Source organism: Bombina bombina, chromosome 5 (assembly GCF_027579735.1).
Source record: "Bombina bombina isolate aBomBom1 chromosome 5, aBomBom1.pri, whole genome shotgun sequence".
NCBI lineage: Eukaryota > Metazoa > Chordata > Amphibia > Anura > Bombinatoridae > Bombina > Bombina bombina.
In genome coordinates, this window is record NC_069503.1 from 832,681,265 (window position 1) to 833,834,697 (window position 1,153,433).

Sequence of the window (1,153,433 nt, forward strand, 5' to 3'; positions counted from 1 at the left end):
AAAAGGCGCATCCTTGATCGTGTAAAAACGCCATCCAATAAAAGGAACATTCTTGATCACGTAACAACGGCCAAAAAAAGGCGCATCCTTGATCGCGTAAAAACGCCATCCAATAAAAGGAACATTCTTGATCACGTAACAATGGCCAAAAAAAAAGGCGAATCCTTGATCGCGTAAAAACGCCATCCAATAAAATGAACATTCTTGATCACGTAAGAACGTCAGTCAATACAAGGAATCATTGGACAGCCTGGCAGGTGACGTTTTGAGCAACATGGCGCATCCGAGATAGCTGAAAAACCGCAGCCAATACAAGGACTCAGTTGACAGCTTGGCATATCACTAAAAAAACGTATTTATATTTTAGGAACTAGTATGTGTCTAGATTGCTATCTAGGAATGTCACCAAATCATGAATCATCTTTTCGGACTTGACTGTCCCTTGAACTATAGCTATGGTGTATATCTTTAACATTTAAAAGATACACATGAGAAATACATATGCCATTGATGTTTTAAGATATGTTTTGATTGTTTTGGAATAACAATAATGATACATGGATTGATTAAACGTGTCATTTATTCAAGTTTAAATATGGTCAGCCTACCTATAGCCATATATGGGAGGAGAAGTATTTTGTTAACATATTTGTTAAAAAATATTCATCATCTAAAATATTTGCATTACACACAGAGATTTATTTGGTTACACTTTTACAATAAGATAGAATTGAAAATGAAATACATGTGCTGTCAACATTACAATAAGATTGTTTATTAATAAGATTATATGTCCTTGTTCATGTAAAAAGGACAAAAACGCTTTAGAAATGGAAATACATTCATTAACAATTGTGCTCACCATCACTTAAAGGGACATGTTTTTTTTTATAAAAAGAGGATACACATAGACAATACTATTTCAATGAAATGAACACTTTACAGGGATTATATCATTGTATCAATACTCAGATCATTTGTTAAAGGTGCATCAATTCATGCAGAGTTTCTAAATACACACATGGATCTGAAAATTGAAATATACATATATACACAAATAACAATCTATATATACATATATAAAACAATTACTATGCTAATCATAATCATGCAATGATAAAGCTAAGAGAAAAATATATAAAGACAAATAATAAGATTACATTGGAGATGTTAATCTTAAAGTCATTTACAATTGTCTTACATATATGATTTTTTATAATAAATTATTTTTGGTAGGTCCCTTTAAGGATCAACAAGATAAACTATAGCTTTCAAAAAATAACATGAAGAATGAGGACAAAGATTGGTGCAATGACATGTCTTTTATTAGTATGTAAGAAAACATCAACAACGTTTAGAAATAATCTTGTAAAAATAAGGAATATTTGAGCCATATGCCAAGGTAAAAGAGTGCATCACAGTCCATGAAGAGAGTTGCCAAGGGCCACCATAGCCCCATTGGAGACATATGACAAGGTAACACAGTGCATCACAGTCCATGAAGAGAGTTGCCAAGGGCCACCATAGCCCCATTGGAGACATATGCCAAGGTAACACAGTGCATCACAGTCCATGAAGAGAGTTGCCAAGGGCCACCATAGCCCCATTGGAGACATATGCCAAGGTAACAGAGTGCATCACAGTCCATGAAGAGAGTTGCCAAGGGCCACCATAGCCCCATTGGAGACATATGCCAAGGTAAAAGAGTGCATCACAGTCCATGAAGAGAGTTGCCAAGGGCCACCATAGCCCCATTGGAGACATATGCCAAGGTAACACAGTGCATCACAGTCCATGAAGAGAGTTGCCAAGGGCCACCATAGCCCCATTGGAGACATATGTCAAGGTAAAAGAGTGCATCACAGTCCATGAAGAGAGTTGCCAAGGGCCACCATAGCCCCATTGGAGACATATGCCAAGGTAAAAGAGTGCATCACAGTCCATGAAGAGAGTTGCCAAGGGCCACCATAGCCCCATTGGAGACATATGACAAGGTAAAAGAGTGCATCACAGTCCATGAAGAGAGTTGCCAAGGGCCACCAAAGCCCCATTGGAGACATATGCCAAGGTAAAAGAGTGCATCACAGTCCATGAAGAGAGTTGCCAAGGGCCACCATAGCCCCATTGGAGACATATGACAAGGTAAAAGAGTGCATCACAGTCCATGAAGAGAGTTGCCAAGGGCCACCATAGCCCCATTGGAGACATATGCCAAGGTAACAGAAGGCATCACAGTCCATGAAGAGAGTTGCCAAGGGCCACCATAGCCCCATTGGAGACATATGCCAAGGTAAAAGAGTGCATCACAGTCCATGAAGAGAGTTGCCAAGGGCCACCATAGCCCCATTGGAGACATATGACAAGGTAAAAGAGTGCATCACAGTCCATGAAGAGAGTTGCCAAGGGCCACCATAGCCCCATTGGAGACATATGCCAAGGTAACAGAGTGCATCACAGTCCATGAAGAGAGTTGCCAAGGGCCACCATAGCCCCATTGGAGACATATGACAAGGTAAAAGAGTGCAACAGGCACAACAATAAACTTTGAAAAAGGCCAAATGGCAACAATAAAACAAAACATCAACATGTGGACAGAGGATTCTTATCTGTGACCTTGGAGCATCTCCAGATCCTCCACTTACTGGTCATCCTCTTCATTGTCCTGTGCATGTCCAGCTCCAGATTCAGGCCTTGAACTTAATTGCATTATTTCACGCAGAGTCAATTCCTGAATCCGGAGCAGGGCCTGCATGGTGTCGTTCATCCCTCTCTGGCCAGCTGCGTTCCTCAGCACGGCCTGCTCTACTCGTGCTAGACCTTCTAGCATGAGCCATGCTGAGTTACAGCCTAAAATAAAGAATAAATTAAATATTAAGGATAATTACACAACAGACAAAAAAATAAGCAAAGATACATTGTCATCATAAAGACAAATCATTCTTTACATCAATTAGTTTTCATTGATTCTTTACACATGAAATATGTTATTCAGACAGACCGAAATCATTAAAGGGACAGTTTACTCAAACATGTTGTCCTCTTTAATTGGTTTTCGATGATCCACTTATACAGCTTGAGTGTATAAAATCTTGTTAAAGGATTTACATTGTACTTACATTAGCAATTTAAATATTTTAATTATACTGTGGTAGGCACACCTATCCTTAAACATTTTGGCATTGAGGACAAGCTGTGTAAACATAGCAACCTGAAGAAATTACATTCCCACTGGGTTAGACAAGAGATAATGTATCAACATTTGTACATAAATTGTTGGATCCAAGTAGTGGTGATTGGTATATGTAGTGATATCAAATTAAAGGGACACTGAACCTAAATATTTAATTGACTGATTCAGATAGAGCATGACATTACAAATATGAAAAAATTAAACATATTCTTTAAATGTTAGAATTCTCTAGCTAGATTTTGAATGCAAGAATGTCGGTTTTTAGGGCAGCCCATATTTGTTTATCAACTTTGTTTGTCCCTGCTGGTTGATGGATACATTCATCCAACAATAAAGAAATGATGTCCACAATTATTTTCTATTTAAAAATAATTCTAGGCATTTCTTTGTTTCAATAAAGATAGCAAGAGAATGAAGAATAATTCATAAGAGTAGTAAATTATAAATTTGATTAACATTGCATGCTCTATTTGAATCACAATATAAAATATTTACCTTCAGTGTACCTTTAAGTATCTTATAATGTTGATTTTGAATGATACTTACAGCTGTGCCTGGGAAGGACAATCCGACACCCAGGACAATGAAGGTTGAGACAGGGGGGAGGGATTGGATTGGGTTGTGGAGGGATGGTATTGGCTTGGGGAGGGATTGGCTTGGGGAGGGATGAGCTGTTGCTCCGGGGTAGGCCGTACAGCTGGGGAGTGGTGAGTTTGGGTCGGGGCAGCTGTACGGCCCATAATACGGTGAGAGCGGCGAAGGGGGGTGTAGGGGCGTGTTTTGGGAGGGACAGGAAATGACGAATGGGAAGGGCCGGCAGGGGTCTGGGCATGGTCAGGAGTCTGGGCAGGGGTCTGGGCATGGTCAGGAGTCTGGGCCTGGGCAGGGGTCTGGGCATGGTCAGGGGACTGGGCAGGGGCGGAAACCAGATGACCAGAAGTGGCGGATCCATCTGAAAAAAAAAAAATATATTAACATCTCATACATTATGAAATCAAATCAACGCATTTCAAATTGATTATGTTTTCAATATACTTCGAAGTGTGTTTGAATTTGTAAACAATTATGAAATGAGGATATGGTATGCATATAGGCACTCAGATGAATATCAATTACTGTCTGTACAATTATAACATTATTATTGTGTTTTGGCCTGGAATATGCATGTGACATAATGATGGCATGAATTATACATTTTTAAAAAGAAAAATATTTTCATGCTGCCTGATATAGAAAGGGGGCAGTAGTGTATTTGAACAGACAAATAATATTCCTTTTTAAAGTGCAAAAGCTGTAGACTTTGAATGTCTTCAATAAAATGATTTCAAATAAAGCAACATGTTGGAAACATGATAGATATATTTCACATACCATCAGACTCCAAGGCAGCCTCTTCCTCCTCCGTCACACATGTTACATCAAGCTCTGTAAAACATAACATGTTGTGTACACGTTAAGATCAGATATTATAACATATGTTACTGTTGTTCAAAGACACACATCAATGTTGCATTAAAGATATACACACCCAAAGTTATGATTTACATCATTTTGATGGAGCATACAAATTACATTAGATTTGTTATTCTCAATGATTCAGATTTTCAATGTATTGTTTGTATTAATTTCTAAATCAGAAAAGCATAGTACATAGAACATTTAAGATTTCTCATGTGTGTATCACTTGATGACTGTTGTCAAAAATGAACATGGAAACAAACATATGCTATACATCTTCTGAATAACAAAGGTATAGACTAATAAAGTTGTAATTATTAATCTTTCAATATTCAAAGAAAATGAATATATAATCAGAAGAGAAAATTATATGTTTGTTTCAAATGTTATGCTTCATCAGAATCATGCTCATAATATTGATTACCAATACACCTTCAATGACATATAAATGAGTCAATGGACTTACCAGGGGACCGCAAAGGCGGCTCTGTGTCACTGCTGTATTCCTGTGGGCTCCCCACACCAACTCTCTCTATGAATGATATAGATATATATTAGGAAACACATTTGGGATATGACTAAATCACATCTGTATCGAATTTTATGATTAATCAACTTGAAAATGTGAAGAATAGAGCAGTCATTAAACAAAAAAATGCTTGATTGAATCAAGGGGATTCTGTTAAAAATGATGTATTGAACATATGTTTAATTTCTGACTATATTAGACATCAAACTCATCTCATACGATGCTATTGCATATCTAAATATACCCATTGATCAATGTTCTTCAAACAATACACACAAACCACATTTTGAAGAACAGCTGTTGACAAATATAAACAAAGACATGTGGCACATCGAGGCATTTGTGCAATGTACAGTAATCTTGTTTAGGACACAACACATATTGATCACAATACAAAACAAAATTGATTAGTACAAATATGTAATCATGGTGCTGTGAGAGTATGCTGATATCTATAAAGTAACTCCAACAGTGAATATGTGAATTATATATCAATATTGTTTAATCCAAAGAATGTAAAGATGAATGTATCTATTGTTTATTAAAGGGACACTGACATGATTTTTTTCAATCATTGATTTCACTGTTCAAACTGTTCAAAATGATTGAACATTGACTCCTATTATAATTTTAATGTTGCTACATTTTAATATTAAAGGAAGATAAGCAATATTGGATTCCATAAATATTGTTTGTTGAAGGTATCCACCAATCATCAATAAAAACCAAGGTTGGTCAACCAAAATTGAGCTGCAGATAAACGTACATTCTTGATTTTAAAATACATTTAGCAATAGAATATTTAACATATGATTATAGTATTATATTTAAATGTTTATTAATATTGCATACTCTATCTGAATGACAACATTAATAATTTTAGCTCAGTATCCCTTTAATATCAAATTTTATTGATTTGACAATGTTGGTGTTAATGAATTCTCTACTCCATATGTTGATGTAATGAATGGGATTGAGCATGCAATTCAAATCTAATATGTTATTTAAGGATATCCGAAGAATTATTTAATTTTCATCTATTAAAGGGACATTACATATAAATATTGAACAATGTGGATTTAGTATGTAATGTTCTGTCCATGTTTCTAAGACAAATGTCAATTAAAATGAGACATACCATACTGTGACAAGCCCTGCCTTAAGGATCCAGCAGCAACATCCATATCTGTAATATATTAAATGAGGATTGCATATCATTAATACAAATCATGCCATGTTTAAAATCTTTACATTATTAGCAAATCAATTTAAAAATATTAATCCTTTGGTAGTCCCATGAGTTAATTGTTTCCTCAATTAAATTCATGATAAATATATCCTGTACTCTTATTTTCAATCAGTTCTGTTGTTTACTGTAGCTTTAATTATTTTTTGTTGTTATTTCATTCTCATCAATTGATGGGCATATGTTATAATTTTTTTTTATTCTTCTTTTTTTATTATGTATAATATTGAAAATAAGAATACTGTATTCTTCACATATATAATAATTCACATTTCATTTTGACCAACATGTGTAAAGCCATGCCACTTACAGCAAAGCCATGTTAACATGGATGCGCAATTCCATTTTCGCGATCATTGCGCAATGATTCCAAGCGGAATTACGCATCCGTCATTTGACCAACATGTGTAAAGCAATGCCACTTACAGCAAAGCCATGTTAACGTGGATGCGCAATTCCATTTTCGCGATCATTGCGCAATGATTCCAAGCGGAATTACGCATCCGTCATTTGACCAACATGTGTAAAGCAATGCCACGGGGCCTCTCTTTTGCCACCTCTTTTAAGGGCTTGTACCCAGTCCCTTATGAGGTTGACTTTTTTTGTTAACCACAACCTCATATCTCCGAATCTCCTCATGATCTGATCCTGGGTCCTCTGGACGTCACACACCAATCTAACCGCATTGGTGATAGACTCCCAGAGGGCCTTCTTAACGTGCGCATCTGTCAACCTCCTCTTGTTCCCAAACAGCTGGGGATAAAAGTCCTTGACGGCGTGGACCAGTGCAGCGCTCTCCTCCTTGGTGAACCTGGGAGCTGACATACCTGCTGGGTTGTCTTCTAAAATATATATATATATATATATAAAAATATATCGAGTACACCTGCAGGCATTAGAGAACTGACAAAGATGGCAACGTGTAATGGACTTTTATATGGTGAAGTAAACATGAGATGCACCATGGGACAAGTTATCTGTACATCTGATTGGATAAAAGTTTGAAATATTGTTAGAATGTCTGTGAGACCATCCTGACTCAAGTTGTGTTTGTGTGATGAACTCGGATTGGCCGTTCATTAATGTTTCATATCTTATTAACTTCCTTACACATACCTCATGGTGGTGCTGTTACTTTATTTTTCATGTAAAATTATTAGTAACTCATGGGCCTGTCATGCGGATATGTGTGACGCAGATTTAATATCCGTGATCCGTTAAATATTAATGATTAAATTCTCTTTAAAATCTAATATTGTCACATTATTAAATGTTGGAGACATTTCTCGGTTTAATAACGGTCTTTTTCTTTAATACAAATACACATTTAATATTGTATGTCTTTATTGTTCATAAAATAAATTTGTTGACTTTTTGTGAAGTATTGACATTGCTCTATTAAATGTATTTCATAATGCACATTGATTGTGTGCTATTGCGTGACATTAGACTAATGTTTAAAGATGCTAATCTGGTGTTTCAAGATGCGTTTCCCACGCAATATTTCTTAATGATCAAATTCAGGTTATAAGGTCAGTAACTTGGATAATCTGTTTATAAATGTTAAACTACAGGTTTGTTTGTTATTAGCAAATAAACCTCGAGCTTGTATTTGTCGGAAGTGCTCATATATGTTATTTTGCAATGGCGTCTTTAGTTTTAAATAGACATTACAAACAAACAATTGTATCAAATGATCTGTAGAGATAGCAGATTGTTTAGACTTTAAAATGAAAATCAATTTATCTTAGTATTTATATATCCTCAACAGAAGAAATTTAAATGCACATGGTTGAGCCAATCACATAAGGCAGCTCTGTGCATCCACCAATCTTCATCTACTGAGCCTATCTCGATATGCTTTTCAAGCAAAGTATGTCAAGATAGGAAGAGAAGTAAATACACTATTTAAATTTCTTAAAGGGACACTGTCCAAACAAATTTAGCGTTGGTGATTCAGATTGAGCATGAAATGTTAAGCAACTTTATAATTTAATCCGATTCGCAAATGTTAACAGTTATCTTGTTATCTTTCTTTGCAAATCAATAATGATATTTTAGATTACGGACAATTGTTTCCAAAAAACCGGGGTTGTCCTTGATGATTGTTGGATAAATTAATCCAACCAAAAAAAACAAGTTCTGTCCAGAGTACTGAAGCAAATAAATTATCTATTTAATGCCTTTTTTTTAAAGTAATGATAGCAACATCACAAGGAGCATTCATAATACGAGACAATTTTTAAAGTTGCTTAAAATAGAATACTCATTCATAATGTATAAATCATTAATTTTTAAACTGTCTCCCTTTAAGTATATTTTGATTTCATGTCCCTTTAAAGAAACATTTCACAATAATGCTTAAAATATCAGAAACCTAGGCACATTCCTTTTGATAAATTAGTATAACATATGAGTAAAGCAAATTTAGATTAACTTCTGGATTGTTTTACACACTGACTGAAATATATTTTGTAAAGGAGGTATTTTGGAGCCTTCAGCTTAGAGGGACATTAAGCTATATGTTATGTATGCATTTTGTATAAGATTATAATATTTGAACAACTTAATATGTTTTGTTATTCAATCATTAGATTGTAATTATATATATTCTTGGATTAAATACATATCTACATAGTCTATTTTGATGCTGATTGTTGGTTGCACATAGATGCCTTATGTAATTGACTAAGATATGTGCATTGATGTATTTTTTTCTAAGTATATTTAAAGACTGAATGTAATTCTATATTACTTTCTAAATATGTTTAAATTATTTTATGATTTTTAAAAAAATCTATACACAATATACTTTGTGAATGTCCCTTTAAGGACCAAAACATTTGGAATGTTGATTTAACATTGACAAAATAAACTAAAGGGGAATTAAAATTATATATAGATATTTGATGTCTAACCCAAGAGGTAAGATTTTAAAAACTACATAATATTAATAACTATAGCTAAATGACTCCACTAGAAAATTACATCGATTAACCTGGCATCCAATAACTAGCTTGTGAAAAATATCAAGTTAAATGACCTACCATTTATAAAAGTAACAATTTAAATAATTTTGAAAATAATGTTTTGAGATACCTAAGGAAGATACAAGATCTTATAAAATTAATTTTACATTCAACAACACTGTCACTTTAATGTAATTGAACCACTTCCCCTTCTTAAAAGTGAAAATAAATAATTTTTGAGAAATTTAGACTACATATCTGAAATTAATTTAACATCTAAGAATTTCAAAAGAAAAGCATCGATGGATCTCACTCCCCAATTAATGTTAAAAAAGATAGTTTTATGTAATATTCTCTGAATCAGTAGATTTTCTAAAATTAATGCATTATTTGATCTTATGCATGTGCTTGTCAAATAGCCAACTACCAGTCATGGGAGTCAAACTTTTTTTTATTGACAGATTATATGGATATTTATTATAATCTGTTCAAAAGAATGTATTTAATAATAAAATGTTTATTATTAACATTTAATAAAAAAAAAAGTTTATGAAAAAATAAAAAATTCCTGGAAGTCATCAGATGCCAATCTGAAAAAAAAAAAATTGGAACAAAGTTAATACACACGTTGTGAAATATTCATAAAATACATTTACAATCATCTTGTGTCTATGCTCTAACTTTGTTCAACATTTTTTAAAGATATTTATTAATTTGATTTTAAAATAAAATTAAAACATACACCATTATATTGTGGACTAAAAATTAAATTTAAATATCCAAATTTCTAATTATACATAATAATGTATATCACATTTCAACAATATATGTATGCTGAACATAAATGTAATATTTCATGTCCATTCAAATACCTCTATATCAACTATAATATGTATTCCTTTTTCTGATTGTGATCCCTAAATATCTAATGATGAAATAAGTATGACTAATGTATGTAAGCTAACAATAATCAACATTCTTCCTGTGATTCTTAACTAGCATGCACCAACCTGGATAATGCATGGTCTTTAAAAGTCAATTCAGGGGTAAACAGTTGATCTTCAATAGGTGTCTTATTCATCATTTCATTAAATAGAGGACTGGGAAATACCATCTAAAAAAGTAAAACCATCTAAGTGTCTGATTGTGATCCCTAAGGGCTCCATGTACTAAGCAGTCAGCGAGCTACCCGCAACAAATCTCGCGTCAAAATTCGCAAACTGATATGTACAAAGCCGTCAATTATGTTAAAACTCGCATCTTTAAAATTGCGAGCGTACTTATCCGCCAAACCTCGCTACCGCTCCATTTTTCACTGTAATTAGACACATTTGACCACCAACTCGCCAAAAACGAATGTACTAAAAAATCTATTTGTCCGCTCGCTACAATTTCCGCTCCCACCTCGTTATTTTTGCCTCGCCACCTTTTAGGTGGCGGGCAAGGTACAAAACAATAGGAAAGTCAATCTAGACGCCAGTCTAGACATATATAAAAGGCAGTAATATCAGCATTGTACTTACAGCATAACTGGCATCTAATTTGTCTCTCATTTCCATGTACATAAATTGCGCCCAATTTGTCGACTGTAATTAAAGAGTAATCTATATTTTAAATTTGTATTGTATAGTTGTCAATCTTTATAATTATTTTTATATTAATATTTATATATTATCAGATCCAGATGAAGCCATATCCAAATTGTAAATAAATATTACAAAAATAACGCTCTGTTATCACTCTTCAAAAAATTTTGAACAATAATAAAGTTGTTTAGATAAGTTGAACTTTTATAGGAGCAAAATTCTATTCCCGTGACTACTATGATGTTCGTGACACCTTGCATGTCACGTGTTAATAATTGGCCAGACAATTCAACTGAAAGTTAAGTACATCAGCTTAGTCGCGGCGAGCGAGGCGTCAAATTTATCAACAATCCGCAACTGCTCGCGGCGGGCTAGACTTGTCTATTTATTGGGGGAATATTAGTACATAGCGACAGCGGACACCATTTCGCCCGCGGCGAGTAACGGCGAGTTTATCCGCATCTACAATGACGGATGAATTGACGGCTTAGTACATGGAGCCCTAAATATCTAATTAAGAACTAAATATGACTAATGTATGCAAGCTACTAATATTCAACAGTCTTCACTAGCATGCATTGGTACACCAACCTGGATAATGCATGGTCTTTAAAAGTCAATTCAGGGGTAAACAGTTGATCTTCAATAGGTGTCTTATTCTTCAGTTCATTAAATAGAGGACTGGGAAATACCATCTAAAAATTAGAAAATCATCTAAGTGTCTCCAATAGGATGCCTCCACAGCCTTATTCTATCAAATAGTTGGCACTTGCCATGTGAACATGTCTTTGTATTGTTTTCAAGGTCAGCAGATTTGAAAGATAATGCCAGACATGATCCCATTGGTATACTTCAATTTCAATCTTGGCTTTTTCCACTGTCAGTCTGGGCAATCTTCACTGTCAGGCTTCTAATTCTTCCCTTTCAGTCTTTAGATTAAGTCAGCTCCCTAATGGCATAAAGAGTTTATTCAAAATTACTACAAGTGTGTGAATCATTTCTGTAGCCCTCTCCCACCCCCCATTTCATAAGAAATTTCTGTCACTAGCTTACTAAGCATGTGTAGCATCTTGTGTTATGTTCTATCAAGTGTGAAGATGAGTCATATTGAGCAGAACAAACCTCTAATGTGTGACATTGAACCATAGTCATGCTAGAGGATCCCTTTCTGAATATTTACATTTTAAGTAATGTGTAAACTAAATACTAGTTTATAAAATGTATGCCATATGACGTATTTGTGTACAATTCATGCCAGCAACAGTCAAGACATTTATACTTACCAGCTGATGTCCTCTTTAAAAACCAGGTGGCAAAGACTCGATACAGGACCCAATGCCCAGAGCATCACCTATATTAATAAATGAAACACATTTTTAGCATTGGATGAACAATCCTAACATGTTTTCACAATTCTCTACTTGTCATTTCCCTAGAGTTCACATCTATTGATAATACTCCAGTCTAACTTCTATTCTTTACCGTCTAAAGTTGCGGTTGATGATGTCTGCTCTGACATTGAGCCCCTCGTCCCGGAATGGCCCCTCTAGAACAGGATCATCCTCCTCATCTCTGAGGAGGTTTCTGTCCGGCCGGACGCCCTGCAGCATCCCAGCCCGCTGTGCAATATTATGCAGGACGCTACAGGCTACAACGATCTTAGCCACCTTCTTTGGGTTGTACTGGAGGGCTCCTCCCGACCTGTCCAGGCACCTGAACCTCATCTTCAGGAGGCCGAACATCCGTTCAACCACCGCCCTGGTTCTCTTATGAGCCCTATTGTAGTGCTCCTCAGACACATCAGTCGGGCTACGCAAGGGGGTAATGAGCCAAGTCCGGCTCATGTACCCAGAATCACCTATAAATTATGAACAGAACATAATTGTAACAGAATCCTCAAAATAGTATTTGTAGTACAATAAAAAGTTTTTACACGATAATCCATTAACAAATGTTTATTTTAAGTTTAAAATATCTAGCTCAATATAATTCTCTATCTTCCCATTTCAGCTAAGACATGCTACATATGCGTATTTCTCCTAAATCAAGGCTTGTGTAAAATGCTAACTACATGGTTACATTACATTCTCTATCTGAGCATTTAAGGTAAGACATGCTACATATCTGCATTGAACTAAAAGATATTTGCGGAAAGAGACAATGACATGGTTAAATTGCATTAGCTAATATGTTCCCATTTCAGCTAAGACATGCTACATATGCGTATTTCTCCTAAATCAAGGCTTGTGTAAAATGCTAACTACATGGTTACATTACATTCTCTATCTGAGCATTTAAGGTAAGACATGCTACATATCTGCATTGAACTAAAAGACATTTGCGGAAAGAGAAAATGACATGGTTAAATTGCATTAGCTAATATGTTCCCATTTCAGCTAAGACATGCTACATATGCGTATTTCTCCTAAATCAAGGCTTGTGTAAAATGCTAACTACATGGTTACATTACATTCTCTATCTGAGCATTTAAGGTAAGACATGCTACATATCTGCATTGAACTAAAAGACATTTGCGGAAAGAGACAATGACATGGTTAAATTGCATTAGCTAATATGTTCCCATTTCAGCTAAGACATGCTACATATGCGTATTTCTCCTAAATCAAGGCTTGTGTAAAATGCTAACTACATGGTTACATTACATTCTCTATCTGAGCATTTAAGGTAAGACATGCTACATATCTGCATTGAACTAAAAGACATTTGCAGAAAGAGACAATGACATGGTTAAATTGCATTAGCTAATATGTTCCCATTTCAGCTAAGACATGCTACATATGCGTATTTCTCCTAAATCAAGGCTTGTGTAAAATGCTAACTACATGGTTACATTACATTCTCTGAGCATTTAAGGTAAGACATGCTACATATCTGCATTGAACTAAAAGACATTAGCGGAAAGAGACAATGACATGGTTAAATTGCATTAGCTAATATCTTCCCATTTCAGCTAAGACATGCTACATATGCATATTTCTCCATATTCAAACCTTGTGTAAAATGCTAACTACATGGTTACATTACATTCTCTATCTGAGCATTTAAGGTAAGACATGCTACATATCTGCATTGAACTAAAAGTAGACAAATATAAGGGAAAATATATGGTTAAATTGCATCCTATAGCTGAACATTACGCTAACATTTTAAAACTACAGTGGCAATTGTCACAATAATTAACCATGTTGTGCACAAATACTCACCAACGAGATAACCAGGGGGCATTTGTCTTTCCTCAAACTGTCTCCACAGGGACGACAGAGAGAGGATGCGGGCATCATGACAAGCCCCTCCAAAATTCGCACACACATGCATAATCCTCATCTGTGCGTCACAAACATACTGCACGTTAAGGCTATGAAAATGTTTGCGATTTCTGAAGGGCGAGTCATCAATTGGAGCACGCAGCGCAATGTGGGTACAATCTATGGCTCCCAAGACATTGGGCATTTGAGCAATATCAAAGAATTCCCGCTTCAGGCACCTCCAATCACCATCATTCTGTGGGAATCCTATGTATTGCTTACTGATACGTACCATGGCGTCCAGAAAGTTATCAAACACCACAGAGAATGTACCTTGAGCCAGGCCATGCATGTACAGTTGTCCGGATTGAAAACTCCCGGAGGCCAGGACGTATAGACAGCTTAGCATCCTACTCATGGCGGGAACAGCAGTCCTTATTCTTATACGTGGCTCCAAATGAGGTTTAAGAAGATCGTAAAGGCCAATGAGCTGTTCGCGATCGAGCCGATACTTATCAAAAACCTCAAAGTCACTCATGTTTTCCAAGGTGGGTCTCACCCTGTAGACACGAGGACCTCGAACCAGATGACCCCTTCGTCTCAGTCTGAGCCGCCGAGGCTGCCTGATTCGACCAACAGCTAGTTCGCCAATAGCAGCACCAGCAGCGTCTACCATGTCATCGTCATCCATCTTTCAAAACAGCGTAACAAGGTAAGCACTTGATCTGATGTGGATCACAAGTGATGCATTGGCCATGTTGTTTGGGGGATTTATAGTACAATTAGTCCAATGGTAGTGAGTTTGTAATGATTGCTAATTGTATTCACTTGTTTGTATGTGAGCGGCGCGAATGCTTTCACAGTGGGCGTTTTTTGGTTGTTTGCTGAAATGTTAGTTTCAAACAATGATTCTCAATGTGAAAGTGTCAAATATCACACATACAGTGCATGTTTGTAATGTTTGTTCATATGCGTAATCAATATTTGTTAAACGCGATCTTATAGTAACAAGCACACGTCCAGGCTAACATGAATGAAAGTGCATAGTTGTGTATAATGTGCATCGAATGTGATCGATCAATGTTGCTGCAATATTGTTTGTAAACGATAAAGTAACATCTGCCATCTGTAATATTGTATATATAAGTGATTGCCGAGCAGTCAATATTGTATGCGTCCCTTTAAAATCGCACTAATACTGAATAACTTCCGGCTGTCATCTGTAGTATTGTATATATAAGTGATTTCCGAGCTGTCAATATTGTATGCGTCCCTTTAAAATCGCACTAATACTGAATAACTTCCGGCTGTCATCTGTAGTATTGTATATATAAGTGATTTCCGAGCTGTCAATATTGTATGCGTCCCTTTCAAATCGCACTAATACTGAATAACTTCCGGCTGTCATCTGTAGTATTGTATATATAAGTGATTGCCGAGCTGTCAATATTGTATGCGTCCCTTTAAAATCGCAATAATAATTCCGAACTTCCCGTCTGCCATCTGTAGTATTGTATATATAAGTGATTGCCGAGCTGTCAATATTGTATGCGTCCCTTTCAAATCGCAATAATAATTCCAAACTTACCGTCTGCCATCTGTAGTATTGTATATATAAGTGATTGCCGAGCTGTCAATATTGTATGCGTCCCATTAAAATGGCACTAATACTGAATAACTTCCGGCTGTCATCTGTAGTATTGTATATATAAGTGATTGCCGAGCTGTCAATATTGTATGCGTCCCATTCAAATGGCACTAATACTGAATAACTTCCGGCTGTCATCTGTAGTATTGTATATATAAGTGATTGCCGAGCTGTCAATATTGTATGCGTCCCATTCAAATGGCACTAATACTGAAGAACTTCCGGCTGTCATCTGTAGTATTATATATATATAAGTGATTTGCGATCTGACAATATTTATTAATTGTCCCATTGAAATCGCCTTAATAATGCTTTTCCAAACTGTTGTTTACGTATATGTTGTATTGTAGTATTGAGTGTTAAAGTTCCGAAAGGGGCGGTACAGTGGTGAATCTGTGATGTGTATGGTTGAATCTTCTAATGACGTCATGATATTATTACCCTGCCTATGTAGTTCATAAATCCTCATTGTGTTGTTGTATTTGACTACATTGTTATTGTGTGCTGAATAAAATCTAAATGTGTGCTTTGTGGTTGCGTGATGGGTGATGCGTGTTATGTACATGTACGTATATATTGTGATTGTGTCCCACATATGCTGACTTGTATATAGCGGTCTGGCATTGTTGTTCCTTCCCATAAAGTGACATCTGTAATCTGGTGTACTGATGTTCTTGTTGTACGTAATTCCTAATGGTTTCTGGTGATGGAATCATGATGTTAAAAGTACATTAAAATCCATATGTTGTGTTTTGTGATTCCTCTAGAGAATGTAATGTGTTTGTCCCCCATCATTTGAATGCACATGTATGAGTGAATGTTAAAAGTAATATATGTGCATCCATGAGTGATCATGTGTTAAGCCTATGTAGATATGCTGTTGCTGCAAGCATATGAGTTGAATAACTGAAATGCAATAATAAAGGTAAATGAGAATTGTTTCCCATTGTGTAGTGTTCGTGAATCCTGAAAAGTTGACATTATTTTTGTGTCCGTTTAAATGTAATATTTTTAAAACTTAAATTTTGTTACTAGTGATGTTGAATTGTAGTTGATGTAATATAAAATTCTGAAAGAATGTAATGGTGTTGTGAATATTCAAACAGTAAAATCCATAAATCCACCATAGGGAAATAGTCATTTCCTGATCTATTTATCATAGCTGGGTCTAACGCATGAAATCATGTATTTTCTAGCGCTGGTATTTGGAGTTTTTCTGTCTACGCTATTTGCGTGCGTTTGTATGCATCGATGAGTGTATGTTTGTGATAATGTTATTAGTTAGATGTAGGTATTTGAGGGTCTTTTCCCGTGTGTCAATGTAAGTCAATGGGAAAATGGATTTGTGTTTTTTTTTTCAAACACCCGAGATCTCGCAACTTTAATCCTTTGTATTTTGCAGAAAAATTATTAAATATGAAAAATAAACATAGTGTAGTGTTTGTATGAGTGTAAGTGTAGTTTGTGTAATATTTTTTATTTGATTCGTGGATGTTTTTTTTGTCGGTATATGTTTACTACTGGGTCAGAGGTGGCGGTAGAAATGTGAGCGTTAGGTTTTTTTTGAGTGTCGGTAACTGAACTCTAAATACCGGAGTACGTAAGAAACCCGCGTTAGGAGCCTCTAACGCTGGTTTTCACGGCTAACGCCGAACTCCAAATCTAGGCCATAGGGATTAGGTTTATTTTTTTAATTTTTGATAATTTGGTTTATTATTTTCTATAATGTTAGATGTTTTTCATTTTATGTCATTTTCGATTAATAATGTAATGTTAGGTTTTTTATTTTAATTGTAATTTAGGATTTATTATTTTAATTGTAATTTAGGATTATTTTAATTTATGTAATGGGGTTAATTTAGGGGGTGTTAGGTTAGGGACTTAGTGATTAGTTATTTGCGTTGTGGGGGCATGGCGGATTAGGGGTTCATAGTTTAAATAGCTAGATTGCATTGTGGGGGCATGGAGGATTAGGGGTTGATAGTTTAAATAGCTAGATTGTGTTGTGGGGGCATGGAGGATTAGGGGTTAATAGATTTATTATAAGTTGCGATGTGGGGGGGATGGTGGATAGAGGGGTTTTGACGTGTCGGGTTAGATTTCAATGGGGAAAAGGTCTCAAAGAGCACTTTTTTCCTGTTTTACACCTAGTTGAGCTGGGTGTAATTTTTGTTACAGTATCGGCAGCCTCCAACAGTGTATTAAATGTTTGCGCGGGCATTGGAAACGGTATAATTTAAAGATTAGGGTGTTCTGATACTTTGTATGGGACACAATAATGTTTTCGGCAGCTGGAGTCCGGTTGCCAAAATTGAGTTATAACGGACCGTTGGAAGCCGTCGGTGAACGATATTGCTTCTGACAGCTTATTTAACGGTTTGCGAGTGCACGCAAACCAAATTACAGCTCAACAAAAAAAAAACATATGGGCTGTATAAATGGATCATCTACAAAACATATATGCAAAAAATCTAGTGTACAATATCCCTTTAAAAGCATCACTGTTTCTTACTCTAGCTCTGTATTTTTTTACTGTATATTTTATCTTGTCAAAGTGTAAATCCTTCCATTTACTTCCTAGGGTTTATATCATAAGCTGTTCACAAGGAAATCAACTAGTTCATATTTTTACTTCTGCTGTTTACAGTTTAATAAATGATGTTTTCTTTATAAATTAAATAGTGACAAATTACAATAATAGCTCCATTGTTTTTGTCTCAGATAGGAAAATGTCTTATTTGTATTCTTAATCTATCAACAACATATGGTAAATGCATGGATCTTTTAAGACCTAAAAATAAGACTGCAAAACAACAGTATAAATGTGATATTTTGCTCTTTTTCCTTTGAATTCTACCATTGCTAATTATGATGTATTTTTTCAGCAAATTAGTTTAACCTTGACCTTCAAATATGCATGCAAACATTATTTGCAAGCAAAATATCTCTCTCAAAGTTTTTCATTAATGCTCTCCCCAGTTGGATAAAAAATTCAAGCCTCATCTATCTATCTATCTATCTATCTATCTATCTATCTATCTATCTATCTATCTATCTATCTATCTATCTATCTATCTATCATCTATCTCTATGCTATGCTCATCATACTTAATGTTATATTTCTGTTTTATCTATATCAAGCAGAGCTCTCATTTAGTCCCCTATATTCAAAGCATTTTCTAAAAAAAGGGTCTTTCACTAAACTAAAACTAGTTTCCATGTAGGCACACTTCAAATATTGCTGGGGTGACCTAAGTTTCATTACACCTACACTAACTAGCTTAGGGGATGTAGTCTTGACAGCTGATGGCCGCTACCCTCTTCACAGCCTGCACTTTGTTGATTCAAACATATCGATCTTTTGTTGATGTGTCCGAATCCCACTCCCACTAGCACACCCTGCTAACTCCCTCTGAATGCCTATATCTGAGACACACCTAAGCTACAATCCCCCTTCTCTTCCATGCTACCTCCCACCGAATGCCTACACCTACATTACAGCTAACATAAATTCCCCCCTGCATCACCCAGCTTACTCCCCCTGACCGCCTATACCTACATCATGCCTAATCTACACCTCCCCCCAGAACGCCCAGCTAAGTTCCTAATACCACCTACACTAAAGTAGTGTCTAACCTACACTCCCTTGGAAGCCCTTACTAACTTCCACATACTGCCTACTCTCAAACAGTACCTCACTATAATAAACTATACTAAATAATAAACCTTTCCATTATAAATATAAAGTTTTGTCTCAAAAACAATAATCAATGTTTAGATAATGTGACATAGAGATGCACTAAAAACCTGGTGGCCGACCGCATTTGAAGCGTCCTCTATCTCTCCCAGTAGGTAGCACCCCCAAACAAGTGGTATCCCCAGGTACCTCATCAAATTGCCAACAACATACTATAAGGGCAACTTGATCCCCTGCACCCTGATCCATCAGCACCCCTTTAAATAAGTGGCATACAGGGGCTCAATTCTGGTCAGTTACAGGTGTTTACCTCATCTCCTTTAAAAAATATGCATTGTCGTGTACAATGTAGATTATTTAAAGTATTGTAGATATATTAAAGGGATTTAATAGTTGATTGCTATTATTTCAAACATAAATATATTTGAAAATATATGTTCATATTTAAAATAATAGAAAGCATATTTAAATACCTTTAGTCTGTAGATATATACAATGCTTTAAACAATATGCATTGTACATCACTATGCATATGAATTAAACATTTCCTAAATTGTCATAAACTAAACAGTAAAACCTAAGGCCCTACACAAAAAATATTCAATATTTAAAATTATGCATTCTTATGTAGAATGCATAATGTTTAAATATTTGCATATAAATTAAAATCACCTAGATTACAAGTTTTGTGTTATGGTCCCATATGGCTATACCTCTGAAAAATAGGCCATTGCACATGGAATGGCAAGTAACACATATTACGAGTTACAATGGTATAGGCTGTAACTCAAGCATTTTAGCCTTTATGCAACCCTCCATTCCGCTTTCAAAAAATGAAGTGAGGGCGGGATTTTCCATAGCGCTGTATTACAGGTTGTGCATGCGTTACAGCCTATACCGGCAAGATCCATTCCGCAAACTGAGACCAGTGATTATGGATTTTGCGAAACAAAAATGATACACAAAACTCATAACTAAAATGTTACAATGTACACTTACACCAATAAATGACCTATTAACCCATAAACCACCACCATTCAGCATTGAAAACACTATATTAAAACTTATATGACTCAGCACAACTCTTTAGAAAACAAGTCTCAATTTTATTTAATACAAATGCCTAAATAAACAAGTATATAAAAACCCAAAATTCATGCCAGCATGTTGATGCAATATAGCAATTAGTTAACATGCATGTTAATATGTAACACAATACTTGCGGTTCCGTTTTCCTTCTGCAAGATGTACGTCACTCCCAGCTTTAATCCACTTTTGCGGAAGGGAGATTCCGTGCCCAGGACACAATCCATTGTTAAAGTGTGGTAACTGCAAGCTTTCTAATTAGTGCCGTGACTCCGAGTGCCCATGTATCAGAAGTGTTGTAAGTCCAAGGATGAATAGCATAACAAACACACTCCGACGCGCATTTCAGGACTCCGCCCTTTCTCAAGGAGTATACGTCATCAAGGAAACCACCTCTTCAAATAGGCTATAGTGTGATTCTATTGGTTAAATCGAACACTCCTTTCATAAACGTCACCAACATTCATACTCTCACTATTTGTTAAAGGTGTACTGTGAATTAAATCTATATATAAAAAATTAAAATCATAAAAGAACATCTATGACTGACCCTGTTAACACATTGGCATAGTAACAAGTGATATTGACAGCTATATACAACAAAATAATTGAATGCTGATTATACCTTAGGTGCCAGATGTATGCCTTTGAGAACTGGTTACAGTAATTGGCTATATGGTAAGCTTTTTATTGTGGTTGGTGGATGGAAGTTGTCAAAGCTAAGTAAGTTATTATGATTTGTCGCTTTTGAAAAAATATTGCATTGTAACTTGTCATTGTCAATGTATACCATAGTGTCTAAGAAGCTGATATTAGTTGTACTGCTCTCCATGGTAAATTTTAAATAATCAGATTTTGTGTTAAGGATAAGTTTTTTAATGCATCTCCATCACCTGTCCACACCAGGAAAACATAATCTATGTACCTATACCAGCATGTTATATTGTTCTTAAAGGGACACTAAACCCAGAAAAAAAGTCATCTTAAATTGAAATATCGATATATTTTCTATATTTTTGTAATTTGCATTGCGTTTATAATATTTACCCTTTCTTAGCAATCCGATTGTGAAAATACAAGGTTTTCCAAACCCACCGACGGCGATTCATTACCATCATCCAATTCTGAACGATAACCCAGGTTATGAAAATGGCGTCGGTTTGATGATATGCGCATGCGCGATATACCGTCCACGTCATTCTTGACGTAACTCACAGCAAACCAGCAGACCTGCTGTGTTGATATCAGACAGAGCTGCTGAATAGAGCAGGTAAGTGTGGATCGCTGCAAGAATCTCCCTAGTAATAACGAGCATTAATTCTATATGTATAGAAAAACGGACAAAATTATCAATGAAACCCATATTAATTTTATTTAACTGTATGCTCAATACACTGAATAGAGCAGGTAAGTGAGGATTGCTGCGAGAATCTCCCTAACAATAACGAGCATTAATTCTATATGTGTATAAAAACGGACAAACTTATGAATAAAACACATTAATTTTATTTCACTTTATGCTGAATTTGATGAATAGAGTTTGTAAGAGCACAGCATATGCTTATTTACAATACCACTGTATGGCTAAGTGTGGTATCATGGATCAGATATGCACATGCGCGGGTCAACGGATCGTAATGCGCATGCGCCGGGTGACGACATTGTCACTTAATGATATGCAGAAAATTGCAATACGATTGGAAATTGAAGTTTGGTGTGCACGGCCCATATTAGAGGGTTGGCTGTAATGATGTCATCTTAGGAAAATACATTTTAATTTTATAGTGTTCAGAAAGATCGTTGGACTGTAAAAGTAGGTAAGTGATGAAATATACACGTTAGTGATTTGAAATTGATGGTCAGGTTATGGACAAAAAACTTAAGTTTTGGAATCCTTTAAATAAATCCTCTTCATAGACATATTGTTCCTCAAATTGACCTACAAATAAGTTTGCATAAGTTGGGGCAATATTTGAGCCCATTGCAGTGCCCTTGGTTTGGACATAGAAGGTGTCCTCAAACATAAAGTAAGTTTCATAAAGAATAATTTTTAACAAATCAGAGATAAATCTCCTTTCAGAAGGTGTAAACAATCCTTCCTTATTGATGTAATAGAATACACCACCTATGCCCAACTCATGAGGAATTGAAGTATATAGATTTGAAATATCCATAGTTACAAGAATAGAGTTAGAAGGCACCTTGACACACATGATCTTATTTATAAAGTCAGTTGTATCTTGGAGATATGATCTTATACTACCCAATAGGGGCCTTATTAGGCTGTCAATTAAAACGGCAATAGGTTGGAAAATTGAATCTGTTCCTGCCACTATTGGGTGACCCGGCGGTTTCTGCATGTTTTTATGAATCTTTGTAATATGTAAAACACTTGAATAATATGATATGGGTTAATCATGAACTTCAGATTTATTACAATCAGATAAAAAACAATAAATGACAATAAATATTAAAATTAAATAAAATAAAATAGTAATATATAGAGAGTGGAATAATGATGTATATAAAATTAGCACTGGGTCTAAGGCGAACAATATAGACCAAATTCCTTAATATGGAGATACTAAAAGCATAAAATTACTCTCAGACGCAAAAAATGCCTAACATGCTGATAATCAACGAGGTGTGAGATTATCTAAGACTGACCATGCCAGCTAAGCACTCAAGGTGGTGGGAAAGCTGATATGTGGGGCTGCTGGTCAGATGATATAATGTGTCAGTTATGGATCCACAGCAACCCCCCCCCCCCTTACTTAAGGAATTACTATATCCGACTCCAGACACATAAGGACTAATGGTATATTATCCTATTATCACATAATATATAAAAACTAAGCTACTGATCTGTAGGAACCTCTCTATATAAATGTGACTTGAACAAAACCTCTTTCTGGTTCCGGTATATATCCGAGAAGTTCATCAATCTCTGTTCATATACATATATTCTGTCTCCTTAAATGTATTGACAACTGATATCATGTTCAATTTTTAATAACAGTAAACCAATCATAAACGAGATATCCTAGACTTGGTGTGACTACAACATACCATATACTAAGTAAATAATCATCTTAGGAGGACCTCAACTTAGACTTTACATGCCAAGTTCCCCCCTCCTTTCGTTTTAAATGTTTTTACAGCTGACACTAGCCCCTCCACTGACAGTGTATCCAAAAAAGGGATAGTGTATACCTATAGGTAACTACAAACGTATCACATACTAAATACATATTTATTTGAGGAGTACCCCAACTAGGATTCCACATGCCAAACCCTCTTTTCTATTCCCTAAATTGATATTATGCCTCTGTCCTAAGTGATATCACCTCTAATAGATTTTGGTTTACAAATTCAACGTATAAGATTCCTATTAAATACCAAGGACCAAACGAAGCTGCAGCAATACTTCCCCACTGTCCCCATGTTTAAAGCAATCTGATTATAGTGTACCACTCATAACTGGTTGGTCTATATATTATAATAGATTATAATAATACAACCGTGTTTTACTGCATCAATTAAATTCCACTGTACTGGATCAATCCACTTTCCAGAACGTGGCTGACAATTTATTACGCTGATCAACACAGCTACCAAGATTTAACCAATCATGATAGTGGCTGTATATACACACCCCCCAGAACAATAAATGGGTTATGATGCCACGACCAAATCATAGAATCCAAATATCGCACACATTGACCTAGCCATATTAATATTCGCTGAGTCTATGATAGTGATCTTCAGACGATCTAATATATAAAGGCGGTCCAAATAGCGATTTTACGCTTTACTAAACTTTATTTTGCCAACTCCGAAAACCGGAAATGACGTAACGTCTATGTAACAGATGTACTAAAATTATAATTGACAATACAATCAAGTTCTAACTTGCGAGGTAGCTGAATAGAGGTGGGCTAAATTGATCACCTCTATGTGGTCCGCAAACCGGAAATGTCTGTCTATATTGATGCATTCAATGATAAGCAGTTAATAGAGGCAGGCTGAATTGATTCATTCCATAAACCGGAAATGATGTAACGTCTGTGTATATTGATGCACCTAATAATATGTAGCAGAACATTACCGGGAGCGACATCACGATCCTAGCCTATATATGATACAGAATGTATATGAGAAGCTAAATAAATGTGTTTACATATAATCCCTATGTCTCAGATCTTACAATTATCTTATAATAAAGGGATCACATTTTAAAACGTAAAGCGAAACCGGAAGTGGAATGTTTGTAAGCCACATCCGGTCACTCAATTAAAACCCCTATTTAAAGATGCTCTGCTTACCACTGGATTAGTCTTGAGAAAGGTCTATTGAGGACCGAAACGCGTAGACCCTTTGGTAAGCATCTTTCTACTGTGATTATTATATTTTTAACTGTATTACGCTATGTTTTATATCTGGGTTACAGGAATCTACTAGGGACGTTACAAAGAGCAGCTGATTGCCAAAAGTTACATTGGGATCCCCGGTTTTTTCTTGTACACCGTTTTTTCTTTTTTTTTCTTTTTCTTGTACACAATTTTTTAACCACTTGGATTCCAACTTTCATCTCTTTGCTTTGATGTGATAACACTTGGATTTCATTTTTATGTTTTGATGTGATAACACTTGGATTACCTTTTATTTGATAACACTTGGATTACAAATTAACTTTTGTTTTTACCATTTTTCAATTTTCACTAACATTGTTCTCTATCACCCTTTGTTGAACATCATTTTTGGATTTTTTTACAACATTTTTTGGATTTGTCACACTAGTATTTTTTTGTTCTCTGTTTTTTGGAGCAGTTTTAGACTTTTTTGAGTTGTGTCAGAGTCTCCTGTGTTATTAGCTATCACTCGGCACTTATTTGGGACACTAATTATTCCCCTTCAAGGTCTCCCCTCACTATTTCTGCATTTATCTTGTGAGTTTTTTATTTTTCTCATTGTATTTTTCTTATTGTGTTTGTCCATTGGTTGCTTCTAAGCATTTGAACCACGGCTGGTTCTGTATTTGGGATCACTCACATTATCCTACACGCACCTCCCTGACATTTCACCACTGCGCATACCACACTATGGATCCATAACTGACACATTATATCATCTGACCAGCAGCCCCACATATCAGCTTTCCCACCACCTTGAGTGCTTAGCTGGCATGGTCAGTCTTAGATAATCTCACACCTCGTTGATTATCAGCATGTTAGGCATTTTTTGCGTCTGAGAGTAATTTTATGCTTTTAGTATCTCCATATTAAGGAATTTCTAAAATTTGGTCTATATTGTTCACCTTAGACCCAGTGCTAATTTTATATACATCATTATTCCACTCTCTATATATTACTATTTTATTTTATTTCATTTTAATATTTATTGTCATTTATTGTTTTTTATCTGATTGTAATAAATCTGTACTTTTAACGCAGTGGCAGTTTGTATATCCACCCCTAGGCCTTTTGGCGCTGTATCCATTCCTTCTTTTTTACTACTTATACCCTTTCTGGGGGAGGTTAGACCCCACTTTTTGGTTTACAGCTTAGGGAACTCTTAGCGCTAGATTTCCACACCTTTTACCCATTAATCATGAACTTCGCTTGTTGAGATGTAATAAAGTTAATTTCTTTGGCCAATTCTACTATTTCCAGTATTTTGCTCTGTATTCTCTTAGTGGGGTCAAATGAAATCATCTTATAATTCTCCTGTTTGGAGAATTGAGTTAATATCTCATTCCTGTAGTTTTTCTATCCATGATGACTATCGCCCCACCCTTGTCCGCTGATTTCAGTATAATTTTCACCTTGTATGTCTGCAATTAAACTTCTCTGTGATACCGTAAGATTCTGCTGATGTCTATATTTGTAATTTTTACACAGTCTCTCAAAATCCTTTTTTTACTAAGGTAATGTAAGCTTCTACAGCCGAGTTAGTTGGGTGTGGGGGGGGGTTACATTTATTCTTTGGCCTTATACCTCCTAAATGAAATTGGAAAGGGGAATTCTCTGTTTCAGTACTCTCTGCTTGTATAGGATTATTGATGAAGAAAATCTTAAGTCGTATCTGACGAAAAAATCTTTGAAGATCACATTCAATCTCGAAAAAGTTTGGTTGTGTAGAAGGAACAAATGATAAACCTTTTTGTAAGATATTAAGAGTTGCTTCATCAAATTTCCTATTGGATATATAGACTACCAGACTATCTAGACCTTCCTTCTGTTCTGTCTGGTTGTCATTCAATAATTTGTCTGACCCCTCTCCTCGTCCTCTTCTTCTTGGACCTCTGGTGCCATGGCCTCTGATAGAAAAAGACTGTGACTGGTCATTTATGTCACTATATGAGGATGAATCCCCTAATAGTTCATTAGATTTAAAGATCCTCGTATTCTCTCCCCTAAAAGGTATAAAATCTGGATTTCTCCATTTATATACTTTATTGTTTTGATAATCCGATATATCTCTCTGAAATTTCTTATATTTTTTACTTTCTAATTGTTTTTTAAAATTTGTCATTTCCTCCTCCAATCTACCTTTCATGTCCTTAAATTCAGAGTCTGATTTTAAAGATCTCATATTTCTTTCCAATACATCTATCTCTGTTTGCAATTTGGGTAGTTCCTTTTGGATGTACTCTATAGTCAAAATAATTATGTCATATGCACATTTGTTTAGGATCTCTTCAAATTTGTCACAATACTTACTATTGTCCCTAAATAGGGTCAGATGTAGATTACTCCTAAGTCAACCAGGTATTCCTTTTTGTCTGTAAAACTCTGCTAATGTCACAGAATGTAAATCATACTTAATTTTTTGTTTAGTGATCTGTTCAAGTGTTATCGGTTCGATGGTGCTTTGTTCAATAGTGAGAAAGTCTCTGTTCCCTGTGCATAAGGTTGCAATCCTAGCTGCATCGAATTCAGAATAGGCAAAAAGTTTGGGTCCTTCAATACTTTGTGATTGAAGAAATTCCATTTTTGTCAATAAAGTAGACAGTGTGCACGTGACTAAAGGGCCAGAATAAATTACAATAAAAAATATATATAATAGTCACAGCACAACTATGACAATAGAATCATATAATTCTAATTGAAAATTTATGTCTAAGGGTGCAAGAGTCTAGTACCACCACAAATACTAGAATAAATACATTAATATATGACTCAGCACACCTCTTTAGAAAACAAGCCTAAATTTTATATAATTCATACAGGGAGTGCAGAATTATTAGGCAAGTTGTATTTTTGAGGATTAATTTTATTATTGAACAACAACCATGTTCTCAATGAACCCAAAAAACTCATTAATATCAAAGCTGAATATTTTTGGAAGTGTTTTCAGTTTGTTTTTAGTTTTAGCTATTTTAGGGGGATATCTGTGTGTGCAGGTTACTATTACTGTACATAATTATTAGGCAACTTAACAAAAAACAAATATATACTCATTTCAATTATTTATTTTTACCAGTGAAACCAATATAACATCTCAACATTCACAAATATACATTTCTGACATTCAAAAACAAAACAAAAACAAATCAGTGACCAATATAGCCACCTTTCTTTGCAAGGACACTCAAAAGCCTGCCATCCATGGATTCTGTCAGTGTTTTGATCTGTTCACCATCAACATTGCGTGCAGCAGCAACCACAGCCTCCCAGACACTGTTCAGAGAGGTGTACTGTTTTCCCTCCTTGTAAATCTCACATTTGATGATGGACCACAGGTTCTCAATGGGGTTCAGATCAGGTGAACAAGGAGGCCATGTCATTAGTTTTTCTTCTTTTATACCCTTTCTTGCCAGCCACACTGTGGAGTACTTGGACGCGTGTGATGGAGCATTGTCCTGCATGAAAATCATGTTTTTCTTGAAGGATGCAGACTTCTTCCTGTACCACTGCTTGAAGAAGGTGTCTTCCAGAAACTGGCAGTAGGACTGGGAGTTGAGCTTGACTCCATCCTCAACCCGAAAAGGCCCCACAAGCTCATCTTTGATGATACCAGCCCAAACCAGTACTCCACCTCCACCTTGCTGGCATCTGAGTCAGACTGGAGCTCTCTGCCCTTTACCAATCCAGCCACGGGCCCATCCATCTGGCCCATCAAGACTCCCTCTCATTTCATCAGTCCATAAAACCTTAGAAAAATCAGTCTTGAGATATTTCTTGGCCCAGTCTTGACGTTTCAGCTTGTGCGTCTTGTTCAGTGGTGGTCGTCTTTCAGCCTTTCTTACCTTGGCCATGTCTCTGAGTATTGCACACCTTGTGCTTTTGGGCACTCCAGTGATGTTGCAGCTCTGAAATATGGCCAAACTGGTGGCAAGTGGCATCTTGGCAGCTACACGCTTGACTTTTCTCAGTTCATGGGCAGTTATTTTGCGCCTTGGTTTTTCCACACACTTCTTGCGACCCTGTTGACTATTTTGAATGAAACGCTTGATTGTTCGATGATCACGCTTCAGAAGCTTTGCAATTTTAAGAGTGCTGCATCCCTCTGCAAGATATCTCACTATTTTTGACTTTTCTGAGCCTGTCAAGTCCTTCTTTTGACCCATTTTTCCAAAGGAAAGGAAGTTGCCTAATAATTATGCACACCTGATATAGGGTGTTTATGTCATTAGACCACACCCCTTCTCATTACAGAGATGCACATCACCTAATATGCTTAATTGGTAGTAGGCTTTCGAGCCTATACAGCTTGGAGTAAGACAACATGCATAAAGAGGATGATGTGGTCAAAATACTAATTTGCCTAATAATTCTGCACTCCCTGTATGCCTAAATAAACAAGTATATCAAAACCCAAAATTCATGTCCACCCAAACATTCGTCAGTCATACATTCATACAAAAAAAGGATTCTGCCCCAGGTGTCCCTAGGGGAAGCAAACATATGCTGTCATCTTATTAGAAAAGATATTTAAAAGGACATAAAAAAGTTCAAGTAAGTGTGATGTGAATAGTCCCAAAAAGAGAGGTATGAATGAATAAAGTCCATGTCCAATATTCTCATCTGTTATATTTATCGTATCAGGGACCACTTAGGATACTCTATGAAACACTCGGAAGAATGCTGTCAGGGTAATTTAACTGTAAACCACTCCCCTTCTCAGTAGATTTGTCACTTTGTATTCCATTTATTAATCAATGTGGTTATACTGCAACCAGTTCTCAAAGGCATTCCACTTGAACCTAAGGTATAAGCAGCATTCAATTATTTTGATGTATATAGCTGTCAATATCACTTGTTAGTATGCGAATGTGTTAGCAGGGGGGAGCGGTTAATTTCCCAGCATGCATGTTAGTAACAAGACATAATGTTTGCAATTCCATTTATATCCTTTCCAAACTATATACATATATTGCTCCCACTTTTAATCTACTTTTGCGGCAGGGTAGAGTTAGCAGGAATATAGCAGTTATAAAAAACGTTAATGCAAGGCCCAGCACATGTGTACACATTTGTAGAAAGTTTCCAAATATACATACGGCAATGTACATTTAAACAGCAATAGGAGTGTCCTGCTGTATATAATAGTGAGTGTCACTTGTTCTAATGCCAGTATGTTGATGCAATATAGCAATTAGTTAACATGCATGTTAGTATGTAACACAATACTTGTGGTTCCGTTTTCCTTCTGCAAGATGTACGTCACTCCCCGCTTTAATCCACTTTCACGGAAGGGAGATTCCGTGCCCAGGACACAATCTGTTGTTAAAGTGTGGTAACTGCAAGCTTTCTAATTAGTGCTGTGACTCCGAGTGCCTATGTATCAGAAGTGTTGTAAGTCCAAGGATGAACAGCATAACAAACACACTCCAACGCGTGTTTCAGGACTCCGCCCTTTTTCAAGAAGTATGCGTCATCAAGGAAACCACCTCTTCAAATAGGCTATATAGTGTGATTCTATTGGTTAAATCGAACACTCCTTTCATAAACATAACCAACATTCATACTCTCACTATTTGTTAAAGGTGTACTGTGAATTAAATCTATATATAAAAAATTAAGATCACAAAAGAACATCTATGACTGACCCTGCTAACACATTGGCATACTAACAAGTGATATTGACAGCTATATACAACAAAATAATTGAATGCTGATTATAACTTAGGTGCCAGATGTATGCCTTTGAGAACTGGTTGCAGTAATTGGCTATATGGTAAGCTTTTTATTGTGGTTGGTGGATGGAAGTTGTCAAAGCTAAGTAAGCTATTACGATCTGTCGCTTTTTAAAAAATATTGCATTGTAACTTGTCATTGTCAATGTATACCATAGTGTTTAAGAAGCTGATATTAGTTGTACAGCTCTCCATGGTAAATTTTAAATAATCAGTTTTTGTGTTAAGGATAAGTTTTTTAATGCATCTCCATCACCTGTCCACACCAGGAAAACATAATCTATGTACCTATACCAGCATGTTATATTGTTCTTAAATAATTCCTCTTCATAGACATATTGTTCCTCAAATTGACCTACAAATAAATTCGCATAAGTGGGGGCAATATTTGAGCCCATTGTAGTGCCCTTGGTTTGGACATAGAAGGTGTCCTCTAACATAAAGTAAGTTTCATAAAGAATATTTTTTAACAAATCAGAGATAAATCTCCTTTCAGAAGGTGTAAACAATCCTTCCTTATTGATGTAATAGAATACACCACCTATGCCCAACTCATGAGGAATTGAAGTATATAGATTTGAAATATCCATAGTTACAAGAATAGAGTTAGAAGGCACCTTGACACACATGATCTTATTTATAAAGTCAGTTGTATCTTGGAGATATGATCTTATACTACCCATTAGGGGCCTTATTAGGCTGTCAATTAAAACGGCAATAGGTTGGAAAATTGAATCTGTTCCTGCCACTATTGGGTGACCCGGCGGTTTCTGCATGTTTTTATGAATCTTTGTTAATATGTAAAACACTTGAATAATACGATATGGTTTAATCATGAACTTCGCTTGTTGAGATGTAATAAAGTTAATTTCTTTGGCCAATTCTACTATTTCCAGTATTTTGCTCTATATTCTCTTAGTGGGGTCAAATGAAATCATCTTATAATTCTCCTGTTTGGATAATTGAGTTAATATCTCATTCCTGTAGTTTTTCTATCCATGATGACTATGGCCCCACCCTTGTCCGCTGATTTCAGTATAATTTTCACCTTGTATGTCTGCAATTAAACTTCTCTGTGATACCGTAAGATTCTGCTGATGTCTATATTTGTAATTTTTACGTAGTCTCTCAAAATCCTTTTTTACTAAGGTAATGTAAGCTTCTACAGCTGATTTAGTTGGGCGGGGGGGTTACATTTACTCTTTGGCCTTATCCCTCCTAAATAAAATTGGAAAGGGGAATTTTCTGTTCCAGTACTCTCTGCTTGTATAGGATTATTGATGAAGAAACTCTTAAGTCGTATTTGACAAAAAAATCTTTGAAGATCACATTCAATCTCGAAAAAGTTTGGTTGTGTAGAAGGAACAAATGATAAACCTTTTTGTAAGATATGAAGAGTTGCTTCATCAAATTTCCTATTGGATATATAGACTACCAGACTATCTAGACCTTCCTTCTGTTCTGTCTGGTTGTCATTCGATAATTTGCCTGACCCCTCTTCTCGTCCTCTTCTTCTTGGACCTCTGGTGCCACGACCTCTTATAGAAAAAGACTGTGACTGGTCATTTATGTCACTATCTGAGGATGAATCCCCTAATAGTTCATTAGATTTAAAGATCCTCCTATTCTCTCTCCTAAAAGGTATAAAATCTGGATTTCTCCATTTATATACTTTATTGTTTTGATAATCCGATATATCTCTCTGAAATTTCTTATATTTTTTACTTTCTAATTGTTTTTTAAAATTTGTCATTTCATACTCCAATCTGGCTTTCATGTCCTTAAATTCAGAGTCTGATTTTAAAGATCTCATATTTCTTTCCAATTCATCTATCTCTGTTTGCAATTTGGGTAGTTCCTTTTGGATGTACTCTATAGTCAAAATAATTATGTCATATGCACATTTGTTTAAGATCCCTTCAAATTTGTCACAATACTCACTGTTGTCTCTAAATAGGGTCGGATGTAGATTTCTCCTAAGTCAACCAGGTATTCCTTTTTGTCTGTAAAACTCTGCTAATGTCACAGAATGTAAATCATACTTAATTTTTTGTTTAGTGATCTGTTCAAGTGTTATCGGTTCAATGGTGCTTTGTTCACTAGTGAGAAAGTCTCTGTTCCCTGTGCATAAGGTTGCAATCCTAGCTGCATCGAATGCAGAATAGGCAAAAAGTTTGGGTCCTTCAATACTTTGTGATTGAAGAAATTCCATTTTTGTCAACAAAGTAGACAGTGTGCACATGACTAAAGGGCCAGAATAAAATACAATAAAAAAAATATAATAGTCACAGCACAACTATGACGATAGAATCATTTAATTCTAATTGAAAATTTATGTCTAAGGGTGCAAGAGTCTAGTACCGCCACAAATACTAGAATAAATACATTAATATATGACTCAGCACACCTCTTTAGAAAACAAGCCTAAATTTTATATAATTCATATGCCTAAATATACAAGTATATCAAAACCCAAAATTCATGTCCACCCAAACATTCGTCAGTCATACATTCATACAAAAAAAGGATTCTGCCCCAGGTGTCCCTAGGGGAATCAAACATATGCTGTCATCTTATTAGAAAAGATATTTAAAAGGACATAAAAAAGTTCAAGTAAGTGTGATATGAATAGTCCCAAAAAGAGGGGTATGAATGAATAAAGTCCATGTCCAATGTTCTCATCTGTTATATTTATCATATCAGGCACCACTTAAGATACTCTATGAAACACTCGGAAGAATGCTGTCAGGGTAATTTAACTGTAAACCACTCCCCTTCTCAGTAGATTTGTCACTTTGTATTCCATTTATTAATCAATGTGGTTATACTGCAACCAGTTCTCAAAGGCATTCCACTGGAACCTAAGGTATAAGCAGCATTCAATTATTTTGTTGTATATAGCTGTCAATATCACTTGTTAGTATGCGAATGTGTTAGCAGGGGGGAGAGGTTAATTTCCCAGCATGCATGTTAGTAACAAGACATAATGTTTGCAATTCCATTTATATCCTTTCCAAACTATATACATATATTGCTCCCACTTTTAATCCACTTTTGCAGCAGGGTAGAGTTAGCAGGAATATAGCAGTTATAAAAAACGTTAATGCAAGGCCCAGCACATGTGTACACATTTGTAGAAAGTTTCCAAATATACATACGGCAATGTACGCCTAAATTTTATATAAATCATATGCCTAAATAAACAAGTATATCAAAACCCAAAATTCATGTGCACCCTACCATTCCTCAGTCATACATTCATACAAAAAAGGATTCTGCCCCAGGTGTCCCTAGGGGAATCAAACATATGCCGTCATCTTATTAGAAAAGATATTTAAAAGGACATAAAAAAGTTCAAGTAAGTGTGATATGAATAGTCCCAAAAAGAGGGGTATGAATGAATAAAGTCCACTTCAAATACTCTCATCTGTTATATTTATCATATCAGGCACCACTTAAGATACTCTATGAAACACTCAGAAGAATGCTGTCAGGGTAATTTAACTGTAAACCACTCCCCTTCTCGGTAGATTTGTCACTTTGTATTCCATTTATTAATTGATGTGGTTATACTGCAACCAGCTCTCAAAGGCATACATCTGGAACCTAAGGTATAATAAGCATTCAATTATTTTGTTGTATATAGCTGTCTATATCACTTGTTAGTATGCCAATGTGTTAACAGGGGGGAGCGGTTAATTTCCCAGCATGCATGTTAGTAACAAGACATAATGTTTGCAATTCCATTTATATCCTTTCCAAACTATATACATATATTGCTCCCACTTTTAATCCACTTTTGCAGCAGGGTAGAGTTAGCAGGAATATAGCAGTTATAAAAAACGTTAATGCAAGGCCCAGCACATGTGTACACATTTGTAGAAAGTTTCCAAATATACATACGGCAATGTACGCCTAAATTTTATATAAATCATATGCCTAAATAAACAAGTATATCAAAACCCAAAATTCATGTGCACCCTACCATTCCTCAGTCATACATTCATACAAAAAAGGATTCTGCCCCAGGTGTCCCTAGGGGAATCAAACATATGCCGTCATCTTATTAGAAAAGATATTTAAAAGGACATAAAAAAGTTCAAGTAAGTGTGATATGAATAGTCCCAAAAAGAGGGGTATGAATGAATAAAGTCCACTTCAAATACTCTCATCTGTTATATTTATCATATCAGGCACCACTTAAGATACTCTATGAAACACTCAGAAGAATGCTGTCAGGGTAATTTAACTGTAAACCACTCCCCTTCTCGGTAGATTTGTCACTTTGTATTCCATTTATTAATTGATGTGGTTATACTGCAACCAGTTCTCAAAGGCATACATCTGGAACCTAAGGTATAATAAGCATTCAATTATTTTGTTGTATATAGCTGTCTATATCACTTGTTAGTATGCCAATGTGTTAACAGGGGGGAGCGGTTAATTTCCCAGCATGCATGTTAGTAACAAGACATAATGTTTGCAATTCCATTTATATCCTTTCCAAACTATATACATATATTGCTCCCACTTTTAATCCACTTTTGCGGCAGGGTAGAGTTAGCAGGATTATAGCAGTTAGAAAAAACAACGTTAATGCAAGGCCCAGCACATGTGTACACATTTGTAGAAAGTTTCCAAATATACATACGGCAATGTACATTTAAACAGCAATAGGAGTGTCCCGCTGTATATAATAGTGAGTGTCACTTGTTAGAATGCCAGTATGTTGATGCAATATAGCAATTAGTTAACATGCATGTTAATATGTAACACAATACTTGTGGTTCCGTTTTCCTTCTGCAAGATGTACGTCACTCCCAGCTTTAATCCACTTTCACGGAAGGGAGATTCCGTGCCCAGGACACAATCTGTTGTTAAAGTGTGGTAACTGCAAGCTTTCTAATTAGTGCCGTGACTCCGAGTGCCTATGTATCAGAAGTGTTGTAAGTCCAAGGATGAACAGCATAACAAACACACTCCAATGCGTGTTTCGGGACTCCGCCCTTTTTCAAGGAGTATACGTCATCAAGGAAACCACCTCTTCAAATAGGCTATAGTGTGATTATATTGGTTAGACCGAACACTCCTTTCATAAACGTCACCAAAATTCATACTCTCACTATTTGTTAAAGATGTACTGTGAATTAAATCTATATATAAAAATTAAAATCACAAAAGAACATCTATGACTGACCCTGCTAACACATTGGCATACTAACAAGTGATATTGACAGCTATATACAACAAAATAATTGAATGCTGCTTATACCTTTGGTGCTAGATGTATGCCTTTGAGAACTGGTTGCAGTATATCCACATCGATTAATAAATGGAATACAAAGCGACAAATCTACTTAGAAGAGGAGTGGTTTACAGTTAAATTACCCTGACAGCATTCTTCTGAGTGTTTCATAGAGTATCTTAAGTGGTGCCTGATATGATAAATATAACAGATGAGAGTATTTGACGTGGACTTTCATATTCATTCATACCCCTCTTTTTGGGATTATTCATATTACACTTACTTGAACTTTTTTACGTCCTTTTAAATATCTTTTCTAATAAGATGACAGCATATGTTTGATTCCCCTAGGGACGCCTGAGGCAGAATCCTTTTTTGTATGAATGTATGACTGACGAATGGTAGGGTGCACATGAATTTTGGGTTTTGATATACTTGTTTATTTAGGCATATGAATTAAATAAAATTGAGGCTTGTTTTATAAAGAGGTGTGCTGAGTCATATATTAATGTATTTATTTTAGTATTTGTGGCGGTACTAGACTCTTGCACCCTTAGACATAAATTTTCAATTAGAATTATAGGATTCTATCATCATAGTTGTGCTGTGACTATTATATTTTTTTTATTGTAATTTTTTCTGGCCCTTTAGTCAAGGGCACACTGTCTACTTTATTGACAAAGATGGCATTTCTTCAATCACAAAGTATTGAAGGACCCAAACTTTTTGCCTATTCTGAATTCGATGCAGCTAGGATTGCAACCTTATGCACAGGGAAGAGAGACTTTCTCACTAGTGAACAAAGCAACATCAAACCAATAACACTTGAACAGATCACTAAACAAAAGATTATGTATGATTTACATTCTGTGACATTAGCAGAGTATTACAGACAAAAAAGAATTCCTAGGGGATTTAGGAGTAATCTACATCTGACCCTATTTAGGGACAATAGTGAGTATTGTGACAAATTCAAAGGGATCTTAAACAAATGTACATATGACATAATTATTTTGACTATAGAGTACATCCAAAAGGAACTACCCAAATTGCAAACAGAGATAGATGTATTGGAAACAAATATGAGATCTTTAAAATCAGACTCTGAATTTAAGGACATGAAAGCCAGATTGGAGGAGGAAATGTCAAATTTTAAAAAACAATTAGAAAGTAAAAATTATAAGAAATTTCAGAGAGATATATCGGATTATCAAAACAATAAAGTATATAAATGGAGAAATCCAGATTTTATACTTTTTAGGAGAGAGAATAGGAGGATCTTTAAATCTAATTAACTATTAGGGGATTCATCCTCAGATAGTGACATAAATGACCAGTCACAGTCTTTTTCTATCAGAGGCCGTGTCACCAGAGGTCCAAGAAGAAGAGGACGAGAAGAGGGGGGAGGAAACATAGGAAATCGGGGTCAGACAAATTATCAAATGACAACCAGACAGAACAAAAGGAAGATCTAGATAGTCTGGTAGTCAATATATCCAATAGGAAATTTGATGAAGCAACTCTTAATGCCTTACAAAAAGGTTTATCGTTTGTTCCTTCTACACAACCAAACTTTTTCGAGATTAAATGTGATCTTCAAAGATTTTTCTTTCATGTAATTAGCAAGAGTCCATGAGCTAGTGACGTATGGGATATACATTCCTACCAGGAGGGGCAAATTTTCCCAAACCTCAAAATGCCTATAAATACACCCCTCACCACACCCACAAATCAGTTTTACAAACTTTGCCTCCTATGGAGGTGGTGAAGTAAGTTTGTGCTAGATTCTACGTTGATATGCGCTCCGCAGCAGGTTGGAGCACGGTTTTCCTCTCAGCGTGCAGTGAATGTCAGAGGGATGTGAGGAGAGTATTGCCTATTTGAATTCAATGATCTCCTTCTACGGGGTCTATTTCATAGGTTCTCTGTTATCGGTCGTAGAGATTCATCTCTTACCTCCCTTTTCAGATCGACGATATACTCTTATTTATATACCATTACCTCTGCTGATTTTCGTTTCAGTACTGGTTTGGCTTTCTACAATATGTAGATGAGTGTCCTGGGGTAAGTAAGTCTTATTTTCTGTGACACTCTAAGCTATGGTTGGGCACTTTTTTATAAAGTTCTAAATATATGTATTCAAACATTTATTTGCCTTGACTCAGGATGTTCAACATTCCTTATTTCAGACAGTCAGTTTCATATTTGGGATAATGCATATGAATAAATCAATTTTTTTCTTACCTTAAAATTTTACTTTTTCCCTGTGGGCTGTTAGGCTCGCGGGGGCTGAAAATGCTTCATTTTATTGCGTCATTCTTGGCGCAGACTTTTTTGGCGCAAATTTTTTTTTCTGTTTCCGGCGTCATACATGTCGCCGGAAGTTGCGTTTTTGACGTTCTTTTGCACCAAAAGTGTCGGCGTTCCGGATGTGGCGTCATTTTTGGCGCCAAAAGCATTTAGGCGCCAAATAATGTGGGCGTCATTTTTGGCGCTACAAAAAAAATAAAAAATAAATATGGGCGTCACTATTGTCTCCACATTATTTAAGTCTCATTATTTATTGCTTCTGGTTGCTAGAAGCTTGTTCACTGGCATTTTTTCCCATTCCTGAAACTGTCATTTAAGGAATTTGATCAATTTTGCTTTATATGTTGTTTTTTCTATTACATATTGCAAGATGTCCCACGTTGAAACTGAGTCAGAAGATACTTCTGGGAAAATCGCTGCCTGGTGCTGGAGCTACCAAAGCTAAGTGTATCTGCTGTAAACTTATGGTATCTGTTCCTCCAGCTGTTGTTTGTACTGTTTGTCATGACAAACTTGTTAATGCAGATAATATTTCCTTTAGTACTGTTACATTACCTGTTGCTGTTCCGTCAACATCTAATACTCAGAGTGTTCCTGATAACATAAGAGATTTTGTTTCTAAATCCATTAAGAAGGCTATGTCTGTTATTCCTTCTTCTAGTAAACGTAAAAAGTCTTTTAAAACTTCTCATTTTTCAGATGAATTTTTAAATGAACATCATCATTCTGATTCTGATAATGGTTCTTCTGGTTAGAGGATTCTGTCTCAGAAGTTGATGCTGATAAATCTTCATATTTATTTAAAATGGAATTTATTCGTTCTTTACTTAAAGAAGTCCTAATTGCATTAGAAATTGAGGATTCTGGTCCTCTTGATACTAAATCTAAATGTTTAGATAAGGTTTTTAAATCTCCTGTAGTTATTCCAGAAGTTTTTCCTGTCCCTGGTGCTATTTCTGAAGTAATTTCCAGGGAATGGAATAATTTGGGTAATTCATTTACTCCTTCTAAACGTTTTAAGCAATTATATCCTGTGCCATCTGACAGATTAGAGTTTTGGGACAAAATCCCTAAGGTTGATGGGGCTGTCTCTACTCTTGCTAAGCGTACTACTATTCCTACGGCAGATGGTACTTCCTTTAAGGATCCTTTAGATAGGAAAATTGAATCCTTTCTAAGAAAAGCTTACTTGTGTTCAGGTAATCTTCTTAGACCTGCTATATCTTTAGCGGATGTTGCTGCAGCTTCAACTTTTTGGTTAGAAGCTTTAGCGCAACAAGTAACAGATCATAATTCTCATAGCATTATTATTCTTCTTCAACATGCTAATAATTTTATTTGTGATGCCATCTTTGATATCATTAGAGTTGATGTCAGGTATATGTCTCTAGCTATTTTAGCTAGAAGAGCTTTATGGCTTAAAACTTGGAATGCTGATATGTCTTCTAAGTCTACTCTGCTTTCCCTTTCTTTCCAGGGTAATAAATTGTTTGGTTCTCAGTTGGATTCTATTATCTCAACTGTTACTGGAGGGAAAGGAACTTTTTTACCACAGGATAAAAAATCTAAAGGTAAATTTAGGTCTAATAATCGTTTTCGTTCCATTCGTCACAACAAGGAACAAAAACCTGATCCTTCATCCTCAGGAGCGGTATCAGTTTGGAAACCATCTCCAGTCTGGAATAAATCCAAGCCTTTTAGAAAATCAAAGCCAGCTCCTAAGTCCACATGAAGGTGCGGCCCTCATTCCAGCTCAGCTGGTAGGGGGCAAATTACGTTTTTTCAAAGAAATTTGGATCAATTCCGTTCACAATCTTTGGATTCAGAACATTGTTTCAGAAGGGTACAGAATTGGCTTCAAGATAAGGCCTCCTGCAAAGAGATTTTTTCTTTCCCGTGTCCCAGTAAACCCAGCGAAGGCTCAAGCATTTCTGAAATGTGTTTCAGATCTAGAGTTGGCTGGAGTAATTATGCCAGTTCCAGTTCTGGAACAGGGACGGGGGTTTTATTCAAATCTCTTCATTGTACCAAAGAAGGAGAATTCCTTCAGACCAGTTCTGGATCTAAAAATATTGAATCGTTATGTAAGGATACCAACATTCAAAATGGTAACTATAAGGACTATCCTGCCTTTTGTTCAGCAAGGGCATTATATGTCTACAATAGATTTACAGGATGCATATCTGCATATTCAGATTCATCCAGATCACTATCAGTTTCTGAGATTCTCTTTCCTAGACAAGCATTACCAGTTTGTGGCTCTGCCGTTTGGCCTAGCTACAGCTCCAAGAATTTTTACAAAGGTTCTTGGTGCCCTTCTGTCTGTAATCAGAGAACAGGGTATTGTGGTATTTCCTTATTTGGACGATATCTTGGTATTTGCTCAGTTTTCACATTTAGCAGAATCTCATACGAATCGAATTGTGTTGTGATCAATTTACCAAAAAGTTCATTGATTCCTCAGACACAGGTAACCTTTTTAGGTTTCCAGATAGATTCAGTGTCCATGACTCTATCTTTGACAGACAAGAGACGTCTAAAATTGATATCAGCTTGTCAAAACCTTCAATCACAATCATTCCCTTCAGTAGCCTTATGCATGGAAATTCTAGGTCTTATGACTGCTGCATCGGACGCGATCCCCTTTGCTCGTTTTCACATGCGGCCTCTTCAGCTCTGTATGCTGAACCAGTGGCGCAGGGATTACACAAAGATATCTCAATTAATATCTTTAAAACAGATTGTACGACACTCTCTGACGTGGTGGACAGATCACCATCGTTTAGTTCAAGGGGCTTCTTTTGTTCTTCCGACCTGGACTGTAATTTCAACAGATGCAAGTCTTACAGGTTGGGGAGCTGTGTGGGGGTCTCTGACAGCACAAGGGGTTTGGGAATCTCAGGAGGTGAGATTACTGATCAATATTTTGGAACTCCGTGCAATTTTCAGAGCTCTTCAGTCTTGGCCTCTTCTAAAGAGAGAATCGTTCATTTGTTTTCAGACAGACAATGTCACAACTGTGGCATACATCAATCATCAAGGAGGGACTCACAGTCCTCTGGCTATGAAAGAAGTATCTCGAATTCTGGTATGGGCAGAATCCAGCTCCTGTCTAGTTTCTGTGGTTCATATCCCAGGTATAGACACTTGGGAAGCGGATTATCTCAGTCGCCAAACGTTACATCCGGGCGAATGGTCTCTTCACCCAGAGGTATTTCTTCAGATTGTTCAAATGTGGGGACTTCCAGAAATAGATTTGATGGCCTCTCATCTAAACAAGAAACTTCCCAGGTATCTGTCCAGATCCAGGGATCCTCAAGTGGTAGCAGTGGATGCATTGTCACTTCCTTGGAAGTATCATCCTGCCTATATCTTTCCGCCTCTAGTTCTTCTTCCAAGAGTAATCTCCAAGATTCTGAAGGAATGCTTGTTTGTTCTGCTGGTAGCTCCAGCATGGCCTCACAGGTTTTGGTATGCAGATCTTGTCTGGATGGCCACTTGCCAACCGTGGACTCTTCCGTTAAGGCCAGACCTTCTGTCGCAAGGTCCTTTTTTCCATCAGGATCTCAAATCCTTAAATTTAAAGGTATGGAGATTGAACGCTTGATTCTTAGTCAAAGAGGTTTCTCTGACTCTGTGATTAATACTATGTTACAGGCTCGTAAATCTGTATCTAGGGAGATATATTATAGAGTCTGGAAGACTTACATTTCTTGGTGTCTTTCTCATCATTTTTCCTGGCATTCTTTTAGAATTCCGAGAATTTTACAGTTTCTTCAGGATGGTTTGGATAAAGGTTTGTCTGCAAGTTCCTTGAAAGGACAAATCTCTGCTCTTTCTGTTCTTTTTCACAGAAAGATTGCTAATCTTCCTGATATTCATTGTTTTGTACAAGCTTTGGTTCGTATAAAACCTGTCATTAAGTCAATTTCTCCTCCTTGGAGTTTGAGTTTGGTTCTGAGGGCTCTTCAAGCTCCTCCGTTTGAACCTATGCATTCATTGGACATTAAATTACTTTCTTGGAAAGTTTTGTTCCTTTTGGCTATCTCTTCTGCCAGAAGAGTTTCTGAATTATCTGCTCTTTCTTGTGAGTCTCCTTTTCTGATTTTTCACCAGGATAAGGCGGTGTTGCGAACTTCTTTTAAATTTTTACCTAAGGTTGTGAATTCCAACAACATTAGTAGAGAAATTGTGGTTCCTTCATTATGTCCTAATCCTAAGAATTCTAAGGAGAAATCATTGCATTCTTTGGATGTACTTAGAGCTTTGAAATATTATGTTGAAGCTAAGGAGATAGTGTCAGACCGGGATAGCCAGTTTGTCTCCAGATTTTGGCATTCCTTTTGTGCTCAAATGGGGATCCATCTTTCCTTCTCCTCTGCATATCACCCTCAATCCAATGGGGCTGCGGAATGGTCTAATCAAGCTCTGGAACAGTTCCTCTGTTGCTATGTCTCAGATCACCACAATAATTGGTCTGAACTGTTACCTTGGGCAGAGTTTGCTCTGAATAGTTCTATTAATGCTTCCACCAAGCTATCCCCGTTCATGGCGAATTATGGGCTTCAACCATCCTTGTTGTCCGATTTATTCATGTCTCAGGGTATTCCAGCTTTGGAGGAGCATCTCCGGCAACTCCGTTCCATGTGGGTGTAGATTCAGGATTGCCTTCATCATTCTATGCAGCGCCAAAAGTTCCAGGCTGATCGTAGGCATCTGCCCACACCTTCCTACCAGGTTGGTGAGAGAGTTTGGCTGTCCTCCCGCAACTTGAACCTTTGTGTGCCTTCCAATAAATTGGCTCCCCATTATGTTGGTCCTTTTCGAGTACTCAGCCGGGTTAATCCTGTGGCTTACGCTCTTGACCTTCCTCCTGCTATGCGCATCTCCAACCTCGTCCCTATCCTATCTTTGTTGACAACCATGAGGAATATGAGGTCAGCAGCATTATTGACTCTCATATGTCCAGGGGCCTTGTACAGTATTTGGTTCACTGGAGGGGCTACGGTCCGGAGGAGCGTTCTTGGGTTCCCTCCTCTGATATTCATGCTCCCGCCCTCCTCTGTGCCTTCCATGCCCGTTTCCCCAATAAGCCTTTGTCCTCCCGTTGGGGAGGGGTCATTGAGGGGAGGGTACTGTCAGGGTTTTTTCCCTGTTGTTTGCCATGTGTTGCTGGCAGCCATTTTACTCACCTCTCTTCCTGACTATGGTGCATTGTGGGGGATGCTGCTCATTTCCTACACTTCCTTTTATGGCCAGACTAGTGTGCATCATCCATGTGAGACAGGACGCAGTCTCAGAATTGTGATGTCATCACTTATTATTTAAAGGGCCTCTGTTCAGTATGCTTTGCCTTTGCATTGTCTCAGACCTGTTTGTGAGAGTTCCTGTGTATTACCTGGCTGTCTGATGTCCTTCCTGGTTCCTGATCTCTGGCTTGTTCCTGACTCTGCTGTTTTCCTTGTTCCTGATTCCAGCTCCTCTGACTATTCGCTGTGGCTCCTGACTTGGCTCGTCTGACTACCAGCTCTGGTTTTGACTCCTGACTTGTTATTTTACTTGTGGACTTTTATTATTTTTTTTGCTATTAATAAAGGTGCGATTATTTTTGCACTTCTCGTCTCAGTCTGATTCCTGGCAACCTGACAACATGAAACCCAACATTTTTCTTTCATGATTTAGATACAGAATATAATTTTAAACAACTTTCCAATACAACTCTATTATTTAATTTGTTTCATTCTCTTGTGATCCTTTGTTGAAATGTTTATCTAGGTAAGCTCAGGAGCAGCAAAGAACCTAGGTTCTAGCTGCTGATTGGTGGCTTCATATATATACCAATTGTCATTGGCTAACCGATGTGTTCAGTTAGAAACCAGTAGTGCATTGCTGCTCTGTCAACAAATGATAGCAAGAGAATGAAACAAATTATATAATAGAAATAAGTTAGAAAGTTGTTTAAAATTGTATTCTCTATCTGGATGATGAAAGAAAATTTTGGGGTTTCATGTCCCTTTAATGCTAACCAAACTCGTGTTATTTCAGAATAAAGCTTCTGCTGCCCATTTTACACAAAGTTGCATTTACACTAACTGGTAACTGCTTTGGTCCCCTATCTCACTTAACTATATAGGGCTAGATTACGAGTCGGGCACTTACTCTTGATTAAGAGCAATACATTTAGCAGTACATTTACACTGAAGTTTGAATGCAAGGTATCCCCTTATCCCTTATATAGGGGTACCCTTGCATTCCTAATGGCTGGTTTTCAAATTCAAATCCAAATCAGCCATTAGAAAAAGCTTTTATTCTATTGACTGATTTAAATGACCGCATGACTAGTATGTCGGCATTGGAATTTCTGAAGAAAAGAAGACGCATCGGGTTGAAGATGGATGAAGACTTTTCCAGTGGAGCAGCAGCAGAAGATGGATGAAAATGGACCATCACCACCAGGATTAGATAGAAGATGGGCCACTATGGCCTACATTAAGATGGGTCCCCACCACCAGGAGGTAGATGTGCGCCATGATGAAGAGGAGCATGTAGGAGCTGGATTAAAATCCGGTGAGTACCATCTTTGAGGTTTAGCGGTAGGCTTTTATTGCATGTTTTTTTTGTTTTGTTTTTAGAATAGTGTTTTTTTTTTAATTGGACATCAAAAAGAGTTTTAGGCCACAGCCCTACCAAATCTCCTTTTTAGGGCAATTTTTAGAGTAGTTTTTTCTAGATAGGCTTTTTTTGTGGAGTTGGGATTTACTTTTATTGTAGAATGGAGTTTAGATGTAAGGAAATTAGTGGGTACTTTGCGATCAGACTTGTGGTTGTTTACGAGTTAAGAGTGTAGTGGGGTACTTTGTGATGTGGGGGTGTGACAATTTATGGGTTAATAGTATAGAAGAGTAATTTGCAATGTGGGGTTGTGGCAGTTTAGGGGTTTTTAGTATAGCAGGATACTTTGTGATGTGGGGGTGTAGCAGTGATGGGGTTAATAGAGCTTTTTGTGTGTGTTAGGTTAGCATATAAGCAAAAATGTTTTACTTTCAACTTGTAATATGCTTGTTATCCCACGCACGCAAAAAGACGAAGTTGAGCGCTGTTAGCTTATAAGCAGGAGAGAGAAATATTAGTCTACTGGGAATCTAATCATTAGGTGGATGAGTCTAGCTGAAGTGTTAATGATAGCGAGCAGGAGCAATAAATAGTGCTCCACTAGTAATCTAGCCCTTAGGTGGATGAGTCTAGCTGAAGCGTTCATGATAAATTGATGAGGGAAAGACAGGATTTGGGAATGCCATTTAGGAGTAGGTTGCAGTAGTCAATACATGACAAAATAAGGAAATGGTGCAAAGCAAAGCAATTGTATTTTGATACATCTTAAAAAATAAGCTGGTAGAAAAATAGATACAAATGATCTAGTCCTGTATTGGCTGGAGGAAAGTGATGGCATCATAGAGTTAAGCATCGTGTTGTGTAAGGGATGAACTTCTCCTTTTTTCTCTTCCTGGGTTATGGAATCATATTGATATCATGTTTACTGCATAATCCTGTATATCCTCATTGTATCTACACTATAAAAGTGTTCAAGTCCACAGGACCCACTTAAAAGCTGGATTTGAAGATATCAATATTAAAAGTGCAGGTATATTAATTTAATCTTAATTACATTAATTCAATATCAAGAATATCTGTGATGTTACTTGGCAAAGGATCACTGCTTTAGAATCATATATGAGATATTTTTCCATTTAAAACATCAGAATAATCAAAACTAGAGATGTTAGCTGCTCAACACTTTCACAAAATCCTGTATGTTGTTATATGTATGGAAGACATTGACTAATGGAGTCTTCCTTGTTTGCTCACATTATTGCATATGCTCACAGCTGCTAAAAAATCTGTTGGCAAGAAACTAAAAAAAAAGCAATTACATTATTTTCATATTTTCTAAAGTTTTTTTTTACAGAAACATTCATTTGAAATGCCAAGATCTGAGTAAATGAACATAGAATTATTTGACACCATACTTTTAAGATTGAAAAACATGAACATTTCAGTTTTATGTTAAAAAGAAAGATAAACAAAAAAGCATACCAAAAACAGATGGTAGCTTGAATTTTAAATACGTTGTTATTATCATGTCATTTTTTCAGCAAGCTGTTAATTATAAGTATCACATTTGAAACTAGGGATATTGAAACTCTCAAAGCACTTTAATCTTAGCAGTCTGAAATAATATCTAAAAAAAATATTATCAACTTAAAATACTTATCAATTTCATCCAAACATATTAAAATGGAGACAAATTACTTTTTAAACATCCTATTGCTTTTTAATAATTACATACAAATTAATTTAAAGAATCATTTGCCCTGCTATATATTTTTATTCCTTAGAAAGTTTGTAAAGAGAAGACATTGCATATGTTTACATGAGGTACATATTTTTTTTAAATATACTGTATGAAGTTGCATCCAAACACTCCAAAAAATATCAGAGATTTTGTAATAAAAATGAATAAAACAGATATAAAATATAACTCATAAAACTTGAATTTAATTCATCCTCCAGTAAGCCGGACAGATAGCTCAGCATGCTAAGGCACTGTGGCTGAGCTCTGTAGCAACCCAAGGGTTGCAGGATCCCTGGGGAGGTCCACTCAGCCTTTCATCCTTCCGAGGTCGATAAAATGAGCAGTGCCTTGAGACCCTTACGGGTGATTAGCTGCGCTTTACAAGTACCCAATACATACATACATACATACAGTTTAAATATTTATTTCAACTGGATGAAAAAATATTGACAAAAAGCTGAAGTTTAGTAATAAAACATATAATAATGTTGTATGAAATACAGGTGGCCCTCGTTTTACAACGGTTCAATTTACACCGTTTCAGAATAACAACCTTTTTTTCCAGTCATGTGACTGCTTTTGAAAAGCATTGAGAAGCTGTGCATTTCTTAAAATAGCCAGTAGGTGAGCTGTCCGCTTGTGTTGCAGCAAAGCCAAGCAAGCTAAAATTAATCAATTTAACCAGACCTGAGCTATCGAGCAGATTTCAAAGGAACAAGATCTTCCTGTCTATAAATCGGTCCAGATTGGAATGCATAGAAAGAACTGTTTGCAGAAAAATGCAGAGTTAGATTGAGAGAATGTTTTAAGTGAATCTTTGTGCCTTTGATTTGAGCACTCTGTTACTGAACATTTTATGTCTCACAAAATCATTTCATTATTTTTTTTTTTTTGTTTGTTTTTTTTTTTGTTTTCAAAAGAGCTTTATTCAAGTATAATAAACATACAAAATAAAAAGCGGTCTCATACAATAAAGATTATGAATGTACAAAGCAAAATAACCTGAACAACAGGTCGCATTCAATGAAATAACAATTTGAATCCGTGCAGTAAAAGTAAGTTTGTATTTAGCCAATGGTGTCTCACTTGAACCCTGGCTGTAACAGCAAGTCCACAACCATATTTTGTTTTCATTCTCTGTTAGATACCCCTTCGGGTTGCACATAATGTCACTCCTGAGAATGGCGTGTAGTGTAAGTCCATAGCATTTCCTATGCAGTCCAGGGTCAAGAAAATTGAGTTCCCATTACATTATACCTTAAAAAATTTGGAAGAACTTCGAGACTACAAAAGAGTTTACAAATTTTAACATATTTTCCACCGTGAGGGCCATTATGCATTTCCTGTTCTGGTCATCAACAACTTAACTTCTAATACATACATATTACCCATTATGCTCTATCTGTCGCGCTTTCAATAAAGATCAATTGCCTACCACCTCTGGACCATGTATATACTGCTCCCATAGAAATAACATATCATGGTACATAGTCAAATTTCCTGTTTTAAGATAATGTAATCTTTCTAATATTAAGGTGTGCTGTACTAAATCACACCAATCGCTAAGTGTAGGTGCGTGTACTTTCTTCCAGGCTCTGGCTATTAGCCTTTTTGCTGTATTTATTAGTATTTGATACAGGTTTTTCCTAATCTTACAAGGGATCTCCATGTTGGCATTAAACAAGACACCCTCCGGTGACAATGTCCGATCGATACCAATCGTTTTGCAAATCTGGTTATGTATTTGTATCCAAAATGTGTGTATTACTCTGCATTCCCACCATATGTGATACATGGTACCTTCCTGCCCACAACCCCTCCAGCATTTGCCACTAGCATTTTTAAACATGTGTTTTAGCTTGCCTGGTGTTAGGTACCACCTGGTGAGAATTTTAGTATTAGTTTCAAGCGCTGTTGATGAGTGTGCTGATTTGGCTGTCGTCTGAAACCATGTATCCCACTGTTTACCAGAAAACTGTCTACCCATCTCAGCCTCCCATTTAGATATGTAGTTCGGTTTGTTCGGAAGACTTGATTTAAGAACCATCCTATACATTGTGGAAATCACCCCCTTAGGGTGGTGCTGTGATGTGCATAAAGTTTCAAAAACCGTGAGCGGTCTGAGCAAATCTTGCTTGTTTTGGTGCATAGCTAGGAAATGGCGAATCTGATGGTATCTCAACCAGGATTGGAAAAAAGTGTGGCCTTGTGTTAGTAGGGTTTCTCTCTGTGCTATTCTTCCTTTCTCTGTTAACAGATATACAGGGATATGATCCACTAGATTAGACGTTTGATCTATTTTTAATTCCTCATTTGGGTCAAGAATTGTTAGAGGGGAATAAGTGGATGTTATGTGTTTGTGTTTGTTGCGTAACTTTAACCAGTCGGACCAGGTTTCTTTGATAATTGGGTAAGCTTCTATTTTTTCTATAGATGGTTTTTGAGGAGCCCAGCACATCCCACCAATATGCGGGGTTCCTAGCAGTTGGGATTCTAGATGGACACTTCTCTTATAAGAGTTGTCCCCTTGCCTGCACCATTCTACTACTTTATTTGCGGCAATTGCCAATTTATAAAAGTGCAGATTAGGGACCCCCAGCCCCCCATCTTCCCTGTGTCTATAGAGCGTGGTCTTAGCTAGGCGCGGGGGCTTCCTATCCCAAATATATGTGTCTATAATCGCTTGTAGCTTATTGATGTCTGTTGACACTCCCGATATAGGCAATGCTTGCATGACATACAGTGCTTTTGGTAATAGTGTCATTTTGGCAGCGGCAATTCTCCCCAGCCAAGAAATATGTTTTTTAGGTAGCCAAGAGGATACCAAATGTTCAAATTCCCCCAGCAATCGGCCGTAATTTAGTTTCCGTAGGGAGATAGGGTCCTGCGTCAAAAATATCCCTAAATATTTTAATGCTTGTCTCTGAATTTTATAGGGGAACATATGTTTAATTTCTAATATTTCTGAGTCTGCTAGGTTTATCGGGTATAGTTCTGATTTGTTAATATTTATCAAGAAATTTGATACTGCTCCAAATGTCTCCAGTTCACTTTGGATGTGTGGAAGAGAGAGCAATGGTTCAGCTATTGTCAGGAGAATATCGTCAGCGAACATTGCTAACTTATAACATTGGTCTTGTATGGTAATACCCTTTATTTCCGAGTGTGCACGCAATTTTGTGGCCAATGGTTCTAATGATAGTATAAAAAGAATGGGGGAGAGCGGGCAACCTTGCCTCGTCCCATTCCTGATTTCGAGGTGATCAGACAGAGTCCCATTTACTCGTATCTGGGCCGATGGGGTGGAATATAAAGCAAAAATTTTCGAAATAATTGTTTTGGGGAAGCCGAATTTTTGAAGAGTTGTTAATAAAAAGGTCCAATCTAATCTATCGAATGCTTTTTCAGCGTCGGTTGATAGATAAATTGCAGGAATTTTGAATTTTTTAATGTAGTCCAGTAAGTTTAATACTTTTCCAATATTATCTTTAGCCTCCCTTTCTGGAACAAAGCCAACCTGGTCATGATTTATTAGTTTTGGGAGGACTTTATTTATCCTATTTGCTATTATTTTGGAATATAATTTGATGTCTACATTTAACAAGGAGATTGGCCTGAAATTAGCTGGGGTCTCTGGTTTTTTACCGGGTTTAGGGAGTACTGAGATATGGGCCTGTAGCATAGTGTCAGGAAAAACTACAGTATCAGAAATTTGATTGAATAGGGTAAGTAAGTGTGGGGTGAGTTGGGTCTTGAAGGCCTTATAATACCTATTACTGAGACCATCTGGTCCTGGGGCTTTGTCCGGTTTTAATTCTTTAATAGCTTCTGTTATCTCCCTACTGGAGATCTGTGCTTCCATTACCCTAATTTCATCTTCTGTGAGTTTCGGGAGATTTATGCCTTCTAAATACCTTTCACACTCTGACTGATGATTATTTGGCGATCTGTTGGGGAACAAATTATATAGTCTGTGGTAGAACTTCTTGAAAGAGTCCCCAATGGATTTTGTGTCCTCAATATTAGTATTATGTGGTGATTTGAGTGAGTGAATGTAGGAGTTTGTGCGTTGCTGCTTTAATGTTCTAGCTAATAGCTTCCCCGATCTATTTCCCTCACCATAGTATTTTTGTTGTACGTGTAATTGGCTTCTCTGTGTTTCGAGTTGTAAGTGTTTATTTAGGTTATCCCTTTTGTGTTGTAGAATCCTAGCTAGTTCCTGATCTTTGGGATGTAGTTTCAGTGACATATCAGCCTCAGATACTTCTTGTGCCAATTTAACATATTCTGCAAGGGTATGTTTGCGTTTATATGCTTGTATTTTGATAAATTCGCCCCTAATATAAGCTTTATGTGCTTCCCATACTGTCGCGGGACTGACATCAGGTGTGTTATTAATAAGAAAATAGCTGTCCAAAAACTCCGCGAATGATTCTACCACTTTTGAGTCAGCTAGCAGCACATTGTCAAGACGCCATGTAAAAGGCTTGATGGGGGCAGAAGGCCATGCTATCACACATTCTACTAAAGAGTGATCTGACCATGTCGTATGTTTGATATGTGCATGTTTAACTAATGAGAGTGCAAGATGGTCTACTAGAATGTAGTCCAGTCTTGAGTAACTTTTTTGTGGGTTTGAAAAAAAGGTGTAGTCTCTAGTGTGCGGGTGAGTGTAACGCCATGTATCATGTAGTGTCAAAGTTCTAATGTCTTTCCAAATAGAATGAAGCATTTTTTGGTTCTGCCGAACATTGGGGTTAGAGCTGTCTAGGTCAGGATCGAGAGGGGTGTTAAGATCTCCCGCTGCAATTAGGGGGCCTTTGACAAGGGCTGTAACCCTATCTGAGATTTGTGAAACAAAACGGTCTTGTCTCGCATTAGGGGCGTATAGATTGACAATTGTCACAGGTCTACCAAACATCAGACCCATAATTCCCAAGAATCTCCCTTCTTTATCCTTATCTATTCTTTGGGGTTTAAATGGAATTGATTTGTGCACCAAAATGCTAACCCCATTAATTTTTTTGGTGGAGTTCGTGCTGTGAAAATGTTGCGGATATTGAGTTGAAAAAAACCTGGGTATCTTACCCGTTTTAAAATGTGTTTCCTGCAGTAAGAGGATTTTCCCTCCTTTCCTATACAGGTCTCTGAGAGCCATATTCCGCTTACTAGGGCAATTGAAACCTTTTACATTTTGGGTAATTATATGTATACTGGGTGTATTAGTTTCTGTCATCCAGAGAGTTGAAGCTAAGTGTAGATAGTCCTAAGTTGTGTGGCAATATTGAAAATAATTGACAGTGATATTTAGCCCAGAATACATATCTAAGATTAAGATGGCCCTCACGGTAGCAACTAGAAAAATAATAAACAAAACAAAATTCAAACAAGATAAATATTGCACAACTGGTGCGAATGAAAAGAGCTATAACTTGCATTCTTTTAAGGGGAGAATACAAAACCCCTGTTTGGGCATGAAATAGATATTACTTCAGGCTTGCACCATGGTGCACCCTGAGTGTTGTTTAGTGAGTGCGCCTATAAACATTTGGACATAAGATATATAACATCTCACCCTGTATATTGAACTATATAGGTCTTCAATCATAACATTTAAATAAACACGTGTTTCCTACCATCACAACATTCAAATATTTACTTTACAATGTGATTCCTACTTATGTCAAAGGCATTAATCGTATCTTATCAACACAATATGTCTCACCTATCTTCATCTTCAAAGGCTCTTGTCTATCAATCAATACGATCATATCCCAACAGAGCTGCGTCCATGAGATCATCCCACCCCGGCCCACTCCACCTTCAAACCACAGAGTGGGCCAGTGCAGGCGACCCCCAGATCATAAACACTGCTGTATCAACTGCAACCTTTACCCCCTAGATTCAATTAAATTCAAACCCACATCAGAAAGAAAGAGAGAAGAGTTCACTTTCCTGAAGTTGTTGCAGAGTCAATTTTTTGAGTGTCTTTATTGACCAATTTTGCTGGTATTTTCTTCCACTCCGATCTCTGTGGTAAAGGTGGGGCCATATGGGGTCTCTCCCCTCTTCTTTCACTGATTTCATCCTGCTGAGGCAAAATGGTGATTTCCAGGTCCTTACAGACCTTCTGTATATCCTCTATTGTATTGCAGATTAATCTTCTTCCCTTCCATGGAATTTGCAGATTGAAAGGGTGGCCCCATCTGTACGGGATATTACGCTGTCTCAATGTGGTGGTGAAGAATCTGAATTCACGTCTCTTCTGTAATGTTCTTGGAGACAAATCTTCAAATAACTGAATGGGGTCAGCCCTGTATTTAAGAGGATATTTCTGTCGTGCTTTTTTCATTATCTCTTCTTTGATTTGGTAACTAGTGATCTTGACAATTACGTCTCTTGGGGGCTGATCACCCAGAGGTTTTGCTCGTAGAGCTCGATGAAATCTATCCAGTGCTATTGTGGCTTCTGAGTCCACTCCCAAGACAAGAGTAAACACTCCTTGTAGATAATCTTCCAGATCTGCTGGTAGGACGGTCTCCGGGATTCCTCTGATTCGAATGTTACTACGACGACTGCGATTTTCCAAGTCGTCTAGCTTGTTCTCCATTTGTAAAAGTTGCTCATCTTGAAAGGCCACTTTGGATCTGAGAAAGAGTATGTTGGAATCAGTTAGGGCATTGGTATCTTCTAATTTTTCTACTCTCTGGCCCATATCTGAAAGTTCTTTTTTAATCTCAGAGATTTCCTCCCTTATGCATTGTTTAACTTGGCCAATTAGGTTGGAAAAGTCCTTTTTTGAGGGTAATGAATTCAGCAGGGCTCTAGGAACTGAGACAGCATGTTCTGAACTCTCTCCCTCAGATTCAGATGAGGCTGAGGAAGCATCTTCTCTGGTATCGCTTGTAGTTGTTAGCACTTTTCCAGGTGTATCTATGTGCTTGAAAAAATTGTTTACAGAGGGGTTTGTTGCTGCCCGTTTTTTAACACCTTTGTCTAGTTTGCCCCCTTTTTTAGGAGACATTTTAACCCCTGAGTAAGAAAGATCGGTATTTTAAATCTCAATAGGGAGGGCGAGATGTATTCAATTACCGGTGTAGTGAGTAAATTATGTCTGCCTCTTTTGTCGCTAGTATCAGTGTTACTGTAGCCCGTGTATTTTTCATCAGCTGTAGGCTTGCGGCCGGGGTGTATTGTTTACTATCTTTCCTGCCTTCTCAGGCTAGTCATACGTGTTCAGAAGTACGCAGCATGTGTCAGTGGGTTATACTTTAAATGCATGATGAGCACCGATTATATTAACCGATGTCGAACACATCTCTTGTTTCGTTATTATGCTGTATTGCTATCCCCTTATAGCAGGTTCACCTTTCATCACTTTAAAATGCCATGCATTCCCATTCAGTGTGGCTGGTTGCGGCCTTCCACTAAATTTGATGCTTCCCTTCCCTGGGTTTCACATGAGCACAGTAAGTCCACAAAAGGGCACACACCTTATGCAACACATATCCGCTTACCACTGCGGTCACTTTTCACCCGGCGGACCGTCTGGCAGCCTTCATTTCTGTCCGCGGTCTGTGCCACGTAGCTTGAATGCGATGCAGGCCGCAAGCCGCGGCGTAATGTAATGCCGTCCTCTTGTTGTTATGTTATAAATCCGGTCAGATGGTAATCCGGGATGGTAAGTAGGGCTTGTCGAGACGTCTTAGCGGATCAATTGAACTAGGCACCTTCACATTTAAGTTGATTTAGCCCTTTAGGGAGACAAGAGCTCACAAACGTGCAGCCATCTCCTTTGAGCGCTGGCTCCGCCCCCCTCATTTCATTATTTTTAATTCAGATTATGCTTTCTTTTTCCATGTTCAAGATTTTTTATAATAGACAGGATTCTAGTCAAGATAATGTTATGTTCCCTTGTTCAGTAAAGAGTATGGAGTATAATCCCATCACATGGTTAGAACTAGAGATATGCATTTGGGCTTTGAACGAATGCAAATTTGTCTAAATTTTGCTGATTTTTTGAGTTGCTTGATATATGAACAGCCAAATACATTATTGGATGAAATGGACAAAAATGACCATAGATACTCGAGTATAATGTTACCCTAGTATAATGTGAAAGATAAAAATTTATTATGGAAGTGGGAGAAAAGTTAAAGACGCAAATATAATAATAAAGGAGCCATATAAAATAATACAAAGCTATAGTTATTGAGTACTGAGTTATAACAAACACTACCATATCAGTGTATAAGTGTATAAATGCCCCTCAGCATTATGTGGACACCTCAGCTATATGAGTCAAATTAAACTAACAAAGTAATTGTAAGAGGTTTACAAATATGGATAGGTAACTCAAATCTGTGTCAAAAAATTGTTATAAACTAAGTCCAATTAGCATTCATAAACAATAAAAAAACATTCATACACTAAAGTTTATTGGGAAAATTATAAATTAAACCAAACACACATTAGCAAAGGCTAAAAAATTAAAAGCACATCACCCAAGTTGAACTAGGAATCTGCCTACTGGGTCTGAATTATGGAAATAAATTCTAACCAGCAGCATATATATAGAAAAATAAAGGCTAAGCCCTTACAATCCGAGGGCTGATTACAATTAATTGTACAATTATCAATATACTGCTGGAAATATCAGAACAACGAGGGTGAGCAAATTAAAAAAGGGAAAGACAAAGCTTATCCCAGAGGACCCCTGACGCACTTTTCGCAAAAAACGCTTCCTCAGAGGGGCCCCTCTGAGGACAAGTGCAAAAAGCTTAATTTCTAGTGCAGTTAACGGTCGAGCTGAGCATTAATTAGCACTCAACTTGTAATCTGGTCCATAGTGTGCTAAAAGAGACTGCATCCTGAATGGCACTTGCCTTATGAACAAGAAAGGAAGTTTTTCTAGCTTTTTGTTTCGGTTCAGTTGATTGCTTCTCTTTGTTTTCTTTTTTATTAAGTATCTTGCCATTTTCAGATAGGGTAAAGACAGGCAGCAGGTAATGTGTATCTTTTGTGCCAGATGGGCAAACTTTTCAACGTCTCTATACAACAAAGCATGGGTTAAAGGTGAAGAGGTAGATAAAATATTTGAGAAATATTATGTTACAGCCTCACCCATTGTTTGTAATAATGCTCTTCAAAGGAACACCAATCTATGATTCTTGAGAGAAACACTGCATTGTGATATTTTTAAAAGTTAGGTACCCATAATCCTCCATGTTCAGGGGAAAGAAATAAGGTAAATTTGGTTATACGAGAGAGATTTGCTTTCCAATTATAGGTATTGACAATTGATTGTTGCAGGGCTAAATAGGATATGGGTAACGGTGTGGGGACTGTCTGTAATATGTATAACATTTTTGGTAGTGATATTTTATACCCAACCACAAGATACACTTGGGAAACCATTGTGTCATTCTAGTCATAACAACATTCAGTAAAGTAGTTTAGCTGAAACAACTATTTTAGATTAGGTGTTAGGTATATCCCTAAATAAATAAGAAATGTATTTTTGAATTAAAAGGGATTATTGTTTTTCAACACTAAGATGTCTGGTTCAGAAATGTAGATTGTAAGAATTTAAAATTTGCTAAAATTGATTGAGAAATTAGAAACTGATATGTACTCTTCCAGTTTGGTGCGTGCCACAGAGAGAGACAGTGTTGGAAAAGTAAGTGTCATCAGAAGATCATCAGCGAATAGAGCCAGTTTGTATTCTGAGTTGTTTATTCTAATACCTACTATGTCTTAAGAATTACATAGTTTGGGTGCTAGTATCTCTATCAACAGAAAAAAGAGCAGAGGGGATAGAGGACACCCCGTCTGGTACTATTTCCTATAAGGAGAGAATAAGACAGGAGGCCCTCACCTTTACCCGGGCTGATGGAGAATTATAAAGAACTTAGACCTTGGAAATAAAATCTGAAGGAAAACACATTTTTTAATAACACAAATAACAAAAGACTAGTCTAGTCTATCGAAATCTTTTTTAGTGTCTGTAGAAAAATGAAGGTAATTTATGGTAGTGAAGATATCGAGTAGGTGTAATACTTTTTTTTATCTTTTTGCCTCTCTCTGTAACACAAACCCAGTCTGATCAGTATGTAACAGGTATCTTAAAATGCTACAATTTTAAATCAAAATTAAGAACGGAAATGTGGAAATTAGTGGGATTGTCATTGGATTACCTGGTTTGGGTAGAACACTAACATGAGTCTCCAACATTGAAGTCAGCAATAGATGGGAAGCGTCGGACTGATTAAAATTTTAGAAGATAAGGTATTATTAAGGTTTTATATAATTTATAGAAAGATCCACGAAGTTTGGTTTAGCACACCTTTACAAAAGTTTAAATACATCTTTTGGGAGTGCTTCCGATGAGACCAAATAGTTATACAAAACATTGGCACACATACACTTGCAAATAAACACCACATTTATAAATGCTGCAAAAAAATTGAATGCAAAAAACACCTATTCTTTTATATGCCCATATTGTATGACTGGGATCTTAGTCATACAATATGGACATATTCTGCTTAGCCAGTCACCAACTTACAAGGTGTACCATTGTTGACTTGTCCAAACACTACAGTTCTTTGCCCTCATGGACTGAATCCTTCCTGCTTTTCTCTTTGTAATAGATTAAGACTCCCTGGCTTTACATATACAACTGTTACCAAATGAGGATGGTGCTAAAAGAAACTATTAATTTCCCATAAAAAATGTTTAATAACACAATCAAACATATAATAAAATCGGATGCATCCTTTTCAAACTTATTAGTTGCACAATATGTCAGTATAAAATATAAAATAAAATCGGTGTATAATATCAGTGGATAATCTTATCCGTGGTATTTTTAAAAAGTATAGCAAGTCTCTCCTTGATGATAGAAACAAACTTTAAGGCAGTCTTAGTATATATTGTATCAATGTCCTGGATACTATTATAATCCTTTACTCACTGTGGCTGTGATTGGAATGATCCATTAGTCTTCATCAAAGAGATTGATCATGTGACCGGTTTCAACCAATCGTAGGTTCGATGTATCCACCAATGGGCTGGATGTGTGTGGATTTGAATCTCAGGTCTAGACACCTTGTATTCGTAAAAACATATGAACACACTATCGTATTTATTCCAAAAAAAACCTTGCAGTGTCTCTAATCTTGCTAGTAGCAAGTCACTCAGGTATATACTTCAGTGATAACTCGTCAGTGTATACACAAGTTATATATAATGACTCATAGACTTAGTACACTTGAGGGAATTAGTGACTAACAATAGTATGCGTTCTTTTAGAACATTTTTTTTTTCGTCCAAAAAAACCTCTGTATCATTAAATCGGTTTGTGTTATGTTCTGTGTATTTAACACACAGTTTTCTTGATAAAGGCCCAAGGGCTAAAAGACTAAGAACTGCTTGTGCAATGATAAATTCTGACAGTGTATGCTGTCGGCATTTGTCGATTTGCGGCGGACATGATATACGCTACATCGTATCATGTTCATCAGCACTTTAATAAATCAGCCCCCTAGTGTAAAGTGTAAGGGTTAAAACAAAGTTGCATCAAGCACAATATAAATACTTTAAACTAAACTATTACACTCATACATAGATTGTCTGATAAAAATATTTCATATATATATATATATATATATATATATATATATATCAATAAAAATGTTTTATGAGGGTTAAAAGGGATAAGGTATATGGCCTAATAATGTATCAGCCTAACTAGATTCACTCATCAGCAAAGAATCCCTAAAATATACAGAAACAGTGCATCTCCAGCTCAAAGTTAATTTATTAAAGTAAAACAAATGCAAGGCAAAATATGCACTTACTACAAATATGAGAAGACCTGCTCCTCAACACTCATAAACCAGTCTGTCTACTTAGCAGTCTCTGAGGATATTTCTCCGTTAACAGAGATTGTTATCCACTCTTCCAGTTCCTAAGAAGGAAGGTATGTGTGTATGTCTGGACGACTGCAGGCAGTTTAAAGGGATACTAAACCCCTAACAATTATTTCATGATTCAAGTAGAGAATGCAATTTTAAACAACATTCCAATTTTCTTCTATTATCTAATTTGCATTATTATTTAGCTTTCCTTTGTTGAATAAATAGCAATGCACATGGGTGAGCCAATCACACAAGTCATCTATGTGCAGCAACCAATCAGCAGCTACTGAGCCTATCTAGATATGCTGTTCAGCAAAGTATATCAAGAGAATTAAGCAAAATAGATAATAGAAGTATATTTAGAAAGTTGTTTAAAATTACATGCACTTTCTAAATTATGAAAGAAAAATTTTGGGTTTCATGTCCCTTTAAGTCCACGCTGCTCGTAACTATGTATGCCCCCACTTTTATTTCTTCAATAAAGGATACCTAGAAAACAAAGCAAATTTTGATAATAAAAGTAATTTGGAAAGTTGTTGAAGTTTGTATTTTGTATATTTTTATATTGACTTAACTGTCCCGTTACTATGATCCTTGAAAATGTTGGGAACATTAGATAGAAGTAATAAATTCTAAAGTCTAATGACAATTTATGTGAGAGACCCCAAGTTGAGTTTTTTAAGGGTAGGAGCTGTGAAAAAGGTATTCATGATATTTTTTATTTTTTTTATGAAGCAAACAGATATATAATGAAAACTGAGAAATCAAATATGAAAGGATTATAAGAAAGAAGATTGGTTTAGCAGCTGTATTTACGTTAAGGGTAAGTTAAGCAACACAAAGACCAAGTAATAAAAATGTGCAGCCGTCACTGAGAGAGAGAGATTTGCGATATTAACAAAGATACACATTTATCATGTTTTAGACACAGGGTCAGCTTTAAAAACAAAATAAACTTTATTTAAACTACTTTAGAAAGATGAAAAGCATGCATACTGTAACAGTTAGACATTCCATCACCTTGTCCTCAACTTACTGTATATGAATAATTGTTGAATGGAAATTTCAGTCACAATATTAAATTATGTTTAAAAACAATATTATGTTTTTTTCATGCTGTGTATGTAGCATAAAGGTATAAAAGTCTGATGGCTTAAAAAAAACATAAATTTTAACATTTCTTTGCTACGTTTTATTCCTCTTTAGTAACATATACTACATTAATACTTTATACATATATTTTCCGTGCTGTTTTAAAAATTTTACATCAAAATGAATATTGTTCAGTACAATTAAAATGTGAGTGGTATTCTGAAACTATATTCCTTTTGCCTGTTTTGCTTCCTTAAGATGTGAGTTGTACTGCATTTGCTTTGGTTTGTGTAATTGGTTTATTGGTAGGTTTACTAAATGGTATTTAACCTTTTGATTCATTTGTATGATCAATTGAGACAATTTCAAGATTATGTGTGCTGTAATATGTGTTTTATATTTTCTATGCCTGTTAATAACTAACTACCCCAAATACGCTTTTTATCACTAGCATTTCATTAACATATCTCTACCGTATATCAGAAATCTTGTCTGCAAATTTAATTGTTTTCCAAACCCACTCCGTGGGTATCCTTTGCTCTGTACCAATCCATTTACAATACCTAGGTTTCAAAATGGCGCTTTAAACACAAAGTTATTGGTTTAAGTATTTTTAACATGCAGTGCTGAAAATAGTGGGCAGGATAACGTGACATCATCGGCGAATAAAAGATATAACTTTTAGAACGTTATGAAACTTCATTTTGGAGAAAATATAGGTCAGTAGGTTTTAATTAATGTTTATTAACTTTAATATGTTAGTTGTTTAGCTTAAAAATTATAACAGAAAGTAATTCTTTAATTGAGCTTTAAACACTTTGGGATGAGAGATATTAATTGCAATGAGCTATATATTTATAACTTTTAGTTAACTTATATGTTAGCTATGTCAGGCCTTTAATTAATACATTTTCACTCAGCTTGTTTTTTTTTGGTAGTCATACATAAAATATAAGAATCACCATCACTTTTTATTATCAAGTAAAAAGTTTTAGCTAAAATAGGGGTCGATCACAATCCTTTGGAAAAGTTTATCTATACATTTTCTACAAGAAATCCCCATTTAAATCTATGGCCCCCATTTATGAAATGCTGGACAGACAAGGTAATCTTGTCTACCCAGTATCTTGATGAGCATGCAGCGTTCACTGCACACAGTTATTATTGCACAAGCAAATGCTCATCCAGCTCCCTCTCTGCTCTCTCATCTTCTCATCTTCTTTCATGATTCAGAAAGAGAATATCATTTTTAACAACTTTCAAATTTACCTTTATTATCTTATTTGCTTCAATTTCAAGGTATTCTTTGTTGAAGAAGCAGCATTGCATTACTTTATTTGTGTATATGAATTATCTGGTTTTGACCAACAATTGGTTAAGCTTCCAGCTAATATCAGATCTCATTATATTATCACTTTGTTGTACACATGCTTGCTTCATTATCTTATATTTGTTTGTAAACCTGAGCTCAATACTTAGAAAGAACATTGGAAAATTAACATTTTATTACTTAAACTATACTGCACCCCTCTGAAAGTGCAATTTCTTATGCTGGCTGTGTTTACATAGACCAGTATAGACATTTTCAGTATAGGTGGGGATACCACAGGCTAAATTTGCTATTTCAAATGCAGAAATAGGGTTAAAGAAGCTACTTGTAAACAATGTAATGCACTCCAGCAGGTAAAATGGATCATTGGGAACCATTTAAAGGGGGGAACATTATTGGGTGAACTGTCCCTTTAACTCTGTCAGCCTTGAGGCAGAGGAGAGGTTAAGTCGCAGCAGTCTTAAGAGTGCATCTACTTAACTAGCGTTTCGGATCCTCTCACGTAATCCTGAAATGCTCAAGCACCAAAGCTGCATCCACAGCTTCATAAATGGGGTCCTAAGGAAAGTTTGGTAGATAAAAAATTTGATAAACTTTATTAGGGGATTGTTATCTCCATCAATAGAAAAGTCCTGAGGTTTGCTTTTGAAGTCAAGAGATATGTGTAATATAAGTAATGCATAAAAAACAGCTGCATGTCTGGTTTTATATGTGGTATGACCTAAGAATAATAGTGGTTAGAGAGAGTTGGATAAAAGGAAAAAAAAGCAATTTTTTAAATTTCGTAATTTCTGTAGTGACCATTTTCTCATGTGTATTGAAAGTTAGTGTGCCTTGAGACCTGAAGTAAAGTGTTAGGGCTCCATTAAAAGTATAACAAAAACCTTGTTAAACATATTAAAACATATTAAAATAAAGCATGACACACACACCCATATATATATTATAATTATCAGTTATTTGTAGAGCGCCAACAGGTTCCGCAGCACTAATATATATATATATATATATATATATATATATATTCTTTTTTTTTTAATATCCAGTAATATGCAGTTCCTGGATTTAAGTACAGCACAGTTAATTAGTGACGTTTCGGGGCATTCACCCCTTCTTCAGACAACCCAAAATGTGATACAGACAGTGTTAAATAACCATATAAATGTAAAATATATGCTTATTATTGAAATAAATGAATAAAAAAAATGTTTTAAAAGAATATACTATATATCAAGGTATTTGACTATGAAGGGCTCAAAGGTGTGTATATATACACCATATAACATATCCCTTAAAACAAAGGTGTCATGAGATGCAGGACATATGCAGGACACAGCAATGATGGTACAACTCTATTTTATTACAGAGCATAGCAATACACATCCAGACAGGTTGATTGTATTAAACTAACTGCGACACAGACACCGGACCTAAGCCCCGCCCACCAGCTAGTGACATCACATCCTGCTATCATCACATCTTCCCCTTTTTCAAAGGCAAAGCATACATTCACATATATTAAATAACAAGGTACACCAACAGGGTATACAACAACATTTTGTTTTAGAACATTATAAGAACAGATGGATTAGAAAACATGAACAAATAAATTACATCCTGACTTGGACATCGGGGTAGACTACCCTAGTCCACAGTGACCATGGGATTATTCTGCCCATACTTCCGGTCACTGTTCTAGCTAAAGTCAGTCCCTGTATCGGGCCGGAAGCCTCACCACTCTTCCGCTTGATGTAACTTTGCATGAACTGTCCTCTGATACAGAAGATGGTGAACAAGAGTCTGCTGGAGGCAAAGATATATCCCCGCTATGATCTTGCTGAGGGGAAGGCACCTCTCTTAGAACAGGAGATCCCACCGGCGGTGGTACTGAGGTATCCGGTTCCAGACTCTCAGGTACAGGCAGAAGATGTCTTCGGTTACGGCGTGTAACCGTCCCTCCCTCTGTAAGGACTGTGTAAGACCTTGGTTCTGGAGAGCGGCCCACTACCGTAGCAGGCGTCTTCCATTTCTTCTCATCGTCCAGTTTAATTCTGACACTTTGGCCCGCTTTCAGTTCCTGTAAAGGCCTGACAGAATGTCTCCTGTCGTAGAAGAAACGATAACCCTTTTTGGCCTCTTCATCCCTCCTAAGGACTTCGTCCCGAGGAACAGGGCCAGGCGGCTTGAAGACACCCACTGAGGGTAAAGTGGTGCGAATCTGGCGTCCTAGCATCAGCTGTGCCGGGCTAAACCCGGTGGCTTGAATGGGCGTCGCCCTGTATGACAAGAGGGCTAGGTACGGTTCAGATTGCTTTAGGATGAATTTTGTTGTTTGAACTGCCCTTTCAGCCATTCCGTTGGCCTGCGGATAATGTGGACTTGACGTGGAATGTACAAAATCATATTCCCTGCTGAAAGCACTGAACTCTGTAGAAGCGAACTGCATGCCATTATCACTCACCAGCTCCATTGGAATGCCCCAGCGGGCGAACAAGCTCTTCAGGCGAATGATAACGGCCTGACTTGTGATATCATTCAGGGGTGCTATTTCCAAATACCTGGAATAGTAGTCGATAACAACAAGAAACTTTTTCCCGTGCAGTTCGCACAAATCAGCAGCTATTTTCTGCCACGGCCCCGCAGGCAGCGGAGTAGACATTAAGGGCTCCCTTCTCTGAGTAGGCCGGCGTTCCCGGCAAAAGGCACATTTAGACACGTGATTTGCAATGTCGGAGCTGATCCCAGGCCACCACACAGCTGTAGCTGCTCTTTCTCTGCACTTTGTAATGCCTAAGTGGCCATCGTGAATCCTGTTTAACATCTCCTTCCTCATGCTGACAGGAATTACAATACGGTCTTGGAACAGTACCAACCCCTCCAGCTCCGTGAGCTGTGACCTCTCTGGCTGGTAAGCATTTAAAGACATCCAGGCTGCCCGGCTCTCGGGCCAGCCATCTCTTATGTACCTTATAACTTCTTGCAGATCTGTGTCCAAATATGTCTCTTTCTTTATCTCTTCCAGTTTCCTTGAAGAAATGGACTTAGAGGCCAGAACTGAATCAACATACACTTTTACATCCGACTCTGTGGAGGATTCTTCAGCAGCAGCCAGCGGGAGCCTGGACAGTGTATCTGCCACAACCAGCTGCTTCCCCGGCACATGCACTGCCTGAACATTGAACCTGAGTAGTCTCATTAAAAGTCTCTGGCATCTCAAGGGTGTTTTGTCGATGTCATAAGAATTGATAAGAGGGACTAGCGGTTTGTGGTCAGTTTCCAGACTAAATTTCTCCAAACCCACTAGATAACGCTGAAAGCGCTCACAGGCCCAAACTGCAGCCAGGCACTCTTTCTCAATTTGAGCGTATTTTGACTCCGCAGCCGTCAGTGTGCGGGAACAGTAGGCGATGGGCTGTAGTTTGTTGTCATTCAGCTGCAGGAGCGCAGCCCCCAACCCATAACTGCTTGCATCAGCACTAACCACAGTTTTTTTTGAAGGGTCGTAGAACCCCAGCACTGGGGCAGACCCCAGCAGGGACTTAGCATGCAGGAACGCTTTTTCTTGTGAGGGTCCCCAGACCCAGGCAACATCTTTCTTAAGCAACTCTGTGATAGGGTGCAAAACTGTAGATAAATCTGGAAGAAACTTGCCCACGTAATTTACAAGGCCCAATATCTGTCTCAGCTCATGTACATCAGAAGGGCTTTTCATCTGTTCGATAGCCCGAATTTTCTCGGGGTCCGGCTTGATGCCATCCCCGTTGATGATATGCCCAAAGTAGCATGATTCAGTTTTCCTAAAATGACATTTTTCTTTATTCAGCTTCAGCCCAGACTCTTTGATAGCCTGCAGCACACAACTCAAACGCTGATCATGCTCCTCCACTGTAGACCCATACACTAGAATGTCGTCCATGACGACTGCTGTGCCCACGTGGCCACTCAGGAGAGAACTCATTTCCCTCTGAAAGATCTCAGGAGCGGAGGATATCCCAAAGGGAAGTCTGCAGAAACAGAACCGACCTACCGGAGTGATAAAGGTAGTCAGTTTGCGGCACTTTGGATCCAGGGGGATCTGCCAAAAGCCGCTAGAAGCGTCTAATGTGGAAAAGAACTTCGCCCCAGCCAACTTCGGGGCTATATCTTCCAGTGTCGGCAGCACAAATCTCTCCCTCTTCACTGCCTCATTCAACCTTTTCAGGTCCACACAGATGCGCACCTTTCCGTTTTTCTTTGCAACTGGAACAATGGGGGCACACCAATCAGTTGCTTCGACAACCTCTTCAATAACCCCCATAGACTTCATGCGCATGAGCTCTTTCTCCACTTGAGGCATGAGCGGGAACGGAATTCTACGAGGAGTAGAAATACTGTACGGGACTGCGTCACTTTTAAGTGCTATACGGACAGGTTTGCAGCTCAGCAGGCCCAACTCGCCAAACATATCTTCAGAGATCTCATTCACTCTGGCCACGAGGCCCAAGTCACAGGCTGCTTTTCTGCTCAATAAACTGTTAACACACTGACCTCGGATCACATGCACCCACATGGTGAACTTTTTTTGTTTGTACTCACAGCTGGCAAGAAATTTCCCCACACAATCAATGCGGCCACCAGGACTATGAACATTTGTAGTAACCTTCGCCAGCTGGGGCTGTCTAGGCAGTTTCATAAATTCAGCAAAAGACATTACAGTGATATCTGCTCCTGTGTCAATCTTAAAATCAACTTTGGCTCCCATTACAGTAAAAGTAACTTTCCAATCTTCCTCTGAGCTTGTCCGTTCCACAACAGACCCCACAAAAGACACTTCCTGACCCTCCTGGTCACTGTCCACCTGCATCTCCTTAATGTATTCAGTTTTACACCCCACTTCAAAATGGCCTATTCTGTTACATTTTCTGCATCTTTTATCTCTGGCCGGGCATATAGCACTCTGATCATGAGCCCGGTAGCACCGTGTGCATCGGCCATGTTGCGCCCATCCACTTCTAGGCCTTTCCAATACTTTTGATCTACCGCTCACACTGTGCCTTTCACTAGTAATTTTTCTAGACTGTTGCACTTCATCCACAATACTCTCAGACCTCAGATCAGCACTTTGCTTTTTCACCAGTTCACTCTGGCGGGCCATCCTAATAGCCCCTTCTAACGTTAAATCAGGCTCTAACTGCAGCTTCAGGGAGACTTCAGCATCTGCAATTCCAATAACTATTCTGTCTCTGATTTGCTCTTCTTTAGCAACACCAAACTCACAGAATTCAGCTAATTCATACAGGCTGCGCACAAATGACTCCACAGATTCTCCCACACGCTGATTACGTTTGTGAAAACAAGCTCTCTCATGAATCACATTTCTTTTGGGCACAAAGTGGGCACTGAGTTTATCCATAACTATATCAAAGTTAACTTCTTCCCCTTCTTGAAAAGTAAAAGCATTGAACACTGGCTCTACATCTTTCCCCATGGAGTATAAAAGAGAATTAACTTGTACTTCACCACTCTCCTTGTTCAGTTTGGATGCAATCCTGAAGCGCTGAAACCGCTGACGCCATGTGGGCCAAGCTGCAGGCTGAGAAAAGTCAAAAGGCTCAGGTGGGGTAAACTTTGACATCGTCATCATCAGAAACAGAAGCGTAGTCCAGAACTTCTGACACCATGTCATGAGATGCAGGACATATGCAGGACACAGCAATGATGGTACAACTCTATTTTATTACAGAGCATAGCAATACACATCCAGACAGGTTGATTGTATTAAACTAACTGCGACACAGACACCGGACCTAAGCCCCGCCCACCAGCTAGTGACATCACATCCTGCTATCATCACAAAAGGGTTTTTTTTGTTTTGTTTTTTCCAAGAATTAGGTTAAATATATTTTATTTTTTAATAGTGCATTTGCCCTAGCACACCTTCAGGTTAGCTTGCAAGCAAGAGCCAGAACAAGCTTTTGTAGTGCACCCTTTAGAAGTCTAATTTTAATTTAGCCCTAACTCTTTACTCAAGGTCTTCAGTTGCACTAATCCAACAAGTGCAAATTTAGTATGCGCTCATGTGGTCACATTTATGTTCAACTCAAATGGGCTCAAGTTAGCGCCAGTGTAATATTTCAATATTGCACACCAAAAGTTAGCACACCACTTGTAATCTAGCCCTTTGTAGGAAGGGACCTGAAGGGACATGCTAAATGCTGTTTAATTTTCTACTTTTAGTAAGTGTAATTTTATTTTCCTTTTTTTTTAGTTTTTTAAATATAAATTACTAATTTATGGCTAGATTACAAATGGAGTGGTAATTTGTGCTCGCGTTAGAGTGTTAAAACCAATAGAAGAATTTGTTTTGTGCTCTGAGATTTGTGCTCGTATTACGAGTTGAAAGTAAAAAGTTTGCACACTCGCGTTTGTAATGTTGCGGTAACAAAAAGACTTTGACAGGTAGAAAATGCAAAATCACATTCCCCCATAGACTTCAATGGAGCCGGAAATATTTATATATTTAAGCCAGTACTCTCATTGTATGAATAGAAGCCTGATGAAACAGACAGCAGTCTGAGAAACGCAATGCTTATTTTGTTTTAATATCAAGTGTTATATTGTAGACACTTTGATTTTTATATATACCATTAAATAGTGGTTTTATTATCATCTTATCCTGAGAGTTTGAGCTTATTTGGTCCCATTAGATACGGGAGAAAACAATATTCTGGCAGTGTCAGTGAGCTGGGACACTGTGAGATCCAAGTCTGTCTGATTTAGCACGACTGAGTGCTGCTCCATTTGTGAGTACTATTTTGATCATCTTATTATTTGTTTGCACCTACAATATCACACTAGGAGGCGCCTTTGTTTTTGTGATTCATTTCAGAGAGAATATTTGTATCCATTTGCATATAGTGACTGTTAATTGCTAGAGAGGCATTTTCTGATGTAACTCCTCCGTTGCTAACTCACACAGCATCTTCCCCCATTCAAATATGCTCATTTAGTTTATCTTCCAACTTTGAATCCTATACATGTATATCAATGTTCATTGGGGTCACCATCATTTTGGACCTCAGGGACAACTAAACTCACAATTTAGAATCTCGTGGACCACTAACATGATTTTTTTTTTAAATGTAGAAACCTCTATAATGTATGTATTAGATATACAGTATATATATACATATATATATATATATATATATATATATATATATATATATATATATATATACAGTTCAGAAAGGAGCACTCTCACCTTAATAGCAACTGCTAGGGTGCCAACGGTTAAAGGGACACTGAAGCAACTAAGCAACTTTCTAATTTACTCCTATTAGCAAATGTTCTTCATTCTCTTGGTATCTTTAATTGAAAAACAAGAATGTAAGTTTAGATGCCGGCCCATTTTGGTGAACAACCTCGGTTGTTCTTGCTGATTGGTGAATAAATTCATCCACCAATAAACAAGTGCTGTCCATGGTTCTGGACTTTTTAAAAGAAATAAGATAGCAAGAGAACGAAGAAAAATTGATAATAGGAGTAAATAAGAAAGTTGTTTAAACTTGCATGCTCTATCTGAATTTGGATTCAGTGTCCCTTTAAGTATATCAAGTAGAAGAAGGCACTCTCTGGTCTTTTCAAGTGTACTTTATTTGAAAAAGCGTGAAGTTTCGGGGGGACACGTCTGAGGAAGGGGAGTGTGTCCCTGAAACGTCATGTTTTTTCAAATAAAGTACACTTGAAAAGACCAGAGAGTGCCTTCTTCTACTTGATATATATATATATATATATATATATATATATATATATATAGATATATATATAGATATATAGATATATGAAAAAAAGAGGGAGTAGGTAGTTGCGCCAAAAGTGAGAGAAGAAGTAGTTTTGCAGTATAATGCTTTATGAAAAAAGTCTAATGTATGCTGCTATTAGTGGTGTCTCATTCCTCTTTAGTGAGACTGGAAGTGGAAAAATTGGTGAACGGGGTTTGTTCTAATAGCGCTTGCAGAAGAAGTTCCTCATAAGCATGTGAAGGGGAAAACAAGATGAGAAATATCCCAAAATGAGTGATGAAAAAATAAGATAAAAAATGAATAATAATAAATGCTCACCTGTTGGATCACAGGGACCAGCAATCAGCGACGAGTGTATACTAATGGTGTGTGTGGACACCAAACGGGAACACCATATATGATGGAGAAAGGAGTATATACCAGATGTGTAGGATGGTATATATGGATAAATAAATTAATGAATAAATAATCAGGACCAAAAGGCAACCGCTGGGCAACAGAGGGACAATGGAGAATATATGTGGGACTCTCCTATTCTTACCACACTGTAATTGTGGACAGAGGGTAAAAGTGAAGGAAATTCCTATTTAATATGAGCTGATATCCAGGACAAAAAAGAAAAAAATATGCATATACAAAACGGTATGATGTGAAAAATGTTAAAAATGTTCAAGCCCAAAAAAGGATTTATTATTTAAAAACAATTTTTAATAATATTGAAATATAAAAGGATGCATAAAATGAAAATTAGAAGGAAGCGTTATATAACAAGACGAAAAAATGTTGTTTATAACAAATGATGGTGTGGGGTATATAATGCAATACAAAAGGCTGTGTACTAAAAGAGGTGAAAACCTATACGAAAAAAGTATTATAAATAACAAATGTCTAAAATTTTATTCAATAGAAAGTAAGTGGCCAGGCAGCACTGAAAGCGTATGGAGCTTGCAGGTGGCTACAAACTTACTGTTAGAATGCTGTGGGGTAATTGCGCGGGTGGGATCCAAACTTTCAAAATAGTAGTTGAAAGATAGGTAGCTGCACGGAGCCGCTAGCGATCAAGCTCCGTGAGTAAATTGGAATTCCGGATATGACGTCACGAACGTGTGTCACGTACCTTACGTGTTTCGTGAGCGTATCAGCTCACTTCGTCAGAGGCTAATGGATCTGTTAGCATCCTAGTGGCCCTTAAATAGCAAAAAGCTATTTGTTAAAGGGAAAATGGGAGTTGGTTAATATCTAATTAATTAGATATAAATTGTTATGCGCTGAGTAATTTGAGAAAAATTTTGAGAAAAAATGTTTTGAAAGGAATATATACTTTGAAAAAATCTTTGGAAAAAATATATTTTGGAAAAAATTTTGCAAAAAATTATTATTGTGATTAGGAAATATGTGATTGGATTACGTTAAGACAATATCAGGGGGATAGAAACATACAATTTAGTAATTTGTATGTTTGGAATTTGAAAGGATGTCATTTAAGACATTACCTAATGTTATACCAATAGGGGTCCATATAAACAAATAATGATGGATGCTATTAGTGATGAATTCATTTAAAAGAGATAACGATATATATAGGAGACTATGCAATATTTAAATTTAAATTTTTGACCAAGGGTGAGTATCTTGGGGTAGTGCATTAAAAATTCATAGAAAGTGGGGTGAAGTGATATAAAAATGACATAAAAATTACATACAAATGACACTGGTTGCCACATGTATTAGGAAATGGTTAACACATGTATTAAAAATATATTAAAAATGTATATGTATACAAGGGTAACAGATATTATTGATAAACTTGTATGTTAAAATTATTATTTGCACGTTAAAATTATTTTTGGGAAAAAGAAGTAAATAGGAGGAATATACATGTATATAATTACATATATATGTGTATGAATAAGTAAATAAATGGGTATGCTAAAAAACAAATATATATAATTGACGGTGTTATAATGTGTGTTGGTTTCAGTTTTTAGTGGTGTTTTATGTGTGTTTCATTCTTCAAAGGAAGGCTGCCAGATCTATATCTGTATTTAGGCCATATGGTTTCCTTGTTCTCAGTTTATGAATCCAGTATGTCTCTCTCTTTCTTAACTGGAGTAACCTATTCTCTCCTATTTTATGTGGAATTTGTTCAATGGCCTTAATTTTTAGGCCTTCCACACTTTTTTCATGGAATTCCTCGAAATGGGTCCCAATGCCATATTCTGGTTGGTCATTGGTGATATTCTTTACATGTTCAAGGAGTCTGGTCTTAAGTGTTCTTTTCGTTCTACCTATATATATATTTTATTACAACTGCAAGTTAATTGGTAAACAACGAATTCAGATTTGCAGTTCATCAAACTATTGATTTCATACTTGTTGTTTTCATTATCTCTAATCCATTTATTATCTTCCTTATTTTTACTGACATGTTCACAGCACACACAGTTTTTCCGGTTGCATCTATAGAAACCTTTTGTTTTAGTTTTTAGCCAATTTCCCTGTGTGTATGCCTTTTTGGTTTTTAGTTTAGTGGGAGCTAGTATATTTTTTTAGATTTGTGTTTTTCTTGTAAGTGATTTTTGGTTTCTCAGGTAGTGTCTCTTTTAGGAAAGGGTCCTTTCTAAGCAAATGCCAGTGTTTATTCAGTATTTTTTCAATGTTTTTGGCCCCACTATTGTATGTGGTGATGAACCTGGGACAAGTGGTATAGTCCATCCCTGTGTTATTTGTATTTACTTGTTTTTTCAGGTTTAGTAGATTTTCTCGATCTATTTTGCTTACTCTCTCATAAGCCTTAACTACTGTTTTCCTGTTATATTTCTTATTATAAAACTTTTGTTTAAGCACTGTTGCTGTTTCTTCAAAATCTTGTTTTCTAGAGCAATTTCTTTTTATTCGCTGAAATTGGCCATATGGAATATTACTGATCCATTTCATGTGATGGTTGCTCATGGCGTGCAAGTAGCCATTTGTGTCCGTGTCTTTGGTGTAAATTTTTGTTTCTATCTGGTTATTTTCAATAAAGATAGTGATATCTAGAAAAGTTATTTCTCTCTTGCTCCATGTGTTAGTGAATTTTAGATTCCAATCATTCTGATTGATATGCTGGACAAATTCTTCAAAATGCTTCTCATCCTCGTTCCAGATAATTATGATATCATCAATAAACCTTTTCCATGTGATTATATGTTTCAAAAATATGTTATTTTTCCATATATGTTGGTCCTCAAAAGCTCCCATGTACATGTTGGCAAAACTAGGGGCAAATTTGGTGCCCATTGCGGTGCCAAATTTTTGGAGGAATATTTTATTTTCAAATGCAAAGTAATTCTTGGTGAGGATAAAGTTAATTGCTTCGCCAATGAAGGAAATTTGTTATTTTTTGATATTGGTATCTGTTGTCAGAATTTGGTCCACTGCACTTATACCTTTACTGTGTGGTATAGATGTATAGAGTGCAGTTACATCCAATGTTGCGAGTGAGTAATTGCTCTCCCAACGGATATCTTTCAATAATGTAAGTAGATGTATTTATAATACTTTTTTCGTATAGGTTTTCACCTCTTTTAGTACACAGCCTTTTGTATTGCATTATATACCCCACACCATCATTTGTTATAAACAACATTTTTTAGTCTTGTTATATTACGCTTCCTTCTAATTTTCATTTTATGCATCCTTTTATATTTCAATATTAATAAAAATTGTTTTTAAATAATAAATCCTTTTTTGGGCTTGAACATTTTTAACATTTTTCACATCATATCGTTTTGTATATGCATATTTTTTCTTTTTTGTCCTGGATATCAGCTTATATTAAATAGGAATTTCCTTCACTTTTACCCTCTGTCCACAATTACAGTGTGGTAAGAATAGGAGAGTCCCACATATATTCTCCATTGTCCCTCTGTTACCCAGCGGTTGCCTTTTGGTCCTGATTATTTATTCATTGATTTATTTATCCATATATACCATCCTACACATCTGGTATATCCTCCTTTCTCCATCATATATGGTGTTCCCATTTGGTGTGCACACACACCATTAATATACACTCGTCGCTGATTGCTGGTCCCTGTGATCCAACAGGTGAGCATTTATTATTATTCATTTTTTTTCTTATTTTTTCATCACTCATTTTGGGATATTTCTCATCTTGTTTTCCCCTTCACATGCTTATGAGGAACTTCTTCTGCAAGCGCTATTAGAACAAACCCCGTTCACCAATATATAGACATATATATAGATATATATATATATATATATATATATATAAACAACACAGAGAGAAAACCCAGCACTCACTTACAAGCTCTCAGCTAATATTTAAAATCAAAAATGGAAAGGTTAGTCACCGCATCTGGCCAAATGGAACAAGCTCAGGTACCACGTCAAGGTCCTTTCCAATACCTGAGACCCTAAAACAGCCACACAATGCAAGCTTTCAAATCCAAACAAACTGAAAACAAGGGAAGGGTGCACAAGAATATGTAACAACCCTAGACATATACAAAACACGGAAGGGAACTGCACTCTCATACCGGACCGGGTACACATCCCATGACCCTGCAACATGCTCAGCCCTGGGTGCCACTAGCACTCACAGGAAGCTGTGCTGTCCCCAGAGCCACAAGCAGTTAACCCCAGACAGGTCTGGGTGCAAGAACCATAGGGAAAATTACAAAACAAATTAATACAACACTCAGAGAAAACCCAGCACTCACTTGCAATCTCTCAGCTAAGATTTAAAAGCAAAAATGGAAAGGTTAGTCACCGCATCTGGCCAAATGGGACAAGCTCAGGTACCATGTCAAGGTCCTTTCCAATACCTGAGACCCTAAAACAGCCACACAATGCAAGCTTTCAAATCCAAGCAAACTGAAAACAAGGGAAGGGTGCACAGGAATATGTAACCACCCTAGACATATACAAAACACAGAAGGGAACTGCACTCTCATACCGGACCGGGTACACATCCCATGACCCTGCAACATGCTCAGCCCTGGGTGCCACTCACAGGAAGTTGTGCTGTCCCCAGAGCCACAAGCAGTTAACCCCAGACAGGTCAGGGTGCAAGAACCATAGGGAAAATTACAAAACAAATTAATACAACACACAGAGAAAATCCAGTACTCACTTACAAGCTCTCAGCTAAGATTTAAAAGCAAAAATGGAAAGGTTAGTCACCGCATATGGCCAAATGGGACAAGCTCAGGTACCACGTCAAGGTCCTTTCCAATACCTGAGACCCTAAAACAGCCACACAATGCAAGCTTTCAAATCCAAACAAACTGAAAACAAGGGAAGGGTGCTTAGGAATATGTAACCACCCTAGACATATACAAAACACGGAAGGGAACTGCACTCTCATACCGGACCGGGTACACATCCCATGACCCTGCAACATGCTCAGCCCTGGGTGCCACTGGAACTGACAGGAAGCTGTGCTGTCCCCAGAGCCACAAGCAGTTAACCCCAGACAGGTCTGGGTGCAAGAACCATAGGGAAAATTACAAAACAAATTAATACAACACACAGAGAAAACCCAGCACTCACTTACAAGCTCTCAGCTAAGATTTAAAAGCAAAAATGGAAAGGTTAGTCACCGCATCTGGCCAAATGGGACAAGCTCAGGTACCACGTCAAGGTCCTTTCCAATACCTGAGACCCTAAAACAGCCACACAATGAAAGCTTTCAAATCCAAACAAACTGAAAACAAGGGAATGGTGCACACAAATATGTAACCACCCTAGACATATACAAAACACAGAAGGGAACTGCACTCTCATACTGGACCGTGTACACATCCCATGACCCTGCAACATGCTCAGCCCTGGGTGCCACTGGCACAAGCTGAGAGCTTGTAAGTGAGTGCTGGGTTTTCTCTGTGTGTTGTATTAATTTGTTTTGCAATTTTCCCTATGGTTCTTGCACCAAGACCTGTCTGGGGTTAACTGCTTGTGGCTCTGGGGACAGCACAGCTTCCTGTGAGTGCCAGTGGCACCCAGGGCTGAGCATGTTGCAGGGTCATGGGATGTGTACCCGGTCCGGTATGAGAGTGCAGTTCCCTTCCGTGTTTTGTATATATATATATATATATATATATATATATATATATATATATATATATATATATATATATATATTGAATAAAGATGAAAAGTACTCCAGGCGTCCATGTTAAGGTAAAATCCAAAACTTTATTTTCAGCAGATTATCATCAGAGTTAAAAGACCCTGAGCAGCAGAGCCTCTGGTTAAAAACAATTCAGCAAAACACAGCCTGAAATGTTTCGGCCAGCCTGGCCGTAATCATAGACATATCCCCCTTCTCAGACGGTGTGCTTTTTAAAGGGCAATACTCCGCCCCTTAAGCAATTAATAAAAAACACTGTAATTGAATTTAACTAATAATTGCAATGCCTATCACTATCATTTTATGTATGGTACAACACTAGTAAAACTGTTCCCAATGTTAACAAATCAAAGATGAACATTAATTAAACCACAATATGAAAAAACATTTCTTCATCGGTAATTCACTAGTTTGATAAACAAATAATCAATTAACTAAAAATCTGGAGCGTAATTAATAAAGAAGTGATGGTATACTTTATAGTGAAACATTAAGGTGCTGCTGATTCTTTCGTAGACACCTCTCTGCTATTCATACTATGTATCTTATGTTAATTACAATGTCTAATGCTAGAATGAACATCTGTACATAGTTATATAATAAGGAGATATGCTCACAATATTACAATAAGATACTATTCATAATTGGATAAAAACATCACCCAATATCCTTACTGTATGTCATATAGTGTTGCAATACCTAGTTCAGAATCTAGCACATTATACATATTCCAATCTTCCCTCTACCATAAATATCTAGATATAAAGACATGTATATAAGCATTTAATCGATTTATAAATACTTATTTCCAAATTTGCTTTGCACCAGTCTTAATTAAAAGATATCAACCTATAGTATCAAACTAGGTCCCTGCTATGGATAATAATTATAAGTGAATCATTCCCAGTAATTAATCACGTCAAATTGTGATTTGAATCCATACGGGACCAATGTTTTTAGTTTGTGGATCCGATAAATTTCCTGTCTTTCAAGTATTTTTTGTTTGCTGCCACCTCTTCGTGGCTTGCAAATTGCTTCAATTGCATTCCATTTAAACATATCAACATTTTTCCCGTGTGTTTCAATAAAGTGTCTGGAAAGTGCCGAACAATGGATGTCATTTGAGATATATCCTAAATGCTCCTTAATATATATATATATATATATATATATATATATATATATAATACTGGAAGGAATACTGCGCCTGTTAGTGTGCCCACTTAAAAACAATAGTAATTTATGCATGAATAAATAAGCAAAGAGATAAGTTCAATATTTGCAGAAATACAAATAACATTTAAGGTGTTTTTTCAAAAACCATTAGTGAAATGTTTAGTCTCTGGATTCACTGAAAAACAAATTAATACAACACACAGAGAAAACCCAGCACTCACTTGCAATCTCTCAGCTAAGATTTAAAAGCAAAAATGGAAAGGTTAGTCACCGCATCTGGCCAAATGGGACAAGCTCAGGTACCATGTCAAGGTCCTTTCCAATACCTGAGACCCTAAAACAGCCACACAATGCAAGCTTTCAAATCCAAGCAAACTGAAAACAAGGGAAGGGTGCACAGGAATATGTAACCACCCTAGACATATACAAAACACAGAAGGGAACTGCACTCTCATACCGGACCGGGTACACATCCCATGACCCTGCAACATGCTCAGCCCTGGGTGCCACTCACAGGAAGTTGTGCTGTCCCCAGAGCCACAAGCAGTTAACCCCAGACAGGTCAGGGTGCAAGAACCATAGGGAAAATTACAAAACAAATTAATACAACACACAGAGAAAATCCAGTACTCACTTACAAGCTCTCAGCTAAGATTTAAAAGCAAAAATGGAAAGGTTAGTCACCGCATATGGCCAAATGGGACAAGCTCAGGTACCACGTCAAGGTCCTTTCCAATACCTGAGACCCTAAAACAGCCACACAATGCAAGCTTTCAAATCCAAACAAACTGAAAACAAGGGAAGGGTGCTTAGGAATATGTAACCACCCTAGACATATACAAAACACGGAAGGGAACTGCACTCTCATACCGGACCGGGTACACATCCCATGACCCTGCAACATGCTCAGCCCTGGGTGCCACTGGAACTGACAGGAAGCTGTGCTGTCCCCAGAGCCACAAGCAGTTAACCCCAGACAGGTCTGGGTGCAAGAACCATAGGGAAAATTACAAAACAAATTAATACAACACACAGAGAAAACCCAGCACTCACTTACAAGCTCTCAGCTAAGATTTAAAAGCAAAAATGGAAAGGTTAGTCACCGCATCTGGCCAAATGGGACAAGCTCAGGTACCACGTCAAGGTCCTTTCCAATACCTGAGACCCTAAAACAGCCACACAATGAAAGCTTTCAAATCCAAACAAACTGAAAACAAGGGAATGGTGCACACGAATATGTAACCACCCTAGACATATACAAAACACAGAAGGGAACTGCACTCTCATACTGGACCGGGTACACATCCCATGACCCTGCAACATGCTCAGCCCTGGGTGCCACTGGCACAAGCTGAGAGCTTGTAAGTGAGTGCTGGGTTTTCTCTGTGTGTTGTATTAATTTGTTTTGCAATTTTCCCTATGGTTCTTGCACCAAGACCTGTCTGGGGTTAACTGCTTGTGGCTCTGGGGACAGCACAGCTTCCTGTGAGTGCCAGTGGCACCCAGGGCTGAGCATGTTGCAGGGTCATGGGATGTGTACCCGGTCCGGTATGAGAGTGCAGTTCCCTTCCGTGTTTTGTATATATATATATATATATATATATATATATATATATATATATATATATATATATATATATATATATATATTGAATAAAGATGAAAAGTACTCCAGGCGTCCATGTTAAGGTAAAATCCAAAACTTTATTTTCAGCAGATTATCATCAGAGTTAAAAGACCCTGAGCAGCAGAGCCTCTGGTTAAAAACAATTCAGCAAAACACAGCCTGAAATGTTTCGGCCAGCCTGGCCGTAATCATAGACATATCCCCCTTCTCAGACGGTGTGCTTTTTAAAGGGCAATACTCCGCCCCTTAAGCAATTAATAAAAAACACTGTAATTAAATTTAACTAATAATTGCAATGCCTATCACTATCATTTTATGTATGGTACAACACTAGTAAAACTGTTCCCAATGTTAACAAATCAAAGATGAACATTAATTAAACCACAATATGAAAAAACATTTCTTCATCGGTAATTCACTAGTTTGATAAACAAAAAATCAATTAACTAAAAAGCTGGAGCGTAATTAATAAAGAAGTGATGGTATACTTTATAGTGAAACATTAAGGTGCTGCTGATTCTTTCGTAGACACCTCTCTGCTATTCATACTATGTATCTTATGTTAATTACAATGTCTAATGCTAGAATGAACATCTGTACTTAGTTATATAATAAGGAGATATGCTCACAATATTACAATAAGATACTATTCATAATTGGATAAAAACATCACCCAATATCCTTACTGTATGTCATATAGTGTTGCAATACCTAGTTCAGAATCTAGCACATTATACATATTCCAATCTTCCCTCTACCATAAATATCTAGATATAAAGACATGTATATAAGCATTTAATCGATTTATAAATACTTATTTCCAAATTTGCTTTGCACCAGTCTTAATTAAAAGATATCAACCTATAGTATCAAACTAGGTCCCTGCTATGGATAATAATTATAAGTGAATCATTCCCAGTAATTAATCACGTCAAATTGTGATTTGAATCCATACGGGACCAATGTTTTTAGTTTGTGGATCCGATAAATTTCCTGTCTTTCAAGTATTTTTTGTTTGCTGCCACCTCTTCGTGGCTTGCAAATTGCTTCAATTGCATTCCATTTAAACATATCAACATTTTTCCCGTGTGTTTCAATAAAGTGTCTGGAAAGTGCCGAACAATGGATGTCATTTGAGATATATCCTAAATGCTCCTTAATATATATATATATATATATATATATATATATATATAATACTGGAAGGAATACTGCGCCTGTTAGTGTGCCCACTTAAAAACAATAGTAATTTATGCATGAATAAATAAGCAAAGAGATAAGTTCAATATTTGCAGAAATACAAATAACATTTAAGGTGTTTTTTCAAAAACCATTAGTGAAATGTTTAGTCTCTGGATTCACTGAAAAACAAGAGTCTTTTTGCAACTTGGTAATAATCACAGCAATGTGTATCCAATATGGTTTGTTTTTGCTACTTACAGGACACACCCTCAATCCTATGAGTTAAGTTTAGAGCGTGATACAGGTGGTGCTCACAGGGTCGTATTGATCTGTCTGGAGGTTCTGTTTCATATATCGAACTCCGCCTCTAATATCTTCAGATCGAAATCCACCCAATCTGGAATATGGCAGTCGTCCCCAAAAGAAGGCAAAGACTCTTTTATACAGGCTCCTTTATGTGGATATTCACCCCAATGGTTTACTCGATGTCATGAAAGGAAGAGAAGATGGCAAAACATAGTGTGATATTGTTTTTTATTTAGTGCATATAAAATGTGTCAGCCAAATGAAAACTTACAATAAAAACCCCCAATGATTATGAGGTAACTTTAAAGCATATCATTCAATAATTCTAAGAAGCGAGAAGAATGGTGTATCTGTTTCTCCTAGTTGTAACAAAGTTTGTAACCCAAGAGATGGTTGTACCGGCCGGTCACAACTCAAATCAAAGCCGGGTAACAAAGATTCTGGGAGTAAAAAGTCTGACAGAAAAAAAGGGCTTCTTATGTTAGCCCTGGTGTAACCTTACGCGTTTCAAAGGGAGTCGCTAATTTTAGCTCCTTCTTCATCAGAGGATTTCTGTCAGTTACTATTAGCTTGCTCTTTATATACCGTTCAGTGTAATGTATGTAATTACATTCTAGCAATCCTATTGGCTGCTTAATGTAGGCCTGGCTGTGTCCTATTGGTACACTTGGGGGGCTCGTACCTAACGTGCATAGCTCCGTGATAGTTTTGTAAGCTATTGGTTCAAGACGGAAGTCAATTGGTATTCTTGTACGGGTTCCTCTACAGCTGTCATATGTATGTTGGTTAATATATATAGCTGGAGTAAAAAAATGTGTTGTTTTCATGCCTGTCCCTAACTAACGGAGGTGACCTGGAATACTAGTCCAATATAGCTGCAATGGATTAAAAAGTGCCATATGCAACAACCAATAGTAAACTCAATGGTTTACGGGTCTTGAAGGAAAATGTGTGCACGGAGACAGGAAACAGCACTTTTGTACATAAGCTGCATAAGATCTTTAATCTCTCTAAAGAAATCATATTCATATTTGAGAAAAATTCATATACATTTGTGTATAATGCCAACAGCAATGTCATTTGTATAATTAAAATGACAAGTCGGTTAATTTTAAACATAGGGAGGGGGGAATAAAAAAGGGGGAAGGGTTCATATAAGGGGTTTGTAGTAAAAACATTATTAATATGGGGCGGAGCCTATAGCTGTTGCGGCAGGACATATCTGTGAGGAGCGCCTACACTTTAACTATAATTTAGGTGTTGTTTTAGCACTTTTCCTTACTTTTTCTGCTGATGAACCTAAGCTGAATAACCCTTTGCTACTCAAGATAAATTTGGGAAACTCCTGCATTACCCGGACCTGCCTATGCTCCTCAGCTAACTTCACTGTGACAAGCCACGAGGTCGAGAGGCCTCTACTGTTTGACTGTTAGTGCTGTTGGGGTTCCCGCAATAATACCCCCCCCCCCAGGCCCCTGGATTACCAAACCAGTTTATATTTATCTGGACAGTTTATTTTTTTTGTTTGTTTAAACACTGAACTAAGCTGAGAGCCACAGTCATCGGGAGGAAAAAGAGCGCTACTACTGTGAAAATAAAATGGAAGCACTAGATAGGTGGGAGACTAGTATACATCAGCTACTCAACGAACATTTTGCCGCCTTAAATCCACCTCCAATCCTTCTTAGTTACAGAGGGGAAGCATCATCGGCTACAGCTGAGACAGGAGAACTTGCTTTTCCGAAAGAAATGACAAAAGATCCGATACCAATATTGAACCCTATTGAAAGCCATTATGGGACAGGCTGGAGATGCACTGACAAGACTGAGCAACTGAGCCCTAAAGGATCCATTAATTACGGGAGAGAAGAGCAAGGATGCGCTACCACATCTCCCGACTACCATAGCCACTATATCAGTAGCTCTTGCACCGCTGCACAGTGGGGGAGAGCCGACATACACTGTAGAGGTGCAATGGAGGTGTCTGATGCGTGGTCGAGCCCCCGCTCAAGGCCTATCATATTTGGCTTCAGATAATTACCGGAGTCCCCTGCTCTGGCATCCATACAAGCCAGACCCCGGCAGAGAGATACGCCAGCTGGATGAAGGAGAGGAGAGTCACATTGCGACGATGTATTACCAGATCTATACAACTAATAAGTCCCGATCTGCAGCTGTGGCAGAGACATTGTTGAACATTATGAGAGAGCAGTTACCTACTCCGGTATCATCCCTGAAGTCAGGAGTGGGTTAATTTTGAGACGGTATTGTATAAGCCGAGGGCAAAGACTATCTGCCGTAGGTTGGAGGTCATAGACTCACTTAGTAAATCCATGACAGAGACATGGTTGCGTGCCTTATGGGAAGAGAGAGAAAAAAAGAAACTATATTTGATCTAGGGCTCAAATCTCCAGAATTCTCTAGGTGGTCTGAACAGTTAAATTGCCCTTATTCTTTAATGTGCTTCCTACAGTATATTCCTGTCTAGAATTGTAGTTACGTATCTGAGAACACCTCATTTGTAGGGTTATGCAAAATATGTGAAATCAGTTAAAAATTCCAAACCTGGTCTCTTTAGGCAGATAACTCGATGTGCTTAATGTTAGCAATAGGCTTTCTAAGGTGTGAACTGTAAATGTTTTATGCTACAGAACTTTTTCCTGCCCTATCTAAGTATCATTAGACTAGTTATAAAATTTCTTATTGCTGACTATGGTTAAATAAGGGAGTATTCCATCATGAGTGTAGCAATTTTTGCCATATTAAGCTGTGATCCATGGCTGGAAAATCATTGTAACATACTATGTTGGGGCAGAATAGCTTCATAAAAATCTGTACAAGGGTTATATGAATATGCCAGCATCGTTTTGCTTACTTTCTAGTTCCTACCATTGCTTTATTGTATGTATTGGTTTTTTTTTTTTTCTCTCCTTGGGGGGGCGCTAAACCTAGTCCTTAACTCTACCCATGCCATATTAAGCTGTGATCCATTGCTGGAAATGAACATGTAATAGTAACATACCTTGTGGGGTAGATTAGCTCTATAAAAATCTGTTCAGAGGTTATTTGAATATGTCGACATAGTATTACTCACTTTCTAGTTCCTGTCATTGTTTTATTGCATGTCTAGTTTTTTTTTGTTTTTTTTTTCCTTGGGGGCGCTACACCTAGTCCTTAACTTTTCCCAAACTCCTTAGCTTGCTCACTATGTTTGTGCTGCGTGGAAAGCGGCCAAGGCGGCGCGGTACAGCATAGGGGTTAATATAAAAGGCACTCAATATTTAAGCCCATAGATTTAATTTTGATTTATAAAACTCTGGAGACCCAGTTCACAGAGGCACTGCCCCAAAGAAGATATTATTAATTACTAAATATAGCCTACTGAACATGTGAAGGTTACTACTTTTTTACCATACTGGAGTAGTATAAAATTAAGGCAGCTACCCCTGATATTAGAAACAAAGTTCAGTTTCTATCTCAAGATATGTTTATACACGAGTGGCATAGCTTACAAAAACACTTTACTGTTAAGGCTTATAGCATGTTAGCTCTCCTCAGATGTATGTTTCAAGCTATATAATACTGAATACAATGTGTCCTCTCTTATAGTACTAGTTGAACTGTTCTTATTGATACTCTTGATATATTTTCCTACATAATCTCCATACTTAGGTGGTAAATTGGCTCCCAACACATCTATTTGTTACATCACTTAAGGTCCAAAAGTGGCCTATCTCAAATTATATTATACCTAATTCTAAGGGTCCAATAGCAGTCCCATATGTTTGTTACTCGATGCATATATCCTATACGTTTCCCCCACAAGTTTGTATTAATGCTAAGCTTACAAGAGAATCTATTATTTTATTTCTGTTGTCCATACTTTTGTGTATGGGGATTTTCTATTAATAAGTTTTATTCAGTTCTAGGGGTTAACAATTAACAACTATAAGCTGTATATTATCCTAAAAAGTTTAAAAACAGAGATTCATCATTTGGGACCCAAAAGTGGTCCCCCACAACTTCTGATAGCCTTCTTCATGTTAAATCTTTTCTATGACCATGAGAGGTCCAAGAGTGGCCTCATAGGTTGATCCGAAGGCTGATATTATGAATGGGCAAAATATTTTGATTTCTAATTTTGCAATTGTCTCATATCTATGTTATGTTTTTCTGGTTAAATTGTACTGAGATTTTTGTTTTGTATGCCTTGAATTGAAACTCAATTAAAAAACAAAACAAAAAAAAAACAAAAACATTATTAATATAATATATTTAAGACAAAAAAATTGGATAATACTTGATATTAAAATACTTGGATAGCCGAAGATATGTATGCTTGAATTAAAAGCAAAACTGTAAAGAAAAAACAATATTAAAAACTTGGTATTAAAAAATTCCTTATTTAAAAAATTAATATTGTCTGTTCATTCAATAAAACTAAATGATATTAGACTATAAATATTTTTGACACTCAATTGATCATAAAAATATATCTGTGTCGGACCTACTCTCAGATTAATAAAAAAGTGGAAAACTTTATAGGAGAAACAGATAATATAGATCTTAGTTCTTTAAAAGCATTAGTAAAACGATTGTTGGTTCCAATTCATTATTGTGAAATACATAATATGTTAAAATATGTGAACATATTAAAAGGTATTAAAAAATGCATAAGAGAGAAAAAAAAAATTTTTTGCACAAAAAGCTTAACCTATATTAATTCAAATCATAAGTGTAAATATAAAAACCTTACACAATATATAATTAAATTAATGGAATATGACACTTATTAATAATTTCTTTGTACATACATGCATAAGCAGAGTGAATGCAAAGGAACAAATGAGGTAGGAAAACATGTATGTAGTTGGAAAAGACAATGTGTATGATTCGAGGAAGAAGAGGCTATTGTAAAAAGGCAGCTAAATCGATATCTTTGTTTAATCCATTGGGTACTAGTGTCCCCTTTTTGTGTATCCAATAGGACTCTCTCTGTCTTAACTCCAATGTTCTGTCACCTCCTCTGTTCTTTTGTTTAATTGAATCAATAATTGTTCCTTTCAAGCAGGAAGGATCCTGGTTATGGATACTTTTGTAGTGCAATGATAGGTTGTGGGATTTTAGACCTTGTTTGTAATGTGTTCCAATAACCTAACTTTAAAGGGGCGGGTAGTGCGTCCTATATATTGGAGGTCACAACTGCATTGGACAAGATAAATGACAAAATCAGTTCTACAATTGCATGAAGCATTAATCTCACATGAAAATTCGTTACTGGTGGATATTACTTTTTTGGTCGCCTTTTTCTCATAATGGTGCTCACATGCTACACAATTGGCTCTATTACATTTATAGAAGCCCCTATTCTGTGTGGATAACCAATTATCAGGTTTAATACTTTTTAATTGGCTGGGAGCCAATATATTTTTGAGATTTCTGTTTTTACGAAAAATCATTTTCGGACCATTCTCTGTGATATCTTTTAGTAAATGGTCCTGAATTAAAACATGCCAATGTTTTTTAATAATTGCCTGAATTTCCTTTGTCCCTTCATTATAAGTTGTTATAAAATTTGCGCCTTTAAAATTGTTCTTACTTGATTTCTTATGTGTGGCTGGTTTGTAGTAGATGTGTTCTATTAATTCCCTTTGCTCTTTCATATGCCTCCTTGATATGTTTATTCTTATATCCCTTATCCAAAAAATGATTGGACAGATGTATGGATTCTCTTTCGTAATCCTCTAATCTGCTACAATTCCGGCGGATCCTCTGAAATTGTCCGTAAGGGATATTTTTAATCCAAGCAGGGTGATGGCCACTGTTGGCATGAAAGTAGCCATTTCTATCTGTTTCCTTTTTGTATAATTTGGTGATTATAGTGTCCTGCTCAGATGTTAGAATAAGATCTAGGAAATCAATTTCTTGGTGGCCAATTTTGTATGTGAACGAAAGGTTATGGTCATTTATGCCTATAAATTTAATAAATTAATTTAATTTCTCCATGTCCCCTTTCCAAATGAGGATAATATCGTCTATGTACCGGCCCCAAAAAAACTATATATTGTTCAAAGGGATTCTTTTTCCAAATAAACTGCTCATCCCAATGCCCCATATATAAGTTGGCATAACTTGGGCCAAAACGAGTGCCCATTGCCGTTCCACTTATTTGGACCAAAAAATCGTCTTCAAATAGAAAAAAGTTGTGCTCCAATATGAATTTTATAGAGGCGAGGAGAAAGGCTTGTCTGTCATCTGACAATGTGGTACATTCTTTGAACCAGTATTTGGTGGTGTTAAGGCCCTGAGAGTGTGGAATACAGGTATACAGACTACTGACGTCTAGGGTAACCCACTTGAAATTGTGTTTATTTTAAAGTGTTCATTTTTACAATAAGAGCAGCAATTTTTACTCCTCATATTTATATTTTTATCGGCACTTAGAGTGTATCACCTGTATCAATATATCTTTTCACTTAGCTGCTCTCAAACACAAATTTTTGTATGTATTTACTCACATACAACAAATTGTTTTATATATATTAAATTGTTTTATATATATTAAGTAGATTCACTCACACAAATATATATGTGTGTGTATCCTGTGTTCAGATTTATAACTCTGAACCTATTCTACTTATGTATCAAAATTGATTATACATCTAACTGAGACTGTGCGCACTCACATTCAGGGAGCTTGTACTTGTACTAGTTGCATTTACATTCTACTCGTCACACTATATATATATATACATATATATATATATATATATATATATATATATATACAGACACATCAAAACTATACATAACTAGTATAACCATAGCTAAGTTTACATTATGTATATATTTACACATTTTTTGGAATTAACTAACTGAATGACAGAACTGAGAGAATACTTCCAAATGACAGATGAAGGGTGAGTGCCAACTTTTGAACTGGAAACAGAGGCAGAAAGTGGGAAAAAGAATTATGTTTAAAAGGACCACAAGACTCCCACGTTACATCCACAGTTAGGAATTATTAAAAACTACTTATGATCATGGACAGACATTGGAGTCATAAATGAAGTTTATATCAGAAAGCTCTCAATATGGATGTGAGCTAACAACGACTGATGTTACTGGCAATTACTATAAAACTGGTGGGATATGGCTGATCTGCTGGATGGCAATTACTAGAATTCAGGTGAAATGGCTTTGTGCGTGGGGAAATTATTAGAATGAAAAATAATTAATATTTAATAAAAAAAAGAAGATAGAGGGGAAGAAGGCAAACATTGATGTAAGTCCATCTGAAGGAAATAGGAAAACTAAAGAAAATAAATTAAATATGAGAAAAAAATGTTTTCTTTTTTTTATATACTTTATTTCCACTATTTAAAGCCAAGACTATACCAACCTCTGCTGGCTTTATAATAGAAGCATCTTCCTTTGAAAATCACGCCGGTCAGGAGGAGTTAAAAATACAATCTAGCTATGCAAGTTGCGCAGTACTACTCAACGTGCTTAGGGATATTGTAATTTTTTTTTTTTTTTTTTTTTTTTTTTTTTATTATTTTTTATTGAGGTTTTTTGCCAAAACAAACATTTGGTAATTGCCAATATACAATAAAAAGAAAAACAGTAGAGTATTACATAGTAAGCTGCAAACATATGACAGACAGGTAAACCAAATGATTAAATGACAATTACTTTCTCATAATAAACAGTAGACATAAATAGAACATAGAGTAGGTGGACATAAATTGGAGCGGGCCGCTCATGGACCCTCATTGAAAAACCTCATTTTTTATTTTCTAAGATAATGTAATGTCTAGCTCCCTTACTGATAAATGGATTTATAATGATACAGTGGGACACCTCCATAAAGTTAGCTAACAGCAGTGTTAAAATTGTATGCGTAGGTGACGCGTGTTAGTGATCAGTCCTGCTGATCTAGACAGGGCATATAAACGCATTCCTATTGTATTATGAAGGGTTGGATACTTAGGGAGCAATTAAGAGCTGTAATTCAGGTGCGGTATAGACGAGACAAACCGCCTTGTTAGTTCCCCTAGAACAGGGGATACATTATTGTAGGGGGGGGGGAGGGAGGAGGTGTTTTTCCTGTTTTCAGAATTATCTCACGCTTTAGGAGCATTAAGACATAATGGAATGCACTGAGAACTATCTTTATCATATAAAACAGGAACAGGAAGAGTTTACACACGCAAGAATAAACTATGCAGATACAATATAAAGGAGTATGATACATTAGATATGCTAATAATGAAATAGATATACTTAAAGCTATGTAGTAGGGCATATTAAGAAATGCAATCAGAAGGGAGGAGTTAAATTTAAATAAGCGAAATCAAAGTTAAGAGTTATCTTTCCCTCTGACTGTAGCGAGGGGCACCATTCGGGATAGGTATACACCTTGGTAGACCAGGTTTGACAGATACCCCAATATCTACAGGAAGTACTATGATTATGGATGCCAGAGTGTGTTGGCGGGGAGGAGGGAGCTATGAAGAAAAAGAAGTTAATGTGGGAGTAGCAGAGATCCTAAACTAGACACCATTGCCACATAGATGATATATAATGTTATGGTGAAATTGCCAATTAAATGTGATCCCAACGTTATACTTAGCAGTATCTACTATGACTAAACACTTATGTGTCAGAATTCAAATAATAGAAAACTTTATTTTACTCTATTGATTGGGATAAGGGCTTTCGGTTGCTTCTATGGGGAAATTAACATAGAAATGCTTTAGGGATGTAGGTATATTATAACGGCTTCGCTGTTACACACAGGCAATAAGATTCAATCCTAGGGGCACGGGCCCTATGCCCCAGAACAGAATGTGCACAGATAAGTGCTATTGGTTAGCGACTGTGCTAATAAGTATATTAGAGAGAACTAGCCACTTGCCAAGGAGTCTGTAGAATATGAGATGTCCCCATAGAGGGTTACATATGGTAAATAACGAGAGCCCTTGCTCTACCCTAGTCCTAATTTTAGTTAGCAAATTAATTGCGCTTGTCATATATCCATAAAAGCTATAATGGCATAAGCTGGGAAATATGAAATAGAAATCTTGTAGGTACATCTATAGCAGGAACAGCAAATACAACACAGTATGTGTTAACAAATACCCTCTTATCTAAACTATTGTATACTATGAAACAAAAAGCTATCTCCACAAGCAAACCTGTATAAATAAATGTTATCAAGGGATATTTTTACTGTAAAATATATATAATGAAGTTAAACCGTGCCTAGCAACCAGCTATCAATTTCAAACTATTTAAACACAAAGGGCCAGATTATAAGGGGGGCACTAATTATGTTTTTTCCCCTCATACACTAACTGCCATCAAAGTAAAAAATTAGGGGGGGGCGGAGTTAGCTGCCATACTAAGCAGTCACACTGTATTAGAGCTCTGTGCATAAAAGCTTGAAAAAGTTGCTTTAATCTGTTATTCCTGGAGATAATTGCCCTAGAATCACAGGCTCTTGCCACAAGCTAATTTTTGGGTCCGTTGACCCTCTGACTTAACTAACCGAGATATGGGAATCTGATTCCAGATCATGCACCAAAGGCCTAGTATCTGTCATGGATACTACTCGCTAGGACTTCGAGGGACGTATCTCTTCTGAGCTCCGGAGGGTCGGGGCTCCACTCTGGAGCTGGGGCTTCCGTTCCTAGAGCAAGATTGGGACCTAGCCGGGTGATCTGGTCTGACCAGAGCTATGCCACTTACCTGCAGCTTGTGGATATTGCTGTGAGGGGTGCCTACAGCATCTGGACCTGCAGACTCAACTGGTCCTTGGGGCCCTTAGAAGGAGTAACAGTGCGGTAAGTTGGTTGCTTTCAAAGCTCCTGAGAAAGAACCGCTCAGATTACTCAGCCTTCCTAAAAGTGGCGCAAGCGGCCGTCAAATTTTCCTCTGCACGAAAGGGAAATCCAGACATTCCTGTGTGCCTAGCAGCAGCGTTTTTATTGTGTCTTGGTCCTGACCGGGGAGACGTCAGGGGAAACTGGATCCACTCCACTATTCTCCAACTAAAAGGGCCTCAATTGGAGGTGGAATGTCCCTGAGGTAGGCCTAAGGGCCGGATAGCCACACGCTGACTGGAGGCCCAGTTGGCCCCAAACATCTACACTGTGCCGAAGGTGTTCCTGTAACTGGATCAGCAAAAGAGAACTTGCACTGAGGCAGAAACACAGCTGGAACACAGTCTGATAGATTGGTGAGACATACACTTTGCACTCCCTACACAATTAAAGAGAGACTACCTCAGCCCTAAGCAATTTGCCACATACCCCAGGGGGCACATTTTAGGGGCTAATACATATTTGAGACTGCCATTGCACTAACTGTTGGGCCCATCCAGGACAACTCGGCCTGGTCAGTTACTCCACAATCATAATCTGCCAGACATGCTATTTTGACATATCTTGTGTTGGTACTCTATTATATCTGTGTACTTAGTATTTTTTCTGGGTCTCTAGGGGTGTCATTTGTTTAAACTGCATGTTGATGTATCTGTACTTTTCAGTTGCCAACTGATCTTTTGGTACATATTATAAGTAGGCCCTTATATTTAATTTTGTGCATAATAAATCATATGCCTTTAGTCTTTTTGCCACACTGCTTCTACGTCAGATCTCAAATGATATTAACCTTTATTTGGTACTCAGGGAGGTTTTTTTTCTCTCCTGATGCAGTAAGCAGGCAGGTGGATGGTCTAACTTAGCAATATGAGTGTGTTGGGGCTCAACTTCCGTTATGTATCTTAGTATGTAAATTGGCTCCACTAATTTTATAAACCTGTCCATTCTGGATTATTGCTTGGTTGATGCTGAAGTGTGTGATACTGTTTCTTGTCAGACTGTGCCTATAATCTAGAAAAACAAATACCGGTATCGGCGCTTCAGTCCTCAAGGAAAGTCAGACCCATGAGTAGTAACAAGTGGAAAGTAGAAAGCAGAAGTCAGTTATGTTAGATCCAATTTGCGGTGTTAATCCACAGAATGGCTAGTTCAGACGATCCAGCTGATGATATAGGGAACCTCTGAGTTTGTACCCGGATGTGCTGCAGCCTGTAGTTGAAGGTGTGTACTCCCGAGTGACACCCAATCAAGAACAGGAACTACGATAGAATAAAAGACAGGCGCAGCCCAATTCAAGTGCAGGGTAATTTATTAAAACATAAGTGCAAGTACACAATACATACTTACAGATGTTTAGGAATAAAAACAGCAATTTCAGACATAAGTTGATCCCTCCAGTGTGATATTAGAATTCACAACCCAAACACGAACATCTCGGTCAGTATATACCAAGTCTGGGTATGAGGTGCTGAAACCTAAAAAAGTGCTACTGGTGGTATAAAATGACTCTACGTATGTTTTGTCTGAGTTCGCTCAGACTTTTTCACGAGTATAATAAAATTAATGCAAACATAGGGCTTAAAACCGGCTTTATTAAAAGTGCCTATGCGATTGAGATTTTACAATCAGCCAATCACGCATCTTGCTGTGTGCACATGATGATGCTGGAAGGCTGAATGTAATGAAAACTTAAAGGGATATTGCATGTCACAAGTATGGTACAGTCAGAATCCCATAGTCATTCAAACAAAATATAATATAAAACATATAAAAGATATACTCATTGTACAACAAGCAAACAACAGTAATAGATGTATCAACAATAATAGTCTTAGGAAATCATTATTATTAACATTATCATTAAAAATGTTGTTTTTACTATAAAAATGTTAAAAAGTGACATGATAAAAACTATAAATACATATACATCCTTTTAAATTGATAGTCTATAAGAAACACTACAACCAATAAGACTATAGCTGACTATCAATCACATAAAAGCTTGTAGGTCCAATTCAATTTTGAGGCCCTGAGGCTGCATAGAGTCAAGCTGATAAATCCAGTAAGACTCCCTGCATCTCAGGGTAAGTAGTCTATTGGGATATTTATTCGCTGGAATCCAATCTATTATCTGTATTTTTAGACAGCTTGGATTCTTGTTGTGATTTAACCTAAAATATTCTGACACACTGTGAGTGGTTAGGCCTATCTTTATATTATTTACATGCTCACTCAACCTAGTGCGTACATTCCTTTTTGTTCTGCCAATATAGATAAGGTTGCAGCTGCAGCTGAGTAGGTATACTGCATGATTAGTGCCACAATTACTTTTAAATTTCATTGTGAAAGATTTAGAACCATTATAGTTTGTAAAGGAATTACCTCTTTTGATGAATCTACACATTCCACACCTATTGACCCCACATCTATATGTCCCCGGTTTTTGTTCTAGCCATGTTGTAACAGGAATTTTTTCCTTAGTGATGTTACGTAGTTTAGTGGGAGCTAGTATGTTTTTTAAGTCCCTATTCTTTCTAAAGGTCACTAAAGGGGTTTCTCGTAAGGTCACTCCTAGAACTGGATCTGCTTTCAAAATTCCCCAATGTTTTCTTAGGATATTTTGAATATCTCTGCTACCCTGATTATATGTGATGACAAATCTGACCTCATTATCTGACTTATCATTTTTACTTAGAATTTATATGCCTATAATCTCCTTTTGAAAATGCCTCACACTGCCAGGAGGCAATCTAAAACCCAAATTAAAATTAAGAAGACAGTCATGGGTCATTTTTTGCTACTGGCCCACCAAGGGTCTATTAAGTAAGCTTCTAGTCAGGTTGACCAAGATTCTCAAGATAAATATTCCCAGTCCAGTATCAACTCTAGTGTGGCCTCTCCAAAATATATCATAGAGTCTACTATGCAGAAGATGCTGACCGGTTAAACTCTATCCATAACACAGGAGACTCATCACAGCTCAGCTGGGATATATCAGAAATTGGGGAACGTGTAGATGCCCTGGAGCATAAACACGACAATCTGTCTTCTGACCACACCAATCTTTTGTCATATTCAATCACTATCTGACCAGATCACCCAACGTGAATTTAAATTATCGGACCTAGAAGACAGGTCTCAAAGAAGTAATCCCCCTAAAATATTGCAGCACCTGTTAGCAAATCACTTGTGGTTAATGGTATACATTCACACTTTGACCCCTGTATAGAGCACCTTCTCACATCACTCCAACCCCAAATCAGTTCCGTATACTGTGTGTAAAGCAATATATACGCTAATGACAAGCGCTGATCCTGGGGACCCACCTTTAAATATTCAATGCTCAAGATCCTCTCTCAAAGAAATCTGTGTGTCCACAGCAGCATGGAGGTCGAGCAGCAGTGAGGATCCCTACAGCGCGTCAGCGTGTACACAGCCGGTCCGGAAATGCGTGACGTCACAATGAGGGGCGGGTAAGCCCGAAGGGTGAGGAGAGTCCACGGCTCAGAAGAAACGACAGTTTGTTGTAGTGCTGCACCTTACAGGGGAAATTGTCGCTGCTCAAAGGATATCCGTGCCTTGAACATATCCAGAAGTATCACAAAGAAAGGCAAGTGAAGGCACCGGATAATTTTCAAATAACAAGTGTCCTTTATTCAAAGTGTTAAGAACAAACGGAGAAACACAGGAAAAAGCAATAAACCTCTAGGGCTTGGTGGAGTAGTGGTCACCCACGTACCCTAGTGCTGACACGTTTTGGCAAATGCCGTAGTCGTAGCTGAAGGGTGAAAGCTTGGCCTTTAATTTAGCAGAACAGATCACCTGTGATAGGTTAAAATCAAGTGCTACGTGGGTAATACACACCTCCACCTGTGAGTCAAAAGACCGCCCTATTTTAGGATGTTAACACCTCAATATCCACTTTATAGTAACAAATTCACATGAGTATATATACACAGATAACAGTATTGTAAATACTTAAATGTTATTATATTCAATCAAATATTTAAACATATCCTGCTGTATATTTCTACATAAGGAAAAAGAACAAAAAGTGAAAATGAAAATGACACTCGTCTGCATAGTTTAAACAGCATTTTGTACTGATTCAATTCTACATAAATAGCATTATTTGGCTGACTGAAAATGATTTCATATTATAAATGCAACCCTATGCATGGCGTGTGTTATTATTGGAAGAAATCTAGAGGTTAAATTATATAATATCTATTGAGTTTCAGTCGATATTATAATAATAAAAATAATAAAATAGGTGAACTTGAATGGGGACTGTGTGTAAGGGAAATTACCCTATCATATATGGTGAGCTAAATACGGAGGGAACAACTAACTACAACTATATATATATATATATACCATAGTATAGTGCTGTGTCTTTCAAAAAGAGAGATACACAGGCTAACACCAGAAATTGATCAAGTCATATTCAGAGTTAAGCCCATTCGGCATCCTGGTGTGTAGCCTATGTGTCCAAAACACCTCCCTCTTAAGAAGCAAGTTATCCCTATCACCCCCTACAACTTCAATAATTGTTCATGACAATGTCCCTGGATCTTTGTTGTGTTTAACCTTAAAATGATTTACCAGGGGGGTGGTTAGTTTGCCCCTCTTAATGTCATTTATATGTTCCCTTATCCTAGTCCTGACCTGTCTAGACTTTTGTCCTGTATATTGAATGTCACATGAGTCACAATTGAGGAGATAGACTGCATATGTTGACCTACAATTAAAAAGCGCTCTATGTGCAAACGTTTCACCAGAATATGCGCTTCTGAACATATTGCCCAATTTTACATGTCCACATGCTATGCAGTTGGTATAGCTACATTTGTAAACTCCTTTGTAACTTAACCAGGAGGATACACTAGTTTCATCCTGTTTCAATTGTGTTGGGGCTACATAATTGCCTATGGTTTTACGTCTTTTGAAAGCGAATCTCACCTTTTGTGAGGCAATCTGCACAAGGTCATCATCTGCCCTCAACAGTGTCATGTGTCTGCGTATAATATTACATATCTGGTAATATTGCCTGCTAAACTGAGTCACAAAGGTTAACTGTTCATATTTCGCATCACATTCTATGGGTTTGTCCCTAAGCAATTTGGCTCTCTCAATAGCCCTTACTTCCTCCCGGGCCCTGACAATATCCTGTTTGGGGTAACCCCTCTCAAGGAATTTTTCATATAATTCCATTTCATGTTTAGAATGTTCGCTATCCCGGGTACAGTTCCTTTTTACCCTAGTAAATTGTCCTTTCAGTACTGACTTGAAAACCGGTTTAGGATGACTACTCTGAGCGTGTAATAGGGTATTCCTAGTTATAGGTTTTCTATAAAGCTCTACCGTTACATACTCTGTCCCCTCACCATGAAGGGTGACATCCAAAAAGTTTATCTTAGAAAGTCCAAACTCATGGGTAAATTGTAGGCTGGCATCATTGATATTTAAATGCCCTACAAATTCCCGTGCTTCATCCAGGCTATCATCCCATATAAAGAGCAAGTCGTCTATATAACGATGATAATAAACGATTTTGCCCCTGTGTTTATTTAAATAACCAAAGATGTGGCACAGCTCCCACCAACCCATATATTGGTTGGCGTAAGAGGGAGCAAATTTTGCTCCCATGGCCGTGCCACATCTCTGGAGATAAAAAACACGTTCAAACACAAAAAAGTTATGGGTGAGTAGGAATTCAGTGGCTCTAAGAACAAATCTGATGAATTCATCACTATATTCAGTAGATCTCCTTAGAAAGAAGGCCTCTAGACCAGAGCTATGTGGAATGGACGAATATAATGACTTAACATCAACTGATAACCAGCCATAGCCCTCCTTCCAAGGGATCGCTTCTACCTCTTTGAGCAGCTGTTTGGTGTCTCTAAGGTGGCTAAGAAGTTCCCCCACCAGGGGTTGTAAGAAGAAGTAATATACGATTCAGAGGCATCCCTGAATCGGTGTCACCCTTGAGATTCAGGACTTTCTTTCTGATCTGTTTAAGGAACTACACAAATTGTTTGAAATGTCGTCCAACACTATGGAGAGATGTCACCGAACTCTCAGGCCCAGATCAATCTCCTCAGACAAACCAAGAGACTTATTGTCTATTTCCACAGTTACAGTCTTAAGGATCGGATCTTGCAAGCGGCTTTTCGTAAGCCTCCCTTATCTGAGAGATTCCGTGATGTTCAACTATTCTTCAGCAAAGGAGATTGTTTGCCCCTATAACTGAAGTGCTGAGACGTGAAAACATCAAATACAGATGGGGGTTCTAAATTAAAATAGTTATTACAAAAGACAACCAGGTGCACACTATCACCAGCCTATGCCAAGGCTTCTCACTGCTAGAATCTTGGGGCTTATGCCCACCCTCAAGCAATACTCAACCACCACCTTAAGCTAGGCTTAGAGCCTCTGCTTCAGAATGGCAGGTTAAAGAGCAAAGATCAAAATGACCAAAGCACCAAACTTCTGTTCAGGAAAAAGTACCTTGATTACTCTTGGGCCTGAACTTTTCTACAGCACCACACTATGACTAAAGAGACTGTTGAATCTGTTTACTGGTATACTTGGTCTAACTGACTTAGTTAATTGTTATATGTTTGCAGAGGTTGTTCTCTTTAATACTGTATTTATATGCAAAAGTTGTTATTTATTTCCCCGCAGGCTCTTGTTATATTGTACTTTTGTCCTTAGGTAAATGGCGATCACAAATAACATAAAGTTCCTCACACATAATGTCAGAGGATTTAATTCACCAGGGAAAAGAAGTATATTCCTTAGATCACTCTCACGCTTAAACCCGGATGTAGTTCTCCTACAGGAGATGCATTGGAAAGAGGGCGGTACTCCTAAACCCATTACTAAGAACTTTACTACAGTTGAATTCACCCAGTATTCTTCTAAAGCTATATGGGTGGCTATCTTAATTCATAGACGCCTGGCGTTCGAAACTTTGTTTATAGAGATAGATCCCCAAGCCAGATATATAATTTTAAAATGCAAACTCAACCAAATTCTGTACACATTAGTCTCTATCTCCCCAATACAGGTCAATATAAATGCCTTCACAAAATCCTTAAATTAGTTGACAAATACAAACAGGGTAGGGTAATAATCAGGGACAACTTTAATTTGGTCTGGGACCCTCTTCTTGACAAAAAGTCGGTTAGACCCTTCTCTAAGGATAAATGCAGTGATAATCTCTCCCATAAATTCAGATACCATATGTTGAAATTCAACCTTGGCGATAGATAGAGATTTCACACACTTCTCCCACTCACACTCCACTTACACCAGACTGGATTATATTTTCTGTCAAGCCCAAACTCTAGACCAAGCTAGAGAGGTCATTATACATGTTTGCCCTTGCTCAGATCATGATCAGGTTTCTCTCACACTCCGTGAATCCCTAGACAAGTCACATCCTGCAACATGGGCCATGCCTCACACAGTTCTCTCAGATATCCTCTTCAGAGAAGAATTGCGGAAAGCTTTGAGGTAACTGATCACTTTAAAAGACAATAACTCGATTGCAGATGACACCCTATCAGGGGCTCTTAAAGCCTCCATTAGGGGGTTAATTATTAATAAACAAGCCAGACGCTAGACCAGGAGTTCTGGAGAGGGGGGGGGATAAGAGTAGATGCTGTCTTTTTTTTTTTCTCCCCCTTTTTCCTTTTCTCCTTTTTTTTTTTTTCTCTCTCATTTCTTTTTCCATACCTTCTTTCTTCTTATATATCTTGTTTGCTGTATAAATTAACAATATAAAAGGCTAGATGTGTGGACAGCATGATTTGCTGTACTTTCATTTTTTATTTTCAAGATAATAGTGGATAGATTTGGTATAAGTTGTCAAAGCTGTGTATTATTTTATGTATTATTCTCCTATTTTCTTTTTACCAAAAACGATGCCCTGCGTGGTGTTCGAATTGTTACAATATGTCTAATTTTTTTCTGTTTTTTCTACACTGATGGCCTGTATAAATAAATCATTTTTTAAAAAAAATAAACAAGCCAGCATCAGGAAGGCACTTGGATTGCCTTTGTCACAAGGCTTTAGTGAGCTTAAAAACCTAGAGAAACAGAATCATATATCTCCCTCTGCAAGAGACACTGGTGCAATTAGAGACCTAAAAATCACATTTGTAACTTAGAACTGAAGCGTACGCAACAACAACTTTTAAAGACTAGACAATTATTCTATTATAAGGGAAATAAAGCTGACACTCTCTTAGCCAATAGAATCCGACACAAAGAAAGGGTTTAGAAAAGCTACTAGACTCATCGAGCTCTTCTCGGTCATCTCATTGGATGCTGAGAAGGCTTTTGATCGTGTTTGATGGGAATACTTGTGGGAGGTTCTTAGAGCCTTTAATTTACCAGATGAAACAAAATTGCACATACAGGAACTCTACTCATCTCCTATAGCTAGGGTCAGGGGTGTGGGATTCTACTCTGCTCCTTTCTTGCTCTCTAATTGCACAAGAAAGGGCTGCCCATTATCTCCCCTGTTGTTCACCCTCACCATAGAACCCTTTGCCGAACATATCCGGCAGGAATCCACCCTACAGGGTATCACTTTACATGGTACCTCCTACAAAATTGTGCTTTTTGCGGATGATATCACAATTTTATTTCTTCCTCTCCCATTCTATCCTATTCTTATTGTCCCTTCTGAAATATTTTGGAGAAATGTCCTATTATAAACTGAACCCTTTAAAAACGGAGGTGCATTCTTGGGGTTTTCCCTCACTTTACATTCATGACTTGGCCCACACCTACGACTTTAAGTGCTAGAAAGATAATATCAAACACTTAGGGATCTATATTTCTAATAATACTTTGCAACTCATTTGTGACATCTTCAATCCCCTCCTGTCTGAACTGAGGTCTTTAGTGACCAAATGGAATTTTAAGGCCATCTCATGGTTGGGCAGAATTACTGCTCTTAAGATGTAATTCTTGCCAAAATTGACCTAACTGTTCAGGTGCCTCCCCATTAGACTCCCACAGCACTTGCTGTTACAATTCCAAAGTGGATAAAACAAATATATATGGCAAGGGAAGCCAGCCAGAGTGGCCTACAAAGTCTTTAAATTTCCTAAATCATTCAGAGGCATTGCCTCCCCCTCTGTTATTAAAACTACGAAGCAGCAATGCTTATCCATATATCACAAAGGGGAACTAAAAAAATTACAAGTTAATGGAGTGCCTTGGAGCAGGCATCTCTTCCCAACCATGCTCACTTACGTGACTTGATTTGGATCCCCCCACACTGTCAATTTAAATATTGACATTAATATAATCCAAGAATGCTTACACTTGTGGGACAAACTAAGACACTACCCACGGGTCGCACCGCATCCATCAACAATACACTTCACTACAGGTCTTCTCTTGGGTCTCCCCTAATCCCATCCTAATACCTGGACTAAACTAGGCCTAACACAGGTCTCTGACTTGATGGCTCCCCACTCCCCAAATAATTTTCCCTAACTTACCCAGATAGATGCTCCCTAGCTATCCCCCCTAGACTGGAATTTTAATATAATAGATTTAAAAGCATCCTTTGCTCTTGGGGCTTTCGCTCATCCGCTCCTCAACCTTTGGCCACGAGGGAGGCCAGGTGGCAAAAAGGGTGGAAACTCCATTGGCCTCTATCCCAACATTATTTACTCATGGAAGGGGCACTTCCCAAGGTAAAAGCAGCCCATCTTTTAAAAAGGGAGGACATTCTGCACACCTCATTTCCACCACAAACCTGGTCCAAAGCTTTTGACCTTTTCCTCTAAAGCCATCCATTGTACGACTCTCTATGAAACATTTTACAAATTGTTGTTCCATTGGTATTTCAACCCTATGAGAATGTTAAACTGATCCCTACACCTCACTGCTAGAGGGCTTGTAGCCTCCTAGGAGATTCTCTGCATATTTGGTGGAGCTGCCCTAAACTCAGGTTACTTTGTAATACGGTTTTATAACATTATCTATATTAGGGATTCGGGTACCAAAGACCCCCGAAACAGCTCTCCTACACTTAGATCTACACCCCCTCCCTAAACATCAAAGCTATTTTTGTATTAACCTTTTCACCACCACAAAATTAGCTATAGCCAGAGCTTGGAAAACAGATAGCTCCCAGGCTGGAACTCTATCATAGAAATCATGGCTTATATTAACTCAATGGAAAGAAATGTATTCTTTACTCTAGACAAGATTAATCTCTTCAAACTCATATGGGAAGGATGCTCTTTATAAGCCCAAATGGAACCCTAAGGTCTCCATATAGTATACTTAGCACCCTAGCTATATTCTCCTAAAAAATGCTGATAAAGAGCCTTGTACCCATTCCCCCTCCCCTCCTTTCCCACATCCTCCCCTGTAACATTTTCATGTCTACAATCCACAAATACTTTGTTTAAGATTGGTTATTATCATTTGTTACCAAGCAAGAGAATACAAGTTAACAGTACTATGTTTATGATGCTACTTTGTATACCCAAGTTTGTTTACTGTTACTGTTTTACTTCAATGTAAACTAAAAGCCTATTTGGTTTACTTTTTCAATTTTCAATAAAGCTTTTTAAGAAAAAAAAAAGGAACAATTACAGGCCTGAGCTGCCAAGAATAATACTAAAAAAGAGGTAAAAATTAGTGTGACCATATTAGCGTGCATATAAGTTGAAAGAAAAAAGCTTAAGTAAAAGTGAAAGACTCAAGCTAACTTAAGGACTTCAAATACCGCAACTGTGCTAATTTCTTCTCCCCATTGGTTGTGCGAAAAAAAACAAAATTTATGCTTACCTAATAAATTTATTTCTCATGTGGTGTATCCAGTCCACGGGTTTATCCATTACTTGTGGGATATTATCCTTCCCAACAGGAAGTTGCAAGAGGACACCCACAGCAGAGCTGTCTATATAGCTCCTCCCCTAACTGCCACCCCCAGTCATTCGACCGAAGACAAGCAAGAAAAAAGGAGAAACTATAGGGTGCAGTGGTGACTGTAGTTTAAAAATAAAAAACACCTGCCTTAAAATGACAGGGCAGGCCGTGGACTGGATACACCACAAGAAAAATAAATTTATCAGGTAAGCATAAATTTTGTTTTCTCTTGTAAAGGTGTATCCAGTCCACGGGTTCATCCATTACTTGTGGGATACCAATACCAAAGCTTTAGGACACGGATGAAGGGAGGGACAAGGCTGGAACTTAAATGGAAGGCACCACTGCCTGTAAGACCTTTCTCCCAAAAATAGCCTCCGAGGAAGCAAAAGTATTGAATTTGTAGAATTTAGAAAAGGTATGAAGCGAAGACCAAGTAGCCGCCTTACAAATCTGTTCAACAGAGGCCACATGTTTAAAAGCCCATGTGGAAGCTACTGTTCTAGTAGAATGAGCTGTAATTCTTTCAGGAGGCTGCTAGCCAGCAGTCTCATAAGCTAAGCGGATTAAGCTTCTTAGCCAAAAAGAAAGAGAAGTTGCCGAAGCCTTTTGGCCTCTTCTCTGTCCAGAGTAGACAACAAACAAAGCAGATGTTTGACGAAAATCCTTTGTAGCTTGTAAATAAAACTTTAAAGCACGAACCACATCAAGGTTGTGTAATAGACGTTCCTTTTTTGAAGAAGGATTAGGACATAATGAAGGAACAACAATCTCCTGATTGATATTCTTATTAGATACCACCTTAGGAAGAAACCCAGGCTTGGTATGTAAAACTACCTTATCTGCATGGAAAATCAGATAAGGGGAATCACACTGTAAAGCAGATAACTCCGAAACTCTTCGAGCCGAGGAGATAGCTACTAAAAACAGAACTTTCCAAGATAAAAGTTTAATATCTATGGAATGCAAAGGTTCAAATGGAACCCCTTGAAGAACTTTAAGAACTACATTTAAACTCAATGGTGGAGCGACAGGTTTAAACAGAGGCTTGATTCTAACCAAAGTCTGACAAAACGCCTGAACGTCTGGAACCTCAGCCAGACGTTTGTGCAAAAGAATAGCCAGAGCAGAAATCTGTCCCTTTAAGGAACTAGCTGACAATCCCTTCTCCAATCCTTCTTGGAGAAAGGATAATATCCTAGGAATCCTGACCTTACTCCATGAGTAACCCTTGGATTCACACCAATGAAGATATTTACACCATATCTTATGATAGATTTTCCTGGTGACAGGCTTTCAAGCCTGAATTAAGGTATGAATGACCGACTCGGAAAAACCACACTTTGATAAAATCAAGCGTTCAATCTCCAAGCAGTCAGATGCAGAAAAATTAGATTTGGATGTTTGAAGGGACCTTGAAGTAGAAGGTCCTGCCTCAGCGACAGAGTCCATGGTGGAAAGGATGACATGTCCACCAGATCTGCATACCAAGTCCTGCGTGGCCACGCAGGAGCTATCAAAATCACCGAAGCTCTCTCCTGCTTGATCTTGGCAATCAGACGAGGGAGCAGAGGAAATGGTGGAAACACATAAGCCAGGCTGAAGGACCAGGGCGCTGCTAGAGCATCTATCAGCGCTGCCTGGGGATCCCTTGACCTGGACCCGTAACAAGGAAGCTTGGCGTTCTGACGAGACGCCATGAGATCCAGTTCTGGTTTGCCCCATAGTTGAATCAGCTGGGCAAATATCTCTGGATGGAGCTCCCACTCCCCCGGTTGAAAATCGGCCTCCCAGTTCTCTACTCCTGGGATATGGATAGCTGAGAGATGGCAAGAGTGAACCTCTGCCCATAGAATTATCTTTGAAACCTCCAACATTGCCAGGGGGCTCCTTGTTCCCCCCTGATGGTTGATATAGGCTACAGTCGTGATGTTGTCCGACTGAAATCTGATGAACCTGATCGCAGCTAGCTGAGGCCAAGCCTGAAGAGCATTGAATATCGCTCTTAGTTCCAGAATGTTTATCGGAAGGAGGGCTTCCTCCTGAGTCCACGAACCCTGAGCCTTCAGGGAGTTCCAGACTGCGCCCCAGCCCAGAAGGCTGGCATCTGTCGTCACTATAGTCCATTCTGGCCTGCAGAAACTCATTCCCCTGGACAGATGGACCCGAGATAGCCACCAGAGAAGAGAATCCCTGGTCTCTTGATCCAGATTTATCCGAGGAGACAAATCTGTGTAGTCCCCATTCCACTGATTGAGCATGCAAAGTTGCAGTGGTCTGAGATTTAGGCGGGCAAACATAACTATGTCCATTGCCATTACCATTAGGCCGATTACTTCCATACACTGAGCCACTGACGGCCGAGAAGTGGAATGAAGAGCACAGCAGGAAATTAGAAGTTTTGACAACCTGACCTCTGTCAGAAAAATTTTCATTTCTACCTAGGAAGGAAACTCTTGTGAGAGGCGAGAGAGAACTATTTTCTTCATTCACCTTCCACCCGTGAGACCTCAGGAATGCCAGAACAATGTCCGTATTGGACTTGGCGATTTGAAAAGTCGACGCCTGTATCAGAATGTTGTCTAGGTAAGGAGCCACCGCTATGCCTCATGGCCTTAGAACCGCCAGTAGGGACCCTAGAACCTTCGTAAAGATGCTTGGCGCCGTGGCTAACCCAAAGGGAAGAGCCACACACTGGTAATGCCTGTCTAGGAAGGCGAACCTGAGGGACTGATGATGATCTCTGTGTATCGGAATGTGGAGATAAGCATCCTTTAAGTCCACGGTAGTCATATATTGACCCTCCTGGATCATAGGTAGGATGGTTCGAATAGTCTCCATCTTGAAGGATGGGATCCTGAGAAATTTGTTTAGGATCTTGAGATCCAAGATTGGTCTGAAAGTTCCCTCTTTTTTGGGAACTATAAACAGATTTGAATAGAAGCCCTGCCCCTGTTCCTCCCTTGGAACTGGGTGGATCACTCCCATAACCAGTAGGTCTTGAACACAATGTAAGAATGCCTCTCTCTTTATCTGGTTTGCAGATAATTGTGAGAGATGAAATCTCCCCTTTGGAGATGAAGCTTTGAAGTCCAGAAGATATCCCTGGGAAACAATCTCCAGAGCCCAGGGATCCTGGACGTCTCTTGCCCAAGCCTGGGTGAAGAGAGAAAGTCTGCCCCCAAATAGATCTGGTCCCGGATCGGGGGCTACTCCTTCATGCTGTCTTAGAGGCAGCAGCAGGTTTTTTGGCCTGCTTCCCCTTTTTTCAAGCCTGGTTAGGTCTCCAGAATGGTTTGGACTGGGCAAAATTTCCCTCTTGTTTTGCATTAGAGGAAGTTGAAGCTGCGCCACTCTTGAAGTTTCAAAATAACGAAAATTAGTCTGTTTGGTCCTTAATTTGTTGGACCTATCCTGAGGAAGGGTGTGACCTTTTCCTCCAGTAATATCAGAAATGATCTCCTTCAGTCCAGGCCCGAATAGGGTCTGCTAGACATGTGCAACGCTAAAAAATTCGGTTCGTTTTCGGTTCGGATCGATTCGGACTTTTAGAATTTCGTTTCGGATCGAATCTGATTCGGCAAAATTTGAATAAATTCGTTTCGGATTTATTCGGATCCGAATAAATTCGTTTCGGATTTATTCGGATTCGGCTGAATTCGGTTCTATTCCGTTCCGAAATTTGGTATGTTTTTAGTACACTAACACCCATTTAGTACACTAAGTCACTAACACTCATAAACTACCTATGAACCACTAAACCGAGGCCCCCCCACATCGCAAACCCTATAATAACATTATTTAACCCCTAATCTGCCGATCGGATATCGCCGCCGCCTACATTATAGCTATTAACCCCTAATCTGCTGTCCCTAACACCGCCGACCCCTACATTATAGTTATTAACCCCTAATCTGCCTCCCCCAACGTTGCCGCAATCTAACTATAAGTATTAACCCCTAATCTGCCGACCGAATATCGCCGCCGCCTACATTATAGCTATTAACCCCTAACCTGCTGTCCCTAACACCGCCGACCCCTACATTATAGTTATTAACCCCTAATCTGCCTCCCCCCAACGTCGCCGCAATCTAACTACAAGTATTAACCCCTAATCTGCCGACCGCAAATCGCCGCCACTATAATAAATGTATTAACCCCTAAACCGCCGCACTCCCGCCTCGCAAACACTATAATACATTTTATTAACCCCTAATCTGCCCTCCCTAACATCGCCGCCACCTACCTACAATTATTAACCCCTAATCTCCCGCCCCCATCGTCGCCGCTACTATAATAAGGTTATTAACCCCTAAACCTAAATCTAACCCTAACACTAACACCCCCTAACTTAAATATAATTTAAATAAAACGAAATAAGTTTACTATAGTTAAATAAATGAATCCTATTTAAAACTAAAGACTTACCTGTAAAATAAACCCTAAGATAGCTGCAATATAACTAATAGTTACATTGTAGCTATTTTAGGATTTATTTTTATTTTACAGGCAACTTTGTATTTATTTTAACTAGGTACAATAGTTATTAAATAGTTATTAACTATTTAATAACTACCTAGCTAAAATAAATACAAATTTACCTGTAAAATAAATCCTAACCTAAGTTACACTAACACCTAACACTACACTATCATTAAATTAACTAAATAAATGAATCATATTTAAAACAAAATACTTACCTGTAAAATAAACCCTAATATAGCTGCAATATAACTAATAGTTACATTGTAGCTATTTTAGCATTTATATTTATTTTACAGGCAACTTTGTATTTATTTTAACTAGGTACAAAAGCTATTAAATAGTTATTGACTAATTAATAGCTACCTAGTTAAAATAATTACAAAATTACCTGTAAAATAAATCCTAACCTAAGTTACAATTAAACCTAACACTACACTGTCATTAAATAAATTAACTACAAGTACCTACAATTATCTACAATTAAATAAACTAAAGTACAAAACCCCCCCACTAAATTACAAAAAAAAACAAACACTAAATTACAAAAAATAAAAAAATATTACAAGAATTTTAAACTAATTACACCTAATCTAAGCCCCCTAATAAAATAACAAAGCCCCCCAAAATAAAAAAATGCCCTACCCTATACTAAATTACAAAAGTTAACAGCTCTATTACCTTACCAGCCCTGAACAGGGCCCTTTGCGGGGCATGCCCCAAAGAAAACAGCTCTTTTGCCTGTAAAAAAAAAAACACAATCCCCCCCCCACAGTACAACCCACCACCCACATACCCCTACTCTAACCCAAACCCCCCTTAAATAAACCTAACACTACCCCCCTGAAGATCTCCCTACCTTGAGTCGTGTTCACCCAGCCGGGCCGAAGTCTTCATCCGATGGGGCAGAAGAGGACATCCAGACCGGCAGAAGTCTTCATCCAAGCTGGGCAAGAAGAGGTCTTCCATCCATCATACAAGTACCAAAATACAAACAAACACTAAATTACAAAAAATAATAAAATATTACAATAATTTTAAACTAATTACACCTAATCTAAGCCCCCTACTAGCTATTAATATAGCTTCAATATAACTAATAGTTACATTGTAGCTATTTTAGGATTTATATTTATTTTACAGGCAACTTTGTATTTATTTTAACTAGGTACAATAGCTATTAAATAGTTAATAACTATTTAATAACTACCTAGCTAAAATAAATACAAATTTACCTGTAAAATAAATCATAACCTAAGTTACAATTACACCTAACACTACACTATCATTAAATTAACTAAATAAATGAATCCTATATAAAACTAAAGACTTACCTGTAAAATAAACCCTAATATAGCTGCAATATAACTAATAGTTACATTGTAGCTATTTTAGCATTTATATTTATTGTACAGGCAACTTTGTATTTATTTTAACTAGGTACAATAGCTATTAAATAGATATTTACTGTTTAATAGCTACCTAGTTAAAATAATTACAAAATTACCTGTAAAATAAATCCTAACCTAAGTTACAATTAAACCTAACACTACACTATCATTAAATAAATTAACTACAAGTACCTACAATTAAATACAATTAAAAAACTAAACTAAAGTACAACCCCCCCCCACTAAATTACAAAAAATAAAAAAATATTACAAGAATTTTAAACTAATTACACCTAATCTAAGCCCCCTAATAAAATAACAAAGCCCCCCAAAATAAAAAAAATGCCCTACCCTATACTAAATTACAAAAGTTAACAGCTCTATTACCTTACCAGCCCTGAACAGGGCCTTTTGCGGGGCATGCCCCAAAGAAAACAGCTCTTTTGCCTGTAAAAAAAAACACAATCCCCCCCCCCACATTACAACCCACCACCCACATACCCCTACTCTAACCCAAACCCCCCTTAAATAAACCTAACACTACCCCCCTGAAGATCTCCCTACCTTGAGTCGTGTTCACCCAGCCGGGCCGAAGTCTTCATCCGATGGGGCAGAAGAGGACATCCAGACTGGCAGAAGTCTTCATCCAAGCGGGGCAAGAAGAGGTCTTCCATCCATCAGAAAAGTACAAAAAAACAAACAAACACTAAATTAGCAAAAATAATAAAATATTGCAATAATTTTAAACTAATTACACCTAATCTAAGCCCCCTACTAGCTATTAATATAGCTACAATATAACTAATAGTTACATTGTAGCTATTTTAGGATTTATATTTATTTTACAGGCAACTTTGTATTTATTTTAACTAGGTACAATAGCTATTAAATAGTTAATAACTACCTAGCTAAAATAAATACAAATTTACCTGTAAAATAAACCCTAACCTAAGTTACAATTACACCTAACACTACACTGTCATTAAATTAACTAAATAAATTAATCCTATATAAAACTAAATACTTACCTGTAAAATAAACCCTAATATAGCTACAATATAACTAATAGTTACATTGTAGCTATTTTAGCATTTATATTTATTTTACAGGCAACTTTGTATTTATTTTAACTAGGTACAATAGCTATTAAATAGTTATTGACTAATTAATAGCTACCTAGTTAAAATAATTACAAAATTACCTGTAAAATAAATCCTAACCTAAGTTACTATTAAACCTAACACTACACTATCATTAAATAAATTAACTACAAGTACCTACAATTAAATACAATGAAATAAACTAAACTAAAGTACAAAAAAAACAAACACTAAATTACAAAAAATAAAAAAAATTACAAGAATTTTAAACTAATTACACCTAATCTAAGCCCCCTAATAAAATAACAAAGCCCCCCAAAATAAAAAAATGCCCTACCCTATACTAAATTACAAAAGTAATCAGCTCTATTACCTTACCAGCCCTTAAAAGGGCCTTTTGCGGGGGCATGCCCCAAAGAAAACAGCTCTTTTGCCTGTAAAAAAAAACACAATACCCCCCCCACATTACAACCCACCACCCACATACCCCTACTCTAACCCAAACCCCCCTTAAATAAACCTAACACTACCCCCCTGAAGATCTCTCTACCGTGTCTTCACCCAGCGGGCCGAAGTCTTCATCCGATGGGGCAGAAGAGGACATCCAGACCGGCAGAAGTCTTCATCCAAGCGGGGCAAGAAGAGGTCTTCCATCCATCAGAAGTCTTGATCCAGGCGGCATCTTCTCTGTTCATCCATCCGGAGCGGAGCGGCAGCATCCTGAAGACATCCCACGCAGAGCATCCTCTTCTTTCTTGATCCGACGACTAGGTGACTGTACCTTTAAGTGACGTCATCCAAGATGGCGTCCCTTGAATTCCGACTGGCTGATAGGATTCTATCAGCCAATCGGAATTAAGGTAGGAAAAATCTGATTGGCTGATTCAATCAGCCAATCAGATTCAAGTTCAATCCGATTGGCTGATCCAATCAGCCAATCAGATTGAGCTCGCATTCTATTGGCTGATCGGAACAGCCAATAGAATGCGAGGTCAATCTGATTGGCTGATTCCATCAGCCAATCGGATTGAACTTGAATCTGATTGGCTGATTAAATCAGCCAATCAGATTTTTCCTACCTTAATTCCGATTGGCTGATAGAATCCTATCAGCCAATCGGAATTCAAGGGACGCCATCTTGGATGACGTCACTTAAAGGTACAGTCACCTAGTCGTCGGATCAAGAAAGAAGAGGATGCTCTGCGTGGGATGTCTTCAGGATGCTGCCGCTCCGCTCCGGATGGATGAACAGAGAAGATGCCGCCTGGATCAAGACTTCTGATGGATGGAAGACCTCTTCTTGCCCCGCTTGGATGAAGACTTCTGCCGGTCTGGATGTCCTCTTCTGCCCCATCGGATGAAGACTTCGGCCCGGCTGGGTGAAGACACGGTAGAGAGATCTTCAGGGGGGTAGTGTTAGGTTTATTTAAGGGGGGTTTGGGTTAGAGTAGGGGTATGTGGGTGGTGGGTTGTAATGTGGGGGGGGGGATTGTGTTTTTTTTACAGGCAAAAGAGCTGTTTTCTTTGGGGCATGCCCCCGCAAAAGGCCCTTTTAAGGGCTGGTAAGGTAATAGAGCTGATTACTTTTGTAATTTAGTATAGGGTAGGGCATTTTTTTATTTTGGGGGGCTTTGTTATTTTATTAGGGGGCTTAGATTAGGTGTAATTAGTTTAAAATTCTTGTAATTTTTTTTATTTTTTGTAATTTAGTGTTTGGTTTTTTTGTACTTTAGTTTAGTTTATTTCATTGTATTTAATTGTAGGTACTTGTAGTTAATTTATTTAATGATAGTGTAGTGTTAGGTTTAATAGTAACTTAGGTTAGGATTTATTTTACAGGTAATTTTGTAATTATTTTAACTAGGTAGCTATTAATTAGTCAATAACTATTTAATAGCTATTGTACCTAGTTAAAATAAATACAAAGTTGCCTGTAAAATAAATATAAATGCTAAAATAGCTACAATGTAACTATTAGTTATATTGTAGCTATATTAGGGTTTATTTTACAGGTAAGTATTTAGTTTTATATAGGATTATTTTATTTAGTTAATTTAATGACAGTGTAGTGTTAGGTGTAATTGTAACTTAGGTTAGGGTTTATTTTACAGGTAAATTTGTATTTATTTTAGCTAGGTAGTTATTAACTATTTAATAGCTATTGTACCTAGTTAAAATAAATACAAAGTTGCCTGTAAAATAAATATAAATCCTAAAATAGCTACAATGTAACTATTAGTTATATTGTAGCTATATTAATAGCTAGTATGGGGCTTAGATTAGGTGTAATTAGTTTAAAATTATTGTAATATTTTATTATTTTTGCTAATTTAGTGTTTGTTTGTTTTTTTGTACTTTTCTGATGGATGGAAGACCTCTTCTTGCCCCGCTTGGATGAAGACTTCTGCCGGTCTGGATGTCCTCTTCTGCCCCATCGGATGAAGACTTCGGCCCGGCTGGGTGAACACGACTCAAGGTAGGGAGATCTTCAGGGGGGTAGTGTTAGGTTTATTTAAGGGGGGTTTGGGTTAGAGTAGGGGTATGTGGGTGGTGGGTTGTAATGTGGGGGGAGGGATTGTGTTTTTTTTTTTACAGGCAAAAGAGCTGTTTTCTTTGGGGCATGCCCCGCAAAGGGCCCTGTTCAGGGCTGGTAAGGTAATAGAGCTGTTAACTTTTGTAATTTAGTATAGGTTAGGGCATTTTTTTTTATTTTGGGGGGCTTTGTTATTTTATTAGGGGGCTTAGATTAGGTGTAATTAGTTTAAAATTCTTGTAATATTTTTTTATTTTTTGTAATTTAGTGGGGGGGGTTTGTACTTTAGTTTAGTTTTTTTTAATTGCATTTAATTGTAGGTACTTGTAGTTAATTTATTTAATGATAGTGTAGTGTTAGGTTTAATTGTAACTTAGGTTAGGATTTATTTTACAGGTAATTTTGTATTTATTTTAACTAGGTAGCTATTAAATAGTCAATACCTATTTAATAGCTATTGAACCTAGTTAAAATGAATACAAAGTTGCCTGTACAATAAATATAAATGCTAAAATAGCTACAATGTAACTATTAGTTATATTGCAGCTATATTAGGGTTTATTTTACAGGTAAGTCTTTAGTTTTATATAGGATTCATTTATTTAGTTAATTTAATGATAGTGTAGTGTTAGGTGTAATTGTAACTTAGGTTATGATTTATTTTACAGGTAAATTTGTATTTATTTTAGCTAGGTAGTTATTAAATAGTTATTAACTATTTAATAACTATTGTACCTAGTTAAAATAAATACAAAGTTGCCTGTAAAATACATATAAATCCTAAAATAGCTACAATGTAACTATTAGTTATATTGAAGCTATATTAATAGCTAGTAGGGGGCTTAGATTAGGTGTAATTAGTTTAAAATTATTGTAATATTTTATTATTTTTGGTAATTTAGTGTTTGTTTGTATTTTGGTACTTGTATGATGGATGGAAGACCTCTTCTTGCCCCGCTTGGATGAAGACTTCTGCCGGTCTGGATGTACTCTTCTGCCCCATCGGATGAAGACTTCGGCCCGGCTGGGTGAACACGACTCAAGGTAGGGAGATCTTCAGGGGGGTAGTGTTAGGTTTATTTAAGGGGGGTTTGGGTTAGAGTAGGGGTATGTGGGTGGTGGGTTGTAATGTGGGGGGGGGATTGTGTTTTTTTTTTACAGGCAAAAGAGCTGTTTTCTTTGGGGCATGCCCCGCAAAGGGCCCTGTTCAGGGCTGGTAAGGTAATAGAGCTGTTAACTTTTGTAATTTAGTATAGGGTAGGGCATTTTTTTTTATTTTGGGGGGCTTTGTTATTTTATTAGGGGGCTTAGATTAGGTGTAATTAGTTTAAAATTCTTGTAATATTTTTTTATTTTTTGTAATTTAGTGTTTGTTTTTTTTTGTAATTTAGTGGGGGGGTTTTGTACTTTAGTTTATTTAATTGTAGATAATTGTAGTTAATTTATTTAATGACAGTGTAGTGTTAGGTTTAATTGTAACTTAGGTTAGGATTTATTTTACAGGTAATTTTGTAATTATTTTAACTAGGTAGCTATTAATTAGTCAATAACTATTTAATAGCTATTGTACCTAGTTAAAATAAATACAAAGTTGTCTGTAAAATAAATATAAATGCTAAAATAGCTACAATGTAACTATTAGTTATATTGCAGCTATATTAGGGTTTATTTTACAGGTAAGTATTTTGTTTTAAATATGATTCATTTATTTAGTTAATTTAATGATAGTGTAGTGTTAGGTGTTAGTGTAACTTAGGTTAGGATTTATTTTACAGGTAAATTTGTATTTATTTTAGCTAGGTAGTTATTAAATAGTTATTAACTATTTAATAACTATTGTACCTAGTTAAAATAAATACAAAGTTGCCTGTAAAATAAAAATAAATGCTAAAATAGCTACAATGTAACTATTAGTTATATTGCAGCTATCTTAGGGTTTATTTTACAGGTAAGTCTTTAGTTTTAAATAGGATTCATTTATTTAACTATAGTCAACTTATTTCGTTTTATTTAAATTATATTTAAGTTAGTGGGTGTTAGTGTTAGGGTTAGACTTAGCTTTAGGGGTTAATAACCTTATTATAGTAGCGGCGACGATGGGGGCGGGAGATTAGGGGTTAATAATTGTAGGTAGGTGGCGGCGATGTTAGGGAGGGCAGATTAGGGGTTAATAAAATGTATTATAGTGTTTGCGAGGCGGGAGTGCGGCGGTTTAGGGGTTAATACATTTATTATAGTGGCGGCGATTTGCGGTCGGCAGATTAGGGGTTAATACTTGTAGTTAGATTGCGGCGACGTTGGGGGGAGGCAGATTAGGGGTTAATAACTATAATGTAGGGGTCGGCGGTGTTAGGGACAGCAGGTTAGGGGTTAATAGCTATAATGTAGGCGGCGGCGATATCGGGTCGGCAGATTAGGGGTTAATACTTATAGTTAGATTGCGGCAACGTTGGGGGAGGCAGATTAGGGGTTAATAACTATAATGTAGGGGTCGGCGGTGTTAGGGACAGCAGGTTAGGGGTTAATAGTTATAATGTAGGCGGCGGCGATATTCGGTCGGCAGATTAGGGGTTAATACTTGTAGTTAGATTGCGGCGACGTTGGGGGAGGCAGATTAGGGGTTAATAACTATAATGTAGGGGTCGGCGGTGTTAGGGACAGCAGATTAGGGGTTAATAGCTATAATGTAGGCGGCGGCGATATCGGGTCGGCAGATTAGGGGTTAATAAAATAATGCAGGTGTCAGCGATAGCGGAGGCAGCAGATTAGGGGTTAATAAGTGTTAGATTAGGGGTGTTTAGAGACTCGGGGTAAATGTTAGGGTGTTAGGTGCAGACTTAGTTTTTCCCCATAGGAAACAATGGGGCTGCGGTGGTAGTTTTTTTTCAGCCGAAACTCCCATTGTTTCCTATGGGGAAATGCCGAATCTTAACGAGCTAATTCGGATTTATTCGGAGATACGGCAGCTATTTCGGATTCATTCGGTAGATTCGGAAGTATTTTAATTCGGAAATCCGAATCGATCCGAATCTCCGAATTTACCGAATTTACCGAATTTCCGAATTAATCCGAAACGAACCGCACATGTCTAGGGTCTGCCCTTTGAAGGGGATGTTGAGAAGCTTAGACTTTGAAGTAACGTCAGCTGACCAGCATTTAAGCCATAGCGCCCTACGCGCCTGAATGGCAAAACCTGAATTCTTAGCCGTTAGCTTGGTTAAATGAAAAACGGCATCAGAAATAAAGGAATTAGCTAACTTAAGAGCTTTAATCCTGTCTAGAATATCATCTAACGGGGTCTCCACCTGTAGAGCCTCCTCAAGAGACTCGAACCAGAAATCCGCTGCAGCAGTGACTGGGGCAATGCATGCAAGAGCCTGGAGAATAAAACCTTGTTGTATAAATATTTTCTTAAGGAAACCCTCTAATTTTTTATCCATTGGATCTAGGAAAGCACAACTGTCTTCGACAGGGATAGTTGTACGTTTAGCTAGGGTAGAGACTGCTCCCTCCACCTTAGGGACCGTCTGCCACGAGTCCCGTGTTGCGGCATCTATGGGAAACATCTTTTTAAAAGCAGGAGGGGGAGAGAACAGTACACCTGGTCTATCCCATTCCTTAGTAATAATTTCTGAAAACCTCTTAGGGACTGGAAAAACGTCAGTGTAAACAGGCACTGCAAAGTATTTGTCCATTTTACACCCAATTTCTCTGGGACTACAATGGGGTCACAGTCATCCAGAGTCGCTAAAACCTCCCTGAGCAACAAGCGGAGGTGTTCAAGCTTAAATTTAAACGCTGTCATTTCAGAGTCAGACTGAAGTAACGCCTTCCCTGAATCAGAAATGTCACCCACAGATAGAAGCTCTCCTGCTTCGGCTACTGCATATTGTGAGGGTATATCGGACATAGCTACAAAAGCATCAGAAAGCTCTGTATTTGTTCTAGCCTCAGAGCTGTCTTGCTTTCCTTGTAACCCTGGCAGTTTGGACAATACCTCTGTGAGGGTATTAGTCATAACCGCCGCCATGTCTTGAAAGGTAAACGCATTGGATGCACCAGATGTACTTGGCGTCACTTGAGCGGGGGATATAGATTCTGACACATGGAGAGAGCTAGGTGGTTTAACCTCCCTTTTGTCAGTCTGAGAAACCTCTGGTGATAAATCTTTAAATGCCATAATATGGTCTTTATAACTTATAGAAATATCAGTATATTTGGTACACATTCTAAGAGGGGGTTCCACAATGGCTTCTAAACATAATGAACAAGGAGTTTCCTCTATGTCAGACATGTTTAACAGATTAGTAATGAGACCAGCAAGCTTGGAAAACACTTTAATAAATGTGAAACAGCAATTAAACAAAAACGGTATTGTGCCTTTAAGAGAAAAAACTACCACATAAACTGCAAAACAGTGTTAAAAAGTAGTAAACTCTACAAAATGTTTACAGAGTGTATAAGGGACTAAAGCAGCATTGCAACCACTTGCAAATGGATGATTAACCCCTTAGGCCCCAAACCGGATTTGAAAACCGTTAAAACCGTTAATAAACAGTCAAACACACTGCCACAGCTCTGCTGTAGCTCCTACCTGCCCTTAAACACGATTTTTGCAGGAATAAAACCCTCTATAGTGGTCCTAGATTCCTAGATGCCAGAGGACTCCTTTAGGGAAGCTGGATGTCTCAGTCTGAATATCAACTGCACATTTAGAGCGCGAAAATAGGCCCCTCCCACCATGCACTCGATGTCAGAGGGCCTTAAAAAAGTACTCCTAGGAGTAATCTGACTAGCCATGTGGAAAACTGGGCCCCAAATAAAGATTTATCACCCTCAGAGAAAAAACTTTTTTTTTCTATAAACCATGCAAACGTTTTGACACTAAGTAATATGAGTATTAACATGAATATTACCCTTTTTTGTAAGCATTATCCCAGTCATTGTTAAATCACTGCATCAGGCTTACCTCAAATATACAAGGCTCTGTCAGCATTTTCTAGACCTTATCATCTCTCTAGAAATAAATATACTGAACATACCTCAAAGCAGGTAATCTGCAAACCGTCCCCCCAACTGAAGTTTTCTTTCCATACTCTTCAGTTATGTGTGAGAACAGCAATGGACCTTAGTTACAAACCGCTAAGATCATCAACCTCCAGGCAGATTCTTCTTCTAATTTCTGCCTGAGAGTAAAACAGTACAACGCCGGTACCGTTTAAAAATAACAAACTCTTGATTGAAGGTAAAAACTACACTAAGTCACCACATCTCTCTTACACTTCCTATCTTGTCGAGAGTTGCAAGAGAATGACTGGGGGTGGCAGTTAGGGGAGGAGCTATATAGACAGCTCTGCTGTGGGTGTCCTCTTGCAACTTCCTGTTGGGAAGGAGAATATCCCACAAGTAATGGATGAACCCGTGGACTGGATACACCTTTACAAGAGAAACCTATTAGCTATCGCTAGACTAACTACCATAAACCTAAAAGTGTTAGGAGTACTTCAACTTTCTATGTTATATACATAGAAGAAAGTGTTATGTATATTTTAAGTATATATTTCTATATACTGTATGTCTGAATATATTTTTTTTGTAAACCATATATCAATACTTTTATTATACTTTTATATCTACAGTATATATATATATATATATATATATATATATATATATATATATATATATATATATATATATATATATATGTGTGTGTGTGTATTTATGTGTTTATACTGTATGTGTATATATCTGTATATATATATATATATATATATATATATATATATATATATATATATATATATATATATATATATATATGTGTGAACATTCATATTTACACATATAAACACATAAATATACATGTATACACATATATACACATATGTGTATAGACACATACACATATTTTTTATATATATATACACATTGGGCCCTTCCCAGTCAAACAATTTGCAATATACCATATTTCTTGTATCCCTTTAAAAACATTTTTATTAATGTTTAAGTTATATATTTTAAATAAATGGGTATATTTGTGTATTACTTTATTTTAATGTGTTTTTATTGTGTTTGGTGCAACTATTTTTTTAATCCTTACAGTTTATTGCAGATCTGAAGTTATGCTACATATTCTAACACAGTTATAGCTTTTGTTCAAGCACAAACTATTACTTTCCACGGATAACCTCACAAGCGCAAAAACAACAACTTACTCTCGCACAAACCCAATTACATATTCTTACATGCGCTATCCCAACATGACATAATATTGTCTATTTGTTCATAAATACATAGTTCTATAGATATCTGATGATATTTTGGTAACAGCTATATCTATACCTATATACCTGATTTATTATTATTATTGACTTTTTATCTCCTTACATCTCCCTCTCCCGCAGCACGCACGTGCCTTTGTATATATAATAATTTTGAGTTTTGGGGTTATGTTTTTTGTTTTTTTGTTCTTTGCACATTTTCACATGCTGATATAACTTTAGTAGTTATGTACTCACATACACATATGTATCCATTTATGTTATACTGATATTAGCACATATGCTTGCAGCATATTGCTCTAGAATCATAGAATTGAGTACTGCTGTTGCCATTTATAATAATAAATTATAATTATATTGTAGCTATTTTAGGGTTTATATTTATTTTACAGGCAACTTTGTATTTATTTTAACCAGGTACAATAGCTATTAAATAGTTAAGAACTATTTAATAGCTACCTAGTTAAAATAATTACAAAATTACCTGTAAAATAAATTCTAACCTAAGTTACAATTAAACCTAATACTACACTATCAATAAATGAATTAAATAAATTAATTTATTTAATCAAGACTTCAGTGAACCCGGCGTGGTGAAGACAAGGTAGGAAGATCTTCAGGGGCTTAGTGTTAGGTTTATTTAAGGGGGGTTTGGGTTAGATTAGGGGTATGTGGGTGGTGGGTTGTAATGTTGGGGGAGGTATTGTATGTTTTTTTTTACAGACAAAAGAGCTTAATTCTTTGAGGTATGCCCCGCAAAAGGCCCTTTTAAGGGCTGGTAAGGTAAAAGAGCTTTTCTATTTTAATTTTAGAATAGGGTAGGGCATTTTTTTATTTTGGGGGGCTTTGTTATTTTATTAGGGGGCTTAGAGTAGGTGTAATTAGCTTAAAATGGTTGTAATATTTTTATTATGTTTGTAATTTTTTTATTTTTTGTATCTTAGTTAGTTTATTTAATTGTATTTATTTGTAGGTATTATATTTAATTAATTTATTGATAGTGTAGTGTTAGGTTTAATTGTAGATAATTGTAGGTATTTTATTTAATTAATTTATTGATAGTGTAGTGTTAAGTTTAATTGTAACTTAGGTTAGGATTTATTTTACAGGTAATTTTTTAATTATTTTAACTAGGTAGCCATTAAATAGTTATTAACTATTTAATAGCTATTGTACCTGGTTAAAATAATTACAAAGTTGCCTGTAAAATAAATATTAATCCTAAAATAGCTACAATATAACAATATAATTATAATTTATATTGTAGCTATATTAGGGTTTATTTTACAGGTAAGTATTTAGCTTTAAATAGGAATAATTTATTTAATAAGAGTTAATTTATTTCGTTAGATTTAAATTATATTTAACTTAGGGGGGTCTTAGGGTTAGGGTTAGACTTAGCATTAGGGGTTAATACATTTATTAGAGTAGCGGTGAGGTCCGGTCGGCAGATTAGGGGTTAATACTTGAAGTTAGGTGTCGGCGATGTTAGGGAGGGCAGATTAGGGGTTAATACTATTTATTATAGGGTTATTGAGGCTGGAGTGAGGCGGATTAGGGGTTAATACATTTATTATAGTAGCGGTGAGGTCCGATCGGCAGATTAGGGGTTAATAATTATAGGTAGGTGAAGGCGACGTTGTGGGGGGCAGATTAGGGGTTAATAAATATAATATAGGGGTCGGCGGTGTTATGGGCAGCAGATTAGGGGTACATAGGTATAATGTAGGTTGCGGGGGTGTACGGAGCGGCAGATTAGGGGTTAATAATAATATGCAGGGGTCAGCGATAGCGGGGGCGGCAGATTAGGGGTTAATAAGTGTAAGGCTAGGGGTGTTTAGATTCGGGGTACATGTTAGGGTGTTAGGTGCAGACTTAGAAACTGTTTCCCCATAGGAAACAATGGGGCTGCGTTAGGAGCTGAATGCTGCTTTTTTGCAGGTTTTAGGTTTTTTTTCAGCTCAAAATGCCCCCTTGTTTTCTATGGGGGAATCGTGCACAAGCACGTTTTTGAAGCTGGCCACGTCCGTAAGCACCGCTGGTATTGAGAGTTGCAGTGGCGGTAAATTATGCTCTACGCTCCCTTTTTGGAGCCTAACGCAGCCATTCTGTGAACTCTAAATACCAGCTGTATTTAAAAGGTGCAGGGAAAAAAAAGCCAGCGTTAGCTATGCGGGTCGTTACCGACAAAACTCTAAATCTAGGTGTATGTATGTATAATGTGCATATTAGCATATATAACTATTTTTGTACCTGGTCCATTTTTCAATGTCCACATTCTGACCCTGATGATATTATATTAAGTTTGATATGAATGTAACACACAGGGTACGAGTAACCCTATGACACACTTTAAATAAATACATTTTAATCCTATCAGACTTAACCTGCAGCCTTAAATAGGTTAGCAGGTGTTTTATACACAGCTATGATTACAACTTAAGGGTCGAAACATGTCAGCCGTTTATTGCAAGTGTTTGCCTTCTCTATGACCCATGGATATTATGGGTATTTATTTATAAAGTATGGAACTTTTAAATCGTAATCTGCATACCGCTTTTTTTTTCTACTGATATATACCTGATTATATATAGGTATAAATATATCCAGATATAAATAGGAATATCTGTTTACAAATACAAAGAACATGTTCTGTTATGTGCAGATATGTGCAGACATATTTGTATGTGTATATGTCTGTAAATACATATTTACACATAAAAATACATACAGTAAATACATATGTACACATATATAGACATATATATATATATATATATATATATATATATATATATATATATATATATACATATATTCATACATATACATCTTTAGACATGTATATGTATGTATCTCAATGTTAAAGCACTTTGCCTGCCTTTTTTTTTCCAACACCTAAGATCTCATATTTTTAAGCCCTTATAACTTTTTTTGTGCAACATTTTCTTTTAATATTTTTTATTAGATGGTGTTATTATGGGTGTAAGTGTACTTTGTAATGTATTTTTGATGTGTTTTGCAACACTTTTATGTTTTGCGAAACAGTTAACCAGAACTCTGAAGTTGCGGTAATCATTCTAGCGTAAATCGCGATATATCCCTTATCACCTGGGCATAAACATTTGAGCTTCACTCGTAGTCTGGCCCAATATGAGCTCAAGTTAGTACATTTGCAATAATCCTTCTCTGGTAAACGTGCTTTACCATGGACTTGTAATATCAAGTTGCAAGCTAATGTTAGTGATGTCCTGCACTATCATTAGCGTGCCACTTGCAATCTGGCCCAAAAACAGAAAAACAACTGGGGGATATTTATCAAAGCGTCAACTATGTTGCATTTGCCGGCATTAATACGCTTGCCTAACATCGCCAAACATCGCGGCCACGGATCTCAATGTGCTCTCCTTATTTATAAATAAAAGCCGTCAAAAACATGCACACTAAATATGGGGCGATCGGACTGTTGTTAACTAGCAGTCATCGATCTTGTGTCTATTGCCGGCATTAATACGCTTGCCTAACATCGCCAAACATCGCGGCCACGGATCTCAATGTGCTCTCCTTATTTATAAATAAAAGCCGTCAAAAACATGCACACTAAATATGGGGCGATCGGACTGTTGTTAACTAGCAGTCATCGATCTTGTGTCTATTCAGTGTACTTTGTAATGTATTTTTGATGTGTTTTGCAACACTTTTATGTTTTGCGAAACAGTTAACCAGAACTCTGAAGTTGCGGTAATCATTCTAGCGTAAATCGCGATATATCCCTTATCACCTGGGCATAAACATTTGAGCTTCACTCGTAGTCTGGCCCAATATGAGCTCAAGTTAGTACATTTGCAATAATCCTTCTCTGGTAAACGTGCTTTACCATGGACTTGTAATATCAAGTTGCAAGCTAATGTTAGTGATGTCCTGCACTATCATTAGCGTGCCACTTGCAATCTGGCCCAAAAACAGAAAAACAACTGGGGGATATTTATCAAAGCGTCAACTATGTTGCATTTGCCGGCATTAATACGCTTGCCTAACATCGCCAAACATCGCGGCCACGGATCTCAATGTGCTCTCCTTATTTATAAATAAAAGCCGTCAAAAACATGCACACTAAATATGGGGCGATCGGACTGTTGTTAACTAGCAGTCATCGATCTTGTGTCTATTCAGCTTTTTCACAACTTTATTTATAAAATTTCCCTAAACACTGCCACTATACTAAAATGTTTAACCCCTATCCCGCCACTCCCCGACACAGCCACAACATAAATAAAGTTATTAACCCCTATCCCACCACTCCCCGCCACCACCACTGCCACCACTAAATAAACTTATTAACCCCTAAACCTCTGGCCTCCCACATCACCACCACTAACTAAACCTATTAACTCCTAAACCGTCAGCCCCCCACATTGCAAACAACTAGATTAAGCTATTAACCCCAAAACCTAAAAACCCCTTAACTTTAAATTAAAATTACAACATCCCTATCTTCAAATAAATTAAAACTTACCTGTAGAATTAAAATAAACTAATTTTAAACTATTGATTAACCTACCCTAACTATTAAACTACAATTAAATTAAACTACCAATTAAATAAACTAAATTACATATTAAAAAGACCTACCCCTACTACAATTATTTTAATATACAATCAAACATTATTACAAAGTCCTAAATTACAAATAAAAAAAACTAAGTTACAAAAACTCCCTACTAAATTATGAAAAATAATAAACCAAATTGTCAAAAATATTTTTTTTACACCTAATCTAACAGCCCTATCAAGATAAAAAAAAAAACTAGCCTACAATAAACTACAAATGTCCCTTAAAAGGGCCTTTTGTGGAGCATTATCCTTAAAAGGGCATTTAGCTCTTTTACTGCCCAGACCCTAATCTAAAAATAAAACCCATGCAAAAAACCCTTAAAAAAACCTAACACTAACCCCCGACGATCCACTTACAGTTCTTAAAGTCCCACTTGAAGTCCTCATCCAGGCGGCAAGAAGTCTTAATCCAGGCGGCATGAGAGCTAGGATTGAGCTCTCATTCTATTGGCTGATTGGAACAGCCAATATGATGAGAGCTCAATCCTATTGGCTGATTGAAACAGCCAATAGGATGAGAGCTCAATCCTATTGGCTGATTGGAACAGCCAATAGGATTTTAGCAGCTCTAATTGCTATTATCTGATTAAAATCTTTTAGCCAATAGGAATGCAAGGGACACCATCTTGGTTTGCGTCACTTGCATTGAAGAATCAGTGTACGGCAGAGACCATATGAAGAGGATGCTCCACGCTGGATGTCTTCAGGATGGACCCACTCTGAACCGGCTGGATGAAGATAGAAGAGGTCGCCTGGATGAAGACGTTTGCCACCTGGATGAGGACTTCGCCGGCTGGATGGATCCTTCAAGCGGGACTTCAAGAATTGTAAGTGGATAGTCGGGGGTTAATGTTAGGTTTTTAAGGGTTTTTTGGGTGGGTTTTATTTTTAGATTAGGGCCTGGGCAGTAAAAGAGCTAAGTGCCCTTTTAAGGGCAATGCCCATACAAATGCCCTTTTCAGGGTAACAGGTTATTTTAGATAGTTTTTTTTATTTGGGGGGGGGGGGGTTGGTTGGTAGGATGGTGGGTTTTACAGTTGGGGGATGTTTGTATTTTTTTGCCAGGTAGAAGAACTGTTATCTTTGGGGCAATGCCCCACAAAAGGCCCTTTTAAGGGCTATTGGTAGTTTATTGTAGGCTAGGGTTTATTTTTATTTTGGTGGGGCTTTTTTATTTTGATAGGACTATTAGATTATGTGTAAAAAAATATTTTTGATAATTTGGTTTGTTATTTTTTGTAATTTAGTGTTTGTTTTTTGGTAACTTACGGATAGATTCTGAGTTTGAGTAAAAAAGCAGCGTTATGTGTTTTCTTTTTCACTACCGCTGCTCTTGTGGGTACAGCTGTCCCGCACACTTTTTTGGCCGTACCGCAAATTAACTTACGCAATTTGGGTAAAGTCTTTTTTCAATGGGACTTCCATAGCGCCGGTATTACAAGCTTTTTTTTGGAGGCCACAAAGTGAGAGGTACAGCCTATCCCGCAAGATTCGTAACGCAATCTAAAGTCAGTAGTTATGAGTTTTACGCTACAAAGCTGTAGCATAAAACTCATAACTAAAGTGCTAAAAAGTACACTAACACCCATAAATTACCTATTAACCCCTAAATCAAGGCCCTCCCGCATCGTAAACACTAAAATAAAATTATTAACCTCTAATCTGCCGCTCCCGACATCCCCACCACTATAATAAACATATTAAACCCTAAACCGCCTCACTCCAGCATCGTAAACACTAGTTAAATATTATTAACCCCTAAGCTGCTGTCCTTAACATCGCCGCCACCTTCCTAGATTTATTAACCCCTAATCTGCCGCCCTCAACGTCGCCCCCACTATACTAAATTTATCAACCCCTAAACCAAAGTCTAACCCTAACACCCCCTAATTTAAATATAATTCATATAAATCTAAATAAAAATTACCTAAATTATTCCTATTTAAAACTAAATACTTACCTATAAAATAAACCCTAAGATAGATAAAATATAACTAATATTTACATTGTTAGCTATCTTAGGGTGTATTTTTATTTTACAGGCAAGTTTGTATTTATTTTAACTAGGTAGAATAGTTATTAAATAGTTAATAACTATTTACTTACTACCTATCTAAAATAAATACAAATTTACCTGTAAAATAAAACCTAACCTGAGTTACACTAACACCTAACATTACACAACAATTAAATAAATTACATAAATTAAATACAATTACCTAAATTACAAAAAAACACTAAATTACACAAAATAAAAAACAAATAATCAGATACTTAAACTAATTACACCTAATCTAATAGCCCTATCAAAATAAAAAAGCCCCCCCCAAAATGAAAAAAAAAAAACCCTAGCCTAAACTAAACTACCAATAGCCCTTAAAAGGGCCTTTTTTGGGGCATTGCCCCAAAGAAATCAGCTCTTTTACCTGTAAAAAAAATACAAACAACCCCCCAACAGTAAAACCCACCACCCACACAATCAAACCCCCAAATAAGATCCTAACGAAAAAAAAATAAGCTTTGGATGGGCATTGCCCTTAAAAGAGCATTTAGCTCTTTTGCTGCCCAAACCCTAACTTAAAAAAAAACCCACCCAATAAACCTTTAAAAAACCTAACAATAACCCCTGAAGATCCACTTATAGTTTTGAAGACTCGACATCCATCCAGACTCGACATCCATCGAAGCCGGGAGAAGTCCTCAACGATGCGGCAAGAAGTCCTCAACGAAGCCGGGAAAAGTCTTCATCCAAGCCGGCAAAAGGGGTCCTCCAGACGGGCAGAAGTCTTCATCCAGATGGCATATTCTATCTTCATCCATACGGCACGGAGCAGGTCCATCTTCAAGCCATCCGGCACGGAGCATTCTCTTCTTCCGATGTCTAACGAAGAATGAAGGTTCCTTTAAATGAAGTCTTCCAAGATGGCGTCCCTTGAATTCCGGTTGGCTGATAGAATTCTATGAGCCAATCGGAATTAAAGGTGAAAAATTCCTATTGGCTGATGCAATCAGCCAATAGGATTGAGCTCCCATTCTATTGGCTGATTGGAACAGCCAATAGAATGTGAGCTCAACCCGTCTTGGATGACGTCATTTAAAGGAACCTTCATTCTTCGTTAGACGTCGGAAGAAGAGGATGCACCGCGCCGGATGTCTTGAAGATGGACCTGCTCCGCACCGGATGGATGAAGATAGAAGATGCCGTCTGGATAAAAACTTCTGCCCATCTGGAGGACCACTTCTGCTGGCTTGGATGAAGAATTCTCCCTGCTTTGTTGAGGACTTCTCCCGGCTTCGTTGAGGATGGATGTCCGGTCTTCAAAACTGTCATGAGCGCTTCCGTTCATCGCCGTGTCGCCGCGGCTCCCGGAACTCCTCTGTGTCTCTGACGTCATGTTGCTTAGCAACATGACGCTTTCTCTCACACCCCTCTGATGACGGTTACGCTCTGCCCTTTAAATCTCGGCGGGAGATCTGAATCTGGGCCCGTTTGTTGTTTCCCTGGATTGTGAGTACCTTATCAGTTTTGTTCTTCTGTGTACCGACTTCTGCCTGCCTGACCAAGCCTCTTGCCTAATCCCTACTTGCTGATATTTGGACATTGACTTCTGCCTGCCTGACCTTGCCTGTAGCTATTACCCTTTTGCTGATACTTTGATGCCGACTTCTGCTTGCCTGACCCTGTCTTTTGCCAATACCTTTTGCTGATATTTGGATGCCGACTTCTGCCTGCCTGACCTTGCTTTGGCCTTTACCTTTAAACCTATTCTTTGTTAAACAACACCTGCTTAAAAGGGACATTTACTTTTACAAGCTGCAAAAGAGAACTTTGCCTTTCTGTTTGTTATACACCTGCTTAAAAGGGACATTTACTTTTACAAGCTGCAAAAGAGAACTTTGCCTTTCTGTTTGTTATACACCTGCTTAAAAGGGACATTTACTTTTACAAGCTGCAAAAGAGAACTTTGCCTTTCTGTTTGTTATACACCTGCTTAAAAGGGACATTTACTTTTACAAGCTGCAAAAGAGAATTTTGCCTTTCTGTTTGTTATACACCTGCTTAAAAGGGACATTTACTTTTACAAGCTGCAAAAGAGAACTTTGCCTTTCTGTTTGTTATAAACCTGCTTAAAGGGACATTATACTTTTACAAGCTGCAAAAGAGAACTTTTCCTTTGTTTTACAAGCCTGCTAAAGAGGACCTTTTTCAGAAGCTTCAAGTAAGAGCATTTCCTTTTTGTTCTTTGAACTATTTAAAGGGACGTTTTATCCTTTGTGGCTTTCCTGCATTCTGGAACAATATTCATTTTTGTTATCTTCTAATCTGCTTCCTGAGTGGGTCACGTCCTGGATATTTCTCAGTGTGCTAGCGTGTGCTTTCAATTCACGCTAGCAGTTGGGTTACTTCCCGGATTGATTCCTGAGCGGCTGACATTACAAACGGGCCATAAAAATGGACCCCACTGAATTATCTATGGCCGTGGCTCACCAGGGACAGCTCTTGGGTTCTCATGCCACTCACTTGCAGTCTCTGGACACTAAACTTGATCAAATTACTGCTCTATTACAAAATTTGGTTGCTACCGCACCTCCCAATCCTAATCCCAATCCAAATCCGATTGAGGCATTACCTCCTCCGATTCCTAACAATCAGTCTCAGGTACAACTAAGTCCCAGGATTCCTCTTCCGGATAAATATGATGGGAATCCTGAAGAATGTAGAGGCTTTTTGAATCAATGCCGTCTTCATTTCCGAAATAGCCCTACTCTCTTTGCTACTGCCTCTTCTAGAATCACGTTTCTTATTTCCTTAATGAAAGGAAAAGCCTTGGCTTGGGTGTCACCTTTGCTAGAAAAGAATGATCCTATACTGTTGGATGTTGATACATTTCTATCTACATTCTCAAACGTATTCGATAAACCTGGAAGGTCATCCGCTGCTGAAGCAACTCTCCTGGATTTACGTCAAGGAAATCAACCAGTCTCTCAATATGCAATTGAGTTCCGCACCCTTGCTTCTGAAACCACTTGGAATCAGGGAGCACTCAGAGCCGCTTTCCGTAAAGGACTTTCTGAGCGTCTCAAGGATGAATTGGTGTATCGTGAACTTCCAGAGTCCTTAGAAGCCTTAATAAATCTCTGTATCAGTCTCGACGCCAGGTTTCGTGAACGCCAACAAGAAAAGGATAGAACACAGAGGACTTCCACTCGAACTCCTTTTCGTTTAGCTCCTCGTTTTTCTAATCCAGTCACTCCAGCCTCTCCTACTACTGATCAGGCTGAACCCATGGAAGTAGGAAGTATAAAATTAACTGAGACTGAACGCTTAAGAAGACGGACTCTTGGCTTATGTCTGTACTGTGGCCTTAAAGGACATTTATTAAGGGATTGTCCTACTAGGCCAGTAAAAGCCAGGGCTTAACTCTAGTCCAGGGAACTGAGTTAAGCCAAAATAGTGGTCATTCCCTATACAAGAAACTCTTTGTTCCAATAACTCTTCTAATTGGACATAAGAAGATCTATACCCAAGCTCTAATTGATTCTGGTGCTGGAGGTGTGTTCATTGACTCTACATTTGTTTCTACTCATTCTATACCCTTACTAAAGAAGGAGTATTCCATTTCAGTCTCTACGGTCAGTGGAGATCCTTTGGGTTCTGGATACATTCAGTTTTCTACTCAACCCTTAATCCTCACCGTAGGAATACTTCATTCTGAGACAATTTGTTTCGATGTCATTCCCACTCCGCAATTTCCCATTATCTTGGGATTACCCTGGCTCCAGATTCACAATCCCATTTTTTCTTGGACTTTCGGTGAACTCACTTCCTGGGGATCTACCTGCCAGACTAAATGTCTTCAAAAGATTACTAAGTTACCACTCACTATTGCTCTCACAGTTGAAACTCCGGAATCCTTACCTATGCATTACCATGACTTTGTGGATGTCTTCTCCAAAAAAGAAGCGGAACGTCTTCCTCCTCATCGCCCTTTTGATTGTCCCATTGACCTCCTTCCTGGGGCTGCCTATCCTCGAGGCAAGACATATCCACTTTCTAAACCAGAAAACATGGCTCTGGAAGAATATATAAAAGACAATCTGGCTAGAGGATTTATTCGACCCTCCTCTTCCCCTGTAGGGGCTGGTTTCTTTTTTGTGGGAAAAAAGGATGGCGGATTAAGACCCTGTATTGATTATCGTGGATTGAATCAGATTACCATCAAGAACAGTTATCCTCTGCCCCTTATTCCTGAACTTTTTACTTATCTTCAGGGAGCCACCATTTTCACCAAACTCAACCTACGTGGTGCATACAACTTGATCCGTATACGCAAAGGAGATGAGTGGAAGACTGCCTTTAACACTCGATTTGGGCATTATGAATATTTGGTCATGCCCTTCGGGCTATGCAATGCTCTGGCGGTTTTCCAGCATTTTGTAAATGAGATCTTTCGTGATTTTTTGAATATTTTTGTTATCATATATCTGGACGACATCTTGATTTTTTCTCAGAACCACCAAGATCATGTGCACCACGTCAAGAAAGTACTTCAACGTCTAAGAGAATTCCATCTGTTTGCTAAACTGGAGAAATGTTCTTTCCATCAAAAATCCATACCCTTTCTGGGTTATGTAATATCGGCATCTGGATTCGAAATGGACCCTACTAAACTTTCTGCCATTTTGGATTGGCCTAGACCTGATTCTTTGAAGGCTTTACAACGTTTCCTAGGCTTCGCCAATTATTACAGAAAGTTCATCAAGAATTTTGCTACTATTACTTCTCCTCTTACTTCTCTCACAAGAAAAGGACAAAACTGTAAAGTATGGCCGTCTGAGGCTATAGAAGCTTTTGAATCTCTCAAAGAAGCTTTTTCCTCAGCTCCTATCCTTCGTCATCCAAATCCTGAGTTTCAATTTATTCTGGAGGTGGATGCTTCCTCTGTTGCTGCTGGAGCGGTTCTGTCTCAACGAATACCAGAGACTGGAAGGATTCATCCTGTTGCTTTTTTCTCTAAAAAATTCACTCCTTCCGAATTTAACTATGACGTAGGGAATAAAGAGTTGCTTGCCATCAAGATGGCATTGGATGAATGGAGACATTGGCTGGAAGGTACTTCTTTGCCATTTACTATACTTACTGATCATAAGAACCTTCTGTATCTCCAAACAGCCAAACGACTAAATTCCAGGCAAGCACGCTGGTCCTTATTCTTCTCTCGGTTTCATTATAATTTGTCTTACATACCTGGATCAAAAAATATTAAAGCAGACGCACTTTCCAGACAATTTCAAGATACCCCAGTTCCTGAGTCTGGTACCATTCTCCAACCTCATGAAGTCATTGCCCAGTTAACAACTTCTTGGTTACAAGAATTACAGTCCGCTCAAGAGCATCTTCCTTTGTCCTGTAAACCTCCCAATGGTTTACTCTTTGTTCCTGAACGCCTTCGTTCCAAGATTTTATTTTGGGCTCATGATAGTCCCCTTTCTGGACATCCTGGCATCAGTATTACCACTCGAAACCTCAAACAACATGTCTGGTGGCCTACACTCTCTCAAGATGTGAAGGATTACGTCTCAGTATGCACACAATGTGCCATGAACAAAACTCCACGCCAACTTCCTTCAGGATTGCTCCAACCATTGCCTATACCTCACCAGCCTTGGACTCATGTATCCATGGACTTTATTACCGATCTTCCCTTGTCCACTGGGAACAATACTATCTGGGTGGTGGTCGACAGGTTCACTAAGACGGCTCATTTTGTACCCTTGCCAGGATTACCATCTGCCAAAAGACTCTCTGAACTTTTTATTCTACATATTGTAAGAATCCATGGATTTCCTCTAGATATTGTTTCAGATAGAGGGGTACAATTCGTTTCTCGATTTTGGAGGTCACTTTGTAAACATTTTGGTACTACTATATCTCTCTCTACTTCTCACCACCCACAATCGAATGGTCAGACTGAAAGAGTAAACCAGTGTCTTGAAACATATCTTAGACATTATGTGGATCATTATCATTCAAACTGGACTTCTTACCTTCCTTTGGCTGAATTGGCCCATAATGCCCGGTACAATTCCTCCCTTCAGACTTCTCCTTTTCATGCAGCTTACGGATATCAGCCTAGGACATTCCCTTTGCATACTTCCTCCACAGTGAATCCTGCTTCTGATCTTACAGCCCGAAGATTAACTCGACATTGGCAGAAGATACATCGTATTCTTTCTGTAACTTCTAGACGTTACAAGTTCTTTTCGGATCTTCGACGGAAAAAGGCTCCCAAATATCGCCCTGGTGATAAAGTTTGGATTTCCTCTCGATTTCTTCGCCTGAAACAACCTTCTAACAAATTGGGACCACGATATGTGGGTCCTTTCCGAATACTGGGTCAGGTATGTTCCACTGCTTATCGGGTAGCTTTACCCAAGTCTCTCAAAGTCCATCCGGTATTTCATGTTTCTCTTTTAAAACCTGTGATGTTTAACAGGTATTCTAAGCCTTTTTCTAAACCTCCACCGTTATTGGTGCATGGACATCCTGAGTTTGAGATCAGCCATATTCTAGATTCCAAATTGCGGGGCAAGAAATTGTATTATCTCATTCATTGGAAGGGTTATCCAGTCACGGAACGTTCTTGGGAACCTGCTCATCAAGTAAATGCTCCTATATTGGTCAAGTCCTTCCACAAGACTCATCCTGATAAACCTGGTCCTGTCCCCCGGAGGGGTCCTTGAGGAGGGGGTGCTGTCATGAGCGCTTCCGTTCATCGCCGTGTCGCCGCGGCTCCCAGAACTCCTCTGTGTCTCTGACGTCATGTTGCTTAGCAACATGACGCTTTCTCTCACACCCCTCTGATGACGGTTACGCTCTGCCCTTTAAATCTCGGCGGGAGATCTGAATCTGGGCCCGTTTGTTGTTTCCCTGGATTGTGAGTACCTTATCAGTTTTGTTCTTCTGTGTACCGACTTCTGCCTGCCTGACCAAGCCTCTTGCCTAATCCCTACTTGCTGATATTTGGACATTGACTTCTGCCTGCCTGACCTTGCCTGTAGCTATTACCCTTTTGCTGATACTTTGATGCCGACTTCTGCTTGCCTGACCCTGTCTTTTGCCAATACCTTTTGCTGATATTTGGATGCCGACTTCTGCCTGCCTGACCTTGCTTTGGCCTTTACCTTTAAACCTATTCTTTGTTAAACAACACCTGCTTAAAAGGGACATTTACTTTTACAAGCTGCAAAAGAGAACTTTGCCTTTCTGTTTGTTATACACCTGCTTAAAAGGGACATTTACTTTTACAAGCTGCAAAAGAGAACTTTGCCTTTCTGTTTGTTATACACCTGCTTAAAAGGGACATTTACTTTTACAAGCTGCAAAAGAGAACTTTGCCTTTCTGTTTGTTATACACCTGCTTAAAAGGGACATTTACTTTTACAAGCTGCAAAAGAGAATTTTGCCTTTCTGTTTGTTATACACCTGCTTAAAAGGGACATTTACTTTTACAAGCTGCAAAAGAGAACTTTGCCTTTCTGTTTGTTATAAACCTGCTTAAAGGGACATTATACTTTTACAAGCTGCAAAAGAGAACTTTTCCTTTGTTTTACAAGCCTGCTAAAGAGGACCTTTTTCAGAAGCTTCAAGTAAGAGCATTTCCTTTTTGTTCTTTGAACTATTTAAAGGGACGTTTTATCCTTTGTGGCTTTCCTGCATTCTGGAACAATATTCATTTTTGTTATCTTCTAATCTGCTTCCTGAGTGGGTCACGTCCTGGATATTTCTCAGTGTGCTAGCGTGTGCTTTCAATTCACGCTAGCAGTTGGGTTACTTCCCGGATTGATTCCTGAGCGGCTGACAAAAACTGTAAATGGATCTTCAAGGGTTAGTGTTAGATTTTTTAAGGGTTTATTGGGTGGGTTTTATTTTTAGGATAGGGTTTGGGCAGCAATAGAGCTAAATGCCCTTTTAAGGGCAATGCCCATCCAAATGCCCTTTTCAGGGCAATGGGGAGCTTAGGTTTTTTTGTTAGGATTTTATTTGGGGAGTTGGTTGTGTGGGTGGTGGGTTTTACTGTTGGGGGGGTTGTTTGTATTTTTTTTTTACAGGTAAAAGAGCTGATTTATTTGGGGCAATTCCCCGCAAAAGGCCCTTTTAAGGGCTATTGGTAGTTTAGTTTAGTCTAAGGTTTTTTTTTATTTTTGGGGGGGCTTTTTTATTTCGATAGGGCTATTAGATTAGGTGTAATTAGTTTAAATATCTGATAATTTGTTTTTATTTTGTGTGATTTTGTGTTTTTTTTTGTAATTTAGGTAACTGTATTTAATTTATGTAATTTATTTAATTGTTGTGTAATGTTATGTGTTAGTGTAACTCAGGTTAGGTTTTATTTTACAGGTAAATTTGTATTTATTTTAGCTAGATAGTAAGTAAATAGTTAATAACAGTTTAATAACTATTCTACCTAGTTAAAATAAATACAAACTTGCCTGTAAAATAAAAATAAACCCTAAGCTAGCTACAATGTAACTATTAGTTATATTTTAGCTAGCTTAGGGTTTATTTTATAGGTAAGTATTTAGTTTTAAATAGGAATTATTTAGGTAATGATAGGAGGTTTTATTTAGATTTTTTTTAATTATATTTAAGTTAGGGGATGTTAGGGTTAGGGTTAGACTTAGGTTTAGGGGTTAATAAATTTAGTATAGTGGGGTTAATAAGTGTAGGTAGGTTGCGGCGACATTGGAGCGGGAGATTAGGGGTTAATAAATATAATGTAGGTGCCGGCGATGTCCGGAGCAGCAGATTAGGGGGTTAATAAATATAATGTAGGTGTCGGCGATGTCGGGGGACAGATTAGGGGTTAATAAGTGTAAGATTAGGGTTTTTAGACTCGGGGTTCATGTTAGGTTGTTAGGTGTAAACATAAATTTAGTTTCCCCATAGGAATCAATGGGGCTGCGTTACGGAGCTTTACGCTGCTTTATTGCAGGTGTTAGGCTTTTTTCAGCCGGCTCTCCCCATTGATGTCTATGGGGAAATCGTGCACAAGCACGTAAAACCAGCTAACCGCTGACTTAAGCAGCGCTGGTATTGGAGTGCGGTATGGAGCACAATTTTGCTCTATGCTCACTTCTTGCCTAATAACGCCGGGTTTAGGAAAACCTGTAATACCAGCGCTGTAGGTAAGTGAGCGGTGACAATAATGTGCAAGTTAGCACCACACCCCCTCATAATGCAAAACTCGTAATCTAGTTTTGTTTGCTTTTTTGTGATATAGGACTTTGTAATAATGTTTAATTGTATATTTAAATAATTTTAGTAGGGTTAGGTTTTTTAATATGTAATTTAGTTAATTTAATTGGTAGTTTAATTTAATTGTAGTATTCTAGTTAGGGTAGGTTAATTAATAGTTTAAAATGTGTTTATTTGAATTCTACAAGTAATTTTTTAATTTATTGGAAGATAGGGATGTTGTCATTTTCATTTAAAGTTAAGGGGTTGTTAGGTTTAGGGGTTAATAGCTTAATTTACTTTTTTGCGATGTGGGGGTCTGACGGTTTAGGGGTTAATAGGTTTAGTTAGTGGTGGTGATGTGGGAGGCCAGAGGTTTAGGGGTTAATCCGCTTATTTAGTGGCGGTGGTATCGGGGAGCAGTGGAATAGGGGTTAATAACATTATGCAGGTGTCAGTGATGTCAGGGGCGGCAGATTAGGGGTGTTTAGACTCAGGTTTATGTTTGGGTGTTAGGTGTAAACTTAACTTTTTTTCTACCATAGAAATCAATGGGGTATGCTTCATTCTCTTGCAGCATCGAACATAAGCTTTCGGTGCTATAATACTCCCATTGATTTCTATGGCATCTGGGGCCTTAAGATTGGCGGATTGAAAACCAGGTACAATGTGTCGGAATAGCCGCGAGCGTACTTGTTAGAAGTTTGATGAATTGGAAAAAGTGTCAAATAGAGCCAAATGTGTATTAGGAACATATGTAATGACGCAAGCATCAATCTGCGTTGGATTGAGATTGCAAGATCGTATGTTACGTCACAAATTTCAACATTTGCCGATCTTGAGGCTTTGATAACTAGGTTGGATCAATCTCACAACAATTACGATGCGTAATTCTGGCGTATTTTCAGTTGACACTTTGATAAATAGCCCCCTTGTGTTTTGATAAAATCACACACAGTTTCAAATAAAAAAACTGTGCATATGATTAGGAAAGGTTCATACCCTAACAAGTCCTTGAACTACAACCCAGATTGGATACTTGAGGGGGCATGGTTTTATAAAAAAAAAAAAAGTAAAATATAAAAAAAAGTGGTTAAATGTGTTAAGATGACATCTTGAAAATAAGTTACTTAGCATTTTTGTGCATCAATAAAAAGTGAAAAAAGCAGTTGCTATATATATTATAATATATAATATATTAGGAATGGTTGGTGGAAAAATAATCTAATATGAAAAGTTTATTTTTACCATTATGAGATTTGTAGAACCTAATAAAACTTCTATTCACATTGTTAACTTACTTCTATGATAATCAATGATTGTTCTTTAAAGTCTAGGAATAATTCCCATTTAATGAAACCAAGTTACTTTACCTACTAATAAGTAATGAGGTTTCCATGGAAATCTGATTTTTTTTACTTACATTTTTAGACTGATATTCTTGAATGTCACAAAAGTGATTAGTAAAGTTGAGCTACCCTGGTAATATTCTAAGAAAAAAGAAATTAAACTTATTTAAATATACTGATTTTGTTCTATAAATGTATATCCTTTTAAAGGAACAGCATCTATTTTCTATAGTGCCTCACAGCAATAAGTACCAAAAGTCAAACACATACATAATACATACAATTAATGTAAAAACATATACGGCTAGATTACGAGTCTTGCGTTATGAGGGGTGGGGTGCTAACGTGCAGTTTTTTCTCACCGCTCACTTACCTGCAGCGCTGGTATTACGTGTTTTTGCAAACCCGGCGTTAAAAGCCAAGAAGTGAGCGTAGTACAAAATTGAGCTCCATACCGCACTCCAATACTAGCCCTGCTTAAGTCAGCGGTGAGCTGGTTGTACGTGCTCGTGCACGATTTCCCCATAGACATCAATGGGGAGAGCCGGCTGAGAAAAAGTCTAAAACCTGCAAAAAAGCAGCGTAAAACTCAGTAACGCAGCCCCATTGATTCCTATGGGAAAACTAAAGTTATGTTTACACCTAACACCCTAACATGAACCCTGAGTCTAAACACTCCTAATCTTACACTTATTAACCCCTAATCTACCCCCGCCGACATCGCTGAAACCTACATTATACTTATTAACCCCTAATCTGCCGCTCCGGACATCGCCACCACCTCTATTATATTTATTAACCCCTAATCTGCTACCCCCAACATCGCCAACATCTACATTATATTTATTAACCCCTAATCTGCCACCACCAATGTCCCGCAACCTACCTACCCTTATGAACCCCTAATCTGCCGCCCCCAACGTCACAGCCACTATTCTAAATTTATTTACCCCTAAACCTAAGTCTAACCTTAACACCCTCTAACTTAAATATAATTTAAATAAATCTAAATAAAATTCCTATCATTAACTAAATTATTCCTATTTAAAACTAAATACTTAGCTATAAAATAAACCCTAAGCTAGCTACAATATAACTAATAGCTACATTATAGCTAGCGTAGGGTTAATTTTTATTTTACAGGCAATTTTGTATTTATTTTAACTAGGTAGAATAGTTACTAAATAGTTATTAACTATTAAATAACTACCTAGCTAAAATAAATACACATTTACCTGTAAAATAAAATCTAACCTAAGTTATACTAACACCTAACCCTACAATTAAAATTTACATAAATTAAATACAATTAAAAAAAAATAAAAAATAGCTAAATTACAAAAAACACAAAACACTAAATTACAGAAAATAAAAAACAAATTACAAGATCTTTAAACTAATTACACCTAATCTAATAGCCCTATCAAAATAAAAAAGCCTCCCCAAAATAAAAAAAACCCTAGCCTAAACTAAACTATCAATAGCCCTTAAAAGGGCCTTTTGCGGGGCATTGCCCCAGAGAAATCAGTTCTTTTACCTGTAAAAAAATAAAAACAACCCCTGCAACAGTAAAACCCACCACCCACACAACCAACCCCCCAAATAAAACCCTAACTAAAAAATCCTAAGCTCCCTATTGCCCTGAAAAAGGCATTTGGATGGGCATTGCCCTTAAAAGGGCATTTAGCTCTATTGCTGCCCAAAGCCCTAACTTAAAAATAAAACCCACCCAATACACCCTTAAAAAATCGTAACACTGACCACCCAAACATTCACTTACCTGGAGAAGTCATCATCCAAGCAGCAAGATGTCCTCAACAAAGCCAGCAGAAGTGGTCCTTCAGATGGGCATCTTCTATATTCATCCATCCGGCGCGGAGCGGGTTTATCTTCAAGACATCCGACGTGGAGCATCCTCTTCTTCTGACGGACTAACGACGAATGAAGATTCCTTTAAATGACGTCATCCAAGAGGGCATCCCTTAGATTCCGATTGGCTGATAGAATTCTATCAGCCAATCGGAATTAAGAAAAATGCAATCAGCCAATAGGATTCATCTTGCATTCTATTGGCTGATTGGAACACCTATATATAATCATCTATATATACAGAATATATATATATATATATATATATATATATATATATATATATATATACATACATACAGTATATATAGGTTAATTAATTTTTTGGATTAATGGTGTTTTGTTTCCTTTGTGTGCTTATGGGATGCTTTTTTTCTCTTTCCATGTTAATAACTGTAATTACCTGCCTCCAGCACTACCAGACTGGAGGGTTTTTGTTAGTCCTCTAGATCAGGGTATATCTATATAGTTTTGACATATATACTCTCCATATATCTATTTTCACAAAAAGATATGCAGTGAATACTTTATTATAGCTCAATTAGTATTAGTTTACCATTCCACAGTAAAATTTTATGTTTTTTATTAATAGAAATTACAAATACATACATTATACATACATATATATATATATATATATATACGCACACACAGAGATAGAGAGAGAGAGAGAGAGAGAGAGAGAGAGAGAGAGAGAGAGAGAGAGAGAGAGAGAGAGAGAGAGAGAGAGAGAGAGAGAGAGAGAGAGAGAGAGAGAGAGAGAATAGCACAACTTCAGAGCTCTGGTTAACATTTAGGCAAGACAAAAAAGTTGCACAAAGAATCAAAATTACATTTAAAACTACAGTTACACTGATTGTGACACTTTTAATAAAAATTATGTTTAAAAAAATTGCATAAAAAAGTGCTCAAAGATATGAGGTGTCAGATGTTTACAGACATATATACACATATAAAAACATAAATACATATGTACACACATCTATACATCTATATAATTGCATTTGAACTCTTTGAAGTCAGATAGCGGAAAACATGTAAAATCATATTTAAAGTGTTTAACTGTGTTTGTACTGTACATATTTCACATTCCAATGTTCTTTACACAAGGGAATATGTTCTTTGTATTTTTAAATATATATTCCTATAGTCCTATATATATATATATATATATATATATATATATATATATATATATATATATATATATATATATATATATATAATTAGCACGTGTTCCAGCACTTCAGCTTCAAATACTGATGAAGCATCTGGGTGCAATCCTCAATAGAATGTAGATAAGAGCTAGGGAAGGGAGGGCGCTCCCTTTCCTAGCTCTTATATATATATATATATATATATATATATATACACCTATATAAAATCATCTATATATATATATATATATATATATATATATATATATATATATATATATATATATATATACTGTATATAGGTATAGATATATGTTTTACCAAAAAACATCAGATACGTATAGAAATAATTATTTATGAATAAATAGAACATATTCTTCTATGTGAAGATCATTGGAATGTAAAATATTCATATTTCACATTGGGTTAGCGCACACGGTTAAACATGATGTGAACAGGTTTACGCATGAGTAAGGTCTATTTTCCACTTTTCGCATTCCTTTGAAGTCTATGGGGGAAACACTGTCACAATATTTGAAGTATGGCTTTTTGTTCACGTCAGTTTAGTGCTCGTGGAAAAGTTCTATAGAAAGAAATCCAGCAAACCTCCCAGGCGTATGTTCAACTTGAAAATTTTATTGGAAAACCGTGCAAATAAAAAAGGTAAAACACAAAAATTGTCCCAGCAACCTGGAGCAAATAGAAAGTAGGTCCTACACGTTTCAGCAAATATCAGCCTTATTCATGGACATGATTCACTCAACATCAACATGCCTATTTATAACACACCCTTGTCATCAGGTGTATAAGCCCCAGGTAATTAGTTATTAAAGGGACAGACCTATAGAATCACTATATTAGAAATCAGACCAGTTAACTCAAATGAGCCATTCATTTAGATGGGTATTGTTGTTATCATTCTAAATTTAAACTTTTACATTTTAATTTTGTTTCCCGTAGAGGTTACACAATAGGTAACGCTGTTTCTCCGAGCTTACTTAGAAACATACAAAAAACAAGTAATAGCTGGTTAAATGTAAAAGGGCATTATAAATGTCATTACAGCAACTGTATTGCCTGTGGTTTCACAAAAGTCACTAAGAATTTCCAATCATATACCACACAGAAGGTTTATGAGTTGGATACTTATACCAATTGCCGTTCTGTCTTCGTAATCTTTTTGATAGATTGCGTGGAATGTAAGAAACAATATATTGGGTGCACCTCCAGGGAGTGTAGAAACAGGATTAGGGAGCATCTAAAAAACATTGAGCATGGTATTGAATGCTCTGACCTTGCTAGACATTTTATACATGTCCACAATAAGATGGTGAACAGTCTGAAATGGCAAATCATTGACTATATCAAACCTGCCATACGAGGCGGAGACAGAGTATCTAAACTCTCACACAAAGAGGCTTTCTGGATTTTCAAAATGAAAACCAGGATCCCAGATGGCTTTAACATAGTAGGTGATGTCATTAATTTTTGGAGGCATTAATATACAGGAATTATACATATGATATCTTAATGTCTATTGTTTTGCAGAAACTGTGCTCTTTGATTTAAGAGGGTTTTTGCCATACACTAGAGATGGATACATGGAAACACTGGTCAGATAGGTCTATATTTATACCTTCCCATTAAGTGCCAGTAGAGTGTATTAGATTATTTTGATTTAAGGTAGTTTGATGTTAGAATTAGCAATATGCATTCTGACTCATATAATATGCATATATGTATATCTATCGCTCCATGCACCATACTAATAAATTGTAAAATAATTTATAGTTCTTTATAAACAAGCCCACCTATACATATAGCATATAATGTATTGTGCACTGTTTCTGACTGTATTTCATTAAGGGATGCATATTAATATCATGTATCTCCTGTATTATTTACCTATACTTTTGCATATTTTGTTATTAATATTCTCTTGCATAAATGTAGTGTACTATTGAAGGCAGTGTTCTAGTATAGGAATTTCCTTTTTACTTTATATATAATGCCGATGGATAACAGGCCTTATTAATCATGTACACACTCATTATAATATGTTATATAACAATGTGAATCTACATATATATAATAACTTTTTATTTCTTTGCAATGTAAAAGTTTAAATTTAGAATGATAACAACATTACCCATCTAAATGAATGGCTCATTTGAGTTAACTGGTCTGATTTCTAATATAGTGATTCTATAGGTCTGTCCCTTTAATAACTAATTACCTGGGGCTTATACACCTGATGACAAGGGTGTGTTATAAATAGGCATGTTGATGTTGAGTGAATCATGTCCATGAATAAGGCTGATATTTGCTGAAACGAGTAGGACGTACTTTCTATTTGCTCAAGGTTGCTGGGACAATTTTTGTGTTTTACCTTTTTTATTTGCACGGTTTTCCAATAAAATTTTCAAGTTGAACATACGCCTGGGAGGTTTGCTGGATTTCTTTCTATATTACTTGCTGTCTACCACCAGCTCAAACCTCGGCGTTTCCAGGACAGAAGGCGTACAGTATCCGGCTTACGGACCGGCAGATGACGTCATCACAATACGCTTGAGTGTGTTATCAGGCATCTACAGAGGCGGGAGCACTTCACGAAGCCAGAGATTTGTTTCACCGCAGAGTTCAGCAAAACGGCAGCCAGAGGTGCTTTGTACCGGCCCGGGGACCCACGGAGTGGTGAACGATCCGCAGGCTAAATAGGCTGCTGGACATATGCTTGGAACTACTAGCGCTGGTGAGTCTGGATGAAAGTATTTTACATTTCTTAAGGATTACTGCCATTGGGTATATACTGCACTGTCTTGAGCTGTCTAAAAGGGGAGTGTTTGTATTTTGTAAAAAGTTCTACCTGACGTGCTAAAAGCCTCCATCTAGCACAGTTGGCACGTGAACGGGAGTGGTAAATTGTGCTCCACTAGTAATATAGCCCTTTATAGTGTTGCATAACTGCATAATATTTAACTTTGCAAAGTTCAGCACATTCTATTATATAAAATAGTTGGGACTTCTGACTTTTATAATATAATTATATTTAGACACAAAGACAGAAGTGCACTCTCAGGAGTAAATGACCAGCTTAACAACTTGTTAGCTTATTCTATGGCTATTTAACACCTGGGTGCAGCTTCTTTTTAGTCCAGTAATGCTTTTCACAGAGAGACTTTCCTGTAGTATATCAGTATGATCCCGCCTATTGCGATCTGTCGAGCACCGAAATACCAGGAATTCCTCTCTGAACAAGGGACACAGCAACTCCAGATGATCGTTTCGGTCTTCATTGGGCCTTGTCAGTAAGGTGCAGCCATATTTTTCTAAGCACACTGAGCTCCTTTTTCCCTTAGGGAGACATAATACACACAGAGAGAAGGCACTCTCAGTAACCAACAACCAGCTGCTCCTAGGTGTTAACTCATCATAGAACAAGCTAGTGAGCTGTTGTTCATTCCTGGTAGAGTGCTTCTCTCTTTGTATGAAAAATTATATTTAGAAAAATAGATTTTAATATTTAAAATAAAAAAGAACACAAAAAGTCCATTCAGCCAATAGAATGAAAGCTTTTATCTATTGGCTGATTGAACTAAGCATTAAAAAACCAGTCAATAGAAATGCAAGGGCACTCCTATATAAGGGGGAACCTTGATTTCATGATTCAGTGTGCAAGAGTGACCGCATGAAGAGGACATTGGATGGAAGATAAGAAGAAAAGAAGCATCTGATGGAAGATGCTTCACTATCCCCTACGATAAATTACCTCTTTAACTAGTCTCTCACAACTGGCAGATTTCCTGATGCAATCTACTTCTAAATGGCCTTCCAAAACACTGCCTCTCCTCCCTCCAATCTATTATGAATTTTTTAGCTCGACTCATACACCTAAGTTGCCAATCTACATCAACTACTCCGCTCTGCCAGTCTCTACACTGGTTCCCCATACACTCCAGAATACAATTGAAAGTATTAACCCTAACTTACAAAGTACTCAACAGCCTTCATCCCAACTCTCTCATCTCCAAGCATTTCCCACCCAGCTCTCTTCGATCAACCTCTGACCTACTTCTCTCCACTCCTGTTATCTCTAAATCCTACTCCCATCTCCAAGACTTCTCAGATGTTGTTCCTGTCCTCTCTTTACACTTCTCAATAAGACTGTCTCCAACCTTGTATAGCTTCAGACGCTCCTTGAAAACACACCTATTCAGAGAGGCTTACCATCTATCCTCCATCTCTCATCCTAACAAAAAAAATGATAGAACTGCCTGACTCACTACTGCAACTACAATCCATGTGACAAGCTACACCAAACCTTATTTCTCTGCACCCTCAACCTGTGGACTGTGAGCACTCCAGAGCAGGGCCTTATTTCTCCTGTACTAGATTTGTTTAGTTTGTTATGTTTTGTATTTTATCACAAATCTTTCTCATTGTATACCCCTATCTTTGTACCAAGCTCTACAGAATTTTGAGGCGCTATACAAATAAATGATAATAATAATAATAAGACGGGTTGGATAGAAGAAGAAAGCCCAGTGAAGTGCTGCCTGGATAAAGATGTAAGAGAAGGGCCACATTGGAGAAGCAATAACCGACCTAGGAGCCTGATTCAAGTTTGGTAAGTAGAAACTTTGGGATTTAGTGTTAAGGTTTTGTTTTGGGGGGTAGATTAGGGTTATCAAAAGAGCTTAATCACTAATGCCCTTTTTAGGTCATCTCTTTTTACAATAAGGTTTTTTCTTTTTTAGCAAAAGAGCTAAATTGTAATTTTATGATAAAATGCGCAGAAAAGTGCTATATCACACTCGTATTAGGGGACGCACAATGAATTATAAGTAAAGATACCACATAAATGTTAACTATACATCTGTGAACAAATAAATAGTTCAATCTGAATTGTCCAATGGTGATGTCCTCTAAGAGTTAAATTCAGAATACACTTCTGAGGCTGGCTGCACTCTCTTCTCTCTGACAAGATGGGATCTCTAGAAAATGCAACAAGAGAGGCGCTGCATGTGTGTATCAATATATAGAATGTATCAACAGTTATACAGATATTATAAAAGTACTCAAATTTCCCTATAGCACCCAAATGTTGGAGTTTCAACAGCAATCCAGCTAAACTGATCTCCGGTCAGCAGGAACACAGTCACACTTGAACAAGGTCAGCTGCTTCAATGGAAATCTTAGGTAACTCAAGCTCCTGTGGATCAGCTCAATGTAGTTAGTCTCCTCAGCTCAGTTCTAATGTCAGGTCATTCAGGTCATCTTTTTTTACGATAAGGTTTTTTATTTTTTAGCAAAAGAGCTTAATCGCTTATGCCCTTTTTGGGGCATCTTTTTATTAGGATAGTTTTTTTTGTTGTTTTTTAAAGATAGTTGTTGTTTTTGGGGGGAGTGTTACTTTGGTTTTAGTATAGGGATTTTATACAAATTCAGGGCAATTTTTAGAGTAGGTCTTAGTGTTAGTATAGGATTTGCAAAAGCTTTCTTTTACTCTTTGGGTTTTTAATTTTTGTTAATTTTTTTTGTATTCTTAGTAATAGTAGTGTTTTTTATTTTGTGGAATTTGTTGGAGTTGGGGGGTTAGCTGTTAGGGAATTAATTAGTGTAGGGGTAGTTTGCAGTGGGGTATTGGCATTTAGGGAGTTAATATGTTAGGGGTAGGTTGTGGTGAGGTATTGGCAATTAGGAGGTTAATAGGTTAGGGGTAGTTTGTGGGAGGGTATTGGCTGTTGGGGGTTTAAATAGTGTAGGGACAGTTTGAGATGGGGGTTATGTCGGTTTAGAGGTTTATTTGTTTTGTTAATATATTTAAAAGGGATCCTTTACTTTACAATTGTCAATGTGGGTTGTGATGCTGCTTGGAATATTTTGCCAGCATCGTCACCTTTTGCAATGTATAGAAAACTCCAATCAGCAATACTGCCTTTAAACAAGATTTTAGCCACTTTGAATATTTTGCTGGCTTGCTCGACATTGCGGGAGGATCACTTTTTAATATGTCGCTACCTTGTGGCACTTTTGATCATCGGGCCTATAATCACAAGCAATAAGATTTCAATACAAACTAGTAGATATAATATTAATAGTCTAAAAAGAGGTTTCCAAGAAACAGTTTTTGGAGAGTACTGTATAAATAACTCAATACATTGCACAATGAACTCCTTATTGGCAAATGTTTCTGCACACACTCCCAGAGTTATGTGAAAGTTTCAAACTCATCAGACTTTACTGTGAGAAAATAGTTTTCAGTATATCCTGCATACCAGGAATTTCACCATCTACATGTGTATCACACCCATGCAAGCAGACACCTTTAATTCTGGGAGTCCTACAGTACAGTTCTGAACTTAGGTCCTCCTAATCCTAGCTCTTTGTTTCTTGTGCTCTGAGACACTGAATGGTTTATCTAGAAACTTACTGATCTTTCCTTCTAACTCACTAGCTCTACCTATCCTTCAACTTTATGTGATTTTGCAATTATCACAGACCATTTAAGCCTTCTTTGCTAGTCACTGCCTGCCTTTACATCAAGTTTCTTCTCTGTTTCTGCCTGCTTTCAAAATCCTTCTGATTATTGTCTTTTATTTATTTATTGTTTTGACTGTCTGGCAACTTGACCATTCATCTGATATTTTGCTTTGTCACCAGTATGGAATTATTTAATACCCGGCCTTTTTCTTACATTTTGGACTATTAATGGTACTGTTTCTGCCCATCTGGTTTGACCCTGGCTATAACTGACTATTCTGCTGCCTACTTTTGTACTGTGTCCAGTATCCAGCCTTATGTTCCTGAAGTACCAGTATCCAGCATTGTCTTCCATTTGTACAAATATTTAGCCCTGTGTCCATGGGGTAGCTGTCACAACCCTGTGTTTCTGGGATAACTGTCACAGCCCAGTGTTTCTGGGGTACCTGCCATAGCCCATTGTTTCTATGGTACCTGTCACAGCCCAGGGTTTCTAGGGTACTTTGTGCAGCCCTGTGTTTCTGTGGTATCTTTTGAACCCATTGTTTTTGGGGTAACTCTCACAACCCAGTGTTTCTGGGGTACCTGTCACAGTCCAGTGTTTCTGGTGTACCTGCTCAACCTAGTGTTTCTGGGGTAGATGTCACATACCAGTGTTTCTAGGGTACCTGTCACACCCCAGTATTTCAGGGTTACCTGTCAAAGCCCATTGTTTCTGGGGTACATGTTACAGCCTAGTTTTTCTGGTGTACCTGTCACAGCCCTGTGTTTTCTGTTACCTATCTTCCAAGCATCCTGATCTGTGCGCCTACCACTCCTCAAGTGAAAGATCACTGACTACTCTGTCACAGTCTCTGTAAATAAAACTTTGTCACTAACCAGTATGTTCATTATGCCTAAGGAAAAACAAGTATCCATAGTATATTTTGTCATTCAGAATTATAAGTCTTAGGCCACCTATGTAAACAAACGCTATTCAACTGACCCCACTCAGTGGGACAGTATGTCAAGGCCACATGTCAAAGCTCACAGAGGTAGTTTACTATGTATCTGACTTGTCAGTGAAACTACAGTCATTGAACCAACATCTACAACAAATGCACAAAATACTCTAATATTTTTCAAATAAAATGATATTTTTTGCACACACAGGCAATTCAGGATTACTTTAAAGAATGTGAACAGTCCCCAGATGTGACACTGGCACATTTAGAGGTGAATGCTTAGTGACCTTTAAAGACTAGGATTTACCTCAGGAAGTCCTAAAGTTCCCTCAATATAAGGGATACGTGTAATTGGATAACTGTAGAAGAATATTAAATATTCCTAAAATGATTTAACACCTACTCTGAATTTCAAATAAGCAGTAGATTTTTTTTCTGACAATATGTTTGCTCCCATTGTCCATTCCCCTGTATCATTTGACAGACATCAGTCAATGACAGACTAGTATACATATACCCTGTGAGCTACTGCACATGTTCAGTAGGATCTTGTTCCTCAGAAAGTGTGCATATAACAAGACTGTGCAAAATGTGATAACAGAACTAAATTGGAAAGTGTCTTAAAACTGCATGCTCTTTCTGAATCATAAAAGTTTATTTTGACTTGAGTGTCCCTTTAATATATCTCTATACATATATCAATATCCTCTGAAATTGATGTTACCCATATTTTCTATGACTTGAAAGTAATGCAGCATATCTGTACAAAGCTGACTAGAAAATATCACATGAACATCTCTATGAAAAAAAGGTATTTTACCCCAAATTTTTCAGATCACCAGAGTAAGTGCTCTGTGAACAGTTATCTTTCCATTACTCTTTTTACTGTCATCTGCATGGTACAAAATAAACAGGCAGTCTGCATTATTAGTGACTAGTTAGCCATAATATCACAAGATTTCACAGTAAACTGAAGAGAGAAATAGAGGGGATGTGCCTGCACATGCCAGATGCACGCACCCTTCCAAGTCCCAGGTCAAGCTACTGAGGACATTTTGGTGGAAAATATCTTCCATTTTTACAAAAAGATGTTCATGCAACATTTTCCAGTCAGCTTTTTAAAAAATAATGCATCATCCCTTTCACCTGATTCAGCATTTGGGTAACAATTAACTTGCACATACAAATCTACCCAATACCATCTGCATAATAATATTAGTATCACAGCACATTTGAGACTTGTTCTGATATACATTGAAGCATATGTTAAATATGTTTTAAGTAACTTTCATGAAAAAGAGATATACAGATACTGCAGATCATCTCCCTGCAATTAGCATTTTTTTTAAATACTAATAGTTCTGTTATATGTACTATTAATATAATTAAATAAAGTACCCTACCCAGTTTTCTTTAGATCCTCAATCTTACAGACTAGAATATATATTTTGGAAGATGTTGAATGCCTCGGTACTACTTTTAATGATTTAGAACATTAGGGCTCTCTTAGATTTATCACTGAGGCCTTTGATGTTTAATAAGATAAAAAAGAACATTTCAGCCATATATAGACTAATAAAATGTGTATTAAAGGTAAAATATCAACATCTTAATAACAAGCTGTATTCCTTAAAAACAAGTTGCTATCTATTCCACTCTTTATTCCATATCCTACTCTTTAAAAGGCTTACACATGTATAATTTCATACACCCCCTGTTTATCATATTAAAACATCTGTGAGGCAAAGGCAAAAAGAACAATACGGATTAGGTGGTAGTTGTAAATTTGTAAATTAAACCCATTTTTCATAAGAAACTGCAAAGGAGAAAATACGGAGAAAATGAAGACAGTTTATCTATTCTTCTTGCCTCTTGTTGCACTAAAGAAAATTGTAAAAATGTGCACTTCAATTATCTTTATAAACAATGCATTAGAGTGTTTACAAGTAAAATATACATTACACTGGATAGAAAATTGCTAGAAATTACAGTAGCATGAAAAGTAGCTTCCATAAAAAAAGGAAATTATGGATATAATTCAACACAATGTTATGTGTATTTGTCAAAATTCCAAGAAAAAATAAATGCATAACCAAGAACAGAAATCAAAATGAGACAAAATCTTATTGATTTGAACAATTTAGCTGTATATATTTACATCTTGCATTCCTATTGGCTGATTAGAATCTTCAAATTCAAATCAGCCAATATAATGAAAGATTTTTCCATTCAATGTATTGCCTGATTTGAATTTGAAGATTCAAATCAGCCAATAGGAATGCAAGTGTACCCCTATATTAAAGGGTTACCTTGCATTCGCTATTCAGTGTGCGGCTGGAGACCACATGAAGAGGAGCTCTGTGTTAAAGATTGCAAAAGGAGGACCGACATTGCTTTTTTTATTTTGGAGGTGGGGGGTTGTAAATGTTAGAAGGGTTAGTGGGGGGATTTTTCAACAAAAAGAGCTGATCGCTTTAGGGAAATGCCCTACAAAAGGCCCTTTAAGTGCTATTGGTAGTTTATTTTTAGAATAGGGTTTTTTTTGGGGGGGGGGTTGTTTTTTTAAGGGGTATTAGAATTGGATTATTTATTTTTTATTTTTGGTAATTTCTTTTCTTTCATGTAATTAACAAGAGTCCATGAGCTAGTGACGTATGGGATATACATTCCTACCAGAAGGGGCAAAGTTTCCCAAACCTTAAAATGCCTATAAATACACCCCTCACCACACCCACAAATCAGTTTTACAAACTTTGCCTCCAAGGGAGGTGGTGAAGTAAGTTTGTGCTAGATTCTACGTTGATATGCGCTCCGCAGCAAGTTGGAGCCCGGTTTTCCTCTCAGCGTGCAGTGAATGTCAGAGGGATGTGAGGAGAGTATTGCCTATTGAATGCAGTGATCTCCTTCTACGGGGTCTATTTCATAAGGTTCTCTGTTATCGGTCGTAGAGATTCATCTCTTACCTCCATTTTCAGATCGACGATATACTCTTATATTTACCATTTCCTCTACTGATTCTCGTTTCAGTACTGGTTTGGCTTTCTACAAACATGTAGATGAGTGTCCTGGGGTAAGTAAGTCTTATTTTCTGTGACACTCTAAGCTATGGTTGGGCACTTTATTTATAAAGTTCTAAATATATGTATTCAAACATTTATTTGCCTTGACTCAGAATGTTCAACTTTCCTTATTTCCAGACAGTCAGTTTCATATTTGGGATTATGCTTTAAATTATCATATTTTTTTCTTACCTCAAAAATTTGACTTTTTTCCCTGTGGGCTGTTAGGCTCGCGGGGGCTGAAAATGCTTCATTTTATTGCGTCATTCTTGGCGCGGACTTTTTTGGCGCAAAAATTCTTTTCCGGCGTCATACGTGTCGCCGGAAGTTGCGTCCTTTTTGACGTTATTTTGCGCCAAAAATGTCGGCGTTCCGGATGTGGCGTCATTTTTGGCGCCAAAAAATATGGGCGTCGCTTTTGTCTCCACATTATTTCAGTCTCATTTTTCATTTGCTTCTGGTTGCTAGAAGCTTGATGTTTGGCATTTTTTTCCCATTCCTGAAACTGTCTTATAAGGAATTTGATCTATTTTGCTTTATATGTTGTTTTTTCTCTTACATATTGCAAGATGTCTCACGTTGCATCTGAGCCAGAAGATACTACAGGAAAACCACTGCCTGCTGGATCTACCAAAGCTAAGTGTATCTGCTGTAAACTTTTGGTAGCTATTCCTCCAGCTGTTGTTTGTAATAATTGTCATGACAAACTTGTTAAAGCAGATAATATTTCCTTTAGTGATGTACCATTGCCTGTTGCAGTTCCCTCAACATCTAAGGTGCAGTATGTTCCTGATAACATAAGAGATTTTGTTTCTGAATCCATAAAGAAGGCTTTGTCTGTTATTTCTCCTTCTAGTAAACGTAAAAAGTCTTTTAAATCTTCTCTCTCTACAGATGAATTTTTAAATGAACACCATCATTCTGATTCTTTGGACTCTTCTGGTTCAGAGGATTCTATCTCAGAGATTGATGCTGATAAATCTTCATATTTATTTAAGATGGAATTTATTCGCTCTTTACTTAAAGAAGTACTAATTGCTTTAGAAATAGAGGATTCTAGTCCTCTTGATACTAATTCTATACGTTTGGATAAGGTTTTTAAAGCTCCTGCGGTTATTCCAGAAGTCTTTCCTGTTCCTAATGCTATTTCTGCAGTAATTGCTAAGGAATGGGATAAATTGGGTAATTCATTTACTCCTTCTAAACGTTTTAAGCAATTATATCCTGTTCCGCCTGACAGGTTAGAATTTTGGGACAAAATCCCTAAAGTTGATGGGGCTATTTCTACCCTTGCTAAACGTACTACCATTCCTACGTCAGATGGTACCTCGTTTAAGGATCCTTTAGATAGAAAAATTGAATCTTTTCTAAGAAAAGCTTATCTATGTTCAGGTAATCTTCTTAGACCTGCTATATCATTGGCTGATGTTGCTGCAGCTTCAACTTTTTGGTTGGAAACTCTAGCGCAACAAGTAACAAATCGTGATTCTCATGATATTATTATTCTTCTCCAGCATGCTAATAATTTCATCTGTGATGCCATTTTTGATATTATTAGAGTTGATGTTAGATTTATGTCTCTGGCTATCTTAGCCAGAAGAGCTTTATGGCTTAAGACCTGGAATGCTGATATGGCTTCTAAATCAACTCTACTTTCCATTTCTTTCCAGGGAAACAAATTATTTGGTTCTCAGTTGGATTCTATTATTTCAACTGTTACTGGTGGGAAAGGAACTTTTTTACCACAGGATAAAAAGTCTAAAGGTAAAAACAGGGCTAACAATCGTTTTCGTTCCTTTCGTTTCAACAAAGAACAAAAGCCTGATCCTTCGTCCTCAGGAGCAGTTTCAGTTTGGAAACCATCTCCAGTCTGGAATAAATCCAAGCCTGCTAGAAAGGCAAAGCCTGCTTCTAAGTTCACATGAAGGTACGGCCCTCATTCCAGTTCAGCTGGTAGGGGGCAGGTTACGTTTTTTCAAAGAAATTTGGATCAATTCTGTTCACAATCTTTGGATTCAGAACATTGTTTCAGAAGGGTACAGAATTGGTTTCAAGATGAGACCTCCTGCAAAGAGATTTTTTCTTTCCCATGTCCCAGTAAATCCAGTGAAAGCTCAAGCATTTCTGAATTGTGTTTCAGATCTAGAGTTGGCTGGAGTAATTATGCCAGTTCCAGTTCCGGAACAGGGGATGGGGTTTTATTCAAATCTCTTCATTGTACCAAAGAAGGAGAATTCCTTCAGACCAGTTCTGGATCTCAAATTATTGAATCGTTATGTAAGAATACCAACGTTCAAGATGGTAACTGTAAGGACTATATTGCCTTTTGTTCAGCAAGGGAATTATATGTCCACAATAGATTTACAGGATGCATATCTGCATATTCCGATTCATCCAGATCATTATCAGTTCCTGAGATTCTCTTTTCTAGACAAGCATTACCAATTTGTGGCTCTACCGTTTGGCCTTGCTACAGCTCCAAGAATTTTCACAAAGATTCTCGGTGCCCTTCTGTCTGTAATCAGAGAACAGGGTATTGTGGTATTTCCTTATTTGGACGATATCTTGGTACTTGCTCAGTCTTTACATTTAGCAGAGTCTCATACGAATCGACTTGTGTTGTTTCTTCAAGATCATGGTTGGAGGATCAATTTACCAAAAAGTTCTTTGATTCCTCAAACAAGGGTAACCTTTCTGGGTTTCCAGATAGATTCAGTGTCCATGACTCTGTCTTTAACAGACAAGAGACGTCTAAAACTGATTACAGCCTGTCGAAACCTTCAGTCTCAATCATTCCCTTCGGTAGCCTTATGCATGGAAATTCTAGGACTTATGACTGCTGCATCGGACGCGATCCCCTTTGCTCGTTTTCACATGCGACCTCTTCAGCTCTGTATGCTGAATCAATGGTGCAGGGATTACACGAAGATAAATCAATTAATATCTTTAAAACCGATTGTTCGGCACTCTCTAACGTGGTGGACAGATCACCTTCGTTTAATTCAGGGGGCTTCTTTTGTTCTTCCGACCTGGACTGTAATTTCAACAGATGCAAGTCTCACAGGTTGGGGAGCTGTGTGGGGATCTCTGACGGCACAAGGAGTTTGGGAATCTCAGGAGGTGAGATTACCGATCAATATCTTGGAACTCCGTGCAGTTTTCAGAGCTCTTCAGTTTTGGCCTCTTCTGAAGAGAGAATCGTTCATTTGTTTTCAGACAGACAATGTCACAACTGTGGCATACATCAATCATCAAGGAGGGACTCACAGTCCTCTGGCTATGAAAGAAGTATCTCGAATTTTGGTTTGGGCGGAATCCAGCTCCTGTCTAATCTCTGCGGTTCATATCCCAGGTGTAGACAATTGGGAAGCGGATTATCTCAGTCGCCAAACGTTGCATCCGGGCGAATGGTCTCTTCACCCAGAGGTATTTCTTCAGATTGTTCAAATGTGGGGGCTCCCAGAGATAGATCTGATGGCCTCTCATCTAAACAAGAAACTTCCCAGGTATCTGTCCAGATCCCGAAATCCTCAGGCGGAGGCAGTGGATGCGTTATCACTTCCTTGGAAGTATCATCCTGCCTATATCTTTCCGCCTCTAGTTCTTCTTCCAAGAGTAATCTCCAAGATTCTGAGGGAATGCTCGTTTGTTCTGCTAATAGCTCCGGCATGGCCTCACAGGTTTTGGTATGCGGATCTTGTCCGGATGGCATCTTGCCAACCATGGACTCTTCCGTTAAGACCAGACCTTCTGTCACAAGGTCCTTTTTTCCATCCGGATCTGAAATCCTTAAATTTAAAGGTATGGAGATTGAACGCTTGATTCTTGGTCATAGAGGTTTCTCTGACTCCGTGATTAATACTATGTTACAGGCTCGTAAATCTGTATCTCGAGAGATATATTATAGAGTCTGGAAGACTTATATTTCTTGGTGTCTTTCTCATCATCTTTCTTGGCATTCTTTTAGAATACCAAGAATTTCACAGTTTCTTCAGGATGGTTTAGATAAGGGTTTGTCCGCGAGTTCTTTGAAAGGACAAATCTCTGCTCTTTCTGTTCTTTTTCACAGAAAGATTGCTATTCTTCCTGATATTCATTGTTTTGTACAAGCTTTGGTTCGTATAAAACCTGTCATTAAGTCAATTTCTCCTCCTTGGAGTTTGAATTTGGTTCTGGGAGCTCTTCAAGCTCCTCCGTTTGAACCTATGCATTCATTGGACATTAAATTACTTTCTTGGAAAGTTTTGTTCCTTTTGGCCATCTCTTCTGCTAGAAGAGTTTCTGAATTATCTGCTCTTTCGTGTGAGTCTCCTTTTCTGATTTTTCATCAGGATAAGGCGGTGTTGCGAACTTCGTTTGAATTTTTACCTAAAGTTGTGAATTCCAACAACATTAGTAGAGAAATTGTGGTTCCTTCATCATGTCCTAATCCTAAGAATTCTAAGGAGAAATCATTGCATTCTTTGGATGTTGTTAGAGCTTTGAAATATTATGTTGAAGCTACGAAATCTTTCCGTAAGACTTCTAGTCTATTTGTTATCTTTTCCGGTTCTAGGAAAGGCCAGAAAGCTTCTGCCATTTCTTTGGCATCTTGGTTGAAATCTTTAATTCATCTTGCCTATGTTGAGTCGGGTAAAATTCCGCCTCAGAGAATTACAGCTCATTCTACTAGGTCAGTATCTACTTCCTGGGCGTTTAGGAATGAAGCTTCGGTTGACCAGATCTGCAAAGCAGCAACTTGGTCCTCTTTGCATACTTTTACTAAATTCTACCATTTTGATGTATTTTCTTCTTCTGAAGCAGTTTTTGGTAGAAAAGTTCTTCAGGCAGCGGTTTCAGTTTGAATCTTCTGCTTATGTTTTTTGTTAAACTTTATTTTGGGTGTGGATTATTTTCAGCAGGAATTGGCTGTCTTTATTTTATCCCTCCCTCTCTAGTGACTCTTGTGTGGAAAGATCCACATCTTGGGTAGTCATTATCCCATACGTCACTAGCTCATGGACTCTTGTTAATTACATGAAAGAAAACATAATTTATGTAAGAACTTACCTGATAAATTCATTTCTTTCATATTAACAAGAGTCCATGAGGCCCACCCTTTTTTGTGGTGGTTATGATTTTTTTGTATAAAGCACAATTATTCCAATTCCTTATTTTATATGCTTCGCACTTTTTTTCTTATCACCCCACTTCTTGGCTATTCGTTAAACTGATTTGTGGGTGTGGTGAGGGGTGTATTTATAGGCATTTTAAGGTTTGGGAAACTTTGCCCCTCCTGGTAGGAATGTATATCCCATACGTCACTAGCTCATGGACTCTTGTTAATATGAAAGAAATGAATTTATCAGGTAAGTTCTTACATAAATTATGTTTTTTTATTTGCTTTAAAGTTAGTGTTTTTTATTTTTTGTAACGGTAGTTTTTTGTTATGGTATTTTTTTGTGTAATGTTAGGTTTTTATATTTTTCTGTAATGGTAGTTTTTTGTGTAAAATTAGGTTTTTGGGGTTTTTAAAAGTAAGATTAGGTTTTTATTTAATTTTACAGGTAAGTTTTTTAAGGTAGTTAGGATTTTTTTTAGTTAAATTAGGGGTATTTTAATTTGGGTTAAGTTAGGGGTGTTTAGGCAGTTTAGATGGTAGTTTATAGCTTTGTGTTGTGGGGAATGGTGGCTTAGAGAATAATAGATTATTTAGGTACTTTGCGATGTAGGGGGATTGCGATTTAGGGGTTAATAGTATTATTTAGTTTTTGCAATGTGGGGGGGGGTGGATTAGGGGTTAACAGTTTATTTAGTGTTTGTGATGTGGGGGGATGGTGGTTTAGGGGTTAATATTATTATGTGTTTGCGATGTTGGGGGGATAGCGGTTTAGGGGTTAACAATTTATTTAGATACTTTGTGATGTGGGGGTATGGTGGTTTAGGGGTTAATAATCTTTTTATGGGTGTAAGTGTACTTTGTAAAGTATTTTTGTTGTGTTTTGTGCAAGTTTTTTATTTTCCGAAAACAGTTTATCATAGCTCTTAGAACGCAGAAAGGATTGAAGCATAAGAGGCGATTGCGCTAGCGTAATCATGATTTCGCTGAACTTATAATAATAGCTCACAAAATCACGATTGTGCAAGCACAAAAATGTTTGTGCTGCAGTTGTTATCTAGCCCTTAATGTTTAAAAAGTAGATCTAATCACATGCATTTGCACATCCTTGAGAAACCTTAAATTGAGATACATTTTAGAAAACAAAAAAACACTTTGGCAGTGTACCTATTCCAAACCATTGGAAGTGCTATGCGTTTTGTGTTTTCTATGCTTTCTATGCTATTATCTTAGACAAGCTGCTATTCAAAATAGAAAAACATCTTAAATTACATATTTACTATAACATAATAATATGTTTAAACCATTAATGCCCTGTATGTCATCCGTCGGCATCACTTCCAGGGCCGTAGGATTGAGACATGCAAAAATAGTATAGTGTTGCAATGCTACAGGCCTGAAAGCCCTCACAATGGCCATTATACAAAGTTATCAATTTTAAGGCATTGAACACATTAAAAACTACAGAAGCCAGGTATTTCACAAGGGTCGGTCCATGTCAGGTGGACCAAGTTTCAAAAACCTTTTTACCTTAGATATCCCAATATTCATTTCACTTAGTATATAGAATACCTGCAAAACTGACAACAAATCTTTATTTTTATTTTTTTCAAATATAGTTTTTGATGTAGAAGGGTTTGAGAGTCTTAAAAATCCACAATATTTGATATGCTAAGAATGAAATATTTCAATAAAACAAAAAACAAACAGGGGCTTTTATTTACTGTATCACATAACAAGATATAAAAGATTGAAGAATGTTGCGATTCTGGATTCTTGAAATTAACCCCTGCTCTAAACCAGCAGTAAAAATAAATGGCATCTGTAAAAAAACAGATGGTAAAGGATGCACAAATAAAGAGTGTGAAAAGGGTGAGCAGGAAGATTCAGGAGAAAAAAAATATTGATTTAAATTTGACTATAGAATATTTAATATATCTCTTTGTTCTCTTTTGTTCCAACTTTTTACTTTCAGTACTGTTGTTCCGTACCACTCTCTTTAATTGGGAGATAGGCAGTGCCCTTTTAAGGGCCGTGGATGGCAGCTCTCAGTTCTTAGGATGGAGTTCCTATCCGTCTCTTTGGTGTATGGAGTAGTCTCTAGGCGATTACCATTCTTGAAGATAACAAATCTAAAAACTCAATACAGGTGTCAGAAGAATTAATTTTGAATTTGAGGTGTTCACTTGATCTTTTTAGTTGGGCAAACTAGTTATACAACTCATGTCTGGTGCCCGTCCGAATGATACACAAGTCATCTATATATGTCTTGAACATCCTGATGTTTGGGTCACAAAATAGATCAGTGTCAAATATCTAAAATTCTGCCATAAAGATGTTGGCATATGATGGGGCCATATTCAACCCCATCGCCATTCCAGAAATCTGTAAGTAAAATTTCCGTTCAAAACGGAAATAATTACATTCCAGGCAGCATTTGAGAAGACATAATATTACCTCCACATGTGGACCCACATATGGGTATCAATTTAAATGTCTCCTTGTGGCATCCAGGCCACCTGTATGAGGCAGTATACAATCTAGTGTCACCAGTAAGTCAGTATCAGTGATAAGCATATCATCCTGTTGTAGAATCTTAATTCAATTGAATCTAATAGAAATGATTGGATGTTTCTTACCAAAGGCTGTAGTATAGAATCCCCATAGATAGCAAGGGATTGTAAAACAGATCCACAAACAGAGACGATCGGTCTCCTTGGAGGTTTCAATGGATCTTTATGTACCTTAGGCAAGGTGTAGAGGATATGAGTAATCGGGCAATCTGTGAGTAAATAAGACGCTAGGGTTTTATCAATCCAGCCTTCTTGTTCCAAAGATTGTGTGTAATCATCAATCTCCTTCTTAAATCCCTTTATAGGATCTCTAGGTAAGGCTCTATAGGTCTTGCTGTCATTCAATTGAAGCAAAATTTCCAACCTGTAATAATCATAGTTCATAACTACCAGAGAACCTCCCTTGTCTTCTCGGAAAATAAGTTTAGGATTGTTTGTCAAGTCCATCAATGCTTTCCATTCCTTTCCAGATAGGCTGTTGTAAGATCATATTTCATCAATCAGCGTACTTCCCTCCATAGTACTATCTTTAAAAAATTATTTTAATCTTAAGTTCCTTTGGAATTTTTAGGTCTCAATCTCCAAATCAAAGGGATCAGTTTTGGTGGTAGGTATGAATACTACTTGACGCGTCCTGACAATGTTCAAAGTTATACCAACAAGACTTGGATAGGGAAGCCTAAACATGGTTGTTTTAAGTATACGGGTTGCAGTACCTGTAATGGATTGGTACAAACCACCCATTTTGTCCCCCCATGGCACAGCAAACACTATGCCATTAAGCACAGAGTCACATGTATTACCAAGTTTATAGTGTTCATGCTGCACTGTTGCTGTGGCAGATATTACGTTGGCAAAATGAATGATGATCTACGCACCCATATGGCCAATCACAGGCCATCCTTTTTTTTTTTTGCTAGTTTTGTTACATATTGTGAGGATGAGTTATTCATCACATATATCAGGGCTACTTAGGTTACATTTGTGTTTATATGAATATTGTTATATTGTAATTTCAGGCATTTTCCATTTTTAAGTTTGCTTTTAGTTGTTTGTCCCAATGCAGCCACCGTAGTTATCTTTGAGAATGCTCAGTTGCGCAGAAGAGAAGCTGAAGGTGTATAGCATTCACTGTACATTGTGGAGGGTATTTAATGGGAGTAAGTTGCACTATATTTGTTATCTGTCTGAGGAAGGGGCAAACTACCCCGAAACATCACAGTTCAATTAAAGAAGTTTGTGTTTGCACAGCGGAGAGTGTGGACCAGTTTATTTCATATATATATATATATATATATATATATATATATATATATATATATATATTTAAAAATAACATTTTCTTCTATGTGAAGGACATTGGAATGTAAAATTTTCATAACTTCCTTCAGGCTAGAGCAGTTGGTCTAACGCGATATCAGGTTAGCACACGAGCAAAAAATGTTATGGGTTTTTCGAGTTTACATGCTCCCATGAAGTCTTTGGGGAGAAGCTGTTAACTCGGTCGTGGTATCAAATATCCTCAAGTTACCTTACATTGGCTTTTGTTCGGGCACAAACATTTTACTTTGAACTTGCAATACATGCACTAACCTGCGTGCATTCAAAGTTCACTTCTGATGGTGTTTGCGCAAGAGCAATGCACTAAATAGCGCGCCACTTGTAACTTGGCCCAGAATGACACTATATTTTGTAATGGGTGCTGTTCAAATGAGGGGGACACTGACACAGACTCTGACACAGACTTTGCCTTTGGGCCCAGTGAGTTCTAGTTACGCCTCTGGTGTTACCACTAATTACAAGTCTGTAAAAATTAAATGGATTTAAGGTCCTTAAGAAAGTCATATTCTAAGAGCAACTGATATAAACTAACCTTATTTTGGGCCATATTATGACTGGAGCTCTAACAGTTGCGCACAAGCAAAAAGGAGTTTATTGCATCTGTTTGCATGTTGGGTGTAACGCTCGTATTACAAGTCGAAAGTAAACATGATCTCTAGAGCACAATTGAAGTTAACGCAAGTTGGGATATCGCGGCCTCAGAGCTCTGGCCTGTTTTGCGAAACAAAAAAGAGTCACAAAACACATAAAAAATAGATTGAAAAGTACAGTTACTCTCATAAGAACACTATCTAATAAAACATTAAAAAAAAATATTGCACAAAAAAGGTATAAGGGCTCAAAAATATGAGGTCTCAGGTGTTAAAAAAAAGCATTTAAAGGGCTAAAACATAGAGATACATATATGTGTGTGTGTATATATATATATATATATATATATTTATTTATTTATTTGTGTGTAAATATATATGTATTTATATGTCTATGTATTTACAGACATATATATATATATACACATATAAACACATAAATATATATGTATACATATGGACACATATATATATATGTATATATATATATATATATATATATATATATATATATATATATATAGTAGATGAATACATGTAAAAGCATATTTATGCTATAATTATATTTAATAAAGTGTTATACTGTATATTTACTGTAACATTCAAATGTTCTGCACACAGCAGAATATGTTCTATGTATTTAGAAATACATATTCCTATATATATCTATATATATATATCTATAACTTTATATAATTATATATATATATATATATATATAAATATTTAATGTAACAAAATACCATCTGCTATATATAGAAATATGTATTATGAATAAATAGAAGATATTCTTCTATGTGAAGAACATTGGAATTTGAAATATTCATATTTTTATGTTGGGTTAGCACACTTGAGAATATGCGTGCAAGTAGGGTGTTTCCCCCCACTTTTTTGCTCTATTGATTTCTAGGGGGGGGGGGGAATAGGTAAACACACGGAATCCTAACCAGCTTTTTGCATGCATTAGGTTAGTGTGCAAGCGAAAAGCATTTTAATTTACACTTGCAATACGAGCGCTACACAGCGCACGCAAAAAGCTTACTTTTAGAGGAGTTAGCATGCGAGTGGGTGTATTAAATACCATTCAACTTTAAATCTGGCTGATAACGATGCAATTAGGATAAATAAGACTATTGTCTTAAAGTGCCATAAATTATGCGTAATGATGACAAAATATGTGAATGAAGCCAACAAACTCTTAGAAGATTGAGAAACCTATAAATAATTAAAAATGGATCCCACTAAGAAATTTATGTCTAAACTTACTGTTATTCTAGATAATGCTAAATTTATAGGTATATTAAGCAATAAAGAATTTAATTTTTTAAACCCCACATTTCCCAGAGTTCCAATATTTTACCTGTTACCCAAAATTCACAAGGATATCACCAACCCCCCAGGTAGACCCATAATATCGGGCATTAATTCAATTACAGCCAATCTTTCCCAATAGATTGATGGTTTCCTCCAACACTGTGTAAAATAATTACCATCTTACTTAAAAGATACCAGAGATATTCTACAATGCTTGAACGAATTTACGTGGAACAATCAATACATTCTTGTAACCTGCGATGTATCATCGCTTTATACTAGCATTAGTCATGAATTAGGCCTTGGAGCTATAAAATTCTATTTAGATAAAGATCACACATTATTGATAGAAAAATAATTTATTCTAAAGAGCATCAGATTTATCTTAGAACAGAATTATTTGCATTCGAGAAACATTTTTTTCTGCAATTAAAGGGGACCGCCATGGGCACAAGATTCACACCCAGCTATGCTAATTTGTTTATGGGACATTGGGAAAAAAATTTTTTCCAGAGCATAAGCTGGGTACGAATCTTGTGCTCTATAAAAGATCTATTGATGATCTTATCATGGTGCGGAAGGGAACAGAAGTGGATCTCTAAGAACTACTGACAGATATAAGTAAAAATCAAATAGGCTTAAATTTCACTTATGTCTATAGTCAAGAATAAATTACATTTTTAGATCTAGATATATCAAGGAAGAAGAACTGATAACCTCTACCCATTTTAAAAATATTATAAAAGCTGCCACTTACAAAGGTGGAAAGATAATATCCCTAAGGGACAATATCTAAGGATAAAAAGAAACTTCTCTAGATCTCTGGACTATAATGATCAAATTAGGCTATTGGAATAAGAATTTATTGAAAGAGGATACCACTCCGATATTACCAAAAAAACAAACATAGAAGTAGATAATAGAGATAGAAACAGTCTTTTAGTCTCACATACAGATATTTTTAAAGAAATCACACACAACCAAACAGATGTAGATTTCCCATTCATAACTGACTATAATTGTGACAATAAAATTAAGTTCAAAATTTTGAACAAACACTGGCATCTGATCCAAATGGATCCATTAATTGGTGACAAAGTGAAAGAGCGACCAAGAATAATTTATATAAAATTCCAAAATTTTCAAAATGTATTAGCACCAAGCGAATTGAAAGCCAAAAAATGTAAGGGAAACAAACAGAACTTAAACTTAACAAGGTTTCTTCTCATGTTTTGGATACAGATCATGTCAATTTTCAAGTAAAATTAAACCACTTACCTCTTCCTCTAATAATTATAAATATGTAATAAAAGAAATTATAAGATATCAGAATAAAGGGGTCATCTATGCAATTAAATGTAACTGTCCCTTTAAGAATGCACCGTGCACTAGCATTTTAAACACAGTACTTGCTCAGAGAGCGTAAGGTGCTTTTACAATCTGGTAATGACTCAATTTGTTAATTGCTGACATGATACAAGCCTAATTGGTACTCTGAGCAGCTGCAGTATTTATAATGTTGGTGCACTAAGAATATCTAGCTATGCTTCAAATGCACGGACAGAGAATAATGTTAATATTAAAACAGTGATATCTTTTAATAGAAGCATTATTGATAATACATGTATACTGTAAATATGTTTCTACTCTAAGATGTAATTCATCTATGTGCATTTATATTTTGACAGGAATGTCCCTTTAAATTGTCGTCACTTAGAGATTTGGTTATAAAAAATATACTGTAGTTTGTTTCATTTTAAAAGCCCTAAACAGTTCCTCTATAAAAAATAAAACATTAAGTCTATGGAGAATAGAACTCTTAATAGTGAAGAAAACTTTAGTAATCTTACTTTGTCAGCTAGAAATGTTCAAGTAATTCCCTTAAGAAACCTACAGATATTTCAATAGAATTTTAACACCTGTGAAAACCATAAGGGATTTTACCATACCGCGCAATCCCTTATGCCATCATGTTGTGAAAACAAGTTTAAAGGGACAGTAAACACTTTCGGCTAGAATACGAGTTTGGCATTAGCCTTAAAAAGCAGCGTTAAGGGGTCCTAACGCTGCTTTTTAACGTCCGCTGGTATTACAAGTCTGGCAGGTACAGGTGTACCACTCACTTTTCTTCCACAACTTTTCCATACCGCAAATCCCCTTACGTCAATTGTGTATCCTATCTTTTTAATGGGATTTGCCTAACGCTGGTATTACAAGTCAAGGAAGAAGTGAGCGGTACAGCCTCTACCTCCAAGACTCCTACCGCATATAAAAGTCAGTAGTTAAGAGTTTTATGGGCTAACACTGGAACATAAAGCTCTTAACTACAGTGCTACAAAGTACACTAACACCCATAAACTACCTATGAACCCCTAAACCAAGGCCCCCCCACATCGCAAACACTAAAATAAAATTATTTAACCCCTAATCTGCCGAACGGACATCGTCGCCACCTACATTATACCTATGAACCCCTAATCTGCTGCCCCTAACATCGCCGACACCTACATTATATTTATTAATCCCTAATCTGCCGCTCCCAACGTCGCTGCCACCTAACTACAATTATTAACCCCTAATCTGCCGACCGGACATCGCCGCCACTATAATAAATGTATTAACCCCTAAACCGCCACACTCCCGCCTCGCAAACACTAGTTACATTTTATTAACCCCTAATCTGCCGACCCCAATGTCGCTGCTACTATAATATATGTATTTACCCCTAAAACTAAGTCTAACCCTAACACCCCCCCTAACTTAAATCTATTTTTAATAAATCTAAATAAAATTACTATAATTAAATAAATTAATCCTATTTAAAACTAAATACTTACCTGTAAAATAAACCCTAATATAGCTATAATATAACTAATAGTTACATTGTAGCTATTTTAGGATTTATTTTTATTTTACAGGTAACTTTGTATTTATTTTAACTAGGCACAATAGTTATTTCATAGTTATTAACTATTTAATAAATGCCTAGATAAAATAAATACAAATATACCTGTAAAATAAACCCTAACCTAAGTTACAATTACACCTAACACTACACTATCACTAAATGAATTACCTAAACTACCTACAATTAAATACAATTAAATTAAACTAAATTACGGAAAAAACCCCACTAAATTACAGAAAATAAAAAAGAAATTACAATATTTTAAATTAATTACACCTAATCTAATCCCCCTAATAAAATAAAAAAGCCCCCCAAAATAATAAAATTCCCTACCCTACACTAAATTACAAATAGCCCTTAAAAGGGCCTTTTGCTGGGCATTGCCCCAAAGTAATCAGCTCTTTTACCAGCCCTTAAAAGGGCTTTTTGCAGGGCATTGCCCCAAAGTAATCAGCTCGCCCCAAAGTAATCAGCTCTTTTACCTGTAAAAAAAGAAATGCAATACCCCCCCAACATTAAAACCCACCACCCACATACCCCTACTCTAAAACCCACCCAATCCCCCCTTAAAAAAAACCCCAACACAAACCCCCTGAAGATCACCCTACCTTGAGCTGTCTTCACCCAGCCGGGCCGAACTCTTCATCCAATCCAGCAAGAAGAGGTCCTCCAGAGGGTCCGAAGTCTTCATCCTATCTGGGCAGATGAGGACAACCAGACCGGAAGAAATCTTCATCCAAGCGGCATCTTCTTTCTTCATCCTTCCGGAGTGGAGCTGCACCATCTTGAAGACCTCTGACACGGAACATCCTCTTTGCCTGACGACTAGACGACGAATGACGGTTCCTTTAAATGACATCATCCAAGATGGCATCCCTCAAATTCCGATTGGCTGGATTCTATCATTTAAGCATTTAAAGGGCTAAAACATAGAGATACATATATGTGTGTGTGTGTGTATATATATATATATATATATATATATATATATATATATATTTATTTATTTGTGTGTAAATATATATGTATTTATATGTCTATGTCTTTACAGACATATATATATATACACATATAAACACATAAATATATATGTATAAATATAGACACATATATATATATATATATATATATATATATATATATATATATATATATATATATATATATATATATATATATATATTAGATGAATACATGTAAAAGCATATTTATGCTATAATTATATTTAATAAAGTTTTATACTGTATATTTACTGTAACATTCAAATGTTCTGCACACAGCAGAATATGTTATATGTATTTAGAAATAGATATTCCTATATATATATCTATATATATATATCTATAACTTTATATAATTATATATATATATATATAAATATTTAATGTAACAAAATACCATCTGCTATATATATAGAAATATGTATTATGAATAAATAGAAGATATTCTTCTATGTGAAGAACATTGGAATTTGAAATATTCATATTTTTATGTTGGGTTAGCACACTTGAGAATATGCGTGCAAGTAGGGTGTTTCCCCCCACTTTTTTGCTCTATTGATTTCTAGGGGGGGGGGAATAGGTAAACACACGGAATCCTAACCAGCTTTTTGCATGCATTAGGTTAGTGTGCAAGCGAAAAGCATTTTAATTTACACTTGCAATACGAGCGCTACACAGCGCACGCAAAAAGCTTACTTTTAGGGGAGTTAGCATGCGAGTGGGTGTATTAAATACCATTCAACTTTAAATCTGGCTGATAACGATGCAATTAGGATAAATAAGACTATTGTCTTAAAGTGCCATAAATTATGCGTAATGATAACAAAATATGTGAATGAAGCCAACAAACTCTTAGAAGATTGAGAAACCTATAAATAATTAAAAATGGATCCCACTAAGAAATTTATGTCTAAACTTACTGTTATTCTAGATAAATCTATAGGTATATTAAGCAATAAAGAATTTAATTTTTTAAACCCCACATTTCCCAGAGTTCCAATATTTTACCTGTTACCCAAAATTCACAAGGATATCACCAACCCCCCAGGTAGACCCATAATATCGGGCATTAATTCAATTACAGCCAATCTTTCCCAATAGATTGATGGTTTCCTCCAACACTGTGTAAAATAATTACCATCTTACTTAAAAGATACCAGAGATATTCTACAATGCTTGAACGAATTTACGTGGAACAATCAATACATTCTTATAACCTGCGATGTATCATCGCTTTATACTAGCATTAGTCATGAATTAGGCCTTGGAGCTATAAAATTCTATTTAGATAAAGATCACACATTATTGATAGAAAAATAATTTATTCTAAAGAGCATGAGATTTATCTTAGAACAGAACTATTTGCATTCGAGAAACATTTTTTTCTGCAATTAAAGGGGACCGCCATGGGCACAAGATTCACACCCAGCTATGCTAATTTGTTTATGGGACATTGGGAAAAAAAATTTTCCAGAGCATAAGCTGGGTACGAATCTTGTGCTCTATAAAAGATCTATTGATGATCTTATCATGGTGCGGAAGGGAACAGAAGTGGATCTCTAAGAACTACTGACAGATATAAGTAAAAATCAAATAGGCTTAAATTTCACTTATGTCTATAGTCAAGAATAAATTACATTTTTAGATCTAGATATATCAAGGAAGAAGAACTGATAACCTCTACCCATTTTAAAAATATTATAAAAGCTGCCACTTACAAAGGTGGAAAGATAATATCCCTAAGGGACAATATCTAAGGATAAAAAGAAACTTCTCTAGATCTCTGGACTATAATGATCAAATTAGGCTATTGGAATAAGAATTTACTGAAAGAGGATACCACTCCGATATTACCAAAAAAACAAACATAGAAGTAGATAATAGAGATAGAAACAGTCGTTTAGTCTCACATACAGATATTTTTAAAGAAATCACACACAACCAAACAGATGTAGATTTCCCATTCATAATTGACTATAATTGTGACAATAAAATTTTGAACAAACACTGGCATCTGATCCAAATGGATCCATTAATTGGTGACAAAGTGAAAGAGCGACCAAGAATAATTTATATAAAATTCCAAAATTTTCAAAATGTATTAGCACCAAGCGAATTGAAAGCCAAAAAATGTAAGGGAAACAAACAGAACTTAAACTTAACAAGGTTTCTTCTCATGTTTTGGATACAGATCATGTCAATTTTCAAGTAAAATTAAACCACTTACCTCTTCCTCTAATAATTATAAATATGTAATAAAAGAAATTATAAGATATCAGAATAAAGGGGTCATCTATGCAATTAAATGTAACTGCAACAAAATATATTTAGGCAAAACTACAAGAACTTTTAGAGAACGTATAATAGAACATATTTCCTGTATAAACAAAGGAACCCTAGATACATACTTATACAGTCACTTCAGAGAGATTCACTAAAATAACCTAAAGGACTTCCAATATTGGGGTATTAAGAAGGTTAGTCCTAACTGGCGAGGAGGCAGTTTAGAACTTAAACTGCTTAAATTAGAAGCTGAACTTGTTTACAAAATGGACACACTTTACCCATCGGGACTAAACTCAGAGATAGATATTTCACCTTTTTTTTATAAATATCTTGTATCTTTAAGATGTAATAGCTATATTGTATCCAGAATAGATATTTAATCTAAAAGTTTTGACGATAATGTTAATTTTAAAAATAAGAGGGTATATATCTTTAAATACATATCACTATTTTTTGTCAGCGACAACATGCAATATTGCAATACATTTATTTACAGTTAAAATCCCGTTCCTCATCCCTTTCCTATTGCTCCATCATGTTTTTTTAAATATTTCTACATACTTGTATATGCCTTAAAATTATTATTAAAAGTAGGAAATATCTGTCAAAATCATTTGTCAGACAAATACACAAATCTATCTATAAACATAATATATGAAAAAGCACCAATTTTGTTAATCTTTATTTATTTTTCTATATGTTAATAAATATATGCTATTCTAGTTTTCAAAATTGTCAATCATTTGTTTTTATTTACTTTTATTTATATATATATATTTAAATGTAAAATGTATTGCCTTTAAAACAGTGCCACCAGTATCCAAAATGGAGATTCTTCCTTCACTCTATTTCCATCTGAAACCAATCTTGAAATCAGACAAATGACCAATGCAAAAGGAAAAAAGCCCTTTATATAGAACAAAGTAAGGCATGTTAGTATACGTCTTGATAAAGCCTCCTAGTGGTGAAACGCATTGATCAGGACAATGCTTAACTTTGCTCTGTGAAATTGTCCAATTTTTAAAAATAGCCTGCAAGTACAGCAAGTTCTCAACTAGAACAACAGTAGCTGTATGAACACAGAAGTTTTTCCTTAACAAACTTTGGAGCCAGCTCTCTAACAGTATCGTTCAGGAGCTACAACAAGAACGATCACACCACTACTAGTGGTATTCATCATCGATCCAAAGATCCAAGTCTGCACAGCATAACTTGCACTACCTACAAAGTTGTTACAAATTGTAAGCATTTGTTTTACTACAAATCTACTGTAGATCAGGATGCCTAAACGGCTCATCACCTGACCACATCAACCTAAGAGGTATAGAAACCGCTGTGACTGTATCAATCACAGAGGCATACAGACCGCTGGGATTTCCTGCTTGGAAGCAGTGATAGAAGCTGCCCCAAAATATTTGAGGTATTTACTTAACATCTTTTTTCATCATTTGAAGAAAAGCACAACGCCTTTCAAAGAATATCTCTTATCAATAAGGTACCTTATTTACAACAATTCCCATATCAGACTATTATTCTATCCAGACTATATAGACATTGGATTCATTGGGACTTGTGTTGTAATCATTACGCATAATTTATGGCACTTTGAGACAATAGTCTTATTCATCCTAATTGCATTACTAATTGCTAAGGTGGCCACTATTCTTTAATAGTAGGCATTTTATTGTATCTGATTTTTATGTATTGTATTTCAAGGGAGACGTCCCTTATATGTTTTAAAGACTTATTCATTTATCAGTAAAATACTCATTTTTATTTTAGAACTGCTTCGGTGTATACTTATTTTCATAGATACTACCAAACAGATTTGTGTATTCACCACAAAATACTTATTTTTACTTAAATATAACTTCCATGTATATCTATTCTTAAATATACTCTCAGACACACCCTTACTCCCACACACGCCTATATTTGTAGCATTTAGATTTTCTTAGAAGGGGTTAATCATCAGTGACAGCAAGGTCCACTCCTCCTATCTTTTATCTTGGGTGCTTTTCCTATAGACTAGCTATCGATAACTTGATTCAATCAGCTATTTTAACCCTTTCGTGACAGGGTTAAAGTGTCTACATCGGAACACCTGTTCCGATGTAGACAAATTGAAACTACGCGATCGTGCATACGATCGCGAGATTTCAATTATTGGATCGCATCTGGGGGGCGTCCCTACAACCCTAGGAATGCCCTCCAGACCGCGATCAAGTCCTTGAAGCGCAGAAGGCTTCAGGACAGCCGTTTGATATGACGTTCTATTCCGTCATAACGGCTTTAAAGCCCAGTGTAAATATGACGGAATAGAACGGCATAACGGCGTTAAAAGGTTAAAGGGACATTCCGGTCAAAATTTAAATGCACATAGATTTATTACATCTTTGAATAGAAACAAATTTGCAATATACATGTATTAGCAAAAATGCTTCTAGTAAAAGTTATCACTGTTTTAGTGTTAACATTTTTCTCTGCATGTGCACGTGAAGTATAAATAGATATTCTCACAGCACTGGCAATTTAAATACTGCAGTTGTTTAGATAGTCAGTGGGGCTTGTATCATGTCAGCAATTAACAAATTGAGTCATTACCAGATGTTAAAAACACCTTAGGCTCTCTGAGCAAGTGCTGTGTTTAAAATGCTGGTGCACGGTGCATACTTAAATACACATTTGAAACAGCTATAGCTTTTATTAGAAGCATTTTTGCTAATGCATGTATATTACAAAAATGATTCTATTCAAGACTACAATGAATCCATGTAAAGTAAATTTTTGGCTGGAATGTCCCTTTAAATAAATTTTGTAACTTGGTGAGTCTAACTGAACGTTCAAAGGGAAATTTCTAAAGTTTAATCCACATGGATGCAGTTTTGAATAGAAGCATGTTTGTAATATACATGTATTAGCAAAAATGTTTCTAATAAAAGCTGTTTCAAAACTGTATTTAAAGGGACATTATACACTCATTTTTTCTTTGCAGAAATGTTTTGTAGATGATCTATTTATATAGCGCATAAAGATTGTTGTTTTAAAAAAATATATAGTTTTGCTTATTTTTAAATAACATTGCTCTGATTTTCAGACTCCTAACCAAGCCCCAAAGGTTTTGTGAATACCGTCAGCTACCTACTCCAGCTTGCTCCTGTTTGTGTAAAGGGTGTTTTCATATGTAAAAGAAGGGGGAGGGGGGAGTGTCTTATTTCCCACTTGCAGTGGGCTTTCCAGCTACCTTTTCAACAGAGCTAAACTCTTTTATACTGGATTTTTATATCAGTATCTGTGCATTGTATTCTTTATAGTAGTGTCTATTACATGCAGTTATATGAAAATGAGTGTATACTGTCCCTTTAAGAATGCACCGTGCACTAGCATTTTAAACACAGTACTTGCTCAGAGAGCGTAAGGTGCTTTTACAATCTGGTAATGACTCAATTTGTTAATTGCTGACATGATACAAGCCTAATTGGTACTCTGAGCAGCTGCAGTATTTATAATGTTGGTGCACTAAGAATATCTAGCTATGCTTCACATGCACGGACAGAGAATAATGTTAATACTAAAACAGTGATATCTTTTAATAGAAGCATTATTGATAATACATGTATACTGTAAATATGTTTCTACTCTAAGATGTAATTCATCTATGTGCATTTATATTTTGACAGGAATGTCCCTTTAAATTGTCGTCACTTAGAGATTTGGTTATAAAAAATATACTGTAGTTTGTTTCATTTTAAAAGCCCTAAACAGTTCCTCTATAAAAATAAAACATTAAGTCTATGGAGAATAGAACTCTTAATAGTGAAGAAAACTTTAGTAATCTTACTTTGTCAGCTAGAAATGTTCAAGTAATTCCCTACAGATATTTCAATAGAATTTTAACACCTGTGAAAACCATTAGGGATTTTACCATACCGCGCAATCCCTTATGCCATCATGTTGTGAAAACAAGTTTAAAGGGACAGTAAACACTTTCGGCTAGAATACGATTTTGGCATTAGCCTTAAAAAGCAGCGTTAAGGGGTCCTAACGCTGCTTTTTAACGTCCGCTGGTATTACAAGTCTGGCAGGTACAGGTGTACCACTCAGTTTTCTTCCACAACTTTTCCATACCGCAAATCCCCTTACGTCAATTGTGTATCCTATCTTTTTAATGGAATTTGCCTAACGCTGGTATTACAAGTCAAGGAAGAAGTGAGCGGTACAGCTTCTACCTCCAAGACTCCTACCGCATATAAAAGTCAGTAGTTAAGAGTTTTATGGGCTAACACTGGAACATTAACTACAGTGCTACAAAGTACACTAACACCCCTAAACCAAGGCCCCCCACATCGCAAACACTAAAATAAAATTATTTAACCCCTAATCTGCCGACCGGACATCGTCACCACCTACATTATACCTATGAACCCCTAATCTGCTGCCCCTAACATCGCCGACACCTACATTATATTTATTAATCCCTAATCTGCCGCTCCCAACGTCGCTGCCACCTAACTACAATTATTAACCCCTAATCTGCCGACCGGACATCGCCGCCACTATAATAAATGTATTAACCCCTAAACCGCCACACTCCCGCCTCGCAAACACTAGTTACATTTTATTAACCCCTAATCTGCCGACCCCAATGTCGCTGCTACTATAATAAATGTATTTACCCCTAAAACTAAGTCTAACCCTAACACCCCCCCTAACTTAAATCTATTTTTAATAAATCTAAATAAAATTACTATAATTAAATAAATTAATCCTATTTAAAACTAAATACTTACCTGTAAAATAAACCCTAATATAGCTATAATATAACTAATAGTTACATTGTAGCTATTTTAGGATTTATTTTTATTTTACAGGTAACTTTGTATTTATTTTAACTAGCCACAATAGTTATTTCATAGTTATTAACTATTTAATAAATGCCTAGATAAAATAAATACAAATATACCTGTAAAATAAACCCTAACCTAAGTTACAATTACACCTAACACTACACTATCACTAAATGAATTACCTAAACTACCTACAATTAAATACAATTAAATTAAACTAAATTACGGAAAAAAAACCACTAAATTACAGAAAATAAAAAAGAAATTACAATATTTTAAATTAATTACACCTAATCTAATCCCCCTAATAAAATAAAAAAGCCCCCCAAAATAATAAAATTCCCTACCCTACACTAAATTACAAATAGCCCTTAAAAGGGCCTTTTGCGGGGCATTGCCTCAAAGTAATCAGCTCTTTTACCAGCCCTTAAAAGGGCTTTTTGCAGGGCATTGCCCCAAAGTAATCAGCTCACCCCAAAGTAATCAGCTCTTTTACCTGTAAAAAAAAGAAATGCAATACCCCCCCAACATTAAAACCCACCACCCACATACCCCTACTCTAAAACCCACCCAATCCCCCCTTAAAAAAAACCCCAACACAAACCCCCTGAAGATCACCCTACCTTGAGCTGTCTTCACCCAGCCGGACCGAACTCTTCATCCAATCCAGCAAGAAGAGGTCCTCCAGAGGGTCCGAAGTCTTCATCCTATCTGGGCAGATGAGGACAACCAGACCGGAAGAAATCTTCATCCAAGCGGCATCTTCTTTCTTCATCCTTCCGAAGTGGAGCTGCACCATCTTGAAGACCTCTGACACGGAACAGCCTCCTTTCCTGACGACTAGACGACGAATGACGGTTCCTTTAAATGACATCATCCAAGATGGCGTCCCTCAAATTCCGATTGGCTGGATTCTATCAGCCAATCGGAATTAAGGTAGAAAAAATCTGATTGGCTGATTCAATCAGCCAATCGGATTGACCTTGCATTCTATTGGCTGTTCCGATCAGCCAACCTTAATTCCGATTGGCTGATAGAATCCTATCCGCCAATTGGAATTTGAGGGACGCCATATTGGATGATGTCATTTAAAGGAATATTCATTCATTGTTAGTCCGTCGGCCTAGAAGGATGTTCCGCGCTGGAGGTCTTCAAGATGGAGCCGTTCCTCGTCAGATGGATGAAGATAGAAGATGCCGCTTGGATGAAGATGTCTTCCGGTCCGGATGTCCTCTTCTGCCCGGATAGGATGAAGACTTCTGCCAGTCCAGATGTCCTATTCTGCCCCATTGGTGCCCAGCTGGGTGAAGACGGCCCAAGGTAGGGTGATCTTCAATGGGGTAGTTTTAGGTTTTTTTTAAGGGGGGATCGGGTGGGTTTTAGAGTAGAGGTGTGTGGGTGGTGGCTTGTAATATTGGGGGGGATTGTATTTCTTTTTTTTACAGGTAAAAGAGCTGATTACTTTGGGGAAATGCCCCGCAAAAAGCCATTTTAAGGGCTGGTAAAAGAGCTGATTACTTTGGGGCAATGCCCCGCAAAGGCCCTTTTAAGGGCTATTTGTAATTTAGTTTAGGATAGGGAATTTTATTATTTTGGGGGGCTTTTTTTATTTTATTAGGGGATTTGGATTAGGTGTAATTAGATTAAACTTCTTGTAATATTTTTTTATTTTTTGTAATTTAGTGGGGGTTTTTTGTAATATAGTTTAATTTATTTAATTGTATTTTATTTTAGATAATTGTAGTTAATTTATTTAATTAATGTATTGATAGTGTAGTGTTAGGTGTATTTGTAACTTAGGTTAGGATTTATTTTACAGGTAATTTTGTAATTATTTTAACTAGGTAGCTATTAAATAGTTATTAACTATTTAATAGCTTTTGTATCTAGTTAAAATAAATACAAAGTTGCCTGCAAAATAAATATAAATCCTAAAATAGCTACAATGTAACTATTAGTTATATTTTAGCTATATAAGGGTTTATTTTACAGGTAAGTATTTAGTTTTAAAAAGGAATAATTTATTTAATTATAGTAATTTTATCTAGATTTATTAAAAATAGATTTAAGTTAGGGGGTTGATAGGGATAGGGTTAGACTTAGGTTTAGGGGTTAATAACTTTATTATAGTAACGGCGACGTTGGGGTCGGCAGATTAGGTGTTAATAATTGTAGGTAGGTGTCGGTGACATTGGGGGGAGCAGATTAGGGGTTAATAAAATGTAACTAGTGTTCGCAAGGCGGGAGTATGGCGGTTTAGGGGTTAATAAATTTATTAAAGTGGTGGCGATGTCCGGTCAGCAGATTAGGGGTTAATAATTGTAGGTAGGTGGTGGCGATGCTGGTGGTGGCAGATTAGGGGTTAATAAATATAATGTAGGTGTCGGCGATGTTAGGGGCAGCAGATTAGGGGTTCATAGCTATAATGTAGGTGGCGGCGGTGTCCGGAGCGGCAGATTAGGGGTTAATAATATAATGCAGGTGGCAAGGATGTCGGGTGCGGCAGATTAGGGGTTAATACGTGTAAGGTTAGGGGTGTTTAGACTCGGGGTTCATGTTAGAGTGTTGTAGACTTAGAAAGTATTTTCCCATAGGAAACAATGGGGCTGCGTTAGGAGCTGAACGCTGCTTTTTTGCAGGTGTTAGGTTTTTTTTTAGCCAGCTCAGCCCCATTGTTTCCTATGGGGAAATCGTGCACAAGCACGTTTTGCCAGCTTACCGCTACAGTAAGCAACGCAGGTATTAGAGGGAGAAGTGGCGCTAAATTTGCTCAACGCTTACTTTTCTGAGGCTAACACAGCCATTCAGAAAACTTGTAATACCAGCGTTTTTTAAAGTGTGCGGTGGAAAAAAAAGGCTCGTTAGCAACGCAAGTTTTTACAGACAAAACTAGCCGTTTGTGATTATAATGTAAAGGGTCAGTTTACAAGTTGAGTGCTAAATTATTGCGCTACCGCAAATGTGAACATTTTCTTGTTTGTGGGAGCGCAAAAACTAAAGGGTTACTAAACTCAAATTTTTTCTTTCATAATTCAGAGCATGCAATTTTAAGCAACTTTATAATTTACTCCTATTATCAATTTTTCTTTGTTCTCTTGATATCTTTATATGAAAACGCAGGAATCAAAGCTAATGAGCCAACCCATTTTTGGTTGAGCACACAGGATAGCGCTTGCTGATTGGTGGGTACATTTAGCTACCAATCAGCAAGTGCAACCCTGGTTCTGAACCAAAAATGGTCCGGCTCTTTAGCTAAGATTCCCTTTAACCAGCTATTACAAGTGGCTTGTTACTGCTACCACGACCTTGCAGTAGCAATTAGCACAATTAGATCTCTGGTTAATTTTCTAATAATATCCCAAATGCACTAAAAATAGAAGGCATTATAATTTTTTATTAATAAAAAAATGTAGCACTTTTTTTAAATAAAAAAAAAAAACTGAGCTAGGCAGTTTTGAGGCTTTATAGTTGGTGGGAGTGGGGTGTTAGAAAAAAACCAGCACATAAATATACAGTATATGTATATATTCATATACATATACAGTTGTATGCAAAAGTTTAGGCACCCCTGACAATATCCACAATTTTCATTTATAAATAATTGGCTGTTTGGATCAGCAATTTCATTTTGATCTATCAAATAACTGAAGGACACGGGACGGAGCCAGCATCTGAGCTGGACGGTCACAGTTTTTTGAAACTCCGGTGCCTAAGATCTAAAATAATACCTAAACAGACAAAAATAGTACTACCTAGATGCTGGACCCCTGTTAATATGTGGTCCAGTATTTACATGTACCTCATCAGGGTGAAATAGGGCAATGCAAACGCCTTACGTGGGTAAACTGTATCAGGGATACCGCTAAGCAGCACACTACAGCCTATCTCCACTGCATGCGGCTGACTAATAGAACTATCACCACCTTCTATCAGACACCGGAGGGTCGGGGCTCTGCTCCGGGTCTGTTCGCTACTTGCCGCGGAGGAGAGAACTCTCCCATAGCTGATGAGCTGCCCTGCAGTGCCTGCAACCTTAGGACCTGGAGTAAGGGGCCGAAAACATAGCACTCTCTAGATTGAACTGCGCTTCTAAAGGACTCCTCTCTAACCCATTGCATTTACTATTACTTTCCAAGATGACTGCTTCACTGAAGACACAGATCAGCAGCTGTTGGCCCTGGCAGTTGTTCCGCTGAGAAGAGAGAGAAAAGGCACGAACAGCGACCATATTGGCCCATCCTAAAGCCTGTTATTAGTAAGTGCTGATAGTCATGCACCCACACTCTTGAGTACACTGGGCTAGGGGAAAAGACTCAGACCTGTATAACTCCCACCCAATACCCCCCTGGGTCATTACATCCTGCCTGAATCCCTCAGAGGCCGGATTCCACACATATTTTACCCCTCTCCACAGGCTTATCTAATGTTAGCGGATCTCTAAGGGGAAGGACTACCTTTCTGTGGCCATACAATTAATCTAGCAGACTACTCACTGGGGAAAGTTTCCCCATACACCATAAAACCCACATCCCTGAGAGTTTACGTTTTGTGTTTTATAAGCAACAGGATGAACTTTAAAGATCCTGACTTCCTCCTCTGAGTCTGGAGACCCAGTGGGATGTAAGCTGAGACAAGAAATAGAAGTTTTTGTGGCTCTAAAATATCCTTTACAGTGTGCTTCCCTAGATCCTGGAGAAGCCTCAAGACTTTGAGTTATGTATGTTATGTTATGCTCTACGCTTATTCAGTGCTAAAGATTAGCAATTTAGAGGTTTAAAGTGAATGTAAAGTTTTTGGTTTTTGCAGCCTGTATTCTATTCCTCATCTAATATATAGTATGATTGCAACTTTTTTTATTTTTTTTTTTATATATATTATAGTTATAAATACACTTTATATTTACATTCCCGGCCGTTCCTAGCTCCGCCCTCCATGTATTTCCGGATAATGCCTTTATTACTTCAAATGCGCGTTCCCGATTGCCGGAACAATTGCGCATGCGCACCATTCCCCATACAATCGATTTGCGCCTGCGTGACCCAAAAAATGTTATGTCTAAAGCGCAGGCGTCAATCGTTGCAACATTGTATTCAATGACTAGCTATCAATGATAGTATTCAATGCCGGCGACGCTGAAATTTGCGCTGGTTTGGTATCCTATATACGAGCGTAACCTAGAAGTTACGCTCGTATATTTCTGCCGTCGCCCATAGTTTTTTGGGCCATAGGCAGGTATACCAAACCAGCGCAGTTTGGTATTCAATATACAGCGTAAGGAATTACGTGGCGAAAATGGAGAAATCTTACTCCATTTTCACCTCGCCACAAAAAGCAGCCGTAGTAAGCCTTACGCTGTCTATTGGAGCCTCGTAACTCCCTAAACTAGCTACAAAATAAACCTAACACCTAACGCATGCGCAATGTCTATCTACCTGTCAACCGCGATCCACCGCCGCAATCCCTAATAAAGTATTTAACCCCTAAACCGCTGCCCCCGGACCCCGCCGCCATCTACATTAACTACCCCCTAATGTGATCCTCCTACATCGTCACCAACAATATTAAACTACCCCCTAAAGTGAGCCCCTTACACCGCCGACATCTACCTTACCTACCCACTAAAGTGAGCCCCTTACACCGCAGCCATCTACCTTACCTACCCCCTAATGTGAGCTATTTTAGGGTTTATATTTATTTTACAGGTAACTTGGTATTTATTTTAACTAGGTACAATAGCTATTAAATAGTTAATAACTATTTAATAGCTACCTAGTTAAAATAATTACCAATTTACCAGTAAAATAAATCCTAAGCTAAGTTACAAATACACCTACACTATCAATAAATTAAATAAACTACAAATATCTAAACTAAAATACAATAAAATAATCTAAAATAAATTACAAAAAAAACAAACACTAATTTACAAAAAATAAAAAAAAATATTACAAGATTTTTAAGCTAATTACACCTATTCTAAGCCCCCTAATAAAATAATAAAGCCCCCCAAAATAAAAAAAATTCCCTGCCCTATTCTAAATTAAAAAAGTTCAAAGCTCTTTTACCTTACCAGCCCTTAAAAGGGCTTTTTGCGGGGCATGCCCCAAAAGAAAACTGCTCTTTTGCCTGAAAAAAAAAACACAATACCACCCCCCAACATTACAACCCACCACCCACATACCCCTAATCTAACCCAAACCCCCCTTAAATAAACCTAACACTACCCCCCTGAAGATCTCCCTACCTTGTATTCACCCAGCCGAGCAGAACTCTTCATCCGATCTGGGCGATGTCTTCAATCAAGCTGCAGAATGTCTTCTTCCACCCGGTGATGTCTTCAAGCAAAGCGGCATCTTCAATCTTCTTTCTTCTCTCCTCTGCCGCGGAGCATCCATCCGGCACGACGACTTCCCGATGAATGAGGTAACTTTAAATGACGTCATCCAAGATGGCGTCCGTCGAATTCCGATTGGCTGATAGGATTCTATCAGCCAATCGGAATTAAGGTAGAAAAATCTGATTGGTTGATTGAATTCGACGGACGCCATCTTGGATGACGTCATTTAAAGGTACCTCATTCGTCGGGAAGTAGTCATGCCGGATGGATGCTCCGCGGCGGAGGAGCGAAGAAAGAAGATTGAAGATGCCGCTTTGCTTGAAGACATCACCGGATGGAAGAAGACTCTCTGCAGCTTGATTGAAGACATCGCCCAGATCGGATGAAGAGTTCTGCCCGGCTGGGTGAATACAAGGTAGGGAGATCTTCAGGGGGGTAGTGTTAGGTTTATTTAAGGGGGGTTTGGGTGGGTTTAGAATAGGGGTATGTGGGTGGTGGGTTGTAATGTTGGGGGGTGGTATTGTGTTTATCTTTACAGGCAAAAGAGCAGTTTTCTTTGGGGCATTCTCCGCAAAAAGCCCTTTTAAGGGCTGGTAAGATAAAAGAGCTTTGAACTTTTTTAATTTAGAATAGGGCAGGGAATTTTTTTTATTTTGGGGGGCTTTATTATTTTATTAGGGGGCTTAGAATAGGTGTAATTAGCTTAAAAATCTTGTAATATTTTTTTTATTTTTTGTAATTTAGTGTTTGTTTTTTTTGTAGTTTAGTTTAGTTTAATTTATTGTATTTTAGTTTAGATATTTGTAGTTTATTTAATTTATTGATAGTGTAGGTGTATTTGTAACTTAGGTTAGGATTTATTTTACAGGTATATTGGTAATTATTTTAACTAGGTAGCGATTAAATAGTAAATAACTATTTAATAGCTATTGTACCTAGTTAAAATAAATACAAAGTTGCCTGTAAAATAAATATAAACCCTAAAATCGATACAATGTAATTTATTAATTACATTGTAGCTATCTTAGGGTTTATTTTATAGGTAAGTATTTAGATTTAAATAGGAATATTTTCATTAATAATATTAATATTATATTTATTTTAATAAGAGTTTAGTTAGGGATGTTAGAGTTAGATAGGGTTATTATACTTAATATATATATAATAACTATATTAACCCTAATATAATTAGGGTTAATATAGTTAGTATAGCTGGCGGCGGTGTAGGGGGATTAAATTAGGGGTTAATATTTTTAAAATAGATGTCGGCGGGGTAGATGGGGTAGATGGCGGTGGGGTAGATGGCGGCGGGGTAGATGAGGTAGATGGCGGCGGGGTAGATGGGGTAGATGGCGGCGCGGTAGATGTCGGCGGGGTAGATGGGGTAGATGTCGGCAGGGTAGATGGGGTAGATGTCGGCGGGGTAGATGGGGTAGATGGCGGCGCGGTAGATGTCGGTGGGGTAGATGGGGTAGATGGCGGCGGGGTAGATGGGGTAGATGTTGGGGGGGTAGATGGGGTAGATGTAGATGGGGTAGATGGCGGCGGGGTAGATGGGGTAGATGGCGACGGGGTAGCTAAGTTTGATGGCGGTGGTTTAGGGGTTAATAACTTTATTAGGTAGCGGTAGGGTCCGAGAGCGGCAGTTTAGGGGTTAAACACTTTATTGGGGATCGCGGACCGCGGTTAACAGGTGGATAGACATTGCGCATGTGTTAGGTGTTCGGAATTGTTTGCGCATGCGATACATGTGAACGAGCATGGATTGTCAATGACGATTTGTTAGGGAACGCATGCGCAGTTTGATCGCGTTACGTGTGCAAAAAGGGGCTGGACGCCGCGGGGTATGAGCTAGAATTCGTTAAGGGCAATGTCAATCAATTTAGATACAAGGGACAAGATGGCGGGCGGAGGAAGAAAGTAAGCGAAGTAGGTTTATAAATCCTTCGATTATGGTTTTAGTCTTAAATTATAAAAAAATGATGAATTAAACTAACGTTTATTTTAGGTAATTAACAAGATGAGGAAGAGTGGTGAACGTGACTTGACATTCACTTTAACAGTTAGATTAGTTAATTGTGACTAAGCTAAGGATATCTGGTCAGCCATAAGAGACTTATATTCTCGTGTTCTTATCTCTATGGTGAAGTTACTGTTGATATTTGCATTATTTGTCTTTACCCTCTCTCACAGGTTTCTACCCTGCAGATCTGGAGCCACTACCTTGCCTTAATTTAGGGACTCCCCTTGTCTTAAACCAACACCACCTGTTTGTTTAAACCCCGGAGATATGACAAATAGGGTGTCCAACTATAAGCACCCTACTTATCCCCTCTAATACCTTAGCTACACTGGCTTAACAGCCCATACTTTAGCTAATGGTCCAATTTTTCCCTATGCAGGTTAGCTGAAGGTACTACACAAGGTAATGACAATCCCTGTGCAGGTGTGGGTCCCTCCAGAATCCAAATACCAAACCTCATCACCCTCCCCCCCAATTTATAAGCACTTAAATAAAAGCTTATATAAAAGTGGTTCTAGCACCATAAAGCTAGCGTCCCTAGAGCTACCCTGAGAAGTGCTATTACGCACTAGATACTCTTTCATTTACGACAATGAATGTACGATGCAGATATGTTTCTTTTTCTCTTCCACTCCTCTGTCTCTCCTCCCCTTTCTCAATTACCACCTCTCTCTTTCCACCACCCCAACAGGTTAAATGAACAGACATATACCAAGATCCCTCTGAATTTCACGCATGACAGAGTTAATAATAGCCACCCTAAACACAAAGGGACTTAATATCACTATGAAACGAAGCCTACTGGTAAGATATTTGAAAAAAAATAAATCGACAATTGCATACATACAAGAGACACATTGGACTGACCCATCCCCACATAAACTTAGTTCCACCCTATACCCGATCTGTGAGACGGCCTCCTATTCAAATAAAAAAGAGGTGTCGCCATACTCATAAGAAAAGACATCAAGTATGTCCGCATCACCATTGATAGAGATCCAGAGGGCAGACACCTGATACTCGTCTGCTACTTAGATGACACCCTAGTCAATATTTATGCCCCTAACACACTGAATGACACAAAGCAAATGATGGACACAAACTTATGGGCGACTATGAAGGCTTTCCTTAGAGGTACATTCTTGAAAAAAGTGGTGCAGTTGAGGCGAGAGAGGGGGGCTAACCTAACGCAACTTTTAGGAGAGCTTAGGCCCCTTGAACTACAGAATAAACTTCACCTTGACCCTACTCTGGTAAGTTGCATTGGACAGATTCAAGCTGAGATTGCGAACAAGGAGAAGGTCTGTATGCAGGAATCTCTACTCAAATTTAGAAAACTGTTCTATTATCAGGGAAACAGGGCAGATAGATTATTGGCAACTAAACTTAGAGCTAGAACGAAAACTACACAAATTCAAAATATTTTCCACCTCAACAAAACTCTCCATGCCCCAAGAGATATAGGGGAGGCTTTATGGCCTACTATAGAGATTTTTACAATTTAGATACCTGCCCACATATCCCTAGAGTGGATCTGCACTCCATCACAGCTTTTCTTTCATCCCTTCACCTTCCCAGCCTAGATATGGATATGGCAGATCACCTCACGAGCCCCATAGCCAACTCTGAAATTAAAGAAGCCATTAGGTCGCTTAATCTGCATAAGGCCCCCGGGCCAGATGGATATACTCCCTTTTTTTATAAAACATATGCTAATGTCCTCATTCCATACCTACAGCGCTTGTTCGCTGAAACCTTTGAAAGTAGATTACTACCTCGAGAATTTCTGGAGGCCTTCATATTGACTATACCAAAAGAGGATAAAGACCCATCATTATGCCAAAGCTATAGACCCATATCACTCATCAACCTAGACATAAAGATTTTTTCAAAGATTTTGGCCACTAGATTGGGCCGGCTGCTTCCGGCTGTAGTTCATAGAGATCAGGTGGGCTTTGTGATAAATCGCCAGGGCACCGATAGCACACGCCGCATACTGAATATATTTGCAGAGGCTAATAGGTCTGAAAGACCCCTTCTCACCCTGTCGTTCGATGCTGAGAAAGCGTTTGCCAGGGTGAGGTGGGACTATCTCATGGAGGTCTTGAAAATAGTGGGTTTACCCGAAGCCTACCGCAGAGCAGTGGGAGCTCTCTACTCAAGTCCGATAGCAAGGGTTAGAAGGCTGGGATTTTGTTCCTGTCCTTTTGACCTCAGGAATGGCACTCGACAGGGCTGCCCTCTACCTCCCCTCCTTTTTGTGCTCACTATTGAGCCATTAGCTACTGCCATTCGGGGAAAAAGGGATATCAAGGGAATATATATACATGGGACATATCAGAAGCTCAGCCTCTTTGCAGATGACTTGACTGACTTCCTAATGGACCCTGACCATTCTCTCCCTCACCTTCTTGATCTGTTTGACCCCTTTGGTGAACTGTCCTACTATAAGCTTAATGTCGCTAAGACAGAGGCCTACCCAATACATATCCCCACGACCCAACTTTGTACCCTACAAAGTCAATACAACCAGGCAACCAGTCACATGACTTAAAAAACGATATTAAACTTATACGTTTGGTCAAATAAGCACCCGCGTATAGCAGGCAAAATATTACAGGCACCATTAGACAGAGGGCGATTAGGCCTCCCTAACCTTCGAACATACTATGAGGCCATCATGCTTACGCATGTAGCGGGATGGGGTTCCAAAAGAAAACTTCCCCGCTGGTATGATAAGGAAAAAGCTTCCTTGCCGCATGGTATCCTATTGTCAGACCTAACCACAGCACTGCAGACTTATTCCCTCTCCACCTAATCCAGTGATAAAACACTGCCTTCAAATGTGGCATAAATTGCGCCACTTCCCTCAGATGGCCCCTCATCTGTCCCATATACATGGTATACAAGGCATTCTAAAGAGCCTGCTGGACTCATGCCCCTCTGGCTGGTCTGCTCTCTCCATCACAACCATACAAAACATGCATATAAGTAGTACCTGGGCCTCAGGCCCTGAACTTATTACATACTATAAGATCCCATGTAAACTACACTTTGAAGTCACCCGCTTTATATCCATACTACAAAGTTGGAATTTCCTCAAAACTACACCACATAACTTAACAATATGGGAATCTAGATGGAAGATGGGACTACAGGACCACAGACCACTCATGACGCATTACCAGAATCTACTAAATTGTCCTATTCTACAGAAGACACACAACATACTAGCTTGGGAAAAGATTTAGATACAGTATTTGACGCCCAGACTTGGATGAAAGCAATAGCTGACACCAGACAGACACATACAATACATAACATAACGTTCTTTGAATTGTTCTACAAACTCTTAACGAGATGGCACTGGGTCCCCAACAGGCTACATAGATTCTCCCTAGACACCTCAAATAGGTGCTGGAGGAATTGCGGTCACAAAGGAGACGATATCCACACTTGGTAGAGTTTTCCAGAAATACAGCTGTTATGGTCCAAAGTCCTAGCCCTGGTAAAACTCCTTTCTATACCTGTGAAATGGAGCCCTGAGACTTGCCTGCTACAACTGAACGTGTCCATAATCCTGAGACCACAGAAACAGCTCCTTATCTACCTCTTGATGTCCTCCAGACTTGCTATAGCAAGGTGTTGGAAACAACTGAAAGCCCCTACCTTGGGGAAAGTCCTCGAGATTATGTCTCATATTAAAATGATGGAAGAGGCAGTCTGTATAAATAGGGGAAGTATAGATCTACATACCACCACATGGGCCCTATGGGAGATGCTACCTCAAAAAGTAATGTCTGAAGTTTAAACCCATAAACTGTACCTCCACTCCCCTCCCCCTCCTTCACTTACCTTTCCCTGACCTTTATCTCTCCTCCCTTCTTTCTTTTTTTCTTTCTTTATTCCTGATATCTTCTCTTTATCTTTTATACTTACTCACATGATTACTTTTGATACAGTTTTCCAACCCCTCATGTATACTGAGGGGCAATTAACTATATTGTGCAGTGTTTTTTCTGAAAAACCTGTTGATATGAACCAATGTTATTTTAATGTTTTAATTATGCTATTCTTGTTCATGGAGCAGCGGTTTATAGCTCCTACAAGTTCTGTAATGGACACTCCTCATCAATGAGACGGATACAGAGACTGTTAACAACTTCTATGAGGGTTCAGAAATCTGTATATCTACAGTGGGGCAAAAAAATATTTAGTCAGCCACCAATTGTGCAAGTTCTCCCACTTAAGAAGATAAGAGAGGCCTGTAATTTTCATCATAGGTATACCTAAACTATGATAGACAAAATGTGGAAACAAATCCAGACAATCACATTGTCTGATTTAGGAAAGAATTTATTTGCATATTATGGTGGAAAATAAGTATTTGGTCACCTACAAACAAGCAAGATTTCTGGCTCTCACAGACCTGTATCTTCTTCTTTAAGAGGCTCCTCTGTCCTCAACCCTTACCCGTATTAATGGCACCTGTTTGAACTTGTAATCAGTATAAAAGACACCTGTCCACATCCTCAAACAGTCACACTCCAAACTTCACTATGGTGAAGACCAAAGAGCTGTCGAAGGACACCAGAAACAAAATTGTAGACCTGCACCAGGCTGGGAAGACTGAATCTGCAATAGGCAAGCAGCTTGGTGTGAAGAAATTAACTGTGGGAGCAATAATTAGAAAATGGAAGACATACAAGACCACTGATAATCTCCCTCGATCTGGGGCTCCATGCAAGATCTCACCCATGGCGTCAAAATGATCACAAGAACAGTGAGCAAACATCCTAGAACCACACGGGGGGACCTAGTGAATGCCCTGCAGAAGAGCTGGGACCAACGTAACAAAGGCTACCATCAGTAACACTCTACGCCGCCATGGACTCAGATCCTGCAGTGCCAGACGTGTCCCCCTGCTTAAGCCAGTACATGTCCGGGCCCGTCTGAAGTATGCTAGAGAGGATTTGGATGATCCAGAAGCTGATTGGGAGAATGTCATATGGTCAGATGAAACCAAAGTAGAACTGTTTGGTAGAAACACAACTCGTCGTGTTTGGAGGAGAGAGAATGCTGAGTTGCAACCAAAGAACACCATTCCTACTGTGAAGCATGGGGGTGGCAACATCATGCTTTGGGGCTGTTTCTCTGCAAAGGGAACAGGATGACTGATCCGTGTACATGAAAGAATGAATGGGGCCATGTGTCATGAGATTTTGAGTTCAAACCTCCTTCCATCAGCAAGGGCATTGAAGATGAAATGTGGCTGGGTCTTTCAGCATGACAATGATCCCAAACACACCACCCGGGCAACAAAGGAGTGGCTTTGTAAGAAGCATTTCAAGGTCCTGGAGTGGCCTAGCCAGTCTCCAAATCTCAACCCCATAGAAAACCTTTGGAGGGAGTTGAAAGTCTGTGTTGCCCAGCGACAGCCCCAAAACATCACTGCTCTAGAGGAGATCTGCATGCAGGAATGGGCCAACATACCAGCAACAGTGTGTAACAACCTTGTGAAGACTTACAGAAAACGTTTGACCTCTGTCATTGCCAACAAAGTATATATTACAAAGTATTGAGATGAACTTTTGATATTGACCAAATACTTATTTTCCACCATAATTTGCAAATAAATTCTTTCCAAATCAGACAATGTGATTGCCAGGATGTGTTCCCACATTTTGTCTCTCATAGTTGAGGCATATCTATGATTAAAATTACAGGCCTCTCTCATCTTCTTAAGTGGGATAACTTGTACAATTGGTGGCTGACTAAATACTTTTTTGCCCCTCTTTATATTATTTGAAAAATATTTGAGGTTTAGAATAACTGGCTGGACTCATGTAAGAGTCTGGAGACTATACTCCAGTAATATGTTTTCTTACACTGTCTACTGTTTACTTTGTATTATGAATAGGACCACCTATATATGTCTTTTTGCTGTACCATTGATTATGTTTTACCCTTAAAAAAATTATATGGAAAAAAAATAATAATAACTGAAGGACACAGTAATATTTCAGTAGTGAAATTAGGTTTATTGGATTAACAGAAAATGTGCAATATGCATGCAAATTAAATTAGACACATGCATAAATTTGGGCACACCAACAGAAATATTGCATCAATATTTAGTAGAGCCTCCTTTAGCAGAAATAACAGCCTCTAGACATCTCCTATAGCCTTTAATGAGTGTCTGGATTCTGGATGAAGGTATTTTGGACCATTCCTCCTTGCAAAACATCTCCAGTTCAGTTAGGTTTGATGGTTGTCGAGCCTGGACAGACCACTTCAAATCACCCCACAGATTTTCAATGATATTCAGATCTGGGGACTGGGATGCCCATTCCAGATTATTGTACTTGTTCCTCTGCATAAATGCCAGAGTAGATTTTGAGCAGTGTTTTGGGTACTGGCCACACAGCCCCACAACATGATGGAACATGCACAAAATTTTACTGTGGGTGTTTGTCTTGGAACACTGTGTTCTTTTGCCGCCATGCATAATGCCCCTTGTTATTACCAAATAACTCAATCTTTGTTTCATCAGTCCACAGCACCTTCTTCCAAAATGTAGCTGGCTTGTCCAAATGTGTGTTTACATACCTCAAGCGACTGTTTGTGGCGTGTGTGCAGAAAAGGCTTCTTCCATATCTCTCTCCCATACAGCTTCTCCATGTGCAAAGTGCACTGAATTGTTGAACGATGCACAGTGACACCATCTGCAGTAAGATGATGTTGTAGGTCTTATGAGGTGGTCTGTGGGCTGTTTTTGACCATTCTCACCATCCTTTTCCTCTCCGATATTTTACTTGGCCTGCCACTTCTGGCCTTAATAAGAACTGTGCCTGTGGTCTTCCATTTCCTCACTATGGCCTAGATTTAGAGTTTGGCGGTAGCCGTCAAAACCAGCGTTAGAGGCTCTTAACGCTTGTTTTTTACGGACTCCGGTATTTAGAGTTTAGTTACCGACACTCAAAAATCACCCAACGCACAAATCTCTACCGACAGCTCAAACCCAGTAGTTAACATATACCGACAAAATAAACATCCACGAATCACAAAAAAAATATTACACAAAGTACACTTACACTCATATAAACACTACACTATATTTATTTTTCAGATTTAATATTTTTTCTTCAAAATACAAAGGATCAAAGTTGCGAGATCTCGGGTGTTAGAAAAAAAACAACACAAATCCATTTTGCCATTGACTTACATTGACACACAGGAAAAGACCCTCATATAGCTACATCTAACTAATAAGATTATCACAAACATACACTCATCGATGCATACAAACAATATACACCACAATACATACACAAAAAAGTTATTTATTACAAAATGAACCTGATTTAGTTACTTTTTCACACAAGCTCATGACGTCACTCACTTTACGAGGAAAACCAGTCTTTGAAAAAAAATTTACCAAAATTTTGAGCCTCCATTGACTTCAATTGGGAAGACGTGCTCGTGCACGTGACACACAGATTTCCCTAACGCACGCAAATAGCGTAGACAAAGAAAACTCCAAATACCAGCGCTAGAAATAGTAAAAAAATACATGCTTTTATGCGTTAGACCCAGCTATGATAAATAGATCAAGAAATTACTATTTCCCTATGGTGGACTTATGGATTGTACTTATTGAATATTCACAACAGCATTAAATTGTTTCATACTTTTATATTACATCAACTACAAATCAACATCACTAGTAACAAACTTTTTAACAAAAAAATAATAAAAAATAAACGGACACAAAAATAATTTAAACATTTCAGGATTCACAAACAGTACACAATGGGAAACACCTCTCATTTACCTTTATTATTGCATTTCATTTATTCAACTCATATGCTTGCAGCAACAGCATATCTACATAGGCTTAACACATGATCAGTCATGGATGCACATACATTACTTTTAGCATTCACTCATACATGTGCATTCAAATGATGGTGGAAAAACACATTACATTCTCTCTAGGAATCACAAAACAGAACATATGGATTTTACTGTACTTTTAACATCATGATTCCATCACAATAAACCATTAGGAATTACGTACTAGAAGAACATCATTACACCAGATTACAGATGTCACTTTATGGGAAGGAACAACAATGCCAGACCGCTATATAAAAGTCAGCATATGTGGGACACAATCACAATATATACGTAGATGTACATAACACGCATCACCCATCACGCAACCACAAAGCACACATTTATATTTTATTCAGCACACAATAACAATGTAGTCAAATACAACAACACAATGAGGATTTCAGAACTACATAGGCAGGTTAATAATATGTTGACGTCATTAGAAGATTCAACCATACACATTACAGATTCACGACTGTACCGCCCCTTTCTGAACTTTAGCACTCAATACTACAATACAACATATACGTAAATAACAGTTTGGAACAGCATTATTAGGGAGATTTGAATGGGAAAATTAATAAATATTGTCAGATCGCAAATCACTTATATATATAATCCTACAGATGACAGCCGGAAGTTATTCAGTATTAGTGCCATTTGAATGGGACGCATACAATATTGACAGCTCGGCAATCACTTATATATACAATACTACAGATGGCAGACGGGAAGTTCGGAATTATTCTTACGATTTTAAAGGGACGCATACAATATTGACAGCTCGGAAATCACTTATATACACAATACTACAGATGACAGCCGGAAGTTATTCAGTATTATTGAGATTTGAATGGGACGCATACAATATTGACAGCTCTGCAATCACTTATATATACAATACTACAGATGACAGACGGAAGTTCTGATTTTTTATTGCAATTTGAAAGGGACGCATACAATATTGACAGCTCGAAAATCACTTATATATACAATACTACAGATGGCAGACGGGAAGTTCGGAATTATTCTTGCGATTTTAAAGGGACGCATACAATATTGACAGCTCGGAAATCACTTATATACACAATACTACAGATGACAGCCGGAAGTTATTCAGTATTATTGAGATTTGAATGGGACGCATACAATATTGACAGCTCGGCAATCACATATATACAATACTACAGATGGCAGACGGGAAGTTCTGAATTATTATTGCGATTTGAATGGGACGCGTACAATATTGACAGCTCGGCAATCACTTATATATACAATACTACAGATGACAGCCGGAAGTTATTCAGTATTATTGAAATTTGAATGGGACGCATACAATATTGACAGCTCGGCAATCACTTATATATACAATACTACAGATGGCAGATGTTACTTTATCGTTTTCAAACAATGTTGCAGCAACATTGATCGATCACATTCGATGCACATTATACACAACTATGCACTTTCATTCATGTTAGCCTGGACGTGTGCTTGTTACTATAAGATCGCGTTTAAGAAATATTGATTACGCATATGATCAAACATTACAAACATGCACTGTATGTGTGATATTTGACACTTTCACATTGAGATTCATTGGGGGAAAACAACATTTCAGCAAACAACAAAAAAACGCCCACTGTGAAAGCATTCACGCCGCTCACATACAAACAAGTGAATACAATCAGCAATTATTACAAACTCACTACCATTGGGCTAATTGTACTATAAATCCCCCAAACAACATGGCCAATGCATCACTTGTGATCCACAGCAGATCAAGTGCATACCTTGTTACGCTGTTTTGAAAGATGGATGACGATGACATGGTAGACGCTGCTGGTGCTGCTATTGGCGAACTAGCTGTTGGTCGAATCAGGCAGCCTCGGCGGCTCAGACTGAGACGAAGGGGTCGTCTGGTTCGAGGTCCTCGTGTCTACAGGGTGAGACCCACCTTGGAAAACATGAGCGACTTTGAGGTTTATGATAAGTATCGGCTCAATCGCGAACAGCTCATTGGCCTTTACGATCTTCTTAAACCTCATTTGGAGCCACGTATAAGAATAAGGTCTGCTGTTCCCGGCATGAGTAAGATGCTAAGTTGTCTATACGTCCTGGCCTCGGGGAGTTTTCAATCCGGAGAAATGTACATGCATGGCCTGTCTCAAGGTACATTCTCTGTGGTGTTTGATAACTTTCTGGACGCCATGGTACGTATCAGTAAGCAATACATAGGATTACCACAGAATGATGGTGATTGGAGGCGCCTGAAGCGCGAATTCTTTGCTATTGCTCAATTGCCCAATGTCTTGGGAGCCATAGATTGTACCCACATTGCGCTGCGTGCTCCAATTGATGACTTGCCCTTCAGAAATTGCAAACATTTTCATAGCCTCAACGTGCAGTATGTTTGTGACGCACAGATGAGGATTATGCATGTGTGTGCGAATTTTGGAGGAGCTTGTCATGATGCCCGCATCCTCGCTCAGTCGTCCCTGTGGAGACCGTTTGAGGAAAGACAAATGCCCCCTGGTTATCTCGTTAGTGAGTATTTGTGCACAACATGGTTAATTAGTTTGACAATTGCCACTGTAGTTTTAAAATGTTAGCGTAATGTTCAGCTATAGGATGCAATTTAACCATTTATTTTTATTTCCGCAAATGTCTAGTTTTAGTTCACTGCAGATATGTAGCATGTCTTACCTTAAATGCTCAGATAGAGAATGCAATGTAACCATTTAGTTGCCATTTTACACAAGGTCTGGTTTAGGAGAAATACGCATATGTAGCATGTCTTAGCTGAAATGGGAAGTAGCAGCAAATGCAATTTAACCATGTCATTGTCCCTTTCCGCTAATGTCTACTTTTAGTTCAATGCAGATATGTAGCATGTCTTACCTTAAATGCTCAGATAGAGAATGCAATGTAACCATTTAGTTGGTATTTTACACAAGGTCTGGTTTAGGAGAAATACGCATATGTAGCATGTCTTAGCTGAAATGGGAATATAGCAGCAAATGCAATTTAACCATGTCATTGTCCCTTTCCGCTAATGTCTACTTTTAGTTCAATGCAGATATGTAGCATGTCTTACCTTAAATGCTCAGATAGAGAATGCAATGTAACCATTTAGTTGCCATTTTACACAAGGTCTGGTTTAGGAGAAATACGCATATGTAGCATGTCTTAGCTGAAATGGGAAGATAGCAGCAAATGCAATTTAACCATGTCATTGTCTCTTTCCGCAAATGTCTACTTTTAGTTCAATGCAGATATGTAGCATGTCTTACCTTAAATGCTCCGATAGAGAATGCAATGTAACCATTTAGTTGCCATTTTACGCAAGGTTTGGTTTAGGAGAAATACGCATATGTAGCATGTCTTAGCTGAAATGGGAAGATATTAGCTAATGCAATTTAACCATGTCATTGTCTCTTTCCGCTAATGTCTACTTTTAGTTCAATGCAGATATGTATCATGTCTTACCTTAAATGCTCAGATAGAGAATGCAATGTAACCATTTAGTTGCCATTTTACACAAGGTCTGGTTTAGGAGAAATACGCATATGTAGCATGTCTTAGCTGAAATGGGAAGATAGAGAATAATATTGAACTAGATTATTCTTTTAAAAAATAAACATTTGTTAGTGGATTATCGTGTACAAAAAACTTTTATTGGACTCAAAATACTATTTTGAGGATTCAGTTTGAATTATGTTCTGTTCATCATTTATAGGTGATTCTGGGTACATGAGCCGGCCTTGGCTTATTACCCCCTTGCGTAGCCCGACTGATGTGTCTGAGGAGCGCTACAATAGGGCTCATAAGAGAACCAGGGCGGTGGTTGAACGAATGTTCGGGCTCCTGAAGATGAAGTTCAGGTGCCTTGACAGGTCGGGAGGAGCCCTCCAGTACAACCCAAAGAAGGTGGCTAAGATCGTTATAGCCTGTAGTGTCCTGCATAATATTGCACAGTGGGCTGGGATGCTGCACGGCGTCCAGGTGCACCGAAACCTCCTCAGAGATGAGGAGGATGATCCTGTTCTAGAGGGGCCATTCCGGGACGAGGGGCTCAATGTCAGAGCAGACATCATCAACTGCCACTTTAGACGGTAAATAATAGAAGTTAGACTGGAGTATTGTCAATAGATGTGAACGCTAGGGAAATGACAAGTAGAGAATTGTGCAAACATGTTAGGATTGTTCATCAACTGCTAAAAATGTGTTTGATTTCTTAATATAGGTGATGCTCTGGTCATTGGGTCCTGTAGCGAGTCTTTGCCACCTGGTTTTTAAAGAGGACATCAGCTGGTAAGTATAAATGTATGGACTGTTGCTGGGATGAATTGTACACAAATACATCATATGTCATACATTTTCTAAACTAGTATTTAGTTTACACATTACTTAAAATGTAAATACTCAGAAAGGGATCCTCTAGCATAACTATCCTCTAGCATGACTATGGTTCAATGTCACACATTAGAGGTTCGTTCTGCTCAATATGACTCATCTTCACACTTGATAGAAAATAACACAAGATGCTACACACGCTTAGTAAGCTAGTGACAGAAATATATTCAGAAATGGGGGGTGGGAGAGGGGTACAGAACTGATTCACACACTTGTATTAGTAATTTTAAAAATCAATTTTATGCCATTAGGGAGATGACTTCATGTAAAGACTGAAAGGGAAGAATTCGAAGAATGACAGTGAAGAATTCCCAGACTGACAGTGGAAAAAGACAAGATTGAAATTGAAGAATACCAATGGGATCATGTCTGGCATTATCTTTCAAATCTGCTGACCTTGAAAACCATACAAAGACATGTTCACATGGTAAGTGCCAACTATTTGATAGAATAAGGCTGTGGAGGCATCCTATTGGAGACACTTAGATTATTTTCTAATTTTTAGATGGTATTTCACAGTCCTCTATTTTTGAAATGATGAATAAGAAACCTATTGAAGATCAACTGTTTACCTCTTAATTGACTTTCAAAGACCATGCATTATTCAGGTTGGTTTACCAATGCATGCTAGTTAAGAATCACATGAAGAATGTCGAATATTGGTAGCTTACATACATTAGTCATACTTAGTTCATAATTAGATATTTAGGTATCACAATCAGACACTTAGATGATTTTACTTTTTTAGATGGTATTTCAGTCCTCTATTTTATGAAATGATGAATAAGACACCTATTGAAGATCAACTGTTTACCCCTGAATTGACTATCAAAGACCATGCATTATCTAGGTTGGTTTACCAATGCATGCTAGTTAAGAATCACATGAAAAATGTCGAATATTAGTAGCTTACCTACATTAGTCATACTTAGTTCATAATTAGATATTTAGGTATCACAATCAGACACTTAGATGATTTTACTTTTTTAGATGGTATTTCAGTCCTCTATTTTATGAAATGATGAATAAGACACCTATTGAAGATCAACTGTTTACCCCTGAATTGACTATCAAAGACCATGCATTATCCAGGTTGGTTTACCAATGCATGCTAGTTAAGAATCACATGAAGAATGTCAAATATTAGTAGCTTACATACATTAGTCATACTTAGTTCATAATTAGATATTTAGGTATCACAATCAGAAAAAGGAATACATATTATAGTTGATATAGAGGTATTTGAATGGACATGAAATATTACATTTATGTTCAGCACACATATATATTTATTATTGAAATGTGATATACACTATTATGTATAATTAGAAATTCTGATATTTAAATTTTATTTTTATTACACAATATAATGGTGTATGTTTATTTTATTTATTTTTAAATTTAAATCATAAATATCTTGATAAAATGTTGCACAAAGTTAGAGCATAGACACAAGATGATTGTAAATTTATTTTATGAATATTTTACAACGTGTGTATTAACTTTGCAAAATTTTGTTTTTTAATTTCAGATTGTCATCTGATGACTTCAAGGAATATTTTTTTGTTTTTGTTTAAAAAACTTTTTTTTTTTTAAATGGTAATAATCAACATTTTAATATTAAATACCCTCTTTTGAACAGATTATAATAAATATCCATATAATCTGTCAATAAAAAACAATTTGACTCCCATGACTGGTAGTTGTCTATTTGACAAGCACATGCATAAGATCAAATTATGCATTAATTTTTGAAAATCCACTGATTCAGAGAATATTATATTAAACTATCTTTTTTAAATTAATTGGGGCGTGAGATCCATCAATGCTTTTCTTGTGAAATTCTTAGATGTTCAAATAATTTCGGATATGTAGTCAGAATTTGACCTAAAAAATTTTTATTTCACTTTTAAGAAGGGGAAGTGGTTCACTTACATTAAAGTGACAGTGTTGTTGAATGTAAAATTAATTTTATAAGATCTTGTATCTTCCTTAGGTATCTCAAAACATTATTTTATTAAATTTATAAATTTTTCAATTTATAAATGGTAGGTCATTTAACTTCATATTTTGTACAAGCTAGTTATTGTATGCCATGTTAATAGATTTTATTTTCTAATGGAGTCATTTAAAGGGACATTTAACTATAGTTATTAATATTATGTAGTTTTTAAAATCTTACCTCTTGGGTTAGACATCACATATCTATATATAATTTTCATTCCCCTTTAGTTTCTTTCGACAATGTTAAATCAACATTCTGAATGTTTTTGTCCTTAAAGGGACATTCACAAAGTATATTGTGTATTGATTTTTAAAAAATCATAAAAGAATTTAAACATATTTAGAAAGTACTATAGAATTACATTCAGTCTTTAAATATACTTAGAAATATATACATCAATGCACATATCTTAGTCAATTACATAAGGCATCTATGTGCAACCAACAATCAGCATCAAAATAGCCTATGGAGATATGTATTTAATCCAAGAATATATATAATTACAATCTAATGATTGAATACCAAAACATATTAAGTTGTTCAAATATTATATTCTTATCCAAAATGCATAAATAACATATAGCTTAATGTCCCTCTAAGCTGAAGACTGCGAAATACATCCATTACAATATATATTTCAGTCAGTGTGTAAAACAATCCAGAAGTTAATCTAAATATGCTTTACTCATATGTTATACTGATTTAGCAAAAGGAAGGTGCCTAGGTTTATGATTTTTCAAGCATTATTGTGAAATGTCTCTTTAAAGGGACATGAACTCAAAATATACTTAAAGGGAGACAGTTAAAAAATTATTGATTTATACATTCAGAATGAGTATTCTATTTTAAGCAACTTTATAAATTGTCTCATATTATCAATGTTCCTCGTGATGTTGCTATCATTACTTTAAAAATAAGGCATTAAATTGATAATTTATTTGCTTCAGTACTCTGGACAGAACTTGTTTTTTTGGTTGGATTAATTTATCCAACAATCATCAAGGACAACCCTGTTTTTTTGCAAAAAATGTCCGTAATCTAAAATATCATTATTGATTTGTAAAGAAAGATAACAAGATAATTCTTAACATTTGAGAATCGGATTAAATTATAAAGTTGCTTAACATTTCATGCTCAATCTGAATCACAAACGCTAAATTTGTTTGGACAGTGTCCCTTTAAGAGATTTAAAGAGTGTATTTACTCTTCTTATCTTGACATACTTTGCTTGAAAAGCATATCGAGATAGGCTCAGTAGATGAAGATTGGTGGATGTACAGAGATGCCTTATGTGATTGGCTCAACCATGTGCATTTAAATTTCTTCTGTTGAGGATATCTAAATACAGGGAGTGCAGAATTATTAGGCAAGTTGTATTTCTGAGGATTAATTTTATTATTGAACAACAACCATGTTCTCAATGAACCCAAAAAACTCATTAATATCAAAGCTGAATAGTTTTAGAAGTAGTTTTTAGTTTGTTTTTAGTTAGCTATTTTAGGGGGATATATGTGTGTGCAGGTGACTATTACTGTGCATAATTATTAGGCAACTTAACAAAAAACAAATATATACCCATTTCAATTATTTATTTTTACCAGTGAAACCAATATAACATCTCAACATTCACAAATATACATTTCTGACATTCAAAAACAAAACAAAAACAAATCAGTGACCAATATAGCCACCTTTCTTTGCAAGGAAACTCAAAAGCCTGCCATCCATGGATTCTGTCAGTGTTTTGATCTGTTCACCATCAACATTGCGTGCAGCAGCAACCACAGCCTCCCAGACACTGTTCAGAGAGGTGTACTGTTTTCCCTCCTTGTAAATCTCACATTTGATGATGGACCACAGGTTCTCAATGGGGTTCAGATCAGGTGAACAAGGAGGCCATGTCATTAGATTTTCTTCTTTTATACCCTTTCTTGCCAGCCACGCTGTGGAGTACTTGGACGCGTGTGATGGAGCATTGTCCTGCATGAAAATCATGTTTTTCTTGAAGGATGCAGACTTCTTCCTGTACCACTGCTTGAAGAATGTGTCTTCCAGAAACTGGCATTCGGACTGGGAGTTGAGCTTGACTCCATCCTCAACCCAAAAAGGCCCCACAAGCTCATCTTTGATGATACCAGCCCAAACCAGTACTCCACCTCCACCTTGCTGGCGTCTGAGTCGGACTGGAGCTCTCTGCCCTTTACCAATCCAGCCACGGGCCCATCTATCTGGCCCATCAAGACTCACTCTCATTTCATCAGTCCATAAAACCTTAGAAAAATCAGTCTTGAGATATTTCTTGGCCCAGTCTTGACGTTTCAGCTTGTGTGTCTTGTTCAGTGGTGGTCGTCTTTCAGCCTTTCTTACCTTGGCCATGTCTCTGAGTATTGCACACCTTGTGCTTTTGGGCACTCCAGTGATGTTGCAGCTCTGAAATATGGCCAAACTGGTGGCAAGTGGCATCTTGGCAGCTGCACGCTTGACTTTTTTCAGTTCATGGGCAGTTATTTTGCGCCTTGGTTTTTCCACACGCTTCTTGCGACCCTGTTGACTATTTTGAATGAAACGCTTGATTGTTCGATGATCACGCTTCAGAAGCTTTGCAATTTTAAGAGTGCTGCATCCCTCTGCAAGATATCTCACTATTTTTGACTTTTCTGAGCCTGTCAAGTCCTTCTTTTGACCCATTTTGCCAAAGGAAAGGAAGTTGCCTAATAATTATGCACACCTGATATAGGGTGTTGATGTCATTAGACCACACCCCTTCTCATTACAGAGATGCACATCACCTAATATGCTTAATTGGTAGTAGGCTTTCGAGTCTATACAGCTTGGAGTAAGACAACATGCATAAAGAGGATGATGTGGTCAAAATACTCATTTGCCTAATAATTCTGCACTCCCTGTACAAAGATAAATTGAGTTACATTTTAAAGTATAAAGAATTTTCTATCTCTACAGATCATTTGATACAATTGTTTGTTTGTAATGTCTATTTGAAAATAAAGACGCCATTGCACAATAACATATATGAGCAGTTCAGACAAATACAAGATCGAGGTTTATTTACTAATAACAAACAAACCTGTAGTTTAACATCTATAAACAGATTATCCAAGTTACTGACATTATAACCTGAATTTGAACATTCTGAAATGTTGCGTGGGAAACGGATCTTGAAACACCAGATTTGCATCTTTAAACATTAGAGTCTAATGTCACGCAATAGCACACAATCAATGTGCATTATAAAATACATTTAATAGAGCAATGTCAATACTTCACAATAAGTCAACAAATTGATTTTATGAACAATAAAGACATACAATATTAAATGTGTATTTGTATTAAAGAAACAGACCGTTATTAAACCGAAAAATGTATACAACATTTAATAATGTGACAGTATTAGATTTTAAAGATAATTTAAACATTAATATTTAACGGATCACGGATATTAAATCTGAGTCACACATATCCGCATGACAGGCCCATGAGTTACAAATAAGTCTACATGAAAAATGAAGTAACAGCACCACCAGGAGGTATGTGTAAGGAAGTTACTAAGATATGAAACATTAAGGAACGGCCAATCAGAGTTCATCACACAAACACAACTTGAGTCAGGATGGTCTCACAGACATTCTAACAATATTTCAAACTTTTATCCAATCAGATGTACAGATAACTTGTCCCATGGTGCATCTCATGTTTACTTCACCATATAAAAGTCCATTACACGTTGCCATCTTTTTCAGTTCTCTAATGCCTGCAGGCAGTTTATATTATTATAATATATTTGTTGGACAACCCAGCAGGCATGTCATCTCCCAGGTTCACCAAGCAGGAGAGCGCTGCACTGGTCCACGCCGTCAAGGACTTTTATCCCCAGCTGTTTGGGAACAAGAGGAGGTCGACAGATGCGCCTGTTAAGAAGGCCCTCTGGGAGTCTATCACCAATGCGGTTAAATTGGTGTGTGGCATCCAGAGGAGCCAGGATCAGATCATGAGGAGATTCGGAGATATGAGGTTGCGCTTGACAAAAAAAGTCAACCTCATAAGGGACTGGGTACAAGCCCGTAAAAGAGGGGGCAAAAGAAAGGCCCCACGGAAACTATACCTACTCCCTTATGAGGTGACTTTATGCGAGCTCCTCACTCTCCGGGTCCCCAAAAGATTTAGATCCTCACCATCCTCGGCCTCCTCTTCTTCCCTCCCAGCTGCGGGATTTGAAAGTCCTGACGTGGGGGCCAGGGCAGCTGCTTCTCCGTCCGGTGGCCTGGGAGGAGATGAAAGAGAATCTGAACCAGGTAACTATCCAACTTCATATAATATCTTAATATTTGATTAGAAATTTAGAAAATGTGTATATAGTCAGATACTAAACCTATACAGATCTCACAACATACACTACATATGATGTTTAGATATCTGATTTTAGATAAGTGACACATGAAATAGGAATGATGTTTCTTGCGCTATACAGAATATGCGTCACAGAGCGAAAATTGAATTGCGCATACACGTTAACATGGGTTTGATGTAAGTGGCATTGCTTTATACATGTTGGTCAAATGACGAATGCGTAATTCTGCTTGGAATCATTGCGCAATGATCGCAAAAATTAGAATTGCGCATACACGTTAACATGGGTTTAATGTAAGTGGCATTGCTTTATACATGTTGGTCAAATGACGGATGTGTAATTCCGCTTGGAATCATTGCGCAATGATCGCGAAAATTAGAATTGCGCATACACGTTAACATGGGTTTGCTGTAAGTGGCATTGCTTTATACATGTTGGTCAAAATGAAATGTGAATTATTATATATGTGAAGAATACAGTATTCTTATTTTCAATATTATACATAATAAAACAAAATAGCAGAATCCTAAAAAATAATAACATATGCCCATCAATTGAAAAAAAATTAAAGCTACAGTAAACAACACAACTGATTGAAAATAAGAGTACAGGATATATTTATCATGAATTTAATTGAGGAAACAATTAACTCATGGGACTACCAAAAGATTAATAGTTTTTAATTGATTTGCTAATAATGTAAAGATTTTAAACATGGCATGATTTGTATTAATGATATCCAATCCTCATTTAATATATTACAGATCTGGATGTTGGTGCTGGATCCTCAAGCCAGGGCTTGTCACAGTATGGTATGTCTCATTTTAATTGACATTTGTCTTAGAAACATGGACAGAACATTACATACTAAATCCACATTGTTCAATATTTATATGTATCTGCAAAATGGATTAGTAAAATATTTACAAATAAGAATTAAAAAAAACCCCATAGGATTACATTGTAAGACTACTCTGAATTTCTTTGGAATTTAAGATATCCCATCTATTCTGGATATCTTAATTTTAATGTAAGATTCTTTGAATGTCCAATTTATATTCTTCCCTTGTGTATTGCTTAATCTTATTTGTATACATTTTGAAACAATTCACACACTTTTGCATATGATTTGATTTTAAAAATATAGATTCCATTTTTGAAATTGATCACGTAATTTAAGGGACATGCCAACTAAATTTTATGATAGCAACATCCACTGCACACGGCAATTGACAAACAAAACCATGCAACGGAAATAAAGGACAAAGGCTCCAAACTGGTGAAATAAAAAGTCTTGTATTCAGTAACTTTGTTAAGCAAAAGCGGTTACAACAGGCAATACAGCAGGTCAAACGCGTTTCATATATATTAAACTTCTTCAGTGACCATCATGTACTATTGCCCATAATGCAGCACTATTTAAAGGGAAAGCAAACACACTCCCTCCTAAGTTAAACCAATCAAATTTCAAAAAGTGTTGCATTATGTATACTAACGAATACTGTGTTAAGTGACAGCAAAATACATTTCTTTATTTATACAAACAGTAAACAAAATACTATACCCAAGAATATAATTTCTTAACTCACATATTGACTTTCAGAAAAGGAAATAAATCTGATTCAAAAAAATATAAAAAAAAACTATAAATAAAAGAACCTAATTTAACTGTTTTAGGTATCCACAAATAATTTAACATCCCATTCAGAATTTAGCCCTACTGGCATTCTGGTATCCAGCTGAAAGATCCAGAAAACCTCTCTTTTACTGAGAGTATTACATCTGTTTCCTCCTCTTGGATGTCTGGCAATCAGCTGGATACCCTGGAATGTCAGCAGGGAACTGTCAGAGTCGTGTTCTTTTCTGAAATGTAGGGAGACAGGTGTAGTGGACTCTGGATCTTCTATGGAACGCAAGTGTTCCAAAAAACGATCTTTTAGAGCCCGTGTCGTTTGACCGACATACTGCCTATAGCACCCCCTACAGGTCAGAAGGTATATAACATAGCAAGAATTACATGTTATATGTTCCTGTATCTTGAATAGTTTTTCGTGATATCATTTGAAACGTATTATTGGCATTGTGTTACATATATTATGGCAACCGAAGGATATGTGTTTCAGCAGTTTGCTGAGGATATTAGTGATACGGAAGATTTGTTCAGTACAGATGTAATTGAGCAAGAGGCTAATAAAAATTTGGACAGTTTGTTTTATAAAATGGATTCCTTGCTCAAAAAAGATTCGAGTATTGAAATGGATATTAAGAGCTTTCAAATGTATAAAAAAGCCCAACGTATACCAAGAGGGCTCCGTATCAGAAAATTTCCTTCTTTTCAGGTGACAGATCAATTATTTATTGATAAATGGAACAAAATACTTACAGAATGCTCTTTAGCATTAATTGATTTATTAATTGAATATAAAAAACAAATACATCAAGAGTTGTGTCAAGAAAAGCTTAAGCTGCAATCATATATGCGACCTTTGTGTCAAGATCCTGTATTTAACAAATATGATACGAAGTTGCAGAAGGTCATTACTGAGTTTAGAGACAATCTATGGCATTTTAAAAAACAAAAAATCTTACGTGACAAACAAGACTATGAGAACAATAAGGTCTATAAATGGACAGTGTCTGACACGAGGAGGAGATATAGAAGATACAAATCAGATAAAAAAGTTAGATTTGCAGAGACTGATACGGAGTATGATTATGACTCCTCTGATTTGGAAATTTCTAATGAGAGTCCACCATCCTCTGTAGTAACTACGTCATTTGCTCTTACAGCACATGATGATCATGTTCCCTCTACATCTTCAGCACAGTCAAAAAACGAGAGGGGCCAGCTCAAGTCCACAGTGCGAAGAAAAAAGTACGCAGAGGGGGACGTGGCAGGTCAGGAAGGTCAAGAACCTCCCAAACCTCGGCGCTATCCACAGAGGAGGAGGGCACTAGAATTTCAGAAATATGCATAGATTCTTATAATGTTATCAATTTGTCATCTGTTCAACTTTCTAAAACACAATTACAAGTCTTATCTTTGGGTTTAGGTTTCTCTCCAACTTCACATTTTAATTTGTTTGACACAGTAGTGGATTTGAATAGGTTTGTGAGAACCTTGGTATTGAAGAAACATTTTTCAGAAGTTAAACAAGATGGTTGTGAAGTGAGGCAGAGAGAGAAGCCAGAACCACTTAGATGTGGTTTTGATTTTGCTGATGAATGTGCTCTTCTAGACCTTGTAACTATAGGTGAGGACACTAAGGATTCGTATTTTAGTGTCAATCAAGATGTGTATGATCTTTCAAAATTAAAAAAGAAATCTAAGTTTCACCCAGTAAGTTCTAGGTCTAGTTCAGTAGAAGTCTTTCAGAAGACAGTTGAGACAGCTTTGAAGAAACTACATAAAAATATATCCTCTGTTAATCATAAGAAAGACAATTTGTCTAGAGATCAATATCTGTCTATCAAAGAGTTGGTTAATAACAAAGAATTAGTTTTTCGAAATTCGGACAAAGGGGGAAAGGTTGTAGTTTTTAATCGGGAGGATTATATCAAAGAGGCGCATAGACAGTTACTTGATACTACAGTATATGAGAGACTCAAATCAAATCCAGTGTTTTTCTATCAGAGAGAACTTAAAATCATTCTTAATGAGGCTTTACTTGATGGTCTTATAACGGAAGATAACTTTGAGTTTCTATATACTGAGCATCCGATTACAGCTATTTTTCACTTTCTTCCCAAAGTCCATAAGGACAGAAATAATCCGCCAGGGAGGCCAATTGTGGCTGGAATTGGCTCATTGAATGAGCCTCTCTCTGAAATGATAGATGGATATTTACAACCAATGGTTCTGAAATTGTTGAGTTACATCAAGGATACTACAGATGTTGTTAAAAGATTAGAGAAAATTGTATGGCAGGAGGAATTTGTTTTTGTAACCATTGATGTGGTATCATTATATACCTGCATCCCTCACGAACAGGGCATAAAGGCCATTGAATATTTTTTGGGATATTTTTCTGACTATGATGATGTTCTAAAAAGTTTTATTGTCAAATCCATTGATTACCTATTAAAACATAATTTTTTTCTGTTTGAGGAGAGTTTCTATCTCCAGAGGCGTGGGACAGCTATGGGGGCAAAGTTTGCCCCCTCTTATGCCAACCTGTATATGGGTTGGTGGGAGCTGTCCCACGTCTATGGAGATAGAAATCCCTACAAAGAATATATCCATTATTACGGTCGTTATATCGACGATATATTGATAGTCTGGAGGGGACCAATACATTTGATTGAACAATTTTCAGAATATCTACAGAATAACTTGATGAATTTGAAATTTACATTAGAATTTAACAGAGACTCCATGCCATTTTTGGATATTAGACTGGTGTCTAATGTAACAAATAAATCTATAGATGTTGAATTATTTCGCAAAGCGATTGCAGGAAATACTATTCTTAATGCACAGTCTTGCCATCCAAAACATACAATTCGTTCTATCCCAAAAAGCCAATATATCAGAATCAAACGTAATTGCACGAATGAACAAAGCTATCAATCACACTCTGCAGAATTGACGAATAGACTTATACACAGAGGGTATTGTAGAGAGGCAATAGAGTCTATTAAAAAGGAAGTTGATGGTATGGATAGGTCTACTTTACTTGAGAAAAAGAAAGTGGAAAGAGATGAGAGATTTTGTCAGCCTAAGTTTATCACTACGTATAGTGAAGAATATGCCCAAATTCGTGGCATTATTCGTAAAGCATTGCCTATCCTAGAAACAGATGACAAACTATGTGACATAGTCAAAGATGGAATAGTATTTGTGTCACGTAAAGCAAAAACACTAAGAGGGATTTTGTCTCCCTCTATGTTGCCTAAAATTTCTAGCCACAATTGGTTGTCTATAAAACCAGGTTTTTACAAATGTGGTAGTAGGAGGTGTAAATCTTGCACTTATGCTACCTTTGGTCAAAACTTTGTGTCTACTCATAATGAAAAACAATTCAAGATACAGGAACATATAACATGTAATTCTTGCTATGTTATATACCTTCTGACCTGTAGGGGGTGCTATAGGCAGTATGTCGGTCAAACGACACGGGCTCTAAAAGATCGTTTTTTGGAACACTTGCGTTCCATAGAAGATCCAGAGTCCACTACACCTGTCTCCCTACATTTCAGAAAAGAACACGACTCTGACAGTTCCCTGCTGACATTCCAGGGTATCCAGCTGATTGCCAGACATCCAAGAGGAGGAAACAGATGTAATACTCTCAGTAAAAGAGAGGTTTTCTGGATCTTTCAGCTGGATACCAGAATGCCAGTAGGGCTAAATTCTGAATGGGATGTTAAATTATTTGTGGATACCTAAAACAGTTAAATTAGGTTCTTTTATTTATAGTTTTTTTTTATATTTTTTTGAATCAGATTTATTTCCTTTTCTGAAAGTCAATATGTGAGTTAAGAAATTATATTCTTGGGTATAGTATTTTGTTTACTGTTTGTATAAATAAAGAAATGTATTTTGCTGTCACTTAACACAGTATTCGTTAGTATACATAATGCAACACTTTTTGAAATTTGATTGGTTTAACTTAGGAGGGAGTGTGTTTGCTTTCCCTTTAAATAGTGCTGCATTATGGGCAATAGTACATGATGGTCACTGAAGAAGTTTAATATATATGAAACGCGTTTGACCTGCTGTATTGCCTGTTGTAACCGCTTTTGCTTAACAAAGTTACTGAATACAAGACTTTTTATTTCACCAGTTTGGAGCCTTTGTCCTTTATTTCCGTTGCATGGTTTTGTTTGTCAATTGCCGTGTGCAGTGGATGTTGCTATCATATTAGTGCAAGCGGTGGTGGATCGTTTTACCACTTGCACCGGATTGACGGAGTTTCCAGGTGTCGTCATCGAGACGTCAGGACCTATTCAAGAGGGGCGGCACCTTACGTGAAGCGCGAGCCGAGGCCACACACAGAACGGGCGTCTGAGCGCTCCCATGTTGTTGCTCCAACTAAATTTTACATTGAATGATTTGTAAACGTGATTTTATTGTTTTGTTTAAACATTTTATGAGCTACATTGGTTCAGTCTATTGTTTTAGTTCTTTAAAAAAAATATTGATTTTGGTTTAGGTTAAACAATGCATTACTGGTATTATCCTGCTGTTTTTTATGCATAAATTGTCATTGGGTCAAAAGTTAAAATCATGTGTTCAGATAACAGTAGTACATAGTTTCAAAAAGTATACAATTACACATTTAGAGCTTCATGTCCCTTTAATAGATGAAAATTAAATCATTCTTAGGATATCCTTAAATAACATATTAGATTGGAATTGCATGCTCAATCCCATTCATTACATCAACATATGGAGTAGAGAATTCATTAACACCAACATTGTCAAATCAATATATTTTTATATTAAAGGGACACTGAGCTAAAATTATTAATGTTGTAATTCAGATAGAGCATGCAATATTAAGCAACATTTAAATATAATACTATAATCATATGTGAAATATTCCATTGCTAAATGTATTTTAAAATCAAGAATGTACGTTTATCTGCAGCTCAATTTTGGTTGACCAACCTGGGTTTTTATTGATGATTAGTGGATACCTTCAACAAACAATATTTATTGAATCCAATCTTGCTTATCTGCCTTTAAGAATAAAATGTAGCAACATTAAATTATAATAGGAGTCAATGTTAAATCATTTGGAACAGTTTGAACAGTGAAATCAATGATTGAAATAAATCATGTCAGTGTCCCTTTAATAAACAATAGATTCATTAATCCTTACATTCTTTGGATTAGACAATATTGATATATAATTCACATATTCACTGTTGGAGTTACTTTATAGATATAAGCATACTCTAACAGCACCATGATTACATATTTGTACTAATCAATTTGGTTTTGTATTTTGATCAATATGTGTTGTGTCCTAAACAAGATTACTGTACATTACACAAATGGCTCGATGTGCCACATGTCTTTGTTTATATTTGTCAACAGCTGTTATTCAAAATGTGGTTTGTGTGTATTCTTTTAAGAACATTGATCAATGGGTATATTTAGATATGCAATAGCATCGTATGAGATGAGTTTGATGTGTAATATAGTCAGAAATTAAACATATGTTCAATACATCATTTTTTACAGAATCCCCTTGATTCAAAAAAGCATTTTTTTTTCTAATGACTGCTCTATTCTTCACATTTTCAAGTTGATTATTCTTATAAATCGATACAGATGTGATTTAGTGCTATCCCAAATGTGTTCACTAATATATAACTATATCATTCATAGAGAGAGTTGTTGTGGGGAGCCCAGAGGAATCCAGCACCGACACAGAGCTGCATTTGCGGTCTTCTGGTAAGTCCATTGACTCATTTATATGTCATTGAAGGTGTATTGGTAATCAATATTATGATCATGATTCTGATGAAGCATAACATTTGAAACAAACATATAATTTACTCCTCTGATTATATATTAATTTTATTTGAATATTGAAAGATTAAGAATTAAAACTTTCTTAGTCTACACCTTTGTAATTCAGAAGATGTATAGCATATGTTTGTTTCCATGTTCATTTTTGACAAGTGATACACACATGAGAAATCTTAAATGTTCAATGTACTATGCTTTTATGATTTAAACATTAATACAAACAATAAATTGAAAATCTGAATCATTGAGAATAACAAATCTAATGTCATTTGTATGCTCCATCAAAATGATGTAAATCATAACTTTGGGTGTGTATATCTTTAATGCAACATTGATGTGTGTCTTTGAGCAACAGTAACATATGTTATAATATCTGATCTTAACGTTTACACAACATGTTATGTTTTACAGAGATTGATTTAACATGTGGGACGGAGGAGGAAGAGGCTCCCTTGAAGTCTGATGGTATGTGAAATATATCTAACATGTTTCCAACATGTTGCTTTATTGGAAATGATTTTATTGAAGACATTCAAAGTCTACAGCTTTTGCACTTTAAAAAAGAATATTATTTGTCTGTTCAAATACACTACTGCCCCCTTTATATATCAGGCAGCATGAAGATATGCTTGGATTTGTTTAAATATTTGGATTTGAAATTCATGCCATCATGATGTCGCATGCATATTCTAGGCCAAACCACAATAATAATTTTAGAATTGTACAGACAGTCATTGATATTCATCTGAGTGCCTATATGCATACCATATCCTCATGTCATCATTGTTTAGAAATTCAAACACACTTCTAAGTATATTGCAAACATAATCAAGTTGAAATGCGTTGATTTGATTTCATGATGTATGAGATGTTAATATATTTATTATATTTATTTCAGATGGATCCTCTGCTTCTGGTCATCATTGTTCCTCCCCTGCCCAGTCCCCTGCCCAGCCCCCTGCCCAGTCCCATGCCCAGCCCCCTGCCCAGCCCCCTGCCCAGTCCCCTGCCCAGCCCCCTGCCCAGCCCCCTGCCCAGTCCCCTGCCCAGTCCCCTGCCCAGCCCCCTGCCCAGTCCCCTGCCCAGCCCCCTGCCGAGCCCCCTGCCCCTCCCGGCCCTTCCCATTTGTCCTGTCGTATCCCTCCCAAAAAACGCCCCTTCGTCCCCCCTCGCCGCTCTCCCCGTCTTTTGGCCCGTACAGCTACCCCAGCTGCCCAGCCCCCAACTCACCACTCCCCAGCTGTACGGGCTACCCCAGAGCAGCAGCCCATCCCTCCCCAACCCAATCCCATCCCTCCACAACCCAATCCCATTCCTTCACAACCCAATCCCATCCCTCCCCCCTGTCTCAACCTTCATTGTCCTGGGTGTCGGATTGTCCTTCCCAGGCACAGCTGTAAGTATCATTCAAAATCAACATTATAAGATACTTAAAGGTACACTGAATGAAATTTTTCAATTGTGATTCAAATAGAGCATGCAATGTTAATCAAATTTATAATTTACTACTCTTATCAATTATTCTTCATTCTCTTGCTATCTTTATTGAAACAAAGAAATGCCTATATTTTTTTTTAATTTAAAAAAAAATATGGACATCATTTATTTATTGTTGGATGAATGTATCCATCAATCAGCAGGGACAACCAAAGTTGATAACCAAAAATGGCATGCCCTATAAACTTACATTCTTGCATTTAAAATATAGCTCGAGAATTCAAACATTTAAAGAATACGAGTAAATTGATAATTCTTTTTAATGTCATGCTCTATCTGAAACAGTAACTAAAATATTTAGGTCTACTGTCCCTTTAATTTGATATCACTACATATACCAATCACCACTATTTGGATCCAAATATTTATGTCCAAATGTTCATACATTATCTCTTGTATAGCCCAGTGGGAATGTAATTTCTTCTGGTTGCTATGTTTACACAGCTTGTCCTCAATGCCAAAATGTTTAAGGATAGGTGTGCCTACCACAGTATAACTAAAATCTTAAAATTGCTAATGTAAGTACAATGTAAATCCTTTAACAAGATTTTAGACACTCAAGCTGTAAAAGTGGATCATCAAAAACCAATTAAAGGGGACAACATGTTGGATTAAAATGTCCATTTAATGGTTTAGGTCTGTCTGAATAACATATTTCATGTGTAAATAATCAATGTCAACAAATTAATTTAAAGAATTATTTGTCTTTATGATGACAATGTATCTTTGCTTTTTATTTTGTCTGTTGTGTAATTATCATTAATATTTTATTTATTCTTTATTTTAGGCTGTGACTCAACATGGCTCACGCTCGAAGGTCTAGCACGCATAGAGCAGGCCATGTTGAGGAACGCAGCTGTCCTGAGAGGGATGGCCGACACCATGCAGGCCCAGCTACAGGTTCAGCATATGACTCTACGTCAGATGAGGCGGTGGAACTCAATGCTTGAATCTGTAGCTGGACATGCACAGGACGATGAAGGGGATGGCCAGTAAGTGGAGGATCTGGAGATGCTCCAAGGGCACAGATAAGAATCCTCCATCCACATGTTGATGTTTTTGTTATGGTTGCCATTTAGCCTTTTTTTCTGACTATTGTTGTGCCTGTTGCACTCTTTTACCTTGTCATATGGCTCAAATGGGGCTATGCTGGCCCTTGGCAACTCTCTTCATGGACTGTGATGCACTCTGTTACCTTGTCATATGGCTCCAATGGGGCTATGCTGGCCCTTGGCAACTCTCTTCATGGACTGTGATGCACTCTGTTACCTTGTCATATGGCTCAAATGGGGCTATGCTGGCCCTTGGCAACTCTCTTCATGGACTGTGATGCACTCTGTTACCTTGTCATATGTCTCCAATGGGGCTATGCTGGCCCTTGGCAACTCTCTTCATGGACTGTGATGCACTCTGTTACCTTGTCATATGGCTCCAATGGGGCTATGCTGGCCCTTGGCAACTCTCTTCATGGACTGTGATGCACTCTGTTACCTTGTCATATGGCTCCAATGGGGCTATGCTGGCCCTTGGCAACTCTCTTCATGGACTGTGATGCACTCTGTTACCTTGTCATATGTCTCCAATGGGGCTATGCTGGCCCTTGGCAACTCTCTTCATGGACTGTGATGCACTCTGTTACCTTGTCATATGGCTCCAATGGGGCTATGCTGGCCCTTGGCAACTCTCTTCATGGACTGTAGTGCACTCTGTTACCTTGTCATATGGCTCCAATGGGGCTATGCTGGCCCTTGGCAACTCTCTTCATGGACTGTGATGCACTCTGTTACCTTGTCATATGGCTCCAATGGGGCTATGCTGGCCCTTGGCAACTCTCTTCATGGACTGTGATGCACTCTGTTACCTTGTCATATGTCTACAATGGGGCTATGCTGGCCCTTGGCAACTCTCTTCATGGACTGTGATGCACTCTGTTACCTTGTCATATGGCTCCAATGGGGCTATGCTGGCCCTTGGCAACTCTCTTCATGGACTGTGATGCACTCTGTTACCTTGTCATATGGCTCCAATGGGGCTATGCTGGCCCTTGGCAACTCTCTTCATGGACTGTCATGCACTCTGTTACCTTGTCATATGGCTCAAAAGGGGCTATGCTGGCCCTTGGCAACTCTCTTCATGGACTGTGATGCACTCTGTTACCTTGTCATATGGCTCCAATTTTCCTGATCTTTACCAGATTATTTGTAAACATTGTTGATGTTTTCTGACATACTAATAAAAGACATGTCATTGCACGAATCTTTGTCCTCCTTATTCATGTCATTGATTGAAATCTCTAGTTTATCTCGTTGATCCTTAAAGGGACCTAACAAAAATAATGGTGTTTCCTGAATCATATATGTAATACAATTGTAAATGACTTTAAGATTAACATCTCCAATGTAATTATATTATTTGTCTTTATATATTTTTCAAAATGCTTTATCATTGCATGATTATGATTAGCATAGTAATTATTTTATATATGTATATATAGATTGTTATTTGTGTATATATATGTATATTTCAAATTTCACATCCATGTGTGTATTTATAAACTCTGCATGAATTGATGCACCTTTAACAAATGATCTGAGGATTGATACTGTCAAAGTCTTAATTAAATCTCAGTTCATGTACCCAGAGCCTTGAACATATGAATGTATCATTTATGGAACCAGTGAGGATGCATAGCCGGATGTTACATAAATGATTTAATCTTTGCCAAAAGACTTTGTGATAGAGTTTAGCAATCAGAGACTTAGATTGTTATACACAAATATTGGCAATTTCAAAGTTCAGATTCACAGATTATAATATAAAGTAGCAAAGAGTGGCGTAACAAGATAGTTGCAGTTTAACCCCCTTTGTAGTAATATGCAGTAAAAGAATGTAAACGGTAGTCTGACCTGAATCCAGAGAGCAGAGGATGGTAATCTTACAGACGCCGAGTGCTGCAGTGTCTCAGGGAGTGAGAGCGGTCCTGGCCGTAGCTGATGACGTCAGCGTAGCTCTCTAGCGCTGTGTGCAGGAATTCTGTGTGTTGCAATACACACGCTGGAGGCTGCAGGAGAGCTGGAGGAGAGGTGTGTCCGGATTGAGATCGGACGGTTGACAGCAAGGTGAAAACCTCTAGGAGAGAGCTGTAGAATGAGATCAGCATAAAGAGGTAAAAGTAAGAGCAAGTAGCTGTTAGATAACTTGTATTCCCTGGTACTCAGTTAAAGTGGAAGTAGGATTTTCACTATTCCTAAAAGGAGCAGTTAGCTTAGAAGTGCTTGAGGCTAGAAAAACACTCAATTAACCAGCAAGGTGTGTTAGGAGGAGGTGCCTTTTATATGGTGAACCTTAAAGGTATAGTATCAGTAACCATAGCAGGCAGTAACCCTTACATAGCCCCCTTCCAAAGGAACCACAGTGAGGTTCAGGGTCTGGGACAATCCGGGTTACGTCTGTGGAAAAGAGAAACCAACCTAGGAGCTGAAACATTGCTGGCCGGTTCCCAGGAGTCTTCCTCATGACCGAAACCCTTCCAATGAATCAAGTAGAACAGAACTCCAGAACGAAGTCTGGAATCCAGGATACTGTGAATTTCATACTCTGTGTCGGGGGTCACTGTAAAGGTCTGATCTCCGTGTCTAGTGAGTGAAGCAGGAATGCCACAGGGCTTAACCAGGGACACATGAAATGTAGGGTGTATCTTGAAGGAGGATGGGAGTTGTAATGTCACTGTTGTAGGACCATTAACACAGGTTATTGGATAAGGACCTATGAAGAGTTTACCTAATTTCCTACAAGGATACGGTATCCTAAGATGCTTAGTAGAAAGCCATACTCGTTGTCCCACAGTGTATTGAGGAGAGGGACGGTGCCGAAGATCATAATACCTGCGTTGTGAGGTTTGAGCGTGATGGATATGGTCTCGAATCGAAGAGAAGTTGGCAGCTATATCATTGATGAGATCATTCACTTGTGGGCAAGGTGTTTCCACTCTTGGTAGGAGGGTAAAATTAGGATGTAGTCCATAATTCACATAAAAAGGTGATGTGCCAGTAGTTGAGCTCTGGGTGTTATTATACGCAAACTCGGCCAAGGGTAGATAAGTGGCCCAAGCATCCTGTTGATGAGAGCAGAAACAGCGTAAGTACTGCTCAAGCCACTGATTCACCCTCTCCGTCTGGCCGTTTGTTTGCGGATGGTAAGCAGTAGAAAGCCTCTGTTCGATATGAAGTGTGGTGCACATGTTCTTCCAAAACCTAGAAGTAAATTGAGAACCTCTGTCACTAAGGACTGTTTTAGGTATCCCATGAAGTCGCACAATGTTGCTAATAAAAAGATCACATATAGTTTTTGCGGTGGGTAAAGAGGAAATTGGCACAAAGTGTGCCATCTTCGAGAAAAGGTCTGTTACTACTAGTATGGTTGTGTAGTTGCATGATAGGGGTAAATCAACAATAAAGTCCATGGAAACTGCCTCCCAGGGAATCTGTGGAACTGGTAGGGGTTGTAGAAGCCCAACAGGAAGTTGTCGTGAAGACTTGGTTGTAGCACAAACTGAACATTGAGAGAGATGTAGTTTCAGATCCTGATGTAAAGTTGGCCACCAAAAAGATCTCTTGAGCAGTTCAGTAGTTTTATCCCTACCCATATGTCCCGCAAGGGGGGATTCATGGACTGATTTAAGAACAGAACGACGCAAAGTAGGAGGTATATACAACTTCCCATCTTTACATAGGTATCCGCCAGAGTTGCAGATGAGATCTGCAAGTGGTGCTGAGGAATCCTTGGCGGTTGCATCCTTCAGAACAGACGATAGATCTGTTAGAACCCCTACGATGCAATCCTTTGGAATGACAGTGGCAGGTGTGTTGAGATTTTCTGGTTTAGAATCTCGCCTAGAAAGTGCATCAGCCTTGCCATTTCTTGCCCCCGGCCTATAGGTAATGTAATGTAATGGAAACGGGAGAAGTACAAACTCCAGCGTAGTTGTCTGGAGGATAAGGTTCGATTAGATTGCAAATATTGTAAGTTCTTATGGTCAGTATAGATGACAGTAGGTTGTGCAGCCCCCTCCAAAAGGTGTCTCCAATGGTCGAAAGAACATTTTATTGCTAACAATTCCTTTTCACCCACTGGATAATTTAACTCCGCTGGTTGCATGAGTCTGGAAAATAAAGCGACAGGGTGCAATGGATCCTTGAAAGATTTCCTTTGGGAGAGAACTGCACCTATGGCGAATTCTGAGGCGTCAACCTCCAGAATGAACTGTTTCTCAAGATCAGGGTACTGCAAGATAGGAGCAGTGGTAAATTTCTGTTTCAGTAAATCAAAAACCATTTGTTTGTCTTTTGACCACTTAAAAGGTAGATTTAACTTGGTGAGTTCAGTGAGTGGTTTGGTGATGGAGGCAAACCCTGGTATAAACTTTCTATAATAGTTCGAAAACCCCAAAAACCTCCTTACGTCTCTCCTAGAACGGGGTACAGGCCAATCCAGGATTGCTTGAACTTTATCGTCTTGCATCTTAATACCCTCAGGGGTAATATTATAACCTAAGAAAGTTATGTTGTTGGATTCAAAGATGCATTTCTCTAACTTAGCGTATAGGTTATTCTTACGCAATCTAGTTAATACTTCCTTCACATGAATTCTGTGTTGATCAAGATTTTGGGAAAAAATCAGAATGTCGTCAAGATAGACAACTACAAATACATCTAGAATATCCCTAAAAAGATCATTAATCAAACACTGAAATGTTGCTGGAGCATTGCATAGACCGAATGGCATCACCGTATATTCGAATAGCCCATATCTAGTCCGAAAAGCAGTGAGCCATTCGTCGCCAGCTCTCATTCGTATTAGATTATAGGCTCCTCGAAGATCCAATTTTGTGAAAATCGAGGCCCCCCTTAATCTTTCTATCAATTCTGGTATTAATGGGAGTGGATACCGATTTTTCCTGGTACGCTTGTTCAACTCCCTGTAATCAATGATGGGTCTTAATGTACCATCCTTGTTGGTGACGAAAAATATGCCTGCACCTGCTGGTGATGTGCTAGGTCTTATAAAGCCTTTCTTAAGATTTTCGTCTATGTAATTTTTTAGATGTTCCAACTCTGGTTTTGAGAGGGGGTAAATGTGCCCATATGGGATCGAGACCCCTGGGAGTAAATCGATGGGACAGTCGTAATCCCTATGGGGGGGTAATTTTTCGGCATCTTTTTTGTTAAATACATCAGAAAAGTTAGCATACTGCTGAGGTAAGAGATTATCATGTACCTGTAACAGAACTAAGTCTGTGGATGTTTTTTCACCTTTGTTATATAAGGGAAAAGCTAAACTAAGACTATTCCAATCCACAGTTGGTTTATGTGTTCTTAACCAGTCTATACCCAGTATTACATTATACATAGGGGAGGTTATGACATCAAATGTGAGTGATTCTGTGATGTGAGTGCATGATGTTACCTGTAAAGATGTTGTCTGGTGTGTGACTGGACCTGATTTAAGCATAGTGCCATCAATAACCTTCACAGAGACCGGTAGATGCTTACACACAAGGGGTATTTTATTTTGGTTAACAAAATCTTGATCAACAAAGTTCCTGCTTGACCCGGTATCGACTAGGGCTTCAGTGGTTATCCGAACTTGGTCCCACTGCAAAGTAATAGGTATGGTCAGGTAAGAGGGTTTTATGACTTTCATTAAATAAGATTCTTTAGTGTAAATCAACCTACCCTTCTTATTTTTTGTAAGGACAGGACAATCCTTAACTTCATGTGAGGGACTGGCACAATACATGCAGAGACTGTGCAGTCTCCTTCTGGATTTTTCTTGCGTAGTTAGAGGTCCCTTCATGAATCCAATGTCCATAGGTTGAGATAAATCTTTACTAGAGTAGGCTGCAGTAGATAATAAACTCTTAGTACTGTTAGCTTTCTCTGAACGGCGTTCCCTGAGACGCCTGTCAATATTAATAGTGAGGCTGAACAAATCCTCTAAGGAATCTGGTATTCCTGTGTGAGAGAGTTCATCTTTTATTTCCTCTGACAAACCTAACCGATATTGAGTTTTAAGTGAGACCTCATTCCATTCGGAATCGCGGGCTGAGATCTTAAATTGTGTTATATAGTTCTCTACAGGATTTTTTCTCTGTTTGAGAGACCTGAGAGTATTCTCTGCTGAAACCTGCTTAAAAGGGTCGTCGTACAGCACAGACATCTGATTCAGGAAAGCAGATAGAGACCCAAGTATGGAATCCTCATTCTCAAAAAAGGTGTCTGCCCAGGCCCTTGGCTCCCCCCTCAGATAGGATATGACTGTGAGCACTCTAGACCTTTCAGTTGGATAAGTGCGAGGCTTCATTTCAAAGAGTAGCAGACATGAATTCCTGAACTCTCTGAATTTAGATCTGTCTCCAGAGAACTTCTCTGGGGGGGAGACCATAGGTTCTGGTGTTACTTCTGCAGAGGTAGGTTTGGGTGTGAGAGTTTCTCTTAAGCAGGCTTTCAATGCCTGATTTTCCACCTGTAATTCATGGAATGAGCTAGATAGGGCTTCTAGTCTGTCTGAGAGTACCTGAACCTTATCACTTAGCTGGTCTGGTTCCATTGTATAAATATATAGGATTATGCAGTGTACACAAACACAAATATCCTATTGTTTTTTTATGGCTGGTTAATTCTGTCAAAGTCTTAATTAAATCTCAGTTCATGTACCCAGAGCCTTGAACATATGAATGTATCATTTATGGAACCAGTGAGGATGTATAGCTGGATGTTACATAAATGATTTAATCTTTGCCAAAAGACTTTGTGATAGAGTTTAGCAATCAGAGACTTAGATTGTTATACACAAATATTGGCAATTTCAAAGTTCAGATTCACAGATAATAATATAAAGTAGCAAAGAGTGGCGTAACAAGATAGTTGCAGTTTAACCCCCTTTGTAGTAATATGCAGTAAAAGAATGTAAACGGTAGTCTGACCTGAATCCAGAGAGCAGAGGATGGTAATCTTGCAGACGCCGAGTGCTGCAGTGTCTCAGGGAGTGAGAGCGGTCCTGGCCGTAGCTGATGACGTCAGCGTAGCTCTCTAGCGCTGTGTGCAGGAATTCTGTGTGTTGCGATACACACGCTGGAGGCTGCAGGAGAGCTGGAGGAGAGGTGTGTCCGGATTGAGATCGGACGGTTGACAGCAAGGTGAAAACCTCTAGGAGAGAGCTGTAGAATGAGATCAGCATAAAGAGGTAAAAGTAAGAGCAAGTAGCTGTTAGATAACTTGTATTCCCTGGAACTCAGTTGAAGTGGAAGTAGGATTTTCACTATTCCTAAAAGGAGCAGTTAGCTTAGAAGTGCTTGAAGCTAGAAAAACACTCAATTAACCAGCAAGGTGTGTTAGGAGGAGGTGCCTTTTATATGGTGAACCTTAAATGTATAGTATCAGTAACCATAGCAGGCAGTAACCCTTACAGATACAATGATATAATCCCTGTAAAGTGTTCATTTTATTGAATTAGTATTGTCTCTGTGTATCCTCTTTTTAAAAATAAAAATCATGTCCCTTTAAGTGATGGTGAGCACAATTGTTAATGAATGGATTTCCATTTCTAAAGCGTTTTTGTCCTTTTTACATGAACAAGGACATATAATCTTATTAATAAACAATCTTATTGTAATGTTGACAGCACATGTATTTCATTTTCAATTCTATCTTATTGTAAAAGTGTAACCAAATCAATCTCTGTGTGTAATGCGCATATTTTAGATGAAGAATATGTTTTGACAAATATTGTAGGCTGACCATATTTCAACTTGAATAAATGACACGTTTGATCAATACATGTGTCATTGTTATTCCAAAACAATCTAAACATATCTTAAAACATCAATGGCATATGTATTTCTCATGTGTATCTTTTAAATGTTAAAGATATACACCATAGCTATAGTTAAAGGGACAGTCAAGTCCGAAAAGATGATTCATGATTTAGTGACATTCCTAGATAGCAATCTAGACACATACTAGTTACTAAAATATAAATACGTTTCTTATTGATATGCCAAGCTGTCAACTGAGTCCTTGTATTGGCTGCGGTTTTTCCTTGATCTCGGATGCGCCATGTTGCTTAAGACGTCACCTGCCAGGCTGTCCAATGATTCCTTGTATTGACTGACGTTTTTACGCGATCAAGGATGCACCTTTTATTGGATGGCGTTTTTACGCGATCAAGGATGCGCCTTTTTTTCTTTGCGTTCTTACGAAATCAATAATGTGCCTTTTATTGGATTGCGTTCTTACGTGATCAAGAAAGCGCCATGTTAATTAAGACGTCACATGCAAAGGTAAAAAAAAGTCTAATTGTATTACGTAGTCCCGCAATATTTGTTTGTGCACATTAAACACGTTTGTGAATGAGAAGACAAGTTTAAAAACATGTCGAATATGGATTGTTTGCATCATGTTACATTGTTGACCCATAGCTGATAAAGACCACCACATTCTCTTTTGCTGGATGTCTGGTTGAATAAACGAACGAAAGCAAAATGTTTTCATGCATAAGATATTTCGAGGCAAGTGCAAATCTCTATAGTCCATGTTGTTTAATATGTTTGTCAACAATATGTTCCTTTTTATGAAAAATTACTGTTGTGTTTAATGTTAAAGATATCTAATTCATAAATATGCGCTATTGTGTTAGAATAAAGTAATCAATATGCATTTATCTTTATCATATGCTAAATGTATGATGCCGACTTCTTCTAAATGTAATTTCGTCGTATATTTTATTAAAGGTTCATTAGACACTCACATTAAAAACCAAAATATTTTAATTGGTCTCTAGTTATATAGTCCATTGTTTACCAAATACACGTCTAATTTTGCTTCTGTTCAAATAAAATTTAAGTACTTTTCAGACTCGCCAAGCCTCAAAGTTTCATGTGAGTACTATCTCCAGCTTTCTCCTGTTTGTGTAAAGGGTCTTTTCATATGTTAATGATGGGGTATTGTCTTGTTTTACGGTTGTAATGGGGGTTCATCTATATTTTCAATAGAGATAACCCGAATTTATTAGAAAGTGTTTAAAGCTTTCTAATATTGATATCAGTATATGTTAATCTTGTTGTTTCTAGTAGTGTCTATTACATGCAGTTCTGTTAAAAATATAGTATACTGTCCCTTTAATGCAAATGTTTATTTTTGTATCATGTATGAGTTCCACATTGGTTAATCTCCAAATATATTATTGTTAGCATATTTCCCCCCCCCACACTCCTAAAAGGACTTTAAACCATATTCATTGTTAAAACAAATGTCTTTCTTTAAAAAAAAAAAAAAAAAAACAATAATGTCTCTTTAAGAAAATAGACTTTATTTAACACGTCAATATAAATCTTTTTTCAAAATTTATTGTTTGAACAAGTACATGTAGATATACGAACAATCTGCAAATATTATGTTAGCATATGTAATTTTGTTAAAGGGACAGTTTAGAAAACAAATAATGTTTTGCATTATTAAAAAAAGTCACTTTTGTAATATCAATGATATCAAAGGTTTCTCACCAATTAATCATTTGTGTTTATTTTAAATTGCTAGCTAAACCTATGAGGTTCGTGTGCTCGTTTCTTAGAGCTTGAAGAGTGCATGTAATCATTATGCAATTTGACCACTAGAGGGCATTTGGATAGCATTTGTATATGTAAATCCTTGAGCTCATACAGCATATTTACCATGTATTAATCATTGATGTCTAAAATGTTGTTATGTCAGAACAACAAATAAGTGGTCATTTTTCATAGGCATAGATACAAGGGTAAGCACATAATTCACACGTATTTCTCCATGTTTTGTTGTTTCCAACTTTATAATGCGTAATACAGTGTTTTCTTTGTAATCAATAATTCTGACTGTCCCTTTAAGCTGTGTTATTGTCATTCAAACAGTAATATGCCATCATGGATAATTGTAATGTTAATTTTTTTTGCGATTCGGGAAACAGTTTGGACATCACATCACAGAAAACAATCAATATCATGAACAAGGATAGGTATGTGATGTGGTTTTCACACACTTATAACCCACACTCTGCAAACAATCTGCTTCCATGGACCCGGTCCCATAGAAGTAGATTATATACAGAGTGTGGTCCACAAGTGTATGAAAACCACATCACATACATATCCATTACAATTAAATAAAAAAAACATTAAACATGAAAACAAATACTTACTTCCTCTTCCTTCCCCTCTTCCCACTGGGCTGAGGCTCTGGGAGGGTCAACTGACGACTCCGACGAGTTCTCATTGGAGATGTTGTGGGAAGAGTGGAAGGAAGAGTACTGGGATGACCAAGGTGAGGAGGAGGAGATGGGCCGGCAGGAGGAGATGGGCCGGCAGGAGAAGATGGCCCGGCAGGAGAAGATGGCCCGGCAGGAGAAGATGGCCCGGCAGCAGGAGGCCCAGCAGCAGGAGGCAGACCAGCAGCAGGAGGCAGACCAGCAGATGGCGGACCAGGACGCAGACCAGTAGGAGGCAGACTAGCATGCGCCTCCCGGAAGAAATTAAGCATCTCTTGTTGGAGATTAAAGGTTCTGTTTTGGCCTTCTTCTATTCGAGTAAGGATGTTTACTATTTGGTTTTGGCCTTCAATGATTTTGTTTTGTCCTTCAAGAATTCTAGTTCTGCCTTCTATATTTTGTATCCGGGAGTTACGCATCTGGTCAATGTAGTCTAGTAGAACCTGCACCTCCGCTATTTCCTCTTGTTGTGCATGGCGGGGTGCCCGTGCAAGGCGGGGTGCCCATGCACGGCGGCCTGCTGGTCCTTGAGGGGCCTCTGGTTCCGCGGCCTCTTCCTCTGCTTCCGGGGCCTCTTCGTCATGGGGGGGCCTCTTCGTCAAGGGGGCCTCTTTGTCAAGGGGGGCCTCTTCCCTCCGAGGTGGAGATTCATCCCCACCACTCTCATCCCGGGGAAAAGGAGGAGCCTGTATTTGCTGTGCTGCCTCCTCCCCAGACTCTGTATATTTGAAAAAGAAAGAAATGTATATATTAGCATATTTCCAAATAAAGCTTTAAATTACTTAGCTTACGATACAATTACAAATGCAGCCTCATTAATCCACTTTGAAATCTAACAATCAATACGATTTCCGCATTTTCTAAACCATGTTTGTGATATCTCTGGTCAATCTGAATGTTTTAGAGTTTGTTTTCAGTCTGTTTAAATGCACACCTAACCTATAGCCTAGATACTGATGTAACCGCGAAGTAATTGTGAATGCGTGTAAACAACGTTATAGCATTAATCTGATCCTTAAAGGGACATGAAACCCAATGTTTTATCTTTCATGATTTAGAAGCATACAATTATAATCAACTTTCTAATGTACTTTTCTTATCTAATTAGCTTCATTCTCTGGATATTCTTTGCTGAAAAGCATATCTATATATGCTTAGAAAATGCTGATTGGTAGCTGAATATAGCTGCCTCCTGTGATTGGTTCACTGTGTGCATGGCTATTTCTTCATTAAAGTATATCTAAAGAATGAATCAAATTAGGTAATATAAGTAAATTTGAATGTTTTGTAAAATTGTATTCTCTACCTCAATCATGAAAGTAAAGGTTTGCGTATAGTGTCCCTTGAAATACATTCGTATGTTAATTTATTCTTAAATGAGCTTACCGTCAGATGAGAATGGCAGGTTCCCGGTATCAATTCCTCCGATACCGACTATATCCACCTCGGAGATGCTGGGACGCAACATTTCCTCCCATCGGCAGTAATCAATTTCCAGTGCAGGGCCGCCACCGGTTCCTGCGGCATGTCGGGCCTCCCGGCTTAACTTTTTCTTAAGATCCATCTTCTAGTCCCAGTATCGATGTTTAATAGAGTCCATATCTCTGTTCCGGCCACCCACTGCATTGACTGCATTCCTTATCTCATGCCATAGCTTCCTCTTCTCAGTCGGGGTGGTCTTCTGATGCTGCAGCCTCCTATACCTGGCCATATAGGCTTCTACGAGGGCCTCCTTCTCCTCCATCGAAAACCTCGCCTCCCTAGTCGCCTTGGCCTTCCCCTGTGACGATGCCCTCTGTTTCCCGGACTGTGAAGCCCTACTCTGTCCACCACTGGGCCCAGCCACTTGTTCATCTTGAACCAAGTGGCTGGGTCCACCCACCGCTTCCACCCCCACTTCCTGCCCCCCTTCCTGCCCCCCTTCCTGTCCTGTTCCTCTCCCCCTCCCTCTCCTCCCCCCTCTACCTCTCCCCTGCCTGCCCTCCATCTCTTCCCTAAACTAAACCCCAACTAAGCAAACAAAAAGTGAGTGTGATCAAATGAAAGGGGGTCAAAATAAAGAACTAAAAAGACCAAAAAAAGTGCTGAAAGTGTGAAAGGGATATAAATAAAAGAGGGTAAAGAGTATTTAAATGAACAAAATGAAGAATAAGACTAAAAGGAGGATATGTAAACTAAATGTAACTAGGGGATGGGTATGGGATGGGGTATGGGATAAGAGTAAATGGGATGAAAGGGAATGGGACTACAGGGAATGGGGTATGGAGTGTAGTATGAGAGGGTATGGGGTATGAAGTGTATGTAGTGTTATTGATAAGTGTATGTATGTATGTATTGAATGTGTTTGCGTGTAAATGTGTTAAGTGTACAGAAAAAGCACTCGCACACTCACCCAAACCAACTGTCGTTCACTAACTCACACTAGCACTAACTCTCTAACTCACACTAGCACTAACTCTCTAACTCACACTAGCACTAACTCTCTAACTCACACTAGCACTAACTCTCTAACTCACACTACCACTAACTCTCTAACTCACACTAGCACTAACTCTCTAACTCACACTACCACTACCTCTCTAACTCACACTACCACTAACTCTCTAACTCACACTACCACTAACTCTCAATAACTCACACTACCACTAACTCACTCACGATAACACTAACTGACTCACAATATTGCACAAAATCTCTAAGCTCCAATCTCCAAAAACCCACCAGCAACACAGTGAAAGAAGCCATGCTTGTGTGGTGCTTATATACCCTGTGTAAATGTTTAATGATGTACCGGTTTGCTTTGTAAATTGTGTTCAGGTGTGCTTTATTCTTACTTATTATTTGTGCAATGTGTATTAGGTGTGTGAATTTGCGCATGCTCATTTGGAGTTGGTATTTGTGGAATGTGTAGAATGCGATGATGTCATAGTGCTCGTTTTCTATAACATTGACCAATAGTATTATGGTTAAAAGTTAATTTGCGATGGTGTGGTATTAGTGAAGTGTTGTATATGTATGTTTGTCCTGATATATAGTAATATTGAATGCGATTATTTTGCTAGTGTATGTTTTTTTTTTTTTTCCTTGTTGTTATTTTGCGTATTTCCGCATCTTAAAGTATATGCGTATTTCCTGTATTTTATTTCAATAAAATTACCCCCTCTTCTGAATGTGTAATGCTTATGTGCTTTGTTTAGTGATTGTTGTTGTGACATTTTCGGCGTGTTATTGTTGTGCATGATGTGGTATGCGTCATATGACCGAGCTGTGCGTATTTCTCGCGAGATCGAGTGTTAGATGAAAAAAGCGTGTTTGTTTGCATTTCCATTGATCTCTATGGGAGACTGTCTAACGCGGGCAGGATACCGCGTGTGAAATACACGCGTTAGGAGTATCATTGGAAGGTTTTTTTTTTAACTCTAAATACCGGCGTTAAACAATGCCGTGCGTTAGACATAAACCACGTGTAGCTATCGCACCCCATCTACCGCCAAACTCCAAATCTAGCCGTATGTTCCTCACAGTGGACACTGACAGCTTAAATCTCTGCAATAACTTTTTGTAGAGTTCCCCTAAACCATAATGTTGAACAATCTTTGTTTTCAGGTCATTTGAAAGTTGTTTTGAGGCCCCCATGTTGCCACTCTTCAGAGGAGAGTCACAGAGAACAACAACTTACAATTGGCCACCTTAAATACCTTTTCTCATGATTGGATGCACCTGTCTATGAAGTTCAAGGCTTAATGGGCTCACCAATCCAATTGTGTGTTCCAATTAATCAGTGCTGGGTAGTTACAGGTATTCAAATCAACAAAATGACAAGGGTGCCCAAACGTATGCACCTCTCTAATTTTGTTTGGATGCATATTGCACATTTTCTGTTAATCCAATAAACCTAATTTCACTACTGACATATTACTGTGTCCTTCAGTTATTTGATAGATCAAAATGAAATTGCTGAACCAAACACCCAATTATTTATAAATGAAAATCATGGAAGTTGTCAGGGGTGCCTAAACTTTTGCATACAAGTGTATATTTAAAAATGCTGCTCATCGCTCTGCTATTTATCTCCTTCACTGCACAAGGTTCCTATAGAAGTAAGCTCTCGTAATTAACATTATTGTGCGCTGGTATTACAAAGTGGAGCGCTAATATTGCTTGCAATATTTAGCACTCCACATGTAATCTGGCCCAAAATGTTAATTGTGCGCAATAAAACAACTGTGTTGTACAGTTCCATTATTTATTTTGTCCCTTATTCCTGTAATTTAAGTCTAAAAATTGTGGATTTTTATGGCCTAAAAACTGGTTGCCATGCGTCGAACAGTCTCTACGCCATCAACCCCCGTAGGGTTAGTGTAAAGGCTGTTAGACATTTTATTGTCAAGGATGCAGATTATGCTTTAACTTGAATTGACTGAGATGTGTCTTACACATAACTATTTTAGGTTTTAGAATGCATGTTATTATTACATGTTATTTACATTTTATTTACAGTTGATTGGCACTGTAATGGGTAATTCATGACCACATCCTATGCCAGTCTTTTTATGGCATGGTTTGAAGATATGTATATTTTTAATGAGACTTTTGAGAAAAGTGTAATTTACAAAATATAAATCAATGACCTCTGTAGTATTTGGAGAGGTACTGAGAAGGAATTGTTAAACTTTTATAAGTATATCAACAATAGGTTAACATTTGTGAAATTTGAACTGGAATATAGTGTTGATGCAATACTTTTTTTTTCAATTTATGTATATACTAACAAATAGGGTTAGAGTACGAGTGAAATGGTAGTTTGTGCTCACGTTCGGGCGTTAAAACCCCTAGAATTCATCTTTTTGCACTCAAAGATGTACAATTTTATTTTGAGTTGAATGCAAAAAGTTTCAGTTTTCGCAAAGTCACAGTAATATATAAACTTTGATAAGTCACAAACGCAAAATTGTATTCCCCCATAGGCTTTAATGGAGCTGAAAATGTTGTAGCGACAGCCACAAGTCGTTGAGTATGTGCATTCAGATCCTTCGTGAGGATCTGAATGTGTAAGTAAGCAGCTGCTCTTTCCCTTTGGATATTTTCGTTGATTCCTGTAAAAGATCCCCACTCTAAGATCTGGATTTGCACAGATCTCAGAGTGGGATCTTTTACAGAAGTCAATACAGCTATGACAATATCTGAAGGGAACACGTCTGCTTACTTCTGCAATTGGATCCTCACAAAGGATCAGAATGCAAATATCATAGAAGGAGGATACGAACCTTGTGTACCCATATATAAGCAAGAACACTTCTGGAATAAGTACATAGTAGAAGTCAATACAGCTATATCCTGACATAATCCCAAATTTTAACTATAGAGCAAGCCTAAATGTTCAGGGGGACATCATATCAAAAGGCAACATGGCAATATTTCTAGCCTGTAGAAGACAAATATCATATAAACCCCACTTGACCATCTAATCCACATAGGATCAAAACTACACTGGTGTCAGGGCCATGTCAAGACAATCAGAATATAATAGGATAGTGTCACAGAACACAGGGCAAAAACATGTTGCATAGGGCCATCAGATAAATATATTAATTTACAGACAACCGTGCCAGTCCAGATGGACTTTCAGACCCAGAGGGGTCATAGTCCCTAGGTTGAAAATCCATCTTGCTTCTCTTTGAAAGATAATTTTGGCCCTATCACCCCCCCCCCTAGCCAATGGGGGGATTTGATCAAAAATGATGTATTTAAGATCAGTCACTCTGTGCCCAGCCTCAGCGAAGTGTCGAGCCACCAGCTGTTCAGACGTACCTTTATCCAATGAGGCACGTATGGCTGACCGGTGATTGGCCATTCTGGTCCTCAGGTCATCCACCGTTTTCCCTACACAAAACATTCCACACACACAGCGTAGCAGGTAGACAATGTATTTCATGGTACATGTTACTCTATGCCTGATTTAAAAATGTTTTGTGGAGTATGGATGACTGAAGAAACCGCTAGATGTCAGGCCCCCACAAGTCGTACATCCCAGACATCGAAAACATCCCAATTTGGTTTTAAGCCAGGGATCACTGCTATAACATCCCCTGGGGTCCGTTTTGATTAGATGATCTCTCAGGGACATTCTGGGTGGTGGCATAGCTTTAAAGTGTAGATCCCTATCAGAGGCTAACAGTCTCCAATTGTTCCTCAGGGTATCAGTAAGCCCTTCTTTTCCCTTGGTGTAGGTGGTGGTGAATGTGAGTCTATCTTCCAATGTTTTGTTCCTGGAGCCATATAGAAGATCATTTTGTGATGTGCCCATCACAGCTTCCTTGCTGTTCAAAAGAATCTTGTGATTATAGCCCCTCTGTCTGAATTTTGTCATAATATTGGTCAGTTGCAGTTCCCTGAGTCCCCCTGTGGAGTTGTTTCTGGCCACCCTCTTGAATTGGGACATTGGGAGTGCCTTTTTAAGGCTGGGTGGATGGCAGCTGGTGGCGTGTAGGATGGAATTCTTGTCTGTTGGTTTGCTATAGATGGTGGTGTTCAAGACCTTCCCACATTTGAAGATTCTTAGGTCGAGAAAGTCAATTGTGCCCTTGTCGTACACTAGTTTAAATTTGACAGTTGGATGCCCCTTGTTAAGTTCCTCAAACTACTCCAGTAGTTGCTCCTCTGTTCCTGTCCATAAGAGTAACAGATCGTCAATATACCTCTTGAAAAGTTGTATCCTGTGATCTTTAAACAGTTGAGTAACCTCATTCTCGAATTCTGCCATGAACAAGTTGGAGTATGATGGGGCCATGTTTGACCCCATCGCCGTACCTGCAACTTGCAGGTAAAATGATCTTTCAAAGTGGAAGTAGTTAAGCTCCAAACAGAGCCTCAGAATTTCACATATGGCATCAACATGTGGCCCTACATAAAGTCAAGTGTGACCAGCCACACATTCTCAAGACTAGGAGGCAGTTCTAAAACAAGTTTTAACATAGATGCTTAATCCAAAAGGAAAGAGGGTATATTGCGAACAATTGGTTGAAGTATGCAGTCTATATATGTCGCTATTGGTTGTAGCAGGGAGCCAACTGCTGCCACAATTGGTCTCCCAGGGGGGCCATCCAAGCTCTTATGCACTTTAGACAGCATGTAGAGGACAGGTGTCCTAGGAAACTTGACAGTCATGTATTGACTGGTGTTCATATCAATGTAGTTGTTCTTGAGTAATAGTTGTATAATTTCATCCAACATTATTTTGAATATGCTTGGATCGCCCCGCATTAAGCAATAAGTATCCTTATCCTCTAATTGTCACAATACCTCTTTTTTGTAATCAGTGTAGTCTAACAAAACCACTGAACCACCTTTATCAGCCTCCCTCAAAACTATGGTGTTGTCCTCTTGTAGTGTTTTAAGTGCTCCTCTTTCCTTGTTAGTTAGTTGTATCTGTACTGCTTTTGGTTAGTACAATTTTCCTCACATTCTTGCCATAGGAGTCTGGAGAATGTCCTAATGGATACATTTTGGCTACTGGGGTCATAGGTGCTCTTTCCCCTAAACCTTGAGCCTGTGTCGTCACCACTGGTAGTGCCAAAATGTTGCTTAAGTAGTGATGTTGCGAATAGTTCGCCGGCGAATAGTTCCCGGCGAACATAGCATGTTCGCGTTCGCTGCGGTGGGCAAACATATGCGATGTTCGATCCGCCCCCTATTCTTCATCATTGAGTAAACTTTGACCCTTTACCTCACAGTCAGCAGACACATTACAGCCAATCAGCGGCAGACACTCCCTCCCAGACCCTCCCACCTCCTGCACAGCATCCATTTTAGATTCATTTGGAAGCTGCATTCTTAGTGAGAGGAGGGACAGTGTAGCTGCTGCTGATTTAATAGGGAAATTGATAGCTAGGCTAGTGTATTCAGTGTCCACTACAGTCCTGAAGGACTCATCTGATCTCTGCTGTAAGGACAGCACCCCAAAAAGCCCTTTTTAGGGCTAGAACATCAGTCTGCTTTTTTTTTTTTCCTGTGTAATCTAATTGCAGTTGCCTGCCTGCCAGCTTGTGTTTCAGGCTCACAGTGTAAACTGTGCCCACTTGCCCAGTGCCACCACTCATATCTGGTGTAACAGTAGTGTACATTTAAAAAAAACAACTCTTTTTTGACTGTGAAATAATAGCAGACAGCTGCCAGTACCCAAGATGGCCGCCAATAAGGCAGATGGGGAGGGTTAGAGAGCTGTTTTGGGGGGGATCAGGGAGGTTGGGGGCTAAGGGGGGATGCTACACCACAGCATATGTAAATATGCTATAAAAAATAAAGAAAATTTAAAAACCTTTTATTTTAGTACTGGCAGACTTTCTGCCAGTACTTAAGATGGCGGGGACAATTGTGGGGTGGGGGAGGGAAGGGAGCTGTTTGGGAGGGATCAGGGGGTCTGTTGTGTCAGGTGGGAGGCTGATCTCTATACTAAAGCTAAAATTAACCCTGCAAGCTCCCTACAAACTACCTAATTAACCCCTTCACTGCTAGCCATAATACACGTGTGATGCGCAGCAGCATTTAGCGGCCTTCTAATTACCAGAAAGCAACGCCAAAGTCATATATGTCTGCTATTTCTGAACAAAGGGGATCCCAGAGAAGCATTTACAACCATTTATGCCATAATTGCATAAGTTGTTTGTAAATAATTTCTGTGAGAAACCTAAAATTTGTGAAAAAGTGAAAAATAATTTATTTGATCGCATTTGGCAGTGAAATGGTGGCATGAAATATACCAAAATGGGCCTAGATCAATACTTTGGGATGTCTTCTAAAAGAAATATATATACATGTCAAGGGATATTCAGGTATTTCTGACAGATATCAGGGTTCCAATGTAACTAGCGCTCATTTTGAAAAAAAAGTGGTTTTGAAATAGCAAAGTGCTTCTTGTATTTATTTCCCTATAACTTGCAAAAAAAGAACATGTTAACATTGGGTATTTCTAAACTCAGGACAAAATTTAGAAACTATTTAGCATGGTTGTTTTTTGGTGGTTGTAGATGTGTAACAGAATTTTCAGGGCCTGCCAGGGCACAGTGTCACACCAGTGCAACTCATATCTGGTGTAACAGTAGTGTACATTAAAAAAAAAAAATACAATTTTGACTGTAATAGATTGAATAGCAGTTAGTTGTCTGCAAGCGTGTGTGTCAGGCCTACAACGTCTACTCTGCGAACTTCTGCCAGTGCACAGTGCCACTCATATCTGTTGTCACAGTAGCTTGCACACATAGTACCACTAATGGAAAAAAAATGACAGGCAGAGGCAGGCCACCCCACAGGGGCCGTCGTGGTCGTGGTGCTGTGATTCCCTTTGGCCCTAGAATAATGCCCAGTGTTCAGAGGCCACGTACCCTGAACTCGAAAAGTTCTGAAGACATAGTTGACTGGCTAACACAGGGCACCCAATCTTCTACAGCTTCCGCTCGGAACCTTGACGCACCATCCTCCTCCAGCTTAGCTTCGGGCACCTCTCAAGTTACCACTCGCTCGCCTGCCACCACCACCAACACTAGCACCACAGCCGCTTCACTTGATCTGTCAGAGGAGTTATTTAAACATCAGTTGGAAGAAATGAGTGATGCGCAACCATTATTGCCAGAGGATGTAGATAACAGGGATATATCTCAGTCAGGCAGCATTACACACATCGACGTACGGTGTGATGATGATGATGTTGTACCCGCTGCGGGAGTTTGGTCTGTCACTGTGAAGCGGGCATAACCCTTACACTACCTGATCGATACAACATTATACCAGATGTTTTAAAGCACGTTATTCCAAACAATTTAGGAATGTTAGGTGATTTATGCCCTTTATGGATTAAAACCAGACTCTGCATCAACTATGTAATTTTCCATGGAAGTTTTGCCATGGATCCCCCTCCGGCACGCCACAGTCCAGGTGTTAGTCCCCTTGAAACAACTTTCCCATCACTATTGTAGCCAGAAAGAGTCCCTGTGGGTTTTAAAATTTGCCTGCCCATTGAAGTCTATGGCGGTTCGCCGGGTTCGCCGGTTTGCAAACTTTTGCGGAAATTTGCATTCGCCGTTCGCGAACCCAAATTTTTAGGTTCGCTACATCACTATCCTTAAGTCTCAAGAGTCTCAGAGAATCTTTGTAAATCTACATAGAGGTCAAAATTGTCAGGTTGGGAAATAGGAACAAACGAGAGGTCCTTATTAAGGACACTATTTTCTTCATCATTGAGTATGTGACTGCTTAAATTGATGATCAATTCCTCCTGGATCTGCCCCTCCTGGGTGGTCTTGGTGGGCTTCCTGTGCCCCCCCCCCCCCTTAGGTTATGCGTCCTTGGCCTCCTTCATTTTTTGAACGTGTCAGCATGCCCGGTTGATTGTCTATCTCCATGGGCAACTGTCTGGCGGTATTATCAGAATCTGAACTATTACCAGAACTGTCCATTGTCCCAAGTGGTCTGGTGCGACTGTATCTTTGTCTCCAAGGTCTGTTTATGTGGTATTGCGTTCTCTCCTCTGGGCTTAGTTGCCAACGGTTAACACTTTTATTTTTATAGTCCTGTGTTACATCTTCCATCTTGCGATTTTTGAACATGATTAATTCATTTTCATACTTGTCCACTTCTTCATTTTGTTCAGCCAGGTTTGATCTTTATCTACCTCCAGCCTGTGTAAATATTGATCCTCATAGATTTTGGTCTCTTTTCTGTTGACCTCAAGCAGTCTGGTAACCTCTTCAATGACCAATAGAATTTGGTCCAAAGAACATTTATTCATAATGTTGCCCCATTTCAGGCAAAACGCTGGATTGTTGAGGCCTATGGTAGGAGTGTTTCTGATCCTAAAACCCTGTGGGATACATTTTTTTCTGTGATATTCAGACAGATATGTTGCATGCAGTATAAGATCCTTTTCTTTTTTCTTTATTTTGGCTAGTTTGGCATAAATCTGTGAGTCCTGTTCAATTGTCGCTCTTAATGGCAGGGAGGTGTACCTTATTATTGAGGCATCTTCCTTGGTGAAGAAAAAAATCTTCTGCTCCTTTAGTTTCATCTGTAAACTCCTCTCCAAGCTCAATTTGTTGCTCCATGTCACAAGTAACATACAATGTATGTTAAAAGATATCACTAGCTACCATTGTAATTAGCAGAGGTATGCTGGGTTGCAAATGCAGGTGCTTAAAATTAGGCATAGAGTAACGTGTACCACAAAATACATTGTTTACCTGTTACACTGTGTGTGTGTAATGTTTTATGTAGGGAAAATGGTGGATGACCTGAGGACCAGAATGGCCAATCACCGGTCAGCCATACGTGCAGCATTGGATAAAGGTACGTCGGAACAGCCGGTGGCTAGACACTTCACTGAGGCTGGGCACAGAGTGACTGATCTTAAATACATCATTATTGATCACATCCCCCCATTAGCTATGGGGGGTTATAAGGCCAAATTTCTCTTGCAAAGAGAATCAAGATGGATTTTCAACTTAAGGACTATGACCCCTCGGGGTCTGAATGTCCATCTGGACTGGCAATGTTGCCTGTAAATTAATATATTTATCTGATGGCCCTATGCAACATGTTTTTGCCCTGTGTGACACTATCCTATTACTATGCATTATGGATTCCTGTAGTTCCCACTGTATGCCTCCAGACATTGCACCTCTGACAAATCGTGGAATACATTGCTCCTGTCACTATATTTATGCATGTTTTTAACATTAACACCTGACACTCACTGCTGAGCGTCCGGTTGCTATGCCGATGTGCGTGACGTTACGTCTGTATATATATATATATATATATATATATACAATTATATATAGGTATCTATATATATATATATATATATATATATATATATATTGTATATATATATATCGGTAAAAAAGAGAGAATGGAGTATTTAGGGCGCACCATATGAGCAGCTTCTATGAACTATCCTCTGAAGAAGAAGGTCGTATATGCCCAAGATCTTTGAAACGCGTTAGGACTAATATATATTTGATGTACTCTGTGTACTTGTATTCTATGGACTCTCTGCATTAATCCTGTGTGCCAAACTTGCATTTTTATGTATTACGCTGATTCTTAATTTTAATATTAAAGGCTAAAATTTGCCTCATAATCTATTGAGGGTGTTTAATGTGAGTAAGACTGCTTGATATATTTTAAGCTAAGTGTGAACCATTCAACAGGGTTGCACTATTATGTTTTATTCTTTCTTTCACATATATATGGCCACTTGAGTCAACGTTGTGGAGAGGACATAATAACTGAGATCGTTTCACCAGAAAGCCAGGGAAAGTTTTCTACTTGCACTGTGCGACCCTTACCTCATACGGATTGAGGTTAAGGAGAGTAAGTAGAACCCCCGGAGGGGAGCTTTATACTCCAGGCACTGGGATTTCACTTTCTCTGGATACCAATTAGGATCACTATAGACACTGTTATTTAAGCACTTTTGTTTTTTCTATAAATCTGGAGAATCACTTTGGGGTTCCAATACATAGTGTAATTATTGTTATTTATTTCACCACATTTTTTTATTGCACTGTAATATTGCTCATTGTCTGTAATACTGTATGAAATCTTTTCTAGATATTGACTTCATCCTGTATCATATGTTTAATTAATTTTATATTGTTTTAACTATTTTCTAAATAGGTGCTAATTATATTTTTGCATTGCATTTGCATTGCAAAAAAAATATATACTGATATACTGTAGGTGCTCCAATTTATTTATTTATTACATCATAAGTATTTCTAACAAGGTTATAATATACAATTACTAAGATGTATCAAATAATCTAATTTTTAAAGTGACTGATTAACTGAATCTTGTTATATTAACAGGATATACTGTATCTATATATTTTGCTTTGGGTTCTTATTTGAAGTTCATTTTTAATTACTCAATCTCTATAATAGGGTTTTTAATACATTACATAGAAGCTGCTCATACGGTGTGCCCTAAATACTCCATTCTCTCTTTTTTACCGATACTACTTTGTTTTTATTGAAGCTGAAGGTCTTGGGGGTCTCACAGCTTTAATAGGTAGTTTGTGGCAGCACTGGTATTATTTTCATAATAATATATATTTTTTTGCACTATCCAACTGATTACCACTTTGCGCCTTAATCACAACCCTGTTCCTTTTCACACACACATATATATATATATATATATATATATATATATATATATATATATATATATATATATATATATATATATATATATGAATATCTGCACATTATTAAATAGGAATATTGCATAAATATGATCTTTCATGTTTTCATCTACTTTACTACAAAGGGCACCATCGCACTTACAGTATATTTATGCCTATATATGTGTACATATGTATTTATGTGTTTATATGTATGTAAATATATATACATATAAATACATCTGTGCACACATACATCTGTGCACACATATAAGCATATATATATATATATATATATAAACAGCAGGCACACCAGCACTCACGGTTAACATTTCATCAACCCAGGGTGCTTCCAAAGTATTGATAGTAGTGAAGAAAAGTTTTCAAAGTTACCAATTAATGTAAAGTTTTGGGGTGTTAGCCCCTTCACCAGACAATACAAAATAACAATTGTTATTTTGTATTGTCTGACGAAGAGGGTAACACCCCGAAACATTACATTAAATGGTCACTTTGAAAATCCTGGCGAGTGCATAAGTTTTCTTCACTAATATATATATATATATATATATATATATAAAAACACAGAGGGTTAACAGCGCTCTCAAATCCCAATAAGAACAGAATAGTATGCGGTTGTCAGTAAAAGTCCATATGATGTTTTAAAAATAGTGAATACCCTTACCAGAATTTACCTCAATCATATGAGGTAAGTTGCCGCACTGGAGGGTATACTTGGTGGTAGATTAAATCTGGATACCGGTGTATGCTTCTTATGGTTTCATTCACCTCTCGGAGTATATGGGGATTTGGTTCCTCCAATGGTAGTCTCCCAAACTTCGTGTATAGGGGTGCTTGTTGCCTCTTGGAGTGTGCAGTCTTGGTATATACTTCCTCATCCACAGGTGTACCCAAGAAGACAGGGCAGAATCCTGATCTTGGTCGGACTTTGTTATGGAAGCCCGGTCACTCTGGCCAACATTTACGCTCCAAATAGACCCAACCCCCACTTTTTTAGATCCGTGACCAACACATTACTAGATATCTCCAAAGGCCCTATTGTTCTAAGTGGGGATCTAAACTTCCCTATGAACCCTATGTTTGACACATCTACTGGGAGATCATATCTCTGTAATAATTTACTGAAAAATAACTGTGGAGCCCTTCAATCTATCAATTTGTTTGACACATGGAGAACAGTCCATACAACTAGGAAGGATTACACCTTTTTTCACATCCACAACATTCATACTCCAGGCTAGACTATATTCTTTGTACCCAGGCACTTCTATCAAACCTCATACACTCAAAAATTTCCCATACATCCTGGTCTGACCATAGTATGGTTTCCACCATATTCCGGAGGACTAGTAAACCTCTAAACACATTTAACTGGAGACTTAATGACTCCATCCTCACAAGCCAAGAAACAGTAGATAAAATAAAAAAAATTTCAGATGAATACTTCTCCATAAATAAACCAGATGACACGTCGCCCGCAAATAACTGGGAGGCATATAAATGCAATATCCAGGGTATACTAATAAAGCATAATGCTAGGCGATCAGCCCAGTTCAACGTACTGACAGATGACCTAACCACCCAAGAAGCCATTCATAAATTAGACCCAACATCCACTTCAAAACTCTCTAAACTAACTGAAGCAAGAGAAAATCTTAACAATTTCCTCACACAAAACGCTCATATGAGAGCCCTGACCACCAAAGCAAAATTTTTCACAGAGAGTAATAAAGCAGGTAATCTGCTAGCCAGATCACTTAAAAAACAAAAATATACTACATTCATTAGGTCTCTTACACATACCTCAGGTGAATCTATTTCCAAGAATGAAGATATTGCAGGCTCTTTTGTTTCCTACTATACTAGTCTATATAATCTACAGAGTGCCACAACCCCTGATAAAATGAATAAAATAGAAGCATACCTAGCAAACGTGAAAACCCCTTCTATTACAGACGAAGACAGGCAATTTTTAGACTCCCCTATAACACTGCGAGACATTAGGTCTACAATAAATGCGCTACCTAATGGCAAGTCCCTTGGACCCGATGGCCTCACAGCAAAATTTTACCAACTCCTACAGGAGCAGATAAGCCCACGTCTATATACACTCTTCACTGCCATCGATCAGGGTAACACCTTTCCTAAATCTCTTCTAGAGGCATTAATTACTGTCATTCCAAAATCAGGCAAAGCAAAAGACCAAGTAGGCAATTATAGACCTATATCGCTTATAAACATAGATATCAAAATCTATGCCAAAATACTCGCAAATCGTATGAATGTAATCCTGCCTAAAATTGTTCACCTAGACCAAGTAGGTTTTATTAGAGGCCGAGAGACGAAAGACAATACTATCAGGTTATTGCATTCCCTACAAAATGCCCACGATAGTCACACTCCATTAACCCTACTTTCCACAGATGCAAAGAAAGCTTTTGACAGGGTGGACTGGCAATTCATGTGGTCCGCCCTGTTGAAATTTGGTTTCTCTGACACATTCATCACTAGAATCCAAGCCCTAGACCACAAACCAAGTGCAAAAGTCAAAATTAACAATAATATTTCACAATCCTTTCCCATTTCTAATGGCACACGCCAAGGATGTCTACTTTCACCCTTACTATTTGCCCTCACCATAGAAATACTTGCAATACAAATCAGAAATAACCCAGACATACAAGGCATAGATTACGATAACATTACTCAGAAATTCCTCCTGTTTGCGGACGACGTGATCCTTACCTTGTCATCCCCGATAACCACATTACCTGTTTTAGTAGAGACACTGGAAAGCTACAAACAAGTCTACTATTTTTCCATAATTATGGAAAAATCTGGATTAATGCCAATCAATTTGTCATCACAGGAAATAGAAACCATCGCGCAGCACACAAAATTTACAATCACAGATAAACTTAAAAATTTAGGACTGATGATTACTTATAAGCGCCCAGAATTTCCCAACACACTTTATACCTCAGCAAAGAGGATGGGGGTCTTAATGTACCTAATATAGCCAATTATTATAGAGCAGCACAATAAACAAGAATAATTGCTTGGAACCATTCTCCCTCCTCTAATTTGTGGGTATAGATTGAGAGCCATCTCTCCCAAATTAAACACATGAGGGATGGGGCTTGGCTTCCAAAAAACTCTAGACCCCATACATTACAACGCAATGGTTATATTAAAACCACTCTTGAGATATGGGATTCTGTTATTACCCATACAAAAGGAGTGTCTACTCCAATATCCCCTTTAATTCCGATATTACGCAATCACTTGTTTTTACAACATAGTGTATTTACTCATACTAATGCGAACAAGCTTCTACAGAATCTTCCAATATATTTAATCACAGACTCAGCCGGTGTCAAAGATGGAATTCAGCTTAGCGATGAACTAGGGTCTCCGTTCCAGAACTGGTACGCATACTTACAAATTAGACATGCCATTAATAACAGTCCATACAAGCAAGAGATACTGAGACCATTAACTTCCTTTGAACAGCTTTCCATCAACCCGAATATTAAAAAAGCACATCTCTCTATGATTTATAAAATTCTTAGAGGTTCCTTTCCAGGAAAACGACCTGCTGTCATGATCCAGTGTACATGCGCTCAGGAAACTGACCCTCTGGGCAGTGGTAGGGATTTGAAGACACCGACCCCTGACCCGGGGAAGAGTATCCTGGACGTGGATAGATGATATTCTGTGATTCATATTTGCTAGAAGTTATTGTAGAATAAATGGAGAGTGCAACATTTGTATACAATATATTCTGACTTCACTGTGACTTATAGTTAGTTAATAAGAGTAGCCACAGGATTCAATGAGAGAAAAATAAAGCAATGTGGAATGTTCAGACTTCAGAGTAAACTGGTAGAAGATTGACACTTAGATGCAAACCAAGGTTTGTTGCAGGTTCACAGTACATAATATTATATAAAGCTGTATGTCAGAGTTAAGCACAGCTGCACAGGTATTTAGACAAGCTGCAAGTTTAGGCATTAATAACTGTTTGTGCATATATATGCAAACTTGGTTTGTTGCAGGTTCACAGTACATAATATTATAAAGAGCTGTATGTCAGTAATTAGCAAAGCAGCACAGGTGAAAGTTAAGTTTAAGGCATCAATTACTGTTTGAACATATATTGGAGAATCACATGAAAGCTTTTAACTGAACATAAAGATGCAGAGTTCTGAATATGTTAACATATTTGCAGCAGGATATTTCAGCAATGACAACTTGTAGCAGAGAAATAGTTATAAAGTTCTGAGTAAGATGCTGTTGTAATTAGAGAGTGATGGTAACCAAAAGTATGCTTGATTTATAATAAAGTTCAGAGTTTGTTAAGAAGCAGTGTCCAGGAAACAGAAATGGAATTATTTGGATACTTGCGATTTGATGATTTTAAGCATTGGTAATAGAAAATGCTGTAGGTTGAAATAGTTGGTAAATTCATGCAGGAAACAGTCACAGACCTCTGTTGTTCAGGATCACAACTTCAAAGTTAATGCAAAAAACATTAGGCCTGAGAAGCTTAAAAAGAGGCTGAGGTAATCAGGTGCATGAATGATTAATCAGGCAGGCAAGCAAACTGAATGTAAATACTGCCCAAAACCAGCAGTCAGGGAAGTAAGTCTTAAAGGGATAGTGACATTAGGCTGAGATATGTTACACCTGCATACCTGGTGAGGTGGAACGAGGAGTTACTGAATGACCTAGATGATGAAGATTGGAAACGTTGTTTTCATCTAACTCACTCCTCCTCCGCCTCTCTAGTTATGTCTTAGCTAAACTACAAAATAATAGCCCGATGGTACCTAACACCTCAACGCCTCCGAGTTATATATCCTGCTGCCTCCTCAAGTTGCTGGAGAAGATGTGGGGAGGTGGGTTCTATGGCCCATATCTGGTGGTCGTGCCCTAATCTAGCTAACTACTGGCCACAAATAGAACAAAATATAAACCATATTCTGGGCACAAAGATTTCCCTTAACCCTTGCATTATTCTCCTCAACCACATTCCGCATCTCTCTTGTGTTTATCATAAGAAACTACTTCTCATAATGCTAACCTGTGCTAAAAGGTTGATTCCCAGATTATGGAAGACACAAGAGACACCCACTTTAACCCAATGGGCTTCAGAGGTAAACCATACTATCACACTCGAGAGAATGCACTACTGTTATCTAGGCAAACAAGACCTCATAACTAATATAGTATTCCTATGGGAACAAAGGCTTTATAATAACGCTTGACAATTTAGTATCTTATTAGAATGAAATGACTAGAATTATGCATATTAGTTATTGAACTGTACTAACTTGCCCTGTTTTGATTATCAAACTCAGATAGAATATCTGACATACTTTGAATATGATAGGATATCCTTACTCTTACCCCACTCCAACCCCTCCTGAACACCCTTCTCATCTCTTTTACTCATCTTGTCCTTTTATATAAATCTATAATTGAAGCTAGAATTTTGTTCCTACCTTTTCATTGTCCAATCCTGATAACCCCTGGAAAAGATGGGTCATTGCATTAACATTATGTATACTCCTTGAAGAATGTTTATCTGTTGTTTAGAATATTTGTTGCACTGTTGTAAAACCAATGTACCCAATAAAAAATATTTAAACACAAAATTGAAAAACAGATTGAGGTGGCATGGATAGGATGTAAAGTTTAACCGTTACATTATTATAGCTTTACCATAGCATAACTATACAAAACATAGTACTATGAATCAGATTACTATAAAAACCAGTGATACACACCAATAACTGGACAATTAAACATAACAGTCTTGGGAATGTTATTTAGGATGGAGGTGTAGTTGCAGCAGTAAAGTGCGAGTGATTTGTTAGCCTCTGGATTGTATCTGCTAATGAGGTCTGACTACGGTGGGTATGTTAGGGACACTTTGTGGTGTTTTAGCTAGTTTGATCTACTGTGATGTTAATCACGGGCTTGTACAGAGAAACAGGTCTTTTGGAAGGTCCAGGAACCGCTCTAAAGCATATTTGCCAATGTTTAGTGAGCAAGCCCGGCTCATCACAAAAGTTATCTAGTATTTTGCTGCCAGGTAAGAATCCCTTAATGTTTTCATTTAACCAGGGGTCCCCCCCAAGCCCCCTCAAAAATGTCATCATCTTTGAGTTCAGTCCCCTGGAAAAAGGCTTAGGGGGGTAGTTATCAAGCCGTCAACCTCAAATACGCTGGAATTCCGCAGCGTATTTGTGGCGAGGCTGATTCGCCTTAGTTATCAAAGGCTCGAGACCGGCAAAAGTAGAATTTTGTGACGTAAGCTTCGATCCGCCGGACTCAGTCCGACACAGATCGATTCTTACGTTACTCCAGATGTTCCGCACACAAGTGCAGCACATTCTCACTACTTTTGCTAGTTATCAAATGACTAGCAGGTACGCTCGGCACTTTTACGGCCCAGCGTACCTGGTTTTCAAATCGCCACCCCTGGAGGCGGCGGATCCCATAGGAATCAATGGGAGTCTGACCATAGCGAAAGTACAAGTTCGCTGCTGACAGACATCCCATTGATTTCTATGGGAGCTGTCTGCACCTAACACCCTAACATGTACCCCGAGTCTAAACACCACTAATCTGTCCCCCCCTACACCACCGCAACTAAATAAAATTATTACCCCCTAAACCGCCGCTCCCGGAGCCCACCGCAAGCTACTCTATACATATTAACCCCTAAACCGCCGCTCTCGGAGCCCACCGCAACTATAATAAATGTATTAACCCCTAAACTGCCGCTCCCTGAACCCGCCGCAACCTATATTAAATGTATTAACCCCTATCCTGCTCCCCCTACACCGTCGCTCCCTATAATAAATTTATTAACCCCTAATCTGCCCCCCTACACCGTCGCCACCTATAATAAATTTATTAACCCCTATCCTGCCCCCCACTACGCCGCCGCCACTGTAATAAAATTATTAACCCCTAAACCTAAGTCTAACCCTAACGCCCCCCTAACTTAAATATTAATTAAATCAATCTAAATAATATTTTTATTATTAACTAAATTAATGCTATTTAAAACTAAATACTTACATTTAAAATAAACCCTAATATAGCTACAATATAAATAATAATTATATTCTAGCTATCTTAGGATTTATTTTTATTTTACAGGTACCATTCAACTTATTTTAACTAGGTACAATAGCTATTAAATAGTTATTAACTATTTAATAACTTACCTAGCTAAAATAAACTGAAATTTACCTGTAAAATAAATCCTAACCTAAGTTATAATTACACCTAACACTACACTATACTTTAATAAATTATTCCTATTTAAAACTAAATACTTACCTGTAAAATAAACCCTAAGATAGCTACAATATAAATAATAATTATATTCTAGCTATTTTAGGATTTATATTTATTTTACAGGTAACTTTGTATCTATTTTAGCTAGTTAGAATAGTTATTAAATAGTTATTAACTATTTAATAACTACCTAGCTAAAAGAAATACAAAATTACCTGTAAAATAAATCCTAACCTAAGTTACAATTAAACCTAATACTACACTATCATTAAATTAATTAAATAAACTACCTACAAATAACTACAATTAAATACAATTACATAAACTAACTAAAGTACAAAAAATAAAAAAAAGCTAAGTTACAAAAAATAAAAAAATAAGTTACAAACATTTTAAAAATATTACAACAATTTTAAGCTACTTACACCTAATCTAAGCCCCCTAATAAAATAACAAACCCCCAAAATAAAAAAATGCCCTACCCTATTCTAAATTAAATAAAGTTCAAAGCTCTTTTACCTTACCAGCCCTTAAAAGGGCCATTTGTGGGGGCATGCCCCCAAAAGTTCAGCTCTTTTGCCTGTAAAAGAAAAATACAACCCCCCCCAACATTAAAACCCACCACCCACATACCCCTAATCTAACCCAAACCCCCCTTACAAAAACCTAACACTAATCCCCTGAAGATCATCCTACCTTGTCTTCACTCAGCCGAGCAGCGATGGAACCGAAGTGGACATCCGGAGCGGAAGAAGTTAATCCTCCAAGCGGCGCTGAAGAAATCTTCCATCCGATGAAGTCATCATCCAGGCGGCGCTGAAGAAGTCTTTGATCCGGCCGATGTCATCTTCCAAGAGGCGCTGAAGAGGTCTTCTATCCGGGCGATGTCATCTTCCAATCCGGGTCTTGAATCTTCCTCCCGCTGACGCGGAACCTCCTTCTTCACCGACGGACTACGACGAATGAAGGCTCCTTTAAGGGACGTCATCCAAGATGGCGTCCCCTCAATTCCGATTGGCTGATAGGATTCTATCAGCCAATCGGAATTAAGGTAGGAAAAATCTGATTAGCTAATGGAATCAGCCAATCAGATTGAGCTCGCATTCTATTGGCTGATCGGAACAGCCAATAGAATGCAAGCTCAATCTGATTGGCTGATAGAAAGCCAATCAGATTTTTCCTATCTTAATTCCGATTGGCTGATAGAATCCTATCCGCCAATCGGAATTGAGGGGACGCCATCTTGGATGACGTCCCTTAAAGGAGCCTTCATTCGTCGTAGTCCGTCGGTGAAGAAGGAGGTTCCGCGTCGGCGGGAGGAAGATTCAAGACCCGGCTTGGAAGATGACATCGCCCGGATAGAAGACCTCTTCAGCGCCTCTTGGAAGATGACATCGGCCGGATCAAAGACATCTTCAGCGCCGCCTGGATGATGACTTCATCGGATGGAAGATTTCTTCAGCGCCGCTTGGAGGATTAACTTCTTCCGCTCCGGATGTCCACTTCGGTTCCATCGCTGCTCGGCTGAGTGAAGACAAGGTAGGATGATCTTCAGGGGATTAGTGTTAGGTTTTTGTAAGGGGGGTTTGGGTTAGATTAGGGGTATGTGGGTGGTGGGTTTTAATGTTGGGGGGGTTGTATTTTTCTTTTACAGGCAAAAGAGCTGAACTTTTGGGGGCATGCCCCCACAAATGGCCCTTTTAAGGGCTGGTAAGGTAAAAGAGCTTTGAACTTTATTTAATTTAGAATAGGGTAGGGCATTTTTTTATTTTGGGGGGTTTGTTATTTTATTTGGGGGCTTAGATTAGGTGTAAGTAGCTTAAAATTGTTGTAATATTTTTAAAATGTTTGTAACTTATTTTTTATTTTTTGTAACTTAGCTTTTTTTATTTTTTTGTACTTTAGTTAGTTTATGTAATTGTATTTAATTGTAGTTATTTGTAGGTAATTTATTTAATTAATTTAATGATAGTGTAGTATTAGGTTTAATTGTAACTTAGGTTAGGATTTATTTTACAGGTAATTTTGTATTTCTTTTAGCTAGGTAGTTATTAAATAGTTAATAACTATTTAATAACTATTCAAACTAGCTAAAATAAATACAAAGTTACCTGTAAAATAAATATAAATACTAAGATAGCTACAATATAAGTATTATTTATATTTTAGCTATATTAGGGTTTATTTTACAGGTAAGTATTTAGTTTTAAATAGGAATAATTTATTAAAGTATAGTGTAGTGTTAGGTGTAATTGTAACTTAGGTTAGGATTTATTTTACAGGTAAATTTCAGTTTATTTTGGCTAGGTAAGCTATTAAATAGTTAATAACTATTTAATAGCTATTGTACCTAGTTAAAATAAATTGAAAGGTACCTGTAAAATAAAAATAAATCCTAAGGCCTAGATTTGGAGTTCGGCGTTAGCCGTGAAAACCAGCGTTAGAGGCTCCTAACGCTGGTTTCTTACGCACTCCGGTATTTAGAGTTTATTTACCGCGACTCAAAATACACCTAACGCTCACCTTTCTACCGCCACCTCAGACCCAGTAGTAAACATATACCGACAAAAACAACATCCACGAATCACAAAAAAAATATTACACAAAGTACACTTACACTCATACAAACACTACACTATCTTTATTTTTCATATTTATTTTGTTTTCGGTAAAATACAAAGGATTAAAGTTGCGAGATCTCGGGTGTTTGAAATAAATCCACAAAAATCCATTTTCCCATTGACTTACATGGACATACGGGAAAAGACCCTCATATACCTACATCTAACTAATAACATTATCACAAACATACACTCATCGATGCATACAAACAATATACACCACATGACATACACAAAATATTTATTTATTACAAAAAGAACACGATTTAGTGACTTTTTCACACAAGCTCATGACGTCACTCACTTTACGAGGAAAACCAGTCTTAGAAAAAAAAATTAGAAATCTTTAGAGCCTCCATTGACTTCTATTGGGAAGACGTGCTCGTGCACGCGAAACCCTCATTTCCCTAACGCACGCAAATAGCGTAGACTGAAAAACTCCAAATACCAGCGCTAGAAAATACATGATTTCATGCGTTAGACACAGCTATGATAAATAGATCAAGAAATGACTATTTCCCTATGGTGGACTTATGGTTTTTAATTATTAAATATTCACAACACCATAAATTTGTTTCACACTTTTAGATTACATCAACTACAAATCAACATCACTAGTAACACATTATTATTTAAATAAAATTAAATTTAAAATTAAAATAAAATTCAATACACATTTATGGATTCACAAACACTACACAATGGGAAACACCTCTCATTTACCTTTATTATTGCATTTCAGTTATTCAACTCATATGCTTGCAGCAACAGCATATCTACATAGGCTTAACACATGATCAGTCATGGATGCACATATATTACTTTTAACATTCACTCATACATGTGCATTCAAATGATGGGGGAAAAACACATTACATTCTCTACAGGAATCACAAAACACAACATATGGATTTTACTGTACTTTTAACATCATGATTCCATCACAATAAACCATTAGGAATTACCTACAAAAAATACATCATTACACCAGATTACAGATGTCACTTTATGGGAAGGAACAACAATGCCAGACCGCTATATAGAAGTCAGCATATGTGGGACACAATCACAATATATACGTACATGTACATAACACGTATCACCCATCACGCAACCACAAAGCACACATTTAGATTTTATTCAGCACACAATAACAATGTAGCACAATACAACAACACAATGAGGATTTCACAACTACATAGGCAGGTTAATAATATCATGACGTCATTACAAGATTCAACCATACACATCACAGATTCACCACTGTACCGCCCCTTTAGGAACTTTAACACTCAATACTACAATACAACATATACGTAAACCACACTTTTGAACAGCATTATTATGGAGATTTCAATGGGACAATTAAGAAATATTGTCAGATCGCAAATCACTTATATATACAATACTACAGATGGCAGACGGAAGTTATTCAGTATTAGTGCGATTTTTATGGCACGCATACAATATTGTCAGATCTAAAATCACTTATATATACAATACTACAGATGGCAGATGGGACGTTCGGAATTATTATTGCGATTTGAATGGGACGCATACAATATTGACAGCTCGGCAATCACTTATATATACAATACTACAGATGACAGCCGGAAGTTCTTCAGTATTAGTGCCATTTGAATGGGACGCATACAATATTGACAGCTCGGCAATCACTTATATATACAATACTACAGATGACAGCCGGAAGTTATTCAGTATTAGTGCCATTTTAATGGGACGCATACAATATTGACAGCTCGGCAATCACTTATATAAACAATACTACAGATGGCAGACGGGAAGTTCGGAATTATTATTGCGATTTGAATGGGACGCATACAATATTGACAGCTCGGCAATCACTTATATAAACAATACTACAGATGGCAGACGGGAAGTTCGGAATTATTATTGCGATTTTAAAGGGACGCATACAATATTGACAGCTCGGCAATCACTTATATATACAATACTACAGATGACAGACGGGAATTTCGGAATTATTATTGCGATTTTAAAGGGACGCATACAATATTGACAGCTCGGCAATCACTTATATATACAATACTACAGATGGCAGATGTTACTTTATCGTTTACAAACAATATTGCAGCAACATTGATCGATCACATTCGATGCACATTATACACAACTATGCACTTTCATTCATGTTAGCCTGGACGTGTGCTTGTTACTATAAGATCGCGTTTCATAAATATTGATTACGCATATGAACAAACATTACAAACATGCACTGTATGTGTGATATTTGACACTTTCACATTGAGATTTATTTGCGGAAAACAACATTTCAGCCAAAAAAATACAACGCCCACTTTGAAAGCATTCGCGCCGCTCACATACAAACAAGTGAATACAATTAGCAATCATTACAAACTCACTACCATTGGACTAATTGTACTATAAATCCCCCAAACAACATGGCCAAAGCATCACTTGTGATCCACATCAGATCAAGTGCTTACCTTGTTACGCTGTTTTGAAAGATGGATGACGATGACATGGTAGACGCTGCTGGTGCTGGAATTGGCGAACTAGCTGTTGGTCGAATCAGGCAGCCTCGGCGGCTCAGACCGAGACGAAGGGGTCGTCTGGTTCGAGGTCCTCGTGTCTACAGGGTGAGACCCACCTTGGAAAACATGAGCGACTTTGAGGTTTTTGATAAGTATCGGCTCGATCGCGAACAGCTCATTGGCCTTTACGAGCTTCTTAAACCTCATTTGGAGCCACGTATACAAATAAGGACTGCTGTTCGCCCCATGAGTAAGATGCTAAGCTGTCTATACGTCCTGGCCTCCGGGAGTTTTCAATCCGGAGAACTGTACATGCATGGCCTGGCTCAAGGTACATTCTCTGTGGTGTTTGATAACTTTCTGGACGCCATGGTACGTATCAGTAAGCAATACATAGGATTCCCACAGAATGATGGTGATTGGAGGCGCCTGAAGCGGGAATTCTTTGATATTGCTCAATTGCCCAATGTCTTGGGAGCCATAGATTGTACCCACATTGCGCTGCGTGCTCCAATTGATGACTTGCCCTTCAGAAATCGCAAACATTTTCATAGCCTCAACGTGCAGTATGTTTGTGATGCACGGATGAGGATTATGCATGTGTATGCGAATTTTGGAGGGGCTTGTCATGATGCCCGCATCCTCTCTCTGTCGTCCCTGTGGAGCCAGTTTGAGGAAAGACAAATGCCCCCTGGTTATCTCGTTGGTGAGTATTTGTGCTCAACATGGTTAATAATGTTGACAATTGGCCCTGTATTTTTTAACTGTTAGCGTCATGTTCAGCTATAGGATTAAATTTAACCATTTGTTATTTAACGACGCTAATGTCTATTTTTATTTAAATGCAGATATGTAGCATGTCTTACCTTAAGTGTTCAGATAGAGAATGCAATGTAACCATGTAGTTAGCATTTTACACAAGGTTTGTTTTCAGAACAATACGCATATGTAGCATGTCTTAGCTGAAATGGGAAGCTATTATCTCATGCAATTTAACCCTGTCATTGTCTCTTTCTGCTAATGTCTATTTTTATTTAAATGCAGATATGTAGCATGTCTTACCTTAAGTGTTCAGATAGAGAATGCAATGTAACCATGTAGTTAGCATTTTACACAAGGTTTGTTTTCAGAACAATACGCATATGTAGCATGTCTTAGCTGAAATGGGAAGCTATTATCTCATGCAATTTAACCCTGTCATTGTCTCTTTCTGCTAATGTCTATTTTTATTTAAATGCAGATATGTAGCATGTCTTACCTTAAGTGTTCAGATAGAGAATGCAATGTAACCATGTAGTTAGCATTTTACACAAGGTTTGTTTTCAGAACAATACGCATATGTAGCATGTCTTAGCTGAAATGGGAAGCTATTATCTCATGCAATTTAACCCTGTCATTGTCTCTTTCTGCTAATGTCTATTTTTATTTAAATGCAGATATGTAGCATGTCTTACCTTAAGTGTTCAGATAGAGAATGCAATGTAACCATGTAGTTAGCATTTTACACAAGGTTTGTTTTCAGAACAATACGCATATGTAGCATGTCTTATCTGAAATGGGAAGCTATTATCTCATGCAATTTAACCCTGTCATTGTCTCTTTCTGCTAATGTCTAGTTTTATTTAAATGCAGATATGTAGCATGTCTTACCTTAAGTGTTCAGATAGAGAATGCAATGTAACCATGTAGTTAGCATTTTACACAAGGTTTGCTTTCAGAACAATACGCATATGTAGCATGTCTTAGCTGAAATGGGAAGATACAGAATAATATAGAAATTTTATTTTTTGTATGTTTCTGACAAGTTTTAATATGGATTATGGTTTTTAACTAAAAAAAATTTATACAACAATATACTAGTTTAAGTATTCTGTTTGAATTATGTTCTGTTCAAAATTTATAGGTGATTCTGGGTACATGAGCCGGCCTTGGCTCATTACCCCCTTGCGTAGCCCGACTGATGTGTCTGAGGAGCGCTACAATAGGGCTCATAAGAGAACCAGGGCGGTGGTTGAAAGGATGTTCGGGCTCCTGAAGATGAGATTCAGGTGCCTGGACCGTTCTGGAGGAGCACTCCAGTACAACCCAAAGAAGGTGGCGAAGATCGTTGTAGCCTGTAGCGTCCTGCATAATATTGCACAGCGGGCTGGGATGCTGCAGGCCGTCCCGGTGGACAGAGACCTCCTCAGAGATGAGGAGGATGATCCTGTTCTAGAGGGGGAATTCCAGGACGAGGGACTTGATGTCAGAGCAGACGTCATCAACCGCCACTTTAGACGGTAAAGAATATAAGTTAGACTGTAGTATTTTCAATAGATGTGAACTCTAGGGAAATGACAAGTAGAGAATTGTGCAAACATGTTAGTATTGATCAAATGTTAGAATAATTTTTAATTTTCATAATATAGGTGATGCTCTGGGCATTGGGTCCTATAGCGAGTCTTTGCCACCTGGTTTTTAAAGAGGACATCAGATGGTAAGTAGAAATGTATGGACTGTTGCTGGCATGATTTGTACACAAATACATCATATGGCATACATTTTAAAAAATAGATTTTTGTTTACACATTACTTAAAATGTACATAATCAGAAAGGGATACTCTAGAATGACTATGGTTCAATGTCACACAGAGGTTTTTTATGCTCAATATGACTCATCTTCACACTTGATAGAAAATAACACAGGTTCATACACAGGCTTAGTAAGCTAGTGACAGATATTTATTATGAAATGGGGGGTGGGAGAGGGGTACAGAACTGATTCACACAATTGTATGAATTTTTTTTTTAAATTTATTACATTAGGGAGATGACTTAATCTAAAGACTGAAAGGGAACAATTTGAAGCCTGACAGTCAAGATTGCCCAGACTGACAGTGGGGAAAAAGCCAAGATTTAAATTGAAGTATACCAATGGGATCATGTCTGGCATTATCTTTCAATTCTGCTGACCTTGAAAACCATACAAAGACATGTTCACATGGTAAGTGCAAACTATTTGATAGAATAAGGCTGTGGAGACATCCTATTGGAGACACTTAGATGATTTTCTATTTTGTAGATGGTATTTACCAGTCCTCTATTTAATGAACTGATGAATAAGACACCTATTGAAGATCAACTGTTTACCCCTGAATTGACTTTCAAAGACCATGCATTATCCAGGTTGGTGCATGCTAGTTAAGAATCACATGAAGAATGTTGATTATTGTTAGCTTACATACATTAGTCATACTTATTTCATCATTAGATATTTAGGGATCACAATCAGAAAAAGGAATACATATTATAGTTGATATAGAGGTATTTGAATGGACATGAAATATTAGATTTATGTTCAGCATACATATATTGTTGAAATGTGATATACATTATTATGTATAATTTGAATTTTGGATATTTAAATTGAATTTTTAATCAACAATATAATGGTGTATGTATTTCATTAATTTTAAATCAATTTAATGATTATCTTTAAAAAATGTTGATCAAAGTTAGAGCATAGACACCATATGATTTTAAATGTATTTTATGAATATTTGACAACGTGTGTATTAACTTTGTTCCATTTTTATTATTTTTCATTTCAGATTGGCATCTGATGACTTCCAGGAATATTTAATTTTTTTCTATTAAATATATTTTGACATGTTAATACTAAACATTTTATTATTAAATACATTATTTTCAACAGATTCTACTAAATATCAATATAATCTGTAAATAAATCAAACTTGGACTCCCATGACTGGTAGTTGGCTATTTGACAAGCACATGCATAAGATAAAATAATGCTTTAAGGGGGCGGAGCCAACTGCCAAAGGAGACAGACGTGCCGTAGCTGGGCTCCTAGAGCCTAAAAGTTAAAATTATCATATATTGTAGGTTGAGAACCTATCCTGTCACCTAGCACTATCCCTAAGATGGAAGACATATCAGTGCACCTAACTTCATTGCTGTCGGGCTTACTGGATAAAGCTGACAGCCAATTCAGCAGTCTGTGTTCCGTCTTGGCGGACCTGCGAAAACAAGATGGCGCTGCTTGCCTACCTCAATATGAGGCCCACATGGAGGACCTGACAGAAGACCCGCTACTCACTCAGCCTTACGCCACGAGAGCACAAGCGGGGTGGCCCGGAGGAGACCCGCTCTATATCTTAAGCACCTACGAAGAAGCTGACTCGATACAACTAGAAAGGGACAGCACATCCCGCATGGCAGCAAGCAGGACAGATGTGGCGGTGGCTCCCTGGAGCAAAGTGCTACATTACCAGAAAGCCGATGCACTTCCTCATCCAAGTTTGTACTTGTCCCCAAGCTCTAACACTACTAAAGCACCGTGCGGTGTAGAACGCTCCTGTGTACAGAGATCAGAGCGCACATGTCGACCGTTCACAGCACTTTCCGGCACTGTCTTAGATGGGGAAGGAGAACTGACAAAGATCCTAGTGAGACGCCTCAAGAATATGCAGAGGTGGGAACAGCTACTGACCGCTACCCCCTGGGGTAACTTACTCGCAGTAATTTTTGACAGCCCAGCAGATCAGAATCCACAACCCCAGAGATGTGGAGTTGGCTAGGTTACACGCAGGCCTGGAGGACTCATTAGTCTCACTCTGCAGGTCGTCTTTCAAGTTTGTCATAGACTCTCAAGCAGGCTGCTATGTTGCACTGGAATTATATGCCACGAAGTGCATTATATTGTGACTTTTGAGACTTATAATGACTTAGACTAAGTCTTTACCTAACACTAATCTCTATTATGAGAACTGAGTTTCACATTTCCTGCACTGTTATCAATGTTTGTGCACCATATGTTACACAGTTTTCTCTATATGCCTATAACTAGAGCAGCATGGTGCAGACATCAATTACCCTCTAGGAGTGAGCTGGCTACCCCAGAGAGAGTAGGGTAGACTGTAATTCTTAATGTGGAACTAGCCAATTTTCTCTTCCGAAATTATGTTAGTAGATGTTTGTAGTTATATTAGCAGTCTTATTAGTGTTGATGGATGTTTCATGGTTTACTCTGTGGTCCCTATGCAAGTTTGGGTATGTATGGTCTAACGGTAGCTACTTGCACACCATCTTCATACTAATACACAACCTATCTTATGTAAACTTATAATGAGGATTCTATTTAACTAGCTACTTATGCTTTATGTACCTATGTATCCTTTGCCACCATATAGCCTACTAGGTTACCTGTAGAAATGTATTTTTGAGCAGGGTCATCTTGATGACTTTTATTCGGCTAGATGTCGATGCCTAACCTATTATACCTACCAATTGTCTAATGCAGATAATGTCTGGTGTTTTCCCTCCCTCAGCAATGCTTACCTACTATTTAGCAGCCCCGGTGTATGTATTAAGCCTATTACCATACGCAACTTTAGGCTGAGACACTTTGAGGCGAGTTTTTTAACTTGAAATCTTATAGTAACCCCTTCCTACTCCTAGCTAAACTTACTACTACCATAAATTAAAAGTAGAATGCTTCCATTAGAAAAACCTAAGGGAATACTAAATATGATCCTCAAATCAGCAAGTAATAGTGCTTGGTTTTATTCCTCTGCCATAACATACTTAGGGTTTAATTCTCCATATAAAGTGTAGAGTTATAGTGCCGTTGGACCGACTACATTCACTGTCGGATTATATATTACCCAAGTCTCCCTATAATTTACCTAGTATAACCTAAAATTCTCCTGGCTCTAATATATGTGAAGAGAATAAAGGTTGCTACATATTAGACTCCCGGTTCTAACCTTGTTCATTATGCCTATCGCTACCTGCAGTAGAGGTCAAGTATTCTGCATATTGTGGTCAGAGCCCCTATACCTTCAGTACACCATGTATCTCAGCGTAGCTGATTATCTGTACATATGACGTGTCAGGAGCTATGTTTTAGAGTTCTACAGTTCATTGCATAATAGTACAACACACTGTACATCCTAAGGTTTACTATGTAATGAGAGTGTTGAGCACACTTAGTGCACCTCATAGATGTGGCAGAGTTAGGATGTAAAATGACAATTTTCTTTACTCTCCTGTGCTCTTCCTTTTTGTTATCAATGGTATGATGTTCTCTCAAACATGCCATATATGATTGCTCCACATATGATTTTGAATGCCATATACCCTACCATCTTGTGTATTGGATGATATATTACTGTATCCTTTAACATAGATAATTATCTGTACCTTCTAGAAGAATCTAACAGTCTATAGGCCAGGCATCAAGGTCTGCAGTTCTGTACTACCTGTATATAGTAACAAGCTTATCCCAGTGCCTCTAGTTTATAGATACAGAGAATATGTATGTGTTTTGGGGCTCCATCTCTGCTTATGTTCTTAACCTCTTAAACTGCAATGTTTGTGTATCGCAATAGTACGCTCTCCACTGTATCCCCCTAATTATAAAAAAAAAAAACCCATCTTCCCACAATTCCCTTTCACAGCTAAATTAAGGAGCTTATACATTATAGTTTATGTGTTTATCATCAGATTATTCAACCTTCATGTTAAATATTAAACTGCTCTTTTATATACCCCCTCAGGCTTACACATGACTAACAATACATAGTTGGGTAACTCGATATCATAGTCCATTTATTTTGTTACATGACCAAGATTAATAGCCCCCTCCAAGTCTCCTACTATACTCCTATATTCCTATGGCTCCGTCCTCCACCCTTTCCCTACTATACATAGCGGTGCTTACCCGCTGAATATCCCCCCCCCCCACTTTTTATACACGTATTCATGCTCCTTTTGAAGCTCCTAAAGAGCTAGATTTCTGGTCATCAGTTATTTACTGTATTATTTCCTATACTCTAGGTCCATTGGGCCTAAAATTAAGTTCCTCACTGGCCAGCTACGCATGATATACTCTGAATCTCCTAGCGAGCTAGACTTCGGACCATCAGATATCTATTATTTTTCATATTTTTGGCCCATAGGGCCTGAATCTATGTTCTTAACAGGTCAGTCATATGTGATATATTATTGAAAAATCGAGGTTTCATTAGTCTTTCACCAAGCTATTGTATAATTACTTAAATGTTTTGGTTAATTCTGTTTGTATTTTGTTCTCTTTACAAAATGGTGTATTGTGTTCTATGTATGTTCTATGCAAAAAACCTCAATAAAAAATTATTAAAAAAAAAAAAAAAAATAATGCTTTAATATTAGAAAATAAAATGCTTCCGAGAATATAAAAATATATTTTATAACATTAATTGGGGAGTCAGATTCTTCAATGCTTTTATATTGAAAATGTATATATTAAAATTATTTCGGATATGTAGTAAAATTTTTAATTTTTTAACATTTAATAAGGTGAAGTGGTTCAATTACATGAAAGTGACAGTGTTGTTGAATGTAAAAATAATTGTATAAGATCATGTATCTTCCTTAGGTATCTCAAAAAATTAATTGAATTTTTTTTTAAATTATTACATTTATAAATGGTAGGTCATTTAACTTGATATTGTTTAAAAATTAGTTATTGGATGCCAGGTTAATCTATGTAATTTTCTAGTGGAGTCATTTAACTATACTTAGTAATATTATGTATTTATTACAATCTTACCTCTTGGGTTAGACATCAAATATCTATATAGAATGTAAATTCCCCTTTTGTTTATTTTGTCAATGTTAAATAAAAATATAAAATGTTTGGGTCCTTAAAGGGACATTCACAAAGTATATTTTGTATAGATTTTTAAAAATATCATACAAGAATTTAAACATATTTAGAAAGTACTATAGAATTACATTCAGTCTTTAAATATACTTGTTAAAATTAAAAAAAAAATGCACATATCTTAGTCAATGATATAAGGCATCTATATGCAAACAACAATCAGCATCAAAATAGCCTATGTAGAGATGTATTTAATCCAAGAATATATATAATTACAATATAATGATTGAATAACAAAACATATTAAGTTGTTCAAATATAAGAATATTATACAAAATTCATACATAACATATAGCTTAATGTCCCTCTACGCTGAAGGCTAAAAAAGACCTCATTTAATAAATATATTTCAGTCAGTGTGTAAAACAATCTAGAATTTAATCTAAATTTGCTTTACTCATATGTTAGACTCATTTAGCAAAAGGAAGGTGCCTAGGTTTATGATATTTTAAGCATTATTGTGAAATGTTTATTTAAAGGGACATGAACTCAAAATATACTTAAAGGTAGACAGTTAAAAAATTAATGATTTATACATTCTGAATGAGTATTCTATTGGAATCAACTTTAAAACTTGTCTCATATTATGAATGCTCATTGTGATGTTGCTATCATTACTTTAAAAATAAGGCAGTAAATAGCTAATTTATTTGCTTCAGTACTCTGGACAGAACTTGATTGTTTGGAATAATTGATGCAACAATCGTCAAGGACAACCCATGTTTTTATAAAACAATTGTCCGTAATATAAAATATCATTATTGATTTGCAAAGAAACATAACAAGATAACTGTTAACATTTGATAATCTGATTAAAGAATAAAGTTGATTAACATTTCATGCTCAATCACCAATGCTAAATTTGTTTGGACAGTGTCCCTTTAAGAGATTTAAAGAGTGTATTTACTTATCTTGCTATCTTGACATACTTTGCTTGAAAAGCATATCGAGATCGGCTCAGTAGATGAAGATTGGTGGATGCACAGAGATGCCTTATGTGATTGTCTCAACCATGTGCATTTAAATTTCTTCTGTTGAGGATATATAAATACTAATGGAAAATGATTCACATTTTAAAGTCTAAACAATCTTCTATCTCTACAGATCATTTGATACAATTGTTTGTAATGTCTCTTTAAAACTAAAGACGCCATTGCACAATAACATATATGAGCACTTCAGACAAATACAAGCTCGAGGTTTATTTGCGAATAACAAAGCTGTAGTTTAATATTTATAAACAGATTATCCAAGTTACTGACATTCTAACCTGAATTTTAACATTAATAAATATTGCGTGGGAAACGCATCTTGAAACACCAGATTAGCATCTTTAAACATTAGAGTCTAATGTCACGCAATAGCACACAATCAATGTGCATTATAAAGACATTTAATAGAGCAATGTCAATACTTCACAATAAATGTATTTAAAGAACAATAAAGACATACAATATGAAATGTGTATTTGTATTAAAGAAACAGACCGTTATTAAACCGAGAAATGTCGACAACATTAATAATGTGACAGGATTAGATTTTAAAGAGTATTTAATCATTAATATTTAACGGATCACGGATATTAAATCTGCGTCACACATATCCGCATGACAGGCCCATGAGTTACAAATAAGTCTACATGAAAAATGAAGTTACAGCACCACCATGAGGTATGTGTAAGGAAGTTACTAAGATATGAAACATTAAGGAACGGCCAATCAGAGTTCATCACACAAACACAACTTGAGTCAGGATGGTCTCACAGACATTATAACAATATTTCAAACTTTTATCCAATCAGATGTACAGATAAATTGTCCCATGGTGCATCTCATGTTTACTTCACCATATAAAAGTCCATTACACGTTGCCATCTTTGTCAGTTCTCTAATGCCTGCAGGCAATATATATTATTATAATTATACAACCCAGCAGGCATGTCGGTTCCCAGGTTCACCAAGGAGGAGAGCGCTGCACTGGTCCACGCCGTCAAGGACTTTTATCCCCAGCTGTTTGGGAACAAGAGGAGGTTGACAGATGCGCCTGTTAAGAAGGCCCTCTGGGAGTCTATCACCAATGCGGTTAGATTGGTGTGTGACGTCCAGAGGACCCAGGATCAGATCATGAGGAGATTCGGAGATATGAGGTTGTGTTTATCTAAAAAAGTAAACCTCATAAGGGACTGGGTACAAGCCCGTAAAAGAGGGGGCCAAAGAAAGGCCCCGCGGAAACTGTACCTACTCCCTTATGAGGTGACTTTATGCGAGCTCCTCAATCTCCGGGTCCCCAAAAGATTTAGATCCTCGCCATCCTCGGCCTCCTCTTCTTCCCTCCCAGCTGCGGGATATGAAAGTCCTGACGCGGGGGACAGGGCAGATGCTTCTCCGTCCGGTGGCCTGGGAGGAGATGATAGAGAATCTGAACCAGGTAATTATCCAACTTCATATAATATATATATTTTATTTTTTTATAATCAAAATATGTGTATATAGTCAGATACTAAACCTATACAGATCTCACAACATACACTACATATGATGTTTAGATATCTGATTTTAGATTATTGACACATGAAATAGGAATGATGTTTCTTGCGCTCTACAGAATATGCGTCACAGAGCGGAAATGTAATTTCTCATCCACGTTAACATGGGTTTGCGGAAAGTGGCATTGCTTTATACATATTGGTGAAATGACGGATGCGTAATTCCGCTTGGAATCATTGCGCAATGATCGCGAAAATGGCATTTCTCATCCACGTTAACATGGGTTTGCGGAAAGTGGCATTGCTTTATACATGTTGTTAAAAATTAAATGGGAATTCTTAGATTAGTGAAGAATACAGTATTCTTATTTTAAATATTATAGCTAATAAAAAACGAATAATACAAAACAATTATAACATATGGCCATCAATTGATGATTATGTAATAACAAGCAGATATTCTTAAAGATACAGTAAACAACACAACTGATTGAAAATAAGAGTCCAGGATATATTTTTAATTAATTTAATTGAGGAAACTATTAACTCATGGGACTACCAAAGGATTAATATTTTTCAATTGATTTGTTATTAATGTAAATTTTTTAAACATGCCATGATTAGTATTAATGATATGCAATCCTCATTTAATATATTACAGATATGGATGTGGCTGCTGGATCCTCAAGCCAGGGCTTGTCACAGTATGGTATGTCTCTTTTTAATTGACATTTGTCTTAGAAACATGGACTGAACATTACATACTAAATACACATTGTTCAATATTTATATGTAATGTCTATTTAATAGATGAAAATTAAATAATTATTCGGATATCCTTAAATAACATATTACATTTTAATTGCATGCTCAATACCATTCATGACATCAACATATGGAGTAGATAATTCATTAACAACAACATTGTGGAATCAATTTAATTTTACATTAAAGGGATACTGAGCTACAATTATTAATATTGTCATTCAGATACAGTATGCAATATTAATAAACATAAAAATATAATACTATCATCATATGTGACATATTCTATTGCTAAATGTATTGTAAAATAAAGAAAGTACGTTTATGTGCATCTAAATTTTGGTTGACCAACCTGGGTTTTTATTGATGATTGGTGGATACCTTCAACAAACAATATTTATTGAATCCAATATTCCTTATCTGCCTTTAAGATTAATATCGAGCAACATTCTAATTATAATAGGAGTCAATGTTAAATCATTTTTTACAGTTTGAACATAGAAATCAATTATTTAAATTAATCATGTCAGTGTCCCTTTAAGACAAAATAGATTCATTCATCTTTACATTCTTTTTATTAAAAACTATTGATATATAAATCACATTCTCTGTTGGAGTTACTTTATAGATATCTGCATACTCTAACAGCACCATGATTACATATTTGTAATAATCAATTTTGTTTTGTATTGTGATAAATATGTGTTGTGTCCTAAACAAGATTACTGTACATTGCAAAAATGGCTCGATGTGACACATGTGTTTGTTTAGATTTGTCAACAGATGCTACTCAATATGTGGTTTGTGTGTATTCTTGTAACTTCTTAAGGACATATGACGGAATTATTCCGTCATAAAACAATTGAGCAAAGTGTAAGGCGTGTCCTTAAAGGGTTAAGAACATTGATCATTGGGTATATTTAGATATGCAATAGCAGCATCTGAGATGAATTTGATGTCTAATGTAGTCTGTCATTAAACATATGTTCAATACAGATATTTTTACAGAATCCCCTTGATTCAATCAAGCATTTTCTGGTGTAATGACTGCTCTATTCTTCACATTTTAAAGTTGATTAATGTTAAAATTCTAGACAGATGTGATTTAGTGATATCCCAAATGTGTTTAATAATATATATCTATATCATTCATAGAGAGAGTTGGTGTGGTGAGCCCACAGGAATCCAGCAGTGACATAGAGACGCCTTTGCAGTCTCCTGGTAAGTCCATTGACTCATTTATATGTAATTGAAGGTGTATTGCTAATCAATATTATGATCATGATTCTGATGAAGCATAACATTATAAAAATTCAAAATATTTATCTTCTGATTATATATTAATTTATTTTTCATATTGAACGATTAATAATTTCTACTTTATTAGTCTACACATTTGTTATTCATAAGATGTATAACATATGTTTGTTTCCATTAGATTTTTTGACAACAGTCATCAAGTGATACACACATGAGAAATCTTAAATGTTCTATGTACTATGCTTTTATGAATTTAACATTAATACAAACAATACATTAAAATTAATATTCATTGACAATAACAAATCTATTGTCATTTGTATGCTCCATCAAAATGATGTAAATCATAACTTTGTGTGTGTATATCTTTAATGCAACATTGATGTGCGTATTTGAGCAACAGTAACATATGTTATAATATCTGATCTTAACGTGTACACAACATGTTATGTTTTACAGAGATTGCTGTCACATGTGGGACGGAGGAGGAAGAGGCTGCCTTGGAGTCTGATGGTATGTGAAATATATCTATCATGTTTCCAACATGTTTATTTTTTGGAAATCATTTTATTGAAGAGATTAAAAGTCTACAGCTTTTGCCCTTTAAAAAGGAATATTATTTGTCTGTTCAAATACACTACTGCCCCCTTTCTATATCAGGCAGCATGAAATTCTGCTTGTATATTTATTTTTAAAAATTTATAATTCATGCCATCATTATGTCACATGCATATTCCATGCCAAAACACAATAATAAGGTTCAAATTGTACAGACAGTCATTGATATTCATCTGAGTGCCTATATACATACCATATCCTCATTTCAGAATTGTTAAAAAATTCAAACACACTTCGAAGTATATTGAAAACATAATCAATTTGAAATGCGTTGATTTGATGTCAGGATGTATGAGATGTTAATATATTTTCTTTACATTTTCAGATGGATCCACCCCTTCTGGTCATCTGGTTTCCGCCCCTGCCCAGTCACAGACCCCTCCCCATGCACACACCCATGACCATGGCCACACCCCTGCACAGACCCAGAGCCCTTCCCATGACCAAACTCATGACCATGCCCAGACCACTGCCAGCCCTTCCCATATTTCATATCCTGTCCATCCCAAAAAACGCCCATACACCCCCCTTCGCCGCTCTCCCCGTATTCTGGCCCATACAGCTGCCCAGACCCAAACTCCCCACTCCCCAGCTGTACGGCCTACCCCGGAGCGGCAGCTCACCCCTCCCCAAGCCATTCACATCCCTCCCCAAGCCAATCCCATCCCTCCCCCCTGTCTCAACCTTCATTGTCCTGGGTGTCAGATTGTCCTTCCCAGGCACAGCTGTAAGTATCATTCTAAATACACTTTATAAGATACTTAAAGGTACAGTGAAGTTAAATTTGTTAAATTGTGATTCAAATCCAGCATGCAATGTTAATCAAATTTATAATTTAATACTCTTATTAATTATTCGTCATTCTCTTGATATATTTATTTTAAAAAAGTAATTCCTATAATTAGTTTAAACAATAAAATACATCTGGCCATCATTTCTTTATTGTTGGATGAATGTATCCATCAACCAGCATGCACAAACAAAGTTGATAAACAAATATTGGCTTCCATAAAAAGCAACATTCTTGCTTTCAAAATATAGCTTGAGAATTAAAACATATAATGAATATGTGTAATTTATAAAGATTTGTCATAGCCCCATTGTCATGCTCTATCTGAATGAGTCCATTAAATATTTAGGTTCAGTGTCCCTTTAATTGGATATCGCTACATATACCAAACACCACTACTTGGATCCAAAATTTTTTGTACAAATGTGGATACATTATCTCTTGTCTAACCCAGTGGGAATGTAATTTCTTCTGGTTGCTATGTTTACACAGCTTGTCCTCAATGCAAAAATGTTTAAGGATAGGTGTGCCTACCACAGTCTAAATTTAATTGTTAAATTTCTGATGTAAGTACAATGTAAATCCTTTAACAAGATTTGATACACTCAAGCTGTATAAGTGGATCATCTAAAACCAATTAAATGGGGACAACATGTTTGAGTAACATGTCCCTTTAATGATTTCTGTCTGTCTGAATAACCTAATTCATGTGTAAAGAATAAATGTAAACTAATTAATGTAAATAATTATTTGTCTTTATGATGACAATGTATGTATTAAAATTTTTTAGTCTGTTGTGTAATTATCCTTAATATTTAATTTTATTTTATTTTAGGCTGTGACTCAGCATGGCTCATGCTAGAAGGGATAGCAAGAGTAGAGCAGGCCGTGTTGAGGAACGCAGCTGTCCTGAGAGGGATGAACGACACCATGCAGGCCCAGCTCCGGGTTCAGGACTTGACTCTGCGTGAAATTATGCGATTACGTTCAAGGCCTGAATCTGGAGCTGGACATGCACAGGACAATGAAGAGGATGACCAGTAAGTGGAGGATCTGGATATGCTCCATGGTGGCAGATAAGAATCCTCCGTCCACATGTTGAATTTTTATTGTTAGTGTTGCCATTTGGCCTTTTTTTCTGTTTATTGTTGTGCCTGTTGCACTCTTTTACCTTGTCATATGTCTCCAATGGGGCTATGCTGGCCCTTGGCAACTCTCTTCATGGACTGTGATGCACTGTGTTACCTTGTCATATGTCTCCAATGGGGCTATGCTGGCCCTTGGCAACTCTCTTCATGGACTGTGATGCACTGTGTTACCTTGTCATATGTCTCCAATGGGGCTATGCTGGCCCTTGGCAACTCTCTTCATGGACTGTGATGCACTGTGTTACCTTGTCATATGTCTCCAATGGGGCTATGCTGGCCCTTGGCAACTCTCTTCATGGACTGTGATGCACTGTGTTACCTTGTCATATGTCTCCAATGGGGCTATGCTGGCCCTTGGCAACTCTCTTCATGGACTGTGATGCACTGTGTTACCTTGTCATATGTCTCCAATGGGGCTATGCTGGCCCTTGGCAACTCTCTTCATGGACTGTGATGCACTGTGTTACCTTGTCATATGTCTCCAATGGGGCTATGCTGGCCCTTGGCAACTCTCTTCATGGACTGTGATGCACTGTGTTACCTTGTCATATGTCTCCAATGGGGCTATGCTGGCCCTTGGCAACTCTCTTCATGGACTGTGATGCACTGTGTTACCTTGTCATATGTCTCCAATGGGGCTATGCTGGCCCTTGGCAACTCTCTTCATGGACTGTGATGCACTGTGTTACCTTGTCATATGTCTCCAATGGGGCTATGCTGGCCCTTGGCAACTCTCTTCATGGACTGTGATGCACTGTGTTACCTTGGCATATGTCTCCAATGGGGCTATGCTGGCCCTTGGCAACTCTCTTCATGGACTGTGATGCACTGTGTTACCTTGTCATATGTCTCCAATGGGGCTATGCTGGCCCTTGGCAACTCTCTTCATGGACTGTGATGCACTGTGTTACCTTGTCATATGTCTCCAATGGGGCTATGCTGGCCCTTGGCAACTCTCTTCATGGACTGTGATGCACTGTGTTACCTTGTCATATGTCTCCAATGGGGCTATGCTGGCCCTTGGCAACTCTCTTCATGGACTGTGATGCACTGTGTTACCTTGTCATATGGCTCATATATTCCTTATTTTTACAAAATTATTTATAAACGTTGTGTATGTTTTCTTACATACTAATAAAATACATTTTATTTCACAAATAATTGTCCTCATTCTTCCTGTTATTTTTTGAAAGCTGCTCTAGTTTATGTTGTTGATCCTTAAAGGGACCTACCAAATATATTTGTTATACTGAAATCATATATGTAAGACAATAGTAAATGACTTTAAGATTAACATCTCCAATGTAATCTTATTATTTGTCTTTATATTATTTTCTCTTAGCTCTATCATTGCCTGATTATGATTAGCAGAGTAATTTCTTTATATATGTATATATAGATTGGTATTTGTGTATATATGTATATTTAAATGTTCAGATCCATGTGTGTATTTAGAAAGTCTGCATGAATTGATGCACCTTTACCAAATGATCTGAGTATTGATAAAATGATATAATCCCTGTAAAGTCTTCATTTTATTGAAATAGTATTGACTATGTGTATGCTCTTTTTAAAAACAAAATAATGTCCCTTTAAGTGATGTTGATCACAATTGTTAATGAATGTATTTCCATTTGTAAAGCGTTTTTGTCCTTTTTACAAGAACAAAGACATATAATTTTATTAATAAACAATCTTATTGTAATGTTGACAGCACCTGTATTTCATTTTCAAATCTATATTAGTGTAAAAGTGTAACCAAATAAATCTCTGTGTGTAATGCAAATAATTTAGATGATGAATATTAGTTAACTAATATGTTAACAAAATACATCTCCTCCCATATATGGCTATAGGTAGGCTGACAATAATTAAACCTGAATAAATGACACGTTTAATCAATACATGTATAACTATTGTTATTCAACAACAATCCAAACATATCTTAAAACATCAATGGCATATGTATTTCTCATGTGTATCTTTTAAATGTTAAAGATATACACCATAGCTATAGTTCAAGGGACAGTCAAGTCCGAAAAGATGATTCAGGATTTGTTGTCATTCCTAGATAGCAATCTACACACATACTAGTTCCTAAAATATAAATACGTTTCTTAGTGATATGCCAAGCTGTCACTGAGTCCTTGTATTGTCTGCGGTTTTTCAGCGATCTCGGATGCGCCATGTTGCTTAAGACGTCACCTGCCAGGCTGTCCAATGATTCCTTGTATTGACTGACGTTCTTACGTGATCAGGAATATGCCTTTTATTGGATTGCGTTTTGACGCGATCAAGGATGCGCCTTTTTTTTTGGGCGTTCTTACGTGATCAATAATGTGCCTTTCATTGGATGGCGTTCTTACGTGATCAAGGAAGCGCCATGTTAAGACGGCACATGTAAAGGTAAAAAAACGTCTGATTGGATTACGTAGTCCCGCAATATTTGTGCATGTTAAAAACGTTTGTGACTGCATCCAATTTTAAAAAGCTTGCGAATATGTATTATTTGCATCATGTTACATTGTTGACCCGTAGCTGATAAAGACCACCACATTCTCTTTTGCTGTATGTCTGGTTGAATCAACGAACGAAAGAAAAATGTTTTCATGCATAGGATATTTCTAGGCAAGTGCAAATCTCTACAGTCCATGTTTAATATGTTTGTCAACAATATGTTCCTTTTTCAGAAAAAATTAATGTTGTGTTTAATGTTGAATATATCTAATTAATAAATAAACGCTATTGTGTTTGAATAAAGTAATCAATATGCAGTTATCTTTATCATATGCTAAATATATGATGCCGACTTCTTCTAAATGTAATTTCGTTGTATATTTTATTAAAGGTTCATTAGACACTCACATTATAAATCAAAAGCTTGGATTTTGTCTCTAGTTAGATAGTCCATTGTTTAACCAATATGTTTATTTTTTCTTCTGTTCTAAGAAAATGTAAGTAATTTTCTTACTCCTCGCAAAGCCTCTGAGTTTCATGTGAGTACATTCTCCAGCTTTCTCCAGTTTGTGTAAAGGGTCTTTTCATATGTTAATGATGGGGTATTGTGTTGTTTTATGGTTGTAATGGGGGTTTCGTCTATATTTTCAATATAGCTAACCCTATTTTATTTTCAAGTGTTTGAAGCTTTTTAATATTGATATCAGTATATGTTAATCTTGTTGTTTGTAGTAGTGTCTATTACATACAGTTATGTTAAAAATATAGGATACTGTCCCTTGAATGCAAATGTTGTTTTTTGTATCATGTATGAGATCCACATAGTTTAATCTTTAAATATATTATTGTTAGCATATTTTCACCCCCCCCCCACTCCTAAAAGGACTTTAAACCATATTCATTGTTAAATAAAAATGTCTTTACAATAAAATATTAACACAATAATGTCTCTTAAAGAAAATAGACTTTATTTAACACGTCAATATAAATGTGATTTCAAATTTTTTTTATTTGACAAAGTACATGTAGATATACCAACAAGCTTAAAATATGTGTTAGCATATGTAATGTTGTTAAAGGGACAGTTTAGAAAATATATAATGTTTGTCATTATTCTAAAAGTCAATTCTGTAATATCAAGGATATCAAATGTTTCTCAACAATTGAACATTTGTCTGGGTTTATTTAAATTTGCTATCTAAACTTATGAGGTTGGTGTGCTCATTTCTTCGATCTTGAAGAGTGCTTGTAATCATTATACAATTTGAGCACTAGAGGGCATTTTGATAGCATTTGTATATGTAAAACCTTGTGCTCATACAGCATATTATTGACCATGTATTGATCATTGATATCTAAAATGTTGTTATGTCAGAACAACAAATAAGTGGTCATTTTTCATAGTCATAGATACAAGGGTAAGCACATAAGTCACACATGTATTTCTCCATGTTTTGTTGTTTCCAACTTTATAATGCGTAATACAGTGTTTTCTTTGTAATCAATAATTTTCTGACTGTCCCTTTAAGCTGTGTTATTGGCATTCAAACAGTAGTATGCCATCATGGAAAATTGTTATGGTAATTTAGTTAGCGATTCGGGAAACAGTTTGGACATCACATCACAGAAACCAATCAATATCATGAACAAGGATAGGTATGTGATGATGTGGTTTTCACACACTTATAACCCACACTCTGCAAACAATCTGCCTCCATGGACCCGGTCCCATAGAAGTCGATTATATACAGAGTGTGGTCCACAAGTGTATGAAAACAACATCATCACATACCTATCCATTACACATTAAATTAAAAAAAGCAGTGAAGATGAAAAAAATACTTACTTCCTCTTCCTTCCCCTCTTCCCACGGGGCTGAGGCTCTGGGAGAGGCAACTGCCGACTCCGAAGAGTCCTCCTTGGAGCTGTTGTGGGAGGAGTGGAAGGAAGAGTACTGGGACGACCAAGGTGAGGAGTAGATGGCTGGGGAGGAGAAGATGGATGAGGAGGAGAAGATGGCTGAGGAGGATGAGTAGATGGCTGAGGAGGAGGAGGAGTAGATGGCTGAGGAGGAGGAGTAGATGGCTGAGGAGGATGAGATGGGCCAGCAGGAGGAGATGGCCCAGCAGCAAGAGGCCCAGCAACAAGAGGCACAGCAACAGGAGGTAGACCAGAATGCGCCTCCCGGAAAAAAGTGAACATTTCTTGATGAAGCTGAAATATTCTTGTTTGGCCTTCTTCTATTCTATTCAGTATGTTGATGATTTCATTTTGTCCTTGAATAATCTGATTTTGGCCATCAAGTATTCTGTGTCGTCCTTCTATATTTTCTATCCGGGAGGTACGCATCTGGTCTATGTACTCCAGTAGAACCCGCACCTCCGCTATTTCCTCTTGTTGTGCATGTTGAACCCGTGCACGGCGGGGTGCCCGTGCACGGCGGAGTGCGGGTCTTTGAGGGACCTCGGGTTCCGCGGGTTCCGCGGGTTCCTCCTGTGCTTCCGGGGCCTCTTCATCATCTCCCGTGCGCTGTTCGTCACGGGGGGCCTCTTCCCTCCGAAGTGGAAATTCCTCACCACCACTCTCATCCCGGGGAGATGCAGGAGGCTGTGCTGCCTCGTCCCCAGACTCTGTATATAAAAAAAAAAAAAAAAAAATGTATATATTAGCATATTTGCAAATAAAGGTTTAAATGACTTAGCTTACGATACAATTACAAATGCAGAATCATTAATCCACTTTGAAATCTAACAAACAATCAATACTATTTCCGCTTTTTCTAAACCGTGTTTGTGATATCTGTGGTCAATGTGAATGTTTTTGCGTTTTTTTTCAGTCTGTTTAAATGCATACCTAACCTATAGCCTAGATACTGATGTAACCGCAAAGTAATAGAATGCGTGTAAACAACGTTATAGCATTAATCTGATCCTTAACACATGAAACCCAATGTTTTATCTTTCATGATTTAGAAGCATACATTTTGTATCAACTTTCGAATGTACTTTTCTTATCTAATTCGCTTAATTCTCTGGATATTCTTTGCTGAAAAGCATATCTAAATATGCTTAAAAGATGCTGATTGTTAGCTGAATATAGCTGCCTCCTGTGATTGTTTCACCGTGTGCATGGCTATTTCTTCATTAAAATATATCTCAAGAATGAATCAAATTAGGTAATATAAGTACATTTGAATGTTTTGTCAAATTGTATTCGCTACCTCAATCATGAAAGTAAATGTTTGCGTATAGTGTCCCTTGAAATACATTTGTATGTGAAATTATTGTTCAATAAGCTTACCGTCAGATGAGAGTGGCAGGTTCCCGGTATCGATTCCTCCGATACCGACTACTTCCACCTCGGAGATGCTGGGCCGCAACATTTCCTCCCATAGGCAGTACTCCATTTCAATGGCAGGGCCGCCACCGGTCCCTGCGGCATGTCGGGCCTCCAGGCTTAACTTTTTTTTCAGTTCAAGTTTACAGTCCCGGTACCGATGTTTGATAGAATCCATATCGCGGTTCTGGCCACCCACTGCATTGACTGCATTCCTTATCTCGTTCCAGAGCCTCCTCCTGTCAGTCGGGGTGGTCTTTTGGTGCTGCAGCATCCTATGCCTGGCCATATAGGCCTCTACGAGGGCCTCCTTCTCCTCCATCGAAAACCTCGCCTCCCTAGTCGCCTTGGCCTTCCCCTGTGATGATGCCCTCTGTTTCCCGGACTGTGAAGCCCTACTCTGACCGCCACTGGGCCCAGCCACTTGGTCATCTTGAACCAAGTGGCTGGGTCCACCCACCGCTTCCACCCCCGCTTCCTGCCCCCCTTCCTGCCCTGTTCCTCTCCCCCTCCCTCTACTCCCCCCTCTACCTGTCCCCTGCCTGGCCTCCATCTCTTCCCTAAACTAAACCCCAAATAATCAAACAAAAAGTGAGTGTGCTGAAATTAAAGGGGGGCAAAATAAAGAACTAAAAAGACAAAAAAGGTGCTTAAAGTGTGAGAGGGATGTAAAAAACAAAGAGGGTAAGGAGTATTTAAATAAACGAAAAGAATAAGACTAAAAGGAGGATATGTAAACTAAATGTAACTAGGGGATGGGTATGGGATGGGTATGGGGTATGGGATAAGAGTAAATGGGATGAAAGGGAATGGGACTACAAGGAATGGGGTATGGAGTGTAGTATGAGGGGGTAGGGGGTATGGAGTGTATGTAGTGTTATTGATAAGTGTATGTATGTATTGAATGTGTTTGCGTGTAAATGTGTTAAGTGTACAGAAAAATCACTCGCTCGCTAACTCACACTACTTCTAATTCTCACTAACAAACACTCCCACTAACGCTCACTAACTACCACTAACTGACGCTCCCACTAACAACTCTCACTAATAACTCCCACTAACTCACTCACGCTCCCACTAACAGACTCTCTCCCACTCCCACTAACTACCACTAACTCACTCACTCTCTCACGCTAACACTACCAACTGACTCTCTCACGCTAACACTAACTCTCAAAAATTCGCAAACTCTCTATTCTTAAACCTCCAATCTCCAAAGACCAAACAGCAACACAGTCAAAGAAGCCATGCTTGTGTGGTGCTTATATACCCTGTGTAAATGTTTAATGATGTACCTATTTGCGTTGTAAATAGTGTTCAGGTGTGCTTTATTAGCAATTAATATTAGTGCAATGTGTATTAGGTGTATGAATTTGCGCATGCTCATTTTGAGTTGGTATTTGTGGAATGTGTAGAATGCGATGATGTCATAGTGGTCGTTTTCTCTAACATTGTCCAATAGTATTCTTTTTAAATGTGATTTTGCGATGGTGTGTTCTTTGTGAAGTGTTGTATATGTATGTTTGTCATAATATATAGTGATATTGAATGCGATTTTGTTTCGAGTGTATGTATATCATTTTTAATCCTTGTTGTTATTTTGCGATTTTCCGCATCTTAAAGTATATGCGTATTCCCCGTATAAAATTTTATTAAAACATTCCCCGCTTGTGAATGTGTAATGCTTGTGTGCTTTGTTGATTGATTGTTGTTGTGACATTTGCGGCGTGTTATTGTTGTGCATGATGTGGTATGCGTCATATGACCGAGCTGTACGTATTCTCGCGAGATCGAGTGTTAGGTGAAAAAAGCAATTTTTTGCCTTTCCCATTGATCTCTATGGGAGACTGTCTTACGCGGGCAGTATTACGCGTGTGACATACACGCGTTAGGAGCATCGTTAGATGGTCTTATTTTAACTCTAAATACCGGAGTCAAACAATGCCGTGCGTTAGACATAAACACGCGTGGCGTTAACAGCCCTTTTACCGCCGAACTCCAAATCTAGGCCTAAGAAAGCTAGAATATAATTATTATTTATATTGTAGCTATATTAGGGTTTATTTTATAGGTAAGTATTTAGTTTTAAATAGGATTCATTTAGTTAATAATAAAAATATTATTTAGATTGATTTAATTAATATTTAAGTTAGGGGGGCATTAGGGTTAGACTTAGGTTTAGGGGTTAATAATTTTATTACAGTGGCGGCGGCGTAGTGGGGGGCAGGATAGGGGTTAATAAATTTATTATAGGTGGCGACGGTGTAGGGGGGGCAGGATAGGGGTTAATAGGTTTAATATAGGTTGCGGCGGGTTCAGGGAGCGGCAGTTTAGGAATTAAACTATTTATTTAGTTGCAGAGAGGTGCGGGATCAGCAGGAGAGGGGTTAATAAATTTATTATAGAGGGCGACGGTGTAGGGGGGGCAGGATAGGGGTTACTAGGTATAATGTAGGTGGCAGCGGTGTCCGGGAGCGGCGGTTTAGGGGTTAATACATTTATAAGAGTTGCGGCAGGGTCTAGGAGCGGCGGTTTAGGGGTTAATACATTTATAATAGTTGCGGCAGGGTCTAGGAGCAGCGGTTTAGGGGTTAGTAACTTTATTTAGTTGCGGGGGGCTCCGGGGGCACCGGTATAGGGATAGAACAGTGTAGTTTAGTGTGAGTGCTTAGTGACAGGCTAGCAATAAAGCTGGGAAAAAGCAGAAGGGCAGCGAGATCGGATGAGTGATAACTCTCACAGTCCGCTGCTCATCGCCCCGTGGCTTTTTGACAGCTTTTTTTGATAACTTAGGCAAACATATTCAAGGTCCGCGGCGGCGAAGGTAGGTGAGCTTAGGCGGGCGTATTGGGCCGGCGAAGGCAGAAAAGTAGACGGCTTGATAACTACCCCCCTTAGTCTGTGTTCTGATAGTGTTATGGATCAACCCAGATGTCAGGCATTGACCTTCCTGGTGCAGTTGTTTGGTCGCTAAGCTTGAAGCATCAGCAGGTGTAGTGCATGATGTGGTAGAGGCCTCTACATGAGAATGTGTTTTTCGTGGTAGGCTGGTGGTGATTCTGGTATGTTGGGGCCTCTCTTGGTTAGAATTCATGGTGTTTGCACCCACAGATGGACCGGCGCTTTCACTTGTGTCTGCCATTTTAGCCAGTGAAGGTTCTGTGTTTTCTATAGGGTATCGATTCAGCAGGTATTGTAATCGTGCTCTGACTAATAGCTGTTGCATAATTTTCTCGAACCTCTCAAAATATTGATCAAGACGCTGCTGTAGGTTTATTTCCTATGGGGCGGACATTTTGGCTTTATTGCTGCAGGATACTCAGTGTCCCATTGAATAAATGTTTCCCAGATAATAATTGTACTGTAGAAAATAGTTGGAAATGATTAGTGCCGTAAATGTGAAGACGATTGTATTCAGTTAAAGCAGGTCACCTCAGTGTGCTGAGGGATTAGTGTCACTTAATCATGGCCATTGCCTTAGGCCTTTGCCGTCCATTCTAGGCCTCTAATTTAAAAAATACAGTCAAGAATAGTGATGTCGCAAACCTAAAAATTTGGGTTCACGAACAGCGAACACGAAGTTCCCCAAAAGTTCGCGAACCGGCGAACCGGGCGAACCCCCATTGACTTCAATGGGCAGGCGAATTTTAAAACCCACAGGGACTCTTTCTGGCCACAATAGTGATGGAAAAGTTGTTTCAAGGGGAATAACACCTGGACTGTGGCATGCCGGAGGGGAATCCATGGCAAAACTCCCGTGGAAAATTACATAGTTGATGCAGAGTCTGGTTTTAATCCATAAAAGGCATAAATCACCTAACATTCCTAAATTGTTTGGAATAACGTGCTTTAAAACATCAGGTATGATGTTGTATCGATCAGGTAGTGTAAGGGTTATGCCCACTTCACAGTGACAGACCAAACTCCCCGTTTGGCAGGCGGGCGAGTGGTAACTTGAGAGGTGCAGCCCGAAGATAAGCTGGAGGAAGATGGTGCATCAAGGTTCAGAGCGGAAGCTATAGAAGAATGGGTTTCCTGTGTTAAAAAGTCAACTATGTCCTGGGCATTATTCTAGGGCTAAAGGGAATCACAGCACCATGACCACGACGGCACCTGCGGGGTGGCCTGCCTCTGCCTGTCATTTTTTTTTAAATGTACACTTACACTATTATTAAACAAGATATGAGTGGTGCCACTGGGCAAGTGGGCACAGTATACGCTGTGAAAAGATACAAGAAAAAAGGGCGCCTCCTAGTGTAGCCAATATAGAACTCGGTAAATATAATCAGATATAAATTTTATACTCACAAATTGTCAAGGCAAAGGTAATGCCAAGGTAAGTGATCTGGAAACTAAGCAGTGTCCCAGTTGACTGTGCACCAAATGCCAGGGCAGCACCTCCTGATAAATTGTTGTTGCAATCTGTAAAAATGGAAAATATGCAGAGGGCGACTCCTAGAGCAGATCAGTTAGCGATGAATTCACCCACTAACAACTCCCTTAAGAAGGATACTCACACAGTGAAAAGCACACTATAGTGCAAATGCAGCTTGCTGGGTATATTGCAGTGGCCCAGCGCACATACACACTCTGGCAATGAACTGTTCCAAGGTTTTTTTCGGTATTCAAATGAAAAAATAGGAGACTTCAGTAAATAAAAAGAGCTTTATATAAAAATCAATGAATAAACAAATAAAATCAGTCATTAAAACACACCTGAGGAAACAGAGTGGTTAGCTCTGAGAAACGCATAGCGTGTTTTACTGACTGATTTTATTTGTTTATTCATTGTTTTTTTTTTTTATTGTTTTTTTTATTTTTTTTTTTAAATTTTTTATTGAGGAAATGTACATACATGAATAGCAATTACAGGGTAGTGAAACCAAAATGTAACAGATGTTGGTACATGTACCAGTACAGTATATTGCTGAAACTATCCTCTTTTTTGTCCCATGTAACAAGTTGTCTAGGTCACTCTTGGACCTATAATTAATATGTTTCCAAAAGAAATTGGGATTAGGTAGGCTAGATATAACTATGTCATGTGCTAGTACAGTATATTGCTGAAACAATCCTCTTTTTTGTCCCATGTATCAAGTTGTCTAGGTCACTCTTGGGCCTATAATTAATATGTTTCCAAAAGAAATTGGGATTAGGTAGATTAGATATAACTATGTATAAAAAACATTGAAATATAAACAGAAACAAATTAAGATCAGGTCCGAGTCGTCAGGCGCCTTCTCATAAATGTAAACAGGTTGCTTCTCACACAAGTAGTGTTAATACATGGCAAAAGAGCTTATTAGCTGGTAAAAAGGAAGTGTACAGGTGTGCTCCTTTCTCTGTCCCATTGTGTGTTCTTATAGGTTCTAGCAGGACAGTTGCTACAGTGCTGTGAAAATAACAGTCATTCAATGTACTACCTAGGAAGTGTGGGGTACAACACCCATAGGGGTGGAAAGGACAGCTTGGGTTTAACACACCTAGAAACCATGAGCAGCTTAAGGTTAAGTATAGGCTAATATGTAGCATGACATTCCTTTTTAAATATATAGCTAGCTAAATACAAGCACCGTGCATTAGAGTACTGTTTATGAGATGGGAGGTATAACTAAGTATCACCAATATCAATCTTGCGCTCTCAAATATTATGTTAGTGCCCATGAAGAGATAAGAGATTCATCTGCTATGAATTGGATATTTGTTAGCGGAGTGTGTTATGGGAGTGTGTTTTTGCTGGACTGCTGAAGAAATATCAGCAACCACCTATTGCCAGACATACATATAACAGGTAAACATTTAGGGGAGCTTATTATGTACATATGTACATAGGAAAACACAACATAACATTTTAAACCAACAAAGAGTTGCTTGGGATCATAAACATTAGTTCCAATGAACAAGGATACATGGACAATCCTCTTTGCTTTTCGTTAACCCCCTGAGTCAAATTGCAACCGGAGCAGCGTCCCTTTGCAAATATGCAGGTTATATGGCCATAAGATAATGTGATCTGTCCCATGTGCAACTCCTTTCTTGAAGTGTAAGGAGTAAGGTAAATTCTCATATTTGATCCCCCTATTCTGAAGTCCAAAGGGAAATTTCTCAGAAGTAGGTAGTTGAAGTACCTTGTCCAGTGCGTGACAGTTCTGGCTAGGTGTGGTATTTATGTATGCCCCCACTTCGTGATATGGCAGTAGCGCTTTGACAGTGAGGGTTTTAAGCGCCAGTGTTGTCTCGCAAATGTCAGTGTCAGATCTTGTCTGTGTGACTAAGCCGTTCAGGGTTGACTTACCGGCTTCGGGGGGATAAGAGTGTTCCTGCCAGGCAGCCGAGTATTATATGTTATTCTTGCGGCCGCGCCAGGGCCCTTCTGCGCGGACCACGGGTTGAGTCCTTTCAATACTGCCTCACTGCTGCTCGGATTGTGCCCGTCGGCTGGTGCTATTTTGAGCAATTCCCTCTCCTGCAATTGTGTCGGAGGATTTTCTGCAGTCGGAGGTATGCTCTCTGCCGTGATATCTCTCCAGTCGCCATCTTTGTTTGAAGGTACATTAGGGGTTTGTATTGGATCTTCTGTGGTTATACTTTTTATTGTTGGTAGAGTGCTCTTTATACTGTCTAGTGGGAGTGATCGGTGATAAATTCTGAGGAGTAGATTCTCCAGTTTAGCAAAGCGCTGATCTAGTTCTTGCTCCAAGCTTATCTCCCATGCGGTCACCATCTTGGGAACGATCTTTTGTGCGGCAACCTAAGGACCCGAACTCCTACAGGGTTGTTGGCTGTAAATTATTTATTCTGCTTAATGTTGTTTTAAAGGTCAGTAAGGCAGAGACCTGCTGCCAGCACTGGAAACCCGGAAAGTCCGGGGGGGGGGGTCGCTACCTATTAACAGGCCACCGCCTTAGGTCTTTTACTTCCGAGCTGTGGCTCTGGGATCATTAAAACAGCTATTGAAGATTGAAATATGGCTACCATATGTTTGGCAACCATAAATCTCTGGGATATGTGTATATTTCAGCTGTTAAGTTCTCTAAAATCGGTGGATTAAAGAAGATTCTTCAAGAGCCTGCAGTCTGTACATCCTATCTAGTACGTGGTTCGGACACGCCCCCTTATTCATTGATTTTTATATAAAGCTCTTGATTTTTAGCTCTTAAATTTACACTTACACTACTATTAAACAAGATATGAGTGGTGGCACTGGGCGAGTGGGCACAGTATATGCTGTGAGCCTGACACAAAAAAGCAGACTGATGTTTCACAGTCCAAAAAGTTTTTATTTTTTTAAATGTACACTTACACTACTATTAAACAAGATATGAGTGGTAGCACTGGGCAAGTGGGCACAGTATACACTGTGAGCCTGACACAAAAAAGAAGACTGATGTTTCACAGTCCAAAAACTTTTTTTTTTTATAAATGTACACTTACACTACTATTAAACAAGATATGAGTGGTGGCACTGGGCAAGTGGGCACTGTATACACTGTGAGCCTGACACAAAAAAGCAGACTGATGTTTCACAGTCCAAAAAGTTTTTTGTTTTTTTTAAATGTACACTTACACTAATATTAAACAAGATATGAGTGGTGGCACTGGGCAAGTGGGCACAGTATACGCTGTGAGCCTGACACAAAAAAAGCAGACTGATGTTTCACAGTCCAAAAAGTTTTTTTTTTTTTTAAATCTACACTTACACAACTATTAAACAAGATATGAGTGGTGGCACTAGGCAAGTGGGCACAGTATACGCTGTGAGCCTGACACAAAAAAGCAGACTGATGTTTCACAGTCCAAAAAGTTTTTTTTTTTTTTTTAAATGTACACTTACACTACTATTAAACAAGATATGAGTGGTGACTCTGGGCAAGTGGGCACAGTATACTCTGTGAGTCTAACACAAAAAAAGCAGACTGATGTTTCACAGTCCAAAAAGTTTTTTTTTTTTTTTTTTTTTAATGTATACTTACACTACTATTAAACAAGATATGAGTGGTGGCACTGGGCAAGTGGGCACAGTATACGCTGTGAACCTGGCACACATGCTGGCAGGCAGGCAACTGCAATTAGATTACACAAGCAGACTGATGTTTCACAGTCAAAAAAGTTTTTTTTTTTAAATTTACACTACTGTTACACCAGATATGAGTAGTGGCACTGGGCAAGTGAGCACAGTATATGCTGTGAGCCTGGCACACACGCTGGCAGGCAACTGCAATTAGATTACACTAGCAGACTGATGTTTCACAGTCAAAAAAGTTTTTTTTTAAAATTTACACTACTGTTACACCAGATATGAGTGGTGGCACTGGGCAAGTGGGCCTGGCACACACGCTGGCAGGCAGGCAGGCAACTGCAATTAGATTACACTAGCAGACTGATGTTTCACAGTCAAAAAAGTTATTTTTTTTAAATTTACACTACTGTTACACCAGATATGAGTGGTGGCACTGGGCAAGTGGGCCTGGCACACACGCTGGCAGGCAGGAAACTGCAATTAGATTACACTAGCAGACTGATGTTTCACAGTCAATAAAGTTTTTTTTTTTTAAATTTACACTACTGTTACACCAGATATGAGTGGTGGCACTGGGCAAGTGGGCCTGGCACACACGCTGGCAGGCAGGCAGGCAACTGCAATTAGATTACACTAGCAGACTGATGTTTCACAGTCAAAAAAGTTTTTTTTTTATAATTTACATTACTGTTACACCAGATATGAGTGGTGGCACTGGGCAAGTGGCTTGGCACGCAGGCAACTGCAATTAGATTATAATTAGTTGTGGTAGGTGGCGCAAACCAAGTTGCTATTCCCAATGTGTCTTACTGTAAATATGTGTGATAATATGTGGGCTCAATATATGTTAATGTTTTGATAAGTACTATTTTATATTCTCTTATGGAAAAAATTGGATGTCGAAACTTTTTAAAAAAAAAAATATATATTATACTTTATTTGATTCCGGTAAATTTACCCAATACTAGTGATGCTAAAAGTACAATTAAACAAATATTATTACAAATTCCTTCAAAGTTTAAAAAATGACACCGGTGTCTCTAAGTATCTATGTATAAAATGTACGTAATATATAAAAATATATGAATATATAAAAATTAAATTAAAATAATATCGTTGAAATCTTGCAATTTATACAATTGCAACGATATTATTTTAATTTAATTTTCATATATTCATATATTTTTATATATTACGTACATTTTATACATAGATACTTAGAGACACCGGTGTCATTTTTTAAACTTTGAAGGAATTTGTAATAATATTTGTTTAATTGTACTTTTAGCATCACTAGTATTGGGTAAATTTACCGGAATCAAATAAAGAATAATATATATTTTTAAAAAAAAGTTTTGACATCCAATTTTTTCCATAAGAGAATATAAAATAGTACTTATCAAAACATTAACATATATTGAGCCCACATATTATCACACATATTTACAGTAAGACACATTGGGAATAGCAACTTGGTTTGCGCCACCTACCACAACTAATTATAACTCTTTAAACTTTGGGATAAAGTTTACTTCAGGTGTGCTAGATTCCCCACCAGCTAGACAGTCTAACCCTACCAAACTGCAATTAGATTACACAGGGGGAAAAAAAAAACAGACTGATGTTCTAGCCCTAAAAAGGGCTTTTTTGGGGTGCTGTCCTTACAGCAGAGATCAGATGAGTCCTTCAGGACTGTAGTGGACACTGAATACACTAGCCTAGCTATCAATTTCCCTATTAAATCAGCAGCAGCTACACTGTCCCTCCTCTCACTAAGAATGCAGCTTGCAAATGAATCAAAATGGATGCTGTCCAGGAGGTGGGAGGGTCTGGGAGGGAGTGTCTGCCATTGATTGGCTGTAATGTGTCTTCTGACTGTGAGGTAAAGGGTCAAAGTTTACTCAATGATGAAGAATAGGGGGCGGATCGAACATCGCATATGTTCGCCCGCCGCGGCGAACGCGAACATACCATGTTCGCTGGGAACTATTCGCCGGCGAACTATTTGCAACATCACTAGTCAAGAATAAGATTATTGTTGCGCAAGACATAAGGGAAAAAATCCTATTGTAGCGCTCCAACAGTGTTAGCTAAGATTGTGCACAAATCAATCAGCTTATTGGGTAAATATAACGGAGACAATGTTCAAATTCAGGAAAAACCAGTACCTTAATTCATGTTGTCATTGACGTAATCCATACTGTGTGCAAGACTCCCGGTCACGGTTATTTCCTTTCCTGAAAAACTCTCCTCCCCTTGTTTTCTTCTATCACAGCCAGGTGTGACTAGTAGAATCAGCTTAGTGTTACTGCAGCCTCACATTTTATTTCTCATAAAAGATATTATATCTATATCCAGATTGAGCATAACATAGACCACTAAAATTACATAATCTGTATAGATAGTTGGTGATACTTAACTTTGGTCTATAGCAGGCATATTTATGCTTGAATAGATAGGTAGTCTGTTACTATACTGTATTTATAGCAGTGTATGTAATTGTTAGTTTGAATTTAATAGCATGATGTGTTATTAGTTGAATTCACTAAGTAAGAATGGATTTTCTCTTTTCATTCTTTTCATTTTGTATTGTAATACAATTTACACATAACAAGTTTCTTTGTGACATGTGATTTTGTATTTACATTTATAATTCATTCTACTATACAGTATTGTGCTCTTCTTATTAATATAAGAATAACCATGTGTATAACCATTACCTTGTTCAACTATAAGTGCTATTCCAGTATGCAATGAGTTAAATTGTGGCAGAATGAACAACCACTTTCTATACGTCAGTGTAATCACTAAATTTAAGAAGGCTGTGAGCGAATGACAGCACGGTCTATGAGTAAGGCAGATAGCTGAAACATGTCAGACCACTGCTGTCCTAGCTCTTCAAGATTTTACTGACAACTTTTTTATTTATGTGTGGCAATAAAAGTTTAGTCATAAATCTCTTAACCTGTGGCCCAGACTCGCCTCTTTCTTTTTTTTTGTGGCTGTATTATTGTTGTGCCACTAGACTTTGTGACAGTATAGCATGCTGCTAGGTTAATATTGCTGTCAGATGTCTCCTTAAATTGGCAGATTTTATGGAGTTCAGTCAGAGCTCTTAGAGAATGCAACCATTCAGGATCGCTGTTCGGACACGCCCCTGTTCAATGTATTTTTTATGTGTTTTGTGCAACTTTTTATTTGAGCTTGATAGTTAAAGGGACACTGTACCCAAAAAAATTCTTTCATGATTCAGATTGAGCATGGAATTTTAAGCAACTTTCTAATTTACTCCTATTTTCAAATTTTCTTCATTCTCTTTGTATCTTTATTTGAAATGCAAGAATGTAAGTTTAGATGCCGGCCCTTTTTTGGTGAACAACCTGGGTTGTCCTTGCTGATTGGTGGATAAATTCATCCACCAATAAAAAAGTGCTGTCCAGAGTACTGAAACCAAAAAAAAAGCTTAGATGCCTTCTTTTTCAAATAATGATAGCAAGAGAACGAAGAAAAATTGATAATAGGAGTAAATTAGAAAGTTGCATAAAATTGCATGCTCTATCTGAATTACAAAAGAAAAAATTTGGGTTCAGTGTCCCTTTAACTTGAGCTCTGAAGTTGAAGTTATCATTCTAGCATAAATTTCAATTGCGCTCACACATTTGAATTTACTTAAAACTTATAATGCAAGCAGAATTATACTTGAGCGCAAACAGTCTTGAAAACCCGATATCGCTTGTGGGTAAACTATAGCACTCCACTGATAATCTAGCCCATAGTGGATACAGAGACCAGGATATGCATTTCTCTTTATTCTAAACCCACCAACATTATCTTACATTTATCACCCACCTCCTTTGAAGAGGGCATTGTTAAATCAGAGCTCCTTAGAGTAATTAAACTGCAATGAATGAAAAACTGTCAAAAGCAGGAAAACTTAAACACCTATACACCTTTAAATGCACAGGTTAAGAGGATTATTAATAGAAATTTGCATTTAATTGGCATTTAATTAAGCCAATGACAAGGTGCATATATGTGCAGCTACCATTTAGCAGCTAGTTCCCAGCTCTTGAGCCTACCTAAGTATGCTTTTCAACAAAGAAGAACAAATCATATAAGATAAAAAAAGAATATTGGAAAGTCATTTTAAATTGTATATTCTATCTGAATCATGCAAGAAAAATGTTGGGTTTCATATTTGTTTAATATAAATGAATGACAGCAAAAATGTGCTAGTGACACCAGTCCCTTTAAAGGGACACTGTACCCAATTTTTTTCTTTTGTGATTCAAATAGAACATACAATTTTAAGCAACTTTCTAATTTACTTATTTTATCAAATGTTCTTTATTCTCTTGGTATCTTTATTTGAAATGCAAAAATGTAAGTTTAGATGCCGGCCCATTTTTGGTGAACAACCTGGGTTGTCTTTGCTGATTGGTGGATAAATTCATCCACTGATTAAAAAGTGCTGTCCAGAGTTCTGAACCAAGAAAAAAGCTTAGATGCCTTCTTTTTCAAATAAAGATAGCAAGAGAACGAAGAAAAATTGATAATAGGAGTAAATTAGAAAGTTGCTTAAAATTGCATGCTCTATCTGAATCACGAAAGAAAAAATGTGGGTTCAGTGTCCCTTTAAGCTTGTGTTAGTAGCATAGATAGGGTACGTCTTGCAGTGGGAAATCAGCTGCCCTCCAACCCACCAGCCAAAACAAGTTTAGTTCATATTTGTTTTATCTGTTTCTCCAGAGGCCAGGGATGCATGGAGAGGTCATGCACCTATAATTGAAAACAGGATGTCATAGAGTTAATACAAGTTGAAAATAAAACATTTATGAATGGTGAGGCACCTACTTCTAAAAATTTGCTACCTGTCCTAAATTGTGCAGTCCTAGACACAAAAATCATCACTTGGCAAATTCATCAGATTCATAATGCACAGTATTTTGCAGGCTCTTCAACAGATATGTATGCAGCTCCCAACACCAGTGCACAATAATTTACAGTTATAATATTGACTGCTTCATTAGATGATGATGTGTTAGCAGAATTTTTGTCCATGTAAAAGTGTTTTATTTTTACTGTAGCTTCAGTGATCAATCATATGTAATGTAAATGTTGTACATTAACTTATTGGGTTACCCCAGATTGATCTTCTCCTTCTGGCAGTCCTCAAATTTGCAATGCTGCCTGTGTTGTAAGTGTCTCACTCTCTTCTTCTGTTCTCCCTGCAGTGCTGGCTGGCCGTGCTCCTCCCTCTTCATCTCAAGTCATGTTCCTCCTGGTGGTGCTGTGTGACTAGGAAGTTGAGGAACGTGACCAGTCTGGAATGTGTGATGGGATGGTGGGGAGGGTAGAATATGGGGAGGGGTAGCCGGACGCGTACCATGCACAGCGCACTTGTAAACCAACACCTGGCAACCAACAAGTTCCTGTGACTGTGGCCTGCCTGTTGTCACCACCTTAAGCTTGTCACCCAGGTGTGGTAAGCAATCCCAACACAACCCCCCAGCAATGCCACTGTTATCAAGAACCATCACCATGATTGATATATAAGAGAGGTAAAAGCCTGCAAGGCTCTTTGATGAAAACAGAGAGCACACAATAAATGACTGGGAGTAATTGGTTGCCCAAACCTAAGAATGGTAGCTAAAAATCTTGTGATATTGTAGCATGAAACACTTTAATTACTGGAGCTAAATTTCATCACCCTCACTCCCTAAGAACTTACAGCATTAATCATTTGTTCTGATTTATTTGCTTGTACTGTGAAATTCTAAAAAAAAACCTTAATAAAAAAGTTTTTCATTAACCATGTGTTCTTTACATCAGATTCATGTACTTAATAATATGTCTGTGTGGACTGGACTATGTGGGGAAGACCTGAACCACTTTTCATGAAGGCTTAACTAACTACAGGAGTGCATTTCTTTGAAAATTATAACACAGTTTTTTTTATATACGTATATTATTTATTTTATTTTTTTAACCTGCCAAGAGTCATATATTTTAATCCAAAATCTTGCTACATGACATATTTACTTTGCTCAAGGTAAATTTTCTGGGAGTTTGGAAGAGTTCAAGGAAAATTTTGATGGTCAAGAGATAAGGAAAATTGTTATTTCCTAGAGACTTTAATAGCTTCGACCAGCTAACTAAAGGCATATTAACACAGAGAGGCGTTTGACTCTTTAAGTGATGCAAAGCTACAATCCACAAAATATTTTATTTTTTCTGTACTGAATGCCATTGGTTCTTTGTGCAGAGAGTTGGGAAGATGTAGAGCTTTACAAACCAGCACCTGTAATTGGTTTGAAGAGAGCTGTAAACACATTAAGAAAAACAAAATGGTAACTAGTAACCATGCTATTGATCCTGTAACCAACATCTTACATTTTCTTTAAAGGCACATGAAACCCATCTTTTTTCTTTCAAGATTTAGATAGAACATACAAATTTAAACAACTTTCCAATTTACTTTAATCAAATTTGTGGCATTCCCTTTTTATTCTTTGCTGATGGAGCAGCAAAGCAGTACTTAGAGCTTGATGATCACATCTAGTCAGCCAATCACAAGAAACCAATGTGTGCAGGCACCAATCACCAGCAAGCCTCAGGAGTGTAGGATATGTACATATTCTTTTTTATCAATTGATACCAAGAGAACAAAATATATTTGAAAATAGAAGTGAATTTAAAAGTGTCTTAAAATTACATGTTCTATCTGAATCATGCAAGTTTAATTTTGACTTTCCTATCCCTTTAATTAAATCCTTAGATTAACCCCTTAACTGCATTTCCACCCCATGTGCTGACCTGTTTTGCAGTTTTTAGATGCTGTTTATAGTTAGGCCATACTGTAGGTTATTTATCTGTAAGAAACCTGCAACAAAACATGTGAAAAAATGCATTTTTAATAACAATTTTAACACATAAGGTTATAAACAATAGTGTGTGTGTGTTTTTTCCCTTTAAACATTATAGTAAAAAGAAGGGGTTATCTACATATAAATAAGGGGCTTTCGGTATACTTATGTACCTTTACTCTTCACATAGGGGCTTCCATGAGTCTCTGTGCAAATTAATGCACATTTATTCATGTTTTGATGATCTGTTAGAGGGGTATTTATATGTTGTGCTTAAACTTGTGTGTACTTTTTTTTTTTTTTTTATATATTTATACTTAAACCCCCAAGACACATCATTTGAAAGAACATGAAATTACCTTTCTAGGGCTTAAAGTAGCAGAGATCGATGAGTTTGAACACCAACCCCTGCATCCAGCTCCCTTAAGCCCTCTTCCCTTTGCTCCCGTTGCCAGGTTTCCAGGGCTTGGGGAAGTCACTGGCATTCCCAGATTGTCAAGGCCATGCTGAGCCCTAGACCATCAGGGATAAGGTAAGAGTGTGAGGAGGGCCGTGATGAGCTCTGAAAGCACATCTCCCCCCCCCATGCATGACAATAAATTGTCTTCATGGATGGTAAATACATTGCGCGGAAGATGACCACATTATGTAATTCACACTTAAAGGGTTAAGCTAACAATTATTGATATTTACATGTTCTTAAAGGGGCAGAAATATTTCTATAATTCTGATGAAGGAGCACTAATTAAGCATGTTGGAGATATTTTTGCATGAAAAATGGTAAAGTTTAAGCTATTTATTTTTATTTTGAAACTAACAGGAAGTGTAACTGGGCCTTAAGGACTTATTGGTCACAGGTTGCAGATCTCCCATTGCTTTATTGTTGAACAGTGACATGCCTTACTAGCGTATGAACAAAAATGCTTTGTTGTTTTTTCCCCTCAAAGCAGGGAAATCCATTTTATAAAAATAAAAAAAAAATTAAAAAAAATCAGCTTGTTAAAAAGCCCTATTTTAAATGCAACAGAGAAAAAAATATTTTGTCCATTTAAGGAGTGGAGTATTAGTACAAATACTACACATCATTTTTGATCAAAAATAGCAGATTGAAACACCCTGTCCAACATCTACAGTAAGTCTTAGCCATACACAGATTAGTAGATCATGTTGACCAGTATAATGCATTTTACAATAAAAAATGTATAAACATATTTTATACTGATAAACTTACTTTGCAGATTAACAATGACATTAAATTTGCTCTATAATAAGAGGAAAATCATCATTCCTGCCTGTTTAAATAATATTTTGTAATCTTATGGTGTGTTTATATGTGTATATATGTCTGTAACTACATAAATACATAAACATATATATACACATATATACACATACAATCCAAGCACAGGAACAGTCAAAAAATGGATAAGGCCCACCTCACTCTATTCTAAAATTAAGAACAGGAAAAGAATGCGTAGAGGGGGCCAAAACAGACACCGTAGTAGACGTAGAAAAAACAAAAAGATATCACAAAGAGTAAGGAGGAAGCAGACACACAGGTATCTACAAAAGACGTGATAAATCTTTCAAGTTATAGTCTAAGTAAGGATGAGGTAAGGGTTTTATCACGAGGATTAAGCTTTTCCCCATCATGTCATTTTAATTTGTTTCAGACTGTACTAGATCTAAATAAATTCGTGAGATTGCTTACTCTAAAAATGCATTTTTTGAAAGATGATACTGAATTAGAATTGTCTCCTGATGAGAACAATGTTTCTCCTATTGTTTCAGATAATACGATTAACCTTTGAGGACAGATGTTGTATACAGGATATGGAGGATTTCCAAAGAATTGATACTAATATTATTAGGTATGGTCCTTCCATATATGACATTGATATATCTAGATTGAAAAATAGGAGTACTTTTTATCCTGTTCAGACTAGGTGTAATTCTTTGGACATTTTTCAGCAAACCATTGAGAACCAGTTAATTAAGTTGGATTCAGAATTAAGGATTACATCTACTCTGTCTGAGTGTCAAGAAACTGATAGGACTGATATGATTCACAAAACCAATTTTTCTGAGCCTGATAGTAGGGCTTTTACGCAAATTGTCTTCCAATAAGGATTTAGTTTTTTTTAATCTGATGAAGGGGGAAATTTGGTGATTTTGGACAGGTATGATTACATTTCAGAGGCTTTACGCCAATTATCTGACAAGGATACCTATCTCACACTGTCTTGTAATCCTACCAATGTTTATAAGAACTTCCTTGTGGAAATAGTGAAATAAGGCAAGGATAATGGAATTATCACAGCTAACGTGTGAATACCTAGTGCCCAATTGGCCTGTAATTGCCGTGTTTCACTATTTACCTAAAATTCATAAGAATCCTCTAAATCCCCCTGGCCGCCCCATTGTGGCTGGTATAGGGTGACTTAATGAGCCTCTTTCCGAACTGGTTGACATGTTTTTGCAACTTCTTGTTTGTGCTCTCCCCAGATATATACAGGATACTATGTCCTTCAAACAACAAATTCAAGGCATATCTTGGAAATCAGATTATACACTTGTGTCTATGGTTGTGTCCTCCTTATATACATCCATCTCTCATGATAAGGGATTACAGGCATTGGAATTCTTCCTCAGGAATATGTCCAACTATGATGAAGCCACCATAGTCTTTTTGCTTATGGCCACTGAATATCTATTAACTCACAATTATTTTTTGTTTGAGGGACAATTCTATCTCCAGAGATGTGGAACAGCTATGGGCGCCAAATTTGCACCATCTTATGCAAATCTTTTTTTAGGTTGGTGGGAGCTCTTCCACATCTTTGGAGATAGTAATCCTTTCCGTACTAATATTATTTACTATGGACGGTATATTGATTACCTGGTTCTTGTACGGGAGGCGATAAAGAGTCCATCAACAAATTTCATCAGTATTCACTAAGCAATAATTTGAATCTCTGTTTCACCATTGAATCAAGCAAGGAATTTCTGAATTTCTTGGATGTAACTTTGAAATCACATGACAGTACTATTGAGGTATAATTATACCGCAAACCCACTTCAGGTAACAGTATTTTTAAGTATGATTCTTGTCATCCTCCTCATCTTTTAAGATCTATTCCTAAGAGTCAAATTATTAGGGTTAAACAGAATTGTTCTAATCCTATAGAATATGAACAAAAGGCAGCAAATGTAATAGAAAGGTTACAACTACAAGGTTACCCGAAGGGGGTTCTAGAACAAGCTAAGGATGTTGTTGATAAGATACCTAGGATTGAACTTCTAAAATACAAATGGGAAACGAGAAGGGACAAACATTCAATTTCTCACATTTTCACTACGTCATATAGTATGGAATATGGCAAGATTTGTAATTTGATCAGACAGAATCTTCCCATACTTCAAAATTATGAGAAACTGAATTAAATTGTGAAGGATGGTTGCAAATTTGTTTCACGAAAAGCAAAAAACACTCCGAAACATATTATCTCCATCAATGTTACCAAAAGTAACATCTGGTACATGGTTGCAAAAATAAAATGGTTGCTTTAAATGCAATGCTTCCAGATGTAAAACTTGTTCTCATATAATTCAGGGTAATTCTTGTAGATCTGAGGTACTTGGTAAGGAATTTGATATTCACTATTTTATACATTGCAATAGCACCCATGTGGTGTATCTTTTGAATTGTCAAGGATGCAAAATACAGTATACTGGCCGAACTAAGAGGTCTCTAAAGGACCGGTTTATGGAGCATCTCAGAGTCCAAAACACCTGTAGCTAAACACTTCAGATATCATCACAATTCTGACAGTACCTTACTTAAATTACAGGGCATTGACTTTATACCTAGGCACCCTAGGGGTGGTAATAGGGAAAATAAATTCGATGAAAGAGAGGTCTTTTGGATCCTTCACCTCAAAACTAGGATGCCTTCAGGTTTAAATTCAAGAATGGATGTCAACATGTTTATTAAAAATTAAAAACTAATGTAAATTGAATATTATTCTATACAGCATAGATTATAATTAGCAATTAATAATTATTGATAAAGACAAATATGATATGCAGTATTCATATAATGCAGGTCTTATTTGCCCTATATGCTTTGTTTTTTAAAAAGCAATTGGCTTTAAAATGTGTAAAAATCAGGCATTTACATATATATATATATATATATATTTGTATCTATTTTGAAATTGTTATTTTAAGATTTATTTATTGCTGTAATGAATACACTTTCCATAGGATGAGAATGTGTTTCTTTCAAAAATGTTATGCTTAGCAGTATATGCAGGGTGATTGTTATGTGATATTATGTCAAGGTTCTTAGGGGTTAATTTTATCACGAAATTGATGTTTTCCTATTGGATGTTATAAATGATGCAATCAGCCAATAGGATTGAACTTAAATCCTATTGGCTGATCCAATCAGCCAATAGGATTGAGCTCGCATTTTATTGGCTGTTCCAATCAAATGCCCCGCAAAAGGCTCTTTTAAGGGCTATTGGTAGTTTAGGCTAGGTTTTTTTTTTATTTTGGGGGGGGCTTTTTTATTTTGATAGGGCTATTAGATTAGGTGAAATTAGTTTAAATATCTTGTAATTTGTTTTTTATTTTGTGTAATTTAGTGGGGTTTTTTGTAATTTAGGTAATTGTATTTAGTTTAGTTCATTGTATTTAATTTAGGTAATTTATTTAATTGTAGTGTAGTGTAAGGTGTTAGTGTAACTTAGGTTAGGTTTTATTTTACAGGTAAATTTGTATTTATTTTAGCTAGGTAGTTATTAAATAGTTAATAACTATTTAATAACTATTCTACCTAGTTAAAATAAATACAAACTTGCCTGTGAAATAAAAATAAATAGATACAATGTAACTATTAGTTATATTGTAGCTCGTTTAGGGTTTATTTTACAGGTAAGTATTTAGTTTTAAATAGGAATTATTTAGTTATTAATTGTAGGTTTTATTTCGATTTATTTTGAATTATATTTAAGGTAGGGGTGTTAGGGTTAGGGTTAGACTTAGGTTTAGGGGTTAATAAATTTAATATAGTGGTGGATACATTGGGGAAGGCAGATTAGGGGTTAATAATATTTAACTTGAAAGGCAGGAGTGTGGAAGTTTAGGGGTTAATACGTTTATTATAGTGGCAGCGATGTTGGGGGCGGCAGATTAGGGGTTAATAAGTATAATGTAGGTGTCGGCGATGTCCGGAGCGGCAGATTAGGGGTTAATAATATTGAAATAGTGTTTGTGATGCGGGAGTGCGGCGGTTTAGGGATTAATATGTTTATTATAGTGGCGGAGATGTCCGGAGCGGCAGATTAGGGGTTAATAAGTATAATGTAGGTGTTGAGGATGTCGGGGGGCAGCAGATTAGGAGTGTTTAGACTCGGGGTTCATGTTAGGGTGTTAGGTGTAAACATAACTTTTGTTTCCCACTAGGAATCAATGGGGCTGCATTATGGAGCTTTACGCTGCATTTTTGCAGGTGTTAGACTTTTTTTCAGCCGGCTCTCCCCATTGATGTCTATGGGAAAATCATGCACGAGCACGTACAACCAGCTCACCACTGACTTAAGCAGAGCTGGGATTGGAGTGCGGTATAGAGCTCAATTTTGCTCTACGCTCACTTCTTGGCTTTTAACGCCGGGTTTATAAAAACCTGTAATACCAGCGCTGTAAGTGAGCGGTGACAATAACATGCAAGTTAGTACCGCACCCCTCATAACGCAAAACTCGTAATCTAGCCAATTGTAACTTATTTTTGACAAGTTTTGTAAATTATATTTGTGTTTTACAGTCAAAATACACTTTGTCATTTTCTTATTTAAAAGTTGTGCAGTAATATGTTTGCATAGATATAAATTGCTTAGCATAACGTTACGAAGTTTGAGTAGGCGTCAGAATAGAAGTAATACCCATTTATCAATGTTAGCATAGGAAATGCTATTTCTACCATATGTCACTAGAATATAATAAATCTCAGCTATACAATTATCTGTGAAACCAGTATGAAATTCTTTTAGCACTTATAAAATTATTGTAAGCAAATTAGTCAAATGATGCCTTACTGCTGTTAAAAAAAAATGCACTCAAAACTATTCATATCATTTTAGCAGTCAGCAGTTTCATTAAAAAAGAAATAAACACTAACTATTGCAGCTATTTTATTGTAGAAAACTTTTAAAAGAAAACTGAGATAAATACCCTTGGTGCTTTTTATAAACTTATGGGCTTATTATCTGTCTTTTGGATTTTAGCCTAGACATTTACAGTTTATTTATAAATGTGAAAAAAAACGAAATCCTAAAAAATGCATATCATGCTATGTTCTCTCCCACCACTTGTATTGATATTATTGACAAAATGAATGCTAATACGCTTCCTCCACAGTTTCCAAAAGATTGTCGTATTTAACTGTTGCCAGCAGTCACTATTCATTTTGCTTTAGTAGAAAACCAAATGAAAGTTTTCTGAGAGTATAAATTGTTAATAGGCAAAAGATTTGTATAAGTACTTTTTGTGGAAGAGAAATACTAATAATACTAAAAACTATGAAATGAATACATTCCACATGCTAATTTTATCATGTGACTTTCAGTAAATTGCAAATATAAGACATTGGGGTAGATTTATCAATTAGTGAATGCTGCTTTCTACCCGCAAAGTTTCAGGTCCGCCTGAAAGTTAACATAAGTTAAGGTGGCAGACTCCAATCATCCCAATCTAGATGATAAACACCCCCCTGCAAGCGGTCGATTGGCCGTGAATATGCAGGAGGCGGCATTGCACAATTATTTCACTAGAGGTCTTAAGACCGCTGCTTCTTAACTCCTGTTCCGGCCAGCCTGAAGGCTTGTGCAGAAACAGAGGTATTCAGGGCCATTCGGCCCTTGATAATTTGGCCCCCTAACACAGCGGTGTTCAAACACTGTTTAACCTTTTGTGCACCCCAGGCCCCACTGCAATATGCTATAGAACCTCTGCATTATACCAGCAGCTGTAAACACCTACTCTTCACAATCCCTTTATCAGCAAGTCCTACTGTACACAATCCTATCCACATCACATATCACATAAATCAAACCACCCGGTGTAACCCTTCATTGTTAAACTTGTTGCACAAAGCCATTCCTGTTCTCTTTTAAATATTCTCAAGATAGGCAAGAAAGGGTTAAAGCATTTCATTTTATTTTCATTATGCATAATATTCTGCAGCAGGTGTTGTATCACAGTTCTGGCAAATACTTTTCCAACAGTTACCATTAGCTGGTTAATTGTATCTCTCCTACGTGTAATTGTCTTAGATTTATAAGAAGTGATATTACAACACCAGCTTTATAACACTTTTTAAAATAAATATGTTTTCAAGTACTCTTTATGTGTTTTAATTTTAAAATACCAACTAAAGAAATAAAAAAAAACATCTGCTAACCAATACAAATGTGCATTATATTTGGTTAATTAAAAACGGAATATTTGTGCTTTAGTGACTCTTATAATGAGTTAAATTATTAAACCATTGGGGCCGAATTATCAAGCTCCGACAGGCTCGCCAGAAACAGCAGTTATGAAGCAGCAGTCTAAAGGCAGCTGTCCCATAACTTGTCCGTTGGCTCTGAGGATGCGGACATCAATCCGCCTGATCCTATGCGATCGGGCTGATTGACACCCCCTGCTAGCGGCTGATTGGTGGCGCATCTGCAGGGGGCAGCATTGCACAAGTAGTTCACATTTATCGATGTGCGGTGGACATGATACGCTAGATCGTATCATGTTCGTTTGCACTTTCAAAAATCGGCCCCATTGACTCAACAAGCCCTACTGTGCAGCATTTTAGCATGCAAAAGTTTATTCAAAATAAATAATACCAAATGGTAAGAAAAAAAATAACATTATATTTTATATTTTCTAAATTTAGCACCTGCAAGACTTTTAGTGCTAAGTATAAAACCAATTAAAGTTTACAATATTTACTTAATCTAAATAATTTTAAGGATTTACCATACAATTCTAGGTATTTTCTCAAAGTGAAAATTTAAGGCTGGATTTTATAAAGTTTGCCAGGATGTAGTCAAATATCATACAATCTCTCACATAGGGCCTCATATTCAAAACCTCACCGCTCTGACAAGACATTCTAAGATGTCTTGTCGCTATGGTGAAGCCCTTAAAAAAGAATAGAAACACAAATTTTAACTTGAGACAAGTTTTCGTTGCTATATAGTGTTCTTTAAGAGACTCATACATTACAACACAAGGTCTAATGTTGCGTTACTTCTCTCAATGCCAATACCTTCCAAACTCTACAACACACATGAACTCTATGCCTATCTCACATCCCTCAGCCAGCCATGCTTCGCTGATTCTAAACATAAACACTCACATAAGACACACTCTCATCTTCTTTCACTCACCATCTTTCTTCTTCTTGCAGCAGGTGATTTTTCACCTAACCAAGGTCCACCCTCTGCTTCCCTCAGTTCACTACCCCAAATTACACCTCATGAACCTTGCCCACGTAACCCTCTAAACCTCATTAATTGCATCTCTGTTAGTACACCACAATTCTCTTGTGCCCTTTGGAATGCACGCTCTGTATGCAATAAGCTTACATCTATTCACAACCTATTTATTTTACATTTACTTAACCTGTTAGCCCTCACTGAAACTTGGCTTTCCTCCTCTAACACAACTGCTGTAGCCTCTATGTCCTATGGCGGCCTGCACTTTAGGCACACTCCCAGGCCAGGAGACAAACAATGAGGAGGAGAATTAATTATCCTGCCTCCACACAGTACCTTTGACTGCATTCCTTCACCTCCTCTCTTTCCTTCTTATCTTTTGAAGTTCATGCTATCCGCCTCTTCTCCCCTGTAGCTCTTTGTGTTGCAGTGTATCTATCGGGCCCCTGGTCCAGCATCACAATTTCTGGACCACTTTGAAGCCTGGCTTCCACATTTTCTCTCTTGTAATGTCCCTTCTCTCATCTTAGGGGACTTCAACATACCCGTTCATAATCCTAACATATCAAATTAAATCTCGAGAAGCAACAAAAAGATTTCTGGACAGAGGTTACAATGAGAAAATTTTGAATGGGGCAAAACAAAGTGTAGACCTAATGCCTAGGCAAGACTTGCTAAAATATAAAAATAAACATAAGCCAGCATCAGATAACAAAAAGATCAAATTTTTCACAACATACAGTTTAGAATACAACAAAGTATGTAACATCATCAGAGACTTTCAAAACGTGGCAAAACGCTTGCTAATTTCCTTTCTCCCTCAGATTTAAAAGCTAAGAAAACAACATGTTGGTTACAACAGAGAAAGGGTTTTTATAAGTGTAGGCGTCCAATATGCACTACATGCGACTTTGTCAAGGAGGGAGAGGATTTTACATCCACTGTTACAAATAGAAACTATAAAATCTATCATTATATTAATTGCTCAACCACACATGTGGTCTATCTTCTCACATGTAAAATTTGCCACAAACAGTATACAGGGAAAACCAATAGACCCTTGAAAGAGAGATTTCTGGAGCACTTACGCTCAATAGAAGATGAACACTCAGACACACCAGTATCAAGACACTTCAAAACATTACACAGCGCAGATACATCAGCCCTTTCTATACAGGGGATATATTTTGTTCCCCTCTGGAGAAGAGGAGGAGATAGGGAGATGACTCTTGACAAAAGAGAAGTGATGTGGATGTTTAACCTTCAAACTACTTATCCCCAGGGTTTAAACATGAGAAGGGATTTAGACTTATTTGCCAAATAGGGAGTAATTCTATTTACAATTTGTTTATGATATGCTTAAATAGGAGAAGAGGCCCATAAACAAGTATCAATATCTTAAAAAAGATGTTTAGGTACAATTTTCTCGTATACTTGGCCCCTAATGTCCTATATAAAATAAGTTTCTTGTCATAGGTCCACATGTGTTTAACACTATCCCTTATGCCTTATGCCTATAGTAAAGGTCAGACTGAGACAATAAGAATATGTCCTTGTCCAGGTTATCTATTTCTTTTATAGTCTTTTTGGAACTTAAGGGGTTATCCTTATGAGCACAACTCATTCAAAAATTAATATATTATTATTATCTACGAAACATTTTCCCTAATGAGAATTGATTATATACAGATATCCATGTTTTCCTTTCATCTGTTATTGATAAGGTCACATAATAATAAATATGATGTAAAGGTTTCTAGTCATAGGCTCCCTTACAAAGTAGCAAATTTCAGGTTTACAAAATTTGTTATGTTACTTTTAGAGCATTGGCTAAAAATGGAGAATTGAACAGGTGCACAAACTAGCAGTGATCAAGTGCGAGGGAGCACACAATGTTTGCTGTTTTGCACCTGTTCTTATACTTGTTTTTTGCACATTTTGTGTGCTGACCGCTTTTTACTTATTTTTGTATGTTTTTAAACAATTTGGAATAAAGCTGAATTGTATATATTTTTGGGCTTGGAGCGCTACTTTCTTTTTCTCACTCCTGGATACAATTTACATTGTGGATGCATGTGCAGACGCACTGAGAAGAGCAGTTGCCGCCCAAAAGTACTAACTGGTAATATACCTTTGCAAAGGGCTTAGTTCCCACACCCTCTCCCCTATTGTGCCTCTACAAGGAAATCGTTTTACTAACTAAGGAGCCCAGGAGCGCTCCGTTGAGCAGGTTTGTGTCATCATAATCCTAACATACCTGCTGCTTCTAAAATTCTATCCCTTACCATCTCTTTTGGCCTGTCCCAGTGGACAACATCTCCAACCCACTGTGAAAGCAACTCCATAAACCTGGTCTTCACTAATCTCTGTGCCGTTTCCAACTTATTTAACTTCCCCTCTCCTCTCTCTGACCACCATCTATTAACTTTCTCTCTTACTCTACCTGCTGCATCTTTGCAAGGCCCCGAAAAAACTGCTACCTTACAGAAATTTAAATGACTTGGATCTCACAGACTTTTCCACTCAACTGAATCCTCTGCTCTCCAACATTTCATCCCTCTCTTGCCCAAACCTCGTGGCTTTACAGTATAATTCGGCACTTGAATCAACACTTGACAAAGCTGCACCCTCCACTGTTTGCTGTACTACAATCACTCAATGGCAACCGTGGCACACCAAACAGACCAGATATCTTCAGCAATGTTCACGGGCTGCTGAACGGCAGTGGAGGAAATCTTTGCTGATTTCCAGCACTATAAATTTATCCTTAAGTTCTACAACTCTGCGCTCAGCCTGGCCAAACAGGTCTATTTCTCCTCCCTTGTGTCATCTCACGCATCCAACCCCAGAAAGCTATTCTCAACCTTTAACTCCCTTCTATGTCCACCTGCACCCCCACCCACCACCAACCTCACTGCTCAGATTATTGCTAATCACTTCAAAAATAAAATTTATACCATTAGAAAATATATCTGCACCTGACACCCCTTAAACCCAGCACTCCTACCCACCCCTTCTACTTTATGCTAATTTCCTTCTGTAACATAGGAAGAAGTCTCTGTACTCCTATCTTTGGCTCATCTCACAACCTGCCCACTTGACCCTATTCCTTCACAACTTCTTCCCTCTCTCTCTGCTTCAACTCCTACCCTAACTCATCTCTTTAACCAATCTCTCACCGCTGGCACATTTCCTGATACATTCAAGCATGCGTCAGTCATATCAATCCCAAAAAGGCCCTCGCTTAACCCTTCCACCCCTTCTAACTATCGACTGATCTCCTTACTTCACTTTGCTTCAAAATTATTGGAATGACTGGTCAATAATCAGATAACTCAACATTTACAAGTGATTACCAAATCCTGCCATTCACACCTGCGCAAAATTTTCAGAATTCGTCCCTTCCTTACTCAAAAAACTACAAAAATAATAATTAATTCCCTCATTTTGTCACACCTTGATTATTGCAATCTACTTCTAAATGGCCTTCCAAAACACTGCCTCTCCTCCCTCAAATCTATTATAAATACTTCTGCTAGACGCATCCACCTAAGTCAACGATCTACATCAGCTGCTCCACTCTGCCAGTCACTACACTGGCTACCCATATACTAAAGAATACAATTTAAAGTATTAACCCTAACTAACAAAGCACTCAACAGTCTAACTCTCAACTATATTTCCTCTCTCATTGTGAAATATTCCCCATCCCTTCCTCTTCGATCAACCTCTGACCTATGTCTCTCCACTCCTGTTATCTCTACGTCCCACTCCCGTCTCCAAGACTTTGCACGTGCTGCTGCAGTGCTCTAAAACTCTCTACCCCACTCCATTAAACTGTCTCCAACCTTGTAAAGCTTCAGACACTCCTTGAAAACCCACCTTACCATCTCTCCTCCATCTCTCATACTAACCAAACTAATAAATGAACTGCCTGGCTCACTGCTGCAACTACAACTGATTTGACAAGCTACCCCAACCTTATGTCTCTGCACCCTAAACCTGTAGACTGTGAGCTCTCCAGAGCTTGGCCCTCATTCTCCTGTACTACATTTGTTATGTTTTCTATTTTATCATAAATCCTTGTGATTGTATACCCCTATCATTGTACCCGGTGCTATGGAATTTGGTGGCGATACACAAATAAATAATAATAACAATTTCAAATCCCTAGGCAGAATTCACTCAATTCTGGGAACTGACCCTGGAAGCAGTTTCCTCCCATAGAAATGAATTAAGTTCCCAGGAATGCCAAATCTCACAGGAGAGAGTACATTTTACTGGGAGCATCTAGCTTTGATTAAAAAATAATAATTACTATATATATATATATATATATATATATATATATATATATATATATATATATAGTGCTTTTATTGTATTTTAACATTTAGATCTCATTTCAGATACATGTCTTTTATCAGTGCAAATAGCTCAATACTTTGAGACCTGCATTGAGAATTTCAGACACATCCAAGGAATGCCTCTGTTCATCCCACTCAAGGTTTTGAGACAAATTTTTCAATTGAAAAATAAGGCACATTTTGATTTCTTTTGTACGTTTTTAAACAATTTAACTTGGAATTTGAAATGGTATTGTACATTAACCATGACTTTTACCCTATATTACAAAAGATTTTGTCATGTGTAATGTTTTAAAAATGTACTGCATAGTTTAAAATGTACTGAATATTTTACAAATTGTAATTAGTATTAATAATTCATTTTAATAGATACTTTAAAGGGCCACTAAACCCAAAATCTTTCTTTCATGATTCAGATAGAGAATAGAAATTTAAACAACATTACAATTTACTTCCATTATTTATTTTGCATCATTTTTTAAATATCCTTAGTTGAAGAAAAAGCAATGCACATGGTGAGCCAATCACACAAGGCTTCTATGTGCAGCAACCAATCAGCAGCTAGTGAGCATATCTAGATATGCTTTTCATCAAAGAATATCAAGAGAATAAAACAAATTAGATAATATAAGTAAATTAGAAAGATGTTTAAAATTGCATTCTCTTTCTAAATCATAAAAGAAAAAATGTGGATGGCATGTCCCTTTAATAGTTATTTTTTACTTTGAATTCTTATTTTTTTTTTAAGTTTCTTATTTTAATGAGCACTATATTGTAATATATGTGTGTCTCCTTTGTATGGAAAAAAAATAGAGAATACCCTTTATCTACATACACAGCTCTTAAAGTAAAATTTACCTTTTCAGAATCCTGTGAAGGACCTTGAAGCACTGAGAGATATTTTCAGATAATATTACCTGAGTGAATAGCTTTAGAGAATTTGACCCTTAAAGGAACAGTAAAGTCAAAATCAAACTCTCATGGTTGAGACAGAGGATTTAATTTAAACAATTTTCATTCTACTTCTTTTATCTAAATTACTTTGTTCTCTTGGTATCCATTGTTGCCACATGAGTAGTAACACACAGCTGGGAACTAGTTGCTGATTAGTGGCTGCACATATGACTCTTGTCATTAGATCACCTGATGTGTTCAGCTAGCTCACAGTAGTGCATTACCAAGATAATTAAGCAAATTTGATAATTTAAGTAAACTGGATTAAAATTGTATGCCCTGTCAGAACCAGGAAAGTAACCTTAAGGGTTTCATGCACCTTTAAGTTAAGAAATGAGCTTTAAAGTAGGGTTATGGAACCTACAGAAAGCCCTATACTTATAATTATATTTTTGTTGCAGTATTTTGTGCAAAACCTAACATTGCCAAGGTATTTATTAAATTACAAAAATAAACATTCTGCTTCACATTATTAGTCTTAGCAACTAGGAAAATGTTTACTACTACTACAAGTAATAATAATAATTAGTATTAGTAGTAGCGGCAGTAGTATTTCCTTATCCAACATTTAAAATTCAATTACATGGATATATTAACAGGGGTGGAACTACCATTGGTGTAGCAGGAGCACTGGCACCAAGGCCAAAGTGCTGGGGACCCCATAGCAGCCAGTCTATATCTAGGCATATGCCTATGTGGTCATTATCTCTGTATAGATACTCAGCATCATTACATTAGAATTTGCAGCAAACTCATCAGTATATACATACTCACATTGCTATACATACTCACACTTATAATAGTGTATACAGCAAAGGATAGACATACTTATCATATTTATATAGAGCAGTGTACTTATCAGGGTACAGAAACTCATATCATTATAGAGCACAGTGTGCTCACTGTCAATATAGAAATTATATATAAAGTAATCAGTATCATAAAGTGCAGCATGCTTATTATTAAAGGATATCTATATTTTTTATATATATATATATATATATATATATATATATATATATATATATATATATGTTTTATTTATTTTTTTAAATCATTATACAATTATGTATATTATTACAATTGCTTAATACTGAGTTACCTTTGTGGTGGGGGCACAAAAACATTTTTGCACTAGGGCCCTATGTTGAGTTGGTCTGCTACTGTATATTGGTTAATATATTAATGACCAGTTCTTCATTTCTGTAAATGAAAAATGATGCAGATAAGGGAATCACAGAATGAATAAATCAAAAATAACAAAGAAACACATGTATGTGTTTCTATACTGTAGGTGTAATTATTTATTTTAGCACAAGATATTTTCTGTGACAGCAAAGTGCTCAATAATTCAGATATCTAAATGGGAACATGATATAATGATGACTTGTTTGTAAATTATTTACTTTCAGAAAACCCTGTTCTTCTCATTATCAGCACAATAATGTTAATACCTTTGGGATATATTTTATAATGTAACCTAAGTACTGAAATTATTTCTAGTTAAAACTGTCATATCCCTGAAATATACCATCTTTTAATGGTTTGATCGAAATACCTTGTGTCTTTTGCACATGCTAACTCCATTTAAAACCACAAAGTGCTGAAAACTTTCCTTTTAACCACTTAAGTGCCAATTTATAGGATACATTAATTTTGTATTAGGTACACTTGGAACCAATAGCACTAGATAGATTAATGGCTATTGGCTAAATTGTATGATAGCTACACTCAGTGAGAAATTGTTTTCTGAACTAATGTTGTTGTCACTTTCATTATGGAGCATTATTGAATAACCACACAATTAGCCATGTTTGGGTTACTTAAATGATTACATAATTTCAGATTCGTAAATAAATAATTTATGAGGTAGCAGTAGTCAATGTAGTATTACCACACACTTACACATATACACTCAAACAGACAAAAGCACATATACAATTTTTTCATGGGAAAAAAAGGAAGTAAACGATTTTTAAATGTGATATAAACTAAATGCAGCTATACCAGTTCTGCTCTGATGTTCATTAATAGGAAGCGGGGATGCGCATTGCGATCTTTCATGACGATTGATTCCTGTAAAAGATCCCCACACTAAGATTTCTGCAAGTCCAAATCTTAGAGTAGGGATCTTTTACAAGAATATATATACTGATATTTATATTTTAGTGTAAATTAAAATTTGAATTGCTATTTTTTTCTATTTGTTGAAAAATGTAATTCATAAGATTATGCAAGGATGAGAGGCATACATTTTGAGTTAATGGAGCAATTAAAGGTGCTATATACCCAAAAATGTAAAGAGATGGAAGAAAATATTTAAAATATTTAGCAACACATTACTCATGTTTTGTTTTCACCTAAGACTCAGTGTAATAAGTTATTATTAATCTTGCTGTCACCCATATCTGAGTATTCCAAGAAAGCTATTCAATGAACAAAAATGTAACTTGTTATTGTATTTTAGAGACATTTTAAATCTGTATTTAATGAGATATGTATTTTTTTTTTTTTTTTTACTTTTTAACAAAATAAATGTAAGGTTAATTATGTATATCCAAGGGCCCGGATTACAAGTTGTGTGGTATGGCTTTACTGCATGCAAAATGGTGTTTGCTTGCGGAATGGTCACCTACTTGATATTACAAGTCACGCGGTATGGCTTTCCTGCGAGCAACAATCCATTCCACATTCAAAGACCTGTAGTTATGTGAAGTACTTATTGTGTAACAAAAAAGTTTTACAAAACACATCAAAAATATGTTACAAAGTACACTAACACATTATTAACCCCTAAACCGCCACCCCCCCCGCACCACAACTAAGAAATAAAGCAGTTAACACCTAAGCCGCCATCCCTCCGCATCACAAATAATAAATAAACCTAATAACCTGTAAACCGCTATACCCTTTCATCACAACTACCTAAATTAAACTATTAACCCCTAAACCACCGTCCACCCTCATCGCCAGCACTAAGTAATGATATTAACCCCTAAACCACCGTTCCCCCACATCACCAACACTTAATAATGCTATTAACCCCTAAACCGATGTCCCACCACATCGCCAATACTAAATAATGCTATTAACCCCTAAATCACTGTCCCCCCACATAGCACACACTAAATAATTCTATTAACCCCTAAACCACTGCCCCCCACAACGCCAACACTAAATAATGCTATTAACTCCTAAACCGCTGTCCCCCCACATCACCAACACTAAATAATGCTATTTACCCCTAAACCGCCGTCCCCCCAGATCGCAAAAAACTAAATTAAACTATCGACCCCTAAACCTAACACCCCTTACTTTAACAAATAAAAATTCACCTAAATTAAAGTTACAATATACTAACTACCTTAAAATAACTAAAAACTTACCTGACGAAACAAAATTAAAACCTTAGCACAAAGTAAAAAAATACATTTACAAAAATAAATTATACCAAAAATAAAAAAGCTACATTAAAAAAAAAAAAACATTACTAAAAATAATAAAACCTAACATGAACAAAAAAAACAAAAAACCTGCCATTACAAAAAATAAACACTAAAATTACAAAAAATAACAAACAAAATTATTCAAAATAATAAAAAGTATTCCTATTCTAATACCCCCCCAAAAAATAAAAACCCCTTATCTAAAAATAAACTTCTAAAAGCCCTTAAAAGGGCCTTTTGCAGGGCATTGCCCCAAAGCTAACAGCTCTTTTACCTTAAAAAAAACACCAACTACCCCCTAACATTACAACCCCCACCCCCCAAAATAAAATAAATAAAAAACTAAAATAACCCTTATCTAACCATTCCCCCGAAAAGGGAACATGGATGGGCATTCAGTTCTTTTTCAGCCCCCAAAAGAAAAAAAAATCCTTAATCTTAAAAATAACACCCTAAAATAAATAAATAAATAAATAAATAACACTAATACCCAAATTGGTACTCACCAATGATGAAGGGCAGCAATCCATCATCATCCCGGTGGCGAAACATCATCATCCATCGACGGAGCATCTTCTCCAATCTTCATCCATCCTGTGGTCCATCTTGTATCTTCATTCCGTTGGTGACGGCAAAGTCTTCCGGCGATGTCATCTGTGACGTCAGTCCTCCTCTTCAAACCAGCGACACAGAGCTCCTCTTCATGTGGTCCCTAGCTGCACACTGCAGATTGAATGCAAGGTATCCCTTTTATATGGGATTACCCTTGCATTCATATTGGCTGACAAATTTAAATGAGCCAGTAGGAAGAAAGCTGCTTACATCCTATTGGCTGATTTGATTGTGAAGAATCAAATTCAAATGTTATGTTGTGTGCGGTATGTGGGTTACTGCAGCATAATGCACGCGAAAAGAACGTTTTATAGTAACTTGTAATGGAGGCACAATGAAAATTGCGGTACAGCCACATTGCGCATGGTGTGTACACAACAAATTTACCGCACAACTTGTAATCAGGCTCAAGATGTTTAAAAAGTTATCAGATTTGATCAATCAATATGAGGATAATTGTGAACAGAAGAGAGGGAAGAAAGAGAAAAGGAGAAGAATAAAGAAGGTTCACCCTTCAGTGAGATTTAAGAATGTTGAAAGTGACACAGTACTATAATTTTGTTTACCTTACTGTGATCCTAATAACATTTTATACCTGCTGCATAGAATTAAATGTATTTGTACTTGCTTTTTAGGTTTATTTTTAAAATGATTTTGTTTATTGAACTTACCAACATTAAATTACCACCATTAAATTTAATTTCAGTACTTATGTATTGGCATTTGTGTGCATTCAGATTCAAATAAGTGCATTCTCACTCCATTCCAAACAACTTAAGGGTGCTTGAGTGGGTATTATTTCAAGTAAATACAATGGACCCAGCTCTCACTCTTCATCTGTGTATTAATTAGTGACGTTTCAGGGAAGAACCTTCCCATTCTTCAGTGTTCACAGATGAAGAGTGAGTGCTGGGTCCATTGTATACAGTATACAGTATATATATATATATATATATATATATATATATATATATATATATATATATATATTTATATCAGAGAGAGACTTACAAAAAACAAAAATAGCCATTTCAAATTCATCCCCTAAAAGGGGGACAAACTTAATTCATTCCAGATTGATATGATTTGGATAACTTATAAGCCCTGCTCTTGTGCAATTGTTGAGTGAGAGCAGGGGAATCATCCAATAGAAATGTAAGAGTACCTCTATATAAAAGTGGTACGTTGCAGTCAATCTTCAGTGTGCGGCTAGAGATCGCATTAAGAGGGAGCTCCGTGTCGCTGAGCTGAGATGAGGGCCAACATCGTTGCCACCATCTTCGCCGATGATCTCACCACCGCCGCCACCGGGATGAAGATAGAAGATTGGGGGCCGGGAAGAAGATGGACCCGCAAAGGATGAAGATGGAGCGCCGCCGGGATTAAGATGGAGCGCCGCCCATCATCATTGGTGAGTACCAATTTTGAGGTTAGAGTTATTGTTTGTTTTTTTTTTTTAAGATTAGTTGTTTTTTTTTTATGGGCAGAAAAAGAACTGAATTGCCCCTTCAAATGCCCTTTTTGGGGAAACGGGTAGTTAAGTTTTTTTTTTACTTTGAATTTTTTTATTTTGGGGGGTGGGGGTTTGTAATGTTAGAGGGTAATTGCTTCATTTTATGCAAAATAGCTGTTAGCTTTAGGTTAATGCCCTACAAAAGGCAATTTTAAGGGCTATTGGTAGTTTGTTTGCAGAATAGGGTTTTTTTATTCGGGGGGTTTGGGAGGGGTATTAGAATAGGATTATTTTTTAGTAGTTTTGGTAATTTCGTTTGTTATTTTTTGTGAAGGGTAGGTTTTGTTATTTTTTGTAATGGTAGGGTTTTCTCTTTGTGTTTTTTATTTTTTTTTGTAAAGGGTAGTTTTTTTTGGTAATGTTAGGTTTTGATTTTTTTGTAATTTTTTTTTTTTTAGTAATGTTAGGTTTTTTTAGGGTTTTTTAAGGTTTTAATAAAATTTTACAGGTACGTTTAAATTTTTTTAAAGTAGTTAGTATAGTTTTTAAAAAAAATGTATGGGTATTTTAATTAGGGTTAAGTTAGGGAGTGTTAGGTTAGGGGGTTTGGTTTATTACTGTGGGTGGATGGTGTTTTATGGTTTAATAATTTATTTAGATAGTTTGCGATGTGGGGGTGGTGGTTTAGGGGTTAAAGATTTATTTAGATAGTTTGCGATGTGGGGGGTTGGCAGTTAAGGGGTTAATACTTTTATTTAGTGTTTGCATTGAGGGGGTGGCGGATAAGGGGTTATTAGGCTAGGTGTTTAGTTGTCATTTTTGTGAGTAGCTTGTTTTTTGTCCACTTTTTTTTTCACCATTGATTTCTATGGGAGAACACATGCATGCCAAAACTCCGCTAGCGTTGTTTGCGATTCACACTAGCGAAAAAATATATTTACGAGTGGATCCCGAGAATCGCAAAAACCATATCGATAGTGGTGTTTTCACTAACGGTAAATTTAGATTTACCGCACGACTTGTAATCTGGCCCTAAGTTGGAAGTATTGAATAGGTTATGCATACTGTTCCCTTTGAGATCTGTAAATAAAAAAAAAATATATAACTACCTTGGACCAACTTTTTGAAATTAATTATTTCATCTATAAAATTTTATCGCTCGAACGTTAACTGCGATAGAAGTAAGCCTTTTGATTTTGTCCAGTTGTGCTCGTATTATGAGCTTAAAGTAAACTGTTTTTGCTTTTTCGCTAACCCGACAAGCACAAAAAAACTAACTTACAATATTGCATGCTCAATCACGTATTCTCCCATTAAAAAATCAGTGCAGTAAAAAAGTGTAAAAACCCGATCGCAAATTCTCATTTGCACTAACCCGACATGAAAATATGACTATTTCACATTCCAATGTTTTAAACATAGAAGAATATGTTCTCTATGTAATATATGATGTTATTTTTGGTAAAATCTATATCTATATATCTATATATATATATGTGTGTGTGTTTAAATATATATATATATATATATATATATATATATATATATATATATATATATATAAACAAGTTAACGTCCAGCACCAATTCTGTCCTCGGTAAGGGTGCAAGCAGCCGCTGTCTCACCTTGACAGATATTAATATGCAAAATAGAAATGGCTGCAGCACTCCAAGTTGTTTTTTTATAACATTTTTATTACAAGCAGTGAAATACAGGCGACGTTTCGGGCTTCTGCCCTTTCTCAAGCCAAGCCCTTGGCTTGAGAAAGGGCAGAAGCCCGAAACGTCGCCTATATTTCACTGCTTGTAATAAAAATGTTATAAAAAAACAACTTGGAGTGCTGCAGCCATTTCTATTTTGCATATATATACATATATATATATATATATATATATATATATAGATATATATATATATATATATATATGGGTGTATATATTGTCACGATTGTTTTTCACATATGGATGCAAATATTGGTTGTTTTTTCTTTTATTCTACAGATGTGATTCGTCGTGATGAAGGCTTCTGTGAAAGCCGAAACGTCGACCTTTAACAAATGTTGCTATTAAGTTTGAAAGTTTTTGCTGATACGCAATTATCACAAACCCTGAGAGTGCCCTTCATTCCTAAAACCAATTATATATATATATATATATATATATATATATATATATATGCAAAATAGAAATGGCTGCAGCACTCCTAGTTGTTTTTTTATAACATTTTTATTACAAGCAGTGAAATACAGGCGACGTTTCGGGCTTCTGCCCTTTCTCAAGCTATTGGCTTGAGAAAGGGCAGAAGCCCGAAACGTCGCCTGTATTTCACTGCTTGTAATAAAAATGTTATAAAAAAACAACTAGGAGTGCTGCAGCCATTTCTATTTTGCATATTAATACCTGTCAAGGTGAGACAGCGGCTGCTTGCACCCTTACCAAGGACAGAATTGGTGCTGGACGTTAACTTGTTTATATATATATATATATATATATATATATATATATACAGTATATGCATATAGGTATAGATATATTCGGATACATATAGGAATATCTATTTATTTATAAATACATATAACATATTTCCTTAAGTGAAGAACATTGGAATGTGAAATATATACAGTAAATACATAGTTAAACACGTTATTAAATATGACTGTTACATAATTATGTTTTTACATGTTTTCATCTACTTAACTGCACACGGCTCCAATGCACTTATATATGTCTATATAAAGATCCTAAAAAAGACTGCACTCACTGGACGTTTTTTAAAAAAAAGTAACTTTTGATAATCCATAGTTAAAATTGGGAAGAAATACATGACGTTTAAATGCTGTACTAGCAACTTTATCAAATGTCCCCAAAAAAAGAGAAAAAGTGAAGTCTCAGCTGTAGTAGCTGTGTTTGATTGCTCATGCAGGAGGGGCAGGGGCGTATTATGGCCTAGGCCAACAAGGCCGGTGCATAGGGAGGAAGATTTGGGAGGGACAGCACATCTGCCCTATCCTTTCTCTAAAAGCCAACACATAGTACAGTGAGCGATAAAGTGCAGGCTTTTACAGAGAAGACAAGGCACCTGTGCTGATTAAGGTCGCTCTTCACAGGCAGTGCTCCTTTAAACCATTGCTTTATTTAGAGCCGCAGGCATTTTTGCAGTGAAAGCGTTCTTGGTGAGATTTGAGATTTGAACAGCCAATAGAATGAGAGCTCAAATCCTATTGGCTGATTAGAACAGCCAATAGAATGAGAGCTGATCAAATCCTATTGGCTGATTGGAACAGCCAATAGTATTTTAGCAGCTCTTATTCCTATTGGCTGATTGAAATCTTTCAGCCAATAGGAATGAAAGGGACGCCATCTTTGATGGTGTCACTTTCATTCAATTTCCAGTGTATGGCGGAAACCGTATGAAGAGGATGCTCCGCACTGGATGTCTTCAGGATGGACCCGCTCCGCATCGGATGGATGAAGATAGAAGATGCTGTCTGCATGAAGACTTCTTGCCGCCTGGATGAGGACTTCCCCGGCTGCATGAAGATAGAAGAGGCCATCTGGATGAAGATTTCTTGCCGCATAGATGATGACCTCTCTGGCTGGATGGATCCTTCAAGAGGGCCTTCAAGAACTGTAAGTGGATCATCGGGGCTTAGTGTTAGGTTTTTTTAAGGTTTTTTTGGGTGGGTTTTATTTTTAGATTAGGTTCTGGGCAGTAAAAGAGCTAAATGCCCTTTTAAGGGCAATGTCCATACAAATGTCCTTTTCAGGGCAATGGGTAGCTTAGGTTATTTTAGATAGTTATTTTATTTGGGGGGGTTGGTTGGGTGGGTGGTGGGTTTTACTGTTGGGGGGTTGTTTGTCTTTTTTTGACAGGTAAAAAAGCTGATATCTTTGGGACAATGACCCACAAAAGGCCCTTTTAAGGGCCATTGGTAGTTTATTGTATGCTAGCTTTTTTTTTATTTTGATAGTGCTATTAGATTAGGTGTAAAAAAAATATTTTTGATAATTTGGTTTGTTATTTTTCATAATTTAGTGTTTGTTTTTGTACTTTAGGACTTTGTAATAATGTTTAATTGTAGATTTAAATAATTTTAGTAGGGTTAGGTTTTTTAATATGTAATTTATTTTATTTAATTGGTAGTTTAATGTAATTTTAGTATAATAGTTAGGGTAGTTTTATTAATAGTTCCAAATTAGTTTATTTTAATTCTACAGGTAAGTTTTAATTTATTTGAAGATAATTTAAATTCAAAGTTAAGGGGTTGTTAGGTTTAGGGGTTAATAGCTTAATTTACTTTTTGGCAATGTGGGGGGCTGATGGTTTAGGGATTAATAGGTTTAGTTTGTGGTGGTGATGTGGGAGGCCAGAGGTTTAGGGGTTAATAAGTTTATTTAGGTTGCAGTGGGATCGGGGAGTGGTGAGATAGGGGTCAATAAGTTTATTTAGGTTGTGGCAGGGGTCGGGGAGCGGCGGGATAGGAGTTAAACATTTTAGTATAGTGGCGGTGTTTAGTGAAATGGTATAAATAAAGTTGGGAAAAACACAAATAGACGCAAGATTGATGACTCATCGCCCCATGCTTGGTGCTCGTGTTTTTGATTTTTTTTATAAATAAAGAGAGCACATTGAGATCCGCGGCTGTGATGTTTGGCGATGTTAGGCGAGCGTATTGATGCCGGCGAATGCAGCATAGTTGACACTTTGATAGATATCCCCCTATATGTCTATATATCTATGTGCAAATGTTTTGAAGTAGAAAGATCTTATTAATCTTACCTCACATATTTATCATATAAGTCTCATTTTCCCTGTTTCTTCATAGAAACTGACTGTGTGGAATTATATAACTTACATATGTAATGTTCTCCTTTAAAAGTACCCTCTGACTCTTCTCCTGCATAAATATTATTTGGCATATTTCTAGCCAGCAGGGGATCAAAAAGTTAATGAATAGTACTCTGTGTGATATTGAAAGCTACATAATAACCATATGCTAAGTTCCTGTGAAGTTGCATTTATACTTAGTTTCCTATAACTGAACTGAACAAAAGCTTTAACCTTATCAAAGAAAAAGTGGAAAATCCCAATGTGATAATTTTGCTGCAGCTCTGCCCTCTCTACAGTTAATTCTATAACTGTAGCTTGCACACATCACTGTCTCAGAAAGTACTCTATGTGATCTTGAAAGCTTCCTAAAAACCATATGCTAAGGGCCTGAAGTCACATATATACATTCGGCTAGAATACGAGTTTTGCATTAGGCTTAAAAAGCAGCCTTAGCCGGTCCTAATGCTGCTTTTTAACGCCCGCTGGTATTACGAGTCTTACAGGTACAGGTGTACCGCTCACTTTTTTGGCCAGATTTGGAAATACCGCAAATCCACTTATGTAAATTGCATATCCTCTTTTTTCAATGGGACTTGCATAGCACCGGTATTACGAGTCTGCCAAAAAGTGAGAGGTAGACCCTCTCCTGTCAAGAATGGTACCGCATTTTAAAGTCAGTAGTTAACAAGAGTTTTACACTACAACGCCGTAGCATAAAACTCTTAATTAAAGTGCTAAAAAGTACACTAACACCCATAAACTACATATTAACCCCTAAACCGAGGCCATCTCACATTGCAAACACTAAAAGAACAATTTTAACCCCTAATCTGCCGAACCGGACATCTCCGCCACTATAATAAATATATTAACCCCTAAACCACCGCACTCCCGCCTCGCAAACACTAGTTAAATATTATTAACCCCTAATCTGCCATCCCTAACATCGCCGCCACCTACCTACATTTATTAACCCCAAATCTGCCGCCCCCAACATCGCTGCCACTATATTAAAGTTATTAATGCATAAATCTAAGTCTAACCCTAACCCTAACACCCCCTAACTTAAATATAATTAAAAGAAATCTAACTAAAAATTCATATCATTAACTAAATTATTCCTATTTAAAACTAAATACTTAGTTTTACCAGTAAAATAAACCCTAAGCTAGCTACAATATAACTAATAGTTACATTGTAGCTAGCTTAGGATTTATTTTTATTTTACAGGCAAGTTTGTATTTATTTTAACTAGGTAGAATAGTTACTAAATAGTTATTAACTATTTAATAACTACCTAGCTAAAATAAATACAAAAGTACCTGTAAAATAAAACCTAACCTAAGTTACAATTACACCTAACACTACACTATAATGAAATAAATTAACAAAATTAAATACAATTAAATAAATTACATACAATTACCTAAGTTAAATTAAATTATCTAAAGTACAAAAAAAACACTAAATTACAGAAAATAATAAACAAATTACAGAAATTTAAACTAATTACACCTAATCTAATAGCCCTATTAAAATAAAAAAGCCCCCCTAAAATAAAATAAAAAATCCATGCCTAAAGTAAACTACTAATTGCCCTTAAAAGGGCCTTTTGTGGGGCATTGCCCTAAAGTAATCAGCTCTTTTACCTGTAAAAAATACAAACAAACCCCCAACAGTAAAACCCACCACCCACACAACCAACCCCCCAAATAAAATACTAGCTAAAAAAAAACTAAGCTCCCCATTTCCCTGAAAAGGGCATTTGGATGGACATTGCCCTTAAAAGGGCAGTTAGCTCTTTTGCAAGCCCAAACCCCTAGTCTAAAAAATAAACCCACCCAATACACCCTTAAAAAACCTAACACTATACCCCTGAAGATTGACTTACCGGGAGACGTCTTTATCCAAGATGGGCGAAGTGGTCCTCCAGACGGGCAGAAGTCTTCATCCAGAAGGCATCTTCTATCTTCATCCATCCGGCGCGGAGCGGGTCCATCTTCAAGACATCCGACTCGGAGCATCCTCTTTATCCGACGACTAAAGATGAATGAAGGTACCTTTAAGTGACGTCATCCAAGATGGCTTCCCTTAGATTCCGATTGACTGATAGAATTCTATCAGCCAATCAGAATTAAGATAGAAAAAATCCTATTGGCTGATGCAATCAGACAATAGGATTGAAGTTCAATCCTATTGGCTGATCCTATCAGCCAATAGGATTGAGCTCGCATTCTATTGGCTGATTGATTTTATTTCCCCATAGGAATCAATGGGGCTGCGTTAAGGAGTTTTACGGTGCTTTTTTGCAGGTGTTAGACTTGTTTTCAGCCGGCTCTCCCTGTTGATTCCTATGGGGAAATCGTGCGCGAGCACGTTACACCAGCTCACCGCTGACTTAAGCAGCGCTGGTATTGGAGTGCGGTAATGAGCAAAATTTTGCTCAATGCTCACTTCTTGTCTTTTAACGACAGGTTTGTAAAAACTCGTAATACCAGCGCTGCATGTAAGTGAGCGGTGAGGGAAAACTGCTCGCTAGCACCGCATAGCCTCTAACGCAAAACTCATAATCTAGCCGATGGTTTCCTATAACTGAACTGAACAAAATCTTTAACTGTACCAAAGAAAAGGGGTAAAATCCCATTGTGATAATTACACTGCAGCTCTGCCCACTCTACAGCCAATTCTATAACCTTAGCCATCATACATCTCTGTCTCAGAATACCCTAAGCCTCACTACATGTAACAATAATATTGTATAAGTGGCTTTCAAACATCTCCCTAAATCAGCCACTCAAACTAAATTGTACAACTCCAGCGGCACTCCCGGATCTTAATTAAAACATAATGTTTTAAATCCTTGGAACATAACACATATGAAACCTTAAAGGACAATGTTAACCACAATAGAGAAGATGAGATCTCCATATCACAGACAATATCTGATGAATTAGTCCCTTTAAAAATAGCCTTGCCCATCAAAAAGGACTTTCAATCTTTTCTTTCTCATATTGGACAGATGATAAAGGAAGGACTAGCTGATGTTAAAAATATTTGAATAACTTTGGTCAGAGAGTTGTACAATTAGAAGAAAGTCAAGAGCATTTTTATACTGAGAAGGGTGCTTTAACACAGCATGTGACAGCTCAAGCTGAAACAATTTCTTCCTTACATGCTCAACTTGAGGACCTCAACAATAGAGGGCATAGGCAAAACCTGAGAATCAGGGGAATCCCAGAACAGATTGCTACAACACAGACTATCTCCAAAAGCTATTTAAACACCTTCTCCATGTTAAGGATGATACATTGCTACCATTAGACAGAGGTCGCAGAGCTCTCAGACCCCTACCTAAAGGAACTGCCCCACCAAGAGATGTCATCTTAAAGGGATACTAAACCCAATTTTTTTATTTCATGATTCAGATAGAGCATGAGATTTTAAGAACCTTTCTAATTTACTCCTATTGTCAATTTTTCTTTGTTCTCATGCTATCTTGATTTGAAAAAGCAGTACTGTAAGCTTTAGAGCCAGACCATTTTTTGTTCAGCACATGGGTAGCACTTCCTGATTTGTGGCTAAATGTAGCAAACCAATCAGCAGCTATACCAAGGTGCTGAACTAAAAAATGGGGCGGCTCCTAACCTTTTATTACTGCTTTTTCAAATCAAGATAACATGAGAACAAAGAAAAATTGATAATAGGAGTAAATTAGAAAGTTGCTTAAAATTACATGCTCTATCTGAATCATGAAAGAAAAAATGAGGGGTTAGTATCCCTTTAAGATTCACAAGATTTAGTGACAAAGAAAAATTCCTGTAAGCCTCTAGGAAGTCTCAACCGGTTCTCCTAGATGGTAATACTTTCAAAATGTTAAAGCAAGATATCTGACACTTCACCTATGGGACTTTGGGATACCATACATGCGGGGCTTCCCTTTTTGCCACAAAGTCCTTGAGATCTTGAAGAATTTTGTTTGCAACTAGGGATTTCTCAACCTGCATTACCATCTTTATATAATGAGAAAGGTAACACTGAGTTACTAGGTAATTATTTGCCAAAACCTCAGCGTCAAACTTGGCAAAAGACGACAAGAAAAAGGCAGAGAGGTATAGACACTAACGATGGATGGGCCTCATCTTCTCAAATTCACAGCTTAGAACAAGTATTCTTAGCTTTAATTTGTTACCTGAAATGTTAAACTTACACACACACCTTAATATTTTGCTAATGCATAAGTTATCTTGTTTAATTATTCTTATGGGTTTCTAATTTAATTACTTACGTTGTTACTTGACAACAATTATATCTATAGGATATATACTCTATAGACTGTCTCAATGATTACTTCTGTTTTGTTTTCACAACAGATTGTGAAGATAGAATGCCTACATTAAGAAATGCTATAAAAATGGAAACAACCTTAACACTAATCTTTTAAAAGAGAATGAGGTTTTGTAAGCATTATCAAAAATAAATGTAAAAAAGTCAGTGGGTCCTGATAATATTCATCCAGGGGTTTTAAAAGAACTTTGAGCAATGCTATCTCCCAAATTAACTGATCTATTTAATCAGTCACTATTAACAGGAGCTGTTCAAGATGATTAGAGAATAGCAAATGTAGTACATCTTCATAAAAAGGGAAGTTGGGAAGAATATGGTAACTACAGGCAAGTATGTTTAACTTCAGCAGTAGGGAAATTAATGGAAAGTTTCTTAAAAGAAATAATTATGACTTACAGTCCCCACTCCTCCATTTACTAGGATGTTACATGATCCCCTCTGACATGATACTGACATGGTATAAAAGGTATCCTTAATGCTGCAAGAATATTTTCAATTTAATGAAATAAGTCAGCAATTTTATTATTGTGGGATGCTCATAATGCAGTGATTATTTATTCTCACTATAGAGGTTCTATTCTCTAATATTAGATTAAGTAATGAGGTCAAGGGTATTTCTTTGGGTGATAATGAAGTTAACAATGTACGCAGACAATGTCTTTATATTTCTGACCTCCCCTGCCACTTTCATTCCCCCCATTGCTGAAACAGTTTGAAAGATTTGGAATATTATTCCAACTTTTTAATTAACTCCAATAAATCTGAAATGTTAAATGTCTCCATACATCCAACAGAAAATTCCAAATTCCAAACATTTTTTCCCAACAAACAGCAATCACACTCTCTTAAATATTTAGTAGTAGATCTTTCTCTTTCCTATCACTGCATTTTCATGTTGAACTACCATAGATTATATGCGGATACTAATTCCACGTTGAATGGGTAGAATAAAAAATATTTGTCTTGGTGGGGACGAATACAGACTTTATTACCTCATATATGTTATCTTATGCATGCAGTACCATTGTCCTTATCACATGCTTTTCTTTAAAAATTCCAGCAATGCATTAAAAAATATATTTGGGGGCTCAGTAAAACCATGTACTCCCTAAGAAACAATGGGGCTCAGACTCATATGCGGTTGGCATTTATCATTGCACAAGCAGTTCTGGTGAACATCTAGCAGGGGGTGGCAATCAACCCGATCATATGAGATTTGATGTCCTCCGTAAGGAGCAGTGGTCTTAAGACCACTGCTTCTTAACTCCTGTTTCTGGCAAGTCTCAAGGCTTGCGTGGAAACAGGTGCATTAGGCACAATACAGGCAATAATAAATCAGTCCCAATGTAACAACCTCTGTACAATGTAGGATTGGTGTTCCAATCCCCACCCTTTATTATCCCGCAATAGCATTGCAAAGGATCGTGGATTTGGCATGGTGGAGCTAAAGCAAAATCATGGGTCTCTGTCGACCCATTCAACATTTTTCCTTTATTAAGCATGTATTCCATACCTGGGACACTTTGGTGGCAAAAAATCCACAACTCTCCTCCGCTTTTACCTCCCTAACTCATATTTCATTAAATGCTGAATTCTTAATAACCAGGTCAGGTGCGGGACGGGCTGGCTAGATTCCATATCTGTGATCAAGTTAACAGATAATGGTAAATTGACTGGAATTAAGAAAAATTACTAGATGAGTTTTCTCAAAATGTCTCAAATATACACAATTACATAAACTGTTTATGACCTCCCGCTATAAATCTATTTTTTTTACGTGCACCAACAATTTTTGAACAATGGTGTCTCCTAGAGAGGCCCCCAAGAGGGTCCCTAACCTTAATTAGGCTCCACTTATGTACATTCCGCGTGTCTATGCTCTCAAAATATACAAGATGGTTTTTTAAAATCCACAAGTCATCTTCTTCAGCACAGATACTGGAAATTAACTTTAAATTCCTATCAAAGTGGCATATGACACCAATCAGAATGAGACAATTCTCTAATCAAAAAGCATGTGTTGGAGGAGTTGTGGAGAGCTTGAAAATATGGTTCACATATCATGGAGTAGTAAATACCTTAAACCCCTTTTGGGATGAAATAAGTAGTCTGGGGAAATAGACAACCCTTGTTTTAGTTTGCAGTTAACAGAGCTATGTCTGTAATAGCTAGGTCATGGAAATCTCAGTTGCCTCCCTCAAAACAACATTGTACAATAGATTAGAAGAATTGCTGAACCTGGAAGGATGTGGCTTCTATAAGCACCAAAAATGTGACATATTTCATTCAATTACATTTTACAGGGACCAATTTCAAAATTTATGCTAGGGACCTCTCCACCTTCTCAAGAGGCGATGTCTATTTTATAGAATTGATCACCATTTGCCAGGAATTCAGTCTGTCAAACTGCATAAAATATTAATGAATCTTGTAGTATCTATCGGTTTGCCTAATTTGCACATTTTCTGATGGTAGTGTAAATTGTGCCAGATTCCAGAATGTTATGCCTTTCACTCCTTCTATTCTCACCATCTACTTGTTTTTCCATCCCTCCCCTTTCTAACACTCAGAACACTCACCTTTAGTTTTATTCCAGACAAATTCCACTTTGTCATTTCACTGAGCTTAATTTATGGGAAAACTGACCTATTATTTATGGGAAGAGGAAGAGACAATGTAGTTAGTACATATTATATCTATATGAGGAGCAAATAGTAATCTATATTGGTGGACAATATCGAACATAATCTGTATTGTTACATCTTGATCTACACCACGATTAGTAATGTTGACTTGTAATGTTGATTTTTGAACTTTGTCAAGTTTATCTAAGGCTCCCATGTACTAAAAGGCAAGCAGACAAGTCGCTGCTTAGTACATGGAGCCCTAAATGTTTATTTTAATGTTTATTTGACTCTGGATATATAAAATTAATAAAGACAAATAAAAAAAACTTTTAATATTCACAGTAGGAGAGGAGGTATAGATTGATGTCATAGTATTTGGGACCAACTTGTCAGTGTATCCATTAAAACATATTAATTAACCATTCATCTTATTTGCATAGTACCATACTATAACTATGACAAAAGTTATACTCTCCATTTGCTCATTGTAAATAATTAATATTTGTTTGTACTTTTAACATTTGAGGAAAGTAAAAAAAAAAAAAGCCTTAACAAGATGTTTGAAGATTTAGTTTACATCTGGTGATTTTAATCATAGCTGAAGCTTTACTGAAGCAAACTCAAGAAGATCTATAGTCTCAGCAGATTCTGGAAAAACAAGAGTTTGATTCAGCCATTGCAATACGTCAATATTATCCATGTTCTCTCACTCTGCTTGTCTTCATTATTGGAGATTCTCGATTCTGTATGGATGTAAGTCTAGCAAAGATTTGACAAATCTCATCAAACAAGGGAGTCCAACTAAGATATTGTAGGTGAGGGATCTCTGGGGGGGAAAAGTACTGTAATTTGTTTAACTTTTGAATGTGGATCTTATAGACCTAGACAGGCATCCTGCAAAGATTGTTAAAGGGACAGTATACACCAATTTTCATATAACTGCATGTAATAGACACTACTATAAAGAATAAGATGCACAGATACTGATATAAAAATACATTATAAAACTGTTTAAAAACTTACTTAGAAGCTTTCAGTTTAGCTCTGTTGAAAAGGTAGCTGGAAAGCTCACTGCAAGTGGGAAATAAGACACTGCCCCCTCCCACTTCTTTTGGATATGAAAAGACACTTTACACAAACAGGAGCAAGCTGGAGTAGGTATCTGACGGCATTCTCCTAAAACTTTGGGGCTTGGGGCTTGGTTAGGAGCCTGAATATCTGAGCAATGTTATTTAAAAATAAGCAAAAATATAATTAAAAAATAAATAAATTATGGGCTATATAAATAGATCATCTACAAAACATTTATGCAAAGAAAAATGAGTGTATAATGTTCCTTTAAGAGTCTGCTTATAATTCCACTTTATATTGATTTTTGCACTTCTTTTAGCTGTCATATTGTTAGCTGATGTGGAAATTCTTAGAAAAATATCTGTGCATGTGATGACAAGTTTAAATATCAGTGAGCCTTTATGTAAAATTCAAGTAGATGATGAATCCTCAGAATCTTGTGAAGAGAAAAAACATCTGAATGCTTACAGAGCAGGAAATGTGTATCATATGGCAAATTTTATGAGGAGCCTCAATTATATGCATATTTGACAATAAATGTGATAAATGTGTTTTCATTTTTAATATGTTAAATAAAATATAAAATGTAAATAAATTCTTTTCTATCATTCTTGCAGCTAGATTCCGAGTCTTGCGTTAGCCTTAAAAAGCAGCGTTGAGGGGTCCCAACGCGGCTTTTTAACGCCCGCTGGTATTATGAGTCTAGCAGGTACTGGTGAACCGCTCACTTTTTTCCTTTATTTTAACATACCGCAAATCCCCTTACGTCAATTGCGTATCCTATCTTTTCAATGGGGTTTTCCTAACGCCGGTATTACGATTGTTGGAAAAAGTGAGCGGTACACCCTCTCCTGTCAAGACTCCTACCGCATTTAAATTTTTTAAAATTATTTTATTATTTTCTGTAATTAAGTGTTTGTTTTTTTCCGTAATTTAGTGTATTTAATTTAATTGTATTTAATTGTAGTTAGTTTAGGTAATTAATTTAATTATAGTGCAGTGTTAGCTGTAATTGTAACTTAGGTTAGGGTTTATTTTACAGGTAAATTTGTACTTATTTTGGCTAGGTAGTTATTAAATAGTTAAAAACTATTTAATAACTATTCTACCTAGTTAAAATAAATACAAAGTTGCATGTAAAATAAAAATAAACCCTAAGCTAGATACAATGTAACTATTACTTATATTGTAGCTTGCTTAGGGTTTATTTTATAGGTAAGTATTTAGTTTTAAATAGGATTAATTTATTTAATTGCAGTAATTTTATTTAGATTATTTAAAATTATATTTAAACTAGGGGGGTGTTACGGTTAGGGTTAGACTTAAGTTTAGGGGTTATTAACTTTATTATAGTTGTGGCGACATTGGGGGCGGCATATTAGGGGTTAATAAATAAAATGTAGGGTTTGCCAATGTTAAGGACAGCAGATTAGAGATTAATAGGTATAATGTAGGTGTCGGCGATGTTAGGGGTAGCAGATTAGGGGTTCATAGTTATAATGTAGGTGGCGGCGGTGTCCGGAGAGGCAGATTAGGGGTTAATAATATAATGCAGCTGGCGACGATGTCGGGGGCGGCAGATTAGGGGTTAATAAGTGTAAGATTAGGGGTGTTTAGACTCAGGGTTCATGTTAGGGTGTTAGGTGTAGACATAACTTTTGTTTCCCCATAGGAATCAATGGGGCTGCGTTAGGAGCTGAACGCTGCTTTTTTGCAGGTGTTAGGTTTTTTTTCAGCCGGCTCAGCTCCATTGTTTCCTATGGGGAAATTGCGCATGAGCATGTTTAGCCAGCTCACCGCTACCATGAGCAGCGCTGGTATTGAGGTGAGATGTGGAGCTAAATTTTGCTTAACGCTCACTTTTCTGAGGCTAACGCCTCGTTTGTAAAAACCCGTAATACGGCGGAGGCGGCTAGCAACCATCATGGCCGCAGAAAACTAATGCTCCATAGCTGAGATGCCCACTAATAGCCTGCATATGTGACTCAGCTGTAATTTTGACACCTAACCAGCATAATTATAGAGGAAAGATCTTGCTTGTACTAGCGGTACCTGTTTCTAGATCTGATCCAGCAGCGGAGACCTGGGCTGACTCCCATACACCAGACGCACTCACCAGACCTCTATACTACCGGACCAACCTTACAGAGCAGCGGAGAGCAGACACTGAAGCCAAGATAGGCTTACCAGAGAGCCGCACATTTAACATCAAAGGGGCATCAGCTGGATCTTGGAAGCCAGGAGCAGGGCAGATCAGAAAAGGTAGTGGGCCATAGTAGGACACATCACTTGCAATTAAGGGAGGCACCACAGAGTTGGACACTACCGAATACAGAACCAATCCACCTGGGTCATTCACACTACGTTACTTAAATCTACTGATTATCTTAAATCACCACCCACGCTTGAAGACAGACATGTTTTTTTAATAGCTCCTGTATATAGCCGTACTATACCTTATTCTTACTGAGTCTTTTGCTAAAATATATACAACAACACTGGATATGGTCTACTAGGATTGTGGTGATTGAATTGTTAAATGAAAGTGATGGGAAGGAACCTGTTATAACTCTCATACAAGAAGCTGGCCTAGCCGACATCGACATTAAACATCTGCTTCAGACCTGCTCTCTTTATTCAGCGAAACGCTAGCTTGCAAACTCCACTATGAAGGGGACTAATCACCTACTACTGCTCCTCATAAAGCTGGAACAGCGGATGGACAGACAATTTGAGGATCTAACTCATACAATTTGACACCCAGGCTGGATTGAAGAACCTTGCATGCCTAAAATGGCGGAGAGGGAAACGTCTACCTTACATGACACGCAGCCACAGGCACATGCGGGTATCCTTCCACCCCCAGAAAACACAAATCAGACCTGCCTATTGGGTACTAGATCGCTAGACACTGAGCTCCAGGTCTTATCACCTAAGAAGACTCTTGGAAATATTTGTCTCTCGGCTGACTGTGATGCAGAGCCACAATGGAGCAGCCCTTACATTGACGCTTTTACGGTCATTATGCAGGACAGTATTCCGAACCCTCTACCATATTCTAGCATAGATACAGAGGAGGGGGCACCCTAATAAAGGATACTCTATATTCCTAACAACTATAAAAGTGATATAGTCAATTCGCTATAGCCGTCAATAATAGGCAAGATATAAAAAATATATAGAAAATATAACCAACAACCTCATAAGAGAAAGATAAGATGCTTATTGTAAAGGACAGTAGTCTATTCTATCAATAGTGAGCATATATATGGATATAAATATATTGAATTTAAATATAAAGCACAACCTCCTAGGAGAAAGATAAAGTTAAAGTTAGAGTGGTATACAATGATATTATAGGTGAGTAGACCTAGATATAATAAATATGTGGCACAACCCCCTAAGAGAAAGACACAGAGATATAAGTGACAGTAATATTGTACAGGTAATAAGACCTAAGTATGCAACCTCTCAATATGATGTGAACAATTTGATTGAGAGGTTCACTGTGATATAAAATCATATATAGACATAAGTCTCTATTGGTATATAATGAGGAGTCACTGAGATGATGATCAGGCAGCTATCTGTGGAGATCCAGGCCGGGATCCAAAGCAGCAATCTAAAAAAACAAGAGAAGACAGATGCGCCACATGGCCCAATATTGTTTGGTCCACATATGTATTTAATAGATGTACAAAGATTGAACTCACATTTGTTTAAGCACCTCAGTTAGTGATATAGAGGCAGTCTGTGATCTCTTACAGTCACCCAGGGGACCAAACTCCGGTAATAGTATGATGTCTGTATCAGAATGACATAAGAGACATAGGTGCCTATATGGCCTAGTATTGTCTTGACACAGTGAGCAATATAATAGGATAGAATGGTACTCACAATAGTTGTAGCATCTCCTTTGATGCTATACAGGCGAGATGGGATCAATATAGTCACCCACCAGACTTGAGCACAGGCCCACTGGGTAAGGATGGAAGTCAGGACCACAGATAGTCAGGAAATATCCAGGATAAGATAACCCCTCTCAGTCAAAGGGATAGTAGCAGGCAGGCAAACAATATGGTAGCAAGTGTTCAGATTATTAAAAAAAGTTTTATTAAAATAATAAAAACAAGGCAACGCGTTTCTCAGCTACAAGCTGTTTCATCAGGCTTCATAATAACATTTGTGAACACTTGCTATATATATATACTATAAATCTAATTGATCTTAATCAAAACCACATGGTAATAGGAGGAGTCTAAGGGGCCATTGAAATCCTATTGGCCCATTAGGTTGCAATTAGTATAAATTAAATCTCTGTCAAATATAGGAAATAATAAGTTCAATGATAAATAAATATATTATAATCATGATAAAAAAAACTCAGGCAAACATATATCTCATAAGCATTTTGTTTACAGAGTTCAACAAAGAACATCACAGAAAGTATATAAAGCTATGAACTTGCATATCACTGATGGCTGACATTCACTATTACACAACAGTTGATCTAAGCCATTTTAAACTGATAAATAAAAACTGAATGTGTACAAACATGATTGCACTTAATACATAAATGACCATAATATGTACTCGCTATTTCATATGTAAGCAGGCTGTATCCTCTATGACACAAGCAAATCTATACCCACAGTATTAATTGATAAAGATTATTCAAGTTAAATAAACATGATCTAACCCACCTTGTTTGCCTGCCTGCTATCCCTTTGACTGAGAGGGGTTATCTTATCCTGGATATTTCCTGACTACCTGTGGTCCTGACTTCCATCCTTACCCAGTGGGCCTGTGCTCAAGTCTGGTGGGTGACTATATTGATCCCATCTCGCCTGTATAGCATCAAAGGAGATGCTACAACTATTGTGAGTACCATTCTATCATATTATATTGCTCACTGTGTCAAGACAATACTAGGCCATATAGGCACCTATGTCTCTTATGTCGTTCTGATACAGACATCATACTATTACCGGAGTTTGGTCCCCTGGGTGACTGTAAGAGATCCCAGACTGCCTCTATAGCACTAACTGAGGTGCTTAAACAAATGTGAGTTCAAACTTTGTACATCTATCAAATACATATTTGGACCAAACAATATTGGGCCATGTGGCGCATCTGTCTTCTCTTGTTTTTTCATATTCTAGCAGCAATGCTGGAGAATTGAAGGCGAGCGATCGGATCGACACATCACAGAGCCTGCAGGAGGGCTCTCAGCATTATCTCCATGCCCGCAACAGACAAGGGACATTTGGGCAGATGAAGCCACACTGTCATAAGAGTTGGGATCGGATAGTGGCTAAGTATCGCTTCTCCAGTGTGTTGCCGTTCAGACAAGAACAGTTAGTTTTAAAGGCAGCCTTTCGGGATCTCTTTTCATCTCAAGTACTATTTAGAGCTGAATAAGCTTATTTAACGGAATAATCTCTGGCCTTATGTATATACCCACACAATGTAATGTATATATGGCAAATCTTTTGTAACATCATTCAGGGCAGCTATTTCCTTAGACTCAATACCAGCTCTATTACATGTAACCTTCATAGTCCATAGTTGTCGATATTTTAGTTTCTGCTTATACTGTAAATAATGACTCAGATGGTTATTTAAAATCATAGGCTGACTTTGACGATGTTATTATGACGAAGAGTTAGACCTTTTCCCCATTTTACTGTTAATCCTATGTTTGTATATTCATTATTAATACCTGAGTTGTTAAGTACATGTGCCTACATCTTGTGACTGATATGTACCTATCACGCCTCTAACAGGCCTTAAAGCTTAATTTTTAATCTTTATGGTTTGTACTATCAGTCAATCAACTAAAGTTAGATTTGCTATATGGTCTGCTGTCTTACACTTAGTTACACAAGCCTATAGGCAAATCTACTCTGTGTATGGGGATCTCATAGTTATATAAGAATACCAATTTACATCCGCATGTCAGATATATGAGATCCTCATTACAGTTTACATGGTATACTATATTATAGTTAGGCTTTAATTATGCTACATGATTAATGCCCTACACTTTCTAGCCTATAAGGCAGCCTCTCCATACTCACAGCATATTATTCCTATAGCTTTTAAACACATGACTTCCCCAAGCTACCTGCAATTTATATATGTACCATCCTAATATTTACGCTCTTGAAAACAGTATTTACCTTATTAGAGTTACAACATTTAACTCTCTTAACAGATATATACATCTTTGTTTACATGCCTATCATTTGATACCATATTGTTTAATATGTTTTTGTTAGAAATATTTAAAGGCCATAACATATATACCTGGGCCGGATGATCATTAAGAGACATATTTATCATACGGTCTTTTGTGCGTCACAATGGCCCGCGGCATATTATACCTACTAGATTGCTTTACACATGCGACCGCCACTGAATACCATCCTACTATTACCTCCTTGGTATCTTAGTATAACCTCAGATAGCCTTGCTAAAGATCTACCATGAACATTTAATGTTTATTGTGCATAAAGTAGGCTAGCTTTAATCATTGGCCCTGGATAGCCATTTACTCTATAGATTCAGATATGTAGGGGTCACCTTCAGGCCAAACGCTTATGTTTCAAGGTTTACAATAGGGCTAATATTCTCTCACAAATACAATCCTATTAATGCTCTCTAATCAGCCCGGCTACATCTTTAATTAATTATGTGTATAGGCCTCTGTAACCTTATAAGGCCCTATGGAAGATACCTAGAGTAAGATTAGTATATTTGAGACTGAGAATCTCACTTATTAGGTCAAACTGTTTCATTATCCCTTTTATACAGATTCTTATGCCTATGTTTATATGTTTGTACTTCCAAGCTATATCTCTATATTTGTCTGTGATAGGCTCAGTTGTGTATCCATATATGCCCCAGAGAAAGTAGACTAAGCGCTGATTATTACCTTACATTTGTGTATATCTCTGTATGTGTATCTATGTGCATATACATAGGTCTGTGTCTCTCTACTCTGGTCGGTTTAGCCCTAGCTATCACCAAAATATTATAAGCAGTCCACATTCCGTAGTAGTGATTGATGGAACTTACTAACCAGGCCAGTATTTATCTCACTTACATTTGATTCTATAAATCCTCTAACACATTCAATATTTAGCTGACTGCCTTCTTAGTGGTCAAATGGCCTCCTAATTACCTATAATTGGATATTAGGTATAAGACAGATCATTAGATCATAGGAGTCCCATACATTGTTTCTTGTACTAAGGCCTGCTTATATAGCCTTATAGTTGCTCCCTGTATTTTTGTAGAGCTTATTGTAGGCTACTAATTAAAAGGGCAGGTTAGTCACTAACGCTCACTGACATCTTCAGGCTGAAAACAGTATAGTCTCCCCATTACTTGCTGAATAGCCCTAACTGTGCTAATTTTATTTTTAGGAAAAGGAATGATCTTGCACATAGCTAATACACCATATCTTTACATATTTGTCTCCCCTATGCATAACTTTGCAGGTACATTTGTAACTGGATAATAAACCTTCCAACAGTCCCGCTCACATTACTAAATAAACATTCTAGATAGCTCCGCCCCCCCATTCCATTCCATTCTCTTCTATCCCCCTCCTTTTCTAACATAAGCGGCTCTTGCCCGCTGAACTCTTTTTTTTCTCTTTTTTCTAGACCACTCTGGTCTGTAAGCGTCCAAACAACTACTGCCCCACACCTGCCTTAACCCTATTAGAATAGATAAACAGATAATCCTCTACATGGTAAGGCGTGGGCCCCATCTATTAGATATAAAATATAAAACTGAGGTTCCATAATTTCATGCATGAACACATATATCTATTATTGACATCCCTGTTCTATCCAATTAACTCTAGCAATCTCATAAGCCTCTTGTATGTTGTTATTATTTATTTCTCCATAAAGGGGTTCTGAATACGAGACATGGATGTATTTTCCATGACTATGGTACACGTTTCTCTCCAAAGGCATACAGTATTTAACCCAAAACTCGCTATTTCTTTGCTTTATGACTGCGTTTATATTACAGAGATGTATCTTTCAGAAGTAAGCTATCATTGTTACTGGATTAATATGTTATGTAACTTTTATTATAACCTCAATAAAAAATTTAAAAAAATTAAATAAAATGAAAAACCCGTAATACCAGCGTTGTCTTAAGTGAGCTGTGAGAAATAAAGGAGCGCTAGCACCGCACAGCCTTACCGACAAAAACTCGTAATCTAGCCATTGGATCCTTATGTGGGGCTTTATGACCCTGAAATAAATATACATATATTAAGAAAACACAGCTTATTATAGTATGTAAATAATCATGTTTGGTTTGACACCATTTCTGAAACATTATTACACCATGACATTTGGAGCTTACGATCTTTCTGTAAGTGACCAATTTTTGAAGAACAACAAAGTTCAAACAATCTGTAAATAAGAGTGCACTAAGCTCTATGGGGAATTAAAGTTTTTTTTTTTTTTAAACTCCTTGATTGACTTTATTAACGTGTATACCTTGCTGTTTTTGATATCTCATTCAATCATAGTGTCTCTAATACTTTCAAATATCCTATCATGATATATTGTTTCAAAATGTGTTATATTATAAATGGATGTATTATATGACAAGATGTTTAAAGGGATGGGAAAGCCGACATTAAACTTGCATGATTCAGCATGTAATTTTGAGACACATTTAAATTAACTTCCATTTTCAAATGTGCTTTGTTCTCTTTGTAGCTCTTGTTGAAAAAGAATATGCACATATCTTACACTAGTGGGAGCTAGCTGCTGATTGGTGCCTGCACACATTTGTCTCTTGTGATTGGTTAACTAGATGTGTTCAGCTAGGTGACAGTAGCGCAATGCTGTTCCTTCTACAAAAGATAAAAAGATAATGAAGCAAATTTCATAATAGAAGTAATTTAAACAATTTGTTGAAAATTGTATGTTATATCCAAATCATGAAAAAAAAGCGAGGTTCCCTTTAATGTTTAAACAAATATATAGCAGTAGACTTCCAGTAATGTTGTTGTTACAATCACCAATTCATCAAATTAACTATTAGAGTACTGTTACTCATGTGGTTTTAAAGCAGTACATTGTCTTGAACAGTGGTTGATCATTTTCCTTCAAAACTTTTCCATACTCAATTAGTAGATTGGGGGAAAAAAATGTTTGATAATTTATTAATACTGTTACAATTATTTTTTTCAATGTAAAAATTGTGCTGAAAAAGCATTAACCTGTAATGTTTTAAACACAGTGATCTAGTTTCCAATATGTCTCATGTACTACAGATGTTATTATTTCCAGAAGTTTAGAATACATTTTTAACTGCAAAGTTTTATAATTTCTCAAAGGTATTCTAATAATGTAGTTTCAGAAGTTTCTTCATGCAGTAGAAAACAATTAGTTTAAAATTTCCATTTTATGTCCTTGTATAATTCAAAGTTACCCAAATTAGAGAGACAGCATAGAATTTCTTTCAAACTAAACAAATGGGTTACTTCTAAATCTACACTTCTCATTCATTTTAGCATTTAATATTACAAATGCCTTAGTTCTATTATAATTGATCATGCATTTATGTTTGATATCCTGTTGCTGTTCATTTTCTATAATTATTTAATAGTATATTATAATATTATTATATTATATATTTTAATAAAATATTATTAATATTATAAACCTAATTAATTGGGGTGACATGAGTTCCTCTAATATGGCCCTGGCTCATATATGTTAACAGGGGCTCATGTGGTCTGGTTGTTCAAGGCTCCCAAAGGGCTAAAACATGTGACATCAGTTTCTCCACTTCACTTGCAAATACTTGGATTGGTATTCTATGGATTTTCTTGCATATCTCTCTTTTATTACTTTGTTTTGTCTTACACTCCTTTCTACTATATATACAGTATATATATATATATATATATATATATATATATATATATATATATATATATATATATATGATGTATTTGTACAATACACTTAGTATCATGGTCAGTATACGTTCTTGTTGAGCTGTGCTTATAATAATTATGAGTTATCCACGTATATAGCCTTTTAAACTTTAATATTCCATTGTAGGTAAATAAAGAGCGTGTTTTGTTTAAAAATTTAAAAGTTGTCCAATTGTAAACAATCCATGGATTATAAATCTTATTATTACATTAGAATACATCAAATTCCTGTTATACAATTATTTCTCAGTTTTATAGGCCATAATATTTATAACAAATGTTCAGGGTTTAGACTGTTTAACAATAGAGCTTAACAGTAAAAGGTAAAAAAAAAGTGTTATGCCTAAATAATTTAGCCAATCATAAAGTTAAAAGCAATAAAAAAAGTCTGTATATATGGATTAGGTTAGAGGGGCGCTTGCTCCAAGGATATCACCAATGTGGAGTCCACCAACTCGATAACAATCCAGAAGACTCTGGAAATGAAAGAACTCCAATGTTGTGTTCGTATACACCCAATAAATATAAGTGCAGTATACTCACTGAATTAGAAATCCAGTATCAGCGCTGCCATAATATGGCAAAGGAAACCTTATTTTTATTAAGCGTGTTTCAGCTAACCAGTCATCTTTTTCAAGAGCAAGTTAAAAGGCAAAAGAAGTAAGCTACATTGTGGCTGATACTAGTTGTTTAAATACACTGCATACAAGTTCCAGCGTCTGGTGTAAGGTGGATTCACATAAGAATCACATTTAGAATTAGATTTATTTCCAACCAAAAACAATCACCGATAAAAATGCTATACATGGGGGGCGGAGCCAGTAACAGAGCTGAGAGGATGCAACTCTATAGAGCTCTCTGCAATTTGGCTCTGGTTTATTCTAAATACCAAAATAATTACCAGTAAATCTGGATATAAACGACCACTCAGAGCTGCTACAACACTGAGGCTATACCAGAGGTGAAATCAAGCCATTTTGGAGCCAGCAGTGAGAGAGCCCGCTGGCTAGTTAAGGAGCAAAGATGGACCATGCAGCGTCGGCTGCACTATCATAGGCAAACAGACTGTGGGACTACGAAAGCAGTGAGACTCAGTTTTGTGGATACCGGAGGGTTGGGGCTTCGCTCCGGGTCCACTACCAACCCAGCTGTGCAGAGATCTGATTGTACACCAGCGCATAGGAGGCCCAGCATAATAGAACATAGACACCACTTGGACACAGGGCTAAATACTCACTGATAGCTCACTGAGGAAAAGTAGGAGTCTAGCGGTCCTTACTGTAAAAAACTTGAGGCCGACAAGGGATAGTTGGAGGCCCTCTTGACTGGGGCAGCTGCACATATCTCTGTGGGGAAAACCTGTGGCGGGAACGGCGGCCATCTTGTCTAGCCCTAAGGAGACTGTAAGTGATCCACATATGCACTATACACGCACTATAGCTTTATCTCTAACTACAGGGATATGGGCATGTTAGTACTCTCTTGCTAAAGCCAGGCTATATTAACCTTATCTAAATCACAAGAAACTAGCTCCACTCCCAATTGCACTACAGTTTCAAGAACAGAACAAAAGCAAGTCAAAGATGCATAATATAAGGGCTTGAAATCAGCTGTTTTTGCACGACAGGCTATAGCATCCATATGAAAAAGGCTCCCATTCATATTGATCAAAGCCAATACTGACCACAATACACTCCTGCTTATGAGACTTATCTTTATGAGGCCCCTTATTGGGATAGATTCAAAAGACAGTTGAAGATTTCCACAGACAGTTTGGGGGTCATTTATTGAATGCAGCTAGAACTTTCAGCAACTTCAATACCTCCTCAGGCACACATGTGGTTTATACACACCTCCCTGGCAACAATTATCTCCTCACAATTTAATGGGACGGCAGTTCCTGGCCTCTCTTCTCCCTTTCCCGTTGGTTCACTCTGCCCACGGGTCATACCTTCATTCCTTTTCCCTTACATTGCTTAGAAGGAGTGCTCCCCCAGGAGAGAGACTACTGTTGCTGCCCCTGCTTGATCTACAATCAAGCCATGGCCTTCAAACAGGACCACCCCATCCACTGTTATGCCTATTGAGTACCTAAAAAGCTTTTGGCCAACAATAATGGAATAGAATGTAACGTCCTCTGGGCACTCCGGGTGAGATTCATAAACCCTAAGCTCTAATTCCACCCTATATACATGCTTGAGCCACGCTTATAATTGTAAATCAACGCAGCTATCACTCACCTGAAAGGTTATTTGCTATGTCCAATCATAATAAAAGGAGATCTAACTCCACTGCAGTACCTAAGAAATCAGTAATGGATCACTTTAGGATCGCCAGCCCGCAAGTTTCTGCAATGGATGCGGAGGGAAACAACACCCTATGAGCCATCTCTGAAGACTCAATGACCTCTCTTTCAAATTCGGTTGGGCATACCTCTACAGACATGGTCGCCAATATAGTTGATACCCTCACCCAGCACATTAAGGGTTTTGCAAACAAGGGTTTTGCTGCAGAACTACGCAGGAATATTGCAGCCATAGGGGAGAGAATGGACACTCTTGAGAGAAAACAAGAAGCTATGGCTGTTGACCAAGAAAATCTACTCTCCTATTCTCAGAACCTGTCTATCCAGATATCTGACCTAGAGCTCAAGTAATCTGACCTGGAGGACAGGTCCAGATGCAACAATCTGAGATTTAGGGGAGTCTCTGAGGAAATCCTGCCTGCAGATTTGGAAAGCTTTGCCACGGAATTTTGCAAGATTCTCCTCAAAGATAATGAGAACCTGAATTTTCTGATTCAGAATTCACTTTTTCACACACAAAGAAAAAATTCTAAGAGAACTAGCCAATAAGCCTCAGCTACCCGAAAAGTTCCAGTCAATCTTGGTTTTCCCTGATCTCTCTCAGTATACTTTGCAGAAGCGCAGATCCTTTGGCCCTTTTACACAGGCCCTCAGACAGCATAACATCCACTACAGATGGGGGTATCCGACTAATAGTAAATAGAAATGGACAGATCATACAGCCACATCCTTGGAAGCAGGAATGGACCTATTGAAAACATGGGACCTTATATCACCTGCTCCCCTCCATCAGAGGTCTTTACCACCTGGAGCACTACATGCGGGTGCCCCGGAGTGGAGCCCTAGACCCCAATGCCTGATGCCACGCAAATCCCAAGAGTCCCCTAACTCATGATGAAGGTGAACTAGTTGCTACGTGACTTACCACAGAACAGCATGCTGTGATCCTCCTATTTCCTATACTGGAATTCAGAGAGGACTATTTCACTCAAGATTGAGAAGTATCCTTTACAAAAGTCTTTGGTTCATGTCCTTTAATGTTTATTAAAAGTTATGTTGTTTGATATGTCTTGCTGGGCGGTTGGTTGCGGTGTGGGGAGCCTGGGGCCCACCTTCAGTTATAACTTGGTTCGTTCTCTGGATGAGGTGCCCTGGGCTGAACATGCTGCAAACGATGCTGAGTAGTTGGGTGGGTCTTGGGGCTTAGGAGCTATCTGTTTTAAGAAATGTCATGGGCTTACAACCAGATAATCTCTGGAACTTGTCCTTGTGACTGACCTTGTACTTCCACAAAAAGAGACAGTACCCTTTGAAAATATCCAGGACTCCCTGTTTATCACGCTGTTAGTGTTAGATTTATCTCTTTTTTAGCTGCCATAGCTACCTTTTGTTTTTCTTGTTACCAATCAATACCTATGTCGTGATGTGCCTTATCTTCTATATATGTTAGACAGACTCTATGTATACTAATTTGCACAAATATATGGTTCTTCTTTGTATTTGGGTATTCAAATCACAATATATACTGTATATGCTAAGATGAATGCCAAAAATTCTTCCTAAGAGTGTTGACAGGGTATCTCCTAGACTGCCATTAATGTCTCAAAGTCCACAGTTAGGGATTTTGGGCCGAGTTGGGTTCTGAGGGTGGGAGGAGAACTAGGGATAGAGATGCAAGTTCCCTCTGTATCCAAGGTTTTATTCACTGCCTAAAATTATGAGTCCCTAGTCTTTGCAATATTTAATGATGTTATAAGAATTTCCATTTGCCTCTTCCCCCCCTCCTCTCCCCCCTAGACATATCACCACATAGACTTAAACTGATCTGACCAAGTTTGATTTGTGCTTATCGTTAATATCAGGGCTGCTGGAATATATCAGTTTGGCACTACTCTAAGAACAATATGCCCTAATGATGTTGTAATTCCTGGTACCCTTTCCTGCTCCTCCCCCCCGCCGTAGTATAGACTGCAACTCCACCGCTAGACTGGGCAGAGTTTACTTAGAATTGGTTTACTTCTTTCTATTCATAGAGAGCTACTCAATATCACAGTATTTTCATTTTTGCTCCTCCTCTGGACTCCTGTAGTATTTACTAGTAGTCCACTTACCATCTTCTCCCTCCTTACAGAAGAGATCAAGGAATTAGACTATTCAGTTCCTAAGAAGTCGAGTTCCTTGATTGGTGGTGAATAGAGCCGCCACCGATTACCCACTGTTTATATATATATATATATAAATATATATATATATATTTAAATTTAAATTACAGTTAAACTGTTTTGTTGTTGTTGTAATTGATCTTTGTATCACACTAAGCTAAACAATTTTTGTTAACATCTAAGCCATCTGACACTGACTAGTTCTGTACCTGTTGGAGTCCTGAAGAAACGTCCCCGACTGATCTCTCGCCTCACACGTGTGCCCAGGTGAGAGAGAGGGTTGGTTCTCTTCCTTACTCTCTTTTTTCTGTCCCTTTACCCTCTTAGTTTCCACTCCCTCCGCCATGTTTCTCTCTTATAAGCTCTTTGTCTTTTTCCTTTGGGTGGTGTCTCTTGTTTGGTGGGACCGTTTTGTCTTTCTATTTACCCATACCATTGAGCTCTATACCATGCGACCCTCTTCAAAAACCCTCACATTTGCTTCCCTGAATTGGAAAGGCCTGAATTTCCTAATGAAGAGGAGCCTCTTGAATAATTACATGCACTCACTACATGCTTCAGTAATTTTTGAGCAAGAAACACATTGGCTGACTACCTACACAGCTCCTTTTAGGTAGCTGCACTATACTCACTGTATTTCAGCCTCATATTCTGACAAAACTAGAGGTAAGGCCATACTTCTGCACAAACCCTTGAGCTATGAGCAAATCTATGTTGACACTGACCCTGAGGGTAGATACAATATCATTTTGTGTAAACTCAATGGCCAGATGTATACCTTGGTGAATCTATATGCTCCAAATATGGGCAAGGTTTCCTTCCTGAAGTCCCTACTACATAAGATAGAGAACCTTAAATCTGGGATAGTCATTATCGGGGGTGACTTTAACATGGTCTTAGATCTGACACAAGACAAACAAGTCCAATCTCACAAGTCAGTAGACTCTTACACAATCAATACAGCGGAGAAATTCAGAGAGGCAGTTTCTCACTATAATTTTTTTGATGTCTGAAGAGTATGCCATCCTGACTCCCTTGATTATACATTCCTTTCTAAATCACATAACTCCTATTCTAGACTGGATTATTTCCTGACATATTCTTGGACCTTAAATAGAGTCACTGACTCCAAAATTCGGTTGTGTTCTTGGTCAGACCATAACGCAGTCACATGCACAATAGATACATCTATACAGAGAGCGTTAACCCCAATGCTGGAAACTACTGACTTATCTATGGTCAGATCCAGACTTTAAGACTTTGATCCGTGACTCTATAACAGACTTTGTTCACATTAACGCTAGCCCACTAATGTCAGATTAAACTATATGGGCTGCCTTAAAGGCTTACTTGAGGGGGTTTGTATCAAGAAGCAAGGGTCCATGAAGAAACAGATGGAAACCCCTTAAGGTCTCCTTGTGGCTCAACTCTGAGCTAAGGAAATCATTAATTAAATTAGTCCATCCCAGATGCTGTCTGATGAGATAGAAGGTTTCTGTAGGCAGATTAGGGAAAAAGAGACGGAGCGAGTGCAAAACATGCTTCTCAGATTCAAATGATCTACTATAAGGGTAATAAGGCTTCGGCTTTACTTGCCCATAAATTAAGAGGTCATAGAGCAGCCTCTAGAATTCATACAATTGTTAGTAACAGTATCCCGGTTACGGCCCCTAATGCGCTGCTTTTGCCCGGTATTACACTGGATTGTATCTGACCCAGGTCCATCAATCAACAAGATCCAGACTTTCCTGATGACACTGCCCAGACATCTTTACAAATCCCCTTTACCAGTGAGGAACTCATTGCAGCCAAAAAACAACTCAAAAACAACAAGGCCCTGGACCAGATGGTTTTACCCCCTTGTTCTACAAGACCTTTCAAGACCTGGTCACCCCCCTCCTACTTAACATGTGCTCAGAGGCTAGAAAGAAAGAACAGTTTCGTAGGGAGCTATTGGAGGTGTCAATTTTAACCATTCCCAAACCGGATAAGGACCCAACCCAATGTGAAAGCTACCAACCAATTTCCCTTATTAATACAGATGTGAAGCTTTTTGCTAAGCTGTGGGCCAATAGATTCACACCCTGCTACCTTCGGTGTTGCATACAGACCAGGTGGGATTCACGCTAGCTAGGGAAGGGCTGGATAACACACATAGGGTGTTAAACATTCTCACTGAGGCAGACAGACTGCACTACCCCATGTTGGCCCTGTCTCTCGATGCCGAGAAGGAGTTTGACAGGGTCAACTGTATATACCTGTGGGAGACACTTTCTCATTTTGGTCTCCCAAGCGAGGCCATAAGAGCTATTTGGGCGCTATACTCTGAACCCCATGCTAGAGTGATAGGTTTAGGATTCTGTTCAGATGTGTTCCAGATTACTAATGGCACTCATCAAGGCTGTGCTCTATCTCCCCTGATTTTCACACTTGCAATAGAGCCACTGGCCCAGGCCATTAGGGGGCTGGATGGAATTAAAGGGAGGCAACTGGGCCCCTGTGCGGACAAGATAGTCTTGTTTGCCAATGACATAACTTTATATCTTTCCCAGCCCATGGGCTCCCTGCCTGTCTTGTTTGATCTCATTACACAATTTGGCAAACTTAGCTACTACAAAATTAACTTCCAAAAAATTGAGGCCTTATCTGTTCAGGAGCTAGCCCTTCTACAAACGACCTACCGGTTCAAATGGTCAAGTGATGCTTTAAAACATCTAGGAGTATATATTGGCCCAGATCTTCAGGCAGTCAGAACCAAAAATCATGAGTATCTGCTTGCGGAGATCCGTCAACTCTTGAATTCCTGGAACTTCCGCGAAGTCTCCTGGATGGGCCATATAGCTGCAGTTAAAATTACAATTTTGCCCAAAATACTTTACTTATTCCGCTTTCTTCCTGTAATTCTCCCTCGAGATTATGCTTTGATTATGCGATACATATGACAGGATAAGAAGCCAAGAATAGCCAAAAAGACTCTCCAAAAACCATATGAGGCTGGAGGTGTTCTTCTGCCGAATATTTTCACATATTATGAGGCTGGGTTCAGCAGATGCTGAAACGGGTTGGTGGAAGGTCGAACAGGCCTCTCTGCCACCGGGAATCCTTTTGGGTGACCTCCCCTTGATACCCGACTACCAACTCGAAACATTAGGTATCCATAATAAAATCATTCTGCAGAATTTACAGTGTTGGAAGTCTATCAGACACTTTTCTTAAGTTGCCCCCCATCCGTGACCAGCACATTCAATACCTGGGTTGCTCAGGGGCCTTCCAGAGACTCATATATTTATGTGGAGATCTTGGGAGGTGAACACAATAGTGGATCTTTATAATCATGGGTCCTTAAGAGCGCCAGGAGAACTACCCCCACAGATTCTATCTCCACCGACCTGGCTGAGATTCGAGTACCATCGGCTTCATAGCTTCTTGGCCTCCAGTTCTAACCCCGTGGGAGCAAAAATGGATCTTTGAATCCAAGGTAGATAGGCCACTCTCCATTCACTATCATCTGATTTTAAGTGAGACCACAGGAGATAGAACATGGCAGTTAAGGGCCTGGGAGAGAGACTTGGGAGGGGAAATCCCTGATGCTGATTGGGCCAGTGCCATATTGCTAACTAAATCCACACTTCATTGTGCTAATTCGCTGGAACTATGTATGAAATGTAATATTGCGTTGGCACTTCACTCCCCTTCGACTGTCTTAGATGGTCGGTTCACATTCTCCTAGGTGCTGGTGGGATTGTAGGGAGACAGGTTCGGACATCCACATCTGGTGGAGCTGTCAGAAACTCGCTAAACTATGGGAAGAAGTTTTTGCACTGCTAAAATCCTTACAAATTGTCATTGGACTTCACCCCAAGCCTGCGTTACTTAACATATTCTCACCAGCTCTCCCCAGACATCAAAAACAGTTGGCCATCTGTCTTTTCGCATCAACCAAACTAGTGATAGTTAGAGCTTGGACACAAAGGGACACCACACAGATACAACACATAATTAAACTCATGGAAACATTTGCTGGTATGGAAAGAAATTTCTATCACCAGGCAGACTAGTATTTTGGAGCATTTGGATTCCCTGGATGAATTGCTGAATTAGCTTCTACATAGACCCCCCCCCCCACCCTGACATCCTCACCCTACTCTCCATCTGTCTCATCCTCTTCTATTCTAGTACAGATCAGGATTTTTTCCACTCCTATCTCTGGGTCCCCTTTTCCTCCCCCCCAACTCTTCCCTCCCCCTCGTGCCCTACCCCCCCTCCTCTCCCTCTTCTTTGTTTCAGGCTTTCCCCCTCTTGCCTGGGGACGTATTAACTGTAAGGCCTGAATTGATTTTGAGCAACTAACGCCCAAGAGGTGTCTATGGGTAAGGACTCCATCGGGGTTCGGTGCTCTTCACTGCTATTTTGTGTAATGTGCGGCTGGCCTGTTTAGACCAATTAATACTATTCTTGGAGTTGATACTAATTTCTGTTTTACTTGTATTGCCTCTATTGTTTCAGTTACAAATGAACTAGAATCTGTATACTAAAAAATAAATAAAATAAGAGCCTTATGTTCGAACTTAAGCCCATGGAAGCTTCTTTGGGCATGCCACCACAATAGACTTTGCTGTATTGATTAAGACTGTATGTTTCTCTACTTATTGTGTGTAATTGAACTCCCTTTGAATGATATATATCTGCTGATGATATGTTGTATACTTTGAATATTTGTTTCTCAATAAAACTCTTTTAAAAAAAAAATGCTATACATAAATTACAAAAAATATTATTTAAAGAAAATTAAGAAAAAATTGTAAAATAATTATAATTAAATATTCATTTTGGGTGAAAATAAAATTAACCAATCCCCATTATGCTAAAATTCAAAGCAACCAATCGTATTAAGAGTTCTCAATCGAGTAGGAACAGTTCATTTAGTCCTCAAAAAGGATATTGTGATATTAGTGAGCCAATTCAGATGTGGTCTATGTGTCTGTTTTCGATTTGCAGTGTCAGTTCTCAAATAAGTCCGGGTTATCTGTGGTGAATCACGTTTAAATTGGCCAATTCTGTGTTTCTGATGTTCCAGTCCGACTGAAGACACCACGTGGTTTTGGATAGCCAATAACCGAGTCCCAATCCTGTTTGCCTGTATCCATATTAAACCATGAAACAAACTATCTTTATGATATAGTCTTATGATGGCGATACAAACAGTTAGTCATCAAATCACATACAAATCTAAATCTTACTATCAAAGTGTCTAGAAGCCCGTTTTAATACCTCCCAAAGTTCCAAAATTGCACAGAACAATAATAAAATACAAAATAAAAAAAACGTATAACTTTATACTTAGTAACTATATTAGGCATCTTGTCCAATCTCCATTTAATAGCTTAGAGTAGAAGGATGTCACATCCATACTTGCCAAGCTAAAATTTTCCTGCCACTATTATTATCCTCATATGGATTATTCGCCCATACATAATTGTATAGCATAACTAGGGGCAAACCTGGTGCCCATGGTGGTTCCACATGTTTGGAGGTACTGTGTATTATTAACCCAGAAAAAAATATGGGTAAGGATATAGTCAATGGCGTGTATTAAAAAAATTCAGAAGGGAGGATTCAAAGTCTGGATCTTGTTCCAATCTCCATTTCATAGCTTTTAAACCCTTTTCATGGAGTAGAGGGATGTCACATTCATAGCTACCAAGCAAAAATGTTCCTGCCACTCTATATTCTTAATAATATTTAGTGTATGTTTAGTGTCTTTTAAATAAGGCTTCGCTGTCTGTGCATAGGGTTGCAGGAAAAAATCGACAAAAGCCGAAAGGTTGGAGGTTAATGAGTCTATTCCACTAATTATGGGTCTCCCTGGTGGTCTAGTTGGATTTTTATGCACCTTAGGGAGAAAATAAAATATGGGGGTCCTTGAATCAGTTTTATACAAAAAAGAAAATTCCTCCTGTGTTATTGTTACCCTATCAAGTGCCTGTATTAATAAATCATGTAATTCTTTAGTAACCCTCTGTTTAGGGTTTCCATTTAATACTAGATATGTTTTGTCATCTGATAGTATCCTATGTGCTTCCTACATATAGTGTTCCCTATCCATTATAACAATCCCCCCCCCCCCCCCCCATCAGCCTCTTTAATGATGATATCCTTCCTTTTGTTCAGCAACTTGAGAATCTCAAAATCCTGTTTATCCAAATTGTGATGTTTAGGTTTATGTTGTAAATGTTCAATATATTTTAAGATGAACTTCCCAAATACATCTATATTAGATCCTTTGCAATGAGTGGGATAGAAACTTGATGCATTTCTAAAATGAGACCAAGGATTTATATCCTTTTCAGAGTTAGCTGGTTTGTAGCATAAAGTGTCTTTTTTGGCAAAAAAAATCTTTTAACAGTGATATTCCTGATGAATTTATGGACATCTATAAACAATTGAAAATAATAAACTCCCTGTGTGGGTATAAATTTTAAGCCCTTTGATAAAAACGCTTTTTCTTGTTCACTAATATTTTTAGTGGATATATTGTGTATTCCGATTCCCTTTGTGTCCTCCTCCTGTGTCTTTCTTCTTCCTCCTCTCCCCCCCGACCCAAAGTGTCTGGGGTTCTTTCCCTTTTTCTTTGATTTTTCTCTTCTATTATTAGGGGTGAATATCTGTTGGGATTTATCCAACTTGTGGGAGTATATTTGGGCTGGTCTCTGTTGGTGTCTCTGGAACATCAGTCTTTATGAAAAGGGTGAGTATGTGTGTCCATATCTCCCTGGTTCCTGAAGACCAGATTCATTGTGATATGTATTGGTTCTATGTGACTCATTGTGAAAAGGATTAGTTCTGTGTGGTGTAATACGTGCTTGGGGCGTGTATTGTTTATTGGATTTGTGACCATATCTGTGATCATTAGTGTTTGTAGCAGTCCTACCCTGGCAATCAATATTGCCCTTTTTTTGGCTATTGGCTATCCATAACCACATAGTGTCCTCAGTCAGACTGGAACATCAGAAACACAGGATTGGCCAAATTAAACATGTGATTCCCCATGCATAACACAGACTTATTGTAGAAATGAAACTGAAAATCTAACACAGAAACAAAGACCGCATCCGATTGGCTCGCTAATATCACATGATCCTCTGTAAAGAGCCAGACCAATTTTAGAACTAACTTACCTGTTCCTACTTGATTGAGAACTTTTTAATACAGGAACTTGATAGGGAAACAATAACAATGGATACATTTTCTTTTTTGTATAAAACTGATACAAGTACCCCCATATTTTATTTTTGCCCTAAGGTGCATAAAAATCCAACTAGACCACAAGGGAGACCCATAATTAGTGGGATAGACTCATTAACCAGCAACCTTTTGGCTTTTGATAATTTATTTTGTGCAACAATATGCACAGACAGCAAAGTCTTATTTAAAAGACACTAAACATACACTAAATATTATTAAGAATATAGAGTGGCAGGAACATTTTTGCTGGGTAACTATGAATGTGACACCCCTTTACTACATCATAGATCATGGTAGGGTTTAAAAGCTATTAAATGGAGATTGTATCCAGACCTTGTAACCTCTCTTCTTTATTTTTTAATACAGGCCATTGACTATATCCTTACCCATATTTTTTTCTGGTTTAATGATACACAGTACCTCCAAACATGTGGAACCGCCATGGGCACCAGGTTTGCCTCTAGTTATGCTATAATCTATATGGATTATTTTGAATACCATTATGTATGGGCGAATAATCCATATGAGGCAGTCCTGGTGACATGGCAGAGATACATTGATGATATATTGTGTATTTGGAAATAATATCTAGAATCATTTGATCAATTTATGATGCATTTAAATAAAAACAACATGTCGATTGTTCTAACACCCTAAAATAACTAAAACAGAGATTACTTTCCTAGATCTTTCTATATTCATAACAAATAACTCTATCCATACCAACACTTTTTTAAGAAATGTGATATGAATACTTATATCAGAAAGGATAGTAGCCATCATCCTACTTGGTTAAAAACAATTCCTAGGGGACACTTTCTTAGGATCAGGAGGAATTGTGATAGGATTGAGGATTTTGAAGAACAATTAAATCCTTCTTAAAAAGAGATTCCAACAGAAAAGATATGAGGAGAAAGCTTTAGAACAGGAGAGAATACAATCTAAAGAACTAGAGAGAAGTCCACTTTTAATTGATAAAAATAAAAATAACAGATCCGATCAACAATTCAGTTTTCCTAGATTTATCACCACATTTAATAGTGGACATAGACAGGGTAAAAATATAATTAGGAGACACTGGCATATCCTCAAAGATGACAAATTATTGAAGGATATTATACCCCAGACCACAAAGATAGTCTTTAGGAAAGGAACTAATTTTAAATAACAACTGGCCTCCTCACTTGTGAAGGGCATGTGCCCCCCTAAACCAATCCAAATATCGGATCTAAAAGGTTTTTATACATGTGACAGATATAAAGGGTATATGCAAAAATAAGTACATAAGAAAAGTGAATGAACCAGTATAAGGTGCATCCAAAAGGCCAGGAATAAAGCACACTCACTATCTATAATAATTAACAGAGACAATTAGGGTAATATGCAAAAAAAAAAAAAAAAATTATGTTATCATAAATATATAAAATTCAACATATATGTAAACAGGTATGTAAACAAATATGTGACTACACACATGAAGACACACAGACAAAGACACATGGGCCCCTCACAACAACTAGAGCGTTACTTAGCCGTCTAAATAAATATATATGGTGCACCATAAATCAGCTTTAAAGAGTAATTAGTATAGAGTTCAGCATGGAAATGCAGAGATGGAGCAGGCTGATGATTAAGGATTAATGGTCAAATAAGCTTGATGCAAGTATATGAGGCACTTGGCCTTGATATTTCAAAAATATGGCCAGTTCAGCAGTTTAGCATGCATGTTTTAGTAAGCAAAAGCTGTAATTATAAAAGCAGGCAAGGAAGCTCTCAATATAACCCTTCCAAAAGTAGTGACCAGTGTGGGGTATCCACATGAACTCTAGCCAGGATGATTTAACCAGCAAAGGGGATAGGGAAGCTGTGAACAATTTGAAGAGTTTACTTAATGACCAAGATAGTAAAGGTAGAACTGAAATTAAACCTAAAAATGATTTTAAGAAGAGGTCCACGTACATGCCTACCTTTTCCTCAATACCAAATATTGCAATACTTGTGCAAAACGTCTCTCAGAAGAGATTAGACAAATTAAAATGATAGGTATTGTTAAAGATAATCTTACTCCCAAGGAACATACTGCCCTTAATGAATTGATCAGACACAAAGAGTTGGTCATCAAGCCGGCCGATAAGGAGGGAAACGTGGTCATATTAGACTAGAAGTATTATATTGAAGAGGCCATTCGCCAATTATCTGTAATTGAACAGTATCAAAAAGTTAGTAAAGATTAATATAGAATAAATGATGCAAAGAGGGAAGGCTTAATAACTGGACAAGAATTTGGCTTCCTGTATAATGATAAACCAAAGATCCCTGTGTTTTATTGGATACCAAAACTCCAATATTATATCAGGGATAGGTGGACCTACTGAGGGCATTAGCAAGTATGTGGACTCCTTCTTACAGCCATTTGTATCTGAATTGCAAACTTTTACTCAAGACTCTACTGATGTAATTAAAAAACTAGATGGTATATTCATCTCCAAGGATACTTTAATGGTCTCCTTGGATGTTGAGTAATTATATTCATCAATCCCTCATAATATAGGTATTGAAGCCGGCAAATCATTCCTGCAAACAAGAGTTTCTGATTATGACACATACACTAAATTCATCATCAAATTGTTAGACTTTGTCTTTAAAAATAATATTTTCATGTTCGATGGAAAGTATTATAAACAAGTTTGGGATACTGCCATGGGGGCTACGTGTGCACCCACCTATGCTTGCCTACACCTTGGTCTTTTGGAAAACCAGGTGGTTTTTAGAGATCTGGCCATGTGGGTAGATGCACACATGTCCCTATGGATATGGTACGTGGATGATATCCTCATTTTGTGGGAAGGTACTAGTGTTCAATTGCAGGAATTTATATCTATATTGAATAAAAACACATTCAATATTTTTATGACTTGTAATAGTGATTTAATCAGCATTAGTTTTCTGGATCTCCTGATAACTAAAGAGAATGATCAAATCTGTACAGAAGTGTACAGGAAAAAGACAGCCTCTAATACCGTTCTCTTAGGGAGCAGTCACCACCCTGATAATCTCAAGCAAGGAATCCCCTGCGGTCAATTCCTTTGACTACGTAGGATATGGTCAAACCAATATAAGTTTAACAAACAGGCCAAATAGATGTCCAAAAGATTTCATGATAAAGGCTACTCTAAAAGATCTATAGAAAGAGTGTACAGGCTGGCCAAGGATAACTATAGTAAGTTAAGTTCAGGCACACATGAGAATTGTAAGTACGCTATTAGGTTGATAGACCGGGTTCTGTCTTCTGCTTAATTATTGCTAATAATATTGTTGTGCAACCTTTGTATAATAACTAAAAACTAATAAAAATTGTAAATTACAAAAGATCTATAGAAAGAGCACTGTATAAGGCTAGAACTCAAGATAGACAAGATCTGTTATATGGTCAGAGACATTAACATATAGAAGACAACAAAATAAGATTTATTACCAAGTACAATTTGCATTGGAAAAAATTAAAAACTATTTTAAATAAAAATTGGTATCTGTTGTCTAATGACAATGTTCTCTCTGATTTTGTAGGAAACTATCCTCAAATGACTGAAAACAACCTTAAGGAACTGCTGGTTCAAAGTGAGTTTACTAAAACACCACCAAAATATTGGTTGACAAACCATGCACAGAATATAGTTAGATGTTCTCCATGCAATCACTGTGTTGCATGTTCTTTTTTAAAAAGGACAAAAACCTTTGAAACCACTACAGGAAAGATCCACAAAATTAAATCTTTTATTAACTGCTCCACACCTGGAGTTATCTTCTCTCATGCTCTTGCCCACGTTTTTACGTGGGGAAAACTTATAGGGATTTTAGATCACGCATCTATGAACATAGAGATGACATCAAACATCTAAACATTGAAACATTGATAGTCCTATTGCCAGACACTTTGCACAATGCCATGTCAAAACTAGACAGTTTGGAATTTACTGGCGTAGAACAGGTTAAACAATATAGAAGAGGAGGTAATATAGATAATATATTACGTCAAAAAGAGACAAGATGGATTTTTAACCTACAAACATTGTCCCCATCTAAATGAAAAAAAAATGGGATTTGCCTCTTTATTACCAAAGATCTTATTTGGTTTGCCCTCTACCCTATTTACATGTATTATTTGCACTCCCTCTTAGCACTATGTATCCATTCTGAACTCAGAATCTTTCCAGCGCTCTTTGGGTTAATATGCATTTGTATTACAATGAAAATTATGTACTATTTCTACAAATGTGGATTAAAGCTTGTTATAATATGAATTAAATGTCCCATATATTAGGTAAATTTATTTATATAAAAATTAAAGAAAAAATTGTTTAAGCTTTTAGCAATTTTAATGTATTATCACAAAATTTGTTTTAGTTTGTCTATGTTATATATGTTGTGTGTTGTCTGCTTTGTAAATATCTAATTCGCCCTCTTATGATAACTTTCAAAAACGCTATTGATCATTCTCTCTAATAGATTATGCAAGGTAAGAAAGTTAGCACTTTAGAATATAAAAAAAGATCAGAGGGGCACCTCATGTGCGGAATCATCCAACATATGTATAAACTCAATATAATATGAGCCAAATGGATACTCACATGTTGATAAAGCACCCTAATGTGCTAGTAGATGCAGGCTGTAGAATTATAGGGTGTAACAGCTCACCCGCAGCTGGAGGTTCCTGTGTGCTACAGTAAATATATGAAACGTAGACATAAAGCACTACATGTGCAGATCAATCAGGATATAACTATATGTAATTTTACTAATCCCAAATGGGTACTCACATGCTGACCAAGCACACCAATTTGCAGGTAGAGGCAGATTGACAGAGTTATGTAAGGTGTGTCAGCTCACCCCACTATGATTCTCCCAATGGACCAGATCCAGGTGCAGGAAAACACTAGTGGTTGTACTCCAATAGGTAGTCAGTGAACACAACAAGCAGGTAAGATGTTTCCACTCAACTTGAATTTTGTAAAAAAACCAGTATTTATTAAAAAAGGTTAAAAACAAGTACAAAAAGTGAAATAGGGGTATCCAAATATTCACCTAGACATGCAACGAGTTTCTCGGCACTAAACGGCCGTTTCCTCAGGCATAGTATTCACCTTACCAGTAAACCTGCTTTATATAGCACCAATGAACCAAGTCCTCCCTTTTAGGAGGCGTGTTCTCTAATTAATTTGATACACCTGCACACTGAGTCTACCTGTACAGGGAGTGCAGAATTATTAGGCAAATGAGTATTTTGACCACATCATCCTCTTTATGCATGTTGTCTTACTCCAAGCTGTATAGGCTCGAAAGCCTACTACCAATTAAGCATATTAGGTGATGTGCATCTCTGTAATGAGAAGGGGTGTGGTCTAATGACATCAACACCCTATATCAGGTGTGCATAATTATTAGGCAACTTCCTTTCCTTTGGCAAAATGGGTCAAAAGAAGGACTTGACAGGCTCAGAAAAGTCAAAAATAGTGAGATATCTTGCAGAGGGATGCAGCACTCTTAAAATTGCAAAGCTTCTGAAGCGTGATCATCGAACAATCAAGCGTTTCATTCAAAATAGTCAACAGGGTCGCAAGAAGCGTGTGGAAAAACCAAGGCGCAAAATAACTGCCCATGAACTGAGAAAAGTCAAGCATGCAGCTGCCAAGATGGCACTTGCCACCAGTTTGGCCATATTTCAGAGCTGCAACATCACTGGAGTGCCCAAAAGCACAAGGTGTGCAATACTCAGAGACATGGCCAAGGTAAGAAAGGCTGAAAGACGACCACCACTGAACAAGACACACAAGCTGAAACGTCAAGACTGGGCCAAGAAATATCTCAAGACTGATTTTTCTAAGGTTTTATGGACTGATGAAATGAGAGTGAGTCTTGATGGGCCAGATGGATGGGCCCGTGGCTGGATTGGTAAAGGGCAGAGAGCTCCAGTCCGACTCAGACGCCAGCAAGGTGGAGGTGGAGTACTGGTTTGGGCTGGTATCATCAAAGATGAGCTTGTGGGGCCTTTTCGGGTTGAGGATGTAGTCAAGCTCAACTCCCAGTCCTACTGCCAGTTTCTGGAAGACACCTTCTTCAAGCAGTGGTACAGGAAGAAGTCTGCATCCTTCAAGAAAACATGATTTTCATGCAGGACAATGCTCCATAACACGCGTCCAAGTACTCCACAGCGTGGCTGGCAAGAAAGGGTATAAAAGAAGAAAATCTAATGACATGGCCTCCTTGTTCACCTGATCTGAACCCCATTGAGAACCTGTGGTCCATCATCAAATGTGAGATTTACAAGGAGGGAAAACAGTACACCTCTCTGAACAGTGTCTGGGAGGCTGTGGTTGCTGCTGCACGCAATGTTGAAGGTGAACAGATCAAAACACTGACAGAATCCATGGATGGCAGGCTTTTGAGAGTCCTTGCAAAGAAAGGTGGCTATATTGGTCACTGATTTGTTTTTGTTTTGTTTTTGAATGTCAGAAATGTATATTTGTGAATGTTGAGATGTTATATTGGTTTCACTGGTAAAAATAAATAATTGAAATGGGTATATATTTGTTTTTTGTTAAGTTGCCTAATAATTATGCACAGTAATAGTCACCTGCACACACAGATATCCCCCTAAAATAGCTAAAACTAAAAACAAACTAAAAACTACTTCCAAAAATATTCAGCTTTGATATTAATGAGTTTTTTGGGTTCATTGAGAACATGGTTGTTGTTCAATAATAAAATGAATCCTCAAAAATACAACTTGCCTAATAATTCTGCACTCCCTTTATGAACATCCAAGGAAAGAAGAAAATTAGCACTTTTGAAAATACAGGCCATTTAAATCAATCCGCTGGACTGTGACAAATTAATCTTACATGATTTTTTCAGCCAATAAGAGGATTGCCAGTACATACCACACCATCACCCGGAAGAAGCTCCTTGCTGCCTGTGTAGCAGAGCGAAACGTGCAACAGGATGGGTTGGTGTGCAGCGCCCGACCAGTGGGATCCCCCACTGCATTCTGCTGTGATTTACTGTGTGGAGGTGAAGTGAGCCGTTAATTGCTTGCTGACTAGCTATAGGAGAGGTAGTATACCTGGAATCTTGTGACCGGTAGAGTTGGCAGTCTCGCCAACGGAGGTCCGCCTTGATATTATCCTGGCTAGAGTTCATATGGATACCACACACTGGTCACTACTTTTGGAACTGTCATATTGAGTGCTTCCTTGTCTGATTTTATAATTAGATTTTTTGCTTACTAACACACTCATGCTGAACTGCTGAACAGTTTATAACTTTTCTTACTGCTGAACTGGGCATCTTTTTGAAATATCAAGGCCAAGTGCCTCATATGCTTGCATCAAGCTCATTTGACCATTAACCCTTAATCATCAGCCTGCTCCATCTCTGCATTTCCATGCTAAACTGTGTACTATTTACTCTTTAAAGCTGATTTATTTATGGTGTACCATGTGTATTTATTTAGCTGGCTAAGTAACGCTCTAGTTGTTGTGAGGGGCCCATAAGTCTTTGTCTGTGTGTCTTCATGTGTGTAGTCACATATTTGTTTACATACCTTTTTACATATATGTTGAAATCTATATATTTATGATCACATAAATTAATTAATGTTTTTTTTGTGCATTTTACCCTAATTGTCTCTGTTAATTATTATAGCTAGTGAGTGTGCTTTACTCCTGGCCTTTTGGATGCAACTTATACCGGTGCATCCACTTTTCTTATATACTTATTTTTGCATATAACGATTCCAGGCTGCACCTCATTTAATACAATTTTATTAATGATATCATACATCATAGTTGACCTAGCTTTTTGTTCATCGCTTTTTTTGTAAAGGGTGTTATTACTCAAAGAAAGTTTATAAGAGCTTCCAATCAGCAGTTACATTTGAAATCAAGAGTTGTATTAGTTGCAAAACGAAAAATGGTATATATTTGCTGAGTGCACTGTAAAATCCAATACTTAGGTCAAACAACCAGATTTTTAAAGACCAGGATCTTGGAGCATTTGAACAATATCGATAAAGAACACATGGATCATGGTGTTCCTTTACACTGCCACAATTGTTAAAATTTAAAAACAGGGGGTCATAGCTGGATGGGTATAGAGAAAGTGTCACTCCACTGGAGAGGGTGACACATAGAAAAGGAACTTACAAAAAGATAACTATGGTGGATACACACCCTGAGAACATACAGCCAATGTGGTCTCAACAAGGATATTAGGGTCGCAGCTTTTGTCTAAGATGGTTACTATGTATGTAGTTATACACTTTGTATATTTTTTATTTTATATTTTATCATTTTTATTCTGTGCAATTTTGGAACTTTGGGAGGTATTGAAACGGGCTTCTAGAGACTTTGATAGTACAATTTAGATATGTATTTGATAACTAATTGTTCATATCTCCCTCATAAGGCTATATCATAAAGATAGTTTGTTTCATGGTTTAATATGGATACAGGCGAACAGGATTGCTGTCTTTGAGACTCGGCTATTGGCTATCCATAACCACTTGATGTCCTCAGTCGGACTGGAACATCAGAAACACAGGATTGGCCAAATTAAACATGTGATTAACCAAGGATAACCCAGACTTATTTGAGAACTGAAACTGCAAATCGAACACAGGAACAAAGACCACATAAGGATTGGCTCGCTAATATCACATGATCCTTTGTAAACAGTCAGACCTATTTAAGGACTAACTTACCTGTTCATACTCGATTGAGAACTCTTAATATGATTGGTTGCTTCGAATTTGAGCTTAATGGGGATTGGCTGATTTTATTTAAACCCAAAATGAATCATTAATTATAATTCTTTAATTAATATTTTTTGTAGTTTATGTATAGCATTTTTATCAATGATTGTTTTTGGTATGTGAATCCACCTTCAGTTAGACCAGAAGCTGGAACTTGTATGCAGTTTATTTAAACAACTAGTATCAGCCACAATGTAGCTTACTTCTTTTGCCTTTTGACTTGCTCTTGAAAAAGGCGACTAGTTGGTTGAAACGCGTAGAGATTAATAAACCTATGTTATTTTTGTTTTTTTTTTTCCAAATAAAAGCTTTATTGAATGAACACATATAGAATGACATCCTTTACATTGAGTGCGACAATAAACTTACATATAGCCAAGATATTAACAGCATATCAAGGGAGATAAATTGAAATAAAGGAATGTTACATATCTATATTATTACATTTGGCATGTTCAATGCTTATACATTTAACTTAGTAGTTTAACGGTTATATGCATAGGTATGTTGAAGCTAACACCATCGGGCCCAAAAGCACTATATCCACAGCCCGGCAAGGCTGTTACTATAATGTTAGGAATAGATGGGTCCGACCACGCCCACTCTGGATGGACTTTGAATATTTTAAGAAAGACATGGAAAGGAGCAAGGAAAGAGAAGGGGGAATGACAGGGGGGGGGAGGGGGAGAAGGGAGGACGCATGTTAGTAAATGGAGGAGGGAGGGGGCTACTGAATAAGGGGGAGAGAGAACAAAAAAAAAAAAAAAAAAAAAAAAAGGGAATCAATTTTGGCCAATTTTGTCCTGAGGGAACTAATTCTGTCACAGGTTCCACCACCACGTTCCATACAAATGCCCCTATTGTATCATGAACTATATAATCTTACCCTCCCAGATCAGAGCCATGTATTCATGTACTTCCAACCTCCCTGTCCTCATGTAATGGATCTCCAGGTTCAGTAAGTCCCAGACCCCGGCCTTCCATTCTTCAAGGCTGGGTGTGCGTAGTGACTTCCAATATCTTGGAATAAGTCCTTTTGCACAGTTTAACATCAGGAGGAGCAAGTGTCGTTTTTAGGTAGCTCATGATAAATCAGATATTTAGGGTCCGGAGGTATAATGACTTCAAGTAGCCTGCTACACTCCCGGAACATCTCACACCAGAAGGGTTGTATGCAAGGGCAATGCCACCAAATGTGCAACATAGATCCCTCTTCCCCGCAACCTCTCCAACATCCACCATCTGTGTGCGGGTACATTTTTTTCAGTCTCTGTGGCGTGAGGTACCATCTACTCAGGAACTTAAAATGTAGTTCCTGAAGTCTCATCGAGACTGATGCCCGTTTTGCTTTCCCGAATATAGATATCCACGCCTTGGAGTCAGGCTCTAGCTCCAGCTCTTTTTTTCCAAGCAATCACATAGGAAGGGAGTGTATCATCTCCTTTTTCCAATAGCAGCCTGTAGAGAGTCGAAATAAGATGTTTCGGCAAGTTTGGTGAGGTGCAGAGGATCTCGAAAGGTGTTTTCATAAACCTATGTTTTTATGAAGAAAATAACATTTCCTTTGTCATATTGTGGCAGTGCTGATACTGGATTTCTAATTCAGTGAGTATTCTGAACTTATATTTATTGGGTGTATAGGAACACAACATTGGAGTTCTTTCATTTCCAGATTCTTTTGGATTGTTATTGAGTTGGTGGACTCCACATTGGTGATATCCTTGGAGCAACCTAAACCACATTTTCTAACAGTTTGTTTAGAGAAACTGTGGGAGGCAGTGGCTCCGCTCCTGAAGGGGAGAATTTGTTCTTACCATTACCCTTACAATTGTTTTTGTATAATCAATTGTTTGTATTTTTCTAGTGTCTGTATATATGCATGCACAGCAGCTTAGCTAAGAATGTGAGCACACTGACGAGGGGAAACTTTTAGGAAGTGGCCTCCTTAGGATTGGCAGAACCATTTACTTCTTATTTAAATAATTTTAAAAAAGCTGCATACAGTTGGGCAGCTGGAAGCAAGATCTAATGGGTACTTTTGATAGTAAAAAAAAAAAGACTAAAAACTGATGTGGATTTAATACACTTTACTGTCCTTTTAATCTTTAACAGTGAACTACGTAAACATAAATCACGCATATTTAACAATCAAAACAATGTTGTTTTATGTCATATTAAAGGGACATGTTTTTTTTTTTAAATGTATGATTCAAATAGAACATGCAAATTTAAACAACTTACCAGTTTACTATTATCTAATGTACTTTGTTATCTTTCCTTTGTTGAAATACATACCCATGTATGCTCAAGAGCAGCAATGCGTCACTGGGATCTAGCTGCTGATTGTTGGCTGCACATATATACATTTTGTCATTGCTTAACCTGATGTGTACAGCTAGCTCCCAGTAGATAAATGTTACCAACCCAATGACAATTATTTGTAAACAGAAACACATTGGAAAGTTGTTTCAAGAGCAGCAATGCATCACTGGGATCTAGCTGCTGATTGTTGGCTGCACATATATAAATTTTGTCATTGGTTAACCTGATATGTACAGCTAGCTCCCAGTAGATAAATGTTACCAAGCCGATGACAATTATTTTTATATGCTCTGACTTATGAAAGACGTTTCATGTCCCTGTAAGCTCATTATAGTCTTCAGCATTGTCCTTCACATATGGAAAGCTAGAGGAGGTTCCTCCATCAGCATTTCTGTATTTATGTGCAAGAACTTGAAAACAACAGTGGGAAATTACTATAATGATTACTATATATACATTGTATACATGTATGATATATATATATATATATATACACAGAGAGACAGACAGACAGAGACAGTGAGAGATGCTAACAGAGACTCGTGTGGTTGTTATTTGCCCTTTTAAATGCTCCTAAAGGACTGAAACTTCTGACATCAGTTCTTATGTATTGGAATAATTATCCTCAGTTACATTATCTTGGTTTATTTTAATATGCAGCTGGGTTTTTAGGTAACCTTACATTTAATATTTTGTTTTGCCTTGTATTACTTTAAATTGTATTTTCATGGGACTGATGTATTTGTCCATATTTTTGGAACTCAATACACTTACGCCTAGATCACGAGTTTGGTGTTAGCCTTAAAAAGCAGCGTTGAGAGGTCCCAACGCTGCTTTTTAACGCCCGCTGGTATTACGAGTCTAACAGGTGTACCGCTCACTCACCGCGACTTGAGGCTACCGCAAATCCCCTTACATCAATTGCGTATCCTATCTTTTCTATGGGATTTCTTTAATGCCGGTATTACGAGTCTTGGAAGAAGTGAGCGGTAGACCCTCTCCTGTCCAGACTCCTACCGCATTTAAAAGTCAGTAGTTAAGAGTTTTATGGGCTAACACCGGTACATAAAGCTCTTAACTTAAGTGCTAAAAAGTACACGAACACCCATAAACTACCTATTAACCCCTAAACTGAGGCCCCCCACATTGCAAACACTAAAATAAAAAAAAATTAACCCCTAATCTGCCGACCGGACATCGCCGCCACCTACATTATACCTATGAACCCCTAATCTGCAGCCCCTAACATCGCCAACACCTACATTATATTTATTAACCCCTAATTTGCCGCCCCCAACGTCGCCGCCACCTACCTACAATTATTAACCCCTAATCTGCCGACTGGACATCGCCGCCACTTTAATAAATGTATTAACCCCTAAACCGCCGCACTCCCGCCTCACAAACACTAGTAAAATTTTATTAACCCCTAATCTGCCCCCCAACGTCGCCGACACCTACCTTCATTAATTAACCCCTAATCTTCCGACCCCAACGTCGTTGCTACTATGATAAATTTATTAACCCCTAAACCTAAGTCTAACCCTAACACCAACCACCACCTAATTTAAATATAATTTTAATTATACGAAATTAATTTAACATTTAAAACTAAATACTTACCGATAAAATAAACTATAAGCTAGCTACAATATAACTAATAGTTACATTGTAGCTAGCTTAGGGTTTATATTTATTTTACAGGCAACTTTGTATTTATTTTAACTAGGTACAATAGTTATTAAATAGTTATTAACTATTTAATAACTACCTAGCTAAAATAAGTAAAAAATTGCCTGTAAAATAAAACCTAACCTAAGTTACAATTACACCTAACACTAAACTATCATTAAACTAATTACCTAAACTACCTACAATGAATTACAATTAAATTAAACACTAAATTACAGAAAATAAAACAAATTACAAGAATTTTAAACTAATTACACCTAATCCCCCTAATAAAATAAAAAAGCCCCCCAAAATAATAAAATTTCCCTACCCTATACAGGTGGCCCTCATTTTACAACGGTTCAATTTACACCGTTTCAGAATAACAACCTTTTTTTTCATTCATGTGACTGCTATTGAAAAGCATTGAGAAGCAGTGAATTGATTAAAATAGCCAGTAGGTGGAGCTGTCCGCTTGTGTTGCAGCAAAGATATGCAAGCCAAGCAAGCTGAAATTAATCAGTTTAACCAAACCTGAGCTATCGAGCAGATTTTAAAGGAACAAGATCTTCCTGTCTATAACTCAGTCCAGATTGGAATGCATAGAAATAACTGTTTGCAGAAAAATGCAAGTGAAGTCTGTGTTGTGTGGTTATTTTATTAGGTTTATAATGCTGTTTAGCAAATGTTTTTGTTCATTTAACTTAGTTTAATTATATATTCTGTGTTGTGTGGTTATTTTATTAGGTTTATAATGCTGTCTAGCATTTAAAGTCTTCATTTCAAAGCTTTTAAAATAATGTATTAGGTGTTACTTATGACAATTTTGAGAGGGGCCTGGAACCTATCTCCCTCACTTCCCATTGACTTACATTATAAACTGGGTTTCAATTTACAACGGTTTCAATTTACAACCATTCCTTCTGGAACCTAACACCGGCGTAAACTGAGGGCTACCTGTACTAAATTACAAATAGCCCTTAAAAGGGCCTTTTGCGGGGCATTGCCCCAAAGTAATCAGCTCTTTTACCTGTAAAATAAAAATACAATACCCCCCAACATTACAACCCACCACCCACACACCTCTACTCTAAAACCCACCCAATCCCCCCTTAAAAAAAAACTAACACTAACCCCCTGAAGATCTCCCTACCTTGAGTCGTCTTCACCCAGCCGGACACAAGTGGTGCTCCAGAGGGTCTAAAGTCTTCATCCGATCGGGGCAGTGAAGGTCCTCCAGACGGCAGAAGGCTTCATACAGGCTGCATCTTCTATCTGCATCCTTCCGGAGCAGAGCGGGTCCATCTTCAATCTAGCCGATGCGGAGTTCATTAGAACTTCGTTTGAAGAGGATGCTCCGCGTTGGTTGGATTGAAGATGGATCCGCTCTGCTCTGGAAGGATGAAGATAGAAGATGCAGCCTGGCAATGCCTACAAAAGGCCCTTTTAAGGGCTATTTGTAATTTAGTATAGGGTAGGGAAATTTTATTATTTTGGGGGGCTTTTTTATTGAATTAGGGGGATTAGATTAGGTGTAATTAGTTTAAAATTCTTGTAATTCTTTTTTTATTTTCTGTTATTTAGTGGGGGTTTTCATAATTTAGTTTATTTAATTTAATTGTAATTAATTGTAGGTAGTTTAGGTAATTAGTTTAATGATAGTGTAGTGTTAGGTGTAATTGTAACTTAGGTTAGGATTTATTTTACAGGTAATTTTGTACTTATTTTAGCTAGGTAGTTAATAAATAGTTAATAACTATTTAATAACTATTCTACCTAGTTAAAATAAATACAAAGTTGTCTGTAAAATAAATATAAATCCTAAGATAGCTACAAAGTAACTATTAATTATATTGTAGCTATCTTAGGGTTTATTTTATCGGTAAGTATTTAGTTTTAATTGGGATAAATTTATTGAATTATGTAAAATTAATTTCGTTTAATTTCAATTATATTTAAGTTAGGGGGGTGTTAGGGTTAGACTTAGGTTTAGGGGTTAATAACTTTATTATAATGGCGGCGACGTTGTCAGCGGCAGATTAGGGGTTAATAAATTTAATATAGTTGCGGTGACATTGGGGGGGCAGATTAGGGGTTAATAAATATAATGTAGGGTTTGGCAATGTTAGGGGCAGCAGATTATTGGTTCATTAGTATAATGTAGGTGGCGGCGGAGTCCGGAGCGGCAGATTAAGGAAAAATAGTATAATGCAGGTTGCGACGATGTCGGGGGTGGCAGATTAGGGGTTAATAAGTATAATATTAAGGGTGTTTAGACTCAGGGTTCATGTTAGGTTGTTAGGTGCAGACATAACTTTTATTTCCCCATAGGAAACAATGGGGCTGTGTTAGGAGCTGAACGCTGCTTTTTTGCAGGTGTTAGGTTTTTTTTCACACAGCTCAGCCCCATTGTTTCCTATGGGGAAATAATGCACGAGCACGTTTTGACAGCTTACCGCTACCGTAAGCAACGCTGGTATCAAGGTGAGATGTGGAGCTAAATTTTGCTCAACGCTCACTTTTCTGAGGCTAACGCAGCCATTCAGAAAACTCGTAATACCAGCGTTGGCTTAAGGGAGCGGTAAGAAAAAAAGGAGCGTTAGCCCCGCAAGCCTTACAGACAAAAACTCGTGATCTAGCCGTTAGTGTAATGGACAGTATAGGTTTTAGTAGAACTGTGCTTGTAATAATTATGAGTTATCCATTTCTATCCTAGGGAATTTTAATATTCAGCCAAAGAATTTTCTTTACATATACAGAATTCTTTTTATAAGATTTGTCCAATGATAACTATCCTTGGATCCTAATCCTTATTATTACATTTTTAGAACATATCCAATTTTTGTTAGATAATCATTACTTAGCTCTGTAGGCCACACTTCACATATAAATATGGATTAACTTGATAATGTAAATGATCAGGTTCTGAAAACCATTTTGGGCATACCAATACATACATATATATACATATATAGAAATATATAAGTACATTGGAGCCCTTCGCAGTCAAGTAGCTGAAAACATGAAAAATTATATTTATGCAATATTCATATTTAATTGTGTTAAATTGTGTATGTACTGTAAATACTTTACATTCCAATGTTCTTCACATAGGGGAACATGGTCTAAGTATTTTTAAATATCTATTCCTATATATAAATATATCTGTATATATCTATACCTATATATAATTATATATTTATATATATATATATATATATATATATAATATCCCAAGAGGTAGCAGCACTCACGGTAACACAGTCATTATTTAGCCTGCCCGGGGTGCTTTAAACTAACAATATGAGCATCCAAAAAGAAAAGCACTCACCGGGTCTTATTCAGCAAAAAATCCTTTTAATTTGTGACGTTTCGGGGTTGCCCCCGTCCTCAGACAACAGTTGTCTGAGGACGGGGGCAACCCCGAAACGTCACAAATTAAAAGGATTTTTTGCTGAATAAGACCCGGTGAGTGCTTTTCTTTGAGGCTCTTATATATATATATATATATATATATATATATATATATGTACAGGTAGCCCTCAGTTTATGCCGGGGTTAGGTTCCAGAAGGAATGGTTGTAAATCGAAACCGTCGTAAATTGAAACCCAGTTTATAATGTAAGTCAATGGGAAGTGAGGGAGATAGGTTCCAGGTCCCTCTCAAAATTGTCATAAGTAACAACGAATACATATTTTTAAAGCTTTGAAATGAAGACTTTAAATGCTAAACAACATTATAAACCTAATAAAATAATCACACAACACAAAATATATAATTAAACTAAATTAAATGTACAAAAACTTTTTCTAAACAGCATTATAAACCTAATAAAATAATCACACAACACAGACTTCACTGTTTCTGCAAACAGTTATTTCTATGCATTCCAATCTGGACTGATTTATAGACAGGAAGATCTTGTTCCTTTGTAAGCTCCTCGATAGCTCAGGTCTGGTAAAACTGATTAATTTCAGCTTGCTTGGCTTTGCTGCAACACAAGCGGGCAGCTCCACCTACTGGCTATTTTAATAAATGCACTGCTTCTCAATGCTTTTCAATAACAGTCACATGACTGAAAAAAAAGGTTGTTATTCTGAAACGGTGTAAATTGAACCGTTGTAAAACGAGGGTCACCTGTATATATATATATATATATATATATATATATATATATATATATATATATATATATAAATACACACCAATACCATTGTTAGCCTGTTCTATGGCAATTTACCACCTGGGTGCAGCTTCTTTTAGCCCAGTAATGCTTTTCACAGAGTAGAACTTTCCTGTAGTATATCAGTTTAATCCTGCCTATTATGGTCAGTCCTGCGCCGAAATACCAGGCAATTCCACTCTGAACAAGGAACACAGCAACCCCAGACGATTGTTTCAGTCTTCATTGGGCTTTGTCAGTGAGGTGTAGCCATATTCCTCTAAGCACACTGAGCAAGGAATCCACGTCTGGTTTCCCCTTTTTCCCATAGGGAGACTAAGTACACACAGAGAGAAGCACACTCACAGGAACAAACAACTGGCTCAATACTATTGTTAGTCTGTTCTATGGCGATTTACCACCTGGGTGCAGCTTCTTTTAGCCCAGTAATGCTTTACACAGATAATAACTTTCCCGTAGTATTTCAGTCTGATCCCGCCTATTACGGTCAGTCCGGCGCCGAAATACCAGGCAATGCCTCTCTAAACAAGGAACACAGTAAGCACACTGAGCAAGTATGTATGTATTTAACCTCCCTATTGGAAAAAGGGGCAACCAGACGTGGACTCCATGCTCAGTCTTCTTAGAGGAATATGGCTACACCTCACTGACGAGGCCCAATGAAGGCCGAAACGATTCTATGTGAAGAACATTGAAATGTGAAATATTCATATTTCATGTCATGTTAGAGCACTTAAACGCAATCCGGTTTGCTAGACTCGTTGGGTGTTAGGTTTTTTCCCCTCTTTTTGCACTTCACTGAAGTGTATCAGGGAATTTGTTAATGCAGTCATGATATTTGAAGTTCAGCTTTTTGCTTGCGCAAAAAAAGCCAAAGTCATGTGAGCTGGAGCGCAAACTACCGATCCACTTGTGATCTGGCCCTAAATATCCTTTGTTGAAGGTGCAAAAAAGCCCTATTGGGTAGATAGCTAAGCACATCTGGTGAGTCAATGACAAGAGGTAAATATGAGCAGCCACCAATCAGCAGCTAGCTCACAGTAGTGCATTGTTGCTCCTGAGCATGCTTAGATATTATTTAAAAAAAAAAATACCAAGAATACAAAGCAAATTAGATGATGGAGGAAAACTGAAAATATGTTTAAAAATACATGCTCTATCTGAATCGTGAAGGTTTAATTTTTATTTTACTGTGCCATTAAGAGAGCTTTCTATATAATTCCAAGTTGCCTTTTTATTCATCAGGCAATTTGCAAAGAAGCAGTTGTAATTTAACTCCTCTTGCATAATACAATCTTGTGTATGATTTTCTATGATATAATTGATTATTTAATTTATTGGAATTGATGGACATAAATATGAGGATATGGACTTAATTTGATATAGAATAGCTCTGTTTTCTGAAGAAAAGCTGATTTCATTAGCTTTTATTCAGATAGATGCCAAATGATTTGAATATAAGAAATAAGTTAGTTCAGTATAGTATAAGTGTGTTTTTATTTGCTGTTAAAGAATGCGTATTTTGGAAATAATAATAGTATATAACGAAAGTTATTTTTTATTGAGGTTGTAATAGCAAATAGTAAATGTAATAGCAAATAGTAAATGTGCACAAAACAGTCTATACATAAACAAGCAAATTATGGTTACAGTTCTAGGGTTCCATTACATATGCGGTGGTTCTGGCAAAAGCCGTTGATGCCAGTTTTTACGCGGGTTTGGTATCCTATATACAGTGCCGCATATAAATGCGGCACGTATATTTCACCCGTCGCCCGCAATTTTTACTTCTATAAGCTAACATGGGACCGCGTTGCAAATTGATATCCAATATTCAGCGCAAGGAAATATTACTCCATTTGCACCTCGCCGCAGCAGGCCTTGCGCTGAGTATGGGAGCACCATAACTCCCGAAGCTGCCTTCAAAAATAAACTGACACCTAACGCATGTGCAATATCTATCTACCTGTCAACCATAATCCCCCACCGCAATAACTAATAAAGTGTATTAACCCCTATATCCGCCATCAAACCCACACTGCAAGTAATAACTAAATTATTAACCCCTAAATCCGCCAACCCCAACATCGCAAACTACCTATTAAAACTATTAACCCCTAATCCGTCATTAACCCACAACGCAAACTACCTATTAAAGTATTAACCCCTAAACCACCAAACCTCACAACGCAATAAACCTATCAAAGTATTAACCCCTAAACTGCCAGAGCCCACAACGCAATAAACCTAACACCCCCTAACCTAACACCCCCTAAATGAACCCAAATTACAAAATACTAAAGTTACTATTAAAATAAAAAAATCTAACACTACTTTAAAATTAAAAATAAAACTAAGTATAAATTAAAGGGAAAGTCTAGTCAAAATTTAAATTCTGGTGTAGACTGTCCCTTTAAGCTACAATTACAGATAATAAAAAAATCTAAGATTACATAAAATAAAAAACTAAATTACCAAATTTTTAAAATGTATACCTAATCCCTATGAAAATAAAAAATCCCCCCAAAATAAAAACATCCCCTACTCTAAGAATAAACTACCAGTAGCCCTTAAAAGGGCTTTTTGCAGGGCATTGCCCCAAGATAATCAGCTCTATTACAACAAAGTCCCCCCTAAAAGTAAACCCCACACCCACCAAACCCCCCAAAATAAAAGATCCTAACACTAAAAAACCTAAACTACCCATTGCGACCTCTTTTTCCAGGAACAATCTGGCATGGAGCGGCGACCCTGGAACTGAAGACCGGACACCCTGGAACTGAAGACTGGTGAACCTGGAACTGAAGACCGGTGACCCTGGAATCGAAGACCGGCAACCGCGGAGCCATGGAGTGTGGAGGATCCTCTTTGTGCGATCACCGCCATACACTGGATAAAGAATTCAATATAAGCATTAAAAATGGCATCCCTTGAATTCCTATTGGCTGATTTGATTCTTCAAATTCAAATCAGCCAATAGGATGAAAGCTACTCAAATCCTATTGGCTGTTCAAAGCTACTGATTTGAATAGCCAATAGAATTTCAGTTGCTCTCATCAAATTGGCTGATTTGAACAGCCAATAGGATTTGAGTAGCTTTCATCCTATTGGTTGATTTGAATTTGAAGAATCAAATCAGCCAATGGGAATTCAAGGGACGCCATTTTTAATCCAGTATACGGCGGTGATCGTATGAAGAGGATCCTCCACGCTCCATGGCTCCGCGGTCGCCAGTCCTCAGTTCCAGGATCGCTGGTCTTTGGTTCCAGGGTTGCCGGTCTTCATCTCCGCCCTCCGCTCTGCACCGGATTTTTCCTGGAAGAAGAGGTCATCGCATGGAAGAAGACTTCACCGCATGGGACTAGACTTTCTCCGCCGGACTTCAGGAATGGTGAGTATCAACCTGGGGGTTAGACTTAGTTTTTAGGTTTTTTTTTTAATTTGGAGGGTTTATTTAGATTAGGGTGGGCAGTAATAGAGCTAAATGCCTTTTAAGGGCAATGCCCAATAAATGCATTTTTAAGGGCAAAGGGTAGTTTAGGTTTTTTAGTGTTAGGTTCTTTTATTTTGGGGGGTTTCAGGGGTGGGGGGGTTACTGTTAGGGGGGACTTTGTGTATTTTGTTGTAAAAGAGCTGATTATTAGATATGTGCAATTCGTTTCGGATCGATTCGGAAATTCTGAAAATTCTGAAAATTCAGAGATTCGGATCGAACCGAATTTCCGAATTAAAATACTGCCGAATTTACAGAATAAATCCGAATTAGTTCGGATTTATTCGGTAAATTCGGATGGCCTTGAATTACACTAGTATTGTACAGTATATTAGGTTATATCACTCTGCTATGGGTTACACCTAATATACAGTACAAAATACTAGTCTAATCCCACCTAACACTTACCGAAATTCAGAATTTCCGAACCGAATCGAACCGAATCCAGCCGAATTTCTTCGAATCCGAATGAATCCGAAACTAATCCGAACCAAATCAATTCAAAATTTTCCGAATTCAAATCGATCCGAACCGAATTTTCGAAAAATTCCAAATCGATCCGAACTGAAATTTTTTTGCCATGCACATATCTACTGATTATCTTGGGGCAATGCCCTGCAAAAAGCCCTTTTTAAGGGCTACTGGTATTTTATTCTTAGAGTAGGGGGTGTTTTTATTTTGGGGGGATTTTTTATTTTCATAGGGATTAGGTATATTTTTAAAAAATAGGGTAATTTTGTTTTTTATTTTATTTAATCTTAGATATTTTTATTTTCTGTAATTGTAGCTTAAAGGAACAGTCTACACCAGAATTTTAATTTTAACTAGACTGTCCCTTTAATTTATACTTAGTATATTTTTATTTTTAAAGTAGTGTTAGTTTTATTATTTTAATAGTAACTTTACGGCTAGATTACGAGTCTTGCGTTATGAGCAAAAAACCAGCATTAAGCCTCATAACGCTGCTTTTTTACTACCGCTGGTATTAAGAGTCTTGCAGATTTAGGGGCACCGCACACTTTTTGGCCTTACCGCAAATCAACTTACGCAAATTGTGTATAGTCTTTTTTCTATGGGACTTCCATAGCGCCGGTATTACAAGCTTGTCTTAGGAGGCCAAAAAGTGAGCAGTACATCCTATCCCGTCAAGATTCGTACCCTAACACCCCCTAACTTAATTATAATTAAAATAAATCTAAATTAAATTACTATCATTACCTAAATAATTCTTATTTAAAAATAAATACTTACCTGTAAAATAAACCCTAAGCTAGCTACAATATAACTAATAGTTACATTGTATTTAGCTTAGGGTTTATTTTAATTTTACAGGCAAGTTTGTATTTATTTTAACTAGGTAGAATAGTTACTAAATAGTTATTAACTATTTAATAACTACCTAGCTAAAATAAATACAAATATACCTGTAAAATAAAACCTAACCTAAGTTACACTAACACCTACACACTACACTATAATTAAATACATTACCTAAATAAAATACAATTAAATAAATTAAATACAATTAGCTAAATTACAAAAAAACAAACACTAAATTACAGAAAATAAAAAACAAATTACAAGATATTTAAACTAATTACACCTAATCTAATAGCCCTGTCAAAATAAAAAAGCCCCCCCCCCAAAATAAAAAAAAAACCCTAGCCTAAACTAAACTACCCATAGCCCTTAAAAGGGTCTTTTGCTGGGCATTGCCCCAAAGAAATCAGCTCTTTTACCTGAAAAAAATAAACAACCCGCACAATAGTAAAACCCATCACCCAGACAACCAAACCCCAAATAAAAGCCTAAGAAAAAAGACCTAAGCTCCCCATTGCTCTGAAAAGGGCATTTGGATGGGCATTGCCCTTAAAAGGGCATTTAGCTCTATTGCGGCCCAAAGCCCTAACCTAAAAATAAAACCCACCCAATAAACCCTTAAAAAAACCTAACACTAACTCCTGAAGATCTACTTGCAGTTTTGAAGATCTGACATCCATCCTCAATGAATCCGGGAGAAGTCCTCATTGAAGCGGCAAGAAGTCCTCAAAGAAGCTGGGCGAAGTCTTCATCCAAGCCGGGAGAAGTGGTCCTCAAGACGGGCAGAAGTCTTCACTCAGACGGCATCTTCTATCTTCATCCATTCGGCATGGAGCCGGTCCATCTTCAAGACATCCGACGTGGAGCATCCTCTTTTTCTAACGACTACCCGACAAATGAAGGTTCCTTTAAGTGACGTCATCCAAGATGGCGTCCCTTAGATTCCGATTGGCTGATAGAATTCTATCAGCCAATCAGAATTACGGTTAAAAAAATCCTATTGGCTGATGCAATCAGACAGCCAATAGGATTGAGCTTTCATCCTATTGGCTGATCCAATCAGCCAATAGAATGTGAGCTTAATCCTATTGGCTGATTGCAACAGCCAATAGGATTTTTTTTACCTTAATTCTGATTGGCTGATATAATTATATCAGCCAATCGGAATCTAAGGAACGCCATCTTGGATGATGCCACTTAAAGGAAATCAGCCAATAGGATTGAGCTTGCATTCTATTGGCTGTTCCAATCAGTGATTGCATCAGCCAATAGTATTTTTTAGTGTTAGGTTTTTTTTTAAGGGTTTATTGGGTGGGTTTTATTTTTAGGTTAGGGCTTTGGGACGCAATAGAGCAAAATGACCTTTAAAAGGGCAATACCTATCCAAATGCCCTTTTCAGGGCAATGGGGAGCTTAGGTTTTTTAAGTTCGTTTTTATTGGGGGGGTTGGTTGTGTGGGTGGTTGGTTTTACTGTTGTGGGGGTTGTTTGTATTTTTTTTTCAGGTAAAAGAGCTGATTGTCTTTGGGGCAATGCCCCACAAAAGGCCCTTTTAAGGACTATTGATAGTTTAGTTTAGGCTAGGGATTTTTTTTATTTTGGGGGGGGGTTATTTTGATAGGGTTATTAGATTAGGTGTAATTAGTTTAAAGATTTTGTAATTTGTTTTTATTTTTCTGTAATTTAGGGTTTGCTTGTTTTTGTAATTTAGCTAATTGTATTTAATTTATGTAATTGTATTTAATTTAGGTAATTTATTTAATTGTAGTGTAGTGTTAGGTGTTAATGTAACTTAGGTTAGGTTTTATTTTACAGGTACATTTGTATTTATTTTAGCTAGGTAGTTATTAAATAGTTAATAACTATTTAGTAACTATTCTACCTAGTTAAAATAAATACAAACTTGCCAGTAAAATAAAAATAAACCCTTAGCTAAATGTAATGTAACTATTAGTTATACTGTAACTATCTTAGGGTTTATTTTACAGCTAAGTATTTAGTTTTAAATAGTAATAATTTAGGTAATGATAGTCATTTTATTTAGAATTATTTTAATTATATTTAAGTTAGGGGGTGTTAGGGTTAGGGTTAGACTTAGGTTTAGGGGTTAATAAATTTAGAATACTGGCGGCGACGTTGGGGGTGGCAGATTAGGGGTTAATAAATCTAGGCAGGTTGCAGCAACATTGTGGGAGGGAGATTAGGGGTTAATAAGTATAATGTAGATGTTGACGATGTCCAGAGCAGCAGATTAGGGGTTAATAAGTATACTGTAGGTGGCGGCGATGTCAGGGGTGGCAGATTAGGCGTTAATAAGTGTAAGATTAGGGGTGTTTTGACTCAGGGTTTATGTTAGGGTGTTAGGTGTAAACATAAAATGTGTTTCCCCATAGGAATCAATAGGGCTGCGTTTCTGAGCTTTACGCTGCTTTTTTGCAGGTGTTAGACTTTTTCTCAGCCGGCTCTCCCCATTGATGTCATTGGGGAAATCGCGCACGAGCACGTACAACCAGCTCACTGCTGACTTAAGCAGTGCTGGTATTGGAGTGCGGTATGGAGCACAATTTTGCTCTACGCTCACTTCTTGTCTGTTAACGCCAAGTTTATAAAAACCTGTAATACCAGCACTGTAGGAAAGTGAGCGGTGAGAATAAAGTGCAAGTTAGCAACGCACCCCTCATACCTCAAAACTCATAATCTAGCCGTTAGTATTTTGTAATTTAGGTAATTTAGGTTCATATAGGGGGTGTTAGGTTAGGGAGTGTTAGGTTAGGGGGTGTTAGGTTTATTGCGTTGTGGGCTTTGGTGGTTTAGGGGTTAATACTTTGGTAGGTTTATTGCATTGTGGGCTTTGGCGGTTTAGGGGATATAAGGTTTTTTTTTTTGTTTGTTTTTCCTTTTCAAAATACTTTATTGAAGTTTATGTAAAGAAAATACAAGATACAAAAATACATCTTGCTCTGTGTAGCATCACAGCGATCTGCCCAAATATCACATTTACAAATTGGGATACAAAGTGTACAGTCCATGCATCTCTTATAAGCCGGTATAAAGTCCAGGGTTCCGGGCAAAGTCTTTTTCTTCTGGGAAAAATAAAACATCCCTTTAGTGTTGCGATAAAGAGTCAACTGGAACTTTTATAGAAAATTTTTAAGATAACGATTCATTATAAACAAATGTGATATAACAATAAAACCAGTAATTGTACATTTTATTGAACTTTTAAATGGGATATGAAAAGAAATGTAAGATGCCAAACAGTGACCAGCCATTAGCGAGGGGGGGGGGGGGGGGTGTAGTGGAGAAAGGAGGGGGGTGAAGAGGAGGGGTAGAGGGAGAAGGAGAATGCTTTGAAAGTCTTGACCAACCCAAATGAACCAAGCTAAACCTGCTGCCTTTAAGTCTTGGCAGCATTCAAATCTCATAAGCATCATTTCATGAGTGCCGATCCTCCCTGTTTTGTGAAAGTGATACCTCTCTAGAGCCAGCAAACTTTCTACCTGTGTCTTCCACAAAGCCAGTGTAGGCGTGTCCTGTGATTTCCATCTTTGTGGTATTAGTATTTTAGCGCTGTTAACCATAATATATAGCAAAGCTGTCTTAATGTTATCTTCGAGTTTGGTAGTTTATGGAAGAGTAAGATATTTGGGTATATTGGAAGTTGAGAATTTAGAGTTTTATTTATATGTGCTATTACGTTTTCCCAGTATGTGCCCAGTTTTGGGCAGGACCACCAGAGTAAACCCTCTGTTTCATCACAAGCTCGCCAGCATTTATCACTGGCTTGCCTGTAGATTTCTTTTTAATTTTAGGGGGGTTAAGTACCAACAAGACAGGAACTTGTAGTTAATTTCCTGAACTCTTGCAGAAATCGAGGCCTTTTTGTGGTGGAAGAAGATTTTGTCCAGTCTTTAGGAGTAATGTCAATTCCTAATTCTGTCTGCCATTTATAACTATAAGGGGGAGGGATTCCGGTCCTGTATCCAACAAAATTTCGTACAATAAGGAGATTGTATGTCTGGGGGGGATAGGTGCAGAGCACAGGTTTTCTAGTCTCATGAGCGGTCGAGTAATGTTTTGAATTTGTCTATATGTGCTTAAGTAGCGAGATAGTTGCATATGTATAAGCCAGTTAGAGGTCAAACCCTCTTCGCTTTCCTGTAGTTTCTGACTTGAAACCAGTCCCCTTTGTTCAGTGATGTTCCTCCATGTATGTTTAGGGAGTTTTGGGGCATAAGTTGTGGTAATTTTAAGAGGTGGAAGGAATGGTATTTCTGGGTTGTTTCACAGGGGTGTTAGTGGGGCACGTCTAGAAGAGACATGTGTGCTAGTGGCTAACAATTTGTCCCATTGGGTGAAAAATTCTACAGTAAGAGGGTATCTTTGTATGGTGGTAGGACTGTGAGCTGGGTGCAGCAAGCCCAGCCATCTCATGTTATATACTTGGAACAATTCTCTGTCAAGTTATATCCATTGTTTATCTGCAGAGTTGTGACTCCAGTCTATTTGTCTCTGTATGAGTGTCAGTCTGTACCAATCCCCCTCTATCTCTAAACCGATACAAAGTTTTTCTGGGCACCCTCGGCTTCACATTGCCCCATATAAACTGCTTTATATTCCTTTGTAATTGAGTTATAACGTTTTTAGGTAGTGTATTGGTAGAGTTTGTAGGAGATAAAGAATCCGGGGCAGGACATTCATTTTGATTATGTGGATTCTATAAATCCACAAGATAGGTTTGCTTTTCCAGCACGACAAGTCCCTAACAATGTTGGCCTGTAAAGTTTTATAGTTCTCGCTGAACAGGTGTCCAATGTTCCCGGCCAGGAGTACCCCCAGATATTTCAGCTGAGTTGGTTTAATTCTTAGAGGACACGTTCATTTATTATTTTCTACTACATTAAACGGGGTATCAGGTTTAGTATCTCTGACTTTAGGGGAAAGTTTGAGTATTTGCCATACTCTGTGATGGTGTCCAGAAGGGGATGTAGTGAGTTTTCTATGTCAGTTATTGTAAGTAAGATATCGTCGGCATACATCGCTAGTTTATATTCCGATGATTTTGTTGGAATGCCCCTGATATGTGGATTAAGCCTAATTTTTTGGGGCCACGATTTCAATAGAAAGTGCAAAAAAATGGGTGACAGTGGGCATCCATTTGTGATCTCAAAGGGCTCAGATAAGATTGTATTCACCTTGACCCTAGCTGTGGGTTTCCGAGTATAGGGAGAAGATTTTGTTTATGAAAGCCTGCCCAACATTCAGCCTCGACAGGGCAGCCCTGAGAAAATCCCAGTCCACCCTGTCAAAAGCTTTTTCTGCATCAGTAGATATTAGGGAGAGTGGTATTTTATTATTTGCGCGTGTGCCATGAGTTGCTATACTTTTAGGGTGTTATCCCTAGCTTCTCTACCAGGGATGAACTCCACCTGGTCAAGGGAGACCATTGCACCAAGCAACTGGTTGAGCCTTTCTGCCAATATCTTTGCAAATATCTTTATGTCTGTATTCAGCAAAGATATGGGGCAAAAATTTTGTGGAGCATCCAGCGACTTACCTGGCTTTGGCAGTACAGCTATATGCTTCCAACATTGTCCTGCTGAAGCCCCCGGAATCCTCCAAGGATTTAAATAATGTTTGTAGCTTGGGTGTCAATATATTTGTGCCCATTTCTTATAGTATTTTGCACCATAGCCATCAGGGCCTGGGCTCTTCCCCGCTGGTAAATTGTGAATTGCCTGTAAAATTTCTTTACATTCTATAGGGGTGTCAAGTTTCTGTGATTGCTCATCCGTTATTTTGGGAATACTTATCTTATCAAGGTACTGCTCAGTGTTTCTCATTTTAGAGTCTTTCCCATGAGTTTGTGCAGTCTCCCCCATCAAGTTTAAAGGGAGGAATAATAACCCTCAAATACTTTAGCTATAGAAATGCTATCATTTTTGATCTGTCCTGCTTTGGTTTTGATCAAGTGAATGTGTTGTTTAAGTTGTTTGCGACGGAGTGCTCTAGATAACAATCTGCCTGACTTATTCCCCTGTTCATAATAGCGTTGTTGTAAGATAGATGCTTGTTTTTGTTGTGTGTGTTGAAGATATTTATTTAGTTCTGCTCTTGTGTCTATAAGTTCCGTCAAAAGTGTGCTGTTGTCAGGTGAACACTTGTGTGTAGGTATTGTGAGGGTGTGAATAAAAAGTATAGTCCGATTTATTAGGGTTTAAAACACGCCATATGTCTAGTAGGGTCAGATCATGAAGCTGTTTGTTAAAGCTTTTGATGTCTCTTTGAGGAATGGAGGACACCCCCCATATGTTTCTACACTAGGGTCAAGTGGTAGATTAAGGCCCCCCCCACTACCAACAACCCCTTCCTATGGTCCAGTATTGCATTTGATAACCGGTGCATAAACCATTTTTGTGCCTGATTGGGAAAATAGATGTTTACTATGGTTATGGGCCTCTCATACAGTAACCAGTCATCAGTGTCTCTTTCTATATGTAGTGTCTTGAAGGGAATTTCCAGTCTAATGAGTATGCATACTCCGTTTTTTTAGGTGGTGCCTGATGAAAAATAGGTTGTAGGATATTTATGGTGCAGTGGTTTGGGTTCTTTGCCCTTTTTAAAGTGTGTCTGTAACATTATTATAGCGCTTTTTTGTTTATATAGATCAGATAAGATTATATTTCTTTTTTGCGGGACATTGAGGCCCTTCACATTTGCTGTGGTAAATGTGATAGGGTAAGCTGTGTCTTGCTGTAATATCATAAATATGGTATGGTATAAGCCTGTTACTAAAAATAATAGCTGCATGTCAAAGCATTTAGTAAACATAGTAATCTCCAACTTTCTGGTATAGAGGGGTAGGGAGGGGAGTTGGGAAAAGAAGGATAGGGGGAAAGGCGTGCAATAGAAATATCACCTAGGCTGGCCACTGACTGGCTAGGGGTAGTGCAAGTGCAAGTTCAATATTAGCGAGAGAGGGATATAAAGGTGTGTAACTGTCAGTGTAAGTCTCACAGTGGATTTCCCTTATTCTATTGCTGTTGCCAACTAATCTCCAGAAATAACTATGAAATAGTCTCTACAGCAGTGTCTGTGATGGTAAAAGTTTGTGGTGAATGAGATCCTGTGTTGTATCTTTGATATAAAAATTTATAAGAATAAAGCCTATACAAGAAATGGACTATTTTAAAATATCACTATCGAATTTCGTCTCCGCAATGGGGAAAAGTGTCAGAGTGTGGGGATGTATCCTATGGGCCACGTCAATTAGTTATGTACTTGGAAAAAGTTCTGTTATCTATATGTCAGATATCACGCGCAACTTGACGTTAAAATGTGAACAGTTTCATGTTTGTTAACTTAAACTAGGCTGTCAGGGGTTCAGTCAACATAGCCACATAGCCACATATCATTTAAGTAGAAAACTAAGAAAAAGCAAATTAAACATAACGTCAGACATTATTCTTAAAAAACAACAAAAATAGTAGAAAACATTGCTTTGCAAATACAGTTAACCAACAAATCAAACATATTTTTCAGAGTTCACTTTGTACTTATCTATCTTCTATCTGCTCTTGTGCATCTTGTGCTGCAGACCAAAGGCCGCAAGCCAGTTGTTCTTCTGCCACTCATTTGGTAGCCTTGATCATAGTCAGTATAGTGTCCTTGAATTGATTTTGTGAGGCCTATCCCTGAGGTGTAGCATTGTTGTCTTGACAATCTTTGGGGGTAATGCCCAGAGCTTTGTAAAAGCTCTGTATTTCTTCTCCGGGTCTGTAAGCAGCAGTTTTACCGCTGTTGTTGGCAATAATGCTGACGGGGAAGCCCCAGCGATACTTCATGATCTCTGAGGTTCTCTGTTATATGTTTAAGTTCTCTGCGTTTTTGCAGCATGGTTGGTGAGATGTCAGAGAAAACCTGAATAGCAAATCCAGCATGTGTGATGGGAGCCTTCATCCTTGCCCTCTTTGCTATTTCCTCCTTATCCATGAAGCTCAGGAAGCGGATAATGACATCCCTTGGTGGCACTTTGTTTGGAGACTTGGGGCGCAGTGATCTGAGCACCCTTTCAATGGGTATTTCTGGGGATGATTGTGTACCCTTAATTGCTCTGAAGAGATCTTGGAGGCAGCCATTCAGGGATACTGGTGATATTGATTCTGATATGCCCCTTATGCGGAGATTGTTTCTCCTATTGCGGTTGTCTAAATCTTCAACCTTGTCAAGTAAGAACGTAATAGCCTCATTTTGCTCAGATATAGAATGCACTTCGGAATTTGTTGCAGCTTGAGCACCTTCCAGTCCCTCCACTCTGCTGGTGATTTGCAAAATGTCTTTTTTGAGTTCACCAAACAGGCCCCTCACTTCTGCTAACACCTCCTTGATATCCTCCTTAGAGGAGAGAGTCCTTAGATCTTCTTTAGTGATGTTGGAGGAACTGGTTTGGCCTGTGTCTTTGTCTTTCTCCCTCTCCTGCCTCTCATTAATCTGTTCTTGGTCATTACTCTGCTCAGTGTGCGTAGTAGTGGTTTGGGCCTTCATAAAGTGATTCATTGTTACTTTCTGGGCCTGTCTGTCAGACTTCTGTGCTCTTTTACGTGGCATGCCAACTGAGACGGGTATTATATAACTGTGTGATTACTGCCAGGCCCCCAATAGCCGTGTGGGCCCTTATATTCCACCACGATGTAGTGCTTAAAATGTAAAACGGGAGCTGTGGGAAGGGGGGTATTGTCGATCTTAGCAGTTGGTGACCAGTTAGGAGATACCCTTGTGTATATCTAATGTTTAAGTGCAGCAGCCTGTATCGTGCTTTGAAATTGAAGCCTGAGGCCCAGTTTCTTACTATACAGGTGCCTGAGTAACAATGTCGCTTACCAAATGTATCCTGTCGCCTCTATATGTCGGGAAGTCTGCGCTGCTATCAGCTGTTCTATCCTATTGCGGTCTGAGGTCTCAGCCTCCAGGCGACCCGATAGCAACAAGGACCGTTACCTCCCCAGGGTCTTCCGCTTGATGTCATGTGCGTGGCTTGTGTGCCAATCTGCTCCGGTTCCACTTGTAATGTAGGCTGCTGCAATTTGGTGAGTGTCGCTAATCGTGTCTAGGTTTTTGCCAGGGCAGCGTGAGTAGATTTCTCGATCCCCGTTTGCTACAGTCATGCCATGTGGGTTTACCCTGTAGATATGTTTTTGTGATGTCCGGGTCTTTTTGCTCCATCTGCGAGATATGCTTTTAAGGTGGCCCCCTTCTATCTGTGATCAGGATGCTCTCCTCATTGCCAAAGGAGTCTTAAAACAGTAGGATAGCCATTCTTGTTGTCCCTACAACAGATAGGACTACGGAGCCGTGTTAATGTGCGGCCATATTCCTGGGCTGCTAGGCTCCGCCCCCAGGGGATATAAGGGTTTTACATGTCGGTATTATTTTTGGGAGGCATGTTAGACTTTTAGGGGAGATTATATATTTTTTTATTTTTCTTAGGCGCCGACAGTGCCGTAAGTCACTAGCGACTCCAGAAATTGGTATTTACACTTATTTCTGGACATCGCTAGTTTATCAGACTTACAGCACTTTATGAGCTGCTGGCAGGGTTTATTGGATACCCTGATGTGCGAGGTGAAGTTACGGGCAGCACGAGTTGCAGCGCTTGCGCTGAAGCATGCGCCGTATATGTAATCTCGCCCCTGAGTGTAAAATAGTAATGTTACAGCATTACATTTTACAGTGCACAAAAAAATAACTCACTATCCCTTTATAATAATAAGAAAATTAAAATAGTAACCCCCCCTCCCAATAATATTAAAAAATCTATAATAAACATGTTTCCCTCATGGTAGGCTGACCATATTGCCGCTTTAAGAAGGAACACATATGAAAAATACATATGTGAGGGTTCTTATACAAAACCATTTCTTTAAACAGCCCTGAAAACAACCCTGACATATGTATTTTTCATATGTGTCCCTTTTTAAAGCGGCAATATGGTCAGCCTACCTCATGGTAAATAGAGACCTTTCTTGGACCACTTACTACAGAATAAACAAGGAAGAGGGAATAACAGGGGGTTGAAAACATACAGGGCCACTTTTCGACCCCAACATGTAATAAAGTGACACCAAATTAACAACTGCAGATGATGTTAGAAAAAGCAATATGAAAAATGTAATTTAACTCCAGTACCTGTTGACAACAGAATGAACATCATACCAAACAAACAGCTAGATTACGAGTTTGGCATTGTGAGAGAAAAAGCATCATTATGGCCCATAACAATGTTTTTTCCCTAAAAAAGGCCAAAAAGTGAGCGGTACAGCCTAAATGACAAGATCCATACCGCCATCTAAAGTCCGTAGTTATGAGTTTTATGCTACAAAGCTGTAACATAAAACTCATAATTAAACTGTCACAAAGTACACTAACACCCATAAACTACCTATTAACCCATAAAATGAGGCCCTCCCGCATCGCAAATACTATAATACATTTATTAACCACTAATCTGCCACTTCGGACATCGCCGCCATTTCAAAAATGTATTAACCCCTATTCTGTGGCTTCCCAACATCGTCGCCACTATAATAAACCTATTAACCCTTAAACTGCCGCTTTCCTGCATCGCAAAAACTATTTAAACATTATTAACACCTAATCTGCCGTCCGCCCACACCACCGCTATAATAAACATATTAATTCCTAAACCTAACCCTAACCCTAACGTAACTCTAACCCTAACACCCCCTACCTTTAACATAATTAAAATACAGCTAAATTAAACTTACAATTATTAACTAAATAATACCTTTTTTAAACTAAATACAAACTTACCTGTAAAATAAAACCTAAGCTAGCTACAATATAACTAATAGTTATAGCGTAGCTAGCTTAGGTTTTATTTTTATTTCACAGGTAAGTTTGTATTTATTTTAACTAGGTAGACTAGTTAGTAAATAGTTATTAACTAAAGTAAATACAAATTTACCTGTAAAATAAAACCTAACCTGCCTTACAATAAAACCTAACATTACAATAAAATAAAATAAATTAAATTAATACAATACATTTATCTAAATTACAAAAAACAATAAACACTAAATTACACAAAATAAAAAACAAAGGCCTAGATTTGGAGTTTGGCGGTAGCCGTGAAAACCAGCGTTAGAGGCTCCTAACGCTGGTTTTAGGCTACCGCCGGTATTTGGAGTCATTCAAAAAAGGGTCTAACGCTCACTTTTCAGCCGCGACTTTTCCATACCGCAGATTCCCTTACATCAATTGCGTATCCTATCTTTTCAATGGGATCTTTCTAACTCCGGTATTTAGAGTCGTGTCTGAAGTGAGCGTTAGAAATCTAACGACAAAACTCCAGCCGCAGAAAAAAGTCAGTAGTTAAGAGCTTTCTGGGCTAATGCCGGTTTATAAAGCTCTTAACTACTGTGCTCTACAGTACACTAACACCCATAAACTAACTATGTACCCCTAAACCGAGGCCCCCCCACATCACCGACACTCGATTAATTTTTTTAACCCCTAATCTGCCGACCGCCACCTACGTTATACTTATGTACCCCTAATCTGCTGCCCCTAACACCGCCGACCCCTATATTATATTTATTAACCCCTAACCTGCCCCCCACAACGTCGCAGCCAGCTACCTACAATAGTTAACCCCTAATCTGCCAACCGCAAAGAGCTGCCACCTACATTATAGCTATGTACCCCTAATCTGCTGCCCCTAACAACGCCGACCCCTATATTATATTTATTAACCCCTAATCTGCCCCCCTCAACGTCGCCTCCACCTGCCTACACTTATTAACCCCTAATCTGCCGAGCGGACCGCACCGCTACTATAATAAAGTTATTAACCCCTAATCCGCCTCACTAACCCTATAATAAATAGTATTAACCCCTAATCTGCCCTCCCTAACATCGCCGACACCTAACTTCAATTATTAAACCCCTAATCTGCCGACTGGAGCTCACCGCTATTCTAATAAATGTATTAACCCCTAAAGCTAAGTCTAACACTAACACCCCCCTAAGTTAAATATAATTTTAATCTAACGAAATTAATTAACTCTTATTAAATAAATTATTCCTATTTAAAGCTAAATACTTACCTGTAAAATAAATCCTAATATAGCTACAATATAAATTATATTTATATTATAGCTATTTTAGGATTAATATTTATTTTACAGGTAACTTTGTATTTATTTTAACCAGGTACAATCGCTATTAAATAGTTAAGAACTATTTAATAGCTAAAATAGTTAAAATAATTACAAATTTACCTGTAAAATAAATCCTAACCTAAGTTACAATTAAACCTAACACTACACTATCAATAAATTAATTAAATAAAATTCCTATAATTATCTACAATTAAACCTAACACTAAACTATCAATAAATAAATTAAATACAATTCCTACAAATAAATACAATGAAATAAAATAACTAAAGTACAAAAAATAAAAAAGAACTAAGTTACAAAAAATAAAAAAATATTTACAAACATTAGAAAAATATTACAACAATTTTAAACTAATTAAACCTACTCTAAGCCCCCTAATAAAATAACAAAGACCCCCAAAATAAAAAAATGCCCTACCCTATTCTAAATTACTAAAGTTCAAAGCTCTTTTACCTTACCAGCCCTGAACAGGGCCCTTTGCGGGGCATGCCCCAAGAAATTCAGCTCTTTTGCCTGTAAAAAAAAACATACAATACCCAAGCCCCCCAACATTACAACCCACCACCCACATACCCCTAATCTAACCCAACCCCCCCTTAAATAAACCTAACACTAAGCCCCTGAAGATCTCCCTACCTTGAGTCGTCTTCACCCAGCTGAGCCAAATTCTTCATCCAAGCGGAGCAAGAATAGGTCCTCCATCTGGTAGAAGTCTTCATCCAAGCGGGGCAAGAAGAGGTCCTCCATCCGGTAGAAGTCTTCATCCAAGTGGGGCAGAAGAGGTCTTCCATCCGATTGAAGTCTTCATCCAAGCGGCATCTTCTATCACCATCCATCCAGAGCGGAGCGGCAGCATCCTGAAGACCTCCAACGCGGAACATCCATCCTGGCCGACGACTGAACGACGAATGACGGCTGTTCCGATCAGCCAATAGAATGCAAGCTCAATCTGATTGGCTGATTGGATCAGCCAATCGGATTGAACTTGATTCTGATTGGCTGACTCCATCAGCCAAATCAGAATATTCCTACCTTAATTCCGATTGGCTGATAGAATCCTTTCAGCCAATCGGAATTCGAGGGACGCCATCTTGGATGACGTCATTTAAAGGAACCGTCATTCGTCGTTCAGTCGTCGGCCAGGATGGATGTTCCGCGTCGGAGGTCTTCAGGATGCTGCCGCTCCGCTCCGGATGGATGACGATAGAAGATGCCGCTTGGATGAAGACTTCAATCGGATGGAAGACATCTTCTGCCCCGCTTGGATGAAGACTTCTACCGGATGGAGGACCTCTTCTTGCTCCGCTTGGATGAAGAATTTGGCTCGGCTGGGTGAAGACGACTCAAGGTAGTGAGATCTTCAGGGGCTTAGTGTTAGGTTTATTTAAGGGGGGTTTGGGTTAGATTAGGGGTATGTGGGTGGTGGGTTGTAATGTTGGGGGGGGTATTGTATGTTTTTTTTTACAGGCAAAAGAGCTGAACTTCTTGGGGCATGCCCCGCAAAGGGCCCTGTTCAGGGCTGGTAAGGTAAAAGAGCTTTGAACTTTAGTAATTTAGAATAGGGTAGGGCATTTTTTTATTTTGGGGGGCTTTGTTATTTTATTAGGGGGCTTAGAGTAGGTGTAATTAGTTTAAAATTGTTGTAATATATTTCTAATGTTTGTAAATATTTTTTTTATTTTTTGTAACTTATTTCTTTTTTATTTTTTGTACTTTAGTTAGTTTATTTCATTGTATTTATTTGTAGGAATTGTATTTAATTTATTTATTGATAGTGTAGTGTTACGTTTAATTGTAGATAATTATAGGTATTTAATTTAATTTATTTATTGATAGTGTAGTGTTAGGTTTAATTGTAACTTAGGTTAGGATTTATTTTACAGGTAAATTTGTAATTATTTTAACTATTTTAGCTATTAAATAGTTCTTAACTATTTAATAGCTATTGTACCTGGTTAAAATAAATACAAAGTTACCTGTAAAATAAATATTAATCCTAAAATAGCTATAATATAATTATAATTTATATTGTAGCTATATTAGGATTTATTTTACAGGTAAGTATTTAGCTTTAAATAGGAATAATTTATTTAATAAGAGTTAATTAATTTCGTTAGATTAAAATTATATTTAATTTAGGGGGGTGTTAGTGTTAGGGTTAGACTTAGCTTTAGGGGTTAATACATTTATTAGAATAGCGGTGAGCTCCAGTCGGCAGATTAGGGGTTAATAATTGAAGTTAGGTGTCGGCGATGTTAGGGAGGGCAGATTAGGGGTTAATACTATTTATTATAGGGTTAGTGAGGCGGATTAGGGGTTAATAACTTTATAATATTAGCGGTGCGGTCCGCTCGGCAGATTAGGGGTTAATAAGTGTAGGCAGGTGGAGGCGACGTTGTGGGGGGCAGATTAGGGGTCAATAAATATAATATAGGGGTCGGTGGTGTTAGGGGCAGCAGATTAGGGGTACATAGGGATAATGTAAGTAGCGGCGGTTTACGGAGCGGCAGATCAGGGGTTAATAATAATATGCAGGGGTCAGCGATAGCGGGGGCGGCAGAATAGGGGTTAATAAGTGTAAGGTTAGGGGTGTTTAGACTCGGGGTACATGTTAGAGTGTTAGGTGCAGACGTAGGAAGTGTTTCCCCATAGGAAACAATGGGGCTGCGTTAGGAGCTGAACGCGGCTTTTTTGCAGGTGTTAGGTTTTTTTTCAGCTCAAACAGTCCCATTGTTTCCTATGGGGGAATCGTGCACGAGCACGTTTTTGAGGCTGGCCGCGTCCGTAAGCAACTCTGGTATCGAGAGTTGAAGTTGCGTTAAATATGCTATACGCTCCTTTTTTGGAGCCTAACGCAGCCATTCTGTGGACTCTCAATACCAGAGTTATTTTAAAGGTGCGGCCAGAAAAAAGCCAGCGTTAGATACGCCGGTCGTTACCTAAATCTAGCCGAAAATTATCAAAAATAAAAAAGAATTACTCCTAATCTAATCGCCCTATCAAAATAAAAAAGCCCCCCCAAAATAAAAAAAAAACGCTGTGAATCTGCAGGGTTCGACATTGCACAAGCAGTTCACCAGAACTGCTTGTGCAATGATACATGTCAACATCGTATCATGTCCATCCGCACTTTAGTAAATTGGCCCCTATGCCTTAGAAGAATAAGAAAACCCAAAGCTTATATAAGTAAGGCTCTTTATTTATTTTTATTTTGCTTTGGTTGGGGGGGGGTCTATTTTCTACACTTACAAACATTATTTACAGTACTTTAACTAGTTGAATTTTTATTTTTATTATTTATATTTAATAAGTCCTTACAATTTACTAGATGTAATGATGGTTGCTTTGACCACTATCTTAAACCCACTGGGTAAGGAATATATCATAATGAGGTTCTATATTTGTTAATTGATTTGAGGTGTCATCATTTAGGCTTAGTTATTAAAGTACTGAAACTTTAATATGCAGATAAAGCATGGGAATCAGAGTGGTTATTTTTTAAAAAGTCAACCCATAAATCTATATAACTTTGAACTAAAATAATGGAAGGTGTGTATTTTGCAACATAAAATCGGAACATTGCAATATACTGTCTCCCAAGCTCTATGTTTTACTACATTTATAGAGACAGTAAAGTAAAACTAAAATGTGATGATCCATTACATCCATTATCAAATGGGCTTTGTTCTCTTGGTATCCTTAATTCAAGAGGAAACCTAAATAGCCTCATAGGAACTTAGCTTAAAGGGACAGTCAACAACAGAATTTTTGTTGTTTAAAAAGAAAGATAATCCCTTTATTACCCATTCCCCAGTTTTGCATAACCAACACTGTTATAGAAATATACTTTTTACCTCTGTGATTACCTTGTATCTAAGCCTCTGCAAACTGCCCCCTTATTTCAGTTCTTTTGACAGACTTGCATTTTAGCCAATCAGTACTCTCTCTAGGGTAACCTCACGTGCATGAGCTCAATGTTATCTATATGAAACACACAAACTAATGCCCTTTAGTGGTAAAAATGCATTCAGATTAGAGGCAGTCTTGAAGGTCTAAGACATTAACATATGAACCTCTTAGGTTTAGCTTTCAAGTAAGAACACCAAGAGAACAAAGCAAAATTCATGATACAAGTAAATTGGAAAGTTGTTTAAATTACATTCCCTATTTAAATCATAAACTTTTTTTTGCACTTGACTGTCCCTTTAAGAGCATGTACATTTCATTAGAATGTTATGGCAACAGTGTTTGCAACAATGTATTACATTGCTTCAAATATTGTTGCAAATGCTGCTGCCATAGAGTGCAAAATAAATGTGCATGCTCTTAACCCTTTAAGGACACAGCTTTCAGTTTGCTCAATTGTTTTATGACGGAAAAATTCCGTCATATGTCCTTAAGAGGTTAAGATCCTATGAGCCTATTTAGGTTTTCCCTTGAACTAAGGATACCAAGCAAACAAATCAAATTTTACAATAAAAGTCAATTATAAAATTGTTTAAAACTGCATTGCACTGTCTAAACCATGCAGGTTTAATTTTGACTTTACTGTCCCTTAACCCCTTTGAGCCAACTGGACATAGATACTACATCACACAGTACACAGAGACTTCAACAGGGGGCAGAAGCAATATGTCTTCATATATATATTTCTGTGGTATATATAAAGCTGTACTTTGTTTTAACTTGGGTACATAGAAGTAAAATATACCAATTAACTGGAAGCCTATAATAAAATATAGCTACTCTACTGATTGGTAGACAAGTAGCACATAGACTGTGCACTATTAGATATATAATTGATTAGACAAAAAAGAAGTAGGAAGAAAGGATGTAAAGTAGTAACTGACCCTTTTCTCTTTCTTCCTTAGACAAATTTATCTAAACTAAAGGAAAGAATAGCAGAGATAAATTAAAAACTGAAGGGATATTATTCTTTCTAGGATTATAAGGATGAGCTAGCAATTGACACAAAGACAGGAGATAGGTACTAATCTTAGTAACAAGTGGAAACTTAATATTGAGCAATTGGACAAGACTTTTTAAAGTCCATAAAATAACAGATTTTAGCAAGTAATTCCTATCTCAAGATCACCTACTAACCTTATTTCTTTCATGTAATTAGCAAGAGTCCATGAGCTAGTGACGTATGGGATATACATTCCTACCAGGAGGGGCAAAGTTTCCCAAACCTTAAAATGCCTATAAATACACCCTTCACCACACCCACAATTCAGTTTTACAAACTTTGCCTCCGATGGAGGTGGTGAAGTAAGTTTGTGCTAGATTCTACGTTGATATGCGCTCCGCAGCAAGTTGGAGCCCGGTTTTCCTCTCAGCGTGCAGTGAATGTCAGAGGGATGTGAGGAGAGTATTGCCTATTTGAATGCAGTGATCTCCTTCTACGGGGTCTATTTCATAGGTTCTCTGTTATCGGTCGTAGAGATTCATCTCTTACCTCCCTTTTCAGATCGACGATATACTCTTATATATACCATTACCTCTGCTGATTCTCGTTTCAGTACTGGTTTGGCTTTCTACAAACATGTAGATGAGTGTCCTGGGGTAAGTAAATCTTATTTTCTGTGACACTCTAAGCTATGGTTGGGCACTTTGTTTATAAAGTTCTAAATATATGTATTCAAACATTTATTTGCCTTGACTCAGAATGTTCAACTTTCCTTATTTTCAGACAGTCAGTTTCATATTTGGGATAATGCATTTGAATTAATCATTTTTTTCTTACCTTCAAAAATTTGACTCTTTTTTTCCTGTGGGCTGTTAGGCTCGCGGGGGCTGAAAATGCTTCATTTTATTGCGTCATTCTTGGCGCAGACTTTTTTGGCGCAAAAATTCTTTTCCGTTTCCGGTGTCATACGTGTCGCCGGAAGTTGCGTCATTTTTTGACGTTATTTTGCGCCAAAGATGTCGGCGTTCCGGATGTGGCGTCATTTTTGGCGCCAAAAGCATTTAGGCGCCCAATAATGTGGGCGTCTTATTTGGCGCTAAAAAATAAGGGCGTCGCTTTTGTCTCCACATTATTTAAGTCTTATTTTTTCAGTGCTTCTGGTTGCTAGAAGCTTGTTCTTTGGCATTTTTTCCCATTCCTGAAACTGTCATTTAAGGAATTTGATCAATTTTGCTTTATATGTTGTTTTTTCTCTTACATATTGCAAGATGTCTCACGTTGCATCTGAGTCAGAAGATACTACAGGAAAATCGCTGTCTACTGCTGGAGCTACCAAGCTAAGTGTATCTGCTATAATTTTTGGTATCTGTTTCTCCAGCTGTTGTTTGTATTGCATGTCATGACAAACTTATTAATGCAGATAAAATTTCCTTTAGTACTGTTACATTACCTGTTGCTGTTCCGTCAACATCTAATTTTCAGAGTGTTCCTGATAAACATAAGAGATTTTATTTTTTAAATCCATTAAGAAGGCTATGTCTGTTATTTCTCCTTCTAGTTTACATAAAAGTCTTTTAAAACTTTTTTTCAGATGAATTTTTAAATGAACATCATCATTCTGATACTGATAATGGTTCTTCTGGTTCAGAGGTTTCTGTCTCAGAGGTTGATGCTGATAAATCTTTGTATTTGTTCAAGATGGAATTTATTCGTTCTTTATTTAAAGAATTATTAATTGCATTAGAAATAGAGGATTCTGGTCCTCTTGATTCTAAATCTAAACGTTTAAATAAGGTTTTTAAATCTCCTGTAGTTATTCCAGAAGTGTTTAATCTCCCTGATGCTATTTCTGAAGTAATTTCCAGGGAATGGAATAATTTGGGTAATTCTTTTACTCCTTCTAAACGTTTAAGCAATTATATCCTGTGCCATCTGACAGATTAGAGTTTTTTTGGGACAAAATCTTTAAGGTTATGGGGCTGTCTCTACTCCTGCTAAATGTGCTACTATTCCTACGGCAGATAGTAATTCATTTAAGGATCCTTTAGATAGGAAAAATTGAATCCTTTCTAAGAAAAGCTTACTTATGTTCAGGTAATCTTCTTAGACTTGCTATATTTTTAGCGGATGTTGCTGCAGCTTCAACTTTTTGGTTAGAAGCTTTAGCGCAACAAGTAACAGATCATAATTTTATAGCATTATTATTATTCTATAACATGCTAATAATTTTATTGGTGATACCATCTTTTGATATCATTAGAGTTGATGTCAGGTATATGTCTCTAGCTATTTTAGCTAGAACAGCTTTATGGATTAAACTTGGAATACTGATATGTCTTCTAAGTCAACTTTGCTTTCCCTTTCTTTCCAGGGTAATAAATTATTATTTCAACTGTTTCTGGAAGGAAGGGAACTTTTTTACCAAAGGATAAAAAATCTAAGGTAAATTTAGGTTTAATGATCATTTCGTTCCTTTCCTCACAATAAGGAACAAAAGTCTGATCCTTCTTTCTCAGGAGCGGTATCAGTTTGGAAACTATTTACAGTTTGGAATATATCCAAGCCTTTTAGAAAACCTATAGCCAGCTCCTAAGTACCCATGAAGGTGCGGACCTTATTCCAGCTCAGCTGGTATGAGGCAGATTACGTTTTCTTCAAAGAAATTTTGATCAATTCCGTTCTCAATTTCTGGTTTCAGAACATTGTTTCAGAAAGGTACAGAATTGGCTTCAGTTAAGGCCTCCTGCTAAGAGATTTTTTTCTTTCCCGTGTCCCAGTTAACACAGCAAAGGCTCAGCATTTCTGAAATATGTTTCAGATTTAGAGTTGGCTGGAGTAATTATGCCAGTTCCAGTTCTGGAACAGGGGCTGGGGTTTTATTTTATCTCTTCATTGTACTAAAGAAGGTCAATTCCTTCAGACCAGTTTCGGATCTATCAATATTGAATCGTTATGTAAGGATACCAACATTCAAGATGGTTACTGTAGGACTGTCCTGCCTTTTGTTTAGCAAGGGCATTATATGTCTACAATAGATTTACAGGATGTGTATCTACATATTCCGATTCATCCAGATCACTTTTTGTGTCTGAGATTCTCTTTTTAGACAAGCATTACCAGTTTTGTGGCTCTACCGTTTGGCCTAGCCTCAGTTCCAAGAATTTTTTTCAAAAGTTCTCGGTGCCCTTCTTTCTGTAATCAGAGAACAGGGTTTTTTGGTATTTCCTTATTGGACAATATCTGGGTACTTGCTCAGTCTTCTCATTTTCGAAGAATCTCATACGAATCGACTTGTGTTGTTTCTTCAAGTTCATGGTTGGAGGATCAATTTACCAATCAGTTCATTGATTCCTCAGACAAGTGTAACCTTTTTAGGTTTCTAGAATAGATTCAGTGTCTATGACTCTGTCCTTGTAAGACAAGAGAAGTTTAACATTGATATCAGCTTGTCAAAACCTTCAGTCACAATCATTCCCTTTGGTAGCCTTATGCATGGAAATTTTAGGCATTAGGACTGCCGCATCAAATGCGATCTCCTTTGCTCGTTTTCACATGCGACCTCTTCAGCTCTGTATGCTGAACCAATGGTGCAGGGATTACTCAAAGATATCTCAATTAATATCTTTAAACCGATTATACGACACTCTCTGACATGGTGGGCAGATCACCATCGTTTAGTTCAGGGGGCTTCTTTGTTCTTCCGACCTGGACTATAATCTCAACAGATGCAAGTCTTACAGGTTGGGGAGCTGTGTGGGGGTATCTGACGGGGTGAGATTTCCGATCAATATTTGGAACTCCGTGCAATTTCAGAGCTCTTCAGTCTTGGCCTCTTCTGAAGAGAGAGTTGTTCATTTGTTTTCAGATAGACAATGTCACAACTGTGGCATACATCAATCATCAAGGAGGGACTCACAGTCCTCTGGCTATGAAAGAAGTATCTCGAATTTTGGTTTGGGCGGAATCCAGCTCCTGTCTAATCTCTGCGGTTCATATCACAGGTATGGACAATTGGAAAGCGGATTATCTCAGTCGCCAAACGTTGCACCTGGGCGAATGGTCTTCACCCAGAGGTATTTCCTCAGATTGTTCAAATCTGGGAACTCTCAGAAATAGATCTGATGGCTTCTCATCTAAACAAGAAACTTCCCTGGTATCTGTCCGGATCCAGGGATCCTCGGGCGGAGGCAGTGGATGCATTATCTCTTCCTTACAAGTGTCATCCTGCCTATATCTTTCCGCCTCTAGTTCTTCTTCCAAGGGTATTCTTAATATTCTAAAGGAATGCTCGTTTGTCCTGCTGGTAGCTCCAGCATGGCCTCACAGGTTTTGGTATGCGGATCTTGTCCGGATGGCCTCTTGCCAGCTGTGGACTCTTCCGTTAAGATCAGTCTTTCTGTCTCAAGGTTCTTTTTTCCATCAGGATCTCAAAACCTTAATTTTAAGGTGTGGAGTTTGAACGCTTGATTCTTGGTCAAAGAGGTTTCTCTGACTCTGTGATTGATACTATGTGACAGGCTCGTAAATCTGTATCTAGAGAGATATATTATAGAGTCTGGAAGACTTATATTTCTTCAGGATGGTTTAGATAAAGGTTTGTCCGCAAGTTTCTTGAAAGACAAATCTCTGCTCTTTCTGTTCTTTTTCATAGAAGGATTGCTAATCTTCCTGATATTCATTGTTTTGTACAAGCTTTGGTTCGTATAAAACCTGTCATTAAGTCAATTTCTCCTCTTTGGAGTTTGAATTTGGTTCTGGGGGCTCTTCAAGCTTCTCCTTTTGAACCCATGCATTCTTTGGTCGTTATATTACTTTCTTGGAAAGTTTTGTTTCTTTTGGCCATCTCTTCTGCCAGAAGAATCTCTGAATTATCTACTCTTTTTTGTGAGTCTCCTTTTCTGATTTTGCATCAGGATAAGGCGGTGCTGCGAACTTCTTTTGAATTTTTTACCTAAGGTTGTGAATTCTAACAACATTAGTAGAGAAATTGTGGTTCCTTCATTATGTCCTAATCCTATGAATTCTAAGGAGAAATCATTGCATTTTTTGGATGCTGTTAGAGCTTTGTATTATTATGTTGAAGCTACTAAGTCTTTCCGAAAGACTTCTAGTCTATTTGTCATCTTTTCCGGTTCTAGAAAAGACCAGAAAGCTTCTGCCATTTCTTTGGCATCTTGGTTGAAATCTTTATTTCATCATGCCTATGTTGAGTCGGGTAACACTCCGCCTCAAAGGATTACAGCTCATTCTACTAGGTCAGTTTCTACTTCCTGGGCGTTTAAGAATGAAGCTTCGGTTGATCAGATTTGCAAAACAGCAACTTGGTCCTCTTTGCATACTTTTACTAAATTCTACCATTTTGATGTGTTTTCTTCTTCTGAAGCAGTTTTTGGTAGAAACGTACTTCAGGCAGTGGTTTCAGTTTGAATCTTCTGCTTATGTTTTTTCATTAAAATTTTATTCTGGGTGTGGATTATTTTCAGCAGGAATTGGCTGTCTTTATTTTATCCCTCCCTCTCTAGTGACTCTTGTGTGGAAAGATCCACATCTTGGGTAGTCATTATCCCATACGTCACTAGCTCATGGACTCTTGCTAATTACATGAAAGAAAACATAATTTATGTAAGAACTTACCTGATTAATTCATTTCTTTCATATTAGCAAGAGTCCATGAGGCCCGCCCTTTTTTGTGGTGGTTATGATTTTTTTGTATAAAGCACAATTATTCCAATTCCTTATTTTATATGCTTTCGCACTTTTTTCTTATCACCCCACTTCTTGGCTATTCGTTAAACTGAATTGTGGGTGTGGTGAGGGGTGTATTTATAGGCATTTTAAGGTTTGGGAAACTTTGCCCCTCCTGGTAGGAATGTATATCCCATACGTCACTAGCTCATGGACTCTTGCTAATATGAAAGAAATGAATTTATCAGGTAAGTTCTTACATAAATTATGTTTTTTATAACCAAAAACACTAAATCAACCTTTTTTTTTTTTTTTTTCTTTCTTCCTTTCCTCACCAATCACTTCACACCCCACTAACCCTCACATATATCACTTCCCCCCCCCCCCATTTTTTTTCTCCCTTGCACCCCAGGGGGGGACTCTGCCCCCTCTCCTCCAATTTCTTTTTTTTCACATCACTAATCTATGGATACATTTTTGCACACACACACTAAAACTCCCTCACCAGCCATGGCTGCAAAGCACAGAGATAGGAAAAATAAAGGTGTTTCAGAAACTCAGATGGACACTCATTCAGTTCGCTCTAATCTTACCTATGATAAAGAAGTACCAGACATGCAAATATTAATAACTAGTATAACAGAGGCTCTTGCTCCAAGATTTGATTCTATGCAAGCTGAAATCAAACAAGATATTCTTTCCTTAACCAATGAAGTCAGGCAATTCTCAAATAGGCTTGAAGAAGTCGAACAAAGAGTGTCAGACTTGGAAGATAATAGCACGACACATAGCTCTAAGTTAAAAGACATAGACACAATTCTATCTAAAATGCAAATTAAAATTGAGGACATAGAGAACAGGTCTAGGAGGAATAACATAAGAATAATCGGGGTCCCAGAGGGGAAACAGTACGAGGACCTGGGAAAATTCATATCTACAACTTTAGTGCAATTATTAGGCCTGCCTTCATCTTATCCCCCAATAATATTGGAAAGGGCCCATAGGCTGGGGCGACAGACAGAGGGGGGTAAAGGAAATGTAAGACCAAGACCAGTTATAGCAAAGTTATTGAATTTCCAGGATAAAATTACATTATTCCAGTACTATCGGAAAAACCAACCCATTGTATTAGGGACAACTAACATATATCTATTCCAAGATTTCTCCACAGAAACAGCAGGGAAAAGAAAAGAGCTATCCCCAATCTGCACAAAACTTATCCATGCAGGATATCGTGCAACAATAATTTACCCGGCTAAGTTAAAGATCATAGTCAATGATGAAGCTCATTTCTTTGAATCCAAAGAAGCGGAAACATTTGTAGATAAGCTAGGGAATCAAGATAATAGGTGATAGAAGGTAAAATAGCCTTACATTTTGAATTTTATCGGTTGATATAGGTTACAAGGTTCAAGGGCCAACAAGGGGCCATGCGGGGCCCCTGGGGAATCTTCCGCAAGGGTGTTGTTTGCTTGTTATGGTTTATCCTTCCTCAGTTACGCTATATTTTTGGGTTAGTTGGTCTCCCTTCAGGGGGGCGTTGTGTTTATCTTTATTTTATTTTTTATTTTTTTATTTATTTATTATTTTTATTTATTTATTTATTTTTTTTGTTTTTTTGTTTCTGTTGGTTTTTTGGCCTGGATAGGTGAGGAATTAGCAGAGTGGATAAATGTAAAATAACCTCTTGGAATATTGGAGGTCTCACCTCCCCCATTAACCGAAAGTCAATTTTAGCACATCTACGAAAAAGACCCACATAGCTCTATTGCAAGAAACTCATTTAAATTTAGAAGAAGTGCTGAAACTGAAGTCTTCTTGGGTAAAAGAGGTAGTTGCTGCCACAGGCATAGAAAGGAAGAGAGGAGTGGCAATTCTGTTAGGAAAAAATATTAATTATGAAATTCTTCATAGTATTCTAGACCCAGAAGGGAGATATGTAATTCTAAAACTAAAAATAGAGGGAACTTTATATACACTCTGCAATCTATATGCACCCAATGTGTTTGACCCAATATTCTGGGATAATCTGCAGGCAAAAATTCTCACTGAATCAGTAGGATATCTAATTTTAGGCGGGGACTTTAACATGGCTCCACATTATCCATTAGACAGGTTAAGACAGAAGCCAATGGCAGGGAAGAACAAGCGAGATAATCTGGAAACCAAAATGTTTAAGAAAATGTTTCAAAATCTATTAATAAGGGATATATGGAGAATGCAGAATCCAGAGGTAAGAGACTATACCTGTTTATCCAGAGCTCATTAAACTCTATCTAGGATAGACTTATTTCTTATCGACGAAAGACTTTGTAAAATGCAAATTAAAGCTAAAATCTTCCCAATCAACATATCAGATCATAGCCCTGTTACAATAGAAATTTTATATAAAAACTCCAAATCAGGATCTTCTCGCTTCTTCTTTCCTGTATGGTTGGTAAATGACTTAAAATTTAAAATTTGGCTGAAAGAGAAATTTCAAGAATACACAGAGATAAACAAAGACTATGTCGATCGTCCGAATATCTTCTGGGAGGCCGCAAAGGCAGTTCTCAGAGGAGAAATCATTTCATATAGTGCTAATAGACTTAAAACACTAAAGATGAGAGAGACAGAAGTGACAAAATCAGTAATTAACTCATATAATAATTATTTACTTAATAATTCTCAAGAAAACTGGATTAAGTATAATAGATCAAAAAGTGAAAGAGATACATTCCAAATTTATAAAGAGACGCAGAAGGAGTTAAAGCTTCAGGCAAGACTCTACCGACACGGGAATAAAGCCGGAAAACTATTGGCTAACTTGATGAGAAGGGAAAGAAGATCCCCATTAATAGATAAACTCCATCATAAAGAGAAAATCCATATAAATACGGAAGATATCTCTAATATTTTCTCAGACTATTTTAGAAAGATCTACTCCTTGAAAAACTCAGACAAGGTCAAATCTGAAGAATTCTGGAGTAAAATCACTCATCCGACACTTAGTAGTGAAAAGATGACAATAGTAAACTCTCCAATATCTGAGGAAGAAATCTTAAAAGTTATCCAAGATCTCCCATTAAGTAAAGCATCAGGGCCGGATGCATTGCCCAACGAATTTTACAAAATTCTCACGCCATTGATCGCTCCACCCCTGAGTAAGCTTTTTAATCACATCTATACAGAAGGGAATGCAGTCTCTCCTCAATTCTGTGCCTCCTATACAACTTTGATCTTGAAGCCCGGGAAGGATCCTAACAATAAAGAGTCCTATAGGCCCATAGCACTATTGAATGCTGACTACAAAATTCTGACCTCCATTATAGCTAAAAGATTGCAGTTGGTACTCCCTGAAATAATCCATAAAGATCAAGCAGGGTTTCTGCAGAAACGGAACTCATCAGCAAAAGTCAGAGAAGTTTTAGTTACAATAGACTATTTTAAGCTTGCAGAGAAGGTGGGATTGGGGAGAGAGGGGGATCCCGCAGATTTAGCAATTGTCTCTATTGATGCTGAGAAAGCGTTTGATTCAATTCATCATGATCATCTGGTCACATCTCTAGTTAAATTTGGTCTTAAGGGAAACTTTCTTAAATTTGTTGAGAACATATATAATAAGTCACATACAAAGATAATTGTTAATAATATTCTATCTCTCGAGATACCACTTGAAAGGGGGACGCGTCAGGGGTGCCCCCTCTCTCCTCTTCTCTTCGATATTTCAATTGAACCTCTGGCAATAATGATAAGGGATCAAATGAAAGGTATAAAAATAGGTAAAACAGAGCTCAAAATTGCGTTGTACGCTAATGATATTCTTCTATACATTTCCAATACACAAAACAATATACCTATAATTATGTCAAATATAGAACAATTTGGATCCTTCTCGGGCTACAGGATCAATGCGTCCAAGTCGGAGTTACTCTGGATCAGAAAGACCTCGGGTTCCCTTTTAGATATACCCTTCAGAGTCTCTGAATCTTTCAGATACTTAGGGATAATAATATCACCTGATATAGATCAATGTTATGATCTTAATATAATACCAGTGATGAACGAGATCAGGTATAGTATGAAAGTATGGCAGAACCTTCCACTTTCAATCTCAGGGCGTATTGCTGCATTCAAAATGATACTTCTCCCGAAATTATTATATATTTTGCAGAATACCTCAGTAATGCTTAAACGGAAGGATGTTGGTAAAATTAACAGCATGATAAGAAACTTTATATGGCAGAACAAAAAGCCCAGAATATCGCTACTGAAACTATCGTTACCTAGAAAGTATGGGGGATTGGCACTGCCAGACATACAATTATATAATTTTGCTTTTCTTGCTCGAATAGTGGTCGACTGGATTTTAAATAAAGATTATACAATAAACAATGAACTGGAAAAAAGTGTAAGCTCTCCCTTTCTTCCTTTAGCTTTAATACATTGCAATATCAAATTAATTCCCCAAGAAATCAAAAGACTCAAAACGTTAATGTATCCTTTACAACCATGGTGGAAGATCTGTAAGATATTATCCATCAAAAGCAGCATTTCTGACTATATGCCAATTAAAGGAAACCCTAAATTTCAAGCAGGACTACAATTGGTTTCTTTTCAGAACTGGCACACCTTAGGCTTGTATAATATTTCTCAGATGATAGATAAGAATAGACTTTGCATTAAAACGTTTGAGAACTTGAAACGAGAATTTAACCTTTGTAATAAAGAATTCTTTGCATATTTACAAATAAGGCATTTTAACTCCAAGATGGTAAATGAATCGGGCTGGAATTGGTCCCTGGGAAAGTTGGAGAACTGGCTTGTGTTAGCAAGGAACAGATTTATGTCAATTTCCCCATGTTATCAATTCTTAATTTCTAACAAAGGGGAAAAGAATTTAGGAAACTTATCAACCGCATGGAATTTAATAATACCTCAAGAGGATATAAATGTAAGTAAAATTCATGCTTCCATTTCAAAAGTCTTACAAATTACCTTATCAGCTACATGGAGAGAGACTCATATAAAGTTATTATATAGGACCTACTATACCCCGAAGAAGGGGTCTAGATATGGGAACATTAATTTCTGTAAATGTCCAAAATGTTCATTTTTATCAGCAGATCTCATTCATATGATCTGGGAATGTCCCAGAATCAAATGCTTTTGGCTTAAGATTGAATACTGGATCAATCAAATATTAAAAATTTCCCCTTTAAAATTAAAAGTGGCTGATGTAATTTTTCTATGGGACGCGACTAAAAATCTGCGGATGTATAATAAAATAGTGAATATGATTATCTTAGCGGCAAGGTACTTGATTTTTAAGAAATGGAAAGGAAGTAGGAACCCTAGTATAAATGAGCTTAAAAACTGTCTAAAAAAACAGTGTATACTAGAGCAAAAAGATACCAATATGGAAAAGGAAACGGATATCGAAGGTTTCTTTAAAAAATGGTCAGTACTTATTAAAACGCTGTCACCAAATGAGATAGAATATATGATTTACCCTTTCAGAAATTCAGAGCTAGTTTTGCTGGGGGTTTGGTAATACGCTCTGCTCAAGCCTCAAACTATTGGTTCAAGATTCCTTCCTTCTCCCCCCTTTTTTTTTTTTTTTCTCTTTTTTGTTGTTGTTTGTATGTTTTTTTTTTTTTTTTTAATTTTTTTGGTTTTGTTTTGTTTTTTTTTTTTGTTACTGTATGGTTATTTTTTCTTAAAATTTTTCAGATTACTGTATAGTAAAAGGTCTAATTTGTTGTAATGTTGAGAGAATGGAATAAAAAAGGAAAGAAAAGACTCCAGCAGAGAATATAATTTATTTTAGAATCTATGTTTTGGTATAATTCTGTGAAATACTGACAACTTTCTTTTTTTTTCTTGTATTGTCTACATTAATTGTAATATGTAACATCAGGCCCTGCGTGGCGCAAAATTTGTAATTTGATTTCTTTTTTTCTCAATATAATGCTGGATTTAAATAAAAGTTTAAATAAAAAAAAAAAAAAAAAAAAAACTGCATTGCACTGTCTAAACCATGCAGGTTTAATTTTGACTTTACTGTCCCTTAACCCCTTTGAGCCAACTGGACGTAGATACTACATCACACAGTACACAGAGACTGCAGCAGGGGGCAGAAGCAATATGTCTTCATATAGTAAGGGAACGCTGATCATGCTTCCTTACCATATCAAGCCAGATCACCTATCCATGCAGACAATGACACAAATAATGTCTCTGTCTGTATCGATAATGCAGTGAAGCTGGTAGGAGGAATAGGTTGTTAAGAAAGGAGGTGGGTGGGTGGCTCATCGCTGGAGGGGGAGGGATGGCCCTACACTATGACTTATATAGGGGAGAGATTGGCCCTATACTACAGAAACTGTGTTCTCGAATAGAGGGGGATGTGGGTCCTACACTACAGAAAATGTATAAACAGAACAATTATTTTCAGGTGGGGAGGGGGGGTTCCCTACACTACAGAAATAAATAAAATACATTTTATAAAATGTTACTGGAAGCCAGTCTGCCAATAACAAATATGGTGTTGATCAGGGAGGAAGGCGGAGGGAAGAAAGCTGTTTGGGAGGGATCAGGGATGTGAGAGAGTGAGGAGGGATCCCTACAATACAAAAAATAATAATTAAAAAAAAGAAGCCCTAAACGGCATACTAGCAGACTGTACCTTAGATGGTTTGGGCAGTGGGATGAGAAGGTAAGAGAGCTGTTTGGGAGGGATCAGGGAGGTGGGAGGTGTCTGGGGGTAGGATAATCAATGTACTGCAATACATACCAGTTAACCCCTTCACTCCTGGGAATTTCAATTTACAATAAGCGGCCTTCTAATTACAAAAAACAATGGCAAAGGCATACATATCTGCCATTACTAAATAAAGGGGATCCTAGAGGAATTTGTATAACTATTGCTCCTATGACTGCAGTAGTTGTGTGTAAATAATTTCAATGAAAAAATTGGCAGTTTGAAATATACAAAACTGGGTTTCGATCAATACCTTAAGTTGTCTACTTTTAAAATATATATAGTTTTTGGGGTCTATTTTGAAAATGTAGGCATTTCTGTTACACCAAATTAGAGTTACCCCATTTCCTAATTTTAGATATAACTGCAGATAAAGGGGCCAATTTATTAAAGTGTGAGCGGACATGATACGATGTAGCGTATCATGTCCGCCACACATCGATAAATTCTGCCCCCTGCAGATTTGGGGCCAATCGTATTGCATTGGGCAGATTGATGTCCGCAGCCTCAGAGGAGACGGGCAAGTTATGGAGCAGCTGTCTTTAGACCGCTGCTTCATAACTGCTGTTTCGGTGAGCCTAAAGGCTCGTGCGGAAACAGGGGCATCAAGCTCCATTCTGAGCTTGATAATTCAGCCCCAAAGACTCAAAATGATCAAAAGTAATAACAAATATATATGTTCGGTCTTAGCTTAATAAGAGAATGCCAATGAACAAATGCTATAATTTTTCTTTTACAGTTAGAAACCTACAGGTTTTTGTGGAATGAGATAATTAAAGGGATATGAATGTCAAAAATGAAATGTGCATGGGTGAATTTCAATTTGAAAAAGAAGAATTTTTGAAGTATACTTTCATTAGTAAAAATGCTTCTAGTAAAAGTCGTTACTGTTTTTTAGTGGCATACACACATATCCTGTGAGGGCCTGTGCACCAGAATTCAAATAACACACCTTCTCAGAGGGTCATCAGTAGCTTGTACGACACAAAATCAGTCTTCAGAAGTAATATACAGCACCTGCAGCTCTCTGAGCATGCAGTGTTTGATAACTATTACTAGAAGCATTTTCTTTGCTAATGAAAGTATAAAAAATGCTTTTATTTCAAATTGAAATGCACCTTTAATGTTTTGATATAATTTTTTTGCTTTTTGTGTTCATTTTTCAGTGATTAATTAATTCTATTAATAAATAGCTAGTTGAAACTGTCATTCACTGAAAGCTCTTTTTATGCCAAAACAAAAAAAATAAAAAATATATCTATGGTAGGTAAATAAATAAACAATTTCTGTGCTAAATGCTAAAAATTCTCAGGTACATTGGACAAGTTTTTCTCTGATATTCCCGGTAGCGAGGGGTTAAATATGAGCATATAAACATACAAATAAATATAAAAATAGGCACATTACTGATCCCATTTACAAATATTCACACTGCACTATCCTAAGCCTAAAACATTTATTTGAATTAAAATACGTAAATAAAAAACAAACAAATAAACAATAAATGGTCATAAGTTAATGACCGCATTAGTAAAAGGTGTGTGGTTTGGTTCTTCTACTTCTATTAAATTCTTGTGGGTAATCAGTTTTTATTTTCTTAAAGAATGATCAATGTAGAGGACCTGACTTTATTGATTCAACAGTGATCTTTGATCCAGTGAATCACCACCACACATTGCTATTGAGTTGGCCTTTCGTGTTCTGAGAACACCAGTAGCACAGTGGTTGCTTAATTGTAATGCTGTATGTCAGATATAAATAATGATCAAAACAGTGTCATGTTAAAGTTGATACTTAAAGGGACAGTCTACACCAGAATATTTATTGTTTTAAAAGATAGATAATCCCTTTATTACCCATTCCCCAGTTTTGCATAACCAACACAGTTATAATAATATACTTTTAACCTCTGTGATAATCTTGAATCTAAGCCTCTGCAAACTGCCCCTTTATTTCAGTTCTTTTGACAGACTTGCAGTCTAGCCAATCAGTGCCTGCTCCCAGATAACTTAACGTGCACAAGCACAGTGTTATCTATATGAAATACGTGAACTAACACCCTCTAGTGGTGAAAAACTGTTAAAATGCATTCTGAGAAGAGGTGGCCTTCAAGGTCTAAGAAATTAGCATATGAACCTCCTAGGTTAAGCTTTCAACTAAGAATACCAAGAGAACAAAGCAAAATTGGTGATAAAAGTAAATTGGAAAATTGTTTAAAATGACATGCTCTATCTGAATCATGAAAGTTTATTTTGGCCTAGATTGTCCCTTTAATCTTTGAGAACATATTCAGTTATTTTAGAAGAAAACTGAATAATAACACAAATGTACCAACAAATTAAAATAAAAACGTTTTAAAATTAAAACATTTTTTAATGCTGATTTAGTAATAAATAATATATTTCATGCACTTATTTTTTTTAACAATAAATCATTAACGAAAGCAGTTTTTCTATTACTTTTGCTTTTTTATTAATTGCATCATCTTTAAAAAACAAACATAGAATATATAATAGTCAACATTATTAAAAAACCATCAATTACCCTATCCTTTATTCGCTTTTTTATTTATGTGTTGTGGGTATCGGCACTTAGATGCAGTTACCTGGAAAAGTATTACTATTAGTGCTCATATGAGATGCTTTTATTAGACTTCTGTATTTCAATGCAGAATATATAAAAAAAAATTTGCTGTATTTTAATTTGTTTTTAAACACAAAAGGGCTAGAGTACAAGTGGAGCACTAAATTATTGTGCTTCAGCAAACGGGCAAATGTTGACTGTTTGCGGGAGCGCAATAATTAACCAGCAATTACAAGTAACTGGTGATTGCTTCCACGACCTTGCGGTAGTTATTAGCACTCAGAAAATTAACCAAAGATCTGATCTCTGGTTAATTTTCTAAAAGTACCCCAAATGCCCTCAAAATAGAGGGGATTGTTGTTTTTTTTAATAAAAAAAATGCACTAGGCAGTTTTTGGGCTTTAAAATTGGTGGAAGTGGTTGGTGGGAGTGTCTTCACATTGTGGTCTATGGGAACTGTATTTACCTCAATGTAAATATATGTATATGATTATATACACATATATTTATGTGTTAATATGTGTATATACACATGATTATATATGTATATATTCATACATACATATTTAAAAATGTTGCCCATCACCACGCTACTTACCCCTTTCGCTGTGGCAGGTTCTGATGCCGCCTGTGACAGCATCAGAATGAGGCTCCCATAGGAGCCTATGAAAGCACACTCTCATGAGCACAATGCTTCCTAGCAATGCAAAGGTAAGCTTGCGTTTACATTGCGATTAACTTGTAATACCAGCACACATTATCATGCACTGGTATTACAAAGTGGAGAGCTGATATCACTTGCGTGCAAGCGATATTTAGTGCTCCACTTGTATTCTGGCCCAAAATGAGTGGTTTTTTAAAAGAATAAACACAACACAAACAAGTGATCGCACTGCATACAATTAGTTTATTTGTTAACTGACTTTTCCACTGGTGGGAAACCCACTATCCAATACAACTAACAGCTAAGTTTCATTTTTTTTTTTTTTTTTAAGCATGATATAACTCCTCAGTTTGTCTTAACTTCACACTCTGGGCCTTATATTCAAAACCTAACCAGAGAGAAATCACACAAAATATTTGGTATTTTTGTAGACATATTGCAATGTAGGAGTCTCTGTTTCACATAAAAAACACTACATAGAAACATAAACATTTTTCAAGATAAAATGTGTGTTACTCAATTTTTTTAAGCGCCTCACTGTACCAACAAGACTTCTTAGATCTTCTCCCCTGAGCGGCAAGGTTTTGAATATCAGGCACTCAGTCAGCATTATATAAGGCTGCATGCCTATCTATCTGCATTATAATTCTGTTAGGGAAAAAGAATGAGGGGGGTTACAGGGTGGAAGTGTGGAAGTGGGACTGGATAGCTTGGCATTAGGGCTGGTGGATAACAGGTTATAAGAAAACCAAAAAGTAACATTACACAGACCTCTATTATCTGTTGTTTTCAGTGGGTGGGTGTGACAAGTGCCCACACTGCAGCTGGTAAACAAGGGAAACAACTGTGCCAAATTCCATATTTCAAATTATGAATCCACTGAGAAATTGCAGAAAAAAAGCTGACAACAAATACATATGTCTCCCTGTTATCTTCTATTTTTTAGTGGGTGTGTCTGGCAAGTGTTCAGGTTGCAAGTGGCCCAATTGTGTCAAATACAGTGCCAAACTCCATATTACAAAAGTAGTTATGATAGTAAATCTACTGTAACATTACAGAAAATAGTTGACAATCATTCCACACTCACTGTTATCGGTTGTTTTCAGTGGGTGCGACTGGCCTAGTGACCATGTTGCAGTACACACACATATGCCCAATAAAGTGCCACCTGCTAGTTTCCAAAAGTTGTTGTGACTGTTAAATTTGTGCTAGTAAAACATTATAGTTGGCCTGGCAGGATTATACGAATAGCATACTTTCCTGTGATAGTGCACAGAATAAGGCACATAGAGAAATCGTAGGGAAAGTGGCAGCATCCTCAAACAAATCCAACATTTGTTTATTGCCATCAGAGGTCTCCTATGAGTTAGCCCAAAAAAAAGAAAAAGGATGGAGTTGTCTTAACATAGTTCCATGGGTAAAAGCAACAATCTACAGTTAAATGTAAGCTGACAAAAATAAATGACACAAAAGTAATAGTGTCAACTGACAATCCTGCCCCAAAAGTGTGGGAACTCAACAAGACTTCCACCATCTTTCACAATTAATATTGTTTATATATATATATATATATATATATATACAGTATATATACACACACATACACACACACTGTATTTATATGTATATACTCTATACACTTTGGTTAATGAAAGCAAATTAAATCCAATGAAGGGTTGAATGGTTGCCTTTGGGCCTAAAAGTCCTCCTCTGTCACAGAAGGGCCTATTTAAGAACGTGCGAGTGGACATGATCCGATATTTCGGATCATGTCCGCTGCACATCGATAAATGCAGACAGCATATGCTCTTTGCATTTATCATTGCACCAGCAGTTCTTGTGAACTGCTGGTGCAATACCATCCCTTGCAGATTCGCGGCCAATTGGCTGCTAGCAAGGCGCATCAATCAACCCGATCGTATTGGATTGGGTTGATTTCCGGCGATGTCTGTCTGCCGCCTAAGAGCAGGCAGACAGGTTATGGAGCAGAGGGCTTCATAACTTGTTTTTCTGGTGAGCCTGAAGGCTCGCCAGAAACACAGGGCATAAAGCTCCATACGGAGCTTGATAAATAGGCCCCAGAGTCTCCCCCATTTAAGGTGAAATAGTCCTATTTCTGCTGAGGGGAGCTAAATAACCCCAGAGAAAGCCATGCAGAAATGTAAGCACTGCGTGTGAAGTAATGTCTTCCCATCTGCCATCCTGCCCAATAGTGTTGCTTCTCCTTGAATTCAAACAGCAGATCCTATAATTGGTGAATATTTAGCTGTGTAGTGGAAGTCCCATTACTGGGCCTAAATAGAGTGGGAAGAAAATTGTGTTTAGGTTTCCAATTTTTTTTTCTTCCTATTTTTGGGGCATGTTTCTGTATCTGAGTGGTGAAACCCCCATTATGTGTCACAGAGTGGGAAATATTTAGCCCTTAAACTGTTGTTGATATTTTTGGAACATATTCAGTTATTAAAATATCAATTATTATTAATTTCATATTTTTGAGGTATCTTCAGCTGTGTAGTCGATAATCTATTACAAGGCTAGGGAGGGTGAAGGATGTTCAGTACACCAAATACATTTTCAAAGAGGGGTTTATATTTTTCAGGCAACATCAGATGTTCAAAGAATGTTTCATCGTACTGATGTGGCATCTTCAGATCTTCAAACTTCTGCTGATAATAATTTTGGGGCCATATTCTGGTCTTAAAAAAAGTGGTTCATCATCATATTCTTTAGGTATTTTTATCGCTTCAGATGTAGGTTCATATATTCTTGGGCATCATTAGCTCTTCAAACTGTTTTTTTTATTACAAAAAATGTTAATGCAGAAACCAACCAGGTAGTGCCTGTAGTATACTACTATGTGCCCTATCTGCCTACTTGCAGACATTTTTTGATGCTTCAACTCTTCAGACATGAATTCCTATTTTTGGGGCACCTTAAGCCATGTGCATGATAATCAATTACAGAGCCAAGGGAAAGGGAGGGTGTGGTGATATAACCTGGAGATTTTATCTCTGGAATATTACATAGCCACTTTCTAAAGAAATCCCTTCCCCCTAGATACACCTTTGTAAATGCTATAAGTCCCTATGCCAACAGGCTATTGGGATTCAATGCAACCATCTTTAATCAAGCTGGGAGAATAGTTAAAATATTTTTTAAATTTTATTAATCTAGAGAAAGAGATACATGAAATTACCCTGAGGCCCAGTAGTTGAGCCTCGTGGAGTAGCAAAAAGTTTTTTTTTATTCTGGTGAGTGCTGTGCCAGCCACAGAACCAAATGGTCTTGGGGTCGCCAGCTCACATACAGAGGGTGCTTGATACTCTCCCTAGAAAATGCAAGGAGTTTTTAAGGCTGTTTGATCCAACCCCCCACAAACTTAGAGATGGGGCTTACTAGAGCTGACCAGTGGGGGATTGGTCACCCACACACCTATCAGGCAATTTCAGTAGTAAAACAGACAATAGAGAACAATCTGAGGAATCACAGACATAAATCACAGAGGGGTATCAGGAGAAAATTTTGGGGATATAAACAATGTAACAGATCAACTGCAGGCAACTGGAGACAGTGGGACTTAAATAGTAACATAGCAGCATAGTAACATAGTAGATGAGACTGAAAAAAAGTCCATTGAGTTAAACCTATACAAATCTTAAAGGGACATAATACTCATATGCTAAATCGCTTGAAAGTGATGCAGCATAACTGTAAAAAGCTGACAAGAAAAAAATCACTTGAGCATCTCTATGTATAAAAGGGAGACATTTTACCTCAAAATTTCTTCAGCTCACCAGACCAGACAGAAGTGCTGTGTATACAGTAATAATTAAGCTGCGGTAAAGCTGAAAAAAAAATGCTAATCAGCTTTAGCAGTGCTGAGGTAATGCTTTGCTTTTGCTGTACTCTCATGAGATTTCACTGAGATCAAATGAGATTTCATAGAACTTACTTAAACTAAATAGGAAAATAACATGACTGTGCCTGCACATGACAGATGCACACTCCCGAGCTTGTCCTGGAGCAAGCATTCTAACAGACTGCTTAAAGTCTCTTTACACTGGGGTGTAAATACTTGGGAAATGTGAGGTAAAATATCTTCCTTTTTAACATAGAGATGTTCAGGTGATATTTTCTAGTCAGCATTTTAAAGCTATGCTATATTACTTTCAAATGCTTCATTATTTGGGTATCATGTCCCTTTAATATACTTATAATAAAAGCTCAAGTTGAGCTTAAAATACTTCCATTAAAAAAGTGACTCATTTAACACAAGAAATCATATCCCTAAATTCTGTTTCTAGCCAGAAATGTATCTAACCCATATTTAAATGTATCTAAGGTATTGGCTTTTATTAGGTCCTTAGGTAATAAATTCCACAATTTCATTGCTCTTACAGTTAAAAAACATTTACGTTGCTGGAGATTAAATCTCCTTTACTCCAGTCTTAAATTGTGAGCTCTTGTCACAAAATTTTTCTTGGAATAAACAGAGCTTCCGCAATCTCTGTATATGGGCCTTGAATATATTTATATAAAATTAGATGTGTGCGATTCATTTCGGATCGTTTTGGAAATTCGGAAAATTCGGCGATTCAGATCAAACCGAATTTCCGAATTAAAATACTGCCGAATTTACCGAATAAATCCGAATTACTTCGGATTTATTCAGTAAATTCGGATGGCCATGGATTACAATAGTATTGTACAGTATAAGTCTAATCCCACCTAATACTTACCGAAATTCCGAACCGAACCGAATTAAGCCGAATTTAGTACATAATATGATAATACTAGTCTAATATCCCACCTAACACTTACCGAAATTCCGAATTTCCGAACCGAACCGAATCCAACCGAATCCAACCGAATCCGAAACAAATCCGAACTGAATTTATTTCAATCCGAATGAATCCGAAACAAATCCAAACCAAATTGATTCAAATTTTTCCGAATTCGAATCGCTCTGAACCGAAATTAGAAAAAATACAAATCGATCCGAACCGAACCGAATTTTTTCGCCATGCACATGTCTATATAAAATAATCATGTCACCTCTTAAGCACCTATTTCCTAGAGAAAACACACCCAATTTGGCTAACCTCTCCTCATTCCTCTTATTAGTTTTGTGGTCCTTCATTGAAATTTGTCTATGTTTGCAATGTTTTTTTTTTTAGATTTGTCCCTAAAACTGCACTCCATACTCAAGGTGAGGTCTTACCAGAGATTTATATAGTGACAGACTTATTCTTTCCTCCCTTGAATCAATGCCTCTTTTAATACATGCTAGTATCTTATTAACCTTAGAAGCCGCTGCCCTGCATTGTGCACCAATATTTAGCTTGTTTTCTATAAGTTGATTCTACACTTTTCCGCCTAACACTGCGCTAACAGACTGAAAACTGCTAGGGCTCAAAACTTGTAATAATATTCGTAAGTCCCCAGCACATCTGATATATGTGTCTGAGCCAGCAACAGGATTGGAGTAATGTTATCCAATCAAATCCAACTAAGATATTTAAAAGGAGGATCCCCGCAAACTGTGCAATATGAGTCCTGAGTCTTGAAAAAGTCTGTATGAATCGGATGAACCGCGTAGACAAGGTGGACAAGATTACAGACTTGAAATCAAGACGATTGAGTTGTGGCTACAAGGACAATTGTTATCGGTGGTTATATTTACCAGTGCCTTTGGATCTAACACAGACACAAGGATGGAACACAGCCGGAAGTGACGCAAGGTGTTAAAGAGCCGGGTTGCTGTTAGAGGATTGTTTGTCAAAGGCGATATTCCTACTATGATCTGTATCGATAGCGCCAAAATTATTCATTAAAACTTTTACCTTGAGTTGCGGTTGCGCTCTGTTCTTTTCTGTTTTCTATAAGTACTGCTAAAACTATTTTCTCCTCTATTTTGCCAAGTCTAATCCCATTTAAATAATAGGTTGCCTGCTTATTTTACTTCTAAAATGTAGAACCTGGCATTTGCCAGTATTAAATCTCATTTTCCATTTAACTTCTCATTCTTCAAATTTTTGTAGATCCCCTTGTAAAGCAATTTCATCCTGTACTGACCTAATGACCTTACACAAATTTTTATCATCTGCAAACATAGATATGTTGTTATTTAACCCTTGCTCCAAGTTATTAATACAAATATGAAAAAGAACAGGGCCCAGTACTGATCCCTGGGGGACTCCACTGATTACCTTTGTCCAATCTGAGTATGATCCTTTTACTACTACTTGTTTCTCCCTGTCTTTTATTCAGTTATTTATCCATAAGCTAACATTGGGCTAGATTGCAAGTTTTGCGTTATGGTGCAGTACGGCTACACCGCTGAAAAATTGGCCATTGCACGTGGAATGACAGGTTGCGCATATTACACGTCACGGCGGTATAGCTATACCGCAAGCATTTTAGCCTGTAATGCAACGTCCATTCTGCACTCAAAAAACATTTGAGTGCTCCACGTCTCCACAGCTCTGTGACACTGGGATGAGGAAAGAAGATGCCCCCACGATGGATCAAGATGTTGCCGCCTGGATGAAAATGAATGTCCGGACTTCAGGAACCCTGAGTAGATTTTCTGGGGTTAGTGTTAGGTTTTTTTTTAAAAAAATTGGGGTTGTTTTTTTTTTAGATTAGGGTTTTAAAGGGCAAAGACCTGAATGCCCTTTTAAGGGCAATGCCCATACAAATGCCCCTTTAGGGGCAATGGGTAGATTAGGCTTTATTTAGAATTAGGTTTTTTTATTTTGGGGGTTGGTTGGTGGGGGATTTTACTGTTGGGGGGACTTTGTAATTTATTGTAGGTAAAAGAGCTATTTAACTTATTGGTTAACTTATTGCTATTGGTAGTTTATTGTTAGGTTAGGGGGTATTTGTATTTTTTGAGGGGTTTTTTTATTTTTATAGGGCTATTAGATTAGGTGTAAATTTTATTATTTTGGATAATTTTGTATATTTTTTGTAATCTTAGAGTTTTTTATTTTTCGTAATTTTAGTGTTTATTATTTTTTGGAATGTTAGTTTTTTTAATTGTATTCGTAGTGTTAGGATTATTTAATATTGAAATGTTAGGTTTTTTTATTTTTTCGTAGTGTTAGGATTATTTAATATTGTAATGTTAGATTTTTAATTTTTCGTTTATTTTATTTAAAATAGTAATGTTAGTTTAATTTATAGTTTAAACTTAGGTTTCATTTCACAGGTAAGTTTTTATTTATTTAAATATAGTTATATTGAAAGCTTAATTTAAAGTTAGGGGGTGTTAGGTTTAGGGGTTAATATTTTAATTTAGTGTGTTTCAATGTGGGGGGCCGGCGGTTTAGGGGTTAAAATGTTAGTTTAGTCTTCGCAATGTGAGGGGCCGGCTGTTTAGGGGTTAATAGATTTAGTTTATTACTACCAATGTGGAGGGCTGGTGGTTTAGGAGTTAATAGATTTTATTTATTGGTACTGATGTGGGGGGCGGCATTTTAGGGGTTAATGATTTTATTTAGTGTCAGCAATGTCGGGGGCAGTTTAGGGGTTAATAGCTTTAATTAGTGTCCGGCCGGCGGTTTAGGGGTTAATAATTTTTTTTAGTGTCAGCAATATCAGGGGCGGTGGATTAGGGGTGTTTAGACTAGGAGTTTATGTTAGGGTATTAGGTTTAAACTTAACTTTCTTTTCCCCATAGACATCAATGGGGTTACGTTACGGTGATTTGCCATTCCGCGATTGCAGCACAAGGAGGTTTTTCAGTAACTCGTAATGGCAGCGCTATGGAAAATGCTATACAACTAATTTTTTGGCATTCTTTACGCACCCGGAATAGGGCAAAACTCATAATCTAGGTGATTTTCAGCTATTCCCAGCCCCTTCATTTTGTACATTAATGACTCTATATAAAATACCTTTGATTTTATATTGATTTCCATATATATATATATATATATATATATATATTACTTCCTCGTAGAATCTAATTAAATTAATTTGACATGATCTATTTATCATAAAACCATAAAATATAATCCTTTATGATCCCTTCAAGTATCTTCCCACTATTAATGTCAGACTAACTGGTCTATAGCTACCTGGATCAGCCCTGCTTCGATTTATAAAAAGTGGCACCACATCAGTCCTGGGGTACTATGCCTGAGGATAATGATAAAGTAGGGGTTTGGCTATAAAAGTGATAAATTCCCTTAAAACCCTTGGGTTATCCCATCTGGGCCTGGAGTTTTATTTACCTTAACATTATCCCATTTGTTTATATTAGTTAATGGTATGGGCTTGTATGTTCTAGTTTGTTTAAAGTATCTCCCATTGGTTCCTCTCTGTTGTATACTGAAGATAAGAACTGGATAAGTACCTCAGTCTTCTCCCTGTCACTCTTAATTATGCTACCCTTCACACATTTTAATGTATCTATATTTACCTTCGAATATTTGTTCCCATTTTGTCAATTTTGGCTATATTGTTATATTTTTTGCATGCTTTGTTACATTTCTTATATATTTGGAACGTTGAATCTGTACTCTTTTCTTTGAATAATTTAAATGCCCTACATTTTTTCCTAATTTCTCTTAACACATTTTTATTTAGTCACAGTGGCTTGGATTTATTTATTTTACTTTTATAACCATGTGGTATGTGTTTATATGTATATTTATTTAACAAAGTTTTAAATGTTATCATTTTATCCTCTTTATTTTTATTAGAGAATACTTTGTCCCAATGTATGTTATTTAATGATTTACTAAAAACATTGAATTTTGCGTTTTGAAAATGAAAAGTCTTAGTTGAACCCTTATAACAGTGCTTATCGACAGTGATTTGATCACTGTTACCCAAATGTTCTTTTACTTCTATGTTTGATATTATATATGTATTGTTTATTAGCACTAAATCCAATATAACTTTATTCCTAGTTTGCTCCTCTATCAATTGTGACATGAAGTTATCCTTGACAATATTTAAAAACATATCTCCCTTAAATGTATTACTAGTTTTATTGGCCCAGTTTATGTCAGGGTAGATACAATCTCCCATTAATAAAGCACTGATATTATTAGCAGCCTTTCCTTTTTGCATTAGTAGTTGATGTTCATAGTAATAATTTTTTAGGATTTTTCGCCACGCTTTATTTCAACCCACATGGGGGCTGATTAATCAAACTTGTTCAACTGATAATACACTGGAATCTCATGTAAAAATTAGACGCAAACTTGATCCGCCATAATTAACAAAGAGTCAAGATCATCAAATGTTGAAATGTGTGATGCAATATACGCTCCCGTGACATCAATCGGACGCAGATCGATGCTTGCATCATTCCCGATGTTTCAAATTCACATTCGACTCTATTTAACCCTCTTCCCAATTTATCAAACATTCAACAGGTACGCTTGAGTCTATTCTGACCAAATTTGGTGCACTAGTAGATATAGGGATGAAAATGAAATAAACACATTGCTACGTATGGATAATGTTACATGTTTGTCTCTCATTACAAAGCAAGGGGACAATATTATTGCTCCAAATTTGGTGCACTGGTAGATATAGGGATACAAATGAAATAAATACATTACATAATATAGCCAACTTCCTTTTTTTGGATAAATCTATTTGCACCATGTTTAACCCATTTACAACAAGTCCCACTCTCCACTTCGCTTTAAATTTGACCCAACACTTTTTGCACCAAATTTGATGCAAACTCATAAACAACCCACAAACTAGTGAAGTTTTCCACCACTTTTGATTGGGATATGCATAATCACATGATTTATGACATCAGCCAATCTGATATACATTTTATACTATCACTAACAAATCAAATTGCTCGATACTTGAGTCATTGATCACTCATCAGTACTTGTAAGTGCAATTTGTTACATTGTGTATTATACTTTAAAAAGTATGTAGATGTGAAATTAGTATTAAAATTAAACATTGATGATGACATTAGGACACACAGTGTAATATTTCTGACAATGATTTTAAAAATCAAATGATGTTTGATTCAATATAATCTTAAGCAGATAGCTCAAAGGGCTAGTCTACCTAACATTAAACTGTCATGAATCTGATACAGCAGAAATTAAAATCACCTCTTTACTGTCATGCTATTTTCAGTGTTCTTCTTCCTTCTCTTGAATTTCATTAAGAAATGTCATGTTATATGCCAGCCCATTTTATAACACCTGTGTAGAGGACTGCAATCAGGAGGGGTTACACAGGTGCAGAGAGAAAATTGGCCCAGCTCTTAAAATATCCATTGATTGCGGGGGTGGAGCCAAGCCGTGCTGGGACATGGCTGTGTTCTAGCTGAGCTCCGTAGCTGTCATATAAGGAATAGATGGAGACACAAATTTGAATATTTTATCACAGCTGGCACTCATGACACATAACAGAACAGGTCCTGGTTCTTTATAGACCTTTAGAGAGCATACCGATAAATTTCCTGACAGGTTTGCTAAACCTGTGGCAGCCATCTTGGATTGCACCGGAGAAAGGAGGCCTTGCAAATCTCTTATACGGACTGACTATCCGGTCCCCTTAAACACCCGATGACCAGATTTACTAAATACATTAGCACTGCCTGTGTCGCTCTGTGTGGAGGCGGCCTTATGGGTTGCTGCGTCATGGCTCATTGCGGCCTCAGTGGAGGTGAGTTTATCTGCCCTATCCTCAAGGGACAATACCGGACAAATTATACAAATACCTTATAAGAGGGACATAGGACCTCCGGAGGTGCTATATAATCTTCCAGCTGCGATTCTGTGAGAAGGAGGTTTTCACTGTGCTGGGCCTTTCTGAGCCGCCGAATTCCCAAGTTCCACCTACGCACTTTTTGCAGTGAGCTAGCTGAGAGGGACATCGCATTTGGGAGTGGAGATGTGTACTCAGATAACCCACAAGTTTTCTGAGAGAGAGGCACGGTGAGTGTATAAAACATCCTGACATACGACATAAACTTTTAGACTTTGCCACACTCCCAGCTCAGGCCTACCTAATATATTCAGATACTAGAGCGTTAGTGTTCAAACATTTATTTAATAATACTCCTTGGTGGTCAGGCTGAATGATTTTCAACATAAAAGACTGTTGTTTATGAGAGATTCAGAATTTTACCTGAAGGCATTCTTTTGTGAACTCTGTATTGCACTGCAATGTCTAAATGGAAGGGCCCAAAAATGGATAAACCAGCCAAAACAAAATCGACTACCCCCTCAGTGACTTCCTTCTTTCACACCTCTGAAGCCACACAGTTAGAATTACCCCCCAAAAGGATAACCTCTCCCCTGACCCTCAAATGGAATCCTCATCTTTGCACCATAACACTCTGCACTTGCTGCGTTCTCAATTGGCAGACCTACCATCTAAATCTGACTTTGCTTCCTTGAGAACTTTCATAAAAGATGAAATGATAGACCTCAAAAAGGATTTAACAGACATGGGTGCCCATATTGAATACCTAGAAGAGGGTCAGGACGCTCTCAACAACTTAGTCAGTTCTAACACAACTCAATTATCAATACAAGATTCTATCATTCAGGTTCTTCAGGAAAAGCTAGAGGACTTAGATAATCGCGGAAGATGCAATAACCTCAGGAACCTCAAATTCATATGGCTCTCAGACCACCCTGAAAACCACCAGCTCCTCCGAGAGATGTCATTATAAAGTTCCTACGTCATACTACTAAAGAAGACCTGTGGCATTCAGCGAGGACTCAAAGGGAAATTGCATTCAGGGATCACTCCTTACAAATATACCAGGACCTATGTCCACCAACTATTCAGAGAAGAAAAGAGGTGAGATTTATCACCAAAGCTCTCCAAGAAAATAATATCCGTTACTGCTGGGGCTACCCATTCTGTTTAATAGCTACTCATAATGGCTCCCAGGCCATCTACAAGAGCTTCCAGGACTTGGACAATTTCTCTAAGAAACTAAATATCAATATTGTCCCTCCTGAAGACAATGTGTTGGCTACACCCCCGCAGCCAAAAGACTCTAACCATAATCTTCCCAAAGAGCAACGCTCTCAATGGACCAGGTCGCAACATAAGAGAAGGAAGACAGATCCTCATCCCCCTCCTCCAGAGGGCTCCCACTAATTATGCAAGCAGGACTCTTTTACAAACCCTTAGAGACCTTATTGTTGACCCTATCAATGTGGCCTGTATCAGGGCCTGTAATGTTGGTCCATTGCGGCCCTCTCTGAGGGGAAAACCGTTCCTGAAGGTTGGGTAAGACTTAAGTGTATAACATTATTGTGAAATGTCATTCAGCCTAACATATATATTGTTTTGAAGGTTCATTTCCCACCTTTTTCCTTTAAAGCTGTTTCAGTGTTTTCTATCAAGTCTGTTAATGGATTAAGACATAAAGTGTGTTTAAATGGGCACAGGATTTGGTATTTGTTACAAATAAAATAATAGTATTGTATTTCAGACTAGGGGTCTGGATTTTGTTTGTAGGCTTTACTGCAAGGAGCTAAAACCTTCACAACCTTATTAAAAAATAATTTTTGCTATTGCTATTAGGTATGAGGTTTGCATATTGAGTGTGATCCAGCCCTTTGTCTGCAGTTGTATTTAATGCTGAAAATGTCTGTTTGTTTTTTTACATTCTTATATAAAGAATTAGAACTCAAAGTGGTTTAAAAATGCACATTGTAGGTTGTATTCATTGCTACACTAATCTCCAGAAGTGCGTCATTAATGTTTATACCATTTGAGTTAAATCACAGCACTGATATTATACTTTGACGGGCTCCTTGGGGCCCTTACATTGAGGTGGCGGGCAAATACTGCTCAGGCGGTTTGAACCTGCCTCCTTTTACGAGTAGATCCTCCACTATCCTCTATTATAGCTTTAATTTATCTAACTAGAGCATAGATACGACACCACTTCCCCCCAATGAAGGTGTATAGTTCTAGAGATACACTATGTTTATGTTTACAAAAAGTTTTCTTTAATTTTTCTTTGTCATTGTCTTTTTACATGTGTTTACGTTGTCTCATATGTTCATACATGGTATTACTCTAAAGGCCAATAGCCCTGTCTATTACTGCACCAAGTTATCTAGAGAAAGTTACATACTAAAATTCCAAAATGACTCCAGGTACGAATAATCTTAAAATTATGTCACATAATGTTAAGGGACTCAACATCCCACAGAAAAGGTCCATAGCAATTAGAGACTATAAGAGACTTCATTGTGACGTGGTGCTGCTACAAGAGACGCACTTTAAAAGAGGTCATGAGCCCAGATCTTCCTTTTTGAAATTTGGCCCTGCATATTTTGCCTCAAACTCCACCAAACACAATGGTGTTTGCATACTGATCAATAAAAATACCCATCTTAAAGTTAACTCAGTTGTTAGAGATAGGGAGGGCAGATATTTAATTCTTATAGGGACTCTTCACCACAAACACATCACTTTAGTTAATATCTATGCACCTAGCTTGGACTCTCCTCGATTTTTCCAACACATCTGCCAAAGAGTTATGGAAACAGCTAGAGGTAGTTTGCTTGTTGGTGGAGATTTTAACATAGCTTTAAACCCCTTTTTGGATTGTTCTACTGGAACTTCATCAACCCCCAGTAAAGTTCTTCAATCAGTAAAAACACATCTCTCTTCCTTGGCAGTTCATGATGCATGGCGTTTGGGTCATCCAAATGATAGAGATTACACTTTTTACTCTTACCCGCATAAACATTACTCTAGGATAGACTACTTAATGATTGATGTTACGAGCCTGGCTCAGGTTACTCGTACAGACATATATCCTATCACGTGGTCTGACCACGCCATGATTAGCTGTACACTATGCTTTCCGACACAAACTCCCCTGAAGCGCACATAGAGACTAGATGAGACCCTGTTAAAGGATCCTATGATCTGAATTCAAGTCACTAACAAGCTTGAAGATTATTTTAAATTAAATGACACCCCTAACATCAACCCCCAACATTTATGGAATGCACATAAGTGCTTCTTACGAGGAGAATTAATAGCCCTAAAAGCTCCTAAAATAAAACAAAATCATATTTACCTATCATCCCTACTAGCTGATTTAAATAATTTGCAGGAAATTCATAAGACTTTCCCTAAAGACCACTCTTTATTAGATAGTCTTGAACACAAAAGGCAACAGCTTAATTATTACCTGGGGACTGAGGCTAAAAGAAATGCTTTGTACCTTAAAAAGAGGTTTTATGAGGGCGCAAACAAAGAGGGAAAGATGCTTGCTAGGAAGCTTAGGCGAAAGGCACTTAGTAGATATATTACACACATTAAGGATGATAAAGGCAAGGATTGGTACTCTTCAGCAGACATTGCAGAAAAGTTCCGACAGTACTATGAATCATTGTACAATCTGAGCCAAAGTGGTTCAACACCTACAGATAGCACCTCTTACGATACTTTCATACCATTGACGAGGACAGTGAGTTTCCCCCAGTGGCTTTACAGCCAAAAATAACCCTGATACCAAAGTCAAATAAATCTAGTTTGTTTATCCCAAACTATAGACCAATTTCACTATTAAACACGGATATTAAAATTTATGCTAACATTTTAGCGACCTGTCTGAATAGAATATTACCCCAAATCATACACCAGGACCAGGTGGGATTTGTCCCTTTTCGTGAGGCCAAGGACAATACGGTGCAAAACTTACACCTGTTGTGGCATGCTCTGTCACAAAATATCCCTTCAGTCTGGTTATCTATAGACACGGAGAATGTCTTCAACCACGTCAGATGGCCTTTTCTAAAAGCTACCTTGGGTTCGTTTGGCTTTGGGGATAAGTTTATACGTAAACTTTTTGCTTTATACAACAGACCAAGCACCCAAATAATCCTTAATGGGATTATATTGAGCCCCCTGCAAATATCTAATGGAGCAAGACAGGACTGTCCCCTGTCGCCCCTGTTGTTTACATGTCTTATTGAGACACTTGCAACAAAAATCAGACTAAATAAAAATATACAGGGTTTCAGCATAGGAGGGGAAGTGTGTAAGTCGTCATTATTTGCAGATGACATTCTGTTTTCTCTGACTGACCGCATTAATTCTATTCCACCAATTTTAAGTGAATTGGAAGTATTCAATGGACTAACAAACTTCAAAATAAATGAAAATAAATCAGAAATGCTGGGTGTTGCTTTAGATTCCCAGATGGAGTCACTGATATCTGATAAATGTACATTTAAATGGTTTAATGGCCCCCTGAAATACCTAGGTGTTCATCTAACTGATAATATAGACAAACTATTTTCCTCAAATTATGTCCCAATTAAAACAGCCCTGATGAGAGATCTCTCGTCGTGGACAAGAAAGAACCTTTCTTGGCTTGGCAGAGTTCATACAGTTAAAATGAATGCTTTCCCCCGGCTGCTTTATATTATGCATACGCGGCCCATCCCCATACCTAATAATTACACTCTTCAGATGCAACGACTATTTGGATCGTTCATTTGGAATAAACGGCCTCCCAGGATTAATAAACGTATAATGACCCGCTCTGTAACACAGGGAGGATTAGGGGTTCCAGACATTGAGAATTACCGCAGATCTATATTCTTTCAGAGTATATTAGACTGGAGAATACATAGAGCACATAAAAGGTGGATACCTTTAGAGGAGAGTCTAAACCAAGAGGTCCATCTTCCCTCTGTTTGTTGGAACAATAACCTTCGAGCTACCTGTAGCCAGATCAACAACCCGTTAATGCGGGAAACCCTTAAAACACGGGTACACACCACTGGAGTGAACCCTTACTTGTCTTCTTGTCCTGGCCCCCTGACATCCCTTATTCACAATAATGAATTCTCCTTACTATCTCTTACCAGAAGTTAGGTTGCAGGAGATGCAATAAAAGAGACGTTAATTACTCATCTTATCTCTAACAAGCAGTTATGTACTCAGGACCAGTTGCTAGAGAAGGGTCATTCCTGGGCCTCTAATTGGTGCTCCTACAGAAGGGTCCATCATTATGTGACAACACACAAACACTACTTAAACCTGACTAGACCTCTGACCACAACTGAAAAACTATTTTCCTCCCCTCCTCCACTTAGACATGGCCTTTCTTGCATGTACCGCATTCTCACACAGCCTCCTCCAGGTGACTTGATACTTCGATAGAGGTTTGGGAAGCGGAGCTAGGAATAACTATTCCTCCTCATACAGCTCTTAATATATTCCAAAACACAATGGCCTGTTCCACATCGTCACGAATAAAAGAGTTGAACCTCAAGATTCTACATTCCTGGTATTTGACCCCTAGGAGATTGCATAAATTGTTCCCTAGAATCAGTAATGACTGCTGGAGATGTGGTCATGTAGGTAGTGGCATTGGTCACATGTGGTGGTGGTGCTCTCATTTAAACTCTATGTGGAGAAACAAAATAACAGAGCTAGAAGGCATTTTTCACATAACCCTCCCACTGGACCCCCTTGTGTGGCTACTCAATAAATCCATTAAGCTTCCTCAGGCACACTTTCCACCCCTGTTGAGAATTATGATAAATAGTGTTAAAATTTTGGTAGCACAGAACTGGAAATCCCAGGAGATTCCCTCAATAAAGATGTGGCAAAATAAAGTTTCGGAATGAATCGAACTAGAGGAGTTTGGCTCCTACGCTTCAAATAAAAGGGATACCTTCATAGAATTGCAGATTACTTGGGAACAATATCTTAAAAATCTGGTGAACCGGGCCTCTATGGATTAGACTAGTATTATGTACTAAATTCGGCTGGATTCGGTTCGATTCGGTTCGGTTTGGAATTTCGGTAAGTGTTAGGTGGGATTAGACTCCATGGCCATCCGAATTTACCGAATAAATCCGAAGTAATTCGGATTTATTCAGTAAATTCGGCAGTATTTTAATTCGGAAATTCGGTTCGATCAGAATTGCCGAATTCGCTGAATTTCCGAATTGATCCGAAATGAATCGCACATATCTACAAGATATATACAAATTAGACAAGGAACTGACAGTCCTAGGAAAGTACTGAAGAGCTTGCGTTGTAGAGGGAATTATTCCAAAGGGATGATGGGTAGAATATGTTTTTCCATTCCCAGTGGGTGCTTCTATACTTGTTGGTATAACTAGAAATTGATTCAACATAGGAGAAGAATGTGGGGAAATGTGGTGGCATAACTTAGAGATTTTATCCCTGGAATGTTTACATAGCCATTTTTTAAAGCAAACTGTTTAAAACACCAGGTCTAATTCATGTAAGAAATCCCTTCCCCCAGATACACCTTTGTAGCCTAGACAAGGCTTTTGGCCTAGTTAAAGGATACTACAATATAGCCTTTATATTATGACATATTATAGGCCAAACCCTAGTGAGCGCTGGATTAATTTGTGTGTGTATTCAAAGTTGAAAGTAAACATATTCGTTTGAGCGCAATCGAATTTAATGCTCGTATGGTTAGCGCTACTGAACACCACGTGTAAACGGTTAGGGATAAAATGTTTTTTTTTTATAAATACATAAAGCACCTTAAGATGACTCATGCCGGGTTAGCGCACATTAAGAATTAGTATATCCAACAGGAGTACACTAGGGAAACTATCTATCAAGCTCTGAATGGAGCTTTCATACAGGACAATGCCTAACCACATGCTGCCTGATTTACAAGCGCATAGTTGCATAAGCAGAGAGTGAGGGTGCTAGCATGGCCTACATATATCCCTGACCTGTCTCCAACTGAGAATGTGTGGCACATTATGAAGCGCAAATAAGGCAACAAAGGCTTCCTATAGTTGTGCAGCTGAAGACATGCATAATGGATGAACGGGGGAAAATTCCAGTTGCTAAATTTAACCATCTGCCCAAATACTTAATAAGTGTTATTAAAAGAAAAGGTGATGTTACACAGTGGTAAACAGTCGACTCTCCCAACTTTTTTGGAGTGTGTTGCAGTCAACAGATTTGAAATGAGTGTATAGTCTCAAAAATACATTAAATTCACAAAGTAAAACATCAAATAATGTGTTAATAATGTGTTTTCAATATAGTACAGAGTGAGTTGAATTTTCAAAAGACTCTTTTTGTGTTTTGTTTTTAAATTTTCCATACTTTTTTGGAATTGGGGTTGTAATTAATTAAATATAAAATATATATAAAAAAATATTAAAATAATAATTTTGTACTAAAATATTCTAAATATATATATACTGTATATATTTATATATATACTCATATGTAAATATGTAATATTTATGATTTCCATAACGGGCCTTAAGATAACTAATTATTTTCTTTCTTTTTTTTTTTCTTTTTTTTTTACAAGCATAGTTTGCCTCTATAGAACAACAGCAAAATCTCAAGCAAAATACAATAATCTCTGGCATGACCACCATGTATACACGTATAGGAATCACATGCATAGCATTATTGATAGGGGAAAACATGGCACATGAACATACCTATGTAATGCCTGACTATGAAACATACGGCAAATAATGTATAACATAAACGCTTTTTATATGAATTACTAATACTCCCATCTCTAAAGGAAGCCCCTTTTGCAAAACAATTGAATAGCATATTTAATATAAGGAATCTCCACTTCTAGGGCTAAAACTAATTCAGTGCACCACATCATCTCAGCCGCTGACGATACAGTAGCGCCAAAAAATCTGAATGGTAGAGTATTAGAGGGGAGGAGCCTATTTAGTAAAGAAGCAAGCATGGCTTGTATATATCCATATGTATACGTGGCCCAGAAAGTGAGTGCAATATGAACTAGATATACACATTAAACTTAGGGGAAACCACTACAATAGGAGTCGTTAAATGAACCATTAATATAAGTTCCATTAGTGTAGCTACTACTAAAAATAATAATCTCTGGAATGCTTTCTTATGGAGCTGACATAGGCTGGCAGGGAAGAATAGGGACAAACATCTGTATGTACATATAGTTGGTCATGTTACATTCTCAAACTTAAAGTGTATATACCTATATAAACAGTTGTACACGTGACTCACAGGGTATCCAAGTAAGAGTAGTCCCCATATCTTACTATTATCTAACTAAAGTAATCAGTACATAATTACATATACCTCTACAACACAATGCTGTACTATAAAGGCTATATATAAAACAGTTTAAATAGCTAACAACACAAGGTGATGGTGTGAATATCTCTTAAACTTGTATAGGGTATAGATAGTTCTATATCATCCTAATTTCTCTAATCTTATGATCGTAATATGGAGGACTCCAGGATCTAGTAGTAAGCTTTAAGAATTCGAACTGAGGTGTCAGCCTACCCCCATCTTACTGTTCATGGGTAAATGCCAGGGACTCTGGGGCCAAACCAATGCACGAGTTTCATAGTTGTTTAGGTATGCTGACTGCTCCAACCGGCCATGTCTTTGCAACAAATCCCCGATCCCCAACAAGCTGCCCGGCATTCTTAGAGGATCCATCCAAGGCCAGATTAGTAAGTAGCTTGAGATATTCCTGGGATCTGTAAATCCAGCTTGCAACAGCTTGGCATCCTTTGTCTTGGATGTGATTACGATCTGTAAAACATAGCCATTTTTTTCCAGGCGTGTTTCTCTTATCGGCTTGGCGGAATTCAGCCACTGCATCTCTGCAAATTTGTTGTGGCCTATCTTCAGGCTCCGAATCCCTGACTATTTCAGCAGGCGTCACAATGCCATAGCCTTCTCCGTTGCTAGTGAAAGTATAGCAAGCTTGTTTATCGTGTTCAGTCTCCACCTGCGCTGATAGTTCCCTTGTACTCATTAGGAACAAACAGCTCTTGGACGCAGATTTAGAAGGGAGCTCCTCTCTTTCAAAGTTCTCAGTCTGGGATCCAGTCTCTAGGGTAGCGGTGTGTTCTTTTTGAAACTCAGCATTAAATTTAGTAGCAGGTGTTGATGTATCAATGTTCTTCCAAATGCTCTTCCAAACTTATTTGCTCTGGATCGTTCTGTGTGGTTTCCAGTATCTTTGGTAACTTGCTTTAAGCCTAGAAGTACAAATACAACCCCATTGTCTTGCTAGGTGGTCAGAAAGGCTTCTTAGCTGGTCTTCTAGTAGTCTGTTTATAGTGTCTAGTAGCATTTTATCTGCAGGATCCATTCTGCTACAATATATTTGTGGTTTTCTCTTTGGCTGTTTCAGCGGTCTCCCACTAACTTGGTACATGAACATCTATAAACTTACAGTCCAACTGAGACTGTCATACCCGGGTAACCGGGGGAGTGACGAGGTCCCAAAGGTAGGCCGCCGCCAGAGGCCTCATCATTCCAGATCAGCACTCCAGGGTCATTATTTCAGCAAACAGGTATTGATCTGTTCAAAAAGTTACAGTACACTTGTGAGTGGTCTTATTTCTCCAAGATGCTACCTCTAGCTTGTGGTAATTGGCGGATTGCCCAGTTCTCACCCAGAGCTTCTGATATTGCGACCTGTCTCGGACGCTGCCTAGACATGCCCCCGATAACTAATTCTTCATGTGCACTAACCTTAGACCGCGTTACACCTAAAGGGATAAACCCAAAGTGTGTTACACATACTTTAAATTACAATGTTCTTCACATAAAAAAGATATATCTATACTTATAGATCTATAGGAATAGATATATATACAGGGAGTGCAGAATTATTAGGCAAATGAGTATTTTGACCACATCATCCTCTTTATGCATGTTGTCTTACTCCAAGCCTACTACCAATTAAGCATATTAGGTGATGTGCATCTCTGTAATGAGAAGGGGTGTGGTCTAATGACATCAACACCCTATATCAGGTGTGCATAATTATTAGGCAACTTCCTTTCCTTTGGCAAAATGGGTCAAAAGAAGGACTTGACAGGCTCAGAAAAGTCAAAAATAGTGAGATATCTTGCAGAGGGATGCAGCACTCTTAAAATTGCAAAGCTTCTGAAGCGTGATCATCGAATAATCAAGCGTTTCATTCAAAATAGTCAACAGGGTCTCAAGAAGCATGTGGAAAAACCAAGGCGCAAAATAACTGCCCATGAACTGAGAAAAGTCAAGCGTACAGCTGCCAAGATGCCACTTGCCACCAGTTTGGCCATATTTCAGAGCTGCAACATCACTGGAGTGCCCAAAAGCACAAGGTGTGCAATACTCAGAGACATGGCCAAGGTAAGAAAGGCTGAAAGAAGACCACCACTGAACAAGACACACAAGCTGAAACGTCAAGACTGGGCCAAGAAATATCTCAAGACTGATTTTTCTAAGGTTTTATGGACTGATGAAATGAGAGTGAGTCTTGATGGGCCAGATGGATGGGCCCGTGGCTGTATTGATAAAGGGCAGAGAGCTCCAGTCCGACTCAGACGCCAGCAAGGTGGAGGTGGAGTACTGGTTTGGGCTGGTATCATCAAAGATGAGCTTGTGGGGCCTTTTCGGGTTGAGGATGGAGTCAAGCTCAACTCCCAGTCCTACTGCCAGTTTCTGGAAGACACCTTCTTCAAGCAGTGGTACAGGAAGAAGTCTGCATCCTTCAAGAAAAACATGATTTTCATGCAGGACAATGCTCCATCACACGCGTCCAAGTACTCCACAGCGTGGCTGGCAAGAAAGGGTATAAAAGAAGAAAATCTAATGACATGGCCTCCTTGTTCACCTGATCTGAACCCCATTGAGAACCTGTGGTCCATCATCAAATGTGAGATTTACAAGGAGGGAAAACAGTACACCTCTCTGAACAGTGTCTGGGAGGCTGTGGTTGCTGCTGCACGCAATGTTGATGGTGAACAGATCAAAACACTGACAGAATCCATGGATGGCAGGCTTTTGAGTGTCCTTGCAAAGAAAGGTGGCTATATTGGTCACTGATTTGTTTTTGTTTTGTTTTTGAATGTCAGAAATGTATATTTGTGAATGTTGAGATGTTATATTGGTTTCACTGGTAAAAATAAATAATTGAAATGGGTATATATTTGTTTTTTGTTAAGTTGCCTAATAATTATGCACAGTAATAGTCACCTGCACACACAGATATCCCCCTAAAATAGCTATAACTAAAAACAAACTAAAAACTACTTCCAAAACTATTCAGCTTTGATATTAATGAGTTTTTTGGGTTCATTGAGAACATGGTTGTTGTTCAATAATAAAATTAATCCTCAAAAATACAACTTGCCTAATAATTCTGCACTCCCTGTATATATATAAAAAGAAATCCAAAAATGGATTTGCACTCTTACCTTCAAAAGACAACTGCCAGGGTTTCAGGAAATGTGGATTCAATATAATATAACAAAATATCTGCACTCACTGGACTTTAAGTGAAAAAACTTTATAGAACTGACGTTTCAGTGTTAGGTTTCTTTCTTCTGCGGTCTCCATTGAAGACAATTGGGACAATAAGTTGGCACTGTTGCAATATCCGAGGTACTGAAGTTAGCAAGCATCAGGTTTCGCTTGCACGCAAAGGTTTTACTTTTAACTTATAATACTGCTAAATAGTCCTAGCCCTGAACTGGGCATAAAAAGGTAAACCAATGACTAGCCAGCTCTTTTCCTGTTCCTGAAGATGGCTGATCATGGGCAGAGAGACAAAGTACACATTAGGGAATTTGGCATAGTATTCTACCTTCTTTTCCTAGGATACATTTTCTGATTCTTAGATTTAGTTATTGATGTTGCACAAATTGGGGTTATGATAGAATTGCCCTGTATAAATTGGACTGATGTGTGGTACATATATGTGTACTGTATATATATATATATATATATATATATATATATATATATATATACCTGTATTCATCTTATCCTAAACATATATATTTTGGTTTCTAATAATCTCTTTACAAAATGATTAGCGAAACGTTCAGTGTTTTACTATAGTTGCAATGGCTTATTTGTGATGGTCTAGTGTTTTTACCATAAAATTATATAGAATTATAGATTATTTAGAGTATTTTTACAAATACATAACAGCTCTTGATACAATGGTTCATAATATTTTTGCACATCTTTAACAGTGGTTCATATATTTTCAGGTAATCTTCCGGTTTTCAAACTGCTGTTTACATATTTTGGCCAACTCGGTTCTTACATCAGTGTTTTTATTTTTGGATCAGATCTTCAAACAATGTTTCATATAAGATGCCTTTACTGCCTGCTTGCCTGTCCACCTACCTTTTAATGTTGCTGCTCTAACTTTTGAAAATGTACTCTAAATAGCACAATGTACTTGCCCTTTTGTGCCACTGCTGCTGCTCCACAGTTTTAAGCCTACATTTTTGACATTGTTATATTCCAGCATGTCCTCTATGTCTTGATGCTCCTATACAGCACTGTGCAGCTTAACCCATGATACTATGGATATAAAATAATGGCTGAGTAATACATTTTGTCAGTGCAATTTGGCTGAAACTTTTAAACCAATAAATACAAATGATGATAAGTAAGAGAATAGTATAGTTAGTCCCCACCTGATTTGTGCTTGTGTGCCTGAAAAGCATAAACCAATTGTATAATGTGGCTTATATGTCTATGTGTTTTAAATTAATAATGCTATTGTGCTACTTGTTATTAATGTTTTGTATCATATGTGAGTCATTTAAAAGATATGTATAAACAAATAACAACCCTAATTTAACTTTTTTGACAATGTGATAAAACATATAATTTATGCTAAAATCGCACTACTTATTCCAATGTATAAATACTTACTGTTGGTTTAAATAAAACATTACATGGTACAATTTTCCAGCTCAGCGATTATGCCCTTAGTTATAAATAATACATCAAATACTAAACATCCAAATTCAATCTCTGAAATTGATTACACTTGCTTGCAAAATAAATCAAAACATAATAAAAATTAAGATGAACCCATGCATAGATGACGCCAAAAAACTTGTTAATATTAAATTTCGATTTTATAATTTTCCATTCATGTTATCTAATGTAATAATCCAGGACAGTTATCTTTAAGTTAGTTTATATATATATATATATATATATATATATATATATATATATATATATATATATATATATATATATATACATAATTCAACAAGTGTGCAAAAAGTATTGTCCAAACTGCTAATTATGCATCTTTGCTTTAACTTTTTAGCAATGTGTTCTACATAAATTAAATTGCAGAAAAAAAATCTTTGCTTATGCTACTAAAACTGTTTTGGAATTGATACATGTATTTTAAACTACTTGAACTAACAATTAGATTGTTGAGCTGTATCATATACTTAGAGGAATTGTTTAATTTTTGGAAGTTTCTAAGCCTCTACGTCTATTGTAGCTTTCATTGAATTAAACTGATTAAAAGTTCTATCCAGGGGGCAGAGCTAGCCAGCCAGCCAGCCAAGGAGATGGCTTCTTTCTGATAGAGCTCTGACACCCTTGCTGTGTGAGAATGTCATAGGCAGTAGCTGACTCGCACTATTTGCCCAAACTTGAAGGTCAGCAATCATATGGGTCACTGTCATTTATCGGAAGATTAAAAAAGTGGCTGAAACTGGGCCTTGTGACTTACAGAATATGCTGCACAAGCAGGACCCCTGCATGATCCGCAGCCACTATCAGTAGGAATAGAAGAACATCCCTACTCCTTACCTCATTTATGGAGTCCAGCAGTTAAAATAGCTTACGAGAGAGCACTGATTTGACACTCGGGAAAACCAGAAGGCAGACAAGCCTAGCGAGTGCACTGAGCTAACATCTCGTTATAGGCCGCAGCCTGTTCTTGCCTGGAAATAAGCAGCAACTTAGGAACAATTCCTAAGAGCGCTCCTCAGAGCGATCATCTAACAGGCGGGTAAGCTACAACCTAAAAATCTGGGTACACAACTGTCAGCCACTATAAAACTAAGAGACAAAACGTCCAGCTATCATTTTATTATGTAAGGTATACAACTCCTAGTCACACATGTGGCAACTGAGGCCTACTGAGGCCTTAGTAAATTAGCTCTCATAAAAACGATTAACCACATCTAATGCATGCAACACACAGTTTAAAATTACTGATGTTTCAGAACTCACTTCATATCACTAGATCCATGTTATTTCCAGAGATATAAATCAAACTACAATGAAGGGCAGACCTCTTTGAAGGGGTGAGAATACAGCCTGGGAATTAATCTTTGCATTTAAAGAAATACTAGGAGATTTCCTATATTCTATACCTCTTTACTTTGGGGCCACAGCCTAACTCAAAGCCAGGCAAAAATAAGTCTTAGAAAGTACAAATAAGTGTGTCCTTCTCAGAAAGGGGCCTGGGGAATACAATTTCCATTGAATAATCAAAATGTCTCCCAAAAGGCCCAATAAGTCAGGTAGAAATACCAAACAGCTACAAACACAGACTCCATCAGTTAATAACTTTTTCAAGACCTTAGAGACAAGAACCTCCAAATCAGTAGAAGCAGTAGACCTTAATCCAGCTACTGCCCCATCCTCCTCAGATTCTGAATCGGAACAAACAACTAACACAATCACTATACCCACTGCTCTTTTTGAATCTATGCCCTCTAAAAGAGACTTTTCCACATTAATCATGTAAGTGAAGCAGTGTATAAGGGACGAGATATCTGAGCTTAAAAAGGAGATCTCAGAAATTGGACATAGAGTTGAATCATTAGAAAATAGCCAGGATGCCCATTTTACAGCAATGTCTGACCTGCAAAGTCACATCCAAAAGCAAGATTCTACAATTTTGGAATTGGAGGATAAGATAGATGATGCAGAAAATAGAAACAGATGTCACAATATTCGAATTTGAGGTATCCCAGAGTCTATTCCATCACCAGACTTGGAACAATATTTGCAGGACCTCTTCAACTCCTTGAAAAAAGAAGAATTGCCATCTAAAATTGATATAGAGCCCATAGGGCCTTACGTCCTAAACCTCAAGATGGTCAGCCTCCTCGAGATGTGATAATCGGTATTACCAAATTTCAGGATAAAGATGAACTGATGAGGCTTGCAAGAAAACAACAGCCTACCAAATACAAAAAATCAAATTTACAGTTGTTAGCCGATTTATCCCAGAGAACTCTCTCAAAAAAGAAAGAACTAAAACCACTCACCATGCTGTGTAAGTGTTAAAGGCTGCCTGACTGTTCCTTTAAGCCTCTGCCTATATAAAGCACCTCCTACCTGTACACATTGCTGCTTAATTGAGTTAATCTCCGGATACAGCTTCTGGACGCTACACTCTCCTTGGATATCAGCCGCTCCCTGCTACTAAACACTAATCTTATTGAGACTCTAACAATTGTTATCCGGCAAGTAACCTCTTTATTTCTCCTTATTTCTGGTAATTCAGGTTGCGCTCCTCTATCTTGCATACAGCTGACTCTGTGCGGTACACACTGCCATCTACGTCATCAGACACAGCCGACAGCATTTCTCCCTGCCTGTCAGTTTCAGCATACCTATGATCCTGCAGCACTGCTTACAGCATTCTTCTTGGGAACTCAGGAATACTTCCAGTCACTACCGGAACACCTCTGCAACAACTTAAGGTCAGAATATCTAGTGACTTTGCCTCTGTTATTATTGTACCTGCTTACTGTATTATTTACTGGGAGTTGCTGTTAGGTTATACCAAGCTTTTTTTTTCTGTTTATGTTTTCACATTCCGTTGTTACTCTCCCTGCCACTTGAATAGATTGAGTAGTCATATCTCCATATTAACTACTCCATGCTATTTTTGGCATACACTAATGCACTAGGGAATCTTGGGAAAACTATCTCTGGATTACTTAGCCTACAACAATACCTTTTCTTCTAAGGAACCTTGTCAAATTAACTTGAGACATAAAAGTTCCTGTAAGTCTTTACATAATTAAGCAGCCAAAAGAATTAATAGGTATTGTTGTTTGCATCAAACTCAAGTGAATTTAAATTCGAATTACTCTTGACACTATGGAACAGGAACCACTTAGTGACAGAGTTCAAGTTCTCTCCGATAGATTGGATGCCTTGTCAGGCTCTTTTCATGAACTGCAAGTTGAGAATGAGGCGCTGAAAGCCTGTTTAGGGGAGGTTCTAGCCCCCAAGCCAATTTCTCCCGATTTACCCCCTGAGCCCTTGGTCTCCCCTCCTGAGAAGTTCTCTGGAGACAGGGCACGCTTCAGGGAGTTTAGAAATTCATGTTTGTTGCTTTTTGACCTGAAGCCACGTACTTACCGCACAGAAAGGGTCAGAGTCTTAACGGTCATCTCCTACCTAAGGGGGGAACCTAGGGCTTGGGCCGACTATTTTTATGAGAGTCAAGATCCTGTTTTGGGGTCTCTTTCAACTTTCTTCACTCAAATGTCAGCACTATATGATGGCCCCTATAATCAGGTCTCAGCCGAAAACACTCTGAGGTCATTAAAACAAAGGAAAAATCCTGTTGAAAATTATATAACGCTGTTCAAAATCTCAGCACGTGACTCAGGCTGGAATGAGGTGTCTCTCAAAACGTAATTTCGGTTAGGGTTATCCGAATAGATAAAAGATGAACTTTCTCGCATTGGTATCCCTGACTCTCGAGAAGAATTTTTCACGCTCACTATAAATATCGACAGATGCCTCAGAGAACGTCGTAATGAAAAAGCTAGTGGCTCTAAAAATTTCCTTCTTACCCCATCTTATCAGGTTAAGGAAAGTCCCCAGCCTATGGATATAGGATTTATAAAGGGGCCCCTCACGCCCCAAGAAAAATCAAGAAGGAAACTGCATAGTCTATGCATGTACTGCGCCTCCCCCACTCATGAAGTAAAGGATTGCCCAGTACTTGCAAAAACTAAGAAGGGTAGGTCATGCCTAACATTAGAAAATTATATGCTAAAAAACATAAAAAACAATTATATAACTATTCCAATTCTTTTACAGTGGGACCACTTCAAGATATCCACTGAAGCTATTGTAGACACAGGTTCATGCAGAAATGTTGTTCATCTTGGCTTTGTGAAAAGAAATAAAATACCTATTTTGTGCAAACAAACTCCAGTCTCTGTGAAGGTTATTGATGGGTCTTTGCTTGCTTCTGGGCCTGTCTCTCATCAAACTGAACCTCTTCAGGTAACTGCTTGTAACAGTGTAACTAACACATGTATATTTGATGTTATTTCATCCCCCATATTTGACATCATACTTGGTATAGAATGGTTGTGCACCCATAAACCTATTATAAACTGGGATACTCTCAGTCTTACTTTCCCAAACCATAATACATCTTTATCTAATATTGATACTTCTATCCTCTTACAGACTGAAGTAAGTATCTTACCTAGCCATTACGCAGACTACTCTGACGTCTTTGATAAAAAAGATGCAGAGACTCTATCGCCCCATAGGGCTTATGATTGCCCAATTGATTTACTCCCTGGGGTCTCTATCCCTTATGGCCACATTTATCCTCTCTCCAAGCCAGAGTTGGAACACTTAAAAAACTACATTGATGACAACCTTAGAAAAGGATTTATTAGACCCAGTACTTCCCCTACAGGGGCTGGGATCTTTTTCGTTACAAACAAAGATGGTACTTTGAGACCCATCATTGATTATAGAGAATTAAATAGGCGTACAAGAAAAAACAGGTACCCCCTTCCGTTAATTCCAGAATTACTTGAAAGATTGAGGGGAGCCACGATTTTCACTAAGTTGGATCTTAGAGGCGTCTATAATCTGATACGAATGAGAGCTGGAGACGAATGGCTCACTGCGTTTCGGACTTGATACAGTCTATTCGAATATACAGTGATGCCATTCGGATTATGTAATGCTCCAGCAACATTCCAGTGTCTTATCAATGATCTTTTCAGGGACATTCTAGATGTTTATATTGTTGTCTATTTGGACGACATTCTAATCTTTTCACAAGACCTAGATCAACATAGACTACACGTCAGGGAAGTCCTTTCCAGACTTAGAAAAAACAATCTCTTTGCCAAACTTGAAAAATGTATTTTTGAGTCACAACATATATCATTCCTGGGTTATGATATCTCCCCTAATGGTATAAAAATGCAGAATGACAAAGTGTAGGCAATCTTAGATTGGCCCACACCCCAAACAAAGAAAAATGTGCAACGCTTCCTTGGTTTTTCTAACAACTATAGAAAATTTATTCCTGGGTTTGCCGCCATCACTAAACGTTTAACAGAACTTACCAAACTTAACCAACAGTTTAAATGGACTCACCAGACCCAATCAGTTTTTGACAACCTTAAGGCAAAGTTCACATCAGCCCCTATTCTGCAGTACCCAGATATGAATAAGCAATTTATATTAAAAGTTGATGCTTCCGACTTCGCCATTGGGGCGATCCTCTCACAGAGGAAATCATTCCAAGATCCTTTACATCCAGTGGCATTTTTCTCTAGGCTCCTACAACCTGCTGAATTGAACTACCCAGTGGGTGAAAAGGAACTATTAGCTATATAATGCTCCTTTGACCACTGGAGTCATCTCTTGGAAGGTGAAAATCAACCCACGGTCATCTACACAGATCACAAAAATTTGCAGTATTTGCAGTCAAATTGCACATTATCCTCTAGACAATTGAGATGGAGTCTCTAGTTCTCTCGATTTCAATATATTATCACTTACAGACCAGGTACCAGGAATGGTAAGGCTGATGCCCTTTAAAGGCAAGCCACAAAACCCGTACAAATCAGTAAACCAACTACCATCATACCAAAGGACTGTATAGTAGGAATTCTGACAGGTCTTGAGCCATTCTTCAAAGAAGCACTTGCCACTGACACTACAGTTTCATGAATTAATACATGACACAAGGGGCGTTCTACGAAAAGACCAGAAGTTGTATGTACCCCTCAACCTCCGTCCAGCTGTATTGAATTCTATACACCACTCACCATTAGCTGGACATATGGGGAGGGATAAGTCGACAGATCTACTGACCTGATCCTACTGGTGGCCATCTCTACGTCAGGATCTCACGAATTTTTTATCAAAATGTTCTGTTTGTGCAACCTCCAAACCCTCTAGACAATTGCCTATGGGACTTTTACAACCTCTACCAGTACCTAACAATCCATGGGAGACAGTTTCTATGGACTTCATTGTTGATCTCCCTGTTTCTAATAATTACGCCACAATCATGGTGGTTGTTGACCTTTTCTCTAAGATGTCACATTTCATTCCCATAGCCTCCTTACCTACTTCTAAAACAACTTGTGACTTATTTATACAAAACATTGTTTGCTTACACGGAATACCCTTAACAATCATCAGTGATCAGGGGACTCAGTTCACCTCCAGATTTTGGAGATTCTTATGTAAAGCTCTCCACATAGAACAAAAACTCACAGCTGCTTACCATCCCCAAACTAACGGGCAGACCGAGAGAGTCAACCAGTGGCTTGAGCAGTATTTGCGCTGCTACTGTTCACATCAGCAGGATTCTTGGGCAATTTTCCTACAACTTGCGGAATTTGCATATAACAACAACAAAAACACCTCTACTGGTTTCTCTCCTTTTTATATTAACTATGGTTTACATCCTTGTTTCACCTTACTTCCGAAAGTCGAGACTCCTTGTCCTCAAGTTAATGATCTCGTCAATGACATATCAGAGCTGTTCACTACTGTCCGTGACAATATACTACTTGCACAAGCCTCTCAGAGGAGGTACTATGACCTCCGCCATAGGGCCAGTCCTGGATATACTGTGGGTCAAAATGTTTGGCTCTCGATGAAAAATCTGAAATTGTCTTATCCTTGCAGAAAATTTGGCAAGTTGTTTATTGGTCCCTACCCTATCATTCGGGTGAACAATCCATCCACTGTCACTTTACAGCTTCCATCCAGTTTCAAGGTCCATCCGACATTTCATATTTCTTTGGTTAAACCATGTAATGTTCCTGCATCAAGTTCGGTAACTCCTGATCCTATTCTACCTACTTCTCCTGATCAAGATTACATCGTACATAGTATCCTGGACTCCCGCATCCGCCGAGGGGTTCTGTTCTATCTCATACATTGAAAGGGTTTTGGACATGAGGAGGATTCCTGGGAACCTGCCCCCAATGTCTCAGCTCCTCGCCTGGTGTCCCTTTTTCACAGGCGGAATCCAGATCGTCCCAGACCGTGACCCACGCTGTGGTTCCTTATTGGGGGGCTCTGTAAGGGTTAAAGGCTGCCTGACTGTTCCTTTAAGCCTCTGCCTATATAAAGCACCTCCTACCTGTACACATTGCTGCTTAATTGAGTTAATCTCCGGATACAGCTTCTGGACGCTACACTCTCCTTGGATATCAGCCGCTCCCTGCTACTAAACACTAATCTTATTGAGACTCTAACAATTGTTATCCCGCAAGTAACCTCTTTATTTCTCCTTAGTTCGGGTGATTCAGGTTGCGCTCCTCTATCTTGCATACAGCTGACTCTGTGCGGTACACACTGCCATCTACGTCATCAGACACAGCTGACAGCATTTCTCCCTGCCTGTCAGTTTCAGCGTACCTACCCTCCTGCAGCACTGCTTACAGCATTCTCCTTGGGAACTCAGGAATACTTCCAGTCACGACCGGAACACCTCTGCAACAACTTAAGGTCAGAATATCTAGTGACTTTGCCTCTGTTATTATTGAACCTGCTTACTGTATTATTTACTGGGAGTTGCTGTTAGGTTATACCAAGCTGTGTTTTCTGTTTATGTTTTCACATTCCGTTGTTACTCTCGCTGCCACTTGAATAGATTGAGTAGTCATATCTCCATATTAACTACTCCATGCTATTTTTGGCATACACTAATGCACTAGGGAATCTTGGGAAAACTATCTCTGGATTACTTAGCCTACAACAATACCTTTTCTTCTAAGGAACCTTGTCAAATTAACTTGAGACATAAAAGTTCCTGTAAGTCTTTACATGCTGTTACAGAAGAGGAGCATTCCTTACAAGTGGGGGCTCCCCTTTCATCTGGTGATTATTTGGAAGGGCCGACGTTTCATATGTTCCTCACCTAAGGACATGCAGAATATTTGCAAAGAACTGGACATTCCTCCTCCACATATGAAAGATACACATGCTAGCGCAATGGAGCAAAACATCTCAGAAGGCCCCTTACCCTTACCACAAAGGAGAGAATGGAAGCAAGTTCAATTGAGAAAAACAAGAAAACATCCTCCTACGATGCATTCCCTGATGATGGAGAAGGGATGAGACTGACACACCTTCTAATATCTATTTATTCAGTTAATGATATAATATGATATTCTTGCAATCTCTGGTTGGAGCTATAGTTAATAATCTAATCAGTTAAATGTTCAGTTATATTAATTTGTTGTTCATAGGACCATGCTATCTCTCCTCCAGTTTTCTCTTTTTAGTTCAAGCTTTTTACTGGGCTTTGAATATAACAGAAATGCCTTTTAGAAGCTTTAATTGCATCTTGTTAATTATTTGTTCTCATACAGTTGGGAGAATTTCTCCTCTAAATTAATGTTAACTACTTATTTTTCAAGATATGGAAAATATGTTTATTTTTCTTTATTCTTTTTTTTATTTTTCTTTGCTTGTTGTATGTACTCAATTGATCTCACAAGAAGATAGTATATGCTGTTAAAAAGAATACATTTACAGCACACTCAGATAAACCATAATGTGTAAAAACTTGCCACAAAATATCAACATCTTTGCACAGAACTCTAAAGGATTAAATTGTCCCAACAAACTGACAATGGCCATTTTAGATCTTCAAAAAAAAAAAAAAGGGGGACACATATTAATGCTACAAGAAACTCATTTTAAGACCAAACACATTCCCAAATATTATATTTATCTCCCCATTATCCTCTGCATTTTCATTGCACCAAGCTACACAAAAAATAAATGGTGTTAGTATTTTAATGCATAAATCCATCCCATTTACTAAAACTTAAGTAGAATCTGATAGAGAAGGGAGATTCCTGAGTGTAACAGGCTTTCTATATGGAAGACCAGTCACCCTGGTAAATTTATATGCCCCTACCAAACAACAAGACGGATTCATCACCTCAGTTACAAACACTTTAGTCAATAACGCCAAAGGATCCTTAATAATAGCAGGAGACTTAAACATCTCATTAAACCTTTCAATTGACTGAACCAATCCAGAGCTAAAACCCCACACCTTCAAATATATGGCAGCATTTTAAATTATTAGGCCTACATGATACATGGAAAAAAAATGAATCCCAAAAAATGACTTCACTTTTTTTCTCTCATCCTAACTGGAGCTACTACAGACTAGACTACATTATGGTACATCGCCTAGTCCTTTCATACATCAAACAATCAAGCATAAATCACACCTCTTGGTCAAATCGTTCATCAGTTTCAGAGATTGGACGAGACCCTTTAACTTGAAAAAACCCAGACAAAACAATTTGCTAATCACATTAAATCTTATTTTTCCATAAACAAAACTCCAGATGTAAACATAATCACCTTATGGAAGGCGCATAAAAGTGCCATAAGAGGCACATTTATTAAAACAAAAGCCTAGATAACAAAACAAAAGAGAGAGGAATATGTAACATAACTAAAGAAATAGCAGAGCTGGATTACTCTCACAAAACCCACCCTGATGACACTAAAATATTAGAACAGCTAAAAGACAAAAGAGACTAGATGAACTACATGTTACAAATTAAAACCAACATCTTCGTTCCAATTAACTAGCAATTTCTTTACAAAGAAACTCAGATTGGTGCAGCTATGAAGAGGGGAAATCTAAGAGATGGATTCAAGTTGAAACAACTATGTCCAAATCTAAGCACCTTGGTAGCATCTGTTAGAATCCTATCTTTTTTAATAAACAAGTTGTTTCCTCTTCCACCATATCTAACAAAACATGGGCAGACTGGAGATTAATTTGCAGGTCATTTAATAAAATCACTTCAAATTACTCTCCACTCACCACTTTCTTAAACAATCCTATCTTCCCTCCAGGTAAAATGTCAGCCCCCAGTTCCAACACTCTTGGATTCACTACCTATATACCTATTAATAGAAAATAGTAACATCAGGCCCAAACAACAACTTGAGTCTGTATATCCCCTATTCCTCATGTCTTGGTTTAGGTTCCAGCAACTGAGCCATTTTATTCTCATGCAAAACTTAAAAAAAGACCTAATTCACCCTCTTACTATGTTCGAACAATTATGTATCACTAAAGAGAAAGTCAACAGAACAATTTCCACCTTATATAAATCTATCTTATAAAATGATTTCCAACATCTTTCTTCATACACTGGAGGATGGGATAGAGAATTAAACACCCCAACACATCACCAAGATTGATTACTAAGATATAAAAAATGAATGCACTCGGCCCACTCCTCTCATGCAAAAAAGAAACAAATATAAAAATAATGATGAGATGGTACCTAATTGGAAATTGTTAGAGAGGATGCCTTCAAGAAGGCCACCTTCTGCATATTTGGTGGGAATGTGCCCCTATCAAGACACATTGGTGGAATATTTTTGACAATATTAATAACGTTTTACATACCCAATTATCCCCTAACCCATAATTGATTCTACTCAATCATCCTAAACAAATCACAAGTAAAATAGGAAAGCATTTATTTCAAATGATGCACAATACAGCCAATCAACTGATTCCAAGATATTGGAAATCCGCTCAAATCCCTACCATCCCTTAATGGAGGGATCTGGTAAACAGAAATCTCTTATTGGAAAGATATTATCTTAAACTGGGACAATTATCCATTTATCATGACATACAATTCCTATGGGAATCCTTTATAAACAGTAACATTTAAACATAACTACTCTGGCGAAAATATCTTTGATTATCCTGACATGCACACATTCTTAATTCCTAAGACAACATAGACAACTAAGTACTTTATTTTGTTTTGGTTATAAATGTATTGATAAGACCAGATTTTCTATTCTGGTTGATAGTAACGGTATGAAATAAGTTGAGCTTATTTGATTTTGGTTGGTATCTGCTATGTATTTACATTTTCCAAGCAGCCTTATATGGACATATTAAAGATTAAGCACAGATGTGAAGAAATTTAACACACTTGGTTGAATGGGACTTTTCCTAAGAGACTCTGACCTATCCAAGAAATGTAATAGAATGTTATGTTTCATGCCAAGCTTTGTACCGTGTCTTTATCAAATATGTATTGTTTAAAAAAAGTTCTATCCAGTTTATACAGTCTTCCCAGATTCTCACACTTTATCAAACTGTAAATTTCATATTTCCTTATTATTATCACCTCATAACTGGTTTACTTACTCTTTAGGAGTAGTAGGTTATTTAACTGATTAGTACAACTATCTTAAATGACTGTGGATAGATACAATTTCCTATACCACTGCCCATTTTCTTTCCCTGGCTCCTCTGTATGACAAGATGACATGAGCTATAGTAACTTGCATCCTTTTCCTACTTACTCTTTCTTATGAATTTCTGGCAGACCTGTTCCTTCTTTACCAGTTTTTTAGAGGACATTGCTCTGCTGTAAATATCTTATTTAATGCCGAAATTAAGATATTTACAAAGTTTTGGTAAATCTTAGCTTAATTACTGCCAGTCTAAAAACCTTTGGTATCACAAGTCCAGGGTAGCTAACATGTAATTCCCATAAACATAATTTTCTATAGAACCTTAAGAACCTCCTGACCTGTTATTGAATAGCTATTTCATCAAAAAAGCAGGATATTTGCATGATCCTTTGTTATTTCTATCTAGTTACAAAAGTTTTTGTCTCAGTGGTGCTGGAACTACTAGTGTAGTATACATATAAACAGTTTGAAACTATTAAAGGGACATTAAAGCCATTTTGTATGATAATGATCACTACAATGCAAAATATTTGTATACCAAATAAATATTTTAAAAAATGTGTCATTTTTTTTTTTTTAGTGACAGGGCAAACCCATTGAAAATACTTTTTTTTTTATTATTTCATAGAATGCACTCTAGCTACTCTTGGAGAAATGAAGGAACTCCTGTTTTTAAATGTAAATAAGGAAATAAAATAAAATAAATTGTGAAACGACAATGTATTTTTTTTCTCTCTGCGTAATTAAACCTTTTATGGGAAAATGAAATGTCTTTTATATGAATCTATAAAGTATCTACTTCAAAAACATTGAGAATTTTTTTTTAGAGTCCTATGTAAATATATATGGGGATTGATGATTAAAAACTTGTCGGCTTGGGGAGGAATTATTCAAGTTAAAAGTTGCCTTTATAAAATTGTTTGAGGGACCTCACAGTGCTGAAAGGCCTATTTTTCTTTTTACAATATCCCCGGAGTTGAGAGCTTTAGATAATCAGGCCCATGGTCTCAATTATGTCAGACTACCTACTCTGTTTCGTTATATATGTTACTCAAGCTATTCCTTGTAGTTTGTTTTAAATTATTCAAAAAATTTGAACCTCACATGTCATGGGAGAGATGACCTTATATAGTCAAATGGACTATTTTTTTTATTTGTATTTGATCACCTTGTGTCTTTGCATATCCACAACACAGGATTCACTACATTTATCTTATCTATATTATGTGGAGTTTCATTATAACATAGCATAAACACATTCACTTCTCTTTTCCATTTGCCTTCATCCCATCTGCCTCTCTTTACAGTGGTTTATTTACACTTTTATTCTTTTCAATACCAGGGATATGTTGCCATATATTATTATCATACATTATATTTTGATATATATCACTATTATGATCTGCTTACATACGTTTCTAATAAAATATGTAACAGGCATAAAACAAGTTTGTGTATATATAACATGTTTGCTTTGTTCTTAAAATAAAAGCTGCAATTAATTTAAATTTCGGCAAAATAAATAAATAATAATAATAATAATAATAGTAATAAATACATTAATTAAACTTTGTTCTTATTGCCTATATTTAAAATTTTACCAAAATTAAAAATGCTGCATTTTTTTAATGAATCTTAAACTCTAATCTCTTTAGGACTCAGTTGTTCACATCTAACATGTTAAAAGAGATATCAAATATTGCAATCAAGTTCACCGTCAGTTACATTTTTTAAGACATGAAATATAAAAGACGTTACATTTAATATATATTGGGCTAGATTCTGAGTGGCGCGCTAACAGTTATGCCTGATCGAAAAGGGGATTTAAAGTATGTGTTTGTATGCGTTAGGTTTTTAACTTGTATTTTAAGTTTAAACTAAATGCAATTGCTTGAGCACTATGGAAGTTAACGTGCATCAGGTTAAAGTGACCTCAGAGCACTGGTTAATTGTTTCACTAAGCAAAAAAGGCAACAATACTAAGAACAATTACACTCACAATAACAACATCTAATAAAAATTATTTAAAAAAAATAATGCACAAAAATTATACGGGGTAAAATATATGAGGTCTCAGGTCTATATATATATATATATATATATATATATATATATATATATATATATATATATACATGTCTAAAGATATGTTCACATATGTATTTATGTATTTACAGACATACATATGCATATAAACACATGAATAGATATGTGTACATACACTGTATATGAGTGCATTGGAGCCCATTGCAGTTATTTATTTATTTATAAAATATTTTACCAGGAAGGATACATTGAGATTTCTCTCATATTCAGGTATGTCCTGGGACCACAAAACATTGCATTAATGCAATAGGGTACAATAAAATACAAAAACAATAATAATACACAATATATGCAAACATTTAACATAGAGCAGGTACGAGATATTTAATCAACCATGACAGGAGCATTCTGTTTTGAGATATGTATAGAGGGATCTCTTAAGGCTGTGACACACTGCAAGCGGAGCGGTGCGCAGCGTGTAGATGCAGCTGTGCGCGCTCAGTGTGTCCTGCCTTTTCATCTCTGAGCACTCTGCTGCGTCAGGTCGCATAGCTGAGCGCTCAGAGATGAAATAATTGAACTTCAGAAGCGATGCGACGCGATGCGAAGCAGCTGCATCGCCTCGCGCCGCATCGCCTGCAGTGTGTCACAGCCTTTAAAGGATGTTATTCTTGGGGAAGTTTTTAAAGTGTGAGGGAGGTCGTTCCATAACTATGGCGCTCTGTAGGAAAAGGAGGATCGAGCTGCTTTCTTTTTGTATTGAGGCAAGTTAAAAAATGTGCTGTTATTGGATCGGAGGTTATAGGAGGTGGGAATAGCAGGGGAGAGCATTCTGCTCAGGTAGGGTGGGAGCTTCCCAGAAAGGCTCTTAAAGACAAGGCAGGAAAGATGGAGGGTGCGTCTGGATTCCAGCGACAGCCAGTTTAGTTATTTTAGCATGTCACAATGGTGGGTCCTGTAGTTACATTGTAGCACAAAGTGGCAGAATGAGTTATATAATGTATTTAGTTTATTAAGGTGAGTTTGCGGAGCAGGTGCATATACTATGTCCCCATAATCCAAGATAGGTATAAGCATTTGCTGTACAATCTTTTCCTTTACTGTAGGGCTGAGGCAAGATTTGTTTCTGTACAGGGCACCTAGTTTTGGATAAAGTTTAGAGGCAAGTTTTTCTATGTGGAGTCCAAAAGATAGATTGGGGTCTAACAACATACCTAAGTATTTAAAAGAGTGGACTACGGTCAGCGTGCTATTGGATTTTGTTTTGATGCGAAGATGGGAATTTTGTAATTTTTGTAATTTAGGTCCCGTTCCAAAGATCATTGTGACAGTTTTGTCAGTGTTTAGGAAGAGTTTGTTTTTCAAGATCCACTTTTCTACCTCTGTGAACTGGTTTTGGAGCACTGCTTCAAGCTGCGGCAGATCAGATTTGTTTGCATAGATTACCGTGTCGTCTGCGTACATGTGTACAGTTGAGGATTTGCAGACATTAGGCAAATCATTTATAAATAATGTGAATAGTAGGGGGTCGAGAATGGAACCTTGGGGAACACCACACGTGACTGGGAGAAGGAGTCACTGTTAGAAACAGAGACATATTCTGATCGATCCGATACATATAATTTAAACCAGGTTAACGGGCGATCAGCAATACCAGAGTTTTTTAATTTGAGAAGTAGTATGTCATGGTCCACTGTGTCAAAAGCCTTTGCAAAATCAAGAAAAGTAGCTCCATTTAAGTCTCCTTGTTTCATGCCAGTTTGGATGTCATTGCAAACTTTTAGGAGGGCAGTTGTAGTGGAGTGATTCGGTCTAAAACCTGATTGATCAGGGGTCAGAGAGTTAGAACGTTGATAATACTCGCATAATTGCGTATGGACGCATTTTTCTAAGATTTTTGACAATACAGGGAGCAATGATATAGGGCGATAGTTAGAAACCAAGGTTAACTCCCCACTTTTATGAATAAGCACTTAGCTTGCAGTTTTCCAGAGTTTGGGTATGTATCCAGACACCAAGGATTCGTTAATTAGGATTGTGACGGGCTTAGCAATTGCAGGCACACTGAGCTTCAACAGCATTGCTGGGATTTGATCAGGTCCTGACTGGTTTTTCATTTTTAGATTATTGAGGTGTTTCTTAATGACATTGAAGGGTACAGGTCTAAAATTGAACTTCTCTATATTGTGTCTTTGTTGTTTTAGTGGGGCCTGAAACACATTTGTAGCTTCAGGATGCATGCCATTTATTAGTTTGTCATTCAGGGTGGTGGAGCATCCGACAAAATAATTGTTAAAGGCATTTGCTACTTCTAAGGGGAGTTGCAGGTTTTGGTTATCCACATTGACAGTGGAGGGTTGGGAGTAGATTGGTGGATTTTTTAAGTTATGTATGAGTTTCCAAAAGATTCTAGGGTTAGATATATTATTGTGCAGATTTTCACAGAAATATTGTGCCTTAGCCAATTTTGCTTGTTTAGTACATATATTTCGCCATTGTTTATATATACAGTGATCATTCATAGAGCCAGTATGCTTGAACTTTGACCACAATGAATCCCGAAATTGGTACATTTGAATGAGGTCAGCTGTGATCCAATTCAAGTCAAGTAAATGAAGACAGGTAGAAAAAGATTTATGCAATATTTATATTTAATAAAGTGTTTAACTGTGTATTTACTGTAAATATTTCACATTTCAATGTTCTGCACATAGCAGAATATGATATATATATATATATTTTTAAATAGTTATTCCTATATACATTTGTATATATCTATACATATATATATATATATATATATATATATTGTACCAAAATACCATCAGATATATGTATACATATGTATTTATGAATAAATAGAACATATTTTGCTATGTGTAGAACAATGGAATGTGAAATATTCATATTTTCATGGCTAGTTAGCACACTTGAGAATATGCGATCGGCTTTGCATGCAAGAAGGGTTTTCTATTTTTCCTCCATTGACTTCTATGGGGGAATATGTTATCATGTGCGCAATATTGTAGGTTTAGCTTTTTATGCCGGGTTAGTGCACAAGCAAAAACAATTTACTTTCAACTTGTAATAGGAGTGCAACCCAACGCCCACTCAAAACTTACTTCTAGTGCAGTTAATGCTGAAACGGGAGAGTTAAATAACACTCCACATATAATCTGGCCAATTATGTGCAAGCCAGAACATAACATTTTTTTAGTGTCCAATTGTCAAAAACTCCTTATTTTACAAAGAATTATATTGTAAAGTAAGAGTCCCTCCTTAAAAGGATAGAAAGGTCAAAACTGAAATTTGCATTAGGTGGATTTCCATTTTAAATCATTTTTGTAATATACTTCTGTTAGCGCTTCTAGTAAGACCTCTTACTGTTTCAGCGGCATACGCACACATGTGACTAGATGATCAGAATTCAGACACCAGACAGCTGACTGTGGTGTGTATTGCATCATTGAAGAGTGAATTTGTGTTTTACAAGACCCTGCTAACTTCCTGAATGCTCACATCATATGTGTGAAAAGCGGTAATTACTAAAACATTTTTTTCTTATGGAAGCATATTGCAAAAATGTTTTTATTTAAAACTTAAATGTACCCACATTTCAATTTTGTGAACTTCTCTTAATTAGATACACATTTCCCTAGGTAAACATTGCCTTTAAAACAATACCATTGTAATACTGATGAAGCATCTTGTAGAATCTCATCAGACCAGAGAGCTTTAGAGAATTAAGCCCTGAGAGAGAAGATACATATATGCTTATTCTGTTGTTTAGCAGTTATTCACAATGGTGCAGATGCACTTTTTATGTAGTATCAAGAAGACGTGTTATTCCTTTTTAATCACACATAGTGTAAATATTTTTATGAAAGTAATGTTTTCAGAAGATGAACAGACATTTATAATAAATAAGTATATAATAAATCAGTATATGGTGGTGGAGGTCCTTCTGAGGGTTTTATAGATTCTAAACAGATAATCTCTATAATGTCTATGAGTTTTTAAGTTAGCCTTGATAAAATTAAGTGAAAAAAATATTACTGTGATACTTAATATCATAGCCTAGGGGTGCATAATGCTAAAGTGATTATTGTTTTGCAATAAAAATATATAGTGAGATGTGAGAAAAACTATCAGCAGGAATATAATGAGAGACACCTGCAAATGTTCTAATTAAAAAGTAGATACAATTAGGAGTGGTGTCCCTAACTTTTATGACAACGCTTAAACATGTATCATGACACTTGTCACTTAATACCTTAATTAAACAAAAACAAAATAGGAAATGTCTTTAAATGAAAATTACTACAATGTACATGAGGTTTAATTCTAAATGTGCTGGAAATGCATTACAATTCCAAGTTTCTAAAAATGGATTTCATATTACATATTGAACAACTGACCTTCTTGTTTCCAGTGATGAACAGGATTTGCAAATGCTTTCAAGACCGTTCTGCATAGATGAAAATACCATGTTTGCTAACATTTGGTTCTGTGTTCTTAGGGGTCTATCGATCAAGCTCTGTGGTCTAAAGACGGCTGCTCCATAATCTGTCCGCCTGCTCTGAGGCGGCGGACAGACATCGCCAAAAGTCAACCCGATCCAATACGATCAGGCTGATTGACACCCCCTCTGCAGGGGGTGGCATTGCACCAGCAGTTCACAAGAATTGCTGGTGCAATGATAAATGCAGACAGCGTATGCTGTCGACATTTATCGATGTGCGGCGGACATGGTGCGCTATAGCGGATCAATGATAAATGGACCCCTTAGACTTCTTTGATATAGATTTATACTTGAGCACATGCCTCTTCTAGTTAATGCCTTCTCTTTTCAATAATTTTCTCTGTTGCCTGTTGTTTTTCCTGTGCAACTAGGACATACACATTTTTTCTATATTTACACTGTATTAGTGCATTTGCGTTTTCTTCTGAATTGGCTCTTTGGGCATCTACACTCCATCTACAATGGAATGGTGCAAAAAATACAATGAAACTGTATCTAAGTTTAATAAATGCTATTTCAAATTCAATAATATGTAATATCCATATAGTAATGTGGACCTTCACTGCTAGGAGGGACTATTCATCTTATAAATACTTTTAAAATGTTTATTGGCCTATTTAAGGTATTTAAAGTGGATACTTCTTCATCTATACCTTTTAAAGGGATATGAAACCCAACATTTTTCTTTCATTATTCAGTTTCCATTTAACTTCTGTTATCAAATTTGCTTCATTCTCTTGTTATTCTTTGTTGTAGAGATATCTAGGTAGGGAGTGTGCACATGCCAGAAGCACTACATGACAGGAAATAGTGCTGCCTTCAAGTACTCTTGCTGATGTACAACATTGTTGTAAAACTGCTGCCATATAGTGCTTCAGACATGTGCACACTCCTGAGCTTACAACCATGCTTTTCAACAAAGGTTAACAAGAAAACTAAGAAAATTTGACAATAGAAGTAAATTGGAAAGTTTTTTTAAATCTATGTTCTATCTGAATAACGAAAGAAAAAAGCTTAGTGTCTGTCATCTATCTATCTATCTATCTATCTATCTATCTATATCTATCTATCTATCTATATATCATATATCTATCATCTGTCCGTCTGTCTGACTGATCTATCTTTCTGTCTATCTAGTAAGGTGTTCAGTCCAGGAAATTTCTATGAAATTTATCATGAAGATAGAACATTGTCCTTTTTCAAAAGCAAGTTTCTAAGATATGAACATTCAAAGTAGAATTGATAGCAAGGTCAAGACTAACAAGTACACTAACAAGTAGGCACAATACAAGGCCAGAATAACTGGCATCTTTTTGTAATAGAGACACTGGAAAACAAAGGAAGAAATAGACCAATAAATATAAGGTCTGTATTCATATACTCCTGAATGTATATCGTCAGAAATCAGTATACAGCCAGTGTAAATGGAAATATTTTAAAATATGTATTATCACTTGTACTAAACTATGTATACAATCCAAATCTTAATCTGCAGCTATGCATATTTGTGGACTAACAGCAAAATGAAGAAAAAAGGGTAAATACTCCTCAAATATGCTTTAGAAAATTATAAAAACGTGTCATACACGGATAAAGTTGTTCCTGGGACTTACCCCAAATGAGCTGTTTCCGCCCCCTAGGAATCCTCTGGATTGTTGTGGTGTGCTCCTATGGAGAAACTTTAGGCTAGCCAAGGACCTGTGTAATCAGACTGAAGGCATATCGGTGAGCTTGTAGCTCCAAACATCCGGCATCGGCTGCAAAACTCCAACGGCTCTCTCTGCTTCAGAGCATGTACCTTGACGTCAGACGTGACGTATCCTGGATCTCCGTTAGGGGGGCGGCGCTCACTCTTCACCCGGGTTTACAACTGTGTACAGGGAAATGAGCGGATCCAATGCTGGTGCAAAGTTTAAGTCACAAAGAAGGCTGGATCCAACTTTAGGTGAAATAAAAGTCCAAAATTTATTTAGGCATAGTTAAAACGCCACATAGGATTGACAGTACAACAGTAGAACAAAAGTTGGGTGTGAGAGCGTGACACCAACGGCTTACATGTTTCGGCACTCAGCCGTAATCATAGCTGGTGAATGCATTCTTAAAAACACAGTGAAACAATATAATTGGATAAAACATATATACAAAGCACGCCCGCACACCACAGGTTGAAAAAGATTAACCCTTAGTGCCCTGGACCTTGATACAGAAACCATATAAGAATATTTGATTTAGTTACAGTCGCATATAAATAATTAATTAAATAAATAAACTACAAAAGTGCATACCTGTATCACTATATTAGTTAACTGCCATTATTCTTTAGCTATAGAAAATGCTCTATTTTCAAAAATTGCACTAGTTTCAATGACTGTATTATGTTACCTACACTCTATATGCATAAACATTAGTGTATTATAGCTGCTGACTATATAATATAATACCTGTGGGTAAATTACTAAAAATATACCTTGTTATTTGGTGTAAAGAATATATATAACCTACATAGTCATATGAGCCATACTTAGACACTTGTGCACATATGGGGAGATGAATAGAAATGTATACTTGCATAATTACACAAATACAGATATTGTATATTTAGATTATCTGAAAAGTATGTGGAAAAAATACACAGACGAAGGAAAAATTATGAGTGTATACATATCATGTGAAGATTATTTGGGGGACAAAAGGACTAAATGCCAAATGTAGATGGGACAGTGGTTGCCTCCATTTTTAACAAATGATATGTACACTTTTAATATGTATTAAATATTTTATACTGGGATAAGAATAAACTTTTTAGCGCCAACCTATTTTTTGTTTGAAGTATTTAACTATTTGAAGAAAACAAATGAATGCTGACAAATTTTGTTTTTTTTATTTCGGAGGGCATTCATTCAGATATTCATTTTGTAAAAGGAAAGGAATATCCCTGTTTCATTATGAATTTGCATCTGTGTCAAAAGTGAATGCACATGTCTAGTATTAAAAGTAAAAGTATTAACCCCATCCTCCCGGGGAGAAAGTGGAACAAGTACAGAGGAGTGTGCGCTGAGTATAATACACCCCGCTCCTAAATATACCTAAGTATCCCCCACAATAGGTAAAAGTCAAATGCAGTCAGAAAATGTAAGTTAGGAGCGCCAGAAGGCTAAAGGTGTTAATAAATATACAGGGTCTACAATAAAATGAGTTACTTCAATGAATTACAGAAATACTCGTGATAGGCAAAATATGGTGCATTTAATTTAATTTTACTTAATATACAAAGAATAGAATAAAAACTATGGCAGAAATTTCATACCCAAAAACATTCATAAAAATCGGACGTCTCCGATATATACAAATAAAATCAATAGCCCTACAAATTGCCACCACATAAAGGACAGTCAGATGAGAGAGTCCAATAAGGAGCCACTGATTTTAAGCAGTCCCAAAATACAATATGCTTCCAAGACTGGTTGTATATACTGTTAGCAGTCCCTGGTAAGTAGGTGTCTATTACCTTATTCCTTCAGGGTTATATCCCGGTGCAGTAAACTCACAGATTGCTCCGCTTCCGTAGAGATTCGGGTATGTAGCCGTTATGGTCACATGTGTGGTAGCTGTCGAAATGCTTCAATCCTATTGGTTAAAGATGGTTTCTTTTAAAACCAAAAAGACTTCCCAGCTGATTGATCTTTGTATCCTTACTGTAGTAGAGTTACGTATCCGCTCTTAAGTGCACTTAGCACGCAGGATACCTTGGAGAACTTATAAAGCTTCTTTGGACAGAAAACTTTTTCAGCTGGCCATACCAAAATCCTTGTCAGTTTTGTAAAGCAAAGATACATAGATATAGCCACAGGCTTCCAGGTGTCTGTGCTGATTCACCGGTCTCTCAGCTTAGTGTCAACCTGTATTAGAGTCCCAGCAAGCAGCTACGTTCTCTATATTAGCGGTATAGAATCTTCAGAATATATAGATTATTTATACTGCAACTCATTAGCAAAACATCAACGTGTTCTCCCTTTGTGAGGGCTTTTTCAAGATGAAGACTCCCTGGCTTTATACACACAACTCCGTTACACTGTCATGAGTACACCTGAGTTTGGGTGGGGACGGACCAGACTTGGAACAAAAATAGGCCCGGGCATTTAAAGGTAGAGCTGTCCACATCAGTTAGATGCCTGTCAGCTAAATAGCCATAATAGATCAGGACTCTCATTCTGTAGCACCTCTGCTTGACAGCCAGACAGAAAATGTACTTTCTGCTTTACAAAATAGGCAGCATGTAACAGCTTTTCTATTGTTACCCATATTAAGAGAGGGTGGGGTCTCTATATAGCAGCAAGACCCACATAAGAGCCCGGCCCACCGGGCATTTGCCCTGCATGACCTATAGCCAGTCCGGGCCTGGGTGGGGTGCTTTAAAGTATCCCTTTAATTGACACACACACACATTTTATATATATATATATATATATATATATATATATATATATATGCACACACAAAAATACAAAGTTTGGTTTAGCACACCTTACAAAAAGTTAATAAACTTTTATTTGTATTTATAAATTAAAGGAAGACTGACCATCTTCCAGTTAAAGCACCAAGGTCAGGTATACTCATGACAGAGTAATGGAGTTGTGTATATAAAGCCAGGGAGTCTCATTTTATTTAAAAGCATAGATGTTTTTGCAGGCAATTTTTTTGCAGCATTTAAAAATGTGTTGTTTATTTGAAAATGGATGTGTGCTAATACCCCCCTATTTTGTGTAAATAGTCCGGATCACTCAGTGGGCAATCAGGGAAAAAGGATATACCTCTTTTGCTGCGGTATCCGCAGCTTGCAGTACTGACAATGTTATCTGCCTGATCCGGCGTGCCTGAGTCAGTATGTTCTAATGCCAGCTGAGATGGCTCACTCCTTCCACAAACCGGGTGGTCTAGATGGATAATTGTGAGCGAAGGTACCGGATTATTATACCCGAAAACGAAACTTCAGTTAACCTATGTAATTATTCACATCAGTTTTTTTTTTAAAAATGTTTTTTTTTTAAAAACTGATTTAAATAATTACATAGGTTTAGATAGTTGCCACCATAGAAGGTGGATAGAAAATGTGCCAAAAAAAAACAATTTTATAGAATGAAAAGAAATTGAAAGGATAATGGAATATTCAAAGAACAAGCCAATTTTCTAAAAGAAAGATTTATAGAGAAAGGTTTTTCAGAATGTAAATTAAATAGAACTATAGAAGAAATTAGCAATTTAGAGAGGAAAGAGATGTTGAAATATAAAGATAAATCTAAATGGGAAAATAATAACTAAAGTTTTGTTTTCAATTATAATAATCAAAACACAGAATTAAAAAGTATTATAGAAAAGCTTTGGGGAATTCTAAAAAGAGATTGTCATTTAAACACTATATTACCCGATTAGCCGAATCTAATTTTTAAAAAAGCAATGAATTTAAAAGATTATCCAACAAAAAGTAGTGATGTCGCGAATAGTTCGCCGGCAAATAGTTCCCGGCGAACATAGCATGTTCGCGTTCGCCGCGGCGCGCAAACATATGCGATGTTCGGTCCTCCCCCTATTCGTCATCATTGAGTAAACTTTGACCCTGTACCTCACAGTCAGCAGACACATTCCAGCCAATCAGCAGCAGACCCTCCCTCCCAGACCCTCCCAGCTCCTGGACAGCATCCTTTTTAGATTCATTCGGAAGCTGCAATCTTAGTGAGAGGAGGGACAGTGTAGCTGCTGCTGATTTAATAGGGAAATCGATAGCTAGGCTAGTGTATTCAGTGTCCACTACAGTCCTGAAGGACTCATCTGATCTCTACTGTAAGGACAGCACCCCAAAAAGCCCTTTTTAGGGCTAGAACATCAGTCTGCTTTTTTTTTTTCCTGTGTAATCTAATTGCAGTTGCCTGCCTGCCAGCGTGTGTGTCAGGCTCACAGCGTATACTGTGCCCACTTGCCCAGTGCCACCACTCATGTCTGGTGTAACAGTAGTGTACATTTAAAAAAAACAACACTTTTTTGACTGTGAAATAATAGCAGTCAGTTTCCTTCACACGTGTGCGTTTAAGGGCCTGCCAGGGCACAGTATCACACCAGTGCAACTCATATCTGGTGTAACAGTAGTGTACATTAACCCCTTAATGACCACAACACTTTACAATTTTCTGTCCATTTGGGACCAGGGCTATTTTTACATTTCTGCAGTGTTTGTGTTTAGCTGTAATTTTCCTCTTACTCGTTTACTGTACCCACACATATTATATACAGTGTTTCTCGCCATTAAATGGACTTTCTAAATATACCATTATTTTCATCATATCCTATAATTTACTATAAAAAAATGTATAAAATATGAGGAAAAAATGGAAAAAAACACACTTTTTCTAACTTTGACCCCCAAAATCTGTTACTCATCTACAACCTCCAAAAAACACCCATGCTAAATAGTTTCTAAATTTTGTCCTGAGTTTAGAAATACCCAATGCTTACATGTTCTTTGCTTTTTTTGCAAGTTATAGGGCCATAAATACAAGTAGCACTTTGCTATTTCCAAACCATTTTTTTCCCCAAAATTAGCGCTAGTTACATTGGAACACTGATATCTGTCAGGAATCCCTGAATAGCCATTGACATGTATATATATATATATATTTTAGAAGACATCCCAAAGTATTGATCTAGGCCCATTTTGGTATATTTCATGCCACCATTTCACCACCAAATGCGATCAAATAAAAAAAATTGTTCACTTTTTCACAAATTTTTTCACAAACTTTAGGTTTCTCACTGAAATTATTTACAAATAGCTTATGCAATTATGGCATAAATGGTTATACATTTTTCTCTGGGATCCAATTTGTTCAGAAATAGCAGACATATATGGCTTTGACGTTGCTTTTTGATAATTAGAAGGCCGCTAAATGCCACTGCGCACCACACGTGTATTATGTCCAGCAGTGAAGGGGTTAATTAGGGAGCATGTAGGGAGCTTTTTGGGGTAATTTTAGCTTTAGTGTAGTGTAGTAGACAACCCAAAGTATTGATCTAGGCCCATCTTGGTATATTTTATGCCACCATTTCACCGCCAAATGCGATCAAATAAAAAAAAAAGTTACATTTTTCAAAATTTTAGGTTTCTCACTGAAATCATTTACAAACATTTTGTGCAATTATGGCAAAAATAGTTGTAAATGCTTCTCTGGGATCCCTGTTTTTCAGAAATAGCAGACATATATGGCTTTGGCATTGCTTTTTGGTAATTAGAAGGCCGCTAAATGCCGTTGCGCACCACACGTGTATTCTGCTCAGCAGTGCAGGGGTTAATTAGGGAGCTTGTAGGGAGCTTGTAGGGTTAATTTTAGCTTTAGTGTAGTGTAGTAGACAACCCCAAGTATTGATCTAGGCCCATTTTGGTATATTTCATGCCACCATTTCACCGCCAAATGCGATAAAATTAAAAAAAATAGTCAACTTTTTCACAAACTTTAGGTTTCTCACTGAAATTATTTACAAACAGCTTGTGCAATTATGGCACAAATGGTTGTAAATGCTTCTCTGGGATCCCCTTTGTTCAGAAATAGCAGACATATATGGCTTTAGCATTGCTTTTTGGTAGTTAGAAGGCCACTAAATGCAACTGCGCACAACACATGAATTATGCCCAGCAGTGAAGGGGTTAATTAGGTAGCTTGTAGGGAGCTTGCAGGGTTAATTTTAGCTTTAGTGTAGAGATCAGCTTCCCACCTGACACATCAGACCCCCTGATCCCTCCCAAAGAGCTCTCTTCCCTCCCCCACCCCACAATTGTCCCCGCCATCTTAAGTACTGGCAGAAAGTCTGCCAGTACTAAAATAAAAGGTATCTTTTTTTAAAATATATTTTTTAGCATATTTACATATGCTGTTGTGTAGGATCCCCCCCTTAGCCCCCAACCTCCCTGATCCCCCAAAACAGCTTCCTAAACCTCCCCCTCTGCCTTATTGGGGGCCATATTGGGCGTTAACTGTATTTTTTCTGAGGACGTATGGCGTACGTCCTCGGTCATTAAGGGGTTAAAAAAACCTAGAAATTTGACTGTGAAATAATAGTAGTCAGTTTCCTTCACACGTGTGCATTTCAGGGCCTGCCAGGGCACAGTGTCACACCAGTGCAACTCATATCTGGTGTAACAGTAGTGTACATTAAAAAAAAAACTAGAAATTTGACTGTGAAATAATAGCAGTCAGTTTCCTTCACACGTGTGCGTTTCAGTGCCTGCCAGGGCACAGTGTCACACCAGTGCAACTCATATCTGGTGTAACAGTAGTGTACATTTAAAAAAAACAAAACACTTTTTTGACTGTGAAATAATAGCAGTCAGTTTCCTTCACATGTGTGCGTTTCAGGGCCTACCAGGGCACAGTGTCACACCAGTGCAACTCATATCTGGTGTAACAGTAGTGTACATTTAATAAAAAACTAGAAATTTGACTGTGAAATAATAGCAGTCAGTTTCCTTCCCACGTGTGCATTTCAGGGCCTGCCAGGTCACAGTGTCACACCAGCGCAACTCATATCTGGTGTAACAGTAGTGTACATTAAAAAAAAAACTAGAGGGGGGCGGAGCTAGCCATCGACCTGATTAGACGTGTCTGCACTAAGCTCCATAAGCTAACAGATTAAAAGAGCCATATAAAGTGTGGTTTTCAATTTTAGAACAACAATTAAGCTATCAACACTAGTAGGGGGTTATTATACTACTTTAGGGTGACCTGTTTCGCCCTTCCTTACCGCCTTAATAGCCACCGCAGAGTAAACAACTTGCAGTACTGAGAGCGGAACCTGCTGCCACTGTAGTGAGATCAGGCCGTTGCCAGCAATAACCCGGAGAGCTGGAGTGCCACTTCAGGATATTCAACAATTACCGAGCCTGCCTAGATCTCGCCATACAGCCTATTTACTACTGACACCAAGTAAGCAGACATCGGCTGATACTTAAAGACCCCATAGCAGCTCTCCATCCTTGGCCTCAGCTGTTTCCTTACTCCGGAGGGTCGGGGCTCCGCTCCGGAGTAAATGTGCTTTCTCTCGCCAGCCGCTGCCAACTACCTGCTTTAACTGACCAATACTGATCCGGAGGGCCGGGGACCCACTCCGGAGTGATCAACCACCACCATCCATTACAAGGGAGAAGCGGCCTTCTAATTGGGACTTCTGCCTGGATACTCAGGAAGACCTTAAGTGATCTTGGAGCAGCGCATCTTAGGGCGGAATACTCACCTCCTCACACCGTCACAAACAGAGGACAAGATCGAAGAGCGGACTGAAGTCTCTGGGGCCTGGGGGGGGGGGGTACTTGAGGCCTTCCAAATCAAACCCCTTTTGTTTTCTCTCGCTGGTTCACTTTGCTGGATATCAGAGGTAGATATAACCCTAATCCTGAAATAAAGTTGTGTGCCCTATAGCAGTTTACATTCTAAGGCTGGCTACAAGTGTTTAATCTGGATGAGAACTAAATACATCAGGAAGTTAGCACCACAGAACTGCTTAAATAACGTTTAGATACGCACGAAAGTAATACCATCCCCAAAGCAGCAACCCCTATATTATTATTAATAGACTGATCATCTGTACTCATCCCCCCCTACCTGGGGGCTACAACAAAGCTTACAGTTGCCCTTCATAACAGGACATTTGTTTTTCACATTTGAATGGGTAGCTAACCCTGCAGCGGTGTTGGATCCGGACGACAGCCTCAGACCTGCCTCCTTGTTCCTGCTTTGCCATACTTTTAAATTAAGGCACTGGGACTTAGCTGAACTAAACTGTCGCTATAAGCCTTACTGTTATATGTGAACACACACCATACTGAGCTGGACACATTACTGGGCACTTATACTGTTAGGCCATCAGATTGGGGATATCCTTTTACCTAGACACATCCTAACTACAGGTCCATTTAATACATACAGGCCAGTCACTTGTGCTTACCTCTTCATTAGGGGCTAACAGAGAGAGTGCATCCCTGTCCAAGCATAGCCTCCTTACATTGAGAAAACACAACAGAACTTTCTATCTGCTCAGGATAAGAGGATTCCATACTAAAATAATCCCAGTAAGTAAGCCAGGATCTAGACTGAGTTTTGCATTCACCGCTGTTTTACCAGCCTCTCCTCTTCCTTTCCATCTGACCCCTATTGCCTGCCGGACATACCCCCGCATATAGCCAATATAGCGGCCCTGGACTGTTAACAAATATTGCAGTATAACTTTATATGCCTTTGGCCCTGTGTTGCACATTTTGACTTTCCATTTATCTTACTAGCTTATGGCTGCTGCGCCAGCATATGTGTCTTTGGGCCCAGACTCAAAGTGGAGTGTTGTGTTATTCTACTGTTTGCCTAACGATTTTTCCTTCCTGCAGGTTCATTATATGGTAAAAGTCACCCCAGTTAATTAAACTACTGCCCACCTCAGTGTTGGTCTCCCTTTTCCCTTCCTTTTGGTCGTATCCCTCTCCCCTGAGTCAAAGAGTACCCTAATAAGCCCTATACTTCTAGCCCAGGCTCATACTCTTACCCGGAATATTGGCGCCTTCTGCAGCCCTGTTTCTCCCACTAGTAGGTCCCTCCCTGAAGTAGAAGTCAACTACCACATTAGTATATATGTTTTTGGTCTATCTGCCCAAAATTGGATGCTGCTTTGTGTTTTCTTTTGTCTGCCTCACCACTTTTATTTTTTAGAGGCTGTCTCCTTCTTGGTAATGTTTATAGCAATTAGTTGGATAAGTGTAATATAAAGGTGTAACCCCTCAAGACTCATCCTTTCTGGCCTAGCTAGTCTAGGTTGGCCACTTCCGCTACCCCTTTCCCCTTCCTTCGGGTCGTATCCCCTTTCCCTGAGTCGAGAAGGGGCTTTATTTCTTTAGGGGCAGTCTGCCCAGAGACGCTGCCCAAAGGGTAGTGTGAGATACTCAAAGTCTATAGCAGTGCAGACTATACCATTCTATTTTGTTGTGATGTATACTGAAAAGATGTAAGTCACTTTTTGATGCCGAGACCCCAGTCAGTCAGATAAAAGCAGATCATTATAGTGCTACCTTGTGTCCGCAAACCCTACTGAATATCCATGCAGGCGCATAAAATGCCTCAAACATTCAAAAGAAAGCAAAAGCCCCATAATACCCCTAAACGGACAGTGGTGGACCACTTCAGCAAGCCCCCCTCTAGATCTCAAGCTGGTTCAGATGAGGAACTCACAGATGCTAGTAGCTCAGCTGAGACCCCTAGTGAGACTACCCTGATCCAGTCTATGGGGCGCTCTTTGCGTGCTGAAAAGGAGGTTAACAACAATCTTATGGACTCTATCACCATGCTCCTGGCTTCCCACCATGATTCCCTATCAAAAAGATTTGAGAAGAGCCACGCAGATTTGAAAAGAGACATAGACACCATAGGCGAACGCACTGATATTATAGAGCGCAAACAGGAAGATCTGATGATAGACCACACCAACTTACTTGGCTACTCTCAATGCCTAGCCGAACAAATAACGGACCTGGAGGTCAAGTTGGCTGACCTAGAGGGCCGCACCCGACGAAATAACATCCGGGTGAAGGGCATCCCTGAGACTGTCTCCCCTCAAGACCTAGAGAAATATCTTTGGGAGTTATTCACTACAATTTTGGGTCCAGAGGAAGGTCAGGAGATGTTGGTTGATCGGGCACATAGGGCGCTGAGACCCAGATCTTCGGAAGGCGATAAGCCTAGAGATGTCATAGCCCGGCTGCATTACTATACCTTTAGAGACAAACTGCTCCCAGCGCTTGCAGGTGGCAGAAACCTCCCGGGTCAATACTCAGATATACAAATCTATCAAGATCTCTCTCCACACACCCTCCAGCTGCGGCGCCACTACCAACCCTATACCAAGTTGATGAGGGATAAGGCCATAAAATACAGATGGGGGTTCCCCGTTAAGCTCCATATAACAAAGGATGGTCAACAGTACACAGCTGCCTCCCCACAACAGGCTAGAGAACTCATGCAACGGTGGGATCTGCTACCGCCAGACCCTCCTGATACCCAGCATCGCAAAGACAATACTAGGGGGTTGCGAGCTTCTGCCCCAGAGTGGCAACTTCTTCCCCAAAGAGAAAAAATCCTCACAGCCCTCAGGCAAGAACCCACCTGCCGGCCATATTTCTGCTGATTCTTGTGCTACATGAGTCCCTCCTAGCTCTGCACTCCACACTGGGCGCTGTATAGAGAGCTACCTTACCCCCCCCCCCCCCGATGGTCTAGATATCTCCTTCTAAGACTATCACTTTTCCCTTTTTGCTTTACAAATGATCTAATCTGGTTAATTTCAGTATCTCTTGGTGTTTGGTTTCTTCTTTCTTATGTTTCCCTTACTACATGAAGAAATGTATAAGTGTTACTGCATCACTGCATTATTGTTACCACTGCTTGTTGTTGGATCGCTGTTTATTAAGCAGAGAGCCATACCTTTAGAGTAGATTAACTAACACAGCCACGAGTATTGGTGTGATTTATTCTTGCTCTCCCATAAATACTGGCACTGCTAAACTGTTTATTATATATTACCACTGCTTGATGCCTGATTATTGTTTGTTAAGTAGGGAGCCATGCCTGCAGAATAGATTAGCTCACACAACTATGATTATTGATGTGTTTCCTGATCGATACCTTATGCATAATGGCACTGCTTACCTGTGAATTATATGTTTTTGTTAAGTAGAGAGACACACTTACAGAATAGATAAGCTAGCACAACCACGAGTATTGGTGTGAATTCTAACTGCTATTCCATACATAATGGCACTGCTTAACTGTGAATATTATGTTACCACTGCTGGTTGCCTATTTGTTGATTATTAGGTAGAGAGTCGTACCTTAAGAGTGGATTAGCTAGCATAGCTGCGAATATTGGGTGAGTCTCAATTACTATCCCAAATATAATGGCACTACTTAACTGTGAAATATATGTTCAACTTTATTTAAATCTGGTGATGTTTTGTTCTTGTTGAGTTATGCATTTGCTACATATGGTTCACCACACTACATGTAGAATGGCACATATGACATAGACAGAGGAAACTTGACATTTGTAGACACTTGAAGCATAAGCCAAACTGGCTGACTGGGGTCAGGCCTTGCGCGCTGACCTCCCCCCCACCTTAATTGTTGTGATCTCTTACAACTTCTAGTAAGAGCACTCATTGAGATAGTGTAATATACACATCGTTGAGTACCCTGACAGTTTTTAAACAACACTAACAGATTGTAGAGAGCGAAGACGCTCACCCCCCCTTTTCCTGTCCCCCTAGTAACCTCTCCCTCCCCCCCTTGACCCACAGAAGACACAGAGTCTATTGACCCCATGGCACCCATAACCGTGGCCACCCTTAATGCCCAGGGATTAAATTCCCCCATGAAGCGAAGCCTTTTATCTAACTACTTGAACTGCCACAAATTGCATATCGTGTTTCTCCAAGAGACACATTGGGATAAAAATGCTAGACCGTTCCACAACCCGACACACTACCCATATGTGAAATGGCTTCTTTCTCAGAGAAAAAGAGAGGGGTAGCATTCCTGATCCATAGGGATGTCTGTTATACCATAGAATATGCTAACAGTGACCCAGAGGGCAGATACCTGATTTTGGTCTGCACATTAAATGGAATACTATATACTTTGGCCTCTGTTTACACCCCAAACACCAAACAGATACCGTTCCTGAGAAAGTTTTTGAGGAGACTGGGGGAAGTCAGGAGGGGCCACCTACTGATAGGTCGGGATCTCAACTTGGTCTGGCGACCAGGCTTGGAAAACACCTACCCTCACTGGTCCATTTGGACCAAGTGGGACTCATACAAGGTAGGCAAGGTACAGATAACACCCGTAGGCTACTGAATATATTTATGGAAGCGGCTGATATGGGGCTGCCCCTCCTCACCCTGTCTATAGATGTGGAAAAAGCGTTTGACAGGGTGGGGTGGGAATATATGTTCTGCGCCCTGGAGCGTTTTGGGATCCCTAGAGTATTCTGTAGGGCTGTGGCCGCTCTCTACGCCTCCCCGACGGCCGTGGTCAAAGGTTTAGGTTTCTGTTCCCCTAAGATTGCCATCAGGAACGGGACCAGGCAGGGGTGCCCCCTGTCCCCACTCCTTTTTGCGTTGGTGATGGAACCGCTTGCTGAGGCAATTAGGGAAAACCCCAGGGTCCAGGGTCTTCAGATCCATGACACCCTCCAGAAGTTAGCGCTTTTCACCAACAATCTCACTCTCTTCCTATCAAATCCGGTGGAATCACTCCCCCCCTCTTTGAGACTATTGACACCTTTAGCAGAATATCGAATTATAAGATTAATGTGTCTAAACAGAGGCTTACATGATCCACATTGAACAGATAGAACTGAGGTGTCTTAAGAGACTCTACTCGTTCAAGTGGTTGGTAGACGGGATTCGACACCTAGGTGTCTACCTGTCGCATGCCAAAGACACAGTGATACAGGAAAATTATGCTGTCTTGCTAAGGGGAGTTGATGCCAGATTGAAATCCAAGAAATATGAGGAAATATCGTGGATGGGCAGAATTGCTGCTCTAAAGATGATGATCCTCCCTAAATTAACTTATATCATGTGGTGTATTCCCATTCCAGTGCCAGAGAAGATCCTGCGTGGCTTCCAAACATTATTCAATTCCTATGTCTGGGACAATAAGTGGCCGAGAGTTGCGGCAGCCACGCTCCAGGTCCCGGTTGACCGAGGTGGGTTGGGTCTACCCAATGTCCTGCTATATCACCAAGCGGCGATGATTTAGCATGTCTCAGCATGGGGACCAGCCCTACCCCCCACAAGATGGAGGGAACTCGAGCAGGCTTCCCTCCCAGCCTATGTTGACCTTTCGGATTTGTTGTGGGTTCCCCTGCATCTGGCTACGCGAATACCTATCTCTAACCATCTCATTAAAAACTGTCAATCAGCCTGATTCCAATTGAGGCACAACCAGTTGATAGCCCCACACCCTTCTCCTATTCACTCTGTCATGTCACTTTTACAAGTGTTACCTAACACCCGGCTCACCCCCTGGAAGGCCCTGGAGGTCACTTCTTTAAGTGACTTCTATTTCAACAAGAATCTTCTCCCATCCCAAGATATGATAGCTAGGTTTGACATCCCCCGTCACCTAGAGTTTGACTTTATGAGACTTAGGTCCCTTATGAAAGCGTGGGGATTCCTGGTTGATAATCTCAGGGCACCCACTATCTGGGAGATCAGATGGAAGGAGAGCCTGCAACTATACAAGCCCCTTACTGCCCACTACAAGTCCCTCTTGGGACCTCCCACCCTCATAAAAACGAGACATATGACCTCCTGGGAAGCGGAATTGAGACTTACCTACACGACTTCGGACTGGACTAAGGCGATACAGATGACTAAATCTGCGCTTCATTGTGTCACCATGTACGAACTCAACTTTAAGATCATTACCAGATGGCACTTAGTGCCAACCAAGCTTCAGACTTTGTACCCTGGACACTCACTCCTATGTTGGAGAGAGTGTGGAGGGATAGGCACCCCGCTTCACATGTGGTGGTCATGCGAAAGACTCAGACCACTTTGATCAAAAATTTGTGCGACCTGCACTGCCTTAGAACTCCCGATCCCAGGTACCCCGGGCCTAGCCCTCCTGCACATAGGGGTAAAAAAGTTACCAAAGCATAAGTGATACTTACTAGTCTATCTGTTGACATTGGTCAAAATGTTAATAGCCAGGAACTGGAAGAAACAGCAGCCTCCAAGATGGCAAGCAGTGGTTGACTACCTACAGTACATTAAATCTATGGAAGACTATGTCTTTCGGACAAAAAAACAGTCAGACACCTTTAGCTTAACCTGGGGACCTTGGGAGACTTACCTGAAACCGACTCCATAATTGCCGTCTCTCCAGAACACTGATGACCTGCCTCCGACTATAACCCTCCCCTGTCCCAGAGGATGCACCTCACTGTGACTGTTCTGAGGTGCTCCTTAATATAGTATCCCCTCCCCCCCCCCCAGATGCCACCCCCCCCCCCTATAGGGGGTTTGGGTGAACAAACCTAACAACATTAATATCAACTATACATACTACATATACTTTCTATTTCGCTTCTCAAAACTGTCAGGCCTTTTGGGTATGGCATATATTGCCATACACCGCTTAAAACACAAAATCTTAAATATTTATTTAGAACAACCAATACATAACAGCTGAAATGTGCAAGTACACACCAGTGAATGGTTAAATGTTATTTATGACCTCCGTACCAGGTTCACTGACCTTCTTTGAATGTCATTTCTCTTTGGAATAATCGTGTGTATTTCCGCTGTCTATTATGTCAAGTGATAAATGTGTCGTTATGTGGTTTTTGTATTATATTTATCTATAAAAATCTATTTAAAAAAAAAAAAAAAAAAAAAACAACTAGAAATTTGACTGTGAAATAATAGTAGTCAGTTTCCTTCACACGTGTGCGTTTCAGGGCCTGCCAGGGCACAGTGTCAAACCAGTGCAACTCATATCTGGTGTAACAGTAGTGTACATTTAAAAAAAAACAAAAAACATTTTGACTGTAATAGATTGAATAGCAGTTAGTTGTCTGCAAGCGTGTGTGTCAGGCCTACAGTGTCTACTCTGCCAACTTCTGCCAGTGCACAGTGCCACTCATATCTGTTGTCACAGTAGCTTGCACGCATAGTACCACTAATCGGAAAAAAATGACAGGCAGAGGCAGGCCACCCCGCAGGGGCCATCGTGGTCGTGGAGCTGTTATTCCCTTTGGCCCTAGAATAATGCCCAGTGTTCAGAGGCCACGTACCCTGAACTCAAAAAGTTCTGAGGACATAGTTGACTGGCTAACACAGGACACCCAATCTTCTACAGCTTTCGATCGGAACCTTGATGCACCATCCTCCTCCAGCTTAGCTTCGGGCACCTCTCAAGTTACCACTCGCCCGCCTGCAACCACCACCAATACTAGCACCACAGCCGCTTCACTTGATCTGTCAGAGGAGTTATTTACACATCAGTTGGAAGAAATGAGTGATGCGCAACCATTATTGCCAGAGGATGTAGATAACAGGGATATGTCTCAGTCAGGCAGCATTTCACACATGGACGTATGGTGTGATGATGATGATGTTGTACCCGCTGCTGTTTCCTTTGCTGAGTTGTCAGATACAAGTGAAGTGGTTGATGATGACGATGCGTCTGTGGATGTCACGTGGGTGCCCGCTAGAAGAGAAGAAGAACAGGGGGAAAGTTCAGATGGGGAGACAGAGAGGAGGAGGAGGAGGAGATGAGTTGGAAGCAGGGGGAGGTCATCGTAAGGAACTAGTGGCACAGTCAGACAGTATGCATCGGCACCCAGGGTCAGCCAGACAGCACACCAATCAATGCATGCGGTTGTTTGCGGTGCGTTAAATGGGGAGTTTGGTCTGTCACTGTGAAGCAGGCGTAACCCTTACACTACCTGATCAATACAACATCATACCTGATGTTTTAAAGCACGTTATCCAAACAATTTAGGAATGTTAGGTGATGTATGCCCTTTATGGATTAAAACCAGACTCTGCATCAACTATGTAATTTTCCATTGGAGTTTTGCCATGGATCCCCCTCCGGCATGCCACAGTCCAGGTGTTAGTCCCCTTGAAACAACTTTTCCATCACTATTGTGGCCAGAAAGAGTCCCTGTGGGTTTTAAAATTCGCCTGCCTATTGAAGTCTATGGCGGTTTGCCTGGTTTGCCCGTTCGCGAACATTTGTGGAAGTTCGCGTTCTCCGTTCGCGAACGGAAAATTTTATGTTCGCGACATCACTAACAAAAAGTTACACAAGGCATGAGGTTCCTAAAAATTGGTTAACAGAAATGAAAGGTTTTAAATATTGTAGAGACTGTGCAGGTTGCAAAAATGGCAATCGCCTAAAAAAATGTGGATATCTTTTTTAATGGAAAGAAAAAATATGATATTAATCAATTGATAACAGGTAACAGTAAATTTGTTGTGTACCTTTTGTCCTGTAAATGTAATTTATTTTATATAGGGAAAGGACTAGATTGAAGAGGAGGAATAAAAGGATGCCAGGAACCGCTATGAGTCACTCTTGAAAAAAGCCACAGAGGCATGGTGAAACCTACGTCGAGATTACGCATCTGGGAATACGTCATAGTGAAGGGTGTTATGTTGTAAGGACTTTGGCTACTATACGGATACATTGTAACAGTCTGTTGCCATCCTGCTAAATAACAAAGTGTAACTTGTACATTGTAACATTTTTGCACTGTAAACCCGTATGACTACAGTTTCCAGAGTGCATTTGTTTTTAAAAATGTTTATACTTTTAATTAAATATGTTTGATTGGAAGCGGTTCCGGATTTGTTTGCTAAGGCTTTACCCTGTAAGTAATGTTCCAAATATCGATTTCATATAATTGGGTGTTTATACAATATCACACTATTGTCTTACCTTCTCTTTTCCTTGGAGATCTGAGAGTTTGTGAACGAAACCCAGACACAAACATAGCTGATCCTGACAGCTTTACACTCAGGACTGCCTTTACACCTGAGCTGATGATAGCTCAGGCATATGTGAGTAGTCATTTGAACATGCTATTTGAACTACTACTGTTTAAACAATATCACACTATGTTTTGTTTTTCTCTTTTTCCCTTTGAGGAACTGAGGACCATCTACTTGATATCCTTTTTATATCACATTTATTCACAAAAGGAGAAATAAGGAAGAAGAAGAAGGGAGATAGAAAAGGAAAATGGGAATAGGAAATTAAAAGCTGAGGGTAAGAGAAAGAAAAGAAGGGAGAGAAAAGGAAGGAAGGGGGGGGGAGGGGGAAAGGAGAAGATGAGACCCAAGTAATTTGTCAGAATACATTGCAGTATGGAAAATAAAGGGACAAATTATTCCCAATAATTAATCAAATCGTACTCTGCGTTTAAACCTAGGGGAACCTTGGTGGATAACTTGAATGTCCATAGCATTTCACGTGTTTCTAGGAGCTTCTGTCTATCTCCCCCTCTTTTTGGGTAGGGTATTTTGTCTATTGCTAACCATCTGAAAGATCCAGACTATTCAGGTATCCTTGACACCCACACCTACATAATAGGCTTTTCACAGTACGTTTCAGATATTTAAACTGTTTGTTTAGAAATCACTTTTTTAAGCCTTTTTCACGCCGGCACCCCATTTGTTTATTAGTTTATTTCAGTTCTATAGGCAGCACTGCTGGGTTGTGGATTCTGACTCATTGAAGGTTTACACCATGGAGGGCTCACAATTCTACTCTCAACTAGCAAGTCCGTTTGGTTCATAATATTACTTTGAAGAAACATTTTTCTGATTGTAACAGAGATCCCATGTCATGGGATCCCTTTACAATCAGAAAAATGTTTCTTTAAAATTAATATTACGAACCAAACGGTTCACATCCAGCATGGTCTTAAATAAATCAAATCCAGTCACAGGTACAAACCCAATACCTAAGCCCTGTCAATCATCCTGCCACTAAGATGGCTAGGATAAACTTAAATACTGACTTTTCCTTCTCTGAAACCTGTGATGTAATAACATTGGACAAAATGGCCAGAGATTTATCCAGAGGAATGGATTTTAGTCATATTGACAGGTTTGTAGGTTTTAAAAAAACCTTAAACCTTCTATCCGGTCCACAGCAGCGGTCGCCTTGTCGAAAAATTCTACAGCAGAGTAGAAAAAGATTTCAAAACTCTTGCTTTCAATAAAGACAAAAAGATGCCTCCAGATAATCTTTCAAAATCTGAAAGACAAGCCCTAAAGGAGTTACAACACAATTAGAATATTGTGATCCGGACGGCAGATAAGGGGGGCTCTGTTGTGGTTCTGGATAGACAGGTTTATAGAGCAGAAGCTTTGCGTCAACTCACAGATTCTACTCAATACTCTGTACTCTCTTTTAATCCCACTAAATGCTATCAGGTTGAATTTATGCACCTTCTGGATGACGGGCTTGAACAGGGTTTCCTTGATAGAATTACCCTGGATTATCTATATGTTGAACATAATTCCAGTGTTTCATAACCTCCTGAAGGTGCAAAAGTCCCTGTCAGAAGTAAAAGGTTATCCAATTGTGAGTGGAATAGGATCCTTGTTTGAATATGTATCTGAATGGCTTGATGCCATACTCTGCCCTTTGGTTCAGGCACTTCCTAGCTATCTACAAGATACCAAACATGTGCTCAGAGTTATGGACAACATGCAATGGGATTCCACTCACAATTGGATGACGGTCGATGTCACTGCCCTATATTCCTTCATACCCCATGAGCTAGCTCTCCAAGCTTTGGAATTTATCTTAACTTACTACTCTACCCTGAATCCTGACTTTCATAAATATGTGATTGACGTAACAGTTTTTTTGTTATGCCACAACTATTTTGAATTTGAGGATTTTTTTTTATCTCCAGGGATGAGGGGCAGCTATGGGGGCAAAATTTGATCTTCCTACGCCAACTTATATATGGGTTGGTGGGAGCTGTCCCACATCTGTGGAGATATGAACCCCTTCAGGTCCAATATTATATACTTTGGTCATTTTATAGATGACCTACTCTTCATTTGGAAAGGTGAGAAAGATGGCATAATAGAATTCCTTACTTACATCAATCAGAATAATCCCAATTTCAAATTTACATTTGAGGTATATGAAACTACTATCAGTTTCCTTGACATCACTTTCAGAGGCACCCAAGAAGACAGGATTGAGAAAAGCATCTATAGAAAGCCTATATCGGGTAACTCGGTATTACATGCCAGGAGCTATCACCCCAAAAATGTTACATACTCTATAGCTAAGGGGCAGCTGATCAGGGCCAAAAGGACTTGTTCCACTAATGAAACATTCACAGAACATCAGAATGATCTATTAGATTGCTTGGATAAGAGGGGATACCCTAAAAAAGTAGTTAGAAGGGCAGTTCGAGAGGTTCAGAGTATTGACCATCAAACTCTCCTTATTGATAAGGAAAATAGAAACACCAAACATTGTTCAGGTAAGGTTACATTTGTGAATGATTTCAGTTCTGACTATCAGTCTATTTGTGACATTGTGAAAAAACACTTCAAACTACTTGTGGCAGATGATAAGCTCAAAACATTGGGTAACTATTTGTCACTGAAAGTCTTGAGCAATCCTCGAGCCACAATGAGTTCTTGGTTGATATCCAAAGGTATGTTTAGGTGTGGGAGTAATAGATGCAAAGCTTGTGACTTTCTTACTATCTCAGATGTATTTACATCCACAGTCACACACCAATCATTTGACATCAATTACTGTCTCAATTGCGCATCCAATTATGTTATCTATTTGATAACTTGTATTCTGTGCAACATTCAATATGTTGGACTTATGACTCGGGATATCGGGTCCCGTATTAGGGAACACCTGTCCACTATTCATGTGGGCAAGTCCACTTCACCGATAGTACAACATTTTGTCATTCAACATCAAAAAGATGTTTCATCTTTCAGATGGTTAGCAATAGACAAAATACCCTACTCCAAAAGAGGAAAACATAATTTTCATTTTAAATAAATATTTCTTCATATATATCTGTATATACTTTATCTATATATCTATTCCTATAATAATATAAAAAATATAGATATCTGGGGGGGCGTGTCTGAGTAGCGTACCGGTTAGGACGCATCTACTATAAGCTCTGAAAGAATTCTCCATAAATCCGCAGATTTAAGAGCACTTAACAACAAAATCTTCTACAGATCTCAACACATAACAGTCACAGGAGCCACGGTGACTAGAATATACTCTACGTTTGTTGTTTTTATGAAATCAGAGCTTTAGTTCAGACAAAGAAGACCTAAGGCGGCGGCCTTTCTGCAGGTAACGACCTCCCCCGGCTCCTCCGGGTTATCAGTGCTGGCAGCAGGACTCTGCCTTACTGAGTTTTTCAGTCACAACACACTGAGTTTTTTGAATATACTACCTTTTGTACTTATATTCACGCATCTCTAGAATTTGAAGTGGTACATACGGGATTAAGTACTGTGAAGTTAAGATGGCTACTGCAGGAGATCTGGATACGCATGGCAGCTTTCAAGCAAGATGGCGGAAACTTGAACTAATGTTCCAGCAACTAATTGATAAAGCTCCATTCGACACCCTAGCGAAGCGCTTTTCATCTGCAACTGACGACAGTACAGAGGAGTTTACCCTGAACACACCCAGCATACAAAAAGATCCCTTAGAAGGTACTTTACTCGGTGAAACGAGATGGGTCACGCCGACAATAGAGAAAGCAAACAGCCCGCACGCAATAAGATCCGAGCAGAAGAGCTCAATGCGGTATAAGACTTTGCACACACCCGGTGGGTTAACTAGATCCCAGTGGCTGAGGGGTCATAACTTACCGATACTGACTGGGGAGGCTTCTCGGAAGGGCCCCCGGGAGGTTATGATTGAACTGCAACCGATATCTATGCTGGCGGCCATGCTTGGCAGTTGTGATCAACTTTGTTCCTCCTCGGAAGCAACCCAAAAGGTGCGGGATGATCTCCGCAGGATATGCGACTCTGGGACTACACATGAAAATCTTTCTTTCCCTCTGAGCCATTCTTGTCACGCTTTCTGGGGGGACTCATGCAACTCTGCTGGGATACTCTCAAATGGATAACCTAAGCCTTGGGACTAAAACGATTTCCCAGTTTGTTAAGTATCAATATTTAGCCCAGTTGCTCTGCTTTTTATGTTACAGCTATTTGCTTATTTATCTATAGGTGTGTGCTTTATATAAAATATACTTGGCAACTCTAGCACATTGCAAGACTCCACAGGACTGCATCAAATGATTACTACACTATGCTGGCTATGTGTGTCACTATGTTATTGACACTAGTTCTGCCAACAATGTTAATGTTCTAATATTGTTTTGTCTGCTTGTCTGTTCACGCTGGGGGTTAGTGGGGGGCCCCTGGAGGAACATTTTAGACAGTAAGGACGTATATCAGGATAACATCGTATATAACCACAATTTTTCATAAAATATATTCGCTTGGTGGCCTGCGGCCGAGGCCATGGGCGAAACAGAACATGCATCAATTTCAATAAAGTATAAGGGGTCCTGATGTTAATTATATTAGATTATATGTGTCACAACGTAGGCAGCAATTCTAAAATACCAGTTCTTCTTGTGGAGTATGTGTTACTCACGTATAATGCATACCAGGTTGCCATAATCAAGTTAAGAGGTATTATTAATAATTCCAATGGTCGGAGTTGGAATAAATGTAGCTGTAGTTTATCTGTTATGTTCATTGCTATGTTACCCCTCTGTAATATACATGGCCTGGAGTATGACCCTTCATATCCTTTTTCAGAAAGACACCAGAAGGTCTAGCCTAAGCATTTTTATCTTAAGGTTGTTATACTTGTTTGTTTTTCCTTTTTATTGTTTTCTTTAATCTGAAATATAATGGTCCCCAACATTACTTTAATTTCAAAAGTAAGGTCCAAGAGCGGCCTGAATCGTATTATTAGGGACAGAAATTGTAAACAGAACTAGAGGACTCTTCAAACATTCGATAAATACCTGTTCATTATGTAATATCTGCTTCTTTGCGAATGTACATTTTTATGTATGTTTATTATTTGTACTATGCAGTTCCTCAATAAAAAAAAAAAAAAAAAATATAGATATCTATACTATAATCACGTTTGTAACATGTCCGTTGGTGTCGCCAGTTGTGCACGCTTGCTCAAAGGGGGATTCTTTCACCACTCTGCCATTTTCAGAATCCACCTGGATGCAGCGGAGGCAAACCCCAAGCCTTTTAACCCCTAATTCACATATAACATAATTAAAATATTAACCCCTTAACCATCAACCACCCACATCGCAATAAACCTAATTAATGTATTAACCTCTAAACCACCAACCCCCCCACAATGCAAATACCTAATTTAATTACTAAGCCCCCTAACCTAACACCCCCTAAATTAACCCCAATTACTACTAAATTACAATTAAAATAAAAAAAAAACTAATATTAAATTACAAATAATATAAAAGTCTAACATTAAAGAAAAAATAAACAAAATTCTCAAAAATACAAAAAAATTATACCTAATCCCTATGAAAATAAAAAGCCCCCCAAAATACAAACACCCCCTAATATAAACTACCGATAGCCCTTAAAATAGTCTTTTACCTCTAAAAAATACTAAGTCCCCCCCCTAACAGTAACCCCCCCCACCCACCAAACCCCCAAAATAACAAAAACTAACACTAAAATAAAACCTAAGCTACCCATTGCCCCTAAAGGGGCATTTTTATTTTCATTAAAAATAAATCAGTTATTTTTCAAGCCACAAAAAACCCTAATCTAAAAAAAAACACCCACAAAAATTAAAATAATAAAGCCTAAACCTAAGCTCCAAATAGGTACTCCCTGTTCCTGAAGTCCGGCGGATAAGGTCTTCTTCCATGCAGCTCCATCATCTTCTATCTTCATCCAGAGTGAAGGCCCTGCGGAGCGGAGGTATGGAGCTGTTTTCCCGATGCCTGAATCCTCAGCGGCAGTCCTTGGTGGCGGCGGTCCTCAGCGGCATGGAGGCTCTTCTTCATCCGATAGTCCGTTGCACACTTAAGATTGAATGCAAGGTACCCCATATTTATTGGGGTACCTTGCATTCCGATTGGCTGAAATTGTTAAATCAGCCAATAGGATGAGAGCTACTGAAATCTTATTGACTGATTTGAAAAGTCAATAGGATTTCAGTAGCTCTAATCCTACTGGCTGATTTAAAAATTTCAGCCAATAGGAATGCAAGGTACCCCAAATTCATTGCGATATCTTGCAATCAATCTTTAGTGTACGACAGACAGCGGATGAAGAGGAGCCTCCATGCCGCAGAGGACTGCCGCCGCTGAGAACCGCCGCCGTTGAGGACCGGCGCTGAGGATCCATGTGTAAGGGAAAACAGCGCTCCATGCTGCCAATAAGGACCGCCATTGAGGATCCACAGCTCCACACCTTCAGTCCGTACCGCCTTTGCTCTAGATGAAGATAGAAGATGATGGTGCCGCTTGGAAGAAGAACTTCTCCAACGGACTTCAAGAACGGTGAGTACCTATTTGGGGCTTAGTGTTAGGGTTTTTTTTATTTGTAAGATTGGGGATTTAATGGGCTGGAAAAGAGCTGAGTGCCCTTTTAGGGGCAGTAAAAGAGCCAAATGTCCTTTTAAGGGCAATGCCCATACAAATGCCCCTTTAGGGGCAATTGGTAGTTTAGTTTTTTTTTTTAGTGTAAGTCTTTTTTCATTTTGGGGGGTTTGGTGGGTGGGTTTTTTTTACTGTTAGAGGGTAATTGCTAATTTGTTTAGGTAAAAGAGCTGTTTAACTTAGTGTTAGGGTTTGGTGGGTGGGGGGTTTACACTGTTAGGGGGACTTAGCATTTTTTAATTTATAAAAGCTGTTTAACTTAGGGCAATACCATACAAAAGGCCCTTTTAAGGGATATTGGTAGTTTAGTTTAGATTAGGGGGTTTTCTTATTTTGGGGGGGGCTTTTTTTATTTTCATAGTGATTACGTATATATTTTTTATTTTTGATAATTGTGTTTATTTTTTTTTGTAATGTTAGACTTTTTTATTATTTGTAATTTAATGTCAGGATTTTAATAGTAATTTAGTAGTAATTGGGGTTAATTTAGGGTGTGTTAGGTTAGGGGGCTTAGTGATTAAATTAGTTATTTGCATTGTGGGGGGCTGGCGGTTTAGGGGTTAATATATTAATTAGGTTTATTGTGATGTGGGGGTGTTGTCGGTTTAGGGGTTAATAGGTTAATTAGGTTTATTGCAATGTGGGGGTTTTCTGGTTTAGGGGTTAATAGATTAATTAGGTTTATTGCAATGTGGGGGGTTTGCAGTTTAGGGGTTAATATTTTAATTATGTTATTTGCAGATCAGGGGTTAATTACTTTATTGTTTTGCGATGTGGGGGTTGGTGGTTTAGGTGTTTGTCTATACTTTGTGCAGGAGGTTATGCTTTTTTTTATACTGTCTGTGGGCGGTTATGTTTTTTTTTTATTATTTCTTGCTGGCAGTTACGTGTTTTTTTAGTTATTTCGTGTGAGCGGTTGCGTGTTTTTTTTAAGGCTTTGGGTTTGCCTACGCTGCATCCAGGTGGATTATTTTGAGCCAACATTCTTTTGGCTGCCTCTTGCAGCCAAAATTCCTTTGAGAATGCGTGCGCAACTGTCAACGGTGACAGATGCGTTACAAACGCGATTATACTATAGATGGTTGACAACATATAAACAGTTCTTTTGTCAGTAAATTTGACTGATAGCAGTTCTTACTTTTTTGTTTGTTTGGTTTTTGTTTGCTACAAGCTGCTCTTGGATACCATTGCATATCTTTCTAATTGTTCCACAAGTAGAGTGTCACAGCAGTACAACATTTTAAAAAGTGGGATATTGTCAGTAAAATTGAGAAAATTGTGTAACATTTTATAGTTTTTTTCTGGGCATTACTGCTGGGAAAAGAGGAAATGAAAATGCATGGGAGGTAGACCAACCTGTTCTGATGGTTGACTTATGGACAATGCCCATAGTGAGAGTCAGCCCTTCAGTTTACTGTAAATCTATAATGTGTGTTGGTTTTAAAAACTATCGGCTAGATTACGAGTTTGGCGTTAGGGTAAAAAAGCAGCGTTAAGGGGTCCTAACGCTGCTTTTACCGCCCGCTGATATTACGAGTCTGGCAGGTACAGGTGAACCGCTCACTTTTTTTCCGTGACTCGAGGCTACTGCAAATCCCCTTACGTCAATTGCGTATCCTATCTTTTTAATGGGATTTGCTTAACGACGGTATTATGAGTCTTGGAAAAACTGAGCGGTAAACCCTCTCCTGTCCGGACTCTTATCGCATTTAAAAGTCAGTAGTTCAGAGTTTTATGGGCTAACGCCGGAACATAAAGCTCTTAACTAAAGTGCTAAAAAGTACACTAACACCCATAAACTACCTATTAACCCCTAAACCGAGGCCCCCCCACATCGCAAACACTAAAATACATTTTTTAACCCCTAATCTGCCGACCGGACATCGCCGCCACCTACATTATAGCTATGAACCCCTAATCTGCTGCCCCTAACATCGCCGACACCTACCTACATTTACTAACCCATAATCTTCCAACCCCAATGTCGCCGCTACTATAATAAATGTATTAACCCCTAAATCTAAGTCTAACCCTAATCCTAACCCCCCTAACTTAAATATAATTAAAATTAAATGCAATTAATTTAACATAATTAAATAAATTAATCCTATTTAAAACTAAATACCGATAAAATAAACCCTAAGATAGCTACAATATAACTAATAGTTACATTTGTAGCTAGCTTAGGGTTTCTATTTATTTTACAGGCAAGTTTGTATTTATTTTAACTAGGTACAATAGTTATTAAATAGTTATTAACTATTTATTAACTACATAGCTAAAATTAGTACAAAAATACCTGTAAAATAAATCCTAACCTAAGTTACAATTACACCTAACACTACACTATCATTAAACTAATTACCTAAACTACCTACAATTAAGTACAATTAAATGAAATAAACTAAATTACGGAAAAAAATCCACTAAATTACAGAAAAAAAAAAAGAATTACAAGAATTTTAAACTAATTACACCTAATCTAATCCCCCTAATAAAATAAAAAAGCCCCCCAAAATAATAAAATTTCCCTACCTTATACTAAATATAGTTGCGGCGAAATTGGGGGGCAGATTAGGGGTTAATAACTATAATGTAGGTGTCAGCGATGTGGGGGGCAGCAGATTAGGGGTTTATGAGTATAATGTAGGTGGCAGCGGTGTCCGGAGAGGCAGATTAGGGGTTAATAATATAATGCAGATGTCAGTGATAGCGGGGGTGGCAGACAGGGCCGCCATCAGGGGGTGACAGGGTTGACTCCTGTCAGGGGCCCAATGGGCTTGGGGGGCCCCATGAGGCAAGAACTAAAAAAAAAAAAAAAAAAAATTAATTTTGGCAGCCACCAGTGGGTACTACAGCAGAGTGCTAATTGAGCATGGGAAATGTTATTACAAGGAGTAAAGTATTAGTATTTGAGAGGATTTCTGAATGTGCACTAAACCACTATGCACAGTGTGAGACAGACTTAGCACTTTGTTTGTACAGTGTGTGCCTGAGTCAGACAGCAGATCACTTTCATTTGCAGAGGAGGTAGGACTTACTTAGCAAATGTTTTTTATTTATTTGTGCAATTTAAGATTGTAACTTCAGTATGGTAGTAGTTGTATGGTGGGGCCAGGGGTCCATAAAAACACATTTTTTTTAGCAGCAGTGTATTTATGATTATTTGACAATGCTGTAGAAATTCTATATTTACTACTGGTCAATCACAATAGAGACAACAAAAGTTCTAATAGGCTAGCTAGACGCAGATAAATACGCCACCCACAGCGGCGCTATGAACGGTTGCCTTGGCAACACCTGTAAACACCTCCGTGTGTCCCAACCTCACCGCGTCTGTCCAAATACACCATTCGCTAGCGTAACGCCGCAACGCATATCAGCTCAGGCGGTTGTCCTGGCAACCAATACAAACAACCACGTAATAGTAGCCGAGCATGACCATATCTGCCCTAATACCATCTACCATTGTCATACCCGAGAGCGCACTGTCTTATCCACTTGATGAAAATAATACACAGTTACACTGTCAAACTGAAACATACCAAGAGCATCGCCGTTATCTCACAGCAAACCACTGCTCGTCCGACTATACGGTTGCCATAGCAACCTAAGTATACACATCAACACACGATCTATATATAACAAAACATAGGGGATCTAAAGCGTCCACCTGGTCACCACAGTGGAATTGTAGACATAATAACATAAAAAAATACCACAAAGATAGATAAAAATAATAATAATAAAAAATAATAGGAGGAGGTAGGACTTACTTAGCAAATGTTTTTTATTTATTTGTGCAATTTAAGATTGTAACTTCAGTATGGTAGTAGTTGTATGGTGGGGCCAGGGGTCCATAAAAACACATTTTTTTTTAGCAGCAGTGTATTTATGATTATTTGACAATGCTGTAGAAATTCTATATTTAAAACCATGCAGAAATGTTTCCTCCTCAATACACAAACTATATATATATATATATATATATATATATATATATATATATATATAAAAAGATGTATTGTAATATATGCACTCTCACCAACACACTGCAACTTGCCAGGGTGCTGTAGCCAGGTATGTAAAAAACGAAAATGTAGAAAGCACTCACTGGACTGTAGACAGCAATTTAAATCAAATAGAATTTATTGTGACGTTTTGGGACCAACAGCGTCCCTTCCTCTGACAAACAACTAGTGAAAAAAACAAACATTTATAGACCCATACAACACTCCCCCAGGTGATCTACCAATGAAAATGTGCCGTGTGCAAAAGATGAGCCGTGTGCAAAACAAGCATAAGTCCCTATAATAAGGGTAAAATAATGTATTAAATGTGTAAATGTATATAAACTAATGCGTGATCCTATATGTGCTAACTATAAATATACCTGATAGCCCCCATATCATGACCGATCTACTGAAACTAAAACAACTCTATAACGTACATCTAATGAAAAATAAAGACAACAAAGTGCCTGATAGGTTGGATATGACATACCCCCGTGTCTTGATAGGCCAGGCAGATTCGTCATCGGTAGTCACACCCTGTTCCATATTACTGGTCAATCACAATAGAGACAACAAAAGTTCTAATAGGCTAGCTAGACGCAGATAAATACGTCACCCACAGCGGCGCTTTGAACGGTTGCCTTGGCAACACCTGTAAACACCTCCGTGTGTCCCAACCTCACCGCGTCTGTCCAAATACACCATTCGCTAGCGTAACGCCACAACGCATATCAGCTCAGGCGGTTGTCCTGGCAACCAATACAAACAACCACGTAATAGTAGCCGAGCATGACCATATCTGCCCTAATACCATCTACCATTGTCATACCCGAGAGCGCACTGTCTTATCCACTTGATGAAAATAATACACAGTTACACTGTCAAACTGAAACATACCAAGAGCATCGCCGTCATCTCACAGCAAACCACTGCTCGTCCGACTATACGGTTGCCATAGCAACCTAAGTATACACATCAACACACGCTCTATATATAACAAAACATAGGGGATCTAAAGCGTCCACCTGGTCACCACAGTTGAATTGTAGAAATAATAACATAAAAAAATACCACAAAGAAAGATAAAAATAATAATAATAAAAAATAATAAAAAAATAATAAAAAGGAACACTCGTTCTATAACATAAAAAAGTGTATCAGTAATGCCCTAGCATGGGATCACTCACATATGTTCCTAATCACATAAAATGACCCATGCCAGAAAACTTATCGAAAAAACATACAAACCTGAATATACCGTCCCTGCAATATATCAGGCCCTAATATTTTATAAGTGTATAATTCAAAAAGTGTAAACCAATAATGATTATAAAAAAAACAGCAAACCCCATCGGTTAAGCACAACATCTCTGTTCCCTCCAATCAGAAGGGCAGACACAATCACCAAAAATTACGAACAAGGAAAGTGGGATGGCAGAATTTCTTATAAGGACCATGTCTTATGAGAGTCCATTGATCCTGTATCTATCACTCAGCATTATATGGTGATGGCGAAATGAGAGTCCATTGATCTATTGATCCTGTATCTATCACTCAGCATTATATGGTGATGACGAAATGAGAGTCCAATTTTCATTCTCGAGTTATCTTTATTTTGTCCAATTTGATCCTAGTCTCTTGTGGTTGCCTTGCCATACACAGATTAGGGTCTCATGATCTCTATGATTCAGGATCTAAGTCTTTTTAAAGTATATTGTTTCCATTTTTTCATGAGTTTTTTATCAATTTCAACATGTGTAAATATGAGGTGTGTCTTGTTTTGTTTTTAATCTGTTTTTATGAGAGTTATACATCACATATCACACACACTATGAGTTCTGTGCGTCTGATATGCCTCCTATACATGAGTTACGGTCCTGATAATATAGTGCGGTGGGATGATTAAGCGCCCTTTTTGATATGGAATTTGGTTATCACATGTGGCGGAAGGCCCTTTGTGTGGTAGTGGCTGCAGACAGATAGATGTTGATGATTTTGGGTATTTTTTAGATTTGGTGATTAAGGATATAACTATCACAGGGATACTAGATGGCCCATAAACTAGCACTATGGATACTGTGGGTGTATGTCCCAATTATGAGCCACCTATTTGGGTAGGCTGCTTTCTGATTATTCGCTATGGGGTCACATTTTTTTATATTTTTTTATATTATCACTTTCCTTGTTCGTAATTTTTGGTGATTGTGTCTGCCCTTCTGATTGGAGGGAACAGAGATGTTGTGCTTAACCGATGGGGTTTGCTGTTTCTTTTATATTCGAAATTGGTTTACACTTTTTGAATTATACACTTATAAAATAATAGGGCCTGATATATTGCAGGGACGGTATATTCAGGTTTGTATGTTTTTTCGATAAGTTTTCTGGCATGGGTCATTTTATGTGATTAGGAACATATGTGAGTGATCCCATGCTAGGGCATTACTGATACACTTTTTTATGTTATAGAACGAGTGTTCCTTTTTATTATTTTTTTATTATTTTTTATTATCATTATTTTTATCTTTCTTTGTGGTATTTTTTTATGTTATTATTCCTACAATTCCACTGTGGTGACCAGGTGGACGCTTTAGATCCCCTATGTTTTGTTATATATAGATCGTGTGTTGATGTGTATACTTAGGTTGCTATGGCAACCGTATAGTCGGACGAGCAGTGGTTTGCTGTGAGATGACGGCGATGCTCTTGGTATGTTTCAGTTTGACAGTGTAACTGTGTATTATTTTCATCAAGTGGATAAGACAGTGCGCTCTCGGGTATGACAATGGTAGATGGTATTAGGGCAGATATGGTCATGCTCGGCTACTATTACGTGGTTGTTTGTATTGGTTGCCAGGACAACCACCTGAGCTGATATGCGTCGCGGCGTTACGCTAGCGAATGGTGTATTTGGACAGAGGCGGTGAGGTTGGGACACACGGAGGTGTTTACAGGTGTTGCCAAGGCAACCGTTCATAGCGCCGCTGTGGGTGACGTATTTATCTGCGTCTAGTTAGCCTATTAGAACTTTTGTTGTCTCTATTGTGATTGACCAGTAGTATGGAACAGGGTGTGACTACCGATGACGAATCTGCCTGGCCTATCAAGACACGGGGGTATGTCATATCCCACCTATCAGGCACTTTGTTGTCTTTATTATTCATTAGATGTACTTTATAGAGTTGTTTTAGTTTCAGTAGATCGGTCATGATATGGGGGCTATCAGGTATATTTATAGTTAGCACATATAGGATCACGTATTAGTTTATATACATTTACACATTTAATACATTATTTCACCCTTATTATAGGGACTTATGCTTGTTTTGCACACAGCTCAACTTTTGCACACGGCACATTTTCATTGGTAGTTCACCTGGGGGAGTGTTGTATGGGTCTATAAATGTTTGGTTTTTTCACTAGTTGTTTGTCAGAGGAAGGGACGCTGTTGGTCCCGAAACGTCACAATAAATTCTATTTGATTTAAATTGCTGTCTACAGTCCAGTGAGTGTTTTCTACGTTTTCGTTTTCTCTCTCTCTCTCTCTCTCTATATATATATATATATATATATATATATATATATATATATATATATATATATATATTATATATTACATTCCAGTTTACTGCCCCTTTATGCAAGGACTTTCCAGATACAAGGAGGCATTTTATCTAAGATTTTTACATCTGCATAACATGTTATACTCTCAGTCTAAGATTGCTCAGTGTTGGAAATGAGACAGGTAGTTTACTCTACAGCTGACTTAATTTTGAAATGCATACCAACAAGCTTAAATCCTGCATTTAACCAGATCTAATGGTATGAGTACCACAGCTTATGATTCCACCAAGACCATATAGAGTACATAATTTTCAAAATCCACTAGTACAGCTGAAAGATGGGAACATTTGTACACTATATTTGAAGTGGTGCTCTTGGTTGGGGAAAATGGGGAAAATATCAAACAAACATATGTCAACCTTTTAAAAGTACTTTTCTTCATCTAGCCATCTACCCAGATCATTAATGTACAATTTTGAATTCACAGAATTATTTTTGTTTGCACATTTACAAATATGATTCTTTAAAAAGTGATCTCTTAATTTCTGCATTTTGTTTATCATGCATGTCACACACTGTTGATTTAGGGGATGCAAGGTGTATAAATGTTTCCTCCTGTGAGTGTTTCTGTGGGTGTCTGTGTTTATGCCTTTGTGCTTTGCTTTGTGTCTCTATGAGTGTGTATGTATTTTTTTTTCTGTTGGTATCTCTGTGAGGGTGGGTGTGTATGTCTTTGTGCATTTTCTGTGGATGTCTGTGAGGGCGTGTGCATATGTTTTTGAGCTTTTTCTATGGGTGTCTCTGTGAGGGTGGGTGTGTATGTCTCTGTTTTCTGTGGATGTCTCTGTGAGGGTGGGTGTGTGTGTGTATGTATGTCTGTGTTTTCTGTGGATGTCTCTGTGAGGGTGTATGTATGTCTTTCTGTGTTTTCTGTGGGTGTCTTTGTGTGTGTGTGTCTTTGTGTTTTTTCTGAGGCTGTCTCTGTTGGTGTTTCCTTGGGTGTATGTGCAAGTTTGAGTTTGTGTGTGTGTGTCCATTGTCTGTTCCTTTTTAGGACATTTTAACCTTACTACTGATTATTCCCATTTTTCTACAGACTTTGAGACTAATGAGACCTTTCCGTAAGTCACCAATCTACCATTTAACCTTTTAATTATTGTTTAGGCAGTTCAGGGCCCTTCCTTTCAGCCACGGCATGCTTTTGTCATCATTTAGTTGGCATCTTCCTTTACAAAAAGATAATCAGAACTCCATATTTTGTTTTCTAAATCTCCTTTTTTTACAAAACTGTAGTTTACCTCATTACTTGTCATGTCAATGTAAACAAGTGCTAAGTGTCTGTTTGGGTGTCTGTTTCTGAGTTTCTTTGCGTGTTTGCTAGAGTGTCTATATGTGAATCCTTATGTGTGAGTGTGTGTGTGTGTCAGTGTATGTTACTACCTTTACAACATTTCCAAGTTTAAATAGACACTTAAGAATAAAGTCCATATACGTTTTAGTCACTTGGTCAAAATTGCACATGTCAAAGGAGAGGGGGGGGGCCTGATCAATGGTTAAGTCAGGGGCCCCAAAAGTTCTAGTGGCGGCCCTGGCAGAAGATTAGGGGTTAATAAGTGAAAGATTAGGGTTGTTTAGACTCAGGGTTCATGTTAGGGTGTAAGGTGCAGACATAAATTTAATTTTCCCATAGGAAACAATGGGGCTGCGTTAGGAGCTGAACACTGCTTTTTTGCAGGTGTTAGGTTTTTTTTCACCCAGCTCAGTCCCATTGTTTCCTATGGGGAAATCATGCACGAGCACGTTTTGCCAGCTTACCGCTACCGTAAGCAACGCTGGTATCGAGGCGAGATGTGGAGCTAAATTTTGCTCAATACTAACTTTTCTTTGGCTAACGCCGGCTTAAAGAAAACTCGTAATACCAGCGTTGTTTAAAGGGAACTGTAAGAAAAAAAGGAGCGTTAGCAATGCACAGCCTTACCGACAAAACTCGTGATCTAGCCGTATATGTTTTGGAAAAAAATTCTAATTTAAAATTTGTGACATAAATATAAACTTGGAAATACTCTTCTGTTTGAAAATGTGTGACATTAATATTTATACCAACAGATTTATGTAAACACAGGATTTCTGGGCAATATGGTTCAGGGGATTTTCAAATTAAACTGATCACAAATCATAAAAAAGTGATTTGCAATTGTCAAGCTGTTGAAAAAGACATCTTAATCAGTTGAAACACGTTGAGCCAAATAAAGTAATTTGCACATTTTATATGAAGGAGTTGTCATTATAGATTTTAATAACTACCAATCATCTATATATTGTGAGTATCTTCCATTCTGGTATTGACTCTGGGTTGGCTATCTACACTAGAGTGAGTTTCTCCACAGTGCCATAAAGAGAATATTTCAAACTGAAATATTCTCTTTCAAACTGAGAACATGATTAAGGTCAGTGTATGACCGAAACGTTGTATCTCTTGTCTGCCATGATGTTAAACCAATAAAGGAAGAATTTTTTTGCATTTACAAGGTGCTGCTGTTTTTCTGCTTCTTTGGATTCATTATGTATTGTAAAGGAGCTAGGCGGCAGGTGGGAACACCAGAGAGGACAGAGTTGCAGTAATCAAGGTGGGAAAGAATGTGAGAGTGGATTAAAATCTTAGTTGTGTCTTGTGTAAGGAAGTGTCTAATTTTAGAGATGTTTTTAAGGTGGAAGTGGCAGGCTTTAGCCAAGGACTGAATGTGAGGAGGGAAAGAAAGATCTGAGTCAAATGTAACCCCGAGACATCGGGCGTGCGGGGTAGGGGTAATGATGGAGTTGTCGACAGTTATAGAGAGATTGGGGGTGGAGAGTTTTGAGGAAGGGGAGAGAAATAAGGAGATCAGTTTGGAGAGATTTAGCTTGAGGTAGTGAGAGGACATCCAGTTAGAAATGTGAGAAAGACATTTAGTGACACGGGTTAGCAAGGAAGGAGATAGGTCTGGTGCAGAGAAGTAGATTTGGGTGTCGTTGGCAAATACAAATGATATTGTAAACCATGGGACTTTATTAGGGAACCTAGTGATGACATGTAGATTGAGAAGAGAAGGGGACCGAGGACAGAGCCTTGCGGTACTCCGACAGAAAGTGGTGACGGGGCAGAGGAGGCCCCAGAGAAGGCTACACTAAAGGTACGGTTTGACAGGTAGGAAGAGAGCTACGAGAGGGCTGTGTCACAGATGCCGAAGGATTGGAGGGTTTGGGGCAAAAGAGGGTGGTCAGACTTACTTCCTGAACAGCTGCAGCTGGACACGGCCAGAGCACTGAGCGATATCAGGTATTGATGTAACTGAAGTGAATAAGGGAACCTTCTTCCTGAGCACAGACATTGGAGCCTGTTATCAGCATGAACTCATATGTGTTAGGGCCATATTAAAGAGAACAGCAAAGATGAATTAATCGTAATGATTTTCAAAAGTTCAAATTAGGGGCGGAGTTACCCAGCAACCAAGATGGGCGCATGATTTGAGAGCTCCGAGTATACAGATCTCAAATTAGCCCTATAGATCAAGAAAACCATAACCACAAGCACTGAACCTAACGGGTACAAACTTAAGAGGCCGCCTGCGGGATGATGTTTGCATTTTGGGGACTGTTTGCACGGTAATATACTGGGAAAGAGTGTCGGAGCTATCTATCACAGGCTGAGACGCCATCTTGGGGGATTTTATATGCTGCTGATCGACATGGAGACCCAGATGTTGCATGCAGATATCAGAAATTTGCTGATAGAACATGAGAAGAAATTATGCGAAAGACTCGACACCTTCCTAGCTAAAATTCAAGAGGCACGAACGCATCATAATTCAGATGCGGAGGAATATGGAGGAACATGGAAGGCACATTACACTGCACCGCCTGTGACTCGCCAGACGCATCTTGCACTGCCGATATCGGAAGAAGCGGCTCTCATGCTGGAAACACACACTCCCTCTACTGCCACTACTGGCTTCCATAGCGGGGAGGAAACTGAGCTGATCTATTCACACATGGAGACGAGCGTGGCGCAGTGCTGTAGAGATTACACGCTAACAAGCGCTCCCCTCTCTGTCACTACCTCTGGGGATCTCTCACGGTCAACTGACTGGGACTGCAGCCGGAACCCCCAGATGCTCCGGTCTATATCCTTAAGCCCCTCTTGGGATCTCTGGGCTGTTTGGCCTTTGCTGGAGGCTGATGACTTTGCTCACATAGCCCATAGTGCTGCCGGGGGGAGTCCTCTGCTCTTCCGGCCTGTGTCTAAAAGGATGGCTGGCAACAACCTGACTGTCGGGCAAGTAGCCGCCTCTCTAACTTGTAGGCAAGGAATAGGGTGAGAAGTGAGGCTATGGCCATAGCATAAATACACAGGACACTATGGCTATATTGTTGGTGATGTCTGGTAATCTGCCCTCACAATACACCTAAGTCAGGTCCTGATCGATATGCAAGACTTAATGAAACATTCAAACGGATCTAATATTGCATCTTCAGCTCCAGACAGCTCACCACTAATGCACCTTTTAGTAATTATACTTTGTTTATGGTTTTAGCTTATTGTCACTGTTTCAAGATACCGGACTAATAGTGAATAACATTTAAAACTGCATAAAATGTGTATCTGACTTCTCCTTGTATGCAACGAGGTACAATAGTTCTCATATAGATTGACTACTGTGCAGCACAGCCCTATTCTATTTAAGAGCAGTCAAATTGGCCCTTAATATTAATAGTTATGAATGCTAAGCTTTTTTTCAGTATTTTTGCCACATATTTATATCACTAACACATTGGGGTATTTCTCATAACTGTATGCTAACACTCTTCACTGTTTATACACCTTGCTAGTGAGATTAACGACACCAGAGGTATATATTTGCATAGTATCCTAGTTAGCTGCATGCATTAGGCTTAGGCAGATAATATCACATATCTACTAAAGGGTTGATGAGGTATGTTAGAATGACTGTTGTACTACACCTTCAAAGTAGTTGCATGTAACCTCACTTGGATCATTTGTGTGTTTCATCCTAGATACTATTATACTTTTATCCCTTCACAACCCTCGCACAGCACATTTATTATTATGGGATGTGGCTGCATTATATGTCTAACCTATCTATCTTGTGTAAGAAAGTTTTACATTATCAGTGTACCAACTGAGTTAATGATTTGAGTAATATATGCGCTAAGTTTACTCCAGTATATATTACTTTGCAAGATGTTATTACCTAGTTATCTATCCTATCCAGCAAAGTTAGAGTAACCTGTTGCTGGAATATCTCCCGCCCCCCCCCACCACCATTTTTGTGCGGTAGGGACGAATACTTTCTCCTCCGCACTCTCTTCTGGTAGAATGAAGTAGTCTCTACCCAGTCCGAAGTCCTAAGCCTATGTTTTCCCCTGCATACATGTAAAAAGGATCTTCGGGCCCCAATATAAGAAATTCTCCTTTGTTTATTGTATGTTGGTTAATCAAAGAGTTTTGGAACTACAGTTTTATCACCGTTCAAGTTTCTATCAATGCTCAGTAAGAGTGTCATTATATCCTTATTGTGACAACTGTGATCAGTTCTGGTACATCACTGATATCATTTAGCAGAGTAATTTAGATAACGTTGTTTTGTACCTTATTAGTATGTTTATCTATTTCACTTAAGTTTCCCTATAATCTATATGCAATAACAAGCTAACATATGACGAGGACTCTTTGAACTGCTATAGATGTCTTCAGATTGATCCTTGCCACCAGATCCCATGAGCGGATCTTTAATATATTGAAGACGCTAGAGTGTTTAAATATTGAGAATCTTTACCCCTGTAAGATCTGTCTTCAGACAAGTACTAATTTCCAGGTCCCATAAGTGGATCTATTTTTCTTTGTTGACACATGTTTGTCCTAATATTAAGTTATAAAATGAGGCTCCATTAGGGTCAGTACCGTACTCCTACTATTGTCTACTGTATTTATGCTTGAATGATGGAACTGATGTCATGCAATTTTGTTTGAGATATTGCCCTACCCACTATGTTTGTACTTTGATGTATTTTATTGCCTCAATAAAAACACTTTTCATCAGTGTCAATGGCTGCAGAGAGAAGTGGCCTTTTGATTTTGCTGTAAGTAGGTCATTGGTAACCTTAACAATTGCTGTCTCTGTGGAGTGATGGGGACGAAATCCAGATTGCAGTGAGTCAAGGAGGGAGTTTATTGTAAGGAAATGGGATAGGCATGCATAAACCAGTTTTTCGAGAAGCTTTGATGCAAGAGGGAGGAGGGAAATAGGGCGGTAGTTGGATGGGGAGGTAGGATCAAGGGAAGGTTTTTTGAGGATGGGTGTGACCAGTGCATATTTCAGCGATGAGGGAAATATACCGGTGCTGAGGGAGAGGTTGAAAGTGTGTGTGAGTATAGGGGTGAGGGTAGCAGAGAGAAAGGGGAGTAGCTGTGAGGGGATAGGGTCAAGGGGACAGATAGTGAGGTGAGAGCGCAGTATGAGTGCCGAGACTTCTTCCTCAGTGACAGGGGAGAATGAGCTAAGTTTAAGGTTATGTGGGTTGTGGTTGAATGAGAGCATTTGAGTGGGTGAGAGAAAGGAATTAAGTTGAGAGCTGATTTCATTTCTGATGGAGTCGATATATTAATATACTTAATATATTAATATACTTGATATATTAATATACTTGTTGGTTATGCAAAACTGGATAATTGGTAATAAAGAGATTATATTTTTAAACAATAACAATTTTTAAGTAGACTGCCCATGGGTGTTTGCAGAAATTTTTCCAGGGGGGGGGGCAATAAAGTGAATAAAGTCAATTATGCCAAGACAGACACAAACACACTCTCATACACACAAACACCTCACAGAAATATTCACACACACATACACACAGACTCACACACACACACTCATTTACAAGCAAATAACATGTTTGTTTTTTTCCTGATAATATAGTTCTTTTCTAAAAGCTAACCTTATTTCAACAATAACATGTAACAATAAGCTATTTTTTTCACTTTTTTTTTTTCAAATTAAAGTTTTTTATTTAGGTATTTTAGCGTTACAACATTTCTTACATGTCAACCTAAAAAGAGATAAAAACAAGTTTGCAATGTACATAATTATGATGAATCAGACAGTCAAGAATATCAAGATACCTAATTTTCTACAGGTATATAATTATGTATTACTCTCTGATTAATTAGTTCACCAAATAGGATGATATTTTGGTATAAAAATTGTTAGAATTGAAAATAATGCTTTGTAGATAGGGCCGCCACTAGAAATTTTGGGGCCCCTGACTTAACCATTGATCAGGGTCCCCACCTTTGACATGTGCAATTTTTGACCAAGTGACTAAAACGTATATATGCACTTTATTATTAAGTGTAGTCAAACTTGGAAATGTTGTAAAGGTAGTAACACACAAACTCAGAAACACACAGACACACTCATACACTGAAATACACACACTCACACCTAAGGATTCACAGATAGACACTCTAGCAGACACGCAAAGAATCACACTCAGACACAGACACCCAAACAGACACTCAGCACTTGTTTACATTGACCTGACAAGTAATGAGGTAGACTACAGTTGTCAAAAAAGGAGATTTACAAAACAATATATGGAGTTCTTATTATCTTTTTGTCAATGAAGATGACAACTAAAAGATGACAACAGCATGCAGTGGCTGAAAGGAAGAGCCCTAAACAATAATTTAAAGGTTAAATGGTGGATTGGTGACTTCCGGAAAAGTCTCAAAAGTCTGTAGAAAGATGTGAATACACAGTAGTTAGGTCAAAATGTCCTAAAAAGGAACAGACAGTGGACGCACACACACAATCTCAAACACAAACTTGCACATACACCCAAGGAAACACCAATAGAGACAGCCTCAGAAAACACACAAAGACATACACACACACAGAGACACCCACAGAAAACACACAAATACATAAATACACATACAACCTCTCTGAGACATACACAGAAAACACACAAAGACATACACACACCCTCACAGAGACACCCACAGAAAACACACACCCTCACAGAGGCATCCACAGAAAACACAGAGACATACACACCCACCCTCACAGAGGCATCCAGAGAAAAAGCACAAAGACATACGCACACACCCTCACATACATCCACAGACATCCACAGAAAATGCACAAAGACATACACACCCACCCTCACAGAGAGACACACAGAAAAAAAATACATACACACTTATAGAGACACAAACAAAAGCACAAAGACATAAACTCAGACACCCACAGAAACACTCACATGAGGTAACATTTCTGCACATTGCATCCCCTAAATCAACAGTGTGACATGCATGATAAAAAAATTGCAGAAATTAAGAGATCACTTTTTAAAGAATCATATTTGTGAATGTGCAAACACAAATAATGCTGTGAATTCAAAATTGTCCATTAATGATCTGGGTAGATGGCTAGATGAAGAAAAGTACTTTTAAAAGGTTGACATATGCTTGTTTTTTTTCCCCAACCAAGAGCACCACTTCAAATCTAGAGACCTATTTATCAAGCCGCCAACTGTGCTGCATTTGCCGGCACCAATACTCTCGCCTAACATCGCCTAACATTGTGGTCGCAGACCTGAGTACGCTCTCCTTATTTATCAAAAAAGCTGTCAAAAAGCCGCACACCAAGTACGGGCGATGAGCAGCGGACTGTTGTTAACTAACAGTCATCGATCTCGCTGCTATTCAGCTTTTTCCCAGCTTTATTTATACACTGTCAGTAAACACTGCCACTATACTAAAATGTTTAACCCCTATCCCGCTGCTCCAAGACCCCGCCACAACTAAATAAAGTTAATAACCCCTATCCCGCCGCTCCAGAAGCCCACCGCAACTCTAATAAAGTTATTAACCCCCATCACTCTGCTCCCAGAGCCCACTGCAACTCTAATAAAGTTATTAACCCCTATTCCTCCGCTCCCAGACCCCGCTGCAATTAAATAAAGTTATTAACCCCTATCCCGCTGCTTCTGGAGCCCACCACAACTCTAATAAAGTTATTAACCCCTATCCTGCTGCTTCCGGAGCCCTCTGCAACTAAATAAATGTATTAACCCCAAACCCCTGGCCTCCCATATCACTACCATTTACTAAACCTATTAACCCCTAAACCGCCAGACCCTCACATCGCCATAAACTAAATTAAGCTATTAACCCCTAAACCTAACAACCCGCTAACTTACATTAAAATTACCTCATCCCTAACGTATAATAAATGTAAACTTACCTTTAGAATTAAAATAAACTATATTAAACTATTAATTAACCTACCCTAACTATTATACTACAATTACATTAATCTATATTAAACTATTCATTAATCTACCCTAACTATTATACTAAAATTACATTAAACTATATTAAACTACTAATTGTGAGCGTACCTTGCGTAACTTGCAAAAGTAGTCAGATAGTGCCGAATCTGTAATGACGTAAGCATCGATCTGTGTCGGATTGAGATCGGCCAACATAGGCGTCACTACAGGGGGGAAGGGGGGGCAATTGCCCCCCTCCCCTGAAAAATAATTTGCCCCCCTGCTTGCCCCCCTAATTAAAAAAAAAAAAATGTTTGTCCTAACAGTACCGTGCCGACTGCTAAAGTCATATGACATGTACAGAATTTAGGGGCAAGTGTCCTAATACTGTTACAGTGTATTAATAAAATGTTTCTGCTGTCTTCTGATTTTTTAATGTAATATGGTACCGGACCGTTAATGATGTCACATGGCATTATGTAAAGCAAAGCCCAATTGTGCTGCACCGCTGCCAGAGTATTGATCAACTGGGCCCGCCCCTGAGCCACCCAGCCAATCCCACTGCATTTAAAATGGTTCTATTCATGACTGTTAGTGGGGAAGGCGGGGCTGACAGACCCTTAGCTCTCTTCAGCACAGCACTGAGCACATGCAATGGTATGCAGTAGGAAGGAAGCTGGAGCGCGGCGGCCACGTGTGAAAGCATGCTGCAGCATGAGTGCAGACAGTGATCACTCCAGTCTGTGTGAGTGACTCTGCCAAGAAGAGAAACTTCATTGTGTGCTAGCGACTTGTGTCAGGACTGGTGGATAAAAGCTAAAAGCCATCAGTGACACAAAGAGGTAAGTTGCTACTGGCACATTCAAACATGCCTCAAATTCATATCATGTCCCAATGCAGATACAGATATTGCAAGTACCTGGTAATTAAATGATGTGCTTTAATTCTGTGCAGCACCAAGTCCACATGCAGAAATGAACACATCAGTAAAAGACTCCGTGCTGCACAGGATCAAAGCACCCGGTTTAATTACCAGATCCTGGTGGTGTTTGTATCTGAAAAAAAAACATAACAGTTATTTTGCACCATTTGTTATCTTAGGGACTCTCTGGTACTTACAAGATGTGTGGGACAGTGGGGGGAGTAGAGTTGCAGACCAGCTGTATAATGTTTGGTTAACAGTAGGCAGATCAGACATACAGCTGATCTCAGTTCTAGCTAAACTGATAACACCTTAGTAGCAGTTGCCTGCCTCCCTCAATTAACGTTCCCCACACTGGTCCGTTGCTCTGATTTTATTTGGTCCTGGTCCTCCAAGATCAAAGAGTGACACTCTGGTCACTGGGAGAGAGCAGCTTGTTGATTTATTGCTTCCTCTGTGATTACTGATTTATGTGCAGAGCGGTCCACCCATGAAGTGTGTCACCAGTGAGTACTGATATTCTTTGCATAATTTAAAACAGCTGTATTCAGGTCATTAACAGTCTTATCAGTTTAGTCATGCTTCATTTAGCAGGGCACTCAGGGTAAAGACCGGGTCCTATCACTGTTATTTACAGTCTCTGTGCCTTTAGTTAAGATTACATTCCAGAGCAGAGACAGGATTAACAAACTACATACCTAAACTTTAGTGCACATTTAGGTGCCAGCATGTGTTTTTATTGTGCTTTATGCCTATGCAGTATAAAATGGAATATGATGTAAAATGTGCATGTACATATGTGTTTGTATGTATTTGTGTATATGTGTGTGATTGTCTATATATGTATGCCTTTGTGTCTATGTGTGTATGTTTCTGTATTTATGTCTGTTTGTGTGTATGTATGTGTCTTTATGTATGTGTAGTGTGGGTGTATTTGTGTATGTGCTTGCATATATATTGTGTGTGGGTATGTATATATATATATATATATATATATATATATATACAGGGAGTGCAGAATTATTAGGCAAGTTGTATTTTTGAGGATTAATTTTATTATTGAACAACAACCATGTTCTCAATTAACCCAAAAAACTCATTAATATCAAAGCTGAATAGTTTTGGAAGTAGTTTTTAGTTTGTTTTTAGTTATAGCTATTTTAGGGGGATATCTGTGTGTGCAGGTGACTATTACTGTGCATAATTATTAGGCAACTTAACAAAAAACAAATATATACCCATTTCAATTATTTATTTTTACCAGTGAAACCAATATAACATCTCAACATTCACAAATATACATTTCTGACATTCAAAAGCAAAACAAAAACAAATCAGTGACCAATATAGCCACCTTTCTTTGCAAGGACACTCAAAAGCCTGCCATCCATGGATTCTGTCAGTGTTTTGATCTGTTCACCATCAACATTGCGTGCAGCAGCAACCACAGCCTCCCAGACACTGTTCAGAGAGGTGTACTGTTTTCCCTCCTTGTAAATCTCACATTTGATGATGGACCACAGGTTCTCAATGGGGTTCAGATCAGGTGAACAAGGAGGCCATGTCATTAGATTTTCTTCTTTTATACCCTTTCTTGCCAGCCACGCTGTGGAGTACATGGACGCTTGTGATGGAGCATTGTCCTGCATGAAAATCATGTTTTTCTTGAAGGAGGCAGACTTCTTCCTGTATCACTGCTTGAAGAAGGTGTCTTCCAGAAACTGGCAGTAGGACTGGGAGTTGAGCTTGACTCCATCCTCAACCCGAAAAGGCCCCACAAGCTCATCTTTGATGATACCAGCCCAAACCAGTACTCCACCTCCACCTTGCTGGCGTCTGAGTCGGACTGGAGCTCTCTGCCCTTTACCAATCCAGCCACGGGCCCATCCATCTCGCCCATCAAGACTCACTCTCATTTCATCAGTCCATAAAACCTTAGAAAAATCAGTCTTGAGATATTTCTTGGCCCAGTCTTGACGTTTCAGCTTGTGTGTCTTGTTCAGTGGTGGTCGTCTTTCAGCCTTTCTTACCTTGGCCATGTCTCGGAGTATTGCACACCTTGTGCTTTTGGGCACTCCAGTGATGTTGCAGCTCTGAAATATGGCCAAACTGGTGGCAAGTGGCATCTTGGCAGCTGCACGCTTGACTTTTCTCAGTTCATGGGCAGTTATTTTGCGCCTTGGTTTTTCCACACGCTTCTTGTGACCCTGTTGACTATTTTGAATGAAACGCTTGATTGTTCGATGATCACGCTTCAGAAGCTTTGCAATTTTAAGAGTGCTGCATCCTTCTGCAAGATATCTCACTATTTTTGACTTTTCTGAGCCTGTCAAGTCCTTCTTTTGACCCATTTTGCCAAAGGAAAGGAAGTTGCCTAATAATTATGCACTCCTGATATAGGGTGTTGATGTCATTAGACCACACCCCTTCTCATTACAGAGATGTAATTCAAATGAAAAAAGTTCAGGCAGCACCTCCAATTGTACAAATTATTCCAATTTTATTGTACCAAGGCACACAAAATCATGACGTTTCGGGCTCAAATACCCTTAATCATATAACTTAAACATACTAAACACCTCTCTTAAATACCCTCTACCACAGGTGTTACTAATTATAACATTCAATGTCAGAGAATTTTAACTCTTAAGTGTAAATGCCACCTAGTGGTCAGTATAAAGAATAACATACAATATACTTTAGAAAAAGTCTAACCATGCTACATACATGTATTGAAGCATACAAGAATACTTTTTAAAAAAAAAAATTCAGAAAAATTTTTCTTTCAAAATAACAATTGTTTTACAGAAAAACCTCTTATGGAGTAGTTACAGATCCGGAGGAAAGGGTTTCTTTTTTCTAATAATCACATTTAGAAAAGTAGAATCTAAGCAAATCTACAGAAAAATCTAAAGAAAAATATTTAGATCAATTTCACGGTTCATACCCTTTGGGAACATACAATCTAACCTATATATCCACATAGATTCTCTTTTCTTTAAAATTAATTCTCTATTTCCACCTCTACGAGGAATGGGAATATGATCAATTATTTGGAACTTTAATTGAGCAATTGAGTGACCTTTTGATAGAAAATGACTAGAGACTGGGGCATTTAGATCTTTACATCTTATATTTGATTTATGTTGGATAATCCTATCCCTTACTCTCTGGGTGGTCTCGCCAATGTAAATCCACCCACACGGGCATTTGATAAGATAAATCACATAACAGGAGTTGCATGTAAGAAAAGCATTAATTTTATATACTTTGCCTGTGTGTGGATGTACAAAGGTAGAACCTTTTACCATGTTGTTACAATTTGCACAGCCTAAACAAGGGTAACAACCCAAATTTTTTTCGGTAATATAACTCTGCTTCAATTTTTTACTACCTATATCAACCCTCACCAACTTATCCTTAATGCTGGAGCTTTTCCTGTAAGCAGACATTGGACTATTAGAAAATGATTGCACACCTGGATGGCATTCTCTCAACATAAACCAATACTTATTAATAATCCTTTTTATCTTTGAGCTTTGTTTACTATATTCTGATACAAAAATAATTCTATCCTTCTTATCCTGTTCCTTAATGGTATTGGTGCATGTGTCTTCACTAGCCCTTTTCACTTCTTCATGTAATAGGTCCGTTGGATAACCCCTGTTACTGAATTTCTGACCCATTTCTTTAAGCCTTTTAGTAGCAAGTTCTTTGTCAGACACTATCCTCTTGACTCTTGTCATTTGGCTTCTAGGTAGAGATCTAATCAAAGCCGGTGGATGAGCACTTGTAAAGTGCAACAAACTATTCTTGTCTGTACTTTTCTTATATATATCTGATTTAAACATTTCACCTTCTTTATAAACCAAAGTGTCAAGAAAATGTAAGGATTGTTCATCCCAGGTGAGGGTAAACTTAATATGTCTAGTGGCACTATTGAGATCATCCACAAATTTAAGAAGGGATCCAATGTCGCCCCACCAGACACCAAAGATGTCATCTATATAGCGCCACCAGGTGGCGCCATACAGATGGAACATCTCATTTTGATAAACAAATTTTTCTTCAAATGCAGACATAAACAAGTTTGCATAGGTAGGGGCGACATTGGATCCCATCGCTGTACCCTTCACCTGCATATAGTAGTTGTCCTCAAACAAAAAATAGTTACAGTATAGAATTATGGTCAATAAATTCAATAAAAAATCTTGTTGTGAATCAGTGTATACACCACTAGTAATCAATATATTCTTAATTGCACCAATCCCACTTTCATGCTCAATTGAGGTGTATAAGCTGACCACATCAAGGCTATAGAGAATGCATCTTTCTGGTGTTTCTATAGTCTTAATTTTTTCAAGGAAATCGCCAGTATCCTTTATATATGAGGTTGACTGTTCAACATAACCCCTTAAAACTTTGTCTAGATAGATAGAAATATTTGAAAAGATAGATTCTGTGCTAGCCACAATTGGCCTCCCAGGTGGTCTTTCAATATGCTTATGCACCTTGGGTAAGGTGTAAAAAACAGGTATTATCCCATTTTCAATAAAAAGAAATTTCCTAGTCTCTTCATCAATTATACCATTTTGCAAAGCTTTGTCTAAACAGAATCCTATTTCTTTTTGTATTATCGATGTTGGATTGAAATTTAATAATTTATATACACTTGTGTCACTCAATTGCATTTTAATTTCATTCACATAATATCCTTTATCCAGTACCACTAAGGCACCGCCCTTGTCTGCCTGTTTATAAATAACATTTCTATTATTTTTCAATAATTTAAGGGCCTCCCTTTCAGTTTTACCAAGATTGTCAACATTAGCAATCCTATTGTGATTCTTATAGATAGTACCTTTACCACAAAACATATCATCTTTAAGCCTATTAATATCTTTTTTGACCAATTCTATGTATGTATCAATACAGTGGTTATAGTTGTTAGGGACAAAGCTGCTCTTATTTTTTAAACCAAATTTACGAATACATAACTCTGCATACATTTTAGCATTTCCACAAAATTCATTATTGGCAAAAAAAGATTTCAACTTAATGTTCCTAAACAGTCTATGTAAGTCCTGCTCCAAATTGAAGAAATCACAATTGCTGCTTGGACAAAAGGAGAGTCCCTTATTAAGAACTTTTCCTTCAATGGCAGTCAGTGGGGTTCCGGATATATTTACCACTAGGTCTTGTTCTTCCTCCTCGTTGAGAGATGCACATCACCTAATATGCTTAATTGGTAGTAGGCTTTCAAGCCTATACAGCTTGGAGTAAGACAACATGCATAAAGAGGATGATGTGGTCAAAATACTAATTTGCCTAATAATTCTGCACTCCCTGTATATATATATATATCTTTGTGTGTGATTGTCTATGTGTGTATGCCTTTGTGTCTATGTTTGTATATCCTGGAGCTCGGGGAGGGAAGGATGTGTTAGGGTGACTGTGTATCATTTATTCTGCAGTGGGTACATTCAAAATAACACTACAGAAATCTGGAAAGGATTATAAATAGCAGCATGAAAGACGTAGTTCAGTGTGTTTTATAAATTTGCATTTTTATTGCCCCATTCTGCATCACCACTTTGGAGGGACTGGATAGCTATCTATCTCTCTTGAGGGACCTAGAAGCCATGTGGCCAATAGTAAATGGGGCCCTATCTCTTTTTTTTTATATGCCTATTTGACTGTGTAGCCAAAAATCCTATCACTGGCCCTGCTTATCAGGGTGCTAGAGCTGGTTAATTATAAATAATTAGTCCTCTGAAATCACTACTATTTTTCCAGCCATGTGTAAATACCCTAAGGTATGTGGCAGCAATGATCTGAGCACCTTTATGTTTTACTATAATGGATATGTGACATCTGTTAAAGGGACAGTAGCACTGATTTGCAGAACGCTAGACTATTTTAAAGGGGACAACCTAATTTGTCAAAAGTTCTTCAAAGTTGCTAACATACTGACTAGTAATAGTTGAAAGTCTGCTTTTGTCTATTTCCAATTCCAAAGCCCTTTACCTTCAACAAGAATGAAAATATATCTATCAAGCCCGCCCCAACCCCAGAGAACAAGGGAGAAACTCACTCCAAAAGACTGTTGTTTTACTTGGATGACCATTAAAAAGCTGCAGATTACTAAATTGAGGTTATTTTGCAGCATGAGGAAAAACTACCATTTAAACAAATATTTACAATATCTGTTCTCTATTGCTAAATACAGTATGTAGGTCAAACAGTCTGTCTGTAAGGAATGGTTTTAGCTTGTTAAAGAGAAATGCAGCTCAATTTTTTTAATATAAACTTTATATACATTTTTTTAGTTGCTTTTGCTGTAAAAAAAAATAGCTGTCTCTTGCTCCTTAGAGAGGCTGCAGCTCAAGCTCATATGTGATTGTAAAATGTTTTGTTATGTATTTTTTCCTCAATTCTTGTTAGAACTGACACTATATTGTATTTTTCCCTATGACATGTTATGCCAGATGCATATGTTTTGGAAATTACTACTTTTGATTTATTCTTGTAAATTTACATAGATATGTTTGCTATTTGAACATACCAAACTATAGTAGAGCAGTAGTTCTTACCAAAATCTCAGAGATTTATATACTGTATGTATATGTTGTGTGTGAGTATACTACACAGTCACACTGATACACAACATATAAAGTATATAAATCTCTGAGATTTATATACTGTATGTATATGTTGTGTGTGAGTATACTACACAGTCACAGTGATACACAACATATACAGTATATAAATCTCTGAGATGTATATACTGTATGTATATGATGTGTGTGAGTATACTACACAGTCACACTGATACACAACATATACAGTATATAAATCTCTGAGATTTATATACTGTATGTATATGTTGTGTGTGAGTATACTACACAGTCAAAGTGATACACAACATATACAGTATATAAATCTCTGAGATTTATATACTGTATGTATATGTTGTGTGTGAGTATACTACACAGTCACACTGATACACAACATATACAGTATATAAATCTCTGAGATTTATATACTGTATGTATATGTTGTGTGTGAGTATACTACACAGTCACACTGATACACAACATATAAAGTATATAAATCTCTGAGATTTATATACTGTATGTATATGTTGTGTGTGAGTATACTACACAGTCACAGTGATACACAACATATACAGTATCTAAATCTCTGAGATTTATATACTGTATGTATATGTTGTGTGTGAGTATACTACACAGTCACACTGATACACAACATATACAGTATATAAATCTCTGAGATTTTGGTAAGAACTGCTGCTTCTACTATAGTTTCCAGGGAATTTTTGTACAGTATTATATTCTTTTCCATAAACTATAGTATTAGTTAGGTAGGAAAATTATTAAGTTTGTTTATAATAATCACTTATTTATTTAAAATATTTACGGTATTTACTGCTGTACTGTATATATATATATATATATATATATATATATATATATATATATATATATATATACTGTATATAAGCTAAGATTTAAAGCAAAACTGGAAGAGTTAGTTACTGCATCTGGCCAAATGGGAGAAACCCAGTTCCAGTTTTGCTTTTAATCTTTGCTGAGTGTTTGTAAGCAAATGCTGGACTTCCATCCTCTGTGGGTTGTATTAATTTATTTTGTAATTTTCACTATGGACTTGTCTGGGGTTAACTGCCTGTGACTCTGGGGACAGTGCTGCTGCTTGAGAGTGCTATTGAGCACCCAGGACTGTGCATGTTGAAGGGTCATAGGATGTGTGCCCTAGTGTTTGCCGAAATTGCTTTACTATAAAGAAAAGATTTTGAGAGTTTTTCTCTCTTTCTCAGGCTTGAAGCAATACCTGAGGAAGAAAGGAAAACTCAAAAGCTTGTCTTTTAAGTAGTAGGTTAGTACAATAAAAAGGTATTATTTGCAAACCGCATTACTATGGTATTTTGGAATCATATTTATATATATTTATTTAGTTTTTTCAGTGGTATGATTTAGTGGAGAAAATTATTAATGCCCCCCCAGTTTTGACTGTGATGTCTTATATGCCCCCCCTAAATATTGTTCCTAGAGTCGCCACTGCCGGCCAATCGTATGTTACGTCACACATTTCAACTTTTGCCACTCTGTAGGCTTTGATAAATAGGGCGAATCAGGCTCGCTACAATTACGCTGTGGAATTCCAGCATATTTGCGGTTGACGGCTTTCTAAATAGGCCTCATAGTGCACAAATGTTCCCATCTGTCAGCTGTACTTATGGATTTTGAAAATGCTGTACTCTATATGGTCTTGGTGGAAGCATAAGCTGTGGTACTCATATAATTAGATCTGGTTAAATGCAGGATTTAGGCTTGTTTGTATGTATTTAAAAATTAAGTCAGCTGTAGTGTAAACTGAACCGTTTTAAGTTAACCTGTCTCATTTCAAACACTGAGCAATCTTAGTCTGAAAGTATAACATTTTATGCAGATGTAAACATCTTAGATAAAATGCCTCCTTGCATCTGGAACGTCCTTGCATAAAGTGGCAGTAAACTGGAATGCAATTAATATATATATATATATAAAACGCATTTCTGCCAAAAGGGCACTTACCATTTGTGCATTGAGGAAGAAACATTTCTGCATGGCTTTGAATATAGAATTTCTACAGCATTGTCAAATAATCATAAATACACTGCTGCTAAAAAAAAATTGTTTTTATGGACCCCTGGCCCCACCATACAACTACTACCACACTGAAGTTACAATACAAAATTGCACAAATAAATAAAAAACATTTAGTAAGTCATACCTCCTCTGCAAATGAAAGTGATCTGCCGTCTGACAAACAAAGTGCCAAGTCTGTCTCACACTGTGCATAGTGGTTTAGTGCACTCTCAGAAATCCTCTCAAATGCTAATACTTTACTCCTTGTAATAACATTTTCCATGCTCAACTAGCACTCTGCTGTAGTACCCACTGGTGGCTGCCAAAATTTAATTTTTTTTTTTTTTATTATTTATTTTTTTAGTGATTCTTGCCTCATGGGGCCCCTGACAGGAGTCACCCCTGGTACCCCCTGATGGTGGCCCTGTTTGTAGAAGATAAGAATGGTGACAAGTTGTGACTAAACATGTATTGCAGTGTAAGAGTCATAAGTCTTTGGGCAGACACTGATTAGGATGTTTGTATCATAATACTTTAAGATTAAATGTTGTCTCCGTTGATGGGTAATTAGATTATCGTGTTCAATTAATTGTATAATCTTTAATTTTTAAAGCCTATAGATTTTATTTGACTCTATTTGACACCAATATATTATGACAACTTGTATAGATAGGTGCAAAGCAGCGTGTCTATTCCACTAACACATTCAACAAAGTGGGTGAGTGTAGAAGTACTGGGCCTTAGTGCATACTTAAACATAGGATTGTACGCATTGAACCGAGCCCTGCTGGTTAATCTACAAAGTAACTTAGTGGAGAGTGAACACTACCTGGCTTAATATAGAGAAGTGGAATCTCTTGAATAATAGTAGTGTGGGAAAAAATAAGCATAGTATCTGATTATGGCTTATTTTGTACAGCAGGGTCTGAGAATGCACATCTATTGTATTTAACAATAGGATATGTCACTATAATGAGGACTTATTGTTTATGGAGAGCTAATATTTTCTCTAGTGAATCAGAGTTTTATGGGATACCTGAGTTCCCAGTTCATTCTGACATTTGGAGAGAATCTTGTAGGGAAACCTAGGAGCACAATTTAAGAAAATAAATAGTAGTAGATTTTGAGTAGATGTGCATTTTCAATCCATTAGATCAGTCAGGACACTGTGAATTTGAGCCCTAAATGAAAGGAAGTGTGTTATTTAGTGAGTAATATGGTTCTGCCTAATCTATGTGTTATTGCTCCCCACCACCTGTCAGCGCCCTTCCTCACCCTCGCCGTCTGAGGGATAAGGAAGGATTATATCTATGTGTTTAAGTAGAATGATTCAGTAGTATTCAGCATAACACATTCTGAAAAAAATACCCTCTTGTGGATCTCTAAGAGTACTTTCTATAGACTATCTGGAAGTTATTTTTAAATTGTGTGCAAAATCATGACAGTGTCATAACATTATTCACATTCTAGTGAAATGAATTAGAAAAAAACATTAACACATCTAATTTCCCATACAAGAGATATGGGCGGGTAGTTATCAAGCTGTCAACCTCAAATACACTGGAATTCCGCAGCGTATTTGTGGCGAGGCTGATTCGCTTTAGTTATCAAAGGCTAGATACCGCCAAAAGTAGAATTTTGTGACGTAAGCTTCGATCCGCCGGACTCAGTCCGACACAGATCGATTCTTACGTCACTCCAGATGTTCCGCACACAAGTGCGGCACAATCTAACTACTTTTGCTAGTTATCAAAAAACTAGCAGGTACGCTCGGCACTTTTCCGGCCCAGCGTACCTGGTTTTCAATCCGCCGCCCCGGAGGCAGTGGATCCCATAGGAATCAATGGGAGTCTGACCATAGCGAAAGTTCATGTTCGCTGCTGCCAGACATCCAATTGATTCCTATGGGAGATGTCTACACCTAACACCCTAACATGTACCCCAAGTCTAAACACCCCTAATCTGTCCCCCCCTACACCGCCGCAACTAAATAAAGTGTTTTCCCCCTAAACCGCCGCTCCCGGAGCCCACCGCAACTATAATAAATATGTTAACCCCTAAACCGCCGCTCCTGGACCCGCCGCCACTATAATAGATATGTTAACCCCCTATACCAGCGCCCCCGGAGCCCCCCGCAACTAAATAAAGTTAGTAACCCCTAAACTGCCACTCCTAGACCCCGCCGCAACTCTTATAAATGTATTAACCCCTAAACCGCCGCTCCCGGACACCGCCACCACCTACATTATAACTACTAACCCCTATCCTGCCCCCCCTATACCGCCGCCCTCTATAATAAAGTTATTAACCCTTATCCTGCTGATCCCAGACCCCGCCGCAACTAAATAAATAGTTTAACCCCTAAACCGCCGCTCCCGGACCCCACCGCAACCTATATTAAACTTATTAAGCCCTATCCTGCCCCCCCTACACCGTCGCCACCTATAATAAATTTATTAACCCCTATCCTGCCCCCCCCCTACACCGCTGCCACTGTAATAAATTTATTAACCCCTAAACCTAAGTCTAACACTAAACCTAACACCCCCCTAACTTAAATATTAATTAAATAAATCTAAATAATATTTCTCTTATTAACTAAATGAATCCTATTTAAAACTAAATACTTACCTATAAAATAAACCCTAATATAGCTACAATATAACTAATAATTATATTGTAGCTATCTTAGGATTTATTTTTATTTTACAGGCATCTTTCAATTTATTTTAACTAGGTACAATAGCTATTAAATAGTTATTAACTATTCAATAGCTTACCTAGCTAAAATAAAGAGAAATTTACCTGTAAAATAAAAACTAACCTAAGTTACAATTACAACTAACACTACACTATACTTTAATAAATTATTCCTAAACTTACCTGTAAAATAAACCCTAAGATAGCTACAATGTAATTAATAGTTACATTGTAGCTATTGTAGGATTTATATTTATTTTACAGGTAACTTTGTATTTATTTTAGCTAGTTAGAATAGTTATTAAATAGTTATTAACTATTTAATAACTACCTAGCTAAAAGAAATACAAAATGACCTGTAAAATAAATCCTAACCTAAGTTACAATTAAACCTAACACTACACTATCATTAAATTAATTAAATTAATTAGTTACAAATAACTACAATTAAATACAATTACATAAACTAACTAAAGTACAAAAAATAAAAAAGCTAAGTTACAAAAAATAAAAAAAATAAGTTACAAACATTTCAAAAATATTACAACAATTTTAAGCTAATTACACCTAATCTAAGCCCCCTAATAAAATAACAAAGCCCCCCAAAATAAAAAAATGCCCTACCCTATTCTAAATTAAAAAAGTTCAAAGCTCTTTTACCTTACCAGCACTTAAAAGGGCCTTTTGCGGGGCATGCCCCAAAGAATTCAGCTCTTTTGCCTGTAAAAGAAAAATACAACCCCCCCCAACGTTAAAACCCACCACCCACATACCCCTAATCTAACCCAAACCCCCCTTAAATAAACCTAACACTACCCCCCTGAAGATCATCCTACCTTGAGTCGTCTTCACTCAGCCGAGCCACCGATGGAACCGAAGAGGAGATCCGGAGCGGCAGTAGTGATCCTCCAAGGGGCGCTGAAGAAGTCTATTGGTGTGTTGGGTTAATAAACTATGCGCTGTGGGGGTAAAAGCTAGGGAGTCTTGAAGGTTGTTCTTTCATTTTCATAGTCCACTTTCGAAGTGGACCGCCAAGACTACATCAAACCACGGACCAACAAATACGCTTGAAAGATATTCTGAAGCGTTCAAGAACAACCTTCAAAGCACCTAGTCCTCCTTTTAAAGGACCGCCAAGAATAACTGAAATACCTTACCTAAAATTGGGCCTAAAGAAAACTGTGGACACCTGCAGATCGGATACTCTGAAACAAATAGAGTACGGATCTAAACAGAACACATTCGCAACAATTCAAGAGGTTTTGAAAACCTGAACCGGGCAAAAAGACCAGCCATCTGACGAAAGGATTAACGGTTAAAGCACACTACCACATTACCCCAGCATCTACTCCTTCAAGTGTGTGTAATCGGAGAGACAAACCAGCTCGACATACTGAAACCACTACAACACCGGCAGCAGCAATCCCGGCTTCCGATCCACATTTATCACAGTAAAGATTGAATTGGGTACAAAAAGAAACTAGACCAGAAACAAAGTATCCCAAAAGAAACAACAGTTAAGATTTATTATACCTACACCAACTTAGGAAGTTAATGTGAAGGACAGATAACCAAAACTACTTAACAGTGACTTATAATTGCAACATATATAGCAATTAGACAAAAACGTGTTGCAGCACGCCCACACATACTATCCCCACGGAGGACTTAACAACAGCGCTTTTAATAAAAAGCAATTAACAATTACTCTAACGATCACGGCAGAAAGACTTTATCTTTCATAAATTATTATACGATTTTTACTGTATCACTTTATTTTTGTTTCACTTTTATTATTTGTTACTAATGTTGATACCATTGACGCTATTTTAATGATGTATGTTCAGCTTTAAACAAACGAATATGGTAAATATGGTAATTAAGAATTAATATTGCGAATATTCTTTGTGGATACCATACTTCTTCACAAGTCCACTATATCAAATCCATAAAAAATATCTGCAATTAAACCAAAATTCAAAAATTCAAATATACAGATATGTTTGTATAATACACTAAGTAACAGGGATTGGAAAACATATTATATCATTTTATTCACACTGTATGGTTGGCCAACCAGTTAGATTTGTTTTAAGAATCAATTTCTATTGTTTTAAATTTTATTGCATGTATTTATAATTTTAAAAATAAATAGATCTCATTGAATCCAACTACCTAGTAAGACTATCTTTCCTTATTGGGTAATTAAGCACAAGCGCTTAAGAGTCTCATCCAATCCAGATTTTACCCCCCGCGCTGAAGAATTCTTCCATCTGGGATCAGCAGGATAGGGGTTAATAACTTTATTATAGAGGGCGGCGGTATAGGGGGGGCAGGATAGGGGTTAGTAGTTATAATGTAGGTGGTGGCGGTGTCCGGGAGCGGCGGTTTAGGGGTTAATACATTTATAAGAGTTGCGGCGGGGTCTAGGAGTGGCAGTTTAGGGGTTACTAACTTTATTTAGTTGCGGGGGGCTCCGGGGGCGCTGGTATGGGGGGTTAACATATCTATTATAGTGGCGGCGGGTCCAGGAGCGGCGGTTTAGGGGTTAACATATTTATTATAGTTGCGGTGGGCTCCGGGAGCGGCGGTTTAGGGGGAAAACACTTTATTTAGTTGCGGCGGTGTAGGGGGGGACAGATTAGGGGTGTTTAGACTTGGGGTACATGTTAGGGTGTTAGGTGTAGACATCTCCCATAGGAATCAATTGGATGTCTGGCAGCAGCGAACATGAACTTTCGCTATGGTCAGACTCCCATTGATTCCTATGGGATCCACTGCCTCCGGGGCGGCGGATTGAAAACCAGGTACGCTGGGCCGGAAAAGTGCCGAGCGTACCTGCTAGTTTTTTGATAACTAGCAAAAGTAGTCAGATTGTGCCGCACTTGTGTGCGGAACATCTGGAGTGACGTAAGAATCGATCTGTGTCGGACTGAGTCCGGCGGATCGAAGCTTACGTCACAAAATTCTACTTTTGCCGGTATCTAGCCTTTGATAACTAAAGCGAATCAGCCTCGCCACAAATACGCTGCGGAATTCCAGTGTATTTGAGGTTGACAGCTTGATAACTACCCGCCCATATCTCTTGTATGGGAAATTAGATGTGTTAATGTTTTTTTCTAATTCATTTCACTAGAATGTGAATAATGTTATGACACTGTCATGATTTTGCACACAATTTAAAAATAACTTCCAGATAGTCTATAGAAAGTACTCTTAGAGATCCACAAGAGGGTATTTTTTTCAGAATGTGTTATGCTGAATACTACTGAATCATTCTACTTAAACACATAGATATAATCCTTCCTTATCCCTCAGACGGCGAGGGTGAGGAAGGGCGCTGACAGGTGGTGGGGAGCAATAACACATAGATTAGGCAGAACCATCTTACTCACTAAATAACACACTTCCTTTCATTTAGGGCTCAAATTCACAGTGTCCTGACTGATCTAATGGATTGAAAATGCACATCTACTCAAAATCTACTACTATTTATTTTCTTAAATTGTGCTCCTAGGTTTCCCTACAAGATTCTCTCCAAATGTCAGAATGAACTATTCTAACTAGCTAAAAAAATACAAAGTTACCTGTAAAATAAATATAAATCCTACAATAGCTACAATGTAACTATTAATTACATTGTAGCTATCTTAGGGTTTATTTTACAGGTAAGTATTTAGTTTTAAATAGGAATAATTTATTAAAGTATAGTGTAGTGTTAGGTGTAATTGTAACTTAGGTTAGTTTTTATTTTACAGGTAAATTTCTCTTTATTTTAGCTAGGTAAGCTATTAAATAGTTAATAACTATTTAATAGCTATTGTACCTAGTTAAAATAAATTTAAAGATGCCTGTAAAATAAAAATAAATCCTAAAATAGCTACAATATAATTATTAGTTATATTGTAGCTATATTAGGGTTTATTTTATAGGTTAGTATTTAGTTTTAAATAGGATTCATTTAGTTAATAAGAGACATATTATTTAGATTTATTTAATTAATATTTAAGTTAGGGGGTGTTAGGTTTAGTGTTAGACTTAGGTTTAGGGGTTAATAAATTTATTACAGTGGCGGCGGTGTAGGGGGGGCAGGATAGGGGTTAATAAATTTATTACAGGTGGCGACGGTGTAGGGGGGCAGGATAGGGGTTAATAAGTTTAATATAGGTTGCGGCGGGTCCGGGGGCGGCAGTTTAGAGGTTAATACATTTATAAGCGTTGCGGCAGTGTCCGGGAGCGGCGGTTTAGGGGTTAATACATTTATAAGAGTTTCGGCGGGGTCTAGGAGCGGCGGTTTAGGGGTTACTAACTTTATTTAGTTGCGGGGGGCTCCGGGGGCGCCGGTATAGGGGGTAGAACAGTGTAGTTTGGTGTGAGTGCTTAGTGACAGCTTGTCAATAAAGCTGTCAAAAAGCCGAAGAGCAGCGAGATCGGATGAGTGATAACTATCACAGTCCGCTGCTCATCGCCCCGTACTCGGTGCGTGGCTTTTTGACAGATTTATTGATAACTTAGGCAAATTTTTGCAGGTCCACGGCGGCAATGGTAGGCGAGCTTAGGCATGCGTATTGAACCGGCGAAGGCAGGTAAATTAGACACGTTGATAACTACCCCCATAGTGAGAGTAGGCTGACACCAAATGACTGAGCCTTTGTGTAAGACAAATCCAAACTATCACTGAACTCCGCTCACTGAGGATAGATAGCATAAACTTAGATCTAATTTAATATTAAGCTACTACTTGTGGCTAGTTTTTCTCTGGTTATCTACTTATGTTCTGCAGGAGAGCTATGTTTCTGCAACGTGTCATGTCTATCTAACAAATGTCAATAACAGTGTGTTAAATTCACCTCCTTGGATAATAAAAAATTGAAGTTAACCATTTGTAAAATTACACATTATTCTAAAAGGAAAGGCTTATGGAGTAACAGGCCAAACAGAGTTATATGATAGGTAGAACATACCTATCATATAAAAGAGAGTGCTAGAATCAGTTATCACTCAGGGAATAACTCTAATCTCTAGCAAATGTACTAAGCTGATAAGGTGTTAACCTAGAGTGAGTGATTGGGGGTGATAGGTGCGCTACTGATAGCTGAAGGTATACTAAAAGTTTAAATGATATATATCAACAGAAGATTTGTGAATGATGTGAAATAAATGTTGTGAATTACAAGGTGAAATATTAAAATGGATAAAATGTTACCACAAAAAATAAAAACTAAATAGTGTTCAATACTATATTACCATTTGGTCTGACACATTGGAAGGATAAGAAAGACTTTATGTAGTCACTGTGGGTGAAAAATATTTTATAAAAAATGCATATAAACAATATACTAGTATACTAAAAACATTAAATTGAAGGGACGTCTCCCTTATTATGTAAAATATTCAAACTATAAAAACATAGATTATTTTTGACACTTTAAATAGTGTTTACATATGCTGCCCCATACATAAAATTATGCAAGTGTCCGTCTCTTTGAACGTATAGGCAAGTAAATGGTATTTGTATACCCTGCTGTACTCAGGTGGATAATAGCAGTTCAGATGTGCAGTTCAAATGTGCATGAGCGTTTTAGCCGATATTAATTATAGAAAGTTATTTCTAGATTGGTATTCTCTCCGGTTGAAGCAGGTTACTATACAATATTTTCTCAATAGAATCGAGTACCTGTTATTCTCCAGACCCGTCTTACAGCGTCCGATTCCCCTTCTCACCTGGTGACTGATCAGCACCGCATGTGTCTTGGCGTCTGACGTCACAGCTTGGTATCTCGGGTAGGATTGGCTGGAATTGTTAGAAGACAAAACTTTTATGAGATAACGATATTTGTAGAAGAATCCTGCACTTAGTGCTTGATGCACGCAGGACTTTGAGGGTTCCAATAGGAGTATAATAGACAACCCGGGTTGTTACAGTATTAAAACTGAAATCATATGGTATCCAAAAAAAGAAAGTCTCTTTGTGTATTTATTTCACACAATTGTAGGGTCAGCAGTCACAAGGTCGACGCATTTCGCTCAAAAGAGCTTTATCAATATCCTGGTGACTGTTGTATCATTATATTTAAAGGCATCAGTTCTTTCTGATTGGTCTTCCAATAATTTGACTCATTTAAGGTGGAATGTTTTGTTATCCATCTTACTCATATGTGTCAGCAGAGTTTAAAGGTGGAAATTTTACATGGGACAGCTTTCTCTATGTTTAACAGTCATAAGCTCTATAATACAGAACATAAATGAAAAATTATTATAATAACATTAGTTCTATTATAAATAGATGTATTGTGGGTATTTGCTATATGGCTTCACTCAAAGAGAAAAGGTGATAGATCCATTTCAGAGTTAAGCCCATTCGGATATAATGTGTTGTATTTATAAATTAATTCAGCTTCTTTAATTAATAATTTTTTCTCTATATCTCCGCCCCTCCAGTTATTTTTTACTTTTTGTATTCCCCAATAGGAAAGATCTTTGGTGTTCCCTTTATGGACCGATTTGAAGTGTTTATATAGATGTGTGTCTTCAGAGCCTCCTTCTATCTGGCAAAGATGTTCCCTTATTCTGTCTCTTACCATTCTTTTGGTCTCTCCAAAATAAAAGAGATTACAAGAGCATTTGAGAATATAGATTATGTTCTTGTTAGTGCATCTTATTATATCCTTGATATTAATTAATTTATCGAAATTATTTATTTGTAAGTTTTTTTAACTTTTTACTATGTGTGCAGGCTTTGCAGGTATAGCATGGGAAAAAAACACTAATGTTTTTACCTGTCAGATCTTTCTGTCTCTTCAAATTTTTTTTTTTTTTTTTTAGTTCACTGGGAGCTAGTATTGATTTTAAATTTGTTGCTCTTTTAAAAAAAAATTTGGGTTGTTCCATAATAGTTTTCCCCAAAATAGTATCCTCCCTTATAAGGTGCCAATGTTTTCTTATGATGCCTTTAATTATATTGTAATCGGCATGGTAATTAGTAATGAACGGAATATCAATTAGATTTTCATTGTCTTTTTCTTTTCCTTTCTCCTTATAAGTTAAGAGGGACTCTCTATCAGTGTTTTTGGCTCTATCAGTTGCTTTGTCTGTAATTAATTTATTATACCCTCTGGTCTGAAATCTTACTGCTAGGATTTCTGATTGTTGTTCGAAATCTATGGTTCTTGAGCAATTTTTTCTAATACGGAGGTACTGACCTGTGGGAATATTAAGTTTCCAGGTGTTTAAATGGCAACTTTTTGAATGTATGTAGTTACTACTGTCAACCTTTTTGAAGTGGGTCTTGGTTTCAAGTCCTTTGTTCATAATCATTATCTCTAGATCTAAAAAGACAATTTTTTCTTTACTATAGTTAGAGGTGAATTTTAGACCCCAGGTGTTAAGGTTCATTCTATCAAACATAGATTTAAGGTCTTGTTCAGTACCTCTCCATATTAATAAGAGATCATCTATGTATCTCTTGTAGAGCAGAAGGTTTGCACCATAGCTGCCGGAGCTAAAAAAATCGTCTTCCCATGCTCCCATAAACAAATTGGCATAGCTAGGTGCAAACCTTGTGCCCATTGCTGTACCTTCGGTCTGTAAATAAAACTTTCCATCAAATGAAAAATAGTTGTTTTCTAATATATATGTTATGCTTTTTAAGATAAATGCTCTATGTTGATCTGAAATATTTAGATATTTTTTAAGAAAAAGATCCACTGATTTTATACCCTTAGAATGGTTGATCACAGTGTATAATGATGTAACATCACACGTTACTAAAAACATATCATCTTCCCACTGTACTGTCTTTAGAGTGTTAAGGACTTGTGTGGAGTCTTTTAGATAAGATTTTAGGTTCTTTACATGTTTTTGTAGATAATTATCTACGTATCTAGATAGATTCGCAGATAGAGAGTTGATTCCAGAAATGATTGGTCTCCCTGGGGGGTTGACCAAACATTTATGGACTTTGGGAAGATAATAAAAGATGGGAATCACAGGGAATTTTGATGTTAGAAAGATAAATTCTTTTTAATTTAATATTCCTGATTTCTTCCCATCTGTTAAAATCTTATCAAGTCTTCTTTTAAATAAATCTGTAGGGTCGGAGTCTAATGTTTTATATGTTTTTGTGTCTCCAAGTAATCTGTATGCCTCTTTAAGGTAGTCACTGGTGTCTTTATATCTTTCTAACATCAAAATTCCCTGTGATTCCCATCTTTTATTATCTTCCCAAAGTCCATAAATGTTTGGTCAACCCCCCAGGGAGACCAATAATTTCTGGAATCAACTCTCTAACTGCGAATCTATCTAGATACGTAGATAATTATCTACAAAAACATGTAAAGAACCGAAAATCTTATCTAAAAGACTCCACACAAGTCCTTAACACTCTAAAGACAGTACAGTGGGAAGATGATATGTTTTTAGTAACGTGTGATGTTACATCATTATACACTGTGATCAACCATTCTAAGGGTATAAAATCAGTGGATCTTTTTCTTAAAAAAGATCTAAATATGTCAAATCAACATAGAGCATTTATCTTAAAAAGCATAACATATATATTAGAAAACAACTATTTTTCATTTGATGGAAAGTTTTATTTACAGACCGAAGGTACAGCAATGGGCACAAGGTTTGCACCTACCTATGCCAATTTGTTTATGGGAGCATGGGAAGACGATTTTTTTTAGCTCCGGCAGCTATGGTGCAAACCTTGTGCTCTACAAGAGATACATAGATGATCTCTTATTAATATGGAGAGGTACTGAACAAGACCTTAAATCTATGTTTGATAGAATGAACCTTAACACCTGGGGTCTAAAATTCACCTCTAACTATAGTAAAGAAAAAATTGTCTTTTTAGATCTAGAGATAATGATTATGAACAAAGGACTTGAAGCCAAGACCCACTTCAAAAAGATTGACAGTAGTAACTACATACATTCAAAAAGTTGCCATTTAAACACCTGGAAACTTAATATTCCCACAGGTCAGTACCTCTGTATTAGAAAAAATTGCTCAAGAACCATAGATTTCGAACAACAATCAGAAATCCTAGCAGAAAGATTTCAGGCCAGAGGGTATAATAAATTAATTACAGACAAAGCAACTGATAGAGCCAAAAACACTGATAGAGAGTCCCTCTTAACTTATAAGGAGAAAGGAAAAGAAAAAGACAATGAAAATCTAATTGATATTCCGTTCATTACTAATTACCATGCCGATTACAATATAATTAAAGGCATCATAAGAAAACATTGGCACCTTATAAAGGAGGATACTATTTTGGGGAAAACTATTATGGAACAACCCAAATTTGTTTTTAAAAGAGCAACAAATTTAAAAGCAATACTAGCTCCCAGTGAACTAAAAAAACCAAAACAAAATTTGAAGAGACAGAAAGATCTGACAGGTAAAAACATAAGTGGTTTTTTCCCATGCTATACCTGCAAAGCCTGCACACATAGTAAAAAGTTAAAAAACTTACAAATAAATAATTTTGATAAATTAATTAATATCAAGGATATAATAAGATGCACTAACAAGAACATAATCTATATTCTCAAATGCTCTTGTAATCTCTTTTATTTTGGAGAGACCAAAAGAATGGTAAGAGACAGAATAAGGGAACATCTTTGCCAGATAGAACGAGGCTCTGAAGACACACATCTATATAAACACTTCAAATCGGTCCATAAAGGGAACACCAAAGATCTTTCCTATAGGGGAATACAAAAAGTAAAAAATAACTGGAGGGGCGGAGATATAGAGAAAAAATTATTAATTAAAGAAGCTGAATTAATTTATAAATACAACACATTATATCCGAATGGGCTTAACTCTGAAATGGATCTATCACCTTTTCTCTTTGAGTGAAGCCATATAGCAAATACCCACAATACATCTATTTATAATAGAACTAATGTTATTATAATATTTTTTCATTTATGTTCTGTATTATAGAGCTTATGACTGTTTAACATAGAGAAAGCTGTCCCGTGTAAAATTTCCACCTTAAAACTCTGCTGACACATATGAGTAAGATGGATAACAAAACATTCCACCTTAAATGAGTAAAATTATTGGAAGACCAATCAGAAAGAACTGATGCCTTTAAATATAATGATACAACAGTCACCATGATCTTGATAAAGCTCTTTTGAGAGAAACGCGTCGACCTTGTGACTGCTGACCCTACAATTGTGTGAAATAAATACACAAAGAGACTTTCTTTTTTTGGATACCATATGATTTCAGTTTTAATACTGTAACAACCCGGGTTGTCTATTATACTCCTATTGGAACCCTCAAAGTCCTGCGTGCATCAAGCACTAAGTGCAGGATTCTTCTACAAATATCGTTATCTCATAAAAGTTTTGTCTTCTAACAATTCCAGCCAATCCTACCCGAGATACCAAGCTGTGACGTCAGACGCCAAGAAACATGCGGCGCTGATCAGTCACCAGGTGAGAAGGGGAATCGGACGCTGTAAGACGGGTCTGGAGAATAACAGGTACTCGATTCTATTGAGAAAATATTGTATAGTAACCTGCTTCAACCGGAGAGAATACCAATCTAGAAATAACTTTCTATAATTAATATCGGCTAAAACGCTCATGCACATTTGAACTGCACATCTGAACTGCTATTATCCACCTGAGTACAGCAGGGTATACAAATACCATTTACTTGCCTATACGTTCAAAGAGACGGACACTTGCATAATTTTATGTATGGGGCAGCATATGTAAACACTATTTAAAGTGTCAAAAATAATCTATGTTTTTATAGTTTGAATATTTTACATAATAAGGGAGACGTCCCTTCAATTTGATGTTTTTAGTATACTAGTATATTGTTTATATGCATTTTGTATAAAATATTTTTCACCCACAGTGACTACATAAAGTCTTTCTTATCCTTCCAATGTGTCAGACCAAATGGTAATATAGTATTGAACACTATTTAGTTTTTATTTTTTTTGGTAACATTTTATCCATTTTAATATTTCACCTTGTAATTTACAACATTTATTTCACATCATTCACAAATCTTCTATTGATATATATCATTTAAACTTTTAGTATACCTTCAGCTATCAGTAGTGCACCTATCACCCCCAATCACTCACTCTATCGTTTGTTGAAAGACAGAAAGATCTTTCTATTTTTTAGGTGCTTGGTAACTACCTTTATACCAGCGCACTACTAAACCCTCTATACCCACAAGGTGTTAACCTACCCTTTAACAATTTGTCTCAGTCTGTTGTATGAAGTACGCATTGAAAACAGTGTCTATAAGGTTTCTAATGAACTTAATCCTTATGATCCTGGAAGTACACACTGTGTCAGAATCAAAATCCTCAGATACCAGCAAGAGCCCATTTATTGTCTCATCTGTAGAGGAGAGTTTGGGCTGCGGTTGTAAATGCTCTGCATGTGAGACTCCAGGAGTTTGCTCAGAATCTTTGAAGATACATCTATTACGATGTTTGTGTAACACAAAAAGCTCATCAATGTTAACATCCCTTGTAGTTTGATCAGCTCCATGTAGATGATTTACTGTTTATGAGCTGCTGGTGATATACATATCCATGTTAAACAGTATTGGGACAGAGTATAGAGTATGCGCTTGTTAACTGTAGTAAACAGTTTAAGGCGCCCACTGCCCCGGCAAACCAGGGGGGATGGTATAGACTAGGAGCCGCAGTGTTAGTAAATTTCCACAGGAGTTCAAACTGAAAATGACTCACTGTGATCAGCAATAAGGAGCTGTTTCATTCCAAGATGGTGCCTCGCACCATTACAGCTAGCAGCGTGGTATTGTCTGTGTCCTGCTTCTAGATCTTTCGTCCGCAAAGTTGTTCCGCTGTTTTAGGCTTCGGTATACTCAGGACCCAGCTTACTATAATGGAAACAGGCTTAAGTACCATATCTCGAGAGGGACGGCAGATCTCTCCATTTGGCATTGTCACAAGCTAAGCTGGAAGCAAGGATAGTCTGGAGTAAATTGACCTTTAGTTTAGGACTGGATGTAGCCAATATTGGTAAAAGTTAGTTATGTCCCTGTCAAAATACAAGTATATTTTGCTAAAGTGACTGGGAGATCAAGAGGTTCACGTCCTGTTGCTTTGGCTGTTGGCGCCCCCCACAATAAGCTAGTTTTATTAGCACTGCTATCATACAATTCAGGTGCTTTTTCATTTGTGGTTTTGACACATTCTATTAATCATATTTTCATCATATGAAAATCTTTGCCCTCTATGGTCTAGATTACAAGTGGCACTCTAATGTTAGAGCTGGACACCATAGGAAGTTTGGCTGAACCTCACTAAAATTAGCACCCGACTTGGTATTTAAAATCCATGGTAAAACAGATTTACCAGAGAAGGGTTAGCCTGGCCACCATCGTTCTAGCACACCCATTATTTTCAATTGCTTTTGGGACCACACTATATAGTTCTGATATTAGTTGAATGTTATGGCTTGCACTTGAGCAAACGCCCAAATAGCTCTAGAAGAATTAGCGTGACCTGAGACCTTAAAGGGACATGAAACCTCTTTTTTTTTCATGATTTAGATAGAGAATAACATTTTAAACCACTTTTCAATTTACTTCTATTATATCATTTGCTTCATTCTCTTGATATTCTTTGCTGAAGAAGCAACAACACACTAAGTGGAGCTAGCTGAACACATCAGGTGAGTCAGTAACATGAGGCATATATGTGCAGCTACTGAGCATACCTTGGTATTTTTTTCAACAAAAAGATAAAAGCTAGCTACTGATTGGTGTACAAAATAAATTAGACAATAGAAATAAAATGGAAAGTTTTTTTTTTACAATCACATACTTTATCTATACATTTATGTTAAAAAGCATTTTAAAAAGGTTAAAAGGGATATGGTTTATGGCAAGGTTTTTGACTGGAAAGGGCTCGAAAGTATATATATACATGTGTGTGTGTGTGTGTGTGTGTGTGTGTAAATATGTATGTGCTGCAAACATATATACACATTAGACCCCTACTCAGTAAAATACCTTGAAGAGGAACAGACCAAAGAACCTTCTCTAACTTGGAGGAGCCTCAAGGGTCACCTGCCTTGTAGTCATTCACATTCTTTACAATAAAATAGCCTTAAATTAAATTGGTTTGTCAGCTACTTTGTTCACTACCGAGCTCACACCCCTAACTGATGCTGAGGTTCCAGTGTATTGGCCAGGAATAAAAGGGGGTGGTTGCACAACAGGTAACCTGTGAGAGTTTTACAAGATATTTCTAAAGGGCCAGAAAAAAATAAAATAAAAACTTCTATTACTCCACTTGTTATAAAAGCTTATTGCCTAGATTTGGAGTTCTGTGTTAGCCTTAAAAAGCAGCGTTAAGGGGTCCTAACGCTGCCTTTTAACGCCCGCTGGTATTACGAGTCAGGCAGGAAAGGGTCTACCGCTCACTTTTCTTCCGTGACTCGAGGCTACCGCAAATCCCCTTACGTCAATTGCGTATCCTATCTTTTCTATGGGATTTGCCTAACGCCGGTATTATGAGTCTTCAAAGAAGTGAGCGGTAGAGCCTCTACCTCCAAGACTCCAACCGCAAAAAAAGTCAGTAGTTAAGAGTTTTATGGGTTAACGCCGGAACATAAAGCTCTTAACTACAGTGCTATAAAGTACACTAACACCCATAAACTACCTATGAACCCCTAAACCGAGGCCCCCCCACATCGCAAACCCTATAATAAAAATGTTTAACCCCTAATCATCCGACTGGACATTGCCGCCACCTACATTATCCCTATGAACCCCTAATCTGCTGCCCCTAACATCGCAGACACCTATATTTATTACCCCCTAATCTACACCCCCCAACCTCGTCGCCACCTACCTACATTTATTAACCCCTAATCTGCCGACCGGACATCGCCGTCACTATAATAAATCTATTAACCCCTAAACCGCCGCACTCCCGCCTCGCAAACACTATAATAAATTTTATTAACCCCTAATCTGCCCTCCCTAACATCGCCGCTACCTACCTACAATTATTAACCCCTAATCTCCCGCCCCCAACGTTGCCGCTACTATGATAAAGTTATTAACCCCTAAACCTAAGTCTAACCCTAACCCTAACACCCCTAACTTAAATATAATTTAAAGAAATCTAAATAAATTTACAATAAACTAATAAATTATTCCCATTTAAAACTAAATACTTACCTATAAAATAAACCCTAATATAGCTACAATTTTATTAATAATTACATTGTATATATTTTAGGATTTATATTTATTTTATAGGCAACTTTGTATTTATTTTAACTAGGTACAATAGCTATTAAATGGTTAATAACTATTTAATAGCTACATAGTTAAAATAATTACAAAATTACCTGTAAAATAAATCCTAACCTAAGTTACAAATACACCTATCAATAAATTAATTAAATAAATTACCTACAATTATCTAAACTAAAATACAATTAAATAAACTAAACTATAATACAAAAAAAACATTAAATTACAAAAAATAAAAAAAAACAGAATTTATGCTTACCTGATAAATTACTTTCTCCAACGGTGTGTCCGGTCCACGGCGTCATCCATTACTTGTGGGAATATTCTCTTCCCCAACAGGAAATGGCAAAGAGCACAGCAAAAGCTGTCCATATAGTCCCTCCTAGGCTCCGCCCACCCCAGTCATTCGACCGACGGACAGGAGAAAAAACAGGAGAAACCATAAGGTGCCATGGTGACTGTAGTTAAAGAAAGAAATTCATCAAACCTGATTAAAAAAACAGGGCAGGCCGTGGACCGGACACACCGTTGGAGAAAGTAATTTATCAGGTAAGCATAAATTCTGTTTTCTCCAACATTGGTGTGTCCGGTCCACGGCGTCATCCATAACTTGTGGGAACCAATACCAAAGCTTTAGGACACAGATGAAGGGAGGGAGCCAATCAGGTTACCTAAACAGAAGGCACCACGGCTTGCAAAACCTTTCTCCCAAAAATAGCCTCCGAAGAAGCAAAAGTATCAAATTTGTAGAATTTGGCAAAAGTGTGCAGGGAAGACCAAGTCACTGCCTTACATATCTGATCAACAGAAGCCTCGTTCTTGAAGGCCCATGTGGAAGCCACAGCCCTAGTAGAGTGAGCTGTGATGTGTTCAGGAGGCTGCCGTCTGGCAGTCTTGTAAGCCAATCGGATGATGCTTTTCAGCCAAAAGGAAAGAGAGGTAGCAGTAGCTTTTTGACCTCTCCTCTTGCCAGAATAGACGACAATCAGAGACGACATTTGTCTGAAATCCTTTGTTGCTTCTAAATAGAACTTTAAAGCACGAACTACATCTAAATTGTGTAACAAACGTTCCTTCTTTGAAACTGAATTCGGACACAAAGAAGACACAACTATTTCCTGGTTAATATTCTTGTTGGAAACAACCTTTGGAAGGAAACCAGGTTTAGTACGTAAAACAACCTTATCTGAATGGAACACCAGATAGGGCGGATTGCACTGCAAAGCAGATAACTCAGAAACTCTTCTAGCAGAAGAAATAGCAACCAAAAACAGAACTTTCCAAGATAACATCTTGATATCTATGGAATGTAGAGGTTCAAACGGAACCCCTTGAAGAACTGAAAGAACTAAATTCAGACTCCAGGGAGGAGTCAAAGGTCTGTAAACAGGCTTGATCCTGACCAAAGCCTGAACAAAAGCTTGAACATCAGGCACAGCTGCCAGTCGTTTGTGTAACAAGACAGATAAAGCAGAAATCTGTCCCTTTAGAGAACTCGCTGATAATCCCTTATCCAAACCTTCTTGGAGAAAGGAAAGGATCCTAGGAATTTTGATCTTACTCCATGAGAATCCCTTGGATTCACACCAACAGATATATCTTTTCCATATTTTATGGTAAATTTTTCTAGTTACAGGTTTTCTGGCTTGTACCAGAGTATCTATTACAGAATCCGAAAACCCACGCTTAGATAAAATCAAGCGTTCAATTTCCAAGCCGTTAGCTGGAGGGAAACTAGATTTGGATGTTCGAATGGACCTTGTACTAGAAGATCCTGTCTCAAAGGTAGCTTCCATGGTGGAGCCGATGACATATTCACCAGGTCTGCATACCAAGTCCTGCATGGCCACGCAGGAGCTATCAAGATCACCGAGGCCCTCTCCTGTTTGATCCTGGCTACCAGCCTGGGAATGAGAGGAAACGGTGGAAACACATAAGCTAGGTTGAAGGTCCAAGGCGCTACTAATGCATCCACTAGAGTCGCCTTGGGATCCCTGGATCTGGAGCCGTAGCAAGGAACCTTGAAGTTCTGATGAGACGCCATCAGATCCATGTCTGGAATGCCCCATAATTGAGTCAACTGGGCAAATATCTCCGGGTGGAGTTCCCACTCCCCCGGATGGAATGTCTGACGACTCAGATAATCCGCCTCCCAGTTTTCCACTCCTGGGATGTGGATCGCAGATAGGTGGCAGGAGTGATCCTCCGCCCATTTTATGATTTTGGTCACTTCTCTCATCGCCAGGGAACTCCTTGTTCCCCCTGATGGTTGATGTAAGCAACAGTCGTCATGTTGTCTGATTGGAATCTTATGAATCTGGCCTTTGCTAGTTGAGGCCAAGCCCTGAGAGTATTGAATATCGCTCTCAGTTCCAGAATGTTTATCGGGAGAAGAGACTCTTCCTGAGACCATAGCCCCTGAGCTTTCAGGGAGTCCCAGACCGCGCCCCAGCCCACTAGACTGGCGTCGGTCGTGACGATGACCCACTCTGGTCTGCGGAAGCTCATTCCCTGGGACAGGTGATCCTGGGTTAGCCACCAACGGAGTGAGTCTCTGGTCTTCTGATCTACTTGAATCACTGGAGACAAGTCTGTATAGTCCCCATTCCACTGTTTCAGCATGCACAGTTGTAATGGTCTTAGATGAATTCACGCAAAAGGAACTATGTCCATTGCTGCAACCATCAACCCTACTACTTCCATGCACTGAGCTATGGAAGGTCGTGGAAGAGAGTGAAGAACTTGACAAGCGTTTAGAAGTTTTGACTTTCTGACATCTGTCAGGAAAATCTTCATTTCTAAAGAATCTATTATTGTCCCCAAGAAAGGAACTCTTGTCGACGGAGACAGAGAACTTTTTTCTATGTTCACTTTCCATCCGTGAGATCTGAGAAAGGCCAGAATGATGTCTGTGTGAGCCTTTGCCTTTGAAAGAGACGACGCTTGTATCAGAATGTCGTCCAAGTAAGGTGCCACTGCAATGCCCCTTGGTCTTAGAACCGCTAGAAGGGACCCGAGTACCTTTGTGAAAATCCTTGGAGCAGTGGCTAGCCCGAATGGGAGAGCCACAAACTGGTAATGTTTGTCCAGAAAGGCGAACCTTAGGAACTGATGATGATCTTTGTGGATAGGAATATGTAGATACGCATCCTTTAGATCCATGGTAGTCATAAATTGACCCTCCTGGATTGTAGGTAAAATCGTTTGAATAGTTTCCATTTTGAACGATGGCACTCTGAGAAATTTGTTTAGGATCTTTAAATCCAGAATTGGTCTGAAAGTTCCCTCTTTTTTGGGAACTACAAACAGATTTGAGTAAAAACCCATTCCTTGTTCCACGGTTGGAACTGGGTGTATCACTCCCATTTTTAACAGGTCTTCTACACAATGTAAGAATTCCTGTCTCTTTATTTGGTTTGAAGATAAGTGAGACATGTGGAACCTTCCCCTTGGGGGTAGTTCCTTGAATTCCAGAAGATAACCCTGAGAAACTATTTCTAGTGCCCAGGGATCCTGAACATCTCTTGCCCAAGCCTGAGCGAAGAGAGAGAGTCTGCCCCCTACTAGATCCGGTCCTGGATCGGGGGCTACTCCTTCATGCTGTTTTGGTAGCAGCAGCAGGCTTCTTGGCCTGCTTACCCTTGTTCCAGCCTTGCATCGGTTTCCAAGCTGGTTTGGTTTGTGAAGCATTACCCTCTTGTCTAGAGGCTGCAGAGTTGGAGGCCGGTCCGTTCCTGAAATTGCGAAAGGAACGAAAATTAGACTTATTCTTGGCCTTGAAAGGCCTATCTTGTGGGAGGGCGTGGCCCTTACCCCCAGTGATGTCTGAGATAATCTCTTTCAATTCTGGCCCAAAAAGGGTTTTACCCTTGAAAGGGATATTAAGCAATTTTGTCTTGGAAGATACATCCGCTGACCAAGACTTTAGCCAGAGCGCTCTGCGCACCACAATTGCAAACCCTGAATTTTTCGCCGCTAATCTAGCTAACTGCAAAGCGGCATCTAAAATAAAGGAATTAGCTAACTTAAGTGCGTGAATTCTGTCCATAACCTCCTCATACGGAGTCTCTCTACTGAGCGATTTTTCTAGTTCCTCGAACCAGAACCACGCTGCTGTAGTGACAGGAATAATGCACGAAATAGGTTGCAGGAGGTAACCTTGCTGTACAAAAATCTTTTTAAGCAAACCCTCCAATTTTTTATCCATAGGATCTTTGAAAGCACAATTATCCTTGATAGGAATAGTAGTGCGCTTGGCTAGTGTAGAAACTGCCCCCTCGACCTTAGGGACTGTCTGCCATAAGTCCTTTCTGGGGTCTTTAATTTCTTAAATATAGGAGGGGGGACAACCCCAAATTTCAGACCTTTAACCCTTAAAATGAGGAAACCGGAGCTGGTTACAGTTTTAACCCCTCTACAGTCCCAGCTACAGCCATTGCCGCGACTTTACCAAACCCAGGGGGGTATACGATACCAAATGAAGCCTTCTAGGAACCTTTTCAACTACTTTCAGACCCACACACATGCAGCTGCATGTCCTGCTCTCAAAAGTAACTGCGCAGTAATGGCGCGAAAATGAGGCTCTGCCTACTACACAGAAGGCGCTTCCTGACTGGGAAGGTGATTAAACCAGTGCCTGACGTAAAAAAAAGTTCCCCAAAGTTTATAAAGTGTGAATTTCAACATAAAGCTGTATAAAATGCACAAATAAAGCAATCGATCTAGCCCATAAAAATGTCTACCAGTTTTATAGCCTATATTAAGCCCTTTATTCTGTTTGAGACTAAGAAAATGGCTTACCGGTCCCCATGAGGGGAAATGACAGCCTTCCAGCATTACACAGTCTTGTTAGAAATATGGCTAGTCATACCTTAAGCAGAAAAGTCTGCCAACTGTTTCCCCCAACTGAAGTTATCTCATCTCAACAGTCCTATGTGGAAACAGCAAACAATTTTAGTTACTGCTGCTAAAATCATATTCCTCTCACAAACAGAACTCTTCATCTTTTTCTGTTTCAGAGTAAATAGTACATACCAGCACTATTTTAAAATAACAAACTCTTGATAGTAGAATAAAAAACTACAACTAAACACCACATACTCTTCACCATCTCTGTGGAGATGCTGCTTGTTCAGCGGCAAAGAGAATGACTGGGGTGGGCGGAGCCTAGGAGGGACTATATGGACAGCTTTTGCTGTGCTCTTTGCCATTTCCTGTTGGGGAAGAGAATATTCCCACAAGTTATGGATGACGCCGTGGACCGGACACACCAATGTTGGAGAAATCTTACAAGAATTTTCATCTAATTACACCTAATCTAAACCCCCTAATAAAATAAAAAAGCCCCCCAAAATAATAAAATGCCCTACCCTATACTAAATTACAAAGTAATCAGCTCTTTTACCAGCCCTTAAAAGGGCTTTTTGCGGGGCATTGCCCCAAAGTAATCAGCTCTTTTATCTGTAAAAAAAAATACAATCCCCCCCAAAAATACAATCCCCCCCAAAATTACAACCCACCACCCACACACCCCTACTCTAAACCCACCCGATCCCCCCTTAAAAAAACCTAACACTACCCCCTGAAGATCACCCTACCTTGAGTCATATAGAAGATAGAAGATGCCGCTTGGATGACAACATCTGCCGCTTGAAGGACCTCTTCTGCCCCGATCGGATCAAGACTTCTGCCTGCTCCGGATGTCCTCTTCTGTTTCATCAGTGGCCGGCTGGCTGAAGATTGCTCAAGGTAGGGTGATCTTCAGGGGGGTAGTGTTAGGTTTTTTTAAGGGGGGGTCAGGTGGGTTTTAGAGTAGGGGTGTGTGGGTGGTGGGTTGTAATGTTGGGGGGTGGTTGTATTTTTTTTTACATGTAAAAGAGCTGATTACTTTGGGGCAATGCCCCCAAAAAAGCCCTTTTAAGGGCTGGTAAAAGAGCTGATTACTTTGTAATTTAGTATAGGGTAAGGCATTTTATTATTTTGGGGGGCTTTTTTATTTTATTAGGGGGGTTAGATTAGGTGTAATTAGATTAAAATTCTTGTAAGATTTTTTATTTTTTGTAATTTAGTGTTTGTTTGTTTTTTGTATTATAGTTTAGTTTATTTAATAGTATAGGGTAGGGCCTTTTATTATTTTGGGGGGCTATTTTATTTTATTAGAGGGGTTGGATTAGGTGTAATTAGATTAAAATTCTTGTAATTTATTTTATTTTTTGTAATTTAGTGTTTGTTTGTTTTTTGTATTTTAGTTTATTTTATTTAATTGTATTTTAGTTTAGATAATTGTAGGTTATTTATTTAATTAATTTATTGATAGTGTAGTGTTAGGTGTATTTGTAACTTAGGTTAGGATTTATTTTACAAATTTAGAATTATTTTAACTAGGTAGCTATTAAATAGTTATAAACTATTTAATAGCTATTGTACCTAGTTAAAATAAATACAAAGTTGCCTGTAAAATAAATATAAATCCTAAAATAGCTACAATGTAACTATTAGTTATATTGTAGCTATATTAGGGTTTATTTTATAGGTAAGTATTTAGTTTTAAATAGGATTAATTTATTTAATGATAGTAATTTTATTTTGTTTTATTTAAATTATATTTAAGTTAAGGGGGTGTTAGGGTTAGCGTTAGACTTAGTTTTAGGGGTTAATAACTTATAGTAGCGGTGACATTGGGGGCAGAAGATTAGGGGTTAATAATTGTAGGTAGGTGGCGGTGATGTTAGGGAGGGCAGATTAGGGGTTAATACAATTTATTATAGTGTTTGCGAGGCGGGAATGCGGCGGTTTAGGGGTTAATACATTTATTATAGTGGCGGCGATGTCCGTTCGGCAGATTAGGGGTTAATAAGTGTAGGTAGGTGGCGGCGACGTTGGGAGGGGAAAGATTAGGGGGTATTAAATATAATATAGGTGTCGGCGATGTTAGGGGCAGCAGATTAGGGGTTCATAGGAATAATGTAGGTTGCGGCAGTGTCCGGATCGGCAGATTAGGGGTTAATAGCATAATGCAGGTGTCAGCGATAGCGGGGATGGCAGATTAGGGGTTAATAAGTGTAAGGTTAGGGGTGTTTAGACTCGGGGGTTCATGTTAGGGTGTTAGGTGTAGACTTTGAAACTGTTTCCCCATAGGAAACAATGGAGCTGTGTTAGGAGCTGAACGCTGCTTTTATGCAGGTGTTAGGTTTTTTTTCAGCCAGCTCAGCCCCATTGTTTCCTATGGGGATATCGTGCATGAGCACGTTTTTCCAGCTTACCGCTAACGTAAGCAACTCTGGTATTGAGGGTTGAAGTGGAGCTAAATTTGGTTCAACGCTCACTTTTCTGAGGCTAACGCAGGAATTCAGACAACTCGTAATACCAGCGTTGTTTTAAGGGTGCGCTGGAAAAAAAAAAGGCTTGTTAGCACCGCAGGTCTTTACCGACAAAACTCCAAATCTAGGCGAATGTTTCTTAGAGAGCTGTTTTGAAAGTATTTTAATATTAGCTTTTAGGCTGTATAATTTTGTAATTTACATCTGTCCTTAAAACAAACCATTTTGTTTTTCTTATAAAACATTTGTGTGGAACGTCAACTTAATTAATACAATTTGCTGGTAAGGTTGTATTGTCAAAGTCTCTTCCCAAGGGTGTAAACACTGATGATCTAAAGCTCACTGCTCAGGTGACATGATCTAAAATTATAAAGTGCACTGCTCAGGTGACATGATCTAAAATGATAAAGTGCAATATAGCACTGCAAAGCATAAGAGTTCTGCTGCATTTACACTGTGCTTTGTATTTTATATTACTTTATATTAGTCCTACAATTAAACTTAGCACTTTCAATTTTTATTCTATTTTGTATACAGCAGTATTTAATATTGTGATTTCCCAAATTCTTATTTAGCGTTCACAGTTTCTTTGCAACTTTAACAAATTAGGCTCATGCTTTGTATATTTATGTGTATTTTTTTTACAAATTACATTGCATTTTGTATTTCTTCTTTTTAAAATAAACTTAAAAACTAACAACTTCAATATCCCATAGAGCTTTATTATTCTCTAGTCTGGAGAAAAATTATAGTGCAAACTTCACAAGGGCTGAACTTACTGAATTTTATAAGACAAAATGTGAAACCTGAAAGTCCCAGAGATATGAGAGGCCTCCCTAAAGGTGATGAAAGAAACCAGACGTGGGCTCCTTATCCAATGTGCTTAGAGGGATATGGGCACTCCCCACTGAATAGGCTCAATTAGGGCTAAAACACTTGTCCTGTTGCCCTGTTCTTTGTTCAAAGGAGAAAAATCTGGTATTTTGGGGCTGGGCTGATCTTGCTAGGTGGTATCAGACTGATATACTTCAGGAAAGTTCTCCACTGTGAAAAGCGCAATTGGGCTAAAATAAGCTGCTCCTTAATGGAAACTAACAATAGAACAAGCTACTGAGCTCTTGCTTGTTCCTGGTAGAATGCTTATCTTTCTTTATGCTTGTGTATTATATCACTGGAGAGGCCTCCCTAAGGGTGATGGGGTAAACCAGACATGGACTCCTTGTCCAATGTGCTTGGATTTATAGGGTTGCACCTCACTGACTAGGCCCACAGAAGGCCTAAATGATTGTCTGGTGTTGCCATGTTCCTTGTTCAGAGGAGAATTGCCTGGTATTTTGGGGCTGGACTGACCTTACTGGGCGGGATCAGACTATTATACTTCTCCTTTATGAAAAACATAATTGGGCTAAAATAGGCTGCTCCTAGGTGGTAACTCGCCATAGGACAAGGTACTGAGCTGTTGTTTTTTCCAGGTAAAGTACTTCTCTTTCTGTATGCATCTGTATTGCACTGGGTATGTCCCACTTTTAAACACAGAAATGAGAGAGATCACGCAGTGCTTTAGAAGTCCACTAATTGTTCTTTTGAGCATTCAGTGAGTTCAGCCCATGTGAACTACAACAAGCAGGAGAAATATTTGATCATCAGGACCTCAGGGTAAAGCAGTAAAGCATAAAAGACAATGGACATCTATAATTGACTTCACATTGGGTTCAATCTGTCAAGCATTTTAAAAAATTTTCTTTTTTTTATACAATACATTATAAGTTACATGTTAACAGGTGAATAAATATGACATTAATAGCGTTATAAAACCAGACTGCATAGACTGTTTAAGTGCACCATGTGATTTGAGGCAATCGGCGGGCAGTGTACCTTATCAGCCAAATGCAAACACTGCATAACATTACAATCATACATTGAAAATCAGAATGTAGTCAACTTAATTTTGAACTTTGATAATTAAATCAGTAATTGCAAGAATAAGCAGAGCATTTAGGCATAAACAAAAATATTGCAAAAGTAACCATTAAGCCAAAACTTAGGCAGTACATATTAATTATTTGTTTTCTATTAAACCCCCATGATTTATGACCCTGGATCACATTCCATAATAATTTAGTGGAAGTAGAAAAAGTAAACAGTTATTGAACCACAGAAAAATTAAACATAAAGCAAAGAACGTAGATAAGAGAAAACATTGTTGGACCCTTAGGGCCCAATGATCTAAAGGTCTCAACCCAGGCAAGAGGATCTAAGAAGCCTTGTCAGTACGGCAGGCCCCTAAAATAATTTTAGAAACACAAACTTTTCCTTAAGACATGCATATCTCCCTATGCAGAGTTCTGTATGTGAAGAAGAGACTCCTATATTAAAATATAAGGTGCAATTTCTCTCCATGCCAGCAAGATTTTGATAATCAGACCCTTAGACTAGTGGCACATAAATTTCAGTGTATTTAAATGAGTAGGTGGATACCGACTATACCATCCTTTCTCGTGAGGTGATCTTACTGACCCAGTTACCCTTTTGGATAAATAAACATTGTTACATCATTTTAAACTAAAATAAGGGTACTAAAAAAAAACCCTCATTATTGTATTAATAACCTATATAAAGGGTTAATTACAATCATCATGAAGCCACCAAATTCAAACTGGGGTTCTAATCCTTAGATATACATCACTGATAAGTTTTGGAACATTTGCATTTTCTAATTCTGATGCCTTACATGTTTGGTAACATATTCAAAAGGGTGTATGTGTTTATGTTATATCCTACATGAAAGCACAATGGTACAATTTACACTAACTTCATCTCCCCTGTATCAAACCAGCATTAATACTAGCCACATCATGTAACCCCCACCACACCACAAACACCCCTTCCAAAACACCCATCATAGGTAATCCCACACACATCTCACCCAATATGCATTATGCTGCCATTGTAAATAGCCCCCAAATGCTATAAAATAAAAATAGCCTTAACATTATGATTCTTAAAATCGATTTTAAGATACATAATGTTAATCTTAATGTTAATGTTAATCTTCTTTCAATAGAGACTTGCCATGTCCTGTTTGTTGTGATTGATTACTCCTCTAATTATACAAAATTTTTAACATTTTGATTGACTAATCAAGAATTTAGACTCATTTAATGGGTTCATCAATCAGGATTATTGGAAGTTCTATAAATTATATTAACAGTAGTGATGTCTCGAATTGTTCGCAGGCGAATAGTTCCCAGCGAACATAATTTGTTTGCGTTCGCAACGGCGGGCAAACATATGCGATGTTCGATCCGCCCCCTATTCGTCATCATTGAGTAAACTTTGACCCTGTATCTCACAGTCTGCAGATACATTCTAGCCAATCAGCAACAGACCCTCACTCCCAGACCCTCCCAGCTCCTGGACAGCAGCCATTTTAGATTCATTCGGAAGCTGCTTTCTTAGTGAGAGGAGGGACAGTGTAGCTGCTGATGATTTAATAGGGAAATTGATAGCTAGGCTAGTGTATTCAGTGTCCACTACAGTCCTGAAGGATTCATCTGATCTCTGCTGTAAGGACAGAACCCCAAAAAGCCCTTTTTAGGGCTAGAATATCAGTTTGTTTGTTTTTTTTTCCCTGTGTAATCTAATTGCAGTTGCCTGCCTGCCAGCGTGTGTGTCAGGCACACAGCGTATACTGTGTCCACTTGCCCAGTACCACCACTCATATCTGTTGTAACAGTAGTGTAAATTTAAAAAAAAAAAAAAAAAAAATTTTTTGACTGTGAAACATCAGTCTGCTAGTGTAATCTAATTGCAGTTGCCTGCCTGCCAGCGTGTGTGCCAGGCCCACTTGCCCAGTGCCACCACTCATATCTGGTGTAACAGTAGTGTAAATTTAAAAAAAAAAACTTTTTTGACTGTGAAACATCAGTCTGCTAGTGTAATCTAATTGCAGTTGCCTGCCTGCCTGCCAGTGTGTGTGCCAGGCTCACAGTGTATACTGTGCCCACTTGCCCAGTGCCACCACTCATATCTGTTGTAACAGTAGTGTAAATTTAAAAAAAAAAAATTTGGACTTTGAAACATCAGTCTGCTAGTGTAATCTAATTGCAGTTGCCTGCCTGCCAGCATGTGTGACAGGCCCACTTGCCCAGTGCCACCACTCATATCTGGTGTAACAGTAGTGTAAATTAAAAAAAAAAAAACTTTTTTGACTGTGAAACATCAGTCTGCTTGTGTAATCTAATTGCAGTTGCCTGCCTGCCAGTGTGTGTGCCAGGCCCTTTTGCCCAGTGCAACCACTCATATCTGTTGTAACAGTAGTGTAATTTAAAAAAAAAAAACATTTTGACTGTGAAACATCAGTCTGCTAGTGTAATCTAATTGCAGTTGCCTGCCTGCCAGCGTGTGTGCCAGGCCCACTTGCCCAGTGCCACCACTCATATCTGGTGTAACAGTAGTGTAAATTTAAAAAAAAAAACTTTTTTGACTGTGAAACATCAGTCTGCTAGTGTAATCTAATTGCAGTTGCCTGCCTGCCTGCCAGTGTGTGTGCCAGGCTCACAGTGTATACTGTGCCCACTTGCCCAGTGCCACCACTCATATCTGTTGTAACAGTAGTGTAAATTTAAAAAAAAAAAATTTGGACTTTGAAACATCAGTCTGCTAGTGTAATCTAATTGCAGTTGCCTGCCTGCCAGCATGTGTGACAGGCCCACTTGCCCAGTGCCACCACTCATATCTGGTGTAACAGTAGTGTAAATTAAAAAAAAAAAAACTTTTTTGACTGTGAAACATCAGTCTGCTTGTGTAATCTAATTGCAGTTGCCTGCCTGCCAGTGTGTGTGCCAGGCCCTTTTGCCCAGTGCAACCACTCATATCTGTTGTAACAGTAGTGTAATTTAAAAAAAAAAAACTTTTTGACTGTGAAACATCAGTCTGCTTGTGTAATCTAATTGCAGTTGCCTGCCTGCGTGTGTGTCAGGCCCACTTGCCAAGTTAGTGCCACCACTCATATTTGTTGTAACAGTAGTGTAAATATTTAAAAAAAAATCTTTTTTGACTGTGAAACATCAGACTGCTAGTGTAATCTAATTGCAGTTGCCTGCCTGCCAGCGTGTGTGCCAGGCTCAAAGCGTATACTGTGCCCACTTGCCCAGTGCCACCACTCATATCTGTTGTAACAGTAGTGTAAATTTTTTTTAAAAAAAACTTTTTTGACTGTGAAACATCAGTCTGCTAGTGTAATCTAATTGCAGTTGCCTGCCTGCCAGCGTGTGTGCGAGGCTCACAGCGTATTTTGTGCCCAGTTGCCCAGTGCCACCACTCATATCTGTTGTAACACTAGTGTACATTTAAAAAAAAAAAAAATTGGACCGTGAAACATCAGTCTGCTAGTGTAATCTAATTGCAGTTGCCTGCCTGCCAGCGTGTGTGCCAGGCCCACTTGTCCAGTGCCACCACACATATCTGTTGTAACAGTAGTGTAAATTTAAAAAAAAAAACTTTTTTGACTGTGAAACATCAGTCTGCTAGTGTAATCTAATTGCAGTTGCCTGCCTGCCAGCGTGTGTGCCAGGCTCACAGAGTATACTGTGACCCCTTGCCCAGTGCCACCACTCATATCTGTTGTAACAGTAGTGTAAATTAAAAAAAAAAAACTTTTTTGACTGTGAAACATCAGTCTGCTTGTGTAATCTAATTGCAGTTGCCTGCCTGCCAGTGTGTGTGCCAGGCCCTCTTGCCCAGTGCAACCACTCATATCTGTTGTAACAGTAGTGTAAATTTAAAAAAAAAAACTTTTTGACTGTGAAACATCAGTCTGCTTGTGTAATCTAATTGCAGTTGCCTGCCTGCGTGTGTGCCAGGCGCACTTGCCAAGTTAGTGCCACCACTCATATTTGTTGTAACAGTAGTGTAAATATTTAAAAAAAAAACTTTTTTGACTGTGAAACATCAGTCTGCTAGTGTAATCTAATTACAGTTGCCTGCCTGCCAGCGTGTGTGCCAGGCTCACAGAGTATACTGTGACCACTTGCCCAGTGCCACCACTCATATCTGGTGTAACAGTAGTGTAAATTAAAAAAAAAAACTTTTTTGACTGTGAAACATCAGTCTGCTTGTGTAATCTAATTGCATTTGCCTGCCTGCCAGTGTGTGTGCCAGGCCCTCTTGCCCAGTGCAACCACTCATATCTGTTGTAACAGTAGTGTAAATTTAAAAAAAAAAAATGTTTTGACTGTGAAACATCAGTCTGCTAGTGTAATCTAATTGCAGTTGCCTGCCTGCCAGCATGTGTGCCAGGCCCACTTGCCCAGTGCCACCAATCATATCTGGTGTAACAGTAGTGTAAATTTAAAAAAACAATACTTTTTTGACTGTGAAACATCAGTCTGCTTGTGTAATCTAATTGCAGTTGCCTGCCTGCCAGTGTGTATGCCAGGCCCTCTTGTCCAGTGCAACCACTCATATCTGTTGTATCAGTAGTGTAAATTTTAAAAAAACTTTTTGACTGTGAAACATCAGTCTGCTTGTGTAATCTAATTGCAGTTGCCTGCCTGCGTGTGTGCCAGGCCCACTTGCCAAGTTAGTGCCACCACTCATATTTGTTGTAACAGTAGTGTAAATATTTAAAAAAAAAACTTTTTTGACTGTGAAACATCAGTCTGCTAGTTTAATCTAATTGCAGTTGCCTGGCTGCCAGCATGTGTGCCAGGCTCAAAGCATATACTGTGCCCACTTTCCCAGTGTCACCACTCATATCTGTTGTAACACTAGTGTACATTTAAAAAAAAAAAAAAATTGGACCGTGAAACATCAGTCTGCTAGTGTAATCTAATTGCAGTTGCCTGCCTGCCAGCGTGTGTGCCAGGCCCACTTGTCCAGTGCCACCACACATATCTGTTGTAACAGTAGTGTAAATTTAAAAAAAAAAACTTTTTTGACTGTGAAACATCAGTCTGCTAGTGTAATCTAATTGCAGTTGCCTGCCTGCCAGCGTGTGTGCCAGGCTCACAGAGTATACTGTGACCCCTTGCCCAGTGCCACCACTCATATCTGTTGTAACAGTAGTGTAAATTAAAAAAAAAAAACTTTTTTGACTGTGAAACATCAGTCTGCTTGTGTAATCTAATTGCAGTTGCCTGCCTGCCAGTGTGTGTGCCAGGCCCTCTTGCCCAGTGCAACCACTCATATCTGTTGTAACAGTAGTGTAAATTTAAAAAAAAAAAAACTTTTTGACTGTGAAACATCAGTCTGCTTGTGTAATCTAATTGCAGTTGCCTGCCTGCGTGTGTGCCAGGCGCACTTGCCAAGTTAGTGCCACCACTCATATTTGTTGTAACAGTAGTGTAAATATTTAAAAAAAAAACTTTTTTGACTGTGAAACATCAGTCTGCTAGTGTAATCTAATTACAGTTGCCTGCCTGCCAGCGTGTGTGCCAGGCTCACAGAGTATACTGTGACCACTTGCCCAGTGCCACCACTCATATCTGGTGTAACAGTAGTGTAAATTAAAAAAAAAAACTTTTTTGACTGTGAAACATCAGTCTGCTTGTGTAATCTAATTGCATTTGCCTGCCTGCCAGTGTGTGTGCCAGGCCCTCTTGCCCAGTGCAACCACTCATATCTGTTGTAACAGTAGTGTAAATTTAAAAAAAAAAAATGTTTTGACTGTGAAACATCAGTCTGCTAGTGTAATCTAATTGCAGTTGCCTGCCTGCCAGCATGTGTGCCAGGCCCACTTGCCCAGTGCCACCAATCATATCTGGTGTAACAGTAGTGTAAATTTAAAAAAACAAAACTTTTTTGACTGTGAAACATAAGTCTGCTTGTGTAATCTAATTGCAGTTGCCTGCCTGCCAGTGTGTATGCCAGGCCCTCTTGTCCAGTGCAACCACTCATATCTGTTGTATCAGTAGTGTAAATTTTAAAAAAACTTTTTGACTGTGAAACATCAGTCTGCTTGTGTAATCTAATTGCAGTTGCCTGCCTGCGTGTGTGCCAGGCCCACTTGCCAAGTTAGTGCCACCACTCATATTTGTTGTAACAGTAGTGTAAATATTTAAAAAAAAAACTTTTTTGACTGTGAAACATCAGTCTGCTAGTTTAATCTAATTGCAGTTGCCTGGCTGCCAGCATGTGTGCCAGGCTCAAAGCATATACTGTGCCCACTTTCCCAGTGCCACCACTCATATCTGTTGTAACAGTAGTGTAAATTTAAAAAAAAAAAAACTTTTTTGACTGTGAAACATCAGTCTGCTAGTGTAATCTAATTGCAGTTGCCTGCCTGCCAACGTGTGTGCGAGGTTCACAGCGTATACTGTGCCCAGTTGCCCAGTGCCACCACTCATATCTGTTGTAACACTAGTGTACATTTAAAAAAAAAAATTTGACTGTGAAACATCAGTCTGCTAGTGTAATCTAATTGCAGTTGCCTGCCTGCCAGCGTGTGTGCCAGGCCCACTTGTCCAGTGCCACCACTCATATCTGTTGTAACAGTAGTGTAAATTTAAAAAAAAAAACTTTTTTGACTGTGAAACATCAGTCTGCTTGTGTAATCTAATTGCAGTTGCCTGCCTGCCTGCCAGTGTGTGTGCCAGGCCCTCTTGCCCAGTGCAACCACTCATATCTGTTGTAACAGTAGTGTAAATTTAAAAAAACAAAACTTTTTTGACTGTGAAACATCAGTCTGCTTGTGTAATCTAATTGCAGTTGACTGCCTTCCAGCATGTGTGCCAGCCTCACAGCGTATACTGTGCCCACTTGCCCAGTGCCACCACTCATATCTGTTGTAACAGTAGTGTAAATTAAAAAAAAAAACTTTTTTGACTGTGAAACATCAGTCTGCTAGTGTAATCTAATTGCAGTTGCCTGCCAACATGTGTTCCAGGCTCACAGCGTATACTGTGCCCACTTGCCCAGTGCCACCACTCATATCTGTTGTAACAGTAGTGTAAATTTAAAAAAAACAAACTTTTTTGACTGTGAAACATCATTCTGCTAGTGTAATCTAATTGCAGTTGCCTGCCTGCCAGCGTGTGTGCCAGGCTCACAGCGTATACTGTGCCCACTTGCCCAGCGCCACCAATCATATCTGTTGTAACACTAGTGTACATTTAAAAAAAAACTTTTTTGACTGTGAAACATCAGTCTGCTAGTGTAATCTAATTGCAGTTGCCTGCCTGCCAGCGTGTGTGCCAGGCCCACTTGTCCAGTGCCACCACTCATATCTGTTGTAACAGTAGTGTAAATTTAGAAAAAAAAAACTTTTTTGACTGTGAAACATCAGTTTGCTAGTGTAATTTAATTGCAGTTGCCTGCCTGCCAGCGTGTGTGCCAGGCTCACAGCGTATACTGTGCCCACTTGCCCAGTGCCACCACTCATATTTGTTGTAACACTAGTGTACATTTAAAAAAAAACTTTTTTGACTGTGAAACATCAGTCTGCTAGTGTAATCTAATTGCAGTTTCCTGCCTGCCAGCGTGTGTGCCAGGCCCACTTGTCCAGTGCCACCACTCATATCTGTTGTAACAGTAGTGTAAATTTAGAAAAAAAAAAACTTTTTTGACTGTGAAACATCAGTTTGCTAGTGTAATTTAATTGCAGTTGCCTGCCTGCCAGCGTGTGTGCCAGGCTCACAGCATATACTGTGACCACTTGCCCAGTGCCACGACTCATATCTGGTGTAACAGTAGTGTAAATTAAAAAAAACAAAAACTTTTTTGACTGTGAAACATCAGTCTGCTTGTGTAATCTAATTGCAGTTGCCTGCCTGCCAGTGTGCGTGCCAGGCCCACTTGCCCAGTGCCACCACTCATATCTGTTGTAACAGTAGTGTAAATTTTAAAAAAAAAACTTTTTGACTGTGAAACATCAGTCTGCTAGTGTAATCTAATTGCAGTTGCCTACCTTCCAGCGTGTGTGCCAGGCCCACTTGCCCAGTGCCACCACTCATATCTGTTGTAACAGTAGTGTAAATTAAAAAAAAAAACTTTTTTGACTGTGAAACATCAGTCTGCTAGTGTAATCTAATTGCAGTTGCCTGCCAACATGTGTTCCAGGCTCACAGCGTATACTGTGCCCACTTGCCCAGTGCCACTACTCATATCTGTTGTAACAGTAGTGTAAATTTAAAAAAAAAAAACTTTTTTGACTGTGAAACATCATTCTGCTAGTGTAATCTAATTGCAGTTGCCTGCCTGCCAGCGTGTGTGCCAGGCTCACAGCGTATACTGTGCCCACTTGCCCAGCGCCACCAATCATATCTGTTGTAACACTAGTGTACATTTAAAAAAAAACTTTTTTGACTGTGAAACATCAGTCTGCTAGTGTAATCTAATTGCAGTTGCCTGCCTGCCAGCGTGTGTGCCAGGCCCACTTGTCCAGTGCCACCACTCATATCTGTTGTAACAGTAGTGTAAATTTAGAAAAAAAAAACTTTTTTGACTGTGAAACATCAGTTTGCTAGTGTAATTTAATTGCAGTTGCCTGCCTGCCAGCGTGTGTGCCAGGCTCACAGCGTATACTGTGCCCACTTGCCCAGTGCCACCACTCATATTTGTTGTAACACTAGTGTACATTTAAAAAAAAACTTTTTTGACTGTGAAACATCAGTCTGCTAGTGTAATCTAATTGCAGTTTCCTGCCTGCCAGCGTGTGTGCCAGGCCCACTTGTCCAGTGCCACCACTCATATCTGTTGTAACAGTAGTGTAAATTTAGAAAAAAAAAACTTTTTTGACTGTGAAACATCAGTTTGCTAGTGTAATTTAATTGCAGTTGCCTGCCTGCCAGCGTGTGTGCCAGGCTCACAGCATATACTGTGACCACTTGCCCAGTGCCACGACTCATATCTGGTGTAACAGTAGTGTAAATTAAAAAAAACAAAAACTTTTTTGACTGTGAAACATCAGTCTGCTTGTGTAATCTAATTGCAGTTGCCTGCCTGCCAGTGTGCGTGCCAGGCCCACTTGCCCAGTGCCACCACTCATATCTGTTGTAACAGTAGTGTAAATTTAAAAAAAAAAACTTTTTGACTGTGAAACATCAGTCTGCTAGTGTAATCTAATTGCAGTTGCCTACCTTCCAGCGTGTGTGCCAGGCCCACTTGCCCAGTGCCACCACTCATATCTGGTGTAACAGTAGTGTAAATTAAAAAAAAAAACTTTTTTGAATGTGAAACATCAGTCTGCTAGTGTAATCTAATTGCAGTTGCCTGCCTGCCAGCATGTGTGCCGGCCTCACAGCGTATACTGTGCCCACTTGCCCAGTGCCACCACTCATATCTGTTGTAACAGTAGTGTAAATTAAAAAAAAAAAAACTTTTTCGACTGTGAAACATCAGTCTGCTAGTGTTATTTAATTTTAGTTGCCAGGCCAGCCTGCCACTAGTGCCAGCCTGTGTGTCAGACTCACAGCAAATACTGTGCCTACTTCCATCCTCAGTGCCACCACTCATATCTGTTGTAACAGTAGTGTAAATTTAAAAAAAAACCTTCAGTCTGCTTGTATAATCTAATTGCAGTTGCCTGCCTACCAGCGTGTGTGCCAGGCTCACAGTGTATATTGTGCCCACTTGCCCAGTGTCACCACTCATATCTGTTGTAACAGTAGTGTAAATTTAAAAAAAAAAAACTTTTTTGACTGTGAAACATCAGTCTGTTAGTGTAATCTAATTGCAGTTTCCTGCCTGCCAGCGTGTGTGCCAGGATCACAGAGTATACTGTGCCCACTTGCCCAGTGCCACCACTCATATCTGTTGTAACAGTAGTGTAAATTTAAAAAAAAAAAACTTTTTTGACTGCGAAACATCAGTCTGCTTGTGTAATCTAATTGCAGTTGCCTGCCTGCCAGCGTGTGTGCCAGGCTCACAGCGTATACTGTGCCCACTTGCCCAGTGCCACCACTCATATATGGTGTAACAGTATTGTAAATTTAAAAAAAAAAATTTTGACTGTGAAACATCAGTCTGCTAGTGTAATCTAATTGCAGTTGCCTGCCTGCCAGCGTGTGTGCCAGGCCCACTTGCCCAGTGCCACCACTCATATCTGTTGTAACAGTAGTGTAAATTTAAAAAAAAAACTTTTTTGACTGTGAAACATCAGTCTGCTAGTGTAATCTAATTGCAGTTGCCTGCCTGCCAGTGTGTGTGCCAGGCTCACGGTAGTGATGTTGCGAACAGTTCGCCAGAGAACAGTTCCCGGCAATCTTAGCTTGTTTGCGTTCGCCGCAGCGGGCCAACATATGCGATGTTCGATCCGACCCCTATTCGTCATCATTGAGTAAACTTTGACCCTGTATCTCACAGTCTGCAGACACATTTCAGCCAATCAGCAGCAGACACTCCCTTCCAGACCCTCCCAGCTACTGGGCAGCAGCCATTTTAGATTCATTATGATCCTGCATTCTTAGTGAGAGGAGTGATAGTGCTGCAGCTGGTGATTTTATAGGGAAATTGATAGCTAGGATAGTGTATTCAGTGTCCACTACAGTCCTGAAGGACTCATCTGATCTCTGCTGTAAGGACAGCACCCCAAAAAGCCCTTTTTAGGGCTAGAACTTCAGTGGGTTTTTTTGTTTTTTTTTGTTTTTGTAATCTAATTGCATTTGCCTGCCTGTCAGCCTGTGTGTGAGGTTCACAGCATATAGTGTGCCTACTTGCTCACTGCCACCACTCATATCTGGTGTAACATTAGTGTAAATTTAAAAAAAAAAAACTTTTATATCAGTTTGCTAGTGTAATCTAATTTCAGTTGCCAGCAGGCCTGTGTGTCAGGCTCACAGCATATACTGTGATTAATTGCTCTGTGCCACCACTCATATCTGGTGTAACATTAGTGTAATTATTTTTTTTTAAAAAAACGTTTACATCAGTCTGCTAGTGTAATCTAATTTCAGTTGACAGGCCAGCCTGCCACTGCCAGCCTCAGTGCCACCACTCATATCTAGTGTAACATTAGTGTAATTTTTTTTTAAAAAAAAAACTTTTACATCAGTCTGCTAGTGTTATTTAATTTTAGTTGCCAGGCCAGCCTGTGTGTCAGCCTCACAGCATATACTGTGCCTACTTCCATCCTCAGTGCCACCACTCATATCTGTTGTGACATTAGTGTTAATTTTATTTAAAAAAAACTTTTACATCAGTCTGCTAGTGTTATTTAATTTTAGTTGCCAGGCCAGCCTGCCACTAGTGCCAGTCTGTGTGTCAGGCTCACAGCATATACTGTGCCTACTTCCATCCTCACTGCTACCTCTCATATCTGTTGTAACATTAGTGTAAAATTTTTAAAAAAATCTTTTACATCAATCTGCTAGTGTTATTTAATTTTAGTTGCCAGGCCAGCCTGCCACTAGTGCCAGCCTGTGTGTCAGGCTGTGCCTACTTCCATCCTCAGTGCCACCACTCATATCTTTTCTAACATTAGTGTAAATTTATATAAAAAAAAACTTTTACATCAGTCTGCTAGTGTTATTTAATTTTAGTTGCCAGGCCAGCCTGCCACTAGTGCTGCCAGCTTGTGTGTCAGGCTCACAGCATATACTGTGCCTACTTTCATCCTCAGTGCCACCACTCATATCTGTTGTAACATTAGTGTAACTTTTTTTAAAAAAAAACTTTTACATCAGTCTACAAGTGTTATTTAATTTTATTTGCCAGGCCAGCCTGCCACTAGTGACAGCCTGTGTGTCAGGCTCACAGCATATACTGTGCCTACTTCCATCCTCAGTGCCGCCACTCATATCTGTTGTAACATTAGTGTAATTTGTAAAAAAAAAACTTTTACATCAGTCTGCTAGTGTTATTTAATATTAGTTGCAAGGCCAGCCTGCCACTAGTGCCACCACCCTGTGTGTCAGCCTCACAGCATATAATGTGCCTACTTCCTTCCTCAGTGCCACCACTCATATCTTTCGTGACATTAGTGTAATTTAAAAAAAAAAAAAAAAACTTTTACATCAGTCTTCTAGTGTTATTTAATTTTAGTTGCCAGGCCCACCTGCCACTAGTGCCAGACTGTGTGTCAGGCTCACAGCATATACTGTGCCTACTTCCATCCTCAGTGCCACCACTCATATCTGTTGTAACATTAGTGTAAATTTTGTAAAAAAAAAACTTTTACATCAGTCTGCTAGTGTTATTTAATTTTAGTTGCCAGGCCAGCCTGCCACTAGTGCCAGCCTGTGTGTCAGGCTCACAGCATACACTGTGCCTACTTCCATCCTCAGTGCCACCACTCATATCTGTTGTAACATTAGTGTAATAAATTTTAAAAAAACTTTTATATCAGTCTGCTAGTGTTATTTAATTTTAGTTGCCAGGCCAGCCTGCCACTAGTGCCAGCCTGTGTGTCAGGCTCACAGCATATACTGTACCTACTTCCATCCTCAGTGCCACCACTCATATCTGTTGTAACATTAGTGTAAATTTATAAAAAAAAAACTTTTACATCAGTCTGCTAGTGTTATTTAATTTTATTTGCCAGGCCAGCCTGCCACTAGTGCCAGCCTGTGTGTCAGGCTCACAGCATATACTGTGCCTACTTCCTCAGTGCCACCACTCATATCTGTTGTAACATTAGTGTAAAACATTTTTTAAAAACGTTTATATCAGTCTGCTAGTGTAATCTAATTGAAGTTGCCTGCCTGCCAGCGTATGTGCCAGGCCCACTTGCCAAGTTAGTGGCACCACTCATATTTGTTGAAACAGTAGTGTAAATATTTAAAAAAAAACTTTTTTGACTGTGAAACATCAGTCTGCTAGTGCAATCTAATTGCAGTTGCCTGCCTGCCAGTGTGTGTGCCAGGCCCACTTGCCAACTAGTGCCACCAATCATATTTGTTAAAACAGTATTGTAAATATTTTTTTTTTTTAAATTTGACTGTGAAACATCAGTCAGCTAGTGTAATCTAATTGCAGTTGCCTGCCTGCCAGCATGTGTGCCACGCCCACTTGCTAAGTGCAACCAATCATATTTGTTATAACAGTATTGTAAATATTTATAAAAAAACTTTTTTTACTGTGAAACATCAGTCTGCTAGTGTAATCTAATTGCAGTTGCCTGCCTGCCAGCGTGTGTGCCAGGCCCACTTGCCAACTAGTGCCACCAATCATATTTGTTATAACAGTAGTGTAAATATTTAAAAAAAAAAAACCTTTTTTCTTTGAAACATCAGTCTTCTAGTGTAATCTAACTGCAGTTGCCTGCCTGCCATCGTGTGTGCCAGGCCCACTTGCTAAGTGCCACCACTCATATCTGTTGTAACATTAGTGTAAATTTTGTAAAAAAAAACCGTTTACATCAGTCTGCTAGTGTTATTTAATTTTAGTTGCCAGGCCAGCCTGCCACTAGTGCCGGCCTGTGTGTCAGGCTCACAGCATATACTGTGCCTACTTCCATCCTCAGTGCCACCACTCATATCTGTTGTAACATTAGTGTAATTTTTTAAAAAAAAAACTTTTACATCAGTCTGCTAGTGTTATTTAATTGCATTTGCCTGCCTGCCAGCATGTGTGCCAGGCCCACTTGCCAACTAGTGCCACCAATCATATTTGTTATAACAGTAGTGTAAATATAAAACTTTTTTGACTGTGAAACATCAGTCTGCTAGTGTAATCTAATTGAAGTTGCCTGCCTGCCAGTGTGTGTGCCAGGCCCACTTGCCAAGTTAGTGGCACCACTCATATTTGTTGTAACAGTAGTGTAAATATTTAAAAAAACAACTTTTTTGACTGTGAAACATCAGTCTGCTAGTGCAATCTAATTGCAGTTGCCTGCCTGCCAGCGTGTGTGCCAGGCCCACTTGCCAACTAGTGCCACCAATCATATTTGTTATAACAGTATTGTAAATATTTAAAAAAAAAAAATTGACTGTGAAACATCAGTCAGCTAGTATAATCTAATTGCAGTTGCCTGCCTGCCAGCGTGTGTGCCAGGCCCACTTGCTAAGTGCCACCAATCATATTTGTTATAACAGTATTGTAAATATTTATAAAAAAAACTTTTTTGACTGTGAAACATCAGTCTGCTAGTGTAATCTAATTTCAGTTGCCTGCCTGCCAGCGTGTGTGCCAGGCCCACTTACCAACTAGTGCCACCAATCATATTTGTTATAACAGTAGTGTAAATATTTAAAAAAAAAACTTTTTTGTCTGTGAAACATCAGTCTGCTAGTGTAATCTAATTGCAGTTGCCTGCCTGCCATCGTGTGTGCCAGGCCCACTTGCTAAGTGCCACCAATCATATTTGTTATAACAGTAGTGTAAATATTTATAAAAGAAAAAATGTTTTGACTGTGAAACATCAGTCTGCTAGTGTAATCTAATTGAAGTTGCCTGCCAGCATGTGTTTACCTTGCCCACTTGCCAAGTTAGTGGCACCACTCATATTTGTTGTAACAGTAGTTTAAATATTTAAAAAATAAACATTTTTGACTGTGAAACATCAGTCTGCTTTTTTGTGTCAGGCTCACAGCGTATACTGTGCCCACTTGCCCAGTGCCACCACTCATATCTTGTTTAATAATAGTGTAAGTGTACATTTAAAACAAATACATTTTTTGGATTGTGAAACATCAGTCTGCTTTTTTTGTGTCAGGCTCACAGCGTATACTGTGCCCACTTGCCAAGTGGCACCACTCATATTTTTTAATAGTAGTGTAAGTCTACATTGAAAAAAATGACAGGCAGAGGCAGGCCACCCCTCAGGTGCCATCGTGGTCGTGGTGCTGTGATTCCCTTTGACCCTACAATAATGCACAGTGTTCAGAGGCCACATGCCATGAACGCAAAAAGTTCTGAGGAGGACCTAGTTGACTGGCTAACACAGGACACCCAATCTTCTACAGCTTCCGCTCAGAACCTTGACGCACCATCCACCTCCAGCTTAGCTTCGGGCACCTCTCAAGTGACCAGTGCCACTCGCCCGCCTGCCGCCACCACCAACACTAGCACCACAGCCGCTTCACTTGATCTGTTAGAGGAGTTATTGACACATCATTTGGAAGAAATGAGTGATGCGCAACCATCATTGACAAAGGATGTAGATAACAGTGATATGTCTCAGTCAGGCAGCATTACAGACATGGACGTACGGTGTGATGATGATGGTGACGTTGTACTCGCTGCTGCTTCCTTTGTTGATTTGTCAGATACAAGTGAAGCGGTTGATGATTATGCGTCCGTGGATGTCACGTGGGTGCCCGCTAGAAGAGAAGAAGAAGAGGGGGAAAGTTCAGATGGGGAGACAGATAGGAGGAGGAGGAGATGAGTTGGAAGCAGGGCGAGGTCTTCGCAAGGAGTTAGTGGCACAGTCAGACAGCATGCATCGGCACCCGGGGTCAGCCAGACAGCACGCCAATCAACGCATGCTGTTGCCACCACCAGAATGCCGTCATCGCAGAGCTCAGCAGTGTGGCATTTTTTTGTGTGTCTGCCTCTGACAACAGCGATGCCATTTGCAACCTGTGCCAAAAGAAACTGAGTTGTGGGAAGTCCAACACCCACCTAGGTACAACTGCTTTGCGAAGGCACATGGTCTCACATCACAAACGCCGATGGGATGAACACATGAGTAGAAGCAGCACACAAACTCAAAGCCGCCATCCTCCTCCTGGTCCAGCATCTTCAGCCACGTCAGACACTGCTGTACTCCTTGCCACCTCTCAACCATCCTCCACTCAGTCTCTCTTCAGTAGCAGTTCCTGCTCATCTGCCCATAGTCAGGTGTCTGTCAAGGACATGTTTGAGTGTAAGAAGCCAATTTCCCAAAGTCACCCCCTTGTCCGGCGTCTGACAGCTGGCTTGTCTGAACTCTTAGCCCGCCAGCTTTTACCATACAAGCTGGTGGAGTCTGAGGAGTTCAAAAAATTTGTATCTATTGGGACACCGTAGTGGAAGGTACCTGGCCAAAATTTCTTTTCACAAAAGGCAATCCCCAACCTGTACTCGATTGTGCGAAAGGAAGTAATGGCATGTCTGGCACACAGTGTTTGGGCAAGGGTCCATCTGACCACTGATAGCTGGTCTGCAAAGCATGGTCAGGGCAGGTATATCACCTACACTGCGCATTGGGTAAACCTACTGACGGCTGACAAGCATGGAATGCGTGGCTCTGCAGAGGAGTTGGTGACACCGCCACGACTTGCAGGCAGGCCTGCTGCTACCTCCTCTACTACTCCTATTCCATCCTCTTCCATAACCTCTTCCTTGGCTGAGTCCTCTTCTGCTGCTGCGTCTTGCTCCACATCAACGGCACCCCCCCAGCTCCTCAGGTACTATTCCACATCCCGGATACGGCAGTGTCACGCCGTCTTGGGGTTGACTTGCCTGAAAGCAGAGAGTCACACCGCAGCAGCACTCCTGTCCACCCTGAACACACAGGTGGATCAGTGGCTGACTCTGCACCAACTGGAGATTGGCAAAGTGGTTTCTGACAACGGAAGTAATTTGGTGGCGGCATTGAAATTGGGGAAGTTGACACATGTGCCGTGCATGGCACATGTGTGTAATCTGATTGTACAACGCTTTGTGCATAAGTACCCAGGCTTACAGGACATCCTGAAGCAGGCCAGGAAGGTGTGTGGCCATTTCAGGCGTTCCTACACGGCCATGGCGCACTTGTCAGATATCCATTAGCGAAACAACCTGCCAGTGAGGCGCTTGATTTGCAACAGCCCGACACGTTGGAATTCAACACTCCTAATGTTCGACCGCCTGCTACAACAAGAAAAAGCTGTTAACGAGTATTTGTATGACCGGGGTGCTAGTACAGCCTCTGGGGAGCTGGGGATTTTTTTGCCACGTTTACTGGACGCTCATGCGCAATGCCTGTAGGCTCATGCGTCCTTTTGAGGAGGTGACAAACCTAGTCAGTCGCACCGAAGGCACCATCAGTGACATCATACCATTTGTTTTCTTCCTGGAGTGTGCCCTGCGAAGAGTGCTGGATCAGGCTGTAGATGAGCGTGAAGAGGAAGAGGAAGAGTTGTGGTCTCCATCACCACCAGAAACAGCCTTATCAGCATCGCTTGCTGGACCAGCGGCAAAGCAGGAAGAGGATTGTGAGGAAGAGGAGTCAGAGGAGGAATGTGGCTTTGAGGAGGAGGAGGAAGACCAAGCACAACAGGCATCCCAGGGTACTTGTTGTTGTCACCTATCTGGTACCCGTGGTGTTGTACGTGGCTGGGGGGAAGAAGATACCTTCAGTGAGATCAGTGAGGACAAGGAACGGGACATGAGTAGCTCGGCATCCAACCTTGTGCAAATGGGGTCTTTCATGCTGTCGTGCCTGTTGAGGGACACTCGTATAAAAAAGCTGAAGGAGAACAAACTGTACTGGCTGTCCATGCTACTAGACCCACGGTATAAGCATAAAGTGACTGAAATGTTACCGAATTCCCGCAAGTCGGAAAGGATGGAGCAGTTCAAAAATAAATTTAAAAGTATGCTTTACACAGCGTATAAGGGTGATGTCACAGCACAACGGGAATCTAACAGGGGAAGAGATGAAAGTAATCCTCCTCCTCACACGACCACGCCGGCAAGGACAGGACGCTTTCCAGACGAGTTGTTGATGGAGGACCTGCAGACCTTTTTAACTCCTATGCATCGCCACAGCCCTTCGGGATCCAGCCTCAGAGAACGACTCAACCGACAGGTAGCAGACTACCTGAGGAGCGATGGGCCCCTTGACTTCTGGGTGTGCAGGCTTGACCTGTGGCCTGAGCTATCCCAATTTGCAATCGAACTTCTGGCCTGCCCGCTTCAAGTGTCCTGTCAGAAAGGACCTTCAGTGCAGCAGGAGGTATTGTCACTGAGAAGAGAAGTCGCCTAGGTCAAAAAAGTCTTGATTATCTCACCTTTATTAAAATGAATGAGGGATGGATCCCGAAGGGACTGACATTGGGTGATACATTCGAGTAAAAAAGGCCTGATGAGATGAGCTGCCTTGGGTTAAAAATGGTACACACGCTGCTGTATTTTATCTTCGAATGCCGAATGACTTGCGTGACTTATCCGCCAACAACTAGGGTTCAAGCCGCAATGATTTTGGGCACTTTCTAACTGTCAAACAAACATTAATTTTTCTGGCCGCTGCTACAGCAGCGTCTGCAACAATACCTAATTTTTCAGGCATGTGTACATGCCTAATTTTTCTGGCCTCTGGTGCTGCACTGTGGCTTCAAAACCAAAACCAAAAAAAGGCACAAAACAGGGATTAAACTGCTAAGAATAGTACTACTTAACACACCACTCATATCTGGTGGCACAGTAGATTGCACGTGCAGTGCCCCAAATTTGAAGTAGGAGGACCCACCAAGCATCTTTTTCCATCTCCTAAAAATTATCTCCGGGTTCCTAAAATCGATGCCATACCTGTACTCGATTGTGCAAAAGGAAGTCATGGCATATGTGTTCTTTCATGCTGTCATGCCTGTTGAGGGTTGGGGACCCTCGTCTAAAAAGGCTGAAGGAGAACGACCTGTACTGGGTGTCCAAGCATCCTTTTCCATCTCCCGGTTCCTAAAAATTATCTCCGGGTTCCTAAAATCGATGCCATTCCTGTACTCGATTGTGCAAAAGGAAGTCATGGCATATATGGTCTTTCATGCTGTTGTGCCTATTGAGGGTCGGGGACCCTCGTATAAAAAGGCTGAAGGAGAACGACCTGTACTGGGTGTCCAAGCATCTTTTTTCCATCTCCCGCTTCCTAAAAATTATCTCCGGGTTCCTAAAATCGATGCCATACCTGTACTCGATTGTGAAAAAGGAAGTCATGGCATAGGTGGTCTTTCATGCTGTCGTGCCTGTTGAGGGTCGGGGACCCTCGTATTAAAAGGCTGAAAGAGAATGAGGGTGTCCAAGCATCTTTTTCCATCTCCCGGTTCCTAAAAATTATCTCCGGGTTCCTAAAATCGATGCCATACCTGTACTCGATTGTGCAAAAGGAAGTCATATGGGGTCTTTCATGCTGTCATGCCTGTTGAGGGTCGGGGACCCTCGTCTAAAAAGGCTGAAGGAGAACGACCTGTACTGGGTGTCCAAGCATCTTTTTCCATCTCCCGGTTCCTAAAAATTATCTCCGGGTTCCTAAAATCGATGCCATACCTGTACTTGATTGTGCAAAAGGATGGCATATGTGGTCTTTCATGCATCTTTTTCCATCTCCCGCTTCCTAAAATCCATGCCATATAAACCTCCCCTGGCGCCGCAACTGCCTCTGGGAACCTTACCATGGGTCACAACCCGCATGTCTTGTAATTCTCTGTCTGTGAAATTATATATCTATCAAATCAATCTATTTATCTATCAAATCTATCTAACTATCAATCGTATCTATCCAATGTATATTGCATCTATTGATCTATGTAATTCATATCTATCCAATGTATATTGCATCTATTGATCAATGTAATCTATGTATCTATCTATCAAATCTATCTCATGGCCGGACTGTTTTTTGACACTGACAGCCACTTGTGTTTTGGCCAAATTTGAAGTAGGAGGACCGACCAAGCATCTTTTTCCGTCTCCCGCTTCCTAAAATCCATGCCATATACACCTCCCCTGGCGCCGCAACTGCCTCTGGGAACCTTACCATGGGTCTCAGACCGAACGTCTTGTAATTCTCTGTCTGTGAAATTATATATCTATCAAATCAATCTATTTAACTATCAAATGTATCTAACTATCAATCAATCGTATCTATCAAATGTATATTGCATCTATTGATCTATGTAATTCGTATCTATCCAATGTATATTGCATCTATTGATCTATGTAATCTATGTATCTATCTATCAAATCTATCTATCTCATGGCCGGACTGTTTTGTGACACTGACAGCCACTTGTGTTTCGGCCAAATTTGAAGTAGGAGGACCGACCAAGCATCTTTTTCCATCTCACGCTTCCTAAAATCCCTGCCATATTCACCTCCCCCGATAGGGGAAGTAACAGGTATTAAACTGCTAAGAATAGTACTGCTGACACCACTCATATCTGGTGGCACAATAGATTGCACGGGCAGTGCCCCAAATTTGAAGCAGGAGGACCGACCCAGCATCTTTTTCCATCTCCCGGTTCCAAAAATCCATGCCATATACACATCCCCTGGAGCCACAACTGCCTCTGGGAACCTTACCATGGGTCCCAGAGGCACGTCTTGTAATTCTCTGTCTGGTGAAATTATATATCTATCAAATCTATCTCTTTATCTATCAAATATATCTAACTATCATTTGTATCTATCAAATGTATATTGCATCTATTGATCTATGTAATTCGTATCTATCAAATGTATATTGCATCTATTGATCTATGTAATTCGTATCTATCAAATGTATATTGCATCTATTGATTTATGTAATTCGTATCTATCCAATGTATATTGCATCTATTGATCTATGTAATCTATGTATCTATCTATCAAATCTATCTATCTCATGGCCGGACTGTTTTGTGACACTGACAGCCACTTGTGTTTCGGCCAAATTTGAAGTAGGAGGACCGACCAAGCATCTTTTTCCATCTCACGCTTCCTAAAATCCCTGCCATATACACCTCCCCCGATAGGGGAAGTAACAGGTATTAAACTGCTAAGAATAGTACTGCTGACACCACTCATATCTGGTGGCACAATAGATTGCACGGGCAGTGCCCCAAATTTGAAGCAGGAGGACCGACCCAGCATCTTTTTCCATCTCCCGGTTCCAAAAATCCATGCCATATACGCATCCCCTGGAGCCACAACTGCCTCTGGGAACCTTACCATGGGTCCCAGAGGCACGTCTTGTAATTCTCTGTCTGGTGAAATTATATATCTATCAAATCTATCTCTTTATCTATCAAATATATCTAACTATCATTTGTATCTATCAAATGTATATTGCATCTATTGATCTATGTAATTCGTATCTATCAAATGTATATTGCATCTATTGATCTATGTAATTCGTATCTATCAAATGTATATTGCATCTATTGATTTATGTAATTCGTATCTATCCAATGTATATTGCATCTATTGATCTATGTAATCTATGTATCTATCTATCAAATCTATCTATCTCGTGGCCGGACTATTTTGTGACAGCCACTTGTGTTTCGGCCAAATTTGAAGTAGGAGCACCGACCAAGCATCTTTTTCCATCTCCCGGTTCCTAAAATCCATGCCATATAAACCTCCCCCGATAGGGGGAGTAACAGGTATTAAAATGCTAAGAATAGTACTACTTAACACACCACTCATATCTGGTGGCACAATAGATTGCACGGGCAGTGCCCCAAATTTGAAGCAGGAGGACCAACCGAGCATCTTTTTCCATCTCCCGGTTCCGAAAATCCATGCCATATACACGTCCCCTGGCGCCGCAACTGCCTCTGGGAACCTTACCATGGGTCCCAGAACCGCCCGTCTTGTAATTCTCTGTCTGGGAAATTATATATCTATCAAATCTATCTATTTATCTATCAAATCTATCTAACTATCATTCGTATCTATCAAATGTATATTGCATCTATTGATCTATGTAATTCGTATCTATCAAATGTATATTGCATCTATTGATCTATGTAATTCGTATCTATCAAATGTATATTGCATCTATTGATCTATGTAATTCGTATCTATCAAATGTATATTGCATCTATTGATCTATGTAATTTGTATCTATCAAATGTATATTGCATCTATTGATCAATGTAATTTGTATCTATCATATGTATATTGCATCTATTGATCTATGTTTCTATCTATCAACATCAGTCTGCTTGTGTAATCTAATTGCAGTTGCCTGCCTGCCAGCGTGTGATCCAGGCTCACAGCGTATACTGTGCCCACTTGCCCAATGCCACCACTCATATCTTGTTTAATAGTAGTGTAAGTGTACATTTAAAACAAAGAAAAACTTTTTGGACTGTGAAACATCAGTCTGCTTTTTTGTGTCAGGCTCACAGCGTATACTGTGCCCACTTGCCCAGTGGCACCACTCATATCTTGTTTAATAGTAGTGTAAGTGTACATTTAAAAAAAAATGACAGGCAGAGGCAGGCCACCCCACAGGTGCCGTCGTGGTCGTAGTGGCCCTAGAATAATGCCCAGTGTTCAGAGGCCACGTATCATGAACTCGAAAAGTTCTGAGGACATAGTTGACTTTTTAACCCAGGACACCCAATCTTCTATAGCTTCCGCTCCGAACCTTGACGCACCATCCTCCTCCAGCTTATCTTCGGGCACCTCTCAAGTTACCAATCACCCGCCTGCCACTACCACCAACACTAGCACCACAGCTGCTTCACTTGATCTGTCAGAGGAGTTATTTACACATCATTTGGAAGAAATGAGTGATGCGCAACCATCATTGACAGAGGATGTAGATAACAGTGATATGTCTCAGTCAGGCAGCATTACAGACATGGAGGTACGGTGTGATGATGATGATGTTGTACCCGCTGCTGCTTCCTTTGTTGATTTGTCAGATACAAGTGAAGCAGTTGATGATGACGATGCGTCCGTGGATGTCACGTGGGTGCCTGCTAGAAGAGAAGGACAGGGGAAAAGTTCAGATGGGGAGACAGAGAGGAGGAGGAGGAGACGAGTTGGAAGCAGGGGGAGGTCATCGCAAGGAGCTAGTGGCACAGTCAGACATTATGCATCGGCACCCGGGGTCAGCCAGACAGCACGCCAATCAACGCATGCTGTTGCCACCACCAGAATGCCGTCATCGCAGAGCTCAGCAGTGTGGCATTTTTTTGTGTGTCTGCCTCTGACAACAGTGATTCCATTTGCAACCTGTGCCAAAAGAAACTGAGTCATGGGAAGTCCAACACCCACCTAGGTACAACTGCTTTGCGAAGGCACATGATCGCACATCACAAACGCCTATGGGATCAACACATGAGTACAAGCAGCACACAAACTCAAAGCCCCCATCCTCCTCCTGGTCCAGCATCTTCAGCCACATCAACCACTGCTGTACTCCTTGCCCCCTCTCAACCATCCGCCACTCCATCTCTCTTACGGAGCATTTCCTGCTCATCTGCCCACAGTCAAGTGTCTGTCAAGGACATGTTTGAGCGTAAGAAGCCAATGTCACAAAGTCACCCCCTTGCCTGGCGTCTGACAGCTCACTTGTCTAAACTCTTAGCCCGCCAGCTTTTACCATACAAGCTGGTGGAGTCTGAGGCATTCCAAAAATTTGTAGCTAATGGGACACCGCAGTGGAAGGTACCCGGCCGAAATTTCTTTTCACAAAAGGCAATCCCCAACCTGTACTCGATTGTGCGAAAGGAAGTAATGGCATGTCTGGCACACAGTGTTGGGGCAAGGGTCCATCTGACCACTGATAGCAGGTCTGCAAAGCATGGTCAGGGCAGGTATATCACCTACACTGCGCATTGGGTAAACCTGCTGATGGCTGACAACCATGGAATAAGTGGCTCTGCAGAGTTGGTGACACCACCACGACTTGCAGGCAGGCCTGCTGCCACCTCCTCTACTCCTCCTACTCCATCCTCTTCCATAACCTCCTTGACTGAGTCCTCTTCTGCTGCTGCGTCTTGCTCCACATCAACGGCACCCCCCCAGCTCCCCAGGTACTATTCCACATCCTGGATAAGGCAGTGTCACGCCGTCTTGGGATTGACTTGCCTGAAAGCAGAGAGTCACACCGGACCAGCACTCCTGTCCGCCCTGAACGCACAGGTAGATCAGTGGCTGACTCTGCACCAACTGGCTATCGGCAAAGTGGTTTCTGACAACGGAAGTAATTTGGTGGCTGCATTGAAATTGGGCAAGTTGACCCATGTGCCGTGCATGGCACATGTGTGTAATCTGATTGTACAACACATTGTGCATAAGTACCCAGGCTTACAGGACGTCCTGAAGCAGGCCAGGAAGGTGTGTGGCCATTTAAGGCTTTCCTACACGGCCATGGCGCATTTTTCAGATATCCAGCGGCAAAACAACATGCCAGCGAGGCGCTTTATTTGCGACAGCCCGATACATTGGAATTCAACACTCCTAATGTTCGACCGCCTGCTCCAACAAGAAAAAGCCGTTAACGAGTATTTGTATGACCGGGATGCTAGGACAGCCTCTGGGGAGCTGGGGATTTTTTTGCCACGTTACTGGATGCTCATGCGCAATGCCTGTAGGCTCATGCGTCCTTTTGAGGAGGTGACAAACCTAGTCAGTCGCACCGAAGGCACCATCAGTGACATCATACCATTTGTTTTCTTCTTGGAGCGTGCCCTGCGAAGAGTGCTGGATCAGGCCGTACATGAGCGTGAAGAGGAAGAGTTGTGGTCACCATCACCACCAGAAACAGCCTTATCAGCATCGCTTGCTGGACCAGCGGCAACGCTGGAAGAGGATTGTGAGGAAGAGGAGTCAGAGGAGGAATGTGGCTTTGAGGAGGAGGAGGAGGAGGAAGACCAAGCACAACAGGCATCCCAGGGTGCTCGTTGTCACCTATCTGGTACCCGTGGTGTTGTACGTGGCTGGGGGGAAGAAGATACCTTCAGTGAGATCACTGAGGACGAGGAACAGGACATGAGTAGCTCAGCATCCAACCTTGTGCAAATGGGGTCTTTCATGCTGTCGTGCCTGTTGAGGGACCCTCGTATAAAAAAGCTGAAGGAGAACCACCTGTACTGGGTGTCCACGCTACTAGACCCCCGGTATAAGCATAAAGTGCCTGAAATGTTACCGAATTACCACAAGTCGGAAAGGATGCAGCAGTTCCAAAATAAATTAAAAAGTATGCTTTACACAGCGTATAAGGGTGATGTCACAGCACAACAGGAATCTAACAGGGGGAGAGGTGAAAGTAATCCTCCAACTCCCACGACCATGCCAGCAAGGACAGGACGCTTTACAGACGTGTTGTTGATGGAGGACATGCAGAGCTTTTTAAGTCTTATGCATCGCCACAGCCCTTTGGGGTCCACCCTTAGAGAACGACTCGACCGACAGGTAGCAGACTACCTCACCTTAACTGGAGATCTCGACACTCTGAGGAGCGATGAACCCCTTGACTACTGGGTGTGCAGGCTTGACCTGTGGCCTGAGCTATCCCAATTTGTGATAGAACGTCTGGCCTGCCCCGCTTCAAGTGTCCTGTCAGAGAGGACCTTCAGTGCAGCAGGAGGTATTGTCACTGAGAAGAGAAGTCGCCTAGGTCAAAAAAGTCTAGATTACCTCACCTTTATTAAGATGAATGAGGGATGGATCCCGAAGGGACTGACATTGGGCGATACATTCGACTAAAAAAGATCTCATGAGATGAGCTGCCTTGGGCTAAAAATGGTCCACACGCTACTGTATTTTATCTTTGAATGCCGGATGACTTGCGTGACTTATCTGCCACCAACTAGGGTTCAAGCCGCAATGTTTTAGGGCACTTTCTGCCTGGGAAACAAACATTCATTTTTCTGGCCGCTGTTACAGCAGCGGCTGCAACAATACCTAATTTTTCAGGCATGTGTACATGCCAAATTTTTCTGGCCTCTGGTGTTGCACTGTGGCTTCAAAAACCACACCGCTCATATCTGGTGGCACAGTAGATTGCACGCGCAGTGCCCCAAATTTGAAATAGAAGGACTGACCAAGCATCTTTTTCCATCTCCCGGTTCCTAAAATCCATGCCATATACACGTCCCCTGATAGAGGATGTAACAGGGATTAAACTGATCAGAATAGTACTACTTAACACACCACTCATATCTGGTGGCACAGTAGATTGCACACGGTGCTCTGACAAAATGCAGAAGGACATTTGGCAGACGGACATTTAGCAGATGGACATTTGGCAGACGGACATTTGGCCGAGAGACAGAAAGCTAAAGAATGTTCCAATTTCGGCCGAGGGCAGATACGTTCCAGGAGTGCTCTGTTCTAATCAGAGCCTTGGGCGCTGCAACTGCCTCTGGGAACCTTACCATGGGTCCCAGACCGCACGTCTTGTAATTCTCTGTCTGGAAAATTATCTATCTATCAAATCTATCTATTAATTTATCAAATCTATCTATCTATCTATCTATCTAGCTATTGTACCTATCAAATGTATCTATTGCATCTATTGATCTATCTATCTAATCTATGTATCTATCTATCTATCTATCTATCTATCTATCTATCTATCAAATTTATCTATCTCATGGCCGGACTGTTATCTGACAGCCACTTGTGTTTCGGCCATGCCATATACATATCCATGCCATATACACGTCCCCTGATAGGGGACGTAACAGGGATTAAACTGATCAGAATAGTACTACTTAACACACCACTCATATCTGGTGGCACAGTAGATTGCACGCGCAGTGCCCCTAATTTGAAGTAGGAGGACCGACCAAGCATCTTTTCCCATCTCCCGGTTCCTAAAATCCATGCCATATACACGTCCCCTGATAGGGGACCTAACAGGGATTACACTGATAGGAATAGTACTACTTAACACACCTTATAATAATGCAGAGAGAGGAAACGCAGAGAGAGGAGTCTGAAGAAGAGGAGTCAGAGGAGGAAGGTGGCTTTGAGGAGTTGGAAAACCAAACACAGCAGGCATCCCAGGGGGCTTGTTGTCACCTTTCGGGGACCCTTGGTGTTGTACGTGGCTGGGTGGAGGAAGATACCTTCAATGACATCAGTGAGGACAAGGAACGGGACATGGCTAGCTTGGTATCCAACCTTGTGCAAATGGGGAGTTTGCAGTTGTGCAAATGGACTGTTTGCGGTTGTTTGCGGTGCGTTAAACGGACAGTCTTTCATGATTAAGATAGAGCATGTAATTTTAAACAATTTTCCAATTTACTTTTATCACCAATTTTGCTTTGTCCTCTTGGTATTCTTAGTTGAAAGCTTAACCTAGGAGGTTCATATGCTAATTTCTTAGACCTTGAAGCCCACCTCTTTCAGATTGCATTTTAACAGTTTTTTACCACTAGAGGGTGTTAGTTCACGTATTTCATATAGATAACACTGTGCTCGTGCACGAGAAGTTATCTGGGAGCAGGCACTGATTGGCTAGACTGCAAGTCTGTCAAAAGAACTTTAAAAAGGGGCAGTTTGCAGCGGCTTAGATACAAGATAATCACAGAGGTTAAAAGTATATTATTATAAATGTGTTAGTTATGAAAAACTGGGAAATGGGTAATAAAGGGATTATCTATCTTTTAAAACAATAAAAATTCTGGTGTAGACTGTCCCTTTAAACGGGGAGTTTGGTCTGTCACTTTGAAGCGGGCGTAACCCTTACACTACCTGATCGATACATCATACCTGATGTTTTAAAGCATGTTATTCCAAACAATTTAGCAATGTTAGGTGATTTATGCCCTTTATGGCTTAAAAACAGATTCTGCATCAACTATGTAATTTTCCATGGGAGTTTTGCCATGGATCCCCCTCCGGCATGCCACATTCCAGGTGTTAGTTCCCTTTAAACAACTTTTCCATCACTATTGTGGCCAGAAAGAGTCCCTGTGGGTCTTAAAATTCGCCTGCCTATTGAAGTCTATGGCGGTTCACCCGGTTCACCCGTTCGCGAACAGTTGCGGAAGTTTGTGTCCGCCGTTCGCAAACGCAAATTTTTAGGTTCGCAACATCACTAATTAACAGATGAACATTTTTTCTAACACAGAAAGAATTAACATGAAAAGTGCATTTGATTTATGTCCAGAACATTTTCAATTGTTTTTTATTTAATTTATGGTATTGTGTATTAAGAAGTTTTATTATGATGATCAGGGTTATTTGTACTGTGGGATCAGGTTGGCTGTAAAAGGGAATCTTGGTGGTGAAGGTTAGAGTTAAATTTCATTACAATTGGGAGAATCGGCCAAAACTATTATAGGGGATTCTCATGGTGAAATCATAGTTGGGGATAATTGTACTAGGGATTAGATCATTTTGATTATGGTTATTTTAGTGGTGGTGATTGGCATTGAACAATTTGGGGTATAGTGCAGATTGGGGCGCCGATTAAACTGCAATGAGGGTTGTAGTTAGAATTAATAGGCTTTAGCACTGTTACCTATGTAATCTAGGTACCATTGTCACAGCAGCCAAGTTTATTAATGTTCTGGTGGCTGGTTATAATGCAGCAATTATTTAGTGCATCACTAAATAAAAGGAAGTAGTTTGTTTTTCCCATATTCATGAGATCAGTCTCAGGATTCAGTGTATCATTGGTAATACTGTTCAACATATTAGACAGCATTATTGGATATGGATTTGTTACACACTTTGAATGTTTTTAAAGACCATGAATGCCTCAGACGTCTAAGTATTTAATTGTAGACTATTATACTCAAGGGAGTAACTAATGACAGTAAAAAACATTATCATTTTGCATTGTTTGTCAGTAGTACAAATATTTTTTACTATTTTCATAACATGCACAGTCACCTGGAGCTACTGATGTCATCCAAGTACCTAGACTGCCTAATTCAATACAAGTTGAAAATAAGTTACGGTGCATACATGAACTCAGACTATATTATGCTGAAATAAGTGAGGATGGCTTATTCATTGGGTCACTGGACCATTGGGTTACTAGTCTATCCAACTGCCAGTGGCTCAGGAAAAACTGTAAGGGAAGATGGAAGAATGGATTTCACTAAATTACGGAATCTCAACAAATCCTAGAAACTAATGTCCCACAGACAATCATCAAAACAGACACTCAAAATAAACAATTAACTACTTCAAGAAACAAAAATATTACAATTTTAGAATGACCTTCCCAGTTTACAGACTTAAATATTATTGAAAATGTCTAGGTTGATCTCAACCATGCAGTGCAAGCAAGACATCCTATGAATATTTCTGTAAGGAAGAGGGGAGAGATAGCATAGAAAGAATGTTCAGTGTTTTGTGTACTGTTTTATTTTTTTCCTAATCATTTCAATTAAGAAATATATTAACTTTAATTTTTCACTGTGGAGTCTGTCATTTATTTATTTTCACTAAAAACATATTGGTCTCTATTACAAGTGGAGCACAATCAAAAGCACACAGTGTATTACTTTAGTACAGAATCTAGTGTTACAAGTGTATGGTAAAAAATGTTAACGTGATGGTAAATTTGCCCAAACTGCTCCACATATTTGGAAAGGTCTTCTCCTAACTAGCATATTGATATGCTTATTTACTACAAAAGTCATCAGTACACTAAATAATGTTTGTTTTATTCCTGCTACATTACCTCAATGAATGCAGCCTCTCTCTACGATTTTTGATTATGCTTATTTGAGAGGCAGCTCTTCTAGCCAATCAGAGCCTCACCATGCTCCCCATGTAAATGTATAGCAGCACGCTCCCGTGCTTGGAACTCTGTTATCAACTTGAAATGCGCATGCGCTACTCCTTACACTATTTGCGCAACAGAAGAAGTAAATTTGCTGTTATCCTTTAGATTGATTTACAAACTCACCAAAGAATAGATAAAGGGCTCCATGTACTAAGCAGTCAGCGAGCTACCCGCAACAAATCTTGCGTCAAAACTCACAAACTGATATGTACAAAGTCGTCAACTATGTTCAAACTCGCATCTTTAAAATTGCGAGCGTACTTATCCGCCAAACCTTGCTACCTCTCCATTTTTCACTGTAATTACACACATTTGACCACCAACTCGCCAAAAACAAATGTACTAAAAAATCTATTTGTCCACTCGCGACAATTTCCGCTCCCACCTCGTTATTTTTGCCTCGCCACCTTTTAGGTGGCGGGCAAGGTACAAAACAATAGGAAAGTCACTCTAGACGCCAGTCTAGATATATATAAAAGGCAGTAATATCAGCATTGTACTTACATTGTTCATTTCTGCAGCTATGGAGACACTTCTGTATTTGTTTATTCTCCGTGTGATGCAAATGCGGTCTAGAAGACAGAATACTGCAAATGTCGCTAATCGATTGGCGTCTAATTTGTCTCTCATTTCCATGTACATAAATTGCGCCCAATTTGTCGACTGTAATTAAAGAGTAATCTGTATATTTTAAATTTGTATTGTATAGTTGTCAATCTTTATAATTATTTTTATATTAATATTTATATTTATTATATCTTATATTAGGAGATGGAGGCTACTCATGTACAGAATGGCTGTTGGTTCCCTATAGGAGTAAAATTCTATTCCTGCGACTACTATGACGTTAGTGACACCTTGCATGTCACGTGTTAACAATTGGCCAGACAATTCAACTGAAAGTTAAGTACATCAGCTTAGTCGCGGCGAGCGAGGCGTCAAATTTATCAATATTCCGCCACTATTGTGGCCAGAAAGAGTCCCTGTGGGTCTTAAAATTTGCCTGCCTATTGAAGTCTATGGCGGTTCACCCGGTTCACCCGTTCGCGAACAGTCGTGGAAGTTTGTGATCGCCGTTCGCAAACGCAAATTTTTAGGTTCGCAACATCACTAATTAACAGATGAACATTTTTTCTAACACAGAAAGAATTAACATGAAAAGTGCATTTGATTTATGTCCAGAACATTTTCAATTGTTTTTTATTTAATTTATGGTATTGTGTATTAAGAAGTTTTATTATGATGATCAGGGTTATTTGTACTGTGGGATCAGGTTGGCTGTAAAAGGGAATCTTGGTGGTGAAGGTTAGAGTTAAATTTCATTACAATTGGGAGAATCGGCCAAAACTATTATAGGGGATTCTCATGGTGAAATCATAGTTGGGGATAATTGTACTAGGGATTAGATCATTTTGATTATGGTTATTTTAGTGGTGGTGATTGGCATTGAACAATTTGGGGTATAGTGCAGTTTGGGGCGCCGATTAAACTGCAATGAGGGTTGTAGTTAGAATTAATAGGCTTTAGCACTGTTACCTATGTAATCTAGGTACCATTGTCACAGCAGCCAAGTTTATTAATGTTCTGGTGGCTGGTTATAATGCAGCAATTATTTAGTGCATCACTAAATAAAAGGAAGTAGTTTGTTTTTCCCATATTCATGAGATCAGTCTCAGGATTCAGTGTATCATTGGTAATACTGTTCAACATATTAGACAGCATTATTGGATATTGATTTGTTACACACTTTGAATGTTTTTAAAGACCATGAATGCCTCAGACGTCTAAGTATTTAATTGTAGACTATTATACTCAAGGGAGTAACTAATGACAGTAAAAAACATTATCATTTTGCAGTGTTTGTCAGTAGTACAAATATTTTTTACTATTTTCATAACATGCACAGTCACCTGGAGCTACTGATGTCATCCAAGTACCTAGACTGCCTAATTCAATACAAGTTGAAAATAAGTTACGGTGCATACATGAACTCAGACTATATTATGCTGAAATAAGTGAGGATGGCTTATTCATTGGGTCACTGGACCATTGGGTTACTAGTCTATCCAACTGCCAGTGGCTCAGGAAAAACTGTAAGGGAAGATGGAAGAATGGATTTCACTAAATTACGGAATCTCAACAAATCCTAGAAACTAATGTCCCACAGACAATCATCAAAACAGACACTCAAAATAAACAATTAACTACTTCAAGAAACAAAAATATTACAATTTTAGAATGACCTTCCCAGTTTACAGACTTAAATATTATTGAAAATGTCTAGGTTGATCTCAACCATGCAGTGCAAGCAAGACATCCTATGAATATTTCTGTAAGGAAGAGGGGAGAGATAGCATAGAAAGAATGTTCAGTGTTTTGTGTACTGTTTTATTTTTTTCCTAATCATTTCAATTAAGAAATATATTAACTTTAATTTTTCACTGTGGAGTCTGTCATTTATTTATTTTCACTAAAAACATATTGGTCTCTATTACAAGTGGAGCACAATCAAAAGCACACAGTGTATTACTTTAGTACAGAATCTAGTGTTACAAGTGTATGGTAAAAAATGTTAACGTGATGGTAAATTTGCCCAAACTGCTCCACATATTTGGAAAGGTCTTCTCCTAACTAGCATATTGATATGCTTATTTACTACAAAAGTCATCAGTACACTAAATAATGTTTGTTTTATTCCTGCTACATTACCTCAATGAATGCAGCCTCTCTCTACGATTTTTGATTATGCTTATTTGAGAGGCAGCTCTTCTAGCCAATCAGAGCCTCACCATGTTCCCCATGTAAATGTATAGCAGCACGCTCCCGTGCTTGGAACTCTGTTATCAACTTGAAATGCGCATGCGCTACTCCTTACACTATTTGCGCAACAGAAGAAGTAAATTTGCTGTTATCCTTTAGATTGATTTACTAACTCACCAAAGAATAGATAAAGGGCTCCATGTACTAAGCAGTCAGCGAGCTACCCGCAACAAATCTTGCGTCAAAACTCGCAAACTGATATGTACAAAGTCGTCAACTATGTTCAAACTCGCATCTTTAAAATTGCGAGCGTACTTATCCACCAAACCTCGCTACCTCTCCATTTTTCACTGTAATTACACACATTTGACCACCAACTCGCCAAAAACGAATGTACTAAAAAATCTATTTGTCCACTCTCGACAATTTCTGCTCCCACCTCGTTATTTTTGCCTCGCCACCTTTTAGGTGGCGGGTAAGGTACAAAACAATAGGAAAGTCACTCTAGACGCCAGTCTAGATATATATAAAAGGCAGTAATATCAGCATTGTACTTACATTGTTCATTTCTGCAGCTATGGAGACACTTCTGTATTTGTTTATTCTCCATGTGATGCAAATGCGGTCTAGAAGACAGAATACTGCAAATGTCGCTAATCGATTGGCATCTAATTTGTCTCTCATTTCCATGTACATAAATTGCGCCCAATTTGTCCACTGTAATTAAAGAGTAATCTGTATATTTTAAATTTGTATTGTATAGTTGTCAATCTTTATAATTATTTTTATATTAATATTTATATTTATTATATCTTATATTAGGAGATGGAGGCTACTCATGTACAGAATGGCTGTTGGTTCCCTATAGGAGTAAAATTCTATTCCTGCGACTACTATGACGTTAGTGACACCTTGCATGTCACGTGTTAACAATTGGCCAGACAATTCAACTGAAAGTTAAGTACATCCGCTTAGTCGCGGCGAGCGAGGAGTCAAGTTTATCAATATTCCGCCACTGCTCGCGGCAGGCTAGACGTGTCTATTTATTGGGGGATTATTAGTACATAGCGACAGCGGGCACCATTTCGCCCGCGGCGAGTAACGGCGAGTTTATCCGCGTCTACAATGACGGATGAATTGACGGCTTAGTACATGGAGCCCAAAATATTGGTGGAGCACGGATACTACACATGCTGATATCCTTGCAGATGGATCCAAGTGAATTGCAACCAGTAAAGCAAATTAACTTCTTTTGTTGAGCAAATAGCGTAAGGAGTAGCACATTCCCATTTCAAGTTGATGACAGAGTTCCAAGCATGGGAGCGTGCTGCTATACATTTACATGGGGTGCACGGTGAGGCTCTGATTGGCTAGAATAGCTGCCACTCAAATAAGCATAATCAAATATTGTAGAGAGAGGTTGCATTCATTAAGGCAGGAATAAAATTAACATTATTTAGTGTACTGATGACTTTTGTAGTAAATAAGCATATCAATATGTAAGTAAGGAGAAGACCTTTCCAAATATGTGGAGCAGTTTTGGCGAATTTACCATCACTTTAACCAGAGAATTTAAATTAAGCTGACATTTTTTAGCACATCCTATACTTTTAAGGGAGCACTACTAGAGCTCATATTACAAGAGTTGATTGAAGTGTTAAAGGGGCAGTAAACCTAACAAATAATTTTATATAATTCTGCATGTAATGCAGAATTATATAACATTAGCTTAGCGCCAGCTTTGTAAAGCAAAGGGTTAGATAGATATTTTACAACGAAAACAGAATGCCGCTCCTGGCTCTACTGAACAGGTCTGTTTTCTTCTCCTAAGCGCATCCCGGGTACGCTGTCTAGTCACACAGCGTGCCAATAGGAAATAAAGGGTAAAAAATCCTATTGGCTGTTGCAATCAGCCAATAGGATTGAGCTTTCATCCTATTGGCTAATTGGATCAGCCAATAGGATTTTTTACCCTTTAATTCTTATTGGCTGATAGAATTCTATCAGACAATCACAATGTAAGGGATGCCATCTTGGATGACGTACCTTAAAGGGAAACTTCATTCTTCGTTGGCCATCGAAAGAAGAGGATGCTCCGCGCCAGATGTCTTGAAGATGGACTCACTCCACTCCAGATGAATGAAGATAGAAGATGCTGGATGGATGAAGATAGAAGATGCCGTCTGGATGAAGACTTCTGCCCACTTGGATGAAGACTTCTGCTGGCTTAGAGGAGGACTTCTGCCCGCTTGGATGAGGACTTCGCCGTCTGGATGAGGATGGATGGCTGGTCTTCCAAAACTGTTAATGGATTGTCGGTGGTTAGTGTTAGGTTTTTTTAAGGGTTTATTGGGTGGGTTTTATTTTTAGATTAGGGTTTGGGCAATGTAAAAGAGCTAAATGCCCTTTTAAGGGCAATGCCCATCCAAATGGGGAGCTTAGGTTTATTTAGATAGGTTTTTATTCGGGGGGTTTGGTTGTATGGGTGGTGGGTTTTACTGTTGGGGGGGTGTTTGTATTTTTTTTTTACAGGTAAAAGAGCTGATTTATTTGGGGCAATGCCCCGCAAAAAGGCCCTTTTAAAGACAATTGGCAGTTTAGTGTAGGCTAGGGTTTTTTTTTTATTTTGGGGGGGCTTTTTTATTTTGATAGGGCTATTAGATTAGGAGTAATTCATATTTATTTTTGATAATTTTTTTTTTTATTTTGTGTAATTTAGTGTTTATTTTTTTTTTTGTAATTTAGATCATTGTATTTTATTAATTTAATTTATTTAATTTTATTGTAATGTTAGGTGTTAGTGTAACTCTGGTTAGGTTTTATTTTACAGGTAAATTTGTATTTATTTTACCTAGTCTACCTAGTTAAAATAAATACAAACTTACCTGTGAAAAAAAATAACACCTAAGCTATCTACAATGTTATTATTAGTTATATTGTAGCTAGCTTAGGGTTTATTTTACAGGTAAGTAAGTATTTATTTTTAAATAGGAATTATTTAGTTATTAATAGTAATTTTTATTTAGAATTATTTTAATTATGTTAACGTTAGGGGGTGTTAGGGTTACGTTAGGGGTTAATAACTTTAGTATAGTGGAGGCGGGGACATTGGGGCCAGCAGATTAGGGGTTAATAAATGTAGGTAGGTGGTGGCGACGTTGAGGGCGGCAGATTAGGGCTTAATATATGTAGGTTGGTGGTGGTGACGTTGGGGACGGCAGATTAGGGGTTAATAAGTGTAGGTAGGTGGCGGCGACAATGGGGGCGGCAGATTAGGGGTTAATAAGTGTAGGTAGGTGGCGGTGATGTTGGGGGTGGCAGATTAGGAGTTAATAAGTGTAGGTAGGTGGTGGCGACGTTGGGGGCAGCAGATTAGGGGTGTTTAGACTCAGGGTTTATGTTAGGGTGTTAGGTTTTAACATAATTTTTTTTCCCCCCATAGACATCAATGGGGCTGCGTTACGGAGCTTTTATTTCCACGATCGCAGGGGTTAGGCTTTTTTTTTTAGCCAGCTCTCCCCATTGATGTCTATGGGGAAATTGTGCACGAGCACGTCAAAACACTTTTTTGGAAACCTGAAATATCAGCGCTATGAAAGGTGAGCGGTGAAAATAAATTAGTAATTAGCGAGCCAGCCATAACGCAAAAATCTGGCTGATTTGGGTTTTTTTATGTTAAATTTGTTTTACTTACACATTTGTGTTAATGTTAATTCAGTTTTTTTGTTTGCTTGCCTCAGTGCACCAGAGAAAAATCTAATGCTTCATCTCATCACCAATTCTCCTCACTGTCCTCCTTCCTCTATCTTGACTCCCTAAAATAAACCCAGAGAACAACTACTTAAGCACCAGTAAAGGGTAAGATCTCTACTACAAATGCTACACACTTTACCTCATACCCAATCATGACTGGTCCGACAATTACAATAGTGTCCCAATATATGAAGGGGCTTAACTCTCCAACAAAGAGCACCATAGCTCTTCAGATTTTTGCCAGGCACAAAGACTCGATCATATTTCTACAAGAAACACATTTCCTATTGACAGCAGAACCAAAATTCACTCCAAAGACCATACAGTAGGCTTCTTTAATTCACACACAGTCAAAAAAATGGAGTAGGTGTTCTCATACATAAAAATATTCACTTCCACTTACAAAATAAAGTGACAGACACTGAGGAAAGTATAATAATCCTTATAGGACTCCTATTTCACAGACCAATGGCAAAAGACCCAATTTTTTTCAACAGTTACTAAAATTGGTTTCAGACAATAGAAAAGTGACTCTGATACTGGGGGGAGACCTAAACGTTATTCTAGATCCCATGCTAGACACCTCTATGGATAACCCATCAATACAATCTAGACCGCCCAATGCAGTACTTAAATGCTTTGAACAACTGGGCTTGATTGAGATATGGCGAATTACACTTTCTTTTTCAACCCTTTGTCAGTATACACTCGTATAGATTACCTTATGATAGACGGGAACCCCCTATCCATAACCAAATACTCTGACATTCAACAAACTTCCTGATCTGACCACTCTTCAATATGCATTAATTTACAATGGCCAAATCATCCTTTCATACCATTTATTTGGAGAATGGATGATTCCCTGCTCCACTACCCACCCACTATGGAAGCAATTACAAAATCACTATCAGAATACTTCCATATCAACGCTACCCCGAACACCCACCCAAGTACTATTTGGGAAGCTCATAAGGCAGTATTATGGTATTTAGATATGAAACTTTATGGGCGTCACATTACCCAATTTTAAGGGTTCTTTAGGTTAATGGTTCTATTGTTTTATTAATCATCTAGTATATGAACTATGCAGGTACCAAACCTATATCAGGAAAAGATCTGTAATATGATTCATTGTTTAAACTAACCTGTAACTGTTTTCATTTGCTAATAAAAGATGATTTAAAAAAACAAAAACAATAAAACATTTAATTGAACTAATACAGTGCATTAAAATAAGTAGTTTTCATTTTAAACACTTAAAAATTATCCAATTTTAAGGTTAAAATTTTTTTAAATTATGTTAGTAATGATTGTAAGCTCCCTCAACAAAATCAGCATATTGTAATAAAGGGAACATTGTACAAACCAAGAAGAGTTTAGTACTGAAAGTTTTTCTTAATTTATTAGAATAGAATACAAAAAATATATTATAGACAGGTTTATTATAACCTTATATTTAAGTGATACTGTAAAATCCAAAGCCCATAAATGCCCACTTATATTTTATTTCTCCTTGGGTTTAAGCTACATTTTGGTAGCTGTTGCTGAATAATATAGGAAGATGCACCATATACAGTACCTTGAAAAACCAAGTGAAATGCTTCTTCTGTGCTTGACACATGAAAAACCCTAGATTACCCTTGCCTTGTGAAATACTGGTTTCGGCAAAAGATTTGATGATGATGATATAATAAAAATGAATGCCTTATATTTTACTGCTTTGGCCTGCTCTGGTAATATTTACTTTGGTGGTTATGGATTAGACAGTTTGAGTTTGATTTTATATACAGTTTCTTCTTAAAACATCTTAAACCAATCCTACATTCACAAATAATGACCACAACACACCAGGGGGTTGATACAGATAGGCAGCAGCTTTTAGTAAGCTTTCAAATACCAAAACACAACAGTAAAGTGGTTCTTTCTCTTTCATCAACATAACTCTAGTCACAGGCAGGCATCTCTACCCAGCCTTAAATTCAACATATTGGTTTAACCAACCACTCTCTGGACATTCCACCAACAGCAACAGAATACCCAGTTGTAAATAATTTATCATAATTGTTTGTCACAGGCTGATGTCTTAATTAGTTAATCCAAGAAAAAAAATCCCATGATGCATGTGGAGACATTCCTGATCACAACAAAACCTATCTAGGCAAATACTCCAAAACCGGCCTAAATATTTTTAAATTATCCTTATCAACTCTTTAATGAAATTTCCAAGAAAAGCACTATGGGTCAGATATTCAAAGCAATGCCACAATAGCATTATGTTCTAAAAGTATCCGCATTGCAATTTTAGGTGAAATGTTCTAAAAGGATTAATTCATTGTTTGAAGGTATTCTTGCAAAAAAGTATTTTAATATAATTCAGTAATATAATTCAGTAATATACTGCAGCATTGCCATGTGCAGAGGGGGTTTAAAGGAACAGTCTAGTCAAAATTATACTGTCATGATTCAGGTAGGGCATGTAATTTTAAACAACTTTTCAATTTACGTTTGCCATAAAATTTGCTTTGTTCTCTTAGTATTCGTAGTTAAAATATAAAATTATGTAGCTCATATGCTAATTTCTAAGCCCTTGAAGACTGCTTCTTATCTGAATGCATTTAACAGGTTTTCACAGCTAGAGGGCATTAGTTCATGTGTGACATATAGATAACATTGTGCTTATGCAAGTCTGTGAAAAGAACTGAAATAATGGGGCAGTCTGCAGAGGCTTAGATACATGGCAATCACAGAGGTAAAAAGTATATAAATATATATATATATATATATATATATATATATATATATATATATATATATATAAAATTGTGTTGGTTATGCAAAACTGGGGAATGGGTAATAAATAGAGTAGACTGTCCCTTTAATGTAAGTGATCCTTTTAAACTCTGTGAAATGAATTTAAATATGTGAACTGAAACTGAAACTCTTTAATTAAAAAATACAATAGTAATGTACAGGAATATTAAACCTATATGAGTTGGGGGATTGTGGGTATAATGTACATGTGTATATACTGTAAAAAAAAATATTATATGTTTTAACTACTAATATCACAGTCACATTGTACCCAACGTGTTTAATTCTAACACATTTGGTAAAGTGCAACCCTGATATTAGAAGTAAACCTGTTCATTACAGTATTGACTTAATTACATGCTTCTAGCTAAAACTTCATCCAGGGATTGGTAGGCATTTTGCAACATTCAATTAGAATAATCTTTAGGCTATTTGCCAGTAGATATCTTATTACCATTAGGATATTGTTTTACCTATAATACCATACAATTTAGCCAGCACTTATTTGCTTTATTTATCTTGCTTATGACACGAAGCCAGTACTTATTTTTACACACACTTGACCTACACCTAGATTTAGAGTTTTGTCGGTAAGGACTCGCGTAGCTAACGCTGGCTTTTTTTCCCCTGCACCTTTTAAATACCGCTGGTATTTAGAGTTCACAGAATGGCTGCGTTAGGCTCCAAAAAGGGAGCGTAGAGCATAATTTACCGCCACTGCAACTCTAAATACCAGCGGTGCTTACGGACGCGGCCAGCTTCAAAAACGTGCTCGTGCACGATTTCCCCATAGAAAACAATGGGGCAGTTTGAGCTGAAAAAAAACCTAACACCTGCAAAAAAGCAGCGTTCAGCTCCTAACGCAGCCCCATTGTTTCCTATGGGGAAACACTTCCTAGGTCTGCACCTAACACCCTAACATGTACCCCGAGTCTAAACACCCCTAACCTTACACTTATTAACCCTTAATCTGCCGACCCCGCTATCGCTGACCCCTGCATATTATTATTAACCCCTAATCTGCCGCTCCGTACACCGCCACAACCTACATTATACCTATGTACCCCTAATCTGCTGCCCCTAACACCGCCGACCCCTATATTATATTTATTAACCCCTAATCTGCCCCCCACAACGTCGCCTCCACCTACCTACAATTATTAACCCCTAATCTGCCGACCGGACCTCACCGCCACTATAATAAAGTTATTAACCCCTAATCCGCCTCACTCCTGCCTCAATAACCCTATAATAAATAGTATTAACCCCTAATCTGCCCTCCCTAACATCACCGACACCTAACTTCAAGTATTAACCCCTAATCTGCCGACCGGACCTCACCGCCACTATAATAAATGTATTAACCCCTAATCCGCCTCACTCCCGCCTCAATAATCCTATAATAAATAGTATTAATCCCTAATCTGCCCTCATTAACATCACCGACACCTAACTTCAAGTATTAACCCCTAATCTGCCGACCGGACCTCACCGCTACTCTAATAAATGTTTTAACCCCTAAAGCTAATTCTAACCCTAACACTAACACCCCACTAAGTTAAATATAATTTAAATCTAACGAAATAAATTAACTCTTATTAAATAAATTATTCATATTTAAAGCTAAATACTTCCCTGTAAAATAAACCCTAATATAGCTACAATATAAATTATAATTATATTGTAGCTATTTTAGGATTAATATTTATTTTACAGGCAACTTTGTATTTATTTTAACCAGGTACAATAGCTATTAAATAGTAATTAATTGTAGTGTAAGGTTAGTTGTTAGTTTAACTCAGGTTAATTTTTATTTTACAGGAAAATTTGTATTTATTTTAGCTAGGTAGTTAGTAAATAGTTAATAACTATTTACTAACTATTCTACCTAGTTAAAATAAATACAAACTTAGCTGTAAAATAAAAATAAACCCTAAGCTAGATACAATGTAACTATTAGTTATATTGTAGGTAGCTTAGGGTTTATTTTATAGGTAAGTATTTAGTTTTAAATATGAATTATTTAGGTAATGATAGTAATTTTTATTTAGCTTTCTTTTAATTATATAGTGGGTGTTAGGGTTAGGGTTAGACTTAGGTTTAGGGGTTAATAACTTTAGTATAGTGGCAGCAATGTTGGGGGCGACAGATTACTGGTTAATAACCGTAATGTAGATTGCGGCCATGTTAGAGACAGCAGATTAGGGGTTAATAATATTTAACTAGTGTTTGCGAGGCGGGAGAGTGGCGTTTTAGGGGTTAATATGTATATTATAATGGTGGCGATGTCGGGAGCGGCAGATTAGGGGTTAATAATTTTATTTTAGTGTATGCGGGAGGGCCTCGGTTTAGGGGTTAATAGGTAGTTTATGAGTGTTAGTGTACTTTTTAACACTTTAGTTATGAGTTTTATGCTACGGCTTTGTAGCGTAAAACTCATAACTACTGACTTTAAATTGCATTACAAATCTTGCGGGATAGGCTGTACCGCTCACTTTTTGGCCTCCCAGAAAAATCTTGTAATATCGGCGCTATAGAAGTCCCATTGCAAAAAGACTTTACCCAAATTGCGTAAGTTAATTTGTGTTAAGGCCAAAAAAGTGTTCGGTGCCCCTAAACCTGCAAGAATCATAATATCAGCAGTAGTAAAAAAGCAGCGTTATGAGTCTTAACGCTGCTTTTTCACTCATACCTCATAACACGTAATCTAGCCGATTACTCTTCACTCAGATAAGAATGTTATTTTTATTTGTATATCTATCTATCATCTATCTATGTATCTATCATCTATCTTTAAAATATTTATCTATATACCTATATTTATATATATATATATATATATATATATATATATACACCAATATATAGATATATAAAGATATATAGATATATAAAAATAAACATCTTCTGAGCGAAGAATAATGCTATTTAATCTGCTTCTTTTTAAAAAACAAAAAAACGGTGTTAACATTGTTTTAATGTGATATTGTATGTGTCTAGGTGTTTGACTGAGAAGGGCTCAACGGTGTGTATGCATATATATATATATATATATATATATATATATAGATAGATATATATATATAAAGTATACATATATATGTGTGTGTGTGTGCACATTTCTATGTGTGTATATATGTGTGTATGGGTTTGTATGTGTGCACATACATATATAAACATATATTTGAAAGTTCTGCTGTTAGCAGTATTAAAGACAAGTCAAATTAGCAGTCCCATGAATGATATCATCAAAATAATCACAGTAACTGCTTGCTTAAGACTCCAAGCAATGTCTTAGTGAAAAAAACATATTCTCATAGTGTCTCTTTGTAATGTTATTATGTAAGATTTGAGTAAAGTTAGTTAAGATGCAGCATTCTAGATGTGACTACTCATGAGGTTTGCAATGCAACTTCCGCTTTTATGTTGATATGCAAAGTTCTCAAATCAGTGTATAGTGTCCTCAGCTTACTGTGAATACCTCCTTTCTAGGCATAGTAAGGCTTTCTCAGAACTTCAAGCGGCGGGGTGCATAACCTCCTTTGTGTGCTGGCTCTGGCTCCTTTCCCTTCAGGAGAAAACAGTCGGCCGGGTATTGCCTACGGACTCCATCTTCATCCCTTGATCGGTGCCACTAGTTACCATGCCTTCTATGATATAGCTGGTGCTGGTATTGGCTGGGATCTACTTGATGGGCAGTTCTAGTTTGCACCTAGAATGCTGAATGTTGGCAAATGATAACACTTGGACAAAGTACTATGAGTCCTTAAATGCTTGTCCCCAATAGCAGCTCTCTCTAGCTGTATTTGACATGAGCAGTTAATGAAAAGTCAGGGGTGGTACCCAGTTGATCACTTTGTAGCAAAAATTTCTTCATTTGTCAAAGTAACAAATAAACAGTGTGCATAGGTGGGCAGCAAGGGAGATGACACATTTTGTGCATGCTTACCTTTAAAATTACATTAATCTATATTAAATTAATAATTAACCTACCCTAACTGTTATACTAAAATTACATTAAACTATATTAAATAATTAATTTAATATAGTTTAATGTAGTTTTAGTATAACAGTTAGGGTAGATTAATTAGTATTTTAATATAGTTTAATGTAATTTTAGTATAACAGTTAGGGTAGGTTAATTATTCATTTAATATAGTTTAATGTAATTTTAAATGTTTTAATGTAAAGTTAGCGGGTTATTAGGTTGAGGGGTTAATAGTTTAATTTAGTTTATGGCGATGTGGGGGGCTGGCGGTATAGGGGTTAATAATTTTATTTAGTTGTGGTGGACTCCGGGAGTGGAGGAATAGGGGTTAATAACTTTATTTAGTTGCGGTGGGCTCCTGGAGCGGAGGAATAGGGGTTAATAATTTTATTAGAGTGGCAGTGGTGTAGGGGGCAGCAGATTAGGGGTTAATAACATAATGTAGGTGGCAGATGTATAGGGGATGGCAGATTAGGGGTTAATAAGTATAATGTAGGTGGCGGCAGTATAGGGGGCAGCAGATTAGGGGGGATTAACATAATGTAGGTGGCGCTGGGCTCCGGGAGCGGAGGAATAGGGGTTAATAACTTTATTAGAGTGGTGGCGGGGTCTGGGAGCAGGGTGGTTTAGGGGTTAGTAACTTTAATTGTTGCGGCTGGGTAGGGGAGCGGCGGGATAGGGGTTAATCAGTTTAGTATAGTGTGGGTGCTTAGTGACAGTATACAAATAAAGCTGTGAAAAAGCCGAAGAGCAGCGAGATCGATGACTTTTAGTTAACAACAGTCCGCTGCTCATTGCCCCGTATTTGGTGTGCGGCTTTTTGACAGCTTTTTTGTTAAATATGGAGAACATATTCAGGTCCGCGACAGCGAAGTTAGGCGATGTCAGGCGAGTGTATTAGTGCCGTCGAACGCAAGTAAGTTGACGGCTTGATAAGTAGGCCTCAATATGTATAAAAGATCCGGATGACAATGGATAAGATCTCCTTGAAAAAGCCGTCAAGTGGGGAAACGTACTTCTGAGATGCGATTACGTCACAAGGAGGGGCTGGATATTCAAAGCAGAACACAGGGATATATTTATGTAACATTTGGAGGCGGCACCAATACGGCACATTGTAAACAGTTTGATCCACACAATAGGTGTTTGTTGGAAAGTATACTCCACCACGAGTGACTTTTAAATTATGAAAATTGCTTATAAAATAGTTTTTAATGTAATCGTTTTGTATAAATAAATCTTTGATTAAGCAAGTTGCAGCCATCCGGAAAGATTTGTATCAAGCCTAATACATAGAGCTATATGTAGCTCTGGAAAGTGTGAGTAGCCTGTCATAAGTAAAGTGTGGAGGATTTAAAAAGAATTACTCTATGTTGCATGTTTTATTCTTTTAGGATACCACCTGAGGAATTTAAAACCAAGGATTAAGAGACAGATTTAAAGACAGAGAGAAAAGACACTAATCAGGACAAAGAGTGGTTATTTATTTTTTTAAGTTTGATATAAACACATATTATTATATGTCATCTTATTTGTAAGATCATATTGTACTTTATAATTTTATAATATTTTACGTCTCTGTCTGGTTCCTGGTACCCTGACAGTTACTCATTAATGACATCATTGCAACAATTAACTCATATTGAACTGATATATGTTACACTCAAACTATTCTATTATATTCAAGTATTCCCCTTTCTTTCGGCTAGATTTAGAGTTCTGCGGCCAAAGGGGTGCGTTAGCTAAACGTGCTTTTCCCCCCCCGCACCTTTTAAACAACGCTGGTATTTAGAGTTGTCTGAAGGGCTGCGTTAGGCTCCAAAAAGGGAGCGTAGAGCATAATTTACTGCCACTTCAACTCTAAATACCAGCGGTGCTTACAGACGCGGCCAGCTTCAAAAACATGCTCGTGCATGATTCCCCCATAGGAAACAATGGGGAAGTTTGAGCTGAAAAAAAAACCTAACACCTGCAAAAAAAGAGCATTCAGCTCCTAACGCAGCGCAATTGTTTCCTATGGGGAAACACTTCCTAAGTCTGCACCTAACACCCTAACATGTACCCCGAGTCTAAACACCCCTAACCTTACACTTATTAACCCCTAATCTGCCGCCCCCACTATCGCTGACCCCTGCATATTATTTTTAACCCCTAATCTGCCGCTCCGTACACCGCCGCAACCTACGTTATCCCTATGTACCCCTAATCTGCTGCCCCTAACACCGTCGACCCCTATATTATATTTATTAACCCCTAATCTGCCGCCCCCAACATCGCCGCCACCTACCTACAATTATTAACCCCTAATCTGCCGACGGGACCTCACCGCTACTATAATAAATGTATTAACCCCTAAAGCTAAGTCTAACCCTAACACCCACCTAAGTTAAATATAATTTTATTCTCACAAAATAAAATAATTCTTATTAAATCAATTATTCCTATTTAAAGCTAAATACTTACCTGTAAAATAAACCCTAATATAGCTACAATATAAATTATAATTATATTATAGCTATTTTAGGATTAATATTTATTTTACAGGTAACTTTGTATTTATTTTAACCAGGTACAATAGCTATTAAACAGTTAAGAACTATTTAATAGCTAAAATAGTTAAAATAATTACAAAATTACCTGTAAAATAAATCCTAACCTAAGTTACAATTAAACCTAACACTACATTAGCAATAAATTAATTAAATAAAATATCTACAATTATCTACAATTAAATCAACTAAACTAAATTACAAAAAAACAAACACTAAATTACAAAAAAAACAAACACTAAATTACAAAAAATAAAAAAAGAATACAAGAATTTTAAACTAATTACACCTAATCTAAGCCCCCTAAAAAAATAACAAAGCCCCCCAAAATAAAAAAAATGCCCTACCCTATTCTAAAATAAAAATTGTAAAGCTCTTTTACCTTGCCAGCACTTAAAAGGGCCTTTTGCGGGGCATGCCCCAAAGAAAACAGCTCTTTTGCATTTAAATAAACATACAATCCCCCCACAACATTACAACCAACCACCCACATACCCCTAATCTAACCCAAACCCCCCTTAAAAAAACCTAACATTAAGCCCCTGAAGATCTTCCTACCTTATCTTCACCACGCCGGGTATCACCGATCCGTCCAGAAGAGGCTCCGAAGTCTTCCTCCTATCCGGCAAAAAGAGATCCAGAAGAGGGTCCAAAGTCTTCCTCCTATCCGGCAAGAAGAGGACATCCAGACAGGCAAACATCTTCATCCAAGCGGCATCTTCTATCTTCTTCCATCCGGCGTGGAGCGGGACCATCTTGAAGCAGCCGACGCGGACTTAGGACGTCGATGGAAGAGGATGGATCCGCATCGGCTGCTTCAAGATAGTCCCGCTCCGCGCCTGATGGAAGAAGATAGAAGATGCCGCTTGGATGAAGATGTTTGCCGGTCTGGATGTCCTCTTCTTGCTGGATAGGAGGAAGACTTTGGACCCTCTTCTGGACCTCTTCTTGCCAGATAGGAGGAAGACTTCGGAGCCTCTTCTGGACGGATCGGTGATACCCGGCGTGGTGAAGATAAGGTAGGAAGATCTTCAGGGGCTTAGTGTTAGGTTTTAGGGGTGTTTGGGTTAGATTAGGGGTATGTGGGTGGTGGGTTGTAATGTTGGGGGGGGATTGTATGTTTATTTAAATGCAAAAGAGCTGTTTTCTTTGGGGCATGCCCCGCAAAAGGCCCTTTTAAGGGTTGGTAAGTAAAAGAGCTTTACAATTTTTATTTTAGAATAGGGTAGGGCATTTTTTTATTTTGGGGGGCTTTGTTATTTTTTTAGGGGGCTTAGAGTAGGTGTAATTAGTTTAAAATTCTAGTAATCTTTTTTTATTTTTTGTAATTTAGTGTTTGTTTTTTTTTTGTAATTTAGTGTTTGTTTGTTTTTGTAATTTAGATTAGTTGATTTAATTGTAGATAACTGTAGATAGTTTATTTAATTAATTTATTGATAGTGTAGTGTTAGGTTTAATTGTAACTTAGGTTAGGATTTATTTTACAGGTAATTTTGTAATTATTTTAACTAGGTAACTATTAAATAGTTATTAACTATTTAATAGCTAATGTACCTGGTTAAAATAAATACAAAGTTGCCTGTAAAATAAATATAAATCCTAAAATAGCTACAATATAATTATTATTTATATTGTAGCTATATTAGGGTTTATTTTACAGGTAAGTATTTAGCTTTAAATAGGAATAATTTATTTAATAAGAATAATTTTATTTCGTTAGAATAAAATTATATTTAACTTAGGTGGGTGTTAGGGTTAGGGTTAGACTTAGCTTTAGGGGTTAATACATTTATTATAGTAGCAGTGAGGTCCGGTCGGCAGATTAGGGGTTAATAATTCTAGGTAGGTAGCGGTGACGTTGGGGGGGGCATATTAGGGCATAATAAATATTATGTAGGGGTCGGCGATGTTAGGGGCAGCAGATTAGGGGTACATAGGGATAATGTAGGTTGCGGCGGTGTGCGGTCAGCAGATTAGGGGTTAAAAATTTTTAATAGAGTGGCGGCGATGTGGGGGGCCTCGGTTTAGGGGTACATAGGTAGTTTATGGGTGTTAGTGTACTTTAGAGCACAGTAGTTAAGAGCTTTATGAACCGGCGTTAGCCCAGAAAGCTCTTAACTCCTGGCTTTTTTCTGCGGCTGGAGTCTGGTCGTTAGATTTCTAACGCTCACTTCAGCCAAGACTCTAAATACCGGCGTTAGAAAGATCCCATTGAAAAGATAGGATACGCAATTGGCGTAGGGGGATCTGCGGTATGGAAAAGTCGCGGCTGGAAAGTGAGCATTAGACCCTTTCATGACTGACTCTAAATACCAGTGGGCGGTAAAAACCAGCGTTAGGACCCCCTAACGATGGTTTGGACAGCTAACGCAGAACTCTAAATCTAGGCGTTTGTATTTGGGGCATTGAGAGACATTCTCAGAATATGTACGGATTATAATGATGAATTGATACAGTTTCTGAGTTCCTCCTGTCACACAACTAATTTGTCGTTAGACAAGATTTTTATCTACAGAGCTGCGGGACAGCAATGGGGGCTAAATTTGCCCCCACATATGCTAATTTACACATGGGATGGATAGAACTGATCTGCATCTTTGCAGATGGTTTCCCCTTCAGAGACAATAAAAGACTGTATGGCCACTTTATTAATAATTTGATCATCATATGGCAAGCCAAAGGAAAAGGTTCTCCACAAGAATTACTTTAAGATGAATGTATATAATTTGAAATTCACTTACAATGTACATAAGAATGATATTCAATTTTTGGATCATCATCTGTTTTTAGATAAAAATAATACAATCAATACTTCAATATACAGGAAACCATTAGCTTGCAATACCATCCTTAGAGCTGACTCTTGTCATGTCCCATATATTTATTCAGAAGAGGCAATTCATTCGTATACAAAGACATTTTTACGAATCTTGATAGCGATCATACACCTAGATTACAAGTTTTGCGCTATACAGGGTGTGAAACGAATGCAACAAAAGTTGCATTATTTCCCCCTCCAAAGCGCTGCCATTACAAGTATTTGAAAAGCCAACTTGTGCGTGCGATATGGTTGGGATGAGCTCCAAACCACACAAAATCCAAGAGCTGAGAATATGTGCTTGTGCATGCTTTCTCCATAGACATCAATGGGGAGAGCATGTTAGAAAAAAAATCGCCGAAACACAGCCCCATTGATGTCTATGGGGAAAAAAAGTTACATTTAAACCTAACACCCTAACATAAATCCCATGAGGCCTATTTATCAAGCCGTCAACTGTGCTGCATTCGCCGGCACCAATACGCTCACCTGACATCGCCTAAAAGCCGCGCACCAAGTGCGGGGTGATGAGCAGCGGATTGTTGTTAACAAACAGTCACCGATCTCGCTGCTATTTGGCTTTTTCCCAGCTTTATTTATACCCTGTCACTAAACACTGCCACTATACTAAAATGTTTAACCCCCTATCCCACTGCTCCTGGACCGCACCGCAACTAAATAAAGTTATTAATCCCCTATCCCGCTGCTCCCGGAGCCCATCGCAACTCTAATAAAGTTATTAACCCCTATCCCGCCACTTCCCGACAGCGCTGCAACTAACAAACGGCTAGATTATGAGTTTTGCACTGTGAGTGAAAAAGCAGCATTACGGCTCTTTTTCACTACCGCTGGTATTACTAGTTTTGCAGGTTTAGCTGCACCGCACACTTTATTGACTGTAATGCAACGTAACTACAGCAGCCTTCAAAAAGTCCTTTTTCAATGGAACTTCCACAGCGCCGGCATTCCGAGTTTGCCTGGGAGGCAAAAAGTGAGCGGCACAGCCCATACTGCCAAGATCCATACCATAAACTGAAAGTCAGTAGTTATGAGTTTTACGCTACAATGTCATAACATAAAACTCATAACTAAAGTGCTACAAACTACACCCATAAACTACCTATTAACCCCTAAAACAAGGCCCTCCCACATCACAAACACTAAAATAAAATTATTAAACCCTAATCTGCCGCTCCGGACATCACCACCACTATAATAAACATATTAACCCCTGCCGTCCCTGACACCGCCGACACCTACATTATATTTATTAACACCTAAACCGATGCACTCCCGCATCGCAAACACTAGTTAAATATTATTAACCCCTAATCTGCTGTCCCTAACATCGCCGCAACCTACATTACAGTTATTAAAACCTAATCTGCCGCCCCCAATGTCGCCGCCACCTACATTACAGTTATTAACCCCTAATCTGCCGCCCCAGCATCGCTGCCACCTACCTGCACTTATTAACCCCAAATCTGCTGCCCCCAACGTCGCCGCCACTATACTAAAGATATTAACCCTATACCTAACGCTAACACCTACTAACTTTACTGTAATTAAAATAAATCTAAATAAAACCTACTATTAAAAACTAAATAATTCCTATTTAAAACTAAATACTTACCTGTAAAATAAAACCTAAGCTAGCTGCAATATAACTAATAGTTACATTGTATCTTGCTTAGGTTTTATTTTTATTTCACAGGTAAGTTTGTATTTATTTTAACTAGGTAGACTAGTTAGTAAATAGTTATTAGCTATTTACTAACTACCTAGATAAAATAAATACAAATTTAAATGTAAAATAAAACCTAACCTGTCTTGCACTTACACTACCTTACACTACAATTAAATAAATTACATTAATTAAATCAACTAAATTACAAAAAAACCCCACTAAATTACACAAAATTAAAAAGAAATGATCAAATATTAAAAAGAAATTATCAAATATTTAAACTAATTACACCTAATTTAATAGCCCTATAAAAATAAAAAAGCACCCCCAAAATAAAAAACCCACTAGCCTAAACTAAACTACAAAATACCAACAACCCCCCAGCAGTAAAACCCACCACCCTCACAACCAAACCCCCAAATAAAATCCTAACTAAAAAAACTAAGCTCCCCATTGCCCTGAATAGGGCATTTGAATGGGCATTGCCCTTAAAAGGCCATTTAGCTCTTTTTCCACCCAAACCCTAATCTAAAAATAAAACACACCCAATAAACCCTTAAAAACCCTATCCCTCGAAGATTCACAGTTTTTGAAGACCCGACATCCATCCTCAACAAAGCGGCAGAAGTCCTCATCGCAGCCGGCAGAAGTCTTCATCCAAGTGGCCCGAAGTCTTCATCCAAGCCATCAGAAGTCTTCATCCAGACGGCATCTTCTATCTTCATCCAGGCGGCATCTTCTATCTTCATCCATCCAGCACGGAGCGACTCCATCTTCAAGACATTTGGCGCGGAGCATCCTCTTCAATAGACGTCTTCTTGAACAATGAATTCTCCTTTAAATGACGTCATCCAAGATGGCGTCCCTTGAATTCTGATTGGTTGATAGAATTCTCTCAGCCAATCGGAATTAAAGGTGAAAAAATCCTATTGGCTGATGCAATCAGCAAATAGGATTGAGCTTCAATTCTATTGGCTGATTGAGCTCGCATTCTGGTGAGTTTTACTGTTGTGGGTTGTTTGTATTTTTTATTACAGGGAAAAGAGCTGATTTCTTTGGGGTAATGCCCCACAAAAGGCCCTTTTAAGGGCTATTGGCAGTTTAGTTTAGGCTAGTGGGTTTTTTATTTTGGGGGGACTTTTTTATTTTGATAGGGCTATTAGATTAGCTGTAATTAGTTTTAATATTTGATCATTTCTTTTTTATTTTGTGTAATTTAGTGTTTTTTTTGTAATTTAGTTAATTGTATTTAATTAATGTAATTTAATTATAGTGTAAGGTTAGGTGTTAGTGTAAGACAGGTTAGTTTTTATTTTACAAGTAACTTTGTATTTATTTTAGCTAGGTAGTTAGTAAATAGTTAATAACTATTTACTAACTATTCTACCTAGTTAAAATAAATACAAACTTAGCTGTGAAATAAAAATAAAACCTAAGCTAGCTACAATGTAACTATTAGTTATATTGTAGCTAGCTTAGGGTTTATTTTACAGGTAAGTATTTGGTTTTAAATAGGAATTATTTAGTTATTAATAGTAAGTTTTATTTAGATTTATTTTAATTGCATTAAAGTTAGGGGTATTAGTGTTAGACTTAGGGTTAGGGGTTAATAACTTTAGTATAGTGGCGGCGACGTTGGGGGCCGAAGATTAGGGGTTAATAAATTTAGGTAGGTTGCGGCGTGTTAGGGGCGGCAGATTAGGGGTCAATACGTGTAGGTAGGTGGCGGTGACATTGGGGTGCGGCAGATTAGGGGTTAATAAGTGTAATGTAGGTGGCAGCGATGTCGGGGGCTGCAGCTTAAGGGTTAATAAGTGTAATGTAGGTGTTGGCAATGTCGGGGCGGCAGATTAGGGGTGTTTAGACTCGGGGTTTATGTTAGGGTGTTAGGTGTAAACATAAATTTAGTTTCCCCATAGGAATCAATGGGGCTGCATTGCAGAGCTTTACGCTGCTTTATTGCAGGTGTTAGGCTTTTTTTCAGCTGGCTCTCCCCATTGATGTCTATGGGGAAATTGTGCACAAGCACGTAAAACTAGCTCACAGCAGATCACTGCAGCGCTGGTATTGGAGTGCGGTATGGAGCCCAATTTTGCTTTACGCTGCAATATTGCCTGCTAACGTCGGGTTTTTGTAAACCTGTAATAGCAGCGCTGTAGGGAGGTGAGCGGTGACAATAACTTGCAAGTTAGCACTGCACCGCTCTTACTGCAAAACTCGTAATCTAGCCGTAATTGTATTAACCCCTATCCCTCTGCTCCCGGTGCCCACCGCAACTAAATAAATGTATTAACCCCTAAACCCCTGGCCTCCCACATAACTAACACTTACTAAACCTATTAACCACTAAACCGCCAGCCCCCCACATCGCCATAAACTAAACTAACCTATTAACCCCTAAACCTAACAACCCGCTAACTTTACATTAAATATTAACTCATCCCTATCTTATAATAAATTTAAACTTACCTTTAGAATTAAAATAAAATATATTAAACTATTAATGAACCTACCCTAACTATTGTACTAAAATTACATTAAACTATATTAAACTATTAATTAACCTACTCTAACTATTATGCTAAAATTACATTAAACTATATTAAACTATTAATTAACCTACTCTAACTATTATAATAAAATTACATTAAACTATATTAAACTAATAATTAACCTACACTAACTGTTATACTAAAATTACATTAAATTACATTCAACTACAAATTAAATTAACTATATTATATAGTTAAAAACCTAAGACTACTCAAATAATTTAAATCTACTATTCAAAATTACAAAGTTACAAAAACTAACAACTAAGTTACAAAAAAATAAACACTAAGTTAGACTAAATAAAAAAGAAGTTATCAAATATTTAAACTAATTACACCTAATTAAGAGCTCTATGAAAATAAAAATCCCCCCCCAAAATAAAAAAAACCTAGCCTACAACAAACTACCAATGGCCCTTAAAAGGGTCTTTTGCGGGGCATTGCCCCAAGGAAATCAGCTCTTTTACCTGTAAATAAAAATACAAATACCCCCCAACAGTAAAACCCACCACCCACACAACCAAACCCCCCAAATAAAAATCTAAAAAAGCTCCCCATTGCCCTGAAAAGGGCATTTGTATGGGCATTGCCCTTAAAAGGGCATTTAGCTCTTTTTCCACCCAAAGTCCCTAATCTAAAATTAAAACCCACCCAATAAACCCTTAAAAAAACTAACACTAACCCCCGAAGATCCACTTACAGTTTTTGAAGACCCGACATCCATCCTCAACGAAGCGGCAGAAGTCCTCAGCGAAGCCGGCAGAAGTCTTCATCCAAGTGGGCCGAAGTCTTCATCCAAGCCGGCAGAAGTCTTCATCCAGACAACATCTTCTATCTTCATCCATCCAGCGCGGAGCGGCTCCAAGACATCCGGCGCTAAGCATCCTCTTCAATCAATGTCTTCTTGAACAATGAATTTGCCTTTAAATTACTTCATCCAAGATAACGTCCCTTAGATTCCAATTGGCTGATAGAATTCTATCAGCCAATAGGAATTAAGGTTGAAAAAATCCTATTGGCTGTTGCAATCAGCCAATAGGAATGAGCTCGCATTCTATTGGCTATTCCAATCAGCCAATAGAATGCGAGCTCAATCCTATTGGCTGATTGGATCAGTCAATAGGATGAAAGCTCAATTATATTGGCTGATTGCAATAACCAATAGGATTTAGCTTGCATTCTATTGGCTGATTGGAATAGCCAATAGAATGCAAGCTCAATCTTATTGGCTGATTGCAACAGCCAATAGGATTTTTTCAACCTTAATTCCTATTGGCTGATAGAATTCTATCAGCCAATCGGAATTCTAAGGGACGCCATCTTGGATGACATCATTTAAAGGAAACTTCATTGTTCAAGAAGACATCGATTGAAGAGGATGCTCCACGCCGGATGTCTTGAAGATGGAGCCGCTCCACGTCGGATGGATGAAGATAGAAGATGCTGTCTGGATGAAGACTTCTGCCGGCTTGGATAAAGACTTCAGCCCTCTTGGATGAAGACTTCTGCTGGCTTCGCTGAGGACTTCTGCCACTTCAATGAGGATGGATGTCGGGCCTTTAAAAACTGTAAGTGGATCTTCAGGGGTTAGTGTTAGGTTTTTTTAAGGGTTTATTGTGTGGGTTTTAATTTTAGATTAGGGACTTTGGGTGGAAAAAGAGTTAAATGCCCTTTTAAGGGCAATGCCCATCCAAATGCCCTTTTCAGGGCAATGGGGAGCTTAGGTTTTTTATATAGAATTTTATTTGGGGGGTTTGGTTGTGTGGGTGGTGGGTTTTACTGTTGGGAGGTATTTGTATTTTTATTTACAGGTAAAAGAGCTGATTTCTTTGGGGCAATGCCCCACAAAAGGCCCTTTTAAGGGCCATTGGTAGTTTATTGTAGGCTAGGTTTTTTTTTTATTTTGGGGGCTTTTTTATTTTCATAGGGCTATTAGATTAGGTGTAATTAGTTTAAATATTTGATCATTTCTTTTTTATTTTGTGTAACTTAGTATTTATTTTTTTGTAACTTAGTGTTTGTTATTTTGTGTAGCTTAGTTGTTAGTTTTTTGTAACTTTGTCATTTTTAATAGTAGATTTAAATTATATGAGTAGGGTTAGGTTTTTAACTATATAATATGGTTAATTTAATTTGTAGTTTAATGTAATTTTAGTATAACAGTTAGTGTAGATTAATTATTAGTTTAATATAATTTTAATATAACAATTAGGGCAGGTTAATTAGTAGTTTAAAATAGTTTATTGTACATTTAGTATAATAGATATGGTAGGTAATTAATAGGTTAATATAGTTTAATTCAAATCTAAAGGTAAGTTTAAATTTATTATAAGATAGGGATGATGTAATTTTAATGTACAGTTAGAGGGTTGTTAGTTTTAGGGGTTAATAGATTAATTTAGTTTATGGCGATGTGGGGGGCTGGCGGTTTAGGAGTTAATAGGTTTAGTAAGTGGTAGAGATGCCTAAGGGTGGCGGATTGAAAAGCAGGTATGCTGGGCCGGAATAGTGGTGAGCATACCTGTTAGACATTTGATAAATAGCAAAAGTAGTCAGATAGTGCCGAACTTGTATTCGGAACATCTGTAATGACGTAAGCATCGATCTGTGTTGGACTGAGACCGTCGGATCGTATGTTACGTCACAAATTTCAACTTTTGCTGGTTTGTAGGCTTTGATAAATAAGGTGAATCAGGCTCGCCACAGTTACGCTGTGGAATTCCAGCATATTTGCGTTTGAATGCCTGATAAATAGGCCTCCATATCAAACACCCCGAATCTGCTGCCCCCAACATCGCTGCCACCTAAATAAAGTTATTAACCCTTATTCCACCGCTCCCCAACATTGTCGCCACTATAATAAAGTTATTAACCCCTACTCCCCCACACCACAACATCGCCCACACTATAATAAAGTTATTAACCCTTATTCCGCCTCTCCCCAACATCGCCGCCACTAAATAAAGTTATTAACCCTTAAACCTCTGGCCCCCCACATCGCTGCCACTAAATAAACCTATTAACCCCTAAACCGACAGCCCCCACATTGCAAAAAACTAAATTAAACTATTAACCCCTAAACGAAATTATCCAAAATAAAAACAATTACACCTAATATATATACAGGGAGTGCAGAATTATTAGGCAAGTTGTATTTTTGAGGATTCATTTTATTATTGAAAAACAACCATGTTCTCAATGAACCCAAAAAACTCATTAATATCAAAGCTGAATAGTTTTGGAAGTAGTTTTTAGTTTGTTTTTAGTTATAGCTATTTTAGGGGGATATCTGTGTGTGCAGGTGACTATTACTGTGCATAATTATTAGGCAACTTAACAAAAAACAAATATATACCCATTTCAATTATTTATTTTTACCAGTGAAACCAATATAACATCTCAACATTCACAAATATACATTTCTGACATTCAAAACAAAACAAAAACAAATCTGTGACCAATATAGCCACCTTTCTTTGCAAGGACACTCAAAAGCCTGCCATCCATGGATTCTGTCAGTGTTTTGATCTGTTCACCATCAACATTGCGTGCAGCAGCAACCACAGCCTCCCAGACACTGTTCAGAGAGGTGTACTGTTTTCCCTCCTTGTAAATCTCACATTTGATGATGGACCACAGGTTCTCAATGGGGTTCAGATCAGATGAACAAGGATTCCATGTCATTAGATTTTCTTCTTTTATACCCTTTCTTGCCAGCCACGCTGTGGAGTACTTGGACGCGTGTGATGGAGCATTGTCCTGCATGAAAATCATGTTTTTCTTGAAGGATGCAGACTTCTTCCTGTACCACTGCTTGAAGAAGGTGTCTTCCAGAAACTGGCAGTAGGACTGGGAGTTGAGCTTGACTCCATCCTCAACCCGAAATGCCCCACAAGCTCATCTTTGATGATACCAGCCCAAACCAGTACTCCACCTCCACCTTGCTGGCTTCTGAGTCGGACTGGAGCTCTCTGCCCTTTACCAATCCAGCCAAGGGCCCATCCATCTGGCCCATCAAGACTCACTCTCATTTCATCAGTCCATAAAACCTTAGAAAAATCAGTCTTGAGATATTTCTTGGCCCAGTCTTGACGTTTCGGCTTGTGTGTCTTGTTCAGTGGTGGTCGTCTTTCAGCCTTTCTTACCTTGGCCATGTCTCTGAGTATTGCACACCTTGTGCTTTTGGGCACTCCAGTGATGTTGCAGCTCTGAAATATGGCCAAACTGGTGGCAAGTGGCATCTTGGCAGCTGCACGCTTGACTTTTCTCAGTTCATGGGCAGTTATTTTGCGCCTTGGTTTTTCCACATGCTTCTTGCGACCCTGTTGACTATTTTGAATGAAACGCTTGATTGTTCGATGATCACGCTTCAGAAGCTTTGCAATTTTAAGAGTGCTGCATCCCTCTGCAAGATATCTCACTATTTTTTACTTTTCTGAGCCTGTCAAGTCCTTCTTTTGACCCATTTTGCCAAAGGAAAGGAAGTTGCCTAATAATTATGCACACCTGATATAGGGTGTTGATGTCATTAGACCACACCCCTTCTCATTACGGAGATGCATATCACCTAATATGCTTAATTGGTAGTAGGCTTTCGAGCCTATACAGCTTGGAGTAAGACAACATGCATAAAGAGGATGATGTGGTCAAAATACTCATTTGCCTAATAATTCTGCACTCCCTGTATATATATATATATATATATATATATATATATATATATATATTTATTTATATATTATATATAGTATATATATATATATTTATATACTACAAATATTACATGAAGAACATTGGAATGTGAAATATTTACATATACAGTATCCATATATAAATATATATATATATATATATTTACATAGTAGACACACTTTGTCATCCCGCAACTCCAGAGGAAAAGACTGTAGAAATATTTTCTTAAAAACAAATCCAATTTTATTTGTCAAAACAGTTTAAAAATCATGTAAATATATAAAAAAATATATATTTACATACATATATATATATATATATATATATATATATATATATATATATATATACAGGGAGTGCAGAATTATTAGGCAAGTTGTATTTTTGAGGATTAATTTTATTATTGAACAACAACCATGTTCTCAATGAACCCACAAAACTCATTAATATCAAAGCTGAATATTTTTGGAAGAAGTTTTTAGTTTGTTTTTAGTTTTAGCTATTTTAGGGGGATATCTGTGTGTGCAGGTGACTATTACTGTGCATAATTATTAGGCAACTTAACAAAAAACAAATATATACCCATTTCAATTATTTATTTTTACCAGTCAAACCAATATAACATCTCAACATTCACAAATATACATTTCTGACATTCAAAAACAAAACAAAAACAAATCAGTGACCAATATAGCCACCTTTCTTTGCAAGGACACTCAAAAGCCTGCCATCCATGGATTCTGTCAGTGTTTTGATCTGTTCACCATCAACATTGCGTGCAGCAGCAACCACAGCCTCCCAGACACTGTTCAGAGAGGTGTACTGTTTTCCCTCCTTGTAAATCTCACATTTGATGATGGACCACAGGTTCTCAATGGGGTTCAGATCAGGTGAACAAGGAGGCCATGTCATTAGATTTTCTTCTTTTATACCCTTTCTTGCCAGCCACGCTGTGGAGTACTTGGACGCGTGTGATGGAGCATTGTCCTGCATGAAAATCATGTTTTTCTTGAAGGATGCAGACTTCTTCCTGTACCACTGCTTGAAGAAGGTGTCTTCCAGAAACTGGCAGTAGGATTGGGAGTTGAGCTTGACTCCATCCTCAACCCGAAAAGGCCCCACAAGCTCATCTTTGATGATACCAGCCCAAACCAGTACTCCACCTCCACCTTGCTGGTGTCTGAGTCGGACTGGAGCTCTCTGCCCTTTACCAATCCAGCCACGGGCCCATCCATCTGGCCCATCAAGACTCACTCTCATTTCATCAGTCCATAAAACCTTAGAAAAATCAGTCTTGAGATATTTCTTGGCCCAGTCTTGACGTTTCAGCTTGTGTGTCTTGTTCAGTGGTGGTCGTCTTTCAGCCTTTCTTACCTTTGCCATGTCTTTTGACCCATTTTGCCAAAGGAAAGGAAGTTGCCTAATAAATATGCACACCTGATATAGGGTGTTGATGTCATTAGACCACACCCCTTCTCATTACAGAGATGCACATCACCTAATATGCTTAATTGGTAGTAGGCTTTCGAGCCTATACAGCTTGGAGTAAGACAACATGCATAAAGAGGATGTTGTGGTCAAAATACTAATTTGCCTAATAATTCTGCACTCCCTGTATATATATATATATATATATATATATATATATATATATATATATATATATATATATACAGTGGGGCAAAAAAGTATTTAGTCAGCCACCAATTGTGCAGGATCTCCCACTTAAGAAGATGAGAGAGACCTGTAATTTTCATCATAGGTATACCTCAACTATGAAAGACAAAATGTGGAAACAAATCCAGACAATCACATTGTCTGATTTGGAATGAATTTATTTGCATATTATGGTGGAAAATAAGTATTTGGTCACCTACAAACAAGCAAAATTTCTGTCTCTCACTGACCTGTATCTTCTTCTTTAAGAGGCTCCTCTGTCCTCCACTCATTGCCTGTATTAATGGCACCTGTTTGAACTTGTTATCAGTATAAAAGACACCTGTCCACAACCTCAAACAGTCACACTCCAAACTACACTATGGTGAAGACCAAAGAGCTGTCAAAGGACACCAGAAACAAAATTGTAGACCTGCACCAGGCTGGGAAGACTGAATCTGCAATAGGCAAGCAGCTTGGTGTGAAAAAATCAACTGTGGGAGCAATAATTAGAAAATGGAAGACATACAAGACCACTGATAATCTCCCTCGATCTGGGGCTCCATGCAAGATCTCACCCCGTGGGGTCAAAATGATCACAAGAACAGTGAGCAAACATCCCAGAACCACACGGGGGGAACCAGTGAATGACCTGCAGAGAGCTGGGACCAACGTAACAAAGGCTACCATCAGTAACACACTACGCAGCCAGGGACTCAGATCCTGCAGTGCCAGACGTGTCCCCCTGCTTAAGCCAGTACATGTCCGGGCCCATATGAAGTATGCTAGAGAGCATTTTGGATGATCCAGAAGCAGATTGGGAGAATGTCATATGGTCAGATGAAACCAAAGTTGAACTGTTTGGTAGAAACACAACTCGTCGTGTTTGGAGGAAAAAGAATGCTGAGTTGCAACCAAAGAACACCATACCTACTGTGAAGCATTGGGGTGGCAACATCATGCTTTGGGGCTGTTTCTCTGCAAAGGGAACAGGACGACTGATCTGTGTACATGAAAGAATGAATGGGGCCATGTATCGTGAGTTTTTGAGTGCAAACCTCCATCCATCAGCAAGGGCATTGAAGATGAAACGTGGCTGGGTCTTTCAGCATGACAATGATCCCAAACACACCGCCTGGGCAATGAAGGAGTGGCTTCGTAAGAAGCATTTCAAGGTCCTGGAGTGGCCTAGCCAGTCTCCAGATCTCAACCCCATAGAAAACCTTTGGAGGGAGTTGAAAGTCCGTATTGCCCAGCGACAGCCCCAAAACATCACTGCTCTAGAGGAGATCTGCATACAGGAATGGGCCAACATACCAGTCCAGCAACAGTGTGTGACAACCTTGTGAAGACTTACAGAAAACATTTGACCTCTGTCATTGCCAACAAAGGATATATATCAAAGTATTGAGATGAACTTTTGATATTGACCAAATACTTATTTTCCACCATAATTTGCAAATAAATTCTTTCCAAATCAGACAATGTGATTGTCTGGATTTGTTTCCACATTTTGTCTCTCATAGTTGAGGTATACCTATGATGAAAATTACAGGCCTCTCTCATCTTCTTAAGTGGGAGAACTTGCACAATTGGTGGATGACTAAATAATTTTTTGCCCCACTGTATATATATATCCTTTTTCAGTCAAATACATGGCCATAAACCATATACCATATACCTTTTAACCCTTATAAATACTTTTTATGAATATTTATATGACTCATTTTTATCAGATAGTGTTTATATACAGATTACAGTATATTTGAATGTATTTATGTTGTGTTTAGTGCAATTTTTTTATCCCTAACCCTTTACACAAGGTCTTCAGTCACGCTATTCTGACAAGCGTTAAAATAGATTGTGCTCAAGTGAGTGAGTTTACTTTCAGCTTGTAATATGCATGTAAATTAATGGGCCCGCAATATTTTTATATCTCACATGCTAATGTTAGCACGCCACTTGTAATCTTGCCATATGTATACATTTATTTAAATAATAAACATATATTTTACATTTAATATATATCATATATTAATATATATATATATATATATCATGTCTGACACATATCGATGAATGCCGACAGCATACGTTGTCAGCATTTATCATTGCACAAGCAGTTCTTGTGAACTGCTTGTGCAATGCTGCCCCCTTCAGATTTGCAGCCAAACAGCCGCTAGCAAGGGGTGTTAATCAACCCTAGAGTATAGGATCAGGCGGATTGCTGTCCGCAGCCTCAGAGCAGGCGACTGCTAGAAAACAGGGGCATGAAGCTCCATTTGGAGCTTGATAATTCGGCCCCCAGGTCTCAAGTCGCACTAAAGTTCAGTGTTGCGCTCACAACAGTATGAGTGATGTTTAGAATAGCTTTGCTATTCATTGAAAGTATAGGGTCAGGGTGCACTAAACATATGTCAACCATGCTAAACATTTTCTGGTAATCATTATTTACCATGTACTTGTAATACCAGATTGCGAGCTATCTTTACTGCGGGACACAATATTGTTAGGAAACCCTGTTCTATCAGTAGCGCTCCACTTGTAATCTAGGCATATATACATTTTCACTGTGTATTCACAATGCCCCAGCTCATATAAGTTTATTATTATTTTGTTGTCCTTCTTCTTTTACTAGAAATAAGTTTGCTATACTGCAAAAAGGATTCTAGCTAAAATCTAAAGGCACCATGCCCCTTTTAAATTTTGACTTTTCTTCCCTTTAAAACAAATGTGAGTGCTTCCCAAACTCTTTGTCACATTGACATTATAAGCTATAAAAAAGTTTGGCAGCTGATTCCAACTGTCAATTGCTCTGGAATAATAGCACCATTGGGAACTACTACTGGTTGTAACTATCAGGAATTCAACCCCTGCAACCACATCACTCATAACATTCAGCCTCAAAATGTGCAACAAAAGCACCTGTGAAAACTATCCTACTGAATCAAAGAAAGTTTGCAGGTTGCTTAATTCAATGGTACAATATAAATTTAAGAATCAGGGTTTAAAAAGAAATGTATCTTACTATCACAATTAATGTAATTACAGACAAATGGTAGTAGTGATTGCATGAATATATATACCCATTTCCTAGGTAGTAGAAATTACAAATAAGGGTAAATGTCTTTGCAATGCTTTCCACTAAGCATATAACACTTCCAGTATATGCAAATATTCCAATAATAGTGGGGTGCACAGTCAAAAAAGTAACACCAAAAAAAGTCCAGTATGAATGGCACACACTAGCCAGAACAACTCCCTCGAGCACTGCCAATTAGAATTGCAGTTTTCCAAGATGTATCCCAGAGCCGGCCGGAATCCCCAGAACACAAAGCAGGCTTACACAGGTAAGTAACAAATTGAACAGCCTTTAATCAAAAGGTAATACATATATATTTATGTGTTAATATGTACAGTATATATAAATATATAGATATAAAAACACATAAACATTAATATATTCATAAACATATATATTTTAAATATTATGCTGTCCAACGCTGCAAGACTTACCCCCTGCGCTGTGCTAGGTTCTCTGCCATGTCTATTGGTATAAGAAAGAGGCTCCCATTGTAGCCTATGGAAGTGCGCGCTTGTGAGCACAAAGCTTTCATGCAATGTAAATGCGAGATTGCGTTCGCATGGCACTTTACATGTAATACCAGCGCACCGTTATTACTGAGTGGCGATCAAATATTGTGCTTGCTCCACTCGTAATCTAGCTCTATACCTTTGCCTTCCAGTTGAGGCCTCCTCCTCCTTGAGGAGCTGGGACAGGAAGTAAAGGACACTGCAGAAATGAAGTTACAAAAAGTGTTTAAAGGTAAAATCCATTTAAAATTATGAATAATTTATATTGCAATGATTTCTTTTAAGTATTAGCTTAGTGTTTTTTTTGTTACTACAATGAAACAGACTGTTTAACATCCCTTTACGGTGCAGTAAACTCAGTGTTTAAATATGTGCTATCTATAGAATATATCAATTAAATGCAACATTACAAAATATCTGTATACAAAACACTTTTTTAAAATGCATTTAACAGTGTAACTTTTAGTATGATTTAACATTGTTTTATAAGTCAAGAACAGGGAATCACAACTTGAATAGAATGGCTTAACTTATGTTTCTGCATTTTCAGGAACGGATGTAAATAACATTGCGTTCTAATCTAAGCCATTTTAATCTTGACATTTTTTAATGGGGTGCATAGGGTGCAACAGCTTATATAAAAATAATCTGTTTATTTGTATAGTATTATATTATATTTCTTAACTATTTAAGTTTGAGTAAAATATACAAAAAATAATATTGTAAATCATTTTATGTATCTTTTTTTTTTTAAAGTAGATTCGGTATTTATAATCCAAACGTCAATATTTAACATAAAAATGACGTATTTGTTGACTAAGGAAAGCTTAATTGTTTTATAAATCTTGTTTAAGCTACACCAAAGCCTTAAAACATATTTCAGAACTGACTTTGGTAGCTCTTATAAATTCAATTTGTATTTGACATTATGGAAAGTAGGAGCTCAATCCATATTGTCCCCATGGTAACATTTAATTTCACTCTTTCACCTATCATTCTTTTCTGTATCAGTGTTATGAAGAACACAAAGACATCATTGAAACGATTAAACCATTTTTATTAAACGTAGATAAAAAATAAGTTTTAATATTATTTTATAACTAGAATATAGGTTTAACAATTTGTTTTCAAACTCTATCAATAAACATTGAACCTAGCATGCATTTTATAAGGTGAAAATTCACATTGTATTCAAAACCATTGTCTGTCAGTTTAGAATCTGTATGATTTTATACACATTTCAAGGCAATTCTATACAGACCACTCGTACATATTTTTTTTTTAGTGAAAATTGACATTTAGGGTTAAAAAAAAGAAATATTCACAAATAAAAACTAGGAAAATAGTAAAAATGTATTCTAGGCTGAAACAACACTATCTATCTATCTGTCTGTCTATCTCTGTATCTATAGTATAGGCCTGTATTCAAATTCATCAAGATTACTGCATGAAAACATTGTATGGCATATTGGGTGCTTATTTATGTATTTATTTAATTTATTTAGCTTCATTCAAAGATGATTGGCCAATATGTGTTAATGCAGGTTTTTTTTTTTACATAACTATTTATATCAATTTGTGACTTGTATGCAGTTGATTCATATAAATTTCCTTCATTTTATCATGAACATGATTAGATTTATTTTATAACGAGCCAGTAACAATGATTGTGATAAATAAAAATAAAACCATAAATAAATATGAGAAAAACTGTGTAAACTGCCCATGAGTGAAACTGTTTAGATGCGGAAAAATAGGAAAGTATTTTATATGATTGTTCTTTTAAACAAATGGAAACTACGATTATTTAATGGACAATTAAATTGCTTAATAAACTAGTTCATAATAAAAATACAATGCAACAACAAACTCTGAATTTCAAAAAAGTAGTAGATTTTTTTATCACAAATTTCTATTTTTTCCCCCCATCAGCCAATCACACACTAGTAAATGTATACACTGTGAACCCAGGGGGAGCTGGTGCCTAAAGAAAGTGTGCTTAAAAAAGGACTGTACAACATTTAATAATGGAAGTAAATTAGAAAGTCTCTTAAAATTGTATGCTCTGTCTGAATCATTCAAGTTTAATTTTACTTTAGTGTCCTTTTAAATGCAAATGTTAGTAGACTCTAGTACAGAAATAGTATATAGATTGTAAATATTGTCATGGATTAAAAGGTTTAGTGCGTAATAGAACAGTTAATGTTCGTAAAGAAATATTATTTAATAAAAATAATAAATTATGCAATTTCACTTGAGGCCAAAAAGACATTCAACTGATTTTGATGCTTTTAGGTTCTCACAAATGGAGGAGGGCCACCATATCCTTATATTCAGCCTCTTCAACTAGGGTGTGAGGGTTGGGGTTTTGCTCTCTGATGTCCTCTGTGTCCAATGGCACCATGCAGGGCTGCCCACTGTCGCCTTTACTTTTTGCATTAGTCATTGAGCCACTTGCAGAACACATTCAGACAAGTCAAGTTATTGATATAATCACTCTCTTGCATACCACTCAGAAAAATAAGTTGTTCGTAGACTATATTACTGTTTTTTCAACTAGGCCTCTTACTGTCCTCCCTCATTCGATTAAAACTTATTCCACCATCTTGGTATTCCCATTTCTAATGATGTTTCCAGGATGTTTCAAGACAATTGTATCCCCCATTTTAAGTGGACTTAGAGAAATTAATAGTTAGCAGGATTCCTCTTCCATCTCCTGCTTCAGTAGCATTGCTACCCTGAAAATTAGCTTCTTGTCTAAACTCATTTACCTCTTTCTTTGTTTGCCACTTTGACTTCCAAGCATTCGCTTATACAATTTCACATTCTCATGACAGGATACATTTGGCGAGGTGGGCACCCAAGAATTGCGCACACAATTTTACAATACTCTCATGGATATGGGGGTGATGCCTCCCTGTGTGTTCTTAGGTTTTAAAGACACATGTTTCTCAGTGGGGAGCTCTACACCATGCTAGCAGGTGGGGGGAGATGGAACAAGCATCCTTACCACCTTATTTATCATTAGCTGATGTTATCTGGGTACTCTATCATTGTTGAGGAGATATAGATAAACAGAACCTAATTATAAAGGACTCCCTATATTTATGGGACCTTATTAGACACTACCCATCTGTAGATCCACACCCTTCCCTATACACGCACTTGGGGGTTTGTTAACAGGTTTACTAGACTCTGAATTGAGATTGTGGTCACACTTGTGCTGCTGGTACCTAGCTGAACACATCAGATGAGCCATTGACAAGAGGCATATAAAGTATGTGCAGCCTCAACTATCAGCTAGCTCCCAGTGGTGCTTTGCTATTCTAAATATGCTTTGTTAACAAATGATACAAAGAGACTAAAGATGATTAGGAAATAAAAGTAAATTGGAAGAAGTTTAAAATTGCTCTATCTGAATCATGAAAGCTTCATTTCAACTTTAACGTCTTTTTAAAATGCATTGCGATTGAATTTGTCTTCCCCAGTAAAGTCTGTTTACCTATATGACAACTAACACTAGGTATATAACTGCATTTAGGAGCCATTATTATAAATGTGCCCATATTAGTGCCTACTACATAGCTTGTGCCATTCAAACAAATGGCTTGAGTATGATGACTGACCAAATGTTAGCTATAGCAACAGTACAGATCTATGCTGCAGCTCTGTGGCTGTCAAAGGCAAATTTCATAGGATCTAGTGTTCTAAATAAGAGGAAAGAAACTGTACATATTACTGCAATGTAAATGTAATAAATGAAATTAAAGTGTTTTGCTTCAATTAATGCATGTATTTACAAATAGAATAAAAATATTTATATTTCATTTCTAAATGCCAAATCTCTGTGTGCTATTTACCCATACAAGTATCTTTCATTATAACCTTGACAATCAAAAGTTAATAAATCAAGTTTGACAGTAGTTGGTGTAGCTGCATAACGATCTTTTAATTTCTAGTTACTGGTAAAAATAACACTGCTGTTTCTGGTCTTCATAGATCTTTGAAATCCTATCTGTGAATAAATCAATTTGATTATCTTATTTTTTTTTTCCTTTATGTTAACAATAAACACAAAACAATTTCATTGTGTTTAACTTTTTTACTATTAGAACAAAAGTAATTATTTTTATATTATTGATATATAATTGACAGGTCCCTAATTCTTTACTATACTTTCTTAAAAGTATCCTTTTATCTTTGGAAAAACAACTAGTTATGCCCAGATGTATGACCTGTCACACATGAAAGGGTTAAAGATGCAATTAAAATCAGGGAAGTCCTCATAGAAGAATAGATTTTTAGTTTAATTGAAAGGATTTCCAACTGAGAGCTTCTCAGTTCTACTAATCTTCAATTTAAATTTTCATTAATCCCAGCAAGAAAAGTGTCTCAGGAGGCAGAGCTTTGGCTGACTAATAAAAAATACCAGGTATCCCTCTCAATACAAAAATGACCTTTAACTGCTGATGGCAGAGACACACTTGATCACGTTGATAAAGCCAAGTCTCATCATAATACACAGAAATCATTCAAGATCATGACCACGTCTAATTCAAAATGGAATTAAGGTGACTTTGGAAGAACCACGTTTAGGATTTATTTGGCTGCAATAAAATCTTCATGTCTTAAGTAAATAAGTATGTTTACTTTGGATGCATTTATGAATTTTCAGAAGTTTTTTTATCAACTTATAAAACATTATAAGTTAGATTACAAATGGTGCGCTAATGTTTGCATTCAAGTGATATTAGAATATTGCAGGCGTGTTAATTTGCACACATATTACAAGATAAAAGTAAACGTGTTCAATTGAGCGAAATTTAAAGGGACATAATACTCATATGCTAAATCACTTGAAACTGATGCAGTATAACTATAAAAAGCTGACAGGAAAATATCACCTGAGCATCTCTATGTAAAAAAGGAAGATATTTTACCTCACAATCTCCTCAGCTCAGCAGAGTAAGTTCTGTGTAAAAAGTTATACTTCACCTGCTCCCAGCTGCAGGTAAAAATAAAAAAAAAATGAAGAAATGAACAGCAGCCAATCAGCATCAGCAGTGCTGAGGTCATGAACTCTTACTGTGATCTCATAAGATTTGACTTAACTCTCATGAGATTTCATAGCAAGCTTTCTTTACCTGATTGGTGAAATAATATGAGAGTTCACGATGCTCATCCCTTCAGATGTCCCAGGACAAACACACTAAAATGCTGCTTAGAAATCCTTTACAATGGGAGGTGGCTACTGAGGAACTTTTGAGGTAAAATATCTTTCTTTTTTACATAGAGTTGTTCAGGAGATATTTTCTAGTCAGCTTTTTACAGCTATGCTGCATCACTTTCAAGTGTTTAAACATTTGGGTATTATGGCCCTTTAATTTAAGTTGCACCAAACACAAATTAAATATATAATAAAATAAAAAGTTACATGTAAACACTATTTGATAAAAAGTAATCACATAAATAGTAATAAAAAGGTTTTTATAAGGGTTCAAAGGTATATATGGTATATGGCCATGACATTGACTGCAAAGGGTTATAATATATACTGTATATATATATATATATATATATATATATATATATATATATATATATATATATGTGTGTGTGTGTGTGTGTGTGTTGTTAAAATAATAATTCCATAATAATATTTAACTGTTTATTTACTGTAAATATTTCACATTCCAATGTTATTTTTTTTTAAATGAATATATATAAAAAACACACAGAGAAAGTTCAGCACTCAGCTAAGATTAAAAGCAAAACTGGAAGAGTTAGTTACCTCATCTGGTCAAATGGGACAAGCCCAGGTAACACGTCAGGATCTCTCCAAAAACCTGGGTCTCTAATACAGCCATACAATGCAAGCTGTTAGCCTGCATGCAACTCTAGGTGTATGAAAAAAAATGTGTGACTGTGTCACCGGCCGCCATCAGGGGGTGAAAGGGGTCAATTTTGGCAGCCACCAGAGGGCGCTACAGCAGAGTGCTATTGAGCAAGGGAAATGTCATTAGAAGGAGTAAAGCATTAGCATTTGAGAGGATTTCTGAGTGTGCACTAAACCACTATGCACAGTGTGAGGCAGACTTGGCAATTCAGTTTGTAGAGTGTGTGCCTGAGTCAGACGGCAGATCACTTTCATTTGCAGAGGAGGTAGGACTTACTTAGTAAATGTTTTTTATTTCTTTGTGCAATTTTGGATTGTAACTTCAGTGTGGTAGTTGTATGGTGGGACCAGGGGTCCATAAAACAATTTTTTTAGCAATATGCAGCAGTGTATTTATGATTATTTGACAATGCTCTAGGAATTCTATATTTAAAAGCATGCAGAAATGTTTTATACTCAATACACAAATGGTAGGTGCCCTTTCGGCAGATATGATTTTTTAATTATATATATATTTTAATTACATTACAGTTTTCTGCCCCTTTATGCAAGGACTTTATGCCAGGAGGCATTTTATCTAAGATGTTTACATCTGCATAAAATGTTATACACTCAGGCTAAGATTGATCAGTGTTTGAAATGAGACAGGTTAACTTAACACTGTTCAGTTTACACTACAGCTGACTTAATTTTGAAATACATACAAACAAGCATAAATCCTGCATTTAACCGGATCTAATGGTATGAGACTGAATACCACAGCTTATGGTTCCAGCAAGACCATATAGAGTACAGCATTTTCAAAATCCATAAGTACAACTGACAGATGGGAACATTTGTACACCAGATTTGAAGTGGTGCTCTTAGTTGTGGAAAATGGGGGGTGGGGGAAACCCCAAACATATGTCAACCTTTCAAAAGTATTTTTCTTCCTCTACCCATTCTGACAGATCATTAATGTATAATTTGGAATTCACTGAAGTATTTTTGCTTGCACATTTACAAATATGATTCTTTAAAAAAGTGATTTCTTAATTTCTGCTATTTTTGTATCATGTATGTCACACACTGTTGATTTAGGGGATGGCAATGTGCAGAAATGTTACCTCCTCTGAGTGTTTCTGTGGGTGTCTGTGTTTATGACTTTGTGCTTTTGTTAATGTCTCTATTTTTTCCTGTGGGTCTCTCTGTGAGGGTGTGTGTGTCTGTCTTTGTGCATTTTCTGTGGATGTCTCTGTGAGGGTGTGTGTGTATGTCTTTATGCATTTTCTGTGGCTGTCTCTGTGAGGGTGTGTTCATAAGTATTTGTGGATTTTCTGTGGGTGTCTCTGTGTGTGTGTATGTATGTCTTTGTGTATGAGGGTGGGTGTATGTCTGTGTTTTCTGTGGATGTCTTTGTGAGGGTGTGTGTGTATGTCTTTATGCATTTTCTGTGGCTGTCTCTGTGAGGGTGTGTTCATAAGTATTTGTGGATTTTCTGTGGGTGTCTCTGTGAGTGTGTGTGTGTGTGTATGTATGTCTTTGTGTATGAGGGTGGGTGTATGTCTGTGTTTTCTGTGGATGTCTTTGTGAGGGTGTGTGTGTATGTATGTCTGTGTTTTCTGTGGGTGTCTCTGTGAGAGTGTGTGCTTATCTGTTTGTGCATTTTCTATCGGTGTCTCTGTGAGTGTGTGTGTGTTTGTCTTTGTGCATTTTCTGTGTATGTCTCTGAGGGTGTGTGCATATTTCTTTGCATTTTCTGTGGGTGTCTCTGTGAGGGTTTGTGTGTGTGTGTGTGTGTATGTATGTCTTTGTGTGTTTTTCTGTGGATGTCTCTGTCAGGGGCAGTGTGTGTGTGTATGTCTGTCTGTGTTTTCTGTGGATGTCTCTGTGAGGGTATGTGCATATGTCTTAGTGCATTTTCTGTGGGTGTCTCTGTGAGGGTGTGTGTGTATGTGTGTCTATGTATGTCTGTGTGTTTTCTGTGGATGTCTCTGTGAGGATGTGTGCATATGTCTGTGTATTTTTTGTGGGTGTCTCTGTGAGGGTGTGTGCATATGTCTGTGTATGTCCTGTGGGTGTCTCTGTGAGGGTGTGTGCATATGTCTGTTTGTTTCTGTGGATGTCTCAGTGAGGGTGTGTGTATGTCTTTGTGCATTTTCTGCGGGTGCCTCTGTGAGGGTGTGTGTGTATGTCGTTGTGTGTTTTCTGTGGGTGTCTCTCTCTGTTTGTATGTCTTTGTTTGTTTTCTGTGGGTGCCTCTCTCTGTGTGTGTGTGTGTGTCTATGTCTGTGTGTGTTTTCTGAGACTGTCTCTGTGGGTGTTTCCTTGGGTGTATGTGCAAGTTTGAGTTTGTGTGTGTCCATTGTCTGTTCCTTTTTAGGACATTTTGACCTTACTTCTGATTATTCACATCTTTCTACAGACTTTGACACTAATGAGACCTTTCCGGAAGTCACCAATCCAACACTTAACCTTTAAAATATTGTTTAGGCAGTTCAGGGCCCTTGTTTTCATCCACTGCATGCTGTTGTCATCATATAGTTGGCATCTTCCTTGACAAAAAGGATCAATGAACCTGATCTGTATGTATGGTTCTTTGCATATGCTTGTGATTGTTAGTATGATGATTGATTTGTTACTACTCCTGTGTTATTATGTGATTGTGTATATGAAGTTGAATGTGTGGGGTATATCTATGTTAGTGCGAGCGGACATAAGAACGATGTAGCGTTTCATGTCCCCTGCACATCGATAAATGAAGACAGCATACGCTGTCGACATTTATCATTACACTAGCAGTTCTTGTGAACTGCTGGTGTAATGCCGCCCCCTGCAGATTTGCTAGCAGGGGGTGTCAATCAACCGGATTGAATTTGATCGGGTTGATTTCTGTCCACGGCCTCAGAGCAGGCAGACAAGTTATGGAGCAGCGGTCTTTAGACCGCTGCTTCATAACTTCTGTTTACGGCGAGCCTGAAGGCTTGCTGGAAACAAGGGGCATCAAGCTCCATATGGAGTTTGATAAATTGACCCCTGTGTGTGATTCAGCATGCATGTGACACCGTAGTTTTAAGCATCAATACTTTTCTAAAGCGTGATTATCTCTTTTCAAGAAAAAGGATATTTTATCATATTTTTATATATCTCATAAACAGTTTATTACATTTTCCATTTAGTAAATAATATATAAAGGGCTAGATTACAAGTGAGGCACAAATCACGTTTTCTCAAGCCATTTTCATTCCGCTGATATGACAAGTGAAGCAAAGTACGCTTCAATCCTTTCCGTGATCTAAGAGCTGTGGTTGACTTGTTTCTGAAAATAAAAAGTTGCACAAAACACTTCAAAAATACATTACAAAGTACACTTAAACTCATAAATAAACTATTAACCCCTAATCCGCCATCCCACCACATCGCAAACACTAATTAAAACTATTAAGGGGATACTAAACCCAATTTTTTTCTTTCATGATTTAGATAGATTTTTGGTTCAGAACCTGGGTTGCGCTTACTGATTTGTGACTAAATGTACCCACCAATCAGCAATCGCTATCCAGGGTGCTGAAGCAAAAATGGACAGTCCCCTTATCTTTGGGCTGACCATATTGTCACTTTAAGAAGAGACACATATGAAAAATACATATGTCAGGGTTCTTATACAAAACATTTCTTTAAACACCCCTAAAAACAGCGGTGACATATCTATTTCTCATATGTGTCCCTTTTTAAAGCGGCAATATGGTCACCCTAGTTATCTTAGATTTCTGCTTCTTCAAATAAAGATAGCAAGAGAATGAAGAAAAAATGTTAACAGGAGTAAATTAGAAAGTTGCTTAAAATTGCATGCTCTATCTGCATGTTATCTATCTATCTGAATCATGAAAGAATTTTTTTTGGTTTAGTATACCTTTAACCCCTAAACCGCCATCTCCCCACATCACAATAACTAAATATAACTATTAGCTCCTAAACCACCATACCCCTACAATGCAAAGTTATAAACTAAAATTTAAACCCGCTAACCTAACACCTCTTAACTTAACCCAAATTAAAATACCCCTAAATGTACTAAAACAAATCCTAACTACCTAAAAAATAAAAAATACCTGCAAAATTAAATATAAACCTAATCTTACCTTTACAAATAAAAACCTAACATTACACAAAAAAACAAACCTACCATTACACAAAAAAACTAACATTACAGAAAAATAAAAAAACTGACATTACAAAAAACCCTAACATTACACAAAATTAAAAAAATAAAATAACATTACACAAAATAGAAAAGAAAACTAATTACCAAAAATAAAAAACTTAATTCTATTTTAACACCCCTTAAAAAAACAAAACCCCCAAAATATAAAAAAAAACATTTTAAAAATAAACAACCCTTAAAAGGGCTTTTTGTGGGGCATTGGCCTAAAGCGATCAGCTCTTTTGTTGAAAACAAAACAAAATACTAACCCCTCTAAGATTACAACCCCCCACTCCCAACCCCCCCCCCAAAAAAAAAAAAACTAATTTAAAAAAAACTAAATGAACCATTGCCCTGAAAAGGGCATTTGCATGGGTATTTCCCTGAAAAGGGCTTTTGGATGGGCATTGCCCTTAAAAGGCCATTCACCTCTATCCTAAGAATACATCATACCAAAAGAATGAAGAAAAATTCATAAGAGAAGTAAATTAGAAAGTTTTTTAAAATTGCATGCTCTATCTGAATCATGAAAGAAAACATTTAGGTTTAATTTCCCTTTAAACTTTCAAGATTCAGATGGAACATACAATTTTAAACTTTTTAATTTACTTCTGTAGTCTACATTGCTTCACTCTTAGTATCCTTTGCTGAAAAGTATACAGTGGATATAAAAAGTCTACACACCCCTGTTAAAATGTCAGGTTTATGTGATGTAAAAAAATGAGACAAAGATAAATCATTTCAGAACTTTGTCCACCTTTAATGTGACCTATAAACTGTACAACTCAATTGAAAAACAAACTGAAATATTTTAGGTAAAGGCAAATAAAAATAAAAAAATAATATAATATGGTTGCATAAGTGTGAACACCCTTAAACTAATACTTTATTGAAGCACCTTTTGATTTTATTACAGCACTCAGTCTTTTTGGGTATGATTTTTTCAGCATGGCACATCTTGACTTGGCAAGATTTGCCCACTCTTCTTTGCAAAAACACTCTAAATCTGTCAGAATGCGAGGGCATCTCCTGTGCACAGCCCTCTTCAGATCACCACACATATTTTGTATTGGATTCAGGTCTGGGCTCTGGCTGGGCCATCCCAAAACTTTAATCTTCTTCTGGTGAAGCCATTCCTTTATTGTTTGGGTCGTTGGCATGATGAAAGATGAAGTTCCTCTTCATGTTCAGCTTTCTAGCAGAAGCCTGAAGGTTTTGTGCCAATATTGTCTGGTATTTGGAACTGTTCATTATTCCCTCTACCTTGACTAAGGCCCCAGTTCCAGCTGAAGAAAAACAGCCCCAAAGCATGATGCTCCCACCACCATGCTTCACTGTGGGTATGGTGTTCTTTTGGTGATATGCAGTGTTGTTTTTGCGCCAAACATATCTTTTGGAATTATGGCCAAAAGTTCAACTTTGTTTTCATCAGACCAGAACACAATTTTTGCAACATGCTTTTGGGAAACTTTAGATGTGTTTTTGCTAAATTTAGCTGGGCTTGGATATTTTTTTTTTGTAAGAAAAGGCTTCCATCTTACCACTCTACCCCATAGCACAGACATATGAAGAATACAGACGATTGTTGTCACATGTACCACACAGCCAGTACTTGCCAGATATTCCTGCAGCTCCCTTTAATGTTGCTGTAGGCCTCTTGGCAGCCTCCCAGACCAGTTTTCTTCTCGTCTTTTCATCAATTTTGGAGGGACATCCAGTTCTTGGTAATGTCACTGTTGCACCATATATTCTCCACTTGATGATGACTGTCTTCACTGTGTTCCATGGTATATCTAATGCCTTGGAAATTCTTTTGTACCCTTCTCCTGACTGATACCTTTTAACAATGAGATCCCTCTGATAATTTAGAAGCTCTCTGCGGACCATGGCTTTTGCTGTAGGATGTGACTAACAAAATGTCAGGAAAGACCTACTAGAACAGCTGAACTTTATTTGGGGTTAATCAGAGGCACTTTAAATGATGGCAGGTGTGTACTGACTCCTATTTAACATGATTTTGAATGTGATTGCTTAATTCTGAAAACAGCTACATCCCCAGTTATAAACAGGTGTTCACACTTATGCAACCATATTATTTTATTTCAATTGAGTTGTACAGTTTATAGGTCACATTAAAGGTGGAAAAAGTTCTGAAATGATTTATCTTTGTCTCATTTTTTTTACATCACAGAAACCTGATATTTTAACAGGGGTCTGTAGACTTTTTATACCCACTGTATATAGGTAGGCTCATTAGCAGCAATGTACTACTGGGAGCTAGCTGCTGATTGGTGGCTTCACATTTAAACCTGTTGTCATTGACTTCCTCAATGTATTCTGCTAAAACTCAATACTGCATTCTTGTGCCTTTACCTAATAATACCAAGAGAATGAAGCAAATTTGATAACAGAAGTAAATTGGGAAGGTTATATTTTAAAATGTGTAGTCTATCTATCATGAAAAACAAAAACAATTTTTGGTTTCAAGTCCATTCAAAATGGGGCCTATGATGGAATTTTGGGGAGGGGTCAAAAAATGAATTCAAAGGATGATTCCATGATTCTGCAAGTTAGCAATTCCCCTGACTAGCTTTATATCTAGTAACCTCTGCAATATCCAAAATCCATAAAAAGCATAGAATTGCTTAGCACATTTTGTAGGATAGGGCATACAATTTTGAACAACTTTGCAAAAATCAAATTATAACATATTTTTTTACAGTACATTTCTTCAGATAAAAAAATCATAACATCTGTAAGCTTATGACATAAAAAATGACATTTAAATACCTATAAATTCTCTTTTTTGTACCATAAAATGTAAACACCAGCAGAGCAATATCAGAAGCATCCTGCAGTCCAAACTCAAGAAGATAACAAAATATCATCCCAGAACCTTTTGCAATATGTGATGATTCAGAAACATATGAAAAATAGGTTACAAAAGTGTCATGAGATGCAGGACACAGCAAAGATTGTACAACACTATTTTATTGCAGAGCATGGAAATATACATCTGGTAGCATTGATCTCACTTAGTAACTGCGACACAGACAAAGAGACCTAAGCTCCACCCCCATCCGGTGACATCACTTCCCACTCTCATCACATCTTCCCCCTTTTCAAAGGACAAGGCATACATTGTTTTCCCCATTTGAATACAACAAATAACAAAGTATACAAGAAGCATACTACAACATTTTTGAATAGTATATAATAAATAACAAGTTAAAGAGAATATCTGTATAAACAACATAAATTACATCCTGACTTGAACATCGGGGTAGACTACCCTAGTCCACAGTGACCATGGGATTATTCTGCCCATACTTCCGGTCACTAATCTAACTAATGTTAATCCCGATATCAGGCCGGAAGTTTCACTACTCTTCCGCTTGATGTAACTCTACATGAACTGTCCTCTGATACAGAAAAAGGTGTTTGAGAGTCTATTGGAGGCAAAGACATATCGCCGCTGTGATTTTGCTGAGGGGAAGGCACCCCTCTTAAAACAGGGGATCCCACCAGTGGTGGTACTGAGGCATCCAGTTCCGAACTCTCAGGTACAGGCTGAAGAATTTTTCGATTTTGACGTGTGACTGTCCCTCCATCAGTAAGGACTACATAAGACCTTGGTTCTGGAGAGCGTCCAATTACCATAGCAGGCATCTTCCATTTCTTCTCATCATCCAGTTTAATTCTGACACTTTGCCCTGCATTTAGCTAGTGCAAGGGCCTCACAGAATGTCTCCTGTCATAGAAGAATTGATAGCCCCTTTTTGCCTCTTCATCCCTCCTAAGGACTTTGTCCCAAGGAATAGAGCTAGTTGCCTGGAAGACACCCACAGAGGGTAAGGTGGTTTGAATCTGGCGTCCTAGCATCAGCTGTGCCGGGCTAAACCCCGTGGCTTGAATGGGAGTCACCCTATAGGACAAGAGGGCCAGGTATGCTCAGATTGCTTCAAAATGAACTTTGTTGTTTGAACTGCCCTTTCAGCCATTCCATTGGCCTGCGGGTAATGTGGACTTGACCTGGAATGTACAAAATCATATTCTTTGCTGAAAGAACTGAACTCTGTGGAAGCGAACTGCATTCCGTTATCACTCGCCAACTCCATTGGTATGCCCCACCGGGCGAACAAGCTCTTGATACAAGTGATAACGGCTTGACTTGTGATTTCATTCAAAGGTGCAATTTCCAAATACCTGGAATAGTAGTCGATCACGACTAGGTACTTTTTCCTGTGCAGTTCGCACAAATCAGCAGCTATTTTCTTCCACGGGCCTGCAGGCAGTGAAGTAGAAATCAAGGGCTCCTTTCTCTTAGTAGGCTGGTGTTCCCGGCAAAAGGCACATTTTGACACATGTCTTGCAATGTCAGAACTGATCCCAGGCCACCATACTGCTGTAGCTGCCCTTTCTCTGCACTTTGAAATGCCTAAGTGGCCATCATGAATCCTGTTTAACATCTCCTTCCGCATGCTAACAGGAATAAAAATGCAGTCCTGGAACTGCACCAACCCATCCAGCTCCATGAGCTGTGACCTTTCTCACTGGTAAGAACTTAAAGACATCCAGGCTGCCCAAGTCTCGGGCCAACCTTCTTTTATGTACTTTATAGCTTCTTGAATGTCTGTATTTAAATATGTCTGTTCCTTTATTTGTTCTAGCTTCCCTAAAGAAAAGGATTTGGAGGCCAGAACTGAATCTACATACACTTTCACATCTGATTCCATTGAAGACTCTTCAGCAGCAGCCAGCGGGAGCCTGGAAAGTGTATCTGCCACAAACAGTTGTTTCCACGGCACATGCACTGCCTGAACGTTGAACGCGAGTAGCCTCATTAGAAGTCTCTGACATCTTAGGGGTGTTTTGTCAATATCATAGGAGTTGATTAGAGGGACTAGCGGTTTATGGTCAGTCTCCAGACTAAATTTCTCTAAACCCACTAGGTAATGCTGAAAGTGCTCACACAGGCCCAAAATGCAGCCAGACACTCTTTCTCAATTTGGGCGTATTTCGACTTGGCAGCCGTCAGTGTACGGGAACAGTAGGCGATAGGCTGTAGTTTGTTCTCATTCAACTGCAGGAGGGTGGCCCTCAACCCATAACTGCTCGCATCAGCACTAACCACAGTCTTTTTGGAAGGGTCATAGAACCCCAACACTGGGGCAGACTCCAGTAGGGACTTGACCTGCATAAAGGATTCTTCCTGTGAAGGTCCCCAGACCCAGGCAACATCTTTCTTTAACAACTCTGTGATAGGGTGTAGTATAGTGGATAAATCTGGTAAGAACCTGCCCACATAATTTACAAGGCCCAATATTTGTCTCAGCTCATGTACATCAGAAATTACTTTTCATCTGTTCAATAGCACAAACTTTCTCGAGGTCTGGCTTGATGCCATCCCCATTGATGATATGCCCAAAGTAACATAACTCAGCTTTCCTAAAATGGCATTTCTCTTTATTTAACTTCCGCCCGGACTCTCTAATAGTCTGCAGCACACAGCCCAGTCGCTGATCATGTTCCTCTAATGTAGACCCATACACCAGAAGCAAAACCGACCTACCGGAGTAATGAAGGTAGTCAGTAGACATGTGTGATTCATTTCAGATCGATTCGGAAATTCGGAAAATTCAGAAAATTCGGAGATACGGATCGATTCGAATTTCCGAATTAAAATACTGCCGAATTCACCAAATAAATCCAAATTAGTTCGGATTTATTCGGTAAATTCGGATGGCCATGGATTATACTAGTATTGTACAGTATATTAGGTTATATCACTCTATGGGTTATACCTAATATACAGTACATAATACTAGTCTAATACACAGCATATCCCACCTAATACATACCGAAATTCCAAATTTCCAAACCGAATCCAGCCAAATTTTTTCGAATCCGAAACAAATTCATTCAAATTTTTCCGAATTCGAATCGATCCGATACAAAATTAAAAAAAATCAGAATCATTCCGAACCGAAACAAATTTTCTGATCATTTATATATCTAGTAGTCAGTTTGTAGCACTTTGGATCTAGAGGTATCTGCTAGAAGCCGCTAGAAGCATCCAATGTAGAGAAGAACTTTGCCCCAGCCAATTTCAGAGCTATGTCTTCAAGTGTCGACAGCACATATTTCTCTCTCTTCAATGCCTCATTCAGCCTTTTCAAGTCTATGCAAATGCGTACCTTCCCGTTTTTCTTCGCAACAGGCATAATAGGAGCACACCAGTTAGTTGCTTCAACAACCTCTTCAATAACCCCATATTCTTCATAAGCAGAAGCTCCTTTTCCACTTAAGGCATGAGCGGGAACGGAATTCTACTGGGAGTGGTAATGCGGTATGGGACTGCGTCACCTTTAAGTGATATACGGACTGGGTTGCAATTCAGTAGGCCCAATTCACCTAACATATCTTCTGAGATCTCATTCACTCTGGCTACTAGGCCCAGACCACAGGCTGCTGTTCTGCTCAATAAATTGTTAACACACTGACCTCTAATCACATACACCCACATGGTGAATTTCCTTTGCTTGTACTCGCAGCTGGCAAGTAATTTCCCCGCACAATCAATACGGCCACCAAGACTATGGACTTTTGTTGTAACTTTTGCCAGCTCGCGCTGTCAAGGCAGTTTTATGAATGCTGCAAGGGACATTACAGTGATGTCTGCTCCTGTGTCAATCTTAAAGGCAACTTTGGCTCCCTTTACAGTAAGAGTAACCCTCCAATCTTCTTCTGAACCCTGCCATTCAATAACAGACCCTACAAAGGACACTTCTTGACCCTCCTGGTTGCTATCCACCTGCATCTCCTTAATATATTCAGTTTTACACACCACTTCAAAATGGCCAATTCGGTTACATTTTCTACATCTTTTGTCTTTAGCAGGGCATATGACACTCTGATCATGGGCGCGGTTGCACCATGTGCATCGGGCATGCTGCGCCCATCCACTTCTGGGCCTATCTGTTGCCCTAGGTCTATTGCTCACACTGTGCCTTTCACTAGCAGCTCTCCTGAACTGCTGCACTTCATCCACAATACTCTCAGACCTCGGGTCAGCACTTTGCTTTTTCATCAGTTCACTCTGGCGGGCCATCCTAATAACCCCATCTAATGAATGTTAAATCAGACTCTAACTGTAGCTTCAGTGAGACTTCAGCATCTGCAATTCCTATGACTATTCTGTCTCTGATTTGCTCCTCTTTAGCAACACCAAACTCACAGAATTCAGCTAGTTTATACAGGCTGTGCACAAATGACTCCACGGATTCTCCCACACGCTGAGCACGTTTGTGAAAACAAGCCCTTTTATGAATAATTTCTTTTGGGCTAGGGTGACCATATTGCTGCTTTAAAAGGGGACATATATGAAAAATACATGTCAGGGTTCTTATACGAAACATTTCTTTAAACAGCCCTGAAACCAGCCCTGACATATGTATTTTTCAAATGTGTCCCCTTTTTAAAGCAGCAATATGGTCACCCTATTTTGGGCACAAAGTGGGCACTGAGTTTATTCATAACTAAGTCAAATTCTTCCCCTTCTTGGAAAGTAAAGGCATTGAACACTGGCTCCACATCTTTCCCCATAGAGTATAAAAGAGAATTAACTTGCACTTCACCACCTTCCTTGTCCAGCATGGAAGCAATCCTGAAGCGCTGAAACCGCTGAAGCCATGTGGGCCAAGCTGCAGGCTGAGAAAAATCAAAAGGCTCAGTTGGGGTAAACTTCGACATCGTCATCAATCAGGAAACAGAAGCGCAGGCAAGAACTTCTGACACCATGTCATGAGATGCAGGACACAGCAAAGAGGATACAACACTGTTTTATTGCAGAGCATGGAAATATACATCTGGTAGCATTGAGCTCACATAGTAACTGTGACACAGACAAATGGACCTAAGCTCTGCCCCCATCCGGTGACGTCACTTCCCACTCTCATCACACAAAAGTATCACTCCAGTTCTTCTATTCTCCAAATATATTAAGGATGAACAGACAACCCCAAAGACAACTGGGAGAGTTATAAAACAGAGAATTAGAGATCTGAAGAAAACACAAGTTTTGGTAAGCACAAAACAATAAAACATATACCACCAGTATAAATTTATACATAGAACAAGAAAACACTGCAAACATATTACAGTAAAATAACAAAATAATTCTAGTTTATTAGTTGATGGTCAATGACACTTTATGAGGGTAAGTTCAAGGGACAGTGTACACCAATTTTCATAAACTGCATGCACTAGCCACTACTATAAAGAAAATAATGCACAGATACTGGTCTAAAAATCCAGTATAAAACCTTTTAAAAACTTAATTAGAAGCTCCTAGTTTAGCACTGTTGATGAGGTTTGGCTGGGACACCCAGTGAAAAGGGCTGTGAGAGCAGAAAGAGCAGACACTCCCCCTCCCCTGCATATAAATAGACAGACTGACAAACAGGAGGAAGCAGGAATCTGTAGACTTCAGTCTACATATGATAGTTTGGGGCTTGGTTAGGAGTCTAAAAATCAGCACATTGTTATTAAAAAATAAACAAAACTATATTTTGTTACAAAAACACTCACAGGTGGGCTGTATAAATGGATCATCCTCAAAACGTGTGTAAAGAAAAATGTAGTGTACAATATTCCTTTAACAAAGCCAAGCATTTTAAAGACATGGCTAACCTGCAACTCATATTCAGTTAACAGAGCAGCAGAATGAACATGAACAGAGAATAGCCACAATGTCCTTATAATTTATATAAGACTAGTCCTAAAGCCTGTGTACACGGGACATTGTTTTGCAGTACAGCGGTCCCACCCCTTGCTCTCTCTCTCCCCCTCTCTTTTGCTCTCTCTTTCCCCCTCTCTTTTGCTCTTGCTTTCCCCCCTCTCTTTTGCTCTCTCTCCCCCCCCTCTCTTTTGCTCTCTCCCCCTCTTTTTCTCTCTCCCCCCTCTTTTTCTCTCTCTCCCCCTCTTTTTTTCTCTCTCTTTCCCTCTTTTGCTCTCTCTCCCCTCTCTTTTGCTCTCTCCCATCTCTTTTGCTCTCTCTCCCCTATCTTTTGCTCTTTCTCTCTCCCCTCTTTTTTGCTCTTTCTCTCTCTCCTCTTTTGCTCTCTCCCCCCTCTTTTTCTCTTCCCTCTTTTGCTCTCTCTCCCCCCTCTTTTGCTCTCTCCCCCCCTCTTTTGCTCTCTCTCCCCCTCTTTAGCTCTCTCCCCTTTTTAGCTCTCTCTTCCCCCTCTTTTGCTCTCTATCCTCCTTCTATTGCTCTCTCTCCCCCCTCTTTTGCTCTCTCTCCCCCCTCTTTTGCTCTCTCTCCTTTCTTTTGCTCTCTCTCCCCCCTCTTTTGCTCTCTCTCCCCCCTCTTTTGCTCTCTCTCCTTTCTTTTGCTCTCTCTCCCCCCTCTTTTGCTCATCCCCCTCTTTTGCTCGCCCCCCTCTTTTGCTCTCCCCCCTCTTTTGCTATCTCTCCCTTTTGCTCTCCCCCCTCTTTTGCTCTCTCTCCCCCTATTTTGCTCTCTCCCCCCTCTTTTGTTCTCTCTCCCACTTCTTTTGCTCTCTCTCTCCCCCCTCTTTTGCTCTCTCTCACCCATCTTTTGCTCTCTCCCCTCTCTTTTGTTTTCTCTCCCCTCTCTTGTTCTCTCTCCTCTATCTTTTGCTCTCTCTCCCCTCTCTTTTGCTCTCTCTCCCCACTCTTTTGCTCTCTCCCCCCTTTTCTCTCTACCCCTCTATCCCCCTCTTTTGCTCTCTCTCCCCTCTCTTTTGCTCTCTCTCCCCCTACTTTTGCTCTCTCTCCCCCTCTTTTGCTCTCTCTCTCCCCACTCTTTTGCTCTCTCTCCCCCTCTTTTCTTTCTCCCCCTCTATCCCCCTCTTTTGCTCTCTCTCTCCCCACTCTTTTGCTCTCTCTCCCCCTACTTTTGCTCTCTCTCCCCCCTCTTTTGCTCTCTCTCCCTCCTCTTTTTCCTCTGTTTATCTCTTCCACCCTCTTTTCTCTCTCTTCCCCTCTGTTGCTCTCTCTCCCCCCTCTTTTGCTCTCTCTCCCCCTCTTTTGCTCTCTCCCATCTCTTTTGCTCTCTCTCCCCTCTCTTTTGCTCTTTCTCTCTCCCCTCTTTTTTGCTCTTTTTCTCCCCCCTCTTTTGCTCTCCACCCCCCTCTTTTGCTCTCTCTCCCCCCTCTTTTGCTCTCTATTCTCTTTCTATTGCTCTCTCTCCCCCCTCTTTTGCTATCTCTCCCGCTTATTTTGCTCTCTCTCCCGATTCTTTTGATCTCTCTCCTGCTTCTTTTGCTCTCCCCCCTCTTTTGCTCTCTCCCCTTTCTTTTGCTCTTTCTCTCCCCAATCTTTTGCTCATCCTCCTCTTTTGCTATCTCTTCCTTTTTCTCTCCCCCCTCTTTTGCTCTCTCTCTCCTCTTTTGCTCTCTCTCCCCCTCTTTAGCTCTCTCCCCATTTTTAGCTCTCTCTCCCCCCTCTTTTGCTCTCTATTCTCTTTCTATTGCTCTCTCTCCCCCCTCTTTTGCTATCTCTCCTGCTTATTTTGCTCTCTCTCCCGATTCTTTTGATCTCTCTCCTGCTTCTTTTGCTCTCTCTCCCCCCTCTTTTGCTCTCTCCCCTTTCTTTTGCTCTTTCTCTCCCCCCTCTTTTGCTCCTCCTCCTCTTTTGCTATCTCTCCCTTTTTCTCTCCCCCCTCTTTTGCTCTCTCTCCCCCTATTTTGCTCTATCCCCCCTCTTTTGCTCTATCCCCCTCTTTTCTCTCTCTCCCACTTCTTTTGCTCTCTCTCTCTCTCTCTCTCTCTCTCTCTCTCTCTCTCTCTCTCTCTCTCTCTCTCTCTCTCTCTCTCTCTCCCCCCTCTTTTGCTCTCTCTCACCCATCTTTTGCTCTCCCCCCTCTCTTTTGTTTTCTCTCCCCTCTCTTGTTCTCTCTCCCCTATCTTTTGCTCTCTCTCCCCTCTCTTTTGCTCTCTCTCACCACTCTTTTGCTCTCTCTCCCCCCTCTTTTCTCTCTCCCCCTCTATCCCCCTCTTTTGCTCTCTCTCCCCTCTCTTTTGCTCTCCCTCTCCTTTCTTTTGCTCTCTCTTCCCCCTCTTTTGCTCTCTCTCTCTCCCCTCTTTTGATCTCTCTCCCCCTCTTTTTTCACCTTCTCCCCCCTCTTTTGCTCTCTCTCCCTCTCTCTCCCCCTCTTTTGCTCTCTCTCCCATCTCTCTTTTCTGTTCTCTCTCTCCCTCTTTTGCACTCTCCCCCTTTTTGCTCTCTCTCCTCTCCCCCCCTCTTTTGCTTTCTCTCTCCCTCTTTTGCTCTCTCTCCCTCTCTGTTGCTCTCTCTCCTCTCCCCCTCTTTTGCTCTCTCTCTCCCTCTTTGTCTCTCTCTCTCCCTCTTTTGCCCTCTCTCCCTTTATTTTGCTCTCTCTCCTCTCCCCCCCCTCTTTTGCTCTCTCTCCCACTTTTTCCCTCTCTCCCCCTCTTTTGCTCTATCTCCCCCTCTTTTGCTCTCTCTCCTCACCCCCCTTTTTTGCTCTCCCCCTACCTTTTCCTCTTTTTCCGTCCTCTTTGTTGCTATCTCTCGACCACGCCCACTCTCACCTGGTCACGCCCCCATAATGGATGCTCCCAATGACCACTCCCCCTTCACATGCAAACCTGGCCATGCCCCTTGTCACACCTGTTGGGCACGCCCCCTCATGGCTCTCCCGCCGGCCACACACCCCACTACGGTGCTCATCCTCTCTACTGCTCAAGGCCAGGTATATTTGTCCTTGTGCATTCTCTACTGCGCATGACTGCTTCTGACAAACATACCTGGCCTTTTATTATATAGGATGTATATGGCTTAATTAATTTGTTAGATAGTCACATAACCACCTCATCAAGCAACAGTAACAATGCATCAAAACTGAAGTTCAACAAATGTGCCATGCATATCTATCTATTATTTCTATCTATTTATCTATCTATCTATTTATCCATCATATAAATCTATCTATCATCTATCTATCTTTCTATAATCTATCATCTCAATCAATCATCTAAACATCACTATCTATCCATTTCTATTTATATTCAAAAGGGTGCAATGAAAAGCTGTGGATTTGGGCGTGATATCCCCCAATGCACTCCTTATAGATGAATAGTTTTATCAAAATCTTAGTGCATAATAACAATTAGAGAAACTTTTATTACCATATTATAATTTGTTATGCATTGATGGTATTTTTGTGCCCTTAACAATGAAGATTATATGAGATTCTGCTATTTTTTAACTAATATTTGCAACATCAATTCATGAGAGTACATCAGCAATGTAATTTATTATATCATTTTTTATTTGATCAACCATGTTATTGATGATGTCATTCATAATGTCATCAGTGATGTTATTTACCCCTCCTGCCACATGGACATTAATTACGCCCTAAGGTACTTTACCCAGTGTACCTTAGGATGTAAATAAATATCAACCAGTTTTAATGCTGTAACGTCTCCATCTTGAAAACAGATAAACAATGTTGATGAATGGTTCTGGTTTGCAGGCAACAGGCAAGTATCCTATATTAGCAGTTCCTTTCCTTGTAGTCGCTGCAATAAACTAATGCTCAATAGTGATGTTGTGAATTGTAGCTTGTTCGTGTTCGCCGTGGCGGGCGAACATATGCGATGTTCGATCCGCCCCCTATTCGGCATCATTGAGTAAACTTTGACTCTGTATCTCACAGTCTGCAGACACATTCCAGCCAATCAGCAGCAGACACTCCCTCCCAGACCCTCCCAGCTCCTGGACAGCAGCCATTTTAGATTCATTCGGAATCTGCTTTCTTAGTGAGAGGAGGGACAGTAGCTGCGGCTGATTTAATAGGGAAATTGATAGCTAGGCGAGTGTATTCAGTGTCCACTACAGTCCTGAAGGACTCATCTGATCTCTGCTGTAAGGACAGCACCCCAAAAAGCCCTTTTTAGGGCTGCTTTTTTGTTTCTTGTGTAATCTAATTGCAGTTGCCTGCCTGCCTGCCAGCGTGTGTGTCAGAATCACAGCGTATACTGTGCCCACTTGCCCAGTGTCACCACTCATATCTGGTGTAACAGTAGTGTAAATAATTTTAAAAAAAAACTTTTTTGACTGTGAAACATCAGTCTGCTAGTGTAATCTAATTGCAGTTGCCTGCCTGCCAGCGTGTGTGCCAGGCCCACTTGCCCAGTGCCACCACTCATATCTGGTGTAACAGTAGTGTAAATAATTAAAAAAAAAAAACTTTTTTTGTCTGTGAAACATCAGTCTGCTAGTGTAATCTAATTGCAGTTGCCTGCCTGCCAGTGTGTGTGCCAGGCCCACTTGTCCAGTGCCACCACTAATATCTGGTGTAACAGTTGTGTAAATAATTAAAAAAAAAAAACTTTTTTGACTGTGAAACATCAGTCTGCTAGTGTAATCTAATTGCAGTTGCCTGCCTGCTAGTGTGTGTGCCAGCCAGGTCCACTTGCCCAGTGCCACCACTCATATCTGGTGTAACAGTAGTGTAAATCATAAAAAAAAAAAACTTTTTTGACTGTGAAACATCAGTCTGCTAGTGTAATCTAATTGCAGTTGCCAGCCTGCCAGCGTGTGTGCCAGGCCCACTTGCCCAGTGCCAATAATCATATCTGGTGTAACAGTAGTGTAAATAATAAAAAAAAACTTTTTTGTCTGTGAAACATCAGTCTGCTAGTGTAATCTAATTGCAGTTGACTGCCTGCTAGCGTGTGTGCCAGCCAGGCCCACTTGCCCAGTACCACCACTCATATCTGGTGTAACAGTAGTGTAAATAATTAAAAAAAACTTTTTTGACTATGAAACATCAATCTGCTAGTGTAATTCAAATTGCAGTTGCCTGCCTGCCTGCCAAAGTGTGTGCCCGGGCCCACTTGCCTAGTGCCACCACTCATATCTGGTGTAACAGTAGTGTAAATAATTTAAAAAAAAACTTTTTTGACTGTGAAACATCAGTCTGCTAGTGTATTCTAATTGCAGTTGCCTGCCTGCTAGCATGTGTGCCAGCCAGGCCCAGTGCCACCACTCATATCTGGTGTAACAGTAGTGTAAATAATAATAAAAAAAAATTTGACTGTGAATCATCAGTCTGCTAGTGTAATTTTAATTGCAGTTGCCTGCCTGCCAACGTGTGTGCCCGGCCCACTTGTCCAGTGCCACCACACATATCTGGTGTAACAGTAGTGTAAATAATTAAAAAAAAAAACTTTTTTGACTGTGAAACATCAGTCTGCTAGTGTAATTCTAATTGCAGTTGCCTGCCTGCCAACGTGTGTGCCCAGCCCATTTGCCCAGTGCCACCACTCATATCTGGTGTAACAGTAGTGTAAATAATTAAAAAAAAACTACTTTTTTGACTGTGAAACATCAGTCTGCTAGTGTAATCTAATTGCAGTTGCTTGCCTGCTAGCGTGTGTGCCAGGCCCACTTGCCCAGTGCCACCACTCATATCTGGTGTAACAGTAGTGTAAATAATTTAAAAATAAAGAACTTTTTTGACTGTGAAACATCAGTCTGCTAGTGTAATCTAATTGCAGTTGCCTGCCTGCCAACGTGTGTGCCTGGCCCAATTGCCCAGTGCCACCACTCATATCCGTTGTAACAGTAGTGTAAATAATTTAAAAAAAAAAACTTTTTTGACTGTGAAACATCAATCTGCTAGTGTAATTCTAATTGCAGTTGCCTGCCTGCCAACGTGTGTGCCCGGGCCCACTTGCCTAGTACCACCACTCATATCTGGTGTAACAGTAGTGTAAATAATTAAAAAAAAAAAACTTTTTTGACTTTGAAACATCAGTCTGCTAGTGTATTCTAATTGCAGTTGCCTGCCTGCTAGCATGTGTGCCAGCCAGGCCCAGTGCCACCACTCATATCTGGTGTAACAGTAGTGTAAATAATAAAAAAAAAGCTTTTTTGACTGTGAAACATCAGTCTGCTAGTGTAATTTTAATTGAAGTTGCCTGCCTGCCAACGTATGTGCCCGGCCCACTTGTCCAGTGCCACCACTCATATCTGGTGTAACAGTAGTGTAAATAATTAAAAAAAAAAAACTTTTTTGACTGTGAAACATCAGTCTGCTAGTGTAATCTAATAGCAGTTGCTTGCCTGCTAGCGTGTGTGCCAGGCCCACTTGCCCAATGCCACCACTCATATCTGGTGTAACAGTAGTGTAAATAATTTAAAAATAAAGAACCTTTTTTGACTGTGAAACATCAGTCTGCTAGTGTAATCTAATTGCAGTTGCCTGCCTGCCAACGTGTGTGTCTGGCCCACTTGCCCAGTGCCACCACTCATATCCGTTGTAACAGTAGTGTAAATAATTAAAAATTAAAAACTTTTTTGACTGTGAAACATCAGTCTGCTAGTGTAATCTAATTGCAGTTGCCTGCCTGCTAGCGTGTGTGCCAGGCCCACTTGCCCGGTGCCACCACTCATATCTGGTGTAACAGTAGTGTAAATAATTAAAAAAAAAAAAACTTTTTTGACTGTGAAACATCAGTCTGCTAGTGTAATCTAATTGCAGTTGCTTGCCTGCTAGCGTGTGTTCCAGGCTCACTTGCCCAGTGCCACCACTCATATCTGGTGTAACAGTAGTGTAAATAATAAAAAAAAAAAAAAAACTTTTTTGACTGTGAAACATCAGTCTGCTAGTGTAATCTAATTACAGTTGTCTGCCTGCCAGTGTGTGTGCCAGGCCCACTTGCCCAGTGCCACCACTCACATCTGGTGTAACAGTAGTGTAAATAATTTAAAAATAAAAAACTTTTTTGACTGTGAAACATCAGTCTGCTAGTGTAATTTTAATTGCAGTTGCCTGCCTGCCAACGTGTGTGCCCGGCCCACTTGTCCAGTGCCACCACACATATCTGGTGTAACAGTAGTGTAAATAATTAAAAAAAAAAACTTTTTTGACTGTGAAACATCAGTCTGCTAGTGTAATTCTAATTGCAGTTGCCTGCCTGCCAACGTGTGTGCCCAGCCCATTTGCCCAGTGCCACCACTCATATCTGGTGTAACAGTAGTGTAAATAATTAAAAAAAAACTACTTTTTTGACTGTGAAACATCAGTCTGCTAGTGTAATCTAATTGCAGTTGCTTGCCTGCTAGCGTGTGTGCCAGGCCCACTTGCCCAGTGCCACCACTCATATCTGGTGTAACAGTAGTGTAAATAATTTAAAAATAAAGAACTTTTTTGACTGTGAAACATCAGTCTGCTAGTGTAATCTAATTGCAGTTGCCTGCCTGCCAACGTGTGTGCCTGGCCCAATTGCCCAGTGCCACCACTCATATCCGTTGTAACAGTAGTGTAAATAATTTTAAAAAAAAAACTTTTTTGACTGTGAAACATCAATCTGCTAGTGTAATTCTAATTGCAGTTGCCTGCCTGCCAACGTGTGTGCCCGGGCCCACTTGCCTAGTACCACCACTCATATCTGGTGTAACAGTAGTGTAAATAATTAAAAAAAAAAAACTTTTTTGACTTTGAAACATCAGTCTGCTAGTGTATTCTAATTGCAGTTGCCTGCCTGCTAGCATGTGTGCCAGCCAGGCCCAGTGCCACCACTCATATCTGGTGTAACAGTAGTGTAAATAATAAAAAAAAAGCTTTTTTGACTGTGAAACATCAGTCTGCTAGTGTAATTTTAATTGAAGTTGCCTGCCTGCCAACGTATGTGCCCGGCCCACTTGTCCAGTGCCACCACTCATATCTGGTGTAACAGTAGTGTAAATAATTAAAAAAAAAAAACTTTTTTGACTGTGAAACATCAGTCTGCTAGTGTAATCTAATAGCAGTTGCTTGCCTGCTAGCGTGTGTGCCAGGCCCACTTGCCCAATGCCACCACTCATATCTGGTGTAACAGTAGTGTAAATAATTTAAAAATAAAGAACCTTTTTTGACTGTGAAACATCAGTCTGCTAGTGTAATCTAATTGCAGTTGCCTGCCTGCCAACGTGTGTGTCTGGCCCACTTGCCCAGTGCCACCACTCATATCCGTTGTAACAGTAGTGTAAATAATTAAAAATTAAAAACTTTTTTGACTGTGAAACATCAGTCTGCTAGTGTAATCTAATTGCAGTTGCCTGCCTGCTAGCGTGTGTGCCAGGCCCACTTGCCCGGTGCCACCACTCATATCTGGTGTAACAGTAGTGTAAATAATTAAAAAAAAAAAAACTTTTTTGACTGTGAAACATCAGTCTGCTAGTGTAATCTAATTGCAGTTGCTTGCCTGCTAGCGTGTGTTCCAGGCTCACTTGCCCAGTGCCACCACTCATATCTGGTGTAACAGTAGTGTAAATAATTAAAAAAAAAAAAAAACTTTTTTGACTGTGAAACATCAGTCTGCTAGTGTAATCTAATTACAGTTGTCTGCCTGCCAGTGTGTGTGCCAGGCCCACTTGCCCAGTGCCACCACTCACATCTGGTGTAACAGTAGTGTAAATAATTTAAAAATAAAAAACTTTTTTTACTGTGAAACATCAGTCTGCTAGTGTAATCTAATTGCAGTTGCCTGCCTGCCAATGTGTGTGCCCGGCCCACTTGCCAAGTGCCACCACTCATATCTGGTGTAACAGTAGTGTAAATAATTTTAAAAAAATTACTTTTTTGACTGTGAAACATCAGTCTGCTAGTGTAATCTAATTGCAGTTGCCTGCCTGCCAGTGTGTGTGCCAGGCCCACTTGCCCAGTGCCACCACTCATATCTGGTATAACAGTAGCGTAAATAATTAAAAAAAAATGTGACTGTGAAACATCAGTCTGCTTGTGTAATCTAATTGCAGTTGCCTGCCTGCCAGTGTGTGTGCCAGGCTTACAGCATATACTGTGTCCACTTGCCCAGTGGCACCACTCATATCTTGTTTAATAGTAGTGTAAGTGTACATTTAAAAAAATAAAAACTTTTTGGACTGTCAAACATCAGTCTGCTTTTTGTGTCAGGCTCACAGCATATACTGTGCCCACTTGCCCAGTGCCACCACTCATATCTGACAGGCAGAGGCAGGCCACCCCGCAGGTGCCGTCTTGGTCATGGTGCTGTGATTCCCTTTGGCGGAAGAATAATGCCCAGTGTTCAGAGGCCACGTAACATGAACTCGATGAACTCGTACCATGAACTCGAAAAGTTCTGAGGAGGACATAGTTGACTTTTTAACACAGGACACCCAATCTTCTATAGCTTCCGCCCCGAACCTTGACACACCATCCTCCTCCAGCTTATCTTCGGGCACCTCTCAAGTTACCACCACTCGCCCGCCTGCCGCCACTACCAACCCTAGCACCACAGCTGCTTCACTTGATCTGTCCAAGGAGTTTTTTACACATCAGTTGGAAGAAATGAGTGATGCGCAACCATCATTGACAGAGGATTGTAGATAACAGTGATATGTCTCATTCAGACAGCATTACAGACATGGACGTACGGTGTAATGATGATGATGTTGTACCCGCTGCTGCTTCCTTCATTGATTTGTCAGATACAAGTGAAGCGGTTGATGATGACGATGCATCTGTGGATATCACGTGTGTGCCCGCTAGAAGAGAAGAAGAACAGGGGGAAAGTTCAGATGGGGAGACAGAGAGGATGAGGAGGAGACGAGTTGGAAGCAGGGGGAGGTCGTCGCAAGTTGCTAGTGGCACAGTCAGACAGCATGCATCGGCACCCGGGGTCAGCCAGACAGCACGCCAATCAACGCATGCTGTTGCCACCACCAGAATGCCATCATCACAGAGATCAGCAGTGTGGCATTTTTTTGTGTGTCTGCCTCTGACAACAGCAATGCCATTTGCAACCTGTGCCAAAAGAAACTGAGTCATGGGAAGTGCAACACCCACTTAGGTACAACTGCTTTGCGAAGGCACATGATCGCACATCAAAAATGCCTATGGGATCAACACATGAGTAGAAGCAGCACACAAACCCAAAGCCGCCATGCTCCTCCTGGTCCAGCATCTTCAGCCACATCAACCACTGCTGTCCTCCTTGCCCCCTCTCAACCATACGCCACTCCATCTCTCTTCCAGAGCAGTTCCTGCTCATCTGCCCACAGTCAGGTGTCTGTCAAGGACATGTTTGAGCGTAAGAAGCCAATGCCACAAAGTCACCCCCTTGCCCGGCGTCTGACAGCTGGCTTGTCTGAACTCTAAGCATGCCAGCTTTTACCATACAAGCTGGTGGAGTCTGAGGCGTTCCAAAAATTTGTAGCTATAGGGACACCACAGTGGAAGGTACCCGGCCAAAATTTCTTTGCACAAAAGGCAATCCCCAACCTGTACTCGATTGTGCGAATTAATGGCATGTCTGGCACACAGTGTTGGGGCAAGGGTCCATATGAACACTGATAGCTGGTCTGCAAAGCATGGTCAGGGCAGGTATATCACCTACACTGCACATTGGGTAAACCTGCTGATGGCTGCCAAGCATGGAATGCATGGCTCTGCAGAGGAGCAGTTGGTGACACCGCCACGACTTGCAGGCAGGCCTGCTGACACCTCCTCTACTCCTCCTACTCCATCCTCTTCCATAACCTCCTCGGCTGAGTCCTCTTCTGCCGCTGCATCTTGCTCCAAATCAACGGCACCCCCCAGCTCCACAGGTACTATTCCACATCCCGGATACGGCAGTGTCACGCCGTCTTGGGGTTGACTTGCCTGAAAGCAGAGAGTCACACCGGACCAGCACTCCTGTCCGCCCTGAACGCTCAGGTGGATCAGTGGCTGACTCCGCACCAACTGGAAATTGGCAAAGTGGTTTCTGACAATGGAAGTAATTTGGTGGCAGCATTGAAATTGGGCAAGTTGACACATGTGCCGTGCATGGCACATGTGTGTAATCTGATCGTATGACGCTTTGTGCATAAGTACCCAGGCTTACAGGACATCCTGAAGCAGGCCAGGAAGGTGTGTGGCCATTTGAGGCGTTCCTACACTGCCATGGCGCACTTTTCCTATATCCAGCGGCGAAACAACATGCCAGTGAGGCACTTGATTTGTCACAGCCCGACACATTGGAATTTAACACTAGTGATGTCGCGAACCTAAAATTTTCGGTTCGCGAACTGTGGACTCGAACTTCCGGTATTGTTTGCGAACGCGCGAACCGCGCGAACCGCCATTAAATTCAATAGGCAGGCGAACTTTAAAACCTACAAGGACTCTTTCTGGCCACAATAGTGATGGAAAAGTTGTTTCAAGGGTCCTAACACCTGGACTGTTGCATGCTGGAGGGGGATCCCTGGCAAAACTCCCATGGAAAATTACATAGTTGATGCAGAGTCTGCTTTTAAGCCATAATGGGTCTAAATCAACTAACATTCCCAAAGTGGCTGTCTCAAAACATCCCGGACAGAAGATAGATTGATAGTGATAGATAGGATAGATAGATATACATAGATTGATAGTTAGATAGAATCGATAGAAGAGAAATAGATATATTTGTTAGATATATAATTACCCTAATAAATTCTAATAATCAAACATGCGTTCTTGGACTCAACTAGCTTGTGTCAATTAGTACTTTTCTTAGCACTTTAATCCCTGTTCCCCCCCCCCCCCTATCGTGGGAGTTCTATATGGCCTGCCAGATTACCCTGAAAAATTATAATAATAAGACATGTGGACTGCTATCTATTTTAACGAGGTTGTGTTTTAAGTACTACCATTCTTAGCACTTTAATCTCTGTAACTCCCCCTATTTGGTGAGGTCTATACGGCCTGGATGATTACCCATACAAAATATAATAATAAGACATCTGCTCTTGGTCTGCGACCCATGGTAACTATGTTGTGTTAATTAGTAATGTCCTTCGCATTTTAATAGCTGTTACTCATACTCACCCTATCGGTGGAGGTCTATATGGCCTGCATGATTACCCTTACAAAATATAACAACCAAACATATGTTCTGGGACCCATGGTAAGTAGGTTGTGTTATGTAGTACTGTTCTTTGCATTTTCATACCTGTTACAACACCAAATGGTGGCAGGTCTATCTGTCCTTCATGATTAGCTGCACCCAAACCCAAAAAAAAGCCGAGTGGTCTTAGACTAACACCCATGGCTAACTCTGTTGTTTGAATTAGTACTATTCTTAGCACTTTCATCCCTGTTACGGGCAGTCTACATGGCCGTCATGATTAGCCGAACAAAATACTACAATCCAACCTTTGCTCAGTCTTCATAGGCCCTTCATTGTCTGTATTTTGATAGTACAGTTCTTATTATTTTTATAGCTGATACAACACCGAATGTTGTCAGCTCTATATGGCCTGCATGATTAGCTGCACCCAATATAAAAATAAATCCAAGCGGTCTTGGATTAACACCCATGGCTAACTCTGTTGTTTCAAGTAGTACTATTCTTAGCTCTTTCATCTCATCATCCCTGTTACTTCCAGGACTCTCGGTGGTGGTGGTCTACATGGCCATCATGATTAGCCTAACCAAATACTACAATCCTACCTTTGCTCAGTCTTCCTAAGGCCCTTCATTGGCTGTATTTTGCTAGTACTGTTCTTATTACTATGGTGGTCTACATGGCCATCATGATTAGCCTAACCAAATACTACAATCCAACCTTGGCTCAGTCTTCCTAAGGCCCTTCATTGGCTGTATTTTGGTAGTACTGTTCTTATTAGTTTAATAGCTGATACGACACCGAATGTTGTCAGCTCTATATGGCCTGCATGAATAGCCGCACCCAAAGCCAAAAAAAAGCCAAGCGGTTTTGCACTAACACCCATGGCTAACTCTGTTGTTTCAAGTTCTACTATTCTTAGCTCTTTCATCTCATCATCCCTGTTACTTCCAGGACTCTCGGTGGTGGTGGTCTACATGGCCATCATGATTAGCCTAACCAAATACTACAATCCAACCTTGGCCCAGTCTTCCTAAGGCCCTTCATTGGCTGTATTTTGGTAGTACTGTTCTTATTAGTTTAATAGCTGATACAACACTGAATGTTGTCAGCTCTATATGGCCTGCATGTATAGCCGCACCCAAAGCCAAAAAAAAGCCAAGCGGTTTTGCACTAACACCCATGGCTAACTCTGTTGTTTCAAGTTCTACTATTCTTAGCTCTTTCATCTCATCATCCCTGTTACTTCCAGGACTCTCGGTGGTGGTGGTCTACATGGCCATCATGATTAGCCTAACCAAATACTACAATCCAACCTTGACCCAGTCTTCCTAAGGCCCTTCATTGGCTGTATTTTGGTAGTACAGTTCTTATTATTTTTATAGCTGATACAACACCGAATGTTGTCAGCTCTATATGGCCTGCATGATTAGCTGCACCCAATACAAAAATAAATCCAAGCGGTCTTGGATTAACACCCATGGCTAACTCTGTTGTTTCAAGTAGTACTATTCTTAGCACTTTCATCTCATCATCCCTGTTACTTCCAGGACTCTCAGTGGTGGTGGTCTACATGGCCATCATGATTAGCCTAACCAAATACTACAATCCAACCTTGGCTCAGTCTTCCTAAGGCCCTTCATTGGCTGTATTTTGCTAGTACTGTTCTTATTACTATGGTGGTCTACATGGCCATCATGATTAGCCTAACTAAATACTACAATCCAACCTTGGATCAGTCTTCCTAAGGCCCTTCATTGGCTGTATTTTGGTAGTACTGTTCTTATTAGTTTAATAGCTGATACGACACCGAATGTTGTCAGCTCTATATGGCCTGCATGAATAGCCGCACCCAAAGCCAAAAAAAAGCCAAGCGGTTTTGCACTAACACCCATGGCTAACTCTGTTGTTTCAAGTTCTACTATTCTTAGCTCTTTCATCTCATCATCCCTGTTACTTCCAGGACTCTCGGTGGTGGTGGTCTACATGGCCATCATGATTAGCCTAACCAAATACTACAATCCAACCTTGGCCCAGTCTTCCTAAGGCCCTTCATTGGCTGTATTTTGGTAGTACTGTTCTTATTAGTTTAATAGCTGATACAACACCGAATGTTGTCAGCTCTATATGGCCTGCATGTATAGCCGCACCCAAAGCCAAAAAAAAGCCAAGCGGTTTTGCACTAACACCCATGGCTAACTCTGTTGTTTCAAGTTCTACTATTCTTAGCTCTTTCATCTCATCATCCCTGTTACTTCCAGGACTCTCGGTGGTGGTGGTCTACATGGCCATCATGATTAGCCTAACCAAATACTACAATCCAACCTTGACCCAGTCTTCCTAAGGCCCTTCATTGGCTGTATTTTGGTAGTACAGTTCTTATTATTTTTATAGCTGATACAACACCGAATGTTGTCAGCTCTATATGGCCTGCATGATTAGCTGCACCCAATACAAAAATAAATCCAAGCGGTCTTGGATTAACACCCATGGCTAACTCTGTTGTTTCAAGTAGTACTATTCTTAGCACTTTCATCTCATCATCCCTGTTACTTCCAGGACTCTCAGTGGTGGTGGTCTACATGGCCATCATGATTAGCCTAACCAAATACTACAATCCAACCTTGGCTCAGTCTTCCTAAGGCCCTTCATTGGCTGTATTTTGCTAGTACTGTTCTTATTACTATGGTGGTCTACATGGCCATCATGATTAGCCTAACTAAATACTACAATCCAACCTTGGATCAGTCTTCCTAAGGCCCTTCATTGGCTGTATTTTGGTAGTACTGTTCTTATTAGTTTAATAGCTGATACGACACCGAATGTTGTCAGCTCTATATGGCCTGCATGAATAGCCGCACCCAAAGCCAAAAAAAAGCCAAGCGGTTTTGCACTAACACCCATGGCTAACTCTGTTGTTTCAAGTTCTACTATTCTTAGCTCTTTCATCTCATCATCCCTGTTACTTCCAGGACTCTCGGTGGTGGTGGTCTACATGGCCATCATGATTAGCCTAACCAAATACTACAATCCAACCTTGGCCCAGTCTTCCTAAGGCCCTTCATTGGCTGTATTTTGGTAGTACTGTTCTTATTAGTTTAATAGCTGATACGACACCGAATGTTGTCAGCTCTATATGGCCTACATGAATAGCCGCACCAAAAGCCAAAAAAAAGCCAAGCGGTTTTGCACTAACACCCATGGCTAACTCTGTTGTTTCAAGTTCTACTATTCTTAGCTCTTTCATCTCATCATCCCTGTTACTTCCAGGACTCTCGGTGGTGGTGGTCTACATGACCATCATGATTAGCCTAACCAAATACTACAATCCAACCTTGGCCCAGTCTTCCTAAGGCCCTTCATTGGCTGTATTTTGGTAGTACTGTTCTTATTAGTTTAATAGCTGATACGACACCGAATGTTGTCAGCTCTATATGGCCTGCATGAATAGCCGCACCCAAAGCCAAAAAAAAGCCAAGCGGTTTTGCACTAACAAGCATGGCTAACTCTGTTGTTTCAAGTTCTACTATTCTTAGCTCTTTCATCTCATCATCCCTGTTACTTCCAGGACTCTCGGTGGTGGTGGTCTACATGGCCATCATGATTAGCCTAACCAAATACTACAATCCAACCTTGGCCCAGTATTCCTAAGGCCCTTCATTGGCTGTATTTTGGTAGTACTGTTCTTATTAGTTTAATAGCTGATACGACACCGAATGTTGTCAGCTCTATATGGCCTGCATGAATAGCCGCACCCAAAGCCAAAAAAAAGCCAAGCGGTTTGTCACTAACACCCATGGCTAACTCTGTTGTTTCAAGTTCTACTATTCTTAGCTCTTTCATCTCATCATCCCTGTTACTTCCAGGACTCTCGGTGGTGGTGGTCTACATGGCCATCATGATTAGCCTAACCAAATACTACAATCCAACCTTGGCTCAGTCTTCCTAAGGCCCTTCATTGGCTGTATTTTGGTAGTACTGTCATCCTTTTGAATAAAAGATTAAAAGAAAGGCATTGATTTTAGAAACCCACAGATCATTATTTGCAACCGTGAATTTAGAAAAAAAAATTGATTACACACCCGTCACACTTATTTATGCTCAGGCCTTTTTAATACGAGGGTCCCGGAGCCTCAACCGAAACAACAGCATGAAAGAGGAGATATGTCATCTTTTTGAATAAAAGATTAAAGGAAAGGCATTGATTTTAGAAACCCACAGATCATTATTTGCAACCGTGAATTTAGAAAAAAAAATTGATTACACACCCGTCACACTTATTTATGCTCAGGCCTTTTTAATACAAGGGTCCTGGAGCCTCAACCGAAACAACAGCATGAAAGAGGAGATATGTCATCCTTTTGAATAAAAGATTACAGGAAAGGCATTGATTTTAGAAACCCACAGATCATTATTTGCAACCGTGAATTTAGAAAAAAAAATTGATTACACAGCCGTGACACTTATTTATGCTCAGGCCTTTTTAATACGAGGGTCCCGGAGCCTCAACCGAAACAACAGCATGAAAGAGGAGATATGTCATCCTTTTGAATAAAAGATTACAGGAAAGGCATTGATTTTAGAAAGCCACAGATCATTATTTGCAACCGTGAAATTAGACAAAAACATTGATTAAACAGCCGTGACACTTATTTATGCTCAGGCCTTTTTAATACGAGGGTCCCGGAGCCTCAACAGAAACAGCATGAAAGAGGAGATATGTCATCCTTTTGAATAAAAGATTACAGGAAAGGCATTGATTTTAGAAACCCACAGATCATTATTTGCAACCGTGAATTTAGAAAAAAAAATTGATTACACAGCCGTCACACTTATTTATGCTCAGGCCTTTTTAATACGAGGGTCCCGGAGCCTCAACCGAAACAACAGCCTGAAAGAGGAGATATGTCATACTTTTGAATAAAAGATTACAGGAAAGGCATTGATTTTAGAAAGCCACAGATCATTATTTGCAACCATGAAATTACACAAAAACATTGATTAGACAGCCGTGACACTTATTTATGCTCAGGCCTTTTTAATACGAGGGTCCCGGAGGCTCAACCGAAACAACAGCATGAAAGAGGAGATATGTCATCCTTTTGAATAAAAGATTACAGGAAAGGCATTGATTTTAGAAACCCACAGATCATTATTTGCAACCGTGAATTTAGAAAAAAACATTGATTAGACAGCCGTGACACTTATTTATGCTCAGGCCTTTTTAATACGAGGGTCCCGGAGCCTCAACGGAAACAACAGCATGAAAGAGGAGATATGTCATCCTTTTGAATAAAAGATTACAGGAAAGGCATTGATTTTAGAAACCCACAGATCATTATTTGCAACCGTGAAATTAGACAAAAACATTGATTAGACAGCCGTGACACTTATTTATGCTCAGGCCTTTTTAATACAAGGGTCCCGGAGGCTCAACCGAAACAACAGCATGAAAGAGGAGATATGTCATCCTTTTGAATAAAAGATTAAAGGAAAGGCATTGATTTTAGAAACCCACAGATCATTATTTGCAACCGTGAATTTAGAAAAAAAAATTGATTACACACCCGTCACACTTATTTATGCTCAGGCCTTTTTAATACGAGGGTCCTGGAGCCTCAACCGAAACAACAGCATGAAAGAGGAGATATGTCATCCTTTTGAATAAAAGATTACAGGAAAGGCATTGATTTTAGAAACCCACAGATCATTATTTGCAACCGTGAATTTAGAAAAAAAAATTGATTACACAGCCGTGACACTTATTTATGCTCAGGCCTTTTTAATACGAGGGTCCCGGAGCCTCAACCGAAACAACAGCATGAAAGAGGAGATATGTCATCCTTTTGAATAAAAGATTACAGGAAAGGCATTGATTTTAGAAAGCCACAGATCATTATTTGCAACCGTGAAATTAGACAAAAACATTGATTAGACAGCCGTGACACTTATTTATGCTCAGGCCTTTTTAATACGAGGGTCCCGGAGCCTCAACAGAAACAGCATGAAAGAGGAGATATGTCATCCTTTTGAATAAAAGATTACAGGAAAGGCATTGATTTTAGAAACCCACAGATCATTATTTGCAACCGTGAATTTAGAAAAAAAAAATGATTACACACCCGTCACACTTATTTATGCTCAGGCCTTTTTAATACGAGGGTCCCGGAGCCTCAACGGAAACAACAGCATGAAAGAGGAGATATGTCATCCTTTTGAATAAAAGATTACAGGAAAGGCATTGATTTTAGAAACCCACAGATCATTATTTGCAACCGTGAAATTAGACAAAAACATTGATTAGACAGCCGTGACACTTATTTATGCTCAGGCCTTTTTAATACAAGGGTCCCGGAGCCTCAACCGAAACAACAGCATGAAAGAGGAGATATGTCATCCTTTTGAATAAAAGATTACAGGAAAGGCATTGATTTTAGAAACCCACAGATCATTATTTGCAACCGTGAAATTAGACAAAAACATTGATTAGACAGCCGTGACACTTATTTATGCTCAGGCCTTTTTAATACGAGGGTCCCGGAGCCTCAACAGAAACAGCATGAAAGAGGAGATATGTCATCCTTTTGAATAAAAGATTACAGGAAAGGCATTGATTTTAGAAACCCACAGATCATTATTTGCAACCGTGAATTTAGAAAAAAAAATTGATTACACAGCCGTCACACTTATTTATGCTCAGGCCTTTTTAATACGAGGGTCCCGGAGCCTCAACCGAAACAACAGCATGAAAGAGGAGATATGTCATACTTTTGAATAAAAGATTACAGGAAAGGCATTGATTTTAGAAAGCCACAGATCATTATTTGCAACCATGAAATTACACAAAAACATTGATTAGACAGCCGTGACACTTATTTATGCTCAGGCCTTTTTAATACGAGGGTCCCGGAGGCTCAACCGAAACAACAGCATGAAAGAGGAGATATGTCATCCTTTTGAATAAAAGATTACAGGAAAGGCATTGATTTTAGAAACCCACAGATCATTATTTGCAACCGTGAAATTAGACAAAAACATTGATTAGACAGCCGTGACACTTATTTATGCTCAGGCCTTTTTAATACAAGGGTCCCGGAGGCTCAACCGAAACAACAGCATGAAAGAGGAGATATGTCATCCTTTTGAATAAAAGATTACAGGAAAGGCATTGATTTTAGAAACCCACAGATCATTATTTGCAACCGTGAAATTAGACAAAAACATTGATTAGACAGCCGTGACACTTATTTATGCTCAGGCCTTTTTAATACAAGGGTCCCGGAGGCTCAACCGAAACAACAGCATGAAAGAGGAGATATGTCATCCTTTTGAATAAAAGATTACAGGAAAGGCATTGATTTTAGAAACCCACAGATCATTATTTGCAACCGTGAATTTAGAAAAAAAAATTGATTAGACAGCCGTGACACTTATTTATGCTCAGGCCTTTTAAATACGAGGGTCCCGGAGCCTCAACGGAAACAACAGCATGAAAGAGGAGATATGTCATCCTTTTGAATAAAAGATTACAGGAAAGGCATTGATTTTAGAAACCAACAGATCATTATTTGCAACCGTGAAATTAGTCAAAAACATTGATTAGACAGCCGTGACACTTATTTATGCTCAGGCCTTTTTAATACAAGGGTCCCGGAGGCTCAACCGAAACAACAGCATGAAAGAGGAGATATGTCATCCTTTTGAATAAAAGATTACAGGAAAGGCATTGATTTTAGAAACCCACAGATCATTATTTGCAACCGTGAAATTAGACAAAAACATTGATTAGACAGCCGTGACACTTATTTATGCTCAGGCCTTTTTAATACGAGGGTCCCGGAGCCTCAACTGAAACAACAGCATGAAATAGGAGATATGTCATCCTTTTGAATAAAAGATTACAGGAAAGGCATTGATTTTAGAAACCCACAGATCATTATTTGCAACCGTGAAATTAGACAAAAACATTGATTAGACAGCCGTGACGCTTATTTATGCTCAGGCCTTTTTAATACGAGGGTCCCAGAGGCTCAACCGAAACAACAGCATGAAAGAGGAGATATGTCATACTTTTGAATAAAAGATTACAGGAAAGGCATTGATTTTAGAAACCCACAGATCATTTATATGACCCGTGTAATAGAAAAAAACATTCATTAGACACCGGTTACACTTATTTATCCTCAGGCCTTGTTAATACGAGGGTCCCGGAGCCGCAACTGAAACAACAGCATGAAAGAGGACATATGTCAATCTTTTTGAATTATAGATTACAGGAAAGTCATTGACACCCAGTACACTTTATTATCCATAGGCCTTTTCAGCAGAGGCTCCAGGACCCTCAACAAAAACAAGAGCAGGGAGCTGGGCATAGGAGTACAATGGAGTGTGACAATAATAATCTGAAGGTGAAGATTGCATAGTTGTGGCATTTTAATTTTGTTATCGTGGGAACTTAGTACTTGCAATGACCTTGCTCTGGTGAATCCATATCGCAAAATGTGTTATTTAAGGCACTGTTTGTCTATTTTTTTGAATATCAGCATTTGTTAAATGAAGCTCAACTTAGGCTGGTGAGAAACGACCTTTCTTCTGGCTGTTTGCAAATGTTGTGGCTCTGGACAAACATGTGAATAAGGGGCCATCAGCCATATTCTGCACGCAACCCCTTTGATGATTGACGATAAACATGTGTCACCTGCAAGCAGAGCTCGTTACTTCTGTCTAAATCATCTTCCTGGTATGGACAGGCCACTGTTTCCCACAGCAAGTACGAATTTTGAAATACAAGATTGTCTTGAGTATGATAGGAAACCAAAGTTTATTTAATTCAGTACTATCTATCACCACAAAAAATGAACTTCTTGAAGCAACAAAAATGCCAGCAATTTCATGTGCTTATGGATGACAAGGACATCATGTCCTTTGGTGCACAGAGATGGAGACGATTTTTGCCCTCCCTGTACACTACCCAGATGTCTCAAACATCACCAGAAGTGAAGTTCCTGGTGTTCCGGTAGCCATCTCTTTGCGCTCCTAAAGGAATACTTTATCAGTGTTTTTGTATACATCCGACAACAGCTTCGGAGACTGTGGTGACGCACATGTTATTTACTGTTTTTCCAGCTGTGGCAATATCAATTGGCATGAAAAAGTTAAGATTTGTGGGTTGTGGAGCCTATAGCTGTTAATGTAGGACGTGTGTTTGAGGAGCTCCAGGTCTTACAAGTTACTTTGGAGTTAGTTTTCAACCTTAATTTAATTTTCTTTTTGGGATTCATAGTCACACTTTCTGGGGCTATCCAAGAGGAGCCTGGTAAAAGCAGTAGTAGTCACCCCTTATATCAACAGGTACGGAGACCTGTTTTTTGCGTTTCCAATATTGCGCCGTACCCCAAACTAATCCTGAATGAGAAAAAAAAATTAAAATTTGGACTAGTGACGCACATTTTATGCACGCTGTGGCAATTGCAATTTGCAATAAAAATAATCTGCTAACAACAACCACTACCTACGACCACACCTGACTCCTGAAGTCATGCTTCAGTTATTAAGTCAAGTTAAATTATTTTTTTTTTCTTTATTATGCGCAGCAGAGGCTCCAGGACCCGCGACAAAACCAGCAGCAGGAAAGAGGACATATGGCATCCTTTTGAAAAAAATGATTATAGGAAAGGCATTGATTTTAGAAACACAGAGATCATTAGTTGCAACCATGAAATCACAAAAAACTTCGATTATACACCAAGTACACTTATTTATCCTTAGGCCTTTTTAGCAGAGGCTCCAGGACCCTCCACAAAACCAGCAGCATGAAAGAGGACATATGGCATCCTTTAGAAAATTAGATTACAGGAAAGGCATTGATTTTAGAAACACAGAGATCATTAGTTGCAACCGTGAAATCACAAAAAACTTCGATTATATACCAAGTACACTTATTTATCCTTAGGCCTTTTTAGCAGAGGCTCCAGGACCCTCCACAAAACCAGCAGCATGAAAGAGGACATATGGCATACTTTAGAAAATTAGATTACAGGAAAGGCATTGATTTTAGAAACACAGAGATCATTAGTTGCAACCGTGAAATCTAAAAAAACATAGATTATACACCCAGTACACTTATTTATCCTTAGGCCTTTTTAGAAGAGTGTCCCGGAGCCTGAACAGAAAGAACAGCATGAAAGAGGACATATGGCATCCTTTTGAAAAATAGATTACAGGAAAGGCATTGATTTTAGAAAGACAGAAAAAAATTGTTACAAACAGGAAATTGAATAGACACCCAGTACACTTCTTTATCCTTCGGCCTTTTGAGCAGAGGCTCCAGGACACTCAACAAAACCAGCAGTAGGAAAGAGGATATATGGCATCCTTTGTGAAAAAAAGATTATAGGAAAGGCATTGATTTTAGAAACCCGGGGATAATTTGTTGCAACCGTGAATTTGAATTAAAAAAAAAGATTGGATGGACACCAGGTACAATTCTTTATCCATAATGCCTTTTTATAAGAGGGTCCAGGACCCTCAAACAAAAAACCAGCAGGAAAGAGGACATATGGCATACTTTTGAACAATACAGTAAGAGTACAGGAAAGGCATTGATTTTAGAAACCCATAGATAATTTTTTGCAAATGTAAATTTGAATCAAAAAAATTATTCGATGGACACCCAGTACACCACTTTCTCCTTAGGCCTTTTCTCCTGTTAAGTGTAGTCAGTCCACGGGTCATCCATTACTTATGGGATTATATCTCCTCCCTAACAGGAAGTGCAAGAGGATCACCCAAGCAGAGCTGCTATATAGCTCCTCCCCTCTACGTCATATCCAGTCATTCTCTTGCACCTAACTAAAGATAGGACGTGTGAGAGGACTGTGGTATGTTAAACTTAGTTTTTATTTCTTCAATCAAAAGTTTGTTATTTTAAACGGCACCGGAGTGTGTTGTTTGTTCTTAGGCAGCATTAGAAGAAGAATCTACCTGAGTTTGTCTATGATCTTAGCGGATGTAACTAAGATCCACGTGCTGTTCTCGGCCATTCTGAGGAGTGAGGTAACTTCAGAACAGGGGATAGCATGCAGGGCCCACCTGCAAGGAGGTATGTGCAGTAAATTATTTTCTAAGGAATGGAATTGACTGAGAAAATACTGCTAATACCGATGTAATGTAAGTGCAGCCTTAAATGCAGTAGTAGCGACTGGTATCAGGCTGAGGTATTTCTGGGGAATGGAATTTCACTAAGAAAATACTGTCAATATTAAAGTAATATTTGAGCCTACACTGCAGTGAAAGCGACTAGCAGCAGGCTTATTAATAACACTTCATAATTTTCAATTTTTAAAACGTTTACTGGCATGTTAATCGTTTTTTCTGAGGTACTTGGTGATAAGACTTTATGGGCATGATTTTTACCACATGGCTGTCGTTTTTTTCTGAATAAAAACAGTTTACTGAGCTTGGTGATAAGACTTTATGGGCATGATTTTTACCACATGGCTGTCGTTTTTTTCTGAATAAAAACAGTTTACTGAGCTTCCCCACTGTTGTAATATGAGTGGGAGGGGCCTATTTTAGCGCTTTATTGCGCAGTAAAAATTTAGTCACAGTCTTCCTATTTCTTCCTCCATGATCCAGGACGTCTCTACAGACCCCAGGGGTCTCCAAAACTAGTTTTGAGGGAGGTAATCAGTCACAGCAGACCTGTGACAGTGTGTTTGACTGTGATAAAAACGTTTGTTATTTCAACTGTTATCCGTTTTGGGTATTAAGGGGTTAATCATCCTTTTGCTGGTGGGTGCAATCCTCTGCTAACTTTATACATTTTCTGTTAAAATTTGGTTGTTTTAACATACTTGGTTCATTGTTAACTCAACTGTGTCACATTTTTATGTTTTCTTAAAAGCGCAGTAGCATTTTTTATATAGCTTGTAAATTTATTTAAAAGTTTTTTTCCAAGCTTGCTAGTGTTATTGCTAGTCTGTTTAAACATGTCTGACACAAATGAATCTGTTTGTTCATTATGTTTAAAGGCCAATGTGGAGCCCAATAGAAATTTGTGCACTCAATGTATGGATGTTACTTTGAATAAAAGTCAAACTTTATATGTTAAAAAAATATCACCAGACAACGAGGGGGAAGTTATGCCGACTAACTCTCCTCACGTGTCAGTACCTTCGCCTCCCGCTCAGGAGGTGCGTGATATTGTGGCGCCAAGTACATCAGGGCGGCCCATACAAATCACTTTGCAAGACATGGCTAATTTTATGACTGAAGTACTATCTAAATTGCCAGAATTAAGAGGTAAACGCGATCACTCTGGGGTAAGAACAGAGTGCGCTGATAATAATAGAGCCATGTCTGATACTGCGTCACAATTTGCAGAACATGAGGACGGAGAGCTTCATTCTGTGGGTGACGGATCTGATCCAAGTAAACTGGATTCAGACATTTCAAATTTTAAATTTAAGCTTGAGAACCTCCGTGTATTACTAGGGGAGGTATTAGCGGCTCTGAATGATTGTAACACGGTTGCAATTCCAGAGAAAGTATGTAGGCTGGATAAATATTTTGCGGTACCGGCGTGTACTGACGTTTTTCCTATACCTAAAAGGCTTACAGAAATTGTTAACAAGGAGTGGGATAGACCCGGTGTGCCCTTTTCACCCCCTCCTATATTTAGAAAAATGTTTCCAATAGACGCCACCACACGGGACCTATGGCAGATGGTCCCTAAGGTGGAAGGAGCAGTTTCTACTCTGGCTAAGCGCACCACTATCCCGGTGGAGGATAGCTGTGCTTTTTCAGATCCAATGGATAAAAAGTTAGAGGGTTACCTTAAGAAAATGTTTGTTCAGCAAGGTTTTATATTACAACCCCTTGCATGCATCGCGCCTGTCACTGCTGCGGCGGCATTCTGGTTTGAGTCTCTGGAAGAGACCCTTAGCACAGCTCCATTGGATGAGATTATGAACAAGCTTAAAGCCCTTAAGATAGCTAATTCATTTATTTCTGATGCCGTAGTGCACTTAACCAAACTTACGGCTAAGAACTCCGGATTCGCCATTCAAGCGCGTAGAGCGCTGTGGCTTAAATCCTGGTCAGCTGATGTGACTTCTAAATCTAAATTGCTTAATATTCCTTTCAAAGGGCAGACATTATTCGGGCCCAGCTTGAAAGAAATTATCGCTGACATTACTGGAGGTAAGGGCCATGCCCTGCCTCAAGACAGGGCCAAACCAAAGGCTAAACAGTCTAATTTTCATGCCTTTCGTAACTTCAAGGCAGGAGCAGCATCAACTTCCTCCGCTCCAAGACAGGAAGGAACTGTTGCTCGCTACAGACAGGGCTGGAAACCTAACCAGTCCTGGAACAAGGGCAAGCAGGCCAGAAAACCTGCTGCTGCCCCTAAGACAGCATGAAGTGAGGGCCCCCGATCCGGAAACGGATCTAGTGGGGGGCAGAATTTCTCTCTTCGCCCAGGCTTGGACAAGAGATGTCCAGGATCCCTGGGTGTTGGAGATCATATCTCAGGGATATCTTCTGGACTTCAAAGCTTCTCCTCCACAAGGGAGATTTCATCTTTCAAGGTTATCAGCAAACCAGATAAAGAAAGAGACGTTTCTACGCTGTGTACAAGACCTCTTACTAATGGGAGTGATCCACCCAGTTCCGCGGTCGGAACACGGGCAAGGATTCTATTCAAATCTGTTTGTGGTTCCCAAAAAACAAATTCCTAAGAGTTCCATCGTTCAAAATGGAAACTATTCGAACCATCTTACCCATGATCCAAGAGGGTCAGTACATGACCACAGTGGATTTAAAGGATGCCTACCTTCACATACAGATTCACAAGGATCATTACCGGTATCTAAGATTTGCCTTCCTAAACAGGCATTACCAGTTTGTAGCTCTTCCCTTCGGGTTAGCTACGGCTCCAAGAATCTTTACAAAGGTTCTGGGCTCTCTTCTGGCGGTACTAAGACCGCGAGGCATAGCGGTAGCTCCGTACCTAGACGACATTCTGATACAAGCGTCAAGTTTCCAAACTGCCAAGTCTCATACAGAGTTAGTTCTGGCATTTCTAAGGTTGCATGGGTGGAAGGTGAACGTAGAAAAGAGTTCTCTATTGCCACTCACAAGAGTTCCCTTTCTAGGGACTCTTATAGATTCTGTAGAAATGAAAATTTACCTGACGGAGGACAGGTTATCAAAACTTCTAAATGCTTGCCATGTCCTTGATTCCATTCAACACCCGTCAGTGGCTCAGTGCATGGAGGTAATCGGCTTAATGGTAGCGGCAATGGACATAGTACCATTTGCGCGCCTGCATCTCAGACCGCCGCAATTGTGCATGCTAAGTCAGTGGAATGGGGATTACTCAGATTTGTCCCCTCTGCTAAATCTGGATCAAGAGACCAGAGATTCTCTTCTATGGTGGCTTTCTCGGCCACATCTGTCCAAGGGGATGCCCTTCCGCAGGCCAGATTGGACGATTGTAACAACGGACGCCAGCCTTCTAGTTTGGGGCGCAGTCTGGAATTCCCTGAAGGCTCAGGGATCATGGACTCAGGAGGAGAGACTCCTTCCAATAAACATTCTGGAATTAAGAGCAATTTTCAATGCTCTTCTGGCTTGGCCTCAGTTAGCAACTCTGAGGTTCATCAGGTTTCAGTCGGACAACATCACGACTGTGGCTTACATCAACCATCAAGGAGGAACAAGGAGTTCCCTAGCGATGATGGAAGTCTCAAAGATAATTCGCTGGGCAGAGTCTCACTCTTGCCACCTGTCAGCGATCCACATCCCAGGCGTGGAGAACTGGGAGGCGGATTTTCTAAGTTGCCAGATCTTTCATCCGGGGGAGTGGGAACTTCATCCGGAGGTGTTTGCCCAACTGCTTCATCTTTGGGGCAAACCAGATCTGGATCTAATGGCGTCTCGCCAGAACGCCAAGCTTCCTTGTTATGGATCCAGGTCCAGGGACCCGGGAGCGGTACTGATAGATGCTCTGACAGCACCTTGGGTCTTCAACATGGCTTATGTGTTTCCATCTTTCCCGATGCTTCCTCAATTGATTGCCAGGATCAAACAGGAGAGAGCATCAGTGATTCTAATAGTGCCTGCGTGGCCACGCAGGACCTGGTATGCAGATCTAGTGGACATGTCGTCCTGTCCACCATGGTCTCTGCCTCTGAGACAGGACCTTCTGATTCAGGGTCCTTTCAAACATCCAAATCTAATTTCTCTGAGGCTGACTGCATGGAGATTGAACGCTTGATTCTATCAAAGCGTGGATTCTCGGAGTCAGTGATTGATACCTTAATACAGGCTAGGAAACCTGTTACCAGGAAAATTTACCATAAAATATGGCGTAAATACTTATATTGGCGCGAATCCAAGAGTTACTCATGGAGTAAGGTTAGGATTCCTAGGATATTGTCTTTTCTACAAGAAGGTTTAGAAAAGGGTTTATCTGCTAGTTCGTTAAAGGGACAGATTTCAGCTCTGTCTATCCTTTTACACAAACATCTGGCAGAAGTTCCAGACGTTCAGGCTTTTTGTCAGGCTTTGACTAGGATTAAGCCTGTGTTTAAGACTGTTGCTCCTTAGTGGAGCTTAAACTTAGTTCTTAACGTTCTGCAAGGTGTTCCGTTTGAACCCCTTCATTCCATCGATATCAAGCTGTTATCTTGGAAAGTTCTGTTTTTAATGGCTATTTCCTCGGCTCGAAGAGTCTCTGAGTTATCGGCCTTACATTGTGATTCTCCTTATCTGATTTTTCATTCAGACAAGGTAGTTCTGCGTACTAAACCTGGGTTCTTACCTAAGGTAGTCACTAACAAGAATATCAATCAAGAGATTGTTGTTCCATCATTGTGCCCTAACTCTTCTTCAAAGAAGGAAAGACTTTTGCACAATCTGGACGTCGTCCGCGCCCTGAAATTTTATTTGCAGGCAACTAAAGATTTTCGTCAAACTTCTTCCCTGTTTGTCATTTATTCTGGACAGAGGAGAGGTCAAAAAGCTTCGGCTACCTCTCTCTCTTTTTGGCTTCGTAGCATAATACGTTTAGCCTATGAGACTGCTGGACAGCAGCCTCCTGAAAGGATTACAGCTCATTCTACTAGAGCTGTGGCTTCCACTTGGGCCTTTAAGAATGAGGCCTCTGTTGAACAGATTTGCAAGGCTGCAACTTGGTCTTCACTTCACACTTTTTCAAAATTTTACAAATTTGACACTTTTGCTTCTTCGGAGGCTGTTATTGGGAGAAAGGTTCTACAGACAGTGGTTCCTTCCGTGTAAAGATCCTGCCTGTCCCTCCCGTCATCCGTGTACTTTTAGCTTTGGTATTGGTATCCCATAAGTAATGGATGACCCGTGGACTGACTACACTTAACAGGAGAAAATATAATTTATGCTTACCTGATAAATTCTTTTCTCCTGTAGTGTAGTCAGTCCACGGCCCGCCCTGTTTTTTACGGCAGGTCTAAATTTTAATTAAACTCCAGTCACCACTGCACCCTATAGTTTCTCCTTTCTCGTATGGTTTCGGTCGAATGACTGGATATGACGTAGAGGGGAGGAGCTATATAGCAGCTCTGCTTGGGTGATCCTCTTGCACTTCCTGTTAGGGAGGAGATATAATCCCATAAGTAATGGATGACCCGTGGACTGACTACACTACAGGAGAAATGAATTTATCAGGTAAGCATAAATTATATTTTTATAAGAGTGTCCTGGACCCTCAAAAAAAACACCAGCAGGAAAGAGGACATATGGCATACTTTTGAAAATTAGATTACAGGAAAGGCATTGATGTTAGAAACACAGAGATCAGTTATATGACCCGGGAAATAGAAAAAAAACATTGATTGGACACCCAGTACACTTCTTTATCCTTAGGCCTTTTTAAAAGAGTGTCCCGGAGCCTCAACAGAAAGAACAGCATGAAAGAGGACATATGGCATCCTTTTGAAAAATAGATTACAGGAAAGGCATTGATTTTTGAAAGACAGAAAAAATAAGTTACAACTGTGAAATCTAAAAAAACATTGAATAGACACCCAGTACACTTCTTTATCCTTCGGCCTTTTTAGCAGACGCTCCAGGACACTCAACAAAACCAGCAGTAGGAAAGAGGACATATGGCATCCTTTGTGAAAAAAAGATTATAGGAAAGGCATTGATTTTAGAAACCCGGGGATAATTTGTTGCAACCGTGAATTTGAATAAAAAAAAAAGATTGGATGGACACCAGGTACAATTCTTTATCCATAATGCCTTTTTATAAGAGGGTCTAGGACCCTCAAACAAAAAACCAGCAGGAAAGAGGACATATGGCATACTTTTGAACAATAGAGTACAGGAAAGGCATAGATTTTAGAAACCCATAAAAAAAAATTTTAAATGTAAATTTGAATAAAAAAAATGATTCGATGGACAGCCAGTACACCTCTTTCTCCTTAGGCCTTTTTATAAGAGGGTCCTGGACCCTCAAAAAAAACACCAGCAGGAAAGAGGACGTATGGCATCCTTTTGAACAATAGAGTACAGGTACAGCATTGATTTTACAAACCCAGAGATCATTTTTTTCAATTGTTAAATAGAAAACTAAAAATGAGTGGCCAACCAGTACACCTCTTTCTCCTTAGGCCTTTTTATAAGATGGTCCTGGACACTCAAAAAAAACACCAGCAGGAAAGAGGACATATGGCATCCTTTTGAACAATAGAGTACAGGTACGGCATTGATTTTACAAAACCAGAGATAATTTAGGTCAAATGAGAAATAGAAAATAAAAATGAGTGGACACCCAGTACACCTCTTTCACCTTAGGCCTTTTTATAAGAGTGTCCAGGACCCTCAAACAAAATACTAGCAGGAAAGAGAACATATGGCATACTTTGGAACAATAGAGTACTGGTACGGCATTGATTTGTGAGACCCACAGATAATTGTTTGTAAAAGTGAAATAGCACCAAAAACCATGCTTGGACTCCCACTCCAGTTCGTTCACCTTCAGCTTTTTTATAAGAGGGTCCAGCACCCTCAACAGAAACAACAGAAACAACTGCAGGAAACACCACCACATATGCCATCCTTTTGCACAAGCGAGTACAGGTATGGCATCCATTTTAGAAACCCAAAGATAATTGAGAGGAACTAGGAACATTTTTATAAAAACTGGATGGGGCAACCATTACTACAGGTCGTTCTCCTTCAGCCTTTTTATATCATGGGCCACGACCCGCAACAGGCACAACAGCATGAAACAAAACATATGCCACCCTTTTGCACAATAGAGTACAGGTATGTCATAGATGGAACACGGAGATAATTTAGATCAACCAAGAGACGGATAAAGATGCTTGGTCGGTCCTACTCTTTCAAATTTGTTGCATTTTGCGTTCAATTGAATGGTCCACCGGATATGAGTGGTGTGTAAAGTTGTACAATTCGTAACAGTTTAATCACTAGTGTTATTTTTTTTATTTGAGTTTTGTACCCACAGAGATGCAGCAGAGGCCAGAAAAATTAGGAATGTACAAATGACTGAAACATTGGGGTATTGTTGGAGCAACTGCTGTAGCAGCGGCCAGAAAAATCGATGTTTGTAAAACATTTATAAAGTGCCCTAAAAGCTTGTGGCTTGAACACTAGTTGTTGGCGGATAAGTCAAGCAAGTCCTCCATCTTTATAACCAAAAAAAAGAGGCCAGCCTGTGTACCAGTTGTAGCCCAAGGCAGCTCATATCATCATCAGTAGTTTTTTATTCAAATGTATCGCCCAATGTCAGTCCCTTCGGGATCCAGCCCTCATTCATTTTTATAAAAGTGAGATAGTCAAGGCTTTTTTGACCTAGGCGACTTCTATTCTCAGTGACAAAACCTCCTGCTGCACTAAAAGTCCTTTCGGACAGGACACTTGAAGTGGGGCAGGCCAGAAGTTCCATTGCAAATTGGGATAGCTCAGGCCAAGTCCAGCCTGCACACCCAGTAGTCAAGGGGTCCATCGCTCCTGAGAGTGTCGAGATCCGCAGTTAAAGCTAGGTAGTCTGCTACCTGTCGGTTGAGTCTTTCTCTAAGGCTGGATCCCGAAAGGCTCTGATGGTGCATGGGAGTTAAAAAGGTACGCAAGTCCTCCATCAACAAGACGTCAGGAAAGCGCCCGGTCCTTGCCGCCGTGGTCGTGGGAGGAGGAGGATTAATTTCATCTCTTCCCCTGTTATACTCCCGTGGTGCTGTGACATCACCCTTATACGCTGTATAAAGCATAGTTTTTAATTTATTATGAAAATGCTCCATCCTTTCCGACTTGCGGGAATTTGGTAACATTTCAGGCACTTTATGCTTATACCGGGGGTCGAGGAGCGTGGACACCCAGTACAGGTCGTTCTCCTTCAGCTTTTTTATACGAGGGTCCCTCAACAGGCACGACAGCATGAAAGAACCCATTTGAACAAGGTTGGATGCTGAGCTAATCATGTCGCGTTCCTCCTCCTCACTGATCTCACTGATGGTATCTTCTTCCCCCCAGCCACGTACAACACCACGGGTACCAGAGAGGTGACAACAACGAGCACCCTGGGATGACTGTTGTGCTCGGTCTTCCTCCTCCTCATCCTCCCCAAAGCCACATTCCTCCTCTGACTCCTCTTCCTCACAATCCTCTTCCTCCGTTGCCGCAGGTCCAGCAAGCAATGCTGATTCGGCTGTTTGTGGGGGTGATGGACACCACAACTCTTCCTCTTCCTCTTCACGCTCATCTACTGCCTGATCCAGCACTCTTCGCAGGGCACGCTCCAGGAAGAAAACAAATGGTATGATGTTGCTGATGGTGCCTTCGGTGCGACTGACAAGGTTTGTCACCTCCTCAAAAGGACGCATGAGCCTACAGGCATTGCGCATGAGCGTCCAGTAATTTGGCAAAAATATCCCCAGCTCCCCAGAGGCTGTCCTAGCACCCCGGTCATACAAATACTCATTAACAGCTTTTTCTTGTTGGAGCAGGCGGTCAAACATTAGGAGTGTTGAATTCCACCGTGTCGGGCTGTCGCAAATCAAGCGCCTCACTGGCAGGTTGTTTTGACGCTGGATATCAGACAAGTGCGCCATGGCCGTGTAGGAACGCCTGAAATGGCCACACACCTTCCTGGGCTGCTTCAGGACGTCCTGTAAGCCTGGGTACTTATGGACAAATCATTGTACAATCAGATTACACACATGTGCCATGCACGGCACATGTGTCAACTTGCCCAATTTCAATGCCGCCACCAAATTACTTCCATTGTCAGAAACAACCTTGCCAATCTCCAGTTGGTGCGAAGTCAGCCACTGATCCACCTGTGCGTTCAGGGCGGTCAGGAGTGCTGGTGCGGTGTGACTCTCCGCTTTCAGGCAAGTCAACCCCAAGACGGCGTGACACTGCCGTACCCGGGATGTAGCATAGTACCTGGGGAGTGCCATAGATGTGGAGCAAGACGCAGAAGTTGAAGAGGACTCAGCCGAGGAAGAGGTTATGGAAGAGGATGGAGTAGGAGGAGTAGAGGAGGTAGCAGCAGGCCTGCCTGCAAGTCGTGGCAGTGTCACCAACTCTTCTGCAGAGCCACGCATTCCATGCTTGTCAGAAGTCAGCAGGTTTACCCAATGCGCAGTGTAGGTGATATACCTGCCCTGACCATGCTTTGCAGACCAGCTGTCCGTGGTCATATGGACCCTTGCCCCAACGCTGTGTGCCAGACATGCCATAACTTCCTTTCTCACAACAGAGTACAGGTTTGGGATTGCCTTTTGTGAAAATAAATTTCTGCCAGGTACCTTCCACTGCGGTGTCCCAATAGATACAATTTTTTTGAAAGCATCAGACTCCACCAGCTTGTATGGTAAAAGCTGGTGGGCTAAGAGTTCAGACAAGCCAGCTGTCAGACGCCGGGCAAGGGGGTGACTTTGAGAAATTGGCTTCTTACGCTCAAACATGTCCTTGACAGACACCTGACTGTGGGCAGATGACCAGGAACTGCTACGTAAGAGAGACTGAGTGGAGGATGGTTGAGAGGGGGCAAGGAGGACAGCACTGGTTGACGTGGCTGAAGATGCTGGAGCAGGAGGAGGAGGGCGGCTTTCACTTTGTGTGCTGCTTCTACTCATGTGTTCTTCCCATCGGCCTTTGTGATGGGAGACCATGTGCCTTCGCAAAGCAGTTGTACCTAGGTGGCTGTTGGACTTCTCACGACTCAGTTTCTTTTGGCACAGGTTGCAAATGGCATCGCTGTTGTCAGAGGCAGACACACAAAAAAAATGCCACACTGCTGAGCTCTGTGATGACGGCATTCTGGTGGTGGCAACAGCATGCGTTGATGGGCGTCGGCAGGCTGTCTGGCTGACCCCTGGTGACGATGCATGCTGTCTGACTGTGCCACTAGCTCCTTGAGACGACCTTCCCATGCTTCCAAATCGTCTCCTCCTCCTCCTCCTCTCTGTCTCCCCATCTGAACTTTCCCCCTCTTCTTCTTCTCTTCTAGCAGGCACCCACGTGACATCCACCGACACATCATCATCAACCGCTTCACTTGTATCTGAAACATCAAGAAAGGAAGCAGCAGCGGGTACAACATCACCATCATTATCACACCGTACCTCCATGTCGGTAATCGCTGCCTGACTGAGACTGATCACTATTATCTACATCCTCTGTCAATGATGGTTGCGCATCACTCATTTCTTCAAAATGATGTGTCAATAACTCCTGTGACAGATCAAGTGAAGCGGCTGTGGTGCTAGTGTTGGTGGTGGCGACAGGCGGCGTAGTGTCACTGGTCACTTGAGACCTGCCCAAAGCACAGCTGGACTTAGATGGTGCGTCAAGGTTAGGAGGACTAGCAGCGGAAGCTGAAGAAGATTGGGTTTCCTGTGTTAGCCATTCAACTAGGTCCTCCTCAGAAGTTTTTGCATCCCCCCTGGCACCCGGTGTCTGAACAATGTGCATATTTGTAGGGTCTAAAGGAATCACAGCACCACGACCACGACCACGGAACCTGCGGGGTGGCCTGCCTCTGCCTGTCTTTTTTTTTTTAAATGGACACTAAAAATACTATTACACCAATTGAGTGGTGGCACTGTGAAAGTGGGCACAGTATACGCTGTGAGACTGACAACAACAAAAAAGACAGATGTTTTAAAAATCACAAATTGGTAATTTTTTTAAATATTACTAGTACTGTGGTAACAAATATGATTGTTTGGCACTATTCGGCAAATGAGCCTGTCTGGCACACACGCTGGGAGAAAGGAAACTGCAATTCAATGGCACTAGGAGACTGAAGAATCACAGTCAAAACAGTTATGATTAACAAAAATTCCAATCCTGTTACAATAAATATGAGTGGTGGCACTAATTGGCTAGTTGGGACTGGCACACAGGCAGGCAGGCAGGAGGAAAATGCAATTCAAGGGCACTAGTAGACTGCAGATTGACAGTCAAAACAGTGTTGATTGAAAAATTTTGCAATACTGTTAAAAGAAATATGATTGCTAGCACTAATTGGATAGTTGGGCCTGGCACACAGGCTGGCAGGCAGTAGAAAAGTGCAATTCAATGGCACAAGCAAAATGAGGATTAAGATCAACCATCAAGATTTTTTTTATTTAAATTAGTAACTATACTGTGACAACAATTAGGATTGGTGTAAATAGTTGGCAAGACGGCCTGGCACAAAAGGATGGCAGGCAGGAGGGAGATGCAATTCAAGGAAACTAGGAGATTGATTACTCACAGTCTAAACAGTGATGATTGACAATTTTTGCAATACTGTTAACATAAATATGATTGCTGACAACAATTGGCTAGGTGGGGGCCTGGCTCACAGCAGGCTGCAAGGCAGGAGGAAAGTGCTATTCAATGGCACCAGCAAACTGAGGTTTCAAATCACAGCAACTATTACCAAAATTTTTAATTTTTAATTATTAGAATACTGTCACAACAAATATGATTGGTGTAAATATTTTTTAAGTAGGCCTGGCACACAGGCTTGGAAGGCTGTAGAAAAGTGCAATTCAAAGGCACGAGCAAACTGAGGGTTAAGATCATCAACAATAAAGATTTTTTTAATTTTAATTAGTAACTATACTGTGACAAAAAATTAGGATTGGTGTAAATAGTTGGCAAGACGGCCTGGCACAAAAGGATGGCAGGCAGGAGGGAGATGCAATTCAAGGACACTAGGAGACTGATTACTGACAGTCTAAACAGTGATGATTGACAATTTTTGCAATACTGTTAACAGAAATATGATTGCTGATAACAATTGGCTAGGTGGGGGCCTGGCTCACAGCAGGCTGCAAGGCCGGAGGAAAGTGCGTTTCAATGGCACCAGCAAACTGACGATTCAAATCACAGCAACTATTACCAAAAAATTTAATTTTTAATTATTAGAATACTGTCACAACAAATATGATTTGTGTAAATATTTTTTAAGTAGGCCTGGCACACAGGCTTGGAAGGCTGTAGAAAACTGCAATTCAAAGGCACGAGCAAACTGAGGGTTAAGATCATCAACAATAAAGATTTTTTTAATTTTAATTAGTAACTATACTGTGACAAAAAATTAGGATTGGTGTAAATAGTTGGCAAGACGGCCTGGCACAAAAGGATGGCAGGCAGGAGGGAGATGCAATTCAAGGACGCTAGGAGACTGATTACTGACAGTCTAAACAGTGATGATTGACAATTTTTGCAATACTGTTAACATAAATATGATTGCTGACAACAATTGGCTAGGTGGGGGCCTGGCTCATAGCAGGCTGCAAGGCAGTAGGAAAGTGCGTTTCAATGGCACCAGCAAACTGACGATTCAAATCACAGCAACTATTACCAAAAATTTTAATTTTTAATTATTAGAATACTGTCACAACAAATATGATTGGTGTAAATATTTTTTAAGTAGGCCTGGCACACAGGCTTGGAAGGCTGTAGAAAAGTGCAATTCAAAGGCACGAGCAAACTGAGGGTTAAGATCATCAACAATAAAGATTTTTTTAATTTTAATTAGTAACTATACTGTGACAAAAAATTAGGATTGGTGTAAATAATTGGCAAGACGGCCTGGCACAAAAGGATGGCAGGCAGGAGGGAGATGCAATTCAAGGACACTAGGAGACTGATTACTGACAGTCTAAACAGTGATGATTGACAATTTTTGCAATACTGTTAACAGAAATATGATTGCTGACAACAATTGGCTAGGTGGGGGCCTGGCTCACAGCAGGCTGCAAGGCAGGAGGAAAGTGCGTTTCAATGGCACCAGCAAACTGATGATTCAAATCACAGCAACTATTACCAAAATTTTTAATTTTTAATTATTAGAATACTGTCACAACAAATATGATTGGTGTAAATATTTTTTAAGTAGGCCTGGCACACAGGCTTGGAAGGCTGTAGAAAAGTGCAATTCAAAGGCACGAGCAAACTGAGGGTTAAGATCATCAACAATAAAGATTTTTTTAATTATAATTAGTAACTATACTGTGACAAAAAATTAGGATTGGTGTAAATACTTGGCAAGACGGCCTGGCACAAAAGGATGGCAGGCAGGAGGGAGATGCAATTCAAGGACACTAGGAGACTGATTACTGACAGTCTAAACAGTGATGATTGACAATTTTTGCAATACTGTTAACAGAAATATGATTGCTGACAACAATTGGCTAGGTGGGGGCCTGGCTCACAGCAGGCTGCAAGGCAGGAGGAAAGTGCGTTTCAATGGCACCAGCAAACTGACGATTCAAATCACAGCAACTATTACCAAAAATTTTAATTTTTAATTATTAGAATACTGTCACAACAAATATGATTGGTGTAAATATTTTTTAAGTAGGCCTGGCACACAGGCTTGGAAGGCTGTAGAAAACTGAATTCAAAGGCACGAGCAAACTGAGGGTTAAGATCATCAACAATAAATATTTTTTTAATTATAATTAGTAACTATACTGTGACAAAAAATTAGGATTGGTGTAAATACTTGGCAAGACGGCCTGGCACAAAAGGATGGCAGGCAGGAGGGAGATGCAATTCAAGGACACTAGGAGACTGATTACTGACAGTCTAAACAGTGATGATTGACAATTTTTGCAATACTGTTAACAGAAATATGATTGCTGACAACAATTGGCTAGGTGGGGGCCTGGCGCACAGCAGGCTGCAAGGCAGGAGGAAAGTGCGTTTCAATGGCACCAGCAAACTGAGGATTCAAATCACAGCAACTATTACCAAAAATTTTAATTTTTAATTATTAGAATACTGTCACAACAAATATGATTGGTGTAAATATTTTTTAAGTAGGCCTGGCACACAGGCTTGGAAGGCTGTAGAAAACTGCAATTCAAAGGCACGAGCAAACTGAGGGTTAAGATCATCAAAAATAAAGATTTTTTTAATTTTAATTAGTAACTATACTGTGACAAAAAATTAGGATTGGTGTAAATAGTTGGCAAGACGGCCTGGCACAAAAGGATGGCAGGCAGGAGGGAGATGCAATTCAAGGACACTAGGAGACTGATTACTGACAGTCTAAACAGTGATGATTGACATTTTTTGCAATACTGTTAACAGAAATATGATTGCTGACAACAATTGGCTAGGTGGGGGCCTGGCTCACAGCAGGCTGCAAGGCAGGAGGAAAGTGCGTTTCAATGGCACCAGCAAACTGACGATTCAAATCACAGCAACTATTACCAAAAATTTTAATTTTTAATTATTAGAATACTGTCACAACAAATATGATTGGTGTAAATATTTTTTAAGTAGGCCTGGCACACAGGCTTGGAAGGCTGTAGAAAACTGAATTCAAAGGCACGAGCAAACTGAGGGTTAAGATCATCAACAATAAAGATTTTTTTAATTATAATTAGTAACTATACTGTGACAAAAAATTAGGATTGGTGTAAATAGTTGGCAAGACGGCCTGGCACAAAAGGATGGCAGGCAGGAGGGAGATGCAATTCAAGGACACTAGGAGACTGATTACTGACAGTCTAAACAGTGATGATTGACAATTTTTGCAATACTGTTAACAGAAATATGATTGCTGACAACAATTGGCTAGGTGGGGGCCTGGCTCACAGCAGGCTGCAAGGCAGGAGGAAAGTGCGTTTCATTGGCACCAGCAAACTGACGATTCAAATCACAGCAACTATTACCAAAAATTTTAATTTTTAATTATTAGAATACTGTCACAACAAATATGATTGGTGTAAATATTTTTTAAGTAGGCCTGGCACACAGGCTTGGAAGGCTGTAGAAAACTGCAATTCAAAGGCACCAGCAAACTGAGGGTTAAGATCATCAACAATAAATATTTTTTTAATTTTAATTAGCAACTATACTGTGACAAAAAATTAGGATTGGTGTAAATAGTTGGCAAGACAGCCTGGCACAAAAGGATGGCAGGCAGGAGGGAGATGCAATTCAAGGACACTAGGAGACTGATTACTGACAGTCTAAACAGTGATGATTGACAATTTTTGCAATACTGTTAACAGAAATATGATTGCTGACAACAATTGGCTAGGTGGGGGCCTGGCTCACAGCAGGCTGCAAGGCAGGAGGAAAGTGCGTTTCAATGGCACCAGCAAACTGACGATTCAAATCACAGCAACTATTACCAAAAATTTTAATTTTTAATTATTAGAATACTGTCACAACAAATATGATTGGTGTAAATATTTTTGAAGTAGGCCTGGCACACAGGCTTGGAAGGCTGTAGAAAAGTGCAATTCAAAGGCACGAGCAAACTGAGGGTTAAGATCAACACTAAATTTTTTTTTTATTTAAATTAATAACTAAACTGTCTGACTGTGACAACAATTATGATTGGTGTAAATAGTTGGCTAGACGGCCTGGCACAAAAGGCTGGCAGTGGCAGGCAGGAGGTAAATGAAATTCAATGGCCCTAGGAGACTGAATATTTGCAGTCCAAAAAATTATGTTTTTTTTTTTTATTACTGTTACAAGAATTGTGATTGGTGCCACTAATTGGCTACTTGGGCCTGGCAGACAGGCTGGCAGATATGAGTCGTGGATGGTAGGTAGGGCAGTAATTTAACACAGTATGCTGTGTAAGTGACAAAAACACAGGACTGATAGAAAATTAAGTTACATTACACTAGCAAAATATTTTAAAATGTTAGATTTTAATATTAAAATTATGTTAAGAAGTGCAATGCACATATGACTCTATGAGTGGTCGCACTGGCTGGCTGCTACGTAGGGCAGCAATTATAACAACAGTATGCTGTGTAAGTCAGATATTATTATTATTATCGGTTATTTGTAGAGCGCCAACAGATTCCGCAGCGCTATAACCAAAGGGGGAGTACAACAAAACAATTATATGGTAGAGGGCCCTGCCAAGAGTTGCACTGTTGTAGTCAGCTCTTAAGAAGGTGATCCACAAACAGCTGGACTATTAGGCTTACATGCTAAGAGGGTTCAGGGGATTGCAGTGGAGGAGAGGAACTGGTATTAGGAAAGGTTAGCGTAGGTTGTATGCGTCCCTGAACAGTAGAGTCTTTAGGGAGCACTTGAAGCTTTTAAAACTAGAAGAGAGTCTTATGGAGCGAGGCAGAGAGTTCCACAAGATGGGAGCCAGTCTGGAGAAGTCCTGTAAACGGGAGTGTGATGAGGTGACAAGAGAGGAGGAGAGTAGGAGGTCATGAGCAGAGCGAAGGGGACGGGAGGGAGAGTATCTGGAGACAAGGTCTGAGATGTAGGGGGGAGCAGTGCAGTTGAGTGCTTTGTATGTCAGAGTGAGGGTTTTGTGTTTGATCCTAGAGGCAAGAGGAAGCCAGTGAAGGGATTGGCAGAGAGGCGCAGCAGATGAAGAGCGACGTGTAAGGAAGATGAGTCTGGCAGAGGCATTTATTATGGATTGTAAAGGAGCTAGGCGGCAGGTGGGGAGACCAGAGAGGACAGAGTTGCAGTAGTCAAGGCGGGAAAGAATAAGAGAGTGGATTAAAATCTTAGTTGTGTCTTGTGTAAGGAAGTGTCTAATTTTAGAGATGTTTTTAAGGTGAAAGCGGCAGGCTTTAGCCAATGACTGAATGTGAGGAGTGAAGGAAAGATCTGAGTCGAATGTGACCCCGAGACATCGGGCGTGCGGGGTAGGGGTGATGATGGAGTTGTCGACAGTTATAGAGATATTGGGGGTGGAGACTTTGGAAGAAGGGGGGAAAATGAGGAGCTCAGTTTTGGAGAGATTTAGCTTGAGGTAGTGAGAGGACATCCAGGAAGAGATGTGAGAAAGACAGTTAGTGACACGGGTTAGCAAGGAAGGAGATAGTTCTGGTGCAGAGAAGTAGATTTGGGTGTCATCGGCATACAAATGATATTGGAAACCGTGGGACTTAATTAGGGAACCTAATGATGACGTATAGATAGAGAAGAGAAGGGGACCGAGGACAGAGACAGTTAGACACAGGCCTGATAGAAAATACAATTAGATTACACTAGCATAATGATTTAAAGACTTTGTTTTGGAAATTTTAAGAAAAAGGTTAAGCACATACATATGAGTCATGGCTGATAGCCTTGGAAGGGCAGCTATTAAAAACAGTAGGCTATGTATGTCGGATACACACACGCCTGATAGAAAATACTATTAGATTACACTAGAAAAATGATTGAAATTATTTTTGGGGGGGGGAAATTAAAAAAAGGTTAAACACATATGAGTCGTGGCTCATAGACTAGGGAGGGCAGCAAGTAAACACAGTAGGCTCTCTATGTCAGCAAAACACACAGGCCGGATAGAAAATTAGATTTGATTACACTAGCAAACAAATTTAAACTTTTTTTTTTTATATATTAAAATTAAGGTGAAAGAAAAATAGATATGAGTGCTGGGTGGCTGCCTGGCACAGACCAATTAACCAAAAGACTGAAAAAAAAGAGGTATATTAATGCTGAGTGAGCCTGACAGACACAGGCATGATAGTAAATGTAATTAGATTACACTAGAAAAATATTTTTTTGTGGTTTTTTTTAAATTAAAAATAATGTTATAAACGGATATTAACACTGCTGGCTGCTGGCTGGCACAGAGCAATGAACCAGAGTATATGCTGTGTGACACTGGCCTGATAGAAAATTAAAAAAAATTACACTAGAAAAATAATTATATTTTTGGGTTAGTTCAATTTAAACTAATATTGTTAGGGAGATATCAGTGGTGGCAGTAGTCACAGCATATGCTGTGAGCCTTAAACACACAGCTGAAAGCCAGGCAAATGCTAATAAAAAAAAAACAAACAAAAAAAAAAAACGGCACGAAATATAGCCCTAAAAAGGGCTTTTTGGGGTGCTGTGCTTGCAACAGAGATGAGTGGAGTCCTTCTTGACTGTAAATACACTAGCCTAGCTATGTTTTTCCTATTAATGTCAGGAGCAAAAACACAACACGTCCTCTCATTAAAAAAGCATGGTCGTTATGAGTCTAAAATGGCGGATTCCGAGTAGCTGGGAGTGTCTGTGAGGGAGTGTCTGATGTTGATTGGCTCTAATGTGTCAGGCGGCTGCGACATAAAGGGTCAAAGTTTCCACAATGATGACACATAGGGGCGGATCGAACATCGCCATGTGTTCGCCCACAAACGCGAACGCGAACAACCTATGTTCACTGTGAACCGTTCGCGGGTGAACAGTTCGGGACATCACTATTTAACACTCCTAATGTTCGACCACCTGCTCCAACAAGAAAAAGCTGTTAACGACTATTTGTATGACCGGGGTGCTAGGACAGCCTCTGCTGAGCTGGGAATTTTTTTGCCACGTTACTGGGCGCTCATGCGCAATGCCTGTAGTCTCATGCGTCCTTTTGAGGAGGTGACAAACCTAGTCAGTCACACCGAAGGCACCATCAGCGACATCATACCATTTGTTTTCTTTCTGGAGCGTGCCCTGCGAAGAGTGCTGGATCAAGCCATAGCTGAGCGTAAAGAGGAAGAGTTGTGGTCACCATCACCAACAGAAACAGCCTTATCAGCATCGCTTGCTGGACCTGTGGCAACGCTGGAAGAGGATTGTGAGGAAGAGGAGTCAGAGGAGGAATGTGGCTTTGAGGAGGAGGAAGAAGACCAACCACAACAGGCATCCCAGGGTGCTTGTTGTCACCTATCTGGTACCCGTGGTGTTGTACGTGGCTGGGGGAAAGAAGATACCTTCAGTGACATCACTGAGGACGAGGAACGGGACATGAGTAGCTTGGCATCCAACCTTGTGCAAATGGGGTCTTTCATGCTGTCGTGCCTGTTAAGGGACCCTCGTATAAAAAAGCTGAAGGAGAACGACCTGTACTGGGTGTCCATGCTACTAGACCCCCGGTATAAGCATAAAGTGCCAGAAATGTTACCGAATTACAAGTCGGAAAGGATGCAGCATTTCCAAAATAAATAAAAAAATATGCTTTACACAGCGTATAAGGGTGATGTCACAGCACAACGTGAATCTAACAGGGGAAGAACTGAAAGTAATCCTCCGACTCCCACGACCACGCCGGCAAGGACAGGACGCTTTACAGACGTGTTGTTGATGGAGGACATGCAGAGCTTTTTAAGTCCTATGCATCGCCACAGCCCTTCGGGGTCCACCCTCAGAGAACGACTCGACCGACAGGTAGCAGACTACCACGCCTTAACTGCAGATCTCGACACTCTGAGGAGCGATGAACCCCTTGACTACTGGGTGTGCAGGCTTGACCTGTGGCCTGAGCTATCCAAATTTGCAATAGAACTTCTGGCCTGCACCGCTTCAAGTGTCCTGTCAGAAAGGACCTTCAGTGCAGCAGGAGGTATTGTCACTGAGAAGAGAAGTCGCCTAGGTCAAAAAAGTCTAGGTTACCTCGCCTTTATTAAGATGAATGAGGGATGGATCCTGAAGGGACTGACATTGGGCTATACATTCGAGTAAAAAAGGCCTGATGAGTTTAGCTGCCTTGGGCTAAAAATTGTCCACACGCTGCTGTATTTTATCTTCAAATGCTGGATGACTTTCGTGACTTATCCGCCACCAACTAGGGTTCAAGCCGCAATGTTATAGGGCACTTTCTGCCTGGGAAAGAAACATCAATTTTTCTGGCCGCTGCTACAGCAGCGGCTGCAACAATACCTAATTTTTCAGGCATGTGTACATGCCAAATTTTTCTGGCCTCTGGTGCTGCACTGTGGCTTCAAAAACAAAACAAAAAAAGACACTTAACAGGATTAAACTGATAGGAATAGTATTACTTAACACACCACTCCTATCTGATGGCACATTAGATTGCACGAGTGCCCCAAATTTGAAGTAGGAGGACCGACCAAGCATCTTTTTCCATCTCCCGGTTCCTAAAATCCATGCCATATACACATCCCCTGATAGGGGACACCGCAGTGGAAGGTACCCGGCCAAAATTTCTTTGCACAAAAGGCAATCCCCAACCTGTACTTGATTTTGCAAAAGGAAGTAACCTTACCATGGGTCCCAGATGGCACATCTTGTAATTCTCTGTCTGGGAAATTATCTATCTATCAAATATATCTATTTATCTATCAAATCTATCTATCTGTCTATCGTATCTATCAAATGTATATTGCATCTATTGATCTATCTATCAAAGCTATCTATCTCGTGGCCGGACTATTTTGTGACAGCCACTTGTGTTTTGGCTAAATGTCCATCGGACAAATGTCCGTTGGCTAAAAGTCCGGCCACGATTGCACGTGCAGTGCCCCAAATTTGAAGAAGGAGGACCGACCAAGCATCTTTTTCCATCTCCCGGTTCCTAAAATCCATGCCATATACACCTCCCCCGATAGGGGGAGTAACAGGTATTAAACTGATCAGAATAGTACTACTTAACACACCACTCATATCTGGTGGCACAGTAGATTGCACGCGCAGTGCCCCAAATTTGAAGTAGGAGGACCGACCAAGCATCTTTTTCCATCTCCCGGTTCCTAAAATCCATGCCATATACACCTCCCAGATAGAGGGAGTAACAAGTATTAAACTGATCAGAATAGTACTACTTAACACACCACTCATATCTGGTGGCACAGTAGATTGCATGCGTAGTGAGCCAAATTTGAAGTAGGAGGACTGACCAAGCATATTTTTCCATCTCCCGGTTCCTAAAATCCATGCCATATACACGTCCCCTGGCACCGCAACTGCCTCTGGGAACCTTACCATGGGTCCCAGACCACTCGTCTTGTAATTCTCTTTCTGGGGAATTATATATCTATCAAATCTATCTATTTATCTATCAAATCTATCTATTTGTCTATCGTATCTATCAAATGTATATTGCATCTATTGATCTATCTATCTAATCTATGTATCTATCTATCAAATCTATCTGTCTCGTGGCCGGACTGTTTTGTGACAGCCACTTGTATTTCGGCCAAATGTCCGTCAGACAAATGTCCGTCGGACAAATGTCCATTGGACAAATGTCCATCGGCTAAAAGTCCAGGCCACGATTGCACGCGCAGTGCCCCAAATTTGAAGTAGGAGGACCGACCAAGCATATTTTTCCATCTCCCAGTTCCTAAAATCCATGCCATATACACCTCCCCTGATAGGGGGCGTAACAGGTATTAAACTGATCAGAATAGTACTACTTAACACATCACTCATATCTGGTGGCACAGTAGATTGGACGCGCAGTGCCCCAAATTTGAAGAAGGAGGACCGACCAAGCATCTTTTTCCATCTCCCGGTTCCTAAAATCCATGCCATATACACCTCCCCCGATAGGGGGACTAACAGGTATTAAACTGATCAGAATAGTACTACTGAACACACCACTCATATCTGGTGGCACAGTAGATTGCACGCACAGTGCCCCAAATTTGAAGTAGGATGACCGACCAAGCATCTTTTTCCATCTCCCGGTTCCTAAAATCCATGTCATATACACGTCCCCTGGTGCTGCAACTGCCTCTGGGAACCTTACCATGGGTCCCAGACCACACGTCTTGTAATTCTCTGTCTGGGAAATTATATATCTATCAAATCTATCTATTTATCTATCATATCTATCAAATGTATATTGCATCTATTGATCTATCTATCTAATCTATGTATCTATCAAATCTATCTATCTCGTGGTTGTGCGAATGGACTGTTGTTTGCGGTGCGTTAAACGGGGAGTTTGGTCTGTCACTGTGAAGTGGGCGTAACCCTTACTCAGACTCTGCATCAACTATGTAATTTTCCATGGGAGTTTTGCCATGGATCCCCCTCCGGCATGCCAAAGTCCAGGTGTTAGTCCCCTTGAAACAACTTTTCCATCACTATTGTGGCCAGAAAGAGTCCCTGTGGGTTTTAAAATTCGCCTGCCTATTGAAGTCAATGGCGGTTCGCCCCGGTTTGCCCGTTCGCGAACAATTGCGGAAGTTTGAGTCCGCCGTTCGCGAACATAAATTTTCAGTTCACGACATCACTAATACTCAATTACATTCACTGAGATTACAAGTTGTGCACTAAACCCGGTGTGTAAATAACGCTAAAAACCGCACTTTCCATAGCGCTGCCATTACAAGTTTTTAAAAAAAACTTCTTGTGTTGTATGTTATGATGTGTTAAGCTCCATACTGCACAAAAGCCAAGTCCTGACTAGACCTGCTCGTGCCCGTTTCCCCCCAAAGACATCAATGGAGAAAAAGTGTTAGAAAAAAACTAACACCCGTGATTGCGGAATGGCGATCGCTATAACGCATACCCATTGATGTCTATGGAGACAAGAAAGTTTGTTATAAAACTAACACCCTAACATAAACCCCTAATCTAAATAACCCTAATCAGCCGCCCCCCAACATTGCCAACACTAAATAAAGCTACTAACCCCTAAACCACTGCCACAACATCAACAAAGCTAAATAAGCCTATTAACCCCTAATCTGCCGCCCACCCGCACAGCCAACACTAAATAAACCTATTAACCCCTAATCCACCACCCACCCGCATCTCCAACACTACAATAAAAACCTATTAACCCCCTAATCCGCCACCCACCCACATCGCTAACACCTAAATACATTTTTTAACCCCTAATCCGCCCCCCCAAATCGCAAATACTAAACTAAACCTATTAACCCCTAAACCACCTAACACCCACATCGCAAATATTCAACTAAGCCCTATTAACCACTAAACCACCAAACACCCACATCTCTACTACCTAAATTAAACTAATAACCCCTAAATCTAACACCCTGTAACTTTAAATTAAAGTTACAATACAACTACCTTAAAATACGAGTTTTGCGGTATGAGTGAAAAAGCAGCGTTATGGCTCTTTTTCACTACCGCTGGTATTACGAGTCTTGCAGGTATATCTGTACCATACACGTTTTTTGCCGTAATGCAACGTAACTACCGCAGCTTTTAAAAAGTCATTTTTCAATGGTACTTCCATAGCGCCGGTATTATGAGTTTGCCTGACTGGCCAAAAAGTAAGCAGTACAGCCTATACCGTCAAGATCCATACTGTAAACTGAAAGTCAGTAGGTATGGGTTTTATGCTACAAAGCCATAACATAAAACTCATAACTAAAGTGCTAAAAAGTACACTAACACCCATAAACTACCTATTAACCCCTAAACCGAGGCCCTTCCACATCGCAAACACTAAAATAAAATTATTAACCCCTAATCTACCGCTCCAGACATCGGTGCCACTATAATAAACATACTAACCCCTAAACCGCCGCACTCCCGCATTGTAAACACTAGTTAAATATTATTAACCCCTAATATGCTGTCTCTAACATCACCACAACCTACATTACTGTTATTAACCCCTAATCTGCTGTCCCTAACATCGCCGCCACTATACTAAAGTTATTAACCCCTAAACCTAACCCTAACACCCACTAATAAAATAAAATAAATTAAAATGGTGCTAAAACATCCAATTTTAAACATTAAACATTCAATTATAGAAATGAAAAATCCATTAGATAAAACTTGGTATCTAAAATCATACAAATGTCAAATATAAAAGTCATACAAATGTAAAATCTTGGGCAAGCAACTTGTTGCTTTTGGACAATGTGTGAGCTGGTGTGTGAAGCTGCTCAAAGAAAGATAAAAAATAGAAAAATTAATTTGCACATGCAATGTAAAAATAGTGAAAAAATAATACAAAAATGTCAAATAGTGTGAACAAAATAGAAAATATATTGTCCCAAAGAATGTTGTAATCTGTGATAAATTGTGTAATCCAAGTGCAAAATAACAGTCAAATCAATGTCAAATAAATGTCAAATAAATAAACAAACTTGTGTCTTAGAAGTGAGAATTGCTGTGGTGATGGTACTGTGGAATCCTAATGTCCCTTGGTATTCCTTCTGATTCCTGATGTAGTAACCTGTAAAAATATAAAACAATGTGCAGAACGTCCAAACTAATGTGTAGCTTGCATTCTATTGGCTATTCCAATCAGCCAATAGAATGCGAGCTCAATCCTATTAGCTGATTGGATCAGCCAAAAGGATTGAAGCTCAATACTATTGGCTGATTGCATCAGCGAATAGGATTTTTTCACTTTTAATTTCCGATTTACTGATCTATCAGCCAAACGGAATTCAAGGGACGCCATCTTGGATGACGTCCCTTAAAGGGACCTTCATTCTTCATTAGCCGTCATCAGAAGAGGATGCTCCGCGCCAGATGTCTTGAGATGGAGCCGCTCCGCGTCGGATGGATGAAGATAGAAGATGCTGTCTGGATGAAGACTTCTGCCGAAGATGCTGTCTGGATGAAGACTTCTTCCGGCTTGGATGAAGACTTCGGCCCGCTTGGATGAAGACTTCTCCCATCTTCGTTGAGGACTTCTTGCCGGTTGGATGAAGACTTCGCCGCTTTGTTGAGGATGGATGTCTTCAAAAACTGTAAGTGTTAGGTTTTTTTAAGGGTTTATTGGGTGGGTTTTGTTTTTAGCTTAGGGTTTGGGCTGAAAAAGAGCTAAATGCCCTTCCAAATGCCCTTTTCAGGGCAATGGGGAGCTTAGGTTTTTTTTTTATTTGGGGCAATGCCCCCCAAAAGGCCCTATTGGCAGTTTAGTTTAGTCTAGAATTTTTTTTTTGGGGGGGGGGGGGCTTTTTTATTTTGATAGAGCTATTAGATTAGGTGTAATTAGTTTAAATATTTGATAATTTCTTTTTTATTTTGTGTAATTTAGTGTTTGTTTGTTTTTTTGTAATTTAGTTAATTGTTTTTAATTAATGTAATTTATTTAATTGTACTGTAATGTTAGGTGTTAGTGTAAGAAAGGTTAGGTTTTATTTTACAGGTAAATGTGTATTTATTTTAGCTAGGTAGTTAATAAATAGTTAATAACTATTTACTGGAAGAAGACCTTCCAGCACAACATAAATACATTAAATTAAACACTTACAGACAGATAAACACTATCTGATAAATATATTCACATAAATATTAAAAAATAAGTTATAAGGGTTCAAAAAGTATATGTTATATGACAAGGTGTTTGACTGGAAAGGGCTAATATATATATATATATATATATATATATATATATATATATATATATATATAGTAACTAGCTGGTGGCCCAGCACTCCAACCTCCATAGTATATCCAATACCTGGGTGCCATGATGCATATAGAAAAATTCTCAAATTTGGAAGGCACTAGCAGGATTTTTTGCAGACCAAGTAAATCTTGTTTCCATATAATTAAAAAAAACAGTACGCTGCTCCTTAGGTTTTTTAACACTGCCAGGCACGAAGGAAGTTTCAAACGAGAATTCTTGGAGGCCGAGATTATCATGATTCCCAAGCCAAACAAAGACCCCTCCTATTGCCCCAATTATAGGCCCATCTCGCTTATAAACGTTGATATAAAAATCTATTCCAAACTTCTCGCCAACTGAATATGCAAACTTCTGCCTACCCTAGTCAACCCAGACCAAGTAGGATTCATACATAATCGTGAGGGTCCGGATAACACTAGGCGCCTTATCAATATTGCTTGCGAATCGACGAGAATGAACAAGCCTTTCTCGATTATCTCTCTGGATGCCGAGAAGGCTTTTGACAGGGTCAGATGGAGTTACCTTTGGGAGACTCTTGACGTCTTCAAATTTCCCTCTGACATACGCCTCGCGATCCAAGCTTTATACTCCAACCCCACAGCAACGGTCAGGGGGGTAGGGTTCCATTCATCTCCATTCCCCATTTTTAATGGCACGAGGCAGGGCTGCCCACTTTCTCCGCTCTTGTTTGCGCTGGCAATCGAGCCTCTAGCAGAAACAATACGTACTGACAGGGGCATAGTAGGAATTACACTTTCTGGCTCAAAACACAACATCGCCTTGTTTGCGGATGATGTGACGGTGTTTTCTGCAGATCCGCTTCGCACAATCCCTAGACTTCTGGAAACCCTGGAGGCCTTTGGCTCCTTTTCCTTCTATAAGCTAAACACCCCCAAAACAGAAATTTACTTGTGGGGTTTCCCCCAAAAATATGTCACAGCCCTCCAAAGACAATTTGACTTCAAATGGTCTAGCAAAGGGATTACCCACCTTGGAGTTAAAATTTCTAATGACTTGAAACAGATGGTTAAGGGCAACTATATACCCCTCTTGACAGACCTGAGAGCGTTAAAACATGTTTGGGATCATAAGAACATCTCTTGGATGGGCCGTATAGCGTCCCTTAAGATGTCGTTCCTCCCTCGGCTCACCTATATATTTAGATGCCTTCCAATCAGAATACCCACTCACCTTTTGCTACAGTTTCAAAGTGAGTGTACAAAATTCATTTGGCAAAACAAAACTCCCAGAATAGCCCATAAAACCCTACAGTTCTCTGTCCAGCTTGGGGGTCTGGCTTCCCCATCCATAGTAAAGTACTACGAGGGAGCCATGCTCACGCACATCTCCCAGAGGGAAGTGCTTCACTCACAAGACAGGTGGAGAGACACTGAACAAGCCTCATTACCGTTTGATATATACCTAAAAGATCTAATCTGGACCCCGGTCCATAGCTGCAGAACACTAAAGATACATAACTCTGTAGTTTTGGAGTGCCTGGCAATCTGGGATAAGATCCGGCCACACCCCTCCCTGATCACCTCTATCCCAGGCCTCTTTACAGGTCTCGCAGAAACACACCCCAATACGTGGGCTAGGTTGGGTGTAAAGCAAGTTTCAGACTTTTGGTCAGAGACTAGCGATGACGGATATCTCTCGTTGTCTAAGGACAGACCAGGCGTAGACATTCCGCCCTACCTCCTATTCGAGTTCACTAGTATCAAGAGTTTCCTCTCTAGCTGGGGATTTTTCCCCTCTGCTCCATGTCAGCTTACCCCATGGGAGTCTGTGTGGAAAGGAGGACGTCGACTCCACAAACCTCTTTCAAGACATTATAGTCTGCTGGATGGTACTGTGCCCCCAGACTTGGCCCCACAATTGCATAAGTGGGACACTATTCTTCACTCTCGAATCTCGGCTAATGCTTGGCAGGGGTCCCTCACCTTAACCAAAAAATCATTACATTGTGTGACAATGTTCGAAACCTATTATAAAGTTATTTCCCAATGGTATCTGGTCCCCGCGCGGCTATCTAAGATGTTTCCGACATCTTCTCCGCAATGCTGGAGGAAATGTGGCTCCCACGGAAATATGCTCCACATATGGTGGGAATGCCCTAGGTTGACTCCCCTGTGGAACACATGCTTCCGTACTCTGTCTGCTCTTAGGATTCAGCTACCAAAAAACCCTGCCACTGCACTTCTACACCTAAACTTGCAGGCCCTTCCTAAACATCAGCAGATTCTCTGCGTTTATCTCCTGTCATCAGTTAAAACCAATATTGCCAGACATTGGAAGAAAGCATCCCCCCCTTGTTGGCCTGATATTCTCAAAACAATGGCTTACTTACACGCTATGGAAAAGGACATATTCTATAGTCTGGACAGAAGTTACCTTTTTGAAATGGTTTGGGCTGACTGGACAGACACACATGACACCACATGGCTTCCCCAGGTTAGAGTATAAGAATTCACGTTTAATACGCCTCAGGTGATCCCCAGCAGGAATCCCCCCCCCCCCTCCCCATCCTTATAGATGAACCCCTCCCCCACCCCCCCACCCTCTCACCCTTCATTGATAACTGTTTGGAAATGTATCGACTTCTATCTTTGAAACTTGAATGTTTCAGCTGTATCTTTTCCATAATACTTCTCTACATGTTATGCACTGAAAAATGCAGGGGTCCTGCGAGTCCCCAATTATTGTTATATATTGTTCAAAACTAATAAAAACTATTTGAAAAAAAAAAACAGTAAAAATGTTGATTTTTCGGCCCCAACTTGGGTCTTTTTCAAGACAAAAATGTTATAGTTCTTTAGAGAGGAATGGAAGAAACTTGCACTCTCTGGTTCTTTTTCAAAATTTCTTTACTGTGATAGTGTAACGTTTCGGGGATAATACATCCCCTTCCTCAGACGGTATACAATATATATATATATATATATATATATATATATACACACATGTCTAAATATGTGTATCTATATCTATCTATCAAATACCTGAAAACATAAAATATTTTTTATTCAGTATCAATATTAAATAAAGTGTTTTAGTTGTATATATGGTAATTGTTTTACATTCCAATGTTCTTCTATATATCTGTCTGTATCTATACCTGTATATCTGTATATATACATGTATATACATAAGATCAAATATATATTTTACAAAAAATCAATCAGACATCTATAGAAATATATATTTAATTTAAAAAATGCATCTATGTGAAGAACATTGAAATGTAAAATATTCATAACTCACGTCAGCTATAGCACAATTGGTTAACATGCAAGTGATAGATGTTACACTTTAATAGAGCTGCAAGTAAAAAAAAAAAAAAAATGGGGAGAAGAAGTTAGTGTGGTTGCGATATCTGAAGTCTTAAAGTAACGTGTTGGCTTTTGGTTTTGCTCAAACAATTTACTTTCAACTTGTTATGAGCTCTAACTTTGCGCGAAAGCAAAAACACTAAATATGGCGCCACTTGTAATCCGACCCATAACATTTAAACATATTTGGGAAGTTTTGATGGGTTTTTATTGTTTTACTTAAATTAATTGGATTGAATTGAATTAAAGTTTATATAGCATGCTCAACAACATGATCCAAAGTGAAAGCTTATTTCTTTCATTAAATATTTAACTAATTTGATCAAATATAATCATTAAGAAAAAAATATATGATTATCCATGCTTATGCTTTTTCAGGTTTCTACATATTTATATGTGCTAACTTTAAACAAATCTATACAATAGGACATTTTCTGCTCCTCATAATATGCAAAAATGGGCTTCCAAGACATCTTGACTGTGCAATTTTAAAAATCTATTTTTTTAAAGATCCTGCTGAAAGTGTTTTCTGAAAAACATATAAGAAAATGCTTACAATCCCACATACAGTATATCTGTTACACCATAGGGACCTATGAAGCTATCAGTAATATGATACATATGATATACCGGTTAATGAGCATTGATATGTGCCTTGGAAGAACTCATGTATGATGTTGTTAATACTCAAAGGAATGGAGATGTACATCCCTTAAAAGGCTATCACACTGCCCAGATTGTTAAGGCAATAGCATTTAAACACTAGAGGATAGACAGATTAGGGGTTTAGATAGCACTCACTCTCACTTTCAAAGGTGACATTATAAAACATACATGCTTTATTTAATTAAGTAAAAAAGAAAAGGGGGATAAACCTCCCTAGAAATGGTTAAACTACCCACAACCTTAGAACCAAAAACAACTTTTAAAAGCAAATAAACCGCTAGTCACTCCTCTGTTTCCTGGCCGGGAACTGGAAACACCGGCATCAGGTGGCTAGAGTGACAATGCGGTATTAGACTCTAAAGTTTAAATAACAAATGCGTTTCGGCTCCGTGAGCCTTTGTCAATGTTTCACTTAGAGATTCTAAAATGAATAAGCCGAGGCTGTAGTGTGCGCGGCTTTTTATTTGAACCTTGTACTATTGCTATCCAATCCGGAGGGTGCTACAAGACAACGCCTCATTATCTATCAATGGGCGTTCAGGTATGCTTCCACCCACTGTTAAAAGAACTAGGATTGGATATTAGTTAGGTTCTCTTCTAATGGTCTGCACTATTATTGGTGGATTATATCAGAAAGGTAAAAGTCAATCACGCTCTTTCTCTTGCATTACTTAAAAGATGACATTTATTACCATCCTATAACGGTGAATTGAAGATATATATTATCAATAAAAAATCGTTCAATTTGGAAATTAATCCAACACCGGATAAATCTCTTATAAAGTGTTATTATTTATCATTCATGGTAAGACATCAACCTACAAGTAAGATGCATATTAATTAGAATCCTAATTTCAATCCCTATTTGCTTATAGATAACAATTCCTTAGAAGATAGTCTATAGCTCCCCATTATTGTGTTATTCACAGAGTGTATTTCATGGTTGCCATAAATATCGCACTTGTTAAAAAGGATTGTGTTTATATTTATATAAGCTTCTTAGGTTATACATGCACAAAATTCTTATACAAAGCTCCACTATGTATCTTACAATTATAAAATAATATGACTTTGTACAGTAGGTGATTACAGATATATGTGCAGTTTTGAAAAACAAATATAATGATTCTATTGCATCTATATCACTAGCAATCAGAGCATCTGAAGTCAGTGTGTGAGATGGTTAGGTTATAATGTAGGGTGGTGGGTCACATATGACATATAAAGGCCATTGACTTTCTTTAGCAAAAAGGATTAAACAGGACAAGAAAACGTATTATCGTCTCACTTTGGCCTTGTTTATTTATCATTTACAGAGCCCTTATGTTAGCTTGTCTATGGACTATTTGATATATGCCCAATTCACCGTTACACATCCAATTATTTCGGTGGCCAAATTATTCATTATTGGGAACCACGTATCACTCTAAAATAAAGTGATATTAATTGGAAATACAAAACACATACTGACAGACAGCAATAGAGAAAGTAATCACTATTCAGATATATACCCAATAATTGTTAAACTCATTCATGCCATTGGGTATGACAGTGTTCAGATTGAAAACCCATTTGGTTTCCATCTTTAACAGTCTGTTTTCCGTATTCCCCCCTCTTATTCCTGGTTTCAGTTTCTCTAATCCCCAGCATTTTAAAGCATTGGTTTTCCCACTATGATATTGAAGAAAGTGTTTAGCTACACTCGTTATTTGTTTTTTATCTTCAATATCTTTGTGGGCTGTCCTTATATTGCTCAGATGTTCAGTTATACGTTTACCCAGACTGCGTGTAGTCATGCCAACGTAATATAAATTACAACTACAGGATATGCAGTAAATTACGTTGGTACTTTGACAATTGATGTGTTCTTTTATGGTCCACGTATAATTAAATCTGTCCACTATAGATTGTTTTTTTACCATATGCTGGCATACTTTACAATGCCCACAGCCTATAGAACCCTTGTAAGTTGGAGATTTCTTTGCATTCCTGTCATAGTGACTAGTTATAAGCTTGTCACTGATGTTACTTGCTCTCCTGTATGTTACTAACGGTCTCTCAGGTAGCAATGGTTTTAAAAGTGTGTCCTGGGTAAGGACATACCAATGTTTTCGTAAAATGCTGGTAATGTGATCACTTTGTGGTGAGAAAGTGGTAATAAACCTAAGAGGGGTATTAGATTCTTTTAATTTGGGAGTTAAAAGTTCCCGTCTATCCTTCAGTAATACTCGATTGTAAGCTTTGGCTAGTAACTTTCTAGAATAACCACGTTCCAATAATCTCTCTCTCAGATCTCTCGCAGCTATCTTAAAGTTCTCAATAGTACTGCAATTACGTCGTAGACGTATATATTCCCCCATTGGGAGCCCCCTAATAGTTGCTGGATGGTGATAACTATTAGCATCTAAAATATTATTAGTGGAGGTAGGCTTTCTGTATGCCGATGTTTCAATAGTATTATCGGTTTTATGAATATTCAGGTCCAAAAATTCCACTTTTGTCTTATTTATGGTAGATGTGAGGTATAGTCCAAAGGGATTGTCATTGAGAACTGTTATAAATTCAGTCAAAAGGTCTGGTGGTCCATTCCATACGAATAATATATCATCTATATATCTGGACCAGTGGGAGACATATTTGGTCAGATGTTTAAGGTCTTCATTGAAAACCACTGTTTCCTCCCACCAGCCCAGATATATATTAGCGTATGTCGGGGCACAGGATGTGCCCATGGCGGTACCACATGTCTGTAAATAGAATTTATCGTCAAATACGAAAAAGTTGTGAGTGAGTACAAACTTTAACATATCCAAAATAAATTCTTTAACCTCTTGAGTCATATTTGTATTCTTGTTGAGATAGTGTGTGGTTGCTCTACAACCCCACTCAGTTTTTATACTAGTGTAGAGCGATTCCACATCACAAGTTACCAACAGAGCATTTGTATCAATCTGGAGATCATTGATTTTATTCAAAAGATGCATTGTATCCCTCGTGTATGATGGTAGGGATTCTACAATGTATCTAAGCCGAGCATCAATATATTTACTAGCTTTCTCAGTTAAGGAACCGATCCCTGAGACTATTGGTCTCCCTGGTGGTTTGATAGTATCCTTATGAATTTTAGGCAGTAAATATAGAGTGGCTATTTTGGGTTGTGTAATTTCTAGAAAGTTAAATTCTTTTTGATCTATAGTACCACATGCTAGAGCTGATTTGATCAGTTTATTGTAACTGTTAAGGAACATATCCATAGGATTGCAAAGTAGAATTCTGTAATTCAGAGGATTATTTAGTTGGCGTAGTGCCTCCTCTCTGTACATATTGTCAGGCCAAATTACAATATTCCCCCCTTTATCACTACTTTTAATCTGGACATGTTTTAGTTCAGATAGTTGTTTTAGTGCCATGTTCTCTTCTTTACTTAGATTAAAACCTGAAGTTTCAGTGTTCCCTTGAATATTAAGAATATCCTGGCATACTAAGTTCAGAAATGTGAGTGCACTATGTGAAGTACTGTTCGGGGGTACAAATTTGGACTTGGTTTTCAATATGTTGCGCCAACTAGTGTTTTCACTACTGCTTATGGAGCTGCTAGTTTCTTCTAATAATGCAATCAAATCATTAATAGCTGCTTGGTCTGTAGAGTTCAAATTCTCTGAATCAGAGTTACTGAAGTATTTTTTTAAAAGAATCTTACGCGTGAATAAGTGTAAATCTTTTATTGCCTCAAATTTATTAAATTGTGGTGTGGGTATAAAGGATAGGCCTTTTTTGAGGACAGATATTTGTTCAGGGGTAAGAATTACATCTGAGAGATTAATAATGTTTAATTCCTGAGTATTCATTTCTTGGTGTACTGGGGTTTGTAATTGAACCTCACTTGTTTCCTTGTTCTGGGTTTTATTTTTGCGCCCCCTTCTTGTTCTACGCCTAAAGGGATATCTGAATTATTGACTTTATGTGGCTTAATTCTTTTTGTGTTTCTTAATATGGTTTTGGGCCTTAATTCATCCTCAGAGATTTCAGCTTCCGTGCTGTCACCTTCTCTGTCTGACATCTCTGTATCTGAATTAACAATTTTATTTTGCCCCCATGAATAAATTGTATCAGAGGAATAATCTTTAAGGTCCCTGTCTATTTTGCGTTCTTTTCTAAGGCAATAGCATGCCATTATAATTTTCCTGACCTTTTGAGGGGAGAAGAGCAATATCCCACCAAAGTGATCTAAACACCTGAACCATGATTTCAGCAAGCAAAAGGTGCACTCAATCACAGTCCAGCATCACCAATAGTTTTTTTGTTTATAGGAACAGGATTTTGGGTGATGTATGTGTGCATCCAGACCCTGCACCCATATCTTGCATCAACTAGGGTAGGGCTGCTAGATTGATTTTGAAGGAAGGAACAGTCTCTAGACAACAAGTTGTATGGTCAACTGTTGGGTAATTATCTAGTGTGAGCATTAGACCATGTGCATGTAAGCGTTTGAGGCTTTTATGAGTTGGTCATCATGTATGTAATTTAGGGTTAGATTTAGGGATAGATTTATCATAGTGCAAGCCGACATGATACAATGTAGCATATCATGTCCGCTGCACATTGATAAATGCCAACAGCGTATGCTGTTGTCATTTATCATTGCACCAGCAGCACTTGTGAACTGCTGGTGCAATGCTGCCCCTTGCAGATTTGGTAGCAAATCAACCTGTAGTTGATTGGCTTGATTTCTGTCCGCGGCCTCAGAGGAGGTGGACAAGTTATGGAACAGCAGTCTTTAGATTGCTGCTTCATAACTTCTGTTTCTGGCGAGCCTGAAGGCTCGCGCAGAAACAGGGGCATCAAGCTCCATATGGAGCTTGATAAATTGGCCCCTAAGAGTGGAGTGCAAATTAGCGCTCCTATTTGCGCAATAATTTCGCTAGTAATATGCATTGTGCTTACATCGGGTAGCGATCGTATTAAAAGTTGAAAGTAAAACGTTTTCGCACAAGCACTAACCCAACGTGTGCAAAAAGCTGACCTTCAAATTTTGCTAATGTGCTAACACATACCCCCATAGACTTTAATGGAGTATGAAAAACAGGAATGAAATCTAAGGCCCTTACTTGCGCACAAACCCAATTGCGTTTACTCAACCTGATATGAAATATTAATATTTCACATTCCAATGTTCTTCACGTTGCAGAATACGTTATATTTATTCTCAAAAACATATTTATATATATATATATGTGTTATATTTGGTATATATATATAAATATATATATATATATATATATATATATATATATACAGTATACATATATATTAATCTTAGAGAAAACTATAAGTAAACCTAATCCCGCATCACCCATTTTCAGCCAATCGAATACAAAATTCAGACACCTCTCTTTCTAGAACAAACCAGTGTATACATCCCACTCCAATTAAGATAAATCAAAGTAATGTTTATTAGGGCAATAAAAACAAAATAATTCAACAGAGCCTATATCAGGGATCCCTGTATAAATGTTACCGGTAAGAATATTGCAGTTTGATATATATACTATCCCTGTGATGTAGCACACATAGCCAGCAAAATTGTTAAAGTTCCTTTTGGGATGGTGTACATTGTATCCACAACTTGTTGCAAAGTTTAACAGTACAGGGTTGGATAAGTCTCTCTTCATAGTAACAAGGGTTTGACCATAAAAATCACCAAAGCATGTAAACAGATCAGGGGTCTTCCCAGACCCTGAGCTCACCGGACCACAAGATCTCCCACAGGGACTCACCAGCTCCGACTTGCTTGTTAGATATGCAGATTTCCTTACACCCATGGCATTTAGCCTGATGAATCCCTGAGAGCGATCAGCTGTGGGGTGAAACACATGTAGCTGGATAGACACACTATGAGTAACTAATAGTCTTTGCATTTTCTGTTCACTGAGACAAAATTCTCTCCTCTTTGATTTTAAGGGATATTTCTTACTTTTGACCGTATACAGATGAGTATTTTCACTGCATGAATTAGCACCACGTATTTCCGGAAACAAGGGACACTGGTCTTGGAAATAAGTAGCAGCAATACCCTGAGGGCAAGGAAATCTGCATATTTAACCCCTTAAGGACCAGCGACGTACCCTGTATGTCGCTGGCCTTTTTTTGGGACTTGATTGTTTTATAGCGCGGTCTTGCTACCAGCGTTGAGACTGCTCTATTCCACAAAGCCTGCTGGAGGGAGTGCATTAATAGCGTGTTCTTGCTAGACTTGTGCTATTATGTCCTGAAAAAACCCTTAACGACCAGTGACATACAGGGTACATTGTGGTCATTAAGGGGTTAACAACCAAGTCAGAGCTAGTGAGTCCCTGTTGGAGATCTTGTGGTCCGGTGAGCTCAGGGTCTGGGAAGATCCCTGATCTGTTTACATGCTTTGGTGATTTTTATGGTCAAACCCTTGTTACTATGAAGAGAGACTTATCCAACCCTGTACTGTTACACTTTGCAACAAGTTGTGGGCATCATCAGTGAGGTGCAACAATATCTCTCTCAGTACACTGAGCAATGGGTCCATGTATGGTTCCCCACATCACCCTAAGAGAGACTTCCTTCTGGGTCATAATTTGCATATAATAAAAGAGAGAAGCGCTCAAACTGGGAATAAACAATAGCATAAAAGCTTGTTCTATGGCTAGTTACTAGGAGCAGCCTCTTTTTGCTCAACATGTGCCTTACTTTCCTGTAGCATATCAGTTTGATCCTGTCTAAACAGTGCAGTCCGGTCCCAAAATACCAGGCAAAAGTTAGTGCACCACTCGTAATCTAGCCCTTAGTGTGCACTTTATGGCTGAAGGTGTCTGGTGAGATTGTGAAAAGTTGGAGGCATGCATACAAGATGCATACAAGTAGTGAGTGGCAGTGTGTAGAGCAGGTGTTAGCTTGCAGATATCTGATAATGTGTGAGGTTGTGAGAGATTCTATGGAATGATGTGCTGACATGTTGTATGTGCATGGAATGTTTGCCAACAACTTGCACATTGATGGAGTGAAATTGCTGATAGTTCCTGTAAATGGCCTCTCCTAATATTGTGGTGGCCTGAGAGCCACATGGGTGCAATCTAGGACATCCAGGACATTTGGGTAATCCTCCCTGTTGGTAGAATCCCCTGTTGAGTGTACTACAGGCCTTAGAAATTGAGGGGAAGGAAACAAATATTTGGCAGTTAATATGGAATGAAGACCCTGCATTCTTTGAAAACTTGCAGAAGCAAACATATGAAACTGAAAAACATGGAACAGGAGCCAAACAAAACCACACAGATAAAATGAATGGATAAAATTAGAATTGACCCCATTCTTTGTAAAAAAAAATAATGTCACAGCTTGATGATTAGTGCAATAAATTGTGGTGCCCTTTGTTTGTTACATGATTAGTGATGTCAATAGTCATCTCATGTATGAATTATGGGGATATTTGAGCATCCAGGCTTTTGTGTTTTTACATCAACATAAATAATTTCCTCATGTAACCATATACAGCATATGCCAATGTTCCTATTTACCCATACTCTAAGAAATTATTTTATATTATTTGTCAGAACTGTGCAGGGTAAACATCCAATATTCTCTTGCTCTCTTGAGGAACTGTAATTTTTATATTTGCTAGAGTTCCAGGGAAGAAGTTCCTGACATTGAGCTTGCTTATACACATTTGTTGCTTTCCATCAACAAATATAACTGCAAAATAACTAATATGTGCCAATTTTCATTAATATAGCAAGTGCATTAACATTTGGCAGATAATACGGAATATGGAAATGAATAGTGTATTGTTGTTTATTAAAGGGTCATTCTAAAGCAACAATAAAACTTCTAATTCATTAGCACATTTAATTATTGCCCAATTCTCAATGGCAATTATATGTTAATTCTTTGCAAAGTGTTTAAATATAAAAGTAATTTTGTACACAAGTTCATAAGCCTGCAATGAGGAGAACAAAGTCATTGAGGGGGCAGATATGTACTTATGACACTTCTCATGCATTTCAGCTCCCAAATGTAACAATATGTTTGTTATGTGAGTGGGAGTTTAGCACATAGTTAACCATGGCTATTTATGAAATAATATTGACATTAGTGTCATCTGATTTATTTTACCTGTTCCTCTAGCTACATGTATGTTTGCCAACTGGGCTGTCAAGTATTATATTACTAATCATGCAACATACTGTACTATGTTTACATTTATTTGATTATAATTTTTAATGGAATAATTCTGAGCCTTTGCAATTATAGCAAATGAACTAAGAATTTGATAACAACTAAATAGTCTTCCTGTTATAAGTAGCAGCTTAATGTGCCTCCATGGGAGTATTTGTTTACTTATTGAATCTCTATCCATATGTTTTCACTGAAACAGTTTTAGACATATAATTACAATATGGCACATTTCTTTTCTAATCTGCTTCACAGTAATATATTCCCATGGTCATTCTTCAATTGAGATCTTATCTGAGATATTAGTTTGGGTAGAATTAGATTGAAGGATTTAGATATGTTTTCATCTGAATGAACAGTTATTACAATTGTTTTATTTCTAAATCAATGACATTTTCTGTAGAACTAAACAAGGCTGTATAATAATAAAATTAGGGCATTTGTTTCAGCCAGCAGCATTGATATCATTTTCACTTATTTGTTTAAATTCACTTGTTTATAAATTGGTATAAAATTGCAGGTCATATAGTATATATGTACCATTTATAACAATGCTCTATGATGTTGGTTATTGGAGATAAAACATAATTTTGCAGTATATTAAAGGAATGTTACACATTATTTCAAACTCTGCTACTATAGAGTGCTGGAGACACATGCACACTACTGTACTCCTATGAGCCTACCAAGGTTTACTTAGGATACTTAGGCCTAGATTTAGAGTTTGGCGGTAGCCATGAAAACCAGCGTTAGAGACTCCTAACGCTGGTTTTAGGCTACCGCCGGTATTTGGAGTCAGTCAGGAAAGGGTCTAACGCTCACTTTTTAGCCGCGACTTTTCCATACCGCAGATCCCCTTACGTAAATTGCGTATCCTATCTTTTCAATGGGATCTTTCTAACTCCGGTATTTAGAGTCGTGTCTGAAGTGAGCCTTAGAAATCTAACGACAAAACTCCAGCCGCAGAAAAAAGTCAGTAGTTAAGAGCTTTCTGGGCTAATGCCGGTTTATAAAGCTCTTAACTACTGTGCTCTAAAGTACACTAACACCCATAAACTACCTATGTACCCCTAAACCGAGGTCCCCCCACATCGCGGCCACTCGATTAAATTTTTTTAACCCCTAATCTGCCGACCGCCACCTACGTTATACTTATGTACCCCTAATCTGCTGCCCCTAACACCGCCGACCCCTATATTATATTTATTAAGCCCTAACCTGCCCCCCACAATGTCGCCGCCAGCTACCTACAATAATTAACCCCTAATCTGCCGACCGCAAATAGCCGCCACCTACATTATAGCTATGTACCCCTAATCTGCTGCCTCTAACACCGCCGACCCCTATATTATATTTATTAACCCCTAATCTGTCCCCCTCAACGTCGCCTCCACCTGCCTACACTTATTAACCCCTAATCTGCCGAGCGGATCTCACCGCTACTATAATAAAGTTATTAATCCCTACTCCGCCTCACTCCCGCCTCAATAACCCTATAATAAATAGTATTAACACCTAATCTGCCCTCCCTAACATCGCCGACACCTAACTTCAATTATTAACCCCTAATCTGCCGACCGAATCTCGCCGCTATTCTAATAAATGGATTAACCCTTAAAGCTAAGTCTAACCCTAACACTAACACCCCCTAAATTAAATATAATTTAAATCTAACGAAATAAATTAACTCTTATTAAATAAATTATTCCTATTTAAAGCTAAATACTTACCTGTAAAATAAACCCTAATATAGCTACAATATAAATTATAATTATATTATAGCTATTTTAGGATTAATATTTATTTTACAGGTAACTTTGTATTTATTTTAACCAGGTACAATAGCTATTAAATAGTTAAGAACTATTTAATAGCTAAAATAGTTAAAATAATTAAAAATTTACCTGTAAAATAAATCCTAACCTAAGTTACAATTAAACCTAACACTACACTATCAATAAATAAATTAAATTAAATACCTACAATTACCTACAATTAAACCTAACACTACACTATCAATAAATGAATTAAATACAATATCTACAAATAAATACAATTAAATAAACTAACTAAAGTACAAAAAATAAAAAAGAACTAAGTTACAAAAAATAAAAAAATATTTACAAACATTAGAAAAATATTACAACAATTTTAAACTAATTACACCTACTCTAAGCCCCCTAATAAAATAACAAAGCCCCCCAAAATAAAAAAATGCCCTACCCTATTCTAAATTACAAAAGTTCAAAGCTCTTTTACCTTAGCAGCCCTGAACAGGGCCCTTTGCGGGGCATGCCCCAAGAAATTCAGCTCTTTTGCCTGTAAAAAAACACATACAATACCCACCCCCAACATTACAACCAACCACCCACATACCCCTAATATAACCCAAACCCCCCTTAAATAAACCTAACACTAAGCCCCTGAAGATCTTCCTACCTTGTCTTCACCTCACCGGGTATCACACCGATCCATCCTGGCTCCGATATCTTCATCCAACCCAAGCGGGGGCTAGACATCCATCATCTGACGGCTGAAGAAGTCCAGAAGAGGGTCCAAAGTCTTCATCCTATCCGGGAAGAAGAGTAGATCCGGACCGGCAACCATCTTCCTCCAAGCGGCATCTTCTATCTTCATCCGATGAGGACCGGCTCCATCTTGAAGACCTCCATCGCGGATCCATCCTTCTTCTCCGACGACTTCCCGACGAATGACGGTTCCTTTAAGGGACGTCATCCAAGATGGCGTCCCTCGAATTCCGATTGGCTGATAGGATTCTATCAGCCAATCGGAATTAAGGTAGGAAAATTCTGATTGGCTGATGCAATCAGCCAATCAGAATCAAGTTCAATCCGATTGGCTGATTCAATCAGCCAATCAGATTGAGCTCGCATTCTATTGGCTGATCGGAACATCAGCCAATCAGAATTTTCCTACCTTAATTCCGATTGGCTGATAGAATCCTATCAGCCAATCGGAATTCGAGGGACGCCATCTTGGATGACGTCCCTTAAAGGAACCGTCATTCTTCGGGAAGTTGTCGGAGAAGAAGGATGGATCCTCGATGGAGGTCTTCAAGATGGAGCCGGTCCTCATCAGATGAAGATAGAAGATGCCGCTTGGAAGAAGATGGTTGCCGATCCGGATCTACTCTTCTTCCCGGATAGGATGAAGACTTTGGACCCTCTTCTGGACTTCTTCAGCCGTCGGATGATGGATGTCTAGCCCCCGCTTGGGCTTGGATGAAGATTTCGGAGCCTGGAACGATCGGTGATACCTGGCATGGTGAAGACAAGGTAGGAAGATCTTCAGGGGTTTAGTGTTAGGTTTATTTAAGGGGGGTTTGGGTTAGATTAGGGGTATGTGGGTGGTGGGTTGTAATGTTGGGGGGGTATTGTATGTGTTTTTTTACAGGCAAAAGAGCTGAATTTCTTGGGGCATGCCCCGCAAAGGGCCCTGTTCAGGGCTGGTAAGGTAAAAGAGCTTTGAACTTTTGTAATTTAGAATAGGGTAGGGCATTTTTTTATTTTGGGGGGCTTTGTTATTTTATTAGGGGGCTTAGAGTAGGTGTAATTAGTTTAAAATTGTTGTAATATTTTTCTAATGTTTGTAAATATTTTTTATTTTTTGTAACTTAGTTCTTTTTTATTTTTTGTACTTTAGTTAGTTTATTTAATTGTATTTATTTGTAGATATTGTATTTAATTCATTTATTGATAGTGTAGTGTTAGGTTTAATTGTAGGTAATTGTAGGTATTTTATTTAATTTATTTATTGATAGTGTAGTGTTAGGTTTAATTGTAACTTAGGTTAGGATTTATTTTACAGGTAATTTTGTAATTATTTTAACTATTTTAGCTATTAAATAGTTCTTAACTGTTTAATAGCTATTGTACCTGGTTAAAATAAATACAAAGTTACCTGTAAAATAAATATTAATCCTAAAATAGCTATAATATAATTATAATTTATATTGTAGCTATATTAGGGTTTATTTTACAGGTAAGTATTTAGCTTTAAATAGGATTAATTTATTTAATAAGAGTTAATTTATTTTGTTAGATTTAAATTATATTTAATTTAGGGGGGTGTTAGTGTTAGGGCTAGACTTAGCTTTAGGGGTTAATACATTTATTAGAATAGCAGTGAGCTCCAGTCGGCAGATTAGGGGTTAATGTTTGAAGTTAGGTGTCGGCGATGTTAGGGAGGGCAGATTAGGGGTTAATACTATTTATTATAGGGTTATTGAGGCGGGAGTGAGGCGGATTAGGGGTTAATACATTTTTTATAGTAGCGCTCAGGTCCGGTCGGTAGATTAGGGGTTAATAAGTGTAGTTAGGTGGAGGCGACGTTGTGGGCGGCAGATTAGGGGTTAATAAATATAATATAGGGGTCGGCGATGTTAGCGCAGCAGATTAGGGGTACATAGGGATAATGTAGGTGGCGGGGGTGTACAGAGCGGCAGATTAGGGGTTAAAAATAATATGCAGGGGTTTGCGATAGCGGGGGCGGCAGATTAGGGTTTAATAAGTGTAATGTTAGGGGTGTTTAGATTCGGGGTACATGTTAGGGTGTTAGGTGCAGACGTAAGAAGTGTTTCCCCATAGGAAACAATGGGGCTGCGTTAGGAGCTGAACGCAGCTTTTTTGCAGCTGTTAGGTTTTTTTTTCAGCTCAAACAGCCCCATTGTTTCCTATGGGGATATCGTGCACGAGCACGTTTTTGAAGCTGGCCGCGTCCGTAAGACACTCTGGTATCTAGAGTTGCAGTGGCGTTAAATATGCCTGTACGCTCCCTTTTTGGAGCCTAACGCAGCCATTCTGTGGACTCTCAATACCAGAGTTATTTAAAAGGTGCGGCCAGAAAAAAGCCAGCGTTAGCTACGCGGGTCGTTACCGACAAAACTCTAAATCTAGCCGTTAGATAATAAACAAAATGTTATAGCAAGCCAATTGAAAAGTTTGAATCATGAAAGGTAAATTTTTACTTTACTGTACTTAAAATACAATTTGTTGGGTTTCAATTATTTTTCAATGTTTAGCTTTGCACAACTTTAAAAGAACTGTAAACACCTTTATATTTTAATATAAAAAACCTTATGTGTAGTTAAAAAAAAATAATAAAAACCTTTGCAATGTGATTCAATAATTTATTGTGCCTCTTTTCGTGTAATTTAACTCTGTTAATTGTGGCTTTTCTTATTCTAATTAAACTGCAAAATCACACTTGTGACATCTGGAGGCTCACTCTGCTATTTATCTGTTACTAATTGGCTTTAAAAGAAAAGAATGCACAACAATAAACTTTATACTAACATTATGACTGGGGCTTGTCTTGTCACCCCTAATGAGGCAAGTGATGGGTAAGAGTTTGAATATTTAAAAAACATTTTAAAATACACTTTTCTGATATGCTATTCTATAGCAAAACCAAAAAAATGTCAAGGTATTTACTACCCCTTTGATGGATATTTTAAGACAACATTCTTGCATGTATTTCCTTGGAAATAATTTTTATGAAGCTGTGGACCCTGCTTCTTATTGTATCACCCCAAACTTTGTTTGAGATGATTGACAGGTACTGTCTTTCAGAACTGGTTGTAAAAAGCACAGGGACGTATTGCACAAGATACCTATTACACAATCCTAAATTTTGTCAAACAATGCTGCTTTACAAGTGGTGATTGAAGGCAGAGAGGTTTTCAGCATCTTGATACATTTTCTCTGTGTATTTTAATTTCAGGAGGCCTTAATTGTGAATATTTTGTTCTAACAATACATTTGTGCATATTAATGTTTCCACTTCTACTATATTAATCTTATTTAGTTTGATATAAACAGCGTGAATTGATGTTACATAGATACAAAAAATAAAAAATACAGTAAATATGTGACCACTATCTTTACAGTAAAGCATTGTGTTTTATGAGAAATTTGACAGCTACATCTGGTGAGATAAAACAGTGAGAATTGCAAGCTTAACATACTTAGAGAATACAATAAGAATTGTGAAAGAACTCCAAAATGCTGAAGGAACGCCCTTGTTCAGCCAAGGCTGCATGGATCATTTTCAAATAAAGTACACTTAGAATTTTGTACTTTTTGATATGATTTTAATTTTATTTTTTGAAATGACAAAATACAGTCAATAAATGTTTACTGTGCACATGAAATACGCATTTTTTCTGCTATATTTTTAACAACTATTTAACTGCGTATTACAAATGTAACTGAGTAATATTGATACAACTTTTAATCTGTTCTTTAATTATCATTTTTTTTATTTGTTCTGATAATTTTATAGAGAGCTATACTATGACATATGCATCTCACTCACATACAAAGCTGTAGGTCATGCTTACTTAACAAGATACACAGAGTTTTCAATGTAAAATTTGCCTTTAAAGAGTCTTGAGAAAAGAGCTTTAGAAAATCTGACCATATGTATCAAAACATATTTGATTTAAAAGAAAAACTCTAGAAAGGTGACACACGTTTTTAAAATTACGTTGATTGATTTTATGTCGCAGCTCTGTAGAAAAAAAAATATAAACATATACAAGCAATTTTTACTTGAGAATGTTTTAAATAGTCCATTTTTTTTCTTTACACCATATACTGCATTTCAGTTTAAAAAAAAAAAAAACTAGTAATAAAAATCTCTATTAAATTCAATAATGATATTTGGTGCTGCTACCTGGTGTTAAAAATGACATTAAAGTCAGGGCATTCTATTGTAATGAACTTTCAAATATAAGATCTGTCAAATAAACGTCTGCTTTAGCCTTTTTTACTACAGAGATCAGAATCTATTGCACCCCCCCAGGTACATAGGGTTGTGTGCACAAGAGTGATTGGCAGGTAACTAAGTACACAGTGCTTACACTGATCACTGCCTGCCTAATTCAGAATTTTAAAAATTTAGTCTTTTTCTTTTTAATGGCACACAATTGGCTTTTAGGTCCATTTTAAAGGATCATTAAATACAGTAGGAATGCATAACCAATAATAAAAAGAAAGCATTAAAGTTTGCTCTAAATTTAAATTAAAGGAATACTAAACCCAAATTGTCTCTTTCATGATTCAGATAGAGCATGGAATTTTTTAAAGCAACTCTCTAACTTACTCCTATTATCAATTTTCTTCATTCTCTTGCTATCTTTATTTGAAAAGCAGGAATCTAAGCTTAGGAGCTGGCCCATTTTTGGTTCAGCACATGGATAGCGCTTGCTGATTGGTGGCTAAATTATTTAATTACATTGGGTGAAAAGTGGGCAGAGACTGAGGTTACATGGCCTATAATATAAAGTGAAATATCTACAATAAACATTTCTATCCAATCAATGCTAGAGGTGATCTAATTGATATTTCCCATACTATCATGGAAGAGGAACTTACTAAACTACATCAAGACACCTATAAAAAACTAAGTAAGAGAACAACAAGGAATTTAAACATACATGAAAAACTAGCTTTAAAGGAATTTAAAAACTGCAAGGATATTGTAATATTAAAGTTCCAGTAAACCTAAAAATTAATGTTATATAATTCTGCACATAGCGCAGAATTATATAACATTATATTAGTGCTAGTTTTTTATTACATAATATATCTGTGATTTTTAATACAAAAGAGCGTTTTCCAGACCCGCCCTCTATGCTCTACTGAGCGGGTCTGGTTTCCCTCAGAGTGCATCGGGCCAGCTGTTTAGTCACAGCCCAGCCTGACCGCGCCATTACATTCAATGCAGCTCGCTCCTGCTCTGTCTGTCAGCACGAACAGATATTTATGTAATAAAAAACTAGCATTAATATAATGCTATATAATTCTGCACTATGTGCAGAATTATATAACATTATTTTTTAGGTTTACTGGCCCTTTAAATTCTGATAAAGGAGGTTCTGTTGTCATTCTAAATAGATTGGATTATGTAAAGGAAGCTCATTCTAAATTTGTGTCTAAAATGAAAAGCCTACTTAAAGAGGGACTAAGTCTAGACTATTTTGATATGGAAGCATTTGAATACCTCCTAGTCAGGAACCGTAAAATTTCAACATTCACACATCTCCCTAAAATGCATAAATCCAAAAAACACCCCCTGGTAGACCCATTATTTCTCCTATTGGTACACTGTGTGAAAAAGTAGGGGAGTGGGTTGATGAATTTTTACAACCAATAGTCCAGAATATACCAGAGTACTTAAGAGATACAAAACACCTGTTGAAAATGATGGATAAAGTAACGTGATGATGAATGCCAACTGTTAACTATAGACATAGTTTCTCTCTATTCATGCATCCCCCCTATAAAGGGTTTAACATCTTTGAAAGAAATTTTGAAAATGTTTACTTTATATGATATTCTGTTTATAGAATATTTAGTCAATCTGGTAAGATTTTTGTTGACACATAATTATTTTGTTTTTGAGAAAAAAAATTATTTGCAAAGTCAAGGAACAGCTATGGGGCAAAATTTACCCCTGTTATGCAAATCTTTATTTGGGTTGTATTGGGATGGAAAATATTTTTATATCATTAAACCCCTATAGGGATTTTTTTTTTTTTTTTAAAACCAGATTTATAGATGACATCCTTGTTGTGCGGAAAAGGTCACCCATCCACTGTAGTGGAATTTATGGATTACTTGAATGATAACATGGGGAACTTGAAATTTACTTACCAGTGTTCCAACAAAGAAGTCACCTATTTAGACCTAAAGATCACCAAGGATGAAATAAGAAATTACTTAAATTGTAATATGAGCTATGTGGTTTATTTGATACCTGTAATGAATGTCATAGTCAATACACAGGAAGGACTACACATCCTGTAAAGGAATGCATAAGAGAGCATCTTCTGTCCTTAGAAATGGAAATTCCCAAGACCCCTTTGGCCAAACATTTTTGTGAACATAGACTAGACAATATCTGGAGTGAGGAAAGTGTAGCTTATTTACAAAATTTGTTCAAATTCCAGGTTATAGATAACGTGCCAAAAAAGAATTACTGGTGGAGACAGACAAATCTTGCTCAACAAAAAAGAGTTTTTGTATTTACCATTTGAAAACTGGTAAGCCTGAAGGCATTAATGAAATGTCAGATTTGACATTGTTTACCAATTGACTGTTCTTTTTCTAGAGCTGCCTTTAACTTCTAGTATTCAAGTAGTCCATTAGTTCCACTGTTAATATACTTAGGATTACTTTTTAGTTTGGGCCTGTGGATTTATTATATATTGACAATATACTATTATATTATACCAATGTATATATCATTTATCCATAGGTAACATAAAGGTTTGTCCTTATACTATCTGTTATATTATTATATTCCATACTGAATAGTTTTCCTTTTTCTATATTACAGTGGAACCAATCTATCGCTATATGTATTTAATACTTTTTCATACACTGTCTGCCCACCCAATCATCATAATATTGAAACAACTAAAATAGAATTGAAACAAGAAATTGAAACATTAAGTTGAAGTTGAATTACAATTCAATATTGAAGTTTGGTTTAATTACCTTGCTGCTGAGAATATATATAAAATAAAATACATATTTATGTAAAAATGTTTCTGCAACAGCATTTAGAACAGAACATTTTTTGTTACTGTTTTTCTCCTTCCTTGTAGATAAACTTCTTTATAGTCTGATTTATCTCGATAACAGCTAGGAGTTAGCTATTTAGTACTTAGTATGGTTTTAGTACTTGTTACTATTTGCTACTTAGATATTGTGTGCTATTTTTGAACTCATTCTTTCTTTGAGATGTATAATGTTTTTAAATGTGTTTTTTCTTTTATGATTGGATCTGTGTTTAATCTGAAATTTAGAACTAGGTTTTTTTTTAAAGGATGTATAAAAACTGATCTGCACCTGTATTTTGCACCTCTAACCATTAATTGAATTATCAATTAAATGTTTACTAAAGGGTAATCCCAATAGCTATTTAAAGAACACAGGGAAACTGCTGTGTATCCCTGATGAAGTGCCGTTATGGGCAGGAAACGCGTCGGATGTATGCTACTGTGGTGATGTACTTTTCTACTACTATTTATGTATAATAAACTTTGAATTTTTTAATCTCTCCTGGAGCCTGAATTTTCTTTGTATGTATATCTACTAAACCAAACTGGCACATACATTCATTTTTGCAGCATAAATCAGCACAAACAAATGGTATATATTATTTTATGATTTAATTACATGGGGTGAAAAGTGGGCGAAGATTGTGGCCACATGGGATAAAATATTATATGAAATATCTCTGAAAGAAAACAAACACAAACATTAATTTTTGCAGCACAAATCAGCACAAAAAAACATAGTGCAAATGAATGGTATATCTTTTTTTTTACAATTTAATTACCCAGGCTGGAAAGTAGGTGGAGATTGAGGTCACATGGAAAATAATGTGCAATATCGCTAAAACCAAACCAGCACAAATGTTCCTTTTTGCATCATATATCAGTACAAACCTAGCACAAACAAATTATATCTTTGTTTTTTATACAATTATTTTACAATTTCATTACATGGGGTAGAAAGTGGACGGAGACTGAGGTCACATGGGCTAAAATATAATGTGCAATATCTCTGAAACGAAACCGTTACTAATGTTATTTTTGCTGCACAAATCAGCAAAAAAAAAGTACAAACGAATCATATATATTTTTTCCAATTTAATTACACAAGTTGGAAAGTAGACAGAGATTGAGGTCACATGGAAAATAATATGCAATATATATATCACACAAACAAATTGTATATTTTTTTTTTTTTATATAATTTAATTACATGGGGTAGAAAGTGGACTGAGACTGAGGTTACATGGGCTAAAATGTAATGTGTAAGATCTCTGAAATGAAATCGTCACAAATGTTTATTTTTGCTGCACAAATCAGCACAAACATAGCACAAACAAATGGAATATATCTTTTTACATTTGATTTGAACAGCCAATAGGATTTCTGTAGCTCTCAACCTATTGGCTGATTTGAATTTGAATAATCAAATCAGCCAATAGGAATTCAAGGGATGCCATTTTTAATCGCGTACCTTGAATTTACTATTCAGTGTACGGCGGCGATCGTACGAAGAGGATCCTCCACGCTCCATGGCTCTGCGGATGCCGGTCTTCAGTTCCACAGTCCTGGATGAAGATAGAAGAGGTCGCTGCATGGAAGAAGACTTCCCGCTGGACTTAAGTAACCGGTCGCCGCTTGGAAGAAGTCTTCACCGTTGAACTTCAGAAACCGTGAGTACCTATCTGGGTTTTAGAGTTAAGCTTTTTTTTAAATTTTTAAAATTTTTTAGATCAGGGTTATGGGCACTCTTAAAAGAGCTGAATGCCCTTTTAAGGACAATGCCCATACGCCCTTTTAAGGGTATTTGTATGGGTAGTTTAGTTTTTTTTAGTGTTAGTTGTTTTTTATTTTGGGGTGTTTGGTGCGTGGGGGGGTTACTGTTAGAGGGGGACTAAGTATTTTTTTAAGGAAAAGAGCTGTTTAACTTAGGGCAATGCCCTACAAAAGGCCCTTTTAAGGGCTATTAGTTTAGTATTAGATTAGAGGGTGTTTTTATTTTGGGGGGCTTTTTATTTTCATAGGGATTAGGTATAAGTTTTTTATTTTTGAAAATTTTGTTTTTTATTTTCTGTAATGTTAGACTATTTTATTATTTTTATTTGTTGGGTTTATTTTTGGGAGACATGTTAGACTTTTACGGGAGATTTTATGTTTTTTTTATTTTCTTAGTCGCGGTCAGTTTCTAAAGTGCCGTAAGTCACTGGCGAATCTCAAATTTTGTATTTACGCTCATTTCTGGACATCGCTAGTTTATCTGACTTACGGCACTCTATGAACTGCCAGGGGAGGTTTATATAATACCCCGATGTGCGAGGTGAAATTATGGGCGGTGCAGGCTTCAGCGCTTGCGCTGAAGCCTGCGCCGTATATGTAATCTTGCCCATAATGTGCAATATTTCCACAACTAAATCAGCACAAGTATTAGTTTTTGCAGCACAAATCAGTACAAATGTAACACAAACAAATGGTATAATTTATTTACAATTTAGTTACATTGGGTGGAAAGTGGGCGTAAATTGAGGTCACATGGGCTAAAATATAAAGTGTAATGTCTTGAAAATTAAATTGGTACAAATGTTCATTTTAGCAGCACAAATCAGCACAAATGCAGCACAAATCAATAGTGTATTTTTTTTAACATTTAATTACATGGGTTGAAAGTTGGCATGGATTGAGGTCACATAGACTAAAATGTAAAGTGCTATATCTCAGAAATGAAACAAGCAAATTTTTGCAGCACAAATCAGCACAAATGCACCACAAGTAATGATGTTTTTTTTTTGCGTATGATATAATTGCACGGTGTGGGCAGAGGTGAGGTCACATGGGCTAACATATAAAGTGGTTATAGACAAGGTAAGAGAGGTGAAGAAAACGTTAGCCAGTTAAGTTCTTTTATTATATCACAATGATGAGTTTTATAATAACACTGCAGGATAAATGTCCACAGGTAATATAAGTAGAGCATATGATCAAAATAAAATATTTTGTATATTTATTAGGGAATTCTAAAAAATGTTTTATTGATGGTAAAAAGATACTAAATGCTAATAAAATGACGTTTGAAATGTTAATATTAAAAACAGACGGCTAGATTACGAGTCTTGTGTTATGAGTAAAAAAGCAGCGTTAAGCCTTATAACGCTGCTTTTTACTCCCGCTGGTATTACGATTCTTGCAGATTTAGGGGCACCACACACTTTTTTGGCCTTACCGCAAATCAACTTACGCAAATTGCGTATAGTCTTTTTTCTATAGGACTTCCATAGGGCCAGTATTATGAGCTTGTCCTGGGAGGCCAAAAAGTGAGCGGTACACCCTATCCCGTAAAGATTCGTACCGCATTTTAAAGTCAGTAGTTATGAGTTTTACACTACAACGCTGTAGCATAAAACTCATAACTAATGTGCTAAAAAGTACACTAACACCCATAAACTACCTATTAACCCCTAAACTGAGGCCCTCCTGCAAATACTAAAAATTAAATTATTAACCCCTAATCTGCCGCTCCGGACATCGCAGCCACTATAATAAACATATTAACCCCTAAACCTCCGCACTCCTGCATCGCAAACACTAGTTAAATATTATTAAACCCTAATCTGCTGTCCCTAACATCGCCGCCACCTATCTATATTTATTAACCCCGAATCTGCCGCCCACAACATCGCCACCACTATATTAAATTTATTAACCCTTAAATCTAAATCTAACCCTAACTCTAACACCCCCTAACTTAAATATAATTAAAATAAATATAAATAAAAATAACTATGATTACCTAAATAATTACTATTTTAAACTAAATACTTACCTATAAAATGAACCCTAAACTAGCTACAATGTAACTAATAGTTACATTGTAGCTAGCTTAGGTTTTATTTTTATTTTACAAGCAAGTTTGTATTTATTTTAACTAGGTAGAATAGTTACTAAATAGTTATTAACTATTTAATAACTACCTAGCTAAAATAAATACAAAATTACCTGTAAAATAAAACCTAACTTAAGTTACACTACACCTAACACTACACTACAATTAAATAAATTACCTAAATTAAATACAATTAACTAAATTAAATAAAATTAGCTAAGTTACAAAAAAACCCCCACTAAATTACAGAAAATAAAAAACAAATTACAAGATCTTTAAACTAATTACACCTACTCTAATAGCCCTATCAAAATAAAAAAAGCCCGCCCAAAATAAAAAAGCCCACCCAAAATAAAAAAAACCTAAACTAAACTACCAATAGCCCTTAAAAGGGCCTTTTGTGGGGCATTGCCCCAAAGAAATCAGCTCTTTTACCTGTAAAAAAAATACAAACAATCCCCCAAACAGTAAAACCCACCACCCACACAACCAACCCCCCAAATAAAACCCTAAGTAAAAAAAACCTAAGCTCCCATTGCCCTGAAAAGGGCATTTGGATGGGCATTGCCCTTAAAAGGGCATTTAGCTCTATTGCGGCCCAAAGCCATAACCTAAACCCCCCCCCACCCAATACACCCTTAAAAAATCCTAACACTAACCCCCGAAGATCCACTTACCGGGAGAAGTCTTCATCCAAGCGGCAAGATGTCCTCAACAAAGCTGGCAGAAGTGGTCCTCCAGACGGGCAGAAGTGGTCATCCAGATGGGCAGAAGTCTTCACCCAGACGGCATCTTCTATCTTCATCCTTTCAACGCGGAGCGGCTCCATCTTCAAGACATCCGGCGCGGAGCATCCTCTTCAATTGACGTCTTCTTCTGGAATGAAGGTACCTTTAAGTGACGTCATCCAAGATGGTGTCCCTTAGATTACGATTGGCTGATAGAATTCTATTAGGTGCTAGTGTAACTTAGGTTAGGTTTTATTTTACAGGTAAATTTGTATTTATTTTAGCTAGGTAGTTATTAAATAGTTAAGAACTATTTAGTAACTATTCTACCTAGTTAAAATAAATACAAACTTGCCTGTAAAATTAAAATAAACCCTAAGCTAGATACAATGTAACTATTAGTTATATTGTAGCTAGCTTAGGGTTTATTTTACAGGTATTTAGTTTTAAATAGGAATTATTTAGGTAATGATAGTTATTTGTATTTAGATTTATTTAAATTATATTTAAGTTAGGGGGTGTTAGGGATAGGGTTAGACTTAGATTTAGGGGTTAATAAATATAATATAGTGGTGGCGACGTTGGGGGTGGCAGATTAGGGGTTAATAAATGTAGGTAGATGGCAACGATGTTAGGGAAAGCAGATTAGGGGTTAATAATATTTAACTAGTGTTTGCGATGGGGAGTACGGCAGTTTAGGGGTTAATATGTTTATTATAGTGGCAGTGACATTGGTGGCGGCAGATTAGGTGTTAATAACATTATGTAGGTGTCGGTGATGTTGTGGGTAGCAGATTAAGGGTTAATAAATATCATGTAGGTGTCGGCGATGTTGGGGGCAGCCGATTAGGGGTTCATAAGTACAATGTAGGTGGCGGCGGTGTCCGGAGCGGCAGAATAGGGGTTAATAAGTATAATGTAGGTGTCGGCGATGTTGGGGGCGTCAGATTAGGGGTTAATAAGTAAGATTAGAGGTGTTAGACTCGGGGTTCATGTTAGGGTGTTAGGTGTAAACATAAAATGTATTTTCCCATAGGAATCAATGGGACTGCGTTCCTGAGATTTACACTGCTTTTTTGCAGGTGTTAGACTTATTCTCAGCCGACTCTCCCCATTGATGTCTATGGGGAACTTGTGCACGAGCACGTAAAACCAGCTCACCGCTGACTTAAGCAGCGCTGGTATTGGTGTGCGGTATGGAACACAATTTTGCTCTACGCTCACTTCTTTCCTTTTTATCCAGGGTTTATAAAAACCTGTAATACCAGCACTGTAGGTAAGTGAGCGGTGAGAATAACGTGCAAGTTAACACCGCACCCCTCATAGCGCAAAACTTGTAATCTAGCCGAGAATATTTTGTGTTGAAAATTTATATTTTTTTTGTCATATTAATTTGCATCATTTAAACATATAGTGGCTTGAATAATATGAAGACAAAATCTGTTTAAATGTAAATTTAAAGGGACAGTGTACTGTAATTTTTTTGCCAATGGCCCCTATTTATGAAAGTCTGGGGGACCTGATACGACAGTGCGGATCAGGTCCGCCAGACCTCGCTGAATATGGTGAGCAATACGCTTGCCATATTCAGCATTGCACCAGCAGCTCACAAGAGCTGCTGGTGCAACGCCGCCCCCTGCCAATCGACCACCAGCAGGGGGGTGTAAATCAACCCGATCGTACTCGATCGGGTTGATTTCCAGCGATGTGTGTCCGCCTGCTCAAAGCAGGCAGACAGGTTATGGAGCAGCAGTCTTTGTGACCGCTGCTTCATAACTGCTGTTTCTGGCGAGCCTGCAGGCTCGCCAGAAACACGGGGCATCAATCTCCATACGGAGCTTGATAAATATGCCCCAATATGTTTTTAATCATCTATTTTACATGCTGGAGTGTATCAATTTGTTTACAAATAACTCCCTTTCCTTTATTACAGGTCATTTTAAATAGCTGCTTTTCCTGTTGGAACCTTCAAAAATACCATCTAATCCTTTTTAAAGGGCTGCAGCAGAATTAAAAATGACAAACTGTTATCTGGTGCTTGACAGTACACTGTCCCTTTAAACTAATATAGCTGTATCAGTTCTTCAGTTCCTTCATGGGCTTTTAGGTACTTTCTGGTTCCTGCCAATGCTCATTGATTATTAGCAGGAAGTAAGAATTAATCAATGAGCATAAATAGGAAGCACCAATCAGCCAATGATAATAATCTGAAGGCACAGAACTTAACAAAAGTCAATTTTGAAATCTTTTACTTCATATTTTTTCATGCAAATAAATAAACATGTTTGGGTGCTGCTCTTTCATGTGGATGACATAAATATTTTGACTACAATGTCTCTTTAACCCCTTAATGACCAAGGACATGTTAGGCACGTCCTACAAAAAAATACAGTTAAGGACAAAGACCTCTGGGGTTTCAAGCTCTGGAAGCGATGGTGATTGCTTCCGGATGCTTTCAAGGTATTGCAGTGATGCCTCGATATTGAGGCATCACTGCAATACCCTTTTTTACCCACCAATGCAGAGAGGCCCACTCTGTGGCCCTCTCTGCATCGGCCATCGATGGTGCCGATCATTGGTGGATGGGAGCTGTTGCAGGGTGGTGGGTGTAGCAGGGTTTCCGGATCCGTTCACAGAGTAGTGTGCGTGATGTGGCGGGAGTGCGGCTGGGTGGATGTGGGGGGTGTGTGTGTGCGCGCCACGTTTACATAAATCTATTGTAAATGTATGGGAAGGAGGGAGAGGGAGGGGAGGAATAAATGTTGGGCAAGGGATCTGGGGGGAGGGGAGGTAGAGTATTGAGGGGGGCAGCTACACTACAGAAAATGCTTTATAATATTAAAAAAAATAATAAAACACACTTTTTATGGAAAAATGGGTACTGGCAGACAGCTTCCAGTACCCAAGATGGTGGTAAATAGATAAATAAAGTAGAGGGAGGAGGGTTAGAGAGCTGTATGGGGGGGATCAGGGAAGTTGGGGGCTAAGGATGGATCCATTACTGTAGACTAAATACAGGGAGTGCATAATTATTAGGCAAGTTGTATTTTTGAGGATTAATTTTATTATTGAACAACAACCATGTTCTCAATGAACCCAAAAAACTCATTAATATCAAAGCTGAATATTTTTGGAAGTAGTTTTTAGTTTGTTTTTAGTTTTAGCTATTTTATGGGGATATCTGTGTGTGCAGGTGACTATTACTGTGCATAATTATTAGGCAACTATTAGGCAAAAAACAAATGTATACCCATTTCAATTATTTATTTTTACCATTGAAACCAATATAACATCTCAACATTCACAAATATACATTTCTGACATTCAAAAACAAAACAAAAACAAATCAGTGACCAATATAGCCACCTTTCTTTGCAAGGACACTCAAAAGCTTGGCATCCATGGATTCTGTCAGTGTTTTGATCTGTTCACCATCAACATTGGGTGCAGCAGCAACCACAGCCTCCCAGACACTGTTCAGAGAGGTGTACTGTTTTCCCTCCTTGTAAATCTCACATTTGATGATGGACCACAGGTTCTCAATGGGGTTCAGATCAGGTGAACAAGGAGGCCATGTCATTAGATTTTCTTCTTTTATACCCTTTCTTGCCAGCCACGCTGTGGAGTACTTGGACGCGTGTGATGGAGCATTGTCCTGCATGAAAATCATGTTTTTCTTGAAGGATGCAGACTTCTTCCTGTACCACTGCTTGAAGAAGGTGTCTTCCAGAAACTGGCAGTAGGACTGGGAGTTGAGCTTGACTCCATCCTCAACCAGAAAAGGCCCCACAAGCTCATCTTTGATGATACCAGCCCAAACCAGTACTCCACCTCCACCTTGCTGGCGTCTGAGTCGGACTGGAGCTCTCTGCCCTTTACCAATCCAGCCACGGGCCCATCCATCTGGCCCATCAAGACTCACTCTTATTTCATCAGTCCATAAAACCTTAGAAAAATCAGTCTTGAGATATTTCTTGGCCCAGTCTTGACGTTTCAGCTTGTGTGTCTTGTTCAGTGGTGGTCGTCTTTCAGCCTTTCTTACCTTGGCCATGTCTCTGAGTATTGCACACCTTGTGCTTTTGGGCACTCCAGTGATGTTGCAGCTCTGAAATATGGCCAAACTGGTGGCAAGTGGCATCTTGGCAGCTGCACGCTTGACTTTTCTCAGTTCATGGGCAGTTATTTTGCGCCTTGGTTTTTCCACACGCTTCTTGCAACCCTGTTGACTATTTTGAATGAAACGCTTGATTTTTCGATGATCACGCTTCAGAAGATTTGCAATTTTAAGAGTGCTGCATCCCTCTGCAAGATATCTCACTATTTTTTACTTTTCTGAGCCTGTCAAGTCCTTCTTTTGACCCATTTTGCCAAAAGAAAGGAAGTTGCCTAATAATTATGCACACCTGATATAGGGTGTTGATGTCATTAGACCACACCCCTTCTCATTACAGAGATGCACATCACCTAATATGCTTAATTGGTAGTAGGCTTTCGAGCCTATACAGCTTGGAGTAAGACAACATGCATAAAGAGCATGATGTGGTCAAAATACTAATTTGCCTAATAATTCTGCACTCCCTGTATAAATAATAATAATAATAATAATAATAATAATAATAATAATAAATGCCTTTTATTGTAGTACTGGCAGACTTTCTGACAGTACTTAAAGTGACACTGAACCCAATTTTTTTATTTTGTAATTCAAATAGAGCATGAAATTTTAAGCAACTTTTTAATTTAATCCTATTATCAATTTTTCTTCATTATCTTGCTATCTTTATTTGAAAAAGAAGGCATCTAAGCTTTTTTTTGGTTTAGGACTGTGGACAGCACTTTTTTTTGGTGGATGAATTTATCCACCAATCAGCAAGAACAACCAGGTTGTTCACCAAAAATGGGCCAGCATCTAAACTTACATTCTTGCATTTCAAATAAAGATACCAAGAGAATGAAGAAAATTTGATAATATGAAGAAATTAGAAAGTTGCTTTAAATTGCATGCTCTATCTGAAACACGAATTAAAACATTTAGGTTCAGTGTCCCTTTAAGATGGCGGTGACAATTCTGTGGTGGGGGAGTAAAGAGAGCTTTACAAATAAAGGGTTGTCTAGGAGCTCAGTCTGAACAGCACTTGGCCTATGCTACTAGTTGCACTTCTCACAAAGTGCAACAGATTTGCAGGAAAAAACAGATAGAGAGTGTGGGAGGTGCCAACAGGCAGTCTGCTCAATACAAACAAATTTGAAATTTAACAAAAAATACAATTAAGACAAGGTTGTTATAACTCCAAAAAAGACGTTCACAATGCTTCTAGCTTTTATAACAATAGTTTATTTATACGCTCTAAAATATATAATATATACTAATTCCAATAAAAAAATTAATAAAATTTAAAGACACTGGTGTCACAATATTGGTATTATTAACCTTAATCTAAAAAATTATATATAATATTAGGACATTTAGCAGGTAATACATTTAAAAAAATTATAATGATTAGTATACGTTATTATCACTCATATTTATTCTGTGAAGCTTCTATTGCACATGTAATGTTAGTTTGTGACTATAATTTTGTATTTACTATAAATTCTGAGACATTATATATATAAACATACATTCTCCCTGAGACACAGTATTTACATATGATATTCTAAAAAGTGTGGTGAGTTCTACTGTCTTGCAATAATTGTCTGCATTAGACTTGTATCCACTTGTTATCTCAATTCTGAGGCTTCTTCCAATTATCCAATGGGATTTTAAAATAAATCTCAAAGTAAATTTTTCAAAGTATATTGAATAGTACCTTTTTCCGGTTGCCACACGGTTACTCCAATACACGTAGATTTTATAGTATCTGTGAAATTTTAGGGTAACTTAGCCTCTGTACTTGGATCGATGGGATCCTCTGGTTGCGTGGGATCCTCAGTTCACGTGAGGCTGAAGCAGACAGCTGATTTCACCCAGGGATTTCCTTCTCCGCCAATCAGCTTCTGGGTTGTCGAGTTTAGTGCGCGCACTTATTTGAAACTGGTTCAGGTTTTGTTCACTCCTATCGCTCCACCTGTACACTTATATTGTTTCTTCATGTACTTAAGCAGTCTTTTTAATGCTGGTATTGCGGTTATGGGAGTGTTAATGCTGATAATTTTCAGACACCTTCAAAAGAACTTAAATTCAGTCCACTATTTTCTGCAGCTGAAGACAGGATATCAACGCGTATCGGCTCCCACAGAGCCTTTGTCAAGATAGTTTGTCTCCTCTGCTCCTCCTCTATTTAAGGCTAACTTGTTAACCCCTTATTGGTTAAATGCAAATTCCAGTGAATAAAGCACTCATTCTTATTCAATATTTATTTTATAGATTATATCACATTTGTCACCACTTAATAAAGTGCCTCACTTTGAGAGATCAGATATTTTATAAAAAAAATCACATATTTCATTTCTAGCCATTTTAACAGAGAAATACAGTTTTGACCTAATAATATCCACTAGTAGTTAATATAAGAAGATAAGTGAAGAAGTCTTTAACGCATATTATAATCAACCATTGAGCAAAAATAGATATATAATACATATTTAATAAATATAATACATATAAAATGAAAAATATTATACAATTGTTAAAAAAATATATATTTTGAAATAACCAACTTTTTTGAAATGCCTCCATATATCTACATATTTTTTCAAGCAAAGCTAGTTCAATCTTTCCTACTTGCTTCATACCATTTAGTCAAAACAGATGGTTCAGATCTAGCTCACTATTAAGACCTGCAGGGAATAAAGTCCCAAAATTATATATCAATTCAGCTTCTTGGTTTAGGAGTTTTTTCTCCATGTCCCCCATTCTTCCATCTCGTATTACTTTTCTAATGCCCCAAAATTTGATACTCTCAACATTACCATGATGAACTTCATAGAAGTGTTTGTAAAGTGCAGTGTCTTGTCTATTATGTTCTCTAATGCGGTCCTTAAGTTTCCTGCTCGTTTGACCTAAGCACATTAGATTACATTCACATTTTATGAGATATATCACATTTATATCTGTACATCGAATTATCTATGGGTTGGCCTAAGCGCCAGATAAGAACCTTTAAGCCTGGGGGCGGGTGACTTCTAGCTGTTACCCAGAAAAAACAAGGTGAGAAAGTGTGAGATCCCAGGCACCTACCCTAAGGAGGCTAAGGTGTAAGGTATAAGAAACCAGAGAGTGGCTAAAATTAATTTAATAGATCTTCACAAAATCACTTAAAATCAAGATTACAGTTGAGTAAAGAACAATAAATTTAAAAACACAATTACATACTTCATGGATCCATGAGCAAGAGTAAAAGTTATAACAAAGTGATAATGAACGATAGTGCAAATAATCAGACAAAAATCAATAAAATAAAATATATAAAATAAAAACAATGTTGGGGAATAAATAAATCCAGTAGATTAAAAACAATAATGGCAGTCCTAAATAGTCAATGGTAGATATTAAAAAAAGAAGAAAAGGTTCATAAAAATCCAAAAAGTGCTAAAAACAATGAGTGTTGGTGAAATCCTGTAATATACGAATAAAGTGCAAATCCAATTGAAAAATTTGATGTAATCCAATACTAGAAGAAAGTCAAATCCAAATGAGTGACGAAAGTCGTGTAAAAAATATATGATGATTTTGTTTTTTTCCACAGGTGGATCGTCTGTTTCCTTTTCTGTTTTATTTTTATTTGGATTACTTTTCCAGTCTTTGTTGGCACTTGTTTGAAGATTGTAGATTTACTCTCACCTTTTTTTGAACACCACATACTTTGCTTTTTTGATTGCCCCTAACTTTGTTATTTTTTATTGCCATTTATTATATTTTTTCACGACTTTCGTCATATATTTTTTACACGACTTTCATCACTCATTTGGATTCGACTTTCTTCTAGTATTGGATTACATCAAATTTTTCAATTGGATTTGCACTTTATTCGTATATTACAGGATTTCACCAACACTCGTTGTTTTTAGCTTTTTTTTTATTTTTATGAACCTTTTCTTCTTTTTTAAAATCTACCATTGACTATTTAGGACTGCCATTATTGTTTTTAATCTACTTGATTTATTTATTCCCCAACATTGTTTTTATTTTATATATTTTATTTTATTGATTTTTGTCTGATTATTTGCACTATCGTTCATTATCAATTTGTTATAACTTTTACTCTTGCTCATGGATCCATGAAATATGTAATTGTGTTTTTAAATTTATTGTTCTTTACTCAACTGTAATCTTGATTTTAAGTGAATTTGTGAAGATCTATTAAATAAATTTTAGCCACTCTCTGGTTTCTTATACCTTACACCTTAGCCTCCTTAGGGTAGGCGCCTGGGATCTCACACTTTTCCTGTTTTTTTGTGATCTAATACTTTTTATCTTATTGCTGAATTTACATGATTTACAAAAATGACAGGGGAATAAGCCTTCTATTTCATTTCCCTCAAGATCTTTAATTCCTTTATTAAACATTGATAGGTTTTTCTTTTTATATTCACTCGGGGCAAGTAAGTTTTTAAAATGTTGTGCTTTTTTGTAAATGAATCTTGGATTTTTTCCCAGATTAGACCCTAACAAGGGTTCTTTTAGCAGAAGATGCCAGTGTTTATTCACCACTCTTTTGAAAAGTTTATGTTGCGAGGAATAGGTGGTTATTAATGGCATATTCAGATCATTTTTATTTTCATTTTTATTTTCCATTTTTTTCTTTTTAAGTAGCGTTTTTCTATCTATATCTTTAATATCCTCCGCTCGTTTTTCTATTCTATTCCCGTTGTAACCTTTCTGTTTAAATATGTTAATTAAATTCTTTGATTGCTCTTCATATTCTTCTATGTCAGTGCAATTTTTTCTTATACTGAGTAGTTGCCCTTTGGGTATGTTTCTTTTCCAGGTTTCAAGGTGGTAACCCTTTGAATCAATATAATTATTGGAATCAACCTCTTTGTTTTGATTTGTTCATTTCTTATTTCTAATTCAATGTCCAAAAAGGTAATTTTACTAAAGCTGGATTCATGGGTAAAACTAAGACCAAACTCATTGTCAATTAGATCTTCTATAAATAAATTCAACAGTTCCATTTCCCCCTTCCAAATAAAGAACAGATCATCAATGAAATGCTTATATAGCACAAGGTTCACACCCACAGGGATTTTTCCAACAAATGGTTTTCAAAACTCCCCATTAATAAATTAGCATAACTAGGTGTTAACCTTGTGCCCATAGCCGTTCCCTTGATTTGTGGAAAGTAGCTCCCCTCAAATTTGAAATAATTTTTGCTTAAAATAAAATATATGCAATCCAGAATACATTTCCCTTGTTGCTCTGTCATATTTACATCAAGTTTAAGGTAAGATTCAATTGCTTTGATGCCCAAGTTATGATCTATATTAGTGTATAAAGCACTGACGTCACAGGTCACTAAAATAAAGTGATTTTCCCATTTAACTGTATCTATTATGTTCAAAAAGTGTGTAGCTTCTGTATGAGGGAAGATTTTTAACATATGATTTGATGTTATGGATTCTATGCCTGATATTATTGGCCTGCCTGGTGGTTTTTATGCAACTATTGGCCTGCCTGGTGGTTTTTATGCACCTTTAGGAGAAGGTAGAAAATAGGAGTTCTAAATTCTTTATCATCAAAAATGCAAATTCAGACTCATTTATTAAATTTGTTGATAGTGCTTCTTTAAGCAATACCTCAATTTGCTTGAAATAATTATCACCAGGATCATTTTTAAGTTTCTTATACGTAGTTGTGTCACCCAACAATCTACAGGCTTCTTCAAGGTAGTAGGTGCTTTTTATAATAACTACCCCTCTGCCCTTGTCTGCTTGCTTAATCACTATGTCACTTCTACCCTGCCCTTCTCTGCTTGCTTAATCACTACAACTTCTGCGGATCAGGTCCGACAGACCTCGCTGAATACGGCAAGCAATACGCTCGCCATATTCAGCATTGCACCAGCAGCTCACAAGAGCTGCTGGTGCAGCGCCGCCCCCTGCAGACTCGCGGCCAATAGTCCGCCAGCAGGGGGGTGTCAATCAACCCGATCGTACTCGATCGGGTTGATTTCCGGCGATGTCTTTGTGACCGCTGCCTCATGACCGCTGCCTCATAACTGCTGTTTCTGGCGAGCCTGCAGGCTTGCCAGAAATACGGGGCATCAAACTCCATTCGGAGCTTGATAAATATGCCCCTTAGTGTTAAGTTCCAATTCATATTTTTATCATTTTTAATGTCCAATTTTTCCAAATACTGTTTTACTAATTTTTCAAATGACTCAATGAAGTTTCCCTTCTCAAGGCTTGGAAAAAAAGTTGATTTAAATTCAGTATGGTTAAAATTATTAGATGTCATTTGACTCGTCTGGGAATGAACATTTGTACTATTTTTAAGAATAGGATTTTTAAAAAAATATTTTTTCAAAGTTAGTTTTGTAACAAATTGGTTTATATTAATCAGATGTTCAAATTTATTGAGTTTAGCAGACGGTGTGAAAGATAAACCTTTATTAAGTATTTTCTCTTGTTCAATGGTTAAGTGTACATCACTGATATTAAAAATACCCTTAATCTATGTCACATCTAACTTTCCCTTTCCTCTACCTCTGTTCCCTCTCTTCTTCTTTTTCCTTTTGGGGGATCATGGGTTCTCTCTCTTCCTATCTCTAAAAAATCATTTGATGTACCTGGTTGTGGGGTCATAGTTTCAATACAGTTATTTTCATGTTCTAATTCCTCATATCTATTATATGTTGGGGTTCTCCAATTTGTCTGTCTCCTTTCTTCTCTATTATCATGCTCATTGGGTGTTTTTCATAATTGTTATGCCCATTATACCATCCCCTATTATTCTGAGTCTCTCTATAATTCCATCGTCTATTACTGGTATATTCTCTGAAATCCCTATAATAGTCTCTATTATTACTGTATTGATATCTATCATTTCTAGAATGCCAATGATCTCTTCTGTTGTTTCTATATGATTCATAATCACTATATGGTTCTTTGGTCCATTTTTTTGTCATAATTTTGTTCCAAATTGCTGGGATATCTCTGATTAGATATATTAGTATTCCGGTTTTCTCTCTTATTCTCCACAAATCTATCTGTCCTTCCTCTCCTATTATTCAAATGGTCTTCTCATGTTTTTTTCTTTAATTGTAACAATAAGAGAATTCCGACTTTCTTTATCAGTATTTGTATTCTCCATAAGTTGTTTATTCTCCTTCTTTTTACTAAATAGTATAGTGTTTTTATTAAGTCATCTTTATCTTCTCCTACTATTCCTATTAGTTCATAATCATCTTGATCCCTCTGGTATTTATTCCATTTAGTTTTTAATATGTCACTTTTAAGATCTTCCAATTTATTTAATAGATCTTTTTGTATATCTTTAGAAATTTCTTTTTTCTTATTATCTAGAAAATTCTTATGTTTAGTTATATCATCTCCAATATTCTTAACTGCTAGCGTTCTAGCTTTTATAATCACTCTCACTAAATCTAGAGAAGCTTTTTCTAAGATTTCAAACCATTCTCCTTTTTGGATAGTATTTAGTTCAAAGGTGCAGTCTTTAAGACGTAAACCTCTGGGAACCATTCCTAGCTTCACATATTTTTCCATAAAGTTTAATTTTTATTTATCTTCATTTCTTTAGTCAATAGATTCTCTAGACTTTCAAGATCCATAGATTTTGAAGTCATTACTCCATCTTGTTCCCATATATTTTTAGGGGAAATTATATTGTTGGCAATTGATTAATCTATCAATGTCATAGACTGTCTCTGGTTTTAAAAATATCCATCTTTACAATCATTATTTGGCTAGGGGGTATATACTAGAATAATTCAATCTTAGTGGAATAAATTGCTTTAAATAATTTGCAATATATAGTAATATATATATATATATATATATATATAAAGTAGTATATATATATATATATATATATATATATATAGAGAGAGAGAGAGAGAGAGAGAGAGAGAGAGAGAGAGAGAGAGAGAGAGAAAGAGAGAGAGAGAGACACAGAGGTATTTCCAACAGCTTCCTTAATTAAAATGTACTTTTTAAAGAATAATTTTAGGAAAATATTAAGAAAATAGACTGAGTTCTACTAGATACAGTTAAATGGGAAATTAACTTTATTTTAGTGACCTGTAATGTCAGTGCTTTATACACTAATATAGATCATAACTTGGGCATCAAAGCAATTGAATCTTACCTTAAACTTGATGTAAATATGAGAGAGAAACAAGGGAAATGTATTCTGGATTGCATATATTTTATTTTAAGCAAAAATTATTTCAAATTTGAGGAGAGCTACTTTCTACAAATCAAGGGAACGGCTATGTGCACAAGGTTTTCACCCAGTTATGCTAATTTATTCATGGGGAGTTTTGAAAACCATTTGTTGGAAAAATCCCCATGGGGTGCGAACCTTGTGCTATATAAGCATTTCATTAATGATCTGTTCTTTATTTGGAGGGGGGATATGGAACTGTTGAATTTATCTATAGAAGATCTAAATGACAATGAGTTTGGTCTTAGTTGTACCCATTAATCCAGCTTTAGTAAAATTAGCTTTTTGGACATTGAATTAGAAATAAGAAATGAACAAATCAAAACAAAGACTTTTTTAAAGAAGGTTGATTCCAATAATTATATTGATTCAAAGGGTTACCACCTTGAAACCTGGAAGAGAAACATACCCAAAGGGCAACTACTCAGTATAAGAAAAAATTGCACTGACATAGAAGAATATGAAGAGCAATTTTAATTTAAAGATTTTAATTAACAGATTTAAACAGAAAGTTTACAACGGGAATGGAATAGAAAAACTAGCAGAGGATATTAGCAGAGGATATTAAAGATATAGATAGAAAAACGCTACTTAAAAAGAAAAAAATGGAAAATAAAAATGAAAATAAAAATGATCTGGATATACTATTAATAACCACCTATTCCTCGCAACATAAACTTTAAAAAAAAGTGGTGAATAAACACTGGCATCTTCTGCTAAAAGAACCCTTGTTAGGGCCTAATCTGGGAAAAAATCCAAGATTCATTTACAAAAAAAAGCACAACATTTTAAAAACGTACTTGCCCCGAGTGAATATAAAAAGAAAAACCTATACTATTAATAACCACCTATTCCTCGCAACATAAACTTTTAAATAAAGTGGTGAATAAACACTGGCATCTTCTGCTAAAAGATCCCTTGTTAAGGCCTAATAAGGGAAAAAAACCAAGATTCATTTACAAAAAAGCACGACATTTTAAAAACGTACTTGACCCCCCCCCCCCGAGTGAATATAAAAAGAAAAACCTATCAATGTTTAATAAAGGAATTAAAGATCTTGAGGGAAATGAAATAGACGGCTTCTTCTCCTGTCATTTTTGTAAATCATGTAAATTCAGCAATAAGATAAAAAGTATTAGATCACAAAAAACAGGAAAAGACTTTAAAATTAATGGGATAATTCGATGTACAGATATAAATGTGATATATCTCATAAAATGTGAATGTAATCTAATATACTTGGGTCAAACGAGCAGGAAACGTAAGGACCGCATTAGAGAACACATCCTGAGTATAGAACATAATAGACAAGACACTGCACCTTACAAACACTTCTATGAAGTTCATCATGGTAATGTTGAGAGTATGAAATTTTGGGACATTAAAAAAGTAATACGAGATAGAAGAAGCGGGGACATGGAGAAAAAACTCCTACACCAAGAAGCTGAATTTATATATAATTTTGGGACTTTATTCCCTACAGGTCTTAATAGTGAGCTAGATCTGGACCATCTGTTTTGACTAAATGGTATGAAGTAAGTAGGAAAGATTGAACTAACTTTGCTTGAAAAAATATGTAGATATATGGAGGAATTTCCAAAAAGTTGGTTATTTAAAAATATATGGGGGTTTTTTTTTCGAAATAATTTTTTATTGAGAAAAAGGTAACAAGTTCCATGACAAATATAGCATATATATAAATGTAACATGACAATTCTTATTATACAGAGAATGCAGTAATGTCATGGCAGACCATTTCCCTCATATAGGTCCACCATTTCATGCTTAGTGTTTCATGTTATTGTCATATTATAGTTCGTCATGGACAAAAAAAAATCACCTCAAATAAAGCAATTTAAGGAAATAAACAGTAAAGGATGCAATACTTTTCCTCTTGTTTGCAAACTTTCATAATTAGATATTAGAAAGAAAGTAGAAAGAAATAAGAAAAAGTAGAAAGAAGAATAGAAGAGAATCTCCCAGTTAAAGAAGGGGGAAGTAAAAGGTTGAGAGCCAGTGTCACTAGTGGGTATCTATTCTTTCTGTTGTACCCTCCATTACCTGTATGCTATGTCTGTTTCTCATTCGTTGAGTATCTGTCCAAACTATCCAGTCCTCCCATATCTGGAGGAACTCTGTTCTGGTATTAAGTAGGGTAGAGGAAATGTCTGCCATTTGATAATAATATTTAAGTTTATTTATTATGATATTAAAGCTAGGTACTGAAGACTTCCAGAACCTTGCTATTGAGGTCTTGACAGCTGTGCAGACCATTCCTACTAACTTTGATTTAGCTTTGGTAAGGCCCTCAATCGGAAAGTGCAGCAAAGCCTGTTCCCTACTCAGTGTGATTTGTCCATTTAATATTTCAGTTAGAAGGTTATTGGTTTGTGACCAAATTTTCTGCACCTCCACACAGGACCACCACATATGTGTGTAAGAACCAACGTCTCCGCAGCCTCTGTAGCAAGACTTAGGGGTTTTGTCTGTCCACTGTATTCTGCTGGGATGTAGGTACCACCTATACGCTACTTTAATGTAATTTTCTTTCAGATTGGCACTGATAGAACACGCCTGACCTTTTTTTAGGATTTCAGACCATTCTGGAGGCTCTTTTACAAACTGTCCTTCTTCTTCCCATTTTACCATAAAATTTAGTTTGTCTACTGTGCTATTGTTATTTAATAGGTTATATAAAATCGATATAGCTCCCTTAGTTCTAGTTGCAGATGTGCATATCTTTTCAAAGGGGGTGTGTGCTGTGTGTGAAGGTGGCCTACCTATTTCCTTAATTCTAGATTTCAGCTGCATATAGTGGAGCCAGGAGCCCGGCAATATCCGTTGGATAGAATTATATTCCTCATATGATATGAAAGTGGAGTTTGTCATAGTATCAGCTATCCGGTATAGTCCTTTGTTAGCCCATATGTTGCTTATTGCTTTTGGAACCTGAACAAATGGCAAATTTAATGGTGTTGCTAAAGAGCTAGCTGTATGTAATTTGTATTTTCCCTGTAGTGTATCCCATATTCTAATAGAATGTGCTATGGAGAGGTAGTTGGACCAATTCAATGGTCTGTCTCGCTTAGGTGTCCATAGTATCTTATAGATTGGGTATAATTGTAACATGTCACTTTCTAATTTTACCCACTTTATGTCGTTCCCTCTAGTATTCCAGAGCAAAGTTTGTGCTAATCTGGCAGCCCAAAAGTACTTTTGTAGGTCTGGCACTCCCAGTCCTCCTCGGTCTTTACCTTGGAGCAATGTTTTCTTATTAATTCTAGCCTTTTTATTAACCCAAACAAATCTTAACATGTTTCTCTGCATATCAAGTATATCCTCTTGGGGAACGGTAATAGGCAACGCTCTGAAGAGATAGAGCAGCTTTGGTAATATTATCATTTTCGTGATTACTATTTTACCATAAAAAGATACTTTATAAGTTGACCAAGTTTTCATTTCCCAAAATATATGTTTTTTTGACAATTGTATTATATTTTTTATTTTATATTTATTATATTATTAAATATTTATTATATATATTTTTTTGCTCAATGGTTGATTATAATATGCGTTAAAGACTTCTTCACTTATCTTCTTATATTAACTACTAGTGGATATTATTAGGTCAAAACTGTATTTCTCTGATAAAATTGCTAGAAATAAGATATGTGATTTTATATAAAATATCTGATCTCTCAAAGTGAGGCACTTAATTAAGTGGTGACAAATGTGATATAACCTATAAAAGAAATAAGTGAATAATGAGTGCTTTATTCACTGGAGTTTGCATTTGACCAATAAGGGGTTAACAAGTTAGCCTTAAATAGAGGAGGAGCAGAGGATACAAACTATCTTGACAAAGGCTCTGTGGGAGCCGTTACGCGCTGATAGCCTGTCTTCAGCTGCAGGAAATAGTGGACTGAATTTAAGTTCTTTTGAAGGTGTCTGAAAATTATCAGCATTAACACTCCCATAACCACAATACCAGCATTAAAGAGACAGCTTAAGTACATGAAGAAACAATATAAGTGTACAGGTGGAGTGATAGGAGTGAACAAAACCTGAACCAGTTTCAAATAAGTGTGCGCACTAAACTCGACAACCCAGAAGCTGATTGGTGGAGAAGGAAATCCCTGGGTGAAACCAGCTGTCCACTTCAGCCTAACGTGAACTGCTGACAAACGGCGCCAGAAGCAACCAGAGGATCCCATCGATCCAAGTACAGAGGCTAAGTTACCCTAAAATTTCACAGATACTATAAAATCTACGTGTATTGGAGTAACCGTGTGGCAACCGGAAAAAGGTACTATTCAATATACTTTAAAAAATTTACTTTGAGATTTATTTTAAAATCCCATTGGATCATTGGGACAAGCCTCAGATTTGAGATAACAAGTGGATACAAGTCTAATGCAGACAATTATTGCAAGACCGTAGAACTCACCACACTTTTTAGAATATCATATGTAAATACTGTGTCTCAGGGAGAATTTATGTTTATATATATAATGTCTCAGAATTTATACTAAATACAAAATTATTGTCACAAACTAACATTACATGTGCAATAGAAGCTTCACAGAATAAATATGAGTGATAATAACGTATACTGATCATTATATATATTTTTTTAAATGTATTAGCTGCTTAATGTCCTAATATTATATATAATTTTTTAGATTAAGGTTAATAATACCAATATTGTGTCACCAGTGTCTTTAAATTTTATTATTTTTTTTTAAATTGGAATCAGTATATAGTATATATTTTAGAGTGTATAAATAAACCATTGTTATGAAAGCTAGAAGCATTGTGAACGTTTTTTTTTTTTTTGGAGTTATAACAACCTTGTCTTAAATGGAATTTTTGTTAAATTTCAAATTTATTAGAAAAGAGAGCTTTTTGAGGTGAGTCAGGGAGGGATCAGGGGGTGGGATGTGTCAGGTGTGAGGATGATCTCTACACTAAAGCTAAAATTAACCCTACAATCTACCTAATTAACCCCTTCACTGCTGGGCATAATACAAGTGTAGTTTGCAGCAGCGATTTTTTTAATTTGATCACATTTGGCGGTGAAATGGTAGCATGAAATATACCAAAATGGGTCTAGATCAATACTTTGGGTTGTCTACTACACTAAAGCTAAAATTAACCCTACAAGCTCACTACAAGGTACCTAATTAACCCTTTCACTGCTGGGCATAATACATGTGTGGTGCGCAGCAGCATTTAGTGGCCTTCTAATTACCAAAAACCAATGCCACAGCCATATATGACTGTTATTTCTGAACAAAGTGGATCCAAGAGAAGCATTTGCAACCATTTGTGGCATAATTGCACAAGCTGTTTGTAAATAATTTCAGTGAGAAACCTAAAGTTTGTGAAAAAGTTTACGTTTTTAATTTGATCGCATTTGGCGGTGAAATGGTGGCATGAAATATACCAAAATAGGCCTAGATCAATACTTTGGGTTGTCTATTAATAAAAAATATATACATGTGATGAGATATTCAGGGATTCTTGAAAGATATTAGTGCTCCAATGTAACTATCGCTAATTTTGAAAAAAAAAAATGGTTTGAAAATAGCAAAGTGCTACTTGTACTTATTGGCCTATAACTTGCAAAAAAGCAAAAGAACATGTAAACTTTGGGTATTTCTAAACTCAGGACAAAATTTAGAAACTATTTAGGAATTTTTTTTTCCATTTTGTCATCATATTTTATAAAAACATTTATAGTAAATTATAAGATATGATGAAAATAATGGTATCTTCAGAAAGTCCATTTAATGGTGAGATAAACGGTATATAAAATGTGTGGGTACAGTAAATGAGTAAGAGGAAAATTACAGCTAAACAAAAACACAGCAGAAATTTAAAAATAGCCTTGGTCCCAAACGGTAAGAAAATTGAAAAGTGCTGTGGTCACTAAGGGGTTAAACAGAGGAGTTTGTAACTTCAGGATACATCAGCTTTTTACTTTACACATGGAAATATCTAGATGAAAGCACTGTAGAATCTTTAAGAAAACTTGAAAACATTACATGGCATCTCATATCATATATTAGATTAAGAAGCAATGGTGAAATAAAAACTGTCAATGCAGATTATTGTCTATATAGACACCACCTGTGCTTTTTCACATTCTAGCTATTATTTGCTGACAAAAGACCTTCATCTGATTAAAAAATGTCACCATGAGACCCTAGTGCAATTTTTTAAATACAATTACATTTTTAAAAGACTCAAGATAAAAAAATACAGGTCTACAATCATGATGGAACATTTCATTAAAGGGACATAATACTCATATGCTAAATTACTTGAAACTATAACTGCAGTATAACTGTAAAAAGCTGACAGGAAAATATCACCTGAGCATCTCTATGTAAAAAAGGAAGATATTTTACCGCACAATCTCCTCAGCTCACCAGAGTAAGTTCTGTGTAAAAAGTTATACTCAGCTGCTCCCAGCTGCAGGTAAAAAATTTAAAAAAATAAAGAAATGAACAGCAGCCAATCAGCATCAGCAGTGCTGAGGTCATGAACTCTTACTGTGATCTCATGAGATTTAACTTAACTCTGATGAGATTTCATAGTAAGCTTCCTTTACCTGATTGGTGAAATAATATGAGAGTGCACGAAGCTCATCCTTTCAGTTGTCCCGGGACAGACATACTAATATGCTGCTTAGAAATCCTTTACAATGGGAGGTGGCTACTGAGGAACTTTTGAGGTAAAATATCTTTCTTTTTTACATAGAGATGTTCAGGAGATATTTTCTAATCAGCTTTTTACAGCTATGCTGCGTCACTTTCAAGTGTTTAAACATTTGGGTATTATGGCCCTTTAATTGAATAAACTAATAAATTACACCTGGTAAGGACAAAAAGATTGTAAGGATACCGAGAATGCCTGTGATGTACATAAAGCTATCCTAAAAATTAAATAAGCTCACATTTTATAAAGAAATAGGCAGACTTGATGGGCCTTTTAGTTCTCATCTGCTTTCAAATTATGCTTCAGTTTTTTTTTCTTTTCCAGTGACCTCATTTAGCACTATCTATAAAACACAATTAGAATATAAATAAAAATCAGAGGCAGCTCAATAGTATGCTTATAGGTATTACCCATGCTTAGAAATAAACACTTTATCTTCTGGAATAAATACTATTATGCAACAGCATCCGTTTCCACCCCACAATTCTACTATATGTGAGTAGTTTGCCTGCACTAACTAATTATTTTTGTGCTTAAAACCCATCATCATATTCCTTTTCACTAGCCTAAAGGACAATTAACCTCAAAATAAGGGGTGATCTTAATCAAACTAGGTAACTATAAAAGTACGTTATACCTAGAGTCCAAGTTTAACACAGTAGTGCAGGATGAGTTATATTTTGTGTGACCTTACACAAAGTGGATGGTTTCATTTGTAACCAAAGTATCTCATTGTGGCTAAACTTTTTTTAGCACACCCTATACTTTTAATGGATAGTGACGGGGCGTGATATTAGGGTGCCCATTGCTATTACAAGTGGTAAGTTAAGAGGTTTACCTGTGCATAGATAAGCCCAAGCTAAGAAGACGTTTGACCAATGTTGAATGTGGGGAAGGGAAGCACTGAAGATAGCACAATGGCTGAAGAGGAGTGAGTTAAAATGAGTGCAGTGACGGCCCATGTTGTTGTTAATGATAGCGTTGAACTATGTCACCTGTACTAAGAACTGGTCTATCTGTAGTACAGTATATATAGTAACTCAGAAATTACATTTTGGTAGCACCAAAATCTTCCAGGATGTGTTAAAGCCTTTAAAGATATACATTCTGTGCTTGGTTATTCCATATTCCATTTGAAGAACCTGGCATTCTTGATTTTGACCTGTCTTCCATGTAATGACTATGGATTGCTTATTGGAATTTGTTTCTGGTCTAATCTTCTTCTGCGCTGTAAATGCTGGACTAAGTATCCTGTTGCTGAGCTTTGTAACTGTTATTTAAATTGCCTTTTTGTCTGCTCTACCTGTTTTGATGCCTGGCATTTGCTGATTCTCTTGGTTCCTGACTGTGGGTTTCTTCTCACCTATTATCCTGATCACTCTGAGATTTGATGCATGTTTCTAGATTTGCCTTCATTGTAATGCCTACAACTTGTTCCTGACTATCTCCTGAATTCTTCAGCAATACTGGTGCCATCCTGCAAACAAGATAATGCTCTATTTATCTTACATACTAACAAAGTCATTATGGATCCAGCAAATGTGGCAAACATAACCAGCAGTTCTGTCCCAGCAAGTTACAAACCTAACTGATTCTATGCAAGAGTTGCAGGCCTCCCAGTTAAATTTATTACAGAGGGCTAAAAGGCTTAGACACAGACTGCTGCAAGAGCTATTACCATCTTGTGCATTACTTGTCTACTCTGGATTTATCAGCTACTGAGGGACCTAGTCAGCCTGTTGCTTTTGATGCACAGCAATCAGGACTTATGACTTCTTCAAAGACAAATAAACCACTACCAGATAGATTTGGTGGTGGTAGGCAACAGTTCCCTACTTTCATCACTTCTTGTCAAATTCTGTTCTCAATCAAGCCTGGAACCTATGTAAAGACTTTGTTAAGGATTGCACTGCCATAGCCCTACTGACAGATGATTGGGGCCCACAATTTGATTCCATCGAAAAATTAGATACAAAATACTTGGGACTCTTCTGTTAGTGCTATAATTATTTTATATGACAACTCTGATTGTGTTTCTTCTGATCAAGCTGCCATAAGAGTTTTGAGGCAGGGCAGGAGGCATGTGGAATACTATTTTTGTGACTTTTGCAGAATTGCCAGTGATACTAATGGAAATGCTTCTGGTTCTTGAGCAATTCGTCTAGGCCTCTCTGAAGTACAAAAGATGAGCTTGCTCATGTGAGCCCTCAAGCTGATCTGGAAAGTATAATCCTTTTATTAATCCAGATCAACTAGAGACTTTGTGAAAGACAGCAGGATAAACAGCAGAAGAACCTTGTTTCATAACATTTGTTACATTCTTAAAGTGAATGTAAATTTTTTTGTAAAATATTTTTTTATTGAGGTCATTGGCAAGACATCATCAAATAAACAAGTTACAATAGACATTCAGGAACATTCTCTTAACATATGCAGTTACATAACAATACACAGGTAATAATGTCGAGCAGAAACAAATCCCAACAGGATAAAAAACATAAACAACCCCCAGATACCCAGCAGCCACCCTCTCCAACAAAATCCGCCCCTGCCCAAGAATCTGGAAACTCCAATTTAGGAGAACAACAGATGAGCTCTCTGCTACTGTCCAAACTCGAAATCCTCCAAAGGGGAATGGACAACTTAACTTCAGAGGTTAAGCAATTCAACTCCAGACTGACGGGGGCAGAGCAAAGAATCTCTGATCTAGAAGATGGCCACCATACCTCCTCTATTCAGGTTAAAAAGTTACTCTGACAGAATGAATACCTACACCAAAAACTCGATGATTTGGAGAATCGTTCACGCAGGAACAATATCCGGCTGGTAGGGCTACCTGAATCTGTCCGCCCCTCTGAGCTGCTTTATTTTGCGGAGCACTCACTCCCTAATCTTCTTGGCGTCTCGACTGACCAGATACCAATGAAGGTGGAGAGAGCCCATCGTATTGGTGGGACCAGACCACCCAAAGACAGGAAGAAACCCCCCTCTAGAGGGGTAATGATTAAATACCTCAATTTTCAATCCAAGATCCAGCTTCTCCAAGCGTACAGGAAGGTAGAAATGCTGTTGTATGATGAAAAGCGAATCTACATCTTTCAAGATTACTCAGCGGAAGTTGCTAGGAAACGAAAGGACTTTACTCCGATTTGTAGCTCTTTGCACAAGGACAAACGTCAAGCTATCCTTCTGTTCCCCGCATGCCTCAAGCTCCGCACTTCAAAAGGATTCAAACTCTTTGACTCTCCTAGAGAGGCTCAAGACTACCTAGACCAAGAAAGGGATTCTCCTGCCAATCTCTCCCCGGAGAGAGGGGACTCTCCTGGCTGATATAGACAAACTAACCGGCGACACTATCGGTCCGGTATACAAAATATGGACTCAAGAAGATATTTCAATGGATAGGTATCGTATGAAAATGTTCAGGAATGTTAATGTCCTGGTTGTTATATGTAAATATGTTATGTTCTTGCTATGTATAATAAGCAACTGTAAACTGTATAATGTGTGCCTTACTTTTCAGGAAAATGTCCAATTAGCTAGACGGGATAGGGTAGTGTTCGAGACTGTCAGTATTATGAGCATAATTTATATCATTCAACCTACAGAGATTATAGCATTAGTTAGGAATGTTCATGTGTATGTGGGATGTCTTGCTCTCTGATGAGTTATGTCTTATACCTTTGTTTTCATACTGCTGTGAAAGGTTGCTACTCTTGTCCCCCCATGCCCCCTCAGGTGACGAAACTCAATAGGTCAAGCATGCGCTACCTCGCTATTTTAGCCAAGCATAGATCGCAGGCAGAGACACACACTGCGCTTGCAATTTCTTGCCCCCCTCTTGGTCTTTAAATGACGATAAAAATTTTCTCCTGGAATGTGGGAGGGATTAACTCGCCCATTAAGAGAAAGACTGTCTTGGCATATCTAAAAAAAATGCAGGCCCATATTATGTTTCTACAATAGACACATCTCACTGCCTCTGAGCATGAAAAACTTAAAGACAAATGGATTTCAGAGGTCCTTTATGCCCCTTATAATAGCTCCAGCAGAGGAGTGGCGATCCTTATACGCAAAGGTCTAGACTACCAACTAGGGTCGATACTGCAAGATCCCGAGGGGAGATTTATCATTGCCAGGTTGAAATGGCAAGAGGATTGGTATACCCTCTGTAATGTATATGGCCCTAACCATAGAGCGCCTGCATTTTGGAGATCCATAACTAACTCTCTAGCCCAACATCTGGACACCAAAATCATTATGGCAGGAGATTTTAATCTGACACCCAACCCCGCACTCGACAGAATCAGAGATCCTTCTGGGACTCTCCAGTCCCGAGACCGTAGGCCCATGACAACTTTCCCGACCAAGGTTTTTAGGGCCCTGTACGACTCTTTGGGACTACAGGACATCTGGAGGAGACGGAACCCTGTAGGCAGGGATTACACTTGCGCGTCGCGAGCACACAACTCACTCTCTCGCATTGATCTCTTTCTAACCTCTAGCTCCCTGGAACTTTTAGTTACAGAGGCTAAAATAGCCAATTTGACTGTTTCAGACCATGTCCCAATCTCTTTGACTGTTACCCATTCTCCCCAACCTACTAACAAGAGGGTGTTTAGACTTCCAACCTACCTTATAAAGTCGCCTGATTTTGTAATGTTTCTAAAGAGACAATGGGACGACTACATAAACAATAACCGACCACATATGTCCTCCCCAACTCTCTTCTGGGAAACAGCTAAAGCGGTCCTTAGGGGCAACATAATTGCCTACCTCTCTAAACAGAAACGTCTCCAGAACGGCAGGGAAGAACATTACAATACTCAGCTGACTAACACATATGCCCAATATTGTCAATCCCCCACTTCCCATAATAGAACCGCCTATTTCACAGCTAAAAGAGAAAGAGATGCTTTCATGCTGCAAAACACCATACACAGAGAAAACAGGAACCAGGGCCTGTTTCTGCGCCACGGTAACAGAGCTGGGAAATTCCTAGCCTCCTTGGTTAAAATTAAACAAGCTAACAGAGGAGTTCCAGCCATTAAAAGCCAGGGCCAGCTAACTAATGATAAGTCTACGATAGTAACTGAATTCACAAACTACTACACTAACTTATACCAATCACAACCACCTCACGACAATGCACATCAACAGTTTTGGAATAATCTAACGCTACCCACAATCACAGAGGAACAGTTAGATAGTCTCAATGCCCCAATCTCTCCTGAAGAGGTCACCCAGACTATTAAATCTCTAGCTCTGGGAAAGACGCCAGGCCCGGACGGGCTTCCCATTGAATTCTATAGGATGCTCTCCGACCAACCTGCCCCGGTTCTTACAACCTTATTTGACCACTTCTTTACAGGACACACCGTCCCTCCTGCCAGCTTCTCTGCAGCTAATATCATAGTCATCCATAAAGTAGGTAAAGATCCCACACTCTCAGCATCATATAGACCCATATCTCTTTTAAACGTTGATTACAAGCTACTCACCAAGCTTTTAGCGAACCGGTTAAAACATATACTCCCCCACGTCCTGCATCCGGACCAAACAGGCTTTACCGCTACTCGCTCCTCGGTCACAAACATTCGCAGAGTTCTTCATGCGGTATCATATCATTGGCAGGCTAAGCAACAGAGAACCCTCTCATCCCTCCCGGAGGCCTTCCTGCTGTCACTTGAAGCAGAGAAGGCCTTCGATCGCGTGGAGTGGTCGCATCTCTTCCATTCTATGAAGGCTTTTGGTATATCAGGGCATTTCACGACCTTCCTCACTAACATATATTCCCACCCGGTGGCATACCTGTTGATAAATAATCTCTACTCTCCCCCAATCCCTCTTCATAGGGGAACACGACAGGGCTGCCCTCTCTCCCCGCTGCTGTTCAACTTGGCTCTAGAGCCCCTGGCAGTGCGCCTGAGAGCTATCTTCCCAGGAATACAACTTGCATCTCACAAACTTCAAATCGCCCTCTATGCAGACGACATGTTACTTTTTGTTTCCAACCCTCAGACGCACATCCCAGCTATTCTGAATACCATTGAGCTGTTTGGATGGTTCTCAGGGTATAAAATAAATGTTTCAAAATCTGAAATCTTATGGTTACACCGGAGATCTGACCACTCCCCTGAGCTATACCCCTTTCGACCGGTAGACGACTACTTAACTTACTTAGGCATACACATTTCGGCAAACCCGCAGAATTGGTATGCTCACAATATATCCCCTTTGATCCACCAAATTAAAACAGAGCTGGCGGCATGGCAAAATTTACCATTATCTCTCATGGGTAGAGTCCACATTGTCAAAATGACAACCCTCCCCAAAATTCTGTATCCCATGCAAATGCTCCCATTACTACTCACACGAAGAGACGTGGCTTTCTTAAACACTACAATCAGAACCTTCCTGTGGAGGGGAAGTAAGCCACGTATTGGGGCAAATAAACTTTACCTCCCTTACTCGCGTGGAGGACTGGGGTTGCCGAACTTAGTATACTACAACTGGGCCTCCCTGGCAAAACTGTCATTAGACTGGACACTAAACACCCAGCATTTCTCTAGTATCCACTTAGAAGAAGCTTCTTTGCCTCAAATATCCCCTGCTTTCCTCCCACATGCCACCCTATCGGAGCTCCCAGCGAATATAGTTACCCACCCGATGTTTAGAGATGTGCTGCTTGGGTGGAGATCTCTGACCAAAGCCCTTGGGTGGGACCCCGCTCACACCAAATACCTCCCCCTGACAGGTAATCCGAGATTTCATCCTGGTACGTTATACCCTGTTTTCCAGACTTGGAAAGCTCTAGGTGTTGACAATCTAGATAAAATGTTAGATCACTCAGCTAAGACAGTCCTGCCCTTTGACGAGTTATGCAGAAAGTTCCTAATCCCCTATACTAACAGGTTTGCCTACTTTCAGGCCAGACATTATATAAATCACATCCTACAACACTGCGCGACATTCTGGGTCACCCCTCCGCTGGCGCGCACCATAGCACAGTTTCGAACTCACAACTACACTATATCCTCAATCTACAATGCACTCATAAACTCAAAAGCAGCCATTATGTTACCCCAAATCTTAGACAACTGGCGTAAAAAGCTACCGATGATCTCCTCTGAAAAGACCATACTGGACAGCCTCACTCTTACCTGGTCAGTGATTTTGGCAGCCGACCTTAGGGAATCCCAAATACGAGTTATCTATCAGGACTACCTCACTCCCAACAGACTGAGTAAGTGGAGGGCAGACTTTTCAAATGTGTGTGGAAAATGCTCTTACCCTAACCCTGACTTTTTACATTATCTATGGTACTGCCCCAAAATTCGTAGATATTGGAACCAGGTGTCCTTTTGGCTCTCCAGAATTATGCGCGCTCCCATCACTCTCACTCTCAGTCAAGTGATATTCTTAGAGCAATTAGCGGTTCTAAGACGAGATAAGAAACTTTTGATTAATGTCATACTCTTGGCAAGAAAGTGCATCTTTCGCAGATGGTTGAATGTTAACCACCCCCCCTCTGTTAGTTTCTTAAAGCAAATGTTACTGAAATCTTTGATGTATGAACAATGTGACACCTTGTATGATGTTGACACCAGAGTTGCTCGTTTCATTGTCAAATGGAGACTCTTTTTGGAGTCGCTAGATCTCTCTACCCAGAGGCGAGTGCTCTATCCTTTTAAAAATACGATATACATGTTGGAGGCAGTCATAAGGGGAGAATGGAACATCTGGTAGGGGACCACACGAGAGAGGTCCTGGGACTGCAGTGTGAGTGTATCGTAATCTGAGATGTAACAGGTTTCTTTTCATACTGGACTGCTGATCTGATATGATGCATAGCAATGTTTGTTTTGTTGTTATTGTTTATTCTTGTTCTCTACTTTCAAAATGAAAAGCCCTCCATCCTAGGACAAATGTTTAGCCTAGGGTGTCACGTTTTCTAAAAAGTTAAATAGAAATGTATAAAGAGATTCACTAGGTATTCATGCAAAATTTGTCTTTTCCATTTGATATCTTGATGTACGACAACTATTCACTTATGTCATATAACGCTGTAACTTGATTGCGATCTTTGTACACCTGTGAGTTTCAATAAAAATAAAAATATTTAAAAAAAAAACAAACAAAAAAAAAACAATACACAGGTAAGGGATATCGTCTTCACTGGAGAAAACCTGAAGTAGTATCACCATAATTATACTTAACATGCTAAACTGAAACCTCATTTTCTACTTTCATGTAACTCCCTCTCCTATTATATTAAGCCTCTCTTGGGCTCATGAAACCTAAAATATTATCTAGGGGGAATAAAATGGTGACAACGGTCCCTCTTGGACCAGTGGACAATTAGAATAAAATTCTCAACTGATAGATACATCAGAAATATGAATATAGAATAGTTTATGTTAGCTAAGATATAGTTATCCACAAACATATGATGAATATCATTGTTCTCCTCTCGCAATATACCTTAAGGTATCTGTGATGCATAAAGCACTTGTACTTGTGAATCTGAGATGAGGTTGAATGCAAAATCTGTAGATAATCAAAACATAACTCAAAATAGCAGACCAAAGCCACTCTTTATAAATCCCAGCCTAAATGCTGGGTGAACACCACCCACCCATATAACAAAAAGGTATGGGTATGGGGGGGGGGGGGGAGGTGCGGAGGGCAATACAACCCCCAATATCTTATTATGCTGCAAGTTAGACCATTTATGATCTTGTTTTCCAATCAAATGCTTACAAGATACAAATGGGAAAAGGAAAAATGCAAGCAAAAGATAGTTGTGCTTTCAGAGTAGCTATTCTTGGCTATACACTTTTCTGGGTGAGAAGAAAATCTGTATTAACTCTGAAATGTGTTTCACCCCATCTTTGTTAAAGAAAATAGTGCCAAATCTGCTGATCCGGCCGCAACCAGCAGACCAGGCTTAGGTGAACAGTAAGGTTTTTATCTCCCAGGATTCCTTCTACATACAGCAGGAAATGTGTATTTCTGTTGCCTCTGTAAGGGTCCAGGGGGACATAAAGACAATTGAAATTTAGAGATACCCCAATATAAAGCACAGCATATACCCATCTTTTACAATGCAGAATATTCATTGGAAATATAGTACTGACCTTTTACAATAATGTAGGTGCTACTGTCAAGGAACAAAAAGTATGACTTCTAATATATCTAAATGAAATAGGGGCAATGAAAAGTATACTGCTATGAGCTTCCCCACCCATCATCCAAATCCATTAGTATTTACCTATATAGCTACTCAGTGTTGAGTATATAATACAACGAATAAACCTCAAATCATATATACAAAACAGGCTATAAACAAACTGTCCTTTTCCTCATAACTATTCCGTAACAACAACTACAGCCAGCTAATAGTAGTTTAAAGAAACTAAAGCTCCCCTGCAAGTAGGTTAAACAAATTAATGTCTATTGCATAGTTTCTAACTTACTAAGGCAAAGCATTATGGAACCGTGATACACTGTCTAACACGCTAGAATAAAACATTATAAGAACAGCTGCATTAACTGAAGAAATAGATTGATATAAGTTTTAGTTATGCCAAATGTAGTGGGAGGTTGTACCATTCATCCGCTCCATGTCACAAATTAGGAGTTAAAGCATAAAGTTCAGTTCTGTCCTAACCAATACCCAGTCTATGAAGACCTTTGCTTTGTGATTTTAAATATGAGGTCTCTCCCTCTGTGAGAGCGCTGTCAAGAGCCTGTGCCATATCTGTGCAAACAGGTCGCAGCGAGAGGAGACAGTCAAACTGCCAAATGTAATCCTGTGAAAACAGCAGCAATGCAAACTTCAGATCTCCATCCAAACAATCAAACATCTCACTGTTGAAAGGAGCCGAAGGTAAGCAATGCACTTCTTTTTCCATAAGGAACGATTTGGGCCCCAATGGCTGCCGCAACTCCGTCTTATGTGGGAGCCGTTCCGGCATTGCTGTTATACTTAGTGCGGTTGGTGAGTGAACAGCAAGCGAGGGGTCATACTGATCTTTCCATGGGTCTCCTAAAACTCCATTATATATGTGAAGTAGAGGTAGTAGGTAGCTCACCACCAAGGGATCCTCCAGTGAAAGCTCTTTCCATGTGTACCCAGACTCCTCACCTTCAAGTGCGCTGTTAGCCATTCCCCTTAAAGCTGACCATAGTGAATCTGATAGGTCAGAGAATCAGCTTGCGATCTGCTGATCTAGATCCTGTATCAAGGCAAGGAATAGCTCTTGAGTCTCCCCCATTTTAGTCGTAACTTTAGGTTCTGTCTTGCAGACACTTAGATTAGTAGTAGTGGAGGTAGGCCCTAGTATCTCGCCACTCAGCTCCTTCCGATGTAGGTTATGAAGCATGGCGTTAATCACAGGGTTTGACTTAGACAAAGTATCCATCCATTATAAATCAGCTAGCAGAAGTCCATACAAGAATTTAGCTTAATCTTTTCCTATAAATACAGACTTTATTTAGTCATGGCCTAGGAGCCCACGAGATATACGACTGTCTGCCTTGACTGTTGGCTCTGCCCTGTGAATGTAAATTTTGATTCTAAAGTGCCCGTTTTTTAAAAATTCTATTAAAAACAGGGGCACTTTAATTCATCAAAATTTACATTTCACTCGTGTTGTGAAAAAAATACTTACATTGTAATCTTGACAGATGCTCCAGCTTCCTCCACCCATCACAAAGCCTCTACCTGGGTCTAAAATGAGGAATCCAGCTTCCTCCAATCACGGCGTTGAATCAGACACTGATTCCCCCGGGGGGGAAGCCGTGATTGGAGGATGACCGATCCATCATTTCTGATGTCAGAAATGGCTTGCGACGACCGGGGGAAGCTGGAGCGGCTGTCAATTTTAAAAGGTAAGTATTTTTCCTGAGTGAAATGTAAATTTTGATGAATTAAAGTGCCCCTGTTTTTAATTGAATTTTTAAAAACCGGGCTCTTTAGCATCAAAATTTATATTAACTTTAAGTCAGCTCTACTCCCATGTCTGTTTTTACTTCAAAATCCTTGCCAAAGGAAGAACCTATCCAAATCAGAGTAATAAGAATACCAATTTCACCTTCAGTACGAGCTAAATGAAGAAATACCTATGTTTTTATTGTGTAAAGACTGGCCATATTCTACGTATTGTTCTGTAAGGCCCAAAGAAGATTAAAGTAGGTAAAGTGGACCTGCAGCTGTGTTTCTAAATACCTCCTCTGTTTCTCTTGATTTGTACTTATTTGTTGTCATATCTCTGCAGTGGCTCACTGAGACAGTTAAAGGGATACTGAACCCAATTTTTTTTTCTTTCATTATTCAGATAGAGCATGCAATTTTAAGCAACTTTCTAATTTACTCCTATTATCAATTCTTATTCGTTCTCTTGCTATCTTTGTTTGAAAAATAAGGCATCTAAGCTAAGGAGCCAGTACATTTTTAAATCAGAACCATGGACAGCACTTGTTTATTGGTGCTGTCCAGTCAGCAAGGACAAACCCAGGTTGTTCACCAAAAATCTAAACTTACATTCTTGCTTTTCAAATAAACATACCAAGAGAATGAAGAAAATTTGATAATAGGAGTACATCAGAAAGTTGCTTAAAATTGCATGCTCTATTTGAATCACAAAAGAAAAAAATTGGGTTCAGTGTCCCTTTAAGATTGAAGCTTTAATTGTCTCTGGGCAAGTGGTTGCTTCCTTGACTCTATCAGCTAATTTTGGAGTACATCTTTAAATTAGATAACATAAGTAGGCTTGAATGTTGCATGCTCTTTCTGAAATATGAAAGTTAAATTTTGACTTACGGTCCTTTTTTGAAGAGTATTATCCCCAGTTGTACAATGTGCAAAAAGCCATTTTGACATGTTTTTGTAAAAGCTATACACAACTTAAACTTGCATTGAGACTCCTCCTGAACAGTGTCCAGAAAATATATAACTAGTTTCCACATTATTTTTCTTTTTAATATTCTTTGGATGTTGTGAGTCTTGTGCATAGCCAGTTCACATATTAAAATATATATAATGTTCTGGATTTACCAGTAAACATCCCTGAAATATCAAATATCAGATTATTTTATTTTTTTAATTTCCAACCAATTCCATCAATAAGTGAAAACTCCAAATTAATTTATAAAACCAAAGTTCCTTTGAAATATTTTTCCTCCTGTTCTTTTTCCTTTCCCGAATAGGTAAAATCACAAAAAGACCCATATATCTAGCCTTTCTAATAGTTTTCCCTAATAATTTATCCAGAGAACATCATGGAAGATAATTAAATAACTATTAATAATGACTGCCTAATATGTATCACTGCCCGTTTTTCCACTTAATCATTACCATTAATTTATGATGAAAAAACATAATTTATGTAAGAACTTACCTGATAAATTCATTTCTTTCATATTGGCATTTGGCAAGAGTCCATAAGCTAGTGAGGTATGGGATATACAATCCTACCAGGAGGGGCAAAGTTTCCCAAACTTCAAAATGCCTAAATACACTCCTCACCACACCCACAATTCAGTTTAACGAATAGCCAAGTAGTGGGGTGATAAAGAAAGGAGTAAAAAGCATCAACAAAGGAATTTGGAATAATTGTGCTTTATACAAAAAATCATAACCACCATAAAAAGGGTGGGCCTCATGGACTCTTGCCAATATGAAAGAAATTAATTTATCAGGTAAGTTCTTACATAAATTATGTTTTCTTTCATGTAATTGGCAAGAGTCCATGAGCTAGTGACGCATGGGATATCAAATACCCAAGATGTGGAACTCCACGCAAGAGTCACTAGAGATGGAGGGATAAAAATGCTGAAAAAAATAATCGACAACCCAAATATAAGTTATTCTTATGAAGAAAAGCAAAACTTAAAACAGCAGCAGAAGAATCAAACTGAAACAGCTGCCCGAAGAACTTTTCTACCAAAAATTGCTTCAGAAGAAGCAAATACATCAAAACGGTAGAATTTAGTAAATGTATGCAAAGAGGACCAAGTCGCTGCTTTGCAAATCTGATCAACTGAAGCTTCATTCTTAAAAGCCCATGAAGTGGAGACTGACCGAGTAGAATGAGCTGTAATTCTCTGAGGCGGGGCTTGACCTGACTCTAAATAAACTTGAAGAATCAAACGCTTTAACCAAGAGGCCAAGGAAATAGCAGAAGCCTTCTGACATTTCCTAGGACCAGAAAATATAACAAATAGACTAGAAGTCTTTCTGAAATCTTTAGTAGCTTCAACATAATATTTCAAAGCTCTTACCACATCTAAATAATGTAAGGATCTTTCCCCAAAGGATTCTTAGGATTAGGACACAAGTAAGGGACAACAATTTCTCTACTAATGTTGTTAGAATTCACAACCTTAGGTAAAAATTCAAATGAAGTCCACAAAACCGCCTTATCCTGATGAAAAATCAGAAAAGGAGATTCACAAGAACGAGCAGAGAGCTCAGAAACTCTTCTAGCAGAAGAGATAGCCAAAAGGAACAACACTTTCCAAGAAAGTAGCTTAATATCCAAAGAATGCATAGGCTCAAAAGGAGGAGCCTGTAGCGCCTTCAAAACCAAATTAAGACTCCAAGGAGGAGAAATTGATTTAATGACAGGCTTAATACAAACTAAAGCCTGTACAAAACAGAGAATATCAGGAAGATTAGCAATCTTTCTGTGAAATAAAACAGAAAGAACAGAGATTTGTCCCTTGAAGGAACTAGCAGACAAACCCCTATCCAAACCATCTTGGAGAAACTGTAAAATTCTAGGAATTCTAGGAAGACTGCCAAGAGAATTTATGAGAAGAACACCATGAAATGTAAGTCTTCCAAACTCGATAATAAAATCTTCCTAGAGACAGATTTACGAGCTTGTAACATAGTATTAATTACTGAGTCAGAGAAACCTCTATGATTTAATACTAAGCGTTCAATTTCCATACCTTCAAATTTAATGATTTGAGACCCTGATGGAAAAATGGACCTTGAGACAGTAGGTCCAGCCTTAACGGAAGTGGCCAAGGTTGGCAACTGGACATCCGAACAAGATCCACTTACCAAAACCTGTGGGGCCATGCTGGAGCCACCAGCAACACAAATGATTGTTCCATGATGATCTTGGAGATCACTCTCGGAAGAAGAACTAGAGGCGGGAAGATATAAGCAGGTTGATAACACCAAGGAAGTGTCAGCGCATCCACTGCTTCCGCCTGAGAATCCCTGGTCCTGGACAGGTATCTGGGAAGTTTCTTGTTTAGATGAGAAGCCATCAGATCTCTTTCTGGAAGACCCCACATCTGAACAATCTGAGAAAACACATCCGGATAGAGAGACCACTCCCCTGGATGTAAAGTCTGACGGCTGAGAAAATCCGCCTTCCATTTGTCTACACCTGGGATATGAACTGCAGAAATTAGATAAGAGCTGGATTCCACCAAAACAAGTATCCGAGATACTATTTTCATAGCTAGGGGACTGTGAGTCCCACCCTGATGATTGACATATGCCACTATTGTGATATTATCTGTCTAAAACAAATGAATGGGTCTCTCTTCAACAGAGGCCAAAACTGAAGAGCTCTGAGAATTGCACAGAGTTCTAAAATATTGATTGGTAATCTCACCTCTTGAGATTTCCAAACCCCTTGTGCTGTCAGAGATCCCCAGACAGCTCCCTAACCTGAAAGACTCACAACTGTTGTGATCACAGTCCAGGTTGGCCAAACAAAAGAGGCCCCTTGAACTAAATGCTGGTGATTTAACCACCACGTCAGAGAGTGTCGAACATTGGGATTTAAGGATATTAATTGTGATATCTTTGTATAATCCCGGCACCATTGATTCAGCATGCAAAGCTGGAGAGGTCTCATGTGAAAACGAGCAAAAGGAATCGTGTTCGATGCTGCAGTCATGAGGCCTAAAACTTCCATGCACATAGCCACTGAAGGGAATGACTGAGATTGAAGGTGCCGACATGCTGCAACCAATTTCAAACGTCTCTTGTCTGTTAGAGACAGAGTCATGGACACTGAATCTATCTGGAAACCTAAAAAGGTGACCCTTGTCTGAGGAATCAAAAAACTTTTTGGTAAATTGATCCTCCAACCATGTTTTCAAAGAAACAACACACGTTGATTAGTGTGAGATTCTGCAGAATGTAAAGACTGAGCTAGTACCAAGATATCATCCAAATAAGGAAACACTGCAATACCATGTTCTCTGATTACAGAGAGTAGGGCACCCAGAACCTTTGAAAAGATTCTTGGAGCTGTTGCTAGGACAAATGGAAGAGCAACAAATTTGGTAATGCTTGTCTAGAAAAGAGAATCTCAGGAACTGATAATGTTCTGGATGAATCGGTATATGAAGGTAAGCATCCTGCAAGTCTATTGTAGACATATAATGTCCTTGCTGAACAAAAGGCAGAATAGTCCTTATAATCACCATCTTGAAAGTTGGCACTCTTGCATAACGATTCAAAATTTTCAGATCCAGAACTGGTCCGGATGAATTTTCTTTCTTTGGGACAATGAATAGATTTGAATAAAACCCCAGGCCTTGTTCCTGAAAAGGAACCGGCATGATTACCCCTGAAACCTCCAGATCTGAAACACACTTCATGAAAGCCTGAGCTTTTACTGGATTCACTGGGATGCATGAGAGAAAAAATCTTCTCACAGGAGGTCTTACTCTGAATCCTATTCGGTACCCCTGAGAGACAATGCTCTGAATCCATTGATTTTGGACAGAATTTATCCAAACATCCTTGAAAAACCTTAATCTGCCCCCTACCAGCTGTGCTGGAATGAGGGCCGCACTTTTGGTTTCTTGAAAGGCTTGGATTTATTCCAATTTGAGGAAGGCTTCCAATTGGAAACAGATTCCTTGGGGGAAGGATTGGGTTTTTGTTCCTTATTTTGACGAAAGGAACACAAACGATTAGAAGCCTTAGATTTGCCCTTAGTTTTTTTATCCTGAGGCAAACAACTTCTTTCCCCCCAGTAACAGTTGAAATAATAGAATCCAACTGAGAACCAAATAAATTATTACCTTGGAAAGAAAGAGATAATAATCTAGACTTAGATGTCAAATCAGCATTCCAAGATTTAAGCCACAAAGCTCTTCTAGCTAAAATAGACATGGATCTAACATCAATTTTGATAATATCAAAAATAGCATCACAAATAAAATGATTAGCATGTTGCAGTAAGCGAACAATGCTAGATATGTCAGAATCCAATTCTTGTTGCACTAAATTCTCCAACCAAAAAGTTGAAGCATCTGCAACATCAGCCAAAGTAAATGCAGGCCTAAGAAGATGACCTGAATATAAATAGGCTTTCCTTAGATAAGATTCCAGCTTCCTATCTAAAGGATCATAAAAGGAAGTACTATCTTCCATAAGAATAGTGGTTCGTTTAGCAAGAGTAGAAATAGCCCCATCATCTTTGGGGATCTTTTCCCAAAACTCTATTGCAATCGCTGGTAAAGGATACAATTTTTTAAACCTTGCAGAAGGATTAAAAGGAGTACCTGGCTTATTCCATTCCTTAGAAATCATGTCAGAAATAGCATCAGGAATAGGAAAAACCTCTGGAGTAACCACAGTAGGTTTAAAAACAGCATTTAAACGTTTACTAGTTTTAATATAAAGAGGACTAGCTTCCACAATATCCAAAGTAATTAACACTTCTTTTAACAAAGAACGCATATACTCTATTTTAAATAAATAAGTAGATTTGTCAGTGTCAATGTCTGAGGAAGGATCTTCTGATGGTGGATAATTCATTATGTTGTCGGTCATTTGAAATTTCACCAACTGAATGAAAAGTTTTAAAAGATCTCTTACGTTTATTAGAAGGTGGAAATGCAGACAAAGCCTTCTGAATAGAATCAGTAACAAATTCATAGGTATATAATGTACATTAGAGGTTGAAGGAACTACAACCGGCAATGTACTATTACATATGGACACTCTATCTGCATGTAAAAGTTTATCATGACAGCTAATACAAATGACATTAGGAGATATAATCTCCACAATTTTAAAACAAATGCACTTAGCTTTGGTAGAACCAATGTCAGGCTGCAAAGTTACAGCAGATACTTCTGAGGCAGGATCAGATTGAGACATCTCGCAAAATATAAAAGAAAAACAACATATAAAGCAAAATTATCAATTTCCTTATATGACAGTTTCAGGAATGGGAAAAATTGCAAATAGCATAGCCCTCTGACATAGAAAAAGGCAAGAGGCAAAAGCAATGGGGCAATAAATAATGAAAAAAAGTTTGGCGCCAAGTATGACGCACAACATAACTGAAAAATGTTTTGGCGCCAACCATGTCCAGAAATAAAACACTCGCGTCACTAACGACGCAACCCTGTGTGAACCCCTGCGTCAACTACGACGCCGGAAATTATGAACTAGCATCAACGGACGTGCCATTTCGCGCCAAAAAATTATCACGCCAAGAATGACGCAATAAAGTGTAGCATTTAGCACACCCGCGAGCCTAAGACAGCCCGCAATTTAAAACAAGTAGTCAATTGATAAAAAGACTAAACCCCAGGTAAGAAAATATTTCTCAATATTAACTTTCCCAAATATGAAACTGGCAATCTGCAAAAGGAAATACATGAACCTGACTCATGGCAAATATAAGTACAATACATATATTTAGAACTTTATATAAATGCATAAAGTGCCAAACCATAGCTGAGGTGTCTTAAGAAATAAAAACATACTTACCAAAGACACCCATCTACATATAGCAGATAGCCAAACCAGTACTGAAACAGTTATCAGTAGAGGTAATGATATATTAGAGTATATCATCGATCTGAAAAGGGAGGTAGGAGATGAATCTCTACGACCGATAACAGAGAACCTATGAAATAGACCCCATTAGGAAAATCACTGCATTAAAAAGGTAATACTCTCCACGTCCCTCTGACATTCGCTGTACTCTGAGAGGAATCAGGCTTCAAAATGCTGAGAAGTGCATATCAACGTAGAAATCTTAGCACAAACTTACTTCACCACCTCCATAGGAGGCAAAGTTTGTCAAACTGAATTGTGGGTGTGGTGAGGGGTGTATTTATAGGCATTTTGAGGTTTGGGAAACGTTGCCCCTCCTGGTAGGATTGTATATCCCATACGTCACTAGCTCATGGACTCTTGCCAATTACATCAAAGAAATTAGTAATTTCATATCACTTGATGACATTTTTAATCTTTAAACACTTAATTGAAATTTGAAATTAACATTTAGTTGATCCTATGTAATTTATATAGCACTTTCATACATTAAAACTGTATTTTTAACTTGCCTTTTAATTAAACTAAAATATTATCTGGTTTTATGTTAACTAAGCATTCACAAAAATTATAACTTAAAACTATTGAAAACGGCTAAAAGTGCAATTTATAAAGGCAAAAAAAGTAAAACAGTTAATTGTAGGGTTCAGTTGTCCAATGCAAAGATTAGAGGGTGTTTCATGTTCCAAAAATGTTTGATAAACATTAGATAAATGGGTTATTGTAGGGTATATAAATGGATTGAGATTGTTTAAAATTTGCAAACCCCTTAATAACCCTCTCAAAAAACTTTGAATAGGGTTTGTTCCCTGCGATACCTGTGGAAGTCCTGTGACTAACTCCCATAGGGTGTCCTTGTGCCACTACCTATACTCCAAAGATATAGGATATACTCTGTCTAGACAGAAGCACTCTTGGCCTCAAATCGATCTGAGCACCCTTCTCACAAACATTTGGATCACCTTTCTTAATCATCTTCCTCTTGTAAAGGCAAAGAAAAGACAAGTTTCCAGTAAGGTGAGAGGTGTTTTAAGGGCTCTTGGAGTTTTGGGATCATTGCATTCGCCTAGTGGCCAGGAGTATAATTTCCAGAGTAACTGATCATAGACACCTTTATGAAATAAAATTAATTGTAGAAAATCAGCATGAAAAAAACTGTGGTTTTCCCAAAACCGGGAAATATTGCTAAATAAATTCCTACAACAAAAGAAGCAAAAGTGTGCTCTCTATCTTAAAAAAAAAACATATTTTGCTGAGGGGGGCACAAAGCAGACTTCTAGCCAATGCACTTAGAAAGAAAGCATATCAAAGCCATACTTATAAATACATACTAGACAAAGTTTGCATTACACCAGCCAATTGCTGAAGTATTTGGGAAATTCCTTAGCGACCTCTATAATATAACAAAATCACAGCCCAAAAAAGATTATATAAACATGGCCTAATACATAGCAGATGCCAACCTCTCTAAAATCCCTAAACAGAAGGCTTCCCTGTTTGTAGAACCAGTATCCCTGGCTCATATGGGTTCTGTAATAAATACTATAGAAACTTTGGACAGCTGTAAGTGCCACACCTGTTGCATGTCAAACTAAATTGATCAACACTCTCAGTTTTCAAAAAAGATGTTTGCCTAGAATCAATATAGAAAATAAGTGTCCCACAGGGAGTGTTGGGTGTCCAGATCTGCAGGCCTACTGTTAAGCAATAGCATTACAGAGGGTTCTTGACTGGTATGGGAGTGAAAGCACTAAAGTATGGTTGACAAAAGACAAATGGCTAGCTTATGAGTTTTGCGTTAAGCTGAAAAAGCAGCGTTAACATGTCCTAACGCTGATTTTTCACTACCGCTGCTATTACGAGTCTTGCAGGTTTAGGGGCACCGCACACTTCTTTGGCCTTACTGCAAATGACTTACGTAAACTTTGTAAACCCTTTTTTCCATGGGACTTCCATAGCGCCCGTATTACGAGTCTGTCCTGGCAGGCCAAATTTTGAGCGGTACACCCTCTACCTCCAAGATCCGTAACGCATTCTAAAGTCAGTAGTTATAAGTTTTACACTTTAACGCCGTAACATAACTCATAACAAAAGTGCTAAAAAGTACACTAACACCCATACACTACCTATTAACCCCTAAACCGAGGCCCTCCCGCATCGCAAACATTGAAATAAAATTATTAACCAGTAATCTGCCGCTCCGGAAATCGCCGCCACTATAATAAACATATTAACCCCTAAACCTCCTCGCAAACACTAGTTAAATATTATTAACCCCTAATCTGCCACCCCTAACATTGCCGCCACCTATATTATATATATTAACCCCTAATCTTCCACCCAAACGTCACTGCCACTATATTAAATTGATTAACCCCTAAGCCTAAGTATAACCCTAACCCTAACACCCCCTAATTGAAATATAATTTAAATTAATCTAAATAAAATTACTATCATTAACTACATTATTCCTATTTAAAACTAAATACTTACCTATAAAATAAACCGTAAGCTAGCTACAATATAACTAATAGTTACATTGTATCTAGTTATGGTTTATTTTTATTTTACAGGCAAGTTTGAATTTTTTTTTATCTAGGTAGAATAGTTATTAAATAGTTATTAACTATTTAATAACTACCTAGCTAAAATAAAGACAAAATTTACCTGTAAAATAAAACCTAACCTATGTTACACTGGCACCTACCACTACACTACAATTAAATAAATTAACTAAATTAAATATAATTAAATACATTAAATTAAATTAGCTAAATCGCCAAAAAACACACACTAAATTACAGAAAATAAAAAACTAATTACAAGATATTTAAACTAATTACACCTAATCTAATAGCCCTATCAAAATAAAAAAAAACCTAGCCTAAACTAAACTATCAATAGCCCTTTAAAGGGCCTTTTGCAGGGCATTGCCCCAAAGTAATCAGCTCTTTTACCTGTAAAAAAAAATACAAACAACCCCAACAGTAAAACCCACCACCCACACAACCAACCCCCCAAATAAAAAGCTAACTAAAAAAAAAAACTAAGCTCCCCATTGCCCTGAAAAGGGTAGTTGGATGGGCATTTAGCTCTTTTGCAGCCCAAATCCCTAATCTAAAAAATAAACCCACCCAATACACCCTTAAAAAAATCCTAACACTAACCCCCGAAGATTCACTTGCTGGGAGAAGTCTTCATCCAAGCAGCAAGATGTCCTCAACGAATCCGGCAGAAGTGGTCCTCCAGACGGGCAGAAGTGGTCCTCCAGACAGGCAGAAGTGGTCCTCAGATAGGCAGAAGTCTTCATCCAGACAGCATCTTCTTGATCCACGCGGAGCATCCTCTACAAACGACGACTTCTTCGTAATGAATATCTCTTTAAGTGATGTCATCCAAGATGGCGTCCCTTAGATTCCAATTGGCTGATAGAATTCTATCAGCCAATCGGAATTAAGGTAGAAAAAAATCCTATTGGCTGATGCAATCATCCAATAGGATTGAGCTGGCATTCTATTGGCTGTTCCAACTCTAACCCTACTAAAGTTATTTAAATCTACAATTAAAAATGACTAAGTTGCAAAAAATAAAAAACACTGTTACAAAAAATAAAAAACACTAAGTGAAAAAGAGCCTTTTAAGGGCCATTGGTAGTTTATTGAGGGCTAGGGTTTTTTTTTCTTGGGGGGTCTTTTATTTTGATAGGGCTCTTTGATTAGGTGTAATTGTTTTTTTATTTTTGATACTGTGGTTTGTTTTTTGGTAACTTACGGCTAGATTACGAGTTTTGCGGTATGACTGAAAAAGCAGCGTTTGGCTCTTTTTCACTACAGCTAGTATTACGGGTTTTGCAGGAATAGGTTTACTGCACATTTTTTTGGCCGTAACGCAACGTAACTCCCGCATCTTTTAAAAAGTCCTTTTTCAATGGGACTTCCATAGTGCTGGTATTACGAGTTTGCCTGTCCGGCCAAAACGTGAGCGCTACACCCTATAACTACAAGATCTGTACCACCACCTAAAAGTCAGTAGATATGAGTTTTATGCTGCAATGCTGTAACATAAAACTCATAACTAAAGTGCTAAAAAGTACACTAACAACCATAAACTACCTATTAACCCCTAAACCCAAGCCCTCCCACATCACAAACACTAATAACCCCAAATCTGCCGCTCCGTATATTGCCGCCACTATAATAAACATATTAACCCCTAAACCGCTGCACTCCCACATCATAAACACTAGTTAAATATTATTAACCCCTAATCTGCCGCCCCCAATGACATCACTACCTAACCCCTGATCTGCTGCCCCCAACGTCGCTGCCACTATACTAAAGTTATTAACCCCTAAACCTAACCCTAAGTCTAACCCTAACCCTAACAACCACTAACTTTAAAATAATTTAAAGAAATCTAAATAAATATTACTATCATTAACTAAATAATTCTTATTTAAAACTAAATACTTACCTGTAAAATAAACCCTAAGCTAGCTATAATATAACTAATAGTTACATTGTATCTAGCTTAGGTTTTATTTTTATTTCACAGGTAAGTTTGTATTAATTATAACTAGGTAGACTAGTTATTAAATAGTTATTAACTATTTACTAGCTACCTAGTTAAAATAAATACAAAATGACCTGTAAAATAAAACCTAACCTGAGTTACACTAACACCTAACCTTACACTACAATTAAATAAATTACATTTTTTAAATACAATTAACTAAATTACAAAAAAAAAAAAAACATTAATTACACAAAATAAAAAACAAATTATCAAATATTTAAACTAATTACACCTAATCTAATAGCCCTATCAAAATAAAAAAGCACCCCCAAAATTAAAAAAAAACCCTAGCCTAAACTAAACTGCCAGTAGCACTTAAAAGGTCCTTTTGCGGGGCATTGTAAAAAAAATACAAACACCTCCCCAACAGTAAAACCCACCACCCACACAACAAAACCCCCCAAATAAAATCCTAACTAAAAAAACCTAAGCTCCCCATTGCCCTGAAAAGGGCATTTGTATGGGCATTGCCCTTAAAAGGGCATTTAGCTCTTTTCCACCCAAACCCTAAGCTTAAAATAAAACCCACACAATAAACCCTTAAAAAAAACCTAACACTAACCCCAGAAGATCCACTTACAGTTTTTGAAGACCCGACATCCATCCTCTACGAAGCTGGAAGAAGTCTTCATCCAACCGGCAAGAAGTCCTCAACGAAGAAGTGGTCCTCCAGACGGGCAGAAGTCTTCATCCAGATGGCATCTTCTATCTTCATCCATTCGGTGCGGAGCGGCTCCATCTTCAAGACATCCGGCACGGAGCATCCTCTTCTTTCCACGGCTCTTCTCGATTGAAGGTTCCTTTAAGTGACGTCATCCAAGATGGCGTCCCTTGAATTCCGATTGGCTGATAGAATTCTATCAGCCAATCCGAATTAAAGGTAAAAAATTCCTATTGGCTGATGCAATCAGCCAATAGGATTGAGCTTCAATCCTATTGGCTGATCCAATTAGCCAATAGGATTGAGCTTGCATTCTATTGGCTGTTCTAATCAGCCAATAGAATGCGAGCTCAATACTATTGGCTGATTGGATCAGCCAATAGGATTGAAGCTCAATCCTATTGGCTGATTGCATCAGCCAATAGGATTTTTTCAGCTTTAATTCCGATTGGCTGATAGAATTCTATCAGCCAATCGGAAATCAAGGGACGCCATCTTGGATGATGTCACTTAAAGGAACCTTCATTCGAGAAGAGCCGTGGAAAGAAGAGGATGCTCTACCCCAGATGTCATGAAGATGGAGCCGCTCCATGCCGGATGGATGAAGATAAAAGATGCCGTCTGGATGAAGACTTCTGCCCGTCCGGAGGACCACTTCTTGCCGCTTGGATGATGACTTCTCCCTGCTTCATTGAGGACTTTTTGCCGCTTGGATGAAGATTTCTCCCGGCTTCATAGAGGATGGATGTCGGGTCTTCAAAAACAGTAAGTGGATCTTCGGGGGTTAGTGTTGGGTTTTTTAAGGCTTTATTGGGTGGGTTTTAGTCTTAGCTTAGAGTTTGGGCGGAAAAAGAGCTAAATGTCCTTTTAAGGGCAATGCCCATACAAATGCCCTTTTCAGGGCAATGGGGATCATAGGTTTTTTTTAGCTAGGATTTTATTTGGGGGGTTTTGTTGAGTGGGTGGTGGGTTTTACTGTTGGGGGGTGTTTGTATTTTTTTTACAGGTAAAAGAGCTGATATCTTTGGGGCAATGCCCTGCAAAAGACCCTGTTAAGGGCTATTGGCAGTTTAGTTTAGGCTAGGGTTTTTTTTTATTTTGGGAGGGCTTTTTTATTTTGATAGGGCTATTAGATTAGGTGCAATTAGTTTAAATATTTGACAATTTCTTTTTTATTTTGTGTAATTTAGTGTTTGTTTTTTGTAATTTAGTTAATTGTATTTAATAAATGTAATTTATTTAATTGTAGTGTAAGGTTAGGTGTTAGTGTAAGACAGGTTAGGTTTTATTTTACAGGTAAGTTTGGATTTATTTTAGCTAGGTAGTTAGTAAATAGTTAATAATCATTTACTAACTAGTCTACCTAGTTAAAATAAATACAAACTTAGCTGTGAAATAAAAATAAAACCTAAGCTAGATAAAATGTAACTATTAGTTATATTGTAGCTATCTAAGGGTTTATTTTACAGGTAAGTATTTAGTTTTAAATATGAATTATTTAGTTATTAATAGTAGGTTTTATTTATATTTATTTTAATTACATTAAAGTTAGTGGGTGTTAGGGTTAGATTTAGGGTTAGGGGTTAATAACTTTAGTATAGTGGCGGCAAGGTCGGGTGCGGCAGATTAGGGGTTAATAATATTTAACTAGTGTTTGCAATGCGGGAGTATGGCGGTTTAGGGGTTAATATGTTTATTATAGTGGCGACGATGTCCGGAGCAGCAGATTAGTGGTTAATAAATTTATTTTAGTGTTTGCGATGTGTGAAGGCCTTGGTTTAGGGGTTAATAGGTAGTTTATGGGTGTTGGTGTACTTTTTAGCACTTTAGTTATGAGTTTTATGTTACAGCATTGTAGCGTAAAACTCATAACTACTGACTTTCAGTTTACGGTACGGATCTTAACTGTATACCTCTCACTTTTTGGCCTCCCAGGCAGACTCGTAATGCTGGCACTGTGGAAGTCCCATTGAAAAATGACTTTTAAAAAGCTGCGGTAGTTGCGTTGCGTTACGGCCAAAAATGTGTGCGGTGCCCCTAAACCTGCAAGACTCGTAATACCAGCGGTAGTGAAAAAGAGCCTTAAAAGGGACACACAACTCAAAATTAAACTTCATGATTCAGATACAGCATGCAATTTTAAACAACTTTCCACTTTACTTCCATTAACAAAATGTGAACAGTCTATTTATATTTACACTTTTTGAATCACCAACTCCTACTGAGCATGTGCAAGAATTCAGAGCATATATGTATATGCATTTGTGATTTGCTAATGGCTGTCACATTATACAGAGGGAGTGGAAATAGACATAACTTTGCAATTAAAGGGCCATAATACCCAAATGTTTAAACACTTGAAAGTGCTGCATCATAGCTGTAAAAAGCTGACTAGAAAATATCACCTGAACATCTCTATGTAAAAAAGAAAGATATTTTACCTCAAAAGTTTCTCAGTAGCCACATCCCATTGTACAGGACTTCTAAGCAGCATATTAGTGTGTCTGTTTCGGGACAGCCGAAGGGTTGAGCCTCGTACACTCTCATTTTATTTCCCTATTCAGTTTAAAGGAAGTTTACAATGAAATCTCATGAGAGTTAAGTGAAATCTCATGAGATCACAGTAAAAGAGTTCATGACCTCAGCACTGCTGATGCTGATTGGCTGCTGTTCATTTCTTCCTTTTTTTATTTTTTTTTTACCTGCAGCTGGGCTGCTGCTGAGTATAACTTTTTACACATAAATTAGTCTGTTGAGCTGAGGAGATTGTGAGGTAAAATATCTTCCTTTTTTACATAGAGGTGATATTTTCCTGTCAGCTTTTTACAGCTATACTGCATCAGTTGCAAGGGATTTAGCATATGAGTATTATGTCCCTTTAATTTAACAAAAATCTACTACTCATTTGAAGTTCAGACTAAGTGCTATTGCATTGTCTTCTTATCATGCATTTGTTGATTATGCAAATGTACAGTTTTGACTGGTCGCTTCTTTTTCACTCATACCACAAAACTCATAATCTAGCCGATTGTATTTTATCAAAAACATAAAATTTGTATGCAAATCATATAGGAATAAATCCTATTAAATATGCACAGCATAAATAGTAATTTAAGTTCCCTGGATGTGCAGAAAACACACAGAATTTCATATTTATATGAACAAAACGCAAAGTATATTTTCATGCAAATTAAAATTCTCAAAACACTAATTGCTCTGAAAGGAAAAACCTATGCATACAAAAATAACAGACGCCTAGATTACGAGTTTTTTGTCAGTAAGGCTGTGCGTTGCTAATGAGCAGTTTTTCCTTACCGCTCACCTACAGTAACGCTGGTATTACGGGTCTTTAGAAACCCAGCGTTTGCCACAAAAAAGTGAGCGTAGAGCAAAATTTAGCTCCACATCTCACCTCAATATCAGCGCTGCTTACTGTAGCGGTAAGCTGGCAAAACGTGCTCATGCACGATTTCCCCATAGGAATCAATGGGGGAGAGCCGGCTGAAAAAAAACCTAACACCTGCAAAAAAGCAGTGTAAAGCTCCAAAAGCAGCCCCATTGATTCCTATGGGGAAATACTTTTTATGTCTACACCTAACACCCTAACATGAACCCCGAGTCTAAACACCCCTAATATTAAGCTTATTAATGCCTAATCTGCCGTCCCCGACATCGCCGACACCAGCATTATATTATTAACCCCTAATCTGCCGCTCCGGACACCGCCGCCACCTACATTATAGTTATGAACCCCTAATCTACTGCCCCCAACATCGCCGAACCCTACATTATATTTACAAACCCCTAATCTGCCGCCCTCAATGTTGCCACCACCTATCTACATTTATTAACCCCTAATCTGCCATCCCCAACGTCACTGCCACTATACTCACGTTATTAACCCCTAAAACCCTAACCCCCCTGACTTAAATATAATTTAAATAAATATAAATATTCCTATCATTCACTAAATTATTCCTATATAAAACTAAATACTTACCTATAAAATAAACCATAAGCTAGCTACAATATAACTAATAGTTATATTGTATGTATCTTAGGGTGTATTTTTATTTTACAGGCAACTTTGTATTTATTTTAACTAGGTACAATAATTATTAAATAAATTCAAATTTACCTGTAAAATAAATCCTAACCTAAGTTACAATTACACATAACACTACACTATAATTAAATTAATTACCTAAACTAACTACAATTAAATACAATTGAAAAAAATTATCAAAGTACAAAAAAAAAACACTAAATTACAGAAGATAATAAAATAATTACATATTTTTTAAACTAATTACACCTAATCTAATCCCCCTAATAAAATAAACCCCCCCCCCCAAAAAAAATAATAAAAAGCCCTATCGTATACTAAATTACAAATAGCCCTTTGTAAGATATGAATGAGCCTTGTGACTAGTATCAGCAAGTATACACTATTTTTAGTAAGCTTAAACACTTGGACTATAAAATAGAAAGCACTAAACATATATGGTAATGTTACACTAGGGGAACCAGAGTATGTGTAAAGGTTACCCTAGTGCTTTGCTTTATGCCTGGCGTGAGCTTGTCAGTTCTCAGATAGTAGTTAACTAACTACTCACTAGGCTATAGCTGCAAAAGGCAGTGAACACAGTGAAACAAATGATTGTGCCAAAATTCCTCTTAGAATTAATAAAGGAGTGAGCCGTTATCTGAGACGAAGTCAGGAGCTTTAGTCTAATACCTTATTACAGTTGTGACAGCAAACACTTGAATGTAAACATCCGACCTGTTTGCTTGAGAGGTAGAGACCTTGAGTTGAGAAGCCGCATCTGATGCAAACTGTTTGTGGAGAAGCTGACAGCATGAGAGGTAGGGAGAGAAGCACTCATCTGCAGCTGATGACGTAGGATGCAGCGTGTGTTGGAGTGTCTCAGCTGTTGGTTTGCGAGTACGGCAGAGGAGGTGGCGGTAGGAAGATGTCACTACTTGCGAGTAGTGACTGACACAAAATGCAGATTCTGTGAGACTGGATTCAGAGAGTATAGAGGTAATCAAATTTGTTGCAGCACAATCCGATTGTGGAAAACTCAATTAACTAGCAATGAGGGCTGGAAGGACGTTCCTTAAATAGGCAGTTAGAATTAAAGGAACAGTAACACATACAGGTAACCAGTTAACCCTTACATTACCCCCTCAATAAGGAACCACAGTGAGGGTCAAGGCCTGGGACAGTCTGGGTTACGTCTATGATAAAGGGAAACCAACCGAGGAGCCGAAACATTCGAAGCCAGTTCCCATGAATCATCTTCTTGACCAAACCCTTTCCAATGAATAAGATAAAAGAGAACTCCACGGGGGATCCGGGAATCTAAAATGCTATGCACCTCGTATTGCACATCAGGATCAACTGCAAGAGTAGTATCCACCATCACAGAACCACCCGAAGGTGAAACACAAGGCTTAATCAGAGAGACGTGAAACGTCGGATGGATCTTGAAGGAGGACAGGAGTTGCAAGGTGACTGTAGCAGGGTTGTTGACATGGAGGATGAGGTATGGTCCTGTGTAGAGCTTGCCCAATTTCCTACAGGGGTAGGAAATTCTGAGGTTTTTGGTAGAGAGCCATACATATTGAACCACTGAGTATTGGGGGCTAGCTCAATGGCGTATCATAGTATTTTTGCTGGGAAGCTTGAGTCTGGAGGATATTATCACGTACAGAGGTAAACAAGGCTGAGATGTCATTGACGAGGTCATTAACCTGAGGACAAGGTGTGTCAATTATTGGGAGCAAAGTAAATTGTGGGTGCAAACCATAATTAATGAAGAAAGGAGAAAAGCCAGTAGTAGAGCTTTTATTATTGTTATATGCAAATTCGGCTAGGGGTAGGTAGGTAGCCCAAGTATCCTGTTGTTGAGAACAGAAACAGTGTAAATACTGCTCAAGCCATTGATTGACCCTCTCAGTCTGCCCATTAGTCTGTGGATGGTACACGGTACTGAGTTTCTGATCGATGTGCAGAGCCTTACATAAGTGTCTCCAGGACATAAATGTGAACTAGGACCCACGGTCGCTGATAACCATCTTAGGTATGCCATGTAACCATATGATATGTTGGAGGAACAAATCACACGTCAGTTTAGAAGTGGGTAAAGATGCAATAGGAATAAAATGTGCCATCTTCGAGAATAAATCTGTGACAACTAATATGGTAGTGAAAGTGTTAGAAACAGGGAGGTTGATTATGAAGTCCATCAAAACTACTTCCCATGGATAATGAGGCACTGGAAGAGGATGCAGGAGTCCCATCGGAAGTTATCTTGAATGCTTGGAGGTGACACAAACCGTACAACTGGAGAGGAAGTCTTTAAGATCTTGAAGTAAGGTGGGCCACCAGAATGAACGTTTGAGAAGTTTAGTAGTTTTTTCCTTCCCCATATGTCCTGCCAAGGGTGAGTCGTGTACTGAACTTAGGACTGAAGGTCCTAATGATAGAGGTATGTATAACTTTCCATCCTTGTGGAACAGGCCATCTGAGTCTTGGACGACATCTTTATGAGGCACCGATGGATCGGTGGCAATGGCATCCCTGAGTATAGGGACCAGATTGGTGAGAACACAGATAATACAGTCCTTAGGAATTACAGTAGAGGGTGCACTAACTGTTGTTGATTTATGTCCCTGTCTAGAAAGGGCGTCAGCCTTACCGTTCTTGATTCCTGGCCGGTAGGTGATGACATATTGAAAACACAAAAAATATAGGCTCCATCTTAACTGTCTGGAAGATAAGGTCCAGTTGGATTGCAGATATTGCAGGTTTTTATGGTCAGTATATATGACCGTGGGCTGAGTAGCACCTTCCAACAAATGTCGCCAGTGGTCAAATGAGCACTATATTGCAAGCAATTCCTTCTCACCCACTGGGTAGTTCAATTCTGCTGGTTGCATAAGCCTGGAGAAGAAGGCAACTAGATGCAATGGATCCTTAAAAGATTTCCTTTGTGAAAGAATTGCCCCGATGGCGAAATCTGAGGCATCGACTTCCAATATGAACTATTTGTCCATATCAGGGTACTGCAGGATTGGGGCTGAGGTAAATTTTGTTTTTAGGAAGTCAAAAACTGATTGAGTCCGGCTAGTCCATTGAAGGTTTGGTTTAGATCTGTTAAGGGTTTAGCGATGGCAGCGAATCCAGGTATAAATTTCCAATAAAAGTTAGAAAAACCCAAGAAACATTGCACGTCTTTTTTTGTATGGGGGACAGGCCAGTCTAAAATGGCTTGAATCTTATCACTTTACATTTTAATACCTAATGGAGAGATTTCATATCCCAGAAAGGTTATTTCACTAGACTCAAATATACATTTCTTTAGTTTAGCGTACAGATTGTTTTTTCTTAACCTGGAGAGCACTTCTCTTACATGTATTCTATGTTGGTCAAGATTTTGGGAAAAGATCAAAATATTATCTAAATAGACTACTAGGTACACATCCAGTACATCCCTAAAGAGGTCATTGATTAGACACTGAAATGTTGCTGGAGCGTTGCATAATCCGAATGGCATCATCGTATATTCGAACAGACCATATCTGGTCCGAAAAGTCATTCATCACCAGCTCTCATTCGTATGAGATTATAGGCACCCTGGAGATCCAATTTAGTGAATACTGAGGCACCCCTTAATCTTTCTATCAGCTCAGGAATGAGCGGGATAGGGTATCTGTTCTTTCTTGTACGCCTATTAAGCTCCCTATAATCGATAATAGGTCTTAATGAACCATCTTTGTTGGTAATGAAAAATATCCCAGCTCCAGCAGGGGATGTACTGTGTCTAATAAACCCCTTCCTAAGATTTTCATTGATGTAATTTTTTAGGTGTTCTAATTCAGGCTTAGAAAGGGGGTATACATCACCGTATGGGATCGTGACCCCAGGGAGTAGGTCAATAGGGCAATTGTAGGCCCTGTGGGGTGGTAGGCTTTCAGCGACTTTTTTATTAAAGACATCGGAAAAGTCTGAATATTGTGTGGGTAATGTACAATCATCTACTTGTAACAAAACTTGATTAGATGTAACTTGGCTAGAGTTATTGGAAGTGGGAAATGTAAGACTAAGGTCATTCCAATTTATATGAGGTTTATGTGTACATAACCAATTAATTCCAAGTATAACATCAAACATAGGAGATGATATAACATCAAAAGTGAGTGTTTCAGTGAGTAGTGTACATGACGTTACCTGGAGAGCGATGGTCTGATGTGTGACAGGACCAGAGGAAAGTAAAGATCCATCAATGACCTTAACAGAGACTGGATTTTGCTTGCACACAACAGGAATTTAATTTTTTTTCACAAAACTCTAATCAACAAAATTCCTACAAGAACCAGTATCTACAATTGCTTCAGTGGTTATCCTGGAGTGTTCTCACTGAAAAAGAAGAGGGATAGTTATGTATGAAGTTTTGGTCAAGAAAGATACTGCTGGTCTATGTGACCTACCCTTCTTGTTTTGGAGAGGACAGGACAGTCCTTAACTTCATGTGTGGGACAAGCGCAATACATAATAAAACTGTGTAACTTCCTCCTGGACTTTTCCTGAGGTGTCAGGGGCCCCTTAATAAACCCTATGTCCATAGGTTGAGGAGTTTCTTTTGCTTGATAAGTAGGAGCTGAGAAGTAACTCTTAGATCTACCAGCCTTTTTAGAACGTCGTTCTCTGAGGTGTCTATCTATGTTTATGGTGAGAGTAAAGAAGTCTTCCAAAGAATCAGGGATCCCTGTGCGTGACAGTTCGTCCTTAATCTCTTCAGACAAGCCTAAGCGGAACTGTGTCTTGAGAGAAACTTCATTCCACTCTGAATCTCGGGCAGAGATTTTAAACTGTGTGATATATGTCTCCACAGGGTTCCTCCTCTGTTTCAGAGACCTGAGTGTATTTTCCGCAGAGACCTGCTTAAAGGGGTCATCATAGAGTGAAGACATCTGATTAAAGAACGTAGAGAGGGATCCCAATATGGAGTCATAGAAAGTATCTGCCCAGGCCCTAGGGTCCCCCCTCAGGTACAAAATTACAGTAAGCACTCTTACTCTTTCAGAGGGGTAGGTCCTTGGCTTATTTTCGAAGAGTAGCATGCAGGAATTCCTGAACTCTCTGAAATGTAATCGGTCTCCAGAGAACTCTGGGGGGAGACCAAGGGTTCTGGGGGTTTTTCTGTAACTCTGGATTTGGGAGCAAGTACCTCCCTTAAACAGGCTTTTAAGGCCTGATTTTCCACCTGTAACTCAAGGAATGAATTGGATAATGCATCCATTCTATCTGTGAGAACCTGTATTTTGTTACACAGAGGCTCTTGTTCCATATCTGTTTTTGAACAGTAAATCAGGAATTAACTGTGTGGAAATCAACACTAATTCCTTGTGTGGCTGGTTAATTCTGTAAGATATGAATGAGCCTTGTGACTAGTATCAGCAAGTATACACTATTTTTAGTAAGCTTAAACACTTGGACTATAAAATAGAAAGCACTAAATATATATGGTAATGTTACACTAGGGGAACCAGAGTATGTGTAAAGGTTACCCTAGTGCTTTGCTTTATGCCTGGCGTGAGTTTGTCAGTTCTCTCAGATAGTAGTTAACTAACTACTCACTAGGCAATAGCTGCAAAAGGCAGTGAACACAGTGAAACAAATGATTTTGCCAAAAATCCTCTTAGAATTAATAAAGGAGTGAAACGTTATCTGAGACGAAGTCAGGAGCTTTAGTCTAATACCTCATATTACAGTTATGACAGCAAACACTTGAATGTAATTAAAAGATCTGACCTGGTTGCTTGGGAGGTAGAGACCTTGAGTTGAGAAGCCGCATCCGATGCAAACTGTTTGCGGAGAAGCTGACAGCATGAGAGGTAGGGAGAGAAGCACTTGTCTGCTGCTCATGATGTAGGATGCAGCGGGTGTTGGAGTGTCTCAGCTGTTGGTATGCGAGTACGGCAGAGGAGGTGGCGGTAGGAAGATGTCACTACTTGCGAGTAGTGACTGACAAAAATTGCAGATTCTGTGAGACTGGATTCAGAGAGTTTACAGGTAATCAAACTTGTTGCAGCACAATCCGATTGTGGAAAACTCAATTAATTAGCAATGAGGGCTGGAAGGAGGTTCCTTAAATAGGCAGTTAGAATTAAAGGAACAGTAACATATACAGGTAACCAGTTAACCATTACACCCTTTGTGACATACCCTTCTGTCAGGACTGAAGGAGTTAACTGTGTTTAGCTTTAAGAAACTATTTTCTAAACACAAGTTGCTGGCTCCAACCATAATTTAGTTAGTGATAAGAATTCCATTGTTAGATCACCCTCAGAGAGAAAACGCCTAAGTGATAAGAAGAGCCAAGAGTGTCTTGTGGTTGAAGTGTTTAAGTAATATAATTCTATTGTATCATGTCAAAGGGCTTGTTCCCTCCATGTAATGTACAACAGTCTTTCAACCCCCATCTGGGGGGGGGGGGTCAGACCTGCATAAATACTAGGCATAGCCTTTAATAAATGACATTCTGTTTAAACCTGAAAACTGGCTGGTTTGTGAATTGCTGATTCCTTATGCAGGACATTGTTCCCTGGTATTAACCCTTGGTATCCTGTTGGTACCGTAACAATTGGTGGCAAGCGACGGAATGAACCTTATCGCCCAGAAGAGCAACTACACAAGCCAGTAACCTCAGGAAGAGGGGGATTATTACAATACTGACTAAGATGGAAAAGAGAAAAGTAAATTTTGCAGCTTTTAAAAACTTCCTGGAAACAGAAGGAGAGATTGATGGGTACCTTGCGGATTTTGAGAGGCAATGTGCACTACACAAGGTACCCGCAGAGGACTGGGTCACGATATTATCTGGAAAATTATCCGGCCGGGCCAGTGAGGCTTTTCGGGCCATTCCAGATGAGGAAGTCGGGGATTATAATACTATAAAAGAGGCTCTGCTCTCCAGGTATGCGGTTACACCGGAGGCATACCGGAGGCGGTTCAGAGACACTGTTAAAGCAGCTGAAGATTCCTACCTTGAGTGGGCATGTAAGGTGCACCGCACAGCAGTTCACTGGATAGCGGGGTGCCAAGCCGTATCTGGGGAAGAGGTGCTGCAGCTATTCCTGTTGGAACATTGCTTCGACAAGTTACCCGCAGGAGTTCGAGAGTGGGTTCGGGACCGTAAACCCTCCACCCTGCAGGAAGCGGCTCGCTTGGCAGATGAGTATACGGATGCCCGCAAACTGGACACTGCTACCACTAAGCCCCCTGCTAGAGTGGAGTACAGACCCCCAGTCACCCCAGCAGCTGCCAGTTACCAAACCCCGGCGCACCGCTATACCACACGGCCTCCAGCCACAAACTACCCTCAGAGAGCCCTGTTCAATTTGCGGTGCTACTCACAACCTATTCGGTGCTTTAGATGTAAGCAACTAGGGCACAAAAGACCAGAGTGTCCCCTAAACGCAGCGAACCAAGCGCAGTCCTGGAGAAGACCCGCCGGCGGAATCCCACGTAATCCTCAGCCTGCGGCCCGCTACGTAGAGGCGCAAGAATGCTGGAGCATCCTACATGAGGCAGACCTTGTGCAAGCTGCCCACAGGAATAACCGGCAACTGGTTAAAGTGAATGGGAAGAAGGTCAGTGGTCTACGGGATACTGGTGCTTCCATGACCTTGCTTCAAAAGAACTTGGTGTCTGAGAAACAGTACACTGGAGACACTGTGGCTGTGAGGGTAGCAGGGGGCGATGTGTTCAGCCTACCTGTTGCCAGGGTACATTTGGATTGGGGAGTGGGCGCTAGACCTGTGAATGTGGGGGTCAAGAAGGACTTACCTGCTGATGTTCTTCTTGGAAATGACTTGGCCCCCCTTGTTTCTGTCTACGCTCCTATGGGTCCCGCTGATGTTAACCCTGTGACTACCCGTGCCCAGATCCGTGCAGCAGAGACTGACCCACCTGCTGCTAAGCCCCAGGACGCTGAGCTCAGTAAATCTCTATCCGCTATTGATATGTGGAGGTCCCGTTACAATGCGCTGATGAAGGAGAAGAGGAGCGCAGAGGAAAAAGCACGTTTAGAACGTGAATCTCTGCTAGACAAGCTGCACCGACAGACTGCAGAAAACACCAGCTTGAGAGTGGAACATGAAACCTTAAAGACAAACTTAGCGACACTTGAGGAGAAGCTGACGCTGGCTCATAGTGAGGTGCAGCAACTCAAGGGCACCCTATGTCAGTATGAAGGGATTGTGGATACCTATAAAGAGCAGGTACAGAAAACTCGTAAAGAAGCTGATGGGATTTTGAAGGACTGTTTGGCCCTGGTCTGGGCACTGAAGAATTTGAACCCTTGTTTGTATGGACAGGAATTCTCTCTCATAACGGGAATACAGATGGATTGTCCCAGCAAACTGACATGCCTACCACCTCCTAGTCCGGTCATCCCCAGGTTGACCCGCAAAAGGGTCAAGCCGGGTCTGCCGGAGTGTTCCACAAGGGGGGAGCTATGTGACAGACCCTTCTGTCAGGACTGAAGGAGTTAACTGTGTTTAGCTTTAAGAAACTATTTTCTAAACACAAGTTGCTGGCTCCAACCATAATTTAGTTAGTGATAAGAATTCCATTGTTTGATCACCCTCAGAGAGAAAACGCCTAAGTGATAAGAAGAGCCAAGAGTGTCTTGTGGTTGAAGTGTTTAAGTAATATAATTCTATTGTATCATGTCAAAGGGCTTGTTCCCTCCATGTAATGTACAACAGTCTTTCAACCCCCATCTGAGGGGGGGGGGGGGTCAGACCTGCATAAATACTAGGCATAGCCTTTAATAAATGACATTCTGTTTAAACCTGAAAACTGGCTGGTTTGTGAATTGCTGATTCCTTATGCAGGACGTTGTTCCCTGGTATTAACCCTTGGTATCCTGTTGGTACCGTAACAATTGGTGGCAAGTGACGGAATGAACCTTATCGCCCAGAAGAGCAACTACACAAGCCAGTAACCTCAGGAAGAGGGGGATTATTACAATACTGACTAAGATGGAAAAGAGAAAAGTAAATTTTGCAGCTTTTAAAAACTTCCTGGAAACAGAAGGAGAGATTGATGGGTACCTTGCGGATTTTGAGAGGCAATGTGCACTACACAAGGTACCCGCAGAGGACTGGGTCACGATATTATCTGGAAAATTATCCGGCCGGGCCAGTGAGGCTTTTCGGGCCATTCCAGATGAGGAAGTCGGGGATTATAATACTATAAAAGAGGCTCTGCTCTCCAGGTATGCGGTTACACCGGAGGCATACCGGAGGCGGTTCAGAGACACTGTTAAAGCAGCTGAAGATTCCTACCTTGAGTGGGCATGTAAGGTGCACCACACAGCAGTTCACTGGATAGCGGGGTGCCAAGCCGTATCTGGGGAAGAGGTGCTGCAGCTATTCCTGTTGGAACATTGCTTCGACAAGTTACCCGCAGGAGTTCGAGAGTGGGTTCGGGACCGTAAACCCTCCACCCTGCAGGAAGCGGCTCGCTTGGCAGATGAGTATACGGATGCCCGCAAACTGGACACTGCTACCACTAAGCCCCCTGCTAGAGTGGAGTACAGACCCCCAGTCACCCCAGCAGCTGCCAGTTACCAAACCCCGGCGCACCGCTATACCACACGGCCTCCGGCCACGAACTACCCTCAGAGAGCCCTGTTCAATTTGCGGTGCTACTCACAACCTATTCGGTGCTTTAGATGTAAGCAACTAGGGCACAAAAGACCAGAGTGTCCCCTAAACGCAGCGAACCAAGCGCAGTCCTGGAGAAGACCCGCCGGCGGAATCCCACGTAATCCTCAGCCTGCGGCCCGCTACGTAGAGGCGCAAGAATGCTGGAGCATCCTACATGAGGCAGACCTTGTGCAAGCTGCCCACAGGAATAACCGGCAACTGGTTAAAGTGAATGGGAAGAAGGTCAGTGGTCTACGGGATACTGGTGCTTCCATGACCTTGCTTCAAAAGAACTTGGTGTCTGAGAAACAGTACACTGGAGACACTGTGGCTGTGAGGGTAGCAGGGGGCGATGTGTTCAGCCTACCTGTTGCCAGGGTACATTTGGATTGGGGAGTGGGCGCTAGACCTGTGAATGTGGGGGTCAAGAAGGACTTACCTGCTGATGTTCTTCTTGGAAATGACTTGGCCCCCCTTGTTTCTGTCTACGCTCCTATGGGTCCCGCTGATGTTAACCCTGTGACTACCCGTGCCCAGATCCGTGCAGCAGAGACTGACCCACCTGCTGCTAAGCCCCAGGACGCTGAGCTCAGTAAATCTCTATCCGCTATTGATATGTGGAGGTCCCGTTACAATGCGCTGATGAAGGAGAAGAGGAGCGCAGAGGAAAAAGCACGTTTAGAACGTGAATCTCTGCTAGACAAGCTGCACCGACAGACTGCAGAAAACACCAGCTTGAGAGTGGAACATGAAACCTTAAAGACAAACTTAGCGACACTTGAGGAGAAGCTGGCGCTGGCTCATAGTGAGGTGCAGCAACTCAAGGGCACCCTATGTCAGTATGAAGGGATTGTGGATACCTATAAAGAGCAGGTACAGAAAACTCGTAAAGAAGCTGATGGGATTTTGAAGGACTGTTTGGCCCTGGTCTGGGCACTGAGGAATTTGAACCCTTGTTTGTATGGACAGGAATTCTCTCTCATAACGGGAATACAGATGGATTGTCCCAGCAAACTGACATGCCTACCACCTCCTAGTCCGGTCATCCCCAGGTTGACCCGCAAAAGGGTCAAGCCGGGTCTGCCGGAGTGTTCCACAAGGGGGGAGCTATGTGACAGACCCTTCTGTCAGGACTGAAGGAGTTAACTGTGTTTAGCTTTAAGAAACTATTTTCTAAACACAAGTTGCTGGCTCCAACCATAATTTAGTTAGTGATAAGAATTCCATTGTTTGATCACCCTCAGAGAGAAAACGCCTAAGTGATAAGAAGAGCCAAGAGTGTCTTGTGGTTGAAGTGTTTAAGTAATATAATTCTATTGTATCATGTCAAAGGGCTTGTTCCCTCCATGTAATGTACAACAGTCTTTCAACCCCCATCTGGGGGAGGGGGGTCAGACCTGCATAAATACTAGGCATAGCCTTTAATAAATGACATTCTGTTTAAACCTGAAAACTGGCTGGTTTGTGAATTGCTGATTCCTTATGCAGGACGTTGTTCCCTGGTATTAACCCTTGGTATCCTGTTGGTACGGTAACACCCTTAAAAGGGCCTTTTGTGGGGCATTGCCCCAAAGTAATCAGCTCTATTACCTGTAAAAAAAAATACAATACCCCCTAACATTAAAACCCACCACCCACACACCCAACCCTAATCTAAAACCCACCCAACTCCCCCCCCTTAATAAACACTAACACCTTGAAGATGACACTACCTTGAAAAGTCTTCACCCAGCCAGGCTGAAGTCCTAAATGAAGCCGGGCGAAGTGGTCCTCCAGACAGGCAGAAGTCTTCATCGAACCCGGCCAGAAGAAGTCCTCTAGATGGGCAGAAGTCTTCATCCAGGTGGCATCTTCTATCTTCATCCATCCGGCGCGGAGTGGCTTCATCTTCCAGACATCCGACGTGGAGCATCCTCTTCTAGCGACGTCTTCAAACAGAATGAATGTTCCTTTAAATGTCATCATCCAAGATGGCGTCCCTTGAATTCCAATTGGCTGATAGAATTCTATCAGCCAATTGGAATTAAGGTAGAAAAAATCCTATTGGCTGATCCAATCAGCCAATAGGATTGAACCTCAATCCTATTGGCTGATGCAATTAGCCAATAGGATTGAACTTCAATCCTATTTTCTGATCCAATCAGCCAATAGGATTGAACTTCAATCCTATTGGCTGATGCAATTAGCCAATAGGATTGAACTTCAATCCCGATTGGCTGATAGAATTCTATCAGCCAATCGGAATTCAAGGGACGCCATCTTGGATGACGTCATTTAAAGGAACATTCATTCTGTTTGAAGACGTCGCCATAAGCGGATGCTCCGCGACGGATGTCTGAAAGATGGAGCCGCTCCGTGCTGGATGGATGAAAATAGAAGATGCCACCTGGATGAAGACTTCTGCCCATCTGGAGGACTTCTTCTGGCCGGCTTCAATGAAGACTTCTGCCCGTCTGGAGGACCACTTCGCCCGGCTTCGTTTAGGACTTCGGCCCGGCTGGGTGAAGACTTCTCAAGGTATGGTGATCTTCAAGGAATTAGTGTTAGGTTTTATTAAGGGGGTATTGGGTGGGTTTTAGAGTAGGGCTGGGTGTGTGGGTGGTGGTTTTTTTTTTTTTTTAAATAATTTTTTTATTGAAGTTAAAACATATCATCACAACAAGATCTCGCCCTAAGGCCAAAGTTACAACAAAGAGGTTAATACATTGTCTATCCAAAGGTGTTATTGAGAAAGCACTGTGCACATACAGCAATAAAAAATACATTTCAAGTCTGGTTATGAAGATAGACAGTATCTTAGGCGAGATAAAATAGAACTTCATTTTATATTATAATGTTAGTGTATGAACTCCACATTCTAACAATATTTTATCTAAAACCAAAATATCAGCTTGTGGAGAGTTAACATAAGTATCAGCCACTCTTGGGCTGAGATATATAGGGGGGAAGGGGATATTCAGCGGGTAAGCACCGCTATACGCATAGGGAAAGGGGGTGGGGGGGAACGGAGCCATATATAAATGTAGGTAGTAAAGGGTGCCTGGATATATCATTCCTTAAACTTTTATAGATTAACATGTTCAGCATTGAAACTTATGGTCTAATACTAACCATCTAGACAATTACTATCACATAGTACAATAGCAGGGTTATCTGGGCCTCAGGCCACCATATAAGCAGGAGTTGTGTATATAAAGTATAATAACTAACATGTTAAAGGGTGCGAGGGCTAAGAATGGTAATCTATATGTACCCATAAATGTGCAAGAGCTTGTAAGTAAATCATGAAGCAGCCAATAAAGCTAATAGGGCTGCAAATACTTAGGAAATTAAGCTAGGTCCAGTAGTACCCCTTACATACAAAACATTAAACTTGAGTAATAGAGTTATGAGTTAGTGTATAAACTAGCTAAATTGTCCAGCACGTTGACAATTGGTATCTAAAACATACAGATGAACCTATTGCATATATAATCAATATTAGTGACCAGGACCCTAAGGGGAAGCTATAAGTCTCATCTGCTGCTGGGCTAACAACATAGCAAATAGTTAAAGCAGATTGTTATTAATGCCAACTTAAATCTAACATGTGGAAGAAAAATGTATAAAAAAATAATAATGCATCTGTAGGATACACTGACCTAAATAACTCAGTAACAGTATGCAAACACTTCGTTAGAGATCACACATATTCAATATTCAATATAAGTCTCTAATAAACATATAAACATATAAGCATATAAACATATAGGAGGAGGTAGCTTGCAAGTATAAAAAGGTAGACGCTGTGGTAAAGAATAATAGAGCCATAAGTTAGAGATATGAGATAAACATCTAACGTATAGAGCAGAAAGGCATAATGTCATATTTATTGTTCTATTCAGGCTAAGCCTGTGAACCCTGTCAGGAACTATCTAAATACATGTGGAATCCTCAGCAAATGTCGTGTATTCCCAAAGAAAGCTCCCTAAGTTGCATTGCTGTAATAACTTATGCTTAAATTTTCCCATAAGGGGGTGCACTGTTAAACTAGAAATGCTAAGAAAGATGGCTAAGCATGTTATGAGCTGAGAAACCTAGCTATGAGTGAGTTAGAGAGAGGAGGTCAAGTACATAACTTGACCAATAAATTCAAATACACTGATTATCCCTCTCAAAACATATAATGAAATACACTGAACTGAGGTTCTATGGGAGCAAAAAACAGCATAAGCATAGGATCACAGTAGCTACATCTCTATTATTGGCAATAGAGCTACACGTATTCATGGTTTGGAGGGAGATAGAGCATTTTAAATCAAAATGAGATGCTCTTAAGCATTGTAATTTAGGACAAAGGACATAGTCCGGCGTGAACTGTTCATGTGGGTTGGGGTCACTTAGTAACCAGGGGTAGCCAAAGATGACGAAAACACACAACGGAAGGTAGAAAAGCCCCAAAATAGTAGCAGCAGTCCACTCATGCAGCCTGAGGCACTACTACGCTTCACCCGATGCCTAACTTATCGGAGGGCCACACCAGTGACGAGAGGTCATACCGCCATATGCCAGATTGTGCAAGTAACATTGGAGTAGGTTGCAGGCCGCCATCAAAGTAAGCAAGCACCACTTTGTGATTAAAGTCCGGGAGGGTGTGAGGCATCACTGTCTTTGTATAGAGCAGTTTGGAATGCAATGGCTGCCGCAGCATCACCCTCAGTGAGGGCTGCGTCTCAGAGCCAGGCTGAGACACTGTCCAAACTCGTATTTCTTGTATTAGCAAGACAGCCTCGTTTCCTATGTGGCAGTTCCTAGGTGAGTGATTGAGGCCTTGAACCATGCTACAGTCAAGTATAAACGGAGGTTTCAGAGGCGGTAAAAAGGTAATATACTGGGCTGTCGCGTCTGCCAATTCAGCATCCGCTCTCTCAGTCATGCTGCGATCTGTTGAATTAGGGAATCCTAAGTCACGCAATCCAAGCTCTCCACTGCTTACCGTTTTAGGTGAGGTCGGGTGAAGATTGAAAGAGGGTAACAAGCGCCGTATAACCTTGCTCTGGGGGAATACCCCTGGTTGTGAGGTATCAGCTGCCATGTGGAGCTGCTTAGCAGTATGCTGCTGCACCGGGTCTCCTCTGGTAAGAGCAGGTGGGTCGCTGATCGGGCTCCATCTGGGCAGTTCGCTCTGCGATCGGTCAGTGGGATGTCGGGTAGGTTGCGAGTCTTCAATCTGGCCAGCCATGTGGGTGACTGAGCAGGGCAAGGAGGCTATGCCATCTTGGCTGCGTAGCTCCAGGAGTACAGACCTCACTCCATTAAATTGGCTGTCAGCTCTTTCCAACATGTCTCTCAGCAAAAGAATGAGATGTGTGGAGGGAACCCCCATTCTAGGAGTAGTTTAGGGAAAAGATATAGGTACTTGGGGTATAAAAATCAACGTTCTAGGCCCCAGGATTCAGGAGCTCAGTTAGAGCACGTCTTTCTCCTTAGGCTGCTGGCTCCGCCCCCCCTGGGTGGTGGGTTTTAATGTTGGGGGGTATTGTATTTTTTTTACAGGTAATAGAGCTGATTACTTTGGGGCAATGCCCCACAAAAGGCCCTTTTAAGGGCTATTTGTGATTTAGTATAGGGTAGGGCTTTTTATTATTTTGGGGGGCTTTTTTATTTTATTAGTGGGATTCGATTAGGTGTAATTAGTTTAAAAAACGTGTAATTATTTTATTATTTTCTGTAATTTAGTGTTTGTTTTATTTCGTACTTTAGATCATTTTTTTCAATTGTATTTAATTGTAGTTAGTTTAGGTAATTAATTTAATTATAGTGTAGTGTTAGGTGTAATTGTAACTTAGGTTAGGATTTATTTTACAGGTAAATTTGAATTTATTTTAACTAGGTAGCTATTAAATAGTTAATAACTATTTAACAACTATTGTACCTAGTTAAAATAAATACAAAGTTGCCTGTAAAATAAAAATAAACCCTAAGATACATACAATGTAACTATTAGTTATATTGTAGCTAGCTTAGGGTTTATTTTATAGGTAATTATTTAGTTTTAAATAGGAATAATTTATTTAATTGTAGTTATTTTATTTAGATTTATTTAAATTATATTTAAGTTAGGGGGGGTTAGGGTTAGACTTAGATTTAGGGGTAAATAAATTTAATATAGTGGCGGCGACATGGGGGGAGGCAGATTAGGGGTTAATAAATGTAGGTAGGTGTTGGCGATGTTAGGGATGGCAGATTAGGGGTTAATGAAATTTAACTAGTGTTTGCGATATGGGAGGGCGGCGGTTTATTGGTTAATAAATATTTTATAGTGGCGGCGATATCCGGTTCGGAAGATTAGAGGTTAATTTTTTTTTTTAGTGTTTGCGATGTGGGGAGGGGGCCTCGGTTTAGGGGTTAATAGGTAGTTTATGGGTGTTAGTGTACTTTTTAGCACTTTAGTTAAGAGTTTTATGTTATGGCATTAGCCCATAAATCTCTACTACTACTACTGACTTTTAAATTCAGTACCAGTCTTGACAGGAGAGGCTGTACCGCTCACTTTTTTGCAGACTTGTAATACCGGCGTTATGCAAGTCTCATTGAAAATATAGGATATACAATTTACGTAATTGGATTTGCGGTATTAACGACTCTGGCCAAAAAAGCGGTGAGCCTGTCATTTCAAGACTCGTAATACCAGCGTTAGGAAAAAAGCAGCGTTAGGACATCTTAACGCTGCTTTTTAACCCTAATGCAACACTCGTAATCTAGGTGAGAGATTTTAATGTTCAGTGCACTGAAAACGGCATATTTTGATTTGTATTTGGCGGAATTTTAAAAAACAGAGTTTTTCCTATGAACTTGGCCATCCATTGCAAACTTTTACATAGCAGGGAGCAGTCATTATTTTTTTGGGAGACAGCTCGCCACTCCCAGGGACAGCCCATTTTCTTTAATAACTGCACCAAGGCTGTCCTTGCAATGTTAGGACATGGTTTTTTAAGTTTTCTCTTGTGAACTATGGATCACTGGGCCCTTTGTACTTTTTATTTTATATTACTTTATATTTCAGATTAAGTTTTATTACATTTAAACTTTGCTCTTTCTCTTTTGTATTCTATGTTGCATACAACAGTGCAATTAGGAAGGTGTTTCTATATAATTTTAACAAATTGGGCTCATACTTTGTATATTTATTTGTACTTTTTACAAATTACTTTGCACTTTTCATTTATTCTTCTTAAAATAAAAGTGACAGCTTTAGTTTCCCAGAGAGCTTCATTACTTTCTATGGACCCGATAAGCAAATATTCTCTAGTTTGGAGATAAATTATAGTGCAGACTTCAAGGGGCTGAACTCACTAAATTCTACAAAAAAAAGCGCAGGACCTGGAAGTCCCAGAAGGATTATATGCCTTCCATAGAAAGTAATGTGTCTCTCTGCGATACAGAATTTCATAGTGGAGAGAATATTTAACAAGGTAACACCTGGCGCTGATATAAAGTCTCAGTGTGCAGCAAATACAAATTAGTAGTTATTACGTCTGTAACTTAAATAAATGTATTTGTGATTTTTTAGCAAACATCAATTGCATAAAGCTATATATATATATATATATATATATATATATATATATATATATATATATATATATATATATATATATACATACAGTATAAGTGCATTGGAGCCCTTTGCAGTTAAGTAGAGGAAAACTAGTGTAAAAAATTTTATGCAATATTCATATGTAATACAGTGTTATACTGTGTATTTACTGTAAATATTTCTTATCAATATTCTGCACATTGCAGAATATGTTCTAAGTGTTTGTAATACATATTCCTATATATGTCTGTATATATATTTGCCTATATATATATATATAATCATGTATATATATTTTTATAGATATATATTGTACCAAAATACAATTATATATATATATATATATATATATATATATATATATATATATATATATATAAATGTATTTATGAATAAATATAACATATTCTGCTATTTGAAGAACAATGTAATGTGAAATATTCATATTTTCATGTCAGATTAGCGTACTTGAGAATATGAGATTGTATTTGCACTTAAGTTGACTTCTATGGGGGAATAGATTATAGCACAAGAGATATTCTAAATTTGTCTTTTTACTCGCGTCAGGTTAGCGCACAAGTGAAAACAGTTTACTTTCAACTCATAAAACCTCTAGCACAGTTAATGCTCAATCAGGACCATTTAAAAGTGCTCAATTTGTAATCTAGCCCAATATGGGTAGTATTAAGTGTTGGAGTTGATAAACTCAATTTCAGCCGACTTTTATTTAGGAGGTATATGGTAGTTGCAAGGATACCCATTTATTGTTAGGTGCTTAAGGTTTTTGATGTCTTCATTTAATACATTTGATAATTAGAAATATCCCAATGAAGTTCGGTCCTGTTGGTTTTACATGACTCAATACAGTTTTGCAGTCATTTTATTCTTTTGCTTACCAACCATAGGCTTTGTTGTTATAATATTCTAGTGCTAGGCACTAATTCCCCCTAGTTCAGTAGCAGTTATTATGTAGTTTTAAATACTTAACATAACTTTGCAAGCTTCTATTTCAGCCTCTCAAGTGATAATCCCCTCAATATAATGATGTCTTTCTTGTTTACTTTTCATTTATTTATTCCATCTATATGATGTTAATATGTTGATAATTATAGATGGTCTTGGTTACATAAATAACCCTTTTTGTTAAATCCCCCCTTTATTTTCCTAAACAGCTCATTAGGTGGTCCAAGACAGAGTGGCCACTATTTAGAATTTGGGAATCTTATTTTCTTATAAATATTTCAGTACCTTTTGGGGATACCTAAACATTATATACTCTTTAGAACCCCTACCACAATAGACATAGGTATGAGTTGGTCCAGGAGTGGCAATTGTAAATTACTTTGGGAATTTTTTTTTAATAGTGTATGATATTTTGAAGGATAACACTATTTTTCTTTTACTTTAAGATAATTACTAGGTATCTTTTTGTTTGTTCTATAAATCAAGCTTATCATTCAACCTTGGCAATGTGACAACTGTGATTATTTTATTGGAATATATTTTATTATTGTTTACCAGTTTCTGTGTAATTGCTTATGAATGTTTTAAATCACACATTTGTAATATGGTTGTAATTATTTGTTTGCTTATATATACTGTATTTTAAATGAATTATTTTATTAACAAATTAAGATGTGTTCTGCAAGTCTTTTGAAAAAATAACTATAGGGGCATCATCTTCTAGACAATATTAACTATGATACTAATTTAGTAATAGCCCTTTTTATTTTTGTAGTAGAAATGTAGAAATCGAACACAGAGAGAATTACAATGAATTTGTACAATTTTGCAAATGTAAATATTTCATTACAAAATCTAATTTTACACATTTGGAGAAAATCATTAACTAGAAGCCTTTTAAATCTATCTCCCTGTAGGTGTGATAAAACATTTCTAATTGCAAGATATTGAAAAACTGCAATTTTGAACTGATTTAATAACTTTTAACTACTACAAAGACATGCTATGCATTATATTTGTATTTGTTTCAGGCTAAGCTGAAATGTCAGATTGCAGCTAAATTCATCCCTATTATCAAAAGTTATATGCATTTGAAAAATGCTTTCATACCAAGCACTATATTTGAACTTAATTTATGGTCGTATAAACATACAGCCATCATATTTGAATCTTGTAATAATTGAATGTATAACTTTGATAAGAATTACATGCCCAATGCTTCTAAGCATCATATATCCTATTTCAAGTGGTCTTCTTTATCAATCCAGTTTTAATTGAAAAGAAGACCAAAATGTAGGAAATCATACTTATAGGGGTCTAATGATCAAGTTCTGAATGGAGCTTGATGCCCCTGTTTCCGCGCTAACCTTCAGGCTTACCGGAAACAGCAGTTATGAAGCAGCGGTCTTAAGACCACTGCTCCATAACTGGTCCGCCTGCTCTGAGGCTGTGGACATCAATCTGCCCAATCATATACGATATGGCTGATTGACACCCCCTGCTAGTGGACGATTAGCTGCAAATCTGCAGGGGACCGCATTGCACAAGCAGTTCACAAGAACTGCTTGCGCAATGATAAATGCCAAGCGGCATTCATCGATGTCTGTCGGACAGACCAATGATAAATAGGCCCCATATTATCTACTTGAATACTGTTAAAAATACTTTACTGTTTGCCTTACATAAATGAGCATGGCAACATGCTGCATTTTTTGTCTATGCATCAAAAAATATTCACTGTGTTGCATAAAACATTAAGGGCTAGATTACAAGTGGAGCACTAATTTATTGAGCGCCCGTAAATGGGCGCACGATAAATAACCAACTATTACAAGCAGCTCAAAAAAATAACCAGCGATCACAATTAACAGTTTTAGGGGTTAAATGGAGCGGGTGTGAAGTGTTCGTAAAGTAAAGGCACTTTTCAGTGCTGTTTTATTTTCTGTCTATAGGGACTGTATGTTCTCTAAAAATATATATGTATATGCATACATATTTATTTGTTAATATGTGTATATACACATATTAACACATAAATATATTTATATATTCATACATATATATTTACAATCTTCTGCCCATGGCTGCGTGACTAACTCCCTTCGCAGCGCTAGTTCTCATGCCATGTCTGACGGCATAAGAACGAAGCTCCCATTGGCGTCTAAGAAAGCAGGATCTTGTGAGGGCAATGCTTCTGTGCGAAGAGAATGCAAGGTTGCGTTTGCATTGCACCTTACATTAGCGTGTGCTGGTATTACTCAGTGGAGCGCAAATATCGCTTTTTCGAAAGCAGTATTTTGCCCTGTACTTGTAATCTAGCTCTAAAACTCTAATTTTGTTAGAAAATATGCACACCCCTGGAAAAGCCTATTAAATGTAGTTTATGGCCAGTTAGAAACCAATATAAATGAGCTCCTGCATATATCAAAATTTTTTAGCAAAGAACAAATACAGACAATTTGAGATGTTATTACAAAAAGAATCGATACTCCCCTCTAAAGTGGACCACTGCCTTCTTACTGTCCCAGGGGACTGTTTAGGTATAGAAGTTTAGATGTAGATGGGGCAGATCCTGTGTACCTCTCGATATGGTAAATGTAAATGAATCTCAGGTGTTGAGGCATGAATTCCAGATGTCACTGGGAATGAAAACTTCACTAACATATAAAACAAACCAAGCGATATAAGCGCAGTATGCTCCCTCTGATCAATATCAGATGTCGGCCTGAAAAGATGGATCCCTCAAATGAGTGATTAGCAGTCAAGCTGGGGATTTAGAAAATACTCTGGTATTGAATGTGTAACAACTCCGAGTATTAAAACAGCATATACTCACTTCTTAGAGTCCAAAGAATGGTGAATTCACAAAAACAGCAAATATGTTTTTTAGATAAAAGGAAAAAAAACATTTATTAATATAGGTCAACGCGTTTCAATAATTATATTGTTTATCTAAAGAGCAAAATTTAAAAGGATAAAAGATTGCTGTAGTGTGAATCGCACTTGTGGTTAAAATACAGGTATCTAATGTTCCACTTCCGGTTTCCCGAAATTGGACTCACAGTGAATACATTATTTATAATATATTTCTATTACCGAAATTTATTTCCATCCAATAGATTTGAAATAGTTATACATTTATTTGTATAATTATGAATTGTGAAATAAGCCAATTTTCCTTAATAATAACTCTTTTTTATCTACTGATGATCATTGTATGAAGATAAATCAGCTTAGCCTATCATAATTCATCTAGTTAGTTTGAATGGACCAATAGTAGAACGTTTTCATAAATGAGTTCTCAAACGAGTAGTCCTACTCTTGTAGTTCTAAATTAGGTACGTTTGTGTCAAGTTATACCATGTGGTTTCCTTAGTCCAATGAAGACAGATGTGTGTTTCTCTTTACTTGAAAATAATTGCATGCCCTATTTAAATCATGAAAGTTTAATTTTGACTAGACTGTCCATTTAAGCAAGTTAATAATAAATGTCTATTGCAAAGTTTTTAAATTATGTATAATTAAACATTTTGAGCAAGATCACAATTGTAGTGCAAAAATATAAGTGATATTATGAGTTAAAATTGCGTAAGCACAATCAAGATCACTTTTATTTTTGCTATTATATAAATGCAATGTTATTTTAATTATCTGTCGAGTTATAGCTCTAACATCTTCATGCAAGATAGAATGGGTGAGCTAAATCCCTCATACAACAGACATCACTTCTAGGGGGCGCATAATTAAATTGATATCAATCAAGAGCTAAACCGATGGAGCACAAAAAAATCTGCTAAAGTAGTGGAGTTCTTCATGTAGTTCTGTAGTATAAATATAACTTAAATAATGTATTCATATACTTTACTGCAAAGGGCTCTAATGCACTACTATATATGTGTACATATGTATTTGGTGTTTATATCTGTATATATGTCTGTAAATACATATATACACACATATATGTATATAAATACATAAGGACATATATATAGACATATACATATATATATATATATATAAAGTATATATACTTCAAATGTGGTAAAAGCACTTCTGGTAGCCTGCTTTGCCCAGGGTGCACTTCAAGTCATATGTACAGCTGTTCAAAGAGATGCACATGTTTAAATAGATGGAAGGCATTCACTAGGTCTTATCCAAAACTTCTATTTTATTATTGTGATGTTACGGGGTCTCCCCCGTCCTCAAACAAGTATACAACACATTACATGTACTCACCATTTATTTGTCAACAATCCTTCCTCATTGTGGCGTTGCTGGCAGCATCTCAGAAGTCACTGTGATCACATGACTTACGTGTCATGCTCTCCATTCCCACGGCAACTGGATGCCACTCCACCAAAGCCTGTGTAGATTAAAAACATAAACATATTCATGTAGGAAATCACAGCATATCTTATTCAAAAGACTTTTTGCCCATTCAGCACAGTATTTAATCATATTCTTCTACACAGACTGTTCCTTGCGTTGATTGCACTAAATTATTCAAATGTACTTCACAGGATGTATACTCCCCAATCTGGATACAATTGTTTATCAATGCATGGGTTAGAAACAATGTTTAGCCTCATTTTTTTGCTCAAATGACATTAGACTATAGTTATCACTACTTCTTACTCACAGATCCTTTATTTTAGCATGCAATATATACTATACATTATTTATCTAACAGATCATACTTAATATAGAAACATATTCATACATCAACTCAATCTTTGAGTTATTCTATCACTACTTTATCCAGACCTAATATCCCTAACTTAAAGGCAGCAGTGCCAAATCTAGGTGGACATTAAGATCTCATGGTGTCATTGTACCTTGCGTATAAATCAACCTAGATTCTCGCTGTAATAACATTTTGGCTCTGTCGCTCCCTCTAGGTAAGGGTGGTAGAAGGTCAATTATTATATATTTAAGGTCTGAGACATTATGTTTGGCAAGGGCAAAATGTCTTGCTACTGGTTGGTCAGATGTCCCTTTATTGATAGCGGGTTTTTTTGTTTTTGTTTTTTTTTACACTTTATTTATAGCTCCATGGTGTACACAATCAAATCAGTAATACTGGATTGTTTTTCCATTACAGAAAGAAATATGGGTTACTTCATATATGCACAAAATGAAAAAAAAAATACAGTTACATAATATACCTTAATCAATATAAATGTCTTGAATTAGGCACAGTACTAGCTCTTAACTGCTAGATATTAAACAAGCATACACAGTGGAGGGATTTTACATATTATAAGAGACACAGAAACATAAATGACCCTAAAAAAATAAGTGAGTGCCTCTACCTTTATATCTTTTACACTGTACAGGTCAAGTAGAGATATTTAACATACTTTAAACAACTGAGAAGAAAAGGAAAGACTAAGAGAAAAAGGGAAAAAGAAGAAAAAAAAAAGAGGGGGGAGGAAAAAAGACGGGTATTGTGGGCAGGATGGGATAGAAAGACCCTCTCTCTCAGCCCACCTCCCTGATTTTTGAAACCTAAAGAGGGGGGGAATATCTCATACAAGATCTGCAAAACTCTTGGAGCTCAGAAACCGAGTTAAGATTTTTTTTTGAACTACCAGTGGGTAAGACTCGATTATTGGTAGCCACCCACATATAAATTTGCTAATTTTATTTTCTGATTCAGACTGAGTGTGAAATGCTTCACAAATAATTTGGGACTGAAGTTCCTTGAGAAAAGGCCAAAACAAAGGAGCCCTAAATGCCTGCAAATTCTTAGTTATAAGATATCAGGCTGTGAGAATAATAGTTATAAAAGAATATAAATATTGGGGGCCTGTGTAATTATGAATCCTTAAGAAAATCACCTCTTCTAAGACAATTGTATAGACAATATTTTTTTTATTTTTTTTTAAATAATTTTTTATTGAGGTAGCAATGACATACATAAACAAAGTCTCGTTATTCAATGGCAACACACCTATATACATACATCATGTTTTGTATAACTAATACAAAGGCATGTCCTAGGAGTAACAAGTAATACTGGGTCCTGAACAAATACGTTTAAGTAGCCATAAGTGGCACCTCTTTTATATCTAAACAATATAACATGGAAAATATTTTCATAACAAATAATAATTGTGAGACCTGTCTTTCATGTAGGAAGTCCAAAAAGAGAGACATAGGTCTTTCAGTGTCCACAGTATAGACATCAGATTATAGGGTAATAAATCTTAAAGTGGAAGAAATACTATTAGCCTTCTGTTTCATGGTTTCCCCCCAAATTTCTGGGGAGCTTAAAGAATTTCTTAAATTACCCAAAAAGTTGATTATAGAAAGATTTCTGAGTAGTAATAGATATTTATAGATTGCGAGGCGACAGGTCGGAAAGATAACAAAAAAAAAGTGAGGGAGGGAGGGAAGGGTGTGTATATCTTGTTGTATGAGGAGAACCATTAAATACAGGCTATTGAAATTAAGTATCTTCTATCTCCATCAAAACCTCCACTTCCACCCACTCCTCCCAGGGCCCCCAAACCTGACCGTGAAGTCCCAGCTTACCGACAGATTTTAAAGAGTACTCCTCCATAATGCGGATATATTCAATTATGTCCCGTACCACCTGGAAGGGGATCCTGGAAATTCCTAGCCAATTTCTCGCTATGGCCAACTTTGTGGCCAAGAGAATAACCATGCACAGTATCCTTTCTGGTTGAGTCAGTTTCCCTAACCCCAAGTGAAAGAGAGCAATATCCGGTGTCAGGCTGTAAACTAAGCCTAATTGATTTAGTACCTTTGCTACCTGATCCCACACTTCCTTAAGGCAGCTGCAGCTCCACCAAATATGGAAATGAGATCCTCTCTGTCCACATCCCCGCCAGCACAAATTCGACCTTTGAGGGAATATCTTATGTAACCAGACTGGGACCCTATGCCAGCGCAACAACAGCTTAATGAAAAGCTCATATAGCGTAACACAATGAATTGCATTTTTCGTAAATCGTATAGCTTTCTGCCATTCTATTTATGTGTGGGCTTGCCCCATCTCCCTCTCCCACTCCAGGACATGGAACACAAACACAACCCCTTCTGAGTTAAGTAGCACTTGGTAATGTATTGTCAAGGCCTGGCGAAAAGGCCAGCAAGCCATCTTTTTTCCCACTGTGACTTCTCATGTCTCTAAGTTGAGCCTTCTGGAAACCCCTTGCTAATATCATAGAAATTAATCTAAAGTATTCAAAATGGTGTTTCATGGGAATATCTATGTGTAATAGTCCAGGGGCCCATGTCACCAACTTCCTCGCTACATATAAGTCCTCAATTTTTCTTATGCCCCAGGAGGACCACCCTTGTGGGTGGGAGTCCGGTAGGCAGAGACAGAATGAGCAGGGGATGGATGCGGAACAACCCCTGTTAGATTTCGGAGTTCTCTCCAGGTCTTAATGCAGGACGTGATAACAGGGTTATCTACTCCTGTGAGTGTGTCGGCTTGGTGTGGAATCCAAATAAGATCCTCAAGGAGTAGGAATGCTGGGAGTATAGCCTGTTCAAGCTGTCTCCATCTGGTGTCCACAGATGGTGTCCCCCATGTTGCTATGTGAGATAACATTGCAGCCTTATAATAGATAAGAATATTAGGGGCTGCAAGCCCTCCATTCTCAATAGGCTTCTGCAGCTGCTGCATCGCAATCCATGTAGGCTTGCCATGCCAAATAAACTGATTTATCACAGATTGAAAATGGTTCAAGGTATAACTCGGGATTGTCAATGGAAGACACCGAAAGAGATATATGACTTTGGGCAGTAGCGTCATTTTCACAGACTGAATCCTCCCTATCCACGAAATCTCAAATCTCGACCATTTAGCAGTAAGTGTCTCAAATTCTTTAAGAAGCGATTCATAGTTAGCCCAAATGATTTCTTTAGGATCTGATGAGAGGATCACTCCTAGGTGCTTCAATTGACTGGTGGACCATTTAAACGGGTAAATCCCTTTTAGGTTAGAGAGCTGCACCATAGAGAGGTTTAAGGCCAAAGCCTCTGTCTTTGTGTAATTAAGTTTATAATACAATAGGTTTCCAAACTTTTTCAAGGATATCAGAAACTGCCAGCAATGAGGTTTTGGGTTCTGTGACAAATAGCGTCAGGTCGTCCGCAAATAATGCAAGCTTCTGTAGGGTATCATGGATCAGCAAGCCTTGCACTTCATCTGTCTTTCTAATCAAAGCAGCTAGAGGCTCTATGATAAGTACAAAGAGGAGGGGAGATAATGGACATCCTTGCCTAGTTCCGTTCATGATATCAAAGGGTTTTGAGCAAAATCCCTTACCTCTAACCCTAGCCGAAGGATTCAAATACAGAGCCATGATGGCTGTAATGAGGTATGTCGGGAACCCAAAAGCTCTCAGAACCTCCTCCATGTATTCCCACCGCACCCTGTCGAACACTTTCTCTGCGTCTAAGGACAGGGCGACTAGTGGGAACCCCAAGGAAGCCGTCTCAGTAAAGATACTTAATAGTCTACATGTGTTGTCCGAGCCTTGCCGGCCTCCGTCAAAGCCCACCTGATCCAAGTGCACCAAGGAGGGGAGGACCCTGCTCATCCTGTTTGCCAGAATATTTGGATATATCTTTATATCTACATTAATCAAAGATATTGGGCCATAGCTCTCGCATCGGCTCGGATCTTTGCCCGGCTTGGGAATGGTTACAATCTCTGCCTCTAGTTATTCTTTAGGGAAGTGCCCCGTCTGAAAAGCCGAATCAAAAACCGCTACCAAATTGGGACATATCTCAGCCGAGAGTTTCTTATAGAAAATGGAGCTAAAGCCATCAGGCCTCGGGGCTTTATGTAGTTTTAGCTCTTTAATCGACTAGGTCACCTCTTCTATATTTATGGGGGCGGATAACAGATCCTCCGCCTCGGCTGAGACCCTGGGTAAATTAAGACCCCTCAAAAACTTCACTATTTCCTCCGTGGGAAGAGTCTGCCTCTGCTCTGAGGAGGATATCTGGTAGAGTCTGCTGTAATAATCCACAAAGGCCTCTCCAACATCCTTAGGGGAATAACATCTCCCCTTCTCCTTTTGGATATAAGCTATCCTACTCATCAGCGTATTTTGACGCAACCTATTCGCCAGAAGGTGATCTGCCTTGTTACCTTTTTGGTAAAACTTCATCCTAAGGTATTTAAGATTTCTCTGGACTTTTTCCAATTCCAGAAGGTGGATTTTATGTTTCACAGACTGTAACTCAGCAATCGTGAAAGGAGAGGCACATTCCTTCACATGCTCCCTAACATCCACGTATCTGCCATAAAGTTGCGCCAAGGTCTCACCCTCTCTTTTTTTTAATAAAAATGCCTCTCATATAAGCTTTCAGAGCTAAGCAAACTGTGTGTATTGGTATCTCTCCATCTATATTAATCCGTAGGAAGTCTGTCACCTATGTGGACCACTCAGGCATAGAAACATCTTGGAGCATATGTTCTGGCATACGCCATCTCCTGGGCCCGTCATGAATAGCCATTGGAGCTAAGCTAACCACAACCGTGTCATGGTCTGACCACATGCACGGTACAATAGCAGAGCCACGCACCATCTGCATCGATGACGGGTCACAAAAGACATAGTCTAGCCTGGAGAGGGAGGCATGCAGGGCTGAATAAAAATTGTGGTCGCAAGCATCTGGGTGCAGAGCCCTCCAGATGTCATGCAAGTCAAATTGGGCCGTCAATTTTCTAAACCTCTGGGATAGGACATCTCTGATTCTATCACCCGCTTGCGCTATTTTTCCCCTCCTATCCCTCCTGGGGTCCCATATCATATTAAAGTCTCCCGCCATGAGGATGTGGCCTTGTTTGACTCTATCTACAGTTAGGAGTAATTTCCTAAGGAAACTAGCCTGGTTAGTGTTGGGAAGATAAGCAGCAATTAGGGTATAGATTACACAGTTTAGGCGGCACACACATATCACGTAGCGGCCGGCTGGACATATCACGTAGCGGCCGGCTCTGTCTGTGCAGGGGACGAGAAGAGGGGGAGAAGACAAGAGAAGGAGAGAGGGGGAAAGATAAAAAAAAGGGGGGGGGGGGGTAGGGAACTTATTAGAGACAACTATACGGGAATAGTGTGATAGAGTAAAAGAAAGTCCTGTCACCTCGGGTATGGCAGAGACTACCTAACTCTGCCGTGTGTATGCAGAGGGTTCAGAGGAGCCCCTAACTGCAAGTTATGTGTTGGGGTGGAGCCAGCGTTAGACCCAACCCCCCCCCCGGGTCAAGCTGAGTTCAAAAGAACATAAGTATAGAGGCAACATCTTGAAAGATACATATATCAATACAATTATATATAACAAGCACAATATCCATATAAACCATCTGGCTACAGATAACATTCAATCACAATAATAGGTCAATTGCATATAGGGTAAACATTAAACTCTATGTCTTACTAGGTGAGGCCTCCACGTCTACACCCGACCATGCGCCGCCGCCCCTGCATAAGTCAGGGTTTAAGGCACGTATTTCAACCAAATAAAGTAGGTATTCTATGATAGAGCCCCACGGCCAGATCCAGACGTGCGCCCCCCCCCCTATCAATACCTGGAATGGGACATAGAACAAACCATATAAATATATATCCAGGTCAAAACTTAAACCACATTTTATAGCAATTTAGTTCAGAATGTCTACATCCGATCATGCACAACTACCCCCCTGTGTTCCAGGGTTAAGACATGGCTACCCATTAAACAGGCGGCTTTTCTCTAATGGCAATCCATGATCAGATGAAAACATGCGACCCCTCCTCTATCTATATCTGCAACAGAAAGTATAACGAGGTAACTAGGTATATCTGAAGCACAACTAAGTCCATTATCCTGATTATCCTGTATATCATGAACAGCCCATTCATACCTGCAGTGGGAAACAGAACAACTTAAGTGACTTAAACCCTAATGTGCATCTCTGACCATGCACTGGTGCCCCCAATTTTCAGGGTCTACGGCACCTGCTAAAGCCAATTAAGGCGGTTAGTCCTTTATAGCAGTCCATGGTCAGGTAGAAACATGCAACTTCTCTCCTGTCCCTATCTATATGAAAAACATGTTTATAAACATGTTTGTTAAACTAAGACTTCTAACTTGCATATGCGACTATGGGACCTGCATCCCAATGGCAGGCAGCATAGCTTGCACACAAACTATCTGAATACAGATAATAGTAAATCACAGTAATGGGTGCATATAGGAGAAAACATGGAACCTTGTTTCTTAAAGGCTGAGGCTTCCCACCTACACCCGACCATGCGCCACCGCCCCCATACAAATCAGGGTCTAAGGCACGTAGTCCGAACAAATAAGGTGGATATTATATGATATCGCTCCATGTCTGGGTGCAGACGCACACACCCCTCCACCTGTCTATACCTGTAATGGGACATATAACAAGCTATATAAATATACATCTAGGTCAAACTAAGTAATTTAACATGAGTAACAGCAACGATATATATGTGCAAACAGTAAACCATATTTTATATTGATTTGGTTCAGAATGTTTACGCCTGATCAAATGCCACCGCCTCCCATGCTTTAAGGTCAAAAACATCCACTCTTACCAGACAGGCGGCTTTTCTCTAGTGACACTCCATGATCAAGTGAAAATATGCGACCTATCCTTTGTCTATACCTGCTGCAAAAAGTTTAACAAATTAACTAGGCATATCTGGATCACACCTAGTCAGTACCTTGTGTATCTTCAACAGCTTGTGTATACCTGCAATGGGAAACAAAACATCTCTAAGCAATTTATCCCTTAATGTTAACCTCTGACCATGCACCGGTGCCCCCAATCTTTCAGGGTCTAGGCACCTGTTCCAGCCAAATAGGATGGATGGTAATTAATATCAGTCCATGGTCAGGTAGAAACATGCAGCCTCTCTCCCGTCCTTATCTGCATTAAAAAACAAAACAAATTATGAACATATAGGTCAAGCTGAGCTATTCATCTTGTATATGTGGCCACGGGACATGTAGTCCTTAATCTGCCACAGTCCCAATTACCCCTGGTGTACCAGATGGTCTATATCTTCAAAAGTCAGTAAGTTAAGCATTGAGCAATGGGCCAGCTGGATTCCATTCTGGAGCATTCACCCTTAGATCAGGGTTCCCTCTTTGTAGATGGGCAGGAATATTGGGACCATTCCCAGGCCTCTGTGGGGAGTCCGGCAGAGTCGGTCTTGTTTTTTCAGGTGCCATGTCGTCAGGAGATCCTGCCCTTGCTGGGTGTCAGAATGGTATGTTGTGCTCCATCTTTTGTGACTATTAACTTAGTCGGGAATCCCCATCTGTACCTGATTTGGTTGTTTCTTAGAGTTCTGGTAACCTCTGAGAAGTGTCAAAGTGTAAGAGGAGAGGTCCGGAAACAGAGAGACGTCTTTGAATTCCACTCAGGGGAGTGCAACATTGCCCTCATCAGGTTATCCTTGTAAGAATAATAGTGTAAACGGGCTAGGGTGTCCCTGGGTTTGCCCAGAGGAAGATTTCTGGACCTTGCTGTTCGATGTATCTGGTCTATTCTACCAGTATTGCCAGTAGCAGGACCTAAAATTGATTGGAATAGACCTGCCGCATATTCTTCCAGCTCTTATGGGGGTGCCGACTCAGGAATCCCCCTCAGCCGTATGTTATTTCACCTAGATCGATCCTTCAGGTCCGCTACTTTCACCTCTAGAGATGAAACTTGGTCCATCAGACTCTGAGTATGCCCAACCCAGTTAGCATGTTCCACTATAAGATCTTCTTGCTTCCTTTCTATTATGTCAGTGTGCTCATTGATAGAAGAGATATCTCTTTCTAAATCTTCAAAGGATCTCTCCCGCTTATCAAAGCGCCTTGTGAGAATCTGATTCTGGTTCTCAAACATGCGCTGAATGGAGTCTAGCGTAAGTGCAGGGGTGTCCCCCATGCTCCTCCCTGGAGTAGCTGAGCTGGAGAGTCTGTTATCAAGGTGGTCATCTAGCAAATCCGAAGGGAGAGATTGTTCATCCTCAGATCTAGTGCTATCTCTATCTCTGTGAGGATGGAGGTGGTTACAGTCTTTTTAGGTCCAACGTTGCCTTTCTGTTTTTTCTTTGCTTGCTGCGACATGGCTGGGTACAGACGTCCGTGACAAATATTCAGAGGATTTAGGTTAGAGCCCGGAGCACTATTCACTCACTAATGCCACCAGGTGGTGGTCCTGACGTAAAGCTTGACAGTAAGATGTTATCTTCTTAACATGAGGGGGGGGGGAGACATGCAGGACCTTTTAGACTGACATTTGTTTGAGAAAAGGAGCCAGGATATGAAGGACATTATATATCATATAGCATAGTTGTGCCCCCCTGATAGGGCTCTTACATATCGGTATTGTATTGGTGTCCGTCGTACTGTTCAATTTTCTTCCTTAACTGCCACAAGAGGAAGCACTTGCAAGGTGTCCCTCTCCTGGGGAATTTGTCACCATAGGATGATGTTGGGAAAGGATATGTGGATATGACCCACTAGGTATTGTCCAGCGGGAAAGGGAGGAGAGGAAGATCTATATACCAAAAGATGAAGCTAGACGTAATGATGTGCAGTGTTTTATGCAAGACACTATCGTGCTGAGGCCTGATAGGTAGTGGAAAGTAAAGGGCAGCTGGCGTGGCTTAAGTTATGTTAATTGCTATTATTTGCCCTTCACACAGAAAATGTCACTGGCATATCCCCAGGGCACAGTAGATGTAAGGTTATTGGACCAATTAGTGTAAGCAGGAGAGGGTTGGATAAAGGAAGTCTCTTCCCAGCACTGGGAAAATGTAATCAGACTGTGATGCAGGGAAAAATCAGCCCCAGTGTAGAGGTGTTCTATTGCACTATGTCCCCCTCCTGTAACCACTGTATCCCCAGGTACTCACATCTGGCTACAGAAGTCACTGTCGCTGTTGTTGCAGTCGTTTCCAGCCACTGTCAGTCAGCCAAATCTGCAGCTACTGATGTGTGAATTTTTGTTCCGAAGCGGAGCCCTGACCCTCTGGAACAGACAATGTTATGGCTCACGTGCAGCCAGATTGATCCATCTCAGCAGGAGCCTTTGTGATAATCCTGTTGCTTAGTGCAGATATTAGATGTCCTCCGGTCCCTTGATCGCCAAGCCCGCTATCCAGATCACTGTGCTGTGCAGCCCTGCAAAAACTTGCGCTCCTTCCACAGTCTCCTTCCTATGACGTCACAGGTCAATGGCGATTTTCACACCAATTGTTCCCCGGGCTTACAGCTGAAATTGGATCTGTCAGCCTGGTACTTCTATTGCCGCTTCTCCTCATTAGCACCTCCACGTCAGTCGCTTTTCTCCAAAGTCAGGAAAAAATTAACATATCCCTGGGGTCATCCCTGTTAGCCACTCAGACCGCCATCAGCTTCTATAGTCTCTTTAGGCAGGGCAGACAGGTAGTATGTCTCCGATCTTGTACTGTTACAGGACGACCAACACTCAGATAGATTAAAGTGTCTCTATGTTATTGTAGATGGGACAATGACAAAATGTAAATGTTACATAGCAAAAAGTGGGCAGGAGCTCTGTCGAGTTGCGTCCTCTCTCCTCTCAGGCTAGCTCTGCCCCCCCTTGTATAGACAATTTAAATAACTGATTAACCCAATATTGAATTTCCTGCCAGAATTGTGAAATTTTTGGACAGAATCAGAACATATGCAATAAATTAGCATTGTGGCAGCAACATCGTCAACAGGCAAATACTTGTGTAGGGTAAAACCAAGCCATCCTAGATGGAGGGATATAATAATTGTTAATAAGCTTAATATGGGATTCTTTCCAGCTCGTAGCAATCACACATTTATTTATTAATAGCAAGCTCTGACTGATCATATCTGGGTTTATAGCTGGAAAAGAGCCCGCCCAAACCATACATATTTTGTCCATCAATACTATGCTTTGTTTGCCTAGCATAAGATCGTAAATAAGAGAGATTGAGGTGTTACCAGTTCTAAATTTCTTAATACATAAATTAATCTCACACCACTCAGTTATCGGGTCCGTTACCAGATTCTGACTTAAAATGAAATGGCGAAGCTGAAAATAAGCGAACAAATTATTCCTTTGTAAATTGAATTATTGAAAAAGAATATCAGGGGGGATATAGCTGACTTTCAGAAACTAGTTGACATGCAAACTTAAGACCATTCTCAAATTTGGGATTACCTCTTATAGATAAGAAGTTGGAAAAATAGGGAACTACTTCCAGAATAGCGCAGAACTTTTTGTCAGACGAGCACCGCATTTTTAATTGAAATCAGCGATTGAATCTTATGGGAAAAGTTATACCATGTTTGTGGATTCCTATGAAGACAGATACCCAAATATCTAAAGCAATCTACTACCTTGAAGGGGTGGTGCTGGCAACTTGCCCGGTCTTTAATCACCCACAAAAAAGTTCACTTTTTCCAAAAATTCTGAAAATAATTGCAGAATTAGCGTGATAGTTTGCAAAGTATTACCCAGAAACAAAAGCTTATAATCCAAAAGAACTATTGCACCCTCCTTGTCCATTTCCCTTAGGACAATGGAGTTATCCTCTTGCAGTGTTTTTAAGGCTGTTCTCTCCTTTTTAGTCAAGTTATGTCTATAGCCCTTAATTGGTTTATTTGTCTGTGTGGACTCCCGTAGAAGTAATCTGGAGAATGTTTTAATTGAAGCATTGTTACTTGGGGGATCAAAGGTACTTTTGCCCCTATATCTCTTTGGTTCTCCCATTTGGGATCCAAAGTGTTCTCTTAGTCTTAGAGACCTCGTACATCTCAGTATATCTACAAATAGTTCAAACTCATCTGGTTTTGGTATGGGGATAAATGACAGACCTTAATTCAGAACACTTGTTTCATCCTCTGTCGGGATGTGTCCACTTAGATTTATAATTAGGTCCTCATTGATTTCCCCCTCCTGGGAGGTCTGGGTGGCCTGTTTGTAGCCCCCCATCCTGGTATGGGGCCGCTGCCTCCTTTGTTTTTTTGAACGTGTCATCATGCCCCCATGTTAGTTTGTGGGGGTATGGTATTGATTGTATTATACAAGTCTTAACTATTGCAAGAGCTATCCACTGTCCCTATGGGTCTTGCTTTGTTATACAGTATCTCTGTCTCCAGGGTCTATTTGCCATCTGTAGACACTGTTTTTATTTTTTTATTATTAAATGGTTTTTATTAAGGTTCAATACAAAGGTTACAAAAATTGAGAATCAAAACATAATAGCCCAAACTGAGCTTCAAGGATATAACATTTTCAGCAGGTACAAACAAGATAAACATGTACATGGCAATAACACATGACCTTTGCGTTCCTTATTCAAACCGATTTTGTCCCTTGGGCTTGTAGCCAACCTTTTACCTTGTAAGGTAACTCTTGGCCTCTTATCTATATACTGAATAGGTAACTAACGTAGTTAGACAGCTACTGAATGAGGCTATCAAGGATAAACCTCTATTTTTTCTCTTTTTTCTGTTAGTTTAAAATTATTATGAAAACATTTAATTATAAATAGTCATATGATAGAAACTAGAGCAATGGTCTGGGGAAATTGCTAATGGGTCCCACTTGGACCCAGAGAAGGTAGAGAACGAATGTAAGTAACCTAACTAGTTTTTTCTATCGGTAGAGACAGCTAGACAAAGGGACAAAGGGAGCAGAAGGAAAAAACAAGGAAGAATGAAAGAAAGAGAGAGAGAAAAACAGCACAGGCATTGAGCGGTGGAAAGATCACCCCTAGAGTGCTAATATTTTGTCCTCACCCAGCGAGTTCCAGGGCTCCCAAATCTGGGCATACAGGTCTGTTTGCTGGCGTGAAATATATACAAAACTCTCTATGGATTTAAAATATGAGATTAGTTGTATCAGGGCCTGCCAGATAGGGGAGTTAGGTTTCTTCCAATTCCTTGCGATAAAATGTTTCGCTGCCATCAAGATTATTATCAGCAGAATGCACGTGGGCATGGAGATGGGTCGCAGGCCAGTGTGTACAAGAGCAACTTCAGGAGACAGGGTCTTGATTAGCCCCAGGGAGCAGCACAGGGTGTGCAGTTTTCTCCACAGGGGTTTAATGACAGGGCACGCCCACCATATGTGGTGAGGGTCATTTATCAACAGGCACCCTCGCCAGCAGAGAGGGGAAGAGTCCGGAAACATTTTTTGTAACTTTAGAGGGACAAAATGCCACCTAGTCATGAGCTTGTAATAAAGTTCATAAAGTGTCATGCAGTGAATTGAGGCTTTGGTATGCAGAATTGCGTCCGCCCAAACTGTTTCATTCAGATCAACTCCCCAGTCTCTCTTCTACTCCACCATCTGCCTGGTCTTGGTCAGTTTTGAGGCATTTAGAAGAAACTGGTAGTGGAATGATAAGGGAGAGGAGCGTTAAGTACCAGCAGATAGCCGGGTCTCCCATGGTGTTAATGGTCTGAGTGGGCCTCCCAGGAATCCCCAGAATTTCATTATCGAGACTAGCCTTAAGAGATCGAACCTGTGTCTGGGCAGAATAGAATGGGTGTTAGCCAGGTCACCCATTGATAGAGGGCCCTCCCCCGAGAAAAAATCTGCCACTCTGAGCTGAGAGAAAGCCTGCCATACCGCTAGATTGGAGTGTGGAAGGCCATGCAAAAGGCCTGTTATAGAGTGGTATGGCGAGGGATGAGGGGAGACCAGGGCATTTGGGCAGAGACGCAGCCAGGAGTCCCTACAGTGTATAATGATTTTGTTATTGATCAGAATGTCTGAAGCTCAGTTGGGGGGGATCCAAATAAGATCTATCAATTTCATGTAGGCCGGTAAAGACGCTTGCTCGATCTCTAACCAGCAAGGGCCAGACCCGGTTACATTCCAATATGAAATATGGAATAGTAGAGCGGCTTCTTAGTAAAGCCTTATGTTCGGAAGGCCTAGTCCAGAGAGGATAGGATGTTGTAACACGGTGGCAGCTATGCAGGGTCTCCTCCCATTCCAAACATACATATTGATTACTGCTTGGAATTTATTGATTAACGAAAATGGAACCTTGATCGGAAGACATCTAAAAGATATGTTAATTTGGGGAGCTGAATCATCTTGGCTGCAGCAATCTCCTGGAGCACAAGTCCTGTTGGAGTTGGGAGAGAAGGACTTTAAAGTTTTTAGATAAAACAGAACTAAGATCATGAGAGAGAAACACCCCCAGGTGTCTCAATCCAGACATGGAGCACTAAAATTTATATTTCCGCCTAAGGGAGGCCAATGTGGATTCAGTTAAATTTTGCAGATATGCCTCTGTTTTACTCAGATTTAATTTATAGTAGGAAATGTTCCTGAATCTCTCCAGGAGGTCAAATAAGGCAGGGAGGGAATCTTCTTGGTCTGTGGTAAAAAATGGCAAGTCGTCAGCATAGAGAGCTAATTTCTGGTGTGTGTCATGTAATAACAGGCCCTGTATTTGTGTTGAATTTCTAATTGCTGCCGCCAGCGGTTCAATGACGAGGGCAAACAACAGGGGGGACAAGGGGCAGCCCTGTCTTGTCACATTGTTTAGTCTATTAAATCTGAGCAGAAGTACAGCCCTCTCACCCTCACCATGGGGCAAGAATACAGAGTCCCAACTGCCTTGAGAAAGGCATCTGGGAGACCAAAAGCACGGAGTGCGGAAAACATGTAGTCCCACCTCACCCTCATTGACAGGGCAATGAGGGGGATCCCTATATCTGCAGCCTCGGTAAAGATGTTCAAAAGACGCCTAGTGTTATCCGGACCCTGCCTGCTCGGAATGAAGGCCATCTGTTCAAGATTAATCAAGTTTGGGAGAAGTCTGTTCTAGTGGACAACAATTTTGCATAGAGCTTAATATCCACATTAATTAAAGAGATTGGCCTATAGTTTTCGCATACGGAATGATCCTTCCCTTCTTTAGACAAAGCGAGGATCGAAGCCTCCAAAAATTCCAGTCGCAACTTGCCCTCTAGGAAGGTAAAGTTGTAAAATCTGGTGAGAATTGGGATATTGCCTGCTTCAATTCCTCTATGGATGGCAGACCAGTAAGGGTTTGGTCATCTTCAGCAGACAGGGTTGGAAGGTTAAGGGAGGAAAGAAACTAATCAATTTGTGAGACTGGTGCTTTAACACTTCCCTGAGAGATATCTAGGTGATACAAAGTATTATAATATTGGGCAAATGCGCCTGCAATTTCTTTTGGGGAATAAACCACTCCCTTTTGCGTTGTAAGTGATGGAATATGTGCAGACGCAGAGTTTATGTGCCGAAAGGCAATCTGCCTTGTTGCTTTTGTAGTAGTATAATTGTTTGAGAGCCAGAAGGTTAGATTGTACCCTCTTCTCCTCAATTATATTTATTTTGGATCTTTTTGCTGTGATTTGCTCAGCCATCTGTCTTGAGGGGCCTCTATTATACCTCTCTAACGTGCGTAGTTCGGCGTACAAGGCAAGGCAAGGGGTTTATGCAGTATTTTGTGATTATTTGCAGCTTGTTTTATGAAATGACCCCTCAAGAAGGCTTTCATGGCTGCCAAAAGTGTAGGGTCATCAGTCAGTGCATTATCGTTGATGATGAGAGAATCCGCAATAACCTCGGATGTGTTTGCGCCAGAAGGCCCAGTTATTAAGGAGGGGTGCAATTTCCATCAAGATGCGGAGGACCACTGGTGGGTATTAACTAGGTCCATTGTGACCATGTCATGGTCGGACCACTGTTTAGAAGGTTGGAGTGACACAGTAGATAGTTGATCCTAGAATAACATTGGTGTGGGTTAGAATAGAAGGTATAGTCTCCACGAATCATATAAGTTATATTGGTACATTGTGAATCTAAATAAGTCAGAGGCCTGACTAGTCGTTCTGTCTAGAGGTTTATGTGTGGAGGCTTTCCTATTAATTGTCGGGTCCCATGCGATGTTTAGATCCCCTCCAATTATTAAGGTGCCTCTGCATAATTGTTCAATCAAAGGCAGGACTGTTTTCAGAAAGGGGAGCTGTTTGATATTCGGGGTGTACAATGACACCAGAGTGTACTGGATATATTCCAGAGTGCAAACAATTATCAAAAACCTGCCCTCCGGATCCCTTTCCAAGTGCTGAATCTCACATGCCACAGATTTATGAACCATGATGGCAACACCTCTTTTTTAGTTGGATGAGAGGCCACCTGACAAGTAGGAAATAATTTAGAATTCTGTATATACCTAGAGCCCTGGGGCCAATGGGTCTCCTTGGAAGGCAATCTTTACATTAGTTTTTAGCAGATATCTAAGAAGTAGACTTCTCTTTGTAGGAGAGTTCAATCCCTGAGTGTTGAGAGTGGCAAACATAAGCGCCATGATGACTCAAGCAGGAGAGGAGGAGAGAGAGAGAAATAAAAGAGGGGGGGAAGTGAACCCTGGAAGACTTAATATAATGGGGAATAGAGAGGAAGAGACAAGTTAACAATCACTAGCTTCACTGACACAGACTATTGTAAGATTTTGTTTCTCTGTCTTTAATCGTGGGTGACTTTTTAGAATAAAAAGTAAAGGTCTGTGGTTAAATAAACACAGCCAATATATACTCTATATCCAAAATAAGAGTAGAGCAAATCTGAGAATGGGGGGGGAGTGCCAAAGGCACAAGTAAGTTAATGAGTAGAGTAGATTTTACAGATAGTAGGCTGGGTAGGCCCAATTGGAGTGAACCTGATTGGAGTGAACCTGAGCAATGAAATAGACACTTATAAGTGACATTTAGTACAGCATTAACCAGTTAAATTTTGGAACTTCTAGTTCCTACAGTATATAGTGCATAACCATAAATTAGTGCAAAAATAGACATAAACCTAGATCAACAATTACATAACAAAAGAAAATGCAGTTGTGAGTGAGTAAAGTAGAACTGGGGGTGAGGCCCCCAGTAGACAGTTAACACTTTTTGTGGTAGCATCCCACCTCACTTTCTGGATTTAGAGTGAACCCACTTAGTTAAACGGGCTTTCTGTAGTGTGACGCCACCACGTAGATAGAAGGACTAGGGCAAGGGGAGTGAGGGGGTTGTGCGAGGGCTGGGATGGGGTACCTTGGTGTGTAGTAGGGGGAAAAGGAATAGGGAAGGGGGTTAGGGGGTATCTGAAATTACCTGGTCGAGTTGAGCTTGATATTGGAATACCTGGGAGGTTGAGGGCTGCTGTCCCTAGGGTTAGTACTACACTCATTGTTATCACAATGAACACCCACATATATTAGGCTTTTTAAAACCTCTAGTGGCTAAGTTGCATAGGAACCCAGTTCCCAAGTCCCCCAAATTAGTCCTCCCACTGTGGAGTTCCCACTATGAGGTAACCTGGGTTGGAGCTGATCTGGGGATTGTCCCTACCAGTCTGTGGGTAGCATTCTTGGAAGAAGTAATGTGTTGTAAAATCAATTAACCATAAAATTCCATAACTTTATTAACACATTTAACAGATAATAACCATAACCGGAATCGGTAAAATGATCATAGACTGCAGAGTTTACCAAATACCGCCAAACGTGTCAGAATGCAGACCTGATAGGTACATTAAACGTGCTAACCTTTGCTGCTAACTTGGTTCTGGGCAGATGATACTAAACGGTCAACCCTGCTGTAGGCAGAGGCTTTAAGGCGGGGAGGGGTAAGGCCTGGAAGGGAAGTGGTATTAAGCGGGGTAAGGAAATGGGGGGTAAAGTATGGGCATAACCAATTTGTGGGACTCTGTGAAACAGGTGCTTGAGCCATTAAGAACAGCCAGTAGTTCCGCCATATCTGCAAGTCTGCATACCTAGGGAAAGGAAAGAGTTGCAAGACCAAACAAACCCATAACCCCAAAACATTTTCAACATTTAACATAACATTTCAATCTTAAACAATGTTTAGCATGCTTTTCAAAAAGGATACAGGGTTCAGTATTCAATTCCCCTCTGTTTAGAGATACCTAGGGGCCACTTTAATGTCACTCAATTTAGGGTGAGCAGTCCCAATGAGAATTTATGAAGAAAGTCCAGAGATCCCCTCCTGGGGTGTCACTATACCTCCTATGCAGAGGATAATGTGCTTAGGTGGGCAGCCTACAAAGAGCTTTGGTTTTTAACCCCAAGGGGCAGCTGTTTCCATGGTGGGGGCCTCGGCCCTTAGGTCTGTGGTAGGGGCCCTAGAGGCTGAAGAGGAGGGCTCCTACCACAGGATCAGGGAACAGATCCCATTTGGTAAGAAGATCTCTGGCTTGATCCAGGGACGTTATGACATGTTGGGTGTCATCCTTGGTAACAAACAGTCTGACCAGGAAGCACCAACTGTACTTTACTTCTTTACTCCTCAGGATTCTAGTGAAGTCTTAATAGGCCTTTCTCTGTTACAAAGTATGCGCGAGAGGTCTCAAAATATCTGTAAGCTATCAAACTTCATGGCTTTTAGGGATCAAGAGTTAACTGCTCTCAAGAATTTTTCTCGAAAAATATAGTAGTGTAATCTCACCATCACATCTCTCGGTTTGTCATCCGATAGAGCTCTCGGTCTGACCGCCCAATGTGCTCTGTCAATAAGGGATTCAGGGTCCTGAAAGGGACCAAGGGCAGTAGTGAACACATCCTGCAGGTAGGGTTGCAAGTCCTTCTTCAGATAGACTCATGATGAGATGCCAGTAAATATTTTATCTTGTCAATCATATTGTTATTTGCTCCCAATATATCTGACAGGCTAGCAGGTAAGGATGTTGCATTGAGACCCTGCTCAGTACTTGGTTCTGAGAGACAGGTAAAATCAGAGAGCTCATCCTCTGAACCATTCTCTAAACCCCTCTGGGACTGTTAAAAATGTTCTTTTAGGGCCATTAAGACCCGTGAGAGTTTTCTCCTCTGGGCTTGTGCCATTCTCCCACCTAAATTCGTGTTTGTATTAGAGTAGCGTGAGAAATGACAGGTACTCCAGAGATGCGATCTTGGAAAAGTTATGATAAGGTTGTTGCACGTAGAATGCTTTAGTGTTGCTCAGGAGCACTCAATAGGCCCTAGCCCTAAAACATTATCTAACCTGAAAGAATGTTAGGCCCTCACAGACAGCCGTTGTACAGGGTACCTGCCCCTCACAGAGTCACAGGGCTTGTTGCTTGGGGTATAAGACAGGTTTGGACAATCTGTGGGCCTGGCCCAGAAGGTCTGGTGAAGTAGGAGAGGAGGGTAATCCTGTGCTCAGTAGGATAATCAGACTGTATAGGGGTTACATGGGACTTCTTCTCTCACTTTTCTAGCACAGAATGGGATAAGTTCAGAAGGGCAGTTTCTCCAGAACCCAAAAAGGTGGAAATATGTTGCTTTGTTTAATATGCCCCTAGAGGAAGTTATTTCAGTGAATGTGTCTTTAGAGTTTTTAACTTGTGGCTCACTACCTGGTAACCCCTAATCTGCTGCCCCCAACGTTGCTGCTACTATAATAAAGTTATTAACCCCTAAACCTAAGTCTAACCCTAACTTAAATGTAATTTAAATTAAACAAACTAAAATTACTATAATTTAATAAATTAATCCTATATAAAACTAAATACTTACCTATAAAATAAACCCTAATATAGCTACAATATAACTAATAGTTACATTGTAGCTATTTTAGGATTTATATTTATTTTACAGGCAACTTTGTATTTATTTTAACTAGGTACAATAGCTATTAAATAGTTAATAACTATTTAATAGCTACCTAGTTAAAATAATTACAAAATTACCTGAAAAATAAATCCTAACCTAAGTTACAAATACACCTAACACTACACTATCAATAAATTAATTAAATTACCTACAATGATCTAAACTAAAATACAATTAAATAAACTAAACTATATTACAAAAAAACACTAAATTACAAAAAATAAAAATATATTACAAGAATTTAAATCTAATTACACCTAATCTAAGCCTCCTAATAAAATAAAAAAGCCCCCCAAAATAATAAAATTCCCTATACTAAATTACAAAAGTAATAAGCTCTTTTACCAGCCCTTAAAAGAGCTTTTGCAGGGCATTGCCCCAAAGTAATCAGCTCTTTTACCTGTAAAAAAAAAATACAAGACCCCCCAACATTACAACCCACCACCCACACACCTCTACTCTAAAACCCACCTGATCCCCCCTTAAAAAAACCTAACACTACCCCATTGAAGATCACCCTACCTTGAGTCGTGTTCACCCAGTCGGGCACCACTGGTCATCCGATCCATCCAGAAGTCTTCATCCGATGGGGCAGATGAGGACATACAGACCGGGAGAAGGCTTCATCCAAGTGGCATCTCCTATCTTCATCCATCCGGCCTGGAGCGGGTCCATCTTCAAGACATCTGACATGGAGCATCCTCTTCTTTCCACGGCCGATGACTGAATGAAGGTTCCTTTAAATGACGTCATCCAAGATGGCATCCCTCGAATTTCCGATTGGCTGATAGGATTCTATTAGCCAATCGGAATTAAGGTAGGAAAAATCCGATTGGTTGATTTAATCAGCCAATCGGATTGAAGTTCAATCCGATTGGCTGATTGGATAAGCCATTAGAATTGACCCCGCATTCTATTGGCTGATCCAATCAACCAATCGGATTTTTCCAACCTTAATTCTGATTGGTGATAGAATTCCTATCAGCTAATTAGAATTAGAGGGACGCCATCTTGGATGACGTCATTTAAAGGAACCTTCATTCAGTCATCAGCCATGGAAAGAAGTTAATGCTCTACGTCGGATGTCTTAAAGATGGATCCGCTCCGCGCCGGATGGATGAAGATAGAAGATGCCGCTTGGATGAAGCTTTCTCCCGGTCCGGATGTCCTCTTCTGCCCCATCGGATGAAGACTTCTGGATGGATTGGATGACCAGTGGTGTCTGGCTGGGTGAACACGGCTCAAGGTAGGGTGATCTTCAATGGGGTAGTGTTATTTTTTTTTAAGGGGGGATCGTGTGGGTTTTAAAATAGGGGTGTGTGGGTGGTGGGTTGTAATGTTGGGGGTGGGTCTTGTATTTTCTTTTTACAGGTAAAAGAGCTGATTACTTTGGGGCAATGCCCCACAAAAAGCCATTTTAAGGACTGGTAAAAGAGCTGATTACTTTTGTAATTTAGTATAAGGTAGGGAATTTTATTATTTTGGGGTGCTTTTTTATTTTATTAGGGGGCTTAGATTAGGTGTAATTAGATTAAAATTCTTGTAATATTTTTTTATTTTTTGTAATTTAGTGTTTATTTTTTTGTAATATAGTTTAGTTTATTTAATTGTATTTTAGTTTAGATCATTGTATGTAATTTATTTAATTAATTTATTGAAAGTGTAGTGTTAGGTGTATTTGTAAGTTAGGTTAGGATTTATTATACAGGTAATTTTGTAATTATTTTAACTAGGTAGCTATTAAATAGTTATTAACTATTTAATAGCTATTGTACCTAGTTAAAATAAATTTAAAGTTCCCTGTAAAATAAATATAAATCCTAAAATAGCTACAATGTAACTATTAGTTATATTGTTGCTATATTAGGGTTTATTTTATAGGTAAGTATTTATTTTTATAGGAATAATTTATTTAATTGTAGGAATATTTATTTAGATTTATTTAAATTATATTTGTTAGGGGGTGTTAGGGTTAGGGTTAGACTTAGGTTTAGGGGTTAAAACTTTATTATAGAAGCTGCAACGTTGGGGTGGCAGATTAGGGGTTAATAATTGTAGGTAGGTGGCGGCGATGTTAGGGAGGGCAGATTAGGGGTTAATAAAATTTATTATAGTGTTTGCGAGGCGGGAGTGGGGCGCTTTAGGGGTTAATACATTTATTATAGTGGCGGCGATGTCCGGTCGGCAGATTGGGGGTTAATAATTGTAGGTAGGTGGCGGCGACATTGGGGGGGGCAGATTAGGGGTTAATAAATATAATATAGGTGTCGGTGATGTAAGGGACAGCAGATTAGGGGTTCATAGCTATAATGTAAGTGGCGGCGGTTTCCGGTCGGCAGATTAGGGGTTAAATAATTATTATAGGGTTTGCGATGTGGGGGGTAGTGATGTCTTGAATAGTTCGCCGGCGAATAGTTCCCGACAAACATAGGCCTAGATTTGGATTTTGGCGGTAGCCGTGAAAACCAGCGTTACCGCCGGTATTTGGAGTCAGTCAAAAAAGGGTCTAACGCTCACTTTTCAGCCGCGACTTTTCCATACCGCAGATCCCCTTACGTCAATTGTGTATCCTATCTTTTCAATGGGATCTTTCTAACTCCGGTATTTAGAGTCGAGGCTGAAGTGAGCGTTTGAAATCTAACGACAAAACTCCAGCCTCAGAAAAAAGTCAGTAGTTAAGAGCTATCTGGGCTAACGCCGGTTTATAAAGCTCTTAACTACTGTGCTCTAAAGTACACTAACACCCATAAACTACCTATGCATCCCTAAACCGAGGCCCCCCCACATCGCCGACACTCGATTAAATTTTTTTAACCCCTAATCTGCCGACCGCCACCTACGTTATCCTTATGTACCCCTAATCTGCTGCCCCTAACACCGTCGACCCCTATATTATATTTATTAACCCCTAACCTGCCCCCCACAACGTCGCCCCCAGCTAACTACAATAATTAACCCCTAATCTGCCGACCGCCACCTACGTTATACTTATGTACCCCTAATCTGCTGCCCCTAACACCGCCGACCCCTATATTATATTTATTAACCCCTAATCTGCCCCCCACAACATCGCCTCCACCTGCCTACACTTATTAACCCCTAATCCGCCTCACTAACCTTATAATAAATAGTATTAACCCCTAATATGCCCTCCCTAACATCGCCAACACCTAACTTCAATCATTAACCCCTAATCTGCCGACTGGAGCTCACCGCTATTCTAATAAATTTATTAACCCCTAAAGCTAAGTCTAACCCTAACACTAACACCCCCCTAAGTTAAATATAATTTAAATATAACGAAATAAATTAACTCTTATTAAATAAATTATTCCTATTTAAAGCTAAATACTTACCTGTAAAATAAATCCTAATATAGCTACAAGGGTGTAATTAGTTTAAAATTGTTATTGATAGTGTAGGTTAGGATTTATTTTACAGGTAATTTTGTAATTATTTTAACTATTTAATAGCTATAGTACCTGGTTAAAATAAATACAAAGTTACCTGTAAAATAAATATAAATCCTAAAATAGCTATAATATAATTATAATTTATATTGTAGCTATATTAGGATTTATTTTACAGGTAAGCATTTAGCTTTAAATAGGAATAATTTATTTAATAAGAGTTAATTTATTTCGTTAGATTAAAATTATATTTAACTTAGGGGGTGTTAGTGTCAGGGTAAGACTTAGCTTTAGGGGTTAATACATTTATTAGAATAGCGGTGAGCTCCAGTCGGCAGATTAGGGGTTAATGTTTGAAGTTAGGTGTCGGCAATGTTAGGGAGGGCAGATTAGGGGTTAATACTATTTATTATAGGGTTAGTGAGGCGGATTAGGGGTTAATAAGTGTAGGCAGGTGGAGGCGACGTTGTGGGGGGCAGATTAGGGGTTAATAAATATAATATAGGGGTCGGCGGTGTTAGGGACAGCAGATTGGGGTACATATCGATAATGTAAGTAGCGGCGGTTTACGGAGCGGCAGATTAGGGGTTAATAATAATATGCAGGGGTCAGCGATAGCGGGGGCGGCAGATTAGGGGTTAATAAGTGTAAGGTTAGGGGTGTTAAGACTCGGGGTACATGTTAGAGTGTTAGGTGAAGACGTAGGAAGTGTTTCCCCATAGCAAACAATGGGGCTGCGTTAGGAGCTGAACGCGGCTTTTTTGCAGGTGTTAGGTTTTTTTCAGCTCAAACAGCCCCATTGTTTCCTATGGGGGAATCGTGCACGAGCACGTTTTTGAGGCTGGCCGCGTCCGTAACCAACTCTGGTATCGAGAGTTGAAGTTGCGTTAAATATGCTCTATACGCTCCTTATTTGGAGCCTAACGCAGCCATTCTGTGGACTCTCAATACCAGAGTTATTTTAAAGGTGCCGCCAGAAAAAAGCCAGCGTTAGCTACGCGGGTCGTTACTGACAAAACTCTAAATCTAGCCGATAGCTTGTTCGCGTTTGCCACGGTGGGCGAACATATGCGATGTTCGATCCGCCCCCTATTCATCATCATTGAGTAAACTTTGACCCTATATCTCACAGTGTGCAGACACATTTCAGCCAATCAGCAGCAGACACTCCCTCCCAGACCCTCCCAGCTCCTGGACAGCAGCAATTTTAGATTCATTCTGATCCTGCATTCTTAGTGAGAGGATAGATAGTGTAGCTGCTGCTGATTTTATAGGGAAATTTATAGCTAGGCTAGTGTATTCAGTGTCCACTACAGTCCTGAAGGACTCATTTGATCTCTGCTGTAAGGACAGCACCCCAAAAAGCCCTTTTTAGGGCTAGAACATCTTTTTTTTTGCCTGTGTGAAACATCAGTCTGCTAGTGTAATCTAATTGCAGTTGCCTGCCTGCAGTGCCACCACTCATATCTGTTGTAACAGTAGCGTAAATTTTGTAAAAAAAACTTTTTTGACTGTGAAACATCAGTCTGCTAGTGTAATCTAATAGCAGTTGCCTGCCTGCCAGCGTGTGTGCCAGGCCCACTTGCCAACTAGTGCCACCACTCATATCTGTTGTAACAGTAGTGTCAATTTTTTTAAAAAAAAAATTTTTTAACTGTGAAACATCAGTCTGCTAGTGTAATCTAAATGCAGTTGCCTGCCTGCCAGCGTGTGTGCCAGGCCCACTTGCTAAGTGCCACCATTCATATCTGTTGTAACAGTAGTGTAAATTTTGTAAAAAAAAAAAAATATTTTGGACTGTGAAACATCAGTCTGCTAGTGTAATCTAATTACAGCTGCCTGCCTGCCAGCGTGTGTGCCAGGCCCACTTGCCAACTAGTGCCACCACTCATATCTGTTGTAACAGTAGTGTAAATTTTTAAAAAAAAACTTTTTTGACTGTGAAACATCAGTCTGCTAGTGTAATCTAATTGCAGTTGCCTGCCTGCCTGCCAGCGTGTGTGCCAGGCCTACTTGCCAACTAGTGCCACCACTCATATATGTTGTAACAGTAGTGTAAATTTTTTTAAAAAAACTTTTTTGACTGTGAAACATCAGTCTGCTAGTGTAATCTAATTGCAGTTGCCAGCGTGTGTGCCAGGCCCACTTGCCAACTAGTGCCACCACTCATATCTGTTGTAACAGTAGTGTAAATTTTATAAAAAAAACTTTTTTGACTGTGAAACATCAGTCTTCTAGTGTAATCTAATAGCAGTTGCCTGCCTGCCAGTGTGTGTGCCAGGCCCACTTGCCAACTAGTGCCACCACTCATATCTGTTGTAACAGTAGTGTAAATTTTAAAAAAAAACTTTTTGACTGTGAAACATCAGTCTGCTAGTGTAATCTAATTGCAGTTGCTTGCCTGCCTGCCTGCCAGCGTGTGTGCCAGGCCCACTTGCCAACTAGTGCCACCACTCATATCTGTTGTAACAGTAGTGTAAATTTTATAAAAAAAACTTTTTTGACTGTGAAACATCAGTCTTCTAGTGTAATCTAATAGCAGTTGCCTGCCTGCCAGCGTGTGTGCCAGGCCCACTTGCCAACTAGTGACACCACTCATATCTGTTGTAACAGTAGTGTAAATTTAAAAAAAAAAAATTTTTGACTGTGAAACATCAGTCTGCTAGTGTAATCTAATTACAGCTGCCTGCCTGCCAGCGTGTGTGCCAGGCCCACTTGCCAACTAGTGCCACCACTCATATCTGTTGTAACAGTAGTGTAAATTTTTAAAAAAAAAAACTTTTTTGACTGTGAAACATCAGTCTGCTAGTGTAATCTAATTGCAGTTGCCTGCCTGCCTGCCAGCGTGTGTGCCAGGCCCACTTGCCAACTAGTGCCACCACTCATATCTGTTGTAACAGTAGTGTAAATTTTATAAAAAAAAACTTTTTTGACTGTGAAACATCAGTCTGCTAGTGTAATCTAATTGCAGTTGCCAGCGTGTGTGCCAGGCCCACTTGCCAACTAGTGCCACCACTCATATCTGTTGTAACAGTAGTGTAAATTTTATAAAAAAAACTTTTTTGACTGTGAAACATCAGTCTTCTAGTGTAATCTAATAGCAGTTGCCTGCCTGCCAGCGTGTGTGCCAGGCCCACTTGCCAACTAGTGCCACCACTCATATCTGTTGTAACAGTAGTGTAAATTTTATAAAAAAAACTTTTTTGACTGTGAAACATCAGTCTTCTAGTGTAATCTAATAGCAGTTGCGTGCCTGCCAGCGTGTGTGCCAGGCCCACTTGCCAACTAGTGCCACCACTCATATCTGTTGTAACAGTAGTGTAAATTTTATAAAAAAAAATTTTTTACTGTGAAACATCAGTCTGCTAGTGTAATCTAATTGCAGTTGCCTGCCTGCCAGCGTGTGTGCCAGGCCCACTTGCTAAGTGCCACCACTCATATCTGTTGTAACAGTAGTGTAAAAAAAAATTTAAAAAACATTTTTTGACTGTGAAACATCAGTCTGCTAGTGTAATCGAATTGCAGTTGCCTGCCTGCCTGCCAGCATGTGTGCCAGGCCCATGTCAGGTTAGGAAATATCCAGAAGTAGACCCAAATGCAAGGGCGAACTTAAACAACACCCTTGCACTCTGAGTTTAATCCAGGACGTGACCCCACGACAACCTCCAAAAAACAAAGTACTCACGATATGGAGCAGGGTTAGCCTGTGCCAAAGTAATTCATGATATCAGCCAGATAGACTTCTGAATAAGGAACTGGTTTCAGGAAATGCCTTCCACAGAATCAGGAGAGCAGGGATAGTCACTTATACTCAGACAGAAGAAGGGTAAAACAGGAAACAGTTAATAATGCAGGAGTAGGTCATTTTTTATCAGGCAGTCTGAAGGTTAACACTGTGTAGACAGTCTTTGCAGAATATGCAACAGGTAATCAGGCAGTTTGAGGGTTAACACTGAGTAGACAGTCTTTGCAGAGTATGCAACAGGTAATCAGGCAGTTTGAGAGTTAACACTGTGTAAACAGTCTTTGCAGAGTATGCAACAGGTAATCAGGCAGTTTGAGAGTTAACACTGTGTAGACAGTCTTTGCAGAGTATGCAACAGGTAATCAGGCAGTTTGAGGGTAAACACTGTGTAGTCAGAACTTGCAGAATTAATAACATGTAATCAGGTAGTTTGAAGGTTAACACTGTGTTGTCAGAACTTGCAGTGATAGCAACAGGTAAGCTGGATTCACAGAAATAACAGTATTTGAATAGAGCAGGGATAGTCACTTATACTCAGACAGAAGAAGGGTAATACAGGAAACAGTTAATAATGCAGGAGTAGGTCATTTGTTATCAGGCAGTCTGAAGGGTAACACTGTGTAGACAGTCTTTGCAGAATATGCAACAGGTAATCAGGCAGTTTGAGGGTTAACACTGAGTAGACAGTCTTTGCAGAGTATGCAACAGGTAATCAGGCAGTTTGAGAGTTAACACTGTGTAGACAGTCTTTGCAGAGTATGCAACAGGTAATCAGGCAGTTTGAGGGTAAACACTGTGTAGTCAGAACTTGCAGAATTAATAACATGTAATCAGGTAGTTTGAAGGTTAACACTGTGTTGTCAGAACTTGCAGTGATAGCAACAGGTAAGCTGGTAGTTTGAAGGTTAACACAGATAATCAGTACTTGTGGAGATTGGCAACAGGATATCCAGCAGTTTGAAGGTTTACACTGAATAATAGTATTTGCAGAGTTTGGAAACAGGTAAACATGCAGATTGAAGGATTCACAGAAATAACAGTATTTGAATAGTTTGCACTACACAGAGTAGTCTGAATATGCAGGGTTTGCAGCAGGTAAACAGGAAGTTTGAAAGTTTCACAAAACAAACAGTACTTGCATTGTTTGGAGACAGGTATTCAGGAGGTTGAAGGTTAATCCAGCATAGTAAATCCTTGAAGAGATTGGCAACAGAAAAGCAGCAGTTAGAGAGATTCCTCAGCGAAATCCAAACAGAAGCCTCAAAGTTAACAAACAAACAGACACTGGAGAAACAGGAAGCCAGAATAAAAAGCCTGGTTGTGACATCATTAGGAAGGGGTGGCTCAGACACCTGTCAATCAAGCACACAGAGAGGACTGCAAAGCTTCCCAGCAGCTGAGCGTGACAGCCCACTTGCCAACTAGAGCCACCACTCACATCTGTTCTAACAGTAGTGTAAATTAGGTAAAAAAAAACTTTTTTGACTGTGAAACATCAGTCTGCTAGTGTAATCTAATTGCAGTTGCCTGCCTGCCAGCGTGTGTGCCAGGCCCACTTGCCAACTAGTGCCACCACTCATATCTGTTGTAACAGTAGTGTAAATTTAAAAAAAAAAACTTTTTTGACTGTGAAACATCAGTCTCCTAGTGTAATCTAATTGCAGATGTCTGCCTGCCAGCGTGTGTGCCAGGCCCACTTGCTAATTGCCACCACTCATATCTGTTGTAACAGTAGTGTAAATTTTTTTAAAAAATAACATTTTTGACTGTGAAACATAAGTCTGCTAGTGTAATATAATTGCAGTTGCCTGCCTGCCAGTGAGTGTGCCAGGCCCACTTGCTAAGTGCCACCACTCATATCTGTTGTAACAGTAGTGTAAAAAAAAATTAAAAAAACTTTTTTTGACTGTGAAACATCAGTCTGCTAGTGTAATCGAATTGCAGTTGCCTGCCTACCAGTGTGTGTGCCAGGCCCACTTGCTAAGTGCCACCACTCATATCTGTTGTAACAGTAGTGTAAATTTTGTAAAAAAAAAAACTTTTTGGACTGTGAAACATCAGTCTGCTAGTGTAATCTAATTACAGCTGCCTGCCTGCCAGCATGTGTGCCAGGCCCACTTGCCAACTAGTGCCACCACTCATATCTGTTGTAACAGTAGTGTAAATTTTATAAAAAAAACTTTTTTGACTGTGAAACATCAGTCTGCTAGTGTAATCTAATTGCAGTTGCCTGCCTGCCTGCCTGCCAGCGTGTGTGCCAGGCCAACTTGCCAACTAGTGCCACCACTCATATCTGTTGTAACAGTAGTGTAAATTTAAAAAAAAAAACTTTTTTGACTGTGAAACATCAGTCTTCTAGTGTAATCTAATAGCAGTTGCCTGCCTGCCAGCGTGTGTGCCAGGCCCACTTGCCAACTAGTGCCGCCACTCATATCTGTTGTAACAGTAGTGTAAATTTAAAAAAAAAAACTTTTTTGACTGTGAAACATCAGTCTGCTAGTGTAATCTAATTGCAGTTGCCTGCCAGCGTGTGTGCCAGGCCCACTTGCAAACTAGTGCCACCACTCATATCTGTTGTAACAGTAGTGTAAATTTTATTAAAAAAAATGTTTTTGACTGTGAAACATCAGTCTGCTAGTGTAATCTAATTGCAGTTGCCTGCCTGCCTGTCTGCCAGTGTGTGTGCCAGGCCCACTTGCCAACTAGTGCCACCACTCATTTCTGTTGTAACAGTAGTATAAATTTAAAAAAAAAACTTTTTTGACTGTGAAACATCAGTCTTCTAGTATAATCTAATAGCAGTTGCCTGCCTGCCAGCGTGTGTGCCAGGCCCACTTGCCAACTAGTGCCACCACTCATATCTGTTGTAACAGTAGTGTAAATTTAAAAAAAAAAAAAAACTTTTTTGACTGTGAAACATCAGTTTGCTAGTGTAATCTAATTGCAGTTGCCTGCCTGCCAGCGTGTGTGCCAGGCCCACTTGCTAAGTGCCACCACTCATATCTGTTGTAACAGTAGTGTAAAAAAATTTTTAAAAAACTTTTTTTGACTGTGAAACATCAGTCTGTTAGTGTAATCGAATTGCAGTTTCCTGCCTGCCAGTGTGTGTGGCAGGCCCACTTGCTAAGCGCCACCACTCATATCTGTTGTAACAGTAGTGTAAAAAAAAAATTTAAAATTTTTTTTTGACTGTGAAACATCAAACTGTTAGTGTAATCGAATTGCAGTTGCCTGCCTGCCAGTGTGTGTGCCAGACCCACTTGCTAAGTGCTACCACTCATATCTGTTGTAACAGTAGTGTAAATTTTGTAAAAAAAAAAACTTTTTGGACTGTGAAACATCAGTCTGCTAGTGTAATCTAATTACAGCTGCCTGCCTGCCAGCGTGTGTGCCAGGCCCACTTGCCAACTAGTGCCACCACAAATATCTGTTGTAACAGTAGTGTAAATTTTTAAAAAAAAAACTTTTTTGACTGTGAAACATCAGTCTGCTAGTGTAATCTAATTGCAGTTGCCTGCCTGCCTGCCAGCGTGTGTGCCAAGCCCACTTGCCAACTAGTGCCACCACTCATATCTGTTGTAACAGTAGTGTAAATTTTATAAAAAAAACTTTTTTGACTGTGAAACATCAGTCTGCTAGTGTAATCTAATTGCAGATGCCTGCCTGCCAGCGTGTGTGCCAGGCCCACTTGCCAACTAGTGCCACCACTCATATCTGTTGTAACAGTAGTGTAAAATTAAAAAAAAACCTTTTTGACAGTGAAACATCAGTCTTCTAGTATAATCTAATATCAGTTGCCTGCCTGCCAGCATGTGTGCCAGGCCCACTTGCCAACTAGTGCCACCACTCATATCTGTTGTAACAGTAGTGTAAATTTAAAAAAAAATAACTTTTTTGACTGTGAAACATCAGTCTGGTAGTGTAATCTAATTGCAGTTGCCTGCCAGCGTGTGTGCCAGGCCCACTTGCCAACTAGTGCCACCATTCATATCTGTTGTAACAGTAGTGTAAATTTAAAAAAAAAAACTTTTTTGACTGTGAAACATCAGTCTCCTAGTGTAATCTAATTTCAGATGTCTGCCTGCCAGTGTGTGTGCCAGGCCCACTTGCTAAGTGCCACCACTCATATCTGTTGTAACAGTAGTGTAAATTTTGTAAAAAAAAACTTTTTTGACTGTGAAACATCAGTCTGCTATTGTAATCTAATTGCAGTTGCCTGCCTGCCTGCCAGCGTGTGTGCCAGGGCCACTTGCCAACTAGTGCCACCACTCACATCTGTTGTAACAGTAGTGTAAATTTTGTAAAAAAAAACTTTTTTGACTGTGAAACATCAGTCTTCTAGTGTAATCTTCTTGCAGTTGCTTGCCTGCCAGTGTGTGTGCCAGGCACACTTGCAAACTAGTGCCACCACTCATATCTGTTGCAACAGTAGTGTAAATTTAAAAAAAAAAAAACATTTTGACTGTGAAACATCAGTCTGCTAGTGTAATCTAATTGCAGTTGCCTGCCTGCCAGTGTGTGTGCCAGGCCCACTTGCTAAGTGCCACCACTCATATCTGTTGTAACAGTAGTGTAAATTTTGTAAAAAAAAAAAATTGACTGTGAAACATCAGTCTGCTAGTGTAATCTAATTGCAGTTGCCTGCCTGCCAGTGTGTGTGCCAGGCACACTTGCCAACTCGTGCCACCACTCATATCTGTTGTAACAGTAGTGTAAATTTTTTTAAAAAAACTTTTTTGACTGTGAAACATCAGTCTGCTAGTGTAATCTAATTGCAGTTTCCTGCCTGCCAGCGTGTGTGCCAGGCCCACTTACCAACTAGTGCCACCACTCATATCTGTTGTAAAAGTAGTGTATATTAAAAACAAACTGTTTTTGACTGTGAAACATCAGTCTTCTAGTATAATCTCATATCAGTTGCCTGCCTGATAGCGTGTGTGCCAGGCCCACTTGCCAACTAGTGCCACCACTCATATCTGTTGTAACATTAGTGTAAATTTTAAAAAAAAAAAACTTTTTTGACTGTGAAACATCAGTCTGCTAGTGTAATCTAATAGCAGTTGCCTGCCTGCCTGCCTGCCAGCGTGTGTGCCAGGCCAACTTGCCAACTAGTGCCACCACTCATATCTGTTGTAACAGTAGTGTAAATTTAAAAGAAAAAAACTTTTTTGACTGTGAAACATCAGTCTGCTAGTTTAATCTAATTGCAGTTGCCTGCCTGCCAGCGTGTGTGTGCCAGGACCACTTGGTAAGTGCCACCACTCATATCTGTTGTAACAGTAGTGTAATTTTTAAAAAAAAAAAATGTTTTTGACTGTGAAACATCAGTCTGCTAGTGTAATCTAATTGCAGTTGCCTGCCTGCCTGCCAGCATGTGTGCCAGGCCCACTTGCTAATTGCCACCACTCATATCTGTTGTAGCAGTAGTGTAAAATTTTTTTAAAAAAAAATTTTTGACTGTGAAACATCAGTCTGCTAGTGTAATCTAATTGAAGTTGCATGCCTGCCAGCGTGTGTGCAAGGCCCACTTGCCAACTAGAGCCACCACTCATATCTGTTGTAAAAGTAGTGTAAATTATATAAAAAAAAAACTTTTTTGACTGTGAAACATCAGTCTGCTAGGGTAATCTAATTGTAGTTGCCTGCCTGCCAGCGTGTGTGCCAGGCCCACTTGCCAACTAGTGCCACCACATATATCTGTTATAACAGTAGTGTAAATTTAAAAAAAAAAAACTTTTTTGACTGCGAAACATCAGTCTGCTAGTGTAATCAAATTGCAGTTGCCTGCCTGTCAGCGTGTGTGCCAGGCCCACTTGCTAAGTGTCACCACTCATATCTGTTGTAACAGTAGTGTAAATTTTTAAAAAAAAAACTTTTTTGACTGTGAAACATTAGTCTGCTAGTGTAATCTAATTTCAGTTGTCTTCCTGCCAGTGTGTGTGTCAGGCCCACTTGCTAATTTCCACCACTCATATCTGTTGTAACAGTAGTGTAAATTTTATTTTAAAAAAAAATTTTGACTTTGAAACATCAGTCTGCTAGTGTAAACTAATTGCAGTTGCCTGCCTGCCTGCCAGTGTGTGTGCCAGGCCCACTTGCTAGGTGCCACCACTCATATCTGTTGTAACAGTAGTGTAAATTTTGTAAAAAAAAAACTTTTTGACTGTGAAACATCAGTCTGCTAGTGTAATCTAATTGCAGTTGCCTGCCTGCCAGTGTGTGTGCCAGGCCCACTTGCCAACTAGTGCCACCACTCATATCTGTTGTAACAGTAGTGTAATTTTAAAAAAAAAAAACTTTTTTGACTGTGAAACATCAGTCTGCTAGTGTAATCTAATTGCAGTTGCCTGCCTGCCTGCCAGTGCGTGTGCCAGGCCCACTTGCCAACTCGTGCCACCACTCATATCTGTTGTAACAGTAGTGTAAATTTAAAAAAAAAATATTTTTTGACTGTGAAACATCAGTCTACTAGAGTAATCTTATTGCAGTTGCCTGCCTGCCAGCGTGTGTGCCAGGCCCACTTGCTAAGTGCCACCACTCATAACTGTTGTAACAGTAGTGTAATTTTTTTTAAAAAAACTTTTTTGACTGTGAAACATCAGTCTGCTAGTGTAATTTAATTGCAGTTGCCTGCCTGCCTGCCTGCCAGTGCGTGTGCCAGGCCCACTTGCCAACTCGTGCCACCACTCATATCTGTTGTAACAGTAGTGTAAATTTAAAAAAAAACCTTTTTTATGTGAAACATCAGTCTGCTAGTTTAATCTAATTGCAGTTGCCTGCCTGCCAGCGTGTGTGCCAGGCCCACTTGCCAACTAGTGCCACCACTCATATCTGTTGTAACAGTAGTGTAAATTTAAAAAAAAAACTTTTTTATGTGAAACATCAGTCTGCTAGTTTAATCTAATTGCAGTTGCCTGCCTGCCTGCCTGCCAGCGTGTGTGCCAGGCCCACTTGCTAAGTGCCACCACTCATATCTGTTGTAACAGTAGTGTAATTTAAAAAAAAAAAAAAAACGTTTTTGATTGTGAAACATCAGTCTGCTAGTGTAATCTAATTGCAGTTGCCTGCCTGCCAGTGTGTGTGCCAGGCCCACTTGCTAAGTGCCACCACTCATATCTGTTGTAACAGTAGTGTAATTTAAAAAAAAAAAAAAAAACTTTTTTGACTGTGAAACATCAGTCTGCTAGGGTAAACTAATTGCAGTTGCCTGCCAGCGCGTGTGCCAGGCCCACTTGCCAACTAGTGCCACCACTCATATCTGTTGTAACAGTAGTGTAAATTTAAAAAAAAAAACTTTTTTGACTGTGAAACATCAGTCTGCTAGTGTAATCTAACTGCAGATGCCTGCCTGTCTGCCAGCGTGTGTGCCAGGCCCACTTGCCAACTAGTGCCACCACTCATATCTGTTGTAACAGTAGTGTAATTTTTTTTTAAAAAAACTTTTTTGACTGTGAAACATCAGTCTGCTAGTGTAATCAAATTGCAGTTGCCTGCCTGCCAGCGTGTGTGCCAGGCCCACTTGCTAAGTGTCACCACTCATATCTGTTGTAACAGTAGTGTAATTTTTTTTTAAAAAAAAACTTTTTTGACTGTGAAACATCAATCTGCTAGTGTAATATAATTTCAGTTGTCTGCCTGCCAGTGTGTGTGTCAGGCCCACTTGCTAATTGCCACCGCTCATATCTGTTATAACAGTAGTGTAAATTTTTTAAAAAAAAACTTTTTTGACTGTGAAACATCAGTCTGCTAGTGTAATCTAATTGCAGTTGCTTGCCTGCCAGTGTGTGTGCCAGGCCCACTTGCTAGGTGCCACCACTCATATCTGTTGTAACAGTAGTGTAAATTTTGTAAAAAAAAACTTTTTGACTGTGAAACATCAGTCTGCTAGTGTAATCTAATTGCAGTTGCCTGCCTGCCAGTGTGTGTGCCAGGCCCACTTGCCAACTAGTGCCACCACTCATATCTGTTGTAACAGTAGTGTAATTTTTTTTAAAAAAAACTTTTTTGACTGTGAAACATCAGTCTGCTAGTCTAATCTAATTGCAGTTGCCTGCCTGCCTGCCAGTGTGTGTGCCAGACCCACTTGCCAACTCGTGCCACCACTCATATCTGTTGTAACAGTAGTGTAAATTTAAAAAAAAAAAAACTTTTTTGACTGTGAAACATCAGTCTGGTAGTGTAATCTAATTGCAGCTGCCTGCCTGCCAGCGTGTGTGCCAGGCCCACTTGCCAACTAGTGCCGCCACTCATATCTGTTGTAACAGTAGTGTAAATTTAAAAAAAAACTTTTTGATTGTGAAACATCAGTCTGCTAGTGTAATCTAAGTGCAGTTGCCTGCCAGCGTGTGTGCCAGGCCCATTGCTAAGTGCCACCACTCATATCTGTTGTAAAAGTAGTGTAAATTTTTTAAAAAAACAAACTTTTTTTTAATTGTGAAACATCAGTCTGCTAGTGTAATCTAATAGCAGTTGCCTGTCTGCCTGCCAGCGTGTGTGCCAGGCCCACTTGCCAACAAGTGCCACCACTCATATCTGTTGTAACAGTATTGTAAATTTTAAGAAAAATAACTTTTTTGACTGTGAAACATTAGTCTGCTAGTGTAATCTAATTGCAGTTGCCTGCCTGCCAGCGTGTGTGCCAAGCCCACTTGCTAATTGCCACCACTCATATCTGTTGTAACAGTAGTGTAAATTTAAAAAAAAAAACTTTTTGATTGTGAAACATCAGTCTGCTAGTGTAATCTTATTGCAGTTGCCTGGCTGCCTGCCAGCGTGTGTGCCAGGCCCACTTGCTAATTGCCACCATTCATATCTGTTGTAACAGTAGTGTCATTTTTTTTAAAAAAAAACTTTTTTGACTGTGAAACATCAGTCTGCTAGTGTAATCTAATTGCAGTTGCCTGCCTGCCTGCCTGCCAGTGCGTGTGCCAGGCCCACTTGCCAACTCGTGCCACCACTCATATCTGTTGTAACAGTAGTGTAAATTTTTTTAAAAAAAACTTTTTTGACTGTGAAACATCAGTCTGCTAGTGTAATCTAATTGCAGTTGCCTGCCTGCCAGCGTGTGTGCCAGGCCCACTTGCCAACTAGTGCCACCACTCATATCTGTTGTAACAGTAGTGTAAATTTAAAAAAAAAACTTTTTTTATGTGAAACATCAGTCTGCTAGTTTAATCTAATTGCAGTTGCCTGCCTGCCAGCGTGTGTGCCAGGCCCACTTGCTAAGTGCCACCACTCATATCTGTTGTAACAGTAGTGTAATTTAAAAAAAAACAAAAAACGTTTTTGATTGTGAAACATCAGTCTGCTAGTGTAATCTAATTGCAGTTGCCTGCCTGCCAGTGTGTGTGCCAGGCCCACTTGCTAAGTGCCACCACTCATATCTGTTGTAACAGTAGTGTAAATTTTGTAAAAAAAAAACTTTTTTGACTGTGAAACATCAGTCTGCTAGGGTAAACTAATTGCAGTTGCCTGCCTGCCAGCGTGTGTGCCAGGCCCACTTGCCAACTAGTGCCACCACTCATATCTGTTGTAACAGTAGTGTAAATTTAAAAAAAAACTTTTTTGACTGTGAAACATCAGTCTGCTAGTGTAATCTAATTGCAGATGCCTGCCTGCCTGCCAGCGTGTGTGCCAGGCCCACTTGCCAACTAGTGCCACCACTCATATCTGTTGTAACAGTAGTGTAAATTTAAAAAAAAACTTTTTTGACTGTGAAACATCAGTCTGCTAGTTTAATCTAATTGCAGTTGCCTGCCTGCCAGTGTGTGTGCCAGGCCCACTTGCTAAGTGCCACCACTCATATCTGTTGTAACAGTAGTGTAAATTTTTTTTAAAAAAACTTTTTTGACTGTGAAACATCAGTCTGCTAGTGTAATATAATTTCAGTTGTCTGCCTGCCAGTGTGCGTGTCAGGCCCACTTACTAATTGCCACCATTCATATCTGTTGTAACAGTAGTGTAATTTTTTTTTAAAAAAACTTTTTTGACTGTGAAACATCAGTTTGCTAGTGTAATCTAATTGCAGTTGCTTGCCTGCCAGTGTGTGTGCCAGGCCCACTTGCTAGGTGCCACCACTCATATCTGTTGTAACAGTAGTGTAAATTTTGTAAAAAAAAACTTTTTGACTGTAAAACATCAGTCTGCTAGTGTAATCTAATTGCAGTTGCCTGGCTGCCTGCCAGCGTGTGTGCCAGGCCCACTTGCTAATTGCCACCATTCATATCTGTTGTAACAGTAGTGTCATTTTTTTTTAAAAAAACTTTTTTGACTGTGAAACATCAGTCTGCTAGTGTAATCTAATTGCAGTTGCCTGCCTGCCTGCCTGCCAGTGCGTGTGCCAGGCCCACTTGCCAACTCGTGCCACCACTCATATCTGTTGTAACAGTAGTGTAAATTTTTTTTAAAAAAACTTTTTTGACTGTGAAACATCAGTCTGCTAGTGTAATCTAATTGCAGTTGCCTGCCTGCCAGCGTGTGTGCCAGAACCACTTGCCAACTAGTGCCACCACTCATATCTGTTGTAACAGTAGTGTAAATTTAAAAAAAAAACTTTTTTTATGTGAAACATCAGTCTGCTAGTTTAATCTAATTGCAGTTGCCTGCCTGCCAGCGTGTGTGCCAGGCCCACTTGCCAACTAGTGCCACCACTCATATCTGTTGTAACAGTAGTGTAATTTAAAAAAAAACAAAAAACGTTTTTGATTGTGAAACATCAGTCTGCTAGTGTAATCTAATTGCAGTTGCCTGCCTGCCAGTGTGTGTGCCAGGCCCACTTGCTAAGTGCCACCACAAATATCTGTTGTAACAGTAGTGTAAATTTTGTAAAAAAAAAACTTTTTTGACTGTGAAACATCAGTCTGCTAGGGTAAACTAATTGCAGTTGCCTGCCTGCCAGCGTGTGTGCCAGGCCCACTTGCCAACTAGTGCCACCACTCATATCTGTTGTAACAGTAGTGTAAATTTAAAAAAAAAACTTTTTTGACTGTGAAACATCAGTCTGCTAGTGTAATCTAATTGCAGATGCCTGCCTGCCTGCCAGCGTGTGTGCCAGGCCCACTTGCCAACTAGTGCCACCACTCATATCTGTTGTAACAGTAGTGTAAATTTAAAAAAAAACTTTTTTGACTGTGAAACATCAGTCTGCTAGTGTAATCTAATTGCAGTTGCCTGCCTGCCAGTGTGTGTGCCAGGCCCACTTGCTAAGTGCCACCACTCATATCTGTTGTAACAGTAGTGTAAATTTTTTTTAAAAAAACTTTTTTGACTGTGAAACATCAGTCTGCTAGTGTAATATAATTTCAGTTGTCTGCCTGCCAGTGTGCGTGTCAGGCCCACTTACTAATTGCCACCATTCATATCTGTTGTAACAGTAGTGTAATTTTTTTTTTAAAAAACTTTTTTGACTGTGAAACATCAGTCTGCTAGTGTAATCTAATTGCAGTTGCTTGCCTGCCAGTGTGTGTGCCAGGCCCACTTGCTAGGTGCCACCACTCATATCTGTTGTAACAGTAGTGTAAATTTTGTAAAAAAAAACTTTTTGACTGTGAAACATCAGTCTGCTAGTGTAATCTAATTGCAGTTGCCTGCCTGCCAGTGTGTGTGCCAGGCCCACTTGCCAACTAGTGCCACCACTCATATCTGTTGTAACAGTAGTGTAATTTTTTTTTAAAAAAAACTTTTTTGACTGTGAAACATCAGTCTGCTAGTGTAATCTAATTGCAGTTGCCTGCCTGCCTGCCAGTGTGTGTGCCAGGCCCACTTGCCAACTCGTGCCACCACTCATGTCTGTTGTAACAGTAGTGTAAATTTTTAAAAAAAAAAAACTTTTTTGACTGTGAAACATCAGTCTGCTAGTGTAATCTAATTGCAGTTGCCTGCCTGCCAGCGTGTGTGCCAGGCCCACTTGCCAACTAGTGCCACCACTCATATCTGTTGTAACAGTAGTGTAAATTAAAAAAAAAACTTTTTTGATTGTGAAACATCAGTCTGCTAGTGTAATCTAAGTGCAGTTGCCTGCCAGCTTGTGTGCCAGGCCCATTGCTAAGTGCCACCACTCATATCTGTTGTAAAAGTAGTGTAAATTTAAAAAAAAAACAAAACTGAAACATCAGTCTGCTAGTGTAATCTAATAGCAGTTGCCTGCCTGCCTGCCAGCGTGTGTGCCAGGCCCACTTGCCAACTAGTGCCACCACTCATATCTGTTATAACAGTAGTGTAAATTTAAAAAAAAAATATTTTTTCACTGTGAAACATCAGTCTGCTAGTGTAATCTAATTGCAGTTGCCTGCCTGCCTGCCAGCGTGTGTGCCAGGCCCACTTGCCAACAAGTGCCACCACTCATATCTGTTGTAACAGTATTGTAAATTTTAAGAAAAATAACTTTTTTGACTGTGAAACATTAGTCTGCTAGTGTAATCTAATTGCAGTTGCCTGCCTGCCAGCATGTGTGCCAAGCCCACTTGCTAATTGCCACCACTCATATCTGTTGTAACAGTAGTGTAAATTTAAAAAAAAAAACTTTTTGATTGTGAAACATCAGTCTGCTAGTGTAATCTAATTGCAGTTGCCTGCCTGCCAGTGTGTGTGCCAGGCCCACTTGCCCAGTGCCACCACTCATATCTGGTGTAACAGTAGTGTAAATAATAAAAAAAAAATTTTTTTTGACTGTGAAACGTCAGTCTGCTAGTGTAATCTAATTGCAGTTGCCTGCCTGCCAGCGTGTGTGCCAGGCCCACTTGCCAACTAGTGCCACCACTCATATCTGTTGTAACAGTAGTGTAAATTTAAAAAAAAAACTTTTTTTATGTGAAACATCAGTCTGCTAGTTTAATCTAATTGCAGTTGCCTGCCTGCCAGCATGTGTGCCAGGCCCACTTGCCAACTAGTGCCACCACTCATATCTGTTGTAACAGTAGTGTAATTTAAAAAAAAACAAAAAACGTTTTTGATTGTGAAACATCAGTCTGCTAGTGTAATCTAATTGCAGTTGCCTGCCTGCCAGTGTGTGTGCCAGGCCCACTTGCTAAGTGCCACCACAAATATCTGTTGTAACAGTAGTGTAAATTTTGTAAAAAAAAAACTTTTTTGACTGTGAAACATCAGTCTGCTAGGGTAAACTAATTGCAGTTGCCTGCCTGCCAGCGTGTGTGCCAGGCCCACTTGCCAACTAGTGCCACCACTCATATCTGTTGTAACAGTAGTGTAAATTTAAAAAAAAAACTTTTTTGACTGTGAAACATCAGTCTGCTAGTGTAATCTAATTGCAGATGCCTGCCTGCCTGCCAGCGTGTGTGCCAGGCCCACTTGCCAACTAGTGCCACCACTCATATCTGTTGTAACAGTAGTGTAAATTTAAAAAAAAACTTTTTTGACTGTGAAACATCAGTCTGCTAGTGTAATCTAATTGCAGTTGCCTGCCTGCCAGTGTGTGTGCCAGGCCCACTTGCTAAGTGCCACCACTCATATCTGTTGTAACAGTAGTGTAAATTTTTTTTAAAAAAACTTTTTTGACTGTGAAACATCAGTCTGCTAGTGTAATATAATTTCAGTTGTCTGCCTGCCAGTGTGCGTGTCAGGCCCACTTACTAATTGCCACCATTCATATCTGTTGTAACAGTAGTGTAATTTTTTTTTAAAAAAACTTTTTTGACTGTGAAACATCAGTCTGCTAGTGTAATCTAATTGCAGTTGCTTGCCTGCCAGTGTGTGTGCCAGGCCCACTTGCTAGGTGCCACCACTCATATCTGTTGTAACAGTAGTGTAAATTTTGTAAAAAAAAACTTTTTGACTGTGAAACATCAGTCTGCTAGTGTAATCTAATTGCAGTTGCCTGCCTGCCAGTGTGTGTGCCAGGCCCACTTGCCAACTAGTGCCACCACTCATATCTGTTGTAACAGTAGTGTAATTTTTTTTTTAAAAAAACTTTTTTGACTGTGAAACATCAGTCTGCTAGTGTAATCTAATTGCAGTTGCCTGCCTGCCTGCCAGTGTGTGTGCCAGGCCCACTTGCCAACTCGTGCCACCACTCATATCTGTTGTAACAGTAGTGTAAATTTTTAAAAAAAAAAACTTTTTTGACTGTGAAACATCAGTCTGCTAGTGTAATCTAATTGCAGTTGCCTGCCTGCCAGCGTGTGTGCCAGGCCCACTTGCCAACTAGTGCCACCACTCATATCTGTTGTAACAGTAGTGTAAATTAAAAAAAAAACTTTTTTGATTGTGAAACATCAGTCTGCTAGTGTAATCTAAGTGCAGTTGCCTGCCAGCTTGTGTGCCAGGCCCATTGCTAAGTGCCACCACTCATATCTGTTGTAAAAAAAGTGTAAATTTTTAAAAAAAACAAAACTGAAACATCAGTCTGCTAGTGTAATCTAATAGCAGTTGCCTGCCTGCCTGCCAGCGTGTGTGCCAGGCCCACTTGCCAACTAGTGCCACCACTCATATCTGTTATAACAGTAGTGTAAATTTAAAAAAAAAATCTTTTTTCACTGTGAAACATCAGTCTGCTAGTGTAATCTAATTGCAGTTGCCTGCCTGCCTGCCAGCGTGTGTGCCAGGCCCACTTGCCAACAAGTGCCACCACTCATATCTGTTGTAACAGTATTGTAAATTTTAAGAAAAATAACTTTTTTGACTGTGAAACATTAGTCTGCTAGTGTAATCTAATTGCAGTTGCCTGCCTGCCAGCATGTGTGCCAAGCCCACTTGCTAATTGCCACCACTCATATCTGTTGTAACAGTAGTGTAAATTTAAAAAAAAAAACTTTTTGATTGTGAAACATCAGTCTGCTAGTGTAATCTAATTGCAGTTGCCTGCCTGCCAGTGTGTGTGCCAGGCCCACTTGCCCAGTGCCACCACTCATATCTGGTGTAACAGTAGTGTAAATAATAAAAAAAAAAAAATTTTTGACTGTGAAACGTCAGTCTGCTAGTGTAATCTAATTGCAGTTGCCTGCCTGCCAGCGTGTGTGCCAGGCTCACTTGCTAATTGCCACCATTCATATCTGTTGTAACAGTAGTGTAATTTTTTTTTAAAAAAAAACACTTTTTGACTGTGAAACATCAGTCTGCTAGTGTAATCTAATTGTAGTTGCCTGCCGGCCAGCGTGTGTGCCAGGCCCACTTGCCAACTAGAACCACCACTCATATCTGTTGTAACAGTAGTGTAGATTTTATACAAAAAAACTTTTTTGACTGTGAAACATCAGTCTGCTAGTGTAATCTAATTGTAGATGCCTGCCTGTCAGCGTGTGTGCCAGGCCCACTTGCCAACTAGTGCCACCACTCATATCTGTTATAACAGTAGTGTAAATTTAAAAAAAAAATATTTTTTGACTGTGAAACATCAGTCTGCTAGTGTAATCTAATTGCAGTTGCCTGCCTGCCTGCCTGCCAGCGTGTGTGCCAGGCCCACTTGCCAACTAGTGCCACCACTCATATCTGTTGTAACAGTATTGTAAATTTTAAGAAAAATAACTTTTTTGACTGTGAAACATTAGTCTGCTAGTGTAATCTAATTGCAGTTGCCTGTCTGCCAGCGTGTGTGCCAAGCCCACTTGCTAATTGCCACCACTCATATCTGTTGTAACAGTAGTGTAAATTAAAAAAAAAAACTTTTTTAATGTGAAACATCAGTCTGCTAGTGTAATGTAATTGCAGTTGCCTGCCTGCCAGCGTGTGTGCAAGGCCCACTTGCCAACTAGTGCCACCACTCATATCTGTTGTAACAGTAGTGTATATTTTTAAAAAAAAAAACTTTTTTGACTGTGAAACATCAGTCTGCTAGTGTAATCAAATTGCAGTAGCTTGCCTGCTAGGGTGTGTGCCAGGCCCACTTGCCCAGTGCCACCACTCATATCTGGTGTAACAGTAGTGTAAATAGGTTAAAAATAAAAAACTTTTTTGACTGTGAAACATCAGTCTGCTAGTGTAATCTAATTGCAGTTGCCTGCCTGCCGACGTGTGTGCCCGGCCCACTTGCCCAGTGCCACCACTCATATCTGGTGTAACAGTAGTGTAAATAATTAAAAAAAAAATCTTTTTTGACTGTGAAACATCAGTCTGCTAGTGTAATCTGATTGCAGTTGCCTGCCTGCTAGCATGTGTGCCAGCCAGGCCCACTTGCCCAGTGCCACCACTCATATCTGGTGTAACAGTAGTGTAAATAATTAAAAAAATATTGTTTTGACTGTGAAACATCAGTCTGCTAGTGTAATCTAATTGCAGTTGCCTGCCTGCCAGTGTGTGTGCCAGGCCCACTTTCCCAGTGCCACCACTCATATCTGGTGTAACAGTAGTGTAAATAATAATAAAAAAAAACTTTTTTGACTGTGAAACGTCAGTCTGCTAGTGTAATCTAATTGCAGTTGCCTGCCTGCCAGCGTGTGTGCCAGGCTCACTTGCTAATTGCCACCATTCATATCTGTTGTAACAGTAGTGTAATTTTTAAAAAAAAAAAACTTTTTTGACTGTGAAACATCAGTCTGCTAGTGTAATCTAATTGCAGTTGCCTGCCTGCCAGCGTGTGTGCCAGACCCTCTTGCCAGCTAGTGCCACCACTCATATCTGTTGTAACAGTAGTGTAAATTTATAAAAAAAAAACATTTTTGACTGTGAAACATCAGTCTGCTAGTGTAATCTAATTGTAGTTGCCTGCCTGCCTGCCAGCGTGTGTGCCAGGCCCACTTGCCAACTAGTGCCACCACTCATATCTGTTGTAACAGTAGTGTAAATTTAAAAAAAAAAAACTTTTTTTGACTGTGAAACATCAGTCTGCTAGTGTAATCTAATTGCAGTTGCCTCCCTGCCAGCGTGTGTGCCAGGCCCACTTGCCAACTAGTGCCACCACTCACATCTGTTGTAACAGTAGTGTAAATTTTGTAAAAAAAACTTTTTTCACTGTGAAATATCAGTCTGCTAGTGTAATCTAATAGCAGTTGCCTGCCTGCCAGCGTGTGTGCCAGGCTCACTTGCTAATTGCCACCATTCATATCTGTTGTAACAGTAGTGTAATTTTTTTTTTAAAAAAAAACACTTTTTGACTGTGAAACATCAGTCTGCTAGTGTAATCTAATTGTAGATGCCTGCCTGTCAGCGTGTGTGCCAGGCCCACTTGCCAACTAGTGCCACCACTCATATCTGTTATAACAGTAGTGTAAATTTAAAAAAAAAATATTTTTTGACTGTGAAACATCAGTCTGCTAGTGTAATCTAATTGCAGTTGCCTGCCTGCCTGCCTGCCAGCGTGTGTGCCAGGCCCACTTGCCAACTAGTGCCACCACTCATATCTGTTGTAACAGTATTGTAAATTTTAAGAAAAATAACTTTTTTGACTGTGAAACATTAGTCTGCTAGTGTAATCTAATTGCAGTTGCCTGTCTGCCAGCGTGTGTGCCAAGCCCACTTGCTAATTGCCACCACTCATATCTGTTGTAACAGTAGTGTAAATTAAAAAAAAAAACTTTTTTAATGTGAAACATCAGTCTGCTAGTGTAATGTAATTGCAGTTGCCTGCCTGCCAGCGTGTGTGCAAGGCCCACTTGCCAACTAGTGCCACCACTCATATCTGTTGTAACAGTAGTGTATATTTTTAAAAAAAAAAACTTTTTTGACTGTGAAACATCAGTCTGCTAGTGTAATCAAATTGCAGTAGCTTGCCTGCTAGGGTGTGTGCCAGGCCCACTTGCCCAGTGCCACCACTCATATCTGGTGTAACAGTAGTGTAAATAGGTTAAAAATAAAAAACTTTTTTGACTGTGAAACATCAGTCTGCTAGTGTAATCTAATTGCAGTTGCCTGCCTGCCGACGTGTGTGCCCGGCCCACTTGCCCAGTGCCACCACTCATATCTGGTGTAACAGTAGTGTAAATAATTAAAAAAAAAATCTTTTTTGACTGTGAAACATCAGTCTGCTAGTGTAATCTGATTGCAGTTGCCTGCCTGCTAGCATGTGTGCCAGCCAGGCCCACTTGCCCAGTGCCACCACTCATATCTGGTGTAACAGTAGTGTAAATAATTAAAAAAATATTGTTTTGACTGTGAAACATCAGTCTGCTAGTGTAATCTAATTGCAGTTGCCTGCCTGCCAGTGTGTGTGCCAGGCCCACTTGCCCAGTGCCACCACTCATATCTGGTGTAACAGTAGTGTAAATAATAATAAAAAAAAACTTTTTTGACTGTGAAACGTCAGTCTGCTAGTGTAATCTAATTGCAGTTGCCTGCCTGCCAGCGTGTGTGCCAGGCTCACTTGCTAATTGCCACCATTCATATCTGTTGTAACAGTAGTGTAATTTTTTAAAAAAAAAAAACTTTTTTGACTGTGAAACATCAGTCTGCTAGTGTAATCTAATTGCAGTTGCCTGCCTGCCAGCGTGTGTGCCAGGCCCACTTGCCAGCTAGTGCCACCACTCATATCTGTTGTAACAGTAGTGTACATTTTTAAAAAAAAACATTTTTGACTGTGAAACATCAGTCTGCTAGTGTAATCTAATTGTAGTTGCCTGCCTGCCTGCCAGCGTGTGTGCCAGGCCCACTTGCCAACTAGTGCCACCACTCATATCTGTTGTAACAGTAGTGTAAATTTAAAAAAAAAAACTTTTTTTGACTGTGAAACATCAGTCTGCTAGTGTAATCTAATTGCAGTTGCCTCCCTGCCAGCGTGTGTGCCAGGCCCACTTGCCAACTAGTGCCACCACTCACATCTGTTGTAACAGTAGTGTAAATTTTGTAAAAAAAACTTTTTTCACTGTGAAACATCAGTCTGCTAGTGTAATCTAATAGCAGTTGCCTGCCTCCTAGCGTGTGTGCCAGGCCCACTTGCCCACTAGTGCCACCACTCATATCTGTTGTAACAGTAGTGTAAATTTAAAAAAAAAATATTTTTTGACTGTGAAACATCAGTCTACTAGTGTAATCTTATTGCAGTTGCCTGCCTGCCAGCGTGTGTGCCAGGCCCACTTGCTAAGTGCCACCACTCATAACTGTTGTAACAGTAGTGTAATTTTTTTAAAAAAAAAAAATGTTTTTGACTGTGAAACATCAGTCTGCTAGTGTAATCTAATTGCAGTTTCCTGCCTGCCTGCCTGCCAGCGTGTGTGCAAGCCCCACTTGCTAATTGCCCCCACTCATATCTGTTGTAACAGTAGTGTAATTTTTTTTTTTTTAAAAAAAACTTTTTTGACTGTGAAACATCAGTCTGCTAGTCTAATCTAATTGCAGTTGCCTGCCTGCCAGCGTGTGTGCCAGGCCCACTTGCCAACTAGTGCCACCACTCATATCTGTTGTAACAGTAGTGTAAATTTAAAAAAAAAAAACTTTTTTGACTGTGAAACATCAGTCTGCTAGTGTAATCTAATTGCAGTTACCTGCCTGCCTGCCAGCGTGTGTTCCAGGCCCACTTGCCAACTAGTGCCACCACTCATATCTGTTGTAACAGTAGTGTAAATTTTAAAAAAAACTTTTTTGACTGTGAAACTTCAGTCTGCTAGTGCAATCTAATTGTTGTTGCCTGCCTGCCTGCCAGCGTTTGTGCCAGGCCCACTTGCCAACTAGTGCCACCACTCATATCTGTTGTAACAGTAGTGTAAATTTAAAAAAACAACTGCTAGTGTAATCTAATTCAAGTTGCCTGCCTGCCAGTGTGTGTGCCAGGCCCACTTGCCTACTAGTGGAAGGTACCTGGACGAAATTTCTTTTCACAAAAGGCAATCCCCAACCTGTACTCGATTGTGCAAAAGGAAGTATCCTTACCATGAGTCCCAGACCGCACGTCTTGTAATTCTCTGTCTGAGAAATTATATATCTATCAAATCTATCTATTTATCTATCAAATCTATCTAACTATCAATCGTATCTATGAAATGTATATTTCATCTATTGATCTATGTAATCTATGTATCTATCTATCAAATCTATCTATCTCGTGGCCGGACTGTTTTGTGATAGCCACTTGTGTTTCAGCCAAATGTCCGTCGGACAAATATCCGTCGGCCAAATGTCCATCGGCTAAAAGTCCGGCCATGATTGCACGCGCAGTACCCCAAATTTGAAGTGGAAGGAACGACCAAGCATCTTTTTCCATGTCCCGGTTCCTAAAATCCATGCCATATACACGTCCCCTGGCGCAGCAACTGCCTCTGGGAACTGGGAACCTTACCATGGGTACCAGACCGCACATCTTGTAATTCTCTGTCTGGGAAATTATATATCTATCTATCTATCTATCAAATCTATCTATTTATCTATCAAATCTATCTAACTATCAATCGTATCTATCAAATGTATATTGAATCTATTGATCTATGTTATCTATGTATCTATCTATCAAATCTATCAATCTCATGGCCGGACTGTTTTGTGACAGCCACTTGTGTTTCGGCCAAATGTCCGTCGGACAAATGTCCGTCGGCTAAAAGTCCGGCCACGATTGCACGCGCAGTGCCCCAAATTTGAACTAGGAGGACCGACCAAGCATCTTTTTCCATCTCCCGGTTCCTAAAATCCATGCCATATACACCTCCCCCGATAGGGGGAGTAACAGGTATTAAACTGATCAGAATAGTACTACTTAACACACCACTCATATCTGGTGCCACAGTAGATTGCACGCGCAGTGCCCCAAATTTGAAGTTGGAGGACCGACCAAGCATCTTTTTCCATCTCCAGGTTCCTAAAATCCATGCCATATACACGTCCCCTGGCACCGCAACTGCCTCTGGGAACCTTACCATGGGTCCCAGACCGCACGTCTTGTAATTCTCTGTTTGGGAAATTATGTATCTATCAAATCTATCTATTTATCTATCAAATCTATCTATGTATCTATCTATCTATCTTTCTATCTATTGTATCTATCAAATGTATATTGCATCTATTGATCTATCTATCTAATCTATGTATCTATGTATCTATCAAATCTATCTATCTTGTGGTTGTGCAAATGGACTGTTTGCAGTTTTTTGCGGTGCGTTAAACGGGGAGTTTGGTTTGTCACTGTGAAGTGGGCGTAACCCTTACACTACCTGATCGATACAACATCATACCTGATGTTTTAAAGCATGTTATTCCAAACAATTTAGGAATGTTAGGTGATTTATGCCCTTTATGGATTAAAACCAGACTCTGCATCAACTATGTAATTTTCCGTGGGAGTTTTGCCATGGATCCCCCTCCGGCATGCCACAGTTCAGGTGTTAGTCCCCTTGAAACAACTTTTCCATCACTATTGTGGCCAGAAAGAGTCCAAGTGGGTTTTAAAATTCGCCTGCCTATTGAAGTCAATGGCGGTTCACCCAGTTTGCCCATTCGCGAACAGTTGCGGAAGTTCGAGTCCGCCGTTCGCGAACGGAAAATTTAAAGTTTGCGACATCACTAGTGGGGGGGCCTCGGTTTAGGGGTTAATAGGTATTTTATGGGTGTTAGTGTACTTTGAAGCACTGTAGTTAAGAGCTTTATGTTCCGGCATTAGCCCATAAAACTCTTAACTACTGACTTTTTTATGCGGTAGGAGTCTTGGAGGTAGAGGCTGTACCGCTCACTTCTTCCAAGACTTGTAAGGCAAATCCCAATAAAAAGATAGGATACGCAATTGATGTAAGGGGATTTGCGGTAGCCAAAAGTCGCGGAAGAAAACTGAGCGTTACACCTGTACCTGCCTTACTCGTAATACCAGCGGGCGTTAAAAAGCAGCATTATGACCCCTTAACGCTGCTTTTTAAGGCTAACGCAGAACTCGTAATCTAAGCGTTTGTGAAAAAACTAAGTATACTTTAGCAGTGAGAAAATCAGTTACAGTATATACTGTTTAAAATGACATTATAATATAAGGACTATGGTTGATTTAAGTAAGCCAAAGGTTTTTTAATGTTTAATTTAATTTAATCATCTACTATAACAATTGTATTGCATAAATTATTGTATTCAATTTTGCAAATTGTAAAGTCATTAGGTAACCGATTGATTTTGGTATTGTTATAACAAAAAAATTGAAGGAAATATTTTCATCACTTGGGAATAAATTAGGAACAATTATTTCATGCAAATTGAAGATTAAAGTCAGAGATCAGTACAAACTAGCAGATAAACCATCAGGAAAGAGATGATTTTAACTACCTATGACCACAGTGAAAGTAAGGTGATTATTTTCTGTATTTCCGCCCCAGCTAAAAAGTGCTTTCAGTCCATGATCTCATTATAAACATATAGCTTATGTAACTGAATTTTTTTATAATTTATGAAGATAAATTCTAGCATTTAAAATATTAAAGTGAAATGTGTTATAATCAAATATGCTCTTTGAAAAAAATACTAAATACTACATTCATAAACACATCTGTCTTTGTCAGTGTTTGCAGATTGGATTTCTAAATATACATACTGTATGTTATGCTGTTTGTATTTCTATGGGTTCATGTTTTAATAACATAGCTTTAACATAGAGTTACATACATATACGTGTCTAAATATGTACATATATATATTTTTTATTTATATGTGTGTGCATATATATGTATTTATGTATTTATAAGTGTATGTATGTATTTTATTATTATTATTATTATTATTATACTTTATATATGAAGCGCCAACATATTCTGCAGCGTTGTCCATCGTTCCAATCATTTAAATAAAACAATTCAAGACTTGTAAGAGACAGGACAAAATTTACAAACACATACAGGAGGGATTGAGGGCCCTATTCCCGTGGGAACATACAATCTATTTACAAACATATATACACATATAAACACATAAATACATATGTACGCACTTATTATATACAGTTTTTCTCACCATTAAATGGACTTTCTAAAGATACCATTATTTTCATCATATCTTATTCTATCTCTTATTATATCTAATTTACTATTAAAAAAATGATAAAGTATGAGGAAAAAATGGAAAAAAACCACACTTTTTCTAACTTTGACCCCCAAAATCTGTTACACATCTACAACCACCAAAAAACACCCATGCTAAATAGTTTCTAAATGTTTTCCTAAGTTTAGAAATACCCAATGTTTACATGTTCTTTGCTTTTTTTTGCAAGTTATAGGGGAATAAATAGTGCTTTACTATTTCCAAACCACTTTTTTTTCAAAATTAGCGATAGTTACATTGGAACACTGATCTTTCAGGAATCCCTGAATATTCCTTGACATGTTTATATTTTTTTTTAGAAGACATCCCAAAGTATTGATCTAGGCCCATTTGGTATATTTCATGCCACCATTTCATCTCCAAATGCGATCAATTAAAAAAAATCGTTCACTTTTTCCCAAATTTTTTCACAAACTTTAGGTTTCTCACTGAAATTATTTGCAAACAGCTTGTGCAATTATGGCACAAATGGTTGTAAATGCTTTTCTGTGATCCCCTTTGTTCAGAAATAGCAGACATATATGGCTTTGCTGTTGCTTTTTGGTAATTAGAAGGCCGCTAAATGCCGCTGCGCATCACACCTGTATTATGTCTAGCAGTGAAGGGGTTAATTAGGTAGCTTGTAGGGAGCTTGCAGGGTTAATTTTAGCTTTAGAGTAAAGATTAGCCTCCCACCTGACACATCACACCCCCTGATCTCTCCCAAACAGCTCTCTTTCCTCCTCCACCCCACAATTGTCCCGCCATCTTAAGTACTGGCAGAAAGTCTGCCAATACTAAAATAAAAGGTTTTTTTTTCTTAAAGCCATATTCTGCTGTGTAGGATCCCCCCTTAGCCCCCAAACAGCTCTCTAACCCTCCCCCTCTACCTTATTTGCGCCATCTTGGGTACTTGCAACTGTCTGCCAGTAGCCAGTTTACAATAAAATGTTTTTTCCACTCTTTCACTATTTTTCTGTAGTGTAGTTTCCCCCCCAAAGACCATCCCCCCACCCCTCCCAGATCCCTTAGATCCCAATTCCCTCCCTCCTCTCTCCCACTTTATTTTCCAAAATGTTCCATAGTGTAGCGGTTCCCACCCGCTCCCGCCCCTAGCACGCGCCCGCCCCATCCCCCCGTGCATGCATGTGCGCCCATGCGCGCTCCCGGTGGCTCCTCCCATGATCCCGCCCCCCTCTGACTGATTTCTCACACCGATGGCCCACCACCCGCCTCCCACATCGGCTCCCACCCACCAACGATCACGGCCATCGATGTCCGATGCAGAGAGGGCCACAGAGTGGCTCTCTCTGCATCGGATGGCTAAAAACTGTTATTGCAGGATGCCTCAATATCAAGGCATCACTGCAATAACAGGAAAGCGGCTGGAGCGATCAGGATCGCTTCCACCACTTTCAAAGACCAACGACGTAAGGGGTACGTCCTCGTCATTAACTGCATTTTTTTGCAGGACGGACCCCATTCGTTGTTGGTCGTTAAGGGGTTAATAGAGTTTAACTGAGTATGTACTGTAAATATTTCCAATGTACTGCACATAGCAGAATATGTTCTATGTATTTATAGATTCCTATATATATATCGGTCTAGATCTATACCTATATATACTCATCTAAATATATTGTTATAGATATATATTTTACAAATAAAACATAAGATCTATATAGAAATACGTATTTATGAATAAGTAGAACATATTCTTCTATGTGAGGAACATTGGAATGTGAAATGTTCATATTTTCATGTCTGGTTAGCACACTTGAGAATATGTGATCCGGTTTGCACACGTCTTCTATTGGGAAATGTGCTATAGCATGTGCAATATTATAAGTTCTGTTTTTTACACTTGTCGGGTTAGTGCGCAAGTGAAAACTGTTTGCTTTCAATTTGTAATACACGTGCATCCCAATGTACGCAAAAAAGCTTACTTCTAATCTGGCCCTGAAATGAGTTGAGCATGCAGGGAAATCAGGTGTCCTTATTTTATTATGTTCTGTAAACACATATGCTTCCTTATATTAGCTCTGTTTGTATACCAAAGCCTAATATTTAGGGCCTGGTATTCAAAAGCTTTCCGCTCAGGCGAGATGATCAAAGACATCAGGGCCCATTTATCAAGCTCCGAACGGAGCTTGAAGGGCCGTGTTTCTGGTGAGTCTTCAGACTAAAGACTGCTGCTCCATAACCCTGTCCGCCTGCTCTGATGAGGCGGACAGGAATCGCCGGAAATCAACCCAATCGAGTACAATCGGGTTGATTGACACCTCCCTGCTGGCGGCCAATTGGCCATGTGTCAGCAGGGGGCAGCATTGCACCAGCAGCTCTTGTGAGCTGCTGGTGCAATGTTAAATGCGGAGAGTGTATTGCTCTCCACATTCAGCAAGGTCTTGCGGACCTGATCCGCAGTGTCGGATCAGGTCCGCAAGACCTTTAATAAATGGGCACCAATTAGTCAGTATGGAGAGGTCCCTAAAAAATTGTTAGAAACAAAAAACTTTATTTGAAAGATGTTTATATCACTATATAAGGTTCTTGATATGAAGAAGAGACACCTACATTATAATATGAGGTCTAAAAAAATCCCAAAGATTTTGCTTAAATATTTGATGCACTATTCGGTTTTCAATTAATTTAAAATAAAATGAATATTGAATACTCGTGGAAGATGTTTTTAATACTAATGCAAATGTTCCTTTGCTACAGGTAGCCTTATAGTGACCTAGAGCATGCTGGAGAGTCCTGACCCTTCTTTACTAAGCCCCGGGCCACGCTAAAAGAAGGCTTAGTGGTGCGAATCCAAGAGCCTGGGCTCAAGGACCTTCTCCTTTAGCAAAAGCTCTGGAGTCCTCCATGCTAAGCCTCCTATTAGCGTTTGCCGGGGCTATGTGAAAAAGTATCAGAAATAGCATGCTTCTAAAGTGCTACAGGTAAGTATTTAATCTTTTAAAGCTAATTTAAAAGAAGCAAATTTTGTTAGTATTTGTTTTTTTTTTCTCTTTAAATTAGTGTATTTGTTCTGATATTCGTGTCGTGAAAATATGTTTTCTCATCACAAATTTGCATTTGTAACAAAACAAATGCCACAGTCTTCTCCTAACCCCCACTTGGAGTATAATTTCTTCTGATGGCTATGTTTTTCACAACTTTTCTATAGCATATACATACAGAAACATTCAGTATAGGTAGGGATACCATAAGCAAAATAAGTGATTTTAAATGTTGATATAAATGTAAAGGAGCTATTTGTAAACAATTTAATACACCCCAGCTGGTAAAATGGATCACTGGTGACACAGTGACACGCTCACAGTGTCACCACACGGAGCTTGACGCCCCTTGTTTCCGGCGAGCCTGAAGGTCTAAAGACCGCTGATCCTTAACTTGTCGCCTGCTCTGAGGCGGCAGGCAGAAATTAACCCAATCAAATACGATCGGATTGATTGACACACCCTGCTAGATTGGCCCTAAATCTGCAGGGTGCAGTATTGCACAAGCAGTTCTGGTGAACTGCTTGTGCAATGATAAATGCCGACAGCATATGATGTCGGTATTTATCGATGTGCAGCGGACATGATACGCTATATTATATTATGTCCACTCGCACTTTGATAAATATGTCCCTTGGTGTTTAAATGGAAAATGTAAATAGAAAATTACAAAGTGTTAATTGCATACATAGCATGACTTAATATTATTGGTTAACTGTAAACATTTGCATACATCAAAACTTAATCATAGAGATATAGGTGCCAATTTAAGAAAGTGCGATTGGACATGATACAATGTAGTGTATCATGTCCGTCGAACATCGATAAATGCCGACAGCATAAGCTGTCGGCATTTATCATTGCACAAAATAAGAAAGTCTGGCTATTTAAACCTTTAAAGGGACACTGAACCCAAATTTTTTCTTTCATGATTCAGATAGAGCATGCAATTTTAAGCAACTTTCTAATTACTCCTATTATCCATTTTTCTTCATTCTCTTGCTATCTTTATTTGAAAAAGAAGGCATCTAAGCTTTTTTTTGGTTCAGACTGTGGACAGCACTTTTTTATTGGTGGATGAATTTATCTACCAATCAGCAAAAATGGGCGAGCATCTAAACTTACATTCTTGCATTTCAAATAAAGATACCAAGAGAATGAAGACAATTTGATAATAGGAGTAAATTAGAAAGTTGCTTAAAATTGCATGCTCTATCTAAATCACAAATGAAAAAATTTGGGTTCAGTGTCCCTTTAAGACAGATTTTAAAAATGATTAAGGGTCAACATTTATGAAATATTCCATTTATATAATAACTTGAAGCTAGATCTGTTTGTTAACATGTATACAAATCTTACTCCAATGTATCTGCCTCAAAAGCATTTACAGGAGTTACGCAGCTTGATTAATGGAAACCCATTTTCTTCAATAGAGGTGGAATATAGTTTTCTACCACCTTACTTGACACAAATATTTTATTTTTTTCAAGAATAAAAATGCTAATGAATAATTTCTGTATGGATCCTGAAAATATTTATTTTATCTATAAGTCTGATTGGGATACATAAAAAGTCCTCAAAGTTATGAACAAATCTCACCTCAATTGGTTCTCGATATCTATAAATGAAAAAAAAAGAGAGAATGACCTCCCCCAAAAACCCATTTAAAGAAAAGCATTATAAATGTAAATATTTGAATGGATTAGATTGCTTTAATAAACCATTGATTTTATAATTTGAAGTATGTTACATTTTCCAGTACTGCAGATGCTGAGAATACAACCTTCCTAGATTCAGTCATATTGTTTTCAGACATATTGTACTTGAATTAAATAAATACATTCTTTTGAGTGGGAATCTGAAAGGAAATCCTGCTATGAGCATTCTGTTTCTTATAGTCTTGACTATTTTTCTTTAAGTGTATACCCACTATCAAGGGGAATGATGAGATTTGAGACAAGTCTTTATTTGAACCACCTGATCAGAGGAAATAAGAAGGGGGAAAGAGATTTAATTTCTGATTTGTCTTGTCTGATTCTTTGGTATGTTTATTAAAATATGAGTTTACTCTGTGCATTACTTTAATATTTCTATGTATTTTCCACACTTAGGGCTAGATTACGAGTGGAGTGCAAATATTTGCGATCGTCAGGCTTACTGTTGGTATTACGAGTTGAAAGTAAAAACGATCACTTGAGCCCAATAATGATTTCAGATAGATTAATTACCGCAATTTCAGAGCTCTGGTTATCTGTCCTGTGAAAATAAAAAGTTGCACAAAACACATAAAAAATACATTACATAGTACACTTATGCTCAAAATACTATCTAATAAAAAGTATTTAAAAAAAACATTGCACACAAAAGTTAGAAAGACTCAAATATATGAGGTCTCAGGTGTGTTAGAAAAAAAAGGCAGGCAATTGGCTTTAACATAGATATATATACATATTTGACTAAAGATGTGTGTATATATACAGTATCTCATAAAAGTGAGTACACCCCTCACATTTTTTTAATATTTTATTATATCTTTTCATCTAACAACACTGAAGAAATGGCACTTTGCTGAAATTTAAAGTTGTGAGTGTACAGCCTGTTTAACAGTGTAAATTTGCTGTCCCCTCAAAACAACTCAACACACAGCCATTAATGTCTAAACCGTTGGCAACAAAAATGAGTACACCCCTAAGTAGAAATGTCCAAATTGGGCACAATTAGCCATTTTCCCTCCCCGGTGTCATGTGACTCGTTAGTGTTACAAGGTCTCAGGTTTTAATGGGGAGCAGGTGTGTTAAATTTGGTGTTATTGCTCTCACACCCTCTCATACTAGTCACTGGAAGTTCGGTTGTTAGAGTAGGTGGTGCAAATGAATGCTATTCCCAATGTGTGATGTATTGTGATGGTTCGTTTATTACTAAAGTTTCTATGGCCTAGGTTTAGTTTAGTAAGTTTAGTGAGTATCGCTATGTCTTATTTTCCAAAGTTAAAGGGACATGCCACCCACATTTTTTCTTTTATGATTTAGAAAGAGAATGCAATTTTAAACATCTTTCTAATTTACTTATATTATCTAATTTGTTTTATTCTCTTGATATTCTGTGATGAAAAGCATATCTAGATATGCTCACTAGCTGATGATTGGTTGCTGCACATAGAAGCATCATGTGATTGGCTCACCATGTGCATTGCTTTTTCTTCAACTAAGGATATTTAAAAAATGAAGCAAAATAAATAATAGAAGTAAATTGTAATGTTATTTAAATTTCTATTCTCTATCTGAATCATGAAAGAAAGATTTTGGGTTTAGTGGCCCTTTAATTTGTTCCAAAATAATGTTCCTATATGGATGTTCTATTTTAAAATTCTGTATTAGGGCCAAAATGAATTGTAATGAAATACTCCTTATTGTAAATACGACCACAAGACTAGGTTCTAATGTTTACAATTTTTATTACGTCATGAAATTTATTAATATAAGATTAATTTGACACCAGTGTCGATTAGTAATTAATAAAATGTTTAAAAGACAGATAAAATCGTAATTTTCACAGATTATAAAGTTAACATTATCTATGTGGTATTAAAAATATAAAAGACAGTTCTATGTATATAGTTCAGACTTGTGCTTTATGATTTCTTGATATGGCTTTGTTGTTCCAATTTACCATACAAATAGGCAGAGTATAAGCGATATCTGACACACTAAAATATAATATGTATAAAACAGTACCTTATAGTGTATCTGTATGATGACACTATGTTAGTTGAAACCGGTGAGGTATTTAACCTGGTTTATGATATGCACGCTTTATTTTGCTGGTGATATGTAGGATAGTGCGGTTAAATAAATGCCACTAAGTATGTGGATTCCTTCAATGACCTAGCTTACTCTAGTAGCTGTGGGGTCTTTTCAGTGTTGGATTACACAAGCGGTTAAATATATGCCGCTGGATGTTCCTCTTTGTGGTTGGTGATCAACCTTCTGTGATGGATATAGGTTGATGTTCCTCCGTGGTTATTTTGGCTTTCACCTTGATGTAAATGTTGTGCGGTTCCAGTGACTGCTCTGTGTCCGTTTCCCTTGTCGGTCAGTGACTAATCAAAATACTTAAGGGTAGGTGGTTCCTGATGGTATCTTAAATGCGGTTACGTTCAAACCGTCAAGTGGGGATTCATATGCCGCTTCGGTAGGCCGTTCTGTGTCTTTGATTCTTCTTTGTCAGTCAGTGACCGATCTAGTAGCTACAGTTTCAAAGATACAGCTTCAAAGATATTGAAGGGGTTTGCACTGTATTTGCTTGATGTTTAGTGCGGTTAAATATATGCCGCTAGATGGATATTTGAAGTTTCAGATGGGTTCAGCTGAAAAACCATTTTTCGATGTGTAGTTAGAAGCGCTCCTCTCGTTTCTCTCAAAATCAGTGGTGCTCTGGTATCTACGCATTTCGGCTTCAAAGCCTTTGTCAAGATCTTGATATACAAACTGTTTGGATTTGAAAGCTTGCATTGTGTGGCTGTTTTAGGGTCTCAGGTATTGGAAAGGACCTTGACGTGGTACCTGAGCTTGTCCCATTTGGCCAGATGTGGTAACTAACCTTTCCATTTTTGCTTTTAAATCTTAGCTGAGAGCTTGTAAGTGAGTGCTGGGTTTTCTCTTTGTGTTGTATTAATTTGTTTTGTAATTTTCCCTATGGTTCTTGCACCCAGACCTGTCTGGGGTTAACTGCTTGTGGCTCTGGGGACAGCAAATCTTCCTGTGAGTGCAAGTGTCACCCAGGGCTGAGCATGTTGCAGGGTCATGGAATGTGTACCTGGTCCGGTATGAGAGTGCAGTTCCCTTCCGTGTTTTGTATATGTCTAGGGTGGTTACATATTCCTGTGCACCCTTCCCTTCTTTTCAGTTTGTTTGGATTTGAAAGCTTGCATTGTGTGGCTGTTTTAGGGTCTCAGGTACTGGAAAGGACCTTGACGTGGTACCTGAGCCTGTCCCATTTGGCCAGATGTGGTAACTAACCTTTACATTTTTCTTTTAAATCTTAGCTGAGAGCTTGTAAGTGAGTGCTGGGTTTTCTCTGTGTGTTGTATTAATTTGTTTTGTAATTTTCCCTATGGTTCTTGCACCCAGACCTGTCTGGGGTTAACTGCTTGTGGCTCTGGGGACAGCACAGCTTCCTGTGAGTGCCAGTGGCACCCAGGGCTGAGCATGTTGCAGGGTCATGGGATGTGTAACCGGTCCGGTATGAGAGTGCAGTTCCCTTCCGTGTTTTGTATATGTCTAGGGTGATTACATATTCCTGTGCACCCTTCCCTTGTTTTCAGTTTGTTTGGATTTGAAAGCTTGCATTGTGTGGCTGTTTTAGGGTCTCAGGTATTGGAAAGGACCTTGACGTGATACCTGAGCTTGTCCCATTTGGCCAGATGCGGTAACTAACCTTTCCATTTTTGCTTTTAAATCTTAGCTGAGAGCTTGTAAGTGAGTGCTGGGTTTTCTCTGTGTGTTGTATTAATTTGTTTTGTAATTTTCCCTATGGGTCTTGCACCCAGACCTGTCTGGGGTTAACTGCTTGTGGCTCTGGGGACAGCACAGCTTCCTGTGAGTGCCAGTGGCACCCAGGGCTGAGCATGTTGCAGGGTCATGGGATGTGTACCCGGTCCGGTATGAGAGTGCAGTTCCCTTCCGTGTTTTTTATATGTCTAGGGTGATTACATATTCCTGTGCACCCTTCCCTTGTTTTCAGTTTGTTTGGATTTGAAAGCTTGCATTGTGTGGCTGTTTTAGGGTCTCAGGTATTGGAAAGAACCTTGACGTGGTACCTGAGCTTGTCCCATTTGGCCAGATGCGGTAACTAACCTTTCCATTTTTGCTTTTAAATCTTAGCTGAGAGATTGTAAGTGAATGCTGGGTTTTCTCTGTGTGTTGTATTAATTTTTTTTGTAATTTTCCCTATGGTTCTTGCACCCAGACCTGTCTGGGGTTAACTGCTTGTGGCTCTGGGGACAGCACAGCTTCCTGTGAGTGCCAGTGGCACCCAGGGCTGAGCATGTTGCAGGGTCATGGGATGTGTACCCGGTCCGGTATGAGAGTGCAGTTCCCTTCCGTGTTTTGTATATGTCTAGGGTGATTACATATTCCTTTGCACCATTCCCTTGTTTTCAGTTTGTTTGGATTTGAAAGCTTGCATTGTGTGGCTGTTTTAGGGTCTCAGGTATTGGAAAGAACCTTGACGTGGTACCTGAGCTTGTCCCATTTGGCCAGATGCGGCAACTAACCTTTCCATTTTTGCTTTTAAATCTTAGCTGAGAGCTTGTAAGTGAGTGTTGGGTTTTCTCGGTGTATGCATTATCTTTATTTATCCTGAATCTATAATCTCTTTATTTAAAGGCACATAAAAATTGAAATGAAAATATAATTAATCTCAAAAAAATACATATTAGTCATAATTCAAATTTACTTATGTTATATAAATCTACTTTGGTTCTAAATAGTTTATGATTATGCACTTAAAGGGACAATAAACAATAGATTTATTTTTTATTAAAGAAGGTAGATAATACCTTTATTATCCAATCCACAATTTTTGCATAACCAACACAGTTATAATAATATACTTGTAACCTCTGTGATTACCTTGTATTTATGCCTCTGAAAACTGCCCCCTTATTTCATTTTTTTGACAGTCTTTCATTTTTAGCCAATCAGTGCTGACTCCTAGGAGCTTCATGTGCCTGAGCTCAATGTTATCTATATGAAACTCATGAACTTACGCCATCTATAGGTGAAATACTCTAAAAATGCTTTCAGATTAGAGGCAGTCTTTTATTTATAATAAATTGGTATATGAACCTCCTAGATTTAGCTGTCAACTAAGAATAGCAAGAGAACTAAGCCAAATTGTTAATAAAACTAAATTTGAAAGTTGTTTAAAACTAAATGCACTATTTAAATCCTGAATTATTTTTTTTTTACTTTACAGTTTATTTAAAAATAAAGAGTAAAGTAAAAAAATAGATTTTATGAATTACATTGGGTATGTAATTTTAAACCACTTTCAAATTTAGTTTTATTACCAATTTAGCTTTCTTCTCTTGTTTTTCTTATTTGAAAGCAAAATATAGGAGGTTCATATGTTAATTTCTTAGACCTTAAAGACTGCATCTAATCTGAAAGCATTTTGACAGTTTTTCAACAATTGAGGGCGTTAGTTTGTTTGTTTCATATAGATAACATTTAGTTCAGGCACGTGAAGCTCCTAGGAGTCAGCACTGATTGGCTAAAAATGCAAGTCTGTCTAAAGAAATGAACTAAGTGTGCAGTTTTCAGAGGTATACATACAAGGTAATCACAGAGGTTACAAGTATATTATTATAACTGTGTTGGTTATTCAAAATTTGGGAATAGGTAATAAAGGCATTATCTACCTTTTTTTAAAAAAAAAAAATATCTGTTGTTTAATGTCCATTTAACTTTATTACTCCATGGCAAAAAATTTTTTAAAACATATTATTTATAGTTAAAAAATATATTTATTTATATATTATAATCATCAAAAACTATTATTAATAAATGTACTATTTAAAAACTAAAATGTTTTATTTTTCATTTTTATTTGCAGATAAAAAGAATAATGGCAAAAGCAAACCGATAAGAAGTACAATCATGGATTTCAATCCACAAGAAATAGCAAACCTGGTATTCAAATTTTTTTTAAATAAAATTATATTATGTGTAATAGTGTTTTTGCACGTGTACACTATAAAAAAATTACAATATATCAATAACAATACTTCTATACATCTATCCAATTCTGTCTATCTATATCCCTCAGTTCATCTATACTGCTATGAATATTCTACTGACCCTATATCAATTTTTTGCTATCTATCAATACCTATTCCAGTATTCATATTTCTAAATCCATATTATTTTCTACATATGACTAACAATTGTCCATCTATCCCTGTACCTATACATCTTTTTTTATCCCTCAGTCACTATCAATCATTCGCTATCCCGTATTCCATATCTTTCTTTACATATTCAGATGTCCCAGTCCATAGCCATCTTTCCCTATCGATTTCTATATATCTATATATGTCCCTATCATTCCTTCATTTACCCTTTGTACCTAACACTCTATACAAATCCATTACACTCTATACAAATCAAACTTCCAATATCCCACTCTCCATGTCCTTATGTCACTCTCCATTTTCAACCATCCATATATCCATGCCTATATCCCTCTGTCTCAATCCCTATGTCTCTATCGCTTTCATTATCCTTCTTACAATCAACATTTTTAATAATCTCTTAAACAATATACTTATTTAAGTCTAAAGTATTCTCTATCTTTCATTCCCTATTCTTATGTACATTCTCCTTTGTACTGATACCATTAATCAAATCCATCTGTCACAAAAACGCTAACACTATTCAACTATAACTTTACTTATGTCCTTGTCCCTTTAACTCTATCCCTGTTGTTCTTTCACTATCAATCCATCCACAAATATAAATCCCTATCCTGAAGTTTATTTCCATTTGTCCATAATCACTTACTCCTGGTCTCTATCTCTATGCACTTATGCCTATGTCTCTATCCCTCAGTAGTTATCACAATGTCTCTATACCAATGTTTCTATCTCTATGTCCCTATCCCTCTGTCCATATCCCTGAGTAAATAAAAAATATAGTATCTATTCAGTATATTGATTTGTACGATCGTCTCCATCTGGAGTTAAACCACTTAAAATGTATTATTTAATTTAATTAATTGCAATAAAATAAACTAATGCATTATGTATTGAAATATTATAAAGGAAACAGAAGACATAGGTGTGCATCATGTGTGAATCTGTATACCAATGTTGAATGGTAAAACAAATGAAGACAAATCTGTATTCATATTTGTTCCAAGTACAATTATGTAATGTTATAATCAGTCAATTAACTTTTGTTTGTACCAGATAATCCTCTACAGGAATACAGTGTCAAATGTAGATGAAATCAAACACTTTGGGGCATATTTATCAAGCTCCGTACGGAGCTTGATGCCCCGTGTTTCTGGCGAGCCTGCAGGCTTGCCAGAAACAGCAGTTATGAAGCAGCGGTCACAAAGAAATTGCCGGAAATCAATCCAATCGAGTACGATCGGGTTGATTGACACCCTCTGCTGGCTGCCTATTGGCCAGGAGTCTGCAGGGGGCAGCGTTGCACCAGCAGCTCTTGTGAGCTGCTGGTGCAATGCTGAATACAGCGAGCGTATTGCTCGCCATATTCAATGAGGTCTGTCAGACCTGATCCTCACTGTTGGATCAGGTCCGACAGACATTGATAAATTGGGGCCATAATCTTTGTTCTGCTGTATCTCCGTTGTATCTCAGAACAGTGTTAGTGGCACTCAAAAACGATATATCAATATATTATTCTCAAAATAATATTTTTATTTTATTTTATATTTGTTTTAGAGAGAAGAAATGGACAGAGAGCGAAACTCTAGACCCATGGTATTTGACACAAGACAAACCCACTCCTGGGATCCTATTATCGAGATACAGATGAACTTGAAATTGAATCTTCATCAGAAACTAATGTTGAAGAAAACACAGAAGTTGATCCTCGTCTCACTAATATTGACTAGTGTATTTGTGGAAAATGTGTTCTAATGCCTACTCTTCTGGAATCATTGTGTTGTCATGAGGTTGAAAATATAGCCTTTATGATTCCAGACAGAGAATCTTGTGTATGTAAGGATCCTTATGTTTCTGATCATTTAATTACCTTTTAGACTTATACTTGTATAATGCCAGTTTCAATCAAATGCATCTACCACGGCCAAGAGACCTCACTGAACAGTATAAAATATTTTTATTTTTTTTAAATATATAGCATTTAAAAGGGCCATTAAACATATGAAATAATGTTATATAATTCTGCACATAGGGGAAAACAGACGCGCTCAGTAGAGCCTGGAGCGAATTTTTGTTTTCTTTGTGTGATATCTATTTAACTATTCACTTTCAAAATATGTAGCTAACTTAATGTTATTTAATTATGCAATATGAAGAGAATTATATTACATTATTTCATAGGATTACTGAGCCTTTAAACTTACAGTAAACATAGCAAATAATGTGATATAATTCTGCACAATAGCTTAGCTACAGATTTCTAAAGTGAATAGTTAAATAGATATCACGCAAAGAAAACAGAACACCGCTCTTGGCTGTACTGAGCATGTCTGTTTTTTTCTCCTAAGCACATATGGGAATGCTGTCTAATCACAGCAAGCAATGATTGTGCTATTTAAATCAATTTATTTTGCTCATGCTACTAGACCAGAGCAGGAGCAAGCTACATTGATTTTAATAGCGAGATCGTGCGCGCTGTGAATAGACAGCGTGCCCATGATGTGCTTAACAGAAGAAAACAGACACGCTCAGTAGAGCCTGGAGCGGATTTCTGTTTTCTTTGCAAGATATCTATTTAACTATTAACTTTCGAAATATGTAGCTAACTTAATGTTATTTTATTATGCAATATGAACATAATTATATTACATTATTTCATAGGATTACTGAGCCTTTAAACTTACAGTAAACATAGCAAATAATGTGATATAATTCTCCACATTGTGCAGAATTAAATAACATTAGCTTAGCTACATATTTCGAAAGTGAATAGTAAAATAGATATCACGCAAAGAAAACAGAAATCGGCTCCAGGCTCTACTGATCATTTCTGTTTTTTTCTGCTAAGCACATCACAGGAACGCTGTCTATTCACAGCTCGCACTATCTCGCTATTAAAATCAATGTAGCTTGCTCCCGCTCTGGTCTAGTAGTGTGAGCAAACTACATTGATGTAAATAGCGCATTCGGTGCCTGCTGTGATTAGACAGCGTTCACATATGTGCTTAGGAGAAGAAAACAGACACGCTCAGTAAAGCCAAGAGCAGTGTTCTGTTTTCTTTGTGTGATATCTATTTAATTATTAACTTTTGAAATCTAGAGCTAAGCTAATGTCATATAATTATGCACTATGTATCACTACATAAATTTTTTGATTCAAATTCAATATTTCAGTTTTTTTAAATGTATTATTTATATAAATCTATATTTTTATATAAGATGAATATAGTTTTCACGTGATAAATCTAATTATTTTTAAATTTTAATATTTTTGCTAGGCACTATCGCAAAATAGCCTACAGGGCATTCACCATCAAAGCACATGGATATCTCGGACCAAGAAATAGAAAAGTAATTCCATCATGTGTCTCTAATTAGAAAACGTTTTCCTGCCCCTGAACAAACTTATCTTGGTTTTATTAGTGGGGAAGACAAGGGTCCTGCTAGCGAAATGTTGTTGTATTAGTTATTTTTAGAATAATTTTTTTGATTTTAAAAAATAAAAAATGATTTGATTGAGCGTTGTATGACAATTTGTGTTCTGTTTGTCTGTGCTATATGAAATTTTCGTTTGAGTGTTTGCAAAGAGTGTGAATATTGTATGTTTAAACTGAGTGTGTTTCTGTATGTGATTAGTATGAAAGTGTATTTGTTGTATGAGATTATTTGTTTGTGTGTGTGTTGGATATAAATCAGTTTGTGGGTTGTTTTTCATGTCTGTGTCATATGAGAGTAAGTTTATTTTTATAATCTTTTCTGTGTATTAAATGACATTGTGTATATTTTATGATAATGTGTCTATTGAATGCCACTTTATGAATTGTGTGTGTGTTGTGTGTTTATTATATTATTTAATTTTTTGTGTGTTTTATGATATTTTATATTTGATGCCATTGTGTATTGTATGCCAGTGTGTATTAATTTTGTGTTGTGCGCTTTTAAAGAATATTGTGTGGGTTGAGTGTTTGTTCTGTATTTACATAACAGTTTGTGTTCTGAGTCTTATATTATTAACAAAATTTTGGGTCTTTAATTTTCGTGTATGCTAAATGATAATGCGTTGCTTGTGTTTTTAATTAACTTTTAGTACACTTTAAAAATAAAATAATTAAACAAACATATTTTTTTAAATATTTTAGATACACTCAATCAAATTCACAAGTAAAAAAAAATCAGAATACATTATGTCATATATTTTTATTAACATATTTTTAAAAACAATATAGAAACATCCTGTTAAAAAAAAAGGATTTAATTTTTTTTTAAATCTTGTTTTTAAATTATCTATCATTATTTTTTTTTTCTAGATATGGTCCAAGAGTATTGTATTTCTCCAGACACCATTCTTACAATGTCTATCATCATTGATTCAATATGATCTTTCATAAATAGGATGTATTTGCCATTTTTTTTTTATTTCGGGAAAAATGTCTTGAATTTCAGCTCTCCTAACATAGAAGATGTTGTTTTTGGATATTTGATTGTCTCCTGAACTCGATCTACATTGTTGTTGTGATCGAGAATGGCAAGTTTTGTTCGCGCTTCCATAGCATCCATTAAAAAGTGTATGCGTTTGGGCCAGTATTTAAGAATAAGACTGTGAAACAATTCTATATTTCCTGTATGACAAAATGTTGATAGGTGTTTTATATCTTTATCTATTCGTGGATTACATACAATTTGTTCTAGTTCACGCATTCAGATGGATTCTTTCTTAAGCCATTTTCTTTTTCTTGTATCAGTTTCACTCAATTAATCATGTTAACAATGATTAAAAAATAATCCATGCTCCCAAAAATTAATATTCAATGTAGGCATCAATACTGATCTCCATATTTCTGTCATCATAACTTTGTTTCCTTTGGATAACATACTCAATGCCCATAGATGGTTTATAATAGCTTGAATCCACGGGTTAAGATCTCTGCCATTTTTTTTTTTTTTTTTACTAACCACTAGTAATTTTTTCCTCAAATTTTTTCCATAATGCCAAATATCAAATTCATGGCAAATGTTGGGGTACTCCTCTCTCATAATTTTTTGAATAGAGATATGTCTATCAGTGGAAACTATGACTATCAATAATCCGTTGTTGATTATACTATTTAGGCATATTCGAAAAGCCTTAGCTTCCATTCCAACTGACAATGATAATTCTGTCATTTGCACTATTTTGAAATCGACAATTTTTTTTTGTAGTTTCTTCAAGCATTGTATATGTACAACATGTTGCACTAAATCCCGGACTATCACATTTTCCATCTCCTGATAAAGTTATCGGCCTGTCTTTCAATAATGTCATAGTTTTTTCTTTTTTGGTATTCTAATTTAAATCTATTATTGTAAATAGATAGTGTGGTGACATTTTATCATTGGAATATTCACCTAGCTGTTATTAAAATCCCTTCCCCCAGGTACACCTTTCTCTCTGAACTAAAGACACTCCCAATGGCCTTTTGAGTGGCATTTGAAAGGCCACTCCCTTTTGAATTGCGGTATAAAATACTGTAACACTAGAACCTCTCTCTCTTTTTATCCTGCTCCTGCTAAAAGATGAAGGATGTTGGACACAGAGAATCTGGCTAAGTATTTCTGGGATAATATTCTGTGTAGCAGTATTGCACAAATTGGGATTTTTGTAGTAAAGTTGCCCTGTATCTTAAATGTGGACTGTATCGCTGTAAAATAGATTTATATATATATATATATATATATATATATATATATATCTGTAAATATTTATCTTATTATTAACATATATTGATTCCTAAATAAACTGTTTGGCAAGTAATGGAGACCCTCTCATAGAGTTTATTTCACAATTTATATGTGTTGGTTTTAGTGGTTTCACCATAGAGATTTAGATTAGAATTATATTTAGTAGAAAGTAAAGATATTTTAAATTAATAGATAACCACAGCTATTTTTTTGAAATTTGTAGAAAGTAGGTTTTGAAATAAATTGCAGATACATACATTTAAACATTTCCTCTATTTTATCAAAGTTATTACCACTGAACAATATTGAAGAACAAAGCATAATATTTCCCAGTGGCCTTTTTCCGATAAGTGGCTGTGACTTCCAAATTGTAGAACTATCTCCGGATAAACATTGACCAGAAACAATAAGCATACTTCCTAGATTTTGTTTGTTTATTTTTCTGATTGGAGAGTTACAAGACAATGTTGTTTGGCAAGTTGAAAGTTTAAGAAGTTCATCGAGACAACTATCAAAAACAATATTTTTTTTTCTTTGACTAGCTCTTCTTTTTCTTTTTCTTTCAAAAAAGAATTTTCTTCAAAAGACTGTTCATTTTAATCTGGATTAAAATTTGGATCTAATATCATTGAGTCCTTTTTTTTATATAATATTATACTTTCATCTATTAAACTGTCTCTATCAAAAGAAGTATCCATACCTGTTTCTCTGTTTAAACTTGAAGAAATTGGATGATGTACTGGCGATAAATTTCTATAAATTTTTGGTTGTTTCACAATAGACAATACTACATCTGGTTTTGAGATAGTCAGCTCTGTTTGTTGATGTGTATTTATTTTTAAAAATTCCGGTGTTATCTGTTTATTCATAACTGGAATTTTGACAGTTAGATCTTGACCAGTTTCACCCATTGTCCATGTGTATTTATCTTTTTTAATAACAAAATCTTTAGTTGATGTAGACACATTTTTCATGCCTAACATTTTCATTGTTTGAATTTTTACACTTACTGTAGAATATCATTTTTCTAATTGTGTATTTTGATCCTTTTTCTCTATTTGAATAGTTTTTGTACTTGTTTCACTATAATTCTTATATATATGACTAGCGCAAGTGTTACAAAAATTTCTTTTTTGACCACAGACAATAGTAGGAAGTTTCCTTTGACTTTCCATTTCAATTATACGATGAAATGGTTTTCCATCTTTTAATGAAATTATTATTATTCTTTTTGGTGCTGGTTCTTTTATTATACTTGATGTAGAAGCATCATCTGATGATTCTTCTATCACTAAAGATGAAGTATCAAAATGTTTTTTTAAAAAAAGTTGCGTTGCTTTTCAGATATTTGCGAACACCGTGTTGAAAGTAATCCTCTTCCTGAAAGTGTAACGAACACATTCAATACTTTTGATTAACGTTTGTTTCTATCACACGGTGAACCATTTCTTCTAGATCATCAACATATTGTCCAGTCTGTACCAACCATTTTCTAATCATATCGGCATTACGTGGGAAGACATGTAAAGAAACACAATAATCCGACTTTCCTTTGCGTGTTGAGCTTGTGCAAGTGTTCACAATGCAATTCAACATTTCTGAGTAATCTATAAATAAATAAAAGTATCATAGTTTGTAGATATCAATAAAAAAATGTTAAAATATATATTTTTAAAATAGTTTACAAACATTTAAATTACAATTTTATTTTATTGGTATATTGGTTAAAAGATTTTAATAAGATAGTCTACCAATAGCTTATGATTGTTCAAATATCTTCAAGACTCAGTCACAGCAAATTTATATATATATATATATATATATATATATATATATATATATATATACACACCATATATGTATTTAAAAAGAAATTAATAAAAGTCAGTACATCAATCACCTACAAGATATAATATACGCTGAGCTGCTGACAATGAAAAAAGTTATGGAGAGTTAATGCGTATGGCCAAATGGTATAAGCCTAAGTATAATGTGCATATAATTTCAAAAACATATGTCCATAAACCCTGAAAAACATGCATGCTCTCAATCAAACTATGAACAGGCTAATGTAATTAGACAAGAAAGATAAAAATAAAATATTAATGGTACTGTACCATAATTTTTTTTTTAATAAAACTTAATAAAAAAGTCTAAACCATGATTGTTGAATGTCACTGACAGTGCATACGCATGTTTCCTTGGTTTCGCCTTGGATGGCGGCAACATGATGACGTCACGCCACGCCTACGTTGAGCCCGGCAAAAGTTTTACAGGTTGATGGTAGTGGGTGCGCCGCGGATATACACTCTGATTGGTTTATCACTTGGGATGGGGGGATATTTAAGGTGTGGTTTTGTTTAACTCTTCACATTTGGTTTTGTACACCATTGACAAAGGCTCATGTTTGAGCCGAAACGTTTGGTAAACGATACTGCCAATAAACCGGAGTGTTTGAAAAAAACCTGTGTGCCTGCTTCATTTGGATCCTGGCTGCAACAGGGAGCCCGTCCGTGGGATTCATAGCTGCTTTACTGTTTGTTTCTCCCTAGTGAGAGCACCAGGTAACTGACTTATTTGTGAGTGCCGTTCACCTCTGCAACTTTATATATATATATATATATATATATATATTTAAAATATATAAAGAAATAGATATAGTATATATATATATATATATATATATATAGAGAGAGAGAGAGAGATAAAGTATATAGATAGATAAATAGATAGAAATATCAAAAAATAGATTGATATATATATATATATATATATATATATATATATATTGATTAGATATATAGAGTAGATAGATATATAGACTAGATACATAGAATCAATATATAGATTAGTTAGATATAGTCGATAAATATAACAATATACTATATAGATATATAGATATATTAGCTAGATACTGTATATAGATATATCGATAGATAGAAAGATATTATATATAGATAGATTGAAAGATAGATATTGATAGACTAATGAGAGAGAGAGATTAATTAGATAGATATAATTGATATATATAGATAGATAGATATTTATAAATTAGATTTATATAATCAATAGATATAGTAGATAGATATAGTATATAGATATAGTGGATAGATATATAGATAAACTAGAAAATTATATATAAATATTTATATTGTATGTAGATATATATAATTGATAGAGAAGATTAATAGAAAAAGTAGAAATCTGTAGATAGACAGATATAGTAGCTACAATTTAATGATAATTGAAATTGTTAGAAATATGGTAAAATAGATATATATATATATATATATATAAATATATATATATATTTGATCGATGTAGTAGATAGATATTTTTGATAGATAAATATGGTAGAAAAATACATAGATATTTATATTAACTAAATAGATAGTAGATATATAGATAGAATATATAGATCTATAGAATATATAGAGTAGATATATTAAATAGAAATATATAGTAGATATAAAGAGAAGATAGATAATTAAAGTAGATAGATATGTAAATAGATAGATAGATTTATATAGAGAGTAGATAGCTATAAAGATAGAGTAGATAGATACATAATTAGAGTAGAAAGATAGACAGATACATATATATATTGATAGATATATAGATGGAAAGATAGATTGATAGATATATAGATAGATAGATAAATTACATAGATAGATGAAAGATAGATAGATATATAGAGTATATAGAAAGATAAAGTAGATAGATATGTATATATAGCGATAGAAAAGATCTATAAAAAAACATTTTAAATATAAAAACATACATATTTTAAAATATTTATTATTAAAGGGACAGTAAACACCATACTTTTTGTTGTTTAAAAATGTGGATAATCCCTTTCTTACCAATTGCAAAGTTTTGCATAATCAACTCAATTCTAATAATATACTTTTTAACTCTGTGATTACCGTATATCTAAGCCTCTGCAAACTGCAACCTTATTTCAGTTCTTTTGACAGACTTGCATTTTTAGCCAATCAATGATGACTCCTAGGAGCTTCACGTTCCGGAGCTCAATGTTATCTATGTGAAACACATGAAATAACGGCCTCTATTGGTGAAAAAAATGACAAAATGTTTTCATATTAGAGGCAGACTTTAAAGTATAAGAAATTAGCACATGAACCTACAATGTTTAGCTTTCAAATAAGAATACCAAGAGAACAAATGGAATTTTGTAATAAAAATCAATTGAAAAGTTATTTAAAATTATATGTCCTATTTAAATCTTGATTTTTTTTTATTTTTTATTGACTTTCACTTTAAATAATAGTATTATTTGTTATAACTATTGGCAGTGGAGGGCCCTCTAGTGGGCCTGTAACATAATTAAGGGTTTACCAACCTGAAGTCTGGAGTAATGCTAAATTGTGTTGTTACAATGTTGCAAGTGGAGAGGAGGTGTCTGTTTCTTACCTTTATAGGGTCCTGCAGCAGTGAGATCAGCCTCTTTCGGTTTCCAGACATCAAGGAGAAGGTTTCTGAAGTTGGCTGAAGATTCTAGAAGTGAAGCATGGAGAGATCCAGGAGAAAATCTGTGCCTCCCAAGCGTTACAGGGAGGTGGTGGAGATGTCTGCAAGGAAGAAGGGACCTGCAAAGCAAAGACAGGAGCCTGAGTTAGAGGATCTGGTACCCCCCACCCCCCAAAAATCCCCTCCTGCTAGGAGTTTTAATAGAGGAAAAGGGAAGGTAGGGGGAAATTCAGGGGTTACAGGCCCTAGGGGTAAGGCCCAGATTAGTGGGGAGAAGGGGGCAGCCCCCAACCCAGGGCCACAGTCTGGCAGGGTTGTTGAATCTGTGAGGGAGCGTATGGTGGGGCCTGAGAGTGGCCCAGGTACATTACAGGGTCCGGTACCCCCAGTGGAGGCTGGGGCCAGCATGGTTGGGCAATTTGCGGCTTTGCCACCGGCGGCTATGGCGGCGATCTTGGCCTTAGCCCAGTCTTTCATTTCTGGGTTCCCACAGGGGGACCAGGGTCTGGGTGCGGCTGTCGCTGGTGCTGCCGTAGTGCGCAGCGGAGTCTGGCCCTTCAAATGGCGGTTCCCGCGAGATCTCCTCCGAGACTTCTGAGGAGGAGGGAGATTGCGGCCGCTATTTTGAGGGAAGCGATGACCGGGAGAGGACTGCCTCGCGCGACCGGAGCCCCACAGGTAACGTTGGGGGACTTCCGGTCGCGAGCGAGGCAACAGTTAGGCAGGCGGGGAGCAGTGAGGGATACTTACCTGTCAGGGGTCATGGCTAATGGCCCGGGTGCCGGGCGGAGAGCGAGTGGCGCAGTTGATCCTCACGTGGGTATGCCTGTGAACAGTGCGCATGCGCGCATGGCGGCAGATTGCAGTCCCACTACGGGTCCGTCAGGTGTGGCAGTCAGAGCGGTGTGTTCAGTTGGAGGGCCTAGGGAGTGTCCTAGCACTAGCGCACAGGCGGTGGCTCAAGATAGAAGCAGGGAAGGGCAGAGGCCCGCGGTTGATGTGAGAGAGAGCGGTGCTGCAGAGTGACGCACAGGTGCAGGGGACACATTTGGCCAAGCATGCATGAGAGGGGGCATGAGCCGGATGTTTGCGGGTGCAGATGCATTATCAGAGGCCGGTAGGCCTGAGGGGATGCATGGTCGATTGGGGACACGAATGATGCATGGAGCACATAGGGGGTGGATTCATATAATAATGATAATGCATGGCTATGAGGGATCTACTCAATTTAGGTCTGGGGGCTTGGTGAGACAGGGTGACGTGCTGAATGATATGCAGTATGATAGTGGGCACACACCGAGTGGTGGGCAGTCACATGCGGTGTGGATGAGGATATGATAAGGAGAGCTGTAGAGGCAGCATTGCGTGTGGAGGATCCTGCGAGGCCCCAGACTGGGTTTAGTGTTCACGCCCAGGAAGGGGCTGCGCAGGAGGTGGTTATCAGAAATGCTGTGGCTAATGTTCTTAATATGTCAGCTGGGGGGAGACAGGGAGAGGGGAGAAAGGGGGCCTCAACTCTCGTAGACCGGAGTACTCCCCAAGTTGTTTTGTCTCAACAGGCTCCAGCAAGCACAGCAGCAGGAATGGCATCAAGCTCGAGCAGCGCCATAGCAGTGGCAGGGCCCAGCGGAGTTCAGAGTGCTGCGGTACCAGCGACTCCTTCAGGAGCAGGAATAAAAGGCGAGGGTGAGTGCCATGCACCAGACATTATGCACACTGACACAGGGTCTTCCACGAGTGGGTCAGCGTCTGATAGCGGGGAGGACCTTGGGTTAGTGGGGAAGGGTCAGCGCAGGATGTTTAGGTGGATCAAGAAGATGGCTTTGACACAAGCGAAAAACAGAGCAGGCGATAGGAATCAGGCACTTGAGGTACAGGGGTCGCAAGCTTTAGGAGGCACGATAGCGCCAGCGGGCCCGGTGCCTTGTAAAGTGGCGGTGCAGAGGGACACTTACCCCTGTTTGGTCCACAAACGTTAACGTTTTCAAGCTCTCTCTAGATGCATTTAGGGCCAAAGAAAGAGCGGCGGATGGCTCTGGTCCAAAGAAAGTGCGTAGGCCGGACACATACCAGGAATGGCTTAAATGCTTCCGAGTACTGGCCGCATGCTATGTGGACAGATGGCCGTTGCAGGGGCACAATTTGTTTAAGTACCAGGATACCATAGAGGATATCCATACGAGATTCAAGGAAGGCGCATGGCATGAATACGACATGGCCTTTAGGAGGAAGATGGTAGGTAACCCTCTGCTGCACTTTGGGATACAAGATATGCATTTGTGGTCCAAACTGGGAGTGGAGGGCGGTTCTCCCTCCCCCATAGTGTCACGTCAAGCGCCGCCATGCCAAGGGCGTGGCTTATTAGGAAGGGAAGGGAGTGCTGGAAATTCCAGGATAAGCAGTGTGAAAGGGGGAGCAGCTGCTCCTTTCGTCACATCTGCAAATTCTGTGCAGGGCCCCACCCGGGAGCGGATTGTGGAAAGCAAAAGGACGTGGGACAGTCCAAAATCACTCCTAAGCTGGCAGTTGCAGTCGAGAGCACCAACTCCGCTTAAGCTGCAAGCCATGTTGATATGGCTGGCGAACTACCCTGACAGGGGGGCAGCTGAGCTGCTTATGTCAGGGCTGGTATGGGGTTTCAGCATACCCCTCACTGGGCAGGTTGTGGGTTCTCCGGTGCACAAGAATTTGAAAACAGCCTACGAATTCCTGCAGGTAGTTAGGGAAAAATTGGCCAAAAGAGGTGGCGCTGGGCAGGGTCTCTGGGCCATTCTCCACCTGCCCGTTAGAAGATCTGGTGATCTCCCCATTGGGTGTGGTGCCCAAAAAAGAGGAAGGGAAGTTCAGATTGATATATCACCTTTCTCAAAAGGGGAGTCAGTTAATGACGCCATTGACAAAATAAATGGAAGCAGGAGCGCTATAGCTAAAGGTGAATCAAATTATAAGTGATATTACAATGACTAATACGATGTGATATCAGTGTATAACCATATATATGGGAGGATATCTTAAACCAATATGTGCATGTGAATTATAAATTAAAGGATGACCAGTAAACAATTAAAGGATGACCAAGTAAACAATATATAAATATGGCTATGCCAAATTTAATAACAAATATATTATATTAAAATACTAACACAGTAAAAAATGGACGTCTCCGTTAACTAAGTATAGGTCCGTTTTTTACTGTGTTAGTATTTTAATATAATATATTTGTTATTAAATTTGGCATAGCCATATTTATATATTGTTTACTTGGTCATCCTTTAATTGTTTACTGGTCATCCTTTAATTTATAATTCACATGCACATAGTGGTTTAAGATATCCTCCCATATATATGGTTATACACTGATATCACATTGTATTAGTCATTGTAATATCACTTATAATTTGATTCACCTTTAGCTATAGCGCTCCTGCTTCCATTTATTTTGAACTATTGTCTGTAACCTATTAGGGACTCTTAGGTTATATCAGGAGCTTGGTGAATTCACTCTGCGCTCATATCTAACTTGTTTGTAAATGACGCCATTGACCCTATGCTTAGTTCGGTGCACTATCAATCATTTGATTGTGCGCTGGACATAGGCAGGGCATGTGGGCCGGGTGCACTGCTAGCCAAGCTAGACATCGAGTCGGCTTTCCGGCTCCTTCCACTGCACCCTTCGGCATTCAGACTAATGGGCATGAAGTTTGAAGGGGAATATTACATGGACAGGTGCTTGCCAATGGGCTGCTCATTGTCCTGTTCCTTTTCAAGTGTTTTTTCGCACATTCCTGCATTGGGTGGTGTACAAGGCTTCAGGTGGGGGAGCGGTGGCTTACTACTTGGACGATTTCTTGTTGGTAGGGAGAGCCGGTTCCGCGGAGTGCGAATAGCTCATGGAAGTCATGCAGGATATGATGGTGCGATTTGGCGTGCCGCTTGCGGACTACAAAACGCAGGGGCCGTGCACCTGCCTCACATTTCTGGGCATAGAAATAGACACTGTGCAGGCGGAATGCAGGTTGCCCATGGATAAGGTGATCCGAATGTTGGAGGCGGTGCGGAGGCTTAAGGAGGTGGACAAGATCACAATCAAAGAGGTCCAGTCGCTGCTGGGCCTCCTGAATTTTGCGGGACGGGTTATCCCTATGGGAAGGGCTTTTAACCGTCGATTGGAGGGCCTTTTGAAGGGTCCTACCGGTCATGCAAAATGGACACGCATTACCGCGGATGTCAGGGAGGACCTGGTGGTATGGGAAAAATTCTTGGAGAATTTTAACGGTGTGTGCCTATGGAGGGGTAGGAAATTTCCCAACAATGCAATAAATATGTACACGGATGCAGAGGGGAGATCCGGGTACGGAGCATACCTCGATGGAGAATGGAGCGCAGCTCCATGGCCGAGGGACTGGATTGCTGCGGGATATACCAAAAATCTGACTCTTTTGGAATTATTGCCGATAATTATGGCAATGGAGATCTGGGGTGGTAGATTGGCTAATAAAGCGGTGGTGTTTTGGACAGACAACCTGAGTGTGGTGTATGCCATTAACAGGCTGTCTGCGTCCTCGCCAGCGGTTGTGTGCTATCTGCGTCATCTGGTGTTACGATGTTTGCAGAGCAATATACATTTTACAGCCAAACACGTCCCAGGAGTGCAGAACGTTATTGCGGATGCACTCTCTCGATTTAAATGGGAGCAGTTTAGGGCAGCAGCACCCAGGGTGGCAGAGGAGGGGTTAACATGCCCTTCTTCTCTTTGGCAGCTGTTGAAGGTTGGATGAGCATCCTAGCCTTGGTTAAGGCATCTTTGGCGCCAAGGACATGGTCAGCGTATAAGAGTCACTGGAACAGCTGGGAGGCTTTCTGTCAACTCAGAGGTGTACAGGTACAAAGGGCTACTAGGGTGCTGGTGCTAGATTGGTTGGCATTGCTGCATTAGGAGGGGGTCAGTAGGGCCAGCGATAGCGGTTGGCTATCGGCGTTGGCCTTCTTTAATAAGGCACTTGGTTTTGTGGATCACTCTGGAACCTTCCTAGTTAGGAAGGTGCTGAAGGGGTGGGGTAGGTTGGCCCCCCGTCAAAATTATCAGAGGGAGCCCATTACCCAGGAGAGATTGCGGGCGCTAGCGAAAGGCGTTGCAAGGGTATGCAAATCTGAATACGAGGAGCTTCTTTATAGAACGGCATTTGCATTGGCGTTTGCGGGAGCTCTCAGGGTTGGGGAGCTTGTCGCGTCGGCCAAAGATAAGGGCTGCTGGGGAGTACAGTTGGAACACGTCCGTCCGATGGATGGGGGGCTCCTTTTGTTTGTGCCCAGGTCCAAGACAGACCAGGAGGGGGCAGGGGCATGGTTACCCCTTGAACGACAGGAGTTTGAGGATTGCTGTCCGGGGTTTGTGTGGAGAAATACCTTAAGGTGAGGCCGGCAGGGGGACAACTGCTCCTGGTTCATGAGGACGGTTTTGCCCTGTCGGTTTTTCAATTCCGCCAGGTACTGGCGAAAATGGCAAAGCAGGCAGGGTTGGATCTGAGCAGGATCACCCCGCATTCCTTTAGAATAGGCGCGGCAACTAGCGCAGCTCAAAGGGGAATTCCGGCGGCAGAGATTAAGCGCATGGGTAGATGGAAATCAACCCAGTACAAAAATTATATTAGGCCAACTAAAGGGCAATGCTAGAACACAGGCGTGCAAGGGTCAATAGTTTCCAAGAAGTGGGCTTTTCTATGGGGGACCCAGGTTGTGAAGGGATGGTATTTCATGGTGGTGTACTCTGTTTTACCAGGTGTTGTAAATGTGAAAGTGCCTCCGGTTCGTGTATGGATAATAGGGCATTCATACATCCACTGGGCTCATCTCAGGGCGTTGCGATCACCGGAGGGACAGCAACTTGGATTCCCAACGTCCAAGGCAAGCTTTCGGTGGTTAGGGCGCAGGGGATTGTTGTGGGGCGATTTGCCGGCACTTTTGCAGGAGGCGCACAAAAGGTGGGGTCGGCCGAACGTTTTAGTGCTGCACCTCGGTGGAAATGATTTGGGGGCATTGCCCACGCTGGATTTAATTAAGAGAATGACAGCGGACGTGCACTGGATGCACACTTGGTTGCAGGGTGTGACTTTGGGGTGGTCAAATGTAGTTGCTCGACTGCATTGGCGGCACATTGTCACACAGAGGGCTGCATATAATGTGTGCAAGAAGGTGAACAGGGAGATGGGAAGAGCGGTCACGCGCCTTGGGGGTTTCGTGATCAGACACGAAAATATCACGGCCGACAAAAGGGACCTATTTAGGCCTGACTGAGTCCACCTTACGGACGTAGGGCTGGACATGTTCCTATGGGACGTCAGGGGAGCATTGTTGATGATTGTTCGCTAATGTATGTGCTGAAATGGTTGATGTTGCAATCTGTTTGATATTGTTATGGTATTGTTGTTATGTTATGGTTAAGTAATGTTTATTACTGGGTTCCTGTTGGTTTGTATTAGTGGCAAGAGTTCGCCTGGCTCTTGTGGCGGGTGGTCAATGCCCTGGGGAGCGGGCACAAGGAGAGAAGAGTGATGGTCGAGGAAAAGGGAGGGGTTATGCCTGCCAGGCGCCGGCCTGGGGGTCCTCTCCCTCACAATTGGACCGAAGACCTCTGAACATCACAGCTCTCTCTTAGTGCCATGGGGCGTGACAGCCGGGTGTCACGCTGCAGGTATCGAAAGGGGCCTTAACCATCTGCTAGTAGGGGCTAGGTTAGGGTGAGATGCCGCCAACGTTCAGGATTACGAACTTGTTGCCAAGTTTCATTGATAGGTTGATCAAGTGCCTAAGGGTAATCAGAATAACGCTTAGGCACTAGTTAAAGCGTTTATTTAATAAATGTGAACCGTGACCGGTTCTTTCTCCCAAACAAGTGGTGTTGTGTCTTATTTACTAGATAAGGTATTAGACAGTAAGGAGGACGGAATAGATGGTTTAAACCTTAGGAATATTTTATTGCCTGTATCCATATTTACCTTATAAAAATGCAATGGTTTTAATATATATATGTTTTTTTATTATTTTAAATATATAAATAAATATATATATATATATATATATATATATATATTATCTTTAAACATGACAAATTGAGCTTGGTGAACAACATATGACCCTGCAAAATGCACTTTCATGAATAAATATTGGCATTCACTTATTGGTCAACATTTAGCATAATCATCAAATTAAACAAAGATTATTATATTATAAAATATTTAAAAAGATATTAGGAAAGATTAAATTTTGAGACATGTCCCTTTAAGAAATAAGAAGCCAATTGTATTTTTTTTATTAAAGTTAAAGATACTTGATTTATGAAGATCATGCAATTTTAAACAACTGTCTAATTTAGTTATATTTTCTAACTTCATTCTCTAAAAATATTTGATTAAAAGCATATACCTGTATAGATATGCTCAGTAGATGCATATGCCTTGTGTGATTTTCTTAACATTGTACATTGATAATTATAAATAAAGGATATCTGAATAATAAAGAAATTAGATAATAGAATTAACATATAAACTTTTTAAAAATTGAATTCTCTATCTGAGTTATAAATGTTAAAATGTATGTTTCATGTCCCTTTAAATCGCAATAAATATCCATTTAATTCTTCTTTATTGCACAGTACAATAATTGATTAATAACTATATGTGAAAAATATTTAAAATACATTATCAAGAAAGATGATATTCATTTCTAAGTATAATACAAAATACATTGTATTCCATATAAGTAATATGTTTATTTATTTTATTGAATGAATAAAAACATGTTTTTTTTTCTTTATATTGAAATAAATTTCAATCATACATACTTACTTAGGGTAATTTTAATAAAAGTAGTTCTTAATTTTTAATTGCAAAATGAAAATCCAAATATGATGCACAAACTAAAGATTCACTATGAATAGCTATCTTGTATTTAGCCTAGAGTAGCCGGACATGCGCAGTCCTGATCAACGGCGAAAAAAACATAGGCTTTTGAACGAGCATTAGTGGGAGGAACGGGGTTGTTTTAGACCGGCCCATGGGATTGACTATGAAAAAAATGATAACTCCCATAGCTGGAGCGGATGGCTGGCCGGAGAATCAAGACTTGATCAACAGTTAGAACAGCTAAGTTAACAATGTTATAACTTAATTTATAAACACTTTAAAAAAAAAAAAAATCAATTTTAAAACAACATACTAACGGCTAGATTTGGAGTTTGGCGGTAAAAGGGCTGTTAACGCTCCGCGGGTTTTTTTCTGGCCGCACCATAAATTTAACTCTGGTATCGAGAGTTCAAACAAATGCTGCGTTAGGCTCCAAAAAAGGAGCGTAGAGCATATTTTCCGCAAATGCAACTCTCGATACCAGAGTTGCTTACGGACGCGGCCGGCCTCAAAAACGTGCTCGTGCACGATTCTCCCATAGGAAACAATGGGGCTGTTTGAGCTGAAAAAAAACCTAACACCTGCAAAAAAGCAGCGTTCAGCTCCTAACGCAGCCCCATTGTTTCCTATGGGGAAACACTTCCTACGTCTGCACCTAACACTCTAACATGTACCCCGAGTCTAAACACCCCTAACCTTACACTTATTAACCCCTAATCTGCCGCCCCCGCTATCGCTGACCCCTGCATTACACTTTTAACCCCTAATCTGCCGCTCCGTAAACGCCGCCACCTACGTTATCCCTATGTACCCCTAATCTGCTGCCCTAACATCGCCGACCCCTATATTATATTTAATAACCCCTAATCTGCCCCCCACAACGTCGCCGACACCTACCTACACTTATTAACCCCTAATCTGCCGAGCGGACCTGAGCGCTACTATAATAAAGTTATTAACCCCTAATCCGCCTCACTAACCCTATCATAAATAGTATTAACCCCTAATCTGCCCTCCCTAACATCGCCGACACCTACCTTCAATTATTAACCCCTAATCTGCCGACCGGAGCTCACCGCTATTCTAATAAATGTATTAACCCCTAAAGCTAAGTCTAACCCTAACACTAACACCCCCCTAAATTAAATATAATTTTTATCTAACGAAATAAATTAACTCTTATTAAATAAATGATTCCTATTTAAAGCTAAATACTTACCTGTAAAATAAATCCTAATATAGCTACAATATAAATTACATTTATATTATAGCTATTTTAGGATTAATATTTATTTTACAGGCAACTTTGTAATTATTTTAACCAGGTACAATAGCTATTAAATAGTTAAGAACTATTTAATAGTTACCTAGTTAAAATAATTACAAATTTACCTGTAAAATAAATCCTAACCTAAGATATAATTAAACCTAACACTACCCTATCAATAAAATAATTAAATAAACTACCTACAATTACCTACAATTAACCTAACACTACACTATCAATAAATTAATTAAACACAATTGCTACAAATAAATACAATTAAATAAACTATCTAAAGTACAAAAAATAAAAAAGAACTAAGTTACAGAAAATAAAAAAATATTTACAAACATAAGAAAAATATTACAACAATTTTAAACTAATTACACCTACTCTAAGCCCCCTAATAAAATAACAAAGACCCCCAAAATAAAAAATTCCCTACCCTATTCTAAAATACAAAAATTACAAGCTCTTTTACCTTACCAGCCCTGAACAGGGCCCTTTGCGGGGCATGCCCCAAGAATTTCAGCTCTTTTGCCTGTAAAAAAAAACATACAATACCCCCCCCCCCCAACATTACAACCCACCACCCACATACCCCTAATCTAACCCAAACCCCCTTAAATAAACCTAACACTAATCCCCTGAAGATCTTCCTACCTTGTCTTCACCATCCAGGTATCACCGATCCGTCCTGGCTCCAAGATCTTCATCCAACCCAAGCGGGGGTTGGCGATCCATAATCCGGTGCTCCAAAGTCTTCCTCCTATCCGGCAAGAAGAGGACATCCGGACCGGCAAACATCTTCTCCAAGCGGCATCTTCTATGTTCTTCCATCCGATGACGACCGGCTCCATCTTGAAGACCTCCAGCGCGGATCCATCCTCTTCTTCCGACGACTAGACGACGAATGACGGTTCCTTTAAGGGACGTCATCCAAGATGGCGTCCCTCGAATTCCGATTGGCTGATAGGATTCTATCAGCCAATCGGAATTAAGGTAGGAATATTGTGATTGGCTGATGGAATCAGCCAATCAGAATCAAGTTCAATCCGATTGGCTGATCCAATCAGCCAATCAGATTGAGCTCGCATTCTATTGGCTGATCGGAACAGCCAATAGAATGCAAGCTCAATCTGATTGGCTGATTGGATCAGCCAATCGGATTGAACTTGATTCTGATTGGCTGATTCCATCAGCCAATCAGAAAATTCCTACCTTAATTCCGATTGGCTGATAGAATCCTATCAGCCAATCGGAATTCGAGGGACGCCATCTTGGATGACGTCCCTTAAAGGAACCGTCATTCGTCGTCTAGTCGTCGGAAGAAGAGGATGGATCCGCGCTGGAGGTCTTCAAGATGGAGCCGGTCGTCATCGGATGGAAGAACATAGAAGATGCCGCTTGGAGAAGATGTTTGCCGGTCCGGATGTCCTCTTCTTGCCGGATAGGAGGAAGACTTTGGAGCACCGGATTATGGATCGCCAACCCCCGCTTGGGTTGGATGAAGATCTTGGAGCCAGGACGGATCGGTGATACCTGGATGGTGAAGACAAGGTAGGAAGATCTTCAGGGGATTAGTGTTAGGTTTATTTAAGGGGGTTTGGGTTAGATTAGGGGTATGTGGGTGGTGGGTTGTAATGTTGGGGGGGGGGTATTGTATGTTTTTTTTTACAGGCAAAAGAGCTGAAATTCTTGGGGCATGCCCCGCAAAGGGCCCTGTTCAGGGCTGGTAAGGTAAAAGAGCTTGTAATTTTTGTATTTTAGAATAGGGTAGGGAATTTTTTATTTTGGGGGTCTTTGTTATTTTATTAGGGGGCTTAGAGTAGGTGTAATTAGTTTAAAATTGTTGTAATATTTTTCTTATGTTTGTAAATATTTTTTTATTTTCTGTAACTTAGTTCTTTTTTATTTTTTGTACTTTAGATAGTTTATTTAATTGTATTTATTTGTAGCAATTGTTTTTAATTAATTTATTGATAGTGTAGTGTTAGGTTAATTGTAGGTAATTGTAGGTAGTTTATTTAATTATTTTATTGATAGGGTAGTGTTAGGTTTAATTATATCTTAGGTTAGGATTTATTTTACAGGTAAATTTGTAATTATTTTAACTAGGTAACTATTAAATAGTTCTTAACTATTTAATAGCTATTGTACCTGGTTAAAATAATTACAAAGTTGCCTGTAAAATAAATATTAATCCTAAAATAGCTATAATATAAATGTAATTTATATTGTAGCTATATTAGGATTTATTTTACAGGTAAGTATTTAGCTTTAAATAGGAATCATTTATTTAATAAGAGTTAATTTATTTTGTTAGATAAAAATTATATTTAACTTAGGGGGGTGTTAGTGTTAGGGTTAGACTTAGCTTTAGGGGTTAATACATTTATTAGAATAGCGGTGAGCTCCGGTCGGCAGATTAGGGGTTAATAATTGAAGGTAGGTGTCGGCGATGTTAGGGAGGGCAGATTAGGGGTTAATACTATTTATGATAGGGTTAGTGAGGCGGATTAGGGGTTAATAACTTTATTATAGTAGCGCTCAGGTCCGCTCGGCAGATTAGGGTTAATAAGTGTAGGCAGGTGTCGGCGACGTTGTGGGGGGCAGATTAGGGGTTAATAAATATAACATAGGGGTGGGCGATGCTAGGGGCAGCAGATTAGGGGTACATAGGGATAACGTAGGTGGCGGCGATTTGCGGTCGGAAGATTAGGGGTTAATTATTTTAAGTAGCTTGCGGCGACGTTGTGGGGGCAAGTTAGGGGTTAATAAATATAATATAGGGGTCGGCGGGGTTAGGGGCAGCAGATTAGGGGTACATAAGTATAACGTAGGTGGCGGTCGGCAGATTAGGGGTTAAAAATTTTAGTCGAGTGGCGGCGATGTGGGGGGACCTCGGTTTAGGGGTACATAGGTAGTTTATGGGTGTTAGTGTACTTTAGGGTACAGTAGTTAAGAGCTTTATAAACCGGCGTTAGCCAGAAAGCTCTTAACTCCTGCTTTTTTCAGGCGGCTGGAATCTTGTCGTTAGAGCTCTAACGCTCACTGCAGAAACGACTCTAAATACCGGCGTTAGAAAGATCCCATTGAAAAGATAGGCTACGCAAATGGCGTAGGGGGATCTGCGGTATGGAAAAGTCGCGGCTGGAAAGTGAGCGTTAGACCCTTTAATCACTGACTCCAAATACCAGCGGGCGCCCAAAACCAGCGTTAGGAGCCTCTAACGCTGGTTTTGACGGCTACCGCCGAACTCTAAATCTAGGCCTAAGAGTATATGTGCAAGGGATAAAAATATTGTTTACTGACACTTTAAATTAATTTAGACCAAAAGGTTTCACTGTGTTAAGTAGGAGGATCCATCTGCATTCCATTTTCAATAATGTTTTTTTCCAGATTGCCTCCCCTAATACCTAAATTGGGTTTTTGTATCACTGCAAATTTGAGTAGATTGTCTTTATGGTTGTGATTTTTGTAAAAGTGTTTTGCAACAATTGTCACTGTTTTGCCCTCTTGTATGTCTTTGGGGGCATTTTGTATATTGTGGCAGTGTTCTTGTTTTCGCTTGCTGATCTGTCTTGTGGTCCTGTATAAAAAATGTCACATGGGCATTTTAGAATGTAAATTACCCCCAAGGTGGTACAGGAGATGTAAGATGTAAGCTTGTACTTGAAATTGCACTTGTTTACAATTTCTTGTATTTTTCACACTTTGGGGCATACTGTACAAGTGCCACATGGAAACATACCAGGATTGTTGCTTTCTTTTCTCGGTGTGTGTATGTAGTGACTTTAAACAAGATTGTCTCTCAGATTCTTAGGTCTCTTATGTCCAATGTTGAGTTTGGTGCCAATCTGTCTGGCCAGTAATTTCTCTTGCAGTAGGATGTGCCAATTGTCATTCTTAATTTTTATTATCTTTTGCATTTGTGGATTATAGGTAGTGATCAGCCTAATGTTATTGTCAGTGCTTTTATTTCTGGGTGTCAGTAAGCTTTCTTGTTTGTTTTTTAGGGCAATGTTACCTGCTGTTTTTAAGGATCTATTGCCGTATCCCCTGGCTCTCAGCCTAGATATTTGTTTAGTAGATTCCTCTTTGTAAGTAATAACATTAATACAGTTATCTCTGAGTCTTAGAAATTGTCATTAAGGAATGGCTTTTATAGTACAATGAGCATGAACACTGGAAGAATGTAAGAGTGTGTTGGTGGCAGTTGGTTTACAATTTAGGGGTGTAGAAATGGATCCATTAGGTTCTTTAAGAATAGTGAGATCAAGAAAATTGACCTGTTGGGTACTGGATTCATGGGTTAGAGTGAGATTAACGTTGTTTGTATTTAGTTGTTTAATGAAATTTAGCAATTCCGTCTCTGGGCCCTCCCATATAAAGAAAATGTAACCAATATATCTTATCCATATCTGTATATATTTCACAAATTGATCATTTTAATCAGAAAATACTTGAAGTTGTTCCCACCAGCCTAGGAACAGCTTGGCATATGTGGGGGCACATGCCATGCCCATGGCTGTCCCCTGAATTTTGAAGATAGAATTGATCCTGAAATGTAAAAAAATGGAATTCAGAATGAAATGCAATATTTGTATTCTGAAATGATTATGTGTTTCATTGTCAGTTTTAGGTGCTGATAATTTTTTATAGTTTTTTCCCCCTGATGGTGTATGATGTTAGTATACAGAGATCCAACATCAGCTGTTACTAAAATGGATGTATCAGAGAAATGTATATTTTCCAATTTTTGTAAAACCTCCATGGTATTTTTCACATAGGAGGGCAAGGCATATAGATATTCTCTAAGTGTAGCATCGACCTATTGACTTGCTTTTTCAGTGATACTTTCATTGCCTGAGATTATGGGCCTGCCTAGTGGACATTTTGTGTTTTTGTGAATTTTTGAATCAGATATAGTGTAGAAACCTTAGGGTAATTTTGAGTAAAATATGTTTGTTATAGTGTAAATACACAAAGTGCTGGTTAAAAATAGAAGTAGTAGGTAGGTAAGTAGTGCAGCGATGGCAGCAATTTGTAAAAAAAAAAAATATATATATATATATATAATTATATACATATACAGTATATGTATGTGTTAATATGTGTATATACACATATTAACACATGAATATATATGTATATACGCATTTACATATATATTTACAGGAAACACACAGTTTCCTAAGACCGCAATGTAAAGGCACTTTTCAGTGCCATTTGTTTTCTAACACCCCACAACTACCAACTTTAAAGCCCCAAAACTGCCTAGTGCAGTTTTTTTTTATTAACCCCTTAAGGACAAGGCCATTTTTCAATTTCTTTCCTTTAAAGGGACACTGTACCCAAAAATTTAATTTCGTGATTCAGATTGAGCATGAAATTTTATGCAAATTTAGAATTTACTCCTATTATCAAATTTTCTTCATTCTCTTGGTATCTTTATTTGAAATACAAGAATGTAAGTTTAGATGCCGGCCCATTTTTGGTGAACAACCTGGGTTGTCCTTGCTGATTGGTGGATAAATGCATCCACCAATAAAAAAGTGCTGTCCAGAGTACTGAAACCAAAAAAAAAGCTTAGATGCCCTCTTTTTCAAAAAATGATAGCAAGAGAACGAAGAAAAATTGAGAATAGGAGTAAATTAGAAAGTTGCTTCAAATTGCATGCTCTTTCTTAATTACAAATGAACAAATTTGGGTTCAGTGTCCCTTTAAGGAACAGGGCTATTTTTACATTTCTGCGGTGTTTAGCTGTCATTTTCCTCTTGCTCATTTACTGTACCCACACATATTATATACTGTTTTTTTCGCCATTAAATGGACTTTCTAAAGATACCATTATTTTCATCATATCTTATAATTTACTATAAAAAAAAATATAAAATATGAGGAAAGAATTGAAAAAAAATCTGTTACACATCTACAACCACCAAAAAACACCCATGCTAAATAGTTTCTAAATTTTGTCCTGAGTTTAGAAATACCCAATGTTTACATGTTCTTTGCTTTTTTTGCAAGTTATAGGGCAATAAGTGCAAGTAGCACTTTGCTATTTCCAAACCACTTTTTTTCAAAATTAGCGCAAGTTACATTGGAACACTGACATCTTTCAGGAATCCCTGAATTTCCCTTGACATGTATATATATATTTTTTAGAAGACATCCCAAAGTACTGATCTAGGCCCATTTTGGTATATTTCATGCCACCATTTCACCGCCAAATATCACATCCCAAAGTACTGATCTAGGCCCATTTTGGTATATTTCATGCCACCAATTTCACTACCAAATAAAAAAAATTGTTCACTTTTTCATAATTTTTTTCACAAACTTTAGGTTTCTCACTTAAATTATTTGCAAACAACTTGTGCAATTATGGCATAAATGGTTGTAAACACTTCTCTGGGATCCCCTTTGTTCAGAAATAACAGACATTTTTTTGGTAATTAGAAGGCCGCTAAACGCCACTGCGCACCACACGTTTATTATGCCCAGCAGTTAATTAGGGAGCATGTAGGGAGCTTCTAGGGTTAATTTTAGCTTTAGTGTAGTGTAGTAGACAACCCCAAGTATTGATCTAGGCCCATCTTGGTAGATTTCATGCCACCATTTCACCACCAAATGCGATCAAATGAAAAAAAACTTAACTTTTTTCACAATTTTGGGTTTCTCACTGAAATTATTTACAAACAGCTTGTGAAATTATGGCACAAATGGTTGTAAAAGCTTCTCTGGGATCACCTTTGTTCAGAAATAGCAGACATACATGGCTTTGGCGTTGCTTCTTGCTAATTAGAAGGCCGCTAAATGCAGCTGCGCACCACACATGTATTATGTCCAGCAGTGAAGGGGTTAATTAGGGAGCTTGTAGGGTTAATTTTAGCTTTAGTGTAGTGTAGTAGACAACCCAAAGTATTGATCTAGGCCCATTTTGGTATATTTTATGCCACCATTTCACCGCCAAATGCGATCAAATAAAAAAAAAGCGTTCACTTTTTCACAATTGTTTTCACAAACTTTAGATTTCTCACAGAAATTATTTACAAACAGCTTGTGCAATTATGGCACAAATGGTTGTAAATGCCTCTCTGGGATCCCCTTTGTTCAGAAATAGCAGACATATATGGCTTTGGCGTTGCTTTTTGGTAATTAGAAGGCCGCTAAATACCGCTGCGCATCACACGTGAATTATGTCTGACAGTGAAGGGGTTAATTAGGTAGCTTGTAGGGAGCTTGCAGGGTTAATTTTAGCTTTAATATAGAGATCAGCCTCCCACCTGACACATCACACCCCCTGATCTCTCCAAAACAGCTCTCTTCCCTCCCCCACTCCACAATTGTCCCCGCCATCTTAAGTACTGGCAGAAAGTCTGTCAGTACTAAAATAAAAGGTATTTTAAAAAATATATATATATTTTTTACCATATTTACATATGCTGATGTGTAGGGTGTCCCCTTAGCCCCCAACCTCCCTGATCCCCTCCAAACAGCTCTCTAACCATCCCCTCTACCTTACTGGTAGCCATCTTGGGTACTAGCAGCAATCTGCCAGTACCCAGTTTACTAAAAAAAAAATGTTTTTTTTATTTTATTAATTTTTTCTGTAGTGTAGCTTCCCCCCAGCCAAAGACCAACCCCCCACCCCTCCCAGATCCCTTAGATGTCTTTTTTAAAATAAATTTTACGCCACTCTATCCTCCTTTTTTTAAAAAAAAAAATCTGTAGTGTAGCCGTTCCCACCCGCTTCCACCCTGTGCAGTGCAATCCCCCAGCTGCTTTGAACCCCTAATGTCGTACAGGGTACATCGCTGGTCTTTAAAGACCAGGTTGTGTGCTACGTACCCTGAACGACATGCATCGTTAAAGGGTTAAAAATGCTACGTATTTTTTTTACATAAAAAAAACTATAATTCTCTTTATTTTCAGGGCATTTGGGGCACTTTTAGAAAGTTAACCAGAGATATAATCTCTGGTTAATCTTCAGAGCACAAATTGATACAGCGAGCTCACAATAGCATTAAAGGGACAGTCTACCATATAATTGTTATTGTTTTAAAAGATAAATAATCCCTTTATTACCCATTCCCCAGTTTTGCATAACCAACACAGTTATATTAATATACTTACCTCTGTGATTACCTTGTAACTAGGAACCTTCTTCCAGCCCCCTGATCACATGACTGTGACTGTTTATTATCTATTGTCTTAAATTTAGCATTGTTTTGTAATAAATCTTAAATAACCCCCTCTGCCTGAACACAGTGTTATCTATATGGCCCACATGTACTTTCTGTCTCTTTGTGTTGAAAAGAGATTTAAAAAGCATGTGATAAGAGGCAGCCCTCAAAGGCTTAGAAATTAGCATATGAGTCTACCTATGTTTAGTTTAAACTAAGAATACCAAGAGAAAAAAGCAAATTTGATGATAAAAGTAAATTGGAAAGTTGATTAAAATGAAAAGTCCTATCTGAATAATGAAAGTTTAATTTATACTAGAGTGTCCCTTTAACCAGCCACTTGTAATGGGCTGGTTGTTTATCTCACGTCTGCAAACCGGAAAATTGTACCATTTGCGGGGGCATGACAATTTAGCTCTCCACTTGTAATCTAGCCCTCTATTGTGTAATAAATAATCACATTTAATACAACGTTAATAAGTAAATAAATATTCTGAATTCACATTATTTATTATTTTTAATAAAGGGTACAAATATTTTAAAATCAACTTGCTTTACACACACACATATTTATACATGCCTTAAAATTTTAATATGTTAAATTAAGCTTCATATTAAATCATTCTTAAAGCTAAATTATTTATACCCTGATCTGCTAGTTATTTAGCAAAGATTTGTGATTTCCTGGGCAACTGAAAAGTCCATTAAAGTTATTTGTTTGTTTTTTAATAAGTGTTAGGGGAAATGTATGAGGCAAAAGTGAACAGATGGAGGCAGATTGGTTATATACAGGTGCAAATCCCCAAATCCAGAATTCTAAAATTATTCTGAAATCCAGACTTTTTCATTAATATTTTTTTTTTTTTTTTTAAATATTAAAAATTACCATATCCTGCCAGTAACTGAAAATCTTTTGTGTCTGCATGTTTGCTTTGGATTTTGTTTACTAAAATGCATATGTTAGTCTATATTTATTAAAAACAGCTATTACCTTTCTAATTGGTGTACTATACTATGTTTCTGATGGCACTTTGTATACAGAAGTATTAAAAAGATATAAAATTACCTTTATGTTACATTTATAAGCTGTACTATGAGAATCTTGCCAAAATAGCATAAGTTCTTGTTGTTTACACTTGGTCCATCCTTTCTCCAAGCTGTCCCATTTTATATGGTATATATAGATAAAAATATTCAAATATTTTGATATCCAAATTATTCCAAAAACCAAACCTTTTCTGGTCCCAAGCATTTAGGATAAAGGGTGTTGTGCCTGTAGTCATTTAATCAGCTTAATATTGTGCTTACACGCATCACATCCTGATAGTAACGTTATTAAAGTAACAAAAAATTTAATCATAATGAACTCTATTTAAAGCATTATTTTAGAAACTATAGAGAGAATTATTGTATCAATATAAAGGCAAAATAAAATTTAATGATAACTTTGGAGGCACAATTGGAATAAACCATCAAGTTATAGTATATCTATCTGTTTCTGGAAATTTATATTTGTCAAGGATTTTTGACAAAATGCTACTTTTTCTATTGTGGTGAATGGTTTAAATTTTAAAAATGGTTCTAGTGCACTAAAAAAACATTGATAGGGAGCTAATTGAGAAAACAGAATTTGCCAAAGAGAAGGGGTCTGCACAAGGTCTGTGGCACAAGTGTTGGTCCAGCTCATGTCACCTAACTAAACGACTATGAAAATTTGCTGCTCAAGGACTTGTGCAATAAAGTAATTTTACTATGAATGAAACTAGATGCTCACATTATAGAGCATTAGGATTTATTCCCTATGTAGGCAAAACATCTGTGTGATTTTCCTGTCTGCAAGTGAATCTAATACACACCTGGAAAGGAAAACCATTGGGACTCTTCTGTATCGTGTCCATCAGGCATCTAGTTCCTGTTGCTAGTTCTCTCTTCCCTGCCTCTTTTAGCATCCCATTAGATATTAAGGGCTAGATTACAAGTGGACCGATATTTAGCACTCCCGCTCGAGCATAAACACCTCTAGAAGAAATCTTTTTGTGTGCAGTTAGGATGCGTATATCAAGTTGAAAGTAAAACTTTAATGCATAAGAGAAATCCGACATGAGCTAACTTAAGGACCTCAGCTATCGCAACCACACTAACTTTTTTCTCCCTATAGGCTTTAATGGAGAGTGAAGAAGAAAAAACCTAGTACTTATTGCTCGCACGATAACCCAACAAGAGTTATTAATATTTTAGATTCCAATGTTCTTCACATAAAGGAAATTGTTATTTTTATTTTAAATAAATATTTATATATCTATATATACCTATACCTATATATCTATTCATATAGATATATAGGTATAGATATATATTTTACATTAACATTATCACATATATATAGAATATATATATATATATATATATATATATATATATAATAATAAAAATTAAGAAAAATTGTATATGAAGAAAATAGGAATGTAAAATATGTGTAATGTGGTGTAGGGTTTGCTCACATGAAGAATGTGTTATCTTAAGGAGATATATTAAAATAATAAATATAAAATATTTTAAAAATGAATTATTATTATTAAGAATTATTATAGATAATGTAAAAATTCTAATAATCTATAGAATATATATATATATATATATATATATATATATATAGTTTTACAGTATCTATAATTTTTAATAATTATTATCAATATTTTTCCGCACCATAAGATTACTTATTCTTCATGTGGGCTAACCCAACACCATGTTAGACATAAAGCATGAAATCCGAAGTGCATCACGCATATTTTACATTCCAATGTTCACATAGAAAAAACATTTTTTATTATTATATATTTTTATATATATGTAATAATGTTAACTTAAAATATATATTGATACCTATAAATCCATATGATTAGATATTAGAGAACTGCATTCATTTTCGTATGAATGCACATTCATACCGAAAATCAGCTTTTTGTTTTCATAAGGAAAAACAAATATCCGAATAATTTCACCAGCAAAATTTTAAGAAAAGAAAACAAAATGTTTCAGTATTTATTCACTTCCTTTAACTAACCTTAAGGGTTAATACTTACCTTAACATGCTTTATATTATTATGTAATTATTATTTAGACATGTATATAATATAGCCCTTTGTAGTTAAATACATGGTGATATACCACATAGCTTTCAACTTTTATGAAAAAGATTTAATAATATTTAGAAAAAAAAGGATTCCTGGGGTAGGGAATAAATATTTATATTGCTGCCATTTTTTAAATTGGTTTAAATAATTTTAAGCTGTATATTACATAAGTTTTTTAAAATTGTTATTGTAAAATGGGACAAAATTATTTTAAGAGTCATGTAAATATTATTTATGAAATGAGGAATGAGAAATCATTTTCATAATATTCTTACATACTTGAGAATGGAAATGGGGAATAATACTACCTTAAAGGGATAGTCAAGTAAAAAAAAAACTTTCATGATTTAAATAGGGCATGTAATTTTAAACAACTTTCCAATGAACTTTTATTACCAATTTTGCTTTGTTCTCTTGGTATTCTTAGTTGAAAGATAAATCTAGGAGATATATATGCTAATTCCTTAGACCGTTAAGGCCACCTCTAATCTGAATGCATGTTGACAGTTTTTCACCACTAGACGGCGTTAGTTCATGTGTTTCATATAGATAACATTGAGTTCAGGCACATGAAGCTCCTAAGAGCAAGCACTGATTGGCTAAAAATGCAAGTCTGTCAAAAGAACTGAAATAAGGAGGCAGTTTGCAGAGCCGTAGATACAAGGTAATGACAGAGGAAAAAGTATATTATTATAACTGTGTTGGTTATGCAAAATTGGGGAATAGGTAATAAAGGGATTATATACCTTTTTAAACAACAAAAATTCTGGTGTTTACTGTCCCTTTAAGAACTTTATGATTCTAAGCAACCATGATGTTGAAAGGAAATATATCACCTTTAAGACTGATTTACAGTTTGTATTGGAGATCCAATCACAGGTCACAAATACAATATATAAGTGAAAATAATTCCACTACACATATATTGATAAAACTAAAAAATAAGGGCAAAATGTGTTGATGTTAACTGGTTTTTAACATATCCAATAGTTAATAACAGTAAATGGGAGTATATATTAACGGAAAAGTAAAATCTTTCATTGGAACCAGAGGTCATGTGATTGTGACGTAAGTAGACCGCAGCAGAGATGCCTGTAAGTATCACTATCGCTGGGAGCATTGAGTATTACCAACCTGGAATTAAAAGAAGTAAGGTGGTTTTATCATGTTAATAGAATAACTATATATATATATATATATATATATATATATATATATATATATATATATATATATATATATATATACAGTATATATTCTGAATCCTCATCTAATAGGTTGTTGGATGTTTATTTAAAAGTGCATTTCTCTCACTGTTCTTTATTATACCTAGAGTTATTCCTTTGTATCTTTTGTAGTGCTTCTTGCACTTTTTTATATAGGGTTGCTATCTATTACTTTATATTGGTATCATTTGTTTCATTGCTTAGATGCTTCTATTACAATGATTTTCTTTCATCTCTAGTTAAGATATTTTCAATTCTCCCTGTTAGAAATATTTTATCTATATGTTTCTCAACCAGATTTACAATACTAATAGTCTTTATTTTACAGCAGCAAGACTATAGATGGAAAAGCATGAGCAACAACGTTGGTACATCTATATCACTCCTGATGGGAGAGTGCTGAGGAGGTGACTACTTACAAGAGATCTGCTTACTACCATTACCTCTATAGGCTAAAACATTCATGCTTTAAATGAATACTAAGTACAGCAAGAACACAAAAGTTGGTGTTGGAATGTAGCTGTATACCAAACACAATAATACAAACTGAATAGACGAATACAAAGTTCAGTGCAATGTAGGCTTATTGGAGCAAGGATCTGTTACATCTCGCAACATGCATTGCATGTGTGACCATTTAGTAAGCAGACTGTATCAAGTGTTGTGGGCAAAAGTATCAAAAACACACTAGAGTGCTTAGATAAAATTCTGCAAACACAGATATAGATATAACCGCTGATCAAATGCAAATGTTAACATTATCAAGGCTAAAGACCATAACAGCTTCCAGTATCAGGGATTCGCAGCAGCGGTATGCAAACCCTATTCAGTCGGTCACTCCTCCTTCATGAAGTCAAGGTAGCAATATGCAGCAGCAATTACTGTGAGTCTTGTGAGTGGTGATTTCTCCGTTGGTTGGTTGTCTGGGAGTATGCTATTTAAATATGTAGTGGAACCTCAAGGAAGTAACAACTTAATTTTACCTAAACCTTAGACCCCCAGGCTGTGACCAAATGTAAGTCCCATACTAATATGGAAATGTGTGGGAACACAACTTTCAGTGGCAATTATGTTCTCTAGCTCATGCTCATTAGCTCATAAACAGAGGCTCTGGCATTAAGATGCAGATACCTTTAACATCATCTGTGTCAATAGTTAATGATGTCAAAGTCCAAATTAAATCCCCTAGGCAGCAGGCTACAAAGTTTATATATCCTGTATATCTTCTACTTTGACAATATCTGTAGAAAAACACAAAGCGCAAACAGAATCAAGTGTGGATTAATAAAACAAACACACCACACTATAATATTGCACTTACAGTGTAAAATATTTAATAGGGCGTTTGTTACAAAACATCAATGACCGGGATGAATCGTCCATAAACAGATAAGATAGATATTAGTCCTTAAAACAAAACTGTAGGAGTCCCTCAGGATAATCGTCACGGGACAAAATGGTTCAATCCCTTGCAGGCATCCGTACAAACATATTGTTATTAGACTATCAGACAAGGGCAGAAGCATAGTTATTCTAGATAAGAGTGTGTACATTGAGGAGTCTTTGAGATAGTTGAGGGATTCTGAAGCATACACACCATTGTTGTGAGATCCTACCTTACAATAAGGATTTACTGAGGGACCTTTTGGACGATGGATTGGAGATGGGCATCATAGATAAACAAACTTTTTAATTGTCTAATGGTAGACAGCCCTATGATGCCCATCGTTCACCATTTTCCAAAGGTTCATAAGAGCCTCATCAATGTACAGGGTAGACCCATTCTGGTGGGTATTTACTCTCTTATAGAGCCACTCTCCAAATGGGTGGACCAATTTCTTCAGCCCTTGGTACAACGCTTGCCCAGCTATATACGTGACACTGCTCATACATTGTCTAAATTGGAGAAAAAACAATGGGAATCAGAGTATAGTTGGATAACCATAGATGTGGTCTCCTTATACTCTACAATACCCCTTAAGTTTGGCATTCAAGCTGTCACTTTATTTTTGGATAAATACACCAAGCTTTCTTGTGAGCACAAGGATGGGGGCTAAATTTGCCCCCTTCTACATCAACCTCTTTATGGAGTGGTGGTAGCGGTTCCACATCTATGGAGATGGCAATGGACTTTCACAATACCTCTTCAAATACATAAGATTTATAGATGATCTGCTGATCATCTGGTCCTCTGATCAATCACAAGCTCAAGACTTTGTGAATTATTTGAATGATAACGAAGTTGGGTTAAAATTCACCTTTGAGTGGCATAAAACATCTATTAACTATCTAGATGTCACTCTAATTTCTGACTGTCAGTCTAAGACGATACTCTCAACTCTCTATAGAAAACCCATCTCAGGGAACTCCCTTTTGCATGCCCGTAGTAGTCATCCTGGTCATGTTTTTAAAGGGATTGCAAAAGGCCAGTTCATGCTGGTTAGACGCAATTGCACACTCGATGGAGACTTTCATAGAGAGAGTGAGGACCTCAGTAAGGGTCTACAAGCTAGGTACTATTCCAATAAAGTGGTGAAGAGAGCGTATTGAGAAATGAGTCAAATGGATAGAACTCAGTTGTTCGAGTCTAAAAATAAAAAAGAAACAAGGGATATTGGTACCAAGGCTAAATCTACTCTAGTTACAGCTTATTCTAATCAATACCATCAGGTGTGCAACATTATTAGAAATAATTTATCTATCTTGCAAGGTGATACATTGTTGCGTGATGTCATTACAGGGACAGTCAACACCAGAATTTTTGTTGTTTAAAAAGAAAGATAATCCTTTTATTATCCATTCCCTAGTTTTGCATAACCAACACTGTTATAGAAATACACTTTTTACCTCTGTGATTACCTTGTATCTGAGCCTCTGAAAACTGCCCCCTTGTTTCAGTTGTTTTGACAAACTTGCTTTTTAGCCAAAAAGTGCTCACTCCAGGGTAACTTGACGTGCATGAGCTCAATGCTATCTATATGAAACACATTAACTAATGCCCTCTAGTGTTCATAATGCATTCAGACAGTCTTCAAGTTCTAAGAAATTAGCATATGAACCTCATAGGTTTAGCATTCAACAAAGAATACCAAGAGAACAAAGCAAAATTAGTGATAAAAGTAAATTGGAAAGTTGTTTAAAATGACATTCCCTATTTAAATCATGAACGTTTTTTTTTCGGACTTGACTGTCCCTTTAATGATGGATGCAACTTTGTAAACAAAAGAAATTTGACTTTAGGAAATCTGTTTTCTCCTAGTTTACGTAGGGAAGAGGAACAGAAGAGCTCATGGCTGCACTTTAAGGGTATATTTAGGTGTGGCAAAAAGTCCTGCAGGTCTTGTGACCACATTAAAATATCCACTACATTTGTTTCCGCTTCTACATCTGAGGACTTTGAAACTAAAGGTTGCGTTAAATGTGGCAACAAATATGTGGTGTACCTGGTCAAATGTACAGCATGTTCCTGACAGTATGTAGGGAGAACTACAAGGGAGGTGCGGACCTGCATAAAGGAACACCTCTCTAACATCACCAATAACGAACAGTGTCAGCATTATCAAAGGATTTCCTCGAAGTTCAAGATGGAGATCTTCGGTCCTAGGTGGCAGGCTATCGGGTAGATAGTCAAACCCCCAAGAGGGGGGAAAGTTCCAGATATTGTCATAGCCAGAGATATACTGGATATATAAACTCGGTAGCCTGCTGCCTAGGCAATTTAATTTGGAGTTTGACATAATTAACTATTTTGCACAGATAATGTTAAAAGTATCTGGAGCTTAATGCCAGGGCCTCTGCTTACGAGCTAATGAGCATAAGCTAGAGAACATAATTGCCCCTGAAAGTTGTGTTACCACACATTTCCATATTAGTATGGGACTCACATTTAGTCACACCCTGGGGTCTTACTTCCATGAGGTTCCACTACATCTTTAAAAATATATAAATATATTTTAATAGTATTCAAGGGTGCCTGAGGGAAGCATTTGACTTATATATGCAAAAATTAAAAATGCTTAATTTGTCTGTATATTATAAGTTAAAGTATTTCAAGTGTATAACTGATTCTTTAAAAAATATACAATATGTATTCATCATATATAATGTTTGCTAGACTAAGTTGGTTTGAATATAATTACATTAATTTTTTTTTCACAGATGCACATACATCAAGATTGAATATTGTGAAATGTATGTTTTAACCTGGGATATACATGTACTTTTGTATTATTGGACTGATACAAGTAGTTAACATATTTTTTTCTCCTCCCGGGTACTTAAGGGTTAAATATTGTGAGCATAGTTAAGGAACCTCCAAAAGGAGGTGAGATGTGGCTTTAAATAGCATACACCTGTTACCTATTATTTTATGTCTATGACTACGGTCTGATTGACCAAAACCGGTCAGACTTTGTTTTTACTGCTCACTATTTTTGTATGGAGTCTGCCTATTTTTAACGATTTTCAATATTTTTTTTTACTTTTAGGAGCTTCTTTATTCTTTTTCTTTCTGTCTACTTGAGCCTGGACTTTTTTGGATAATTTTTTGTAATAATACAAACTCTTCGGATCCTGACAATTGAAGTTTGTAATTTAGTGTTTGGGCTTTGTTTTATAAACCCAGACACCATCCACTGGCCAGAGTAATAAGACACTACACTGCAACATATTATTTGGCAAAAAAAGGACATTGGATGTGAAGTTAAATTGTATTCTTTATGTAGGAGGGATATACTTATCTTACTCGCCCTGTCTACTGCCTTTGACACCGTTGACCAACCCTTTCTCCTATGGACTCTCAGCTCCCTTGGGCTCTGTGACACTGCCCTCTTCTGGATCCACTCTTATGTCTCTAATAGGTCCTTTTCTGTCTCATTTGCTTGTGACTCCTCCTCTTTACTGCCTCTGTCTGTTGGAGTACCTCAAGGCTCTGTTCTGGGTCCTCTACTCTTCTTTATTTATACTTCCTCACTGGGTAAACTTATCAGTAGCTATGGCTTCAACTATCACCTCTATGCTGATGATACTCAGATCTACCTATCCACCGCTGCACTCTCTACTTCTGTCCTTTTTCACATTTCTTCCTGGATGGCCTCTCACCACCTAAAAATCAACATGTCCAAGACTGAGCTCCTTATAATCCCCCCTCTTATTCTACTCTAGTTTCTAACTTTTCTATTACTGTTGGCGACATCACTATCTCCCCATCAACACAAGTCCCCTGCCTAGGTGTTACTCTTAACTCCAATCTGTCCTTCATACCCCACATCCAATTGCTCTCTTCCTCCTGTGGTAACCACCTACGTAAAATATTGCCAAAATTCGCCCATTTCTGAGTGCTGAAACTACTAAACAGCTAATCCACTCCCTATTAATTTCCCGACTTGACTACTGTCATAACCTACTAACTGGCCTTTCTCTCTCCCACCTCTTCCCCTTCAATCAATCCTAAATGCCCCTGCTAGACTAATCCACCTCTTCCGATGCTCTGTATCTTCTGCACCTCACTGTGAGTCCCTTCACTTGCTCCCCATTCACAGCAGAATTAAATTCAAAATTCTCAGTCTGACCTACAAAACCCTTAAAAACCTTTACCAACGCAGCCCCTCCATACCTGTCCTCACTCATCAACAAATATACTCCAGCCCGCCCTCTAAGATCCAACAATGACCTGCTCCTTGTATCTTCTACCACCACCTCCTCCCATGGTAGATTCCAGGACTTCTCTCATGCAGCACTAACCCTCTGGAATACACTTACTCGAGCTGTCAGACTTTCCCCTTACCTCTCCTCCTTTAAACACTACCTAAAGACCTTTTTGTTCTGTCACCAAATCAGTAACAAATGAATTCCACTTGCCTAATAGTTGCCCTCTTCTAACTCCACACTAACATCATTATCATATTTGCAGTCCCCACCTCCTGTTTCTCAACCTCCTACCCAGGCATTGTCTGTGTACATGAGACTTGCTAATTTGTGTTTACCTGGGACCTTTCTAAGCTCATATTGATGTGGCAATTGCCTTCCTTAATAAGTCATTTATAAACCGTTTCCTCTCCTGCTCTAGATACCAGTATTGCTCAGATTAGGTAATGTTGTTGGGGTCAATCCCCTTTTTAGATTAGCTTTAGAGCAATCCGTGTATTCTCTGAGCCCTGAGGGTTATGTATTTGAACTATTACCCAGGGAAGTAATTCTGTTTTTGAAGTCTCACACACACAGTCCTGATCTGTTTCTTAATCTAAGTTTTAAATGTATGTCTCACATATTTATGTTATACATTTGGTACTATTTGCCACCCTTTTTATTCTATCATTAGTAAAAGTTACGTTTTAATAACCAGTTCTTGACACAATCCGGTTTTCAATGCATACTGTTACTATATAGTGTTTTGTGATTGCTGGGTACTGTCAAACTTCTCTCTCTTTTTTGTACCTCCTACCCAGGGCCCTCAATTCCCCCTTTATTTGTTTGTTTCATTTTGTCAGATGTCTTATATTGTATTGTATTTTATCACTGATGACATTTATCTTTGTACCCATGGACAGCATTGTGGAATCTGTTGCGAGTGGCTATTTTCAAACACATCCTTTATTTTTTGGAACAAAGTTTTCAAAAAAACGTATGTTAAGTTTGTTACACTATAAAAATGATGTGTAGCCTTCTTCCAAAAATAAGGGATGTTGTAGCTATATAGGATAATATTTTATCAACTCTAGCAGACCCACTATTTTGTGTTGTTAATATATATATATATATATATATATATATATATATATATATATATATATATATATATATTAATTAGTTTTTATGTGATTAAGTGTGTCTAAATAAATATTAATATTATATTAATATATTATATTAATAATACATGGACACTCTAGCATTTTTATATTGTTTTATTTTTGTATTTTGTATTCACTTAGTACTTTTACTTTGCTGTTAAAGCGCCCTCCTTTGTTTTGAGATTTATTCTGGCGTGTTGCTATGGGAAGGTGGCACATAAGGAGTAGGCTTAAATAAAAGAAGGTGCATGCGCAAACTGATTTCTTGTTAAATACACAGTAGAGCATGGTTGGTAGTTGGAAAATGACATGCTCTAATGGATTAGAGCACGCCATTTTTTTACTATATTGACCCTTTAAGAAAATCAAGATTATTTTGTCACCATGGTTTATAATAATGTGAATTGTTCATCAAAAACTAAAATAACAACTCTTTATTTTTTTTATTTCATTGCAGTTCACCTTTAAACTACAGTTCACGTCTAAAACTGTAAACCATATTACTAATAAACTATTAGCTAATTATGCCCAATAATATATTGTACCTTAAAAAATAAACTGTGTTCTATGTAAAATGCATAAAGCACAAAGAAAGTCAACATTTGTTTTAAAGACATTTTTTTTTAAGGAATATAATCCTTCGTATGTTTTTGTTATCATACCGATGATTGACTTTATAATTTTACCATCTGTTTATTGAAATGGTTTATTTAAAAACTTGTTATTTGGAACATGTAAAAAAAATCAAAACAAAGGGCTATCTATGGCTATATTTCTTGGTTATATATGAAAATTGCTTATTGATACAATTTTCATAATTTTTTTGCAATATCTTTTAAACATAATAGAGCAGAAGGAATTAAACATGACATGGTAGGTATTTTTAACCATTATTTGCATGTACCAGTATATTTACAGAGCTAGCCAAATTTTGTGCTGCTCAGTAAGCAGGATGAAATTCAACATCCCACTCATTAATTTCATGTGCAAGATGAACATCTAAAATATTAAATAAAAAAATACTTTGTTGCTATACATACTTTGATGGTTTAGAAGAAAAAATATATAGAAGCTGTTAAAGTGAAAGCATAATATTCAGTTTTCATGGTTTCATTTGTCTTTCTCCATTTTTCCAGAGCTTCACCTTCTTACAAAGTAGCCTGGAAATAAAGGTTCAGAAATCAATATTTCTTGCTTTTGGGATTTTTGTTTTTCACTGAGTTGAACTTGTTTCCCATCAGTGCTTGTTTCTCCTTCATGAACTAGCACTTCAACAGTCTTTTCATAAAACATTTTGAGTTATGTTCATATTATAAAAGAGTCAACTGAGGTAAAACAGTGTGTGAAAAAAAGTGTAAAAAAAAGTATTTTAATAAAATTTCCAAAAATCTGCAAAATGACTTACACTTTAGTGTTGCCAAGTGTAGTCTGCTCCACCCGCCCCCCCTTATCAGTGTCCTACTCCAAACTTTGTGGTATCATATAACACAGTGTGCATGGGAGGATATTTACATAAGCTTCAGCATTATACTGTGCACTGCTTTAGTCAGGTGTCATGTGCCCCCTACCGTGCACATACACAAGTGCATTCTGCAGAAGCCTGTATCGCACCTTCCATATATGGAAATGCCCAGGGGGAGCTTGCTGCAAACAAAACTATGCCTGAATTAAAGGTCTTAATGGGGGTTAAAACAGAAACCATTTTGCAGGTAAGCTTTGGCTGCATTATATATTAGAAACTTATGTTAGTTCATAATGTTTTATGTCCCTTTAATGTAGTAATTTTATCTAGACATATTTTTTACAAAGACCAAAGTATTTCTTGAGACTGTCTACAATTTGTTTATCTTTTTAAACTACTATGCAGTCAACTGTTTTTAATTTTACTGTTACAACCATAGTTTTTCTCCTTTTGCTGATATATTTAAAGAAGTTTTTTTCCCTATGTCTCATTGATTGTGCTATCTTCTCTTTTGCATAAGCTTTCAAAATTAACTGCCTTGTCTTTTTTGTTGGGGCCTCTATATTTGCGTATAATCATCTGACTGCCTTTATTTTTTTATAAACTATATATTTTTTTCTTTACTGCAAGTGTTACTTTGTTGGAAAACCCTATTGGTCTCCACGTTCTTTTATTTTTACAGACATGCCTAATAGAGTGGGCAGTTACATCTAAAATGACACCCTTCTAAAATTCCCACTGTTCTTGTGCACCCGTAATAAGTGTTTGTGCTTTTAAATAGTTGTTCAGATATTTTCTTAAAGGGACAGTCAAGTAAAATTAACTTTCATGATTCAAATAGGGCATGCAATTTTAAACAACTTTCCAATTTGCTTTTATCACCAATTTTGCTTTGTTCTCTTGGTATTCTTAGTTGAAAGACTCTATGATCTAAATATGTATAGTTTAGAAGATAGAAGAGAAAGAGGTGACATGATAGAAACTTTCAAATATATGAAGGGACTTGATAAAATAGAAGCTGAAAGCATTTCTCACAAAAAAATAAATGCCAAAATAAGGGGTCACAATCTAAAGTTAGAGGGTAGCAGATACAGGAGAAATTTGAGGAAGCATTTTTTACATGGTGGATTCATGGAATAAACTTCCATTTGAGGTGGTAAACACAAAGACTGTAAAGGAATTCAAAAATGCCTGGGACATGCATAAGGCTATCCTAAGGAAAAAGTAACATGTAATATGAGTAGACTTGATGGGCCTTTTTGGTTCTTATCTACCGTCAAATTCTATGTTTCTATGAAAGCTAAACCTAGGAGGTTTATATACTAATTTCTTAGACCTTGAAGGCCGCCTCTAATCTGAAAGCATTTTGACAGTTTTTCACCCCTAGAGGGCATTAGTTCCATGTGTTTCACATAGATAACATTGAGCTCACGCACGTGAATTTACCGAGGAGTGAGCACTGATTGGCTAAAATGCAAGTCTGTCAAATTTAACTTGAACGGTGTTAACACTCAGTAGCACTAGTATTATTGCGCTCCACTTGTAATCTGGGCCAAAATCTCTATGCAACCACTCTTTAAAAGAAATGTATTCATACTTAAACCATGAACAAATATAATCAACTTTAGTTTCCATTTCAATCTTCTAACGTCTGTATTTCCTGTATTACTATAATAGCATGAAAATGGTTTCTAGAAACTGTCACTATATATGAGCTTAAAAATCTGAATGTTACTGCTTTTATAGTAAAATCAAATAAGCTATTCTAGAAGACAAGTTTAAAGGGACTGTAATGTCAAAATTAAACCTGATTCATTTAGAGCATGCAATTTTAAACAACTCTTTGGCTAGATTACAAGTGGAGCGCTAAATTATCGCTCTCAAATTTGCCCGTTTGCGGGAGCGCAATAATTAACCAGCCATTACAATTGGCTGATTATTGCTACCATGACCTTGCGGTAGCAATTAGTGCTTCGGAAATTAACCAGAGATTAGATCTCTGGTTAATTTTCTAAAAGTTCCCCAAATGCCCTCAAAATAGATGGCATTATAGTTTTTTATTTAAAAAAATGTTAGCATTTTTTTTAAATAAAAGAATAACTGCACTAGGCAGTTTTGGGACTTTAAAGTTGGTGGTAATGGGGAGTTATAAAAATAACCAGCGCTGAAAGTGCCTTTACATTGCGGTCTATAGGAACTGTGTGTTCCCATAGACCGTAATGTAAATATATATGTATATGATTATATACAGGGATGGCATCAGAATGAGGCTCCTATAGGAGACTATGGAAGAGCGCTCTCGTGAGCGCAATGCTTCCTAACAATGCGAACGATAGCTTGAGTTTGCATTGCAATTTACTTGTAATACTAGCACACATTATCGTGTGCTGGTATTACAAAGTGGAGCAATTATAATGCTTGCACGCAAGTAATATTTAGAGCTTGCTTCGTCCCTTTGGTTATTTCAAAGCTATCTGTCCTTGTTCCATTTATTAAGAGGGAAGAGGATGCTTTACTATAAACTGATTTAATAAAATCAGGAAACTGATTTTTGAATCCGAACTGCTCAAGAGCGGTGAATAAGTGATCCCAGATTATAGAATCAAATGCCATTTTTTGCGTATCTGTGCATAATATGGCAGCATTTCGCAAAGCATCATTCTTCCACTCTGCTTTACTAAGGTTACAGCCAGATTCTAAGATTAAGAATACTTTACGCAGGTTAGCCAAGGGATTTCTATTTTGCATAAAACCTGTTTGATCTGTATGTATCAGGGGTTCAATCAATTTTTTTTAGCTTGTTAGCTAAGATACCTGTCAGCAGTTTGTAATCAGAATTAAGTAGTTATATGTGCCTAAAAGAATCCATAGATTTAGAGTTTTTCCCTTTTTTCTCAATCAAGGTTATTATTGATTCTGCAAAATATCTAGAGGGAGTTTCTCTTTTTATAAAATAACCATTGAATAGATCCGTTAATGTTGGAGCTATAACCGCTTTAAGATTTTGTAGAATTCCCCAGGCAGTAAATCTGGTCCTGCTGCTTTATTAAGTTTACTGCTATCTATGGCTTGCTGTACCACCAGTATAGAAATTGGAGGATTTATTATTTGAAGGCTTTCAGGTTTAAGAGAGGGAAAACAAGTACTTTGACAAAATCTGATTCTTTTCTTTTCTGGAGGTTCTGTTAGCAAGTTACAATTCAATTTGATCCTTTTAATAGACTTTTGTTTTTACTTTGATTTTACACAATTTGCAACAATGTGCTTATTTTATCCCCATATCTGTAGTATCTTGCACTAATTCTAAGGTCCTTTATAATATTCTTCTGTTCATTGATCACTTCCCATTCAGCTCTTGCTTTGGTATACCTGTCCCAGTTCTCTCGATTGGGACAGCCTATATATGCGTTATATCTATTTTAAGATGATTTGAAATAAAAAGTTCTTTCCTATTGATCTCTTTTTTTCCAATTAGCATACATCCAGATTACGAGTTTTGCGTTATGGCTGGCTCGCTAATAACTTGCAAGTTATTTTCACGCTGCTATTACAGGTTTGCACAAAAACTGCTTGTGTGGGCCATATGGTTGAATTGAGCTCCATACCGCACCCAAATACAAGCAGTGTTTTGACGTGCTCATTCATGATTTCTCCATAGACATCAATGGGGAGAGCCGGCTAAAAAAAAGCCTAACACCTACAATCGCGGAGCGTAAAGCTCTGTAACGCAGCCCCATTGATGTCTATGGCGAAAAAAATGAATGTTTAAACCTAACACCCTAACATAAACCCTGAGTCTAAACACCCCTAATCTGCAGCCCCCAACATCGCCAACACCTACATTACACTTATTAACCCCGAATCTGCCGCCCCGCCACCCCAATGTCGCCGCCACCTACCTACATTTATTAACCCCTAATCTGCCGTCCCCAATGTCGCCTCCAACACTATACTAAATTTATTAACCTCTAAACCTCTGGCCTCCCACATCACTAACACTAAATAAATATATTAACCCCTAATGTAACCCTAAGTCTAACCCTAACCCTAACCCTAATGTAACCCTAACATCCCCTAACTTTAATATAATTAAAATAATTCTAAATAAAACTTTTATGAAACTATTAATAACTAAATAATTCATATTTAAAACTAAATACTTACCTGTAAAATAAAACCTAAGCTAGCTACAATATAACTAATAGTTAATAGTATTAGGTTTTATTTTTATTTCACAGCTAAGTTTGTATTTATTTTAACCAGGTAGACTAGTTAGCAAATAGTTATTAACTATTTACTAACTACCTAGCTAAAATAAATACAAAGTTACCTTTAAAATAAAACCTAACCTGATTTACACCTAACATTACAATAAAATTAAATAAATTAAATTACCAAAAATACATTTATATAAATTACAAAAAAAATTAAACATTAAATTACACAAAATAAAAAAAGAAATGATAAAAAATAAAAATGAATTACTCCTAATCTAATAGCCCTATCAAAATAAAAAAGCCCCCCCCCAAAAAATAAAAAACCCTAGCCTACACTAAACTGCCAATGGCCCTTAAAAAGGCTTTTGTGGGCATTGCCCCAAAGAAATCAGCTCTTTTACCTGTAAAAAATACAAACAATCCCCCAACAGTAAAACCCACCACCCACACAACCAAACCCCCCAAATAAAATCCTATCTAAATAAACCTAAGCTAACCATTGCCCTGAAAAGGGCATTTGGATTGGCATTGCCCTTAAAATGGCATTTAGCTCTTTTACATTGCCCAAAACCCTAAGCTAAAAATAAATCTACCCAATACACCCTTAAAAAACCTAACACTAACCCCCAACGATCCACTTACAGTTTTTGAAGACTGGACATCCATCCTCATCCAGGCAGCGAAGTCCTCATCCAAGCAAGCAGAAGTCCTCATAGAAGCCATCAGAAATTTTCATCCAAGCGAGCAGAAGTCTTCATCCAGATGGCATCTTCTATCTTCATCCACCCGGCGCAGAGCGGGTCCATCTTTAAGACATGCAGCGCAGAGCATCCTCTTCTTCCGATGGCTATTGAAGAATTAAGTTTCCCTTTAAATGATGTCATTCAAGAAAATTCTATAAGCCAATAGGAATTAAGGGGGAAAAAATCCTATTGGCTATTGCAATAAGCCAATAGTATTGAGCTTTCATCCTATTGACTGATCCAATCAGCCAATAGTATTGAGCTAGCATTCTATTGGCTATTTCAATCAGCCAATAGAATGCAAGCTCAATCCTATTGGCTGATTGGATCAGCCAATACGATGAAAGCTCAATCCTATTGGCTAATTGCAACAGCCAATAGGATATTTTCTCCCTTAATTCCAATTGGCTGATATAATTCTATCAGCCAATCAGAATGTAAGGGATGCCATCTTGGATGACGTCATTTAAAGGGAAACTTCATTCTTCAATAGCCATCAGAAGAAGAGGATGCTCTGCGCCGGATGTCTTGAAGATGGACCCGCTGTTTGTATTTTCTTTACAGGTAAAAGAGCTGATTTCTTTGGAGCAATGCCCCGCAAAAGGCCCTTTTAAGGGCTATTGGCATTTTAGTGTAGGCTGTTTTTTTTTATTTTGATAAGGCAATTAGATTAGGAGTAATTTGTTTTTATTTTTGATAATTATTTTTTTTCGGAGTAATTTAGTGTTTATTATATTTTGTATTTTAGATAATTGTATTTTCTTAATTTAATTTATTTAATTTTATTGTAATGTTAGGTTTTAGTGTAAGGCAGGTTAGGTTTTATTTTACAGGTAAATTTGTATTTATTTTAACTAGGTAGCTAGTAAATAGTTAATAACTATTTACTAACTAGTCTATCTAGTTAAAATAAATACAAACTTAGCTGTGAAATAAAAATAAAACCTAAGATAGATACGATGTAACTATTAGTTATATTGTAGCTCGCTTAGGTTTATTTTATAGGTAAGTATTTCGTTTTAAATAGGAATTATTTAGTTATTAATCGTAGGTTTTATTTAGATTTATTTTAATTATATTAAAGTTAGGGGGTGTTAGGGTTAGGTTTAGGGATTAATAGGTTTATTATAGCGGCGGAGTGAGTGGACGGCAGGTTAGGGGTTAATTATATTTAAATATTTTTTGTTAAAAATTTTATTATAGTGGCGACAATGTCGGGGAGTGGAGGAATAGGGGTTAATACATTTTTAAGTGGCGGCGATGTCCGGAGCAGCAGATTAGTGGTTAATCTTTTTATTTTAGTGTTTGCGATGCTGGAGGGCCTTGGTTTAGGGGTTAATAGGTAGTTTATGGGTGTTATTGTACTTTGTGATAGTTTAGTTATGAGTTTTATGCTACAGCTTTGTAACATAAAACTCATAACTACTGACTTTCGATGGCGGTACGAATCTTGACGGTATAGAGTGTATCGCTCACTTTTTGGCCTCCCAGGCAAAACTCGTAATACCGGCGCTATGGGACTCTCATGGAAAATGGACTTTTTTAAAAGTGAGGTACTTACATTGCATCACGGCCAAAAAAGTGTGTGCAGTACAGCTATACCTGCAAGACTTGTAATAGCAGCGGTAGAGAAAAAGCAGCAATATACTCATAACGCAAAACTCGTAATCTAGGGATCACTTTATCAGCTTCTCAGAAGACCTCATATTTATATATATATGATTGATTATATTTTTTATATGAGTGCCATTTCTGAATTAACCAGTTCTTAAATTTAGCATTAGATGCTAGAAACCGAGGAAATCTATAACATCTTGTTATATAATTAATTCCTTCTACTCAAGATATTTCCAACGAGATTATTGTGTGATCTGAAAGTGTAAAGTTTCCTATCCCTGCTTCCCGGTTCAATTTAAAAATTCTGTCTGAGGTTAGAAAAAAATCTAATCTGGAAAAAGATTTATATTTCTTGGATTTACATGTGAATGCTCTAGTATTTGGATTAGAAAAGAACCACACGTCTCTTAGCTTTAAAGCACTGCAGAAGTTTTTAAGTGGCTTAGCTGTCGTTCTTATTTTTCTCTTTTTTGTCAGTGCTTAAGGATTGCAACCTATCTAGATTATTGAATACCATGTTAAAATCACCTACAACTATTAAACTGGTATCCATAGATTTGTATAGTTTGCTCTTGAGTTCTGACCAAAAATCTATCCTGTTAGGGCCATAGACATTACAAAAATCTTATTCTTAATTAAAATTTTAATTATAATATATATTTTTCATTCGGATCTATCTCTTTTTGTATTTTTTTTGTAAATTTCTAATTTACGGTGAAATAATATTGCCACTCCGTTTATCCTGCCTATGCATAGTGTGGCTACCACCTCTCATTTTCTAATTTAGATAGGCAATGTCTTCCCTACCCTTTTTAAAAGATGCCAACATACGTTTTCGTTTTATTGCGCTGGTGATGCCCCCAACATTCCGAGACACCATTCTAATATTGCTAATACCTCAGATGACATAAATGGGAGGGGAGTAAAGGATGCCCATGAGATCAAAAGGGAGGCCCACGAGAGTGGGGAGAAGAGAGAGAGAAAAAAAAAAGAAAGCAGAAAAAAAATAATTAAAAACATAATACCAAGATGCCGCTTGATAGAAGATTTCATCCCGATGATGGACTTCCGACTTCAGCCCGATGATGGAGTTCTTCAGCCGCCGCTTGGATCAAGACTTCGGACCCTCTTCTGGACCGATCGCTGAACCCGGTGAGGTGAAGACAAGGTAGGGAGATCTTCAGGGGCTTAGTGTTAGGTTTATTTAAGGGGGGTTTGGGTTAGATTAGGGGTATGTGGGTGGTGGGTTTTAATTTTAGGGGGGGTATTATATGTGTTTTTTTTACAGGCAAAAGAGCTGAATTCTTTGGGGCATGCCCCACAAAAGGTCCTTTTAAGGGCTGGTAAGGTAAAAGAGCTTTGAACTTTTTTAATTTAGAATAGGGTAGGGAATTTTTTTTATTTTGGGGGGCTTTGTTATTTTATTAGGGGGCTTAGAGTAGGTGTAATTAGTTTAAAATTGTTGCAATATTTTTCTAATGTTTGTAAATATTTTTTTATTTTTTGTAACTTAGTTCTTTTTTATTTTTTGTACTTTAGATAGTTTATTTAAATGTATTTATTTGTAGGTATTGTATTTAATTAATTTATTGATAGTGTAGTGTTAGGTTTAATTGTAGGTAATTGTAGGTATTTTATTTAATTAATTTATTGATAGTGTAGTGTTAGGTTTAATTGTAGGTAATTGTAGGTATTTTATTTAATTTATTTATTGATAGTGTAGTGTTAGGTTTAATTGTAACTTAGGTTAGGATTTATTTTACAGGTAATTTTGTAATTATTTTAACTAGATAACTATTAAATAGTTCTTAACTATTTAATAGCTATTGTACCTGGTTAAAATAATTACAAAGTTGCCTGTAGAATAAATATTAATCCTAAAATAGCTACAATATAATTTTAATTTATATTGTATCTATATTAGGATTTATTTTACAGGTAAGTATTTAGCTTTAAATAGGAGTAATTTATTTAATAAGAGTTAATTTATTTTGTTAGATAAAAATTATATTTAATTTAGGGGGGTGTTAGGGTTAGGGTTAGTATTAGCTTTAGGGGTTAAAAAATGTATTAGAGTAGTGGTGAGCTCCGGTCGGCAGATTAGGGGTTAATAATTGAAGTTAGGTGTCGGCGATGTTAGGGAGGGCAGATTAGGGGTTAATACTATTTATTATAGGGTTATTGAGGCGGGAGTGAGGCGCGGTCCGCTCGGCAGATTAGGGGTTAATAAGTGTAGGTAGGTGGCGGCGACGTTGGGGGGGGCAGATTAGGGGTTAATAAATATAATATAGGTGTCGGCGGTATTAGGGGCAGCAAATTAGGGGTACATAGGGATAACTTAGCTGGCGGCGATGTACAGAGCGGCAGATTAGGGGTTAAAAAATGTAATAGAGTGGCGGCGATGTGGGGGGACCTCGGTTTAGGGGTACATAGGTAGTTTATGGGTGTTAGTGTACTTTAGAGCACAGTAGTTAAAGGGACAGTTTACTCAAAATTTTTCTCCCCTTTAATTTGTTCCCAATGATCCACTGTACCTGCTGGAGTGTATTTAATTGTTTACAAGTTTCTCCTTTACCCTTATATTGGCATTTGAAATCGTTAATTTAGCATGTGGTATCCCCACCTATTCTGAAAGTTTGTGGCCGCGTGTACCAGCTATAGATAAGCTTTGTAAACACAGCCAGCAGAAGAAATTACACTCCCAGTGTGATAAAGCAGAGATAAGGTAATAGAATGTTGATTTTCCATTGTTCTCTCAAAGTATTGGTGATTGTTTTAAGGACAGATATAAGATAAAGAAGCAGGTATATGTGCACAATGTGATACAGTAATGAGATCTGATTATACCTACAAACTCAACCTATTTTATTAGGCTGTGGCTTCAAAACACAAAATCAGAGCTTTAATATACAGAAATAAACCTTAAAAAGCTAATTTTCATACATTTTTTACTCTGCAGTTGGTAAAAAAACAATTGTAAACACATTAAGGGAAAAACTATTTTACAGTATACTGTCCCTTTAAGAGCTTTATAAACCGGCGTTAGCCCAGAAAGCTCTTAACTCCTGTTTTTTTTCTGCGGCTGGAGTTTTGTCGTTAGATTTCTAAAGCTCACTTCAGCCACGACTCTAAATACTGGCTTTAGAAAGATCCCATTGAAAAGATAGGATACGCAATTGACGTAAGGGGATCTGCGGTATGGAAAAGTCGCGGCTGGAAAGTGAGCGTTAGACCCTTTCCTGACTGACTCCAAATACCAGAGGGCTGTAAAAACCAGCGTTAGGAGCCTCTAACGCTGGTTTTGACGGCTACCGCCCAACTCTAAATCTAGCCGTTTAACTTTTAGTTAGTCAAGAAATATACATTTAAGAAATGTTTAACAAGGTTACTAGGGAAACCTTAAAGTAAATAAAATACCAAGAAAGTTAAATATAACTTATACTTGACAGTAAGGGTGTAGTTATTTCCACCAGTATAATTATTCGGAAAATGTATCACAGTAACTAATCCCTGACTGGTGACTGGTGAGCCAATATATAAGTTTAACTGTTTAAATTCTAGTGTTAACAATCAGCACTTCTCAGCAATGGTAAGCAAATGGTATCTATTAAGGGGGTACCCAAATGCAATTTTAACCAATATATAGATTTTCTTCTGTAAAAAAAACACTGAGAGACATATCGTGAGCCACAGATATGATACGATCTTGAGTTTCACTATAACATGTTAAAACTATGGAGTAGTTCTTATGAAGTAGTACATAATGAGAAGATAGATCAGCCCTTTAGTATAAGCAGTGTTCCAACCAGGCTAAAAAAAGGGAAATTAATTGGGCTTGATGTTACTGTAATTATTAGCCAAATAGTGTACATAATACTGTTCAAAAGTATATCCAAGCAACAGAGAAATAGATTTGATAGTCAGCAAAGCGTCCAGTACCTAGTAAGTTAGAAGGAAGCTTTAACCATATAAATACATCCTGGATTATATGCGCCTTTGCTAGGTCACTGATTTCTGGCATTCATATACTTCCCACTTACTTTCCCTGCTTTATATTCTTCTTTAGGTATATATCTATGTAATATATATCCAGGGAGGTACCATACATTATCTTTTTTTCTGTGCTGAAACAAAAAAGGATTAAATACATGTGCAGCACATATTTTTATACCAAAATCTGTCTCTTACAAGAGGGCCAGCAAGGGCAGACCACATTGATTCCTCGAAAGATTACATATAAATCAGCCTGCTTGACCAAGTCTTAATCTTTACAATAAAGTCCCGACCTTTCTTATAAAGATAGCATGTTTTGGATTGTTTCCACTATGTTACAAATCATCTTGCCCTGTGAGTAAGTGTTGCAGCAATATAAAGTTATACATTGCTCTTGAAAATGAATAAGGATCGAACTACCTTCTTATAGCGCCTTCCACCTGGGTAAAAGAGCTGTTTGGGAGGTATCAGTTAGGGATCAGGTGGTGGGAAGTTTCAGATGGGAAGGTAAAATCTAAACTAAAGCAAAAAATAACCTTACAAGCTACCTGATTAACCCCTATACTGCTGGGAATAATGAAAGTGTGGTGTGCAGCTGCAATTAGCGGCCTTCTAATTCCCATTAAAGCAATGGGAAAGCCATATATCTGTTATTTCTGAAAAAATTGGATCCCAGAGAAGCTTTTACAACCATTTGTGCCATGATTGCAAAAAAAGTTAACAATTTTTTTTATTTCATCGCATTTGGCTGTGAAATGGTGGCATGAAATATAATAAAATGATCAATACTTTCAGTTGTCTAGTAAAAAAAAAAATATATTGTTTCGATGGGTAAAATAAAAAAGCGCACTATTTCTGTTTAAATGTGAGTGATGGCAAAAATGCTAAAAAATGCTTTTGTCTTTTGGGGAAGTTTTAGTCTGAAATGCCCGGTCCTTAAGCGGATAGTCATTGACAAGCTTAGAAATAATGAATTTTAAGTGAAATAATAATTGTGTCCAACAAACTTTGCTTTTATCCATGTGGAGCAATTACAGCCTGGTTGAGATCTGGTGATTGTTTTAGCTAACCCATTAAAGACAGAATACTATGTTACAGCTTCTTCCCTAAATTGTCCTTTCATAGCTTGGATATGTGCTTTGGGTTATTGTTCTGTTGTTGGAGGAAATTGGCCCCAATCAAGTGCCCTCCACAGGGTATGGCATGGTGTTGAAAATGGAGTGATAGCCTTGCTTCTTTAAGGTACCCTTTACCCTGTATAAATCTCCCACTTTATCACCACCAAAACACCCTAGACCATCACATTGCCTTCACCATGCTTGACAGATGGTATAAAGCACTCCTCCAGCATCTTTTCATTTGGTCCGTTTCTCACAAATGTTCTTCTGAATACCTGAAATTTATTTATCTGTCCAGAGCACTTTCTTCCAATCTTCCTGCTGTGAAAAAGGTCTATTACACCAGATTTGTGCAAGACATGCTTGAGCATTACATACACTTGTGGTATGAGTTTAATTAATCGGAAGCTTGCTAATAAGACCAACTTTCAATCACATCATTCTATTTAATATGCCTAAGATCACAGAATTTGACAGACATAAAATCATACTTTTGCAACAGCAAGGCCACTCTTAAAGTTAAATCAGCAAATACATTGGATACTCAAGATGTGGTATTCAAGCTGTTATAAAGAAATATAAAGATTCAGGAGGTCAAGAACAAAAAAAGGACTGGAAGGCCAGAAAACTTTAAAAATCTGCTGAGATGGAGTTTCTTAAAGCAAAGACCTGGCTCAGAATCTGGCAGCTTCTTTGGGATACCAAGTTGACCCTTCTACAGTCCAAAGAAGCTTGATCAGGAATGGCCTTTGTGGAAGGGTACCAACCCAGAAACCACTTTTTGGGAATAGGGAGACAGAGTAAAAAGGCTAACTAACATATGCTAAAGCTCACAATGATTGGAATGAAGATCAGTGGAAAAGAGTATTATGGAGTGACAAATCCAAGTTTGAAATTTTTTGGTCACCGACTCTTCAGTGGATCCTGTAGACACGTGACTCACCTCCCTCTGCAGTTCAGCGTGAGCACAGAAATGGCGAGTAAATGCCTGGCCCAGTAAGTAATCACCATTAAGCGATTCCTATTATGTTATTTCTGACAAGGCCCAGTGAATGATGAGCACTTAGTTCAAAGTTAGCTTGATGTCCACATACCGCTCTGTATAGGCTTTGTCGCTAAGTATGGCAGGTTATATGTTAGTTGCGGTCTATGTTTATATGCTTTGCACTTTTCTTAAGATTTCTTTTTCTGATATTTGTGCAATACTTGCTTATAACCAATATACTTTAGATTTTCTCCTATATGCTAACACTGATGTTCCTTACTTGTTTATTCTGTATACTCTTAAACATGTCACTAACTTAAACCAAACTCAGACAGATTTTTGGTATTATGATATGCACAATGTTTGTTTATTTTGTGACAAGGTGGTTGCCATGACTTCCATTTGGCGGTTTATTGGTCCTTATCAGGGGTGGGGTTTAGTATGTCTGCACTATAAATTGTTTGAAATGTTTACACACTGTGTATGAGGAAGGGGATACTTTGTCCCTGAAACGTCACTACTTTTCACAGTAAAAGAGTTTTTTTGAAAAAGGACCAGAGAGTGCAAGTTTTTTGTTACAATATACTTATTCTGTACTAGCACACTGGCAGTTGTGCTATTAAGTGAGAGTGCTCTCCTATTCTTTAATATATATATGAATATCTATTTAAAAATATTTAGAATTATTATTAAATATTCAAAATGAATAAAAAAATGTTTTCTTATGGTATTTATATGATTCATTTCTATTATATAGTGTAGCATCTTATTTAAATGTATTTATGTTGTGTTTAGTTCATTTTTTTTTTAGCCCTAACCCTTTACATGAGGTCTTCAGTCAGAGTAGCCAAACAAATGCAAATTTAGTTAGTGCTCATGTGGTCGCGTTTACTTTCAACTTGTAATACGCACACAAGTTAAGGTGGGTGCGAAATTTCAATATTGTGCACACTAGCGTTATCGCACCACTTGTAATCTAGCCCTATGTGTTTAAAAACCTCATTAAAGGGGTTAATTAAGCAATGTTCTAAAGGATTTTCTGTATACTTTAGATGACCTAATTTAGTTTTGCTTTATGAGTTCTAGTTCTTGTTGATCAATTAATCAATATAAACAGAAACTCCACAAGACTTAACAGGATCAAAATCAACACAGTGAAATGGTTTCACATGTACTAACTATTGACAATAATCAAAAGTATTTGACATAAATTGGCCTCATGTAAACTGTTGAGTTTCTTCAAATCCTTCTGATTGGTTAGTCACATAAATAATACTAAGGAGAAGACTTATTATTTTACCCCTTCAGCTGAATAACAATTTTTATAATTATATTTAATTATCAATTTCAAGGTAGCCATTATTTAAGATTTATATATTAGTACAACTACAAAATGCTTTTGAAGAAGACAAATATTTTACAGTGACTGATACCTGCATTACAAAAGCACCTTAACATTCCAGAACAAAGAGAAAAATAACACTTTTAATAAAACAGTACACTCTGCTTTATGCACAAAGGAAAAAAAGGAAAAGAAAATATAATTTATGCCTGCCTGATAAATTCATTTCTTTAATGAGTCCACAACCCATTTCTCCTGGGAATTATACTCCTGGTCACTAGGAGGAGGCAAAGACCCCAAAATTCCAAAAGCCTTTAAAACCCCTCCCACCTTACTAGAATATAGCCAAGCTAGAAAAGAAGAAGGAAGGAAATAAAAACAAGAGCAACAAAAGAGGGCATGGAACAAAGGAGGTGCATACTCAAATTGCTGCCAAAAAACAATTATAATAGAAAGAAATTTGGTGGGGGCTCATGAAATCTCACTACCTTGAAATAAATGTTTTATTATGTAAGCAGAAATTATATTTCTTTCATGTAATTAGCAAGAGTCCATGAGCTAGTGACGTATGGGATATACATTCCTACCAGGAGGGGCAAAGTTTCCCAAACCTCAAAATGCCTATAAATACACCCCTCACCACACCCACAAATCCGTTTTACAAACTTTGCCTCCTATGGAGGTAGGTGAAGTAAGTTTGTGCTAGATTCTACGTTGATATGCGCTCCGCAGCAGGTTGGAGCCCGGTTTTCCTCTCAGCGTGCAGTGAATGTCAGAGGGATGTGAGGAGAGTATTGCCTATTTGAATGCAGTGATCTCCTTCTACGGGGTCTATTTCATAGGTTCTCTGTTATCGGTCGTAGAGATTCATCTCTTACCTCCCTTTTCAGATCGACGATATACTCTTATATATACCATTTCCTCTACTGATTCTCGTTTCAGTACTGGTTTGGCTTTCTACTACATGTAGATGAGTGTCCTGGGGTAAGTAAATCTTATTTTCTGTGACACTCTAAGCTATGGTTGGGCACTTTTATATAAAGTTCTAAATATATGTATTCAAACATTTATTTGCCTTGACTCAGGATGTTCAACGTTCCTTATTTCAGATAGTCAGTTTCATATTTGGGATAATGCATATGAATAAATCATTTTTTCTTACCTTAAAAATTTGACTTTTTCCCTGTGGGCTGTTAGGCTCGCGGGGGCTGAAAATGCTTCATTTTATTGCGTCATTCTTGGCGCGGACTTTTGAGGCGCAAAATTTTTTTTCTGTTTCCGGCGTCATACGTGTCGCCGGAAGTTGCGTCATTTTTGACGTTTTTTTGCACCAAAGGTGTCGGCGTTCCGGATGTGGCGTCATTTTGGCGCCAAAAGCATTTAGGCGCCAAATAATGTGGCCGTCTTTTTTGGCGCTAAAAAAAAAAAATATGGGCGTCACTATTGTCTCCACATTATTTAAGTCTCATTATTTTGTGCTTCTGGTTGCTAGAAGCTTGTTCTATGGCATTTTTTTCCCATTCCTGAAACTGTCATTTAAGGAATTTGGTCAATTTTGCTTTATATGTTGTTTTTTCTATTACATATTGCAAGATGTCCCACGTTGAAGCTGAGTCAGAAGATACTTCTGGAAAATCCCTGCCTGGTGCTGGAGCTACCAAAGCTAAGTGTATCTGCTGTAAACTTTTGGTTTCTGTTCCTCCAGCTGTTGTTTGTACTGTTTGTCATGACAAACTTGCTAATGCAGATAATATTTCCTTTAGTACTGTTACATTACCTGTTGCTGTTCCGTCAACATCTAATACTCAGAGTGTTCCTGATAACATAAGAGATTTTGTTTCTAAATCCATTAAGAAGGCTATGTCTGTTATTCCTCCTTCTAGTAAACGTAAAAAGTCTTTTAAAACTTCTCATTTTTCAGATGAATTTTTAAATGAACATCATCATTCTGATACTGATATTGGTTCTTCTGATTCAGAGGATTCTGTCTCAGAGGTTGATGCTGATAAATCTTCATATTTATTTAAAATGGAATTTATTCGTTCTTTACTTAAAGAAGTCCTAATTGCATTAGAAATTGAGGATTCTAGTCCTCTTGATACTAAATCTAAACGTTTAGATAAGGTTTTTAAATCTCCTGTAGTTATTCCAGATGTTTTTCCTGTCCCTGGTGCTATTTCTGAAGTAATTTCCAGGGAATGGAATAATTTGGGTAATTCATTTACTCCTTCTAAACGTTTTAAGCAATTATATCCTGTGCCATCTGATAGATTAGAGTTTTGGGACAAAATCCCTAAGGTTTCCTACGGCAGATGGTACTTCCTTTAAGGATCCTTTAGATAGGAAAATTGAATCCTTTCTAAGAAAAGCTTACTTGTGTTCAGGTAATCTTCTTAGACCTGCTATATCTTTAGCGGATGTTGCTGCAGCTTCAACCTTTTGGTTAGAAGCTTTAGCGCAACAAGTAACAGATCATAATTCTAATAGCATTATTATTCTTCTACAACATGCTAATAATTTTATTTGTGATGCCATCTTTGATATCATTAGAGTTGATGTCAGGTATATGTCTCTAGCTATTTTAGCTAGAAGAGCTTTATGGCTTAAAACTTGGAATGCTGATATGTCTTCTAAGTCTACTCTGCTTTCCCTTTCTTTCCAGGGTAATAAATTATTTGGTTCTCAGTTGGATTCTATTATCTCAACTGTTACTGGAGGGAAAGGAACTTTTTTACCACAGGATAAAAAATCTAAAGGTAAATTTAGGTCTAATAATCGTTTTCGTTCCTTTCGTCACAACAAGGAACAAAAGCCTGATTCTTCATCCTCAGGAGCGGTATCAGTTTGGAAACCATCTCCAGTCTGGAATAAATCCAAGCCTTTTATAAAACCAAAGCCAGCTCCCAAGTCCACATGAAGGTGTGGCCCTCATTCCAGCTCAGCTGGTAGGGGGCAGATTACGTTTTTTCAAAGAAATTTGGTTCAATTCCGTTCACAATCTCTGGATTCAGAACATTGTTTCAAAAGGGTACAGAATTGGCTTCAAGATAAGGCCTCCTGCAAAGAGATTTTTTCTTTCCCGTGTCCCAGTAAACCTAGCGAAGGCTCAAGCATTTCTGAAATGTGTTTCAGATCTAGAGTTGGCTGGAGTAATTATACCAGTTCCAGTTCTGGAACAGGGGCTGGGGTTTTATTCAAATCTCTTCATTGTACCAAAGAAGGAGAATTCCTTCAGACCAGTTCTGGATCTAAAAATATTGAATCGTTATGTAAGGATACCAACATTCAAAATGGTAACTGTAAGGACTATCCTGCCTTTTGTTCAGCAAGAGCATTATATGTCCACAATAGATTTACAGGATGCATATCTGCATATTCCGATTCATCCAGATCACTATCAGTTTCTGAGATTCTCTTTCCTAGACAAGCATTACCAGTTTGTGGCTCTACCGTTTGGCCTAACTACAGCCCCAAGAATTTTTACAAAGGTTCTCGGTGCCCTTCTGTCTGTAATCAGAGAACAGGGTATTGTGGTATTTCCTTATTTGGATGATATCTTGGTACTTGCTCAGTCTTCACATTTAGCAGAATCTCATACGAATCGACTTGTGTTGTTTCTTCAAGATCATGGTTGGAGGATCAATTTACCAAAAAGTTCATTGATTCCTCAGACAAGGGTAACCTTTTTAGGTTTTCAGATAGATTCAGTGTCCATGACTCTGTCTTTGACAGACAAGAGATGTCTAAAGTTGATATCAGCTTGTCGAAACCTTCAGTCTCAATCATTCCCTTCGGTAGCTTTATGCATGGAAATTCTAGGTCTTATGACTGCAGCATCGGACGCGATCCTCTTTGCTTGTTTTCACATGCAACCTCTTCAGCTCTGTATGCTGAACCAGTGGTGCAGGGATTACACAAAGATATCTCAATTAATATCTTTAACACCGATTGTGCGACACTCTCTGATGTTTGTATTCTAAAAATCAAGAGCAAAAAACAAGAGGGCGACCCCTAGTGCAGATCAATGATGAACCAGTGGTGAAAATCTGTTAGTACTGACGAATGGATACTCACAAGATGAATTGCACCCTGAAGTGCAAATAAGGCATACTAGGAATATTATAGTGTCCTAGTGCACAAATCCAACCCAAAAGAGGCACTGTCGTGATGACAAATGGACTTTAGGTATATGAGATGGACATCAGGATGGTGGAAAAGATAAAGAGAACTCCAGTATCGATAAAAAAATATTTAATAAAAAGATAAAAAATGTACATACACAGATCAACAATGATATCTGTTTGTAAAATTGCTACGCGTTTCTAAGCGTTAACCACGCTTTTTCCTCAGGCAAATGATACTGAATGTGCTGGAGTCTCTTACATATATACCCCTGTATAGGCTTAATGAAAACAGCTGTAGCTAATTTGAACAGGTGCTGCATAGATTAGTCTAACAGGTTGTTTAAAGCAAATAACAATGTTACAATCCAATGTGTATAGCCAAATATCTAATACAATAATGCTCAATAGTCCTTCTAAACATATATTAACTAAAATAAAAAAACATATAAATACCTCGAGCTTTAGGCTCTATAGATTATCTTAAATATTTAAAAGCCGTATTGGGAATAATCGTCATAGTATGTATACATGCAGGGTTTATTTCTGCCAATGCGCTATTTATATATCTATTTATCTTCCTTGGTGGTATTATTGGAGATGGCCCTACAAATAGATAATCAACTGAGAAAATACGATCCTATATTTCTAAATATGAGAGGGTGTGTATCATTGAACAAATTATAATGTTATATGACTGGCCTGTCCGATTACTACGTCAGAACGGGGTGTGTTGCGCTAAGCTAATAGCCGTGTTGTATTCAAAATATCTCCATACTGTGTTGTGTTGTTTCACCTGATTGGGGCTAAGGTTGTATATCTAGTGACGTGAATGTGCGTACATATGCACCAATGTGAACAGAAACATTAACCTCTGTTGTTAGGTGTTTGTGATTGTGGGTGTGTATCTAATGACGTGGAGATGCATACAAGTACACCCCTGGATACAAAATCAGTTACCTCTATTGCTATGTAGAGATATAGCGTGTTTACCGTGATCAAAAAAACTGATACCTTGATGTGCAAAAAAGCTGAGTCGGCTTTGACTATAATATTCACATTAACTGACTACATTCCTAACAAGTGTATATATGACATGTATATAAGAACGTGAATATGAGGACCACAATACGAATTAATATATAAAGAAATAATATAAGTGTGTATAAATCTGTGTCTTAGTGATAAATGATGCAATTTATTGCATCGTTATATCTAAACCAAAGTTATGTGATAGATAGAGATCTACCAGAATTTTATGTGAACAATATGATATAGTGAAATTGGAATACTAGGTGGGTATAAAGTATAATATAAAATGATAGTGAACATTCATGAGTATGACAAAAATGGAAAAGAAATATTATTGGATATATAATCTAATATAAAATGATAATGTAGGATTCATTCAAAATTATGAATAAGTGATGAATTTAAATATTTAAATTTAATGTGAAGATATATAATAATGAAATAAGTCCAATGTTGTGATGTGGGTAAAAAAATAATATTGTATATATTGGGGATGTATTAAAAAGCAGCGGAATCTATTACTTCGTTAAGCCCCTCCGGATGTAAAGTTTTAAATTGATAAATCCAAAAGGTTTCCCTCTGGCGTAATTTAATCATTCTGTTTTGAGAACTTATAGCAGGAATCATTTCCAATGGGGTGATGTTCATGACGCACTTGTTTGTGCCATGTATGGAAGAATGGTGCCTAGAAGTACTATATTTATCAGATCCTTTCAGGATACATCTCAAATGTTCTGACCATCTTTGTCTAATTTTTCTACAGGTGCGACCTATATATTGTAGGCCACACAAGCACGTTATACAATATACTACAAAATTGGAATTGCATGTTATTCTTTGGGTAATTGCAAATGATTCTCCTGTGCTGTTAGATATAATATTTTTGCAACTATTCGTTATGTATTTGCACATGTTGCATCTATTTTTATTACATCTATAAGTTCCTATGTTTGGTATTGTGGAGCTATGAATACTATTGTTCTGAGCTTTAAACTTACGTTTGCACATCACTACCTTACTAGGTGCCAGTTTTTCTTTAATAGTAGGGGCTCTTTTAAATGTGCATCTGGGTTTGTCTTGTAATATTATTTTGAAGATGGGGTCTCGTTTAAGTAATGGCCAATGTTTAAACAGAATCTTTTTAATCTCCTTGTAGTTGTTATTGTATCTAGTAATGAATGAAGATTCATAATGTGAATCTTCATTTCTAGGTTTTTCTAAACTTTTTGGTTTTAACAATTCTCCTCTATTTAGAGAGCGTGCTTTTTGAAAGCCTAATTCAATTAATTCTTCTGGATAGTGTTTCTCCTTGAATTTATTTTTAAGGAGTATGCTTTGTGTGTCATAAGTGTTAATGTCTGTACAGTTACGCCGGATCCTCCTAAACTGACTGTATGGAATATTTGTCTTCCAACTAGTGTGGTGGTTACTAAAGTAGTCCAAAAAATTATTGCTGTCTACCTGCTTGAAAAAGGTACATGACTGAATGTTATTGTCCTCTCCCCACATTAGGGTGACATCCAAAAAATCAATTTGATCTGTTTGGATGTTCCAAGTGAATTGGATTCCCATATTATTATCATTTAGATAATTCTGAAAGGAGGCAAGTGTGGAAGATGATCCCCTCCAAACAAACAATAGATCATCTATATAACGGCCATAGAAGACCAGATTTTGCTCCCATTCTGCATTATAGATGTATTTGGATTCAAAAGTACCCATAAATAAATTTGCAAAACTGGGAGCAAATCTGGTCCCCATGGCCGTTCCCTTGGTCTGAAGAAAAAAACCGTCTAGAAATTTAAAATAATTATGAGTTAATATGAAATGTATAAGTTTAAGCAAATAATTCTTTTGGATATCGGACATATATGGATCTTCACTAAGATAACTGTCTACAGAGTCTAAGCCTATATCATGTTTGATATTAGAATACAGGGAACTAACATCACAAGATACCCGAATGAGATGTTTTTCTTTTTTGATTTCAGATAATTTTTGCAATAGATCGGTAGTGTCTTTTATATAAGATCTTAGTTGGATGACATATCTTTGGAGATAATAATCAATATATAATGAGAGGTTATCAGTAAGGCTATTCATACCCGCAATGATTGGTCGACCGGGAGGATTGTGGATTTGTTTATGAATCTTTGGTAAGTGGTAGTAATATGGAATGTTAGGATTAATGGGTATGAGAAATTTTCTCTCTTTTTGTGTTAGAATGCCATGTTCATGGCCATAAGTAATTAATTTTTTAAGTTCTTTGGTATATGTATCTGTGGGATCTATTGAAAGTTGTTTATAATAGTCTTTGTCTAACAGAATCTTTCTAGCCTCACGTATATAATCTTCATAATTTTGTATTACTAGACCGCCGCCTTTATCAGCTTGGCGGATTATGATAGAATTATCATTTGAAAGATTGCGTAAAGCCCTTTGTTCATTGGGCCATATATTGTTATATCCTTTATTATTATAGGGGGGAAGCTTCCCAAAATCTTCTAATACCAAGTTTTGGAAAATATCTAAATATGCAAGATTCTCTCCATGGGGGTAAAAGGTAGAGGGGAGGGAAAGGTTAGTGTGAATCACTCCTTCGAACAATTGTTCTGAGAGGTCTTCTGGATCTATATAAAGGACTTGCATGTTCCTTTCTGTTGTCATATTGTCTGTGAGGACTGGCATGCCTACAGTTTTTTGACTCTTAAGCTGTTTATTAGCAAAATAGCGCTGTAGAGCTAGTTTTCTGGTGTATTTGTTTGTCTACAAATAGTTCAAACATTTTATGAGAGTTTGAAGGGCAAAAACTGAGGCCTTTTCCTAGAATTCTAATTTCATCGTTCGATAATGGTCTATCTGATAAATTGAATATGCCATTACTTAGTTGTTGTAACTTCTTTTCCTTGGTGGCAACTCCCCTTCCCCTATGTCCCCGTTTGTGTGTGTTCTTTTGTTTCTTCCCGGTTGTTGGTAAGGGGTATTTTGGCCTTCTCGTCTCCAAAGGGGAGCTAGTGGTATGCGTTCTTCTAAAAAAGGAACCGAATTGTGTGGAATCGGTGAATCTTGGAAAGATGTAGTCTCTCTATTCTGATTAGATTGATCTATCTGGATACCGGAAGGTCCCGGTAATTCCTCTCTATTAGGTTTCTGGAAGTGTTGTGTGTTCTGATAATAATAATGTGAATTAGAAGAAAGTTTAGGAGTGTGTCTTTGTGATTGATCTTTATGATAAAATTGAGAGGTGTGCTGGTCTTTGTGATTAGTAGTTCCATGTGGCCTGTATTGATCTTGGGGGTGTGGTTGATGTCTATATTCTTGTTCAATCAAAGGGGAGAATCTATTTTGAATGGGAATAGGATTTCTTTCAAAATTTCTATTTCCTCCATATGTATTAGCTGACTGGTGGGTAGAGTGAGATCTGTTGGCTCCATATGTGTTGGATGAAGAATGTGTATAGTGTGATCTATGGCTTGATTGTTGTGCTTGGTATCTATTGGATTGGTATGTGTACTGATTTTGATTTCTTTTGTTGTAAGTAACTTTAGTCCAAGTGGATTCTTTAGGCTCATTACTATCTGTTCTATTGTATGTATAAACTGTGCCTTTGAGATAGTCGCTTTCATCTCTCTCCCTTTTCTTATTCTTTCTTAAGATGATTTCATCTTGGTAATCGTCTGTAGATTTAATGGTTCTCTCATTGAGAGATTGGTATTCTGAATGATCTTTGTATTGTTCTAGTAGCTTTTGTGTGTTTTCTATTTTTTCTGCTATGTCGTTAACTAATTTCTCCCTATGGCTGATTAAAATATCTATAAGGTTGAATGAACAGCTGTCTAAAGCTGCCAACCATTTGGCCAAAAGTGTTTCATCTTCCTTGAATGAACAATTTTTAAGGATTCTAAGCCCTCGTGGGATCTGTTTTTTGTCTCTATATTGTTTTAGTGAGTCAAGGTCCCACCAATGTCTGTGTTCTATTTTGAGATATTCTTCTAGTTGTGAAAAAAGTTGTTTAATAGAGAGTACTGCAGTGGGATCTGTACTAGAAGGATCAAAATTGGGCTGATGTACAGACCTCTTGTTAGCCCTTTCAGTGATGGACAACATGTTTCACTATATGACCACAAATTTGTGAAATATGCTGTATCAAATAAATTAGGTGATAACAATATCTAATAAGGATTGTAATAGCGATAACTCAGATTGTGGTAACAATAATTGTGATAACAATAACTCACTTATCTAATTATACACATAAGAATCAATATGAACAATAGAAATGGATAAAAAACAAATAAAAAATGAAAATGAAAAATAATGACAAATATAAAATACTAAAAATAATAAGCAGTATTAATCGAAAATAGGATAAAAAAATATTCAAACCCAAATCCAAATAATAAAGTCCAGATGGCTATGGTTCCAAAATAGACAAATCAGTCCTAGATATAACAAGACTTGTTGCTGGTCCTGCGCCACTTGATTGGAGGCAGCTCCTTCCAGATAATGATTTCAAATGGAATGAATCACTGTAGTAAAACAGAAAGAAAAGAGAAGGGCGCCTCCTAGTGTAGCCAATTTTTATATGGGAGATAATGCAAAAGTAAGCATACTCACAATGTGGAAAGGCAAAGGTAATGCCTAGATGAGCAATCTGGGAACTTCACAGTGTCCCAGCTGACTGTGCACTATGCTTAGAGGGCTGCTCCTCCCAAATGCAGAAGGGATATCTGTATTCTAAAAATCAAGAGCAAAAAACAAGAGGGCGACCCCTAGTGCAGATCAATGATGAACCAGTGGTGAAAATCTGTTAGTACTGACGAATGGATACTCACAAGATGAATTGCACCCTGAAGTGCAAATAAGGCATACTAGGAATATTATAGTGTCCTAGTGCACAAATCCAACCCAAAAGAGGCACTGTCGTGATGACAAATGGACTTTAGGTATATGAGATGGACATCAGGATGGTGGAAAAGATAAAGAGAACTCCAGTATCGATAAAAAAATATTTAATAAAAAGATAAAAAATGTACATACACAGATCAACAATGATATCTGTTTGTAAAATTGCTACGCGTTTCTAAGCGTTAACCACGCTTTTTCCTCAGGCAAATGATACTGAATGTGCTGGAGTCTCTTACATATATACCCCTGTATAGGCTTAATGAAAACAGCTGTAGCTAATTTGAACAGGTGCTGCATAGATTAGTCTAACAGGTTGTTTAAAGCAAATAACAATGTTACAATCCAATGTGTATAGCCAAATATCTAATACAATAATGCTCAATAGTCCTTCTAAACATATATTAACTAAAATAAAAAAACATATAAATACCTCGAGCTTTAGGCTCTATAGATTATCTTAAATATTTAAAAGCCGTATTGGGAATAATCGTCATAGTATGTATACATGCAGGGTTTATTTCTGCCAATGCGCTATTTATATATCTATTTATCTTCCTTGGTGGTATTATTGGAGATGGCCCTACAAATAGATAATCAACTGAGAAAATACGATCCTATATTTCTAAATATGAGAGGGTGTGTATCATTGAACAAATTATAATGTTATATGACTGGCCTGTCCGATTACTACGTCAGAACTCTCTGATGTTGGACAGATCACCATCATTTAGTTCAGGGGGCTTCTTTTGTTCTTCCTACCTGGACTGTAATTTCAACAGATGCAAGTCTGACAGGTTGGGGAGCTGTTTGGGGGTCTCTGACAGCACAAGGGGTTTGGGAATCTCAGGAGGTGAGATTACCGATCAATATTTTGGAACTCCGTGCAATTTTCAGAGCTCTTCAGTCATGGCCTCTTCTAAAGAGAGAATCGTTCATTTGTTTTCAGACAGACAATGTCACAACTGTGGCATACATCAATCATCAAGGAGGGACTCACAGTCCTCTGGCTATGAAGGAAGTATCTCGAATTCTGGTATGGGCGGAATCCAGCTCCTGTCTAGTTTCTGCGGTTCATATCCCAGGTATAGACAATTGGGAAGCGGATTATCTCAGCCACCAAACGTTACATCCGGGCGAATGGTCTCTTCACCCAGAGGTATTTCTTCAGATTGTTCAAATGTGGGGACTTCCAGAAATAGATCTGATGGCCTCTCATCTAAACAAGAAACTTCCCAGGTATCTGTCCAGATCCAGGGATCCTCAAGCGGAAGCAGTGGATGAATTGTCACTTCCTTGGAAGTATCATCCTGCCTATATCTTTCCGCCTCTAGTTCTTCTTCCAAGAGTAATCTCCAAGATTCTGAAGGAATGCTCGTTTGTTCTGCTGGTAGCTCCAGCATGGCCTCACAGGTTTTGGTATGCGGATCTTGTCCGGATGGCCTCTTGCCAACCGTGGACTCTTCCGTTAAGACCAGACCTTTTGTCGCAAGGTCCTTTTTTCCATCAGGATCTGAAATCCTTAAATTTAAAGGTATGGAGATTGAACGCTTGATTCTTAGTCAAAGAGGTTTCTCTGACTCTGTGATTAATACTATGTTACAGGCTCGTAAATCTGTATCTAGGGAGATATATTATAGAGTCTGGAAGACTTATATTTCTTGGTGTCTTTCTCATCATTTTTCCTGGCATTCTTTTAGAATTCCGAGAATTTTACAATTTCTTCAGGATGGTTTGTATAAAGGTTTGTCTGCAAGTTCCTTGAAAGGACAAATCTCTGCTCTTTCTGTTCTTTTTCACAGAAAGATTGCTAATCTTCCTGATATTCATTGTTTTGTACAAGCTTTGGTTTGTATAAAATCTGTCATTAAGTCAATTTCTCCTCCTTGGAGTTTGAATTTGGTTCTGGGGGCTCTTCAAGCTCCTCCGTTTGAACCTATGCATTCGTTGGACATCAATTTACTTTCTTGGAAAGTTTTGTTCCTTTTGGCTATCTCTTCTGCCAGACGAGTTTCTGAATTATCTGCTCTTTCTTGTGAGTCTCCTTTTCTGATTTTTCATCAGGATAAGGCGGTGTTGCAAACTTCTTTTAAATTTTTTCCTAAGGTTGTAAATTCTAACAACATTAGTAGAGAAATTGTGGTTCCTTCATTGTGTCCTAATCCGAAGAATTCTAAGGAGAGATCATTGCATTCTTTGGATGTTGTTAGAGCTTTGAAATATTATGTTGAAGCTACTAAGAATTTCCGAAAGACTTCTAGTCTATTTGTTATCTTTTCCGGTTCTAGGAAAGGTCAGAAGGCCTCTGCCATTTCTTTGGCATCTTGGTTGAAATCTTTAATTCATCATGCTTATGTCGAGTCGGGTAAAACTCTGCCTCAAAGGATTACAGCTCATTCTACTAGGTCAGTTTCTACTTCCTGGGCGTTTAGGAATGAAGCTTCGGTTGATCAGATTTGCAAAGCAGCAACTTGGTCTTCTTTGCATACTTTTACTAAATTCTACCATTTTGATGTGTTTTCTTCTTCTGAAGCTGTTTTTGGTAGAAAAGTACTTCAGGCAGCTGTTTCAGTTTGAATCTTCTGCTTATAATTTAAACTTTATTTTGGGTGTGGATTATTTTTCAGCGGAATTGGCTGTCTTTATTTTATCCCTCCCTCTCTAGTGACTCTTGCGTGGAAAGATCCACATCTTGGGTAGTCATTATCCCATACGTCACTAGCTCATGGACTCTTGCTAATTACATGAAAGAAAACATAATTTATGTAAGAACTTACCTGATAAATTCATTTCTTTCATATTAGCAAGAGTCCATGAGGCCCACCCTTTTTTGTGGTGGTTATGATTTTTTTGTATAAAGCACAATTATTCCAATTCCTTATTTTTTATGCTTTCGCACTTTTTTTCTTATCACCCCACTTCTTGGCTATTCGTTAAACTGATTTGTGGGTGTGGTGAGGGGTGTATTTATAGGCATTCTAGCAGAAGAAACAAAATTTTCAAGACAAAAGCTGGATATCTAAATCATGCAAAGGTTCAAAAGGAGGTGCCTGCAAAATTCTTAAAACAAAATTAAGATTACATGAAGAAGAAATTGGTTTAATTACAGTCTTAAATCCTGACTAAAGTCTGGACAAAATTATGGATATCTGGAAATTTAGCAATCGTCTATGAAACAAGACAGAAAGAGCAGAGATCCGTCACTTTAAGAAATTAGCGGATAAACCCTTATCCAAACCATCCTGAAGAAATTGAAGAATTCCAGGAATTCTAAAAGTTTGACCACTGAACCCGTGTTCCAAACATCAAAAAATAAAAGGCTTACAGACCTTGTGATAAATCTTCCTTGTCACAGGTTTAAATGCCTGAACCAAAGTTTCAATGACAGAATCAGAAAAACCTACATGTATTAAAACTAAATTTTCAAACTCCAAGCCATCATGTTTAAAGATTTTCAATCCTGATAAAAGAATGGACCTTGAGACAGATGGTTGTGACTCAGAGGAAGTGTCCAAGGACGGCAGCTGGAGATCTATACCAGATCCACAAACCAAGTCCTGCAAAACCAAGTTGGAGCAATCAAGATTACTGATGATATCTCCTGCATGTAATGTAATGTAAGCCAGATGAAACAACCCAGGAGCTACTAGAGAAACCACAAACTCCACCTGAGTTTTTTGTTCAAATGAGAAGCCACCAGATCCACTTCCAGAAGACCCCATAGGTCTACAATATGACGACTTCCATTCCCCTGGGTGAAGGGATAGATGACTGAAAAAGTATTCTACACAGTTGCTTACCCCTGGTATTTGAACTGCACAAATTATACAGGAATTGCTCTCTGCCCAAGTCAGAATTCGGGGGAACTTCCCTCATTGCCACAGAACTGTGATTCTCCCCTGATGATTGATGTAAGTCACTGCTGTGAAGAGCCCTGAAAATTCCAGAACATTTCTAGGCAACTTTGCCTCCCACAGAAACCAAAATCCTGTGCTCTCTAAAACACCAAGACTGCACTCCAACCCAAGAGACTTGCATTTGTCAAGATCAAAGTTCAATTTGGACAGAAAAAAGATACTCCCAGAACAATGAACCAATCATTGATCCACCAGGAAAGGGATTTTATTTTTGAGCCGACTAAATGTAATCCATGTACCACTGATGAAACATAAGAAGTTGAAGAGGTCTTGTGTGAAATCAAGCTAAAGGAATAGCATCTGAGGCTGATATCAGACATAAAACTTCCATACAAAAAGTCACATAAGGAGAAGGAACTGATTAAAGCTTTACACAAGCTGAAAGTAACTTCAGCCTTCTCTGTTCTGCAATGAAAGTCTCATGGAGACCGAATCAATTATCATACCCAGAAAAGTAATTTTGAACTGGGGATTTACAAGCTAACCATGCTCTTGAAGCAACAACAAAAGTTTAGAACTCATGGATCTTGAACAGAATGAAACCGAGCTCCATGAAAAAGGCATATTCTGCCCCCTACCAGAATATTTGAATCAGGAGTTGCACCTTCATGCAGACTTGGTAGTGAAAACAGGTTTCTTGGACTGTTTATACCTGTTGCAATTCAGGTTTGGTTTCCATGATAAACTGGAAGAACCATGTTTCTGAGAAGAAAAGAGAGATGAGGACGTTTGGTTTTTAAATTGTTGAAAGGAACAAAAATGGTTAGAAGCTCTAGAATCTAAAAATAGATAATCCCTTTATTACCCAATTCTCTAGTTTTGCATAACCAACATGGTTATATTAATATACTTTTAACCTCTGTGATTACCTTGTATCTAAGCCTCTGCAGACTGCCCCCTTATTTCAGTTCATTTGACAGACTTGCATTTTAGCCAATCATTGCTGAATCCTATGTAATTCCACGGGAGTGAGTACAATGTCATCTATATGGCACATGTGCGCTAGCACTATCTAGCTGTAAAAAAAAACCTGTCAAAATGCCCTGAGATTATTTCACATCTTTATACATATTGATACCACCTTGATATATAACTTTATGTCAGTATATGCTCATTGTAAAACTATATATTTCCCATGTCTTTTCTCCTACACTGGACACTGTCTGCCTCTGTCACCTAAGCCCCCCTCATGATGTTTAAGACACCCCCTCCTCTCCCTGCACTCTGTAACACTTTCTGTACTTTTTAGCCATTCTGTGTTTCAAGATATTATCTGTAAATTCCATTGAATTGATCAATATTGCTTCAGACTTAAAAATGGAAGGAATACTTCCGAAAGCTTTTTAATTTATAAATGTATAGTTAGTCCAATAAAAAAGTATCTTTGCTCAATGCAATACTCTTGTTATTTTGTTATCCATATCACTGGACAAACATGGCTTCTCCAATATATACTATATATATATATATAATCCCAAAAAGAAGCAGGCACTCTCCGGAGAGTGCCTGCATCTTTTTGGGATTGTTTGTACTTATGCTGTGCGCCCCGGACTTTAATTGAGAGTGCTTCACCACTGGATTTTGCTATATATATATATATATATATATATATATATATATATATATATATATGAAGTATAACGCTGAACCAACAGGAGGCGTCTAGGGACTGAACCTTGTGACACCTGTGGCAGGCCTGTGACTAACTCTCATAGGGTGTTCCACTACCCATACTCCAATGACATCTCTCTTTCCAGACTGTGGCTCTCTGAATAGAATCTGGATCTCAAATTGGACCCTTCTCATAAACACCTGAAGTACCTTTCTTCTTCACCTTCCTCCTGTGAAGCAAAGACAAGAATGGTTTCCAGTAAGGTGGGAGGGGTTTTTTAGGGCTTTTGGAGTTTTGGGATCTTAGGCCTCCTCCCAGTGGCCAGGAGAATAATCCTCAGGAGTAATGGGTTGTGGGTTCTCACAACCTTTATGACAGAAAAACAGAGGAAAGAAACAGAGAAAACTTTTTATTCTATTGACTGTCTTTAATTTGAATTACCATTTTTGGGGTTTAGTAATACGCCTTTTTGTATGTTTTTTTTCCTAAAATTGTTTATTTTGTCCTTCTTGGGCAGCAAAAGAGCTAAATGCCCTTCTAATGGCAATGCCCAACCAAATGCTCCTTTCAGGGCAATTTTTAGAGTAACTTTTATTTACCGATAGCCTTTTTTGGGGGGGTAAGGGAGGGGTTACTTGTAGTATAGAATGGGTTAGTGTTAGTTTAGTGTTAGCATAGTGTTTTTATTTTGAATTTAATTTTTTTTTAAGTGGGGCTTTAGTTTTTGAATAGGCATAACTGTTTGTTTTTTTGGGGGGGGTTGTTTTTTTTTTATTAAAGGGACAGTAAACACCAAATTTTTGTAGTTTAAAAAGGTAGATAATCCCTTTATTATCCATTCCTCAATCTTGCATAACCAACACAGTTATAATATTATACTTTTTACTTCTGTAATTACCTTGTATCTATGCCTTTGCAAACTTCCACCTTATTTCAGTTCTTTTGACAGACTTGTATTTTTAGCCAATCATTGCTGACTCCTAGGAGCTTCACATGCCTGAGCTCAATGTTATCTATATGAAACACATTAACCAACACCCTCTAGTGGTGAAAAACTGTCAAAATGCTTTCAGATTAGAGGCAGTCTTAGAGGTCTAAGAAACTAGCACATGAACCTCCTAGATTTAGCTTTCAACTAAGAATACCAAGGGAACAAAGCAAATTTGGTAATAAAAGTAAATTGGAAAGATGTTTAAAATGACATGCCCTATTTAAATCATGAAAGTTTTTTTACTTTACTGTCCTTTTAATGTTAGTTTCCCCCCTTTCCATAATGTTTTTTTTTCCTAGTAATGTTAGTTTTTTTTTGGTAAGTAAGGGGGTGTTAGGCTAGGGGATTTATGGCGGTTAGATGGTTAGGGGTTAAGCGGTTAGTGGGTATTTTGCAATGGGCGTTGTGGTGGTTTAAAAGTTAATACTGTAGAGGGTTATTTTGTTATGGGGTTGTGACAATTTAGGGGTTAATATTGTAGTGGGGTATTTTGCGATAGGGATTGTGATGGTTTTTGGATTAATAGTGTAATGTGGTATTTTGCGATGTGGTTGTGGTGATTTTAGGGGTTAATAGTGTAGTGGATTACTTTGTTGGCAGTTTAGGGGTTAATAATGTAGTGGGGTACTTTGCAGTGGACTATGTGGTGGTTTAGAGGTTGAGTAGGGGGGGCTTTGGTGATTCAGGTTAGCAAACGTGTATGAGTGTTAGAATTTTTTTTATTTTCACGCTCCATTGAAGTCTAGGCTGTAAAAAAACAATTTCCACAGCACCAATGAATCAGGAAAAAAGTTTAACAAACTTGTCTTTTATTAATCCATTTCAGCTTATACAAAGCACTGGTACACAGCAGCATAAAGCGACGTTTCAGGCTGTTAACCCTTACTCATGCTCATACAGAACACCTGTTAGCTGCTCCTTAAGTACCATATGATATTAACCCTTAACACACCTTTAACACACCTAATTACAAGAGTATATCTGAACAACCACAGAATACCACCACCTAGTGGTTAAAAATTTACATTCTTAAACAATGTTAAATACATGGTTAAAAACAAACTGCTGTTAGTTGTCACTTCTTATCTAAATTCATATTCTATACATTTCATCATATGATAATATCATTCATGCTGAAGATTACATATTCACAGAAGATTATTTACTTTCCAAATAGAATTTTTATTTAAATTTAAAATTTAAAAATTTAATTTTTTTTTATTTTTTACCTACAAGAAAACTGCCATATCTATTTCCCTGTTGATCCCTTTGGGAACTAAAGCGTCTAACTTATGTATCCAAAAGGATTCTTTCCTCTTTAACTGTAATTCCCTACTACCACCCCTTCTATGGGGTTCAACGCTATCAATGATTTGCCACCTCAGTTGTGAATTATTATGACCAGCTTCAATAAAGTGACAAGCTACTGGGGCCTTCATGTCCCCGCATCTTATATTTGATCTATGTTGACTGAGGCGATCACGTATTTTTCTAACCATCTCACCCAAATAGATTTTGGAGCACGGACACTTTATTAGATAAATAACATGTGTAGACTCACATGTATAAAGTTTGTTGATATTGAATCTCTTGCCTGTTTGGGGGTGTACAAACTCTCTACCCTTTATAACTGAATGACAGCTGGCACAATTTAAACAAGGATAAGTACCATATGATTTAGATGATATATGTGTCTGTCTTTTTACTTTAGCACCAATGTCATTTTTGACTACTAAATCTTTAATATTAGGTACTCTCCTATATGCAATAAGTGGATAGTTTTGAAATTCAGCTATATCTGTGTTGCAATTTTTTAATACATGCCAATGTTTTTTAAGACATTGGGCTATTTCAGCACTGTATGGATTGTACTGTGTAACACACACTAATCTATCTTGTTTGGTCTTAGTTTTGTATGCTTTCTTACAGATACTATTAACTTTCTGTTTCTCTATTTCCCCTAAATTGTGTGAGTAACCCCTTTGTACAAATCTCTCAGTCATTTCTCTGAGTCGTATCTCTTTTTTGTGGCTGTCACTGACTATTTTGTAGACTCTAAGCATCTGGCTCTTTGGTAGGGAATTATTTAAGGACTCATGATGAAAACTATCATATTTGAGCAGGGAATTTCTATCAATACTCTTCCTGTACATATCAATGTTTAAGTTGCCAGTCATGACATCCTTGTGTACTTCAGTATCCAGGAATACAATGTTTGTCTCACTAAAATTGAGTATAAATTTTAATCCCTGCACTGCACCATTCAAATGATCAACAAATGCCAAAAGGAAACCAATGTCACCCCACCACACGCCAAACACGTCATCTATAAAGCGCCACCAGGCTGCACCATATTGTAAGAATAAGACTAATTTGTCTTCAAAACAACTCATGAACATGTTGGCGTATGATGGGGCGACATTGGACCCCATGTCAGTCCCTTTAAGCTGCAGGTACCATGTATCACCAAATAAGAAATAATTACTATACAACACCACTCTAAGCAAATCTTCAATTGTATAGTACTAAATACCATAGTTTTGGCCATAGTGGTCATAACTGCTCAAATACCACTTTCATGCATAATGGATGTGTATAAACTACTTACATCAAGTGAAAAAATGTATATATTTTGTGTCATTTAGCGGTAAATCCTTCAATTTCATAATAAAATCACTTGTATCTCTAATGTATGAAGTTGCCTTCATAACCTCAGACTGTAAAATGTTATCAAAATATATTTCTATATTGCTAAAGACAGATTGTTTACCTGCAACTATAGGACGGCCCGGTGGTCTATGGGGGTCCTTATGTACCTTTGGTACCGTATATATAATAGGTGTCTTGGGCCACTCAATATATAAAAAATTTAGCTAATTTCTTATCAATAATACCTCTGAGGAGGACTTTATCAATTATACCCTTGATCTCCTTTTGTATATTGGTGAGGGGGTTGTAAGGGAGAACCAAATATGTATCTTTATCACTTAACTGGTTGGTGATTTCATTAATGCAGTAGTCCTTATCCAGGACAACTATAGCACCTCCCTTATCAGCCCCCCTCACCACTATATTCTTTTTGTTTAATGTAGAAATAGCAACACTCTGTGCTTTTGTGACATTATGTTTAAATTTCCATGATTTCTTTTTGATCTTACATTCTAATTGTTTCAAATCCCTTTTAACCAATTGCATATAAGTTTCAATGCTATTGTTATAACATGGTGGAGTGAAACTACTTTTACAATATAATCCTGCAGCTTTAAGAGTCAGTGTATCATTACCCAAATTACCATTAATATTAACTGCTTTTGGTTTGTTGTTAAAATAGGACTTGAGTCTTAATGTCCTGAAAAATCTGTATAGATCCTTGTCAAGCTCAAAGAAGTTCACATCTTTAGCAGGGCAAAACAACAAACCCTTGTTAAGTAACTGGTATTCACTGTCCGTTAAGTTGCAGGCAGAGATATTGATTATTGATGACTCCTCATCTGTTTCTTCTGGTTCTTTGCTTTCCTTGGTCGGTTGGAACGTCCCTTGTCTCCGTTTTTGTGTCTGCGGCCCCTTCTGTGTCTTGCCTGGTAGAGCTATCCGTTCCACTTGAACTCTGATGATCTTGTCTAGCTTGACGTTGTGACATGTGGTTGCGGCCGGATCTCATTCTCTGAGAGGTATCCCTCCACCGCCAGGATCGATTCTCACCCCTCAAACGATAGACGTTTCCTTGGGCATAATCCTACTCATCACAATGGAACTTTTGTCTTTTACCATCTTGTAAGTCCTTCTTCAAAACAGCGATTTTGTCATCAATGTCTTTAATCTTTTTGCTATATTCTTCTACAGATAACACTTGTCTGAGTTCTTCCTGTTTCGCTTCTACTATGACCTGCTGTTTATCAATTTCTTTCTACAATGTCTCCACTGTTAGAAGAATTAGGTCATAGGAGCACTTATTTAATATAGCTTCAAACTTTTGACAATACTCAATGTTATCTTTAAGTAATGTAGGCCGGGTACTCATGCGTAGCCCTCTGGGTATTCTTTTAACTCTATAGTACTCTGCTAGAGTTATGCTGTGTAACTCCCAAATCATATTTCTCTTTTTCAGTTTCTCATATTCCTGACTGGTGAGTTCCATTGGTGCCTCTTTGAGGAAATCCCTGGATCCTCGCACAAGGGTAGTAATGCGGGCAGCATCCATCTCTGTCTAAGTAAACATTTGAGTGCCATCTGTTTTGCTGTTTATATCCATAATGCTGTATGTTAGCTCATCATGAGTCCTTAAAAAATTCCCTACCAAAGAGCCAGATGCTTAGAGTCCACAAAATAGTCAGTGACAGCCACAAAAAAGAGATACGACTCAGGGAAATGACTGAGAGATTTGTACAAAGGGGTTACCCACACAATTTAGGGGAAATAGAGAAACAGAAAGCTAATAGTATCTGTGAGAAAGCATACAAAACTAAGACCAAACAAGATAGATTAGTGTGTGTTACACAGTACAATCCATACAGTGCTGAAATAGCCCAATGTCTTAAAAAAACATTGGCATGTATTAAAAAATTGCAACACGGATATAGCTGAATTTCAAAACTATCCACTTATGGCATATAGGAGAGTACCTAATATTAAAGATTTAGTAGTCAAAAATGACATTGGTGCTAAAGTAAAAAGACAGACACATATATCATCTAAATCATATGGTACTTATCCTTGTTTAAATTGTGCCAGCTGTCATTCAGTTATAAAGGGTAGAGAGTTTGTACACCCCCAAACAGGCAAGAGATTCAATATCAACAAATTTTATACATGTGAGTCTACACATGTTATTTATCTAATAAAGTGTCCGTGCTCCAAAATCTATTTGGGTGAGATGGTTAGAAAAATACGTGATCACCTCAGTCAACATAGATCAAATATAAGATGCGGGGACATGAAGGCCCCAGTAGCTTGTCACTTTATTGAAGCTGGTCATAATAATTCACAACTGAGCTGGAAAATCATTGATAGTGTTGAACTCCATAGATGGGGTGGTAGTAGGGAATTACAGTTAAAGAGGAAAGAATCCTTTTGGATACATAATTTAGACGCTTTAGTTCCCAAAGGGATCAACAGGGAAATAGATATGGCAGTTTTCTTGTAGGAAAAAATTTTAAAATTTTAAAATTTTAAATTTAAATAAAAATTCTATTTGGAGTGTAAATAATCTTCTGTGAATAAGTAATCTTCAGCATGAATGATATTATCATATGATGAAATGTATAGAATATGAATTTAGATAAGAAGTGACAACTAACAGCAGTTTGTTTTTAACTATGTATTTAACATTTTTTAAGAATATTAATTTTTGACCACTAGGTGGTGGTATTCTGTGGTTGTTCAGATATACTCTTGTAATTAGGTGTGTTAAAGGTGTGTTAAGGGTTAAATGAACTGAAATGGATTACTAAAAGACAAGTTTGTTAAACTTTTTTCCTGATTCATTGGTGCTGTGGAAATTTTACAGTCTACAGAGAGGTGTTTGCAGTGGCCCTCTACTACGAGCATCAGGTGTGTGCTGTCTATCATTTGGGAACTATTGAAGTCTAGGGGGAAGTACATTAATGTTGTCGTGATATTCTAACTTCACTCTTTGTTTGCACTTGTCGGGTTAGTGCACAAGCAAAAAAATGTACTTTTAACTTGTAATACGTGCACTGCCGATGCGCGCAAAGAGATGATGTCGAGCAGAGTTAGAGTGCGAGCGGGAGTGATAAATAGTGCTCCACTCATAACCTAGCCCTTATTAAAATATGTTATTTAGCATACCAGTTGTTTTTTTGTTTTTTTTTAAACTCATATGCAGAATACTCCTTATTAGCACGGCAAGACACAGAAGTAATTCCTAATCTGTATTTCCTAGACAATCATAACCCATGACTGCACAAAACATTACCAGAGATGCAAGCCCAAAGAAAAACAGAAAGCACTTTTATAAATTTCTGTGTTATGCTTTGAACCCTTTTCAGAATGTTTTACAATACATTTGGCACTTTGATTAGGAACAACAGGTTTTCTCTGAACCTTACGGTTTTCACGGCCCACTCAGAGTGATGCAAGCACTGGCTCAGTAGAATGAGAATGGAAATGTTAGAACCCTTATTCCTAAATGTAGCAAATAGATACTATTAAATTACTGACTCATTCTTATCTCAGATATTTCCTGCTCTGAGTTTCTAGTTATTTTCCTTTCTTTTCGAATAAACCAAAGATCACCTGCCAGGTCTAAAATAATTTGAATAAGTAATTAACTCCCTCTGTTCATCTTTCCCAACCTCAGCATGTGTTTGAAGGTCAAACCACCAATTTGGTAATTACAATCCGATAATTAATTGTCCAAGTGATAATAACTTAGAGATATGGAATTCAAAATTAAAGTACCCCTCAATGCAGTAGAATTACATAATTAACAAGTACATAGTAGAAAGATAATGCAATAACACTTTGTCAGAAAAAAAATCTATTGCTTATTTGAAATTCAAATGTATTTTCCCCCCATTTTCCAGCCCCCTGTATCATGTGACAGACATCAGCCAATCACAGACTAGTTTACATATACCCTGTGAGCTTGTGCACCTGCTCAGTGGGATCTTGTTCCCCAGTAAGTGTGAATATAAAAATACTGCGCAAAATTTGAAAATGGAAGTAAATTGGAAAGTGTCTTAAAACTGCATGTTCTATCTGAATCATACAAGTTTATTGTGACATGAGTGACCCTTTAAAATTTCATGATTCCAAATAGAGAGTAGAACTTAAAAAATAATAACATTTTCTTTTTTTTTAATCAAATTTACCTTTTCTCTTGATAGTCTTTGTTGAAATACAGCTCTTCTTATGAGAGCATACCAAGGTATATGTAAATCTGATAAAAACACCACTACAATATAATGCAGAATACACATGCATACTCACATGAAAAGAAAGAGCATTTAAAATTACTTGACATCTGTTGCTGTACATTAGCCACTCAAATTTGGTGCAGCTATAAATTTAATGGCTGACCTCCTGCTTTCCACAGTGTCACTCTTACTATGCTGCACTATCACTAGATGGAATTTGAAGGTGGCTGAGAATCAACCAATTTGTAAAACTAATGTCTTGAGGAAAAACTTGCCTCAACATGGCAGCTTGAAAATTGTTGAATTTATACAGATTTGTACTGGCCCCTCTTCCGAGCAGCGGGTGGCAAGTATAGCCTCATTGAAATTTATGTAGCCGCTTCTATCTAACAACTAATCATCTCTTATCTTATATAATCAGTTTTAATGTGATAAATATCAGCATCATAAAAATGCTTTCAAACCTTAGAAAACAGGTCATCTATAAACACTATAAAACAGTATACATATGCAAGAATTAAAACTTGAAAAAAGACATGACGGGAAAAGGAGATTCTTCACAAGGGTTATACTGACTTAAATCCATCATGCAAAGTTGAAATTAAAGGGACATTGTACACAGGAGTTTTCTTTGCATAAATCTTTTGAAGAGGATCCATTAAGATAGCCTGTCCTGGAGTGTTTTTTGTAACAATGTATAGTTTTGATTATGTTTTAATAGCATTGTGCTGATTTTCAGACTCCTAACCAAGCCCCACAGTGTAAGATGTATACACGCGTTTATAGACTCCTGCTGGCTCCTGTTTATGGTATCTGTATTTTCATATGCAGCGAAGGGGGGAAGGGGAGTGGCTGCTCTTTTTCCCCAGCCCCTTTCAATGGGTGTCCTAGCCTAACCTCAACAACAGTGCTAAACCGGGAGCTTCTAAGTAAAATTTAAAAGGTTTTATACCAGATTTTTAGATCAGTACCTGTGCATATTCTTCTTTATGGTAGTGTCTATTTCATGCAGTTATATGAAAATTGGTGTACACTGTCCCTTTAAAGGGACATGAAACCCAACATTTTTCTTTCATGATTCGGATAGATCATACAATTTTAAACAACTTCCCAATTTACCTCTATTATCTAATTTGCTTCATTCTCTTGATATATTTTTGTTGAAGGAGCAGTAATGCACTACTGGGAGCTAGCTGAAAGTCAATGACAAGAGGTATATTTGTGCAGAAACCAATTATCTGCTTCTGAGCCTACCTAGGTATACTTTTCAACAAAGAATACAAAGATAATGAAACAAATTGGAGAATAAAAATAAATTGGAAAGTTATTTAAAATTGCATACTTATTTGAATCATAAAAGAAAAAAAAAAGTCCATTTAAGTAGAAAAATCCAGACGCCCTTGAACACCCACAGTCAATCCTTTATTCATGTCTGTAATATTGCAAAGACAAATTTTGTTCTATCTAGCAAGACTCAGACATGTATATTTAACAATTACATGCATTTACAGAACCTTAGTTTCAAATAGGTTTCCAATAGTGAATTGCTGCTCCTTCAACAAAAAGATACTACATTTGGTTAAAATGTTATGCTCAATATAAGTAATGAAAAAACTATTTTGAGTTTCATGTCCTTTAAAGTCAATTTTATATATTAATATTTAATGATTCAGTGAAAGTCTTTTTAATATAAATTCAATATATATGAATTTATGTTAACTACTCACTGTATGTATTTAAGGTTGCAATTCTGATTTTGGTAGGCAAACGACTGAACTTTTATTTTTATTCTAATGCTGCTTAAAGTTAAAACCTCACACTGTGCTCCCCCTTGAGTGTGAACATAGGGCTCCATTTAAGAAGATATGAATGCTGTCTGACTGGGGTGATTGACAGCTCCTACAGGGGGCGGTGTTGCAAAATGCTACGACTTGTGCAGTGATAAATGCAGGCAGCATATTGCTTTCCACTAGCTGTGACGCTGGGCGGACAGGTTCAGAGATGTTGCTTTATAACATGTTTGCAACCTCAGAGGATGAGAGTTCAAACAATCTGGATTAATTTATCCAGGATGACTATTTGCTTGTGCAATCTTAAATTATGGCATCTGACTCGAGCCTCCAAAGGTGGTGGATAGGTTTTCTTTCTGAGAACCTTGTCTACACACAGAATCATAAATGTGAGCCATGAATTCTCTGATTTTCCACACCGACCAACATGTTTATAAAAAAAAAAATTCTCAGAGAAACTGTTTTTTTGCATTTGAATGTGGTCAAATCTCAAAAATGAAGCTGATTGGATGTTTTTTTTTCCTCAACATGCAGCTGACAGTATCTGATAATGCTTCACAGAGAAATACACTGGTAAGCTGAAGACCTTTTGAGGTGAAATATGTTTCTTTTTTACATTGAGATGTTCCAGTTATATTTTCTTGACATCTTTTTACAGTTATGCTGCATCTTTTTAAAAGTGATTTATCATATGGGTATTATGTCCTTTTAACCTATTTCTGAATGTCTTGCTTGCTTGTGAATTTCATGAACTGAAAACAATCATTTAATTTGAATATAAACTGTTCAGATGAATTATGTTCATGAACTTTAACATATTTGCAATGTATATAGAACTACTTAGATTCTGATTTTAAAGTTTAACTTTAAAATCAATCAATCATATAGAAAAGTGTATCAAATTATTTATCTATAAAACATCCCTGTAGACTTTAATGATGTTGTTCTGAGGATACATTTTTTCGAAACGATTATGATCAACCCCTAAATCACTAGAATAGGAAATGGATATGGATATTTACTTTAACTGAGCTTTTTCTTTTCTCAGATCACTTATTTGAGTTTAAAGAATTTTTTATTCTTATAAAAGTGCCAGATTTTTTTAGTACATTTTATCTAAACGTGGTAGTAAAAGACTGTTTAGCTTGTTGTCTGATATGTGTAACCTTTAATGTTCATCTTCCTCAAAGTCCATTGATATATATTTTTGGTAAATTCAGGAGTAATTACAATTTACTAATATATTGGAAACATTTGGGGAATGGTATGCTCTGTCTGAATCACAAAATATTTTTTTTTGGGTTTCATATCCATTTAACAATGCTTCTAGTTGCTTAAATATGTAATTATTCTAAGAATACGATATTTTTTTACAGTTTTAAAAATATAAAACAAAAGAATGCATATGTCTTTATATTAAGGTGTATCACCTTGCTCATTTGGTTTTTTTTCCCCATAAAATGAAAATGCTTAAAGGGACACTGAACCCAAAATTTTTCTTTCGTGATTCAGATAGAGCATGCAATTTTAAGCAACTTTCTAATTTAATCCTATTATCAATTTTTCTTCGTTCTCTTGCTATCTTTATTTGGAAAAGAAGGCATCTAAGCTAAGGAGCCAGACAATTTTTGGTTCAGGACAACGGACAGCACTTGTTTTTTGGTGGGGGAATGTATCCACCAATCAGCAGGAACAACCCAGGTTGTTCACCAAAAATGGGCCGGCATCTAAACTTACATTCTTGTTTTTCAAATAAAGATACCAAGAGAATGAAGAAAATTTGATAATAGGAGTAAATTAGAAAGTTGCTTAAAATTACATGCTCTATCTGAATCATGAAAGTAAAAAAATTGGGTTCAGTGTCCCTTTAATAAGAAATATATCAGTGTTTTGTGCTTCTAATTGTTCTTAATTTTAAAAAAGAAGAAGGTATTGTGGTGTATTTAATTATTGTACTTTAAATCCCACTCCACCTGTTTTTGTCACTGAATGTGCTTTTATTCTGGATTCTATTTGATTCCTTATCTTACTGGTCAGGTAACTCTTATTTTCCATCCTTGTGTATCAATTTGTTTGACAAATGTTTGTTTGTCTGTCATGATGTCTGAGCAATGTAGGACCAAGCTCTAGGTTTTAAATATGATCTCTGAAACAGAGATATGAAAAGCCCACAAATATACTAATCCTTGCAAAGGATTTTAGTAGAGTCAGGCAGACAGGCAGACACACAGAAAAAACAAAAATAGATAGCTATGGCATGTTTAATTTGAACTACAGGGTTCACATCTTTCAAAAGATGTAAAAGGCTTATTGGCTGATTGTTCTTCTTATTACTATTATTATTCAGGTTATTGCTATTATAACAGAATAATTATTTTACAAAACTGTATCTTCTAATTTTGTTTTTTTTTTTTTTTTTTTTTTTTTTTTTGCAGAAAGCACAAAAGGCATAGATATGCATTTTAGTAAAGTTAATTCTATAGAAGAAAAAACTAAGGGGACGCGCTACTAAAGAAACATGTGATGGTGTATAAATCGTGGTGTATCTGCTTAAATAGAAAGTGGGTGTTGTGCAAATAAAGATAAAAAATAAAAAATTGGTTGATAAGCGAATTTACAACTTGGCTCAGTGTGTGGTAACACCAACCACTATGGTGTGTTTAAGGCAAAATAATGCTTTAAAAGGAGAAAAAAATATATATAAAAATAAACATAAAAATCAACATATAACAAAACACTTGTGCAATTTGAACATATAAATATGTATAAGTGTCCCAGTGTCCAGTGTACTTGAAAAGTCCAAGACTTATAAGAGAGTGAGTGGAAACAGACAATGGACAGTCCACTTAAAAATAAAGGATATGGTAACAATCAAGAGTTCGTGATAGAAAGGCTTGCTCCGCTTGTGTCCACGGTGTACTGGATCAATGAATCTGTGAGGATATAAAAGCAACAACGGGCGCCAACATAGTGTGAATCGGTTTACATCAGCTGAGAAATAAAGTATAAGAAATATACTCACAAGTGGAGTGGCACCTTAAATCAACAAGGTGCGTGCAGGCAGGCTGACATTCAAAACCAGCAGTCAGTACGCTGGAGGTCTCACCCGGGAAACCTATGGATTGATGGAGACAGGTGTGGCTTACGTCAGCTGTGGATCGTTTGAGAGGCCGGAATACCAGTGGAGAGGTGCAAACAACTGTGGATACTTTCTCCAGATGATCGTATTCGTGCAATCAGATTTAATCCCAAATGAAATGGTGATTGTCCAAATAAGGAAAAGTGTTCGATATCCAACCAAATATAAAATCAATAGGACATCAATATAAAATAGCAAAGAAACCGGGTCTGTATAAAAACAGAATATTTTATTTGCTACGCGTTTCTCAGTCCGTAAAGCACCGTTTCCTCAGGCATATACATAGGTGTTTCACAGGTGACTATTTATACCTGATAATGACCCGGAATCTAATCTGGAGGTCATCTCCAAACAATTGTACATTAAAAAATATATTGTTAAAAACAAAGTAATAAAAGTGTCATATTGAGCATTGTTCGGAAATGATATACATGTCTTAAAAAAATGAATGAAAATTTTTTGCAAGTAACTATTTAAAAGCATGTTTGCACTAGTGATGTGACCTGTAATAATGTTACTGAAAATGCATCACCCTAACTAATATGCTCAGTAAGTGATCATTTCACAAATAGGGTAGTTAGGAAATGGCATAATAACCATTCAAAAAAAGAGAACAGCGCTTTTTTTGTCTTCAAAATATTTTAGGCTTCAATAAAGTTCTAGGTTGAGCTCGAACTCTTGACCCTATGTGTGCTAGGTTTGTGTTTATCTAAAAGAGCTAATCAAATGTGATGAAAAATTAGGTAATGTTGGTCTAGATATACCAAAAACATGCCAAAGTTATAGTATGAAAATAGATACCGAAAATTATACGAGTACCAATTTGTTGAACAATTATTATAGAGAGGCATCATGATTTGTTGCATGAATAGTATAATTGGATAATAACATAAAAAACAATCCCCAAAAAAGAGAATAGCGCTTTATCTATCTTGAAAATAATTTGAGATTCAATAAATTTCCAGGTTGGGCTCGAACCCATGACCTTATGTATACTAGGTTTGTACTTATCTAAAAGAGCTAATCGGAAGTAATAACAAATTGTGTGATGTTGGTCTCGATATACCAAAGACATGCCAAAGTTATAGTAAGAAATAAAAGCAGAAAACTATCATAGTACCAATTTGTTGAACAATTGTTATTGCATAGCAACATGACTTGTTGCAAGAAGCAAACATGGTAATGAATATTAGATAGATGTTATTGGATTCTGAATGAGACTAAAAACGTACTTCACTATGTATATTGTATGATAATTGTTAATAAAATAATATATTTGTGTATGCGGTATGGTGGTCGCAAGAGTGAGTAGGATTTGGCAATGAAGATAAGTGGTAGTGATGGTGTTGTAGTTGGAAATAATATAGGTCTGATGTGAAGAAAATGATTAATGGTGAATTTTTCACCGGTTATGGGGTGGACACGAACTCGTGTCCTTGTGTATGGCAAACCTATACTTGGTCTGATGGGCTATCTGTGAATGACAGATTATATAAGGATCTGGGTTTACTAGACTCTAAACTGGTGGGTGGATCTTATATTATTAAGGACTAATTACAATGTTAATGAGAGATAATGAATTAGACCAAACATTGTAATTAGTCCTTAATAATATAAGATCCACCCACCAGTTTAGAGTCTAGTAAACCCAGATCCTTATATAATCTGTCATTCACAGATAGCCCATCAGACCAAGTATAGGTTTGCCATACACAAGGACACGAGTTCGTGTCCACCCCATAACCGGTGAAAAATTCACCATTAATCATTTTCTTCACATCAGACCTATATTATTTCCAACTACAACACCATCACTACCACTTATCTTCATTGCCAAATCCTACTCACTCTTGCGACCACCATACCGCATACACAAATATATTATTTTATTAACAATTATCATACAATATACATAGTGAAGTACGTTTTTAGTCTCATTCAGAATCCAATAACATCTATCTAATATTCATTACCATGTTTGCTTCTTGCAACAAGTCATGTTGCTATGCAATAACAATTGTTCAACAAATTGGTACTATGATAGTTTTCTGCTTTTATTTCTTACTATAACTTTGGCATGTCTTTGGTATATCAAGACCAACATCATACACTTTGTTATTACTTCCGATTAGCTCTTTTAGATAAGTACAAACCTAGTATACATAAGGTCATGGGTTCGAGCCCAACCTGGAAATTTATTGAATCTCAAATTATTTTCAAGATAGATAAAGCGCTATTCTCTTTTTTGGGGATTGTTTTTTATGTTATTATCCAATTATACTATTCATGCAACAAATCATGATGCCTCTCTATAATAATTGTTCAACAAATTGGTACTCGTATAATTTTCGGTATCTATTTTCATACTATAACTTTGGCATGTTTTTGGTATATCTAGACCAACATTACCTAATTTTTCATCACATTTGATTAGCTCTTTTAGATAAACACAAACCTAGCACACATAGGGTCAAGAGTTCGAGCTCAACCTAGAACTTTATTGAAGCCTAAAATATTTTGAAGACAAAAAAAGCGCTGTTCTCTTTTTTTGAATGGTTATTATGCCATTTCCTAACTACCCTATTTGTGAAATGATCACTTACTGAGCATATTAGTTAGGGTGATGCATTTTCAGTAACATTATTACAGGTCACATCACTAGTGCAAACATGCTTTTAAATAGTTACTTGCAAAAAATTTTCATTCATTTTTTTAAGACATGTATATCATTTCCGAACAATGCTCAATATGACACTTTTATTACTTTGTTTTTAACAATATATTTTTTAATGTACAATTGTTTGGAGATGACCTCCAGATTAGATTCCGGGTCATTATCAGGTATAAATAGTCACCTGTGAAACACCTATGTATATGCCTGAGGAAACGGTCCTTTACGGACTGAGAAACGCGTAGCAAATAAAATATTCTGTTTTTATACAGACCCGGTTTCTTTGCTATTTTATATTGATGTCCTATTGATTTTATATTTGGTTGGATATCGAACACTTTTCCTTATTTGGACAATCACCATTTCATTTGGGATTAAATCTGATTGCACGAATACGATCATCTGGAGAAAGTATCCACAGTTGTTTGCACCTCTCCACTGGTATTCCGGCCTCTCAAACGATCCACAGCTGACGTAAGCCACACCTGTCTCCATCAATCCATAGGTTTCCCGGGTGAGACCTCCAGCGTACTGACTGCTGGTTTTGAATGTCAGCCTGCCTGCACGCACCTTGTTGATTTAAGGTGCCACTCCACTTGTGAGTATATTTCTTATACTTTATTTCTCAGCTGATGTAAACCGATTCACACTATGTTGGCGCCCGTTGTTGCTTTTATATCCTCATAGATATGCATTTATTTGTAGTCATTATAGGGAAACTGAACCCAAATTAATACTTTCATGATTCAGGTAGAGCATGCAATTTTAAGCAACTTTCTAATTTACTCCTATTATCAATTTTTCTTTGTTCTCTTGCTATCTTTATTTGAAAAAGAAGGCATGTAAGCTATTTGTTTGGTTCAGTTCCATGGAAAGCACTTGTTTATTGGTGGATAAATGTATCCACCAATCAGCAAGAACAATCCAGGTTGTTCACCAAAAATGGGCCGGCATCAAAACATACATTTTTGCATTTCAAATAAAGATACCAAGAGAATGAAGAAAATTTGATAATAGGAGTAAATTAGAAAGTTGCTTAAAATTGCATGCTCTTTCTGAATCATGAAAGAAAAAATTTGGGTTCAGTGTCCCTTTAAGTATTTAGCTGCTTAGTTAATTACATTTTGATGATTAGTATTATATATCAAATGCCATGGGACACATCATAGAAAACAAAATATTCTTACATTATATGCCTTAGATATATGGCTTTATTTTAAAAAGTTTCAAATTTTCTCTAAATTTGTGTCTATTAAACTGAGAAATTGCAATTTACAAATTTCTACAATAAGAGTTTTCAGGTCCTGGGTTGCCAGAATTTAGTTTTTTTGGCACATCTGTAAGATTGTGCTGTTGGCATACTCTTTCGTGTCCCTTTAAATGTATTATCCTAGCTCAGTAATCCCTCATACTAGAAATCAGATATAACACAGCTCAGTAAACATAGAAAAGCACAAACAAGTTCATCATAATTCTCATGTGAAATACTTTACAATTTTTTTAAATTTGAAGACATTTCTATTACATTTGTGGCATGATAACAGCCCTATATCTTCTTTGCAGACAAATCAAAAGTTGTATTCCAATCCAACAATTTTTTTTTACTCAGAAATGTTGGACCTTTTGAAAACCATTGTTGGCCTTTTTCGAGCAGCATAACTTGCTGTCCCATAGAAAATTTGTTTTGTTTCTTTTTAACTATGGAATGTACTCATTAGATACAATCATCATAATTTCCATTTTACCTGGATTATGTTTTTGGAATTTTAAAACTTTTGAATTAGTCAAAATTATATGGAAATACTAATCACATCCCTGTTATGAATTCATATTAATGAAGGGAAAATAAAATAAAGTTATAATAAATATATGCATTTTTCATCAACATTAAAATAATAAACTGACATATTTTACTTTTACCTACATCTAAAATTCCTTTCAGTTTTTGTATACACGAGCCTTAACAACCCCTAAACAAGTAGTGACATACCCTGTACATTCCTGGTCTTTCAATTATTTTTTATAGCACAGTCTTGCCACCAGTAGCGAGACCACACTATTTCAGAAGGGAGGGAGGTCATAATAGTGCAGTCTAGCCGCTGGCCAAAACACTCTTAACGATCAGCAATGCACAGGCTACGTTGTGGCCATTAAGGGGTTAAGGAAACATTTACATTACAGTCATTCATTTATCAATTTTAATTACCAAAATGTGTAAATTTATATTTCCTATATTTTTACCATTTTATGTCTTTCTTTTAGATAGCTATTTCAAAATATTGAATCAAAATTCAAGGACATACACTTAAATGCACAGCATGATTACAATATTAAAAAAAATCTAACTTTTCTTACTGCTCTCGGCACAACAGGTCTGCAGCTTGAATCCACATGATTCTGCAATCATGCTTTTAATAGAGTAGTTTTTCTTTCATGACTCACAAAAAGAAACTTGAGAATACCTTTTACTTATGCACCCACATCTGAAACTCTCTGGTTTTGTTCTTACATTTTTTATCATTTAACTTATTTCCAACTGTGAAATGCTTTAATTTTCAGTTACCATAAAATTTATAATAAAAAAAAATCTACATTTCTTTTTACATAAACACAATATTGTCTAGTCATTTATCCGATTTACTTTATTAGTCTCTACAGGAGTGCAGTCAGGGAAGCCTATAGTGGTTTCTACAGTAACAGCTGAACAAATTGAATTATGTTCCAATATAGACTCAGAGAAATTATCCATTATCAGTCACCCACACACAACAGAAGTGTAGTCAGTTTGAAGAGGATTTTCCTTCCTACACCCATTACATAAAAATCTATTTTAAATGTATTTAGTCATAGAAAAACACTAAAACAGTAGAAAAAAAATCATTATTAGTTAGAAGAATATCTTCAGAACTGTTTTGTTATAAAAAAAAATCAATTGTCTAATGCTAAAAGGTTAAATTTCATTTTTGTATTTTTTTTTTACTTTATGTTAAACTGTTGTTAACAGATATCCTTAATTTTACAGTTTAAAACTTGAAAATAAACTTTACAAGAAGGGCAAGATAAATCAATATTTTTTGAAAGAGATAGAAGGCAGTTAACATATAGAGAAATAGGTCCACTTGATAAAAATGATACAAGTATACATTTATGGGCTTTGGGAGGTGATATGGGCAGATTAAGTTCTGCTGAAAAGGGTCAGACCTGGGGCCTGCTTCCCAAAAATGTTCCCATTTAGAGTAAAAACGTTGTGCAGATTTCACAGAGGTGGAACTCAATGAATTCTCAAAGAAAAGTGTCAGAATCTGGAAGCCCATAAAAAGTAAAGAAGCTCTCTGGCAGAGAGAATCTTACAGGGGAGAACTAGGTTAACAGGGGAGCAGCTGTATCCAATATTAATTCTCAACTTGCAGCAAATACAAATTACTCTGAAATATTTTCACTACAGCTCATAGGACACTGCTGTTCAACCCACTTTCTGAAATTGCAGACTTATTTTACATAAATAAATAGAAATAAGTAAATACACACTGCAATGGAACATTCAAAGTACAATTAGAATTTGTAAAATCACAATTCTAAATACACTATTGTATTCAAAATCTAAATGCATTAAAATACAAAATAGAATGTATACAATTTAAATAGAATAAAACTTCAAAGACAAATCTGAAGTCTAAAGTAACAAAAACTTTTTTATTTTGTCATGTAGTGTTATATTGTACTGTGCTTATCTCTCGCTCACACCTAGATTTTAAAGAATTCCCATTAGATACAGCAAGTTCCATCTTTCTAGAATCTTGTGACAAATCACATATTAGACAATCTTGCCGAAGTGGAGAATGTCCAGATTTGGGCCCATATAGAGATTTAGAATACTTATATTTAGCTGCTGGTGGACTGAGAAAAAAAGGCCAGTTTCCATATAGATTTATAGCTTTAGAAAGACGAAACATAATTATGTTCAATTATAATTTATCTCCATAAAGGCAAACCACTTCATAGTTTGCTTGGTAAGTAAAATGATCTCTTCAATGGGAGAAAAAAACAGAAAGCATTCTTTTTTTATTTTTAAAGGCTCTGTAGTCATTTTATTGCATTACAATGTATGGAAAAAAATTGGCTTATAATGTAATTTTAACTATAGTTGCCCTACCTTCGAGCCATACAATATGTATGTATATAAACAAAGATATAAGTGCAAAAGTGAGCACTCGCTGTTTTTGTAAAGTTAATCAAACATATATGATGTTTCATAACTGGCTGCTTCTTCATAACACAAGTAGCAGGCTCTAAACCATAACAATTATTTTTTGAAAGCTGATTTATTTGTTTTGTAAGTGACCATTCCATTTTTATATTGTCATGAAGGCCTCGTGATTTTAGGTGCAAGGGGATAACTTTTTATCTGTGTGTAAAATGTTTTTGTTTTTACAAAGTATGTGTGTACCTGTGGTTTTTTGTTTGTTTGTTCTTTTCTTAAAAAAACAGAGATCCTCATAAATAGCTGTAAGTTTTACCTGAAAGAACATTATTGCGTATGGTCAGTTTATTGCCCCAACTTGTCAACACACAGACTTTATCCAGGCACTGGCCTGAGATCAATTAAGGGTTATTGTTGGATAAAATTAGAATAAAATTTTATGAATATTAGATCTTTCAGACACCTCTTCTACTGGACATGCTGTGTTTGATATCAAAATAATCCTCATGACATCACAGGAGGATATGGATTTGTATTACGGTCATCAGACTAACTTTAAATGTACATATACTGTTGAGTTTTACCAATACAAAGGTAGGTAGAGATAGATGATACATAGATAGATAGATAGATAGATAGATAGATAGATAGATAGATAGATAGATAGATAGATAGACATATATGTATTATATATATATATATATATATATATATATATATATATATGTATATATATATATGTATACAGTGCTTGAAAAATCCAGTCATCCTCTTACTCGGGATGACTACAATATTTTGCACAGCAAGTTAGATTTTATCCTTTTATACTTAACATTCATTTTTAAATTAGACTATGTAAGAAGCCCGCACACAGTAAATGGGTACAGGCTGCGCCCGGGCTTCTGTAGAGAGGGGTGGTCAGTAATTGGTAGATCTTATCGGTCACTCTGATTTCAGTGATATTACACGTGTAACATTTTGTAACAAAAAGTCTAAACTCTCTCTAATTTTACCCCATAATGCCATAGTCAATAAATGTAGTTACTATTAATGGAAGCTATTATGTATGCACAATAGCAAAGCACACAATAAGGAACAGTGAAACAGCAATAAAATCCTTCAATATATATATGAGTCTGTATGTGATTGTATGTGTCAATATATATGTATGAATGCATATCTGTGTATGTATGTGTGTGTGTACATTTGTGTGTGTTTGTGTTTATGTATGTCTGTATGGATATGTATGTATATATATATATATATATATATATATATATATTTCTGTATGTGTGTGTATAGGTGTGTCTGTATGTGCGTGTATGTGTTTGTATGTGTGTGTGTATATATATATGTGTGTGTGTGTGTATATGTTTTGTGTGTGTGCACTATTATCATGGTTATTCCCTAATCTGCATGCATATTTACCAAACCTGTACACAGTGTACCTCCAGATTGTCAGCGGTCATGTGCGCCATAAAAAAAAAAGTATATCTGCCAACATAAATCAGAAATGTGCTGCAGCCCATTTAAATCTGAGTTATGTTTCCACAAGCACTCATTCTTTTATTTCTCTTCAACTCTTCTTCTCACATATTGTCAACTACTGGACCCAAAAATTTCAAACTTGGATATGTCACTCCATAATACTCTTTTCCACTGAACTTCATTCCAATCTTTGTGAGCTTTAGCATATCTTAGCCTTTTCACCCTGTCCCCATTAAGAAAATGTGGTTTCTTGGCTGCTACACTTCCACAATGACCATTCCTAATCAAGCTTCTTCAGACTGTAGAAGGGTCAATTTGACATCCAATGAAGCTGCCAGATGCTAAGCTAGGTCCTTGCTGGACTTCTTCCAGTCTTTAAAAGAAGAAACTCTGAGAAACTACTCATCACATTTTAAAAGGTTTTTTTGGCCTTCCAGTACATTTTTATCCTTGACCTCTCCTGATTCTCCAAATTTCTTTATAACAGCTTGCATACCACCTATTTACAGAAGGACACTGCCACCACCATGTTTCACTGTAGGTACCATGCATTTTTCATTGTACTCCTCACCTTTGCGACTCCGTACAGTTTTGAAGCCATCAGTTCCAAAAACATTTTTCTTGGTCTCGTCACTCTAGAGTACAGAGTCCCAGTAGTCTTCTTCTTTTTCAGTATTTGTCCTGGCAAATCCTAGGTGGGCTTTTTTGTGCATGGGCTTTAGGAGAGGCTTCCTTCGTGAACGACACCCATGCATTCCTTTCCTCTGCAGTGTACGTCATATTGTGTCATTGGAAACAATCACCCCAGTTTGGGTTTCTACTTATTTAGCTAACTGCTGTGAACTTGCATGGTGATTTTCTTCAATCCTTCTCATCAGAAGATGCTCCTGTTGAGGCGTTAACTTCCATGGATGGCCTGGATGGCGTTTTGAGATGGTTGCAGTTCCATATTTCTTACATTTTTGTATCACTTTGCTGCTGTATTCTGACTGATAAGTAAAGTTTTGCTAGAATATGTTATTTCTTAAAGGTAAGTAAAGGTTTTCTGACAAATCTGTTTGAGTGTACTCATTTATGCTGAGCACTGTATATATACCTATACATTTATATATAGGTATAAATATATATTGTACCAAAAAAACATCATACTATATATATATATATATATATATATATATATATATATATATCATGTCAAGTTAGCACACTTGAGAATACACAATCGGGTTTGCATGCAAGTTGGGTATTAGTTTTTTTCTCCCCACTTTTTTTGCTCCATTGACTTCTATGGGCAATAGTTTATTCTTAGTTTGGCGTTTTGCGCTCATCAGGTTAGCTCGCAAGCAAAAGCAGTAAACTTTAAACTCATAATAAAAGTTCAACCTGTGGCGTGCATTATTCTTACGTCTAGCGCAGTTAATGCTTAAGAGGGAGCGTTAAATAGCCCGTCACTTTTAATCTGGTCCGTAATCATCACATAACACATAAATTACTTGCCATTCTGGGCAGTTCCTTTTGCTCTTACATGGGTAGGGCAAACAATAGAAAAAGACAAAATACCATTTTAGTATGCATACAAACCATGGAAAAACTAAAATTAAATTATATATACAGTATATATGTATATATATATATATATATATATATATATATATATATATATATATATATGATATAATATCTGTCTAGGTGCTTTATAAAAGCAAATTTAAATTTCCCTACCCTCTAAATACTATAAAAATATAACTTCATGAAAGCTATAAGCTCAAGAACAGACTGAAAATGGCTCTGCTAAAATCGGAGATTTTCTAAGGAGCAATAAGCATTATGTTTATTTCCAGTAAAGTTAACAATTTTGTATAATTAGATTTTTGTAATTCCCAAAAATATTAGTTGCTATTATATACGAACAATCTCAAACATTACTTCATTTGAGTTTTCAAGTTTTAAATGTAGAAGTGTTATTTAAAGTAATGGTAAATTCGGCCAAAGTGCTCCACATATTTGTAAAGGTCTTATCCTAACTAGCATATCAATATGCTTTTATATTAATCAATTCATCAGCACACTAAATAATTTTACTTTTATTCCTGCTACATTACCATATTGAATTCAGCCTCTAAGATTTTTGAGGCTCCTTCTTTGAGTGGCATCTGTTCTAGCTAATCAGAGCCTCACCATGCGCCATGTAAAAGTCTATCTGCATGCTCCCGTGCTCGGAACACTGTCATCTTATTGAAATGCACATGCGCTACAAGCAACACGCTATTTTGCGCAACAGAATAAGTCGAAACCGCAAAAGAAAATTCCCTTATTCTGTTGAGCAAATAGCGTTTATTAACTCATAAACATCGCAAATACCTTAATTAAACTATCAACCCCCAAACCTAACACCCCCTGACTATAAGAAAATTAAAACTTAAAGGGACAGTCTAGTCAAAATTATATTTTTATGATTCAGATAGAGGATGCAATTTTATACAACTTTCCAATTTACTTTAATCATCAAATGTGCTTTGTTTTCTTGGTATTCTTTGTTGGAAGCTACCTAGGTAGGCTCATATGCTAATTTATAAGCCCTTGAGGCCGCCCCTAATTTCAATGCATTTGGCAGTTTTAACAGCTAGATGACGTTAGTTCATACAGATAACATTGTGACCACGCCCGTGGAGTTAAAAATGAGAGGGAACTGATTGGCTAAATGCAAGTCTGTCAGAAGAACTGAAATAAGGGGGCAGTCTGCAAAGGCTTAGATACAAGGTAATCACAGAGGTAAAAAGTATATTAATATTACTGTGTTGGATATGCAAAACTGGGGAATGGGTAATAAAGGGATTATCTATCTTTCAAAACAATAAAAATTCTGGTGTAGACTGTCCCTTTAAACTAAAAAAAAACTAACATTACTACAAATAATAAAACCTAACATTACCAAATAAAAAAATAAAAACTACCATTACAAAAAAAATAAACACTAAAATTACAAAGAAATAAAAAAAACTATCATTATAAAAAATAATAAACAAAATTATCCAAAATAAAAAAAATGATTTGTAATGGTAGTTTTTTTGTTTCTTTTATTTGGTAATGTTAGGTTTTATAATTTATTTAGGTGTATTTAGTGTTGGCGATGTGAGGGGATGACGGTTTAGGGGTTAATAGCTTTACTTAATGTTGGCGATGTGGGGTTATTAGACTAGTGGTTTATGTTAGGGTGATAGGTTTTTTGATAACTTTCTTTTCTCCATAGACTTCAATGGGGAATGCGAAAATGAAATGGTGATTTTACAATAGCAGGTGTTAGGTTTTTTTCTAAAAAAAAATCTCTATTGATCTGTATGGGGGAAAATGTGCACAAGCATACCAAGTCCGAACTTGGTTTGTGTGTGATATGCAGGTTACCACAGCATAACGCATGTGAAAAGAAAGTTTGATTTTTAATGGCGGCGCAATGGAAATTGCGTTACAGCCACATTGCACTCTGTGTGTTCGCAACAGATTTACTGTGCAACTGTGCTCAAACCTGGAGAAAGTAAAAAAAAAAAAAAAAAGGTTTAAGTGTAAGATTATTAGAAAAACTAGTAAATGAATTAAAATATTTTGCAAAGTCTTTAAAATGTTTACATTTCTATTTTATGGAATAGCTGTCTTTTTATTCTGATTTGAGGATTTGAGGATTTGTTTTATATTTTGATACACGTAGTCTGTTGTTTTATAATAATTCTGTGTTATCACTTTTAGGTATTATTTTCTCTTTTGATGTTGCAATGTGTATTACAGTGGCATTTTCAGAGCTGGTTCAATTTTCTTGTTGATTGCTTTTGACGTGTATCTTTCTGTTTAAGTGATACAGTAAAGATTTGTTGAGTGTATTCTGGGTCAGCTCACTTGCTGTAACATCTGTTTCCCTTTACAAATCCTGAAAACATGCTTTCCTTGATCTATCAATATGTGTATATGATTCTGTTGTATATTATTTTACTTACTCTTGATAAAATATGGATTTAAATATTTTTAAAACAAGTTACCAATATTTTGTATACTTTTAATGCTTGAGATATAGGGCCAGGTTAAAAGTGGTGCTCCAAATTGTTTTTCCACTCGTGTGCAAACACTGCTTCTAGTATTACGCGCATATTACAAGTTGAGAGTAAATTGTTTGTGCACAAGCAAAAGACTCAGGCGTTTATATATTGGACTATTTTATATATATATATATATATATATATATATATATATATATATATACTTATATATTTATATGAATACATACAGATATATACTGTATATATAGGTATGTGTAGAAATTAAAAATAAAAATAAACATTTTCTTCTAAGTGAAGAACAAAAATATCAGAAGTATTTCTATTTTTAAAAAGGTGTGTGACAGGGAAGGGCTCAAAAGAATATATATATATATATATATATATATATATATATATATATATATATATACACACACACACACACACATAAAATAGTTTGGACTGGGGTCCTAGGGGTATGTATTACCCTTCATGTGCAAAAAGGGGCCTGGTTTACCAGTACAACCCTTAGAGATATTTTAGTTATACTTTTTGTATGGAGAGGTCCATGATAGGCCTCATACGTGCTATAGGAGACTTAACATAGTCATCTACATAAAGTCTTGTTGTCAGTGTTTTATTTGTTTATTGCACTGTACATGATTATTATTATTTTCTTGCCAGTTTGTCAAAAATGAGGATTGTTTTCAGTTTTCTTTGAAACATCAATAAAAATAAATGTTTCAAAATATTAAACATGTGCAAGTGTCCTTTTATTTGAAATAGAAAGTTTGTATTATCTGAAATGACTATAATAAAAGCTGTATCAGTGGCATACACCTGTATTATGTGCATACCATGTGTTATAGTTTTCAAACACAATTTCTCATGGATTTATTAGTGTTATTAGTTAATAATGACTAATGTTTCATTATAAAAGCCACTAGAAGCTCTATATAAATGTATGGTGTTTGTTTATAGTTGCACAGGCCATCTACAGCATATGTGTGAATGCTGCTAAACAGTAATACATTGTCATGCACACATATTTTGCTAATTAAAAGATATTTTAAAAATGCAATTATTTAAATGTTAAAAGCATATGTGCACATTCCATCTAATATGTTCCTTAAAATAAATGTCCCAAAATAAAGTTCTAATAAATTATTTACTATATCGTTTATCTTTAATTTAATCTAAAACATTAACGGCTAGATTTAGAGTTTTGTCGGTAACGACCCGCGTAGCTAACGCTGGCTTTTTTCTGGCCGCACCTTTAAAATAACTCTGGTATTGAGAGTCCACATAATGGCTGGGTTAGGCTCCAAAAAGGGAGCGTACAGGCATATTTAACGCCACTGCAACTCTCGATACCAGAGTTGCTTACGGACGCGGCCAGCCTCAAAAACGTGCTCGTGCAAGATTCCCCCATAGAAAACAATGGGGCTGTTTGAGCTGAAAAAAAACCTAACACCTGCAAAAAAGCCGCGTTCAGCTCCAAACGCAGCCCCATTGTTGTCTATGGGGAAACACTTCCTACGTCTGCACCTAACACCCTAACATGAACCCCGAGTCTAAACACCCCTAACCTTACACGTATTAACCCCTATTCTGCCGCCCCCGCTATCGCTGACAACTGCATATTATTTTTAACCCCTAATCTGCCGCTCCGTAAACCGCCGCTACTTACATTATCCCTATGTACCCCTAATCTGCTGCCCCTAACACCACCGACCCCTATATTATATTTATTAACCCCTAATCTGCCCCCCACAACGTCGCCTTCTCCTGCCTACACTTATTAACCCCTAATCTGCCGAGCGGACCGCACCGCTATTATAATAAAGTTATTAACCCCTAATCCGCCTCACTAACCCTATAATAAATAGTATTAACCCCTAATCTGCCCTCCCTAACATCGCCGACACCTAACTTCAAACATTAACCGCTAATCTGCCGACTGGAGCTCACCGCTATTCTAATAAATGTATTAACCCCTAAAGCTAAGTCTAACCCTAACACTAACACCCCCCTAAGATAAATATAATTTAAATCTAACGAAATAAATTAACTCTTATTAAATAAATTATTCCTATTTAAAGCTAAATACTTACCTGTAAAATAAATCCTAATATAGCTACAATATAAATTATTTATATTTTTTTATATTTATTTAATTTTATTTATATTTATTTTACAGGTAACTTTGTATTTATTTTACAGGTAACTTTGTATTTATTTTAACCAGGTACAATAGCTAAAATAGTTAAAATAATTACAAAATTACCTGTAAAATAAATCCTAACCTAAGTTACATTTAAACCTAACACTACACTATCAATAAATTAATTAAATAAAATACCTACAATTACCTACAATTAAACCTAACACTACACTATCTATAAATTAATTAAATACAATACCTACAATTAAATACAATGAAATAAACTAACTAAAGTACAAAAAATAAAAAAGAACTAAGTTACAAAAAATAAAAAAATATTTACAAACATCAAAAAAATATTACAACAATTTTAAACTAATTACACCTACTCTAAGCCCCCTAAAAAAATAAAAAAGACCCCCAAAATAAAAAAATGCCCTACCCTATTTTAAATTACTAAAGTTCAAAGCTCTTTTACCTTACCAGCCCTGAACAGGGCCCTTTGCGGGGCATGCCCCAAAGAATTCAGCTCTTTTGCCTGTAAAAAAAACACATACAATACCCCCCCAACATTACAACCCACCACCCACATACCCCTAATCTAACCTAAACCCCCCTTAAATAAACCTAACACTAAGCCCCTGAAGATCTTCCTACCTTATCTTCACCATACCAGGTTCACCGATCGATCCAGAAGAGCTCCTCCGATGTCCTGATCCAAGCCCAAGCGGGGGGCTGAAGATGTCCATGATCCGGCTGAAGTCATCATCCAAGCGGGAGCTGAAGAGGTTCATGATCCGGCTGAAGTCATCATCCAAGCGGGAGCTGAAGAGGTCCATGATCCGGCTGAAGTCTTCTATCAACGGCATCTTCAATCTTCTTTCTTCTGGATCCATCTTGCAGACCTCCGACGCGGAACATCCTGCTGGCCCGACGGACTACCGACGAATGAAGGCTCCTTTAAGGGACGTCATCCAAGATGACGTCCCTCGAATTCCGATTGGCTGATAGGATTCTATCAGCCAATCGGAATTAAGGTAGGAAAATTCTGATTGGCTGATGGAATCAGCCAATCAGAATCAAGTTCAATCCGATTGGCTGATCCGATCAGCCAATCAGATTGAGCTCGCATTCTATTGGCTGTTCCGATCAGCCAATAGAATGCGAGCTCAATCTGATTGGCTGATCGGATCAGCCAATCGGATTGAACTTGATTCTGATTGGCTGATTCCATCGGCCAATCAGAATTTTCCTACCTTAATTCCGATTGGCTGATAGAATCCTATCACCCAATCGGAATTCAAAGGACGCCATCTTGGATGACGTCCCTTAAAGGAACCGTCATTCTTCAGTTGGACGTCGTCGGAAGAAGATGGGTCTGCGCTGGATGTCTTCACGATGGAGCCGGTCCTCATCGGATGAAGATAGAAGATGCTACTTGGAAGAAGATGGTTGCCGGTCCGGATCTACTCTTCTTCCCGGATAGGATGAAGACTTTGGACCCTCTTCTGGACTTCTTCAGCTGTCGGATGATGGATGTCTAGCCCCCGCTTGGGTTGGATGAAGATTTTGGAGCCAGGACCGATCGGTGTGATACCCGGCGAGGTGAAGATAAGGTAGGAAGATCTTCAGGGGCTTAGTGTTAGGTTTATTTAAGGGGGGTTTGGGTTAGATTAGGGGTATGTGGGTGGTGGGTTGTAATGTTGGGGGGGGTATTGTATGTGTTTTTTTACAGGCAAAAGAGCTGAATTTCTTGGGGCATGCCCCGCAAAGGGCCCTGTTCAGGGCTGGTAAGGTAAAAGAGCTTTGAACTTTTGTAATTTAGAATAGTGTAGGGCATTTATTTATTTTGGGGGGCTTTGTTATTTTATTAGGGGGCTTAGAGTAGGTGTAATTAGTTTAAAATTGTTGTAATATTTTTCTAATGTTTGTAAATATTTTTTTATTTTTTGTAACTTAGTTCTTTTTTATTTTTTGTACTTTAGTTAGTTTATTTCATTGTATTTATTTGTAGATATTGTATTTAATTCATTTATTGATAGTGTAGTGTTAGGTTTAATTGTAGATAATTGTAGGTATTGTATTTAATTAATTTATTGATAGTCTAGTGTTAGGTTTAATTGTAACTTAGGTTAGGATTTATTTTACAGGTAATTTTGTAATTATTTTAACTATTTTAGCTATTAAATAGTTCTTAACTATTTAATAGCTATTGTACCTGGTTAAAATAAATACAAAGTTACCTGTAAAATAAATATAAATCCTAAAATAGCTATAATATAATTATAATTTATATTGTAGCTATATTAGGATTTATTTTACAGGTAAGTATTTAGCTTTAAATAGGAAAAATGTAGTTAATAAGAGTTAATTAATTTCGTTAGATTTAAATTATATTTAACTTAGGGGGGTGTTAGTGTTAGGGTTAGACTTAGCTTTAGGGGTTAATACATTTATTAGAATAGCAGTGAGCTCCAGTCGGCAGATTAGGGGTTAATACTTGAAGTTAGGTGTCGGCGATGTTAGGGAGGGCAGATTAGGGGTTAATACTATTTATTATAGGGTTATTGAGGCGGGAGTGAGGCTTATTAGGGGTTAATAACTTTATTATAGTAGCGGTGCGGTCCGCTCGGCAGATTAGGGTTTAATAAGTATAGGCAGGTGGAGGCGACGTTGAGGGGGGCAGATTAGGGGTTAATAAATATAATATAGGGGTCGGCGGTGTTAGGGGCAGCAGATTAGGGGTACATAAGGATAATGTAGGTGGCGGTCGGCAGATTAGGGGTAAAAAAATTTAATCGAGTGGCGGCGATGTGGGGGGGCCTCGGTTTAGGGGTACATAGGTAGTTTATGGGTGTTAGTGTACTGTAGAGCACAGTAGTTAAGAGCTTTATGAACCAGCGTTAGCCCAGAAAGCTCCGGAGTTAGGAAGATCCCATTGAAAAGATAGGATACGCAATTGACGTAAGGGGATCTGCGGTATGGAAAAGTCGCGGCTGAAACTACCACCAAACTCTAAATCTAGGCCATACTTTCTTCTAAATCTACAGTTTATAAAAAAAAAAGTATATTTTAATGAAAATGAAATAAGTGCAACACTCGTTAAAAAATGTTTTTCTTTCATTAATAAATCTTTAAAACACGTTCTTTGGATTGTCTGGCAATGTATGACTTTAAAAAAAGATATTATACAAGTAATGAGCCTTTTTAGCCCTAAATGAGTGTTCAATTACACATTCAGCCAATTGGATTGACTTCGCATTCTATTGGCTGATCGGAACATGGCTATGATTACGGCTGAGCGCCGAAACATGTAAGCCGTGGTGTCACGCTCACACACCAGTTTTTGCTTACTATCTTTGTATGCTGTTCACTGAGCCACTTCTGGCGTTTTAACTTTGCCAATAAAGATGGATTTTATTTGCATAAAGCTGGATCCTATCCTTCTTCTTTGATTGCTGATCGGAACAGACCATAGAATGCAAGGTCATTCCGATTGACTGATTGGATCAGCCAATCGGATTGAACTTCAATCCGATTGGCTGATTGAATCAGCCAATCAGATTTTTCCTACCTTAATTCCAATTGGCTCATAGAATCCTATCAGCCAATCGAAATTTGAGGGACGCCATCTTGGATGACGTCATTTAAAGGAACCGTCATTCGTCGTCTAGTCGTCGGGCAAGGAGGATGTTCCGCGTCGGAGGTCTTCAAGATGTTGCCGCTCCGCTCCAGAAGGATGAAGAAAGAAGATGCCGCTTGGATGAAGATTTCTTCCGGTCTGGATTTCCTCTTCTGCCCAGATAGGATGAAGACTTCGGACCCTCTGGAGGACCTCTTCTTGCCGGATTGGATGAAGAGTTCGGCCCGGCTGGGTGAAGACGGTTTAAGGTAGGGTGATCTTCAGGGGGTTAGAGTTAGGTTTTTTTAAGGGGGGATCGGGTGGGTTTTAGAGTAGGCGTATGTGGGTTTTAATGTTGGGAGGGGGGTATTGTTTTCCTTTTTTTTACAGGTAAAAGAGCTGATTACTTTGGGGCAATGCCCCGCAAAAAGCCCTTTTAAGGGCTGGTAAAAGAGCTGATTACTTTGGGGCAATGCCCCACAAAGGCCCTTTTAAGGGCTATTTGTAATTTAGTTTAGGATAGGGAATTTTATTATTTTGGGGGGCTTTTTTATTTTATTAGGGGGATTAGATTAGGTATAATTAGATTAAACTTCTTGTAATATTTTTTTATTTTTTGTAATTTAGTGTTTGTTTGTTTTTTGTAATATAGTTTAGTTTATTTAATTGTATTTTATTTTAGATAATTGTAATTAATTAATTTAATTAATGTATTGATAGAGTAGTGTTAGGTGTATTTGTAACTAAGGTTAGGATTTATTTTACAGGTAATTTTGTAATTATTTTAACTAGGTAGCTATTAAATAGTTATTAACTATTTAATAACTATTGTACCTAGTTAAAATAAACACAAAGTTGCCTGTAAAATAAATATAAATCCTAAAATAACTACAATGTAACTATTAGTTTTATTGTAGCTATATTAGGGTTTATTTTATAGGTAAGTTTTTATTTTTAAATAGGAATAATTTATTTAATCATAGTAATTTTATTTAGATTTATTTAAATTATATTTAATTTAGGGGGGTGTTAGGGTTAGGGTTAGACTTAGGTTTAGGGGTTAATACATTTAATATAGTAGCGGCGACGTTGGGGCGGCAGATTAGGGGTTAATAATTGTAGTTAGGTGGCAGCGACATTGGGGGCGACAGATTAGGGGTTAATAAAATGTATCTAGTGAATGTGAGGTGGGAGTGCGGCGGTTTAGGGGTTAATACATTTATTATAGTGGCGGCGATGTCCGGTCGGCAGGTCGGTTAATAAATGTAGTTAGGTGGCGGCGACGTTGGGGGCGGCAGATTAGGGGTTAATAAATATAATGTAGGTGTCGGCGATGTTAGGTGCAGCAGATTAGGGGTTCATAGGTATAATGTAGGTGGCAGCGATGTCCGGTCGGCAGATTAGGGGTTAAATAATTTTATTATAGTGTTTGCGATGTGGGGGGGGCCTCGGTTTAGGGGTTAATAGGTAGTTTATGGGTGTTAGTGTACTTTGTAGCACTGTAGTTAAGAGGTTTATGTTCCGGCGTTAGCCCATAAAACTCTTAACTACTGAATTTTATATGCGGTAGGAGTCTTGGAGGTAGAGGCTGTACCGCTCACTTCTTCCAAGACTTGTAATACCAGCGTTAGGCAAATCCCATTAAAAGATAGGATACGCAATTGATATAAGGGGATTTGCAGTGTGGAAAAGTCGTGGAAAAAAAGTGAGCGGTACACCTGTACCTGCAAGACTCGTAATACCAGCGGGTGTTAAAAAGCAGCGTTAGGACCCCTTAACGCTGCTTTTTAAAGCTAACACCGAACTTGTAATCTAGCCGAATAGTTGTAAAACCATATATGGTAATAAACAATGTTGAATTCAATGATTAAATAATTGCATCTCTTTAATTGTTCACTGCTATATATGGTGAATATGAAGTTTCTAACCATTTATAGTATTAAACAATTGTTAAGAGTTAATGATTCAATTATTTTATTAACAATTGCTTAAAACCAAATAATCAAAGGTGCAGGACAGGACAAAGGTGTTAGGACAATAATAGTTTAACATTTTAATAAAACATATATAAAAATTAACACAGGAATCACGTCAAATATTTTTTATTAAGATATGAAGATGAAGAATATTGCAACACCAAAATACTGTCAAATGTTTAAATTAAGACATTTAAATAAGATGACAACATAAGTTTTATGTCAGAACTAGTGATGTTGCGAATAGTTTGCCGGCGAATAGTTCCCAGCGAAAATAGCATGTTTGCGTTCGCCGTTGCGGGCGAACATATGCGATGTTCGATCCGCCCCCTATTCGTCATCATTGAGTAAACTTTGACCCTGTATTTCACAGTCTGCAGACACATTCCAGCCAATCAGCAGCAGACCCTCCCTCCCAGACCCTCCCAGCTCCTGAACAGCAGCCATTTTAGATTCATTCGGAAGCTGCATTGTTAGTGAGAGGAGGGACAGTCTAGCTGCTTGTGATTTAATAGGGAAATTGATAGCTAGGCTAGTGTATTCAGTGTCCACTACAGTCCTGAAGGACTCATCTGAACTCTGCTGTAAGCACAGCACCCCAAAAAGCCCTTTTTAGGGCTAGAACATAATTTTTTATTTTTTTTATTTATTTTCCTTTGTAATCTAATTGCAGTTGCCTGCCTGCCTGCCAAACCACTTGCCCAGTGCCACCAGTCATATCTGGTGTAACAGTAGTGTAAATTTAAAAAAAAAAAACTTTTTTGACTGTGAAAAATCAGTCTTCTAGTGTAATCTAATTGCAGTTGCCTGCCTGCCAGCGTGTGTGCCAGGCCCACTTGCCCAGTGCCACCACTCATATCTGGTGTTAAAGTAGTGTAAATTAAAAAAAAAAACTTTTTTGACTGTGAAACATCAGTCTGCTAGTGTAATCTAATTGCAGTTGCCTGCCTGCCAGCGTGTGTGCCAGACCCACTTGCCCAGTGCCACACCACTCATATCTGGTGTAACAGTAGTGTAAATTTTAAAAAAAACTTTTTTGACTGTGAAACATCAGTCTGCTAGTGTAATCTAATTGCAGTTGCCTGCCTGCCAGCGTGTGTGCCAGACCCACTTGCCCAGTGCCACACCACTCATATCTGGTGTAACAGTAGTGTAAATTTAAAAAAAAAAAACTTTTTTGACTTTGAAACATCAGTCTGCTAGTGTAATCAAATTGCAGTTGCCTGCCTGCCAGCGTGTGTGCCAGGCCCACTTGCCCAGTGCCACCACTCATATCTGGTATAACAGTAGTGTAAATTAAAAAAAAAAACAGTTTTGGATGTGAAACATCAGTCTGCTAGTGTAATCTAATTGCAGTTGCCTGCCTGCCAGTGTGTGTGCCAGACCCACTTGCCCAGTGCCACACCACTCATATCTGGTGTAACAGTAGTGTAAATTTAAAAAAAAAACATGACTTCCGGTGGGCGGCATACCAAGATGGCAGCAAGTTATTGAAGCTCTGCTAAAAATCTTTCTTGCAGCCTGAATTTAACGCCATTCACATCTCTCTTGACAATTTTTGTGTCCGAGAAACAGCGTGGATAGAGGAATTGACATCTTCTCTCCCCCGGAAGGTACTTTAACAGTTTGTTTGAGACACAGTAAAGGTGTCTTTTACTCTCCAAGATGGATGCCATAGCGAAAGAACAGATAGAAATATTCCTACCGCATCTAAATAATCTTCTGAGCTCTTGCCTAATACTCTCTGAGGAGCTCCGGTCTGCTCAGGGACTACATTCAACACGGATTACTGCTATACTACCTGCTGAGAAAGACCCTCAATCATTGCTCCCACCGCGACACCACTCACCTTGGGGTGCAGCATGGCTGGCCGGCACTCGTTCTGACATGGGAGATGACAGCTCTCGCTGCAGCCTCGAACCAGCATCAGAGAGGAATACTACCACAACGCACGAAAGGTGCGATGCTCACTGCAAGGTAAATGGTACTGCAACTGGCCCATGGGGAACGGACTGTGGCCTTTTGATTCCAGCTCTGCCTCAGAGTAAACTAGCCACGGCAAAGCTGAGCATCGGAACGGTTCCCTCCCGCCTGAACCCATCAGTACCTGCTACGAGATCGCCTCTGGATACAGGGGGAGGGATACCGAGACCTCCAATACAGATCTCCATCCCAGCCCTAAGCGTAGATCTAAGCCTGCACTTGGTAGAGAGAACTCTTTACAACTCTTATTCTGTGGGTTCTTACATGGAAGCCGCATCCGCATGCACCCCTCAGCGCCTTCTGCGCTACAGCAAATACTGTGCTGGAGGGATTCTAGATCCGTGTCACGGATTGGGAGTCTTGGGCAGGGCTGGCATCGGCTAAGGTGGGGGACTATGGGTGAGCTGATCTCTATGATATCTTGACCAACACGCTTCAAAAACATTCTTTTAAATTGGACAAACTAGGATGTCATGTTATACAGCGTGTTAAACTTCACATGGAACCCCAACTGAACTTTTGTTTGTTATATGGTTGGACAGTTTATAAGCCTCTTTTTATAGATGTCAGTTATGTTGTGTTTACTTTTATTTCTAATCCTGAGCCTCGTTCAACTACTAAACAAGCTGTCTTTCACATATACATCCCTATACAGTTAGTGTACTTTGATACGTAAGCTGCATGAAGGTATAACTGCTTCTAAGACAGCCTCTATGTCATACTCTTTATTTGCCCTTTTGATTGTGAAAAGTCAAATGTACCCTAACAGGAGTGGCCGGATGTAGTGCGGTCACATTGTTCATTTATACCCCTTACGCTCTGCATATCAATTGCTTGTAACTAATTAAACTACATATAATCTATCTTAGCTTAACCGCATTGCTTTATTTCTATAGATATCATAGTATAATTATAGCGATGTCTTCATTCCCTAGTTAATATGATTGGTTGTCCTCCCTTGTTTGTTTGTTTGTTTGTTTGTTTGTTTATTAGTGTGATTGCTACCAGGTTATGAAACACAGAACCCTCAGACCCTCCTCCTTAGCTACGATGTTACCTTATTGGGATTAATATACCACAATATATGAATCTGCTATTACCGGCTTTGCATATAAATTACTGCTGAACCGCAGACGCTCTCTGACCTAAAAGATCCCTTTTTTTTTTTTTTTTTTCTTTTCTTGCTAAGTTTCCTGCAGCACTCTATAGACAGGGGTATGTTCCTACCATATTGGTTCTAGAAACGTTGGTTCATAAGGGGGGACAAGACAGTGCATCATACAGTGATAACAGTTGTGTGCTTGGTCCTAGTAGCTACCTCATCTTCTAGTATTTAGGTCACTGGCTAAATTTTCTGTCATTGGGTACAGCATGCTTAGACCTCTAACAATATCATAGATGCCCTACTGACTTTATCAGGCTTAGACAGGTGATGCCGTCCTTTTAAGGATTATTCAAGATCTCTGTTGGAGGTTTATAAATCCCCAAAATCACTTTTCCTTTTCTCAATATCAAAGGAGAAATAAGACAATATTACCACCCCTTTTATGTGTCGCAAGCCTTCTGGATGTTCCCTTATCTACTCTTATGTAACTAACCCCATAACACCATAATATAAATAGAGTGAATTATTACTCTTATGAGTCCCATTGCAGCCTTGACTACATTTGTGTGTTAAATTGGACATGCAGAGGTAATATGACAACCATCCTAGTACCATGCACTTACCCCTATCTAATTCAGCCTAGTTTAATTTGACTTAGTGATTAATCTAGCTTTATTAAACAATGTGTACCGCTTTTAGGCTAGGACTGTGTATGTCTTGCCTGTTTGTTTTGTTTGATTGCTTGTTTGTTTGCTAGGTTGTTTGATTTATGTGTTATTTTATGTTGAATTTAATAATATTGGAAAAAAAACAATATTGTGGTGCAAATCTATAGTCATAGAAACCCCGGCTGACCCACTGAACATTCTCAAAGTAAACCTCAGCTTACTGTATTGTTATGTCTGCCTTTCTAGCTCACCCTGCGAGGCGGGCTGTTGATGTAATTTGTATCTTTGTACCCAGTATTGGTCATAAATAAAATTTAAAAAAAACAAAAAAAAATTTTTTGACTGTGAAACATCAGCCTGCTAGTGTAATCTAATTGCAGTTGCCTGCCTGCCAGCGTGTGTGCCAGACCCACTTGCCCAGTGCCACACCACTCATATCTGGTGCAACAGTAGTGTAAATTTAAAAAAAAAAAAAACATTTTTGACAACATCAGTCTGCTAGTGTAATCTAATTGCAGTTGCCTGCCTGCCAGCGTGTGTGCCAGGCTCACAGCATATACTGTGCCCACTTGCCCAGTGCCCCCACTCATATCTGGTGTAACAGTAGTGTAAATTTAAAAAAAAAAAAACTTTTTTGACTGTGAAACATCAGTCTGCTAGTGTAATCTAATTGCAATTGCCTGCCTGCCTGCCAGCGTGTGTACCAGGCCCACTTGCCCAGTGCCACCACTCATATCTGGTGTAACAGTAGGGTAAATTTAAAAAACAACAACACTTTTTTGACTTTGAAACATCAGTCTGCTAGTGTAATCTAATTGCAGTTGCCTGCCTGCCAGCATGTGTGCCAGGCCCACTTGCCCAGTGCCACCACTCATACCTGGTGTAACAGTAGTGTAAATAAAAAAAAAAAACTTTTTCGACTGTGAAACATCAGTCTGCTAGTGTAATCTAATTGCAGTTGCTGCCTGCCAGCGTGTGTGCCAGGCTAACAGCATATACTGTGCCCACTTGCCCAGTGCCCCCACTCATATCTGGTGTAACAGTAGTGTAAATTTAAAAAAAAAAACTTTTTTGTCTGTGAAACATCAGTCTGCTAGTGTAATCTAATTGCAGTTGCCTGCCTGCCAGTGTGTGTGCCAGGCCCACTTGCCCAGTGCCACCACTCATATCTGGTGTAACAGTAGTGTAAATTTTAAAAAATAAAACTTTTTTGACTGTGAAACATCAGTCTGCTAGTGTAATCTAATTGCAGTTGCCTGTCTGCCAGCGTGTGTGCCAGGCTCACAGCGTATACTGTGCCCACTTGCCCAGTGCCACCACTCATATCTTGTTTAATAGTAGTGTAAGTGTACATTTAAAAACAAAAAAAACTTTTTGGACTGTGAAACATCAGTCTGCTTTTTTGTTTCAGGCTCACAGCTTATACTGGGCCCACTTGCCCAGTGCCACCACTCATATCTTGTTTAATAGTAGTGTAAGTGTACATTTAAAAACAAAAAAAACTTTTTGGACTGTGAAACATCAGTCTGCTTTTTTGTTTCAGGCTCACAGCTTATACTGGGCCCACTCGCCCAGTGCCATCACTCATATCTTGTTTAATAGTAGTGTAAGTGAACATTTAAAAAAATAAAAACTTTTTGGACTGTGAAACATCAGTCTGCTTTTTTGTGTCAGACTCACAGCGTATACTGTGCCCACTTGCCCAGTGCCACCACTCATATCTTGTTTAATAGTAGTGTAAGTGTACATTTAAAAAAAAAAGACAGGCAGAGGCAGGCCACCCCTCAGGTGCCGTCGTGGTCATGGTGCTGTGAATCCCTTTGGCACTAGAATAATGCCCAGTGTTCAGAGGCCACGTACCATGAACTCGAAAAGTTCTGAGGAGGACATAGTTGACTTTATAACACAGGACACCCAATCTTCTATAGCTTCCGCTCTGAACCTTGATGCACCATCCTCCTCCAGCTTATCTTCGGGCACCTCTCAAGTTACCACTCGCCCGCCTGCCACCACCACCAACACTAGCACCACAGCTGCTTCACTTGATCTGTCAGAGGAGTTTTTTACACATCAGTTGGAAGAAATGAGTGATGCGCAACCATCATTGACAGAGGATGTAGATAACAGTGATATGTCTCAGTCAGGCAGCATTACAAACATGGACGTATGGTGTGATGATGATGATGTTGTACCCGCTGCTGCTTCCTTTGTTGATTTGTCAGATACAAGTGAAGCAGTTGATGATGACGATGCATCCGTGGATGTCACGTGGGTGCCCGCTAGAAGAGAAGAAGAACAGGGGGAAAGTTCAGATGGGGAGACAGAGAGGAGGAGGAGGAGACGAGTTGGAAGCAGGGGGAGGTCGTTGCAAGGAGCTAGTGGCACAGTCAGACAGCATGCATCGGCACCTGGGGACAGCCAGACATCACGCCAATCAACGCATGCTGTTGCCACCACCAGAATGCCGTCATCGCAGAGCTCAGCAGTGTGGCATTTTTTTTGTGTGTCTGCCTCTGACAACAGCGATGCCATTTGCAACCTGTGCCAAAAGAAACTGAGTCATGGGAAGTCCAACACCCACCTAGGTACAACTGCTTTGCGAAGGCACATGATCGCACATCACAAACGCCTATGGGATCAACACATGAGTAGAAGCAGCACACAAACTCAAAGCCGCCATCTTCCTCCTGGTCCAGCATCTTCAGCCACGTCAACCACTGTTGTCCTCCTTGCCCTCTCTCAACCATCCGCCACTCTGTCTCTCTTCCGGAGCAGTTCCTGCTCATCTGCCCACAGTCAGGTGTCTGTCAAGGACATGCTTGAGCGTAAGAAGCCAATGTCACAAAGTCACCCCCTTGCCCGGCGTCTGACAGCTGGCTTGTCTGAACTGTTAGCCCGCCAGCTTTTACCATACAAGCTGGTGGAGTCTGAGGCGTTCAAAAAATTTGTAGCTATTGGGACACCACAGTGGAAGGTACCCGGCCGAAATTTCTTTGCACAAAAGGCAATCCCCAACCTGTACTCGATTGTGCGAAAGGAAGTAATGGCATGTCTGGCATACAGTGTTGGGGCAAGGGTCCATCTGACCACTGATAGCTGGTCTGCAAAGCATGGTCAGGGTAGGTATATCACCTACACTGCGCATTGAGTAAACCTGCTGACGGCTACCAAGCATGGAATGCGTGGCTCTGCAGAGGAGGAGTTGGTGACACCGCCACGACTTGCAGGCAGGCCTGCTGCCACCTCCTCTACTCCTCCTACTCCATCCTCTTCCATAACCTCCTCGGCTGAGTCCTCTTCTGCTGCTGCGTCTTGCTCCACATCAATGGCACCCCCCCAGCTCCGCATTTACTATTCCACATCCTGGATACGGCAGTGTCACGCCGTCTTGGGTTGACTTGCCTGAAAGCAGAGAGTCACACCGGACCAGCACTCCTGTCCACCCTGAACGCACAGGTGGATCAGTGGCTGACTCCGCACCAACTGGAGATCGGCAAAGTGGTTTCTGACAATGGAAGTATATTGGTGGAAATTGCCAAGTTGACACATGTGCCGTGCATGGCACATGTGTAATCTGATCGTACAATGCTTTGTGCATAAGTACCCAGGCTCTCAGGACATCCTGAAGCAGGCCAGGAAGGTGTGTGGCCATTTGAGGCGTTCCTACACGGCCATGGCGCACTTTTCAGATATCCAGCGGCGAAACAACATGTCAGCGAGGCGCTTGATTTGCAACAGCCCGACACATTGGAATTCAACACTCCTAATGTTTGACCGCCTGCTCCAACAAGAAAAAGCAGTTAACGAGTATTTGTATGACCGGGGTGCTAGGACAGCCTCTGCAGAGCTGGGAATTTTTTTTCCCATGTTACTGGGTGCTCATGCGCAATGCCTGTAGGCTCATGTGTCCTTTTGAGGAGGTGACAAACCTAGTCAGTCGCACCGAAGGCACCATCAGTGACATCATACCATTTGTTTTCTTCCTGGAGCGTGCCCTGCGAAGAGTGCTGGATCAGGCCATAGATGAGCGTGAAGAGGAAGAGGAAGAGTTGTGGTCACCATCACCACCAGAAACAGCCTTATCAGCATCGCTTGCTGGATCAGCGGCAATGCTGGAAGAGGATTGTGAGGAAGAGGAGTCAGAGGAGGAATGTGGCTTTGAGGAGGAGGAGGAGGAGGAAGACCAACCACAACAGGCATCCCAGGGTGCTCATTGTCACCTATCTGGTACCCGTGGTGTTGTACGTGGCTGGGGGGAAGAAGATACCTTCAGTGAGATCACTGAGGACGAGGAACGGGACATGAGTAGCTCGGCATCCAACCTTGTGCAAATGGAGTTTTTCATGCTGTCGTGCCTGTTGAGTGACCCTCGTATAAAAAAAGCTGAAGGAGTACGACCTGTACTGGGTGTCCACGCTCCTCGACCCCCGGTATAAGCATAAAGTGCCTGAAATGTTACCAAATTACCGCAAGTCGGAAAGGATGCAGCAGTTCCAAACTAAATTAAAAAGTATGCTTTACACAGCGTATAAGGGTGATGTCACAGCACAACGGGAATCTAACAGGGGAAGAGGTGAAAGTAATCCTCCGACTCCCACGACCACGCCGGCAAGGACAGGACGCTTTACAGACGTGTTGTTGATGGAGGACATGCAGAGCTTTTTAACTTCTTTGCATCGCCACAGCCCTTCGGGGTCCACCCTCAGAGAACAACTCGACTGACAGGTAGCAGACTACCTCGCCTTAACTGCAGATCTCGACACTCAGAGGAGCGATGAACCCCTTGACTACTGGGTGTGCAGGCTTGACCTGTGGCCTGAGCTATCCCAATTTGCAATAGAACTTCTGGCCTGCCCCGCTTCAAGTGTCCTGTCAGAGAGGACCTTCAGTGCAGCAGGAGGTATTGTGAATGAGAAGAGAAGTTGCCTAGGTCAAAAAAGTCTAGATTACCTCACCTTTATTAAGATGAATGAGGGATGGATCCCGAAGGGACTGACATTGGGTGATACATTCGAGTAAAAAAGGCCTGATGAGATGAGCTGCCTTGGGCTAAAAATGGTCCACTCGCTGCTGTATTTTATCTTTGAATGCCGGATGACTTGCGTGACTTATCCGCCACCAACTAGGGTTCAAGCCGCAATGTTTTAGGGCACTTTCTGCCTGGGAAACAAACATCAATTTTTCTGGCCGCTGCTACAGCAGCGGCTGCAACAATACCTAATTTTTCAGGCATGTGTACATGCCTAATTTTTCTGGCCTCTGGTGCAGCACTGTGGCTTCAAAAACCAAACCAATAAAAAAGGCACATAACAGGGATTAAACTGATAGGAATAGTACTACTTAACACACCACTCCTATCTGGTGGCACATTAGATTGCACGCGCAATGCCCCAAATTTGAAGTAGGAGGACCGACCAAGCATCTTTTTCCATCTCCCGGGTTCCTAAAATCCATGCCATATACACGTCCCCTGATAGGGGATGGAACAGGGATTAAACTGATAGGAATAGTACTACTTAACACACCTTATAATAATGCAGAGAGAGGCAATGCAGAGAGAGGAGTCTGAAGAAGAGGAGTCAGAGGAGGAAGGTGGCTTTGAGGAGGTGGAAGACCAAACACAGCAGGCATCCCAGGGGGCTTGTTGTCACCTTTCGGGGACCCTTGGTGTTGTATATGACTGGGTGGAGGAAGAGACCTTCAATAACATCAGTGAGGACAAGGAACGAGACATGGCTAGCTTGGTATCCAACCTTGTGCAAATGGGGAGTTAGCGGTTGTGCAAATGGACTGTTTGCGGTTGTTTGCGGTGCGTTAAAGGGACAGTCTAGGCCAATATAAACTTTCATGATTCAGATAGAGCATTTAATTTTAAACAATTTTCCAATTTTCTTTTGTCACCAATTTTGCTTTGTTCTTTTGGTATTCTTAGTTGAAAGCTTAACCTAGGAGGTTCATATGCTAATTTCTTAGAATGTGAAGCCCACCTCTTTCAGAATGCATTTTAACAGTTTTTCCCCACTAGAGGGTGTTAGTTCACGTATTTCATATAGATAACACTGTGCTCGTGCCCGAGAAGTTATCTGGGAGCAGGCACTGATTGGCTAGACTGCAAGTCTGTCAAAAGTACTGAAAAAAGGGGCAGTTTGCAGAGGCTTAGATACAAGATAATCACAGAGGTTAAAAGTATATTATTATAAATGTGTTAGTTATGCAAAACTGGGAAATGGGTAATAAAGGGATTATCTATCTTTTAAAACAATAAAAATTCTGGTGTAGACTGTCCCTTTAAACGGGGAGTTTGGTCTGTCACTGTGAAGCGGGCGTAACCCTTACACTACCTGATCGATACAACATCATACCTGATGTTTTAAAGCATGTTATTCCAAACAATTTAGGAATGTTAGGTGATTTATGCCCTTTGTTGCTTAAAACCAGACTCTGCATCAACTATGTAATTTTCCATGGGAGTTTTGCCATGGATCCCCCTCCGGCATGCCACAGTCCAGGTGTTAGTCCCCTTGAAACAACTTTTCCATCACTACTGTGGCCAGAAAGAGTCCCTGTGGGTTTAAAAATTCGCCTGCCCATTGAAGTCAATGGGGTTTCGCCCGGTTCGTCGATTCGCAAATTTTTGGCGAAGTTCGCGTTCGCTGTTTGTGAACTCAAATTTTTAGGTTCACGACATCACTACTCAGAACACAGTTAAGTGAAGAAGATGACACGAGACCCATGTTGAATGTGACAATTTCATTAACAATGAATATCTGAGGCATGAATATTCTTAAATAGACATTATGGTAAATACATTTAAAAGGTTATTGTGCATTAAATATTAACATGTTAACATAATTGCAATATAGTATGCCAGGTAAAATATTTATGTGAATAAATATAGCAAGTGCATGTTTATACACAAATTATACCTTGGTATCCAAGTGTTATTGGCTCATATGAAAAACTTCCTTAGTTAATAACTAAGTTTAAATTAGTTAAATGGCATACTATTCGTCCATCACCTTAATAATTTTATTAGAAATAATATTGCATGGAACACATGGAGTTCTATATTGCAATGTATCTTTCATTATAATGAGTGCAAGTCAATTGCACTTCGTCAAAGAGGCCAAGAATCTCTTTAAAAAAGGAGAAAAATATAAACAATGTTTTTAAAAAAAAGTCACTAATGAAAAGAAAAAAGAAAAGTGCACACCCCACCATATATAATTATAGCAGTACATATGTTACACAGTGAATGTGGGCCAGATTCATAACGGCTCCAGCACCACAAGTGAGCCAACATTTGAACACCACCATTAAAAAATACTTTACATTTTAACATAGACTAATTATTTTGAATCATCACATGTAATTAATATGTTACCACCACCACTTTTTATCAAATCATAAAAATTAAAAAAGATAATTTATTAATAAACACCGGGATAAGGTTGCATGGGACCTTTGCATCAATCGAACATATGTCAATTTACTTTGCAGGATGAGCCACCTGTCCTCCATAGCCTGAGATTAAACAAAAGCACTCCTGCCTCAATATTGAAAACATCAACAGACCAACGAGAAACTATCTTTCTGGCCTCGTCTGCCTTGCAGTCTGTCAATATTTTCTAAAACAGGGGGCAGGCCCATAAAGTGCGATTTCTCCAATAGGATATAATGGGGAGCGTTATGTGAGCTAAACATCACCAACATCGACACTTGTCGGCACTTTCCGTGGGGGGGTTCCTACTGCGCAGACAGTGTGCTCACTGAAACCAGTCCCAGATAACATGAAAAATTGTTATAAAAACAGGATGGTCAATTAACAAAGAGAGTCAAGGACACCTCTAGGCTGGCAGGCTTACGTGTTTCGGCATGACGCTGTAATCATAGCATATGGAAGTCAGTCACAGGTGTAACATATATGCATAAGGAAAGCATTCTATTGGCTAAAACATTAAAACAGATTCACGCCTAGATTTAACCCCTGCATAACTAATGCTAAAGATACTGAAAGTTGAGTGAAGAGCACCAAAAGATATGTAAGAGATATATTTATATAATTAAGAGATAAATTTATATAATTAAGAGATATGTTTATATATTAAACATAGAGAAAGATTACAGTTGGTACATATTAGATATACTGTATATTCCAATATGTGGAAATAAAAAACAATAAAATCACAATGAATAAAACAATGGTAAAAACGAACTTTAAGGTGCACCTTAAAAATAGAGGAGAAAATAAATGAATGAATGAATGAATGTCTCTAGTCCCTGTAGTTTAGTGAGAGAAAGTCACATCAAAGAGGTATCCAAATAGTTGCGTGTTCCAATATTGTTGTGCTCCGATGTGTAATAGCGAAAAATCCAAAACTTAAAAATACCAAAAATAGAAAAATGTGATCCTAAAAATTGATGAATGTGTCAGACAAATCAATAAATGGGAAATCAAAAAGTGAAAAAATGGGATAAAATGTGATGAAATATATCAAAAACATTTATAAAAATGGGTGTCAAAGTGTGTAAAAAAAAAATATAAAAATATATCCAAAAGGTGTTGTGGTCTTTACAAATATCTTCTCTGTGGTGTGAAGAATCTTCTAGAGTGTTGAAGCAAATTGTCTTTCTAGTAACCTGTGAAAATATATCACAATAGTGCAATAATGCTAAAAATCACATATAACAAATTGAAATGCTGCACAACACCTTTTGGATATATTTTTATATTTTTGTTTTGATGTGACTTTCTCTCACTAAACTACAGGGACTAGAGATATTCATTCATTCATTTATTTTTTCCTCTATTTTTAAGGTGCACCTTAAAGTTAGTTTTTACCATTGTTTTATACATTGTGATTGTATTGTTTTTTATTTCCACATATTGGAATATATATCTAATATGTACCAACTGTAATCTTTCTCTACGTTTAATATATAAACATATCTCTTAATTATATAAATATATCTCTTACATATCTTTTGACGCTCTTCACTCAACTTTCAGTATCATATCTTCCTCAGGTGAGCTAGTGCACCTATGTGTAGAGCGACTTAAGTATTGCCCAAAACGCTTAGTCTCACACTTCACTTACAATAACTAATGCTAAAAGAAAAAGAACAGATGGCCATGAACAAACATAATCATTGTTAGTAATGCTAGCAGAGATATATACATCCTAACGTCAATATAGGTATCCTATAATCCCCTGGATATTATTATAAATGCATAAAGCAAAGAAAATAAATATTATTTACTATGAATCCATGTATACAGTAAATGGTACAATGTGGGGGATAACATAAGGATTAGCCTGAAAGGCTAATATATTGAAAGATAGTAAATATCTCGATATAGCTGCAGTAAGTGTGCAGAAAAAAGGAAAGATATAACATAGAAATATAAAATGCTCTATATATTGATCAAAATATGTTTCCCATACAAATACAGACAATCTCTGTTATTGGATGAAAAAGCAGGTATGTATACAATAACAGGTTTTTCTCAATGAAACTAGGAGGATACACATAGTAATAACAACCTTACAAAGGAAGACAGAGGAGTGTCTGGATACATATATGTATATACATACAGGCAAACCAGAAGAATATCCCAGTTATTATATACCTTTATTGTAAGTTACATGCAAGAGGAAGATGCTGTGGATAACAAGTATGGGTTGTATCTTACTCCCAATAGTTTATAAGGTCATACTCAGAATTTAGACCCTGGGGGACCCTTGTCTCCAATTTAAATATCAACAGCATCTCCCTCTTTGGGAGAATGATATCCCTATCGCCCCCTCTTTTAGGGCAAGGGATCATATCTATGGGTTGCCACGAGAAGCAGGACATATTTTTATTGTATATTTGGGCAAAATTATGGAACGGGGGGTGGTAGCCTTTCCCACACGGATGGTTGAAAGATGTTCTCTCGCCCTGGATCTAACATCCCTTGTGGTGAGTCCAATATACTGTTTTCCACATTTAGTGCATGTTACACAGTATATAACATAATCTGAAGTGCAATTGAGACAAAAATTCACTTCATAGGTCTTCCCATTCGCTGTGGAGCTGAAATGATCCGATATAATCAGATAATCACACGCTCCACTTAAAGGACTCCTTGCTAGTGAGCCAAGCACTAGCCTGGGAAATGGGTTTCTTCAGTACCGTAGGGGACAACATATTACCCAGCATGCGATTCCTTCTGTAAGAACATCTTATCCCTTCCTGTACACACTCAATGAGCCTATCATCAGCAATCAGCATGTTGAAATTATGTTTTACAATATTACACACCTCTTCATATTGGAAGCTGAAATCTGTTACAAATGTCATAGCCTTTTGTAACTCATTAGTCTTGGGTTTGTCCTTGAGTAGATCTGATCTATTTAATTCAGCAACTTCCCTGTTGGCTCTATTGACAACCTTGCTGGGATATCCCCTCTGGATCAATCGGCTACTGACATCCTTCATTTGGGCCTGACAATCTTCCATATCCGAGCAATTCCTTTTTGCTCTTATGAGCTGCCCTTTAGCAATTGCATATGGCACATGTTTGGGGTGACAGCTCCTAGCATGTAACAAGGAGTTTCCGGATATGGGTTTTCTATATGTTAGTTTTTACTCTGCCCTCTGGGGTTCCACTCAATACCACATTGAGAAAATTAATGTCATTCTGTTGTGTCTCAAATGTGAACTTAAGGCCGAACTCATTACAATTGATGCCGTCCACAAAATCATCTATGTCAGTCACATTGCCGTCCCAAATGAGGATCAGATCATCTATAAATCGACGGTAGAAACTGATATTATTCCTGTGGAGGTTCTCAGCTCCAAAGATATGGGACAGCTCCCACCAACCCATAAAAAGGTTGGTGTATGAGGGGGCATATTTAGCCCTCATCGCTGTCCCACATCTCTGGAGATAGAAAGTGCACACAAATTCAAAAAAATTATGGGTTAAAAGGAACAAAGATACCCGTAGAATGAAAGCTTGAAATTCTTCAGATAATTCTGACCATTCCCAAAGGAAGAAGGCAAATGCTTCCATTCCCTTGTCATGGGGAATGGAAGAATAGAGGGCTGTCACATCAATCGTGACCCATCTGTGGAAGCCTTCCCTCTAGTTTAACCCTTCTACCAGGTTAACAGATGTTTGGTATCTTTTAAGAAACTGAGCAGTGCTTCCACAAACAGTTGCAATATCATGTCCAGCCACTGCGACAGATGCTCAAAAAGGGACCCTATGCCACTAACAATAGGGCGACCTTCCACATTAGTAAGAGATTTGTGCACCTTCGGGAGATGGTGGAAAACGGGTGTCACCGGATGTTCAGCATAAATATATGTAGCGGTGTCTTGGTCCATAAACCTGCCCTCCACACCATCATCCAGAAGGTGCATCAATTCTCTTTGAAAACCATGGGTAGGATTAGCAGACAATAGGGTATAGCAATTACAATCTTCAAGTTGACGTAATGCTTCATTCATATAATCAGTTTTATTCAATACCACCACTGAACCACCTTTGTCTGCATTATGTATGACAATATCCTGGTTTTTGGCTAGCTGTTCCAAAGCCTCTTTTTCGGGCCAACTCAGATTCTCAAATGTTTTACCAGTTTGTCTAGCTAGCAATTTAAGATCATTCTCCACCCTTTTATAAAAGCCTTCTATGATATTACCCCTACTATGTATAGGATAATACCTAGAAGAGGGTTTCAAACCTTTCACACATGTGGTCTGGGTAGAGGTTTTAGGATTCTCAGCCTTCATTCAGAAGGTTATTAAGTGAGATCAAATCACATGACTCTAAAAAGGATAGGTTAGTGTTGAGATTAGTAGTGACCCATTTAGCAGATCCTGGTGGATCTTGTTCTATTGTGCTGCCACCTGAGAAGTTACCCTTAAGTGTAATGTTTCAAATCAAACGATTCCCATCTATAACAGTTTTAAATAAATTAAAGTTAGTCGATGGTACAAATCCCAAGCCAAGCCCAAGTACAAACAGTTGTGTATCTTATAAATCAGTTTTTGACAGGTTAATAACACAATTTATTTGTACTTTGTCTGTTGTCTCATCTCTCTCAATTTGTATCCCTGTTTCTCTTGGGTCTGATTCCCCCCCAGCTGTCTGGTTTGCTCTGGGGCAAGGAAAAAACCTGTTCTAATTGTGACTGAGCTTTAGCAGATATATTAGTATTGGGGTTATCTCCAATGTATGTCTCTTGACCTTTTTGATTAATGGGGGTTTATTAGGTGGATTCTGATGTGCATAATTAGTTACTTTGGCATTTTTTAATATGCTCTTTGTCTCATTAGATGCTGGCACCTCGTCTCTACTAGTAGCTGACCCATCAACCCCCAGATTCTGCTTCTGTGTCTGAAAATGTTACCTGTGAGTGTCTCCTCCCCCTCCTATTTCTATGTCCTCTGTTATTTCTATTCCTATTCTGTTGTCTATGAGTCTGGTTTTGTCTACTGCAGTTCCATATATAAACAGTATTGTTATCAAAGTCAGTTTGATCATGAATATACTTAAAGTGTTTCATGTCAATAACCTGTTTTTTTATATCTGCTATAGTATTTCTAAGTACAAGGTCAAATCTGCCATTATCCACATCACTTTGTTTAGAGTTCAATTCTAATTCTAAAATACAGATTTCATCTCTAACAGCACTTAGCATTTTAGATTTAAAGTCACATAATAATGACATGAGCCACAATGAGCAATCCATTAGAACATTGTTCCCAGCCTCCATAAAGTCCTTGTCCTCAGAGTCAAAGGTTGGACATTTATTAACCCTTAAGCCTCTTGGTATAATTTGTAATTCTATATACTTGCTCATAGACCAGATGTCCCATTGTAGCCTGGTTTCTTTACTTTTTAGCTTCTCTATATCATGAAAAAGTTCACTAAGCGTTGAATAAGATCTGTCCATAGAAAAGATTCTAGATAGTTCAGGGCCAGGTTCAGCTTCAGTCTCTAGGGGCAGTAATGAATAATACTGCTGTACTATTTGACAATCACAATTTCCCTGCATCATGAGTGTTCTCCCTAAGCGCAGCCTGAAAGCGCTTAATAATAAAAGTGAAACCAATAGAATAGGGAGAGAACTCACTGTGAAGAAATAAAAGTCCCAACTCTAGGGAAGCCAGGCTATGCCTAGTACTATCCCACTGAGTGGTAGGGGAAATAAACGCAATCCAACTTAGCACATTCACGTAGTAGTCCAGAGTAGTGATGTCCCGAACTGTTCGCCCGCGAATGGTTCACAGCGAACATAGCTTGTTCGCGTTTGTGGGCGAACACATGGCGATGTTCGATCCGCCCCTATGTGTCATCATTGAGGAAACGATGACCCTGTATGTCACAGCCATCTGACACATTAGAGCCAATCAACATCAGACACTCCCTCACAGACCCTCCCAGCTACTCGAAATCCGCCATTTTAGACTCATAACGACCTTGCTTTCTTAATGAGAGGACGTTTTGTGTTTTTGCTCCTGACATTAATAGGAAAAACATAGCTAGGCTAGTATATTAAGTGTCCACTACAGTCCAGAAGGACTCCACTCATATCTGCTGCAAGCACAGCACCCCAAAAAGCCCTTTTTAGGGCTATATTTTGTGCCGTTTTTTATTTATTTTTTTCGTATTTTTTTATTAGCATTTGCCTGGCTTTCAGCCTGTGTGTTTAAGGCTCACAGCATATGCTGTGATTACTGCCACCACTGATATCTCCCTAACAACATTAGTTTAAATTTAACTAACCAAAAATTTTAATTATTTTGCTAGTGTCATTTTTTTTCATTTTCTATCAGGCCTGTGTCACACAGCATATACTGTGGTTCATTGCTCTGTGCCAGCCACCAGTGTTAATATCCATTTATAACATTATTTTAAATTTAAATTTTTTTATTTAAATCATTTTTCTAGTGTAATCTAATTACATTTACTATCAGGCCTGTGTCTGTCAGGCTCACTCAGCATTAATATACCTCATTTTTTTTCAGTCTTTTGGTTAATTGGTCTGTGCAAGGCAGCCACCCACCACTCATATCTTCTTCACCTTAATTTAAATATAAAAAAAAAAGTTTAAATTTGTTTGATAGTGTAAACTAATATAATTTTCTATCAGGCCTGTGTGTTTTGCTTTTTTTAATTCCCCCCCCAAAAAATAATTTAAATCATTTTTCTAGTGTAATCTAATAGTATTTTATACCAGGCGTGTGTGTATCTGACTTACAGAGCCTACTGTTTTTAATAGCTGCCCTTCCAAGGCTATCAGCCACGACTCATATGTATGTGCTTAACCTTTTTCTTTAAATTCCCAAAAAAAAGTCTTTAAATCATTATGCTAGTGTAATCTAATTTTATTTTCTATCAGGCCTGTGTCTAACTGTCTATCTGACTTACACAGCATACTGTTGTTAATTGCTGCCCTACGTAGCAGCCAGCCAGTGCGACCACTCATATGTGCATTGCACTTCTTAACATAATTTTAATATTAAAATCTAAAATTTTAAAATATTTTGCTAGTGTAATCTAACTTAATTTTCTATCAGGCCTGTGTTTTTGTCACTTACACAGCATACTGTGTTAAATTGCTGCCCTACCTACCATCCACAACTCATATCTGCCAGCCTGTGTGCCAGGCCCAACTAGCAAATTAGTGGAACCAATCATAATTCTTGTAACAGTATCAAAAAAATTAAAAATCATAATTTTTTGTACTGCAAATATTCAGTCTACTAGTGGCATTGAATTGCAGTTTCCTCCTGCCTGGCAGCCTGTGTGCCAGGCACAAACTAGCCAATTAGTGCCACCAATCCTAGTTGTAAAAGTATTGTTAATCTTTAATATTCCAAATTGATCGCTAGTGATTCCTCAGTTTGCTCGTGCCATTGAATGACACTTTCCTACTGCCTGCCAGCGTGTTTTCCAGGCCCAACTAGCCAATTAGTGGAACCAATCATAATTCTTGTAACAGTATATACATTTTAAATTTTTTTTGGACTGCAAATATTCAGTCAAAAGTACCATTGAATTGCATTTACCTCCTGCCTGCCAGCCTTTTGTGCCAGTCCATCTTGCCAACTATTTACACCAATCATAATTATTGTCACAGTATAGTTACTAATTAAAATTTAAAATGCTTTGATTGTTGATCTTAATCCTCAGTTTGCTGGTACCATTGAATTGCACTTTTCTACTGCCTTCAAAGCCTGTGTGCCAGGCCTACTTTCAAAATATTTACACCAATCATATTTGTTGTCACAGTATTCTTAATAATTAAAAATTAAAATTTTTGGTAAAAGTTGTTCTGAATCCTCAGTTTGCTCGTGCCATTGAATTGCACTTTCCTCCTGCCTTGCAGGCTGCTGTGTGCCAGGCCCACCTAGCCAATTATTCCCAGCAATCATATTTCTTTTAAAAGTATTGCAAAAATTGTCAATCATCACTGTTTGACTGTCAGTATTCCGTCTCCTAGTGTCCTTGAATTGCATTTATCTCCTGCCTGCCAGCCTTTTGTGCCAGGCCGTCTTGCCAACTATTCACACCAATCATAATTGTTGTCACAGTATAGTTACTAATTAAAATTAAAAAAAATTTGATTGTTGATCTTAATCCTCAGTTTGCTCGTGCCATTGAATTGCACTTTTCTACTGCCTTCCAAGCCTGTGTGCCAGGCCTACTTTCAAAATATTTACACCAATCATATTTTTTGTCACAGTATTCTTAATAATTAAAAATTAAAATTTTTGGTAATAGTTGTTCTGAATCCTCAGTTTGCTCGTGCCATTGAATTGCACTTTTCTCCTGCCTTGCAGGCTGCTGTGTGCCAGGCCCACCTAGCCAATTATTCCCAGCAATCATATTTCTTTTAACAGTATTGCAAAAATTGTCAATCATCACTGTTTTGACTGTCAGTATTCAGTCTCCTAGTGTCCTTGAATTGCATTTACCTCCTGCCTGCCAGCCTTTTGTGCCAGGCCATCTTTCCAACTATTTACACCAATCATAATTGTTGTCACAGTATAGTTACTAATTAAAATTTAAAAATTCTTGAATGTTGAATATCTTAATCCTAAGTTTGCTCGTGCCATTGAATTGTACTTTTCTACAGCCTTCAAAGCCTGTGTGCCAGGCCTACTTTCAAAATATTTACACCAATCATATTTGTTGTCACAGTATTCTTAATAATTAAAAATTAAAATTTTTGGTAATAGTTGTTCTGAATCCTCAGTTTGCTCGTGCCATTGAATTGCATTTTCCTCCTGCCTTGCAGCCTGCTGTGTGCCAGGCCCACCTAGCCAATTATTCCCAGCAATCATATTTCTTTTAACAGTATTGCAAAAATTGTCAATCATCACTGTTTTGACTGTCAGTATTCAGTCTCCTAGTATCCTTGAATTGCATTTACCTCCTGCCTGCCAGCCTTTTGTGCCAGGCTGTCTTGCCAACTATTTACACCAATCATAATTAATGTCACAGTATAGTTACTAATTAAAATTAAAAAAAAATTGATTGTTGATCTTAATCCTCAGTTTGCTCGTGCCATTGAATTGCACTTTTCTACTGCCTTCCAAGCCTGAGTGCCAGGCCTACTTTCAAAATATTTACACCAATCATATTTGTTGTCACAGTATTCTTAATAATTAAAAATTAAAATTTTTGGTAATAGTTGTTCTGAATCCTCAGTTTGCTCGTGCCATTGAATTGCACTTTCCTCCTGCCTTGCAGGCTGCTGTGTGCCAGTCCCACCTAGCCAATTATTCCCAGCAATCATATTTCTTTTAACAATATTGCAAAAATTGTCAATCATCACTGTTTTGACTGTCAGTATTCAGTCTCCTAGTGTCCTTGAATTGCATTTACCTCCTGCCTGCCAGCCTTTTGTGCCAGGCCGTCTTGCCAACTATTCACACCAATCATAATTGTTGTCACAGTATAGTTACTAATTAAAATTAAAATAAATTTGATTGTTGATCTTAATCCTCAGTTTGCTCGTGCCATTGAATTGCACTTTTCTACTGCCTTCCAAGCCTGTGTGCCAGGCCTACTTTCAAAATATTTACACCAATTATATTTGTTGTCACAGTATTCTAAATAATTAAAAATTAAATTTTTTGGTAATATTTGTTCTGAATCCTCAGTTTGCTCGTGCCATTGAATTGCACTTTCCTCCTGCCTTGCAGCCTGCTGTGTGCCAGGCCCACCTAGCCAATTATTCCCAGCAATCATATTTCTTTTAACAGTATTGCAAAAATTGTCAATCATCACTGTTTTGACTGTCAGTATTCAGTCTCCTAGTGTCCTTGAATTGCATTTACCTCCTGCATGCCAGCCTTTGTGCCAGACTGTCTTGCCAACTAATTACACCAATCATAATTGTTGTCACAGTATAGTTACTAATTAAAATTTAAAAATTCTTGATTGTTGATGATCTTAATCCTCAGTTTGCTCGTGCCATTGAATTGCACTTTTCTACTGCCTTCAAAGCCTGTGTGCCAGGCCTACTTTCAAAATATTTACACCAATCATATTTGTTGTCACAGTATTCTTAATAATTAAAAATTAAAATTTTTGGTAATAGTTGTTCTGAATCCTCAGTTTGCTCGTGCCATTGAATTGCACTTTCCTCCTGCCTTGCAGCCTGCTGTGTGCCAGGCCCACCTAGCCAATTATTCCCAGCAATCATATTTCTTTAACAGTATTGCAAAAATTGTCAATCATCACTGTTTTGACTGTCAGTATTCAGTCTCCTAGTATCCTTGAATTGCATTTACCTCCTGCCTGCCAGCCTTTTGTGCCAGGCCGTCTTGCCAACTATTTACACCAATCATAATTGTTTTCACAGTATAGTTACTAATTAAAATTAAAAAAAATTTGATTGTTGATCTTAATTCTCAGTTTGCTCATGCCATTGAATTGCACTTTTCTACTGCCTTCCAAGCCTGTGTGCCAGGCCTACTTTCAAAATATTTACAACAATCATATTTGTTGTCACAGTATTCTTAATAATTAAAAATTAAAATTTTTGGTAATAGTTGTTCTGAATCCTCAGTTTGCTCATGCCATTGAATTGCACTTTCCTTCTGCCTTGCAGCCTGCTGTGTGCCAGGCCCACCCAGCCAATTATTCCCAGCAATCATATTTCTTTTAACAGTATTGCAAAAATTGTCAATCACCACTGTTTTGACAGTCAGTATTCAGTCTCCTAGTATCCTTGAATTGCATTTACCTCCTGCCTGCCAGCCTTTTGTGCCAGGCCGTCTTGCCAACTATTCACACAAATCATAATTGTTGTCACAGTATAGTTAATAATTAAAATAAAAAAAATTTGATTGTTGATCTTAATCCTCAGTTTGCTCGTGCCATTGAATTGCACTTTTCTACTGCCTTCCAAGCCTGTGTGCAAAGCCTACTCTCAAAATATTTACACCAATCATATTTGTTGTCACAGTATTCTTAATAATTAAAAATGAAAATTTTTGGTAATATTTATTCTGAATCCTCAGTTTGCTTGTGCCATTGAATTGCACGTTCCTCCTGCCTTGCAGCCTGCTGTGTGCCAGGCCCACCTAGCCAATTATTCCCAGCAATCATATTTCTTTTAACAGTATTGCAAAAATTGTCAATCATCACTGTTTTGACTGTCAGTATTCAGTCTCCTAGTGTCCTTGAATTGCATTTACCTCCTGCCTGCCAGCCTTTTGTGCCAGGCCATCTTGCCAACTATTTACACCAATCATAATTGTTGTCACAGTATAGTTACTAATTAAAATTAAAAAAATTTGATTGTTGATCTTAATCCTCAGTTTGCTCGTGCCATTGAATTGCACTTTTCTACTGCCTTCCAAGCCTGTGTGCCAGGCCTACTTTCAAAATATTTACACCAATCATATTTGTTGTCACTGTATTCTTAATAATTAAAAATTAAAATTTTTGGTAATAGTTGTTCTGAATCCTCAGTTTGCTCGTGCCATTGAATTGCACTTTCCTCCTGCCTTGCAGGCTGCTGTGTGCCAGGCCCACCTAGCCAATTATTCCCAGCAATCATATTTCTTTTAACAGTATTGCAAAAAATTTCAAACATCACTGTTTTGACTGTCAGTATTCAGTCTCCTAGTGTCCTTGAATTGCATTTACCTCCTGCCTGCCAGCCTTTTGTGCCAGGCCGTCTTGCCAACTATTCACACCAATCATAATTGTTGTCACAGTATAGTTACTAATTAAAATTAAAAAAAATTTGATTGTTGATCTTAATCCTCAGTTTGCTCGTGCCATTGAATTGCACTTTTCTACTGCCTTCCAAGCCTGTGTGCCAAGCCTACTCTCAAAATATTTACACCAATCATATTTGTTGTCACAGAATTCTTAATAATTAAAAATTTAAATTTTTGGTAACATTTGTTCTGAATCCTCAGTTTGCTCGTGCCATTGAATTGCACTTTCCTCCTGCCTTGCAGCCTGCTGTATGCCAGGCCCACCTAGCCAATTATTCCCAGCAATCATTTTTCTTTTAACAGTATTGCAAACATTGTCAATCATCACTGTTTTGACTGTCAGTATTCAGTCTCCTAGTATCCTTGAATTGCATTTACCTCCTGTCTGCCAGCCTTTTGTGCCAGGCCATCTTGCCAACTATTTACACCAATCATAATTGTTGTCACAGTATAGTTACTAATTAAAATTAAAAAAAAATTGATTGTTGATCTTAATCCTCAGTTTGCTCGTGCCATTGAATTGCACTTTTCTACTGCCTTCCAAGCCTGTGTGCCAGGCCTACTTTCAAAATATTTACACCAATCATATTTGTTGTCACAGTATTCTTAATAATTAAAAATTAAAATTTTTGGTAATAGTTGTTCTGAATCCTCAGTTTGCTCGTGCCATTGAATTGCACTTTCCTCCTGCCTTGAAGGCTGCTGTGTGCCAGGCCCACCTAGCCAATTATTCCCAGCAATCATATTTCTTTTAACAGTATTGCAAAAATTGTCAATCATCACTGTTTTGACTGTCAGTATTCAGTCTCCTAGTGTCCTTGAATTGCATTTACCTCCTGCCTGCCAGACTTTTGTGCCAGGCCGTCTTGCCAACTATTCACACCAATCATAATTGTTGTCACAGTATAGTTACTAATTAAAATTAAAACATTTTTGATTGTTGATCTTAATCCTCAATTTGCTCGTGCCATTGAATTGCACTTTTCTACTGCCTTCCAAGCCTGTGTGCCAGGCCTACTTTCAAAATATTTACACCAATCATATTTGTTGTCACAGTATTCTTAATAATTAAAAATTAAAATTTTTGGTAATATTTGTTCTGAATCCTCAGTTTGCTCGTGCCATTGAATTGCACTTTCCTCCTGCCTTGCAGCCTGCTGTGTGCCAGGCCCACCTAGCCAATTATTCCCAGCAATCATATTTCTTTTAACAGTATTGCAAAAATTGTCAATCATCACTGTTTTGACTGTCAGTATTCAGTCTCCTAGTGTCCTTGAATTGCATTTACCTCCTGCCTGCCAGCCTTTTGTGCCAGGCCGTCTTGCCAACTATTTACACCAATCATAATTGTTGTCACAGTATAGTTACTAATTAAAATTTAAAAATTCTTGATTGTTGATGATCTTAATCCTCAGTTTGCTCGTGCCATTGAATTGCACTTTTCTACTGCCTTCCAAGCCTGTGTGCCAGGCCTACTTTCAAAATATTTACACCAATCATATTTGTTGTCACAGTATTCTTAATAATTAAAAATTTAAATTTTTGGTAATATTTATTCTGAATCCTCAGTTTGCTAGTGCCATTGAATTGCACTTTCCTCCTGCCTTGCAGCCTGCTGTTTGCCAGGCCCACCTAGCCAATTATTCCCAGCAATCATTTTTCTTTTAACATTAATGCAAAAATTGTCAATCATCACTGTTTTGACTGTCAGTATTCAGTCTCCTAGTGTCCTTGAATTTCATTTACCTCCTGCCTGCCAGCCTTTTGTGCCAGGCCGTCTTGCCAACTATTCACACCAATCATAATTGTCACAGTATAGTTACTAATTAAAATTAAAAAAAATTTGATTGTTGATCTTAATCCTCAGTTTGCTCATGCCATTGAATTGCACTTTTCTACTGCCTTCCAAGCCTGTGTGCCAGGCCTACTTTCAAAATATTTACACCAATCATATTTGTTGTCACAGTATTCTTAATAATTAAAAATAAAATTTTTTGGTAATAGTTGTTCTGAATCCTCAGTTTGCTCGTGCAATTGAATTGCACTTTCCTCCGGCCTTGCAGCCTGTTGTGTGCCAGGTCCACCTAGCCAATTATTCCCAGCAATCATATTTCTTTTAACAGTATTGCAAAAATTGTCAATCATCACTGTTTTGACTGTCAGTATTCAGTCTCATAGTGTCCTTGAATTGCATTTAGCTCCTGCCTGCCAGCCTTTTGTGCCAGGCCATCTTGCCAACTATTCACACCAATCATAATTGTTGTCACAGTATAGTTACTAATTAAAATTAAAAGTTTTTTGATTGTTGATCTTAATCCTCAGTTTGCTCGTGCAATTGAATTGAACTTTTCTCCTGCCTGCCAGCCTGTGTGCCAGGCCCAACTATCCAATTAGTGCCAGCAATCATATTTCTTTTAACAGTATTGCAAAATTTGTCAATCATCACTGTTTTGACTGTCAATCTGCAGTCTACTAGTGCCCTTGAATTTCATTTTCCTCCTGCCTGCCTGCCTGCTTGTGTGCCAGTCCCAACTAGCCAATTAGTGCCACCAATCATATTTATTGTAACAGTATTGGAATTTTTGTTAATCATAACTGTTTTGACTGTGATTCTTCAGTCTCCTAGTGCCATTGAATTGTAGTTTCCTTTCTCCCAGCATGTGTGCCAGACAGGCCCATTTGCCAACTAGTGCCAAACAATCATATTTGTTGTCACAGAACTTTTAATATTTTAAAAAATTAACAATTTGCGATTTTTAAAACATCTGTCTTTTTTGTTGTTGTCAGTCTCACAGCGTATACTGTGCCAACTTTCACAGTGCCACCACTCAATTGATGTAATAGTATTGTTAGTGTCCATTTTAAAAAAAATGACAGGCAGAGGCAGGCCACCCCGCATGTTCTGTGGTCGTGGTCATGGTGCTGTGATTCCTTTAGACCCTACAAATATGCACATTGTTCAGACGCCGGGTGCCAGGGGGGACGCAAAAAGTTCTGAGGAGGACCTAGTTGAATGGCTAACAGAGGACACCCAATCTTCTTCAGCTTCCGCTGCTAGTCCTACTAACCTTGACGCACCATCTACGTCCAGCTGTGCTTTGGGAGGTCTCAAATGACCAGTGCCACTCCCCCGCCTGTCGCCCCCACCAACACTAGCACCACAGCTGCTTCACTTGATCTGTCACAGGAGTTATTGACACATCATTTGGAAGAAATGAGTGATGCGCAACCATCATAGACAGAGGATGTAGATAATAGTGATCAGTCTCAGTCAGGCAGCATTACCGACATGGAGGTACGGTGTGATGATGATGATGATGTTGTACCCGCTGATGCTTTCTTTCTTGATGTGTCAGATACAAGTGAAGCAGTTGATGATGATGTGTCGGTGGATGACACGTGGATGCCTGCTAGAAGAGAAGAAGAAGAGAGGAAAAGTTCAGATGGGGAGACAGAGAGGAGGAGGAGGAGACGATTTGGAAGCATGGGGAGGTTGTCTCAAGGAGCTAGTGGCACAGTCAGACAGCATGCATCGGCACCCGGGGTCAGCCAGACAGCACGCCGACACCATCAATGCATGCTGTTGCCACCACCAGAATGCCGTCATCGCAGAGCTCAGCAGTGTGGCATTGTTTTGTGTGTCTGCCTCTAACAACAGCGATGCCATTTGCAACCTGTGCCAAATGAAACTGAGTCGTGGGAAGTCCAACACCCACCTAGGTACAACTGCTTTGCGAAGGGACATGGTCTCCCATCACAAAGGCCAATGGGAAGAACACATGAGTAGAAGCAGCACACAAAGTGAAAGCCGCCCTCCTCCTCCTGCTCCAGCATCTTCAGCCACATCAACCAGTGCTGTCCTCCTTGACCCCTCTCAACCATCCTCCACTGAGTCTCTCTTACGTAGCAGTTCCTGGTCATCTGCCCACAGTCAGGTGTCTGTCAAGGACATGTTTGAGCGTAAGAAGCCAATTTCTCAAAGTCATCCCCTTGCCCGGCGTCTGACAGCTGGCTTGTCTGAACTCTTAGCCCGCCAGCTTTTACCATACAAGCTGGTGGAGTCTGATGCTTTCAAAAAAATTGTATCTATTGGGACACCGCAGTGGAAGGTACCTGGCAGAAATTTATTTTCACAAAATTCAATCCCAAACCTGTAGTCTGTTGTTCAAAAGGATGACATATGTGGTGTTTCATTCTGTTGTGGTTGTTGAGGGTCATGGCTGTGGGACAGCATATAAAATGGCTGAAGGAGAACAACTTGTACAGCCTTGCTCCTCTTTTTAGGCAGGCCAGCTCTTTGCATACATTCCCGCAGACTCGCTAACGCATGCCTCTTTTAGGGAGAGGTGCAGACATAATGCAGGGTCAGAACCTCTGCCTGCAACTGTTATACTCGATTTTGTGAAAGGAAGTAACCTTACCATGGTTCCCTGCACGCACGTATTGTTTTTATATTTTGGTGAGGGTAATCATGATGGCCATGTAGACCACCACCGAGAGTCCTGGAAGTAACAGGGATGAGATGAAAGTGCTAAGAATAGTACTACTTGAAACAACCAAGTTAGCCATGGGTGTTAATCCAAGACCGCTTGGCTTTATTTTTGTTTTGGGTGTGGCTAATTATGCAGGCCATATAGAGCTGCCACCATTCGGTGTTGTATCAGCTATAAAAATAATAAGAACTGTACTATCAAAATACAGCCAATGAAGGGCCTATGAAGACTGAGCAAAGGTTGGATTGTAGTATTTTGTTTGGCTAATCATGATGGCCATGTAGACCACCCATAACAGGGATGAAAGTGCTAAGAATAGTACTAATTGAAACAACCGAGTTAGACATGGGTGTTAGTCTAAGACCACTCTGCTTTTTTTTGTGTTTGGGTGCAGCTAATCATGAAGGCCAGATAGACCTGCCACCATTTGGTGTTGTAACAGGTATTAAACTGCAAAGAACAATACTACTTAACACAATCTACTTACCATGGGTCCCAGAGCATATGTTTGGTTATTATATTTTGTAAGGGTAATCATGCAGGCCATATAGACCTCCACCGATAGGGTGAGTATGAGTAACAGCTATTAAAATGCTAAGGACATTACTAATTAACACAACATAGTTACCATGGGTCACAGACCAAGAGCAGATGTCTTATTATTATATTTTGTATGGGTAATCATCCAGGCCGTATAGACCTCACCAAATAGAGGGAGTTACAGAGATTAAAGTGCTAAGAATGGTAGTACTTAAAACACAACCTAGTTAAAATGGGTACCAGACCGCATGTCTTATTATTATATTTTTTCAGGGTAATCAGGCAGGCCATATAGACCACCCCCGATAGGGGGGGGTAACAGGGATTAAAGTGCTAAGAAAAGTACTAATTAACACAAGCTAGTTATCATGGGTCCAACACCGTGTGTCTTGATGTTATACTTTGTCAGGGTAATCATGCAGGCCATATAGACCTCCCTTGATAGGGGGAGTAACAGGGATTACGGTTATAAGAATAGTACTACTTAAACACAACCTAATTACCATGGGTCCAAGACCAGATGTTTTCTTATTATACTTTGTCAGGCTAATCATGCAGGCCATATAGAGCTCCAACAAAAGGGGGCGTAAGAGGGATTCAAGTGATAAGAAAAGTTTTATTTCACACAACAAAATTACCATGGGTCCCAGAACGCGTGTCTTGTTGTTATACTTTGTCAGGGTAATCATAACTGCCATATAGACCTCCGCCAATAGGGGGAGTTACAGGGCTGAAAGTGCGAAGAATAGTACTACTTAACACAACCTAGTTGTTTCCAAGACCGCATGTTTAATTATTAGACTTTATCAGGGTAATTATATATCTAACAAATCTATCTATTTCTCTTCTATCGATTCTATCTAACTATCAATCTATGTATATCTATCTATCCTATCTATCAATCTATCTTCTGTCCGTGATGTTTGGAGACAGCCACTTGTGTTTCTGACAAATTTGAAGTGGAGGACAGAACAATCATCTTCTTCCATCTCCCGGTTCCACAAATGAAGGCCATATAGACCTCATCTGATAGGGGGAGTAACAGGTTGTAGTAAAATGTTAAGAATATTACTACTTAACACACCACGGGTCACAGAACACATGTCTTATTGTTATACTCTGTCAGGGAAATTATATATATTTCAAATCAATTTACTTATATATCAAATCGATCGAACTATCAAACGTATCGATCAAATGTAGATTGCATCTATTGATCGATGTAATTCGTATCTATAAAATGTATATTACATATTTTGGTTGATGTCATTCGTATCTATAAAATGTATATTGCATCTTTGATTCGATAACATTCGTATCTATCAAATGTATATTGCATCTATTGATCGATGTAATTCGTATCGATCGAATGTATATTGCATCTATTGAGCTATGTACAGTGTATCGATCATATGTATATTGTATCGATTGAGCTATGTAATCTATGTATCTATCAAATCTATCTATCTCGTGGTTGTGCAAGTGGACTGTTTGCGGTTGATTGTGGTGCGTAACACTTGGAGTTTGCTCTGTCACTGTGATGCTGCCATAACCCTTACACTACCTGATAGATATGGCATCATAACTGATGTTTTAAAGCACGTTATTGCAAACAATTTGGGAAGGTTAGTTGATTTAGGCTCATTATGGGTTAAAAGCAGACTCTGCATAAAATATGTAATTTTCCATGGGAGTTTTGCCATGGATCCCCCTCCAGCATGCCACAGTCCAGGTGTTAGTACACTTGAAACAACTTTTCCATCACTATTGTGGCCAGAAAGAGTCCTTGTAGGTTTTAAAGTTCGCCTGCCTATTGAAGTCAATGGCAGTTTGCGTGGTTTGCGGGTTTGCGAACAATACCGGAAGTTCGAGTCCGCCGTTCACGAACTGAAAATTTTAGGTTCGCGACATCACTAGTCCGGAGTAATAAAGCGTGTTATCAAAATGAGTAAAGCAAAACACACACTTCAACCACGGTAGAGATCACACGGTTAATTAACTCATGAGATGAACTGAGGAATAGGAATAACCATAACTGTATGCATCACAGTTTGCATCTGTACTAGGTGTCTCACCACCTTAACGGAGAGTCCATTCACTTATGGTACATAGTACAGCTCCTCATGTGCATTTCACTTCTTGCACGGAAATCCAGTACTTCACTGTAGCGTGGTATGATATCCAAGGCTGCTCCTTTCCTGTATGTTTACACCGTCTACCCCACAGAAACCTGATCCATTCGCTTTGGGGTGTGTCCAAAGACCAAAATGGGCTGATGACTATATCGTCACTCAAGGATTTCCTACAGCAAGAAATATCCTGGATGTCTCTAGCAGGTAAAGAAGTGGTTGTAATTTTTGTGTCGCTTTCTGTGTCGGAAGACTTAAAATAATGCCTGTGTGATCTTACTGTAGCTATCAGGGCTGGTGCAAAGTGCAAAGTGCATTAAAAATAATTTTCCAAAATAGTCAACAACAAGAGGTTTTGATACAGATTTTCAAACCCCAGCAGAGCAATATTCCATGAGAGGAACTCTAAATCCACAACGAAAAACCCCCCAACATACTTTAGTGTGTTATTTTGACTATTTTGGAAAATTATTTTTAATGCACCTTGCACAATTGTACTAAGAAACACAATAGTATCTCCACATAAAGACTCAAAATTGAATTCTCTATAAAACTCTGAATGGTTCTGATAAAAGAAAACAAAAAAAACAAACAGTATCTATGTTGCCAAAAATATACTTTTAAATGCTGGATGTGAAGAAGCGACGCCTAAATTACCATTTATTGCTCAAAAATAGCACCAAAATATTTTATGCGATTTATCTCCATGCTGGTATTGCTTGGAACGCTGCAGACATCCAGGGACACTTGAAGACCCGTGGACATACAGGAGGATTGCAAGGGATGAGAGTACACTAACACAAGTGCCATTTCAATACCTCATACCTTGAGGTTAAACCAGGTGAGCGCGGATTTTCCCCACTGTTATACTATATGCTTATTATCTGAACGTATTACACGAAGTGTGCCTTTTGGCGCTTGTCTTGTCCCATACTCTTTCAGATTTTCAAGAGGAACCTCGCCCTCTGTGGGGGATCATCCTTTCTCTCACAGACGAGCAGTCTAATCTTTCACAGCACACAGGAACTAGCATTGTGGATTCTTATGAACATTATATATCCATAGACTTACCACACTTGAATGAATGAGACTGTTTGCTGCATAACCTGCAAGTGTCTTGTGTATATATATATATATATATATATATATTCCAGGTAGTGGATGGGAATATATATTAAGACTAACAGCACACTCATACACTTCTAGCGCTGATTATTTTCTTTTTTATAATATATATATATATATATATATATATATATATATATATATATATATATATATATTAAATAAACATCTCCTCACTTGCGCACCCCCTGCAGGAGCGCCCTAAGGAAGTTGCCTAAGCTGACTATATAAAAGCACCAGCTCTGGTAGCTACACCTACACTTACTGCCTCACACTGTAAACTCTCGCCATTAAAAGGGAGGTGATATAAACATGTCTGAAACCCTGCTCATAACCTGTACTTCCGAGATTGGAACATTTTGCATTGCTGTCGATGTATCCCAATCAAAGTACAGGTTAATCCACATGGAAATCCTGCTAACTCCCAAATACCGCCTATACCTACTAACTCCCACAGAATGACTACATTTACATAATGTCTGCAATCTACCTGACTAATAAAGTATACAAAAAAGACTGCATATTATAACTAAAGGAGCTATATCACTACATTTATATACAATGTTAATTGCTTATTTTTGAATTCTTAGTCCAATCAACCAATAGAATTCAAAAATTAGCCAATAGAAATGAAATGGCACCCCTATATAACTAGGAACCTTGCATTCAAGCTTCAATGTGCGGCTGGGACAGCATGAAGAAGGATTGGATTGAAGATGATTGGATAGATTGTGGAAGAAGACAAAAGTTGGAAGAAGATAGAAGACCGAAGAAGAGGACCGCCACCATGAAGAAAGAAGATGAGCACCACCAGAGTCAAGTTGGTGAGTACAAACTTTGAGGTTTAGAGTTAGCATTTTTTTTTTGTGTGGGCTTTTTTATATTTTTATTAAGATTTTTTTTTTTTCCCTTTTAGGTTTTTTTAGTTTAGTAATTTTCCTAAAAGAGCTGAAACACTTTAGGGCGATGCCCTAACAAATTAAATTTTCAGGGCAATACATTTTTTTTAGTTTAGGTTTTTTTTGGAGGGTAGAGGGCTACTTTTATTGTAGCAAGGTATGGCCCGAGCGCCTCACCACTAGTGGGGGCTAGGATGTGTTAATCAATCTGTGATGTAATATAAATATTGGATAAATGGAGAGAAATGGTACACAGTTAAAAACAATTATACACTGTTAAAATCATTCAAATAATACAAGCAAATTAACATGGATCCATGTGCACAATAGCAATATTACACATATATCTGATATCAGTAAAGATGGATGTGCAGTAAATAAAGCTCATACATATGTGTCTGAAATATTAACTCCCTTTGATGCAGTATTAAACCACCTTAGTGGCTAACAGAGTGTAGTATTGAGCCCCTTGCTGGGTCTTCACAGTGATGTTAATCAAGTTCCATGGAATGTTTTGGTTAATTGTCTTACTGATCAAAGGTGATTAAGCAAACGGTATGTATACTGTTGTTATTATTTGTAATCCCAAAGTAGGTGAAACTTCCAATGTAGAAAAAAATAATAATAAGTGAAATTCCCAATGGAGAAAGAAATAAAAAAATAATAATAATAATAAAAAATAAAATAATAATTCAAAATAAATCTGTGTGTATTCCTTTAAAGTGAACTTGCAAAAAAGGACAAAAATGCTAGATTACAGACATAAATATTAAAAAATTCAAAATTAAAAAAAAATCCCCAAAAATTCAAAAAGTCAAGTGTGTGAGAGAAAACTGAGTGGTGATACATGCGTTTAAAAAAATAAGTCTCTTAAGATCAAAATGTGAGGACAACTGCAGAGCTAATGCTACAAACAAAAATATAAAGTCAAATTTTTATGGAGACTGTCCTGCTCCTAGGTAAGTTCTTCTGTGAAAGATAATCACTTTAGTGTAGTATGTTCAAGTACAGGTTTGATAATAAGAGTAAGGCTTACCAGATGCTTGGTCGACGTGTTTCGGCCTCTCAAAAGGCCTTTCTCCAGACTGGTTTGCTGTGTGTACTGGTGGCCTTTTTATACCTAAATTTTGATTCCAATTGTTTGCTTTGTAGGGTCAAAGGTTAATAGAACAGGAAGTGCTACTAAATTCGTTTTTTTTTATATACAGCTTAATATATTCAGCTTTCTAAAATACAATAAAGGGTAACATGCTTTACAACAACTATATGTACTTTGTTGTATATAGCAATAATCTTAATGATTATTTGTATCATTTGTAGTGTAAAGATCGTTTTGGTGGTGATGTCATATCCGGTTTAATTTCTCTTTCCAAATTGTTCTTTTTAATACTTGCATTTTGATTCTATATTCCATTATTTTAACTGCTATATTATAGGGAACAGTATCTGTCCCTATTGAGTGACTATACCTAATTTGTTTACTATTGCCGATTTTCGGCTCTTCTGATTGGCTGTGACATCACCACTATAGTGTATTAGTGGTGGGTGGGTGTTTTTAGCCCGTGTTCATTGGATAACAAGTTTACCTCTCATGTGTTTGATTGGAAATGGGAAAAGGTTACCAGCCCTTGTCACATTTGTAATGTAAACATCAAGTTTCAATACATGGTAATTGCAACTTGAGCTGATGCGCAATGTGGAGTGTGAGATACTTGTCTCAACACCTTATTACCCATTATTACATTGTTAGAAAATGTTACTACTGTTTAACTGTTGCCTATCCTTGTATTTCTTATTGATGATTTTCAGCTCTTCTGATTGGCTGTGATGTCACCACTGTACTCTGTCAGTGGTGGGTGTGTGCTTTCAGCCTGCATTGATTGGATAACATGTTTATCTGTCATGTGTCTAATTGGAGATAGACAAAGACTATCAGCCCTTGTCTCATTCGCAATGTAAACATCAACTTCCAATGCATAGTAATTGCGACTTGGGCTGATATATCATGTTAAGTGTGAGGTACTTGTCTAGTTTCTTTGTATAGGGAGATAGTAATGTAAAGTTTTTAAGTGGAGAGTTCTTAAGGTGTAAAAATGGAGATATATCAAGTATAATGTTGTCCGAAGTAGATAGTCTTGTTCAATTATCTAATGTATAAATCTTCTAACATAATATACAAATGTGGGAAAAAATATTAATATTAAATATTAATATTAAAAAAATATTAAAATGTGGGAAAAAAAAATATTAAAATAATCCAGATGTTTTAGGTTTGGGTGCTGAATTTCTTAGCCCACCTGATATGCTACAAATTCCATATATTAATAAAGTGGATGACATATGGTGGGTGCACAAAGGTATAAATAGAGCTTGGTAGTTAATTGTTAAAGGATTAAATCTTATCTAGTATAGGTAATCCCTTATACGGTATTGTAGTCTTTCCGGGCTAATATTGTGTGGATGGAATGTTTTTAGGATACTAGTGGTCTAGAGTTTAATCTAGTACCACTGTAGACTTGCTTGCCTGAATATACTACATAATATATAACAGGCAGATCTTATTCTGCATTCCTAGACTTGCTTACTTGAGTTGACTAGATACCGTATATAACAGTCTAGTCCTGATCTTACAGTTCTTGTGTTATGTACAATTGAAGCTTGCAATGAGAGTCCATGTTAGCTATAGTTTATTTCTCAAGCTGGATGTATCATATTAGGTACATTACTTGATATGAAGTAGTGGAGGGTATTAGTCAACAAAGGGTTAAGTGAAACTTGCACATGGATTTATTAAGATGTCTGTTACATAAGATTGTGAATAGTAACAGTAAGTTAGATTATTGTAACCTGTGTTAGAAGAAATGGACCATATAAGTCTTCGGAATAGTCCACCTAATACACAATAACCTTACACCCTTTATAAGATATTAAATTTGGGGTTATGAGAGGGATTTGTAACCTCAGTTTGCTCTGCGTATGTTCAGGTATGTTATTTATTCTGGAGTACATCAATTATAAGGTAATTTTAAGAGAAGTGTACCCTATTTATAATGATGTAGATCGAGGTTGGAGGAAGTGTTGGCAAGAGTTGGGATAGATAATCTATCTTGATTTTCCTTGAGAAATGTAGACAGAGGTATTAGTAGAGGGAGTGGGTGGAATCAGAGAGTCTTGAGAGATTGCTTGTCCCCTCTTTTATATAGTATTTTGGTTAGCTCAATCGTATATCTTTATGGGATCTAGTAAGATTAAACATGTACCCTCAAAGTATAGAATAAGTTTTATTTTTTTCACATTTTTCGGATGGTGAGTTTAATTACCTGAATTATGTATTTAAATTCAGGAGGTGTGTCAAGTCCTCTTTGTTGTTTAGGCCCTTTGGGTATAGGTAGTCAAGTTGGAATATCCATTTGGATTCTGCTGTCAAAAGCTTCTTTTCATGGTTGCCGCCTCTCCAGTTTTTATTTATTTTTTGGATCCCCAAAAATTTCAGATCTTTAACATTCCCTTGATGCTTTGTGGAGAAATGTCTATACAGGGCGGTTTCCATGTTCAGATTTTCAATCAACAGTAGATGTTCACAGATTCTGTCTCTTAGTTGTATTGCTGTCTGTCCTAAGTATTGTAGGCCACGTGGGCATTGTAACATGTATACCACACCCTTATCCTTTCCTGACATCTAATGTGGTCATTGATCTTATATTGTTCTTTTAATTTGTGAGACTGGAATTTCCCAGATTTTATGCCACATTTACATGCTTTGCATGTGTGGCAAGGGAAGAAGCACCTGATCTTTTTTCCAAACACATCTTTGACTCCTTTTTTTCCTTTCTTATGTATAGTAGGCACTATTTTATTCCTCAGGTTATCCATTTTCCTATATAAGAACCTAGGTCTTATGGGAAGTTTTACTCCTATGACGTTGCCCTCTCTTAATAGAGGCCAATGTTTTCAGAAGATTTTTTCTATGATGTGTCTGTTCTCACTATATTCTGTTATTAGTGAAACATCAAGAACTTCTTCATTTCTTTTCAAGGTCTTGTTCTTATATCTAGTTAGTTCTTGTCTTTCAATTTTTCTTACTTCCTCTACTGTATGATCTAGTTTACTCTCATCATATCCTCTCTCAAGGAATTTAGTTTTAATTATCTTTGCTTGTTCCTCTCATTTTTTTCGTATTCGAGCAGTTCTTCTTCATTCTCAATAATTGACCCTTCGGGATGTTATCATTCCATTTTATGTGATGGCAACTTGTTCTATGTATATAATTATTACTGTTGAACTCCTTAAAATAGGTTGACGTTTCCAATTTCCCATTTTCCCTTCCAGCCTCAAATGCAAGAAGGTCAGTTCTGTGCGACTCCATTCGTATGTGAATTTCAGGTTCACTGTATTGTTATTCATAACCTGTATTGTGTATTCCAAGTCTTCCACTGTCCCCTTCCTTATGATGATTATATCATCTATATATCAGCGATAGAGGACCAGGTCCGCGCTCGCTGGGCATGCTTCCCAGAAGATACACTCCCATTTCCCCATATATAGGTCTGCATAACTTGACGCGAACCTGGACCCCATCGCCGTTCTGCATATCTGTTTATAGAATTTTCCCTCATCACAGAAATAGTTGTGAGTGAGGATGTATTTCATGCTGTTCAGGATGAATTCACCCTTTGCTTGGGGGACTTCTGTATCTTCTTGAAGTAACACAGAAACTTTCAAAACATAATCAGTTTGTAAAATCACTGCTGGATCTAAATCTAAATGCATTTAAATATAAAATAGAAAGTGCAAAGGTTGAAAGTAATAATACTGAAAGACCCAATCTGAAGTGTAAAGTGATTTGAAATACAATGCACTAAGTGTAAGTGTAACAAAACTCTCATATTATGCAGTGCTTTATTGCAAGGGCTTGTCTCAGAAATAAGAGAGATCTTGCAGTGCTGAAGAGTCCAGCCATTTTCCTTTGATCATTCAGTGAGTTAAGCCTGCACTACAATTTCTCTCCAAGCAGGGGAATCTTTGATCATCAGGGCCTTAGGGAAACAATAATAAATTAACATTTTATTATTTATCTCTCCTAACCCGTACTGGAGTGTAATTTCTTCTGCTAGCTATGTTTATGCAGCTTTTCTATAGCCAAGGAAATGAAACACAATTGTTTTCCTTCATAATTCAGATAGAGCATGTGATTTTAAACAACTTTCCAATTTACTTCTATTATCTAATTTGCTTTGTCCCTTTGGTATCCTTTGTTGAAAGTTGTTTAAAATCTTATTCTCTATCTAAACCATGAAAGACAATTTAGGGGTTTCATGAGCCTTTAAGTACAGAAACTTTTGGTATAGTAAGGGATACCACAGGGAAAATCTGATATTTCAAATGCCAAAATAAAGGTAAAAGTTATGAATGTAGAGTGTGATTAGGGATACTACACTTTTGCTCTCCTAGCTAATCCCAAAATAGAGTGTGCTAACCTCATAAAGTGCACTCTTAGATCAGAAGAAAGTGTGGGAGAGGGATAGCGCTAACGAATAGCTGAGAGCCAAAATATCTGATAAAAACTCATATGAGATAGTAAATGGATAAAAAGTGGAAAAAATGTGTATAAAAATATGTTGATATATGTAAAAAAGGTAGATGATAAAAATATATAGGGTAATGATAAAAGATCCAATTAATTTAGAATAGCGTTTCTAAGTTGCCAAAAAAAGTTGATCGGATATATGTGTTCAAATAAATAAATATTTATTATAACAATGTTAAATGCATATTAAAATTGATTCTAACAAATGACTCCTAGAAAAAGATGCCGGCATCAGTAAAAAATAATTATATATATAACAATCTATATGACCTCTAGAATGTGCGATGAGTTAATCTGAATACATATATAAAATCTACAATATTAAAATCTGCAATTTGATTCTGATTAATTTATAATTGAGTGGCTAAAATCTAAATCTAAAATTCTAAAATTCTAAACAGAATTATTAGCAGCATATATAACTAAACAGAATTATTAGCAGCATATATAAATAGAAAGTCTATTATAAAAAGTGCTTAATAGCAGTGTTCCCAAAATGGAGCTGATCCGTGGGTGATATTGTTACCAGTATGATCTCCTTAGAGGGTAATGTTACCAGTGTGTCAATCCAAAGACAGGGTTAAGCGGTTTGATGTAGAAAGTAACTTCTGTGTGGCTTTACTCCGTTTTGTAGTCTGTTTTTAGCTTGTGTTTGTCCGTCCTCCGCAGCGGGTGTTCAGCGTTTGGAAATGTTCCCAGAGAAATCAAATTCCGGGTTAGAGTTCAGGTGAAGTCTCCAAATGGTAAAATGCCGTTGTGCAGTGTTTAAGCCTATGAATAATAGACCTTTAAAAGCACTCTGGGTTCATTTTTCGTGGGTCCTGGGGCAGGGATTACACATGCAGAGACGGCTCACCGGTGATTAGTGACCGCTCAATGTACCTGTCCTATCCACCAACGATACCTCAGCTAGTAAAGAAATATAAAGTGTTAAAGGTTTAGTAAGCAAATTCTACGCGTTTCAGCCTCCAGGGGCCTTTATCAAGATCTTGTGGGATACTTCTCTATCAGACCGAACTCGGCCAGTAGTCTTGTTATCCCGGCGTTGAGCCGGAAAGATAGTTAATATCCCAGAGCAGAGAGTATCAGGCAAATGAGGAGAGCGGCACTCACCACAGGCTGGACAGCACAAGGTAAATAGGCAGACAGGATCCAGCAACAGAAAGTCAGGCCAGTAATAAAGAGGTTAACCAGGTAGCGAAGTGAGACAGGCAGGGTTCAGCAACAAGGAGTCAGTCCAGCAAGTTAGGGAATAACCAAGTAGCGTAGTGAGACAGGCAGAGTTCAGTAACAAGGATCAGTCCAGCAGACGATCTGTCACTCCCAGGAGCACAAGAAGTAGTAACTATACTTGGGCAGTGACTGATCGTTTGCTGCCTGTTCCGTCTAGTCAATTCAGTGAGAGGAGCGACTGTGTGACAAAAGTTCTTTATGAACTTGCGGTAATAATTGGAGAACCCCAAGAACCTCTGTAACTCCTTTAAGGAAGTAGGTTGAGGACGTTCTAGTACAGCGGGGAATTTAGCAGGATCCATGGCAAAACCCTCCTTCGAGATGACATATCCAAGGAATTGGATCCGGATCTTGATCAAACTCACACTTTTCTAACTTGGCTACCAAAGAGTTATCCCTGAGATGAAGAAGCACCTGTCTCACATGCCTGTGATGCTCCTCTAAAGTGGAAGAGAAAACAAGGATATCATCCAGGTAAACTATGACAGTGCGATTGAGGAGGTCACGGAAGACGTTGACAAATGCCTGGAAGACTGCATGGGGCGTTACACAACCCAAAGGGCATTACAAGGTATTTGTAATGCACTGCTCTTGTGTTGAAGGCGGTCCTCCATTCATGGCCTGGAGAGATACGAATCAAATTATAGGCTCCACGTAAGTCCAATTTAGTGAAGAAGCGAGCATCCTGGAGTGAGTAATACAGTTCAGTGATCAGTGGTATGGGATAGCAATTCTTGATGGTTATGCTGTTTAAGGCCCTGTAGTCTATGCAGGGTATGAGCCCACCATCCTTCTTGCCGACAAAAAAAAACCCAGCCCCAGCAGTAGAGGAAGAAGGGCGAATGAAACCTTTGGCTAGGTTTTCTTGGAGGAGTGACTTTAGCAAGGCAGGAGTGGAAACAGGAGGCACCCCAAGAAGCCAGTTGTCCCTCAGCCCAGTCGAACTGTGGATTATGTAAGCGAAGCCAAGGGAGACCAAGGATGACAGACTGAGATGGGGAATGAATGACCTTGAACTGGAGCTGTTCGGTATGAAGAACACCGACGGTCAGGGTCAGGGGTGCTGACTCAAAATGGATTAAATCAGAACCAAGGGGGTTACCATCCAGGGTAGTTATCTTGAGACAATGGTTTTTCTGTAGAAGAGGTAGCAAAGTGCTATAAAGTCATCCAAAGAAGAAGGGATATCACGATAAGTGAGTTCATTTTTGATGCGTTCATGCAGACCCCTCCCAATGGCCGCCTTGAGAGCACTGCCATCCCAAGTGGTTTCAAGTGCCAAGGTGCGAAACTCAACGGCAAACTGAACCACAGTTCTGTTTCCCTGGCAAAGATCCAGGAGGGAATATTCTGCAGCAGAGGTATGACCAGAAGACCCAAACACAGCAGAAAAGGCAGAAACGAAATCATCAGCATCATGCAGGAGAGGAGAGTCCGGTTCCAGAAGAGGAGAGACCCAGGCTAGGGCCTTGTCTTTCAGCAAGGAAATGATAAAGGTGACCCTTGACTGGGGAGACTGAAAGCCACAGTACTGGGAGCAGAGACTGGTAGTGAAACAACAGGAGCAGTATTCCTTGATGTGACTAGTAAGGAGAGTTGAGCGGTAATAGCCTCCGGCTTGGAATCCATTTTCTGCAGTTGTGTAGTATGGGTTCCCAACATCTGTCCCTGGAAATAAACAGCTTGTGCCACCTCATCTGGTTCCATGGCCCAAGTATAATGTAAGACTCATGGGATACTCCTCTATCAGACCAAACTTGGCCAGTAGTCTTGTTATCCCGGCATTGAGCCGGAAAGATAGGGAATATCCAAGAGCAGAGAGTATCAGGCAAATGAGGAGAGCAGCACTTACCACAGGCTGGACAGCACAAGGCAAATAGGCAGACAGGATCCGGCAACAGAAAGTCAGGACAGTAATAAAGGGGTTAACCAGGTAGGGTTCAGCAACAAGGAGTCAGTCCAGCAAGTTAGGGAATAACCAAGTAGCATAGTGAGACAGGCAGGGTTCAGTAACAAGGATCACTCCAGCAAACGATCTGTCACTCCCAGGAGCACATGAAGTAGTAACTATACTTGGACAGTAGTGACTGATCATTTGCTGCCTGTTTAAATAGGCAGAGGATTGGCACCACAGGACCGGCCAGCATCAGGAGCGTGCTGCGATTATGTCAGCGCTGCGCGCATCCAGAGCCGACACAGCCCTAGGGAATGAGAATGGGGAAGACGCCGCACCCCTAGCAATGGTGCGGCGTGACATAGTCCCCTCCTCAAGGGTTCCCTCCGGGAACCAGAGTCGGCTTCAAAGGGTGAGCAGCATGGAATTTGGAGACCAGAGATGGAGCATGCATATCACGGGCAGGAACCCAGGCATGGTCTGCTACAGAGTAACCCTTCCAATGTATCAGATACTGCAATTGTCTGCGCCTGTATCTGGAGTCCAGAATCTTAGCCACTTCATATTCGGGGTTACCATGGATCAAGAGCGGAGGAGGAGGAGTTTAAGGCTGGGAATATCTATTCTTGATGTACGGCTTGAGTAGTGAGATGTGGAAGACTGGATGTATGCATACCTTGTAAGGACTGATAAACCTAGGCCCCAATTTGTGACAGGGTTGACGTAGACGGATATGTCGAGTGGAGACCCAAACATGTTCACCCACTGGAATAGCACATTCAGAAGCCCTGTGACGATCAGCAAACCTCATACATCTAGAGACAGCTGAATGGAGCTGAGAGTGAATCCGTTGCCAATGAGTGGTGAGATCAGTGACAAGACGGTCTGCGGCAGGAACCCCAGTGGACCGAGCTGAAAGAGGGAAGATACAAGGTTGATAACCTGCTGCAGCTTGGAATGTAGAGCACCGAAGAGACGAGTGTCAATGGGTGTTTCTTGCCAGCTCAGCTAAGGGTAGTAATGCAGACCAGTTGGTATGGCGAGTGTTGACAAAGGCTCTGAGGTAGGCTTCAAGATCCTGGTTTGCTCTCTCAGTTAGTCCATTGGTCTGAGGATGGTAGCCAGACGACAAGGATACAGTGGTTCCAATTAACTTACAAAAGGCTCTCCAGAAGGCACAGATGAACTGTGAGCGCCTGTCGGAGACGATATTCACAGGAATATCATGAAGTTTTACCACGACAATTCCTGAGCAGAAGGTAGTTTGACTAGGGGTATGAAGTGAGCCAGTCCGGAGAAGCGATCCACCACAACCCAGATAACAGTATGGTGGTCAGAAGAGGGAAGATCAACAATGAAGTCCAGACAAGTAGGGTTCATTAACAAGGATCAGTCCAGCAGACAATCTGTCACTTCCAGGAGCACAAGAAGTAGTAACTATACTCGGGCAGTGACTGATCGTTTGCTGCCCATTTAAATAGGCAGAGGATTGGTGCCACAGGACCGGCCAGCATCAGGAGCATTCGGCGATGATGTCAGCGCCGCATGCATCCAGACCCGACACAGCCCTAGGCAACAAGCATGGGGAAGACACCGCGCCCCTAGCAATGGCGCAGCGTGACAAGTTATTTTTAAACATTTAATATATTCCATCAAATAAAATGGATCATTGGAAACAATTTAAAGATATTTACGATACACTGTCCCTTTAAATTTAAGCTTTTATGTAAACATTTTTAATGCAAAAAATGAAGGTGTTTAACTAGTTCTTGCATATGCATGAATGGTAAAAAAGGTTGTTTTAATGTGTTAGGAGCATTTATTCATTCAATTACTTTTTATTATAATGTATAAGAAATCAAGCATGTCATTTAAATGAGCTACTAATAAAATTGTAGTAGTGTCTTGGGAAGAATTATAATACAGTTTGTCTTTCTGTGTAATGATGTGCGTAAGGTGAGAGGTAATAGCATCTGCAGGAGGGAGCAAAAATAAAAGATATGTCCTAACAATAATAACATTTACAAAGATAAATACTAACATATATTTAATTAGATATAATGTGCAAAATTCTAGGGAGACATTCGCCCCCTTTTGCACTAGTCTTAAGATTCCCTTGGTGACAGTGTATGGTTTAAATTATCAGCAAAAATGCTAAACTGAAATCTACATATAATGAATTTAATTTTAATAGTTCATATAATTTTGGTAAAGAAAACATTTTTGTTGAGTTTTTTTAAGAGCTATAACAAAAGAATGGAATTTTCTAATGAAGAAAAGAGAAGTGTTGTAAGTACCAATAGGTCTCTTTTAAAGCAAGTGGAATGCTAGTAATGGCATTGATCCTTTAAGATTGTATATTGATTGATTTGTCATAGATATCATGTTGTTTTGGCATATAGAGCACATTGTTTTCATTAAAAATGTATGACCAATTTTCTTTGTTTCACATGCCAACAGTATATAAGAGATTACCCTGTATTTCCATTTTGTGGTTGCAACATGTGCAATTGCACTGAGTAAAAAAAGTTACTAGTCAGTGGAAGGAAGTAAAATAAAAAAATGAGAGGAGTAAAGGAAGAGAGAGACCGAGAAAGAAGGTGTGAGTGTATGTGTATGTACGTGTGTGTGTGTGTATGTATGAGTGTGTTTATGTATGTGTGTTGTGTTTGTGTATTTCTCTGTGTGTGTGTCTGTGTGCTATGTGTGTGTATGTGTTTGTGTGTGTCTGTGTGCTATGTGTGTGCGTGTTTTCTGTGTGTGAGTATGTGTGTGTGTTTTGTGTGTGTGTGTATGTGTGTTGTGTGTGTGTCTGCATATGTGCTTGCATGTCTGTTCTGTGTGTCTGTGTATGTGAGAGAGAGAGAGAGAGAGAGAGAGAGAGAGAGAGAGAGAGAGAGAGAGAGAGAAAGAAAGAGAAAGAGATAGAAAGAGAGAGAAAGAAAGAAAGAGACACAGAGAAAGAAACAGACAAGGAGAGAGAGGGACAGAGATAGAGAAATTTAGAAAATTGTGCATGTACATTATGTATGTATTATGTATGTATGTATGTATATATATATATATATGTATATATATATATATATATATATATATATATATATATATATATATATATATATATATATATATATATATAATATAGCAATCCCACGTAGAGCTCCGCACTCACACTTATACTCCAACTGCCCAGGGTGCATAAAATGCTAACTCAGTCCAATCTAATATAAAGCACTCACTGGGTCTTATAATTAAACATACAATTTATTTGTCATAAATTGTATGTTTAATTATAAGACACAGTGAGTGCTTTATATTAGATTGGACTATATACAGTATATATAAAAAAACAGCGGCTTGTGAAAAGGATCCGGTGTATATCCCAATGCTTTCACAGCAGCATAAAAAGCCAGCACCAGAGCGTAAATTAATTACCATTTATTGGCAAAGGTACATAACATTTCGGCCCCACCAGGGAGGCCTTGGTCACATGTAGATAAGTCACCCCAGACAAACATACCCCATAAACCCACAAGTGCTACTTAAATACTATACAATAATCAGAGTAAATGAGCATAAGATGATACATGCCTTGAGAAAAAACCCGCCAAACTAACATGTCATAATCAACTGTGTGTTCATGATGCTAGCCACATAACGGTAAACCAGGAAGTGACAGACTGTATTGGAGCGCGCAGAGTGCGCATGTGCAGAAAACGTCACCGGGCGTATGTTACGTCATCACGTCCTGCTGCGCTCGTAATGCGCATGCGTGATAGCCATAGGAATTCTAACAGCCATTGTCCTGGAAACAAAAATAAACAAAGTGGCTTGTAGCGACATAGTACATGAGAAAGATCATATGCCAAGACATATGGAATGTATCATATATGGCATCATGAGTCCTCATTAAATATAGGAATCTGTTAACTATAATAACATCCAGGGGCATATATAAAAAATTTAATGAAAATTGAGAACCGCAAAAAAATGGAACCCAAAACAAAATGACTTTATTCAGTTACATGATACAATTTAGCTACGATAACTTAAATACATATGTTAGAAATGGAAGCAAGGATGTTAATGCCCATCGATAATGTCATAATATTATAAGAGGAAAGGCAAAATATATAAAATATATATATAAAAAAAAAATATATATATATATAGAAGAAAATGAAAAATAAAAGATTTTTATTACAAAAAATGCATCAGAATAGACAATAAGTCCTGGCAGAATTCAAGGCAATGTATCGGCATAAGTAATACCCAAAAAACTGACAACATAGCCTGAGGGCAGTATCCCAAATGTGCATAGACCAGACATGGAAAAGCAAATGTCAAATATATGTCATAATGCACACTAATCGATGTGTATATCATCATTCAAAAATGTATTGGATCTGCCCCTCCAGCTAGGTTACCAACAAGGTTAAATTAAAAACAAATAATTGAAAATATATACAAGGTGCGACAAGGAATAGGTAGAGAGATCAATATATATGGGCCCATATATAGTTGATCACAAAATCATGTTGAGAGGAAGCTCATAGTCCTTTATAGAAACAGCTGTAGTCAATGGTCATGTTTAAGCCTTTTGGTGTCATGGTTCCTAAACAATGTATCCAACGTGACTCCAGCTATAAGAGGGCCTTTGCCCTATCACCGCCACGTCTGGATTTGGGAACGTGGTCAATCAAGATCGTTCTTAATGAAGAAATTGCATGCCCAGCCTGCTGAAAATGCTGTGCGTCCGGTTGGTCTGAAGACCCTTTGTCGAGGGCTATCCTGATGGCTGTTTTGTGATTGGCCAACCTTTCCCTAAAGGTTGGTATCATTTTGCCAACATAGTATAAGGAACATGGGCACACAATAACATATATCACATAGTCCGAAGTGCAGGTTAACCTATGTTGTATTGTAAACATTTTATTTGTGTGTGGGTGATGGAATTTATTTCCCACAATCATCCCATTGCACACAACACAGTTACCACATTGGTAGCAGCCATTCTTTTTTGGTAGCCAGGTATCTTTCTGGTAACTCTGTATCGGATCAGTTTGAACCAGAAGGTCCCGCAAGTTCTGTGCCCTCTTATAAACAATTCTCATGAAATGGGAGAGTGGCATCCGTAGAGACCAATGGACAATGCTGTTCGATCACCTTCTTCACCTTGTGGGAGGCAGGTGTAAATGTGGTGATGAAGTTAAGCCATTTATCAGTCACCTTCGGTTGTTTGTTGCCAAGTGAGTGCTGATTCAGTGCTTGTGCTCTTTCACATTGTTTATCAATTAGGCGTTCAGGATATCCTCTATCCTTAAATTTCTGGGCCATCAATTCCAGTTGTCTCTTCTTGTGAGCCTCCTCTGTATTATTTCTGACTACATGCAGGAGCTGAGAGGAACTAACTCCAGATTTTTGGTAGCTTGGATGGTAACTGCTATAGTGTAGTGTAGAGTTTTTATTGGTAGGCTTATTGTACAATGTAGTGCTTAAACTTAACCCACATTCTGTAATTCTTTTGTAGATTTCAAGATCAAGAAAATGTATTCTATCAACACTAGTTTCAATCTTAAATCTGACCGTGGAGTGTAAGCAATTAAGGTTATTAAACCAAGACATGAGTGTGTCCACATCACCCCTCCACATGAAGACATCATCTATGTAACGTCGATAAAACTTTATGGAGCTCTGTTCAGTAGTAAGAATATGTTCTTGTTCATACATGGCCATGTAAATATTGGCGTATGAAGGGGCCATATTTGACCCCATAGCTGTACCAAGGGTTTGCAAATAGAAATTATTCTCGAACCTGAAGTAGTTTCTTACTAGACAGAGCTCCAAAAGTTCCATCAAAAATTATTATTACCATCGTAATAGATATTTGTAGACAACATGTGTCTAACCATTTCCATTCCATGAGTGTGTGGGATGATGGTGTAGAGATTAGTCACATCCATGGTGACCAAAAGGTCATCAACATGGATGTCATCCATTTGTCCCAGTAAAAAAATTAATTCAGAGAAGTCTCTCAGATATGAGCCCCTGGCAGAAACTATGGGACGTCCTGGAAGATTGGACAGACTTTTATGTACTTTGGGCAACAGGTATAATATTGGAAAAATTGGATGATCAACCTTCAAAAAACTGTATACATCTTCATCAATGAATCTGGTATTGAGTGCTACCTCTAAGAGTTGATCCACCATCTAATTGTCTAAGGGCTTCCATACGGTACATAGAATAATCCATCACCACGATGGCGCCTGTGTCGTTGCTCAAAATATGCAAAGCCTGTCTTTAATCTGTACAATGTCAGATTTTATAACTACTTTCAATTGTGAGACCTCTTTAATAACAAGCAGCATCAGATCGTGGGAACATTTATTTAATATTCCACACCATCTCCTGCAAAAATCAAGGTTAGTTCTCTCTAAGGTGGGAATATTCCTTACTCTAAACCCACGTGGAATAAATTTGTCTTTGTGGTATTTTGACAAGTAAACCCCATGGAGATGATAGTCAACCTCTTTTTTCTCTAAGTGTAGCAGTTTATGATAAATATTTAAGGGAGTTTCACCTTAAGTTACCTCTAGCTCCTCAACGTCAGCCTCACACCTGATGCACCTAGCATCATCATCAGTGAATGCAAAATCTTCAATTTCACCATAAGGGTCTTCCTGGGATGAGGGTAAAGCAGTCCCTTCAATGGACATATCCCTGTTTAAAGCACCAAGTGAAATATAAAAGCAATAAATTAATTTATAATATCCTCACAGGTGTATAGGAGATGTTCAAAATCAAAATGATTCCTAAATGAAGGAATTCAGCCAAAGTTCAATTAGTCAGTTCACAGAGAACTATGGGTGCTTGATCCAATAGCAGACACAAATATACAATAAGATCAGCACTCACCAGCATCACCATCAGCAATGTAAATGTATCCAAAGAAACAGCAGCTTGTGAAAAGGATCCGGTGTGTATCCTAATGCTTTCACAGCAGCATAAAAAGCCAGCACCAGATCGTAAATTAATCACCATTTATTGGCAAAGGTACATAACGTTTCGGCCCCACCAGGGAGGCCTTGGTCACATGTAGATAAGTCACCCCAGACAAACATACCCCATAAACCCACAAGTGCTACTTAAATACTATACAATAATCAGAGTAAATGAGCATTAGCTGATACATGCCTTGAGAAAAAAACCACCAAACTTACATGTCGTAATCAACTGTGTGTACATTATGCTAGCCACATAACGGTAAACCAGGAAGTGACAGACTGTATTGGCGCGCAGAAAACGTCACCAGGCGTATGTTACGTCATAACGTCATGCTGCGCTCATAATGCGCATGCGTGATATCCTTAGGAACTCTAACAGCTGTTGTCCTGGAAACAAAAATAAACAAAGCGGCTTGTAGCGACATAGTACATGAGAAAGATCATATACCAAGACGTATGGGATGTATCATATATGGCATCATGAGTCCTCATTAAATATAGGAATCTGTTAACTATAATAACATCCAGGGGCATATATAAAAAATGTAATGAAAGTTGAGAACCACAAAAAAAATGGAACCCAAAACAAAACGACTATATTCAGTTACATGATACAATGTAGCTACGATAACTTAAATACATATGTTAGAATATATATAGGGCTCGATTATCTAAACCCCGCAGATCAGACCTCGTTTTTTTTTTACATCCCTCGCAGGGGCTGCCCTGGTGGAATGATTGTAAAAACGTGTCAGTCACTGGAAGTGGAGAGATGGCTCCTATTGAAAGTAATGGAGCTCGATGGATAGAGACACTTTGATCCACAGAGCGAAGTTAGCAGGGAGCAGGAGGTGCACTTTCAAAATTAAATCTTGCAGCCAATATATATCACATTATGCTGCTTTCTGCGTATAGCATCATAAATTGCCTATATTTTTGTATGCATGTGTTTTTCTATTAGGGTATTAAATATTTAGAGTGTCTTGAGAGAAGCTCGCCAACTTTTAGATGGCGAGAAAAACTGTGAGATCTGTAGTGTGAAAATCTTTACAGAATCCCGCTGGGATTAGACACAAAATTTCATATATGCCCATGGAACGCCCATGTTCAGCCAATTTTACGAAAAAACAACAATTACGCTTTGCCTTTTGTATTTTTAGTACTAAATTCTGTGTGTTTTTTGCACATTCTGTGCATTAAAATTACTATTTACAATGTGCATATTTAATACGATTTTTTCATGTGTAATTTAAATACAGATTTTAGGTTTTTGGTAAAATACTATTTTTGGTGAAGAATTTTGTTACGATTTTTGATGCACCTTAACAATACAATTTTCCACTGCTCATTTTTGTGTGGTTAAATTATTTGTTTTGTATGATGTTTTTGTATGATGTTTTATATGATGTTTAAAATACAGATTTTATTGTGCACTTTTCATACAAAAATTCAGTATACGCCCTTTAGCGAGACAGGGTAAAAAGTGACTTTAGTTCATTCTACCAGGGAAATAGATGGACTGGCAAGCATTCTTTAATAATCTTGCCAGCCCAGAGACCTTTAGATCATCATGTCCATAGAGAGTTGAGAAGGCGATTAAGAGAAAATGAGAGTAAAGGGAGTTTTGTCTGAGGTGTGTGTGACAGGTCTTTGCATAATTTTTTCCAAAAATAGTATCACTAAAAATGTGTTGTGTCTTATAGTCTGAAAAATATGTTGTATAATAATATTTTTATGTAGCTTATATAATATAGAATAACATGTCTACGTATTGAGAGATATTTTCTAAATCTGTCCTATTATGTTAGGGATAGGCATGATGTGTTATTTAGTACTAATTAATTTGCTATGTGTCAGAAAATACTCAAAACAATAGGACAGACAATTATGGGCTAGAATACAAGTGCCGTGCAAGCCATATTGTTTTCTCTTTTTTGGCTTTTTGAGGGCGTCAGAAATTTCGCTCTTATTACAAGTTAAAAGTAAATGGGTTCACTCTAACGCAATTGCAATTTGCGTAAAGGGTAGTGAGTTTAAAAAAAACTTGCATAAAACACAACATAAAAACATTTAAAGTACAGTAACACATATGAATACTATCTGATAAAAATTATTTAAAAAATATGTATTTCTGTGTTTTAATGTATATTTACTGTTCATATTTAACATTCCAATGTTCTTTACATATAGAACAATGTTATTTTTATTATAAAAATATAGCTGTATATACCTTTAACAGTATATCTATTCCTATAGATATATAGGTATAGATATCTATTTTACATATACGTTATCAGATATACCGTATATATGTATATATATTAAAAAATATTATTTCTATGTGAAGAACATTGGAAAGTAAAATATGTATAAAGCTATTTGTGTTTAAATTTGATAACTCACTCTTGAAATATTAAATATAAAATATTAATAACAATTATCAAAAAAAAATGTTACAAAAAATTCTAAATAATCAATAGAATATATATATATATATATATATATATATATATATGTATATATATGTATTAAGGATATGCACTCTCAGGGTTTGTGAAAAAAGCAAGTCAAGGTCTATTGACGTTTCTGGGTCGCAATTAACCCCTTCTTCAGACCTTCTTATGACCCCAAAACGTCAATAAATCTTGACTTGCTTTTTCACAAACCTTGAGAGTGCATATCCTTATTATTATATTTTACTTAAATATTGCACCCAGGTGGATGACCTTTGGTGGGACTTAAACAACTGAGTGGATGTATATATATATATATATATATATATATATATATATATATATATATATATATATATATGTAATAAAGTTAGGGAAAAAAGGGGATAAGGAATATTCAAGAGGGCGCAACACTCAAAAAGTAAGACCCTAAATATGGGAGTCTGTTTTAAGTTAGTTTAAAAAACCCAGTTTACTGGAATAGAGCAACTGGTTAATGTATATGTCTGGATTTCCAAATGATAGAAATGCTGTCGATCAGAAAAAAAGTGATTATAGTTATTATTAGGTGTCACTATTAAAGGCTAATATTTAGTTGGATAACAAATGGTATCTAAAATGAATGTATACAATATACACAATTAACTTAGTTGGAATGCAGTTAACAATATTGTTGTTCTAGCCACATAACTAGTGTAGTACCCGCTGGATTGTGTGTGACAAATTAAGTGCACAAAGACATATATCAAAATGCAGCCACCTGTTTCAGGAGTAACCTAAATATTAGCAGAAGTCACTACGCTTGGTACTTTAAATATTATGATAGCCTAAGCGTACCATGCGTAGTAATAATAATAATGATAGGAGGGTTTCAATATCAATCTAAATCACAACAAAAATAGCCCAATAAAGTTCAATAAAGTTCAAAGTATAAGTCCAATATTGGTGGAAAGCTTCAATAGCTGTAGGTAGATGCGAGTAATGCAAAATGTTTAGGCAAATATAACAATGTATCCACGTTCCACAACGAGCCCGTTGGGAGTATACTTACACTCCGTTACCTCAATCTAATGAGGTAAGTGCCGCGCAGTGTATAGGTAGTTCTCCCTCCCGGTATCTGTGGTATAGTGGAGCGGTGTCCTCTTACGATCCAGAGATCTCTTTAGCACTCTCTCTCGAATTTGGCTCAATCATGTAAGAGAAAGGACATACAATAGTGCAACATTGTATGGGAATATCACACTTTTTATTTATTTAACAATTGTGCGCTTACATCAAATGACCTCAATAGTATGAGGTAATTAAAAGCATTGGTATAAAAATTCTTTGTCCTTTGACTCCTGAACAAATACTCATAAAATCTGGTAAAATCTGTGTACAATACAGATGAAACATACGGTAAAAAACAAGGAACCTGACGCGTTTCGAAGGGATATGGAACTTTTGTGCCCTTCTTCCTCAGAGGTAATTACCGATTAATACATTTGCTGCACTTAAATACACTGAAAAGCCGGGGCGGCGGCACGCCCCATGGCGCTAATGAGTGTAACCATTGGTCTCTAAAGATCACATGCCGGTTAGTTTATACTATTGGTTTAAAGTCCGGTTGTGAGTATGTCATGTGACACTTCATTGATGCCATTGGATCTCAATATTGTATACACTGTTTCTATAGAAACATCGTAAACTACGGATAGTGTCCGATCGTGTGGAGAACTTATAATAATTTTGTTAAAGTATGTTTGGTATAGTCGTTTAAGTGGTTGGAGCTTGTTTTAAGTAAACGTCTATAATATGTTAAAATGTATATCAGACATAATGCAAAAATAATAATAATGGTATATTACTGATGTCAAAATTTTTTGGTGTAGTTGTGTCTAAAAGGAGAGATATTTACTATAGTGATAAAAATGTGAAAAGTTGAGTGATCCATTTGCCCTTTTTGTAGTGTAGATATCTAAAAATCTCCAGAGTGGGAGATCGCCTTGTTATTTAATATAATCCTAAGCTATATGGATTATATATTTATATAATATTCCTTTAAAAGATAATAGATAATAAGATAAATTAATGTAGCAAGTGTATATGCTAGAAAATTGAGTGTATGCGCTGGAATAAAATTGGATAAATATATGAATGAATGAATTCTAATAGACTATTGGGAATTATTAAATCATTGAAAACTATAAATGTCCTCTGTTTTTAGGACTAGATAAATGGTGATATCTTATAACTGATCCTATAGTTGTAATGGTATATAAAAAAATAATGGTTAAAATTTATTTAAAAAAGGGGGTACAGAGATGAGAATTTGGTATTAAAAATCCAAAATCGATGTTTATTAAATATAGTTAATAATGGCATAATTATTATTGTTGCTATTAATGGTTAAAATATAAATTTAATGTCATATAAACTGAAATTTGTAAAACTAAATAGATGTTATGTTAAAGAGATAATACTTTATGTTGTACTTGAATGGGAATGAATGGGATAATGTAAGATGCAAAATGGGGCTTGTACTTATAGAGGAACAATACATGGATCCGATATGGATCACTAAATAGTATAATATAGTAGTTAAATTTCAGTGGTCCATATTTACTGTTCATATTTAACATTCCAATGTTCTTTACATATAGAACAATGTTATTTTTATTATAAAAATATAGCTGTATATACCTTTAACAGTATATCTATTCCTATAGATATATAGGTATAGATATCTATTTTACATATACGTTATCAGATATACCGTATATATGTATATATATTAAAAAATATTATTTCTATGTGAAGAACATTGGAAAGTAAAATATGTATAAAGCTATTTGTGTTTAAATTTGATTACTCACTCTTGAAATATTAAATATAAAATATTAATAACAATTATCAAAAAAAAAGTTACAAAAAATTCTAAATAATCAATAGAATATATATATATATATATATATATATATATATATATATATATATATATGTATATATATGTATTAAGGATATGCACTCTCAGGGTTTGTGAAAAAGCAAGTCAAGGTCTATTGACGTTTCTGGGTCGCAATTAACCCCTTCTTCAGACCTTCTTATGACCCCAAAACGTCAATAAATCTTGACTTGCTTTTTCACAAACCTTGAGAGTGCATATCCTTATTATTATATTTTACTTAAATATTGCACCCAGGTGGATGACCTTTGGTGGGACTTAAACAGTGGATGTATATATATATATATATATATATATATATATATATATATATATATATTACAATATGCATTACAATTTTTAGTAAATTATTATTAATATTTTTATATTTTATATTTAATATTATATTTAATATTTCAAGAACACACTTTAGGCTTTGTAATTCTTCATATGCGCAGTGGAGGCTCCTCTATAGGAGCACTTGATCACGTGAACCCCCTGACCTGAACCCCCTGACCTGAACTGACCCCTGATGAAAAAAAAAAAAAAAAGTGAGAAATAAATATTTTTTTTTTACAATTTTAAAACTTTTTTTGCAGATAAAATAAAAAAATCTTCCAGTCTCCACTTCAGTTTTTACTAAAAAACATTAAAATTGCACTTTTTAATTCTTAATAAGGCTGAAAGTGGAAAGGGCTGTTTTGCATATACTTCTATCTATAGACTATCGCACATGTTGAGCAGTGCGATACATAGACGTATAGGCAAAAGCTCTCTCCACTGTCAGCCTGCATTGACTGCAGTGCCACCTACAGGCCAGCCCCATAGCCTTCTTAAGAGCACAGCTCTTAGTGTGCGGGAGCCTGTCATGTGACACTCGCACCCTAAGAGCTGTGACGTGCAGTGATAGGACGGAGGCAGGGGAGGCAGTGCTTCCCCTGTCAATGCATACAGGAAAAGGTTTTAATAATTAATAATAAAAAAAAAGTTGTCTGGTGTTGGTACTATTATGTTGACCCCGCCCCTCCCATGTACCGCCCCCCCATGCCTCACGCCGGTGCTGCCAGTGGTCATAGGTATCCATCCAGGCATGTTGTGCAATCAAGGAGAGGCAGTGAGCCATTCAGCTGCCCTCCATTGATTGTGTCCGTCCAACTCCGTCGTCATGAGTCATGTGACACCTGGCCCCAGTGTGCAGGAGATAGCGTGGGTGAAAGACTGCTTGCCACTGACTGCCAAAGACTCGGAGTGAAGAAGAGGAGCTGCAGCTGCTGCTGACCTGGCTGCCTAGTGCCATTGCCCTGGAGGAAGCGCTTATTACGGTAAGTATGCAACCCCACTGCAAACGGTTACGGTCTGTGTGTTCAATTGCGCATTAACTGCAGTGTGAGTGTATTGCATATAATTGAGCATGAGGTAGATACTAGGCTGCAGATGCATATGGGTGGGCACTGGGCAGGTACTGGGCAACTGTGGGCACAAGCACTACAATACATAATGTGTTATAAACCAGGAGAGGCAGAAACAGAGTTCATTTAAGGCAGTGCTTAATTTTGTTTTTGAAGAGCCCTTCATATAATTTTGAAATGTTATGCCTGTGACAACTCTAGTACACTTACTACACTATTCATGTAATATAATAATACAATTATAATAATGGGAATAATATATATATATATATAAAATATATGTGGTGGGGTCCTAAAAGGTTCATGGGACAGGAACCATCAGCACTCCAGTTCTTTCCAAAGCAGGATTGTTTGATTTGTATATATGGTACATGGTAGGTACATTTTGCCATGCAGTATACGTGAGACTTGAGTATTAAAATGTGTGACAGTGTGAGTGTGCTCTACCAAACAATGCTTTGTGCAGAGCATATCAATAGAGAGTCAGAGCGGTGTACCAAACTAAACCTGCACTTTTTTTTATTTTAGTCAACATCTTACTAACATGTTATTTGAGATACTTATTTAAAATAAAATCAAGGTCATGTTACAGACAAAGTGCATATTGGAGGCCATTTCTGTTGTGAGTTAAATGTATGTTTTAATTTCTTTATTGTCATTATTGTTTTATTTGCATGTCTTTTTTTTTCTTTCTTTTTAAACCATTTTCTTTTCTAATTTAGAGGACAAGTAGACAGATTCTGATTTTGTTAACCCTTATTATTTTGTTCATCATACACAGTTAACCTTATAAGAGGAGAAGTTAAGACTAGAAGAAGAAGCTTTATATGCTGCATAAGTCGTGAAGCAGCCAGGGCTGCCCACTAGCAGAGAACGCTTTTGGAGGTAAGGGGACACAGGCCCCAATTGCATATCTTATTTCATGTAGTAAAAGTTCTGGTATTTATGCAACCCCTAAGTCTTGTGCTGCCCACTGCATGATGATTCTTTTATTGTCAGCTCAAGAGTATACTTTTGACCTTTTTTCTCCCATGCTTTTATAGAACCATATCTGTATTGGTAGGTAATGGTATATGGACACTGGATTTGGTAGGAAATTCTTACCTAATCCAGTGTCCATATACCATATACCTACCAATACAGATATGGTTCTATAAAAGCATGGGAGAAAAAAAGTCAAAAGTATACTCTTGAGCTGACAATAAAAGAAGCAACATGCAGTGGGCAGCACAAGACTTCTGGGTTGCATGAAATACCAGAACTTTTACTACATGAACTAAGATATGCAATTGGGACCTGTGTCCCCTTACCTCCAAAAGCGTTCTCTGCTAGTGGGCAGCCCTGGCTGCTTCACAATTTATGCAGCATAAGGGTTAACAGATGCCACCCACAAATAGGGGGCTGAAAAAACAAATCCCTCAGGCAGTGAGGGGGTAGTCAGCACAGTTATAAAAAGGTAGAGACATCAGGGATGTGCCAGTTAGCACTTTACAGAGAGACTGACTGATATAGGTTCTCTTTCTCTTCACTTTACAGAGCACAGTCAATCTCTCTGTAAAGTGCTAACTGGCATTAAAATGGGCAGAGCCATCTGAGGGGCGGGACTAGTGCTCCCCCATCTTCAAAAGTCACCAGCCGCCACTGCATATGCGCTAACCAGACACAGCATTAGACCGAAAGTGCAAAACACAAATTGTGTTAGGCATTACAAAGTTCTTCACATAATTTTTTTTTTATTTATTATTAAATATATATTTCTATATATTTCGGATAATGTTAATGTAAAATAGATATCTATACCTACATATCTATAGGAATAGATATATAGTTATATAAAAAGATAGATAGATAGATAGATAGATAGATAGATAGATAGATAGATAGATAGATATAGATATTTTTACAATAAAAATATTTTTTTCCTGTATGTGAAGAACATCGGAATGTAAAATATGAATAACTCCTGTCAGGTTAGAACGTGAGCAATAAATGTTAGCTTTTTTTACTGCACTCTCTATTGAAGTCTATAGGGAGAATACGTTAAAGGGGAACGTGATATCACAAAATCTTTTGGTTAGGGCACGTCGGCTTTCGCTTGCTTGCAAATTTTTTACTTCCAACTTATAATACAAGCGCAACCCGTTGCTCAAAAAGATTTATTTTAGCACAATTAACGCTCAAGCACGCCACTTGTATTCTAGCACTATATTTCTACATAAAACTGCTGATAATAGTTTAAACTAAAACTGAGTATTATAAATGTTTAATTTCAGAAATAATTTTATCTGACTAAATATTTTCAAACAAACCTATAAATCCTGCACTTGCAATGAAAGCTATGCCTTTGCATTTGTATCATTCGTTATAAACCAAATGCAGGAGAGGACGGCTGCTCGTGGTGTTTGACTCTTTTCAGAGCCAGATTCCTTCTTGTAAAAGAGCAACACATTAATATCTGGATTTGTTCAGATCTCAGTATTTTTACTTTCACAAGAATAAATGAGGCTCTGAAAATAACCGAATGCTGCGAGCATCTGCCTTTTAGTTTTAAGCACAGTTTGTGTAATACCAACTGTGCTGATTTACTTAATTTTTGTGTTGATGAGGCAGAACTTTGTTTTTATCTTATTTACAGTTCACATATATTAGAATTGCATAATTAACAAATACAATGCAATAACACTAAGGGCCTCATTTATTAAAGGCTGGACAGACAAGGTTCACTGCCTCAAACCTGTTTTCCTGGCCTTGCCTTGTGCGGGCATTATAAACTGCCTGCATTTAACTTTGCACAAGCAGCTGTCAATCACCCCGATCAGATCGAGATGATTTTACTTTTGCTGCTTGAAAAATTAGGCCTTTAGTCTTATTTTTAAATTAGTAGTATCTAGGTGAACTAAAGAGGTTGTCAGGATAGGTAAAGTCCAGAGTTAGACCCAAATGCTAGAATGAGGTTAATAACACCCTAGCACAGTGAGTATATACCAGGACCTGACCCTGCGACAGCTGTAGTATAATATATACTCACAGTAATAGACTGGAAGATGACACAGCAGGGTCAGGAGAAGAAACTTCGTGTAGAAAGGGTTAATCAATAGAGTAATCAGGCAAGCAATGTCCAGCAACGTGTAATCAGGCAGATAGGGGTTAACCAATAGAGTAATCAGGCAAGCAATGTCCAGCAACGTGTAATCAGGCAGATAGGGGTTAACCAATAGAGTAGTCAGGTAAGCAGTGTCCAGCAACGTGTTATCAGGCAGGTAGGGGTTAACCAATAGAGTAGTCAGGTAAGCAGTGTCCAGCAACGTGTTATCAGGCAGGTAGAGGTTAACCAATAGAGTAGTCAGGTAAGCAGTGTCCAGCAACGTGTTATCAGGCAGGTAGGGGTTAACCAATAGAGTAGTCAGGTAAGCAGTGTCCAGCAACGTGTTATCAGGCAGGTAGGTGTTAACCAATAGAGTAGTCAGATAAGTAATGTCCAGCAACGTGTTATCAGGCAGGTAGGGGTTAACCAATAGAGTAGTCAGGTAAGCAGTGTCCAGCAACGTGTTATCAGGCAGGTAGGGGTTAACCAATAGAGTAGTCAGGTAAGCAATGTCCAGCAACGTGTTATCAGGCAGGTAGGGGTTAACCAATAGAATAGTCAGGTAAGCAGTGTCCAGCAACGTGTTATCAGGCAGGTAGGGGTTAACCAATAGAGTAGTCAGGTAAGCAGTGTCCAGCAACGTGTTATCAGGCAGGTAGGTGTTAACCAATAGAGTAGTCAGATAAGTAATGTCCAGCAACGTGTTATCAGGCAGGTAGGGGTTAACCAATAGAGTAGTCAGGTAAGCAGTGTCCAGCAACGTGTTATCAGGCAGGTAGGGGTTAACCAATAGAGTAGTCAGGTAAGCAGTGTCCAGCAACGTTATCCGGTAGGTAGGGGATAAGGGTTCAGAATAAACAGGCACAGATTCAGGAATAAGTTTGTACTCACAAAAGCCCACGAGTAAAACAAACAGGCACCAATGAGAGGAGACGCCGGAATAAGAAGGCCTCCTGACGTCATCGGAAGGGCCGACAGGAACAGGGTTGCTAGGCAACCAATGAAAGCGCTACCGCGCTGTAGAAAGAAGCGATCAGCAGCTGAGCGATCGCAACAGTGCCCCCACCTCAAGGGCCCCTCCGGGGAACCAGAACAGGCTTCAAAGGATTCTGGGCATGGAACCGTTTGATCAAAGCAGAGGCACGGACTTGAGAAGCAGGTTCCCAAGAACGTTCAGTGATGGGATATCCCTTCCAATGGACCAAATAGTACAGACGGTTACCCCGTAATCTGGAATCAAGAATTTGACTGATCTCAAATTCTGAAGTACCATCCACAAGGAACGGAGAGGGAACTCTACATTTGGTGGAAAACCGGTTAGAGACTGCTGGTTTAAGAAGAGATACGTGAAAGACAGGGTGAATCTTCAAGTTGTCTGGTAAAGCCACCCTGTAGGCAATAGAACATACCTTGGAAACAATCCTGAATGGTCCGATGTATTTGGGACCCAATTTAGCACAGGGTTGTTTGGGTCGGATGAATCTGGTGGAAATCCAAACCTTGTCTCCAGTCCGAAATGAGGGCGCCTTCCGGCGTCTGCGATCAGAAAATCGTTTATACTTTTGAGTAGAGAGAAGAAGGATTTCCCGAATCTTCTTCCAGTGTTTACAAAGACTTCTCACTGTACGATCTGCTCCAGGAACTCCAGAACCTCCCGAAGACATAGGAAAAGTTCTAGGTTCGAATCCATAGGCTGCCTTGAAAGGAGAAGTCTGTAAAGAAGAGTTGAAGCGGGAATTGTAAGCAAGTTCTGCTAAAGGAAGAAGTTGAGACCAATTGGAGTGTTGATGATTAACATAGTGCCTGAGATAGGACTCAAGAGATTGATTTACCCGCTCAGTTTGCCCGTTGGACTGAGGATGATGCGCAGTAGAAAGTGATATGGTAACTCCAAACTGTTTGCACAGAGATTTCCAAAATCTTGAGACAAACTGAACTCCTCGATCAGAAACGATGTCCAAAGGAAAACCATGTAATCTGGTGATATGGAGAATAAACAATTCAGCGAGTTTCTGGGCCGATGGCAATCCAGTTAATGGAACAAAATGAGCTGCTTTGGAAAACCTGTCTACCACCACCCATATGGTCTTGTTTCCGGCAGAATTAGGAAGATCTGTAATAAAGTCCATGGAAACATGAGACCAGGGATAGTACAGAACAGGCAGAGGTTGTAAGAGACCAAGAGGTAATGATGAGGATTGTTTATTAGAGGTACAGGAATTACAAGCTGCAACATAATCTTTGACATCTTTGCACATGGAAGGCCACCAGACATGTTGTTTGAGTCTCCACAAAGTATTAAGTACTCCTGGATGTCCAGACAGAACATTATCATGAGCCCAACGAAGAAGTTTTAGGCGGTATTCAGTAGGTACAAATAAGATCCCAGGAGGTATGTCATAAGATGAAGGAACAGAAGCTTGAGCAGACTGTAATGCTTGTAGAGGAAACGTAGATAACTGAGCCAGAACTTTAGCAGGGCGAAGAATGGGTTCAGAATCCAGAAACGTAGAATCAGAAGCCAGAAATTGTCTAGATAAGGCATCTGCTTTCATATTCTTAGAGCCAGGAATATAAGAGAGGACAAAATTAAATCTGGAGAAGAACAGAGCCCATCGGGCTTGATGTGAGTTGAGGCGTTTGGCAGTATGAAGATACAGAAGATTTTTATGGTCTGTGAGTATAAGAAATGGTAGAACAGTGCCTTCAAGCAGATGTCTCCATTCTTCCAAAGCCATTTTAATAGCTAACAGTTCTTTATTTCCAACGTCATAATTCAGTTCGGAGGTATTGAACTTCTTGGAGAAAAATCCCACAGGTAGAATCTTGCTAGAAACAGGATTTCGATGAGATAGTACTGCCCCAGCAGCAATCAGAGAAGCATCCACTTCAAGAATGAATTGAAGAGTCGGAACAGGATGGCAAAGAATGGTAGCCGAAGTAAATGCAGACTTTAAAGATTCAAATGCCAGTAAGGCTGGATCAGACCAATGCTTGCAATCCTGACCCTTTTTAGTAAGAGCAGTAAGGGGTGCCGAGATGTTAGCAAAGTCCTTTATGAACTTACGATAATAATTGGCAAACCCCAGGAATCTTTGAAGAGATTTTAAGGAAGTAGGTCTAGGCCAGTCTAGGATAGCCGACAGTTTGTCAGAATCCATCTTGAATCCAGATGGAGAAATAATGTAACCCAAGAAAGGAATAGATTCTTGATGAAAAGAACACTTTTCAAGTTTGGCAAAAAGAGAATTTTCACGTAATCTCTGGAGTACTAATGTAACATGATGAATGTGATCCTGTACAGTCCGGGAATAAATCAGAATATCATCAAGATAGATAATAACAAATTGATTAAGATAGTCTCTGAAAATTTCATTAACGAAATGTTGGAAAACTGCAGGGGCATTGCATAACCCAAAAGGCATAACTAAATATTCGTAGTGTCCAAACCTAGTGTTGAAGGCAGTCTTCCACTCATCCCCTTTACGAATTCTGACCAAATTATATGCCCCACGAAGATCCAATTTGGTGAAGATGGAAGCACCCTGGAGACGATCAAATAATTCGGGAATGAGAGGGAGTGGATAACAATTCTTGATTGTAATTTGATTAAGAGCCCGATAATCAATGCAAGGACGAAGACCTCCATCTTTCTTTTCCACAAAGAAGAAACCTGCCCCTACTGGAGAAGAAGAAGGGCGGATAAAACCTCGGGCCAAATTATCCTTGATATATTCCTCAAGTGAAACATTCTCTTGACGAGAAAGTGGGTAAGTTTTACCCTTAGGTAGAGGTGCTCCTGGTAATAAGTCAATGGGACAATCAAAGGTCCGGTGAGGAGGTAATACTTCAGCATCTTTTTTGGAAAAGACATCACAGAAAGAATGATATTGGTCAGGCAAAGAATCAGGAATGTCCAAAACTGCCACTGTGTGAAACAATAAGATCCCCAAGCAACAAGCTCTCCTTTGGACCAGGAAAAAACTGGATCATGTAGTTGAAGCCAAGGAAGTCCCAAAATGAGGGGAAACTGTGAAGAAGAGATGATGTCAAAGCAAATGGTTTCGGAATGAAGTACTCCTACAGACATGAGAAGAGGAATGGTAGAATATCGAATGAAACCAGAACCTAAAGGTTGACCACTGACAGTAGTGACTTTAATTATTTGGCTCTTGGAAAGCAAAGGAATACGAAAAGCATTGACAAACTCTGAATCCATAAACATTCCTGCAGCTCCAGAGTCGATGAGTGCTTGAGCCTGAATTTTGGTGTTGCCAAAGCGGACAGTAACCGGAACAAACAGCTTGGGATTGAGTGAAGAAAAAGAACTTTGGCTTAACTCAGCCCCTCTTCCTGGAGTTAAGCCCTGGCTTTTACTGGACGAGTTGGACAATCTTTTAACATATGCCCCTTAATACCGCAGTACAGACACAGTCCCAGATTACGCCTTCTGAGAAGTTCAGCTTCGGATAATTTAATAGCACCAACCTCCATGGGTTCACTTGACTCAGAGATAGAAGTATTAGGAGTAGGAAGTTTTGGAGAATGAGGCATAGGACGAAAGGGAGATCTGATAAAGGATCTTCTGTTACGGTCACGTTCATGGAGACGCTCAGAGTAACGAGCATCAAGCTTGATACATAAGTTGATAAGATCTTCTAGAGAATCGGGAAGATCCCTATAAACCAATTCGTCTTTCAAACGATCACAAAGACCTTTACGAAATGCTGCACGCAGTGCCCCATGATTCCACATAGTTTCAGCAGCTAAAGTCCGGAATTCTATAGCGTATTGTGCTACAGAAAGAGATCCTTGTCTTAAATCTAAAAGTCCTGCTTCAGCCGCCGCTGATCTACCAGGTTTATCAAACACAGAAGAAAATATAGATACAAAAGTGTCAATATCCTGGAGCAAAGGATCATCCTTTTCCAACAGTGGAGAAACCCAAGCCAGGGCTTTACCCTTCATAAGAGAAATTAAAAAGGTGATCTTGGAGGAAGAGGAACCAAACATCTGAGGATTATTTCTGAAGTGAAGGCGGCACTGATTAAGAAATCCTCGACAGTCTTCAGGATTGCCGTCATATTTATCCGGTAGGGGAATTCTAGGAATAAATTGTTCTGCAGGTTGTGGTGGATTAAATGCAGGGTTAGAGCTGGCCACAGGAACAACAGGTGTTGCCGAGACTTGAGAAGGAGGAGAAAGATTATGCAAAAGAGCAGTTATTTGATCCAATTTAGAATCCAGGGATTGCAGGTGTGCAGAGTGGGTTCCAAGAAGCTGTCCATGTAGAGCTACAGATCTGGATAACTCACCAGGGTCCATTATATGGCCTGTTTGTAATGTCAGGATAGGTAAAGTCCAGAGTTAGACCCAAATGCTAGAATGAGGTTAATAACACCCTAGTACAGTGAGTATATACCAGGAGCTGACCCTGCGACAGCTGTAGTATAATATATACTCACAGTAATAGACTGGAAGATGACACAGCAGGGTCAGGTAAGAAACTTCGTGTAGAAAGGGTTAATCAATAGAGTAATCAGGCAAGCAATGTCCAGCAACGTGTAATCAGGCAGATAGGGGTTAACCAATAGAGTAGTCAGGTAAGCAGTGTCCAGCAATGTGTTATCAGGCAGGTAGGGGTTAACCAATAGAGTAGTCAGGTAAGCAGTGTCCAGCAACGTGTTATCAGGCAGGTAGAGGTTAACCAATAGAGTAGTCAGGTAAGCAGTGTCCAGCAACGTGTTATCAGGCAGGTAGGGGTTAACCAATAGAGTAGTCAGGTAAGCAGTGTCCAGCAACGTGTTATCAGGCAGGTAGGGGTTAACCAATAGAGTAGTCAGATAAGCAATGTCCAGCAACATGTTATCAGGCAGGTAGGGGTTAACCAATAGAGTAGTCAGGTAAGCAATGTCCAGCAACGTGTTATCAGGCAGGTAGGGGTTAACCAATAGAGTAGTCAGGTAAGCAGTGTCCAGCAACGTGTTATCAGGCAGGTAGGGGTTAACCAATAGAGTAGCCAGGTAAGCAGTGTCCAGCAACGTTATCCGGTAGGTAGGGGATAAGGGTTCAGAATAAACAGGCACAGATTCAGGAATAAATTTGTACTCACAAAAGCCCACAAGTAAAAAAAACAGGCACCAATGAGAGGAGATGCCGGAATAAGAAGGCCTCCTGACGTCATCGGAAGGGCCGACAGGAACAGGGTTGCTAGGCAACCAATGAAAGCGCTACAGCGCTGTAGAAAGAAGCGATCAGCAGCTGAGCGATCGCGACAGAGGTCTTTTGATTAAATTGTCGGAAATAGCGCACATATTACAAGCTGAAAGTAAACGCATTCACTTGAGAGCAATTGAATTCAACATGCATTGGGATGGCGCAAGAGCTCTGGTGAACCTGTACGCGAGGCGAAAAAGTTGCACAACACTTAAAAAATGCATTTAAAATAACAGTTACATTCATAATAATACTGAGTCATAAAAAATATTAAAACAAATTGCATGAAAAAGTTATAAGGGCCCAAAGATATGAGGTCTCAGGAGTTAGAAAAAAGGACTGCAAAGGGCTTTAACTTAGAGATACATACATATAGATGTCTAAATATGTAAATGTATTTACTGTATATATATATATATATATATATATATATATATATATATATACTGTATAGCTTCTATAATATGGCCTAGCACTCACGGAATCCTAGCAGTACCGGGGTGCACATCAGAAACAATTTCAATAAGTCCAATAAGAGGAAGGCACTCACCGGATTTGACAAAGGGATCCTTTATTCTTTTAACATAGCATAGCATAACATAGCATAACATAGCATAACATAGCATAACATTGTGGGGCGTTTCCCCCGTTTTCAAACACACAACCCCGAAACGTTACGCTATGTTAAAGGAATAAAGGATCCCTTTGTCAAATCCGGTGAGTGCCTTCCTCTTATTGGACTTATATATACTGTGTGTATATATATATATATATATATATATATATATATATATGCGTTTGTACATATGTATTTACATGTGTATATATATATAAATACATATATATTAACTGACATATGTACACATAAACACATAAATACATATGTATACATATATATATATATTTGTTGTTTTTGTGAAAAATGGGCTGAACCATGGCAGTTTCAGAGGTGTATATGAAATTGCCTTTACAGTAATTCTGTAAAGATTTTCACACTGCAGATCTCACAGTTTTTTCTCGCCAGTTAGAAGGTGGCAAGCTTTTCTCAAGATATTAAAAATAATTAATACCCTAATAGAAAAACACATGCAAACAAAAATAGAAGAGATTGTAAAATGCCATACGCAGAAAGCAGCGTAATGTGATTTATATTGGCTGCTGGATTTCATTTTTAACGCTCCCCCTTGCTACTATCAAAGAATATCATGTATTGCCATTTTTTTGAAGTTTTAATTTTTTTACTAATACAGAAATTTACATTAGTATTAGATATGTACTGATTTGTCATTGTTGATGTCAAATTTGATATCATTAGTGATTTAATCAATTATGTCACAGGTATCCCAGAGATAGGAGCATGTTAAGTTCAGAATTTCAAAGCTTTTGAATAATTTAATGTAAATTTGAACTATAGCATGAAGACATGAGCCATTTTTTGCTTATTATAGGCCAGATTACAAGTGGCACGTTATTTTGCGCTTTCTCTCATGCGCAAACACTGCCAGAAGTAAACTTTTTACTCACGTCTGTTAACGCTCATATCACAAGTTGAAAGTAAAATGTTTGCGGCCAGCGAAAGCACTATATTGAGAAGTAGTGACTACAGTAACTTCTTTTCCCCATAGACTTATAGACCTGTGAGTGTACTTCTCTCTGTATGTATTTAGTCTCCCTATTGGAAAAAAGGGCAACCAGACGTGGACTCCTTGCTCAGTGTGCTTAGAGGAATATGGCTACACCTTACTGATGAGGCCCAATGAAGGATGAAACGATCATCTGGGGTTGCTGTGTTCCTTGTTCAGAGAGGAATTGTCTGGTATTTTCGGCGCTGGACTGACCGTAATAGGCAGGATCAGACTGATATACTACAGGACAGTTCTCCTCTGTGAAAAGCATTACTGGGCTAAAAAGCTGCACCCAGGTGGTAAATCACCATAGAACAGGCTAACAATGGTATTGAGCCAGTTGTTCATTCCTGTGAGTGCACTTCTCTCTGTATGTATTTAGTCTCCCTATGGGAAAAAGGGGCAACCAGCTGTGGACTCCTTGCTCAGTGTGCTTAGAGGAATATGGCTACACCTCACTGGCAAGGCCCAATGAAGGCTGAAATGATCGTCTGGGGTTGCTGTGTTCCTTGTTCAGAGAGGAATTGCCTGGTATTTCAGCGCTGGACTGACCATATTAGGCAGGATCAGACTGATATATTACTGTGAAAAGCATTACTGGGCTAAAAAGCTGCACCCAGGTGGTAAATCGCCATAGAACAGGCTAACAATGGTATTGAGCCAGTTGTTTGTTCCTGTGAGTGCACTTCTTATGGGGGAGATAAAAAAACGAAATTAAAATCCTCCATGTCTCAAAATTAAATCAATGTAAATATTTGCATAGGAAATTAGCACATCTAGGCAAGAATCCCAGCTTGCTTTTCCCCAGAAATACCTCATATACAATGTTACCAATGCACAAGAGAATTCTGGGTAAGTTATGCAAATTAGATATTCAAATTCTCAGTTTTTTTGCTTCAAAACAGTATTTTTGAAGCAAAAAACTGAGAATTTGCATATCTAATTTGCATAACTTACCCAGAATTCTCTTGTGCATTGGTAACATTGTATATGAGGTGTTTCTGGGGAAAAGCAAGTGGGGATTCTTGCCTAGATGTGCTAATTTCCTATGCAAATATTTACATTGATATATATATATATATATATATATATATATATATATATATATATATATACATACAGTATATATATGAATATCTATTTAAAAATACATAGAACATGTTCCCCTATGTGAAGAACGTTGGAGTGTAAAATATTTATAAAACATACAAATATAAACACATTATTAAATATATGTGTTTATATGCACAGTATTTATATATAATATATATATATATATATATATATATATATATATATATATATATATATATATATATATATATATATACAGGGAGTGCAGAATTATTAGGCAAGTTGTATTTTTGAGGATTAATTTTATTATTGAACAACAACCATGTTTAGTTTGTTTTTAGTTATAGCTATTTTAGGGGGATATCTGTGTGTACAGTTGACTATTACTGTGCATAATTATTAGGCAACTTAACAAAAAACAAATATATACCCATTTCAATTATTTATTTTTACCAGTGAAACCAATATAACATCTCAACATTCACAAATATACATTTCTGACATTCAAAAACAAAACAAAAACAAATCAGTGACCAATATAGCCACCTTTCTTTGCAAGGACACTCAAAAGCCTGCCATCCATGGATTCTGTCAGTGTTTTTATCTGTTCACCATCAACATTGCGTGCAGCAGCAACCACAGCCTCCCAGACACTGTTCAGAGAGGTGTACTGTTTTCCCTCCTTGTAAATCTCACATTTGATGATGGACCACAGGTTCTCAATGGGGTTCAGATCAGGTGAACAAGGAGGCCATGTCATTAGATTTTCTTCTTTTATACCCTTTCTTGCCAGTCACGCTGTGGAGTACTTGGACGCGTGTGATGGAGCATTGTCCTGCATGAAAATCATTTTTTTCTTGAAGGATGCAGACTTCTTCCTGTACCACTGCTTGAAGAAGGTGTCTTCCAGAAACTGGCAGTAGGACTGGAAGTTGAGCTTGACTCCATCCTCAACCCGAAAAGGCCCCACAAGCTCATCTTTGATGATACCAGCCCAAACCAGTACTCCACCTCCACCTTGCTGGCGTCTGTGTCAGACTGGAGCTCTCTGCCCTTTACCAATCCAGCCACGGGCCCATCCATCTGGCCCATCAAGACTCACTCTCATTTCATCAGTCCATAAAACCTTAGAAAAATCAGTCTTGAGATATTTCTTGGCCCAGTCTTGACGTTTCAGCTTGTGTGTCTTGTTCAGTGGTGGTCGTCTTTCAGCCTTTCTTACCTTGGCCATGTCTCTGAGTATTGCACACCTTGTGCTTTTGGGCACTCCAGTGATGTTGTAGCTCTGAAATATGGCCAAACTGGTGGCAAGTGGCATCTTGGCAGCTGCACGCTTGACTTTTCTCAGTTCATGGGCAGTTATTTTGCGCCTTGGTTTTTCCACACGCTTCTTGCGACCCTGTTGACAATTTTGAATGAAACGCTTGATTGTTCGATGATCATGCTTCAGAAGCTTTGCAATTTTAAGAGTGCTGCATCCCTCTGCAAGATATCTCACTATTTTTGACTTTTCTGAGCCTGTCAAGTCCTTTTTTTGACCCATTTTGCCAAAGGAAAGGAAGTTGCCTAATAATTATGCACACCTGATATAGGGTGTTGATGTCATTAGACCACACCCCTTCTCATTACAGAGATGCACATCACCTAATATGCTTAATTGGTAGTAGGCTTTCGAGCCTATACAGCTTGGAGTAAGACAACATGCATAAAGGGATGATGTGGTCAAAATACTCATTTGCCTAATAATTCTGCACTCCCTGTATATATATATTATTTTTTGCAGTCAAACACCTTGTCATATATTATATACCTTTTTAATTGAACCCTAAGCCTTTGCTTGGTCTTCAGTCGCGCTAACCTGACGAGTGCAAATTTACAGCAAGATTACGAGTTTTGTGTTAGAGGCTATGCGGGGCTAACAAGCAGTTTTATTTCACTGCTCACTTACCTAAAACGCTGATATTACAGGTTTTTACAAACCCGGCGTTAAAAGGCAAGAAGTGCAATACCAACGCTGCTTAAGTCAGCGGTGAGCTGGTCGTACGTGCTTCTGCATGATTTCCCCATAGGAATCAACGGGGAGAGCCGGCTGAGAAAAAGTCTAACACCTGCAAAAAAGCAGCGTAAAGCTCCTTAACGCAGCCCCATTGATTCCTATGGGGAAATAAAAGTTATGTTTACATCTAACACACTAACATGAACCCTGAGTCTAAACACCCCTAATCTTACACTTATTAAACCCTAATCTGCCGCCCCTGACATCGCCGATACCTACATTATTCTTATTAACCTCTAAGCTGCCTCTCCGGACACCGCCGCCACCTACATTATACTTATGAACCCCTAATCTGCTGCCCCCAACATCGCCGCCACCGACATTATATTTATTAACCCCTAATCTGCCGCCCACAATTTCACCGCCACCTACCTACACTTATTAACCCCTATCCTGCCGCCCCCATTGTTGCCGCCACTATAATAAACATATTAACCCCTAAACCACCACACTCCCGCCTCGCAAACATTAGTTAAATATTATTAACCCCTAATCTGCTGCCCCTAAAATCGACGCCACCTTCCTACATTTATTAACCCCTAATCTGCCGCCCCCAACGTCACCACCACTATATTAAAGTTATTAACCCCTAAATCTAAGTCTAACCCTAACACCCCCTAACTTAAATATAATTTAAATAAATCTAAAGAAAAATACTATCATTAACTACATTATTCCTATTTAAAACTAAATACTTACATATAAAATACATTGTATTACATTGTAGCTAGCTTAGGATTTATTTTTATTTTACAGGCAAGTTTGTATTTATTTTAGCTAGGTAGAATAGTTATTGAATAGTTATTAACTATTTAATAACTACCTAGCTAAAATAAATACAAAAGTACCTGTAAAATAAAACCTAACCTAAGTTACACTAACACATAACACTACACTATAATTAAATACATTAACTAAATTAAAAACAATTAAAACAATTAAATTAAATTAGCTAAAGTACAAAAAAACAAACACTAAATTTCAGAAAATAATAAACAAATTACAAGATATTTAAACCAATTACACCTAATCTAATAGCCCTATCAAAATTAAAAAAGCCCCCCAAAATAAAATAAAAGCCTAGCCTAAACTAAACTACCAATAGCCCTTAAAAGGGCCTTTTGCGGGGCATTGTCCCAAAGTAATCAGCTCTATTACCTGTAAAAAAAATACAAACAACCCCCCAACAGTAAAACCCACCACCCACACAACCAACCTCCCAAATAAAATTCTATCTAAAAAAACCTAAGCCCATTGCCCTGAAAAGGGCATTTGGATGGGCATTGCCCTTAAAAAGGCAGTTAGTACTTTTGCAAGTCCAAACCCTAACCTAAAAATAAAACCCACCCAATACCCCTTTAAAAAAACCTAACACTAACCCCCTGAAGATCGACTTACCGGGAGAAGACTTCATCCAAGCCAGGCCAAAGTCCTCAAAGAAGCCGGGAGAAGTCTTCATCCAAGCCGGGCGAAGTGGTCCTCCAGACGGGCTGAAGTCTTCATCCAGACGGCATCTTCTATCTTCATCCATCTGGCACGGAGAGGGTCCATCTTCAAGACATCCGACGTGGAGCATCCTCTTCATCCGACGACTAAAGATGAATGAAGGTACCTTTAAGTGACATCATCCAAGATGGTGTCCCTTAGATTCCAATTGGCTGATAGAATTCTATCAGCCAATCGGAATTAAGGTTGGATCAGCCAATAGAATGCGAGCTCAATCCTATTGGCTGATTGGATCATCCAATAGGATTGAACTTCAATCCTATTGGCTGATTGCATCAGCCAATAGGATTTTTTCTACCTTAATTCCGATTGGCTGATAGACTTCTCCCAGCTTCGTTGAGGACTTCGGCCCGGCTTGGATGAAGACTTCTCCCGGGAAGTCGATCTTCAGGGGGTTAGTGTTAGGTTTTTTTAAGGGTGTATTGGGTGGATTTTATTTTTTAGTTAGGGTTTGGGCTTGCAAAAGAGCTAACTGCCCTTTTAAGGGCAATGCCCATCCAAATGCCCTTTTCATGGCAATGGGGAGCTTAGTTTGTTTTGATAGTATTTTATTTGGGGGGTTGGTTGTGTGGGTGGTGAGTTTTACTGTTGGGGGGTTGTTTGTATTTTTTTTACAGGTAAAAGGGCTGATTACTTTGGGGCAATGCCCCGCAAAAGGCCCAGGGTTTTTATTTTTATTTTGGGGGGGGGGGTTATTTTGATAGGGCTATTAGATTAGGTGTAAGTAGTTTAAATATCTTGTAATTTGTATATTATTTTCTGTAATTTAGTGTTTTGTATTTTTTTGTACTTTAGCTAATTTAATTTAATTGATTTAATTATTGTTAATTTAGTTCATTTATTTAATTATAGTGCAGTGTTAGGTGTTAGTGTAACTTAGTTTAGGTTTTATTTTACAGGTACTTTTGTATTAATTTAGCTAGGTAGTTATTAAATAGTTAATAACTATTTAATAACTATTCTACCTAGTTAAAATAAATACAAACTTGCCTGTAAAATAAAAATAAATCCTAAGCTAGCTACAATGTAACACTGGTTTTTTTATAGGTAAATATTTAGTTTTAAATAGGAATAATGTAGTTAATGATAGTAATTTTCTTTTGATTTATTTAAATTATATTTAAGTTAGGGGTGTTAGGGTTAGACTTAGATTTAGGGGTTAATAACTTTAATATAGTGGTGGCGATGTTGGGGGTTGCAGATTAGGGGTTAATAAATGTAGGTAGGTGGTGTCGATGTTAGGGACAGTAGATTAGGGGTTAATAATATTTAACTAGTGTTTGCGAGGCGGGGTTAATATGTTTATTATAGTGGCGGCGACGTTGGGGCGGCAGATTAGAGGTTAATAAGTGTAGGTAGGTGGCGGCGACATTGGGGGCGGCAGATTAGGGGTTAATAAATATAATGTAGGTGTCGGCGATGTTGGGGCAGCAGATTAGGGGTTCATAAATATAATGTAGGTGGCGGCGGTGTCCGGAGCGGCAGATTAGGGGTTAAAATTTTTATTATAGTGTTTGCGATGCGGGAGGGCCTCGGTTTTGGGGTCAGTAGGTAGTTTATGGGTGTTAATGTACTTTTTAGCACTTTAGTTATGAGTTTTATGTTACGGTGTTGTACCATAAAACTCTTAACTACTGACTTTAGAATGCGTTACAGATCTTGACAGGGTAGGGTGTACCGCTCACTTTTTGGCCTCCCAGGACAGACTCGTAATACTGGTGCTATGGAAGTCCCATAGAAAAAAGTCTTTGGGAAGTTTACGTAAGGATAAAGAAGTGTGCGGTGACCCTAAACCTTCAAGACTCGTAATAGCAGCAGGCGTAAAAAAGCAGCGTTAGGACCTCTTAACGCTGCTTTTTAACCCTAATGCACAACTCATAATCTAGCCGTTAGTTTGCTCTTGTGCAGTTGTGTTTACTTTCAACTTGTAATTCTCACACAATTTAACCCGTGCTCAATATTTCAATATTGCGTCCTAACGTTAGCATGCCACTTTTTTGTTCAGTACTCTGGATAGGGCTTGCTGATTGGTGCCTGCACTTAGACATTCAATCAGCAAGCGCAACCCAGGTTCTCAACTTATAATGGGCCGGCTACAAAGCTTTTTTTTAGCAAGAAAACTACGAAAATGTTATAATAGAAGTAAAATAGAAAGCTGCTTAAAATTGCATGCTCTATCCGAATCATGAAAGAAAAAATGTCGATTTAGTATCCTTTTAAATCCTCTATTCTCTTTATTGAAACAAACCACCACAATTCTGGATGGACAACATAAAGGAGCAGCATTAAGACATCCTCTTACATCATCCAAATAATTTAGACAATCACTAAGAATGCTTTTAGAAAGGGGCACAGTGGCTCTACCATAAGAGTGTATGCAAAAACCACAAACTTTAGGGAATAATACTCCTCTCACCAGATAGATTTAGAAATTAGTTTGGCCATACTATAAAGCTTCAAAATTTTAGGGAATGCTAAACCCTCCCAAAAAATTTTTTTTTGAGTACAGTCAGCACATCTAATGGCTTTTTACCCTGCCAGACATAAGAGGAAAAAAACTTTAGAATAGAAGTTGTAAGGCTCTCAAAATAGCAATAGTAAGATATTTAAAAATAAATAGATGAGTTCATGTGCCAATGGGATAAGTACTCTCCCTTCACTGAGGAGTATGACCATTGAAACATGTTTTTGCTTTAGTGAAATACAATAGATCATATAGGATATTTAGCACAAAGACTTCAGTGTTAGAATAATTACATTATTTTTTAATCATTTAACAGATAAATGAATTAAGGAAAAGAGTGCTGGCAATGATGCTTGTGGAGCAGGTAAAGTAATAGGTCATCTGCATATACTACTTATTGCAGAATATTATGCCAAGAGTTTGATAAGGATAATGAAAACTATAGAGGACAGTGGCCACCCCTTTCATGAAACATGAGAGACTTAAATGGCTAGGGAACAAAAACCTAGACCCCACACTTAGGATGGGATTGAGAATAGAGTACCATGACAATCTTGTTAAAGGATATAGAAAAATGAAAGGCCTAAATGTCAGCTTTCAGATACTACCAACTCAACCTTCTGAAGTTCTTTCCAGTGCCTAAAGACAAGGAAAGTCAAGGCACAGAAAATACATTCTAGTTGACTCTAAAAATATATTAAGTAAATACCTAGAATTGCCAGTCCATTTTCATTTGAAAATGCAACCAATCTGGTCTGGATTTACACATAAAGGAAAATATTGGAGCATTTTAATTGCACCAAAAACATAAATCTTAAAATCAGTGTTTTTTTTGGCTGATAGCTCATTTTTTATAAAGCTGACAAAATTACTATGTATGAAAAATATATATTTTAAATTATTGTTGTTGTTTTATTCTCAAAATATCTTTATTGCATTTTATTGGAACAGCCAATAGAATGCAAGCTCAATCCTATTGGCTGATCGGATCAGCCAATAGGATTGAAGCTCAATCCTATTGGCTGATTGCGTCAGCCAATAGGATTTTTTCACCTTTAATTCTGATTGGCTGATAGAATTCTATCAGCCAATTGGAATTCAAGGGACGCCATCTTGGATGACGTCCCTTAAAGGAGCCTTCATTCTTCGCTAGCCGCCGGAAGAAGAGGATGCTCCGCGCCAGATGTCTTGAAGATGGAGCCGCTCCGCGCCGGATGGATGAAGATAGAAGATGCCGTCTGGATGAAGACTTCTGCCGGCTTGGATAAAGACTTCGGCCCACTTCGATGAAGACTTCTGCCGGCTTCACTGGAGACTTCTGCCGCTTCATTGAGGATGGATGTCGGGTCTTCAAAAACTGTAAGTGGATCTTCGGGGGTTAGTGTTAGGTTTTTTTAAGGGTTTATTGGGTGGGTTATATTTTTAGATTAGGTTTTGGGCTGAAAAAGAACTAAATGCCCTTTTAAGGGCAATACCCATCCAAATGCCCTTTTCAGGGCAATGTGGAGCTTAGGTTTTTTTTAGATTTTTTAGGTTTTTATTTTGGGGGTTTTGGTTGTGTGGGTGGTGGGTTTTACTATTGGGGGGGTTGTTTGTATTTTTTTTTTTATAGGTAAAAGAGCTGATTTCTTTGGGGCAATGCCCCGCAAAATCCTTTTAAAGACTATTGGTAGTTTAGTTTAGGCTAGTGTTTTTTTATTTTGGGGGGGGGGGGTATTTTGATAGGGCTATTAGATTAGGTGTAATTAGTTTAAATATTTGATAATTTCTTTTTATTTTGTGTAATTTAGTGTGTTTTTTTGTAATTTAGTTAATTGTATTTAATTAATGTAATTTATTTAATTGTAGTGTAAGGTTAGGTGTTAGTGTAACTCAGGTTAGGTTTTATTTTACAGGTAACTTTGTATTTATTTTAACTAGGTAGTTAATAAATGGTTAATTACTATTTACTAACTAGTCTACCTAGTTAAAATAAATACAAACTTAGCTGTGAAATAAAAATAAAACCTAAGATAGCTATAATGTAACTATTAGTTGTAATGTAGCTAGCTTAGGGTTTATTTTAAAGGTAAGTATTTAGTTTTAAATAGGTATTATTTAGGTATTAATTGTAATTTTTATTTAGAATTATTTTAATTATATTAAAGTTAGTCGGTGTTAGGGTTAGACTTAGGGTTAGGGTTTAATAACTTTAGTATAGTAGCACAGACATCGGGCGCGGCAGATTAGGGGTTAATAAGTGAAGGGAAGGTAGCAACGACATTTGGGGCGGCAGATTAGGGGTTAATAAGTGTAGGTAGGTGGCAGCAACATTGGGGCAGCAGATTAGGAGTTAATAAGTGTAATGTAGGTGTCGGCGACATTGGGGGCAGCATAGGGATTAATAAGTGTAGGTAGGTGGCGGCAATGTTGGGGCGGCAGATTAGGGGTTAATAAGTGTAATGTAGGTGTCGGCGATGTCTAGACACTAGTTTATGTTACCGTGTTAGGTTTAAACATAACTTGTATTTCCCCATAGGAATCAATGGGGCTGCGTTACGGAGCTTCACGCTCCTTTATTGCAGGTGTTAGGCTTTTTTTCAGCCGGCTCTCCCCATTAATGTCTATGAAGAAATTGTGCACAAGCACGTAAAACCAGCTCAAAGCAGCGCTGGTATTGGAGTGCGGTATGGAGCTCAATTTTGCTCAACGCTCACTTATTGCCTGCTAATGCCGGGTTTTTGCAAACCTGTAATAGCAGCGCTATAGGGAGGTGAGCGGTGACAATAACTTGCAAGTTAGCACCAAGCCGCTCTTACCGCAAAACTCGTAATCTATCCGATATATATGATAAATTCATTTTTTAATAAAGATTTTAACTATGTATTTACTGTAAATATTTCACACTCCATTGTTCTGCACATAGCAGAATATGTTCTATGTATTTATAAATAGATATTCCTATATATATATATATATATATATATATATATATATAGGTCAAGGTTGTATTGTATGTGCACTCTCACCAACAAACTGCAACTTGCCAGGGTGCTTAAGCCAGGTATGTAGATATCAGAAATCGAAAAAGCACTCACTGGACTGTGGAAATCAGTGGAAATCAAAACTTTATTGTGACGTTTCGGGACCAGCAGCGTCCCTTCCTCTGACAAACAGCAAGTGAAAAAACAGAACTTTTATAAGCCTACAAAACACTCCCCTAGGTGAACTGCCAATCAAAATGAGCCGTGTGCAAAACAAGCATAAGCATATGTAATTAGTGAATTACCGGTTGAAACATTGTGAAATATATGTTCTTATACATACTATAAGTGTGTGCAAATATACTCATATACAAATATAAATATGTGAGGTCAGAGTGAAACTAATAGCCCCCATTGTAGACCTGATCATGTGCATAACAAAAATTCGTAGCGATCGTTCATTCATGTATATGTAAACAAATACCCTGATAGGATGGGATACACCACACCTCTGGTGTTTCATTGGAGAATAAGGCTCCTCTCTAAGTGACGCCTTTATTAACATTCCGGACATAGTTAACAAGTATTAGCCCCACCAAATACATCGTAATATAATCCCTCATAAAACATCATGAAGTAGGAGCCAGTGTCAATCTGGCATAATGTAACCGCCGATTTCATAAAATGGCTCAGCATCATAACAAATCAGACAGATTGCTACAGCTCTCAAACACTGATCGAGAGGTTACCATAGCGACGTGTGCATACAAACCAATGAAATTCTCAAGGCGGCTGTGTGTTACTATATCTGGACAATGTGTACATATTCAAGAGATTGAAAAGCAAACCGTACATGGGTATTGATATGTTACCGATTCACTCCCATAAAGTAAAGCAATGATGGTGGTAACTGCATGGTGGTCCGCCAATGCCGCTCAATAGATACAAACATACATCCATCCAAGCACACCAACTCCCTTGTATTATAAACGATTATAGGTGTTGTGAACATAAAATAAAAAATAAAATCAAACTACATACAGACATCAGCAGCAACCCATGGAGACATTACATGGTGTTATCACAAAAAAATCGTTTATAATATTTGTAATAGTTTCATGATTTTTGACAAAAGTATTGATTATTTCACATAAACATTTTATACTGATAGGAGATGGTGTACGATGTTTGCAATATAAGTATTTTGATCTATCTGTGTATTCAGTTGTTCGGTGTTTTGGCTGAATTGGATTTGTTTATTTAGATGTTGCTATGGCAACCCTCCGCCACTATAAGTTCGGGTAGTTAAATATTAACTTGTGGCATCCAGATAGTGTTCTATATTATGAACATGCTTTTACACTTATAGTTATGTGTAATTTCCATTTTTATTTTCTATTTTGATTTATTTTATTTTGGTTGATAGGTTGCCGTGGCAACCTTGTGTTACAAGTTGACATTGGTTTGAGTTTTTGCGAGGATCGCAGAGAATCCACTCAAATGGGTGGTAGCATATTTATTGAGTTATTATTATGAGTTTAGATTGTCGTCTGCATTTTATTTGGGTTGTGACACAGCGACCAACAAGGGAGTTGGTGTGGTTGGATGGATGTATGTTTGTATCTATTGAGCGGCATTGGCGGACCACCATGCAGTTTCCACCATCATTGCTTTACTTTATGGGAGTGAATCGGTAACATATCAATACCCATGTACGGTTAGCTTTTCAATCTCTTGTATGTACACATTGTCCAGATATAGTAACACACAGCCGCCTTGAGAATTTCATTGGTTTGTATGCACACGTCACTATGGTAACCTCTCGATCAGTGTTTGAGAGCTGTAGCGATCTGTCTGATTTGTTATGATGCTGAGCCTTTTTATGAAATTGGCGGTTACATTATGCCAGATTGACACTGGCTCCTACTTCATGATGTTTTATGAGGGATTATATTATGATGTATTTGGTGGGGCTAATACTTGTTAAGTATGTCCGGAATGTTAATATAGGCGTCACTTAGAGAGGAGCCTTATTCTCCAATGAAACACCAGAGGTGTGGTGTATCCCATCCTATCAGGGTATTTGTTTACATATACATGAATGAACGATTGCTACGAATTTTTGTTATGCACATGATCAGGTCTACATTGGGGGCTATTAGTTTCACTCTGACCTCACATATTTATATTTGTATATGAGTATATTTGCACACACTTATAGTATGTATAAGAACATATATTTCACAATGTTTCAACCGGTAATTCACTAATTACATATGCTTATGCTTGTTTTGCACACGGCTCATTTTGATTGGCAGTCCACCAAGGGGAGTGTTTTGTAGGCTTATAAAAGTTCTGTTTTTTCCCGAAACGTCACAATAAAGTTTTGATTTACACTGATTTCCACAGTCCAGTGAGTGCTTTTTCAATTTCTGATATCTATCTATCTATATCTATACATACATATATATATATATATATATATATATATATGTATACATCTATACCTATATATAATCATCTATATATAGCTATACATATTTATTGTACCAAAATACCATCAGATATATAGTGTATAGAAATATTTAGTTACGAATAAATAGAACATATTCTGCTATGTGAAGAACATTGGAATGGCAATTTTTCATATTTTCATGTCGGGTTAGCACACATGAGAATATGTGAACATGTTTGTGCATGAGTAGGGTGTTAAGTTTTTTCCACCTTTTTTTGCTCCATTGACTTCTGTGGGGGAATATACGTGAATGTGCACACAATATTCTAACATTTTTTTTTTTTGCTCTTGTCGGGTTAGCGCACAAGCAAAAACAATTTACTTTCAACACATAATATGAGCGCAATCCGACAAGCGCAAAAAGGTGTACTAGCGCAGTTAACGCTATTTGTAATTTATTGTAGGGTAGGGCTTTTTATTTTGGGGGGCTTTTTTATTTTGTTAGGGTGATTAGATTAGGTGTAATTAGTTTAAAAATCTTGTAATTTGTTTATTATTTTCTGTAATTTAGTGGGGGGGTTTTGTACTTTAGCTAATTTTATTTAATTGTATATAATTTAGGGAATTAATTTAATTATAGTGTAGTGTTAGGTGTTAGTGTAACTTAGGTTAGGTTTTATTTTACAGGTAAATTTGTCTTTATTTTAGCTAGGTAGTTAGTAAATAGTTAATAACTATTTGATAACTATTCTACCTAGTTAAAATAAATACAAACTTGCCTGTAAAATAAAAATAAACCCTAAGCTAGATACAATGTAACTATTAGTTATATTGTAGCTAGCTTAGGGTTTATTTTACAGGTAAGTATTTAGTTTTAAATAGGAATAATTTAGTTAATTATAGTAATTTTATTTAGATTAATTTTAATTATATTTATGTTGGGGGGGTTAGGGTTAGACTTAGATTTAGGGGTTAATAACTTTAGTATAGTGGCGGCGACGTTGGGGGCGGCAGATTAGGGGTTAATAAATTTAGGTAGGTGGCGGCGATATTAAGGGATTAATAATATTTAACTAGTGTTTGCGAGGCGGGAGTGTGGCGGTTTAGGGGTTAATATATTTATTATAGTGGTGGCGATGTCCTGTTCGGCAGATTAGGGGTTAAAAAATTTCTTTTAGTGTTTGCGATGTGGGAGGGCCTCGGTTTAGTGGTTAATAGGTAGTTTATGGGTGTTAGTGTACTTTTTAGCACTTTAGTTAAGAGTTTTTTTTTTAATTTATTTAGATTTATTTAAATTATATTTATGTTGGGGGGGTTAGGGTTAGACTTAGATTTAGGGGTTAATAACTTTAGTATAGTGGCGGCGACGTTGGGGGCGGCAGATTAGGGGTTAATAAATGTAGGTAGGTGGCGGCGATATTAGGGACGGCAGATTAGGGGTTAATAATATTTAACTAGTGTTTGCGAGGCGGGAGTGCGGCGGTTTAGGGGTTAATATATTTATTATAGTGGTGGCGATGTCCGGTTCGGCAGATTAGGGGTTAAAAAAAATTATTTTAGTGTTTGCGATGTGGGAGGGCCTCGGTTTAGTGGTTAATAGGTAGTTTATGGGTGTTAGTGTACTTTTTAGCACTTTAGTTAAGAGTTTTATGCTACGGCGTTGTAGTGTAAAACTCTTAACTACTGACTTTAAAATGCGGTACCAGTCTTGACAGGAGAGGGTCTACCGCTCACTTTTTGGCAGAATCGTAATACCGGCGCTATGCAAGTCCCATTGGAAAAAAGAGGATACGCAATTTACGTGAGTGGATTTGCTGTATTTCCAAGTCTGGCAAAAAAAGTGAGTGGCGCACCTGTACCTTCAAGACTCGTAATACCAGTGGGCGTTAAAAAGCAGTGTTGGGACCGGCCAACGCTGCTTTTTAAGCCTAACGCAAAACTCGTAATCTAGGTGAGTGTTTGTTAGTATCATTAGAAACTACAAACAATAAAGTTAAACATTTGTCCATCTTGTTTGATTCCAGTTTCAACTATTAATGTTCCTTGCTCATAAATTCCAAACCCATGTGTATAAATCAGCTCTTCCTGTATAACATATAAAACATGTTCGATCCACCCCCTATTCATTGAGTAAACTTTGACCCTGTATATCACAGTCTGCAGACACATTCCAGCCAATCAGCAGCAGACCCTCCCTCCCAGACCCTCCCAGCTCCTGGACAGCAGCCATTTTAGATTCATTCGGAAGCTGCATTGTTAGTGAGAGGAGGGACAGTGTAGCTGCTGGTGATTTAATAGGGAAATTGATAGCTAGGCTAGTGTATTCAGTGTCCACTACAGTCCTGAAGGACTCATCTGATCTCTGCTGTAATTTAAAAAAAAAAACTTTTTTGACTGTGAAACATCAGTCTGCTAGTGTAATCTAATTGCAGTTGCCTGCCAGCATGTGTGCCAGGCTCACAGCGAATACTGTGCCCACTTGCCCAGTGTCCCCACTCATATCTGGTGTAACAGTAGTGTAAATTTAAAAAAAAAAACTTTTTTGACTGTGAAACATCAGTCTGCTAGTGTAATCTAATTGCAGTTGCCTGCCTGCCAGCGTGTGTGCCAGGCTCACAGCGTATACTGTGCCCACTTGCCCAGTGGCCCCACTCATATCTGGTGTAACAGTAGTGTAAATTTAAAAAAAAAACACTTTTTGACTGTGAACATCAGTCTGCTTGTGTAATCTAATTGCAGTTGCCTGCCTGCCAGCGTGTGTGCCAGGCTCACAGCGTATACTGTGCCCACTTACCCAGTGCCACCACTCATATCTGGTGTAACAGTAGTGTAAATTTAAAAAAAAAACTTTTTGGACTGTGAAGTCTGCTTGTGTATTCTAATTGCAGTTGCCTGCCTGCCAGTGTGTGTGCCAGGCTCACAGCGTATACTGTGCCCACTTGCCCAGTGCCACCACTCATATCTGGTGTAACAGTAGTGTAAATTTAAAAACAAAAAACTTTTTGGACTGTGAAACATCAGTCTGCTTTTTTGTGTCAGGCTCACAGTGTATACTGTGCCCACTTGCCCAGTGCCACCACTCATATCTTGTTTAATAGTAGTGTAAGTGTACATTTAAAAACACAAAAAACTTTTTGGACTGTGAAACATCAGTCTGCTTTTTTGTGTCGGGCTCACAGCGTATACTGTGCCCACTTGCCCAGTGCCACCACTCATATCTTGTTTAATAGTAGTGTAAGTGTACATTAAAACTTTTTTGGACTGTGAAACATCAGTCTGCTTTTTTGTGTCAGGCTCACAGCGTATACTGTGCCTACTTGCCAGTGGCACCACTCATATCTTGTTTAATAGTAGTGTAAGTGTACATTTTAAAAAAAATGACAGGCAGAGGCAGGCCACCCCGCAGGTGCCGTCGTGGTCGTGGTGCTGTGATTCCTTTTGGCCCTAGAATAATGCCCAGTGTTCAGAGGCCACTTACCATGAACTCGAAAAGTTCTGAGGACATAGTTGACTTTTTAACATTGGACACCCAATCTTCTATTGCTTCCACTCCGAACCTTGACGCACCATCCTCCTCCAGCTTATCTTCGGGCAGCACCTCTCAAGTTACCTCTTGCCCGCCTGCCGCCACCACCAACACTAGCACCACAGCCGCTTCACTTGATCTGTCAGAGGAGTTATTTACACATCAGTTGGAAGAAATGAGTGATGCGCAACCATTATTGCCAGAGGATGTAGATAACAGGGATATGTTTCAGTCAGGCAGCATTACACACATGGACGTACGGTGTGATGATGATGATGATGTTGTACCCGCTGCGGGAGTTTGGTCTGTCACTGTGAAGCGGGCATAACCCATACATACCTGATGTTTTAAAGCATGTTATTCCAAACAATTTAATTTCTTTGAATAAATATAATTACTTTGAATCATAAATTTTTGTGTGGTTCTGGTGTTATATAGTGTCTCTCCAAAAAATGTGAACAAATAAACAATCAAAAACAAAACGTTGATTCTTAAAATTCTTCAAGGACAATTTTATAAAATCCTTCTATTTATTCAAAATGTGTATGCTCGGTGTATTATCACTGTACCTTTAAATAAATTGATGTGCCTCTAAATAAATTGATACAACAATTGTGCTTCAAAATGGATAGACCAACAAATCGTTATGAATTTGAAACGTGATGAATTTAAAACGTGATGAATTTAAATGAATAAACAAACAAATCGTGATGAAAAAAATGACTTAACTTCTAGATGAATAAACAAACAAATCGTGATAAATTTAAAAAAACTTTACTAAGATAAAAACAGTATAAGATCGTTTCAATCGTATTTTATGGTTATACCTACAATGAATCTGTTTAGAGCATGTGGGGGTACATCTTTATCGTAAAACAATGCTAAAAGTTCGGATTTTTAATCCTTATGGTGGAAGTTCGGATTTGTAATCCTTATGGTTTTCTTAAGTTGTGGCCACAACCAATTTTAAAACAGTTAAAAATCCAAATGTAGTACTGTGCTGTTGTTAATTTTGCAGTTTATTCTCCCCCTAACCGGACCTCTGATATTCCTTACCTCCGTGTTTTCTTTGTATTACCTTGGGTTCTGGGAAGAGTGCTTTTTGTAAGTAGGTCGAGTTCTCCAAGCGGCTTTGCCGCTGTTTGAATTTCCTCCGCAACTACTTCCTACCCTGATGTGCGTGTGACGTTGACGTTGTACACGGAGGACCAATCAGGCAACCGGATCATGGGGGGAGTGTTTCTTGTACTGGAGCCAATCTTTCCACACTCGATGTCAGGTTTTCTACGCGTTTCAGCGCCGTAACTTGCGCCTTTATCAAGACTGTATAATCTGGTGTGTCTTTAGGCTCCTATATAGTCCTGTTGAGGTTAGGATACTCCCCCTAATTAATGCTCTAATATGTTCCGGTTTATAAATTATCATTTCTTAGCCTTATTCATTTTCTTTCAATGGCTAATGTTGTTAACACATTTATACTGAAATATATTTGTTGAAAATAAAATAAATAAATAAATGAAATAAATAAAACATGTGAGTGAGAAGTGATGTTTAGTGAAAATGTGAAGGGAGACTGTGGTGTGTTAATTCAATTGTTGTCATATTCGAATAAGTATGAGGATATGTGCCATCAAATAATGGTTATTTTCTATCGGGTAATCAGTACACTATTGTACTTTTGTTATGGCAATACTGTTCACTGTTTTCGCTGCACTCACAAGAAAGGATTCAAGTTAAGCTCTGCATTGAGGCCATATGGTGTGAGAGTATTGAATTTGAATATGAGTTCAGCTTCCTTTAATAGTAACATATTTTCCATATTACCTCCTCTGTTATTATGTATCTTTTTTATACCCCAGTATGTGAATCACGACCTACACTAATATTCAGGAAGACAAATAATCTGGGAAGTATACTGGCACCCAGTCAATTTAACAAATCATCTAAACCAAGACCTATATGGAAATGCTCTGCAAGGTTTTTTTTCCTTGCACAAGCTGTAAAGCGTGCAAATATGGTAAAAAAAGTAAAGTAGTAATATCCTCCAATAACAACTATAAATACCCCATAAGAGACACCATTAGGTGTTCAGATACAAATGTAATTTATTTAATCCAATGCAAATGCAAATTACAATACTTAGGGCAAACGAGTAGACCGTTACATGATAGAATAAGAGAACATCTATCCAACATTAAAAGAGGTAATTGCAAACATCTATTATCTAAACATTTCACAGAAAAACATCAAAAAAAACCAATAGGATTCACATACTGGGGTATAAAAAAGATACATAATAACAGAGGAGGTAATATGGAAAATATGTTACTATTAAAGGAAGCTGAACTCATATTCAAATTCAATACTCTCACACCATATGGCCTCAATGCAGAGCTTAACTTGAATCCTTTCTTGTGAGTGCAGCGAAAACAGTGAACAGTATTGCCATAACAAAAGTACAATAGTGTACTGATTACCCGATAGAAAATAACCATTATTTGATGGCACATATCCTCATACTTATTCGAATATGACAACAATTGAATTAACACACCACAGTCTCCCTTCACATTTTCACTAAACATCACTTCTCACTCACATGTTTTATTTATTTCATTTATTTATTTATTTTATTTACAACAAATATATTTCAGTATAAATGTGTTAACAACATTAGCCATTGAAAGAAAATGAATAAGGCTAAGAAATGATAATTTATAAACCGGAACATATTAGAGCATTAATTAGGGGGAGTATCCTAACCTCAACAGGACTATATAGGAGCCTAAAAAGACACACCAGATTATACAGTCTTGATAAAGGCGCAAGTTACGGCGCTGAAACGCGTAGAAAACCTGACATCGAGTGTGGAAAGATTGGCTCCAGTACAAGAAACACTCCCCCCATGATCCGGTTGCCTGATTGGTCCTCCGTGTACAACGTCAACGTCACACGCACATCAGGGTAGGAAGTAGTTGCGGAGGAAATTCAAACAGCGGCAAAGCCGCTTGGAGAACTCGACCTACTTACAAAAAGCACTCTTCCCAGAACCCAAGGTAATACAAAGAAAACACGGAGGTAAGGAATATCAGAGGTCCGGTTAGGGGGAGAATAAACTGCAAAATTAACAACAGCACAGTACTACATTTGGATTTTAACTGTTTTAAAATTGGTTGTGGCCACAACTTAAGAAAACCATAAGGATTACAAATCCGAACTTCCACCATAAGGATTAAAAATCTGAACTTTTAGCATTGTTTTACGATAAAGATGTACCCCCACATGCTCTAAACAGATTCATTGTATGGTATAACCATAAAATACGATTGAAACGATCTTATACTGTTTTTTATCTTAGTAAAGTTTTTTAAATTTATCACGATTTGTTTGTTTATTCATCTAGAAGTTAAGTCATTTTTTTCATCACGATTTGTTTGTTTATTCATTTAAATTCATCACGTTTTAAATTCATCACGTTTCAAATTCATAACGATTTGTTGGTCTATCCATTTTGAAGCACAATTTGTGTATCAATTTATTTAGAGGCACATCAATTTATTTAAAGGTACAGTGATAATACACCGAGCATACACATTTTGAATAAATAGAAGGATTTTATAAAATTGTCCTTGAAGAATTTTAAGAATCAACGTTTTGTTTTTGATTGTTTATTTGTTCACATTTTTTTGGAGAGACACTATATAACACCAGAACCACACAAAAATTTATGATTCAAAGTAATTATATTTATTCAAAGAAATTATATTTGGTAAATCCATACACATTCTATCACAGTGTATACACACTTCAAATCATAGTTTATACTCACAGCTCTTTTAGAGCGCTCCCCACACCCATCACTACTTGCACATTTCTATACATCTGATATTGGGAGCATATCAGATTTGGGGAAGCTAGTTGAGTCCTATCTACATATCACTCCACACTTTCCTTTTCTTGCATTCCAAACAATTTAGGAATGTTATGTGATGTATGCCCTTTATGGATTAAAACCAGACTTTGCATCAACTATGTAATTTTCTGTGGGAGTTTTGCCATGGATCCCCCTCTGGCATGCCACAGTCCAGGTGTTAGTACCCTTGAAACAACTTTCCCATCACTATTGTGGCCAGAAACAGTCCCTGTGGGTTTTAAAATTCGCCTGCCCATTGAAGTCAATGGGGGTTTGTCCGGTTCGCCGGTTCGCAAACTTTTGTGGGAGTTCGCGTTCGCAGTTCGCGAACCCAAATTTTTAGGTTTGCGACATCACTACGAGCACAGATGGGATAACAGGTAATTTTTCAAGTAAGTGTCGGAGGTTTGCTCTCCAACCAACTCCAAAAGATTAATAGCTGTGCTAGTAAAATTACCTTACAAAAGGCCTGTGTCTCCTTAATAATTGTTCAAAGGTAAGAAAGAGTACTGTTTCCAGTGTAAAGGCAATTTGCATGTAGATTGGAGAAAAAAACACTATCATTCCCCAAAATTTCTGTAAGTGGTGGCATTTCCATAAAATTCGAGTGACTACATTTAATACAGAAGTGTTCGTTGTGGGGACACAATTTATACTACATTGTAGATGTTATTTATGTATTATGTGATAATTATATTTGTTATTCATGTAGATCCATTGATAGAGTCACTTTCCTAACATTGATGAGACTCTTTTGTAACTGTGAGTGAGAAACAGTATTCCCCCAAATAATTGACCAAGTTTCCTTCAAAATTGTTAATGTCTGAGTATTAAGTTTCTTTCGTAATAATGCGTATGTTGGGGATATAGACTTAATACCATTTTAAACCCTTGACACCATTTGTGCAATTTTATTGTTGGTGAGTTCTGAATTGCTAGAGTAATAAAACAAAACACATAGGGCTAGATTACGAGGGGAGTGCAATATTGAGCTTACTTAAGCACAATGTTTGTGCTCCACTCAGTAATACCAGCACATGGAAATGTGTGCTGGTATTACAAGTGTGACACAATGCGAACGTGATCTCACATTCACATTGCCCCGAATCCTTGTAATCATGACAGCGCACTTACATAGGCTTTAATGGGAGCCTTGTTCTGATGCCGATAGAAATGCCAAACCACCTAGTACAGCGCAGGGGGCAAATCGTGCAGCGTTGAGCAGCAATGCATAAATAAATATGAATCTATACAAACATATTTATGTGTTTATCTGTGTATATACACATATTAACACATAAATATATATATATGTACAGTATATAAGCATATACATATACATTTATATTGAAAACACAATCCCCTATTGACCTCCATGTGTGCCATTTTTTTTTTCTAACACCCTACATCACCTCATTTTAACCCCTTATAACTGCGTTGTGCATTTTATTAAACAAATTTTTTTACAAATTTTCTTTATTTTGGGGTCAATTGGGGCAACTGTTTTTTAATTAACCAGAGATCTGATTTCTAGTGCAAAGTAAAACAGTCACATTAAACAGTCACTTGTAACGGCTGATTATTTAACGTGTGTCTGTAAACTGGCAAATTTTCCCCTTTACGGGTGAATGTTAAGATAGCGCTCCACTTGTAATCTGGCCCATAGTGTTTTGCTTCTAAATAAGAAAAGTGGTGGTTGTGTGGTAAGTTGTACGGATTTCTGAGATCTGTAAAAGATAAAATGTGACTTTCATCAGGCGTCAATAGTTGATGTATGTGTCGAAGTCCCAATGTATTACAGTATGCAAATTGTTTAGTAGTTAGCCCTGCTATGAAGTTTAGATTTCCCTGTAACGGCAAAAATGTAGTTACTGTATAGCTTCTAACACATAGGGGCCTATTTATCAAAGGTCTTGCAGACCTGATCCGACAATGCGTATTAGGTCCGCAAGAACTCGCTGAATGCCGAGAGCATTACTCTCTCCACATTTAACATTGCACCAGCAGCTCACAAGAGTTGCTGGTGCAACGCTGCCCCCTGCTGACTTGCGGCCAAGAGGTGTCAATCAACCCAATCGTACTCGATCAGGTTCATTTCTGGCGATTCCTGTCCGTCCTGTCCATTAGAGCAGGCGGACAGGGTTATGGAGCAGCGGTCTTTAGACTGCTGCTTCATAACTGGTGTTTCTGGTGAGTCCGAAGACTCGCCATTCGGAGCTTGATAAATGAGCCCCATAGACTGCCATGCTCTGATTGGACCTAAAAATGGATTAAATTACTGTTTTAACATCATAATAATGGACAGGGTATGGGTGATGCAATGAAGTCTAATTATCACTTCAATGTCCCATTAAAGAATGTTTAAATTTAAACATATTTTGAAGTATTGTAAAAGTATTCTTGTTCCATTTGTTGATATTTGTATATTTTTTGAAGGCTAATAAATAAAAATGTATATACGTAACATGTTGGGGGTTTTTCAATGCCTGTATGTTACATAATATTACTCAAATATACTGTATCTTTTACCTGCTTTCATAGCAATTAGTCAAAATACTATTAAATATGAAGTTAATATCAATATTTGGGTAACCATGAAGAAAGAACTAATGTTTCTGAATTGCAAACTTTGGATAACAGCCACAGGCACTCAGAGATATATTAAAACAGTGACTCAAAAACAACTTGATGATAACTAAGTAGCACAATTAACACATTAGAAAAACAGTCTGCCATGATTTACACCTCACAGGTGCCAGACAATTAGTCAAAAGAGCAGTTATGCTGATTAATTTCTTAACATAAAACCATATGATTTTACTTTAATATTATGCATTAATATGTTTTAAAATTAAATTCACAGTTAAAAAATGATGTGTATTTTTTAACAGTCTAATGCACTCAATATGGTGTTAATGTAATAGAAAGTGTATGAGAGGTTTATTTTATTTTTCATGTCATTACTGTTTAATTGCTGGTTTTGTCTTTAAATGCATATAGCCAAATGAATTGCAATATTTTCTCATTATTTGACACACCTACAGTACATTTCCTCCACTTTACCTCTGATTTTTTTCTTCTTCTTCTTCACTATTTTAGAATAGAATGCATCCTAGAGGATTCAGAGCACCGACCCTGCAAATTCTGCACATTGATTGCTTAATCAGCTTGGAGACCATTTCTGTCTGTTGCTATGCAACAAGAGATAAGATAAATATTCTTAAAAATACATGAATCCCAAAATGTTTCTTTCAAGACTCAGATAGAGAATACAATTTTAAACAACATTCCAATTTACTATTATTTAATTTACTTCCTTTTTCAGATATCCTTTGTTGAAGAAATCGCACTGCACATGGGTGAGACAATCAAACAAGGCATCTATGTGCAGCCACCAATCATCAGCTACTGAGCCTATTTAGATATGCTTTTCAAGAAAGGCTATCAAGAGAATAAGGCAAATTAGAAAATAGAAGTACATTGGAAAATTGTTTAAGATGGCATGCTCTTTCTAAATAGTAAAATGAAAAAAATTGGGTTTCTTGCCCCTTTAAGGCTTTTTTAAGGGGTATATATCTGGACTTAAAAACAATTAAAATTGTAGCAAACAAAATTATAGTTTTAAATACTTATAAAACAATTATTTCATATGCAGTGGAGAGCTATTTAACGCTCCTGCTCGAGCATTAATGTCGCTAGAAGTAAGCTGTTTGCACACTACTTATTATGAGTTGAAAGTAAACAGTTTTTGCTTGTGCACTAACCTGATGAGCGCAAAAAACATTCTTAGAATATTGCGCGTGTTATAACCTTTTCCCACATAGAAGTCAATGGAGTGAAAAAATTTGCATGCAAACCAGGGGCGCGATCCGATATCGATCGCAGTTTGCGGCGCAAGCGAGGGAACTGGCGTCGCTCGCAGTTTCAGCTCGCAACTCGAGCCATCCCATATAAGTCGCCGTCAGATGCTAACGTGCCGTAAGTCTCACAAACCAGCGATGTCCAGAAATCTGCGTAAGTACAAATTTCTGGCGTCGCCAGTGACTTGCGGCACGTTAGAAACTGCCGGCGCCTATAAAACCTGACTAAAGTCTAAAACACCCGCACTGTCTAACACGCCTCCCTAACATAGCCCGCACTGTCTAACACGCCTCCCTAACATAGCCCGCACTGTCTAACCTCTATCTGCTATCCCCCCTCACTAGCCTAACAATAAAAAAGCTATTAACCCCTAAACCGCCGCTCCTTTACCCCGCCGCAACCTAATAAAGTTATTAACCCCTAAACCGCCGCTCCCGTACCCCGCCGCCAGCTATATTATATCTATAACCCCCTAAAGTGAGCCCCTAACACCGCCGCCATCTCTATTAAAATGATTAACCCCTAATTTAATCTACCTACCCCGCCGCCAGCTATATTATCTATATTAACCCTAAGTATATTATAGTTAATATAGGTATTACATTATATATATTAACTATATTAACCCTAATTATATTAGGGTTAATATAGTTAATATAGTTACTATAGTATTTATATTAACTATATTAACTCTATCTAACCCTAACTAAATTTATATTAAATTAATCTAATTCATTTATAAACTAAAATATTCCTATTTAAATCTAAATACTTACCTATAAAATAAACCCTAAGATAGCTACAATATAATTAATAATTACATTGTAGCTATGTTAGGGTTAATATTTACTTTACAGGTAAATTGTTAATTATTTTAACTAGGTATAATAGATATTAAATAGTTATTAACTATTTAATATCTACCTAGTTAAAATAATTACCCAATTACCTGTAAAATAAATCCTAACCTAAGTTACAAATACACCTACACTATCAATAAATTTAATAAACTACAAACATTTATCTAAAAATACAATTAACTAAACTAAACTAAATTACAAAAAAAAACAAACACTAAATTACAAAAAATAAAAAAAAGATTACAAGATTTTTAAGCTAATTACACCTATTCTAAGCCCCCTAATAAAATAATAAACCCCCAAAATAAAAAAAATTCCCTGCCCTATTCTAAATTAAACAAATTTCAAAGCTCTTTACCTTACCAGCCCTTAAAAGGGCCTTTTGTGGGGCATGCCCCAAAGAATTCAGCTCTTTTGCATTCAACAAATACAATCCCCCCCCCCCCCCCATTACAACCCACCACCCACATACCCCTATTCTAAACCCACCCAAACCCCCCTTAAAAAAGCCTAACACTACCCCCCTGAAGATCTCCCTACCTTGTCTTCACCACACCGGGCCGAACTCCTGATCCGATCCGGGCGATGTCTTCCTCCAAGCGGCAAAGAAGAATTCTTCCTCCGGCGACATCTTCCTCCAAGCGGCAGCAAAGTCTTCATTCTTCCGGCGGCATCTTCAATCTTCTTTCTTCGCTCCGCCGCCGCGGAGCATCCATCCCGGCCGACTGCTGAACTTGGAATGAGGTACCTTTAAATGACGTCATCCAAGATGGCGTCCGCCGAATTCCGATTGGCTGATAGGATTCTATCAGCCAATCGGAATTAAGTTAAAAAAATCTGATTGGCTGATTGAATCAGCCAATCAGATTCAAGTTCAATCTGATTGGCTGATCCAATCAGCCAATCAGATTGAGCTCGCATTCTATTGGCTGATCGGAACAGCCAATAGAATGCGAGCTCAATCTGATTGGCTGATTGGATCAGCCAATCGGATTGAACTTGAATCTGATTGGCTGATTCAATCAGCCAATCAGATTTTTTTAACTTAATTCCGATTGGCTGATAGAATCCTATCAGCCAATCGGAATTCGGCGGACGCCATCTTGGATGACGTCATTTAAAGATACCTCATTCCAAGTTCAGCAGTCGGCCGGGATGGATGCTCCGCGGCGGCGGAGCGAAGAAAGAAGATTGAAGATGCCGCCGGAAGAATGAAGACTTTGCTGCCGCTTGGAGGAAGACGTCGCCGGAGGAAGAATTCTTCTTTGCCGCTTGGAGGATGACATCGCCGGAGGAAGAATTCTTCTTTGCCGCTTGGAGGAAGACATCGCCCGGATCGGATCAGGAGTTCGGGCCCGGTGTGGTGAAGACAAGGTAGGGAGATCTTCAGGGGGGTAGTGTTAGGCTTTTTTAAGGGGGGTTTGGGTGGGTTTAGAATAGGGGTATGTGGGTGGTGGGTTGTAATGGGGGGGGGGGGTATTGTATTTGTTGTATGCAAAAGAGCTGAATTCTTTGGGGCATGCCCCACAAAAGGCCCTTTTAAGGGCTGGTAAGGTAAAGAGCTTTGAAATTTGTTGAATTTAGAATAGGGCAGGGAATTTTTTTTATTTTGGGGGTTTATTATTTTATTAGGGGGCTTAGAATAGGTGTAATTAGCTTAAATATCTTGTAATCTTTTTTTTTATTTTTTGTAATTTAGTGTTTGTTTTTTTTTGTAATTTAGTTTAGTTAATTTAATTGTATTTTTAGATAGATGTTTGTAGTTTATTAAATTTATTGATAGTGTAGGTGTATTTGTAACTTAGTTTAGGATTTATTTTACAGGTAATTGGGTAATTATTTTAACTAGGTAGATATTAAATAGTTAATAACTATTTAATATCTATTATACCTAGTTAAAATAATTAACAATTTACCTGTAAAATAAATATTAACCCTAACATAGCTACAATGTAATTATTAATTATATTGTAGCTATCTTAGGGTTTATTTTATAGGTAAGTATTTAGATTTAAATAGGAATATTTTAGTTTATAAATGAATTAGATTAATTTAATATAAATTTAGTTAGGGGTGTTAGGGTTAGATAGAGTTAATATAGTTAATATAAATACTATAGTAACTATATTAACTATATTAACCCTAATATAATTAGGGTTAATATAGTTAATATATATAATGTAATAACTATATTAACTATAATATACTTAGGGTTAATATAGATAATATAGCTGGCGGCGGGGGTAGGTAGATTAAATTAGGGGTTAATCATTTTAATAGAGATGGCGGCGGTTGTAAGGGGCTTACATTAGGGGTTAATAATATTAATATAGCTGGCGGCGGTATAGGGGGATTAGATTAGGGGTTAATAATTTTTATATAGGTGGCGGCGGTGTAAGGGGTCAGATTAGGGGATAGATAAGGTAGATGGCGGCGGTTTTAGAGGCTCACAGTAGGGGGTTAGTTTATGTAGATGGCGGCGGGGTCCGGGAGCGGCGGTTTAGGGGGGTAATAACTTTATTAGGGATTTCGGGGGGGGGGGATCGCGGTTGACAGGGAGATAGACATTGCGCATGCGTTAGGTGTTAGGTTTATTTTAGCAGATCGCGGTTGACAGGGAGATAGACATTGCGCATGCGTTAGGTGTTAGGTTTATTTTCTAGTTAGTTTAGGGAGTTACGGGGCTCCAATAGTCAGCGTAAGGCTTCTTACGGCTGCTTTTTGTGGCGAGGTGAAAATGGAGTAAGTTTTCTCCATTTTCGCCACGTAAGTCCTTACGCTGCATATTGGATACCAAACTGCGCGGGTTTGGTATACCTGCCTATGGCCCAAAAAACTGCGGGCGACGGCAGAAATATACGGGCGTAACTTCTAGGTTACGCCGTATATGTGATACCAAACCCGCGCAAATATTGGCGTCGCCGGCTTTTGCGGGCGACGATTTATATCGGATCGACCCCCTGATCGCATATTCTCAAGTGCACTAACCTAACATGAAAATATTAATATTTTGCATTCCACTGTTCTTCACACACACAGGAATATGTTATATGTATTCATTAATACATATATATATATATATATATATATATATATATATATATATATACACAACTATATAAATATATATATATATATATATATATATATATAAATATATAGGTATAAATATATATTGTACTCCCACTTAAGAAGATGAGAGAGGCCTGTAATTTTCATCATAGGTATACGTCAACTATGAGAGACAAAATGTGGAAACAAATCCAGATAATTACATTGTCTGATTTGGAAAGAATTTATTTGCATGTTATGGTGGAAAATAAGTATTTGGTCAATATCAAAAGTTCATCTTAATAATTGTTATATATCCTTTGTTGGCAAACGTTGGCAAACGTTTTCTGTAAGTCTTCACAAGGTTCTCACACACTGTTGCTGGTATGTTGGCCCATTCCTGCATGCAGATCTCCTCTAGAGAAGTGATGTTTTGGGGCTGTTGCTGGGCAACACGGACTTTCAACTCCCTCCAAAGGTTTTCTATGGGGTTGAGATCTGGAGACTGGCTAGGCCACTCCAGGACCTTGAAATGCTTCTTACAAAGCCACTCCGTTGCCCAGGCGTTGTTGTTTGGGATCATTGTCATGCTGAAAGACCCAGCCATGTTTCATCTTCAATGCCCTTGCTGATGGAAGGAGGTTTGCTCTCAAAATCTCACGATAATATGCAAATAACTTCTTCCAAATCAGACAATGTGATTATCTGGATTTGTTTCCACATTTTGTCTCTCATAGTTGAGGTATAACTATGATGAAAATTACAGACCTCTCTTATCTTCTTAAGTGGGAGAACTTGCACAATTGGTGGCTGACTAAATACTTTTTTGTCCCACTGTATATATATATATATATATATATATATATATATATATATGTGTGTATGTATATATATATATATATATATATATATATATATATATATATATATGAATATCTATTTATAAATACTTAGAACATATTCTGCTATGTGCAGAATACAGAAAAGTTAAATATTTAAAATAAATATACTGTATAGTTAAAACCTTTATTCAAAATTAATATTTCATAAATTAGTTTTTTCATGTTTTCATCTACTTAACTGCAAAACGCTCCAATGCATTTATATATAAATGTCTGTAAATGTGTATATATGTATTTATGTGTTAATATGTGTATATACACCTGTAAATACATATATATACATATAAATACATAAATACATATACACACACACACACACATATATATATATATATATAATTATATATTAAAGGGACACTGAACCCAAATTTGTTCATTTGTAATTAAGAAAGAGCATGCAATTTGAAGCAACTTTCTAATTTACTCCTATTCTCAATTTTTCTTCGTTCTCTTGCTATCATTTTTTGAAAAAGAAGGCATCTAAGCTTTTTTTTTGGTTTCAGTACTCTGGACAGCACTTTTTTATTGGTGGATGCATTTATCCACCAATCAGCAAGGACAACCCAAGTTGTTCACCAAAAATGGGCCGCCATCTAAACTTACATTCTTGTATTTCAAATAAAGATACCAAGAGAATGAAGAAAATTTGATAATAGGAGTAAATTCTAAATTTGCATAAAATTTCATGCTCAATCTGAATCACGAAATTAATTTTTTGGGTACAGTGTCCCTTTAAGATATGTATGTATCTATATGTTAAAGCCCTTTGCCAGACTTTTTTTTCTACCACCTGAGACCTCATATCTTTAAGCCCTTTTAACTTTTTTGTGCAATTTTTTTTTATATATTTTTTTATTAGATGATGTTATTATGAGTGTAACTAAACTTTTACATGTATTTTTATGCGTTTTGTGACACTTTTTAGTTTTTTTTTTTTTAAAACAGTTAACCAGAGCTCTGTGAATGCATTAACCCGACAAGACTTAAATTGCGCTCAAACAATTATGTGTACCCTCAACTTGTAATACGAGCGGGCTACCCGACACGCACAAACGTATCCCTTATCGCTGAAGCGTAACTGTTAGTGCTCCATTTGTAATCTGATTCTTTATGTGATTCTTAAAAGGACAGTCTACTCCAGAATTGTTAGCACTTAAAAATCTAGATATATATATAATTACCCAATTTTGCATAACCCGACCTTTTATATTAATATACTTTTTACCTCTGTAATTACTTTGTGTCTAAACCTCTGCAGACTGCCCCCTTATTTCAGTTCTTTTGACAGACTTACTTTTAGCCAATCAGTTAACTGCATGGGTGTGAGCACAATGTTAGCTACAGTATCCCACAAATGTGAGTACTCAACACTGAAGAAATGACACTTTGCTTTAATGTAAATTAGTGAGTGTACAGCCTGTATAACAGTGTAAATTTGCTGTCCCCTCAAAATAACTCAACACACAGCGATTAATGTCTAAACCATTGGTAACAAAAGTGAGTACACCCCTAAGTGGAAATGTCCAAATTGGGCCCAATTAGCCTTTTCCCTCCCTGGTGTCATGCGACTTAGTGTTACAAGGTCTCAGGTGTGAATGGGGAGCAGGTGTGTTAAATGCTGTGTTATCTCTCTCACACTCTCTCATACTGGTCACTGAAAGTTCAACATGGCACCTCATGGCAAAGCACTCTCTGAGAATCTGAAAAAAGGAATTGTTGCTCTACATAAAGATGGCCTAGGCTATAAGAAGATTGCCAAGACTCTGAAACTGAGCTGCAGCATGGTGGGGTAGACCATACAGCGGTTTCATAGGACAGATTTCACTCAAAACAGTCCTTGTCATGGTCGACCAAAGGAGTTGAGTGCACATGCTCAGTGTCATATCCAGAAGTTGTCTTTGGGAAATAGACGTATGAGTGCTGACAGCATTGCTGCAGAGGTTGTCAGCCATTTAGTGCCCAGACCATACGCTGCACACTGCATCAAATTGGTCTGCATAGCTGTGATCCAAGAAGGAAGCCTCTTGTAAAGATAATAAGCAGACTCATGTCCTGTGGTCTGATGAGACCAAGATAAACTTATTTAGTTCAGATGGTGTCAAGCGTGTGTGGCGGCAATCAGGTGAGTAGTACAAAGACAAGTGCGTTTTGCCTACAGTCAAGCATGGTGGTGGGAGTGTCATGGTCTGGGCCTGTATGAGTGCTGCCGGCACTGGGGAGCTACAGTTCATTGAGGGAACCATGAATGCCAAAATGTACTGTGACATACTGAAGCAGAGCATGATCCCCTCCCTTTGGAGACTGGGCCACAGGGCAGTATTCCAACATGATAATGACCCCAAACACACCTCCAAGATGACCACTGCCTTGCTAAAGAAGCTGAGGGTAAACGCTATTGAGCATCTGTAGAGCATTCTCAAATAGAACGTGGGGGAACGCAAGATCTCTAACATCCACCAGCTCCATGAAGTCGTCATGGATGAGTGGAAGAGGACTGCAGTGGCAACCTGTGAAGCTCTGGTGAACTCCATGCCCAAGAGGGTTAAGGCAGTGCTGGAAAATAATGGTGGCCACACAAAATATTGACACTTAGGACCCAATTTGGAAATTTCCACTTAAGAGTGTACTTACTTTTGTTGCCAACGGTTTAGACATTAATGGCTGTGTGTTGAGTTATTTTGAGGGGACAGTAAATTTACCCTGTTATACAGGCTGTACACTCACTACTTTACATTGTAGCAAAGTGTAATTTCTTCAGTGTTGTCACATGAAAAGACATAATAAAATATTTACAAAAAATGTGAGGGGTGTACTCAATTTTGTGGGATACTGTATATGGCAACTAATGCAGTCTAGCTGTAAAAAAACCTGTCAAAATGCACTGAGATAAGAGGCAGCCTTCAATAGCTTAGAAATTAGCATATGAGCCTACCTATGTTTAGCTTTCAACTAAGAATGCCAAGAGAACAAAGCAAATTTGATGATAAAAGTAAATTAGAAAGTTGTTTAAAATTGCATGCCCTATCTGAATCATGAAAGTTTAATTTTGACTAGACTATCCCTTTAAATTACCCAGATATTTTTTTTAATGTAAACATATTTAATATATTAGTAGTGAAAGAAATCTTTCCGTGTTTCTGCAAATAGTTTTAATTATAGCCATTCACTACTTCAGTCACTTACTGAATCTAGGATTGAAAAGGAAATCTAACTTTGAATAATGTGTGTGTGTGATTGTATGTAAGCACAGTTACAGTTAGGGGTGATGTGATTCTTTATAATCTTTCTATTATAGTGTCAGTTAATTAATACACATTTTATGATATGATTTAGCAGATAATAAACTGTAGCTCTGTAATCAGGCTGTTTATTATTTACTGTTAGTTCTGCTATATTTAATGCTAAAGGATTAAAAATAAATTATTTTACTATTTTGAAACATTGGTACCTACCTAGTATAGACACCATATTGACTTCCTCTACAATAATGTTGGATTCTTTAATTCACTCAGATAATCAGATGGTGATTAAACTCCCTTTTGTTAAAGAAAGCTAGATGGTAGCATGCCTTATTATAAGGAGATGTATCATTTATGTCCCCACTCTCCTTATATATTGGGATCATCGTCCAATCATAACAGAGACCCTAGTGTGCAAGTAAAAGACACTGACAGCTATAAATGCCATAATACACTAGACACATTAGCACCAGTCTAATTATCATACCTTCTTCACAGACAGAGGTAATACAAGATGCAGCAATTATATAAAATGTATATATTAATTACAATGGTTTTAAAAACCCTAAACATTGTGACAAATTTATAATATAAGAAGATGTAGACAAAAATAATTGTTAGAGTTATTGTTAAAAATCAGTTAGTTTCTATATTGCCAACATTATCACCACTTGATACGTGATCATATCTACTAAGATATTCTAAGAAGCTAATAAAAAAACATTAGTGAAATGTTAATACTGGTTCCCTTCAGATAACTGAATAGGGAATTTTGAGTTCACAGGTTAAAATCGTATCCCGCTTTGCTCATCAAAATCAGACTAAAGATATTATGACAACTGTTTTTTTTTGTTTTGTTTTTTTTAAATAGTAAAATAAAATGCAGAAAAGGAAAGATAATGACTTCCATTCTAGCTTTTCATATTTATTTATTTATTTTGGACATCTGGCAAACTTTATGTTAAGCTCTATTTTCAGCACATTTCTAGACAAATTTGGACTGCAAAGAAGCTAATATTTAACACTGACATTTGGTACATCTCCTTCAATCTGTCAAAAAAAACCTCATTAACCTACAATATTTTTTATCAACACACTTAACCTATTGAAAATCAATTAGCCAATTATCAAATTGCTCCAACAATTTTTTTAAACCACTGAGAGAAAATGTGCATGTTCTGTTATCATTTAAAAAAACAAAACACATTAAATTCCTAGTAATTTTTACATATTTAAGCTATTAGACATTTTCTAATGATATATGCAGATAAAACGTGAAAGTAATCATATTATAAATCATACAAATGGCAATATGCTTGTTATTCATACTAATGATTTTGTCTTAATTATACGTTTCAATTGTGCATATATATAAATATAACATTATAAGGAAGAACTAATATTTCAAGCATAAACCTAGATGGTCTGGCAGCTAATCATCTTGATCAGGAACATGTAGGCTCAACCAGAAGGCCATTGCGCTGTGCCAGGTTCAAATGGGGATAACACTCTAAAGTCATATTGAAAAGAGCTTCTGGGGAATTTACTGTAAAGCACAACCAAAACATCATGGATATTTGAACAATGTTTATTACATCCCTTCACAGTTCTTATCTACTTCTGTAAAAGATTCTATGCTATCTATGCTGGAATGGGATTTTGAATGATAGGTGTGAACAAAAAGGGACAGCATCCATATCCTTCATCAACTGTGAAAGAAAAAACATAGAATATATGGTATATGACTAATTAAATATTCCTATGGAAAAAATACATATAAATGATATATAATACAATAATATACTGTATCATAATATAATAAGTATGTTGTTGTTTTTAAAATAATAAAATAAAGAATAATACATGTTGACTTTTACCCGAAAAGGAATAGTATTGATCTGAGCTCTTTAAGGAAAAATTAGTAAGTCATAAAAAGTGATTATTTCACTAAAATGTTTATAATTTACACCAAAAGAATAAAAATAAAATAAAATTAGGATTTGCTGTTTTACATCTTGTGAAAATGGTTTCTTTCAGGTACTAAAACATTTTTAGTCTTATTTCAGGTAGTCGGCAATACTTATTTTTGATTGGTTTAAAATAAACGAGAGAAAAGAAAAGAAAGCACCTCATAGGGTAGACCAACCAGTACCAGGAAAGCACAAACGACAGGTAGAAATCTACTCACATTGAGGAAAGCACTATAATGTGCAAACAAGGCAGGCTGGGTCCTCAAAGTCGCCCGACAGACTCAATCACCACGGCTATCACAAAGGAGCAGTGGAGGTGTACTGAAGGAAGGTCTCCCACAGCAGCAACCCTATCAGTCTAGGCAGCGGTAACACTGGGAGCACTCCAATCAAACCGACAGGCAATCAGGACTCACTGGAGGAAAGAATTTGACGGAGGGGAATGTGACCCCTATTCTGGCGAATGGAGCCGTCTAATGTTGGGGGCGGAGCCAAGTAACGGTTACTTGGTGCTTGGGCGGGAATATTCCAGTCCTCTGTAGCTTATACAAACGCAAGGGAAAATTTTGTACCTTGCGTTTGGATAGGCCTTAGAGAATGGAATTACTATTGGAAGAGGTGAACAGGATGGCGGCAGCACGCGGGACAGCATGGCTCCGGGATTATTTGGCGGCGGCCAATCTCCCGGGAGCCACTTCAGAAGGGACCAGTGACGGCAGGTTGCGGAGGCGGTCTAGGCCTCCGGTTCGCTTGTCACCAGAAGTCGGGAACAGCGGTGTCGGTGCCCCCCGGCGGGGGGGAGGGTCCAAAGCTGTGGCGGTTGAACAGAGGAGAAGTCGTGAAAGGCCGGTACGGAGGTCGTTAGAAGGAGTGCAATCTGAGGAGGCGGCTAACCGGACCGGTTCTACGGCAGGTAGGACAATTGAAGAGAGTGGGCTGGGCCTTGATCATATGGGTGAAATGTCGTTGTCAGGGCAAAATTTAGGAGCATCAGGAGTATTTGAATTGGTTAGGGATCCTTTAACCATTCGCACTTGTCAGGAGAGGTCTGCGGCAAAGGATTTAAATCCTGTTGCCTCACATGAAATGCGGGAGCTGGTTGAAGGGGATAGTGAAGGCACAATATTAGCTTTGGAGAGGGATAAAGTGGGGGCTGCAAAAAAGGCTGTTTTTAAAGGTTTGGATGTTAATGAAGGGGTTATAGGGAGTATTAAGGAGAGTCAGTCTGTACAGGGAGTTTCTAGGAGGGGGTTAAAAAGTGTGAGGAAGTCAGTAAAAGGTAATAGATCAGGTAAGGCTCAAATTGAAGCGGGCTGTGGGGTGGGGAGAGGTAGTGTGGGGCAATTAAACAGTGAAGGAAAAAGTTATAATGTAAAAGGGGTTTGCATGAGGGGAAAGGGTAAAAGCAATTTGAGGGGGGGAAAGCAATCTGGTAAAGGTAAGGGAAAAAAGGAAAATAGGGGAATTGATGTATTGTGTTTATCTCCTGCAGGTTTAGTTCAGGAAGGAAGGGCCCAGGTGGGCGGTGGGACAGATATTTCTGTTGTTCCGTCAGGGCATGACATGGAGGGAGATGCATTGTGTTTTGATTATACATACAGTGATTTGGATATGGAAGATCCCGGGGAAGGCACCTCAGCGGGACCGGTGGTTCAACGGCAGGTAGGGGACCTGGCCACTTTGGAACAGTTAATAAGGGCTTTATCACCAGGTTTGATGGGGAAACAAGGTGTGGGAGACTCAGTGGCTATGTCTGGGGTAGCGAGTGTTAGGAGTGTTAGGGAGGGATGTCATAATAGGCCTTTCACTGTCTCCTCTCCACAGATACGGCCTCACGGTAGGGATACCCGTGAGCGCCACAGTCCTAGGAGGTCTGGTGATGTACGGCGTCGTGGTAGATCCCGGTCGCCTAAAGAGAGAGTGCGGCATCGTCAGGAAAGGCGTTCTCCTACATGGGGAAGGTTGGAAAGAACTGCGGAAAGGAATGGGAGGAGGAGAAGATCTAGGTCATCTTCGCACAGACGGAGGGAGCAGAGGACTCGGGAACATGAAATTAGGCCTCAACCAGCGGTGATTGGAGCAGAACAGGCGAGGGAATCTGGAGCAGCTCAGCCAGCTACGGCGCCCAGGCCCACAGGTGAGGGTGCTACAAGAATTGTGAGTGTGCATGGTAGTGAGCATGTTGGAGGAAATGCGCAGCAGGCTTTGGTGAGCGGTTTAAAGGATTTATTGGCAAAATTTGAGAAGCAACCGGAAGCTCAGGGAGGGAATGTTGCGTTAGCATGGAGTGGGGGTTCGGGAAGTGGGGCTCCTGTACCAGGAGTGGTTCCAGAGACGGGAAGTGTGGTTCTTGCTGCAGTAGGGGTGTCGGGTTCGGGTGACAGCGGTCAAGTAATTGAAGGGACCAAAGGGCAGAAAAAAGACATGACTTCTTCGGGGGACATCGTGAAAGTTCCAGAGAGCGCGATGAGAAGACCATGCTTATGCTCAATCGGTCCGCTGGGGATTCATTTGACGCAAGATATAAAAGAAAAAATATGGAAACGGGAATATTTAGAGCTTTTTTCATTATTACCACTTGAACAGATGTTGGAGATCAAGGAGGACACAAAGGATAAGGAGAAAAAAGAAGAGGATGAACGCAAGAAACGTTACCGTAAAATACCCAAAACACTTTCAAATTGGTCGAGAGCATTTTGTATTTTAGCGGCTGTAATTGGTGAAAAATTTTCAGATCAGTGTTCAGCTCTTTTTTTGCTATTATGACGAGATATCAGGGGCTTACCGCACTTACGGGGGATTGGCGTGGTGGCGGTATGATGAACAATTTCGTCAGCGCCTGGCTGTAAGACCGGAGATGCGTTGGGATGACCGGGATATGGGGATATGGTTAGAGTTGATGACTCCGATGCGTGGGTCCTTTCGTGGTTTCGGGGGAGGAAATGCTGGGGGTAACAGCCCATCCGGGGGAGTCTCTGGAGGAGGTGCGGCAGTGGCCATTAGGAAAGGATTGTGCTTTCAGTACAATGAAGGAGTATGTAAGTTCGGTACCGGATGCAAATACAAGCATGCTTGTTCCGGTTGTGAGGGAACCCACCCTTGGACCAAATGTTTCAAGAAAGGTGGCAGTGGAAAGGCAGGAGAGGTTGCTTTTAAGGGCCAAGACCCCGGTGAAGGTAAGAAGGATGGTTCCTTGGCTAGAGCGTTACGCTAAGGTGAGGGGGAAAGAGAGGGATGCGGAGTTGTTATTAACGGGGTTCAGTTCTGGTTTTTGGATTCCTTTTGAGGAAGGGGTGGCTTGTCAAATTTCGGGGAATTTAAAGTCTGCTAAAGAATTTCCGGAGGTTGTCCGAGGTAAATTGGTCAAGGAAGTTGCATTGGGTAGAATGGCAGGGCCTTTCAGTCACCCGCCATTTAAGAATTTGAGGGTTTCTCCACTGGGGGTGGTCCCCAAAAAAGTGGCTGGTCAGTTTCGTCTGATCCACCATCTGTCTTTCCCGAAAGGTTCGTCGGTAAATGACGGTATTGATCCTGATGAGTCTGCGGTTAGGTATGCATCATTTGATCAGGCGGTTAGATTGGTGTCGGCAGCGGGTGTGGGTGCTTTGTTGGGGAAGGTGGACGTGGAAGCAGCCTTTCGGCTTTTACCTGTACATCCGGTTTGTCATCACTTATTGGGCTGTTATTTTGATGGGGCCTTTTATGTGGACTTGTGTCTGCCAATGGGTTGTTCCATATCATGTGCGTATTTTGAAAAGTTTAGCACTTTTGTGGAATGGGTCGTTAGGCAAGTTTCAGGTTTGAAGTCAGTGGTGCATTACCTTGACGACTTCCTTTTTGTAGGCAAGGCAGGGGTTGAAGATTGTGCGCATCTGATGGAACACTTCTTTAATGTGGCATCTGATTTTGGCATTCCTATAGCTCATGAAAAGACTGAAGGCCCTCAGACAGTTTTGAGTTTTTTGGGCATTGAAATTGATTCTGTAAGTATGGAATGCCGTTTGCCTTTGGACAAGGTGTTTGACTTAAAAAATTGCATTCAGAGCTGTTTTAAAAAGAAAAAACTCATGCTTAAAGAAGTTCAATCCCTAGTAGGCAAGCTAAATTTTGCCTGCAGGATTATTCCGGTTGGGAGAGTTTTCTGTAGGAAGTTGTCTTTAGCGACAGTTGGTGTGAAGAACCCATCCCATTGGATTCGGTTGGGTAAGGAGCTAAAAGAGGATTTAAAAATCTGGTTGGTTTTTCTGGAAAAATTTAATGGCTGCGAGATAATGCAAGGTTTGGCAGTCTCGAATTATGATCTTCATTTGTATACTGATGCAGCTGGCTCCGTGGGGTATGGCGCCTTTTTTCAGGGGCATTGGTCTGCAGGTTTATGGCCAGTGGAGTGGAAACAAGCTGGCCTCAATAAGAATTTGGTCTTTCTTGAATTGTTCCCGTTGGTGGTCGCAGTAAAAGTGTGGAAAGATCTGCTTAGGAACAAAAAGGTGGTTTTCCACACAGATAACTTGGGAGTTGTATTCGCAATTAATAGACTTACATCTAGCTCGTTGCCTGTGGTGCGACTTTTGAGGTTGTTTGTGTTGGACTGTATGCAAATGAATGTTTTATTTCGTGCTGTTCATGTTCCAGGTTACCAGAATGTCATTGCTGATGCTCTTTCTCGCTTTCAGTGGGAAAGGTTCTGGGAAGTGGCTCCAGATGCGGAGAAGGAGGGTGTTGGATGTCCGCCAGAGCTGTGGGATCTGAAATCCTGGATCTAATCCGTTTTGCCAGGGGAGCACTAGCTCAAGGTACCTGGGTGGCATATATATCTGTGTGGAGGCATTGGTTTCAATATGTGTCTGGAAGAAGAATGAGGTCTGCCAATGAGGGGTGGGATAGTGATTTCTTAGCATGGGTGGGTGAATGGGGAAGTTCGGGATGGTCTAAGTCAAAAGTTCAAAAGTCTATTGCAGCTATGAGTTTCCTTTTTAAGTTGTTGAGAATGCAGGATTTGACAAAGTTGTTTGTCATTCGGTTGGCTGTAAGAGGTTTATGTAAAGGTCAGGTGTGTAATGATAGGAGACGTCCGGTGGTATTTGATACCTTAAGACAGATATTAGGTTCTCTAAGAGTTGTATGTTCATCTAAGTTTGAATTTCTTTTATTTCGGGCTGCTTTTGTGTTGGCCTTTTTTGGTGCTTTTCGTATATCAGAATTAGTTGGAGCTAATAGGCATGATTTAGGAGGTTTGTGGGCACAAGATGTATCTATCAAGGATAAGGTGTTGTGGGTGTGGTTGAGGAAATCGAAGACGGATCAAAAAGGGGTGGGGAGGTGGATCCAGATTAATGAGACTAAAGGGAGTTGTTGTCCAGTGTTGGTATTGGAGGCCTTTTTGGAGGTGCGCCCAGTTGGTTTTTTGCCTTTATTTGTGCATCAAGATGGTTCAAGTCTCTCGCGCTTTCAGTTTTTGGCTGTGTTTAGAAAGGTGTTGACAAGTTTGGGCTATGTGGCTGAGGATTTTGGTACTCATTCTTTTCGAATTGGGGCGGCGACGGAGGCGGCCAATTTAGGTTTGGGTGAGAGTGTGATTAAGAGAATTGGTGGCTGGAAGTCTGGTTGTTTTAAGTCTTATGTCAGGCCCGATATGAGAGTTTAGGTTTTTATTTTGTCTTGACAGGTCCAGTACATTGTTGGATTGTGGGGCATTCTTACATTTATTGGGCCCGGAAGGCAGCTGCAAGTACAGATCAGGGAACACAGCTGAAGATGAATGAGGAGACAGTGAAGTTGAGGTGGTTTGGGACTAGAGGATTGAGGTGGGACCAATTGTTAAAAAAGATTGTTGATTATGCTAGGCTATTTCGGCCTCCAGCGATTCTAATTGTACATGCAGGTGGGAACGATTTAGGTTTTCTATCACAGAAGGATTTGCTGGACAGAATTAAGAGGGATTTGGTTAGGTTGCGGGAGTTGTTCCCTGATATGGTAATAGTATGGTCTGACATTGAACCCAGGTCAGTCTGGAGAGCAGCATGGGATGTGAAGAAGCTGGAGGCCTCTAGAAAAAAGGTGAATAGATCAATTAGTAGTTTTGTTTGTAGGATTGGGGGGTTTGGCATTCGCCATGTTGAATTCGAAGGGGAGACTGGGCGTTGTTTCTTTTTAAAGGATGGTGTGCATTTGAATGAGGTGGGGCTCCACCTCTTTAACTTTAACATCAAAGAAGCAGTGTTAAAGGCCTTAGCCCGTGTGGGGTAGGCACGCAGTGGCGTGCTGTGGCGGGGTGATTTAGATCTGGAGGTTAAGTAAGCTGGTACCTCCCTAAAGAGGCGGGAGAGTTTTGGGGGGATGTACCTGGTTGTAAACCGGGGGAAGGTACATCTCGGTGCTCTTGCACCTTATGTTTTAAAGTTAGAAGTTTATGATTAATATAATTGTTGAATTTATGAATGTTATTTAAAATTATTTAAATAAATGCGGGCTGCGGCCTTTACACCCATCCTTGTGTTGTATTGAATTATTTATTTAGATAAGGCATAATGTATAGCCTATATAGGGGTCAGGACTCACTGGAGGAAAGAATTTGACGGAGGGGAATGTGACCCCTATTCTGGCGAATGGAGCCGTCTAATGTTGGGGGCGGAGCCAAGTAACGGTTACTTGGTGCTTGGGCGGGAATATTCCAGTCCTCTGTAGCTTATACAAACGCAAGGGAAAATTTCCCTCCCTCCCTCCCTGTTTGTTGAATTTGTCGCAGCAGGCTGGGGTTTTGTTGGTATGGCGGGGTGATTTAGATCTGGAGGTTAAGTAAGCTGGTACCTCCCTAAAGAGGCGGGAGAGTTTTGGGGGGATGTACCTGGTTGTAAACCGGGGGAAGGTACATCTCGGTGCTCTTGCACCTTATGTTTTAAAGTTAGAAGTTTATGATTAATATAATTGTTGAATTTATGAATGTTATTTAAAATTATTTAAATAAATGCGGGCTGCGGCCTTTACACCCATCCTTGTGTTGTATTGAATTATTTATTTAGATAAGGCATAATGTATAGCCTATATAGGGGTCACAGTCAGCGGTGCGTATAACAGTTTACACAAGGTTAACTTCTGGGAGAGACTAGGCTCCCAGAGATAGAGGAGTCGCAGCAGCGAAAGTTAAAACCATTTATTTTTAAAGGTTTCAAAACATTTGAAAATAACAATGCATTTCTAGGTGGCACAGCACCGTTTCATCATGCTATACTCAACACATAAGCTGCTGCTAATTTAAACGACTCCTAACTAATCAAAGCTCAATCTAAAAACAACACCCACATTGGTTGCCATACTATCAGTTTAAACAAACAAAAAAGGAAATAAAGGTTTAAATGTTAGAACATTTTCAAAAAAACAATAGTATAGTTGCAAAAAGAAATAGTCACATAATAGGGTAAAGTTACATAAAGACACAATAGCACACACATACCAAAGCAACAAAATTATTATAAAAATAACCCTGCAATATAAAATGGCAAGATTTCAAGGATCATGATGATATATTGCGGGTTTACAAAAATGAACTAGAGTGTGTAAGATAAATATTAAGGATCTAAAACTAACATTGTAACTAATTTTAAAATATATAATAATCTCTATGTGATGTGTCTAAGGAAAATAAAGTTTACAATCCACATCCTATTGGGAAATATGGGACAGAAAAGAATGTGTGTATATATATATATATATATATATATATATATATATATATATATATATATATATATACTGTATATATATATAAAATCCATCTTTACCATAAATGCAAACCAGAGAACAAATGGCATATATGGGAGTGGCTAATCGATCTTAAGTTGATTGTGCAATAATCATGTACAGCAGAATGCAATTACAAAAACAAAAGCAAATGAAGAAAAATATCCATACCATAAACATATAATGATGGATTACTCATAGGGAAAGTGTTACCTATCGTACAATAAAGGTACTATATAAATATGTTTACTAATAATAAAAATGTGTAAAAATAATACAAATAATAATATGTATATCATATATAGTATGATAGATTGAACCTATCAACCTACCATTGTTCTCATTTGGAAAATGAGAACAAAACTTAATTTTTAAAATTATCAATTAAAAATAAAGAGTAAATAAGATGAAATAAGATTAAATTTAAAGGCTGCCAAATCCATATTCATATTGAGACCTAAGGGAAACATAGTTTTAAGTTTATATATCCAAAATGTTTTCCTCTGTCTTAATCTATTATAACGATTATAGAGATGTGATTTTTGTAAAGTCTCTATGGGACATACAGAAAATAAATCAAGATTTCCATTATGAACTAGATGGCAGTGTTTGGGTATACTGTGTTTTTGAATATTGTTCTTCATGTTCCTATAATGTTTGTTCCACCTGTTTCTTATTATCTGATAAGTGTGACCTACATATTGAATTCCGCACAGTCGGCATGTTAATAGGTAAACAACAAATGTACTTGTGCATTTCAAATGTTGAGAAATAGGGTATTTTATACTGGTCATATGTGACTGAAATTGAACACAGCCCGGACTAATACATTTACACATATTGCAGTTTTTGAGGAGACATTTATATATCCCCTTCCTAGACATAGGAGAGGTGCTATTATATTTATAATTTATTTCTTTATTTTTATGTACCACTATCTTACTTGGGGCTAAATGGTTCTTAAGAGTTGGTGCTTGTCTGAAAACGCATTAAGGTCTGATGCTCAGGGACTTTCCCAAAATTGGGTCCCTTAGTAAAAGACCCCAATGTTTGTTCATAATTCTTTTAATTTTGTTATGATTAACGTTGAATTGTGTTGTGAACATAGGACTGTCAATGTATTTGTTATTGTTAGTTTTTTTTAGTGATTTAGATTTAAAGTATATATGTCTGTCATCTGTTTTAGCATGTAAATACCCTGCGTCAATGATGTAAATGGGATATACTTTTTCTATAAACCTTTCTTTAAGGATCAGACTTTGTTCTTCAAAGTCTTTGGTATAAGTACAATTGCTGCGTATTCTTTAAAATTGTCCATAGTGGACATTATTTTTCCATGGTGTGTAGTAGTTGCTTTGGTAATTCAAATAACTATTGCAGTCAACTGTGAATCACTTTAAAACAGTTGACTGCAATAGTTATTTAAATTACCAAAGCAACCACTACACGCCCAGAACAGCTCAGGTGAAACTCCCTCTATTCATAGTAGTGTGTAGATTTTTTTGTGTGAACATGTTGAGTCTTGAAAAAAACAAACTAGGAATTAGTTTGCTCTGAGTGTAGTGAGTTTAGAGAGATTGCACACGCTAACCCAATGTAAGCAAAAAACTTAACTTAGAATATGACCTGCACATCAATGTATTCCCACGTAGAAATCAATAGAGAAAAAAAAAATGGAAAAAAACACCCTACTCTCGCAAAAACCCAATTGCATATTATCAACCCAACATGAACTATTAATATTTCACATTCCAATGTTCTTCACATAGCAAAATATGTTCTATTTATTCATAAATACATATTTCTACATATATCTGATGGTATTTTCCTAAAATATATCTCTATACCTATATATATAGATAGATAGATAGATAGATAGATAGATAGATAGATAGATAGATAGATATAGATACATTAAGGAATATATATTTATAAATACATATAACATATTCTGCTATGTGCAGAACATTGGAGCGTGGAAAAGTTACGGTAAATACACATTACAACACTTTTTTAAATATGAATGTTTCATAAATATGTTTACTTCATAAATATGTTTACATCTACTTAACTGCAAAGGGCTCCATTATATATATATATATATATATATATATATATATATATATATATATATATATATATATATATATATATATATATATATATATATATATATTCCCAAATCAGTGAGGCACTCTCCGGTTTTAATGAGCATCAAAAAACTCATTAATGTGATGTTTCGAGGTTGTGCCCCTTCCTCAGACCATACAAAAAACAAATTACAACAACACAGACTTACCCCCATTAAGTACCCTCTTCACCGTGCAAGTCCAGAGCGTGAATGCTGTCGGCGTTCTGGTAGCGCAACTGCACATGCGCCAACAGCAAACCACGGCATCCCGCATATAGCATATACAATCAGCGAACCGGTTTAGAAACAGTAATGCATTCAAGCATAAACTAGCATTTTCAAATGGATCACTATCATCAAAGGGCTGTTAGCCTAATCACATTATTATGTCATATATTTGGTCACGTACAAATTATGCTATACTATATTATATATAAACTCCAATATGGAGATCTGTTGTACCCCAAAGTAATACAGCAAGTCTGCATAGTCAGTATGGAACATATCTTGGAACATACGGCTTCATCATCATAATTAGCTAGAAATTTATCTGGACATGGGGCAAATTACCTCTTCTATCTAAGTTTGAGTAAGCCATAATTATTAGCGTATTAGCTGCGTGTGAGTTTTAAGCATACTACATCCGAGAACTGTCTATAGTTATCAACAATCATGCTAACCTAGACTACTTCATTTTATTTATATATATATATATATATATATATATATATATATATATATATATATATATATATATATATATATATATATATATATATATATATATATATATACCACAGCAAAGATGAGCACTCAGTGGACTTTTCAGATAAATCTTCACATTTAATGTTCACAATTTAAAAACAATGCATAACGTTTCGGAACCACATTGGTCCCTTTGTCAAATGCAGACACATTTCCAAACAATCTTACCTAATATCACCTAACTAACACTCGCCTGTGATTTGCCAAACATCCTAAACAGCTGGTAGACTCCGATGCCATCTGCGTTCCACGGAGCATATTGTTTGCCGGCACCGCCATAATGAAGTCATCACCAAGTGTTGGTCACTGTCATATTGCATGTAGACGCTCCCACGCTACCTCTGACAGCTGTCAAAAATAACCAAGGTGCCAGAGAACACATGCACGGCAGAACCATCAGCAGTAGTGCTGTGCATGTGAAACTCTCATATTGCAGTATACCGGTCCACAATACATACCTAAACCAGCTCAAAATGGATGTCTAAAAAATTTTATAGAAATAAATAGAATAAAAGACCTATACACAGAAATACTAAAGATACCATATTTAACTGTATTTAAACATTGACGCTTCATAAGTCTCTAGGATATGATAGGAGATCATATCTTTGAATCAATACTGAAGTGCCTGGACAAGAAGGTCACAATCCTCATTCGGGACAAACCATCACAGCTAACAAGGATCAGACCTGTCCAATATTGGAACATATAGGAATAGCCAGACGGAGTGAAGAACTTCTTTAGTAAGTCCATATGTAGTCACATCCCAATTACTGATCAATGTAGCTTAGTTGGATGACAGAGGAAAAGGTGAGCAAAGCAGAGAGGGGTCGTTGTTCCATCAAAGGACTTCATTGTTTGCCAAAGAAAGGGGTGAAATCCAGTATAGTGTTCAGACCCAAGTGAGTCAGGAATAATACTGAGGTGCCATATATGCTGGACCAGATGTATGGTATGGAAAAGAAATTGATTGCTCGTGGGTATGACCCTAGAGTGGTACATGACACCATGGCTAAAGTTCTTGCTAAAACACAGGAGGAATTGCTGAGTAATAAAAGCATAGAAACAGCTAAGGAAGATAGACTGAATTTCATCACTAGTTTTGATATGACACACACCAGGATGAAAATGGCGTTGAGAGATTGCTGGTAACTGGTAAGGAATGATAGGGGTCTTCCATTCCATAAAATGCAACCTCCTAGGATGGCATACCATCGTTCTAGCAACTTGAGGGATATATTGGTAAATACGGACCCTATACGTTGTTATCAGAAATCCTGTTGGCTCCAACCTACAAAGTTGGGATGTTTCAAATGTGGAGATAGTATAACTTGCAACAGCATGCTAAGTGGACTTACAATCCAACATACACACCCCAATAAGAGGTATAAGATCATTCACAGATTGACATGCACAAATTAGACATGTGCGATTCTTTTCGGATTTATTCGGAAATTCAGAAAATTCTGTAAATTCGGAGATTCGGATCGATTCGAATTTCCGAATTAAAATACTTCCGAATCTACCGAATGAATCTGAAATAGCTGCCGTATCTCCGAATAAATCCAAATTAGCTCGGTAAAATTCAGCATTCCCCCATAGGAAACAATGGGGCAGTTTCGGCTGAAAAAAAACCTAGCACCACAGCCCCATTGTTTCCTATAGGGAAACACTAAGTCTGCACCTAACACCCTAACATGTACCCCGAGTCTCTAAACACCCCTAATCTAACACTTATTAACCCCTAATCTGCCGCCCCCGCTATTGCTGACACCTGCATTATTTTATTAACCCCTAATCTGCCGCTCCGGACACCGCCGCCACCTACGTTATCCCTATGTACCCCTAATCTGCTGCCCCTAACACCGCCGACCCCTATATTATATTTATTAACCCCTTATCTGCCCCCCCAATGTTGCCGCTACCTACCTACACTTATTAACCCCTAATCTGCCGACCGGATATCGCCGCCACTATAATAAATGTATTAACCCCTAAACCGCCGCACTCCCGCCTCGCAAACACTATAATAAATTTCATTAACCCCTAATCTGCCCCCCCGAACGTCGCCGCAATCTAACTACAAGTATTAACCCCTAATCTGCCGACCGCACATCACCGCCACCTACATTATAGCTATTAACCCCTAATCTGCTGTCCCTAACATCGCCGACCCCTACATTATAGTTATGAACCCCTAATCTGCCCCCCCAACGTCGCCGCAATCTAACTACAAGTATTAACCCCTAATCTGCCAACCGGACATCGCCGCCACCTACATTATAGCTATTAACCCCTAATCTGCTGTCCCTAACATCCCCGACCCCTACATTATAGTTATTAACCCCTAATCTGCCCCCCCAATGTCGCCGCAATCTAACTACAAGTATTAACCCCTAATCTGCTGACCGGACATCGCCGCCACCTATATTATAGCTATTAACCCCTAATCTGCTGTCCCTAACATCGCCGACCCCTACATTATAGTTATTAACCCCTAATCTGCCCCCCCCCAACGTCGCTGCAATCTAACTACAAGTATTAACCCCTAATCTGCCGACCGGACATCTTCGCCACTATAATAAATGTATTAACCCCTAAACCGCCACACTCCTGCCTCGCAAACAATATAATAAATTTTATTAACCCCTAATCGGCCCTCCCTAACATCGCCGCCACCTACCTACAATTATTAACCCCTAATCTGCCGCCCCAACATCACCGCTACTATAATAAAGTTATTAACCCCTAAACCTAAGTCTAACCCTAACCCTAACACCCCCTAACATAAATATAATTTAAATAAAACTAAATAAATTTACTATAATTAAATAAATTAATCCTATTTAAAACTAAATACTTAACTGTAAAATAAACCCTAATATAGCTACAATATAACTAATAGTTACATTGTAGCTATCTTAGGATTTATATTTATTTTACAGGCAACTTTGTATTTATTTTAACTAGGTACAATAGCTATTAAATAGTTATTGACTATTTAATAGCTACCTAGTTAAAATAATTACAAAATTACCTGTAAAATAAATTCTAACCTAAATTACAATTAAACCTAACACTACACTATCATTAAATAAATTAAATAAATTAACTACAAGTACCTACAATTAAATACAATTCAATAAACTAAACTAAAGTACAAAAAACAAACAAACACTAAATTACAAAAAAAAACCCCACTAAATTACAAAAAATAAAAAAATATTACAAGAATTTTAAACTAATTACACCTAATCTAAGCCCCCTAATAAAATATCAAAGCCCCCCAAAATAAATCTAAGATCCCCCCATATCTAAATTTAAGAACCTACACACAGGTCATGCCCACCGATGCATTTCGTCACTAGTACATGACTTTGTCAGGGCATAGGGCCAGCCCAGCCATTCGGTCCGTCTGTTATAGTCTCAGGTTGCCATGGTAATGGCATGTGTTTGCGGAAGTGTTACCCGCATACCTATTTTGGCGATCACATTTATCAAGTACTATCCAACTCATTGTGAGTCTTTAACATATTTCGTTATCCACATGTTTGATAGTCAAAAGATCATCTTATCAAAATATTTTATTGGGCACTGTCTTGTTAGTTTGGTTTCATTAAGACACAACATTAACCCATCTAAAGTCACTGGTATGAGCTACCAAAAACAGAATGTTTTTATTGTTCACATTTCTCATAAGACATATTTAAACTGGTTTATAAAACCCATTTAGATTTTACATTGTCTACCTTGCTCGGTTGATACAGAATAAATCCAAAATGAATCAAAGCAACTCTTATAGCCATACATTATTGCTCCCAGTTTATTTCTATATTCCGAAAACTGTTCATATAATGATCAAATTCAAAAAAAGCCTATTATGATATTCCTATATTGTTATTATTTCAGAATTGTACTAAAACTCAGTGTTTATTAAAGGATTTCAATATACTTAATATCTAAAAAATTCTGTTTATGTCATGTCATATCATAATAAAATTAAGATATTAATGTTTATGAACTTTAAATAACAATATATTAGACTTATAAATCATAATCTTAATAGGTGTCATGTTATGTTAATCACTTCATATTAATATACTTAGGGGGTTGTATTTCACATTCCTAGATGAAAAATGGAATGCTGTATTCAATAGTCCAAAGAAGGTTGCTTAAGATTATGGTTGCGTCAAGGTGCTATACGTCATGCTGATGTTATAAGCTCGGGTTATAACCAGTATTATGTGGTTATTAAAGGAAACTCTTATAAGAAATTGCTTCATTCAAACCTTTTGGGGATGCAGACTGTAGTTCATGTATCCATCTGCATTCTTTTTGCAGAAGCATTTTATTAATGTTTCCCCTTCTACCCTTCAATTTCAGTTGTTTAATGGCGAAGAAATACACTTGGTATTTATTGTCTTTATATACTGTGTTCATATGTTTTGCCTCTGGTACATTGTGGTTCCATTTTATATCTCCCATGTGTTCCAGTACTCTTATACATAGTTCCCTTGACGTTTCGCCCACATAAATCAGGGGGCACTTGCACATGGCAACATATATGACTCTCTTTGTTCTACAGTTCATAAAGTCAGTTATTTGATACCGTTTGCCTGTTTTAGAATGTTCAAAATATTTTAGGGGGGACATATTCTTACATGCCTGGCAGCGACCACATTTGTGGAAACCTTTTTTTTCCTGCAGCCAGGTCCTCTGTTTCGTTTGGGGGAAATTAATTTTTGTAAGAATATCTTTTAGGTTCTGGGATCTCCTATTTGTTTTTATAGGTTTGTCTGTAATTACTTCTGTGAGATCAGAGTCATCTTGTAACACATGCCAGTGTTTTTGAAATATATTGCGAATTGCACTGTTTCTCTCATCAAAAGTACCTATAATTCTGATTTTATTTGAGGTAGTTTGTTCCTCATTATCTTTTCTTTCTTGTAATGGGGTGGGTCTCTCCAATGCTTTGGCTCGTTGGTAGGCCTTTTTAAGACACCTATTAGGATAGCCCCTTTCTTTAAATTTCTTCCTTAGTTCCTTTGCTTCTGACTCGAAACCTTCCTCAGTACTACAGTTACATCTTGCTCTCAAATACTGTCCAAAAGGAATACCTATCCTTTGGCTTTTTGGGTGGTAACTGTCCCAATTAAGGAGACTGTTTGTCAATGTCTCTTTTCTAAACAACTTAGTGCTTAGAGACCCATCTCCCTCTTTCTTGATTTCAAGGTCTAAAAAAGAGATATTAGTCTTTTCAATCGTAGAAGTATAGTGCATTCCATGAGCATTATCATTGAGCCAACACAGAAACTTTGTAAAATCCTCTTTTGTGCCTTAGCACATCATCGATGTAGCGAATGTATAAATCCATAAATCTCATAAATGGATTTATGCCTTGATTAAGGATATAGGTATGTTCATTCCATCCTAAGAACAAATTAGCATATGTCGGTGGACAGCATGTGCCTATTGATGTGCCCTTCTTTTGCAAATATACTTTATTATCAAACAGAAAATAGTTGTGTTTGACGCAACCATAATCTTAAGCAACCTTCTTTTGACTGCTTTTAAAGCCCCTTTAAACTGTGCTAGTCTCCTCTGGTATGTCTTCCTGCTTCTGCCTAAATGACTGCTTTTAAACACCCCTTTAAACTGTGCTAGTCTCCTCTGGTATGTCTTCCTGCTTCTGCCTAACTGACTGCTTTTAAACGCCCCTTTAAACTGTGCTAGTCTCCTCTGGTATGTCTTCCTGCTTCTGCCTAACTGACTGCTTTTAAACGCCCCTTTAATCTGTGCTAGACTCCTCTGGTAACCATTTTCTCTGTCTCCATTTTGTCTACCTGTAATCATTTTATCTTATATTATCTAAACTTATTCAGCCTTTAACCCCACCCCCTCTCTAATTTGCAAGTGTGTAATTCCTGCTAGCTAAAACTGCCTGTAACAGCTGCCTAGAATCATTTCATCACTTCTCATTCCTACATATGGAGAAGGCTTAAGGCTCATTTTGGGCCCATGGCTCTCTGTTCTAAGTAGCTCTATGTTACAAGTAGCAAGAGTTAGCACACTGGAGTTGGAAACTGGAGGTTGAAACTGCAGACCAACTAACAGGTAAACTTAATATCTATACTTCTACACAATGCTTTCTATGCCTTTTCTGCTCTCTCTGTCTTCCCTTCTCCTAAAAATCACTGCATGTCCCTATAACAACAATCCCCACACTATCCATATCCCCCCCTCCCTTCTCTCATCCCCTATGCTGTCCTCTCATGAACTACTTTGTTTCCTTAGAAACTCTTCCCCCTCTAACTCTCCTGTGTCTAACCATTCCCGCTCCTACAAATCTCACTCTCACCTTCTGTCTCTCTCACTGCTACTACTGCTTGCTGCTGGTGATGTCTCTCCTAACCCTGGCCCTGCAACAATCGCCACACTTTTACACTCTCGCTCCATCTCCCACTGCAAAAATCCTAGGTCACGCAATACCAACAATCTCATCTCAATTAACACACAGCGCCTAACCCCTCCCTTTTCTTGTGCCCTCTGGAATGCTCGCTCCGTCTGTAACAAGCTTACAACTGTTCACGACCTGTTTGTTTCCAATGCTTTCAACCTCTTAGCTATTACTGAAACCTGGCTATCTTCCTCTGACACTGCTTCCATTGCTGCTCTCACACATGGTGGTCTTCACTTTAGCCACACACCTAGGCCAGGTGAGAGACACGGTGGCGGTGTTGGCATCTTACTCTCCCCCTCCTGCTCCTATCAGTACCTATCCCCATTTCCATCTCTCTCCTTTTCTTCCTTTGAAGTGCACTGCATTCGCCTGTTCTCCCCTCTCTCTCTCAGAGTGGCAGTTATCTATCGCCCCCCTGGACCAACTTCCCAATTCCTTGACAACTTTGCTGCCTGGCTTCCTTCCTTTGTCTCCACAAATACACCTGCTCTAATTCTAGGGGACTTCAACATCCCCATTGACAACCCATCTGCCCCTGCTGCCTCTAAACTTCTCTCACTCACTAACTCCTTCAGCCTGTCACAATCCACCCTATTCCCTACCCACCGCGAAGGACACTCAATTGATCTGGTATTCTCCTATCTCTGCTCTCTCTCTAATGTTGCATGTCACCCATTTCCCATCTCAGACCATCTGCTCACCTTTAATCCTAATATAGATACTAAACCTACTTCCCCCTCTCGCCCCCGCACCAGCAGAAATCTGCACACTGTGGACGCTCCCCAACTCTCCAATCTTATTCAACTACGCCTCCCCCACACTTCCACGATATCCTGCCCTGACCTTGCTATAACCCACTATAACAATACTCTCTCTGCTGCACTTGACACTCTCGCTCCACCCCAACCTCGCAAAGCCCCACGTCGTCAGCTCCAACCCTGGCACTCCCAACAAACGTGTCACCTACAAAAATGCTCCCGCACTGCTGAGCGTGCCTGGAGGAAATCCCGCTCTGAACATGATTTCATGCACTATAAGTTCATTCTCTACTCTTACACCTCTGTCCTTTGCTTAGCTAAGCAAACCTACTTCTCCTCTCTTATATCCACTCACTCCTCAAACCCTAAAAGACTCTTCTCTATTTTCAACTCTCTCCTCTACCAACCTGCACCACCCCCCTCATCTGCATTCAGTGCTCAAGACCTCGCTGTCTATTTTCTCAATAAAACACTTGCAATCCGAGGAAACATCCCAACACAAACCTGCAATCTCCCAACTCCGCTCCCAGTCACCCCCTCTGCCACTCTCTGCACCCTCCTCCCAACCACTGAGAGTGAAGTGGCTTCCCTTTTGTCTTCCTCACACCTCACTACCTGCCCACTTGACCCTATTCCTTCACATCTAATTCCTCCTCTGTCTACCACCCTCACTCCGGCTCTTACTCACATATTTAACCTATCCCTTTCTACCGGCTCATTCCCTGCCTCCTTCAAACATGCGAAGGTCACCCCCATCCTCAAAAAACCCTCCCTCGACCCTAACTCCCCTGCAAACTACCGCCCCATATCACTGCTCCCACTAGCTTCAAAACTCCTTGAAAAACTAGTTTTCAATCGCCTAACCCACTTCCTGTCGTCCAACTCATTGCTTGACCCCCTGCAATCTGGCTTCCGTCCCCAACACTCAACTGAAACTGCTCTCACCAAGGTTACTAACAATCTCCTTTCTGCTAAAAACAAAGGCTACTACTCTATACTCATCTTATTTGACCTATCTGCTGCCTTTGACACTGTTGACCATCCCCTTCTCCTACAGTCTCTCAGTTCTCTTGGTCTCTGTGACACTGCCCTCTCCTGGATTCACTCTTATCTCTCTAACAGATCCTTCTCAGTCTCTTTTGCTGGTGACTCCTCCTCTCTATTGCCCCTGTCTGTTGGAGTACCTCAAGGCTCTGTCCTGGGTCCTCTACTCTTCTCTATTTACACTTCTTCACTGGGTAAACTTGTCAACAGCTATGGCTTCAGCTATCACCTCTATGCTGATGATACCCAGATCTACCTTTCCACCCCTGCACTCTCTCCTTCTGTCAACTCTCACATCAGCGACTGCTTATCTGGCATTTCTTCCTGGATGGCCTCTCACCACCTAAAAATAAATATGTCCAAGACCGAACTACTTCTAATTCCCCCCTCTAGCTCCACTCCCGTCTCTAATTTCTCTATCACTGTTGGCGGCACCACTATCTCCCCATCACCCCAAGTCCGCTGCCTCGGAGTCACGCTTGACTCAAATCTGTCCTTCATTCCCCACATCCAACTGCTCTCTTCATCCTGCCGCAACCACCTACGCAATATCTCCAAAATTCGCCCGTTTCTGAGTGCTGAAACTACCAAACAGCTCATCCACTCCCTGGTAATTTCCCGACTTGACTACTGTAACAACTTACTAACTGGCCTCCCTCTCTCCCGCCTCTCTCCCCTCCAATCCGTCCTAAATGCATCCGCCAGACTAATACACCTCTCTCAATGCTCTGTTTCTGCTGCGCCTCTCTGTGAGTCCCTTCACTGGCTCCCCATTCACAACAGAGTTAAATTCAAAATTCTCACCCTGATCTACAAAGCCCTCACCAATGCTGCCCCACCCTACCTGTCCTCACTCATCAACAAATATACTCCTGCCCGTCCCCTAAGATCCAACAACGACCTGCTTCTTGCATCCTCTACCATCACCTCCTCTCATTCTAGACTACAGGACTTCTCTCGTGCGGCACCAACCCTCTTGAACGCACTTCCTCGAGATGTCAGACTTGCCCCTAACCTCTCCTCCTTTAAACGTTCCCTAAAGACCTTTCTGTTCAGGGAAGCTTATCACCCGACTTATTAACAAACTAACCAACTAACTAACAGTTGCCCTCTATCTCCTCACTAATATCATTCTCACTTCTGCAGTCCCCACCTCCTGTTTCCAATCCTCCTACCCATCTAGATTGTAAGTTCCCATGGGAACAGGGCCCTCAACTCCCCCTGTATTTGTCTCTAAAATTTTGTGTCTTATCGTATTGTTTCTCCACTGTACTGTTATCCTTGTACCCATGGGCAGCGCTGCGGAATCTGTTGGCGCTTTATAAATAAAGAATAATAATAATAATAATATATAATACAGCATTCCATTTTTCATCTAGGAATGTGAAATACAACCCCCTACGTATATTAATATTAAGTGATTAACATAACATGACACCTATTAAGATTAGGATTTATAAGTCTAATATAATGTTATTTAAAGTTCATAAACATTAATATGTTAATTTTATAAATAAGTATGATATGACATAAATAGAATTTTTTAGATATTAAGTATATTGAAATCCTTTAATAAAGACTGAGTTTTAGTACAATTCTGAGAAAATAACAATATAGGAATATCATAATAGGCTTTTTTTTAATTTGATCAATATATGAACTGTTTTCGGAATATAGAAATACATTGGGAGCAATAATGTATGGATATAACAGTTGCTTTGATTCATTTTGGATTTATTCAGTATCAACCGAGCAAGGTAGACAATGTAAAATCTAAATAGGTTTTATAAATTAGTTTAAATATTTCTTATGAGAAATGTGAACAATAAAAACGTTTTTGGTAACTGATACAAGTGACTTTTTATGGTTTAATGTTGTGTCTTAATGATACCAAACTAACAAGACAGTGTCCAATAAAATATTTTGATAAAATGATCTTTGACTCTCAAACCTGTGGATAACTAAATATGTTAAAGACTCACAATGAGTTTAATAGTACTTAATAAATGTGATCGCCAAAATTGGTATGCGGGTAACACTTCCGAAAACACATGCCATTACCATGGCAACCTGAGACTATAACAGATGGACTGAATGGCTGGGCCGGCCCTATGCCCTGACGAAGTCTCATACTAGTGACGAAGCGCGACGGTGGGCGTGACCTGTGTGTAGGGCCTTAGACTGTGGGAGCTACGGTTTGCTTTCTAGTTATAATTCCAACTTAATTTTTTTCATGGGGGGTTTGAACTTGGAAAATGGACATGGTGCTGTTGTGATATGACATTCACACACAAATAGACGAGGAGCGTTCCGAGTACCCCTTACGTTACGTTTTTCAGTAACATAATATTGAAACTATTCACGCTGTGATACATTGTGATACATTGTGATATACTGTATCTCATATCCACTTAGCATGCCTTTGAGTGAATTAAGTGAATGAAGATAACATAGTTATGCTCTTTATCAGATGAAAACAGATAAAGAGGAATTGATATAATACTGTGTATGTATGTAAGTATGGTGTTCACGCTGTGAGACACATTGTGATACATTGTGATATACTGTATCTCTCATCTACTTAGCAAGCCTTGGAGTGAATAAAGATAACATAGTTATGCCCTTTATAAGATGAAAACGGATAAAGAGGAATTGATATAATACTGTGTATGTATGTATGGTGTGAAAAGATATAGGGAATACAGTTAGAAATCGGCTTACTGGGTTCAATCCCAGCAGTACACAGGCAGGAGGATGCCTTTGAGCGCATAGTCTGTGTGCACTGCCTGATAACTCTCACCTTATACAATACATTTTTCTTTTTTCTTTCCACTCCTTTCTGATCTAATAGGAATGGAAGCCCAATACCCATTTCCCTGTTGATCCAATTTGGTAACTTGCTCGTTTGTGCATATATGTGTTAATAAAGTATTATTCTCTTTTAATTAATTTGAAATACTGCAGTGTCTAATTCAGCACTTGGCTTCAATGCCATAAATCCTCTAATCATCCTTAAGCTTATTATTGTGGATGAAGTGCAGCAGTTCAGGAGAGCTGCTAGTGAAAGGCCTAGTGTGAGCGGTAGACCAAGGGCAACAGATAGGCCCAGAAGCGGATGGGCACAGCATGCTCGCTGCACGTGGTGTAACCATACCCATGATCAGAGTGTTGTATGCCCTGCTAGAGAAAAAAGATGTAGAAAATGTAACCGAATGGGCCATTTTAAAGTGGCGTGTAAAACTGAATACATTAAAGAGATGCAGATGGGTAGTGACCAGGAGAGTCAAGAAGTGTCCTTTTTATGGTCTGTTGTTGAACTGTCTGGTTCAGATGAAGATTGTCGGGTTACCCTTACTGTAATAGGAGCCAAAGTTGCCTTTAAGATTGACACAGGAGCAGACATTATTATGTTTATGTCCCTTGCAGCATTCATAAAACTGCCTCAACAGCCTCAGCTGGCGAAAGTTACAACAAAAGTTAATAGTCCTGGTGGCCGCATCGATTGTGCGTGGACATTTCTTGCCAGCTGCGAGTACAAGCAGGGGAAATTCACCATGTGGGTACATGTGCTTAAAGGTCAGTGTGTTAACAACCTGTTGAGCAGAAAAGCAGCCTGTGGTTTGGACCTGGTCGCCAGAGTGAATGAGATTTCAAAAAGAAATGTTTGGTGAATTGGACCTACTGAATTGCAACCCAGTCCGAATATCACTTAAAGGTGACGCAGTCCCATACAGCATTACCACTCCTCGTAGCATTCCATTCCCACTCATGCTTCAAGTGGAGAAGGAACTTCTGCGTATGAAGTATAGGGGAGTTATTTAAAAGGTTGTTGAAGCAACTGACTGGTGTGCCCCCATTGTGCCTGTTGCAAAGAAAAACGGGAAGGTACGCATCTGTGTAGACTTGAAAAGGCTGAATGAGGTGGTAAAGAGAGAGAGATATGTGCTGCCGACACTTGAAGACATAGCTCCAAAATTGGCTGGGGCGAAGTTCTTCTCTACACTGGATGCTTCCCGCAGCTTCTGACAGATAACTCTAGATCCAAAGTGCCGCAAACTGACTACCTTCATTACACCGGTAGGTCAGTTTTGCTTCTGCAGACTACACTTTGGGATATCCTCTGCTCCTGAAATCTTTCAAAGAGAGATGAGTTCTCTCCTAAGGGACCATGAGGGCACAGCAGTCGTCAAGGACAACATTTTGGTGTATGGGTCTACATTGGAAGAACATGATCAGCGATTGAGCTGTGTGCTGCAGACCATTAGAGAGTCTGGGCTAAAATTAAATAAGAAGAAATGCATTTTAGGAAGGCTGACTTATGTTACTTTGGGCATATTATCAATGGAGATGGCATCAAGCTGGACCCTATTAAAATCCTTGCTATTGAACAGATGAAAAGTCCTTCTGATGTACATGAGCTGAGACAAATATTGGGCCTTGTGAATTATGTGGGCAGGTTCCTTCCATATATATCCACAATACTACACCCTATCACAGAGTTGCTAAAGAAAGATGTTGCCTGGTTCTGGGGACCTTTACAGGAAGAATCTTTTGTGCAGGTCAAGTCCCTGCTGGGGTCTGCCCCAGTGTTGGGGTTCTACGACCCTTCTAAAAAGACTGTGGTTAGTGCTGATGTGATCAGTTATGGGTTAGGGGACACCCTACTGCAGTTGAATGAGAACAAATTACAGCACATCGCCTACTGTTCCCGTACACTGACGGCTGCTGAGTCGAAATACACCCAAATTGAGAAAGAGTGCCTGGCTGCAGTTTGGGCCTGTGAGCGCTTCCAGCATTACCTAATGGGTTTAGAGAAATTTAGTCTGGAGACTGACCATAAACTGCTAGTCCCTCTAATCAACTCTTATGACATTGACAAAACACCCCTAAGATGCCAGAGTCTTCTGATGAGGCTGCTCAGGTTCAATGTTCCGGCAGTGCATGCGCAGGGGAAACAACTGGTAGTGGCATATACACTTTTCAGGCTCCCGCTGGCTGCTGATGAAGAATCTTCAATGGAATCAGATGTGAAAGTGTATGTAGATTCAGTTCTGGCATCCAAATCCATTTCAGCAGGGAAGCTAGAGCAAATAAAAAAGGAGACATATTTAGATACTGACCTTCAAGAAGTTATTAAGTACATAAAAAAAGGTTGGCCCGAGAGCAGGGCAGCCTGGATGTCTTTAAGTTCTTACAAGTCAGAAAGGTTGCAGCTCACGGAGCTAGATGGGTTGGTTCTTTTCCAGGACTGCATTGTTATTCCCGTTAGCATGCAGCAGGAGATGTTAAGCAGGATTCATGATGGCCACTTGGGCAATACAAAGTGAAGAGAAAGGGCAGCTACGGAAGTATGGTGGCCTGGGATCAGTTCTGACATCGCAAGCCATGTGTCAAAATTTGCCTTTTGCCGTGAACGCCGGCCTACTCAGAGAAGGGAGTCCTTGATTTCTACTCCGCTGCCTGCAGGCATGTGGCAGAAAATAGCTGCTGATTTGTGTGAACTGCACGGGAAAAAGTACCTAGTCGTGATTGACTACTATTCCAGGTATTTGGAGATTGCACCCTTGAATGAGATCACAAGTCAAGCCGTTATCACTCGTCCCAAGAGCTTGTTCATCCGGTGGGGCATACCAATGGAGTTAGTGAGTGATAACGGAATGCAGTCTGAACTGTACCTAGCCTTCTTGGCCTATAGGGCGACTACCATTCAAGCCACGGGTTTTAGCCTGGCACAGCTGATGCTAGGACGTCAGATTCACACCACTTTGCCCTCTGTGGGTGTCTTCCAGCTAACTAGCTCCGTTCCTCGGGAAGAGGTCCTTAAGAGGCATGAAGAGGCTAAAAGGGGCTATCGATTCTTCTATGACAGGAAACACACTGTAAGGCCCTTGCAGGAGCTGAATGTGGGGCAAAGTGTCAGAGTTAAACTGGATGATGAGAAGAAATTGAAGACGCCTGCCACGGTAATTGGACACTCTCCAGAACCAAGGTCTTATGTAGTCCTTACTGATGGAGGGACAGTCACACGTCGAAATCGAAGACATCTTCAGCCAGTACCTCAGAGTTTGGGACTGGATCCCCTGTTTTAAGAGGGGTGCCTTCCCCTCAGCAAGATCATAGCAGGGATACTTCTCTGCTTCCAGCAGACTCTCAATCACCTTCTTCTGTATCAGAGGGCAGTTCATGTAAAATGACATCTAGTGGAAGGGTGGTGAAACTTCCAGTCCGATATTGGGATTAGCACTAGTTAGAGCAGTGACCGGAAGTATGGGCAGAATAATCCCATAGTCACTGTGGACTAGGGTAGTCTACCCGGATGTTCAAGTCAGGATTGTATTTCATGTTTTTTATATAAATATTCTATTTAGCTTGTTATTTGTTATATACTAAACAAAACTATTTCTGTATGCTTCTTGTATACCTTGTTATTTGATGTATTAAAAAAAAAAAAAGTATGCTTTGTCCTTTGAAAAGCGGGAAGATGTGATGAGAGTGGGAAGTGACGTCACCGGATTGGGGCGTGGTTTAGGGCCGTTATTGTCTATGTCGCAGTTAACAAGTTAGATGTGTTGCACAAGTTGTATACTTCTATGCTCTGCAATAAAATAGCATTGTACCTTCTATGCTGTGGCCTGCATCTCATGACAAAGGCATTATCTATCTTTTTAAACAATAACAATTTTGGAGTAGACTGTCCCTTTAAATAAACTTTTAAAACAACTATAGCTTTTGTTTGAAGCATTTTGCTAATACATGTATATTACAAAAATGCTTCTATTAAAAACTGAAATGCATCCAAATGTATTCCAGTTTTGGCTGGAATCACCATTTAACCCAACAAAAGTGTGATCAGGTATACTGCATTTAATTTAAGCCTTTTACATATGCATATGATATTTAAAATGCAGTTCTCATAATAAACCGACTGCTCTGGGTTTTAAATAAAGACAAATTTAAACTTTCTTAATGCATTGGCTGTACTTTTTTAATTAAAAAATAATAATAGCTAGATACTAGGGTTTAGATCTGAATCTGGACAGATTATTTTGTTAAAACTCATTGAGTTTGTTATTGTTGTTCACACATATGAGTTACTGTTAAAAGACTATTGTCTGCAAAATAAAAATTGACAATGTGTTAATGCACAGATGGTCATAAAGTGTGAAGCTTTTCACCCAAAATGGTCATAAAACCATTACATATCCAATACTGTCAGTTTTGTGTTCACAAAATGTGTACTGAAAATCTATAACTGTTGATAAATGTCATGTTCACTCAAAGGGAACAGCTAATATAGGCCTAGATTTGGAGTTCGGCGGTAAAAGGGCTGTTAACGCTCCGCGGGCTTTTTTCTGGCCGCACCATAAATTTAACTCTGGTATCGAGAGTTAAAACAAATGCTGCGTTAGGCTCCAAAAAAGGAGCGTAGAGTATTTTTACCGCAAATGCAACTCTCGATACCAGAGTTGCTTACGGACGCGGCCGGCCTCAAAAACGTGCTCGTGCACGATTCTCCCATAGGAAACAATGGGGCTGTTTGAGCTGAAAAAAAACCTAACACCTGCAAAAAAGCAGCGTTCAGCTCCTAACGCAGCCCCATTGTTTCCTATGGGGAAACACTTCCTACGTCTGCACCTAACACCCTAACATGTACCCCGAGTCTAAACACCCCTACCCTTACACTTATTAACCCCTAATCTGCCGCCCCCGGTATCGCTGACCCCTGCATTACACTTTTAACCCCTAATCTGCCGCTCCGTAAAACGCAGCCACCTACGTTATCCCTATGTACCCCTAATCTGCTGCCCTAACATCGCCGACCCCTATGTTATATTTATTAACCCCTAATCTGCCCCCCACAACGTCGCCGACACCTACCTACACTTATTAACCCCTAATCTGCCGAGCGGACCTGAGCGCTACTATAATAAAGTTATTAACCCCTAATCCGCCTCACTAACCCTATCATAAATAGTATTAACCCCTAATCTGCCCTCCCTAACATCGCCGACACCTAACTTCAATTATTAACCCCTAATCTGCCGACCGGAGCTCACCGCTATTCTAATAAATGTATTAACCCCTAAAGCTAAGTCTAACCCTAACACTAACACCCCCCTAAGTTAAATATAATTTTTATCTAACGAAATAAATTAACTCTTATTAAATAACTTATTCCTATTTAAAGCTAAATACTTACCTGTAAAATAAATCCTAATATAGCTACAATATAAATTATAATTATATTATAGCTATTTTAGGATTAATATTTATTTTACAGGCAACTTTGTAATTATTTTAACCAGGTACAATAGCTATTAAATAGTTAAGAACTATTTAATAGTTACCTAGTTAAAATAATAACAAATTTACCTGTAAAATAAATCCTAACCTAAGTTATAATTAAACCTAACACTACCCTATCAATAAAATAATTAAATAAACTACCTACAATTACCTACAATTAACCTAACACTATACTATCAATAAATTAATTAAACACAATTCCTACAAATAAATACAATTAAATAAACTAGCTAAAGTACAAAAAATAAAAAAGAACTAAGTTACAGAAAATAAAAAAATATTTACAAACATAAGAAAAATATTACAACAATTTTAAACTAATTACACCTACTCTAAGCCCCCTAATAAAATAACAAAGCCCCCCAAAATAAAAATTTCCCTACCCTATTCTAAATTAAAAAAGTTACAAGCTCTTTTACCTTACCAGCCCTGAACAGGGCCCTTTGCGGGGCATGCCCCAAGAATTTCAGCTCTGTTGCCTGTAAAAAAAAACATACAATACCCCCCCCCCCAACATTACAACGCACCACCCACATACCCCTAATCTAACCCAAACCCCCCTTAAATAAACCTAACACTAATCCCCTGAAGATCTTCCTACCTTGTCTTCACCATCCAGGTATCACCGATCCGTCCTGGCTCCAAGATCTTCATCCAACCCAAGCGGGGGTTGGCGATCCATAATCCGGTGCTCCAAAGTCTTCCTCCTATCCGGCAAGAAGAGGACATCCGGACCGGCAAACATCTTCTCCAAGCGGCATCTTCGATCTTCTTCCATCCGGTGCGGAGCGGGTCCATCTTGAAGCAGGCGACGCGGATCCATCCTCTTCTTCCGATGTCTCCCGACTAATGACGGTTCCTTTAAGGGACGTCATCCAAGATGGCGTCCCTCGAATTCCGATTGGCTGATAGGATTCTATCAGCCAATCGGAATTAAGGTAGGAATTTTCTGATTGGCTGATGGAATCAGCCAATCAGAATCAAGTTCAATCCGATTGGCTGATCCAATCAGCCAATCAGATTGAGCTCGCATTCTATTGGCTGATCGGAACAGCCAATAGAATGCGAGCTCAATCCGATTGGCTGATAGATGTTTGCTGGTCCGGATGTCCTCTTCTTGCCGGATAGGAGGAAGACTTTGGAGCACCGGATTATGGATCGCCAACCCCCGCTTGGGTTGGATGAAGATCTTGGAGCCAGGACGGATCGGTGATACCTGGATGGTGAAGACAAGGTAGGAAGATCTTCAGGGGATTAGTGTTAGGTTTATTTAAGGGGGGTTTGGGTTAGATTAGGGGTATGTGGGTGGTGGGTTGTAATGTTGGGGGGGGGGGTATTGTATGTTTTTTTTTACAGGCAAAAGAGCTGAAATTCTTGGGGCATGCCCCGCAAAGGGCCCTGTTCAGGGCTGGTAAGGTAAAAGAGCTTGTAACTTTTTTAATTTAGAATAGGGTAGGGAATTTTTTATTTTGGGGGGCTTTGTTATTTTATTAGGGGGCTTAGAGTAGGTGTAATTAGTTTAAAATTGTTGTAATATTTTTCTTATGTTTGTAAATATTTTTTTATTTTCTGTAACTTAGTTCTTTTTTATTTTTTGTACTTTAGCTAGTTTATTTAATTGTATTTATTTGTAGGAATTGTGTTTAATTAATTTATTGATAGTGTAGTGTTAGGTTAATTGTAGGTAATTGTAGGTAGTTTATTTAATTATTTTATTGATAGGGTAGTGTTAGGTTTAATTATAACTTAGGTTAGGATTTATTTTACAGGTAAATTTGTTATTATTTTAACTAGGTAACTATTAAATAGTTCTTAACTATTTAATAGCTATTGTACCTGGTTAAAATAATTACAAAGTTGCCTGTAAAATAAATATTAATCCTAAAATAGCTATAATATAATTATAATTTATATTGTAGCTATATTATGATTTATTTTACAGGTAAGTATTTAGCTTTAAATAGGAATAAGTTATTTAATAAGAGTTAATTTATTTCGTTAGATAAAAATTATATTTAACTTAGGGGGGTGTTAGTGTTAGGGTTAGACTTAGCTTTAGGGGTTAATACATTTATTAGAATAGCGGTGAGCTCCGGTCGGCAGATTAGGGGTTAATAATTGAAGGTAGGTGTCGGCGATGTTAGGGAGGGCAGATTAGGGGTTAATACTATTTATGATAGGGTAAGTGAGGCGGATTAGGGGTTAATACATTTATTATAGTAGCGCTCAGGTCCGCTCGGCAGATTAGGGGTTAATAAGTGTAGGCAGGTGTCGGCGACGTTGAGGGGGGCAGATTAGGGGTTAATAAATATAATATAGGGGTCGGCGATGTTAGGGGCAGCAGATTAGGGGTACATAGGGATAACGTAGGTGGCGGCGATTTGCGGTCGGAAGATTAGGGGTTAATTATTGTAAGTAGCTGGCGGCGACGTTGAGGGGGGCAGATTAGGGGTTAATAAATATAATATAGGGGTCGGCGGTGTTAGGGGTAGCAGATTAGGGGTACATAGGGATAACGTAGGTGGCGGCGATTTGCGGTCGGAAGATTAGGGGTTAATTATTTTAAGTAGCTGGCGGCGACGTTGTGGGGGGCAAGTTAGGGGTTAATAAATATAATACAGGGGTCGGCGGGGTTAGGGGCAGCAGATTAGGGGTACATAAATATAACGTAGGTGGCGGTCGGCAGATTAGGGTTAAAAATTTTAATCGAGTGGCGGCGGTGTGGGGGGACCTCGGTTTAGGGGTACATAGGTAGTTTATGGGTGTTAGTGTACTTTAGGGTACAGTAGTTAAGAGCTTTATGAACCGGCGTTAGCCAGAAAGCTCTTAACTCCTGCTATTTTCAGGCGGCTGGAATCTTGTCGTTAGAGCTCTAACGCTCACTTCAGAAACGACTCTAAATACCGGCGTTAGAAAGATCCCATTGAAAATATAGGCTACGCAAATGGCGTAGGGGGATCTGCGGTATGGAAAAGTCGCGGCTGTAAAGCGTTAGACCCTTTAATCACTGACTCCAAATACCAGCGGGCGGCCAAAACCAGCGTTAGGAGCCTCTAACGCTGGTTTTGACGGCTACCGCCGAACTCCAAATCTAGGCCATAGACAATATTAATAAAAATCTTACATTATAGTATTTTTTCAATTAAAAGAACCTACGCCTAGATTACGAGTTTTGCGTTAACAGGGGTGCGGTGCTAACGAGCAGTTTATGCACAATTACAGACAGCGCTGGTATTACGGGTTTTTACAAACCCGGCGTTAACCGCAAAAAAGTGAGCATAGAGCAAAATTTAGCTCCACATCTCACCTCAATACCAGCGCTGCTTACGTTAGCGGTGAGCTGGTAAAACGTGCTCGTGCACGATTCCCCCATAGGAAAAAAAACACCTGTAAAAAAGCAGCGTAAAGCTCCTAACGCAGCCCCATTGATTCCTATGGGGAAAAATACATTTATGTCTACACCTAACACCCTAACATGAACCCGAGACTAAACACCCCTAATCTTACACTTATTAACCCCTAATCTGCGCCCCGACATCGCCGACACCTACATTATATTATTAACCCCTAATCTTCCGCTCTGGACACCGCCGACACCTACATTATATTTATTAACCCCTAATCTGCTGCCCCCAATGTCGCTGCAACTTACCTACACTTTTTAACCCATATTCTGCCCCTCCCAACGTTGCCACCACTATAATAAACATATTAACCCCTAAACCTAAGTCTTACCCTAACCCCCCTAGCTTAAATATAATTTAAATAAATCTAAATAAAATTACTACAATTAACTAAATAATTCCTATATAAAACTAAATACTTACCTATCTATAAAATAAACCCTAAGCTAGCTACAATATAACTAATAAACTGATAGATATTCAACAGCGCAAACCAACAAATACTTCAGGCTGTTCAAGATTAACAACTCTCTCTAATGGTTGTTAAAGGGTAAAAAATGTACAATAAAAGATATCAGGAGCAGCGCTACCAGAGCTAGAAGTATTAATCAATAAGAAAAAGGGGAAAACATATTTCACTAATAAATATTGTTTAATAAACACATGAAAAGAAAATTGATATGGCACTAAATATAATCAGTTAATATATAGCTTTATAAATAACATGAAATATAAAGTGACTGGTCACACAAAATTAAAAATATATGTTTAATATAATTAATATGCTATTATCTAATCCTAAAATTAATAAAATGTCACAGAATTGATGTTAATATCACTCTATAACAGTAGATAAATAATGAAAAAATGCCCAACTTTAGGGAAAATACAAAGTCACTGTGTAAGCATAAGACAAGTATTTATGATTAAACAACTAAAAATCTATGCGCTGGTGGTAGATAATACTTCACATAAAAATCAGATACCCCAAGTCATCTGAATAAATAGTTTTAGTAGCAGTTATGATTGTCTTATATGTGCATATCTGACAAAGAATAAACTACTAGGGGTCATTAACGAAAGAGAATTTGACTTTTTACTTAACAAAACACCAAGGATCCCAGTCTTTTATATATTACCAAAAATACATAAATCTTTAACTAACCCCCCAGGTAGGCCGATAATATCAGGCATAGAATCCGTCACAGCGAACCTTTCCCAATACATCGATAGGTATCTCCAAAATTATGTAGTGAAATTAGATTCCTATCTAAAAGACTCCACAGAAGTCCTAAAACTCCTAGAAAATATAACTTGGGAAGAAAATATGTTGCTAATAAGTTGTGACGTCACATCATTGTACACGATCATTGATCATACCCAAGGAATAGAGGCAGTTAAACAATTTCTTAATGATGATAATAATATGAAACAAGAACAGAAGGATTTTATTCTGGAGAGTATTGATTTTATTTTAAAACACAACTATTTTCTATTTGAAGACTTTTTTTACACTCAAATTTGTGGAACTGCAATGGGGACTAGGTTTGCACCCAGCTATGCAAATCTTTTTATGGGAATTTGGGAAAAACAATTCCTTGACACTCGCGAGCTGGGTGCAAACCTAGTCCTATATAAAAGATATATAGACGATGTAATAATTATTTGGAGAGGGACCCCTGAGAATTTTGAAATAATTTTTAACGAAATGAATAATAACAATTATAATATACGCTTCACCAAAGAAATAAGCAACACAAATTTGAACTTCCTAGATTTAGAAATCTATATTGAAAACAATACTATCAATACAAGAACCTACTTTAAACCGGTAGATAGTAACAATTTTATCCATTCAAGTAGCTGCCATCATCAAGCCTGGAAGAACAATATACCAAAAGGACAAATGCTGAGGGTAATGAAAAATTGTAACAAACCTGAGGATTATGATAACCAATCAAAAGCACTTAAGGCAAAGTTTATAGAAAGAGGCTATAGGGAAGAATTTGTAGAGAATATTAGACAAGGAGTAGGAAAAATGGAAAGAAATACCATATTAAACAAAAATAATAAAAAATTTAGTGACAACACCCACCAAGAACATAATAAACTAAATATCCCATTCATAAGTGATTTCAATGCAAACTATAAAATAACAGAAAAAATACTAAAGAAACATTGGCACATACTACATCAAGATAAAATTATTGGCCCCTTTATCACTAAAAAACCGAGGTTCATATACAGAAAAGCTAATAATTTAAAAAACATACTTGCCAAACCCAAATTAAACAGCATAAAAAAATAGACAAAGATTTAACAGGACAGGACCTAAAAGGTTTTTTCCCATGTTTTATATGCAAATCTTGCAGACACTCCAAGAAAAGTAAAACAGTCACATCACATATTAATAAAAGGGAATTTAAAATCCAAGAATGTATAAGATGCACAGATAAAAATATTGTCTACATGATTCAGTGTAAATGTGGAATGCAATACATAGGCGAATCAGAACGCCCCCTACGTGAAAGAATACAAGAGCATATTTTATCCATCGAAAATATGGATGAGGATAGAAATAAGGACCTACCCGTCCCTAAGCATTTTAAAGCCTGTAATAATGGTAATCTAAAATTTTTTAACTATATGGGCATAGCCAAATTACAAAAACAAAAGAGAGGGGGAGATAATCAAAAAAGATTATTGCAGCTAGAAAGCAAATGGATTTACAATTTAGACACTCTTCACCCACAAGGTCTGAATTTAGAAATTGAACTGAGAAGTTTTTTCACATAGATCATAACACAATACTACAAGAAATCATAAATACCTACAATCTCTAGATTGAGACTGTTTCACCCATCTATTACACATTGGTTTGTTCTATAACACTTAGAATGTCCAGCTTTATATATATGTATATATTATTTAGTCCTTTATTACCAAAGAAAAAAACGTTTTTAAAGTATATAAATAAATCTGATAATTTTTCTATCTTAACAAACAAATTTTAAGTTTTATTTTTCATATGATGCAGGTCATATATAGATATGTACAGTCTTTTTAATGTACAGTAATAACTTGGAAATACATTGGAAAGAACCAATAGAAATATAAAAATGTAAAAATATTTTTTCAACAAAGGAAAAAAAGAGAACTAAGCCAACCAATTCTATTCCAGTTTTCACTATAATTATTTACTTAATCTAAAGTGGCTTTTAAACATATTGAAACCACACACAGTATAGTACCAATATAAATATAAAAAATATCTTTTCAACAAAGGAAAAAAGAGAACTATTCCAGTTTTTTACTAAAATTATTTATTTAGTTGTTTATTTATTTTATTATATTTTTTTCTAATAAGAATACATGAATACTCTATAGCGGCTTTTAAGCATATTGAAAACCACACACAGAAATGATATTGGCTTTGACAATGCTTCAATAAAACAATTAAACAATTTACTCAATCAGGAACAAAGGTATAAAAGATAGGATTCTAAGCAGGTCTGACAGAAGCTTGAGAAAGGCTCTTTGGAGCTGAAACGCGTTGCTTTGGATACAGACTGCTTACTGATCACCTTGGATATAGACTGCTTACACTGCACTGGAGAAACCTTGCTCTTTACCTATCTGTCAATCTCGCATTTGGTGGGCGTGTCAAGACCGGACACGGAAGTGACAGAGGCAACTTTCACAGGAGACATACACGCTGCAACAAGCGCTCCTAGAAACTTTGAAAGGACAAAGAAAGTTTCTCATCTATACCTCATTTGGACACGCAAGAACCTTCTTATATGACTTGGAACTGCAAATAAGGTACCTTATTCAAAGTCTGTTGATTAATAATATCGCAAAAGACAAACTAAGTGTTCAATAACTATTGTGATATAATTACTGTGACATACAGAAAACGGCTCAAACACCTAGCCTAAATCTTTTGGTCATATCACAAAAAGGCTTATTTCAAAAAGGCTGAAAATAAACACCTATTGTTGAACCAGGTGTCAATAGTTGTCTTCAACAACGATCTCTAAACAACTGTATTTCTACCAATTATACCTTATTTTCTACCTTTGGTGCATTTTATGAGCGAAAAGCCAAATCTTTTACAAAAAGTATTTTTAAATACCTGCCAAGGTATAAACTGGACTTGCTAATTTTACACACATATATCATATACTAATTGTAGCTACACCTCAATACAATTGGTTGGTACCAACTTTCTCACATAACCACTTTAAGATTAAGCAATTTCGACTGACTGTTTTATATTGATTCTAATAAAAGAATATTATTTTTAACCAATAATCTTTGTATATTTTTTTTATTATTATTTTTTATTTTTATTTTTGAATTAGAACTTAATAATTTTAAGATATTATTCTATGAAAATTCTTTAAAAACTAAAAAACGTTTTTTTCTATACATTTATTTATATAAACATAGACATAGAAATACAAATACTACTAAGACCATTGTCATTTGGTAGATATTAAGCCAGTGTTTGCACACAGGCGCACACATATAAGACAATCATAAAAGCATAAGACAAGTCCTCTTGAAATGCTTTAAGTCACAGTTCAGTGTCCAGATTCACACCGTGTGTAAGGGAGCTATAGTCACTGTCTCAGCACAAAACGGATCCTGCTCCTGTTAAGTAAATGTCTTGCGTTACAAAGAGCACACCACCTTCCTTCAATACAGATCTGGTCAAATTAGTCATTGTTATCCAGGTCTCCCACTCGTTGTGGGTGAAGGAAAAAACAGGCGTATATACATTGTTGAGCTGGTAATGCAAATTTTTACTAAGTGCTATTATGTCTCACCTTGGATGTCTGTTCTATTCAGACGCCGCTGCGTCCCTTGTAGTTCGCGGGCAACAGTTTGATAGTATCCCCTGGTATCACTGGCTTCCGTGTCACACGTGACTTGTGTAGCCAATAGGAGTGCTTCAGACTGGATTAGAGCAACTAATTGGTCTACCGGAGCTTCCGGAGTTTGAGGATCTCTTGTCCTTCACCTTCACAACCCTACCCCAAGCCCTAGGCATGCCAACCCATTTGTTACCGCTAATAGTCGAGAGAGCACACAGGGTGGGCCCCAGAAGGGTCATGGACAACGGGATGGTGAGATCAAGGATGACTATCTTCGGGCTCCTGAGGTTTCAGGACAAAGTTGAATTACTAAATCTTTTCAAAAAAAAAAAAAAGTGAGCCATTGACGTTCGGTAACAACAAGATTTTGTTGTTTCAGGACTTCTCTGTCGAAACTTCAGCTAAGAGAAAGGCCGTGGCTCCATACTGTACGCAGTTAATTAATAAAGGTATAGATGCCTGGCTGGTATACCCGGCGAAGATTGTAATGCTGGACAAGCACAACAGACAGACATTTAATACAATAGCAGAGATTACTTAATTCTTAAAGACTTTAGGATAATTATGCAAGGTATATATCATAGTCTGACTATTGTGATAATAATATGATTGTTACAAACTGCAGTTTATTTTTTGGACTGCTGGTGTCCTTGGTTGGTGTTTTTTTTTTTTTTTCTCTTCTCTCTTCCTCCTTTCCTCCTTGTTTTTATTTCCCAGGAGCCGAATCAGTGATATGTGTCTTTCTCCCGGAGGTGAACTAGCGAGGTGTGCCTATGGGAGGCTTTTTATTTCTATTTAAATAATGTCTGAGAGCATTAGGCTGTTGTCCTGGAATGTGGGGGGGATATCATCCCCAGTGAAACGTAAGTTGGTGATTAGAACGTTAGGCAAACTTCAACCCAACCTGGTATGTCTCCAGGTGATGCATCTTAATGAGTCGGAGGCAGCAAAGCTGAAGACTAACTGGGTAGGGGAAGTAATTTCTACTAAAGCCACAAATAAAAAATGTGGTGTAGTTGTTTTATTAAGTAAATATTTAGACTATAAGATAATTAAGATAGATATCGATAATCAAGCTAGATTTATTGTACTTCAATTGTATGTAAAAGCTATAAAATTTGTAATCTGCAATATTTATGCGCCTAATAGATTGTCAGTAGAATTTTGGGAAAAAAATCTAAAATAGAGTATAGCCATTTAAAAGCCAAAATTTTATTTTACGTGGAGATTTTAATATGACCTTAGATCCATCAATAGATCGATTCTCGGATAAAAATATAGTAGCTAATAAACATAGTGCAAAATATTTTCAGAAATTCTGTCATAAATTAAAATTGACAGACATCTGGCGAACTCAAAACCCGGATAGCTTAAAATATACATGTGAATCAAGAGCCCATAGAATATTTGCTAGGATTGATTTGTTTTTAGTCGCTGAATCTCTCTCTATATGGCAAACAAGGACAGAGATCCGTGAGATCATTATATCGGACCACGCAATAATTTCATTAACTCTTGCCTTAGGGAATAAGGGTAGATCACAGAAGTTAGTATTTTGTTTTCCTCGCTTTCTATGCTCTGACCCTAGATTTCAAGCATGGTTAAAAATAAAATGGCAAGAGTATGGACGGAATAATATAGAATATAGAAATAAAATTGAAATTTTCTGGGAGGCTGCTAAAGTGGTTCTTAGGGGCGAGATTATGGCTTTTTTAAGTATACGCGGAAAGAAGATTAAAGCTAGAGAAGTTTTATTGGCAAATAATGTAAAGATCGCATATTCACAGGTTCAGAGTGTTTCTTCACAGCAAAATTGGGACAATTATGTGATTGCTAGAAAATAACGAGATCTCTATTTAAAACAAAAATCCCAGTTAGAGGAAATAAGAATAAATCGTTATTATAAAGGGATTCACGGATGTTCGGCAAAACATCTTGCTAATCTTATTAAATGCAGGAAGAAAAAAAATCTTATATCGGCCATTAAAGATAAAGGGGTTAGATATTCTGATACTACGGACATCTGTAAAATATTTGCTTCCTATTATCAGCATCTTTATTCCTCAGTTAAAATTAACCCAGATAAACAAGATTTGTTTTGGTCAAAAATCTTGACCCCTGAGATTCAGGTTGAAGATCTTTCCAGGTTAAATGAACCTATAACAAGAGATGAAATTGGTTTAGCTATTGATAAATTGAAACCAAATAAAGCACCAGGCCCAGATGGCTTTCCATCAGAATTCTATACATTTTTAAAGGAGGATTTATTGCCAGTATTATAGAATCTATTTAATAGGTATTATACGGTAGATAATCCGATTTCAACCTATTTTTCACGGGCTAATATCTCTCTTATATTAAAAAAGGGCAAAGATGCAGAGGATCCTGCATCATATAGACCGATTTCGGTCCTAAACTCTGATTACAAGATTCTAACTATTATCTTAGCTAATAGATTCTCATTTTGTATACAGAAACTTATTCATCCAGATCAGACTGGGTTCATGTGCAATAGAAATTCATGTAAGAACATAAGAAAATTAAACGACTTTTCTTGATTATGCCTGGAATTATGAGCAAGAGCTTAAGAGAAATAGAGGGTATGATATGGCGGTCTTAACTTTGGACGCGGCCAAAGCGTTCAACTCTATAGTATGGGAGCACTTATTTGTTTAGATGGGAAAATTCGGTATTGTAGGGAACTATGCGCAATTTATTCGAAGATTATATTCAAAACCTATATCACATATACTGGTTAATGGTACTGTCTCCCCTAAGATAATACTACAGCGAGGTACGCGGCAAGGTTGCCCATTATCACCGCTATTGCTTAATCTAGCGCTAGAGCCATTCGCGATCCGGGTAAGGAATTGTTTAACAGGGATTTTAATAGGTCCATATCGCTTAAATATCTTATTATATGCAGATGATATCTTACTCTTTTTAGAAATTTTGCAACAATCTATCCCTGACTTGATCCAATTATTGGAAGAATTTGGTTCTTTCTCAGGGTACAGAGTTAATACTGAAAAAAGTGAATTGTTGATCATAGGGAAGACATCACCTAGGATATCTAGTAAGGTCTTTAAAGAAGTAGATACTATTAAATATCTGGGACTGATGCTACACAAAAATCCTAAACACTGGTATTTTGATAATTATAGGCCTTTATTTAAAAAAATTAAGTCAGATCTACAATTATGGACCTCTTTTCCTCTGTCTTTAATGGCTAGAGTTAAATTAATTAAAACTATTATTTTTCCACGCCTATTATATCCGTTACAAAATCTTCCCTTGCTTCTATCTAGTAGCGATCTAAAGAAAGTATATCGCTATTTCTCGCAGTTTATTTGGCAAAATAAAAAAACGCATATTTCTTTATCAAGGTTAATGCAAAAGGCTGAGGCAGGAGGCCTTGCATTTCCAGATATTAATTTATATAATATTGCGGCATTAGTAAAAATTGCAATTGACTGGATGGCAAAAACAAATATATATTCTACTCTTGAAGAGGAGGCTTTTTTTTATATATCCTTTTGAATTACTAGCTATACTACATTGTAATCCACGCCAGCTACCAGCTAATGTAATTTCACTTCTGACATTTAAGAACGTAGTCTTGGCCTGGCATAAATTTTGTAAAAGACTAGAGGTAGATTTTACTTTTTCAGAATTTCTCCCTATTCAGGGTAATCCATTATTTTCCCCGGGTATTAACCAAAAAGCCTTTAGGATATGGGCAGAGAGAGGTTTAAGCTGGATCTATCAAGCACTAGGGCCAGATGGTCGAGTTTTGCCAGGAGAAACTTTATTTTTACGATATAGTTTACCCAGAACTGATTTATTTGCTTTTTTCAGCTACGGCATTTTGGCAATGCGCAGCAATGGATGTTTCCCTTGGCTATTGTGTGGTCCGATATCAGGATCTTACTACAGAGATTTACGGCAGGGGTTACATCAATCTCACTAATATATGATATTATGCTTTCAAAACAAACGCAAGGTTTCATTGATAGGATCTGTAATTTTTGGATCCCTACCATTCCAGATATAGATCAGGATAAAATTAGGCAGAGTTTTAATATTCTAGACAAATGTAAAATTCCATCAAGTTGGAAGGAATCCCATATGAAGCTTATAAACAACTATTATTTATATCCTGCTAAACTGGCTAGATTCTATGAAACTAGATCTTCAGGATGCCCAAGATGTTCATATTTGAAAGCAAATTTATTTCATATGTTTTGGGCATGCCCTAAGATAAGCCAGTTGTGGTCAAAGATTAGATATTGGTTTAACACTATTCATCAGTTGACTGTCTCTCTCACATTTCAGGACATTATCTTATTAAGGACTTCCAGCAACCAAAATAATAGTTGGGTATATCCACTTAATATTACGATAATGGCAGTAAGACAGAGTATATTAAAAAAATGGAAAGCGAGTAGAGGACCTGATGTCTCTGAGGTTATGCAGACCATTCAAGAACAGATAAGTTTTGAATCTTATCATCTTCAAGATTCTTCAGAAAAAAGAATCAAGAAATTTTTATATAATTGGTACAGCATCATCAAGTATTACCCTCTATCTATACAAAAACAGATATTATGGCCCTTTCTATCCTCCAATAGTTTCGCGGAAATGGTTATATTAGAACTATTTCCTCATACATGGATAACAAATGTCTCTGAGATATAAGCATCAGGTCCGGGGAATATAGAGTAGTAGTAGATAGCGAAAGGAGAGCAAAGAGAGGGGAGGAAAATGGAAGGCTGTTGTCTTCCCTTCTTTCTTTTTTTTTTTTTCTCCCTTTTTCCTAAGTTTTAACTACTTTGTACTTTTCTTTTTTTTTCTTTTTGTGCTTTCCTCAGAGAGGTTCTTCGGAGGAAACCAACCCTAAAAATGCCGATTAAAATTGTATAATACTTTGTTAGATGATCTGTGAACTGTTTATCTTTTGTCATACATGTACTAAATCAAGTGTTATACATGATATCAAATGTGAATATTGTACTGTTTGTCGGCAACTAATAAAAAGATTATAAAAAAAAATAAAGACAAATTTACCTGTAAAATAAAACCTAACCTAAGTTACAATTACACATAACACTACACTACAATTACATTAATTACCTAAATTAAATACAATTAATTACAATTAAATAAAATTATCTAAAGTACAAAAAAACCCCACTAAATTACAGAAAATAATAAACAAATTACAAGATTTTTAAACTAATTACACCTAATCCAATCCCCCTAAGAAAATATAAAAGCCCCTCAAAATAAAAAAACCCTACCCTACACTAAATTACAAATAGCCCTTAAAAGGGCCTTTTGCGGGGCATTGCCCCAAAGTAATCAGCTCTTTTACCTGAAAATAAAATTACAATTCTCCCCCAACATTAAAACCCACCACCCACACAACCAACCCTACTCTAAAACCCACCCAATCCCCCCTTAAAAAAAACCTAACACTAACCCCCTGAAAATGACCTTACCGGGAGACGTCTTCACCCAACCGGGCCGAAGTCCTCAATGAAGCCAGGAGAAGTCTTCATCCAAGCCGGGCGAAGTGGTCCTCCAGATGGGCTGACGGCATCTTCTATCTTCATCCATCCATCGCGGAGCGGGTCCATCTTCAAGACATCCGACGCAGAGCATCCTCTTCTTCCGATGGCTAAATACAGAATGAAGGTTCCTTTAAATGGCGTCATCCAAGATGGCGTCCCTTCAATTCCGATTGGCTGATAGAATTTTTTAAGGGGGGATTGAGTGGGTTTTAGAGTAGGGTTGGTTGTGTGGGTGGTGGGTTGTAATGTTGGGGTGGTATTGTCTTTTTTTACAGGTAATAGAGCTGATTACTTTGGGGCAATGGCCCACAAAAAGCCCTTTTAAGGGCTATTTGTAATTTAGTATAGGGTAGGGATTTTTATTATTTTGGGGGGCTTTTTTATTTTATAAGGGGGATTAGATTAGGTGTAATTAGCTTAAAATTCTTGAAATTATTTTATTATTTTCTGTAATTTAGTGTTTATTTTTTTCGTACTTTAGTTTATTTAATTTAATTGTAGTTAATTTAGGAAATTAGTATAATTATAGTATAGTGTTAAGTGTAATTGTAATTTAGGTTAGGGTTTATTTTACAGGTAAATTCGTATTTATTTTAACTAGGAAGTTATTAAATAGTTAATAACTATTTAATAACTATTGTAGCTAGTTAAAATAAATACAAAGTTGCCTGTAAAATAAAAATAAACCCTAAACTAGCTACAATGTAACTATTAGTTATATTGTAGCTATCTTATGATTTATTTTATAGGTAAGTATTTAGTTGGCGGCGGCAGATTAGGGGTTAATATATTTAATATAGTTGCGGCGACGTTGGCGGCAGCAGATTAGGGGTTAATACATTTAATATAGTTGCGGCGACATTGGGGGCAGATTAGGGGTTAATAATAAAATGCAGGTGTCTCCGATGTCGGGGCCGGCAGATTAGGGGTTAATACATTTAATATAGTTGCGGCGACATTGGGGGGGCAGATTAGGGGTTAATAATAAAATGCAGGTGTCGCCGATGTCGGGGGCGGCAGATTACCGTAAGCAGCGCTGGTATTACAGTGAGATGTGGAGCTAAATTTTGCTCTTCGCTCACTTTTTAGAGGCTAACGCTGGGTTGAAAAAAACCTGTAATTCCAGCGTTGTTTGTAGGTGAGTGGTGAACATAAACTAAGCGTTAGCACCGCACCCCTGTTAACGCAAAACTCGTAATCTAGGTGATTGTTTTTAATTTTCTTCTATGGCAATTCCACCCAAATCTTTTTATATCCTTTCTCCAAAAACTTTTTTTTGAGGACATTAGATTCTTTCTCAAAATCACTTGGGTGTGTACAATTTCATTTTATTCTTTCAAATTGTCCAGAGGGTATATTTTTAATCCAGGTGGGGTGATGTCCACTGGAAGCATGAATATATCTATTGCTTTCAATTTCTTTTGTAAATAATATGGTTTTTATCTCCCTTTTTCATGGAAAAGGACTAAGCCTAGAAATTATATTTCAGCTTTACTATATTTTTCAGTAAATTTCAAATTCATAACATTATTGTTAAGATACATAATGAAATCCTTCAGTGTTTTTTACTCATCTTTCCAGATTAGGATAATATCATCAATATACCTGGCCCAGATTATAATGTTCTCTATTTAGGGATTGCTTTTCCAAATACTCTTTTCCTCCCAATATCCCATATACAGGTTAGTGTAGCTAGGGGCAAATTTAGTGCCCATAGCCATACCGCTAACCTGTAGATAGAAGTCATTCTCAAAAAGAAAAAAGTTTTTTCCAAGATAAAACTGATGGACTCTAGGAGGAATTCTTGTTTTATTTTTGTAAGATCAGTTTCAGATTTTAGCCAGGGCATGGGGGATATTGGAGTATAGTGCCGTGACATCCACCGTGACCCAGATGTAGCTATAGACTCAAGAAGACTCAATTGTATCTCTTGTGATCACATGTATAATGGAAACAATCCCACCAAGATAGTCTGTTCTACCACAAATGAGAAAAAATGTGAGCTGATAGTCTTGTGAATTGTAAAACTACCTTTGTGGTGTACCTCTTACAATGTAGCTGTAATTTGCAGTACAATGAGAGGACCACCAGGCCATACAAGAAATGGTTACATGAGCATGTAACAAACATCAAGGCCTTAAATCTACAAATTGGTTCACAATTAGGACCCAAGTTGCCTAAGAGGCACTATATTAGAACATGTCCATATGGGAAAAAGAGAAAATCCTAGAGAAATCCTAGAGAATTCCGCTTGGTTTGAATAAAGACACTGACATTGTAGCCTTTTTGTAGGATAGAATAATGGGCTGTGACATACAATATTAAGATCACATACAGACTAGGGCCTCTAGATAATTAAGATATGTGTATACATATATATATTTTTCCCTAAACGGAATTATAGATATGGTGGATTTTACTAAATAATATTGGATATGATTAACTTTTCCCTCTTTTTCTCTCTTCTGGTTTGGGGAGTAGGAGATTATATAATAAGTTTGAATTTGTGTTTTCTAAAGAATACCCTTTTTATAACTAATTTGAAATATGAGGAGATCTCTCTCTCTCTCTCTCTCTCTCTCTCTCTCTCTTAATATGAACAATATATATGCTTATTTATTCAATTTTAAAATATATGTGTGTTTTTATTATTATTTTAATATTTTAACATGTTTAATAATATTCACTTAGGCTCGTAGATATAAAGGAATCAAGACTTCAGCATAATATGTGGTTGCCCTTGTATCCGTGAGTGTTATGCGGGATTCGTGGCACGGATTGATTCTGGTGTATATGGCAACAGGTCACATAGCGCTGCTCCTGGCCACCATGGCAACTGGTGACCTAATACTTCCCTTACGCCTACACCGGCTACATAATCCGCGTCACACTTTCAGGAATCTTGGGACCACGTTCACAATTAGATCAGTATTGGTGCCTCCAGCTATTTAAAGGCTAACGAATACCGCTGTGAGTAAGAAGGGATTTTATGCAATAGTACCCTTTGAAACAAATTAGATTATAGAGGCTGTGTGCCTCTCTCTGTTAAGAGTCATTTGGATCATAGGATGTCATTTATGGGGCACTTGTTGCTATTTGCCAATTTGTTTTAAATTTTGATGAGCCACTTTTGGTTCTTTGTTTTATGTCTTTGCTGAGAGAGTTGTCCAAACTACAGACTAACTGGGCAGAGTCACTACTGGTTGCTGAAAGTTTTTCATATTGAATAAATTGAAAAACCGGTGGAGCCATAACAATACAGACATCCTGTTTCATACTCTGGGAGGTACCAAGTATACCGATACGACCTACCTTACCTCATATTGATTGAGGGTTCTTTAAGTAAGTGTACATCTGTGGGAGGCTTGCATAAGAACTGACATTCTTCTGGGATTGGATTCTCTTTTCTAACACTTCTATGTTTCTGTAATTTTGGACTCTTATGTGTGTTTTTTTACACTCGTTTTTTACACTTGTTTTATTATTATTTGTATTTTTGTATAACGCTATCTTGCCTCTTGGTGGCCTATATACTGTATATTAAAGAATGTAGGGAACAGCACACACCATCTATCCAACCACCCGGTGTTCTGCTTGCATCAAAGTATATTGAACGCAGGTAATCTTCCCGCCTGGCTCTAGCAATCAGAGATACCCAAAAGCAGGCACAAACACAGGAATTATCCAAAATAGCCTTTTGGATAATTCCTGTGTTTGTTCCTGCTTTGGGGTATCTCTGATGGCTAGAGCCAGGTGGGAGGATTACCTGGATTATATATATATATATTTCTGTGAGTAATTCGATATCAGTGCTATTAAAAATAGGGACTTTAGCAATAGTCAAACCTTTCGGTGTGATACCTGCCTTCAAATAGGTTTCTAATCCTATAATATCACACCAATTGAGTATTTGTATTTTACTTAATTTCTCAATTCTTCTAAAAAGCTCCCTTGGATTGGTACTGGTATCTATATCAGTACCTTCATTATTATTTTCATTAAGATTAACCGATAATGAGCGTTTCCGATTGGTGATATCAAAGTATACCCCATACCCCTGGAACTCCATCTCAGCAGCAGCTATACAATTGAATGCCCTTTAGACCAAATGGAAAAAATAGGCATACACAAAACACAAATGATACAAACAGAGGTAGTATAAGTGCTATAGACCTGAAAATCCTTGAGGGTATGAGAAGGAACACCAGTGTCTGTATATTTACAGTCCTCCTGTGTGGCACAGAATCAGTCTTTACTTGACTCTTATGTGTGGGAGGAACGGATCCGAAATGTCTCGCAGCCTTATCCCCAAAACGGAGCGTATCCCTGACAAAGGAAAACTCAGCAAAACCTAAAAATAACAGATGAGGGAAGGGCGCACATACACAAAGATCCTGGTGTAGTATGTAATAGTTCCACAAACTTATCACTAGCAAATGCCAAATGTGTACTCACATGTACAGACCCCAAAACATGAGGTATGATGACAGCAAGGAGGCTACTCACAGCCTGTCAGATCCTCTTGATACAGCTGCTTTATTTCTCCCAACAGAAGATTAACCATTAATGAAGAGTTCAACAGCTGACTGGTCCACTTAATCAAATCCTTATATAGGAATTGCAATTGCAAAATGTCCTGAGGGGTTAAAAAACACTGATCCACTTGGTAAGGCAAAAAGCACTGAACAGTTGCAACACTGATCACCTTGGTATGTGTGAAAAATTAAATGTGCTTTATTCCAGAATAAAAGGTGTTTAAAAACCAATACTTTAAAACTGCATGCAATCCACTAGCAGCAAAAATGTCCAGTTTAATATAAGTTTTTACATTTGACACACTAAACTGTGTATATTTCGTACAGTGACACTATAAAACAGTGTAAATCACTGAATTCGAGTCGGGGGGGGGGCGTGTCCTGATGCGTTTCGCAATGCTATTGGTCGCTTCTTCAGAGGTAGGTGACGCCCACCTACTACTCTTTATTTATGCATCTAAGCTCACAGTAAAAGCCCTCCCTTCCACCATCTTGTTTGTTGGCAAGTATAACCCACACTGTTGTCAGTAATACAGTTTGAAACCCATTTTAAGGGCAAGTTTTTCCACATCAGTATCATGTAATATGATAGAATAATTATTTCTAATACAAGCTAAAACAATTTAAATGTTTAAAAACAATAATTCATCATTCATTAGTCATTCTATTTGCAAGTAGAAGATGATATTTTCTATAATGAGACACTAAAATGTTTAATACAATCATTAACCCCTTTGGTCCTGTCCCACTCAAAACACAACAGTTTGTATAGTGGCCATAAATTACCCAAAGGATGATCTAAACTCTATATCCTGATGCTTTCTACTTATTGTTCACACTCTGTAGTATTTTGTCTGCAACATCATTCTTAATGGAGAAAGATGTGTGAAGCTGCCTGCTTGCAACTGCTTCTTTTTATTAAATACACCTAAAAACAAGTTAATAATCCTTCACATTAATAACTTCACAGGTGCATGTCTAGGTTAATATATACCCACCATAGTGTTAGTGTGTAAAACCTAAAACCAATAACATGCTTTACCTATGTGTTTATATACCTAGGAATATTTATCTATAAAAAGGCTGTGAGGTCAATGTCCCTATTTAGACCAGATGGTTCCAGACTTCTTAAAGTGTGGATCCAAAAGGTCTCCCTTTTTCTAAGCTCTAGCAAGCGACTGCCACCTCTTGGTCCTACTTGTACTTGTTCTATAGCTTTGATGTAAAATTGCTATGGATCACTATTATGTACGTTCTTAAAATGTTTCACAAGTGGATTTTTAAGGATACCTGCCTTAAAAAATAAGAAATAAGAATATTTTTTACGTGTTCAAGACATCTTGTTTTTAGCAAGCGCTTTGTTCTCCCAATATACTTCAGGGGGCATATAAATGACAAAATCAGATTTGCAGTTTAATCTCTCTTTGATGTTAAGCTCTCTTTCCTTCATGTCCCTGCCAATGGTTTTATTATAATCTTTAGATTTGTGTGTTTGATCACAACACACACAATTTTTTTCTGTGACATTTAAAGAACCCAGTTAGAGTAGTGGATTGTATAAGACCCTTCCTTTCTTTCTTCTCTTGTCTAACTATACTGGGGGCTACCACATTCTTTGAGTTCCTATTTCTTCTAAAAATTACTTCTGGCTTCTTTCCAATACTATCTCTCAAAAGGGGGTCTCTTATTAGAATCCCCCAGTGTTTATTCATGATATTTTTTATACTTGAGTAACCACTATTAAATGTTGTTACAAATTTAAACCCTTCTTCCTTGTGTCTTGTTATTGTTTTGGAGTCAATTGATGGCTATTTGTACTATTTTCTATTCTTGTTTTCTTACCCAATAGAAAATTCCTATCCAAAGTTTTTGCTCTATTATAAGCTCTATCCACTACTTTGTCTGAAAAATGTTTAGCTTTAAACCGATCCTTTAAGATTTTTGATTCTTCCTCAAAATCTTGTGAAAGTGTACAATTTCGCCTTATCCGCTGAAACTGACCGAATGGAATATTCTCAATCCATCTAGGATGATGCCCACTTCTGGCATCCAGATACCCATTCGTGTCAGTTTCTTTCCGGAAATTTCTGGTACAGATATCCCCATTTTTATGAAATAATGTTACATCTAGAAACTGTATTTCTTTATAATCAATACTCTCAATGAATCTTAGATTCAAACAGTTTGAGTTCAGTTCTCTTGTGAATTCTGACCAACTGGGATCGTCTCCGTCCCAGATGATCAGAATATCATCTATGTACCTTCGCCAAAAAATTAGGTGTTCATTTTTATATCCCCCTCATCATATATCACATAATCTTCAAAATATCCCATATAAAGATTTGCAAAATTTGGTGCAAACTTTGTCCCCATGGCAGTGCCGCTTGTTTGTAGGTAAAATTTGTTCTGGAAAAGGAAATAGTTTTTCTCCAAAACAAACCTTATAGCATCTAGAATAAATACTTTCTGCACCTCCTGTAGTAGTGGGTTACCTCCTAGAAAGTATCTGACTGCTTCAATACCACCGCCATGGGGGATTGAAGTGTACATCTAGTGTGGCCCATCTGTATGTTGGTTTTCAGGGCACTTCCTGTATGATTTCCAATAATTGTGGTGTATCCCTCAAATGTGATTTTAAATAAATCACAAAGGGTTTTAAAAAAGTATCCACATATTCCGACAGTCTAGCTGTCAGCGAATCTATACCGGATATTATCGGCCTTCCCGGGGGGCACTGTAAATTTTTGTGGATTTTTGGCAAATGGTAAAACACAGCCTTGCTGGGTTCCTCATTTGCCAGAAATCTCCATTCTTTAATGTTTAATACTTTATCTTGTAGTCCCTGATTTATAAGTGCTGCATATTCTTTTTGAAAGGGAGCTGTTGGGTCCCCACTCAGGACTCTATAAGTGTCAGTGTCAGAGAGCAATTTATATGCTTCTTTCAAATAGTCCACTTTGTCCTGAATGACGATCCCACCCCCCTTGTCTGCATCTCTTATGATAATACTTTCATTGCTCTTTAAAAGGGATAGTGCCTCTTTTTCTTTCAAACTTAGATTGTGTTTCTTAATTTTGAAATCTTTGCGCATATCCATGCACTCTTGTAGAACTGTTTCTTTAAACTGTGTAATGAATTTCCCCTGTGACTGCACTGGAAAGAAGATAAACTTTGGTCTTAAGTTACTGTGTTGGAATTCCTGTTTTACACCCTCAATTTCAGGGATATCTGTCAATCCCCTGGGCCAGTCATCTGGACAGTATAGCATTTGGCTACTATTTTCCTGTTCTAAATCAAACAGTGCTTCCAAGGTGTCCTTGTCATTAATTGTAAGTGTATTACCCTCTCTACAATTCCTCTCTTTTTCAAAATGTCTAGCTAGTGTAAGTTTCCTCACAAATTTATTAATGTCCACAAATAGATCGAATGAATTTGGAGTTTTAACAGGGGCGAAGGATAAACCTCTCTTTAAAAGAGACTCCTCTACCGGATTTAAAGTATGTGAGGATAAATTAAAGATTTTTATAGTATCCTGAGCCTTTTCAGCTATGGTTTCCTTCTCTTTGTGTGGAAATGTTCTTCCTGCTCGGCATCCTCTTCTGTTTCTATGGTTCTTTTTCAGCCCCATATCTGGTGTTGGCCTTGTGGAAGTCTCCACTCCAGGTCCCACTCTACCTGTTTCACCTTGCACCCTTTATTAATGCCCTTGACCTGAATCTGTTTCCTGGACTCATCTCTAAAAAATGTTGTTGTTGTAGTACCTGAGCATATTCCATTGTTTCCCCATCCCTGTTCCCTCTAGATGTTATTCTAGGAGATACAGGGTCTCTCCAATCTCTTACCTGATCCTGTGAGTCTCTAAATTCCTTACACCTAAAATTTGTCCTATTATCATAATTAATAGAATTCTTCCACTGTTGCCTGGGGTACTCACTATAATGTGTCTGTGGTTGTCCCCAATGTATATTACCCCCATATTGTTCATGTCCGAAACCCCTATTTGTGTTCCTATGCCATTCTTTTGGTTTATATTGTTGTTTGTTCTGTCTCTGGGTGTAATTATACTGATTTTGGTAGTTGGTATTTCTATTACTGTTAGCTGTTACCCATTTCTTTGAATTCCCATTCATCATACTAGCTCTGTGTTATGAGGGTTTATTAACTTGTTTAATAAGATTAGATTTAGCAAAATTGAACTGAGTCTTCTGGCCAACATTCTCCAAAAGGGGTGTAGCTGGTGTATTTGTAGTCATTGGAACTGATGTGTCAGCTTCCAGAATTTCCGCCTCCTCCTTTTGTTTGGCCAAAAAATCCCTTTCAATTTTTTTCTTTTTCTTATTCTTAGTGTCCCTCTCTAATCTCACTAAACATTCTCTGATTTCTTTGTCTATCTTGTCATATTGTGCTTCCCCTTTATATACAGAGACAATCGTTTCAAGTTTTTTCAGTTCTATCGTTACTTTCTCTATATTCTGTTCTCTAAATTTTATAATCACTTTTATTAGCTTAACTGAACATTCTCCCAAAATGGAATCCCATTCTGTGAGTAATTCGATATCAGTGCTATTAAAAATAGGGACTTTAGCAAGAGTCAAACCTTTCGGTGTGATACCTGCCTTCAAATAGGTTTCTAATCCTATAATATCACACCAATTGAGTATTTGTATTTTACTTAATTTCTCAATTCTTCTAAAAAGCTCCCTTGGATTGGTACTGGTATCTATATCAGTACCTTCATTATTATTTTCATTAAGATTAACCGATAATGAGCGTTTCCGATTGGTGATATCAAAGTATACCCCATACCCCTGGAACTCCATCTCAGCAGCAGCTATACAATTGAATGCCCTTTAGACCAAATGGAAAAAATAGGCATACACAAAACACAAATGATACAGAGGTAGTATAAGCGCTATAGACCTGAAAATCCCTGAGGGTATGAGAAGGAACACCAGTCTCTGTATATTTACAGTCCTCCTGTGTAGCACAGAATCAGTCTTTACTTAACTCTTATGTGTGGGAGGAACGGATCTGAAATGTCTCGCAGCCTTATCCCCAAAACTGAGCATATCCCTGACAAGGGAAAACCCAGCAAAACCTAAAAACAACAGAAGAGCGGGAAGGGCGCACAGACACAAAGCTCCTGGTGTAATATGTAATAGTTCCACAAACTTATCACTAGCAAATGCCAAATGTGTACTCACATGTACAGACCCCAAAACATGAGTTATGATGACAGCAAGGAGGCTACTCACAGCCTGTCAGATCCTCTTGATACAGTTGCTTTATTTCTCCCAACAGAAGTTTAACCATTAATGAAGAGTTCAACAGCTGACTGGTCCACTTAATCAAATCCTTATATAGGAATTGCAATATATATATATATATATATATATATATATATATATATATATATATATATATATATATATATATATATATATATATATATACACATATATTTTATGGATTGTTTAGATTTTTTTAGTACATCTATAATAATTATTTACATTAATTATTAATATTGTTCAATATTTTACATTTAATAAATACATAACGCAACTTAATGTAACTCATGACGGGTTAGTGCACATGAAGAATTAGTGAACTCCTGTCGGCTTTGCACACATATATTATAGATGTACTAAATAATTCTAAATAATCCATAGAATCATTTTTTAATAACTATTATTAGTATTTGTTTAATATTATATTTTATATTTTCATAATGTGCCTTAAGGTACCTCATTCTTCATGTGCACTAGCCCATCACTGTGTTAGACATAAAGAGTAAACCCGAAGCATGCTACTCATATTTTACATTCCAATGTTCTTCACATAGAAAAAAAAATGTCATTTTTATTATTAAATATATATATATATATTTATACTGTGTGCATTATTCTTAGGCAAGTGAGTATTTTTACCAAATCATCATTTGTATGCATATTGTCAAACTCCAAGCTGTATAAACTTGAATGCTTATTAGATTTAAGCATATCAGGTGATGTGTATTTCTGTAATGAGGGAGGGTGTGACCTTAGAAGATCAACACTCTATAATATTAGGCAGCTTCTTGTCCTTAGGGAAAATGGGCCAAAAAAGAGATTTAACTGACTCTGAAAAGTCAAAAATTGTAAAAAGTCTTTCAGAGTGATATGTCTGATGAAACGGCCATTTGTACTAAGGCCCAGAAATGCATTGCATGAAGGGAGCACTGTCTCTGTCCCTATTCACTCTGCCTTTTTAACTTGTTTTAATTAAAAGTGATTTTAATACAAACTCATATTTGCTGCAGTGTTTATACACAGCATGTTATGTTTCTCACTATTGATTTAGCTACAAATTTTCCTGTTTGCTGGGTGAAGTTGAGCTGATATATCTTTAATATATAAGCCTGCGTCCACAAGCACATAAGGGTGCTTCTACTTAATGTGAGTACCCACCTTAATGATCGTTTGCTTTGATCTTTGATGGTAACAACGATTGATACACACATGAGGAGCACCTCTGTTTTTTCTGCTATTGTAGACTATTCAACACCGGGAGCGTGAAGAGGAGAGCAGCCGAGCCCCAATCATAGAAGACACTTTATTCTCAGTTCAGTTTTTAATTTAATTATTATTATTATTTTCTACATCATTATTATTTATTATTTTATTATATTGTGTTGTTGTTATTTCATTATTTTTATTGTTGTTTAATCCATATTAGTTGGTACAAGATTGATAAATATTCTCTATATATATATTGGAAGCGCCCCCTATTAGCCACTTTTAGAGAGCTTATTTTTTAGATTTCAGAGGGATGCAGCACTTTTGAAATTGCTAAGGTATTGGGGCGTGATCACAGAACCATCAAACGTTTTGTTGAAACTAGTCAACAGGGTCGCAAGAAATGTGAGAAAAAAAGACGCAAATTAACTGCCAAAGATTTGAGAAGAATCAAATGTGAAGCTACCAGGAACCCATTATCCTCCAGTGTTGTCATATTCCAGACCTGCAACCTACCTGGAGTGCCCAGAAGTACAAGCTGTTCAGTGCTCAGAGACATGGCCAAGGTAAGGAAGGTTGATTTGGCCCAGTCTTGACATAAGTTGAAATGTCAAGACTGGGCCAAGAAATATCTAAAGACAGATTTTTCAAAGGTTTTATGGACTGATGAGATGAGAGTGACCCTTGACGGACCAGATTTATGGGCCCGTGGCTGGATCAGTAAAGAGCACAGAGCTCCACTTCGACTCAGACACCAGGAAGGTGGTGGTGGTGTACTGGTATGGGCTGGTATTATTAAAGATGAGCTAGTTGGACTTTTTTGGGTTGGAGATGGACTCAAAATCAACTCACAAACCGATTGCCAGTTTTTAGAAGACTCTTTCTTCAAGCAGTGGAACAGGAAAAACTCTGCATTTTTCAAGAAGACCATGATATTTATGCAGGACAATGCTCCATTGCATGTGTGGCTATTCAGTAAAGGCCTTAAAGATGAAAGAATAATGACATGGCCCCCTTCCTCACCTGACCTAACCCCTATTGAGAACGTGTAGGCCCTTCTCAAACAGCACACCTCTCTGAACAGTGACTGGGATGCTGTGGTTGCTGCTGCACAAAAAAATGATTATCAACAGTTCAAGAAACTGACAGACTCCATGGATGGAAGGCTAATGAATGTTATTGAAAAGAAGAGTGGCTATATTGGTCACAGTTTGTTTTTTTGGAAATGCCAGAAATCTTTATTTGTAAATATTGAGTTGTTTGTTTATTATTCTCACTTTAACAGATGAAAATAAACAAGTTAGATGGGAAAATTTTTGTTTTTCATTTAGTTGCTTAATAATTATGAACACATATATTCTCCTAAGAAAGCCAAAACCTCACTTTTACTTTCTTAAATATTCATGTTAGAGATTTATTAACATTTTGGATTGACCGAGATCACTGTAGTTGTTCAATAATGAAATGAATCCTCAAAGATACAACTTGCCTAATAATTGTGCACACGGTGTATATCTGATAATGTTAATGTTAATGTAAAACACATTTCTATACCTATCTATCTATAGGAATGGAAATATAGGTATACATAGATATATAACAAAAAAATGTATAAGCGCTCAAAGATATGAGGTCTCAAATGTTACAAAAAAAAGGCAACAAAGGGCTTTAACATAGAGATACAGACATATACATCATTAAAGATGTATATATATATATATATATATATATATATATATATATAAATGTCTATTTATGTGTACCTATGAATTGATATGTGTATTTATGTATTTACATATATAAATACACATATAAACACATAAATACATATGTACACACATATAGACACACACACATATATATATATATATATATATATATATATATATATATATATATATATATATATATATATATATATACCATATGTAGAAAGTAACAGCACCACTGCATCAATATTCTTAAAGGTGAATAATTTCTTTATTGGAGATATCACAACAATAAAACAGCGACGTTTCGGACCTACATGGTCCTTAATCATGCATGATTAAGGACCATGTAGGTCCGAAACGTCGCTGTTTTATTGTTGTGATATCTCCAATAAAGAAATTATTCACCTTTAAGAATATTGATGCAGTGATGCTGTTACTTTCTACATATGGACTGTATCTGTTTGGGTTTTTGCTGATAGCCCATTGTAACGAGCACACAGCCAGGTTAAAGAAATTCAATAAGTGCTGGACTCTATCTGTTTATTTTGTATATATATATATATATATATATATATATATATATATATATATATATATATATATATATATATATATATATATATATATATATATATATATATATGCAGTATCTCACAAAAGTGAGTACACCTCTTACATTTTTGTAAATATTTTATTATATCTTTTCATGTGTCAACACTGAAGAAATGACACTGCTAAAATGTAAAGTAGTGAGTGTGCAGCCTGTTTAACAGTGTAAATTTATTGTGCTCTCAAAATAACTCAACACACAGCTATTAATGTCTAAACTGTTGGCAACAAAAGTGAGTACACCCCTAAGTGGAAATGTCCAAATTGGGACCAATTAGCAATTTTCCCACCCTGGTTTCATGTGACTCATTAGTGTTACAAGGTCGCAGGTGTGAATGGTAGCAGGTGGTTTAAATTTGGTGTTATCACTCTCACACTATCTTATACTGGTCACTTGAAGTTCAACATGGCACCTCATGGCGAAGAACTCTCTGAGGATCTGAAAAAAAGAATTGTTGCTCTACATAAAGATGGCCTAGGCTATAAGACGACCCTGAAACTGAGCTGCAGCACAGTGGGCAAGGTTCCACTCAGAACAGGGCTCGCCATGGTCGATCAAAGAAGTTGAGTGCACGTGCTCATATCCAGAGGTTGTCTTTGGGAAATATACGTATGAGTGCTGCCAGCATTGCTGCAGAGGTTAAAGGGGTGGGGGTCAGCCTGTCAGTGCTCAGACCATACGCTGCACCCTGCATCAAATTGGTCTGCATGTCTGTCGTCCTAGAAGGAAGCCTCTTCTAAAGATGATGCACAAGAAAGCCCACAAACAGTTTGCTGTAGACAAGCAGACTAAGGATATGGATTACTGGAAACATGTCCTGTGGTCAGATGAGACCAAGATAAACTTATTTGGTTCAGATGGTGTCAAGCGTGTGGCGGCAACCAGGTGAGAAGTACAAAGACTAGTGTGTCTTGCCTACAGTCAAGCATGGTGATGCGAGTGTCTTGGTCTAGGCCTGCATGAGTGCTGCAGGCACTGGGGAGCTACAGTTAATTGAGGGAACCATGAATGCCAACATGTACTGTGACATACTGAAGCAGAGCATGATCCCCTCAGTTCGGAGACTGGGCCGCAGGGCAATATTCAAACATGATAACGACCCCAAACACAAGACCAAGACGACCACCGCCTTGCTAAAGAAGCAAGGTGATGGACTGGCAAAGCATGTCTCCAGACCTAAACCCTATTGAGCATCTGTGGGGCATCCTCAAATGGAAAGTGGGGGAGCGCAAGTTCTCTAACATCCACCAGCTCTGTGATGTCATCATGGAGGAGTGGAAGAGTACTCCAGTGGCAACCTGTGAAGCTCTGGTGAAGCCCATGCCCAAGAGGGTTAAGGCAGTCCTGGAAAATAATGGTGACCACACAAAATATTGACACTTTGGGCCCAATTTGGACATTTTCACTTAGGGGTGTACTCACTTTTGTTGCCAACGGTTTAGACATTAATGGCTGCGTGTTGAGTTATTTTGAGGGGACAGCAAATTTACACTGTTATACAGGCTGTACACTCACTACTTTACATTGTAGCAAAGTGTCATTCCTTCAGTGTTGTCACATGAAAAGATATAATAAAATATTTACAAAAATGTTAGGAGTGTACTCATTTTTTTGAGATACTGTATATATATATACAGTATATATATATATATATATATATATATATATAAGTACATTGAAGCACTTTGCAGTCAAGTAGATGAAAACATGTAAAAGCATATTTATGCAATATTAAAATGTAACAAAGTGCTATACTGTGTATTTACTATAAATATTTCACATTCCAATGTTCTGCACATGGCAGAATATGTTCTTTGCATTTTTAAATAAATATTCCTATATATATCTGTACAAGCGTACCTATGAGATATTGCGGGTTTCGTTCGAGACCACCACAATAAAGCAAATATAGCAATAAAGTGATTCAAACTAATGTTTTTCTTTCCCAGTGCATATCAAAGTTATATTTACGCTACACTGTAGTCTATTAAGAGTGCAATAGCATTATGTCTAAAAAAATGTACATACCTTAATTAAAAAATACTTTATTGCTAAAAAAGGATGAGCATCATCTTATCCTTCAGTGAGTCATAATCTTTTTGCAGGTTTTGAGTAGGTATAGCTATATATTTATGTGTTATATATATATATATATATATATATATTTTTTTTAAGTATAAATATATATTTTTCCAAAATACCTTTAGATATATGTATAAATATTTATTTATGAATAAATAGTATACATTCTTCTATGTGAAGAACATTGTATTGTGAAATACTCATATTTTCATGTTGGGTTAGTGCACATATGCGATCAGGTTTGCGCGCGAGTGGGGTGTTTTTTTTTCACTTTTTTTGCTCCATTGACTTTTATGGGGGGATAGGTTATCGTAAGTGCAATATTTTAAGTTCAGCTTTTTGTGCTTGTTGGGTTGGTGCGTTAGCGAAAACAGTTATACTTTCAACTCATAATATGTGCAACCCAACGCGTGCAAAAAGCTTACTTCTATTGCAGTTAATGCTTGAGAGTGAGCATTAATTAGTGTTCCACTTGTAACCTGGCCCATTATTAAATATTATTATATAATTATTATTTAGACATATATGTATTTATTTACAGTGAAATACATAGCCATATACCTTATACATTTGAACTCTTATAAACACTTTTTATTAATATTTATATGAACTTTTTTTTAACCCTGTCTTCAGTCGCGATAACTCGACGCAGTTAAATTTGATTGCGCTAGTTTACTTTCAACTTGTAATACGCATGCAAACATACCCGCCATATTATAATATCGCTCATGTGCAAACATTAGTGCACCACTTGTAATCTAGCCCATAGTATCTCCATCAATAGTTTCACAGATATCACATCAAAGAGGGAAAATACGCTATTTAAAAGAAAGCATGGCATTTGCACATACCACAAAAAGAAATATCATGCAGTTATAGCAAAATAATACTAGTTAAAACTATGAAAAAAAATCACCAAACTCTAACAAACCAGAATAAATATTATATATTTGTCACAGTTTATTAACACTAGTCTCTAAAGACAGTGACCAAAACTATTGCCCAATACTGTTTAGTAATGGCAATAGAATAGAATAATCCCATATTTATCCTATGCACAATAATAAATATATGTATATTTAGCCACTAAATTCTGCAGTTGCTAATTTCTGCTTCAAAGATCCAAGCCTAGAAAGGACTGGAGAGAGGTATTGGCTGATAGAAAAAAACTTTTATATCTAACTCATTGTTTGCATTTCTGACCTACTGGCCTCTATTTATCAAGCTGTCAACCGCAAATACGATGGAATTCCGCAGCATATTTGTGGCGAGCCTGATTTGCCTTAGTTATCAAAGGCTAGAGACTGGTAAAAGTAGAATTTAGTGACGTAACATACGATCCGCCGGACTCAGTCTGACACAGATCGATGGTTACATCACTACAGATGTTCCAAACACAAGTTCGACACAATCTGACTACTTTTGGAAGTTATCAAGAACCTACCAGGTACGCTCACCACTTTTCCGGCCCAGCGTATCTGGTTTTCAATCCGCCGTCCTGGAGGCGGCGGATGCCATAGGAATCAATGGGAGTCTGACAGCAGCGAAAGCTCTTGTTCGCTGCTGCCCGATATCCCATTGATTTCTATGGAAAAAGTCTACACCTAACACCCTAAAGTACCCCGAGTCTAAACACCCCTAATCTGCCCCCCCTACACCGCCGCCACCTACATTATACTTATTAAACCCTAAACCGTCGCTCCCGGACCCCGCCGCAACTATAATAAATATATTAACCCATAAACCGCTGCTCCTGGAGCCCACCGCCACCTACATTATATTTATTAACCTCTAATCTGCCCCCCCTACACCGCCGCCACTATAATAAAGTAATTAACCCCTAAACTTAAGTATAACCCTAACCCTAACACCCCCTAACTTAAATATAATTTAAATAAATCTAAATAAATATTACTATTATTAACTAAATTATTCCTATTTAAAACTAAATATTTACCTATAAAATAAACCCTAAGATAGCTACAATATAACTAATAGTTACATTGTAGCTATTTTAGGATTTATTTTTATTTTACAGGCAAGTTTGTATTTATTTTAACTAGGTACAGTAGTTATTAAATAGTTATTAACTATTTAATAAACTACCTAGCTAAAATAAATACAAAATTACCTGTAAAATAAAACCTAACCTAAGTTACAATTACACCTAACACTACACTGTCATTAAAATAATTAAATAAATTAACTAAATTAAATAAAACTAATTACAATGAAATAAAATTAACTAAAGTACAAAAAAACAAACAAACACTAAATTACAGAAAATAAAAAATGACAAGAATTTTAAACTAATTAAACCTAATCTAAGCCCCCTAATAAAATAAAAAAGCCCCCCAAAATAATAAAATTCCCTACCCTATAATAAATTGCAAATAGCCCTTAAAAGGGCCTTTTGCTGGGCATTGCCCCAAAGTAATCAGCTCTTTACCTGTAAAAAAAGAAATACAACCCACCCCCCAACATTAAAACCCACCACCCACACACCCAACCCTACTCTAAAATCCACCCAAACCCCCCTTAAAAAAACCTAACACTAACCCCCTGAAGATCACCCTACCTTGAAACGTCTTCACCCAGCCGGGCACAAGTGGACCTCCAGACTGGCAGAAGTCTTCATCCTATCCAGGCAGAAGAGGACATCCAGACCGGCAGAAGTCTTCATGCAGACGGCATCTTCTGTCTTCTTCCATCTGGAGCGGAGTGGGTCCATCTTCAATCCATCTGACGCGGGGCATCCTCTTCCATCGACGTCCTAACACTGAATGAAGATACTTTTAAATGACGTCATCCAAGATGGCGTCCCTTGAATTCCGATTGGCTGATAGAATTCTATCAGCCAATCGGAATTAAGGTAGGAAAAATCCTATTGGGTGATGCAATCAGCCAATAGGATTGAGCTTGCATTCTATTGGCTGATTGGAACACCGGGAGACGTCTTCACCCAACCCGGCCGAAGTCCTCAACGAAGCTGGGAGAAGTCTTCATCCAAGCCGGGCGAAGTGGTCCTCCAGACGGGCAGAAGTCTTCACCCAGACGGCATTTTCTATCTTCATCCATCCAGCACGGAGCGGGTACATCTTCAAGACATCCGACGCGGAGCATCCTCTTCTTCCGATGGCTAAACACAGAATGAAGGTTCCTTTAAATGACGTCATCCAAGATGGCATCCCTTCAATTCTGATTGGCTGATAGAATTCTATCAGCCAATCGGAATTAAGGTAGGAAAAATCCTATTGGCTGATGCAATCAGCCAACAGGATTGAGCTTGCATTCTATTGGCTGATTGGAACAGCCAATAGAATGCAAGCTCAATCCTATTGGCTGATTAAATCAGCCAATAGGATTGAACTTCAATCCTATTGGCTGATTGCATCAGCCAATAGGATTTTTTCTACCTTAATTCCAATTGGCAGATAGAATTCTATCAGCTAATCGGAATCGAAGGGACGTCATCTTGGATGACGTTATTTGAAGGAACCTTCATTCTTCAGTTGGACTTCGTTGGAAGAGGATGCTCCGCTTCAGATGTCTTGAAGATGGAGCTGCTCCGCGCTGGATGGATGAAGATAGAAGATGCTGCCTGAATGAAGACTTCTGCCCATCTGGAGGACCTCTTCTGGCTGGCTTCGATGAAGGCTTCTGCCCATCTGGAGGACCACTTTGCCCGGCTTCATTGAGGACTTCGGCCCGGCTGGGTAAAGACTTCTCAAGTTAGGGTGATCTTCAAGAGGTTAGTATTAGGTTTTATTAAGGTGGGATTGGGTGGGTTTCAGAGTAGGGTTGGGTGTGTGGGTGGTGGGCTTTAATGTTGGGGGTATTGTACTTTTATTTACAGGTAATAGAGCTGATTACTTTGGGGCAATGCCCAGCAAAAGGCCCTTTTAAGGGCTATTTGTAATTTAGTATAGGGTAGGACTTTTTATTATTTTGGGGGGCTTTTTAAGTTATTAGGGGGATTAGATTAGGTGTAATTAGTTTAAAAACTTGTAATTATTTTATTATTTTCTGCAATTTAGTGTTTTTATTTTTTCGTACTTTAGATCATTTTTTTAAATTGTATTTAATTGTATTTAGTTTTGGTAATTAATTTAATTATAGTGTAGTGTTAGGTGTAATTGTAACTTAGGTTAGGATTTATTTAACAGGTAAATTTGAATTTATTTTAGCTAGGTAGTTATTAAATAGTTAATAACTATTTAATAACTATTCTACCTAGTTAAAATAAATACAAAGTTGCCTGTAAAATAAAAATAAATCCTAAACTAGCTACAATGTAACTATTAGTTATATTGTAGCCAGCTTAGGGTTTATTTTACAGGTGAGTATTTAGTTTTAAATAGGAATAATTTAATTAATGTTAGTTATTTTATTTAGATTCATTTAAATTATATTTAAGTTAAGGGTGTTAGGGTTAGGGTTAGACTTATGTTTAGGGGTTAATACATTTAATATAGTTGCGGTATTATTGGGGGCCGCAGATTCGGGGTTAATAAATGTAGGTAGGTGTAGGCGATGTTAGGGACGGCAGATTAGGGGTTAATAAAATTTAAGTAGTGTTTGCGATGCGGGAGGGCGGCGGTTTAGGGGTTAATATATTTTTTATAGTGTCGGCGATGTCCGGTTCGGCAGATTAGGGGTTAAAAAAATTTATTTATTGTTTGCGATGTGGGGGGCCTCAGTTAAGGGGTTAATAGGTTGTTTATGGGTGTTAGTGTACTTTTAAGCACTTTAGTTAAGAGTTTAATGCTACGGCGTTAACCCATGAAACTCTTAACTACTGACTTTTAAATGCGGTACCAGGCTTGACAGGAGAGGTTGTACCGCTCACTTTTTGGAAAACTCGTAATACCGGCGATATGCAAGTTCCATTGAAAATATAGGATACACAATTGACGTAAGTGGATTTGCGGTATTACCGAGTCTGGCCAAAAAAGTGAGCGGTACACCTGTCATTTCAAGACTCGTAATTCCAGCGTTAGGAAAAAAGCAGCATTGGGACCTCTCAACGCTGCTTTTTAAGGCTAACACAAGACTCGTAATCTCGCCATATATTTGTAACCTTTGCAGAAAGATTTTTCTTAATATGAACATATAATCAGTGTTATGAGAAATGGGCCACTTTATGGGATCGTTCCAGATATTACTGATCCTTTTTGGTGGGAATGCACAAAATGCAGTCTGCTTTTTCATATATGGTGCCAGTGCCCAAAAGTTATGGCGTACTAATAAAGGCTCATAGTTTACATGTACAAATTGGCACCAGTCTATATGCTTTTATATGGATCAGCTAATATTTCTTTTAAATGTTCTTCATAATTTACCTTTTAAATTAAGAAATTTATAACCATGGGAAATAGATCCAAATGACGTAATCACTGTAGGGGTATTAATAATCTCTTTCAAACAAATGACATGTAAATGTAGATCATACACTATCATGATGTGTGAACAAAGGAATGAGTATGCAATGCTATAATAATAATAATAATGGAAGTATTAAATAAATGTATAACTTTGTGGACCTAAGTGTCTGGGCTCCATTTATCAATAGAGTAAGACACTTGGTGAGTGATCACAGGCAGAAAGCTCCTCTAGTTGGGAACCTTGTGAGCCTGCGCAATGATAAATGGAGCTCTTTGCGTGTAATAAGGAGACAACACAAAAACTAGAATCTAATGCAAGAGAAAGTCACAGAGACTGGTACCCAATACAATCATAATAAAAAAACATTTAAATGTTTAAGCCACACAGTTATTTTCATAAATATTTACTTCTTTTGTCCTTTCTTATTATAATCTACTCTCAGTTATTCAGAACCTTTATTTAAAATGAATGTTGGATATGATTTAATTCAATTTTGAATAGAATTCTGTATATATTTTATGTGTTATGTGAAACTTTAAATAGTATTTTATTTTGTTTACTTATTTCATAGCTACTATTATAGAGGTACCAGTTTAAATCATCATTGCACGTTAATTTTATAAATTTTAATCTTGCTGCAGTTTAATACTACTTTTAAATTATTGTACTAAAGATTTCAGTCTGAATTTTTTTGCTTGAACTTTGTTTGCTTGCAGTCCATATAACTAATAGGGCTTCCCAGTAAATGGCTGTCAATGGGAGCAGTGAGCCAAACTGGGATCAAATGTTATCACCTGTATGAAAAACACAATTGCCCTTATTTTTATATCCAGAACTCCAGAGTTTGGCCAGCAAACTAAATATTTCTGGAGGAGGTGAGTAGTGACTGCTACAGTATAGTATATACATGTATTAGTTGCCAAATATGGGACAAATTTCAAATGCCATGCTAACAGTTGAGTGCAAGCAATGTTGGGTTTACTGTGCCTGTTTTAGTGTGTTTTACAAGTTGAGAGAAACGCATTCACTCTAGAGCAATTACATTTTATGCACGTTGGGTTTGCTTGACGTCAGAGCTCTGGTATACTGTTAGGCTTAAAAAAAAAAGTTGCAGAATAAACATTTAAAATTACAGTTACGCTCATAATAACACTATCTAATAAAAAATATTGTAAAAAATATATAAGTGCATTGGAGCTCTTTGCAGTTAAGTTGAGAACATGTAAAATAATTGTTATGTAATATTCATATTTAATACAGTGTTTAACTGTATTTGTACTGTAAATATTTCACATTCCAATGTTCTTCACATAGGGGAAAATGTTCTAAGTATATTTAAATAGATATTCCTATATAACTGTATATATCTATATCTCTATCTATCTATCTATCTATCTATCTATCTATCTATCTATCTGTATATACAGCATGTATAGATATACATTTTACTAAAGAAACATTAGATCTATATATATATATATATACAGTATATATATATATATATATATATATATATATATATATATATATATATATATAAATATGTATTTAATAATATATATAACATATTTTGCTATGTGAAGAACATTAGAATGTGAAATACTAATTTTATTTCAGGTTAGCACACTTGAGAAAATGCAATGGGGTGTGCGGGACTTGTTGGGTGTTAGGTTAGCGCACAAACAAAAACTTTTTACTTTCAACTTGTAATACGCATGGTATCTGACACACAAAAAGATGAAGTTGAGCGCAGTTAGCACCACACTCGTAATCTAGCTCTATATCAGCTTATATAAATGATAACATAATGAGTGAATAAAAAGATTAAAATGAATAATTGAAACTTGATTAATTGCACATTAGTCTTAAATTCTTAATACTTGCATTTTATTGTGTTAAAAGTGAATACATGGCTAACTTATTAACAACGGGATTTAAACAAATAATGTAAGGACATAATAAAATGTGTTATGAATTAAAAGTAAATATATTACATATTTGCTGCTTATGTGTGAATGTTTCAGTATATATTTTTTTTATTTTTTTAAATGCTTGCTAATTTTATTTGTTTAAATAAATGTTTAATATTTTTCAAAAATCATTTATCTGCAAATAAATAAACTATTGTACTATATATATAAAGTAACATTTAAAAAAAAACAAAAAAAAACAAGCATTTAAAATATCAATGTAATTGTGTATGAATAGACATTTTAATGTTAATTTAATTTTTTTTTGTTGGTTTCTAAACCTAATTTTACATTTCACATAAAAAAATAAATCTAAAACTAAAAATGACATTACATTTTTTTCTGCAAAAACATTTAAATAGTAGAAAAAGGAACCATTCTGTAATCACTGTTATTTACACAATATATAAAGTGATATTTATTAATATCAAGCAAAGATATAAAAAGTAAATTAAGTAAAGAGCACTAGCACTAGAATTAGTAGTATAGCTCCATTAAATGGTCATTTTTAGCTGCTGATAGCACATATATCAGCAATTAAGCATCCAAATGCAAAAGATCTATATACAAAATGTATGTTTTAAAAGCAATTAAAACTGTCATATAACAAAACTCCTATTATTTTGCAATCTACAGACATATGCCTTGAAATTCCTCTTAGGCATTATTTTTTTCCCCTTTCAGGGGCCATTGAGGGACACATATAAATGACTGTGAACAAACAGAGTAATCACTGTGTCACAGGGTCAGGGTTCTAGATTTTGCAGGATGAATCTCAACCTCTTTGGAGGTAGTGGAAAAACCACATATTTCATAGTTTAATTACAGAAAAAGTGGGCGAAATCAGTTTGAGATGTAGATTAATATTTTTTACTATTCATAGATAAACAATTGTTCAACGTCCCTGTTTAAAAATCGTGGAAGTTTATTTGAGTCTTCAATCTTATTAAAAATGATTTTTTTATAGATAATTCTAATAGCTACTTAATTTTGTACATACTGGGCCAGATTACAAGTGGAGCGCTGAATATCAATTTCATAAAAGCGATATTTGCACTCCACTTTGTAATACCAGCGCACTCTAATGGTCGCGTTTGCACTGCTGGAAAGCATTGCGCTAACAAGAGCGCACTTCGCAAGGCTCCTATGTATATGCTGATATATATATATTTATGTGTTAATATGTGTATATACACATATTAACACATAAATATATTTGTATTTAAGCATATACATATATAAATTTGATTTAGTACAAAATAGCAGGAGCACTACACTAATGGAAAAGGAACGCTCTATTTTATGATTGAATATATACACAGTATATTGAGGTTAATTACCAATGGTGTACAATTTTTATACCTGAATTACATATACCTGTGTGTATTTATTAAGTTCCTGTTTTTATTTTGTGGGTATATATCTATATACCCAGTGAGCTTGAGTGCTTGTGCATGAAACAACTCTAGTCACGAATATAGTCTCTATCAAAGAGGATAGAGACTAAAAGAATGCACTTGGATAGCACTTCTGTTCCATAAAAATAACATTAAGACTTATGAGGACCTTAAACAACCACTGCAGGTCAAGGGTTGAGAGAAAAAATTAAAACATAACTTTTATTGACTTGACGTTCATTAAAAAATGTGTACTGTGTAAGTGTGTGTATTTTAAAAACACATAGCAACTTTACTTATAATGAAAGTGGCTTTAGATATTAATTGAGTAAATTTCCTTGGACTTGGAATATTCTTCAGGAGTATATGTATCTCTCTAGTTGGTAATATTTATTTGTCAAGTAACAAGTTGGCTTGTATCCTTCAATATTATACACCACTTGGGTATTCAAAATCCCCACATGCCATTGATAGTGTATCAAAATAAGTAACCTTGTAAAGGAAATAGCTATATGATTTTTATCTGTGTGATGCACAGGTAATGAGTATCCAAATATGTGTTTATTGTTGTACACTATCAGGATAGATTAGTCTCTATATAAAGAGAATTCATACCATTCATTTAGTTGCTAGATCTCTAGTAGTTGTGAATTCTAAGTACGAATTGTATTCACTATTAGTATTTCTATTATTGACAATTATATTATTCATATGTGCATTTGTTATTAATATGAGTTTGTTATTCACTGTTCCATTCTATCATTCAATGGGATAACAGAATCACTTGAGATATTTTTTTCTCAGTTTTGATATGTCGTCAGATCTTGGACAATTAAGAAACACTTGTTCTCAGTTTTGATATGTATTCTGTACTTGGACAATTAGTGCAACAAAGTTTTTGGTTGTTTTTGATTGATATGTGGCATGTAAAGGTGCTTGGTGTACTTGTGGCACAACTTGTTTTATAAATTTCAAGTTTGTGTTATTCAGTTATAAGCGGTGTTAGTATTTTACCACTTTAGAAATTTACTTGAGTACTTGGAGCTTATACTTGTATATAGTTGATGCGTTACTATAAAATAGGATTGTCATCTATATCTAATATAGTACTGGAGGTGTGATATTTCAGACAGTCTGTATAATATTTTTATAATCTCAGTATCTAACTGCTTGGTTATGCTGCATATGCTATATATGCAGCATGGCTTCTAAATTTAGATATAACTATATTGTAAACATATCTTGTATGCAGTCAGTAACAACACATATCTTTGGTCTGATACTAGTATAGTACTTATTGGTTGCTATTGTGTAAACAAGTTGTTTTTAACAAAAAGGTTATTCGTTTTTAGTTACTCAAGCAACCATAATGATATGCTGGTTGCTCAGTTTGTATAATATTTCAGATATATCTTTAAAAGATTTATGTTGTTCCAACAGAGCTTTGACACTGTTAGTATTAACGTCTGCCTTCTATGATCTTCTAAGGTTACCAACAGATTTTTAAATAATATAAATTTTTTGTGTTGACAATCGGGTACTGTGCCGTTAACACTTGCGCCTGGTTTACCGCTGTAGTTTTGAGTTCTAAAAGTATAATTGTTTTAGTATATATGATGGCGGTCTGGTGCAGTGGTTAACGGTTACAGCTAATATGCGATTCAAATATAGCACGCTCTTTGGTTTAACTACTGAAAAAATATATGTCAATATTATTAAAGGTCAGAATCAAGTCCAAGTAGCCACTGTCTAAGTAAATTTTAAGTTAGCTATGCCATTAAAAGGTACAACAGGGTATTAACAGCTACCCTTCCCTAACATGTTTCGCCGATAGCGTTTCGGCTTTTTCAAAGGACCGCATATTAGCTGTAACCGTTAACCACTGCACCAGACCGCCATCATATATACTAAAACAATTATACTTTTAGAACTCAAAACTACAGCGGTAAACCAGGCGCAAGTGTTAACGGCACAGTACCCGATTGTCAACACAAAAAATTTATATTATTTAAAAATCTGTTGGTAACCTTAGAAGATCATAGAAGGCAGACGTTAATAATAACAGTGTCAAAGCTCTGTTGGAACAACATAAATCTTTTAAAGATATATCTGAAATATTATACAAACTGAGCAACCAGCATATCATTATGGTTGCTTGAGTAACTAAAAACGAAAAACCTTTTTGTTAAAAACAACTTGTTTACACAATAGCAACAAATAAGTACTATACTAGTATCAGACCAAAGATATGTGTTGCTACTGACTGCATATAAGATATGTTTATAATACAGTTATATCTAAATATAGAAGTCATGCTGCTTATATAGCACATGCAGCATAACCAAGCAGTCAGATACTGAGATTATAAAAACATTATACTGCCTTATACAGATTGTCTGAAATATCACACCTCCAGTACTATATTACATATAGATGACAATCCTATTTTATAGTAACGCATCAACTATATACAAGTATAAGCTCCAAGTACTCAAGTAAATTTCTAAAGTGGTAAAATACTAACACCGCTTATAACTGAATAACACAAACTTGAAATTTATAAAACAAGTTGTGCCATAAGTACACCAAGCACCTTTACATGCCATATACCAATCAAAAACAACTAAAAACTGTGTTGCATTAATTATCTAAGTACAGAATACATATCAAAACTGAGAACAAGTGTTTCTTAATTGTCCAAGATCTGACAACATATCAAAACTGAGAAAAAAATATCTCAAGTGATTCTGTTATCCCATTGAAGGATAGAATGGAACAGTGAATAACAAATTCATATTAACAACAAATGTAATAATATAATTGTCAATAATAGAAATACTAATAGTGAATACAATTCGTACTTAGAATTCACAACTACTAGAGATCTAGCAACTAAATGAATGGTATGAATTCTCCTTATATAGAGACTATTCTATCTTGATAGTGTAAAACAATAAACACATATTTGGATACTCATTACCTGTGCATCACACAGATAAAAATCATGTAGCTATTTCCTTTACAAGGTTACTTATTTTGATACACTATCAATGGCATGTGGGGATTTTGAATACCTAAGTGGTGTATAATATTGAAGGATACAAGCCAACTTGTTACTTGACAAATAAATATTACCAACTAGAGAGATACTTATACTCCTGAAGAATATTCCAAGTCCAAGGAAATTTACTCAATTAATATCTAAAGCCACTTTCATTATAAGTAAAGTTGCTATGTGTTTTTAAAACACACACACTTACACAGCACACATTTTTTAATGAACGTCAAGTCAATAAAAGTTATGTTTTAATTTTTTCTCTCAACCCTTGACCTGCAGTGGTTGTTTAAGGTCCTCATAAGTCTTAATGTTATTTACATGGAACAGAAGTGCTACCCAAGTGCATTCTTTTAGTCTCTATCCTCTTTGATAGAGACTATATTCGTGACTACATATATAAATTTATTAGGAACACACAGTTCCCATAGACCGTAATGTAAGGTACTTTTCAGTGCCGTTTTTTTTTTCCTAGCACCCCACTCCCACCAACTCTAACCCCAAAATACTACCTAGTACAGTCATTTTATTAAAAAAAAAAAAAAAAAAAAAAGTTGCAGCCATATTTATTTTTAAATAAAATAGACTACACAGTATTTTGGGGGCATTTTGGGGCAGTTTTATAAAATTAACCAGAGATTTGATCTCTAGTTAATTTTATAAGAACTAATTGCTACTGCAAACTTGCGGTAGCAATAACCATCCACTTTTAATGGCTGATTAATTATTGTGTGCCCACAAAGATGCAAATGTGTCCGTTTGCGGGCAGGCAATATTTTAGCACTCCACTTGTAATTTAGCCCGCTGTATACTTACAGAATATTTCATTATTTAAAAAAGTCTATATATTGAAACAATTCAGTAATAAACTAAAACTCACCAAAGCAATTTTGTAATTGTATTTCTTAGATAATTTAAAACTAATTGGAATATTGTAATATAGCAGTAGTAAAATTAATTTAAAGAAAAATATATATAATCAACAAATCCAATTGTTTTTGCTGTCAAATATTTATGATTTTAAATTATTGCACAAAATGAAAAGGTGATATTTAGAGAAACCTAAATGCCAAAATAAATCATACGGGAAAGAAAGAAGAATAGGTAAACAAATTATAGCACAATTAATACACAGCAAAATTGAAAAAAAAAAAAAAAAAGAGAAAAGAGAATTTTGAGGACATTTAGAATTATACTTAAAATACTGAAAAAATTTAGAAGTTTTTAAAGAGACATTCCAGACAAAATTGCAATCCACATGGATGCATTTCAGATTTGAATAGAAGCATTTTTGTATATACCTATAAATTCTTCTTAGAAAATCTATAGCTGTTTCAAAAGTGTATTTAAAGGGACACTAAACCCAAATTCTTTCTTTCATGATTCAGACAGAGCATGCAATTTTAAGCAACTTTCTAATTTACTCCTATTATATATATATATATATATATATATCATGCTATCTTGATTTGAAAAAGCAAGACTGTAATCTTAAGAGACAACCCATTTTCGGTTCAGTACCTGGATAGCGCTTGCTGATTGGTGGCTAAATGTAGCAAACCAATCAGCAAGCGCTTCCTAGGTGATGAACCAAAAATGGTCCGGCTTCTAACGTTACATTACTGCCTTTTCAAATAAAGATATCAAGAGAACAAAGAAACATTGATTATAGGAGTAAATTAGAAAATTAAAATTGCATGATCTATCTGAATCATGAACGAAAATGTGTGTGTTAAGTATGCACTGTGCACCAGCATTTTAAACACAGAACTTGCTTAGAGAGTCTAAGGTGCTTGTACAATCTGGTAATTACTACATTTGTTAATTGCTGACATGATACAAGTCCCACTGATGCTCTGAACAGCTACAGTAATAAAAATGCTGGTGCACTGAGAATATCTAGCTATGTTTTACATGCACGTGCAGAGAAAAATGTTATCACTAATACAGTAATAACTTTTACTAAAAGCATTTTTGCCAACACTTGTATATTGCAAATATGTTTCTATTCAAAGATGTAATTAATCTATGTGCCTTTCAATTTTGACCAGAATATACCTTTAAATTGATGGATCTTCATTTCAGATTATATGCTAAATACATAACAGTGTCAATGCAGAATAATAAGAAATAGAAACCCTCGTCTTCACTAATTGCAACCTTGTATTCACCTTGAAATAGTTAACAATACCTTCAGCACGCTCGAGAGCCACTCTAATCCCTTCCTCTTCTTCACAGAGCTCCGGTCACGCTCAGCGAAAAAGAGGAGCGCAGCTCTCCAGCGCTCTGAAGGAATTTTATGCTACAGGTGAACTTTTGCACCTGTAACAGTGGAACATGTACATTTTAAACTAAACTAATACCAAATAGCATGGGCTCCAAATATTCAAAGCATACAAATTATTTGAATATTTGGAATGAAAGATTAGACTGAATAAAAAATTTAGCCCGTACACGTATCTAAATTATAATGTAGATATGCTCATACAGTTTATAACACCTACTTCTCCCTTCAAGTATCAAAATGTATGAGCTACATAGAAACTGAGACAAACATTTTAACAGCACTTTCTCTACAAAGCTAGAAAGCTGTCTCAACAATTTATCGGCTAGATTAAGAGTTTTGCGTTAACAGGGGTCCGTTGCTAACAAGCCTTTTTTTTCTAACGCTCCCTTAAGACAACGCTGGTATTACAGGTTTTTTTAAACCTGGTGTTATCCGCAAAAATGTGAGCATAGAGCAAAATTTAGCTCCAATACCAGTGCTGCTTACGGTAGCAGTAAGATGGAAAAACGTGCTCATGCACGATTTCCCCATAGGAAACAATGGGGCTGAGCTGGATGAAAAAAAACCTAACACCTGCAAAAAAGCAGCGTTCAGCTCCTAACGCAGCCCCATTGTTTCCTATGGGGAAATTCATTTTATGTCTGCACCTAACATCCTAACATGAACCCCGAGTCCAAACACCCCTAATCTTACACTTTTTACCCCTAATCTACCGCTTCTGCTGACACCTAAATTATATTATTAACCCCTAATCTGACACCGCCACCACCTATATTATACTTATGAACCCCTAATCTGCTGCCCCCCACATCGCAGACACCTACATTATAGTTATTAACCCCTAATCTGCCCCCCAACGTCACCGCAACTATATTAAATTTATTAACCCCTAATCTGCCGCCGCCAACATCGCCGCCACTATAATAAATTTATTAACCCCTAAACCTAAGTCTAACCCTAACCCTCCCAACTTAAATATATTTTAAATACATCTAAATAAATTTACTACAATTAAATAAATTATTCCTATTTAAAACTAAATACTCACCTGTAAAATAAACCCTAAACTAGCTACAATATAACTAATAGTTACATTGTAGCTAGCTTAGGATTTATATTATTTTACAGGCAACTTTGTATTTATTTTAACTAGGTAGAATAGTTACTAAATAGTTATTAACTATTTAATAACTAAATAGCTAAAATAAAGACAAAAGTACCTGTAAAATAAACCCTAACCTAAGATACAATTACACCTAATGCTACACTATAATTAAACTAATTACCTAAACTACCTACAATTAATTACAATTAAATTAAATAAACTAAATTACGAAAAAAAAAACCCCCACTAAATTACAGCTCATGTTTGCTGCTGCCCGATATCGCATTGATTTCTATGGAAAAAGTCTACACCTAACACCCTAACATGTACCCCGAGTTTTAACACCCCTAATCTGCCCCCCTACACCGCTGCCACCTACATTATACTTATTAACCCCTAAACCGCCGCTCCCAGACCCCGCCGCAACTATAATAAATATATTAACCCCTAAACCACCGCTCCCGGAGCCCACCGCCACCTACATTATATTTATTAACCCCTAATCTGCCCCCCCTACGCCGCCACTATAATAAAGTAATTAACCCCTAAACCTAAGTCTAACCCTAATCCTAACACCCCCTAACTTAAATATAATTTAAATAAATCTAAATAAATATTACTATTATTAACTAAATTATTCCTATTTAAAACTAAATACTTACCTATAAAATAAACCCTAAGATCGCTACAATATAACTAATAGTTACATTGTAGCTATTTTAGGATTTATTTTTATTTTACAAGCAAGTTTGTATTTATTTTAACTAGGTACAATAGTTATTAAATAGTTGATAACTATTTAATAACTACCTAGCTAAAATAAATACAAAATTACCTGTAAAATAAAAGCTAACCTAAGTTACAATTACACCTAACACTACACTATCATTAAAATAATTACATAAATTAACTACAATTAAATAAAACTAATTACAATTAAATACAATTAACTAAAGTACAAAAAAAAACCCACTAAATTACAGAAAATAAAAAAAATTTACAAGAATTTTAAACTAATTACACCTAATCTAAGCGCCCTAATAAAATAAAAAAGCCCCCCAAAATAATAAAATTCCCTACCCTATACTAAATTACAAATAACCCTTAAAAGGGCCTTTTGCAGGGCATTGCCCCAAAGTAATCATCTCTTTTACCTGTAAAAAAAGAAATACAACCCACCCCCTCAACATTAAAACCTACCACCCACACACCCAACCCTACTCTAAAACCCACCCAAACCCCCCTTAAAAAACCTAACACTAACCCCCTGAAGATCACCCTACCTTGAAACGTCTTCACCCAGCCGGGCACAAGTGGACCTCCAGACCGGCAGAAGTCTTCATCCTATCCAGGCAGAAGAGGACATCCAGACCAGCAGAAGTCTTCATCCAGGCGGCATCTTCTGTCTTCTTCCATCTGGAGCGGAGCAGGTCCATCTTCAATCCATCCAACGCGGAGCATCCTCTTCCATCGACGTCCTAACACTGAATGAAGGTTCCTTTAAATGACGTCATCCAAGATGGTGTCCCTTGAATTCCAATTGGCTGATAGGATTCTATCAGCCAATCGGAATTAAGGTAGGAAAAATCCTATTGGCTGATGCAATCAGCCAATAGGATTGAGCTTGCATTCTATTGGCTGATTGGATCAGCCAATAGGATTGATCTTCAATCCTATTGGCTGATTGCAACAGCCAATAGGATTTTTTCTACCTTAATTCCGATTGGCTGATAGAAGGGACGGCCTCTTGGATGACGTCATTTAAAGGAACCTTCATTCTTCAGTTGGACTTCGTTGGAAGAGGATGCTCCGCTTCGGATGTCTTGAAGATGGAGCCGCTCTGCGCCGGATGGATGAAGATAGAAGATTCCACCTGAATGAAGACTTCTGCTCGTTTGGAGGACCTCTTCTGGCCGGCTTCAATGAAGACATCTGCCCATCTGGATGACCACTTTGCCTGACTTCATTGAGGACTTCGGCCCGGCTGGGTGAAGACTTCTCAAGGTAGGGTGATATTCAAGAGGTTAGTGTTAGGTTTTATTAAGGGGGGATTGGGTGGGTTTTAGAGTAGGGTTGGGTGTGTGGGTGGTGGGCTTTAATGTTGGGGGGTATTGTACTTTTATTTACAGGTAATAGAGCTGATTACTTTGGGGCAATGCCCCGCAAAAGGCCCTTTTAAGGGCTATTTGTAATTTAGTATAGGGTAGGGCTTTTTATTATTTTGGGGGCTTTTTTATTTTATTAGGGGGATTAGGTTAGGTGTAATTAGTTTAAAAACTTGACATTATTTTATTATTTTCTGCAATTTAGTGTTTTTATTTTTTCGTACTTTAGATCATTTTTTTTAAATTGTATTTAATTGTATTTAGTTTTGGTAATTAATTTAATTATAGTGTAGTGTTAGGTGTAATTGTAACTTAGGTTAGGATTTATTTTACAGGTAAATTTGTATTTATTTTAGCTAGGTAGTTATTAAATAGTTAATAACTATTTAATAACTATTCTACCTAGTTAAAATAAATACAAAGTTACCTGTAAAATAAAAATAAATCCTTAACTAGCTACAATGTAACTATAAGTTATATTGTAGCCAGCTTAGGGTTTATTTTACAGGTAAGTATTTAGTTTTAAATAGGAATAATTTAATTAATGTTAGTTATTTTATTTAGATTTATTTAAATTATATTTAAGTTAGGGGTGTTAGGGTTAGACTTAGGTTTAGGGGTTAATACATTAATTATAGTTGCGGCGACATTGGGGGTGGCAGATTAGGGGTTAATAAATGTAGGTAGGTTTCGGTGATGTTAGGGATGGCAGATTAGGGGTTAATAAAATTTAAGTAGTGTTTGCGAAGCAGGAGGGCGGCGGTTTAGGGGTTTATATATTTTTTATAGTGGCAGCGATATCCGGTTTGGCAGATTAGGGGTTAAAAGAAATGTATTTAATTGTTTGCGATGTGGGGGGGCCTCGGTTAAGGGGTTAATAGGTAGTTTATGGGTGTTAGTGTACTTTTAAGCACTTTAGTTAAGAGTTTTATGCTACGGCGTTAGCCCATGAAACTCTTAACTACTGACTTTTAAATGCGGTACCAGGCTTGACAGGAAAGGCTGTACCACTCACTTTTTGGAAGACTCGTAATCCCGGCGATATGCAAGTCCCATCGAAAATATAGGATACACAATTGACGTAAGTGGATTTGCGGAAATTACAGAGTCTGGCCAAAAAAGTGAGCGGTACACCTGTCATTTCAAGACTCGTAATACCAACGTTAGGAAAAAATCAGCGTTGGGACCTCTCAACGCTGCTTTTTAAGGCTAACGCAAGACTCGTAATCTCGACGTATATTTGTAACCTTTGCAGACAGATTTTTCTTAATATGAACATATCATCAGTGAGAAAGGGGCCACTTTATGGGATCGTTCCAGATATTACTGATCCTTTTTGGTGGGAATGCACAGAATGCAGTCTACTTTTTCATATATGGTGCCAGTGCCCCAAAATTATGGCGTACTAATAAAGGCTCATAGTTTACATGTACAAATTGGCACCAGTCCATATGCTTTTATATGGATCAGCTAATATTTCTTTTAAATGTTCTTCATAATTTACCTTTTAAATTAAGAAATTTCCAACCATGGGAAATAGATCCAAATAACTTAATCACTGTAGGGGTATTAATAATCTCTTTCAAACAAATGACATGTAAATGCAGAAAATACACTATCATGATGTGTGAACAAAGGAATGAGTATGCAATGCTATAATAATAATAATGGAAGTATTAAATAAATGTAAAACTTTGTGGACCTGAGTGTCTGGGCTCCATTTATCAATAGAGTAAGACACTTGGTGAGTGATCACAGGCAGAAAGCTCCTCTAGTTGGGAACCTTGTGAGCCTGCGCAATGATAAATGGAGCTCTTTGCGTGTAATAAGGAGACAACACAAAAACTAGAATCTAATGCAAGAGAAAGTCGCAGAGACTGGTACCCAATACAATCATAATAAAAAAACATTTAAATGTTTAAGCCACACAGTTATTTTCAGAAATATTTACTTATTTTATCCTTTCTTATTATAATCTACTCTCAGTTATTCAGAACCTTTATTTAAAATGAATGTTGGATATAATTTAATTCAATTTTGAATAGAATTCTGTATATATTTTATGTGTTATGTGAAACTTAAAATAGTATTTTATTTTGTTTACTTATTTCATTATAGAGGTACCAGTTTAAATCATCATTGCACATTATTTTATTAATTTAATCTTGCTGCAGTTTAATACTACTTTTAAATTATTGTACTAAAGATTTCAGTCTGGGTATTTTTTTGCTTCAACTTTGTTTGCTTGCAGTCCATATAACTAATAGGGCTTCCCAGTAAATGGCTGTCAATGGGAGCAGTGAGCCAAACTGGGATCAAATGTTATCACCTGTATGAAGCAATTGCCCTGATTTTTATATCCAGAACTCCAGAGTTTGGCCAGCAAACTAAATATTTCTGGAGGAGGTGAGTAGTGACTGCTACAGTATATTATATACATGAATTAGTTGCCAAATATGGGCCAAATTTCAAATGCCATGCTAACAGTTGAGTGCAAGCAATGTTGGGTTTACTGTGCCTGTTTTAGTGTGTTTTACAAGTTGAGAGAAACGCATTCACTCTAGAGCAATTACATTTTATGCACGTTGGGTTTGCGTGACCTCAGAGCTCTGGTATACTGTTAGGCTTGAAAAAAAAGTTGCAGAATAAACATTTAAAATTACAGTTACGCTCATAATAACACTATCTAATAAAAAATATTGTAAAAAAAATATAAGTGCATTGGAGCCCTTTGCAGTTAAGTTGAGAACATGTAAAATAATTGTTATGTAATATTCATATTTAGTAAAGTGTTTAACTGTGTTTGCACTGTAAATATTTCACATTCCAATGTTCTTCACATAGGGGAATATGTTCTAAGTATATTTAAATAGATATTCCTATATAACTGTATATATCTATATCTATCTATCTATCTATCTATCTATCTATCTATCTATCTATCTATCTATCTAAATGTATATACAGCATGTATAGATATATATTTTACAAAAGAAACATGAGATATATATATATATATATATATATATATATATATATATATATATATATATATATATATATAGTGGTAAACACTATGATTGACCAACACACAGGACTCATGTTCACCAGTATTGAACTAATAAGAGGCTTACGTTAATATTGAAATATTACCTACTACCTTAAAATATTGAGAATTATATCTTTATTACTTGGTGGCCTCTAACCCAACCCTTGACTATTAATCTGGAAAGTTATCTCTGACCTAGTTACTGTTAAATATAATAGTAACTCCAGCTTATATGATACACTGAGTTCATGGTGTGTATACCAGCTAGAGGTCATTCACCACTAGTAACCTTTACAATTATAAATCATAAGGGTGTTGCCCTCCTACTCCACTGAAGGGATATAATTTGGTCTGAATATTCCACTGATCACTTTGTATTCCCATTAGTGGTACCCGAATAAGTACACCACTAATAACCTCATATTAGAGGGAGTGGTAAAGCACTATAAGTTACTCACACACAGGATTTGTATCTACCAGTACTTTAATGATATATGTGTATTTTTTCCTGGTGTCTCCCACCTTAGTACCACATTCAGACTGTTCCGTGGTCCACAACTGTGTTTTTAATCTTTTGTATATATTTTTTACAATTTATATTAAAAGTTAAGTTTTAAAACCTGCCTTAATTCTGGGCCTTCCACAACTAGTATATAGTGGCCCCACCGTCTAGTATTTGTGAGTGCTATCCAAGTACATTCTCGTCATTCGCTTTGGCGATTGGCCCCTTTTCAAGTATTTCCTTTAATGTACAGCACCTCTGTCTTCCCTAATACTTGTATTGCATCCTTCCCTGTGAGTATTAGACCAGGAATAGCTAACTGGGAATAATGACACAATACCAGTAGTGCCATCGTATTTTCTCTTTCTTTTGATATATATATATATATATATATATATATATATATATATATATATATATATATATATATATATATATATATATATATATATATATATATATAAATATGTATTTAATAATATATATAACATATTTTGCTATGTGAAGAACATTAGAATGTGAAATACTAATTTTATTTCAGGTTAGCAAACTTGAGAAAATGCAATGGGGTGTGCGGGACTTGTTGTGTGTTAGGTTAGCGCACAAACAAAAACTTTTTACTTTCAACTTGTAATACACATGGTATCTGACACACAAAAAGATGAAGTTGAGCGCAGTTAGCACTACACTCGTAATCTAGCTCTATATCGGCGTATATAAATGATAACATAATGAGTGAATAAAAAGATTAAAATGAATAATTGAAACTTGATTAATTGCACATTAGTCTTAAATTCTTAATACTTGCATTTTATTGTGTTAAAAATTAATACATGGCTAACTTATTAACAACGGTATTTAAACAAATAATGTAAGGACAGAATAAAATGTGTTCTGAATTAAAAGTAAATATATTACATATTTACTGCTTATGGGTGAATGTTTCAGTACATATTTTTTTTTTAAATGCTTGCTAATTTTATTTGTTTAAATAAATGTTCAATATTTTTCAAAAATCATTTATCTGCAAATAAATAAACAATTGTACTATATATATAAAGTAACATTTAAAAAATCAAAAACAAAAAAAACCAAGCATTTAAAATATCAATGTAATTGTGTATGAATAGACATTTTAATGTTAATTAAAAAAAATTGTTGGTTTCTAAACCTAATTTTACATTTCACATAAAAAAATAAATCTAAAACTAAAAATTACATTACCTTTTTTATTGCAAAAACATTTAAATGGTAGAAAAAGGGACCAAAAAAATACATTCTGTAATCACTGTTATTTACACAATATATAAAGTGATATTTATTAATATCAAGCAAAGATATAAAAAGTAAATTAAGTAAAGAGCACTAGCACTAGAATTAGTAGTATATCTCCATTAAATGGTCATTTTTAGCTGCTGATAGCACATATATCAGCAATTAAGCATCCAAATGCAAAAGATCTATATACAAAATGTATGTTTCAAAAGCAATTAAAACTGTCATATAACAAAACTCCTATTATTTTGCAATCTACAGACATATGCCTTGAAATTCCTCTTAGGCATTATTTTTTTCCCCTTTCAGGGGCCATTGAGGGACACATATAAATGACTGTGAACAAACAGAGTAATCACTGTGTCACAGGGTCAGGGTTCTAGATTTTGCAGGATGAATCTCAACCTCTTTGGAGGTAGTGGAAAAACCACATATTTCGTAGTTTAATTACAGAAAAAGTGGGCGAAATCAGTTTTGGATGTAGATTAACATTTTTTTACTATTCATAGATAAACAATTGTTCAACGTCCCTGTTTAAAAATCGTGGAAGTTTATTTGAGTTTTCAATCTTATTAAAAATGCTTTTTTTATAGATAATTCTAATAGCTACTTAATTTTGTACATACTGGGCCAGATTACAAGTGGAGCGCTGAATATCACTTTCATAAAAGCGATATTTGCACTCCCCTTTGTAATACCAGCGCACTCTAATGGTCGCGTTCGCACTGCTGGAAAGCATTGCGCTCACAAGAGCACACTTCCAAGGCTCCTATGTATATGCTGATATATATATATATATATATATATATATATATATATATATATATTTATGTGTTAATATGTGTATATACACATATTAACACATAAATATATATGTATTTAAGCATATACATATATATTTATTAGGAACACACAGTTCCCATAGACCATAATGTAAGGCCGTTTTTTTTTTCCTAGCACTCCACTCCCACCAACTCTAACCCCAAAATACTACCTAGTACAGTCATTTTATTAAAAAAAAAATTAAAAGTTGCAGCCATATTTATTTTTAAATAAAATAGACTACACAGTATTTTGGGGGCATTTTGGGGCAGTTTTATAAAATTAACCACAGATCTGATCTCTGGTTAATTTTATAAGAACTAATTGCTACTGCAAACTTGCGGTAGCAATAACCATCCACTTTTAACGGCTGATTAATTATTGTGTGCCCACAAACGTGCAAATGTGTTTGCGGGCAGGAAATAATTTAGCACTCCACTTGTAATTTAGCCCACTGTATACTTACAGAATATTTCATTTTTTAAAAAGTCTATATATTGAAACAATTCAATAATAAACTCACCAAAGCAATTTTGTAATCGTATTTCTTAGATAATTTAAAACTAATTGGAATATTGGAATATAGCAGTGGTAAAATTAATTTAAAGAAAAATATATATAATCACCAAATCCAATTGTTTTTGCTGTCCTATATTTATGATTTTAAATTAATGCACAAAATGAAAAGGTCATTTATTCATACATCATGAGGGCCATTTGTAAAGGGTAATATTGTGAGGTATTAATAGAGAAACCTAAATGCCAAAATAAATCATACGGGAAAGAAAGAAGAATAGGTAAACCAATTATAGCACAATTAATACACAGAAAAATTGGGAGAAAAAAAATAGAAAAGAGAATTTTAAAGGACATTTAGAATTATACTTAAAATACTGAAAAAATGTAGAAGTTTTTAAAGAGACATTCCAGCCAAAATTGCAATCCACATGGATGCATTTCAGATTTGAATAGAAGCATTTTTGTACATATGTATAAATTCTTCTTAGAAAAGCTATAGCTGTTTCAAAAGTGTATTTAAAGGGACACTAAACCCAAATTCTTTCTTTCATGATTCAGACAGAGCATGCAATTTTAAGAAACTTTCTAATTTACTCCTATTATCAATATATATATATATATATATATATATATATATATATATATATATATATATATATATATATATATAGCTCATGCTATCCTGATTTGAAAAAGCAAGACTGTAATCTTAAGAGACGACCCATTTTTGGTTCAGCACCTGGGTAGCGCTTGCTGATTGGTGGCTAAATGTAGCAAACCAATCAAAAAGCACTTCAAAGGTGATGAACCAAAAATGGTCCGGCTTCTAACCTTACATTACTGCTTTTTCAAATAAAGATATCAAGAGAGAGTAGCGCTTGCTGATTGGTGGCTAAATGTAGCAAACCAATCAGCAAGCACTTCCCAGGTGATGAACCAAAAATGGTCCGGCTTCTAACCTTACATTACTGCTTTTTCAAATAAAGATATCAAGAGAACAAAGAAACATTGATAATAGGAGTAAATTAGAAAGGTGAATCATGAACAAAAATGTGTGCATTAGTATGCACCGTGCACCAGCATTTTAAACACAGAACTTGCTTAGAGAGTCTAAGGTGCTTGTACAATCTGGTAATTACTACGGCCTGGATTTAGAGTTGGGCGGTTGCCGTCAAAACCAGCGTTAGAGGCTCCTAAAGCTGGTTTTTACTGCCCGCTGGTATTTGGAGTCAGTCAGGAAAGGGTCTAACGCTCACTTTCCAGTCGCGACTTTTCCATACCGCAGATCCCCCTACGCCATTTGCGTATCCTATCTTTTTAATGGGATCTTTCAAACGCCAGTATTTAGAGTCGTGGCTGAAGTGAGCGTTAGAAATCTAACGACAAAACTCCAGCCGCAGAAAAAAGTCAGTAGTTAAGAGCTTTCTGGGCTAACGCCGGTTCATAAAGCTCTTAACTACTGTGCTCTAAAGTACACTAACACCCATAAACTACCTATGTACCCCTAAACCGATGTCCCCCCACATCGCCACCACTATATTAAAATTTTTTAACCCCTAATCTGCTGCTCCATACACCGCGGCCACCTACGTTATCCCTATGTACCCCTAATCTGCTGCCCCTAACACCGCCGACCCCTATATTATATTTATTAACCCCTAATATGCCGCCCCCAACATCGCCTCCACCTACCTACAATAATTAACCCCTAATCTGCCGACCGGAGCTCACTGCTATTATAATAAATGTATTAACCCCTAATCTGCCTTACTCCCTCCTCAATAACCCTATAATAAATAGTATTAACCCCTAATCTGCTCTCCCTAACATCGCCGACACCTAACTTCAAGTATTAACCCCTAATCTGCCGACCGGAGCTCACCGCAACTCTACTAAATTTTTTAACCCCTAAAGCTAAGTCTAACCCTAACACTAACACCCCCCTAAGTTAAATATAATTTTTATCTAACGAAATAAATTAACTCTTATTAAATAAATTATTCCTATTTAAAGCTAAATACTTACCTGTAAAATAAATCCTAATATAGCTACAATATAAATTATAATTATATTGTAGCTATTTTAGGATTAATATTTATTTTACAGGCAACTTTGTAATTATTTTAACCAGGTACAATAGCTATTAAATAGTTAATAACTATTTAATAGTTACCTAGTTAAAATAATTACAAAATTACCTGTAAAATAAATCCTAACCTAAATTACAATTAAACCTAACACTACACTATCAATAAATAAATTAAATAAAATACCTACAATTATCTACAATTAAACCTAACACTACACTATCAATAAATTAATTAAATACAATATCTACAAATAAATACAATTAAATAAACTAACTAAAGTACAAAAAATAAAAAAGAACTAAGTTACAAAAATAAAAAAATATTTACAAACATTAGAAAAATATTACAACAATTTTAAACTAATTACACCTACTCTAAGCCCCCTAATAAAATAACAAAGCCCCCCAAAATAAAAAAATGCCCTACCCTATTCTAAAATTAAAATAGAAAAGCTCTTTTACCTTACCAGCCCTGAAAAGGGCCCTTTGCGGGGAATGCCCCAAAGAATTCAGCTCTTTGGTTGTAAAAAAAAACATACAATACCCCCCAACATTACAACCCACCACCCACATACCCCTAATCTAACCCAAACCCCTACCTTGTCTTCACCTCACCAGGTTCAGTGATTGGTCCAGAAGAGGGTCCGAAGTCTTGATCCAAGCCGCAGCTGAAGAACTCCATCATCGGGCTGAAGTCTTGATCCAAGCGGGCGCTGAAGAAGTCCATCATCAGGATGAAGTCTTCTATCAAGCGGCATCTTCAATCTTCTTTCTTCCGGAGCAGAGCGGAGCCATCTTCTTCCCAGCCGACGCGGATCCATCCTATTCAACCGACGCCTACTCGCCGAATGACGGTTCCTTTAAATGACGTCATCCAAGATGGCATCCCTCGAATTCCGATTGGCTGATAGGATTCTATCAGCCAATCGTAATTAAGGTAGGAATATTCTGATTGGCTGATGGAATCAGCCAATCAGATTCAAGTTCAATCCGATTGGCTGATCCAATCAGCCAATCAGATTGAGATTGCATTCTATTGGCTGCTCCGATCAGCCAATAGAATACGAGCTCAATCTGATTGGCTGATCGGATCAGCCAATCGGATTGAACTTGAATCTGATTGGCTGATTCTATCAGCCAATCAGAATTTTCCTACCTATTTTCCTACCTTAATACCAATTGGCTGATCGAATCCTATCAGCCAATCGGAATTCGAGGGACGCCATCTAGGATGACGTCCCTTAAAGGAACCGTCATTCGTCGGGAAGTCGTCGGTGAAGATGGATGGATCCGCGCTGGAGGTCTTGAAGATTAGCCGGTCTTCATCGGATTGAAGAACATAGAAGATGCGGCTTGGATGAAGATGTTTGCCGGTCCAGATGTCCTCTTCTGCCCGCTTGGATCAAGACTTCAGCCGGAGGATAGACGTCACTCTTCAGCCCCCGCTTGGGCTAGGATCAAGATTTCGGAGGCTTGGATCAAGACTTCGGTGGATGGATCGGTGAACCTGGCATGGTGAAGATAAGGTAGGAAGATCTTCAGGGGCTTAATGTTAGGTTTATTTAAGGGGGGTTTGGGTTAGATTAGGGGTATGTGGGTGGTGGGTTGTAATGTTGGGGGGGCATTGTATGGTTTTTTTTACAGGCAAAAGAGCTGAATTATTTGGGGCATGCCCCGCAAATGGCCCTTTTCAGGGCTGGTAAGGTAAAAGAGCTTTGAATTTTTTTAATTTAGAATAGGGTAGGGCATTTTTTTAATTTGGGGTCTTTGTTATTTTATTAGAGGGATTAGAGTAGATGTAATTAGTTTAAAATTGTTGTAATATTTTTCTAATGTTTGTAAATATTTTTTTATTTTTTGTAACTTAGTTCTTTTTTATTTTTTGTACTTTAGTTAGTTTATTTAATTGTATTTATTTGTAGGTATTGTATTTAGTTAATTTATTGATAGTGTAGTGTTAGGTTTAATTGTAACTTAGTTTAGGATTTATTTTAAAGGTAATTTTGTAATTATTTTAACTATTTTAGCTATTAAATAGTTATTAACTATTTAATAGCTATTGTACCTGGTTAAAATAAATACAAATAGCTACAATATAATTATAATTTACATTGTAGATATATTAGGGTGTATTTTACAGGTAAGTATTTAGCTTTAAATAGGAATAAGTTATTTAATAAGAGTTAATTTATTTCGTTAGATTTAAATTATATTTAACTTAGGGGGGTGTTAGGGTTAGGGTTAGACTTAGCTTTAGGGGTTAATACATTATAGTAGCGGTGAGATCCGGTCGGCAGATTAGGGGTTAATAATTGTAGGTAGGTGGAGGGAACGTTGTGGGCGGCAGATTAGGGGTTAATAAATATAATATAGGGGTCGGCGGTGTTAGGGGCAGCAGATTAGGTGTACATAGGGATAATGTAGGTTGTGGCGGTGTACGGAGCGGCAGATTAGGGGTTAAAAAAAATATGCAGGGGTCAGCGATAGCGGGGTCGGCAGATTAGGGGTTAATAAGTGTAAGGTTAGGGGTGTTTAGACTCGGGGTACATGTTAGGGTGTTAGGTGCAGACTTAGGAAGTGTTTCCCCATAGGAAACAATGTAGCTGCGTTAGGAGCTGAACGCTGCTTTTTTGCAGGTGTTAGGTTTTTTTCAGCTCAAACAGCCCCATTGTTTCCTATGGGGGAATCATGCACGAGCACGTTTTTGATGCTGGCCACGTCCGTAAGCAACGCTGGTATCTAGAGTTGCAGTGGCGGTAAATATGCCTCTACGCTCCCTTTTTGGAGCCTAACGCAGCCCTTCTGTGAACTCTAAATACCAGCGGTATTTAAAAGGTGCGGGAGAAAAAAAGCATGCGTAGCTAACGCACCCCTTTGGCCGCAGAACTCTAAATCTAGCCGTACATTTGTTAATTGCTGACATGATACAAGTCCCACTGGTGCTCTGAGCAGCTACAATAAAAAAAATGCTGGTGCACTGAGAATATCTAGCTATGTTTTACATGCACGTGCAGAGAAAAATGTTATCACTTATACAGTAATAGCTTTTACTAAAAGCATTTTTGCCAACACTTGTATATTGCAAATATGTTTCTATTCAAAGATGTAATTAATCTATGTGCCTTTCAATTTTGACCAGAATATACCTTTAAATTGATGGATCTTCATTTCAGATTATATGCTAAATACATAACAATGTCAATGCAGAATAATAAGAAATAGAAACCCTCGTCTTCACTAATTGCAACCTTGTATTCACCTTGAAATAGTTAACAATACCTTCAGCATGATCGAGAGCCACTCTAATCCCTTCCTCTTCTTCACAGAGCTCCGGTCACGCTCAGCGAAAAAGAGGAGCGCAGCTCTCCAGCGCTCTGAAGGTATTTTATGCTACAGGTGAACTTTTGCACCTGTAACAGTGGAACACGTACATTTTAAACTAAACTAATACCAAATAGCATGGGCTCCAAATATTCAAAGCATACAAATTATTTGAATATTTGGAACTAGTCATAAAGCCCGTTCACACGGGCCATTTTTTGCAGTATAGCGGTCCCACCCCTTGCGCTCTCTCCCTCCCCCTCTCTTTTCCTCTCTCTCTCCCCTCTCTCTTTTGCTCTCTCTCCCCCTCTCTTTTGCGCTCTCTCCCCCCTCTCTTTTGCACTCTCTCTCTCCCCTCTCTTTTTCGGTCTCTCTCTCCCCTCTCTTTTGCGCTCTCTCTCTCCCCCTCTCTTTTGCGCTCTCTCTCTCCCCCTCTCTTTTGCGCTCTCCCCCCTCTCTTTTGCGCTCTCTCTCTCCCCCTCTCTTTTGCGCTCTCTCTTCCCTCTCTCTCTTCCCTCTCTTTTGCGCTCTCTCTCTCCCCTCTCTTTGCGCTCTCTCTCTCCCCCTCTCTTTTGCGCTCTCTCTCTCCCCCTCTCTTTTGTGCTCTCTCTCTCTTTTGTGCTCTCTCTCTCTCCTCTCTTTTGCGCTCTCTCTCCCCCCTCTCTTTTGCGCTCTCTCTCTCCCCCTCTCTTTTGCGCTCTTCCCCTCTCTTTTGCGCTCTCTTTCTCCCCCCTCTCTTTTGCGCTCTCCCTCCTCTCTTTTGCTGTCTCTCTCCCTCTCTTTATCCCCCCTCTTCTGCTCTCTCTCTCCCGCTCTCTTTTGAGCTCTCTCTCTCCCCCCTCTCTTTTGAGCTCTCTCCCCCCTCTCTTTTGCGCTCTCTCTCCCCTCTCTTTTGCGCTCCCTCCCCCCTCTCTTTTGCGCTCTCTCTCCCCCTCTCCTTTGCGCTCTCTCTCCCCCCTCTCTTTTGTGCTCTCTCCCCCTATCTCTTTTGTGCTCTCTCTCCCCCTCTCTTTTGTGCTCTCTCCCCCCTCCCTTTTGTGCTCTCTCCCCCCTCTCTTTTGTGCTCTCCCCCCCTCTCTTTTGTGCTCTCTCTCCCCCCTCTCTTTTGTGCTCTCTCTCCCCCCTCTCTTTTGTGCTCTCTATCTCCCCCTCTCTTTTGTGCTCTCTCTCTCTGCCTCTCTCTGTCCCCTCTATCTTGCGTGAGCGACAGGGGTGCGTTGCTAACAAGCCTTTTTTTTCTAATGCTCCCTTAAGACAATGCTGGTATTACAGGCTTTTTTAAACCTGGCGTTAGCCGCAAAAAGGTGAGCGTAGTGCAAAATTTAGCTCCACATCTCACCTCATTACCAGCGCTGCTTACGGTAGCAGTAAGCTGGAAAAACGTGCTCATGCACGATTTCCCCATAGGAAACAATAGGGCTGAGGTGGCTGAAAAAAAATCCTAACACCTGCAAAAAAGCAGCGTTCCTATGGGGAAATTAATTTTATGTCTGCACCTAATACCCTAACATGAACCCCGAGTCTAAACACCCCTAATCTTACATTTTTTAAGCCCTAATCTGCCGCTTCCGCTATCGCTTACACCTACATTCTGTTATTAACCCCTAATCTGCCGCTCCGGACACCGCCACCACCTATATTATACTTATGAACCCCTAATCTGCTGCCCCCCACATCGCCGACACCTACATTATAGTTATTAACCCCTAATCTGCCCCCCCAATGTCGCCGCAACTATATTAAATTTATTAACCCCTAATCTGCCGCTGCCAACGTCGCCTCCACTATAATAAATTTATTAACCATTAAACCTACGTCTAACCCTAACCCCCCTAACTTAAATATAATTTAAATACATCTAAATAAATTTACTACAATTAAATATATTATTCCTATTTAAAACTAAATACTCACTTGTAAAATAAACCCTAAGCTAGCTACAATATAACTAATAGTTACATTGTAGCTAGTTTAGGATTTATATTATTTTACAGGCAACTTTGTATTTATTTTAACTAGGTAGAATAGTTACTAAATAGTTATTAACTATTTAATAACTACCTAGCTAAAATAAGGACAAAAGTACCCGTAAAATAAACCCTAACCTAAGTTACAATTACACCTAACACTACACTATTATTAAACTAATTACCTAAACTACCTACAATTAATTACAATTAAATTAAATAAACTAAATTACGAAGAAAAAAAACACTAAATTACAGAAAATAAAAAAAGAATTACAATAATTTTAAACTAATTACACCTAATCCCCCTAATAAAATAAAAAAGCCCCCCAAAATAATAAAATTCAGACCACCCTATACTAACATACAAATAGCCCTTAAAAGGGCCTTTTGCAGGGCATTGCCCCAAAGTAATCAGCTCTTTCACCTGTAAAAAAAAGTACAATACCCCCAACATTAAAACCCACCACCCACACACCCAACCCTACTCTAAAACCCACCCAATCCCCCTTTAAAAAAGCCTAACACTACCCCCTTGAAGATCACCCTACCTTGAGACGTCTTCACCCAGCCAGGCACAAATGGTCCTCCAGAGGGTCCGAAGTCTTCATCCTATCTGGCCAGAAGAGGACCTCCAGACCGGTAGAAGTCTTAATCCAGGCGGCATCTTCTATCTTCACCCTTCCGGAGTCCATTTTCAAGACATCCGACGCGGAGCATCCTCTTCATCCGACGGCCGACGACTGAATGACTGGTCCTTTAAGTGACGTCATCCAAGATGGCGTCCCTTGAATTCCGATTGGCTGATAGAATCCTATCAGCCAATCAGAATTAAGGTAGGAAAAAACCTATTGGCTGATGCAATCAGCCAATAGGATTGAAGTTCAATCCGATTGGCTGATCTAATCAGCCAATAGGATTGACCTTGCCAGTCTGGAGGTCCTCTTCTGGCCGGATAGGATGAAGACTTTGGACCCTCTGGAGGATCACTTGTGCCCAGCTGGGTGAAGATGTCTCAAGGTAGGGTGATCTTCAAGGGGGTAGTGTTTTATTATTTTGGGGGGCTTTTTTATTTTATTAGGGGGGTTAGATTAGGTGTAATTAGTTTAAAATTCTTGTAAATGTTTTTTTATTTTCTGTAATTTAGTGTTTGTTTTTTTTCGTAATTTAGTTTATTTAATTTAATTGTAATTAATTGTAGGTAGTTTAGGTAATTAGTTTAATTATAGTGTAGTGTTAGGTGTAATTGTAATTTAGGTTAGGATTTATTTTACATTACTATTGTACCTAGTTAAAATAAATACAAAATTGCCTGTAAAATAAAAATAAACCCTAAGCTAGCTACAATGTAACTATTAGTTATATTGTAGCTATATTGTAGCTAGCTTAGGGTTTATTTTATAGGTAAGTATTTAGTTTTAAATAGGATTCATTTATTTAATAGTAGTAAATTTATTTTGTTTTATTTCAATTATATTTAAGTTAGGGGGGTTAGACTTAGGGTTAAACTTAGGTTTAGGGGTTAATACATTTAACATAGTAGCAGCGATGTTGTGGGCGGCAGATTAGTGGTTAATAAATGTAGGTAGGTGTCGGCAATGTTAGGGATGGTAGATTAGGGGTTAATAAAATTTAACTAATGTTTGTGAGGCGGGAATGCGGCGGTTTAGGGGTTAATAAATTTATTAAAGTGGCAGCGATGTCTGGTCGGCAGATTAGGGGTTAAATAATTTTATTATAGTGTTTGCGATGTGGGGGGGGCTTGGTTTAGGGGTTAATAGGTAGTTTATGGGTGTTAGTGTACTTTTTAGCACTTTAGTTAAGAGTTTTATGTTCCGGCGTTAGCCCAAAAAACTCTTAACTACTGACTTTTAAATGCGGTAGGAGTCTTGCCAGGAGAGGGTCTACCGCTCACTTTTTCAGGCGATCATAATACCGGAATTAGGCAAATCCCATTAAAAAGATAGGATACGCAATTGACGTAAGGGGATTTGCGGTAAGCTAAAATCGCGGAAAAAAAGTGAGCGGTAGACCCTTTCCTACCTGACTCGTAATACCAGCGGGCGTTAAAAAGCAGCGTTCGGATCCCTTAGCGCTGCTTTTTAGGGCTAACGCAAGACTCGTAATCTAGCCGAAAGTTTGTGTATAATCAAACTCCAGCCACACAAGTTTTAGTGAGAAGCTTTAATGTGTAGGAATAGAAATTGATTTCAAAGTTGCTAAAGGCACTTTATTAGTATATCATAATCATGCTGCTATACAGTATTTTCATATCAATCATTGCAAGCAATATCAGTTGTAAAATTAAAGTCAATTGTGAAATGCATTTCTACAAATTTGAAATGTAGGGGTCCAACCTAACCAATCATAATTCATATGCAAAGTACAATTTGTGACTTTTCATGTAGTTGTCAAATTTGAATCTACACCAAATCATTAATAAACAGTAACATATTAATTTAACACTATTTAAAAGCATTTGTTCTTAAAACGTTAACTCCTTGTATTGGGTTGATTTAATACTGGTATTTCAATCAGTAAGGAAACACTATCTGGCAAATGTTTTTGGACTTTTCAAATTCAACAACTCGGACCTGTTAAAAAAACTATTTTTAACATGTCTTGGCTGTTTGCAGAGCTACTTAATTTATTGTAATAAACATTAAAACATTTCTGAAATTACACTTTTACACCACAACATATGTACACAAAACAATTGTGATAATTGGAATATTATTCTTTTAATTAAGAGTTTGGAGGTTTAAACATGTTAATTCAAAAATATGCAACATTTTATGAAATAATTAATTATTTGCACTAATGCCATGAATCTATATTAATTGCTTAGTGTAAAAATGCATACAATTAGACAATCATTGTTAATATTAAAATAATTAACTATCATGTTTGCTAATTAAAAGGCCTGAGATAAAATGTGTTTCTTTCATATGTACATTCACATTTAAGGCAATAAAAACAGATTTTCATTTTATTATATTCATAATTTGAGTGACTTAACTGATTCAAACAAGCATAATCCTAATGAACTGGAAGGCCAGGTTTCTTTAAGTTGTGATAGTAAATTACTATAGGAGGCAGAGTACCACTAAGCTATACTTTCTTCTAGCCTATTCTGTATTTTTTTTTAATTATGATTCTAAACAAGCAATTTGGACTAATTTTGCACCTATTGAAAGGTGTTCACAAAGGAGCAACATTTGTGTAGGAGCAAATAAGCATATAAAGTAAGAAAATCCCTTTAAGTATGGTTTACTGCTCCAGCAAGGGTGTAGCCAAGCAGTGAGTTTGGTCTTCAAACAGTAGAATTTGCCAGCTGGGAATTCCCCTGCTTTTATTTAAGTGATATAGTATTTTCAAATGGCTTTTTCTCCCATTTTTTGCCTTGAGACAATGTTCTCCGTATGCAGTATTTAAGTGTTGTAGCACAATTATTTCTTGGAACTTTTTTCCTGTCTGTATGTTCCTGTTCTAAATTGTGATCCCTAGATTCCCAGTCTTTCTCCTGACACATTTTTGGCTTACTATCAAGTTCAATATACTTAGATAACAAAAAGATTTCAGTTTTTGCAGCTATTTTGATGTCTGTTGGTTGATTACCTTACTCATTATCTGTATGCTTTTATTGAATGTTGGCTTCAAAGTCTTGTTCTTGGAGCTCATCTTTACAGGTTCTTTTGATATACATTAAAGATAGCATTTGGAATAGCTTTCAATTTCTTAATCAAAACATTGTCACTAGAATAATAATTACATGCATTTATTCACTGATCAGTTAAAGATGTATAAAGCACATACTAGATTATCCATAAACTGTTTTAATATCAACAGTAAAAGTGCTTTGCAGTATACTTTATTGTGCCCCCTTTTCCTCTAATTGTTCTTTCCTTTTTTTATTCCCACAAGAGGTTGAAAACTGACAAGAATAATGTACTAGTTTGATTAACAAAATATATAAAGTTTCTAACAGCCTCCTTTCATAGTATTATGGATATTGTTTGTAATACAATAAACCCTTAAAGGGACACTGAATCCAAATTTTTTTCTTTCATGATTCAGATAGAGTATGCAATTTTAAGCAACTTTCTAATTTACTCCTATTATCAAATTTTCTTCGTTCTCTTGTTATCTTTATTTGAAAATGAAGGCATCTAAGCTAAGGAGCCAGACAATTTTTGGTTCAGACCCTGGACAGCACTTGTTTATTGGTGGGTGAATTTATCTACCAATCAGCATGAACAACCCAGGTTGTTCACCAAAAATAGGCCGGCTTCTAAACTTACATTCTTGCTTTTCAAATAAAGATAAACATTATGTAGGTGGAGCACAGGCACACCTGCTCCCCCACCTAGGGGTTTGTTGAGTGCCACATGTTAGAAATATGTCAAAATAATGGTCCAAAAAGTTAAGAGAAGAGATCATCACCCTTCACAAACACGGAACAAGATACAAAAAGATAGTGAAGACACTGAATGTTCCTAGAGACACCAGTGGAAGCATAGTTCACAAGTTCAAATTTAAAGGAACAGTGGTTGCACTACCTGGACGGGGGCAGAAAAAGGAAGCTATCAATGGCTGCAACCAAATTTCTGAGAAGGCAGATTGAGAAAAACCCTCTAGTCACCTCAAATAACCTGCAGCAAGACTTGGTGGCAACAGGCACTGAGGTTTCAGTTTGCACAGTAAGGTGCGTACTAAAAGCAGAAGGTTTCCATGCCAGAATTCCAAGACGTACACCACTACTGACCAAAAGCACAATGAAGGTCGGCTACAATATGCTCAAAATAATATAAATTAGCCACATAAGTTTTTGGATTCTGTTCTGTTGAGCAATGAAATAGAACTGGAACTTTTCAGCGCAATGGATGAGTGGTATGTCGGGATGAAGAAGAATGAATCAGATGCTGAAAAGAACACTCTGCCTATAGTTAAGCATGGTGGTGCCTAAGTGATTCTCTGGGTCTGCTTTGCATCCTTTGGCACTGGAAACCTGCAGTGTGTGGAAAGCAATATTGATTAATTGAAGTATCAAAAAATCTAAGCAGAAAGCATCATGCTGCCGGTGAGGAAACTGAAGCTTGGACAATGATCCCAAGCATACTTTAAATTCCTAGGAGTTAATGATTTATGTAGAAATGAATATGGTGTACCTTCCCTTTTTAAATATTAAAGGTGTATTTATCTGTATATTAGTGTCAGCAGTAACAATTAGGTATTTCGACAATTTTTTACTCACTAGATTGGTAGATTGAAAAAGTGTTTTACATCGATTTATTGTACCACATAAAAAATCATCTCCAACAGTAGTAAAAAGTTAATATGGAAAACTTCCTTCATAAAAAGTTATACTTAAAAATAATAAAAATTAGTAGTGCAACGGGGGGGCGGGTCCGAACACCGACCATGATGGCTGCTTTTATCTTTGGCTGAATCCGGGAGCTGATAGATCCGTTGCCTATCGCTTCTCAAACATATAATCCAAGCCTGGAATTACAATTGTCCTGTAGATTAATACTTGAAGAATGGATTTATTTGTGTTTTTTAACTTTGAACTCCAGCCAAGCAGACCGGAATAGATGAGGAACGCAGTGGAGGCCTAGTAACAGACCTGGCTCCTCATTTACCCTCCCTGAGTCCTGATAAGTCAGGAATAACAGCCGTATGTGCTGTCCCAATCTATTGATAAGCTGTGCTGAAGAATATTGTTTGTTCTACTAAAAAAGCAACACTTTTCTTTAGCTCAGAGAAGAACCATCTATTTTCTCAACAAAGAGTTAACATTTCTCAAGCCGAGAGCTAATGCTAGATATGGGTGCCATCGACATGTGGGAGCGCAACGTGATACAACTAATGGAACACCATTGCCAGATTTTCCAGTCTGAGCTCTATAACCTCCTCACACCTGCAAGACCCGCGGAAAAGATTTTTCCCGAAGCAACAGGCTGGTCAGGAGATGACTGTGAGGCTGGCATCATGTCGCTGCAGAGAGATTGCAGACAAAATAATCCAGTGCCTAAGGAAGCCCCAGAGGGTACATGGTACACACACATGGGTCAGGAGCTCAACGCAATAACGGCGGAGGCTTCTACTGACTTAGCGGTCAAAACAAGGACCACCGCATTTGCTAACAACTATATCCCAGAGACCTCACTCACGAACTATATATTGGACATTCCCGAATTTACGGAGCCGGCCTCTCTTCAATTTACTACAGTGGTCCAGGAGAGTTGTTTGTTCTGGATGCCCATCAACACTACGACCTTTGCTACATGGGAATCACAATCTATTTTTGAGAAGGAGAGGCTTTTGGATCTCACCCGATTTGTGCATAACCCTGAAGAGCTGGGGCAATATTTAGACCCCTCCCATCCTGCATCCCATTGCAAAGCGCAGCATAAGCCAGCCATTACCGACCGGCTTCCCCGACATGGAGTGGGGTAAAACTGGCCGCATTCTACCAGTGTCAGTTCCTCTAGGTACTGTGAGATCTGTTTGTTTTTCACTGACACCGGGGGAATAAGCCCCATGCCTTTGAGAGAGAACGGGAGTGCACTGTTGGAGAAGCAAGCTACAGTTTGGAGGACATATAGCCAGGAAAGACTTAGTCTAAGTAAAAGTTGGTGCGGTCTCCTGCTACTTTCTAAAATAGTACTTGGGGTGAGTGATTACACTAATATGTTTATGCAGGCTTTCCACCTGAGTCTTGGACAGGGGCTGTGGATCACTCCAGATATCTAATTAGACATTTTGTCCCCATGCATTTTTCTACCGTTTAGCTGCAGCAGACTTTAAGCGCATGTTGTCACACGCTGGAATTTTTTTTTTTTTTTATGATTTGCCTGGTAACCGCAGACCTCACACATGCTTTTTATTATATTGATGCCAAACCTGTATCGGCTTATATGATATGAATAGAGACTTGGTTTTTGTTTTTTCTCTTCTAGGTACCTACATGGCTCCCTCCTCAATCCTGAATTCCCAGTTATATTGTTTCTGTTTAAGTTGGCTGAAATAGATTTATAGGCTATCTGCTCTCTAGGTACTTGCAAACTACTTCATATTTATATACAACATAAGCAGGATTATTTATGTCAGTATCCTGGTGTTGGCCCCTACATGGCAGTAAATATGTGTTGCATTTTCACTTCATCCTGAACTTTGGAGGCTTTAAGACAGACCCCTGTGAATTTTACCTTAATATAATTATATTTGTATAACTTCCTTTAATCTCTACTCCCTAACCTGAATTAGTAGTCTATTTCATCATACGACATAGCTTTTGGTATATTCCTATAATGTGAGGCACACAAAGCAGTTCAAGCCAATTCCTGTATTAACTGTACATTTCCTACAATACCTGGGGTGATATTAGGGGGTCAATTACCCCATGTAGCAGGTGGGGATTTTTAGAAGAACACTCCAACTCAGATTTTAATATGGACCCTTAGAGGCTTTAATACAGATCCTTGAGAATTTTGCCCACACTTATATGGTGCATACTTTCCCTTAACTTCTACTCCCTAATCTGCATTAGTAGTTTATTTCATCATATGACATAACACTTGTTACACTTCTTTGTTCCCCATAGAAATATCAGCGTTTACATTTAACCTAACTTGTTTAGCTCATACTATTGGCATCGACGGTTCCTTTATTGCTATATCTTGCAAATTCATACAATGGGTCTCAAAATGACCCTTCTATTTTGTTCCCCCCACACACCCCTCCCCAATTCTTCTCTGTGACAAATGGTCCAAGAGTGGCCGTCATTTCTCATCAGGGGGGATTTATACTTTGAGCAGTTTTTTCAATGTCAGGGGATATAATATTTCTTTAAAAACTGTATTGACCATGTATTCATGTACTTGGACTTGCAAGTCCATATTTTCACTATTTGTTTACTGTTGTTATATGACTATTTGTTTAATAAAAATATAAAATTGAAAAAAAAAAAAAAAAAAAAAAAAAAAAAAAAATTAGTAGTGCAACACTAAAACAGAGCTCATTAAAAAATGGCTTTCATAAAACCAAGCCGGCATATAAATCGAGAGTAACAATAAAAATTCAAAAGTAAGAACTTCTCACTTAAATGTGTTATGGGCTCTCTATGGTTTCTGTGTATATGTACATTTAAAATTGTTACTTGAAATCCAGATTCAGTATATATTTAGTCGTAGCAATGTCTCTTTGCTTGTAATTGTAGCAATGTCTCTGATTATGACAGTGTCTTTCTTTATTGGAAACCAGTTGTAACCACAAAATTACAATGCATATTAGTATCTGATGCTTGCTAGTATAGTATGTTGTATTCATATACAGCTATAGATGGTTCAAACATAGTATGTTCTCTAATATTTAGAAATGTTTGTTTAGGTGTATCAAATCAAGCCAGACCGTATCGGACCGGTTCTCTTACCCTGTATTAAATCCCATTGTACACGGTACTTGTAATCCTTTGTACAGGCCCTCCAACAATAGCTACCACAAAATTCCTCAGTGGTTCATATATATACCTAAGGAAAGATGTTTCTGGCAGGTAAGATTACCCTCTGCCTTGTCTTCCAGATCCACTGGACATCTACACACCTAACGGTGGTAGGGGCGGATAGTGATGACGTCACACTGTTATCGACTTGATGTCTTTGTAACTTGCGCAAGTTATTTTTGTGACTTCTGTAGACAGCTGAAACCTGCACTTAAGTACTATGTGTACGCAGGTATATCTCTCCTTATCCGAATCTCTGAGTTAAAATCCTCTTTGTCAAAGATGAGAGGTTTCTTTCTTTGTGTATTCATAGCAGTAGTTTCATTTTCATTTGTCCACCTGTCACACCTTCTTGTTCCAATTGGATTCATAGGCTGTATGTGTAACATGATCTCATTTAGTTACTGTTTCAAGTGTTCAAACTCCTTATAGTGCTCTCCATATAGCAAAGTTTTCTCCTCTCATCATTTATTTTTTAAGGCATCCATTTACTTTTAATTATTCAACGACTCGAGCCGGAAACTTCATAACGTTCGTCCAAAAACACTTGCTTCTTTCAGCCCATAACATCATTCATATTGCTTTCCATATAACAGGATTTTGTCCTGTCATCATCCACATTTCTGGATATGCATCTCACTTTAAATTTTCAAACAATTAAACTTTACAGTAATAACCAAAGTGAACTAACTTTTAGCCTGTGCCATCATTTACTAAGAGCAGGAATTAAATCATATTATGAATTTGAGGTCTATTTATATAAATGTGGTTCTGTGACAATGAATGGATATTAGTAATACAAGGATATAATATCTATCGGAGCTATGTCAACATATGTTGGCATATACAACAGCTAAATAATAAGGTAGATAGAAGCGAGATATACTGATATATATATATATATATATATATATATATATATATATATATATATATATATATATATATATATATATATATATATATATATATATATATATATATATATATATATTGGGGCTTTTGAGGGGAGCATCATAAAATGATCAGATCTAAATAAACGAAAAATGTAAATTAATATTTTTCAATAGTATCCTAGATTTGTAAATATCTTATAATAATTCTATGGTAGTGAATATATATAAAACAAATTGCTCGTGTTTTACATACATATATCTCTTAATATGATGTCTCCATCCAATTCAAATTCTACATTTATATTTTTTTAACTCTATATTTATATGTTATTAACTCTGTAACAGTGAATTTAAAAATATGTGATGTTTGGTTTATACATATATCTCTTAATGTGTATTCATCAAAAATCTATATTAATTTTCCTAAATGTGAAACTATATAATAGTGTTTATTAGTGAGTGTATTTAAACTTAATAATATGGGACTGTGCACATTCTTCTGAATCCCTTCTTCTGTATCTCCTTAATTATACAAAATAGGCTCATGACATTAAAACCTACAAGAAACTTTGGTCTAGAATTTTTTTTAGATATATAATACTATACATATGTGACCAGGAGTGTGTGGAAAAATTGACTTCACCAAAAGTAAATGTGTAAATATACTTTGATTTGTTACTGACTGATTCCTATCTCTAGGGTTCCAAAAATGGGGATATATCCAGTTCCGAATTAAGACCATGGGGGTGGATGATGTTGAAACTATAGATGAACTCTGCTTCTTTTTTCAGAATGGTTTGTTCAAATCTACCACCCTCCAATTCTGTTTCACTTTATATAGACCCCAATATTTCATGGCTGAAGCATTGTTGTTATGTACTTCCCTAAAGTGTTTATACAAATAAGTGTCTAAATCCCCTTTAGCATCCCTGTCTCTTAGCATACGTGTCATTTCCCCAATGTGGATCAAATCACAGGAACATTGTAGCATATATATTATGCCCTTATTTGTACATATTTTAGTGTTTTCTATTACAAATTCCTCAATTCTATCTGGAATTTAGATAGATTTATTTTTTGTACTATAACGACAGGCCCTACATATATGACAAGGGAAGAAACCTTTAACATCTACACCTTTGAGATCTTTATCAAAGGTTTTCTTTTTATTGCTCTTGAACTCACTAGGTGCTAGAATCATCTTGAGATTTTGTGCTCTTCTATAGATCATTCTGGGATATGGCTGTATTTTATCTCCCAGAATAGGGTCATTTTTCAAAAGGTGACAGTGTTTTCTTAGTATCTTTTTTACTATTACATGATCCTCACTAAAATCATTGACAAATAGTACATCAAACTCCTCAAATTTATCTCTCATACATTTCAGTTTATATTTCAATAGTTCCTTCCTCTCAGTGTCTCTTGCTCTATTTATTGCTGTGTCAATTAAATCTTGCTTATATCCTCTATCTTTAAATTTCTCCTCTAAAATATTTATTTGGGTCTCAAAATCATTATTTTTTTAACAATTTTTTTGAATCCTCAGACTTTGGCCTATAGGTATACTCTCCTTTCACTTTGTGAGATGGCAACTGGAGGCATGTATAAAGTTATTTGAGTCTACCTCTTTAAAGTGTGTTTTAGTTTAAATATTATTAGACTCAACCATTATATCCAAATCAAGGAAAGTGATCTTTTTCTCACTATATTGATACGTGAATGATATCCCTCTGTCAATACTATTCATGGATTCAAAAAGCTCTAAAATATGTTCTACCTACCCTTTCCAAATTATAATGATATCATCTAAATATCTTGTTCCCAATCACTATACTAACACATATTTTCAACCTCTCCCTCAGCACTGGCACATTTCCCTCATCGATGAAACATGCACTGGTCACACCTATCCTCAAAAAACCTTCCCTTGATCCTACTTCCCCATCCAACTACCGCCCTATTTCCCTCCTCCCTCTTGCTTCAAAGCTTCTCGAAAAACTAGTATATGCACGCCTATCCCATTTCCTTACGTTAAACTCCCTTCTTGTTGTTATGTACTTCCCTAAAGTGTTTATACAAATAAGTGTCTAAATCCCCTTTAGCATCCCTGTCTCTTAGCATACGTGTCATTTCCCCAATGTGGATCAAATCACAGGAACATTGTAGCATATATATTATGCCCTTATTTGTACATATTTTAGTGTACACTGGTCACACCTATCCTCAAAAAACCTTCCCTTGATCCTACTTCCCCATCCAACTACCGCCCTATTTCCCTCCTCCCTCTTGCTTCAAAGCTTCTCGAAAAACTAGTATATGCACGCCTATCCCATTTCCTTACGTTAAACTCCCTTCTTGACCCACTGCAATCTGGATTTCGTCCCTATCACTCCACAGAGACAGCTATTGTTAAGGTCACCAATTACCTACTTACAGCAAAATCAAAAGGTCACTTCTCCCTGCTTATCCTCCTTGATCTGTCCGCAGACTTTGACACTGTCGACCACCCTCTTTTGCTCCAAACCCTGCAATTCTTTGGCATCTGTGACACAGCCCTTTCGTGGCTCTCTTCCTACCTATCAAATCGTACCTTCAGTGTAGCCTTCTCTGGGGCCTCCTCTGCCCCGTCACCACTTTATGTCAGAGTACCGCAAGGCTCTGTCCTTGGTCCCCTTCTCTTCTCAATCTATACATCATCACTAGGCTCCCTAATTAAGTCCCACGGATTCCAATATCATTTGTATGCCGATGACACCCAAATCTACTTCTCTGCACCAGACCTATCTCCTTCCTTGCTAACCCGTGTCACTGTCTTTCTCACATCTCTTCTTGGATGTCCTCCCACTACCTCAAGCTAAATCTCTCCAAAACTGAGCTCCTCATTTTCCCCCCTTATTCCAAAATCTCCACCCCCAATCTCTCTATAACTGTTGACAACTCCATCATTACCCCTACCCTGCATGCCCGATGTCTCAGGGTCACATTTGACTCCGATCTTTCCTTCACTCCTCACATTCAGTCCTTGGCTAAAGCCTGCCACCTTAAAAACATCTCCAAAATTAGACACTTCCTTACACAAGACACAACTAAGATTTTAATCCACTCTCTCATTCTTTCCCGCCTTGATTATTGCAACTCTGTCCTCTCTGGTCTCCCCATCTGCCCCTAGCTCCCTTACAATCCATACTGAATGCCTCTGCCAGACTCATCTTCCTTACACGTCGCTCTTCATCTTCTGCGCCTCTCTGCCAATCCCTTCACTGGCTTCTTCTTGCCTCTAGGATCAAACACAAAATTCTCACTCTGACATACAAAGCCCTCAACTGCACTGCTCCCCCCTATATCTCAGACCTTGTCTCCAGATACTCTCTCTCCCCGTCCCCTTCGCTCTGCTCATGACCTCCTACTCTCCTCTCTGGTTACCTCATCGCACTCCTGTTTACATGACTTCTCCAGACTGGCTCCCATCTTGTGGAACTCTCTGCCTCGCCCCACAAGACTCTCCCCTAGTTTTGAAAGCTTCAAGCACTCCCTAAAGACTCTGCTGTTCAAGGATGCATACAACCTATGCTAACCTTACTTTATACCAGTTCCACTCCTCCATTGCTATCCCCTGAACCCCCTTAGCATGTAAGCCTAAGAGCCCAGCTGTTTGTAGATCACCTTCTTAAGAGTGGATTACAACAGTGCAACTCTTAGCAGGGCCCTCTACCCACTTTATCCCTTAATTATTTTATACTCCCCTTTGTTTATAGCGCTGCGGAATCTGTTGGCGCTCTACAAATAATCGATAATAATAATAATAATACCCATAAAATGATTTGCATAGCTTGGTGTGAACCTTGTGCCCATCACAGTGCCCTTAATTTGGAGATAATATCTATTGTTAAATGAGAAGTAGTTGTGTTCCAGTATAAACTTTATACTTTGTAACAGAAATTCCCTTTGTTCCAGTTTCTGTTACAAAGTATAAGGTTTATACTGGAACACAGCTACTTCTCATTTAACAATAGATATCTCCAAATTGAAGGCACTGCGATGGGCACAAGGTTCGCACCAAGTTATGCAAATCTTTTTTATGGGTGATTGGGAACAAAGATTCCTCAATCACTCTGAGCTTGGTGCGAGCCTTGTGCTCTTCAAGAGATATATAGATGACATCATTATAATTTGAAATATTGGAGTCTATATAAAGTGAAACAGAATTGGAGGGGTGGTAGTTTTGAACAAACCATTCTGAAAAAAGAAGCAGAGTTAATCTATAGTTTCAACACAATCCACCCACTTGGTCTCAATTCAGAACTGGATATATCCCCATTTTTGGGACCCTAGAGATAGGAATCAGTCAGTAACAAATCAAAGTATCTTTACACATTTACTTTTGGTGAAGTCAATTTTTCCACACACTCCTGGTCACATATGTATAGTATTATATATCTAAATAAAAATTCTAGACCTAAGTTTCTTATAGGTTTTAATGTCATGAGCCTATTTTGTATAATTATGGAGATACAGAAGAAGGGATTCAGCAGAATGAGCATAGCCCCATATTATTAAGTTTAAATACACTCACTAATAAACACTATTATATAGTTTCACATTTAGGAAAACTAATATAGATTTTTGATGAATACACATAAAGAGATATATGTATAAACCATACGAATCACGTATTTTTAAATTCACTGTTATAGAGTTAATAAAATATAAATATAGAGTTAAAAAAATATAAATATAGAATTTGAATTGGATGGAGACATCATATTAAGAGATATATGTATGTAAAACACGAGCAATATATATATATATATATATATATATATATATATATATATATATATATATATATATATTTAATACCATAGAATTATTAAAAGATATTTACAAATCTACAAATTTACATTTTTCGTTTATTTAGATCTGACCATTTTATGATGCTCCCCTCAAAAGCCCCAATATACATATCAGTATATCTCACTTCTATCTACCTTATTATTTAGCTGTTGTATATGCCAACATATGTTGACATAGCTCCGATAGATATTATATCTTTGTATGGAAGATAAACAAGGGGCGCCAACATAGTGTGAATTGTTAAAACAACAATTATAAAAGTGATGTGCAAAAAACTACTCACAAGGAAAGTGGCACCTTAAATGAATAAGGTGCGATAAAGCAGGCTGAAATTCAAATTCCAGCAGTCAGTATGCTGGAGGTCTCACCCAGAGGACCTGTGGAATCCAGATAGGCATCTAGAAAGTAGCACCCATGTTTTTTAGGGCCAATGGCCGGACCAGGTGAGCTGAAAGCTGATAGGTGTTCTCCTGCTGCACTCACGCCACCGAGACTTTTTCTCCAAAACTGACAGTGTCAGTGTATGAAAGGTTCCATGGTAAAAGTCCTGTTTCAAAAACAAGTGGATCGTGGAAAGAAGCAAAAATACCGGGTCGTGGTATAAAACAAACAGTATTTATTTTGCAACGCGTTTCTCAGTCTATTCCAGACTGTTTCATCAGGCATCATGCAGCTCACCTGGTCCGACCATTGGCCCTAAAAAACGTGGGTGCTACTTTCTAGACGCCTATCTGGATTCCACAGGTCCTCTGGGTGAGACCTCCAGCGTACTGACTGCTGGAATTTGAATGTCAGTCTGCTTTATCGCACCTTATTCATTTAAGGTGCCACTTTCCTTGTGAGTAGTTTTTTGCACATCACTTTTATAATTGTTGTTTTAACAATTCACACTATGTTGGCGCCCCTTGTTTATCTTCCATTCTAGACACCCTGACCCATCGCACACAAGAGGGGCACGCCAAACACCTGAACACCTCACCGTTCACATATTAGGATTGGACACTTATTTTTTACATCACAGCATTTTTTGGGACATTGATAAGTACTTTTTATATATTTTACTCATCGCAACAAATATCATTGTTTATCTCTTATTTCAATGTATCACTAACATTATACACAAATTGTCCTGAGCACTTGTTTTACTCACAATTTATTTTCGTCATTATTATTAATTTTTCACACATACCAAACACTGTGCTGTTTATATTTATTTATGCATACGGGTATAAACCCAATCATAAAGTGTTAGGTCCTACTTTGATATACCTGTGTTCCAAGCGCATCCTCTTAGGTTTTTCCTCCTCAGAAATTTCTTTTTATATTATATCCTTGTATTACTAATATCCATTCATTGTAACAGAACCACATATATATATATATATATATATATATATATATATATATATATATATATATATATATATATATATATAGACCTCAAATTCATAATCTGGTTTAATTCCTGTTTTTAGTAAATGATGGCACAGGCTAAAAGTAAGTTTGCTTTGGCTATTACTGTAAAGTTTAGTTGTTTGAAAATTTTAAGTGAAATGCATATCCAGAAATGTGAATGATGACAGGAAAAAATCCTGATATTTGGAAAGCAATATGAATGACGTTATGGGCTGAAAGAAGCAAGTGTTTTTGAATGAACATTATAAAGTTGCCGGCTTGAGTCACTGAATAATTAAAAGTAAATGAAAGCCTTAAAATATAAATGATGAGAGGAGAAAACTATATGGAGAGCACTATAAGGAGTTTGAACACTTGAAACAGTAACTAAATGAGATCAAGTTACACATACAGCCAATGAATCCAATTGGAACAAGAAGGTGTGACAGGCGGACCAATGAAAATGAGACCACTGCTATGAAAGGGAGGACTTGAGATCCACACTGCATCTTGATAAAGCCAGAGCCTTGGTGAAACACGTTGATGAAAATGTTGGTTCCTGTATCTCTTGTGGATAAAGACAAAAACAGAAGCTTTAGAATACAAAAAGAAAGGAGCCTCTCATCTGTGAGAAAGAGGATTTTAACTCAGAGATTCGGATAAGGAGACATATACTTGCATACACACAGTACTTAAGTGCAGGTTTCAGCTGTCTACAGAAGTCACAAAAATAACTTGCGCAAGTTACGAAGACATCAAGTTGATAAAAGTGTGACGTCATCACTATTCGCCCATACCACTGATAGGTGTGTAGGTGTCCAGCGGATCTGGAAGGCAAGGCAGAGGGTAATCTTACCTGCCAGAAACATCTCTTTCCTTAGGTATGTCAAATGTGAGGCTATCTGTCCAACAGCTATAGCTTGACTGAAATTGGGTCATGCAACAAGACAATGATCCTAAGCACACCAGCAAATCTGCAACAGAATTGCTGGAAAAAAAGAAACAAGGTGTTGCAATGGCCCAGTCAAAGTTCAGGCCTCAACCCAATTGAACTGCTGTGGAGGGACTTTAAAAGAGCTGTGCATAAATGAATTCCCACAAACCTCAATGAACTGAAGAAATTTTGTAAAGATGAGTGGGCCAAAATTCCTCCATAAAGATGTGAGGGTCTAATAAAGCCATACAGAAAATGATTACTACAAGTTATCGCTGTTAAAGGTGGTTTTACAAGCTATTAAATTATAAGGTGTACTTAATTTTTCAAACATGACTTCTCCATTTTGGCTTTATTTCTGTTAAATAAATAAGGACACAGTGTAATATCTCATGTGCTGTTGTTCATCTGAGGTTGTATTTATCTAATTTTAAAACCTGCTAAGGACCAGACAATTGCTATTATGTCCTGAAATGTAAAACCAAAGAATTCAAAGAGGGTGTACTTACTTTTTTACATGGCTGTATGCGTGTATATGTATACATATGTATTTATGTGCTTATATGTGTATATATGTCTGTAAATACATATATACACATATAAGTACATAAATAAATATATACACACATATATACAGTATATAATAGCCGGTAGCCTAGCACTCCTTCCACTCTTGTGCAACCATAGCCCGGGTGCAATCCTCAGAATGATAAACAAGTTACCTATTCTACAAGTCCTGTGAGTGCCCTCCACACACATAGCTAACATATATATATATATATATATATATATATATATATATATACACACACACACACACATTAATATACATATTTAGACATGTGTATGTATGTATGTATCTCTATGTTAAAGCCCTTTGCCTGCCTTTTTTTTTCTAACACCTTAGACCTCATATCTTTAAGCCATTTTTTAAAAAAAAATAATAATATTTTTTTAATAATTTTTGTCAGATAGTTTTCTTATGAGTGTAAGTGTACTGTTAAAAATATTTTTATGTGTTTTTTGCAACTTTTTCTCTTGTGTAAATCTAGCGTAAATCACGATTGCGCTCACGCACTCGTATTTACTTTCAACTTGTAATATTAGCGCTGCTTCCAAATAGCAAACAGCTGCAATAAATAAGATATCGATTGCACAAAACAGTTAGCGTGCCACTTGTAATCTGGCCCTTAGTCAGTAAACTACAGTTTGGAACATTGTAAACATTTATTTTAACAGCAACAATAAACAAATATATATTTTAAAAGGATAACATTGATTTCTTTGTAGATAGACTTCTAATACTTGTTTTTTTTTTTGCATACTATTGTGATATGGATATCCTTTACTAAGTTGATCTTTTTAACGTTGTTTATATAAATACTTTGTCTATTGTTTCCCACACATCTCTGGTCATTTGTACATTGACGACAGGATAATAAAACAAGTTTACCCTTCTTACTGTATTTTTCTTTATTTAAACAAAAAGATCTACAGGAAGTCATTTAGAAACCTACCAAGTCAGTCACTGTAAGGAGGATAATTTTAATTTAATGTTGGAAAGCTCTCTGCAAGGTAAAAGTTTGCAATGCAGGACGAAGTACAAGGGGGAAACCAGCGTGTTTTAAACTGGAAAACTATGCTTGATAAAAAATAATTACTCTGTTTTCAGTACACTATACCTTAAATTTACTATATATTTCATATGCATAGGTTTTTCTTTCAGAATAATTAGTGTTTTGAGTATTTTGGTGAAAACTTGTTACTTTTTAACTGCCAAGAAAAAACAGTGAGAGCTGTAGTGCGAAAATGTTTATAGAATTACGTTGGGAGTTGAGAGAAATTTTCATATACGCCCATGGAAAACCCGAGATCAGCCCATTTTATGAAAAAACTATTTCTTACTTTTTTTCTACATCCACTTAAATTACAATTTATGATGTGAATAGTTAATATTTTTTTAATGAAATTCCTGTGTAATTTACCTACAAATCTTTATGTTTTTTATAAAATACGATATTTGGCAAACAATTTCGTTACAATTTTTGATGCACCTCAACAATACAATTTTTTCAGAGTATTTTTTGTGATTGGTTAAATTATTCGTTTTGTGTGACTTTAAATTACCATTTTCATTGTGCATTTTTTGTAATGTATGCATCTCTTTCTGTAAGGTATGTACGGAATATGTAAGTAATTTCTCCTGAGTATGATGTTAACCTTCCACTCAGTCTCACACCAAACCTGTGGTTCTTTGATTGTATGAAGAACCAGGATTTTGCTCATAAAACTGAGGGTGACTGTAAGTAGTCAAGAGTATTGGATCTATAGAGGAATCTACTTAATAAGGAGTAATACAGAGCTAGAGTATGAAATATTTTGGTTGTGAATATATTTAGTAAAAGGATAAACAGGTGTTTTATGTGAGTCTCTGAATATAAAAATGCTTTCTTCCAGTTAAGCTAATCACAGTAGTTAGCTGTGGGGAGCTTGTGAAAATAGTTTAGACTTTATTTTGTATCAAGATTCCAGCTTAGTGAATGATTATTCAATATGTTGATGGACAAGTATTTGGAATAGCGTAGTTTTGAATAGTAGAAATTGAGACCAGTCTCTTTGCAGGTATGTTAGTAATGACACTAGTTGCAGTGCGGTATCGATGAAATATCTACACAGTCAGAATACAATTGATCATAAAGAAAGTTTTAGGTAACTTACAGATCTTCAGCCTGAGGTATTGTGAAATGGTACCGTGATTCAGGCGGGAGTTTGTCGAATGTGAACTGCTAGAACCAATCGGCCGTGCAATATGACGTCATCCGGAGCGGCTTGTGGTGCACAGCAGATCTCCTTTCGGCTGGGGAAGTGAGCTAGGAGATGAATCAAAGTAAAAGAAAAGGGGAGTTCCAGGTAATTTAGAAAGCTTATGAGTTAAGCCAGAGAATCTTCATTTTCCCAGGAAGATATCTTCAGGCTGTAGGAATCGATATCCCAGTGTAGAGAAGGCTAAGAGTATCTTGCTCTCAAGACAGTATGAATACCCAACTAGCAAATTACTTAGCAACATTGAGAGGGAGGAGGTGACATTTATATGGTTGTGATAGCTTTTCCTTAAAGGTATACACCATGATGTACCAGTACATGACAGGTCATCCCCTCAAAAGGAGCCAAGGTCTGGGATGGTCGGGATGCCTGCAATGGAACTGTGAGACTAGTCGTGGAGTGGAAAGGTTAGTGGAAGGCTCCCATGAATCCTCCTTGGGTCCATAACCCTTCCCTCTAACAAGATTCTGCAGAATCTTATTACTGTATCTGGAATCAATGATCTTCTCAATCTCATAATCAATATCATCTGTAAGTACTGGGACATCCCTTCTAGAGTTGGAGTCAGTTCTCATGTCTCTGTAAGGTTTAAGCAGGGAGACGTGGAAGGTTGGGTGGATTTTATAGGTGTCTGGAAGTTGTAATTTGACAGCATTTTGGTTAATTACCTTTTTTATTGGGAATGGCCGAATATACAAACTTCCTAATTTTCTACATGGAATGGTAAGCTTAAAGGGCCATGATACCCATATTTTTTCTTTCATGATTTAGAAAGAGAATGCATTTTTAAACAACTTTCTAATGTACTTCTATTATCTAATTTGTTTTATTGTCTTGATATTCTTTGCTGAAAAGCATATCTAGATATGCTCAGAGCTGCTGATTGGTTGCTGCACATAGAAGTCTCATGTGATTGGCTCACCCATGTGCATTGCTTTTTCTTCAAATAAGGATATCTCAAAAATGAAGCAAAATAAATAATAGAAGTAAATTGTAATGTTGTTTAAATTTGTATGTTCTATCTGAATCATGAAAGAAAGATTTTGGGTTTAGTGGCCCTTTAAGATGTTTGGTGGAGAGCCAGACTTTATCATTAGGTTTATATGCTGGTGGGTTGGATCTTCTAAGATTAAAATAATGCTGTTGTTGTTCTTGTGCGTCTAGGAGAGTGTGTCGTAGTTGAGAGAATCCTTGTGCTATGGTATTTATTGTGTCAGTAACCATAGGAGAGGAACTTTCGATCATATGTTGGAGATTATAAGAGGGGTGAAAGCCATAATTAATAAAGTACATCAAACCATCAGATCCTTTCTGTAGAGGTAGTTGAGATAAGGAGGTGTCCTTCTGTTGGTTTTCTCAAAAGTTTATTATGTTAGTTATAGTGAGGGCAACAAGTCTATCAGTATCTGTACAAGGTTTGGGGTCTCTCCTAGATAAGGCATCTGTCTTCATGTTTTTACTCCCAGGTCAATAAGTAATGATGTAGTTAAACCTGGAGAAGTATAGGCTCCAGCGTACCTGACGGGAACTGAGAGTTTTATTAGTTTTCAGGTACTGTAGGTTCCTATTATCAGTGTAAATAATAATAGGTGCAACAGTCCCCTCAAGAAGATGTCTCAAAAACTCTAAGGATGCTTTAATAGTGAGTAGTTCCTTTTCTCCAATAGCATAATTTAATTCAGCGCTATTCATGAGTCTGGAGTAGAAGGAAACTGGATGTAATGGATCAGTGGGTGTCTTTCTTTAGGAGATTATGGCCCCTATGGCATAATCCGAGGCGTGAATTCTAATGTAGGGTCTGTATTCCAGATGGAGAGATATTGCATTTTTCTACCTTGACATACAATGAATTTGACCTTAATCTATTGAGGACTGTTCTTACATGTTTTATGTGATGTTCCATCGTGTCTGAATATATCAATATGTCATCTAAGTATATGACCATGTGTATGTCTAATAAATCCCTGAATAAATCATTCATGAGATGTTGGAATGTAGCAGGGGCATTACAAAGCCAGAATGGCATGACTGTATACTCAAACAAGCCATACCTTGTCCAAAAAGCAGTCAGCCATTCGTCTCCTTGTATTATCTTGACTAGGTTATATGCCCCCCTCAAGTCTAATTTTGTAAAGATCTTGGCACCCTGCAAATGCTCTATCAACTCTGTTATTAAGGGAAGAGGATATCTGGGGTTTTTTTTGGTTAGTTTGTTGAGCTCCCTGTAATCAATAATGGGCCTGAGACTGTTATCCTTATTCCTAAGAAGAATATTCCAGCCCCAGCGGGAGAGGTAGATGATCTTATAAAACCTTTTTCAAATTCTCCTCCAGATATTCCTTTAGGTATTTTAACTCAGGTTCAGACAAAGGGAATATATGCCATAAGGTATTGAGGAATTTGGAAGTAGGTCTATGGGGCAATGGTATGATCTATGTGGGGGTAAACTTTGTGCATCTTTTTTATTGAACACATCTGCAAAATCAGTGTAACATGATGGTATTTTATATTCAGATAGTTGCCTGACCGTGATCCTAGTTTTACTGTTGCATACAATGCAGCAATATGTAGAATCAAAGTGTAATCTTCCTTTATCTCAAAAAATAGTGGGTTGGTGTAATTTTAACCATGTTAAGCCAAGGATGATTGGAAAAATGGGGGTAGAGATAACCTCAAAGGTAGTGATCTCAGTATGTCCAGAGGGGAAGCTCAACCGTATAGGTTTGGTGTGATGTGTTATAGGACCTGATTTTAGGGCAGAACCATCAACAAGATGTATAGCAAGTGTATTATCTTTCTTTATTAAAGGAATATTGAATAAGAGCACAAAATAAAAATCAATTAAGTTCCCAGTAGCACCGGAATCACTCACGGCTTGAGTAGCTGCTTGTTGATAATCCCACTGTAGGGAGATAGAAAGAGAGAAGTGATAGGCTGATTTATCTATAACATCTTGTAAACAAGGATTATACTGTGTCTTACCCTTCTTCTGTTTTGAAAGGTTTGGACAGTCCTTAACTGTATGCTCTCTAGCAGCACAGTACATGCATAGGTTATGCAACTTTCTCCTGGCTTTTTCCTCTGCCTTGAGTGGGCCTTTTATGAATGCAAGGTCCATAGGCTCCTCTGTACATCTAGTAGGATATGTGGGAGTTGTAGGAAAGGACTTTCTTTGGGAATTATCAGGAAATCCTCTTTCTGACTTCCTTTCCCTGAAGCATCTATCTATCGCAATGGTTAAGGTGATTAGGGATTCAAGGGTAGATGGCATTTCACAGCGGGCCAATTCGTCCATTACTGACTCTGATAGGCCAAGATGGAACTGTTTTTTTAATGCATGGTTATTCCATAGAGTATCGGGACCCCATTTTTTGCAGTCAGTTATATACTCCTCGACTGGACGTTTGCCTTGACGAAGAGAGCAAATGGCGCTTTCTGCTGTGCTTTGTTTATTATGGTCTTCATATAAAAATGACATTGCTGAAAAAAATGAATCAAGGGATCTTAGGATAGGGTCATTGTTCTCATAAAAGGCATTCTCCTGTAAGGTACAATATTACAGTCAATACCTTTATCCTATCATTTGGGTAGGTTCGGTGTTTAGGGTGAAGAAGGTTGCAGGATTTTTTTAATTCCCTAAATTGGGACATTAATCCTGAAAACTTTTCGGCTGGACAAACCTGGGGTTCAGGGGATACATCAGTGTCAGATGGGTTATTTCCTAGCTGATCACTGATGAATTTCCTGAGGTGTTCATTTTCTGCTTGGATCTGTCTGAGACCCTGCAGAATAAGATCCATGTTTTGGGATAGAGTTCCCACTCTGTTTGTCAATTCAGTTAGATCCATTTATTGGTTAAAGTTTCTTTTTGTGGCTAAGTAATATGTAAGGTATGTACGGAATATGTAAATAATTTCTCCTGAGTCTGATGTTAACCTGCTCTGCTACCACTCAGTCTCACACCAAACCTGTTGTTCTATGATTGTATGTAGAACCAGGATTTTGCTCATAGAACTGAGAGTGACTGTAGATAGTCAATAGTATTGGATCTATAGAGGTTTTAGGTAACTTACAGATCTTCAGCCTGAGGTATTGTGAAATGGTACCATGATTCAGGTGGAAGTTTGTCGTATGTGAACTGTTAGAACCAATCGGCCGTGCAATGTGAGGTCATCCGGAGCAGCTTGCGGTGCACAGCAGATCACCTTTCTGCTCCAGGGAGTTCCAGGTAATTTAGAAACCTTATGAGTTAAGAAAGAGAATCTTTGTTTTTCCCAGGAAGATATCTTCAGGCTGTAGGAATCGATATCCCAGTGTAGAGAAGGCTAAGAGTATCTTGCTCTCAAGACGGTATGAATACCCAACTAGCAAATTACCTAGCAACATTGAGAGGGAGGAGGAGACATTTATATGGTTGTGATAGCTTTTCCTTAAAGGTATACACCATGATGTATGAACAAAAATGTATTGTTACCAGCGCCTAGGTTGAATACAAGCTCACTATAAGAGATTTCCTAACAAAGTCTATATAGAGGAATTGCAAGAATGGTAATAATAGGAGTGCCAAAGGCTAAAGTATTGCTTAGGTCAACTATATAAATATGATATAATTAACTAGCGGCTAGATTTAGAGTTTTGTCGGTAACGACCCGCGTATCTAACGCTGGCTTTTTTCTGGCCGCACCTTTAAAATAACTCTGGTATTGAGAGTCCACAGAATGGCTGCGTTAGGCTCCAAAAAAGGAGCGTAGCGCATATTTAACGCAACTTCAACTCTCGATACCAGAGTTGCTTACGGACGCGGCCAGCCTCAAAAACGTGCTCGTGCACGATTCCCCCATAGGAAACAATGGGGCTGTTTGAGGTGAAAAAAAACCTAACACCTGCAAAAAAGCCGCGTTCAGCTCCTAACGCAGCCCCATTGTTTCCTATGGGGAAACACTTCCTACGTCTGCACCTAACACTCTAACATGTACCCCGAGTCTAAACACCCCTAACCTTACACTTATTAACCCCTATTCTGCCGCCCCCGCTATCGCTGACCCCTGTATATTATTTTTAACCCCTAATCTGCCGCTCCGTAAACCGCCGCTACTTACATTATCCCTATGTACCCCTAATTTGCTGCCCCTAACACCGCCGACCCCTATATTATATTTATTAACCCCTAATCTGCCCCCCACAACGTCGCCTCCACCTGCCTACACTTATTAACCCCTAATCTGCCGAGCGGACCGCACCGCTATTATTATAAAGTTATTAACCCCTAATCCGCCTCACTTCCCCTATAATAAATAGTATTAACCCCTAATCTGCCCTCCCTAACATCGCCGACACCTAACTTCAATTATTAACCCCTAATCTGCCGACTGGAGCTCACCACTATTCTAATAAATGTATTAACCCCTAAAGCTAAGTCTAACCCTAACACTAACACCCCCCTAAATTAAATATAATTTTAATCTAACGAAATTAATTAACTCTTATTAAATAAATTATTCCTATTTAAAGCTAAATACTTACCTGTAAAATAAATCCTAATATAGCTACAATATAAATTATAATGATATTATAGCTATTTTAGGATTAATATTTATTTTACAGGTAACTTTATATTTATTTTAACCAGGTACAATAGCTATTAAATAGTTAAGAACTATTTAATAGCTAAAATAGTTAAAATAATTACAAATTTACCTGTAAAATAAATCCTAACCTAAGTTACAATTAAACCTAACACTACACTATCAATAAATAAATTAAATTAAATACCTATAATTATCTACAATTAAACCTAACACTACACTATCAATAAATACATTAAATACAATTCCTACAAATAAATACAATTAAATAAACTAACTAAAGTACAAAAAATAAAAAAATATTTACAAACATTAGAAATATATTACAACAATTTTAAACTAATTACACCTACTCTAAGCCCCCTAATAAAATAACAAAGACCCCCAAAATAAAAAAATGCCCTACCCTATTCTAAATTACTAAAGTTCAAAGCTCTTTTACCTTACCAGCCCTGAACAGGGCCCTTTGCGGGACATGCCCCAAGAAGTTCAGCTCTTTGCCTGTAAAAAAAAACATACAATACCCCCCCCAACATTACAACCCACATACCCCTAATCTAACCCAAACCCCCCTTAAATAAACCTAACACTAAGCCCCTGAAGATCTCCCTACCTTGAGTCGTCTTCACCCAGCCGAGCCAAATTCTTCATCCAAGCGGAGCAAGAAGAGGTCCTCCATCCGGTAGAAGTCTTCATCCAAGCGGGGCAGAAGAGGTCTTCCATCCGATTTAAATCTTCATCCAAGTGGCATCTTCTATCGTCATCTATCCGGAGCGGAGCGGCAGCATCCTGAAGACCTCCGACGCGGAACATCCATCCTGGCCGATGACTGAACGACGAATGACGGTTCCTTTAAATGACGTCATCCAAGATGGCGTCCCTCAAATGGCAGCCAATCAGAATCAAGTTCAATCCGATTGGCTGATCCAATCAGCCAATCAGATTGAGCTTGCATTCTATTGGCTGATTGGAACAGCCAATAGAATGCAAGCTCAATCTGATTTTCTGATTGGATCAGCCAATCGGATTGAACTTGATTCTGATTGGCTGATTCCATCAGCCAATCAGAATATTCCTACCTTAATTCCGATTGGCTGATAGAATCCTATCAGCCAATCGGAATTTGAGGGACGCCATCTTGGATGATATCATTTAAAGGAACCGTCATTCATCGTTCAGTCGTCGGCCAGGATGGATGTTCCACGTCGGAGGTCTTCAGGATGCTGCCGCTCCGCTCCGGATGGATGACGATAGAAGATGCCACTTGGATGAAGACTTAAATCGGATGGAAGACCTCTTCTGCCCCGCTTGGATGAAGACTTCTACCGGATGGAGGACCTCTTCTTGCTCCGCTTGGATGAAGAATTTGGCTCGGCTGGGTGAAGACGACTCAAGGTAGGGAGATCTTCAGGGGCTTAGTGTTAGGTTTATTTAAGGGGGGTTTGGGTTAGATTAGGGGTATGTGGGTGGTGGGTTGTAATGTTGGGGGGGTATTGTATGGTTTTTTTTACAGGCAAAAGAGCTGAACTTCTTGGGGCGTGCCCCGCAAAGGGCCCTGTTCAGGGCTGGTAAGGTAAAAGAGCTTTGAACTTTAGTAATTTAGAATAGGGTAGGGCATTTTTTTTAATTTTGGGGGTCTTTGTTATTTTATTAGGGGGCTTAGAGTAAGTGTAATTAGTTTAAAATTGTTGTAATATATTTCTAATGTTTGTAAATATTTTTTTATTTTTTGTAACTTAGTTCTTTTTTATTTTTTGTACTTTAGTTAGTTTATTTCATTGAATTTATTTGTAGGAATTGTATTTAATTTATTTATTGATAGTGTAGTGTTAGGTTTAATTGTAACTTAGGTTAGGATTTATTTTACAGGTAAATTTGTAATTATTTTAACTATTTTAGCTATTAAATAGTTCTTAACTATTTAATAGCTATTGTACCTGGTTAAAATAAATACAAAGTTACCTGTAAAATAAATATTAATCCTAAAATAGCTATAATATCATTATAATTTATTTTGTAGCTATATTAGGATTTATTTTACAGGTATTTAGCTTTAAATAGAAATAATTTATTTAAGAAGAGTTAATTAATTTCGTTAGATTAAAATTATATTTAATTTCGGGGGTGTTAGTGTTAGGGTTAGACTTAGCATTAGGGGTTAATACATTTATTAGAATAGCGGTGAGCTCCAGTCGGCAGATTAAGGGTTAATTATTGAAGTTAGGTGTCGGCGATGTTAGGGAGGGCAGATTAGGGGTTAATACTATTTATTATAGGGTTAGTGAGGTGGATTAGGGGTTAATAACTTTATTATAATAACGGTGCAGTCCGCTCGGCAGATTAGGGGTTAATAAGTGTAGGCAGGTGGAGGCGACGTTGTGGGGGGCAGATTAGGGGTTAATAAATATAATATAGGGGTCGGCGGTGTTAGGGGCAGCAGATTAGGGGTACATAGCTATAATGTAGGTGGCGGCTCTTTGCGGTCGGCAGATTAGGGGTTAATTATTGTAGGTAGCTGGCTGCGACGTTGTGGGGGGCAGGTTAGGGGTTAATAAATATAATATAGGGGTCGGCGGTGTTAGGGGCAGCAGATTAGGGGTACATAAGTATAACGTAGGTGGCGGTCGGCAGATTAGGGGTTAAAAAATTTTAATCGAGTGTCGGCGATGTGGGGGGGCCTCGGTTTAGGGGTACATAGGTAGTTTATGGGTGTTAATGTACTTTAGAGCACAGTAGTTAAGAGCTTTATGAACCGGCGTTAGCCCAGAAAGCTCTTAACTACTGACTTTTTTCTGCGGCTGGAGTTTTGTCGTTAGATTTCTAACGCTCACTTCAGCCATGACTCTAAATACCGGAGTTAGAAAGATCCCATTGAAAAGATAGGATACGCAATTGACGTAAGGGGATCTGCGGTATGGAAAAGTCGCGGCTGAAAAGTGAGCGTTAGACCCTTTTTTGAATGACTCCAAATACCGGCGGTAGCCTAAAACCAGTGTTAGGAGCCTCTAACGCTGGTTTTCACGGCTACCGCCAAACTCCAAATCTAGGCCTAAATCAGCTTAATCATGAATATGTGTGTCAAAAAATCATCAAATGTATTTATATAAAAAAAAATTTAATTCAAAGTATAGTTAATAACAATCAAAATAGAAGGATACAAATTATGGACAAATAATACCTAAGTGAGTTAAAAAACAAGCTTTTGTACTAGGTATAGGATTGCATTTGAATTGAGAACAGATACCTAGTGGGACATATGCTAATATGCCAAAAAATATGCAAAAAATATATGCAAAAAATGAAAAGAAGACCGTAGGTGATTTGAATGATCAAAAGAAAAAATGAAAAAATACCACAAGAATAAATGAATAAATTATCTTCACCTTAAAACCACAAATGTGAAGTAAACAAATGTATAACAATGAAGCAATATTCACCATATGTTTAACCAAATATAAATATCACCATATGTTGTTACCCGTAGCAAAGAATGGGGTAAAATTAATAAATTGTGACAGTTGTCAAATAGTGAACCACTAACAGTATTAAGGATATATAAAAATATCATATAATCATTTAAATGTCATAGATTAAAATACTAACTAAATAGTGATATTATGTGCCGGCACACTAACGTTCTTATAAAAATGTCATTATTGACAAAAATGAAGTCCCAAAAAGTCCCAATAAATGTTCCGGTAAAAAGTGATTAAATCCCAATGTGACCATTATTCCTTGTTTGTATCCCGTTGGATGAAGTAGAAAGCGCTAAAAATCTGGATATTTACCTATAGGAGAAAAAGAAATAACACTCTACCAAGTTTGTTTACAAAATGGAGGCTATCGGTAATCAACTCACCCAAATGTGAGATCCTAGATGAATCTACAGCCTCACAAATTCAACTCTGAACACGTCTACGCGTTTCAGCCCTATAAAAAGGGCCTTTCTCAAGACTAAGTGAAGCTAGTTTGAAACATTTATTTAAAGGATGGCTTGTCCAATAACCATCTGAACTACCCACCTCAAATGGCGCCAAAAGATTTGTGCTGGATCAGCCGACCTCGCGGCGGCATGTGACGTCACTTCCGGTTACGTAAATGACGTCATATCCGATCTTATTAAGATTACTTCCTTATTTCACAGAGACCATCTTAGTTAAGGGCAAACTTTAAGTTGTAATGGCTTTTATAGCCAATTGTTAAATGGTTCAAATGTAATTGATATAGAGTGAATACTATGTTGTATATCTCTCAGTGTGTGTTTTAAATCTAAAAGATATATACAAATTTATAGTAACTACCAAATATAAATATGTGATACAAATTTTATATATTTGAGAGAATTTTAGTCTGTATGTCATCTAGGATTTACAATAGCACACAATTTTGCTCATATCTAAATAACAAATGTACAAGTAGTTCATGGTAGATTTTGTACACTTATTATATCTTAAAAAATGTACACATATTAAATCTTAAAAGATAAAGATAAACCAAATACAAACATTAAAAATAGTCAAAGCCCTCATAAGAAATCCCCATATTAAAATCATGTTAATGAAAACCTACTCTACAATTGGGAATAGCATTATTTATAAAAAATATATAAAATATATATGTATAAAAAAATGAAATGGATTTGTTTAAATGTATATATAAACACGTGGATATGTATTAATAAATGGATATAGGGATAATTGTAATCATCTATAATATATATGAATATCAATATAAATTAGTGGGGCAGGATATGGTCTAAGGGGAGGTATAATTTATAAATATATAGCAAATATGACAATACATGCTAAAAAAAGATTTTTTGAATTAAGAATCTCTTCATGGACTGTAAGATGGATAAATTAGATGGATAAAAGATAGATTAAAATAGATGTACTATTTCAAAATTAGCATTTAATCCCTTAGGATGAATGCAATCCAAATTAAAAATCCATTTGGATTCTGTCCTTAATAATCTTTGTTCCATATATCCCCCTCTCCAATCTTTGGATAATTTGCTTATCCCCATATATTTAAAACTGTCTGCACTGTCTCCATGTTTTTCTTTAAAGTGTTTATTTATAGGCAGATCTGTTCTTCCATTTAATCTGCAGTAAGTGCTCATTAATTCTTTCTCTGAGCTGTCTTGTGGTCTGTCCTACGTACTGCAGTCCACACCCACATTCAATAAGGTAAACTATAAATTTGTCAGTACATCTAATTGTCTGCTTAACTTTAAATACCTCATTGGAAATTTTGGACTTAAAAATGTCTGTTTTTTTACCGTGCTCACATGCTTTACATTGTCAGCACAGAAAAAAACCTTCCAATTGTTTGCCCATTACACCTAAAGTATTAGTGAGTTTATAATTCTTTGGGAAACTAGGGGCTAAAATAGACTTTAAGTTATTGGCTTTTTTATAAATGAACTGTGGTTGTTCAGTCAAAAGATCTCCTATAGTGTCATCATCTTTTAGGAGATGCCAATATCTTTTAATATTCTTCTCAATAGTCTTTCTCTTTTCACTATATTGAGTGATAAATGGTACTCTCAAATTTACTTCATTATCCGTTGGTTTTTTGGATTTATAATCCAAGAGGTTATCTCTCTGTATTTTGTTAATCTCACTGATGGTGTGATCTATGAGGGTTCTATGATAACCTCTTTCTAGGAATCTTTCTTTCAGTATTAGGGATTGTTCTCGCCACTTATCATTACTCAATCAGTTTTTTCTAATCTTCATGAACTGTCCCTTAGGGATATTCGAGATCCATTTGTAATGATGGCAGCTGGTCTGATGAATATAGTTATTACAGTCCACCTCCTTGAAGAAGGTGGATGTCACAATTTTGACACCCTTATATCCAAATCTAGGAAGGTAATATGGTTTTTACTAATTTGATGAGTGAACTTCAAATTCATTTTATCTATGTCCACCATGTACTTATCATCTAATAATTTGAATTTTAGAAATTCATATTATAGGGAACACAATGCAAATCTTGGAAGACAATTTTAACATGATAATGGATATAGGAGACATCCACACATAACCACAAACTTTTCAGGCCAAAATTCCAATTATGACCATAATAATCAATATGAGTCTAAATTTAACCAGAGGTCTCAAGATCATTCTGGTTTTCCTAATAGATTTCAAGGCTATTCAAGAAGAGGACATTTTAAATCACATTTTAAATCACATTCCAATGAATACAGATGTCAGAATGGACCTTCCCACACTTATCCAAAAAGGGAATTCACTAACCAATGTCAGTTTAATCATGAGAACCAAAGCCCTTATGATCATATACATTATAGGGAGAGCAACCAGTATCAACAGTCATGTGAACGACACCAATCCAATTATGCTAATTATCAAAATCGTCAAGGGGATGCTAGGGGACAACAATTATATTGGAAAGATAACTTTAAGGGAACATCCAATAGGTTCTCAGCTTTGGCTACACCAACACCTAGGGAAACTATTAATCTAATAGGAGAGACCTTCACAGTGGGTGACAATACACCGCCCAATTCCTCTTCTTCTTTTTTAGGGATGGACATCAAATATCCCAATGAGAGATCCGAATGGGAGCAAAAGAAAACAAATAGTGTTGGAAGATGTAGACACCCCCATAAAAAGAAGACACATCAGGGTAAAAGAGCAGGTATTAGACTCAAGAACAGACAAAAATTGGGCTGTTCAGTAATTGAACTAATAGGTACAGAACCCAATACTAATACTGAAATCCCTTCACACACTAGTACAGAACCTAATACTAATACTGAAATCACCTCAAACACTAGAGAATACATTAAAGGAATTTATAATTTAAGTAAGGTTACACTCCTACCAGAAGAAAAAAAAAGTGCTAAGTTTAGGTCTTTCCTATGCACCATCACGAGGAATAGACAAATTCCAAACATATCTTAATACTAAAGAATTTGTGAAGAAACTCACACGTAAAAGATATTTCCTCAAATCTCCATTAGAGAGAAGTAGTACCCAAAGCAATACTAATAGTAGACAATATGTACACACAGATTTGAAACCTAAGTCTCGGTTCTATGCTACAAATTGCAAAGGGCCAGCCATTGAAACATTCAAAACTATGGAGTGTAATGATATTAAGAAATTGAAATCACTGAATCCCCAGAAAAATAGTTTAAGTAGAAAACAATAAGATACTATCATCCAGTTAGAACAAAATAAGGAAATTGTCATTAAACCAGATGACAAAGGTGGAGGGATAGTGATTCTCAACAAAGATGACTAAGTACATAAATAGCAAAAAAGTCTAAGGACAATATAGGTACAGTGAGTAGTGCTCACTGTACCTATATTGTCCTTAGATTTTTTTTGCTATTTATGTACTTAGAAAACCTTTTAGGTTTAACTTAGAATCCTTTGCAATTAATCTTTCATTTTCAACTTTGGCTAATTTGATTGCATTTTTACATACTTTGTTACATTCCTTATAGATTTAGTATGTTAAGTCTATACTATTTTCTTTGAATAATTTAAATGACCTACATTTTTTCCTAATTTCTCTTTTTTATTTAGCCACATTGGCTTGTATTTATTTATTTTACTTTTATAACCATATGGTATGTGTTGATATGTATATTTATTTATCACAGTTTTAAATGTTATCCATTTATCCTCTGTATTTTTATTAGAGAATACCTTGTCCCGGTTTATGTTATTTAATGATTTCCTTACATTATTGAATTTAGCTTTCTTAAAATTAAAAGTCTTAGGCCTAGATTTAGAGGCCTAGATTTAGAGTTTGGCGGTAGCCGTGAAAACCAGCGTTAGAGGCTCCTAACGTGGGTTTTAGGCTACCGCCGGTATTTGGAGTCAGTCAGGAAAGGGTCTAACGCTCACTTTTCAGCCGCGACTTTTCCATACCGCAGATCCCCTTACGTCAATTGCGTATCCTATCTTTTCAATGGGATCTTTCTAACTCCGCTATTTAGAGTCGTGTCTGAAGTTAGCGTTAGAAATCTAACGACAAAACTCCAGCCGCAGAAAAAAGTCAGTAGTTAAGAGCTTTCTGGGCTAACGCCGGTTCATAAAGCTCTTAACTACTGTGCTCTAAAGTACACTAACACCCATAAACTACAGGTATACCTCACTTTACAGCGCTTCACTTTACAGCGATTCGCTAATACAGCGCTCTGTGGAGCTGAAGTTCAGCCTCCAAGGATTTTGAAACAGTGCTGTAATCATTGTGAGATTGCAGGAAAAGTGACTGGCACCATTTTGTTATGCTTAGTTCACTCTGTTTACAGCATTACAGTGCAATCTGTGTCTCAGTGCTATAGTCTAGCAAATATTACTACAGTAATTGTCACTATTTTACAGGTACAGTATTTATTGAATCGTATGAATACTGTGATGTGCTAGTGTTAAATTAAACGTAGCACTACTGCACCCCTAATATATGTTAGTTCAAACATTTTTTAAAGTCTTTAAACACACTGGCAAGTGAATAAAAAGCTAAAACTGCCTTGTTTCACTTTAAGGCGGTTTTCACTTTACAGCGGGGCTCCGGTCCCTAACCCGCTGTATGAGCGGGGTAAACCTGTACCTATGTACCCCTAAACCGAGGTCCTCCCACATCGCCACCACTCGATTACATTTTTTTAACCCCTAATCTGCCGACCGCCACCTACGTTATACTTATGTACCCCTAATCTGCTGCCCCTAACACCGCCGACCCCTATATTATATTTATTAACCCCTAACCTGCCCCCCACAACGTCGCCGCCAGCTACCTACAATAATTAACCCCTAATCTGCCGACCGCCACCTACGTTATACTTATGTACCCCTAATCTGCTGCCCCTAACACCGCCGACCCCTATATTATATTTATTAACCCCTAATCTGCCCCCCTCAGCGTCGCCTCCACCTGCCTACACTTATTAACCCCTAATCTGCCGAGCGGACCGCACCGCTACTATAATAAAATTATTAACCCTTAATCCGCCTCACTCCCGCCTCAAAAACCCTATAATAAATAGTATTAACCCCTAATCTGCCTTCCCTAACATCGCCGACACCTAACTTCAATTATTAACCCCTAATCTGCCGACCCAATCTCGCCGCTACTGTAATAAATGGATTAACCCCTAAAGCTAAGTCTAACCCTAACACTAACACCCCCCTAAATTAAATATAATTTAAATCTAACAAAATAAATTAACTCTTATTAAATAAATTATTCCTATTTAAAGCTAAATACTTACCTGTAAAATAAACCCTAATATAGCTACAATATAAATTATAATTATATTATAGCTATTTTAGGATTTATATTTATTTTACAGGTAACTTTGTATTTATTTTAACCAGGTACAATAGCTATTAAATAGTTAAGAACTATTTAATAGCTAAAATAGTTAAAATAATTACAAATGTACCTGTAAAATAAATCCTAACCTAAGTTACTATTAAACCTAACACTACACTATCAATAAATTAATTAAATAAAATACCTACAATTACCTACAATTAAACCTAACACTACACTATCAATAAATGAATTAAACACAATATCTACAAATAAATACAATTAAATAAACTAACTAAAGGACAAAAAATAAAAAAGAACTAAGTTACAAAAAATAAAAAAATATTTACAAACATTAGAAAAATATTACAACAATTTTAAACTAATTACAACTACTCTAAGCCCCCTAATAAACTAACAAAGCCCCCGCAAATAAAAAAATGCCCTACCCTATTCTAAATTACAAAAGTTCAAAGCTTTTTTACCTTACCAGCCCTGAACAGGGCCCTTTGCGGGGCATGCCCCAAGAAATTCAGCTCTTTTGCCTGTAAAAAAACACATACAATACCCCCCCCAACATTACAACCCACCACCCACATACCCCTAATCTAACCCAAACCCCCCTTAAATAAACCTAACACTAAGCCCCTGAAGATCTTCCTACCTTATCTTCAACTCACCGGGTATCACCGATCCTTCCTGGCTCCAAAATCTTCATCCAAGCCCAAGCGGGGGCTAGACATCCATCATCCGACGGCTGAAGAAGTCCAGAAGAGGGTCCAAAGTCTTCATCCTATCCGGGAAGAAGAGTAGATCCGGACCGGCAACCATCTTCTTCCAAGCGGCATCTTCTATCTTCATCCGATGAGGACCGGCTCCATCGTGAAGACCTCCAGCGCGGACCCATCTTCTTCCGACGACGTCCAACTGAAGAATGACGGTTCCTTTAAGGGACATCATCCAAGATGGCGTCCCTCGAATTCCGATTGGCTGATAGGATTCTATCAGCCAATCGGAATTAAGGTAGGAAAATTCTGATTGGCTGATGGAATCAGCCAATCAGAATCAAGTTCAATCCGATTGGCTGATCCGATCAGCCAATCAGATTGAGCTTGCATTCTATTGGCTGATCGGAACAGCCAATAGAATGCAAGCTCAATCTGATTGGCTGATCGGATCAGCCAATCGGATTGAACTTGATTCTGATTGGCTGATTCCATCAGCCAATCAGAATTTTCCTACCTTAATTCCGATTGGCTGATAGAATCCTATCAGCCAATCGGAATTCGAGGGACGCCATCTTGGATGACGTCCCTTAAAGGAACCGTCATTCTTCAGTTGGACGTTGTTGGAAGAAGATGGGTCCGCGCTGGAGGTCTTCACGATGGAGCCGGTCCTCATCGGATGAAGATAGAAGATGCCGCTTGGAAGAAGATGGTTGCCGGTCCGGATCTACTCTTCTTCCCGGATAGGATGAAGACTTTGGACCCTCTTCTGGACTTCTTCAGCTGTCGGATGTGATGGATGTCTAGCCCCCGCTTGGGCTTGGATGAAGATTTTGGAGCCAGGACGGATCGGTGATACCGGTGAGGTGAAGATAAGGTAGGAAGATCTTCAGGGGCTTAGTGTTAGGTTTATTTAAGGGGGGTTTGGGTTAGATTAGGGGTATGTGGATGGTGGGTTGTAATGTTGGGGGGGTATTGTATGTGTTTTTTTACAGGCAAAAGAGCTGAATTTCTTGGGGCATGCCCCACAAAGGGCCCTGTTCAGGGCTGGTAAGGTACTATAATAAATAGTATTAACCCCTAATCTGCCTTCCCTAACATCGCCGACACCTAACTTCAAGTATTAACCCCTAATCTGCCGATCGGAGCTCACCGCTACTCTAATAAATTTTTTAACCCCTAAAGCTAATTTTAACCCTAACCCTAACACCCCCTTAAGTTAAATATAATTTTATTCTAACAAAATAAATATAAATAAATTATTCCTATTTAAATCTAAATACTTACCTGTAAAATAAACCTTAATATAGCTACAACATAAATTATAATTATATTATAGCTATTTTAGGATTAATACTTATTTTACAGGCAACTTTTTATTTATTTTAACCAGGTACAATAGCTATTAAATAGTTAAGAACTATTTAATAGCTAAAATAGTTAAAATAATTACTAAATTACCTGTAAAATAAATCCTAACCTAAGTTATAATTAAACCTAACACTACACTATCAATAAATTAATTAAATAAAATACCTACAATTAAACCTAACACTACACTATCAATAAATTAATTAAATACAATATCTACAAATAAATACAATGAAATAAACTAACTAAAGTACAAAAAATAAAAAAGAACTAAGTTACAAAAAATAAAAAAATATTTACAAACATCAGAAAAATATTACAATTTTAAACTAATTACACCTACTCTAAGCCCCCTAATAAAATAACAAAGACCCCCAATATAAAAAAATGCCCTACCCTATTCTAAATTACTAAAGTTCAAAGCTCTTTTACCTTACCAGCCCTGAACAGGGCCCTTTGCGGGGCATGCCCCAAAGAATTCAGCTCTTTTTCCTGTAAAAAAAAACACATACAATACCCCCCCAACATTACAACCCACCACCCACATACCCCTAATCTAACCCAAACCCCCCTTAAATAAACCTAACACTAAGCCCCTGAAGATCTTCCTACCTTATCTTCACCATACCAGGTTCACCAATCGATCCAGAAGAGCTCCTCCGATGTCTTGATCCAAGCCCAAGCGGGGGGCTGAAGATGTCCATGATCCGGCTGAAGTCTTCATCCAAGCGGGAGCTGAAGAGGTCCATGATCTGGCTGAAGTCTTCTATCAATTGCATCTTCAATCTTCTTTCTTCCGTATCCATGTTCATCTTGCAGACCTCCGACGCGGAACATCCTGCTGGCCCAACGGACTACCGACGAATGAAGGCTCCTTTAAGGGACGTCATCCAAGATGGCGTCCCTCGAATTCCGATTGGCTGATAGGATTCTATCAGCCAATCGGAATTAAGGTAGGAAAATTCTGATTGGCTGATGGAATCAGCCAATCAGAATCAAGTTCAATCCGATTGGCTGATCCGATCAGCCAATCAGATTGAGCTCGCATTCTATTGGCTGATCGGAACAGCCAATAGAATGCAAGCTCAATCTGATTGGCTGATCGGATCAGCCAATCGGATTGAACTTGATTCTGATTGGCTGATTCCATCAGCCAATCAGAATTTTCCTACCTTAATTCCGATTGGCTGATAGAATCCTATCAGCCAATCGGAATTCGGGGGACGCCATCTTGGATGACGTCCCTTAAAGGAACCGTCATTCTTCAGTTGGACGTTGTTGGAAGAAGATGGGTCCGCGCTGGAGGTCTTCACGATGGAGCCGGTCCTCATCGGATGAAGATAGAAGATGCCGCTTGGAAGAAGATGGTTGCCGGTCCGGATCTACTCTTCTTCCCGGATAGGATGAAGACTTTGGACCCTCTTCTGGACTTCTTCAGCTGTCGGATGTGATGGATGTCTAGCCCCCGCTTGGGCTTGGATGAAGATTTTGGAGCCAGGACGGATCGGTGATACCGGTGAGGTGAAGATAAGGTAGGAAGATCTTCAGGGGCTTAGTGTTAGGTTTATTTAAGGGGGGTTTGGGTTAGATTAGGGGTATGTGGATGGTGGGTTGTAATGTTGGGGGGGTATTGTATGTGTTTTTTTACAGGCAAAAGAGCTGAATTTCTTGGGGCAATCAGATTGAGCTTGCATTCTATTGGCTGTTCCGATCAGCCAATAGAATGCGAGCTCAATCTGATTGGCTGATCGGATCGGCCAATCGGATTGAACTTGATTCTGATTGGCTGATTCCATCAGCCAATCAGAATTTTCCTACCTTAATTCCGATTGGCTGATAGAATCCTATCAGCCAATCGGAATTCGAGGGACGCCAATCGGTAGTCGGTTGGGCCAGCAGGATGTTCCGCGTCGGAGGTCTTCAAGATGAACATGGATCCAGAAGAAAGAAGATTGAAAATGCCGTTGATAGAAGACTTCAGCCGGATCATGGACCTCTTCAGCTCCCACTTGGATGAAGACTTCAACTGGATCATGGACATCTTAAGCCCCCCGCTTGGGCTTGGATCAAGACATCGGAGGAGCTCTTCTGGATCGATCGGTGAACCTGGTATGGTGAAGATAAGGTAGGAAGATCTTCAGGGGCTTAGTGTTAGGTTTATTTAAGGGGGGTTTGGGTTAGATTAGGGGTATGTGGATGGTGGGTTGTAATGTTGGGGGGGGTATTTTATGTGTTTTTTTTACCGGCAAAAGAGCTGAATTCTTTGGGGCATGCCCCGCAAAGGGCCCTGTTCAGGGCTGGTAAGGTAAAAGAGCTTTGAACTTTAGTAATTTAGAATAGGGTAGGGCATTTTTTTATTTTGGGGTCTTTGTTATTTTATTAGGGGGCTTAGAGTAGGTGTAATTAGTTTAAAATTGTTGTAATATTTTTCTGATGTTTGTAAATATTTTTTTATTTTTTGTAACTTAGTTCTTTTTTATTTTTTGTACTTTAGTTAGTTTATTTCATTGTATTTATTTGTAGATATTGTATTTAATTAATTTATTGATAGTGTAGTGTTAGGTTTAATTGTAGGTAATTGTAGGTATTTTATTTAATTAATTTATTAATAGTGTAGTGTTAGGTTTAATTGTAACTTAGGTTAGGATTTATTTTACAGGTAATTTTGTAATTATTTTAACTATTTTAGCTATTAAATATTTCTTAACTATTTAATAGCTATTGTACCTGGTTAAAATAAATACAAAGTTACCTGTAAAATAAATATAAATCCTAAAATAGCTATAATATAAATATAATTTATATTGTAGCTATATTAGGATTTATTTTACAGGTAAGTATTTAGCTTTAAATAGGAATAATTTATTTAATAAGAGTTAATTAATTTTGTTAGATTTAAATTATATTTAATTTAGGGGGGTGTTAGTGTTAGGGTTAGACTTAGCTTTAGGGGTTAATACATTTATTAGAATAGCGGTGAGCTCCAGTCGGCAGATTAGGGGTTAATGTTTGAAGTTAGGTGTCGGTGATGTTAGGGAGGGCAGATTAGGGGTTAATACTATTTATTATAGGGTTAGTGAGGCGGATTAGGGGTTAATAACTTTATTATAATAGCGGTGCGGTCCGCTCGGCAGATTAGGGGTTAATAAGTGTAGGCAGGTGGAGGCGACGTTGTGGGGGGCAGATTAGGGGTTAATAAATATAATAAAGTGGTCGGCGGTGTTAGGGGCAGCAGATTTGGGGTACATAGGGATAATGTAAGTAGCAGCGGTTTACGGAGCGGCAGATTAGGGGTTAAAAATAATATGCAGGGGTCAGCGATAGCGGGGGCGGTAGAATAGGGATTAATAAGTGTAAGGTTAGGGGTGTTTAGACTCGGGGTACATGTTAGAATGTTAGTTGCAGACGTAGGAAGTGTTTCCTCATAGACAACAATGGGGCTTCGTTAGGAGCTGAACGCGTCTTTTTTGCAGGTGTTAGGTTTTTTTTCAGCTCAAACAGCCCCATTGTTTTCTATGGGGGAATCGTGCACGAGCACGTTTTTGAAGCTGGCCGCATCCGTAAGCAACTCTGGTATCGAGAGTTGCAGTGGCGTTAAATATGCCTGTACGCTCCCTTTTTGGAGCCTAACGCAGCCATTCTGTGAACTCTCAATACCAGAGCTATTTAAAAGGTGCGGCCAGAAAAAAGCCAGCGTTAGCTACGCGGGTCGTTATCGACAAAACTCTAAATCTAGGCCTAAGTTAAACCTTTGAGGCACTGCTTATGGAAAGTGATTTCAAATGTGACCATGTTATGATCACTGTTACCCAAATGTTATTTGACTTATATGTTAGTTATACCTGAGAACATTTAAAAATCTATCTCCCTTAGCTGAATTACTAGTTTCATTGGCCCTGTTTATGTCAGGGTAGTTAAAATCTCCCATAATTACGGCATTGTTATTATTAGCAGCCTTTCCTTTTTGTATTAGTAGCTGGGTTTCGGCCATGTAACTAATGTTGGGGGGCTAGTAGAATGTTCCTAGATAAAAAAAAAATCAGGATTTTTTCCTCACTCCTTATTTCAATGCACAGGGTCTCTACATTATCCACTGTATCATCATAAATATCATCCCTTATTGTAAGTTTACAGTAAGGTTTAATATGCATGCATTTTCTTCCACCCCTTTTATTACTCCTGTCCCTCCTAAATAAAGTTTAACTTTCTACATTAACTGCCCAGTCATGTGAATCATGCCACCAAGTTTCAGTTACACTGATTATATCATAGTCCTCTTCTGCAACTAAGAGCTTTAGCTCCTCCATTTTACCCGTCATGCTCCTTGTATTTGTTGTCATACATTTCATTTTCATGTGCTTTCTGCTTCTACTTGAAGTGATTTCTTCTAAACTTTCTAATGTGACATCTTCTAAGTCATCAATTCCTTGAGATTTTCTAGGTATGACCTATTTACAAACTGGTCTTTCTGTTCTATTATGCTTGGACTGACCATTTATTTTTACACGCATTCAATCTTAAACAGGCTTGTCTAATCCACTCTTAACCTAGCATAGTGTGATGTGTTAGTGAACTTCAGCCATCTTATAGTATTTTCTACTTATGTTTTGGTCTGTTTAATAGTGTGTGCCTATCCGAGCAAGTATTTTTCACTCTGGGGACCAGGGAATTATATATATTCTTTTAATTTTAGTGTTGTTGTAGTAAATCATAGGTAGCAGTGGGACATAGCTGTGTGACTATACCACTAGCTACATTATAGGGCAGCTGCTTTGGGAAAATAAAACTTTTTTTAATACGTTTTTATTCAGGATTACAATATTAATCAATACAGAATCGAAAAAGTTCACAATATTATACAACAAGACTTCACATTCTTATACATTTTTAAACCTTTCTTTACATAAAAATAGGCAATCCAACTTTATCTCTTATGCTGGTTCCATCACAGGTTGTTTTTTTTCATTACAGATTAATCCAAAAACTTAACCAAGACAATAAAAGAAGCTGTAACCTAAATTTGCATTAGTTAACTAACTAATGTCATCCAAATTGAAAGCACTATCCGCTGAGTATGAACAAGTCCAAACAAACCCATGCTAAACCAGAGCAACCTACCCACAATGCCCGACAGCCAAAACAAACAAACACAAACAGAAAAAAAGAGTATTTGTAATTATATAGGATACCCCCGTTCACTCTCCCACCTTCCCCCCCCCCCCCCCAGTCCTCAGAACATCCCAACTCTCATTCTACCTCCCTAACAAAATCTCCTACAGGAATAATTTGATTTATTCTCAACTGAAAGTCATTTTCCAAGTGTTCAATCAAATTCCCCCAGACCCTCTTGTAATTCTTAACCCCCATGGGTTTATAAAATTTAGTATCCAAGTGCCTAAATTTAAATTTGTTTCACATTTTTTTCTGTAGGAAAATAGTTATATTTATTTATTATTGCACTTAGTTAAACTTTGATTTAAAAGCGGCATGTAAATTTAGCTGTTGCTGTATGACCAGCCATAGCTTGTAACTGTACTGGGCTGGCCGGCTTGTTTTTTTTGGGGGTGCAAAAAATGTACAATTAAACTTTAACCCTTTGTGTGTAGAAAAACAATTCTATCTAATTTTTGGGGTAGTAACTGCATGTTTATTTTATTAAAATGTAATTATTATATGGCTGTGGGGGCATAGCCTATAACAGATAGTTAGGCCTGCTGCCATAATTTTGGCAAAAAAAATTTGCAATAAGGTTTAACCCTTTGTGTGCATAAACATTCTATTTTCTTGGCTTAAACTGCAAATTTAGTTTATTAAAATGTAATTATTGTATTGCTGTGAGTGTATAGCCTGTGACAGATAGGTAGGACTGCTGCCTTTATTTGGGCCAAAACCAATTTAAAATAAGGCGGATAGGAATCGCCGGAATTCAACCCGATCGAGTATGATTGGGTTGATTGACACCCCCCTGCTGGAGGCCGATTGGCCGCGAGTCTGCAGGGGGAGGGGTTGTGAGCTCCTGGTGCAATGAGACCTGCTCCGCACTGTCAGATCAGGTCCGACAGATATTTCATAAATAGGCCTCATAGACTGTGAGCCTTGCTGCCTTAGTGTGGGTAAAAACAAATTTACAATGAAGTTTAAATATTTTTTGTGCATAAACACATTGTATTTTTTTTAGGATTAACTGCATAGTTTATTAAAATGTAATTATTATATTGCTGTAATGCTATAGCCTGTTTGGCAAAAAAATAAAAAAATAAAGTTGAACACTGTGCATAAACGTTCTATTTTATTGCTATTAGTTTAACTTTAACCTGCAAGTTTGGCTAATTAATAACATTACCAAAAAACAAATGAAGAGATAATACTACAAATAATTAAATAATTAACCAGTACAAAGTGCTAGCTACCTGGTGAATGGAATTACACACAAAACATATAAAAGAAAGATTGAATTGCACCGCTATAAGATGCAGTTCAAAGACCAGGATATAAGACTAAGCACTTCATAGAAAATCAATTTAGATACTCAAATAGATCAAAAAATTGTGCAATTTATTACATGTTTAAATGATCAAACAATGCATGGTAAAGTGCTATAATAACTTCCAATACAATTAAAAGAGATATAGCAGCAAAAAAACACGTATCAACACCCCCACACAAAGGACAAACAGACAAACAATTCACATGGGCCCCACTTAACACTCAAAGCTAAACCTAAGCCGGCAAATGAAATTCAAAATAACAAGTTATTGTTCCATGGCCCGTAGGCATCCGTAGGCAGAACTTTTTTTCACTTTCTGCGATAAGATTTTTTTGGTGAAATTTTTTCTGCAGGCCATTTTTAAATAAAATTAAATTTTAAATTAGGCAGTTACACTAAAGCACCAGTTCAATTGCAATGTGTTGGTTAATTAAAGAATAAAAACATTTTTAATGTTTTATAATATAGCTCAGTAGTTGAAAATGGCATTGCAAATAAGCTGCAGACAAAAAAAATAAAATTGTAAAACTTCTCTTGAATAAATTTGCTTCCTTTTCTCTTGGTCTAACATAAAAATGTAGTAATAAAAAGATGCAATGCTCATAAGAACTAATTCCATTCAGAACAAACAGCTTTGCAGACTGGGAAAGGCTAGGGGGTTGTTTGAAAAACTCTCAGAGCCAGTTAATAATCAATGCATTGCTGCTTTACAGTGCCACTGTATATTTGACTGGTAACTTCAAACAGCACTTAGCTCTCAATGTACAGTACTATAGAACACCTAAACAGCGCAGCCAGAACACAGCTCTGTTTAAAGAACAGAGCTGCAAAGTTAAAGCACTATGTCTAACAGTTCCTGCATGGGTTGTGTTCTTTCTGCAGACATGCTGCATTTTCTGCGATGACATCTCAGATCACTGTATGTTCTGCCTTGGGGTTCCATGGTAAATGACAGATGATGAAGATGATGAAGATGGCAACAAATGATAAAAGTTACTCTGAACTGTTCATGAACATGAATAATGATGAATAACAGGATGAATCAAATGAATGAGGTATGGAATGATGATAAATAATAATGAAGAACATAAATCCAAAGGCTTAGGTGAGCTTGCAGGTGTAAGGTACAGCAACAAAACAGCAACCAAACTGTGATATATCTGTATGGGTGGGGAGGTGTGGCGGACGTGCTGTAAAATGTTCAAATAAGGGTAACAGTTCCTGTGAGGGGCGAGTATCTGATAATCAAGTGAGGCATATGACACGCACAACACAATACTTCAAGCCCCTGTACTGATCACTCATGCGATCCTCCAAATATACTCACGACCGCTTCACACAACCAACCACCACCGCTTAGACAAGTCACTTGTACTGCAGAAAGCTGTGTTGCATCCATAAGATATTGGAGACCCACGGAAAACCACGCTGCTCACCTAAGCCTTTGGATTTATGTTCTTCATTATTATTTATCATCATTCCATACCTCATTCATTTGATTCATCCTGTTATTCATCATTATTCATATTCATGAACAGTTCAGAGTAACTTTTATCATTTGTTGCCATCTTCATCATCTGTCATTTACCATGGAACTATAACTTGTTATTTTGAATTTCATTTGCCGGCTTAGGTTTAGCTTTGAGTGTTAAGTGGGGCCCATGTGAATTGTTTGTTTGTTTGTCCTTTGTGTGTATATGTGGGGGTGTTGATACGTGTTTTTTTGCTGCTATATCTCTTTTAATTGTATTGGAAGTTATTATAGCACTTTACCATGCATTGTTTGATCATTTAAACATGTAATAAATTGCACAATTTTTTGATCTATTTGAGTATCTAAGTTGATTTTCTATGAAGTGCTTAGTCTTATATCCTGGTCTTTGAACTGCATCTTATAGCGGTGCAATTCTATCTTTCTTTTATATGTTTTGTGTGCAATTAATAACATTGCTGTGGGAGCATAGCCTGTGACTGAAAGGTAGGTCTGCTGCCTTTTATTGAGGAATATACCTAAGTTTTAAACAAAGTTTGTTTAACCCTTCTTCTGCCTGCTGCGGCTACTTATGCACGTGCCCTTGCTGCTCTGTGGTAATCATCATCTCTCAATGCCAAATCCTTAGGGAACTTCTGGCTGCTGTCATTAATGAACTCTAGGCACTTCTTGTGATCCTTTCTCCTGCCTGGAGGTGTATATTTTAGGTTTATATACTATCAGGCCTTACTTCCTAGTTCCTTGTCTACTGCCTGCTGCTAAAACTCCTGCTCTCCCTGCTCTGTGGTGGTATTGAGGTTTATATATCGTCAGGTCTACTTAGCCAGTTAAGTAAGTCTGCTGTGTGCTGCTGCCACTTCTGCTCCTGCCCTCCCTGCTCTGTGGTAGTCATCTTCCATCAATCACAAATCATCACGGAACTGCTGGCTGCTGTGACCAAGGGGATCAAGGTGCCTGTTACCCTCTACTTCCCCTGTCTGAATTTTTTTTTTTTAGGTTTATGTATTGTTAGGCCTACCTGGCTAGTTCTGTAACTCTGCTGTTTCCACTCCTGCTCCTGCCCTCCCTGCTCTGTGTTGGAAAATCGACAATGCCAAATCCTCAAGGAACTGTTTGCCGCTGTATCCAAAGGGCTCTAGACAAAGTTTGCCGCCTGCTGCTGTTGCTACTCCTGCCCTCCCTGTTCTGTGATAGTCATCATCCTTCAATGCCAAATCCTAAGGGAACTGCCCGTGCACATGTCTACTGAAATCTGTTCAAAGGAGAGCATTAAAATAATAGATATTCTAGAACAAAAAATTCACCAAGAAAGTCTCAATGACATAATATGTATACAAACTTAAACTTTTAAGAAATTTTGTGAATACTTATTCGACCTATGGTTTTAAGCTGCCATCAAAATAAATCTATTTTAATATGTTAATTCTTTAATCCTTGGTTACAAAATTGATGCCATCCAAATGTTTCTAAAGTGGAACAGCCACGCTAAGAAAAACACTGTGTAGTCTCTTGAGTTGGAGAACACTTACTATGGCCTCTGTAATATATATAGAAGCATCAGCCTTAAAAATTAGGTGTCCTTTTGGTAGCTAAAGATCTGCTGGTACAAAACTGCATAATTTGTCTAACTGGTAAATAGCCTCATCTTCTGGAGTTAATTGTCTGTGCTAAAAGTAGTGCTTTTACCATCTGATCTTTTATAAATGATACTCTCTAATTATTTTCATAACAACAAAGACAATTCAAATGGCCAATTAAAACTATTTGCCTTGTAAATGGAGTAAATATCCCAGTGATATAAACACAGAGTGCATTTTTTAGAAATAAAGTCACAGTTTAATTATAGAAATATGTCAATTGGTACCAATCTGAAAGAACTGTCATAATAATCTGCACATCTGAAACAAACAAAAACCTAAAGAGTTCATCTCATAATGTTGAAAGACCCTAAAGCGACAAAACCTAAGCAAAACAGCAGCACTCACCAATTCAAAAAAGTTGCAGGTTTATTGGGACACCAAAGTGAGGAAAAGAACAACGTTTAGGACCTCTAGTCTTTAGTCATTTCTATACATATAATGCACACAAACCCCTTAATATAGGGGCAGGTATACAATGCTCCGTCCCTCAATTAATCATTTAAAAACATCAATCACAATTGTGAAAGCTTACAAAAAGGTGAACTCATGGAAGACTGTGCCATCTAGTGAAATATATTCAATTATATACATACGCCTAGATTTAGAGTTTTGCTTTAGCCGTCAAAACCAGCGTATAGGGCTTAAGACGCTGCTTTTTACTGCCCGCTGGTATTTAGAGTTTACTTACCGACACTCCAAAAATTCCTAACGCTGAAATCTCTACCGACAACTCAGACCCAGGAGTTAACATCTAACGCCAAAATAAACATCCATGAATCACAAAACAAATATTACACAAAGTACACTTACACTCATACAAAACTACACTATATTTATTTTTCATATTTAATATTTCCTCGTCAAAATAGAAAGGATCAAAGTTGCGAGATCTCGGGTGTTAGAAAAAAAAACAACACAAATCCATTTTGCCATTGACTTACATTGACAGACGGGAAAAGACACTCAAATAGCTACATCTAACTAATAATATTATCACATACATACACTCATCGATGCATAAAAACAATATACACCACATTACATACACAAAGAAGTTATTTATTACGAAATGAACACGATTTAGCTACTTTTTCACACAAGACCATGACGTCACTCACTTTACGCTCAAAACCAGTCTTGGATTTTATTTACACTCAAATTTTGAGCCTCCATTGACTTCTATGGGGAAGACATGCTCGTCCACGTGACAGACAAATTTCCATAATGCATGCAAAAAGCGTAGACAAAAAAACTCTAAATACCAGCGCTAGAATTCGGAAAATAACTCATGTTTTTCTGTGTTAGCCCCGCTATGACAAATAGATCAAGAAATGGCTATTTCCCTATGGACTTATGGATTTTACTTATGGGAAATTCACAACAACATTAAATTGTATGATACTTTTACATTACATCAACTACAAATCAACATCACTAGTAACAAACATTTTCAACAATTACATCACATTTAAACGGAAAAATAATTGGAACATTTCAGGATTCACAAACAGTAGACAATGGGAAACACCTCTCATTTACCTTTATTATTGCATTTCATTTATTCAACTCATATGCTTGCAGCAACAGCATATCTACATAGGCTTAACACATGATCATTCATGGATGCACATACTTTACTTTTATCATTCACTCATACATGTGCATTCAAATGATGGGGAGAAAACACATTACATTCTCTCTATGAATCAGGAAACAGAAAATAGGGATTTTACTGTACCTTTAACATCACGATTCACTCAGAATAAACCATTAGGAATTACGTACAATAACAACATCATTAGAACAGACTACAGCTGTCACTTTTTGGGAAGGAACAACAATGCTATACTGCTTTATAGAAGTCAGAATATGTGGGACACAATCACAATATATACGTCTATGTACATAACACGCATCACGTAACCACAAAGCACACATTTATAACACGCATCACGCAACCACAAAGCACACATTTATATTTTAATCAGCACACAATAACAATGTAGTAAAATACAACAACACAATGAGGATTTCAGAACTACACAGGCTGGTTGATAATATGATGACGTCATTAGAAGATTCAACCATACACATTACAGCTTTACGACTGTACTGCCCCTTTCAGAACTTTAGCACTCAATACTACAATACAACATATATGTAAACAACAGTTTGGAACATCATTATTATGGCGATTTTAATGGGACGCGTAATAAATATTGTCAGCTCGAAAATCACTTATATATATAATACTACAGATGACAGCCGGAAGATCTTCAGTATTAGTGCGATTTTAATGGGACGCGTACAATATTGACATCTCGCCAATCACTTATATATACAATACTACAGATGACAGCCAGAAGTTCTTCAGTATTAGTGCGATTTTAATGGGACGCGTACAATATTGACATCTCGGCAATCACTTATATATACAATACTACAGATGACAGCCGGAAGTTCTTCAGTATTAATGCGATTTTAATGGGACGCGTACAATATTGACATCTCGGCAATCACTTATATATACAATACTACATGTGACAGTTGTTACTTTATCGTTTACAAACAATATTGCAGCAACATTGATCGATCACATTCTATGCACATTATACACAAGTATACACTTTCATTCATGTTAGCCTGGACGTGTGCTTTTTACTATAACATCGCGTTTAATAAATCTTTATTACGCATATGAACAAACATTACGAAGATGCACTGTATGTGTTACATTTTACACTTTCACATTGAGATTCATTGGTGGAAAACAACATTTCAGCAAACACCTAAAAAAACGCCCACTTTGAAAGCATTCGCGCTGCTCACATACAAACAAGTGAATGCAATCAGCAATCATTACAAACTCACTACCATTGGACTAATTGCACTATAAATCCCACAAACAACATGGCCAAAGCATCCATGGTGATCGACATTGTATCAATTTGCTTCTGTGTTTTTGCATACCTTGTTACTCCTTGCGTTGTGTTTGCTCTGCTGTTTGGCTTCGTGCTGCTAAGCTTGGCAAATATGGATGACGATGATCTGGTAGACGCTGCTGGTGGTGCTGTTGCCCGAGTAGCAGTTGATAGAATCAGGCAGCCTCGGCAGCTCAGAGTGAGACAAAGGGCTAATCTGGTTAGAGGTCCTCGTGTCTACAGGGTAAGACCCACCTTGGAAAACATGAGTGACTTCGAGGTTTATGACAAGTATAGGCTCAATCGCGAACAGCTCATTGGCCTTTACGATGTTCTTAAACCTCATCTGGAGCCACGTATACAAATAAGGACTGCTGTCCCTGACATCACTAAGATGCTAAGTTGTCTATACATCCTGGCCTCCAGAAGTTTTCAATCAGGAGAGATGTACATGCATGGCCTGGCTCAAGGTACATTCTCTGGGGTGTTTGATAACTTTCTGGATGCCATGGTACGTAACAGTAAGCATTACATAGGATTCCCTCAGAATGATGGTGATTGGAGGCGCCTGAAGAGGGAATTCTTTGCTATTGCTAAATTGCCCAATGTCTTGAGAGCAATAGATTGCACCCACATTGCGCTGCGTGCTCCAGCTGATGACTTGCCCTTCCGAAATCGCAAACATTTCCATAGCCTCAACAAGCAGTATGTTTGTGACGCACGGATGCAGATTATGCAGGTGTGTGCGAATTTCGGCGGGGCTTGTCATGATGCCCGCATCCTCTCTCTGTCCTCCGTGTGGCAGCAGTTTGAGGAAAGACAATTTCCACCTGGGTATCTCGTTGGTGAGTACTTGTTCACAACATGGTTAATTAGTTAGACAATAACCACTGTAGTCTTAAACTGTTGTTAGTGTAATGTGCAGCTATAGGATGCAATTTAACCATTTCTTTATCTTTACGCAAATGTCTAGTTTTAGCTCTAAACAGATATGTAGCATGTGTTACCTTAAATGTTCAGATAGAAAATGCAATTTAACTATGTCATTGTCTCTTTCCGCAAATGTCTAGATTTAGCTCAAAACAGATATGTAGCATGTTCTAGCTTAAATGGGCAGATCGAGAATGCAATTTAACCATTTTGTAAATATTTTAGAAAAGCGCTGGTTTATGCGAAATACGCATATGTAGCATGTCTTACCTTAAATGTTCAGATAGAGAATGCAATTTAACCATGTCATTGTCTCTTTCCGTAAATATCTAGTTTTAGCTCAAAACAGATATGTAGCATGTTCTAGCTTAAATGGGCAGATCGAGAATGCAATTTAACCATTTTGTAAATATTTTAGAAAAGCGCTGGATTATGCGAAATACGCATATGTAGCATGTTTTACCTTAAATGTTCAGATAGAGAATGCAATTTAACCATGTCATTGTCTCTTTCTGCAAATGTCTAGTTTTAGCTCAAAACAGATATGTAGCATGTTCTAGCTTAAATGGGCAGATCGAGAATGCAATTTATCCATTTTGTAAATATTTTAGAAAAGCGCTGGTTTATGCGAAATACGCAAATGTAGCATGTCTTACCTTAAATGTTCAGATAGAGAATGCAATTTAACCATGTCATTGTCTCTTTCCGCAAATGTCTAGTTTTAGCTCAAAACAGATATGAAGCATGTTCTAGCTTAAATGGGCAGATCGAGAATGCAATTTAACGATTTTGTAAATATTTTAGAAAAGCGCTGGTTTATGCAAAATATGCATATGTAGCATGTCTTACCTTAAATGTTCAGACAGACAATGCAATTTTACAATAAATATACCAAATATCACAAAGAAAAAAAATGTGAAATAAATGTGATAACAAAAATCATAAAAGGAAAACCAAATAAAGTTCTGAATCAAGGATATGTCTGTGTCCTCTGGATGAGTTTTTCAGCTTGTTAGCATTCCTCAGTGAGATCCCATGAAAAAGGAAACAGAAAATTGCAACATAATGTGAATCTGTAATGGCACTTTGAGGAAGTAGTTGTTTTATAACAAATGACTACTCACATTTGTTGGAGCTTTCGACTAAGCTCAAGGATATACGCACTCCCACTTTATACTGATGGGAAAACAGTACACTAGGCAAAACTTGGATACAAATTTATTTTAAAATATATAAAAGCGTCACATAAGCCTTGATAACACCACAATGTAAGGGTACAAAAGCAGATATGCTGTAATAAATGCTTCAAATCGCCAAACTTGCAAAGAGGTAAATGGATCAGCAGGAGTGTGACTGCCAAAACCAAAACCTCTTTAGTAGCAAGACAGTAGCGCTAAGCCCCCAGGTGTCCTGGCTAGTGTAGAGACGTGATAAAACTCAATATAGAACAGTTCAATTCCGACGTACGTTTCGCAGGTATGCTTTGTCAAGGAATGTTAGTGCGCATGTCCAAGAGTCCTTTTAAACCTGGTTTGAAAGGACTCTTGGACATGCGCACTAACATTCCTTGACAAAGCATACCTGCGAAACGTACGTCAGAATTGAACTGTTCTATATTGAGTTTTATCACGTCTCTACACTAGCCAGGACACCTGGGGGCTTAGCGCTACTGTCTTGCTACTAAAGAGGTTTTGGTTTCGGCGGTCACACTCCTGCTGATCCATTTACCTCTTTGCAAGTTTGGCGATTTGAAGCATTTATTACAGCATATCTGCTTTTGTACCCTTACATTGTGGTGTTATCAAGGCTTATGTGACGCTTTTATATATTTTAAAATAAATTTGTATCCAAGTTTTGCCTAGTGTACTGTTTTCCCATCAGTATAAAGTGGGAGTGCGTATATCCTTGAGCTTAGTCGAAAGCTCCAACAAATGTGAGTAGTCATTTGTTATAAAACAACTACTTCCTCAAAGTGCCATTACAGATTCACACTATGTTGCAATTTTCTGTTTCCTTTTTCATGGGATCTCACTGAGGAATGCTAACAAGCTGAAAAACTCATCCAGAGGACACAGACATATCCTTGATTCAGAACTTTATTTGGTTTTCCTTTTATGATTTTTGTTATCACATTTATTTCACAGACAATGCAATTTAACCATGTCATTGTCTCTTTCCGCAAATGTCTAGTTTTAGCTCAAAACAAATATGTAGCTTGTTCTAGCTTAAATGGGCAGATCGAGAATGCAATTTAACCAATTTTTTATATTTTAGCAAAGGTCTTGTTTATGCGAAATACGCATAGGTAGCATGTCTTAGCTGAAATGGTCAGATACAGAATGCAATTTAACCATTTATTTTTTGTTTTAGCAAAGGTCTGGTTTATGCGAAATACGCATAGGTAGCATGTCTTAGCTGAAATGGTCAGATAGAGAATAAGATTTAAATAGATTATTATTTTTAAATTAAAACATTTGTTATTGGATTTTCGTGTACACAAATAAATTGTTTTAATATATTAAAAAAAAAAATATTATACAATTTTCATTTTGTTCTGTTCATAATTTATAGGTGATTCTGGTTACATGAGCCGGCCTTGGCTCATTACACCGTTACGTAACCCTACTGATGAGGCTCAGGAGCGCTACAATAGGGCGCATAAGAGGACTAGGGCTGTAGTTGAGAGGACGTTTGGGCTCCTCAAAATGAGATTCAGATGCCTTGACAGGTCTGGAGGAGCCCTCCAGTACAGCCCTCAGAAGGTGGCTAAGATCGTTATAGCCTGTAGCGTCCTGCATAATATTGCACAGTGGGCTGGGATGCTGCAGGCTGTCCAGGCGCCCCAACGCCTCCTCCAAGATGAGGAGGATGAGCCTGTTCTAGAGCCTGTTCTAGAGGGGCCATTCCGGGATGAGGGGCTCAATGTCAGACGGTAAATAATAGAAGTTAGATTTGAGTATTGTCAATATATTTGAATACTAGGGAAATGACAAGTAGAGAATTGTGCAAACATGTTAGGATTGTTCAGCAAATGATAACAATTTTTACATTTATTAATATAGGTGATGCTCTGGTCATTGGGTCCTGTAACGAGTCTTTGCCATCTGGTTTTTAAAGACAACATCAGCTGGTAAGTATAAATGTATGGACTGTGGCTGGAAGGAATTTTGCACAAAAATACATCATATGGCATACATTTTCAAAAATAGCATTTAGTTGACACATTACTGAAAATTTGGATACTCAGAAAGGGATCCTCTAGCATGACTATGGTTCAAAGTCAGATTCAAAGTCACACATTAGAGGTTCGGTCTGTTCAATATGACTCATCTTCACACTTGATTGATAGAACATAACACAAGATGCTACACATGCTTAGTAAGCTAGTGACAGAAATCGTTTCAGAAATGGGGGGGTGGGAGAGGGGTGCAGAACTGATTCACACACTTGTATTAATATATTTATTCACACTTTTTCTGCCATTAGGGAGATGACTTCATCTAAAGACTGAAAGTGAAGAATTCCAAGACTGAAAGTGAAGAATTCCAAGACTGAAAGTGAAGAATCGAAGATTGAAAGTGAAGAATCCAAGATTGAAAGTGAAGAATACCAATGGGATCATGTCTCTCATTGTCTTTCAAATGTGTTGACCTGGAAAACCATACAAAGACACGTTCACATGGTAAGTGGCAAAAATTTGATGGATTAAGGCTGTGGAGGCATCCTATTGGAGACACTTAGATAATTTTTTTATTTTTAGATGGTATTTCACAATCCTCTATTTTGGAAAGGATGAATAAGACACCTATTGAAGATAAACTGTTATTTTCAAGAGAATTGACTTTCAAAGACCATGCATAATCCAGGTTGGTTTGCCCAATGCATGCTAGTTAAGAATCACAGGAGGAAGAATGTTAAAAATTAGGAAAACATACATGTCCTATATTAGAATATGTGTAGCTTACATACATTAACCCTACTTTGTGATACAGAAGAATCCAATTCAGAACAATCAGACAAAGGAATACATATTATAGTTGATAGAGGTATTTGAATGGACATGAAATATTACATTTATGTTCAGCATACATATATTTTTTATTTAAAATGTTATATGCATTATTTGGTATAATTGTAAATGCTGATATTTAAATGTAATATTGATTACACAATCTAATGGTATTTTAAATGATGGATAGGTATATGGTTTTTCATTATATAATAAAAAATATCTTTAGAAATATTTTACAAAAGTTACAGCAGAGACACAAGATGATTTTAAAATTATTGGATTGAATATTTTAATACATGTGTGTATGAAATAACTAATTTTGTTTTGTTTTTATTTATTTTTTCAGAGTTTTATATGTGATGACATAAATATTTTGTAATACTAAACCTTTTTTAACATTGTTTTATTAAAGAACATCTTTTTAACAAACATATTATAATAAATATATACAGCTAATCTGACAATTTAAAAAAAAACTCCCATGACTGGTAGTTGTCTATTTGACAAGCACATGCATGATATAGAATTAGGCCTCATGTATTGAATTCATTTTCGAAAATCCACTTATTCAGAGAATATTAAAGTCAAGTAGCTTTTAAAAATTAATTTGGGAGTGAAATCCATCGATGCTTTTATTGTGTAATTTATAGATTGTAAAATGTAAAAATATTTATGAGGATATGTAGTCAGAATTCGACATAACAACTTAGTTATTTTCAATTTTAAGAAGGGAAGTTGGTTAACTTACATTAAAGTGACAGTGTAGTTGAATGTTCAATTTGTTTTATAAGATCTTGTATCTTCCTTAGGTATACAAAAACATAATTCTAATCAAGATAAAAAAATTTTTTGTAGTAAATGGTAAGTCAGTTAATTTCATATTTAGCACAAGCTAGTTATTGTATGTCATATTGATTACTTTTCTGTTCTAGTGGAGTCATTTGAAGGCTCATTTAACTATAGCTAGTTTGTAATATAATTTTTCAAAATTATTCATCTTACCTCTTGTTTAGATATCACATATCTATATGTATTTTCATTCCCCTTTAGTTTATTAATACAATGTCAACATATTCCTAATGGTTTGGTCCTTAAAGGGTCCTTAAAGGGACATTCCAAAAATATATTGGTTATAGAATTTGAACCAATAATAATTAAATTTTTTGATGTACTATTATCTAAATACATTCAGTCTTTAAATATCCTTTGATAAATAAATATCAATGCACATGGCTTAGATAATGACATAAGGCATCTATGTGCAACCAACAATCTGCATTAAAAGAGCCTATCTAGCTATGCTTTTCATCCAATAATATAAATTTTAAAAACCTACTGAGAAAATAAAACTAAATATGAAGTTGTTTTAATATTCTATTATCCATCGAAATCAGTAAAGAACATATAGCTTAAAGGGCCACTAAACCCAAAATCTCTTTCATGATTCAGATAGAACATACAAATTTAAACCACATTACAATTTACTTCTATTATTAATTTTGCTTCATTTTTTAGATATGCTTAGTTGAAGAAAAAGCAATGCACATGGGTGAGACAATCACATGAGGCTTCTATGTGCATCAAACAATCAACAAAGAATATCAAGAGAATAAAATAAATTAGATAATAGAAGTAAATTAGAAAGATGTTTAAAAATGCATTGTCTTTCTAAATCATGAAAGAAAAAATGTGGGTGTCATGTCCCTTTAATGTCCCTTAGTGGGGAAAACAATACAGAAGGTAAAATAAATATGCTTTAGTCACATGTTATATTACGTTTGAGAAAGGGAGGAGCATAGGTTTATGATCTTTCAAGCATTATTGGGAAATGTCTCCTTAAAGGGACATGAACACAAAATATCCATTTGCGATTTAAAGAGTGTCTTTGACTTCTATTATCTCATTATCTTGACATACTTTTCTTGAAAAGCATATCGAGATAGGCTCAGTAGATGAAGATTTGTGGATGCACAGAGATGCCGTATGTGATTGGCTCAACCATGTGCATTGAAATTTCTTCTGTTAAGGATATCGAAATCAAAATATAAATTGAGTTACATTTTAAAGTATAAACATTTATTCTCTCTCCGGATCATTTATATTTTGTTGCAATGTCTCTTTAAAAATAAAGACGCCATTGCACAATACCATATGTGAGCAGTTCAGAAAAATACAAGCTCAAGGTTTATTTACTAATAAGAAACAAACGTGTAGTTTAACATTTATAAACAGATTATCCATGTTACGGACATTAGAACCAGAAATTGCGCATTTCATAAATGTCGCGTGGGAAACGTATCTTGCAACACAAGATTCGCATCTTTACACATTCTAGTCTAATGTCACGCAATAGCACACAATCGATGTGCATTATAAATACATTTAATAGAGCAATGTCAATACTTCACAATAAGTCACAAAATTGATGTAATGAACAATAAATAATAAAATGTATTTGTATCAAAGAAACAAAATGATATTAAACATAGAAATGTATACAACATTTAATAATGTGAGAGGATTTTATTTATGAAAATTCAAACATTAATATTTAATGGATTACGTATATTAAATCTGCGTCACACATATTTGCATAACAGCCCCATGAGTTACAAATAAGTCTACATGCAAAAATGTAGTAACAGCACCCCCAGGAGGTATGTGTATAGAAGTTACTAAGATATGATACATTAAGGAATGGCCAATCAGAGTTCAGCACACAAACACAACTTGAGTCAGGATGGTCTCACAGACATTATAACAATATTTCAAAGTTTTATCCAATCAGATGTACAGATACCATGTCCCATGGTGCATCTCATGTTTACTTCACCATATAAAAGTCCATTACACGTTGCCATCTTTGTCAGTTCTCTAATGCCTGCAGGCAGTGTTATATATTAATATTAATATTATAATATATTTAGTATCCAACCGATCAGGCATGACATCTCCCAGGTTCACCAAGCAGGAGAGTGCTGCACTGGTCCACGCCGTCCAGGACTTTTATCCACAGCTGTTTGGGAACAAGAGGAGGTCAACAGATGTGAAGGTTAAGAAGGCCCTCTGGGCGTCTATCACCAATGCGGTTCAATTGGTGTGTGGCGTCCAGAGGAGCCAGGATCAGATCATGCGGAGATTTGGAGATATGAGGTTGCGATTGACCAAAAAAGTCGACCTCATAAGGAAGTGGGTACAAGCCCGTAAAAGAGGTGGCAAAAAAAATAAGCCCCCACGGAAACTATACCTATTAACTTATGAGGTGAGTTTATGCGAGCTCCTCAGTCTCCGGGTCCCCAAAAGATTTCGATCCTCTCCATCCTCGGCCTCCTCTTCTTCCCTCCCAGCTTCTGGATCTGAAAGTCCTGACCCGGGGACCATTGCAGCTGCTTCTCCGTCCGGTGGCCTGGGAGGAGCGAAGAGAGAATCTGAACCAGGTAACTATCCAACTTCATATAATATATTAATATTTGATTAGACTTTTAAGAAATGTGTATATAGTCAGATATTCAACCTATATAGATCTCACAACATACGCTACATATGATGTTTAGATATCTGAATTTAGATTAGTCACACATGAAATAGGAATGATGTGAACATGTGTTTGCTGTAACTGGCATCGCTTTACACATGTTGGTCAAATCACGGATGCGTAATTCCACTTGGAATCATGTTCTGGAAAAATAGAATTGCGCACACATGTGAACATGTGTTTGCTGTAACTGGCATCGATTTACACATGTTGGTCAAATGTATACGTTAATTAGTATATATGTGAAGAATACAGTATCCTTATTTACAATCTTCTACATTATACAAAATATTCTAGCAAGAGCAAAAGAATAAACAATGAAATATAGATATCAATTGATGATAATGCAACAAGACTTGAAATGAATTAAAGCTACAGTCAACAACATAAAGTTTTGAAAATAAGAATACAGGATCGATTTAAAGAGACATTAACTGAGGAAAAAATTAACTCATGTGAATAAAAAGAGATTATTAGTTTGTCAATGTAAATGTCTTTTAAAATTTTTTATCTACATGTCCTGATTAGTATTAATGATATCCAATCCTCATTGAATATTTTACAGATATGGATGTTGGTCTTGGACCCTCGGGCCAGGGTTCGTCGGACTATGGTATGTCTCATTTTAATTGCAATTTGTCTTAGAAACATGGACATAACATTACATAACATAATACATTCACATTTATCAATATTTATTTGGATACTCTAATTATCTTTTCTGGTTATTTAAAATTAAGAATCAAAAATGAAATTTTGGATTACATTGTAGTACAAATCAGAAATTATGTCAATTTGAATATATCGCTTCTATTCTTGATATGTTCATCTTAATGTTAGATTAGTTTCATGGCCAATTTATATTTTGCCCCTGTGTATTGCTTGTCATTTTTTTTTATATATATTTTGACAACAATCACACATTTTTGCATATGTTAATATTTTAAAAATATACATTACATACGTTTTTGGGTTGTTATCATTTAAGGGAAATGAAAACAACATTTACAAATGACGGATTTAGACACGTGATTTTCACAAATGTTTATAAATCACAGGCTGGATTTTATTGACAAATTAATCCAATAACACATTTTGCGCTTCATGTCCCTTTAAGAGAGGCTAATTAAAGAATCTTGAGGATATCCTTAAATTACAGTTTTTATTGTTATTGCATGCTCAATACCATTCATTACATCAACATATGTAGGTGAAAATTCCTTAACAGCAAAATTGTAAAATTAAGATATTTAAATATTAAAGGGACACTGATTACATATTATTTCTGTTGTCATTCACATAGAGCATGCAATATCAATCAACTTTATTATTTACTCCTATAATCATATTTTCAACATTCTCTTGTTATCTTAATTTGAAAAGCAATAATGTAATTTTAGATGCAGGTCCATTTTTGGTGACCAACCTGGGTTGTTCTTGATGATTGTTGTATACCTTCAACGAGCAATATTTAATGAACCAAACAATTTCTTAGCTGCATTAAAAAAAATTAAAAAAAATAATAGGAGTAAATGACAAATTAAATAAAACATTCATTTTATTTTAAAATCAATGTTTTAACAAAATTGATGTCAGTGTCCCTTAAATAATCAATCAATTCATTCCTCATTACATTGTTTGGATGAAACAATATTTATATCTAAATTACATATTCAGTCTTGGACTTACTTTATAGATATAAGCATACCCTAACAGCACCATGATTACATATTTTGATGAATAACTTCTGTTTTGCATTGTGATCAATTGCACAAATGGATCGATGTGACACATGGCTTTGGTTCGTTTTATCACACGTTTTTATTCCAAATGTTGTTTGTGTGTATTTGTTTAAAAACATTGATCAATGGGTATATTTAGATATGCAATATAATCATATGAGATGAATTGTGTGTCTAATATAGTCAGAAATTAAACATATGTTAAAGACATCTTTTTATTCAGAATAACCTTGATTCATTCATGCATTTATTCTTCAGATTAATGCTCTATTGTTCTCATTTATAAGTATATTATTCTTAAAAATCGATAATGATGTGACTTAGTGATGTCCAAACTGTGTTCACTAATAGATATCTATATCATTCATAGATATAGTTCTTGTGGGGAGCCCAGGGGGATCCAGCACCAACGATGAAATGCTTTCCAAGCATTCTGGTAAGTCCATTGACTCATTCATATGTCATTGAAGGTGTATTTGTAATCTATATTATGATCATGATTCTGATGAAGCATTACATTTGAATCAAACATATAATTTAGTATTATGATTATATCTCTAATTTATTTTAATATTGAAAGATTAATATCTAAAAGCTTCTTAGTCTACACCTTTGTTGTTCAGAAGATGGATAACATATGTTTGTTTTTATTATAAATTTGGACAACAATAATGAAGTGATACACACATGAGAACTCTCAAATGTTCCATGTACTCTTATTTTGGGAATTTATGTGAAATCCAAACACTAAAATGAAATTCTTACTCATTGAGAATAACAAATCTAATGTCATTTGTATGCTCCATCAAAATGATGTAAATCATAACTTTGGCTCAGTATATATTTAATGCAACATTGATGTGTGTCTTGTAGCAACAGTAACATATGTTATAATAGCTGATATTAACGTGTAAACAACATGTTATGTTTTACAGATATTGATGTAACATGTGGGACGGAGGAGGAAGAGGCGGCCATGGAGTCTGATGGTATGTGAAAGCTATCTAACATATATCCAACATGTATTATTGTTTGTAAACATTCTCATGAAGAAAATCAAAGTCTACAGCTTTGGCACTTGAAAAAGGATTATTCCTTTTCTTTTAGAATCCACTACTGCCCCCCTTTCCATATCATGCAGCATGAACATATGCTTGTATTATGTTTTCATTTATGTCTGATTTGTAATTAATTACATCATGATGTCACATGCATATTCCATGACAAACCACAATAATCATCTTCTTATTGGACAGACACTCCTTGCTATTCATTTGAGTGCCTATATGCATACCATATCTTAAGTCATCATTGTTAATAAATTGTAAACCACTTCTAAGTATATATAAAACATAATCATGTTGAAATGCCTTGCTTTGATTTCATGATGTATGAGATGTTAATATATATTTTATTATATATTTCAGATGGACACTCCACTTCTGGGCATCATTCTCCCACCCCTGCCCAGGCCCCTCCCCTTGTAGAAGACCCTGCCCAGGCCCCTCCCCCTGTAGAAGCCCCTCCCCATGTAGAAGCCCCTGCCCAGGCCCCTCCCCATGTAGAAGCCCCTGCCCAGGCCCCTCCCCAGGCCCCTGCCCAGACACAAGACCCTCCCAGCCCTTCCCATTCCTCCATGCCTGTCCCTCCCAGAATTGTCCCCGTTCGCCGCTCTCCCCGTCTTTTGGCCCATACAGTTCCCCGACCTGCCCAGTCCCCAACTCACCATGCCCATGAATCCCCAGCTGTATGGGCTCCCCCAGAGTGGCACCCCAGCCCTCGCCAGCCCAATCCAAGCCCTCGCCAGCAATATCCCATCCCTCCCCCCTATCCCAACCTTCATTGTTCTAGGTGTCAGATCATCCTTCCCAGGCACAGCTGTAAGTATCATTCCAAATCAACATTAAGGGCTCCATGTACTAAGCCGTCAATTCATCCGTCATTTTAGTCGCGGCTAAACTCGCCGTTACTCGCCGCGGGCGAAATGGTGTCCGCTGTAGCTATGTACTAATAATCCCACAACAAATAGACACCTCTAGCCCGCTGCGAGCAGTGGCGGAATATTGATAAATTTGACGCCTCGCTCGCCGCGAATAAGCTGATGTACTTAACTTTCAGTTCAATTGTCTGGCCAATTGTTAACACGTGACATGTAAGGTGTCATGAACGTCATAGTAGAAGCGGGAATAGAATTTTGCTCCTATAAATGGACAAGTTTTCTAAACAACTTTATTATTGTTCCAAAATTTTTGGAGAGTAATTACAGAGCGCTCGTTTTTGAGATCTTTATTTACTATTTCGATATGGCTTCATCTGGATCTGAAACCGCTTCAAAATCCAAGAATCCTCACTTTTCTCATCAGCAAAACGTCGTTTTGATTGATATGATTATTGACTCTTATGATTATTTGTTTGGATGTCGTGTCAAACAGACAAATTTTTCTAGAAGGAAGCAGATCTGGCAAAGGATCAGCGACGCTGTTAGTGCCCAGGGTCCAGGAAAAAAGGATGTCGATCAGCTGAAGAAGCGTTACAACGACATTAAACGCTTCGCCAAAGCTAAATTGGCCAGAGAGAAAAATTCGGCACGTGCTACCGGAGGTGGACCAGCATATGTGGCAGACCTCAATGACTATGAGCAGAAGCTTGTTCAGCGTCTGGGACCGGAGATCATCACTGGCATAACGGATGATTGTGACAGTGATTTAAGAGGTAAATGTACAACATAGTTGACGTAAATGTTCTTTTTAAAGTTATGATAGGTTATTGTCTCCAATATATATTTCTTTAAAATAACATTATCTGACTTCTTACGCTTCAGTATCCTATATGCCATCTAGGCCCCAAATACTGTAATCATTTATGTCGCATATATGTATAAGGGATTGTACAAGCCATTTAGGCCCCAAATACTGTAATAATTTATCTCGCATATATGTATAAGGGATTGTACAAGCCATTTAGGCCCGAAATACTGTAATAATTTATCTCGCATATATGTATAAGGGATTGTACAAGCCATTTAGGCCCCAAATACTGTAATCATTTATGTCTCATATATGTATAAGGGATTGTACAATAATAGTATTGTTATACTGCCTTTTTTTTAATGGTCTAACGGAACTAAAGATTTGTTGATTATTACTATAGTGATCCCTAAAGATAACACCCATGTGTTTATTTTCAAACCAGTATTGCATAGAAACCTTAAAGAGATAATGACAATAGAAATAATGTAATTTGAAACTATTAAAATAATATTGTATGTCCGACATTAATCATGAGACTAACCCCAGATCACATGCCTTCTTAAATTTCTGATCTATTGACTTCCATGTTGCGTTATTTCACTATAGAATATTATTGTTAGCATCTTTCAAAATTGTTCTCCGCTTTATAAACATACATTTTTCAGATATAGCTATGCACATAGTTGACGCAGTCACATGAACCATCTATGTGCATCAATCAATGATCATTTACTGTGCCTGTATAGATTTGCTTTTCCTCAAAGTATAAAAATCCAATGAATGCAAAAACATAATACATTTAAATATTTTTAAAAATGCATTTTCTTATGCAATTTGTAAAGGTAATTATTTTTTTTCATGTCCCTTTAAAGGGCCACTAAACCCAAAATCTTTTATTAATGATTCGGATAGAGAATTGAAATTTAAACAACATATTACTTCAATTTTCTAGATATTCTTAGTTGAAGAAAAATAAATACACATGTTGAGCCAATCACACGAGGCTTCTTTGTGCATCAATCAAATGCTTTTCAACAAAGAATATCTATAGAATAAAACAAATTAGATAATATAAGTAAATTATAAAGATGTTTATAACTGCATTATCTTTCCAAATCATAAAAAAAGGTGGTTGGCATGTCCCTTTAATGATTGAGCCTGCATTCACTGCTGTAATTATTATTATTAACAGTTTTAACTTTCAGTTTCAAATATAAATAAAAATAAACCTAATTTTTTTTTTAATTTTTTTTTTTTAAGCAATGCCAACAACAGCAGAGCCTGTGAGGAGTAACGAGGTGCCCACTTGTTCTACTTCTTCTTCTGCGGTTTCGAGACCACCCGGTGCAGCTGTTTCAAGACCTTCGGACAGTTTTACACATGGACAATTTATACGCTCATCATCTAATGTTACACACACAACTTCCTCGGCGGACACACTTCCGGATCTAAGGACCAGCACTCCACAAACTGGTGTTGGTAGAGCAACTGGTAAGTACTTTACAAATGAATAATTTCAATGTTGTGTGTTTTATCTCTTTTATCTCTCAATTTTTTTTTTGTAATTTTTTTTTTAAATGTCAAATGTCATTATTGACATATTCTATTTCGAGATCTTGTACATATTTTTTTAAATGAGGATTCTTGTAGAGCATGCATGCTATTTTAATCAACTTTCAAATTTTTTTAAAATTTATCATTATTTTCTTTTTGAGAATTGATCATAGTATTACATAAGAAAGCTGATAGAAATTCCATGCAATATATCTTATTCTCAAAAAGATTATTTTTGCTTCAGTGTCCAGTTAATTGCAAAATACATTTCCATTAATAATTTCGAATATATCGTTACATTGACAAAAAAGCATTTTATTTATTTATTTTTATGTTATTTATTTTTTTATAGGTGATTTGGGACGTCTTTTCCAGAGATTGACTGGACATTCATCTCCATTATTTGATGGTATGTATCACATATGTATATATATATATAATATAACTTAAATTGGTGTATGACGGTTGTATCTGCTCTCTCCTTCTATTCTATTTCTGCAAGTGTTTTTATAACATTTTATTTTTATTTACTAACAATTTGTTATGTCTTGATCTAGAAGAAGAAAACTCATCAAGGGAGATCACTATCAATCTCATGCCGATAGTGGAAAATCCCATTCAAGATGAACCACCAGGAGGGCATGATGGAAGTGAGACTCCGGATATTCTTGAAGATTTGGGAGATGCGCAACCGGATGAAATTCACACACCAGAAAACATTGAGGAACCTGTTGAAACACAGGCACCACCAATTGAACTGCAAACAGGTGGTGTAAATATTGACAATACACCGGCAGAAGGACAATTTGGCGATGTTGCATTGAGGGAAATGTTGACACTGGCAAGGCAATACAGAGAGGACCACAGAGAAATGCTGAATATTATTAACACTAATATTGAACGCTGGGCTGCTCTGTCAGAAAAAAATGTGGAAATCGAAAGGCAAAGGAATGAGATAGAGATGCAGAAATTACAGCTGCAAAGAGAGATGTTCCAGTGGCAGAGGCAGATGGATGAAGAGAAAAACCATCAAATTAACAGAGCTTTGAGCATCAGCGAAAGGACATTACAATCTCTGTTGGCTATTGTCAGTGAAAGGGAGGCGACAACAGACCCAAAGAGGCAACATCTGGAGTGAACATTTTTTATTATCTAGTCACTGTTAATTTTTTTACTCTGTATATTGTGTACAAAGTTATTGTTTGTGTATTTTTAAGGGACACTGTACTCAAATTTTTTCTTTTGTGATTCAGATAGAGCATGCAAATTTGATCATAGGAGTACATTTGAAAGTTGCTTAAAATTGCATGCTCGATCTGAATCACAAAAGATAAAATTTGGATACAGTGTCCCTTTAAGTTTAAAATGTTAGTCACTGTTAATTTTTTTACTCTGTATATTGTGTACAAAGTTATTGTTTGTGTATTTTTAAGGGACACTGTACTCAAATTTTTTCTTTTGTGATTCAGATAGAGCATGCAAATTTGATCATAGGAGTACATTTGAAAGTTGCTTAAAATTGCATGCTCGATCTGAATCGCAAAAGATAAAATTTTGATACAGTGTCCCTTTAAGTTTAAAATGTTAGTCACTGTTAATTTTTTTACTCTGTATATTGTGTACAAAGTTATTGTTTGTGTATTTTTAAGGGACACTGTACTCAAATTTTTTCTTTTGTGATTCAGATAGAGCATGCAAATTTGATCATAGGAGTACATTTGAAAGTTGCTTAAAATTGCATGCTCGATCTGAATCACAAAAGATAACATTTGGATACAGTGTCCCTTTAAGTTTAAAATGTTAGTCACTGTTAATTTTTTTACTCTGTATATTGTGTACAAAGTTATTGTTTGTGTATTTTTAAGGGACACTGTACTCAAATTTTTTCTTTTGTGATTCAGATAGAGCATGCAAATTTGATCATAGGAGTACATTTGAAAGTTGCTTAAAATTGCATGCTCTATCTGAATCACAAAAGATAAAATTTGGATACAGTGTCCCTTTAAGTTTAAAATGTTATTATTTAATAAAGACAAATTTTTTTATGGCCAAAAAAAAAGTTTATTTACATAAATTCAAACTCACTTTTGATTCTTCAACACAAAACTTTTTCTCAGTTATTAATCATGACAAAACAAAAAATGAAATCAAATTACATATTTACGGTATAAAAAATCTACTTGCTCCATTAACATTGCCAAAGTTGCCCTAATTTTAGAATTTTTTTGTTTGACATGATCTTCTAGACAACTCTGAGTACTTTTGTCTGCAGTCTCAATAGTTGATGTTGAAGATAAATCTGTAGAAAAATAAATGAAAAGCAAAATTTAATTCAATTGTCATATACATATTCAATGTATGATAGGGTTTTTCATCACAAATATTACCTCCTGATGTGCTGTTATCTACGTTATCTACTATATTAGCTTCTACACTTATGTCCACTCCTTTAAAGCTTTCATCTGAGCCAACTCCTATTTGAAATATACAATATATGTATTAGTTAAAACTTGTATTTTCTTAGATTTAAGATTACTGAGTATGAAACATACCTTTATCTACCATCATTGTTGGTAAAACTTCTATCCTTGGTTGAGTATCATCTGAAGTTAATGCTTCAAATATTGTCACACTATCTGGATTTTGAAATTCTTCCATTTCCATACTAGTTTCCATTTCTTCCATGGTAATATCTATGAACGAAATTACAAAGATAGAAAACTATTAAATCAAAAACCTTGTATATATTATTTAAAACAATAATAATAATAATCATTACAAGTGACATAGAAACCAATTTCTAAGTTTCATGATTCAGATAGTGCATGCAATTTAAATAAACTTTATATTTTACTTCATTCTTTTTGTATCTTTATTTGAAAAGCAAGAATCTAAGTTTAGATGCCAGCCCATTTTTGGTGAACCAACTGTGTTGTACTTGATAATTGGACAGAACCAATCAAAGAGTGCTGTCCATGGTGCTCAACCAAAAATTGGCTGGCTCCTTAGCTTAGATGCCCTCTTTTTCAAATAAAAATAGAAAGTAAATGAGGAAAAAAATGATAATAGAAGTAAATTAGCAACTTGATTAATATTGCATGCTAAAACTTTTTAAGCCAAAACCTAAAATATATGATTTAAAATTTAAATAATAAGTCATTACCTGTCTGTGTCTCTTTATGACAAATTGCATATGGATTTGGAGATAATTCAATATCCAATAGTGTTATTGGCAAAGGTGGAGAAAGAGCTTCACTTCTGGGTGTTTGCACCAACATTGACCTTAAGTAGCGTGGTGGGTGTGCACACTTCATTCTCCTACTTCTCATATCTATAAACATATATATAAGAAAAAAATTTAATAAAAAAAATTGAAATAATTATGCTGCATGCTTACTTTTCTAACATGTTTCAATGTTATATAGTAATATATTTATATTTTATTCTACTAACTCAGTTCTGCATGTTTCAATGTTATATACTAATATAGTTATATTTTACTCTACTAACTCATTTTTGTATGCTAAGTTTTCTAACCTTTTAAGTGTATATAGTTATATAGTTAAATTTTAATCTACTAACTCAGTTCTGCATGCTAACTTTTGTAACTTTTTGCAATTGTATATACTAATATAGTCAAAGTAACAGTCAGGAAATATTATTTTCCTGGATTCGTCAATGATGACGCAGTTCAAAAATAAACCCTTTTTTTATATTATTAAAAATTATTTCATATATAATTTTGAAACTTACATGTCCTTATCAATCTTCGAATCGATTTATAGTACTTCGGTTCTCTTCTCTTCAAATCACTATATTTTCTAAGACACTGTCGTCTTGTTCTTTTAATTTTTGAAATACGATGCATTCTTCTCAGCATCTCGTATATAATTTTGTCTCGGCATTCCTGTCTCACTCCCCTCACACCACCAATCCGTTTAGGGAAATATTTATCCATGGCATAAACTAATATCACCAATTCTCCAGCACCAAAAGGTTCATGTTTGACGATGACGTGATTAATCGTTATGTCAATCATTAGCGCATTGATCCAGATATGTATCCCCGAAAAATAGAGAAAAATATAATGTATATGTAGATTAATGTATTTTATGAAGGTTTGTAAATATCGATGTTTATAGTTATTACAAATGATATTTGTTTCATATACATTTTCTTTGTTTCAGATGTGTTGATATGTATTAAAATTTACTTTGTTTTACAATTGTTATTTTGTTTCTAAACATTTTCTTTGTTTCAGATGTGTATGTATTAACATTTATACTTTGGTTTACAATAGTTATTGTTTCTAAACATTTTTTTATTTGTTTCAGATGTGTTTTTATGTATTAAAATTTAATTTGGTTTACAATTTTTATTTTGTTTCTAAACATTTAATTTTTTTAAGATGTGTTTATATGTATTAAAATGTTGTTTGGTTTACAATTGTTATTTTGTTTCTAAACATTTTCTTTGTTTCATATGTGTTTATATGTATTAGAATTTATTTTGGTTTACAATTGTTATTTGGTTTCTAAACATTTCCTTTTTTTTCAGATGTGTTTATATGTATAACAAGTTACTTTGGTTTACAATTGTTAATATATAATGTTTAAAGATTATAATTTTGTAATAAAATAATTTATTTTGCCATTATTTTCTATATGCCACTATTCTTTTAACAAATCTTGAATGCAAAAATATATTATAAAGGTTAAGAAAATAAGTGCTAAGAGTAAGCCCTTAAGGTATTTATTTGAATATGGGAAAACCTAGTAGCTGTTAAAAATAGAGGTTAGAATAAAACAAATAAAATTAGCAAGTCTTTTTTAACTCAAAAATCCAATCTGATAACATAAAGCACTGTTGAATATACTGTCGCTTGTTACAGCTACAATTCAATGACACAATAATGAATTAGCATCAGCTATGGAGGGATTACATTACAATAATCACATATGTAAAAGAGTGAGAGCAGCTGTAGACACTAGTGTGATGTCACAAAGACAATGTATTACCTATAATATATTGTCTGTAATAACTTTGATCATAAACTTTATTTATTTGAAACCTTTGATAATTGAAGATCAACAACTGTTATGTATTTAACTGTTTATCATGAGTGTTTTCTAATAACCTTAACTCTTAAAAAAAAATGGAGACAAGTTAATAAAGAAAGTTTTTTATTGATCAACTGAAACTTTAATCCTCAAACACAAAATATTGTTCTGAAACCATGTCCCTTGTTGCATTTCCACGCCTATTAGCTTGTTCGACACATATTTCTTCTGGTAAATCATCAGTATCTATTGGATCTTCATCTTCTAATGGACAGCCTCTTTTAATTGCAATATTGTGCAGTATGCAGCAAACCAATATAATTTTGGCAACTTTCTCTGGTGCATACTGCATAGCACCACCAGAACGATCAAGACATCGAAACCGCATTTTCAAAAGACCGAAAGTCCTCTCAATAATCCCCCTGGTAGATCGGTGAGCTTCATTGAAACGTACTTGACTTCTGGTCTGTGGGTTGTTATAGGGAGTCAACAGCCATTCTGTACATGAGTACCCTCCATCTCCTAATAGAAGATATAATAAATATAAATATTAATATAAGAATAATTATAAAGATTCAGAACTATACAATACAATTAAACTATACAGATTACAGTCGACAAATTGGGCGCAATTTTGGTACATTGAAATGAGAGACATATTAGACGCCAGTTATGCTTACCTAGAAGCCATCCGTCAGGCATATTTCCCTCCTCGAACTTCCGGTATAACCCAGTCTGCCTTAAAATGTAAGAATCATGACAGGATCCAGGAAAGTTAGAACGGACACTGATAATCCTCATGTGGGGGTCACAGACCATCTGGACATTCAAGGAATGGAAATGCTTTCGATTCCTATAGATCTCCTCACGAGCTTGAAGTGGTCTTACAGCAACATGGGTACAGTCTATGGCACCTAGGACATTGGGCATCCCAGCCATCCTATAGAAATTTGACTTGATAGATTGCCATTCTTCAGGGGTAGATGGCAAACAAACATATCGATGAAAAATAACCATCATAGCCCCTATTACTTTGGATAAGTGGCGTGAAAAAGCAGATTGACTCATTCCAATAATGACGCTAGAAACTGCCTGAAAGGAGCCTGTTGCAAAAAAATGCAATGCCGCTAATAGTTTGAGAAGTCCCGGAATAGCTTGTGAACGAGCAGTCATCGGCTCCAAATGATCTTCAATCTCTCGATACAGGTGTAATATCGATTCACGATCAAGCCGGAATCTTTGTATGATCTCTCGGTCAGAAAGGCCGTGCAAACCAACCCGTGGAAGGAATACACGGGGGACTCGAACTCTCCTTCTTCTAACCAATCGATTAGCTACATTTCCAGTATTCTGTCTTCTAGCCCGGATTCGCATCAAACGGAGAATAAACAAAAACAGAATTCTCTCCATAGCTGCTGAAATGAACAATGTAAGTACAATGCTGATATTACTGCCTTTTATATATGTCTAGACTGGCGTCTAGAGTGACTTTCCTATTGTTTTGTACCTTGCCCGCCACCTAAAAGGTGGCGAGGCAAAAATAACGAGGTGGGAGCGGAAATTGACGCGAGCGGACAAATAGATTTTTTAGTACATTCGTTTTTGGCGAGTTGGTGGTCAAATGTGTCTAATTACAGTAAAAAATGGAGAGGTAGCGAGGTATGGCGGATAAGTACGCTCGCAATTTTAAAGATGCGAGTTTTTACATAATTGACGGCTTTGTACATATCAGTTTGCAAGTTTGGGCGCGAGATTTGTTGCGGGTAGCTCGCTGACTGCTTAGTACATGGAGCCCTATAACATATTTAAAGTGACACTGAACCCAAAATATTTTTTTTATTAAAATAGAGCATGCAATGTTAATCAACTTGCTAATTTACTCCTCTTATCAATTTTTAAGAGTTCTCTTGGTCTCTTTATTTTTATGTTGAAAGGCATCTAATTTTTCAAATATTGTGAACTGTGGATTTTTTTAAGTTTTATTGTTGGATTAATTTATCCACCAATCAGCAGGGACAACCAAGGTTGATCACCAAAAATGGTCAGAAATATAAAATGACATTATTGCATTTAAATTAAAGATACAAAGAGAATTTATTAGATTTGATAATAGGAGTAAATTAAATGTTTAAAAGTTTTTTCATGGTATATATGATTTACAAAATAAAATATTTGTGGTCAGTGTCCCTTTAATATCATCTCACTCCATATATCAATCACTACTACTTGTATAGACAAATAGAAATATAACTTTTTCTTACATTATCTCTTCTGTAAACCACTGGGAGTGTAATTTCTTCTGCTTGCTTTGTTTACACATGTTGGCCTCAAGGCAAAAAGCTTTAAGGATAGGTGTGGATACCACAAGATAAATAAACTATTGAAATTTACAATGTATGGACAATGGAAATAATGTTCAAAATATTAATACACTCAAGCTGGAAAAGTGGATCAGTGTAAACAAATTAAAGGGGAGATCATTTTGGAGTAAACTGTCCCTTTAATGGTTTATGTATGAAGAACATATTTCATGTGTAGATAAACAATATTAAATATTTGATTGTAAGAATGATTTCTCTTTCAAATTCCAATGTATATTTGATAGATTTATATTATGTTGTGTAATTATCATTAATATTCTTCTATTTATTTCTTGTAGGTTGTGACTCAGCATGGCTCATGCTCGAAACTCTATCGCGTATAGAGCAGGCCGTGTTGAGGAACTCGCTGTTCCTGGGAAGGATACATGACACCATTCATACCCTGCTCCAGGTTCAGCGTTCGACTCTACGCCATATAAGGCTTTTACAGTCAATGCTTGAATCTGGAGCAGAGCATGAAGAGGACAATTAAGGTGATGCCCAGTAAGTGGAGTATCTAGAGATTCTCCAAGGTCGCACTTAAGATTCTTCCGTCCACATGTTACTGATTTGTTTGTTCCTGTTGCCATTTGGCCTTTTTTGTTTATTGTTGTGCCTGTTGCACTCTTTTACCTTGTCAAATGGCTCCAATGGGGATGTGCTGGCCCTTGCCAACTCTCCCCAAGGACTGTGATGCACTCTTTTACCTTGTCAAATGGCTCCAATGGGGCTGTGCTGGCCCTTGCCAACTCCCTCCAAGGACTGTGATGCACTCTTCTACCTTGTCAAATGGCTCCAATGGGGCTGTGCTGGCCTTGTTGGCCCTTGCCAACTCCCTCCAAGGACTGTGATGCACTCTTTTACCTTGTCAAATGACTCCAATGGGGCTGTGCTTGCCTTTGTTGGCCCTGGCCAACTCCCTCCAAGGACTGTAATGCACTCTTTTACCTTGTCAAATGGCTCCAATGGGGCTGTGCTGGCCCTTGCCAACTCCCTCCAAGGACTGTGATGCACTCTTTTACCTTGTCAAATGGCTCCAATGGGGATGTGCTGGCCCTTGCCAACTCTCTCCAAGGACTGTGATGCACTCGTTTACCTTGTCAAATGGCTCCAATGGGGCTGTGCTGGCCCTTGCCAACTCCCTTCAAGGACTGTGATGCACTCTTCTACCTTGTCAAAAGGCTTCAATGGGGCTGTGCTGGCCTTTGTTGGCCCTTGCCAACTCCCTCCAAGGACTGTGATGCACTCTTTTACCTTGTCAAATGACTCCAATGGGGCTGTGCTGGCCTTTGTTGGCCCTTGCCAACTCCCTCCAAGGACTGTGATGCACTCTTTTACCTTGTCAAATGGCTCCAATGGGGCTGTGCTGGCCCTTGCCAACTCCCTCCAAGGACTGTGATGCACTCTTTTACCTTGTCAAATGGCTCCAATGGGGCTGTGCTGGCCTTTGTTGGCCCTTGCCAACTCCCTCCAAGGACTGTGATGCACTCTTTTACCTTCTCAAATGGCTGCAATGGGGCTGTGCTGGCCCTTGTCAACTCCCTCCAAGGACTGTGATGCACTCTTTTACCTTCTCAAATGGCTCCAATGGGGCTGTGCTGGCCCTTGCCAACTCCCTCCAAGGACTGTGATGCACTCTTTTACCTTGTCAAATGGCTCCAATGGGGCTGTGCTGGCCTTTGTTGGCCCTTGCCAACTCCCTCCAATGACTGTGATGCACTCTTTTACCTTGTCAAATGGCTCCAATGGGGCTGTGCTGGCCCTTGTCAACTCCCTCCAAGGACTGTGATGCACTCTTTTACCTTGTCAAATGGCTCCAATGGGGCTGTGCTGGCCCTTATTGGCCCTTGTCAACTCCCTCCAAGGACTGTTATGCACTCTTTTACCTTGTCAAATGGCTCCAATGGGGCTGTGCTGGCCCTTGTCAACTCCCTCCAAGGACTGTGATGCACTCTTTTACCTTGTCAAATGGCTCCAATTGGGCTTTGCTGGCCCTTGTCAACTCCCTCCAAGGACTGTGATGCACTCTTTTATCTTGTCAAATGGCTCCAATAGGGCTGTGCTGGCCCTTGCAACTCCCTGTAAGGACTGTCATGCACTCTTTTTACCTTGTCAAATGGCTCCAATGGGGCTGTGCTGGCCCTTGTCAACTCCCTCCAAGGACTGTGATGCACTCTTTTACATTCTCAAATGGCTCCAATGGGGCTGTGCTGGCTCTTGTCAACTCCCTCCAAGGACTGTGATGCACTCTTTTACCTTGTCAAATGGCTCCAATGGGGCTGTGCTGGCCCTTGCCAACTCCCTCCAAGGACTGTGATGCACTCTTTTACTTTGTCAAATGGCTCCAATTTTAATGATCTTTCAACATGTTTTTTTAAAACGTTGTTTATGTTTTATGACATACTAATAAAATACATGTCATTCCACGATTATTTGTCCTCTTTATTCATGTCATTGATTGAAATCTATAGTTTATG